The sequence below is a fragment of the Anolis carolinensis genome, chromosome 1 (genome assembly GCF_035594765.1).
Source record: "Anolis carolinensis isolate JA03-04 chromosome 1, rAnoCar3.1.pri, whole genome shotgun sequence".
In the NCBI taxonomy this organism is placed as follows: domain Eukaryota; kingdom Metazoa; phylum Chordata; class Lepidosauria; order Squamata; family Dactyloidae; genus Anolis; species Anolis carolinensis.
The window spans coordinates 352702795-353769819 of NC_085841.1; the positions used below are offsets into that span (position 1 = coordinate 352702795).

Sequence of the window (1067025 nt, forward strand, 5' to 3'; positions counted from 1 at the left end):
CTGCCCATAGTTCTATCCTCCAGGATTCTAGGATTTACCATTTAGTTAGAAAATCTCTTTACTGCACAGCGCCAGTGCTGCAAAGATGAGAATTGAGCTACAGCTTCGCAGCAAAGAGCAAGAAGTCTCTGACCAACTATATATCGTAGGGTTTCATAGGTAGGACCCATGTCTTTGAAACTGGCGTGAAACTGCTATCATCATGCAACATGGAAAGGTGGTTTCAGTTGACCCACACACAACACTCATACCTTTTCACAATTGTTACTATTGTCCATTGATTTGACAAGTCCTGTGTGGCCAAAATCAGCCCTTTTTTGAAGTAGAACAAAGCAAATGCTCAGGAATTAATATACTGGACCAGTAACATAGGTGGTAATTTGTGGTGTCCTATTTTGTTGTGACAAATGCCCAGTCTACACCTTTACCTCAAAAAGCAAAAAAGAAGTATAGGGTCATACGCAAAGGCCCTGAAAGGCCAGACCATGATGACAAAGTGAGTGAAACTATTGCTAATTCATAACCAGCTGTAGCTCTGCACAGCCAGCCTCATTATCGCAGGATTTAAATTTTAAGGTATGTGTTTCTTGTAGTCCTTTTCATCTATGACTCTCCAAAATATGAAGTAGCTTAGCCTCCAACTCACTTTCTTCTAGTGGCCCGTCCAGACCCTGCTTCCAGGGCAAGATTACCAGCCTTCTCTGGCTCCAAGATACAGCTGTCCACCTCTTCTGGTTCTGACATGAGATAATCTGCTCATCTTACTTATATGAGGAGGCTTCCTCCAGTTAGAACATTTCATTTGCGTGTTAAATCCACTCTGAGTTTTAGCCTGCACTTTAAACTAGTTGTCCTAAGTGCAGAACTTCCAAATGGGTTCAGCGCTTTGGAAAGTAACCCTAAAGTCCAGACTAAAACCTAGAGAAGGGATGAAGTGAACACAGTCTGATCCCTGTATTTGCAGGAAGATACTTTTAACACACATGCATCCTTCCATGTATATACCTGAAACCATAAATAACAGCAAAACCTATGTTTTAAATATCCTTGGGATGAGGAAGAGTTATTTTTGGACCATGGTTAAGTGAAACGCTAGATATTGAATCCATGAAATCTCATAACTTTATTTCCAGATTAAAATAAATTTCCCAACTGTCAGGGCACTCTAACAAAAAGAATAAAGTGATGTGATTTTTGTGCAATTATCTCCCAGTATTTGAAAATTTCCAAAATGTTTCATTCATTATTCATTGAAGAAAAACGCATGGGCTTTTTGCACCAGAAAAAAACTTTTTGCCAGTGTTGAAGTGCCATTTGACTGCCAAGCTAGTCTGTTTTCAATCGACAGAATGGAAAACCTTATCTTCTACCTCATAGTGTGAAATACAATTTTGGACCAGGCCAGCTTTGTGTTGGATTCAATCTTTCTTACAAACCAAATGTATGTTCTGAAATGTCATAATACATACAGGAGAGTTTCAATTTTCAATAACCCGGTTTATAACATTTCAACTTTTCAAAACACTTCTACAAAAATACAATAACAAATGAAAGTTTCATCTTCCATGCACAGCTCTCCTAGCATGACTGTGCATGGGAGCAAGGAGGGAAAGGTTGAAAAAGATCTAAAAGGTGGGAAAGTAAAACTGGTCAATATTTGATGAGGAGTTTTGAGTTATAAGAAAAGGTGATCAGGCTGGTTTTCTTTTATCTAAATAGCTTAAGGGAGTGGGCAAGAGTTAAAAATAACCCCAGCCTTGGCATTGCGAGGTTTCTATTGCCTGCTTAAGAAGAAGAACAAGGGAAGAAGAAACTTGAATCTTGGGATTTTGCTATGGCTGGAATGGGGCTTGTTTGTTTGGCAGTTAAGCAACTCGATTCTACTTTCTTCAGCTGATAAAACTGGTGGAAAGGACACCGCAGGTGATATGCTATCTTTTTCCTTCTTGTGCAATTTATTGGTCATGTGCAAAATTTTCAAGAGTTTTTTAAAGTTGTAAGACAATTTGTTAAATCTGTACATATACAAAGCAATATCCGACATGTGGGCATGACCCACGCCAAAAACGTTAGAATTAAATTTGCCCGATACATTTTTGTTTGTATTTTATAAATATCAGAAGGCTCTCTCCCACAGTCAGCTTCATTTTTACGGCAAGCAAGCAAAGCAAAGCAAAGCAAAAAGGCCCCGTCTCTCTGTAAATTAATGGCCTCTCACCATTAGGAGAGGGAAAGGAGGGAGAAAGCAGAGTTCTCTGGGAAGAAGCACACAACTCTGGTAAAGGTGAGGAGCCCTATGCCTGAGAATTCAAAAGGCCCTGTTCTAAACTACATTTCCCAGAATGCATCAGCATCAGAAAGCCCCAATCAGGATAGGGGAGAGAGGGATTTGCTCATCCGTAGCCAGTCAGGGCTCCAATAAATTTGTTAATATTCTACACTATGATTTTTGGTCCTGGGTTATAAATGTCATTTCCTAATTGGTTCTATCATAAAAACATGGGGAAAGTTTATTAATCTGCAAAAATGTTGTCTTTGCAGGAGGGACATCATGCTGTAGCACGATAGTTTTTCAATGAATAGCTCATCATTGAGTCTCAATGAATTCAACATAGTTTGGGCCACAAAACCAAGTTTTTGGAGTAGAGCAACTACTTACAAAGTAAGGACTACACTATTAAACAGGAAATAATACTTTCATATTAGGAACATGTTTTCTTTATTAATAAAAATGTTGTCTATAAAAACTTTGAAAATTCCCCAAAGTTCCATGGAAAAGTGAAAAATTCAGAAATTTGGTGGACTAGCAGTGGTAAATGTGTTCTACCATTATAGCAAGTTTCACCACAATAGCTCTAAACATGAGAAAGGAGCCCCTAACGTTTCCCCAATTATAATAATTATGCACAATTACCATAACAAAAAAGTAACTAAATTTTGTTACTGTCAGTATACTAATGAATTTTTTCACTAACAATACTTTAGAAACACTTTAGAAATGAAGCGCCTCTTGTTGTCTCGCTTTCCCCACAATTTCTTCATACTTTCCCGGTTTTGTAATGACTTTTGAAATATTTTTTTAAAATCGATCACACATGCCTACAATTTATCCTTGCTGCAGAAGACCTAGCAGAACTAAATTCCTCAAGCTCTGATGTGCATTTGCACAGAATTGCAAGTGTTCCTTTGCTCCCAAACAACCTCTTCCTGAAATTATTCAGAATGTCGTTTTCACAGCCTTTTCCACTAATGAGTCACAATGTTTAAGCATTAGCACCTGGTCCTGAATGTCAATGAATGACAGTTATCTAAAGTACACTTCTTCCCTCATCCATATTCATTTCCAGCATTACCTACTTGGTGTACCGATTTTATCTCCATAAGCATATCAGATAGAATAATGTCCAAGAAGAAACCTTTCTCCTCCCACCATTCATGGGCCATACTTTCAGAAACTGTGTGATGAGTCCAGTAACTACATTAAAATATTTCTTTTGAAGAAGGTGTAATTGAAAGCCATCTTTCTCTCTTTCATCCACCTGGCCACATCCCTATGAATTTTATTCAGATGTTTTGCTAGTAACCCAGCACGGGATGACTACCCCCTTGTGGACACAAAGGCAAAGGAGAAAAAGCAAAACTCCAAGGAAGACTGAGAACATCAAAGTCCAACTGTTCTGTCACGCGCTGGGCCTGTTACTGATTGTCTATTATATAGGACATACGCTTTACGCCTAGCGGGAAGCCAGGGTGCCTAAAGAAAGGTTGTTGAGGAATTTTCCTGAAAAGATGGCCTTGAAGTCTTTAAAGAAATAATGAAGTCTTTATTGACAAACAAATAATAAATCTTCAAGGAGTCTTGTCCCACAGGACAGGCGATTGGCTTTGAATAATTGTGAAAACCCTCTTATAACCCCTCCCAGGCTATCTGTTATCTGGGCCTAGCTGGTCTGGGACCTACTGCCAACTCCAAGTGCGTCTGGTAGTTGAGTGGTACCAGCCAATGGCTTGCAGATGTTTCTGTGCTGTTGTTCTGTATCCCCAGACGGTCTTTATCCCTGGTGTTCTTTAACCCTGGTGCTCTTTAACCCTGGTGATCTTGAAATATGAAGCTTTTTACGAGACGAGCTGGTCTACGTCCTATAGATGAGCTTCCTAAGTGAGACTAACTTAAAAAATGGCTCCTTCCCTCCCAGAGCCCTGAACAAGGGGCGGAACCAAACTTAATGGTGATTGACAGGTGGCCTGTCCTATGATTGCAAACATTTGCAACAAGAAAATAAAGTTGAAGTTTCTGGTACAGCTGTACCAGCACACCAACACTGTTTCAGTCCAAGTTGATTACACAGAGCAACAACAACAAACATTTCTTGATGTCTTTGTCTTTAAGCCTTTCCTGGGGTTGTTTGGGGCACTGATTCAGAAAATTGCATTGGATAGACCAAATTAGCTCAAGTTTCCTAGAAATGTTATTATGTTTTTTTTTATGGTGACTAGTAGATGGCCATAGTGACTGGCAGATGGCAGGCCTATCCAGACGGTTTTTAAGCATGAATTTTAAATGTGTGTCCTTTGTTAATCTCTATTTTGTGTATTTTAATATGTATTTTAGAGAAATATGTTTTAATATGTAGCTTTTATAGGAAAACATTTATGCTTATCTGTAATGTTTTTGCAATGTTTGTGTGTTTTAATTATTCTGTTACTCGCCTAGAGCCATAAGGAGAGGTGGGTAAGAAATGAAAGTATTATTATTATTATTTGAAACACAACAAAATGAGTCCACAGCAGACACTCTGCTGGCTGTTGTACTGGATCACACGTCGGACACTTCCCAAGTGTCTAGGACTGTGTGATGTATCGGTGAATAATGCGTGCAGATCCCAGTAAGGTGGCCTTCTGCAGCTGGCAGGTGGTAATTTTGTCAGCGCCGATTGTGTTTAAGTGCAGGCCAAGGTCTTGAGGCACTGCACCCAGTGTGCCGATCACCACTGGGACCACCTTGACTGGCTTGTGCCACAGTCTTTGCAATTTGATCTTTAAATCTTCATATCGTGTCAGCTTTTCCAGTTGTTTCTCCTCAATCCTGCTGTCACCTGGGATTGCAACATTGACAATCCATACTTTGTTTTTTAACACGATTGTGAGGTCAGGAGTCTTGTGCTCCAACACTCTGTCTATCAGAAATTCGGAAGTCCCAGAGTAGCTTGACATGTTCATTCTCTGTAACCTTTTCCGGCTTGTGATCACACCAGTACTTTGTCGCAGGCAGATAGTATTTGTGGCACAAGTTCCAATTAATCATCTGAGCAACGGTGTTATGCCTCTCCCCCTCGATGGATTGTCACCTTGCCGTGGTGAGGGGGCTTGCGTGTTCCGATGAACCTGTGGGCACTGGAGTGATGCACTCCCAGGAGTGGCCGCAGGGGAGGTTCCAGACCAAGCACAATCCGAAGACCCAAAGACCTCAACGGCGGAGCAGGCGGAGGATAACATGGTACATGTTACAACGGCTGTGAAGGCGGAAGAAGGCTGCAACAGACTGAGAAGCCACTGTCGTTGTGTTAACCACACCACTGCTGGAACCTCACTCTGTGAAGACTGTGTGTTGACCGGCCGTGCACCGACCTCCACACATTAAAAAAAATCACGCACAGGCGTCTTCCAACAAAAATAAAAACAAACCTACAAAAGTCCCATGGCGATCAGCGAGTGGCGACGGGGGCAGGACTGTGAAATCTGGAAGCCCCTAGTCACAGACTGGCACATGGGCGGTGGATATGGACTCAGTCGTTCTACCTCAAGGACCGAGGCAGTTGAGTAGTCCGGCAGCTGTATCCATGACTGAGCAGCCCTTTTTAGGATCCGCTCTGCTCACCCCACACGGGGAAGGGGCTAGAAAAGGTGCCCTAAACATAGTCTGCCTCTCCTACCCTGACTGGACTGCCGCGTCCAGAGGGGTCACCACTCTGCGGCCAAAAAAGAAAAATGAACTTTGGAACATGGAACGTACGGACATTGTTAGATAACACTGACAGCGAGCGCCCCGAACGCAGGACTGCTCTCATTGCAAGAGAGCTGGGACGCTTCAAGATCGACATAGCAGCCCTTCAGGAGACCCGGAGAGCAGGAGAGGGGCAGCTGAAGGAAGAAAAGGGAGGCTACACCTTCTTCTGGAAGGGACTACCTGAAGAAGAGCGAAGAAGAATACACGGAGTTGGCTTTGCTATCAGAAACGACCTGGTGAAGCACCTGACTGAAGCACCCACTGGCATCAACGAACGACTTTCAACCCTCCGAATTAACCTTGCCAAAAACCAACAGGCAACCATCATATGCGCCTATGCACCAACTCTAGATGCTGACGAAGACATCAAGGAAAAATTTTACTGTCAGCTGGATACCATCCTATCGGAGATACCTAAGGAGGACAAAATCATCCTCCTGGGGGACTTTAACGCAAGAGTCGGAAGGGACTCTGACCTGTGGCCAGGGATCATAGGAAAAGACGGGGTCGGAAACAGCAACTCGAATGGCATCTTGCTTCTCACCAAATGTGGAGAGCACAACCTTGTCATCACCAACACGCTCTTCCGCCAGAAAAACAAGCTCAAGACATCATGGAAGCACCCTCGGTCAAAGCATTGGCACCTCCTGGACTATGTTATCACACGTGCCAGAGACCGCCGCGATGTGCTTCTCACAAGAGCCATGACAGGTACTGATGACTGCTGGACAGACCACAGGCTAATCCGATCCACGATGGCTATCAAGATCGTCCCCAAACGCAGACTCCAAGGAAGGAAAACAAGGCGAAAAATGAACACCCAAGCCCTTCAGGTGCCCTCCAAACGAGCCCTTCTCCAAACAACACTCAAAGATCATCTACCCACAGAACACCCCGAAAATGTTGAGGAACATTGGAACAAACTGAAGACCTCCATCATCACAGCCTGCGAAGAAAGCATTGGATACCTAACTAAGAAACATCAAGACTGGTTTGATGATAACGACAAAGAGATCCAACAGCTGATTGATAACAAAAGGAAAGCCTTCCAAACATGGCAGAGAGACACCAACTGTGCTGCCAAGAAAAAGATCTATGCCAGTGCAAAAGCCGAGGTCCAAAGAAGGACCAGAGAACTCAAGAACATCTGGTGGACAAAGAAGGCTGAAGAAATCCAACACCTTGCAGATACCCATGACGCTCAGGGATTTTTCAAAGCCACAAAGATCATTTATGGACCAAGAAACCATGGCATACAGCCCCTACGCTCATCAGATGGAACCAAAATTCTGAAGGACAAAACATCAATTGCACTACGTTGGAAAGAGCACTACCAGAACCTGCTGAATCGCAGCTCCAATGTGGCCGAAGAGACCCTCTCACAAATCCCGCAACAACAAACCAGGGATGAGCTTGCAGCACTGCCTAGTTTGGAAGAAGTCAGCAATGCCATCAGCCAACAAAAAAACAACAAAGCTAGCGGACCTGATGGGATTCCCGCTGAAATCTTCAAAGAGGGTGGACCTGAGCTGATGCAACAACTCCACCAGCTTATTGAAAAGGTGTGGATGACCGAGAAAATCCCAGCAGACTTCAAGGATGCCACCATCATCACCCTTTTCAAGAAAGGGGACAGAACAGACTGCGGGAACTATCGTGGTATCTCCCTTCTAACCTCCGCCGGGAAAATCCTCGCAAGAATCCTTGCAAACCGCCTTCTCCCTGTCTCAGAAGACACCCTCCCAGAATCCCAGAATGGCTTCCGCCCCTCCAGAGGAACAGTGGACATGATCTTCACTGCTCGACAGCTCCAAGAAAAATGCAGGGAACAAAACCAACCTCTGTACATGGCATTCATTGACCTTGCAAAGGCATTCGACACAGTGAATCGCAGCGCTCTCTGGACCATCCTCCAAAAAATCGGGTGCCCTGACAAATTTGTGAACATCCTGCGGCTCCTCCATGATGACATGATGGCAACAGTCTTGGACAGCAACGGCTCCCAAAGTGACCCATTTAAGGTTGAATCAGGTGTCAAGCAGGGATGTGTTATTGCCCCCACCTTATTTTCCATCTTCATCGCTATGATACTTCACCTTGTTGATGGGAAGCTTCCCACCGGAGTGGAAATCATCTATCGGACAGATGGCAAGCTATTTAACCTCAGCAGACTGAGAGCCAAAACCAAGGTCACCACAACATCTGTTATAGAACTCCAATATGCTGATGACAACGTAGTCTGTGCGCGTTCAGAAGAAGACCTACAAGCCACTCTAAACACCTTCGCAGAAGCATACGAGAAGCTCGGCCTCTCACTGAACATCGAGAAAACCAAAGTGCTCTTCCAACAGGCACCAGCTAATCCCTCTGCAAAGCCAGGAATACAGCTTAACGGTGCAACATTAGAAAATGTTGACCATTTCCGCTACCTTGGTAGCCACCTCTCCACAAAAGTCAACATCGACACTGAAATACAACACCGCCTGAGCTCTGCGAGTGCAGCATTTTTCCGTATGAAGCAGAGAGTGTTCGATGACCGGGACATCCGTAGAGAGACCAAGGTGCTTGTTTATAAAGCCATTGTCCTCCCAACCCTGCTCTATGCCTGCGAAACGTGGACTGTGTACAGACGTCACACCAAACTCCTGGAGCGTTTCCATCAGCGTTGTCTCAGGAAAATCCTGCAAATCTCTTGGGAAGACAGGCGGACAAATGTCAGCGTGCTTGAGGAAGCAAAGACCACCAGCATTGAAGCGATGCTCTTACGCCATCAACTCCGTTGGACTGGCCACGTTGTCCGAATGCCCGATCACCGTCTCCCAAAGCAGCTCCTCTACTCTGAACTCAAGAATGGGAAACGGAATGTTGGAGGGCAGGAAAAGAGATTTAAAGATGGGCTCAAAGCCAACCTTAAAAACTGTGGCATAGACACTGAGAACTGGGAAGCCCTGGCCCTTGAGCGCTCTAATTGGAGGTCAGCTGTGACCAGCAGTGCTGCGGAGTTTGAAGAGGCACGAACGGAGGGCTTAAGGGAGAAACGTGCCAAGAGGAAGGAGCGTCAAGCTAACCCCGACCGGGACCGCCTTCCACCTGGAAACCGATGTCCTCACTGCGGGAGAATATGCGGGTCAAGAATCGGTCTCTTCAGTCACCTAAGAACACACGCCCAAGATACCAAGGTTGGAAGACCATCGTCCTCGAACGTCGAGGGATCGCCTAAGTAAGTATGCCTCTGCTTGTAGTCTGTCTGTGCGATCTTCTTGCAGCAGCTGAGGATGTGATCTATTGTTTCATCTGCTTCCTTGCAGAGTCTACATTTGGGATCTGTTGTCGACTTTTCAATTTTGGCTTTGATGGCATTGGTCCTTATTATTATTATTATTATTATTATTATTATTATTATTATTATATCTTAAAAACTAGAGCTGATGGTGGGAAACTGGTGCAAGTTTTAGAATTAGTAGGTAAAATTTACCCAGAAAAATGTCTAACATTTGAGGCACCAAAATGTATGTTGACCAATGATAATCTCACTGTTTTTTGCCAAAAGGAAATATTGAGTAGATAGGAACACAGCATATGAATTAAAACATCTACAGCACTGATTGTGGTCCACAGCATATAGTCAATTGAAATTGCCTGGTGCCCAACATATATACTGGGTGATTTTCAATTGAATTAGTTATCATGTAGACTCCGGTAGGAGATTTTGGCATTTGCTAGGATGCATTTTGAGAGCACTGACAGAGGACACAAGACAACTCTAGCAGCCAAGCATGTTATTTTGCAAAATAATAACTCTGCATAAAGAATATTGGCTGGAAGGGAAAGGGCATATCTACAGTATGCTGTACAGTTGCAATTTGAAACCTTTAAATGTCTGAGGGCCCTTCCAGACACGGCCCAAAATGCAGGCCCTGTCGGATTTTCACCAGAGAATTAATTAGGGACAAAACAGGTAAACCCTGCTTTGTCCCAAATTAATTAGATAACCCATTAGAGCCAGCCTTGCTGAAAGGCCCAGGTCTAACGGGTATTGGGCTTGTGGGGGACTGACCTCTGGATATTTGTGGGGATCAGACCCCACACTCATCTCATACCTTTCGAATTCCTGGAGCCCAAAGATCCGAGATAGCACCCACTCCATCCCCAAAACCCCAAGGATTTGTTGTTTTTTGAGGCACTTAGAATGCCTTGTTCGAGTGCTTTAATGGACCTTGCTGTTGTTTTTGTTGATTATCATGAAGTTACTGTTGTTATGTGCCTTCCAGTCATTTCTGACTTATGGTGACCCTAAGATTAATTAAAATCTCAAAAAGGAAAAGTTGACCTAAGTTATGTCAAAGGCATATTCATTCCAAGAACCCCTTCACAGTACAAAATTATAGCACCACAATTTCATTTTATGTGTTGTCGAAGTTAAAATTTCATTTTAACTTATGCAGTCCTTGGCTTTGAAGTTTAGAAGTCCCTGCCAGAAAACTTCAGTACTACAGTGAACTATAAATCCCAGAATTCTAAAACGTGCAGCCACAACAGCTAAAATGGCATCATTATGCTATAATTGTGTTGCATGAAAGGATCCTAGAATCTTAGTTTCCACAGTGGCCAAACCGGAAAGTGATAGCATTGTAGAATCAACGGTAATCCTATTTTTAATTCGACTTCTTACATGTTTCCTTTAGAATTCGCATATCTGCAGTGTGAAGCATTTCAGAGAAATAAAATGGACACAGAACCATGCATACATTTTGAAAGGTGTATGGTTACTAGACTTCACTGAGAAAGAAATTGAGAAAACCAACTGTGAAATACTTGCAGAAACCCCTAGGTGGAGCCAGAAGGAAGGAATATTTTCCAGAAAAGTAAAATAAATTCACCCTGTACTATTTAATTGTTTTGTACTATGCTTTTAAAGCTATGACGGAAGTGTGGGATGGTTAGCTGCCTTGAGTCTCCACAGGGTGAAAGGAGGGGTGTAAATAAAGATAATAATAATAATAATAATAATAATAATAATAATAATAATAATAATAACCAAAAAATGACAAACAACCAGACTTGTTCATGTCCATTTTTAGGTTCTGTCCATGGTGGCTCTTGCTATCCTTCGACGATGCCAGGATAGATTTTTTCAATGTTCTCATCATAATAATATTTAAAACAAGCATATTCCTCCAGGATTTTGCTATCTCGGCCTACAAGTGACTCCCCCACCCCCTGCCCAACTTTTTTAAAAATAAGAGTATACATAATACAGTAGAGTCTCACTTATCCAACATAAACGGGCCGGCAGAACATTGGATAAGCAAAAATATTGGATAATAAGGAGGGATTAAGGAAAAGCTTATGAAATGTCAAATTACATTATGATTTTACAAATTAAGCACCAAAACCACCATGTTTTACAACAGATAGACAGAAAAAGTAGTCCAAAAGATGGTTATGTAGTAATTACTGTATTTATGAGTTTAGCACCTAAACATCGCAATGTATTGGAAACATTGTCAAAAAAAAAACATTGACTACTAACAAACTGACTACAAATAAAGATAGAATTGCATAAAATGAACTTACAATAGCAACATTGTCAGAAATTGAATCCATAAAAAGTTCAATCCTTGTTGCCTAGAGAAACAGCTGTGGATCGGGGCAGGAGGCAAACTGCATTGGATAATCCAGAAAGTTGGATATGCGAATGTTGGATAAGTGAGACTCTACTGTAAATATTTGCTCATAATCTTAGTAGCCCTTTTGGGCAGGGATTTAATATATTATTTATTTATTTATTATATTTATACCCCACCCCTTTCACCCCAAAGGGGACTCAGAGCAGCTTACATAATTTGGCACAATTCGATGCCATAACTCAACAATATATAAACAAACAATATCAAACAGTAAAACCACAAGGTACGGGCACAACTAGCGCACAAGTTTTACCTGTCCAAAAGCACTCCTGGCCACCACCAAAACCAGAAGTTCCAGGGTCAGCAATGAATCCAGGAGGACTCCCAAGCTGTGAACCTGTGTCTTCAGGTGGGGTGTAACCCCGTCCAACACAGGCTGTAACCCTATGCCCTGTTCGAGCTTTCAACTGACCAGGAGTGCCTCTGTCTTCTCTGGATTCAGTTTCAATTTGTTGGTCCTCATCCTGATTGGCACAGCCACCAAGCACAAGTTCAGGACATGAACAGCCTCCTTAGTAGCAGGTGGAAAGCAGTGATAGAGTTGGACGTCATCTGTGTACAGATGGCATCAAACTCCAAAACTCTGGATGATCTCTCCCAGTGGCTTCATGTAGATGTTAAACAGTATAAGCCTCCAGCATCCAATACTCAAATCACAACATCATGTTGGCTTTCTAGAGCTCAACATGGAAAGTACGCAAGTTTTAAAAGCCATTAATGTGGCAGAAAATGAAACAGAGGGGTATGTCTATATAGGACCAGGGAATTGAATGCTTCACTCCTCAAAGTCTGGGTTTGAATCCCTGCATGTTCAACCAGGACCAGAGTCCTGGTTGTACAGGCAGGTGAGCAGGCACATTTGGATGACCTTCACCCACATTAATCAAAGTCACAGGCTGCTCCAAATTCTGACCCAAGACAGAAAATAATGAAACTGTTTACACAGCCATCCCATCCCCTGGACTGGGTGGTCCAGTGATATGGGATAGCATTTACCATCCCCTCTTATTCTGCTTGTAGAGATGGTCTCCATGTACATCATGGGTCCTGCCAGTCGCTTCTCACCTGCAGTGACGTTAGCTGGAACAATGGGAAGGGAAAAGCTGATTCCTCCTCTTCCCTGCACACCTTTGTCACTCTAGCACCCCAGCTGATGTCACTCTAGGCAATGTGCAACCAGTAAATCCCATGTCATACACAAGCAAACATGGCCATCAGGATGTTATATTAATGAGGAAAACCTCCCAAAAACATGGCTGTCATGAGGAAGAGGGAGCAGGCTTGTTTTCAATGGGGCAATGGATTAAAAATACAGGAATGGAGATGCCACCTGAAAATTAGGAAGAACTTCCTGGATGTAAGAGCTGTTCAGCAGTGGAACTCTCTGCCTTGGAGTGTTGTGGGAGCTCCTTCCTTGGATGCTTTTAAACAGAGTCTGGATGCTCATCTATTGAGGGTACATTGATTGTGCTTTTCCTGCATAGCAGGAGGTTGGACTTGATGGCCCATGTGGTCTCTTCCAACTCAATTATTCTATGGTTTTATGATCTGAGAGGCAGTTTATTTTTGCTTGAGTCTAATGGGAAGGGCACGGTTTTCTCCTTTCCCTCTGCTGGACTAATTAAGGACAAATTATTTTTGCAGTTTGAATTTAGTTTGCAGCAATGGAAGTACACAGACCCTCGAAGTGTGCAAATGAAGTGGGGACAGAGAAACTGAGAACAGCTACTAAAGTGGGACGATGGAGGGTTTACTCGGACTGTCTATTCCCAGTTGGGACAATTGGAGGTGTGCTATTTTGGGTTCAAAACAGCCCTTTTTGAGATTCTTCCCTATCGCCCCTCCCAAAGCCCATAGATACTTTTTCCAATCCTAAATGCACAATTGATTGTTTAAAATCCTCAAAACATGAAACCCAACCCCCTGCCATGCAGGAAAACGCAATTAAAGCACTCCTGACAGATGGACATCCAGGCTCTGCTTAAAAATTTTGTAGACAACTATGAATCAGAAGTCCTTGCCAGACTAATGAAAACGACCATCAGATCCGGATTGACTTTTCTGCCTTCTTTTATTTTACTGAATAGCTTTGCTCCCTCATCCCCATCCCATCTGCACATAAATCCCTCTTTCTCCCTCTCCTGTTATTCTTTCTTATAATTCACCCGAAATAGGAGTCCATGCTGAGCCCTGGAACCTTTTGCTTTAACACTGATTTTTATGGGGGCGGAAACAGGTTGTGTCTGGAACATTAGTATTTGTATATAATGTCCCTGGGACTCTGCCAGCCAAGGAAAGGGGGGAAAAAACCTGTTCTCCATGAACCTCTTTTTTAATGCTGTAAAATGATTCAATTATATTTGAATCTTGTTTGTGGAAGAAAGAAAATAGCTGCAGACAGCTGTTCAATTTCAAGTGGCCAGATTCAGAGCTTGGAATGGTGCAGCTGTGGAACTACAGGTCTCTGCACTATGTAAATTGGCATCTAGTTTACACCAGGGCCAATGGGGAAACATTTGGCTGCCATCTGCAATGTATAAATGGGGATTATTGCATTCGGAAAGCCCTGAATCTCATTCAGGACGGATGGCGAAATATACTGTTGAGACTAAGATGAGACCCAGGTGGCTGCCAAAATTGAAACCTCTAACAGAAGATGTCTTGTTTGAGCCAAAGCAGTTGTCATCAATGGGAAAGATTGACAGCCATAATTGTTAAAGCACTAGATTAGTCATGTGCAAAACATTTCTAGAGTGGAAATGCTCTTTCCATTCTTCCTGTAAGACCCAGCTGTGGTGCTATTATTTCCAGAAGCAGAACAGAAAGACAGAATCAAAGATCCTATATCATGCTTGCATAAAGTAAATCTGCATTTGCAGATGTTTGTGTTATACTTCTATGCAACAGAAAGAAATTACTGGGGTTTTTTAACCTTATATGATTCACAAATTGAGCTCAAGGGTGTATTGTATCTACATTGCAAAATTAATGACGTTTGATACCATTGTATCTGCATGCTCAAAGCCTTTGGGAACTTCCCTGAAACTGAATTCACTCCTTGGGTTGGAAGATCTCTGCTCCCTAGCTGTATAGATATCTTGATCATCTTAGAAGACAGATTGAGAGTAACTGAACAAATAGTCTGAACTAGTTTATGGGAACTGAGAGATTTTATTTGTTTTGTGTCAGAAGCATTGCATAAATAAGTATAAAACTTCCAAGTTGCCCATTCTTGGTTTGCCCCTGGAGGAAGACCCTCGTAGGGTGTCATCCAGTTCAGATTGTCTGATTTTTCTGCCCACGGGGATATTCTTGCTGTTGCTGGAAGAACATTTAGAGGAGTGTGTGGTATTGGTTAAAGTGTCACCCTTGGAGTGGGAAAACCCAGGTTCAAATACCTATTCCAATATGAAATTGGGGTGTCCATCTATAGTATACCGTAAAATAAATGTAGGTTGGACCCACTTTAACTGCCATGACTCAATGCTATTGCTTCTTGTAGTTTCACGAGGTCTTTATCCTTCTTTTTCAAAGCCTGTTGGTGTCTCACCAAATTACTACACTCAGGATCCCATAGCAGTGGGCCACAACAGATAAAATGAGAGTAGATTGGATCTTGCCATTTATTTAATGACACAGTGCCATGTGTTTGTTAGTCCAAGCAATTAAACCATTAAAATATGGAATTCTTACTGAAACGTTCAGTGACAGTGATTGAGCAACAAAAAGCTATGGCATGCAGACAAACTCATCCAAAGCAAGCACTGTTTCCATGCTCACACATTCCTTTGATCATATTTTTGTTTTCTTGCTGTTATTGTGTCAGCAGAACATGTCAAGATGTTCTGGAACAAGGATTCAGAATATTTTGTACATTTAACCTAACTTGAAAACACCAGGAACCTCTAATATTTTCTATGGCTAAGCAAGTTTTTTTTCTTCAACATTGCTCAACCCCATTTAGATATTAATTATTTTGACACTTTCCCCCTACAGCACAATGTGCAAGCACATGCATAAGGGATATATAAAATCTTCACAGGGTGTTAGGCACCATGTCGGTATGTCAGAATGTGAGCTACGCCCTCCAAATTGAACTATTTCCTGATATGTGGCCTTTCTTTTCCCCAAAACCTGATTATTGTTCATACAATTGTGCAGGTAATTCAAGGATACATAATTCAAGGGTATATATGTTGGTGAGAAACATTTCTTCTTTTTACTCATCATTTGTTTGCTTAAATTTATGTCCTTGCTTCTGCCCTGCCTACTTTATCTCACTAACAAACTTTTCAGATAGTTTGAGCAAGGAGTGACTTAGGATGCCCATATGTCCTACTTTTCAAAGGACAGAAATTACTCAAAGAGTTGGCAGAGGACAACCCTTTGTTTGAAGGGGAATCTGTTTCCAACCTGCTTTGACGTTAAATGAAACAAGTTTTGCCTTCAGACGCTTCACATCTACAAGGCTTGCAAATGTTTTCAGGGAATGCACTGTGCATGGAGTTAAAATTGAAAAGCATAAATTACTCACAAAATGGAAAATATGTACAAACACTATTTAGTGAATGGAGGAAATGTGTAAATTAAATACAGGTTGACTATTTCTTATTTGAAATGCTTGAAAGCAGAAATGTTTTGGGTTTAGTTTTTTATAAAAAATATTTGCAGGAGCATAATGAGATATCTCGGAGATGGAACCAAATGGACAATTCAGGAGTACAGTGTTCCCTCACTACTTCGCAGTTCACTTTTCGCAGATTCGCTGTTTCGCGGTTTTTCAATAAACTTTAAAAGAATATTATAAATCATAAAAAAATTACAATTTACAGCCTAAGAAAGCGAGGAAGGAGAAGCCAAAGGGAGAGAAAAGGAGCCCAAGCGGCAACGGGAGGAGAAGGAGGTGATTTATCAACACATGATTGGTTGATAAAGACTTAAAATAGTGTATAACTACTAAAATAATGTATAAATATTAAAATAAAAATGGCGTCCCTACTTTGCAGATTTTCATTTATTGCGGGTGGTCCTGGAACATAACCCCCGCGATAAGTGAGGGAACCCTATATTTCGGATTATATAATTCCAGAAAAATGATGCTCAACCTGTACATTGCATCCACTAATGTTTGCTTTAGGGATATTTGTAAAGGTGTGCATGAGTTTTCATATGCATACCCACACAAACATGAAGGTGCACAATTCCACACGTAATGAGGACAATAAGAAAATGCAACAGGAAGGGGGAGAAATGCATTGAGACTGAGGCAGAGGTTTTCCTATCTGTAATCACTTCAGACTGGTATTCATCCAGTTGGAATGTGTGTGTGTGTTCTGTTCAGGGTGCTGTTGTGAGTCAAGCATTGCTAAGAAAGGAATAAAAGCTTGTCCTGACACATTTTGCAACTAATTCTTGGTGCACATTATTTTTGTTCTCTCTGCCTGGCTTCTACCCTCCAGCTGTCCCAGTTTGACAGAGATAGACTGATAAATTCTCTGCTGTCCCACTTTTTTGTGCTTTTTGAAATGTTCCTCTTTCTCTCACCTCCCTGCCCCCTTTACATTCCCTCTTTCTTTTCAGATTACTACAATTGCTGCAAGTTGAGTTCAACGTAAAAAGGAAGTATTCTGCACAAAAATAACGCAAGAGGATGGAGGATGTTGAATCCTGTCCATTCCTGCAGATGCTTCTGCATTAGTAACTTTTGCCTTCTTGGGATGCATCTACATCAGGCACGGGCAAACTGTTGGCATGGTAGGCTGTTAGGAATTGTGGGAGTTGAAGTCCAAAACACCTGGAGAGCCCAAGTTTGCCCATGCCTGATCTACACTGTCAAATTAATGAATGTTTACATGTCTTTAGCTGCCATGGCTCAATGCTCAATGCTATTGAATCATGGGAGTTGTAGTTTGGTGATGCACTGCACACTTTGGCAGAGAAGATTAAAGACATTGCAAAACTATAACTCCCATGTTTCTATAAAATTGAGCCATGGCAATTAAAGTGATGTCAAACTACATTAATCCTACTGTAGATGTACCCCTCGCTGTCGCAATTTTCTTTTGCAAAATGTTTGAGGACAGGATGGGATGAATCATTACAAGTGGGGAAAGATGTGAGTGCTTCTTAACTAAACTTACAAGACCCATCATTTGCCATCACCCAGTTTTAGCAAATCCTTCCAATAGCTTTCTTTAAATACATTAGAGTCTCACTTATCCAACATTCGCTTATCCAATGTTCTGGATTATCCAACGCATTTTTGTAGTCAATGTTTTCAAAAATCGTGATATTTTGGTGCTAAATTCATAAATACAGTAATTATTATGTAGCATTACTGCATATTGAACTTTTTCTGTCAAACTTGTTGTATAACATGATGTTTTGGTGCTTAATTTGTAAAATCATAACCTAATTTGATGTTTAATAGGCTTCTCCTTAATCTCTCCTTATTATCAAACATATTCGCTTATCCAACATTCTGCTGGCCCGTTTATATTGGATAAGTGAGACTCTACTGTAGTCTACATGTAGACATAGTCAAATGTCTACATTTTCAGTTATGCCAGTGGTTCTCAATCTGTGGGTCCCCAGGTGTTTTGGCCTACAACTCCCAGAAATTCCAGCCAGTTTACCAGCTGTTAGTATTTCTGGGAACTGAAGGCCAAAACATCTGGGGACCTACAGATTGAGAACCACTGACCTAAGGGGACAATCGCAAAAGGGGCTCTTGCTCCATGCATGGTTTGAGGGCTAAAGGCTACTAAAGCATGATTACAATGGGATAAAATGCCTGTTGGTGAGGCTTATGGAATGACCTCGTGGCTGTCCTAGAGTGACAGTGTACTTGGATCATCTCTTGATTGGGGGGTGAAGGGTGGAAATCAATGAATCCAATTATCACTGTCAATCTGCAAGTTTTGTGATAATTCCATTCTGGAAGTTGTGCAAAATGAGAGAAAATTAAGAAAAAAATTAAAACACGCAATGTGCATGAGAAGAAATACAGCTTGGAAGCAAGACTATAAGGAAAATTGATCACGGAAAGTCATATCAACGAAGTCTAGGCATTGCGCAGTTGTGCTGAGATGTGAAGAGATATTTCTTAGGTTTTATTGGAATCGCTTCTTTTTACCTTCCACCCACCGTTTCAGGTCCTATCTTCTGGAGCTGCAAATTACCTTGCCCCATGTGTTTTAGAAGACTTTCATGGCCAGAATCACAGGGTTGTTGTATGTTTTCCGGGCTGTATGGCCATGTTCCAGAGATATTCTCTCCTGACGTTTCACCCACACCTATGGCAGGCGTCTTCAGAGATTGTGAGGTATACCGTTGTCTAATCGCATCCGACTCACAACGTCTGAGGATGCCTGCCATAGATGTGGGTGAAACGTCAGGAGAGAATACTTCTGGAACATGGCCATACAGCCCGGAAAACACACAACAACTCTGACCTTGCCCCAGTTTTTATATGACAGCTTTTCAGACATTTAATTATGAATATCATTATCATATGCCCTCTCAAATCTTCTCTTGTTCAGATTAAACATATCCAGCTCTCTAAACTATTCTTCATAATTTTAATGCCCTAATGGTCTTGGAAACTAAGCAGGATTAGGTGTGGTTAGTCTTGATTTTTGTCTCTACCAACAAAAATACTGTAGGCTATATTTCAGCAGAGAAGGAAATATACAAAAATGTCCAAGATAACTGAGAAAAAGAGACATTAATATAGAGTGTGTGCCTTTTACATGCATATATATTGTCTTCTTGATTTCCTTAAAAGAATTAACCATTGAATATTTGCAGTTCAATACCATTAGGGTATTTTCTAACTGATGACCAATTAGTACATTTCTGTATAATGTATTCAACCAAAGCTACAAGCATTCATAGTTAAATGCCCCCCGTATCATTTAAACTGCTGAGCAGCTGAACTTGCTGATCAAAAGGTCAGTGGTTCAAATCCGGGGAGCGGGGGGAGCTCCTGCTGTTAGCCCCAGCTTCTGCCAACCTTGCAGTTCGAAAACATGCAAAAGTGAGTACATCAACAGGTACTGCTCCGGTGGAAAGGTAACAGCTCTCACATGACCTTGGAGGTGTCTGCGGGCCATGCCAGCTCTTCAGCTTAGAAATGGAGATGAGCATCGACCCCCAAAGTAGAACACGACTAGACTTAATGTCAGGGAAAAACCTTTACCTTTACTTTTACCTTTACAACATATAATTAAGAGTAATCCAAAGCTATCTAAAAATAGCAGTTAGTGGTAGCGCACCACCTTATTGCGATAGAGCACTATTCTTTAATAAAGAGTTTTCTTTTAAAACCTTCTGTTCTTGAAGGCCTGTCAAAAGTCTTTTACTTTCAGTTTTCCCCCCAGCACTTTGCAAGAGCATATATTTAAACACTACCCTTTTCATAACTTTCAGACACTTCTGACATGGATAGGCATTTTAAAATAAACAATAACAACCTTGTAAAATGATTGACCATGCACACTTTATTTGAAGAGATTTATGTGTAAGCATCCTTAATCCACCGCATAAGCACTAAAGTACTCCTTGGAAAATGTTTAAAATGTTCAGACTTCCAGTCAGCTTGCTGCACAAATGGCAAAGAGTGGGCTGCCTTCCTGCTTGTTTAGTGTGGCATCTGTGGATCGTCCCCACCACTGTCGCCTCCTTGGCAGAACTTAGAATTAACTCATTACATATTAATTCATTAATTCGACTATGTAACATTCTAGACTCCCTCAATGAAGTTAAACATGTTTTAGTATATTGGATGATTGAGATTGTGGCTGGTTCTGGATTGAACTGCATTATAGGTGTCAGTGTAGAACCAGTCTTTATTAGAATTTCTTACAATCTCATCACATTGAGAGAGGAAAGCGTGTGTGACCATCACTTTAAGGTAGAGAATCACCTCTCTAATATCGTCAGCAGTCCCATTTCGAGTTCTGCCTCCCCATCATATTCACAAGTGGAAATTTAGGAGTTGGTACAATGCATTAATCTTACATTAATCACAAGGTCATTATTGGGTTGCTGTGAGTTTTCCAGGCTGCACGGAACCCCCAGTGGCGAAGTGTGTTAAAGCGCTGAGCTGCTGAACTTGCAGACCGAAAGGTTGCAGGTTTGAATCCGGGGAATGGAGTGAGTGCCCTCTGTTAGCTCCAGCTTCTGCCAACCTAGCAGTTTGAAAACATGCAAATGTGAGTAGATCAATAGGTACCGCTCTGGTGGGAAGGTACTGGTATTCCATGCCGTCGTGCCGGCCACATGACCTTGGAGGTGTCTACGGACAATGCTGGCTCTTCGGCATAGAAATGGAGATGAGCACCAACCTCCAGAGTCAGACACGACTGGACTTAACCTCAGGGGAAACCTTTATTTTTACTATGGACATCAGAGGATGCCTGCCATAAATATGGACGAAACATCAGGAGAGAATGCTTCTGGAACATGGTTATACAGCCTGGAAAATTCACAGCAACCCAGTGATTCCGGTCATAAAAGCCTTCGAGAACACAAGGTCAGTGTTACTTTTTTAAAAAATCAGGAGAAACAGCAATATCCAAAAACCAAGAGACTGCTGACAGTTGGCCAATGAAACAGGACAGGAAACCATTGATGGTTCCCATCCCACCTGTTTTTCAGTTGGAACTATGGGAGTAAAGCTTGATAAGAGATAGGAGCTCCTAATTGCTGGCCCATGTTCAGAGTTCCCTCCTTTCAGGACATTTCAGCATCTTTTCAACCCTGGAACATGTGATGAGCTCCATGCCTCTCCATGCTTGAAAAAAGGCTGAAGTGTCCTACAAGGAGGAAGTTTCTCAATGTGATGAGGTCGATTGCAGAGTTTCCTCTTTCAGGACATTCTGCCTCTTTTCAACCAAGAAGGGCTATACGTGACAGCCGGGAACTCATGTGATGAGCTCAGTGCCTCTCCAGGCTTGAAAGTACGACCCCATGGAAAGAAATGGTTTTGACCTGGATCACTGTCTCTTGTATTGTATGGGGTTTGGAGCAGCACAATAGGATCCCATGGGGAAAAAATGATTTTAACCTGGATCACTGTCTCTTGTACCCTATGGGGTTTGATGCAAAACAATAGGATCCCATGGAAAGAAGTGGTTTTGAACTGGTGTCAGTCTCCTTTAATGTAAGGGGCTTTGGGCAGGGCGAGAGATCTCTTGGTTTTTGGATATTATTGTTTCTCTTGGTTAAACAAAAAAGTAATACTGAACTTATGATGAATGTAAGATAAACGTATTGCCAGCTTCTTAGGCTTCCACGTGTGAGTCTGGTGGGGAGGCAGAACACAAAATGGGACAGCTGACGATGTAAGAGGGACTATTCTCTGTGCTAAAAGGATGATCACCCATGCTTATGTGATGAAGTCTTCATTAATAAGTGATCAGGGAATTTCTAGGTCCTTCGGCACATCTTAATCAACATCCAGCAAAAGGTGATCATAGACTCACACTGGAGGACTTAGAGATTCCTAGGGAATCTCTTTAAGGTTAAATATTACTTTTCTTATTTTATTTTACTTTTACAGGAGCCCTGAGCCCCTAATCTCAGATAGTGTGCAATCTCATTTTTCCAGGTAGATCTTAATCTTTAATAGTGACAATAGTAACAGTAATGGTGCACGGTGCTTTGATACTAGTTTAATAGCTAGTGCTGCAACCTCAAGATTTGTAGTTTGATGGGGTACTAGAGCCTTCTGGCAAAGCATGTCATGGACTGCATGAAATGGCACATTCTAGGTATCAAACAGATAGAGCTATGGCAATCAAAATAGCTTTCAATTGCTATAATATTGTTCAAAAGAAACCTGAGCTATTTGCTTAATTTTAAAAAGTCCCAGGTGATCTTGAGGAGCCCATTTCCTAAATCTGACAATCCTACCCACAAACAGAACATTTGGGATTATAACTCTCAGAATCCCCTAGCCAGCACCCTAAGAGCTGTAGCCGCAAAAGTAGCTTTTCCAAGTGCTGCTCTCCACCTAGGCCAAGGAGATGATTAAAAGCAGAAGGTGCTTCCCGTTAATGTATCCAAAATCCCTTTGTCATTTCCTCCTCAGGGCGAGAAACAGTGTCGTCTGGGCAAGGAGGTTTCCCATAGGAAATGAATCTGTCCTTTTTACTTCCCTATTCATTCCAGTGACCCCGCAAGCTAAGAATAGCCAGAGCACCAAGGCAGGCCTTGCTGAATTGTTTATTTTGTGGGTTTTAGCTCACATTCTGCGCATGCCAGATTATAAAAGCCCTGTCCTTAAGCAAACTTCTGGCAAGATGATGCCTTCGGGGCATCACTCCAGCTGCTGGTGGGGGGGCTCTTCCTTTGGGAAATATTCCATCTTGCAGCTGAGTGAAGGGGAAAGGGGTACAGGCAAATATTCTTGCTTGTTGACGCATGTGAATCTCATTAATCCGTAACTGTTCAAGCAAATGCCGCCCACTCCTCCCAGCAACCATGAAAAGACTTGAGTTTGCTTAGATTCCTAAATGATACATTCTGCAGGGTTTTTTCCTAGAAAGGAAGGGCAACACATAAACACCAAAGTTTGGAAGATTTGGGACTACAGCTCTCGGAATCCCCAGCAGCTGGGAAGGGATACTGGGAAACATAGAACTAAAAAGCCATTTTTCAGGGCTCTGGCACACATAGCCTATAACATGCACTGACCATCATGAGATCTCAGATCTCTGATGTATTTTAGGCTCTCCATTCTTTGTCTCTCTGTGACTACGCAATTTGCTTTTTGTGATCAGCCCAAGCCTGCTCTAATTGCAGATTTTATAGTTGAGCTATCAAGCATCCCAGGGCAAAGCTGATAGCTAGAAACAAGGGCCGGGATTGTTCGGTCAGGTGTGAATCAAGAGTGCAAACAATGATGTGTTAGTGGCACCACCCCAAGATTATGGCCAGCGGTGACAGTGACTCACCAGATCCTTGAGTCATAATTCCTCTTCAATTTAAGAAGACTGGAATGGTTGCAATCCAGTCTGTATGGAAATTCACAGCAGAAGATTTGCCTCTAAGCAAAAAGCTATTAAGTGGTTGAAGATATACCGAAATATGCGTATATTTACATGAAGGTGAATTTGGTTCAAGTGTTGGGCTACGACTCTAGAGACAAAGGTTCACTTCTCTGCTCAGCCATAAAAACCCAGTCAGCGGTTTTTGGCAAAGTCACACACTCTCAACCTCAGAAAACCCTGTGATAGGTTCAGTTTTGGGTCGCCATAAATTGGAAATAACAAGAAGGCAAACAACAATGCCAAAATCCCATTGAAGAAGCCAGTTTGGTTAAATGGTTTGCATACTAGACCAGGGTTCAAAACTCATTCATTCATGGAAATCCATTGGGTGTCCATGAGCAAGACCCACATTCTCTCAACCACAAAAGAAGGCATTGCCAAAAAACAAATCCTGCCAAGAAATACTGCATGATAGGGTCACCTTAAGTAGGAAAAGACTTGAGAGCACAAAGCAGCAACAAAAAACACCAAAACACATTCTGAAACTTCTTAATGAAAATTTCAGGTGGGGAGTTTTTTTCACAATAATAGTGTTTTTTGTGAAAATATATTTTTGTGAAAATATATTTTTGCACAATAGTTTTTCATGACTGATAGCAGAAAAATATTGGCTAATATCCCATGCTGGGCAGGCAGTTAAGTGATGGCTGTGCTACATCACTCTCTTAATAAATACTAGCATCGTCCAACCAGTTGTATATCTGACAGTGTACCTGATATATTGCCTATTGTGGCAAAGACTTTCTCTTAGAGAAGAACATGGTACACTGAAGCCACTGATAAATGTTATACACCATACAAAGTCACAACTAAAGTCACTTGTTATTCTGCTTACACAGTGTTAAATGTTGAAATACAATGTTTTTGCACCAAAATGTCCTACAAAAATAGTATTGAAAAATGCAGAAAAATTCTCACAATTCTTACCCCGTGGACAGTAAACTTTTGAATTATTTAAAATCCTACTATGCATAGGATTGTAACTATATAGCCACTTTTAGATGCATGACCCTGCTAAATGGTATCTCCATTTTGGATTTAAACTTACATTTGGCTTTTGGGTTCTCTAGTCAAGATTATACATTGTTCTTGTGCTGAATAAATCTTCTTCTTCTTCTTCTTCTTCTTCTTCTTCTTCTTCTTCTTCTTCTTCTTCTTCTTCTTCTTCTTCTTCTTCTTCTTTATTCCTCCAGTCATTTCCGAGTCTTTGTGACCTCATGTACCAGCCCACACCAGAGCTTCCTGTCGGCTGTCGCTGCCTCCAGTTCCTTCAAGGTCAAGCCAGTCTCTTCAAGGATACCATCCATCCATCTCGTCCTTGGTCGGCCCCTCTTCCTTTTTCCTTCAATTTTCCCCAGCATCATGATCTTTTCCAAGCTTTCCTGTCTTCTCATGATGTGGCCGAAATACTTCATCTTTGCCTCTAATATCCTTCCCTCCACACTGTGAAGGTCTGTTTGTGCAACTATGAACTGGATACAGGCATTCCACCATAAGAAAGTACAGTTGCATGTGTACTTTTACATCAAACACCACTAGGATAGCAGCTTTTATTAAAATGCTTAAGTTGTCAGAGCTGTCATTCTTTGTGAATCATGTTTCTGGCAGGATCTTTAGAAATAGTCGCCAAAATCCTACATTGCTGACTTAGGTTATATCTACACTGAAGAACTGATGGAATTTTACACCACTTTAACTGCCATGGCTCACAACTATGGAATCCTAGGAGTTGTAGTTTGGTGAGGCACCAGCACTCTTTGGCAGAAAAGGCTAAAGACCTTGAGAAACTACAACTCCTATGATTCCATTTCATTGAGCCATGGCAGATGATGCGGTGTCAAACGTATTAATTCTACAGAATACATGCATTCTGTTTCAGCCATGTGTCTTGGATTTTAACTGTCAAATGTTGAAGGATACGGCATAAGAGAACAGAGTGTACTAAGACAATGAACCACCTGTTGATTTTCTTGAGGTTGGCTGAATAATGTTGTTGTTGGGTTCTTGTTCTGCTTTGATTTTGTAGTTTGTGGGTGCATCCTTAGTTACTGGGTATCATTTCCTGGACTTTTATTGCCTATATTTATAAACATCTGCAAATTAGACTCTGATGTCACACAGTAGCTGTTTCCAAACTATGCAAATACAATTATGTCAGACAACATTTCCCAGAATACTGGCTAGGAGGAAAAATCCAAATACAATTAAATCCAAATAAAACTAACTATTCCAAGTTCCAGGTGTTTCATATATTGCAGATGCTGCCATATCATTTGAATACATGTGAAAAAATTATGTAGTGCCCCCTCCACACAAAGAAGTGAAGATGACAATCATTGTCTTGCTTTTAAATCAATTGGTAATTAAATCAATTACCAGATCCATGAATACATTTTGAAAAAATATAGTATGGCATAGTGAGGAAGCGCTGAACTAAAATCTGAGCGATACAGGTTCAAATCTCCACTCCTCTATGGAACTCAGTTGGAACTCTATGGAACGCCTCTATGGAACTACATTATATATGTATTTGTTAGGCCAAGGTTGAGGCAGGTAGTTGTCTCAAGTTAGAATGCGCGCGGTGAGAAGGGCCAGCGGTGTTGCTTACTCCATCAGAGTCCCTTCCTGCTGTCCTCAGAAGCAGAATGCAGATATGTCACAGGAGATGCAGTAGGACTTGGTGGAGTGTGCAACCCAGGCCTTGGAGAAGTACAACATCGAGAAGGATGTTGCAGCCCACATCAAGAAAGAGTTTGACAAAAAGTACAACCCAACTTGGCACTGCATTGTGGAAAGAAATTTTGGCAGCTTTGTGACTCACGAGACCAAACACTTCATCTATTTCTACCTGGATCAAGTTGCCATCTCCTGTTCAAGTCCAGTTAGATAATGGGACTGTTCCATCCAAAGATGTGTTTGGTGACGGGACAAACACGTTAATTCCAAATAAACTGACGTCTTCAGCCTTCCTCAGGGAACACACTTTAGTTCGTTAAGCCTTTTGTTTTAATGGACAGGTACTCGTCTGTACCGATTTGTGATGTTGTTGTGGTCATAAAATATTTTTAATTAAATATATATTTGTTCCTTCAAGTGCCCTTTCTACTTATGGCAACCCCATATATTTTTTATATGCCAGAAATACTCAGAGGTACTTTTGCCAGTTCCTTCTTCTAAAATACAGCCTTTAATACCTGGTATTTGTTGGTGGTCCCCCATCCAGGTAGGACTGAAACTGCTTAGTTTCTAAGATCAAACAGGAACTGGTACCTTTGGGGGGTATTTAGGGGTTTTGTGGCCTTAAACTGGGAACTTTTTCTCAGTCAGCACTATCTTGGAGAAGAATCAGAAGGGGAGGGGAGGGGAGGGGAGGGGAGGGAGGGAGGAAGGAGGCAGGGAAGACTTATGGCTGAGAGAGTAGAGCCTACAATTGAGGGAACAATCTTTGGTACAAGAATGGGTTGGCCTTAAGCTTTAGACAGCAGACAACTGATAAATGAATTTTAACCACACTCACTTCTCCTTTTTACCAACATGATTCCATTTCAAGTTTCTCTTCAGTTTTGTACTAACAGCTATGACATTCTACTGAAATAATAGTCATTTCTTTTTACTTCCGTCCCCCAAAAGCATTTCCTTTGCTCACCAGTTCGTCGGGCTGCATTGACAACTATGAGTCACAGGATTCTCGTACCCATGCCAACGGCTGCTGCAGCCAGACTTCAAATTATTACTGCTCTAGTCTTGCCTAATAACAACTCAGCTTTGTCTGCAAGATCATAGTTTTCAACTAAAATGACACAAAGCATTTAAGGGTCGGATTGATCTTGAACTTTCTCACTCCCCCTCTTAAAACTGAATTCTTATTTTTAACTCTCTGCTGTCCCACTTTTTCAGCTGCTTCTACAATGTCCCAGTTCCGCTCTCCTCCTCCCATTCTCCCACTTTGTCCTCAACTGACTTCAGTTGTTTTGAACTGAGTTCAAAGTACATAAATATCAGGAATGGGAGGAGGAGAGAGCAAATTCATGTCCTTCTTAGTAGGTTCAAGCAAAAGCAAACTGCTGCAGTTCTTCCTAGCTTGTCTGCTGTTCCTCATTAATAACCTTTGCCATCTTAACCACACCGAAGATACATCTACATTGTAGAATGAATGCACTTTGATACCACTTTAAACGTCATAGCTCAATGCCGTGGAATCATAGGCTTTGTAGTTTAGGGAGCCACCAGTATTCTATTTGGCAGAGAAGGCTAAAAACCTTATAAAACGACAACTTCAAGAATTCATTGTATTGTGCCATGGCATTTGTACTGGCATCAAACTGTATTAATTATACAGTGTAGATACACTCAGTAAAATTGACTATTCACCTGTGAAACTTGGAGGGATATGGCATAGAAGAATAAAAATCATGGTGTCTTTGACAACAAACAATCAATTCACTGAGTTTTTTCAACTTTCATTATTGTTTTCAAATCTCAAATGCCAAAAACACCCACTTTTTCCTAGGGACACTAATTTTCTCCTCCTTTACATCACCCAAGGTTTTGTGTTTTTGTTTACCATTCAGCATGACATCTCTTGGGCATAATTACAACAAGCCTTCTGCCCTTTTGTTCACTCTCAAGCTGGCAAGCAAAGGCAGCCTTTTGTAAAAACAGCAGCAAAAAAGGGAGAAAAAAACTTGAAGGCCAAAGGCATGAAAAGCATTGCCTTGTATGCAAAAGAGGCTTGCTGTTGGCATTATGTTCCAACTGAAAATCGGAGCACATCTGAGAAATGTTTTTCATGACTTTTCCACTGCCCCCTCTCTGACTCTGAGTCTCACAAAGGAGATCTGTTTGATGCACTCATGCCAAACATTGGCTGCATTTAGTAAAATCCGGCCAGAGACTGAAGTGACAATGGTAGGCTGGTAGCTTAAAGTTCAGGGTCACTTGCTTTTACTTTTAAGTCTAAGAACTGGAGAGAAAAGCGATAAAACGAAAGTAGGTTCACTGAGGATGGAGAATATTAGAACTCTTCCAAAATACATTCTGTTCCTATAATAAAATGCCCCCAAATAATTAAGGGTTGCAGTAAAAATTAGTAGTTAGGAACTTTCACTTCTAAGCCTAGATGAAACTGAGTAAACATTACAGTGAGACAAAGAATGGCTCTACAATATAGAATGAATGTAGTTTGACACCATCGTATCTGGATCACTGGATCACTGCAATGGAATCATGGGAGATGCAGTTTTATGAGATCATTAGTATTCTCTGCCAAAGAATACTGGTGCATCACCAAATTGCAATATTTTCTGCCCTCCATATATATATGGTTTAACTTTGGTGGATTTGATTGTTCCCAGATTTGAGTAAGATGGTCATTCTCTAGAAATCTCTAGAGCAGTGGTTCTCAACCTGTGGGTCCCCAGGTGTTTTGGCCTACAATCCTAACCAGTTTACCAGCTGTCAGGATTTCTGGGACTTGAAGGCCAAAACATCTGGGGACCCACAGATTGAGAACCACTGCTCTGCATCTTCCAGTGTGATTCTATGGACAACTTCCTTCAGAGGTCAACCATAGAATTATGCTAGAGGAACTAGAGATTCTTAGTGTGAATGCCTCTCAAGGAATCTCTAGGTCTTCAAGTACAACTTTATAGTCAATATGCAATCCAGCGTCTCTTTAAACCAGCTGAAAAGACATTGGGGGCCTCAGCACATACTTCACAAAGTGAGGGAATGTGGCAAAAGCAATGTATTGGCATATATAAGTCTAGCCCAGGGTAATCCCAAGACAAGATTATTCCTTCTTCTCTGCTTTGTGTTGAAAGGTTGGCCAGTAGATCAGCATTAGATCAATAGTACATCAGTATTATTTCAACACTGGTGGTGAGATGACATTTTCCACTGAGGAAGAGAGCAATCTAGTTTAGGGGGATAGAAGTTGGACTGTGTTGTCCACTTCTTATCCTCCATCATGTGCTATCCATGACAACTGGCTGGGATCTAGACCAGGGGATATATCACCAAGTTTGGCACCAACAGACGGATGAACCTTCTCCCCTTTCATCCTCTTGAAACCACCTTTTAGCGTTTGCAGCCAAACATTTGCAAATTTACTAGCAGATGGAGTGTGGGGGAGCAACAGAGAAGCTTCTAGCCATGTTCTTACAGATGGTGGCTCAGGAACAGGACATCCTCTAGGACAATTCCAGGGCTCTCGTCATGGTCTGGGTGAGATCAGTACAATGCATTGAGTACGTACTCCAATGGCCGTGACTTGGCAGGAACCGTCATGATTAATCCCTGGCGATCCCACATTTTTCAGCTGCTTTTAAAATGTCCAGTTTCAACTTCCTACTTCCAATTCCAACACACACACCTCCTTATCCTCAGCTTACCTCAATTGCTGCAAGCTGTGTTCAAAGTACAAACGATATTTTGTACTTAATCATCTCAATACGGGGAGAAAAGAGAAGGCAGTAAGGGTCAGGCAAAAGCAAACTGCTGGCTCCTTTCCTAGCTTATGTGTGATTCCTCATTATTATAAAACTTTAATTAATTTTGAATTTAGACTTGGGTCCTATGTCTCGGATATTTCATTATGTCTATACAAATGTAAAAATTGGGGGGAAATCTGATATCCAAAGCACTATTGGTCCCAAGCATTTTGGATAATGTATACTTCTTCTGCACTTACTTTCATTATTGTGATGAATAATGACAATGATTTCCACAAACTGTAACAAACCACAGCCCTGAATTACTTTTTTAAAGTAACTTTCTAAATGTTGGATGTTAAACATACCATATTGGTGAATAAGGCCTTGTTCCAGCTGGAACTTGTTTCTCTGCAACTATATCAAATTATATGAACATGATTGAAGTTACCATGGAAATGAGAATGCTGACGCAAAGAATATAATGGATATATACATTGTGTAAATAAGCAATTGTACTGAATTTGTTTGACACAAGCAAAAAGCAATCAGCACTTTACCTGAAAGCACTTGGCATGTTAGTAGAACTTGGGAAAGTGACTACAGCTTCTTTTACACAGCCCAGCATGCTCTCTCTCTCTCTCTCTCCCTCTCTCTCTCTCTCTCTCTCTCTCTCTTTCTCTCTCTCTCTCTCTCTCTCTCACGCACACGCACACACATACACACACACACACTTGTTGGTATCAGAAAATTACATTGGATAGACTGCATCAGTTGTAGTTTCTTAGATATGGTTATCATGGTTTTCTATGGGTGAGCAGATGAACACTGGTATATCCCATATGTTCTGTATCCCAAAAGCTAGAGCTGATAAGGGCAAACTGGTGCTATTCTTCAAATAAGCAGGTCAAATATATCCAGGAACAGGTCTAACATTTGAGGCATCAAAATATGTTGGTCAGGGTATTATTATTATTATTATTATTATTATTATTATTATTATTATTATTATTATTATTATTGCACTATCAAATGTACTTTGATTTTTGCCATATTTGCTGTGTCTTATGGAAACCCCTCCGATTCCCCTTCAGTAGTTTATATCTATAACTCATTGCTGCGAACACACACACACACACACACACACACACACACACACATTGTACAACCTGTTGGAAAAATGCATTATATCGTAGAATGAGTGTTGAAATGTTTAGATATTACTGAGATGGATAACTGGCTGAGGAAATCCACCAGAGGAATGGAAGTTTTCATGTGTTTTCAACAGCTGACAAATCGGATCCTTTGACTAGATAGTCAGTTTAACGGATCTAACAAACTAAACAGATAGTTCTCACTGGGAATTCTTGTAGCTTTGGCTGAATATATTATACAATAGGCTCTCCACCTTTCTGCAGTTAGGCAAAAAGTGGGAAAGATGAGAATTTTAAAGGCTTTTTTTAACGCAAGAGAACAGAATCTACCGTTCCTCAGCAGGGGGTTGGACTGGATGACCCACGAAGTCTCTTCCAACTCTATGATTCTATAATTATGGTCAATATCTGCCAGAGAACTTACAAATGCCCAGAGAAAGACCTTAATACAGTAGGCTTTTCACTTTCACAGGAGTCAGGGGTGCAGGACCCACACAAAGGAGCAAATAAAAACTCTTTTTTTAACCAAAAGGATCACATCTATAGAAATATCTAGGTCCCCCAGCGCAATTCTAAGGGCAACTTCCAAAAGTTGATTGTAGAGTCACGCTGAAGGACCTAAAGATTCCTAGAGATAACATAGTAATCAAATCAATGAATAATGAAATCCACAAACATTAAATCTGCAAATATGGAGGATCTGTATAGAAATACCAGTGAGTTATCAGTTAGAATACACTCTAATGGTACTGGACTGAATGTATTCAATTCTTGGATGTTCTGTTGAAGAAATTCAAGAAGAAGTTATATATGAATGTAAAAAAAACTCTCACAGCCTGTCTGTTTGTCTCTTTCTTATCTATCTAGTGGTTTTTGTGTATCTTTTTAATTGTATTGGCATGACTAGATATTGAAATGCCTACTTTGTCTTAACATGATGATCAGTTGTAATATATTTGTTATGTCTTTCAGCTGCAGCGATACCATTTTTTTTTTTAAAGGAGAAGGAGAAAGATCCACGTACTTTTGTGAAGTTCATTACTCTAGGATTGACTCTCAACATGATTACTCAGCAGGAAGCCCCAATATATGCAGTGGAAGACTTTCAACCATCCAGAACTAGGACGACTGCCAAAATCTAATGTATGTTCACAGTTCTCTAATGAGTGGGCAGAATATAGATCAGACTTTCTCATTCGATATTTAGGTAATTTTCAGTCCATTTCACTCTTCTGATCATGTGATAATAGCAAGCAGAAAGAAGTGTATGTGTGTATATACATTCTCTGCTATGGTATGTCTGTGCTAATTCTTTATCATTCAATCTCATTTTGTATCCCCTGCAAAATACTATACAACCCTGGATATCTGTGGTTTCATTTATCCACATCTGATAAAACATCCCCTCTCTAGGTTCTCCATCATGTGTCTATGGGATTCTTGGGGTAGATATCCTTCATTTCAATAGGGTTCACTATTATGAGTGGTTTTGTGCATCCACACATAGTCCAGGAATGTATACCTCATGGATAAGAGGGTCATATTGTATTATCATTAACTGATTTGTCAATTCTTCATTTATTAATGGCAATAATAAACAGGGCTATGAACAGATACTACCTCTGGTATCAAAAAACATGCATCTATGTGTGTCATTTCCTGGGAAAGGCAAGATAGGAGGGTGTAGTTCAGGTCCTGCTAGAGGGCTTCTCATAGGCAACTAATTTGCAAGTGTCAGAATATAATGCTAGCCATTTACTAGTATCTTTGTGCAGATCCAACAGAATTATTCCGAAGCTGTTAAATTCTTCAATATAGCACATTTATACCCCCAGTGACCTCAAATTAGTATATGTGGCTCTCCTCCAAAACAGCCCTATGGAGGTAGGTTTGATTGAGAGAAAATGAAAGTTTGACTTTCTGCTGTTTTCTTTCCCTTTGAAACTCATATTGGTTTGGACAAACCTCCAAAAAGGCATGCCTCCAAAGAGAAGAGTGCTTGGTGGCAGCCCTTCAGATAAATGAGTGTCCTTTGTACAATGCTCAGAAAAATTATATTTAAGGATTCCAGTTTCCCAGATTCTTGCAGCCAGAATAACCAGTGCTAAACATGCAGGGAAAACCCTGGGAGTTGAGATCCATGTAAAGTATCTTCGCAATACCTAGCCTTCATAAAATAGGACCTACAAACACAATTCTAAAGAAAGAAAAAGCCCTTTTTTCTGGACAGATATCTCAGCAGATGGTATCTAGATCACTGTTGCCTATGGATTCTTTTTCCAGGAAATGAAATCTTGGCAAGGGTTTCACATCTCTAAAGAAAGTAAGCACTTGCTCTGAGCTTTCCGACCTCTGTGCCAATGAACATCTACAAGTGGATTATGCTCAAAACAACTGTTTTAGAAGTGCTATTGTAAATGATTCACCTCTTCACTTCAAAGGGGTCCGGGGACTTGATGAACAATCCATTATGTTCTAATAGAGAACGTGAAAAATGAGTCATCAACAAGATCTCCAGAGCACAATCCGAAGTGCCAGGTGTTAAGTGGAGTGTCAGATCTTTGTCCAAACAGAAACTCATTAAGGAAATCTCAAGTATTCTGAGTCAAAGCCTCTCTAAAATGTGCTTCTGTTCTGAACCACCTTCCAAGCTGAGGTGCACAGCCACATTCTTTGTTTCTGTTGTCATTCTTATGCATCTTCAATGCATTTCCAACTTAAGAAGACCCTACAGTGAACTTATCACAACCTGTCCAAAGGGCTTCCTTTGGAAGTTTTGCTCTGATGTGGTTTGTCATTGCCTTCCTCTCAGGCTGAGAGAGCATGACTTACTCAAAATCACCTAATGGATTTCCATTGCTGAGCGCCAATTAATATCCAACATTCCTAGAGTTCTGGTCCAATACTCACACCACTACACCACACTGGCTCTAACCAGTTTGCACAGGGCATTATTTAGGGGTAACTCAACCTGTGATTAAGAGTATTTGTACTGGAAACTGACTAAACCACTCATTCCATACTTTCTTATATGAAAGACTTATTTGGGAATTTCTTTGAATGAATGAGCACAACAAACAAAAAGAAGGATAGAGGCAGCAATGGCTTGTGACTTCCATGCCAATAAGGTGATGAATCTGCTCTGGAGCTTACTTTCAAATTTTAAAGACCTCTCCAGGGTGGTAAACTCATTGGGGTGATGGATTTAGCACCTTGGATAGTTCCTCTAAAGAACTAGAGTACATTCAATGTCCCCACTAACATGGGAGCCATCAGTTGGAATTTGATGTATGGTTTCCTTGCCATTATGGGGCATAGTTGGCTCTCCATATCCAGAGGTTCTGCATCCATGGATTCAGCCACGCTCAAAAATATTTGAAATAAAATCTGAAAAATAATACATTAGTTTACTGAGCACTACACTAATGTGTAGGTATACCCTGTTGTGGCCTGCTGCCATTTCACAGATCCTCAGACTCTCCCTGACTCTTATTTGTTTTGGCTATTCAGCACTTGACTGTAAGTCCTGCGAGGCCCGGCTAGGCCCGGCCCAAAGCCTGCACCCGTAAGCCCGGGAGCTTTGGGCCTATGGGTGCACACTTTGGGCCTACACGCCTGGGCCCCACAGAGCCTACAGCTGATCAATCCGAAAGGCAGGCTTGAAGCCGATATTCGTCCCGCCTGCCTTTCGTTTTGAGGAAGTTTTTGTTTCATTGGGGGTCTTTCTGTTTTGTGCCATCCGAATGGATGATACGAAACAGAAGCACGAATGAAACATATGAGACAAATTTTGTGCACACCTCTAAATGAGCCCCAACTCCCAGAGTCGGATACAACTAGACTTAATGTCAGAGGAAAATCTTTACTTTTACCTTAATAAGGAGAATTTTTTTAATTGATGGGGAAAATGGCATAGGGCTGTCACTAACAGGATGCCTTGGCATGTTTTGAATCTGTTTTTAATTCTGTATTGAATGTACAGGGTTTAATATCTACAGTTTCACTTACCTACTTTCCAAACTATATCCCATGCCTAGAAGTGTTTGTGGGCATCTCTGGGTTCTGCAATGTAAATCTATGGTATGTTTCCAGCTCAGTATAACTAAAACATAGGGTTCACTGTTATCCACAGTTTGAAATGTATCCCCCATGAATATGGAAGGATCATACTTATTGAAAGTTTTCAACCACTATGCATAATCTCTTGAGCTCTTGTGGGCTGCAAAGTGACAAACCAATACCTTAAAAAATTGAATTTTTTAATCATGGCAAGATCCTGCATTAGAGACTACAACATGTATTTTTAAGATGATGTGGCTATGTCACTGCCATGATACACAACCATACTAGAATGATACAAAATAAAGCAACAAAATGTGTTGCATTCTGCTACAAAGTCTTCCACACACGTCTTGATGCAGAATGCATTCCAATGTGAAATGTGTCCCATTGTAGATGTTTTGATGTAGTCAACATGTCTCAATGTGCATTGGGGCAGGCGATGCATTGGGACTGTTGCACAACATGGGGATCATTTCGACATCAAGCCAGAACTAGGCTTGCAATTAACGCCTTTGGGCCTAAATGATTTTATCTAAGACACACAAAGTTATATAATTTCAAATGGTTTTCATAGAATCACTGAGGTGGAACAGATCACAAGAGCCATTTTGTCCAACTGCCTGCCATGCAAGAACACTCACTTTTAATCATTTTTAAATAATCTTGTTTTGCAATCTTTTAAAGCTGTTGTTACCCATAATTTACATGTTTTGAATTGATGGTATTGTACGTTTTTTGGATATAAAGTGGAATGTAAATAAACAACAACAACATTTACCATGCTTCTGCAATAGGCTCAGAGATGGAGCTCTGAATCAGATTCTCTTCTGAGAATGTCAGCACTGTGCAATAGTGCAATACATTTTTACATGATCATATGGTAGTTTATAATCATGTAAATATCTGAGAGGATAGCAATTTTTATTTCATATATGGCGAGATTTAAGTTTATTTTGTGACATGCATGCAGCCCTACAACCTATAAAATAGGTTCTGCCCATTTGGTTTCATTCTAGCTGTGCCCAAAGAACATAATCATCTAGTGGGCACTTTGTAATCTTATTATGCACTGTATTGAACAGAGTACAAATGGCACTTGATAACTTTCATAAAGAAAATGGCATGAGACTGATATGCAGCAACCACACCATGTTATTCAGGTGGCTCTACCAGTCTGAGAACCTCATTAAAAAGGAGGCAACACGTATGGGAAAGGCTACCACACCTTTTCAGTAATCAAAGGTGTGGAAACAGATTTAAATTACAACACAAGCGTGGCATGCTTTCTGAAAGTAAATGCAATTAAAAAGATATAGAGAATTGTTAAACCTATTGTTATGCTCAGAAAAAGGTATTGTATCGATATACCTACAAGCAGGATCCCTGTTGCAATCCTTCCTTGCACTGGAAATCACCTGCATGAAAGGGTTGGAAGCATCGAGGCCCGTCTACACAGCCATAAAACCAAAATATCAAGACAGAAAATCACACAATATCTGCTTTGGACTGGGTTAGCTGCATCCACACTGCCATATATTCCAGTTCAAAGCAGAAAATGTGGGGTTTTATTTAGCTGTGTGGAAGAGGGCTCAGTCTGCTGCATTTCAATCAACAGGAGAGCAGATCTCTGTCATTCACAGCAGCTGATGTCCAATAAATCCAGACTGGTGTCTTCCACAGTTGCTATGTACACCTTACTTTATAGAAAACTAGCTGTGCCCGGCCACACGTTGCTGTGGCGAACTATGGTGGTATGGGAAATAGTCAAGATAATCGAGTTCAAAGCAGAAAAAAATGAGATTATAAATGGGTTATATAGCTGTGTGGAAGGGCCTTGAGTCTACATTGCCATATAATCCAGTTAAAATCAGATAAACTGTATTTGATAGGCAGTGGGGAAGAGGCCTAAGTGAGGCCTAACTCTGCCTGTCCCCTGGGCTGAGTCGGTTGCTAGGAGACCAAGTGGACGGAGCTTAGCCTTCTAACTGGCAGCAATTGGATCAAAACAATTATTCCTCTCCCTCAAATTAGGACTTTATTTTTCTTTTCTTTTTGTTGTACGAACGCAGAGGCATGGATGAGGGGTTGTGCTGCCAAGTTTAGTGTTTCTGGGATGTGTGGTTTTGTTGTTTTGTCCTAGGCCGAAATTTCATTGCCCTTTTATATATATAGATGTAGGGATCATGGACACCAATCAGTTACGATTATGCACTTGTGATGGTGTTTGTGAATTTCAGACAGTATTTGTTATACTTACATCCCAAAGAATTCAAAGTATTCTCCTCACTTTAGTAATCTCTTAGCAATTACAAAATATTATCATCTTATAATCCTTGAAGTAATCACACAAGGTAAGTCACTCTCATACACTGGATGCCGAGAAATAGACTGAGAAAGAATAGCTTGCCCAAAGCTACATATGTATTTATTTATTTTTATCCTTTCTCCTGATATAGGGACTCATTGCGAGAACATAGCCATGAAACAGGGAGTTCCCATTATTTCATAACAATGTTGTATCAGCCATCAAGAAAAATGGGATAATTAATTGTTATTAGCCATGATAGCTAACAGAGGCTGTGTCCATTCTCCACTTATTCCCAGTGGAGCCTCATTGCTTTGATATCATTGGGACAGTGAATCTGTTCTGAGTTTTAGTCTGAACATTAAAGGAGTTATCAAATGTGCTGAGTTATGTTGGAAAGCAGATTGGATACCTCTGAAGCCTCCATGAAAATCTGGATCCATTGCTTCATGGATGTTGTGGCCACTAGTGTCCACTGGTAGCAACCTTGTACTGGACAAAGAAGATGCTGGATAAGGTGTGCATCTACATGAATGCATTATAGAATTAATGTAGTTGAAGTAGTTGACACCACTTTGACTACCATGATCCAATGCTATGAAATCAGAAGACTTGTATTTTTACAAGGTCTTTAGCCTCTTCTGCCAAATAGTGCTGGTGCCTCAAAAAAACTCCAGTTCCCATAATTCCATAGCATTGAGGCATAGCAGTTAAAGTGGCATTGAACAGCATTACTTCTACTGTATAGATACACCCTGAGGCTAGAAAGATATCTTTTGAGTGGTGACCTGAGCTTCCCGGCTGCTGTTGCATTAGTGAACCCCCAATTGTGTCTGATCCCATCACTGTTACTCTCCACTACTTTGTCTCTATATTACTGTTCAAATGAATTAACTAAAAAATTAGTGGCAGCCACATAAATTGTCCAGTCCAGTTCCCTACACAGCGATGCACACCTGAAAGACCTGGCTTCCTCAAGGCCAGATATTGTGATGTAGGTGTTTTCCAGATATATACCAGCATTGCTGTATTGTTCTCTGGAATCTCCCTCCTTCTTGTATCTGTTGACTCACTGCGTGATGTATGTTTGCACGCTCACATCCACTTGTGTTTGGAAAGTTCTTGTTTCCCAATGGAAGGGGTGGGAATGTTTCGGGAAAAACCAGATATTTATCATTTTAAACTGTTTAACTTATTATTTTAGTATTACTCTATTTCTTTGGTTCCAAGATGCACTGCTTTTCCCATATAAACATCTTGGGTTGTGTCTGTTTCCCCTGTTGGTAGTACTGAAATTAGTGTGTGATTTAGAATTGATGGCGTCTTAGAATCAAAGAAATGTGGTATTTGTAAGCCACCTTGAGATCTTTTTGATATAGGGCAGGATAGAAAAAGTCATCCCTCTGCATTTATGGTTTAAGTATTCACTGATTTTATTATTATTCCCAACTGCTGCATTTGCCACTGCCTCTGCTGCTGTTCAGAAGGGGTTTGCCTTTGTCTTCTTCTGAAGTTCAGAGTGTGTGGCTTGCCTAAGGTCATGCAGTGCGTTTCTATGGCTGAGTGTCAATTAAAACCCTTATCTCAAGACTTAGTCCAACATTCAAACTACTACCCCACACTGGAATCCTAGCATTTGCAATTTAGGCTAAAAGGTATTTAGTGTTTAATTGTTTTCTTTAATTTTATATTCATATTTTAATGTATTCATGTTGTTTTATATTTATTGTTAGCTGTCTTGAGTCTCAGTATTGGGAGGAAGGCAGAATAAAAATTAAGTAAATAAATCAATTATCCTCAAGACAGCTCTGGTGGCTCCTCAAACTACAAATCCCACAATTCAGCAAAACGTAGCCATGTCAGCAATGTGAAAGAACCTCCAGGGTCAGTGAAAGTAAATTACTTTGGAGTGGGGTTTTACTTTTTTACGGATGAGGTAATATAACCCTGTAAAATGCAGATAGTGTGACCCATCCTCTTTCCAAGGGCCTGGCTAACCACATAGGACAAATGTTGCAATAGGGTCTTTTCAGATTGTTCACTTCAGCGTTTCTCCCTGCTTTCTGACTCTTGAGTTTGCCAGAATAGATGTGACGACGTGGAGGAAATGCGATGACGATTTGTCAGTCACAGAATCTTGATGACTCAAGGTCAGACTTTGGGCAGTCATCCACATGTCTGTTTCCCCAGTGGAAAGTATCAGCTGGTTTGGGGAAATACCACATTGGGAAAATACACAAAATCTTGGAGAGAAGAAATCTATAGAGTGGCAAAACAACTGAGTGAGAGTTACAGGAGTTTTCTATAAAGGGCAGAAAACCAGTTGGAAGAGCAATGAAATGGATTTGCCTGGGCATATTTTGTTGCAGATCACAGTTGAAATCCCAGTTTGCAAAGTCACAGCTGTTACTGGGGCCACAAATGGATTGGTTGCCTGACATTTCTATACACCACCAGCAAAATGAATTAGGCCATAGTGAACTAGACTATGGAGAGAAATGAATGAGACACTGCCAAAGAGCCTGGAGAGCTGCCAGTTCAAAGGGCCTTGCCAATGTTAAGTACAAAATCCACATTCTTCTAAAATGCATGCTCACATTCAAATGAGATGCATTGGTTTGTTAATCCTCACATGGCACTTCTTTTCTTGAAAAATTTCTTTCTAAGCAAACAACATCAGCAATGAACTTTCAGTAGCACTGGGCAGCTTTGTCCATTTATGTGCATATGTCCATTTATGTGCATGTGTCTATCTAGCCTGTCTTGAAAAGCAGTGCTTCCTTTGTTTGAAAAGGTGTTTATTTATCATAGCATGTGGTTTTCCTCACCTACATATCTTGTATGTAGCAGGCTTTGTGTTGTGGTCTATTAGGGTAAATAGAGGCTTTAATCTACAGATTACTGAGGAAGATATCTTTGAGGAAATTTAGTTGGGAGAAAGAATTATTAATCAAAATGATGCATTAAATAAGTCCCAATTATATATGACTCAAAAGTGAAAGTTTACATAAATGTTGATTGACCAAGTCCCCACTGTTTCAGCACATGGATCTACTAGACCCAAATTTCCAGGAAAGTCCTACTGTGTTGCTGTGAGTTTTCCAGGTTGTATGGCCATGTTCCAGAACCATTCTTTCCTGACGTTTCACCTGTATCTATGGCATGCATCCTCAGAGGTAATGAGGTATGTTGGAAACTAGGCGTGTGGGGTTTATATATCTGTGGATGCAGGTGAAACATCGGGAAATAATCCTTCTGGAACATGGCCATACAGCCCGGAAAACTCACAGCAACCTAGTGATTCCTACTGTGTTTGACCAAAACAGGAAAAGCCCAAACAGACAGGATGACAATCATATAATCAGTAGGTGTATATGTTTTAAGGGTAAACAGCACACCCTAAATTACACATATGACAGTCTGATCTAGATTGGGTCTTTGCCATGGGATAAGGAGAGGTTAGCTTTTTATTTTTCATTGTCATCTCAGTAGAAGTCCAACTCAGGACTTCTACTGAGTCAGGAGGATGTAATTGCCGGGTCAGAGTGCTCATTTACTCCAGCATCACTAAATTTAAGTCTGAAGGCTAGGGTGGCCAACTGCCCTTCATTTAATGTGTCAGCCATCTGCAGGGCTTTTTAAGAGTGGTTTTAAAAAAAACAAACAAGAAATTAGCAGGGCCTGAACTGAACATCAACCATGGCACAAGTAATTATCCTGGCTAGCCTTTCCAAGCACCTTGTCTCCAAGGACCCTACTGGAAGTCAGACCTTGGAAAGAGCCCAACACTGGCAGACTTGTCCTGATGACAGAGATAGTAACTTGTCCTATCTTCTTTCACAGCTGCTGTTATGCTCAGAAAAAGGTATTGTATCGATATACCTACAAGGCGAAAACTTTATGCTAATTGGCTTTTTGAACTTTTTAATGTGTCTGTGCTCTGATTAGAGCTGCCATTTTCACCCAATAACAATGCTTTAAATCACAGTTTCATCAGTATGTCATATAAGCACACACTGTTGTTTTCATTGCTGCTATTTTTATATAGTCACTGATTTTATAAAAATTTCTGAAATTTTACTAGAATATTGTGGTCCGGTCTTGTCCTTGAGTTATCACGTTGGGTGACAGTCCTCTGACAGATGTGCAAAATTTAGCAAGTAAACGTGCTTGTTTGTCTTCCTTTTTGGCTGATTTCTTCCTTCTTGGCAATATGAAAGTGGTCACCCTGCTAACTGTGACGTGGCATAAGTCCCAGTCTCTGAGAATGCTGGAATATAAATCAAGTGATAGATGAATGGATGGCATGAATTATTGGATCTTCTCTAAATTCCAGTAGCTTGTCCTGCAGCGTAAGTAAAAAAGGACTTGGAAATATATACTGTGTGGTTGGTGATGGTGCTGAAGAGACTGTAGGAAGAGATTTGCTGGGGGTGAAATGGACAGCTTCCTCCCCACTTTCGAAGTAGAGATTTCTGAGAAACTCCCCATAAGTAGCAATCAATTGCTCCCACTCCAAAACTTTAAAGAGCTGCCCAATCTTATAAAATTACATTTTAGACTACCAATTATAGGGGCATAGCCTACCACCTCGGATCACAGCTTTAAATTCCAAACCCAGAAGAGATTCATAGCTGTGCAGACAGGATCCCATCACCTGCCAATGCCATATGGGTGTAAAAAGAGAAGAGCCCTAAAGACTAGGCATGCTGTGATATGCTGTACTAAAATCTGTAAATTCTCAACATTACCTTACTTGTTTGCTATTATGTGTATGTCCTGTATTTCCTCTAAGAATTTCAAGAAGATATACACTGCTCTCCCACTCCTTACCATCAGAATAACAACACTGTGAGATGGGTCAGGCTGAGAAAAGGAACTGGATGGCGGCTCAAACAGAGACCAATCCTAGGCCCAAATATCATTTCTGAACTCAAACCATTATTCCACATAGGCTCTCACCTGCCTTTTAAAGCCACATAAATATGTGCCCCTTCTCATATCTCATGGCAAAGTGTTCCATAACATTAAGTATGATCAAAAAGCATATGGAGAGATGTAACTGTTCAAGAATATAGGCATTACCAAAAGAAATTTGTGGTGGTGGTGGGGGGGGGTGTCTGGAGCAAGATAGCAAAAATTGCATCTAGTAGGTGCAATTATAGATCTTCACTGGAGGAGAGTAGTTCAAGCCGAGGCCTTGCATTCTTCAGTGCTTGCTCCAGGGCTACATTCCAATCCAAATGAAAAAAACCTGGAGTAGAAACCTCCAATGAGTCACCTCAGACAGCTACTTGAACATTACAAAAAGCTGTAAAACCCTAATCCAAGACAAACATAGTCACAGAGATAAAAGTGTACATGGCTCCCTTGCAAATGCATGTCTACAAGGCTTAAGCCCAGGTGCTGAGGAGGGGGATATGTAGCCTCCTCAGTGGCTGTCAGACTTCAACTTCAGTCAGTTCCAACCAGTTTGAGCAATGATCAAAGTTGAGTGGAGGTGTGGAGTATACTTTTCAAAGATTGGAAATGTTTCCTTTTAACATCAATTCTCAGATTCTTACAGCCAGTATACAGAATAGAATAACTTTATTGTCATTGTATATCAAAATTAAACGGTTTCCCCAGCACACATCACAAAACAACACACCCATCCCTCCACACTCCCACCCCACCGCACAGCCCCCAATGCCACATCAATGCAAAGCCATGGACATCAATATTGTTACAGCTCTAGGATAAAAGCTGTCTCTCCGTCTGTTTGTCCTTGCCTTTGTTACCCTGTACTACCTGCTAGATGGTAATAATTAAAAATATATATGTTGGGTGAGAATGTTCTGGGCTTTCTTAAAGCTGCAGGACTTATAAAGTTCTTCCAAACAGGGGAGAAGGCAAACCAATGATTCGTTGTGGTGACCCTTTGAAGCGCCTTCCTATCTGCCATTGTGCGGTTACTAAACCTCGCGCAGATGCAGTAGGTCTGGACACTCTCTACAGCACAGTGGTAGAAAGTCACCAGCAGTTTTTCATTCAGTTGTTAGTTCCTTAAAAGTCTCTGGTAGCACAGTATCTCTTAATCAACGCTGCTGTATTCGTATCCCAGGTCTGATCCTCCTTAACAGTGAGACCCAGGAACTTGAAACTGGCCACCGTTCCACTTGATCCCCATTTATGACCAAGAGCTGGATTTCTGGTCTTTTCTTTTTGTTATCCACTATAAGCTCCTTGGTCTTATTGATGTTAAGAGCCACAGTATCGTCCCTGAATCATGAGAGCAGCCGATCCACCTCATCCTGATAGGCAGGCTCTTCCCCTGCAGAGATAAGCCCCACCACGGTTTTATCATCCACGTGATCATGCCTGATCATGGAACCTAAGCAAGACCAGGAGTCAGTCCTTAATTGGGAGACTCCCAATAAACTGCGAACTGTATTTCACAGGAAAGGATAGGGAAAACCACTGAAGAAAGGCCTATGAAATTCATGGTGTCACCATAGGCAACTTGATGGCTCATACTATACACACTCACACATGCAGCAGAATCCCCCAGGGTTTGGGACAGGCTCCCTTGCTGCATGACCATCAACACTTGCAAAAGCTCCCCTCTTCTACTCACCCATTAAAGCAGTGGTTCCCAAACTGTGGTCTGTCCCCAAGAACTAAAATACGGTCCATGGCTTCACCATTACTACACCGTTGCATCAAGAGCAACTGGTCTCGCAAAACCTTTTTATCGTGCCAAAGCAACTGGGATGTCGGGAAGGGAGAGACTGACTAAACACAAAAGGCAAGGCGCAACAAGCCTCCTTACTGCTGCTTCTCCTCCTCCCTCCCTCCCTCCCTCTGAAAGGAGCTGTACCATGTGGCGCCTGGAAGTGGGGGTGCCTCTGTGTCTTTGTTTTTAGGCCTGTTCCTGGAGTTATTTGAGGTGCTGATTCAGAAAATTGCACTGGATAGCCCACATCAGCTCTAGATTATTAAATTTGGTTTTCTGTGCGTGAGCAGATGGAGACTACTGGATGGCATATGTTCTGTATCAGAAACTAGAGCTGATGTGGTCTATCCAACGCAATTTTCTGAATCAGCACCTCAAATAACCAAACTGAATCTAAAATTGCCCAAAAACTTATTCATAACCCTTTTGGTACTAATGTTGGGGAGTGGTCCCTGGTCAAAAAAAGGTTGGGAACCACTGCATTAAAGGCACAGAAACTAGTTTACATTTTCCACCAGGCAGTCCTCCTTGAAGCTCCTGTGGCATTTTTACTGCAGAAAGAATACAGTTTGAAAGCATTTTAACTGCCAGGGCTCAATGCTATGGAATCCTGGGCATTGCAGTTTGTGGAAGCACCAGCACTCTTGGGTAGAGAAGGCCAAAGACCTCGAATATCTGGACTGTCTATGGAAAGCCCTAGATTCAATTTTTGGTATTTCCAATTGCGTGTGGTTAAGATTCTTAACCTGGTGGCGCAGCGGGTTAAACTGCTGAGCTGCTGAACTTGCTGACCGCAAGGTCGGACGTTGAAATCCAAGGAGCGGGTTGAGCTCCCACTGTTAACCACAGCTTCTGCCAACCCAGCAGTTTGAAAGCATGCAAAATGTGAGCAGCTCAATAGGTACCACTCCGGTGGAAAGGTAATGGCACTCCATATAGTCATGCCGGCCACATGACCTTGGAGGTGCCTACGGACAATGTTGGCTCTTCGTTTTAGAAATGGAGATGAGCATGAAGCCCCAGAGTCGGACTCGAATAAACTTAATGCCAGGGGAAAACTTTTACTTAAAATTCTTGCTGGCATTTGGAACAACGAGGGAATGTCAGATCCCCCCCCCCCCCCAACCACTATGACTCTCTAAGAGTGCATCTACATTAACGAACTGACAAAGTTTGACACCACTTTAACAGTTGCTTTTCAATGCTGTGGAATCAAGAATCATGAGATTCCATAGCACTGAGCCATAACAGTAGTGTCAAAGGACATCCATTCCACAGTGTAGATCAGGCGTGGGCAAACTTCGTCCCTCCAAGTGTTTTGCACTTCAACTCCCACAATTCCTAACCAGTCCAAAACACCTGGAGGGAGCGCCGAAGTTGCCTAGGCCTGGTGTAGATGCTTCTTCTTCTCCTTCTTCTTCTATCACTCAGTCGTTTCCGACTCTTTGTGACCTCATGGACCAGTCCACGCCAGAGCTCCCTGTCGGCCGTCGCCCCCAGCTCCTTCAAGTTCAAGATGCACCCCCCCCCCCCGTTAAAGCAGGCGACAGCCGAAGGACTCCCCTTCACGCGAGGGAATGTGTGGGGTACCCGAGTGACCCGACCCACGACCTGTCCTTGTTGTGGATGGCGAAGGGAGGGGAATTAGCCCCTCCGTGAAGCACCTTCATTCCCACCTCCCCGGCTCGCTTCTTCGTGGAATGCCACGCGCGTGGAGCGAATCAGTCCACTCTCCCGCCTGCTTCCTTCCTTCCTTCCTTCCTCTCCCTAAGGGACGCCGCTGGCTTCCAGGCTCCGCCCCGGGCCCTTCCCTTCTGCCCCCACGCCTTCCACGTGGGACCGTGGGCTGGGCCCTAGTCCTCGCCCTCCTCCTCCTCCTCCCTTCCCTCCTCCGGGAACCAGTGCGAATTTTTTTGCCTGGGTGAAAAGCAGGAGAAGTCGGCCGTGGAGAAACAACACGCGCCCCGTGTGTTTGAGCCACCCGTGGGAGAGCCTGCCTGCCTGTCTTTGGGATCCTTTTCCGCTCGCGACGCAGAGCCGCTGGGTCCGTGGAAGAGGAAGAGGAGGCACGAAGGATGGAGCAGTGATCCTGAAGGAAGGAAGGAAGCATCCCGCGAAGGAAGGAAGGAAGGAGGGAAGGAAGGAAGACAGGCAACCAAAACAGGAGAGGAGGAGGCGGCTCGGGTAAGATTGCGCTCTGTTTCTCAAGGCTGCGGGGATTCAGGCCAGAGCGGAGGGTGGAAATGTCTTGCAGGGAATCCATCCAGGACATCCAGCAATGGAGCCTGGCCTCTTTTTCACCCGCACAGGGCTCTCTCTGGCATCTGGGAAAGAGGAGACCCAAGTGTACGTCTGCCTGAGGCTTTCTTGGAAATCAAGCATCGGAGACATTTTCAATGTTTTTGCAACGAGGATGGTGGAGATGGTGGAAATGATTAGGAAGAAGTTATGGAAGTTTGGGACGGGAAGTCCTTCAATAGTCTTTTCCTTTGGTTGCTGTGAGGTTTCCGGGCTGTATGGCCATGTTCCAGAAGCATTCTCTCCTGACGTTTCACCCAAATCTATGACAGGCATCCTTAGAGATTGTGAGTTCTCAGAGGAAACTAGACAAGTGGGGTTTATATATCTGTGGAATGCCCAGGGTGGGAGAAAGAACTCTTGTCTATTGGATGCAAGTGTGAATATTGCAATTAATCACCTTGATTGAAAAGCCTTGCATCTTCAAGGCCTGGCTGCTTCCTGCATGGGAGAATCCTTTGTTGGAAGGTGTTAGCTGGCCCTGATTGTTTCTTGCCTGGAATTCCCCTGCTTTCTGAATGTTGTTCCTTATTTACTGCCCCGCTTTTAATACTGGTAGCCAGATTTTGTTCATTGTCATGGTTTCCTCCTTTCTGTTGAAATTGTCCACATTCTTGTGGATTTCAATGGCTTCTCTGTGTAACATTCACACTTGCCTCAAAGAGGCAAGAGTTCTTTCTCCCAGCCTGGACACTCCACAGATATATAAACCCCACTTGCCTAGTTTCCAGCAGACCTCACGACCTCTGAGGATGCCTGCCATAGATGTGGGTGAAACGTCAGGAGAAAATGCTTCTGGAACATGGTCAGACAGCCCGGAAAGCTCACAGCAATCCAATGATTCTGACCATGAAAGCCTTCAACAACATGTTTTCAATGTAGTCATGACAAGGATGTTGAAAGTGATGGTGATGGTGGAAATTATTAGAAGGAAGTTATGGAAGTTTGGGACGAGGAAGTCTATCAATAATATTTTCCTCTCTTTTCTTATATCCCTTTCCCCTCCTCTTCCATTTCTTTCTTTCTTTCTTTCTGTCTGTCTTTCCTCCACATTATCTTCTTCTAATTCTGCCTCCTCCTTTTCTTTTTCCTTCTCTCTCTCCTTCCTCTTCCTCCTATTTTTCTTCCTCCCCTTCTTTCTCTTCTCCTTCTCCTTCTTTCTCCTCCTCCTCCTCTTCTCTTTATTCTCCTTCTTCCTCCTCCTCCTCTTCTCCTCCTCTTTCCTCCACCTTCTTCTGCCATCCAGTCCAACCCCCTGCCAAGAAGCAGAAAAATTCCATTCAAAGCACCCCCTACAGATGGCCATCCGGACTCTGCTTAAAAGCCTCCAATGAAGGATCTTCCACCACACCCCAGGGCTGTTCCACTGCCAAACAGCTCTCACAATTAGGAAGTTCTTCCTAATGTTCAGGTGGAATCTCCTTTACTGTAGTTTGAAGCAGTTGTTCCACGTCCTAGTCTCCAGGGCAGCAGAAAACAAGCTTGCTCCCTCCTCCCTATGACTTCCCCTCACATATTTATACATGGTCATCATGTCTCCTCTCAGCCTTCTCTTCTGCAGGCTAAACATGCCTAGTTCTTTAAGCCGCTCCTCATAGGGCTTGTTCTCCAGACCCTTGATCATTTTAGTCACCCTCCTCTGGACACATTCCAGCTTGTCAACATCTCCCTTCAATTGCGGTGCCCAGAATTGGACACAGTGTGATTCCAGGTGTGGTCTGATCAAGGCAGAATAGAGGGGGAGCATGACTTCCCACGATCTAGGCACTATACTCCTATTGATGCAGGCCAAAATCCCATTGGCTTTTTTAGCTGCCACATCACATTGTTGGCTCATGTTTAACTTGTCCATGCGGACTCCAAGATCTTTTTCACACGTACTGCTCTCAAGCCAGGCATCCCACATTCTGTATCTTTGCATTTCATTTTTTCTGCCTAAGTGGAGTATCCTTCTCCTCCTTCTTTTTCCTCCCTTCCTCCCCCTCCCCTTCTTTTGCTTCTTCTATTTCGTCTTCCTCCTCCTCCTCTTTTCTTTCTCCTTCCAAACATGAAGGGGCTAGTAACATCTTATCGCTGTAAAACACTTTGGGACTTTCTGAGAAATTGTCATCTAGGCAATGATGATGGAAAAAAGAAGTTGTTGAAGTTGTTTTGTGAGTTGGAACCCACCTCCGGGTTGTGTCCCTTTGCCTTTTTTCATCTCCCTGTCTTCTTCATCACCTCCTCCATGGTCCTTCTCCTTTAACTTGAGCATATTTTTAGCAGTATTCAGAGTTTTGTTTGTTTGCTTTTTGAGCTGCCACTGCCATAATAAACTAGTTCAAGTTCTGGTTTCCTCTCTTTCCCACTCTCACAACCAAAGTCATGGGTGGGCTCAATAGGGCCATTGAAGTTCACTTCGTTTTGGGGTTTAATTATGGCTCCACATACACCACTCTGATGCATTCTCCTAAGGAGAACGTTCCATTCTCCTTGTACTTATGTGAAAGGAAAATTGGCATCTGAAGTGACAGCTAGTCTGCCTGTTAAGGGATAGTGAGTGTTGTGGGCAGGCAGTGGGCAGCTGTTACTCCATGTTCATTGCATTGGGAACAAACTTGTCATTTTTTGTGCTCAGTGCATTGAACTATACGCAGGCATCTCTCCACATTGACTGGGGTTAGGGACACAGCACACCTGTGAAAGTGAAACAAGTACAAGAAAGAAAATTGCTATTTTTTCACCTGATACATTTCTCTAGCAATTTCTGCATCTTCCAGCATGACTCCATGGTTGCCTTTTACTGGCAACTTACCATGGAATTACATTGGAGGACCTAGAGCAGTGGTTCTCAAACTGTGGATCCCCAGATGTTTTGGCCTTCAACTCCCAGAAATCCTAACAGCTGGTAAACTTGGGACCCACAGATTGAGAAACACTGACGTAGAGATTCTTAGAGATGTATCCTCATTGGAAATCTCTAGGTCCTCCAGTACGACTGAAGGAAGTTGACCATATATGGAAGCGACTAATGTTTCAAGAGATAATGTGTTAAATCAAATCTGTAAACAAATCTACAAAAGTATCAAACTGCAAATATGGAGGGACAACTGTACCACCACTCCAGATACAATCCTAATATCTTGTGTTGTTATTATTGTTGCGATGTGCTTTCACGTCATTACCAAGGAGAACCTCGAATCCCAGATACAGAGTGTAACTTAGAGGAGAGAAAATGTGCCACTCAACTGGCTTTTCTTGGTTGAGTGGACATTCATTCACCTGACTCCTGGAGTCTGAGGGTTCACCTGCACTGTAGAATTAATGCAGTTTGACACCACTTTAACTGCTATGGCTCAATGTTATGGATTCATGGAAGTTGTGGCATCTACAATTTTTGGCAGAGCTGGCTAAAGACCTTATAAAACTACAACATCCATGATTCCATAACATTAAGCCATAGCAGATAAAGTGGTGTCAAACTGCATTAGTTCTACACAGTAGATATGCCCTGAGTCATCCTGATTGTAATTGAGAACTTAACAAGAAATAAGTTCCACTGAGGTCATGAAGCCTACTCCCTCCTGGGACTGTAGCTTTCAGATTCTTTCCCACCCTACCCCAAGGGTTGGTTGTATTAATATGAAGGTGAAGGTGAGGCGAAGGTCTTCTCTATGTCCTTTTGGTATGTGGTATGATGCCAGATGTCATACTTTGGTTGCTCACAAACTGCCACCAGTGTGGACTACTCGCATTGCATTCTTGTTCTGGCCAAAATGCATAACTCTCTATGTACTATTCTAGTGTGGTCTATGAGACGGTCAATGTATGGGATCTTCCAAAACCACATTGCTGATATTGCCAGGTGCTCACTATTCTTTTAAATCATTCTTATCCAACCTCTTACTCCAAACTGATTTGCAAAGCAGCTGACAGTTTTGCAATCACAATGCATTAATGTAAACAACTGGCTTTCAAATGATCATTCATGAAGAGATTATATTTGTTTCCTGTGGGTTTATCTTAAATCAGGATAACGGTTCTTTTGTTTCTTTTTTAAAACCCTCTATATGTGGAATTTGCTTTCTGAACAGTACCAAATCCATCTGAACTCATTTTACAGGAACCTAAAAAAACATGCTGAGAATATGCATTCTTTTGCTATAAGATGCAGTTTCCAAGCCCTGTATCAAAGTCATTTGATATGCAAGTATTTTGATAGTTTTGATCTCTACATAATATTCCACTCCTAGCCAACAATGTGCTGCCACCTATAACTATTTTTTTCAGGTTTTTTTGGATTTAGTACATTTTAGAAACAAAGTCTACATATGTGTTCAATGTAGAATGAATGCAGTTGGACACCACTTTTGCTGCAATGGCTGTGCTATGGAATCTTAGCAGTTGTAGTTTTCTCTGCCAACGGGGGAAGGTGTGACACCAAACTACAAATCCAATGAGCCTACAGCATTGAGCCATGTCAGCTAAAGTGGTGACTAAAGACTTGTGAGACGACTGTAGTTAGACACCACTTTAATTGTCAAACTATGGAACCCTTTGAGTTGTAGTTTGGTGAGGCTCCAGCACTCTTTGGCAGAGAAGGCTAAAGACCTTGTAAAATGACAACTGCCACAATTCCATAGCATTGAGCCACAGCAGTTGAAGGGGCACCAAACTGCATTAATTCGATAGTGTAGATGCACCCTAAATCTAACAGAACATGATTCCTAGCTTTCTTTGCATCTGCAACCCTTATGCTGAATGCAGTATCGCTGTGCTGTGATTATTCTCTCATTTTTAAAAACAAAAATATTATTCCAGTCACTGCTTATTGGGTCCCCAAAGCGTCTTCCAACAAACACTGCCAGTCATTAGCCTCAGGTAGCAGGCACCCCCTTCTCTACCCTTTGTTCTGGCTTCTTGGCTGTCTCAGAACATTGCTGCAATGTTGACATAATGTTTTCTGAAGTTGCACAGATGTCATTAATAGTGCATCCTCGTTGAAATAATGAGCGGTCTCAGCAGGATTTCTCATTCCTGCCCTCTCTTCTTGAGGGATGTAAATGTAATCGAAGAAGAGTGTTATCTCTCTCTTCCAATTTTGGCTGACACATTATTTTGCGTCCTAAATAAAAGCTCAGATCCTCTTTCAGTTTATTTCTCTTTGAATCTGATCAGTGCTCAGTACATGTCCCAAACTGCACTCATTCGCTTTTCATTTAAGCCCAAAATATCATCTGAGATGTTCATGATGAATATCTATTTATGTGATAGTTTCTTTTTATTTCAGCTAGATAACTTCTTCTCCAGCTCCTCCAGCAACCCAAAATATACAACTGGAATTTTGTGGGCTAAACTGCAACTAGAGGTGCACCCATACTGTAGAATGAATGCAGTTTGACACCACTTTAACTGCCATGGCTCAATGCGATGGAACCCTGGGAGTTGTAGATTGGTGAGGCACCAGCTCTCCTTAGGAGAGAAGGCTCATGACCTTATAAAACAACAACAATGCCCAGGATTCCATAGCATTGAGCCATGGCAATTAAAGTGGTGCTGAACTGCACTCATTCTACAGCGTGGATGCACCTTTGGGCCTCCCTAGAGTAAACCCATTAAAATCAGTGAGACTGCACTGAGGATGCAACTATAATGTAGAATTAATTTAAAAGTTTCTTATTAATAATAGTAGCAAATGCAAAAAGAAGCCCCCCCATTCCAAAATAGATCATTGCAATGGGGAATGCTTGTGCGGGAAAGCTAGGGGTCTGTTTAAAGATGAAAGAACAGCAGGAAGGAAGAGGACAGAAAATAAACTGCTCTGCTTAAAAATATGTCTGCCTGAAGGACACAAATCTTCACTGATTTCACTATTATTGAAAGAATGAATAATTTCAAAGATAGTCACTCAGCTGAGTGGAATTGCAAGAGGCTTTGCGCATTCATTTTTATTGTTATGTTGTTGGTGTTGCTTGTGGGGACTTTTAAAAAATCATTTGGGTTTAAAACATGATTGTAATTTTTTTTTGGAATAAATCTACATTTTGTACAAAATAGCCTGATTTTCTTCTCACAAAATATGGGTTGGGATCCTGTTGGTGAATTATGGTGGCAGAAGTTATACTTTAGAACCAGTATGCTACAGTGGTTTAAGTATTGGACTAAGATACTGGGAAGCTAGAGTTGAAATTCCCTTTAGAGCATGAAAACTCATTGAAGGAACTTGGCCAAGTCAGGCTGCCTCAGCTTCAGAGAAATGCAGGGGCAAACCACTTCCAAATAAACTTGGCTAGAAAGCCCCATGACAAGGACATGTTAGGTTTACTGCAAGCCAGAAAGGACTTCAAGACACATAACAAGACACACAATAAACCCTAAAGTTTCATAGGATGCACCATCACAGTTAAAGAGCAATAATAGCGTTTTAGCTGTGTATTGTACAATCTCTATATCTGTTGGGGACATGCTCCTGGACTTCACATCAGGGAAATTCAAAGCTATTTTGTCCTAGAGTTGTTTTTCTTGTTATGGAAGAGAACATTCTCAAATATTCATTATCTTCATCACTTGGCTTCCCAAGCTGCTAGGTTTTTGGTTTCAATCTAATTGATGGATCTCACTGTTCTAGCAAAAAAATAAACCATAAGGAAAAGCAAAAATCCTCAGTGCTCAAAATCAACTCACTTGTGGTGTAGACATCTCATGTTGATCAATGGACAGAGCCATTATTTGACACTACTGATGACCAGTGATTTATTCCAAGAGTGGGAATGTGTGACCATCTACACTGCCGCTCCCATCAGCCCTGGTTAGTATTGTCAACAGAGAGTGGTCAGAGCCTCAGACCTTCTGCAAAGACACACTCATGCTTTGACAGATACCTATAGATATATGGATACATACAGAGATATACCCGTGATTAAAAATTAGTCACAAATCATGGCCTGAAGCACATTGCAAAACCTGATAAAGCATTACAGCTGCTCTGAACAACACTAGGCTTTACATTTTTTTTCCTCTGACCTCTCTGTTTACCATGTGAAAATTCAGTTTAGTTTCTTCTCACAGATATTTTCCAGGAGCACACCTTCACTAGGCATGCTAAACCATGGTTTAGCTTTGTAAATAGAATATTACACGGCTTAAGTCAGCTCTACTAAACTACAAATCTTAAACATTCCATAGCAGTGAGCCATGATAGTTAAAATAGGTTCAAACTACATTAATTCTACAATATAAATGCACCCTAAGATTCCCAAGTGGCCATGTCCATTGCCTGATAAGAATGTCATTGGGTGGTTTCCAGGTTTGTAAGTGTTTTTCCTAATTTTAAACGGTTGAATTGCCTCTCCTAAGTCTTAGTTGCTTAGTTACAACACAAACTTTAAGTGAAAATGAAGACTTTGGGAACTTCTCTGAAATTGTCTTCACTCCTTGGGTTATAAGAGCACTCTGCTCTAACCCTAGGGAGATCTTGACCAACTTAGAAGACAGATCTAGGCTAAGTGGACAAATAGTCTGGCCTAGTTTATAGAAACGTCTCATATTTTTTCTTGATAGCAGGAGTGATGGCCTTCGAGTGGGGATATTCAGGTTCAAATCCTCATTAAGACATGAAACTGGGAGTGCATTTACCCTGTAGAATTGACTGTAGTTTGACACTACTTTAACTACCATGGCATAGTGCTAAGGAGTCACGAGAGCTGCATTTTTACACAGTCTTCTTTAGCCTTCTCTGCCAAACAGTGGTGGTGCCTCACCAAACTACAAATCCCAGAATTCCGTAGCATTGAGCCATGGTAGTTAGGATTGTGTCAAACTGTTTTAATTCTACTGTGTAGATGCTTCCAACATACAATAAAGTAACTTTCCCAAGGTGTGTTTTTGCCCTGTAGGTTGAGCCATTTCAGTTTTGCCCTTGAGTTGTCATAATTTTCTCCTCACCGCTATGGGAAGATTTTAGTCTTGCTCAGGTATCTTTAGCAGCAGATAAATGCCATTTTATGGCTGGATTTTAATTTCACAGCATTGTACTTGTTTTTATTACCCTGCAAGGCGCCACGGAGGAAGATGCCTGCCATAGAAAAATAGAATATGAAATTGTAAATAAACAAATAAAAATCAGAAAGGTTCCAACTTCTGTCTCCAGTATGTCTGATTCAGAAAAGGATCAAGTTACACAAAAGAGAAATGCTCTTTCTGCCCAAGACACAGGGAGCTCTTATCAGTCAGAACAGACCACAGACCTGGAAGAAGTGGAAGAATCCTGACCTGGAATAAACTGTCTGGTTTGGAGTAAGGCAGCTTCCTATACTCTCTGCTGTGCCTTATTTCAACTGTGCTTTTCAGCCACAAAAATAGTCTGGAATTCTGCATTAGCTCGTTGTATGACAAGGAGTTGGGCTAGATGGCTCTTGTTATCTCTCTTCCAACTCAAATATTCTATGATTTGGAAACATTACAGCTTCCAGATACCCCCACAGTCCTTGCAAGTCAAAGGCACCAGGGATCTTGGGAGCTAAGCAGGGCCACAAACAACAGAGCAGTTAACAGGATGCTAGATTTGGATCAAGGCGCCTTGGGTTCAGATATTCTTCTTGTTGGACAATCCATGATTAATGTCATGTCTTCAGCTATAATAATGGAAAATTGGTATACAGTACTGTAATTACTTAATAAGGAAATTGGCCATTAAAATAGTTTAATGTCTTTTTAAAAAAAAGTAGTAGTAGTAAAAATAATATCACTGACTGTAGCAGTAATAAAAGTCGTTAATTTAGAGAGGCTCCAGCTCACAGCGACTAGATTAATGGAAGGTTTCAATGGTAAACTTTGAGAAACTAAGTTTAAAAATAGTACATGGAATTCACTAAACTGAGAGACTTGCACCCACTGTTTCGTTTATCCACATCTGACATAAATATGTCTTCTAGGCATTTTGTACATTCTCCCAGGCAATTCTATAGAATGCTTCCACCAGATGTTGACCATATAGTCATCTTGGAGGATCTAGCGATGCCTAGAGAAGTGTCCTCTCTGAGCATTTCCCAGGTCGTTGTCAAAGGCTTTCATGGCCGGGATCATAGGGTTGTTGTATGTTTTCCGGGCTGTATGGCCATGTTCTAGAAGTATTCTCTCCTGACGTTTCGCCCACATCTATGGCAGGCATCCTCAGAGGTTGTGAGGTATGGAGAAACTAAGCAAGGAAGGTTTATATATATATCTGTGAAAAGTCCAGGGTGAGAGAAGAACTCTTTGTCAGTTGGAGGCCAGTGTGAATGTTGTAGTTAATCACCTTAATTAGCATTGAATAGCTTCATCTCCTGGCTTCTTCCTGCCTGGGGGCATCCTTTGTTCAGAGTCATTAGCTGCCCCTGGTTCCCATGTCTGGAACTCCTCTGTTTTCAGAGTGTTGCTTCTTATTTACTGTTCTGATTTTTGAGGTTTTTTTAATACTGGTAGCCAGATTTTGTTCATTTTCATGGTTTCCTCCTTTCTGTTGTCCACATACTTGTGAATTTCAATGGTTGTGTAGTCTGACATGATAGGAGTGGTCAAGCATTTCTGTGTTCTCAAATAATATACTTCTAGAACATGGCCATACAGCCCGGAAAACATACAACAACCCTAATTCCCAGGTCATCCAGCACAACTGTATGGGGTGTTGCTATCAGAAGTTGTTTGTTGAATAAAGTTACTTTTGATTTTGCATGTGAAGTCCTGGAACATATCCATCGCTGATGCAAGGGTTGTAGTGTACCTTACCAAGGCTGGGAGGAACACACAATGTACTCACTACATTTACTAAACAGTGAGTTCACTTGATAGTTTGGATTTCACCTGTTTACCCTTGAAGATGGCGTAATGATAATTGCTGAAGCTCAGGTTCAGAGACCTCTGAGAAATTATGTAGTTTTTCCAGGTAAGTGAGGTTCTCTAGGCATATTTCAATAAATACATAGTAGCAAAGTTTTGGACTACAAGCTTGGGGCTGCCTTCTAGCCTTATGGATTTTTCAGTTAACACCTTTGTTATGCTACTTCCTCTGTCAGTGGAAATCTCAGCTGATGGGGGAAATGTCTAAGATGCCGCTCTCTCCCTGGCCAGGGCTGGCTCTTTAGGAACTGTGTGATGCTGGTGTGGAAGGGACTTCCTCTTTTGCAAAGCATTGGGTGTCAGATAGTACTTGAGTGGCAAGGAAGGACTTGTGTTGCAATGGCTGTCCTGCAACTAAGGTAATGCTGGCTCTAGTCCTTAAAATGGGGGGGGGGGGGGTCTTTCTAATTGTATTTTTAAGTAGTTGTGTGGGGCTGAAGGGGCTGGACAAGTGTGGCTGAAATTCTCTCCTCTCTGCATCTATTAAAGTTACAGGAACCATTTCCTCTTTTGTATCTGTCCACCCAAAACATATGATCAGTTCAACTTGTCTTTGATATGAGGTTGTCTTTTCTCTTTCTATGTTTCTACTTAAGAGGGCTTATTGAAACACAATGTGTATTTTTATGCTACAATCCTAGAAAATGTAAAAAATATTTTTGGGAGGTAAGAACCAATGGCAGGTGATAGCTCCAGTTCCATTGTGTTGGGAAATCTACTTCTGGATTTTAGTCTGGACTTTAAAAGGTAGCTGTCTAAGGCACTGAACAGGATGAGAGTTCAAACTAAAACCTGTATCAGACATACAAGCCCAATTGACAACTACTCTCAGAATGCCTCCACCAAGGAATTCAGGGAGTTCTGATCCAAACAAGTAGCCTTTACAAAGTTTGAGATGTCCATCAGGGGACGAGGAGAAACAGGAGGACAACTTCATTTCATCCACCATTTATACAACTAATTCTTGCATGAAAGTTGCACCATCTTTTTGGATGTGTTGTGAAGAACCTGGGGGTCATGAGGTAGCATTTTTGGGGGGGGGGGAATCTAAGAGCCATAAAAAGTTTCTAGGGCTGTGTATTGTCAAACTTTTCCCACCTCTGGTGTGTGTGTGTAATAGAGAACATGTCAGTCTTCTGTGTATCACATATACACATTGGGTGGATTTACAGAAAATATTAAGAGACCTCTTGCTTTGAGCAGTTTTCAGTGTTTCATTATTTGTAATGCTTGAAATTGCGGGACTGAAGTAAGACTTCATTGGGTGAGGAGAATTAATATTTGGAGATGCAAATGTCCTTGTTCAATCTCTCCCCATCCCAACATGCTTCCTTGCCATTTAGTCCTGCCCTCTGGCAGAACAGAACCAAATCTAATCCATTTTTTCCACATTTTGTTTAGATGAAACAACAAAGAGCCTTGTTGAACTGATTCATTTTTATAATGTGAGCTTTCATGGATCACAATACACTTTTTCAGAAACTAGATGCTTCATAGTTTGGTGAATGCATAAAACATCTACAAAAGCAATACATGAAGTGGTTTTTCGAGTTTGAAATAGCTTGTTTGTTGCCTAGAGTAGTTTTTAGCTTGTTGCTACCACCTGCAGACGTGTACAAAAGAGGACTGGAATTACCGTACAAACATCTTTGAAATTGTTTGGGAATTCTCATGCAATGCAATGCCAGGGGGGCGGAAAGCATTGAGAAGATGATTAGCTTAGAGGTAAAAGCTAGGTCAGAGCTGACCCATCTCCCAATCTAAACTTTCTTCCTTTCTTCATTTCTTTTCACTTAGTAAAACTGTCCTGCTCCCTTGGCTGTAATGATAAGAATTTGGGTGAGACTTTTTTGACACTCCCGTCCATGTTGTTCTAGTTTGCTTTTTGGAAGTTCACATTGCAGGAATGTCAATGAACAGGAGCAACTTCAATTTGTTTTGCAAGAAGAGGGTGCAATAGTGCTTTAGTGATTTATCCTGCTGACAATGAACTGAAAACCATGCAGATAAACCTCCCAAGGAAAGGAAGTAAATGTCTGTAATAGTATAACAGACTTTCTCAGTAATTGTTTCCAGATGTCAATGACTGCGGATGCTGGACCAGTTTGAAGGAACTGACTATAGAAACAGAAATAAAAAAGGGCATGTTTGTCTCTCCTTTCGCCTACTGTTGAGTCATCCTAGCTTATGCAGGCATAAGAGTTATTGCTGCCGAATATAATTGCAAATCTGGCTCAGACGCATGTGTGGCAATTTCTCAGCCCTCTTATTTTTTTACGTCCATGGGAAGATTAAAAGCAAGCAAGGTTCTTAATTGATTGTGAGAACAGGAGATTGATTGAGAGATCAGAGTTGATCCTACAACTAGCAAATGTATTAAAATGTCTCCTTAAGGACCAAAGACTAAAACAGTTAGAGCGTTATATGAAAAAGCAAAATAACAATCCTGCTCACCAATAAAAATGAGCAGGATCTGATGCTACAGAATTCTGCTCTAGAAAGACAAAGACAATTCTACACCAAATGGACTTTTTATATAAAAATGTCACCAAATTTGGTAGCCATGCAGATCTGATCATCAGTTTGTCCAGCTCATAATGTTGGGGTTTGTTAGTGAACAAGGTTATCTGAAGGACTATGGAGATTATCACACTGCACTTGAAATCCTGTGGCATCCTCCTGCAGAGTTCTTGGATTTGTAGTTTAGTAAGGCCCAGGATTTCTCTGGATGAGAATTTTAAAGTTCAGTGCACTGCCTCTTAAACTACCGGTCCTGACCCCAGTTGGGGTCCCCTTAGCTCAATGTTGGGTTCATGAAAAATTGGCAACAGTAAAAGGATTCCAAACACTACCCATTTACACAAATCTGTTAGCAACAACTTGCAGTATTTACAGTGGATTTCAGAAAATGCTTCAGTAGTACTCCGTAAAAAGGAAAGTCAGCCTGTCTAGCAAGCCTTGCAAATGATGGTTTATTATCAGCAAATGTTTGGTTTTTATGCCTGTCTCTGAGCATAAAAATTTCTCAAGCAAAAAGGGGTCACAAGTGGGAAAAGTTTTAGAAACTCTGGTATAGTATGATAATCTCCTTATTTTTCCATATGAACTTACTCAAGTGCTAAGATCTTCAGTGCTTCATTGTTTGGGGCAGGAGGACACAGGAGAGGGCCTTCTTGGTGGCTGCGCCCAGATTTGGAACCCTCCAAACTCCCTCTGTTAGGATAGTTGTCTTTATGGGGCAGTTGAAAATTGTTCTATTTCGGCAAGACTTTGAGGATTGGTTGTTAACAGGAGAAGGGCTTTTTATGCTCCAATCTATTAAGGTATCTCATCTCTGAATGAAAGGATTTGGGGTTATAAGCCAAAATGTTTGCTGTCAGTCAGTTGAAATGTAATTAGCAACCAATCCTTATGCTAATATATTGCACTGGTGGTCTTTGAATGCAAGAATAAAAGCAAACCCAAGAATCTGCACTAGTCATTCCTGATCTTGCAAGCTAAGCAGGACCACACCAGCTAGTACCTGAAGATCACCAACAAATAGATACTGGGGGCTATATTTCAGAGGAAGGAACTGACAGAACCACCTTGAGTATTCGTTACCTAAGAAAACGTCAGGGGTGACGAGGGTGGGGTGAGACCCTGGTTGCCGTGCAGAGTGGGTTCCAAAAACATCATCCCGGTCTCACCTCCTTCTCCAGGCTGTTTTCCCATGCGGAGAATCAGCACTGGTCAACAAACACTCCAGCAGGCGAAGAGTCAGTTGTTTAACTGTTGTTTAACTTTATTTACATAACTATTTACAGTTGCAGATATTCACAATAAATCCCGGACACATGGCTGTGTCTCCTCGGCTTCAGAACAGAGCATAGCATTCATAGTCCATCTCCAGAGAATGCTCAAGCCGAACACACTCTAACAGACGACACTCCCCTGCATTCCACAGACCAAGAAGGAAGTCCTGGTCAAAACAAACTTGACCCCATTGGTCCTGTGATACATCAATCAAAGCAGGTTCTTATTAACTCCATAGTTACTGAAATGCCTTGCCGAGACTAACACAGAAGGCATTTCTAACAGCCTAGATTGATTTTAACATTTCACACAATTCACAATACCCTGACAAACCTAAACTGTCCTCTACAATTCATGAGGGTGCCATAAGTCAACATCTCTATAACTACTTCCACTTTACTATTTTTGTCTTTTCCATCGTCATATTCAATCTGAGTTGAAGGAACATGCACATAAATGAGAGAGCATCAAGTCAATAGCTCTGCTCAGATCTCGCAAACACAGAGTAGCAGCTTCTTCGAGTGAAACAATCTACCAATAGTGTCAATCCATCTCTATAACTACTTCCAGTTTACCAACCATTTTTGTCCTTTCCATCAGGTCACATTATCCTGTAGCATGTCGAAAGTATCACAACTTCTGTTTCCTTGTCTTCAGTTCCAGTGAAAGTTTAAGCTTGATTTGCTCATGAACCCATCTTTTTAGCAGAGCAGTTGATGACCTTGGAGGTCCCTCATTAATAGGGTGTCATAATAGGGTATCATAAATCAAATTTGAATTGACAGCATATAACAAGAACAAATCTTTTTTTATTGAAATACACACAGGAAGCTACAGAGAATAACTGGAGAACTACTGACCAACACATTTGAAGCCCACATCCACATTTTAAAACCTAGTAAATACAGTAGCTTTTTTTAAAATGGTAGGGTTGCTTAATTTTATGAAATCCCATACATGCTTGATAATTTTATGGAAATGGGCCATTTTATAAGATTGTCAAAATTATTATAAATGGTTTTAATATCTTATTTTTCAAGCAAACAGCTTGCCCTTCATTTGATGCAGAATTAATTACATTTAGGCATTCTATTTCCTTAAGAGAAAAAATGAACATGTTTCTGCTGTCAAACTTATGACTTGTGAAGAATGCCTCGTGAATATTGACTTTGTTCCAAACGCTTGTCCAATTCAATCATTCAGATTTTTTTACAGCTGGGAGGCTATATCTAGAAAGCATGTCTCTTTATGTTCTCCCACACACTCCTCTTACATATAGGTTTGCAGGTGGGAACCATATATAGCACAAACATTGCTGGTTGATTATCCTTTTTATAAACTGGCATGATTGTGATCTGATGACCTTGTATATAGATAGCTTTGGTATTTCACATGGTCTGGGAGAGGACTGGTGTAAAATTTTGGAGGGCAAACTGGAATGTGAGTTATCACTCAAATGTGAAATATGAAATGGAAACCAGACCTTATTTATTTTACAGTAAACCTTTAATATCTGTATGTTTCTCCAAGAGTGATGCTGCTTTTAACTTGCATGTACAGCCATCCTTCTGCATCTATCGTTTTGACTTTTACGGATTTGATTATTCATGAATTTGATTAAAATAGTTCTCTAGGATCATCTAAGCCTTCCAGTGTGCCTTTAACCCCATCTACACCACCATATAATCCCATTTCTGAACCCAGATTATCTGTTTTGAACTGAATTATATGAATCTACACTGCCATATAATCCAGATCTGGATTCAGAAACTGGATTATATGACAGTGTAGATCCGACCTTAATGGTCAGCTTCCTCCAGTTATTCTGAAGGACCTAGAGATTTCTAGAGAGAAGACCTCTTTAGGAGTCTCTAGGTCTCCAATGTGATTTTATGGCCATAGAGTCATGCTGGAAGACCTAGAAACTCCTAAAAAGGTATTCTCACAGGGAAAAAAATAACAGTTCCTTTGTTTTTTCACCTTCACTGGAGTCCTGTGCCTATAACTACAGAAAAAGTGGAGGGTTGACTATATATTTCTGCCCAGTGCCACAGACTGTTCATAATAAGTCAGCATACATTTTTAGTTGGCTCAGCTGTGTCTGTTTCTTTTGATAATGGGTTATAACCAGGTCGCTGTCAGTTACAATGAATTATTTTTAACAACTAAGCCATCTCTCTTTCCTTCGTTCGGGGATCACATTGTGGGCTATTTCCTCCTTATCTCTCTGGGGTGGCTATTCTCTTCTGCTAAGTCATGCACAACCAGCCCAGCAGAGTCTGTGTTCTTCCATCCCTCGACCCCAACCAGTCTGGCATTGCATTTCCCTCCTCTGATAGTGCATCCAAATGGAAGAACAAGACTCTGTTCTGTAGGGAAGACTGAATGAATAAAACATCCAGTTGTCATAGTTCTTAATCTAGTCCCAAAAGCACATATCAACGACCCAGTTTGATTGCACGGTGCTCATCCACATCCTACCCTAGCTCTTTTTTTGTTTCCTATCCTCTGTTTCTTTTTTCAACAGCTCATCTACAAAATGTTGTGTAAGCACAGTGGCCACACTCCTTTTTTACTCTCAACACCCCCCCCCCCCCACCAAACCTATTTGTTCTCCATCCTAAACTGTAACTGACAGGGACTTTGTTCTCCATCCCAGTGTTTCTCCTCCAGGTGTTTTGAACTTCAGCTCCCACAATTCCTAACAGCTGGTAAACTGGCAGGGATTTCTGGGAGCTGAAATCCAAAACACCTGGAAGAGCAGCATTTGAGAAACACTGCTCCATCTTAATTTGTCATCTCCATTATCCTGTTTGTTTGTTTGCTATATTTATATACCACCTTTCTCACCCCTGGGCGGGACTCAGGGCAGTTTACAACATATTAATGGCAAAAATTCAATGCCAACAAACATATAATAGAAAAAATATAACAACTAAACACGAACATATAACTATGAATTAAAATCATTAAAACCATTAAACATAAGCATAAACAACATTTAAACACTAAGACAAAGCATTGTAAACATCCTAATATAAATATTAAAATCACATGATTCAAAAATCGTACATCACAGTTCTGAACAATGCTCAAATCCTTTCGTTGGACTAGAAATACATTGGAAATTTGTTTCATTTCTAATATTTCACTTACTTGCCTAGTGTAACAAAGACTGAAACTCATTCTCAACTAAATATGGTGGATGAGATAGATTCGCATTGTTCACTCCAGGATTCAATTAGGCCCCTTCCACAGAGCTGAATAAAACTCCATGTTGTCTGCTTTAATAAGGAATATATGGCAGCGTGGACTCAGATAACCCAATTCAAAGCGGATATTGTGGAATTTTTTTGCCTTGATATTCTGGATAGGTGCATGGAGTTGTAAGAGCCTACATGGTGTTGTAGTTTGACCGTTATAGGTTATGGGTGGAAAAGACACCCCTCATGCCTCAGCTATTTTTTAAAAAAACATTTAAATGTTAAATCTTTTAAAACTTTTTAAAACTTTCTTGCTGAAAAGCCCTCCTTGGTCATCTAAGGGACCATGAGGATTAATTTTGCAACTGATCCTGGCTGATTTTAAGCGAATGGAAGAGCTTTCCCCAAAGCTAGAAGTAATTTCTGGTCGTTTTATTGGAGTGTCGAAAGTTTCTGCGGGGTACAAAACAGTACAGTATACCTCACAACAGTTCACAGGTGAGAACCGGGACAAGTATGGTCAAGCAACATCAAACTGTGGTCGAGATGGCTAACGTTTTTAATGAGGAAGAACAGACAAATTTGGAGAGGCTGTAGCAGTTTTATTTTGCCTGATTTTGTAGGAAAGGGAAAAAGTCCACGCTTTCATCACCTTTCCCCCTTAATCAATTGAATGAAAACTATCTCTGCAAATTCACATCATTTTGCAGCTGTTGAAGCAGAAGGGGTAGGAAAGACAAACTGAGATTTTTTTAAAAGGCTGAAGAAGTGGCACAACAGAGGATTAATAGGAATTATTCTTGCCAGATCTGGACAAGTGGGCCCCAAATCTGGCAAAGGTTTCCCCAGGGAGTCTTTTATTTTATTTTTAAAAACTGAGGGTGAGGGCATGGGGAGAACTGCATCTCTTCCAGAGTGTCCTCCCAAAGCAAGAGAAGCTGGACTTATGGCTTACATGTTGTTGTCCTGGAAGGATCATTGGTTTAAATTGATGTGAACTAGGTTCCTATATTGCTAATAATTATAATGGCCAATCATAATGGTTAATTTTTTAATATAAGAAAGGCAGCAAAATTCTCTTGAATTAGATTAGAAGTGTTATTTATATCCATAATGTGCCGTGAATGACCCCATTGAATGCAGCTATGAAAGGAAACCTGGTGTGTTTGCAAAGGCCCTTTCCAGGTCCCTCTCATAATGAAGTTTGCAATATCACCCTTCCTTTCTGAGCATCTTTTTATGCTCCCAGATAATGTACTGAATGGAGTTTTATTCTTAAGGTTGTGCTCAGCGACTCACTTTCTATGAGGATTTATGAATTACACTTCCGAAATAAGCCTAACATTAAAATGCGGATACTGATCTGAAATGGATCATTTTGCCTCCCATGTTATAAAAATAGCTCCTCAGCCGCCATCCTTCTCCACTGGGGAGGGAGAAGGGGAGAGGTTCTTTCTGCCAACTCCTTTCTCAGAACAATGAACACAGCAGTCAGAATGAAGCTTTGACTCTTATTGAAAGAGCCCATGGGAGAAGTTGAAAGACAGTGAAAGCAACATGATTTGATTTACATTCTTTGGTCCAGAAACTTGCATGACACCTTTCAAGTTTTTCATCCTAGACATTCTGCAATTTAAGGGCCTTAAAAAGAGTTGGATGACAATGTCCATCATTCTTTCTAGCCAACATAGCATGTAGCAGATGTGACAAAGTGGCTGTTGCTGCATTTGTTTGTCACCAGGTTCTTTACAGCTCATGGTGGCCCAAGTCAAACATAAGGAGTCATTATGATCTAGTGGTCTGAATGTTGAAATAAGAATGTATCTTGACACCGCCTTAATTGCTATGGCTCAATGGTATGGAATTCTTGGACTATGAGACACCAGCACCAGAGAAAGCTAAAGACCTTGTAAAACTACAGTTCCCAAGATTCCATAGCATTGAGCCATGGCAGTTCTACTGTCTCATCAGACGGGAAGAATTGGCTATATGCTCCACTTCGCCACCCCTATAAGCATGGAGCCCACCAGCTCCCATTACACAATACACTACTACTTCCAGTGGGGCTCTTTGTCTTAAAGGGGCAGTGAAGTGGGACATGCTACCACCATGGTAAAACAGAAGGCTTCCCGTATTGCCATGGCTCAATAGGGGGAAGCCGGACTGTCGACACTTCCCTGCGTGGGATTGCCCTGCTGATAAGCTAGATGCTTGGCGATTCCGGTGGCCAGTGTGAAGAGGTCCAAAAGTGGTGCCACACTGCATTAATTCTTTAGATGCACCTGACAGTTCTGGGAAACCAGGATTCAATTTTCCACTCAGCCACAGAAACCTTCCCAATGACACTGGATAGGTAAATCTCCTCTGAAGAAATCTTGCCAAGAAAACCCTAGGATTAGAAATGAACTGAAGGCACAAAACAACAAAGTAAATGTATCATAAGAGTTTTCTCAGCAAGGTTTGTTCATAGGAGGTCTTAGGCTAAGAGAGTGTGATGCACCCGAGGTCACCCAGTAGGATTTCATTGCTGTGGAAATTGAACCCTAGTCTCCCAAAGTCCAACACTGAAACCACTACATCTCAGGGGCTTATAGTCAAATATGTTTCTGAGTGCCATATTAGAGAAGGTTGTTTAATCACTCTTGGTAATATTATGCACTCTTTCTGTTCTCCAGAAGTAGAATAAATAAACTATAGAGAGATGCACAACGCACATGTACCTATATTGCTCAACGCACATATTACCTATATTGCTGTGTAACCTACCTAGGAAGATGTAGTGCTTTGCGCACTGGATTATGACTCAAAACTAGGATTCCATTTTTTGCTCAGCCATGGAAACCCACTGGGTCACCTTGGGCAAGTCACACAGTCTTGACCCCAGAGTTATTTTATTGCTTTGACAATATAAAATGCCTCATAACATAGGATGTAAAATGGTATTGTTTGGCATATTTTGAATTTCGAAGATATTAAAGTCTTAGTTATGTATGCAGAAAATTATGATTATATCCTCTATAAAGGTGAGAGCTACAGAGAGTTTAGCTACAGCCTATGCTAAGCACTTGCATCTCAGTTTTTACCATTTGAGAAAAAGAGAAGGAAAATGAGTGCAAAAATCACAAATCTTACAATAGAAAATACAATGTGTATTATATGGAGAGAAAGAGAAGCCTACCAGTTCCCAAAAAGAGAAAGGATGCTAAAATGATGGCCTTTTATTTGCTAAAAAGCTAGACATATTTCAGCTTGCAGATGCTTTTAATTCTTCTTCAGGGTCTATATAAAAAATTCTAAAAGGACGACACATAAATGCATGCCAGCTACTTATATAATACCATTAATGAATCTGAACTTTGCTTTTAGGCCCAGTTCATGCCCATTTCAAATTACATGCCTATTTCAAATTTAAACCTAGAGAAATTTCTGATCCAGGAAAAACCACTTACTGACAAAACCGAATCATGTGTTATAAAAACTGAAGGATTGTATTATGTGTTGTGCCTTTGTGCAGTAGATATTTCTCTTAAGACCTCTGGAAAAGCCCTTAAAAGCATCCACAGACTAAAACATATTGAGGTTTTTCAGCAAATAAAGGCTACCGTATCTATAGCATTCAAGCTAAACTTCATTTTTGAATCAATGCCATCCAATATTACTCTAAACTGTTATGGCTCAATGCTATGGAATCTTGGGAGATGTAGTTTCCAAGATTTTTAGACTTCTCTATTGAAGAGTGCTTATGCTACAAGTCCCAGGATTCTATAGCAGTTAAAGTAGTGTCAAACTGCATTGATATGGTAGTGTATATGGATGCACTTTGAGATGTGTCTTCCTTTTTCTCATAGATATCATTGGACACTCTCTCTTTTTTCTTTTTACTAAAATCAAAAGCAAAGTTATTTTAGTACCTATGGCAGAAAATCCTATAAGTATCTTCCTGTTCCTGAACAAATGGAAACAGTAACTTAAATAACAAACATTTTGCTGCTCTTCTGTCATGCTTAGAATCTGCTGTCTGGGACAACTACTTCAGCCCTGAATTCTGTTCAGTTTTTTCAGTATTCGGACTTTTATATAAATAAACTTCTCCAAAAGGGGCCAGTTGATTTCAGTTTTCTGATCTGTGCTCAAATTCATATCTACAAAGTAAAGCATGGCTTTTGCTGTCAGAAGACATCACGATGTAGTTTAAAAGCTACCACCTACATGCATGAAGGTATTCTTGGCTTTATGGAATATTTAATCCCCTTCGCTCCCTATTTTTATCTTTTCTCTTGCTCTATATTTTTTTCAGCAGTGTAAGCATACACACCCCAAAATATTTCACGCCTGAAAACTGGGATATGTGAAACCACGTAATGCTAGCGTGTGGTCAAGTTAGCAAGTGTTATTATTAATTAGGAAGGACAGACAAACTAGGAAAGGCTGCAGCTGTCTGTTTTTGCCTGAGCCTACTGGGAAGGGTAAGATTATGGATCTACACTGAAGAGTTAATGCAGTTTGACACTACTTTGGACCTCATCCCACAAGGGAGGAAAGTGGCGGTGGGTCATCTTCTTTCCATAGCGTTTGGTTCATTCCGTTTTTAAGGGAAATGGATAATATTTTCAAGCCCATCACATGCAATATATTTTGACTGTTTCTACTGTAAACCCTAATCTTCCACATTCTGAGCTATCAAACAGGCAACTAAAGTCCCCACTCATAGCACATTCTTTCTTTTCCTTTTCTTTTTTAAGGGAAGATTCACAGTTGCAGAAGTCCAAAATCTAGCTCTTTAAAAAGTGGGAACTATAGCCACAGCTATAGAAATTAATTTCTAAAATTACCATAAAAGTTTCATGAAAGGAGCAAGAAAAGGAACATTGAGGTTCATTTCGAGACCACCCATAGGAACACCCACTCTAAATGTCACAAAAACAAATGAACACAGGCAAATCTGACAGTTCCCATCTCACATGTAGATAAGTGCCTTTAGCCGTTTCCGTTCACATCGGTAGCTCTGACGTTGATTGCTCCCCAACTCCAAAATCCTCTGTTCACAAACACTTTTGAAACAGTTTACAGACAGAGTCCCATGGGTGGACTGGTGGAAGTAGTTTTGCATCATATTATGGGCTCCATGGGACTCTGTAAATTGTTTTTAAGAGTGTAGAAACCGGGAGGGGGGGGGGCTGGGTCTGATGAGGTCCTTTTTCTGCCATGGCTTGCTGCTTGGGACATCCTGGGATTTGCAATTTTCTGAGTTACTAGCACTCATTGGCAGAGAAGGCTAAAGACCTCATAAAATTACAATTCACATAATTCTTTAGCTTTCAACAATGGCAGTTGAAGTGGTCCCAAACTGCAGCCTTGACACACCTAAGGTGTGTCCATTCCTCTCTCACCTACAAAATGAATGGAGTACATTTTTCTATTTGAACACAATTTGCAACAATTGAAATATGTGGAAGATAAAAAGGAAACAGGGGGCATTTTAGAAATTGTCCAAAAAAAATCGGATAACAGAAGATTAATTTGGAGTTGTAGGTATACCTTAAAATAAAAGGCAGTCTCTTTATTAGTTTATTGTGTATTTATTTATAGTATTTATATTACAATAGATGACAAAAATGTCTAGATTATTTCTCTTAAAAAGCTATCAACATTGCAATTGCGCTCTTTTGCTACATTTTAGACTACATTTTTAATCTAGAGCTGGGGGCATTTACGACCTCTAGACCAAAATTTCCACAGTTCTATATGAAAGGCTATATTGGGGAATCTTCTGGGAATTACAGGCTAAGATATCAGGAAAAATATCTACTTCCCCAATTTTAAATATAGATATATTCAGAACCTATAAAACTAGCTGGGGAAAAGACGGCTCAGAGCTACTGATGCCTGGGAAAACAAAACCTTATGGAAAATGAGAGGAGTAACCCAATGTCAAAATGAGGATTGGCATTATCTCTAAAGCAAAGGCCAACTACCAAGAGCATCTATAAATGGCTTTACAGAGCAATTGGATCAAGCCATTTCCTGGGGAACATATATCATTCCTTAGAAGCAATGCAGTTATAAAAATTGCATCTGCTCTTCTATTTAGAAAAGAAGAACGAAAGGTTGTGGACATACACTGTCACTGAGTTTAACTCTGATTTTATTAAGAGCACAATGTGCATTAGAAGGTCTAGCTGACTCCTTCCTGTGACAAGCACTTGTTTTCTCTCACCAGAGACATTATAAAGCTGATGTTTATATAATGTTAACTCTGACATCCTGTTGAGCTCTCTGATACAGCACAATTTGCTGACAGAATAATGGATTAAAAGCTTTTCCTTCCTCCCCCCCCCCCCCCCCACTTCTTTCTGGCAAATGATTCCTCTTTGCAAAGCAATAAAAAATAATGCAAATGATAATGTACATTGTGCCTTAAAGTGTTCATTTTCTCCATTTGGTAAAAAAAAAACACCTGAGAGAACAAAAAACATTAAAGCTTGAAAGAGCGAATGAAATTCAGGCTTGTGATTCTGTACTAATTAGCCTTTAAATAAGTCCCATTGAACTCAATGGGTCTTACATCAGATTAAACATGTATATAAAATTTTGAAAAAATCATACATATTGCAAAAAGCACATCTCCTGCTCAACAAGCTTATTAGATACCCTGTTCTTTTACTCATAACAGGACCATCAACATACAAAATTGCTGTCTAGTGAATTTCTCAATAGCCAGCAAAAATTTCTTCCTATTATGGATTCATTTCCTTCCAAAGAAGGATGAAGAATCTGGGCAGCTGGTGGCTGCTGGCACCTTATTCCAAAACATGTTTTCTGAAACAGTGCAAACCATAAGTTGCACAACAGATTGAGTAAAAATCATAGAATTATAGAGTTGGAAGAGATCATAAGGGCGATCCAGTTCAATCCCCTGCCATGCAGGAATGCCCAGTCAAAGAACTCCCAACAAATGGCCTTCCAGTCTCTGCTTAGAAACCTCCAGAGAGGAAGACTTCGCCATACTCTGAGCCCGCAGCATATCCCAGTGCTGGACAACTCTTACTATCTGGACATTCTTTGTAACGTTTAAGTGGAATCCGTTTTCCATTGTCCTAGTCTCTGGAGTGGCAGAAAAAAAGCTTGCTTAATCTTCAATATACAGAAGCCCCGGTGGCGAAGTGTGTTAAAGCGCTGAGCTGAACTTGCAGACCAAAAGGTCCCAGGTTCAAATCCCGGGAGCGGCTTGAGCACCCACTGTTAGCTCCAGCTCCTGCCAACCTGGCAGTTTGAAAACATGCAAATGTGAGATCAGTTACCGGCGGGAAGGTAACGGCGCTCCATGCAGTCATGCCGGCCACATGACCTTGGAGGTGTCTACGGACAACGCCGGCTTTTCGGCTTAGAAATGGAGATTAGCACCAGCCCCCAGAGTCATACATGACTGGACTTAACATCAGGGGAAACCTTTACCTTTTACTCTTCAATATGACATCCTTTCAAATAGTTACACATTGCTATCATGTCACCTCTTAACCTAAACAAACCCAGCTCCCTAAGACACGGGAGAAAAGTTCACGGTTTCTGAACCTTTAATAATTTTGGTTGCCCTCCTCTGGACATATTCCAGCTTCTGAGGGAAAGGATGGGAATTCATCCTACTTTACCAAACCTGAGACACTCAGAATGTGTCACAAAATCTCTCTCAAAATGACTTAGTGGAGCACAGCATTAGTGATAGTTCTATTCATTCTATCCTTCTAAAGTCATTGTGACATCACATTTCTATGGTCACAGAGGAAAGTGAGAGGCTCTCATTTATTTCTGCTCAAAAATATTTACCCCTCTATTTTAGTATTAATATGCATGGCGGGGCTTATCAGTTGTTCAGTCAGAAGTCCTTTCCCATCATTAGTTGCTTGCTTCTTTCAGCAGTTGGACGTGGTGCCATCTCCTAGCTAAACATTGTTTAGATCAGTGGTTCTCAACCTAGGGTCCCCAGATGTTTTTGGCCTACAACTCCCAGAAATCCCAGCCAGTTTACCAGCTGTTAGGATTTCTGGGAGTTGAAGGCCAAAAACATCTAGTGACCCCAGGTTGAGAACCACTGGTTTAGATGCTAAGCTGTGTCTTCTCCATGAAATGACAAATTATGGCTAAACTCTGTGTGTGCTTTCCCACTGTTCCCAGCTTCTTCTTATTCGATTTGCAAGTAACAAAAAAAAAAACACCCATGACTCCTTTGACATTAACAAATATACTTGGACACACAAAATCTTCATGGGCTAGAACACCTGACATGAGTGCCAATTATGCAAGTATACATTTAGGACATTTGTTTTGTTTCTGCAGGGGAAAAAGTGGAGATCACACCAGAAGTCTAATCTGGCCCTCCTAAAATCCCAATCATTTGGGTTTATTTTGGGTTCCTCAGATGGCCATATTCCCTATCTGATCATTTTCCAACCTTTGCTATGTTTTTCAACATTGCAAAACATTCAAACACCTATTTTAAGGCTTAGTTACTGGCAGTAAGAGCTTGAAGTTAAATATGCTGGTATTTTTGTCTCAGTTTTTTGGACTTTGGCCCTGCCTAGAATATGACCATCTCATATAAAGGCCTGCTGTTACATTATCATTCTCTGATCTATTTATTTACGGAGCCCTCCATATTCACTAGGATTGGATGTGCAGCATTTCTGTAAAAGTGGAAAAACAATGAATAAAAAAGCTAGCTGTTTTCCCTTCTCTTAACACTTTTCTAAAAATCTCTGGTTCCTCCACCATTAGTTTATAGTCAATATCCCCTGGATATTCACTATAGGATCTCATTGGAGGATCTAGAGGTATTCTCTCTAGAAATCTCCAGATTGTCCATGACTGTATAGTTATCTTCTGGTGAATGGTGACCATACAGTTGCAATGGAGGACTTGGAGGTTCCTTGAAAAAACATTTACTCAAAACCACAAATCTACAAAAGCTAAAGCCACAAATGTGCAGGACTGACTGTATCATTTGTGTGATATAACCTATTAAGTTTATTTATTTGCAAAACAGAAGGAAGGAATGCCTGGGACCCAGCACTAAGCCAGACTGTCTGTGCAAGATACAAGAGGATTTTTGATGTTGTATTATTGAAATCTGTTGTAAGCCACATAGAGAATGATTCCATTCAGGAGTGGAAAGTCTGTACCTTTTTGAGACTTTTAGTTCCACCAAATGCAAACCAATGAGGACTGAAGTCTTAGTTTAGAAGCACAATTCTCAGCACATTTTACATTTGCAGCCATAGTATACATCTTCAAACTAAAAAGATCACTATGTTTAGAGATGGGAAGCAACAGAAAGGATGGAACTATTCTTATACCAAGTGTCACTGACACAATTTTGAACCATCAATACTTCAGGCTCTGTCCAAGAATCTAGGAATCATGTCATGTTCCAAACAGTATCCCTCTTTGTAATTTTATTGCTGTGATCCTATATGTGGCAATTTTGTACAATTGTTTGGTCTGTTCATTTGGGATCATTCTCAGACCACCTATCACTGCTGGAACTACAGTTGTTCTCTTTTCCCAGAGATGCTGAATCCCAGTTTGTAGTTCTCAATATTTCATAATCTTTTCCTCTTTCTTTAAGGTCTTCAAATCTTCTGTCTCCCTGGGTAATCCACACCTATAATCCAGCTTCTTTTTCTCAACCACATTTATGTCAGGCATATTATGTTCTAATTATCTATCACTTTAGAATCTTGAAGTCCCAGAAGATTTTTACTTCACCATTTTCAACGTCTTCAGGGTTATGTAACCACCAGTTATATTATTCAGATAGGTTTCAATGTATTATTGAAGTTACTTCATTATGCCTTTTCTTACCTCATTCCAGGAGCTAATAAGTTGGTCAACAGTTTCTTCTTTACACAGAAAAAAGTTCAGTTTATTTATTCCTCTTACAATATTTGCATTGATACTATTTTTCTGAAATACCTTTTCCTGAGCCACAAATATGGCATTTATTTGGGTCAACTTTTTAAAACTAAGTTTGGTAGACTTATACATGAGCATATACAGTAAGTCGTTTTCCCTTTTATGTTTTTATTGTTAATTTTTTAAATTAAAATATTGGGGTTAGCAGATAGGTCCTCCAGCGTTTTTTCAGTGTCCTGTTCAGTAATGATTTTTAGTTGTTTTCCTCTTCAGTTTTTACTTCTATGTTTTTAATATACTGAGGAGGGGGAGAGGGAGGAGGAGGGAGAGGAGATTAATCACTTATTATTTGTGTCCCACCTTTTCGCCAACTCTGGGTCTTCTTGCATTATTTGTTGTATTGCAGTATGATTTCTCTGGTCACAATTACAGAAATGATCTTGTAATCCTGGAAAGGTTACTTTCATGACTATAACTCCCCAATTCCCCCCAATTAGCATGACCAGTGAAAGTTTTAGTTATAGTCCCCCCCAAAAAAGAGAATAATTTTCCAAGCTCTGAAGAAAGTATTGGGCTAGATGTACCTTTGGTCTATCCTTATATGCATAGTTTAAGCCTTGCAGTTAAACAGAAGGTTTGGGAAATATTTCCTGAGGCCGGATGAATGCTAATATTAAACAAGACCAAAAAAGAAAGAAAGAAAAGGATAAATGTACTGATGCGCCTATCATCCTCGCTAAGAAACAAAGACGGGATGGTGAATGCGTACAAGCTTTCACTTTGTTTTCAGAGATTTTGTTGCTGCAGGGGATCAAAAACATTTGCAAGGAGACCAGAAGGTTGTGTAGGATAGTTGCATCATTTCCCTGCTCTCTTCCCACCGGATTCATGGTAAACAGAAGCCGAATGAAGTCTGTACAACCGATGAATGTGCTTGTTTTGTATCATTGAGCCAAGTCAGGATATTACCTTCTTAATGACCTCAGACTTTGCGAAATTTTATCATGCAATATCTGTAACTTCAACTGTTAGATCTGATTCAACTTTGTTTCATCACACATCTTCTAGTAATGACCTATGCCAGGCTTTCACTACTGTAAGTTCAAATACAAAGAGGTATTCTTTTTTCCCATCGTACAATTTTTTAATCACCATTGTCATCATTGTCGTCAATATCTTACCTTTCTCCTGATATGAAGGAAATTAACATTGCATCCTCTAGTCCAGGCATGGGCAAACTTGTGCCCTCCAGATGTTTTGGACTCCAACTCCCACAATTGCTAACAGCCTACTGGCTGCCTACATGCCTGTTCTAGTCTATCACAGCACCAAGCAAACATCCAGCATTAGTTTCTATTAAAAAAGAACTGAGTAAAGGGTACCAAGACCAGGAATGACTGCCATATTCTGAACATTGTCTTATATACATACAAGTCTTGTAGTATAGTTTTTAAAAATCATTTTTGAGGAGTAAATATGTAGACACTTTGTTTTCAACATTTTAGACATTATTGAGAAAGAAAATACAATACCCACATCTAAAAAAAAGTTCAATCTGAGCATTTTCTTGGTCCTCCAGCACAATTCTATGGTATGCTTCTGCCAGAAATTGAGGACCTACAAATGGTAGAGAGATTCTCTAGGCATTTAGTAAGTCTTCCAGCAAGATGTTATGGTATGCTTCCACCATTTTGCATTTCCACTGCAAGTCTAGGAATGTATGTCTCATGGATTCATAAGGAATGTAGAGTGGGTTATTTTTCATTTTTACATTTTTTGGTGTTGGGAAGCCTTTTGAATGAAAATGTTAGAAAACACCTAGGTTCTCCTCCAAAGTCTCTCCTCCCTCCCCCCCCCTTCATTTTTCTAGCCATAATATGCAAACCAAATACAAATTCTGGCTTCACACTATGAGGAGAAATAAAAGAGTTTGGATGTAATCTTAAGTTTTTCCCCATCCTTGTAAGATGAGTCAAATGGGAGCCATTGGGCAGTATTGGCCAACGCACTGGGTCATAACTGATAAGCTAGATTTCCTCCAAATTCTTACTAAGCATTTTGCTTAGGTGTGGGTTTTCTGCATGTTGATGGCGTTACAGAAAGATTTGTTTTCTATCTTCAGTTAAGAACTTGCTGTGAATACAGCAATTGTGCGAGTGGGCAGAAAAAGGCAGAAAAGTTTGCAAAGTAATTCAATTAACATGAATATTTCATTGTATAAATAGCTGCAGAGGAGTAACACCCTCAGGACTGTTAAGGACTGAGAAAGGGAAATGTAACAGTTGCTTCTTGTCACACACAAAAACAGAACTTCAGGAGACAACCTGGTACCTAATTAGCTGTGAATAATCCTCACTGAACTCTAAATAGTCACATTAATATCATTTGACTGAATTTTTGTTGAGTCATTGTGGGATGAAGAGGGGTAGAAGAGGAAGGAAAATGAGTGAGGTGGAGTTGTGCGGTTCCCTTCAGGTTTCGCCCCAACTCTGAAGCAAAAAAAAAAAATCCCCAAAGAATTGGATACTAATGCATTCACAGAATTAATATTACATCTTACTTGGCCCATGATATGTGAAAGTAAGAAGCAGAAATGCTTTCCCCCCTATGATTTGGAAAGAGAGGTATGCATGCACCTAGAACCCACCCTTCCTGCCTCTCCCATGAGGAATAAATATACCACCTATGAGTCACGGTTCAAGACTGAAGAGATTGTATTAGACAGGGTGCAGAGAAACTGTGAGAAATTGCAGTTGGTTAGCCATGGACATATGGTAAATGTATCCTCAGAAAGGAAAGTACAAAACCGCATCATACCATGATGTGTGAGTCAGATTGTACATACACATATTTCACTAAGCTGATGACCCTTCAAATTAACTGTGACTTGCTTGTTTATTTATTTATTGCTGGATCCTGTTGGTGGCATCCATGAGCCTGCAGATTTAACTTTACACAATGGAGACATTCATGTTTTGGGCATAGAAGCAAAGCTCTACGTGTTGCACTGTTATGCACTAATGTGTGCCATGTAATGGTATGCAATGTCCACAACTGTATAGATATCTGCATTGCACATTGAGCACCCATGCACAATGGACATTTATTTATTTACGACATTTATACCCTATCCTTCTCACCCTGAATGGGACTCAGAGCAGCTTATATGAGTGGCATTATTCCATGTCTGAACAACAACAACAATTTAAAGCAATCAAACAATAATTTAAAACAACATTAAAACAACATATGTAAACATTAAACGACTATTGTGCATAGATCCAAAGCCAGATAATCAAATAGTCATATTCATCAATCCAAAGCCAATTCCAAGTATATTGCACGGATAATTTTGCTGGGCCAAATGCTTTCTCTCAAAGCCAAGTTTTCACATGTTTGCGAAATGACAGGAGGGAAAGGGCCAATCTAATTACACTAGGGAGGGAGTTCCACAGCTGAGGGGCCACCACTGAGAAGGCCCTATCTCTCTTCCCCATCCATCGTGACTATTGAGAGGACCATTGCCTAACTTCCATATAACTCCATGAATATAACATTATACTGCATATCCTTGGTGCAGGATCTTGTCCTTATATCCTACACGTTCTCCAATGAGCTTGAAAGCATATGAGTGGAACACGCACTTCACAATCAGGCAGGCGGAAATCTTGTTATCCCGCTGCCACCATTAAACATGGAACACGCATGTACTTCAGGATCAGGCAGGGGGGTGATCTCTGTTCCAAGACCCCAGCCGCTGCTTCTGTAGACACTTATGTGAGTGCGTGCGCACCTACGATGTAAAGAGACACTGAGGGAAGACTTTATTTCTTAGAGGCTTGTAGAAGAGAGTGATTTGTATTATATAATGAAACAAGAATTATTTGACTCTTTTGACGCATATATGCTTGACGGTTTCAGGAACATGAATATGACACAAAATGCTTGATGGGTTACAGATGACTTTTGAATACAGTAGTCTCACTTATCCAATATAAACAGGCCGGCAGAAGATTGGATAAGCGAAAATGTTGGATAATGAGGGATTAAGAAAAAAGCCTATTAAACATAAAATTACATTATGATTTTACAAATTAAGCACCAAAACACCATGTTTTACAACAAATTGACAGAAAAAGCAGTTCAATACACAGTAATGTTATGTAGTAATTACTGTATTTATGAATTTAGCACCAAAACATTGCAGCATTTACTATAAAAACATTGACTACTAAAAGGCAGTCTGCCTTGGATAATACAGAACATTGGATAAGTGAAGCTTGGATAAGTGAGACTCTACTTACTTTCTTTAAGAAGCTATTGCTTCAACACATTTCTGTGAGGCTGTCCTATCATGAAATTCCTTGGCCTTCCATACCTCACAACCTCTGAGGATGCCTGCCATAGATGTGGGCGAAACGTCAGGAGAGAATACTTCTGGAACATGGCCACACAGCCCGAAAGACATACAACTCCTTGGCCTTTTCCTCCTTGAAGGCTTTAATACAATTACTTCCAAAACTGACTTTTAAACTTAAACTAGAACATTCTGTCCTTCCTGAGTTCTTAGCTAACAAGCTATCACCAATAACTGTCTCAGTTATCACAATATTTGAACTCCAGGGAACCAGCTCACCCCTTCACTGTTCCCAACACAACTCCCAACTCTCAACTGACTAGAATGTTCAGGAATAACTGTCATAACGGATGTTTAAGCTCCGCCCCTCTCTTGAGCCTTGGCATATGCTTATTTGCATCTAGCCAATCAGGCTGCTTCATGCAAATATCTGCTATGTAACTCCTCCCCCGGCTTCTGTTAGAAAGGAGCCACACAAAATGTCTGCCTAGTTCTTTTTTTACAAAATGGCTGCTCGCAAACCAACCCCTCAAGGTAGGCCACACACTAACTTTTCCTTAGGCGAGACAAATCTGTTACAGTGAGTTTTCTCCTTCCCAATTTATCCTTTTGTTTTGTATAGCAGAATAGGTTGAGCAAAAAGGACTGATCCAAGATCGCTCAGTTGGCTTCCTGGCTCAATGGGAATTACAAATTAGATCTGTTATATCTTAGTCCAGTATTTTTACCACTATATTATGAGACGACAAATGTTTACGATTGCATTTTAGTGGCTGAAGTCTTGCTCAAAAGTAGATTTAACCACTATGAAAATAAAGCCAAGAATTATGAGCCAGAGCTGTAACAAACCTGTTGCACTTAGCGATCTCAGAAACTCCAATGTAGAGTCAATTGGGACTCATACTGCCAATTTTGGTGTTTCTGTTTTTTCAATAAGTTCAGTCAGTTTGGCAGCACTGCCATTTTGTGAGGTGCTATTTTGACAGAAAGAAATGGGGCAAATGGAACCACACGTGACAACTATTTATCACAGTCACACAACACCTTACTAAGAGACTTTCTGCTTCAACGAAGCTGAAGCTGCAAAAATCTATATTTACATTAAAATGGCAGAATTTTGCTCTATGTATCAAGTCTAAAGGCATTTGCAAACAAAAGAACAGCTAGCTATCATACCCCTGTTGTTTTCCCTCTTCTTTCAACAGCCCTGTGAAGGTTTCCTTTATTCTCGTAATCTACTAATGGTCCATTAAACACAATTCGTTCACCCAGTCATTTACTTGTTAATCTGTGTCGGCTAGCTCTAAAATAGATTACTAGGATCCAATTTGAAAAGGAATAAAGAAAAAGGGGGTTAAACAAATTGCTTATTCATTTTAAAGAATATCATACCTCATGGATGATATTCTCAGTTGCCTGCGTCGATTGCGTTGTCAATTTTCGTGGATCTTGGCTTTCTTTTCATAGTGGCTATATTTCAATCTTCATGCTTCTGTGAACTCAAGAGGTACCATTTTTGATAAAGAAAAGATTTGGACATGCTTTTAGCATGTAGAATTCTGTTAGCATGCCTTTAAGAATGTGTTGTAACCATTGAGATGATATATATGGATTGTTTAAGGAAAGCACTATGTAAGGCATTAACAATTCACCACAGAATTATGAAATAGTCTGAAGATAGATTTCATCTGAATTTGTGCCAAAGACATGTCTCTGTTGAGACTTTATACACACAGGTGGAGAGGAAACAGTTTCAGTTATTGTTTTTTACAAGCAGGAAACTATCCCCAGGATTTCCTGGCTTACTTTGATACTAACCAGCATATGCATCTTAAATGATCCAGAATTACAATAGGGTGGATCCAAATTTAGGTTAAGATTGCCAAGTCAAGTCTAACTTGTGTACTGCAATTTTAGCACCAAAACCTAAGAATTAGGTATTACTGCTGAGGATGAGAGAAGGCAGCCCAGACCCGGAGTTCTGGGAAACTGAATTTAGATACCTGAAAATGTGCTAGTGGGAAGGGGCTTATCATCTGCTCTTCTCCTCCCAACAATTTTTTCAGTTTCCTGAGAGTGTCCTAAAAAATCCTATACCAGGGATTCCTAAACTGTTCCACTCAGGACTACTGTTGGCCTAAGAAATTTTTATGTGAAATTTTTATTTTTCAGGAGAATGAAAGATTTATAGGTATACTAGCTGTGCCCGGCCACACGTTGCTGTGGCAAAGTGGTGGTGGTATTGGTTAAACATTGTTGTGGAATTTTTATTTGACGTTATTTGTATTTTTTAAATTAATTTTATTGTAACTTATCTTTTTTATTTATTATATTTTGTTATTTTCTGTTATTATAGTATTTTATTGTATTAATTTTTTAGTGTTTTTAATTATTTTTAGTGTTTTTTATTATTTTATTGTATTATTTGTATGAATTTTATTTTTTATTCTTTTATTATTATTATTTGCGTTTTTATTATTTTATTTTATTATTTGTATGTATTATATTTTATTATTTGATTATATTATTTTTATTTTATTTTTTAATTGTATTATTTTATTTTGGTTTATATATATATATATATATATATATATATATATATTGTATTTATTTTATTATTTTTGTTTCTCTTTGTATTGGTTTGCTCTGAGTTCTGTGGTCTGCCTGGTCATGTTCCAAATGTATTGTCTGCTGATGTTTCGCCTGCGTGTATGGCAGGCATCCTCGGAGGTTGTGAAATGTGTTGTAACGAAAGCAAGTGGGGTTTATATATCTGTGGAATGACCAGGGTGGAAGAAAGAACTGTTGTCTGGTTTAGGCAAGGGTAAATGTTGGAATTGGCACTGAATAACCTTGTAGCTTCAAAGCCTGGATGGTTCCTGCCTGCCTGGAATGAACAAAATGTGGCTCCCAGTATTTAAAAAATCTGTGAGATCAGGATAACTAAAGAACAGCACTGAGCAATCAGGGAATTCCAGACATGATGTACTGAGGGCCAGCTAACATCTCCCAAGAAAGGATTCCCCCTCCGAAGCAGGAAGTAGGCAGGCCTTGAAGGTGCAAGGGCATTCTATGGTAATCAAGGTGGTCAAGTGAACATTCACAGTCACAGATAAGAGTTGTCCCATCCTGGATATCATTGCTGAGATAGAAATAAACATCCCACTTGTCTGTTTTCAAACAGATCTCCTAATCTCTGAGGATGCTTCAGAGAGGGAATGGGATGTTTAATCGGCTTTTCCTGGATCCCTTCTTTTTATCCAACATATTCAGTTATCCAACGTTCTGTTGGGATGTTTATGTTGGATAAGTGAGTGTCTACTGTATATTTATAAACTTATATTATCTGCTTAGAACTGGATTATATGAGGCCCCTTGTACACAGTTGTATAAAATGCACACTGAAGTGGATTATAGGGCAGTGTGGAGTCAAGATAATCCAGTTCAAAGCAGATAATATAAGATTATAAATGGGTTATATAGCTGTGTGGAAGGGCCTTGAGTCTACACTGCCATATAATCCAGTGAAAATTAGATAATCTTTGGAAGAGGCCTAAGTGAGGCCTAACTCTGCCTGTCCCCTGGGCTGAGTGGGTTGCTACGGTAGGAGACCAAGTGGGCGGAGCTTAGCCTTCTAACTGGCAGCAATTGGATAAAAACAATTATTCCCCTCCCTCTAATTAGGACTTTATTTTTCTTTTCTTTTTGTTGTTGGCACCTAGGGGCAAGGATTTTGGATTGTGTTGCCAATTTTCGTGTGTTTGAGTCATGTAGTTGTGTTGTTGTGCATCTTTGCCAGTTTTTTCAGTTTTGTGGCTCCGGATTGTGTTTTTGTGGTGTAGTTGTGTTGTAAGAACCGTGAGGCAAGGCTTTTGCATTGTGTTGCCAAGTTTCATATTTCTGGGGCATTTAGTTGTGTTGTTAAAGTCACGACGCAAACAATTTTACCATTTTATATATATAGATCAAATAGGTATAAAACCCAAACATTTACTTACAACAAATCAGCATTTGCAAGGTTTGCTAAACAGGCTGATTTTCATTTTTGTGAAGTACAGCTGAAGCATCTTCTGCAAACACTGCAGAACAGGTTCGTGTAAAAGTCTAAAACAGACACTAGGAGCTGTTCAGAAAAAAAATTCAGGACCCCAACATTGAGCTGAGGGGGTCCCTTTTGGGGTTGGGACCCATAGTTTTAGAAGCAGTGCCATATATAACTTGGGCTCACCTTCCCTCTGATCTCAGACCTTCTCTGTGTCCCACCTTCCCTATTTCTTCTTTGTGAATAATGGAGAGGACTATTTTGGTGGCTGCTCCTAGGCGCTGGAACTCCCTCCCTAGAGAAATCAGGATGGGTTGCCCCATCCCTGCTTGCCTTTCGTAGGCAGGTGAAAGCGTTCTCTGCCATTGGATATTTATAAACTTATGAGAGATTAGGTTTGGGGGATGTTGGGAATAGGATTTTGATGTGGTTGTGGAGTTTTGATGCATTTAACATTTTTAATGTATACTGTTTTTACAGATTATGTATTTTAAAAATATTTTTATATTTTAATGCATTTACATTGCTTTAACTTATACCATATTTACTGTTAGCCATTTTGAGTCCCTGTATTGGAAGAAAAATAACAATGATGGTGGTGATGACTATGATGGTTACAAGACAAAGGGAAGGAAATATGGTAAATTAGATTAGTTCTGGTGGTGGAGAGGGGAAGGGGACTCCCCTCAAATTGTAAATGCACCTGTGGTCCATAGAGTCATTCAGTGTAAAGCGGGATCCATATTTTGAGATCTATATAATGCCTCGAGGGCCAAAACCTTTAGCCTGCAGAGGAAAACAGATCATTATACGCAAGAAAAAAAACAGAAAGCTGGGGCTTGCTTGTGTTCTAGTTGCAGCAAAAGAAAAAAAACCCCACACTTCGGTTTTCCCATTGAGTCTGCTAACCTATTGCTGTTTCCCTCTTCATACTCTCTCGTGAAATTTCATACTTGTAAAACTACACAAGGTGTATTTTTTCTCATTTTTGTATGAAGCACTGCTCCTGGATGGATATTGGATGGCTTGGGACTCAATCAGCAAATGTAACTGTAAGCATTATTTTTAAAACCTCGTATGTAAGACTCAAAACAGTACTGTTGTTCGACCTCCTAACCCCATGAAGAATTTTCTCTCTCAACCAAGTCTGAACAAGAGTGGTCACATCTACTGATGATTGATGCTTGCTGACATTTATGCTTTTAAAGCAGTGGATTTCTACACTTTTTTGCCTTCAGGGAACCGACCTGCCTGATTAGGATATTCCAGAGCATATGCAACAAAAGAACTTCATATTGCAAAAAAATTAATGTCCGCATGCAAGCGTGTGTCATACATGTATTATGGAAGGCCTGTGTCAAACACATTGGGTCATAACACGGCTTCCAAAATTTATCAAACTTTCAGCATTAATTCTGACAGCATTAACTGGAGAAAAGTGAGGTTATTTTGTTTTGATAGTTAATATAAATATCAGGCTTGTTGTGAAAGTAAATAAAGAAATGAAATGAAATTATAAAATTGCTAGCAAATGCATATCAAAATAAAAAGAAATAAGCCTGATAGTTGGTTGCCTGGCCTCTCTCCAAGGAAAACTAATACTGCCTCATAGCATTCTATCATTCTGAAAACTGGAGAACACAAAACAATCATTTCATATCCAATAGCTCTGAGTTTGTCAGGAGAATTAAAGACATGGAAAGGTCATATTCAGATGATTGCATAACAGAGTTTTATAGCTGTGAGGAAAGAAAAGCAACTGGATTTTTTTTTCTCCTTCCATATAAATTTCTCCTTTCTGCCAAATCTAGTTTCTTGAGCTTGGCCCATTTCTGATGGAAATTTTTCCCAGGTCAGGAGCAAATGAAGGCCAAGAGGTTTAGCTAGAAATAGCTGCTTGTCAAAATCACCCTGCTGTTATTACTTTAGTATGCATAGTATTCCCTGTTGCTTTACACAAACAGCTTATTCACTGCTTCACATTTTCTACCATAGCTGTAGTAGCTTTTCTTCTTTCTTTTTAGCAACTGGGCAGTTATCCAAATCATTCAGAATTCTAGAATGCCAGAGAAAACAGTAAGTAACAGACCAACGCCAACCATTGTTCTTTTTCATTTCTCATGTTTTTCCTCCCATTTTTTCTTGCAAGTTGTTGAATACATGGGGGTTTTTTCTCCAAGCCTCCATTTTATCCTCACAAAATATGTGTGTGGCATGTGAGGTTGAAAGAAAGTGACTGGTCCCAAAATTAACCTCAATGAGCTCTGTGGTCAAACGTGGGTGGCATTTATGCATTTGCCAATGAAAAAAAACAAAAGAGGCATAGATTGTGTAATATTTGCACATGCTAATTTATATTATAGATGCATGTTTAGAAATGCTGTGCATTTGCAGTTTTGACTTTTTTTTTGGATTTGATTGTTCATAGATTTGATCTGGAAATGTTCTCTCTAAGAATCTAGGTCAACTTCCTCCAGTCCTGCAGGAAGATTTGGAAATTTCTAGTAAAAATCAAGGAATATCTAGATCCTCTAATGTTATACTAACTTCAACTTCCAGTGGAAGTCAACCATAAAGTTGTGCTGGAGACCTAAAATATATAGCAATTTCTTTATTTACAGATTTTTTTTTTTCATTCACAGGGGTCCCGTGCCCCTAACCCCAGCAAATGAGGAGTGTTGACCATAGTTTAGAAATCTGATACAGTTCATAATAATAGGGAAAACTGTATTCTGGGCTCCACTCACACACACAATTATAGCCATATTGTGTGTGTGTCTTCAAGTTGCCTGTTGACTTTTCCCAACACCATAATTTTCATAGTGTTTCTCTAAGGCAGGGGTCCCCAAACTTTTTAAACAGGGGGCCAGTTCACGATCCTTCGGACCATTGGAGGGCTGGACTATAGTTGGCCACCGAGCAATAATAATAATGACAACAACAACAACAATAAAAAGAGGGTTGGAAGAGACCCTTTGGGCTATTTAGTCCAATCCCCTTCTGCCTTTGTGCACCAAAAGCACAAGCAAAGCACCCCTGACAGATGGCCACCCAGCCTCAATGTTAATAATAATAATAATAATAATAATAATAATAATAATAATAATAATAATAATAACGATCTGCCAACTGCAAAAGGCCACCCTACTGGGATCTACACACATCATCCAAAAATACATCACACAGTCCTAGACACTTGGGAAGTGTTCGACTTGTGATTTTGTGATACGAAATCCAGCATATCTATCTTGTTTGCTGTGACATAATAAAATAATAATAATAATAATAAAGAGGGTTGGAAGAGACCCCTTGGGACATTTAGTCCAATCCCCTTCTGCCTTTGTGCACCAAAAGCACAAGCAAAGCACCTGACAGATGGCCACCCAGCCTCAATGTTAATAAGAAGAAGGAGGAGGAGGAGGAGGGTTGGAAGAGAAGAAGAGACCCCTTGGGTCATTTAGCCCAACCCCCTTTTGCCCTTGTGCCGTGGGGGCCGGATAAATGGCTTCGATGGGCCGCATCCGGCCCCCGGGCTTTAGTTTGGGGACCTCTGCTCTAAGGCAAGGAATAGAGTCAGTCCCCCATATCCATGGGCTTTGCATCCATGGATTCAACCAATCAAGGTCTGAAATTATTCAAAAATAAATCCAGAAAGAAAACATTGATTGTGCTGCATGCCAAGCATTAGACTGATGTGTTGCCATGCCCTGCTTTAGTTTGCAACCATTTCACAATCCTCAAACTCTCTCCAGCACTTTATCAATGGTACGTAAAGATAATTTTCCCCTAGAGATGCTGAAATCAGGGGTGTTGAATCTGTGAAACTCCAGATATTATTGGACTACAGCTGTAACTATTCCTTGGTATTTGCTCTGCTGGCTAAAGTTGCATGCCAACATCTTGAGGACCAGATGTTAACCAAATTATCTTTAAGCATGAAGATGCTATGACATAAGCTTCAGAATGTAAAACAAAATTATTTCATCATTTCCAATCACTTTATATTATGAGAAAAACAGGGATGGAGACCCTAACTCACCCCCAAACACATGTCAATACTCCTGTGAAATTATTTTGAAACCTACATAATTGATTTGATGTGTTTTGATTGCAGTGCTGTAATTTGATCACATGAATATCATACTGTTTAACACAGAAAACTGGAAGTAAAGCACATTCCTTTCTGATGACTCATGTCTATTGTGAGGAGGATTTTTATTGTGAGAGCTGAGTTTGGCTGTAAAAGCTGTCAAAGTATGAACAATATGAAAGACCTGTGTTCTCAGAATATTGTTGAATAAATATTCAACAATATTAAACTATTAAACTATTAAAACTATTAAAACTGAAGTTGAAGGCCATGAATATAAATTGTATGTTATTGATTGTCCTTCTCAGCATGATGTTCTCCAGATATGTTTCTCATCATTCCCAGTCACCCAATAATACCATTGATGTTATCAAGCCTGCCTCTATCTTAAAAGCCTCTATCTTAAAAGTCACTACAGTTGCGTTGGACTACCAGCCCCAAAATTCCCAACCAGCATGTCATAACATGTTGAGGTATTTGCATGCACATTAGTTATCCAGTTGGAAATGATTAGGAGAAATAAACACTGGGAAAATATCAGGAAAGTAGCCTTGATATCTGAACCGAATTAAGCTAAATTTTCCAAGTTAACCTATTGTCTCTCATTTTCCTGTTTCTTTCTGCATCCCAAAATAACATGATGGGATAAAAGTCCTGGAATTCCAGTACAATATGACCACCTTAATCATACATTTTGTATCCACAGTTTCACTTACTCAAACTCCAAATAAACCTTTCTCCCAAGTATTTGTGGGCATCTCTTCGTCCTGCAGTGCAATTCTAGGGGATTCTTCTGGCCCAAATATGTTCAAAATATAGTGTTTGCTATTATCCACTGTCCAGATAACCATGGTGGGTGGATATGTCCTGGAAGTATCCCCTGGGGATACAGGGATTGCACCGTACATCATCCAAACCATTATAGCCAAGACTTCCTGATTCAATGTTGGGACAAGTTGAAGATCTATTTATTGAAAACATTTAAAATTTCCTCTAGGCTATGACAGAGCTAAGCTAACCTTGCTGCAGCGCCTCAGAAATACTGAATTACAGTCTTAAATGTCTCATATAGTAAAGTGTTTATCGAGGGAAAAAAGCACGTTTCCTTACCTTTAAGCTCTCAAAATATCTGCTTGCTTTACCCTTGAAATTCATTTTTGCCAGAATAAAGCTAAATGCTATTTATTTGATCAGTCTTATAGGGTGCATTCATGGAAGTTTTTGAAACTCTTTAATTATGAAAACTCTTTAATTACCCATTTTACTATAGGTTACATTTATTCTGTTATTAGAGGGAAGCATATCTTTGTAAGGCTAACTTAGTCATCAATTGAAAAGCTGTATTTTCACAAAGTATTTTTTAACAAATATGGAATGTGCGTCAAATGTACCTCCAAACTGCCTGTTGACTTATGGCAACGTCTTAAATTTCATGCGATTTTCAAGGAATATTCAGAAATGGTTTTGCCATCCCTTCCTCTGAAATATAACTGATAGCATCAGGTACTCTCTGGCAATCTTCCATCCAACTATTAACCAGAGCTGACCCTGCTTAGCTTCCAAGATTAGATATGATCTGATACCTTTAAGATGCCTACATAACCCCTGGAGCTGCAAGATTCATGGTTTTGCCTTTATTCTTGCATGCATAAACAAAGAGTGATGCCTGTAATGTATTTGTATAAGGATTACTTGCTAATTACAGTAAATGTTGCCTGACAGACTGCAAACATTTTGGCTTATTCCCCAAATATTTTCATTTAGAGTTGAGTTGATACCTTGATGGATAGCCAAGGCTTTCACAGTCATAATGGCTTTTTAAAAAGGGAACTCTGTGCTTGTTTCCTGGTTTGACTCAGTTGTTGACATTTTAGTACGAGATACTGAAAGTTAGGCCTTTTGCGATAAAGAAATGTCCAAATTAAATGAATTACCATTATGTTTTAAACTAAAGGCGTTGCTATCTCCATCCAGCTTTTGAAGGCTGGAAGTTGGAGTTTCTTTGGATAGAGAGAGGTTTGTCATCCCAAATAAATATCCTGAAATGCTAGTTAATCATCAAAATATTAGGAATGTAGCATACACCCTCCAACATTTCATAGCTGGAGATCTGGTCACGTGTGACCACACCACATTAGAGAGTGTGGTTAAGATGGCAAAAGTTACGAAGCTAGAAGAAGTTGCTGCAGTGTGTTTTTGTCTCAACCTTCTGGAAAGGACAAGATTATGTCCCTTCTCTTCTTTCTGCTGAATTAGTGCCAGGCTACTTTGGACTTTGAATTCAGTTTGCAGTGATCAAAGTAAACTGAAGACAAAGGGGGAAAGTGAGAGGAAGAAAACAAAATGAAGACATTTTAAAATCAGCTGAAAGAGTGGAACAACCGAGGGTTACTTTAGTAATGTCCTTGCCAAATCGGGACTGTTGGAGGGTATGCAATAATCGTAGGGATGGATAGTTAGTGTTACATGATCTATTTTGTCTTTGTCTTGCCTAGCCTGTTTCTTCCTTGCTTTTATTAATATCCACAGGAGCACTTCATACTTTCCTTCTCTCAAGCCAAGGTCTTTGTCTTTGCTAGTTATGTTGGTTGATATAACATCCCAATCATATTGTGCTTATCTCTGGAGGTGGTTCTTATAGTATACACATTTGTCTTTCTTTCTTACTTTTTCTAAAACCAGCATCATGTAGATTTGTATACCCACCATAAGCCTCATTTCTATCTGTTGTTGCTGTAGGGTGACCAAAGATGCATCATAGGTGGGCTTTACCTTGGGGATAAGGACAAGGGGGGGGGGGGGGAGGCAGTCTCGCAAAAAAGAAGAGCACTTTTCCTAGAGAGCCTTGGTAACTAGCTTATCTAGGGCAACATTGCGGAATTGAAGAAGTAGCAATATAGTATATATAATCTTTTATAAGCCCAGAAATTTTAGTCAAAAACTCACCCCAAAAGAACACACTTGAGGTATCATTTAGCTACTATACCTAAACTCTTATTTAATTAGGAACCATCCCCTTCTCTGAGTAGAGTGGCAAAAGGCAATAGCTTAGTCAGTCCTAAGAGAATTTTCAAAAAACCATTGACCCACCGCTACTCTCTCCACGATGGTGTCACTTTTGGTTATAATGCTCGAGCAGGAAAATGGCAGTAGTAGCTGGACTACTGAGGTAGCATTGATTCTTTTCCCTCTCCATGAAATGATGCTCAACTTATCCATAGATCACATCAAATCCATATTTTTGGCATCAGTTCTTGTCCTTGACTTAAACATGAGCTTAACTTATACACGAGTATAAAAAATATGTACAGGTAACACTCTAATCAGTATTTTCTTTGGGAAGTTAGGAGTTGTTCCTTGGGCAGAGTAATGGCCTTGTTCTGTCTGTGGATTGGGCCATCAATCTTTTAGGGACCCCCCTTGTCAATAAAGTGCACAACTGTGTTGTTGGAAAATGCAGGTGGACTTCTGTCTCATTTTTCCTTTTTCTCGTCATAGGTGCAACCAGCCAAAATGTCTGCCAAGAAGGAAGGCGCACACAAGAAATGGGCAGCCTTGAAGGAAAAGCTGGGGTCCCAGGACTCCGACCAAACAGAGGCCAATTTGGAAAATGCAGAACCAGAGCTCTGCATCAGGCTCCTGCAAATCCCTTCAGTGGTGAACTACTCTGGGCTCAAGAAAAGACTGGAGAGCAGTGATGATGGCTGGATGGTCCAGTTTCTGGAGCTTTGTGGGCTTGATCTTTTACTGGAAGCCTTGGATCGACTCTCGGGGAGAGGTGTCTCCAGGATTTCTGATGCCCTGCTACAGCTGACATGCATTAACTGTGTGAGAGCGGTAATGAACTCACAGAAAGGCATCGAGTACATTGTGAGCAATGAAGGCTATGTCAGGAAACTCTCCCAAGGTGAGAACGCACTTTCTGAGTCTTGTCGCAAGCATTCGTATGCTTGAGTAGGGACATCTTTGTGCACCATATTGGCTTCCAAACATTTTACCATAAAGACAGCTATCATGTCACCTCATCTTCTGTATTCTAAGCTAATTATATCCACATCCCAAAGTCATTCCACATAATTTGGTTTTGAATTAAAATACCAGTTGGACTTCTTCTCACTTTGACTTTTCTCTTTGCAGCACTTGATACTTCAAATATCATGGTCAAGAAACAAGTTTTTGAACTCCTGGCTGCTCTCTGCATTTACTCAGTGGATGGACATGCTTTGGCTTTGGATGCTCTGGATCATTACAAGGCAAGCAGAAATCAGAGGAACAATAAAGAACACAAGATATATATATACAGTATCCGTGGGAATGGTATCCATGGTTTTATTTTTTCATGGCAGGCAAAACTAGCTCTCTCTAGGCATTTTTAGATCCTCTGTATTGACTCTGTGATATTCATGGGTCAGAAGTCTTCATGTGATCTCGGAACAGATCCTCCAAGATACAATGCTTATACTTTAGTTCAAAATTAAAGTTTGGAATTAAGGTAGAAGCCCATTCATGCAGTCCTCTTGTGTTCCAATAGAGCAAACTAGAAAGCGAGCAAGCAATTGGTGGGAAAACATCCATTTCTAAAATATTTAAGAATAGTTGCATGGTAGGGTTGAACTGTGTTTTAATGTGTTTTAAACTTTTTTAAAAATCTTTAAACTGTTTTAAATGCTTTCATTGTTGTTCATTATCCTGGGCTGGATGGTAATATGTATATATGTCTTTATATGAAATGCTTGGGACCAGAAGTGTTCCATATTTTGGATTTTTTTGGAGTTTGGGTATACTGTACATAGTGAGCTATCTAGGAAGTGATGCCCTAATCTAAACACAAAATTCACTTGTTCCATATATATATATATATATATATATATATATATATATATATATATATAATACACATAATCTAAAGATAATATATGCACAATATTTTAAATGATTTTTATGCATGAAGCAAAATGTGTGTACAGTGAACCATTAAAAAGCAAAGGTGTCACTATCTCAACCACCTATGTGGACAGTTTTGTAATTTGAAGTATTCTGGAATTCTGAGTAAGAGATGCTCCATCTGTATTGCCTCCCGGCAGGAGAACTCAACAAAAAGTATATAAAGAAAATAATCACTCCTTGATTTTTATCCCTAGCATCTGACAATCTATTTAGCATACAGCCTTTGGACCCAAATATTCAGTAGAACAAATTTGGCCTTTGATATAGTTATTTTCTGTTGAGGGATCTCTAGTCACCTTTTAAAGTTTCAAAGGTTAGACTTATACAGAAGAAACACAGCTTGGCAGTGTTACATTTTGGATTGCAATTCCCAGTTTCCTCCAGCCAGTGGACTAGGGAATTTTAAAAGATGCATTTTTTCAAGGTCAAAGAAGGATTGGCAGAGTAAATCATAGCAAATTCAGATTGGAAAAGCACCTATTCTTCCACCTCCTAAAAATTCCTCTCTGCATTTAAAAAAAACAAAACATCACTGATAAAGATTTTTAATTTCAGCGCTTGTTAGCTTTCAACTTGCAAATTGATTTTTCTCCCACATCCAAAGGGAATCTTAAAAAGTTGGCACGCACCTCTCTACCTGCATTCCATTCTCCTGCCTGATTCCTGCTTCATGCTGCTCATGCTGTTGCATGTGTCAACCAGACTGAAGTCTGTGGTCATTATTAGCATCTCTTTTGGCAGGGAATTCCATCTGTGTATGACGCACTGTGTGAAGAAACTCTTTTTTCTTCTTTTTAAAACACTGAACCTGCTGCCAAATGCCAGTTGATTTCAGTGACACCCAACTGCTAGTGTTATAGAAAGTACTCCTACACTGTAGCAGCAAGAAGGGAATTAAAAGGTTTGTAGGCGTTGTTATAAAAGTTTTAGTTTCCCTTGGGATAAACTGAGTTGCTTTTCATTTCACAAGGCGATGGTTGCCAACATTTGGAAATGTTATTTGTTGAATAATAGCTCCCAGAATGCAGTATGGCCACTAGTTCAGAAAAGTAATTTTATATGCTCTTGGGTTTAGCTTAGTAGTAGTGCAAATATAGTAAATTGTAAAAATCCCCAAATTCAATCTTTGACATCTCTAGTTTAAAAGATTCAAGTAGTAAAAGGAAAAGTCCCCTGAGACTGCAGCGAGTTGCTGTTGATAGAGTAAATAATACTGGATAGAGTAGGCAGTACTAGATAGCCAAGTAACCTAATTTTGGATTAATACAGTTTTCTGTGTTTCATCAACACAGAATCTGGAACCCAAGCCTTTTGAAGGAATGACATAGGGAGCTGAGTATATTTAGCTTGAGACATGATAACTGTCTTCAAATATCTGAAGGGATGTCATGTAGAAGATGGAGCAAGCTTGCTTTCTGCTGTTGCAGAGGCTGGAACGCAAAATTGTGGATTCAAATTACAAGAAAAGAGGTTAAACATTAGGAAGAACTTTTGAACTGTAAGATGTTCAATAGTGGAATAAGCGGCCTTGGGGAATAATCAATTCTCGATCTTTTGAAGACTTTAAGTAGAAGTTAGATGGATATTTTAGGCGTGGTTTTAGGGAAGCAGGGGGATTAGACTAGGTGTACCTAGTGGTCCCTCTCAACTCTAAGATGTTATGATTTCCAATTTGATTGCCAGATGTCCTCTTTGATCCAACATATCAATGATTTGCCTTCTAGACTGTGAAAAACCAACAGTACCGGTTCAGCGTCATAATGAATGAACTCTCAGCCACAGATAATGTGCCATACATGATAACACTCCTGAGTGCCATCAATGCAGTCATATTGGGGACAGAAGAACTAAGAGCAAGAACACAGCTCCGGAATGAGTTCATTGGTAAGGGCAGTTGTCAGATTAGTTGTTCCATGTACAGTTGAAGTGGTCTTGGGCCCATCCTACTTCAAGTGCAATGATTCTGTGCTTTAAAAAACTGGGATTGGTGAAAGGAGCACTTGGAATTCTCAGCCAAAGTGCACCATTGCTTCTCCAAACTACAAGTCCCAAAATTCACTGGGACAGAACCAAACCAGTTAAAATGAGAGAAGAATGCTGTAATTCATAGTGTGAGTGGCCCCTACTCTATGGATTCTGCAAAATATTTCACCTTTGTAGATCTGTTCAATTTTTTTTTCCTTATATTACTTCAAGTATCTTCTATTTTGTCGTAGAAGTGTCATTCTGCTAGGCCATTTACAAAAGGTAGAGTGCTCCATCTTTGCAGACCGTCCCTGCTCACTTAGGTCCCCCCACAGAATTTTTATTCCTTTTAGCCGGGGTCCCCAAACCTTTTAAACAGGGGGCCAGTTCACGGTCCCTCAGAACGTTGGAGGGCCAGACTATAGTTTTTAAAAAAAACTATGAACAAATTCCTATGCACACTGCACATCTTATTTTGAAGTAACAAAAAACAAAACAAAATGGGAACAAATACAGCCTCAATGTTAATAATAATAACCATCATTATTGGGCCATTTAATCCAACCCTCTTCTGCTTTTGTGCACCAAAAAGCAAAGCACTCCTGACAGATGGCAACCCAGCCTCAATGTTGATGATGATGATAATAATAATAATAATGATAATAATAATAATAATCTAAAGCTTTACGGAAAATCAGAAACACAAATCCAATCACTGACCAACACAGTCAGAATCTTCAACACTGACATCAGTATGGAGTTCGGCCTAGACAAATGTGCCACAGTGGCATTAAAGAAAGGGAAAATTACTCACAGCGAGGGCATAGAGATGCCAAATGGACAAACCATAAAATGCAATCAGCCTGAAGCCTGTAAATATCTGGGCATACTACAGTTGGACAATATCAAGCATGGGCATGTGAAAAATGTGGTCAGCAAAGAATATATCCAAAGAGTCAGAAAGATTTTGAAGAGCAAATTAAATGACGGAAATACGATCAAGGCTATCAACACCTGGGCCATACCTGTCATTTGATACACTGCTGGAATTGTGAACTGGACACAAGCAGAGCTAGATGATCTGGACAGAAAAACAAGAAAACTGATGACAATCCACTACTCATGACACCCGCGTAGTGATGTCAACAGATTTTACCTGCCCAGAAAATCAGGAGGCAGAGGGCTTCTGCAAGTGAAACAAATGGTAGAAGAAGAGAAACATGCCCTGGCAGATTATGTGAAAGGCAGTCAAGAACCAACATTGAGGGAAGTCAATAGTAGTAAACTGCTTCAAGTGCAAAAGACAAAGAGTGAATACCGTAAAAACACAATCCAGAGCAGAAGAGAAAACTGGCGAAAGAAGGCTCTCCATGGACAGTTCCTGAGAAAAATTGAGAGCCAAATTGACAAAGAAAAAACTTGGTTGTGGCTCACAAATGGAACTTTGAAAAAGGAAACAGAGGGCCTGATTCTGGGAGCCCAAGAACAAGCCATTAGAACCAATGCCATCAAAGCCAAAATTGAAAAGTCGATAACAGATCCCAAATGTAGACTCTGCAAGGAAGAAGATGAAACAATAAATCACATTCTCAGCTGCTGCAAGAAGATCGCACAGACAGACCACAAGCAGAGGCATAACACCATTGCTCAGATGATTCATTGGAACTTGTGCCACAAATACCATCCGCCTGCGACAAAGAGCTGGTGGGATCATAAGCCAGAAAAGGTTACAGAGAATGAACATGTCAAGCTACTCTGGGACTTCTGAATTCAGACAGACAGAGTTCTGGAGCACAATACTCCTGACCTCACGATCGTGGTAAAAAACAAAGTATGGATTGTCAATGTTGCAATCCCAGGTGACAGCAGGATTGAGGAGAAACAACTGGAAAAGATGACATGATATGAGGATTTAAAGATTAAATTGCAAAGACTGCGGCACAAGCCAGTCAAGGTGGTCCAAGTGGTGATCGGCATACTGGGTGCAGTGCCTAAAGACCTTGACCTGCACTTAAAAACAATCGGCGCTGACAAAATTACCATCTGCCAGCTGCAGAAGGCCACCTTACTGGAATCTGCACACATGATATGCCAATACATCACACAGTCCTAGACACTTGGGAAGTGTCCGATGTGTGATTCAATACAATAGCCAGCAGAGTGTCTGCTATGGACTCATTTTCTTGTGTTTCAAATAATAATAATAATAATAATAATAATAACAACAACAACAACAACAACATATTATTATTATTATTATTATTATTATTATTATTATTATTATTATTATTATTATTATTATTATTCACACAGTTCCAAACACTTGGGAAGTGTTTGACTTGTGATTTTGTGATATGAAATCCAGCATATATATCTCATTTGCCGTGTCATACTGTGTCTTTGTGTCAATAATAATAATAATGAAGAGGGTTGGAAGAGACCCCTTGGGCCGTTTAGTCCAACCCCCTTCTGCCTTTGTGCACCAAAAGCACTAGCAAAGCATCCCTTAATAATTAATTATTAATTAAATAATAATTAAAATACCATTATAAACAAGCAAAGCTTTGGAAAGCGTGCACCAGGTGGGAGAGGAGGCGGGAAAGGCGCGTGCCTTTCTCTCCTCCCTCACACCGCATGCGCCTTCCTCAGCAGAGGAGGAGGGAGCCGCCTCCACAGGGGGCGGATAAATAGCTTTGATGGGCCACATGTGGCCCCCAGGCCTTAGTTTGAGGACCCCTGCTTTTAGGCATATCATTTGGCAGTTTCCAACACCTCTGCATGTATTGTAAAATCAGTACTATTACAGAAAAGGACCTACTGATTTAAAAGAAATGTTACCATTGCGCTTCCTATAGTTTTTCAGAGAGTCTGTTTCATTCTGTTAATGGATTTTAATGTAGTTTCATGTCAAACAGACCATATTATCAACTCTCTTTTCATTCCCTACTTCTAGGTCTCCAACTGTTGGATATTTTAAACAGACTGAGGTGAGTTCAAGAGTATATCCTAAACATATAATTAAGACTTATTTAAAACAGTAGTAATATATCACATGATGCTTGGAGGCTGTGCTGGTATCAACCTTTCCATATTGTTATTTCTTTCTATTCCCACCCACATTGTATGACTTATTTTTCCATCAAAAGCAACCATGGTAGGAGGCAGATCTGGGTTTGAACCACAGTAATATTTCCAATCTGGAACAGGGTCTGACTAATCTCTGTACTTAATTACACTCTCTAGCTCTATCTGCTTCATTATATTATTCTGGGCCATCTCTATGGGATGGGACTTGGGAGCACTGTTATGCAGTGATTCTGGTCTTTCTTGGAGGGGCGAACTGAGAAAGTGGTGCTGAGGGACTCTTGTTCAGCACCCTGACCATTGGCCTGTGGGGGTCCTTCATGCTGTTTAACATCCACATGAATGATCATTTAGAGTTTTGGGGTTTGATGTCACTTGTGTGTTCAAGACACTCAACTCTCTTTTCTTCTCATCTGATTCCAAAGAAGCTGCCTAGTACAGAACCAATGTCTATTGCCAGTAATCAACGAGATGATAGCAAACATATTGAAACTTAATTTAGACACGACAAAGATGCCCCTAGGCAATTAAAAAACAGATTAGAGAATCGGGACTCTGTGCTGAACAGGGTTACACTACCCCTGAAATCTCAGGCTCACAGTTTGGGTCTTCTCCAAGACTCAACTCTGAGCCCAGATTTCCAGGTTTTAGTACTGATCAGGAATGCATCTGCAAGTCTAAAACTAGTGTTCCAACTTTGTCTGCTCTTTGAAACGTCAGATCGGCTACAGCAACGTATGCTCTCATTGCATCTCATTTGGACTGCTGTAAAACACTTTAGATGGAGATGCCTTTGGAAACTGTTCAGGAATTTCAGTGAGTTCAAAATGATACAGTCAGAATTATTATTATTATTATTATTATTATTATTATTATTATTATTATTATTATTATTATCCTGCCCCATCTCCCCAGAAGGACTTGGGGGAGCTTACAACATACATAAATACAATGGACAATATATGCAAAATAAATAGGGCAAATAACACCACAACTCAATAGAAAATAGAAAACAAATAAATCAAAATAGACAAATTAACAATAAGCAATATAAAACATTAGTTAAAACATAATGGTTTCCTATAAATTAAATAAAAGCCAAAAATACCCGAATCAAAGTATGTCCACAAAACAAAGACTTCATCCACATTAAAGGGATATTAACTAATCATTGTCAAAGGCATGTTTGAACAGCCAGGACTTCAAGTCCTTCTTAGAAGTCGTGAGGGTGGCTGCTTGTCTAATCTCCCTGGGGCGCGGGGGGGGGGGTGTTCCAGAGCCTGGGGTCCACTATTGAGAAAGACCTCTCCCTCGTCCCCACCAGCCTCGCTTGCGAAGGTTGTCTGGGGCCCATTATAAGAAGCATATAACTCCTTTTTTAAAACATATATTTCCATACACAATTCACAGTAATGGTCATGAGTGCAGGTTAAGCCCAAACTATCTGAAAGACTGTATCTTCCCATAGCGACCAGCCAGAGTTCTAAGATCTACAGAATGCTGTCTCTTGGTCCAGCTGTCATCACAGTCTCACTTGGTGAAGTCACAAAAGGGAGCCTTCTCAGTGGTTGCTCCCTCTCTCAGGAACTCCTTTCCATGGGATGCATTCCTTTCGCCAACAGGCAAATACAGTTTTGTTCAAGAAAGTGTTTAATCTGAATTCTTGTGTCAGATGGCTTTAATTTCAACAAGATTCATTATTATTTATTTCATGTATCCATGTCAACTGATACTATTTGTTATTTCATGTATTCATGTCTGTGAATATGGTGATCATACCGTAGTAGAAATGAGAAGCATGCAGCCTAGAAATGCTGTTGTTGGACTGCAAGTCTCAGCATTTTTCATCACTAGCTATGTTAATGGTTGTTGCAGTTCAGCAACATCTGAAAACATCTGGTGGGCCACATAATTCCCAACTTTGTATGGTGAAAAGATGGAAATAGTCAAGCATTTGAGGTTATCAGTTTCCATGTTAATGGATATTAATTTTTATTGTCATTATGTTAATATAATGAGTGTTGGCTCCATTTAGAGACATAGAAGATGTGGACCTGCTTATTCAGTGTGAGACGTTCGAAGAGGCTAAGTCTGAAGATGATGAGGAGTTACTGAAGATATGTGATGGGATTGATATGAGCAATCATCAAGACGTTTTCTCTTCTCTATTCAACAAAGTAAGTATGGCCATTTTTTAAAATATATATTTGAAGAACGTTATATAGTACATAATATGAACATAGAGAGGAGAGGAAAAAGGTGTGGGGGGGAGGGGTTAAGAGACTTCCAGACTTTTACACATCTGCTTCCTCCATCTTTTAAAAACTTTTTTATATAAATAGGTTTCTTTCAAAAATTTGTCAGTTTCATTAGTACGTATAGGTATATAAAAAGTCATTTCTCAATATCTAAAAACTCATGTTGAGAATGGGTAGACCTCTTGGCGAAGATGTTACATAAAGTCTATCCCATTAAAGGAAAGAATCTGCTTCTTTGACCTCTATGTTTTTTTTTCCTCACTATTATAAGAGAGAAATAGGGTAGGCCCTTCACTTTAGCAGGGTTAGAATTGCAGAACCTCTGCAGAAATTTCCACCATAGAATCTCCCTGGAGGACCTGTCTAGAAAACTCGAGGTCCTCCAGTTCTGATCAAAGTGGACCATAGAATTATCCAGGAGGACCTAGACATTACTAATGAGACCATGTTAATCAAATCCATGGATAATCAAATCTACAAAGGTTAAACACACAAATGTGGAGATCTAACTGCACATTGCAGGAAGACACCAAAAACCACCATTATTTCAAGAATGGGTAGTCAAAGGCCTTATGCACCACCACCCCTCCAGGACCGCAAAACCAATGACCCTTCCAGATCTTTTTCCATTAAGAAATGAAAACCACCCTCCTGAAAGTCTTCAGCCTACACAACTCTCCTGTACAACATGTGTTTGCCTTGCATTTTTTGATCAAATTAAGGTTTTTAGTTAAAACAAAATTAACCAGACACTTTCAGTTTCAGGAACTGTGTGGCCCACAGAGGATTCTGGTGGGGAGAATTAACCCCTAAATCTCTGAACATGTCCATCCTTGATTTAAAGCATTATCATTTATTCCAAAACGTCATAATTCCAAACTAATACCTATATATATTGCTCTTCATATATGGAGGCTGCACCCTAGTGGCAGCTGTTTCCTCTCCTTTTTCTGCAGCACCTACAAAAACAGCAAATGATCCTGGAAGGTGTAAATTCCTCCTTCTTCCATGATTCTAACGTTGTTTTGAAGTCCTTGCTGTTTTTATATCCCAACTGAAAACTTTCTGGTTTTCTAAAACTTTTGAAGTTTTAGTTCAGTACTATTTTATCATCCTATATATTGGTTTGCCTTTGGGTTTGATTTGAAGAAACGCAACAACAACATTTTGATGCCATGTATTTATCACATTGCTTTTCTTATATTGTATTTTTATTATATCTGGATAAACTCTTTTGGAATTATATTATTTTTGTTTGTCTTACTCTGCCTTTCCACTTTGTGTGCACATGTACATATGTTAGATCATATATCTTTGGTAGAGCTGACTTTTTTGTTGTTATTTACATTTAAAGTATCATGTACCTCAATGGCAGCATAGAAATAAAGAGCAACAACAGGGATCCTAGCTACTCTCACTGCTATTTAGAAGAACCACTTACTTAGTTTCTTCAGGCATTCCTGTTGTGTTTGGACAGCTCTGAAAAGTGCAGAGCAAGGCTTTGGGTACCTGTGAACTGGAAGCAGAAGTATTTTCAGTACATCCTAAACAGTTCTACAAATGAATATGGTGTTGATTAGTGTTGAAATTTGTGGACTTCAGCTGTTGGGGCTCAGCAGCCAGCTGGGGATTCTGATTCAGAGAATGAAGGAGATGATAGGATTTAACAAGCTTAATAAGGAGGCCAGAAAGACTTTGCGAGGAACAGTACTTTAAGTCCAGGTGCAAAAAAGACAATCTCATGTTTGTTGGGTCAGGTTTGATCCTAAATTAGATTCTGTCTCTTTGAGATCTTCAGAGCGGACAACTTCAGTAAACAATCTTGTTCATGACCAGCTCTCAAGTTTGCCTATGTTTGTGAAATGGATTTTGCCTTGCTTTCCTGTTTTCATGCTATGGATTATTGACTATGCTTTGACTCCTTGGATTTTCATGTACCTTGTTAAATTGGCTCTCACGTATCTTTCTCTTGGGTGTTCTGGTGTTCAGATATTTTGTGTTTTCATGGATATTCCCTGTTCGGATTTTTGAGTTTGAAATTTTGGACTATTGCTATTTTACAGCACCTTTTGAGAAATATCCTTTTTCCCTTTTGTATTTGCCTTTGTAAATAAACTTCTGTAGTTATCAACTGTTGGACTCTGATTGATGCTGGGGGGAAAGGTGTTCCTGACCTAGTGTGTGACATTAGGTATCATCGGAAGTCTGGATTGCTTCAATCTAGTCCACTTCATTGCATCAACTGTTCAAACATATGTTGCACAAAATACCATTTTTGTGTTTGCTGACAGTCACATTGCATCATGGTGTCTGTAATGTGAGTACGAGGTAGCTTATCTTGGGAGTTTTACACAACTTTTGAATAGACATGACACTACTATACACAGGCATATTTTGCTTACTGGTGAATTGATGAACATTGTAATTTCTAGCATATATCCTGGGGCTTGTTCTCAAAAACTGATTGACCATTACAGAGACCATCAGTGCTGATTTCAACATTTTATCTTGTGAAAGTGTCATATTACTGTCATGTAAAATTAATACGAAAAGCAGTTCAGTTTGTAAATGGCCTTTTTATCTTTCAGGTGAGCAGTTGCCCGGCTTCTGTCCAACTCCTGTCCATTCTCCAGAGCCTCTTGCATCTTGAACCTTCCCACCACTCCAGCCTACTGCTCTGGGAAGCCTTAGAAATCTTAGTAAATAGAGCCATCCTGCTTGCTAGTGACAGTAAGTTATAAGCATGCCCTAAGAAAAAGAGATTGAATTGGTATTAGATAAAGTGAGCAACTGTGGGAAGCTGGAGGATGCATCTGTTCCCAAGGAGACCTTGGAAGGCCTAACCGCACGCACCCCACTTCTAGAAGGAATGGGGAATATTACTATTACATATTTCTTGAATATGTATTAATTGATCCCTTCCTATTCACTGTCTGTGCCTAAAATGATTTTGGGGAGACAAAGTTGAATGAAATGAAAACGGATTCATTACTCATCCCTGAACACAGAATTAGGAATAGGAGCATAAGCCACACTTGCTCACTCCTGATTTGACGTATGGTTTGAACCACTTCCTCTCCTACACACTCAAGCTTGTGTGAATTGTTTTACAGTACAAGGCAACAGTGTAGAGGAAGTTATGGAGAGACTGTTGTCCATCAAGAAACCCGCAAAGAAAAGAAATTCAGAATCCCGAAGATCAGTCAACAGAGTGAATGAAAGCACTCAGACCAGTGAAGATTTGGGAGAACATTTCAAGGCTGCCAAGAACTCTCCTGCTATAACCTGCTCTTCTGATATCCCACCTGCTACAGATGTATCTGAGAAGGTGGCGGCATCCCAGCTACCACCCTGCTCTGCTTTGCCAGGCCAAAACTCAAATCCACCCAGTATGCTTCCATTGTCATCAACCCCTTCTCCTCCACCACCTCTTCCTCCACCTCCTCCTCCACTTCCTGGAGCACAAATACCACCACCACCTCCTCCTCCTCTCCCTGGCATGAAAGGGATGCCACCTCAGGCTCCCCCACTGCCTTCTATGGCCGGGATCCCTCCACCCCCACCACCACTGCCTGGTATGGCAGTAATCCCTCCGCCTCCTCCCTTGCCAGGTTTGCCACCTCCGCCACCTCCTTTGCCAGGTGCAGTTGTGATTCCTCCACCCCCACCCTTACCAGGCATGCCACCCCCACCTCCTCCATTGCCAGGAATGACAGGGATCCCTCCCCCTCCCCCTCTCCCAGGTATGCCTCCCCCTCCTCCCCCTCTACCTGGTATGGCAGGAGTGCCACCACCACCCCCATTGCCTGGGATGGCAGGCATTCCACCACCACCACCGCTACTAGGAGGCAACATAGAGGAGGTCGTTGTCGCACGGGTTGACTATTCCCTTGGATGTGCCAGGCCTATCCACAGAAGGGTGAAGCCTCCAACACTACGGATGAAGAAACTGAATTGGCAGAAGCTTCCTTCCAATGTGGCAAGAGGTAGGTAACTTTGCATGCCTTTCACTTCCATTTGAGCCCATCCCCCATATTATGATTTATTTATTTTTTACAGTCCTGGCGGAAAGGCAAAATAGCACCCTCTTGTTAATGGCACAAATGTAATGGATCTCTTTTTGGTTTTAATGTTTCTCATTTTCTTTTTTTAAATACAAGAACAGTAAGACACCCATGTCCATGAGGGATACATTCCTAGCCATAGTGAGGTTACCTGAAACTGCAAATACAACTGAACACCATTAAATTACCTGACTTCTCATCCCAGCATAGAGTTGTACTAGAGAACCAAAGATTGCATCATTTGATATAGCCTTTGCTTGTGGAAAACCTCTCTAGGAATTTACTAGGAAACAGCACAACCTTATGCTACCTTCCATGTGAAGCTTACCATCGAATTGTGCTGGAGAACATAGCAAACTCCTAGAGAGACTATTTTTCCCTAGACACAGGTAAGTGAAAGTGTGGATATGAATTCGATGGTTACTGAGGCTTACTGTATTTCCATAAATAAATATGGGTGAAGTTTGAGCAACTTATTTAGAATTGTTCAATTATTTGTGTTTCCCCATGCATAAAAATTACCTTCTTAAATCAGAAATATATGTATTTTTAACTTTCCAATGAAATTGTTTTTAAAAAGTTGAAGCTTTTAGATTACACTTGCATAATTTACTGTGAGGGGAATAGCTTTTTAAAAAGTTACTTAGGGATTTGTGTCTGTGTTTGATGCATTACACAGAGTAGGCATGGGCATAATGGGAACCAGCCATCATGAAAGCAATCCAAAGAACTTCTGGAAGCGCCATAGCTTAGTAGATATCAGTTTTAGACTTTGAAAATGAAACACATTTTCTGTGCTTCATACTCTGTATCATTCTTCAAGGGGTGCTGGACAGGGTGAAGTTTGGAGAAAAACAGCGATGGGAATAGTCTTCTAGATATTGTTCGATTGCAGCTCCCATCAGCCCTAACTGCTATAACAAATGTTCGAAACTGATGGGCGCTATAATCCAACAATGCATCCCTGGTACATTGCATTGATCCCTGGCATCTTCAAGTCAAAAAAGCTTTGAAATGCAGGGCTATTTAGAACTACAAGTCCCAGCATTCCCCAACCTATATATGTTCACTATTTTAAAAAATCTAGTTATATCTTTCAAAGATAGTGGGATACACTTTGGTAATTCTGATTCAAATATCTGTTAATTATTCCCTGCAAATGCATGAGTGGGTGTTTTCGTTTCTGGGGACACTATTCAACACAAAACTCCCACGCTTTTTGTCTTCCAGAGGGTCACTCCATGTGGGCTTCAGCAACCAGCAGTAGTGAGGAGACCATTGAGCCAGACTATACCAGCATAGAGCAGTTGTTTTGCTTTCCACAAGCAAAGCCAAAGTCGAAAGAAGCAGCTGCAGTGAAGACAGAACCAAAAGAGGTAGGTGGATTTGGTGGTACAGATTAAACCCTTGTGCAGGCTGATCTGCTGACCTGAAGATTGAGTTGCTGACCTAAAGGTTGCCGATTCGAATCCACGATACGGGGTGAGCTCCTGTCTATCAGCTCTAGTTTGCAGGGACATGAGAGAAGCCTCCCAGCAGGATGGTAACACATTTGGACGTCCCCTGGGCAACGTCTCTGTAGATGGACAGTTCTCTCACACCAGGACAACTTGCAGTATGTTCTCAAGTCGCTTCTGACACAAAGAAAAAACCCCTGCTTAATCTTATGATTGCTTAGTTAATTGAAAAATACAAATAAATGAAATGTACATGTTGTGCACTTGCCAACATTGACAAATGTACAAACAGTCATCCCTCCTTATGGATAGGATGAAAATACCGGTAAATATCATGTCTGTTTCATACTACACAACTGTAATATTATAATAACATTTTAAATGTTATGCCTCCATCCTATGGTGTCCTGGCATTTGTAGTTTCATGAGACATATATAATTCTCCGCCAGAGAGCTCTAGTGCCTCAACAAACCACAAAACCCAGGATTACATAGGATGCAACCATGACAGTTAAAAGGGCCATGAGTTGTTATAATTGTATGGTATGAAAGGCATCTTAGGGTGTATCTACAATGTAGAATTAATTCACTTTGATATCATTTTAAATTCCATAGCTCACTGCTAAGGATTTGTAGGGTTTGTAGTTTGGTGAAGCTGCAACATTTTTGCCAGAGAAGGCTAAACTCTTGTAAAACTACAGCTTCCATAATTCCATAGCATTGAGCCATGGCAGTTAAAGCAGCTTCAAATTGCATTAATTCTACAGTATAGATGAATCCTTAGAGAAATGCACAAACTCAAGACTGGGAGGTTTTCACAGCTTTATTGAAATGATGCAGCAATCTTCCTGAAGTGAATGGCTTTAGGTCTCAGAGACTATCTGGAAAACCTGTGTGCACCACATTAACAAAACTAGACGCAAACCGTTTAAGGTGCCACTCAATGCAGCCACTATTTGTTTCACCGTGCATCTGTGGAGGTAAAGCCAAGAAATTTGTGTTCTCATAACTTTTGCATACATGTTTGAAAACTTGAGCTTGCATACTTTACTTTTCAAAAACAGATCACATTTTTGGATTCCAAGAAGAGCCTCAATCTAAACATCTTCCTGAAGCAGTTTAAATGGTAAGACACCTTTCTTTACTCACAAAAGTAGCAACAAGATCAACCTTTTATGAAATCATGTACCCAAAATCCTGACTAATCTCACTCTGGCCATATTTTTTCATGAAATGTTTATGGGGGCCTTCCACACTACACAGTTATAGCACCTTGATTGTATGTTCACTTGCCATGGTTCCAGACTATCAAAATGTGGAAACTTTTGTTAGTCTAAAATTCTCTTTGTAAAATCTCCCCAAAACCTGAGCAACATTTTCACAATTATAAAAATATTATTGAATATTGTTCCCAACCTAGAGGTCTGCATTTTTCAAGTATGTTCTTGCAGCATTTTCTTGGAATTGTTTCAATTCTTGGATGGGACACCATTTATTCATCATTACATTATGCTACTCACTGGTGTTAATTAATTCCTGGCAGCTTTTCACTTGCAGCTATATAAAACCAAAACTAAGCTAATTTTATGCCTTCCATCTGGTATGCATTTATTCATTCATTCATTCAATTTATATCCTACCTCTCCCCCAGATATATTGTCAGTTGATATATTGCCAGAAAAGATAAATTCTGAATATGAAAATTAACTTCATCTGGATGATAAGCATTGTTTGATCTATCCCCCTTGTGATTAATCCTTCTTTGATTTCATTCTGAGGCAATGAATTCTACAAAGTGTATTAGGTATTGAATGAAGACATGGCTTCCTTCATGCGCACTGAACTTATTTTGCATATTCATTTCAGCGGATGGCCTTTGTCATGGAGCCAGATCCCAGGGCTGAATTTCCAAGCCCTGAATCTGACTTCATAACATAAACAATCCTGCAAGCACCTGGCGGGAGAAGATAAAATGAGCCTGGGAACTCAGGGTTGAAAGTATAAACAATTATAATTGATGTAGTGTGTGGGAATGGTAGTAATGTGATCCAGGGGGTGGGATTTGATGATGATATTTGCGTGTGGTATTACGTTGCATCAGAAGTGATAAAATTAGATGTATGTAAACATTAGGTCATTCTCGACTTTCCCAAAGTCATGTATTCTTCAATAAAGATTGGATTTGAGAGCAGCTATCTTTGATCTGCGTTCAGACTGGTCTTTTGAAGTGAGCCTGACATTTAAGTCGAGAATCCAGTTCTCACCCTCCTGCGGAATTCGCAGTGAAGTGATAATGAGTGAAGAAGGAGATCAAAGCCCAAATGGGGCAGGGAGGCCTTTGCAAGGGGCCCGGCCGAAGAGAGAAGAGACGCTGCAAGCCATAGCTTCCTCTACGGGGTACCCCAGGCCGAACGGCGTGACCCAGAGGATTCCCAGGGGAGGAAGAGGCGTCTCTGCAGCTGCAGAAACCAGTTGGGGATCTGGAGGAAGTATGCCGGAGACCGTGGCCCTGCGGTTATCCATCCTGGAAACTAATTTATCCAGGCTGTCGGAAACCGTGGGGAGGTTGGTGCCACTATTGGAAGAGAATCTCCAAAAGGAGCCCATCCGATATGGCGCCGAGAGAGAGCCAAGTAAAGAAGGAGATTGGAGCCAGAGGGGCCAGCGAGCGTCAACGCAGAGTCCCGTGGCGGCAAGGGACGAGGGAGATGAGGAATACTGGCAGGAGCTGGAGTCCCGAGACAGAATGGCGCGCGAAGTGGAGCGCCAGCGAGCTCTGGGAACTCTGAGGCCGCCATCTCCAACAGAGCTCCCAACCCCCCGAATGGGCGTCGGGGTGGAAAGGCCACTGGGGCCAGGGATCGGGTCCAGTGGATTTGCAGACGAAGGCGGAGAGGAGCGGGGGATCCAGGAAGAGGAGGAGGATGTGCCGTACGACGAGGAAAGGCGAGATGAGGGGGCTACAGCGAGGCCAGTATGCGGATGGGCGGAAGGGCCGACAGCGGCGGCAGACTTTCGGGAGCCGCGCAGAATGACCACCGGAGTGGGGCGCGGCGTGTTCCAAGGAGCCGCCCGAGGAAACCTGATGCAACCCTTCCCCATGCCTCCCAGACAGCATCAACGGGCCGCAGAATGGATGCCAAGAAGGGAAGATCTCAAACTAGAATACGGAGGGGAATCAGATGAACTGAACTTTTTTCTAATTAGCATCAGAGGATACATGGAAGACAATGCACACACATTCCCCTCCGAAGCAAGCAGGGTTCGAGCCATCGGCAACACACTAAAGCGAGGAGCAGCCAGCTGGTATGTGCAACTACATGCCAGACGCGACCCATGCCTGAGGTCAGTGCCCCGCTTCCTCGCCGCACTGGAAAACCGGTTCAGAGACCGGCTAGAGCAATTGAGGGCTCGAGACCAGCTGAAAGGAATAAAGCAGAGGGACAAAACAGTGCCCGAGTACGCAGAGGAATTCCTCCACCTTGCGGAAAGGGTACCAGAGTGGTCTGAAGTGACCAAAGTGGAATTATTTAAAGAGGGACTACGCCCCGAGATTTTCAGCTGGGCAGCGCACAGAGATGACCCCGAAACGCTCCAGGGATGGATTCAACTAGCGGGGCGCGTCGAATCCACCCTGGTCCAAGTAAAGCGCTTCAGGAGCAGCAGCGGCCAGCAAAGACCGGTGGCGAGAGGTCGAGGAGAAACGAGGAAGCAGGAAAGACCCGGAGGGAGGCCGGGGATTCCCTCCAGAGGAGACGACAACAAACCTAAACCGGGATGCTTTGTATGTGGGAAGACGGGCCATCGGGCAGCAGAATGCTGGGCCCGGAAGGGGGAGCCGCCAAAACCCCCAAAGCCCAAGCCAGCAACCGGGAGGCGCGCGGAAGAGGAGGTGCAGGCCCCAGAATCTTCAGAAAAACTGGTGAGTCGGGACAAACGCATGATAGTAGTGCCAATCTGCCTCTCGGGGCTAGAGAATCGGGCCACCTGCAAGGCATTTGTGGATTGTGGTTGTTCTAGAAATATTATAACTCCGGAATTAGCAGGAGCGCTGAAATGCCAGCAGATGGCGCTTGACTCCCCAATTGCATTTTCGCAGCTAGATGGATCAGTCGCTGCTGGGGAAGTATCTACAAAGGAAATACGGGGGGTCCCATGTAAAATAGGCAAATGGGAAGGAAGAATATCCTTTGTGATAGCCCCTATTGCCACATACCACGTAATATTAGGGATACCATGGCTCGAACAGGCAAATCCTGAAGTAGACTGGAGAGGAAAGAGCCTAGCATTCAAAGAACAGCAGACGCAATGGGAGATAAGCAAAATTGCAGAAGAGGAGGACGAGGAAGATGAAGCAGGTGAAATAGACCCACAGCTATTGCCACCTGAATACAGAGACTTTGTGGATGTTTTCAATCAGAAAGAGGCCAGTAAGTTGCCTCCCAAAAGGAATATAGAAGTAGAAATTGAAATAACCCCAGGAGCAAACTTACCAAAACCAAAAGTGTATCCCATGTCTGTGCAGGAGAAGGAGGAATTGAGGAAATATATTGATAAAAACCTGGCGCGAGGCTTCATTAAGCCATCCAACTCTCCTCTCGGGGCCCCAGTGTTATTTAGGAGGAAGAAAGACAACTCCCTACGATTGTGCATTGATTATCGAAATTTAAACGCAATTACTAAGGACAATAAATACCCTATGCCCTTAGTAAAGGATTTAATTACCGTATTGAAGAAAGGGAGCATATTTACTAAACTGGATTTAATTGAAGCGTATCATAAATTAAGAATCAAACCAGAGGATACTTGGAAAACTGCATTTTCCTGCGCATTCGGCCATTTTGAATATAAAATTTTGCCTTTCGGGTTAAAAAATGGAAGCGGTTGCTTTATGCAGCTTATAAATGAAATACTACACCCATTGTTGTACAGAGGGGTATTCATATTTCTTGATGATATCTTGATTGTGAGTGAAGATAAGGAAAAGCACGTAAAATTGGTCCGGGAAGTTTTGCAGAGACTAAGGGAAGCAAAGTTGTACGCAAAACTGTCCAAATGTGAATTTAATAAAACTCAAATTGACTTTCTGGGGTATCGGATATCTCCAGAAGGGTTAGCTATGGATCCAGCTAAAGTATCAGATGTGAAAGAATGGGGAGTGCCTCAAACAAGGAGGCAATTGCAATCATTTCTGGGGTTTGCAAATTTTTACAGACCCTTCATAAAAGGCTTCGCGCAAATAACCGCACCCCTTACTGAACTTTTAAAAACAAAAGGGAAAGGGGAGACAGCAAAAGTAAAAGCTCCTGGCGCCAAACTGAGTTGGACGCCAGAATGCCAAAAGGCATTCGAAACCCTAAAAGAATGCTTCACAGAAGGACCCATCCTAAAACACCCCGATATCAGGAGCCCTTTCATAATCCATTGCGATGCCTCAGACTGTGCGTACGGGGCAGTACTATTGCAAAAAGATCAAAATGGGAACTTAAAACCCTGTGGATATTTGTCCCGGAAGTTCAGCGAAACTGAAAAAAGTTGGCCAATATGGGAAAAAGAGGCATTAGCCATATTAAAAGCCTTAGAATGCTGGCGACACTTCCTCGAAGGAAGCGGAATCCCATTTGAAATTTGGTCTGACCATAAGAACCTCCAGTATTTAAAATCTCCTAGAAAATTGTCCCCCAAACAAATTAGATGGGCGCAATACTTCAGCAGATTCGATTTCCAATTAAAGTTTTTTCAAGGGAAGCAGAATGTCTTGGCAGATGCTCTTTCACGCATGCCTCAACACGAAGGCATAACCACGGCAAAAGAGGGGACAATATTCTCGGACAAACAATGGGGCTTAGCTGTCAGGACAAGAGCACAAACCCAAAAGGAGAACACGGCTTTTGTTGAACTCGGCGGGGAAGATAATTGGGGAAATGAACTGAAACAGTCTTATGAAGGAGATCAATGGATCGCATCCAACGCAGAAAAGGGGGAGCAGAAGGGGGGATTTTGGTTTGTAAACAAGAAACTGTATATCCCAGCAATATTAAGGATTAAGATTTTGCATCGTTTTCACAACAACCAGAGCGCTGGTCATACAGGAATTACAAAAACAACAAAGGCAATAGCAAAACATTGTTGGTGGCCAGGAATGAGGAAGGACATAAAGAATCATGTTGTTCAATGTGATGATTGTGCCAGAAATAAATCGAGAGGAGGGAAGCCTATGGGATTATTACAAACAGTAGCGGAACCTACCAGACCTTGGGAATGTGTAGCTATGGACTTTGTGGGGGAACTGCCGGTTAGCAAAGGGCATCGTTATATTTGGACAGTATTAGACCTGTTTTCTAAACAGGCCCACTTTATAGCGCTGACGAAACTACCATCGGCCGAGAAACTAGCTGAACTGTACATAAATCATATTTACAAACTGCATGGATGTCCCAGTAGAGTGGTCAGTGACAGAGGAGTACAATTCACAGCAAAATTTTGGGAAAAATTCTTGGAAATGCTAGGAGCAGAAAGGAGTCTAAGTTCTGCTTTTCACCCCATGACAAACGGGGCGGTAGAACGTACTCAGCAGACGCTTGGGCAGTTCCTTCGAATGTACTCTAACATGAGACAAAATGACTGGTCTAGGTGGTTGGCTTTTGCGGAACTAGCTTTTAATTCGACTATACATTCAGCAACAAATAAAACCCCCTTTGAAGTAGTTTACGGGTATGAAATACAGCCTTTACCCCAGTTGCCAAGATGGACAGAAAATGAGGAAACAGAGGCAGGGAAATGGAAAACGCAAATGCTAGAATGCTGGAGTCAAGTGACTGCATCCTTAAAGGAAGCACACAAAAAGTATAAAGCGTTCGCAGACAGAAAGAGGGTGGAAGGCGATAAATTAGACAAAGGAGATCTAGTGTGGTTAAGTACCCAAAACATCAAATTGGGGCTACCTTCAAGAAAACTGGGCCCCAAATATATTGGACCATTCAGAATACAGGGTGTTATCAATGAAGTAACTTTTCAGTTGGCATTGCCAAAAAGTTTAGGGAAAATACACCCAGTATTCCATCGCAGCTTACTGAAAAAGTATATGGGGACTTTGGACAAAATGGACACATAGAGTTATTGTTTGATTTGTTTCAGAACTATGATGAAAGAAGAACCGAAGAGGAGGACGAAGAAAACGAGGGCGCCATGTCATGGAGCCAGATCCCAGGGCTGAATTTCCAAGCCCTGAATCTGACTTCATAACATAAACAATCCTGCAAGCACCTGGCGGGAGAAGATAAAATGAGCCTGGGAACTCAGGGTTGAAAGTATAAACAATTATAATTGATGTAGTGTGTGGGAATGGTAGTAATGTGATCCAGGGGGTGGGATTTGATGATGATATTTGCGTGTGGTATTACGTTGCATCAGAAGTGATAAAATTAGATGTATGTAAACATTAGGTCATTCTCGACTTTCCCAAAGTCATGAATTCTTCAATAAAGATTGGATTTGAGAGCAGCTATCTTTGATCTGCGTTCAGACTGGTCTTTTGAAGTGAGCCTGACAGCCTTTCTCCTAGGACAGTAGTTCTCAACCTGTGGGTCCCCATGTGTGGGTCCCCATACAACTCCCAGAAATCCCAGCCAGTTTACCAGCTGTTAGGATTTCTGGGAGTTGAAGGCCAAAACATCTGGGGACCCACAGGTTAAGAACCACTATCCTAGGAGAAAGGAGATGGGGAAGTGTTCTCTGTCTGTATTCACTCTCTGTTTATAGCTATAAACCTACAGAGCAGTGGTTGCATCTATTCATCAGCCTCTTTTCTCTGTAGCTCAAATGAAGAAGTGGTCGACATGATTCAGAAAGGGGATCGAACCAAGTTTGATGTTGAGGTTCTTAAGCAGTTGCTGAAACTCCTACCAGAAAAGCATGAAGTAAGAAAAAAAACAGTTCTGATTTTAGTTGCATTGTCTTTATTCAGGCACCACGATAAACTATTGTTTATCATTATTTAGTATAATTTATGGTTTGTGATCTGACACTAAAAGAATGTCAACAACTGTTCTCCTTTCTTCTTAGATAGAAAACTTGAAATCCTTCAAAGAAGAAAAGGAAAAATTATCAAATGCAGATCAGTTCTATCTTCTTCTTCTTGGGGTCCCAAGGTAAAGGAAAGCTTTATAATTTATAATCATCCATTCACATTTGCAAGGTTAAGTGTCCATAGATTTGATTCTTCACAGATTACTGTATTTGGTGCCACCACTGCTACTATTCTATATGCAACTGAAAAAAAAATGTTCTCCCAATGCATTTCTAGTTCGGAAGTTAGCCATAGAATTGCATCAGAGGACTTAGAAATGCATAGAGAAGACACTTCTCTAGGCATATCCAGATCATCCATGCCATTCTGTGATCAACTTCTGGTACAAACTAACCATAGAATCATGCTAGAGGATCTAGAAATTCCTAGAGAAGTGTTCTGAGATAAAAAAAAAAATAGTAATTTTATTGCAATTGCACATTTTCCCACTCCCCTGCTAATGTGGAAGGACTTTTGTAATTGTAAAATCCCTAAAAGTGAAGCATGGGAAGGAAGCTGTGTTGGCAGGCCATCACAGATTTCTCCAGCTAAAACAGGGATGAACAAAGCATGGTCCATGGGACACATTTGGCCTGCAAGTCTTGTTTTTCAACATTCAGCATTCTACCCATAAGAGTGACTCGCCTAAGAATTCTTATATATAGCTCTCAGGGGAAAGCAACAGGCTCCATTTCAAATGAGTCTTCCACAATAACAAAAAAGGTTTCTGGAAGCGTGCAGTCCATAAATCCTTCGGTACCATCACCCACTATCTCAATAAATGGGACATCCATTGAATACCGATTCTCCATTCTAGCTACCAACTGCGGATTGAGTGCATGCTGATGTGTGAAGAAACTGCCGTTGTGCTGGAGATGCTGCAGCCTAAAGCTGAAACAATCAGGAGGGCCTGCGAAGGTAAAGAACGGCTGAACCCTTCTGTGTAGCTCTGGCATTCTGAGCAATTAGAGAAAGAGCTTTCCCAACTCAGCAATCTCCCATTAAAATAAACCAGTGTCTTCTCTAAATGCCTGGCCTTGTTCCAGCTACACAGCTATTTTTTGCCCTCGTATGAAAATATTGACTCCAGGGTGTATCAATTTCAAAAGATATTCAGATCCAGCAAACCTGATGGAGTGACTCCCATATTTTGGGAAATGTATGATGTCAATTGTGAGTGATTTCTGAAAGAGCAGGGGAAGCTTTGGCTCACCCTAGCCATTTAGAGATGCAGAATTTGCCAAAAATCACTGAGTCCCAAAAAGTCAAAGTGTACCTCTAAAAACCTCAGGAGGGATTAGCATTATAAATTCTGGACATTCATGACCCCCAAAAGAGATCCTGTCTCTTTATATAAGCCATTTGACTGCCCTAAAGTTCCAGAGTTCTGCCTAAATACGCTAAAGGCATGGATCATGTTTGATCCTGAAAGCTAAGCAGGACCAGCTCTGGTTAGTACATGAATGGAAGAAAGCCAGTGAATACCATGTGCAGTAGACTGTATTTCAGACGAAGATGGGAAAACCACCTAAAATATTCCTTGTCTAAGAAACCCCAGTGAAATTTGTGAGGTCGCCATAAGTCAACAGACAACTTGAAGGCACACATGCCCACAGACACAGAAAAAATGCTCCAGATATGCAAAATTTACATTTAGAGGGTAAGCCATGCCCCCCTCTCTGACTTCTGGGGATCATGGTTTATCTTTTTGGTAACTCTGTAGAAAAGGGTTCAAGATGAAAAGTCAAAAGGAGTCTGGAGTGAGTTTGAGAAACTGGAGTACTGGCTGCCAACTCCACTGAATCCTGCTTCCCCACATGCTAGAACATGACAATGTCCAGATATCACAGAACTGTGCCTTTCACACCACTCCTGCCAGCATTAAAGGTAATCAGCAAGGCCGAAACATCATAACATAGATAAGGTAAGGAAGGTAATTCAGGCCCCTTCTACACTGCCATGTAAAATCCTTATATAATCCAGTTCAAAGATTATATCTGCTTTGATAAACTGGATATGGCAGGCTAGAAAGGGCCTCAGACTATTGCAAGGAATCACCTGCGTTTTAATGGAATAAGTACCCTTAGAATATTGTGGATGCTTCTACTGTCGGTAGAATAGAGCCTAGATGGCCAGGTGACTTTAGTAGTGGATTTCTGTATTGGCAAGGGAGTGGAATCCCCTCCAGTTCTATGGTCCTGGGATTTTAAGTACTCCTGGGTATTGTTTTCAGACCCTGTTTTGGGTGAGTGCATCACTTTTGGTGCACATAAATTGGTTCTTTAGTATGAATGTATCTGATAGCGATTCCAGTGCTCCAAGGTTTGACTATTAGCAAATATGAAGACTTAATCACTTCTATTATTTTGTATCTTTACCCCATGTCATCCATGTTCAAGATGTTTATATTGCCTTTATTTAAAAAGAAAAAAAAATCTTCCACCCCCAGATCTTCTCAGTAGCCACCGGTTACCTGTTTTCTGTCAGTTGATTCTCAAAGTTGGAAACTTCTTGAACTATGTAAGTAATCAAAATTTAATCATTTGATATTAATAAGTAATAAAATAAAATGTTGAATGTGATTGAAGCAAGCATTTTTTTTATTTGATTTGCGTGTTTTTCTCTTAGGGAAGTCATACTGGAGATGCAGATGGCTTTAAGATTGGCACTTTACTCAAACTAACAGAAACCAAAGCAAATCAGACTCGTATTACACTGCTGCACCATATTTTAGAGGTATTCTTTCCTGTTTTTCATTTGGAAAATCAGCTAGTATTCTCATAGTTTATCATTCAGTTGCAAGTAATGTCAGACACTCTTTTCTTCCAGTGGAGTTATATCAAAAAACTATGTTCAAGATAACTTTTAAAATGATGTAACATTCTGTGCATTCTGGTCAAAATGTTAAGCTTGGAAGCAGTGGGGTGGGGTGGGCACTTTACCATGGCTCTGTTTTTTTAAAAAAAAAAACAACATGCTGAAAAATTTGGGATTGTTTTATAATGGCCACTGAATTGCAAAAGGTACAAAGGAGGCAGAGCATATTCATCTAGTTTCTGCTCAAAGTTATGATGGCTCTTTTAGAAGTTTAGCAGGCAAATGTAGTGCAAGCCACTATCACTGTTGCAGACAAATAACCCAAAATCTTTTTTTTTTCAGGAAGTGGAAAAAAATCACATAGATTTACTACAGCTTCCCAAAGATATTGAATATGTTGCAAAGGCTGCTGGGTAAATATGCATTGTGTTTGTGCTTCTCTGTGCATGTGTATGTTTGCATTTAAAAAAAAAAAAAGCTGTTGCCCTGGAGAGGAAAAAATCAAACTGTTCACAACTGAATTCTTTTGTTTTCATTGTTTAGATCCTGGACAGGTAACTCTACTGAGCCAAGTTTTCTCCTCCATCTAACCTCTATTCTACTAACAGTAGGAGCATATTGTGTGGTGCATCCCCATATACAAAGAGCTCCCAATTTCCTCAATTTCATCTGAAATGGTATCAAAATTGTAATGGAAGGTGACATTATGTCACTTCCTTTCACGATTTTGAAAACATCTCTAGTGAAAATAAAGGTATTTGGGGATTCTAGGCAGCTCTTGGGGACTAGTGCTAGAAGTACTTTTGAGCAAAAAACAACTGTAAGTCATACTAATTTCTTTTAGAAAAATGGTGATGCTTTGATGAACTGTTTCAGGGAACATAAAAGTAGGACCACACTTGGGCCCCAGACCATCCTCTCCACATCCTAGATCTAGACCAAGGCTTCTTAAATGTTTTCCACCCATTTCCACCTGAGCAATATAAAAATCAAACATTTAATGTCTAAAACAGGTGACATTCAGAGACCTTTATTGCCAAATTTTTCATGACCCCAGTGTTGAGCAAAGAGGAGACTCCATTTAGGATTGGGACCTACAGTTTTAAAAGCAGTGTTCTAGACTATAGGCTTAAAAAGGTTCTGTGAAATTAGGACACTGTTCATTGAGAGTTCCTTCACACAACCTTTATCTATTACTGCTTCAAATTATACAGAAACTAGAATTCATGATTTGTTCTTTTTTCCAGAATCAATCTGGATGTCATACGTTCTGAATCCAGTTCCAATATAAAGAAACTTATGGAACTAGGGCGGAAGTTGTCATCATCAACAGAAGAGGTGAAAGCCCAGTACGAAAAAGCAATTCAGGTTGGTCTGAGATGGAGTGAAGATCCGTCACATTGTGCTTTGAAGATATCTATTTTGTCAATATGGTTAGCTTTTTACGAAACATTGACTGCAATGTCTTTCAGGATAGTATAAATGCCAACAAGAAATTAGAAGACGAATTTGAAAACATCGAAGCAAAGAAGGTGGAGCTTGCCAATTACCTCTGTGAGGACCCAAACAAATTGTCCTTGGAAGATATATTTAACACCTTGAAAACCTTCAGAGACCTCTTCATCAAGGCGTTAAAGGTTGGAATCTAAATAGCAGGGTCTTAATTATTGTGATGCCTCATTCTCACATAGAACAAAGAAGGTGGCAAACTGGTTTCTGGACTCCATCCAAGTAAACGGCAGGGAACATTTCACATGGTAGACTTCTCCCATAAACATCAGAGGAAAAACTTCCTATTTGTGAAACTAGAATGGCAGGGACTAGGACAGAACCAGTCTGCCTGACCTCGGCTTTTCTATTTATAGCGGGGGAAAACAGAGAAAAGCACTGATTATATTATCCCCTCCTGAAATGGTTCACAGGATTCTTCCAGACTTTTTCACAATAATTTGCCTGCAACCTATTGATTTTCAGAAGACAGTTATGAATATTAGGGGGGAAATCCCTTTGAATCTCACAGATCAGTTGTTGCTGTGTGACTCTTAGGGAATGATTAACACTGCAAGGAATTTGAATCATTTTTGCACACATCATGAACTTTTCCTACCTCTATTTCTTGCAAGATTTTGGAAAGGTGTTATAGTCCTTTCACCCCCATTCATTTTATTAGCTGAGACACAATTCTACAAAGCTCCACCAATTGTCCCTTGAAACGGAAAGAAACAATCTTTATGTTTTCTTGGCTATGGGCTCTTTTATACTACAAAATAATAGTGATTAGTTTCCACTTGAACTTCCGTGGCAACAACCTATGCAATCTAAGTGTTTGTGGTTTGATAAGGTACTACTGTTTCCAGGCTGAGAACTCTAAATGCACCTCCACAATCCCAGGATTTCATGTCAGAATGACATGGCACTTAAAGTGTGACCATGTCACGACCCAGGCTGCAGAGCACCAATAACCATACACAGAGGCCAGAATCTAACTAATATCTTTATTGAAGGAATATATAAAGTTAATAAGAACAAGTGTAGAAAATAGTCCAGAAATAGACCCTTCAGGAAAGGTCAGAAATAGTCCAAAAAAGCAATGTCCAATAGGAAATATTAAGGTCCAAAGTTGTAATCCAATAACCGAAACACTCACTTTGCCAAGCAAAGTGAGGGGAGATGACAAGGTCCTTTAGTCCATAAAACTTGAGCGTGGCTAGGAAATAACTTGATATTTGAAACAAGGCTTGAACGTGGAACAAGGTAACTAGGAACAAGAACAAGGTCCGTGGGATAACTTGGTAAAATCCGTGAACAAGGCAAGGATTGATCCTGGGAAACAAGGCAAGGTCCGCAGATAAACAAAGGCTGGGAAGCAAGGCGAAGGCTGGATAGCAAGGCAAGGCTTGGGCAGGAGCGAGGCTTGAATCGGAGCGCGCTGTCCAGACACAACTCGCTCCGTAGGCTGACGAATTGACTCCGCGAAGTTACTACGCGGGCAAAACACCTATATAGAGTCTAACTTTCTCACCGAAGCCGTTCTCTGGGAAACAGAAACGAAAGCTAAACTCCGAGACCAGATGTTAAACTCCTTAAAGATTCTCACGAGAAACAGTCTTAATTGGCAACATTCTTAGCTGCTATCCTCGCACTCCTGCGCGAAGCTGATTCCAAACTTCTCTGTTGTTTACAAAACTCCCGGCGCAAGAACACGGGAGAAGTAGGCTCTGGGGTTGTTTGACATACTTCTGGGACACAACTTTCTTGCAGGTGCAAGGTTCCCAGATCTGCCTGGGGAAGATCTGGCTGAGAGGAATCCAGTTCAGACTGGGAAGGTAAAAAACCCAAGTTTTCATCTTCAACAGGGATTACAATGTCCTGAGCAGGACTACAAGGCCCATGGGTCATCACACTATCCCCCTCCTCAAGGCCCCTCCCAAACTGGGGCCCTCTCCCCGAGGCGCGAGGTCGCGGCTTGGCGGGATAGGTCTGATGAAAGCGGCGGGTTAGATCAGGAGCATGGACTGTGGAGGCGTCTTCCCAAGAGCGTTCCTCAGGGCCAAAACCCACCCAGTCAATGAGATATTGTAGGCGGCGGCGATGAAAGCGAGAATCCAAAATGTCCTCAACCTCAAACTCCTCCTCCCCATTCATCAACACAGGAGGGGGGGCCGGTTGGTCTGAATCAGGACGCACACCATCCGCCGGAAGGAGCAGGGAACGGTGAAACACTGGGTGAATGCGCATTGAACGCGGAAGTTGGAGTTTGAAAGTCACGGGGTTTAATTGCGCCACCACTGGATAGGGGCCAATGAAACGGGCATCTAACTTCCGGCAAGGGCGGTGGGAGGGCAGAAAGCGAGTGGACAGGAAAACCCGATCTCCTACCTTGATTTCGGGGCCCGGCTGGCGATGTTTGTCAGCGTGGCGTTTATAGTCCTCCTTGGCTTGGTCCAGTTGCTGGAGCAAAAGTTGTTGCACCGCTGTGAGTTCCTGCAGCCAATCCTCTGCTGCGGGAACTTCTGAAGTTTCAATGACAGGGGGGAAGAAACGTGGATGGAAGCCGTAGTTTGCAAAGAACGGCGTTTCTTTTGTAGAAGCTTGAACTCCATTGTTGTAGGCAAACTCAGACAGTGGTAACAGAGAAGCCCAATTGTCCTGTTGATAGTTTACATAACAGCGAAGATACTGCTCCAAAGTGGCATTGGTGCGCTCCGTTTGCCCATCTGTTTGGGGATGATGAGCTGAAGATAAGCGAGAGTCTATGCCCAATAGTTTTTGTAGTGCCTTCCAAAAACGAGAGGTGAATTGAGATCCACGGTCTGTGACTAAACTCTTGGGCAATCCATGTAGTCTGAAAACATGTTGAAGGAATAGATCTGCAGTCTCTTTGGCCGTGGGAAGACCTTCACAGGGAATGAAATGGGCTAACTTGGTGAAAAGGTCCACCACCACTAGGATCGTGGTGAAACCACAGGAAGGTGGTAAGTCAGTGATAAAATCCGCAGAAATTATTTCCCATGGCCGAGATGGGGTAGGAAGGGGATGCAGAAGCCCTGAGGGCTTCTCCCTTCTTATCTTGGAGCGCTGGCATACTGGGCAGGTGTTGACATATTTTTCCACATCCTTGCGGATCTTGGGCCACCAAAAATCCCTTAGGATCAGATGCATGGTTTTAAATAGTCCGAAATGCCCAGCTGGTTTGCAGTCATGACACAGACGAAGCGCTTTCTCCCTGCCCGGTCCGGGTGGGATATAAACATGATTTCTATAGCATAGCAGTCCATCTTTAAGCGAAAAGGGAAAATGCAGACCTTGGCGAAGTTGGTCCTGCGCCCAGGCATCTGCTTGCTGACTAGCCCGGATTTCTTGAGCACAGATGGGTCCTGGAGTAGGGGAAGTTGAACCAATGGGAATGGATTTGGTGTTCCCCACCGTGAGCGTGGCAAAGTTCTCGGGTTGTAGCAGTTGGGATTCAAAGGTCTCCTTGCGTCCTGCAGCGTACTCCGGTTTACGTGACAGGGCGTCTGCTTGCTTGGTTTGGGCTGGAGTCACATAATGGATCTGGAAGTTGAAACGTTCGAAGAATAAAGCCCAACGTTGCTGCCTCTGATTTAGTTTGCGGGCAGTTCTTAGATGTTCTAGATTACGATGATCAGTGTGGACTTCAATGGGAAATTTGGCCCCTTCTAGCCAATGTCTCCAAGTTTCAAAGGCTGCCTTTATAGCCAGTAGTTCCTTTTCCCAAATGGTGTAATTCCTCTCTGGTGTGGTTAGTTGACGAGAATAAAAGGCACAGGGGTGGAGGTGATCTCCCTCCGGTTGTAAGAGTACAGCCCCAATTGCCACATCAGAGGCGTCCGCTTGCACCACAAAAGGGGGTTCCAGGATTTGGGTGTTGTAGAATTGGCTGGGAGGTGAATAGTTTCTTTAGTTGCTGGAACCCTTTCTCTGCTTGATCAGTCCAGCGGAAAGGCTGCTTTCCACGGATGCAGCTAGTGATGGGGTCGGACCAGCGGGCAAAATCTGGAATGAACTTGCGGTAATAGTTCGCGAACCCCAAGAAACGCTGCACCTCTTTCTTGTTAGTTGGCGCCCGCCATTCCAACACTGCTGAGACCTTGGCTGGATCCATGGAAAGCCCTAGAGGCGAGATGCGGTAACCAAGGAAATCTACCTCTTGTAGATCAAAGGCGCATTTTTCCAGCTTGGCATAAAGTCCATGATCCCGCAATCGTTGTAACACCATTTTGACGTGGTTCTCATGTTCTGATTGTGATCTGGAAAACACCAAAAAATCGTCCAGGTAGATTATCAAGAACCTGTCTAGATAGTCCTGAAAAATGTCATTGACAAAATGCTGGAACGTTGCGGGGGCTCCGCATAAACCGAAATTCATAACTCGGGACTCAAATAATCCGAATTTGGTCTGGAAGGCGGTCTTCCACTCGTCCCCTTCCCTGATGCGAACTAAGTTGTAAGCCCCCCGAAGATCCAGCTTGGTGTAAACCTTAGCTCCTCGAAGCCGATCCAGTAGATCCGAGATTAAGGGCAGGGGATAGCTGTTCCGCTTGGTGATATTGTTCAATGCTCTGTAGTCCACCACCAAGCGTAGTTCCCCTGACTTTTTCTTCACAAACATCACTGGGGAGGCGGCTGGGGATTGAGAGGGTCTGATGAATCCCTTGCGAAGGTTTGTCTCTAGGAATTCCCTGAGAGCTTCTTGCTCTGGTTCAGTCAGGGAGTAGAGATGCCCTCGCGGGATCGGGGCCCCCTCCACCAAGTCAATGGCACAGTCATAAGGTCTATGTGGGGGTAATTTTTCGGCTTCTTTCTCATTGAATACATCCCAATACTCGGAGTACTTCTTTGGCAAGGTGATGATGGGTTCGGTGTCTGTGGCATGGCATACCTTGGCTACGAGGCAATGGTTTTGGCAGTACGGTGAAGCAAACTGCAGTTCTCTGTTGGACCAGGAGATGTTAGGGTCGTGGAGAGTCAGCCATGGAATTCCCAAAATCACAGGGAAATGGGGGACCTCGGTAACAAAGAAGGAGATCTCTTCCATGTGTTCCCTTATCCACATCCTGGTGGGTTCCGACCACTGACTTACGGGGCCCGTCTTGAGGGGGCGGCCGTCTATGGCTTGCACCACACGGGCATTCTTGAAATCATGATATTGTAATCCCAGAGAGTCGGCATACTCTCTATCGATGAAATTGTTGGTAGCTCCAGAGTCTATCATGGCGTGGATCATGACGGGTCCCCTTTTTGCTGACCATAAAGTGACCACGAGAAGGAACAGGACCCCGGTTGGCGGCTCTTGGATGGATTTTTTGACCGGGTTGGCGAGCCTCTCTACACCCGGTCGTTGGCTTCCCCCGCCGGCTGTGTACCAGTCGGCTCAGACGCCTTCGTCTCCGTGGAGGACGCCGCCGCAAGACGGGCGGCCGGCTTCCCTTTGGCTGGGCACTCTCTGGCGAAGTGGCCCCCGTTCCCGCAGTACCAGCAGAGGTTTAAGCGTTGACGACGGGCCTTCTCGGCGGCATCTAGTCTGGGACGCACATTGCCCAACTGCATCGGCACCTCCTCGCCTCCTCTGGGGTATGGGGTTGGTGGTGGGGGTCTCCATACTGGTCGTGGCTGAACGCTGGCGGGAGCGGGGGGATTTGCCCCGGCTCTACTGCCCTGGCCTCGAACCCACTGTTTCCTGTTGGCAATCATGACTTCAGCCCGTAAACATTGATCAATGAGTGCCTCGAGGGTCTGGGGAGGGTCCACCTTGGAGATTTCTTCCAGCATTTCAATGTTGAGACCCTCCCGGAATTGTCCTCTGAGGGCTACATCGTTCCAGCCGGTATTGTGGGCCAGCACTCGGAACTCGGCTATATACTGAGACATAGGTCTGTCTCCTTGGAAAAGGCGACGGAGTTTGTGACCGGCTGCCTCCAAATTGTCCTCGATTCCCCAAGTCTCCTTGAGGTGGTCCAAGAAGTGTTGCGCTGATCTTAGGTGTGGAGAGGCTTGGTCGAACAGTGCCGTCGCCCAATTGGCCGCTGGCCCGTCTAGAAGACTGTAAACCCACGCCACTTTGATGTCTTCTTGGGGAAACTCGGCATCTCGGGCCTCTAGATAAGCTTGACATTGGCGACGGAAAACATGAACCTTAGAAGCTTCTCCAGTAAACTTGGTGGGCAACGCCATGGCCGGGAGGCGGACTCCGCGCTCCCGCAAGCCCTTTATTTCTCCATCCTGGGCGTTGAGTCTGTCGCGGATGCGATCCACCTCTTCCTTGTCGATGGTGTAGGTAATCGGCTGGCCGCTCGGCCCAGGTACGTCTCCGGTGGACATTCTGGCCGAGGTTAATTGGTGCTTAGGGTGGCGGAGTCAAACTGTCACGACCCAGGCTGCAGAGCACCAATAACCATACACAGAGGCCAGAATCTAACTAATATCTTTATTGAAGGAATATATAAAGTTAATAAGAACAAGTGTAGAAAATAGTCCAGAAATAGACCCTTCAGGAAAGGTCAGAAATAGTCCAAAAAAGCAATGTCCAATAGGAAATATTAAGGTCCAAAGTTGTAATCCAATAACCGAAACACTCACTTTGCCAAGCAAAGTGAGGGGAGATGACAAGGTCCTTTAGTCCATAAAACTTGAGCGTGGCTAGGAAATAACTTGATATTTGAAACAAGGCTTGAACGTGGAACAAGGTAACTAGGAACAAGAACAAGGTCCGTGGGATAACTTGGTAAAATCCGTGAACAAGGCAAGGATTGATCCTGGGAAACAAGGCAAGGTCCGCAGATAAACAAAGGCTGGGAAGCAAGGCGAAGGCTGGATAGCAAGGCAAGGCTTGGGCAGGAGCGAGGCTTGAATCGGAGCGCGCTGTCCAGACACAACTCGCTCCGTAGGCTGACGAATTGACTCCGCGAAGTTACTACGCGGGCAAAACACCTATATAGAGTCTAACTTTCTCACCGAAGCCGTTCTCTGGGAAACAGAAACGAAAGCTAAACTCCGAGACCAGATGTTAAACTCCTTAAAGATTCTCACGAGAAACAGTCTTAATTGGCAACATTCTTAGCTGCTATCCTCGCACTCCTGCGCGAAGCTGATTCCAAACTTCTCTGTTGTTTACAAAACTCCCGGCGCAAGAACACGGGAGAAGTAGGCTCTGGGGTTGTTTGACATACTTCTGGGACACAACTTTCTTGCAGGTGCAAGGTTCCCAGATCTGCCTGGGGAAGATCTGGCTGAGAGGAATCCAGTTCAGACTGGGAAGGTAAAAAAACCCAAGTTTTCATCTTCAACAGGGATTACAATGTCCTGAGCAGGACTACAAGGCCCATGGGTCATCACAGACCATAATGGTACGATTGTGGGAGTCTTAATTCCTAATATATTTGTTCCCTTCCCTTGAGTTGTTCCCAGGGGCATCCAGCCTGATTGAGAAATCTCGGATTTTCTTTGTGTTCCTTCCAGTATTATATTGGATTAAAATAAACCAACCTGAGGAGCTGGCATAAAAAGTCTCTGATCTTAGCAGGTTCTGATAGAAAATATTCTGGCATAAAGAAAAAATGTACAGGCTTCCCTCACTACTACTTACTACTTACTACTACTAATACTAATACTAATAATGGTTTTATTTCTTGCCTGCCTTTCCTCACGACTTGAGGCGGGTTACAGCATTACTAAAACATAAACAAACACAAAATCATTTTTAGAAACTCGGTAAAATGCATATATTAAAACATATTTCCATAAAAACATATCAAAATACACAAAACAAAAATTAGGCATACTTATACGACAGTTTAGGAACAAACACACTGTGAAAAACTGAAAATTTTGAACTTGCAGGTGCAATACTGAACACTATTTGGCACTGAATCAACTGAGAGATAAAGAGAAAGGCAGTGTGTCATTTGAAAGAGTGGACCAGGGATCGAAGATGGAGTACATGGCTATAGTTTAGATCTGTTAAAAGATCAAATCATCTTATGGTGAGATATCAAGAAGCAAGAAAATCATGTTTATATCTCCAAAATAAAATAGAAAATAACAGGAACAAAATCTGAAACTTTTTTCATTTTCATAATCAGTTTTGATACGTCCCACATCCACGGTATTATGTTTCTCTTCCCTTTTCTCCCTCTCTCTCTTTACTCCGTTTCATCCTGGTTTGCAAAACAGGGTTTATTTCTATTAGACATGTGGCAGCTTAGATGCTATTTTGACATGTTGATATTCCTTCCCTTAGGAAAACAAGGACAGAAAGGAACAAGTGGCAAAGGCTGAAAAAAGGAAGAAGCAACTGGAAGAGGAAGAGGCAAAGAGGCAAAAAGGAGAAAATGGAAAAATAAGTGAGTGGCTCCATCTTATGCACAGTTATTTAGTAGTAAGCCCGATTTATCTAATCAGATTTTATTTCTGATTATTTAATTGTTTGTTAAAATATATATATTGCATCCTATATCATGGGATTTCATGGTATTATGTAAATAAAACAACGTAAGTAGTCTAAAATAATCCCAAATTTAAGCAATAATTGAATTAAAAAGTTAAAAACATATTAATTTAACAGAACAAAACCACTTAAAGGTTACTGTGACAGATCCCCCCTCCTGGGTGTTTCTGCAGCTCCAAACTTTGGGCTTTTTTCAGTCATCTTGCCCCCTTTCTCTTCTTATTCCTTCCTTGGATCGGGACTTGGCTCTTATTGGGTATTTATTTCTTGCCCTGCACTAATGGGAGGGGTTTAATTATGTGTTCTGTTTTTCATGCAACTTGAAGTCTCAATTATCTAGTACCTTTGAGATAATTTAGACTAGTTCTGTACTCACTTCCCTGGAAGTAAAGCTTTAATGGGGTTTGTTTCTGAGCAGAGTTCTATAGTACTGCACTATAAGAAAACACAGAATCACATTATATCTACAGTTCTATATTAGTGAAAATCTGACTCACCATTGCTCATATAATACTTACCCTTTTATAATATAAAACAAGCTGTGCCCTGCCCCACGTTGCTGTGGCCAATTGGAATTGCGCTGAATAGCCTTGCTGCTTCAAAGCCCGGCCGCTTTCTATATAGGGGCATCCTTCCTTGGGCAGGTTGAATGGGACGGAGTAGCCTCGTGGCTTCAAAACCTGAGGGTTTTCTATCTAGGGGGAATCTTGGTTGGCCAGGTTGAACAGCACTGAATAGCCTTGCTGCTTGCAAGCCTAGTCGCTTTCTACCTTGTGGAATTCCTGGTTGGCCAGGTTGAATAGCAATGAATAGTCTCAGTGCAGCAATTTTCCTGTTTTCAGAGTGTTGCTCTTTATTTACTGTCTGATTTTAGAGATTGTATTGTTCTGTATTATTATACCACAGTAATTATTATATATTATATTTATAACCTTATATTATCTGCTTAGAACTGGATTATACGAGGCCCCTTCTACACAGCTGTATAAAATCCACACTGAACTGGATTATATGACAGTGTGGACTCAAGATAATCCAGTTCCAAGCAGATTATCCTGCCTTGGCATTCAGGGTTATATAGGTGTGTGGTAGGGCCTTGAGTCTAAACTGCCATATAATCCAAATCAGATTATCTGTATTTTATAGGCAGTGTGGAAGAGGCCTGATTGAAGAGGCCTTGGGTACCATTAAATGGCTGAGTGGGTTGCTAGGAGACAAAGTGGGCGGAGCTTACACTTCTAACTGGCAGCATGGGGAAAAAAACAGTTCTTCCGCCTCCTCTAATTTGGACTTTATTTTTCTTGTTTTTTTATTGGAAGACACATTTTGGATGGCCATATCTTTTGTGGCCAACTTTGGTGTGATTTGGTTCAGTGAGTTTGTTGTTTACTCCATAGTAAAACAAACATTACATTTTTATATATATAGATAGATTTGGGGGTATAGGAAGACTTTCTGATAAAGGAGGAATGATTATGAAGCTGTTTGCAAGATTTAGAGCAGCAAGAAATGTTTCAAGCAAGTATGAATAGCCTTGCTATAAACCCACCTCATCCTTGGTATGTTTTCAAATAAATTAGCATACCTGTACAGGTAGATCCAAGTCAAAAGGAGACAGTGAATGAATGAAAATAAAATGCACTGGGTCCAGTCAACCCCATCAACAAGATAGCTAATTTTCTCTTTGCTTCCCAAATGCAGTTAAAAAAGGAGTAGTGAAGCAAGATGATGTGTGTGTTATCGACGCGTTGCTGGCTGACATAAGGAAGGGGTTCCAGCTGCGGAAAACTGCCAGAAATAAAGGTGATCCAGATACTCCTGCCAAAGGCTCACCCAGTCAACCTCAAAAAGGGAAAGACACTGGTACGAATAAAAAAATTATTCATCTCCATCCTCCCCACTTCAGTATACAAAAAAAAAAACACTTCTTAGCAGGCTTTCTAGGTGGACATCATCAGGGACTAGGAAGCCACCCTGGCCACCCAGTGGATCTTGGAGGGCCACACTCCACAGTGTCTTTCCCCTTTGTCACCTATTTTTGGTTCCAGCTGGTGGGATCTATTCAAATACGATCTGATCTGATACTCTGAGACTCTTGTGAGGAGACTTGAGCAAACAGCTGGCATAGTTTTGTCCAAAAGTGGTGTTTTGTGGCAAAGTCAAGTACCGGAGGCAAGGGTAATGTGACAATGTGGAGATCCCTGAGGTAAAAAGGCCGAGGAAGAGTACTACAATGAAATAGAGAGAAACCATTTATACCAGAAACCCTGGTTTCATTAAGATGATTTCTGAGGTCAAGGCACTGTAGGAGGTTACTAGAGCAATAAGGAAACTAGTAGTCAGATGATCCTGATGTAAATGGAATAAAGTAAGGATTCACCTTAATAATAAGAAACATAGTGAAAAGTAGTGACTTAAATCTCGAAATTAGGAGATATAAAGGTTCTCCATAGCAGAAGTACAAAATATCACATTCTTATGTTACTCCCTGATTATGATTGGCACTGTAACTATAAGAAGAGGGAGTAACCATGACATTGTTATGCCCTGTTCAAAAATAGGACAACCAAACTGTTTGAAAATTTCCAAAGAAAGACAGCCTGTCACTTTCTGTGGCAATTTGGTCTTTCGTGGCAGGGCATGTGTGCATAATATTGTACATCACCTCTAATGAGTTGGTAGGGGAGAAACATTTAATTACAAGCAGTCATTGTACACAATCAGAATTCTAATTTGCTTCCTTTTTGTGAGGAGAGACAAAATAGTAGTACTATATCCCATCAGTGAATATTCATCAAACATATTTTCATTTGTCATTCACAAAATACCAAAACCAGATACAAGGCTGAATTTCTTGCATTATGTTGATTTTCCAGGCTCAACTGTTCAGGCTGTAAAAGACACAATGAATGAGGAGGATGGTGTGATCGTGCAAAATAACCTGCAAGGATTACTAGAAAAAACAGTCATTTCAGGAGCTGATGCTATAAATGCAAAGCAAGAAGATGTTGTCGACTTACCAGCTTCCCACACATCCTCTGGTGATGGTGGAAATGGCAGGCATACTCCAAGCCATCCTGATCCAGACAAGAGCTCCTTAAATTCCTTTACCTTGGAAAGAATCATGGAGCCCAACAATGGAACAAACTTGCAAGAGAGGACTGTCTCCCACAGCATCCAAGATATGAATGATAATGATTTGGAATTATCTCAGTCATCTTCTTTTATAAAATTTGGGAGCACTGATTCATCCAGCTGGAAGAGTGGAGGTGGCCTAGTTTGCTCAGGAGGCTCAGATTTTGGATTTTGTTCACAGAACAGCCTAAATTCAAATGATCAAGTAAATAAAGACATCAGAAAAAACAGTGTAGTGCAGGACACATCTGGCGAAGTCCAAGGGCTTCCAACTTCCGATGTTCCTGCTGCAACAAAGGAGTCAACAAAAGAAAACAATGAGCCTTCCATAGACTCCTTGCTTGATACTACTCATGAAAAGTCCTTTTCAGAAGAGCCACTGACTGATACTACATGTTCAGCAACAGTCCCTTCAGAGCAAGCCCTTGTTGAAAAAGACAGCCAAAAAGGATCAAACAAGCGACGAAAGAAAAAGAGGCACAGCAAAAGCAATCCAAGTAAGTCATTTTAATTCAAATTGAAAAGATTAGGGTTTAGTCAAAAGACATTCCCCAGTCAGACTGACTTTGAAGACAATGAGGTTTACATTTAATCTTTAGTCCTAAGCAATGTTATATTGGATTGTTGAGAGTTTTCCGGCCTGTATGGCCATGCTCCACATTATATTGATGGAAACATAGTGAGTTTACATTTGATGTGAATTGGGATTAATAACTAGATTTAGATTCTATTTGCTCTTCAAGAGATTGGGCGGGTGGGGTGAAAGTATTTGTCCCATATGGCTATGGTAGCCATGTTCTTTGCTCCTACTGGGCACCATTTTTCCTTCTTGAAAAATATACCAGAGTGTGGTTAGGAAGCATCACTCAGAATTAACTTTGTGATGAAATCAATATGGTTTGGCTATATTGTGGTCTCTGATATAAACTCAGCCCAGAGAAAACACTGTCTGCCCTCCTTCTGATTGTCTTGTGAGGCGGGAGGCAGGCGCATAGTCACTAGGTAGTAAAGAAAGGGTGGAAAAAAGCTGAATGGAAGAAGGGTGGGAAAAATATTCCCTATGTTATTTGAGGCCAATATCAAACTGAAAGTTTTTGGGAACTGTTGTTTCTATGCTATTGCAACACGCATGCACTTCACGATCAGGCAAGAGGCACAAAACTTTTCTGTCAGAGAGGGAATTTCAATCCCTTTCCTCTGCCATTATATATGTAACACACTAGGCACCTGTGAACTTATCAATAAGGCAATCTTTATTCCAAGACTCCAGCCGCTGCTTCCATTGACACTTATGCGAGTGCATGCGTGCATGAGCACATGCGAGGTAAAGAGACACTGAGGGGAGACTTTTTTTCTGCTGTAACACTTTTTGAGGGACTTCGCTTTATTACTTTGAGGTTTAGAGAAGAGAATGGGATTTGCTATATGATAAAACAAGAACTATTTATTTATTTGACTCTTTTGAGGCACATATGCTCAACAGTTTCAGGAACATAAATAATATGGCACAAAATGCTTGATGGGTTAGATTACCTTTGAGTACTTTCTTAAGAGGTTATCACTTCAATACATTTCTGTGAGGCTTTCCTATCATGAAATTCCTTAGCCTTTCCTTCCCAAAATTCCAAAACTGACTTTTAAACTTAAACTAGGACACCTTGTCCTTCCTGAGCTCCTATCTAACCAGCTATCACCAATAACTGTCTCAGTTATCGCAATATTTGAACTCCAGAGAAGCAGCTCATCCTTCCAGATTCCCAACTCAACTCTCAACTGACTAGAATGTTCAGGAATAACTGCTATAACTGCCATTTTAGCCCCGCCCCTCTCTTGGGCCTTAGCATCTGCTTATTTGCATCTGTCCAATCAGGCCACTTCATGCAAATAGCTGCTATCTAGCTCCTCCCCCTGGCTTCTGTTAGAAAGGAGACACACAAAATAGCTGACTAGTTCTTTTTTTTTCTTCACAAAATGGCTGCTCGCAAACCAAGCCCTCAAGGTAGGCCACACACTAATTTTTCCTTCTGCAAGACAAATCCGTTACAGCTATTAAAGATATAAATAATTCTAGGGGTGGAAACCTGGGACCATTTTTTAAAAGGATGAATCAGTGTGCAGAACAGGCAACATAATGTAATCTAGTAAAATGGCCTCTTGATAAATAGTTTTATCCAGAACAAAACCTGCTGATTGAAACAAGGAACAGTAAAGGCATTTTCAATATTAATCTAAACATGATGGGAAAGACCTAAGCATTTATTCTTTGTTGGAAAGTTTGCAAAAGGGAGAAATAACATTTCCCTTTTTAGTTTTATAAACTGATTGGTGACCATAATAACCAAAATTTATCTAGGGTTGGCATTTGTTTAATCCTCCAAAATCTGGCACATTCATTCACCTGAACTTTTCTTAATATAAATCTGATCTACACATCAGTTGAAATGCATAGAGGCATCCATTCTTCTAAAACTGCAGCCATGGGAAGGCAGCAGACATGAAAAGGGTTTAAACCTTTTCCCTACCTTTGCACTCAGGGCCTTTCCAAACAAGCCCCATATCCCAGGATCTGATCCCAGATTTTCTGTTTATCCCAAATTATCTGGCAGTAGGGGCTCATATAATCCAGGCTAAAGCAGAAAACCAGGGATCATATCCTGAGATACAGGGCCTGTCTGGAAGGGCACTAAGATTCTAATTAAAATACCTGCTTTGCCCCAACTCAACCCATGTAAATCTAATTTTCCTTACTCCTAATAGCAGCTCAGTTCCCAATACAAATAACTTCAAGGGAGGGTAGTTTTTGTCAAAGAGACAGCCTGAAGAATGTTTTAAAACGACTTAACTGAATAAATAGGCACCAAATTATCATATTTATTTGATTATAAGATCCACATTAATTTCAGTACCACCAACATAAAAATCTCTCTTTATATAAAAAGTATATTTTACACCCATGATTCTAAGATGCACCCCATTTTTAGAGATGTCTGTATGGGAAAAAGTGCATCTTAGAAACAAGGAAATATAATATTATATATATGGATATATCATTTTATTGCAATTGCTTCTGCAAAAAGTAGAGAACTGTAAAAATTGCAAGAATGGCATCCATCACCTTGAAAGAGGCATTTCTCTCCGTGGCCCCTGTCTCTTCAACCTGCAATGAAAGACCATTTCTAAGGCATTGGCCTAAAACCTGCATTTGACCTTCTTCCCCTCTCTTCCCACTTCAAATGCTTCCTGTCACCTCCAAAAACAGGTTTGGAGGTTTTCCCCACACACATATCACAAGTTTTGGAGGTATTGTATACAGGGAACTCTAGGGAGGAGAGAATCACCCACTTTCCATATCTGCCAACTAAACGAGATCTATCAACAAAGCAGCCTCTTGGCTATCGCATATCACATTAAAAAAAACATAATTTGCCTTCTGTTTTTGTGAGAACTGATTTACCCATGCTGAAATGTACTTAGTCAATCTATTAATCAACTAGAACCTGTATAATTAATTGGCACTGATGTGTTTGATTGATCGACATCCCTGTTTCCCTGACCATTGACTTTAACTCCATGGACGTGTTGTTACAGTTGATATTGCTAATATTGTCTGGCTACATTCAGTGTCTTCTCTTTTATTTGAAAGCAGTGGTTGACACTGATTTAAAAGCGGTGGGTGATACAAAAAGAGGTTGTGAGATACAGTGAGGTATGTAAATCGTCAGGGCGCTTCTCTGTGTAAACTAACCGTCACGTTGGGACTGACTCACACCTAATGACGCTGTTGATCATCACCACGTAAAACTGTGCTTCTGCCTCTGTAGCTAATTATATGCGCTATTTTATTATTTCTTCTTCTTTTTTTGATGATTTTTGCTATCTGGGCTCAATTCCTGCACTACTGGAGTTGCAAGTGATTTTTCTGTTGCTCAGTATTGGGCCCAAGATCTAAGTCTTCTGTGTCAGCCAAGCATCATTTCCTTGCAGGAAAAATGTTGTCTTTTGTTAAAACTGTTAAATGTTGTCAGCCATGTTGGGATAACTGCAGATGTCCGCCCTTTTATACAATCTCTGTTTTCCATTCCCTAAAATCTTGTAAAAATGCCACTTCAGTTATGTGCATCTTCTTGGAAGTAATACAGTAAGACGGCCCACAGTTGTCCTGACTAAATCTTCTGAATGAAACATTTCATGCCAGATCTCCAGGGTTACATTCAGATTGTGTATAAATGGCACAATCGTATGAATACTTTGAAAAGTGTGTAAGGGGTTGTAGCATGGAGGAGAAATCTGTTCCATAGGTTGTGTTCATTCCAGAGCTGGACAAAATCTTTTAATTCCAGTGAAAAGATGTTCAAGTCTGAAATGCCCTCTGACTATTCCCAGAGATGGAAAAGACATATAGAGGAGAACAGTGTATGAGAAATTATTTCCTTGATGGGACAGACACGCACCCCTCAAGCCCTGTTAATTGGAGATCTGGTGTAATCCTAATACTTTTATTCTGGACCTTTACCTATTTGGTCTCAAAAAAAAAAATCATCTGCTCCTTCACTGATGATAATATGCAAGATTTCACCCATCTTGAGGCAAGAAGATGGCCATTTCTGTAGTTGCATATTTTTTTCCTTTTCCTTATGTTTACAAGCAACCATGACATAATCAAATGAATCAAATGATTTCTGAATATCTTCTTATATGATCAATATGTTTGTTGTACCAACCTTTTCTGAGTTTTTCAAGTGTGATTCCGGTGACTGCCCATTATTTTAAAGGAGAACTAGATTAAGATCCCTCAACCACTCCTACTTAGCTAGGATGCCATTCAGATTTTCTTCATCTTCCCAAAACATCTGGAAACCAGGAGCAGGCAGAGCAGGGCTTAAGACTCTTCCAGCCACTCAGAAACCCCAAATAGCCTCTCCATAATCACCCCTCTGACAGCAATGAATTATCACCTAATTAACACATGTTTCAGGAACATTGCTTGGAGGGTAAATCATAGAGAGCATAGCTACTAGAGTGGTTGTGGTAAACCATAATTGGATTGTAGCAGGGCACCTGCAGCCCACTTGCCCCAGCACCGTAGCACCCTTGTTTGCTCTAGATGACAGGTGATATTCATGTGATCTAGACCATATGACGTTTTGAACTGTGGGTCCCAGCAGCCCCCAACTGCATAGTGAATTGTGGAAGATACTGGAAGGCACAGCCCAACAACATCTGGAGAGCCACATGATTCCCACCCTTGATTCCAGATGAAAGAAATTCTAGAAGCCAGAATTCAAAAAGAAGCCATCAAATTTGAAATGGCCATCTCAATAGCAAAGTGATCAATATAGCCTTGTAAATATATGCCTGAAGATTAAATATGCAAGCAATTTTTGGTCACAAGCAATTGTGTGAAGGCCCTTGTGGCTTATTAAATGGAGGATCCCAGAAGTATACATCCGTGTCCCTGTAGGTATAGTCCTTTTCCTTTGAAATGGATGATAAGATAAAATCTACTGGCATTTCATTATCACATTCAGTTTGGAAGATGTACCAACTAAAGTAATTCTCAGCTGTGGCCCCAGAAAATGATCCAAGGATATAGTGTTAAAGCAAAGCAGATTGCAGCCTGGATAAAACTCACACCAAGTACAAGCCCTGGGTTAAGGAAACAAGTTATTTAAAATGGCACTAAAGAAATTGGTTTCTGCTTTTCCTCTGCAGGTGGCACAGCAAGACAGAAAAAATGACAACATAAACTCCAAATCCTGAAGTATATATTACAACAGCCAGCATATGCTATGGAAAACAGCCATGGTAATGAGGTGGCAGCTTTATTTTATCTGGGAAGACTTTGGATATATAGCAGATAACACCCAGATGTAAAAAAAAAACATGCCCAAGCATCAAAGCACCTTTGATATGTGCCTTATGCAAAGTTCCAGTTTTGTACAAATTCCCTCCTGGTTTCATGCCATAGAGAAGACCTTTGGTCAAGCTCACAATTGGATGAAACACTTTTGAATAATCAGATATCAGATTTCTGCAGAAGCAAAAGGGAAGCATGGGTTAATTGGTTCCTCTGAAACCAAATTCCAGGGAAGTTTAAGCCAACAGTATTGTCTTCTGATTGGTTGTTCTCTTGGTCACGCAACAGACTTGACAATTGAACATTATGTGGGACCAAGTTACAAACTTTTGCATTTAAATAGTATGGTTGTGCTATAAGAAGTGCAAATCCTCAACTTCATGACCAATGGTTTCCTGTTCTTGCAAAGAAAAAAATCAGATAAGTGTAACATTTGCCCTATTTATGTGGATAGACATACATGAGGAAATAATTGCTTTAAACAGAAATACAAAACAGTTCAGGTTGGTGGAGGGGAGGTGCTACAAGCAGGTTAATATTTCCCATATTATATTCTCTGCTGTATGGAGGTTGGCCTTTGTCCATCTTTTTATGGTTCTTTCTCTTCATGTTGGACTTGGACTGGACAATCTTTCAAATAGAAGTCTCCCTTCTGTAGAACACTACTCTCCCTTTGAATAGAGGGCTATTGAATAGATGTGAGCCCACCATACTTCCTGTTATGAGTGTAGATGCACATTAAATCATGTGAAATTCAAAGACCAAAGGGTTTAATGCAAACTGCAATGGGAAGAAAATCCTAATTATTCTGCTCACTAGCAAACTCACTCAAAATCCTAAACATTCTAAATAATATAGAGCTCTTATTTTTAAATAGGCCATGTCATTTAAAAACCTGCAGGAAATGCCAGTGAGGAAGCTAGGGAAGATGTTTAACTGCTTCTCTTAACAAAAAAGGAACCAAAAACCTTCCCACCCACAGCCAACTAGAGCTAGGTCCAGTGCCACCAAATGACTAAACTATATAATGACACTGTCCCCACAAACTTAATATGCCATCTTCTCGCCACTTCTAACAGTGTTGCCAACTGTTAGAACTGAGTTACAAGACAATCCAGAAAATAGGAACCAATCAACAGCTTATACGTGTAGAACCCCTATCATAATTTTTCCTGTCAAGCCAGAAATGAATCAGTTTTTTTGTTGGGAAGATACTACAAATGGCAGTTCTTCAACATGGAGAGCAGCCACATTGAGTCTCCATTTTAATCATGGCACGGATTGTTCCATCCTCATATTATCTAGCAATGGCAACAAAATGCCTCAGAATGAGATGGCAATTTTTTGAGGAGACAAAATCCACTGTATAAGTAGAGCCAGGGTCACATTTTGAATGCTGCTTTGTATTAAAAAAAAAACCCAACAATTTCAAATTTGTCTTTTTCAAAAACAGTCTAATAGGTAAGTCTAAAACACTTCTCCCTAATAAGCCAATTGGTTTATATGTGGGGGAATCAAAAACTACAGTCCCATTAGTCCATAGCAAGGGGTTGACCCTTAAAGTATCCTAAAATACCATCAATTATAAGTGTTGATCACTCATGTTGATATCTTGTTTTCAATTCAATCAATTTAAAGGATTGGGTGTAGCCTTGTCTTTGCCTTGCCACTTGGTCTTCACAACAACCTGTTGAAGTAAGTCAGGGTGAAGGAAAAAGTACTTGGCCCAAGTTTGGCCAGTGAGTTTTATGGCTCATGGAGACTGGAAAAGGGTTTCACAAGTCCTTTCCTTAACACTGATACTATTAAACCATCCTGGCCTTCTGAATCATTTTGTCTCCTCCATCTTTAATACATGCAGCACAGGTAAAATTATTTTGGGGACAGGTCTTCTGACTTTACCTGTCATGAAATTAAGGGTATTTTTCCCTCACAATTGATCATTGCTTTCTCAAAATTCACCATCACTTTGCAAGAACAGCTGATGCCAGAGTACAGTCAATGCCAACAGTCTTTTAATCAAAACTTGTTTTTTCTGCTGCAAATCTCTTGATGACTACACGTGTTTTTGTTTAGTTTTGTTTTTCTGCCTAAACTGAAGAAAAGCTATACAGGCTATAGCACAAATGGAATCAAACAGTTTGGGCATTCATAATGGGAACCTGATGTACTACTATAATAACTTAAAATATTTTCTCTCAGTGTTTATAATTAATGTCAAGAATCACAAAGACTTGTACATAGCTTGATATCTTGTATATATTTATTCAAATAATATTGATATATTATTAAATAATTTCATAAGCTGAGCTTGGTAACAAATTTGTGACCAAGGGAAGGTATGTGTTCTTCAAAAAATGAAGTGAAAATTCTGTTATGGTTTCTTCTGCTTGGAATTGGCTTTATCAACACACTGGTGCTCTCCAGTTACATTGCACTCAGCTTCCATTCAGATGACCTTGGAAAAGGGCCAAAGACTCCTGTTTGTCTCAGCATAGCATAGCTGATAGAGCAAGATGCCCTAACACTAGGATGACCCATATACCACCAGCCTCTGAAACCACCATCTCAACACAGGTTCATAGGAGTAGGCAGGATTGCAGAGTCATAGAATCATAGAATAGTAGAGTTGGAAGAGACCTCATGGGCCATCCAGTCCAACCCCCTGCCAAGAAGCAGGAAAACGCATTTAAAGGCATCTGGCTATACCCACATAACCAGAAGCAAAATGATTGCAGAATCTCTGACACCCTACTCTCTACAGGACTGGTAGATTTTAGCATTGGTGTCATCATTTCATGTCTGGCTAAAATAAGACAAGTCTGCAATCCTCTCTGCTCTCCATGGAGGAGGGACATAGTCCAAGCCTGTTCAATAAATAGGCAAGAGGTTTGAGGCATTCCAAAGGGAAGGAGGAAACATCATTCCCTGAAGCACCCCAAGCAGGACATATGCATGAATATGGAATACCAAGACTGTTGTACTTTCATTAGAAGGCAGAATTCATTTTCAAAAAGATAATGATGCTTGACATAATGCAGCAGGAAAAGGTACAATGCAGTAGAAAAAGAGGAAGACTACATTACAGATGGGTCAACTCAATTAAGGAACCCTGAGTTTGCAAGATCTGATCAGGGCTGTGGACAACAGTGTAACTTAGAAATCTCTCGTTTCTAGGATCATCATAAGTCAAAGTCAACTTGATGGCAGTTAGTAACAACAACTAAGGTAGTGTATGCATGCATATATCCTTAACAGGATACTATCCAGTGTATATTAAAATCATCAGCCATGTAGCCTACATGAGACAGATCTAGCATCTTAGTTATCAATCATGACTTTTCCCATGGGGAAGCTGTATCCACAAGATCAGCTATGATCACATAAGTAGAATACCAAGGTTAGGAAAGAGATTGCCTCCTCTTTTTAGTTTGAGCAAACTTGAACTAAAAAGAGACAGTTTTAGGAAAATAGTAGTGAACTGGTGTTACCTGAGATTAATAAAAATAATCCATAGACAAAAACAAAAATGGGGCGTCTCCATAAAGGTAAAACACCTCACAGAAATGAATTATAAAAGGAAAATATACACCTCAATTCATATTCACATGCAAAATATAAATATAATAAATATGTAATACTTATAAGCTCTCAATAGTGTTGAATGGTAACCACCACCTATATGTAATACAGTAATGTTAGAAGGCTAGGACTTGGAAGGATAGCTATGAAAGAACAAGTCAAGATCCTGAAATGTAAAGCTTTATTATAATAATAAAGTCAGGCTAATCCATATCCTATACTTCCCATTTCTATGTATGGTTGTGAAAACTGGACAGTGAAAGAAGCTGATAGAAAGAAAATCAACTCATTTCAGATGTGATACTGAAGAAGAGTTTTGAGGATACCACATATATGTCCAGAAAATAAATAAGTCCTATAACAAATCAAGTCTGAACTCTCCCTAGAAGCCAAGATGACTAAATAGGTTGTCACACTTGGGACATATAATGATCAGATGTGACCCACTAGAAATTATGATAATACTTGGTAATGTGTAGGGCAATTAGAAAAGAGGAAGAGGTGGATAGACCCAATCAAGGAAACCATGACCCTGAGTCTGCAAGATCTGAACAAGATTATTGATAATTTGGTGGTCTCTCATTCATAGGGTTGACGTAAGTCAAAATCGATTTCAAGATGGCTAACAACAGTAATATTATAATATTTATAGTTTTTATGTGAATTTGGTTTGAGGTGTGTGTTGTCTTCTTCTTTGGTCTTCTTTGGGAAAAGAGTCAATGACAATAGTAAAGCTAAGAGACTACAGTCTGTCCTGGTATTCACTGAACATAACTAGTAGGTTCCTAGCAATCATTTCCTCGCAGGTAAGCAGATATAAAGGGTGACTACTTTAAAGCCATATGCAGAAGAGAGCAGAGCTGCAACTCCTTACTCTTGCATATTGAACTACAACTGATTAAAAGCAGTTCGAATTTGCTGTCATCTTATTTAAAAATGTGTCTTGAAAGTCCTAGTACATAAATGTAACAACAGCTGTTGAGTTATGTGAACAGCCTTCCACTGGATTGTATAAAAAGGCAGAAGGGACTTGTGATAATTTCACAACAGAATGTCTCCAACTTTGTGCATACTACCCGAGTGCAATAAACATGCTTATATTTAATAAATTTTCTGGTTTAGCTTTGTTTTTGTAAAAGACACAAAACTTCATAAAATTAATGTTGGAATGTATAAAAATGCATTGTTGTTCCTCTTGCCTAAAGAATTACTGGTTGTCTTCTATAATGCATAACATGGAAGAGGATTGAATGAGTTCTGATTGCCAGCCCTCAATTCACACAGAGTAACAGATATTTCTAATTGCCCAGCTGGTACCTTAATGCATTGTGGGTCCCAGAGTCCTTTGCAACAGACAGACGTTTCTGAAACACACACAATTTGTAAAAGGTTATCTTTAAAAATCAGCACATTCTTCAAGAGCAGATATTGGTGGCTGCCACAGTTACAACAGGATCCTGGAGTTACACTGGGCTGAACTGAAGGGAAAATCTTTTGGGTTAGCAGTTATACAGGGGGCCTTTGGTATCCACTGACATTTGGTTCCAGCATGATGGTGATGAAGTGATGATGATATATAGATGTATCGGGACACCAAATCATAGCCTAATTTGGCTTACTCATTTCAATTACAGTTACAACAGTTATGACTTGTTAATTTCAATTAATGAGAAGACTGATACTGCATTTCATTTACAAGACTTGTTATATAGTATTCTATATTCTATACTTATTTGGGGGGGGGGGAGAGCAAAACATGATTTTTCACAAAAGGCACAGTACTTTTATGGCCCTCTTCAAAATCTGTTCATAAATTAGCTTTGAAATTTGGAAGGGACTGTTCCATGAAGACTCACACAGACTGATCCCAATTCTTTTCTTCCCACAAACACGGTCTTTCTTCTATCTATGAATTTCTTTAAATACATTCTTGACACAGCTACAAAATTCTGGAAAGCAATAGGTGTTCTTAGAAAGTGGTGGCACAACATGGACAACACTAGAGTTTGGTGTGGTTGCAAAGGCAATTTTTGGTTATACAGTATATGAGTTAGCAATTAAATTATCCAACCACCAGAGGGCTCAAATTTTAAGAAATAAAAGAAATTTGATTTTGTTTTCCTGTGGAATGTAGTTGTGTATTCCACCGGGAGGCACAGTACAACCCCCATATCCACAGAGGATACATTACTGAACTTAGCATGGAATCAGGAAACCATGGATAGTTGTGAACCCTGTTGAAATAACGTCCATAGGAAATTATTATCGAAAGTATTATCGATACTTTCGAATCACTTGGAGGATATAAAAAATGTAGATGTGACATATTTAGTCAAATGCAGGTGGGTGATACCACAGGTACTGGTCCCATGGGTACCAGGGTTGTATTGTAGTCAGAGGAAGAACTCCTGAAGCATCTAAACTTGCCCCTATGAGACTGCTTTGTTGGTAGGACATGCTCTACCTGTCTAACTATTGCAACTTTGTCACAGTTTTCCCTTTATATCCATATTCCCACATGAATGTTCTTGCTCACTTACTGAGTGTTTACTTTGATCTACAGTCAGCTCTCCATATCTACTGATTCTGCATCTTTGGATTCAACCAAACACAGCTTGATTCCAAACAATTCAAAAATCATTTCCAAAAAAACTTTGATTTTTCTACTGTATATAACAAACACCATTTTATTATATAATATAATGTGACTTGAGCATCCACAGATGTTGGTATCAGTGAAAGGTTCTGCAATCAAACTCCAGCAGACACTGAGGACCCACTGTATGTCTTTCCTAAGTGTAGTGAATTTAGACAAGACACATTTATTTCTTGAAGGTTTTCATTTTGTATTATGATTTTAAAATGGTCCACAGAAACTTTTTTTCTGAAGCTCTTTTATTCTTTTGCCCTGAGGCTAAGGTTTTGATTTTGAGAAAGGTAGTATTTGGCATAATGGGCTCCAGTCTCCTTCGATCAATCTGCTGTTTCGCTTAAGGAAGTTAAAAAGTCCTGCCAAGTCATCACTTGAAAATCTATGTGTTCCCAACGCCAGTATGGGCATTAAGCCCTCCATGCATTGCATCTGAAATCCTGACAGTTCAATTGTCAATGAATATTAACCAAACAGGCAGTTTCGGACACAGTACCAAGCAGCATTTTGCAGGTTATGCTTCAGGATCTTCCAGAGGACTTTTGTGTTTCTATAAGAAGAAAAAAACTATCATTTCTGCAAATCCAGACTAGGGACACATTTACACTGACTATTTAGATTAATGTGAACCCAGTGGAAAAGGATGCAGTATTGGTGCTGTAGTCCTGGATCTGGTTCGAAACCTGGATGGTGCTGCTTGTATAAACTGCAGAGGCAGTTCCAGACTTAGCAGAAGTTGTGGCTTGACAGCGGCAGAGAATGCAGGTTTTGTGACTTTCCCCTCCATAATGAACTTATTCAGATCACCAATGTGCCCTGTCCCTTAATCGCTTTCACCGTTCAGTGCGTTTATACAAAAATTTGCTGATTCGCATTAAGGGCTCAATTTCAAAGTATTCTCCAACTTTGAGAATCTCAGTTTAAAGCCCTTAAAGCATGCTGCAGCAAACATCATATAAGCATCACATTGTCAAGCTGCCCTCAAGCTGCATTAAATGTTCTATGTAAATGTGCCCTATGAGAAATAATTGTTACTGTACATCTGTACCCATAGTTACATTTGTGCCCATAGAATAAAGCTGAAACTCTGCCAGCCCTAAAACTGTCCCATATCCATAGCTATATTTGTAGCATTTTAATTGTTATAGTTCCTTCCTCAGAAATAATGAGATTTGTAGTTTTGTATACAGTATTACCTCTGTATCTTCAGGACCAGCATCCATGATTTCATTTATTCATGTCCAACAAAATATGTCCTCTCTGTGCATTTTCTCAGTCACACAGGTACTTTTAGATGTGACAGCGTGGCAGGGAGGGGGAGAATAGACATATAGAGTAGGTACAGTCAACTATCTGTATCCACAAGTTCTGCATCCATGGGTTCAACCAACCAGAGCTCAAAACATTTTGAAAAAAATCCATCTCCCAGAGTAGCATAGTTTTGAAATTTTTTTAAAAATAAACAGAGAAGCAATTAAGGGAAAGCAGAAAACATTTGTTGGTTTAATGTCTCTCTACCATCGGAAGTGCAATGCTGACCATTTCAGCAAAACAGGAATCAAGTGGGATTAAAAGTTTGCCCCCAAAATATGCCCCAAAAGATGTCACTGGCACAGACAAGATACAGATAACCTGCAGACACGTGTACCATCACATACAAAAAAAGCACCTCTGACGTGGAAAAAATAAAGATGAAGTCAATTTTTACCCATTTTACAAAAGGTACTCACAGCAGATCCTTTGCCTATTGATGCCTATGGAACACCCAAAATAAAGTTTGCAGCATGTGATAGAACCCATAGGAACCAGTATGCAAGGGCATCAGAAACAGGGCATAAGACTGTGTGATAAGGTCCCAAAACTAACATTCAAGAGTGGTTTCACTAAATCTCAAAAATAAGAGTTTGTCTGAGTTTGAAATCCTGTGTATTAGTTAGTGCAAACTTAATATTGCAATTTTTTCTCATCTTTAACAACTACATGGTGGGCAGACACAATATGAACCTCTCCATCCAGGGGAAAACAGGAAGAATTGTATATAATCAGTATTAAAGAGGTTTTAAAAGTACCGGAATTCCCAAGATACACCATATTCAAGGTAAAAAAAAAGAACTGATATATTCTCCATATCCACAAGTTCTCCATCCATGGATTCAATCACCTACAGCTTGTAAATACATTCTTTAAAAAGGGTTCCGAAAACTTTGATTTTGCCCTTTTTATATAAAGGAAACTATTTTCTTCTACTATTATATATAACGGTACTTTAAAATTCACATGGATGCTGGAAGAAAACCTTAGTGGATACCAAGGGTCTACTGTAATCAAACAGAAGAAAATAAAACATCATAAATTTTCTCAACTCATCACAATCCCAACAGGATTTAGGAAATGTTGCTTCCTCTACCAATGACTTTCCCCCTCTGACCCTCAAAGGATTGCTCAGGGAGCTGGTTTCCTGACATTTTTGCTTTAAAGCAATAAACAGCACAATAAATCGCTTTTTAACACGGAACAGGAAGGAAAATCCACAAAATACCTTTTAATGACAGATGTAATTATTTCAATTATCGTTGAGGTTGGGCAAGGAATAAGCCATAGGGTTGTTGTATGTCTTTCGGGCTGTGTGGCCATGTTCCAGAAGCATTCTCTCCTGACGTTTCGCCCACATCTATGGCAGGCATCCTCAGAGGCAACCTCTGAGGATGCCTGCCATAGATGTGGGCGAAACGTCAGGAGAGAATGCTTCTGGAACATGGCCACACAGCCCGAAAGACATACAACAACCCTGTGATCCCGGCCATGAAAGCCTTCGACAACACGAATAAGCCATAGTTTAGACAATACAAAATGTGGTTTCTGACAGTTTAATAGTGAATTAATGCTTCCCTTTTCCATTTCTCTTGCATGGAGGCAACTTTATAACAACTTTGGTACATTGTGATCTCAGATCAGATCACTGTAATAAGCACGGTTTCTTTTCTAGTTCAACCAAAATGTCTTGGAAGAGGTTTTTCTGAGAATATTTTTGAATATATTTTTCCAAACCCAATCCACTCTTTGCGGGAAAAGAGAACCACTTCCCCTTAGAATTGGAGAACACTAAGGGAAAGTGTAGTTGGAAGAGCCTCACCTGACATACAGATAATACACAACTAAACAGGACAGGAAAAGATATTTAAAGGTGGGCTTAAAGCTAACCTTAATAACTGTGGCATAGACACCGGGAACTGAGAAGTCCTGGCTCTTGAGCGCTCTAACTGGAGGTCAGCTGTAACCAGCAGTGCTGCGGTATTCGAAGAGGCATGAATGGAAGGTGAAAGGGATACATGTGCCAAAAGAAGGTTCATCAAGTCAACCCTGACCAGGATCACCTTCCACCTGGAAAGCAATGTCTTCACTGCGGAATAAATTGCGGTCTCCACAGCTACCTACGTATCCACCGCCAAGACACTACACTTGGAGGGCCATCCTACTCAGACAGTGAGAGATTGCCTAAGTAAGTAAATACCCAACTAAAACAATGCTAAAGGATACCTATCCAATCTAGTTAAAGATAAGTCCACTCCTCTCCAAGTCAATGAATTCTACCATCAAATAGCTCTTACACCAGCAAATAGCTTTCACAGTAAAAACGTGCTCCCTAATGTTTAGGTGCAATCTCTATCCCTGTAATTTGAGCCATTGGTTCATTTCCTAGTCTCTGGAGAGCAGAAAACAAGATTGTTCCATCTTCTACATAGGATCCCTTCAGTTATATAAAGATTAGATATGATGACTTCTCTGTCTTCTTGTTGATTATGAGGGAAGACCATTTTGACTTCAGCCGATGTATCTGCAATGGACAGCCATGGGACAACCATTGCAGGGAGCTATGTGGCTGGTGAGGAGTGATAGTGGCACCATAGGGATGGCCCATCTGTTTCCTTGTACTGATTAGACCAGGGGAAGGGTGATAGTGGCCGTGTACCCCTGGACAACAGATTCAACCACAATAGACCCAATCCAGCTGTCCAGATGGTTGTAAAGGTTTCCTTCAAACCTTGGAGTATCCCTGGCTTTACTTAGTGCGAAGCAAAGTCAGGTTAGAGTTAAAATCCCCAGATACTTACCAGAAGCCTCCTTGCATTGTGAAGAGTGCCAGCACCAGATCTGGGGTGAATATAGGTGGGGTTTTATACTAATGTAGATAAATCGTTTGTCTCCAATTCTTCTGTTTTGCAAGATTGTAATAGCTATAATCCAATTATTCTTTTCCTTAGCCAATTACACCAGGCAGTATATTGTGTCTTAATTATTTGATGATGGTGGTAGCAATAGTGGTGCCAGACTATGATGATGATGATGATGATGATGATGATGATGATGATGATGATGATGATGATGATGATGATGATTCAGAAAATGGCTCACAAACACATACAAAAAACCCTCTAAAACTGTTTATGCTCTCATGGAGGATTCCCTCACCCTAATTCTCATATACTCCGTGTATATTTATCATGCATGCAGCATCAATCACACACCAAAATAAGACTAAGCAATTTTAGGAAAGTTACATATTCAGTTAAGAATGCAGTTAAATTTCTCATCACTTTCCCAATTAACAAACTGGAAAACTGCCCACACACATTCCAAAGGAAACTTGGCAGTAAGGTTATTTCTGCCAAAAAGCAGAGCTAGAAACAAGAGACCTCCAAGTTCTCTGTGTGTTACCAGCCTAGCTCAGGCTTTGCAAAGTCATGACTATAGTTTCCTTTTTTTCTCAATATATTTTTATTGATAAAATATAGGAAACTAGCTGTGCCCGGCCACGCGTTGCTGTGGCGAAGTCTGGTGGTCTGGGAAATAAAGTATTGAGGAATTGGTGGTAGTTAAGGGCAAGGGTAAAGGTTTCCCCTGACATTAAGTCCAGTCATGTCTGACTCTGGAGGTTGGTGCTCATCTCCATTTCTAAGCCGAAGAGCCGGCGTTGTCCGTAGACTCCTCCAAGGTCATGTGGGATGACTACATGGAGCGGTGTTACCTTCCCGCCAGAGCAGTACCTATTGATGCACTCACATTTGCATGTTTTCGAACTTCTGGGTTGGCAGAAGCTGGAGCTAACAGTGGGGGCTCTCTCCGCTCCCCCAATTCAAACCTGTGGCCTTTCAGTCCAGAAGTTTAGCAGCTCAGCGCTTTAACACGCTGCACCATCAGGGGATATTATTTCCTAAAGGTTGTGAATATACAAAATTTTTGATTGTTTTTGTCTGTTGGAGGCAAGTATGAATGCTGGAATGAGGAAAAATGATTAGCATGTAATGGCCTTGTAGCTTTAAAGCCTGGCTGTTTCCTCCCTGAGTGAATTTTTTGTTGGGAGGTGTTAGCTGGCCCTGATTGTTTCCCGTGTGGAATTCCCTTGTTTTCAGAGAGGTGTTGTTTGCGATATTTTATGTGCTTCTACTGTCTGTGGTCCTGAGAAAACAGAGGAATTGCCAGACTTTGATGATGGGAATACTTTGTTGGGAGGTGTTAGCTGGCCCTGATTGTTTCTTGTCTGGAATTCCCTTGTTTTCAGAGTGGTGTTGTTTGTGATATTTTATGTGCTTCTAGTGTCTGTGGGCGTCAGAAAAGAGGATTTGCCAGACTTTGATGATGGGAATACTTTGTTGGGAGGTGTTAGCTGGCCCTGATTGTTTCTTGTCTGGAATTCCCTTGTTTTCAGAGTGGTGTTGTTTGTGATATTTTATGTGCTTCTAGTGTCTGTGGGCGTCAGAAAAGAGGATTTGCCAGACTTTGATGATGGGAATACTTTGTTGGGAGGTGTTAGCTGGCCCTGATTGTTTCCTGTCTGGAATTCCCTTGTTTTCAGAGTGGTGTTGTTTGTGATATTTTATGTGCTTCTAGTGTCTGTGGGCGTCAGAGAACAGAGGATTTGGCAGACTTTGGTGATGGGTATACTTTGTTGGGAGGTGTTAGCTGGCCCTGATTGTTTCCTGTGTCGAATTTCCCTGTTTTCAGAGTGTTGTTCTTTATTGAGTGTTCTGATTTTAGAGATTATATTGTTGTGCATTATTGTACCACAGTAATTATTTCATCTTACAATAGAATCTCAGTTATCCAACATTTGGTAATGCAATGTTCTGGATTATCCAACGTAGTGTGCGTTTTAGTAGTCAATTTTTTTGTAGTCAGTGTTTTAAATTGTGATACTTTTTCTGTCAAATTTGTTGTATAACATGATGTTTTGGTGGCTAATTTGTATAACGATTACCTAATTTGATGTTTAATTGGGTTTTCCTGAATCTGTTCTTATTATCCAAGAGATTCAGTTATGCAATGTTGTGCAGGGATGTTTATGTTGGATAAGTGAGATTCTACTGTATATTTATAATTTTGTAAGGAAGGCGTTTGCGTCATCCCCGGGCACTGGAAAAGGGTAAATAAATAAGAGAAGAGGAGAAGAAGGCGCTCTGTACCTGCTCAGGGGCCAGGCGGGAGGCGTGGTGGGGTAAGGTCTGCCCTTCTCCTTTGCCCCTCCATCCCGGCCCTCCCTCTCCTACCGAAGGCGGCGCCGGTGTGGTGGTGGGTTGGCAGGCCTGGTAGGCCAGGGAAGAGCGGGCTCCGGTGGAGGCGCAGGCCCGGGGCGTAGCGGCTTCCTCCCCGCCTCGCGCTTCCCGGTGCCGGCCTCCATGTTCTTCCCGCGGAGGAGGATAGGAGGAGGCCTGAGCAGCGGCGAGGAGGAGGAGGGGGAGAACGGGGCCGGGAAGGCGGGCGATGGGGCGCTCATCCGCCGCTGCAGGGCCGAGAGGAAGGAAAAGGGGTGGGAAAGGAACCTCCACACACACAGAGAGAGGCAGGACTCGTTTTCCCAAGCGCCTCAAGCGGAGGTCACATTGTTGGCGCGAAACACCGGGAAGGTACTGAGGGAGGGGGAAAGTAGCCTTTTTTGTTTCCCAGGCGAGATGTGAGGCCAGGGGCGGGCCAGCATAGGCCCTCCGGGTGTTTTGGAGTGGAACTCCCAATTCGAGGATGGGGAGCTCAGCCTCGTGAGGCGGAGATGTGCCTTCTCCTGGCGAGTCTCTGGCTTCGGCGGTGGAGGCGGCGATAGAGGGGGAGGGAGGGGGGACGGTTTTGTGTGTGCACGCGCACGCGGGGGAAGAGTTGGGAGGATTGTGTTTGTGCGCATGCGCACATCGCCTGTTGTGTTTTTTTGGTGTTGTGATTGTGTTTTTTGTTTGTTTGTGTTGTATCTTACTGGAGGCGGGGATGATGGATTGCGTTGCCAATTTTCGAGTTTGGGGGGGCTGTAGATTTGTTGTTTTGTCCATCGCCGTGATGCCATCACTCTTTTATATATATAGATAGGGAGGGATACAAGATAGACATAGAGTAGGGATGTTTAAAAAAAGTGGGGGAGAGAAAAAAGCATTTGTTTTCTAGTCTAACATGAAAGAATAGGAAACTGAATATAGAATATATAAAAACATAGAAGATAGAAAGTGAAGAATAATAAACAGAAAGTCCTATCAAACACCTCCTGCTTTAACACTGCTGCCTTCTTCGTAATCAAAAAATCTATCTTTAACAGTTTTAGTCAGCTTACTTGTCTGAACGTTTCTCCCTCTATGATCCACCTCAGAGGTTAAGATCATCAGGGGAGGCCCTGCTCTTGATTTCACCACCCTCGCAAGTGCGATTGGTGGGGACGAGAGACAGGGTCTTCTCAGTGGTGGCCCCTCATCTGTGGAACTCCCACCCTAATGAAATCAGGTCAGCCCCCTGCCTCCTGTCCTTTAGGAAAAAAACTTAAAACATGGTTGTGGGACCAAGCATTCAAGCAGCAAATGCAGCGATAATAATGAGAATGATTTATGTGACTGACAATAGCCAGACCTGGATTATGACTTGAATTTGTACAATTTTAAATGATGCTTTTATAACTGATGTTTTTAATTATCTCTTTTAACTGTAACTGTTTTATATTTTTGTTTGGCATCTAATGGTTGCCAGTTGTGAAGCCACCCTGAGTCCCTCCCACCTTCTGGAGGTAAGAAGAACGGGATATAAATGTATGAAATAAATAAATCTCTTTTTTGTCTTTTGTCTTCTTACTTCTGGTAGATTACCTTTCAGGATCCCTTGGATATTACTGAGGATCCTGCTATTCTTATCGCTAATTCCCCCTTTTTTTCTTTTCTTGTATTCTTGCATCTCTGTAATAGAGTTCACCATATCTCTTATTATTATATAAAAGCCATTGTTTTTATTTTCTTCTCTTCTTTTAAAAACTCAGTAAAAGGCTGCCACTCTTCTTCAAATTTGGGAGGGTCTGGTGATTGTAAGCGCATAGTCAATTTGTCCATCTCTGCCAGAGCCATCATTTTTGTAAACCATAGAGTTGTAAATAGACCATAGAGTGGTCATTTTTCTTGTTTTGAATAATAGGCATAGACCAGTGATTCTCAACCTGTGGGTCCCCAAATGTTTTGGTCTTCAGCTCCCAGAATCCTAACAGTTGGTAAACTGGCTAGGATTTCTAAGAGTTGTTGGCCAAACACCTGGGGACCCAGAGGTTGAGAACCATTGCTTTAGGGCATGTCCACCATATGTAAACATGTGGTAGGTGACCTATAAATAAAACATTATTTATTATTATTATTATTATTATTATTATTATTATTATTATTATTATTATTACAGTAGAATCTCGCTTATCCAACATAAATAGACTGGCTGAATGTTGGATAAGCGAAAATGTTGGATAATAAGGAGGGATTAAGGAAAAGCCTAATAAATGTCAAATTACATTATGATTTTACAAATTATGTTTTACAACAAATCAACAGAAAAAGCAGTTCAATACACAGTAACGTTATGTAGTAATTACTGTATTTACGAATTTAGCACCAAAACATTGCAATGTATTGTAAACATTGACTACATAAACATTGACTACTAAAAGGCAAACTGCATTGGATAATACAGAACATTGGATAAGCAGAGGTTGGATAAGCGAGACTCTACTGTATTATTATTTGGTAAAAAATTCCTTCCTTTTGTTGACATTTCCAGCAAACATATTAAAACATTTGGATCCATCTTTGGTGTCATGTACTATACATGATCTTATAGAAATTTTCTCTTAGCCTATAGCATCTTGTGAATTTTATATTTGTTTTCCACATCTGTTCCCACTTGTCTAGATAAATATTATGGCCCACATTCTTTGACCATTGAATAATACAATATTTAACCAGATGTTGTTATGTACTAATCTTAATAATATTTTATGTTCTTTTACATTTGTTATTCCTTAGACTGGAAAATATATTGTCCATATTGTTACCTTTCCTATCAATGTCTACCTATTTATCCATTTGTTATCTTTCTTTTAATTATCTGCATTGAAACCATGAAAACTGTAATTGGTTAAATTTTTTAATGGATTTCATCTTGCCGTCTAATTAAAGGATTCTTTGACTGAGGTCCACGGCGATACTTTTGAGCAGAATATTGACTTGTACTTTTTCTGTACTCTGTTCACCAGAGATGCAGTCTTCCTCTTTTCCTAATGCTTTCAACTTAGCCCAGAATTCTTGTCTTTTCTATTAAGTCACATCTTATCCTGTTATGTCCAAAGAATGCAACCTCACATTACTCATCTTGGCTTCTAGGGAGAGTTTGGGCTTCATTTCCTGCAGGACCCATGTGTTTATCTTTTTGGCAGGCCATGAAATCTGCAGAACTCCCCTCCAGCCCCGTATTTCATACGAGTTAATTCTCCTCCTGTCTGCTCCAATATGTACAGGTGTCTAACTTAGAGATGCAATAAATCAATGTACCCACCAGATGGCTCCATTTTCTCTATACTGAAAACCCTCAAATTTGGCTTAATGTACCAAGCCAATAGTGAATCTAGAAGAGGGGTTTTCAGCCTGCAGTCCATGAACAAATTGAATAAAATTATTCCTGCTTTTCTTCCCCTCCAATTTTCTTCCTGACAGTTCGAATGCTTCCTTTGTCAGTTAATGTTGATATTAAACATTAGTCATTTCAATGTTATGTGCATTTTTTTCTTTATGGAATAACCTATGTGAAGGAAATCAATTTTCAGTGTAATGAAATATGCAATGTTTTTGTTGCACATGTTTATGTGCATCGATCTGAGGGGGGATTCCATAGCTTTCATCACATTCTCAAAAGCATTTGTTACCCCAAAAAGGTTAAGAATCACTATTCTGGTGGTGCAAAAGCCATGCTGACCATAAAACAAATCCCAAAGTTCACATTGTGATGATATCTTTTTCCAGCCAATTCAAAAGGCATGATTTTTGGTGCTAGCTTTTGAAGCTCATAAGCTTAGATCCCATTTACACTGCCATATAATGCGGTTTTAGTTTAACTGCATTGAACTGCACTATATGATAGTGTAGACTTATATAATCCAGTTCAATGCAGTCAATCTTCATTCTGAAACCACATTATATGGCAGTGTAGATGGGGCCCCAGTCTACGTGTTGCTTTGGCATGAGCAGGAGTTCTCAGAGTTTGGTCCACTAGGTATTTTGGACATCACTCCTCCAGAAACTTCAGTTGGCATGACTTATGGGAGCTGAAGTACAGAATACTGGGAGAAAGGGGAAAAATGATGGGGAACAATTGTTATAGCACATCTGCCAACTGTCCCAATGTGACAGGGACAATCCTAATTAATCCTCTGTCATCCCACTGTAACAACTGCTTTTAAAATGTCCCATCTTTTCTCTCCTCCTTCCACTTTCCCCCTTTAGCCTCATCTTGCATCAATGGCAAAATGAAACTTCTGCAACTTCTCTAGCTTCTGTGTTCTCAGTAACTTTGCAGAGGAAGGCAACTCTCTTCTGGACAAATTTTGCCAAGAAAACTCTGTAATAGAGTTGCCTTGAAGTCAACATAAGCCGAAAATTATTTGACGGCACAAAACAACTATGAAATCAAGTAAGCAGTTGGTTGTCCAATATGAAATAGCTTAACCTTTCTGCTGTAAAATGTTAAGAACATTGAAATGTCAGTCACATTCAGCTTTACCAGATTCGGTCAAACTCCAGCTGCCAAATGCTGGGTGTCATTTATTTTCTGAAAGCAAATGAAATCTATTACTGTATTTAAAGATGACTATTCAGAATTCTAGAAGAATCCGACTTGCCCAGAATCACTTAGAGGGTTTTCCATGGTTGAGTTGAACCAAGTGATCCGGGTTAACCGAGATGAGGTCCACCCGTTTAACTCGGATTACAAAGGTTCTACTGTATATCTGAATATTCTTTCCAGACTTAACATCCAAACAAGTATTTCCCATATTTTATTACAAAACAGAAAGTGGGCAGACACTATCAGAAATCTTTTTAGGCTTTAAAGAATGCTTTCTTGTGTATTCTTGCATAACAGCGAGTTAGACTAGATGGCCCTTGGGGTCCCTTCCCACACAATGCTTCTATAACTTCTATAAAGTCCAGTTTAAAGCTTACAGCAGATTCACTACCCAACTAACAGATTCATGACTAATTGATAAAATCAGATGGTTTAAAGGCCTTTGAACCAAAAGATGGCTATAATTTCATAACTGGAATGGATTAAGAGACTCCACTGAAGATCTTTGTTCTGGACCAAAGCAAGAAAGCTGTTTACATAAAGGAACCCTTGATGCTCAAACAATACTGGTCATTGTTTGAATGAAAAGAAAAGCTTTTTTGACACTAAATGGAAAGAGATGTTGCTTATCCATAAAAGCAAAGGGCATGTCCATAGTTGCCCACATGTCTGGAGATGTATGATCACTGTTGTCCATTCCCAATAAAGTGTTTAAAAGGAGTGTATGTCACAGATTGTTTTTGGGAAACAGAACAGATTGAATACATCACAGCAGGGCTAATTTCGTTCTTGTGCAGTCTCGTTGTTGTTGTTGCTGCTGCTGCTGCTGCTGCTGCTGCTGTTGTTGTTCCCAGCCATCCATTGGGTGATTAAAATATGAAAAGTGAGTGGGCACAAACATCACAATGCGATCTAAAAAATTGCATTGCCAAATAAGGGTTCATCTGTAGACACCATTTCAAATGCCATGGCTCAATGTTATGGCCTCATAGGAATTAGCCTTCTCTGCCAAAGAGTGCTGGTACCTCACCAAACCACAGTATCCAGATTGCCATAGCATTGAGCGAGAGCAGTTAAACTAGTGTCATACTGCATTAATTTTACAGTATAGATGCACCCTTAGTTATGCCTTAGATAGTTACACAATCAGCACAATACAATGGCAATAAGATAAGCAACTTGCACCCCTTAAAATGAGGTTGGACTAAAGCTCCCATCATCCCTCACCACTAGCTGTGCTGTCCAGGGGTGATGGGACTTCCAGTTCAACTACATCCAGAAGGCTATAAGGCGTATTTATAGCAATATCTACCATGTGTTATCTACTCAGGAAAAGTTCCATTTACTTTAGTGGGACTTACTCTCATATAACTGGACATATCAGACTACTGTAGCCTAGATCAGGGATCAAAATCATGTGCCCCACCACTTATGAATGTCCCTATCCATTAGTTAGGGATTCTGGAAGCTCATTCAAACAGTATCTAAAAAGGCATATAATTCCTAACTTTTACCTAAATCCATTCAAGCAACTCTTTAATAGTTTGTCCAGAAGTAGACAAGTTGTTATTCCCTAGATGTTGCTGAACTGTAGCTCCCATCTTCCCTCTCCATTAACTATACCAAGGTTGTTAAAAACTAAAACATTACACAAAGCAGGGCATCTTAATTTTTTTCACTTGTGACCCTTTTCCTCCTAAGAAATTTTAGCATGAACCAGGTATCTATGTATACGAAACAAGTATAAAAACCAAACATTTACTGATAACAAACCAGCATTTCCAATGCTTACTAAACAGGCTGATTTTCCATTTTATGAACTAAAGCTGAATAGTTTTCTGCAGAGTTCACTGACTAATGTAAATATCTAGGTAGAATTCGGAAACCTTTTACTGTTGCCAAATTTTTCAGAACCCCAACATTGAGCTAAGGGAATCCCGTTTGGGGCCATGACCCACAGTTTAAGAAGCTGTGACTTAGAGGACCATATGTTTCCCTTCCCTGTGTTAAAACATCATCTTATTCTATGTTTATTTTAAAATAAGATATTAACATCCTGGTAATATTAACATCCTGTACATCTTCTTTTATGTCAACAGTAATATAGAAGATGCACAGGATGTACAGAAATACAATCTGACCTACTGAAAATTGTCCATCCCTGCTATACAAGAACATAACATGCATACATGATCCAAATACAATAGGACCCCCCCCCCCCTTATCCATGCTTTCATTTCCTCACAACCCCAAAATATTATCTCCTGGAATAGTTTGTGGGCTTCTCTAGGTCCCGCAGTTCTATTTTATGGTATGCTTCTGGCCAAAGTAGAGTCAAAATGTAGGGTTTCAGGTATCCATGGGGGGTCTTAACTGTATCACCTATGTGTACTGTATCAATGGATGATGAGGATCAACTTGCTTTATATTCCACCTGTTCTCCAAACATGGGATTTGAGATGGTTAGAACCAATGAGATGTTGAGATGTGGGTGTTGAATTAGGATTCTGGGGACATTGTTTGAATCCCTGCTTGGTACTGGAAAATCACTGTAGCCAAGTCATATGTCTCAACTTTAGAAAAAGACCAGAAAAAGCTCCCTCTAAACACATCATGCCAAAAACACTCTGTGAGAGGGTCATCATAAGTCAGAAAGCTATTTGAAGGTGCACAAAACCAACCAATTAAAGCACAATATGGTTTAATTAAGATAAATGTTTAATTAAGATATTGGTGACATTTAAAAATAATGGCCAGAATCACTAGGTTGCTGTGAGTCTCTAGGGCTGTATGGCCATGTTCCAGCATGTTGCTGGAGCACAGCCATACAACCCAAGAAACTCATAGCAACCCAGTAATGACTTTGCTTCCTGATGGCACACAAACTTTATTTTTTGCACAAGATTATTAAAAAATACTGTCTAAAATAATCTTCGGGCTATGTGCATAAGGCATATATGGATCATAAGGCATCTGTCTTTTTGCCTGCATCACAAATAACTCCATTCAGCAATGCTGCCAACCTTTTTTTTAATATTGTCAGAAGCTGCCATAAGGAGAAAGAGATGGGGAATTCTTCTCCCACCATGTCTCTATCTGGATTCAATACTATGACAGCTAGATGGGTTTAGTGTTGCCTCTGAAATCCTTTGCCTCACCTTTTCTTCCTTCCTTGGATGAGAAATCCAGCACCTTATTTGAACAAAGCCATCAATGTTCCCTCTTTGCAGAATCAACCATAACAAACAGAAATGGCTTTCCAGGGTACACTTGGACTGGTTTATAGCATCCAGAAGCACGTCTGCCTTTCTAATTGTTTAGTCTTTGTGCAGAGATGTAGAAATCAAACATTTAATCTTGCATTATGATCTTTTTGTATCTGCCAGTCTTTCTCTGAGTAGGCTATACGTCCTGTTTTAACTGGGCGGTTGGATCTGAGGATGCATGTTTATTCTGGATTCACCATGGGCACGTTTTCCTGAGACAGGTTGACTGCCATTATAGCCCTGCGGCTGCTTATTGCTTGGCTATAAAACCCAGAGCTATAAATAATGGATCCGAGCATCTGACATCTTCCAGTAAACCATGCTGCATTGGCTTTTATTTTCATCTTGGAATGATGCTGAGATCAGACATTCTGCAGCAGTTAATGTAGGTAAGGAAGGAGCAAGGTTCACACTCAGCTGCTTGCATTCTGCTCCACAGGGATAAGGGACTTACACAACACTAGTGAGACAGCCCATTCCTATTTTTAAAAGGAAACATCATCACAAAATTAGGAATTAGTTTATTTGATTTCATGCTCTTTTTAATAAGCAACTAATAGAGAGAAATTAGCATCTTTCATTTTCAGTGATTTTAGAGCCCTTGTTGGATGGCCTCCAACAGTACTGATTTGGCCAAAGCAGTCCCAATTAATCCTCTGTCATCCGGTTTATTCCATCTCCTTTTAAAATGTCTCAGTTTCATTCTTCATTTCTCTCTTTCCCCCTTTGTCCTCAACTTGTCTCAGTTGCTGAATGTAATGTGCAAAAGTACTAGGATAAATTGTGCAGCTCAGATAGCCCTGTGTGTATATACAGTAGAGTCTCACTAATCCAAGCCCCGCTTATCCAAGCCTCTGGATTATCCAAGCCATTTTTGTAGTCAATGTTTTCAATATATCATGATATTTTGGTGCTAAATTCATAAATACAGTAATTACAACATAGCATTACTGCATATTGAACTACTTTTTCTGTCAAATTTGTTGTATAACATGATGTTTTGGTGCTTAATTTGTAAAATCATAACCTAATTTGATGTTTAATAGGCTTTTCCTTAATCCCTCCTTATTATCCAAGATATTCGCTTATCCAAGCTTTTGCCGGCCCGTTTAGCTTGGATAAGTGAGACTCTACTGTATATGTGCCTTTATGTTGCCTGTGACCCCATTAATTTCATAAGGTTTTATTAGCAAGGAATACTCAGAAGCAGTTTGCCATTACTGTCCTCTGAAATATAGTCTATGGCAGTCTCCCATCCAAGTACTAACCAGGGAAGACCTACTTAGATTCCAAGATCAGATTGGATTTGGTTCTCTGATGTATTGAGAAAGCATAGATTTTGTTACTACATGGGACAAAAAGTCTTTCCAAAAAAAGAGAGGAAGTATTTCAGTTTTGCGGAGCACTTCTTCTGGATTCTTCATGTATTTCTAATTTGCTCTGATGTCATTCACTTTCTGGGAGTTGAAGATGTCATGCATGAAATTTCCTTCAATTTGCCTTACAATTAGCCTCACAATAATACTGTCACATAGGATACATTGCAAATGTGCGCCCAAGTTTATTCAAGGCCAGCCCTGCTTTCATTTAAAGAACGGATTTTGGGATGTTATGAAAGGACCAAAATTTTCATTTCTGATTGTAATTTAATTTGCAGTGGCAGGAATAAAGGAAGGCATTTGTAAAAGGTTCGAACTGTTATGCTGGCTTTGGACACTATTCGCCTTGGCTCTGATTGGAAGAGAGTGCTGGTCTTCCAAAATTTAGAGGCAGCACGATATAGTGATTTGAACGTTGGACTACTGCTCTGGAGACCAGGGTTTGAATCCCTGTTCAGTCATGGAAACCTATTGGCTAACCTGAAAGTCACACTCAGCCTCAGAAAAGCTCATGATTGGCTCAATTTGGGGATACCATTGGTCAGAAATTACTGAAAGATACACAACAACTAAACAACAAAAAGTCACATGGCCATGAAGAATGGTATAATGCGAATCATCCCTCTCTGATACAAAGTCAGCATGCTGTTCATTATACTACATTATCCCTACCCCTCCACCAACTAATACTTGTTTGTTGTTTTGTGCCTTCAAATCAATTCTGGCTCACAGTGATCTTGTCATAGGGTTTTCCCAAAAAGTATTTATTCCAATGGAGTTTGTCATTACCTTTCTCTGGGAGTAACTTGACCATAAATCTAAAGGATTTGAACCAGGTATCTCTATGTTACAGTTTACTGACAAAATTATATGTGGCTGTCTACAGACCATCACTTTATTCATACTTAGCTATGAAGTTCTAAACAATTGGTGAACTGTAAAAATATGTATCAGGGGACTAGCAGAAGTATCCCCATGCTCATTAGTCTCAATGGACCTGCATTGGCAATTCCTACTTGGTATCGTGATGCATACTGGGATTGCCTGATATGTATTTATTTTCATTTTGCATTCGTCCCATAGTGCCGCAGTCCTATCATATAGATTGCTCGCAATGAACAACATTCACTTCATTGGCTACCCTACATACTAACAACATGGCAGCCCCTTACTTAACATGGGTGTTGTAAAACTGCTCAGTTCTATTTCCTGCAGACGTTAGCCCTCTTATGAAGACGTAACTCCTTTATTGAATTCCAACCTATGTTTCCAAGCACCACATTTTGAGATCCTGACATCAGAAGTAGGTTCAGGGATTAATATATCTTGTTTTAATAGCACTTAAGTACATATTTATGGTTGGAGGGAGAGGAATATTTATGACAGGAAAACTGGAAATAATACCTGATGGAAAAGTCATTGAATTACAAGCCTCTTTAAGTATCAGGAAAAAGCTACACCCATTTATAAATAAATAATACAAAGCTGCTGAAAGCACCTGTCTATTGATGAAGTCATGTTTGCCTCTTTCCTCTGTAACAGTGCTGTATGGATTGACTCTCAGAGCAAGTAGTGGAGACTCCAATTTCCTGGCTTGGTAACTTTGCAAAATTACATATTCCTTGGCCCAAGAGAAGTGATCATTAAATATTTGGTCAATATCTCAAAGCCACTTTGGACTGATGTGATGGAAATATTGTCTTTTAGAATACTGTAATACTGGGGTGAATGGGGAAGGGAGTCTCTTACCTTTAATTTGTTGTAGCAGGAGCAGAGATTGTCTTATAAGTGTACTGAGCTCATCCTACTGTTTTTGAAACCTCAGGACCCCAAACGGACCCCAATACCTGCGGCCCCAAGAATTGCCAAGAAGGGCATTTGTAATATAGTCTGTAGGTGACTTTTCCCCAGAAACTCAGTCCAGTTAACCTTTGCAGGCAGCCTCTGTCCTGGATCTACAGTTGCATAAGCACATATACACACACACCGGGGGGGGGGGGGGGGAACACTGGACAATTCTCATCATCCTTCAGACAGTGAGTGTAATCACCTCACAATACATCAGTGCACCCAACAATGAACTAAGCCCTATGCAAACCAAAGGGTCATGGAGTTACCCAACACTGGCCCCTTGTCTCTTCCTGAGAATCCACTCAGGAATACCAACACCCCCTGCCACCCATTTTTTCCAAGCTCAGACCCATAGTCTGACCCGGGCACCCATTGACCTGGATCCAATCCACATTCCTTTCCCCTATGCATCCACCAAAGGCAGACCGAAGATACAGCCACGGGCTTTAAACAGTTTATTAAAGTTCCCACTAAACTCATCCAATCAGTTGCAGTGACAGATGGCACACCTCACCAATCAGCATGTGGATCTTAGCACCAACCAGCACCAATCAGCACTTGGGACAGCAAACGTACATTGTTTTGAATATCTGTCAGACCTACATAAATGCCTCTGTATGTATCCATTGCCTTTATGTTGGATTTGAGAGTGTAGACTCCTCTGATATCCACTCTAGCCGAGTCAATGAAGCCTCTGTTCTTTTGCCTTCAACCCATTTGTTTCACATTAAATCCTTTGTAGCCTAGGCACACCAGAAGCCTGAACCAGCAAAATTGCAGAAGCTGAAATCACGTATCACTACTATTTAAAAAGTGACCACTACACAAACAAAAATAGCATTTCTGGAAGCTCTCAGGTGGTACAATTCTTCTATAAAACAATGTATTCCCTACCTTATTTTTTTAACAAAAATTGCGTGATTAGAAATGGCAAAAAAGTGACAGTATGCCTTCCAAGACTTCTCAGATGACAACTAGGATATATGTGGCCAAACAGTGTCGCAGTGTGGTTAAGATGGCAAATGTTATTAAGGAGGAAGATCCCATGAACGAAGAGAGAGTGCGGTAGGTGCTGGATTTCTGGGATCTGCAGCTGGAGGGAAAAGGTAGTTGGAATTTTCAATCAACAAGCTCTCACAAAACTTCAAACCCCGGGATTTCATAGAACGCAGCCATGGCAATTAAAGTGGAATTATAATGAGTCAGAGACGACTAAACGACTGAACAACAACAACAAATAATGCTACAACTGGATAATGAGAAAGACCAGTTTCTTCATTTGTTCTGGGCCTTAGTGTATCCAGAGCTTGAAAAATTTTTAATAGAAATTCACAAAGCATCAAGGCACACCAATGAAAGAAACCGATTGGTCAAATTTTGAGGAATACATAAGATTAAGAATGACCCATGAGGGGAAGGTGACATAAGTTACAGGAAATCCAAAAAAAAAAGAAGAAGAAGAAGATAATAACTCAGCAAAATAATACCAAAAGAAAAGAGGACTCCCCTCCCCTGAGACAACCAAAGATCTCCCACATCAAACAATTAACTACAGGAATCATCAAGAGACGACACGTTACCACAAAACCAATCAATTTCACTATTTCTCCCACAAGTACATCCACTCCCCATCTTCCCTGCATGTTACCTTTCCAATCCCCCCCCCCCTCAAGCTACCCTAAGCTTTACCCCTACTCTTCTCTTATAACAGAACTGATTTTCATAGTTTACTATCCTGTATCAAAAGCAATCAATAAAAATTATTTTTTTAAAAAAAGAAAGAAATTCCCAAAATTTCTCAACTCGCATGGTCACAGTTACTAAAATAAAAATATCTGAAACTGTGTCTGATACTATATTTTGCTCTGAATGCATTGGTTATTGTGCACCTTCAAGTTGTTTCCGATTAATGGCAACTCCCAGGAGCCCCCAGGACTGCTGACTGACAGGTTGGTGGTTCAGATCTGAGGAGAGCGGGTGAGCTCCCTCTGTCAGCTCCAGCTCCACATGTGGGGACATGAGAGAAGCCTCCCACAAGGATGGCAAAACATCAAACATCCGGGCGTCCCCTGGGCAACATCCTTGCAGACGGCCAATTCTCTCACATCAGAAGCGACTTGCAATTTCTTAAGTCGCTCCTGACCCCTAAAGCAAACATATTGTGGGATTTTCTGGCGCTAAGAGTATGTGACTCACCTGAGGGTTTCTATAGCCAAGCGAGGAATTAAACCCAGGGGTGCATCTATACTGTAGAATGAATGCAGTTTGATACCACTTTAACTGCCATGGCTCAATGCTGTGGAATCTGGGGGTTGTCATTTTATAAGGATTTTATCCTTCTTTGCAAAAGAGTGCTCGTGCCTCACCAAACTACCAGGTTTCCACAGCATTGAGCTATGGCAGTGAAAGTGGTGTCAAACTGCATTAGTTCTACAGTGTGGATACAACCTTGGTCTCCAGAGTCATAGTCCAATGCTCAAACCACTATGCAGCACTGGCTAAAAATATTAAAATGCTGTAGGCACTCTCTCCACTAAAGAGATTCACCCCAAGCTTGGATCACACAAAGCCCATGGACCTTTCCACAGCTTTGAAAACTGAAGAGTATTTTTTTAAAAAAGGTCATTTGACAACATTTTCTACTGGCATGAGAGAAATATCTAGCAATGGTCTCATTTCAGAACAATGTATTTCTTAAAGACACTTACTCTAATATTTATTCGTATTATTTACTGCACAGTCTTTACCTCTGTCTGTGGTTTTATTTCGCTTTTTATATTGTCCTGTTTTATTGCTGTTCTGGTAAACCTTTCAATTTATGTTTTTAATTTATCTGTATACCACCCAAGAATTTTGCTTATTCAACAGTCTATAAATGTAAGAAATATTGAATACATGAATAACTAAACAAATAAAACACAGTTCTAATTAAACAGTGAGGCAGTTATTTATCCTAGCCCCTTCTTTCCCTTCGGCGATAACCTTATTTTTTAAAATATTTTGAATGCACCCAGTTGGATGCATATTTCCACAGGCTTACAGGAAACACTCTGGAATCAATAGGAATTAAGTCAGTCACCAGTAATTTCATCCACATTGATTTTAGTATTTCTACTATTTGATGTTGTTATCTGCTTTCGTGCTGATTCCAATGTATGGCACCCCATGCCAGTTTTCTTGAAAGATTTATTCAGAGAGTCTTTGCCTTTGCCTTCCTCTGGGGCTATTATGAATTGCCCAAGGCCATCCAGTGGGTTTCCATGGCCAAGCAGGGATTTGAACCCTGGTCTCTCAGTGTCTTAGTTCAACACCCAAACCACGACATCATATTGGTCTCAAATCTGCTATAAGTATGACCAAATCTGGATTCAACCTTTGTTCTTTTCCCCTGGCACTACATAGTATTTGGAGCATATTTTATTATTTTAGGCTTTTCGAGAGTCTGAGAAGCATCATTTTATTATGCATGTGATTACTTTTGAACTGATGGTCATCTCAAAAGGACATGACATCCCTCACTGAATTGTTTCTTCATATTGACCAGATTTTGATCACAGATGAAAACAAGCATGTACAGTCAACATGATAATTCAAGGCACACACAGAAATGTTTCTCAGTATGTCTGTCTTTAAAGAACTTCTCTTTTCAAATAACAATTAGCATTTGGGAGAAACTTGGTAGAAGAGCATATGTCCTCCAGATCCCAGTTTCATTCGCTGGCATCCCCAGTTGTTTGTTTATTCATTTCATGTATTTTTACTCTGTGCAAAAAGCAAACTGAGATGTCCAATTATAGAAATGGAACAGTAAGTATTCTTGTAATAACTAGCTGGAAACATTTCAAGAGGAATACTATTAGTCCTTCTCCTGATTTTTGAGCAGAGCTGGTAAAGTGACTCTGCTTCATATCTAACTCTGGGGCAGCCTGATGGATTCAAACTACTGGAAAAAAGATTCCACCCAAATATTAGCAATAATTTTTGACAGTAAGAATAGGTTAAAAGTGGAATAATCTGCCTCAAAGTTGTTGAAGTCTCCTTCTCATCTCCAAGAGTGATTTGATTGTGTTTTATTATATAGTAGAATAGGGTTAGACTGGATGTTCCTAGTTGTCTCTTCCAACTCTATGATCCCATGAATAGATGCCACTCTGAGATAATGGAAGAAAGAGCCTAATACAGTAGAGTCCCACTTATACAACGTAAACGGGCCGGCAGAATGTTGGATAAGCGAATATGTTGGATAATAAGGAGGGATTAAGGAAAGGCTATTAAACATCAAATTAGGTTATGATTTTACAAATTAAGCACCAAAACATCATGTCATACAACAAATTTGACAGAAAAAGTAGTTCAATACACAGTAATGCTATGTAGTAATTACTGTATTTACAAATTTAGCACCAAAATATCACAATGTATTGAAAACATTGACTACAAAAATGCGTTGGATAATCCAGAATGTTGGATAAGTGAGACTCTACTGTACAACTGTCCTTTCAAACGAGCTGATGAGATGACTGTGCTTCCCATTTCTCCATTGCAATCATCAAGAGCTGCTGCCCATAAAAACTGACAAAGTGCTGGGCTAATTGTATGAATGCCTGACCTGCCCAAAATAGTTTTCCCATAGTTATAGCATTGAGTTCCACACAGTCCTTAAACATGATGGTCTACCTAGCTGTCATGGGAAAGAGCTACTGACAAATCTGTCCTTCCTGATATGTCAAGCCAGCTTGCAATATCTCCAGGTTAGTGGACAACACCAGCTCTTTCAGTAACAACTAACATTAATTAATTGTGTGTTATGTAGTATGGTATATTGGATTGTGACTCTGGAGACCTGGGTTTGAATCCCTACTCAGCCATGGAAACCCACTAGTGACCTTAGGCAAATCCCATTCTTTCAGCCTTAGAGAAAGTCAAAGGTTGCAACCCTTTTGGACACATCATTCAAAGAAAAATTAGTAACAGGTTCACCTCAGGGTCACCATAAGTCAAAAAGGATTAGATGGTACAGAACAATCAAAACCAGTAAGCTGTTGGTTGTCAAGTATGAAAAGGCTTAACCTTTCTGCTGTAAAATGTTAAGAACATTGAAACATCAGTCACATTCAGTTTATTGAATCATGCCATACTCCAACTACCAAATGCTGGGTATCATTTATTACCCAAAAGCAAGGCACTGCCCCATTAATCACATGGCTGGGCAGCCCAGTGTGACTGCACCAGAAGCAATGTCACCAACAAGGCTCCACCTGGAGCTGCTTGTGGCCAGTGAGATGATGGCAACATCCCCCAGGAGGACGGCATACTGGTGCTAATGTGCTTTCAGGTTGCCCAATCATTTGGGCAACTGAATGGCTTTGGGGTTTTTTCTGGTAAGTACATTTGGCACCTGCTCAGGGTGCACCTGTAGCTGATGTAGTCACACCCTGAGTAGCAGTTCAAAATTCTGGGTTATGTCCCTTCCAATGGCTTGCCTTCATTAAATGCCAGTTGGGCATTATTAAAGGCTGCTACGAACACAGAAAATGCTAGCGTTATTGGCTTTAGTGGAACATGACCAAAGGAATGCAAACATTCCCCAGGGAATTGTCTCTTATTCTTATTCCAACAAACATGAGTCATTTCCAGTTCTCTCTCATTTCAATCCAGCTCTTCCCATGCTTTTGGAGGGGATGGTGGTGATCATGGGAGTGATATTTACTACATAGACCCTTTTTATTGCTACTTCAGCACCTGGCATGCAACCAAGCCACAGTGAAGGTGCAGAGCTGAGCCAGACAAGTTTGGTTCTGTCCAAAGAGGAGGAGATGCCACAGTGGTGCAAAAAAGGCATTAGCAACCGTATACATTTATCAACAAAATGCATGGTGTGACAGAAGAATATTTCAGAGGCCTCTCCTTAGCTTAATCACAAAATCCACCATTAGCCAAGGTCTCACAGTTTTGTATTGTATTGTCTGCTAACTGCTGAGTGGCATCTTAGAACTGGCAAGTTTGCAAGTTTGGGGAAGTAACAGTCTTCTGCCACTCTTTCATTAGCAATCCTTCCTGGTGAATCATTCAAGTGACTGCAAATATAGCTTCTACAACAGATATGGTGCCAATTACTCAATTAGTAATATCAAACACTCCTAATTCTGTGATGACAGACAGAAAAAAATCATACAGTGAAACGTAAAAAAGGAAAGTATGGTATATAGTATGTAAGTACTGTTGGTAATGTAATATTATCTTCTATATAAACAACTTTTAGTAGCACTTGTTATACAGGCTGCAAAAGAAGAGGATTATGGTGTCGTATTTAACAACAATCTAAACTGGATTTGGCTAGAAACAGTGGTAGATCAAGGCCCTGTCCCTATGGAATCTCTTACCTTTACTCGTAGTATATATTGCAATGAATACTTTACTCAAGGTATCCACTATTTGTATTCTCATTCACTACAATAGTATAGTTCTTAACATAAAGGAATACACTTGGCAACACTTTCAAAGGTAATATGGAAAAACTATTCCTATTTATAAGTGCCAATTATGTCAAATAGAAATAAAAACCAAACAAAGTCTTATAGTTGACTTAATAACAATCAAAATTGCTGTCTCAGCATTGAATCCAATTAAATAAACAGTTCTTAACATGCAGATGTACAATAAGGTAACCTTTCACATAAGCCTTAACATAAAGCTGTTGAAGTCTCTAGTTTGATTCAATCTTGTCAAATCGAATAAATGAAAAACAAGCAGAATCTGCTGCCCTCTTGATAGTGTTCTCAAGTGTTACTGGAGCGTGGAAAAAGACAGTTCAGTAGAATCTGTATAAGTTCTTCTTAGAGTAGCTCCTGGATACCAGTCATATAACAATATCTTAAGGGTTGGATGAATAGGTTGTTGTTTCTAGGTGTTGATACCAATCCGTTGTAGGGTATCTGGGATGGCCAAGTGATCTGTGGTGCCGGGGATGGTTACGACTGGTTTCCCGGGTATAGGCCAGTTTCGTTGCTTCTTCAGGTAAACTAGTCTTCCCACTGTTTGTTGGAGCTAAAGAGTGGTGAGGCTCTGCCTTCTTAATTCTTCTATACATATAAAAATAAAAAGAGAAACTATCTAGTATACACTTCAAAGGTAAAATAAAAGTAATATATACCATACTTGAAATAGACATGTTAAAAAAACACCCCGATTAATGTAAAACAAAAAGAGAAGCATAATATAAAGAGAAGCATAATATAAGAATTAAGGTTAATTTCCCTTGACCTCCCCACAATAGTCTACATCCCCCTCCAACACACACACACACACACACACACACACACACACACACACACACACACAGAGCAAGTCCAAATAGTCAATTTTTTATAATGGGGGATAGGTTTATGTCAGATAGCACTTTTTGCTGCACTTCATGTTAAAACTACATGGCCCACCACATTAGCAGTTTGACTTTTGTGGAATTTATTATTTATAGATTTAATTAAAAATGTTCTCTCTGGGGATCACTAGGTCCTCTGGTGCAATTCTATGGTCAGATTTTAGCAGAGTTGTCCTGGAGAACCTAGAGATTCTTAGAAAAGTGTTATTCCAAGCAAAAGAATTATTTTAATTTATGGATTTTCAATTTTTATAGCATCCTGTACCTTTAACTTTGGCAAAAATGGAGGGTTGACTGTAGAAGTTTTCTACATCTTCACATATTTAATAAAGGTATAAATGAAAATAAGAAATCATATCCCTAAATGGCACCAGGTACAACTCTGCTTTCCCCAATCTTGAACTGAATGTAGTCTTTCTGCTTTGGGCAAAAAAAAATTCCTCTTTAGTACAGAAATTTCTGCATATATAAGATACCAATGAGATTGCTCCCTGGGTTTTCTCAGGATGTTTGGACCATAAATTCATACAAAGGCATTGCTGTGTTGACAAAAGCATGTAGGCATTTTCTCCTTTCTTCTCTTTCCTTTTGAGAATTAAGATTTCTTCCTGCTGAGATAATGCAAGTGACATATTCTGTTGTGCCTGGTGATAAATCTGCAGTAGGCAAGGGAAGAATTATGGCAGGAAAATAAGAGATAGGTTAAATAATAACAGGTAACAACTTCATATTACTGACAATGTCAGGAGAAGAAAAGAAAAACCGGGAGCATCGCCATTCCGTGCTACAAGTCTTGCTTTTGTTTACCTATCAAATAAAGAATTTCAGTTTTCCATGAGCTCTGTTATCACCACGTCCAACCGCTGTGTGAGGTTCTTCTTTAAGTAACAATTAAGAGGGAAATCAGATTACCTCATTTCTTTTTCTCCAACGGTTCAGACCCCTTTTGCCTCCATAGATCATAATTAAAGACAGTAATATACGGCCTGTTGTTGCATCTGTTTGCTCTCAATATAAATTGAGTTCTCAAATTACATATCTCCTTCCCAACCCCCTGTGCATGGGAAACTCAAGGGAGCTTTAGGAACTATGATAACAACAATAATTTACTTAGATTTCCTTCACTGCTTTGATCTTGAAAGAGCTGACAGGACTTGAGAAGATCTCATTGTCATGTGAAATCATCATGTGTTAGGGAACCTTTTCTCCAAAAACATGGGGTGAAAAAGAGAAGTTACAACCTGTGTTATCTGCTTTGTTGGTATCCTGCCTTCTCACAGTCATGGGGCTCCAGTCAGCTTATAACTGATTAAAAATACATACAAAAACCTCAATAGAAAGAACAAAAGTAAAAGTTATTTTTTGAAAAAATAATTAAATGATGTGTGGTGAAGAATTGCAAGCAGGATCAGATGCTATTTGGATATATCCCACTCCTTGTCCCCGAACAGCCATGGCAGTGGATACTAGATCTAGATCCACTCCACTCCACTCCATGGGAGATCCGGTTGGTGCCCTCTCTGCTCTCTATCTATCAGCAGGCAAAAATCATTGTATTTAGGCAGGCTTTTGGTTTTTGATTTATGGTAGCAGATGAAGCTTTTTAATGAAGTGTTTGGGGTTTTTGAAAATCCTTTTGCTGTGTTTTAATGACATGCCAGTACTGGAATGCCCTCCCACTATGGGCCCTGGTAACATTAATGTTGGTTTCATTTTGGCACCATATGAAAACTATTTGGTAATATAAGTTAAGCATCCCTTTTCCAGAAATCCAAAATCTGAAATTGTCCACATGGGTGACTGAAATAATAATACTTTTGCTTTCTGGTGGTTCAGTGTATGCAAACCTACATAAATTATTTAAAATATATAATATTACCATAATAATAATAATAATAATAATAATAATAATAATAATAATAATAATAATAATAATAATAATAATAATAATAATAATGAAAAATCAGCTGATGATCCAAAATGCAGACTGTGCAAGGAAATCGACAAAACCATTGATCATCTCCTCAGCTGCTGTAAGAAAATCGCACAGACAGACTACAAACAGAGGCACAACCATGTGGCCCAAATGATTCATTGGAACTTATGCCTCAAGTACCACCTCCCAGCAGAAAAGAACTGGTGGGATCACAAACCTGCAAAAGTATTGGGAAATGAGCACGCAAAGATACTGTGGGACTTCCGAATCCAGACTGACAAAGTTCTGGAACACAACACACCAGACATCACAGTTGTGGAAAAGAAAAAGGTTTGGATCATTGATGTCGCCATCCCAGGTGACAGTCGCATTAACGAAAAACAACAGGAAAAACTCAGCCGCTATCAGGATCTCAAGATTGAACTTCAAAGACTCTGGCAGAAACCAGTGCAGGTGGTCCCGGTGGTGATGGGCACACTGGGTGCCATGCCAAAAGATCTCAGCCAGCATTTGTAAACAATAGACATTGACAAAATTACGATCTGCCAACTGCAAAAGGCCACTCTACTGGGATCTGCATGCATCATCCGAAAATACATCACACAGTCCTAGACACCTGGGAAGTGTTCGACTTGTGATTTTGTGAGACGAAATCCAGCATATCTATCTTGATTGCTGTGTCATACACTAACAAATAATAATAATAATAATAATAATAATAATAATAATAATAATAATAATAAACTTTATTTACATCCTGCCCCCTCTCCAAAAAGACTCAGGGTGGCTTACAACAAATAAATATAAAATCAAGCAAAAATAAAACATTACACATAATACATAACAACAAAATCAAAAAACCATCGCAAACAGAACTAACAGTATCATAATGACATACACAGATTAAATTTGGCAAGATTTAAAACATATTGTGCACCAGGACAAACCAGTTCAAGCCAGTTGGTGTTTATACAATTAAAAGCCATCATCATAATAAGTTATAATCATTTCTGAATGCCTGCTTCCACGTCCATGTTTGAAATTCCTTTCTAAAGGTGTCTAAAGAGGTGGCCTATCTGATTTCTTTGGGATTTCAGAGCCAGGGCACCACCACCGAGAAGGCTCTTTCCCACATTCCCATCAACTGCGCTTGTGAGGGTGGTGGGACCGTGTTTATAAAGCATAAAATACCTTCAGATTATAAAGCAAAAAATGAATTTTATGTTTAGCCCCATCTTTGGCCCCATCTCCAAGATATCTTTTTATGTATGTACAGTAGAGTCTTATTTATCCAAGCTAAAAGGGCCGGCAGAACCTTGGATAAGCGAATATCTTGGATAATAAGGAGGGATTAAGGAAAAGCCTATTAAACATCAAATTAGGTTATGATTTTACAAATTAAGCACCAAAACATCATGTTATACAACAGATTTGACAGAAAAAGTAGTTCAATATGCAGTAATGTTATGTTGTAATTGCTGTATACGAATTTAGTACCAAAATACCAAATATATTGAAAACATTGACTACAAAAATGCATTGGATAATCCAGAACCTTGGATAAGCGAGTCTTGGATAAGTGAGAGACTACTGTATATGCAAATACAACAAAAAAATCCAAAATCTAAAAAACTTCTTGTCCCAAGCATTTCAGATCTACCTGTATTCATTTTTGAAAAAAGGAAAATGTTTCCTAAAGTCCTTTCTCTGCTTTAGGATCTTGATCCATGCCCATTTTGAAAAGAGGGGAGGAGAAATACTTGAAGATCTCGCCAAATGCACATGCTGACTACACACTTTGCACCCGTGTAATCAAGCACAATGTGAGAGCATAAGAAATGGTACCTCAAGCACAACTCTGCCTCCTCAATATGAATATGGACATTCATTAAGAGGCTGGGAGAGTCCAGCTACTTCTACAAAGGAGCATGCATGTGGCTGAGTGTGCATCTACATTATAGTATGATGGACACCACTTTAACTGTGATGGCTCAATACTATGAAATCATGGAAGTTGTCGATTTTACAATAGGGATTGGTCAAACTTGTGCCCTCCAGGTGTTTTGGACTTCAACTCCTACAATTCCTAACAGCCGGCAGGAATTATGGGAGTTGAAGTCCAAAACACCCGGAGGGCCCAAGTTTGCCCATGCCTGTTTTACAAGGTCTTTAGTCTTCCCTGCCAAAGAATTTGAGTGTCTCCCCAAACTATAACTCTCACAATTCTGTAGAATTGAGCCATGGCAGTTAATGGGGGGGTCAAACTGCATTCATTCAGAGTTTTCAGACTATAACTCTCAATACTCCACCAGCAGGACTAGTAACCTGCCTGGCTTGAAAATAACTTCTCCAACCTCTGCTGCTTTGATGAAATGTAAACAATATGCTATATTCAGAGAAGGGCAGAATAAAACCTCTTCTGAATAAATCTTGCCAAGAGAACTGTAGGAGTTGACTTGAAGGTCCATAACAACAAGAAGAAAACAGATTCCTAAAACACACACGGATGTACAGAAAACCTTCTAGACTGTGCCCATTATGGAAAAAAAGAAAAACAGGATGAAGGCATGAAGTCTGCCCATGATCCCAGGGCTGTTTATCTGCTCCACTTTTCCTCTGTTTTCATGGAAACTTTTCCTTGAGCTACTTGAGTTCATTTTGATTTCCTTGCTTTAAGAGGTTCTGAGCAAGGACTTATTTAGGTGTGAGACTTAATTGTTGCAGCCAGTTTCCTGAACAGGCTGACTCAGTACATGGTGGTTTGTCTTGTTTTGAATTTTTTATTGAAGCATAACCACAGAAAGAAAATCAGGAGCTGGACTTTGATTGCCTGTGTCCCCCACCCCATCCCTTCAAGAGTTTTCCCCTGCTTCTATCATAAGTGGAGGAACTTCTCCCAGAATCAGCCTCATTTGGGGTCTCCAATGAGCTATCCATGGGTTGGCAAACAGAATCCATCTCTGGCCACTGGCCAACTCCCTCATAAAGCCAGCTTCTATAAATCAGATGACTCTTACCCCACCTCCAAGAGTCATTTGATGCTTGTGCTGTCAGGGTGCTGAGTCACAAGAATGGGGGTTACATTGGGTCAAGTTAGCAAGGAAAAATTAATTACAGATGGAACATTCCACTTTCAAGAATGGGCTTTGAAGTCCTAGTGATCCTGGCCAGCAGATGGGCCAGCTGCTCATATATCATACATATATCACAATGAACAAAACTGCAGTACAACCTGCAGTTTCATTTGCTCCCCTATCACTGAAATAGCGAGGCCAGACAACAATGTGCAATAATCTTGATGTGGAGTAAGATGAAGCAGTTTGCCCTCCCAGACCTCCTCCTCAGCTATCTTGGGCGAGAAACCTGAGTCCTTTGAGTACAATTCTGCTTAACTTCAGTTGCTCCAAGAGAACCTCTTGGGAAAGCTGCTCTGTGAATTCCAACCTCAAGCCACAAGGCTTCAAGGAGGTAAGAATTCCCATGCAGCTCCAATGCCATCCCCATGTGCCCCTTGTTTGGTTGCCTAAACACACAGATGGGGGTTTTCATTCCTGACCTTCACCAAATGGGATGTCTTAGGTACATACTGAGAACTACAGATTAGAGAGCTGGGCCAAAACTAAAAAAAAAAAAAACATGAATCTCAGCAAGGACAATAAGATACTACACTCAAGCAGAAAAAAAAATGAAATGCAAACATGTAGGATGGGTGATGCCTGGCTTGACAACACTCCATGTGAAAAGGTCTTGGAGTCTTCATGGACAACAAGCTGAACATGAGCCAACAGCAGCTTAAAAAGCCAATGGGATTTTGGTCTGCATCAAAAGGAGTATAGTGTCTAGATCAAGGGAAGTCATGGTGTCTTTGTATTCTGCTTTGGTTAGACCTCGCCTGGAATAAAGTAAAGGTAAAAGTTTCCCCCTAACATTAAGTCTAGGTGTGTCCGATTCTGGGGGTTGGTGCTCATCTCTATTTCTAAACCAAAGAGCCGGTGTTTTCCAAAGATACCTCCAAAATAATGTGGCTGGCATGACTGCATGAAGCACCCGCCAGAGCGATATTTATTGATTTACTCATGAAGAAATTGATCTACTGATGAAGAAACACAACCTACAAACTATACCATGCAGCTGTGGACAAGTCTACATAGGGACCACCAAGCCAGCACCCAAACACGAGACAAAGAACATGGGAGGCACTGCAGACTAACTCAACCAGAAAAAACAGCCATAGCAGAGCACTTGGTGAACCAGCCTGGACACAGTATATTATTTGAGAACACAGAAATGCTCGACCACTCCAACAACTATCATGTCAGATTACACAGAGAAGCCATTGAAATCCACAGTCATGTGGACAACTTCAACAGAAAGGAGGAAACTGTGAAAATGAACAAAATCTGGCTACCAGTATTAAAAACTCCAAAATCAGAGCAGTAAATAAGGAGCAGCACTCTGAAAACAGAAGAATTCCAGACAGGAATCAATCAGAGGCAGCTAACAACTCTGAACAAAGGATTCCCCCAGGCCAGGATGTGAGGCTGGGAAGGCCATTTAATGCTAACAAAGGTGATTAATTACAACATTCACGCTGGCCTCCAACAGACAAGAGTTCTTCCGTCCACTCAGGAACTTCCACAGATATATAAACCTTCCTTGCTTAGTTTCTCCATACCTCACAACCTCTGAGGATGCCTGTCATAGATGTGGGCGAAATGTCAGGAGAGAATACTTCTGGAAGTTGGCCATACAGCCCAGAAAACATACAACAACCCTGTGATCCCGGCCATGAAAGCCTTTGACAACACATGCGAAAGCCTTCATCAATGCTATTTATTTACTAATTTTCAGTGCACAGCATTTTGGCCCATTATAGAGCGTATTCACACATCATGATAAACCAGTTTAACTTTATTGTGTTTTGTTCATTTATTTGAGCCATGACATGGCAAATAAGTTTTCTCTTCTCTATTTTTGGCTTCTCTTTCTCTCTTTAGTCAGCTTTTTTTCAGAGCCACCTCCTGAAAGGTTGTTGCCTGAGGTGAAATCAGAAACAGTGCTTCCTCCGTGCTCTATGTCAAGCTGCTTATTCCTAACTACAATCCCTATTATAGGTCTAGATCTAATTTATATTACCAACCAAGTAGATCATGATAGAACATACATATGAGTCCCTTTTGGGAGAGAGGGCAGTATACAAATAAACTTTTACTTACTTACTTACTACTTACATATGTGTGGACTTAACAGGTTCTCGCTGGTTGTATCTCTACACTATAGAATTGATGCATTTTGACACTACTTTAATTGCCATGGTTCCATTCTATGGAATTATGGATGTTGTTGTTTTACAAGGTCTTTAGCTTTCTCTTTCCAAAGTGTACTGTTGCTTCACTAAGCTGCAAATGCCATTAGTCCATAGCACTGAGCCGTGGCAGTTAAAGTTGTTTTAAACTGCATTGATTCTACAGTGTAGATGCACCCACTGATGCAACTGGGACTTGCAATTGGATGTACACCTATTAAGCTTGTCTTGGAGTCAAAAGAGAAGGATACCGTTAGCCGCTCTACCTCAGGAAGCAAAACATCTGGGTTTGGCCCTGTTCCCAGCACAGTTGCATCAGAGGCTGAGCCAGTGGGCATCTGGCCCTAGTTCTGCAGCCATTACATGCAAAGTGACGTTGGTAGCCTGGAGACAAGGAGTTGTCAAAAATTCAGAGGAAATAACATCTTTTGATTGCTTTCGTTCCTCATGCTTTATCTTACTTCGTTCTCCTACCATCCCCAAGGCATCCCCTTGGCGGAAAAACATGTCTCAGCAGAAAAGTCTCTCTTTGTCTGCAATGCTGGAATCTCCCTCCAGAGGCTGGGATGGTTTGGAGGAGAAGGAGGCTGCCTTTTCCATTGTGCATTCTGGCAAAATTAACATTGCTTGCTGCCTGGGCCGGATTTAGAGAATTGTCTCTTGGGGGCAATCGCAGCCCTTTCCCGGTGTTGCACGTAGTAGTACAACCTTGGCACAGAAGAGATCCATAATTCAGTGTACGTGTGTGCATGCATTTGGTTGTGGTTGTTAACTGTTTCTGCCCCACCAGAAACAAATGTCAAAAGATGCATGGCTTTTCCAAAGTCTAAAACTGGGAGAAATGTACTCAAGTAAGATTAATCTTGGGGCTTCCATTATTATTATTATTATTATTATTATTATTATTATTATTATTATTATTATTATTATTATTTTATTATGACACAGCAAACAACATAGATATGCTGGATTTCGTTTCAGAAACTCACAAGTCGAACACTTCCCAAGCGTTTAGGACTGTGTGATATATATTTTCGGATGATGCGCGGAGATCCCAGTAGGGTGGCCTTTTGCAGTTGGCAGATCGTTATTATTATTATTATTATTATTATTATTATTATTATTATTATTATTTTTGTTTATACCCCGCTTTATCTCCCCTCAAGGGGACTCAAAGCATCCTGACATAAAAGCATTAGTATACAATTTAAAATATACAAATATGCAACCATTAAAATAGAATTAAACACAAACAACACTAAATGCATCACTAAGAAACTGTACTTGAATGCACAGAACAACATCAATATCCAAAACTTGGGAAAGCTACCATAAACTCTCATAATCCCTTATCCTGCAGCGCTGATGCCAGATTCTCCCATCTTTAGTTTAAACTGGGCTGAGAATCTGTGGTGGACTGCAACACCCATCATTTATTACTGCTGGGAAAGGACTGATGGGAACTGTGGTCCAGCTACAACTAGAGGTCCATTGGTGCTGCTCCTTGGTTTAAAACAGTGGTGGGCAGAGTGCAAATGGCAGGGAGGGGCATACAGATAACCTTTCTCTAGGTTTCAAATTTAAGGTGACCCTTATTATTACTATTATTATTATTCAACCTCAACAGACTGAAAACCAAAACCAAGGTCACAACAACATCTGTTATAGAACTCCAATAGACCCATATTATTATTAGTATTTAACCTCAGCAGACTGAAAGCCAAATCAAGGTCACAACAACATCTGTTATAGAACTCCAATATGCCGATGATAACGTAGTCTGTGCGCATTCAGAAGAAGATCTACAAGCAACTCTAAACACCTTTGCAGAAGCATATGAGAAGCTCAGCCTCTCATTTAACATCAAGAAAACTAAATTGCTCTTCTAGCAGTTACCAGCCAATCCCTCTGCAATGCCAGAAATACAGGTTAATGGTGTAATGTTAGAAAATGTTGAGCATTTCCACTACCTTGGAAGCCACATCTCCACAAAAGTCAACATTGACACTGAAATACAACATTGCCTGAGCTCTGCGAATACAGCATTCTTCCGAGTGAAGCAGAGAGTTTTTGAGGAACGGAATATCCATAGGTAAACCAAGGTGCTTGTTTATAAAGCTATTGTCCTCCCAACCCTGCTATATGCCTGCGAAACGTGGACAGTCTACATACTCAACTACTGGAACGATTCCATCAGCTTTGCCTCTGAAAAATCCTGCAAATCTCTTGGGAAGACAGATGGACAAATGTCAGTATGCTGGAAGAAGCAAAGACCAACAGCACTGAAGCAATGCTCCTACATCATCAACTCCGCTGGACTGGCCACATTGTCCGAATGTCCGATCACCATCTCCCAAAGCAGTTACTATACTCCCAACTCAAGAACGGAAAACAGAACGTTCGTGGACAGGAAAAGAGATTTAAAGATGGACTTAAAGCTAACGTTAAAAACTGTGGCATAGACACTGAGAACAGAGAAGCCCTGGCCCTTGAGTGCTCTAACTGGAGGTCAGCTGTGACCACCAGTGCTGTGGAATTTGAAGAGGTACAAATGGAGGGCAAAAGGGAGAAATGTGCCAAGAGGAAGGCACATCAAGCCAACCCTGACCAGGACTGCCTTCCACCTGTGGAAGAATATGTGGGTCAAGAATAGGGCTCCATAATCACCTACATATCAACTGCCAAGACACTATACTTGGAAGGCCATCATACTCAGACAACAAGGGATCGCCTAAGTAAGTAATTATATTTCTATCCCACTTATTCTCTCAAGGAGACTCAGAGCGACTAACACAAAAACATACAATGCGCAAATTAAAACCAAAAACATGTAAAGCTTAAAACAGAATTAATTATAGCACTTATCAGGCAAACCTATTATGGGGTTTTCTTGGCAAGATTTGTTCAGAGGGGTTTGCTTTTGTTACTCTGAGGCTGAGAGAGTTTGACTTGCCTATGGATTTCCTCAGCTAAGCTAGGATTCAAACCCGTGTTTCCAGAGTTGTAGTCCAGTGCTCAAACCACATCGCACTGGCTCCTTCCAAGTTCTGGTCCCTCTACGGAAATGAAACAAACACGTGCTTGAAAACAGATGTTTCATCCAGAAGCATTTGTCAGTCATCCAGAATAGGATGCAGCTTCCTCTTGGATCTGCTCAGGGCCTAAAACTTTCTTGCTTTTATTTCAATGTGTTTTGTGATGTGTCAAGGCCTCCAAATGGAATGACGACTGGTGGGTAACTCGCTGACATGCTTTGTTCTCAGGCCCAAGGGAAGCACCTTGTGTAACTTGAACTCTCTGATCGCGCTGATTAAACCATCATCCGTTGATTCCTTTGGGGACCAGAGCTGCATTTCTTGGCAATCCCAGCCTGTTTGTCCAAGGCAGATTTCCTGCAGAGATTTAGACGCTGAACGTGAACTGCATGAAATGTTGGCTATGAAAACTGACCCAGTCAGGAAATGATGATAAGCGAGTGAGCAAGCAGGGCTTTGAGCTGGAGAGTCCCACTGTTTATGGAGGAGCGCACACCGACCCCAAAGAGCTTTCATTTGTGGAACGTGAGCAGGGAAACACTCACCAACAAAGAACAATGATGGCCAGTGAAAGCATGAAGTGCCATAATGTGGAAGAAACGTTCAGCAGAAACCTGAGAATTGTCCCATGGAAAAGAAAGCGGCTTTAGGCTAAGATCCCCTATGCACAGGCCTGAAAAATGGAAGATCAGAAAAAAACATTTTAAGAAATGTTTGCTGCTTTTATAGGGATTTGTCATTCTCAAGAGTATTAAGGACATCTGATACTACAGAGGACTGAATCAGAAAATGAAATGATCTTAGCAGATTGGAAGCTGTGCCAAAATTAACAAAATTAATTTCAACAGGGAGAAATGTGAGTCACTACATTTAGGCAGAAGAGATGAAATGCACAGATTTAGGATAAGTGATACATAGCTTGATGACAGAAAGGGATTTAAGACTCTTAGTAGATCTCAGGTGCAAAGATTACTGCAGACGCAGACTGCAGCCAGGAAATCAGAAGACTTTACTTCTTGGGAAGAGACCAATGACCAACCTTGATAAAATAGTGAAAAGTAGAGACATCACATTTGCAACGAAGGTCTGCATAGTTAAAGCAATGGTATTCCCCGTAGTAACCTATGGATGCAAGAGCTGGACCATAAGGAAGGCTGAGCAAAGGAAGAGAGACGCTTTTGAACTGTCATGTTGGAGGAAGATTCTAAGAGTGCCTTGGACCGCAAGAAGATCCAACCAGTCCATCCTCCAGGAAATAATGCCCGACTGCTCACTGGAGGGAAGGATATTAGAAGCAAAGATAAAGTATTTTGGCCACATCATGAGAAGACAGGAAAGCTTGGAGAAGAGAATGATGCTGGGGAAAATGGAAGGAAAAAGGAAGAGAGGCAGACCAAGGGCAAGTACTTACTTAGGCGATCCCTTGTAGTTCGAGGATGATGGTCCCCCATTTCTTGGAAGACGCCTGTGCGTGATTTTTTTTAATGTGTGGAGGTCAGTGCACGGCCGGTCAACACACAGTCTTCACAGATTGAGGTCCCAGCAGTGGTGTGATTAACACAACGAGAGTGGCTTCTCAGTCTGTTGCAGCTTTCTTCCGCCTTCACAACCGTTGTAACATGTACCATGTTATCCTCCGCCTGCTCCGCCGTTGAGGTCTTTGGGTCTTCAGATTTTTCTTGGTCTGGATTCTCCCCTGTGGCCACTCCTGGGAATGTGTTTCTCCCGTGGTTGTGCCCTCAGGTTCATTGGAACACGCAAGTCCCCTCACCACGTCAAGGTGACAATCCATCGAGACTCTGGCATGCCAAGGGCAAGAGGGATGGATGGTATCCTTGAAGTGACTGGCTTGACCTTGAAGGAGCTGGGGGTGGCCACGGCTGACAGGAAACTCTGCGTGTGCTGGTCCACGAGGTCATGAAGAGTCAGAAGTGACTGAACGAATAAACAACAATGAGACAAAGTTTGTTTACACTGAACCATCGGAAAGCAAAGGTGTCACTATCTCAGCCATCCATGTAGACAATTTTGGAGTACTATATTTTGGATTTCAGAATTCCAGATATGAGATCCTCAACTTGCAATTCACATGGCACTGGTTCAGATCACAGCCAAAAAGCCTTAAACTTGGTGTGTGGTCTTTCAGAAAGTTTTTGCCTTGCAGTGTATTTCTCAAATTCTTATCAATTAAAAATAAAATATTACTTAGCTTGTGGCGCTGTTGAGATCAAGAATGAGATGAGATAATAAGCCTAATGCATTTATCACTACAATTTTGCAACATAAATTAATCTTGGGGAAGGGAGTAAACCTTCAAGAAATTCACTTAGGCTCAATTTACCTCTCCAGCATTTATCTGAAAGCAGAAATATAATTAAAAACGCTCCTAACTGAAGAGGAAGCAAGTTAACATCATCTCCCTCACCCCACACCCAGTGATCAAAAGAAAAGAGATACCGTTTGCTCATCTGAGCAAGGCAAGGCAAGCCGGAGTGTACCTTGGTATTATTTTAGCGGGGTGGGGAGGGAGGAAATGAAAGGAAAACAGTTTTGCTCTAAGGAAATTCCAGTAATAATGAATAAAGCAAACAGCCTTGCTGACTGCCTAGGATGGATGACTGAAGTAAATAACGATTCCTCACAGAATTTGGTCTTTCAACATACTTCATTCCAAATATTCATCCTACGGTATATACTTACATATAAGTCAATCTTACATATTAGGGAAAGGTTTGGGGGGGGGCAAATTGGATTTTTTTGTGATCTGTGCATAAATCAAGCATCATTTGCAGAGATGGGAAAGAGCTGGCAGAGAAAGTAGAGAGGTTGGTGCTTCTTTTAAGTCAGAGTGTCAAATTTATTTTCATCGAGAACCACATCAGCTTTACGGTGGCCTTCAAAGGGCCGTTGAATCCATGAACAGAGAATCTGTGGATACAGAAGACTATCGTTTTTTCACATAGTGGTCTGTGCTCTTTAGTTTTCATCCAATTTGGGCTCCCAGATATTATTGAACAGCTACACCAATCATTTTTGATTATCCACTATGTGGACTGACGATAATGGGAATTGGAATCCAACAGTACTTGTAGCTTTGAGGTTGGGGAAAGGTTAAAGAACATTTTAAAGCCAGACCTCATATCCACAAGCCTTGTATCTAAATTCAAAGCCCACTATCCTGACTAAACAGAACAAACTTCAGCCTTTCAAATGCTACTGTACCAGAACTCCCATCAGCTTTAGTTGTGATGTCTAATGGAATACAGGAGTTGTAGTCCAGCATATAGAAGGCCGCATAAAATGACATAGTGGGCCAGATGTTGACACATGTGCTTTAGGTTCTCTCGGGACAGACTAAACTCATGACCTTTGCCACTCTACTCAGAGATTATTTCTTCTTTATCAAGAGCTGAGGTACAGTACTTAGATTGACTCATGGAGAAACTGACTCAATTTTTTGGATAAGTAAACAAAATGATATGGAATCCTGCAAGTTGTAGTTTGATGACAACCCAGGACTCTTTGCAAGAGAAATCTAAATAACCTGTAAAACTACAACTCCCATGATTCCATAGCATCGAGCCATGACAATTGAAGCGGTGTCAAACTGCATTAATTCTTTAGTGTAGGTGTATCCTGAGGGAATGCTATAACAACTCCTGGAACAATTCCATCAGTGTTGCTTTCGAAAAATCCTGCAAATCTCTTGGGAACACAGGCAGACAAATGTCAGCATGCTGGAAGAAACAAAAACCACTAGCATTGAAGCAATGCTCCTATGCCATCAACTCCGCTGGACTGGCCACGTTGTCCAAATATCTGATCACCTTCTCCCAAAGCAGTTGTTATACTCCCAACTCAAGAATGGGAAACATAATGTTGGTGGACAGGAAAAGAGATTTATAGATGGGCTTAAAGCCAACCTTAAAAACTGTGGCATAGACACCGAGAACTGGGAAGCCCCGGCCTTTGAGTGCTCTAGCAGGAGGTCAGCTGTGACCACCAGTGCTGTGGAATTTGAAGAGGCACGAATGGAGGGCTTAAGGGAGAAATGTGCCAAGAGGAAGGCGCATCAAGCCAACCCTGACTGGGACCACCTTCCACCTGGAAACCAATGTCCTCACTGCAGAAGAACATGCCGATCAAGAATGGGGCTCTATAGTCACCTAAGCATCCACCACCAAGACACTACACTTGGAGGGGCATCATCCTTGGGCTATGAGGAATCACCTAAGTAAGTAAGTAAGTAAGCTATAACAAATAAAAAAACAACTCACTCTCCCTCAAGGTTTCTTGGGACATGCTTTGACAATTTGGAGCCATCTTCAGAGTTCATGAAGGTTGAAGGGAACATGGAACCAACCAAGGTTGAGATATGGCAAACATGATTTCTGTAACCTCAAATGTTGGCTGTTCTCATGAACTGTTCTTTCTCAAGCAATGCATTGGGACATTGACAAAAACTAGTGGTAAACCTATGCTAGTAGGCTGAATATGTATAATCCATCTGCAAGAGCCATTGCTGAGCATCTAGAACAGCTTGACCAAATGCCCCTCCCTGAACTGCAGAGAAGAAATGTTGCTTTGCTTTGCTGCTGCATTATGACCGAGGTTTTAAAAAAAGATCAATGTCTGACTTGGTTGTCTGTGGTGCCAAGGGAGCTTCGTGTGCGCTTTAGTCATCTTCTTTCCATTCTTAATTCACTTCATGTTCCCTGTAAAACAGGGTCGTTTGTGCCAGCCAAATGACTTTTACTGCAGCCCTGGTCTTAATGTCTCTCTATAACAACCGCTGGCCTTTTTTGCACAGCCATTCTCCTGCTCACATCTGCATGCATCATTCTCTCTTTTGCATGGGTTGATCCTTTATTTTTGCATGCTAGCAAATAAAGTAGGAGCAGATCCAGAACCATGGTGAAATGCTACCACGGTGCTTTCCTCTACTCCTATTCTTGCTGTTCGCTTTCCAGAAACAACAAAAATAATAGTTTCTGAAAGGACGGAAACCATGACATTTGTTAGACTCCACGGAAATGGCAGGTGGCATTTTATGCCAGGTCCTCTCTGCTGATTTTTATTTAATCTGACATGAAGGAGAAATGATGTATTGCAGCAAATCTAGAGAGCAAGCACTGAAAGGATGGCTGTTTACCTTGTAGAGGGAAGGAAATTCTCTGTTTTATTTATAAAAAGTGGAAGAAAAATCTCAAAACTGCAGCCAATTCTCTGCATTCACTGGGATTGGAGTTCAGGATGCCATGAGAGTGGAAAAACCATGAATCTATAAGTCCTCTTGTGCTCCTGTATGGTCAATGTTTGCCAGACATTGATCATAGAATTATTTCGAACAACTCTACCACGCAGGGAATTTTAGGATTTGTTTTCCAAAAGTAACTTTTCTAAGCTCCAGCTGGGAAGAAGGAGGCTGAGGAGAAGGTTTTTCAGCTTCTTTGGCGAGAAATTATCAGACAACAGCAGGGGAATCTACACTGTAGATTTAGTACAGTTTGACACCACTTTAACTACCATGGCTCTATGCCATGGAATGCTGGGAGCTGTAGGTCTACAAGGCCTGTAGCTTCTATGCCAGAGAGTGTGAGAGTGTGAGTGCTTTACTAAACTACAAAACCTAGAATTCCATAGCATTGGCAGCTTAAATAGTCTGAAACTGCATTAATTCTATAGTGTAGAGCCAGCCAGAGTGTGCCTCCTATTTCTGCTTTGCATTTCAGTCATGAATAGAGAACACCTTTTCTTCACCAGGAAAATAACATCAGTGGCTCCCAATATCACTGCAATTTCAATATTGCTTCTGGAGTGATTGGTCCCTTCTGCTGCAGTTATAATATTTATTTTATTTTATTTTATTTTATTTACAGTATTTATATTCCGCCCTTCTCACCCCGAAGAGGACTCAGGGCGGATCACATTATACATATAAGGCAAACATTCAGTGCCTTAACATAGAACAAAGACAGAGACAAACGCAACTCCGAGCTGACCTCGAACTTGGTCAGCGTGATTTGTTGCAGCTGGCTGCAGCTGACTACTCACCAGCCTGCGCCACAGCCCGGGCTGCATCACGGTTAACTTCTGCATTCAGTGACATGATGGTTACTTCATAAACATGACATCTGCATATGTACTTGTTCAGTTTAGCTTTAGTTTTGTTCTAGTCAACCTGCCATTGTGTTACTGTATTTGCCTCTCTGGGGCGTGAATGGCGGAAGAACAGAGAATCCGGAAACCAAACCATTAATCAGAATAAGCAAGTGAATGACCATTCTCAATGCTTCGCTACCAACACAATTCTCTTTTTGCATAAGGTCTGCATGTTGCTTGGCTACCAGCTCCCACCATTTATTTTATAGTGGATGGAAAAATTACAATTTTGGACTCCAACTCCCAGAACTCCTCAGCCAATGTCATAGCTCATATTATTGTCGGCTTCTGAGAGGTATAATATAAAACTATGGTTTCCAATCTCCTGCCCATTATAGACTGGAACTCCGAACTCACCTCTTGTAAGTTAAGAGTACAGACTAAAGGTATATTTCCTAAGAGAATTCAAAATCATGATGAGAATAACTGTTAACTGGTTGAAAAGGCCACTTCTCCCAGATTATGAAAGCATGGCAGAAATAAGAAGGAGAATGAGAGGGAGAGCACGAGACATTTCCAGTTTAGCCCTAACTGGAACAATGATTTTGAGACCCTAATGTTAAACAGTCCATGTGCATTAAAAAAAAACTCCAAACAGGATGTAAGGAGCTGTGGTGGTGCAATGGGTTAAACCCTTGTGCTGGCTGAAGTGCAGACTTGAAGATTGAGCTGCTGACCTGCAGACTTGAAGGTTGAGCTGCTGACCTGAAGGTTGCCAGTTCAAATCCAAAAGACGGGGTAAGCTCCCGTCTGTCAGCTCTAGCTTGTGGAAACATGAGAGAAGCCTCCCAGCTGACACATCCTGATGTCTCTGTAGACGGCCAATTCTCTCACACCAGAAGCAACTTGCAGTATGTTCTCAAGTCGCTTCTGACACGATAAAAAAGCATGGTGTAGCAGTTAGGGTATTGGACTTGGACTGGGTGAATTGAATTGAAACCAGGGTTCAATTCCCTGCTCAGCCATGGAAACCCACTGGGTGACCTTGAGAAAGTCACAAAATCCCAGTAAAACCCTTTATAGGTTTTCCCTTAGGTCTTCATGACTGTGAAATGGCTTGAAGGCACAACAACACCAACAAGAACATGTGTTGGGCTTCACAGTTCCAGCTTTAGTGTAGAGACATGACACTGAGCATATTTATCATTATAAATATATAATGACCGGGCTGTAGTGCAGGCTGGTGAGCAGCCAGCTGCAACAAATCACTCTGACGAAGAGGTCATGAGTTCGAGGCCAGATCGGAGCCTGCGTTTGTCTCTGTCTCTGTTCTATGTTAAGGTATTGAATGTTTGCCTTATATGTGTGCAATGTGATCTGCCCTGAGTTCCCTTTGGGGTGAAAAGGGCGGAACATAAATACTGTAAATAAATATAAAAAGGCAAGGTAAAAATAGATTAGCAGTGCCTTGAAAACTGACTATGCATCTGAAGACATGTAAAAGCTCACGGTTAAGCAAATTGTTTAAGCTTGAAAATGTGATTACACTTCTTTTTTTATTTGGCTTTCAAATAATAAAATTCTATCCCTCAGCTCAGGATTTCAAAAGCACTGATACGTAGAGCTTTAGACCTAGCAATAAAACTCCACACTCTTTTTGGTCCCTCTGCTCGGGAGCATCTTTCCCTGAAAACATTAACTGCATCCCTAGCTCCCCAAGTGCCCGTCTGCTCTCGTAGCTTTTGGTTTTCATAGGCGAGCCGTAGCCAATCAGGTGAGTGCCTGGAACTGGCCATCTTCAGACGGTTTTGCTGAGACTCTTTTGGGTTCCTGCAAGGAGGAGTCAGACCACCCGACACACCACTCCCTTTGTCTGCAATGACCTAAAACCTTCGGCTCTGTGAGGCTGCAAGGAAGCAGGCATGCCGTGCAGAGCAGAGCTGGACCATTTACTCCTCATTCAGGGAAGGATGTAGATTTTGCTTCTCCTGACGACTGGAGGATGTGTCGGCGCATCACTCTCTCATAGACGCATCTCAGAAAATCACAAACCTTCCATCTTCTTGACTGTGGACTGATTCTACAAGAGACTAGAGACAGCGCCTCTGGAAAAGGATCAGAGGCTGTCAGCCTGTCACTCTCTTTCTTTCTTTCTCTTTCTCCGATATTGCTGTGTCAACACAATCCACCAAGATGTGCGACTGCTTTCATCTAGTACTTCCTAACTGGCCCGGATCTCCAGCCAGTGGTGGGCTTACCTTTTTTTCCCTCCCCTATACTGTACTTTCCTGCTATGCTGCTGCTGTTTTGCTATGCCTTTGCTGGCTGCATCTCTTTCCTTTGCGAAGCCATTGCTGCAGCTTTTAGGGTGTGGCTTTTCCCAGATACTGCATGGATCAGATAAGGAATCCAGAGTCCAGCTGTGACATTGATTCGCCCAGGCGAAACTTGCCCATCACCTTCCCAGGATGCGCCAAAGTCACTTTTCAAATCTTCTGCAATGTGTATAATTTCAGCTCCGTGGTGTTTCTTTTATTTGTTTTCCTCCCCTTCACTTACGAGGAATATCAGCCTCTTAACTGCATGCCTTCAATTTCACTCCCTCCTCCTAGAAATTTTAGAGCACTGTGCATGGCACAATGTAAGAACTGCTCACGCTGGCTTTTCCAATTGCAAAACTGAAAAAGATATGATGTATATGCTTTGAATGTGTCGACGTCCAATGTTTCTCTTCCTTAGTTGTTGGGGTTGATGTGCAACAGAAATGAAACTCAGAGGTATGAGAGTACAAGTGTAAAGCTTGGAGGTGGCAATGGAGTGCCACGCTAAACAACGAACTTTGGAAGTTTCAGACATAATTTTAGGCTGCGTTCCCCAAATCCTCTCAAGGGAGGAGATGGAATACTGTTTAATTTTTTTAAAAAAAAAACAGTTGGGATTTCAGACAATATGGGGCACCTTGCTTCTCAGTCCTAAGTATGTGGGGAAACGCAGGTTTTGGCTGGCAAAGGAAGAAACTCTGTGCATGCCCAAGGGTGCTCTTCTTTTTATAAAGTTCTTTGTGTATTGTTTGTGGGCTTAAAAAAAAAAAAAGAATGGTCTGACCAAGGATGATGGAGACAAAGAAAAGGGGGAATAGAAAGTGAAATGTGGAGAGGAACAAAACTTGCTAGTTTGTTTTTCTTGTTTGCGACATGCAATAATAATAATAATAATAATAATAATAATAATAATAATAATAATAATAATAATAATACCACCACACAATACCATGCAAGGGCAACAAGCTCTTGACTTGTTGCCCTCTATTTATTTTATTTACAGTATTTATATTCCGCCCTTCTCACCCCGAAGGGGACTCAGGGCGGATCACATTGTATACATATAAGGCAAACATTCAGTGCCATACACATAGAACAAAGACAGAGACAGACGCAGAGGCAATTTAACCTTCTCCTGATGGGATGTTCGATTCCGGCCACAGGGGGAGCAGCTGCTTCAGCATCCACTGTGATGACACTTCCTCATTCCAACAGCAGCTGGATGACATTTTTATGAAGTTGCAAATTAGTTAAATTAGCCTCCCCACTTTATAAGTGGTACCTTAATTTCCTACTTGATAGATGCAACTATCTTTCGGGTTGCTAGGTCAGCAACAAGTACGGGCTATTTTTTTTATTTTTAATTGTCGGGTGCTCACCCCACCACGGGCTAGCCTCAAACTCATGACCTCTTGGTCAGAGTGATTTATTGCAGCTGGCTGCTCACCAGCCTGCACCACAGCCTGGCCCCTCTATTAACAGAACAGAGCAGATACACAATCGGCATTTTAATCATCATCAGATCTGTAATGCAAAATTTCCCTCACACCACCCACAAAATACAGCAATAATTGACCTGTTCTAAAGACAAGAAATGTAATTGTCTTGGAGGCCGACAGCCAACCATTTATCTGATATATTGGAAAAGTGTTACAAACTGACAGGGAAGGTCAGTGATTAAATGAGAGAGTCGGATGAAACACTGAAGTGCTATCTCTATTTCTTATGAAATCAGTGTTAACAAACTAATCTTTGTCCCAAAGAAACTTGTTTTTGTCATTTTAGACAGAAGTCATACAGTCTGAAAAATTATTTTACAACACATACGCAAACCAAACACACATGCAATGCAAGTTGGCAAGATCTTGAAGGGAGCATACTGAATGCATATGTTACTATAATGTCTGCTGTATTGCTCTGTGTGTGAGAGAGAGAGTGTGTGTGTAACAAGCTTGTTCTGATCCTTCCTCCTAATGCACTGGAATTTATGGGGGCTCACTTTATCACCCCTTCTTTCTGATGTAAAGCAGGAACTTGACTGCATGGAGACATCCTGTTGATAATTTCTCCGTGGAGCCTGGGGTTATGGCTTTCTCTCGGCAAGGAAGAGCAAAGCATACTTTATCCCTTCTCTAATCCCAGGATAATATTTTGATTAGGTGATCCCTGTCTGCATAATAATATTTTCCAGCTTTAGATTTTATGGGAACTGGCCAATCAGTGACTCCCTCCTGGAGTAAGTTTTTCCCCATTCCTTGGAGATCTGTGTCTATTTTGACTTCAGAACATGACCATTATTTCACTTTTTAGCAGTCTATATGCAGATGCTCACAGAAGTATTACCTTGTATTGCTCACTTGTTCAAACAGCCCATCTTTCTCATTCAGAGAGCATACAGTAAATACTCATGTATTAGTTGACTTCATGTATAAGTTAAGGGCAGGTTTGGGTGCCAGAATTATGGATTTTGATTTGACCCATTGATAAGTCGAAGGTTAATTCGCAGAGAGGGAAAAGCTGCTATTGGCCCCTATTATTTTCCCATCTAGCCATTCAAAAAGGCCAGAGTGGTGTCGTGATAGAGAGATTAGAGCAGGCCAGACTAAGCTCTCAACTTTCATTGCTCTACTCAGACGAGCCGATGTTTCCTTTTTTGATAAGACTACAGTACTCACATTGTGCTATGGATAAATCGATCCAGGTTTCTTGGGTCAATTTTTTACTGACATTTCTACACTTATATATGAGTATATGCAATAGTTAAGAATAAACTATTTGGAAGGCCATCTTCTCTTTAGAAAGGTCCTTTGGGAGACTAAACTAGATTCTGGTTTCAATCTCTTCAGATAAGGTTTTTTCCTTGATGCCATCGGTTTGGAGACAAGACTATTGGGGACACCAGAGAGGGTTTTCTTGGTAGCTGCTTTCAAGCTTTGAAACTCCCTGTTGAGGGAGGCCAAGCTAAGCTGAATGTCTCCCTGCTGTCCTTTGGCCAACAGGCACAGACCTGGGGCAGGTTTTGACCATCTAGGAGGCAATCAAGAAGTTTCATAGTTTTCCAACATAAATGCAGGTTCCAATCAATCTTTCTATTCCATTAAAACTGATCAGGAAGGCTGGCGCTCTGTGGTTGCCTGTTTTCACTTGGTGAAGACTCTCAAATACAGTCTGCATTTCCATTTTAAAAGACTTGAAGGCTGGGAATGATATCTACTGGAGATAGTAGAGAACAGCTGCCAAGCAAAGTGGACAGAACTGAAACAAAGAGGCCAGCCATCTGACTCAGCATAAGACATTTTTTATGTAGCAGGATGAGATACTCCATGGTTGAATTGATTCTGTAGGCCCTGTGTGATCTTAGACAGGGTTCCCAGCCCCTAGACCATCTTCAGCAGTCTTCAGGGGGAGGAATCTCAGAGAAAGAGCACTACCCTGAAAATATGTGTGCATATATTTTCTGCCTTTGTTATAATTGGGAGGGATATTGAATGGTGTAGTCGGTACAACTGTGTTGATGCCTATGCATTATGAGATGCTCCTCGTAATATAATCTCTATAACATCTGTAGAGTCCTATGCCATGCCAAGTTGTCATGATTTTGAAATCTACAAGTCTGTGATTGTACAAATCTAGCTACCCTAATTTTAGATCAGGGCTTTGTAATTAAGTTGTTCTGTCCAATTTATGGTATTTTAGGTTGCAAGTCCAGAAAACATTGGGTCTTTTGTGATTTTTCACCCTTCTGTCTGTTCTTTTATCTTTTTACACACACACACAAAAGATAGAACCAGTTGGATCCAGTCTTATTTTACACTTATCCATTAAAATAAATGGAACATATCCTCTTAAGAGCACCAAGTCAAAAGCAATCTTCAGTATAATAAAATGATGTCTCTTAGACACTGAGAAGACAGTTGTAAATTTTCTGCCCTGTTTTCCTGAAAATAAGACAGTGTCTTATATTAATTTTTGCTCCCAAAGATATGCTAGGTCATATTTTCAGGGGACGTCTTATTTTTCCATGAAGAAAAATTCACATTTATTGTTGAACAAAGAAGGAAAATTTATCATATACTGTACAGTAGTTGTTATCACAAACCAGCATAACCAGACAAACTGTGAATCCTTTCAAGAATGTCTTGTTACTACCATTATTTCCATGTACAAGTATCTATGGTACGTATATTTACCAATCCTGCATGCTCTGGTGTTCTGTTCAGCAGGCATGCTTCCAAACAAAAACTTTACTAGGTCTTACTTTTGGGGGAGGCCTTATATTTAGCAATTCAGCAAAACTTCTACTAGGTCTTATTTTCCGGGGATGTCTTATTTTCGGGGAAACAGGGTAGTCCTCCAAACACTATGCAGTATCTACTGCCAATGAAAAAGAACAATGGACTGGATCCAGGTTTAGTCATTCTTATTGTAATTTTATAGGAATTAAATTAGTCATGACTATCTTAATTCCCTTTTGGTTCCAGAGGGCTATTGAAAATATGAATATGATCGGAACCAACCATCTTGGTAGATGGGAGTATTTATTTTTTATTGTTGTTATTTGATTTATACCCTCTTTTTCTCCTAATAATGGGACTCAAGGCAGCTTACAAAATATTTTAAAACTATACAGATTTTTTTTTAAAAAAAACTACACACAAATTTCAATAAATGTCTAAATATAAAAGTTATTAAAAGTTGAAAGCATTAAAATTCATTAAAAGACTAGAGTTGGCCTTCCACATTTATGGGCCTAACCTTTGCGAAATTGATTATTCGTAGATTTCAGGAATATATTTTCTCTAAGTATGTCTAGGTCCCCCAATGTGACTTTATGGCCAACTTATCTAGGAATCTCTAGATCCTATAGAGTGATTCTATGGTCAACTTCTGGCAGAAATTGACTATAGAGTTACCTTGGAGGACCTAGAAATTCCTCCAAAGGTAAAAACAATTGCATTTTTAATGTGTGTTTCCCCCCCCCCCCATTTTCATGAGGGTCTTGCTTCCCAACCCCCATGAAAATGGATGACATATTCTTTATACAAATGGAAACTGCTGAACCCCGTACATCATTGAAAGTCCATCCCATTGAGTGGTTACAAGTTTGATGATGCTAGTAAGTTTTAATTTGCCATGATAGGAGAACAAAGATAGAACAGCCTATGCCTCATGGAGAGGGAATTCTAAACTCTGGGAGCAGCTTGTTCCACCGAACAAGTTCAAGAAGATGGAGGGACAGACAGGAAGGCCTCTCCAGATGATCCTGGAATCCCCTTTTTCTCTGAAAACCCTCCTTTCAATAGGAAACCCTTGGAATCCTAGATCTTTTGTAGATAGCCCTCAGCATCCCTAACAAACTACAGTTTCCAAAATTATTTCAGAAGATAGAGCAGCCATAACAGTTCAATGAACTGTAATCCAGAGTTTTGAGTATAGATGTGAAGTCAAGGACTGTATCTCCTGCAGATGCGGAGTCATACTGCATCTTAGTTTTTGGTATTGCTTGGTGTTTCTGTGCTGACTCATATTTACAGTTGGGTGGCATGATTTGGACAGAAGGCAGAAGTGTACTTACAGGGGAGGCAAAATAAGAGCACTGCTCACCCCAATAAAAGTTCTGCCCCCTCCTCAAATTCCTAGCATTACAGAAAGTGAGGGAGTGATAACACCTAGAGCTTCTTATCTACATTGTGTCCACATGCCCTTGGCCACTGCCTATTTTTCTTTGAATGCCTAAACTGTATTTATAAATGTTTACCTGATATTTTAAATTACTGAAAAGCTAGAAAGTTGAGGACTGAAAGAAACATTCCTTTTAGAAGAGCAGAATTATCATTTTGCAGACAATGCCATCATTTTGCTCCTGCTGGTTATAGCTGGTGGTGCTGGTGTTTTCCTCATCCCACTTTGACTAAACTCCAACATATTAGTTCACGTGGTGGAAAGGCGGAGTTCTAGCGATATGGACTGTTGCTACAGATAGCAGAACTCACAATGTTTCTCCAAACCCCAGGATTGCAGAGTCACCAATCTATCCATGCTTCAAACAGTGGCGGACAAGATTTTGTCAAGCTTAAATCCTAGCATTTGGGTTGAATTGACTAGGAAATCATGTTGCTTCGTACCTTGAATGCTCCTCCTCCTCCTTTACATTAGCCTCAATGTGGTGCCTTTTTTTTTGGCAGAGCCCATTCACAGGCATTCAGCTATGGGTCATCCAGCAAAGAAAGGAATCATAGAATCATAGAATAGTTGGAGTTGGAAAAGACCTCATGGGCCATCCAGTCTAACCCCCTGCTAAGAAGCAGGAAATCGCATTCAAAGCACCCCCGACAGATGGCCATCCAGCCTCTGCTTAAAAGCCTCCAAAGAAGGAGCCTCCACCACAGTCCGGGGCAGAGAGTTCCACTGCCGAACAGCCCTCACAGTGAGGAAGTCCTTCCTAATGTTCAGGTGGAATCTCCTTTCCTGAAGTTTGAAGCCATTGTTCCGCGTCCTAGTCTGCAGGGCAGCAGAAAGGAAGCTTGCTCCCTCCTCCCTATGACTTCCCCTCACGTATTTGTACAAGTGGAGCCTTTTGTACAAAGGAAGTGGAGCAATGGGCCAGAGCTTTGGAATGTTAGCTTTTGGACCACAACTTCCCGAATCCCCCTAAGAGCATAGGAATGATAGTCCAAATATTACTTTTTTGCCAATTCACAGTTGAATCATCTGGGCTCTTCGCTTTCTTGAGGATTGGTGTTGCAGGATGCCCATGAAAGTAGGGAAAATTCATTTTTGAAGGAAAAAAATTCTTGAGATAACACTTCTCTTGAAATATCTGGCTCTCCACAGTGGCTCTATGGACAACTTTTGCTGAAAACTAACCAGAGAATCATGTTGGTAGACCTAGAGATTTCTAGATAAATGGGGGAGGCAATCTCAAGGGGTGGATCTACACTGACCCATAATCCGGGGCCAATCTGGTCACTGTGGAGGTGGGAGTCCTGACTGCCCACTGGTAACAACGGTGGTTTGGTGATGCTGGATGGCCACCCTAACCATCCCCTTCCACCCTTTGGACACAGGCCCTACCTGTTGGTCTTAACCTGCAGTGATATCAGCTGGGACAATGGGGCAAGGAGGAAGTGGAGCAAGAAGAAGAGGAATCCTCCCTCCCCCCTCCCATCCAAGAGCATCCCAAGTGACCTCACTACAGGCAATGGCCAACAAGTAGGATCTATGTTACGACTAGAGACTGCCATGATACAGAAGGCAAAGGATGGTGACTACCATCCTATGTCCCCGTCTTGCCCGTGCCTAAGGAAACATGAGATGGAAGTGGGAACAGTTGTAGCCAGTTCCGTTTTGGGAATAGTCCAAATTCTGGGCCAGAATTCAGACTATCCCCCAACTTTGGTAAACATGGGGCAAGGCCAAATTAAGGTGGCTTTGCCCTGTGCTATCCCAGATCAGCTCTGTGCAATGTTTGGCTATCATGGGGTGATCTATTGACCTAAGTCAATAGGTGTTCCCTACATCTTCCAGCATGACTCTATGGTCAACTTCTGCAAGATGTTGACCATAAAGTTAATCTGGAAGACCTAGAAATTCATAAAGATAATATATTAATCAAATCCGCAGAAGTTAGACCTGTATATATGGAGGGCCAACTGTATTTTGCACAAGGGAGAAGAACCAAAAATGACTGAATCCCAGCTCTCTTTATGAAAATTATCCAACCCTATCCCATAGCAAACAGCTCTTATTCTTTGTAATACCAAACAACTGTGTCTCGGCAGGAAGTGAGTCTCTGCTGTGCTTTGGCTCCTGAAACAATGAAGTCAGCCTGTCCAGCAAGGGAGGTGCATTAAATGAATCTCCATAGGGGAGTTCCCCCACCCCACAAACTCCCAGGGTTTTCTCTTTATCAGCTCGGAATGCTTTATTGGTGGAAACATTGGGAAAGCTTAAGCTTGTTTGCACAGTGATGGAGATACTGAGTAATGTATGGAGAAGGAAACTTCATTAGAGAAGATTGTAATCAACACACAAACTCTACATCCATCACTTACACAATAAACAGCGTACTTGTTTTATTCTTGTAATTGGGTTAAATAGGAAGGGTATGTGATTCCTGTAGGAATTATGCACTGCTTTTGCCAAGAGTTATGATTCAGTAGGGAAGATGCATGACTTAGCAATGACTCCTCACTGACTAAGTATGAAGATTTGTGTTCCCTTGGTAGGAGAGTTTGCCACAAAGAAAGACTGCCTTTTCACCAAAGAGCCAGTTCATTAATCTGTTCAAATAAATAAATTCTCGTGCAGGCCTAATTTCAACATGGTCACTTTTTAAAAAAGAGATAGTGAACACAACAATGATTGTTTCTCAAGAAAATATGCACAAGAGGAGTCTGAAAAGCTAGTGTTTAGGTTGGGTAGAAAGGAAAAAACATCAAAACTGTGAAAAATGTATACAGTTGTACCTCCACTAGATTTGATTTTTGATGGGTTTGATTTAAAATGGTCTCTCTTAACTCCTCCATTGAAACTCTATGGCCACTTTCATCCAGTTAAGATGAAGGACTTAGAAATTTCTAGAGAGTACACCATTCTAGGAGTTTCTAGGACCCCCAATGTGATTGTGTTTCGTTTCAGCAGACATTGACCATTTTGGAGAATCTAGAAATTCCTACATAGGTGTTCTCTCAGGTTAAAAAATAGCAATGTCTTTATTTCTAGTTTTTCACTTTCATGTCTTGTGCCCCTAACCCCAGCGAATGTGGATGGCTGACCAATACCCACAGTATTTTCTAGTTCCTCTGTGATATACCTCCACCAGACGTTGACCATAAAGTCATGCTGGAACTCTCCACCAGTTCTCCTTCTCTTTCTAAACTCAACTAGCAAGTATAGCCTCTTCCTTTGAGTTTCTGCACTGACTGAGTCAAATCAATAGTCCATGGGATTTACAGCTTCAAGTCAAGTTCAATGAGTGATAACCCTGTTTTAGGGGTTTTGTGCTAAGATTTATTTGGAAAGGGACGGTATCATTGCCCTTCTCTGAAGCTGAAAGAACGTGTCTAGTCCAACACCACTCAGTGGATTTTTATAGCTGGACATGAGTCCAAAAGTCAGACCAGTATATCCACTAACTGTATTTAAGAAAGAGCTACTGGAAGAAAAGTGAGATATTAAATAAATAAATAATAGTAAAGCGAAAGGTTTCCCCTGATGTTAAGTCCAGTCATGTCTGACTCTGGGGGTTGGTGCTCATCTCCATTTCTAAGCCGAAGAGCCGGCGTTGTCCGTAGACACCTCCAAGGTCGCATGGAGCATAGTTACCTTCCCGCCGGAGCCGTACCTATTGATCTACTCACATTGGCATGTTTTCAAACTGCTAGGTTGGCAGGAGCTGGGGCTAACAGCAGGTGCTCATTCTGCTCCCGGGATTTGAACCTGGCACCTTTTGGTCCGCAAGTTCAGCAGCTCAGCGCTTTAATGCACTTTGCCACCGGGGCTTCCAAAAATAAATAATAGCCTCCATATTTATATTTACATGTCACCTTTCCTCACAAAGAGCTAAAGTCTATATAAAAAAGAGTACAACTTAGAAACGGTGTTAAAATCATTCAGACATCATAGGTTAAAATAGGAAAATGGGCCAAATCTAAAAGGGATATTGAGGAAGCAATTTTCTCAGCTTTTGAGTGATGATGTGCATGTTTGTGGCTCCAAATAAACCTGTCAAATTATGGTGATCCCATGAATGTCATAGTGCTTCAAATGAGAAGGTAGTTTGCCATGGTCTTCTTCTGAAATGTTAAGGACTTTATTGCATAACAAAAGACATAAAACAAGATATACAGAGTTAAAATACAAGTTAAATTCCACTGATAAAATCCAGATTAAAATTCACAACTTAAAATTGTCCAGGTAGGCCTGCTGGAAGAGATGGGACTTTAGTTGTGTCTTATGACACATGGGTAAATTTACCCGTTGTACACCACTTTCACCACAGTTGAGCGACAGAGCCTGCTGGATCCCATCAAATAATGTACATCTACTTATGGTAGGGCTCTGTCCCTCAATTGTGGTGAAATAGTTGCAAGAGGGAGCAATGAGAACATGGAAGGCTTCCCATGTTCTCATTGAGAAGAATGGGCAAGTGTGGGGAGAAGCCGAGCGGCAACACTTCTCCCTATGGGATGGGTAAGAGGTGATGTGAGTGATGCAGGGCATGGAGTGATAGTTTCCCCCCTCTGTCCATCAGATTCACCACACTACATGGCAAATCCCACCACTATCGCCCACCATGTGGACCTCAATGTGATGAGGTGAAGTTAAATTCTGACAACTGATCTACTTGCCAAATCTCTTCTGGCAGGATATTGCCAGTCAGGTTCTAGAAGGTTGGAGTAAATACCCTCCAGAGGATCTAAGCATGCTGGACGGATTATACAGGAGAAGGAGATCCTGTACATAGCCTAGACCCAAACCGTGTAGGGCACAAACCCACTTTCCCACTACAGTCATATTGGCATTGATAGGACATACATACCAGGTTGAGTACCTTCAGTATTGCACCTCTAATTCGCCATTCGTGATCATGCAATCATACTTCCACTCACTATTGCAACCCTACCTTCTTGTACTACAGCTGCTCCTTATTTTTTTTCATTTTTAGTTTTAGTTTCACCATACCATTCCAGCATTTAAAAACAAAAAAGGCAAATGTGCATATAAAATATAAAATAAAATCAGCCAGCTTGGAATACTGAGGGGAAGGGAGAGAGAAGGGGAATCCTACTCTCAGATGTTGCTTTACTGCTGGCATGCCAGCACAGAAGTGATAGGGACCCATCACATCAAGATAAGCTACGGAAATACTGTGGGACTGGAGAGTATTGATGGGTTTTACTTGTTAATAGCTAGGTATGGGAGGATCAAGGGGAGGAAGCAGTGGCAGGCACATGGCTTCATGTGATAAGGATGATCTCCAAAGAGGACAATCCAACTGAAATGACTGTTTTCTTGCCTCATGCAAAAAAGTCCATAGACTACAGCTCTAGTATTCCTTGATGATCTAAAAAAGAAAATGGGTTCCCTGGAACTACAAAGACAAGTGTCCACTATTACAGTAATACAGAAATCATTAAACCTAAATTTAGTTCAATACATCAATATGAAAACAGATACAAAAGGCGTTGCTAAACAATCAAACAAAGGACTGTTACATTCACAGTAAAAACAATATTTTTCTCTTGAAGGATGAATTTACTCCTCTTCTCATAAACAATAAATGTTCTTTAGTCCTTTAATTGTTCCACATACACAAATTGAGTCCTCTTCTTATATATAATTATTGTTCTTGTTTCTTTATTATGGATAGTAGACCAAAACTACAACTGGTTTCAACTCAAAAGAGTCTTCATCGGGTGGATTGCAGTCCTTTTTTTTCCAGTTTTTTTTTGAGATTTTTTAATGTGGATCCTATAAGGAACATATATAGTGGCTACCAGTTATTTACAATACATGTAGTTACATGAGACATACAAGATACACAACAAAGTAAAAGTCATACTCACAGAAAGATCTAACTCTGCAAACAGTTTGATTCCAATGCGAGTATGAAGCTGAGTAACTAATTGCACACTTAAATGGCAAGCACAATGGTCAGGTGGTTGTAAAGTAATGTAGTTGCTGTTACTCCAGAGTCACATTTAAAGGAAAACTATCAATCTTTACATTGATGTATTGAACTAAATTTAGGTTTAATGATTTTCTGTATTACTATAATAGTGGATACTTGTCTTTGTAATTCCTTGATGATCTCCCATCCACATAGTAACCAGGGCTGACTCTGCTTAGCTTCCAAGATCAGACAGGATTTAGTACCTATGGGGTTATGCAGACTTAGAGATTGAATCGATGGAGCCAAGGTGTGGCCCATGCACCAAAAAAAGAAAGAATTTGAGCCAGAGAAAATTGGCTCAGACTATGAGATCTTCTGCTATGAAGGCTACTGCCAAAAGGGAATGAATAAGTACATTCTTGTAGCTGGTGTGGAATGCATGATGACTTTCAAGACTAAGCATTATTTGGAAAAAAATTGTGGTAATTTTGGTAAAAGGAAAGAAATCTATTTTGTACAAAGTTGCTGTTCCTCCAAAGAAGAAAACCCTGGGTGACATAGGGCAGAATTATATGCAGACATGATAGGATCAGAACAGAGTAAAATGAAACCATAACTATAGTGCTGGATCAAAAAAAAAAACATTTAAACAAGATCTTGGGTTAATATTTTGCCACAGCCTGGTTCTAAACACTAAACAGAGAAATCAAAGATAAATGGTTTTTCCAAAGCAAATATGCCAGTTAAAGCAAAGCACATGGCTAACCTCAAATATTAAAATCAAGGTATTCAAGCTTCAATTATTATAATAGCAAAGAAGATAACACCAATTTCAGACTAGAAATGGGGAAAATGGACACAAACTGAAGGAATCTTACAATTCATGTGAGGGAGCAACTCACAAATTTATTTATTTATTTATTTATTTATTTATTTATTTATTTATTTCGTGTCAAAAGCATTGCACACATTTAAAATGTTAAAAAGTTTAAAAGCAATGCTTTTGGGTTGGAAAGATTAGCTGTTTACAAGAAACATTGCCCGGGGGACTCCCAACTGGATTCACTCAGTCTTGGAGGAGGCTCTTTCTATGTCCCCCACTCACAAATTCAAGGCAGAACTAATAAGAACAGAAGCTTTACAAGTCATATGAAAGACTGAAAGGCCAACACAGTGAAGACTCGTGTTGTTTTGAAGAAGGATTGCAGATCTAAGAGAGAGTAGTGTGGCTTCAAGTCATTTCCAACATCTGATAACTCTAAGGCAGTGGTTCTCAACCTGTGGGTCCCCAGATGTTTTGAGCTTCAACTCCCAGAAATCTAACAGCTGGTAAACTGACTGGGATTTCTGGGAGTTGTAGGCCAAAACACCTGGGGACCCACAGGCTAAGAACCACAGCTCTAAGGCAACTCTAAAATGCAAGATTTGTTCATTGCCTTCCTCTGAAACTAAAGGTGAATCTACACTGTAGAATAAATGTAGTTTGATGGCACTTTAACTGCTGTGGCCATGCTATAGAATCTTGAGGTTTTTAGTTTGATAAGGAACTCTTTGAAAGAGAAGTGTAGAAGCCTTGTAAAACTACAGCTCATAGAATCACAGAGTTGGAAGAGACCTTGTGGGTCATCCAGTCCAGTCCCTGCCATGAAGAAGGAAAATCACATTCAGACCAGCCCCAACAGATGGCCATCTAGCCTCTGTTTAAAAGCCTCCAAAGAAGGAGCCCCCACTACACAGAGATTTCTACTGCTGAACAGCTCTCACAGCAAGGAGGTTCTTCCTGATGTTCAGGTGGAATCTCCTTTCCTGTAGTTTGAAGCTGTTATTCTGCATTCTAGTCTCCAGGGCAGCAGAAAACAAGTTTGCTCCCTCCTCCCTATGACTTCCCCTCACATATTTATACATGACCATCATGTCTCCTCTCAGCCTTCTCTTCTACAAGCTAAATAAGCCCAACTCTTTATGCCACTCCTCATAGGGCTTGTTCTCCAGACCCTTGATCAGACCCTCCTCTGGACACTTTCCAGCTTGTCAACATCGCTCTTCAATTGTGGTGCCCAGAATTGGACACAGTGTGATTCCAGGTGTGGTCTGACCAAGGCAGAATAGAGAGGTAGCATTATTTCCCTGGATCTAGACACTATACTCCTATTTATGCAGACCAAAATCCCATTATACTATACATTACATTGTCGGCTCATGGTTAACTTGTTGTCCACAAGGTCTCCAAGATCTTTTCAACACGTACTGCTGTCAAGCCAGGTGTCCCCCATTCTGTATCTTTTTTTTTTTTTGCCTAAGTGGAAGTTAGTTAAATTTCATGGCAGTTTAGGCAGTGTCAAACTGCTTTAATCCCACAGTGTAGATGCAATCTCAGAGAGTGTGACTTAACTGAGGTCACCCAGTGAGTTTCCATAGTCAAGCAAGTATTCAAAGCCAGACCTTCCAGTGTCCCAATTCAGGACTTAAACCACTCCACCACACTGGCATTCTGAAGCTAGTATTTTTCTATCTGTCTTAAAAAGAAATCAAACTACCAACCAGAGCAGAAACCATGCCCCAATTTGCTGGTGCCAAATAATTCATCAGGTTGCATAATCTCTTGGAATGCTGCTAGAAACTAAAAACAGCTAGAACTCCAGAAAGCTCTAAATTATGTATCTTTAAAACTCCTATTTGGAAGGTGAGATTTCTGCAGCCACCTCTGTGCAGAGCTTAATCTCTCAAACTATGTCACAAGACTGTAGACACGTACTGTGAGTAAATGAGGGATCTAGACATGATATTATGGAAGGGTTCAGCAAAGAACAGCACACATTTTGATGTGAACTAGAGACAACTAGAGCTATATAACTGGGCTGAAGAGAGAGAAATATGTGTGTACAAGCCTAATTTTTCAAAAAGTATACAGTGAGCCCTAGCTGTCTGCTGGAGTTTGGTTCCAGCACTTGTCATGGATATCAAAATACATTATATGCAATGTGTTGTCGAAGGCTTTCATGGCCGGGATCACAGGGTTGTTGTATGTCTTTCGGGCTGTGTGGCCATGTTCCAGAAGTATTCTCTCCTGACGTTTCGCCCACATCTATGGCAGGCATCCTAACTGGATGCCTGCCATAGATGTGGGTGAAACGTCAGGAGAGAATACTTCTGGAACATGGCCACACAGCCCGAAAGACATACAACAACCCTATTATATGCAATGCCATAATAAAATAGTTTCCCTTATTTTAGATGGCAAAATCAAGATTTGATTTTTAGATACTTTTATTTGAATATTTTCAGGCTGTGGATACTTGAATCCGTGGGTTCGCAATCTATGGATACGGAGGGGAAATTGTTAAATGCATTATTTTATTTAATAAGGTATTGTTATTGTTATTGGTTGTCTAGGCTGTCTAGAAATTAAAAACATGGCTGTTCTGTTGTGCTTTTGAGTAGACAAGTCCGTTATAACCTGGTCCATATCTACATTGAAACTTGCCGTTTACTTTTTAGTTTGATTCCCATTTAGATTTATCTTTCCTATCTATTTGATGTATGCCGTATTTGTAAGAGACACTCCCTAAATCAGTTTTGATTATCGCCCAGATGTTATCCTATATTGGACCTTTAATGCCTGGATGATTGTTTAACATTTTAACTATGCCAATTTTAACTATGACATTTTTAAATTGTGTTGTCTGATGTCTAAATTGTTATGTTATGATTTTATGTGATTATATTGGGCTTGTTCCCCGTATCAGCCGCCCCGAGTCCCCTGCTGGGGAGATGGAGGCGGCATACAAAAATAAATGTATTATATAATTTATAGGCAGGCTTATAGAGATCCTATCAATGAGAAAACTCCAAGATCCCCCATCATCAACTGCAAACACAAGATCATGGCTTCCTTAAGTCTATCCATCTGAAATATGGTCTCCTTCTTATCCTATGGTCCTCTACTTTACCAAGCATCACTGCCTTTTCCAATCTGACTCATCATCTCAAAATATGTTCGAAATACAACAGTCTCCATTTAACCATCTTTAGTGGCATAATTCAAAATGATTAACAATTGGTTCTGGGAATATTTGCTGCCTCTTTGCTAGGATCCCAGAAAATGGTGATTTTACTGTCCCAGCTCTATCTCTGGCTGGTGTTTCCTCCAGCTCCTTCAAATTAGCCATGCTGGATGGTGGGGAATTAAGCAATTGTCCACATCCCTGGTGCTTCCCCAGAGAATTCAGTTCTTTCTTGTCTTCTGACCCTTTGCCTCTCTGGGTTCATCTAAACTGTAGGATTAACACAGTTTGCCACCACTTTAATTACAGTGGCTCAATGCTATGGAATCACAGGAGCTGAGGCATTACAAGATCTTTAGTCTTCTCTGCCAAATAGTGCTGGAGTCTCATCAAATCACAAATCTTAGGTCGGGATAGATAAGGATCATGAGGCTGATCTGCAATAACACAGAGCAGATCTGCAATAACATGGAGTAAGGACACCTTAATATGGTCTTGTTCAACATTTCCCAAAGTCAGGGAAAAGTCTGAATTCTGACTTTCCCTTGACTAAGGACTTCATTCCACAGATGAAGTCCTTAGGGTCAGTGGTGAGAGTTGGGTCCATTCCCAAATGGAACCAGCTACAACTGTCCCCGTTGCTATCTCCCATTCCTCAGGGTCAGGCTGCCTGGGGATATGGGATGGCAGTCCCCTTCCTTCCCACTGTCTCCAGTGTCTCAGAGGTCTCTAGTTGCAATACGAGACCAGTCTGTTCCTCATCACTTGCCCTAATGTCAACCAGGGCAACGAGGAGGCATGGGAAGAGAAGGGTAAGGAGATGTTAGGGGAAGTGATAGGGAATAGGTAGGTCCTTTGTCATGGCCGGAGACCACAGTGATATGGGGGCAAGCAGAAGGACAGTTAGAAGGGCCCAGTGGCCCCAAGCCATGTTTGTTGCTGCTGGATGGGAGCCCCTGTGGAGACATGTTTTGGGGCTGATCCAGCATGTCAAATCGGCCCAAAATAAGTGTCAGATGTGCCCTCAGTCTTTCAATCATCTTAACAACCAGTTCCAGGGAACATCACTGGTCATATTTGATTCTAGTGAGATTTAAGGTAAAGGTAAAGGTTTCCCCTGACGTTAAGTCCAGTCGTGTCCGACTCTCGGGGTTGGTGCTCATCTCCATTTCTAAGCCGAAGAGCCGGCATTGTCCATAGACACCTCCAAGGTCATGTGGCTGGCATGACTGCATGAAGCGCCGTTACCTTCCCGCCGGAGCGGTACCTATTGATCTACTCACATTTGCATGTTTTCAAACTGCTAGGTTGGCAGGAGCTAGGGCTAACAGCGGGCGCTCATTCTGCTCCCGGGATTTGAACCTGGGACTTTTTGGACCGCAAGTTCAGCAGCTAAGCGCTTTAACACACTGTGCCACCAGAGACCCCAGTGAGATTTAACACACATTCATTTGTCATTTTAGCCATCCATGGTATCAATTGATCTCTCTTCCAGCACCACATTTCAAATAAGTTGATTTTCTTCTTGTCAGATCTTTTCACCATTCAGTTTTCACACTCATTAATATACCACTTCTTATTAGAGTGCACTTTCTATTTCTGAACATCTGTGTTCGGACAGAGTCAAACAGGGAGCTTCAGCCAATCCAGATGTTATCATTATTATATATGTAATAATAACATCTGGATTGGCTGAACCTCCCTGTTTAATATAAGACCTTTTTTGGCAAACTCAGTCATGAAGATTTGCATGGCTGTGTCTACATTACCAAATAAAGTGGATTCACCGTTCAGTGCTATGGGGAGTCCAGTTAGATGCACATTTGGATTCACAACCAGCTATCAGGGCAGCCCTGTAGAAGTTAAACCTGGTTTACTCAGCTAAATGTAGACCTGGCCTAAAAAGCATATTTTCTCAAGCTCTAATAAAGCTATCACCTGTTTCCAACTCTAATGCAAAGCAAACAATGACTGGTCACCTTCACATCCCCTATAGTTGTAAATCAAAAGGGATGGCAGAAAGGACTGAACAATCTGGGACGGGTTCCAAATTTGCGTTTGCAAAAAAAAAAAAAAGTTTAAAGGCTAGACCTTGGCAAGAGTGTGAGAGCAGAAGTGCGGATGTGCTCTGAATGAGGATTAAGCTAGAGGACAGGTAGAGAACAGACTCCGTCGGAGATAAGGATGATTTCCTTTACGCAGCTGTTTTTTAAATATGCTTCTGGCCTAGAGTTAAAACCAGCTGTGATAAAATGAGAGATAATATCCATCTAACTTTCCCAACAGATCTACAGATTTAACCTGCAACAAAAACCCTTCTCAAAGAGCTCATACTGGTGTACAAGATGTAAATCATTATGTATCTCATATTTCAAAACATTACTCTCACGCTGTAGGATGCTTATACACTGGGGAATCAATGATGTTTGACATAACTTTAACTGTCATGGTACAATGTTAAGGAATCCCGGGATTTGTATTTTGGTGGGGCACTAGCACCTTTTGGCAGAGAAAACTAAAAACCTTGCAAAACTACAACTGCCATGTTTCCATCATCTCTAGCTATGGTGATTCAAGTGCGTGTATGTATGTATGTATCTATATATATAAAAGAGTGATGGCATCACGGCAATTCACAAAACAACAAAAGTACAGGCCCCCCAACCTCAAAATTTGACAACACAACCCATCATCCACGCCTCAAGGTTGATACAACAAAAAGAAAAGAAAAATAAAGTCCTAATTAGAGGGAGAGCAATAATTTTTTTATCCAATTGCTGCCAGTTTAGAGGGCTAATCTCTGCCCACTTGGTTGCCTAGCAACCAAGGGACAGCCAGGTTTCAGTTGGGGGACAGGCAGATTTAGGCCTCACTTAGACTTCTTCCACAGATTATCTAATTTACACTGGATTATATGGCAGTGTAGACTCAAGGCCCTTCCACACAGCTATATAACCCATTTATCATCTTATATTATCTGCTTTGCACTGGATTATCTTGACTCCACACTACCATATAATCCACTTCAGTGTGCATTTTATACAGCTGTGAAGAAGGGGCCTCATATAATCCAGTTCTAAGCAGATAATTTAAGATTATCAATATACAGTAGAGTCTCACTTATCCAACATAAACAGGCCGGCAGGATAAGTAAATATGTTGGATAATAAGAAGGGATTCAGGAAAAGCCAATTAAACATCAAATTAGGTAATCGTTATACAAATTAAGCACCAAAACATCATATTATACAACAAATTTGACAGAAAAAGTAGTTCCATGCGCAGTAATGCTATGTAGTATCTACAGTAGAGTCTCACTTATCCAACACTCGCTTATCCAACGTTCTGGACTATCCAACGCATTTTTGTAGTCAATGCTTTCAATATATCGTGATATTTTGGTGCTAAATTCATAAATACAGTAATTACTATATAGCATTACTGTGTACTGAACTACTTTTTCTGACAAATTTGTTGTCTAACATGATGTTTTGGTGCTTAATTTGTAAAATCATAACTTAATTTGATGTTTAATAGGGTTATCCTTAATTCCTCATTATCCAACATATTCGCTTATCCAACGTTCTGCCGGCCCGTTTATGTTGGATAAGTGAGACTCTACTGTACTGTATTTACAAATTTACCACTAAAATATCACAATGAATTTAAAACACTGACTACAAAAACATTGATTATGAAAAGGCAGACTGCGTTGGATAATCCAGAACATTGTATAAGCGAATGTTGGATAAGTGAGATTCTTCTTTAATATGAAATAATTACTGGGATAGAATAATGCAGAACAATATAATCTCTAAAACCAGGACAGTAAATAAACAGGGGAATTCCACACAGGAAACAATCGGGGCCAGCTAACACCTCCCAACAAAGTATTCCCATCATCAAAGTCTGGCAAATCCTGTTTTCTCAGGGCCACAGACAGTAGAAGCACATAAAATATCGCAAACAACACCACTCTGAAAACAAGGGAATTCCAGACAGGAAACAATCAGGGCCAGCTAACACCTCCCAACAAAGTATTCCCATCATCAAAGTCTGGAAAATCCTCTGTTTTCTCAGGGCCACAGACAGTAGAAGCACATAAAATATCGCAAACAACACCACTCTGAAAACAAGGGAATTCCAGACAGGAAAGAATCAGGGCCAGCTAACACCTCCCAACAAAAAATTCACTCAGGGAGGAAACAGCCAGGCTTTAAAGCTGCAAGGCCATTACATCCTAATCATTTTTCCTAATTGCAGCATTCATACTTGCCTCCAACAAACAAAAAAAACCAATCAGAAATATTGTATATTCACAACCTTTAGGAAATAATATCCCCTGATGGTGCAGCGTGTTAAAGCGCTGAGCTGCTGAACTTCTGGACTGAAAGGCCACAGGTTTGAATTGGGGGAGCGGAGAGAGCCCCCACTGTTAGCCCCAGCTTCTGCCAACCCAGAAGTTCGAAAACATGCAAATGTGAGTGCATCAATAGGTACTGCTCCGGCGGGAAGGTAACGCCGCTCCATGTAGTCATCCCACATGACCTTGGAGGAGTCTACGGACAATGCCGGCTCTTCGGTTTAGAAATGGAGATGAGCACCAAACTCCAGAGTCAGACACGACTGGACTTAATGTCTGGGGAAAACCTTTACCCTTGACCTTAACTACCACCAATTCCTCAATACTTTATTTCCCATACCACCATACTTCGCCACAGCAACGCGTGGCCGGGCACAGCTAGTATATATATATAATGTTCAAATTGCTTGTTGAACAAATTTCATAGAGTTTCATTAGTCAAGAAATACTTAAATGTGGCTTGCCATTGCCTTCTGCTGAAATATAGCCTACAGAAACTAGTATTTATTGGTAGTCTCCTGACCAAGTATTTGCCAAGATTGATCTTGCTTAGCATACAATATAAGAGAAGAGGAGGAGATTTTCAAAACTCTGCTTGGCCAGGTGTTTTGGATGCCAACTCAGAGAATTCCTGACAAAGAACTTGATGCTGTTTGGAGTTAGTCCACAACTAGGACCAGAATTTGGGCATTATTGCTCTGCTTCATATTATTGTTTTTGTGGTGTGTCTTCAAGTCATTGGTGACAATTCACAATTCTAAAACTACATTGGGTTGGAAATTCTGGGAATTGTAGTCCAGAAATTAAGCTAGTTCTGGAGTACTTTTATTATACCTCCTAAGACAAAAAATTCTGAATACCTAAGAGGCTCTCTTCATGTGAGCAGTAAGTCATGTTATTATTAATAATAAATATTTTAAGTGCCTAAAATAGCGAGGCAATGTACTCAGATACAATAAAGGCGGACTCTGCCCCAGGTTCACAATCAAAGGAGACAGACGGAAAACGCAAATGGGAAGAAATGCATTCTCCTAAAGAAGCAGAAGCCACAAAGTACATCACTTACCAAAAGCGAAAGGTTTTTTGTAAAGGTTTTTTTGTCTGAAGCAGGTAAAAAAGAAGTCAAAATAAGACAGGAAGTTCATCCACTGGTAGAACTGAAAGAGAAATACATAGAGGAAAAGGGGGGAATGTGGGCTAGAAAAAAGATCAGCAGAAGATGGAGTAGAATATAGCACAGAGATGCAATCGCACCCACTAAGAGCATAACAAAACCAAGCCTTCTTAGACAGTCTATCACTCTCTTGGTTCTGTAGAGCCCTTGATGCAGCATAAATTGGGCTGCACTTAACAAAGTACAGTGATGCTAAGACATGTGGTTACTGGGTTGCAAAGATATGTAACTGATGCACATAAGGAGTGCCCGGTGCATACTGGAACCCCCTTGTCCTACCAGAGACTCCAAAGAGATGGATGAAATCTAACCTTTTTTGGGAGTTGAATATTGGAGGTGCTACTACAGGGAAAGCCACTCGCCTAGCCTCATGGGGGTTTCTGTGGATGATCTTAGATTGCAAGTAGGTTGACTCAAGTGGCAGAAAGCATCCTTTTAATATCCTAGTCCCATGTTGTTTCCCGCTTTATAGTTCAATGCTAACACCTTGAATTGGCCTAGAAATAAATTAGAAGTCTCCAGTTCTTGTCAGCTTGGTATTAAGCTGCACAGAAAGCCTGTATGGTACAATGGTTTAAATATTGGACTAGGATCCTGGAGACCAGGGTTTGAGTGCTTGCTCAGTAGTGGAAATCCCTTGGGAGACTTTGGTCAAGTCACTCTCAACCTCAGAGGAAAGCAAAGACAAACCCCCTCTGAATAAAGCTGGCCAAAAAATATCATGACAGGTTCTTTTAGAGTCACCATAAATCAGTAATGTCTTGAAGTTGTGTGAGAACTTATTGATAGTTACCACATTTTGCATGAGTGCAGTTTCTGAATTTTTCAAGGGCAGTCCATATCAGGCATGTTATAATAGTCCAACTGGGTGGTGCTTAAGACACGAAAAGTTTTAAACTTTTCCAATATGGTTTTATTGTGCTAAGACACTTGACACAGGATAGGATATACATTTATTTAGAGTCTCACTAAGCCAAAGCATTCTTTCCCATCTATACCATGGAGCACAGCCTTGATCATACTTCTAGTAAAGTCACTGGGTGATTTACATTTCATCAGGAAACAGGGACTGGCAACCTCTGACTCATGAGTGATGCTGCCCTTGCCTTTCTGGCGCATTCCTGGGAACTGTATACACAATTCTCAGTGTACATCTTGGAGAGGTTTAATTTAATATCAGGAATATATGAAGAGCAATGATGTGGCTGATGACTGGCAAATCCCATCAGTGACTGATGGCTGGCAAATTCCAAAACTATTACTCTTTCTGCTGAAATGGAAAAGCAAAGAGCGAAGGGGAATCTGAGAGGAGAGTTCTGCCTTTTGAACCTGCAGCATTATTTTCCATGACAAGTTGGCAAACCAAAGCAATTGCAATATAATGGAAAAAATCTGGAATTTGCCTATGATGTCATTTTGGAAGGTAACTAACTTCAGCAAGTGCAGATAAAGGCTGCAATAATCTGTTAGACATGAGTGCACGTATTGTTGCAGAACCTTGAAATACAGTAGTTTTTCCTGAATAAAACTATAAATTAAAAAAGGAAATACCTTTTGGACTACAACTTCCATAATTTTCCAACTACATTGAGGAGCCTATATACAGTATCCAGAAATACAGTCACTGTTGTCAATGGGAGTTGTAGTCCCCCAAAATAATTCTTCCATGTTGTTCTTCCATGTATGCACTCATATTTTATATATTGCTAGCTTGGGGACCCAGTGGTGCCTGTGTTATTAGAAGAAGACATTGGTTTTTGTTTTGTTTTTTTGAATGCTAGGTAATATCACTTAACTTTGGTCCAGATCCATTGTTGACTGGGTTCACTGCTCTCTGGATAAGGGTGAACTACAATTCCCGGATTCCCAGGGCAATCAGCCCAAACCCTGACAGTATTCACAGTAGGCCTTGTTGGGTCTGTATCCCAAGTTTGGTCCAGATCCATCATTGTTTGGGTACATAGTGCATTCTGGGTGTAGGTAAACTACAACACCTATCAATCGCTCCAAAGACCTCCAGTATTTTTTGTTGGTCATGAGGGTTCTGTGTGCCAAGTTAGTTCTAGATTCATCGTTGATGAGGTCCAGAGTGTTCTTTGATTGCAGGTAAACTATAAATCCCAATACCTACAACAACTACAAATCAAGGTGAATTCCCCCAAAACCTCACTAGCATTTTTCTTTGTTCATGGGGGTTCTATGTGCTAAATGCAATCCAGGTCCATTGTCAGTGGGTGTCACAGTGCTGTGTCTTGATGCAGGGTGAACTACAACTTCCATCATGTGGAGTCAGTCCCCCAAAACCTCTCCAGTATGTTTAGTTGTTGCTCGTTTCTGCTCTGTTTGTTATGCGGACAGTTGAAAAGACTATGAAAGGGTTAAGGGAGAGGCAGTGGGCGGGGTCATGCAAATTTCACAGCAATTGAGAGAAAAGAACCCTGGGAGGTGTCTTTGGTGGAGGAGAAACAGAAAACGTTCTCCAAATGAAAGCCTTCATTTGGGTGGCTAGCAGTATGGTGTTTGTGAGGGACATTGGCAGGGCTCTTGGACATGTTCATGGCACTCGCTATAACCTGCAATGTCAGTGAACAGAAGGCCGTGCGTAGCTCCTGCCTAGTGGGAACTATAGCTGTTCGTGGAGGTGGAACTCTGTCTGTGTGAGCAGACATCCCTGCCACATACACACATACAGATTTTTACTTTTATTATGTGTGTAGATAGATTAAAACTCTGATTCCTCCTTTGTAATTCTGTCAGAAGGGGCAGACTGGATGCAGAACCTAGGAAAACTATACTTGGAAGGTTACTCCTAGAATCTCTCGTCAGCAAGACCACTGTTTATTATTAGTCAATTCATTGTTTATACTTTGATATCTTGTGTATAGTTGTTAGCTTCTTTTCCTGAGTAGCCCAGTTTGGATTTAACTATGATAAGATCAGAGATGTCAACAGGGATGCTGTTACCCAGAGTAGTAAGTTATAGTTTCAGCCCCATGGACCTCCTCCTGTACCAGACCAAAGCACAATATTACAACCGAAATACCAGGAAATTTGACAAAATCAGTGATTATAAACTATTAAAAAACAGCAAAAATAAAAACAACAGTGCGTGCTTGTAGCACCTGCAAAGTTATTTTTATCTAATTGGATAATAGTGAGAGCTTTGACACGAGCACAAGTGCATTAGATGGTTCAAAAAGCCAATTAGCATAGAGATTTAGCATTGCAGGTATATTGATACAGTTCATATGAGCTGGGCTGATGAAATCTTTTTTTTGTCATATCTAACAAGAAGAACATTTAAAATAAAAATAATACATGTTATAGGCAGTCGCCCCTTGAGATACTATCACCCAGTCCAGTACACAGTACCCAAATATACAAAAATCAGGAACATTTGCAGAAACAAGTATGCTTTGTAACATCTTGCTCAGCATTGTATACTCCAACAAGCAGTCTGCAAGGTCTCAGGCCTTGGTCTTTCTCAGCATCTGCAACTGGTTCCTTTTAGTCGGAGATATAAAAGATTTTACCTAGGGCATTCTGTATGCAAACTGTGTGCTTTATAACTGAGTTAAGCCTCGTTCCTAATTATGAAGTCTGGGGACACCTCTCCTTATATCGGGCTGATCCTTGGAGCAAATTCCATTAAATTATGTATGTGTGAAATCATGTTCTACAAATAGGTCATATCCATTCTGTGCTCTCCACAGACCCTAAGAGTCGGAAGCTTTGTTCCAGTCATCAGTGAGCTGTGACGTTCAGAAATTTAAGTCTGAGGCGACCACCAGAGTAGAAGCCGTGTGTGTGTCTTTGCATTGTAACAATCATTTTAAAAAGTTAAAATATTCATGTTTACTATTCATGCTTGTATTGTCAAAGGTCCTTGTAATATTAGGCATATTTCTTCCTCCCACATAGAACACAGACAGGGCCATTCCCTGGAGCTAACTCATTGGAAATCCTTTTCCTCTTGTTAAACTGTGGTTCTGCATTTCCCCTCTTAAAAGAAACTGGGAGGTGACTTTGACTTGGAGTTGCCAGGTCTTAGGGGCTGACTCTCAGGCCTTATCCCAGATATAGGCAAACTTTGACGCTCCCTCCAGGTGTTTTGGACTTCAACTTGTGGGAGTTGAAGTCTAAAACACCTGGAGGGCTGAAGTTTGCCCATGTAAAGGGGGAGTAATCTGAGGGCAAGGGCACTGCCTTGAAAGAGGGTGTGAGTGTGTGTTGTTCAGGGGGATACTTCTGGTTTGCATGAAATAACCCACCAATAAACACATGTAAGTGGAAAGACATATGCAACGACTGTATTGGTTACAGTTGTATAAAATGCTGGCACACACATGGGTTCAGATCCAGGCATCAACCAAACTGCCTGTTGATCAATGAGCCCACGAACCCCTCAGGTGACAGGGAATAACCTCTTGGGTAGATCCTTTCAGAGCAGCTTACAAATAATATGTACATACAATAAGTCACATTACCAGCACAGCAAAACACCAGCACTACACATCATCATACCACACCACACCACCACACCGCAACACCACCAGCAACACCACATGCAACATACAACATACAATTAATATTACATCATATTACAACAATATCATCAACATCATATGCACATACAATATATGACATTATTATATATTATTGTATGTTATATTGTATATTATATACAATATAATATATATGTATATTATTTATGGGGGCCCTGGTGGCGGCGCAGTGTGTTAAAGCACTGAGCTGCTGAACTTGTAGACCGAAAGGTCCCAGGTTCAAATCCCGGGAGCAGAATGAGCGCCCACTGTTAGCCCCAGGTCCTGCCAACCTAGCAGTTCGAAAACATGCAAATGTGAGTAGATCAATAGGTACCGCTCTGGTGGTAAAGTAACAACACTCCATGCAGTCATGCCAGCCACATGACCTTGGAGGTGTCTACGGACAATGGCAGCTCTTCGGCTTAGAAATGGAGATGAGCACCAACCCCCAGAGTTGGTCACGACTGGACTTAACGTCAGGGGAAAACCTTTATCTTTCTTATATTATCTATATTATATTATCAGCATAGCATATTGCTGGGGAGAAGGGCCTCCAACTGATGGCACAGGAGACGAGGTGGAACTGTCTTCCTTTCTGCCCCTTCTTCTCTCTGGCCTCAGAGCGTCAGTTGGTCAGTTGCTATCCCTCTATCACCAGATGTTTCAGGAAAGGCATCCACTTTCATGCAGAGCATAGAAGACCTAGGAAATACCTTGCAAGAATGCATCTCTAGGCATTGCTGGATCCCACAGCATGACTCTGTGGGCAACCTCAAGCAGAAACACACCACGGAAATGCTCAGATGTTGGTAACTGAAACTGTGGGTATCTGTCCTGCAGATACAGGAGTTGTACTATGTGCTGAACGAAAGACCTCATCATATGAGGAAATTTCAATGTCCTAGGACGCTTTCACCCCAGTTAAGCCACAGAGCCTCATGCTGCAAATCAGCGATGCAAGCTCACTTCCGGCAGGGCTCCGTGGCTCAACCATGGAGGGGTGAAAACGACCTATGATGCTGTGCTGCCAACACAGGAGCCTCCCCATGTTCCATTAGGTACAACAGGACTAGCATGGGGGAAAACCAAACAGCAATGCTTCCCCACATGTGATGGGGAAGCGTTGCTGCCGGCGAGGTGGGGTTCAAGGCACCAGGATTGCCCCACTGCCCCACCGATTTGCCACAGAGGCTGGTGAATCAGAATACAGGACCTCATCAATGTGATGAGGTCTGAAGGAGCTGATACAGGAGTCTAGCAAATTATCTCGTAGAGAAAAGTAGAAGTGAAAAATGTACTCAGGGGAGAAGATAACAGTTCTATGGGAACAGAGATAAGTGGCAAAATGTTGTATTGGCTATGAAATTAATTTAAATGTTGTGTGCCATGAAAGCCCAGAGAATTTTTGCTTCTTTACTTTGCTATTACTTTATGTTTACTATCAGGGATGGGGAGTGATGTTCTTGGGACATCCTGCCATATCCCCAAAAATATCATGGCTGGGTTTCAATAGGGCAGTGAGGAACAGCATTTACCTCTCTGTCTCAGGGAGCAAAATGTCTTGGGCCAGCTCTAGAAACTGACTGCTCTTTTGACTCCTGCTTTGATTCACAATCAAGTGGCATTTCAACTAAGAAATGGCTCTTTCATCGAATCACTTTGTTAATCTAATCAAGTACACATGACGGCCACGCATCGCTTGTTTGGCAAAGTGCCTCCCTTTACTGGAATGCCATAAAAGAAATGTGACAGAGCCCCTTGCCAGCAAAAGCAGGGAGCCTTCAATTATGCATCATTTATATTGCACTGGCAGTCTACGAAACACTTTGCAGAAAAACACAAAAACAGAGACAAGATCCCGGAAGTGATGACAATCTAAGTTAGATGGAGGTGAGTGAGAGGACACAGCAGGGAAAGGGAGAAACAAGCATGATGAGGAACAGGTATCAATGAAAGCAGTACTGCAAACTTTTTACAGGATTTAATAATCTGTAACATCAATTACAACAATAGCATTAATTTCCAGATGCCATTCAACATTTCAGAGGTGAAATAAAGATAGCAACATCTGAGTAAAAGAAATATGAATGGTAAAAGAAATATGAATGGGGAAGAACACACAAGCTCAGAGGGACTATTGCAGTTTGATGTGTTGTCGAAGGCTTTCATGGCCGGGATCACAGGGTTGTTGTATGTCTATCGGGCTGTGTGGCCATGTTTCAGAAGTATTCTCTCCTGACGTTTCGCCCACATCTATGGCAGGCATCCTCAGAGGTTGTGAGGTATGGATAAACTAAGTAAGGAAAGGAAAGAATATATATCTGTGTAGAGTCCAGGGTGTGGCAAGAGTCCTTTGTCACTGGGAAGCCAGCATTAATGTTTCAGTTAATCACCCTAATTAGCATTGGAAAGGTTTTGTCTCTTGCCTGGGGGCATCCTTTGTTCAGTCATGCTGGCTTCCCAGTGACAAAGGACTCTTGCCACACCCTGACTCTACACAGATATATATTATTTCCTTTCCTTACTTAGTTTATCCATACTTCACAACCTGTGAGGATGCCTGCCATAGATGTGGGCGAAATGTCAGGAGAGAATACTTCTGGAACATGGCCACACAGCCCGAAAGACATACAACAACCCTATTGCAGTTTGCTTTTGCCTGAGCCAACTGGGAAGAAAAGGCTTCGCCTACCTTTTCCTCCTGCCCTGTTGACTTAAAGCAGTTGAGTTAAAGCAGTTGAGTTAAAGCAGTTAAAAACATGGTTGTTCCGTTGTGCTTTTGAGTAGACAAGTCCGTTATAACCTGGCCCATATCCACATTGAAACTTGCCCTGTCACTTTATAGTTTGATTTCCGTTCAGATTTATCTTCCCTGCTTGTTGTCTTTATTTGATGTATGTTCTATTCTGTAATAGACACTCCCTTCATCAGTTTGACTGTCGCCCAGACTGTTGTCCTATATTGGACCTTTTAACGCCTTGGATGATTGTTTAATATTTTAATTATGTCTATTTTAAATCATGACTTTTAATTTGTTTTTAAATGCATTCTTTGATGTCTTAACTATTGATTTTATGATATTATATGATTGTATTGGGCTTGCCCCCGTGTGAGCCACTCTGAGTCCCCGTTGGGGAGATGGAGGCGGCATACAAAAATAAAATTATTATTATTATTATTATTATTATTATTATTATTATTATTATTATTGTTATTATTATTATTATTATATGGGTGCACCCTATTTTTGCACTTTGAATTCAGTTTGCAGCGACTGAAGTAAGCTCAAGAGAAAGGGTAAAAGAGGAAAAAGGAAAAGGAAACTGGGACATTTTAAAAGCAGCTGAATAGTGGGATGACAGTGAAATTAATCAAGATTGTTACTGCCAAATCCAAGCAGGTGTCTTAGCTTTATAGTTGTTCAGTCCAACTGTATAAAGACATGTTTGCCTGCATTGCTTGTTGCCACAGGCACTTGAGATGTGTACCAGCAGTGGCAAATCAACAAATACTGTATCCAAGTGTTTACCCAATGCATGGTTGACGAATCATAGATCTGTAGGGGCCAGATCTAAACTCAAGATCTTGACAATAGCAGTGTGGCAATCTCTACAATAAGATATAGCATGAAGTTCCACCAGGCAGAAGTATGTCATGTCTTTGTTTCCCATTTTTCCCTGAGATGTACTGTTTCACTGCAGCCCTCCTGAACAATATAGCCATGGCAAGGGAAAAACTAAAGATTGACTGGTTATGTTCAGATGGTCTTGGAAGATTTTGCATTATGCTTTTTTTGGTTCTCATAACATAGACAGCCTGCCTAAGGCAGGTGACCCCCAGCAGTCTCCTCCCCTCCCTTATCCAGCACATGGTAATGTTATGAGGGCTGTGGGCATGTCTCAGAAGACTGGTTATTGCACAAGAAAGGTACTGAATTCCTGCCTTCACAATGACCCTTCTCCCAAAAGAAAAAGACATGTGAAGATGCAGTCTGTGTCCTGGCTTTTCTCTACATGAGTTAAAAGCTGCGTGCAATAATATTCACCTCTCTACTTTATTCTCACAAAAACCTTGCAAGGTAGATTCCTGCATTATTTGAAATGGAACAGGAAAGGCACAGTTCTTTTAAAGGGTAGCTAAAGTGAGAACTTTATCACACAAGGCTGCTAAAGCAGAACTGCAGCAGTATTAAGGTGCCTGCTGATTAACTTTTTTCATTTAACGTCCCTTCCAACTTTCCAACCTTGGGGTCAGTCTCGGGTTGCAACATCATGGCTGACCCATAGTCGCATTGCGTTGGATTGTCTCTTTTCATAGATGGGGGGAAATCCATTAATGAATCCAATATCACTGTTGTTCTGTCAGTCTTTAATAACTTCCTTCTGCTGCAGTCCTGGGATTGAAAAGCAGAGGAAGATCTTCCAAGAGCTCCAAAATTGCAAATACAGTAGAGTCACACTTATCCAACACTCGCTTATCCAATGTTCTGGATTATCCAACACATTTTTGTAGTCAATGTTTTCAATATATCGTGATATTTTGGTGCTAAATTCATAAATACAGTAATTACTACATAGCATTACTGCATATTGAACTACTTTTTCTGCCAAATTTGTTGTCTAACATGATGTTTTGGTGCTTCATTTGTAAAATCTAAACCTAATTTGATGTTTAATAGGCTTTTCCTTAATGCCTCCTTATTATCCAACATATTCGCTTATCCAACATTCTGCCAGCCCGTTTATGTTGGATAAGTGAGATTCTACTGTACACAGTTGCAGCAAAATAGTGGGGAAATAAAGAAAAATAGAAAAAAATACTGTGCTGGGTAGGGCAAACACTGGTAAGAAGCAAGGATGTGCGATAGACTGGAGCAATTCACATCGGCATTGTGCCAGCATTGCACAATTACACCAAAGTGTGAAAGAGATCGTTTCAATAGCAGAATGGTTGTGTTCAATTTGCACTTCCAAGAATTTGCAGCACTTTATCAGTCACCTCGTGTTTACAATATTTATATGGTGCACCTTACCCAGTCTACTTTTACAACCTCTCCGTTTTAATCCATGTTTTTATTAGTTCTTGTCATTTGTTTTTATTGGCTAATGTTTAAATTTTTATAATTGTGCATGCTTTTTGTCTATTGTTGTGTTTTATATTGCTATTGTTTTTATTCGGGCTTGGCCCCATGTAAGCCGCCCTGAGTCCCCTTTGGGGAGATAGAGGCGGGGTATAAAAATAAAGTTATTATTATTATTATTATTCACTGAAAAAATAAGATTGGTGGTTTGATAAATTCCCTAGCTGTTTGGCAGGGCTTGGCATGTCAGGCAAGGAATAAAATGAAAGGCATTTAATTCGAAATCAGGTATCAGGAATGACATCTGTCTGTCGGGGTGCTGCCATTCCAGGAGCTGTCAAGGGATGCCAAGTGTTCCTGCTGAGTTTGAGCATTAACGGTTTGCCTTTGGGGCCATTTGACTGGGGCAGGATGGAATACATGCTTAGTTTCTACACAGCAGAGATTCCTTTTGGCTCGGTCACAAGCATACAGGATCTGTGCTTTTTGCCAAATGCCTCTTGCAGCCAGCAAGCCAAAATCCTATCTGAGACTCTTTGAAGTTTTCTGCTAAAAGGCGGTGTCAAAAGGCCAAGAGGCAAATGCCTCAGGTAGGACAGCTGGCCTATTCGCTAATCAGCAGACATTCCAGACTCCCGGCTTCTCCAACACAGAGGAGGTTAGTTTCTGTATCCATGAAGGCAGCTCTCTTCTCTGGACAGAAACCCGGAGTTGGATTTCCCCCCTATTTATTTATTTCTCATGTCAGAAGCGAAACCAAGGGTACAAGTTGTAATGGATTTGCAAACATAGAGATTTTTTTAAAAATTGGCATTAATACTAAATGTCTTTTGCCCAGTAGCTGGCCACTTGGAGTGCCTCGTGTTGCTGTTAGAAGGTCCTCCATTGTGCATCTGGCAAAGCTCAGAATGCATTGCAGTAGGTGGTCTGTGGTTTGCTCTTCTCCACACTCGCATGTTGCGGACCCCACTTTGTAGTCCCATTTCTTAAGGTTGGCTCTGCATCTCGTGGCGCCAGATCGCAGTCTGTTCAACACCTTCCAAGTTGCCTAGTCTTCTGTGTGCCCAGGGGGGAGTCTCTCATTCAGCATCACCACTGATTAAGGTTCTGGGTTTTAGCCTGCCACTTTTGGACTCTCGCTTGCTGAGGTGTTCCTGTGAGTATCTCTAGATCATAGAAAGCTATTTCTTGATTTAAGGCGTTGGCGTGCTAGCTGATATCCGAACAGGGGATGGGCCGGAGATGTCAATGCCTTGGTCCTTTCATTATTGGCTGCTACTTCCCGGCGGATGTCAGGTGGTGCAGTGCCGGCTAAGCAGTATAATTTCTCCAGTGGTGTAGGGCGTAGACATCCTGTGATAATGCAGCATGTCTCATTAAGAGCCACATCCACTGTTTTAACGTGGTGAGATGTATTCCACACTGGGCATGCGTATTCAGCAGCAGAGTAGCAAAGTGCAAGGGCAGATGTCTTCACTGTGTCTGGTTGTGATCCCCAGGTTGTGCCAGTCAGCTTTTGTATGATCTTATTTCTAGCGCCCACTTTTTGCTTGATAGTCAAGCATTGCTTCCTGTAAGTCAAAGCACTACACATAAACTTGCACACATTCGCACTGGATATATCGCAATCTTAGAATAGAGGTGGGAGAGGGAAAGAAATTGAGAAATTATAGGCAGAACTCTAGAATGCTTGCCATAACATGAAACACACGTATTTCACAGAAGAGTATAACCCCCCTTTCCTATTGTCTTTCATTGCCTTATGTCCTGCTGTAATGCATTGGCAAATCAAATCCCAACACAATCTTTCCACTTTACACGAATTTCTATTATCTCTTGTTTCCCTCCTGTGCTTTGGGAGGGGTAAAGTCTGGAACTATTCTGACTTCTTGGAAATGGTTTTCATTAGAAATGTTTGCTCCTGGTGCTTTATCAAGTGGTTAATCATCTGTCCCCACCCCCTTCCCCAAAGAAGAAATCACTAGAGGCAAACTAAACTTGAAAAAACCAGTTCCTGCTAACACATCGCACCATTTCTTACTTATTAGTGCATTGGATGCATGGCCAACACAACCTGACCTGGAGTCATGATAATATCCAAAGTGAATGCAAAAGCCTGATTCCTGGTTCTTGGTGTTAATTGTACATGAATATTCCAAAATACAAGATAATTAACTGCCAGACTTCAAAAATTGCAGGACAAAGCCCATAGTTTCTGTAATGCTATAAAAAGAAATTATGCATTGAGGCTACTGCCATCAATGTCTGGCTACTAGTCTTGATGACTGTTTCCAAGGTTACCCTGAACTATGGATGAGGGTTCAGATCACATATTTATTTGAAATTAAATGCCGAATTGTGTTTCTTATCATTTGCTTTAAAAAAAACCCTAGTAAATTGCTACAGATAATCACTTTGTTGTAACTCATTATTTACTGCCTTTGATTCACACAATTCCACATGTCTACAAGAGGTAAATTACATCAATGGGATTTACTCCTAGAAAGATGTAACTTAGGATAGAAGCTTCACTTGAGTCATAGAAAGTATTGTGGGTCCTCTGCATTCCTGGGTCTAAGAGTGCAGAACAGTCCAAAAAACGGGGGTGGGAGGATGGTTTTGGAATCTGTTAAATTTACAGATTTGAAGTGCAGACTATACTGTGGGCAGTTTTGTGATTTAGGTTAGTACTATGTGATTTAATAAAGTACTATGGTAAAGAAGGCTAACATATTGAGGAATGCGCAAACTTGTTTTCTGCTGCCCTGGAGACCAGGACATGGTCAAACTGCAATAAAAGAGATCCCACCTAAATATTAGGAAGAATTAGGAAGAATTTACTGATGGCAAGAGCTGAACGGCAGTGTAATGTGCTGCTTCAGAGTGCCCCTCTCCAGATGTTTTTAAGCAGAGGCTGGATGGCCATCTGTCAGGGTTGCTTTGATTGTATATTTCTGCATGGCAAAGGGTTGGACTGGATGGCCCATGTTATCTCTTCCAGATTGATGATTCAATGATTCTAGAACAGGCATGGGCAAACTTCAGCCCTCCAGGTGTTTTGGACTTCACCTCCCACAATCTCTAACAGCCTACCGGCTATTGTGGGAGTTAAAATTCAAAACATCTGGAGAGCCGAAGTTTGCCCATGCCTATTCTAAGATCTGGATGTTTTTCATATTGTTCTTGGCCCATTCAATCCCTGGCAGGAATTGTCCGAAACTCACATGTCACCAGTTCATATGATGCCTTATCAGATGCAGCCACACCCCAAAACCCTCAGTGCTCCACCGCCGTTGCTGAACCCACATGTATGTAATCCTCACAAGGCTTTGGACCATGTGATTCATGACTCACGCACACCCCCACATCCACATGGGTTTGCAATAGCAAAAGTATGCTTTATGAACTTGGCAACATCAGGGTATCACAAACATATCTCCAAAAAGCAATCCACTGCAGTGAGCCTTTACTCTAAGACCATTTGGGCTAAAAGAATACATTTGGTTGCACGCTGGACAAGGGTGTGTGTCTGTGGCATGCGCATCTTTGTGTGTGTTCTCCAGCGTGTGTGAGATGTGTGTAATGACTCATTGCCCTGAAGCAAAATTGGAAGCAAATCTCAGGAAGAGAGATGTTTGTTTTGCGTTTTTCGCTTCTAATGCGTCCGTCCGAAAGAGGAGAACTCCGGCTTCTCTCTTTCTTTCGCACTCCACCCTTGTATTCACATGGGTGCTCACAAACAAACATAGAAAGTAGGCTCCCAGACAAAGCAGGATGGAAATCCAGCCTTCTTCATGGCTGTGGGCGTGAGTCAGATGCAGAACACTCAGCTAAAGCCATGTAGTTGCTCCAACCCAGAATGAAGCAGTCCAGCTGTTGCTTGCCTGCAAGAAGGGATTGGATTTCACCGACTGTGTCGAGCTGTAACTTCACACAACTGAGCCCAGAGTGTGGCAGCAAAACTCCTGGCCCAGGGAGTGGGGCGGGACACAGGGGAGGGGATACTATCCTAGTTTCTTCTCTCTTTTTTTCTGACTGCATGGGCGGACCTCCCCACGCTCAGCCTGACTTAGGCATCAGGAGTTTTCGTTTTTGCTGAACTTCTGCACCAGTTGTTTGCCAAGGAGAAAAGAGAGGGTCAGATCCCAGATCTGGCAGACTTGATCTCTGAGCACTTCAGAGCCACTTTTCCAAACTTGTTGGTTTCCTTTGGGTAAGTCTCCTTTACCCTCTTTTGGTGGGATTTCATTATAGTTTAATATTTGCAGGGAATCATAGCTGTGGGTGTGTAGTGCTTTGAAAAAAGACTGAATCTGGGAGCAGAAGGTGCTCCAGAGATAGCAATTATGTGATGGGTAAAACAGATACATATAGTAGATTGCACACCCACCTTTATGACTGCGCTGGGAAAGTAAACATTGCCAAAAACACCTCTGGGGTGTGGAGTTTGCTTTTTTGACTAACTTCTTGGTAAGATAGAGTTGATTTTTAAAGTTTTCACCATGGATGCAGGAACTGATGAGCAGGTTGTATTATAAGTCTAGGGATTATGAGGTAAGGGAAAATGTAAGGGAGGTCCATATCTCTCAGGTATGTTTCTATCTGAACTTAGAATGAGGAGCTTGCAGCCAGATCCAATTCATGTTAGCTCAGTCCCACCAAGTTGGTAGCATAGGTTTTTATGGACGTACATCTACAAACGTTTATGCTACAAGCATCTCTCAGTATCAAAGCTGCTACAAGTTCCCTTTGCATTCTTTGAGTCCCATCAAATTCAGTGGGATTTTCTCCCAGGAAAGCATGCACAGGATTGGGACCACTACAGGGGTGACTTCTGTGTGCTGGTAAACTGTCCTGCTCTATGTATTTAGAAAATCTGCTCCCTGAAGTTATGAAAGATCTCTGTTGTCATACCATACGTGTTTCTTCAACCACATATCTTGCCTTTAGCATGCTTTGTTTTGTGACTGGTTTTTGGAAGGTAATGACAGATTGAATTTGCAAATCTGATTGCTGAAGCATGAGCTTCTGAGGAAATCCCTTTGTAGAAGGGAAGATATTAATTGCAGGGAATGTACATTCCCGTACATGTCTAACTGATCAGTGAGTGAGGATATCAATGTGGGATTAGACTGATAGGGTTTGGTCTACATCACATCTGATTTTTGCACTGTGTTTCTATGGCTTGACTTACAAAATTGTTTTTAGGTACTGGCTGTCTAAAAGAATTGTAATGCAAAATCAGGCTTGACTTCTACAGATTACATACACAGCCTGGTGCCATTTGTATAGTCCTTTCCCAATCACCTTTGTAAACAAGATGCAGTGTGCAATCCTGCTTCTAATTGAACAAAACAAAGGCTTCCAGTTCAACTTTTAAAAGCAAATGTGTCATACAGGTTGATAGATAGTTGCGGTTATGTGCCTTCAAGTGACTTCCAACTTATGGAGACCTTATAGTTTTCTTATCAAGATTCTGTTTGGGAGGGGTGTGCTTTTGCCTTTCTTTGAGGCCAAGAGAGTGTAATTTGCCCAAAATCACCCAATGGATTTCCATGTCCAAGTGTGGACCCAAACTCTGGCATTGGAGGACCTAGAGATTCCAAGAGAGATATCGTCTCCAGGAACTTGCTAGGTCCTCCAATGCAACTCTGCAAACTTTCAGGTGATGCATCTCATAGAATCACCTGGAGAACCTAGAAAATGCCTAGAGAGACAATTTATCCCTCTAGGCATAAGCAAGTGAAACTTTTGATATACTTTCTGCAGTTACAAAGTCTTACTGAATTGTTCACAGCTTTATACATAGTCCATCAGTTAGCAAGAAATCCTGAATTTCAGCCTGATCTTTCAAGGTGCTGGCCAAGGTGCTGAACTCATCCTCTAAGCAGATCTAGGACCTTGGAGAGCTTCTTTAGAGTTGAGACTAAAAACTGAAACAAGTTCACTTCCTCACTCACATGAGAGCATCAAAAACCCAATAATATCAGTGGATTCTAGCCCCAATGGTTACAGCAGTATTGTACTGGTTTTGGGGGACCTCAAGCAGAAAAAATTGTGAGCTTCTTTTGAGCATCAGTAGGCCACTGTGGAAATAGGCTAATAGATTGGCCTATCTGACTGATCCAACATGGATCTCCTTAAATTCTTGAATTCCATTTTGTAAGAAAAATGGGATATAAATAAATTAAATGAACATGTACAGTACATCCATTCCACAAACAAAGGGTTTTCATGGCCCTCTCTCCTAGCACAACCAGCACCAGAAGCTCTGGCAGAAACATTGAACTGTCTTTTTACATCTCGTTATGTGTATGTGCCCTATTGTTAATGTTATTATTATCTCATCTTTTTATCATTTTGGGACTCAACAATAAGAGCAAACATAATTAAAAGCTAACACATATAAAAGTTAAAACACAAATAAAAGTGACCCAAGTCAAAAGAAATGAAACATCATCCCCAACACATAACAGCTCCATATTATCCAATATCTGTTTCCACCTGAAGAAAAGTCCCCATGGCCTGCTGGAATAAAAAGGGTTTCACCTGTGTGTGGAAGGAATGTTAAGGAGGAATATTAAGGAGGAATATTAAGGAGTTCTTCCTGGGAGCAGCCACTGAGAAGACCCTCTGCCATGTTTCCACCAGATGAAACTATGAAGGTGATGGGACAGCCTTCCCATAAGATCTGTTGGTTTGCTCATGGAAGTGGATCGTGACTCCTGACATTGCTCACCCCTGTGTTAAAATCAGCCCTTGCAGATTCTCTTTGCTGTCCTTGTAAAGAAAAACAATTATATTGTTGGTCACTACAGCCAGAGCCTTCTTAATCGTGGCCCCCTCATCTATGGAAATCCGTCCCAATGGGCATGCATGTGGGTCCATCAATTCTGGCTTTCAAGCATTGAAAACCTGCTAGGTTTCTAAAGTCTCTTGCATTTCAGAAAGTGGAGTGGTTTATTTTATTATTATTTTTAAACCCAAATGAAGTCTTTTGTGCTAGTTAAACTCTATTTAAAATAGTTTAATTAATCTTACGGACTGCTTGGCTGGACTTCGAGAACTTTCTAATCACTGTTTTAAATTATGGTGTTTTATTTGACATTGTGTGTTTTTATGGCTCATTGCCTTGGGAGGATTTTTTTTACCTCCCTGAAAGGTTGCATAGGAAAAAATAAGGCATGGGAACATTCTCACAGTCCTCAGTTTAAGTCTCAGCTTAGAGCAGGGTACCAACCATGAGTTTGATTGAGGACCACATCAGCCTTATAGTTGCTTTCAAAAAGCTATTGAATCCATGGACAGAGAGTCTGTGGATACAGAGGGCCAGCTAATTATTTACATAGTGGTTGGTGCTCATTAGTCTTTACCCAATTTGGATCTCTAGATGTTAAACCCAACAGCACTTGTGGCTCTGAGATTGGGGAAAGACTGAAGGACACTTTAGCTTCTGGCATCCTATCCATAAACCTTGTATCTAAATTTACACCCTACTATCCTGGGAAAACAGAACGTGCTGCAGCCTTCTGGGTGTTACGGTATCACAGCTCCCATCAGCTCTAGTCATGATGTCTAATTATGAGAAATAAAACAGTGGCGGTCCAGCATCTGGAGGGCTACGTAAAATGACATGGAGGGTCGAATTTGGCCTTGAGTTTGACACATGTGGCTTTGAGCAAAATGGCTGGGGTGTATATATGGGTAACAACATTTGGAAAAGTTCCTTTGTTACTATTTGCCTGAGCTGCAGCTTCAACACACACAGAAGCAGTGTGGTCACAACTATTCTGAATAGGAGGTCCGAGGAGTCGTAGTTCAGTGGTTTCCTGAGTTCTGATTGGCAACAGGTTGGAATGACAAAGCTCTGCTATGTGACCAACCCTGAATGCTTTGGAGAATCCAAAACTGGCTGCAGGGCCTCCTGCTGCCTACCGCTATTGACTTACGTGACATGTCTCTATGGTTGCCACTCAGGTCTGGCAGGTCAGAATTACCCAACCTGTCCAGTTCATGAGCCTTTGAAGAGCAGATGAATTGGCAGGAAGTAGCAAGGGTTTTATTTTAACCTCATCATAACCAAATGGCAGTAAAACTACTGATGGGGACATTGCAGCCAGTCAAATTGTAATGCAGTGCAACTCCCAGCAGTCTTAGTCTTTACAGCCAAAGGTGATCAATGTTAGGTGATGCAGCTCCAAAATATCTTGATGGCTCCACCATCCATGGGATGGTTTTAACTAATAAGGTGACAACCTTTATCTCCAAAACTGACTCAGCTTTTTGCATAGCAACTTAATGTTCAAGTTAAACTTCAAAGTGGATTTATCAGCAGGCTCAATGATGTAAATGCCATTAACTACCACTATTGATTGGTTATGTAGATCCCATCTCTGCTGTTAAACTGGCAGCTAGGTTGCAAGATCTGATTGCCATCAATGTTGTCAAGCCTGTAGCGGATGGGGAGGGGGGGGTTTAAAGATTCAACATTTTTTCAGGTTAAAAAACTGGTTTACTCATGAATTTTAACTGGTTAACCAATTCAGGAGTAAACCAGATTTTTTTAACCTGAAAAATTTGGGGGGGGGGGGGGAGAGTTGAACCCTGAACATACACACACATGGCTACGGGCCTGAATGTTGTGATGGATCCAGGAGGAAGGCTTTTTGATCAACAAGGATGTTGGCAATCTCTGCCACCCTAACCAAATATCAGAGTTGCCAGCAGTGGTTTCAATATTCACTAGATCTCAGGGAAGCTAGGATTCAAATTATTGCTCAGCGAAGAATTTGTTCATGATTTTTTTTATCATGTCAGAAGCAACTTGAAAACATACTGCAAGTTGCTTCTGGTGTGAGAGAATTGGCCATCTACAGAGACGTTATCTGGAGACGCCCAGATGTGTTACCAACGTGCTGGGAAGCTTCTCTCATGTTCCCACAAGCTAGAGCTGACAGATGGGAGCTCATCCCTTCTCACGGATTCAAACTGGCAATCTTCAGGTCAGCAGCCCAACCTTCAAGTCAGCAGTCCAGCCCGCACAAGAGTTTAACTCATTGCGCCACCACAGCTTCCTGATCATGATCAAACCACAGTATCTTTGTTGTCTGAACTGGCAAACCTCTTCTGAATAGCCCTTGCCAAGAACACCCATGAAAGGATTACCCAAAGTCAACTTGAAGGCACATAATAACAACCAACTCAGATATTCTTACCCCTTCCCCTTATTGTTTGATTGATTTCTAACACTAAGATTCACAAAGTAATGCATTTAAAGAAAAAGAAAAAACAAAAAGAAGGATAATAGTAAAAGGAGAAAAGAACAGATAAAAGGAAAAGGAAAAAGGCATATACTGTACCATAAAAATCAGTAGGTCTCTGACCCTTCCCGACCCTAGCTATAATGAAAATTTAAAAAATTAAAATTTGCAACATTACAGATTGAATTAGATAATCTTACTATTTTTAATGATCATTACCATAGTTCATTACACTGTTTGATTTCATATTTCACAAATAGTCCATCCAATGTTTTACAATTTTTTAGAAAGTCTTCAACTTGTTCTTAAATTTTATTTTGGACCCAAATTAATTTGCCAATATAGGCTCAGAGATTTTAACATTGCCCATTTCCAGATTTGAGCAAACAATTTGCTACATTTGTTACATATCAAAGAAGTAGTCCATGATTACTCTCTAATTCTTAATCTATAAACATTGCCAGTAACATTAAAAAAATTGCCTTTAATTTTTTATTTGGATGAACATATAAATCTTAGACCAATGACTTTTTGCCATTTTACACATGAAAAAATAGGAATCCTCTGTGCCTTGAAATCCCCAACATTGGTTTGAAAGATTTTGGGACACTTCCACTCCAATCTTTAGCTGCAATCTTCAGAGTATTTGAGAAGAGATTGGCTTTCCCCAAGAAAATTGAATTGTTGTGAACAATCATGGTTGTTCTGAGAAGCACAGCTGGCCTGAACAGTTGTGAACTTAACTTTTGCGGATTGGATTATTCACAGATTTGATTAATATGACCTCTGTTTGCTGTTTTCCTGCTTTCACAAGGACCCTATGCCCCTAACTCCTGCAAAGGAGGACCTACTGTACTAGGCTTTTGATGAGACAGTTAAAGCCCATAGGCTTTATGGAAACCATAAGGCTGATGGTGATGAAAACTGCTAGAACTGGTTTGTTGATACAGATCAGCGTAGCTGCCTGCATTTCTGAACTCTCTGCCGGGTGTGACTTTGGAGCCAGTCCAGACAAATGCCTGCACTTCCAAATCTCCTTGTATATCTGTCCTACAAGCTCCTAAATTACTTATTTGTGGCTAAGGCAGACCAGCTGATCTGATGAGGAATCCACACCCCAAGAGCAGGTCAATGTGACCACAGATCTGCAAACAGATCTTGGTGATATCAGTTACGTCCAAGAATTGTAGTGAAATATGCTGCCGAGATTCATTTTTATCACAAGCCTGTCTGCAGTGCACCTGTACTTTTGAGTACTTCCCCTGAAACTCTGTTAATTTTCTTCTCCAGCATCTATTTTATGCACAGGAATATGGGAGAGTTCCATTGAAATCAACCAGAGTTATTTCTGGTTAAGCAAATATGCATCAGAATAGGACACAGGCTGCAGAGAGATTCAAATCCTATCATCCCCTACAACAGCAGAAGAGAACCCAAAAGTGGATGAGATGAGGCTGCAGAGGAAAGACCCCAGACATGGGTTGGAGAGTTTACACTGCATTGCCCCCCTCCATCTCTGCTTTCCAACAAAGAAGCATTGGTATCTCCAGGTCTTAGATATTTGCCAGGCTGTCAGACAGAGAACTGCATGGTTGGAGTGCCATGCTCCACATCCTTGTTATAGGATGACAGTCACTTGCATCAGGGATAGAAATCACATCAATGTTGTTGAACAGAAGCTCCTGGCACTCCTTATCATAAGCTATACAGTACAGCCCCGTATCCCTAGAGATACGTTTCCAGACTTTGAATGGATATGCAGAACCACATATAATTGTGAGACGTAATGACATGAGCCCCAGTGGCGAAGTGTGTTAAAGCGCTGAGCTGCTGAACTTGCAGACCGAAAGGTCCCAGGTTCAAATCCTGGGAGCAGAGTGAGCGCCCGCTGTTAGCTCCAGCTTCTGCCAACCTAGCAGTTCGAAAACATGCCAATGTGAGTAGATCAATAGGTACTGCTCTGGCAGGAAGGTAACGGCGTTCTATGCAGTCATGCCGGCCACATGACCTTGGAGGTGTCTACGTTCAACGCCAGCACTTCGGCTTAGAAATGGAGATGAGCACCAACCCCGAGAGTCAGACATAACTGGACTTAACATCAAGGGAAACCTTTATCTTTAATGACATGAAGGACCTCCAGTCTAAAGAAACCATCAAGCACATGGGAAGTCCTAGAAAATACCTAGAGATTACATATTTTGTTGGATGTGGGTAAATGGAACCATAAGTACTGGTTCCGTGGAAATGGAGGCCATACTGTGGGCCGGGCTGTGGCACAGGCTGTTGAGCAGCTGCAATAAATCACTCTGACCATGAGGTCATGAGTTTGAGGCCAGCCCATGGCGGGGTGAACACCCATCAATTAAAAATAAAAAAATAGCCCCTGCTTATTGCTCACCAAGCAACCCGAAAGATAGTTGCATCTATCAAGTAGGAAATAAGGTACCACTTATAAAAGTGGGGAGGCAAGTTTAACTAATTTACGACCTGGAATGAGGAAGTGCTGTCAGAGTGGATGATGAAGCAGCTGCTCCCCCCTGTGGCCAGAATCGAACATCCCCTCAGGAGAAGGTTAAATTGCCTCTGCGTCTGTCTGTCTCTGTCTCTGATTGATGTGTTTATGGGCATTGAATGTTTGCCCTATGTGTGTATAATGTGATCCGCCCTGAGTCCCCTTCGGGGTGAGAAGGGCGGAATATAAATACTGTAAATAAATAAATAAATAAATAAATACTGTAATAGCTAGGACTTCTGAGAGTTTCAGTATCTGCTGAGGGTCAGATGTTTTCCTGTGCTGACATAGGCTAAATACGTGTCAAGGAAATAATGACTAACCCCATTTTCATTAAATTCAGGAACCTTCTCTGGCTAAATCCAGATTGAGCCCAATGTGACTTATTTCTGAGTAAACCTGTATAGGATTGTACTACTAGACAACAGAGATTCTATAGGTGGAGCCCTGGGGATTTACCTCCCACCAAGTACAGACTTGTAATGAGGATAATGAAGTTGAGAAATAAATCCTGGGATCAGAGGTTTTGGCACAGCCTGAGCAGAGGACACCAGGTTTCCACTCAGCTCATGGGTGTGCGCACAACACCTGTGAATTAATGTGACAAGGAGAGGGATGGGGTAGGGTTATGCCCTGATGTTTTGAATCTGGGATCCTCTGCCACACTTGAATACATTCCTTTCGAGACACACCTTTCCCGTTGTTCTCTATTGTGAGCTTTGACAAAAACTGTATTTAACATATATTTTTGTTATGTTTTTTCATTTCATTGCTTATGGTAACTTTTGTCATCTGGAATAGTGTGTAACACTAGAGGAGTGATTGGATTATAAATGTGTGTGTGTGTAAAAAATTTGGAGTTTGAGATTCTGCCTTGTTTAAGTTATTCCACAAATGTTTGAAGACACAATTTCCATGTTGTCTTGATGGATTTAGCAAGTTATAGTCCAAAAAGGGATCCAACAACAACAACCATCGGTAGACTTCACATAGGCTACAACTGCCCTGGTTTGTAATCCACATTCCCAGTTAATCCTCTGTCATCCCACTTTTTCAGCTGCTTTTACAACGTCCCAGTTCCCTTCTCCTCCCACTTTTCTTTTATCCTTGGCTTACTTCAAGTGCTGAGTTCAAAGTCTGCTGTTAACTCAGTTGACTTTCCCCAGAAGACTAAAGCAAAAGCAGCTTCTGCAATCTTATGGGTTATTTCTCATTCATTCTTCCCATCTTCTCCATATTCTGATACTGCCTGATCAGATGTATTCCAGATTTCATCTGTGAAATGGTAGTTTATGAGCTCAGTGCAATCTTAATCCTATTGGTAGCCTCAACCCAGAGTAAAACCATTGAAATCAATTGCTGAATGGTAAATCAACATAGAGATAAATCACACTAAGTCAACGGGTTTGCCCTAGTTGAATCTAAGATGGGGATTCAGGGCAATATATGATGGTTTGCGTATTTTATCCTTACCTTTTCTAAATAAGAGGAAGCTATTTATCGACATCTGTTCCTGCTCCCTTAATCTGTGAATTAAAGTGCAGCAGGGGATGAAACACACCTTTTCCTTTCCATGCAAGCAGTATAATTTAGGTTTTCTCTCAGCAGGCACCCTGGTAGCTCTTAGGAAGAGGATTTAATGCACCAGGTTTTGTTTGTGTAGCAGATGCTGTTGTTGCTACTCTTTTTGCCTATCATGAGGTCATGGATCAACTATGCCCCATATTTCTACTCCTTTTGTTATACAAGTGTAACTTTTAAAAAATTAAAGCCTTTTGAGTTTTGTGAGTTGGTGCAATCTCTATGAACACAAACAGGTTACTTGTGAAGTGTAGCTCTATATGTAGAGATTCACAGGAGGTTCAGTTAGCAAAGATCTTATTATTTGATGCTTCTTCTTGTTGATGCTGTTTCTGACTTATGTCGACCATACGACAAAGCTATTCCAAAGGGTTTTCTTGGCAGAATTTATTCAGAGAGAATTTGCCCCTGATTTCCTCCGAAGTTGAGAGAGTGTGACTTGTCCAAGGTCCCACAGTGATTTTTCCATGGCCAAATGGAGGTTCAGACCCTGATCTCCCAGTGTTCTAGTCCAACACCAAAACCATTATAAATGGATTCAAATTATGCATTTTGAATGCAGCCTGCTGTGTTTTTATCTTTTTTTTACCTCTGTTTGCTACTGTTTTAACTAAGGGCATTTAAATAGATCCGCTCATTATTTTTGCCAAATAAGCTGTTTAGGGTCTTTATTTTAAATGTTTATTAGCCACTTTGAGTCCCTTGTCAGAAGAAAGGTGTAGAATACATTTCTGTAAATAAATAAATACACAAATCTATTATTGGCTTAAAAGCTGAGTTTGCAGCAAGATACAAAAGACATTACAAATGCAGGGTATGAGTCAGTTGTTGAATATCCCATCTTTGTCAGTGGCATGATGATGTCAAACAATTGGCACAGTGATGGTGATTAGCAAAATGAAAGAAGCAACATACAACAGATTTCTAGCATCACTTGTCAAAAATGTAATTCAGTGACTTTTGCATTAACAAACCAGAAACAATGTATTTAAAAAATCTCACCAAAAAGTCTGGGACAAGCCAAATAATGTGCTGCAGCTGATCAGAATATTCCATGAAGTGCCCAAAACTGGGGTGATCCCAAATATGTCCTCAGCAAATTTGTTAAGGAAAAAACCCTACACTTTTCAGCCGCAAATACACTTCTTGGGTTTGGTTCCTATCCACAATCAGCTGATACTATGGCCACTGTCCCAGCCCCAAACCGGTTCCTGGCATGTTTGTTTTGGTGCTGTACAGGTAAATGATTGGTTGGAAATTGTTTCCTTCTATGACATTTCAAAAATGATTTAAGTAATCAGTGTAGATGTGTAAGCTCAGGCAAAAGCAAACTGCTGCAGCTTCTCCTAGTTTGTATGTTCTTCCACATTGATCCCTTTTGCCATCTTGACTGCCCTCTGATGTTTCTTGGACACTCAGGTCCTGGTTTTCATCTGTAAATGACGAAGGGCTTGGTGTCTCTGTGTGTGTGTAATGCAGGATTTATTCTGCTCCACTCTTCAACTCTTCTTGTAAGCTCTATTTATCCTGGCATTCTCATTTAATTACAGGATAACACAAGCTTAATGGACTCATCTAGAAAATAAGTGAGCTTTCTTTGATGTGCCTGGCTTTGCATTTTATTTCTTTCCTTATTGTTTTTGGTATAGTACTCTCATAAAGTAAACTCAGCTCTTGGGTTGGGAGCCTTATATAAATCTTCTTTGGGGAAAGCGTGTTAAGGATGATCTCAGACGCTACTTAAAAAGCAATTCTCTGAAGAAAGCAAGATTCCAGTCTACAGTACGGCAGTTTTTTTTGTGTAAAATGCACAACGATTTTGCAGTCTGGAAGGAGTGCTGGCAGACGTGACCTTCGGGGAGGTGATTCTTTGGGGCTCTGATGGTAGAGAATACTTTAAATTATATTATTCATTTCCTTATTAGTTCACTTTTTATTCCCAGCAGTGAGGTCAATGTGTATTTCTTTTACGTGGCCAGACTTGGAGATCCAGCAATCAATGATGTATTGAAAAATGTTAAGATATGCTGATGATTTGTAGCATGAAGACAGTTCCATACAATCTGCCATCTGCCCAGCTGAATACTAATTCCTGAGCTTTGGGCTACATTTATAAACATGACACAACGGTATGATGCACTGCCAGAAAAAGGCAATGAAATTCTAGGCTACATCTGTATATTACATTGTCCAGTTTAGGGAAATACGGTCATTCCTCTATAGTCTATGGTGCTAGGAGCACAGGACTCCCATGAATAAAAAAAATGGATTTTTTTAAACTAAGAGAACCCCTGTCTAAAAATTTCTAGGTTTTCCAGCATGTCTCTATTGTCAGATTCCATTGAAGCCAAACAAAGAATTGCATTGGAGGACCTAGAGATTCCTAGAGATGTTTTCTCTCTAAAACTCTCTAGATCCTCCAGCAGGATGGGAGCAAAGTGACCATAGTGTCACATGGAGAAGCTAGGGATTCTTGGAGAAAACATTTTAGCCAAATCTGTGAATAATCAAATCATATGAACTGTAGTTTCACAAAGTCTTTACCCTTCTCTGCCTCACCAAAATACACCTCCCAGGATTCCATGGCATTGAGCAATGGCAAGTGACATGATGCGAAACTACATCAATTCTACAGTGTAGATGCATCCATAGTTCCAAGTACAATAGTAATTCAAACTCAGCACAGAAGAGGGGAGGACAGAATCTTGATCTTTGTTAGTAAATGCAGGCAAAAGCAAACCGCTGCAGCATTAACTACTTTGTATCTTCTGTTGCTTGGCCATATGTGTCCTAGTTTTCATCTATGAAATATTGGAAGATATGTTTTTTTCCAGTAAGGTTGTCTGTTCACTCCAGTAAATACTTTCTGGCAGGCAACTCAGGCTCTCCTACAGTTCACAGGGTATAGAAGTCACATAAAGTGTTGGATGCAGGGCAATGCATTGGTGGTAACCCCTTTGGACATTCCTATGTTCAGGAGCCAGTCCTATATGTACTACAGATGTGATGTGTAGTATGCACTGTGCTCTCCAAATATTTTTCTGCTGCCACGTGTTGTGGAGGACATGTCTTTATTGCTCATGATGAAGAATTTCATTGGTTCAGGGATGAGAATAATGTGGCCTTCCAGCCATTGTTGCATTGCCATTTGCAACAATCCTCACTAATGGCTATACTAGCTAAGGTTGTTGGGATTTATAGTTTAGCAACAGCTGCGGAGTACATGATTCCCACTGGTAGTCCTTTTATTGAATCATTTGTTGAATCATGTCTCAACATTTATTCAAATCCTATTGATTCCATGGATTTGTTCCACTTGGAATGAACATTAGAAGCCAGACCATGATTGAGCAGCCAGTCATGATTGCTTTGGGCATGAGGAAGGTGATACGATCTTATCTTTCACTTCAGACAGCAAGGTATTTTGGGCTGGATCTGCAGCCTTTTCAGAAGACCTTTGTAGTGGAGTAATGGGATTTCGGGGACTAAAAGTACCAGATCCTATCTGATCTTGAAAAGTAAATACTACAGGGTCAGCTCTGGTGAGCATTTGGATCAGAGGCCACCAAATAATACCAAGCACTGCAAATTATATTTCAGAGGAAGGAAGCAAAACACTTCTAAGCATTCTTTGCCTAAGAAAACCCCCATAAAATGTATGGTCACCATAGGTTGATAGGTGATTTGAGGGGATGAATACACACACAGTATCCATAGAGAGCTAATGTAATATAGCAGTTTTGAAAGGGGTGATTTGGGCAAGTACCCCAATCACATGAAATACCGGGTTTCGCCAAGTCGTTATGAGCACACTCGGAGTCCAAAGAGTTGAGGACAAAACACACCTTTATTAGGTAGCTACCGGCTGACAGAGCCACACAGCAGTGTGAGGCTGGCAAAAGCTGTCGGCCCCGAGCCCATCGGCTCAGGGTCTTTTATACACTTCTCTAGTTCCCCATTCTGAACTGGGCTTTACTGGAAGAACTACAAGCACTTCCTGAGTTGTAAACAACTTCGGGATATTGCCCAATCATGAACTGTAGAATATTTCAACAGGTGCAGCAAAAAGTACATGTATTGCATACATTTCATAAACATTGCATAAATTTCTCAGAATCGGCACAACTGATTATTGCTAAACATAGAACACATGTCATCTGTCACAAGACATCAAGTTGCACACTTTGTCTTTACTGTCAAAGGGAGACTGATTTTCTAGTTTCAACCATACAGGCATTTCAAAATGGAGTCACTTTGGTCCAGTGACCCCTTCATTCCCCCGTTTTTTCTTGTAACCAAGAAAGACAATTTCTTGGTTGCACAGGTATCTAATTATAGTGGGGTGGTTTCCTTTTCCAGGGTGTTCAGCTGTATGTAACATGTTGAACTTCTCTGTGCTGAGTGAAAGTAGCAGTGATCAGTCTCTCCATTATTTTATCTTTAAGCATGACATGATACATGCAAAAGAAACAAAGCAAGAACCATGATTTGCAACATGACAGATAATATTTTGATGAGATCTCTCAGCCACCCAATCCACAAGGTAATCAGCGAACCTGTTCTAAATCCTTCTCCCTCAGTTAGATATCAGGATCATAGCCACGTTTTTCATCATAAGCTCTTTTAGGCCTGTTTCACCGGTCAGTTGCTTCCAATGCCTGCGGGGGCTGCTTCCTCGGGTGTATCTCAATGTCAGTGGGGACTAGGGTACCAATGGAGCAGGTACCAACCCAAAGTGGGGGCAAGACTTTACCTCCCCACTTCCCACATATTCAGAAATACCCCGGAGGCCATCCTCCCATGACATGGTTATCAAGCAATACCGGGCCTTGGCCTATCAGGAATTTGGTATTCCATTGGGAAGTTTCCTCATGTCCGGACCAGATCTTGTCGTGGTGGAGGCACAGCTCCCGCCACAGGTGGCTGAGTTGCTGCCTGAGGCAGCTCCGACCCGGGCTTAACCACATATCGTGCCGAACGAGAAGGTGGTTTCTTACCATCACCCTCTGGCAAGGAAACTTGCCTTCTTGATTCTTCCAGGTGATCATCTCTTTGTGGCTATTCAACTTTCATGAATATGTTGTCATATATACAGGGAGAGTGAGATTACAATAAGGGTAATCTCCTATTTTTATGAGGGTGGCTTGGGGAAAGTTCTTATAATTAATTTCTGAGATGCCATCTCTGGATCGTGTTAAACAAGCTGATGCGGTTGGTGCAGAATCATCAAGGGCCAATAGAAATTGAGCCGAATCAGTCAACCCCTCTTCATCAGCATGCGTCCAAGGGGAGAACAATTTCCATCTAGATACGTCCAGCATTGGTCCTGCTTTCATGACCCAACCCTCATATTGGGAGTGAGGGCTATGGGCACCAATCCAGCAGTCTTTCACCTCTGCTTCTTTGACTATATCTTTAATTAATTGGTGGAACATATTCTTGTCCCAACCCATCTGAGTCTGCACCAATGGCATCATGACCAACATCAAAAAGCACAATTGTGTCCTCATTTTTACACTTGTGTTTGTCCTCAACATTACAACATTTTAGCCAACACAGAAACAGAATACAATACAACCCACGAATCCCCACACCCAAAACCCAGTGTCCATTCGGTCGTTTGGGACACTCTCGGAAGTGTACCCTCCTTCCTTCTTCAAGGCGGTTCTAGGTAACCTGACCTCTGGGGCTAGCTCTAGGTAGCTTCGGGCCCCTCCTCTTCAGGGCAGCTCTTGGTAGCTTGACCCTTAGGGTGTGTGAATTTGAGTTTGAGTGGATTGTCCTTATGCAGGTTTACCTTCCAGATGTCAGGGTCTTTGGTGGTGTAGTCCTTTTTGGTGCAAGTGTAATGTACCCCCGGCTTCACATCTCTTAACTTCACAGTAGTAGGAGTTATTAAGACCACCTCCAGTGGTTCCTTCCACCTCCAGTGGTTCCTTCCACCCCTGCCGAGGGGATCATACTTCCAATCTTTCAAGCAAACCTAGTCTCCTGGTGAGAAAAACATGTAGCGCAGTAACAGGGAAAGGGATAACGCAGCATTTCAGTAAGTTTATACAGTTTGTTTAACACCATATTCAGAATTTGGACCTCTTTCATCAATTCCTGTTTTCCCAATTCATGTATGTCTCATTGCAGAGGTCTAATTCTCAGAGAGGGTCTTCCATACAACAATTCATAAGGTTGGCAAAAGCCTGGTACTTTCATACATGTTGGTTAACAACCTGTCCAAAGATTGGACTTCTTTCCAGAGCCCTGTTCATTCTTTTACCCAAAGATTAGGGTCAATTACAACGCATCTTCCAAGCGGTGCCTCCCAACTGGGCTAGGCACCCAAGGACCTGGTGAACAAAGACCGCGGGCCTCTGCCACCTGGTGACCAAATGACTGAGCCATTGTCACCCCAATGTGTAGAGCATCCCGTGCCCAGGGATTGCATCCCTTGACAAGGCACGCCTGACCTCTACAACTCTTTCAGCGGTGGTTGGAATCCACCCTGAATACTCCTGACCCTTGGCATCTTCGGCGAAATCAACTATTAAGGACTCAAAGGATTCAAAGGATTCAAAGGGAGTTGTTCACAAATTTCACATCCTGGGGTAGCAGCTCCGGCCGAGGCCTGCAAGCTATCCTCCCAGAGCTGCCCCTCCAAGAGTGAAGCTATTCCAATTGCACCTAAATGGGTTTGTCTATGAACCTCCTTCACCAATTCCCATCCCAAAGCCTTTGGGACGTAAATTTTTCCATTGGGTAATATGAGAATATTACCCTTCCACTTTGCCCCTTCTGCTAGGGCCCACTCCTTCTCTTGTGCAGAGTAAGTCATGGACTCTACTATGGGCGTAACATCCAATTGTAAAACTGCTTCTTCTGATGTGCTTTCATCTGCTGCTTTCCTAGCTTGTTGGTCTGCCAGGCGATTTCCCTGTGTTACCTGATCCTCACCATACTGATGTCCTTTGCAATGCATGACTGCTATCTCTTTTGATTCCCAACCTGCATCTAAAAGTTGCAAAAACTCTGTTGCATCCTTGATCTGCTGTCCCGCAGAGATCAGCAGTCCTCTTTCCTTGTAAATGGCACCGTGGGCATGCAAAGTGGTGAAGGCATATTTTGAGTCAGTATAAACATCAACTCTTTTTTCTTTAGCCAATTGGCCCTTGTCAGAGCAATCAACTCGGACCGCTGTGCGGAAGTCCCCGGAGGCAACCTCTTTGCCTCTAGGGTCTCCCCATTGCCATTCACCCCTGCATACCCCACCTTCCTGTCGGAACCAACCACACGACCTGACCCATCTGTGAAAAACACCCATTCCGGAGTCTGTAGTGGCAGATCTTTGAGATCTGGCCTACTTGAATACACTTCATCCATCACTTCTAAACAATCATGCTGCAGCAATTCTCCTTCTTCTACTGGCAACAAGGTTTAAGGTGGCACACACTGACAATTTAACCTGTGGATTGTCTACCAACATGCTCTCATACTTAAGCATTCGGCTATTGGTGAGCCAATGGTGTCCCCTTTGTTCCATTAAAGTCACTACTGCATGGGGACATTTTAAAATCACAGGCTGCCCTAAGGTCAGCTTGTTTACTTCTTCCACAAGAACCGCAGCAGCCGCTACAGCTCTCAAGCATGAAGGCCATCCACAGGCCACATTGTCTGATTGCTTAGACAAATAAGCCACCGGCTGAGTCAACACTCCTACAGCCACTCCTTTGCGTTCTCCTACATACATACATACATACATACAATGCGGGGGCAGACATCAAAGCTTTCTTCAATTGCTCAAACGCATCTTGCTGTTCAGTTCCCCACGCCAAGGGGTCTCCTGACTTCCCTTTGGTAGCCTCGTGGAGGGGTTTGGCATATAGTCCGAAGTTCGGAATCCATATACGACAAAACCCTGCCTCTCCCAGGAATTCTCTAACCTGTTTCCTAGTCCGGGGGGTAGGGATGGAGCAAATGGCTTCTTTGCATTCCACCTCTAGCCTCCGGAGACCTTTTTCCCAAACGAAATCCCATGCACTTAACACTGGCTGAGCCTTTTTTCCCAAAACCTTGTAACCTTTATCACAAAACAAAACTATACCAAAGCCTCTCAAACATTCTCCTCTACTATCTGTTCAAAGAACACGCAACAAACAAAGCATCTTTGGCTATGATAACACAAAACCACACTGGTTCCACAAAACTCACAAATGCCAATTTCCTTTTGGGAACCATCTGAAACAACAACTCTATTCCTTCCAGTTATCACATCGTTTACTGCCATACACTTACATTCTTTCAACCATTCTGGATCCTTCCGTACAACCTCACATAGATCTATAAAACTCTTGGAGGGCATAATGCCTCAGCTCCCTTTTTATTCAGAAACCCTTTTTATCATTTTATATAGATATTCCTGGAAACACAAATTCATCATCCTCTCTCAGTAAAACCAGCCCATGCTCATTCAAAGTAGGATCAACCAATCCAGCTGCAACCGGACCCCAACTGGGCTGGTCTCCCTGGAACACAGCAACCAAATCATTAGCTCTGCGAGACGCTCTTGCCACCTCCTGTTTCATTTGCATAGCCTTCCGAGACAGATAAACCTGATTTGCTATTTCCATTATCCTTTTCAATGTCAAGTGGGCCGATCCCACCTCCTTCCGCAACTTTCTCCGTATGTCTGGCCAATACTGGCTGATGAAAACACTGTTCAATACTACTCTTCCATCGGCAAGATCATTATGATCCTTCATCTCATAAGGAGAAAATTTTTCAAATGCTCCTCTAATCCTCTCTAAAAATGCCACCGGACTTTCAGCCTGCTCCTGTTTCATTAGGTAAATTTTCATTTTCCTTACATTGGGAACTCTTGGAGTCCCTTTCTTTAAAGCACCAACAATTAACTTCTGGTACAATTTCAAAGAATCCCTACCACTTGCTGTATTTGGATCCCACTGAGGGTCTACTCTCACTGGGAACACTTTCTCTTGGTACACATCGACAGCATCCAAACTATGTGAGTTTGCATGTTCTTTTGCAGCCTCTTGCCTACCTACTTGAGTCAACAACACTCTCTCTTCTACGGTCAGCAAAACCTCCATCAACTGCTTCAAATTCACCCAACTAGGATTATGTATCAGAATAATACCTTTGACCAGATTTGCCATGCCCCTTGGATCCTCCGTCCAAGTAGGGTAGGCCATTTGCCAATCCAAAATATCAGAACTGGTGGTAGGTATATGCTGAAACAGAGTCCCAGTTTCGAACCTAGGGTTCCCCTGGTCACCTGGGGAAGTGGGCTCCAACTGTAGCACCTCCCTTATGGGGCACACTGCCTCATCTAGTGGTGACAGTGTAGGACAGAAGACAGGTGTACACGGGGGAGCTGGCATAGGCTCATCAGCCGGATTCCCTAAATTTGGATAGGGGAGACTTTGTCTTCCCCATCTCTTTCCCTTTGGGGAAAATGATGTTTTCAACCATCCTCCTCTTTTCCAGTATCTTGATTCTTTTCCCTCCATTGCGGTACGCGGAGTAGACCCTGGCCTGAACGCAAGGTCTCCTCCGCCCTCCCACGAGACGGGAAAAGAAAACCCAACAATAAATTTCCTAGTGGAGTATGTCCCCGGACCGTGGTCGGACCATCCTTGCACGTCTTGCTACTAGGGCCTGCCTCCGGACCTGGTCGGACTATCCTTGCAGGTCTTTCCCAGAGCTCTCTTCCCTTTGGGGTTCTCTTGGTTCCCAAGGGATTCCTACGGGACCCAGAACGGCTTCTACAATTTAAAACTCTCCCTCCCCGCAATGCTAAACACCAAGCGGTTTAAGAGGTATACTTGCCTAATTTCGTTCCGTCCCGCGGCGGCCGGCCGACTTTCCCAGCGGTGGTTGTCTCACAACTTCTGTTTTGGAGGAGAGCACGCCTTTCCTTCCCTCGGGTGCCGCGAAGGGAACCACCGGTCTTTACCTCTATTTAGAGGCCGTGGCCACGTCTCGGCGCGGACTGTACGCGGCACCCCGGAAGGGGAAGAAGCGGACACGCCTTGCTCCCAAGAGCAGCTCCGAGTGAGCTTCAACGGAACCTTGGCGACACTACAAAGTCCAAAATTTGACTACAGAGCCCATAATCTCATCCCGGACGAGCCCCCAAATGAAAGGGGTGATTTGGGCAAGTACCCCAATCACATGAAATACCGGGTTTCGCCAAGTCGTTATGAGCACACTCGGAGTCCAAAGAGTTGAGGACAAAACACACCTTTATTAGGTAGCTACCGGCTGACAGAGCCACACAGCAGTGTGAGGCTGGCAAAAGCTGTCGGCCCCGAGCCCATCGGCTCAGGGTCTTTTATACACTTCTCTAGTTCCCCATTCTGAACTGGGCTTTACTGGAAGAACTACAAGCACTTCCTGAGTTGTAAACAACTTCGGGATATTGCCCAATCATGAACTGTAGAATATTTCAACAGGTGCAGCAAAAAGTACATGTATTGCATACATTTCATAAACATTGCATAAATTTCTCAGAATCGGCACAACTGATTATTGCTAAACATAGAACACATGTCATCTGTCACAAGACATCAAGTTGCACACTTTGTCTTTACTGTCAAAGGGAGACTGATTTTCTAGTTTCAACCATACAGGCATTTCAAAATGGAGTCACTTTGGTCCAGTGACCCCTTCAGTTTGAGCATCTGAAGATCGGAATGCAAATCCCCACTTAATCATGGAAACTGATCTCTTCACATCTTCTCAAAAATAATACTGAAATCGGGTTAAATCCTTCACAGTTTTTAAGTTTAGTATTGAAATCACTGAGCAAATCCACGAAGTTGCTGGAAGTCATCAGGTGACTTGAAAGCACAGACACTGTGACATTTCTGTTCTGTTGATCCATTCGCCATTCTGCTCCTTTGGTCATGTTTCATGGCCAGCTTTGTTGAAAGTAGTTTTGCCTTGTTTTGCTTTGTTTTGATTTTAAATATTCCAATGTTGCTGGCATTAACCTATATAGGAAGCCACCTTTGGTCCCATTGAGTTCCATAGTGGGCTAAAGTTTGCATATTAAATAAAAGAATAGGCAAGTAGATAAATGAAAGTTGTTGGCTGCTTAGATACATGCTTGATGGAAAAGTGAAGCTTAAATAAATGTGCCATTGTGTTGCAGTGCTGAACCTATCTTGGGGATAGATTTCAGTACCTTGGATAGCTCCTTTGAAGTCTGGAATGCCTCTCAGAATGGAATGACCCCATCACTGTAATAGAAGCAACTATCTCATATGTTATGGGTGACCCTATAGCCTAGATTGCTTATCTAGGAAACCCATCCCCGGCATCATCTTTATTTTAATTCAATAGACCAGGGGTGTCAAACTTATTTTCATCAAGGGCCACATCAACTTTATGATTATCATCAAAGGACTGTTGAATCTATGGATAGAGAATCCATGGATACAATGGACCAACTATATATTTTAACATAGTGGTTGGTGCACTTTAGTTTTTACCCAGTTTGGATCCCCAGATGTTATTGAACAACAACTTCCTTCACTTTTGATCATTCACCATGCAGACTGCGGTTAATGGGAATTTCAACCCAACAGCACTTGTGATTCTGAAGCCAGTGAAAGGTTAAATGATATTTCAAAGGCAGACATCATATCCACAAGCCTTGTAACTAAATTCAACCCCCACTATCCTTACTAAGCAGAATAAACTGCAGCCTCCCAGATGTTACTGTATCACAACCTCATCAGCTCTAGTCATGATGTCTAATGATGAGGAATACAGGAGATGTAGTCCAGCATCTGGAGGAGCACATAATATGACATGCCAGTTGGCCTTGAGTTTGACACATGTGCAATAAACTGTTGAATGACTCTTATTTATTTATTACTGTATTTCTATCCTGCTCTATCTCACCCTGGAGGGGACTCAGAGTGGCTTCCAGTCCTGGCAATTATTAAATGCCACATTGACTATAAAAGCAAACAAATACACAACAAAATAAAATTTTAAAATCAAAATAAAATGTATAAATACAATTTTAAAAAGTTTAAAACATAGCACCAATCCCACAAAAACCTTACAGTTAAGGTGTACACAGACTCACAGACCCATATAAGTCAGAGTTTGGCTTAGTAGAACCACAACTGTAACAGCAGTGGCCAAATTTTAGGTATATTTTGAAGAATGCAAAGAAGTTCTCTTCATCATTTTGCTGGGCCAGTTCAACATGCTTAACAGCCTCTGACAAAATCACATTTCAAAAAATAGTGACCTACCAAAGGCCTTTTGGTGCTCGAGGCAGAGTGGCAAATGGCATCTCCACTGAACTGTGCTATTACTGAGAGCAGCTAAAGCTAGTTAAATTGCTTTGGCACAAGAGGCAGCAAATCTTTCAAGAACACTCTCATTTCAAGTAAGAAAAAATAACAGTATTAAAAATTAAAGTGCAAACAAATTTGTTGCCTTACAAGGCTATATAAAACCTGTCATCTGTATCTTTTACGCTCTGCTGAATGGTAGGGCTGGTCTTGTTGAGTTCTGTGGTTGGAGGAAGCAATCGGGGACCACATCCCGTGGAGCCTGGAGACTGGAGAGACACTAGAGTTCTCTGGCTGAGATTGACCCTCCCTAGACAACAAATCCCATTATTCCACTGGGTGTAACCATGGTAGTAAAGGTAAAGGTTTCTCCCTGACTTTAAGTCTAGTCGTGTCCGACTCTGGGGGTTGGTGCTCGTCTCCATTTCTAAGCCGAAGAGCCAGCATTGTCCATAGACACCTCCAAGGTTGTGTTGCTGGCATGATTGCTTAGTGTGAAAGGACCTGTAATGGTACCGATAGTGTTCCAGCCTAATAAGCACTCAGGTCAAAAATTCGTTTCAAAGAAGAAGTGAGAATTGTTTGGTGCTTCAGATATTGTTGATCTTCAACTCCTAGCATTCTTCAGCCTACGCAGTATTGCTAGGGCCTCTGGGAGTTGCATTTCAGTAACATCTGGAGGAATGCATAGTTCTTGACCCTGTTTGCACTGTGCATATCTAGTTTTCTCCTGAAATCTGGAGAAGTCAAGAAAAAGAAGTTTGCATAGATAACCTGTTCCCTAACCCAAGAAATTGGATCTTTTGTAATAAGGTAAAGGTAAAGGTTTTCCCCTGGCATTTAAGTCTAGTCGTGTCCGACTCTGGGGGTTGGTGCTTATCTCCATTTCTAAATGGAAAAGCTGGCGTTGTCCATAGACACCTCCAACATCTTGTGGCCGGCATGACTGCATGGAGCACCGTTACCTTCCTACTGGAGCGGTACCTATTGATCTACTCACATTTGTTTGTTTCTGAATTGCTAGGTCGGCAGAAACTAGGGCTAACAGTGGGAGCTCACCCTGCTCCCTGAATTCGAATCACCGACCTTTTGGTCAGCAAGTTCAGCAGCTCAGTGGTTTAACTCGTAGATTTTTTGTACTTTCCTTATAAAGATGGTTGAGATGAAGCCAAAATGACCAAACCGAGTAAGGGTGCAACTGCACTATACAATTAGTACAATTTGACACCACTTTAACTACCATGGTTCAATACTATGGAATCCAGGAATTGAGTGACACTTTAGCAGAGAAGGCTGAAAGGCGTTGTAAAACTATAACTCTCGGGATCCTATAGCATTGAGCCATTGCAATCACAGTGGTATCAAATTAAACTACAGTTACGCCCTTAGTCTAAAGTTGATAAGAGTTTTTCCAGACAGGCTATCAGTTCCAAAACACAAAGTGATATAAGCAAGATCTGCTAACTTGATAATAAATTGAGATTAGGCGTTGGGTGGGGCATATCACAAGGGAATAGCCAATATATACAGACACGGCTGTTTTCTTCTAGCCAAATATTAACTCTGCTCTGTTCTTGCTATAGCTAAATGGATGCACTCTCTGCACCATTTAACTCTGGTGGCGTTTGGTAATGTCTTCATTGTTAACATGAAACACACACAATGAGCCTAAGCCTTACATCCGCATGACTTTTTAAAACATCGTTTGACCTCTTAGGCTGGATTCGCTCAAACAAGCAAGTGGCGTCTGCAAGAAATCCAAACCATTTGGATACTGTGCCCTCCAGCTAGACTAACAGCTTGCAAGCAGACATCCCAGTGCTTCATATCTGAAACAGATCTTTTTCAAACTATGTGGTTAAAGGTTTTCAAAACCACTTCAGCTGTTACGGTTCCATCCTACAGAATCCTACAATTTGTAGTTTGCTGAAGCATTGCAGCTCCATGCAGACCATTCTAAATCCCTCACAAACTACAAATCCTGGGATTTCCATTGGGATGAGACCCTGGCAACAATGGGGAAAATGGGATTATTTTAAAAGCATTTGAAAAAGTAGAAAAGGAGACTAATCATAATCAAGACTGTCTCTACCAAATGGGGACAGTTGAAAAAAAAACATAGTAGATTTCTGAGCAAATTCATCAGAAAGCCACAAAGAGACACAGTAGAAAGATCTAGGGCAGGGAGCACAATGTGTGTGTAATTTTCAAACAGTAGTATGAGGGTTGTTGCAAAAGGGAGGGTCTGATTTTCCTGTATTTCGTGCAAAAAGTTTGAGAAGTTACTTTTAAGAAGACTAAATCATAAAGTTGGAAGAGACCGCAAGGGCCATCCAGTCCAACCCCCTGACATGCAAGAACACAGAATCAAAACAACATGGCAAACGGTCATCCAGCCTTTGCTTTAAGAGTCCTCCTTAAAGATGCTAGTACATACATACTAGTCCTTCAAGCAGCCCAGATAAGATTTTAATAGGAAATCACATTATTCACAATTTCAGATCCAATAGCCAAAACAAAAGCCAGCCATAAAAATCTAAGGCCCTTCCAGACTATATAATTATAGCACTATCATTCCACTTTAAATACCATAGCTGCATCTTGTGGAATTTTGTTTAAATTATCTTTTGATCCGGCACCAGAAGGCCCTGGCTTAGAATTCTATACATTCTCTAAACTGCAAATTTCAGGATTCTATAGGATGCTGCCTTGGCTCTTAAAGTAGAATCAGAATGCGATAATTGTGTAATATGATTCATCCCAGTTCAATGTTTGGTACTAAATTCGCAAATATAGTAATTCCTACATAACATTACCATGTATTGAACTGCTTTTTCTGTTGATTTGTTGTAAAACATGATGTTTTGGTGCTTAATTTGTAAAATCATAATGTAATTTGATATTTAATAGGCTTTTCCTTAATCCCTCCTTATTATCCAACATTTTCGCTTATCCAACGCTTTTATTTTTCAGTGATTGGTTTGGGGGGGGGGGGGGGGAATTCTGTTTGCTTACACTTGAAAATTACCTAGGGCCGGCCCTGAATATGAACAATTCCTAAAGTCAGAAGGGATCCCAATAACCATCTAGTCCAATTCCCTACATTACAGAAATCTACCATTAATTTTACTTTATTGTTCTAACTTTTCTGAATTTGGCGAAATGGTTCTCCAAGGAAACAGTGTGCGCAAACAATGTGTACGTGAAAGGAATGTATGCAGATATACAAAATAGTCAAATTCTGAAAATAACATAGAAAATAACTTTCAAAGAGGAGGGAGTGGGGATGTGCACATTTTTTCATGCTGACTTTTTTTCAAAAATTGGAAACTGATGCAGAAATAGGATTAAATGGGCTTAAACCAGGGAAAATGATGATAAACTAAGCAGAATAAAAAATTATCCATCCATATGCCATCTGAAAACAGGGTATTGGGATCTGTGAAATCCCAGGTCTTTTTTTTTAAGTAGTGCCACAAATTTTCCCTAAACCTTTTCTTTATGCCTTTGTATAGCAAATATTCTAGCTGAAAACAGATGGAGAATATAGAGGTTTGGTGTCATTTCCATCAAACCTGGACACTTTCTGCAACATTTCCAGTTTTATCTGGCCCTTCTGAGAGATGAAAATCCATTGCAGTTCTTCAAAAGATCAACAATTTCCCTCCGATTACCAGTATTTCCTGTTTCTAGCAGCAGGGCAGTTCCTGTTTCTAATATCAGCGGAGTGCAGAAGGTCCAAAGATACATAAAAAGAAGGCTGGCATGCGTCGGAGCAGAAATTTTGGAAAATATCACAAGGTTGGAATGTGTGCCGTTCCCTGTGGTACAGGAAAAAGGTGGTGCATTTGTTATTCTAACAGCTCTGTTTCCATTATTCTAGGGAAGGTAATTTTGGTCACTGAGCCCAACTGTTTGTGGGAATAAATCCTGAGATTATGCCTGTAAACACCAATGTTTCATTCTTATTTGGAAGCAAACAAATATGATGCATACCCTCCAACCTTTCACAGATGGAAACCAGGATGCAAAATTTTGCCTCAGTCTATTGGAAAGGACAAGATTCTGAAATGTGAAATGTTAGAGAGTATGATAGTTGTCAATATCATACAGTGAACTCTCAATTAACTGGCACATATAGGGATTGGTATTAGTGCTAATATTACACCCTATACTATACCACACCATAAACTATGTATTGATATCAATATTGAAATATAGTAACTAAAAGCAAATAAAGACCAAGACAAATGTAACTTAATGTAATATTGATTAATAAAACCTGATTTTATTTTACTTTTTATTTAAAGTATTATTACCTTGATTTTTTGCTGCTCGCTTGAGAGTTATGGTTGCTTGAGTTCCAGTGAACTGAGAGTCTATTGTATTTGCTTTTTTGAGGTATGACAAGATTCCACTTCAGATCTCTTTCCTACCTGCTGAATTAAGAGGGAAAGAGGGAGAATAAGAAAGAAACTGGGACATTTTAAACAAAGCTGGAAAAGCAGATGATTAATTGGGACTGCCCCTGCCAAATCTGGACAGGTGGCAGGTTTTGATTTAAGAAGTTGGAAGTACCTCTTGGTGCTTTGAAGCATGATTCTGGTTGTTGCAGTGGTTGAGAAATGTCAGCTATTTTGCTTCATTCTGTCTCAACTGGTATGAAGCAAACGATAACAAACAACAACTATTGGCTAATACTCAATATAAATCTATGATTGGTTACATGCTGCTATGGGCTCAGAAGACTTTCAAAACTGCTAAGAATAATAAATATTTGTTCAAGTATCAGATGTCTCACCTTGATTGGGTACATCATTAAATAATATCCTGTCTTGCATCTACTCCAGATTCCAAGCTTTGAACCATAAAGGGGCGAATGTTCTCCAAGAGGTCAATGCCGTGCTAAGGCAATTTTAGAGCAATGTATACAGCCATTTTTTTCCACATTTGCACATTATTTTTTGTGGGTTTAATGAATATGGTCTTTTTAGGAATCTCTCAAAATCTGCCAAAAGTTGACTATAGAGTTGTGCTGCAGGACAAATGACCTCATCACATGGATGAACTCTGCCAGCATGGAGTCCTCTGGAGTCCTTTAAATGATGCAGGGTACTTCCGGGCTTCATTGGGCTCCATGCTCACAGCATGCCGGCAGCTCAGAGACACTGAGCCCCGACTCCCCGACTCACCGTAAAAAAAAGCCAAAGGACAGCACAGGACCAAGCCGTTGTGGGAATGGCAGCCCACGACCAACCATGATAGAGGGTGAAGTGGTACACTGTCCCTGGCTGTCCTCCAGCTTCTCAACCTCCATGTGATGAAGTCCCTAGAGATTCCAAAGGAACATCTCTAGGTGGGGGTTGACTATAGAGATGCACTGGAGGACCTAGAGATTCCAGAGTTGTCTGTAGAGACACACTAGAGCAATGTTCCTCAACTTGTGGGTCCCCAGGTGTTTTGGCCTACAACTCCCAGAAATCCCAGCCAGTTTACCAGCTGTTAGGATTTCTGGGAGTTGAAGTTCAAAACCACTGCACTAGAGGACCAACAAATTCCTAGAGACAATACCTCTAGGTAGAAGTTAACCATAGAGTCGCCCTGGAGGACCTAGAGAGGTGTCCTAGTTTTAAAAGAGAGTTTTTTGTTGTGGTTTTTCCACTTTCATATGGGTCATGCACCTCCTGAAAATATGGAGGGTTGACAGTAGAGGTGGTAGGGGGCCATAAAAAAGTTAGAGAAGACTGTCTCCTCAATGGCCCTCGGCCATTATACAATGCCTATACACTTCTGCCATCTACTCTAGAATTTGTTAAACAGTGGTCCTGGGCCCAAATGTGTCCCCTGAACTCAGTGTTGAGGCTCTGAAAAATTTGTCAACAGTAAAGATTTTTCTGAATGTCATTTAGTGACTATTTTAGACATTTACACAAATTGTTGTGCTGTGTTTACAGCAGACTCTGCAGAAGATGCTTCAGCTTTACTTCATAAATAGGAAAATCAGCCTGTTTAGTAAGCTTTGCAAATACTGATTTGTTATCAGCAAATGTTTGATTTCTCTACCCAGTTTATATACCTGAACATCCATGGTCATGTAAAATTTTCTCAGGTCGAAAGGGGTCTCAGGTGGAAAAGTTTAAGAAGCCCTTCTCTAGAGTTGCTATCTCAGCCGTTTTGACCAACCGAATTATAACGGCCAACACTGACAGACATTTGTTAATGGACGCCTTATGCTTGTCCTGTTCTGCTATCTTTAACAGCAACCTGACAGGAAAAATATAGGGCAGCAGCCTATCAATCACAAGTAGAGTTGTGGGCCTTCCTATCACTTCTGACATATGGCAACCCTAAGGCATAAACCTATCAAAGGAGTCTCTTGGCAAGATTTATTCAGAGTTAGTTTGCCCTTTCCTTCCTCTGAGAGAATGTGAGTTTCACTAACTGAGCAACGATTTGACTATAGTCTCATGAGAAACTAGTTTCAGCAATTCTAATCTATTTAACTAGATTACTAGCTAATTTTAATGCAGTTTAATCTAAACAACATTACAATTACTTGGTCATTCTGAAAAGAGACTCCCAGTTCCACAGCAGTACCCCATGCATGCATGCATGAATAGAAATCTTTTCACATGAAGTTATCCACAGCACATTGATTGCACATCACAGAGATATACAATATTTGGATCTAGAACTCTATATCTGGCAGTATCACCTATTGTCCAAATTGCTGATTTGATCTTTATATAACTCACTTGAGACACACATTTGTACTTCAGAAGACCGAAACTGGGATTTTCCTGAATGTAGAGCTACATTTCCTAAAGAAAAAGCCTTCCTTCAGAAATTGATTTGAATTCATTTTTTGGGGGGATCATCAAAGAAAGCCTTTTTCAAGCAGTATCACCTTTCGACTTGTTTCTGTTCTTCTGATCCTCCCCGCCTTCAGGCAGATGCTGTATCACAATGATCTGCTGTTTACATACCAGTCTAGCTGGTTCCTTGGGAATGGTTTTCTTTTTCTTCTCTTAACAGAATTGAAGATTACAAAAGAATGGGTGTGCCCAGGGAGTGAAACTGTTTCAAATAGGCACCGGTGATTGCAGTTTTGGGGAATATCTGGCTTTGAGGGCAATTGTCCACTTCGTAGAATAACAGCCTTCTCTGAAAGCACCCAGTGGTGGTGAAGCTACTGGTGGCCCATGGACTGAACATTTGGGAAAGGATTTACTACTGGTTGAGTGTGCCTTATCTGAAATACTTGAGACCAGAAATATTCCATAATTTGGATTTTTTAATTTTTATTTTGAAATATTTGCATATACATAAATGAGATATTTTAGAAATGGGACCAAAGTCTAAAGACAAAATTCATGCATGTTTATGCATAACCTGGAAGTAATTTTATACACAGTATTTTAAACAATTTTGTGCATGAAGCATACTATCTCAGACACCCACGTGGATGGTTTTGGGTTTTGAAAACTTTGGATTTTAGGAAATCCAGATAAGAGATATTAAACTTGTATTGGAAAATGAAAGAGATTCAATACTCCATCTATCCCATAGAGTAATCAAATTCTCAAGGCAGAAACAGAACAACTACCAATCCCATCTCTACTCTCATATAAAAGTTGTGATATTCCAAGGGATTTAACCCTGTCTGCCAGAGTGCTGGTACCACACCCAACCAGAAATCATAGAATGCCATAGCATTGAGCAATGACAATTACAATAGTGTTAAACTGCATTAATTCTACATATAGTTGCACCCTGAGAAGGGAGTGTAGAGGAGAGGATGGGATCTTTCTCTTCCATGTGGACCAGTGGTGCACAACCTGTGGCCCTCCAGGTGTTTGAGACTCCAACTCCCAGAAGCCCTGGCCAACTTGTCCAATGATTAGGAATTCTGAAAGCTGAAGTTCAAAACACCTTGAAGACCGAAGATTGAATACCATTCATGTAGACACAGGCAAAAGCAAACTACTACAACCTCTCCTATTTGTCCTTCCCCATAACTTGATCACACTCTGAAGTTGCTTGGTGAAATATGGAAAGGCAGGATACTCATCAGAGGCGGTCCAACCATAAGGCGAACTAGGCACTTGCCTGTGGCGCCATCGTCCCAGGGGCGCCATCGTCCTGGGAGGAGGGCACCACTCTCCACCTCCTTCTCTTTTGGGCCTTCCGGCGGCCACGCTGGGCCTCCCGGTGCCCGTGCTGGGCTTTCCGGCCGGCGCAGACCCACCTTCGCACCACGGGAGCCCACCTTTGGGGCCTTCAGAGATTGTGAGGTCTGTGGGAACTTGGAAGCTAGGTATGTGGGGTTTATATATCTAGAAGGTTTGTAGAAGAGGGAATTTCAGTAGGTATGCCTTGTCATACAACTAGGTATCAAGCAAAACTTACTGAAACTTCATCTTATACACAACCATTCAAAGTGGCCCTCTCCAGTTTTTACTCGTATATTAGCAATCCTTGCCAAAGTACTGTATCCACAAATTGTGCATCATGGCAGTTAAAGTGGTATCGAACTGTATTAATTCCACAGTGTAGGTGCACCCAGGGAGATCACTGATTCACCTGAAGACCAGGGTTCGAATCTCCATTCGAATCGAGGCAAGGCTGTACTCTCAGTCTCAGAGAAAGGCAATGACAAACCTCTTCTCAATAAATCTTGCCAAGAAAACTCTTGTGCCTTAGGGTCACCATAGGTCAGAAACAACTTGAAGGCATACAATAACAACAAGATTGCCCAAGGATGCCTGCCAACTCCATTGACAACATTAGAACAATGGTAGCTACTTACAGAACATTACATGTTACTATAATACAATGAATGTAATTTTTATTATGGGAGATGCGATGCCTAGAGGTCTTTCTTCCTCAACACTTTTGTGCAAAAGGAACCATTTATAAAGTTGTGATTTTTCCCCATTACAAAGGGGGAAACAGCAGCAACCTGTGTCAGTTTCCATGCCTCTGAAAGGATTTCTACTCAAATTTTTAGCAAATTTAAGCAGTGTTCAGACTGGTGGTCAGTTCTTCCAAATTTCACACTTAGAGCCTCCCAATGGCTAGTTCCAAACATGAGCTAAGCTGTTGTCTTCTAGACTAAACATAAGATGTCTTTACCACATTGGACAGCTTTGCCATCATGCCCAAAATTATCTACTGTGGTTAGATTTTCCTTATCCGGCTAGCTGGATTTCCATTTTCTGAAATCTCTTAAACCCTCTTTATGCAAAGCCTGTGAGCCAAGATTCTTCTGAATAATCTCCAAGGCCAGCCCCAGACAGTAGTCCACCCTCACAGTTGTGTGCCTTCAAGTAGTTTCCTGACTTTACGTGTCCCAAGGAGGGAACCTATCATCAGGTTTTCTTGGCAAGACTTGTTCAGAGGAAATTTGCCTTTGCCTTCCTCTGAACCTGAAAAAAATGTGACTTGATCAAGGTCACACAATGGGCTATTATTATTATTATTATTATTATTATTATTATTATTATTATTATTGCTCCACTTTCCTCTTTTAAACAAGTGGGGATTCGAACACTGGTCTCCAAAACCATATTCCAGCACTTGAACCATTATGTGCCAGTGGCAAGATAGCACAATTCAGGCACTCTCTTTTTGGAGAAGGCATTCAAAAGCATTGATTCAGATTAAATCCCACTTTTTAGACATCTGGAAAGAACCCCCATTTCTCTAACCCCATCAAAAACTAGTAAAGACTTTTCAGGCCCAGCAGTAGTAATTTGAAGCAATGTATAAAGAAAAGAAAAATATGGTTGCAAATACACCACGAATGAGAAAACACAGCTTAACAGTGAAGGCATTTTTTTCCCCAGTTTTGTTTTTTGGTTGCCTTTGCTCTCTTCTCCAAGAACTCAGAGTAATTTCCAGGCATTTCAACAACTCCCTGATGGTGAGGTGGAGTTTTGGCTCTGCTCACTCAAATAATCTCCAAGTGTAAATCTTTCCTTTCTGAGCAGTTAACTTTAGTTTTTGCAGCAAATATGTCTTGCAATTGGGAAGAGCAGAGATAAAAATAATGTGATAAACGTTTTAAACATTTGTTTTTATACCAAGAAATTGCACATTTTACATTATTTGTGATAGTCTGTTCAGATGACAGTTTTGAACTTAACTTTGCAGCAATTAACTTGAATAAGGATGATGATTTCAAGGGTCTTTTTCACACTGCATAAATATACCAATTTGATGGCGTTTTAACTGCCATGGCTGCAGCTTAGAGTGTATATACGTTGTAAAATTAATGCAGTTTGAAACCATTTTAACTCTGTACTAAAGAATCCTGGGAGATGCAGTTTCACAAATTCTTTTTAACTTCCTCTGCAAACTAGTGCTGGTGCCTTCCCAAATTACAACTCTCAGGATTCCTTCACATTGAGCCATGGCAGTTAAAGTGGTGTGTTGTTGAGGGCTTTCATGGCCGGAATCACTGTGTTGTGAGTTTTCCAGGCTGTATGGTCAATATTCCAGAAGCATTCTCTCCTGATGTTTCACCCACATCTATAGCAGGCATCCTCAGAAGTTATGTGGTGAGGATGACTGCCACAGATGTGGGTGAAACGTCAGGAGAGAATGCTTCTGGAACATGGCCATACAGCCCGGAAAACTCACAACTACACAAATAAAGTGGTGTTGACCTGCATTAATTATATAGTGTATAGGCACCTTTACAGAATCATGAAATCTGCAGTTTGAGGAAGCATTAATGCTTCATGGTATAAAATTCTGAATATCTCACTAGATGTATTGGTCTCGATATTTTTTTTAAAAAGGTAATGATTTACTAGAACCTGTGTTGATAGTAAGATATTATTTCCAAGCTTTCTAACTGACCTCCTCTTGATTTCTAAATTAATGCTAGGACTTATTTTCAGATAAACCCAGGCAGCAAAAGGACTACAAATCTTTTTAAAGAAGGGAAAATGGCAGAGCTCAGGAAATTATGTATATTCAGATGGAACAGAAGGTTATACTGAAGCTAATCATAACTGAGCAGAGATAGGGCAATGCTTTGGTGTGCCGCCAGTAAGATGCAATGCTTACAGTTGGACTGGGACTTGGGAGATGTGAGTTCTAGTCTCCAGTGAGAATGACTTTGTGCCATCACTTGACCTACATCTCAGGGCTGTTGTAGGAAGAAATTGAGGAAGAGAGCTGTGCACACTGTCTTGAGCTCACTGGGTTATATAGATGTCTCTTTGTGTCTAGCATCTACAGAGATTGGAGGTGCAGAACCCCAACGAAATTGGGGAAACCACAATGTAAAGCTCCTTCTTTGGAGGCTTTTAAATAGAGGCTGGGTGGCCATCTGTTGGGGTGGTTTGAATGTGATTTTCCTACTTCTTGGCAGAATGGGGTTGGACTGGATGTCCCACAAGGTCTCTTCCAACTCTATGATTCTAAATATGGAAAATAATAACAAATAACAGCATTGTCCATCCATTTTCCATTGAAAATAGTGAAGAGCAGAATATCCATGATCACAGACCCCTAGGGTGGGGTTTCGGGATAGTCTAGTCCAGCTCCATGTTCACTCTGGGCTTCAGCAGAATGCAGCTGAAGAAACCTTGACATCACGCCTGGTGAAATCTCTCCAGAAAAGATTCCCCTGCCAGACAATTCTGAAGAATATGACTTTCTTCCCTGTAGAGTTCAGCAAAATCTGCCTCCCTACCATTATCACCCTCTGAATCTAATCCTGCCCTTGGGAGCCACAAACAATCACTCCATGGCGAAAGAGCAAAGCTTTGCAGCTTTCCGTCTGACTGAAAAGAAGCCCAAATTGCAGCCTTTTGATTTCATCTCATGAAATGCCTGATTAAGACTGAAGCATTCCAAAATTTTCAGATGTCGCTCGTAAGAGCACGAAGTGGCTGGGAAAACCCCTTCTGGTTGGAGTTTGTCTGTAGTTTAGCTGATATAAAAAGGGGAATTTGAAAGTGAGGATAGCAGAGGTCCCACAGAAGTGTTCTCTCAGATTTAAAAAAATACTATTTTTAACCATTTCTTTATTTGTAATTTTTTCCCTTTCATGGAGTTCTGTGCCCCTAACCCCAACAAATCTGGAGGATTGTCCCTTACCTAAGCAAAAGATTAAACATATTGACCAAATTGTTGACCAGAAGTGACATTACAACACTTCAGACATGTTGAAATGCAATGCTTTAGTAACCAGGCAAGCACAGGCAAGTCATGTTTGTGGTTGTCCATTCTGGACAACAAATACCTGGAAAGCCACACTTGCAAACACAAACACGAATGCATTCATTGTGGTGAGTCCAGAACAAGTTTGGGGGGGGGGGGGGCAAACATTTCCAGAATTCCCCAGTGCTAGCTGGGAGATTCTGGGCATTGCAGTCTAGTATAGGGCTTCTTAAACTTTTACAGATATAAATAGGTATATAAAATAGGTATGTAAATCAAACATTTACTAATAACAAATCAGCATTTGCAAAGCTTGCTAAACAGGCTGATTTTCCTTTTTCTGAAGTACAGCTGAGGCACTGTAAACACCAAACAACAGATCTGTGTAAATATTTGAAGCAGCTACTAAGTGACATTCAGAAAACTTTTACTGTCACCAAATTTTTCAAGACTCCAACATTGATCTTTGGGGGTTGGGACACATAATTTAAGAAGCGCTGGCATAGAAAATGATTCTGAGCATTGTAGTCTACTCTTGAAAAACAATAGTTTGCAACCTCTAGTCAAAAAGAGCGCAGGTAAATAGAGTTGGCTAAGAGTACATCTACACTGTAGAAACAATGTAGTTTGACACCATCCCATGACATAAAGCAACTTCTGGCAGGGCTCTGTCATAAAAGTATGGGAAAACTGGTGCAAACACAGAAGATTTCCCGTGTTGAATAGAAGTCAATAAGGGGAAGCCAACCCCATGCGATAGGGACTCGGGGCATGGGTCGACAGGATCCCTACATCTCCGATAGACAATACGTGGCAATTCCAGTGGACCATCTAATGCAGTCGTCTGTCTTTAGCCTTCACTGCCAAAGAGTGCTGGTGCCTCACCAAACTACAGCTATCAGGATTCCCTAGCATTAAGCCATGGCAGTTAAAGTGGTGCCAAACTGCATTAATTCTATAGTGTAGATCCACCCTAAGTTGCAGTCTGTTTCCAATTAGTGGAACAAATCTTATCCATTTCAGCAGGGCTTTTGCGGGACTTGTGCCAGAAGTAGATTAGTTGGAGTCACATGCTGGGAAGCTGAACTTGTGTCAAGCCGTCTTCTTTACTACCTATCTGTCAGGAGGTAATAAAACACCCACTGTCTACATTTCCTTGTCCTTTTGACAACAGAACAGCTTCTGTGAAATATTATTAACCTCTGACTGCCAACGCTTCCAGCAATGAAATTCCAGAAGGCCCACAAAATCCGCAGTTCTAGCATTTTTAGTCTTTAAAAAAAAAAACAGGTTGTACAAGATTCTTAAATAAAGCTTTTGCTTCAAAAAACAAAACAAAATGTTCCCTTTTCCATTTTTTTCCTGAGACTATAAATCTGTTAATAGAACTTAATGGACCCCTTTAAAATTCCAGCTCAAAAATAAAGCTACTTTGGGTTAGAATCATAGAATCATAGAATCGTAGGGTTGGAAGAGACCTCACGGGCCATCCAGTCCAACCCCGTGCAAGAAGCAGGAAAATCTCATTCAAAGCCTCTGCTTAAAAGCCTCCAAAGAAGGAGCCTCCACCACACTCCGTGGCAGAGAGTTCCACTGCTGAACAGCTCTCACAGTGAGGAAGTTCTTCCTAATGTTCAAGTGAAATCTCCTTTCCTGTCGTCTGAAGCCATTGTTCCATATCCTAGTCTCCAGGGCAGCAGAAAACAAGCTTAATTCCTCCTCACTATGACTTCCCCTCACATATATATACATGGCTATCATGTCTCCTCTCAGCCTTCTCTTCTGCAGGCTAAACATACCCAGCTCTTTAAGCCACTCCTCATAGGGCTTGTTCTCCAGACCCTTGATCATTTTAGTCGCCCTCCTCTGGACGCTTTCCAGCTTGTCAAAATCTCCCTTCAACTGCAGTGCCCAGAACTGGACGCAGTATTCCAGGTGTGGTCTGACCAAGGCAGAATAGAGGGGGAGCATGACTTCCCTGGATCTAGACGCTATACCCCTATTTATGCAAGCCAAAATCCTATTGGCTTTTTTCGCCGCCGCATCACACTGTAGGCTCATGTTTAACTTGTTGTCCATGAGGACTTTTCTTTTTCATTTCCAGCAGGAGAACATTACAATACAAAATACTACACTATTTTAAAATGTTGTTGGGAAAAAGGGTAGCAGGAAAGATTAAACCACAGAGAACATCTAATTCTTGAGGCATTGATGGAGCATGCAGAGTTTGCTTAACATTCTCTAAATATTTCAAACACCTGCTGGGGTCCACATCAATCTTTTAGCACAGATGGCCTAAACAACAGTAGTATGGATCTATCTTAAAATTAATGGGCTCCTACTGTGGTCTTCTTCATCCCACACCTATTTGTGCAATATTCACACCACAGGAACAGCCAATAATTGTGTCAGGAGTCAAACTATTTGAAGTTTAAGTTGTCCCAAGGGTTTGCCTCAAAATAAACTATGTTCAGTAGTAGGACTTAAATCCTGGTACATGTGAAGTAGCTATGATGACAATTTTCAAAGGGATTGGAAAGAAAAGTACCTTGGGGCACCTTTCAGACTAACTGATTTATTTTAGCATGAGCTTTCATGGATTACAATTGGCTCCCTCAAAGGCATTGATGTAATATGATACTTAAGTCTCAGGTATATCTATTCCAAGGATTTGTCTATGATGTAGAATTAATGTAGTTTGATACTACTTACATATTCATAACTCAATGGAATGAGGCCATGGCAGTTGTAGTTTGGGGAAGCATCAAAACAATTTGGCAGAAAAGGCTAAATGCCTTGTCAATATAGAACTCGTGTGATCCTATACCACTAAGCCATTGGCAGTTAAAATTGTGTTGAATTGTATTAAATCTACCCCGTAAATGCACCTTAGACAGAACCTTGGTGATATCTGATTCTTATGTAAATTTTCCTAGGATTGCCAGATTGAAAATGAGATGGCTCTTGTACTTTGAATGGTTATGAAAAAGAGGGAAATTCAAGTGGTATTATTTGTCATTTAACCAGGCAACAAGCAACACCTTACTGATATATTTTTTGAAGCAGGCAGAGTGTTCAATGATCAGGACATTCATAGGGATACCAAGATGCTTCTTGATAAAAAAAAAACTATTGTCCTTCCAACTCTATTGTACACCTGCAAAACATGGATCATCTACAAATGTCACTCTTGAATTCTGGAAAGATTCCATCAACGTTGCCTCCAGAAAATCCCACAAATCTCTGGGGAGAACAGGCAGACAAATGTCAGCATTCTGGAAAAAGCAAATATCACCAACACTGAAGTGATGATCCGCCATCAATGCTAGTCTGGCATGTTGTTCAAATGCCTGATCACCATCTCCCAAAGCAGTTACTTTATTCACAATTTAACAACAGAAAATTGAATGCTGGTGGACAATAAAAGATATTTAAAGATGGGCTTAAAGCCAACCTTAAATATGTGGCATAAACACCAAGAACTGGGAAGCCCTGGCCCTTGAGTGCTCTAACTGGAGGTCTGCTGTTACTAACAATGCTATGGGCTTTGAAGAGGCAGGAATAGAGGGCAAAAAAGAGAAACATGCCAAGAGGAAGGCGTGTAAGGGAAATCCTTGTCAGGACCACCTTCCATCTGGAAATCTATGTGAAAGACCATGCAAATCCAGAATAGGTTGTAACAGTGACTGATGGACCCACCGCTTTTGGAAGACCTTCATACTCAGTCACGAGTGATCATTCTATGAGTGATGATGAGCAATAACCACTTTAAGTCTTCTTTAGGAGAGGAAAGCAGAGGCAATAATAATAATACTGATATACCTTCTGCTACACAATTACTAAGGGGACAGAAGTCCACACAAGTTTTTAGTCCGGCAACCCTATCCCAGATGGACAACTTTACAGATACAAAATATCCACATTCAGTTCGAGGTTACACATGTAGCACCAATTTGTAAGGTGTCAAACTGCATTCATTCTACAGTGTAAGCATACCTGATGCAAAGTCATGGATTCAAACCAGAGGAAAAGACATTCTACCTAAAACACTAGGAAGAACTTTCTGACAATAAGAGCTGTCCAACAGTGGAATATCTTACTGCCAAGGAGTGTGGAAGAGTTGTCTTCTTTGGAGCTTTTAAAGAAGAGGCTGGGTGACCATCTGTTGGGAATGCTTGGATTGTGTATTCCTGCATGGCAGGGGACTGGACTGGATGACCCTTTTCTCTCATTCTATGAATTTGCAACATTCCAGATGTTGTTAGACTACAACTCCCATTAGCCCTAACCAAAACACACTGTGAGAGATCAAGGTAGTTGCTATCTACAATATCTGATGGGCTACAAATTGGCTATTAACACTTTTAAATAACTATTCTCTTGCCCATGCATCCTCTAAACTTTCTTTTTCAAAAGCTGAGAAGGATTCCTTTAAAAATGCCATCATCATACAAAATGACCTCAAAGCCTAGAAACCTTTGGGGTCAAAACGCTGACAAAACACAAACCCGATTTTAAAAGATCTCTATTTCCCAAGAGCATTGCATGTCCCGTAAATGTTTTTGGACGGAGGGTAATTTGCGAATAAAGGCTAGTGAGAAAACGAGACCGAAAACCTAAAGTCAACAAGGCTCTGTTAGTTTTTCCAACAGATGAGACAATGCTCCTGGTGGATCGTTTTTGAAGAACGGGAAGCAAGTTTTGTTTTCTGATGAAACCACAACAAAACAAACCTCTTGTTTCAAAACGCATATCAAATGGGAAATGATTCCAGATGCAAAACTTGTTTGATCTTGTTTGTGCAGACCTCACTCAACAGGATTGGATTTCGTCAATCTAGAAATAGCAATCCAAGGCACTTTGGCCCATAAGCACCAACCTGCAGCGTCCCCTTTTCTCCTGGTGCGTCTTTAAATTGCATAAATATGGCATGAAGGCAAGCATTATTCTGTCACTCACAGATATACTACCACTGAGTAAGGAAGTTCCATGTGGTTACAATTCTATGTATTGGCCTTTCACCACCTGATACCTTTTTGGTGGGTTGGGTTGTATCTCTCATCATCCACTTGCTAGGGATAGTGTGTGTTGTAAGCTAAGGGGACCAGGGAGGGGATTGTGGGAGGCTGTTGTGCATCATTACCTAAAAATAACTCCCATTCAATTCAATGGGCTGTACTTCTGAATATAAATATGGTGAATTGCATTCGAGTCTTACATTCTAGGATGAGATCTATGCGTCTGTATGAACCTTCAAGTTGCCTGATGACTTATGGCAATACGAATAGTTTCTTAGGGTTTTCTTAGGCAGGGAGACTCAGAAGTAGCTATGCTAGTTCCTTCCTCTGAAATATAGCCCCCAGCACCTGGTATTTGTTGGTGGTCTCCCATCCAAGAACTCGCCAGGGCAGACCCTACTTAGCTTCCAGGATCAGACTGGATCTATTGCTTTCATTTAGGCCCATTCTATCTTAAAGTGTTTAACCTTTTCCCCCCAAATTTATCTAAGTTACAGTCCATAGCAACCTGGTTTGGAACTCAATTCTATGAAATAGTTATGTGATGAGACAAGAAGTGCTTTCTTTTGCCAGCCTTCAACATACTGCTAATAATTAGATTTTCCAGAGGTCACTGAGTTCTGTTCACAAGAGAGAAGGAGACACATTTGCCTCTCTCTACTCTGCTCTATTTCATGTTCTTCAACTTCGATCATCAATATTCTTGCTGCTCCAGGTCTCTTTCACATGATGCAATTATAGCCCTTTGACAGGGCCGGCCGGAGATATTTTTTGATGTAAAGCGGGGGTGCTGAAAAGCGCCCCCGCCACCGGCGCCCTGGCCCCGCCCAGCGTGCCCTGGCCCCGCCTCCCACGCTGCGTGGGAGGCGGGGCCAGGGCGAATAGTGAGGGGGCGGGGCCAGAGTTGGCCCCGCCCCCCGTGCCCTGGCCCCGCCTCCCACGCAGCGTGGGAGGCGGGGCCAGGGCACGCTGGGCGGGGGGGCGGGGCCAGAGTTGGCCCCGCCTCCCACGCTACCCCCGCTCGCCCGTCTGGCCTTTTGTAGCAGGCCAGACTCAGCGGAGGTTTCTCCAGGCCGCGATTGCGGCCTGGAGGAACCTCCGCTGAGTCTGGCCTGCTACAAAAGGCCAGACGGGCGAGCGGGGGTAACGTGGGAGGCGGGGCCAGCTCTGACGCCGCTCCCCCCCCCCCGCCCAGCGTGCCTTGGCCCTGCCTCCCACGCAACGTGGGAGGCGGGGCCAGGGCACGCTGGGCGGGGGGGGCGGCGTCAGAGCTGGCCCCGCCTCCCACGTTACCCCCGCTCGCCCGTCTGGCCTTGTGTAGCAGGCCAGACTTAGCGGAGGTTTCTCCAGGCCGCGATTGCGGCCTGGAGGAACCTCCGCTGAGTCTGGCCTGCTACACAAGGCCAGACGGGCGAGCGGGGGTAACGTGGGAGGCGGGGCCAGCTCTGACGCCGCTCCCCCCCCCCAGCGTGCCTTGGCCCCGCCTCCCACGCTGCGTGGGAGGCAGGGCCAAGGCACGCTGGGCGGGGGGGGGGGAGCGGCGTCAGAGCTGGCCCCGCCTCCCACGCTACTCCCGCTCGCCCGTCTGGCCTTTTCTAGCAGGCCAGACGGGCCAGGGCGCACTGGGCGGGAGGCGGGGCACCGTCAGGGCGGTGCCCCGCCTCCCGCCCAGCCTGACGGCGCCCCCCCGGGCCTGCGCCCGAGGCGGCGGCGTCAGCTGCCGCATGAGTGGGGCCGGCCCTGCCCTTTGATACCACTTTTAACTGCCATGTCTGCAGCCTACATAATTCTTGGATTTGTGCAATCCTCTCTTCACATTGGCAATATTGACTTTTGCAGATTTGATTATTCATGGATTTGATTTTAAAATGTTATCTCTAGAGCTGCATCAACACTGTAGAATCAATGCTGTTTAATACCTCTTCAGCTGCCATGTTATGGGAGATATAGTTTGGTGAGGCACCAACCCTCTTTGACAGAGAAGGCTAAAGACCTTATAAAATTACAACTCCTGCGATTCCACAGCATTGAGTTATGGTAGTTAAAGTAGTGTCAAACTGCATTAATACTACAGTGTAGTTAGAATCATAGAATCATAGAATCATAGAATAGTAGAGTTGGAAGAGACCACATGGGCCATCCAGTCCAACCCCCTGCTAAGAAGCAAGAAATCGCATTCAAAGCACCCCCGACAGATGGCCATCCAGCCTCTGCTTAAAAGCCTCCAAAGAAGGAGCCTCCACCACGGCCCCGGGGAGAGAGTTCCACTGTTGAACAGCTCTCACAGTGAGGAAGTTCTTCCTGATGTTCAGGTGGAATCTCCTTTCCTGTAGTTTGAAGCCATTATTCCGTGTCCTAGTCTGCAGGGCAGCAGAAAACAAGCTTGCTCCCTCCTCCCTATGACTTCCCTTCACGTATTTGTACATGGCTATCATGTCTCCTCTCAGCCTTCTCTTCTGCAGGCTAAACATGCCTAGTTCTTTAAGCCGCTCCTCATAGGGCTTGTTCTCCAGACCCTTAATCATTTTCGTCGCCCTCCTCTGGATGCTTTCCAGCTTGTCAACATCTCCCTTCAACTGTGGTGCCCAAAATTGGACACAGTATTCCAGGTGTGGTCTGACCAAGGCAGAATAGAGGGGGAGCATAACTTCCCTGGATCTAGACGCTATTCCCCTATTGATGCAGGCCAGAATCCCATTGGCTTTTTTAGCAGCCGCATCACATTGTTGGCTCATGTTTAACTTGTTGTCCACGAGGACTCCAAGATCTTTTTCGCACACACTGCTGTCAAGCCAGGCGTCCCCCATTCTGTATCTTTGATTTCCATTTTTTCTGCCGAAGTGAAGTATCTTGCATTTGTCCCTGTTGAACTTCATTTTGTTAGTTTTGGCCCATCTCTCTAGTCTGTCAAGATCGTTTTGAATTCTGCTCCTGTCTTCTGGAGTGTTAGCTATCCCTCCCAGTTTTGTGTCGTCTGCAAACTTGATGATCGTGCCTTCTAACCCTTCGTCTAAGTCGTTAATAAAGATGTTGAACAGAACCGGGCCCAGGACGGAGCCCTGCGGCACTCCACTTGTCACTTCTTTCCATGATGAAGACGACGCATTGGTGAGCACCCTTTGGGTTCGTTCGCTTAGCCAATTACAGATCCACCTAACCGTAGCTTTGTCTAGCCCACATTTTACTAGTTTGTTTGCCAGAAGGTCGTGGGGGATTGTCGAAGGCCTTACTGAAATCCAGGTATGCTACATCCACAGCATTCCCTGTATCGACCCAACTCGTAACTCTATCGAAAAAAGAGATCAGATTAGTCTGGCATGACTTGTTTTTGGTAAATCCGTGTTGACTATTAGCAATGACCGCATTTGTTTCGCCCTAGGAATTTCTAGGTCCTCCAACTATATTCCTAGTTTACTGCCATCGCTGCAAATTGACTCTACACTGTAGAACTAATGCATTTTGATACCATTTGAATTGCCATGTCTCAATGCTATGGAATCATGAGAGTTGTAGTTTTACAAGGTCTTTAGCCTTATCTGCTAAAGTGCTAGTGCCTCACCAAACTATAACTCTTAGAATTCCATAGCATTAAGCAATGACATTGGTGGCTCCGATGGCACAGCGGGTTAAACCACTGAGCTGCTGAACTTGCTGACTGAAAGATCAGCAGTTCAAATACAGGGAGTGGGGCAAGCTCCCATTGTTAGCCCCAGCTTCTGCCAACCTAGCAGTTCGAAAACATGCAAATGTGAGCAGATCAATAGGTACCACTCTGATAGGAAAGTAATGGCACTCCATGCATTTATGTCAGCCACATGGCCTTGGAGGTGCCTACGGACAACACCAGATGTTCGGCTTAGAAATGGAGATGAGTACCAATCCCTAGAGTCCGACATGACTAGACTTAACGTCAGGGAAAACCTTAATCTTTACTTAAGCAATGGCAGTTTAAGTGGTATCAAACTGCATTCATTCTACAATATAGATATACTCACTGGAACTTTTGTGCAGCAACATGTTGATCACCTAGCTGGGGAACCCCTGAGAAACTTCTAGGAAAACTTAGCCATTCTGGGATTCCCATCTGACAACCATCTTTCTCAAAGATTCTTGTAGTATACATTTCTTTGTGTGGAAGATTATAGTAGGGACTCAAAAGCACTGTGGGCTGGGAATGAATCTCTCTTCTTTGCTCCTATTTTTGAATGTTTTCCACTATCTCAGTGTGCTTCTTGTTGAAGCTTGTAAAGCTCTGATGCCCAAAAAGGTGTTTCCTTTCTCAGCCTCTTTGAATTGTTTCCTCGATCCCCTTTTTTTCAGTCCTCAGAGAGGCTACGCTGGTCATAAACATAGTTTTGACTGGTGGGTTCAAGTGTGGTTCTCTATAGCAACAAACAAAAGCATGAGTCAGAAGTTGGCACCGAGTTATAAACACATATTTTTTCCTGACGTTGCCCAGAGTTTGCTTAATTTCTGTGGTGCTCCGTTGCTATACAACTCAGCCACCTGAGCTGGACTGTATGTACTTTTGGACGATGAAGAGTATTCTCAAAAGCAGGCTGAGCCCAATAAATAGTGTTTGCCTTCTTAAGAGCTATAGGAACCCTTTTCTCAAACTGGTACCCCAATATGAAGGAAAGCTAAGCCTACTGTATTTCTTTCTGTCCTGTACTTCTCCTGTGATCTGAAGAAGTTAATGTTACATTTGTAAAAGTATGACCCATCATGCATCTTCTCAACTTTTGCCTATCTTGTCTTACTCCAAGTATTTTAATGAGATTTGCCTGAATTAATCCATGCAATGGTACATGTATCTTGGACCTGAGGCTGGATCTCTACACCATAGAATGAATGCAGTTTGACATCACTTAACAGCCATGGCATCCAGCACTCTTTTGCAGAGAAGGTTAAAGACTTTGTAAAACTACAACTCCCAGGATTCTATAGCACTGAACCATGACAGTTAAAGTGGTGTCAAACTACATTCATTCTACAGTGTAGATGCACCCCAAGTCTGGACAACAATATTTAGTAAGAACACAAACAAGCTGGAACAGGCAGGGGTATAGTATGTCAGTTTTCACTGAATAGAGGAGTAGGCAAAAAAAAATTAAGGAAACTGAAAGATTTGACCATCAGTTTCTGAGAGAAAAGGTTTTAAATAGAAATCATGTTAAATCTGTCTGTGCTTTATAGGCTATAGCAATGGTTCTTAACCTGTGGGTCCCCAGATGTTTTGGCCTTCAACTCCCAGAAATCCTAACAGCTAGTAAACTGGCTGGGATTTCTGGGAGTTGTAGGCCAAAACACCTGGGGACCCACAGGCTGAGAACCACTAGGCTATAGGAAAGCCTTTGATTGTATAGATCACAAAAAGCTATGGAGAGTGCTCTTAAAGATATGGGTGTGCCACAACATTTGATAATCTTAATGTACTCAGGGTAGAGACTAGTATTAGGATAGAATATGGAGAAATGGAATGGTTATCAATTGGCAAGGAAGTCGGCCAGGCTGCATCTGTTTAATTTGTATGCAAAGCAAATCAGATTTCAAGGAAGGAGGCATGAAAATTGTAGGGAAGGAACATCAACAACCAAAGATGATACATCAACAACCAAAGATGATACAAAAATAATGACCACACATGACTGTCTTAATTTTAAAGCAGACAATGCAGATATTGAAATAGTTTGAGGTGTTCCTTGGTTCAATCATTGACTGCATATCTTGATTAATCAGAGTGAAGACTGAAGTCAAGCAATCAGAAGAAGACTAGGACCTGGAAGGGATTTTTAGATGTTCAAGTATGACACTGTGATCAACTTCTGCTGGGAACTAAACATGGAACTGCATTAAAGGACCCAAAGATTTCTAGAGATGAATTATCTCATGGAATCTCCAGTTTGCCCAGGATGACTGGAGGACCATGAAGTTAAACTGGAGGACTTGGAGGCTGAATATTTTTAATCAAATTTGTTCATAAACAAACCCCAAAAGTCAAAACACAAACAAGGAGGCTGCAAATACATTTAGGGCGTGTGTTGGTGCATGGCACATGTATGTACAAGTTCTTGTTTTGTTTACATATTGAATAATCATATGCCATGCAAACAACCACTACAGAGAAGCAAAATGTATTTGGAGAGAGTAAGCCACCCACTACATGGTTGACATCTTTTTGTTCCGTTTCATTATAGGCTTCATGTAACTGGTGCCCTATTTCTCCCGGCTGTTTGGCTCTTTGAGAATTTAGCACAGAAACCTCACAATGTTATGTTATTGTTTTTTTTAATAAGAGAATGAAAACAAGACATTGAAACTATTCAAACTGAATTGCCATTTATGTTGACCTTGCTCATACAGATTGAGTGTTCCTTAACAGAAATGCTTGAGATCAGAAGTGTTTTGGATTTGGGAGTTTTTGAGATTTGGAATACTTTGTTTGCACATACATACAAGATAGGTTGGAGACATAGTTCTGCCAGTGGACCACCATGGAATAGGTGTTTCTACAGAATATATTTTTACAGAAGGGGATGCAAGTGGAGCTTGGGCTAGAAGAAGGAGGAAGCATTAGCTCGCTTTTTCTCAGTGATGATCTATGTCTTATGATTCATAATGTTCTTGTTTGTCACTTGAATAGAATTAATTCATTCTCAACAACCAAACACCATGTTCTTTAGCATTTCTGCCACATAAAGGGTTGTTTTATGCTATCACATGCTTCACCAAAGCAGCTCTTGGTCCAGCAAACTTTAAAAATATGTGCATGATAATGTCAACATTATGTTTTGTTCAGTCCGTCAATGTTTTAGGAAAGCCCAGAAGCCAAAACTCCAAATCTAATTATAAATTACACATGTGACCACAAATTAAAATATTATTATATTTACAGTGATGTTATATAAATACAAATCCACATCTACATTTATGTTGGGAAAGATCATTAGATGAATAGATAGGTAGTTGTTATGTGCCTTCAAGTCATTTCCAATTGATGGCAACCCTAAGGTTGAGTGTAAGGTAACCCTGGGCCTGAGTGTGACCCAACAAAGGTCACATTGTTGGCTCATTTTTAACTTGTGGTCCATAAGGACTCCAAGATCTTTTTCGCTTGACAGCAGTATGTGTGAAAAAGAACTTGGAGTCCTTGTGGACAAGAAGTTAAACATGAGCCAACAATGTGACGCGGTGGCTAAAAAAAGCAATGGGATTTTGGCCTGCATAAATAGGAGTCTAGTGTCGAGATGCTACCTCTCTATTCTGCTTTGGTCAGACCACACCTGGAATCACACTGTGTCAAATTCTGGGCACCACAATTGAATGGAGATGTTGACAAGCTGGAAAGTGTCCAGAGGAGGGCAACTAAAATGATCAAGGGTCTGGAGAACAAGCTTGTGAGGAGTGGCTTAAAGAGCTGGACATGTTTAGCCTACAGAAGAGAATGCTGAGAGGAGACATGATAGGCATGTATAAATATGTGAGGGGAAGTCATAAGAAGGAGGGAGCAAGCTTGTTTTCTATTGCTCTGGATAGATAGATAGATAGATAGATAGATAGATAGATAGATAGATAGATAGATAGATAGATAGATAGATAGATGACAGATAGTTTCAATGCATGGAAAAGCTACTTCTTTATAACATGGACAATAACCATGTTACTGGAGGATGTAACGTTCAGGAAAAGTTACTTTTTGAAAAGTTGCTTGTAATAAATGGTCCAAATAGCAAAAGTTATTGATGAAATTAAACACACAAGGAAGTTGAGTCTAGAGCAGGTCACTTTGCCTAATCCTACTGGGATGGGCAGGATTCTTTCCCCTCCTCTACCATCCTTCTTTCTAGGTTAACTGAGCTCAACCTGCTTTTCAAATTTGAACTCAGGTTTGTAGCAATTGAAGATGAGAGAGAAAGGGATAGTTGGAGAAAGAGAGAAAATCTGGGACATTTTTAAAGCAGCTGAAAAAGTGGGATGACAGAGTATTAATTGAATTGTCCATGCCAAGTAAGAACAGCACAAAAACCTCTCAGCATCATCCTTTGGATATTATGTGTGCTACCTGGAGAATGTACAAACATTCATCAAGGCTTATTGGAGATACTTTATATTACCATGAGAACACACAAAACAGTACTACGATACACTCATTTCCCAAATCTTGTTAGAACTTAGGCATATTGCTCAAAGAGTGCAGAAGGCCTTGTCAGGATTCCTCAGCATTCCCCAAGGTTTAGTGGAGATTATGCATGCTAACCAGAAACAGTGGAAGCACTGCCAAGATATTGGAAGTATGTGTACTGATAAAGGACTATGCATTTAAAAGTATATTTTGATGTATTAGGTTCCCTTTGCCAGTTGGCATGCATTTTTGCATAAAAACGAAAGTTCTCTCCATTGTAGAAATTCATTGTCCCATAGCTTTCCCAATCAGTATTTTCTTTCCCCATTTTTTTTCTTAATTTTTCTTAATTCTTGTATTGCCACCTGTGCATATTTGAATGTTTGCATTTTTAATTTGATTTTGAAATAAAAATAAATGTCAAGGAGGATTTTTTAAAACCTGACAATTTAAACAACTTATACCAGAACCTCCCAATATATATGCCCCATCCAAAGGATTTCAGGAAGAGGTCAGCATTTTATAGGAACAGCCCTAATTAATGTGCCTTTAAAATGTCCTGGTTTTTCCCTCCTCTTCCTCTTCCTCCATTGCTCACTGTTATGCCATGAGCAGAAAACTGAATTTAAAGTACAAAAAATAGTGTGCACTCAATAAACTTAACAACAGGAAGAGGAGAAGATCAGGATGAATATTGCTCAGTCCTTCAAATGTAGGTCAAAGCAAACTCCTGCAACCTCTCTTGGCTTGCATGAGCTTATTCGTAAATAACTTTTGCCTTCCTGGTCATACTTTGATGTTATTTGGTAGGGGTGTGCAGAATTCCATTTAACAAATTGAGATTTGGGTAAATTTCCCAAAAATCTGTGGATTGGTGAAACATTCTAAAACTTGGCAGTAGTAAATGTGGCCTACACACATCCTGATTTTCAAATACAAAATATTTTTGCAGATGCACTATTTACTCTTAAGGTAAAGGTTTTTCCCTGACATTAAGTCTAATCGTGTCCGATTTTGGGGGTTGGTGCTCATCTCTATTTCTAAGCCAAAGAGCTGGCGTTGTCTGTAGACACCTCCAAGGTCATGTGGCCGCTAGCATGACTGCATGGAGCACCTCTACCTTCCTGCCAGAGCGGTACCTATTGATCTACTCACATTGGCATGTTTTCAAACTGCTAAGTTGGTAGAAGCTGGGGCTAACAGCAGAAGCTCACCCACTCCCTGAATTCGAACTGCTGACATTTCGGTCAGCAAGTTCAACAGCTCAGCGGTTTAACCCACTGCGCAACTGAGGTCTACTTAAAATAGTTGTGAATTGCATTTTTTGCAGTACAGTACAATCCCCATATTTGCAGGGGATATGCTCCTGGACCTACTGTTGAAGCAGGAAACTGTGGATAATAACTAGCTCTATTGAAAGGAACCATTTCAGCTAGAAGTTACTAGGAGAACCTAGAATATTCCTAGAGAGGTAGTCCATTTAGGAATTTGCTAAAATGTCGGGATTAGTTCTGAGATAACTTCTGGAGATAGCATGCTAAAGAATTGTCTGGAGGATCTAGAAAATTCCTACCGTAAGGAGGACATAGTTATGCAGATGTAAGTGGAACCAGTTGCATGGATGTGGGATTTGTACTGATAGAGTAACTACAGAGTGCCTACATCTCTCAGCAATGAAGGGGAAAGACTCCCAAAGCATTCCAGTGTTGCAGTGTTGTTTTTCTCCAGCCAGATTTGAGTTCTGGCAGCAACTTTTTTCCCGATAAATTAAGCACTGATTGTACTGATTGCATAAAACTATCCCTTTGGGAGCCTCTTAAATACCTTGGGTTTAAACAGCTTTGTTAAATGTCTATTTCGTGCTGCTACAGGAGTGTCAGGTTTTTGCAACTGATGATGCCATTTATGGGAATTTGTAACATGCTTTGTTTAGAAACATTGTCCATAAAAACAACTGGCTCCTTTTGACTTCTAATCTATGTGTGGTATATAATGAATGTTCTTTTCTGATTTCTCTAGCTGTCTGAGGCTTTTCCCTTTCAACTTGGTTGTTGATATATAGTGGGCCTAGTTTAGGGAAAAGGCTCCTCTTTTGAAGTGGAAACAAATGTATGAGAATCAGGTTTGGAGGACAAGACCAAAGTCACATGAGAATGGGAAAAAATGTAGACTTGTAGATGAGCTTCATGTTGTTCATGAAGAAAATTTAACAAAATCCACAAAAGAGTGATACTCTTATTTCCCAAAAGGCAGAAAATATATCATACATATTTTCAAAGCTTCTCCATCAGATAAAGATGTTTAAATTCATTCCCTTGATGGGTAATTTCCAAAAGTAACAACACAGAGTTGCTGTGAGTTTTCTGGGTTGTGTGGCCATGTTCCAGAAGCATTCTCTCTTGACGTTCACCCACATATATGGCAGGCATTCTCAGAGGACGCCTGCCATAGATGTGGGTGAAACATCAGGAGATAATGCTTCTGGAACATCATCATCATCATCACTTTATTCTTATATCTCACCCCATCTCCCAGAAGGGACTCGGGGCGGCTTACATGGGGACCAAGCCCAGTAATGCAACAATAAAATACAACAACATAAGATATAGTCAATTACAATGAATTAATACATAAAACACATAAAAAGAATAAACGCATAAACTCAACAACAACCAATAACCAATAGCAGGGTGCAATTGGCATGTTCAAAAATTAGAGGCATGACAATAAATTATACATGTGAAATATATTGCAAGGTCACTAATAAGATGAACCAGTAATAAAGTGCAGTGGCTGGGTATAGGTAGAGGTAAAAGGACATGGCCATATAGCCCAGAAAACTCACAACAACCCAATGATTCCAGCCACGAAAGCCTTCAAAAACACAGAGTTAGAGTTACTCATTATACCCATAGATACTTGGTTCTTCCTCAGAGTGTAATCCAGAGTGTTAACTCTCTTTGTTCAAAAAAGTGGCTAGTTAGGGATAACTCCTTCCAAGTTCTGATCAAAACACAAGAGATAAAATTATTGACTCTAGATAAGTCATATCAGTTCCTTCATGAAACAAAACCAGCCATTCTGCCATATTTTCCAGTTAATAGTGGGGAAAAATAGTGGGAGGATGATAATACATGGAAGGTGACAGGAAGAAGAGCTCCAGACTGAATTTTCATTAAGAGAAACACGTTTCCTAGCATATTTCTGCTCTTCTTTGAATTATTATGTATTAAAATAATGTTGGGTTCCCATTAAATTACTTAGTACACATTTATAAATGTCCACTCAGAATGAAGTCCCCTTTGAGTCTAGTGGAACATATTCTGAAATGTGTGAGAGTATGTGTAGGAATTGCAGCCTTGCTTATCTTATCGATATACATGCATTTCCCCTGAGCTTAACCATTCTTGAACTTTGCAGACATTAACAACATAATATTGTGATGCAGGGATACTCAACCTGCAAATACAGGTTGAGTATCCCTTATCCAAAATGCTTGGGACCGGAAGTATGGTATTTTGGATTTGGGAATATTTGTAGATAAACCTTCAGATGATAATTTGGAGATGAGACACACAGAATTCATGTATGTTTCATATGCAACTTATACACATAGCCTGAAGAAAATTGTATACACAATATTTGTAATAATTTTGTACATGAAACAATGTTTCTGCACAGTGAACTATCGGGAAGCAAAGGTGTCAGTATCTCAGCCTTCCATGTAGACAGTATTCGATTTTGGATTTTGGACTTCTGGATAAGGGATATTCAACCTAGAGAGGGAGAAAAATAAATGAAAAAGCTAAGACTGAGCCATACTGCTTTCCCTCCACGATCTAGATGTACTCTTGTATGTAAATAATATGGCCCTCTAATCAACTTATACTGGGTTTTTCGTGATGGTGATTTAGTACGGGCAGGATCAAATGTTCAAACTAATGCCCCCTGTAGACTGTATTTTCAGAATGCAAATCCCTTGGGGCATTCTTCACAACTGGAAGTCTAGGAGCTTTCAAAATGTTGGACTTTGTACTATTTTAATGCCGCATTAGGTAATTGCTTCCATTTGTAATTAGATCTGCACATCAGGAGCTTTGCGGGGAAAGTGGAAGAGATATTGAAATAAACTGATGTTGATGACATCAAGCAAGACAACTATTTTTGTATTGTTTAGACCGCAGAGACAGCCCATTTAGCAGATGGATGGCCAAAGGTTGCTTGAGCCAAATGATGCACTTAGGGGAAATAAAGTGATTATGTGCATTCCTGGACTCTTTATTGCTGTTAGGTTTGGCAAAAGTGTGAATCCAAATGAAAGATAAAAATGTAAAATGCTGCAGAGGTATATTTTTAATAGAAAATGTTCATTTTTACATTATTGATTATCTGTGCCAAGGGGAAAAAACCGCACCCTGTTCCAAATGAGGAGGACTTGCTGACTTGGGAAGTTGGCCTCCTATACATGACAGATGGGGATGCAGTTGCACAACAGAAAACATACTTTTATGTAGATGTCTATGTTCTAAACTCATAGGATGTGGCTATTAAACTAGGTGAGGATATGCATACTCATCCAGGCCCAGAACTCAATGCATACAATTAGAGTTGGGCCAAAGCCTTGCTATTGGTGGGTGTAGAATTGCACCTTCATCAAATGAGCCAAATCCTGTTGTGTAGGTTCTCCTTTAGAAGCAGTTGGACACTTGTCTGATAAAGCATATCTGCATTCATCTCAAGTGTGCAGAAGCAGAAGTACATATGTGGTGCCTCTCTGCAGGCAAATGCAATCGCAAATGTGCATGGATATTTGGTTGCCGATTGGGTTGTCCAGTCAGTTGTGCAACACAGACATTGTACACAAGGGTTGTATAGCACAATCAATAATAACTCAATATTCAGAGTGTTGTGCTATGTATCACTGATATAGAATCTCATCTTGGGTAGTGGCTCCCCCAGCTTTAGGAAAATCAACAGCTCTTCTTAACAGTGGTGTCATTAGGCCTGGTGTTGCCCAGTGTTCCTCCCATGGACCTAGAATAATAGTATCATAGAGATAGAGGAGACCACAAGGGCCATCCAGTCCAACCTCCTGCCATGAAGGAACATCCAACTCAAGCATTTGACAGATGGCTATCCAGCCTCTGCTTAAAACTTCCTGATAAATTCCACTATACTCATAAGCAACCCTTGTTTTCTTCCTGCTGACATTCTCAAGTATTCTCTTAAGGGACCAAGTGTGAATTTCTCCAAGTTTCATTTCCTTCAAGATGAGTCAGCAGTATTTCCTCTACTAGCAGCTCTGCTATTCTACGGCCCCATAATTACTAGATCCTGACTGGCAATAGCAGCCTCACCTCATAAGGTACTAATAACAAGCTTCCGAAAAACAGAAATTATGGGTACAAAACCTAGTTGAACTGGATCGTACTTATTTACCTAAGTAAAAGAACTGGATGAAGAAACCTTGACTCTTTTCATGCTGCCAATGTTTCCAGAGGTTTGACTCTTTCACAAATCCTTGACAAAAGCTGCTTTGTCTCAACCCACTCCTTACAAACATTTTGGAATTCATTGCTGCAACTATTTCCAGTGGCCACTGAACTGCTTTCAAAACAAGGGAGGAATTCTGAAAGAAGAAGACCGTAGGAGTTACACAAATGGGAAGAACAGTTCAAGATCATAAGACTATGAAACACAGCCTCACACATAAAGCCATTTTTTGACTTGATACAAGGCTGGACGCTTGCTCTCATGGAGCCAAAAGCAGTCAATATGTTGAGCATCTGCTATGACTAAACCCAAATCCTACCAGAAAGTCTACTGCTAATAACTTTTATCTTTGACTCCAGGGTAAAAGTGGACATTTGCAGGTGGCAGTTCTGTTTTTGCTTTGGCTATACTGATTTCTAGGAATACATACCCTCCCACTTATTTCCAATTATCCAAACTGAGTTTAATGTGCAAACACAGTTTTCATTCCATTAACTCCACAGAGAGAAAAGAGAGGAAGCAATGAAATTTTGTTCCCTGTAGGCTCAGACAAAAGAAGACTTCTGCAGCCTCTCCTACTTTGTTCTTCCTTGTTAATAATATTTTTTTGCCATTTTGACCACATTCTGATGCTGCTTGGCCACACATATCCCAGTATTCATCAGTGAGATGTTGGAGGGAATAGGAATGTGGAAAACTTAGAATCATAGAATCATTGCCTTTCTCATTGAAATTCTCCAAGGCCCATCTGCATTCCTGTCCTTCCCTTTGTTCTCATTTCTTTCTGTTAGTGAATTGCAAAGACACATAATGGGATACTGATAAGAGTGTCCCAAAGAACACTGGGCTCAACCAATGCACATCAGCACTCCCTAGCTGTTATTTTTATGCTCAGCATTGGGAACGATGGCATTGGATGTTTTGCATTGGTTCTTATGCATATCATTCAGATTGCTGCCTCCCTAGATATGATTGCTGCCAACCCTTTACTAGATATAGACATTATTAATTAGAATTGAGTAGGTTTGTTAAGTGTAAGCCCACTTTACTGTTGTATGCCTTCAAGTTAGTTCTGACTTTTGTTGATCCTAAGGTAAACCCAGCACAGGGTTTTCTTGATCTGTGCCTTCCTCTAAGGCTGAAAGAATTTGACTTGCCCAAAGTCACCAGGAGGTTTTCATGATTCAGTGAGGACTCAGACTACCACACTCCACTGGCGTAAGAAAATTTAGGTCCTATAATAATAAGGAGAAGGAGGAGCATAAATATACATCTCAATTTTTTTACTGTCTATAATATTTTCATTAGTTCTCACGCTAAGACACAGGGCGTGTGTTCCAATCAGGTCTTGAGTTTATTTCTGAACTGTGGGCGTGTTAAAGAATTCACAGCTTTTGTTTTTTTAAAATATTCATTGAAAAAAGGAGGATACAATTCAGCCAAGATCGAGTACTTACAAGTCTCAGGATTTTGCTAGCAAAACATAACTTTCTCCCACTAAAATCAATGGCAGTTCATAGAGTTGCTGCTTTCCTAGAAATTAGGATGATGAAAGAAGACTTGAAAGTGTGTGAATAATACCTGTCAAATTTCAGAGGACAAAAGGGTGTCTGAATAAAACCAGGAGAGAAGGAAATCTTCATTAATCATAATCCCTTACCCATCATGATGAGGAGAACTACAACAAACCATGCAAAATAAGCAGAAACATATTATTTCCATGTCAGGCCACATTCAGATCAATAGCCTCATATTTTGAATGCAGATTTTTTAAATTACAATTGGCATAATAGTCATGATGCTAATTATAGGAATTCCGATCAAAAAGATCAGGATAATTTTTTTCTGTAGGGACAAGTGTTTCAAAACTGTTACAAAGAGGCTTAAAAATTATCTTAGGTTTAAAAAATCTAATTTGAATTGGTCACAAAAGGTAACGTTTGAATTATTACTTTTCATCCAAATCCCTGAATTAGGAAAATACGTACTGTACACCCTGACCTATCTTCATGAAATAACATAATTTATTATACCTGATCCTAAATGTTGTTGCTTTAAAGCAAATAAGAAACTAGAGTAGAGCTATTGAATTAACTGAATTTACCATCATTCAACAATGATCCACTAGGTTTACTCTAGTTGTATGTTACCAACAGGATTCCCATCACAATATCCATGCATCTGTGCTTTTAAAAAAAAATTCAGAAGGAGGTATTTAGTACCTTCTTTTACAGTGCAACAACCTAAGTATTCAATGACATCCAAGGGAACTATAGATATGGCTCCATCAGTCCAGTGCATTCAGGCTGCTCTTGAGTATTGAGGACAAAGGAGAACTTCATGTTGTGAGGCCAAAGGCTATTCCTTTTTCCAAAACAATTGACATACAACTGGGCGCACTACTGACCCACTTTTTGACCAAAAGGGCTGCCAGATCTCAAGGTCTGTCCCTGAGTTATCTCCAGATATGAATGTGTATGTGCCTATCAATGGATTATATCACATCAGGTTCCTGACAGAATACTTGTCTAGGAATCTCTAGGTCCTCCAGTATAACTTTAGTTGACCATAGAATTGCACTAGTAGACATAAGACCTTATCACATTGACGTTGGGACTCCAGTGGGGGGTTTGAAAAACCCATTGTCCCACATCACCAGACTTACCCGGAAGCCCATCCCACAGAGGGAAGTGTCTGCCGCCCGGCTTGCCCTCATTGTTTCAAAGGCAACATGGAAAGCCTCCCATGTTGCCACCATAGCAGCATATACCACTTTCTCTCCAGAAGTAGATGTGCATTGTATAATGGGCTCCGTGGCGAAAGGGAAGAGCAAGTGGCATACAATGGGCAAATTGCCTCATCTGGTGAGGTTGTTAGAAATACCCAGGGATGTTCTCTTCTGGAATCTCCAGGTCCTTAGTTTCCACCAGAAATTGACCATAGAGTTTGCTAATATTCAAATCCGCATAGGTCAGACCCCACAAATGTGGAGGGCAGACTGTACATAGAGATGGTTTTGCCACTTCCTGACAATGGTACAAATTATCCAGCTTCAGGGGGCTCAGATCCAGGCAAGAGGAAAAGCTGCATGCACATCTCTAGCTCAGCCATTAATGTAGCAGCATGTTACAATTTGAAAAAATTAATTCAGAGGGTTCTATGGATTTACTTAGCTAACTTCCTTCTTCCTTGCCTGTTATTGGAACATTACAAGTCATTATCCACTGTGCTCTGCATTCACTTTTTGGCTAGAAGCAAGTTGGCACAAATAAATCAACTTTATCCTTGACTCCCTAAGTAAGTGAGAAGACATAATCCCCTCCAGGATTTCTGTCTTAATTTCCCAAAATACGTTCTCTCTGTGTGTGTTTGAACGACAACCAGTGTGCAACTGTGATTGGTGAGATCAGTAGGGGCCACCCCTACAACTTAGTACCTTAGCACTGGTGCAAATCTGACCTGGCACATACAAGCTGCTGTCATCCACCCAAAGCAGCAGAAGAAAGGGGAAACTTTCCACCTCCCTGTATTGAAGTGATAACCATGATAGTGGAGAATTACAATGTATGATACTACACTTAGGCATGAAATTAAATACACAAATGAAGGATGAGTGACATCTGGCTTGACAGCAGTACTTGTGAAAGGGATCTAGGAATCTTAGTCAACCACAAGCTGAACATGAGTCAATAATGTGATATGACAGCTTAAAAAGTCAATGTGATTCTGGGCTTCATCAATAAGTGTATAGTGTATATAGATCAAAGGTAGTAATAGTAATATCCCATTCTGCTTTGGTCAGACTACAAATGGAATACAGTACTGCATCCAATTCTGGGCACCACAATTCAAAAAGGATATTGACAAGATGAAACGTGTTCAGGGAAAGGAGACCAAAATGTTCAAAGGTGTGGAAGCTTAGCCCTATGAAGAGCAGCTTAGGGAGCTAGATATGTTTAGTTTGGAGAAAAGAATGTCAAGAGGGGACATGATAGTCATGTTTAAGTATTTGAAAGAGTATCACCTAGAGGAGGGGCAAGCATGTTTTCTGCTGCTGTAGAGACTAAGGATGAGATCACATCAGTGTTATAGAACAGAGGCTTTCATCTTCCAATTGCCCGGTTTACTCCAGCAGAATGCTAAGAAATGTAGTTTAGGGTGGGGCTTTTGAAATTCTCAACTAGGGAGGTCCTCGGCTTCCCTAAACTAAATTTCTCAGTATTCTGCAGGAGCAAACCAGGTGATAGCGAAGCGGGGACCTCCACTTTATAATGCTAATGTAATATTGGCCTAAGACATGGAGCAATGGATTGCAATCAAGTCCCCTTCAGGGGAGATAAAGTGGGTTATAAATAAATATTATAATTATAACTGTGGGAAAGGAGATTCCATCCAGACATTAGGAAGAGCTGCCTGGGAATCCGATGGAGTCTTCTTCTCTGGAGGTTTTTAAACAGAGGTTGGATGGCCATCTGTCAGGAGTGTTTGGATAGTGAATTCCTGGATGACAGAATTGGGTTGAACTGGATGGCCCTTGTGATCTCTTCCAACTCTGTGGTTCTATGATTCTACAACAGTTTGACTACAGGGGGATTGGGACTACATTGCTTGGGCTTGGAGCACATTGCAATTGCATATCTCTGGTGAGGTTTTTAATTTGTGTTTTTCATTTATGTAATGGGTGGAGTTGCTGTTTGATTCTTTCTTTGTTTATTTCAGCTTCTGGCAGACAACTGAGGCCGGAGGACACGGAGGCGGATGGAGAGGCCGATGTGGAAGATGATTCTGTGAGTGACACCCAATACTTTTGGAAGCTTCCAGTATTTAAAATTCAGAGGTCTCTAAGCTATGTTTGCTTTACAACTGAAGCTAAAAGCAGGATGTCAAAATTTCCCTGAACTCAGATCACAAACCAAAGAGAACCATTTTCTTCTCTGAACTGGAACAGAATGCATCTGCTGTGGTTTTGAGAAGGCTCCACTCAACCTATTCTGGGACAGATGTTCAAAATAAATAATGTTTCAGTTTGTGTCAGAGGATTAATGACTGAAGCTTATGCATGCTATACATTTATGTTTTAGACCTACATACCAGAAGCATGCCAGTGGAGCAGAGAGCTCTGCCAGCACTATCATCAGAAGCAAAAGTGCATTGCACATCTCTTTTTCATGTTTCATATTTGTATATTGAAGTCCTATAAGGAAGCTGTTCTGCAAATAAAGATATAGACTCCCAAGAGTGGCCTGGGGGGTTCTGGGAACAGCTGCATTCTCCTGATGTATGTATGTATGTTGTTGTTGTTACAGTTATATCCACAGATTCTACATCCAGCTTCATCCAGTCACAACTTGAAAATATTAACTAAAAGGCGCGGTGGGGGGGGGGGAGGGGGAATAAAAGCAAATCTTGATTTTATATAAGCGCCTTCATTTGGCTATGTCACTTTACATAATAGGACTTGAGCATCCACAGATTTTGGTATCTACTGGGATACCAGTTGGGTAATTCTATATTCTCTTCCCATTCTTGCAGATCAATGATGAGGAAGTGACAACTGAAAACATACGACCAAGACCACAGGGGTCTTCTCCAGTTTACGAATACTGCATAGACGACGAATATTTTAACAAAAAGGTAAAGGTTGATGCAAAGGGATATCATTCTATTTGTCTTATGGCTGATTACGAGTTCTTTCAAACTATTGGTAGTACAGTAGAGTCTCACTTATCCAACATAAACGGGCTGGCAGAACATTGGATAAGCGAATATGTTGGATAACAAGGTGAGATTAAGGAGAAGCATATTAAACATCAAATTAGGTTATGATTTTACAATTTAAGCACCAAAATATCATGTTATACAACAAATTTGACAGAAAAAGTAGTTCAATACGCAGGAATGCTACGTAGTATTTACAGATTTAGCACCAAAATATCATGATGTATTGAAAACACTGACTACAAAAATGCACTGGATAATCCAGAACGTTGGATAAGCGAATGTTGGATAAGTGAGACTCTACTGTACTGTATTATTTTTGCTTTCCCCTTCAAACTAAAAGCAAAAGTAACAGTAACTGGCCAAAAGAGGGAACCAGTTACCTGAAATTTCAAAGGGAAACCACTAAACTACAGAAGGCAGTGTTGCCACTATTTAAAACAGTAATACTGGGGGATTTTTTTAATTGGAAAACACTATAAAACAGAGGAAAGGATGGTCCACCTTATCTTTCAAGGTAAGCATTCCTCGCCTAAATATTCTTAACACACACACACACCAATTTAGAGTACATGTACACTGTAGAATTAATGCAGTTTAATACCACTTTAACTGAATGCTGTGGAATCATGGGCATTGAAATTTTGCATGGTCTTGAGCCTGTCAGGGGTTCAAAACAGCTTGAAATCCCCTGATGTACAGCAGAAGGGACTCTTCACTCCTGTTAGGGAGCAAAATACTTTCTTGCTGTGAAGTGGGCTCCTCAGGAGCAAGAACAACACAAACACAAAGCTCTTTGTTCCAACCAGAAGGCTTTTCTTTCTTTCGTTGCAGCAATAGTGCAAACAGTATATACAACAAACACTCTATCTTCATCCATCAAACTCCTACCCTCATCCAAATAACACAGGGTTACTACAACCTATATACTAGAGTCTCAGCATTGGACACCACACCCCAATTACAGTGACAACTGGGGTTAGGCCCGAGACACTGTTCCTGTTATTATTTAAAGACATGCTGTGTCACTTACAAATCCTGACATAGCCTTCTCTGCCAGAGGACTGGCGCATCACCAAACAACAACTCCCAAAATTTCATAGCATTGAGCCATGGCAGTGCAATTCTGCAGTGTGACACTGCAAAATTTCAACAGCAGCCATTAAAACGAATTAGTGTCATGAATGCACGAAATAAAGTATATTTTCCTAGTACTCGAGCAGTACAATAATTAGTTCCGGGTTATCTTTTGGGGTGAAAACATTCTGTAGTGCCTTAGGAGCAGTCATCTTTTATATACTTGCTGAAAAGCTGTACTTTGTCAAAGTGGATCTGATGCTATATAACGGAGGCCCCTTCTACACTGCCCTATATCCCAGGATCTGATTCCAGATTATCTGTTTTAAACTTGATTATATGAGGGCAATTCCAGACAGTACCAAAATCCGAGTTTTAAACTGGGGCCAAGAATCCCAGCAGGTCCACACACTGACCTGTCAGTCCCAGGATATGGTTCCCCGCCGTCCTCACAGTCTTCTTTTGAAGCAGATCAAGATGGAGGGCATGTGTGCATATGAAGTCCAGTGCATAGCGGAGTGATTAAAAAAAAAAAACTTCAGTCAGATGTCTCTCTTCCCCAAATCTTAATTCAACCTCTGTTTAGGATTATAAAGTGTAAAAGAAAGATTTTCTGAGAACTCTAATTGCTTTCCATTTGTGCATCCCTTGAACCACCTGTGTGTCCATTTGACAGCCTGATCCCATTTTCTGCTTTGAACTGGAATTTATGGCAGTGTGGACTCTGATAATCCAATGCAAAACAGATATTGTGGGATTTTCTGCCTTGATATTCTGGGTTATAAGGCTGTGTGGAAGGGCCCTGAATCTTCACTCCCACATAATCTGTAATAAGTAGATAATCTAGCCTCAGATCCTGGAATATAGGGGCAGTGTGGAAAGGGCCAGAGAAAGAAGGGTATGGAGAATTTATTTATTTATTACAACATTTGTATCCCGCCCTTCTCACCCAAAAGGGGACACAGGGCGGCTTACAATAAAACGCACATGTATAAAGATATAAAATACAATACAAATCAATTAAAATAGTTAACTAATTAATTACAACAACATTCATAAAATACAATACTAAATAGCAGATAGGCGCAGTAAGAAATGTATGCTTTTCCCCTATCTCACTTCCTTGGTGTTAAGATATTTTGAAAAACAAAAAAAATGACACATTTATTGGCAACTTCAAATCACCAATTGCTATGACTACTCTCACTTTGAATACCCCTACTATGTAAAGGTGATAATTACTACTAGAAATACAATTGGTCCTCCACCTTTGTGGGTTTAGCTTTTGCAAATTTGATTATTTGTGGATTTGATCAATATGTTCTCTCTGGGCATCTCTAGATCCTCCAGTGCAACTCTGCGGTCCTAGAGATGCTAGTGTTGAACCAGAGTACTTAGAGTAGTGATGGAGTTCAGAGCACTTTTGATCCTCCAGGTGTTTTTTGACCTCTACTCCCAGGAATCCTGAGCATTGGACAAGCTGAACAAGACTTTTGGGAGCTGGCACCAACTACATTATCACACCAAGGCTTTTAAAGTGGGCAGCCCTGCATTTTTGATGCCTGGAGAATTCTGGGAAATGTAGTTTGGGAAGGCAAGGACCTCTATAGCTGAGAATTCAAAAGGCCCCACCCTAAACCACATTTCCCAAAATTCTGCAGGCGGCAGTTCAGTGAGTTAATCTGCATTCAGAAACTGGATTATATAGTGTAGGTGGAGCCTTAGAGATTCCTAGAGAGGCGCTGTTTCAGGTAAAAAGAAAAGTGGATTTTTAATTAATGATTTCCTGTGCCCCTAACTCCCCCGAAAGTGAAACCCTACTATATTTCTAACTTTTCCTAGCCTGTATTTATATAACATCAGTTTTGCCTTGCCTCTCCCCTTCCTTGCCTCTTCTGATAGCCACTCATTCTATCCAGCCAGTCTGTCTAAAGAAGTTTACATGATCTGACCAATCTGTCACAGCTAAGCACTAATAGTTACACTTGTATTTCCAGCTTCAACAAGACAGAGAGAACAGACAAAGAAGGGATTCTTCTATCAAAATGAGTGAATCACAGGTGAGATTAAACACCTGATCAGAGCACGCCCTTCAAGACAGACGAGCATTGTGCTGACTCTCTCTACCGTGTGTTATGCCTAATTCAATGTGACCCAGTGTGCATTTTCAGCAAACCTCATCCCATCAACCCCTTTGATCCTAGTTTCTTCCACATTTTTGGGCCTGTGTAGAAGGGCCCTGAAAGTCTATTGTATTTAACTTCAAAACAATCTTTTTGTTTTGGCAAATACTATTTCCAAGTCTCAGAGCAACATCCAGTCCGTGTCCTCATAGACGGGGAGAGAGAGATGGGGAGGGAGGGAGATGGGCAGAGATTTCAATTCAGCTGTATAGATTCATAACAATTTGAAATATTTAATATTTCTTCCATTCTAAACATTCCATAGGAAAGTCTGTATCTGTTGTCTCACAGTCCTTTCCATAATTGGGCCATGTGGGCAATCAAGAACTATTTACGTTATGGTATCAAATCAGATTGGCTTTAGGGCAAATTCCCATGAAAGGCATATTCATCATAGTAATCAAACAAGCGCATAAAAACATAATGTCTCAAACTGTTTGCCATCTATTTCAAAACATAATGCATTTATTAGTCTTTCAGGGGACAGAGAACCCCTTAGTGCATTTTTAAAACCTGTGAAATCTTTGGGAGCACAAATCTGACGCAGCAGAACACGAGATGATGTTGATGATCTTGCTGATGTTATGGCATGAACGACCTGAATCCTCATATGGCCTTATATAGGTTTAAACCTTATACATATTTAATAGCACAACTTTTGTGACAACTAGGAATCTATGGAGGTGACCCTGCAAACAGAAGTGGAATCTGGAGCAAGTGGATTTAGTGTGGCTGGTGGTGGAAGTGAAGGGATATTTGTGAAGCAAGTCCTCAAGGAATCTCCAGCATCAAAGGTCTTCAGTCTAAAGGAAGGTACTGTGTGTTCTTATGTGATATTACGGATTTTTTAAAAACATAATTAACTTGTAAATACAGTAGAGTCTCACTTATCCAACATAAACTGGCTGGCAGAACGTTGGATAAGTGAATATGTTGGATAATAAGGAGGGATTAAGGAAAAGCCTATTAAACATCAAATTAGGTTATGATTTTACAAATTAAGCAGCAAAAGATCGTTATACAACAAATTTGACAGAAAACGTAGTTCAATACGCAGTAATGCTATGTAGTTATTACTGTATTTACGAAATTAGCACCAAAATATCACGATGTATTGAAAACATCGACTACAAAAATGCGTTGGATAATCCAGAACGTTGGATAAGTGAGACTCTACTGTATAATTAACTTCTAATGCAGTAATCACGCAATCCATATCATTTTTTGTAGAACAAACCAAAACCAAATAACCCTCTTTCATTCTTTTACTTTAAAATAAGGCATGCAGTGCACACATGCCTTGTTTTAAAGGACTGCTACATAGGTCTGACTTCTATATTTATAGTCCAAACCACCCTGAGATAGGTCCAGGATATAAATAAAACTATTATTATTATTATTATTATTATTATTATTATTATTATTATTATTATTATTATTATTATTATTATTATTATGAAAGTACAGTCAGCCCCCACATTTACAGGGTTTAAGGATGCAGGACCCCTGTGAAAGGGGAAAACCATAAATAAAGAAATTGCTAATGTTTTACCTAAGAGAGAACCTGACTAGTAATTTCTATGTCTTCCAGCATGACCAACTTCCCCTTGAAGCTAAACATAGAATTGTATTGGAGAACCTAGCAATTTCAAGAGAGGACTTCTCTCTAAAAATCTCTAGGTTTTCCAGCATGACAGGATAAAGTTGACTGTTGTAAAGGACCTAGGCCTCTTCCATGCAGCTGTATAAAATCCCATATTATCTGCTTTTAACTGGATTATATGGCAATGTGGACTCAGATAATTCAGTTCAAAGCACATATTGTAGATTATCTGCCTTGATATTCTGGGTTACATGACTATGTAGAAGGGCCCCTAGATATTGTTAGAGGGAACATTTTTTAAAAAAAATCTGTGAAAAGATTTGCAAAAGTCAAAACTGCCAATGTAAATCATCTCTTGAATAGGGCAGTCAACACTTAAGTTGAAATCCCACAATTAGCCTACTCTAGTGGAACAATAAGGACTTGGGCACTGGAAACCTGTGAAACATGCAATTCTCTTTTTAAATAATACATCTTTTCTTAAATTAAATGTAGGACACACCAATAATGTTTAGGGGTGCACAGCAACAGTGGGGAAATTTAGCACATAGAGCCATAAGGCTTTGTCTTTCACATGAGATGGCAATTAGTCATAAGACAACTTATTAGGTTATTTGTTGCCCAGACATATTCAGTTATATAGTGCGGAGAGGAAATGTCCTGGAAGGATATACATACCAAAATCAGTTTTAAATACTAGAGATTGTTTATTTATTTATTTACTATATTTATATCCCGCCTTTCTCAACCCCAGAGGGGACTCAAGGCAGCTTACAGATAGGCAGCAATTTGATGCCTTAAAAACAACATACAATTAAAATAAACATTTAAAATTAAAATTAAGACCAGATATTGAAATATATTAAAACATTTAAAAATATTAACATCACAATTTAAAACCATGCTATCCACAATCATAATCCAGACCATTCCAGTAGTCATTACACATAATTCTAATTCAGTCTATTGCACTGTGATCATTTGCACATAAGTGCAAATATTTTTATGTAAAAGTTGTGGCAATAAGAGTTTTGATAACACTAGAATACAGTCGAGCCTCCACATTTGCAGATTTAATTTCTGCTTGCTGATTTGATTATTCATGGTTTTGATTAAGATGGTCCCTCTAGCAATTTGAGGTGTGCAATTCTGCCAAAAGGCATGCCATTTTGGGGTCCATTGTTGGCTGACCCCTCATTCTGTTTACCGAGCAGTTACTCGAATGGGGAAAGGCTTTACCGTTTTCATTCAGTAAAGATTCAGCCTATTGGCCACAATGGGAAACTTTAAAGGCTGAGTCCTCAGCTATTTTAAGGCCTATCTGCATGAAACCTACCTCAATTTAGACCCCATTTATAGCTGCAGGTCTGCCAAATTTCAAAACAATTCACCAATCTACTGATTTTTTAGAATTGTTTTAAGTTTTAACCATAACATTTTAAAAATAAGACAAACCATAAGAGAGGATTCTGGGAACTGCAGACATCAGTTGTGTCCATTCTCAGCCGATCAGAGCATGTACACAACCAGGCTTTTTTATTGGTTGAGAAACACACAGAGAGAAAAACTTCAACTCCCATCATGCTCTGAGAGGAACTTTTAAATGCCCGCCCTATGCAAGTGCTGCTGGTAAAGCAAGTTCCCAGGGCCCTCTCTGGAGGAGGAGGGAACTTTCCAAGAAGGAATTGAGGACGCTGCTTCTGCCCGGGGGGGGGGGGGGGAGACGCGGCAGATCCCTGCCTCAGGTATATTGCAGACTTAACTTCTTCCTCTCCAGAACCTATAAAATCTGGCTCTCTAAATCCATTTTGCTGGACTTTTCATCTCACTCCTCCCCATTCTGTTTTCGGATATTATATGAAACGGCCCACCAAAAACTACAAATCATTTTCGTTCAAACTGATTCAGGTCGAAGCCGACTAGCAATCTCAAGTTCACCAGTGTACCCACTGAAAGTTAGCTGTAGAGTTGTGCTGGAGGACCTAGAAATTTCTAGAGGAAAGATCTTCACATTCACAGGTTCCTGCACCCCTATCCTCAGCACATATGGACCTGATTGTTATCAAAATTCTTAGCTCGACACCTTGTATGTGACTATTTTACATTTATAATTTGCAGTTACCCACATTCGTTTTTAAAATTTACCTGTACACTTTACAGACTTTCCCAGAAACCACAGACAAAAAGATATTTTCAAATTTAATCAGTCTCTGTTCCCTCTTTACAGGTGATCAACTTTTGAGTGCCACAATTTTTTTTGATAATATCAAATATGAAGATGCACTCAAAATTCTGCAATATTCCGAGCCATATAAAGTACAATTCAATCTTAAAAGGAAGCTCGTTGGGAAGGAAGAGATGGAATCAATGTATTCTGCAAAACAATCTAAAAAGGAAAAACTCATTCAGGTAATACACAGATGTGGAGATGTTTTCTGGAACAAGACATATATCACAAATTGTTATGTAATTTTAAGCCTATGTTTGTTTGTTTTTGAAGTGAAATGCAGCTTACAGTGGGCTTTTAAGACATAAGCTATAAGCAGTACTGTCTATATGCTTACAACCATCTACAAGAATGCACGAAATAACCCTCAGAGTGGGATATTTCACACACAATCTCAGTCTTCCTTTCTTCCCAAATTTCTGGCAACCTAGTCTATTTGATTGTGAAGACGTCTAAAAAATGAAAAGGGCAATACCTGGAGAATTTTTGGGGTAACTGATTAAAACAGCTAATTACCATTCCAAATGGCAAGATAAATTGTATGTCAATTATTTAAAATGACCACTGTATTTCTGCTTCAGAGAGAGAAGAGGTTCACAGCACTGAACACATGCTACAATGCATTTCATTTTATTATTAATCTTATATTTTAAAGATTTTAAGCTCCAAAATTAATGCTATCTCTACACCAGGCATGGGCCTTTTCCCATGGGGGCCACATGCCGGGCCAGGAGGGAAGTGGGGAGGAGGCTGGGGCAGTTGGCATGGGGGGGGGGGGGTTACCTATTAAGGATGCCGTCCGTTGCAAATCAGAGCCAGAAAAGAGGCAAGGAATGAGAAAATGAGAAAAGCAACAGTGTGCTTTGTACTCTAAAAGGCAAAGGAGACAGACAATAAGAGGCCAAAAAAGGCCAAAAGAGGCAGGTAGAGGGCAGGGCATGAGGGGATGTGCCTTCCCAAGCAGCACCTCCCAATGGGGTGAAGAAGGGAGCCAATGGAGGGTAAGGAAGGCATTACTTTGTGGGTGCGTGTGTTGTGTCGGCCAAGATATCATTCGGGTTCCTCTCTATCTCCCATCCCCCTCCTCCTCCTCCTCCCCCCCCCCCCAATCTATCTGGCAAATTGAATCTGCAGCTTGTCCTCATCCTTATGGCAAAAAAAGCAGTAGTTGAAGGGGTGAAAGCGGGCAAAAGGGCAGGTGGAACGTGCCGAGGAGGAATCTGCTCGTGCCCCCTCCTCTGCAACACCTCCACAGGCCCTTCTCTCAGCCTGGGGATGCAATGGCCCGCCATGTCCCCTGGCTAAGAGGACAGGGAGACACACATCTGCCGAGAACTCTTCGGAAAGCTCTTTCAGCAGCCACGTGTTTCTGCCTCAGCTCTCCTGTTAGCTTGGAGACACAATGAGCTGTCGTGTCTGCAGGCTGTGAGGAGAGCCGAGGCAGGTGAGGGCCAGAGGAAAGAGCCCAAAAGGCAGACTCCAGCCTGCGGGACTCAGATTGCCCATGTCTGCTCTACACATACAGTGTTCTCCCACTTATCACTGGGGTTAGGTTCCAGGACCACCCGCAATAAGTGAAAATCCGCAAAGTAGGGATGCTATATTTATTTTAATATTTATACATTATTTTACTAGTTATACACTAATTTAAGTCTTTATCAACCAATAAATTGGTTGATAAATCACCTCCTTCTCCTCCCGTTGACACTTGGGCTCCTTTTCTCTCCCTTCAGCTTCTCCTTCTTCCCTTCCTTAAGCTGTAAATTGTAATTTTTCATGATTTATAATAGTCTTTGAGAGTTTATTGAAAAACCGCAAAACAGCGAATCCGCGAAAAGTGAACTGCGAAGTAGTGAGGGAACACTGTATATTATTTTCATAGTACATGGAGAAAAAAGGTTTTTACTGAATATTTAGCTCTTGCTTAAAATATCTGCTAAAATCCATGTTACAGATTTTTTTTTTATTCCTTCACTCCTCATACTATGACTATAAAGTTGTGAATGCCCTGAAATAAATTTAACGGGAAAAAGTGGGGTATAAGAACTTTCAAAGAATAAATGCTACAACCTGTATAGAACTTATTTTTGAAATTTTGCTTCTCAGGGAAAGGAAATTCTGGAAATATCTGAGAAGATGGTTTCAGAAGAAGATAAAGCAAACTTGATTGTAAAACAAAGAGTGGGGAGGCCAAAAAGAACCAAAAAGGATAGACTTTCTTGGCCAAAATTCCAATCAATGAAAGGTAAAAGGATTTTGGGACACAGAAGATCTCGTAGCACATCAGATGCATATGAGCATACCATTCCAGATATCTCTCCAACAAGTACAGATACAGAATCACAATTTCAACAAGAAGAACTCCATGCAAAGATTAAAAAAGGAAGTCAAAAGAGATTGAAATTTCCTAGTATAGGGTTCAAAATGTATAAAAGTAAACAAGAAACAGAGGAGAGGACAAAATATGAAGTAAAACCACTTACTGAATTTGAAAATGACACTACTGGAGAAATCACAGAATTAATCACAACACAATACTCTACAAAGTGGGATGAACATGGAATGAAAGAAGGGAAGGAAAAGCATGTAATAACTGTAATGGAAACAAAACCTGAATTACAACATCCTCCCAAAAAATGCCCTGAAGTTGAACTAACTATTAAAAAACCAAAGGACAAGAAAATGAAATCTGGAAAAGCTACAACAGAAACAGAAACGGCAATAATAACATCACAAATAATGTCAGCATTACAAACAAATGAAGGACAACCAAAGATGGCAACACAATCACTTCCAAAAACACGAAAAAAGAAGCACAAAGGATCAAAAGAAAAAATTGAATTAGAGACAGAAGGCGAAAAAGGGAAAAAACAAAAACAAGGAATCAAGGAAAAAACTGCAGAAAAAATAAAAGATGCAAACATTATGATAACACCTCCCCACATGAGGGCACACATTTCTGAAGCTACTTGTGAAGCTACAGGCCAGGCTTCCTTTCAACTAGAACCTCCAGAACTACAGGTGGAGGCATCTTCAGAGCAAATTGCTCTGGACAGTGCCAAAGTTAAGCTGGAAGACATGGACAGCAAGTTTAAAATGCCAAAGTTGCACATGCCAAGGTTTGCTGTCTCCCTTCCAAAAGGAAAACCCACTCTAGAAGAGGAAACTGCCCTATCTTCTATGGATACAGAAGTCAATAAAAAAGAAATGAAAGGTGATGTGACACTGCCCTCAGTCACAGTTAAAGAGGACATTATGTTTCCCAAGGCTAAGACTGAAGCAATGAGCTTGGAAGTAGAGGTTACAGAGAAGGGAAAATTCAAAATGCCAGATGTCAAGATGCCCAGCGTCCAAATGCCCCAGGGCAAGACCCCACAAGTGGGAGTCAGCCTGCCCAAGGTGGAAGCTGACATCTCCCTTCCCAAAGGCAAGATCGAGCTGCCAGAAGGAGAGGTCTCTGTCATGGTTTCCGAGGCAGAAGGCAGCGTAGGGGGTGGAGGAATGAAAATTCATATGCCAAAGTTCAAGATGCCCAGCATGGGCTTCTCCAAAACAGATATCAAAGGCCCCAAAGTTGATGTAGACCTTAGCCTGCCAAAAGTGGATGTCACACTTCCCTCCGCAGATCTCAGCATTACCAAACAAGAGCCGAAAACAGGTGACCTACAGGCAGATATCAGCGTCTCAGGTCCAGATGTCCACGTTCCCTCAGGCGAGGCTACCCTGGAATTGAAAGCACCAGAATTACAAATGGAGGCACCTGCGGCGCAGATTGCACTAGATGGCACTGAGGTAAAGCTGGAAGGCGTGGACAGCAGGTTTAAAATGCCCAAGTTCCACATGCCAAAATTTGGTGTGTCCCTTCCCAAAGGATGGTCAACCGCAGAGGGTGAAATCGTCTTGCCGTCTATAGATGTTGAAGTCACTAAGCCAGAACTGAAAGCGGATGTGGCCCTGCCATCAGTCGGAATTGAAGGTGACATTAAGCTGCCCCAGGCTGAGATCGAAGCTCCAAGCTTCGAAGTAGAGCTTGAAGAAAAGGGAAAATTCAAAACGCCAGATGTCAAGATGCCCAGCGTCAAAATGCCCAAGGGAAAGACACCACAAGTCGGAGTCAACCTGCCCAAGGTGGAAGCTGACGTCTCCCTTCCCAAAGGCCAGATCGAGCTACCAGAAACAGAGGTCTCTGTCAAGGATCCCAAGGCAGAAGGCAGCGTGGAGGGTGGAGGAATGAAAATTCATATGCCAAAGTTCAAGATGCCCAGCCTGGGCTTCTCCAAAACAGAAGTCAAAGGCCCCAAACTTGATGTAGACCTTAGCCTGCAAAAAGTGGATGTCACGCTTCCCTCCGCAGATCTCAGCATTACCAAACCAGAGCTGAAATCGGGTGACCTGCAAGAAGGTATCAGCGTCTCAGGCCCAGATGTCCACGTTCCCTCAGGCGAGGCTACCCTGGAATTGAAAGCACCAGAATTACAAATGGAGGCACCTGCGGCGCAGATTGCACTAGATGGCACTGAGGTAAAGCTGGAAGGCGTGGACAGCAGGTTTAAAATTCCCAAATTCCACATGCCAAAATTTGGTGTGTCCCTTCCCAAAGGATGGTCAACCGCAGAGGGTGAAATCGTCTTGCCGTCTATAGATGTTGAAGTCACTAAGCCAGAACTGAAAGCGGATGTGGCCCTGCCATCAGTCGGAATTGAAGGTGACATTAAGCTGCCCCAGGCTGAGATCGAACCTCCAAGCTTCGAAGTAGAGCTTGAAGAAAAGGGAATATTCAAAACGCCAGATGTCAAGATGCCCAGCGTCAAAATGCCCAAGGGAAAGACACCACAAGTCGGAGTCAACCTGCCCAAGGTGGAAGCTGACATCTCCCTTCCCAAAGGCAAGATCGAGCTACCAGAAACAGAGGTCTCTGTCAAGGATCCCAAGGCAGAAGGCAGCGTGGAGGGTGGAGGAATGAAAATTCATATGCCAAAGTTCAAGATGCCCAGCCTGGGCTTCTCCAAAACAGATGTCAAAGGACCCAAACTTGATGTAGACCTTAGCCTGCCAAAAGTGGATGTCACGTTTCCCTCCGCAGATCTCAGCATTACCAAACCAGAGCTGAAAACAGGTGACCTGCAAGCAGGTATCAGCGTCTCAGGCCCAGACGTCCACGTTCCCTCAGGCGAGGCTACCGTGGAATTGAAAGCACCAGAATTACAAATGGAGGCACCTGCGGCGCAGATTGCACTAGATGGCACTGAGGTAAAGCTGGAAGGCGTGGACAGCAGGTTTAAGATGCCCAAGTTCCACATGCCAAAATTTGGTGTGTCCCTTCCCAAAGGAAAGTCAACCGGAGAGGGTGAAATCGTCTTGCCGTCTGTAGATGTTGAATTCACTAAGCCAGAACTGAAAGAGGATGTGGACCTGCCATCGGTCGGAGTAGTAGGTGAGATTAAGCTGCCCCAAGCTGAGATTGAAGCCCCGAGCTTGGAAGTAGAGCTTGGAGAGAAGGGAAAATACAAAATGTCAGATGTCAAGATGCCCAGGGCCAAAATGCCCAAGGGTAAGACACGACAAGTCGGAGTCAGCCTGCCCAAGGTGGAAGCTGACGTCTCCCTTCCAAAAGGCAAGATCAAGCTACCAGAAGCAGAGGTCTCTGTCAAGGTTCCTGAGGCAGAAGGCAGCGTGGAGGGTGGAGGAATGAAAATTCATATGCCAAAGTTCAAGATGCCCAGCATGGGCTTCTCCAAAACAGATGTCAAAGGACCCAAACTCGATGTAGACCTTAGCCTGCCAAAAGTGGATGTCACGCTTCCCTCCGCAGATCTCAGCATTACCAAACAAGAGCCGAAAACAGGTGACCTGCAGGCAGATATCAGCGTCTCAGGCCCAGACGTCCACGTTCCCTCAGGCGAGGCTACCCTGGAATTGAAAGCACCAGAATTACAAATGGAGGCACCTGCGGCGCAGATTGCACTAGATGGCACTGAGGTAAAGCTGGAAGGCGTGGACAGCAGGTTTAAAATGCCCAAATTCCACATGCCAAAATTTGGTGTGTCCCTTCCCAAAGGATGGTCAACCGCAGAGGGTGAAATCGTCTTGCCGTCTATAGATGTTGAAGTCACTAAGCCAGAACTGAAAGCGGATGTGGCCCTGCCATCAGTCGGAATTGAAGGTGACATTAAGCTGCCCCAGGCTGAGATCGAAGCTCCAAGCTTCGAAGTAGAGCTTGAAGAAAAGGGAAAATTCAAATCGCCAGATGTCAAGATGCCCAGCGTCAAAATGCCCAAGGGAAAGACACCACAAGTCGGAGTCAACCTGCCCAAGGTGGAAGCTGACGTCTCCCTTCCCAAAGGCCAGATCGAGCTACCAGAAACAGAGGTCTCTGTCAAGGATCCCAAGGCAGAAGGCAGCGTGGAGGGTGGAGGAATGAAAATTCATATGCCAAAGTTCAAGATGCCCAGCCTGGGCTTCTCCAAAACAGATGTCAAAGGCCCCAAACTTGATGTAGACCTTAGCCTGCCAAAGGTGGATGTCACGCTTCCCTCAGCAGATCTCAGCATTACTAAACCAGAGCTGAAATCGGGTGACCTGCAAGAAGGTATCAGCATCTCAGGCCCAGATGTCCACGTTCCCTCAGACGAGGCTACCCTGGAATGGAAAGCACCAGAATTACAAATGGAGGCACCTGCGTCGCAGATTGCACTAGATGGCACTAAGGTAAAGCTAGAAGGCGTGGATAGCAGGTTTAAAATGCCTAAGTTCCACATGCCAAAATTTGGTGTGTCCCTTCCCAAAGGAAAGTCAACCGCAGAGGGTGAAATCGTCTTGCCGTCTGTAGATGTTGAAGTCACTAAGCCAGAACTGAAAGCGGATGTGGACCTGCCATCGGTCGGAGTAGAAGGTGAGATTAAGCTGCCCCAGGCTGAGATTGAAGCTCTGAGCTTGGAAGTAGAGCTTGGAGAGAAGGGAAAATTCAAAATGCCAGATGTCAAGATGCCCTGCGCCAAAATGCCCAAGGGAAAGACACAACAAGTCGGAGTCAGCCTGCACAAGGTGGAAGCTGATGTCTCCCTTCCCAAAGGCAAGATCGAGCTACCAGAAGCAGAGGTCTCTGTCAAGGTTCCTGAAGCAGAAGGTAGCGTGGAGGGTGGAGGAATGAAAATTCATATGCCAAAATTCAAGATGCCCAGCCTGGGCTTCTCCAAAACAGATGTCAAAGGACCCAAACTTGATGTAGACCTTAGCCTGCCAAAAGTGGATGTCACGTTTCCCTCCGCAGATCTCAGCATTACCAAACCAGAGCTAAAAACGGGTGACCTGCAAGCAGGTATCAGCGTCTCAGGCCCAGACGTCCACATTCCCTCAGGCGAGGCTACCCTGGAATTGAAAGCACCAGAATTACAAATGGAGGCACCTGCGGCGCAGATTGCACTAGATGGCACTGAGGTAAAGCTAGAAGGCGTGGACAGCAGGTTTAAAATGCCCAAGTTCCACATGCCAAAATTTGGTGTGTCCCTTCCCAAAGGAAAGTCAACCGGAGAGGGTGAAATCGTCTTGCCGTCTGTAGATGTTGAATTCACTAAGCCAGAACTGAAAGAGGATGTGGACCTGCCATCGGTCGGAGTAGTAGGTGAGATTAAGCTGCCCCAAGCTGAGATTGAAGCTCCGAGCTTGGAAGTAGAGCTTGGAGAGAAGGGAAAATACAAAATGTCAGATGTCAAGATGCCCAGGGCCAAAATGCCCAAGAGTAAGACACGACAAGTCGGAGTCAGCCTGCCCAAGGTGGAAGCTGACGTCTCCCTTCCCAAAGGCAAGATCAAGCTACCGGAAGCAGAGGTCTCTGTCAAGGTTCCTGAGGCAGAAGCCAGCGTGGAGGGTGGAGGAATGAAAATTCATATGCCAAAGTTCAAGATGCCCAGCATGGGCTTCTCCAAAACAGATGTCAAAGGACCCAAACTCGATGTAGACCTTAGCCTGCCAAAAGTGGATGTCACGCTTCCCTCCGCAGATCTCAGCATTACCAAACAAGAGCCGAAAACAGGTGACCTGCAGGCAGATATCAGCGTCTCAGGCCCAGACGTCCACGTTCCCTCAGGCGAGGCTACCCTGGAATTGAAAGCACCAGAATTACAAATGGAGGCACCTGCGGCGCAGATTGCACTAGATGGCACTGAGGTAAAGCTGGAAGGCGTAGACAGCAGGTTTAAAATGCCCAAGTTCCACATGCCAAAATTTGGTGTGTCCCTTCCCAAAGGATGGTCAACCGCAGAGGGTGAAATCGTCTTGCCGTCTGTAGATGTTGAAGTCACTAAGCCAGAACTGAAAGCGGATGTGGCCCCGGCATCAGTCGGAATTGAAGGTGACATTAAGCTGCCCCAGGCTGAGATAGAAGCTCCAAGCTTCGAAGTAGAGCTTGAAGAAAAAGGAAAATTTAAAACGCCAGACGTCAAGATGCCCAGCGTCAAAATGCCCAAGGGAAAGACACCACAAGTCGGAGTCAACCTGCCCAAGGTGGAAGCTGACGTCTCCCTTCCCAAAGGCCAGATCGAGCTACCAGAAACAGAGGTCTCTGTCAAGGATCCCAAGGCAGAAGGCAGCGTGGAGGGTGGAGGAATGAAAATTCATATGCCAAAGTTCAAGATGCCCAGCCTGGGCTTCTCCAAAACAGATGTCAAAGGCCCCAAACTTGATGTAGACCTTAGCCTGCCAAAAGTGGATGTCACGTTTCCCTCCGCAGATCTCAGCATTACCAAACCAGAGCTGAAAACGGGTGACCTGCAAGCAGGTATCTGCATCTCAGGCCCAGATGTCCACGTTCCCTCAGGCGAGGCTACCCTGGAATTGAAAGCACCAGAATTACAAATGGAGGCACCTGCGGCGCAGATTGCACTAGATGGCACTGAGGTAAAGCTAGAAGGCGTGGACAGCAGGTTTAAAATGCCCAAGTTCCACATGCCAAAATTTGGTGTGTCCCTTCCCAAAGGAAAGTCAACTGCAGAGGGTGAAATCGTCTTTCCATCTGTAGATGTTGAATTCACTAAGCCAGAACTGAAAGCGGATGTGGACCTGCCATCGGTCGGAGTAGTAGGTGAGATTAAGCTGCCCCAGGCTGAGATTGAAGCTCCGAGCTTGGAAGTAGAGCTTGGAGAGAAGGGAAAATTCAAAATGCCAGATGTCAAGATGCCCAGCGCCAAAATGCCCAAGGGTAAGACACGACAAGTCGGAGTCAGCCTGCCCAAGGTGGAAGCTGACGTCTCCCTTCCCAGAGGCAAGATCAAGCTACCAGAAGCAGAGGTCTCTGTCAAGGTTCCTGAGGCAGAAGGCAGCGTGGAGGGTGGAGGAATGAAAATTCATATGCCAAAGTTCAAGATGCCCAGCATGGGCTTCTCCAAAACAGATGTCAAAGGACCCAAAGTTGATGTAGACCTTAGCCTGCCAAAAGTGGATGTCACGCTTCCCTCCGCAGATCTCAGCATTACCAAACAAGAGCCGAAAAAAGGTGACCTGCATGCAGATATCAGCGTCTCAGGCCCAGACGTCCACGTTCCCTCAGGCGAGGCTACCCTGGAATTGAAAGCACCAGAATTACAAATGGAGGCACCTGCGGCGCAGATTGCACTAGATGGCACTGAGGTAAAGCTGGAAGGCGTAGACAGCAGGTTTAAAATGCCCAAGTTCCACATGCCAAAATTTGGTGTGTCCCTTCCCAAAGGATGGTCAACCGCAGAGGGTGAAATCATCTTGCCGTCTGTAGATGTTGAAGTCACTAAGCCAGAACTGAAAGCGGATGTGGCCCTGCCATCAGTCGGAATTGAAGGTGACATTAAGCTGCCCCAGGCTGAGATAGAAGCTCCAAGCTTCGAAGTAGAGCTTGAAGAAAAGGGAAAATTTAAAACGCCAGACGTCAAGATGCCCAGCGTCAAAATGCCCAAGGGAAAGACACCACAAGTCGGAGTCAACCTGCCCAAGGTGGAAGCTGACGTCTCCCTTCCCAAAGGCCAGATCGAGCTACCAGAAACAGAGGTCTCTGTCAAGGATCCCAAGGCAGAAGGCAGCGTGGAGGGTGGAGGAATGAAAATTCATATGCCAAAGTTCAAGATGCCCAGCATGGGCTTCTCCAAAACAGATGTCAAAGGACCCAAAGTTGATGTAGACCTTAGCCTGCCAAAAGTGGATGTCACGCTTCCCTCCGCAGATCTCAGCATTACCAAACAAGAGCTGAAAACAGGTGACCTGCATGCAGATATCAGCGTCTCAGGCCCAGACGTCCACGTTCCCTCAGGCGAGGCTACCCTGGAATTGAAAGCACCAGAATTACAAATGGAGGCACCTGCGGCGCAGATTGCACTAGATGGCACTGAGGTAAAGCTGGAAGGCGTAGACAGCAGGTTTAAAATGCCCAAGTTCCACATGCCAAAATTTGGTGTGTCCCTTCCCAAAGGATGGTCAACCGCAGAGGGTGAAATCATCTTGCCGTCTGTAGATGTTGAAGTCACTAAGCCAGAACTGAAAGCGGATGTGGCCCTGCCATCAGTCGGAATTGAAGGTGACATTAAGCTGCCCCAGGCTGAGATAGAAGCTCCAAGCTTCGAAGTAGAGCTTGAAGAAAAGGGAAAATTTAAAACGCCAGACGTCAAGATGCCCAGCGTCAAAATGCCCAAGGGAAAGACACCACAAGTCGGAGTCAACCTGCCCAAGGTGGAAGCTGACGTCTCCCTTCCCAAAGGCCAGATCGAGCTACCAGAAACAAAGGTCTCTGTCAAGGATCCCAAGGCAGAAGGCAGCGTGGAGGGTGGAGGAATGAAAATTCATATGCCAAAGTTCAAGATGCCCAGCCTGGGCTTCTCCAAAACAGATGTCAAAGGCCCCAAACTTGATGTAGACCTTAGCCTGCCAAAAGTGGATGTCACGTTTCCCTCCGCAGATCTCAGCATTACCAAACCAGAGCTGAAAACGGGTGACCTGCAAGCAGGTATCTGCATCTCAGGCCCAGATGTCCACGTTCCCTCAGGCGAGGCTACCCTGGAATTGAAAGCACCAGAATTACAAATGGAGGCACCTGCGGCGCAGATTGCACTAGATGGCACTGAGGTAAAGCTAGAAGGCGTGGACAGCAGGTTTAAAATGCCCAAGTTCCACATGCCAAAATTTGGTGTGTCCCTTCCCAAAGGAAAGTCAACTGCAGAGGGTGAAATCGTCTTGCCGTCTGTAGATGTTGAATTCACTAAGCCAGAACTGAAAGAGGATGTGGACCTGCCATCGGTCGGAGTAGTAGGTGAGATTAAGCTGCCCCAGGCTGAGATTGAAGCTCCGAGCTTGGAAGTAGAGCTTGGAGAGAAGGGAAAATTCAAAATGCCAGATGTCAAGATGCCCAGCGCCAAAATGCCCAAGGGTAAGACACAACAAGTCGGAGTCAGCCTGCCCAAGGTGGAAGCTGACGTCTCCCTTCCCAGAGGCAAGATCAAGCTACCAGAAGCAGAGGTCTCTGTCAAGGTTCCTGAGGCAGAAGGCAGCGTGGAGGGTGGAGGAATGAAAATTCATATGCCAAAGTTCAAGATGCCCAGCATGGGCTTCTCCAAAACAGATGTCAAAGGACCCAAAGTTGATGTAGACCTTAGCCTGCCAAAAGTGGATGTCACGCTTCCCTCCGCAGATCTCAGCATTACCAAACAAGAGCCGAAAACAGGTGACCTGCATGCAGATATCAGCGTCTCAGGCCCAGACGTCCACGTTCCCTCAGGCGAGGCTACCCTGGAATTGAAAGCACCAGAATTACAAATGGAGGCACCTGCGGCGCAGATTGCACTAGATGGCACTGAGGTAAAGTTGGAAGGCGTAGACAGCAGGTTTAAAATGCCCAAGTTCCACATGCCAAAATTTGGTGTGTCCCTTCCCAAAGGATGGTCAACCGCAGAGGGTGAAATCATCTTGCCGTCTGTAGATGTTGAAGTCACTAAGCCAGAACTGAAAGCGGATGTGGCCCTGCCATCAGTCGGAATTGAAGGTGACATTAAGCTGCCCCAGGCTGAGATAGAAGCTCCAAGCTTCGAAGTAGAGCTTGAAGAAAAGGGAAAATTTAAAACGCCAGACGTCAAGATGCCCAGCGTCAAAATGCCCAAGGGAAAGACACCACAAGTCGGAGTCAACCTGCCCAAGGTGGAAGCTGACGTCTCCCTTCCCAAAGACAAGATCGAGCTACCAGAAACAGAGGTCTCTGTCAAGGATCCCAAGGCAGAAGGCAGCGTGGAGGGTGGAGGAATGAAAATTCATATGCCAAAGTTCAAGATGCCCAGCCTGGGCTTCTCCAAAACAGATGTCAAAGGCCCCAAACTTGATGTAGACCTTAGCCTGCAAAAAGTGGATGTCACGCTTCCCTCCGCAGATCTCAGCATTACCAAACCAGAGCTGAAAACGGGTGACCTGCAGGCAGATATCAGCGTCTCAGGCCCAGATGTCCACGTTTCCTCAGGCGAGGCTACCCTGGCATTGAAAGCACCAGAATTACAAATGGAGGCACCTGCGGCGCAGATTGCACTAGATGGCACTGAGGTAAAGCTAGAAGGCGTGGACAGCAGGTTTAAAATGCCCAAGTTCCATATGCCAAAATTTGAAGTGTCCCTTCCCAAAGGAAAGTCAACCGAAGAAGGTGAAATCGTTTTGCCGTCTGTAGATGCTGAAGTCACTAAGCCAGAACTGAAAGCGGATGTGGCCCTGCCTTCAGTCGGAGTTGAAGGTGAGATTAAGCTGCCCCAGGCTGAGATCGAAGCTCCAAGCTTCGAAGTAGAGCTTGAAGAAAAGGGAAAATTCAAAATGCCAGATGTCAAGATGCCCAGCGCCAAAATGCCCAAGGGAAAGACACGACAAGTCGGAGTCAGCCTGCCCAAGGTGGAAGCTGATGTCTCCCTTCCCAAAGGCAAGATCAAGCTACCAGAAGCAGAGGTCTCTGTCAAGGTTCCTGAAGCAGAAGGCAGCGTGGAGGGTGGAGGAATGAAAATTCATATGCCAAAGTTCAAGATGCCCAGCATGGGCTTTTCCAAAACAGATGTCAAAGGCCCCAAACTTGATGTAGACCTTAGCCTGCCAAAAGTGGATGTCACGCTTCCCTCCGCAGATCTCAGCATTACCAAACCAGAGCTGAAAACAGGTGACCTGCAGGCAGATATCGGCGTTTCAGGCCCAGATGTCCACGTTCCCTCAGGCGAGGCTACCCTGGAATTGAAAGCACCAGAATTACAAATGGAGGCACCTGCGGCGCAGATTGCACTAGATGGCACTGAGGTAAAGCTGGAAGGCGTGGACAGTAGGTTTAAAATGCCCAAGTTCCACATGCCAAAATTTGAAGTGTCCCTTCCTAAAGGAAAGTCCACTGCAGAGGGTGAAATCGTCTTGCCGTCTGTAGATGTTGAAGTCACTAAGCCAGAACTGAAAGCGGATGTGGCCCTGCCTTCGGTTGGAGTTGAAGGTGACATTAAGTTGGCACAGGCTGAGATAGAAGCTCCGGGCTTGGAAGTAGAGCTTGGAGAGAAGGGAAAATTCAAAATGACAGATGTCAAGATGCCCAGGGCCAAAATGCCCAAGGGTAAGACACGACAAGTCGGAGTCAGCCTGCCCAAGGTGGAAGCTGATGTCTCCCTTCCAAAAGGCAAGATCAAGCTACCAGAAGCAGAGGTCTCTGTCAAGGTTCCTGAGGCAGAAGGCAGCGTGGAGGGTGGAGGAATGAAAATTCATATGCCAAAGTTCAAGATGCCCAGCATGGGCTTCTCCAAAACAGATATCAAAGGACCCAAACTCGATGTAGACCTTAGCCTGCCAAAAGTGGATGTCACGCTTCCCTCCGCAGATCTCAGCATTACCAAACAAGAGCCGAAAACAGGTGACCTGCAGGCAGATATCAGCGTCTCAGGCCCAGACGTCCACGTTCCCTCAGGCGAGGCTACCGTGGAATTGAAAGCACCAGAATTACAAATGGAGGCACCTGCGGCGCAGATTGCACTAGATGGCACTGAGGTAAAGCTGGAAGGCGTGGACAGCAGGTTTAAAATGCCCAAATTCCACATGCCAAAATTTGGTGTGTCCCTTCCCAAAGGATGGTCAACCGCAGAGGGTGAAATCGTCTTGCCGTCTATAGATGTTGAAGTCACTAAGCCAGAACTGAAAGCGGATGTGGCCCTGCCATCAGTCGGAATTGAAGGTGACATTAAGCTGCCCCAGGCTGAGATCGAAGCTCCAAGCTTCGAAGTAGAGCTTGAAGAAAAGGGAAAATTCAAATCGCCAGATGTCAAGATGCCCAGCATCAAAATGCCCAAGTGTAAGACACCAAAGGTGGATTCTGACATCTCCTTTCCCAAAGGCAAGATCAACCTACCAGAAAGAGAGATCTCTGTCAAGGTTCCCGAGGCAGAAGGCAGCGTGGAGGGTGGAAGAATGAAAATTCATATGCCAAAGTTCAGCATGCCCAGCATGGGCTTCTCCAAAACAGATGTCAAAGGTCCCAAACCTGATGTAGACCTTAGCCTGCCAAAAGTGGATGCCACGCTTCCCTCTGCAGATCTCAGCATTACCAAACCAGAGCTGAAAACAGGTGACCTGCAGACAGATATCGGCATCTCAGTCCCAGATGTCCACATTCCTTCAGGTGAGGCTTCCCTGGAATTGAAAGCACCAGAATTACAAATGGATACACCTGCGGCACCAATTGCCCTAGATGGCACTGAGGTAAAGCTGGAAGGTGTGGACAGCAGGTTTAAAATGCCCAAGTTCCACATGCCAAGATTTGGCATGTCACGTCCCAAAGGAAAAGCAGCTGCAGAAGGTGAACTCGCCTTGCCGTCCCTAAATGTTGAAGTCACTAAGCCAGAACTGAAGGCAGATGTCACCCTTCCCTCGGTCGGAGTAGAAGGTGACATTAAGTTGCCCCAGACGGAGATCGAAGCGGCAAGCTTGGAAGTAGAGGGAAAATTCAAAATGCCAGATGTCAAGATTCCCAGCGTCCAAATGCCCCAGGGCAAGACACAACAAGTGGGAGTCAGCCTGCCCAAGGTGGAAGCTGACGTCTCCCTTCCCAAAGGCAAGATCGAGCTGCCAGAAGGAGAGGTCTCTGTCAAGGTTCCCGAGGCAGAAGGCATCGTGGAGGGTGGAGGAATGAAAATTCACAAGCAAAAGTTCAAGATGCCCAGCATGGGCTTCTCCAAAACAGATGTCAAAGGACCCAAAGTTGATGTAGACCTTAGCCTGCCAAAAGTGGATGTCACGCTTCCCTCCGCAGATTTCAGCATTACCAAACCAGAGCTGAAAACAGGTGACCTGCAGACAGACATCAGCGTCTCAGGCCCAGATGTCCATGTTCCTTCAGGTGAGGCTTCCCTGGAATTAAAAGCACCAGAATTACAAATGGAAACACCTGCTGCACAGATTGCCCTAGATGGTAGTGAGGTAAAGCTGGAAGGGGTGGACAGCAGGTTTAAAATGCCCAAGTTCCACATGCCAAGATTTGGCATGTCTCGTCCCAAAGGAAAAGCCGCTGCACAAGGTGCCTTGCCATCCCTAGATGTTGAAGTCACTGAGCCAGAACTGAAAACGGATGTGACCCTTCCTTCGGTCGGAGTAGAAGGTGACATTAAGTTGCCCCAGGTGGAGATCGAAGGGCCGAGTTTGGAAGTAGAAGGAAAATTCAAAATGCCAGATGTCAAGATGCCCAGCGTCCAAATGCCCCAGGGCAAGACCCCACAAGTGGGAGTCAGCCTGCCCAAGGTGGAAGCTGATGTCTCCCTTCGCAAAGGCAAGATCGAGCTGCCAGAAGGAGAGGTCTCTGTCATGGTTTCCGAGGCAGAAGGCAGCGTAGAGGGTGGAGGAATGAAAATTCATATGCCAAAGTTCAAGATGCCCAGCATGGGCTTCTCCAAACAAGATGCCAAAGGCCCCAAAGTTGATTTAGACCTTAGCCTGCCAAAAGTGGATGTCACGCTTCCCTCCGCAGATCTCAGCATTACCAAACCAGAGCTGAAAACAGGTGACCTGCAGACAGACATCAGCGTCTCAGGCCCAGATGTCCACGTGCCTTCAGGGGAGGCTTCCCTGGAATTAAAAGCACCAGAATTACAAATGGAAACACCTGCGGCACAGATTGCCCTAGATAGCACTGAGGTAAAGCTGGAAGGCGTAGACAGCAGGTTCAAAATGCCCAAGTTCCACATGCCAAGATTTGGCATGTCTCGTCCCAAAGGAAAAGCCACTGCAGAAGGTGAACTCGTCTTGCCATCTCTAGATGTTGAAGTCACTAAGCCAGAACTGAAAACGGATGTGACCCTTCCATCGGTCGAAGTAGAAAGTGACATTAAATTGCCCCAGGTGGAAATTGAAGGGCCAAGTTTGGAAGTAGAAGGAAAATTCAAAATGCCAGATGTCAAGATGCCTAGCATCAAAATGCCCCAGGCCAAGACACCACAAGTGGGAGTCAGCCTGCCCAAGGTGGAAGCTGATGTCTCCCTTCCCAAAGGCAAGATCGAGCTGCCAGAAGGAGAGGTCTCTGTCAAGGTTCCCGAGGCAGAAGGCAGCGTAGAGGGTGGAGAAATGAAAATTCATATGCCAAAGTTCAAGATGCCCAGCATGGGCTTCTCCAAAACAGATATCAAAGGCCCCAAAGTTGATGTAGACCTTAGCCTGCCAAAAGTGGATGTCACGCTTCCCTCCGCAGATTTCAGCATTACCAAACCAGAGCTGAAAACAGGTGACCTGCAGACAGACATCGGCGTCTCAGGCCCAGATGTCCACGTTCCTTCAGGTGAGGCCTCCCTGGAACTGAAAGCCCCAGAATTACAAATGGAAGCATCTGCGGCACAGATTGCCCTAGATGGTAGTGAGGTAAAGCTGGAAGGCGTAGACAGCAGGTTTAAAATGCCCAAGTTCCACATGCCAAGATTTGGCATGTCTCGTCCCAAAGGAAAAGCCGCTGCACAAGGTGAACTCGCCTTGCCATCTCTAGATGTTGAAGTCACTAAGCCAGAACTGAAAACGGATGTGACCCTTCCATCGGTCGAAGTAGAAAGTGACATTAAATTGCCCCAGGTGGAAATTGAAGGGCCAAGTTTGGAAGTAGAAGGAAAATTCAAAATGCCAGATGTCAAGATGCCCAGCATCAAAATGCACCAGGCCAAGACACCACAAGTGGGAGTCAGCCTGCCCAAGGTGGAAGCTGATGTCTCCCTTCCCAAAGGCAAGATCGAGCTGCCAGAAGGAGAGGTCTCTGTCAAGGTTCCCGAGGCAGAAGGCAGTGTGGAGGGTGGAGGAATGAAAATTCATATGCCAAAGTTCAAGATGCCCAGCATGGGCTTCTCCAAACAAGATGCCAAAGGCCCCAAAGTTGATGTAGACCTTAGCCTGCCAAAAGTGGATGTCACGCTTCCCTCCACAGATCTCAGCATTACCAAACCAGAGCTGAAAACAGGTGACCTGCAGACAGACATCAACGTCTCAAGCGCAGAAGTCCATGTTCCTTCAGGCCAAACTTCCTTGGAATTAAAAGCACCAGACTTACAAATAGAAGTACCTGCAGCAGAAATTGCTTTAGATGCCACAGAGGCTAAACTGGAAGGCGTGGACAGCAGATTTAAAATGCCCAAGTTCCACATGCCAAGATTTGGCATGTCTCGTCCCAAAGGAAAAGCTACTGCCGAAGATGAACTCGCCTTGCCGTGTACAGATGATGAAAAAACTAAGCCAGAACTGAAAGCTGATGTAACCGTTCCCTCATTTGAATCTGAAGGTGACATTAAGCTGCCCCAGGCTGAGATCGAAGCGCCGAGCTTGGAAGTAGAGGTTGGAGAGAAGGGAAAAATCAAAATGCCAGATGTCAAGGTGCCCAGCATCAAAATGCCCAAGACCCAGACACCAGAAGTGGGAGCCAGTCTGCCCAAGGTGGAAGCTGACGTCTCCCTTCCCAAAGGAAAGATCGAGCTTCCAGAAGCAGGGGTCTCTGTCAAGGTTCCTGAGTTAGAAGGCAGCATGGAGGATGGAGGAATGAAAATGCACATGCCAAAGTTCAAGATGCCTGTCATGGACTTCTCAAAACCAGATGTCAAAGGCCCCAACATTGACATGGATCTTAGTTTGCCAAAAGTGGATGCTACACTTCCTGTTGGTGATGTCAGCATTACCAAATCAGCAATTAAAACAGATGAACTCCAGACAGATGGGGAAATTACAAAAAGTCAACCCCTTGAAAAGGACACTGCAGAAAAAGAAAGTAAATTTAAGATGCCAAAATTCAAATTACCATCTTTTAGCTGGTCTCCAAAAAAGGAAACGAGTCTTTCTGCTCATATTGGTGCAAATTTAGATGATTCCTCAATTGCAGTTTCAACACAAGAACCTGAGTTAACACTCACTGTGGAAGAAGTAACTGCTAGTGATGTTAAAAAAGGCATTAAAATGTCCAAAGTAAAACTCCCCAGTTTAGAATTTTCAAAACCAGAAATTAAAGCTCCCAAAATGGATATGGAGGCCAGCTTAACTAAAAGTGATATCCAAGTTCCTACGCTTGATATTGGTCTTTCTGAACCAGTAATAAGACCAGGCGATATTAGTGGTGATTTTAGTAAAGCAGCAGCAGAAATTAAAGTTCCTATGATTAAAAGTCCCGAAGTAAGTTTGGAGAGACTATCCACTGAAATATCAGTAGATGGAGCAGAGTTAAGAAGTGTCACCAATGATGGGAAGATTAAAAGATCAAAATTCCAAATGCCAAAGTTTGGAATTTCATTTCCTAAAGGAAAAGTTCCAGAAGCTGGTATCAGTCTACCGTCCGAGGGTATTGATGTTCCGCAATTGAAAACAACAACAGATATTGGTGATATAGCAGTGGAAGCTCCAACATATGAAGTTGAGTATGATAGCACTTGTGCAGAAAAGAAGGTTTTGGAAGAGAATATAAAAATTTCCCAAATTCCTACAGCTGACTTGAAGACAGCAGTGGACATCAAAGTGCCATCAGATGGTTTTTCTTTGGAACAGCCAGAGACAGAGACTCCATTTTCAGATGCTACTGAAACAAAACCAGAGAAAGAGATGAAGACTGGAAGTTTAGATGCAGAACAGAAAGAAGGAAATTTCAAAATGCCAAAATTCAAGTTGCCATCATTTAACTGGTCCCCTAAAAAAGAGGCAACAATTAAAACTAATATAAAAGAATCTCTAGAAGAACCGAAACTTACTGCGTATACAGATGCAGAACTAAAAATAGTTCTGTCACAAGATCAAGAAGTCCAAATGGATGAAGATGCTGAATCATCTATCAAAAAAAGTCAGTCGAAAAGGTCTCATTTTATTATGCCTAAAATCTCTCTCACTAAGACCAAGCTAGCAAAATCGCAGGATAAAGTAGAGACAGATATTACTGTGGAAAGAGATGGTGATGTGGTACAAATACCTGACATAGAAAGCAGTTTTACCACAAAGAAAGAAGAAGAAATGGAAATAAGCATAAAAATGCCAAAAGGCATATCAAAATCTGAACTGAAAGCTCCCCACGTAGATACAGACATTACCTTATCCAAAGGTGGTATTGAAGTATACACAGTAGATAGTTCATCTGAAATGAGGAGTTCTGAAATTGGCTTAGAAGGTGATATAGTTGTAGAAAGAGGAAGTGTAACAACTGAAGACAAGGAGGGGAAGATCCGCTTGCTAAAACTCCAAATGCCAAAATTTGGAATTGCAGTTCCTAAACAAGAATGGCCAGAGAGCAGCATCACCTCAACAGAAATGGAATCCAGAGTACCTCAAAAGCAACTTACAATAGAAACAGATGGACTTAGTGGAGAAATTCCAACTTTAGAAGTTAAAACTGATGCCAGTGACACAAAGGTTTCAGCTGGAAAAATTAAAATGGCACAAACAGCCAGAGGTGAGATCAAAGCATCTGACTCATCTGTTGTCAGTCCTGATGAAAAGGATGTAAAATCCCAAGGAGAACTTGAAGCTAAATCTGGAGAAGTTCAGATTGAAGATTCACAGGGTTGGTTTAAAATGCCAAAATTCAGGATGCCTTCATTTGGTAGATCAAAGGGAAAGAAAGATGATATTGAAGTTGAAGTCAGCACTGGAAAAGCTCCAATTGCTGAAGGAGAACTTGAAATATCAGCTTCTGAAGTTGAAATAGAGTCTGCCCATGTAGATATGGAATCATGTGCTGGAAAGAATCTTTTTGAAGGCAAAGAGATTACAGACAGTGGAATTTCGGTACAGAAAGAAAAGGAATTTGATGTTGGCCTATTAGATGAAGGCAGACTTTCACAACTCTCTGGAAAAGCAGACCATAAACTAACTGCTCTGGGGACTAAAATCACTGAAGAAGATTTTGAAATAATAGACTTCCCAATAGAGGGTTTTGAAAAAGATGCACTCACAGAAGACAAAGTGAAAGTAGAAGATGCAGATGGGTTGAGTAAAGCCAAAACATCTAAATTTAAGATGCCAAAATTTGGCAATCTGCGTACTAAACCAAAAGTTTCAGAAGTTCTTATTGAACCAGCCAAGATGGAGATTGAGGGGACACCAGGGATAACCGAAGACGTGATATTAGGCATTCAGACTCAAAGTGGCGTATGTTCTGCTGATATGAAAATTACAAAGACAGATTTTACAGAAGAACCAATAGAGTTTATAGATAAACACTTTGAAGATTCAGAACAAAGTTTCCATATTACCAAATTTAAAATGCCCAAGTTCATATACAGAACATCTACAGTGGAAGAACAAAGTTTGCCTTCAGAAGGGACAGTAGATAAGAAATCTACTGGTATTGATACTGATAGTGCACTTCAACCAGAATTCAGAACTACATTACTTGAAGAGAAAATAGAAAGCCAAGATAGTGTCCAAAAATCAAAAGTCAAGATTACAACATTGTCTGAACCTACCATTCAAAGAACACACATGGAATCCAAACTCCCTTCTACAGAGTCTTCTTTTGAAGAAACAACACACATCAAGAGGCCAACGGAATTCAGTTGTGGATTTCCTGCAGAGATAAAACAGACCACAGATGGTAAAATCCAAAAATCAGTTGCAAAAATTAGCACAGTAAGGGAGCCAGACATTCAGACAACACAACTTGAAATTAAACTCCCATCAGATGAATCATTTATCTCAAGTAAACCATTGCCTATGCAAGGACCCTACAAAAAGAGCAAAGAGATAAAAATAGTCAGTAAATCTGAATTTAGCAAGGGCGATGAGGAGGAGTCTTTCTCAACTCAAATAGTGAGAGAATCTGAGATCCCTCCCTCAGAAGTTAAAACTGCTGCCTATGGGTTTTCTCTTCTCAAAGTGAAAATCCAGGAATCACATGTGACTGTAGATAAACCAGTCAAATTATCTTCAGCTGAATATATGAATGAAACGTTTGAAAGTAAAGATCACCAACCATCTGATGAAAGTTCAGAACAACCAACACAAAAGACTGGTTTCACTGAAATGAAGTTATCTCACAAAGGTGAAGACAGCGGATTTACTGAAGGCCTGACTTCCACTACTACACTGACAAAAGTGAAAGCATTCACCGTTGAAGTACAATCTTCCAGTGACTTTTCAGAGAGCCATCATGATAAGCACCCAGAAGAGATGTCTGAATCTGCTATAGCAGTTACAGAAGAAACTAAAATTGTACGTACTGAAGCAGAGCCAACCGATCAAAAAGAAAAATCTGATAGTAAGAGATCTCCCGGTCGGTTTAAATTTTGGTTTCAGAATATTGGGTATTCATCCTCTGCTGATGATGCAACCTCAGATTCCAAACCTGAAGATCAAAAATCATTTCCAGAAACCGAGCCTGATGAACCATCCACATCGGAGAGTGAGTCTTCCAAACAAACTGAGAAAGCTGGGTGGTTTAGACTTCCCAAGTTAGGTTTTTCATCTCCAACAAAAAAGAGCAAGGAAACTGGCAAAGAAGAAGATCTAGATCGAACAGACAAAAATCAGGATGATGAAAGTCCAACAGAAAAAACAGAAACTTTTTTTGATGCACAAGAAACCTTACCACCTAAAGATACAATCACAGAGAAAGAAGGAGGAGAAATCTCAGGAGCCTTACCTTGTGAGCCCATTGTTTCATCTTCAGCAAGAACTGAACTGATCCTGCTAGAGAAAGAGAAAGCTACACTCCAAAGCATTCCAGAAGAGGCATCAAAATAAGCTGGTCCTCCCCCTTAATTTAAAACCTATTCAAACTGAAGGAAGTTAAAAAGCAAACATTTTGAAACACCAGAAAATACATTGCCTTCTTTGTAGCATACAGAAAGAATACGTTACATTAAATTACAAGGATCAAACATATTTTGTATATTCCATTTGTGTTTACAAGTTAATACATAGATAAATAGTTCCTAAGAAAGAGATTCGTTGTGTGAGAAATGTGTATAAAAAAACAAGAACAGACAAGCAAAACTACTGATTTAAAAAAAACCAACAACGATCCTTTCTGCTTTCCATAGAATAACACTTTCTTTAAGTCAGTCTGGAGGAAGAAAAAACTGGACAGGAGATTAAATGTCGATAATCAAAGAATGATTTGTTCTAGATTGTTTTCAGAAAATAGAAGAAGCTAGTGCTGGAAAAATAAGTATCATGTTTCCTTTTTTTAAAGTTTATTTTTCTAACTGTATTTCTGCTGCTATCATATGAAAGAATATATATTTTCATTATATTTGAACAATAGGTATATTGCAGGATCATTTTAAACATAGACCAAATGGCAATAGTACTATCAATGTTAAGCAGTCTAGTCTACAATGCAGTTCATCTAATGTATCAGGAGCTAAAGCAATTTAATACCATTTATACTTGCATCAGCATACCTATCTATTGTATTCCTGAAATGGTAATATTATAATCCCGTGTTTTCTGATGTTCTGGCACAGCTGTAGTAGCCTGTTCTGACCACTTATATACCAGGAAAGCACAGCTAAAGGCTGTTTCTGAAATGTCTTTTCATTGTCAGCCATCTTCATGCCAATGTCCTAAGCTCTGGGTCAGTGTGCCTTTTGGAGTTTTCTGCATTATACATGTCACACACAAAAATAATGCTTGCACTTACACCCATTTTATTAAAAAATGGATTGCATTTGCTATTGTGGTTAAAGCCACTGTATATGTTTTTAGGCTTCTGTACTGAGGAGCCAAAAGATAACTCCAGTATATGGCAAGAGATGTACATGCTTAGCTTTTCACAGACTGGAAGATACTAAGGCCTCTTCCACACTGCCCCTATATCCCAGATTATCATTTTATCCTAGATTATCTGGTAGTGGAGACTCATATAATCCAGTTTAAATCAGATAATGGCCCCAACACACTGAAACATTTTCCACTTTTACAGTGAAGGCATCCAACAGACCGATCATGCAATAGCTTAAAGTAAGGTGTATATAATAATTTAAATTTCTGTTTCATTTGGTCCTGTAAAACAGCAAGAATTTAGCTACTTCCTGCTGTCTCAAATTTCTCATTAGGTACAGAAAAGTAGTTAAAAAAATAATACTACTTCACAGGAAACTACAGTTGGCATTCAAGGTGTGTGCTTACATAAATATAGTATCAATTATCATTTGCCATATTTACTTCTAGACAAACTTTTGTGAATGCAACCATTGAGTGTTTTTTTTGTGTCCATCTGCTCCGTGGTAAAGATAATTTTCCCTCATATCAGATAGAGTTTAGAAATTGAGATGTTCTGGAACTACAGCTCTTAGAATTCCCTAATCCACATCGCCATAGGCCATGCTGAGTAAAGGATTTTTCAAACCATGGTCTCAAAATAAGAGCATTTCAGCACTAGTATCAGGTACAAACATGTAGTCACAGCTAGATGATAACTTATACAAGCCTAAACACAGGCACTGGGCAGACTAGATTTCTGTTTTTCTGCCTGTGTGCCTGAAATAACCTTGACATGAATGCATCAGACCATTCAAAAGTGCCATTCATTGACATCAGTCTTAAGACAAGAGTTTTAAGATCTCAACAAAAAGAACCTTCTGAACCAGACTTTAGCATCAGAACAGGAGTCCCATTCAGTGGAGCTGAAGTATCTTAAGATCAGTTACTTCAGTATGACTGGAAATTCACATGTAAATTCTTTCAAAAATATCAAGCCAGGAGTTTAGTCTAAGGCGTGTATACAGGAAGGAGCCTATGCAAGTACAGTCGTTTTAAAGCTTTCCTAGAGATATAAGTTGTAAATAATTATCATTTGCCTTTTAGATGATTTTTTAAAAATGCTTCTTGCAAGTCTGCAGCCAACGAGGTAGTACATACCTGTTTAAATATTGTGCTTATGTAATGACAAGAATGTCTAATGTATCCTGGGTTATCCTCCTGATGTGGAAATAAAAAATATTATCAACAGAATTGTGATAATCATTCTGAATTTGAAGAAATACCATCCATCCTAACATAGGATTCTTGCTATCCAAACCCTGGGGGGAATTCTTACATATGTTTGGGTCTTAGGGACCAAGATTCCCAGTTAGAGCAATATAGCACAGAAAGCTCCCATTCGATTCCAGCTCCTGAAAGTCTGTAGCAATGTACAGTTTCAGAATTACCCATAGGTAACCAGCCATTACATTACAGAAGGCATGGGCAAATTTTGGCCCTCCAGGTGTTTTGGACTTCAGCTTCCACAATTCCTAACAGGCAGGGAGTTGAAGTCCAAAACACCTGGAGGGTCGAAGTTTGCCCATGCCTGCACTACACTCTACTAAGAAAATTCCAGTGAATTGCAAAATATCTTTGTGAGGATGTGCTTGAATACCACAGAACCTTACTGGAAGACAATAACATGTTACTCCTCTGCAGTCCCACAATCTAGACTGGCAATAGATTGCTGGCTAGCGTCTATGAATTTGCCCTGGAAATATTAATAAATAACAGTTGTTGAGAATCACATAACCTTAGTTGCATCCTCTAGACCAAGCATAGGCAAACTTCAGCCCTCCGGTTGTTTTGGACTTCAACTCCCACAATTCCTATCAGCCGATAGGCTATTAGGAGTTGTGGGGGTTGAAGTTCAAAACACCTGGAGAGCCGAAGTTTGCCCATGCCTACTCTAGATCACATTTAAGCTAACTTCGGCCCTTCAGGTTTTTTTGATAGGATGTTAGGAATTGTGAGAGTTATAGTCCAAAACACCTGGAGAGCCAAAATTTACCTATGCCTGGTCTAGACTGTAGAAGGAATAGAGTTTCACACCACTTTTAACTGTCATGGCTTAATGCTATCGAATCATGGGAGTTATAGTTTGACAAGCTCCTAAAGCCTTGCTCCACGCCCTTCCAAAGACACTCATAATCTGGGACAAAGAAGTAGGGCAAAAAATCACGGTACCTGAAAGCAGTCCAAACATGGAGCTGTCAGTCCGACAAATAGTCCCCTGGTGTCCAGAAAGGTTTGTTTGTAGCAAATTTTGCAAAATGGATGCAGAACATCTGCTGGAAGTTTTATTTATTTTTTAATTGACTCTTAGAGATGCACTGGAGCTCATAAGCGCGGATATGGATATCTCAGTGCACACACAAGCAGATTTCTTGTCATTAGCTCTCCTCACCCTCCTGCTGCCTTGACTTTTTCCCTCTTCCAACCCCATTTCCCTATGGGGTCACTTACCTTGCATGCTGGTACCCACTGTAAATTCAAGCTCTGTTTAATTTCATAAATACGAGAACAAAGGAATGCTTGCAGAGAGTTCTCATGCGAATTGCTTTCCAGTTGTGCTTCCATTTAGACACCGTCATCTCTTTACATCCTTCATCAGCTGTTTTGGGATTTTAAAATGCACACATGCACTGGAGCAGTCCACACCAGCATATCACAACAGGGTCCTATGTTTTCCTTGAATGCAGGGATATACAGGAATGAGAATATTTTTGCCCAATCTCAGATTTTAAGCACATCTTTTAAACCCGTGTTTTTCAGCCAATGATGCAATTCAGCATGCATTTTTGGCAAGCACCATCTAGCCACACACGCACCCATTAATCCTGGTTTCTCTCAGATTATAGGACAGGCATGGGCAAACTTTGGCCCTCCAGGTGTTTTGGACTACAACTCCCACAATTCCTAACAGCCTCAGGCCCTTTTCTTTTACCCTTCAGCCGCTTAAGCGGCTGAAGGGGAAAAGAAAAGGGCCTGAGGCTGTTAGGAATTGTGGGAGTTGTAGTCCAAAACACCTGGAGGGCCAAGGTTTGCCCATGCCTATTATAGGGCTTGCGTAGAAGGGCCCAATATGGTGAACAACTCAAACACATGCTAGACTGAGCCTGAGGGTCTGAAATGGCAGGATGCTATAGCAGGGTATGCACACACATCAGCATAGATGCTCAGCATGTGACAAAATAAAGGGTTTGGGATTTACTAACAAATATTTGTCACTTTGAAAAAGCATAGTATAATTTTTAAAATGTATCTATCTCTTCAGGGTCTTCTTAGGCCCTTTCTACACTGTCGTAAGTAAAGGTAAAGGTTTTCCCCTGGAATTAAGCCTAGTCGTTCCACTCTGAGAGTTGGTGCTCATCTCCATTTCTAAGCCAAAGAGCCAGTATTGTCCGTAGACACCTCCCAGGTCGTGTGGCTGGCATGACTGCATGGAGCGCCATTGTCTTCCCGCCGGAGCGGTACCTATTGATCTACTCACATTTGCATGTTTTCGAACTGCTACGTTGGCAGAAGCTGGGGCTAAGAGCAGGAGCTCACCCCGCTCCCCAGATTCAAACCGCCAACCATTCAGTCAGCAAGTTCAGCCGCTCAGCGGTTTAACCCGCTGCGCCACCGAGAGCACAGAATCCAGATAATCTACATTATCTGCTTGGAACTGGATTATATGAGTCTACACTGCCGTACAATCCAGTTCAAAGCAGAAAATGTGGATTTTATATGGCAGAGCTGCCCTGGAGACTAGGACACGGAACAATGGCTTTAAACTACAGGGAAGGAGATTCCACCTGAACATTACGAAGAACTTCCTCACTGTGAGAGCTGTTCACCAGTGGAACTCTCTGCCCTGGAGTGTGGTGGAGGCTTTTAAACAGAGGCTGGATGGCCACCTGTCGGGAGTGCTTTGAATGTGATTTTCCTGCTTCTTGGCAGGGGGTTGGACTGAATGGCCCAGGATGTCTCTTCCAACTATGATCAGATGTCAAAAATACCTCAGAAACAAATAACCAGCTTTTGACCACTATGAGAAATGAGGGAAGTCCCTTGCGCAAATAAGAATCAAATCCTATCATCATAATATGCTATTGATAAATATCTCCTCAGGTTTAGATATGTTGTAAAGAGGATATACCATGCATTTCTGAGAGGAATTGTGTGATATATTGGTTACACAGAATGATTTCCGTGAATATAAGAAGAGACTTCGTTCAAATGTTACCTCAGGGTATCCTTATTCAAGCTATTATATTTTTGCCTCAAGATCAACCGTCAATCCAGAGATATTAGCTTTTTATATCGGTTGAACTAAAGCATCTGACATATTTCTTTGAAGTGCCACAGGATGTTGATGTTATTTACTCTTCAACCAAGATGGCTGCTCTTCCCTTCCCTCAGATTAAAGTTAATGTTAACACAGGCATGGGCCAACTTGGGCCCTTCAGAGGTTTTGGACTTCAACTCCCACCATTCCTAACAGCCTCAGGCCCCTTCCTTTTCCCCCTCAGCCGCTTAAGCGGCTGAGGGGGAAAAGGAAGGGGCCTGAGGCTGTTAGGAATGGTGGGAACTGAAGTCCAAAACCCATGAAGGGCCCAAGTTGGCCCTAGCCTGGTATAAAATGTGCAAGCAAGTTTCCATTGCATTGAGTCATGGCATTTAATGAGGTAACAAACCGCCATAATTCTGCTTAAGACATCTGGTAGGGCAAAGGATGGGGGGATTTGGGGCTTATTCTTGTCCCACTTCATCATTAACCTCACTTTGAGCTGCTGAAAGTAAGAATTTAGCCACGTCTGAGGCGCCTTTATAGTCAAAGACAGCACTATGACGACTCCAAACGATATGGCTGCATCATCGGAAATCTTATGCAGTTTCGTAAGGAATTAGACCTCTCTGTCTGAGAACACTAAACACGCCTTGCTAAACTGCAAATCCAAGGATTGTGCAAGGATGTTGCCATGGAAGTTAAAGCAGAATGTAATGTCAAAAAGTCCCGGGTGGGTCATAAATCAGGTTCAACTCCAGGCGATGAAATGTTTTCTTGCTGATCCCTGCAAATCAAACCTCTGTTGAAAGTAGATACTTTCATATATGTAGACACGGCTTTGGGAGATGGAAATAAAGAACACATAGCCAGGCAATGAAAGATCCTATTGCATCACTCAGCAGTTCATTTGAATCAGTGGTTTCCAACCTTCCTAAACATGTTGTGGTGACCCCCAAGCATAAAATTATTTTTGTTTTTACCTAATAACTAGGTATGGGGATACCAAGTCACCTTGTCCGTCTCCTGAGGAATCTGTATAACGACCAAGTAGCAAGAGTAAGAACAGACCACAGAACAGATTGGTTCAAGATTGGGAAAGGAGTATGGCAGGGCTGTATACTCTCATGCTACCTATTCAACTTGTATGCAGAATACATCATGCGACGTGTAGGGTTGGATGAATTCAAGGCTGGAGTTAAAATTGCTGGAAGAAACATCAACAACCTTAGATATGCAGATGACACCACTCTGGTGGCTGAAAGTGAGGAGGAGCTGAGGAGCCTTATCAGAATGGGGGACGCCTGGCTTGACAGCAGTGTGTGCAAAAAAGACCTTGGAGTCCTCGTGGACAACAAGTTAAACATGAGCCAACAATGTGATGCGGCAGCTAAAAAAGCCAACGGGATTCTGGCCTGCATCAATAGGGGTATAGCATCTAGATCCAGGGAAGTCATGCTCCCCCTCTATTCTGCCTTGGTCAGACCACACCTGGAATAATGTGTCCAATTTTGGGCACCACAGTTGAAGGGAGATGTTGACAAGCTGGAAAGCGTCCAGAGGAGGGCAACTAAAATGATTAAGGGTCTGGAGAACAAGCCCTATGAGGAGCGGCTTAAAGAGCTGGGCATGTTTAGCCTGCAGAAGAGAAGGCTGAGAGGACACATGATAGCCATGTACAAATACGTGAAGGGAAGTCATAGGGAGGAGGGAGCAAGCTTGTTTTCTGCTGCCCTGCAGACTAGGACACGGAACAATGGCTTCAAACTACAGGAAAGGAGATTCCACCTGAACATCAGGAAGAACTTCCTCACTGTGAGGGCTGTTCGACAGTGGAACTCTCTCCCCCGGACTGTGGTGGAGGCTCCTTCTTTGGAGGCTTTGGAGGCTGGATGGCCATCTGTTGGGGGTGCTTTGAATGCGATTTCCTGCTTCTTAGTGGGGGGTTGGACTGGATGGCCCATGAGGTCTCTTCCAACTCTACTATTCTATGATTCTATCACCAAGGGGAAAGAAGAAAGTGCAAAAGCTGGGTTGCAGTTAAACATCAAGAAAACCAAGATTATGTCAACCAGACTGACTGATAACAGGCAAACAGAAGGAGAAAATGTGGAGGCAGTGACAGACTTTGTATTTCTAGGCGCAAAGATTACTGCAGATGCAGAGTGCAGCCAGGAAATTAGAAGACGTTTACTTCTTGGTAGGAGAGCAATGACCGATCTCGATGAAATAGTGAAGAGTAGAAACATCACACTGGCAACGAAGGTCCGCATAGTTAAAGCAATGGTATTCCCCATAGTAACCTATGGATGTGAGAGCTGGACCATAAGGAAGGCTGAGCAAAGGAAGAGAGACACTTTTGAACTTTTGTGCTGGAGGAAAATTCTGAGAGTGCCTTGGACCGCAAGAAGATCCAACCAGTCAATACTCAGGAAATAATGCCCGGCTCCTCACTGGAGGGAAGGATATTCGAAGCAAAGATGAAGTGTTTTGGCTACATGATGAGAAGACAGGAAAGCTTGGAGAAGATCATGATGCTGGGGAAAATGGAAGGAAAAAGGAAGAGGGGTCAACCAAGGGCAACATGGGTGGATGGTATCCTTGAAGTGATTGGCTTGACCTTGATGGAGCTGCGGGTGATGACAGCTGACAGGGACCTCTGGCATGGGTTGGTCCATGAGGTCACGAAGAGTCGGAAGCGACTGAACGAATAAACAACAACATAACTGTCATTTTGCTACTGTTATGAATCATAATGTAAATATCTGATATGCAGGGTGTATTTTCATTCACTGGACCAAATTTGGCACAAATACCCAATACACTCAAATGTTAATACTGGTGGAGTTTGGGGAAAAGAGACCTTGACATTTGGGGGTTGTAGTTGCTGGGATTTATAGTTCAGCTACAATCAAAGAGCATTCCAAACTCCACCAATGATGAAAATGAACCAAATTTGGCACACAGAACTCCCGTGACCAACAGAAAATACTGGAAGGGTTTGGTGGACATTGACTTTGAGTTTTGGAGTTGTAGTTCACCTATATCCAGAGAGCACTGTGGACTCAAACAATGATGGATTTGGACTAAACTTGGCACAAATACTCAATATGCCCAAATGTGAAGACTGGTGGAGTTTGGGGGAAATAAACCTTGACATTTGGGTGTTTTAGTTTCTGGGATTTATAGTTCACTTACAATCAAGGGGCCCCTTGAACCCCACCACTGATAGAACTGGGTCAAACTTCCTACACAGAACTCCTATGAACAACAGAAAATACTGAAGGGATTTATTGCGCCAAATTGCTATGTGTGTGTGTGTAAAGAAATCCTTGCAAAGTTGCTTGCAAAACATCTCTGCAAAAAGGGAGCTGAGCTTTTGCAGAAGCAAGCCACGTCTCAAACAATGTATCGGTTTGCTGGCAGATGGCTGGGTTTGTCAGTTGGTAATCTGAGCTTGCGGGGAGAGCACAGAAATGGAGGAGCTCTCTAGCTACGGTCAAGTAGCAGTTTGAATATGCTATGCTGTAAATAGAATGCTGATGTTATTGATCTTATGCAACTACATGGACATTGTATGATTGCAGAACTGTTTTATATTTCAACTCAACAAGCAAGAGTAAAGTTCTTTTCTTCTTTCAATTCCTCTGCCTGGTGTGAGTCTTTTGCACATGGTGTTAACTGGACACTGCTGGATTCCACTATACTCGTTAATAGGATTTGGGGGGAATTGACAGTGATTTAGGGGAGATGTAGTTCACCTACCTCTGGACAACACTGTCAATTAATATGTCTTTTCTGATGATCTTTGGTGACCCCTCTGACACTCTTTTGCAACCCCCCCCCCCCGATCTCAACCTTGGATGTTGCACCTCCCTTTCTTTTCCCCTAAATAATAAGGATGGGAAGAACGTGGGATATACTTCCCCATAACAATGCCTCGCTTATCCTAGCAGGATTAGTAGCCAGCCAGCTATTGTATTGTTTCACTTAATGCATTATTCAAGCAATTAATCATAGAATTGGAAGCTACCTCAAGAGTTATCTAATGCAGTCTCTTGCCAATGGAGGAACAAGACGTTTCTAGGGTGCCTGGTTATTATTTACTCCACGCATCTGAGAAAGCAGATTAAGTACACGAAAGATTGTGTTACAACTTCTTTCAGTTAGTCTCAAAGGTGCTACAAGAGCCCGTTGCATACCATTATTCTGAGTTCATTTCCCCCTGGAATGAGAAACCGGAGATTAACTGGTGCTGTGTAAGATTTGCTTGGATGCCTGCCACAGATGTGGACGAAACATCAGGACAGAATACTTCTGGAACATGGCCATACAGCCTGGAAAACACACAATAACCCTGTGATCCAGCCATGAAAGCCTTCGACAACACATTAAGATTTGTTTGTTTATAAATCCCGTATCTGGGGAGGATACAAGATACTGTGGTGAAGCTTCTTGAAAGATTTGGGGCCCAGGAATATCATACATTCACTCCAGAAAATGCAGAGAAGATATATTTTGCAGGACAAGGAGAAATAAAACAGTGGACACTGATCCGGTGAGTATGGGAGTCTTGCACAGTTCAAACATAAATGGAAATACAGTATTCGATATTCTTAAGTTCATTAAAGTGTTGACAAACTGTATTCTATAATGCTGTCAAACTGTATTGAAATGATGTGAAACTCCATTAATTCTACAGTGTAAAAGTACTCATTAAGTACAAATTAGAGATGATAAAGAATACAAAAATACAGAAAGCAATACAAATTTAATCAAAGCATCTGCATTTCTTAGACATATTTACCAGAGAGAACTATAGATACAGTTTTCTGTGGTTTTCTATGAGTCATTTGAATTGTGGGAGCATTGAGCGGTTTACAAAGCACAGCATTTAATCTTAAAGCTGTTTAGCAGAGAGAACCAGTTAGAATTTTTTGAAGGCATTGCCACCTTGTGGCATTTTGTAAATGCAACAGCTGCTCCGCACAGTTTCTTTTTGAACTAGGTTGCAGTTTTTCACACCAAGTGTATTGTGCAATACCAGTGTATTGCATGCTTAGTACCATATCTCTCCCAAGTTATCCTCGCTAGAGATCTGAGATGGTCACTTTTGGAGAATTTTGACACACCAAGCGCAAAAGCTTGCCCATCATTGGCCTAGTGAATGTCTGATCTTTGTTTCACTTCTGCTTATCATTCTTTGATCTATCTGCTCATGCCTTTGGCTTCCTTCCTACCTGTTTGTTGCGATATGTAAGAAATCATGTAGTGTGTTGTGTGTGTGTGTATGTGTGTGAACTACAAAATAAGATGCATGAAGATGATTGGTTGAGCCATGTCTGGAGAGCTGGTACGCCTGGGAGTTTTTGATACTGTTGCAATTTTGTTCAGGCCTCAGCTAAACAGGTGCAGTGACAGTTGGAAGAAAGAAGCAGAGAGAAAAACAGAGTTTGAAGTGTGTTGAAGTGTGCTCTTGTTTCATAAGCTGCTGGAAGGAATTTATCCACATGGACAAAGGAAAGACTTTTAAATCTCTCATAAAAGGACATTATGTAAGTTGGTGGAACTGAGCACATTATACATAGGTATGTTGTTCTGGGTTTAAGAAGAATAAACCATTTGTTCTTTACTGTTCACCTGTGTGACACATACCTTCTTCATCTGGCAAGGCAGTGCGTGGACTACACATTTTGATTTTTTACATTACGTAACACTGTTGAGGTCCAAGACTTTTCTTTAATAGCTTAGTGTGTGGATTCCCTTTGTTTGGAAGGGGGCATGTTAACTCATTCCACACACTTTCAAGGGTACTTGTAAACAAGTACTGTATAGATCTTTTGTCTATCTCCTTACCTGTCCTAAAATGGATTTCCTGAGACAATAAAAGTAAAAAAGGAAATGCAAGTACATTGCATTTGCCGTGCTTTCTTCTTAATATGGATTCTAAATATTCCTGCAGCCAAGTAAGGAGCATATCAGCCTGAGATTTCAGGACCAAAACATCCATGTATGTTTGCCCTCCTCCCACCATTTACATTTTAAAACACAATTAAGAATTAACCACATAAAATCTGGAGCGGAAAGGGCAACAACAGTTTTTCCCATTTTCTCCACCTTAATCTGGATTTTCAAAGCACATTAGAACTGTAGTCCAACCAAAGCATGTTTTTCCACACAATATTTTGAAGAGTAAACAAGCTACAGCAACTTCTTAAAAGCAGTCTGTAGCAACAGGGAACAGGGAACATGCAGATCTATGTAATTTTCAGTGCAGTGCTCTCACCCTGAGATTTTTTCCCCAATCTGAAAATTGGAGAATATGGCTTGGGGCTGAGATCTTGGAATCCTGCAAGATAGCACTTGTCACAGTATGATTAGTCATGGATCAAGTCTCCAGTGACGGCCAACTTACAATTGCCTTCTTTTAAATTCAGACATCTTTTAACCACTAGTCCCAATACACAATATAGAATATAATTTAAAAACCAGAATCCAGTTTGAAACACCCTGTATTTTACATCTTGCAAATGCATGACAAAGAACACAAAACTCATAAGCACATTAGTAACAAGGTTAAAATATTACATAGCAACAAAAATAATCTATTTTCCTTTAAAATGTATGCATCAATCTTTCCAAACACAATCTTTCTGTCTAGGCAAATCTTCCATATTTATTGAATATCTGGAATTCCAGTCTCGTTCAAAAAGAACCTTCAGCTGTCCCTGTATTGTTGGAATCTTCCTTGCAGGATCTATTGAAGACTGGCTAGTCATCAGTCCCACACCTGCGGTGTTGGTGAAGTATTCTTCTGCCCAATTGGAAGTCCCTGGAAATCATAAAATACAGAATATGAATATAAGAGTATAACTTGCCAGTTTCCTCCCCACCTCCAATGCGAAGCCCAACATCCATTATGACTAATACTCATAGCGGACCTTGCAAAATCTAAATCTATGACTATAACTCCCAGAATTCTCCAGCCTTATCTGAAGCGCTTGGGACCAGGTTGAGAATCCCTTATTTGGGATTTTTTTTCAGATTTCTAAATAGCTGTGTTTGCATATGGGTCCATCTACACTATAGAATAAATTCAGTTTGATACCACTTTAACTGCCACAACTCAATGCTATGGAATCCTGGGACCTGTAGTTTTACAAGATATTTAGCCTTCTCTACCAAAGAGTACTGGTGCTTTACCAAAATACAACTCTCAGGATCCCATGGCACATTGAGCCAGTGGTTCAAGTGCATTATTAATTTTACAGTGTAGATGAGAGCTTAGTTATGGGACCGAAGTCTAAATACTAAATGTATTTACATTTCATGTATATATAATATACATAACCCAAGGGTATTTTATACACAATATTCATGCATGAAACGACATTTGTGTACATTTAATCATTGGAAATTAAAAGTGTCATTATCTCAGCTGCCCAGGATTTTGAAGTATTTTTGGATTTCAAAATTCTAGATAAGGGGTGTTCCACCTGTAATTGCCATAGTTCATACATGAGGCTCATTCCAAGCCACAGTGCTTACCAACATAGGCTGCCTTCTCAGTAACCATGAATTTGTTGTGATTCAATCTTGCATAGGGAATATTGGTGTGGTTTCCAATTGGTACAATGAAGATTTTCTGATAATAAGTCAATACAAAACATGACTGATGAAACACTTCGTGTTTGTATGAAATTGCACAAAATGTTTGCATTTCCAGTTAACAGATTAAAATATCACTGAGTTACACTAGCCATAACCTGTATATGGTTTGGACTTTTTTGTCCCATTAGCCAATGAACATGCAACAGGAAAGAATAACAGTACTCAGCAATGAATGATGCTGGTGGAACATTCAGAAATGCTATGACTCTAAAGGCAAGTCCGTATCATTATTCCCTTATTGCAGACACAAGGTTCAAGCTTCAAGAATGGTATTTTGCCTCACCTAGAAAGTTTAAGGCTGAGATAAGATTTGAACCAAGTTTTCTCACTTCAAGCAGCTTTGTCTGAAGCATCAACCCTGAGATAACATTTATCAAATGGCCAAATGAGGTCGTTATCTTCCTGTGATGCCACGCCTGAGCCTTTGGGAGAACTGTGGTGTCTGGCTTTACTCGGGAGCTATCTGTATACCTTCTGTTAAGATCAAGACCCTTAACATGCAGAAGCCCTTTAGGCAAGATGAAAGTTAACCAAAACAAGTTTACTGAAAACAGGAAGCACAAAGGGCTAACTCCACCCAGGACTATTGTAAAAAATAGCATAAAACAATACATTACAAATGGAGAGTTTACTGAATGCAGTCATCTTCCTAGAATCCTGGAAAGTCTTTTGCCTCTGATGCAAAGTGATGGACTTGGTCTTCCACTTTGCGAAACTGGGGCTGACCACAAGCTTCTGTTGTCACTGGGACTGATAGTATATGAAGAGTTTATAGTGCTAAGGATGCCTGTTTGAATTGCTAGGGCCTAAGATTTCCAGACCATATTCAGGCCCCTAAACTCTATAGCTCTACAGTATTGCAGAAAGAAAAAGGGGCATAGCATGAAAGCTCTGTGCAGGCAAAAGGGCTAAAACAACTAAGACAGGCTTCTAGGGTTTTTTTTAAAGCTCCACCCTAATACTAATACAAATGGAGGCATCTACACTATTGGGGAACCTAAGCAGAGGGAACTGAAGCAAAGGAGAGGAAAGGCAGCGCCAAGTCTTCACACCTCCCAAGTAACACAAAAGATTTTTACCACAGATCAGGTGTCCATGTCTGACCAAATAGTAACTTGTTATATATTTAATGAACTTGATAATGGATCCCATACACCCCATGATAAATTCGAGGTCAGCTTTTTGTCAGGCAACATGAGTATGCAATTTTAAACAATTGATTAAGGATACTAGGAAAAATTATAATAAGTCGCTATTTAATATGTTCGGTATATACTCATGTATAAGTTTTTTTAAAAGATTAAAACTTAACCTAAAAAGCTATACATGGGACAATGCTGGAACATGAAGCCTTTAACTAAAACACCCACTAAAATCCAAAGTATGTTTGTTTTACCACTTCTATGGTGATGTTAGTACTTGGATTGGTGAGGACACTCAGGGACTTCAAGAAATGAAACATGGATGGGTCAGTATGGATCCAGCAGCTGATCAAAAGCCGTATCTGTATATTATGACTAAGTGCCGCATTTCTGAGAGCGTTGTCGATGGGTGGCCAGTATCTAAAAAAACAACACCATAATATTAGCAATGGAAAGTACTGTATGCAGACTTATCACTCCACTATTCCATCCGAATCAAAAAAGGAGAATGTCCTAGATCAGTGGTTTATTACTTTTGGTCCTCCAAGTGTTTTGGACTTTAATTCCCAAAATTCCTGATAACCAAGCTGGTGGGGTTCTGGACATTGAATTCCCATACACCTGTAGGACCAAAGATTGGGAAGCACTTGTCCAGAACAAGATCGTCTCATTTTGGCTCTTTACTGATAGTATTTTTAATATTTAATTGCATTAATATCTTACTTACTTAACTAAGGCTATTGGGCTGAATTATTGGCTATTGGAACACCCTCCCCAGCGACATACGGCAGATACCAACTCTCCTAGGCTTCAGGAAAGTCTTAAAGACATGGTTGTGCACACAAGCTTTTAATGAATGAGAACATGGACTTTACATGACCTGTACGAAGACTTGAGGATTCTGGATGAATGGATTTTAATCTTGGACATTCTTAAAATTTTATATAATGTGATTTTATTTTGTAATGGTATCTGTTTTATATGAACTGTTGTTTTGTAGATTGTTTTATATGAATTGTTGTTTTTACATTGTTTTTAGGCATTGAATTTTTGCCATTTACTGTAAGCTGCTTTGAGTCTCCTCGGAGAGAAAGGCGGGGTAAAAGTGATGTAAATAAATAAATAAAATAAATTAATCTTCACAGGAGATGGGAAAGTCTACAGTCTGGCTTTCTCTTGTGTTCTTTAAAAACACGAGAGAGAAATGATGAAATATATAAATCGTATACATTCTGATTTAATCCAGTACCTTGGTGGGTGGCTGAAACGACTTGTAGGAAAGTACTCCATCATGGATATATAGAGAAAATCTTCTGCATCATAGATAACATCAAGAACTGTTACAAGGTCAAAGGTACGGCCCCCTGGGCAAAATGAAGAAGGAGAAGCCTAAAGCAAAGGAGAACTTTAATTACTACAACATCATCTAGCTATTCCAAGTTCATTCAGTAACAAAAAATAAAAACTTCCCAGCTCCAAGAAGGCTGCTTTTAGATTAATATTGCTGTTCTGGCCTCCCTTGACTTATGAAAATTGTCCTCACTTATATATCTGGCATTAAGAATGCTTTATTTTGTGATTAGCCATTGTATGACCTTGCATTTGTACATCTAATTGCTAAGGCACATATCTTTGAGAAGATCTGATTGCAAGAGGAGAAGCATGTTATAATGCAAAAAATACACATTATTTTTAATGTCTAGTATGACCCTAGATGAAGTACTTTGACCGCATAATGAGAAGCCAGGAAAACTTGGAGAAGATAACAATGCTGGGGAAAATGGAAGGAAAGAGGAAGAGGGGCTAACCAAGGGCAAGATGGATGGATGGTATCCTTGAAGTAACTGGTTTGATCTTGAAGGAGCTGCGGGTGGCGACAGCCGGCAGGGAGCTCTGACGTGGGCTGGTCCATGAGGTCATGAAGAGTCGGAAGCGACTGAATGAATTAACAACATGACCCTAAGTCTACTTACAGAAAAATATGCTTTGGTGGAGGTTCCATTGAAGTGTATTTCCAAAGGGTTCTCCCTATTAATATTGGAAGAATAATTGCTTGGCCATGGAGATGGGATGGTGGCATTTGGCTCTCCAAGATCCCAATATGTTTTGAAGGTTTTCCAAAGGTCATTAGCTAAAGAGCTGCAGTTATTGATCAAAACACCAAGTTCTTTCACCTGCAGAAATAAAAGCAGAAGCTAGAGGCATTCCAAACCAAACATGTGTTACAAATCACTTCCTTTATATGCATTGCGGATATGTCTGCTTCAGCATTGCTGTTGTTGTTGCTTCTGCTGCTGTTGCTGTTGTTTTATATCTCTAACTCATTTTTGGCTTATGGTGCTCTTAAGCGGTTGCTAAGAAAATCTATCAAGTTGTTTTCTTAGCAAGATTTGTTCAGAATGGGTTTGCCTTTTCCTTCGTATGAGACCAACATAATTAATTTGCCCATGGTCACCCAGTGGGTTTCCATGATTTGGCAGAGATTTGAACCCTGGTCTCCAAACCACACTGGGTCTCAATCACAGTTTTAGATAAAAGCCTGTACAAAGTATTAGTTATTTGTTAAACTATTTTTATCTTGTATTTAAGGAACTCAGGATAGCGCAACTAAATAACATCTGTTTAAACGGTTTTGAAATTGCCATCACACCTCTCAAGGAAGAAGATTCTGTAATGCAGGTACCACAACAGAGAAGGCTGTTTCCTGTGTCCATTATACACTGACTCCCCACTAGTGGAATGCAAAGGATGACCCCCCCCCAATTTCTCAGACAGTCAGGGAGACAAACTTATTTAACTGAAAAGGGTATATACTCTTTAGTTATGCAGTGTGTCAGTCAACTGAGGGCTTAAATCAGCATCTCCTCTGTAATCATGTAACACATTTGCTTTCCATCTATGTTACTGATATAGTTGAATGGTAAATCAAATGTTTTGCATGCAGGTTCAAATCCACAACAATCACAGGGTTTTTTTTAAAGATCAGGCAGTACATAATGGACATACTTTTGCTTAAGACATCTGAGAGTTGCTACCAGTCATGGAATGCAGTTCTGGACTAGACAGATGAATGGTATGTGGCATGGTGCAAGATTGCTTTTTATTTTCTTACACATCAGGAGAGAAACTATTCTAATAGATTAACTTTTCCCAAAGTTGGTTTAGCTACCAAGACTGATTTTCTTCACAACATGCAGCCATGGTGTTTTTGGTTACATCTAGAGATATAATCAGAGGTCCAGAGTTGATGAATTGTAAAAGATCTACAAACAGCATCAAGACAATGACAGTGGAAAATATCATAGCATTTCTCAGAATTCTCTAAAACACATAGTTTGCCAGCAAATCTACAGTGGTTCCTTGGCAAGAGTCCCTAATTGCCCTCGGCAAAGATTCCTTGGCAAGGGTCCCTTATTCAACAGGGCAAGGGTCCCTTATTTGTCAAACATTTTACAATCACAGAGGCAGCACAACATTTTGAACAAAACTCAGCTCTATCTTAGAAAATTGATACAACCACATTAATATTCTTTTGTAAATAAAGCCACCTGTCTCATTAGGATTTGTTCCTGAGATTTGTTCCTGGGAATTTTTAGTACAGATACAGCTTGTTATATAGTGTCAAATCAAGTCTGTTTTTCCATTCTGAAATCTCTCACCTGAGTCAGGGATCTCCAGTCCACATTAGCACTGCCTAGAAAGATGTGTTTCATGTCTACAATCCAGAATTTGGTGTGTAAGACACCATGGGTCAGCTGTCCAAAATTTATCCTTTTTACATGGGCCCCTGTGAAAAGGAAGAAATGTAAGTTTATGCACCAAGAAAAGATAAGTACGTCAAACATCACCTAGTTCCTTGTCTGATTATAAACACTTCTAGTTCGGAGCAGAGCCTGTGCTTTTCCAGATTCTGGTTAATACATTTTGTCTTGTAATGGACAGAAAAACCCTTTTATTCCAAGGACATTGATACTACTGCAACATCCTGCAGGTCACCTGAAGACAGCAGACCTGTTTAGCAGATGCATGGTAGTTTACTTGGAATATGCATATATAGACTCTGAAAGAGGTACCACTACTGCTCCCTTGTAATAGTGATGCACAGAATTATTATGGGGAGTGGGGGACAGAAAATGCTGTTACCTTACTAAAAATTACCAGGTTTGGTGCAAAAAAACCCTCCTAGATTTTGCACATAATAATTCCCAAAAGGAGAATCATCTTTGAAAACTGCAATTTTTAAAGACATTCTCCATAATGGCAAAACAAAAATTAAGACTCCATGTGCACAGAGGATATGTTCCCAAATATGCATTCCACAAAGGGTTTTTGCTATACTAAAATTATTAATTTCGTATTTTGAGAATGAAATTACTGAAGAATCACATCCCCACCTCACAGTAGAACAAACTTTTATAATATTCTGGGCTGCTGAGCCCTATAATGCTTGTAGCGTATCTAGTTGCTTTCATTGTTTTGGGTGAGTATGTGGTTTTACAACATTTATTTTCATGATTGCTTTTAAACTACTAGATTTTTTTAGAGGAGGTCAATCTACTTGGCCAAAGATAAGGTAGAAGTACTTCAGTAGACAATTACCTTTTCTCTCCAGGACCTCAAGATCAGTGGATTGTTTGATCTTACATGGCAAATTTGTTGCAATGAACACAGAAATATTCTTCAAAAGCAGATTTTCAAACTTTTTCAGAATATCTTCACCCTACAAAAGGCAAGCCATTATTTTTGGGTCAAATACCAAGTTCTGGATGAGATAAAAGAGGCACTCCGCTTTTGCAGGGGTTGGGACGCAGGACTCCCGATATAGTAGAAAAATTGCAAATTCTAAAAATGAACCATAAGAGTTGGAAAAGACCACAAAGACAATCCTGTTCAATCCCATTCTGCCATGCAGGAACACATAATCAAAGCACTCCTGACAGATGGCCACCCAGCCTCCATTTCAAAACTTCCAGAGGAGATCCCACCACATTCTGAGGCAGCATGTTCAACTGTCAAACAGCTCTTACCATCAGAGAGTTCTTTCTAATGTTTAGGTGAAATCACTTTTCCTGAAGTTTAAATTCCTTGCTCCATGTCCTAGTCTCTTCAGCAACAGAAAACAAGCCAGCTTTCTCTTTGATATGGCATTTTTCATATATTTAAATGCGGCTATCATATCCCTCTTAACCTCCTCTTCTCTGAACTAAACATACCTAGTTTCTTCAGCTGCTCCTCGTAGAGATTGGTTTCGAGACCTTTTACCATTATGGTCACCCTTTTCTGAACACAATGCAGCTTGTCAAAATCCTTATGATTCTATCTAAAGTAAAATATATGGGGAACTCTTTGTGTTGTGCACTCAAAATGAGAACTTAGCATGTACAATGAATTGCTCTCACCCTACATCCAACTGAAGATTTCCTTTAAAAAAATCTTATCTTACCTGTTTAGATGATGTGTCATTGACACCAATGTCTTGTCCAGTCAATGTCCAATAGTAAGAAGCCATGTGAATGCTTTCCTGAGTCATATTTAAAAGCTCCATCCATGCTTGGTACAAGGGTTTTGCAGCACTGCTATTTGGTCCAAATGGCATGTCCCATGGAAGGCTTTCCACCAGCTGAAAACTACAGCGACAGGAGTAGGTAAATAGCTGAACACTTGGCAGTGAATGTAGTTAGTAGCAAAGCCACCAGAATAGGTCCCAATTCTTGAAGTTGGCTTTCAGACAGAGATGCTTAAAACATTTTACATTTGTTTCTGCCCTCAAGATGAAGTTGGTGGGTCTGTTTTTAATTTAAGCCAATTGTCCAAAAACATTTTGTGTAAAAAGAATGTGACAGATTTCAACAGCAGACATACCTGTGCAGGTAAGTGTGTTTCCTGAGCATTATCCACACATGGGAACACAAGCTGATTATAGGGACTTAGTGACTAAGGTTATCCTTGTTACGCTTTCTCTGTGCAGCAGCCATGATCAGTATTCTTGTATTATTATTGTTAAGGAGAATGGGACAATCCCTTGGATGGCAGATTTAAAAGTGAAGAAGGGATTTGCCTCCTGAAACAAATGTCTTGGGATCCTTTCACACTACTCAACTATAGCACTGTAATTCCATTATAATTGCCATGGCTACATATTATGGAATCCTGGTGAGTTTTAGTGAGATACTAGAGTTCCATTGTCATCACCACAAATGCCTTCAAGATCCAGTATTAAATCCAGGCAGCTGTACTAAAGAGTGAGCAGGATGCTAAAAAGTGACATAGCTAGCGTACTCCGGCCAGCAAGGTACAGTGTGATGAGTTCATTGTTTCTGCCTATCATACTACAACTTGCTAGTGATGGTGGATACATCATCCTTCAGCATCTTGCTCACCTGTGTTGTAGAATTCCATCCCTCTGTAGGGCTGCTTAGGTTTGGGGAGTCAAATTGGGAGATGAGGCATATTTATGACACCATAGCTACTTTTAGAAAATTACATGAAGGATCTTGAAAGAGGCTCATTTGTATCATTAAAGAGACAGTAAGCCAAACTTTGATGATAAAAATACTGTCTGAGATTTTTTTTTCTGGATAGCTCACTTGCACAAATCGTTGTAGCTGGGATTCCTGTCCATCTTATGCATTCGGTCTCTTCTGGTGTTTTGGTCATCATTCCTGTTCAGATAGCTGCTAAGTTTCATATCTTCATCCCTTGCAAAGTTTGCAGTGGAAGGTTTCGTGATGTGGTTTATTATCACAACAATAAGCACAGCAACTGATATCAGTCCAAAAACCTGGAACTCAAAAAGGATTTGCATCACAATGAGGGCTGTCAGCACAGAACACTTTCCTCTGAGGCTCAGAATTTGGAAAGTTAGAATTAAAATAATCACAGCAATGCCTAGAATTCTGTTAACACCTTCTACGTGTATACACTCTCCAATGGAAGTAATTGGACAATTTTGTCTGGTGTGGAATGCATGAATTCAATTCAATCTTGCAGAAGTAGAATTGTACATATGGCATTGTTGTATATACGGATGCGCACACAGACAAAATACAAATTCTCTTGGGCTGTATCTGCACTGCATAATTTTAGTGATCTGATAGCACCTTAACTGCCATACCTCTATTCTATGGAATTCTGGGTTTTAAAATTTGGTAAGATTCATAGAATTCTGCTCCAGAGAGTGCTCTAATTAAGGGGGAAGCACTAAAGACTACAAACTCATGATTCCATAGATGCAGGGCATCTAAACTGATATCAAATTGCTATCATTGTTTAATATGGATGCATTTCTGGTTGTGAATTAAGTTGCCCAGTCTTGCTATTTAGCACAATGATTGCATAGAACAATTAATGTGAAATGTCATAGGCATCTATGCTACACAACCTCAAAGTAGAATTTTGACAAATGAAACGCTAAAGTCATCCATCAAGAAGTGATAGGATGTTATTTTAGGGCTAAGAGTGTGATCCTACGATTTTTGAGTTGAGGGTTGCTCCTCAGAATATCCTTAAATTCATTCTTCTTAAAAGGAACTATCCAAGCCCACCTTTGAGTTGGAAGAAATACAACCTTCAAAGGAGCAAAGGTCTATGGACTGATTCTTACTCAACAGAAGGAGCAGAACAATGTTCAGGTGCAATAGGCCTGATGTACTACTTGTGATATCAACATTTTTTTTCTAATGTGCCATATAACATTTATGCCCATTGGCTACCACTGCTCCTTTCTTTCCTAGATACTCTCCAAGGATCAGCAGCCAAAGACTTGAAAACCAGTACCATTTTGGAGACCACCATTTTGAGCAGCAAAGTCTAGAGTTCACTCTTCAAACAGAAGCAAATGCACGTTCTAGGGCAGAAAAAACTACCTAACTCCACCATGGTGATAAAACATGGGGCACCTCTAAGCAAAGAAGAAATAACAGTAATACAGCACAGTTTTCTTCATGTTTCACTAATTACAGCCAGATGTCCTAGGGGCCCAAAGTAGGACAGATGTTTGTTCGTTATATGAAAATGAAGATGTGAAACTTGTCCTTTTTCACCGCCACCATACTTTCCTTTGCTTTAATAGGTTTCATTGCAGCCTGGTTCTGAAACCGGATGTTCACAGAGAAGGTAGCTAAATACTTAAAGCAAAACAGTTTAATGAGAGAATACCTTCCCATCTCGTTTCAGCACTCAATTAAAACTTTACCTCAAATGTTTAGGACCCAGAAATCATGGTCTCTTGGATTGTGTCCGTTTTCTTTTTCTTTGTCCATTTGGTTTATTTATTTATGATGTTCCATTGTTTTTCTATTTCAAATTTGATTATTTTAAATTACACTTAAGTTTATTGTACATTGCCCTGAAATTTTCAGACACCACAAAATAACAATAGTTTCCTTTTGAAAAAAATAATGAAAATCACATATTCCTTTTGATATGAAGAAAAAAATAATATGGAAATGGGATATTTTCCCATATACAGTAGAGTCTCACTTAACCAACATAAGCGGGCCGGCAGAATGTTGGATAAGCGAATATATTAGATAATAAGGAGGGATTAAGGAAAAGCCTGTTAACTATCAAATTACATTATGATTTTACAAATTAAGCATCAAAACATGTTTTAGAACAAATTTGACAGAAAAAGCAGTTCAATACATGGTAACACTATGTAGTAATTACTGTATTTACGAATTTAGTACCAAAACATCACAATGTATTGAAAAGATTGACTACAAAAACATTGACAACTAAAAGGCAGACTGCGTTGGATAATCCAGAACGTTTGATAAGTGAAGGTTGGATAAGTGAGACTGTACTGTACTTTCCTAATATAGACACAGTTGTCCTTCCATACATAATGTTGCCCTGACCAATGCAAGAAATAAACCTGAAGGAATTATATTATTATTCCTATCAAAGAAGCAACTGGGTTTAGGCAAACTTTCATATCATTCCTACTGTTTCTGAGTTTTGAACCAAGGACCTTCCACCTCTTCACATGTAGAATTTGCTCTGTTTCTACACACTTTAAATTTTATTGATTATTTATTGGCCATATTTATATCTCGTCCTTCTCACCCTGAAGGGGACTCTACTTGGGGTCCCAAGGAGGCCATCACATGATGTAAGAACACTTTTGGTGGGACTCCATGGGACTGTGTTTCCACAGCACATGAAAATGGAGTCTAAACTGCATTCTCAGGATGTGGGTTTTACTTGGCTCCAAACTGACAAAAACGGGAGAAAATGGGTAACGACGGGGAAAGGACATGGGATGGCTGCCCATCTCAGAAGATGGATCTTGGCAGTAGGGAATAAGATAAGATGGTTCCCTCCGTTTCCCCCTGCTTTTCCCTATTCTGAGTAGCGTCCATAAATAAGTTTTAGTGTAAATCCTTCTATTCATTTATATTAGGTGGTTAATAGAATCAGATTTGGAATTAGAGTAAAGGATTATATATTTGCACAGATACACATATAAAATACAGACAAAATATATTTGCACAGACACACATATAACATACTAGGCAAAAATAAAACAGTGATTCTTTCTCTCTTTGTCAAATTAAAAAAGGGTGAATTCAGTTCTCAAGGTAAAAAAAAATAGTTTCCTTTATCAAAAGGATGAAACTGCCATTTATTTGCCTGTACCGCATAGCAGGTGGATAGAACTTCCTCTTTTATATTTTTAACGTGGTAGAGTCAAAGTACAATAATGAGAAAGTATGAAGAAAGACTTCTGAAATGTCTCTAGCTTAAACAATTGATTTTAGATTTCTTGCTTTCCTTTACCTTGTGGATTTTCTTTTCTTTATATGAAGACCAACATTTTGGGAACTCCACAACCACCATGAATGGAAGAAAGTCGTTTTTCATTTACATATGGCCAAAATACAGCAAAATTCTGTTGGACAGTTCCAACTAGAGTGAAACCAATTAAAGTAAATCCTTCTGATTTGATAGGTCTGTTCTAGTTGAGACCACCAGTAGAATTCAGACCATTAAAATACAACATAGAAGATGAGAAACTAACGTTTGGATCAGATCATTTGACCTTCTGGCAGAGTCACAATGGAGTTGGAGGTCATATTTTACAATGCAAACTTTCACACTGTAGGAAATATTGTCCTGGACTTTACATGGTTATGCAAAAGTGCAAATACAGTAGAGTCTCGCTTATCCAATATAAATGGGCCGGCAGAACGTTGGATATGCGAATATGTTGGATAATAAGGAGGGATTAAGGAAAAGCCTATTACACATCAATTTAGGTTATGATTTTACAAATTAAGCACCAAAACATACAACAAATTTGACAGAAAAAGTAGTTCAATACGTAGTAATGCTATGTAGTAATTACTGTATTTACGAATTTAGTACCAAAGTATCACGATATATTGAAAACATTGACTACAAAAATGCGTTGGATAATCCAGAACGTTGGATAAGTGAGTGTTGGATAAGTGAGACGCTACTGTATTTGGCTGATTTTGATCCCCATTTGATGTAACTTAGTTTTATTTTAATACTTACCACTTGAATGCCTCTTCCCTCATTTTGGTACATCTTCACATAGAAGGGCCCATTTGATGTAAGTGGTTTTATTAGTATCTTCTTCATGACTTTTTTTAAACAAAGAAGCGTGCCATGGAAATAAAAGAAGAATAACATATCTGACTGCTGTCCATAAATGCCATAGGCCAGGGGTCCCCAAACTAAGGCCCGGGGGCCGAATGCGGCCCTCCAAGGTCATTTACCTGGCCCCCACCCTCAGTTTTATAATACATTTTTTTATATCAGTCTTAATAATATAATATATTGTATATACATATAATATTGATAAAAATATTACAATGTTATACAATATAATACTAATAATAATACCATATAATAATATTAATTATATGTTATATATTACATATAGTATTACAGTATAGTGGTATAGTTCAATATAGTAATGTATAATGCTAATATTTTGCTATGCTAATAATATAATATACTAGCTGTGCCCGGCCATGTGTTGCTGTGGCAAAGTGGTGGTGGTATTGGTTAAAAATTGTTGTGTAATTTTTATTTGACGTTATTTGCAGTTTTTATTGATTTTATTGTAAGTTATATTTTTATTTATTATATTTTATTTTTTTCTTGTATTATTTTTAGTTATTTTCTGTTATTATAGTATTTTATTGTATCAATTTTTTTAGTGTTTTTTATTATTTTTTATTGGGTTGCTGGGAGACCAAGTTGGAGGAGCTTAGCCTTCTAACTGGCAGCAATTGGATAAAAGCAATTATTCCTCTCTCTCTAATTAGGACTTTATTTTTCTTTTCTTTTTGTTGTATCAACCTTGAGGCGTGGATGATGGGTTGTGTTGTCAAATTTTGAGGTTGGGGGGCCTGTACTTTTGTTGTTTTGTGAATCGCCGTGATGCCATCAATCTTTTATATATATAGATTGTAGGTACATACAGCTGCTCTGAGTCCCCTTTGGGGTGAGAAGGGTGGGATATAAATGTAGTAAGTAAATAAATAATTTTAGACTTAGGCTCACCCAAATTCTGAAATGACTTGAAGGCACACAACAACAACAACAACAACAACAATCCTAATTAACTTGACTATCTCATTGGCCAGTAGCAGGCCCGTACTTTCCATTGAAATCCTGATAGGTTTATGTTGGTTAAGATTGTTTTCATTTTTAAATATTGTATTGCTCTTTCATTGTTGTTGTTTTGCACTACAAATAAGACATGTGCAGTGTGCATAGGAATTTGTTTGTATTTTTTTTCAAATGATAATTCGGCCCCTCCACAGTCTGAAGGATTGTAGACCGGCCCTTTGCTTTAAAAGTTTGAGGACCCCTGCCATAGGCCATTCCATTTAAAACCTTTAGCATAGCCAATCCACATCAGCTAATCCACAAGTTGGACTTCCTTGCTCATTACAAGGATTCTGGGATATGTTTTGGGACAGGAACCCTAACTCTGTCCCTGCAAAAACTTTGTCCTTTAACTATGACAGAAAATCTCATTTATTGATGGATTCCAAGGGTCTGTAGCCAGTTATAGTGGTAACAAACTGCTATAAATGTGTATTATAGATACATTCCAGGTCTGAGGAGAGTTCCAGTCCAGAACTTTTGGAGAGCCACACTGCTAAATGAAGATCAAAAATTCAATAAATAATTAATAATAATAATAATAATAATAATAATAATAATAATAATAATAATAATAATAATAATAATACACTGAAAGACTGAAGGTAAATGGACTCCTGTCCTCCCCAGCTGTTCAACCATCCTTCTCTACTGTTTAATGGAGATAGGAGTAAACATATTACTGCGAATTATAGATTTAGACAAGACCATAAGGCCCATCTAGAGTCCAACCTCCTGCAATGGACTAGGGAAAGCATTCTTAAGAGATGGCTATCCAACTTGCAAACCAGGAGAGGCCGCCATGGTTCAAGACAGTCTATCATGCTGTCAAATAGTTCTTACCATCAAGAAGTTCTACTTAAAATGGGCTTGGGGAACACATACATTGCCATCACACAGAATTAACACAGCCCTGAAAGTCTCATAATTACTTCTTATGAAATAGCCATATGAAAATGATCCACCTAGCTCAGCTTTGTTTACCTAGTGATTCTTCGCATTTAGACATCCAAATGTTCTTGGCATCGTCTCCAGAATCTCTGACCACTGAGCAAGCTGACTACAGCTTCTGGGACAAGAAACCCAAAATACCTGAAATAACAATGTTAAAAAAGCACTAATCTATCCAATCCAGCCAGTTTTCCAGGTATTCTTTCTCAACACTACCAGCTTGTGGCTCTTTTAATAGAAAATACCAGAGATTGAATCTCAAACATATTGTGATCCTATGTTAGGAGAAGGGTGGGGTAAATTAAAATACATTTGCACATGCCAGGCATCTGCTCTGCCACTAAGCTTTGCCCCTTGAAATATCCCAATCCTAATATCTCAAAAGGGCAAATGCCTTCAATGGCATCCTGAGAAGCATGCCAATCAAGGCAATTACTTTTTGGACTAAAACTCCAGAAGTGTCCGTTCCCACTAACAAAGGGGATCTCTGGAGCTGTAATTCAAAAATGCAAAACTGGCTTAGCATAAAGGTGATTGGTGGCCAGGTATATCTCAGCACTTTTTAAAAAAATACACTCACCTTTTCATGAGATTTCTCCAGTTGATGCTATTTTACCTTTACTTCAGATCTACAGAATGGAAGTGGTTGCTATCAGGGCTGTAGAAACACTGAGCAACTGTTATGTGGGAGGTTTCTGACCACAACAGGCTTTTCCCCCCATTTACATGTGCCACTGACTGAACTTCCCCTTACAGCTAAATAAAATGTCACGTTATTTGATCACTAGATGTAAGACCCAGAGAGAAAGCTACTATCAGATGGAGTCTATCTGTGATACACAACAGAGATTTAAAAAAGGAGACATTAAGCCATCTTGGTGACAATAGTTTTTCAAGGTATTGAAAATGATAATTGAAAGATACCAAAGTCTTGGAAACTAAGCACAGTCAGTACTTGGATGCAAGTTGCTGTAGGCTGTATTTCTGAGGAAGGAACTGGCAAATCCAGCTCTGAGTATTCCTTGCCTAAGAAGACCCTCTGAAATTCATGGGGTCACCATAAGGCATGGGTCCTCAAGCAGGGGGCTGGTTCACGGACCCTCAGACTGTTGGGGGGCAGACTACAGTCAGGGGGGAAATGAACAAATTCCTATTCACACTGCACATCTTATTTTTAGTGCAAATTTTTTTGAAAGAACAATGCAATATTTAAAATGAAGAATTTTAACCAACATAAACATACCAATATTGCAATTGGCAGTATGGGCTTGCTTTTGACTGATGAAATAGTCAAGTTAACTAGGGTTGTTTTTGTGTGCCTTCAGCAAGTTTTAGCCTTAAGGCAACCCTAAATTTAAGGTTTAGGGTGGGTTTAGGTAAATGGCCTTGGAGGGCTGCATCTGACCCGCAGACCTTAGTTTGGGGACAGCTGCAATAAGGCGAGAGATAATTTAAAGGTACATGCACACAGGAGAGATTTTCAATTTGAGTGTCTTGTTAAGTCTGTTGCAGTAATTCAGACTGCCTGAAAACATGAGGCGGTCCAAACTTACAAGTTGAAGAGGCCCCATCTTTACCAAAACAAATGCCATGGCCATGAGTTTAAAATACACGGAGCAGGGCAGTTGATAACATGGTGAGTTGGAGGCCTCTCTTTCTTAGGGTCAACATAAGTTGAAGTCAAATTGACAGCAGTTAACAACAAATACAACTGAGAAGGGTGCAAAGGGGTTAAAATCTTTGTGGTGTGATTTCTGTATACCATTTTGCATCAGCTTTGTATTTTTTTAGAGCTTTAAGATTGTATCTACAGTAAATGTTGCAGCACTACTGAATAAAAAACCAGAAGTCCTGCACTCCTTGAAGGCAAGGAACCTTAGGGACAGTGCCTATATGCCCAATAATGTATTGTTGATATAGATTGTGACTATGTTTGCCATATTCAATGATAGCTGAACCCATAGAACCCTCAGTCTTGTATTGGTCTTTTGTATGATGTATGACACTTTAGGCCAGTGGTTCTCAGCCTGTGGGTCCCCAGGTGCTTTGGCCTACAACTCCCAGAAATCCCAGCCAGTTTACCAGCTGTTAGGATTCCTGGGAGTTGAAGGCCAAGATATCTGGAGACTCACAGGTTGAGAACCACTGCTTTAGGCAACAGTAAAGTATGGCTCCTGTGTCTGCAATGGATACTTTCCTGAACACATCAAGGAAAGTGTGAATAACAGTGAATTCCATTGAAATGAACAACTTTCACTGGACATTACCATCAAACTGCTTGAAGAACCTACAAAACTCCTATTTTGTCAGATGCAAGTAAGTGAAACCATGAGCACCAGCCCTGCAGGTACTTGCTTTATGTGCTAGATTCAGTGTATAACATGCAATAATAGGTTTTGAGACATGTTTATATACATTTACCAATTGTTTCAACTTTTGTGATTGTGTTTGCAATATTCATTTAATGAAGCATGAGGATCTCGGACGAATGGAATTAATTATTTGTTTTTAAGGTTTTTATAATGTGTTTTAACAATGTTATTAATGGATCTATATGTATTGTTTTGCTTTTATGATTGCATTTTTGGGCATTAAATGTCGCCAATTTTTGTAAGCCACCCTGAGTCCCCTCGGGTGAGAAGGGTGGGGTATAAATGTTGTAAATAAAAATAAATAAATTAAGTAACCACATAAAACTCAAGGAAGTGATATACCATGAACTGGTTTGGAAGGGGTTTTGTTTTCAAACCCTGCAAAAATTGCATTTCTCTTTGAGCTCAGCAGCTTCGGCCTCAGTCCATTCTAAGTCCCATTCCCTGCAATATGTTCCCGAGTCTTCGTGGGACTATCTCACATTCCTTCATTGGGTTCCCAATACTTAGTATATTGTCTTCCCAACAATGAAACACTCAAAAAGGACTCCAGAATTCTGTAACACACATCTATATCTATACATAAATTATCAGAAAAAACAGAAAGAATGATTTATTATAGCAAATTTATGATAAAATTATATAAAATAACCATTTATTTTGTTTCGAAAGACATCCACATCATCACTTGGGAACAAAAATGTACAGATAAATTGCCTATCAACCAAACAAAATAAATTATCATTAACAAAAACAAAAAACAAGGGAAAAGGAAAGCCCCGCTGTCTATGACTTGGGGTAGGGGAAACAATGAATCTTAAAATTGTACATCATATTTTGAAGGGGCATGTGGAAATGAAAGAAAAGAGAGACCAAAAAAAATTCCCTAACTCCATTTAAACAGTTTAGACTTCTACAAAGTTGAATTTCAGCTATACTTTCATACAGCTCAGCTTGCGTTTGTGTAGCATGCAGATGGAATGGATGATCTTGTGGACATATTTGTGTGTATTTTTGAACAGCAGAAAATATTTTCAGCAGCATAACAACAGCAGATTATTTAGGCACAATTCAGCACGGGGCACATCAGAAAGTGAACAGGTAGTTAATGTACTTTTTACAGCTGCAAAAGTCATGTGTGAATTTGCTGGATTTGAGAAAGAAAACAAACAAACTTCGCGACCATTTAACAAAATAAAAACTCAGTAGCATCTTGCACTTGTACATCTTTTTTTTTTTAAAAAAAGAAGGTTATCTGTAAACATTCAGAGAAAACATTGTCAGTAATTTGTTTCAAGATGACTTAGAGCCACTCACTTCCATACATGTTAACCCATTCTGGACCTACACTGAGGGCTAAACTGCACAAGACAGACAGCTTGCAATGAGAAACTGATAGCACTTTAGATGTCCAGTGATAGGATTTCCACACAGCTTCATGCATAAGGGATAAGACTTGCAAATGAAGCCCATGTTTAGCTTTAGGTGACCCTGAAAAAGGGCTCCTGATGGCCAATCTTTTGCAGATGAAGATCATGTTTAACTTCTGATGACCAATCGTAAAAGAAAGCTGATCTACAAGATACTGCAATTAAGAAAAGGTCTATTAGGACAAATACATATTTCATCACTTAAAGGAGCACTGCTTCTAGATGCAGAGTTGACAATCTCTTGTAGTTTGACCCTCAGTCTTTAGAAAACCACCATCCGTTCCAACTCATGCAAAGACTCTGACCAGTATAAAACTGGCCCTTGGTTTGCCACTTAATTCAGCTTTATTGCCAGCAGTGGCATAAGAATGACACCACATTATTTTCTCAAAGAGGATGAGCATTCTTTCAAGGATTTACATTCATTCTAGTATAATAAAACAAGATTTTTACAATGACCATGAAAAGAAAACTTTCCCTGTCAAGCTTATAGAACAAAGCCTGAATTCTTCAGAAGGAATCCTGAGGCAACCAGACACCCAATTCACCACTGAATTTCAATGGCTTTTTATTCCCCTGAATCACCAGTCAAATGTAGAGATTTAATTTAAAAACAAAACATGCAATAACACAGACGTCACTCTCTATCAGCTCCAGCTCCATGTGGAGACATGAGAGAAGCCTCCCACAAGGATGGTAAAAACATCAAAAAACATCTGGGCGTCCCCTGGCAACGTCCTTGCAGACAGCCAATTCTCTCACACCAGAAGCGACTCAGGTTGCTCCTGACACGGGGGGGAAAACTCTCAAAAAGAAAACCAAGTAAACCTTGAACAACAAGAAAGTCATGACCTTTGAAATAAATTGGATATGGATCATTCAAAAGTCTCAGATGAAGGGTTAATACACTGCATGCAGTGTACAGATGGAAAAATATATGTTTTACAGCACAGATGGGATATCTTTGGCCCTCTGGATGCCTGGGCCTACAGGTCCCATTTATTCATCCAACATGGCCAACAATAAGGTATAGTGGGAGTTGTAGTCCAAAACATCTAGCAGGCCAAATGTTCCCCACCCCTTTAGAAGGACTCAAACCAGGGAACGATTAGAGTCCTGTGGCTTCCTCTTTGGCTTACCTGTATCTGACAAAAGACAGACCAAACTGAAATAGAGGACATACAGGCATGGTTTGGATTGATACATGATGCTGTGTGCAGTGTGACAGTTGGATTATATCATTATCACTCAACAACCCTAACAACCCTCCAGACTCACTGAATATTCACATGAGAACATACTATGGGCATAGATTCTAAGCACACAAAAGACCTCAACCTCAAAGACTACTTCAGAGATGTACACAACAGAACAAACATGTAATGTTATTATCTATTTGTTCTGATAAAGAACTGGGTGCGATCAAGGTTCTGTAATCCAGCCACCCTTGTGCCCTGTCCATCTGAAATAAGTTGAACAACTCTTGGCATATTCCTGAAGAAACAAATCAAGGATTATGAATGAAAGATTACCAGGTAACAACCCATCAAGATAAAAATAGGTGGATACTGTTATGAATTTACCTTATTATGGCCAGCTTTAAATTCATTACAAAATGAAGTGTTTAAATATGTAGTTCATAAATTTACTATATGCCACTGACAACAGTACAGCCAGAAAATAGCTTACCGCATTTGGAGGGGTGGTGGTGGTTACAGTGTACTGAATCTCCCAGGTAACTTAACAGATGCTGGGATTTGTAGTCCAGCAATGTCACGTAAGTACCATATATGGGATTAAAAGTGGGGGAATAAATGAACCTGGAGCTCTGCCTTTTAGCAGCCATGTCCAGCTAATAAAAGCACTGATGTTATTTCAGCTCCTCAGAGCCATGTACAGTTGGCCCTCTGTATCCACAGATTCCGGATCCATGGATTCAACCTTGAATGACTCAAAAATATTCGGAGACAAAAATCCAAAACACAAACATTTTACATAAGGGATGCCATTTTACTATGCCATTGTATATAATGAGACTTGAGCATCCATGAATTTTGGCACCGATGGTGGTTCAAGAACTAAATCTCAGGAGATATTGGGGGGCTACACGTCACAAAACAAAATCCATTTAAATGGGCTGGACTTTCCATAAGGAGTGTTTTCCTCATCTGTCAGGATAGTTTGACGTCTACTATCTTAGATTATGGAAGTTTAAAGACAATGAACTTATTTTCTCTATTAGAGACATACAGACTTCATCCACCTATCCTAGGCCCCATGAACTAACATACCGTGTTTCCCCGAAAATAAGACAGTGTCTTATATTAATTTTTTCTCCCAAAGATGCTCTAGGTCTTATTTTCAGGGGATGTCTTATTTTTACATGAAGAAGAATTCACATTTATTATATACTGTACAGTAGTTGTCATCACAAACCAGCATAACCAGACAAACTGTGAATCCTATCAAGAATTTCTTGTCACTACCATTATTTCTATTTACAACACTCTATGGTATGTTCATTTACCGATCCTGCATGCTCTGGTGTTCTGTTAGGCGGGCATGCTTCCAAACAAAAACTTTGCTAGGTCTTACTTTCGGGAGAGGCCTTATATTTAGCAATTCAGCAAAACCTCTACTAGGTCTTATTTTCTGGGGATGTCTTATTTTAGGGGAAACAGGGTATCTCTCAACTACAGAAACCCTTTACCTGCTACAAATCACCAATTAGATAATAGAGAAGCCACTTCTTTGGACTACAACTCCCAGAATCCTCCCACTGGGTCAATCATTGGCTATTCTTAAAACGATTTACTTTCCCTCACCAAAAACTGTCTTGTCCTATTGATCCATGTCTACCTTGCCTCAAAGTGACTCTCCAAAGTCTAAGCAGTTTTCGTTCCAAAAAGTGAGTTTTCTAGTCCTTGGCTTTTTCAACCATGCTATCTGGTATTGTCTTTGCTGGAGAGGCCAAGATTGAACCTTGGAATGTCTGCATACTTACCATCTACCCTGCCAGTGAGCTATGGCATCTCGAGCATATTCCAAAAAGCTCAGCTCAGCTTAAAACTAGAGAAGTCACCTCCATTGATGATAACAAGAATGAACAACTTGTGCTCCCTAATCACTGAAGCCACAGGTTAAATTGCTGGAGATACTATTTAACAACAAACCAGCACTAATTTGGCAAATAGAGGTAGAAAACCATTTTTTAATTGGGAAACAAATCTGATATTCTAACAACAGACATCTTAGAATTGGTGCAAAATTATTATTGGCATTAGGCTGAATCTTAACAGTCAAATCATACAGTAATACTAGTAATACTGTATTTAAACATCCCCCCAACATATTTAATTATCCTAAACCAAAGAGAGGTCACACATTTGAATTCAATAGTATCAAGATGGCACCAATATTGGAAAAGAAGTGAGGCTTAAGCCATTGCTTTAACAGTGATTCACCATCCATGCTTTGCTTGTGTACCCTTGACCCTCAAAGCAAATTTTTCATTCATTTTGGTGCAAATGATTTGAAGCAACAATAGTACACTGAGTACTGAAGGAAATAAGTTAATCAACATCAAGACAGAGTATACACTAGGTTGAATCTATGAACCCCACCTAAGGAAATATTGGGTGTAATATTTCTAAGATCTCTGGGCTTTCATGTTCCTGTAAGCTATGCAAGGCAAATACTGGAATTTGACCATTATCTCTGATAATGTTTATGATATCTAGTCTATAGTGTGAAAGCATAGATATTGTATAAGTTGCTATGATTGTGTTTGGGCATCTTCCAACTCATGGCAGGTTGGGCATTGGCTAGAGCCCAAAGAGCAGCATGGGGACCACTGGCTCAATGGAGTTGCTATTTTCTTTTTAGCAAGAGGCAACACTAGAAAATGCTTAGTTTGGGCACTTCATACTTACAAGTTTAAGCCTGGCTCGACTGTTAATGCTTTGCCCAAGGTCTCCAAAATCCTGGAGCCAGCAGGAGGTGGAGCTAAACCCACTTCTGCTTCTGCTCAATACAGGACCTCTCTGAGTGGAAGGAGTGGCCTATATGATTATGCTCTTACGGATATCAATCAATGGCATTGAGAGGAATGCAAAGGGCGGAGAAGGGTTATGTTTTCAACCATCTGTCACTGCCCACACATGGAACAATTTCTTTTTACTCTCCCTGAAATGACATGCAGTAAATGAAGACCCTGTTGGTTGTATTAAAAAGAGATTAGGACTACACCAGAGCCTTGTTACACAGCAAATACCGTGAAATGGTTTCAGACTGGCAACCTTGTTAGACAAAATCCTGGTCATTCATTGATGTGTCTCCTCTAGACCTCTATATTTGGAACTGTCAGCTAAAGGAGCATATGGAAAACCAAGATGCAAACTTATTTACTGGCTCTCCGTCATCTGTACTTTTTAATTACCGTTCCCAGAGGAATAGTGAAAGCCATCTGTTTGGAAGGGGAATGAATCAATGTCATCTTTGTTTCCTCCTTGAAAAAGGGATGAAAGTCACTGCTTTTGGAAAACAAATCTTCCTTTGCTGCGTCACTTAACCTGACAATAAAATGTAAATTCTGGTCAAATGAGTTAATGCTCGGCTATTTTAAAAAATAAATATACAGCACCAGCAGCATCCCCCGCCCCACTGTCCCCTGCAAGAAGGTACATTTTCAAAATGGAGCCTCTATACAACTAAACAGGCAGCTATGAACAAGCTAGATACAAGAACGCAGTAGTGTTTCGGCAGTATGGAGTGAAAAATACGCAAAGTTCATTTTGCTATGGCACATTGGAGGAATGATGCATTGGTAGCTTTCTATTAAAATTGGAGTCTGCCTCTATGCTGAATATGTGCTGTTCCACAGTGCTAGTTTCTTCCCACTCCCTCACAAAAGGCATATACAGAGAGCTTCCACTCACCCCACACACAGCATAGATTGTACCTTTTTTTCTCGTTTTGTGCAATGTGTTAGCAATCTAAACAACTGCTCCACGCAGACTTGCCCACAACCACTCGTACACAATACTAACACCACGGTAGATTACATACAAGAGGATAAGCACTAGAAAATATTCCATCAGATGACGTATTTCTCTCCATCTGGAACAAACACAGTACCATCCTGCAGGCTATTAGGAACAAAGTTCGATTTCTGTACATAATTTCTTTTCTTGGCAGGGGATAACGCTTCCAACATGGGCCCTGAAATGTTGTTAGCAGTCCTGACTTTAGCAGCCGCAGATTGTGATGTAGCAGAGGATGTTTTATTATTGGCAAGGATATCCAAGTTTCCACTTGGGTCAATGATAGCGTTTATAACTGCAGAAAAGAAGGAAGAAATCATGATGAGCATTAGTCTGGAATACAAGAGGAACCAGGCACAAAACGTATACGTCTGCTGCTCAGTGCCAGATCTGGGTGCCTTAAAACCTGTATACTCATAGGCAAGCACATGGATGTTGATGATTAATGTGCTTCAAGTTTTTTCTATCTCATGAGGTTTTCTTGGCAAAATTTATCCAAGAGTTGTTGTCCTTGCCTTTCTCTGAATGTGACTTGCTCAAGCGAATTTCCATGGCAAAACAGGAATTTGAATGCTTGTGTCCCAGAATCCCAGTCCAGCACACAAACCATTATATCACATTAGTTCTTAAATGCATGGTAAGGGAACTGCATTTACAGTGTCAAGTTTATTTATTATTTTAGAACTGCCTTTCGTTCATCATAGAACCCAAGCTGGTTTACAGCACTACACCACACTGGCTCTTTCAAACACATGCATGGCTTCTCTTGGATTAATATTATCGTTGAGGCTACGGCCAGCAATGTGAATGCTCTGTCTGTGGTACTTAAATTTATGATGGCTCTTTTGCACACACAAATTTTCACTTGATATTGCAGCCATTAACTACCAGGTTTGCTTCAGAAGTCAGAAATGTAACTTTTTGGACCCAAGCTCCCAGAGTTCCCCAGCTGAAATGGTCATTAGCCAATGCTGGCTGAGGAATTAAGGGATCTATAGTTCATAAAATGATATTCCCAAGCTTGGGGCTTTTGCGTGAAACCTGGTCCTCCTAAATAAATAAAGCAAACAGCAACAAACCTTCAAGTTGTTTCTGGACTCTGCGTAGCTCCTTCAGAATAGAGCTTATCTCCTAGCAATAAAGAACAACATGGTAAGTAACTGGGACATGAGCAATTCAGGAAAAACCCACTAATTAGTTCTCTTCCTTCTCTTGAAATTATATATTTAGTTTCATGCTTGTTCAGCCTTTTTATCCTAAAGACAGGCACTAAAACATAGATTCTAAATCTGAATTTTGTGATCTATTTAAAGCATTTATAACTTGAACTTTTTTTTTGAAGCTTTTTGTAGTAATGCAGTGCAGCTCCTTCAAAAACAGAAAAACGGAAGAGGAAATAACCCAAATCCACAAGAAATCTTTAAATTTCAAATTAATATGCTAGCTACCTAAATACAGCTAAATCCTGCATAAGTATTTATGAACACAAGGACAAGAAGTTCACATTGACAACATCTTCATTTAAAATAAACCCACCAGCACACGTCTTAGCATAAACATACTCCACCTTGTTTGAGGTCTTTAGAATTGGCACTTCGTTTTCAGAATTTATTTTGGCTTCCATCTCTTCCCATGTTCGCTCAGTATTCTGGAATAGAATTCTGATAAAAACATACATGAGTTACAATTTTGTCAAAGAATCGAGTGTGACAGGAAGGGTGGCTAGAATTCAGTGCAGTTTCAATTAAGGATATCCACTCACTTCATTTTCTCTGCCAGGCTCTCTGTGTTTTCCCGGATGGTATGGGATAACTGGGATACTGGATTTAGCATCAAGTTATCAAAGATTACCTGAAACCCATTAAAAAACAAACCATCATAGCAGTGTTTCTTTCCATGGAAATTGGTGTTTATCTAAAATATTACTGCAATATCACCACACTCTTGTGACTAGAGGAATTTTCCACAGCATTTCAACAAAACATCTGCCTTGTGGCTGAGCAAAACAAGGAAAGGCAGATGAGGTTTTCTTGTAGTTATCTCATTGCTAGATGAAAATCTTACATAATAACCTGGGGTGGTTTGGGTGGCATGAGATGAACTCTCACTATACAACCCTAAACAAAAATGCACTCTTCTGATTTTGGAAGCTAACCAGTGCAAGGTTTCGTACATAGATGGGAGATCATTAGGGGATACAAAATATTCTAGGCAAAACTAAAAGTAGGAAAAACAATCTCTGAGTTGGAATGAATCACAAGGACTATTGAGTCCAATGTCCTATTATGCAAGGAATCACAATTAAAACACCACTGAAAGATGTCCATCCAACTTTTCTTTAAAGACCTCCAAGGAAGGAGTCTACCACCCTCAAAACAATCTATTCCACTGTTAAATAGTTACTACAGTAAAGGTGTCCTTCAGAATGTTTAGGTAGAACCTATTTTCTTGTCATGTGAATCCATTTATTCATGTCCCAGTCTCTGGCACAAGAGTAAACAAGCTCACTCTATCTCTTATATGACAATTGCTTCAGATATTTAAAGATGGCTATAATGTTACTTCTCAAGTCTTTTCTTCTCCAAGCTTAAATGCACCCAGCTATGTCATCTGAAGTCCCACCTCATTAAACTTGGTTTATGAGGAATTACTTATCTGGACACATTCCAGCTTGTCAATATCCTTCTTGAATTATGATGCCCAAATCTGGAAAAGGTATTCCAGAGAAAATCTGATCAAAACAAAATGGATTGGTGCTACTACTTTCCTTGATTTGAAGGCAATCCAGCCCAAACCTCCTACCTAAAACTTCTGCTAATCAGAATTCATCATACTAGGATAGATGGCTCAATGGTCTGGTTCAGGATACGGCAATTATGCCACTATAGATACTGAAATGTATTGAAATTCTGAAGAATTGAGCAAGGTAGCATTCTTTTTGGCCTGGAAGCACAGGAACACAAATTTTGGGTAGTCTGAAAAATACATAAAGCTTATTTTCTTAACAAACAATAAAAGAGAACTCACTTCTTCCCTGTTTCTTATCCTTGTTTTTCTTGTGAGATCTTCTTCTCGACTGTCATTCATATTTTGGTCAAAATCATGGAATCCCATTGACCCAGGAGGCACCTTCTGGTAGTTCAGACTTGCTTCTGGTATGTGTTGGACCAACTTAAAAAAACATACAAAAATGCTAAGATTGATACCATATCCCAATTAGGACAAGAAGGAATAAGTATATAGGTTTGGAGAAAGAACCATATATGACGTTCCTCTCAAATACCAACCTTGTTGAAATAACATACTACACATAGCATGCCAATGCTGATGAAAATGGGATCCCCATATCAAATTCTTCCTTTTCTCTTTAAAAATTTAGAAGAAAGTGAGGTCTACAACACAGTTAGGCTTTCCTGAACTCAGTTTCAGTGGTTGCAACTGGCAGGAAATCGGGAAAACTAGTGATATGATGACATCACAATCATGGGCAAAGGTGAAGGCAATCCAATGTAGAATTTGTTATGGTGGAATTATTTTCAGCAGCATCCCCATAACCTCTGTACATCGGATCCTGACCAGAGTATGTCATCCCAAATCCCTAAAGCTTTCCTCAATATTTTCATTAACTTTGGTTAAAATATTATGTCAAAAACTGTCTAACTGCTTATTCTACTCATCATCTTATATTAAATAAACTCTCCCACAGTGATCTTTAGTTTGTGTGCATCAGACCTACATGCACAGTCAGTGACATGGGTAAAGACAATATGAGATGGGTTAGTAGCAATGTGATCAAATGTGCATTGTGTACACCTCTCCCATTCCCCCATGCCCCTACTGAAATATCTAAGTCATGTGTACATTAGCATTTCCATGTGCATAAATCCAATAAACATGGCCCTTACCCCACTACTGAGTTTTTTCAGAAGCTGTGGAGCTGTACTTGACATCCTGCTTACAACTTTACTGTGCCCTCTGGCTCTGCTACCAGGTCTCTGCACAGTCAGTGAAAGTGTGAACAATAAGACAACCTGCGTGCAGCGATATATGCATAGGTTGTTCAAAGCAAGTAGGAATCCTAATTATATAATGTTCTGGATTATGTAGAGCAGGGATTGAGGAATTTGTAATCCTCCAAGATGTTGACTTGTAATCCAACAATATCCAACAACATGTGGAAGCGTTCCTCCCACTTCCAGCACAGAAGTTATATGCATACAGTATGCAAGGTTGCCCAGGAGTTAGTTTGGGCCTGGATGAAAATAACATTTTGCCCAACTCCACTACAGGTATTAGGTTTTTCAGCAATATGAGGTAGCTGAAGATTAGCCTATACATGTGAGACAAGCCTATATAAAGCCTGCCTCAAATTTCTTGCAAAGGAGAACTCTCACGAGAGTCCCCAGTTCTCAGAACATTATACACCTTGCCTGGGACTTTCATCTAAGTCTCTCCTCTCACAGGATTTGAGGTAGGCTTTATCAAGGCCTGCACCATGAACAGGAAGAGTGGCTGCCAACAGTGTTCACCACAGACAGAGCCCCACCACTATTGTTTTCTCATTTGAAGCCATTTCATTGCAAACCAAATGGACTTAACCTAGTAAACACACAATCCTATTTGGTGACACTGCTTCAGTCAAGGCAGCTGCATTTGTGAAAACACCATACTGGAGAACTCAAGAGATTCCTAGAGAGAACACTCCTCTGGGCATCTGTAATTTCTCCAGCACAATTCTGTGGTCAACGTCCAGAAAACGTTGACAGTAGAGAACCTAGAGATTCTTAGAGGGGTGTCCCCAACAGAAAAAAATAGTGGGTTATTGTTGATTCCTTGGTTGATTCCTGTTCTTCCTATTGTCACCAGAACAAAAAAAAAAACCAGAAGATTTGTGGCTGCTCTCCCACAAAGACAACATCATATGGAGAATGTGGACCCTGGCCATACTGTTTTTGAAAGTGGTGCTAATGATAGAGCTCTGGCCATTGCCCTACTCTGCCCCCATTTGGTGATGGGATTTGGTCAGAGATTAACAATTGCATATGTTGTCATATGTGCATTGAGCTTGAAATACATGCATGCCATGCCAATGTTATGTTAAATATCAGGTCATTGGTGATGGAAATGTGTGCTGGAATAAGGAGAAGCTATTCATTCCCAACAGAATCCTTTCATATGCATCAACCTCTTGAACATGGGTTTTAGCAAGTGCAGTGGAAGATGAGAAAAATGCATGCATATAATTTTTAAGCACAGGAAAAGGATTTTTATAAAAACTAGAGAAGGAAAAGGAAAACTGACAAAGCACAGAATACTGCTATTATACAAATTCACAGCATTTAAAAAGCTTCAAATGCATTTCTTAGCTTAAAACCGATCAACATAATAAAGGGAAGTACAGTGAAATGTTTGAAAGTAGTGGGATGGAAAATGCACCTGAGATGAAATTACTGCCCGCAAAGATGAATGAGCAATCTGTATTGAAAATAGGAAGGGAAAGAGAAAAAAAGAATAGAAAAACAGAGAGAGAGATCAGTGCTGATCATAAGATTAAGAAAATCCGCACAAACACATACAGGGAGGAGAAGCCGAAATAAAAAACACAAGATAGTGTCACCAAGAAGGCAGAAGGTAAATCAAAGAAGTAGCAAAGCTGTCACACAAAGTCCCAACATATCCTACAAATGTCCAAAGATCCCTCATACTGAGCTGGATCTATCTTGTCTACAGCTCTCTCCTCTAACTTCCAGGAGTTTCCTGAAATATCTGTGTTTTCTCAACCCTGTGAATTCCTTTTAACTAGAAATGTTATGAATTGAACTTATGAGTGGGCATAACAGTCCATGAAAAGTTATCACTGTACCAGTGAGCAATGGCCACTCACTTCTATGATGTTATACAATATGACCCCCATATTCAGAGGAATGGTATCTGCAGTTTTTCGCTGATCCATACCCACTAAATATGTCCACTCTATGCATTTTCTAGGTTTTTCAATGCGACTCTATGTAAACTTGGCCCAGAGTTCTTTCACTTCAGTAGGGTTCGCTATATTTCAAGGTTTTGCATATCCACACAAAAAAACTGGGAACATACACCCTATAGACATGGGGGTTGCACTGTACATTGATGTGATCCAAAGAGTAAAAGTTGTAGGCATATTCATCTGGTACGTCACTTGGCAAAGAGAAAGAGATTCATGCAAAAAATAAGATGGCTTTTCTCAGTACAAAACACAGCATAAAATTGGTGCACAATTTTGATTGAATTTAAAGAGCAAAATCATTTACTTAGTTACTTATTTGCTTAATTATTTGGATATGTAAGGGTATTCAGCAAAATCATTTACTTAGTTACTTATTTACTTAATTAGTTGGAAATGCAAGGGTATTCAGAGAGAATGTCCTGCATTCGCAAAAACAAATCCAAAAAATGCTACTGAATAGCAGTGGAAATTAATGTGAGTGTCTCTGTACAACTGTTGAATAGCACTTTCATTGTTCTAGTTCCTGCCTATGAAATCCTGAGATTTGGAGTTTGGTGAGAATTCTCTGCATATTTACATTGCCTATTAGAACATTTTAATGCTCTAGTTCTGTAGAGAACATAACTTTCTAGTACAGTAAGATCTGCAGGAATATATTCCCAGCTTGACTGCGGTTATGTGAAATTGCAAATGCAATTGAATGCCATTATATTACCTCATTTCCAGTACTAGCATACCACAGAACTGCACTGAAGGATGAAGAGACTCCTTAAGGTATCCTTTCTAAAAATTTGCTAGGTCCTCTAATGCAACCATGGTAACTTCCAGGGGAAATGTACCATAGAATCACTTGGAAAACCTAGCAAGTTCCTAGATAGACAATTTCCCCCTTGCACGCAAGTAAGCAAAGCCACAGATACGGTTTCCACCACAGTAGAAGATTCTAAACGCTATCACTTAGTAGTATCAAACTATTCTAATTGCACAGAACTATTATGTAGTTAACTCCAAAACTCGGATTGTTTTTGACAGAAAACTGTCAGCTGCTAACTGGGTTCTGGGGCTTAGTCTGCAAAGACCTGGTAACAATTAGATATGTAGCGGGGAAATTTCCAATGCTCAAACATAGACCGCCTCAGACTATTCTTTCCTCCAGACTTCTCCTTTGGCTCTGCCCTGACAATCTGGAGAAGAGCTTTCCAAATTGTGTGCCACAACACATCAATGTTGGCTGCAATGTGTAGGTGTGTTGCACATACACATAACACCAAACGTCTGAGTCTATATGAAATAAACAACAAATAATATATCTTTAAAAATATGAATGAACGGTTTTCATGAGATATGTTGTTTTTCCATATATTTCGTTATTAAAAAATTTGCATGTGTCTTTATCGATTATAAGGGATTGATTTAAACTGGAGTTTGCTAATAAAACTGTCACAAAAATATGCATATCTAAAAAGTATGTCACCAACATTAAATGTTTGGAGAACTCAGATCAAAAGGATGCAACACACAAAGCCATGCTTGAGGGCTGAAGCTTCAATTCAAGATTCAGAGCTTAGAAAAGTTGTTGCTTGAAAGTATAACTCTCAGTATCTCCATGTCGATAGCTACCAAGCTTTATCCACATTCCTTCTAATGTTTTAAAGGAGTCTTTAAAACACAGGGGAGAGGCAATTGCAAGGGGGCATATGCCAATTTCTCCTCCCCCCACCAAAAGCAGATCACATTCTCTTCCCATCAAGCCCAAATTCAGGTAATCCCCAAGTTATAAACAAGATAGGTTCTGTAAGTTGAATTTGTATGTAAGTCTAAACAAGTACATTTTAAGTGTACTTCCATATATATAAACTTTAGTAGCATAGAGAAGCGTGAACACCCTATTGTGGTTGTTTTGCTATCTGTGCCCCTGTTCAGAAGATTTCACCTCAGTTTCTGTCCTTGTGGAAAATTGGATTTTGAAAAAATTGGCTTGTTGTGGAAACAAGGATGGGTGAGAAAGCTTCATTTGAGATACCATTTTCCCATGATAATTCTTTCAGGAGTGAATTTCCCTTCTGAGGGTAGATTCCTCTCATTTCCTGTTGTCTTACCCCCGTTCTTAAGTATAAGTCATTTGTAAATCAGATGTTTGTAACTTGGGGACTGCCTGTACCTTAGTCTGAAGCCTTCCTAAATGGCAACAAGAAGACATATCTCTTCCCTTTGTCATTTTGAGAGTCACTTTAGAATAAAATGGAGTCATTCGGAAGTATACAAAATTTTGGAATGCTAGTGAGGATTATTTATTTTTTGCAAATTTTCATGCGTTTTGGGGAGCTTTCTGGGTAGCTTTAGGGCAAAGATTGCCTGAAAATCATGCTAGAATGTTTTCTTTTAGAATAAGAGGCTGGCCGGGGGGGGGGGGGGGGGTCTTTGGAGGACTCATAGGGTTCAGGGACCAAAAAAGTGGGGTTAAGGGACAGAAGCAGCCTGTTGGTTGAAAGTAGCTAATCCCTGCTTTAAAATATTGTGTTTTATTGTACTGATTAATTTAAAACAATCATATTTTAACTGGCATTTCTACAGAGTCCTTTGAACACTACTTTTCTTATTGTAGCCTTTCCAGAAAAACAGGAACCTCTTATCTATATCCAATTAGATTGTCTTATGATGGCAGGTGCTAAAAGTTTCAGTTTCATCTACAAGCATTTGGTATTTCATCCAGATTTGGAGGCGTGGGGGTGCAAGGGAATTTGCATGTAAGCAACGTACCACATTACACAGACAAACAAAGAGGTCTACATCTCTGGCTAAGCTATGTTGTTGGTGGAGGTGCAAGTCTATTAATATTTTACTTACAGGCAGTAAAAGGTCCATGTGAAACTGAGAGATAAGAGGGGAAATCATTATATGGCAGCTCCAAACAAGACCAGCAACGTCTATGTAATTTAACCTCAATGTTATCTAGTCTCTGCTGGCAAACTATATTATCAGACCCTCATTCACCCCATCTTAGCCAACAGTACCGGGCTAGAGAAAATGTAGTAAATCCACAGGCAAAAGACAGAAAAAAAACATTTGAAGGTAGAGTGGTACAAATATGATTTGTTATAGTGTGATAAATTCAGGCTGGATATACAGTAAGTCCACAGAACAGGCAGATTGTTGCTGTGTGCCTTTGAGGTCGTTTACTATTTACAGTGAACCCAAGGTGAACATATCATGGGGTTTTCTTGGCAAGGATTGTTCAGAATTTGTTTTTGCTTCCCTTTGAAGCTGAGAGAGTGTGAATTGCTAAAGGATCGCTCAGTGGTCTCCAGAGACACAGTCCAAAGCTCAAACAATTACACTATGTTGGCTCTCTAGATATTATTAGTAGACATGTATTAGACTCAGCTTGGAGTTGGATTTGCATACTTCACTTCTATAATGCTGGTATGGTACAACTATTGTTTGGCCAGGAATGTACATCTTTACTTATTCCATTCTCACATGCAAGAATTAGTCATTTCGGGAATGTTTTCCCTGCTCCATAAGAATATAAGAGTTACTGCATTATTTTTAAGCATTATTAACACTATGGGAACATGCTGGATGTGTGACTAACCCCCTTTCCATTATGTGCCTCATTCAATATGTATATTCCAAAAATCGCAAAACTGAAAAACCTCTGGTCCCAAGCATTTCATAAAAAAGAAGACTCTACCTGCAGCAATGTCATGTCATGAATTTCAGGAACGGGATGTTACAGGGAAAACTGAATGCAATAGAACAGTTTTTAGTAATAGCTCTACTTCAACTTTTATTTCCCCATCAATCTAAGAATTAGATGTGAGGTAAGGTCACCTAAAACTGATTTCACTGAATTGAAATGGCCCAACAATTGAAAAGTGGCAGAAGTTTCTCCTTGCCAAAAAAAAAAAAAAAAAAAAGGTTAAGTAGATAGAAGTACAGCAGATAGAAATTCTGAACCCACAAGGTCTAAGTAAGAATGGAATAGTCTGTGTCCAAGAAAACTTCCTTTTGTGTCTTCATTTTGCATGCACCCACTTTTTACTTGTATGCAGTCCTCTTACCTCTTCCCTTGCTGATATAGTAGAAGCAGGGGTGTTAGGCACAGAACTCTGGGAGGTGCTTGGTCCCGTTCCAGATGAACTCTGGGAATCTCCATCTCCAGCAACATCATGAATCTCTCGAGCAAGAATTGCCACATCCTTCACCAAAGTCTGGCTCAACCTGGAAAAAACAGCATGAAAAGATCAAGGACTGATGAACATTTGGCTCCATATCACAGCTTAAAATATTGGAAGAAATTTGTTTCTTCATTGTGTACTTACTTGGCATTCTCCAACCCAACAACAATTTTGCCTGAATACTGCACAACAAAAATTGTGCAGTAATACTGCACAACAAAAATTGTATATGAGCAAATTCCAGAACGAACCTAGCCATTTTGCATTAACAAATAACTACATGGTTTTGTTTGCCAGTCTGTTGTTTTGTGAACAATATTTCCATTGTGTCATACTTATGTCATTATTCATAGACACTGTTAGGAAAAGTGTTTGTGTGTAAAACAATTCCCAGGCCTCAAACCATGTGTACTTCCAAACAGAAAAATCCAGAACACTTTTAAGATGTGTGAATTCCTGGTGAAAAATGTACAGAAATAATCGTTTTCTCCACAACAGAGAGAAAATTGTGGAAACTATTAATCCTTGTGTGATAACGAAATAGTCAAAAACAGGTTAAATATCCCTTATCTGGAAATCTAAAATACTTCAAAATTGTCATGTGGGTGGTTGAGATAGTGACACCATTGCTTTCTAATGATTCAATGAAGACAAATTGTTTCATGCAAAAAATTATTTGAAATATTGTGAATCAAATTACCTTGACGCTATGTATATAAGGTAACTATGAAACATAAATGAATTTCATGTTTAGATTTGGGCCCCATTTCCAATATATCTCATTATGCATATGCAAGCATTCCAAAATCTGAAATAATCTCACATATGGAACACTTCTAGTCCCAAGCATTTTGAATAACGGATATCCTATATTAGCATTCTGACTTCGCCTCTTATTAGTTTGGCATGGTTGTATGGCTTGCCAAGGTTTCAAGGATCAGTCTGACCCAATCCAACCGCTAACCATTATTTTGGAACATAGATTGAACCCAGGATGCTCAACTCTAAGAGTTATGACCCCACATTCTATATTTCTGGCCATATGGAAATCATAGCTCTAATACCTCGCACCTGTTTTGGTATAAATCACCTTACATCTATTGACTATGAGCATCAATGTGCCATTATAGTAAAATAAGCTTCAGTATGTAATGCGATCCTAAGCTAGTTCAACTTGATGTCATTTGTACTGTTCTTATTTTTTGGTTTGTTCGTTTAAATTCACTTCAAAGGGTTTCGGTTTTTATCGTGGATTATCCAACAGATGAAATGATTTTGAGTTTATAATTGTCATTCTTTGTTTTTAAACAAATAATGAATTACATGTCAATACAGTTGCATGGATTCCTGTTTGACAGGTTTTTAATTGTTTGGCCTTTCATTCCCTTTTTTGGTGAACCATGATGCTAGAAGCAAAAGCAACATCCTGTAGTTGTCAGCAGGTTGGTCTCATTCTGTGAAAATTATCATTCTCTCTGGAATAAGGAAATACAAGAAGTGGGCATTATATCCTAATCTTAAACACAACCACAATCTGAACCCGGGCTGTGGCGCAGGCGAGAGAGGAAGCCAGTGCAATTAACTGCAATAAATCACTCTGACCAGGAGGTCATGAGTTCGAGCCCCGCTCAGAGCCTATGTTTGTTTGTCTTTGTTCTATGTTAAAAGGCATTGAATGTTTGCCTATATGTGTAATGTGATCCGCCCTGAGTCCCCTTCAGCGTGAGAAGAGCGGAATATAAATGCTGTAAATAAATAAATAAATAAACCTAAACCTCAGTACATACAGAGTTTTTACAGGGTCAAGCAACTCACTAAGGATGCATCTACACTGTTGAATTAATGCAGTCTGATCATTGCTTTAACTGCCATGACTCAAGGCTATGGATTCATGGAAGTTGTAGTTTTATATGTTCTTTAGCCTTCTCTGCCAGAGTGTTGCTGCCACACTAAACTACAACTATCACAATCCCATAGCACTGAGTCAGAGCTGTTAAAGTGGTGTCAAACAGCATTCATTCTGCAGTGCAGATGCACCCTCTATACTTCAGTTCAGTGGTTCTCAATCTGTGGGTCCCCGGGTATTTTGGCATACAACTCCCAGAAATCCCAGCCAGTTTATCAGCTGTTAGGATTTCTGGGAGTTGAAGACCAAAACATTTGCGGACCCACAGGTTAAGAACCACCTCTTTAGTTGATGAACATATTATTTACTTATTCCAGCTGAAGCTCTTCTTCTTATGCAGTGACCAAAATTCGGTACAAATGGTAATCAAAATATGTCTCAGTTGTTTTCTTGGAAACAAAAAGACACACACACGACTGAACCAATATTTGGAACTACATTACTAATTTGCTGACTAGGTTTGTATAGAATTGGATCTTTTTTTCCCCCTACTAACTCCAAATTAAACAAAGGAGGATTTCTTTTTCCCTTTGAAGTCTCACTTGCTATTCCAGGCCGTGTTTCCCCGTTGATTCAGAAACAACAGCAGAAGAGGTGGAAAACTAAGGCTGCAATTACAAAAGTCTTCCTGCAAAATTCAACAGAGGACTAGGCCTCACAATGCCAGAAGAATTCCAGGCACGCATCCAGCTTTAGCCTGTGCAATCCCTCAAAAGCTTATGATAACACTGATTTCTTTTAGGAAGCAGTATTGTTATTTTTCCCCCTTTTGATTGCACACGGCGGGATGCAACGCATCTTTAACCTTTCAGCAAGCTCCATACTTTAAATGGAAAAGCCCTTTTTAAAATGTAGGGCACGGGGTGTGTGAGAAATCTACAAACAAAGGGCATAACGCTAAGTAAGAACTGGCTTCTCAAGCTGCAAGTATTTACTGAACACCAAGCTCTGTGTAATACTTAAATCCCTACAGAGCTGCCAACCCTTCCATGCCCAGCTGTGACATTATCAAGCACACAATGCCACCATCTTCTCCAAACTACAACTACAAGATTTCATAATGCAGCAGTTTCAGGCTCTCTTTCAATACAAAAACATGAATGCCGAATATTTTTGGTGTATATTATATTTAAAGGAAATCTGTGAAAATAATACTTTTGCATGCCTTAGCAACTTCAACAAGATCTTAGTAAGCTTGCAGTAACCTAACATTTGTATTAAAACTAGACTGCCTTGTACTGAGCCAAATCATTGAATTATACTACCAAGTAATACAGTGATCAGGGTTGTTGTGTGTTTTCCGGGCTGTATGGCCATGTTCCAGAAGCATTCTTTCCTGACGTTTCGCCGACATCTATGGCAGGCATCGGAGGCCTGCCATAGATGTGAGCAAAATGTCAGGAGAGAATACTTCTGGAACATGGCCGTACAGCTCAGAAAACACACAACAACCCTGTGGTTCCGGCCATGAAAGCCTTCGACAACACATTACAGTGATCCATCCACATTCACTGGGGTTAGGGGGTCAGGATCACTGCAATAATGGAAAAATCACCCCAAAAAGCTTTTTAAAAAACTTGGATTGAGGGTGAATATTGACCAGTCTCACACTGTAGGACCTACAGATCCCTAGAACATAGATTTCCATCAAACACTCAAATATCAAATCAAATCAAATATCAAATCAAGTCAGACCCACAAATGTGGAAGGCTAACTGTATTACATTATTTATTAGGCCAAGTGTATTAAGTGTTGCTTGGATCCATACTAATTGTTCTCAAAGGAGTTCATGTGGCCTCCTATCTTCCTAAGGAACCACTGTGGTGAAGTGTGTTAAAGCACTGAGCTGCTGAACTTGCAGACTGAAAGTCTCAGGTTCAAAGCCCGGGAGCGGCGTGAGCGGCCATTGTTAGCTCCAGCTTCTGCCAACCTAGCAGTTCAAAAACATGCCAATGTGAGTAGATCAATAGGTACCACTCCGGCGGGAAGGTAACGGCGCTCCATGCAGTCATGCCGGACACATGACCTTGGAGGTGTCTACAGACAACGCCGGCTCTTCGACTTAGAAATGGAGATGAGCACCAACTCCCAGAGTCAGACATGACTGGACTTAACGTCAGGGGAAACTTTTACCTTTACCTTTTACCTATCTTCCTACTTACTCTTTTTTTAAAATCTCCAGAAACTTACCCACAATACATAAGGAAGCCGTCTTTCTGCTCCTTTTTCATCTTTTCTCGCCCCTTATTTCAAACCAGAGAGTAACTCCAGGGATATACATTCCATATTCCATCACATTGGCTCTTTTAAATTATATGCAGTTCCTGTTTTTTTCACCCTTCATCTCCACACCTTCATCTCCAATGACCCATGGCTTGGCTCATTGCTAAAAATTCCACCCTACCTGGCTATTTCTGCAATCTCCGCCGTCTGCGCCATGAAGTTGTAGGGATCGTGCTCATCAAAATCTTCGTCTTCCGTTTCTCTGCTGTTGCTGTGCTTCTGTTTATTCAGCCCGGAGGCTCGGGCCCGGGGCGTCTGGGTGGCTGTTGAAGTATGGGAGCGTTTGTGTTTAGGGGAGCTCTGGTTTGAGCCGTACTCTTCATCGGAAGTGGAAGTATAATCTGAGCCCTGTTGTCGCCGCCTCGAAGCTTATAAAAAATGAATTGGTTTCAGATGGCAGGTGAAGGAGAAGGAGAGGAGAGGAAAGACTTTCAAACCAGCTTCTTAAAAGGAAGAAATATACGCTAATACAAAACAGCCCAAGAAGGAGAGAACTTCTGTGCATAAAACAGAGTAGCAACAATTCTGGATGCTAAAAATTTAAACTGTGGGTGGATACAGATGTTCCCTTCACCATATATTTGATCACACTTCTGCAGTTGGTACTATCTTTAAAGCTGCTTGACAACTGTTCTCTTAAGATACCTGCTATGTGTGCAATAAGCATAATAAGCAGGCTAATGACATTTGGTTTTGTCACAGGCATTATACGCCCATTTTGCTGTGTCCTCTTGAGTTCCCAATAGCGTGAGTGCACATATATGACTAAAGAATCACACAGCTCCTCTGAGCCAACAGCTCCACTGTTTGTCAGTCTGTTTCTGGGCACAATTCAAAATATTAAGCCTAATACAAATTAGGTCTAGGCCAGAGGCATCAAACTCATGTTTGCCAAGGGCCACATCAGGCTTATGGTTGTCTTCAAAGGGCCATTTCTAATTGTAAGACTATAAATATAACTATATTGCCCTGGCATTGAAAGCCTCATAGGCCACATAAAATTATGTACAGCAACTATCTTCTCATATGAGCCTATATGGACCCTGTGATCCATGGTAGAGGCACTTATCTTGGCCCCACCACCTTCATAGGTATGGTTGATGGGAACACAAGAGAAAACCTTTTCTATGGCTATGGAGTGGAGGACACAGAGCACATGATGCTGAGGGCAGAATCAAGCTGGATTCTTCTCCCCCTTTGTCTATTGACCACTCACATGCTTAAATCACGAATACAGACAAGCAAGTTACACTTAAGACAAGAGCGATCTTTCAATCATCATTTTATGGATTAATCTATCCCACCTTGCTACAGCAACTAAAGACAATGTTAATATTTTTTTGTTTGTTTGAAATCAAGTGCAGAGGTGAGATGAAACATATGGTAAGAGCCATCTAGGCATCTTTTTTTCTTTTCATTCCTACGGAATGAATGAAAATATCTTCAATTAGTAGGAATTTTCTAACACAGTGGCATAGTCAACCAAATTTCAACCATGCACAGAAGGCCCCAGGAGAAACAACAGAACAGGTTAGACTCCCAGGTGTCCCCTTTGTAAAATTCTCCATTCAGGCAGATCCAATTCCCAAAAAAAGGCAAGTATGTCAGAAAGGGTGTCTTGTTTACACATTAATATGAGCTCCAAGCATTTGAAAGAGGAACAAAAAATTGTCTTCAATTCAATGATTTTCAGACTTTATAGTGGGCTCGAGGGTAATGTGGTTGTTATGCAGCCTTGCACTTTATCCCATGCTCTCGTCCCATGGTTACAGCTCTGTACATATTCCCATTCTCTGGCCCTATTGCTTACAGCCTGGTCATGTTAACATTAGCTATCGCCATTGACGAATGCTGTTTGTGTTATGGTTGAGCCTTCGGGCTCCGGTAATGAAAGAAGGGGTCGTAAGACTCCTCGAGAGTCAGACACTCTCGAGGAGCGTGAAAGGAAACGGCTCCGGGATTTGTTTGCAGAGCCGACAGATGAGGACTCATTTGAGGGTTTTTCTCAGGGTTTGGAGGAAGAGATGGCCAGCTCGGAGGAGGATGATATGGAATGGACTCGTGTGAGGGAGGATTTGGGTGTTGGGGAAACAGGCAATGAAAGCATGGGAGGTGATTGGCGGGTTGCAGGATCAGACCCATGGACTGGTTGGAGGGATGGAGCGGGATCCACAGCTGGGGATGCTGTGGGGCGTAGTCGAAGGTGCTTAAGCTCTGATGAGGATGATGATGTTGGGGCGTCTGGAATTGGGATGGCAGCTGACAGCGATGATGAGCTTGAACTGTGATAAAATGGGGTTTGGGACCAATGTCTAATTGCGTTGGGCAAGGTAATCTGGACGGACGCTTGGGCTCTTGCTGGGGAATTTCCTGAAGACGGGTGTGTTTCATTACTGGATACGTAAGTTTACCAAGGACGGGGCATTGACGGCGGGAGGAACTGTGTGGGGTTTTTCTCTGTGCAACTTGTGTTTAATCTTGATAGCTTGGACCTCCGTCGTCTTTTTGACGGGCAATATCTACTTTCACTGGATTGACGCTGGACTGACTGACTACGATTCCGGATTAACCCTTCTGCTGGCTATCGGTGTGACCTTTGGATTCCTTGACGACTACGCTTGGCTTTTGATCTTCTGGACCGGATTGGGACCCTGCTGACTGCCGTTACCTTAAACCTGAATCTTGACTACAACCACGCTCTCGTTCGCTGCAGGAAGGAGTAAACAAGCCTGGTTTACTCCCCTGCTGTTCCTGAGTAGCAGAGAGGAATCTGCCACCAGTCTTTTGTTTACATTCCAACTCCTGTTGATTCTCTTTTGTTTGCATTGTTTGCCAAGCTGAAGTAAGCTCTTTGATTTAATCCGGATTATACTCCTGTTTAACCCGGTTTTTCCCTTTGAACTGTTTAAGCTCAAACTGAGCTGCTTTTTGGTTATTTAGCACACTGAAGTCAAGTGTTTGCCCTGTTCTTTGTTCCTTACGGGCGTTTTAAGTTCTGTAACCTCAATAAACTGAGTTTTGTTTTACTTGCTGGCGTTCTGTCTGTGACAGTTTGATGCTGTAGTTACATGCTTACGTGTTTTATTCAATTGTATTTCATATTGTGTTTTATTTCATGTCCTGCTTTTATGCACCTTGTGCCTTGTGTAAGCCACCCTGAGTCCCTTCGGGGAGGATGGTGGCAGGATACAAGAATGAAGTTATTATTATTATTATGTGACAAGAAGCTTATGGGTGAGGATATTGCATCAGACTCTAACTTGGATTTTTTGTATGAAGAGCAAGTACTTAACTGGCTCCCTCTCTGAACTCCCTCATGTTTCAAATACCTGTGGTAATTCATCATTATGTGGTTATATACTTCAAGATTAGTCGGGAACCTGTCATTATCTAGGGAACCCTCTTCCTTATTTTACCAATTAAGACCAATTAACAAGCAATAGGTGGATTCACTTATCTCAAGGGAATGTGTAAACAAGCTCTACATGTGAAGAAGTATCAACCAGAATAGTAGCCCATTTTGGAAGTCACTTATACTATATATACACGAGTCCATTCACCATAATTATATCCATGGGATATTCAACTGTCCTGCAGAATTCACATGGTACATTTTACTGTATAGTTGAATAAGCATTATACTTCTTATGCTCTAAACCAAATGTCCCTCATGGTTATGGATTGCCAAGGGAAGAAAAAAATGTTTTGCTTCCTTGGGACATTGGTTTTAAAAGCTGCAAATGACTCTGGGTCTGTTCAAACTACACAATCATGGCGCTATTATTCCACTTTAAGTCCCATAGGTCCATCCAATGGAATCCTGGGTTTTGTAGTCTGGTGAAGATCTAGAACTCTCTGACAGATCATTTTAAATAGACCTCCCCAAAACCATGGTAATTTAAATGGAACAATACCATAGAACAGTTTCAGGTGACTAGATGTGCTTTTTCAGCTTCAGCACCAAATACTATTGTATTTTATTAGACTATATAACAACTTCATAAAATGTCTTTATTAGGTATGCTCAACAGGAAGATTTGCCTGTGATACTTTCCTCGACCATTTAAAATTTACTCATGTCTTCACAAAAGCAAAGTCATGACTGTATACATCATTAGTGAAGGCTGAGAGGGGAGACACTATCCTACAAAGCACAGTCTAGGTAGACTGAATACAAGGTCCACAACCCTTACAAAGCAATTAGTGATGTTAGTAATGTAAATGATATACTGTTTAGTAAGTTAAGTCTCCACTGACACCCATTAACTCTTACCACAAAGTAATGGAAAACAAAACCAATTCATTTGCAATGACAACTAGGCAATTTAGACGGGAGAATCGGGAAAACAAGACTCAGAAACATTGCCAATCATAATTCACAGGACTCCATTACAAAATGTATGGTATCAACAGAGGGCTGAACTGTACATAATATACACCACTGTCCACATTATATTGTATTACATTGTGCCATTCATTTCAATATCATTGACACATTTTAAATCACCTGGGCATCAGGAACTGAGCCTGAAAAAATACTTCAATGCACTCCAACTCCTGAATACCTCAGCCAGTATGACCACTGGTTGACAAACTTTAGAAACCGTAGGCAAAAAAATGCGTTTTCCAGGCACTGGAGTCATAAAATCATACGGTCATAGACTGATAGTAAAAGGGGACTGTAATGGCCATTTAGTTCAATTGAATGCACAACTAAATCCCTCCCAAAAATGGCCATCCAACATCTGATTAAAGAACTCTAAAGATGGCCTAAGGGTTTTAAAGACACCAGATCCCATCTGATTTTGGAAACTAAACAAGGTCAGCCCTAGTTAGTATTTGAATAGGGGGTACTGTAGGTACCTAGTATTTTTGAATAGTAGGTATTCCTTGCCCAAGAAATCCCTATGAGATACATGGAGTTGCCATAAATTAATACAACTTGAAAGTGCACTATCCTCTGAGGCAGTCTATTCCACTCTTGAACAGCTCTTACATTCAATAAGCTGTTCTTAATGTAGGTGCAATCTCTTTTCTTGTAATTTGAATTGGTTGGTCTGTGTCCTAGCCGAAAACAAGCTTACTCTTCTTTTACATGACATGCTTTCAGATATTTAACATCTTAAACCTTGCAAAGTACAAAGCAGTGACTGCTCACAGTTATAAGACACAGTACTGTCCAAGCTCTCCCTCTAGAGGTACATCGCACCACAGCAACTTCTCACACTCAGTTTAAGTTTGTGCTAAGTGCCAAGCATGGGGGTTACTTTTGGACTCCAGTTTCCACACTTCCATAGCCAATGTTATGAGAGTCCACAGTAACAATTCCAAGCAATCCGAACGTACCAGAATTGGGTAGTTTCTAAAATATAGTGCAGAATGAAGTTTCCCTCTAGACTGGTAACACATGGTGTATGGGTTGCATACATATAAGACCTATGCTCCCATCCCTTTGCAGGTATCAAGATCCCACAACTTCTCTTTTAAAAGCCAGGTGCACATTAGTTCCTACATGCCTCCTTCATAGAGAAGGGAAGTGTCATAGCAGTATAAAGTGCTCACATTTAGCATCTTTTCCTGTTTGAGGAGACTTAAGAATTTCCTTATTACGTGAAACTAAATCCAGTACAGCATGTGCCTCTATCACAATCCCACCAAATGACTAAGGCAGCTAAGTAGCAGGGTCAAGGTTTCAAAATACTAGGGATGGCTATTAATGATTCTGAAAATGGAGACTGCATTATAATAGCAACGGATAACTTAAAGGATATTACCTTTGAGTTATACAAATCCAGAGTTTAACATAAAATACTAAGGAAGTCTAAGGCTCCTCTGGATTTAACTCCAAATTATTTAATCACTTAGGCTTGGGTTTTTTAATGGAGATTTTTGTTAAAAAAATCCTAATTATGAGTCATGTAAAGTAAGCCACATACAGAACTACTCACTGGAAGACGAGGAGTACTTGACACTGCTTGAGCGTGTCCTGGTAAAAGCCTGCTTTGAAGCAGCTACCGCAGCTGCTGTTTTCCTTGCAGCATTTCTAGCTTCAGAAACGGGGGGCTTTCGGGTGGAATAATACGACTCCGCACTGCGCCCAGAGAATGTCTGTCTCGGTGGGGCACTTTCGGAGTCACTTGGCACAGTGAAAGACCCTGCCCGTTTCCTTGGCATGGCAAGGATGTCCAACCTTGACAATTTCTTGGTCTCTGCAGGCTGCTTGGAAGATGCTCCGTTGCCCTCGTGAGGGGCAGTCTTTTCAGTATCGGCACTCTCATTATCCGAAGTATCTCCCAACCGGGCACGGCGAAGTTTTGAGGCTCTTGTGGGTCTTGGAGTAGATAAACTATTGGACCTAGTGAGGACTTGTTGGATCTTTTGCACTGTTGGTGTCACTTTGCTATGCTCTTCTTTGGTGGACTGCGAGAAAGGCTTCTTTCTGGAGATAGACCTTGAGGCACTTTGCTCTTGGTCCGAGGAGGCTATTTCACTTGCTGGCGAATACGGGTGACTCCCACTCCGTTCATCATCTGTGTAATCCAAAGACCCGCCGGTCCCTGTGCCGCGTTTTACTTGGAAACGTTTCGTATTCTCACTTTTGTTTCCTATCTCGAGAGGCAGAGTTTTCCGTTTCTCTGACAGCCGTTCGCGTGCGCTTGGTTGAACGTTCTGGTCTTGAACAGATGGTGCAGAAGAAGACTTCTCTTTTTGCAAAGCGGTCACAGGCTTACGCTTTGGAGGATGGCTTGGAAGGTTTTTGCCACTCACCAAGCTGACGGTGCTAGCCGTGTCTACATCTGATTCTCCAGATAGAGAGTCTTCTAACTGGCCCAAAGTATTTTCAGGAACTTCAAGCTGGTGAGTTTGGCAGAGGATTTTGGCTTCCAATGCTGCCAGAGCAGTTTCGGTATCTTTAAGGAGAAGGTGGGTGTCCTGATTATAATCCATACGATTTGCACGGGCGACATCGAGATCCTTAAGCAGAGGGTGGCTTGAGATATGCGGTAGCCTGTTCTGAGGAACACTGCTGCTTGATTTCTCTTTGGTAAAGCTTTCCTGCCGAACAAAAGAAGATGTTTCTTTTGTAGCTGCAACTTCCGGCTGTGGAAGAGGAAGACCCTGGTGTAATGAAATCACCATTTTACCGTTTGAGCTAATGTAGGTATTGCTAACCCCCTTGGCAGCTGGCTTTCCAGATTTGAAAAACGCCTCCTCCTTGTCTGTTCGAGAAGGAGAAGTATTGGAAGGAAGCTTTGAAGGAACCCCTATCTCTTCTTCCTCATCACCAATATAGAAACATGTTGACAGCGGATCGCTTGATGCTCTTAGTCCAGAAAGCCTTGGCACCATGTGTTGACGATTTTTGGATTTTGAATTTTCAGCCTTTGTTTTTTCTGAAACTTTGGTGCCATCTTGGCCTTTCCTGCCTTTTTCCAAGCCAATACCATCATCAGATTTGCTTGCATCACTAAGGCTATCGGGATCCAAATCTTCCTGAATTAATAGCCGACTGGCAGGATCTAGGTACATTTCTGTCCCTTGGTCAGCAATATCAGCATTTCTTGGGGGTGCTTCTGTGTAAGGCTCTTGACAAATTAATATGGTTGGCGTTGGGCTTTCGGATTTGTCACCTGGAGGGAGCTGAGGAAGAAGGCGCCTTGTCCGTGCCGCAATGGAGTTCTCAGAGTCTCCCACTCTAAAACTGGAGTCTTTCTCTAAGAATGATTTAAAAACATTGAAAAAAATCCAATGAAACAAGAAGTGTAAGTATTAGATGTTTGCAGCAATGCAACATGATACACACCAATTTAAGTCTCAAGAACTGCTACATATTTTACTGACTACAGGAAAAGTTGCCTAGCTTTTTTTGCAGAACCTAGAAAAGTTACTTCTTTGGACATGTTTGCTAAGGGATATGGAGGAATGTGCTCCAAAATCTGACATTCCAAAGTGCTACAGTCTATCTTTAGGGTGTGTCCCCAAAGGTACAATCCCATGGACTTGTAGAGAATTGATATTGATTTGGTATCAATATCACATTGATTCAGTGATGCTTATACTAAATATTTTGTCTTCAGTATGTGATTGACACTTAAATATGCATCTTACAATAAATATTTTTATTTCCAATACCATAAGAGGTGACTGTATTTTAGTTTGCCACAGAAGAAACACTGTCTAGAAAAGTAACCAAGCAAATACTAGAAAAGTAATAATATTTTTTAAAAAAATATATGAATTGTGGTTGCTGTTGTTATGGTGTGCTCTCAAGCTGTTTCAAATTTATAGCAACCCTACAACAAACCTATCACTGTGTTTTCCTGGCAATATTTTTTCAAAGGGGGTTTGCCTTTGACTTCTCCTGAGACTGAGAAAGTGTGATTTGCTCAAGGCCACTCAATGGATTGCCATGGCTGAGTGGGACTCGAAGAGTGGATTTCGGAGTCATAATCCAACATGCAAACCACTACACCATACTGGTGGTCTCTTAGTCATAATTTATTGTAATTCTAGAATACTGAATAAAGAAATAGGACTACTTTAAATCATTTTTAAAGATGTCCTTTGGCAATGGCTGAACGACTGTCGTTACCTGTTCCAGCCTGAGAGGGCTGCTGATGGGTTTCTCCGGTGCTAGGAGAAGATCCCGAGTCTGTATAACTATCTGCAAGGCTTGCCCATCTTGATACCCATTTCTGTCCAACCGGAGAGGAAGGCGGTAACTACAAAGTAATGGGAGGGAACACACAAGGTTAAAATAATATTATCATTAAATTCACATCAAATAATGTTCAGCATCATTCTGTCATTTGGTGTTTGATAGCAACATTCTATATATGATCATGAAAGCCGAATAGCAAAGAAAGCTGATAGGAAGAGAGTTATTTGAAATATCTTGCTGGAGATAAATGAGTCCTAGAGCAAATCAGTCAGAAAATGTAGAACATGCTGATCCTGAAAGCAAACCTATCACAGGGGTTTGTTTTTGTTATTTTTTTACAAGATTTCTTCAAAGATGTTTTGCCTTTGTCGTTCTTTGTGGCTGAAAGTGTGTGACTTGGCTAAGGACCTTCTGTAGGTTTCGATGACCAAGCAAGGATTCAAATCCTGGTTTTGCAAGGTCTTTCTCAAACACTCACTACACCACACTGCCTCTCAGCAAAATTTGTAGTCCCATTCAATGCATTTAAATTTTAATGCAAAAAAATGAATTTCATTCACTGGGTAGGGTTTTATTTTAAATCACCTTTTCTATATAAAAAAAAACACTGAAACTTATGGGAAGTTCGCATTCAAAAACTAGCCTTTGTGAACTCCTTGTACCTGCATGTCTGTATGATGCCCACTAGCCACTTTGGAAGCGATGACCTGCATCATAGTAATCTTTGGGCCTGAGCCATTCTCGCCGATCAAATGATGGGATCCTAATTCTTCTTTTTCGCCTTTTATAACAGGTCTGAAGGTTGAAGACATTCTTGAAAATTCAGGAGATTCCAAAACACCAAAAACCTGCAAGATCCCAGAAACAGCAGAAAAGCCTTTAAAAAATATCAGAGGTTTCCAGACCACAAAGAAATCATACTTTATATTTGTCAGGTACAGAAGTTACCAACCATTGGTCCTTCAGATGTTTGAACCAGCTCCCAGAGGTCCTGGCTACATGGCATACTATCTACGCCTACTGGGAATTGATATCCAAAACATCTAGAGGGCCAAAAGACCACCCTGAGTCTTTGATACAGGAGAAAGGGAGGACAAAATAAAGTCAATAATATTAAAAGCTTGAGAAGACAGGCCAAGTGACTTAAACCCTAGCCCTTGTCAGGTATGCAAAAAAGAAGGGTTAAAATGATACAGAAACAAGGAAAGGTGAACTTTCCACAGTCACTTAGATTGTGAGAGAAGTGAAAACTCCAAAGAGGACAATGTCCTTTCAGGTCAAAACCAGGAAGATCTCAGTTCTCACTTGAAGCAGATCTGCCAAGATGATCACACTGATGACAGAGGTGTCATAGCTAACATACTAACTTTGTATTTCAGCTCTTTTTGCATGTCTGAATAGAACTTACAAACTGAACAGTTCAGCAGGGATCATTCTGATGTTCCCCCACTGGCCAAAGGACAGATATTTCTATTGATTCTTTCACACTTTTCATTTCGGCATGTTAAAGACAAGTGCACATGACCAACTGCTGCCCCCCATCCAGTCTTTGATAAAGTGGGAAGTACCCCAACCATATCATACTTGTAGCAATCTGGCCCCAAAGTTGAATCCATGGGAAAGTGTACATGTTTGTTTTTAAGACATGACCCCATGGCAACCCCATTAATTTCGCAGGTTTTTCTTAGGCAAGAAATATCCCAAGTTGTCCCTTCCTCTGAAATTCTATACCGGTTCCTTTATCTGAAATATCACATACAACATTGGTATTTGCTCAGCTTCTAAGATTAGACAGCATCTGGTGCCTTTAGGATATTTAGGCAATTTCCCTGAGAAAGGACCGTCTTCTGGAGGAGGTGGTACTTTTCTCACAATCAAAGTGATAAAGGGGAGGCCACATTTTTTTCCTTCCATGTTATCTATGGAGGAGAAACCCTCACATAATCCATATCCCTTCCTGCCTGTTTATGAGGAGTTGTCAGCTAAGAAGAGAAGGAGAAAATAATTAATCCCAAAAGGCTGCAGATATGATGCATGGTATGTCAAAATAACATGTGACCTGCCTAGCTGAAATCATTTCGCCATCCATACATTGTGGTCTGCCATTCATACATTGTGATTAATAAATCTTTTGTTCCTGCCATTCCAGGGAGGCACAGATGGCTTATTAAGCCCTGCCAAGTTGGTTAGCCATCTGCATTTTCATGGCAGGTCACAATCTCTGGAAAACCAGCTAAAACTAAACAAAACAGGAATGTACCTCATTTAGAAATATCCTATACCCTGTGACAGTATCATTCTAGTATCTGACTTTTAAAAATCTTGCTATGTTCTCTGGCAAGAAAAATAAATTCATCATCCTCTTTTGGGCATAAGAATATAGGTGGGTACACACTCATATATAAACACAGAATATTTATCTATTCATTTTCAGTGCAAAAAAGCATTCCTTTATGGATGCCATGATCTGCAATGAGGTGGTGAAGTTCAGGAATAACTTTGTCGCTTTGTTTGTGACAACTAGACACAATTGCTCTAACATTTTGCTTCAGTCCTGGTCTAAGCATTCCAGGTTTGGATCATGACTAACAGGATGGGAGAACACTGCAGAACTAAATATCCCATGCTCTCATTTTCCTAAGATGTTTAGTTTCACCAGTTTTTGCCCGCACCAACATCAATCACAGTTACTGATTTTCCATCATTAAATAGGGTCTCAAGCTAGCAAATTAACATAAGAGGGAACCTAGTAGACATCAACCAGATGCAAGAAAAGGAAGAATTTATTACAAAAATGAAGAAGCTTTTTGCACACTAATATTCCAAACTAATATGGTTATGTCTTCTTTGTCATATGTAACTAGAAAAATCTCACCAAAACACACAACCTTCTCTATTTCTAAGAAATGTAAAGTTTACCTGATCAATCATCTTTCGAGCTTCTTCTACTTCTTTATCCTGTGACTCTGTTTCAATGGTATAGGTACCGGTTTCGCTCAAGCTGTCCTCTTCTTCATGCTTCCTAGCCTTCATTAGCTTAGGATCAGCAACTAGCAATGGGACTGGTTCTGGGGCTGGTGGTGCTACAACTACCCGTGGAGTGAGTGGAGGTGGCATTGGAGGTGGCTTCTCTGTGTTGGCTTTTCCAGACTGGGAGCTCTCCCGTAAACATTCAGCAGCAAAGTCCTGAGATATTTTTGACTTCCGCCCAACGCTGCCATGACTCTTTACAGACGCCTTCGACGTGGAAGATGAAGATGAATTGGCTCTCTCCTCTGTCTTCTCCCTCTTAAAGGAACCAGCTCTTGGAGTGGTGAAAGAGTTGACTGGCCCTTTGGATCCTCCCGTGGGAAGATGCTGTGGCGGCAGAGAACTCCCTGGCTTCTCAGCAGGCACGTTAATCTTACGTTTCTCAACTTTGGTCTTCAAGGCTGGGTCCATATCGGTCTGACTAGAGTGGGTAAAAGACTGTGATCTCTTCTTCCGGGGCGTGTCATCATCAAAGAACTCTATGACAAAGGCCTGCTGGTTATGGAGCAGCTCCTGGGGGTCACGTCGAATTTGGCGCTGGAGCCTGGCTTGCTCAGTTATATGGTCGTTCGTTGGTGTCTCCTTCTCTGGCTTGGGCACTACCGGATCTTCAGAGTCACTCTGCGTCCCATCTTCATGTCTGTTACCTGTAGAGTTGGTACATTATTAGGAGTGTTCTGGGACTGAATATACTTGGTCTTGTGTCAGCCAAAAACTGGGAAAATTACTTTTTTATCACAGCTCTCTGATTACCACAGTCAGGATGACTGTAGACTAAAAAGGCAACCTTTGAATATGTTTTAATGGTTTTTAACTGGGAATGCTTTAATACTGTTTAGATTTAATCCTGTTTTAATGTTTGCATATGTATATACTTTAAATTGTATGCTGATGCTTTTACGTTAAGCCACTTTGAGTCTCCTTTGGGAGAGATAAAGCAGAGTATAAATAAATATAATAACAACAACAACCACCACCTTTTCATGCTCTGATGCCAGCACATGACCATTTCCCTTCACCTCCAGTGGGAAGACACTTTGTTCTGAGATTACTTAGTGTATCATAGATTTATGTTTATATTTCTCATCTTTGAGGTTTTGCTAACAAACATTAAAGAAAACAAAGGACCTCCTTCCTCATCTCCTCCCTCCAACTGAACTAAACCTTTCAAATGGATAGGCACAATGGGGCACGAAGGTTTGATGACTCAAGGAGAGGCTTTTCACATGGTTTTTTTTTAACCGCAAGTGATACTTAGTACTTATGTGATTCATGAGATCTGCAATTTTTTAGGCCTGTTTCTGGGGTTATTTGGGGCACCGATTCAGAACATGGCATTGGACAGATGCATCAGCTCTCGTTTCTTACAGTTATGATTTTCTATGAGTGAGTAGATAACAACTGGTATATGGCACATTTTCTGTATCTCAAAAAAAATATATAGTGCCTAGAGGAAAAATTGTGCTATTTTTGAAATATAGCCAGAAACAGGGCTAACATTTGAGGCATCAAAATGTGTATTGGCCAGTGTTATTGGTCAAAAATCACAAAGCACGCTAGAGAACCACAGAACACTAATTCTGCGTGAGGCATTATTCCTGCGAACCCTTATCACAACTTGGAGGAAGTTCCTTTTGGAGGATTAAAATTCCCAGAACTCCACAGCAGTTCCCACAGCAGCTGAGGAATTCTGGAAATTGTCATCCAAAAGAGGAGCTCATGCACACTTTGATGTGAAGGAAAAGCTAACATCATTTCAAGCTGAGGCCCTCATCAGCAAGGCCAGCCTGTCCCAACCGTCCACAAGAGGTTATGTTTACATGAAAGCATAGAAGATCCAAGAGCAACAGCTTGCTGCTATATCAACAGCTCAAATTCCATTTTCAACTTTGGCCAAATTCCAGGAGACACAGAACAAGTGAGTTCTTATTCCAACTGAACGTAACTTCAGCTTTCCCCCAGCAACTAGTCTTTCCCCTCTTTCCTTTCTTTACCCACAGCTGGCAATTTATAATGTATTGGTGCTTACCCTTCAGAGTCTTCACATGAACTGGGAGGTCACTTTTGGTGCTGTACACATCATCTCCTGGTGACTGCCTTCTTATGAGACTTGGGTCATTCTGGACCAGCCAATCTGCCACTTTGTTCTCTGCCGAGATCATTTCTACGTGACCGGCTTCCTTTCCAAGGTTCCGCCTCTGCCTGAGTGAAAATTTGGTGACGTGATCTTTTATCTTGATTTTGCCCGGGGTGCAATCATCAAACTCAATAGTGAACGAAGCGTGGCTCTGTACAACTGGCAGCACTGCTGCATCAACGTCTTTGGTGGGGATTTCGTGGACCTGTGCCTCTGGAGATTTCACCGTCTGTTGGAATTCCTTTGTTGGGATTTCAAAGTAACTAGGTTCCCTTCGGAATGCAAACAGAGCATCGCCTTGCGAATCCTTGTATCCAGTGATATTGCCATTGATTTCTTCTTCATGTTGGACTATATCTTTTGTTCTCTCTACAGGGCAAAAAGCAAAACTATTAGAATCATAGACTCATAGAATCATAGAGTTGGAAGAGACCTCATGGGCCATTCAGTCCAACCCCCTGCCAAGAAGCAGGAAAATCGCATTCAAAGCACCCCCGACAGTTGGCCATCCAGCCTCTGTTTAAAAGCCTCCAAAGAAGGAGCCTCCACCACATTCTGGGGCAGAGAGTTCCAGTGCCGAACGGCTCTCACTGTGAGGAAGTTCTTCCTGATGTTCAGGTGGAATCTCCTTCCCTGTAGTTTGAAGCCATTGTTCCGCATCCTAGTCAGCAGGGCAGCAGAAAACAAGCTTGCTCTCTCCTCCCTATGACTTCCCCTCACATATTTATACATGGCAAACATGTCTCCTCTCAGCCTTCTTTTCTGCAGGCTAAACATGCCCAGCTCTTTAAGCCGCTCCTCGTAGGGCTTGTTCTCCAGACCCTTGATCATTTTAGTCGCCCCCCTCCGGACACATTCCAGCTGGTAAACATCTGGATGGTGTGGCCAGGGAGGGTGGAGAAAAACAGCATAAAATGCAGGTTGACAGAGCTGCTGCTTTCTTCATGTAGTTAGAGCAGGGGTCCCCAAACTAAGGCCTGGGGGCCGGATGCGGCCCTCCAAGGCCATTTACCTGGCCCCCGCCCTCAGTTTTAGATTTAGGCTCGCCGAAAGTCTGAAATGACTTAAAGGCACACAACTACAATCCTACTTGATTATCTCATTGGCCAGAAGCAGGCCCACACTTCCCACTGAAATCCTGATAAGTTTACAGTATGTTGGTTAAAATTGTTTTTATTTTTAAATATTGTATTGTTTACATATTAAATATTGTTCATTTACTATTGTAAATGAAATATTGTAAATGAATAATATGGCAATATAATATGATAATAATATTATAATGTAATACAGTATAATACTTATTTATTTATTTATTGCAGTATTTCTACCCCACCCTTCTCACCCAGTAGGGGACTCAGGGTGGCTAATAATAATAATAAAATATAATAATATTGTATAATATAATAATATTAATTATATATTATATATTAAATGTAATATTACTAATAATATTACAGTATAATGGTATAGTACAATATAGTAATATATAATGCTAATATTGTGCTATGCTAATAATATAATATATTGTATGTACATACAACTTGTAAGCAGTCTGAATCCCCTTCGAGGTGAGAGAGGGTGGGGTATAAATGTAGTAAATAAATAAGTAATTGTTGCTGGGAGGGTTTTTTGCACCACAAATAAGGTGTGTGCAGTGTGCATAGGAATTTGTTCATATTTTTTTTCAAATGGTATTTCGGCCCCTCAACAATTTGAGGAACCATGAAATGGCCCTCCACATAAAAATTTTGAGGACCCCTGAGTTAGAGAGTCCTGTGCAATGCCTAAAGGTGCATTTGTACTATGAGTTGAGTATTTCTTATCTAGAAATCCAAATACTCCAGTATCCAAAACTAGCCTCATGCGTGGCTGAGATAGTGACATCTTTACTTTCTGATAGTTTAATGTATACAAAATTTGTTTCATGCACAACAAGTATTAAAAATATTGTGTATAAAATAACTTTCAGGCTATGTGCATAAGGTGCCTAGGAAACAAACCAATTTCACGTTTAGACTTGGGTCCCATTTCTAAGATCTCTCATTATGTATATGCAAATAATCCAAAATAAGACTCAAGATCCAAGACACATCTGCTCCAAACTTTTTCAAATAAGGAATACTCTCAATCAATATATAGTTACAGAAATTTGATACCACTTTCAGGATCCATCTACACTGCAATCTGAAACCATTCTAATGGCCATGGCTTAAGTCATGGAAGTTGTAGTTTGGTCAAGCTCTAGCACTCTTTGGCAAAGGAGGCTAAAGGCCTTGTAAAACTACAACTCCAATGATTCTATAGCCCTGAATTATGCCAGTTAAAGTGAGGTCAAACTACAACATAGATGCACCCTAACTGTCATGGCTTCACCTTAATGAATCCTGGCATTTGTAGACAAAATTATTTGCTACAGAGCTTTAGTACACTCTTCTGAATTGCAGCATATAATTGTCATAGAGCTCTTTCAGGCTACACTAAGCAAGTGTGAGGTCTTGCAACAAAGCAATGCATCCAAAACTGCGTCTTCAAATCCAAGTGGCTTCAGTGGCTAGGAGTGTGTGTCTTTTACAAGCGTCAACACTAGATTACTTTAATGGGGTTGCCCTTGAAGACATCCTAGTGACACCAGGTAGTGCTTAATGTGACAGACAGTATTATAATCTGCACAGATTAGATGTATCTTATTCCGACTAGAGTAGGATCACGTAGTCAACAACTGAATGCCAAGTTAAAACTCAGTAAATCCCATTGAATCAAATGATCTACTCTAGTAGTGACTTGCAGGTGTTTTTAGGCCTTGTTACACAAATCCTCAAAGAGCTGCAAAGGCTACCTATTTACTTTTGAGTTTGATTTAAGGTTTCCTTGAAACTCTTAAATAGCCTGCAACTCAAATAACTGCAGCAGCATCCCTTCCTGTATCATCATCAGAAGAGTCCTATTGTCTTGGGAATATAATGTACCAATAAAGAAGAAGGTATCCCTCTTGTAGTGTGCCAGATATCAAATACTTTCCCCATAGAGATGTAACTGGCATCAATATTGCAACCACTTGTGCTGCCAAGTAAAAACCTTTTTTTGTTTGTTTACAAAGGTATTTTAAGATAAGTTAGCTCAGCCTCCTTGTTTTGGCTGCTTCTGTCACAGTTATATATGTTGGCTGGCTTAATTTCATTGTCTTTATTATTTATGCTTTATTTATATTTGTGTGCAGGTTGTATTTATATCTGTAGCTGGGATCTGCGGAAATGAAAGTCAGTTTATACATAAGCTTAAAATAAATGGATATAGCAACAGATATAATATCTAGCTACTGAACAGGTACAAAAGCAATATACAGTTGCTGTTTCCTTTTCATTACTGTGCATGCATTTTTTTCATGTTTTGCACAGCTGTTGTCTCTAATTGGATCAGTGTTTATAACCCACTTTTATCACAGAACCAGAATTGAATGTAGCTCACAATAAGAATAGAACAGTCACAGATTAAAAACAGACATAAAATTGCTTCGTTAACAACCATTAAACAAATATATTTACCTGAATACTGTTCTTCTACCCTTCTGTCATCAGATGATTCCAACTTATTATTGGCATCATCTTCTCCCCACCACGATGGCTGGCCATAAAGAGGTGTGCGGTAAGTATTTGTCTCTGGGGATAGAAAAGTCAAACAAAAATCAATATGGAGAGATATGTTTCTTGGTAACATGTTGATTACAGATGATTACAATATCTGCCACCACAACTGTATAAATATGTGTTATATCTGGGGCCTTAACATCACTTGGTACTGCATCCAAAGAAATAGGTTAATATCCACAAAAGCTCAAGCTGATATAAAAACCAGTTAGCCTGAAAGATGCTGCCCCTTTTCTTTATTTTTCCTTCTCTCTTCCTCCTTTTTTATGAAGGAGAAAAGATGACAGAATCAGATCCAAATTATTTTATTTTAATTTCCCCCCGCTAAGCGTGGCACAATGAGGTTGTTGCGGAAAGGGTTAAAGTTCTCACTTTCTACTAGCCCCAAAGAAAACTGTTATAAGATGATGTTTTCCAGGTACTCAAAACCAGAAACATTGGCAAAAATTGTATTTTATATTTATTTGTTTTATTTATTTACTACATTTATACCTCGCTCTATTTCATCCCAAAGGGGACTCAGAGCGGCTTCCAATTTGGCAACAATTAAATTCCATACAAACAAACATACAAGTACAGTAGAGTCTCACTTATCCAACATAAACGGGCCGGCAGAATGTTGGATAAGCAAATATGTTGGATAATAAGGAGGGATTAAGGAAAAGCCTATTCAACATCAAATTAGGTTATGATTTTACAAATTAAGCACCCAAACATCATGTTATACAACAAATTTGACAGAAAAAGTAGTTCAATACAAAATAATGCTATGTAGTAATTACTGTATTTACGAATTTAGAACCAAAATATCACGATTTATTGAAAACATCGACTACAAAAATGCGTTGGATAATCCAGAACGTTGGATAAGCGAGTGTTGGATAAGTGAGACTCTACTGTACAATAAACCTTAAAATCCATAAAATCAAAAAATTAACTTCAATACATTTAAATGGAATATTAAAATCACACAGATCCAAAATCATATTCCAGGAGCCATTCCAGTCATGTTGCACTTATTTCATATGCACCTATTGCACTGATTACTCTCTGAAGGCTTGGTCCCACAGCCAGGTTTTTAATTTAGGAGGGAGGGAGCTGATCTGATTTCACTGGGAAGGGAGTTTCACAATCAAGGGTCCACCACTGAGAAGGCCCTGTCTCTCATCCCTACCAGTCATGCTTGCGAAGGATGTGGGACTGAGAGCAGGACCTTCCCAGAAGAGCTTAACCTCCGAGGTGGTTCACAGAGGGAGATATGTTCAGACAGATAAGGTGGGCCAGAATTGATTTTTATGCATATGTAAATGTGATAGTTTTCTGTAGAAATCAAAACAATTTTCTGTAGAATACGGATTTTCATTGATTTTTAGTATGTGCATATAAAGTCACAATAAAATGTATTTCTGGGGCGGGGGGGAGGGGAGGACTAATGCAGTTAGTTGTTTCAAAAAACAACTGGATAAATGTACTTGTTTTTCATTGCTGTACTAGCTGTTAAGGAGACATTTTGACTGACATTAAGTTGTACTGACTAAGATAAATAAATCAAAGGATGAAGTGTTTTTAGCACAGGTTCTGATTTTCTCTGATTTTCTGCCTGGGCACATGCCATGAAGCACTGAAACACACCCCGGGAGTTAAGGATGAGGCAGGCTAGAACTTGAAAATACACTGGTACCATTCTCTTTTGTTAATATTAATGATGCTTCCTCTGCAAACTCTTCCCATGATGTGTGTAAACTTGCCCGTTGTTTCTCCATTGTTATTAGAAAATATACTTCGCATAGCATTTTTGTACGGTCAGGTACCTTATTCAATAGCAGAACACCATATCACTCATTAACCAGTTTGCTTCTTATACATCGTATTTTATGGATAGCATGTCATTATGCCCATTTTGCAGACAAGAAAGTCAAAACCGAGTAAAGGAGCAAACCAGACATTACTTTAAACTTGTGACTTCATCTAAATCTACTAGTTGCAGGTCTAGTTCCTACCTACCTATGTATATAGTGTTGTTCACCCTTGTTTTTGAAGTAATTAGAGCCTGCATTTCCGAGCCATATCAACAGTGTTTGCTAACAAAGAGCACAGACACCAAGAACTGGGAAGCCCTGGCCCTTGAGCGCTCTAACTGGAGGTCAGCTGTGACCAGCAGTGCTGTAGAATTCGAAGAGGCATGAATGGAAGGCTTATGGGATAAATATGTCAAGAGGAGGGTGACTCAAGCCAACCCTGTCTGGAAACCGATGTCTTCACTGCGGAAGAACATGCGGGTCAAGAATAGGTCTCCACAGCCACCTACACATCCACCACCAAGACACTACACTTGGAAGGCCATCATACTCGGACAAGGGATCACCTAAGTAGGTAAGAAAGTAACAAAGAGATACAGAAAGCCATAAGAAACTATATGATAGGGTTGCCAGAAGTAGGAAATGATTTGAAGGCACACAACTGCTACAACAACAATGGAGGGAACCATGAACAAAGTGACTCCAAACTACAAAGCCTACTTTCTATCAAGAAATTTTAAGCAGCATAAATGGCTATCTCACATGGTCTCCCATCTAAGTACTGAACAAAGACAAACCTGCCTTGGACACTACGCTGCAACATGGGCAAAGGTATGGAGAACTCGCCTTTTTTGAACCACAGTTCAAAACCTGGAACCACAGTCCAAACTTGGAAAAGCTACTCCACTGGGAAGATCATGGAAACTGTGCACCAAAATGATCAATTTGTCCTACATGTGCTTCAGATTATGTCCCGAGGCCAAAGAGTTTATTCACACACACGCACAAACACCTGGAAGAAAAGCAACTGATGAGGGAGAAACTCAACCAGCAGCACACCAAGCATCAATGAAAAGTAACTAAACTGCTCTGTCATTTTAATTATATTAAGAGCCAATCTTTTTAACCAGCCATCCACTGCTCCCCCACCACTATAACTTTCATGCTCATCTGTCCAGATGGTGCCAATTCATCCAAGCACATTTCTTGGCTCATTGGTTCAGGCAGACAACCCAGGGAGGGGGGTGGGGTAGCTAAACGGCATCCATTAAAATGACAGGATCGAGGTCAGCTGAAGCCTTTGCCTGGATAAATATTGAACCATCGATGACAGTGATGCAGTGACAGCAACCCAGAGGCATGCCTCCTCTTCACAGCTCAGTTCTTCCAGCTGCAACATATGCAAAAACCTGGGTGTGGAGAGACCAGAGTGTTAAAAACACTCTTGGATAAGTTACTTCATTGGACTGTAATTCACAGGATCCAACAAAAGATGTGCAAATAAAAGCAAAAGTAGAGTTCTTAACACATCCATTTTCTTTCAAGTGCAGGTGAGGGTGAAAATTCCCTCCCTAGATACCAGTCTTTCCAACTTGCTTTAGTTCACACCTAAGAGAAGGAATTTGAGAACCTAAAACAATGAAAAGTGAGCCAATGAAAAGTACCAAGAAATCCTCAAAGCGAACCCTCCATCAGGTCTCCATGGGTTGGATAGCATCACTGGGCATGACTATCTATGCCAGTGGTTCTCAACCTGTGGATCCCCAGGTGTTTTGGCCTACAACTCCCAGAAATCCCAGCCAGTTTATCAGCTGTTAGGATTTCTGGGAGTTGAAGGCCAAAACATCTGGGAACTCAAAGGTTGAGAATAACTGATTTATGCCTTGTCACCATTGCATACACCGAGAAGCTAAAGAGTAGCAAAGCACTTCCAGTTGGTGCCTGAGAAGATTGATTTAATGGCGCTCCCAAGGTATGTATGTATGTATATGTGTGTAATAATCACGCTGCACCTCTTCCTGATTGAGAGACTGGCTATTTATTAAGCCTACACTGAAATCAAGATTGTCTAAATCACTGGCGCAGCATTGCCCATGCTGTTTACATTCCCCATCAATACTAAACACTGGGGGAATCCTAGGAGTTATCCAGAAAAGTAACTTTCCCAACATCTGCTTTAGGATTCTTGCAGCATCCCCCAATGCTTGTTGAAACAGCGTAGTGGTGGTGGTGGTGGTGGTGGGAAGTACAGAGAAAATGTATTGGTAGCATATTGGATTGGCCAGACCTAAGAGCCATTCTACACTAATGGGGAGACATTAGAAATTTCTGGATGAGATTTCCACTGGAAGTCTACCATAGTATTTCATTGGAAGACCAACAAATGTCTATAGAAGTGTTCTTTCAGGTTAAAAAAAATGTGTTTGTTATTTTTATTTATATTCATCTTTATTTCTACTTTTATAGGGACCCAGCACCCATAATCCCCGTAAATGTGGAGCGAGTAATGTAATACAGTTTAACTGCTATAGCTATATCTGATGGAGTCCAGGGGCTTATAGTTTCGGGAGACATCAGAAATCTTTGGTAGATAATTTCAAATGCCCCTGCCTAAACTGTAAATCCCAGGATTCTATAGAATGTTCTCATGGGAGCTAAATTGAGATTATTTATTTTATTTTATTTACAGTATTTATATTCCGCCCTTCTCACCCCGAAAGGGACTCAGGGTGGATCACATTACACATATAAGGCAAACATTCAATGCCTTTAACATAGACAAGACAAACATAGGCTCCGAGCTGGCCTCGAACTCATGACCTCTTGGTCAGAGTGATTTGTTGCAGCTGGTTGCTCAACAGCCTGCGCCACAGCCCGGCCCACAGGATTACAGTAGTCGCTCCACATTTGCAGGGTTAGGGGTACACGGTCCCCATGAAAGTGGGGAAAAGGTGAATATAAATGAAAATCACAATTTTGTTCACCTGAAAAAACATTTTTCTAGGCATCTGGAAGTCCTCCAGTGAAATTCTATGGTCTGCTTCCATCAGAATCTAATCATAGAATTTGCTGGAGGATCTATAAATCCCTAGAGAGAACTTTTCTCAAGTTCATGTATAGGGCAGCAGGGAGGCCATGGTAAATACAATGATCGTAAAATAATTAAATCTGTAAACGATTAACCTGCAAATGTGCCTGTATAGTGCTATAATTCTGCTACATAAAAGGACCATGCGTTAAGTGTGTTGGGAAGTATATTAACTCAGCGTAGCGATGCTTTCAAAGGAAAACGACACAGATCCCCTCTCCCTAACAATCCTGCTAAAAAGTCAATGCAAATAAAATGAATGATTACAAAGAGAGCATTGTACCAGCTCTCACCAGACAATGCACTTGGGAGCTGAGCTAAAAATACTGTCTGGTCAAATCAGAGAAAGGAGAGCTATGCATTAAATTAGGGCAGTGTCCCAAGAGATGGCTTTTAATTGATGGCTCCTGCAATTCTGACCATGGCAGCAGTTCATTCCATTTCCTTTGAACCAAAAAACCTTTCCACACATGTCCTCCTCACTACCTATTTATGACTTCCCGACAGAAAAAAATTAAAGGGCATAAGGGAGGATAAAACCTGAGACACCAGCAGAAAAGAAAAGTGGAGCATTCCCTTTGCAACTGAAGAGCATGATAGACAGTTTATAACAAAAGCATCTGTTAAAAAGAAAAATCTATACCACTGCAGTCTGGCCTTTCCCCCCATTCATTATTAATAGCACTGCTTCCACCTCCAGCAGACAGATATAATACATTGACAGCATTGCTCCTGAGACAGCAAACCATTCGAGAAAGAGAGAGAGAAATAAGTTCTACTTTAATCTCTTCAAGGTTTACCGTATATATTCATGAATAAGTCAAAACATATTGGGGGGAAATCCACCCAAGAAATCTGGGTTGATTTATCTACAGGTTAATGTTAGAAATGCCCTGTGTGTTGTTGAAGGCTTTAATGGCCGGAATCACTGGGTTGCTGTGAGTTTTGCGGGCTCTATGGCCATGTTCCAGAAGCATTCTCTCCTGACGTTTCGCCTACATCTATGGCAGGCATCCTCAGAGGGCAAAACGTCAGGATAGAATGCTTCTAGAATATGGCCATATATCCTGGAAAACTCATAGCAACCCAATGTTCTGTTCATCTGGGTGCTAGAAGTAGAACAACAGCAGTTATTTTTAATAGAGGCTTTCTGTATAAGCCTCATGAGATAGGAAATTAGTCCCTATCAAATGGCGACTGCCACTTCACCCAATCTCAAGCTTCCTCAATTTAAACACTGTTTAGACTGACACTTCTCAGATGGAAAAAGAAAGTGAGGGAAAGAGGATAGACTGCCATTCTTTCTCTAGTTTACGGATAGGAGTGATGGGACTGAGGCACTTTCTGCCCCTTTTCACTGCCTTGGCACTGCATCCTTAATAGAAGCAGTTTACTTTCCTTCCTCATCCCCTTTTTTCAGGATGCATTTTCATTCTATTTCCTCATTTATATTCCTTTCACTATCTGTATTTTTGCATAGGTAGACATTTTAGGATTAACAATATAATTTACACCACCTCAAATAAGCAGATCCTTCCCTTTTCTTTAGCTCTTCCAAATTATATTCCCTCAATGCATTTCTAAAAGGGGAGGACAAGATGTATTGGTTACATGCCCCTGAATTTTACGCTCAATTCATAGCAAAATTCACAGTTTTGGCCCCAAAACTGCTCATGACCCATACATGAGTCAATTTATACACACACACACACACACACACACACACATATATATATATAAAATAATTCCTAAAACCTGCATAATCTAAATGAGAATCAGAATTTTAAAGAAGTGTGCCATGCTACCTGAGGGATACTGAAAGACAAAATGCAAAAAAAGAAATGTTACCCATGTCTGATTATAATAAGGATCCTTCCTGTCCTGATATGACAGGGAAGCCATATACGTAGAGAAAAGGATAACCTAAATTATTAAGGGTTTGGAGCACTTTCTGCACCCAGAGAAGTGAATCCTCCCCTCCAGATGTTCTTGATTACAACTCAAATCCTCTTTGATCAGTTGGTCAATGGAGAGGATTACATATACAATTTTATAGTATGCCTCTGCCAGAAATTACCACAGTCAACCTGGAGAACCTTGCAAATTCTTAGGGAGGTTACTCTGGCCAATATATATATTATATTTATTATATATTATATTATATTGCTTTGCCTAATATATAAATACATATGTATACATGCATATACACATACAAACATATGGCTAAAACACACAAACACACACACACACACACTTACACATATACAGGATCAGCATCTCGTACAGAATTCCAAAATCCAAAACACTCCATAATCTAAAATTGTCCAAATGGATAGATGAGATGGATAGTGACATCTTTATTTTCTGATAGTTCAAAATAGACAAAAGTTGTTTCATGCACAAAATTATTTAAAAGTTTAGGCTATGCATATAGGTGTGCATGAAACATAAACAAATTTCTTATTTAGATATGAGTCTCATCTCCAAGATATCTCATTAGGCCCCAAGCATTTTTGATGGTGATGGTGATGATGATGATGACGGCCATTCCTATTTCTAACTCGGCTTTCCCCATGGATCAAGTGGGAAACAAGAACATTTTAAAAATCAACATATAAATGAGTTAAAACACATACCTCAATTAAAACTTCAATTTCACTCAATATAAAACAGCCACTACCTAATTTAAATTCCATTCACTTAAAATTCATAATTTAAGAAACATGTAGAAGGGCCTGCAGGAAGAGACAGGTCTTTATTGCTGTTCTAAATTCATATAGGAAAAGGAATTTTCAGCTTATATGTAAATTGTCCAAAGCTGAAAGTTTGTTTTACATCCCCTGATGCAAGAACCACACACATGCTCCTTCTTTTTGCACCATCATCACCTTCACCTTTGGATTGAACAGGTTTTACAAGTTTTTTAAACAAAGCAAAAAAGACTCTGCTAAAACCTGTTTAGCAGAAGCAGAATAGGATAATCCTGCGTGCTAAAACCAGCAATCCCTCTTTCGTGGCACCTTCCTCTGATCTAAGAAAAATAACAATAACACCCATCATCATATGACAACAGGGAAAAACACATTATTTGGTGAGCAGAAGTCCAACAGAATTTAAGGAGACTTTCTTCTAGGTACACTTTTACATTCAACCTGCAGTTTAGGCAGCAGCGTAATGCTGACCGAGCTAAAGCCTTTTACTAGCAGCATAGTCTATGCTTCATCACACACACTAATCAATTCTGAAAGACTGAAATGAAAAGCTGCCTAAGTGTACAAAGCAAGATATGCCAAAAACCTACCTCTGGCCCCCGGGGAATCCTTTGTTAGCTCCAGAAGAAAAGGTGAAGACTCAGAAAGTTACTGGATATAGACACATGTCCAGTGGCCCATGATGCGCTACACCCAGAGGACAATAACTACTTCCTAATCTAATCAGAGGATCAGCTAATTCTGAAAGCGTCAGACATGGGTGATCCTTCATAATCTTTTTTAAATGAAACGATTTTCAAAATATGTGTAACACCTAGCTCAATTGTCTGTTTTGGTTTCGGTCAAGAGACAAAACCTACTGAGGATTCAATACAGCTTGCTGTGTGTCTTCAAGTCATTCCCAACCCATGGCAACCCTAAGGGGAGCCTATCACAAGGTTTTCTTGGCAAGGTTTGCCATTGCTAAGGCTGAGAATGTGACTTGTCCGAAGGTCACTCAATAGGTTTTCTGGTTAAGCAAGCATTTGAATCTTGGCCTCCGGAGTCATAGTCAGGCACTCCAAGCACTACACCACTCTCTAGCTACCGGGCAAGTAATATTCTTCACCAAAGATTGCTCCTCAAGTGTCTGCTGACATATATTAGATACAATAAATATCTATGCAGGTTTTTCCATGATGCCTTTTACCAAGAGTAAATGGTGTACTCTTGAAATGTATTATTTGAACTGATGAGTTCCCGCAACAATTGTATCTGTTAAATGATTTTAAAATGTTTATATATGTTTTATCTTATAGCTGGTTTTATTGTTATATGTATGGTGGATCTGTATTGTTTTTTAAAATGTTTTGAGCTGCTTTGGGTCCTGTTTAGGGAGAAAAGTGGGATATAAAGTATTATTATTATTATTATTATTATTATTATTATTATATGACACAGCAAACAAGATATATATGCTGGATTTCATATCACAAAATCACAAGTCGAACACTTCCCAAGCGTTTAGGACTGTGATATTATATTATTATTATTATTATTATTATTATTATTATTATTATTATTATTATTATTATTATTGGTTTTCAGTGTTGTAATATGATTCTGGAGACCAGGGTTCTATTTGTTCTTGGCCACAGAAACCCACTGGATGAATCTGGGCAGGCCACATACACTCAGCCACAGAAAATCCAGTGACAGGTTCGCCAAAGGATCACCATAAGTTGGAAACAACTTAAAGGCACCTAACAATAAGGGCACACTTTATTTTAAAGGTATAGCTAATGATCATTTCCTTCATTTTTGCTCAAAAACAGGTATGAGGGTTTGATCTAGATCACATGTGTCAAACTCAAGGTCAGCATTCATTTCATGTGACCCTCTAAATCAGTGGTTCTCAACCTGTGGGTCCCCAGGTGTTTTGGCCTACAACTCCCAGAAATCCCAGCTAGTTTACCAGGTGTTAGGATTTCTGGGAGTTGACGGCCAAAACATGTGGGGACCTACAGGTTGAGAACCACTGCTCTAGATGCTGGACTGAAACTTCTGTATTCACTATATATTATTATTAGAACTGATGAGAGTTGAGATAAAGTAACATCTGGAAGGCTGAAGTATGTTCTGTTTAGTCAGGATGGTGGGCTTTGGATTTAGAAACAAGGCTTCTGGATATGATGTCTGACTTGTTGGTGTGCAATTCCCATTATCCCAGTCCACATGACAGATAATCAAAAGTGATGGGAGTTGTCGTTCAATAGCATCCAGGGACCGAAATCTGGCAAAAACTAAAGCACACCGACCATTATGTAAAAAATTATAGTTGACCGTCTGTAGCCACAGATTTGAAGATAACCACCATAAGGCTGATGTGGCCCTTGATTAATATGAGTTTGAGACCCCTAATCTAGATCACGACCAAAGAGCACAGGAAAGAGAAATGAATCCTCTCCTTCACTGTTTCCCAATTCAGAATTGGGGGGAGTTATAACTGAGTATGCATTAAAAAAATCACTATGGCAACTCATGGCAACTCCATGAATTTCATAGGGTTTTCTTAGGCAAGGAATACTCAAAGATGGTTTTACTGCTAGTTTCTTTCTCCAAAATATAGCCCACATTATCTATAATTACATACTGGTCTCCAGTCCCATTATTAACGAGGGATCACCCTTCCAAGATCATATAGGATCTGTTGCCTTTATTTAGGCCATTTGTAAAAACTTTAACAAGAACAGGAATTAATGTGTTTTATGTTTGCCCAACACCATAGAAAACTAGAACTGAAAAAAGGTTTTTCTATGTTTTATTAATGCTGATATGCAGTTTCCTTCTGTTTTTATTCTGTTTTGCCTTAGCAAAATCAAAAAGCTTTCCTATAGTTGAAATTTTAGAATTCAATTTGGAAACAAAAATTAATCCAAATAGAAATTCCATTTGTAACTATTATCTGAATAGAGCAGTCTTTTAATACACTGAACATAATTTTGTGCCAAACAAGATTATGTCATTGCATTATATTATCTATATAATCATTTTGTGTTCCTAGAGTTTAAAAAGTGCATTTCAATTTGTAATGATGATCACACTGGGGTTTTTTTTCCAATTCTTCTGGGGGAAATGGGAGGAAATTCTTATCCCATGGTTTCAAAAATGGTGGAATTTTTACATCGCTAATGGAACCTCAATGCATGAGAATGGGCAAAAACTCCCTGATCTATATTAAGGACCCTTGCATTTAGTGCAGAAAAAAAATGTAGTTACCAGCTGGGTCTTTGTGCTTTGAGACTATGACACTATGCATACAATGGTGAGTAAGATGACATCATTATGTTTTTGGCATTTCTTGCTTCTGGATTCTAACCAAAGACAGAAAACCATCAACGCAGAGAACTAACCTTTTATCACCAAAGTCCTTGCTTTAATTTGCTAGAAGCAAATTACTAAATACCTAGAGGCTTAGCCTCGCAGTTTTCCCTGGAAAGCTGCTTTTCTGCCATCACTAAGTAAGCCCACTTTGTTGCTAAAGGTATTATGTTCTTCATTCCATTTAATGACTTAAACCCATCGAAAGAAAGGAGATGAAAGGAGATGAATAAGTGCCCAAGCTGCAAAACCACAAACCTGGCATATGCACCTTATGCCTCATAAATGATAAACACCTTAGAGAGAGGACTTGGGCATTAAGAGGAAAGGTGTAGTACTGTTAATGCTTTCCCCATGTGAAGCTATCTACAGCTATGAGCATCCAGCAATCTGAAGGACTTCACACCAACCCACTCTCTGCTTTGAAGATGAAACATTCCTCAGCATTAGAACTGAGACAGGTGGCAAGTTGATAGGGCTGTACTTTCGAATTTATTTCCACTTTTATTAAGTTTTGGTGATAGCTGTCACTCATCATTTATTATAGCATGATGATTACAATCACCTAATTATAGCATCATGATGATGAAGTAGGTGGCAATGATGTGGAGGAAAAAGAAGAAATATAATTTAAAATGAAACAATCCTCACCAACACCTCAGATTCAAATGTGTTGTTGTGTGCCTTCAAATTGTTTCAGACTTATCCCAGAACTATTGTGAACCTATCACTGGGTTTTGTTCAGCCAGAGAAGGGTGTCCTTTGATGTTCTCTGAGGTTGAGAGAATGTGGCATGCCTAAAGTAATATAGTGGTTTTCCATGACTAAGTGAAAATTCAAACCCTGGTCTCCAGAGTCTTCGTCCAACATTAACAAGAACTGCTCTGAAATACATGGGGGGGGGGGGGTTAGATTTGAAGACTGAATCATATTTAATGATTGTTTAATGATATCATGCCTTTTTCTCAATATGGAACCCAAGTCAGTTCACAGTATAGACTAAAAACAAAGCATAGCCAGTGTGGTTTGAGAGCCGAATGGAGACTCTAGAGACCAGGGTTCGATTCTCCTGTCAACCTGGAAACCTACTGAGTGACCCAAGGCAAATCACACTTTCTCAGGTATAGAAATTCCTGTGACAGATGTGCCTTGGGGTTGACATAAGTTGGAAACAAGTGGAAGGAACAAAAACTACAACATCAGCCAGAAAGAAAGCACCTCCTCATGAGTAAAAATTAAGGGGACCATTACATAAGTTATGCTATTTATTTATAATGCCATTTACTTATTTAATATCTTGCCTTTCTGCCAATATGAGAATTATGGAAACTATACATATAAAACAGTATAAGAGAATTTTTAAAAATAGCAACAAGTCTATCTGGGATTAATTATTCAATTTTGCCTCCTGAAGTATGTCTAATTTCTAGTCTCAACTAACAGAGAAGATGGGTAACAGCTATGAGATTTTTTTACACTTCTAGACTTCTTTATTAAGAAAAACACTTGCACTTCTGGGTTTTGTGGAGGACCAATGTTTTAAACAGAAACTGGAGTTTGAGCAAAACATCAGATTGTGAGTTGGTCAGGTCTGATCTCCTGAATTTATGTAGTCAATTTAAAAATATCATCTGACAGTTAAAGTCCTTGACTCAGGGTGCATCTATGCTGTATAATTAATCCAGTTTGGCATCACTTTAACTGTTGTGGCTAAATGCTATAGAATCATGGGAGTAGTGGTTTTATAAGGCTTTAACCTTCTCTGCCAAAGAGTGGTGATGCTTCACAAGCTACCAATCCCAGGTTTCCGTAACATTGAGCCATGGCTGCTAAAGTGATGTCAAACTGCATCAATTCTAGAGTGTAGATGCAGCCTGATTTGAACCCTTAAATCCATCTCCAGGACTTCCTCTCTAAGACCCTGAAGAGAAAAACATATGTATTCCAAGCCTACAGTATTATTAGGTCCAGCCAAACATGACCTTTGCTTATTCAAACATTCTTTCCCCAAATCCAACACATTTTGGAGGAAATGCAGAACATGGCTCTCAAACATACACAGCCACACATCGACGGCAGCCATAAATCTGAGTAAATATATGGCCAGCTCTCAAAATGTTGTAGAAGTAAATTGAAAAAGACCAACAGGTGTGTTTGAGGAAAGAGCTAGCAACCAATGCTCTGCTGCAGCTCCCATCCCCACATATGTTCAGCTTGTTAGTACACACCAATTATGTTCAGTATTGATAGGACTTTGAACACACATCTCCGTCCTTTCAATTATTGACAGAACCAACTAGAGAATTAAAAATGCCCTGCTGAAAAGTGCCGAGCCATAGGACAATGCATGTAGTTGTGTAATCTCCGGCGGCTGCCAAGATGGTCAGGCAATGGATGCAAAAATTAATTATGCCAGGGATTAACTCCAGGGAAGACAATTATGTCTTGCGACACCAGACAGAGGATCCGGCTCACATTACGGATGTTTCGTTCGAGGCAGAGGGAAACGGCAGCCTCCTTTCACCCTCTGTGACTGTCACAGCTAATCACGAGGAAGAGAAACAACTCCTGCTGGATATGTCTGGCTGGCTTCGTAGCCATGCAGTATGGTACCTGCCACATCAACTGCCACTGTCATGGGTAAACCTGATATAAATACACCAGAGATGGTGAGTGGGAGGGAGTAGGAAACAAAAAAGAAGTATGTCTAGCACATGAACACAAACACACACACACAGAGTTCAAGTAAAAACCCAACAGGGAAAGGGCAGCTCTAATACCCGATCCCAGCTTAGAGGGATTTTTACAAGGACACAATACACGGCATGGAAGATTAAGGTCACAAGAATCGCTGTAACTGGGAGCAGCCTCCATACAGCCTGGAAAGGATCATTTCTATCCTGCAACTGAAACATGTTTTAATAGAAAATGGAACAGATATATTTTTCCTGCAATTGATCCAAGAGGAATAGAAGGTCTTCAAAATGAGGCTAGCAATACACAGTTAAAGGGAGAGATCACAAGGCTTTCTCATAAATAACTTTATCCAACCCCATCCCATTTCTATTTTCTATCACCCAGGCCAGGACTTCTTAAATTTTTTCCACACTTGACCCCTTTCTACCCAAGAATGTTTCCTCCCAACCCTGGGTATATAGCTATATAAAATAGGTATTAAAACCAAACATTTACTGATCATAAATCAGCAATTGCAAGGCTTGCTAAACAAATTGATTTTCCTTTTTATGAAGTACAGCTGAAGCAATTTCTGCAGAGTCCACTATAAACACTGCACATTGCTGCAAATACGTTTCTGTAAATGTCTAGGTGGTGTTTAGAAACTTTTTACTGTTGCCAATTTTTTGTGACCCTAACATTGAGCTAAGGGGACGATTCACGATCAGGACCCATAGTTTAAGCTGTGACTTAGACAATGCTGATATGGGAGCAGAAGTTGTAAATAAAGATCAGATGTAATCATTACATCACACCATTGTCCTCAGTCTAGTATACATTCAATGTCTCTTATCTGGAAATCCAAAATCCGAAATGCTCCAAAATCCAAAATGATCCATGCAGGTGGCTGAGACAGTGACACCTTTGCTTTCCGATGGTTCAAGGTGCAGGCTTTAGCCTATAAAGCTCTAAATGGTTCCGGCCCAGCTTACATGTCCGAACGTGTCTCCCGCTACAACCCACCTCGAAGCTTAAGATCATCAGATGAGGCCCTGCTCGCGGTCCCGTCAGCCTCACAGGTGCGGCTGGCGGGGACGAGAGACAGGGCCTTTTCAGTAGTGGCTCCCCGCCTATGGAACGCCCTCCCCATTGAAATCAGGCAGGCTCCCTCCCTCCTATCCTTCCGTAGGAAGGTTAAAACTTGGTTGTGGAGCCAGACTTTCGAATAAGAATCAGCAGCATTAATTACTATTATGTATACTGGAACTCAATTGACAGACCCAGTCTTTTAAACTTGAGCACGCCTATCTGTATTTTATAATGCATTTTATGAATGTTTTATGTAACTTAATTTTTTTAACCGATTTATAGTGTATTGTACAGTTTTTATATGTGTGTTTTATTGTAAGCTGCCCTGAGTCCCCTGTTGGGTGAGAAGGGCGGGATATAAATATTGTAATAAATAAATAAATAAATGTGTGCAAACTTTCATGCACAAAATTATTTAAAATATTTATCTTCAGGCTATGTGTATAAGATCTATATGAAAATATTTTTTTTTGCTTAGACCTTTTGATTGGGCTCCCTCTCCAATAAATCTCATTATGTATCTGCAAATATTACAAAATCTGAAAAAATCCCACAAACTATTGGTACCAAGCACTTCAGATAAGAAATATTCAACCTCTACTTCTCTATCTTTTCAGGTATATACATGGTACACAAACATTTCTCAATTCAATGTTCTTAGGAAATCCCAACAGCGTCAGCGAATATAGGTTGCTGTGGATGAGAAGAACTGAGGTTTCACATGTAAAGGGAGGCCAGCTGCAGGCCTGTAGCGAGGGGGGTTTTTGAGGGGTTCAACCCCCCCCAAAAAAATTTCAGGTTATTAAAAAAAACCTGGTTTACTCATGAATTTTAACTGGTTAACCAATCCCCATGCTAAATCTATGAGACGCAAAACATTAAGAGTCTCTCCAGGCACTATCTCAAGCAGATATTGACAGGTTTGTAGTGGGGGTGGGGGGTGCTAGGGGTTCAACCCCCCCCCCCCCCGAATTTTTTTTCTGACTACGGCCCTGGCCAGCTGGGAAAAAAATGTTGGATTATAGTTGTATGTGTATGAAATGTAAATCAAGTGTTTTCTGCTGTTAGGCAAGAGTGTGTGTTTCAGCAATGAAACAGTTAACAGCAGGCTAGTTTTGACTGACAGCCTGCTATGACCTATCAGGCATGATTTCCGACCTTTGGAGGTCGGAACTTCCTTCGGACTGAGGAATGTGCTTCTTATCTCTGAGTGTGTTGAGCTGGTGCTTGCCGGAGTGAAGAGGCAATAGAAGAATGCTAGCTCAGAGCAATGGCTTTTGCTATGCTTTGTAAATATGTATTATAGATATTGAAATAAATGTTTGGACTTTAGACTACGGATGTGTTTTGAGTCTGACATTGAACAGAGGAATTAGTGTGGCAGACGATTGCAACCAATTCATCAGGGTGCTGGAGAAGATGATTGATGGAGTTTGAAGAAATCCCACCCGGCCCGCACCCTGACGCCCAACGCTGACAAAAAACACTACAATTCTTTGACAGAAATACTAGATATTTCACCAAATGACAAATCCCAGAATTCCATAGGATAAAGCCATGAAACTGATTATCAAATTGCAAAGAGACCTATGACTCACCGAAGCCATTCATTCTCCTTTTACAAAGAAATAGAGATGAGAGTGAAACAGTGGACAAACCTGTCCAGCCTGTAACTTTCTGAAAAGCTCATTTACATACCTAAACTAATGATGAAAATGATAGAAGATGATGGTAACACCCAAGGAGGCGAGGAAAAAAACAGAGCAGATAAAATACTTTTGTGGGAAGAATAGTTTTGATTCATATGTTCAACCCTTACAGAAAGACTAAAAACCTTTGAAATAAATAATAAATTTGCTGACAGAGGAATAAAGAATACATTTCACATTAAAGACCCAATTCCCCAAAGTCGGTCTTGCTGATTTTAATGGAACTGGCTCTCAGGAAAGCTTGCTCAGGATATTTTCATTTCCAGGTGACAATACAGTTTATACTTTGAATGTGGAAAAAAGAGTGTGGGATTAATGTGAATGCAGGGTAACAGCCCTTGAGAAATAATTGGAGGAACTCTATTCCACCCACCCACTAGTGACACAAAGGATCACAAAGCAGGAGAAGGCCTTGTAGTCCAACTTCCTGCCTGAAAAAGGAACTCCAGACGTTTCTGGAGAGCCGTAGCCACAAGGAGAAAAGTGGCTTGGAGGTCACAAACTCTTCCATCAAAGGAGTTAACACCATACATCCATGCTTACAACCCAAAACTACTGTAAAAATAAACATTATAAACTATAAGACACTATTCCTCAACGGCCTGTTCAGGTCCAGCAGACTCATGGCAACTGTGGCTTTCCTAATTGAGTCTATCCATCTGGAATGTGGTCTTCCCTTTTTCTACTGCCTTCTACATTATTAAGCATTCTAGTCTTCTTTTATGAGTTATGTGTTTTCGTGATATATCCAAAGTATGGCAGCCTTCATTTAGTCTTCCTGGCTTCTAGGGAGAGTTCAGCCTTCATTTGCTCTAGGAGCAATTTATTTGTCTACCGAACTCCTTTCCAACGCCACATTTTCTTCCTATCACTTCTTCCTTTTCACTGCCCAGATTTCACAACCATAGAAAGAAATGTGGAATATGATGGCAATGGCATGGACAATCCTAACTTTAATGTTCAATGATATAATAATAATAAAACTTTATTTTAATCCACTCTCTCTCTCTCCCTGGAGGGATTCAGAGCTGCTTCCAAAATGAAAATTGGCAAACATTCAATGCCATATACAAAACAAATATATCTTTACACATCTGGATCTTGTCTAGGTCCTTCATAGTTATCCTTCTAAATCCTACTATTCTGCTGATTTTTTTTACTTCTGTCTCCAATCTGATTAAACAAGAGTATTGTTAGTATTTACATTATCTGCAGTATTACATTGATTTGGAGCCCCCGGTGGCACAGTAGATTAAACTGCTGAGCTGCAGAATTTGCTGACTGAAAGATCAGCGGTTCAAATCCGGGGAGCGGAGTGAGCTCCCGCTGTCAGCCCCAGCTTCTGCCAACCTAGCAGTTTGAAAACATGCAAATGTGAGTCGACCAATAGGTATTGCTCTGGTGGGAAGGTAACGGCGCTCCATGCAGTCATGCTGGCCACATGACCTTGGAGGTGTCTACGGACAACGCCAGCTCTTCGGCTTAGAAATGGAGATGAGCACCAACCCCCAGAATTGGACACGACTAGACAATGTCAGGTGAAACCTTTACATTAACTTACATTACCTTACATTACATTACAATAACTTAGAAAGTTTCACAATGAGAGAAAATTGTCACTGAAGCTCCTAACACAACAGATGAAAAGGAGCTGAGGAAAAAGAGCTGACACATACTAAAAATAGGCATGATGGGGAGACAGTGCAGGGCTCCCACCAAACATCACTTGAATCTAGAATGTTTTGATCATAGTTCCGTGCAGACCCAAGGCCATCACAGAGACCACAAAAGAAAACTATTCTTACCATCAATGCATTTCTCCTGATGCTCATCTAAAGCTTGCCCCCTACAACTTAAACCCACTAGATCTATTTTTACCTTCTGTAATAGCAAAGAATGACTCTTTGTGCTCTCCAAACAGATCTTATTTCAATGTCAGTAAGAAGAATCCAGCTTTTACTGCTTAAGTCCCATGAAATCACTGTCAACATGCAACATTTGAAGCCCATGCTTCCACTGTAGGGCCAAGTAGAAGGAGAAGAACACCTTACAATTTTTAGGATTTTTTTTAGTTAGTTACCTGTAGTAGCTTTCTTCTCGCCTTTCTCCAGCTTGGCCTGGGATGACTCAGTATCTCCGCTGTGCTCCATTGGCTGCTCCGCCCTTTTCACTGCTGTGCCTTTAAAGCTCATCTGAAGCTGGCTGGTATACTTCTCATGCTGAAATGAAAAGGCGAGTGAAATAATGAACACTGATCAATATGGAGTAAGCAGTTGCAAAAGAGTCTCAGAATAACAAAGAGCAGACAAAGAGAAGTGCCCTGCAATTCTAGCATAAGGGTCTACTGTCCTGTCATCCGATTCCTTGCATCATTCCCCACCATTATGGTGGCTTGGCATGATGGGAGCTACAATAACTCCACCCCATCCTAGAAAAATGTCATCCTACATGAAACTCACAATCATGCCCAGCACAGAGCCAATCAAAAACTTACTTTTGCACAAATAGACCGACTTACAAATGGAAGGTCCATTTTTATTTCCTAGAGAAGAAGACTAGTTAGCCACCTGCCCTTCAGATGGTCATCCATGAGATCTAGAGACCTACAAAACCCATGTGAAGAACTGCGGTTTTATTTGATCTAGACCAGTGGTTCTCAACCTATGGATTCCCAGGCGTCTCGGCCTAAAACTCCCAGAAATCTCAGCCAGTTTACCAGCTGTTAGTATTTCTGGGAGTTGGAAACCAAAACATCTGGGAACCCACCGGTTGAGAACCACTGGAGACATTGGGTCTTTTCCGATGGAATGTATATGCATATAAAGATTTAACTATATGAGCCATTATTCCATTCTACTGTATCTTTAATATTGGTTTAGTGATACCTATAGAACAGTCCCCACTTCAGACTTCTACTATAGTGCAGAGTCAAAACAGATTAACCTTTGCCCATCTGCACTGTTTCCTTGATGTTAATCACAAACACACACAGCCAATGCTATCTATCTACTTTGTTAGTCTTTTAACTGGGTAAACAGAAGGTGTCGAATGAAGAAAACTCTGCAAGCTGGAAAGGATTTAATTTTATCTCCATTCCATGCAACAATCTTCATCCCCAGTTCACCAACATTTGCTTTTTAAAAATAGATTTGAACAAATGAGGGGTTTTGCTAGGGAACTTTAGCATCTCTGTCTAATACTGGCAATATCTTTTGACAATAAACTGAAGCAGAGAGCAAGATGGACAAGAGTTTCCTGTTCCCAAACACACCTGTTTCAGGTGTTTGAAAAAATGGAACAAAACCCGTTTCTCCCTGTCCTACCACACCTATCTCTGGGCAGAAGTGCACAAGCCTTTAATACAAAAGACCAGCTCCATTGCTAAGGCAAGTATACTGTGGTGTTTGTGTATGCACAAAAGGTGTGTTTACTACAAGACGAAAGACAGCAAGAAGCCTGGAGGAGCTACGACTTCAGAACAAGGGCAGTCCAAAGCTGTAAACTAGCTGGTACTTTTTTCATTTACACAGGAATTAATCAACTAGAAGGTAGAACTCTGCCAGATTATGGTTATCTTTGTGTGTGTTTGTTAGCAAGCAGAGTACAATGTGTTTGTAGAAAGATGGGAAGTTCAAGGTAGTGTGTATGGGCTCTCTTCTTCCTCAGTCTATTTCCACAATAATCCTGTGGGTAGACCGGCTTAAGGGAAATAGACTGACTTAAATTCCATGTCTTGGAGAAGACAAGATCCCAGATATCTGAAGTTCTAATCCAACCCTCTCTAGCCACTACAAAACTCTAGCAAATCTTGCAGTCTCCTCAAATCCTTGTCTTCCCACTGAAGTTCAGGCAAGCTATCCAATCATTAATTGCAAGCTTTTGTAGACTGAATTCTTCATATCATGTTTCAACCAACAAGAAAAGGGAACCAAGAAAAATTGTCTTTCTTTTAAAAATATTACATTTCTTCTCAATTTGGGTAATCGATCAGGGACTTATATTCCATCATCACAATTCAGCAAAAACCAACAGCTCTCACAGGATTGCCAACATTTTCAAGTAACTTTTTTTAAAAAGTAAAGTGTCTAGAGTTCAGAACAAAGGCTTGGAAGTCTGAAGGTCTGTATCCTAAGGGATAGGTGGAGGTATAGTTATAACTCCAGAAGCAGCCCTGGCAAAGTACATATCTGCCAATGCATGCACTGAGGATTAACCCTGATCCAAGACTCTTTTCAGTAAAATACATTGGGAATTTCTCATGGGAATTCTTTCTTGAAGTGAATGGGAGTGGTGGTGGGAAAGTGCACCTTTGCATTTGCACAACACCTTTTCACAGCAAGGAAGCTTTTGCAGAGAAAACTCTGGTTGAACTCTGCGTAACTCATGCCACAGTCTTAAGAAGTAGGAGCATGAAAAGTCAATTCCAGCCTTAGAGTCAGCAAGATCAAAAAACATTCACAAGGTTCAATGTGCTAGGCAAACAATTGGATAACATATAGACACAGAGAAACCAGAACATTTATTTTCCCCCTTTGAATCCCACTTCTGCTACAAGAAGTTTGGGGCAACAGTTTTGGACTCACAACAATCCTAAAAAGTGGATGAACGTATCTCACAAGATTCTTGTGAGTCCAAAACTACTGTGACCGGCTACATACATACATACATACATATATACACTTATCCAACATAAACGGGCCGGCAGGATGTTGGATAAGCGAATATGTTGGATAATAAGGAGAGATTAAGAAAAAGCCTATTAAACATCAAAATAGGTTATGATTTTACAAATTAAGCACCAAAACATCATGTTATACAACAAATTTGACAGAAAAAGTAGTTCATTACACATTAATGCTATGTAGTAATTACTGTATTTACGAATTTAGCACCAAACTATCACAATGCATTGAAAACATTGACTACAAAAATGTGTTGGATAATCCAGAACATTGGATAAGTGAGACTCTATTGTACATCTTAAATAAAGAGACCAATTCCACAAAGGTTAGATAAATATAAGTGTATTTTTTCAGTAAGTGAACAGATTATTTAAGCATATCATCATCTGGGAAAAACTCGTTTCACAAATATACTTCTTCAGGTTCCTCAGTACCATACAACCTCTGCAGTTACACTTTCACCTGCCCACAACCAAAAATATGTCTTCCTTCTAGGAATTTTCTAAGTCATCTATGAATTCTATGGAATGCTTTTGAAAGACGTTTTCAGCATGACTCTTCCTCCAGCCTGACTCTGGAGGAAGCTGTTCATTTCAACAGGGTTAGCAACTGTTCATGGTTCCCTGTTTCAATGGTAAGCTCAGGAATGTATTTCACATTGATTTGGGGGTTGCATTAGAGTTTCTCTATTCTTACGTTTTCCATATACTAAGGCATCCCATTGCTTACCTTTAGTGCTTCTTCTGGGACTTTATGCTGGATTTGTTCTAACACATACATATTAGCATGTAGAAAATAAAAGAGTTAAGGAAAACAGGTTCAGGAGAAGGCATCTATTGTTACATTATAAGAAACCATTTGCAACCCACCTCCAACAAAAAAATCACATCTGCAAAAACAGTCACATCATAAAATTCTGAAATAAGAGCTAAATCTTTGGAAGAGATACTAGAATGGCAGTTGTACTGAGAAACAAACTGGACAAATGCTTTAGTCTAGAGTGGTTATTAAAGACTGGGAGGTGGCATACATTGTCCAACCGACTATGCAGGAGGCCCTTGGTACACACTAAGGTTTGGCTCCAGGACCCCAATGGATATCAACTAGAAAAAAACAAGTTTTACTTTTTTAGAATTTTAGCAGCTTCAAGTCTCTTATATGTTTAGAGATATAAAGCAGGATAGAAATAAATGTTGCTGTTGTATATTTTCATGCCATGGCTGGTTGAATCCAGAATCCGTGGATGCAGAGGGTTGGCTATACTGTTAGAAAACGAGCAATTAATTCCTTAGCCAAAATTAATCTTCCAGTATCTGAGGATTATGAGCATGATTGTTATATTTATTCATATCCTGCTGCTCTCTCTGGATTGAGACTCAAAGTGGCTGTGATAGAAGATACCTTCAAGCCATCTGTGTTACTGAAACCATGAGAGCCAGTGCAGTGCAATTGTTTGGGTACTGGATGAGTCCTCTGAAGACTAGGATTTGAATACTTACTCAGCCATGGAAACCCACAAGATGACCAAGTCACACTATCTCAGCCTCAGAAGAAGGCAGGGCCAAACCACCTCTGAACAAGTCCTGCCAAGAAAACCCTGTGATATATTTGCTTTAAGGTCACCGTAAGTTGGAACAATTTGAAAGCTCACAGTAGCAATAAACTACTGAAAATGATAGTCAAGTGTTGTGATGGTAAAGATATTTTCTCTGGTTTTGTGCTATGTTTAATCTCCATTTTGTTGGTGATGGCAATGCAGGAGAACGTGCCAATGCTTGAAAACCAAAGACCTCAATGCAGGTGGAAAAGGTTATTAAATTCCAAATAGGCGTACAACGGCATACGTTCCCGACAGCATAATCAGAAGAAGTGACACTAGGTGGAGCATGTGATATGATCCAACTATATATCAATGATTTCTAGATTCTTGGACACAATCCAAATCATTGAATGGTCCAAGACTCCAGTCAGGAAATGTGGTAGACTATGAGATTGTGAGTAATGATGATACACCAACCAAGAAACAAGAAGGCAATAAATCATAATGAATAAGTGATAGTGCTGATGTCAAGGATGAAGATGAGAATGGTAGGAAAGAGAAGGAAAGCATTACATCTTTTAAAAGCTTGTTTCGCAGGGCAGCATCTAAGACTAGTCTACAGCTGAAACAACAACCTGGAGCCAACCTGCGGCAAGTAAAATCCTACAATCACTTCTCAAGGAATTCAAGTGTTCAATGAGAAAGGAATGTATGCTTCAGAATCACATGAGAAGGAGAAAGTTAATGCTATGACATCATTCATTCTTTCCCCCAGTCCCCTCCTCCCCTCCCCACACAGCAATCTATCCAGATGCAATTAGATTAAGCCGTATTTCCATAGGCAGGAAGAACATTTTATCACTGGCCCAATCTAGGACATGCTGCCCTTGCAATACAGAGGGAACTGGATTTATTCGAAACTACTCTCCTTGGGGAAAGCTGCCCATGCTAGTGCTATGCTTTTAAAATGAATGCTACTGGTTGAGCATTTATTGCCAGGAATTCCAAAATGCTCTAGAACCCAAAATGTGCCTTCTGTTGATTAAATGTACGCAAATCATAAAAATTTAGTCTTTATATCCATCTACCAATCACTATAGTATTCCTAAATGATGGCCAACCTATCTTTACCCAATGCCCTCTAAGACAGTCCATGGCACTGTTGGGAAGTGACTCTTAATATTCAAGCCAAAATCTCCTTTCTAGCAATTCATTTGGACCTGAACGATTAAGAGAAAACAAGCTTGCTCTTCTTCAGTCTGTCCGCCTTTCAAATATTTGAAGATGATCATACTATTTATCTTCTCCAGGAAACTTGGGCATGGAGCTTTATCTCCCAATCAGAGGAAGACCAGTACAGTAGAGTCTCACTTATCCAACATAAATGGGCCGGCAGAACGCTGGATAAGTGAATATGTTGGATAATAAGGAGAGATTAAGAAAAAGCCTATTAAACATCAAATTAGGTTATGATTTTACAAATTAAGCATCAAAACATCATGTTATACAACAAATTTGACAGAAAAAGTAGTTCAATATGCAGTAATGCTATGTAGTAATTACTGTATTTACGAATTTAGCACCAAAATATCACAATGAATTGAAAACATTGACTACAAAAATGCGTTGGATAATCCAAAACGTTGGATAAGCGAGTGTTGGATAAGTGAGACTCTACTGTATTTGAGAAAACTTGGCAAACAGGTACAGAGATCAAGTTACACTGTTTGCAACATGCTTACTGGACCATAGGAGAGGCTTGGCATAGCATTTCCATCCATAAGCACACAACATCCCATAAAAGAACCCAAAGGTTTAACTGTAACTAATTCAATGGAGTAGATTTAGATTAGTTATATCAGGCATGGGCAAACTGGCTATTTAGGAATTGTGGGAGTTGAAGTCCAACACACCTGGAGAGCTGATTATATGCCTAGATTATATTCACAGTTGCACAGAAGTGTTGGTTTGTCTTGTTTCCATGGCTTTTGATACATGAAAGCACAAATGCTCACTTGAGAGAGACTGATAATGAAGACTTTAAATGTTACAGTCAAAAACAGGCCAAGGACAGAACACATTTTTGGCACACTTGAGAAACCCAGCTAGATTTTTTTTTTACCATAACAGACAGATGCGTGTCCTTCTGCATGAGAACACTGCTGACACAGGCAATATGAAAAAGCCATAAAGGGCTGCACGAGAAGGAAGCTGGCAGCATGCTGTTTTAAAATATGACTAAGACGGGAGAGAGAGAAACCAGGAATTAGACATACGATTTGGGTTGCAAGTTATTTCATTTAAACACAAGAGCCTGGATAGTCTCTCCCTCCAGCAGCACAGGCAAACATCACAGAACGACCTCAACACACACACAAGGACTTTGGAGAGACCTGTGTCTGCTGCCAAGATCTACTGAAATGCCAGTCATACTCTAATCCGCTTAAAACAAAAACAGAAAGGGAAAATATTAGGAAAATTCTGCTTGCCATATCAAAGGCATATGACAATAATGCCAGAGTCTGACTAGATAAAGAAGAGGTGAAAAGGAAAAAATATATATCAGAAGTGATCACGGCATCAATCAGGAAGTTAAATAAAATCGATGCCTTATTAATCAGGAGGAGAATTTTACCACTGACCTGGTTATTTTAAACAGTGAGAAACAGTTCAGCAGTTTGATGAGAAACAATCAATGGGAATGAGGGAGGGTGGGAAGAGAATGGGATTGTGCGCATGTCTGGGATGCACACCAGAGACCATACCACTCTCATGCACAAAGGCTCATCTCAGAGCCTGTAAGAGATGCCAAGTTTAACATCTTCAGATCTGTTCCAAGTCCAGGCATAACATGTACTGCGTAATTTTCCTGTAACCATACCTGCCTCAGACCCACAATTATGGCCAAGAAAAGTGAAAAGAAACAAGAGAACTACAACAGAACAAAGTGTGTGGGAGTGTTTGTTTTTTAAGAGACAGAGTTTTCAAAATAATAAAAAGGACCTTCATATTGCCTTCAAATGGCCATTAAAATGAGTGCTGGGCAAATTTACTTTTCTGGACAAAAATTCCCTGCTGAGCATCGGTAGAACAAAACAGTAACCTTTCCATCTTCTGATTAAAAGTTTGGCTAGTTTTCCATCTTCTTTCATCCCCTGTTCTGGTTCCAGCTGTGAAATATATTGGGCCACATAATGTGTTCCCAGATGACTTTGCTCGGCATTGCTTGGCAAACAGGAGCTTGACTAACAGGACACAGCGCGCAAGTTGCATGGGATTGGTGGAACAAACAAAATAAAGTGAGCACATATCTTTTCGGTTAAGGGTGAGCGTTTGAGCTGTTTAAAAGCTTTTCTGTTTTGTACTTTGAACTATATGTTCTGCCTGAGTATGCAGCTGACAAGGACAGGGCTTCTTCTGAGATGAAATGGGTCATTGACTTGACTGGGGACAGACCTAGCCACCATATATACTTTTTTTCCCATTTGCCAGAGCTGGGCAAAAAAAAAAGGACAACAGGCATTTTGCAGGGGTTTGTAAAGATGTTTGGGAGAAAGGCTAGAATGCTGTTACATTGCTTATATAGAACTCAACATGAATGGCGAAGGAGCTACTACAGTAACCCACAACACCTGCACTTGCTTGTGGATGTGAGAGGATATACCTGCCGGGAGTAAAAGTTATCTGCAATTCTGGAGGAATAGGTACAGCAGCTTGTGGTCTGCACATCTACAGTCAAACTTATCAATGAGGATGAAGCTTTTCTAGAAGAGAATAGCAGATTCTCCTGGAAGGACAACTTATAAGGAATGCCTCTAAGAAAGAGAACAATTCCGAGACGAGGGAAACCAACTCTTGTGATAATGAGATACATGGGAGCAGTATTGTTAGGAACCATGCTGTGAGTTTGGAGCTACACAATCTTACCTTAATCAAGTATTATGGGGCAAAGTAATCAGAGACCACAGAGGGGCCATGAACATTTTGGTGGATAGATGGACTCGTCAGTCAATTCCCAGAGAATAGAAGGAAGGTGGTAGGGAGAGATTCTTCAGAGATGCAAGTTATCATCTATACTCATAGCATTAAGTATAGTAGAGTCTCACTTATCCAACATAAATGGGCCAGCAGAATGTTGGATAAGTGAATATGTTGGATAATAAGGAGGGATTAAGGAAAGGCCTATTAAACATCAAATTAGGTTATGATTTTACAAATTAAGCACCAAAACATGTTTTACAACAAATTTGACAGAAAAAGTAGTTCAATACGCAGTAATGCTATGTAGTTGTTTTTTTTTCGTGTCAGGAGCAACCGGAGTTGCTTCTGGAGTGAGAGAATTGGCCGTCTGCAAGGACGTTGCCCAGGGGACGCCCGGATGTTTTGGATGTTTCACCATCCTTGTGGGAGGCTTTTCTCATGTCCCCGCATGGAGCTGGAGCTGATAGAGGGAGCTCATCTGCGCTCTCCCCAGGTGGGATTCGAACCTGGAAGCTTTCAGGTCAGCAACCCAACCTTCAAGTCACTTAGTCCACTACGCCATCTGGGGGCTCCATGCTATGTAGTAATTACTATATTCATGAATTTAGCACCAAAATATCACGATGTATTGAAAACATTGACTACAAAAATGCGTTGGATAATCCAGAATGTTGGATAAGCGAGTGTTGGATAAGTGAGACTCTACTGTAATGTGATCTTAGGTAGCACATTTCTGAGGCTGTAAAGTACAGATTAGCCTTGGGTCATTCAGTAAACTCCACAGCTGAACAGGAAACTGGGCAGATTGCATCTGATACAATCAGATTTAGCCATCAGTAGTAATTATTGATGCATTAGTTCTGTAAACCGAGCCCCATTCCTTCCGATGTGGTTGGACCGTGAATCCCAGCAACCCTAACAAAACAGACAATGACGAGAATACAGAAAGTTGCAGTCCATCCATAAAGAAAAGGTTTCATTATTTCCACCCTCGCGCTAAACAATAAAATACAGCAGTACATAAAGACTGCATACAGATGAAAAAGGATATCATAGCCGAAGCGGATCACATCATTCAGTTTCAACGTGATGTACTTCTGGTCAGGAATCCGTACGTCATTCACAAAAGTCTATAGGGGGAAAAAGGATAAAATTGCATTAGAAGGTCGCTCCAAGCAGGAATTAAAGCAGTATTCAGCATGGGGTACATCCTGCAAGAAAACCCAATCTAGTCTAAACAATTCCCCTTCTCACACCTTTGCTCAGTTACTAAATAAGAGGCATCCATGGCAGCTGGTCACTGACTCACTCCATTCTGGGTTTTGTATGACCATCCATGGAACTATCTGAGGTGCTGAAATGCAACCCACCACATCCACATACAAAGAAAGATTCAGAACCATGGAGAGTACTATAAAATTGATTTATAATCCACAACCTAACGAACATGGAAGTCACCCCTCCAAGCTGGGATGTTCCTTCTTTACTTGTTCTAATCTGGGAAAAAATGGGTTTCAACAACATGGGTCCAGTTTCCATCAAACTCCCTCTCCCTAAACATTTTCATCAACAGAAATTTCCATAATGCCACTCATTCTGGCCTACAAAAAATGCCATTCTAGAACTCAGGGTGAATAACAATCATAACAAATACTTCCTCTGTCACTTAAGGGGGGAAAGCTTGTAAGATACATCTTGGCAATGATTCTTACAACTATCCTTTATGGGGTGTTGTGTGGTTTCTGGAATATATGGCCATGTTCTAGCTGCATTTTCTCCTGACATTTCCTGTAAAGACGCCAGCCACAATACATTAACTATCCTTTACGTTAGTCCACTTCTATGACCCCTCCTCCCCCCCCACACACACACACATTCAGGAGGAATAAATATAGGTAAAGGTTTCCCCTGACGTACAGTCGTGCCCGACTCTGGGGGTTGGTGCTCATCTCCTTTTCTAAGCCGAAGAGCCGGTGTTGTCCATAGACACCTCCAAGGTCATGTGGCCGGCATGACTGCATGGAGCACCATTACCTTCCTGCCAGAGCGGTACCTATTGATCTACTCACTTTTGCATGTTTTTGAACTGCTAGGTTGGCAGAAGCTGGGGCTAACAATGGGCGCTCATTCTGCTCCCCGGATTCGAACCTGCGACCTTTTAGTCCGCAAGTTCAGCATTTTAACACACTTCGCCACCGGAGGGCCAGAATAACCATAGAAACAATATATACAAAGGCCCCACCTGCACTGACTATTTAACACAGTTCAAAACTAGCTTCAAACTGCGGTGGCCAGACAATGAATGTTTGCAAAAGCACGCCAAAAAAAAAACCCTTAACGTGCATCAGTCATAGAAAGTGATGCGTCTCAAACAAAAAGCGGAGCCGGAGCTGGGGAGATGTCTTATTTAGATTGTTGCTCTTTTTTGGACTATGACTAATGGTCATGTCAAATTACAGTAAGCCTTCCATTTTCACAGAGTTTAGGAGCACAGAATCTTCACAAAAGTGGAAAAACACAGATAAATAAACACTTTTTTAATGGAGACATCAGCTCTCTAGGAATCTCTGGGTTTTCCAGTTCAACTCTATGCTCAGATTCCACCAGACATTGCACTGGAAGATTGAAAGATTCCCAAAGAAAAACATATTCTGCAAATCCACAAATTTAAATTCACAAATGTGGAGGACCGACAATATAAGCCATAGTACGATGACTCAAAACCATGATTTTTCTCAGCTCTGGTATCAGCATTTAAAATCAACAATGGCTCAGATGTCCAGGGAGGAGGAAAACTACAGAGAAATGTCTTTACACAAGATTGTATTTCAAATAAAAGAGTTCACGTTTCCAAATGTTTTCACACGGTTAATCCTTCTTCCAAACCCATTTCAACAGACAAAACAGATGTCCCTTATTTCTTCTCTTCGCAATTCCATACCATCTATGAGACAATCTTTATTTCTAGTGCTACTATGCCATGTATGTTTGTCAGCTAACATTTTCCTGAAATTGCATCAGGCTTGCAAGATTTATTAGACAATTTGTGGAGGAGAAGATCCACTTAGAAGTCACAAATCTCAGACCGAATGCCACAGATGGGCATCTTGTGTGTGCAGACAGGCAAAATGTTTCATAGTGGATTTATCCTCTTCTACGCTGTAACAAGAAATGAGGAATGCCAGCTCAGGATTTTCCCAAGCCGTGAGATTTCTGGGATGAAATCAGACCTACGGATGTACCTTGGTGATGTCATTAAGTGTTAGGCAATGGATACCAACTCATGATGTGTCATTTAAAGGAAACACACAGAAAGTAAAGTACTATTTGGTCATTTTAAGGCAGAAATCTTCCATAAAGAAGCTATTTCCAGGTCAAGGTGGAATGAGATTTTTCCGTCTCACTTATTTCAGAAACAGAACAAAAAAAAACTTTAATCTAGCCTAATTGACAGAAGATAAATAATAATAATAATAATAATAATAATAATAATAATAATAATAATAATAATTTTATATTCCAATCTATCTCACCAAAGGGGCTCAGAGCGGATTACAGCATAAACAGATAGGCAAACATTCAATGCCTTTAACACAGTAGAATAACAATGACATATAAATACACGGAACACCAGCCTGTGGCGCAGAGTGGTGAGCAGCCAGCTGCAGCCAGCTGCAACAAATCACTCTGACCAAGAGGTCATGAATTCGAGGCCAGCTCGGAGCCTGCGTTTGTCTTTGTCTTTGTTCTATGTTAAGGCATTGAATGTTTGCCTTATATGTGTAATGTGATCCGCCCTGAGTCCCCTTCGGGGTGAGAATGGCGGAATATAAATACTGTAAATAATAAATAAACAAACAAAGGTAAAGGCTTCCCCTTTCATCTCCAGCTTTCTGGAGGCAGTGCTCAACCCTGGCCATGGGGAGGTGCTCTTATTCTATTTCCAAGCTGAGCAGCCTATTGTCCGTAGCCATCTCCTGATCATGTTGCCAGCATGGTTGCATGGGCACCTTTATTACCTGCCCACCAAAGAGGTACCTATTGACCTACTCACATTTGCACGTTTTCAAATTGCTAGGTTGGCAGGAGCTAGGGCTAACATCGGAAGCTCACCCTGACCCACGGCTTCAAACTGCCCACCTTTAGTTCAACAGATTCAGCAGTTCAAAGGCTTAACCCATTGCACCATCCTGACGCGACCACGAAGCAAATCAGAAGTTGAGCCCTTACGCTGCAATGACTAGGAGTAAAAGAGGAAGGAACTTAAAAAAATACATACTAGAACTCCTGGAAAGTCTTTGTAAGTTGCAGGAACAAATCAATTATGCCTTGGAAACTGTAGCAGGCTGTGGCTCTCCTAGCTGAGCTGGAGATAGGCACACAGCCCTTTCATGTTGTGTTGAATTTTAACTCTATTTTAACCCTTACAATTCATTTTGAACCCTGAATATGGAGACAATTGGGATGTAAACAGAGGTTGGGAATCTCTTTTCCAGAATTCCAATATTGTCCACATCAGTGTCTATGACACCTTCAAAGTACACAAGCTTTGTTTACAATATTATTGAAAATACTGTAAAAGATTATCTTCAGTCTATGTATATATGAAATGTAAAATCATTTTGTGTATTAATTTGGGTCCCTTCTCCATTTTATTTATTTATTTATTTATTTATTTACAGTATTTATATTCCGCCCTTCTCACCCCGAAGGGGACTCAGGGTGGATCACATTACACATATAAGGCAAACATTCAATGCCTTGACATAAAACAAACACAGAGACAAACGCAGGCTCCGAGCTGGCCTCGTACTCATGACCTCTTGGTCAGAGTGATTTGTTGCAGCTGGCTGCAGCTGGCTGCTCACCAGCCTGCGCCACATTTTGTATTACAGTAGAGTCTCACTTATCCAAGCTAAACGGGCCGGCAGAAGCTTGGATAAGCGAATATCTTGGATAATAAGGAGGGATTAAGGAAAAGCCTATTAACCATCAAATTAGGTTATGATTTTGCAAATTAAGCACCAAAACATCATGTTCTACAACAAATTTGACAGAAAAAGTAGTTCAATATGCAGTAATGTTATGTTGTAATTACTATATTTACGAATTTAGCACCAAAATATCACAATATATTGAAAACATTGACTACAAAAATGGCTTGGATTATCCAGAAGCTTGGACAAGCGAGGCTTGGATGAGTGAGACTCTACTGTATATGCAAATACAATTCTTCCAAAACACTTTGGATTTTCAGATAAAGGATACTAAGCCTGTATCTTCATCATTTCCCCTGCCAGCATGGCCAAGGATCAGAAATGCAGGGAGTTATAACCTAAACCCTCTGGATAAACCAAGGTCAGGGAAGGTTTGTCTACAAGACTCATAGTTCCCAAAGTGACAAGTCTAAAGCCATAGAAGAAATCTGTAGCAAAGACAACATCTGAAATCCAGTCCTGAATCTGTGCCATCAGCTATAAGAACCTGCTCAATCAGCATTGTGCTTATTCAATGCTATAGTTCACTCTTCTTGTTCTTAGTATCAACTCCAAAATGGAGATAAATTGCAAACATGTGCTGGCATGCTAAAAAGGCTTAGCAGCACATAGTTGCACTTGGACTGGAAGTAAATGGTATTGAGAAATTCTGAGCACGATTAGTCTTTTGCGAATGAGGCTTGCCAAAGCAAAGGGAGCCAGAAAATTATTTGCAGCTCTACACTGCGGGTTTATGCTGTAACAGGCAGAGACATAATTTCGATTCGCTCATATTCTGTTAAGGATGGAACAGTTCGGCAGAAATGTTGCACATTTCTTGTGTGGGGGGAGTACAAATAGAAAATTCTATTGTTGTTACATGGATTACTAAGAGTAGTAGTATTGTATGGATTGTTTATGCTCAATCTGTTCCCTGTGGATGCTTGTGTATGAGTATTTAGTTCATAAAGAGACAGAGAAACGCTAAGCATATTTCGTACAAACTGCAAAAACTATGATGGTGGAAGAAAACCTATCTGTGCTTCACTACTCTCACACTTGACAAGTTAACATGAGGCACATTCTTGGGAGAATGAAAAGATTTCCATCAATGAACAGAGAAGATTAAAATACTTTAAGTACAGTTTTGGGGATATAAAGTGCTGTGACATTCATTTGTTAATGTATAAACAAGCAGAAGTAAATAACTTGCCAGATATAAGAAGTTAAACAATAAAAAAGTGTCAAAAGGGATACAGAATAACACTAATTTTATGTACACGTATATGTGTGTGTGTGTGCATCTATGTTGTCTGTGTGTAGATATAGGCAGTCCCTGAGTTACAAACATTCTGCCTTGGTCAGACCACACCTGAAATACTGTGACCAATTCTGGGCATCGCAACTGAAGAGAGATGTTGACAAGCTGGAAAGTGTCCAGAGGAGGGTGACTAAAATGATCAAGGGTCTGGAGAACAAGCCCTATGAGCAGCAGCTTAAGGAGCTGGGCATGTTTAGCCTGCAGAAGAGAAGGCTGAAAGGAGACATGATAGCCATGGACAAATATGTGAGGGGAAGTCATAGGGAAGGAGGGAGCAAGCTTGTTTTCTGCTGCCCAGAAGACTAGGACACGGAACAATGGCTTCAAACTACAGGAAAGGAAATTCCACCTGAACATCAGGAAGAACTTCCTCACTGTAAGAGCTGTTCAGCAGTGGAACTCTCTGCCCTGGAGTGTGGTGGAGGCTCCTTTTTCGGAGGCTTTTAAGCAGAAGCTGGATGGCCATCTGTCAGGGGTGCTCTGAATGTGGTTTTCCTGCTTCTTGCAGGGGGTTGGACTGGATGGCCCATTAGGTCTCTTCCAACTCTTCTATGATTCTATGAAATGACTCATAGTTAAGAACAACAGGTGAGACAACAGGAAGTGAGCGAAATCTACCCCTAGGAAGAGAAATTCACTCTTGAAAGAATTATCATGGGGAAAAGGTGTCACTACTGAAGCGTTTTAGAGAGGGTCTGATTCCATCAGGATGCCTATGGTCTCACGCAGACCACTGGTGAGAAAAATGAGTGATGCAACTTGATTGGCAGCTTCCTTGAGATGTGCTCCACTCGGCCTTCCCTCCCACTGCCCAGCATTGACCTGGAGAGGTAGATGCAGCAGATCCACTCTACCATTGGCGCTATTTACCACTACTGTACCTTGACCTCGCTAGCCACAGCCCGAAGTTATTTCTAGTCACTGATATATCTTATAGGACGACAGTACTGGGGAAATTTACCAATCAGCTCCCCTTTGACCATCAACTTAGTACTGAAACCGGGCTTGGCTTGGATTGGGGCTGCTGACTTCTCTGCCGACGCTCAACTTTCAACTATTCCTCCTGGGCTTTAGTGAGGGCTTTTGTTTTTGCTTATATTTTGTTTTCAGATATTATTGTTATTGTTGTTGTTGTTGTTATTATTATTATTATTATTATTATTATTATTATTATTATTATTATTGTGGAGACTTCTTTAAATTTTCTCACGTTTATCACTGATGACTGAGCTTAGTGAAGTATACTATTTAATTATATTATGTTTATTATGTTTACTTAAGTTCAATTATGTATTAATATTATTTAGTTTTATAAGTTTATTTTGAGATTGTTTTATCCACTCTTTGATTTGATTTATCATTGTCTGTTTTCGGCACTGAATGTTTGCCATTTTGTTACTTTTGTTCTAAACCGCCCTGAGTCCCCTCGGGGAGACAGAGTGGGGTACAAATAAAGTGTTGTTATTATTATTATTTATCACCAATCCTTGTTTCCACAACAAGCCACTTTGTTCAAAATCAAATTATCACAGAGACAGAAAGTAAGGGAAAATCTTCCAAACAGGGGCACGGACAACCGAACAAATACCACAGAGGTGTTAGCCCTTCCCTATGCTATCCAAAGCTAAAAGATATATATTTTTGTCTGGAGTTACACTTCAAAAATGTACCTTCTCCAACTTACATATAAATTCAACTTAAGAACATGCCTACAGGACCGTAACTTGGGGACTGCCTGCATGTTTGTATTTTAGACTTACATGTCATTAGAGTAGAAATTATGCTGGCGAGAGAAATTATATATTTATGCAATTATTCAAGTATGTTTATATATGTGTATGTATACGTTTTGTTTTATATATTTGTTTTTTTTTCTGAAGTGAAATACTGGGGGGCACAAGGACAATGACCACACTTTCCTTGCCTCTGCTCTAATGTCTGGATAAACTTACATAGTACCTATGGAGCATGAAAACTAACTCTGAAAGGTCAGTTAGAAAAGAAAGGAAGTTTTGGGGCTGTTGTTCTTTCCTCACTTCAGGGCTCACCTTGACCCAACTAGCATTTCATCCCAGGGCAAAGGTGGTGTGCCTATACTTAAGCATGAATCACTAGTTTTGCATGACTCTCTCAAGGAAATACTTGTATTTCAAGTGTCCAAGCCCTTGGATAGATGTACTGAGTTCTGCATTCCTCACTTGCTACAACATTTAACTGCTGATATATTATTTTCTTCTGAGCAATTCTGTGGCAGCTGGCTATTAATAGCAGCAATATCTCCAAGACATTTGTTGTAAAGGAAGGAATTTGCTACTGAACACTTCCTCCAAAAAGGCTTCTCCTGCAAGATGCCCCCTTTCAATCATCGCCCATACTTGTTCATTTATAGTTTGGAGTGGATTTGTTCACTTATGAATCCTGTCCCAAATTTATTCAGTGCCATTTTTATTGTAAAGAAATAAAGCTGGTCTCAAAGGTGCTACAAGATTCCTCTGCATAGTGATATTCTAGACTATGTCTCCCAATTGTTCACTGACTTGCCAGACATAATTCTGAAAAATACAGAAGACTAAAAAGCCACCAAAATGCCTTGACTCTGGGACAGTGTATGGTTAGATAGATATTAACAGGATAAACTGATCTAAAAATATACTAATTAAAAACCCAGCATTATAATCTGATTCCTAGAACCTGTAGGGAGCAGGTGTAAAACACTCTCACTTTACAGACTAAACTTCCAGGCTTTGCCACAACGAGACCAAGCTATTCACTACAAGCCAACAACTTTCCCTGGAGAAGGGCTGCAGATATGAGATAAAAATATCCTCTATGTTTAAAATCTTCCAAAGTCAATCTATAAGTTCCACAGTAAAGCTCCCTGGTCTGGGAGAAAGATTTCTGTCTACAAATATGTAGAACTGTTACTAGTGGGTATATTGAGTGATGTAACAGCAAACAACAACAGTTATTCTGTCCTCCACAGCATTTCCGACATAGCAGAGATGCATTATTTTATTTATTTATTTACAGTATTCATATTCCGCCCTTCTCACCCCTAAGGGGACTCAGGGCGGATTACAATGAACACATATATGGCAAACATTCAATGCCAACAGACAAACAACATACAGTATAGACAGACACAGAGGCATTTAACATTTTTCCAGCTTCACGATTCCGGCCACAGGGGGAGCTGTTGCTTCACCGTCCACTAGTGGCTGTACTTCCTCATTCCTTTCCTCGTGTTTTTCTGGCAGTTTCATAGTGTTGTAAATTAGTTAAATTAGCCTCCCGCATAAAGCGTACCTAAATTTCCCTACTTGACAGATGCAACTGTCTTTTGGGGCTGTATAGGTCAACAGCAAGCCGGGCTATTTAATGGTCCGGGGCTTAACCCGACCCAGGCTTTGAACTCATGACCTCTCAGTCAGTAGTGATTTATTGCAGCTGGTTACTAGCTAGCTGCGCCACAGCCCGGCCCATTAGTCTCATAGAAACCTTGGAGGTCAAAACCTACTGCTGTAAAATAAAAATAAAATAAAAACGCTGCCCCCCCCCCCCCCCCAATGTCTCTAGGGCAGCACAGAGGCATTTCCACCAGGTTTTGGATTTCAAGAAAAGAGCTCCCTTGGGCCTAAATTAATTCAGGGCTGGGCTGAGCACAGTGGTCTCAACAGCTATCTACAGAAAAATCCTGCCAATCTAAAGGTCAGCAGTTTGGGTCGGGGTGAGCACCCGCCGTTTGCCCCAGCTCCCTGCCCACCTAGCAGATCGAAAGCAGAAATGCGAGTAAATAGTAACTGCTTTTAGCGGGGAGGTAATAAAGGCACTCTTACGGATATCAATCAGGAGGACATCTAAGGACGACAAAGCTCCTCAGCATGGAAGACAGAGTGACAGCACCCCCCATGGCTGGAGTCGAGCACAGCCTCCAAGATGCCGGAAATAAGATGGGAAATGCCTTTACCTCTGTCTGTGTATTGTCTGTCCTTGTTAATTGTATAACAGCACTGAATGCTTGCAGTATGTGTGTCCTGTAATTCGCCCTGAGTCCCCTCAGGGAGATAGAGCAGAATATAAATAAAGTATATTATTATTATCCAGAGAAGACAAATTGTGATAGAAAAGCACTCCACTTCCCCAGCTGGCATTTTGGAACCATTTTTAAAATAAACTTTTACAAAAATTGTTCTTGACCACTGAAGTGTTTTGATTTTGGAGTTTTGTAATACTGGTAGCCAGACCATTCCAACAACTATCATGTCAGACTACACAGAGAAGCCATTGAAATCCACAAGCATGTGGACAACTTCAACAAAAAGGAAGAAACCATGAAAATGAACAAAATCTGGCTACCAGTATTACAAAACTCCAAAATCAAAACAGTAGATGGGAACCAAAACTCTGAGGGCTTGACTGAGCAAAGGATGCCCCCAGGCAAGAGACAAAACATTTCCAATGCTAATGAGGGTGATTAACTGAAACATTAATGCTGGCTCCCAGTGACAAAGGACTCTTGCCACACCCTGGACTCTACACAGATATATATTCTTTCCTTTCCTTACTTAGTTTATCCATACCTCACAACCTCTGAGGATGCCTGCCATAGATGTGGGCGAAACGTCAGGAGAGAATACTTCTGGAACATGGCCACACAGCCCGAAAGACATACAACAACCCTGTGATCCCGGCTATGAAAGCCTTCGACAACACGTTAGCATCTTTATTTGTATAAAACAAGGCTGTTTGCCTTAAACCTAAGATGGCCTATGTCCCAGTGTACATCTCCAATCCTTTCTCAGAAAAGTAAAGGGGGGGATGCAATCACAGGAATTAAACACACACATACAATGCAGCCAGACTAGCTACTACTTACCCCATTTAAGCTTCCCAGATCCTTCACCCAGTGCTCATCTTTCTCCTTATCGTAGTTGATGACAGCATGCTGCTTATCCACACTGCGAGACTAGGAACAAATGCAAAATTAAATATGAGGCTTGCAAGACATGAAATGGTGTCAACAGGTGCAACAATGAACTTAACATTGGGAGCGTAAAAGCCTACTGAAGCAGGGAGGAGTGCTGCCTATTAGCCAAATGAGGAACCTTGTTGCAGCCTCCAAAGCCTCCCAGCAGGTTTTTCAGCTCCAAATATTGAAAAAGCACCATAAAGTATAGTGGCTGTGTCCCCTTGCCACTGATACCTTCTCCCCGTGGAAAAAAAACCGTGGAAAAAATGTGATGTGATGTTAGACCGGGAATACTCCATGTGGGCACATAGAGGGACTGGCCACTGCCTCTTTCATAGTTGCTTATCCTTGGAATAAATACAGGACCTCTTGTACCATTTTAAATACTAATTTTATTTGTCATAACTGAGGAGTAAATGCAATCTGGCCGCAAGTATCCAATGCATCAAATACCAACACTTTATTCTATGTGTACTAAAACTGTACCTCATCTTGATACCTATTCCTGGGTGTCTAGACACGGATTTACTACCTCTTCATTTGTTTGCTAAAAACTGAAAAGGTAGTAAATCTGTGTGTCAAGGACAGAACGCCACAAGATCAAAGATAACAGAGTTTATTGGATTTACAGAACTCAAAATGCCCGTAAAAGACAAGGGCAAGGCAACTTTAGCCTTTAAAAACAAAAAGGGGCAAGAAAAACGTTCAAAAGATAAACCGGATTAAACCGGAGTTTAATCCGGGTAAAAACAAAACAGCTTGCTTCAGCCTGGGGATAAACAAACAGAAGCTGGGAAACAAAGAGTTCAAAAGAATGCAACTAATTGGCAGCAGATGCCTCTCTGCTGCCAGCACTATGTTTTGAGTAACTAGGAGTCACTCCTTCACACAGCAAGGCAAATTTCCAATACAAACTCAGCAGCCAAGGATTGAAGCAGTAGCGTAGTCCCAGTTCGTTCCGAAGGTCGAGAGGCAGAATCAGATGTTTGCAGTTTTCCAAGTCCAATAGGAGAAAGCGAGCCCGTAGTCAGTTTTCAGTCCGTAAATCCAGAGTAGCAGATGGCGTCCGTCAAGAAGACGACGGAAGGTCAAAGGTATCAGCACACGAAAACACACCAGTCTTCAGGAAAGCGTCCCACACAGATCCCAAGCGTTCGTCCAGATTACCTTGCCCAACGCAATTTGCAATTGCTCCCAAGCCTCATTTTATGCCAGTTACAAATCCTCATCACTATCAGCTGCCCTCCTTAACCCGGGCGTTTCTTCATCACTTTCCTCATCAGAGCTGGAACACCTCTGACTACGCCCCACAGCATCCCCAGCTGTGGATCCCGTCCCATCCCTCCAGCTTGTCCATGGGTCTAATCCTGAAGGTCCCCAATCATCCTCCATCCCATCATTGCCAGTGGCACCCAACTCCTCCCTTACCCGAGTCCAATCCATCTCATCCTCTTCCGAGCTAACCAGCTCTTCCTCCATTCTCTCCGTGAACCCCTTAAAAGATTCTTCGTCAGATGGTTCTGCAAAGATATCTCGCAGCCTCTTTCTTTCTCGCTCCTCGAGAGTATCTGACTCTCGAGGAGTCTTACGTCCACGTCTGCCAGAAGCAGAGCCATGAGGCTCAATCATAACACTGTGTCTAGACTGTACTGCTTCTGAATGTAGTAACAGAAATGCAGTAGTTCATTAAATTCTCTTTTGTTAAATGTTCATGATTGTTAAATGCTCTTTTTTAAAAATCATCGGAAGTCAGAAATGGAGCACTGCGGGTGCATGTGTTTTAAGAGACCCTTCTACATGCCAGGACAACAGATATAACACAGAAGACCTCGTCCATCACCTGTCAACCTTCAAAGGGGAAATCTGTGTATAAAGTTATTTAGTTTCAAGCCTTCTCTGCTCTCAGCCAAGAAAGCATTCAGAGAACTTTGACATTGAAAGCATTGTGGGATATCTCCTCATGAAAGCTCTTGTTACAAAATTTGTTTCATTTCTTCATGAATGGTTTTGATGTGAGCATTGAACACTAACAAATATGGTTTCCCCCATCATATATCTGTGCATTTATTTCTTTGACTTACATGTAGAAACTTACATTTCTCCCTGTTGAAATTCATTTTGTTACTTTTGGCCCAGTTTTCTAATCTGTTAAGGTCATTTTGGATTCTGATCCTGTCCCCTGAGGTATTACGGTAATTATCCCTCCCAATTTGGTGTTATCTGCAAATCTGATAAGCATGTCCTCTATAGTATCATTGTATCTTACTAGCTTCTTTGTGAGAAAATCAAGATACGCTACATCCACAGCATTCCTTTCATCTACTAAGCTTATAACTCTGGCACAACTTGTTTTTAGTACTTCGGGTTGACTTTTAGGGATCACAGCATAGTGTTTACAGAATGCCCGTTTAATGATCTGATCTAGAGATTTTCCTGATATCAATGTCAGGCAATTGTTTTGGATCCTCTTTTTTCCCCTTTTTGAAAATGGGGCAACATTTGCTCTCCTCCAGTCTGTTGCAGCTTCTTCTATTGTCCAAGAATTCTCAAAGATGGTTGCCAGTGGCTCTGAAACGACTTCTGCAAGTTCTTTTAATATCCATGGATTTAATTCATCTGGCCATGGGGAGTTTAATTCATTCAGAATATCCAGATGTTCAAGTGCTGCCTCTTTACCTATTCTGCGCTGCATTTCCCTTTGCCACATCATTTGTTCCATTTTCCCCAAGATGAGCATTGTGTTGTCGAAGGCTTTCATGGCCGGGATCACAGGGTTGTTGTTTGTTTTCCGGGCTGTATGGCCATGTTCCAGAAGTATTCTCTCCTGACATTTTGCCCACATCTATGGCAGGCATCCTCAGAGGTTGTGAGGTCTTCACAGCCCGAAAGACATACAACAACCCCACTTTAAAAATTGTTTTTAGCCTCTCAAGCAAGCTTGAGCTCATTCTGTGTTTTAGCTTCTCTCCCTTTCTTCCTCCTATTTGTTTGGATTCCTGTTTAGTAATCACCCTCTTTTTCCATGTTTTGTCCATCTATCTTTCACATTATAGCTCATTTTAAAGTTCTATAGACATCCATTCTGATTTCTTTAGATCTCCCAATTTCTTTTCTTCATAGGAACTATTTGAAATTGAACATTGGATCACGCTCAGTTATTCCCAAAGTTTGATTAAATCAGCCTATTTAAAGTCTAGAATATGTGCCTTCTTATGATTGGCTTCCCACTGTATAACAAACTCCAGGATAACATGGTCACTCCCAGCTAAAGATCCCACCACTTCCACCTCCATTCACCAAGTTATCTCTGCTGTTATGATCTAAAACAATATTTTCTCTTTCACCTTCAAGAAAATAAAACTGTCTGCAAGGCAACTCAAGAATAAACGTGTAGAATACAAGACTGTACTGCATATGTGGAACAAATATTCAAGTATAATTACATATGCTTACTCACAACAGCTTGTATTATGGCTGCAGCCTGTTCATTAGCTATACACTTAGCCATCTGTGACAAGTAAACATTGCCTTTGGGCACCCCAAGAGGTCATATGAAAGAGAGACAAATCTACTTTGTGCTGCTTTGTGGTTATCTCAGTGCCCTGTGTTTGAGAAAATTTGGTATACCAACGTGGCGGTGATGAGACACTACAGCAACTAGTTTAGAAAGACCTGAGTGAACCTATCTTTCTTACTTACATCATTATTACTGAGAAGGCAGAGTTAGCATGGTTGGACACTTGCCATTACCTACCCCACCCCAAACCCATTCTGGAGTCATTTGAATTCTTCAGGCAATGCTTAATGAATTTAAGTGTTGCCACAGATTTTAGGGAAATCATGTGTAGTACAACGCCCAGAAATCTCAGAAGCCATGCTGAGTCTAACAGCCACTGCTCCTTGCTGATCCTCACATGGGGCAGGGACAGTATATATTAAAGTAATTACATTCTAACTTCTTGAAAGGTCTATAAGGCAGGTGATAAATCTACAATCCAAATGCTCTTTAAGTATAAATCAGGACACTACGCAAACAAAAGCAGAAGCTAACTCCTCTATCAAGTGGCATTGTGTAAAATGGTTAACGCAATTGCTTACTTGAGTTCCTCTCACAGCATATTAATTTCTCCTACCCACAGTCTGGAATCATTTCTTTTTCAGACTACAGTTCCCAGAATCCCATTACTCTCATGTTGGCTTAAAGATTCTGGAAGTTGCAATCCCCAAAAAAATGACTTTCCAAACTCTAGCCCCAGCATATATTTTGATTATCACAATGCCACACTAACCAATTTGCTAATAAAAATACATGCATGTCATGCAATCCTGTGTAGATTTATAAGTCAGTCCCACTGTATTCAATGAAGCTGTACCCTAAACTACCCAAAGACACTTGCGGTGGAATTCTTAATCCCTTCCATAAAGTTCCTTTTTGGCAATGGCACCTATGACTAATGCTAGATATTCTGGCATGAACTGGAATGCTTGGAGCATTGATTGGACATGTGTGAACTCCACAAGTCTGGGAGCATTTCCAAATCTAAATACAGCACGCAAAGCAGACGCTCCATTGGATCTCTGGCAAACAAAGGATAGCAGGATTTAGCCCGCAACAGGCTCCAAGCATCCAGCCTGAATTTCCAAAATAAGGTGTAAAAATAAAACCTCAATTTTCCACCAAAACACCCAAACTGCCACCTGAACTTCAGCATTAACCACTTCTTAATCCTTACAAGTATTTTAAGTGTTTCTAAACCACGAAGGAAGCACAGAAGGCTTCTGTAGTGATTAAGCTCCCCCCTCCAAACTATTAAAACAGTCTCAAATTTAGGCTACCACCTTCTGCTTTGTACAATCCACAGCAAATGATCCAGATAGTGCAAGAAGTCAAAGAGGGATGCATATGGGACATGAAATAAAAACCAGTATAAAAGCACACAAAAAGGTCTAAAAGAAAACGATTGGGAGATTTGCTTTCCTGAACAGAACAGGGGTGACAATGTCAAATGAATAAGTGCTGGATCTATTTCTAAACTAATTTACAATGTAGGTTGGACATCCCTTAACCAGAATTCCAAAATCCAAAATACTCCAAAATCCACAATTGTCCATATTACTGGCCTAGATAGTGCTATATTTGCTTTTTAATGGTCGGTGTACAAAAATCCAATTCCAAGCACACAAAAAATTATGTATGAAATTCCCTTCAGGTGATGTATATAAAGTGTACATTAAACATAAATGAATCTCATGTTTAGACTTGGGTCTCATCTTCAAGATCTCTCATTATTTACATATATGCAAATACAGATATAACAAAATCCCAAAAAATATGAAATACTTCTGGCTTTTTCAATTGAGTCAATTCACCTGTAGTAATAGCCTTCTACTTCACCAAACATTATTATCTTTTCCGCCAAATCATATCACATCATGACATATCCAAAGTATGGCAGCTTCGGTTTTGTCACATCAGCTTCTAGTGTTTTTTTCAGGTCTTATTTAGAAACCTATGCATTTGTCTTTTTAGCATCTCTTCTCCAACAGTGTATTGTACTATTCAGTATTGGTATTACTTTTTCAAATCCTATTCCACCTTTTCGTCATATTTCTCGGGGTTATGCCAACAAAGCAGAAGATCCAGCAGATACAACAGAACTAGTAAGATTTTGTGTACTGTCCCAGAGCTAGGCAGTAAGGCTCTTGCCTGTAGACCATCTTAACTAAGTATAGAGCAAGACCGATCAACAAAAGATTGGCCACCAGGTGATAAGTTGGCAAGAGCAAGGATGAACGAACTAGCTGCAGTCAGTACTATTAGAGAAACTATCACCAATAAAATCACAGATCCATGGGTTACTTTTGCCATTGTTGGTTTTACTCTGTAATTATTATATTATTAATCCAGGCCTTGGTTTTGTTTATGATGTAAATAAGTTGTGTGGCTTTGATAAAGAGATGAATATTTACCTGGAGCATCAGCTCGCAGTCTTCTCTGCCAACAAATATCATCTCCCGTGGGAGTCGGTGGCGAATGCCCGCACTGCTCACCAGAAACCATGATGTCACACTCATTATGGCGTTTGGCACTTCAACTTTTCACCATCCTAAATAACAGAGAGAAAAATCACAAATAAGTTTGTAAACAAAATGGAAATGGAAAATAGCCGCTCTGAGTCCCCTCGGGGAGAAGGGCAGAGTATAAATGCATGTAATAAATAAATTAATTAAATGACTACAGAACAAGATATGTTTGCTGAAGATCATGTGAGCTGAAAGGCAAACTTGAAGTCAGATCATTAATCCATTTAGTTTAGGATCAACTATATAAAAGAAGGCAAACTGTGACTCATGAGTTGGATGATGTCATTGGATCACACTTTCCTGGGACTCCAAGCACCTCCAAATCCCAAAATATATTTTGTTTTGATTGGTATGATTTCGGTAAATTTTTGCCCTAAATGCACAAATGCCCCCAGTGCCATGACCATTCCAGCACTAGGACCTTCTCTCAAATATTTCTGTTTTCCTCTGTAACCATTACCATTTAGGAAGGGCTACAGAGGAAATCAGACATATTTGGGCTAACTGGGGGGGTGACTGAGTGCTAAGTGGTCACTGGTCCCCAGATAGTTGTCCACTCTGATGCACATGAAAGGTGAGCAAAGCATGGCCCTGGGGATAAATGTGCTCCTCCAAAGCACTTCCTGTGGTTCTCAATTCATACACTCGCCAAACATCTCTTATTGTACTACACGCATTGCTGTTGTTATTGTTATTATACAGGAAAAATACACACATGAAACAATTAAAAACATGAACATCACTTGCCTCAAACAGACAAGAGTTCTTTCTCTCACCCTGGACATTCCAGACTTCACAACCTCTGAGGATGCCTGCCACAAATGTGGGCAAAACATCAGGAACGAATGCTTCTGGAACATAGCCATACAGCCCAGAAAACTCAGCAATTTAAAAACTGTTAATTTAAAAACCATCTGGTATAGTTTCCTGGAAGTGATTGGTCTTTGATGCCATTTTAAACTCAGATAGCATATCCAGCTGTCGGTAGCTCTTCCGGCAGGTAATTCCACAATTTGGGGGCGGCAGATTAAAATGTCCCCTAAGTAACAGTTGTCTGCTCCTGAGTGACTGAAGGAAATGTCTCCCAGAAGACCTGCGTGTTCCAGGCAGATTATACAAGAGAAGGTAACTTGCACTCAAACCTTTACAGGTAGCAACTAATACTTTATACATCTCCCAGAAACTAATTAGCACCCAATGGAATAGTTTTATTATGACATTTTAATATTTAGCATTTTATTTTACAAAATCTTTGTTTTTGAAACATAAACAAATATCCAGTCACATACAATTAATTTTTGAACAAAGGGATCTTATATCACCTTTGAGACTAATAAAGTTTGCATTCATAAACTTCAGTGCATAGAATGAATCTTCAAAAGCTGATGCTACAAACCTCATTCAATTAGTCTCTAATATATTACAAGACTTCTCTGTATACTCTGAGACTAACAGTCCTATTTATTTATGATTCCAAATTTGTAGGTTTTGTCAGCCCAGAGAGAGCCCCAGATGGGAAAACTGGCCTCAGAACCATCCCAGTTGCCCACCCCCTGATCCCAACTGGCCAGCAATGACTCTTTGGGGATTTCCAAAACCAAACAAACTTCTCCATTCCCATTTGGATATACAAAACCTGGGATCTTCTCTCAATTAGGAACTGAACCTGGGACCTCCTCTCCTCCTGGACTAGAAACATTCTCAATTGATAGCCTGTCAAGAGTAAATGAATTACTGTAGCTGCATAATTTCATTCAGTATGATAATCAAACCTCAATGTGAGCTACAGCTCACTAGAAACAAGGCCTAAAAAGCAGAGCTGCCAGACTGGAAATTGGAGAAGGATGCTGCCCTTTTAATGATTGTACAGAAGAGGAAGTCTCAGCAGGTGCTGCTCATCACAAAATCAGGTAATACAAACAAGACTTTTAAAGGTACAGGAACCCTCTCTACTTTTCTGGCAACCTAACATGGAACATAGTATGTGTATGTGCGCCTTCAGGTTGCCTGTTGATTTATGGTAGCTCCATTGCAAGGAATACTCAGAGGTGGTTTTGCTGGTTCCTTCCTCTGAAATATAGCCTATAGCATATGGTATTCATTGGTGGTTTCCCATCCAAATACCACCCAGTCCTGCTTAGCTTGTAAGATCAGACAGGAGCTGGTGCCTTTAGGGCAGTGGCTTTCAACCTGTGGGTCCCCAGGTGTTTTGGACTACAACTCCCAGAAATCTCAGCTAATTTACCAGCTATTAGGATTTCTGAGAGTTGAAGGCTAAAACATCACTGACTCTTCTCTTTTCCCAAAATGTGTCAGCATTATGTCTGAAAATCAATTTCATACCCTAAATATTTGTTCACAAAAGCATTTTACCCTTCTTTACTGACTCCAAAGAGGTTTAAATAGCAGAAATCATTACAGTTGGTGCAGCCCCATTTGCAGGTTTGACTCTTGCAGATTTGATTATTCATGGATTCAATTAAAATGTCTATAAGGAATCTCTTGGTCCTCCTGTGCAATTATGTGGTCAGCTTTCATGCTGGAGAACGTAGAAAAATCCTAGAATGTTCTCCCAGGTAAAAGAAAGTAGCAATTTTTAAGTAATTGTTTTTCATTTTCACAAGGGCCTCTAACATCATCCAATGCAGAAGTCGGACTGTAAGCATCAAATAATAAAAGTCAATACCTAAAACCAGAAAATCAAAAGGGAGTTTAAAATCTTCAACTATATACTAAACTGACAAAAAGCCAAACAGAGCAATAATATCTTTGACTAAACAGAAAAAGGTAACTAAATTTCCAACCTGAGGGTGCCACCACAAAAAAGACCCCATCCAGCTAACACAGTGGTTCTCAACCTGTGGGTCCCCAGGTGTTTTGGCCTACAACTCCCAAAAATCCCAGCCAATTTACCAGCGGTTGGGATTTCTGGGAATTGAAGGCCAAAGCATCTTGGAACCCACAGGTTGAGGACCACTGAGCTAACAGAGCCTCTGTTTGTGATGATATGGTCAAGTTCATATAAATGTCCTTCAGGTATCCTGACCCTAACTCAGGCACCTCTACACTGCCATATAATCCAGATTATCAAAGCAAATAATTCACATTTTCTGCTTTGAACTGGATTATCTTAACCTACACTGATGTATATAATCCAGTTCAAAGCAGATAATCCGGATTTTATATGGCAATGAAGAAAGCGGCCTTAGAACATATTTTTGGGAGTTGCTCTTTTGCTTTTTAGCTACACATAACAAGAAGAAATTTAATGAAAACTGCTTTCCTCACCTGTTCTCTGCACATCTGTAGTAACACCACTTAACAAATGCCAGCAAGATTTGGCCTCACACCCATTTTCAAGTCTTGTGACATCTAGACTTTGTGTGTTTGTGTGAGTGAGTTTGTATCTTTATTTACACAAATAGTGCCACATCCTTCTTAAAATTTAGTGCAGGATAATTCACAACATATTTTAAAAACAGCGTAGGGACCATTCAAGGAGGGTTTTTAAAATATATATATATATATAGGGTAAATATACAAGTATCTGTATAAATTGCTCTCATCTCTTCCTATGGCATGTTGTTGACTTGGTAAAGGTCTAGTGCAAAACTCCTAACATGCTGAATTTTGAAAAACATAGCTTTTCCATTTTAAGATGTATTTTTATAAAGAGAGCACTGACTTGCAAATGAAAATACCATCATAAACCTTTAAAGAGGTATCTGAATCACAAACACTACTCGGACCTAAGTTTAAATGCCACGAAAGAAAGGATGGTGTTTCCATGGAAATAAACTTCTATTATCTCTGCCACAAACAGAACACAGGAAAACAAAGCAATATCCAAACAGGCATTATATCTGTTTACTAGGTGAAGGTAAAGCATCTGCTGCAAAGGGGTGAAATTTTCCTCTGGTCCCAAAACGTCAAGCATTGCATTAAATTAAAACTTCAACTCAGCATTTAGAAATATATTGAAGGCGTTCAATCCAGAGAAAAGGGATGAGCAAAGTATCAGGGGTATGTAAACAAAGCAAATGCAGGAGCCCTAGACATAAACAACCCTCAGTGTCTCACTCTTTGCAATGCAGAAATATGGTGATTAAAGAAAATGGCATGGGGGGAGGACGGAATATCTATTTGGGAAGGCAATGCCTTCATCCCCCACTCCTGGTAAATTTAGCAAATGAAAAGGAACAGAGCATAGAAGAAAGTTGCCACTATTAAAGTGTCAGTGAGCATGTGCTGCAAAGATAGGACTGCAACCCTAAACATATTTACGTGGAAGTAAGACCTACTGAAATCTGTGATCCTTGCTTTTCAGAGTATGACTACATGACATGACATGACAACAGTTTGATCATGGCTCCATTCCACATAATCCTGGAATTTGTAGTTTCACAAGGTCCTTGTGCCACAGAGCTCTAGTTCACTCCCCTAACCTGCCACAGTACTGTTCTTTAGCAGAGAACTCTCTGCTCTCATGAAACTAGGAATTACAGGATTCCATGATCAAGACTGCATTTGCCAACATAACAATACTGGAGGAGGTAGTGATAGTAGTTTGTTGTTGAGTTGCTGTGAGTTTTCCAGGTTGTATGGCCATGTTCTAGAAGCATTCTCTCTTGATGTTTCGCCCATATCTACGGCAGGCATCCTCAGAGGTGAGAGGTCTGTTGGAAACTAGGCAAGTGGGGTTTATATATCTGTGGAAAGTCCAGACTGAGAGAAAGAACTCTTGTCTGTTTGAGGCAAGTGTGAATGTTGCCATTGATCACCTTGATTAGCATTTAATGGCCTTGCTAGCAACTCCCCACTTCCACCTTATTGTTATTATTATGTGCCATCAAGTCATTTCCAACTCATGGTAATCCTAAGGAACCTATCGCAGGGTTGTATAGGGATGATTCATTCACAGAAGAGTTGGATTTGCCTTCCTCTGAAGCTGAGAGAATGTGACTTGCCCAAATTCACACAGTGGGTTTCTATAACCAAATCCAGGTTTCCAGAGTCCAACACTCAAATCACTACAATACACTGGATTTCCCATTACTACAAGCTATAAGTGACTACTACAGTAGTGTAAGTCCCCAACAGGATGCAGGTCCTGAGTGCAACTACAAAAAAGTGGTATCAAAACTGTTATAATCACTGTTATACAATACAATTGGTTTAGACTTGTACTGCACCAAGAAGTCGCTGATTCATATCTGCTGTGAACTTAACAAGAACTTAAACTAAATGTGCCCCTTCCATGGCATCCATAGGGATTTACCTATAGGTCTCACCCGATCTCTCCCTTCCCTATCCAATCTGCAACAGGAGAATGAAAACATTGAACTACTTTATAGGAAAGTTTAAAGATTATATAGATAATATATGTGAAAAGCATCCCAGTCCACAAAATGTTTAATTGGGTCTGCCAGAGTGAAAACTGGACCAGGTTCCTATACCTTGAATGGTTACAAAGAATTTCAGCAGGAATTGCTTGCATGACAAGCAGAATAAACAACACCAGCTGAAATCCCATCATCTTTTTAACTTACTCCGCTTCATCACACCAGAGCATGGATCCACTTTAAATCTGGTTTCTGCCTCCTGCAGTGTTCTGGTGTTTGTAGTTTGTTCAGGCCCAGGATTTGTCTGAATGAGCTGTTTAAAGGCTCCTCCCTAAAGTGGATTTAAAGTGGATCCAAACTCTAGTGTGATGAGGTATTTATAGTAACCCTATGAATGGGAGACCTCCAAGTCACCATGTTAAGGTAAAGGTAAAGGTTTCCCCTGACGTTAAGTCTAGTCGTGTCCGACTCTGGGGGTTGGTGCTCATCTCCATTTCTAAGCCAAAGAGCCGGCGTTATCCGTAGACACCTCCAAGGTCATGTGGCTGGCATGACTGCATGGAACGCCGTTACCTTCCCGCCGGAGTAGTACCTATTGATCTACTCACATTTGCATGTTTTCTTAACTGCTAGGTTGGCAGAAGCTGGAGCTAACAGCGGGCACTCACTCCGCTCCCCGGGTTTGAACCTGGGACCTTTCGGTCTGCAAGTTCAGCAGCTCAGCATTTTAACACACTGAGCCACCGAAGACCTCCAAGTCACCATGTTACCAAACCTCATTCAAGTCTTGTAAATTCAGGATTTCTCATCTATACAAACATTAAAGGCAGAGGAGCCCTTTCTAGTTTCTACTCTGGCAACCTTAGGCATGACTGAACTCAGGCTTCATTCGTTCTTCCTTTTGAGACTATATTTTCCACTGCCTCCCCCTTTCCTTTCTGGCCTGTTCTTCAAATGCATGCAACCAAGCTGAAGGGACATGTTGGCATCTGTTGCTAGGAGGAAGGGAATAAACATGCCATAGAAGCGCCTATTGGCCCACAATGCAGACACAAGTCCGAGCAGTAATTGAAGCTTGCAGGCTTCATTTTCCCTTATTATTTTCCCCCATGAGATTTGGCTGCTGTGTGTTCAACGCCTCGACAGATACACCACAACGAATGCTTATTGTGGATATCTCCCCCAAAAGGAAAGGAGGCTTGAAAGGCAAACACAGGGGCAGAAAACATAAGTCCGGGTCACCATAATCTGTCTGATTCCTTTTTTGTGCAGCCCTTCTAAATAAAAGGAGGGGAGAAGGAGAGGAGGAGGAAAAAGAAAAGATGGGGTGAGAGGAGAAAGAGGTGGGATTTATTCCATGAAGCACATGATTTAGAGGGGAGAAACCATCACAATAGAGGAGCAGCCAAACAAAAAGCGTGCTCAAGGATGGCGAAGCTCTGAGCCGCCCAGAGTGGCTGGCAGCCGCCAGATGCCAGTTCGACTGGATGCCTCCTAGCTCTGCCACCATGACAAAGCCACCGTCAGCAGCTCTCCACACCCTCCCAGGCAAAGGGCCGGGGGACAGCCGGGGAAAGCCAGAGAAATCATACACCAGGCCACCAGCCAACAAACCCCCAAGGTGCCACGATTAAGCGAAATCGCTTGGCGGGTGGGCAAAGGAAAAAGGGAGGAGGGAGATGCGATGGGGGGATTGGCAGGCAATGAAGTGGCTTCATTCCTCTGGGAGAAAGAAGCCGAGACTGGAGAGAGGAGACCTGCTCTTTGTTTAGAAGGAAAAGCAGCCCAATCGTCGCATTTGAAGAGACCCCAAGGCCCATCGAGTCCAAGCCCCCGCCATGCGGGAAAAGCACAATACGGAATAGAATGGCTTTATTGTCACTGTACATCGTACAATGAAATTAAATGCTATCCCCAATACGCGTTATATATGTCAAATTTCAAAACAAAGCACCCATCCTTCCATATTCTAATCACTATTGCACAGCCCCTAATGCCACATCAGTGTGAAACCATAGAGTCACAACTCTAGGATAAAAGCCAAGCAAAGAATAGGACTCAAACACTGTGGAGAAGCCTAAAAGGCTATTGGGTGGGGATGGGGGTCTGGGTTATTTTGGAGGCAGCAAGGAAACCACAGAACCTGGGAGAAAGGAGGGCTGGGGATGGAGAGAGATTGGTCCCTGTACATTCTCAATGAAAGGGATTTGCACCAGTAACACTCTGCTCTGGTTGGGACTCCAAAATAAAAGGATGAAGGCCAGAATGGCCATCTTTATGGCAACACAAGCTCATCCTTTCCCTTATTCCCTGTATTCTCTCATTCTCTCTCTCAACACCGAGAAATAAAAGGAAACTTGTTCGACCCGCTGCCACCCTTGAGATGCCAGACCAATCCACCCCAAAACCAACCTGCGGGGTGTGCAGAAAGGATGGAGAATAAAATCTAAAGAATTGCTGTGAGTTTTCCAGGCTGTATGGCTATGTTCCAGAAGCATTCTCTCCTGACGTTTCACCCACATATATGGCAGGCATCCTCAGAAGTTGTGGAAACTAAGTATGGGGGGTTTATATATCTGTGGAAGGTCCAGGGTGGGAAAAAGAACACTTGCCTGTTGGAGGAAAGTGTGAATGCTGCAATTCATCACCTTGACTAGCATTGAAAAGCCTTGCAGTTTTAAGGCCTGGCTGATTCCTGCCTGGGGAATCCTTTGTTCTGATGTGTTAGCTGGCCTTGATTGTTTCCTGTCTGGAATTCCCCTGTTTTCTGAGTGTTGTTCTCTATTTACTGTCCTGATTTTAGAGTTTTTTTTTAATACTGGTAGCCAGATATTTCTTCATTTTCATGGTTTCCTCCTTTCTGTTGTAATTGTCCACATGCTTGTGGACTTCAATGGCTTCTCTGCGTAATCTGGTTACCAGTATTTAAGAAAACTCTAAAATCAGGACAGTAAGTAAAGAACAACTCTGAAAACAGGGGAATTCCAGACATGAAACAATCAGGGCCAGCTAATCACCTCCCAACAAAGGATTCCCCCAGGCAGTTAGCTAGGCCTTGAAGCCGCAAGGCTTTTCAATGCTAGAAGGTTAAGTTCTTCTGGGGAGGCCCTGCTCTCCGTCATACCTGAGTCACAAGCGTGACTGGAGGTGAGAAGAGACATGGTCTTCTCGGTGGTGACTCCTTGGCTCTTCCCAGTGAGATTAGATCGGTGCCCTCCCTCCTGGCCTTTAGAAACGAAACAAAGACCAAGCTTTTGGCCAGTAAAATAATGCAGTACAAGAAATAAATATGGAATATGTGCAATCGACAATTTGAATGGCCCCAGTTTACAATTTTGAGTCATGTGATTTTAATGTTTATATCAGTGGTTCTCAACCTGTGGGTCCCCAGGTGTTTTGGCCTACAAATCCCAGAAATCCCAGCCAGTTTACCAGGATTTCTGGGGGTTGAAGGCCAAAACATCTAGGGACCCATAGGTTGAGAACCACTGGTGGTTTTAATTCTATGCCTTGATGTCTAAATATTGTTTTATCTTATGTTTAGTTGTCTTACTGTTTTTAATGCATAGCTAAATGTTTCTTGTTTAGATTTCTTTATTTGGTTTTATATGTATGTTAGGCATTGAATTTTGCCATTACCACTTTGAATCTCACCCCTGGGGTGAGAACAGCAGTATATAAATAAAGTAAAAAATCAAGGTGACACATTGCAACATTCACACTTGCCTCAAACAGACAAAGAGTTCTTTCTCCCATCCTGGACCTTCCACAGATACATAAACCTCCCTTGCCTAGTTCCCAACAGATCTCACAACCTCTGAGGATGCCTGCCATGGATGTGGGTGAAAGCGATATATAAATACAGTAAATAATCAAGTTGACAAATTGCAACATTCACACTTGCCTCCAGCAGACAAGAGTTCGTTCTCCCACCCTAGACATTCTACAGATATATAAACCTCCCTTGCCTAATTTCCAATATACCTCACAACCTCTGAGGATGCCTTCCATCAATGTGAGGGAATGCTTCTGGAACATGGCCATACAGTCCAGAAAACTCACAGCAAGGCCATGAAAGCCTTTGACAACACATAAAACCTAAAGGTCTGGGGAGGGGATAGAAATACACCCTAGATGCCTGACAAAAGGAGGATTGTGTTGTTGGCAAGAATCACTGGGTTGTTGTGCATTTTCCAGGCTCTACGCATATTCCAGAAGCATTCTCTCCTGATGTTTCGCCCACATCTATGACAGGCATCCTAAGACGTTGTGAGGTCGGTTGGAAACTAGGCAAGTCGGGTTTATCTATCTGTGGAAGGTCCACGGTGGGAGAAAGAACTCTTTTTCTGGTTGAGGCAAGTGATGTTCACGTTTTGAACATCCTGGCCTTCATGCTTTCCTATCCTGGGCACCTGGGCTTCACCTGGCCTGGCTTCCCATCACCTTCCCAACTCCTCTCCCCATGCAACGTATTTATATTTGTGTTGTCGAAGGTGAAACACTGGGTTGTTGTGCATTTTCCGGGCTGTATGTCCATGTTCCAGAAGCATTCTCTCCTGACGTTTTGCCCACATCTATGGCAGGGCCCCTGGTGGTAGCGCAGTGTGTTAAAGAACTGAGCTGCTGAACTTGCAGACCGAAAGGTCCCAGGTTCAAATCCCGGGAGCGGAATGAGCGCTTGCTGTTAGCCCCAGCTCCTGCCAACCTAGCAGTTCGAAAACATGCAAATGTGAGTAGATCAATAGGTACCGCTTTGGAGGGAAGGTAACGGCGCTCCATGCAGTCATGCATGACCTTGGAGGTGTCTACAGACAACGCCGGCTCTTCGGCTTAGAAATGGAGATGAGCACCAACCCCCAGAGTCGGACACGACTGGACTTAACGTCAGGGGAAACCTTTACCTTTACCTATGGCAGGCAAACTCAGAGGTGGTGAGGTATATATATATATATATATATATATATATATATATATATTTATTTTGAAGGTGGGACTTGGCCCGATCCATCCCTGTTATGATGCAAAAAAAGAATCCACCACCTCCTGGATCCTGCAGCAAAGGGCCCTCTTCGACCGCAGTCCTGACAAACCAATGACCCTCCTTGGATGCCCAAAAGAGAAGCCTCCAGGTGTCGTGGCTCAGCCTAGGGAGAAAGGCCGCAGGCTGAAGCCAGGAAGAGGCCGGGGAGGCTCAGCTGTGGATGGAAAACGAGACCGGGACGCCGCCCGGCTGTCGGGTGAAGGCGAGGCGCTGCCTTCCTCTTTCATCCCCGCGATACCTGTGCCAGGCTTACCTTCCTCCTCGCTCCTCGCCCTCCAGCGCTGCGCCAAAGCCCCTCCGGGCCCCCAAAGCACGACCCCGAGGCAGGACCAGCCCTTGGCTGCTAAGCCATGGCTCTCTCCTTTCTTCTTGGCTGCTCGGGAAGGAAGGAAGGAGGCGAGGAAGAAAGCGCTGCCCCGCTCTCACCGCCTGCCGCCGCCGCCTTTTGCGCCTTCCTCGCCCAGCCGGTTCCAGACGTCAGGAGCAAAGAGGCGTCTCCTGCTCCGGTCTTGGGATCCTGCCTCGGTCCTTCCTCCCTCCGCCTCCCTCTTCCCAGGTCCAGCCCTGCCCTCCCAGGCTCTCCCAAAGCCCGGCTCAGGTTAAGGCAGGTGACGCCGACGCCGCTGGTTAATCATTGCCAAGGCGCGGGTGGGTGGGTGGGCGGGCGACCGCAGAGGCAGAGTGGCGTCTGAGGGGGCCGGGCTTGGGCTCCACAAGGACCCGCCCATCTTCCTCCTCCTCCTCCTCCTCCTCCTCCTCCCATGGGCGGGGCCGGAGAGGAGGAGAAGCCTCAAAGGAAGGATCCATTCCCGGTGCCTTGATTGCCAGACTCTCTCCCTCCAGAGGTTCTGGACTTCAACTCCCAGAAGCCTCCACTGCCTTGGCTAAAGAGCAAAGATGCTGGGAGCTGACTTTATATTTCTAGGCGCGAAGATCACTGCAGATGCAGACTGCAGCCAGGAAATCAGAAGATGTTTACTTCTTGGGAGGAGAGCAATGGCCAACCTGGACAAAATAGTGAAGAGCAGAGACATCACACTGGCCACGAAGGTCCGCATAGTCAAAGCAATGGTATTCCCCATAGTAACCGATGGATGCGAGAGCTGGACCATAAGGAAGATAGATGCTTTTGAACTCTGGTGCTGGAGGAAAATCCTGAGAGTGCCTTGGACCGCAAGAAGATCCAACCAGTCCATCCTCCAGGAAATAATGCCCGGCTACTCACTGGAGGGAAGGATATTAGAGGCAAAGCTGAAGTATTTTGGCCACATCATGAGAAGACAGGAAAGCTTGGAAAAGATCACGATGCTGGGGAAAATGGAAGGAAAAAGGAAGAGAGGCCAACCGAGGGCGAGATGGATGGATGGTATCCTTGAAGTGACTGGGTTGACCTTGAAGGAACTGGGGGCGGTGACGGCCGACAGGGAGCTTTGGCGTGGACTGGTCCATGAGGTCACAAAGAGTCGGAGATGACTAAATGACTGAGCAGCAGCAGCAGAAGCCCAAAGCACCTGGAAGGCCAGTTTTTGGGAAATACCGATTTAGTGTTTATCTGTTTGCCTGCTTTCCCTGGGAGCAGGCATGGGCCAACTTGGGCCTTCCCTCCAGGCATTTTGGACTTTAACTCCTACAATTCCCAACAGCCCATAGGCTTTTAGGAATTGTGGGAGTTTAATAATAATAATAATAATAATAATAATAATAATAATAAGGAAGCAGATAAAACAATAGATCATGTCCTCAGCTGTTTCAAGTAGATTGCACAGACAGACTACAAGCAGAGGCATAACACCATTGCTCAGATGATTCATTGGAACTTGTGCCACAAATGCCATCTGCCTGCGACAAAGAACTGGTGGGATCACAAGCAGGAAAAAGTTATAGAGAATGAACATGTCAAGCTACTCTGGGACTTCCGAATTCAGACAGAGTTTTGGAGCACAATACTCCTGACCTCATGATCGTGTTAAAAAACAAAATATGGATTGTTGATGTTGCAATCCCAGGGGCAGCAGGATTGAAGAAAAACAACTGGAAAAGCTGACACCATATGAGGATTTAAAGATCGAATTGCAAAGACTCTTGTACAAGCCAGTCAAGGTGGTCCCAGTGAAGGACCTTGGCCTGCACTTAAACACAAGCATCGCTGACAAAATTACCACCTGCCACCTTACAGAAGGTCACCTTACTGGGATCTGCATGCATAATTTGCCAATACATCACACAGCCCTAGACACTTGGGAAGTGTCTGACGTGTGTGATCCAGTACAACAACCAGCAGAGTGTCTGCTGTGGACTCATCTTGTTGTGTTTCTAATAATAATAATAATAATAATAATAATACACGGTGTTCAATTGTAAGGCCGAACAGGGTATAGGGTTACAGCCTGTGCTGGACGGGGTTACACTCCTCTTGAAGGTGCAGGATCAACAGCTTGGGCGTGAACCTAGATCAGGCATGGGCAAACTAAGGCCCGTGGAGCTGGATGTGGCCTTCTGGTCAATTATATCACGCCCTCCTCATTTTCCCTGTCCTCTTGGCGTAAGGACATGGTGGTTCACCACATCCTAATGCCAAAAAGATGGGCGAGGAAGGCACTCAGTAGCTGAGAGCCCTTTGGAGCCCTCTCAGCCACCTCATGTCTTGCCCTCCTCCCAGCATAAGGACAGTGGGAGTGGCCCCATCCTTATGCCAGGAGGACAGCTGAAGGAAGGTATGTGGTTGCTGAGAACCCTCCAGAGCCCTCTCAGCCACCGCATGTCTCGCCCTCCTCCCGGCATAAAGACAATGCGAGTGGCCCCATCCTTATGCTGGGAGGACAGCTCAAGGAAGGTATGTGGTTGCTGAGAGCCCTCCAGAGCCCTCTCAGCCACCGCATGTCTCGCCCTCCCAGCATAAGGACAATGCAAGTGGCCCCATCCTTATGCCGGGAGGACAGCTCAAGGAAGGTATGTGGTTGCTGAGAGCCCTTTGGAGCCCTCTCAGCCACCACATGTCTCACCCTCCTCCCGGCATAGGGATAGTGCGAGTGGCCCCATCCTTATGCTGGGAGGACAGCTGAAGGAAGGTATGTGGTTGCTGAGAGCCCACTGGAGCCCTCTCAGCCACCTCATGTCTTGCCCTCCTCCCAGCATAAGGACAGTGGGAGTGGCCCCATCCTTATGCCGGGAGGACAGCTCAAGGAAGGTATGTGGTTGCTGAGAGCCCTCCGGAGCACTCTCAGCCACCACATGTCTCACCCTCCTCCCGGCATAAAGACAATGCGAGTGGCCCCATCCTTATGCCGGGAGGAGGGCGAGACATGCAGTGGCTTTTAGGAATTGTGGGAGTTGAAATCCAAAACACTTGGAGGGAGGGCCCATGCCTGCTTTAAATGGTAAAGAGACTTTATGGACACCTTGTATTTGCTGCCTTCTTTCTCTCTACTCTTACACAACTATATAGTTCATATTTATTTATATAAATATGTCTTTCTCCCATATATAGGGACTCCAGGTGGCTAACAACAAGTATGACACAATGCAAATATTACATATACAAATTAAAAGCAGGGAAAGAGAGGAGCTTTCCTCCAAATGAGATAAAACTGTCATGACCTGGCTTCCCTTTCTTATAGGCCCCTTCCACACAGCTGAATAAAATCCCACCCACACTTTCTGCTTTGAACAGTGTGGACTCAGATAACCCAGTTCAAAGCAGATATTGTGGGATTTTCTACCTTGACATTCTATGTTATATGGCTGAGTGGAAGGGACATTAGTTATAGTTAAGAGACAGAAGTGGCATTTCCTGGCTCCCTATATTTATTTTCACAATAACCCTGTGAGGTAGGGCTGGCGGAGAGAGGAAAGGGGGAGAAAAATATTGAAAATGAGGTTTCCAATAAATGAAATAAAACTGGCATTCCCTGGCTTCCCTCTTTTAGCCTCACATCTATGAAACAGAAGTAGCATTATCTAATGCACCTCTTTATTTTCACAACAATTCTATATGGAAGGTCAGGCAGAGAGGGGATGTAGGTGTGACAGAGATTGAGGAAGAACTTTTCTGCAAATAACATTAAACATGCATGACCTGGCTTTCATTTTTTTTAATCATCACAATTATTAAATAAGTGAAATTACCAAGCTTCCTGTTTTATTTTCACAACAGCCCAAAAGGTCAGTCAGGCAGAGAGAGGGAGGGGAGTGAGTAAAAGAGAGAGGACGACAAGGAGGAACTTACTGGGCTTCTCTCTTTATCCTTACAGTAATGAGTTGTTGTTAATTATATCCAACTTTCTTCTCTTAAAATAAGACTCAAAGTAACTAATAAAAGTGGAAGTACCTGTATTCCCACTTTATCCTCAGTACAACCCTGTGAAACAGGTCAGGGAAGGAAGGAGACAGGAGAGATTGTCCTCCAAATGTATTAAAAGTGGCATATACCTGACTCTTCTCTCTGTCCTCTCAACAGTCTTGGGACTTTCTATCAAAGCAACAACAAAATTTACATTAGGCCCCGCTCTTTGTGGGATTGGAAACTGCTACAGGGGCCAGGCTGTGACTCAGGCTGGTTAGCAGCCAGCCGCAATAAATCACTCTGACCAAGAGGTCATGAGTTCGAGGCCAGCCCGTGTCAGGGTGAGCACCCGACAATTAAAAATAAAATATAGCCCCTGCTCGTTGCTGACCTAAGCAGCCCAAAAGATAGTTGCATCTATCAAGTAGGAAATTTAGGTACCACTTATATGTGGGGAGGCTAATTTACGACACCATAAAAATCACCCAGCCGCCGTTGGAATGAGGAAGTGCCATCGCAGTGGATGATGAAGCAGCTGCTCCCCCTGTGGCCGGAATCAAGCATATCCTCAGGAAGCTGGAGAAGGTTTCAATTGCCTCTGTGTCTGTCTCTGTTCTATGTTATATGGTATTGAATGTTTGCCTTATATGTGTACAATGTGATCCACCCTGAGTCCTCTTCAGGGTGAGAAGGGCAGAATATAAATACTATAAATAAATAAATAAATAAATAAATAAATAAATAAATAAATACAGCTGGTTTGGATGATGGTTTTCATTTGCAACTGGGTGTAGCAGGCAAATCTGGTAATGAAGGCTGTCATGAGGAACACCTGGAAACAGAATTCGTTACTACACCATTGGGAATGCCAAAGTGACTGACCAGTATTAGCCAGTCTTCTTCATGAGTAGCCAGAAATTATTATCAGATAGTGGTGAATAAGAAATCCAAGCAGGTCAAAATTTTGTCAAATAAGCCTTCACGACTATCATATCCAGCATCAAATATATAGCTTACTCACAGAACCATAGAGTTAGAAAAGACCACAAGGTCCACCCAATCCAACCCCATTCTGTCATGCAGAAACACACAATCAAAACACTCCTGACAGATGGCTATCTAGCCTATGTTTCACAACCTCCAAATAAAAGAAGACTCCACCACACTCCAAGGCGCAATATCTACTGTCAAACAGGTCTTGCCATCAGAAATTTCCTCTTAAGGTTTAGGTGGAATACTTCTGTGACTATGCTTTGTAACATTTCCTCATGACAGTGCAAACATGTGTCATGTTATGTGTCATTCCTTGGCACCAGAACTCAGGAAAAGTTCCCTTTTGGGTCTACAATACCCAGAACTGCCCAGCCAATAGCCCTGCTGATTGGAGGATACTGGGATATGTCATCCCAAAACAGCTGGAAGCCAGCAAGTTGCCTAAGGCCTCAAGGTGCCTCTAAATACAAAGTACAGTAGAGTCTCACTTATCCAACATAAACAGGCCGGCAGAATGTTGGATAAGTGATTATGTTGGATAATAAGGAGGGATTGAGGAAAAGCCTATTACACATCAAATTAGGTATCAAAACATCATGTTATAAAACAAAAAAGTAGTTCAATATGCAGTAATGCTATGTAGTAATTACTGTATTTACGAATTTAGCACCAAAATATCACGATGTATTGAAAACATTGACTACAAAAATGCGTTGGATAATCCAGAATGTTGGATAAGTGAGTGTTGGATAAATGAGACTCTATCAAAAATATTACTAAATTTCAAGTTTCGCTGGGACCCCTTCTACACTGCCCTATATGCCAGGATCTTATTCCAGATTCTCTACTTATCCCAAATTATATGAGAGTGAAGACTTATATAATCCAGTTCAAAGTAGATAATCTGGGATCAGATCCTGGGATATAGGGCAGTGTAGATCCAGCCACAATTAAGAAGTTATGTCTCCATTTGGTTTTGCACATAGCTGCCTTTTCCATGGAATAAGGCATCTCCTTTGACTCTAGGTAGCTCTAGGTAAACTACTAATTTTTGGAGGGCTAACAGGGGCAACTTGCTGGCGGTCAGAAAAGGCAAGAGCTGCTCACTTTTCCTGGCTGTGTGCTAGGCGCATGAACCTCTTCCCACTGGTGTTCCACAGAACAGTGACACAGTACAACTCCTCTGTATCTACTTAAAGAAGGTAAAGGTTTCCCATGACATTAAGTCCAGTCGTGACCAACTCTGGGGGTTGGTGCTCATCTCCATTTCTAGACCGAAGAGCCGGCGTTGTCCATAGACATCTCCAAGGTCATGTGGCCAGCAAGACTGCATGGAGCGCTGCTGCATCTGCTTACATATAGATTTATACTACACAAGCATGATATAGGATCTAGCCTATTGCATATTGTTTTGGCTTATTGCTTTTTGTGGTTTTTTGATATATACCAGTCTGAAAACTACATGACTCTGGAGAACAGAGTTCAAATCTTTACTCCTAAATGGAAGCCCACTGGGTGATCTTTGGCAAGCAACATACTCTTAACTCAGGAAACCCCATAAGAGGTTCACCTTTCTTGCTGTTGTGTGTGCCTTTGAGTCATTTCCAATTTATGGCAACCCTATCATAGTTTTTCTGGGGCTGAGAGTATGTGACTCAGCCATGTATTTACATGGATGAGCAGAAACTCAAACTCTGGACTCCAAATTTGTAACAAACATAACTTTATTATGGTCATAGACCAGTGTAAGAAAAGTGGGGTACAGCTTCATAGAAGCTTTATACATTAAAATCATCATAGTCTAGCTAAAAGTTGAAATACAGGGATGGATTAAAAGGCTAAAACACAAAATACAGTAGAGTCTCACTTATCCAACACTCGCTTATCCAACGTTCTGGTTTATCCAACGCATTTTTTCAGTACATCGTGATATTTTGGTGCTAAATTTGTAAATACAGTAATTACTACATAACATTGCTACCTCTTGAACTACTTTTTCTGTCAAATTTGTTGTATAACATGATGTTTTGGTGCTTAATTTGTAAAATCATAACCTAATTTGATGTTTAATATGCTTTTCCTTAATCCCTCCTTATTATCCAACATATTCAGCCCGTTTATGTTGGATAAGTGAGACTGCTGTACTATTTAAAATAAAAAGTGATTAGGGAAATGAAAATAGGAGAATCTGGAGAGAGAGGTAGTAGTCTAATGTTCAAACCATTACACCACATCGGCTCTCAGCCTTACAGTGAGCAAAAATCAGACATTGTTTGAAAATAAACCACAGTAAAAACAACAACACATATTATAAATATTCAGATATAATTGAAAATCAATAGCACCTTGGACACAATAGCAATCAGGAGGCACTTTTTAGCTGCAAACCCAGAACAAAGAGACTCTCTTCTGGGCATATTGACATCTCAGTCTAGATTAGGGACCTATGCATCTGCCTTCTTTCCTTGACAAAGAAAATGACCAGCATAAGCACACCTTTCTTTCCTCCCCCCATAACATGCTTGACACAATGCAGAATTTGACCCTGCAAGACCCCTGAGGCAACTAGAAACTACATTTATCATTCAGGCGTCAGCAAACGTGAGCTGTTTTCTGATGAATGTGCATACCGAAGGCAAAAATAGGAAATGCATGTATTATTTACAAAAAAAAGTCACAGCAAAAACCCTGACAGGCTGTCTTTGCAGATAATTGGGCATTCAGTGTTCCTAGAAAACAATAAAGGATCCATTCATGGAACAGTGCCATGTTTTATACACACTCCTTACGCACTGTGTAGGGTTGCCCCATTGTGAAAAGAGTGAGAAGCTGCAGTAATCCGTTCTGCATAGAATATCATTTGCTATTTATTATTGCTTCACCTTTGTGATTTCATTAGTAATCATTATGACTTGTATGAATAGGAATTGATAACATGTTAGTCAAAGAGCACATATTTAGCTGCAGACTTATAGGATCTCCCTCTCTATATCTTAGGCATACTCTGCAGGCATATTGTTATGGCTGATTATTAAGATGGTGTTACTCTTTAATTTTCTCAATATTCTTATCATTGCAGCATCTAAAATTAGGTCTCACCTCTTGTAGATGTTGCTATACATTTTTAAGTTGGGTTGCTGTGAGACCGTATGGCTGTGTTCCAGAAGCATTCTCTCCTGACATTTCGCTCACATCTATGGCAGCCATCCTCAGAGTTTTTAAGGTCTTTTAAGTTGACTTTAGCTGATGGTGACTATGTAAAACTGTTTTCTTTATTCCAAGGCAGTTGGCTATTGCTGACCTCTGAGGCTGAAAGAGTGTGACTTGCTCAAGGCTGAGAGGGGATTTGAACCCTAGTCTTCCAGAGTCCTGTGGTGTATCTACACTGTAGAATTAATGCAGTTCGACACCACTTTAACGGCTGTAGCTCAATGCCATGAAATTATCAGATTTGTAGATGTACAAGGCCTTTTGCTTTTTCTTCCAAAGAATGATGGCGCCCCAACAAACAACAACTTCCACAATTCAATAGCATTGAGCCATAGCGATTAAAATTGTATCAAACTGCAGTAATTCTACACTGTAGATGCATTCCTAATCCAATATTCAATCCACTATACCACACTTGTTCTAACTCATTACATCAAATTGCTGTTACATTGACTTACTACTCAATGAGACTTTTTCTGTTGAGATCAGTGATCTTCTCTAGCAACTGCATACATTGCTTTCATGATATCCACCATGTCAAGTGCCATTTCCTGAGTCTTGTAGTTTTATTGATTAATTATTTCTCTGGCTATGATAATCCATGCCTTGGTTACATCTCTCCCTATGGAAGACAGGCTGGCCCCATCCTTGCTCTTGTCCTAGCTGCAAGTTAAAACATTTTATTTAGTCTTAAAAAGTGATTTGATTGGACTTTTCATGCTGTACAGTGGTGTTTATAAGGTCTGTCTGTAGTCTATTAATGAATGTTAATATTTTTAATGTTTTAAACTTTATTATTATTTTTTTCAAATTACTTTTATATTTCTTCTTTTATTTTTGAATGCATTCTTAGCTTCCTTGAGTGTAATTATTGGGAGAAAGGCAGGATATAACTGAATAAAACTGTTGTTGTTGTATGTCTTTCGGGCTGTGTGGCCATGTTCCAGAAGCACTCTCTCCTGACGTTTCGCCCACATCTATGGCAGGCATCCTGCCATAGATGTGGGCGAAACGTCAGGAGAGAATACTTCTGGAACATGGCCACACAGCCCGAAAGACATACAACAACCCTGTGATCCCGGCCATGAAAGCCTTCGACAACACATTAAAACTGTTGTTGTTTATTTGTTTGTTTGCTTTCCCCCTTGTACATGATAACACTTATATGCACAGACTTCTGGTTTGAGTCCCAAAATCATCCTGAAAATAATACTTTTAATTATGTTATAATTGTTGTATTAATATTCTAATTCATTTACTATGGCAACTTTCTGCATCTCGTTTTTTTTTTTTTCATTTTTTGTGAGCTATATATCAAACATATCCATACACTATGTAATATGATTTTTGTTCCTGTGTTATAAATGTCATTCCTAATTGATTCTATCATATAAAAAAAACATGGGAAAGGTTTATTAAACTGCAAAAACTTTGTTTTTCTGGGACATCCTGCAGCATATTTTTCTATAGATTTTCTATGAATATGTCATAGAGTCTCAACCAATCCAACATAGTTTGTGGCAGCCACAAAAACAAAGTTTCTGGAGTGTAACAATTATTTACAAAGTAAGTATTGCACAATTAAACAGGAAATAACACTTTCAAACCAGGAACAGACTTTTTTTTTCAAATTTTGTTACATAGTGTCCCAGTCCTGAAGAATCAAAAGCAACTACTAAAGAGCAACTTCTTTTGCACCTACCTGGGAACATTAGCAATGAATATAGAATTGCCATTTTCCTAATACCATTAACTGAACTGGCCAATAAATCCTTTGTTATCAAGATTACCTGTTAAGAGTTCAGAATGGCTGGCTGGCAGTGGCTGTTAAAAGGTGATAGGAACATAAGAAGCTGTCTTATAGTGAAAATGTGTGAGTCAACCATTGCTCCATCTAGCCCACTGTTATTGTCAATTCAGATTGACAGTCATTAATTTACCAGGGTTTTGGGTAGAATTCTACCCTAGCCTTCTTTGGAAAGTCCTGGAAATTAGCTAGCCAAATGTATTCAGGGTTATATGGTTACCATTCTGTGACACCATTAAAATTATTATTTTATTGCTGTTGCGCATCTTCAAGTAGTTTCTGACTTACGGTGATCCTAGCATAGGGTTTTCTAGGGTTGAGAATGTAGGAGAATGTTTTGTCAAAGTAATGCGCGCAGCGTAGCAGCAAATGTATGATGTCAGTGGAGCGCAGAACGAAAGGGACGATCAGAGACGATGTAAAAAGTATTTACAAAGTTTTACTGAACAAAACAAACAGATTTGCAGACAATGGACATAAGACTTTCGCTCTAGACAAACAGCACAGATCTTCTCAGCAGGCAGAACAGATCTCATCTGATGCAATCAGCAATGATACAAACACACTTGCAGTCTGGACACTCCTATCTGGCTCCAGCCACATATCCAAGGTCAATACAGCTTCTTACCAAATTAACTCTTTACACACTATAGCATTTCCTGGATGACGCAATACATGCTAGACACAAATTTCATTTAAATACTACCAATACACAAATCCCACATTAACATGTTTATTACACAGCTGCGCTGGAGGACCTAAAGAATCCTAGAGAGGTGTGTGCTCTCAAGTTTTTAAAAGGCCAGGATCATTATTCACTATTTTTCACTTTCACAAGTGTCCTTTGTCCCTAACTTTGGTGAATGTGGAGGGCCAAGTACTTTCAACATTCTTAGAAGATACCCTTCCACTGATATCTCTGATTGGAAGAAGACTAAGAGATTGCCTTTAAAAATAATGTGAGCATACTGACGTTTCCTCTTGGTTTTTCTGACATTCCCTTTTTCTATCTCCAACTCTCCTTATGGATCAGTCTCTCAAGGTTTCTCTCTCTCTTCACCCAATGGACTGCTATGGGAGAAACAGAATTGCTCTGAACTGATGATTTTCAGATGATTTTTCAAAGTAAGTCGAGGACGACATAAAATTGTGCAGCAGGCTCTCTGCTAGAAATCATGCACTGATGAGATTTTTAGCCAGAGGTTGTTGCCACTTTCCTAATAAAATGTTTCCCTGCTTTCTCCAGTATGCAAGCATTACTCTCTCATAGCTTGAATATACAGAATGTCAGAACTTGGTAAAATTACTTTTCAATACTGCATTGCCCAGAATCCTACAAGCATTGTGACTAACAGTTGGGAGAACAATAATCCATAAAGGAACACTTCTGAGCTCTGCAAAATATTGTTAATAGGGTTGCCTGCTGATCATGGGAAAAATCCAATAGCCTTTCTTGATATTGTTATTGTGGATTCAAGCATCTCACAGACCATATACAGCTGGGGGTTGGTGGGTTTCCTGTTTGCCCATGGGATCCCCAGAAATTGCCCCAAAATACACTGGGAGCTTGTGGCTGGTGGAAAATGTTCTGAAATAGTGCTCAACATTAAAAATAGTGATCAGAAGTGATAATAATAATAATAATAATAATAATAATAATAATAATAATAATAATAATAATAATAATAATAGAGGAGGAATGAGGAGAAACAACTGGAAAAGCTGACATGGTATGAGGATTTAAAGATTGAACTGCAAAGACTCTGGCTCAAGCCAGTCAAGGTGGTCCCAGTGGTGATCGGCACACTGGGTGCAGTGCCTAAAGACCTTGGCCTGCACTTAAACACAATCGGCGCTGACAAAATTACCACCTGCCAGCTGCAGAAGGCCACCTTACTGGGATCTGCACACATTATTGACCGATACATCACACAGTCCTAGACACTTGGGAAGTGTCCGACGTGTGATCCAATACAACAGCCAGCAGAGTGTCTGCTGTGGACTCATCTTGTTGTGTTTCAAATAATAATAATGATAATAATCATAATAATAGTAATAATTATCTTTATTTGTATCCTGCCACCATCTTCCCGGAGGGACTCTGGGCGGCTCACAGGACGTACTCAATACTGCAACACAACAAAAAATACAATAGAATACAAAGAGGTAAAATTATAACAATAAAAATTAACCCTATTTCACATAAAACCCCTTTCAATTAAAAGTACTAAAAATCCCAACAAGCTATAAAATAGCAGCTATGTACAATATCTATCATCATAAAGTGAAATAATGACCACTTACCAATACATCGCCGCATTCACTGAGAGCTTTGTTGGACCGGCTGGGGTCTTGGGATATCATAGCTTCTGAGGATTCATTTTTTTACAGTAATTAATGACCAAACACAGCACCCAAAATCACGGGAGATTGGAGCTTTGAAAAATTACCTCTGCATTGTGCTCCCAGTTAGAGGATGCCTTGAGACAAGCAGTCCAAGCAGTTATGGGATGCCTGTTCTCATGGTGCCTCATAATCAGGAGTGTGCTATTGGTGACATTTACCAGCAATTTCGCTGATTTCCAGTGTCTTAGAAGTTCTTCAATCCAAGTGCTACTAGATCTCAAAGGTAGGGAAAGTAGGGCATCCTCAATCATAACTGCAATGATGGTGTTCTCAGAGTTGTGATGACGATGCGGGATATTGACCTGATATTTTTAATGCAACTATTCAGATTTTTTTAAAACTTTTGTTAACTGTATTTGATTTTAACTCAGGCCCTTTCTATGCTGCCATATAGCTCAGGATCTGATCCCAGATTATTTTATTTATTTACAGTATTTATATTCCGCCCGAAGGGGTCTCAGGGCAGATTACAATGGACACATATATGGCAAACATTCAATGCCAACAGACAAACAACATATATAGACAGACACAGAGGCATTTAACATTTTTTTTCCAGCTTCATGATTCCAGCCACAGGGGGAGCTGTTGATTCACTGTCCACTAGTGGCTGTACTTCCTCATTCCTTTCCTCGTGTTTTGCTGGCAGTTTTTATGATGTTGTAAATTAGTTAAATTAGCCTCCGCATAAAGCGTACCTAAATTTCCCTACTTGACAGATGCAACTGTCTTTCGGGGCTGCATAGGTCAACAGCAAGCCGGGCTATTTAATGGTCGGGGGCTTAACCCGACCCGGGCTTCGAACTCATGACCTCTCGGTCAGTAGTGATTTATTGCAGCTGGTTACTAGCCAGCTGCGCCACAACCCAGCCCTCAGATTATCTGATTTAAACTAGATTATATGGCAGTCTCCACTGCCAGATAATCTGTGATAAGAAGATTATCTGGGATCAGATCCTGGGATATAGGGGCAGTGTGGAAGGAGCCTCAAATTGTTAAAGAACTGGCTTGGTATAATGGTTTGATTGCTGGACCAGGCTGCTAGAGATCATTGGTCGAATACCCACTTGGAAAGGAAAACCTACTGGGTTGTCTTAGGCAAAGCTCTTAGCCTCAGATGAATGCAAAACCAAACCTCTTTTGAATAAATGTTGCCATGAAAACCTGTGACAGATTTATCTTAGAGCCACCATAGGTCAGGAATGACTTGAAGGTACATAACAACAGCAAAAAGTTAAACAAAATTAATGGAGGGTGTATCTATGTATACATATTTAAGTGTGTTTTAATTATAGTGAATGGGAAAAATAACTCACCCTGCAAGTACCTTCAGGAAGGGAAATTAATATTGTCAATATTGAGCCCCACAAAACCAAAAACATGCCAGCATGATATAGTGCATTGGACTATGACTCTGGAAACTAGGGTTTGAGACCTACTTTCTCTGCCCCGGAGGATGGCAACGTATTACCAAGGAAAAGCAGTGATAGGTTTGCCTTTGGGTCCTCATAAGTCAGAAACAATTTGAAGGCACAGAACAACAAACTACTAGCCACCTTGGCTTTCATATTGGGAGAAAAGCTGGATATAAATAAAATAAATAACCGCTCACAGAGTTAGGAGACAACTGTGCACTTTCCCAATGATTACTGAGTTGTGACACTGTGCAAATGAATGTGCAGCTATGCACATGTGTGTCTGTGAGTCTCCTTTGTGGAGAGAAAAGGCAGAGTATAAATAAACATAATAATAAATATATGCACAATGACCTCACCTGCACTTGTGCAACCTTGAACCAAACAGGTTCCTGATGAGAGAAAATTGCCCAAATGCATGCATAAGGCAACCAACAAGATTGCAGCCATTACTTCTAATACTAGGAACATGTAAGCGTTCAACTCGTGCAGGGTCAAGAGAATCCATGAGCCTGTTTCTCCTTAAATTGCAGCCTGATTGTACAAAAGATGCACTTGAAAGAAAAGTTGATTTTTACAGAAGCTTCAACCTGAAGTCTGTGACAATGCCTGCTCTTTTTGTTATGCAAAGATCTGCCAGTGTCCTCTTCCTTCTGTTACGATTGCCTTTGGGGAAAGAGATAGCTATGAATAATATACCCAAAGGTCATTACAGCCTGGACAAGGCATCTGTGCAAAGCAGGGCGAGGTCATTTATTCTCTGCAGTACACAGATCTTAAAAATAAGTACCTTCTGTTCTGTGTTAATTCTCTCACGCGCACAACACGAAAAGAAAATCTCAATGTCCATTTTCATACTTATTATATTTATGCATCTCTGCAGGGATTTGTTAAGCTTCAAAGCAAGGAAAGCCAGCCGGAAGGATGTCTGATGTATTAAAAATGCCATGTGCGGTGCATGGGTAGGAGGACTCCATATAGTTTGCATATATCATCCGGACAGCTGCGCAGTGCTCAGGATTTTTTACTCATTTCTTTTAATGAGCAATGGACAAGCACTTGGCAGTCATCCAGTCCTAGGCAAGGAGGCTCCCTGGGGAAGAGCCTTGACCCCAGCTGCATTTCACCTCCAGGCTTAGAGCAACCACACACAATGACGACCCCCATGTCCAAGGGGAATATGTTCCTGAACACTGCGTGAAGACGCAAAACTCTGGATAATATCAAACTTTATTAGTTTCAATGGGATGGACACTGAAGGTACTGAGCAAAGGGTGTTGCTCTATGAAGTCTTTCTGCTCATTCAGTGCATATGGCATTTCTGACATATCACACATCCTTCTGACTGCTCTTCTGCCGGCCCGTTTATGTTGGATAAGTGAGACTCTACTGTAATAATAAATGCAGTAAAATAATAAATGTATTAATAATAAAATAGAGTAAAATAAATGTAAAAGTAACAACAATAATAGAGTAAAATAAAAAATGTAATAATAATAATTCATAGAGTAAAATAATAAATGTAACAATACCAATAATAATAGAGAAAAATAATAAATATACCATATATACTTGAGTATAAGCCGACCTGAATATAAACCCACTAGGACCCTCACCCGAGTATAAGCCGAGGTGGGTTTTTTCCAGTCCTAAAAAAGGGCTGAAATACTAGGCTTATATTCAAACATATACAACACACACACACACACACACACACACACACACACACACACATATATATAGTGAAACATAAATGAAATTCTTTTATGGATCCACACCCTATTTTCTGAGTACAAGAATGTGCTGTCATATCTTGTGTAATCTGTTTTTTAGGACTACAATATAAATATAGGAACATAAATAAATTTCATGTTTTGACTTCAGTTCCATCTCCAGGATATCTCTCAGTGTTTGTAAACGTAAAGATAGTTATTCCAAAAATTGAAAAAAAATCTAAAATCATAAACATTTTTGATGCCAAGCATTTTGGATAAGGAATATTTGTATAAACATACAAACCTGTACAAACATATGAACTGAGCATAAGGTGCATATTCTCAGAAATAAACTTCAGTAAATACGGCAGCTTTCTTTAGTCTCCCATCAGGCTTTGTGAGGAGGGGGTATTTCCTCTGAAAATGTTTTTTCCAAGCTCCAGGCTCCAAGCTGTGTCCTCCTTCATTTAGCCTTACCCGTTTCTTTTTTTATCTCCTGGATCCACATACTATTTTCTGAGCACAAGAATGTGCTATCATATCTTGTGTGATTTGTTTTTTAGGACTACAATTTCCATCATTCCCCAACAAGTATACCTGGGTAACTTTGCCAAACTCGGAGTGAGTGATTTGCAGCTGGGTGAGTGGTTCTCTCCCAGCATTTGATCTTCAAATCCTTCCAAGTGGAGATGCCAGGAATTCACCTGGGGACCTTCTCATGCAAAACACCTGTTCTCTCCATGAGTGACAGCCCTTCCTCATAATGGTCACAATGCAAAATAATAGGCAAATACTTCTACGTTTGGCACCTGTTTACCAAGAGGCAGCAGTAGTTCTTCCTTCTCCTTTTCTTTCTCCTTCCCTCCTCCACTTCCTCCTCATTCTCCTTTTAAAAGGGCTGAGAACTCACATCATAGATCAAGTTTGCATGTATACTGTAGAAATAATGTAGTTTGACACCACTTAACTGCTATGGCTTGGTTCTATGGAATCAGAGAAGTTGTAGTTTTACAAGACCTTGAGCCTTCTCTGCCAAACAAGGTTCGTACTTACCAAACTACAACTGCCAGGATTCCATAGCATTTAGCCCTAGCAATTAAAGTGGTGTCAAACTGCATTAATCTTACAGTGTAGATGCACCCGTAGTTAAGCATGCTTAACTACGTATCATTATTGAGCTGGAGTCCCCGGTGGTGCAATAGGTGCCGGCAAGCTTGTGCTGGCAGAACTGTTGACTGACAGGTCGGTGTTTTGAATCCAGGGAGAGTGGGTGAGCTCCCTCTGTCAGCTCCAGCGCCCCATGTGGGGACATGAGAGAAGAACAGACCTTCCTTGGTCAGCCCAGCTGATGGCTATTAAGACAAGGGCAGGGGGTGACTGTGGACATCATGCCATGGTTGTAAACATAATACTGAACATTTGCAAATGTGCAAGGCTCAATTACACATAATTACCCAACAAAACATCAGCTGACCATAAAAACATTTATTTCTTAGCTGCTTCTCCCTATGTATTGAGGGAGGAAAAACAAATGAGGAATATAATACCACTTGAAAGAGCATATAGAACCAAAGCACACTATAGGTTAAGCATCCCTTATCTCCTTCTCAATCTGAAAATATCCACATGGGTGTCTAAGACAGTACACAAATTTTGTTTCATGCACAAAATTATTTTTAAAATTATGTTAAAATATATTTTATATGCAAAAAACAAATTTGAATTACGTGTTTAGAATTTGGTCCCGTCTCCAAGATATCTCATTATATATCATTATGTATATATAAGCAAATACGGGCGTTCTAAAATCCAAAGTGTCATGGTATGCAAAGATACTATATGTGTGTTAACTGGAAAATCAAATGCATAAAGCCGATTGGCTGAGTTTGCAAGGACCTGGGGAATTGGTTTGTAACTGTTGCTATCCTGCTGCTGGAGAACCAGTTTGAACAGGTTTCTCAGTGTGTGTGTGTGTGTGAGAGAGAGTGAGTCTTCTGAGTACTGGCTGAAAAGAAGATGGCTCTGCACTCAGAAGGACCTGACTATTTCTGAGGCCTTGTTTGCTGCTGATCTTCAATGAAGCAGATTCACGGGCAAAGGAAGGATTGCCTATAACTGCTGATTTCTGTAAGCAGTCAGAGAGACTATTGTAAATATCATTGCTCTGTTGATCTCTTGGGTTTGGTAAAAGCTCCTGTGTTACTTTGTTCTGCAAAGCTAAGTGGTGCACCATTCTTCAGGGTGTTTCTGGGTCACGGGCATACATAAGAACTTCCATCAATCATCCACAATCCACAAATTACTCCCAAGCATTTCTGATGAGGGATATTCACCCTGTAAAAACAATAAATGAATACTTTCAAATTTCTTGATTTTAAAAATAAACAGGATACGCCTACAGAAGAGACTAATCTTTACAGCTGTTTGAATCTCGGAAATTATATTCAACTAACAAAGAACCTCCAGCAGGTCATTCCACAATATGTGAGCAACTGAAGAAAGTGGTAACAGTTGTCCATCGAGGGTTTTTTTCCTGTCAGGAGCGACTTGAGAAACTGCAAGTCGCTTCTGGTGTGAGAAATTGGCCGCCTGCAAGGACGTTGCCCAGAGGATGCCCTGATGTTTTGATGTTTTTGCCATCCTTGTAGGAGGCGTCTCTCATGTCCCCGGATGGAGCTGGAACTGATAGAGGGAACTCATTCACGCTCTCCACAGGTTGGATTCGAACCAACAACAACCCAACCTTCAAGTCATCAGTCCTGCCAGCACAAGGGTTTAATCAATATCTTTACTCAGAATGGGCACTGTTTTTGGCTAGCTTCAGTGATGACGGCCAAAATCCTATGGGTAACTTACATATGCATAAGTTCCCCTACATAAGCAGTTGGATATATTTATCTGATCCAAAATGGTTTTGTTCAGTTCAAGGTTATGCCTGTAGTGCCATTGTGCATGAATATACATTACACGTGGACAGACAGACACATTGGACTTAGAGGTCCGTTATACATTGCATATACAGTAGAATCTCACTTATCCAACACTCGCTTATCCAACGTTCTGGATTATCCAACGCATTTTTGTAGTCAATGTTTTCAATACATCGTGATATTTTGGTGCTAAATTCGTAAATACAGTAATTACTACATAGCATTATTGCGTATTGAACTACTTTTTCTGTCAAATTTGTTGTTAAACATTATATTTTAGTGCTTAATTTGTAAAATCATAACTTAATTTGATGTTTAATAGGCTTTTCCTTAATCCCTCCTTATTATCCAACATATTCGCTTATCCAACGTTCTGCTGGCCCATTTATGTTGGATAAGTGAGACTCCACTGTAGATGCACATTGTTCCTGAAATGTAATGCACATTTGGTGCCTTGGTTCAGTTGCAAAAGACTGCAGTTCAACACAAGGACGTATGGTAGCACAACTAATGCATAATTCCACATACAGACATTACATGATCACAATTAATAGTTTTGATTAAAGGCATTCACCAATAGTTCAGAGGCATTCACCAATAGTTACTGTATATACTCGAGTATAAGCCTAGTTTTTCAGCCCTTTTTTTAAGACTGAAAAAGTCCCCCTTGGCTTATACTCAGGTGAAGGTCCTGGTTGGCTTATATTTGGGTCAGCTTATACTCGAGAATATATGGTACATTTATTATTTTTCTCTATTATTATTGGTATTATCACATTTATTTTTTCTCTATTGTTGTTGTTACTATTACATTTAGTTTACTCTATTTTTTATTATTATTAATACATTTATTATTTTACTCTGTTTATTAGTACATGTATTATTTTACTCTATTTATTATTATTGTTGTTGTTACATGTATTATTTTACTCTATTATTATTAAAAGGATACATAAGCACATTTACATTGAAGAAGATGAGAATAATCAGAGTTGGACAGTCTTATCTTAAATTTGAGCTTTATGTAAATATTCAAAAAACATTTAACCTACTGATGCCTCAATTCATGTAATTTTATTGGTATCTATTTTTATTTCTGAAATTTACCACTCTTGGCTTATACTGGAGTTTTTTGTGGTAAAATTAGGTGCCTCGGCTTATATTTGGGTCGGCTTATACTCGAGTATATACGGTACATACAATCCAAGCATGCACAACTGCAAGTGAAATGTTTCCTCTTATAGAACTCTGCTCGTACAACTGTGAAATGAACACATCTATCATATAAAGTCCGAAACTATCTGTAAAGGAACTTGTGGTACATGTGCCTATGATACCAACAGGATTCCAGCCACTGTTTTCAGTGTCTGAAAGACTCTTTCTCATTCACAGAATTGTTACAGGAGCTATTTTTCAGGTTTCTAATCAACTGCTGATCCATAAATAATTCAGAAGGTTCAGAAGTATAGTATGACCTGCTGTATCCATGGGAGATACATTCCACAACTGTGTGGATACATGAAGCCAAAGATAATAACGAACGGCATTGAAATAAAGAGCCTCTGCCCCAAGAATATTATAGAGTCATGGTGGAGGATTTAGAAAATGCCTAGAAATAACATATTTTGTCAGCTATGGATAAACAAAACCACGGAGATCAGTGACACGGATACAGAGGTCATACTGTAATTCAAACATGGTTTTCAATGTCATGGAGATCTGAAAAGTCAACGCATGGGCACAAAATGTTATTCAAGACTTATAAATCAGTCTTCTGGAAATTTGCACACTGATGTTATCTGGGTGATAGACACACCCTGGATTTCAAAGAAGTTTTGTTTTTGTGATCAAGTTCACTCAGAATATTACTGGCAAGATGCTCCAGATTTTGGCACAAGACAGCGCCGGAGAGGCGGATAAGCCCTGACAGATAGCGGAAGAGTATATGTTGAGCATGACCCATTTCTTAAACCTTGTGTGCTGGATCTCCGTTTTACGGGAGGAAAGTGATGGAACAAAGAGTGACACCAACCTGGAACAGATAACAGCTCATGGCAAGCTGTACAGTTTGGAAATGCCATCAGAAAACACATCAGACAAAGAGAGAAAGATATGGGAAGGCAGTGTTAAGAAGCAAATCACATTCCAGTTTCCTGCTGAAGCAAAAATACCCCAGGAGGCCAGCTATACAAAAGACAAACAAATGTTATCACATCATTTAAATAAATGTCTACTGTATATGGAGCTGCCATTATTTGAGAAATATCATAAATGACTGTAATCTAATCTAATTAGACTGACACACACCCTAAATCTAATGGGAATGGCATTCACTCACACCTGATCATTAGCAGAATGGGCCTTTTCTCTCCATGCAACTGATGTCTAGTATAGTATTAAGAGAGAATTTATGACCACAGTAATAATATCAAAACTGGGATTTAGTAGCAATCATGAGTATGGAACAGTTATCTAGATTTATTCAACCATAAATGTTTTGTATTCTGAACTGCTCTGGAGTTCACAATATGACAGTATTGCTACTGCTGTAACTCCTTCATCCCTCACAATCTACTTTAAAGGGCAGCAGAATTGCAGGAAAAAAGGGTTCATTTTGCCAGTGGTCAAAGTGTGGCTGAATGATGTTTCCATCAAATTTGATGTGGTCAGACCAGGAAGAGTTATTTGAGACATGATTACACTGTACTGCTATAGCACCATATTCCATGGCATGATCTGTGGAATTGTAGTGAGGCCTAAGAGCTCTCTAGCAAAATGCAATTCTCTTAAACTGCAAATCCCATGATTTTGTATGATGTTGTCATGGAAGTTATAATGGAATATAGTGCTATCACAACGTAGTGTGATAGATCTCTGAGGCCTTATCTGCATGGGCATTTATAGCCTGGACTCATCCAAAGTTTGCTACTGGCGGTCTCCACGTCTCTACTTCTGGTAAGTATAGCAGAGTAAACCTAATCCAGTGTAGCCCCACATTACAAAAAGTTAGGGATGCTTCACAGTTTGCCTGAAACTCTGGAGTAACCCTGCAGCTTCAGGGCAGTGTGGACAGTGGGATTGGGTTCAGTCTGGATGTCTGAAGTCCTTGTGGGGTAGCACTTCCATCTCCTTCTCCCTGCACTCATCAACACAGGGAAATGGGAATGTCAATATACCCATGTCGCTGACATCACAACTGCCTGCCAGCCACAGAAGGTGAGAAGATTGACTCCCACCTTCTTCCCAGTTGTGTGAGCACCTCTGTCAATATCAGCATGCAGTGTCCATGATAGCCAGGACCTCACATGGAGCTCTGCAACTGTGTGGGAGCCTCGATGGCACCACGGACAGTCCTTAAGCAACGTGTGGTCACTGAATTCTTGATAGCAGAAGGGGTCACCCCAAAGGAGAAAGGCGTTACCTTCATTCTCGTAACACGAGAGGAGTTCCTGGCAAATTTCAAGTCTGTGTCCTTTCATTTCAGGTGTCAGTATCCTGGGTACCCATCATGCACAGATCTTCCGATAGCCAAGCAAAGCAATAATGTGACCCACACATTCTTGTGAAATGTCGATTATGCTTGAAATTTCTCTGAGTGATGCAACGATTGTCCTGAATCAATCTGTCAAACTTTTGCTTGTGAAACTTGGTGGTTGCTGTCATAGGACGTCCAACTCTTTGTTTGTCATGCAAGTCAGATGTTCCCACTTCAACATCTTTAAACTTACTTGCCCAACAACGCACAGTACTCAGATCAACACAATCACCATAAGCAGCTTGCATTCTCTGATGAATCTATTTTGGGGTGACACCTTCTGTTATCAAGAATTCAATGACTGCATGTTGCTTAAGTCACATTGACTGCGCAGGGTTCCATACTTTGCACTTTAACAACACAACCATTCAATGCTAAGGCTTCCTGCTAAATGTAACTGTAGAGGAGAGTCTACTGAACAAGCCAGTACCTGCCGCATTCCAATACTGCCATCTGTTGAGGAGTTACGAAGGTGGAAGCATTACTTTTCATTCAACCCTCGCATTGCCTAGACCTGGCAGGCCCATATAGACTCTGACACCCCCACCATGGGCTGATGCTTCTGGGACCAGTCTGGAGCATTTATGCCCTGTAGCAGCTCCAGATTCACCAGCCAGTGTAGATTTGCCTTTAGTCAAGTGTGCTTAAGTACTAATGCAAGGCCCAGTCAATATTTTAACATATTAATGGCTTATAAGAAATGTACTTAATCTGTCAAAGACAGAACGCCACAAGATAAAAGATAACAGAGTTTATTGGAGTTACAGAACCAAAAATGCCCGTAAAAGACAAGGGCTAGGCAAACACTGGCCTTAAAAGTAAAAAGAGACAAGAAAAACGTTCAAAAGATAAACCGAATTAAACCGGAGTTTAATTCGGACTAAATCAAAACAGCTTGCTTCAGCCTGGAATTAAACAAACAGAAGCTGGTGAACAAAAGGTTCAAAAGAATGCAACTAATTGGCAGCAGATGCTTCTCTGCTGCCAAAAACTATGTTTGAGTAACTTAGAGGTTACTCCTCCACACAGCAGGCAAGTTCCCAATACAAACACAGCAGACGAGGGTTGAAGCAGTCAGCGTAGTCCCAGTTCGTTCCGAAGGTCGTAAGGCAGATGCAGACGTTTGTAGTTCACCAGTTCCAACGACAGACACAGGTAGGAGAATCCGAGGCCGTAGTCAGTTCAGTCCGTAAATCCAGAGTAGCAGATGGCGTCCGTCAAGAAGACGACGGAAGGTCAAAGCTATTAAGATTAAGCAGAGGTTGCACAACAAAACCCCACACAATTCCTCCCGCCGTCTGAGCCCAATGTCCAGGATAACTTACGTAGTCAGCAAACGAATCACACCCGTCTTCAGGAAAACTTCCCACACAGATCCCAAGCGTTTGTCCAGATTACCTTGCCCAACGCAATTTGCTATTGCTCCCAAACCCCATTTTATGCCAGTTACAAGTCCTCATCGCTATCAGCTGTTCTCCTTAGCCCGGGCGTTTCCTCATCACTTTCCTCATCAGAACTGGAACACCTCTGACTACGCCCCACAGCATCCCCAGCTGTGGATCCCGTCCCATCCCTCCAGCTTGTCCACGGGTCTAATCCTGAAGGTCCCCAATCGTCTTCCATAGTATCATTGCCAGTGGCACCCAAATCCTCCCTTACCCGAGTCCATTCCATATCATCTTCTTCCGAGCTAACCACCTCTTCCTCCATTCTCTCAGTAAACCCCTCAAAAGAATCCTCGTCAGATGGTTCTGCAAAGATATCTCGCAGCCGCTTTCTTTCTCGCTCCTCGAGAGTATCTGACTCTCGAGGAGTCTTACGCCCACGTCTCCCAGTAGTAGAGCCATGAGGCTCAACCATAACATAATCATATACATTTTTGCCTGTTTTGTAGGTGAGGTGGGTTTATATATACTTGCACATTTCAGTTATAAATGTATATTTATACCAATCATTTGTGAAACTCAGTGTGATGCAATGATTAAGAGTGTAGCACTTAAGACTCCAGGAGACCAGGGTTCAGCTGTAGAAAGTCACTGGGGCCCCTTCCACACAGCTGAATAAAATCCCATATTTTCTGCTTTGAACTGGAATATATGGCAGTGTGGACTCAGATAACCCAGTTCAAAGCGGATATTGTGGGATTTTCTGCCTTTATATTCTGGGATATATGGCTGTGTGGGTGATCTTGGGCAAGTTACAGCCTAAGAGTGTTCCCGTGAGTCAGTTTGAAGGTGCATATTGGTACATGAAACTATTTTTCATGCCCTTTGCATTTGTATGTGATGAAAGAGAAAACAAATCTAAAAATAGCCTGCAAAAAATCATTTGATTGGATCTGTGTTCTACAGAGTTCTCAGTACAATGTGCAACCCTGCCAATACAGGTGCCCCTTCTGCATGGCAATACAGAACTCACCTGTGTACAATTGCAACTCCTAGAACAGTGGTTCTCATCCTGTGGGTCCCCAGATGTTTTGGCCTTCAACTCCCAGAAATCCTAACAGCTGATAAACTGGAATTTCTGAGAGTTGTAGGCCAAAACATCTGGGGACCCACAGGTTATGAGCCACTGCCCTAGGGCATGAAACAGTTTGCCTTTGAACATGACAATAAACCCAACCCTTAGTTCTGGGAGTCCAAAGACAAACTTTCCTGGCATTCAGAGGTCTCCTTTTTAACAATCCAGCCAATGGAACAGTTCTCCGTAATTCTTTCTGCTGTGTTTTGCTATGATACAAACCAGTCTGGTTGTTCATGTTGTGTAAATGTTGCTGATGTGCTCACTGAGGGTTTTTCCTTGGTTTCTCAAGAAACTGTCAGTCATCTTTCAGATGCAGCAGGAAAATGAATACCTTCCTATGCTGGAAACCTGTTACTTTATGTCCTGAGCCTATGATTCCCAGATCTGAGAATCTGGCCCTGAATCTCCACTTTTCAACAGTCATCTTCATGTTGGGTGTTTTAAATGAGTGTTCCTGCATGGCAAGGGGCTGGATTGGATGGCCTTTATGTTGGTGTTGTTGTATGTCTTTCGGGCTGTGTGGCCATGTTCCAGAAGTATTCTCTCCTGACGTTTCGCCCACATCTATGGCAGGCATCCTCAGAGGTTGTGAGGTATGGCCTTTATGTTATGTTCTAACTATGATTTTAGATGGGATATGTGGATGCAGATTCTGCAGTTTCGAAGGCCAGGAGAGCTCAGCCCCAGGCAAAAAGACAGGGTTGCATGCATGTCTCCAACTCAGCTAGAAGACCTGCTTGCCACAATTTAGAATACTTAATTGATTTGTTCGTACAACTTGCCAAGATTCTTCAGAGTGTTTGTTTGTTTATCTTCCTCATTCACTCCAGGATTCACCTTCTGCTCTGCTTTGCTAGAAGCAAGTAGGCTAAATGCTATTTATTCCATTTTCCGAGTAAGGGAAAATCTCATCTCACCTCGACCTAGAAATAGCTCCTTTAGGAAAAGAAAATCTATATTAAGGAAAAGTTTAGGGAAAGCATGGGCAAACTTGGGCTCTCCCTCTAGTTGTTTGGGACTTCAGCTTCTGTTCCAGCTGCTGTTAGGAATTGTGGGAGTTGAAGTCCAAAACACCTGGAGGGAGGAACCAAGTTTGCCCATGCCTGTTTTAGGGTATTTACTAGACTTATTATTGGATAGTGGGTTGATAATCTTGTTGAAGAATACTGTTGCATTAATATAAAAATACACTAGAGGGTGGTCTTGAGTCATCATTGAGCAACCTATGCCTTATCAGGGCACTTACATGTGTTTTAACAAGTTTACAAGAGAGGGATTAATGCAATCTCATACATTTACAGCCTGGAAAATGCTTAATACTAGAGTAATGGAAGATCCTGATAAGCATATTTCTGCAGCTTAAATACTTTCAAGGTCTGATATTTCTCTACACGCAAATCTACTGCTTTCTAGCGACTGCCTGCAAAAATAATGAAAGGGATCTGGTGGGTTTCTTTTTCTCATGTCAGAGCGACTTGAGAAACTGCAAGTTGCTTCTGGTGCTAGGGAATTGGCTGTCTGCAAGGACGTTGCCCAGGGGATGCCTGGATGTTTGATGCTTTACCATCCTGTGGGGGGCTTCTTTCATGTCCCCGCATGGGGAGCTGGAGCTGACAGACGGGAGCTCACCCCGCTCCTTGGATTCGAACTGCCAATCTTTCCGTTGGCAGTCCAGTTGTTTTCAATCTGTGGGTCCCCAGATGCTTTGGTCTTCAACTCCCAGAAATCCTAACAGCTGGTAAACTGGCTGGGATTTCTGGGAGTTGTAGGCCAAAACACCTGGGGACCCATCGGTTGAGAACCACTGGTTTAACTCATTGCACCAATGATCTGGTGGTATCAGGCAATAATTACCGTAAGGTGTCATTGTTTATTGGCACAGTTGTGAAGTTCATATTGCAGGGTGAGATTATTAAATGACCAATGCAAGACCATAGAAAAAGTGCTCAAGGGACCTCTGATCTGAACCAAATGGGGGTCAAATATTGGCTCTTATTTATTAGGTCAATAATTGGGGGCAAGTGCTAAATTGATTATCTGTTTTAAGATGCAATTTTTCCCTACGTAAACATTTCTCAAAATGGGATGCATCATAAACATGAGTGCCTTTTAGTACTGTATATACTTGAAGATAAGAGTTTTTCAGCCCTTATTTATGAGCTGAAAAAGCCTCCCTCAGCTTATAATTGGGCCAAGGTCAAGACCGGCAATGGATCCTGCAGGCTATTGCTTGCAATATGTGATCTATTTCTCTCTTCTCCTCCCTTATCAGTGTGTTTACTTTTGCAAAGTCTCCCTCACTCTTAATCAAGGGAATGTTTGGAAAAGAGAGACACCCTTGCAAGTCAGGAAGAAGAAAAATATATATTCATTAATCTTATGAAAGTATTTTCCCCTGAAACATTTGTTAAACTCTCCTATAGGCATTAACCCCTTGCAAGCTTTTGCAATCTCTATGTACCTTTATATGTGTATCTATCTATATACATTAATTTTATATATGAATTTCCCCTCATATGTTTGCAGGTCTTTGCAAATCCTTTATACATATAGATCCATGTACCTGTGTATCTGTAGCCACACATATACATTATTTTTATATATGAATGTACCCTCCTATGTTTGCAAGTCTCTGCAAATATCTATATAAAGAGAGATGTCTAGATAGATATGAATGTATTCTTACCTACCTATATATAGGGTTTGGAAATATTACAGGGTGGAAATGAACACACAAATATATATAGACATGTCTAGATAGATATGAATATATATATATATATATATATATATATATATATATATATATGGCTTGCAAATATTGTAGGGGAAATGCACATACACACAGAGAAGGGATTTGCAAACGTTTCAGGGGGAAATGCATATGTGAAATTAGTATCTATAATTATAGATCTATATCTAGCTCTGCATTGTTTATATAAGCATTGAATGTTTGCCTGTTACTACGTTGGAAGCTGGCCTGAGTCCCCATGGGGAGATAGGGTGGGATTCAAATGAAGTTTTATTATTATTATTATTATTAGGTTATTGTTGATACCATATTGTTTTTTGTTGCCCCTACTTTTCCACTTATAGAGCTAGTTTATTGCTTTTCTTTGAAATACGGTAAATATTCAAAAACATTTAACCTACTGATGCCTCGATTAATGAAATTTTATTGGTATCTATTTTTATTTTGAAATTTACCCGTAACTGCTGCATTTCCCACCCTCAGCTTATACTCGGGTCAATAAGTTATCCCAGTTTTTTGTGATAAAATTATGTGCCTCGGCTTATATTTGGGTCGGCTTATACTCGAGTATATATGGTATATAAATAAAGCGTTTCTTGGTGGTACTGAAATTGGTGTGCATTTTAGCATCGATGATGTGGTAGAATAGAAGAAATACAGTAATTCCTATTCATGTCACCACTAGGAGTGCATCTATACTTTGACACCGCTTCAGCTACTATGGCTCAATACAGCGAAATCTTGGAATTTGTAGTTTGGTGAAGAACCAGCACGCTTTGGCAGAAAAGGTTAAAAGCCTTGTAAAACCACTACTACCAGGATTCCATAGCATTGATCCATGGCAGTTAAAATTGCATCAAGTTGCCTTATTTCTACAGTGTAGGTGCACCTTATATCTGGTGAAGTGGAATAATAACACTACAATTTTGTGAATAGGCCCTAAGTAGCCACTTCCCAATAAACCACTAAGGAAATAATTTCTGTTATAAGTGTTGAATCTGTGGAGAGGGGTGAGCTCCTGTCGTTAGCCCCAGCTTCTGCCAATCTAGCAGTTTGAAAACATGTGAATGTGAGTAGATCAATAGGTACCTCAGGCGAGAAGGTAACAGCGCTCCATGCAGTCATGCCTGCCACGTGACCTAGGAGGTGTCTATGGACAACACCGGCTATTGGGCTTAGAAATGGAGATGAGCACCAACCTGACTAGACTTAATGTCAAGGGGAAACCTAGTCTTATCTTACCAACATCCTGGGCAGTGAGCATGGCCCATTGGTTTGTAATGAAATGTAAACATGAACCTGCTGTCTCCATGGATGCCAGAACATCTTTTCCTTTGCAGTGAGTTCCCTTGGAAATAAACGGCAATCTCTTACAACATGTTCTCGCAATAAAAATAAATGAGTCTCCTTGTACCAGGAAATGGTCAATAAAGAACAAACTCAGAAGATTACACACTAAAATTTATGGAAAGATTTAGTAGGGATAGAACATTAAATTGTACCATGCAGAGCAGTTGCACAGTTGGATGGTCCAAAGTACAGTGGCCCACCATCTTCTCTCTAGTGCAGTGATGGGCAACCTTTTGCGCTTGGTGTGTCAAAATTCACCAAAAACCCTAGCATGACTTGGGTGGTGTGTCACTTCGAGAAAAAAACCCATAATTTTGCAATATGTATAGTTTAAATAACAAAAATATATAATTGTAATATATAATTGTATTCAATAAATCAAAAACTATTTACTATCATTATTTCCATGTACAACAATCTATGGTACCTCTTGCAGTTTCCATGCTGATTTCTCTCTATTCTAGTTTCAATGTAGTCATGAGCAATGAATAATATAATAATAATATAATAATAATAATAATAATAATAATAATAATAATAATAATTTTATTCTTGTACCCCGCCTCTATCTCCCCGCAGGGACTCAGGGCGGCTTACAAATGCAAAACAAGTATACATACATAAAACATCAAATACCGAAAACACACGAATGAAAATTAAAACATACGATTAAAATCAAACCATTAATAAGACAAAGTTAAAACGCAGCAATAAAACATAAGGATGGGATGATCAAAGTGCACTAAGTGAAACTTGTAAACATGGAGGAAGTTAAAAGTGCTATCAGAACATGGTGGAGAACCCAAAAGTGAGTTGAACCCTGAGGCTATTACAGAAATTACCCATGCGGATGCAACCGATCAAGGATAACCATTTGTACAAGAATTTAACATTCAAGAGGGTGGTACTTATTCAAAAGCCTGTGTGAACAACCAAGTTTTCAGGCTTTTCCTAAACCCTTCCAAGGTGGCAGCTAGCCGAATATAATAGTAATAATACGATAATATACTACAATAATAATAGAATAATAATAGAAACTATATATACACCAAATTTGGCCACAAAAGACATAGTCATCCAATCAATCTGCATGCAGCAGCGTGTCAGCAAAAATGGCTAGGCGTGTCAGTGCTGACACGCGTGTCATAGGTTGGCCATCACTGCTCTAGTGTGTTGTGTATCTCCTTCCTAGAGCCCATCGGTGGACTGTTGGGCCCTTAAGGGAAATAGGAAAGGCCAGTATATTCCTGTATAGCCCTTGTGGTCTATTCCAACTCTTGAGTTACATGACTATGAGTCTATGACACTACCAAGAACACCTTTGAGCAGACCGTCTCTGAACTAGATGACCATTATGGTCCTTTTCAATTCTGGTGTTATGATTCTATGAATCATAGATTGATAGAGCTGGAAGAGACCATATGGGCCATCCAGTCCAACCCGCCGCCATGCAGGAAAACTCTGTCCAAGAATTGCATAGCATCATAATCATCTTGATCTGAGATGAGGAATTGCCACTATAGACGACCCTTCTCTAAGGAGAGTTCACCACCGTCCAAGACAATCCAGTCCACTCTCAAACAGCTCTTAACAGTAAAGAAGTTCTTACTAATGTTTAGTGAAATCTCTTTTTCTATCATTTGAATCCATTGCTTTGTGTTCTAGGATGCATCTATACTGTAGAATTAATTCATCTTGACCCCACTTTAACTACCATGGCTCAATGAGATGGAATAATAGGAGTTGTAATTGAACACAGTGTTTGGTTAGGTAAAGGTTTTCCCCTGACGTTAAGTCCAGTCATGTCTGACTCTGGGGGTTGGTGCTCATCTCCATTTCTAAGCCGAAGAGCCGGCATTGTCCGTAGACACCTCCAAGGTCATGTGGCCAGCATGACTGCATGGAGCGCTGTTACCTTCCCGCCGGAGCGGTACCTATTGATCTACTCACATTGGCATGTTCTCGAACTGCTAGGTTGGCAGGAGCTGGAGCTAACAGCGGCCGCTCCCGCCACTCCTGGGGTTTGAACCTGGGACCTTTCGGTCTGCAAGTTCAGCAGCTCAGCTCTTTAACACACTAAGCCACTGGGAATCCTAACACAGTGTTTAGCCATCTCTAATAGAACAACCCTGTTCTATACCATTGAACAATTGTAGTTAAAATGGGTTAAACTGCATTATTTCTACAGTGTAGATGCGGCCCTTGTTTCTGGAGCAGCAGAAAAACATTCTTCTATCTTCTACATGGCATCCCTTTGGATATTTTTGAAAGTCTGTCTTGTCACCTCCCAGGTCCCTTCTACACTGCCATATAAAATCCAGATTATATGCTTTGAACTGGATAATATGGCAGTGCAGACTAATCCAGTTCAAAGAAGATAATGTGGATTATGTGCTTTGAACAGAATTATATGGCAATGTAAAATGGGCCTAAGAATCTGTTTCAGAGGGTCAAAATGCAGAGGGACAAAGATGCAAGCGAACTGGAGTAATAAATCTATACTTAACAGAATCCTTTATTCAGAGCAGTGTATTTTTTATGTATGGAGAAAAGAATTAGCCTGAGTTTATCTGTGCTAAGAAGCTTTAGAATTTATGAATGGCCCCATTAGAAAATGCATACCATGGCAACACTAGGTCTATGCATACCCTTACTATGGTAGTGATTGAGTGTGAGGCTACAGCTCTGCAAGACCACGGTTCAAGTCCTCACTTGGCAATGAAACCCTGTTGAGTGGTCTTGGGAAAGTCACGCTCTCTCAGCCTCAGAGGAATGTAATGGCAAACCTCTTCTGAACAAATCTTGCCGAGAAAATTCTGTGACAGTGGCCAAAGAAAGATGGGAATTTTACAAAACAGGATAATCATACAATCATAAAATGTAGACCACCAATGAGAATGTGAAAACTTGTCTACTCCTTTGCCTGTGGCAAGAAAAAGCCATGACAGTTTTGTCTTAAAGTTGCCATAATTCAGAAATGACTTAAAGGCACATGATAAAAATGATGTTACACATTAAAAATATGAAGAACGTTTTGTTGTACAGGTTGAGCCTCCCTTATCTCCCTCCGGGCTGTGGCGCAGGCTGGTGAGCAGCCTGCTGCAATAAATCACTCTGACCATGAGGTCATGAGTTCGAGGCCAGCCCGTGGTGGGTGAGCACCCGTCAATTAAAAAATAAAATAAAAAATAGCCCCTGCTCGTTGCTGACCTAGCAACCCAAAAGATAGTTGCATCTATCAAGTAGGAAATAAGGTACCACTTATAAAGTGGGGAGGCAAATTTAACTAATTTACAACATTGGAATGAGGAAGTGCCGTCACAGTGGAGGATGAAACAGCTGCTCCCCCCTGTGGCCAGAATTGAACATCCCCTCAAGAGAAGGTTAAATTGCCTCTGTGTCTGTCTCTGTCTCGGTTCTATGTGTATATGGGCATTGAATGTTTGCCCTATATGTAATGTGATCTACCCTGAATCCCCTTCGGGGTGAGAAGGGCGGAATATAAATACTGTAAATAAATTATCTGGAATTCCAAAATCATAAATACTCCAAACATCGGTGGCTGAAATAGTGCTGCCTTTGCTTTCTGTGGAATCGTGGGATTTGTAATTGGTAAGGCACCAACACTCTTCAAAAGAGAAGGTTAATGACGTTGTAAAACTACAGATCCCAGGTTTCCATAGCATTGAGTCATGACAGTTAAAGTCGTGTCAAACTGCATTGATTTTACAGTGTAGGTGCATCTTGTGGCTATGGAGACCATCTACTTAATCACACTAGAGCTTCTGTCCACTTTAAATCCAGGTGCTGCCTCCTGAAGATTTCTGGAGCTTAGTTCAGGGAGGGGCCTTTAAACTGCTCAGCCAGAGAGGTCATGGGCCTCACTAAACTACAAACTCCAAAATTCTGCAGGAGGCAACATCTGGACTTAAAGTGGATAGGTGGTCCCAAAGTTCAAATCTTTGCTCAGCTGTGGAAGCCTACTATATGATCTTCGGAGAAAAGCAAAAGCAAACCCACTCACTTGGCTTGGAATTAGTGGGCAAGTCAGAGAACAAATGTAGTGACATAGAAAATATGGTGTAGCCAGTGGAGCGCTCAAGATATGGGAAGCCAAGTCCAATTCCCCTCTTGACCACGACTCACATTGGATGAGCTCTGTCTTGGCTCACTGGGTTCTTCTAATATTAAAGTAGGAAAGAAGACCATGAGAGAGATTCATTTCACCAATAAAGAGGGTGAACTTCATAACACTTCACCGGTCATGAAGGTCATGACACCCTCAAGAGCCCAACAAATTCCTGGTAGATTATCTCATCTTTCACATTGTTTCCCCATTTGAGCTTTCAGGCTGCTCCTCTGTTGCCACACCTGCGCCATGGCAGCAAGTGCCACCAGCTCCACCCAGAAAAAAGATTAACCATGAGATAACATTTCCTAATTCACTAGCCTCCACTAATGAATTTTTCAGGTAAGTAATTTCCCCATTTAAGGACAGGTGAAGCCAAATATAGTAGACTCTCCACCTTTACAGTTAAGAATGCAGGAACCCAACAAATGTGTGGAAACAATTAATAAAAATGCTAATATTTTTACCAATAATAATAATAATAATAACCTCAAGATTGAACTTCAGAGACTCTGGCAGAAACCAGTGCAGGTGGTCCCAGTGGTGATGGGCACACTGGGTGCCGTGCCAAAAGATCTCAGCCGGCATTTGGAAACCATAGACATTGACAAAATTACGATCTGCCAACTGCAAAAGGCCACCCTACTGGGATCTGCACGCATCATCCGAAAATACATCACACAGACACTTGGGAAGTGTTCGACTTGTGATTTTGTGATACGAAATCCAGCATATCGATCTTGTTTGCTGTGTCATACAATAATATACCTGATTTATATTCTGCTCTATCTCTCCAAGGGCACTCAGAGCATATTACAAGTACATATATGGCAAACATTCGACGCCATTATACAATTGACAGAGACAGACAGTACATAAACAGAGGCAATTCAACATCTCTGGCATTTTCATCTCTGGCATCCAGCTCTGCTCAACTCAGCCATGAAGTTGTTTAATTTTCTACGCCAAATTGCTTGTCCATGGACGCCTTTCCTGGTCAGATTTTTGCCAGCATGTTTTTCAGGGTGCCTTTTACCTCCCTGCCAAAGCGGTACCTATTTATCTACTTACATTGTTGTTTTCGAACTGCTAAGTAGCAGAAGTTGGGCTGATGGTAGGAGCACCTCAGCCTGGACTTGAACTGGCAACCTGTCGGTTGGCAGGTTCTTCTACAGCTGGTGGTTTAACCCGCTATGCTAGCCTGGTCCTAATATCTGATATCTGGTTCTATGATCAACTTCTTGCAGAGGCTAGCCATAGTGTCACATTGGAGAAACTAGAGATTCCTAGAGAAGTGTTCTTTTTAGAAACCTCCAGATTCTTTGGCATGACCCTATGGTCAGCTTCTGTTAGAAATTGGCCACAGAGTTGTCCCAGAGGACCTAGAGATTCACAGAGAGAACATATAATCTAATCCACGAAGAATCAAATTCATAAATGTGAAGAGCCAACTGTATTGCAGAAGATAGTGTTACTATTCAGGATCAAATTGTGGGAAACTTACTTTTTTATTTTGACTACAACTCCTAGAATCTCACAGCCAGCATCACCTATGGTAATCATGGTAAACTACTTCTCCAGCATGCTCCTGATCTAGCAAACCTATAAAATAAACTTTTATCTTGAGCAGGTAAGATCAGTCTGAAATACCCGACTGATTAATGTCTAAAGAAGCAAGCAAAAGTCATAAGAGTTAATACATGGGTTGGGACAAACTTCAGGTTTGAGGCTGAGTATCACCTTCCTAGAATTTTTAATTTAGGAGACAATGTCCCCTCCAACATGATACCATTTTTGCTGGTTTCTCAGCTTCTGTGCTATTATATTATATTATATTATATTATATTATATTATATTATATTATATTATATTATATTATATTATTATAATGGGGGACATGAGAGAAGCCTCCCTGCCGGATGGTAACACATCTGGGCATCCCCTGGACGGCTTCTGTGCTATTATATTATATTATATTATATTATATTGATATAATGGGGGACATGAGACAAGCCTCCCCGCCAGATGGTAACACATCTGGGCATCCCCTGGACAACGTCTTTGTAGACGGCCAATTCTCTCACACCAGAAGCGACTTGCAGTATGCAGTTCTCAATTCACTTCTAACATGATAAATAAAAATAAACAATAACATATACTCTGCTTTTTTCACTTCAGGATCAAGATCTCAAACAGCTCATGCTTAAAAAGCAGTACTATTGAAACTTACAAAAGGTAAATAGCAAATTTGAAGTCAAATAAATGAAGGAGCCCTTGGCCCATTTTTTCTATATTATTTTACTTTATTATTTATATCCTGCGTTTATCTCAGCATGAGACCCAGCATGTAATAAATTAAAAATAAAGTACAGTTAAAGTCTTATTAATACAAAAACATTTTAAAAGAAAATAAACAATTCCGTTTGGAAAGCACTATGTAAAAACAGTTTAATAACAGGGTTAAACATAGGAAGAAGCGGAGGAGGAAAAGGAAGAAGGACAAAAGCACAAGAGACTGTCTAAAAGAGCCTTCCACTGCAATGAGTTAGGAACCAAATATCCACCTAAATTATACTTCATCTGCAAATTTAAAGGGAACAGAGAGGACGTCAACCGAACTGCCATCCAGCCAAACAGCTGAAGCTTTGCCAGTGACAGTAAAATATTTAATCTAATAAGCTTATATTTCTGGAGCTGACTATTTGCCTTTGGGACCACGCACCACTGGATTGCAAATTCTGAAAATTTATCTAAAACTGGGCATAACTTTCCAAATCTTTCAGCCTTCTTTTAGTAGCACTGGGATCAGGGTCATTTTCACACTATACCGTATATACTCGAATAGAAGCCGACCCGAATATAAGCCGAGGCATCTAATTTTACCACAAAAAACTGGGAAAACATTGACTCCAGTATAAGCCGAGAGTGGTAAATTTCAGAAATAAAAATAGATACCAATAAAATTACACTAATTGAGGCATCAGAAGGTGAATTTTTTTTTGAATATTTACATAAAACTGTAATTTAAGGTAAGGCTTTCCAACTTTGATTAAATCATCATTCTCATCTTCTTCAATGTAAATGTGCTTATGTATCCTTTTAATAATAATAGAGTAAAATAATAAATGTAATAAGACTAACAAATACAGTAAAATAATAAATGCAGTAATAAATGTAATAACAATAATAATAATATCAGAGTGAAATAATAAATATATTAATAGTAATAAAAATAGAGTAAAATAATAAATGTAATAATACCAATAATAATAAATGTACAATATATACTTGAGTATAAGCCAACACGAATATAAGGTAACCAGGACCCTCACCCGAGTATAAGCCGAGGGGGAGCTTTTTCAGTCCTAAAACAGGGCTAATAAACTAGGCTTATACTTGAGTATATACAGTAATTGCAACACTGGAGGCATTACACTGTGGAATTAATGCAGTTTGACACCCCTTTAACTGCTGTGGCTCAATGCTATGGAATTCTGGGTCTTGTAGTTTCATGAGGTACTAGCACCCTTTGGCAGAGATAACCAAAGGTCTTGAAAAAGCTACAAATTCCATTATTTCATAGAGCCAAGACAATTAAAGTGGTGTCAAACTGCATTCATTCAACAGAGTAGATACACCCTGAGAGCAAAATTTTCAGGTCTCTCCATGAGTATATCTACACTGCAGGATGAATGCAGGTGAAACCCCTTTTAACTACTATGGTTCAATGCTATGGAATCATAGAAGTTGTAGTTTTATAAGGTCTTGAGCCTTCTCTGCCAAATAATTCTGTTGCCTCACCAAACTACAATTCCAGGATTCCACGGCAGTTAAAGTGATGTCGAACTACATTCATTCTACAGCACAGATGCATCCCAAGTCAAGGGTTCGACATGTTAATTGTGCAGCCCAATCCAACAGGAGATAAATTATTCTTCAAAAGAGAAAGCAATCAAGTGCATAATGCTTTGATTCCCAGGGATAGTTTTGCAGCCCTGGGACAAAAGGTTTCTCTATTATCTCAGTGACTCACTTCCTGTCAATATTTACCAAGCTCTTTTCGATGCATTGCGGAAGCAGCCTGTTCACATCAACTGCTGGCTGCCAAAGTTTCTGCCCAGTTCATTATGCTCGGTGGTTTAATTTGAGTCATGAGCATGATTTGGCATTCAGTGTGTCCGATACTGTGTAATGCACGCAAGCCGAGCAAAGTGAATCAGCAATTCTCCTTTCTTTAAAAAAAAAAATTGCACCCGTCTCCGGTGCTATTCAGGCTAAAGGACATTTATTCCTGACATGTCCAACGCCACGTCCAAAACCAACCACATTCCTTCTTTTTTAGAGTATAAGATTATTCTTTGAGGGTCATTCATTTTCTCTCTAATGCACCTCAATACTTATAATTCTCCCCAAATAAGAACTATGGATGCCAGTATTTTTTTCTTCAGTCCTCAGATTCCTAGCAATACAATAACTAACGACTCCAGCTGAGCATTTTGGAATACAGTTTAAGTCTCCAAAGAAACAGTGCAGACGAAATTACCATTGGAATGCAAACACAACAAATATAAAAACTTCTCTATGTAAATTATTTTCAGTGCCTCATTCACTGGGCCAAAACTAACCAAATTAATTTGAACAGGAAGAAATGTATGGTACTACACTTAGGCAATAAAAATAAAATTCACAGATATAGGATGGGTGACATCTAGGTTGAAAGCAGTACACGGGAAAGGGATCGAAGAGTCTTATTAGACCATAAGTTGAACATGACTCAACAGTGTAATTAATGTGGCAGCTAAAAAAGCCAATGGCTGCATCAATGGGAGGGTCAAGGGAAGTACTCTATTCTGCTTTGGCCAGAATTTACCTGGAATAACCCTGTGTCCAGTTCTGGGCACACGTTTCAAGAAGGATATGGACAAGATGGAAGTTGTCCAGAGAAGGACAGCCAAAATGATCAAAGGTTTGGAAACCAAGCGCTGTGCGGGACGGCTGAAGCAGCTGGGTCTATTTAGCTTGGAGAAGAGAAAGCTGAGAGGGGACATGATAGCCATATTTAAGTATATGAAAGGATCTCATACTGAGCAGCTTGTTTTCCGCTGCTCAAAACTAGGAAATTTGGATGTTCCAATGTGCCTTTGAATAATTACAGTTCAGCTCCCAATCAGGTCTGCCCAGCCCTAATTGATTATTTTGATTTTCTCAGCACTTTATTCCCTATAGTCTGAGTTTTGCACAAGCCCCTGCCCTGCTCTCTCCAATCTAAACATGCCCACCTTTTCTGGCTACTGGTTGTTGATGTCAATTGATTTATGTTTATGATGCTTTTACTTTTCTGGTTTTAATTGTTTTAATTATGTTGTTTATTTGTTATATGTTTTTTACTTAATAATTCTGTTTATGTTGGGTTTGGTTCCTATGTAAGCCATCCCGAGTCCCTTTGGGAGATGGTGGCGGGATATAAGAATAAAGTTATTATTATTATTATTATTATTATTATTATTATTATTATTATTATTATTATATAGTATGACACAGCAAACGAGATATATGTGCTGGATTTCGTATTACAAAATCACAAGTCGAACACTTCCCAAGAGTTTAGGACTGTGTGATGTATTTTCAGATGATGTGCGCAGATCCCAGAAAGGTGGCCTTTTGCAGTTGGCAGATCATAATTTTGACAATGTCTATTGTTTCCAAATGCCGGCTGAGATCTTTTGGCACGGCACCCAGTGTGCCAGTCACCACTGTACTGGTTTCTGCCAGAGTCTTTGAAGTTCAATCTTGAGGTCCTGATAACGGCTGAGTTTTTCCTGTTGTTTTTCATTAATTTAACTGTCACCTGGTATGGCGTTATCAATAATCCAAACTTTTTTCTTTTTCACAATCATGAGGTCTGGTGTGTTGTGTTCCAAAAGGTTGTCTGTCTGGATTTGGAAATCCCACAGTATTTTTGCATATTCATTTTCCATTACCTTTGCAGGTTTGTGATCCCACGAGTTCTTTATTGCTGGGAGATGGTACTTGTGGCATACATTCCAATGAATCATTTGGGCCACATAGTTGTGCTACATTGTTGTTGTTGTTGTTGTTGTTGTTGTTGTTGTTGTTGTTGTTGTTGGACATGGAGCAATGATTCAAATTGCAAGAAAAGAGATTCCATCTAAACATTAGAAAGAACTCCCTGATGGTAAGTTGTTTGGCAGTGCCTCCGAGTGTTGTGGGTTCTCTTTCTCTGGAGATTTTTAAGCAGAGGCTGCATGGCCATCTGTTGGGAGTGCTTTGGTTGCATTTCATGCATGGCAACTCTATGATTTCATAATCCACTACAATGCTAGAAATTTGGAGATGGCAGGACAATTTCACAGGATGAAGAATTCTTATTTCAGGGGGACAATATCTTGATTTTGTTCCCCAGCCTACCTCATAGTGATATTGTAGAAAGAGAGCATGTGAAGAATAACCATGGATGCCTCTCTGAGTAAAGTAGGGAAAAGGCTATACATTTGAATAATACCTTTTTTAAAAAGTTTGCTTTCTCAGTGCAATACACTTGCTTCTCAAATGGTTTCCTGAACCTCCCACTTCCTAGTTCCCCAAACTAATATGCCCAAAATGTTTTGGACCAAACGAGAAATGTATGGATTTGTTTACAAAAGCCACACTTCCTTGTTTGGCTGGGTATAAAGTGTGCGGTAGAGAGAGAGAGAGAAAGATGTGCTCGGACAGACTGAAAGTGCACTGAAGACTCCTGCAATGCAGCAGAGGATTTTGAAACACAGACTCGGAGACGGAAAACATGCTGCAAGAAAAGGGCTTTGCAGAAGGACCACAGCTCAGTGGCAAAATGCCTGGCTTTGCTTGCAGGTAGTCCCACGTTTGGTCTGATGTTTGCCCTTATGATCCTAATTCAATAGCCTACAGTGTCTTACTCCCAAATTATTTCAATAAAAAACATAGGCTACACGATTGTTCATATACCCTATTTACTCTAATCCAGTGGTTCTCAGCCTGTGGGTCCCCAGATGTTTTGGCCTTCAACTCCCAGAAATCCTAACAGCTGGTAAACTGACTGGGGTCCACAGGTTGAGAACCACTGTTCTAATCTAATGCTCAGGTAAATTACCTCTCCAAAAATAGGGTGTGCATTAGATTTGCGTAATACAGTGCTATGCCAAAGGAAAGGGGGAAGCTGCTTTAAGAGTACCTGGAGCTCCCATTTGAGGAGCATAATCTCTAATGTAATGCCCATGGCTCAATGATATGCAATCCTGGAATTTGTAGTTTGGTGCAACACCAGCATTCTTTGGCAGAGAAGGCTCAAGACCTTCTAAAACTACAGCCCCCGTCATTCCATAGCATTGAACCAAGGCCATTATAGTGGATTCATTCTATAGCATAGATGCATCCCAATGTTGTTGTTTTTTTCCATTGCTGGCAGCTTTGTTGTTCTAATACTTTTGTTCTTAAAGAAGGAATTCTAAGCAGACAACAACTGTAATGCACACCTTTTTTGACCAAATTACAGAGTGCACTTTTTTGTTGCTACACATTACATTCGTCAGCAAATACTCTATTAAAGGAATAACCAAACTTTGAATTTTGTCTTACCCTCCATCTGTAAATTTGCAAATCTGGAGAAGTGCTGCCAGTCAGCCGTCATCCTGCCTGAGGATGATAGGAGCTCAAGTTCCACACACCTGTGTCCTAGATTTTAAATAATCTGAATTAATGCCCAAGTTGCGTGGTTGTCCCCAAGAGCCTAAACTTCTGTTCCCTGAGCTGTATTCCTGGCCAAACTTCAGATCCAGTTCCGTCTTTTCAGAGGATAGAATGGACAGAAAAGAGACCAGAAGGTGAGGAAAAACCACATATCCTGGTATGAGATGCCGTTATCCTGCCTGCCTCTGCTTGTGAGCTAATCTAGCTTCAAAGAAAGGTGGATCAATTATTCATTAAGTGAAAATGAAGACTTTTATGATACCAGATGTTTCTCAGGATGTTTGACACTGCCCATTAACTCACCCTTTGTTTTTAATTGCTTTAACTAATGGTTATATTCAAGGTTAAATAACGTCTAAAAGGAAAAAGAGCCCATAGGAAAGCCCAAATAAAGCGCAAAGAACTTTGGAGATTTATAATTAGACCACCCCTTCTCTTTTCCTTGTCTCAAAAGCTATGATGAGAGGACCACCTGGATCGAATCCACGCAATTGATAGGTGGGTTTATCCACTACCCCACCTCTCTGTCTGTGCAAATTCCCCAATGCAAATTGTTTTCATGGAGGATCAATAATAATGACAGCCTATATTTTATTTGCTGTGACCAACAGAGTGTTTTAGTTTGAGCATTGGACTATGATTCTGGAGACCAATGTTCAGTTTCCCACTTGGCTATGAATCCTCCTCAATCAACCTTAGGCATGCCAAATTGTCTCAGCTTCAGAAGAAAGCAATAGCAAATGTCTTTTGAACATATCTTACCAAGAAAAACCTATAGGTTCGCTATAGGATTGCCATGGGTTAGACATAGCTTCAGGGCACACAACAAAAACATGTTTGCTGACTGAGAATTGAACATACAGGAAAGAGAAGAGACATTTGGTTGCTGTTAGTTTTCCGGGCTGTATGGCCATGTTCCGGAGCCCCGGTGGCAAAGTGTGATAAAGCACTGAGTTGCTGAACTTGCAGACCGAAAGGTCCCAGATTCAAACCCCGGGAGTAGAGTGAGCGCCCGCTGTTAGCTCCAGCTTCTGCCAACCTAGCAGTTCAAAAACATGCCAATGTGAGTAGATCAATAGGTACCGCTCCAGCGGGAAGGTAACGGCGCTCCATGCAGTCATACCGGCCACATGACCTTGGAGGTGTCTACAGACAACACTGGCTCTTCAGCTTAGAAATAGAGATGAGCACCAAACGCCAGAGTCAGACATGACTGGACTTAACGTCAGGGCAAACCTTTACCTTACCTATGGCCATGTTCCAGAAGCAATCTAAGCAATTAGACATTGCTTGTTTTCCTTCCTTCCAAGATGATTGTAACTGGAGAGGCCGTCGGCATTAGGGGCAGGACTTGTAGCCTGGGAATAGTTCAGCATAGTGGTTTGATTGTTAGACTATACCAGGCATGGGCAAACTACGGCTCTCCAGGTGTTTTGGACTTAATTATGGGAGTTGAAGTCCAAAACACCTGTAGGGTTGAAGTTTTCCATGCCTGGACGATACTATGACTCTGGAGACTGGGGTTCGAAATCCACTAGGTGACTTTAGGCAAGTCATACTCAGTCTTAGAAAACTCCAGGATAGATTCGCTTCAAGATGACTGTAAGTTGGACACTATTTGAAGGCACATAACAGCAATTATACAGCACATGTTTTGCAAGCCAAAGCTTCCTGGTTCAATCGCCAAATACATGTTATTTACTGGTTATTTTAATCGAGGAATAAGCTTTCAGTACTGGCTTTGCTGACCACAGATGGAAGTTGTGATTGCAATCAGCCTGGAAGTTGTGATTTAAAGCCTGGAAAGTTGTTAGGTAAAGGTAAAGGTTTCCCCTGACGTTAAGTCCAGTCGTGTCCGACTCTGGGGCTTGGTGCTCACCTCCATTTCTAAGCCGAAGAGCCGGTGTTGTCCGTAGACACCTCCAAGGTCATGTGGTCGGCATGACTGCATGGAACACCGTTACCTTCCCGCCAATAGGATCTACTGATCAATAGGACCTATTGATCTATTCACATTTGCATGTTTTCGAACTGCTACCGTGTTTCCCCGAAAATAAGACAGTGTCTTATATTAATTTTTGCTCCCAAAGATGCACTAGGTCTTATTTTCAGGGGATGTCTTATTTTTCCATGAAGAAGAATTCACATTTATTGTTGAACAAAAAAAATATGAACATTTATTACAGTAGTTGTCATCACAAACCAGCATAACCAGACAAACTGAATCCTATCAAGAATTTCTTGTTACTACCATTATTTCCATGTACAACACTCTATGGTATGTACATTTACCGATCCTGTATGCTCTAGAGTTCTGCTTGGCCGGCATGCTTCCAAACAAAACCTTTGCTAGGTCTTACTTTAGGGGGAGGCCTTATATTTAGCAATTCAGCAAAACCTCTACTAGGTCTTATTTTCTGGGGATGTCTTATTTTAGGGGAAACAGGGTAGGTTGGCAGAAGCTGGAGCTAACAGCGGGCGCTCACTCCGCTCCCCGGATTTGAACCTGGGACCTTTCGGTCTACAAATTCAGCAGCTCAGCGCTTTAACACACTGAGTCACTGGAGGCTCTGGAAAGTTGTTACCGAGAGCGTAAAGAATAGGCAATGAGTATACATCCCATCTGAAAGCCTGTGGCTGCCTTCTGCAGAATTCTGGGGCTTGTAGTTTAGGAGAGAAACCTTTAAAATGCTCAGCCAGAGAGGTCCTGTGTCTCACTAAACTGCAAGCTCCAGAATTCTGCAGAAAGCAGCCACGGGTTTCAGATGGGATGCATACTCTTTGCCAGATATGGCTGACTTGTGATGGTTTTAAATAATGGTTTTAATGTGAAGATAACTGATTTTAGTGTTTATGTATATTTATGGTTTATTTTATGTTCTGGCATCGAATGTTTGTCATATATATGTTGTGCTCCATCCTGCGTCCCCTTCGGGGTGAGAAGGGCGGAATATAAATGTTTTAAATTGTAGGGACCATAAGCCAGAAAATAGTAAATTATTGCATATATAGCTTTGCCTCTGCATATATCATATAGCCTTTATATAGACAATATAAGCACTTTGTATGAATCAAAGTAGTATGTGCAACACAGGACCTGTGCCCCTCCTCTCCCTGTGAGCTGGTGCCATTCTTCAGGAAGTTCCAGAGAGAGAAGAAAGCTCAGAGTAAACAAGTTAGGTCATTGGTATAACTTGTGCCAAAGTAGGTGTGGAAGGTGGGGAAGACCCTCAGCCATTGGTCAATTCTAGATAAGGCTGAAATATAAAATCCTTTGTTTGCTATGCACATGTTGCAATGGCCATTTGGATGGTACGGACCCACAAAATGTGGGTACCTACGGCTGTTTTGCCTTATCATCAGCTATTATAATAAAAGGCTTGTTTTACTGCTCTCCTGGAATTCTCTACTCCCCCTCCGGGCTAGTCTCCTACAAAATAAATAAATAAGTAAATAAATAAATAAATAATCTTTGCATACACTTTAAGATCAGTATGATAAAGCAAGATGTCTCAATTACCAATGGCCAGACTCTTTATTTTTCTTTATTTCACCTATGTAAAGAGAATCATACTTTCCAAAACAAAGGAAGTAACAGTTCCACTATATGCTATGCTAGTTAGGCCACATCTGGAGTATTGCATTTGGTTCTGGGTGCTTCGTTTGAAGAAGGATACAGACAAGTTTGAACAGGTTCAGAGAAGGGCAAGAAGGGTGGCAAGGGGTACGGGGAACAAAACATATGAAGAAAGGTTGTGAATAGACATAGTGAAAGGGAGATTTGAAAGTGATAGGACTACATTCTTTAAATATCTTTAGAAATGGAACAGAGAGGAGGATGCTGGTTTATTCTCGGCTTCTCCAGAAGCTAGAACTCAGTATAATGGTTTTAAGTTACAGATGGGTAGATTGCAATTGAACACTGGATATAAAACACTGCCTAACAATGGAACCAATTATCTACACTGGCGGCAGAGTATCTACCTGCTGGTGATGCTTTAGCTGGATTTCCTGCACTGAGCAGGGGTTGAACTTGACCCTTCCAGCTCTATGATTTCCCTTTCCAGTCTCCGCTTAAGCCCTGATTCAAATCACCTGGCAGTGTGCAAACAATTCTCTTTCTTCTCCTTCTTTATTTATAACTTGTGTTTTTCCCAGACTGGGATTGAAGGCAGCTCACAACAGGTTTTTTTTAAAAAAAGTTAAACCAAATACAAAAGTTCAAAAATCACTTCCTCATCCACTTGTTCCAATTCTTTTGAGAAGTTGCTTGTAGTAATTTCTTGCATCTGCACTAAACCTTTTCCAAAGTTTTTTTTTGTTATTGTTATTTTTCACTCTGTGGTGTACTACTGAGATGATCTGAAGCCTTGAAGAACATATTTTTCCTCTCTTAAGTTTTATGGTAATTTTTCTTAATATTATAGCATTGCAGTACAACGTGTCATTTCTTTGATGCATTACAATGATTTTAAAAATACTAAAAGAGAAAAATGAGGACAAGAGAAGGATTTTTTAAATTCCAATAAATTTCAGAATTAAAAAGAAACCCACTCAAGCATGACAATAACATGTGTCAGCTGGTGCTAGGAATTACCAGAAAATAATACAAGGACACACATAATTTTTAAAAACCTGAGAAATATGGCAACGAATATGGCAACAAATAAATAGGTGTGTTTGCAGAAGAGAAGGCTGAGAGAAGACAGGATGATAGCCATGTATAAATATGTGAGGGGAAATAATAGGGAGGAGGGAGCAAGCTTGTTTTCTGCTGCCTTGGAGACTAGGACGTGGAACAATTACTTCAAACTACAGGAGATTCCACCTGAACATTAGGAAGAACTTCCTCACTGTGAGAGCTGTTCAGCAGTGGAACTCTCTGCCGTGGAGTGTGGTGGAGACTTTTAAGCAGAAGCTGGATGGCCATCTGTCCAGCTTTTCCTGCTTCTTGGCAGGGGGTTCGACTGGATGGCCCACAAGGTCTCTTCCAACTCTGATAGATCTTCTGGAGAAAAGGGATCTGCCATTATGTGACAACATTTAACTCTATCATATCATCATCATCATCATCATCATTATCATTATTATTATTATTATTTGAAACACAAGAAGATGAGTCCACAGCAGACACTCTGTTGGCTGTTGTATTGGATCACACGTCGGACACTTCCCAAGTTTCTAGGACTGTGTGATGTATCGGCGATCCCAGTAAGGTGGCCTTCTGCAGCTGGCAGGTGGTAATTTTGTCAGTGCCGATTGTGTTTAAGTGCAGGCCAAGGTCTTTAGGCACTGCACCCAGTGTGCTGATCACCACTGGGACCACCTTGACTGGCTTGTGCCAGAGTCTTTGCAATTGGATCTTTAAGTCCTCATATGGTGTCAGCTTTTCCAGTTGTTTTTCTTCAATCCTGCTGTCACCTGGGATTGCAACATCGACAATCCATACTTTGTTTTTTGACACGATTGTGAGGTCAGGAGTATTGTGCTCCAGAACTCTGTCTGTCTGAATTCGGAAGTCCCAGAGTAGCTTGACATGTTGTTGTTGTTGTTGTTGTTGTTGTTGTTGTTGTTGTTGTTGTTGTTGTTGTTGTTGTTATTTCACCCTCCTCTCCCCAAGGCTCACGGTAGGGTACAACCTAGGTTGAAATATAATTAAAGCACATTAGATTAAAAACATATAAATACCAACAGAGACCATTGTGCATTAAATATTACACTGTTTTAATTTCACTGCCATAACACAATTGCATGAAATCCTAGTATTTGTAGTTTAGATAATAGGCTTTAGAACTCTCAGGCAAAGGACTCTTGTGATTGGGTCCACACTGCCATATAACCCAGTTTCTGAATCCTGATTATCTGCTTTGAACTGGATTATATGGCAGTGTAGACTCATATAATCCAGTTCAAAGCAGATAATCCAGATTCAGACATTGGATTATATGGCAGCGTAGATGGAGCCTAGGTCTCCCTAAAGTACAAACCCCAGCATTTTACAGAATGTTTCCATGGCAGTTAAAAGGAATATTAAAAGGAATATACTGCTATAACCTTCAATGCCATAGGCTTACTAAATGGCTCTTTTAATAGCACTGGGCACACCATGTGGAGAACTGCACAGTGACCACACAGAAACAGAAAACAAGAAAGTGTTTTCTTAATGCAAAGGTATACTCCTGAGTTACCCGATTGCCCCCAATGGCATGCAAACCTGGAAAACCTGTTCGATAATTCTCAGACTGATTCCGATCAGCAGTATAGGGGTGTGGTAGATGCCTGGTTAAACCTAATAGAGCTGAACTAAAGAACAGAACTAAAGTGATCTATCCAAAAGTATAGCTGTAGGAATAATCTTTGGACAGAAAAAGGAAGTTTTTCTTCCTTTTGCTCAACTCAAATATATTAGGGCACAAGATTTGCTATTTATGCTACAGCACTGTCTATATCCTCTCAAAAGAGATGTTCAATGTGTTGTCGAAGGCTTTCATGGCCGGAATCACAGGGTTGTTGTGTGTTTTCCGGCCACGTTCCAGAAGCATTCTCTCCTGACGTTTTGCCCACATCTATGGCAAGCATCCTCAGAGGTTGTGAGGTATATTGGAAAAACTAAGCAAGGAAGGTTTACCGTATATACTCGAGTATAAGCCGAGTTTTTCAGCCCTTTTTTTAGGACTGAAAAAGCCCCCCTCGGCTTATACTCGGGTGAGGGTCCTGGTTGGCTTATATTCCAGTCGGCTTATACTCAAGTATATATGGTACATTTATTATTTTTCTCTATTATTACTGGTAGTATTACATTTATTATTTTATTCTATTTATTATTGTTACGTTTATTATTTATTTCACTCTGATATTGTTATTACATTTATTATTTTACTCCATTTATTATTACATTTGTTATTTTACTGTATTTATTATTATTATTACATTAATTATTTTACTCTATTCTTATTAAAAGACTACATAAGCCCACTTACATTGAAGAAGATGAGAATAATGATTTAATCAGAGTTAGACAGTCTTGTCTTAAATTACAGTTTTATGTAAATATTTAAAAACATTTAACCTACTGATGCCTTAATTAAATGTAATTCTATTGGTATCTATTTTTATTTCTGAAATTTACCACTCTCGGCTTATACTTGAGTCAATGTTTTCCCAGGTTTTTTTTGCGGTAAAATTAGGTTTATATTTGGGTCGGCTTATACTCAAGCATATACGATATATATCTGTGCATATATTCTCCCACCTTGGACCTTCCACAGATATATAAACCTTCCTTGCTTAGTTTTTCCAATATACCTCACAATCTCTGAGGATGCCTGCCATAGATGTGGGTGAAATATCAGGAGAAATTACTTCTGGAAAATGGCCACAGCCCGGAAAACAGACAAAACCCTCTCAAAAGAGATTTGCTTGTGTCAGAGTATGACACAGCAAATGAGATATATATGCTGGATTATTATTAGTAGCAGTAGTACGTAGTATTAGTATTAGTATTTACATCCAGTTTCTTCTCTCCCAAAGGAAAATCAAACCAGCTAACACTAAAAATCACACAATATGTAAATTTAAACTCAAAGCAAACATTTAAACAGAATTAAAACCAATAAAATTATTATTACAGTAGAGTCTCACTTATCCAACACTTGCTTATCCAATGTTCTGGATTATCCAACACATTTTTGTAGTCAATGTTTTCAATATATCATGATATTTTGGTACAAAATTCATAAATACAGTAATTACTATGTAGTATTACTGCATATTGAACTACTTTTTCTGCCAAATTTGTTGTATAACATGATGTTTTGGTGCTTAATTTGTAAAATTATAACCTAATTTGATGTTTAATAGGCTTCTCCTTAATCTCTCCTTATTATCCAACATATTCGCTTATCCAACGTTCTGCCGGCCTGTTTATGTTGGATAAGTGAGACTCTACTGTATTATTATTATTAACTTCATTTCTATCCCGCTCTTCTCACCCCGCAGGGGACTCAGAGCGGCTTACAACATACATTTAGGCAGAAATTCAAAGCCTCATTATACAAAGCAAATAAAACATAACATAAAATCAATAGAAACAATCAACATATAAATACAATTTAAAACCATTAACATTAAGATATTAAAACATAAAACCATTTAAGAACCTGTTTAACTACGTCAAACACAACTTCTTGTGTGTTTTTGTCTCTTTCAGGTGAAGATCTTTCTTTCTAGCAAGGAGAAGCATTCCTTAATTGATATTCCATTGCTGCTCCGTGAATTTCACTTACGTTTTATTTACTGACAGTGCACCAGTTCAAGATCATTGGTCTTTGATGTCTATTCAGACCAATCAGATTTTTCATCAGCTAACTGAAATAATATGTGTGTAAATGTCTGCTGAAACACAATGGAAGCCATACAAACTAGCAGCAGACTTTCCGATTCCTTGAAAGGTTGGGATGATTAATGTATTCTGGTTCACTGTGTTTTGGCTGAAAGACAGATGTTGGGCAACAAATAGGTCTCTAAAAGGAGAACATTCCATGAATGGAGATCCCACGAACAAGTAGATCCTGATCCTCATTGGCTTACCCTTTCTGTACATAGGGAGCCCAATTAGGTGTGTGTCAACACCAGGGATGGGCAAACTTCGGCCCTCCAGGTGTTTAGGACTTCAACTCTCACAATTCCTAACAGCCGGTAGGCTGTTAGGAATTGTGGGAGTTGAAGTCCAAAACACCTGGAGGACTAAAGTTTGCCCATACCTGGTCTACACAGTTGAATTAATGCAATTTGATGCCAAACTGCATTAGTTCTTCATTGTAGGTCCACACTGGCCTATAAATAACCATTGTGATGGTTGCTTTCATTTTTGTTGTCAAATATGGACTTTTTTCAATCCGCTGATCGTGTTTCTGACATCGTAGTGTTTGTTGCCAAATCAACTTGCACTTTGCCTTTATTAACTCAGTAACATAAAGATGACTCCTTATCCAGGGAAATTCAAACTCACCTTGTCGGAAGTAGATTCAGCCACAGTAGCTCTGACTAATGAGTGAAAAAAAATTACGACTTTTAAAGCCCAGTTGGCATAAAGGAAGAGAAACGGCTATGTAGAGGAAACAAAGAGCAAGATGTCGTCATCCCCAAGCATTGCTTTGTTTCAAAGAACAACAGGTTTTATAGGAGGCTTTTCCACCTGCATAAATACAAGGCCACTTTGAAATCTGCAACAACAAACCAGTTCCTAGATGCCAAGGAAATGTAATTTTGTACTTCAGAAAGAAGGCTGCAGATCATGCAAGTTAATGCAGATGTTTCTAGGTCTGGTTCACATGGAAGCCTTTGAAGAATCAGAGAAGGAAAACAGATGTCCCTCCAGAGATGTTGGACTACAGCTACCAGCAGCCTCAACCAACATGGCTGATGGGCAGAAATGTTGGGAGTTTTCCAGCAACATCTGGAGGTCCTCTCTTCGAGCTGCCATCTGCTTACAATCTGGCAGCAACCAGCTTCTTTTCACAAAAGAGAGGGATCATAGAGTTGGGACTATAATCAATTAAACTAGGGATTCACAAGCTGTGGGATATGGCCAACCATAACATTATTTTCCCAGTGTGCCAGAGGACAGCATTAAAGTTGTGTCCACTGGGTAGCATCATTCGTTTGTTTCCTCAAAATGTGCCAATGGCTTGGGGACATCCATCAGTCCAGACCCAAGGACTGTATTAGAATCATAGAGTTGGAAGAGACCCCATAGACCATCCAGTCCAACCCCTTGCCAAGAACCTTTGAGTCGCATCAATTTAATCCAAAGACTTGCAAAAAATCTTACTCCAAGTGGACTGTGGGATTTCCCCATGATGAACAGTGACTTCCGGTAAGTATAGCAGGGTTTTGTTTTGTTCGTGTCTTTCAACTGGCTTTGCCCCACTTTGGGCAAAGTTGGGGAATACTCCAAAGTTCACTGGAAACTCCTGAGTATTGTATCATTTCAAGATGCTCTGGAAAGTGGGATTGGATCTGATAAGGCTTGACCCATTGCCCAGACTGGACAATGCACTATCACCCTATCATTAGTGCAGGAAAAGTACTCCTTCCCAATATTTGCTGCTTGCGGTACTTGCCTTACTGTCCCTAATGCCAGAGCTGACAATACCTAGCCACTCTTACAGGTTTAATTTTCTGGTACTATTGACTTGCAGAGCTGAAGTGAAATCTGAATGAGAATGAAAAAGCCAATTCTAGTGCTTTAATGTGTGCCTGTTAACCATGGATCTTACCAGGTAGGTTGGGTTGAGCTCACCTGTTTCAGCTACAGTAGAGTCTCACTTATCCAACATAAACGGGCCGGCAGAACTTTGGATAGGCGAAAATATTGGATAATAAGAAGGGATTAAGGAAAAGCCTATTCAACATCAAATTACGTTATGATTTTACAAATTAAGCACCAAAACATCATGTTTTACAACAAATCGACAGAAAAAGCAGTTCAATACACAGTAATATTATGTAGTAATTACTGTATTTACGAATTCAGCACCAAAACATTGCAATGTATTGAAAACATTGACTACAAAAACATTGACTACTAAAAAAATTGACTACAAATAAAAATAGAATTGCATAAAAAGAACTGACAGTAGCAACATTGTCAGATGTTAAATCCGTAAAAAGTTCAGTTCTGTGAAGATTTTTAAAAAAATCTGTGATCCTTGCCTGCCTTAAGAAACAGCTGTGGATCCAGGCAGGAGGCAGACTGCATTGGATATTACAAAATGTTGGATGAGTGAAGGTTAGATAAGCAAGACTCTACTGTATCCATTTCTCTGTTCTTGCATCCACCTGTAGTTCTTGCATCATACCTGTGACATGGTTGTAATGCAGCAATACCATGAGGCTTCCCGTTTAAACCGAAATGATACCAAACTGTGTTAAGATCCATTTAGTAAAGGTAAAGGTTTCCCTGATGTTAAGTCCAGTCATGCCCGACTCTGGGGGTTGATGCTCATCTCCATTTCTAAGCCGAAGAGCCGGCGTTGTCCGTAGACACCTCCAAGGTCATGTGGCCGGCATGACTGCATGGCGCGTCGTTACCTTCCCGCCAGAGTGGTACCTATTGATCTACTTACATTTGCATGTTTTGGAACTGATATGATCCATTTACTAAGCAAAAATAGCCACACATGTTTTGTGCCTTCAGGTCATTTCTGACCTCTGTTGATGCTAAGATGATCCTATCACAGCGTTTTCTTGGCAAAAAAAATGTTCAGAAGAGGTTTACCCTTGTCTTCCTCCGATGCTGAAGGAATGTAACTTGCTCAAGGCTATCCAATGGGTTTTCATGGCTGAGTAGATATTTAATCCTGGTTTCCAAAATCATAGTCCAATACTCAGACCCATATACCACGCTGGTTCTTGTCAACTAGTGTATGATCTGAAATGTGTCATTTGTGGGTCAATCTACCTTCTGTCCATACATGCTTTGTTCTATCTTGGTCAAATAGCAAAATATCAAGGATGGCATAGGTTATTTATCCATCACTGGATGACCATACCAGCATTCTTTGCTTTATTTTGTAAACAGCATACATTTAGCAGAGACAGACCAGGTCAATCCTCCATCATCACACTTTTTCAGATAGTTTTAAAATACCCCCAGTTTTCCTTTTAAAAGGTAAAGGTTTTCCCCTGATGTTAAGTCCAGTCGTGACCAACTCTGGGGGTTGGTGCTCATCTCCATTTCTAAGCTGAAGAGCCGGCGTTGTCTGTAGACACCTCCAAGGTCATGTGGCCGGCATGACTGCATGGAGCGCCGTTACCTTCCCACCGGAGCGGTACCTATTGATCTACTTACATTTGCATGTTTTCAAACTGCTAGGTTGGCAGGAGCTGGGGCTAACAGCGAGCGCTCATTCAGCTTATTTCATTTGCTGCAAAGTGAGTTCAAACTCGAAAAGCAGGAGGCAAAACCTTGTACTTCCCAGTAGGCTCAAGCAAAAGCAAACTGCTCCAGCCTCTCCTGACTGGTGTATTCTTCCCTATCAATAATATTTGCCATCTTGGCCATATTTGTCTTGGTTTTCATCTGCTTGGCTTCAGGAACCTTCTTTGTCCTTCACAAAGGTCAGTATATCTGTATCTATACTGTATCTTACCTCGTGATGTGCATGGTTCCTGAATTAATGTTATTAGACTAAACTTCTTCCTCCCCCTTAGGGAGTCTTAAAAGTAACTGGGTAGGTTGTTGCCTCTGCCTAGAATGTGTACATTCTTCTCACTGTTGCATCTAGAGGCCAAACTGGTTTTTGAATTGTAAAACTGTAACCGTAAATCCCAAGTTAACCAAAGATGTGATAGTAGCAGAAACTAAAGGAATGCACACACCACAAAATATAACCCTCTCTTAATAGTTGTCTTGCCCGTGTCATATTTTAAATTCCAGCTAGAGGAGACCCATTGAAACAAAGAGATTTACTAATAGTACTCGAAGATAAGCCGAGTTTTTGGGGGGGCTGAAAAAGCCTCCACCGGCTTATAATGGGGTCAAGGTCAAGCCAGCAGTGGAGCCTGGAGGCCACAGTATGTTTTCTTTTCCAAAACCTCCCTTCTCAACTTCTCCTCCCAGGTTGGAGTTATCTTATTTTTTAAGAGAGAGAAGGACAAGGAGGGAATGTTTTTAAAAGCAAAAGGAGAGTGAATGACAGAACCTCTTGCAAGCCAGGAAGAATAAAAACATTGCATGGTGGAAGGGGAAGTAAAAGAGAGACTCTTGCAAATTTGCAGGATTTATTATTATTATTACTATTATTGCAAGAACGTTTGAGTCAAAGGGGAGGGAAAGGAGAGCAACAGAAGGTGTGTATTTCTTTTTATTCCTCGCTTATCCAACGTTCTGGATTATCCAACGCATTTTGTAGTCAATGTTTTCAATAAATTGTGATATTTTGGTGCTAAATTCATAAATGCAGTAATTACTATATAGCATTATTTTGTATTGAACTACTTTTTCTATCAAATTCGTTGTATAACATGATGTTTTGGTGCTTAATTTGTAAAATCATAACCTAAAATGATGTTTAATAGGCTTTTCCTTAATCCCTCCTTATTATCCAACGTATTTGCTTATCCAACGTTCTGCCGGCCCGTTTATGTTGGATAAGTGAGACGCTACTGTATTCAATGCCAACAAGTATAGTACATACATACAGACATAACTTAATAAATAGCATTTAAAACCCACACCCTGAACTTATCCATGGGTCCTAGCAACATTCATCATTTTGGCTCTAAAATGTGCATGAGGTCAATTTATACATGGGTATGTATAGTATATTTTCAAGTGGTTTTAATTTTTGATAGTCTAACTTTTGGATTTTGTTAATGTTTAACTATTTTAAAAAACAAGATTCTGTTAACAACAACAACAACAACAACAGAATTTGAGCCTATGTGATGTCATAGCCTGAGTTTGTGACTAGGCTTCTGGGAGACTGGGATGACTATGGGCAAATCACATTCTTTTAGTCTGTGTTATTATTATTATTACATATTATTCATTTTCAAGGTTGACTTCAATTTATACTGACACTATAATCTCTAGCATTCTTAGTTCTCAATTGCCCTGCTTAGGTCTTGCACACTCATGGCTATTCAGGTCTTGCTCAGGTCTTGAACACTCATGGCTTCCTTGAGTGAATATAATTTCTTCTTTTCCTGTTGCTTTCCCTTTTTTCAAGATAATGGCAGACTTTCTTGGCATAAATTTTGCCATGAAATCTGGATAATAGGGCCACTGTAAACTGGAATTGACTTGAAGCCGGGCTTAGCACAGCAGGCTAAACTACTGTGCTGCAGAAAGATCCTACTGATTGAAAGGTCAGCGGTTTGAACCCGAGTTGGGGATGAGCACCCATTGTTAGCCCCAACTAACCTGCCCACCTAGCAGGGTCAAAAGTAGAAATGCAACTAGATAAAATAGGTACCACTTTTTAGCAGAGAGGTTATAAAGGCGCATTTTAAGACGACATCAATCAGGAGAATAGGGAGGAGCTTCTCAACATGGAAGATAGAGCAACAGCACTCTCCATGGCTGGAGTCCAGCACAGCTGCCAAAGATACAGGAAATAAGATGTGAAAAATCTATCTTTACCTCTTCTATATTGTCTGTCCTTGTGTAATTATGTAATTCGGCCTTGAATGTTTGCTGTATATGTGTTTCTGTATAGCTGTTCTGAGTCCCCTTCATGGTGAGAAGGGAGGGGTAAAAATACTGTAAATAAATAAATACGTAAATACATAAATGCATAACAACAAAAATCAACAGGTTGATTTGGACAAGAAAAGCTACCTGTCCCATGGCCTACTACATAACTGTAATTTTGCTACTGTTATGAATCGTGATGTAAATATCTGATATGCAGGATGTATTTTCATTCACTGGACCAAATTTGGCACTAATACCTGATATTCAGAATTTGAATACTGGTGGGGTTGAGGGGATTGATTTTGTCATTTGGGAGTTGCAGTTGCTGGGATTTAAAGTTCACCTATAATCAAAGAGCATCCTGAACTCCACCAACAATGGAATTGAACCAAACTTGACACACAGAACTCCCATGACTAACAGAAAATACTGGAAGGGTTTGGTGGGCATTGACCTTGAGTTTTGGAGTTGTAGTTCACCTATATCCAGAGAGAACTATGGACTCAAACAATGATGGATCTGGACCAAACTTGGCATGAATATTCAACATGTGAACACTGGTGGAGTTTGGGGAAAATAGACCTTGCTGGGATTTATAGTTCACCTACAATTAAAGAGCCCCTTGAACCCCACCAATGATAAAATTGGGCCAAACTTACCAACAGAAAATACTGGAGGGATTTGGGAGGAATTAACAGTGATTTAGGGGAGATGTTGTTCACCTACCTCCAGATAGCACTGTGAATTAATATGTATTTTCTGATGGTCTTTGGCGACCCCCCAGAGGCCCCAACCCTCAGGTTGTGTCCTAAGGGAAAACATAAACTAGCCTCTCACCCTCTATTAATAATTTCCTCTTTATCTAAATAGTCTTCCAAATGCCAAGTTTAATGCATTAAGGCTAAGAGTTTTCATACTCGGTTGCTGGATTAGATTTCTCCCCTTGGGCAAAATTTTTATATATGCTTTTCATCATACTTAAAATTTTAAAATTGTTCTAACCACCACCCATCCTAATGTCTTCAAGATGGAGTGGAGATACAGTGTTGTCCAGGGCTGTGGAACTTTTGGCTGTCCAGATGTTTTGGCCCCCAGAGAGGCCTGCAAAATGGAAACCGTCACCTAAAACATCTGGATGGTCAAAAGTCTTCCCTCTTCTGTGCCTTTAAACAACAGACGAACCATAACACTTGCAAGATTTCACCTGTGCTGGAAACTCACTCTGCTTTGCAATTACTTTTGCATGCCCGAAACTAATCTGTCCACTTGTTTGCAAAAAAAACCAAAAAACCCTGATGCTTACTCGCTCTCGGCTGCTTCATCTTGCCCTCAATGACATCATCCAGTTAAAGCAGATTAACTACATTGAGTTCTGATGTCATCCATTTACCATGTGATCCCTAATGTGATAAGATCATCCATGTGGCTAATCCAGGAAAGAGGGAAAAACAATTCCAGGAAGGTGGCACGGGAACTTCCAAAGTGCTCGCAGCCACAAGAAAGCAGTACTGAAAATAACGGAGTGGGGGGAGGGTCTAACTTACCAACATTTCCCTTCTTAAATAAGAACCACACCACTATTTAATGTAAACTGAATAAATACAAATAGCAATTTATTTTCTAGCACCTGGAAAATCTAAGCCAAGCTACATGGATACAAATGATCAGCTCTTTGCTCCTATGCAGCCTCTAATATTGAGGTCTACCTATTTGAAGCCAACTCTCCCAGCTAATTCCTATACCTTTTGCTTGAATATCAGATTTCTGGGTACGGACCTAAGCATTCGACTCTTTGTTCTCGAGCTCATTCTTTCCATCACAGGATCCAAAGGAATGCAATCTGTCCAGATGCCAGCACTTCTTAGGAAACTGGAATAGAGCAGCTCTGTGGTTTAAAGGGCTTATTCATAGAGGAGAAACCAAGGAAAGCAAGGAGGGTGTAAGGAAACCCGGTAGAAGAGCAGCCAACAGGACCACGTTTAATAGAGGAAAGAAAGGAAGTCCCGCTAAGCAAGGTCACCTATCCTTTTACGCTACACAATTATAGCACAATGGTTCCACTAAAGCTGTTGCATCTGTATCTGTGGAATCCCAGAATTTGTAGTTTAGTGGAGGGCTAGAGCTCTTTGATTGAGAATTCAAAGTGCCCCTTCTTAAACCACAAATTCCAGGATCCCATACATATACCCTACAATTGTCCCCATTAATCCACTTTTCCAGCTGCTTTTAAAATTTCCCTCTTCCTCCCGCTTTTTTCCTTCTGTCCTGAATTATTGCAGTTACTGAAAACTGAGTCCCTATCTACACTGCCATATAATTACAGTTTCAAACTGCATTATATGGCTGTGTATTTATTTATTTTGTATCAAAGGTAAAGGTAAAGGTTTCCCCTTGACATTAAATCCAGTCATGTCCGACTCTGCAGGTTGGTGCTCATCTCCATTTTTAAGCCGAAAAGCCAGCATTGTCCGTAGACACCTCCAAGGTCATGTGGCCGGCATGACTGCATGGAGTTCCATTACCTTCCAGGCGGAGCGGTTCCTATTGATCTACTGACATTTACATGTTTTCGAACTGCTAGGTTGGCAGAAGCTGGAGCTAACAGCAGGAGCTAACCCCACTCCCCAGATTCAAACCGCTTAGCTTTCAGTCAGCAAGTTCTGCAACTTAGCGGTTTAACCCACTGCGCCATCAGGGGCTCCATTTCATGTCAAAGCATTGCATAAATATATAAGTTTAAAACTGATAAAATAAAGGGATCACAAGTTGCAAAATAGTTTTAGACTAAAAATGGGCAACAGCGACTGCATTGTCTGTAGCTTTAAACAGTTCTTCCTCTGTGCACGAGGCAGGGCATTGTCTGCAAGCATACAGATGCTGAGATGTTTGTTCTGCTCCACAGTCACAAAAGGTGGAGGATTCTTCTAGGTCGTGCCATTTTGCCAGGTTGTCTTTTGATCTGCCAACTCTGTTTCTGAGTCTGTGCAGGGACTTTCAAGTTGCCCATTCTTGGTTTGCTCCTGGAGGAAGACCTCGTGAGGGCCATCCAGTTGGAAGTGCTTGATTTGGCTGCCCGCAGAGATATTCTTGTTGTTGCTGGAGGAGTCTCATGAATCTTTTCCTTGGTTTAAGTCTACTGGGAGGAGGCTGATAACAATACAGTGGGTGGCTTTTACAGTGTTCAAGCTTATTTCTCTCACAGTTAGCAGCAACTTCCCATTGCACATTGGGGGAGGAGCAATGCCAGCTAGCTTATAGAGTTTATCAACAGATGTAGGTTTAAGACATTAAGATTATTCTACATGTCTCATTCAGTGCTATATTCACCTGCTTCACATGGGCAGATTTATGCCAGACAATGTAGTTATGGCTGTGTAGTTAGGGACTCAGTTTGTAGTTACTTCAGCAGCTGTCCTTTCATAAAGACCAATGGTTCTCAACCTGTGGGTTCCCAGATGTTATGGCCTTCATCTCCCAGAAATCCTATCAGCTGGTAAACTGGCTGGGATTTTTGGGAGTTGTAGACCAAAACACCTGGGGACCCACAGGTTGAGAACAACTGCTATAGACTCAGGCAAAACCAAACTGAAGCAGCCTTTCCTAGCTTGTCTGTTCTCCCTCATAATACCACTTTATCAACCCTTAACTGAAATATGTGTTTAAGAAGGATATTGACAAGCTGGTACATGTCCAGAGGTGGACAACAAGAATATGAAAAGGTCTAAAAACCAATATTTTATGAGGAACAACTTAAGGAGCTCAAATGCTTAGCCCGAAGAAGAGAAATCTAAGGGGTAATATGCTATTCAGTGGTTCCCAATCTTTGGGCCTCCAGGTGTTTTGGACTTCAGCTCCCACAGTTCCTAACAGCTGGTAAACTGGCTGGGATTTCTGGGAGTTGAAGTCCAAACAACCTGGAGGCCCAAAGGTTGGGAACCACTGGCTTAGACCATACAAAAAGAATATGTGGTTTTCCTGTGTTCTTATCTTAAAAAGTGAGACACTCTTATCTGTGACTACTGGGTGGTTACTTTACTTTTCTCTAGTTAATAGAGTTGACATTTTATTATCTTGCCTTTCGTCCCCAATACTCACATGTTCAAGAAAAGGAATAACTTCTGCGTACATTGAGATCCCAAGCCTAGACCAATTTAACTGACAACAGAAGAACATGGAGGGGTCTTGTTATACAAGGCAGGTAACTGCCTTTAGTGGTGGCTTACTGCATGATTTTCTTCCATGGGAAATGGTTTTAAAAGTAATTATTTTTTTCTAGCTGGAAAAAAATCCATTTTCCCCACTTATGTCATGCAATTATTTTTTTACTCTGGTTTGGTGTGGTCAGGGATGGACTAGTGGGCATGCTTTGGGCTGGGAAACATGTGATAAATATCCGGGGCTCTCGGAGGGTCCATGTGTGTTGGACAACCTTCATTACTTTGCTGGGATCAGGTTAAAGTTCCAGAGAAGAATAGTGTAATAACGCTATAACAACATTGTAGCGCTATAATGCCACAATGCCATAGCATCTTATATTGGGAAACAGCAATCTGTGTTTTTGTGCCAAACAAATAAAAGCTTTATAGATAATGTCTCGGAGAAATCGAAAATATTTGTGTGATACAGTTTTAGCACAAATGAAAGCTGCAATCTCATAATAGTTCTGAAAGTGCCGTAAGAATGAACAATCATGCTTGAATAGTGCTTTGCAGACAACATAGTTATAACAGGAGAGGACTTTCTTGTGATAAGGCTCTAAGAAAAAACATAGGTTTGTGATTGTCACTTCTCTTCTCCTGTACGATTTTCAACATCTTTGCCCAATGAGGAAGCCAGTGAAACTTTGATAACTTGTATATGTTGTGCTTCTTGGCTGGCAAAGAAAAGTATCACTCTTTTGTGGATTTTGCTGCATATTATTACTTGGCCGAAGCCCCTGAATATGTTTATTGGCAAAATGTTTTCTAATGCATTTCTGATATTTAAAGACCACATAGTTATTTATTAAAACTAAATTGCAACAGTGCAGAAAACCAGGCAGAAAGGAGATAGAGAGACACTGAAGAAAGTATATGGAAAGTCTTGAGGAACCAACAAACACCAAGATGTAGAAAGGAGTCACCATCCAGCAAATGGAAAAGTCTGAGAGCGAATTCAAGCAGGTGGCTGAATGCTACTTTGTCTGGCATGACCTTCTACCCTTTGGAAATGTTGTCAGTCCTGGCCAGCATAAATTGTTTTTGGCCAAGAGACTGCCACTACTTTAGATTTTTTCCTTCTCCTCTGGCTTGTGTCAGTCCTCACTTTAAGCAGAAATATTGCAGAAGCTGTTGCTTCTGAAACACATAAAGGGCCAGGAATATTAATGGCTTGATCTCTGTTGCCGTTTTGTTCAAGCCAGGTTGGCAAGTCTTAATTTTCTAGGGCAAATTGCTCTGAAAGGACCCAAGCACCAGCTGTGTGTGCAGAAGTGCGCAGCTGTGCTAAAGAAGGGGGTGGAAGAAGCAAACAGGGGAGGGGAAAAGATTACAATAAGCAAATTGTTTGGCTCCCTCAATTAAAACCGGGTTAGCAAATATTTTTAATGTGGGATGAAAGAGGCCAGTCAGTCACTTGAGGAGACCTTTGTTCGGCTGCGGAATTGAGAATGGCAGCGCGCTCGGGATTTTGGGGCCGTGCCGAACCTCCCGGCGATTCGGACATAATAAAAACAGTTTTTGTGCCCAAAGAACTTCAACCGATGGAGACAAAAGCCATCGCAGTGTAGCTCCATCTGTATTTGCTTCCGCAGGGCTCAGTTCTGGAAGATATGAAGGAGAAATGAAGAAGAAAAGTCTTTTGGACATGTGCAAAGTGCTCCCACCCCAAGACATCGTCGCAAGCAAAGTGGGTTACTTTTCTGTAGATTCATCAGATATAAGTAACTTCGGAAGTTATAACCATCGCTCCTGTCACTAGGAGTGCATCTACACTGTAGAATTAACGCAGTTGGACACTACTTTCGTGGCTCAATGCTATGAAATCCTGGGAGTTGTTATTTGGTGAGGCAGCAAAGGCCAAAGTGGTCATGCAACTGCAGCTCTTAAGGATTCCATAGCATTGAGTCATGGCAGTTGAAGTAGTATCAAACTGCATGAATAAATACAGTGTGGATGCAACCTATTTCAACTCAGTCACCAAAACATATAATACAGCCTCTTTTATCCCCTTTTAAACATATTTAAGAGGGAAATTTCAACTTATGAGGGGGGAAAGTGAGTTTTCAACACATACTTTCCTTGCAGGACAAATACATGGAGGTAATGAGGGCAATAGACATTGGTAGTGCTTAACCCTTTCCACCATTCGCAGAATGACACGGATGACCTAAGTAGTCCTAGATACACAATTTTTGCTCTGGGCACCGCTAAGTGAAACTGCAGATATGTGCTCCTCACTTACAGTTGTCCTCATGTATCTGTACCAAGTAAAAGGCTGCTGTTGCATTATTTCGTAGCGGAACCAGCTAAATGCACATTGGGACAAATGCACCTCAATCCTGTTGCACATAGCTAAAGAGTGGTGTCCATTGGGACACTTGCTTTTCTGTCATTCATATTTGTGATTCACTACCAGTTTCTTGTTGCCTCTGCTACATAGCCAAATCTATGCAAGTTCTACAAAGTGTTGGTTCTGACTTTTAAAGCCTTGCATGGTTTGGGTCCAGGAGACATACAGGATGGCCTTCTCTTGTATGTTTGTGTGTTTTATCTGGGTGTTTTATCTGTTGTCAGACACCTTAGGCTATGAGAGGAGGCAGGTAACATCATCATCATCATCATCATCATCATCATCATCATCATCATCATCATCATCATCATCACCACCACCATCATATCACTGTAGGAGTTCCCTCAGGTCAGTGGTTCGAATTTGGGGAGAGCGGGTGAGCTCCCTCTGTCAGCTCCAGCTCCCCATGCGGGGACATGAAAGAAGCCTCCCACAGGATGGTAAAACATCAAAACATCCAGGCGTCCCCAGGGCAACATCCTTGCAGACAGCCAATTCTCTAACACTAGAAACAACTTGCAGTTTCTCAAGTCACTCCTGACGTGGGGAAAAAACTGTGTGGCTAGTCACCTTGGACCGTGAGGGGAGGCATATAACATCATCATTGTATCATCATGACAGAGGATTCGAGTCATAATCCTCTTCTCAATTTGTGTGCATCTACTTATCCGAAGTACTTATAGTAGGAGCCTTCTATGGGGTTTGGTTTCAGGACCCACCCATAGGCAACAAAATCCATGGATACTCAAGTCCCATTATCTACAGTGACATAGCAAATGGTGCCACTTATTATGAAAAGGCAAAATCAAGATTTGGTTTTTGGAATTTTTGCTGTGGATGGTTGGACCAGTAGATATAGAATCCGTGGATATGGAGATCCAAATGTATATAGCATATCTCTTTCAATATTTTTATGAAGGCTTGATTTCCCAAAGAAGAGACTCTGTGTGTGTGTGTGTATACACTGTACATAAATATATACATACATACACGCACACATATGTACACACACATACATGCATATGGAACAAACAAAACAAAGAACAATTTCAGTTATAACTCTAACATGTTTTATTTAATAAAGACAGCGGTGCTAATCACGATTGTCACAGTTGTTTTCCTTTTTAAAAAAACAGCACATATCGACACACATTTGTCAAAAAAAGAGAGAACTCCACACAGAAACTAAACACTAGGGGAAGTTTGTCGAAGTCATTCTTTTTTCCTTTTTTAATGAGATTGTCAAACCTACACTAAACACAGCATAGACCTAACACTGAGGGAAACAGGGGAAATAGTTCACTATAAAACAGTGAAAGAACCTTTCTTTTAATATATAAAATATAGTTCAATCCAATAGCTTTTCTACATACTGTATACTATAAAAAACTCTCCCACAAAAAATTAGTGTCTTTAAATATACATATTTGAATCTGAACTGCACCAAGATTAAAAGCAATTAAAAATAACCGATTTCTCTCTGGTTCTTTCCTTTCTTTCAAAGCATTTAACTTCACAGTATCAGTTTGGAGAAGAAGACAAATCCAGTGTTTTTTGTTTTGTTTTAAGTAAAACAATCTATTAAGGTAAAATTGCAGCTCCAGTGAAACCAAAACAAAAATGGAGCTTTAAAAAAAGGTTTCCAATTTGCAAGACAGAGCAGCTGCCGCGTAATAATGAACCAACTCTAAGTGTGCAACGTTTTAGTACTTCTCTAAGTAAAGATTTTTTTCTTGAAAAAAAGAACAATCATGCTCAGAATTATTGCAACCTTAAAAAAAATCCAAAGAACATCAAAAAGTTTTTTTTAAATAAAAGTGCAAACTTTTTTTAAAAAATCAACCCGAAAAGATTGGTAAAGAACAGTCTTATTAGAAGGACGACGCTTCCACAATGCGCTTAATCTGGGCACATCTGCCGGCTTTAACACTCAAGTTGCATGTCCTTTAAAATTGCCATTACACTCCAATGGTATCAATATGGCACTTAACATGTATACTTTTAAGAAATCCTTCTAAGTGTTATATCCTTAGGAAGAGGCACAAATATCCCAGTCCCGCGACTGAGGCACTTATGTTCTTGCACATTCCATTCCAATGCAAAACATAGATCTATTTGTAAGACCACATCCTCGATTGTAAATTATTGGGATCAATTTTGTGCTCAAGTGGCAGATCCTTCACCCATTAGATCAGTGGTTCTCAACCTTTGGTCCTCCAGGTGTTTTGAACTTCAACTCCCAGAATTCCCAGCCGATTTACTAGCTGTTAGGAATTGTGGGAGCTGAAGTTCAAAACACCTGGAGGTCCAAAGGTTGGGAACCATTGCATCAGATCCTCACTTGAGTCAGCAGAGAAAAAGAGGACTATATTCTATGCCAGGCATGGGCAAACTTCGGTCCTCCAGGTGTTTTGGACTCCAACTCCCACAATTCCTAACAGCCGGTAGGCTGTTAGGAATTGTGGGAGTTGGGAGTCCAAAACACCTGGAGAGCCGAAGTTTGCCCATGCCTGCTCTATGCACTCTTCTGTACATCCTCTTACACAAAGAAACAAAAGTTAAAATTAAGAGTTTTTCAAGCATGTTGTTCTGAAAACGATCCAAAGTTAAGCCTTCCATCAAAAAAAAAATCTAATAAATACTATTATCAAGTATCATCAGGAGGAAAAAAATATAACTTAAAAAAATTTAAACAGAAAAAAGAAATAACTTAATTTCTGAAGATTTTGTTCAGTGCTATTTTTCCAATCCAAGGGGGAGAAAGACCCCAATGAAGTAAGACCACAGTACCATAGTCACACGCCAGAGGCATAAAGCACACTGGTATGCCTTGCATGTAATATCACCAAGAATTATCTGTACAGTAACAAATGAAATTAGATTTAAACACACTATAAATAGAAGTAAAATTTCACATTATATGTGCACTTGTCATTTAAAGGGAGGAAGAAGAGGAGCTCGCAAGGTGTCGCTTGAATATAAAGGAGTTGCTTTTTGCTCTGCTCAACAACTCTTGCCCCATAGTGTTACTGCAATGCAACACTGTTAGCATTTCACCTTTGTAGGATTTCCTAAAATCCTGGACTAGGGACAAAAAAAGGGAGGAACACACTGGCATCATTGGAAGGAAGGAATCAAATGCACAAGTCTGAATTAATTAGAACTTAAGAGACAAGTCTTTTTCTATTTCTCAAGGTTTGTCTCTTCCGCAACTTTCGGCTTGGCTCCTGATGCTCTCCCATGGCAATATATCCCTCCTTTCCTTGTGGGAATTCCCAAAGGGAAATGTTGGGTCATGCTCTTTTTCCCCCTCAATATAGTATAACTTGCCCGTTTAGGACAAAACTATTTCAGTGCTTCCATAATAATAAGGAAAGAGGTTGTTATCATTTTCAGATAACCCCAAAATGCCAGTACAATTCGGTTTAGCGTTGAATGCCCATCCCACAGAAATATATTCCAACTAGTTACGTTTAAGATTCAAAAATATACTTTGCATGGGCATCTGAAAGCATAAACTGACATTCAACCACATAAACAAAATAAGAGACTCTGGAACTGGGCTCCTAATAAAAGCATATCATTCACACTACACACACATCCCAATGTGACATCTCTTTGCTCACCTGGAGTGAATTCTGTGAACAAATGTAGTAACTTCTATACATTTGCTAATCAAGAGAGCTTGGCTAAATGTGACCTACAGGTTTGTGATTAATGTAACTGGACCTATGCTACTTTAATGTAGGAAAAACTTTTAATTTGGCACAAGCCACTTCTAATGCCAGGGAATTGTACTAATCCATAAGAAAAATAGTTTTCCAGAATGCAACAAGACAGCCCAGGACTTTGAAATGCAGAAGGTTCATTTCTGAAGGAGTTACGACTTTACACAAACAGGTTTATATATTTGGGCTCATTTCCCTTTGAAGGAAATGGTATTTTAATGCAACTCCCAGATGGCACGTCTCTTGGCTGATCTGACCCCCTTGTAACTTCCTTGAGGCCCCATCCATTTGGACCCATCTTTTTTTCTCCAAACCCCAGGCCTCTTTCCACCAGCTGTTCCAGCCAGATGTGCCTCCCTATGAGGGTCAGAGGCAGCCCAGCTCTTGCATGGATTTCCAAAGGGTATTTTGGAGGGGAATAGTAAAAAAAAATCTTTTCTTCTGATTACAGCTTCCAGAAGAACCCAGCCAACAAGGGGAAAGGAAATCCACCCTCCCTCCCAAAATATTTCCATACTTTTTGTCAGTATCCTATTTTCTGTAGCCTTCATCAACTTGAAGATGCTCTCAAGAATGTCAACCCATGGTGTCAATGAAAAATAAATGTGCAAATTTTTTTTAAAAAACTTATGTGTAAGAAAAAGCAGAAGCGTTTGTGCACCAATAGACATAAATGGTGCACAAAGGAATGACTTTCTCTAGTTCGTGGCATGTATCTAATCATGAGAGTGAGGACTAATGTTTTTTCTGCAGGAAAACAAACCCCATTTTTGCAAAGTCTAAAATGTAGAATGTAAAAAATCAAACCTGGAATGAGATGCAAAAGACTCTATACCAGACCACTGTGAAAGGAACAGGTATATTGAGGAAGCCAGCTCAGAAGTGAAGACTCTATACTAAATCTCAACCATTTCTTAACAATGTTGAGAAGTCAAAAAAGAAAGCCCAATAGCCACCTAGCAGCCTCTAGGTGCTTGAACGACAATCCTCACAAGTTCTTGTAATTAGTGGCTATTGTGGCTGGTGCTGATGGGTGCTGCAGTCCAAAGTACATCTAGCTCAGTGATTCCCAACCTTTGGGTCTCTAAGTGTTTTGGACTTCAGCTCCCACAGTTCCTAACAGCTGGTAAGCTGGCTGGGATTTCTGAGAGTTGAAGTCCAAAACACCTGGAGGCCCAAAGGTTGGGAATCACTGAGCTAGAGGTACTTTGGACTGCAGCACCCAAGGTTAAGCAAAAGCAGTCGATGCACTCTCACAGATGGCAGAAACTCAGGAAGTGTTGAAATGGATGGGCAAGCAGAGATCACCTTCCACAAACAAGGTCAAGCCACATAGGTACATCACACAATGCTTAAATGGACAACTTAGAAAACCAAAACTGAAAAACTGTAACACTCTCCTTGGCTGTCCTGCACTTTTCTGGGAACACTGTGCTTTGTCATTCATGACAAACTGGATGAAGGAGAAAGTGTTGTGGATTGGAGCCTTAAAAATATACCAATCTTCTAGTAGAGCATCACTAATCTTCTATTAGAGATTCAGTCGTCAAGAAACAAAATGTGCTTTCCTTGGGGGAGAAAGAAATATATATATATATATATCTCATATGCCCAAAGAGTGTGTGTGTATAAAACTGGCCAAGGGTATGGGATCGTATGAGGGCATGCTCCTCCAATTATTAATTTTGCACCCCCACCCCAATGAAATATTTCCGTTCCCAAATTTCTAGCAACGCAGTAACTTAAAGTTTCCACTAAACATTCAGAAATAAAATTTAAGAATCCCCCCTAAAAGGGGCAGGCAATGTTACAAAGGGAATGAAAACATTCTCCTTGTTCAGTGTATCATATACTGCAATATTAGAAAGGAAGGATTTAAGGCAGTGGTTCTCAACCTGTGAGTCCCCAGATACTTTGGCCTACAACTCCCAGAAATCCCACCCACTTTACCAGCTGTTAGGATTTCTGGGAGTTGAAGGCCAAAACATCTGGGGACCCACAGGTTGAGAACCACTGCTTTAAGGGGAAAGGACATAACATGGGGGGGGGGAGCAATGCCCTAATTTTTCTCCTTTCTTTTGTTGACACCAAGGTAGTGATGCCATTTAGCAAAGATTAAAGTATCAGTAGTGCAATAGTGAAGAAGGACACAAGCCCAACAGAAGCATGGAAAGGATGAGTAAGTCAGCCAATGCTTGGCACAGACAGTAATCCAGGTCTCCTTTCCCAGGGGGTCTTGGCTCAGAGACCATCTTCCTCTGGAAGCCAGGCATGTGAGAAACAGGTAGCATGGAGTTGGCACCTCTCATCTTCTGTTGCCACTGAATAAGAGAGTGTGGTGCAAACACAATGACTAGCACAACATTGCTATGGGATCCAGAGGAACATCTACCCCTCCACCAAATATTCTCCTACACATAAAATTGGCCATAAGATGCAAGCCCTAGACAAGTTCTACCATAAGCATGCCCCATTTTAGGGGAGATCTTTGTATGAGGGGGAAAGGGAAGGACCCTGAAGCCAGGAATTGTGGGAGTTGAAGTCCAAAACACTTGCAGGGTCTAAGTTTGCCCATGCCTGGTATAGGCTCACAGTTATACCAAACTATCCATACTTTTGTCCCATTCCCAATAAAACCTACACAACAGCAATTGGACCAGATGGGTTAGACAACCCAGACGGAGGGGGTAAAATTAAAAGCAATTCATTATAACTGCAAAAAGGAGAGAGAAAGTCTTTGCAAAGGCAAAAGAACACCAGCAAGGTGAGGCTGATTTGGCAGGAAGAGTTTCAAAAGATGAAAACTTTACCACCTGCTGATAAAAGTAAGGGCATCTTCAGAAGTAACACAAATTCAAAGGCCTTTTTGAGTTATAAGGCTTCTCGTCTGTCCCCCTGGGGCACACACAACCCAAGACTTCTCTTCAGACACACACCGTTACGTGATACGAGCTCTGTCTTGCATAGCCCATCCCCTGCTTTTGAAATTAGATTTGCTTGAAACATATATTGAAAATAAAATTTAAAAAACCAGGTTGGATCAAAATGATCACCTCCAGAGTAAGGAGAGATACGGAGACTATTAAATACCTACTTCAGGGAGGTACAATAAAGATGTGATAATCTCAGGGGGAAAGGGAGATTGCTGTACAGACAGCACACTTTGTTGCATCCAAGGTGCAATTTTGATCAAGGATCATACCTTCCCTTTCACTGGATTTCCTTACCACATTTCCATTTTGGTAAGAGAACACCCACAAGATGAAAAGCACATCCAAGTATCCTTATGCATCAGAACAGCCCTCTCCATACATCCTATTAAGCCAATCAATTGGGTTAAATCAGCTTCCATCCAAGAATTTTGGATTAAGAAATTTGCCAATTTGCTTATCGGCCACCCAGAAATAAACACAGCATTATGAATAAAGTTGCAGACCTAAAGTGGGCCATGGGATGGGAGCAATGCATAAAGGCAGACCTTCTCCTATGAAATGTAGACCTACATTCTCCCACCCATCCATCCCCCTTTGTGATGCTATTCGCCCAAAGTGAAATAGCACATGGTAGGAAGTTGACCAGCATCTCTCGTAACAAAATAACTGTTCTCTCAAACCACCAGCGACTTCACAAGGCCACAGTGGAATTTGCGGATGTGTCTGTACAAATCGCCCGACTGGGTGAACCGTCTCTCGCACCACTTGCAACCGTGGGGCTTCTCCCGGGTGTGAACCACCGCATGGCGGCTAAGATTGTGGGAGTACTGGAAGCTCTTCCCGCACTGACCGCAGGTGTATGGCTTCTCACCCGAGTGAGTCCTCTCGTGTCTTTTTAAGGTGTACATGCAGGAGAAAGTCTTGCCGCAAAGCGTACAAGTGGGCACCGATCCGTCGGGGGAGAGTCTGGTCCTGGAGCCGTCCTTGTCGCGGAAGTGAGAGCTGAGATGCAGCTGGAGGACATGTGGGTTAGGGAAGACCTTGCTGCAGAGTGGGCAAACGCAGATGTGGCCCGGGGGCACAAGGACACCCGAGGACGAAATGTCAGAGGAATCCATGTCATCCTCGCTCGCCTCCCGCTCTTGATCGACATCTTCCTCTGGCATGTGAGAATCGCCATTCCCCACAAACACACTTCCTAACCCTGTCATCAAACTCTTGGCTGAATTCTCAAAATGCTGACTCTCCGGGCTCCTCGCCTCCTCATCCGACAGAGACTCGGGCTCATCTTTAATCAGGGGCTTGGCACCCTCCTGCTGCTGCTCCTCCTTCTCTTCCTCCTGTGGCTGGCCGTCGGAAGCCAGCTGTCCAAAGATGTAGGAGGGGTGGAAGGAATCTCTCCCCACCACAGGCTTGAAAGACAGATCCAGAGCACACTCTACATCACTGGGAGTCAAAGGGTGGTTCAGAGAGCTTTGGGACAAAGGTCCCACCAAACCACTGACATTAGCTCTTGTTTTCCCAGCTGCCAGGGTGTCCGATTCTGCATCAGTTAACACAGAGCCAGTACTTACAAGTTCAGAGGACCAATCCGGGTAGCTGCCACTCTTCTTTTTCCCCGCTGCCAATCTGTCATATTCCGCCGCGGTTAATTTTTGCTTATTATCCGGACTGAGCTCGTGCCCCAAGGGCATTCCGCCATCCAAGCTCGGCACATCCGAATGCGCTGCCCTGCCGTTCATTTTCTCATCCCCGCACAATTCCTTATCTTTCAGCTTGCCCTTGCAGACTTTCACAATGTCGTACATGTGAAGGTAGCTGGCCGCAGCCAGCACATCTTCGACTGGGAGGCTGTTGAACTCCAGCTTGCCTTCGTACATGAATTCAAGCAGCAAGCCGAAGGCTGGGGCTGTGACAATGTCACTGTTCAGATGCACAATGTCCCTTTTGTCTAGCTGGTCCCTGTAGAAAAGATGGAAGTACATGCTGCAAGAGGCGAGGACGGCTCTGTGGGCTCGGAACTGAGCGTCTCCAACTAAAACAGTACAGTCACACAGGAAGCCCTGGTGACGTTGCTGACTCAGACACTGCAGTAACTGCCGGCTATGGTCTGGGAACTCCATTCTTCCTTCATAACCTGTTCAAAACAGGAAAAACTTGAATGCTACTATAAACCACAGGGCTTCTAAGCAGCTGTTAACAAGCAAACAGATTTAGCTTTGGGGGGTAACTGGAGCCTGGGAGATAACCGTTCAACTGCACATTGTCTGCAATTTTTACTTTCCTTCCTTTTAAATGTCGCCCCACACCAGAACACCTGCTCCAAGAAAAGAAGGGGGGAAACAGGAAAAAAACTAAACTCTGAAAGTAAACTAAAGCTTCTAAGGAAGTAATGCTTGCAAGCCTTAGTAATGCTGCTCAAAGGGGTGGGGGACTTTGCAGAGTTTGATGCATTCCTGGAAATCTTAACTTCAGGGCAACATTGTGGGGACTTCAATAAAAACAAATGTGTTTTGGCCACCCCCATCCTCTCTTCCCGGAGGGACACAAGAAACATAGCATTCTGCTGTTTTTACACATGCTTGCCCCTTCCAAAAGAAAGGACATCAGCCCACTTTCACACACTCTCTCGCAGACACATGTTCCAATTGAAAATTCAAGAAATTATCAAGGAAAGTATGAAAACACCTGATGGAAAAATAAAGGTGTTTCATATACAAACACACACTGCACTACCCTGCAGTCAAACTCTACAAATTAGGGTAAGGAAACCTTTCAAGACACCCTTACCTTGAACAGCTGGAACACATGAGGAAGGAAAGACCCCGGCCAAGCCAAGCAAAACTCAAAAAGTTGTGGAAAAGCTCCAGCTTTTTTGTTTGTGTGTATGTATGTTTGTGTTTGGGTTTGTTTTGCAGTGAGGTGCCTGGGAAGAGAAGGGGCTTTTCCCAGCCAGGAGGGAAGGGAAGGACGCTTCTCTGTGTGTGGATTGGGGGGGGGGGGGGGGTGAGAGAGAGAGAGAGAAGAAAAAGAGGGAGTGAGAGAAAGAAAGCGAGAGAGAGAGAAGGGGAGAAAGAGCCGTATGGGAGGGAGGGGGGGAGGGAGGGAGTGCTCCGTTTGCTAATTACACCGCAAGCTGGAGAGTCAGCTGCTCTGACTTCACTGCGATGGAAATGCTACCTCCAGCTGTGCCCTTTTTAATGCCATATGTTACTTCAAATCTCGCTACCAGCCAACCACAGCTTGCTGCCTTTTAAAGTTCCACCAAGCAAGCCCCCTCTCCAATATTTATAGCCATCGATTAAACCTCCAAACTTGAGCCAGAGCCCTTCTCACTCGTTGTCCTAAATCCTTCCCCCCTCCTCTCTTGGAGAAAGTCGCTTAAATAACAACCCAACAATCTTAATACTAGTTGCTCTTCATGGAGGACTGGAGGCTTGACCTTTGGAGAGGCAAGGGGAACATGCAGGAACAGCAGGAGCAGCGAACAAGGAAGAAGTTCCCAAGTTTTGCAAACTTTCCTGCTTTCTCCTCCCCCTTTTTTTGCCCGCAGGATCGAGAATTCCTTCGGATGCTCTCCTTTCTTCTCCCCAAACTGTACACTCCGGGACCCCCCTTTCCTCTCCCTTTCCACAACTTTGTACGCCAATCCCCCCTCGGCGTCCCCCCTTTTGTGCTCTCGGAAGGAGAAGAACGAAGGGGGCGCGAACAGATCCAAACGTCTCCAAGAACACAGAGCGAAACCCAGGGCGCAAAGCTTGGCTCCAAACCGTTGGGACAGCTCAGAAGAAAAGGGGTTTCGGGAAAGACCCCAAAAATAAAATACTCGTGTTGTTAGGGAAGGGGAAGATCAAGCCTTTCTAAGCTACCCCCCCCCCCCAACACACACACATACACACACTTACCAGCCAACCCGGTTCTTGTTGGTTGGAGACCTGCATGGGCTCCGCTCTTGGCTGCGCCTTAGCCAGATGTGAGTGCGGGCGCCTGGCTTGCTCCGGGTTTCTTGTTGCTGGCAACCCAGCGGAGGCACTCCTGTGTGTGTGTTGTAGAGCAGGTTGTTAGCCAGGGCTGGCTCTCGCGATACTTCCCCCCACCCTTTCTTTCGGGGAGAGAGAGAGAGAGAGAGAGAGAAAGAGGCACACGGAGAGAGTGCGTTTCTGTGCGCTTTTCTTCCCAGGACGCACACGAGAGCGCAACCAAGGACGCCAAGCTCGTCGGATTTTCAAGGGCTGGCGGCAAGCAAAACGGTTTTAAAATTAGGGGAAATGAGGGTGAGAAAACTCTCTTTCTTTCTCTCTGTCTCTTTCCCTCTTTCCGTGGCTACTTTTTGAGCTCTGCTGCTTTCCACCCCAATGTTTTCTTCGCCTCGCTCCGTGCGCTCCTTGGTCCCAGCTCTCCGGCTTTTGGCGCAGTAAGACTTGGGGTGCATTTCAGCACTTCCACGCGGCGTGAACTCCCAGGGCTCAGTGCTATGGGATCCTGGGAGTTGTAGTTTGGAGAGGCACTCGCACTCTTTGGCGGAGGAGGTAAAAGGTCTTATAAAACCACAGCTTGCATGGCTGGATGTACATGTGCCCTTGGAGGCAAAAAGCGACTGGGCCAGGGCTAGCATTTCCTCCCTGGAAGTTTATGACAGTTCCACTATAACTTTTGTGTATAGCGTGTGGAGCTGTTGCAAAAGAATATTTTTTTAAAATACAGTAGAGTCTCACTTATCCAACACTCGCTTATCTAACGTTCTGGATTATCTAACGCATTTTTGTAGTCAATGTTTTCAATATATCGTGATATTTTGGTGCTAAATTCATAAATACACTAAGTACTACATAGCATTACTGCGTATTGAACTACTTTTTCTGCCAAGTTTGTTGTCTAACATGATGTTTTGGTGCTTAATTTGTAAAATTATAACCTAATTTGATGTTTAATAGGCTTTTCCTTAATGCCTCCTTATTATCCAACATATTTGCTTATCCAACATTTTGTCGGCCCGTTTATGTTGGATAAGTGAGACTCTACTGTATAATGAGTTATTAGGTAATAACTTGATTTGGTGTAGCTCAGGTATGGGCAAATTTGGGCCCTCCAGGTGTTTTGGACTTCAACTCTCACAATTCCTAACAGCCAATAGGCTGTTAGGAATTGTGGGAGTTGAAGTCCAAAACACCTGGAGGGCCCAAGTTTGCCTATGCCTGGTTGCAACAAAACATGGGGGAAAATGTCATGGGTGGGTAGAGGTTTATTATTATTATTATTATTGGCTGCGTATTTTGCAGCCAAACAACAAAAGAGATACCTTCCAACAAGAAAAAAGTGCCATGAGTGGGTAGTTTGTTTTTGTTTCTTCTTTGGAGTTCAACCCCACAGTGCTCAAGTCCTTCATGAGGAACAGTTTAGTTAGCTTAGAATAGGCTAGCAGTGGTTCTCAACCCATGGGTCCCCAGATATTTTAGGCCTTCAACTCCTAGAAATCCTAACAGCTGGTAAACTGGCTGGGGTTTCTGGAAGTTGTAGGCCAAAAACATCTGGGGACCCCAGGTTGAGAACCAATGGGCTAAGGGTTTCCCTTTCCCCGTGTCTCCTATGTGACAGTTGGGAATGTATCTATTTCTTCTCTCCTGTCTGTTTCTACTCTCATTCATTGTGTAAAATGGAAACTTTTCTATTGCAAGCCTTTTAAAAACCAGACTTCTTTTTCTTACATCTTTGAATGTGCTGTGTGCTTTGAGAGATCTCTCTTTGCGTGTGTAACAGAGAGATGTCCATGACCAACTAAACATACCACAGGGGTTTAGGGGAATGGACCTTGGTTTTGGGAGTTATAGTAAGTAAATAGTAAGTAAAAGTTTATTTGTATACCGCCCTCTCTCCCGAGAGGGACTCAGGGCGGTTTCCAATATAAAATCAGCATAAAACATTGTACAATAAAACACTGAAAACACTATAAAAAGCTATAAGAATTAAAAACAAAAAACAGAACATAACAATTGACTAAAACAATCACATAAACAGAAGGAATATAATCACTCAAATCACATATGAATCTGAAAAGAAAAAAGACCTCTGGGATGGACGAGAGGATGGCCTGGAGGGACCACAAGAACTAAAATACAATGTTATATTCTAAGATGCTTTGGGGCAGAGGAATATAGTGCAATGTTTCAAGTCAAAGAGATGGCCTATGCAACTACTATAGCTATGGGCTCAGTTATCCAAAGGCGCAGCGGAAGAGCCAGGTTTTAAGCAGCTTTTTGAAGGAAGCCAGGGTAGTTCACCTGCATTTAGAAAGTACTGAACCCTGCTAACCCTGGACCACATTTGCCACACAGGTCCAACATGGCCAATTGTGCGTACAGTCCTGCTTTGGGGGTGATTGTCCTGGGAATCTGGAAGTTGTAGTTCACCCTTATCCAGACAGCACTGAATCCAGCAGCGACAGATCTTGACCAAACTTAAGTGATATTTCCTAACATCCCAAAACAAACAGTGCCTTCTTCTAATAACCTGGGCACCACGGGGTCCCCAAGCTAGTTGTAAATAAACCTTTTATGATTTTTAAGATTGGCCTAAGCTCTGAATTATTTACAGCCACATCCAATGGCACCTCACGCTTTGCTGGCTAATGTTTTGTATCCTGTTTTGATTTTGGATGCTCTGCTATATGTCAGGGTAGTTTTTCCTAACAGGTAGTTTGATTTGGCTACATGCAAAAACTAATGAATACACTCTCTTCCAGGGGCACCCTAAAGCCCAGACCAAACAAGGGTGGCATTCCTAGTTTTGGATAAACTTTTAAAAAATACATTGTTTGCAAACACAATGGGGAGGAGCTGTGGAGGCGAAAGGAGAAGCTTCTCCCGCTGCCTTCAGGGGGACTGCAAGGAAACGTGCAGGAAAGGGATGGAGGGGAAGCTGGGAGTTTCCGTTTTCAAGGTTTCTTAGGATGGATCTACACCACACCTGTCAAACTCCAGGCATGTGGACTGAATCTGGCCTATGGTGTCATTTTATGTGGACTGCAACCCCTGTATTCCTCATCATTAGACCTCTTGGCAAGAGCTGATAGAAGTTGTGTTTCAGTGATGTCTGGAAGGTTGGTGTTTGTTCTGTTTAGTCAGGGGAGTGGGGTTTGGATTTAGTTTCAAGGCTTGTGGATAGGATTCCTGACTTCGAAATGTCCTTTAACCTTTTCCCCATCTCAGATTCAATTCCCATTATCCCAAAGCACATGGCGGATGATCAGAAGTGATGGGAGTGTCATTCAATAACATCTGGGAATTTCAATTGGGAATTTTCGAATGGATGAGCTCCCATCTGTCAGCTCCAGCTTCCCATGCAGGAACATGACAGAAGACTCCCACGGGATGGCAAAATATTCAGGCGTCCCCTAGGCAACATCCTTGCAGAGGGCCAATTCTCTCACACCAGAAGCAACTTGCAGTTTCTCAAGTCGCTCCTGACACGAATAAAAATGGGTATAAACAAAAGGGCACCAAACCACTATGCAACCACTATGCCACACTGTACCCAAGGATCCTCCATGGAGTCAATGGCTCTCTGAGGCTGATGTGGCCCTTGGTGAAAATGTGTTTGCCGCCTCTGATCTACTCTAGAATTAATGCAGTTTGTCCCTGCTTTAATTCCCATGGCTCAATGCTATGGAATGGAAGTTTAGTTTTACCATCTTCCAAAGAGTGTGGGTGCATCACCAAACTACAAGTCCCAAGATGCCATAGCATTGAATTATGGCTGTTAAAGTGCGGTCAAATTGCATTAATTTGATGTGTAGATGCACCTTTATATAGCCATTCTTTCTGAGTAATTGTACCTACAGGGTCCGTTTATACTCTAGAATTAATGTGTTTGACACCAGTTTTAACTGCCATGGCTCAATGCTGTGGGATCCTGGGAATTGTAGTTTGGTGAGGCATTAAAGAACTCTCTTTTTGACAGATAAGGTTAAAGATATTGTAAAACTACCCCTCCCATGATCCCATAGCATTGAGCTATGGCAATTAAAGTGGGGACAAAGTGCATTCATTGTACTGTTCGGGGCGTCAAATTTATTTTCACAGAGGGCCACATCAGCCTTCTGGTTGCTTTCAAATGGCTACTTGTAATTGTAAGAATGTATAAATGTATGTTGCCCTGGCGTGAAAAGCCTCGCAGGCCACATAAAATGACATTGAGAGCTGGATTTGGACTGTGGAGCTTGTGTTTGATACATGTGGTGTAGATGTACCCTAGGATTGCAGAGCAAGGGAATCAAAAAACAGGTCATGCCTCATTCTAAGGACTAAAGATGCATCTACACTGTAGACCTAATGCACGTTGTTATAGCTGTATGCTGTGAAATCATGGGAAAGAATAATGGTACCTCTCTGAGCTACAAATCCCAGAATTCCATATCATGGAGCCTTTTCAGTTAAAGTGGTGTCAAACAGCATTCATTCTGCAGTGTAAATGTGCCCCAAATGCAATCCATCCCAATGCCACAATTGTGGCATGACTCCTGAACAATCTTTATTTTTGATTCTGTAGTTGTAATACTTTTGTTTTTATCTTTATTTTATACTGCTTTCATTTTATTCCAATACTTTTATTTTCATTTTTCTATTGTTATAATATTTCCCCCAGGCAGGAAGCAACCAGACTTTGAAGCTGCAAGGTTATTTAATTCTACTCAAAGTGCCCAACTGCAACATTCACACTTGCCTCAGACAGACAAGAGTTCTTCCTCTCACCCTGGACATTATTCCACTGATATATAAACCCCACTTGCCTAGGTTCCAGCAGACTTCACAACCCCTGAGGATGCTTGCCATAGATGTGGGCGAAACGTCAGGAGAGAATGCTTCTGGAACATGGCCATAGAGCCCGGAAAACTCACAGCAACTCATCTCTGAGTATTCCTTGCCTTAGAAAATCTTTTGCAATTCACTTGGAGGCACGTACACACGAAAGTCTCCCCCACCCAAGTCCTGTTAAAAGAGATTAGAGATGGTCTGGATTAGGCTGTGCTTTCCTGGTAGTAAAACCTATTTTAATTTACTTGGGTTTATCTCTGGGTAGACCTGAAGAGACATACACGGTTGGAAATCAGATCTTGGGGCTACGTTCTAAATAATGGTTATTATCAGCTAATAAAGACAATGGTTTATTTTTAATCAATTTGAAATTATACTAGATTTCTTCTCCCCACCACCACCACTTTACTAATCCTTTGTACTCTCCTCTTAGGTTACATCTACACTGTACAGTTAATGAAGTTTGAATAATGGGAGTTTGGTATGGCACCAGCACTTTTTTTAGCAGAGAAGGCTAGAAACCTTGTAAAACTACAGCTTCGATGATTCCATAGCATTGAGCCGTGCCAGTTAAAGTGGTGCCAAACTGCATTTTTTCTTCAGTGTAGATGCATACGTAGTTGTGTGATTGCCCTGCCCTAGAACTAACTCACTGGCCCAGAAACAACTCTTTTCGAAATAAACCTGGTTGAAATTTCATAGCATCCCAGTGAAGCCATTTCCCCTTTGCATGCTTGCTGATTTCTCACTCATTAGCTTAACTGCTAAGTGGATTTGAACTATAATTCCCAGAGGCTCTCCAGACAGCGTGTAATGTTCTAACTAAGCCTGGAAATGTTGTAACTACTCCCAGAATCCCTCAGCTCTCGTTTAATGTTATACTGAATTAGGGGGAATTTAATACAGGGGCCATACAGTACAATTTTCAGAACCCCTCACCCAGAGTCTAGAAACATGATTTCTGAAAATACAGTTCCAGTGTGGATCTATGGTCAATTTCTGATGGACTTTTGGGATTCCTAGAGAGATCATGTTAATCGAATCTGCAAATAAAGAAATCTGCAGAAGTTGAATTCGTAAATATGGAGGGCCAACGGTAGATTCCACTAAGACATAACTTTTAACAATGGAATCCCCTTCTTTGGAGATCTTTAAACAGAGGCTGGGTGGGCATCTTTCATATGATAGACCCCTCTCATTGACATACTGTCTCCTTGCACTTTATTTTCCCTCCTACCTATCCTACCCCAAACTTTCTCAGGTAATGCTTCGACACTTGCCCAGGCACTTTATTAATGGTCTTCAAAATATGTACTTTTTGACTTGACCAACCCCATTTCATCCATGGATGGTGATTTTCATTTTTTATTACCTTTCCCCTTACTTGGTCACTATGGTGTTATATTGTATTTTGTGTTTTAATTTGTTTTTAAATCTGATACTGTTTTTAGTTATTTGTATTGGTTTTAACTCATCACATTTTGTTTCTGTTTTGGGCTTGGCCCCATGTTAGCCACCCCAAGTCCCTTCGGGGAAATGGTGGCGGGATAGAAAAAATAAAATATTATTATTATTACAGTATAGTCTCACTTATCCAACATAAACGTGCTGGCAGAACGTTGGATAAGTGAATATGTTGGATAATAAGGAGAGATTAAGAAAAAGCCTATTAAACATCAAAATAGGTTATGATTTTACAAATTAAGCACCAAAATATCATGTTATACAACAAATTTGACAGAAAAAGTAGTTCATTACACATTAATGCTATGTAGTAATTACTGTATTTACGAATTTAGCACCAAAATATAACAATGCATTGAAAACATTGACTACAAAAATGCGTTGGATAATCCAAAACGTTGGATAAGCGAGTGTTGGATAAGTGAGACTCTATTGTATTAGGTTTCGTTGGTGGCCTGGGGAGCATTCACACAATTAAAACTTGTGCAACAGCTGTGCCCGTACCGTGAGAAGCCAGACTTGGCCACAGTAGTCCATGCTCTCATTACATCTCAAATAGACTACTGCAACATGCTCTATGTGGGGTTGCCTTTGAAGACTGTACAGAAGTTTCAGGTAGTCAGTCCAACACGCAACAGCCAGGTTCCTTACTGGGGCGGCGAACAGGGAGCACACAACCCCCCTGTTGTGTCAGCTCCACCGGCTGCCAGTCCGCTACTGAGCACAATTCAAAGTGCTGTCATTCGCCTATAAAGCCCTAAACAGTTCCGGTCCAACTTACCTGTCCAAACGCATCTCCCTTTATGAGCCAGTTAGAGTGCTAAGATCGGCTGGGGAGGTCCTGCTCTCAATCCCGCCGCCTTCGCCGGTGCGATTGGTGCGATGACAGACAGGGCCTTCTCAGCGGTGGGCCCTCGGCTGTGGAAATCCCTCCCCAGTGAGATTAGATCGGCCCCTCTTTCTTATCATCCAGAAAACAGCTTCAAACTTGGCTATGCAAGCGGGCATTCAACCAATGATAGCAATACCCAAGCAGCTAAAGGAAAATCACAGGATTAATGTAATGTTTAAATGTGTTAATGTTTTAATATTTTTATGGTTGCGTCTGATGATTTGTATAGTTTTAATTGATCGCAATTTTATAGTCATATGTTTAGTTGTTTATATCTGCAGTGTTTTTATATGGATATGAGGCATTTAATTTTTGCCATTTATTATGTTGTCCACCACTTTGAGACCCATCCCATCCCCTGGGTGAGAAATACAATAAAAAAATAAAATACTACTTATAATGGTATGCATGGCAGGGGGTTGGAGTAATGATCTTTGCACCTCTTCCAACTGTTAGATTCTGAGATTCTATCATTCTTTGAAATGTGTTTCAATGAACTTTGTAACACTGACCAACACACATTTTGGTGCCTCAAACGTTAGCCCTGTTGCTGGGGACATTTGACCTGCTAGTTTCCCCTCTATCAGCTCTTGTTTTTTGGGATAAAAAACACTTGCCCATCTACCAGTCATCATCTGCTTGCCCGCAGAAAACTATAATAACCATATCTAAGAACTATAGCTGATGTGGTCTATCCAATGCAATTTTCTGAATCGGTGCCTCACATAACTCCAGAAATAGGCATAAAACCCAAGAACTAAGAGGAAAAATTGTTGGGGTGTGTAATAGCCTCCGGTGGCCTAGGGGGATAAAAGCCTTGTGACTTGAAGGTTGGGTTGCTGACCTGAAGGCTGCCAGGTTCGAATCCCACCCGGGAAGAGCGCGGATGAGCTCCCTCTATCAGCTCCAGCTCCATGCAGGGACATGAGAGAAGCCTCCCACAAGGATGGTAAAACGTCAAAAAACATCTGGGCATCCCCTGGGCAACGTCCTTGCAGATGGCCAATTCTCTCACTCCAGAAGCAACTCCGGTTGCTCCTGACACGAAAAAAAAATCAATACCTAATTTCAGCTTGATTTACATCGTTGTTATTATTAATAATGGGATTTAGAATTGGTGAATGAACTTTCAAAAAGAGGCAACAGCTTTTATTTTTCCACCCTCTATCCTCCATGATTTCACATAAATACCTCACCGTTCAGTCCTAAATTTTTGACCAGTTCGACTGATACGGTAGTTACTGCCGGATTAGCTGAAATTTGACACTTGAAAAGGTGGATGCATTTTCCTGGCTTTCTCATTTGGCTTCTAAATACCAGGTACCCAGGGATTTGTGGGAGGGTGACCTTTTCAGACAGGTAGTTTGAATTTCAGATTTTGGAATGGCTCTGATCCCAAGGGGAGTCATTCATAACTTCTTCTTTTTTGTTCTGCCTTTGACAGCTAGCCATGGTGCGCCTCTTCCCTGTGAATAAAAGTGAGGGCACGGAATGGGGTCATGCGCTGCTTTTAGTAAGTTCCCTTTCCAAGAGGTATCTGTGCACAAAGTGTTTCCTATTTGTACTCCTCCAGGAGCATCCCAGAAGATGCCCTGCGACCAAATCCTGGGAAAGTTCCCAGAATCTTCATTCCGCCGAGATATTGGACATGCCAGCTAGGGGATTCTGGGACTTACAGGCCATAAAAGTAACTTTTCCAGCCTCTTATAATGGCAGAATTGAACATTCTGGGATTCTATAGTGCTAAGCCATAGCAGTTGAAGTAGTGTCAAACTGCATTCATTCTACAATGTAGACGACCCTCCGACGTATTTTAAAATCCATAGGTATGGTGATGAAAATGGAAATCATCAGCAGAAGCTGGCGAAAGGAAAACATCTACAGCAGTTGTTCTCACATTGGGGTCTCCAGGTGTTTTGGCCGACAACTCCCAGAAATCCCATCCAGTTTACCAGCTGTTAGGATTTCTGGGAGTTGAAGGTCAAAAACATCTGGAAACCCCTGGTTGAGAACCACTGATCTATAGAATTATTTTAGAAGCATGGTATCTGGAAGGTTTAAAATGTTATCATTTATTTATGCGAGGATAACCTGACCTGTTTTTTCCCCATTTTTAATGTGCACATTGGTCGCTTTGAATAAAAAGTTTGCTGAAACATATTCATGCTTTTCTTCTTTTTTGTGGTGTAGGAACTTACCATTTTTTCCATCTTGTTTTTGTTCATTAAAGGTGTAATGCCCAGAAACAAATCTACTTTGTTAACTGAGGTATGCCTACATAAGGATCATACATAAGAGTCTATCTACTTAGAAAACCAATTTTGTTGTTAGTCTATTGCCACTGAAAGCCAGATGGAAGAAGTATTCATTTAGTTTTTTAACATGTGATTAATTTGCCACTTTAAAACTCCACCTATTGGGACCTGGGCTGTTGCTTATTTACCCTTCATCTTGCAACTCTGATTAAACAACACACATTTCTCGGATTTAACACCAGGGAACACTCCAATGAACAGATAATAAAGTATATAGATAACCCAAAGAAACAGCAATAATGAACAAATAAGTGAATAATGAACATCTGTTTTGAAGAGCTGCAGAAAAAGCAGCAAAAAGCAAAACCCAAACATTCAACTGTTGGACTCCAACCAATTTAATCCAAACATTCAGAAAGTGGCATACTACAAGATGAATCAAGTTAATGCGTCGGCATTAACTAGTAGTAAAGATATATAATTGACTGCCAAATCAGTATTTCCATGTTCAGTGTGTGGTTGTCCAACATGGTGGACAATGGGAAAAACTTAGAGGAGAAAAATCAACTACAGATACTGTTGTTACTGTGTGCTTTTGAGGAATTTCCAACTTAAGGTGATTCAACGGCAAACATATCAAGGTATTTTCCTAGCAAGATCTGTTCTAATGGGCTTTGCCTTTCTGTGTGGCTGAGAGAATGTGACTTGCCCAAGATCACCCAGGATGAATTTACACTGCCATAGACCAGTTTCTGAATCTAGATTATCTATTCTGAACTGGATTGTATGAATCTACACTCATATAATCCAGTTCAATTGAGATAATCTGGATTCAGAAACTGGATTATATGGCAGTGTAGATGGGGGCCCAGTGTGTTTCCATGGTCAAGTGGAGATCGGAACCTGGAATTGTAATCCATCACTCAAACCACTGAATCTCACTGGTTCTTTGCAGGTATCATGACCTGCCCAAAGGACAAATAAATGAATGAGTGTATCTGCATTGTAGAATTAATGCAGTTTGACACTACTGCAAATGCCACAGCTCAATGCTATGGAATCCTGAGATTTGCAGTTTGGTGAGGAACCAGCACCTTTTAGCAGAAAAAGCTAAAGATCTTGAGAAATTACAGCTCCCGTGATTCCATAGTATTCAGCCATGGGAGCTAAAGTGGTATCAAACTCTATTAATTCTTCAGTATGTATATGCACCCTAAGGAAATCAAGCCTGAACTCTTCCCATGAAAGAATCTTAACTGGGATATACAGTAGAGTCTCACTTATCCAACATAAACGGGCCGGCAGAACGTTGGATAAGCGAATATGTTGGATAATAAGGAAAAATTAAGGAGAAGCCTATTAGACATCAAATTAGGTTATGATTTTACAAATTAAGCACAAAAACATCATGTTATACAACAAATTTGACAGAAAAAGTAGTTCAATAGGCATTAATTCTACATAGTAATTACTGTATTTATGAATTTAGCACCAAAATATCATGATGTATTGAAAACCTTGACTACAAAAATGTGTTGGATAATCCAGAACGTTGGATAAGCGGCTGTTGGATAAGTGAGACTCTACTGTAGTACCATGGACCTATCCTGAGGTTACTTATTGGAAAAGACAATAAAGCTTGGCAAAGTAGAAGATTGTAGGAAATGAGAAATAATAAAAGACTACAGAATAATTGAGTCAGTGGAGGATTCACTTCCAAGTAAACATGCATAGGGCTGTTGCACAGGGATGAGGAACTTCTTTTAGTCTGTGATTTTGAATATTAGTTTTCAAAAGCTCCAGACAGCATGGCCAGTGCTGAAGGATTTGAGGGGACTGTAGTGCAGAACATCTATAGGGCTAAACTATCCCACAAGTTCATTATCACCATACCTTTTAGCGTTGTCTTAGCACTGAAAAGTTTGGTCTTTGTTCTTGTATGCCTTCAAATCATTTCTAACCTATGGCCACACTAAGGTGACCCTATCACAGGGTTTTCTTGGCAAGATTTGCTCAGAAGACGTTTGCAATTGTCTTCCTCTAAGGCTGAGAGAGTGGAATTTGCCCATCACCAGGTGGGTTTTTTGATGGAGTGGGCATTAATCTTGGTCTTCAGAGTTGCACTCCAATCCCCCAACCATTACACAACACTGATTCCTCTGTCTAGGGTCATATAATGAGTTAGCATTTGCATGCATGGATTTTTAAAGAATGGGAACGTTTAATATGGAAGAAACCCCTATTGTGGCAGCTCATTCCATCCATAGAGATGTCCATTTGCTTTTAAAAACCCATTCATGCAATTTACTAATCACATTGAGCAGTATCTGAATTATATGGCCCAGCAGTTACAATCCTACACTGTAAAATTCATTCAGTTTGACACCATTTGAATAACCATGATGCAATGCTATGGAACTGTGGGAGTTGTAGTTTGGTAAGGCACCAGCACTCTTTCGCAGAGAATAATAATAATAATAATAATAATAATAATAATAATAATAATAATCCTCGATGAAACCATTGATCATATTCTCAGCTGTAAGAAAATCGCACAGACAGACTACAAACAGAGGCACAACTATGTGGCCCAAATGATTCATTGGAACTTATGCCTCAAGTACCACCTCCCAGCAGTAAAGAACTGGTGGGATCACAAACCTGCAAAAGTCTTGGAAAATGAGCACGCAAAGATACTGTGGGACTTCTGAATCCAGACTGACAAGGTTCTGGAACACAACACACCAGACATCACAGTTGTGGAAAAGAAAAAGGTTTCAGTCATTGATGTTGCCATCCCAGGTGACAGTCGCATAGATGAAAAACAACAGGAAAAACTCAGCCGCTATCAGGACCTCAAGATTGAACTTCAAGGACTCTGGCAGAAACCAGTGCAGGTGGTCCCGGTGGTGATGGGCACATTGGGTGCCGTGCCAAAAGATCTCACCCAGCATTTGGAAACAATAGACATTGACAAAATTACAATCTGCCAACTGCAAAAGGCCACCCTACTGGGATCTGCGCGCATCATCCGAAAATACATCACACAGTCCTAGACACTTGGGAAGTGTTCGATGTTATGGTTGAGCCTTCGGGCTCCGGTAATAGAAGAAGGGGTCATAAGACTCCTCAAGAGTCAGACTCTTTCGAGGAGCGTGAAAGAAAACGGCTCCGGGATTTGTTTACAGACCCAACGGATGAGGACTCATTTGAGGGTTTTTCTGAGGGTTTGGAGGAAGAGATGGCCAGCTCGGAGGAGGATGACATGGAATGGACTCGTGTGAGGGAGGATTTGGGTATTGGGGAAACAGGCAATGAAAGCATGGGAGGTGATTGGCGGGTTGCAGGATCAGACCCATGGACTGGCTGGAGGGATGGAGCGGGATCCACAGCTGGGGATGCTGTGGGGCGTAGTCAAAGGTGCTTAAGCTCTGATGAGGATGATGATGTTGGGGCACCTGGAATTGGGATGGCAGCTGACAGCGATGATGAGCTTGAACTGGGATAAATTGGGGTTTGGGACCAATGTTTAATTGCGTTGGGCAAGGTAATCTGGTCGGACGCTTGGGCTTTTGTTGGGGAACTTCCTGAAGACAGGTGTGATTCGTTACTGGATACGTAAGTTTGCCAAGGACACTGGGCATCGACGGCGGGAGGAACTGTGCGGGGTTTTTCTCTGTGCAACTTGTGTTTAATTTCGATAGCTTGGACCTCTGTCGTCTTTTTGACGGGCAATATCTACTCGCACTGGATTGACGCTGGACTGACTGACTTCGATTCCGGATTATCCCTTCTGCTGGCTATCGGTGAGACCTTTGGATTTCTAGACGACTACGCTTGGCTATTGACCTCTGGACCGGATTGGGACCCTGCTGACTGCCCTTACCCTGACTGCTGTGCCTGGACCTGGATATCGTTGGCCGCTGAACCTTAAACTGAATCCTGACTACGACCACGCTTTTCGTTTACTGCAGGAAGGAATAAACAAGCCTGGTTTATTCTCCTGCTGTTTCTGAGTAGCAGAGAGGAATCTGTTACCAGTTTGTTGTTTACATTCTGACTCTTGTTGATCCTCTTTTGGTTTGCTTTGTTTGCCAGGCTGAAGTAAGCACTTTTGATTTAATCCGGATTATACTTCTGTTTAACCTGGTTTATCCCTTTGGGTTGTTTAAGCTCAAACTGAGTTGTTTTTTGTTACTTAGCACACTGAAGTCAAGTGTTTGCCCTGTTCTTTGTCTCCTACGGGCGTTTTTAGTTCTGTAACCTCAATAAACTGAGTTTTGTTTTACTCGCTGGCGTTCTGTCTCTGACATTCGACTTGTGATTTTGTGATGCGAAATCCAGCATATCTATTATGCTGTGTCATAAATAATAATAATAATAATAATAATAATAATAATAATAATAATAATAATACTCCTCTTTATTTATATCCCACTTTATTCCCTTACAGCACCCAAAGTGACTTACAACATATTAACAATCCAAATACATCAATAATAAATATAAAAACATCATGAAATAAGCAATTTGAAGCAACTATAATATTAAAATTAGAGAAGTCTCAAGACCTTGTAAAACCACAACGATCATGATCCGATAGCATTGAGCCATACGGTGTCAAATTGCATCAATTCTACAGTATAGATGCACATATTGTCGCAACATTGAAACAACTAGACGATAGCATTTACTTCTGAGTAAACATGCCTAGGAGTGTGCTGCTAGCCGTAGTGTTACATTTGGTTTCCTCTACTGTACTTTTCACCCCTTGAAGCTCCCAGGACCGTTTTTCTTTTTCCAAGGGCAATCACATGCCGAACACACTGCAGTAAAAATTCTTTGCGTTATCCGGCACAACATGTGCAAAGCAGCTCCGTCATAAAAAAGAGGCACGAGAAACGCATCCTGTTGAAAGACAAGCTTGTAAAGTGATGTTGCTATATTTAAAAATTGCATAATGCATTGTGTTAACAATTCCCGGGAGGCCAGTTTTTGTTGTTTCTTTAAAGCGAGGCTGCCTGGAAAAGGGACTCTGGTGTATGGAGAAGAGTTCAGCTGTCTCCGTAAGCATTTTGCCATTCCAGAGTGAGATCATCTTTTGTGAGGATGACTTCATCTGGTCCACATCACGCTTTAAAAATCCTCCTGTGTATTCATCTAGACCTATATTACTATTACGTTATTCATACATTTTATTTGTATCGGTGTTTTAATCTTTGTTCTGTTTTTCGATATGTGTTTTATGGTCTTTTGTGTTATCTGTGTATTTCAACTATGTTGTACTCCACGTGGAGTACATCAGGTTAAATTGCTAACTGCAGGAAATCTGTCAACCGGAGGGTTGGCAATTCAAAATCACGAGTTGGGGTGAGCTCCTGACTGTCAGCCCTCGCTTCTGCCAACCTAGTAGTTCCAAAGCATGCAATGTGGGTAGATCAATAGGTACTGCCTCAGCAGGAAGGTAAAAGGTCACCCCATGCAGATATGCAAAACATTCTGGCAACAGATCGGAGATATCTACAGATAACAGGCTCCTAGGCATGGAAGGTTGGAACAAGAGCATCTCCCCATGGCAGGAAGATGAGCATTGGCTCCAGACACCGGAAATGAAAAAAAGGAGGAAGACCTTTACCTCTGTCTGTGTTATTCCATGTCGTTGTGTAAAAGGCATTGAATGTTTTCAGTCCCTCCAGGAGATAGAGTGGGATATAAATAAAGTGTATTATTTTTGTTATTACTATTACTATTATTATTATTAGTAGTAGTAGTAGTAGTATTGTTGTTCTTGTTATTATTATCTCAAGCCAGGAGGAAAGGTGGGCAACAAATTATTATTATGTTTATGTTTATCTATACTCCACTTTTTCTCTCCACAGTGTATTTATTATTTATTTATTTACAGTATTTATATTCCGCCCTTCTCACCCCAAAGGGGACTCAGGGCGGATTACAATGAACACATATATGGCAAACATTCAATGCCAACAGACAAACAACATATATTAGACAGACTCAGAGGCATTTTTAACATTTTTCCAGCTTCACAATTCTGGCCACAGGGGGAGCTGTTGCTTCACCATCCAGTAGTGGCTGTACTTCCTCATTCCTTTCCTCGTGTTTTGCTGGCAGTTTTATGGTGTTGTAAATTAGCCTTCCCCGCATAAAGCGTCCCTAAATTTCCCTAATTGACAGGTGCAACTGTCTTTCGGGGCTGCATAGGTTCAACAGCAAACCAGGGCTATTAATGGTCGGAGGCTTAACCCGACCCGGGCTTCGAACTCATCAGTAGTGATTTATAGCAGCTGGTAGACTCAAAGCAGCTCCTTTCTTCTTCCAAATTGTTGTTGTTGTTGGGTTGTTGTATGTTTTTCAGGCTGTATGGCCATGTTCTAGAAGTATTCTCTCCTGACGTTTCGCCCACATCTATGGCAGGCATCCTCAGAGGTTGTGAGATATGGAGAAACTAAGCAAGGAAGGTTTATATATATCTGTAGAAAGTCCAGGGTGAGAGAAGAACTCTTTGTCAGTTGGAAGCCAGTGTGAATGTTGTAACTAATCACCTTGATTAGCATTGAATAGCTTCATCTCCTGGCTTCTTCCTGCTTGGGGGCATCCTTTGTTCCGAGTAGTTAGCTGCCCCTGGTTCCCATGTCTGGAACTCCTCTGTTTTCAGAGTGTTGCTTCTTATTTACTGTTTTGATTTTTGAGTTTTTTTAATACTGGTAGCCAGATTTTGTTCATTTTCATGGTTTCCTCGTTTCTGTTGAAGTTGTCCACATGCTTGTGAATTTCAGTGGCTTCTCTCTGTAGTTTGACATGATAGTTGTTGGGGTGGTCAAGCATTTCTGTGTTCTCAAACTGTGTCCAGGTTGGTCCATCAAGTGCTCTGCTATAGCCGATTTCTCTGATTGACTCTGCAGTGCCTTTCATGTTCTTTGACTCGTGTTTGGGCGCTGCGTTTGGTGGTCCCTATGTATACTTGTCCACAGCTGCATGGTATCCGATAGACACCTGCAGAGGTGAGAGGATCCCTCTTGTCCTTCGCTGACCGTAACATTTGTTGGATTTTCTTTGTGGGTCTGTAGATTGTTGTTGTTGTTGCAGCTGCAGCAACTTTACAAGAAGCAGGAAAGTCTTATACAGGTTCCATTAAAAACTTCAGGCAAACTTTCTGAAGACTTCTAAAGACTTCTGTGATTTTCTGACAAATAATTTTCTTGAAATCAATTCTTCTTCTGAAATAAAATGTTTAAACTCTCAACAAATAACTTCTCCTTATTCCCATATCTTCTACTGTTGTTGCTTCTACAGAAGACATAAATGAGGCCAAAGGTGAAATATCAAAATGCTTTCTTTGGTTATATTTTAAATTCGTTTTCGGTGACTGTGGAGAAATTAATGTTGTGCCCAAAACTTTATTGGCACCATCCTTTTCTGTCTTGCCAAGGTCACATTACAGTACTGGTATTAATCCTTGTTACAACAAATAACGTTTGTTAAACTTATCTTCTGAAAATCAAAGTTTCCACCAAGACAATCGGGCTGCTTCATAATATGATAAAGCAAGAAAAAGCCAAATCACCCTCTATATTAGGAGACTGCATTATACCTAATTCAATCCAAGTGGCCTTATCATTCCATACTGAATGCATCTGCTATATCTTGCAGGCTTTATGCAATAATACTTGGAATAGAAATCTGAACTAAGAATGGATGGGGAAAATGTTCCTTAAAAGTTTCTTTCAAACCAGGGATGGCCAAAGTGGAGCTTTCCAGATGTTGTTGACTGCAACTTCCATCAGTTCTAGTCAACATGGCCAGTGGTGGGTGCTGGGAGTTGTAGTCCAGCTACATCTGTTGAATAAGACTTTGCCCATTTAAATACTTTCAATTCATGGAGCTCCATAATTCAGGACATTTTCCCTACTCAGTATTAACTATTGAATGTTGCTGATGGAGAAGGGTTGTAGCTGAGTGGCAGAATATATGTCTTTTACGCAGAAGACCCAAGTTTAAAACAACTTCGTTATTTAATAGACCTTTTCTTTGCATAGTTTCCAAGGCCGTTTTTCCTATTGTTCTCAACTGTTCTCAAGTTGATTTCGACTTATAGCAACCGCAGGCTATCAAGTCCTAGGTTTCCCTGGGATGAAACCATGGAGGTGAAAGCAGCATCAAAATGCCATAATTAGCACAAAAGGAAAAAGAATCTCTGGCATCTTTCACTCTGCAGAGGTACAGTAGTTTGGTTCCTCTTTAACCCCCATGTCTTCATCCTGCAGCGTTATGGGATATGTAGTTCTATGCCGAACTGTTGCTGTCTGGCAACTGTTGCTGGGTTGCTGTGAGTTTTCTGGGCTGTATGGCCATGTTCCAGAAGCATTCTCTCCTGATGTTTCTGGAACATGCTTCTGGAACATGGCCATACAGCAACCCCGTGATTTGGGCCTTCCAACAACACATTCCAAATGCTTCCTGAAACTGCAGATCTCAGGACTCCATAGGATAGAGCTATGTCAATTAAAGTGATACCAAAGTACTATAACTGAGGCTGGACCTACACTGCAATATGATCCAGATTATCTGCTTTGAACTGTATTATATGACAGTGTAGACTCACATAATCCTTTAAAAGCGGGTGAGCAAGATGTAGCCCCAGAAATTATTTTTGCAGCCCATTTTTCTGGCTTCTAGGAGTGGCAGCTTACTTTTTAAACTATTATTATTATTATTGACACAACGACATAGTATGACACAGCAAACAAGATAGATATGCTGGATTTCGTATCACAAAATCACAAGTCGAACACTTCCCAAGCTTTTAGGACTGTGTGATGTATTTTCGGATGATGCGCGCAGATCCCAATAGGGTGGCCTTTTGCAGTTGGCAGATCGTAATTTTGTCAATGTCCATTGTTTCCAAATGCCAGCTGAGATCTTTTGGCACGGCACCCAATGTGCCGATCACCACCAGGACCACCTGTACTGGTTTCTGCCAGAGTCCTTGAAGTTCAATCTTGAGGTCCTGATAGCGGCTGAGTTTTTCCTGTTGTATTATTATTATTATTATTATTATTATTATTATTATTATTATTATTATTATTATTATTATTGAATGTATGTTTTTAATTGTCAATCTGTATTAATTTTTAATTTTAAGCTTTTGTTTTATATGTGTTTTTAAGGCATTGAATATTTGCTTATGTAAGCTGAGTTGAGTCCCCTCCGGGCTAGAGAAACGCGGGGTATAAATACGGTAAATAAATAAATTATTATTATTATTATTATTATTATTATTATTTATACCCCGCTTTACCTCTCCTGAAAGAGACTCAAAGGTTTTATTAATCACCATCACACTCTTCACATAGTTTATAATTTTTCAAAACAGTTATTTTTCAAAACCATGGGACCATTTTATGGTATACAATCATAGCATTATGATTCTACTTTAAGTGCCATGGTTACATTCTAGAGCAGGCATGGGCAAACTTTGGCCCTCCAGGTGTTTTGGACTTCAACTCCCACCATTCCTAAGCTTAAGCGGCTGAGGGGGGAAAAGGAAGGGGCCTGAGGCTGTTAGGAATGGTGGGAGTTGAAGTCCAAAACACCTGGAGGGCCAAAGTTTGCCCATGCCTGCTCTAGAGAATCCTTCCATTTGTATTCCACTGCAGAATGAATGCAGTTTGACACTACTTTAAGTACCATGGCTCAATGGAATCATGGGAGTTGCAGTTATGCAAGATCTTTAGCTTTCTCTACCAAAGAGTGCTGCCACCTTTTCAGGACTCAATCACATTGAACCAGGGCACTTAAAGTGAGGTCAGACTGGATTAATTCCATAGTATAGATTTGCCCAGAGAATCCTAAATAATATCCCTCCCTAAACTGAAAATTTCAAGATTCTTTCAGATGGAACCATGGGAGTTGAAGTAGAATCATAATGATATAACTGTTTTGTATGAAAGGTGCCCATACGTGTACTCAGGGCTATAGCTGGGCGGGGGGGGGGGGGGGGGGGGGGGAAGGTTAGGAGTTCAACTCCCCCCCCCCCCCAAAATTTACTCATGAATTTTAACTGATTAACTGATTAACCAAATCTCCATGAGTGCCAACTGAAGTTTTATCTATCTTGAGTGTCCACTGAACTTTATCAATGGAGCCTGATTTCTAAATTATTTTGCATTATGGAACTACTCTTCATGATTTGCTTAAAAAAGTTTCACCCCTCCTCCCGAAATCTATGGCCCTGCAATATTTTATTTCATTTTTGAGAAGTCCACATATCCCCAGAGAGGCACAAAATTGACCCTATTTAAAGAGAAAAGCTGCTGGAGGAAACCCTGGAAATATCAAGGACTAGACCCAGGATAGTCTGCATACAAAGTGTGAGCTTTATCTCTGGTATCTAGCCCTACCTTATATATAGGTAGTGTGTTTGATCAACCAAAAACAGAGGAGTGTGTTTACTCCTCTGTTGGGAACCACCTGCCAGGAAGTCGGTTTCTCTTCCTTGTACATCCACTCCACCCTTTTGCTTTGCTTATTCTAGATTTCTCACTTGCTTTACTTTTATTGGCTGCTACCATATTTTCTAGCTTTCTGGCCTTTGTGGGGGTTTTTAGTCTTCAGAAATGTTTTTTTTTAAAAAAGCACAAGCTACTCAGATAAGTAAACAGTAATTACAACGGCAGGTGATGTCGGGTTTTGCAAGGTCAAAATGACTCCAAGGAATCAGACGGGATTTCCATCTCCTTTTTTACATCCTTCTTAGACAGGTTGGCTTATATGTGTCTTTGATACAGCATTTGCATAACCTCCAACATTTTATAGATGAAAACCAGGATGCATACAGTTAAATAACACCAGTGTTTGATCAAAGAGAACAGACAAGATAGGAGAGACTGCAGCAGTTTGCAGGGTAAGGTTTAAAGGGGAACCTGGAGTAGCAAAGGAAAGGAGGAGGAAGAGGCTGAAAGAGGACAGAGAGGTAAGAAAATCAGAGGAAGGAAAGGACTGGATCCTCTGGAGCCATAAGAAAAACTGAGGATGGAAAATGGTTGTTAATTATTTTGAATGACTGGTCCATATCAAACCAGGAGAATTGGAGGATATTATTATTATTATTATTATTATTATTATTATTATTATTATTATTATTATTTAATTTAGGTAAAGGTAAAGGTTTCCCCTGACGTTAAGTCCAGTCGTGACCAACTCTGGGGGTTGGTGCTCATCTCCATTTCTAAGCCGAAGAGCCGGCGTTGTCCATAGACATCTTCAGGTCATGTGGCCGGCATGACTGCATGGAGTGCCGTTACCTTCCCGCCGGAGCAGTACCTATTGATCTACTCACATTGGCATGTTTTCGAACTGCTAGGTTGGCAGGAGCTGGGGCTAACAGCGGGCGCTCACTCCGCTCCTGGGATTTGAACCTGCAACCTTTTGGTCCGCAAGTTCAGCAGCTCAGCGCTTTAACATACTGAGCCACCAGGGGCCCTTATTCATTTATATCCCGCTTTTATCCCATGGGTGGGATTCAACGCGGCGTACAACATATAAAATTCATACAAATACATCTGACCACAATACATAATCAGTTAAAACATCATACCTCGATACAAAACCCCAATTAACATATCAAATAAAACAATTAAAAAACTTACACCAAACACCATTTAAAGATATCCATCTATAATATTGTAATAAGAGTGTTTCATGCCCTACCAAAAACAGATATTTTAATTATGCTATTTGGTATTATTTATGATGTAAAATTAACAGAAAATGCTATTGATTATATTATTTGCATCATTTTCAGTGAAGATTTGGTGGACTGAATCATTAAATAAAATGCAGGCGACCTTTCACCTACATGATAAAATTAAATGCCTGCATTAAGGAGATATGTGAAATGAATACATATGCAGTGCTCAGATCATCTTTCTAAACAATACAATCAATATGAATAACAAATTTGACCAACTTTCTTCTGCTTCTATATGTAGTCAGAGACACCGAGTACAACCCCGTATCTGCAGAACCAGCACTTGCAGTTTCATTTAACTGCATCTGACAAAATATGTCATCCCTAGGCAGTTCTATGTATGTATCCTCCTAATAGCTGACTATAAAGTTGAGCTGGAGTATTGTCTGGAACACGGACCGTAAAAATTGGAGCCCTGAAAATGGGGCTCAAATGGATGATCTCCAACTTCCCCAGAAACAGGAACCACCAATGCCAGCCCCAGTAGGAAGCCTTGCCTGGCTTTCCTCCTTCCCACCAACAAACAATGGCCTCCGATTGTTATCAAGCCACAATTATAGGGTTTACTAAGAGACCACAAATAAATGTATGATTTTTCCTTTTTATTAAAACAACCTTTTCTGGAGGTCCAGAGTTGCGAAGTTCTGAAGATTTAGAAGATCAGGGACAGATATAGCAGCAGCTGTACCCTGTGAATTATATTGTGTCTAACCCTTTAATAAATTGTATAAATTTGATGATCTTTCAAACTGTGTACTGTATCTATTTCTTAAATGAAATGTTTATAAACTGCTGCTTAAAAATATATCAGAATGTAACCTAGAGATAGCCACCCCTCTGTGACCCACTTCAGGTAATCTCCTGGAAATTGAAAGGTTGAGCAAATCCCTCTAGCTATTTCCCACACCAGATAATCATCAGATTCATTGCATGTATGCAAGGATAGGTGATCTCCTTTGCCAGCCAGGGGTTTGTGCATTTTACCTGAGGCTGAGAGTTTGCCGCTCCCCATGGAAAATGGGCTTAGAATACTCTGCCTTCATCAGACCACACCTGGAATACTGTGTCCAATTGTGGGCATCGCAACTGAAGAGAGATGCTGACAAGCTGGAAAGTATCCAGAGGAGGGCGATTAAAATGATCAAGGGTCTGGAGAACAAGCCCTATGAGGAGTGGCTTAAAGAGCTGGGCATGTTTAGACTGCAGAAGAGAAGGCTGAGAGGAGACATGATGGCCATGTACAAATACGTGAAGGGAAGTCATAGGGAGGAGGGAGCAAGCTTGTTTTCTGCTGCCCTGGAGACTAGGATGCGGAACAATGGCTTCAAACTTCAGGAAAGGAGATTCCACCTGAACATTAGGAAGAACTTCCTCACTGTGAGAGCTGTTCAGCACTGGAACTCTCTGCCCCGGGATGTGGTTGAGGCTCCTTACTTGGACTTTTAAGCGGAGACTGGATGGCCATCTGTCAGAGTTGCTTTGAATGTCTTTTCCTGCTTCTTGACAGGGGGGTTGGACTGGATAGCCCATGTGGTCTCTTCCAACTCTATGATTCTTATGATTCTATGTGTACTCATTAACTTTTTTTAATGGACAGCCATAAAGATCAACATCTTTGTCTCTTGAGTTTTGCACCTTTGTCTTCTGAGCTCACTGTGAGAGCTGTTCGACAGTGGAACTCTCTCCCCCAGGCCGTGGTAGAGGCTCCTTCTTTGGAGGCTTTTAAACAGAGGCTGGATGGCCATCTGTCGGGGGTGCTTTGAATGCGATTTCCTGCTTCTTAGCAGGGGGTTGGACTGGATGGCCCATGAGGTCTCTTCCAACTCTACTATTCTATGATTCTATGATTCTATATCTTTGTCTCGCACAGAACTTGATGTTTTAACTAATCAAAATCTCATCAGCATATGTGTGCTATTGTTTTCTTTTGGATGGTGCCCACCCAGGGGATGTCTCTGCAGCTGATTGGCTCAGTGCAGCTGATTGGCTCAGTGCGTGAACCAATCACCAGCTGCCATTTCCTCCACCCAGGGAATCCCTGCCTGCAGACAGTGACATCAGGAGACTCACCAGCCAATCTCAGAACAGATCCTGGCTAATTCTCTTCTTAGCCAATCAGGGAGGGAGTGGAAGGTTTGAATGGTTGACAGAACTGTATATGACATTTTGTATTTCTCTGTATGTTTATGCTTGTACGTATTGAAACAAATTGCTCGTACTTTCATCCTTTTTGGCTGAATCGTAATAAACCTCTTTGGCTTGTCTTCAACCTGATGAGTTTGCTTCTTTGTCCTGGCCTATCCAGTTTAGCTTACACTCACTGGCCATGGATCCTTTTAACTGCAGTTGTAGCTAAATCCCTACAAGATCACCAAAAGGAGCAGGAACTTGCTCATCATCCAAGCCACCAGACTAAGTTAGTAGATCAGAATAGTGATAATCAATTAGCCAGCAGCCAATCATTCAGGGGCATAGTAAAACCCATCTAAGGAGATCTGCAGGTTCATCACCATTGCACAGGTCACCATTCTCCAATTAGGAGGGACCAGGAAATCTCATCACCTGAGGTCTGTTGCACCATTGTGCTCAACCAACACCCATTTCCCTGCCAAGAAAGCCCCCACTTGTGTAGAGGGGATGGACACCTCCAATGAAGGTTTATTATGCATAATCCACCAGTTACAAGTTGTAAAACATAGCAACAAAGAATGTATGTCAAACCAAAGAGACAATGGATCGTAATGTATACCAATCAGAACAATGCCTATTGTCTTGAATGTCTATGAAATACTAATGCCTGTAAATGGATTCTTCCCTGGCATCCTTCCTTGATCAATGAAGCAATAAACCTCTGATTCCGCTCTCATCTCTGTGTGTTTTGATTGGGAAACATTGCAGCTGGAGCTCGGATGTGAACATCAAAAGGACCTAGAGAGATCAAGGCATTGCTAGGTCCTCCAGTGCGACTCTATATTCTTCCACTTGAAAGTGTTCATTCACTTGTGTTTGCTATTACTGTACCTGTGGTTTTGCATCTCCAGAACAGTTCTCTCTTGTCCCACTTTTTCAGCTCATTCTAAACCAGTGGTTCTCAACCTGTGGGTCCCCAGATATTTTGGCCTTCAACTCCAAGAAATCCTAAGAGCTGGTGAACTGACTGGGATTTCTGGGAGTTGTAGGCCAAAACACTTGGGAACCCACAGGTTGAGAACCACTGTTCTAAACTGTCCCACGTTTAATCCTCTCCCACCATTTAGCCTTTCTTGCTGCACACTGGGTTCAACCTGGGTAGTTTGCACTGAATTATCTCAGCAGGAGGGAGAAGAGACCCAAGGAAAGAAGGGGGCAGAATCTTGCCCTTACTTCAGAGAAAAACAAACAACGGCTGCCTCCCCTTTCTTGTGCATTATTACTGAACATATAGCCATACAAAGTCCTGGAACATATTCCCCGTCAGATACAGATGTCATACTCTCTGTGTGTATCCTATTAATCACTACATATTAAGTGTTGATTAATTTACGCAGACCGAAATGTCCCAGGTTCAAATCCCGGGAGCAGAGTGAGCGCCTGCTGTTAGCTTTAGCTTCTGCCAACCTAGCAGTTTGAACACATGCCAATGTGAGTAGATCAATAGGTACCGCTCTGGCGGGAAGGTAACGCCGCTCCATGCAGTCATGCCGGCCACATGACCTTGGAGATGAGCACCAACCCCCAGAGTCAGACACAAGTAGACTTAATGTCAGGGGAAACCTTTACCTTTACCTTAATTTAAGAAGCTGAAGCACATGTCATTCGTAACAATTTAGACATTTCTAAATCCATAAAGCAGGGCTTGATTGTGTCATTTTACATAAAGGAAACAATTCTATTACACCACGGCATATAATAAGACTTGGGCATCCACAGGGGACCTAAAACCAAACCTGGTGGATACCAAGGACCCACTGTACTTGTTTTCCTCATCAAAAGGAGTAAATATAATTGGTCACCACCATAACCAGTTATGGAACAGATTACTTTGAAAAGGTGATTTTCCAATTTTTAACATGTGGCAATTGGTACTGTGGGAATTATAAGGAATCTTGTAGCACGTTTGAGACCGAGAGAAAGAATTTCTAGCATAAACTTTTGGAGATTTAGCTCTACTTCATCAGATGCATGGAGGAAAGTGCATGGAGCGAAGTGCCTAGAAAGAGATATTTATAGCTATGAATGACATTCTACTTGCCCATTCATAATTATAGGAGTCTGCTCTGTATTTAACTTTATGTATCTGATGAAACAGATTTAAGTCTATGAAAGATTATGCTTCCAGCCTCTTTCTTAGGGGGTGCATCTACACTAGAATCGATGCAGTTTGACACCATCAATTCAATTCTGTGGAATCAGGGAAGTTTCAGTTTAGTGAGGCATGAACACTATTTGGAAAAGAAAGCTTAAGACATTGTAAACCTACAACTCCTATGATTCCATAGCATTGAGCTGTGGCAGTTAAAGTGGTATCAAACTGCATTAATACTTCAGTCTAGACACACCTTCTCAAAGGTGCTACAAGATCCCTTTGCATACCTATCTAGGCTGCGTCTTTGAATTCTAGAGGAAATGTGATTCTTTGTGGGCGAACAGAAGTGCCAAAAGAGTAAGAAGGTGCCCCTCCTTATCCACAGTCTGTCAGTCAAGAGAGGGAAGTTTGTTCGCTTAGGAAAAACATCTATGATGGCAAACTTGTACATGCTGTTTTGGCCACCAGCCTATAGTAACACTGGGCTGCCATTTCCCTTTTGCTGCCAAGCTTTGGACAATGTGCAGTTTTGAGTTTCTTAGGCAGAAAAAAGAACAAAGAAGTCAATGATTGCATTCCCCGTGAACCCATTGGTGTGCATTATTATTATTTTTCCTTCAAAGAACTGTACAAGAAAATAATTTGTTTTCAAACTATATATGTATATTGGCAACACACCTCACTGAAAAGGGCACAAGAAGCAGCTGTGAGCAGAACTAAGTAGTTGTATGCGAAATTAACAAAAGAAGGAAGCTATCAAGAGGGAATTTTTCACACTGGGTTTGGCAAAGATGGTTGAGTTTTCCATCGTCTCCTGCAAACAGTGTAAGAACCGGTTCTGTGTGCCAGTCCGGAGGAAAGGAATGAGCAACAAGTCAAAGGAGGAAAATCATTCTCCATTGAAAGAATGACTGACATCAAGGGCGTACCTGTATTAAATATTGCTGTAAGATCACAACAACTTTAAATGCAATGGTGTTTCCTGAACAAACTTAAATGTAGATAGTACAATACACAATAATGATGCTCTCAATTGTGTTCTCAATGTATACATTTTTGAAAAAAATATTGCAAATGTTATATATAAAAGTCTATAATTCATCAAATGCAAAGCATTCCTGCTTTCCAATAATATTATCTTAAAATTTACAGATGCAGTTATTTGAAAATGCTGAAAATTCAATTAGTGATTCTTTTTTCCATTCATCTACCTCACCACAGGGCTATGTATATTCCTAAAGGAACCCTAGGGAGAGAGACTGATTATTAAAGTAGTTTAATTCCCCAGGATGGGAAGTAATGCTTGCCAAAGTTCCTCTAGGGCTAAAACTCTTTCGGTGCGTCTACACACTGTAGAATTAATGCAGTTTGACACTACTTTAACTGACATCAGTCAATGTTATGGACATGTAGTTTAGTGAGGCATCAGCACTCTTTTCAGTAAAGGCTACACACCTAGTAAAATCATTATCAATCAGTTATGGATAGTTTCAGCTCATCTATATATATAAAAGGGTAATGAATTTTTGGCCTAGGACAAAACAACAAAACTACACATCCCAGAAACACTAAACTTGGCAGCACAGCCCCTCATCCATGCCTCTACGTTCATACAACAAAAAGAAAAGAAAAATGAAGTCCTAATTAGAGGGAGAGGAATAATTGTTTTTATCCAATTGCTGCCAGTTAGAAGGCTAAGCTCTGCCCACTTGGTCTCCTAGCAACCCACTCAGCCCAGAGGACAGGCAGAGTTAGGCTTCACTTAGGCCTCTTCCACACTGCCTATAAAATACAGATTATCAGATTTGAACTGGATTATATGGCAGTGTAGACTCAAGGCCCTTCCTCACAGCTGTATAACCCATTTATAATCTTATATTATCTGCTTTGAACTGGATTATCTTGACTCCACACTGCCATATAATCCACTTCAGTGTGCATTTTATACAACTGTGTAGAAGGGGCCTCATATAATCCAGTTCTAAGCAGATAATATAAGATTATAAATATACATTACAGTCTCACTTATCCAACATAAACAGGCCAGCAGAACGTTGGATAAGTGAATATGTTGGATAATAAGAAGGGATTCAGGAAAAGCCAATTAAACATCAAATTAGGTAATCATTATACAAATTAAGCATCAAAAACATCATGCTATACAGCAAATTTGACAAAAAAGTAGTTCCATGCATAGTAATAGTAGTAATTACTGTATTACAAATTTACCACCAAAATATCACAATGAATTTAAAACACTGACTACAAAAACATTGACTACTAAAAGGCAGATTGCATTAGATAATCCAGAACATTGGATAAGCGAATGTTGGATAAATGAGATTCTACTGTAATATATACCATCATACTTCGCCACAGCAATGTGTGGCTGGGCACAGCTAGTCATTATATATATATTATTAAATTAATCTCCCAAAACAAGCTCCGCCCTGGAATAGAGATTGCCCCCTGCTGGTGAAGGTGTTTAACATGGAAACAATGGAAATGTGGTTGTTGTATGTCTTTCGGGCTGTGTGGCCATGTTCCAGAAGCATTCTCTCCTGACGTTTCGCCCACATCTATGGCAGGAAATGTGTGTGAAATTTTTCTATGGTTTTCTTAGAGCACATCTACACTGTTAATTTAATGCAGTTTTGCACCACTTTAACTGCCATAGCTCAGTGCTATAGTATCTTGAGAGTTGTAGTTTTACAAGTCTTCTCTGCCAAAGAGTGCAGGTGCTTCACCAAACTACAAATCCGAGGATTCAATTGCAGTAAAAATTCTCCAATTGCATTATTCTACAGTGTAGATGCACCCTTATGCAAGATGTGGTTTTGCTAGTTCCTGTCTCTACCATATAGTATATATATAGTAGAACTTGGCATCAGTAGGCACTCTCCCATCCAAGTATAAACCAGAACATACCCTGCTTTACTTCGAATATCAGACAGGATCTGTGCCTTTAGCTAAAGCTGCTTTTGGACCCATATTAGGGCCTGGGAAGACTTGGGTTCAAATACTCATCTGGACATGGGAATCCAATGAGTGATGTTGGCCAGTTATACACTCACAGGATAGCAGTGGCAAGCCCCTTCTAAACAAATCCTGCCAATAGACCCCCATGAGTTGAAAACAATTTGAAGGCACACCACAACAACAACAACAACAACATCCACATTTTCACAAGTAAGCGGGGCTTATAAGAAGATGTTTCTCCTAAAACGTAGATCGGTCTGGGACCCGGAGAACCAAGTAGGGGTTGGTGAATTTCTCTAACATCACGAACTATCTACCTTGTTCATGTTTATCATAACTATATTTTTCTACAAAGGAGAGGAAAACTACAGGTTTATAATTCAGATTTAATTGATAATTTAAAATCCATCTGACCTCATTTAACCCCTGTTCTTCCATTATTTTTTGTTCCTCAGAGGCTCTGAAAATAAGGCATAAACAGTGCTCTGAACTTTGGTATTAGTATCCAAAATAATAAGAATGAGAGCCAGTGAGCAATAGAATTCTCAATAATAAACATATCAGCATCATTAAAATATCAGCCATCATGCTGTATTACAATTGTTTTCTATTTTTCTTTTAATGTTCAACTTTCCCTTATCCAGTCCCCAAAACACAATGTGTCCAGTTCCTCCTGGCCTTCATATAGTTCCCAACAAGTGCATCCCATCCCTATGCAGATAATGTCCATTAATTGATTTTTCACAAAAATGTGAGTCTGCAAGAAAGTTTCTTATTTTCTTAACATTTTCTTGTTTCTTAAAATCCCACCCAAAAGATGGCAGCAATGTTGGGATAAAGTTGCTTGGGAAAGAGAGGTCAATAATCATTTTCAAAGGTCTTCAAATGGTGATTAGATCCTTAACCAACCTGATGGATTAATTAAGGAGGGGAAAGGGAGCTGGGAGAGAGGCAGGGAAAGATTAGAATGACATAAATTGGCTGAGCAAAGTTCATTAGGTGAATGAGAAAGTGTTACGTATATAACATTGCTGGAGCATGCCACTTGACTTCGCAAATGACAGATACCTTCGGCGACATTCCTGAAATTAAGTTAAAAGAAGATAATGAGCCCTGGGAACCGAACCCTAAGCTGAGCAATTGGAGATCGTTTGACCCGATTTTCAATCTTCTTTATCAGGGATAAAGACAAAGCATCCAAGTGTCTGGCTAAATTGACCAGAGGACAGTTGATGAACTATCAATGAATGCCCGTGTTTTTAAAAATGGGACCCAACAAGATGGGGAAAGTAAGACCCATTAACCTTTCCCGTGGTACTTTGAAGAAACAAAATCAAGAAGAACAACCTGAAAGGATGACTCTGGCTTGTAATTATTCCAAGGGCTTCAGGAGCAATTATTATCTCAAGCAATATGGAAAAGATAGCTCAGCAGAAGGCTGACATCTATAAATGACACAGACCATCTTTGTACTCGAGCCATCTGATTAAAACTGGATTTTTTTTACCAGGGTTTTCATTGCATTTTGTAGTTTTACTTTAGAATGTATTCACTACTTGGAATATTTATAATGGATCCTTGATATCTGTTGCGGTTTGGTTTCAAGATCACCACACAACCACTCTCCTTGGATGCTCAATAGGCTTGTGCAATTTGGCTGGAAGGCAATCCGGTTTTGGCATCCGAATTTTGTTGGGCATCCAACAATTGGCGGCAATGGAGAACTTACAAGGCTCCACTTTCTTTTTCTGGGACCCTTTTCTTTCTTCCTTTCAAGGAAGTCTGGGTTTGAGCAACAGGGTTAAGGGAGCAGTGCGTAAGACACATCACAATGTTCTTCTATTCAGAATGGCCCAACAGGCAGGGCTCACAGGAAAATCCTGTGCAAGCAGCACACGACAGCCTCTTCACATGTCGCGTGATGCCGTATAGGAGAGGAGGAGCTGTGATCGGTTGCCACGAGGTCCCGTAATTAGCCAAAACCGGATTAGCCAAAAGGAACCGACCACTCTGAATCCGTGCACAAATTCCACGATCTACAATAATGTCATAAAAATGCTGTCCCTTGTATAAAATGGCATGATCACGGTTTGCTTTTTGGACTGGTTTTTGATGGATAGATGCAGAATATGGAGGGATGCCTATACTGTTAACTACTTGCTACTTTTCTATTTTTCCAACACGGAAGTTATGACATGGTGCAATGGTTTGGGTGTTGAACTGGAATATTTGGAGATCAGTGTTTGAATCCCCGCTCAACCATGGAAACCATAGGAAAGCAAGGGCAAAACCCCCTCAGAACAATTGTTTTCAGGAAAATCCTGTGATAGGTTCAACTTAAGATCACTATATGTTGGAAACATCTTAAAAGCACATAACAAGATGAATGCACAACTACAATTAAAACTTTACTTGGAATGTGACCATAACATTTGAAGTTATTTGGATAGTCATGGAGTTAAGGTAAAGGTTTCCCCTGACGTTAAGTCCAGTCATGTCTGACTCTGGGGGTTGGTGCTCATCTTCATTTCTAAGCCGAAGAGCAGGGAAGAAGGAAGACAATTATGTAAACACATTGATTCTTCTGGAGTTTTTGCAAGTAGCAGCAATGAATCGATGAAATCTTGGAAATGGTAGCAAGCTGGTGCATTTCCTGTTGGAACTAGAGATTTGTACAGAGCATTTTTTTTCTTGCCCAGAGCTGACCAACCCCAAAATGGAAGGATTTTCACCCTTGTCTCTTGTTTGGAGGGAACCCAGGAAACTGGAGACTCGGGCCAGACAATCCTATCTAGATAATGTGTGTATTTGGGTAAGTTCTTCTCAAAAAAAGAAATCAAATCCCATTTAGATGATGAAAATAGAGGTTTGGATAGCAAAGTCAGAATTTCCTCCACTCAGGATCATGGAAGATATAGTTGTTTGGTTTCCCATAATTTGCTGAAAAGCTGTGTCTGCCACAATCCCCACCTTGGTATGAATATGGAAGGTGTTCCTTTCATCTGGATATCCCGAAGGAGACATTTTTGGGTCACTGCATGATATAAATGATATTAAACTTAATGTCAGAAACAGACCCATGTTGCGACCTTGTTGGAGAAGTGGGGCACGATTCCAGAGAGTGAGGTTGCCAGATGGGTGGAAATTTTGTGTGATTTCTGCCTGTGGGAATGTGGCACTCCATCCATTCTGGAACGGAACCATTTCATGGCTGCTCCTATGAGTCACGGCACTCCTACTAAAATTTCTATTCCTAAATCATTTTTTTTAATTCAGGAAACAAAATGATATAGCTTTGGTAGAGAACTCTGTGATGCAAACAGCTCTTTTGATCATCGGCAACAAGAAAGGAAACAACCTTTGCTACGATCACCCATAATTAGAGAAGGTTCGTCTATGTTCAAAGCTGTTTCATTTATGCGACAGGCTACATAAACATCTGGCTAAACATCTGACTGACATGGTTCCAACTCTGGCAGAACTGAATCAAAGCATCTGTTAGGAAGACAGGAGGGAACGGCCCAATTCTCCACTCATCGTTAAATATTAGCAGTTTTATAATCCATTTTATAATCCTTATAATTGATTATTTCATTAGAAACTTCAGATCACTTTCATGCTCCCTAGAACCTTTAGAGAGAGGCACAATAAAACTGCAAAGGCTTAGATTTAATTCCTTTCCCATCAAATCGCTGGTATTTATCTGAGTATATTGACTTACTTAGTTAATGCAATGGGCTTGCTCTAGTTGGAACTTTTTTTAATTGATGTATAACATTAATAATAGACAATCAATACAATCCGGAAAGGAAAGGACAAGACAGGACAAGAAAGGGAAAACACCACACAGTACAACACAACACAAAACAAAATAATGCAGACAGGCAAGCCACTCATATACATTGAGTTTGCCACCATTTATTAATATATACAGTGATAATCTGCAATTTTTTTCATTTCTGCAACATCAGCATTTTTTGGTGCAGAATGCTAAAGACCTTATAAAGCTACAACTCTCACAATTGCTTAGCAATACGCCATGGCAGATAGAATAGTATCAAGCTGCATTAATTCTACAGTTAAATGAATCCTAAGTAGAGTCTGATAGGAACAGAACAATCACAGACATGACTTTCGTGGGATTCGGAGAACATTCACTGATCTCCCTGAAAAGTTTTTCTACCTTGAATAAATACCGCATGAAAGTTTTTGACTTATGTCTTCTTTGTCTATTATGACTTATGTCTGTCTTCTCTGAGGAAGAGCTCTTTTCAATTGAAGTTTCCTTAAGGGATGTTATTTGGAGGGAAAGACCATCAGACATTCTTCCAGTGGGGAAAATGCTCTCATTCCTAAAGTGGCCACCCTTTCCATTGATCTGGGCCAAATACTCTCCAAACAACTCAGATAAATTTTGAGGATACAGAGCAGATTGGAGGGTAAAGGAGGAGTCTATACACACTGCACAGCTATAACAATTTGAGATCAGTTTAACTGCCATGGATTCATCATATGAAATCCTAGGATTTCTAGTTTGAGGAGGGCCTTACATTCTTTACTAAAGAGCTTCTAGTTCAGTGGTTCTCAACCTTTCTAACACTGCGACCCCTTAATACAGTTCCTCATGTTGTGGTTACCCCCAACCATAAAATTATTTTCGTTGCTACTTCATAACTGTCATTTTGCTACTGCATATCTGATATGCAGGATGTATTTTCATTAACTGGACCAAATTTGGCACAAAAATATCTGATACGTCCAAATTTGAATACTGGAGGGGTTGGGGGGGGGAACAATTTTGTCATTTGGGAGTTGAAGTTGCTGGGATTTATAATTCAGCTACAATCAAAGAGCATTTGGAACTCCACCAACGATGGAATTTATTTATTTATTTACAGCATTTATATTCCGCCCTTCTTACCCTGAAGGGGACTCAGGGCGGATCACATTACACATATAGGCAAACATTCAATGCCTTTTAACATAGAACAAAAACAAACAAACATAGGCTCCGAGTGGGCCTCGAACTCATGACCTCCTGGTCAGAGTGATTCATTGCAGTTAATTGCAGCTGGCTTGCTCTCCCGCCTGCGCCACATTGAACCAAACTTGGCACACAAAACTCCCATGACCAACAAGAAATACTGGAAGGGTTTGGTGGGCATTGAGTTTGGGAGTTATAGTTCGCCTACATCCAGAGAGCACTGTGGACTCCAAACAATGATGTATCTGGACCAAACTTGGCACAAATACTCAATATGCCCAAATTTGAACACTGGTGGAGTTTGGGGAAAATAGACCTTGACATTTGGGAGTTGTAGTTACTGGGATTTATAGTTCACGTACAAGGAGCCCCTTGAATCCCACCAATGATCGAATCAGGCCAAACTTCCCACACAGAACCCCCATGACCAACAGAAAATACTGGTCTTTGGCGACCCCTCTGAACTCCCTTCGCGACCTCCACCCAGGGGTCCTGACCCCCAGGTTGAGAAACACTGTTCTAATTGGTCGTCTGTATCCAGGGATTGTAGTTTTACAAAGCCTTTAGCCTTCTCTGCGTCCCCAAACTACAAATCCTAGCACTGATCCACTGCAATGAAAGTACAGTAGAGTCTCGCTTATCCAACGTAAACGGGCCGGCAGAACGTTGGATAAGCGAATATGTTGGGTAATAAGGAGAGATTAAGGAAAAGCCTATCAAACATCAAATTAGGTTATGATTTTACAAATTAAGCACCAAAACATCATGTTATACAACAAATTTGATAGAAAAAATAGTTCAATACGCAGTAATGTTATGTTGTAATTACTGCATTTACGAATTTAGCACCAAAATATCACGATGTATTGAAAACATTGACTACAAAAATGTGTTGGATAATCCAGAACGTTGGATAAGCGAGTGTTGGATAAGTGAGACTCTACTGTACTGTAGTGTCAAACTGCATTAATTCTACAGTGTAGATGCACTGTCAAACACCTACACCATGCTAGCTTTCTAGAAAAGCTTTACCTGTTGTATTTCCCATGCTTAGGTAGCTATGAAAAAGGTACAAGTAATGAAGCAAGGTAAGCTTAAGCTGTATTCACAGACCACCCAAACTTGCTAGGAATTCTAATTTTCACTAGTTCCCCAGAACACATTTCTCCACATGCCTTTTAGCAGCTATTTGGACTGCTTTGCTTCAAGTTCAGCTATTAGCAGGCAGGTAGCGGCTTCCTGGGACTATACAGCTTTATGAGATTTGACTTTCTCAGTACTTGGCATAGCAGGACCAGAATGCTGATCAGCTTTTAAATACAAACACATGGGAAGGAATTATAAGAATCTTATAATTCAAGGGGACAAATCCAGTAGTACTTTGTGGCCGATGGACGAGATGCATTTGTATGTCTAAATAAGAAATGCTGCACTGGGGAGGGAGTTAAAAATGTGGGTTTTTTTATTTCTTAAAATTTTAAATGGATGTTCTGACGCTACTACAGATCCTTTTGCGCAATCGCTGGCTATCCTTAGGAGAAATTTGTCATGTTTTCGCCAAAGCGGTGATTCAGCAATGATGCAGGATCTGTGTCCTAACTGCGCAAGAACCTCCTTCTTGTTCTGCAGTTGGATGGTAACTGCAGGATTCCCAGAATTGTGCGTCTATTCTTTTCAAGGGGAAGGTATGGTTGTGCGGTCTGTATGTTGTAAGGAGAGTGATGGAGTGGAAGATGAGTCAGGAGGGAATAAAACAACCTTGTATTACTTAGCCAGCGCTTGGGTTTTGATCAAAGGCAGCAGCATAGCGTCCGTTCTTGGTGTAGAGGGAGGGAGAGAAAATCCTGCAAGGCTGTCGCAGTCTGCTTTTGGCTACAGGCAGCTGCGGCAAGGATCCCTCTTGCACTTTGGGCACGGCTTGGAAAGCAATGCCTTATTATTAGAGTTCAAAGGCAACCGCAGAATACTTGGCATTGTGTCCCCTGTCCCCCAAAAGGAACATTTTCCCATGTTATCAAAAGAAAGAGAAATAAAACCTAACCTTCAACATTTCACAGATGGAAATTGGGGAAGGGTTAAAGGAGTGATTTGTTCCAGGTAAAAGCACTGGATAAGAAAGGTCTCTATCCACACTGCCGTGTGATACAGTTTGGAACTGCGTCATATAGTCAGTGTGAAATCATACAGTAGAGTTTCACTTATCCAACATTCGCTTATCCAATATTCTGGAGTAACCACCCTCCCCTGATGACATGATATATTTGCACTTTTAGCACTTTGGCCTAGATTTTTTGAACCCAATCCATGATTTTAACACTTTATCTTGTATGTGGTTTTTTATGACTTGCTTTTATTGTCTGATTGATTGGTTCTATTGTTTTGTTTTTATATTGTTCTGTTCGGGCTTGGCCCCATGTAAGCTGCCCCGAGTCCCTTCGGGGAGATGGGGCGGGGTATAAGAATAAAATTATTATTATTATTATTATTATTATTATTATTATTATTATTATTATTATTATCCAACAGACTCTGCCTTTTAGTTGTCAATGTTTTAGTAGTCAAGGTTCCAATACATTGCAATGTTTTGGTGCTAAATTCGTAAATACAGTAATTACTACATAGCGTTACCACGTATTGAACTACTTTTTCTGTCAAATTTGTGGTAAAACATGATGTAAAATCATAACCTAATAGGGTTTTCCTTAATGCCTAGGCGTAGTACAGTAGAGTCTCACTTATCCAAGCTTCACTTAACCAATGTTCTGTATTATCCAACGCAGTCTGCCTTTTAGTAGTCAATATTTTTGTATTTATTTATTTATTTACAGTATTTATATTCCGCCCTTCTCACCCCGAAGGGGACTCAGGGCGGATCACATTACACATATAAGGTAAACATTCAATGCCTTTAACATAGAACAAAGACAAGACAAACATAGGCTCCGAGCTGGCCTCGAACTCAAGACCTCTTGGTCAGAGTATTCTGTTACAGCTGGCTGCAGCTGGCTGGCTGCTCACCAGCCTGCGCCACAGCCCGGGCCTAGTAAATGTTGCAATGTTAGTAAATTGTTGCAATTGTAGTAAATGTTGCAATGTTTTGGTGCTAAATTCGTAAATACAGTAATTACTACGTAACGTTACCGTGTATTGAACTGCTTTTTCTGTCAATTTGTTGTAAAACATGATGTTTTGGTGCTTAATTTGTAAAATCATAATGTAATTTGATGTTTAATGGGCTTTTCCTTAATCCCTCCTTATTATCCAACATATTCGCTTATCCAATGTTCTGCCGGCCCGTTTATGTTGGATAAGTGAGACTCTACTGTATATGGTAATACAGTTCAGTGCAGTTAAACTACATTATATGAGTCTACACTGACTATATCATGTAATTCGGAAGTCCGTTATATGGTCAGTGTGGAATCATATATGGAAATGCTGTTAAACTGCCTGATATGTATGAGTCTACACTGACCATATAATGCAGTTCCAAATAGCATTATATGGTAATGCCGATGGGGTCTAAGGTTAGATCTGCACTGCCAAATAATGCAGTTTTATTATTATTTCATGTCAAAAGCATTGCATAATAAATAAGTATAAAGTTTTTTTCCTAATAGTGCAGTTTGAACTGCATTATATGGCTCTACATTGAAAATATAATGCAGTTCCAAATTGCATTGTATGGCAGTGTAATGGAACCTAAGGCATATTCTGACTGGAAGCTGCTGAGTTTCACCCATTCCTAAATAGCAAAGCCAAACTGTCGCTGAACAAATCTTAACCAAAAAATCCCCATGATTGGTCATCTCAGGGTCTCCATAAGTCAGAAATGACTTGAAGGCATGTAACAACAACAACATTTGGTGCCAGGAGTTATTGTTGGGATATTTGGTGTATCTACACTAGAATTAATGCAGTTTGGCATCACTTTAATTGTACTTTTGCAAGGTCTTTAGTCTTCTCTGCCAAAATATGCTGGAACCTCACCAAACTACAACTTTCAGGATTTGATAGCATTGAGCCATGGCAGTTAAAGTGTTGTCAGGGCCCTTTCACACAGACATATAACTCAGAATATCAAGGCAGATAATCCACAATATCTTCTTTGAACTGGGTTATCTGAGTCCACACTGCCATATAATCCAGTTCAGTGTGGATTTTATACAGCTGTGTGGAAGGGGCCTCAGACTGCATTACAGTGTTCCCTCACTATTTCGGGGTTCACTTTTCACGGATTGGCTGTTTCACGGTCTTTCAATAAACTCTAAAAGACTATTATAGATCATAAAAAATTACAATTTACAGCCTAAGGAAGGGAGGAAGCAGAAGACAAAGGGAGAAAAAAGGAGCCCAAGCGGCAACGGGAGAAGGAGGCGATTTATCAACACACGATTGGTTGATAAAGACTTAAAACAGTATATAACTACTAAAATAATGTATAAATATTAAAATATAGTGTCCCTACTTTGCGGATTTTCACTTATTGCGGGTGGTCCTGGAACCTAACCTCCGTGATAAGTGAGGTAACACTGTATATCTATAGTGTAGAGCAGCCTTTCTCAAGAGTTTTTAAAAATTACTTGTGTGATTTCCAGAATTCCAAGAATCTCCAGCTGGCAAAGAACCTCTGTTATTTTTTAAAAATACAGTAGAGTCTCACTTATCCAACATAAACGGGCCAGCAGAACGTTGGATAAGCAAAAATGTTGGATAATAAGGAGGGATTAAGGAAAAACCTATTAAATGTTAAATTACGTTATGATTTTGGTGCTTAATTTTACAAATTAAGCACTAAAAACATCATGTTTTACAACAAATTGACAGAAAAAGCAATCCAAAAGACATTAATGTTATGTAGTAATTATTTTATTTATGAATTTAGCACCAAAAAATCATAATACATTGAAAATATTAACTAAAAAAACATTGGCTACTAACAAATTGACTACAAATAAAGGGAGGATTGCATAAAATGAACTTACAGTAGGAAATTAAATCCATAAAAAGTTCAATCCTGGCTGCCTAGAAAAATAGCTGTGGATCAGGGCGGGAGGCAAGCTGCGTTGGATAATCCAGAACGTTGGATAAGTCAGTGTTGGATAAGTCAGACTCTACTGTACATCAAAATAATTAAAATAATTAAAAATTAGTAACAGCTTTTTTGTGTCAGGAGTGACTTGGGAAACTGCAAGTCACTTCTGTTGTGAAAGAATTGGCTGTCTGCAAGGACGTTGCCCAGGGGATGTTTTGATGTTTTTACCATCCTTGTGGGAGGCTTCTCTCATCTCCCCGCATGGAGCTGGAGCTGATAGAGGGAGCTCAACCGCTCTCTCCCCAGGTTGGATACAAACTGGCAACCAACCTTCAAGGCATCAGTCATGCCGGCATAAGGGTTTAACCCATTACAGGGGGCTAAAATCCAAGCTATAAAGTAGTTTATGGAGGAGTTCTTTTGAGCAGAGAAAGAACAGGTTTTCAATTGGAACATATTCCAATAAAATAATTGTTCATTTTTGAAAAAAAATGTTTCTGCAAGTTCATAAACATGAACCCCTACACAAGGGAAGATTATGCAGCAAAATCACCCTGAAGTTTTTCACCAGGCAATGGAGCCTAGTTTCGAGCATATCTTCAGGGCGAGAACCTTGACATTTTGGGGAACATTTAATTGGGATTTATTTGAAATATTTATACTCAGCCTTTCACCTTACAAGGATTTTAAAGCAGTAACCCTTCAGCATGCAAAGCACATCCTCTACCACTGAGCTATGGTCCTTCCCACGAGGAAAAGGGGAAATTTCAGCAGGTATTCAGCTTGTCATAAAGTAGTGAGAAAAATCCACAATATCTGAAGTTTTCTCTTCCACAGCATGGGTTCTACAGGCTGCCCTCTTTCTTTGTACCTGCTTGTCCAGTAGAACAGAATTTCTGTATATAGTAAGAAACAACTTGTACCACTAATGTTTCATTAAGTCAAATATAAGGGCTCTGAAGAGGGAATCTAGGGGCTTTCCTGAATATTAAGGTTGACTGGTTTTAATGCCTCTAGGAATCATTATATTACAACCTTTTTACTTTTTACAAAATCTCTAGTGATCTGACCAACCTAAGAAGGGGAAAAAGTCAACATTTGATTGTTTTTTTAACAATATGTTTCACTGCTTGAGCATCCCTTATCTAAAATGCTTACAACCAAAAGTATTTGGATTTTAGGTTTTTTTTTCAGATTTTGGAATATTTACATTTTCATAATGCAAACAAGGCCTAAGTCTGAACACAAAATGTTCCTATGTTTCATATCCATTTTCTACATGGCCTGAATGTTATTTTATACTCGGTATTTTTAATATTTCTGCGCATGAAATTAAAATTTGTAGATTGAAAAATCAGAAAGCAAAGGTGTCACCATCTCAGCCACCTATGTGGAGAGTTTTGGATTTGTGAATATTTCAGATTTCAGAATTTGGGATGCTCCTCTATTTCTATTATGTTCTACCTTTCCATGCATGATTTTCTTTTCTGGGTAACCATGTCTTCACATAATGTGTCCAAAATATGACAATATTAGTTGAGTCATATTGACTGCTTGGAAGAATTCAGTCTTTATTTACTTTGTACTTTTAGCAGCCCACAGCATTCATAGATCTCGTCTCCGGCACATTTAAAATGAGTTGATTTTCTTCCAATCAGTTTTCTTCATTGTCCAATTTTCATTACCATACATAATAATGGGAAATACAATAATATGGGCCATCCTAAATTTACTCTTAATTAACATATCTTGATACTTCAGGATCTTACCTAGTTCCTTCATAGCTGCCCTTCCAAGTTCAAGTCGTCTTCTGATTTTTTTACCATCATTGACCGATCCGAAGTATGAAAAATCTTGAACTATTTCAATGTCTCCATCAGCTTTAAAGTTATATAAGTCATCCATAGTCTTTATTTATTTTTTCTTAATGCCTAGTTGTAAAGCAGTTTGGCTCTGATTCAACATAGAGGTTTGAGAGACCTTCCACACAGTCATATAACCCAGAATATCAAGGCAGAAAATCCCACAATATCTGTTTGAACTGAGTTATCGGAGTGTACACCGCCATATATTCCAGTTAAAAGCAGAAAATGTGGGATTTTATTTAAATGTGGAAGGGGCCTCAGTGAAATTTTGACTTGGAAATCCCAAAGATTTTTGTGTGTCTTTGGAAATGGTCAAGGAATTGTTATTGTTTTGTACTTTGACAGAGTTGGATTAATTTTTCAGACAGGATGTACCCTAGGAAGGTAATCCAGAATTTGCCATATACTTGCAAGAGAGAGATTGTTATTAGAAGCCTTTTAATTTTGATTAAAAAGTACCTATAACTTAAAACGAAATCATGACATGTATGCCAAGCTTCAAATGAAGCAGGTGTTCACTGTAGGGCTTGCATCAACATTTTGGGAGTTTCCAAAAAAATGCACTTGTTCCTCAACATTCGCTGAAAGCAACACTTCTGAAAATTACATACAGCATAGAATAGGCCCTAAATTGCAAAAATTTAGAAGGTTATGCACTACCATTTTTGTGCCAGGGCAGTCTTAAATTTAGAGAAAGAGTTATTTGCTTCCCTTGTGCTTCTCCATGCTTTCTGGATGTGTGAAATTTGTATTAAAATGACAGGTGCCATTAGAGAGGTCTTCAAGCAAGGAGCCTGGAAAACACCAGAATTATAGGTATAGATATTGAGCTAAAATACTGAACTATTAAAGTTTTTCTTCTTTTCTGTTCAGTTGACACCAGTCAGTAAAAGAGCAATAGGACAAAGATATGGAGCAAAAGTAGAACTTGGGCAGTTAATTTTAAAAGTAACTTGTTCTAGTATTTGTCATAGTGCTTAAAAAGTATCTCATTTCAATTCTGGAAAAGTAATTTAACAGATTATTTCCTATCTTATTTATTGCTTTAAAAATAATTATCAATTATAATTTGAAAGTAAGGTCAGTGGTTGAAGGGGAGTTAACGTCAATGGGGTGACAGATCTGCTCTGGGTTTTAGTCTTAACTTTAAAAAGCTATCCAAGGTGCTGAACCTATTCAGAGGAATAGGGACCAGTGGTTTGGAGAGCACCTTAAAGTTTAAACAAATGCCTGGGTTGGATTAATTAACCAATTGACATAGAAGCTGCCAGTTGCCAGTGTCAGAACTGGCAACTTGGAGATACCTAACATTGTAGAAATGGAAGATTTGCATGTGATGCCATTATACATGTGCATTGGGTTGTGCATTCAGTAGTACATTTGTTACCTTGGTGATGCACAATTTTTGTAACACTGTGTCACACTGCTATCCAACATAAGGGTAACTCTATATGCCTACATAGCATTAATGAAAAACCTGGGGCTTTGGGTCCCTCCAAATCTAGATTGCTAATGGGTGTTCATGATGGTCCAGGTTCAGATTATTTGATCTTGGGTAGCTTTAGCATAGACCAGGACAAAATGGTGTGGTTCTCTAGCTGCCATTGAACTACATCTCCAAGCAGTCCTGGCCTGTATAGCCAATTATAAGGAACTAGCTGTGCCTGGCCACGCGTTGCTGTGGCAAAGTGGTGGTGGTATTGGTTAAAAATTGTTGTGTAATTTTTATTTGACATTATTTGTATTTTTTATTAATTTTATTGTAAGTTATCTTTTTATTTATTATATTTTATTATTTTCTTGTATTTTTGTTATTTTCTGTTATTATAGTATTTTATTGTATTAATTTTTTAGTGTTTTTAATTATTTTTTAGTGTTTTTATTATTTTTTATTGGGTTGCTAGGAAACCAAGTTGGAGCTTAGCCTTCTAACTGGCAGCAATTGGATAAAAGCAATTATTCCTCTCTCTCTAATTAGGACTTTATTTTTCTTTTCTTTTTGTTGTATCAACCTAGAGCTCTGGATGATGGGTTGTGTTGTCAAATTTCGAGGTTGGGGGGCCTGTAGTATTGTTGTTTTGTGGGTCGCCGTGATGCCACCACTCTTTTATATATATAGATGGTGGCTATTGCAATCCAGCAACATCTGAAGGAGCACTTTCTCCTCTGACTTAGGTGGCAACGTCTTCCAAATCAGTCTGATTCACTCTGGACAGATCCGAAATTGACTCAAGTCCTGTTTTTTTCCATTCAAAGTTGATGGCTGCCATTCATCTTTATGGGGAAAATAAAATAATCCAGTGCATTTCAGGAGTGTATGGTTTGCAAAGGGGAACCTATCCCATTATAGCAGTACAGTGTTGGAAAATGCAGAAGGATGAAGTCTTTATTTGTTGTGCCTTCAAGTTGTTTCCAACTTATGGCTACCATAGAATGAAGCTCTTGTGGGAAAAAATATTTTTAGAGAAGCAAGTTGAAAAAAAATAATCTTATTTCAGGGGAAGAAATATTCAGGAGCTACAGATTGGGGCCCAAGTGAGCTGCATGATTTTAGTGGGAGAAAGATCCGTGAAGATTTCCTGAATTGTGCTTGTTACAACAAATAGATTTGCTATCTCTTGGCTGATCCTAACCTTGTGGTTCCTCACAAGGTGTCTCTTTCTGCACAGGCAGCTTTGAAAAATCCGGGCAGGATTAATTTCTGATATTGCAGTTGACTTTTCTGGGGATGCTTTTACTTAATCATAGCCTAGTTGTTTATATCCCAAGTGTCTCTTGCTTAAGTTTTAACAGTACCGAATTTTACTTGGTTTTTAACTATGCAAGAGCTAGTTCATATAGCATTTTATATAGTACTAGCTTTGCCCGGCCACGCGTTGCTGTGGCTTATGGGAATCCTTTGTTGGCCAGGTGGAATAGCAGTGAATAGCCTTGCAGTCTCAAAGTCTGGCCGTTTTCTGGAGTAGCTGGAGCTTTTTGTTGTATGAACATAGAGACATGGGTGAGGGGTTGTGCTGCCAAGTTTAGTGTTTCTGGGATGTGTAGTTTTGTTGTTTTGTCCTAGGCCGAAATTTCATTACCCTTTTATATATATAGATTTTAAAGGGGCATCTCACCACTGATGTATGTAGCATTTTAATGTTTTATGTAGTATTTTGATGGCGTTTTTTGTGCTGTATTTTAAAATTCAGTTTTTAAATGTATTTATTTGTTTGTCCTATATGTGAAAGATTGATGATCTAAGCATTGAGTAAACTACAACAAATATATCCAGGAGAATTTCATTTGAACTTGCATGCAAAAGTGCTTCCAATCTCAGCTAAACACATCAAAGGGAGGTTTTAAAGGTAATTTTAATTGTATTTTGTTGTATTTTAACTATTGTATCAATTGCACAAATATTTAATTGATTTTTTTTTAAAAAAACTGTAATTGCCTTTTTTTAAAATGTTATTGGGTTGTTTCATGTTGTTGTTAGTCGCCTTGAATCCCTGTAGAAAGAAAGGCAGGATAGAAATAGAACGTCAATAAATAAAATAAAATACATTATTTCAATGAAGATATTTCAAACATATTCCAACAAAGAGGAGTGGATGCATAGCAAAAGAACAATCACTTGAATGGAGACGAACTCCCAAGAGCACAGCATGGCTTGGCTTTTAATAATAATTAAAAGGAAGATCTCTCAAACACAAGCTTATGGAGTCTTGAATCTTGACTATGACTGAATGCTTAATGTATTGTCCAAGGTTTTCATGGTCGGAATCACTGGGTTGCTGTGAGTCTTTCGGGCTGTATGGCCATGTTCCAGAAGCATTCTCCCCTGACATTTTGCCCACATCTGTGGCAGGCATCACCTCACAACCTCTGAGGATGCCTGCCACAGATGTGGGCGAAATGTCAGGAGACAAAGCTTCTGGAACATGGCTATACAGCCTGAAAGACTCACAGCAACCCTGAGTGCTTAATTATTGTATATTCCACTGAATTATTGTATATTTCAGTGAACTGTAGATCTTTACTACCCAAGTACTTCATGTTCCAAAGCTGGTGATGGGAATCTCAATGTGGCTGCAAATGAAGATTTTATTTCCTTATGTTCATTATATTGCAGTTCTAGTCTCAGAAAAATAAACATTTTTTGTGCCATCAGAAAGATTGTGAAGGTGGCTAAAATGGGCCCTTCCTCAATATTTAAGCACACCAGCAGTTTTTATCAACATTTGAGAGAAAGCTGTGATATGTTTGAGCAAAACATTAAAAGGTAAACGTAAAGGTTTTTCCCTGACATTAAGTCCAGTCGTGTCCAATTCTGGGTATTGGTGCTCCTCTCCATTTCTAAGCTGAAGAGCCGGCGTTGTCCATAGACACCTCCAAGGTCATGTGGCCGGCATGACTGCATGGAGCGCTGTTTCCTTCCCGCTGAAGCAGTAGCTGGGGCTAATAGCAGGAGCTCACTCCGCTCCCTGGATTTGAACCTCCAGCCTTTTGGTCAGCAAGTTCAGTAGCTCAGCAGTTTAACCCGCTGCGCTATCCAGGGCTCAAGCAAAACATTACATTCAGGAAAATGTAAACATGTTCCTTTTGAACACCTTTTAACTTGCCGCAACTATGAAACTTTTTAAGCAGAACTCTTTGACATTTGGCATGGTTGTGGAACTATGAAACCAGAAGCAAAGCTTGTAAGTATTGGCTTAATAGGTTGTCACTTTTACAAGCAATAAAATGCCAAGTAATAATTTAAAGGAGCCCCCCCCCCCCCCGTGGAGCAGTGTGTTAAAAAGCTGAGCTGCTGAACTTGCAGACCAAAAGGTCACAGGTTCAAATCTGGGGAGCAGGGTGAGCTTCCACTGTTAGCTCCAGCTTCTGCCAACCTAGCAGTTCGAAAACATGCAAATGTGAGTAGATCAATAGGTACCGCTCCGGCAGGAAAGTAACGGCGCTCCATGCCGTCATGCCAGCCATGACGTTGGAGGTGTCTACGGACAACGCCGGCTCTTCGGCTGAGAAATGTAGATGAGCACCAACCCCTAGAGTTGGACACGACTGGACTTAATGTCAGGGGAAACCTTTAACTTTACCTTTTTACTAGTAATCTAAAAATTATTTCCTTTGGAAACCACCTTAATTAAAGGAGAAGTTTGATCCTAGAAGTTTTAAGAAGAGAATCAGAACAAAACATAGTCCAGTCCAGCATTTCTCAAGCTTTCTGATGTGCTGGATCAGTAATTTTTCCTCCAGTGTACTAGGGATTAGTATTATACTTGTGTCCTATTATTATTGCATTTGTATAGTGTCCTGGAAACTCAACACAGATTGGCAACCAATGTTTATAGGAATGGCATAAATCCACAAACTTTGAGTAGCCTCATCTAAGCCTTCAACTAGAGCAGGTATGGGCAAACTTCGGCCCTCCTGGTGTTTTGGACTTCAACTCCCACAATTCCTAACAGCCGATAGGCTGTTAGGAATTGTGGGAGTTGAAGTACAAAACACCAGGAGGGCCGAAGTTTGCCCATGCCTGAACGAGAGCTTGCAAACTCTCCTAATGCAAAAGGCATACAGAATTAAAAGACATGCAATTAGCCCTCCGTATCCACAGATTCTGCATCCATAGATTTCACTATCCACAACTTGTAAATATTTTAATGTTCATTCGAAACCTACCCTTCTATAAATCGGCTTGGTTAAGAGAAGACCTCAAGGGCAGGATGGTTCTCTTAAATAAAGTAGGACTCCATCTAAGGGTTTGAAGTTATAGGAAAGTACCGTATATACTCGAGGATAACCCGACCCAAATACAAGCCAAGGCACTTAATTTTACCACAAAAAATGGGAAAACTTATTGACTTGAGTATAAACCGAGGGTGGGCAATGCAGCCGCTACTGGTAAATTTCAAAATAAAAATAAATACCAATAAAACTACATTAATACAGGTATCAGAGGCAGCAGGAGGACAGCAGAGGCAGCAGGAGGACATTTTTGCTCCCTGGCTTCAGGTAGGATTTGGCTAAGATTTGGCTAAGATTTTAAACTGAGTGTGGGCTTGGCTCCTGTGGTCAAAGTCTAACTGTTGTGTGACTGTTGTGTTGAAAGAGAGCCAGGTACTTAAGTTGATTGACAGCAGGCATTGTCCCCTGTTAATTGAGTTTCTGGGAAAGCTTTATTTGCCAGTGTGAGTTTCTGCCAGAGCCTGATCCCAGAAGGGCAGTTGATTCTCGCAGAAGCAGAGGCAGCAGGAGGACATTTTTGCTCCCTGGCTTCAGGTAGGATTTGGCTAAGATTTGGCTAAGATTTTAAACTGAGTGTGGGCTTGGCTCCTGTGGTCAAAGTCTAACTGTTGTGTGACTGTTGTGTTGAAAGAGAGCCAGGTACTTAAGTTGATTGACAGCAGGCATTGTCCCCTGTTAATTGAGTTTCTGGGAAAGCTTTATTTGCACCTTTACTAACTATCCTTTGCAGTACGTACAGGAAACAAAGCAACATAAACAAATACACAAAAAGGTGGTTTGTTGCAGTTTGCACATAAAGTGCGTGCATATTACTTAACTGTACAAAGATCCCACTTGGCCACCACGCTCACCAAGAGATGCAACAAAAGCAAAACATTCCCATCACATGCACCAGCTGTGGCATGTTCCGCTTTTTCACACAAAAACTAGACAACTACATCTGCTCCAAATGCAAACAGATGACTCTGATGGAGCAGAGGATCCAACAGCTCGAGCACCGTATTAAGACCCTTAAGGACATTCAGGCACTCGAGCTCTTCTTGGACACTGCACAACACGCTGCTGTAGATCAGCAGCCTGCATCACACCAACACCACCAAGACCATGATCAGGAACCTTATGGGGAGATCAACTCAAAGGTAGACAACCCTCAGGCTTGGAAGGAGGTCACCCATAGAAGGAGACGCAGGACCAGGCAGCCTCCGCAGAACTCCTCTGCTCAGCTGCATTTACACAACAGATTTGAAATTCTTACATCATTAACATACAATCAGGAAACACATCTTGTGGAGGACCACAGTTTCTTAGATAGCACTCAGTGGACCACCCTGGATCAATGCGCAGGGGATAGCCCTGACGGGGACAGTGCATCACCACAGTCACACTTATGTAATCATGCAAATGCTCCATCCCCAATCATAGACCAGGAGCAACAGGAACATCCTTGGGAGAGTAATGGGCTCTCGGATGTATCTCAATGGATTGTCATTGATGAATGCACTGGGGATGTTGAGGAGGAGGACAACACTTTACACCTACATGATTCACTTCAACAGGAACACTCTTCAGGGGACATACACACTGTCTTGCACAAAAGGGACCCTGTCAATCCTCAAAGGAAACAGGTCTTGGTAGTAGGTGACTCCCTCCTTAGAGGAACGGAAGCCATCATTTCCAGACCGGATGGGATGGCTCGAGAAACATGCTGCCTCCCAGGGGCAAAAATACACCATATCACTCAGAGGCTCAGCAGGCTCCTAAAGCCCCATCACCCTCCCCACCTTATGTTGATTCATGTAGGTACCAATGACACCGCTAGGCATACTTTTCAAAAGATCACCAATGATTTTCGAGCTCTGGGAACAAAGCTAAAACTGTATAACGTACATGTGATCTTTTCATCCCTCCTCCCTGTTGTAGGACACGGCTCTACAAGGGCCGGAAAAATAGTACAGGTCAATAACTGGCTCAGAAAGTGGTGTCAAGAGGAGCATTTTGGCTTCCTTGACCATGGTCTACTCTTCCAAGAGGATGGACTACTGGCAAGCGATGGGGTGCATCTCACACAAGTAGGAAAACATCTTTTTGCACACAGACTCACAAACCTCATCAGGCGCACTTTAAACTAGATCCACTGGGGGAGGGGAACAACAGCCTGGCGAACACTATATTACCCACGACCACAGGGAACCGCCGAAAGGCTAAACGGAGGGCTGCACAAACACAGCAAGGACCAAGTACAGAGAGCACAATAATCCCAAATAAACAGTTCGAGGGGAGGTCACAGGGGCTTACATGTCTTTACACTAATGCTCAGAGCATGGGAAATAAGCAAGACGAACTCCAACTCCTAGCACAGCACCACACATACGATGTCATAGGCATCACTGAAACCTGGTGGGATGACTCCCATCACTGGAATTTAACCATTGAGGGCTATAACCTCTTTCACAGAAATAGAACAAAGGGGAGAGGAGGGGGAGTAGCTTTATATGTCAAAAACAGTTACGTTGCAGAAGAAATGCAAGACTGTAATCCGGGAAACCAGCTTGAAAGCATCTGGATAAGAATCAAGGGAACCGGGACTCAAAAAGATCTTGTCGTGGGTGTCTACTACAGACCTCCGAGTCAGGATGAAGGACTTGATGAAGCCTTCTGTCAACAGCTGACCAAACAGGCACAAAGAAGAGATATAGTAGTCATGGGCGATTTCAATTATCCCGATATCTGCTGGAAAACAAACTCAGCCAAGAGTACAAAGTCCAACAAATTCCTCACTTGCCTTGCAGATAATTTTATGGTCCAGAAGGTAGAAGAGGCAACAAGGGGATCAGCAACTCTTGATCTAATCTTAACAAATGTGGAAGACCTGATCAATACAGTTGAAGTGGTTGGATCCTTAGGGGCAAGTGACCATGTGCTCCTGCAGTTTGCAATACAAAGGAATGCTGAAACTAAGACAAGTCAAACACGCATTCTGGACTTTAAGAGAGCTGACTTCCAAAAAATGAAGGAATTACTGAGCGGCATTCCATGGACGCCGATATTAAAAAACAAGGGAGTTAAGGATGGATGGGAGTTTTTCAAAAGTGAAATACTCAAGGCGCAAATGCAAACAGTGCCAACAAAGAAGAAAAATAAGACAAGTGCAAAGAAGCCAGAATGGATGTCCAAAGAACTTCTAACTGAGCTAAAGCTCAAAAGTGACATGCACAAGAAGTGGAAAAGGGGAGAAATCACCAAAGAAGAATTCAAATGTATAGCCAACACCTGTAGGGAAAAGGTTCGCAAGGCTGAAGCGCAAAATGAGCTCAGGCTTGCCAGGGACATAAAAAACAACAAAAAAGGCTTTTTTGCTTACGTTGGTAGAAAAAGGAAGAAAAAGGAGGCGATAGGGCCATTGCAAGGAGAAGATGGGGTGATGGCGACAGGGGACAGGGAAAAGGCAGAACTACTTAATGCCTTCTTTGCCTCGGTCTTCTCAGAAAAAGAAAGCCATCTTCAACCTCAGCAACACGGAATGGACGAAGGATTGGGGGAAATCCAACCCCAAATAGGGAAACAAGTTGTCCAGGAACACTTGGCCTCTCTAAACGAATTCAAGTCCCCAGGGCCAGATCAGCTACACCCAAGAGTACTGAAGGAACTAGCGGAAGTTTTTTCAGAACCACTGGCAATTATCTTCGAGAGTTCTTGGAGAACGGGAGAAGTCCCAGCAGATTGGAGGAGGGCGAATGCGGTCCCGAAGGGTTAGAAGGCACGATCATCAAGTTTGCAGACGACACAAAACTGGGAGGGATAGCTAACACTCCAGAAGACAGGAGCAGAATTCAAAACGATCTTGACAGACTAGAGAGATGGGCCAAAACTAACAAAATGAAGTTCAACAGGGACAAATGCAAGATACTTCACTTCGGCAGAAAAAATGGAAATCAAAGATACAGAATGGGGGACGCCTGGCTTGACAGCAGTGTGTGCGAAAAAGACCTTGGAGTCCTTGTGGACAACAAGTTAAACATGAGCCAACAATGTGATGCGGCTGCTAAAAAAGCCAATGGGATTCTGGCCTGCATCAATAGGGGAATAGCGTCTAGATCCAGGGAAGTTATGCTCCCCCTCTATTCTGCCTTGGTCAGACCACACCTGGAATACTGTGTCCAATTTTGGGCACCACAGTTGAAGGGAGACGTTGACAAGCTGGAAAGCGTCCAGAGGAGGGCGACTAAAATGATTAAGGGTCTGGAGAACAAGCCCTATGAGGAGCGGCTTAAAGAGCTGGGCATGTTTAGCCTGCAGAAGAGAAGGCTGAGAGGAGACATGATAGCCATGTACAAATATGTGAAGGGAAGTCATAGGGAGGAGGGAGCAAGCTTGTTTTCTGCTGCCCTGCAGACTAGGACACGGAACAATGGCTTCAAACTACAGGAAAGGAGATTCCACCTGAACATCAGGAAGAACTTCCTCACTGTGAGGGCTGTTCGACAGTGGAACTCTCTCCCCGGGGCTGTGGTGGAGGCTCCTTCCTTGGAGGCTTTTAAGCAGAGGCTGGATGGCCATCTGTCGGGGGTGCTTTGAATGCGATTTCCTGCTTCTTAGCAGGGGGTTGGACTAGATGGCCCATGTGGTCTCTTCCAACTCTACTATTCTATGATTCTATGATTCTATGATCAGTAGTGAAATGTTTTTGAATAAAGCTACAGTAGAGTCTCACTTATCCAACGTAAACGGGCCAACAGAACGTTGGATAAGCGAATATATTGGATAATAAGAAGAGATTAAGGAAAAGCCTATTAAATATCAAATTAGGTTCTGACTTTACAAATTAAGCACTAGAACATCATGTTATACAACAAATTTGACAGAAAAAGTAGTTCAATACGCAGTAATACTATATAGTAATTACTGTATATACGAATTTAGCACCAAAATATCATGATATATTGAAAACATTGACTACAAAAATGCGTTGGATAATCCAGAACGTTGGATAAGCGAGTGTTGGATAAGTGAGACTCTACTATATAATGTAAGATAAGAGTGTCCAACTCTGATTAAATCATTATTCTAACCATCTTCAATGTAAATGTGCTTATGTATCCTTCCAATAATAATAAATAGAGTTAAATATTAAATGTAATAATAATATTACAGTAAAATAATAAATATAATAATAACTAATAATATAGTAAAATAATAAATATAATAATAATAATAAGAGTAAAATAATAAATATAATAATAATAATAAGAGTAAAATAAATGTAATAGTAACTAATAATAGAGTAAAATAATACATGTAATAATTATACTAGAGTAAAATAATAAATGTAATAGTAACAATAATAGGAAAAATAATAAATGTACTGTATATACTCGAGTGTAAGCTGACCTGAATATAAGCCGACCAGGATCCTCACTCGAGTATAAGCTGAGGGGGGCTTTTTTCAGCCCTAAAGAAGGGCTGAAAAACTCGGCTTATACTCGCGTGTATACAGTAGATTGCAATTGCACATTTGAAGGAATTTCTAGATTACTGTTTCTTAAATTGTGCGACCACAGCGAAGAATGTGGCAACAGTAAAAGGTTTCTGAATGCCACCTAGTGGCTGATTTAGACATTTAAAAAGATTTGTTGTGCAGGATTTGCAGAAAATGCTTCAAGCAAAGTAAGTAAGCAAATAAATAAATGGATGTACAGTAGAGTCTCACTTATCCAACATAAACGGGCCGGCAGAACATTGGATAAGCGAAAATGTTGGATAATAAGGAGGGAAAATCCTATTGAACGTCAAATTACGTTATGATTTTACAAATTAAGCACCAAAAACAACATGTTTTACAACAAATCGACAGAAGAAGCAGTTCAATACACGGTAATGTTATGTAGTAATTACTGTATTTATGAATTTAGCACCAAAACATTGCAATATATTGAAAACATTGACTACAAAAACATTGGCTTACTAACAAATTGACTAGAAATAAAGATAGAATTGCATAAATGAACTTACAGTAGCAACCTCGTCGGAAATTACATCCATAAAAAGTTCAATCCTTGATGCCTAGAGAAAGAGCTGTGGATCAGGACGGGAGGCAAACTGCATTGGATAATCCAGAACGTTGGATAAGCAAATGTTGGATAAGTGAGATTCTACTGTCTCATAATAAAAAATATAACAGATAAAAGTATCATGAAATCAAAAATGCAATAACGATAAAAATAATAGTCTTACAATTAAAATAATAAAAAATCAGATTATTATAAAATAATATTATAATAAAAATAATTGCATTGTGTCATGTTTGCTGTCTGCAGCTTTGAGTCCCTAAATTGGGGAAAAGGCTGGGTAAAACCAAAATATGTAAATCAACCAAATGAATAAAAGTATAATAATAAAAATAAAAAGTATAATAATAAAAATCATACAAAAATATTGGAAAATAAAGATTAAAAATGAAAGTATCCCAATACAATCTATAAAAATAAAAGTTTTACAAAACCAAAAATAAAATACAAACTCAATATATTTAAATAATATAAAAAATAAATAAGAAAAATGAAAAAAGTATTGTAAAAAAAAATATTACATGTGTTGTCGAAGGCTTTCACGGCCGGAATCACTGAGTTGCTGTGAGTTTTCCAGGCTGTCAGGCCATGTTCTAGAAGCATTCTCTCCTGACATTTTGCCCACATCTGTTAGGAATTGTGGAAGTTGAAGTCCAAAAGGGCCTGGAGGTCCAAATTTTGCCCATGCCTGGTATAGATATATACATGCTTGCATATAAATACATGTACATATAGTTATATGTGTGTGTAAATGCATGTGTAAATGTGTGAGTAATATTATTATTAAAGGTATGTGCATACAATGCGTGTAAGTATATACAGTAGAGTCTCACTTATCCAACATTCGCTTATCCAACCTTCTGGATTATCCAACGCAGTCTGCCTTTTCATAGTTAATTTTTTTGTAGTCAATGATTTTCAATACATTGTGATGTTTTGGTGCTAAATTCGTAAATACAGTAATTGCTACATGGCATTACTGCATATTGAACTACTTTTTCTGTCAAGTTTGTTGTTAAACATGATGTTTTGGTGCTTAATTTGTAAAATCATAACCTAATTTGATGTCTAATAGGGTTTTCCTTAATTCTTCCTTATTATCCAACATTTTCACTTATCCAACATTCTGCCAGCCCCTTTATGTTGGATAAGTGAGACTCTACTGTTTATGCATTGTGCGTCTTGGGTACATACAGTGTCATAGAAGCATGCTAATCACCTCCCAACAAAGGATTCCTCCAGGCAGGAAGCAGCCAGGCTTTGAAGCTGCAAGGCTATTCAATGCTAATCAAGGTGATTACAGTAGAGTCTCACTTATCCAAGCTTCGGTTATCCAAGCTTCTGGATTATCCAAGCCATTTTTGTAGTCAATGCTTTCAATATATCGTGATATTTTGGTGCTAAATTCGTAAATACAGTACAGTAGAGCCTCACTTATCCAACACTTGCTTATCCAAGCTTCTGGATCATCCAAGCCATTTTTGTAGTCAATGTTTTCAATATATCGTGATATTTTGGGTCTAAATTCGTAAATACAGTAATTACAACATAACATTACTGCGTATTGAACTACGTTTTCTGTCAAATTTGATGTAAAACATGATGTTTTGGTGCTTAATTTGTAAAATCATAATCTAATAGGGTTTTCCTTAATTCCTCCTTATTACCTAACCTATTCGCTTATCCAACGTTCTGCCGGCCCATTTATGTTGGATAAGTGAGACTCTACTGTGTATGAATTGTGTATCAGAGAAGCATGCTAATCACCTCCCAACAAAGGATTGCCCCAGGCAGGAAGCAGCCAGGCTTTGAAGCTGCAAGGCCATTCAATGCTAATCAAGGTGATTAATTACAACCTCCAACAGACAAAGAGTTCTTTCTCCCACCCTGGACGCTATTCCACAGATCTATAAACCCAACAAAACTCACAACCTCTGAGGATGCTTGCCATAGAGGTGGGCGAAACGTCAGGAGAGAATGCTTCCGGGACATGGCCGTACAGGACGGAAAACTCACAGCAACCCAAGTGATTCCAGTCGAAAAGTATTGTAATTTAAAAAAAAACAACAAAAAAAAACACTGGGAATAAGAAGAAGAGAAATAGGCGGGCGTTAGGACCCCGCGGACGTCGGCCGGGGGAAGAGGGAGACACGCAGACACACTCACAGGGCGCGAGGGAGTCAAAGGAGGGAAGCGGGAGGAACTGGGCAGCGCCGCCGCAGGAGCCAAGGCAAAGGCAACGGCGGCGGCGGCGGCGGCAGCAAGGGACCCGCAGCGCGTCCTGCCTCTCGCTCTCTCTCGCCTCGCCTCGGCTCGCCTTCCATTCATCGCCCGCTCTGCTCTGCTCTCCATGGGCTGATCCCTCGCGCCGGAGACGCCTCTGCAGCAGGAGAAGGACGAGGCGGAGGAAGAGGAGGAGGAGGAGGTTGCAGCCCAGCAGCCGCCCTCCTTCCTAGGCCTCGGCGCCGCTTCCCAAAGCCTCCTCTCCTCTCCTCCCTCCGCGGCATGTAAGTGGACCCCGGGCTCCGGGTGACTCCGTGGCTCCCTTCCTCGTGTTGTGTTCTTTGGTGCATTCATTGTCCAGGCGCATTGATTGAGGAGGGCTGGATGCAAGGCTTTGGGGAAAAGGCCTGGATGCTTGTAGATGGGTGTGTACTACACACACACACACACACACACACACACACAGGCATGCTTCTCTCCCCCTTCCCTCCCTCTCTCTCTCTATATTATACATATGCACATGCCTTTAGACACAAGCATGCGCACATGCATGCACATACATACACACAATAATAATAATAAACTTTATTTTTATACCCCACCTCTATCTCCCCAAAGGGGACTCAGGGCAGCTTACATGGGGCCAAGCCCGAATAAAAACAATAGCAATATAAAACACAACAATACACAAAAGACATGCACAATTATAAAAAACGTAAACATTAGCCAATAAAAACAAATGACAAGAACGAATAAAAACATGGATGTAAAAGTAGACTGGGTAAGGTGCACCATATAAATATTGTAAACACGAGGTGACTGATAAAGCAATGCACATATATACTCTCTCACACATAATGCACATGCATTGTATGCACATGGCTTTAATAATACTCATACAGACACAAACATGTAACTATATGCATATGACTTTAGAGACAGACATGCATAGATCTATATGCACATGCATACACACAATGCATATATATACTCACAATGCACATGCATTGTATGCACATGGCTTTAATAATACTCATACAGACACAAACATATAACTATATGCATATGACTTTAGAGGCAAACATGCATAGATCTATATGCATATGCATACACACAATGCATATATATACTCACAATGCACATGGATTGTATGCACATGGCTTTAATAATACTCATATAGACACAAACATATATGCATATGACTTTAGAGACAAACATGCATAGATCTATATGCACATGCATATACACAGTGCATATATATATATATATACTCAGTGCACATGCATTGTATGCACATGGCTTTAATAATACTCATACAGACACAAACATATAACTATATGCATATGACTTTAGAGGCAAACATGCATAGATCTATATGCATATGCATACACACAATGCATATATATACTCACAATGCACATGGATTGTATGCACATGGCTTTAATAATACTCATATAGACACAAACATATATGCATATGACTTTAGAGACAAACATGCATAGATCTATATGCACATGCATATACACAGTGCATATATATATATACTCAGTGCACATGCATTGTATGCACATGGCTTTAATAATACTCATACAGACAAACATATAACTATATGCATATGACTTTAGAGACTATAGATCTATACATACACAATACTCTCACACACAATTGTACGCACATGCCTTCAATAATAATAATATTGCTAACACAGATGCACACACATAACTATATGCACATGCCTTTAGATACAAACAAGCATAGAGCTATACACACATGCATACACATATACACACATGCATGCACACACACAATGCATATTTCACACACAATGCACACATAACTGCACATGACTTTAGATAAACATGCATATATATACACGCATGCACATACACACAATGCATATATATACTCACACCCATACACAATGCACACACATTGTATGCACATACCTTTAATAATAATATTACTCATACACACAATGCACACACATATAACTACATGCACATACCTTTATGCATAAACATGCATAGATCTATACACACAGTGCCTATAAGTATAATATATACACACTCACAATGCACACACATATGTATATTTGTACATTCTAAGTGATTATGCGGATGCTTTTATGTTAAACCGCTTTGAGTCTCCTTTGGGGGAGATAAAGCGGGGTATAAGTATAATAATAATAATAATAATAGGTATACACATGCCTTTAGGCACAAACATGTATAGATCTATACACATATTCATACATATATTTTCACACAATGCATATATGTGTGTGCACAGACATGCATATATATACACACATGTATATACACATATAGGTATAGGCACAGACACATACATGTATGTATACACAGACACATGCATGTATATACATACATCTATAGAGAGAAAGGATAGGTCAAAAGTCACAAAGCGGATTTCAATATTTAATAACTCCATTATTTTGTTTTTAATTTGCCATCATATATGATATATATAGGAAACAAAATTACATTATGAATATACACACACTCATAATGCATATATACATACATATATACATACACAATGCATACATATATATACACATATACAGATGTACATGCATGCATATATACAAATGTATGTATATATACACACACAATTCTCTCTCTCTCTCTCTCTCTATATATATACACATGCACACACAAACACACACACAAATATGTGGGCCAAAAGTCACAAAGGAATTTCAATATTTAATAACTCCTTTCTTTTTTGTTTTTAATTTAAATTACAGTACCATACTGTCATATATAGTATATCTAGAAAATAAAACTACATTAGATTACATGTAAAATCTTTTCAAAAAAAATTTCAAGTTATTAAAACATCAGACACCTTTGTGACTTTTGACCCGCCTTGAATGTGTGTGTGTAATACACACCCATATGCATGCATATAAACGTACACACAATACATGCAGATATATATATGTATACATTCAGACACATGCATTAACACACCTATACATACATATAATATGAATGTACAGCCTCCCCTTTTTTAGTGCATTGCAGTGTGGCTTTTGCTCCGCAGATGCAAGTTCAGAGCCCCAGGTTGAGAGAGAGGAGGGGCAAAAATAAACAAAAACAATGCTGACTCTAATGCTGAAAGGGAGGGGGTGTTGGTGGTGGGTTTTACAGGCTCTCTATGTCTTTGTGATGAGAAACACCACCCCTCCGCTCCCATCTTCAATGGGTTGTTTACATCGCAGCTTGAAAGTTGGCATCCTTTAGGCTGTTGTTGTTTTTGCTTCTGCTGCCCTTTTTCTCTTGCCACTGTGGCAGCGGTGGTTTGAAGGGCTGAAATTGTGAAATCAAACCCACACCTATGTGCATAGCAGGGGTGCTAGGAGTGTTTGCAGCCTTGGGGAGCCGAATATCAAATATCGCCATGGCCCTCTTCTTCTTCCTCCTCCTCCTCCTCCTTTTCTTCCCCGCCGCCTTGTTTGTTTACCTCCAGCAGCTTCCCCTTTTGCTGCCCGCAGCTGCTGGAGAAGGAAGAAAGAAGGCAGGCTGGAGCTCGGCTTGCCTTCCTTGTTCACTTCCTAGGTAGCCGGATCCCTTTCTTGCTTGCTTGCCCCCCACCAAATTAAATCAGGGAGGGGTGCTTCAAAGAAACATCCCGCTTTTTCTTTCTTTTACCCCAAATTCTATAACTCCATGCAATTCCCCTCTTTTCTGTTTGGATATGCCAACGTGTTACCCTGTTTCCCCGAAAATAAGACATCCCCAAAAAATAAGACCTAGCAGAGGTTTTGCTGAATTGCTAAATATAAGGCCTCCCCCAAAAGTAAAACCTAGCAAAGTTTTTGTTTGGAAGCATGCCCGGCGCCCGCCAAACAAAACACCAGAACTTGCAGGATCGGTAAATGTACACACCAGTTGTACATGGAAATAATGGTAATAATATATTAAAATGTTATATTATTTATATTTATACAGTAGTAACAAGAAAGTCTTGACAGGAGTCATAGTTTGTCTGGTTTGGTTATGTTGGTTTGTGATGACAACTACTGTACAGTATATAATAAATGTTCATTTTTTTTGTTCAACAATAAATGTGAATTCTTCTTCATGGAAAAATAAGACATCCCCTAAAAATAAGACCTAGCACATCTTTGGGAGCAAAAAATAATATAAGACACTGTCTTATTTTCGGGGAAACACGGTATTTCATTGACTTATGTCCTGGTGCATTATGGTTTTGGGTTGGGAACCTCATCACAGGGTGAGCAAAGGAGACAATGCTGTGTGTTTAATGATGATACCCTGTTTCCCCTAAAACAAGACATCCCCAGAAAATAAGACCTAGTAGAGGTTTTGCTGAATTGCCAAATATAAGGCCTCTCCCGAAAGTAAGACCTAGCAAAGTTTTTGTTTGGAAGCATGCCCGCCGAACAGAACACCAGAGCATGCAGGATCGGCAAATGTAAGTATCATAAAGTGTTGTACGTGGAAATATTGGTAGTAACAAGAAATTCTTGATAGGATTCACAGTTTGTCTGGTTATGCTGGTTTATGATGACAACTACTGTACAGTATATAATGTTCATTTTTTTGTTCAACAATAAATGTGAAATCTTCTTCATGGAAAAATAAGACATCCCCTGAAAATAAGACCTAGAGCATCTTTGGGAGCAAAAATTAATATAAGACACTATCTTATTTTCAGGACAACACGGTAGTAGTAATAGTACTCTGCTTCCCCGAAAATAAAACAGTGTCTTATATTAATTTTTGCTCCTAAAGATGTACTAGGTCTTATTTTCAGGGGATGTCTTACTTTTCAGTGAAGAAGAATTCACATTTATTGTTGAACAAAAAAAAAGAACATTTATTATATACTGTACAGTAGTTGTCATCACAAACCAGCATGACCAGACAAACTGTGAATCCTGTCAGGAGTTTCCTGTTACTACCATTATTCCCATGTACAACAATCTATAGTATGTACATTTACCAATCCTGCATGCTCTGGTGTTCTTTTTGGTGGACATGCTTCCAAAGAAAAACTTTGCTAGGTCTTACTTTTGGGGGAGGCCTTATATTTAGCAATTCAGCAAAACCTCTACTAGGTCTTATTTTCTGGGGATGTCTTATTTTTGGGGAAACAGGGTAGTAGTAGTAGTAGTAGTAGTAATAATAATAATAATAATAATAAATGGGAAGTGTCCGACATGTGATCTAATACAACAGCCAGCAGAGTGTCTGCTGTGGACTCCTCTTGTGTTTCAAATAATAATAATAAATGTAGTAGTAGTAATAATAATAATAACTTTTAATTTATTACCCGCCTCTCCTTTTGTGGGATATAGTGCCTCCCAAGATGTGCTTTGGAGTTGTGGAGCCAAGTTTGCAGCTCTCTTGTGTTCCTTCCGCAATCCTCTTAAGGATGCATCTACACTATAAGGTTAATGCACTTTGACACCCCTTTAATTGTCATGTTTCAGTGCTATGGAATCATAGGAGTTGTAGTTTTCATAGACCCTAAGACTTCCCTGCCAAAAGGTGCTGGTGCCTCACCAAACTGAAACTCCTATAATTCCATAGCATTGAGCCAAAGCAGCTAAAAGTGGTATCAAACTGCATTAGCTTTACAGTATAAAGCAGGCATGGGCAAACCTGGGCCCTCCAGGTGTTTTGGACTTCAACTCCCACAATTCCTAACAGCTGGTAGGCTGTTAGGAATTGTGGGAGTTGAAGTCCAAAACACCTGGAGTTCCCAAGTTTGCCCATACCTGGTGTAAAGGTACAGTTAAAGGATTACAAAAGTGGTGACACAGTTATTTCTGTTCTCTCCAGAATCCACTTAAGGGTACAACTACATTGCAGTTTGACACCACTTTAATTGCCCTGGCTCAGTGGTATGCAATCCTGGGATGTGTAGTATGATTGAGGCATGATACTCTTTGGCAAAGAAGGCATAAGTCCTTTTAAAACTGCAACTCCCATGACTTCAAAGCATGGACCCATGTTGGTTAAAGTGGGGTCAGATTGCAGTGTAGTTGCACCTTTAAGTAGTCTCTGGAGTGGACAGAAATGACTGTGTTCACCACTGGCAAACTTTTTTTTGTTTTTTTTGTTTTAATTCTTTCTACTTTATTAAATTTCCACAGTATATTCACTATCACAGCAGAGCAAGAAATCATAATCTAAAATCTTGCATTATCCCCCTCCTCACCAAGTCACAGACATTCACTAACTACTTCCCTATCATCCTCTTATTACTAAATTATCTTCTACTCTATTGTCTAATTTTACTAATAACATCATATCTGATTTTATTCAAAAGCTCAATAGATCTGAGGGTGGCTTAAATTTGCCATTAATTCAGTACTTAGAATTGATAAACGGTTTCCATATAACCTCAAACATTTTTTCTTGTATTTCTCCTGAAAAATATAATAAAGTACCGTAATATTAGAAAATATTTTCATATTTTCAAGTACTAATGATTATCAGTTCTTTGTTGTTGTGTGCTTTCAAGTCATTTCTGATCCATGGTGATTTTATTATGGGGTTTTCTTATTAAGATTTGTTTATAGGAAAATTGCTTTTACTTTCCTCTGAAGCTGAAAGAGTGTAACTCCCCCAAGGTCACTCATTGGCTTTCCATTATGATCTGGATTTGAATCCTGGTTCCCAGAGACATAGTCTCAAACTCAGACTATAAAACCAGTGCTTCCCAACCTTTGATCTTCTTGGTGTTTTGGACTTCAACTCCCAGACATCCCTGCTAGTTTACCAGCTGTTAGGAGTTGTGGGAGCTGAAGTCAAAAACACCAAGATGATCAAAGGTTGGGAAGCACTGATTTTGTGGTTTGAGTTTGAGGTCACAACTTTGGAAAGGGTAGGCAAACCTTTGGTAGCTGCTGGTAGAAGAGGCACATCTGAGGGAAATTTGGCTGCCTATTTCATGGGAAGCACTGTAGTATCTTCTTCTTTTACTACTACTTCAACTACTACTAGGTATCTGGCGAAGCCTGTGTTAGGTATTTTGGAATGACAAATATTAGAAGTAGTCATTGTTTGGTTTTGGATTTTATGAATAGTGGCATTAGAAATACACATGGCTCTCGGGATGTACATGAGCCTTTGGATGTAGGTGGACTATGGCACCCATCATCCTTGGTCAACCCACCCACCCCATCCCCACCAGTATTTTCAGTTGACCATGATGGGTATGTGTGCCAAGTTTTGTCCAGATCTGTTGTTGGCAGGAGTCAGAGGGGTCTCTGGATGTGGAACCACCTTGGAAAATACAAACAAAAAACCAAACAAACAATCATTTTCACTTTTTTATGTGTAGATTTTGTCCCATTTTATCTCCCTAAAAAGAGACCTGAAGTAGCTAACAACACTAAATATAATATACAATTTAAAACCTTAAAAATGCTAGTGTAAGGTACTGTGATATAAAGGTACAGCAGGAAGACAAGGGTTGTGTCTATAGTGTAGATTTAAAATAGTTTGGCACCATTTTACCTGCCATGGCTCAGTGCTGTGGAATCGTGGGAGTTGTAGTTTTACAAGAGTTTCTCTGACAGAGAGTGCTGGTGTCTTACCAAACTACAACTCAAAAGATTCCATAGCATGAAGCTATAGCACTTAAAGTGGTGTCAAACTGCATTCATTCTAGTGTAGATGCAGCCAAGGGCTCATAATTTTGCTTCAGCCAATTGCAATTTCTTTACAAGGATAAACTGCAGTGAAAGGGGGGAAAGAAGCTTTGTTTGTTGTCCTTTTGTTCCTGTGGAAAAGAAATAATCAGGTAAACAGGTACAGAATAAAGTTGCATTTGCCCATGCCTGCCTGAAGTTGATCTGCTTTGCTTTTGTGGAGGAAAGCCTAACTTTGCAAACAGGGTACGTTTGCTTCCAGGTCCTTTCTAATGCTCTTGTTTAGGTAAGGTTTATTGGTTTGGTCTCCTGATTTTCTCTGGCTTGAAAATTTCAAAGATAAACCACTGGCTGTTAGAAACACTGGGCCCTATACTATGAAATTATAATGCTCCGATTATACTTGAACAACTGTAGAATCCTGGGATTTGCAGTTTTACATCCAGAAAGCTCTAGATTGCAAATCCCAGGAAAGGCCCTAAACTTTAGGAATCCCATAGGCTGCAACCATGGAAGTTACAATGGTATCATTCATAGTTTGAATAATAATAATAATAATAATAATAATAATAATAATAATAATAATAATAATGTGCTATAACTCTGTGATACAACAAGTTCCATCGTGCATCTGTATTTATAAATATGTCTTAATGCTGCAGTGTTTATTATCCACAGTCTTTCAGTTTGCAAACACTCGGCAAGTTTCTTAACCCAAGTGCCCAATTGTTTAGTTTGGTTATCATGAGTGGATTGTATTTTGTACATACAAAACTTGGGGGCTAGAGTACATTATTTGTTTCAAAAATGATATAAACAGGGATTATAGCATTTAAATTAAATGTGACCAACACATGATCCTCCCAAGTGTTGATTAATTGGGATCTCTGTAGGATGATGGGACTTAAGGTCCAGCAGCACCTTTCAAGCCTTGTTAAAATCAAAGGAAGGTATGTCAGTCTGTTCTACCAGTTTTGAACTTATCCTGCCAGCTTTCAGTAGTACCAGTTAAAATATATATGAATGTTTCTCGGTTGTATTTTTGCAGCAGCCCTTTAAGGTAACCCAAGCAGAGAAAATATCTGGCCCAGCTGAGCTTTGACTTAAGCAAATCTAGGACTCTCTGTGTTAATGCTTCAAGTATGTGAAGGTGCATCTGTACTGCAGAATTAATGCAGTTTGACACCACTTTTAACTGCCAAGGCTCAGTGATGTGGAATAATGGGAGTTGTAGTTTATTGAAGCACCAGTACTGTTTGGCAGAGGAAGCTAAAGACCTGGTAAAACTATATCTCCCATGGTTATAACATGGCAAATAGAGTTGTGTACAACTGCATTAATTCTGCAGATGTACCCTGAGACCCATAAGGATCTTTTACATGATACAACTATTTGCATAGACTCCAGTGGGGATATGTACCCAAGAGTCAGCTTGAGCTTACTGGGAATACTTGCTCACCAGTGAGAACGGATGAGGATCCTGTGGCTTTCCAGATATTGCTAAACCATAGCTACCATCATCCTTCATCATTAACTATGCTGTTTGGGACTCATGGGAGTTTCAGTCAAGTAATTCTGGAAAACCACAATTTACTCAACCCTTCTCTATCAGCTGGATTATTTCATATATTTTCAGCTGGGATTCTAATAACCTTAATGTAAATGGCAAAATACACCTCTAACATTTTGATTTGAGAATGGGGCATGCATTCACCAGAACTGAGCCGTGCCAAAGAAACACGTGGGTCCACCTGGAATTGGAGAAATCCAGCAGTTTGCGAGCATCATATGCCATTCAAAGTGAATGCACTTTTTAAAAGTCAAATAGGATTTTTGTAGTTAAAAAAAGAGTACAAGTTTTCTTTTTGTCCTGTATTTATCCATCTGTCCATCTACAGGTTTATTTATACCCCATGTTTTTCCAAGATTGGGACCCAAGGTGGCTCATAAAATTAGAATAAAAATGTGTGTGTTTTTATTAAAAACACAGGAAATGCTATAAGTGCAAGATGTTTACATTTTGACTCTGTGTAATTTACATTTTGTAGTTTTCTTTTATCGTGTTAGGAGCGACTTGAGAACATATTACAAGTTGCTTCTGGTGTGAGAGATTTGGCCGTCTACAGAGACGTTGCCCAGGGGACGCCCGGATGTGATAGCTGAGAGGCTTCCCTCATATCCCCACAAGCTTGAGCTGACAGACGGGAGCTCACCCCGTCTTGTGGATTCGAACTGGCAACCTTCAAATCAGCAACCCAACCATCAGATCAGCAGTTCAGCCAGCACAAGGGATATATTTTAATTGGTGCTATTGAAAGCTGGCAGGATAAAAGTTCAATACTCCTAGTTAAATGAAATTTCATCTTCCCCAACAACAACAAAAAGGGCATTGTTTTAATTAAATACTTTTCAGTTTTGTCAAAGTAAGTCAGAACCTCATGCATGTGGGGGTCGTTTGGTGTCTCTGTTCTAGAAGGAATGGAGATGAGCACCAACCCCCAGAGATAGATATGGCTAGACTTAATGTCAGGGGAAAATCTTTAACTGTTTTCATTCCTTCTTCTAATGAGTTCAAGATAGTGCATGCAGCTTTCTTTCATGGCTCTGCTTATATCCTCAGAATAACCCTGAATGGTAAAAGAGGCTGAGAGAGTAAGCTTTTCATGATTCTCCCAAATCCCTATTTAAAATAGTAACCATTTACACCATGCTATCTCCCAGATTCAACTTCTGGCATTTCCAGGTAAAATATTCTATGGCAATCCAACATGGGATCTAAATTGATACCTTCAGCAATTAAAAAAAATGGTTTTCAGTGATCTGATTAAGACTGTTTTATAAGTTATCACTGAGAAAACTGCAACACTTTGAGAAGTTTTCTGAGATTCTAACGTTTGTCCAATTTGCTATGTGCTGCCTATAATGTATGTTAGAGGATGATGAAACAGATCTACCTGTTTGAGCTTCAGCCTTGATTTTATGCAACTTGGAAGGCTAGGCTCATAATGATTGACATTTGCATTTTATCAGCAATATTACTTGTCTTTAGTAATGGATAACTTTAAAAAACTTTTTCTTGAGTCCTCTTACTGATAAACTACCCTCTACTCTGTTGTCTAGTTTTGTTAATAATGGGCATATCCTCCCTTAGTCAGTTGACCAAAATCTCACTTGATCTGAGGATGTTTTAAGTTTCCTAGTATTTGGGCACATATGGCTAAACAACTTTGGATTTATTTATCCTCTATAATAATAATAATAATAATAATAATAATAATAATAATAATAATAATAATAATAACAACAACAACAACAACAACAACAACAACAACTTTATATACCGCCCTATCTCCCAGAAGGGACTCAGGGCGGTTTCCAATCATAAGAACAACAAGTGCATTACATAACAGTATAATAAACATATTATTAAAACAGATAAAACTATACAATTAAATAATAAATAAATAACACAGCAACCTTGATCAAGGGGACGGGGACCATAGCCATTTGGGATAGATGCGTCTTATACAGTATATTCAAGTCCAGAGATCGGCGGTATACCAGAGTAAATTACTCAAAAACCTGCCGAAATCACCAGGTCTCTCTACTTTTACTTTTTGTGTTAATTTTTCAGATAAAGCTATGGCCCTTACTCTGTTTATCCAATTCAGATAGTCAAAGTATGGAAAACATTAGATAACTTATCAGTATTGAATTGTAATAGCCAACTTTTCAAGTGATCATACAAAATTTTAAAGTGGCCGTACTGAGTTTGCTTTCCAGGTAGAAGATCCCGGGATCAGTTCTCAATATTTCCAAGTAAAGCTGAAAAGCAGTGGTTCTCAACCTTTTTTTGACTAGTAACCACTTGACCAGGGATGATTTTGACCAGGAACCACTCTCCAACATTAGTATCGAAAGGGTTACAAATCAGTTTTTGGTCAACTTTAGATTTGGTGTGGTTATTTGGGGCACTGATTCAGAAAATTGCATTGGATAGACCATCTCAGCTCTAGTTTATGATACAGAACATATGCCACCCAGTAGTCGCCATGTGCTCGCCCACAGAAAACCAGATTTAATCATCTTGAGCTGATGTGGTCTATCCAATGCAATGTTCTGAATCAGCACCTAGGAACAGGCCTAAAAATGAAGAGACGAAGAAAAAAATGGTTGGGCTGTGTTATCTGTAGTAGTCACAGTGGGGCCGTGGACCTTATTTTAGTTCTTGCAGACCACTGTTGGTCCACGGAGCACAGGTTGGGAACCACTGCTGAAAAGGAACCTTAAAATGAAACAGTGCCATATAAAATCCAGATTGTCTGCTCTGAACTGGATTATATGGAAGTGTAGACTCATATAATCCAGTTCAAAGCAGGATTATCTGATTTGATAATTTGGATTATATGGCAATGTAGATCCAGCCCCAGGAGATGGATCACTATTCCAGTTCCATATACAGTTTTCCAGGCTGCTGTTTGTCCTGTTTGTTTTGTAGTTCTGAGATTGTTAGAATGGCACAGTGTGATTTCTGAAAATCTGCCCTGGCGTCTCTGCAACACCTCCAGAAGGCCACTGCAGTGCTGGCATCGTGCCGTGGTCTGTGATTTGCTGGAGCATCGTTTGCTTTCCTCCCTCTTTTGCGTGGGGAAGTTCATCGTGACTGTTCGTAATTGTATGGTGGTACGCATAGTGAAGTGGACAGCATATTCTGACACGTAGATGTGTTTTGGATGGTGGCAGCCTCTTTTAACTTCTTTTTTCCAGCTTCTTTTAACTTCTAATCTCTCTTTTTTTTCTAATGCCTGTGTGCTGCGGCTCCATGTCGAGCCAGTTTGTGCTCTTCAAGTCCTCCCACTCTGTACTCATGTCTCTGTCCGTAACTACTCATTGCTGGTCTCTGCCCCCTGTTTTTCTTGTCACTGAATGAAGAGATCTTCCAGAAAGCCTTCCCTGCCCACACAACAGAATGAACATAAGTGGGAATAAAGTGACAGATAATGTTCTTGTGTCTGAAGGTGTCATACCTGAAAATATACCTTTGTGTTAAAAAGCACTGTGCATGTACTAAAATAAAGGTCACAGGCAATGTACCGGTCGAACACACCTTATTCTGAAATACATAATAATGCTTTTACCAAGAGTGTTGTAATATATTTTGCATTGACTGTCATGGACATGTGCCGGGTGTGTGTGTGTTTGTTTATTTGTTTGTTTTGGTGGCAAGGAAATTGCATTAATTGCAATGCTCAGCTGATGGGATTTTGATTAAAATGGGCAGAAGACCAATCTAGTGGTTTCAATTAGGTTTGGTTTCCTTAAAAGCAGGCCCCGTGAGGCTCATATTATGCTAGACTCGGATAGAAACATCAGCTCTTGGTGGTTAATACTCACTCAGCTATGGAAGCTTGCACAAATTATAGTGACAAGAGGAAGGTGTTGAGTTGTCCTTTCCTTCCAGAATATTTCAGAAGCCAGGAGACCTCTAATTTTGGTGAGCAGCAAGTCAGGCTTCCTTAACATACAATGTTCCCGTATTATATGAAAGCCAATAGGTTTCAAGGGGAAGGTGCCATACTTCAAGTTTAGAAGAGTTACTTTTTTAGAGAGTCATCTTCTAGCCAGTAGGACCAGTTGTAGTACAATAAGGCTATTCTTCTCATGTTGTAGAGGAGTGCCTTAGAGAGCTGTTGAGAAGTTTTAAGAGATTGAAGATGGAATAAGCCTTTTCTACTGCTCCAAAGACTAAGTCACGGAGCAACAGATTTAAACTATAGGAAAAGTGATTCCTCATAAACATTAGGAAGAACTTCCAGGCAGTAAAAGGTGTTTGACAAGGGAATACATTGCCTTGGAGAGTGATACAGTCTCCTTGCGTTTTTTTTAAAGAGGTTGGATGACCATGTATCCTAGAATCATAATGCTGGAAGAGATCACAAGGGCTGACCCCTTGCCTTGCAAGAATACACAATTAAACACCCCAAAACAATTCCATTATTCAATAATTATTCTAAGCTTTGAAGTGGTTGTGAGCATTTCTAGCATGCAGAACAGAGCTATGGAGTCAGAAGTACAAGCGGTCCCCAAGCTACACATATCCGTCTTATCAAGGACTCGTAGTTACGAATGGAGCTGAGAGAACATATCCACCCCTAGGAAGGGAAACTCACTCCTAAAAGAGTTATCATGGGGAAAAGGTGTCTCAACTGAAGCTTTCCCAACAACCCTTATTTCCACAACAAAGCCACATCTTTCAAAATCCAATTATCACAGGGACAGAAAATGAAGTGAAATCTTCTTCTTTTTTTTAAAAAAAATACTTTTTATTAAGATCTCTTTTATATTTTAATACTTTTTATTAAGATTTCTTTTATAAATGAAGTGAAATCTTCTGAACAAGGCCACAGGCAGCAAAAAAAAAAGTGGGGTGTTATCTCTTCCCTATGCTATCCAAAACCAATACATTTATATTTGTTGGAGTTGCACTTAAAATGCACCCGTTTCAACTTACATACACAATCAACTTAAGAATAAAGCTCCACAACCTAGATTGTAACCACTTGGGTACTGCTTGTAGAAGGAATGCTGGATGGTATCAGAAATTGAGATGGTAGAAATAGGTTAAGTAGAATCCTAATGCTTTAATGGTACAGTGTGAATCTTCCCGTAGACTTTTGGGCACATGTGGCAGAAAACTCCAATTTCCTCTCACCAGTGACCGTAAAAACAGACATAGCACATTCCCTGCAGGACCTATGATTTGTACTAGAGACATATTTTATTAGACATAGATAGCGCTATCAATGTTCAATAAAATATGCCTCTCTACCAATGTTATAGGTCCTCCAGATTATACTATGTATACTATACTATTATACTATGTATGTATTCATTTTAATATTAATTTACTTCATGTTTTTATGTCCAAGGCACTATGGTAGTGCAATTTGTAAGTCACCTTGAGTCCCCCCTGGGGTAGAGAAAGGCAAGATATAAATATGGCAAATAAATAAATAAATACTATGGTATGCTTTCATTGAAAGTTACCATAGACTTGCCCTGGAGGACTTAGCAAATTTCCGGAGAAGATAACTCTGTGAATATTTAGGTCCTCCAGGGTGATTCTATGGCAGTTGTTCATTTCAAAAGGGTTTGTGGTTTCTTGCTTTCATGTTCAGAACTGTATCTCCTGCAGATATGTGGGTTGTATTGTGTTAACCCATTCAAATAACGATGTCTATAATTTGCTACTTGAAGTTCCATTCACACAGTCAGCCGAATGGTAGTGTTGGTGTTGGGGTAGAGTTTATTGGGTCAGATGGCTGGATATTTTGACTTGATGTAAAGCAGCATCTTTGTAAGTAATTGACACATGGGAAGAGTAGTTCTCAGTGCTTGCTCAGTGGCCCCCATCACCTATCTCTGTGTTATTCTTTCAGTTCCACCAACTTCTTAGGTATGTTTGGTAGAAGCAGAGAAAGCCAGTGAAAACATTCCTGTCCCAACAGATGTTCAGTGATTGACTATAATGGGCATTTATTTTGTGGCACACTGTCATGTTGTCCTCTTGAGTTTGCATATGGTTCTATTTTTATAGCTTGTCTAATCACTTTTTGAAATCACACTTACCCTTTTTAATTACTTTAATGGTCCTTAAATCCCATTTTGAGAGAAAGATGGGTTATAAATTCAAGAGGTAGATTGCTAGATAGATGACTTTGGTTTGCTTTAGTTTTAATGTTTTATGAGTTGTCTAAATGGACCCAGTGTGATGTAGTGGTTTGAATATTAGACTACAACTATGGAGACCAGGGTTTGAATCTTCACTCAGCCATTGAGTTGGGTGACCCATCCTCAGCCCCAAACAACCCTATGATATGGTCACTTTCGGATTGCCATAAATCAGAAATAATTTGAAGGCACACAACAACAACATAGTAGCCTTGAACCCTAATATTGGGGAGAAAGGTGGATTGTAAATATGGTGATGATAATAATAATAATAATAAAATGATCAGCTCAGTCAGGATGACACTTTAAATCAGACTTGAGACCCAGAACTTTTGCAAAACTGTGGACATAGAATCTGTGAAGAAGAGAGTGGTGGTATAATTAAAAGATGAATTTCTGTTCTAGGAGAGAAAAGGAATTCATATTTTGGGACCCTGTCCTTTCCAAAAGAGGCATGAAAAGACCATGAAGTGTCTGATGTGACCCTAGTTCATTCTTTTCGGATTTAAAAAGTCCCAAGTGTTTTTTCTTTTAAAGCATCTCAGGTTAGAAGGCTAGGGTGAATCTTCCCTTGAAATCCTAGAGAGCTTCTTTCTCTCAAGATGGATAGATCTGCAGTCTGTCTTGATGTACAGCTGTTCTTTTATTGCATAGTTATTCCTTCTGGTTGGAACAAGCAGGGGTTTCATTATATAAAATCAGAAATTGGGCCATGAAAGACCTTTAAAATCAATTTATAGCTCTTAAAAAGCAGCCTTGTGTTAGTGCCATATAGCATAATGGGCACAGTGGAAGGAATAGTTCAGTCTCATCAGCTGGGTTTGGAATGAGAAGGCAAGGTTTTGCACTACCAGAAGGATAAACTAGAGTAATTGTGCTTAAAGTGTAGGTATTTTCTTTGGAATGTTGAAGGATTGTGGCTCTAATTTTGAGGGAAACCTCATGAAAACCTATTTTCTTATCCGCCAGTGATAACTTCATTGTGGTATAAATGTACAGTGGGTCCTCCAAATTCATGGGATCCTGATCCATGATTCCAGCAGCTGCGGATCATTGCATCCCACATTAATGATTGGCAACAACATGAATGCGGACCCTCTGAAGCATGAGTGCTCACCTCACCACAATTAATAAGTCTCCTCTTGGGTGAGAAGGGCAGGATACAAATGCTGTAATAAATACATAAATATATAAATAATATGTCATGATTTTGTCATATCTGCAGCAGGTCCCAGAATGGAGCTCTCCTGGATATCCTCTCTAAAACTGGTTCACAAACTTTGCTAGTCCAGATGTTTGGACTTCAATTCCTGTAACCTTTGAACATTGATCATACTGGTCTGGACATGTCAGAATGGATGGCCAAAATATGTGACAGATGAAGTTGAGAACTCCTACTCTAGCAAGGTGGCCAACCGTCAGACGATGGTTTCAGAAAAGTTCTCAGAAGCCTGCATTCCTTTGTAAGCGGGCTAAAGGCAAAAAGGAGTGGTTTGACATATTTGAGCTCTTATTGCCAGTAACTCAGCCTTAGGAAAGAAATGTCTGATCTTTTAAGAATAGGGACAAAATGTACCTATAAAAGCTGTAATAGCGACAACATGCACCTATAAAAGGGAAGCATCCTAGATTGATGTGTTTGATTTCACCTCCTGAGGTTCCCTCCCCTGTTTTACAAGAGCCTGGCCATCTTGTAAGGACAGGACTTAAGGTTCTCAGAAGTATAGTATAAATAGCCTCCTAAAAATGCGAAAGCTTGTTTGTAGAATACAGTTGGCTCTCCACATTTGCTGGGGTTAGTGGACACCCTTGAAAATGGAAAAAACTACAAATGAAACATTCCTGATTTCTTTAGGTTCTCCAGCATGGCTGTATGGTCAACTTCTGATGGAAATTGGTAAGAGAATTGCCCTGGATGACCTAGACATTCCTGGAAATAACCTTTTAATTAAAACCACAAGTAATCAAATCTGCAGAAGTCAAACCCATAAACATTTCGGGCAGACTGTATTTTACACTAGGGTTCCCCAATTGTGTTCCACGGGGTAGGGGTTTCATGAAAAATCTTAAAATCAAATTCAAAATGGATTTTAAGATAAAGCCACACAAGGCCAATTATTTGATTTATAGTCTCCATAATAGCTATTTTGTGCTACAACTATTGCTATCAAGTACGTTCTTACTGACTACAACATATTTCATGTTGATTCCATATTTCATTTTTGAATTTTTTTTTCTTTCTTGTACAACTTTTGAGATAAAAGACGTTGGGATATTGGGATGTTATTCCAAAAATGCCAGAGTAAAATTAACTGAAAAACTAGATAAAGGAAATTGGGAAATGTATTTGAATTAGCATAAAAATTTCCAGAATATATTTTTCAATTCCACAAATCTGGGATAGAATTAGGATTCAGTGGAAAATAATGTGCCTTCTGAAGGGGGTCACGACTGAAGAAGTTTGGGAACCATTGTTCTACACAGACAAGATTTCCCAGCATTTATTTTTAGTATTTCTGTTGTTGCTTCCTGTCACTTCCATGCCTGAAAAATAAATATGCATATATCATGGGGTATGCAAAGACACTTGGGGAAAAACTGAATTGTGCTACTACTTTTTCTTGTCAAATTTGCAATTTTAAGTAGTCATTAAAGACTACTTAAGTAGTCATTGGAGCCCCTGGTGGTACAGCAGATTAAACCGTTGAGTTGCTGAACTTGCTGACTGAAAGGTTGGCGGTTCCAATCCGGAGAGCGGGGTGGCTCCCACAGTTAGCTCCAGCTTCTGCCATCCTAGCAGTTTGAAAACATGCAAATGTGAGTAGATCAATAGGTACCACTCCGGTGGGAAGTAACGGCGCTCCATGCAGTCATGCCGGCCACATGACCTTGGAGGTGTTTACGGACAACGCTGGCTCTTTGGTTTAGAATATGAGATGAGCACCAACCCCTAGAGTTAGACACAAATAGACCTTTACTTTTTCCTAAGTAGTCATTGGCAAGAGAATAAAACCCTCTTCCTTATGAGGATTCAGTTGCATTGCAGAGATTCTGCTTTACTAGGCTGTCTTTTCAAAACAACTCTGTTTGATATTATTTGCAGTTTGAAGACTTTGACCAACTCATGAATACATTAACACAATATAAAACCCACAAGGAGGCCAAAGCAGCACCTTGTTGACAATTGCACTTTATGGAGCTCCAAGGATGGGGAGAGAGCGGTTTCCTTTTTTCCCCTTCCCCCTTCTCTTGCGTACTGAGCAACCTCTAGTAGAGGCTTCTTTTACATCTTTGCACTTTGATTTACTTTTATATCTTTAGCAGGGCTGCGTCACGTGGCCGCTGGCTAGACAAACAGGCCACACTTACCTCGGGTGCCCCCTATTCACTGGAACTCTAGGAATGGTTCCCAGATGAGGTCATCCGCCCGGCCACTCTTATTTATTCATTTATTTTTATAATTTGTGCCGCCCCCCCTGCTCCCCTCCCCTTGTGAAAGTGTTCTCCTTTATGCAAAATAAATGACGGCAGAGATGAGAATGTTTTCCGGTGGTACGTCCTGCGTGGGAAACGCATGGTGCACTTCTAAGGCCCGGCGTTTTAATTTTGCACGGCTGCATATTAATGAACATACTCTTTTATAGCCTGTTCAGGAGAAAGGATTGCTGTTGGCCAGCGCGCTGCATTGATTCTGCGGCATTGTGGCTCTGAAGCTGTTTCTTCTCCGGGGTGAACTCTGTTGACCCTTGTAAACTATTTAATTTAGAGCAGGGGTTCTCAAAATGTGTTCCTCTCCAGTCTAGAGCAAAGGTTGCTAATACAAACACAAGGCTAGTAGGACAGTCCAGTGCCTTTGCTTCTTCAAGGTAAGAATCCATCTAGCTCCCATGTACTTTCTCCCAAATAAGCATACATGAGATTGCAACCTTATGATGAAGAAGTGTCACAGTTTTTTCCTAGGTAGGGGTCATAGTCATGCATCCTTTCAGGTTTATATGAACTTGAACTCCTAGCACGACCAAATACTGAATAAGGCTGGAAGTTGCAGTGTAACAACATCTGGAGATCCACATGATTACTGCTTAGGCATGTTTGTGTGTGTCTTCAGGTCACGTGTTAAAGCAACTCCATGGATTTTAAAGGAATTCTTAGGTAAGGAATACTCAGAAATGGCTTTGCTACCCTGTTTCCCCTAAAATAAGACATCCCCAGAAAATAAGACCTAGTAGAGGTTTTGCTGAATTGCAAAATATAAGGCCTCCCCCGAAAGTAAGACCTAGCAAAGGTTTTGTTTGGAAGTGTGCCCGCCGAACAGAACACCAGAGCATGCAGGATCGGTAAATGTACGTACCATAGCTTGTTGTACATGGAAATAATGGTAGTAACAAGAAATTCTTGATAGGATTCACAGTTTGTCTGGTTATGCTGGTTTATGATGATAACCACTGTACAGTATATAATAAATGTTCATTTTTTTGTTCAACAATAAATGTGAATTCTTCTTCATGGAAAAATAAGACATCCCCTGAAAATAAGACCTAGAGCATCTTTTGGAGCAAAAAATAATATAAGACACTGTCTTATTTTCGGGGAAACACAGTAGTCTCTCCTCTGAAATATTGCCTATAGCAAAAGGTTTTCATTGGAGATCTTCTGTCCAAGTACAAACCAGGAACGATCCTGTTGAGCTTCCTGGAGCAGGTGGGATTCTGGTGCCTTTACAGCAGGCATGGACAAAACTTGGCCCTCCAAGTGTTTTGAACTTCAACACCCATGATTCCTTACAGTCGTTTTTGAAGTCCAAACCACTTGGAGGGCAGAAATTTACCCATGCCTGATCTAGAGGGTCACCTGTCCTCCATCTCTAGGTTTGGCTTCTGTTTGTATGTCTGTTCACATCACTTGCAGTTGAGTGGTTTTAGCTGGAAAGCATGGGTGGAGGTGTTGCTTTATTTTGCATAGTCATGTGTTGACCAGTGTTACAGTCATGATCCAGTGAATGCTTGGTCATGACTGAAACATTGCAACTTTGGAAAAATTTTGGGGATTATGTGGCATTTTACTGCTTCTTGTCTGTTTTGAGATTGATAGTAAGGGAACAAAATAGTGTTGGTTCTGGCAGGAAGAAATGCAATATTTTTACCATATATGGTGGAGTCTTTCTAAGATGTTGCAATTTCAGAAGAAAATAGTAAGCACAATGAAACTTATTTGATATTGTAAGATACCATTAAGCCACCATAACTTAACTTTTTCTTTTTTTGGATAACATACCCTTTCTGAATCTGAAGAAAGTTGTGGACTCCCTCTCTTGAAATACTCACATAAAAATACAGATTGAGTATTCTTTATTCAAAATGCTTGTGACAGAAGTGTTTAGATTTTGGATTTCTTTTTAATTTTGGAATACCAGCATTTGCATATACGTACATCTTGGAGACAGGATCCAAGTCTAAACATGAAGTTCATGTATGATTAATTATACAGATCGCTTGAAGGTAATTTTCTCTACAGTATTTTAAACAATTTTGTTCATGGAACACAGTTTGTATTGATTGAACCTTTGTAGTTTTTATTTGTTTTAATGTTTGATATGTTCTTAGTGGTTGGTTTTTAATGTATAGAGTTATCTGTTGATTTATGTTTGTATGGCGTGGAATTGTTGCCGATTTATATGCGAGCTGCTCTGAGTCCCCTTCGGGGTGAGAAGGACAGGGTACAAATATGGCAAATAAATAAATAAAAAGTTTATGATCTGTTATATCTAAAGAGAAGAGAAGAAAAGGTGCTTGTAATCAGTCAATCAATCAATCATTATGTTTGTTATTCTAGCCAAAGGCAATGACAAAGATCCAAAAAAGTATACAGAACAAAATATTCAAGAGTTTTAAAAGTACAGAAGAGTCACTAACCAAAGTTATTATTAAGCTCATATAAAGACTAAAAACATTTCAAGTTACAGGTAAATTTCTGACATGAAAATCAAATTAATACTTTGAGTCTCCATAGCAATTTGGTGTTTGTTTAAAGCCGTGATGCTGTGGGTGAAAGAAATGTTTTTCACTATTAACATTTGGGAAATCCCGCAGCTTGGAATTTGGTGCTTTGTTTGGGGTGTGTACATTTCTTGAAAACAGACTTGGTTCTTTTCCTTAGTGGATTTACATTCATTTACATTCACTTGTGCTAACAAGTACCAGTTGGGAAGTTTCCTTTTATGGGAGGAAGTTACAGCCAAGAATTATTGTTGCTAAGGGGTTGAGATGTGTTTTGTGTTATGTTGTGCGGTTTCTTTTTATTTCTAGAGTAGTAACTATGGGAAAAGGATCCGCTTTCCGTCAAATACTGTTTCTTAAAATGACTCTATCTTTCGCACTCACTTTTGGATTGTCTCTTTCAAAAGAGGCGCTCTTTTACTCCCTTTTGATTTTTTTTTAAAAACTGAACTTATTTAAAACCTAGCAACTATTTTGCTGCTGCCTTATTATAAATGTTCTTTTTTAGTATAATGTTAGTCCCTTGTTTTGGAAAATCCCTGAAGTTTTTTTCCCTTTGGCCTCAGTTCATCGTGTGATTTTAGGCATGCCAGTTCATTTTGGCCTAAGCACTCCAGGTATAATACAAGAAAAATAAGGCTCACCTATATGTTTAGGACCACCGCTTCACAGACTTAATAACTTTCAACAACATTAAAGACAGTTCAGCCTATTATCGCTGTCCCTGACGAGATCTCGCCAGTAGGTCTCCTGGTAGTGAATGGGACTATTATTACCCAAGCATTTCATAACTTTAGTTAGAAGTTCAGGCCATCTAAATTTATAAAGACAACTTTTCCATTGAAGACAGGATTTTGGAGGTAGGCTATGGTCAAAGTATGGATACCAGCAAATCCCAGCCTTTTTTTTTTTTTACTATGCTTATCTTTTGAAACAGACCAGTTTAAAATGTGATAGAAATTAATATAATAAATATACTAACAAGGAAGAGGAAGAAAGCCAGATTGGCGTAGTGATTTGGGTTTTTGGATCAAAAATCTAGAGATCAAAATTTGAATTCCTGCTCGTCCATGAAAACCCATTGTGTGACCTTGGGCAGACTCTCAGCTCCAGAAAACCCTATGGTACTGTTATATCTTTTACAGTCAGCCCTCTACATTTGCAGTTTTCACTTTTGTGGATTTGATGAATATGTTCACTATAGGAATCTTGAGGTCCTTCAGCCTATTTTGCTACTGTGGAGGGCCATATAGAGAACTCTTCTAGGCATTTATAGGTCCTCCAACATGATTCTGTGGTCAATATCAAGTTTAAATTGACTATACAGTTGCCTAGAGGGACCTTGAAATTCCTGGATAAAAATAGTGGTTTCTTATTTGTGGTTTCCCACTTTCACAAGGATCCTAGGTCCCCAAGACCCTCAAATTTATAGCCTTTTTGTGTGATAGCATTAGTGGTCTACAGAAGTCATTCTTTCCTTTGGTCATAAGACCTTTGTGATTCAAAAAGCTGAAAATACGGAAGAACAAAATTGTGTTGCGGTCCATCCTGTCTTAATACTTCAGCCAGTTTACCAGCTGTTAGGATTTCTGGGGGTTGAAGGCCAAAACATCTGGGGACCCACGGGTTGAGAATCACTGGCTTAAGGAACCTCAAACCAGAAATGGTAGAGAGTATAGAAGAATTTTGTAATGTATCTAAAGTGTGTGGGGTTTGAAAATTTATATACAGATTTAAGAATCTAGTTGTTCATGGCACAGAATACAAATTACATTATCATAGAATTTTCAGGGATCCCTTCCCCCAAATCAGTATATACAAATCAAATGTTTTCCAAATTTGTCTTCTATCTTCTGTTTTCTGTGCCCTCCTTTTCCTCCTCTTGGATTCTGCCCCTCAAATTATGCTGGAAAAAGACATTGTTTTTTGAGTATGTGGCTCTAGGAAGTTGGACGGGTGGCTGGAATGCACCAAAAGTAAACATGTGCCTTTCTAATCCGCATGTACCAGGCTGCTTTGGAGCAGAGTCCAGGCAGCTCTGTGCTTAAGTTCTGATGTGCTTGTTTACCAAGTGACTCATAACTTGGTATTTGCCTAACTTGGGATGGCAGGTGAGTTAGCTCAAAACTCAGTTTTCAGGTGAAGCCAACTTCAGTAGTTTCATGTTAATCGAGCCTTCTTGTGAACACATTCCTAAACTTACAACAGCTATAGAAATTTCAGCCAAATTGTTCATCACACAAGTCTTAAGTACAGCCATTTGAATGTTGGAACTTGGGCTCTTTTGTACTGTATATTACTGTATATTCCACTTTAGCTGTTATCACTATTTGTAGTTTGAGGAAGAATCATAGAGTTGGAAGAATCATTCAGTCCAATATCTGCAAATTCTGGGATTTTGTAGGACGTTGCCATGATTATCCACATGGAATTGTAACTCAGGTTGAGCATCCCGTGTCTGGGATTCTGAAATCCAAAAATATTTGAGCAGTGCAAGAAAGGTCTGCAACTTTAATTGCTTCTTCTATAATTGCTTCTCTGAAGGTTTCCAAGAGGGGAAAATCGCTTCTTTTTTTGGATCCAGTATCTTCAGGTTCATGTAGTTGCAACTGTTGGGAATTCTTGTCATGTGTGATGACCATCAAATGGTTTGTCAGTATTCAAATACTTTAAAGGTTTTTACTGAAGAAGCTTTATCTAGAGCTGGTTCTCAATGAAACGATCTCCCTTTGTGAACTGTTTCAACCTTCTGAAATCCCCAAATAATTATAATTTTTATTTAGAGTCTTGCTCTCTACATTGGTGTGGTCGTACTGGTATCTCAAAAATCAAAAACCAAAACCAAACTTCTACCTGCAACATTGTTAAGTGTTGTCTTTCCTTTTCCATTTCTTTCTCATTAGGAGGAGTTGAAAAAGGGGAAGGAGGAGGAAGGGGAGAAGAACTATTTTCTGTGGAGGTCAAGGAGTGATCTTTAGTCATTGAACGCTAGCTGAAGAGACATTTTCGCCATTATGAATGAAGTAGCAATAGTGAAGGAAGGCTGGCTCCACAAACGAGGTAAGTGCCTTATTCTCCCATATCTGGAGAAATGCCATAAATGTCTTTTTGTCTCTCTGTTTGCATTTTGGAGCGCACATTGTGCATTATGCAATGTAGAAATGTTGTGTAAATTTCACAAAAATTGATGAAACCACTGAACTGTATTCCAGTAACCCAGTGAAATAGTACAACACTAATAGTCAGTAGCTTGAATGCTTTATTACTAATGCTGTTCCTGTACACCACGGGTTGGAAGTTATGTGACCCACTAGATGTTGTTGCTGGACTGCAAAACCCAGCATTCCTTGTTGTTACCAGCGTTGGCTAGGCTGCTGATAGTTGTAATACCACATCATATAGACATCTCTATGATTGTTAGCTTTACTGTAAATGCACTTCTGTGCAATGACAGATAGCTGTACCAGGATAGAAAGGCCAGTTATCTCTTTTTCTTTATACTGGAGGGGAACTCTGATCATACTGCTACTTCAGTAAATTGGTCACATTTCTAAGAACTGGCAACCACAAATAAACAACAGAGGTTTCAAAGCTCATAGCAGGATTCCTTTGAAAAGCAAAACAAAAAACCCCTGCTGAAATTGTAATGGGCTAAGTCTGACCTTATGGAGAAAACATATTCATAACATTAAGAGTACTGTTACTTCTTCTTAATTAATCGGCAGTAAAATCATTTCAGAGTCAGAAAGTTCAGAAGTGTTTATATCACTGGTCACAGGTTGGCTCTGGTCAGGGACTTAACTATGAGTAGTCGGAGATGGGGTGTGTTTTGGTTTTAGGTATGGCTCATTCTGTTTTAAACTACTTAAATTGTATAGTTTTCAAACTATATAGTTTTTAAGATTATGAGATGCTTTGGGTCCCAATACTGGGATAAACGTTTTTAAACTATCGTTTTTAAGGTTGCAGGTTTTTAAATTGTATCGTTTTTATGATTATACGTTTTTTAATTGTGTAGTTTTTAGGTTTGTGAGCCGCTTTGGGTCGCAAGCCTGGGAGAAAAGTAGGGTACAAATAAATGATGATGGTGACAAAGGGACAAGACCAAACGTTCTAGCACTGAATTCCCCAGAAACCCAGGGTTCTGGAGGAGGTTACTAGACTTTTCACAAGATACAGCTGAAAAACAAAACAAAACTTTTTTTCAAGTTTTAGTATAGGCCTATTGATACCACAGTTCCCTGAGAACTGAAATTCTTTTCAAGGGTGAAAAAGTTGAGAACATCTATTGTAGCGTATTTAAGCTTAAAGTTCTTATTGCTAATACAGTAGGTTGTCATGCACATGTCTATAAATTTTAGCAAAAACCTGAGTCAACTTATTTGTAGGTCAGTGTAACTACTGTACTTTAACACACCATTCTTATTTGTGGGTCCATGTAACTATATCTTGACACACCAGCCCAGAGGATAGTCTGTCCTGGAAAAACCTAGAACATGCACTTCACACTCTTTACTGTCACCACCATGGAATCATTTTTGCCTGTTTTGAACGCCTGGGTGCAAAAATGGTGGCCTAAGGACTGAACTTTTCAAATAGCACTGGTGCTTCCTCCTGTACATGGAATGGCCTTCTTGACTTATCCACGGGTCACATCAAAATCTATAATTTAGGCCCCAAATTACTCTTAACATATAAACAAGGTCAACTCATACATGAGTATATATGGTAGCTACTAAATCTTAGGATGGGAATTTCAGCAAAAGTTGTGAACTATATATAAAGGTCGGGAAATCCGAATGATTGTATCTGTATCTCCTCATGAGCCCACCAGAGCTCTAAATCTTCAGCTGAAGTACGTTTCACAACTTCACTAGTGTCAGAAACACATTGGGAGGGAACGCAGGAGAGGTCCGTCTTTGTGATTCCTTCCAAACTGGACCTCCCTTCCTAGGCTTTTAATTTTGGAAATAGTATACTACTACAACCAGCTCTCCACATCTGTTGGGTTGGGAGCACTGGAACCTTGTGAAAATGGTGAATGCATTTTTTTACCTGAAAGTGCACTTTTCTAGGAATCTTGGTTCCCCAGTTGGAGCCCTTGATATCTACTAGTTACCGAGGGCCCCAACTGTGGATACCAAATCTGTAGTCTCATTATAGTCAGCGACATAGTAAAATGTTGTCGCTTGTATAAAACGATAAAACCAGAGTTGGCTTTTGGGATTTTTTAAATATATATATATATATATATAGTAGGGTTGACAGTTTTTCTTGCCTGAGAGAAGACAGTGGAATTCATAGGGTCGCCATATGTCAACGGGTGATTCAAAGGCACACAAACACATATAGCGCAGCCCGGAAATGTTATTTCCAGGACAAGACTTCATTGCATTGCATTTGCCACCCCCTGTCCAGATGTCAGATCTCTTGAAATTCCTCAGTAACCCAATATTTCCCTAATATAATGTGACTCTTGTGATGTAGGATGTTCTTCTTCTGGAATGCAATGTTCCTATAAAGCAGTGGTTCTCAAGCTTTGGCTTTCCAGATGTTTGGGGCCATAAATCTCAAAAGCCCCAACCTAGCATGATAGATAGGAATTCTGAGAGCTGAAGTCCAAAACAGAGGTGAGGAATGGGTTGCAGGCTGTAATTTATGGTTGGAGTAGATAAGGGTTGGAGTCCAGACACATCTGGAAGGCGAGACTTACTTTATCCCGGCTGTTAGCAGCTTAGGGATGATGCACATGGGTTCATCCCATTTTGTCTTTTTATAACTAAATTCCCGTGAGGCAAGTTTGGCTGAGTTTTATGAGCTTCATAATTGAGGAGATATTTGAACTCAGGCTTTCCTGGTCCCAGTCCAAAGAACTCTGTGTTATACAACTCCAGTTTTTCTCAGCTTGGCTGCCTAGGAGACCACACTTGTGTTGCTCTATTCTGTTTCTGGTTTTGTCTTGTAATGTGATTTTAATTATTGTGCTAACAGTGTCCAGGATTGTGAGCCGTGTTTCCCCCCCTAGTATTTCTGTGAGTGTGCCTTTTCTAATGTCTCTTTCCGTTCACAACAATAGCTGTTTAAAAATATACTGTACTCCAAAAGAGTCGAAGAAAGAGAGAGAGGAGAAAGAGTGGGTTTGAAAAGGCATCAAGGTTTTAAGTACATCAACCACAGGATGTTTCTAAAACCAGTGTCTGATATTCTGAGCTTGTGAACAAGTTCAGGCTATAATTACAACAAGGGCGGCTTACAGAAAGAAATCTCTTTCTTGGAATCTTTGAATTTCTCAGAATCTCTTCCCTTTTTTAAAAAAAAAAGTGGGGGAAAGAAAACCAGTGGTTTAAAAGTTAACATTTTGAAAAGAACAATACCCTGTTATTATTATTTTTATATTTATTTCTACCCCTACTTTTTTCTAAGCATTGCAACTCAAAGGGATTCCAAAATTGTGGTTGCTCAAGTCCCAATTGAGTAGTAAATTGGTATCCTTTATACAAAAATACAAAATGGCAAAATCAAAAGTTTGCTGTTTGGAATAGTAACAACAACAACAATAACGGTAATAATACATTTTATTTGTTATCAGTCTCTTTGCTGCTCAAGTGGGATATAACGCAGTTAAAATACATTGCTACAAAATACATATCACCAAGCTTAGGAAAGGAGCCACGCTGGCACAATGGGTTGCTGACCTGAAGGTTGCTGGTTTGAATCCGCGAGATGGGGTGAGCTCCCGTCTGTCAGCTCTAGCTTGCAGGGACATAAGAGAAGCCTCCCAACAGAATGGTAACACATCCGGGCGTCCCCTGGACAACGTCTCTGTAGATTGCCAATTCTCTCACACCAGAAGCAACTTGCAGTATGTTCTCAAGTTGCTTCTGACACAATGTAAAAAAATCAAGGTTAAATAAATACAAATAGGATGTAAATTTAACATTAATAATTTCACTGAATACCTATATTTTGCCTCTTTTGGTTGGCCTTAAAAGGATATCACCACAACATGTCTTATGTGTTTTTGTTTTATGGTCCGTACAACTTGGAGAGGAATATTTTCTTGGGGTGGAGAATATTTTCAAGCCATCGATGATTGAATTGATGGATACAGAGTCTATAAGGCTGACTGTATTGGCTTAAGTATCCAGCATTTAGAATGTGTTTGTTATGTGTTGGTCCTAGCAGAAAGAAATCTGCAGTCCAGTGTAGTTTAATTTGGATTTTTACTGTGCTAACAGTTACTTGGTGTTCCAGCATAAGAGCTAAACTGTGTTTTCTAAATATAAAATCCAAATTAAACTATTAACCACAGTTTTACCAAAGTTAAGCAGCATTGGAGGCCTGGGTTTGAATCCATGGAAACACATTGGGCGACTTTGGACAAGTCATATGTCAGAAGTGAAATAAATCAGAAGTGACTTGAAAAATACTTCCAAGCTCTTCCTTAAAAGTTTTCCATTCTAAAATCTCACCTGAACAAAAAAATTCTTTGCCTGCTGATGGAGAGAAAACAAGGAGAGAGCCATATCGGCCTCGCTGCGGAAGGAGTTCCAAAGTTTTGGAGCAACCAATGAGAAGATCCTTTCTCATCTTCCCATAACCGTAAATATGAAGGAGCTGGAACTGAAGGAAGAGCCTCTCTTGTGGATTTCAGTGTCTGGACAGGTTTATAAGAGGAGACAGGATTGGTGAGATAGCCTTATTCTAAGGCACACAGAACTTTGTTGGTCATAAGCAGCAGTTTTTAGATTTTGAAACAGGCTGGCAGAGAGTGGATCTGTGGCAGCAAGGGAGTTCTATGATCCTTGTAACTGTCCAGCTGGAGCTCCTTATTTAACCATTTTAAATACGTTGTGAGACTTTATTTTCAAGTGTGGCTGCAGCAGAAGTTTCCACTGTGGCCTTCTGTGTGCCTTTCGCCTACTCCAAATGGAGAAATGAAATGAGACTCCTTCCTCCGTGTGTGTCTTGGTCGTTCCTGGCAAGGCTGTGAGTCAGTCGCTTAAAGGAAGTGCGACTTCCAGGACAGCAGATGTTTTGTTTGTGGAAAGACCAGTCATCTCCCTGACCTCAAGCCCTGCAGCTTGCAGATCTTTATGAATGAACGCTTCAGCTCTCAATGGGCGCTGCGTAGCCCGGTGACCCTGACTGCCATTTCGTCATCGAAAGATACAGCAGCACCAGTTACAAATCACTTCCTCCTCTTCTCTTGCCAAATCCATAGCACATGAAAGCAGGCATGCAGCAAAAGCTGAGGCAGAGGGAAGGAAAAGAGTGAGCAGGAGATTCCTGGGGCTGTTCAGTGTGGGAAATGCTGGGCTTTGATGGATTCAGGCAGTTAACACTCTCCTGTCCCTGGATGCTTGTCAACAAATACCTCATATGTGAATATGTGTTTAAGTCCCCGTCGGGGAGATGGTGGCGGGGTATAAATAAAGTATTATTATTATTATTATTATTATTATTATTATTATTATTATTGGCAGCACATTTGCTTTTGCCTTTTGTGCACCAATAATAAACCACCCTGCTGTAATCATTAGAGCAGTGAAGATCAGGGTAGGATTCCCTGCTTGTTGAGTGACTTTGGGAGAGTCACACACTCTCAGCCCTGTAAAACGCCGGGATAGATTGGTCTTAAGGTCAGCATAAGTTGGGAGTGACTTTGAAGGCACACAACAACAGAATCACCATGGATTTTTAACACCGTTCTGAGTATTACTTCACTTCACTTTATTTCTTAATTAGTCGCTCTCCACCAGAGTGCTCCGAGCAACTTACAATTTAAAATACCATTCCACAATATAAAAACATTCAACAGTGACTATTTGGCAAATTTGATCTGATTTACTTAAATGCACAACCAAACAGCATTATTTTATTATTACATTAATAATAAACTCATTATGTGTCTGTAGCTTCTTATGTGGGAAGAATGATACTATCTATAGATAAGTGTCACGACCCAGGCTGCAGAGCACCAATAACCATACACAGAGGCCAGAATCTATCTAATATCTTTATTGAAGGAATATATAAAGTTAATAAAAACAAGTGTAGAAAATAGTCCAGAATTAGACCTTTCAGGAAAGGTCAGAATTAGTCCAAAAAAGCAATGTCCAATAAGAAATATTAAGGTCCAAAGTTGTAATCCAATAACCGAAACACTCACTTTGCCAAGCAAAGTGAGGGGAGATGACAAGGTCCTTTAGTCCATGAAACTTGAGCGAGGCTAGGAAATCACTTGATACTTGAAACAAGGCTTGAACGTGGAACAAGGTAACTAAGAACAAGAACAAGGTCCGTGGAATAACTTGATAAAATCCGTGGAACAAGGCAAGGATTGATCCTGGGAAACAAGGCAAAGTCCGTAGATAAACAAAGGCTGGGAAGCAAGGCGAAGGCTGGATAGCAAGGCAAGGCTTGAGCAGGAGCGAGGCTTGAATCGGAGCGCGCTGTCCAGACACAACTCGCTCCGTAGGCTGACGAATTGACTCCGCGAAGTTACTACGCGGGTAAAACACCTAAATAGAGTCTAACTTTCCCGCCGAAGCAGTTCTCTGGGAATCAGAACCGAAAGCTAAACTCTGAGACCAGATGTGAGACTCCCCAAAGATTCTCACGAGAAGCAGTCTTAATTGGCCACATTCTTAGCTGCAATCCTCGCACTCCTGCGCGAAGCTGATTCCAAACTTCTCTGTTGTTTACAAAACTCCCGGCGCAAGAACACGGGAGAAGTAGGCTCTGGGCTTGTTTGACATACTTCTGGGAGACAACTTTCTTGCAGGTGCAAGGTTCCCAGATCTGCCTGGGAAAGATCTGGCTGAGAGGAATCCAGTTCAGACTGGGAAGGTAAAAAACCCAAGTTTTCATCTTCATCAGGAATTACAATGTCCTGAGCAGGACTACAAGGCCCATGGGTCATCACACTATCCCCCTCCTCAAGGCCCCTCCCAAACTGGGGCCCTCTCCCCGAGGCGCGAGGTCGCGGTTTGGTGGGATAGGTCTGATGAAAGCGACGGGTTAGATCAGGAGCATGGACTGTGGAGGCGTCTTCCCAAGAGCGTTCCTCAGGGCCAAAACCCACCCAGTCAATGAGATATTGTAGGCGGCGGCGGTGAAAGCGAGAATCCAAAATGTCCTCAACCTCGAACTCCTCCTCCCCATTCATCAAAACAGGAGGGGGGGCCGGTTGGTCTGTATCAGGTCGTACACCATCCGCCGGAAGGAGCAGGGAACGGTGAAACACTGGGTGAATGCGCATTGAACGCGGAAGTTGGAGTTTGAAAGTCACGGGGTTTAATTGCGCCACCACTGGATAGGGGCCAATGAAACGGGCATCTAACTTCCGGCAAGGGCGGTGGGAGGGCAGAAAGCGAGTGGACAGGAAAACCCGATCTCCTACCTTGATTTCGAGGCCCGGCTGGCGATGTTTGTCAGCGTGGCGTTTATAGTCCTCCTTGGCTTGGTCCAGTTGCTGGAGCAAAAGTTGTTGCACCGCTGTGAGTTCCTGCAGCCAATCCTCTGCTGCGGGAACTTCTGAAGTTTCAATGACAGGGGGGAAGAAACGTGGATGGAAGCCGTAGTTTGCAAAGAACGGCGTTTCTTTTGTAGAAGCTTGAACTCCATTGTTGTAGGCAAACTCAGACAGTGGTAACAGAGAAGCCCAATTGTCCTGTTGGTAGTTTACATAACAGCGAAGATACTGCTCCAAAGTGGCATTGGTGCGCTCCGTTTGCCCATCTGTTTGGGGATGATGAGCTGAAGATAAGCGAGAGTCTATGCCCAATAGTTTTTGTAGTGCCTTCCAAAAACGAGAGGTGAATTGAGATCCACGGTCTGTGACTAAACTCTTGGGCAATCCATGTAGTCTGAAAACATGTTGAAGAAATAGATCCGCAGTTTCTTTGGCCGTGGGGAGGCCTTCGCAGGGAATGAAATGGGCTAACTTGGTGAAAAGGTCCACCACCACCAAGATCGTGGTGAATCCACAGGAAGGTGGTAGGTCAGTGATGAAATCCGCGGAAATTATTTCCCATGGGCGAGATGGGGTAGGAAGGGGGTGTAAAAGCCCTGAGGGCTTCTCCCTTCGTATCTTGGAGCGCTGGCATACTGGGCAGGTGTTGACATATTTTTCCACATCCTTGCGGATCTTGGGCCACCAAAAATCCCTTAGGATCAAATGCATAGTTTTAAATAGTCCGAAGTGTCCTGCTGGTTTGCAGTCATGACACAGACGAAGCGCTTTTTCCCTGCCCGGTCCGGGTGGGATATAAACATGATTTCTATAGCAGAGCAGCCCATCTTTAAGCGAAAAGGGAAAATGCAGACCTTGGCGAAGTTGGTCCTGCGCCCAGGCATCTGCTTGCTGACTAGCCCTGATTTCTTGAGCACAGATGGGTCCTGGAGTAGGGGAAGTTGAACCAATGGGAATGGATTTGGTGTTCCCCACCGTGAGCGTGGCAAAGTTCTCGGGTTGTAGCAGTTGGGATTCAAAGGTCTCCTTGCGTCCTGCAGCGTATTCCGGTTTACGTGACAGGGCGTCTGCTTGCTTGGTTTGGGCTGGGGTCACATAATGGATCTGGAAGTTGAAACGTTCAAAGAATAAAGCCCAACGTTGCTGCCTCTGATTTAGTTTGCGGGCAGTTCTTAGATGTTCTAGATTACGATGATCAGTGTGGACTTCAATGGGAAATTTGGCCCCTTCTAGCCAATGTCTCCAAGTTTCAAAGGCTGCCTTTATGGCCAGTAGTTCTTTTTCCCAAATGGTGTAATTCCTCTCTGGTGTGGTTAGTTGACGAGAATAAAAGGCACAGGGATGGAGGTGATCTCCCACCGGTTGTAAGAGTACAGCCCCAATTGCCACATCAGAGGCGTCCGCTTGCACCACAAAAGGGGTTCCAGGATTTGGGTGCTGTAGAATTGGCTGGGAGGTGAATAGTTTCTTTAGTTGCTGGAACCCTTTCTCTGCTTGATCAGTCCAGCGGAAAGGCTGCTTTCCACGGATGCAGCTAGTGATGGGGTCGGACCAGCGGGCAAAATCTGGAATGAACTTGCGGTAATAGTTCGCGAACCCCAAGAAACGCTGCACCTCTTTCTTGTTAGTTGGCGCCCGCCATTCCAATACTGCTGAAACCTTGGCTGGATCCATGGAAAGCCCTAGAGGCGAGATGCGGTAACCAAGGAAATCTACCTCTTGTAGATCAAAGGCGCATTTTTCCAGCTTGGCATAAAGTCCATGATCCCGCAATCGTTGTAACACCATTTTGACGTGGTTCTCATGTTCTGATTGTGATCTAGAAAACAACAAAAAAATTGTCCAGGTAGATTATCAAGAACCTGTCTAGATAGTCCTGAAAAATGTCATTGACAAAATGCTGGAACGTTGCGGGGGCTCCGCATAAACCGAAATTCATAACTCGGGACTCGAATAATCCGAATTTGGTCTGGAAGGCGGTCTTCCACTCGTCCCCTTCCCTGATGCGAACTAAGTTGTAAGCCCCCCGAAGATCCAGCTTGGTGTAAACCTTGGCTCCTCGAAGCCGATCCAGTAGATCCGAGATTAAGGGCAGGGGATAGCTGTTCCGCTTGGTGATATTGTTCAATGCTCTGTAGTCCACCACCAAGCGTAGTTCCCCTGACTTCTTCTTCACAAACATCACTGGGGAGGCGGCTGGGGATTGAGAGGGTCTGATGAATCCCTTGCGAAGGTTTGTCTCTAGGAATTCCCTGAGAGCTTCTTGCTCTGGTTCAGTCAGGGAGTAGAGATGCCCTCGCGGGATCGGGGCCCCCTCCACCAAGTCAATGGCACAGTCATAAGGTCTATGTGGGGGTAATTTTTCGGCTTCTTTCTCATTGAATACATCCCAATACTCGGAGTACTTCTTTGGCAAGGTGATGATGGGCTCGGTGTCTGTGGCATGGCATACCTTGGCTACGAGGCAATGGTTTTGGCAGTACGGTGAAGCAAACTGCAGTTCTCTGTTGGACCAGGAGATGTTAGGGTCGTGGAGAGTCAGCCATGGAATTCCCAAAATCACAGGGAAATGGGGGACCTCGGTAACAAAGAAGGAAATCTCTTCCATATGTTCCCTTATCCACATCCTGGTGGGTTCCGACCACTGACTTACGGGGCCCGTCTTGAGGGGGCGGCCGTCTATGGCTTGCACCACACGGGCATTCTTGAAATCATGATATTGTAATCCCAGAGAGTCGGCATACTCTCTATCGATGAAATTGTTGGTAGCTCCAGAGTCTATCATGGCGTGGATCATGACGGGTCCCCTTTTTGCTGACCATAATGTGACCACGAGAAGGAACAGGACCCCGGTTGGCGGCTCTTGGATGGATTTTTTGACCGGGTTGGCGAGCCTCTCTACACCCGGTCGTTGGCTTCCCCCGCCGGCTGTGTGCCAGTCGGCTCAGACGTCTTCGTCTCCGTGGAGGACGCCGCCGCAAGACGGGCGGCAGGCTTCCCTTTGGCTGGGCACTCTCTGGCGAAGTGGCCCCCGTTCCCGCAGTACCAGCAGAGGTTTAAGCGTTGACGACGGGCCTTCTCGGCGGCATCTAGTCTGGGACGCACATTGCCCAACTGCATCGGCACCTCCTCGCCTCCTCTGGGGTATGGGGTTGGCGGTGGGGGTCTCCAGACCGGACGTGGCTGAACGCTGGCGGGAGCGGGGGGTTTTCCCCCGGCTCTACTGCCCTGGCCTCGAACCCACTGTTTCCTGTTGGCAATCATGACTTCAGCCCGTAAACATTGATCAATGAGTGCCTCGAGGGTCTGGGGAGGATCCACCTTGGAGATTTCTTCCAGCATTTCAATGTTGAGACCCTCCCGGAATTGTCCCCTGAGGGCTACATCGTTCCAGCCGGTGTTGTGGGCCAGCACTCGGAACTCGGCTATATACTGAGACATAGGTCTGTCTCCTTGGAAAAGGCGACGGAGTTTGTGACCGGCTGCCTCCAAATTGTCCTCGATTCCCCAAGTCTCCTTGAGGTGGTCCAAGAAGTGTTGCGCTGATCTTAGGTGTGGAGAGGCTTGGTCGTACAGTGCCGTCGCCCAGCTGGCCGCTGGCCCGTCTAGAAGACTGTAAACCCATGCCACTTTGATGTCTTCTTGGGGAAACTCGGCAGCACGGGCCTCTAGATAAGCTTGACATTGGCGACGGAAGACATGGACCTTAGAAGCTTCTCCAGTAAACTTGGTTGGCAACGCCATGGCCGGAAGACGAATTCCGCGTTCCTTCAAACCCCTTATTTCTCCATCCTGTGCATTGAGCTTATCACGGATTCGGTCCACCTCATCCTTGTCGATGGTGTAGGTAATCGGCTGGCCGCTCGGCCCAGGTACGACTCCGGTAGACATTCTGGCCGAGGTTAATTGGTGCTTAGGGTGGCGGAGTCAAACTGTCACGACCCAGGCTGCAGAGCACCAATAACCATACACAGAGGCCAGAATCTATCTAATATCTTTATTGAAGGAATATATAAAGTTAATAAAAACAAGTGTAGAAAATAGTCCAGAATTAGACCTTTCAGGAAAGGTCAGAATTAGTCCAAAAAAGCAATGTCCAATAAGAAATATTAAGGTCCAAAGTTGTAATCCAATAACCGAAACACTCACTTTGCCAAGCAAAGTGAGGGGAGATGACAAGGTCCTTTAGTCCATGAAACTTGAGCGAGGCTAGGAAATCACTTGATACTTGAAACAAGGCTTGAACGTGGAACAAGGTAACTAAGAACAAGAACAAGGTCCGTGGAATAACTTGATAAAATCCGTGGAACAAGGCAAGGATTGATCCTGGGAAACAAGGCAAAGTCCGTAGATAAACAAAGGCTGGGAAGCAAGGCGAAGGCTGGATAGCAAGGCAAGGCTTGAGCAGGAGCGAGGCTTGAATCGGAGCGCGCTGTCCAGACACAACTCGCTCCGTAGGCTGACGAATTGACTCCGCGAAGTTACTACGCGGGTAAAACACCTAAATAGAGTCTAACTTTCCCGCCGAAGCAGTTCTCTGGGAATCAGAACCGAAAGCTAAACTCTGAGACCAGATGTGAGACTCCCCAAAGATTCTCACGAGAAGCAGTCTTAATTGGCCACATTCTTAGCTGCAATCCTCGCACTCCTGCGCGAAGCTGATTCCAAACTTCTCTGTTGTTTACAAAACTCCCGGCGCAAGAACACGGGAGAAGTAGGCTCTGGGCTTGTTTGACATACTTCTGGGAGACAACTTTCTTGCAGGTGCAAGGTTCCCAGATCTGCCTGGGAAAGATCTGGCTGAGAGGAATCCAGTTCAGACTGGGAAGGTAAAAAACCCAAGTTTTCATCTTCATCAGGAATTACAATGTCCTGAGCAGGACTACAAGGCCCATGGGTCATCACAATAAGAGAGGTAATAGAGGTCTCCAAAGTTTGCACAATGTAAAGAAAAAAAAAACATCTTTAGAAAAGGCATGGGCAAACTTTGGCTCTCCAGGTGTTTTGGTCTTCAACTCCCACAATTCCTAATGACCGGTGGCTGTTAGGAATTGTGGGAGTTGAAGTCCAAAACACCTAGAGGGCTGAGGTTTTCCCACACCTGCTTTAGAAGGTTAGAAATAGTGCAATAAGATCTAAATGTTCACTAAAGCAAACCTAGAGAGCTGGCACGCTTTTGTCATGGATCAGAAACAACTTGAAGGCACACAACAACAATATGGCTTGTGAATTTTTCTGATTTTTAGACAGGCATTCAACTTACATTGGTCAGAGTTATTCCCCCTTTAAAGATCTGTATAGCCTGGGATCCAGGTGTTGGAAAGATTTAACTTCCCTCACACAAACATACATGCCAACATTTTCATCAGATGCCCTTCTCGTGATCCCTGCATTCAGAGGCCAGAATATCAGTAAGAGGGTCTTATTTGTAGTGACATAAAAACTTTGGTTCTTCCTCCCCAGAGGTATTTGGCGTATTCCTTATCCATTAGGCACCAGGCAAAATGAGAGCACATCATGAGCTGCAATTCCTGCCCCAAAGGAGTTGGATATGCCGTTTCCTTTGTTTTCTCTAACACATTTTTTAAAAAATCTGCTACCTTATTGTTTTTGATATGCTTTGTATTTTGGTGTTGTGTGTTGTGAATGGCTGTGGGGCTATTCAGAGAACACTGGGAAGTTGTGCTTGATTGTAATACAGCGTTCTGAAAGTCCAGGTGGTGTTTCAAGAACCAGGTGTGAGTTCTACTAGTTTAAACTGGTTTCACCACCTGCATCCTTTCCTGGAAGGCAGTGACTTAGCTGTGGTGATATATACATTTTTTAAACAGCCAGATGTTTTTTATATGGAGAATGGCAAACTGACTCAAAATGCAGTTGGTAGGATAGTCATGATTAGTACTTGCCATATAGAACATTTTACACCAACTTTGTAACAAATTCACATGACTTTTAGTTGATCGATGATTAGAGGTGTTCCCTGTTTTAATATTTGAAAGCCACCTGGCACTCAGTTTTGGGGGAGAGGCAAAGATGTCAATGAAATAATAAATATGTGGCATTAATGAGATTTTTACAATCCCCCGGCCTTAGGCTTCCAACTTAAATAACACACATAGGAATGAGGAAAGAGGAAGGAATTGCTCCAACAACAAAGTAGTAAAGTACAGTAGGATCACCAATGGTCAAAAGCAACTTGTAGACACACAACAACAACAAATTGCCTTTAAATCACCAGTAAATGCATGATGACTCTCATGAATTTCATAGGTTTTAATTTTTTTGCGAGGCATATGTTGCCTTCTTTTAAATATAGCCTATGTCACTTGGTGTTCCCATTTGTTCCTATTGATCCTAAATTGTGGTCGACCATATTCAGCAATAGTAATGCAACCTCTGTGGTGGGGTTTGAGGGGCAACAAACTCTTCCCACATCAAGAGTATTGCCTGCTTCTGCCTTAAATGAACTAGACAAGAGAGTCTCTTCTCCCATGTGAACCCCTCTATACTTCTCCTTTGTGTTTCCCACAGTCTGAAGTCTGTTGGGAAGGGCAAATGTCACCCCATAACCATGGAACACTCTATAAGTGGTGGTTTCGTTGTTCTCTTTCCATGTTGCCATTCAATTTCCTGACTGAGTTGACTCATCTCCATGAGACTTTTAGGGTACGTTGACTGAACTCTTCCAGAAAGTGGTGGTAGCTTGTGTATTCATTTGTGTGTTTTAGTGATGTTTGTGTTACTTTAAACAAACAAATAGTGGGATTCTTATTGAAAACTAGGTTGCTGACAGACAGACAGACCAAAAATCTATGGAGGGATATGTTCTATGACTTCACCTAGCTATGCAAAACTCTGGTAATTGTGAATCCTATTGAATGAACAACAGCTCTCTAGACATTGTTAGGTTCTCTATCATGACTCTATTGTCATCCTCCAGTGGAAACATGAAGGATTTTGAAAATGCCTAGAAAGGACATATTTTGTCAGATCAGGTACTGGTTCAGTAAATATGGGGTCATAGTATATCAATAAGCAAACCTCTATCTTTTCACAAGCTCAGTGCAAGCTAAATACTTGGGTAAGGTACGAACTTGGTTAGGGAAGTACTAAGCTGAAAGGCATGTCTGGAAAGTGTCAGAGGAAATCTAAAGTGGGCAAGGGAGGTGGACTAAGATATAAAGGTCAAATTAACTGCAAAGGAATTTGACCTTTTAATAACAAAAAGGTCTAAGGAAATTGAGCCGTTACTCAGACTGTGGCAGCTCCAACAGAACCTCAGATAAACTGGCTAACCAACCAAAGGTCTTGTGGCCACAATGACTCACTTAAAGGACTGCTGGACAGGCTCTCTGATACTTGATGTGAAAGGGGGTTGTCCTTCCATTGGTCTTTGAGATAGCAGAATTTCTATGCAGGTTGGGGATAGTGAGACTGGAGAGAGTTATTGCATTAATTTCACTGGGAAAGTATGAAGCTTGTGGTTTCCTGCCTTGTTATTTTAAAGAATAAAACAGAAGTTTGGTAATTGGGGCAAGGTTCTGGAAATATTAAGTGAGGATATGGTCATCAGAAAGATGACCTGATAATAGTCAGACTTGAGAAGTCATCTCCATGTTTGCTGGAAAGGTCAAAGCTTGCCTCAGATTTTCAGTTTAACTGACTCCTTTATTCATAGGCATATCTCAGATGGATTAAGTGGATACGGGGATGCCATGAATCAACAATCTAGCATAATCTTCTTGAAATTGCCAGTGCTGCCTGTCTTCTCTGCATCTAGAATAATAGAATCATAGAATGGTAGAGTTGGAAGAGACCTCATGGGCCATCCAGTCCAACCCCCTGCCAAGAAGCAGGAAATCGCATTCAAAGCACCCCCGAGAGATGGCCATCCAGCCTCTGCTTAAAAGCCTCCAAAGAAGGGGCCTCCACCACACTCTGAGGCAGAGAGTTCCACTGCCGAACAGCCCTCACTGTGAGGAAGTTCTTCCTGATGTTCAGGTGGAATCTCCTTTCCTGTAGTTTGAAGCCATTGTTCCGTGTTCTAGTCTCCAGGGCAGCAGAAAAGAAGCTTGCTCCCTTCTCCCTATGACTTCCCTTCACATATTTGTACATGGCTATCATGTCTCCTCTCAGCCTTCTGTTCCCCATGTTTGCTTCCTCTCCTCTTTCCCCCCACAGAGCCCCCCTTTGGATCAAATTTGGGGGGGGGGGTCTCCAGCAAATTGCCCCTTTCTTTCCTTCAGCTCCTAGCAAATGTGTATGGAGCAAAGAAGGATTGCCATCTCCAGTTGCCTCTGCAAGTGGTCACCACCAGACCTACTCAGATATACTTCTGATGTAGATGGGAACGTGGACTAGGTGTGTTAGTTCCATCTATTTGACATGATCTATGACACAGGTAGAGAATCTGAGGCCCTGCAACCAAATCTAGCCCTCTGGTCTTCCCAGGATGGCTCATTTCATTGCCACCATCATTTGGTAGATATCTAGATTTCCCTTCATCAGTTCAGAAAGATAGAATGCCTCTCTTAAGGCACAGTTATTGCCAATAGAAGTTTTAAGCTTAAAAATGTATTTTTGTCTCCTCACCCCAAACTGTTTTGAGTGCCTCCCCTACAATTTGGTTTCTGAGAACTTCTTGGAATTTCTCCTTTAACCTGAAGGAGATTCCTAATTCTTGTTCCAAGATGGAATGTAACTTCTGAAGAGAACAGGCATTTTTGCTTTGCATGATGCAGAATCCCAATTTCCCAGAGTTCTGCATTGCACATCCTTTAGGTATGTCTGTGTAATTAAATTATAACAGTTTTGTATCACTTTAATTGTTAGGTTTGCATTCTAGGGATTTCTGGGATTTGTGATTCGATAGAGGTACTTATGCTTCTTTGATAGGGAGATATACTTTAGTATCCTAAACTACAGTTCAGGTACCTTCAGTGCCTTGTGTGCCTTGCAGGATTTAGCTGATTGAAGCTTCACTCTATCTTTTCCCCAGCTTCATGAATTGAATTTAAAGTTTGTTTTACTTAATTCACTTTCATCTATATTCTATGTTTTCGCAAAATTACTCAAATTTGGACAAGAAAACCATTTTCCAGAATACTGCTGTGCCTAAAGCACACAATCACAGACTAATGTGAGAAATTGGCTTTCCCCCCTCCTAATGTGCAAGGGGTTGTTGCCATATTTATGCCCATTGGTTCCATCTGTGTCTTCCTTTCCTGGAAACTTGCTGCAGACTGGGAGTTCATGGATTGTGGATTGGCACTTGTCCACAGACCACCACATAAAAACTGTACTTGATTTAAAAAAAAAAACCACGTTCATGTATTTCATTCTGCCTTTCAGTAATAATTTATACGTAATTACAGGGAAGACTAACAAGACAAATTAAGGCTGATGACTTGTAAAGCTGACTCACAAAACACAGAGGGAGGCTCAGATTTACTCTCAGTTTGATTGCATGGTATTGTGGGTGTGCATGGTACTAGTTTTCTTTTGTCTTTTTTTTTTTTTTTTATAATAATCTTTATTGAGTTTTATATACATGTTAAAATCCTATACTGGGTCTCAAGGCTGTGGGTTCGGGTGGGGGGGGGGAGGGGTAGTGATGGGGATAGACCAATAGGGAGCCCGCAGGGAAAGACCCCACCAAAAGAGAGAGAAAAAAAAAAGAAAAAAAAAAAAGGAGATTAAAATCCTGAGTGACTTCCGATCATCTTCCTTGAGGGTCTTGTCTTATCCCTTACTTAATTTTCCATCTCTTTCTTCTACGTCCTCCTGTCCTATTATATTGTCCTTTTGTTGGTGATTTTATCCTTATTCTTTTCTCCTTGTTCTATTTTCCATATTCTTTATTTAAGTAATTGGTGATTTGACTCCAATCTGTCTCTCTTATTGCTTCTCCTTTATTTTTTGATAATAAATATGTGAGTCTATCCATATTTCTTATTTCCATAATTCTTATTATCCATTCTTCCTCTTCTGGGATTCGTTTTTCTTTCCATCTCTTTGCGAAACATATCCTAGCTGCTGTGGTCATTAGGAAAAATAGTTTGTCTTTATTTTTCCCAAATTTTTGATCCGTTATTCCTAATAGAAAGATCTCTGGTTTTAATGGAATTCTTATTTCTAGCATTTCTTGTAATCTTTTTCTTATTTTCCCCCAGTATTTTTCTGCTTCCTTGCATGTCCACCATATATGGAATAGTGTTCCTTCTCTTTCTCCGCATTTCCAACATTTCGTATTCACGTTTTTGTAGCATTTCCCCAATTTCTTCGGCGTCCAGTACCATCTGTGAGCCATCTTTATCCAGTTTTCCTTTAAATCAATTGCGCATGTGTATTTCAGTTTCTTTCTCCAGATTTCCTCCCATTCCTCTTTCCTTATTTCTCTTCCTATGTTTTTTGACCATTTTTCTTGATATTTCTTTGTATTTTCCTTTTCTGTATCCCACTCCAATAATTTTTTATAAATCTTGGTTATTATTTTCTTTCCTGATATCATTATTTTGTCCCAAAACGTTTCCTCCTCTGCAAATCCAAAGCTTTTATCCTTTGTGAATTTTTCTTTTACTTGCCAGTACTGGAACCAGGATATGTTCTTATCTATTTTATGCATCTCTTGTTGTGACTTCAATTTCCATTCTCCTTCCTTCTTTTCCACTAGTTCCTTATATCTCGGCCACCGCCTCCACCCCATTTCTCTCCGCTGGACCGCTTCGAGTGGTGACAGCCAGAGTGGTATTTTATTGCATAGCCTGCTCTTATACTTCATCCATATCTTCAAAATCGCTGATCTTACGAAATGGTTTCCAAAATTTTTTTCTTTCTTTTCTTTTTCGTACCATATATACGAATGCCAACCTGATCTTAATCCTATCCCCTCCAGAGTTAATATTTTGTCTTTCTCCATTTTAGCCCAATCTCTAAACCACGCCAGAGCGCTTGCTTCAAAGTATAATTTCAAATCCGCCATTGCTAGCCCTCCTTTATTTTTTTCTTCTATCATATTCTTATAATTTATCCTTGCTTTTTTCCCCTGCCATATGTACTTCATTAAATCTCTTTTCCATCCATTTATTATTTTTTGATTCCTTATTATTGGCAAATTCTGAAAGAGAAATATCATTTTTGGCAGAATGTTCATTTTCACACTTGCAACTCTTCCTAGTAAAGATAAGTTTAGTTTCCCCCATGCTTCCAGTTCTTTTTTTATTTCTTTCCATTTTTTCGTATAATTGTTTTCTAGCAGTTGAAGATTTTTTGGTGTGATTATGATACCCAGATAGTTTATTTTTGTTGATATTTGTATGTTCCATTTTTCTTTTATTCTTTCCTGATTTTTCTTTGTGATATTTTTTGTGATTGCTTTTGTCTTATCCATATTTATTTTGAATCCAGCTACTTCACCAAATTTATTGATTGTTTCCATCCATTTTGTTAATTTTTTGAGAGGTTCTTCTATTATACAGATTAGGTCGTCTGCATATGCCCTCACTTTATATTCTTTTCCTTGTATTGTTGCTCCTTTTAATTCTTTTTCCTTTCTTATTTCATTCAGCAATATTTCTAGTGTTAGTATAAATATTAGAGGGGATAGTGGGCATCCCTGCCTGGTACCTTTTTCTATTTTTATTTTATTCGTCTCTTGGCCGTTTATAATTATCTTAGTTTCTTGCTTTTCATAAATTGCTTCTATGATATTTTGGCAGTAGTATCCTATATCCATTTCTTTTATTAACATCTTAACGAAGTTCCAATTGACATTATCGAATGCTTTCTCCGCATCCAGCGCGAGAAGCATTACCTCTTTCTGATTGTTTATTTCATAATATTCTATCAAGTCTATAACTGTTCTTACATTTTCTTTTTGGTGTCTGTCCGGCAAAAAGCCTGTTTGATCTTCCTTTACCCAGTCTTTTAGAAATCTTTTGAACCTTTCCGCAATCACGTTACTAAATATTTTATAGTCTACGTTTAATAATGATATCGGCCTGTAATTTTTAACATTTTCTGGGTCCGAATTCTCTTTATGTATTAGGCATATGTTTGCTTCTTTCCATGTGCTTGGCATTTTCTTTTGTTGTCTTATTTCGTTCATGATTTTCTTCAAGTAGGGGGTTATCTCGTTTTGGAAGGTTTTGTAATAGATCGCCGTTAGTCCATCTGGGCCTGGGGCTTTGTTCGTTTTCATACTTTTTATAGCTTTTATTATCTCTCCTTCTGTAATCTCTTTATTCAATTCTTCTCTCTGTTCTTCTGAGATTCTTTGTATGTTACACTGTCCTATATATTCTGTTATCCTTTCTTTATTTATCTGTTCATCCTGATACAATTTTTTATAAAATTTTGCAAAATTGTTCCTTATTTCTTCTTCTTGAGTGTATATCTTATCTGCCTCCTTTAGTTTTGTCACCACAGTAGCTTCTCTTTTTTTTCGCAACTTCTTCGCCAACCATCTTCCCGGCTTGTTCGCATTTTGGAAATAATCTTGTTTTATATATTTAAGTTGGTTTGCTCTTTCCTCCATCTCTAGGTGTTCTCTTTGCTTGTGTAGTAATTGCAAATTCTTTTGAGCGTTTTCATTCTTTGGCTCCTTCTTAAGTAATTCCTCTTCTTTACTGATTTTTTCCATTATTTTTTCGAAATCCTGCCTTCTCCTTTTTTTCTTTAGTGCTTTTTGTTGGATAAAGTACCCCCTCATTACCGCCTTACTGGCCTCCCAAACTGTGTACAGATGTACTTCTGATGTATCGTTTTGTCTAAAATACTCCGTTAGTAATTTTCTGTTCTTTTCAATGTCTTCTTCTTTTTTTAATAAATTGTCATCCAGTTTCCACCTTACTGTTTTTTTTGAGTTATAGATTTTTAGTTCAATCGGGCAATGGTCCGAATCCAATCTTGGTAAAATCCTTATCTTATTTATTTTTGTTACTAGAGATTTTGAAGTCCAAACCATATCAATTCTGGACCAGGTTTTGTGCCTGGACGAATAGAAGGTATAATCCCTCGTCTTTTCATTTTTCTCTCTCCAAGCATCTACCAGATTAAAATCTTTTAACATATTTATCATTTGTTTTGGTAGGTTACCCGAATTGCTTGTTTTGTCTTTCTTCTTCCCCATTTCTTTACTTCTGTCCATTTTTCCATCTATTACTCCATTGTAGTCTCCTACAATCATTAGTTGATCAAATTCCTGATTATTTATATTCTCTTGTAGCTTGTCTATAAATATCTTTTTTGAGTCATTTGGCGCATAGATATTGCATATCAATGTTTTCACATTCTGTATCGTAATGTTTACACCCACGAATCTTCCTTCCCCATCTTTGAAGGCCAAATTTGCTGGTATTTCTTTGTTTACATACGTCACCACGCCCCTTTTCTTCTCTGCAGCCGAGGCATAAAATGCATTACCTAACCTTTTATTTTCTAAATGTGCTACATGTCTGTGTGCTATATGTGTCTCTTGTAATGCAATAATTTGACAGTTTCTTTTGCTTAGTGTGTCAAAGATTTTATTTCTCTTATATTGTGAGTTCAGGCCGTTAACATTATTAATATATACTTTTAATTCACTTAGCATTGTCCTTCTTCTTTTTGATTTTCTTCTTCTTTCTCCTCTTTTTCTTCCTCTTCTTCCACTCTTTCCATACTTTCCTCCTGTGTTTCCTTTACTCTGTCCAGGTTTGCTATTTCTGTATTTCCTCTTAGATTTAATCTATAGTTTCCCAGATCCATCTCTTCTTTATCCGGAGAGAACTCTCGCAATCTCTTCTTTTTCTTCTCTCTTTCATTGTTTTCATATTCCTCCTCTTCTCTGTCCTTCCCCTTTTCTGATTTAATTTTTTTTAAGAACTCTTTAGCACCTTCTTCTGTGGTTATCCAGTATTTCCGTTCTTTAAATGTCGCCATTAACCCCTCTTCTCTTTCCCATTTAAACTTTATTTTCCTCTTTTTTAATTCGTCAGTGAGTGGGGTATATTTTCTTCTTCTGTTTATCACCGAACTTGGTTGTTCTTTTAAGATGGCCACCTTTTTTTCTTTAAAGTAAATTTGTTTTCTGTTGTTTATTTTCAATATTTCGTCTCTTATTACTTTCCTTGTCAGATGTACAATCACATCTCTTGGTGTTTTGTTTTTCTTTGCGTATATTGTATTTACTCTGTATGTCCTATCCATCTGCTCCTCCATTTCTCTCTCTGTACATCCCAGGAGATTGGAGAGTATTTCCACCACCGTCAGTCTTATATTTTCTCTTGGTTCTTCCACTATGTTTCGTAACCTTAGCTGGAACTCCATTTCTTTTGCTTCTAATTCTTCCTGTTTCCTTTCCATTTTTCTATTTCTTTCATATATTTCTTTTATCTCCTTCTGCGTGGTTTCTTGAATTTTCCTTATTTCCTTCTTCTCTGACCTTAATTCTCTCAAATCTTCCTGGATTTGGTTCATTTCTTTTTTCATTTCTCCTAGATCTTCCTTCCATTCCTTTCTCATATCTGACATTTGTTCTTGCACCATCTTTTGAAGTATATCCTGCTTCTCTTGCATTCTGTAAACCTCCTTCATCATGTCTCTCATCATATCTCTGAGATTCATGTCTTCCGGTCTTTTGTCTTTTTTTAAGAAATAGGAGACAGGCAGAAAAACGTTATAGTGTGCAACCCAAGTCCCAGCCACTCATCCCTGCTTTTTACCAGCTACTGAACATGTCCAGTCTTCATTACAATATTTACAGGCATCATATTCACTTCACTTGAAGGCTTTTTTCCCCTTAAAATATTTCCATATTTCCACAAACTTTGAATTCTCTTTTCCTCTGATGTTTATATTTTCATACATTGAGAGAAGGAGTTTGATAGTAATATGTAGAAAGTGCAGTAGTAAATAAATGCATAGTATGTGTATGTGCTAACAAGTTGTCTATCAAGATATGGTGATCCCATGAATTTCGTGGGATTTTTTTAAAGGCATAGAATACAAAGGAATTTGTTAGTGGTCTTCCATCCAAGTACTTACCAGGGATCAACCCCATTTAACTTCCAAGATGACACAGGATCTGGGGCAAAGCCTTCCAAAGTGTGTGTTGCAACCCATTAGTGTCAGTATGTCTTGACAATATAATGAGAAATGACAAAAATGTTGGAAATGTAAGTTATTATCTTACAAATCATGTATGTTGTGCCCCCATACATTTTGTTATTACAAGTTATGTGTGTGCCTGCATCTCTTATAAGGGGTTGGTTTAACCTTTGGTTTGCTAGTAAAACTGAATTACTGTGTTGTGAAATGATGCATGCGTAAAAAGTGTGTTACCAACATGAAATGTTTGGAAAGCTTTCATCTGGTGTCTTTTGCAGTTGTATAAATGTCTAAATGCTCTTTGGTATGATAATAACTGTGATACTCATACACATATGAGAGAGATTTAATAGCATCTGTTTGTTTGGTAATAGTTGTTCAGGAAACGGAAACTTGCATTTTGTTTTGGAAACAGCAATATCATCATCAAAGACACTTTTGTGGTTTAAAAGCTCAACCCTGATCAAGAGTGGCTTGTGTTTCCCATGTTCGAGGGTGTGGTGAATCTGCTCAGGGTTTTAGTCCAAACTTTAAATAAACTCCAATCCAATATGCAGACCCTTTATGGCTGTGGTTGAAGTCATGTGGAAACCTAGGTGGATTCACTTTTCTGCTGAAGTCAACAGCTGCTCTTATCAGAAGGAATTGGGACTGATCTCTAGACCTTAAAACTTGTTTGTAGCAGACATGGCAACTCATTACTTTGGGTTCCAGAATTCATAACTGATTGTAAATATTAAGTGAGAGAGAGAGCAAGAGAGAGAATATCTTTGTTAGCATGTTGCATGTATATGTAGATAATATACAGCAAATAAGGGGCAGAATTCCTAGGAAAATGTAAATTGATTAAGAGAAGTATTTAAATATTTCACTTTTTGGCTTTGTTCGGTTTTCATTGCCATTGTTTGAATAGACCTACCCCTAAAGGCAGGATTGGAACATTTGCTGAAGGTTTTCAGGTCTGCCAAAAGGTTATATCACAATCATTATTTTTTTTCATTATTTTGGATCCTCCCAAGTTTTTGCAACACAGTACGTAATTCAATTTTACTAGCAAATTAGTTAAACCAACCCCTTATAAGAGATACGGACACATACCTGAATTATAATAATGAAATATATGCTGGAACAATGTATTCCATGAAAACCTTTCATTTATACTTTTAAAAATAAATGATTTGTAAGATAATAACATATATTTCCAAGATTTTTGTCATTTCTCACTACGTTTGTGTGATGTACCTATTTATGTATTTGCCATATTTATACCCCACCTTTCTCACCCCGAAGGAGACTCAAGGCAGCTTACACATGGCAACCATTCAGTGCCTTAAAACACATATAAAATATAAGATTAAAAATTTAAAACATACAGACAGTTAAAACATTATGTGCTGCAACTGAGGGGCATTTTTGGTTTTTAAAACTACTGAAACATTTTGTAGGGTGCTAACTGATTCTGACTTAGATATACAGAGATGAGCCCACACATTGAGTCTCTTAGCTGTAGAGCAGAGATTGGGTCCCACGTGTGTAATAAACTCTTAATTAATTTTTAAAAAATTGCAAAACCAAACTTGGTAGTGATGGATGGTTTTGAGGAAAAAAAGTGTTCACTTCATAAGAGGAAATCATGAGCAAGTTTACAACATAATGGCCTTTTGTGACACCAGAAAAGTATACTGTGCCAAAGTTATGGTAAGAATTTTGTAGGTTTTCTGGCTGCTGGGAACAATTCCTTCCTCTGTTGCAAGTTTTTCCAGTGTTAAAACACATCAGAGTAGAATAGCTTATTTTTCTTTGGAATAAGAAAGAAACATACCCAATACAATCAAACAGTGCAAACATTCATTTCTGGAATGAAACTGGCCATTCATGGCTGGCTGGCCTTGTTTTTTGCAGAAGGATTCTTTGGATTCCTTACACCATTCAGAAAGGAATTCCACTATAATGTTCTTAGAGCGGTAGAATAAGTGAAGGCTGGGTGAAAACATAGTATTTAAATACTCAAGTGTCTTTCCTGGCTAATTTTGTAAGCGAAGGACTGCCTTGCTGTGATGCACACCTGTGACAAGGAGTAAAATGTCCTCAGACTGGTCACCATGGATATTATCTATCTGTGGTTTTAATATCAATAAAATAAAAGTATTCTGCATTATATCAACATTCCCATCCCCTATGTAGAATTCTTCTGTGGTTCTTGGTCCATCAACTGTCAGAGGGTCCCAGGGATAGAAAATTGGCTTGTGGATCTTCTGCAGTGTCTCCCCTCTTCATAATGTAGTGATCACAACAATAAGCAAAACCTGTTTGATTCCACTAAAGCCAAATCTTAGAAAAGAGGAAAGCATTGAACTCTTCCCGTCTCGCCCATGGCACTTAGCACTGCTGACAGCTTTTATCAATCCTTTTATCAAACCAATATCCTCACTGTGGAAAAACACACAGGTCAAGAATAAGGCTCTACTTTACTTACTTTTTTACTTAGGCGATCCCTCGTAGCTTGAGGACGATTGTCTTCCATCCTTGGTGTCTTGGGGGTGGGTTCTTAGGTGGCTGAAGAGACCTATTCTTGACCCGCATATTCTCCTGCAGTGAGGACATCGGTTTCCAGGTGGAAGGCGGTCCCGGTCGGGGTTAGCTTGACGCTCCTTCCTCTTGGCACGTTTCTCCCTTAAGCCCTCTGTTCGTGGCTCTTCGAACTCCGCAGCACTGCTGGTTACAGCTGACCTCCAATTAGGGCGCTCAAGGCCCAGGGCTTCCCAGTTCTCAGTGTCTATGCCACAGTTTTTAAGGTTGGCTTTGAGCCCATCTTTAAATCTCTTTTCCTGCCCACCAACATTACGTTTCCCGTTCTTGAGTTCGGAGTAGAGTAACTGCTTTAGGAGACGGTGATCGGGCATTCGGACAACGTGGCCAGTCCAGCGGAGTTGATGGCGTAGGAGCATTGCTTCAATGCTGGTGGTCTTTGCTTCTTCCAGCACACTGACATTTGTCCACCTGTCTTCCTAAGAGATTTGCAGGATTTTCCTGAGGCAACGCTGATGGAAACGCTCCAGGAGTTTGGTGTGACGTCTGTAGACAGTCCACGTTTCGCAGGCATAGAGCAGGGTTGGGAGGACAATGGCTTTGTAAACAAGCACCTTGGTATTTCTACGGATGTCCCGGTCATCAAACACTCTCTGCTTCATACGGAAAAATGCTGCACTCGCAGAGCTCAGGCGGTGTTGTATTTCAGTGTCGATGTTGACTTTTGTGGAGAGGTGGCTGCCAAGGTAGCAGAAAAGGTCAACATTTTCAAATGTTACACCGTTAAGCTGTATTCCTGGCTTTGCAGAGGGATTAGCTGGTGCCTGTTGGAAGAGCACTTTGGTTTTCTTGATGATCAGTGAGAGGCCGAGAACCCTCGGCCTCTCACAGGGCTCTACAGTCACCAATAATAATAACAACAACAACTTCTTTATTTTTGTATCCCGCCACCATTTCCCCGAAGGGACTCGGGCTGGCTTACACAGGCCGGCTTACACAGGGGCAAGCTGAACAACAACATAGCATAACATTACATACACAGTAATTAAACATTAATTTAAAAACATTACAACACAAGATAAAAACAACATAACATGACCGTTACTTTAAAAGCCTGAGCATCAATTAGTACGCACGGCAGAGGGACTAATGCTGAGCTCCAGAAGCTCCATAGATAAAATCAGAGCGAGTAGGGGAGGAACAAGGGAACAAATTCCATTAAAATGCTATAGCATATAGAGTGAGGAACAGTGATAAGATGCCGTACGGATTTGTAAACATAACAAGTCTGATGGGCTTATTCATTCAAGCGCGCTCTGGAACATCCATGTTTTCAATTCCCGGCGGAAGATGAACAATGAAGGAGCTAACCTGATCTCCCTGGGGAGAGAGTTCCTGAGCCGGGGGGCCACCACCGAGAAGGCTCTCTCCCTCGTCCCCACCAATCACACTTGAGACAGAGGTGGGAGCGAGAGAAGCGCCTCCCCGGATGATCTTAGGGCCCGCATAGATTCGTAGGGGAGGAGGAAATCGTGGAGATAGGCAGGTCCTGAACCATTTAAGGCTTTACAGGTCATAACCTGCACCTTGAATTGGGCCCGGAAACTTATCGGTAGCCAGTGGAGCTGCTTGAACAGGAGGGTTGACCGTTCTCTGTAGCTTGTTCCCATTATTTATCTGGCCACTGATCTTTGTACCAGCTGTAGTTTCCAAACAATCTTCAAAGGCAGCCCCACGTAAAGTGCATTGCAGTAATCCAACCTGGAGGTAACTAAGGTGTGGACCACCATGGCCCATGTATCCACTGCCAAGACACTACACTTGGAAGACCATCATACTCGGACAACGAGGGATCGCCTAAGTCCTAAAAGGTGGACAATCCTGGTGAGTTAGTTGGTTGACAAAGATAAGGAATCAATATAATAGATAACCTTCAAAATGAATTTATTAGAGGTGGGATTGTGATGCTTATTCTTCCATATGAAAGGTATTTGTAGAAAGTCAGATGGATGGGCTGGAAATAGGGTGAGCAAGAAGTGGTGACAGATATTCATGTGTCTTTGGAGGCTGCTTTCTGCCGGTTTGTTTCATTCATGGCTGGTCCATGAGTGCCAAAGAATGCTCTTTCTGACTTGCATGGAAGGATACTCCGGAATTGTTACCAAGAAAATATATACGTCCTCTTTTTCTTTTAATGTAGTGGCCATTAAGCAAAGAAGCTCCTGAAGGACATTAATTCTTGTACAGTGCAAGCAAAAAAGAGGTTTTTGAAATGTTTGTAGGAAGAGTCAGGCATCAAAATAATTTACTCCGTCTTCTCACTCTCCCCACTGAAATGCTCCAAGGCATCATGTAATCTTTTTCATACTTTTGAACTGCAAAGAGAATGCAGAGGGAGACCAGGATGCCTCATCGACATCTGCTTTTTCTGCCGATTGCATCAACCCTGCTCTCTTCCAAACTGTAATTTTCACTATACTGATGGATTAAGTTTGTCATAGTTCACCGAAATCTGGCCTGCATGTTAGGTTTTTTTCTCCCATTTTTCCTCTCTCCAGACCAAACTTCCACCCTCCCAACCCGGTCACAATTCCAAGGTTTGCTTTCTTTCTTTCTTTCTTTCTTTCTTTCTTTCTTTCTTTCTTTCTTTCTTTCTTTCTTTCTTTCTTAATATTGCAATGGGATTCTCTTACTTACGACTTCAGAAAGTCAAATAAATCTGAAACGAGCTCAACTCGCCCAAGAAAAACTGCTCTTTAATTTTGTGATTGTCTGATGGGACCCGGCATCTTGGCGATTTATTTGTTGTTCCTTCCCTTTTAACGATGCCGCAGTCAAGAAGCGGCGCTGTTTTGCTAAATGTTGTGTAAAAAGTAAATCGTGGCATAGCAGATGTTGGTATTTGGATGGATGTCTGTACAACGGGGGACGGCCACAGTCGTCTCTGTCAGCTGTCTCCCAACTCCACAGGCCTGCTGCGTGGTTACTTTGGTGTGTAAAAACAGCTCATTTTCGCAACTGGGGAAGTTTGGCATTACGTTTGGCACCGAGCCATCCTGCCTTGGTTTAACACAAGCGTTTATCCAGCAATTTCCTTAACGCTGGTAGCTCCATGATAATGTGTATTAAACTTCAATAAGGAAGAGGCGAGAATTAGAGCAAAAGGCTGTTCGGTTTTTGTTTGTTTGTTTGCTGCCTGCTTATTTGTGTATTTTTCCTCTCTCTTCCTTGTTTAAATGGCTCATCAAGAGCATTTGTCGCAATACAACATTCTTGCTCTCTTTGGCGGTTCTTTTATGGCCAAACTTTCATGTAGATAGATCGCAACTCTCTCTCTGTCTCTCTTGCCTGAAAAGATTGTGTATTTCTGCATGGCAGGGGATTGGACTGGATTGCTGTCGTGGTCTCTTCTGATTCTATGATTTCATTAAAGAAGGAAAGAAAAGGCCTTCTGGTCTGTTTGGTCCAGCATTTTATTGGCAGAATGGTCAACTAGTTGACTTTGGGAAGCACACCAAAGGAACATGAGCACGACTTTGCACTCAAGATACACAAGAGGTATCTTGATATTGAAGGTGAAGTGTATATATCCTGACTGCCAGCTGCTGATTGACTTGCCTTCTCTGGATTTATCTAATTCCCCTTAAAGTTGTCCAAGTTATCAGCCATCACTGCATCTTGTGGCAGTGAAATCCACCGTTTAGCGTTGCATTATGTAAAAGAAATTACTTGAATATATCTGTCCTGAATTCCTAACATTTAACTTAATTGGTTATAGTTCCATTTCATTCTTCAAGTGTAGAACCCAAAGTGGTTAACAACATAGATAAATAGAAATATAACTAAAAATGGAATAACAAAAAAATAACAAAAAAAAGCATCTGGCGCCAGAAGGGTATAGTGGTTTGAGTGTTGAATAAGGACACTGTGAGTCTAGGATTTGAATCCCTGCTCATTCATGGAAACCCATTGGATAATTTTAAGCAAGTCACACTTTCTGTGCCTTAGAAGAAGGCAAAGAGAAACCTTGGAATAACTCTTGCTAAGATTTAGTAGAGGTGAAAGTGTCATTAAAAACCAAACAACCTAAAACAAATACAGTTTTTACTAGGACTGAAATATCAGCCGTACTATATTTTCCGAGTAAAACATGGAGCTGGAAGGAGCCCTGAAACTGAGCAGGAAGACAAACAGGGTAACAAACAATAACTTTGGCCAAAGGATCTACCAAGCCCAGCACTGCTTTCAGTCCAGCCTACTCACAGCACTGGTAGATATTTAATGTTTATTCTAAGCACCAGTATTTTACAGAATTTCAGTTATGCAAAATGTGAGCAATATCTACTGCATACATAGAAATCCTTATCTGAGCTCTGTGTGACAAATACATCATGTAGTTCAAGCTTGTTTGTTGTATAATAGGATATTCTCAGGATCCGGCATGTAACCATAACTTCTAATTGTTAGCCCTGGGCACATCATGAATTTATAGCATAGCACAGATGACAGAACTCAGCAAACCATACAGGCCATGGGGACACATCATCTGTTGTCAAGATGGGGCTGGTTGAGCTCACTGAAATAGGTAAATCTTTAATTCTTATTTGGTTTTTTCATTACTAAATTCTACAGGTACATTGAGCTGAGTTTCGAAAAGGTAGAGGAACAAGAGACTAAATTGCTAGTATCTGCTGGATAATGGAGGAAGGCAGGGAGTTTCAGAAAAAACATCTATTTCTGTTTTATTGACTATTCTAAAGTCTTTAACTGTGTTAATCATAATAAATTGTGGCAAATTCTTGGTAGTATGGGGATACCAAGCCACCTTGTCTGTCTTCTGAGGAATCTGTATAACAACCAAGTAGCTACAGTAGGAACAGATCACGGAACAAGAGACTGGTTCAAGATTGGGAAAAGAGTATGACAGGGCTGTGTTTTCTCACCCTACCTATTCAGCCTGTATGCAGAACACATCATGCAATGTGCGAGGCTTGAATCCAAGGCTGGAGTTCAAATGCTTGAAGAAATATTAACCTTAGATATGCAGATGACACCACTTTGATGGCTGAAAGTGAGGAGGAGCCAAGGAGCCTTATAACCTAGGTGAAAGAAGAAGGTGTAAAAACTGGGTTGCAGTTAAACATTAAGAAAACCAAGATGATGGCAACCAGACTGATTGATAACTGGCAAACAGAGGGAGAAAACGTGGAGGCAGTGACAGACTTTGTATTTCTAGGTGCAAAAATTACTGCAAACTGCAGCCAGGAAATCAGAAGATGTTTACTTCTTGGGAAGAGAGCAATGAACAATCTTGATAAAATAGAGACATCACACTGGCAACGAAGGTCTGCATAGTTAAAGCAGTGATATTCCCCGTGGTAACCTATGGATGCGAGAGCTGGACCATAAGGAAGGCTGAACAAAGAAAGATAGACGCTTTTGAACTGTGGTGTTGGAGGAAAACTCTGAGAGTGCCTTGGACCGCAAGAAGATTCAACCAGTCCATACTCCAGGAGATAGTGTCCAACTGCTCACTGAAAGGGAGGATATTAGAAGCAAAGCTGAAGTATTTTGGCCACATCATGAGGAGACGGGAAAGCTTGGAAAAGATTATGATGCTGAGGAAAATGGAAGGAAAAAGGAAGAGAGGCCGACCAAGGGCAAGATGGATGGATACTGTCCTTGAAGTGATTGGCTTGACTTTGAAGGAGCTGGGGGTGGCAACGGCCGACAGGGAGCCCTGGTGTGGGCTGGTCCATGAGGTCACAAAAAGTCGGAAGCGACTGAACGAATAAACAACACTGGTACGTTGTGAGTTGTTGATGGCCTTACTCTGCGTTATGAAAAGAATCAAGTTCCTTTTGAAGATCTCAGTTATTTTGAAGATCTCAGTTAATGAACATAGAACACGAGTGTGTTCTGTGTTCATCGGCAATAATGCCCCACATTTTACACAACCAGGTCTCTAAAGAAGTTGTTTATGCTGCTGCCTTGTGTGCTTCTGCTAGCAAAATCCATGCTGCGGTCAGCAAGCCGGTGGCGGTTAACCTTCTGGTTTTTCCTCACTTTCCTCTTTAAAGCATCCCAGAAGTGCAGCTGACAGAGTCAAAGGGCTGGAGTTCCAAAGACAGCAGATTAAATATCTTGAGCTTCTGGGCAGCAGCTGCAGTCAAAAAGACATCTTTTTTTGGAAGGGGGGAATTGCACTTTGTCTGAGAGGTCTCTCTGTCTCTCCCTTTTCACTCATTCCTTGTTATCTTTTGTTTGGCTGCAAAAGCAGGCATCCTGGTGCAGCCGATCCCAGCTGAAGAAGCCACAGCAGCAGTGGGAATATCTTAGTCTTGTGTGGCTTCTTTTTTCTCTGTCTCTCCCCACCTTCTGCCTCTGAAATTGCTGGCACAAGGATGATCCTTCAGGGTGGCCTCTGTCAACTTGACCCCTGAAGCAGCGGCAGAAGGAAAACCTGTGAGCAGCTGCAATTGAGGAATGTGGGGAACAGATGCCGAGATATTGATAAGAGGGAGGACATTGGGGCTACATGGCAATTATAATTAGCCTTTCATAGTTCAAAGATATGTTAAAAATACAAGAAAGATGTTATGTAAGATGTTATTTTACTCTACATCATTACACACAGGGTCTTTCAAAATGACGGACCCAATTTCAGAGCAGTATATTTCACGATGAATTGCCTCTTGGAGTTCTGTTAGAGCCATGATTTGTCTTTTAAATAGTTCGTAGTGTCTTCTTTAGCATCATAACATAGAAATTCTTCACATAAAAAACAGAATTCTGGTTTTATGTTTTCCTTTTTGAGGAATTTTGATAGCAGCATCAACTTGACTGCCAAATTTGCCCACCCAATTGATCAGTCTGTTGATGAGTCCATATTTATTTGGAATTTTTCGTTGGCTTTTTAAGGTGTTCTCTAGTGTGTTGGTTCACTACACCGTTAAATCCATGTGAAACGAGGGATAAAGTAGTATTTATTTTTTATTCCTGTAGTCATGCAGTCCATGTTTGGGGGTGAGGCGGGGTTGACCATTAGGCGCTCCAATAGTTTCATATTTTACTGTGCTGTGGTACAGAATCTGAAAAATATTTCATCATGGTTGTTGCCATATTGTTGAACTATCTAGATAAGGTTTTCCCCCTACTCCAGTGGTTCTCAACCTGGAGTCCCCAGATGTTTTTAGCCTACAATTCCCAGAAATCCCAGCCAGTTTACCAGGTGTTAAGATTTCTGGGAGTTGAAGGCCAAAAACGTCCGGGGACCCATAGGTTGAGAACCACTGCCCTATGCTCATCCAGTGTTGCTAGTGTACATGCATTCTTCCAAAAATGCATCAGAGCCCATGTCTACATACAAAGGGGTGAGTTTGGAAGAGAAAGTGTGATGATAGAATGGGTGGAATTTACAGGGAGAAGAAGCTTTGCTATATATCCGTGGTTCTCATCTTGTGGGTCCCCATGGTGTTTTGGCCTACAGCTCCCAAAAATCCCAGCTTGCTTACCAGCTGTTAGGATTTCTGGAGTTGAAGGCCAAAACATCTGGGGACCCACAGGTTGAGAACCACTGCCGTAGATGGAGTGGCAGAGAACCCTTCATAGGTTTTGCTTGTACTGTATTTTCTGACATGGGAAAAGCAGACTTCAAGCTACCAGGGTTTTCTTTTTTTTTCAAGATGACTCAAATGCAAACCAGAGGTTCAGAATACTAGGCAATACAGCTGGTAAAATTAAGGACTCAGACCAAGAATCTGTTTCAGCATCAGTCCTGAGCTCATTCGTAATCCTTTCACACAAAAACCTGTTCTCTGAAACAGTGGTGGTCCATGGGTTGGTGCTGGTCTCCAAGCCATCTGCTACTAGTCATTGAGTTATAGAGTTGGAAGAGACCACAAGGGCCTTCCAGTTCAAGCCCATTCTGCCATTACAGGAACACAGAATCCAAAGCCCTCCTGACAGATAGCCATCCAGTCTCTGCTTAAGAACCTCCAGGAAGGAAGCTCCACTGGACTCCCGGGCAGCCTCTTCCACCGCTGAACAACTCTTGCCATCAGGAAGGTCTTCCTAATGTTTAGATGGAATCTTTTTTCCTGCAATTTGAATCCATTGCTCAATTCTGTCCTAGGCTCCAGAGTAGTAGAAAACAAACTCGCCCCCTTCTCAGTGTGACCTCCTTTCAGATATGTGAGCATGGCTTTTATGTCTCTTCTCAGCCTTCTCTTCTCCAAGCTAAACATACCCAGCTCTTTAAACCGCTCCTCATAGGGTTTGGCATCCAGATCTTGGATCATTTTGGTTGCCCTTCTCTGGACACGTTCTAGGTTGTCAATATCCTTCTTGGAATTGTGGTTCTGACCCAATCTACTTGTCCGAACGTATCTCCTCCTATGAGCCAGGAAGATCCCTAAGGTCATCTGGTGAGGCCCTGCTCTCGGTCCCACCTGCCTCACAGGCGCGGCTGGTGGGGACGAGGGACAGGGCCTTCTCGGTGGTGGCTCCCCGGCTGTGGAACACCCTCCCCAGAGAAATACGGCAAGCCCCAACCCTTTTGAGTTTTAGAAAAACCCTGAAAACATGGCTATGTGCCCAGGCTTTTGAAGATTAAATGATAAAGATGACCCGGACTGATTTACGGCTACAGCACGAGGATTTTGGAAGAATTGATTTTAATCATATGTTTTATATCTTTATATTGTTTTAATTGTTTTATTGCATTTTTATTGCTGTTTTAATTATGTGTAGGCATCGAATTGTTGCCAATTTTGTATGCCGCCCTGAGTCCCTTCGGGTGAGAAGGGCGGGATATAAATGTTGGAAATAAATAAATAAAAATAAATAAATTGTGGTCATTGGTGTAGTGAATGGGAACACATACGATATAATGGCAGATTGGAGGAAAATACTATTGATCCCCCACATTATATAGTTTAGTATCCTAGAGTTGGAAGGGGTCCAATAGATCATCAAGTCCATCTTTTTTTTGAGAATGTCCAGATAAAGAGAGACTATCACCTCTCTAGGTAATTGACTCATTTGTTGTACACAAGACGTTCCTTTTAATGTTTAATAGAAATATATTCTTCTATAACTTAAAACCATTAGACCTGGTCCTACTCTCTAGAGCAGCAGAGAACAAATTTGCATCCCTCTCTCTCTGATAGCACTTTATGTATTTAAAAGTATGATCATGTCATCGATTAATCTTACTTTCACTTGGCCAAACATACCCAACTCCCTGAGTTTAAGAATTCCTGATCTAAAATACGTGTCCAAAATCTCCTGGGCTAAAAAATAATAAGGGACCTGTTTCCTTACGCCATGTGCATTTATGAGATGTTACTCCTGAAAAATGTTGAAAGCAAGTTGATATACCAAACACTAGAAATAATTCCTTAAATGGGTATTTTCATGTAAAAGCAGCAAAAATTTCTATATGGGAATGATGAGGGTTTCTTAGGAAATCATGCCGCGTATATAAACTTTTGGGCTTGACTCAAAACAGCCTCCAATTTTTTGGGGCACATGGAATACCTGTGTACTCTTTTTATTTTAGCTTTGCAATCTTTTGATATCTCCCCAATTCTGTAGATATCTACAGACAAACATAACACAGGCAAACATAACACCCGCATGCATATCTTCAAAAGAACAAAACAGTTTCACAGCTCCTGATACTCTTAAGAAGTGAAAGGAAAGAGAAGTCCTCGTTTTAGCCTTTAACGAGCTTCATTTGCATATTTTCCCATTGGAGGTTAAGGAGTAGTCTGAGTAAGCTGTGTGAAAGGGAAGCGTCAGGAGTTTTGTATGCTGATTAATTCTCTTTCACTCCTTGGGGGATATCTTGTGTTGGTGAAAATTGATATCTGTGAGCAATATGGCACAGGTTGGAGGTGTTATTTTTTCCTGACCTTCTAAGCCAAAACAACATACACACACACATCCCTAGATGTAGCTTTTATCCATTGACTGGAAAACAGAAGGATTTACCTTGAAGACGAGGTGGATCCTGACAGTCTGTTGGAGTTAGATAGTTGTTCATCCCCCCATGCACCAAATATATAGATTCAGAGTTGAGTTCTGGAAGTAAACAACATCAAGTAAGGCTTGTTTTTGCTCCACCTCCTTTCCCACTCCTTGGACCCCACTCACCTGGCTCTCTAGTTCTGAATGATAGCTACAAGTCCATGAAGCTTTAGGGTTTCTGATCAGTAGTTTCATCTGAATGAATGTTTCATTTTGGCTGCTTCCCCCACTGAGCCACAATGTTCAACCATGCAAATGGGTCATCAGGTGTTGGTCCGCCTGCTCACACAAGTCTATTTACATACTACCCTGTTTTCCCGAAAATAAGACAGTGTCTTATATTAATTTTTGCTCCCAAACATGTGCTAGGTCATATTTTCAGGGGATGTCTTATTTTTCCATGAGGAAGAATTCACATGTATTGTTGAACAAAAAAAAAACCCACAACATTTATTATATACTGTTTAGTAGTTGTCATCACAAAACAGCATAACCAGACAAACTGTGAATCCTATCAAGAATTTCTTGTTACTACCATTATTTCCATGTACAACTATCTATAGTACGTGCATTTCCTGATCCTGCATGCTCTGGTGTTTTGTTTGGCAGGCATGCTTCCAAACAAAAATGTTGCTAGGTCTTACTTTCAGGGGAGGCCTTATATTTAGCAATTCAGCAAAACCTCTACTAGGTCTTATTTTCAGGGGATGTCTTATTTTCAGGGAAACAGGGTAGTGGCAGTCTACCAGCACATAACCTGAACAATTCAAACTTGCCATAGATGACCATTTGATTTTACAAGACAGCTATGAATAGTGGTTTTCCCTGTGATAACACTGTGTAACAAAATTTAGGGGGAAAAAATCTGCTCCTGGTTTGAAAGTGTTATTACCTGTTTAATTGTGTGGTACTTACAGTAGAGTCTCACTTATCCAAGCCTCGCTTATCCAAGTTTCTGGATTATCCAAGCCATGTTTGTAGTCAGTGTTTTCAATATATCGTGATATTTTGGTGCTAAATTCGTAAATACAGTAATTACTACGTAGCATTACTGCATATTGAACTACTTTTTCTGTCAAACTTGTTGTATAACATGATGTTTTGGTGCTTAATTTGTAAAAGCATAACCTAATTTGATGTTTAATAGGCTTTTCCTTAATCCCTCATTATCCAAGATATTCGCTTATCCAAGCTTCTGCCGGCCCGTTTATGTTGGATAAGTGAGACTCTACTGTACTTTGAAAGTAGTTGTTATACTCCAGAAACTTGGTTTTTGTGGCTGCCATTTTTAGCCTTTCGATGTGCCATTTTTAACTTTTTGTGCAGACCCCAAAAAACAAAGCTTTTGCATTTTAATAAAACCTTTTCTATGTTTTTATGATAGAACCAATTAGGAAATTACATTTATAACCCAGGAAGAAAAATCTTGCTACATAGTGTAATTGTTTTGTCTGTTATATATACAGGGTGTCCATAAAGTCTATTTACCATTTACCAATTTTTAAATGGTAAAGAGACTTTATGGGCACTCTGTATTAAGAGAAGCTCTGTGTTGACCTGTCTATAAAAATACCCTAAATAAGATGTGCACCACTCTCTCATTCTCATTCTGTTTCCCTGCCATCCTGGATTTCACAATATCTGAGGGTGGTAGGAGTTATAGACCAATACAATTGAAAGACTGGTAACACTGTGCGACATGATTTTTGTTCCTGGGTTATAAACGTTATTACCTTACTGGTTCTATCATAAAAATATGGAAAAAATTATTAAACTGCAAAAATTATTTTTGTGGGACATTCTGCAGCACATTTTGCTATAGTTTTCTCAGTAGATATCTCATCGAGTCTCAACCAATTCAACATAGTTTGTGGCAGCCACAAAAATGTTTCTGGAGTACAACAATTACGTTCAGTGTAAGTGCTGCACAGTTAAACAGGAAATAACAATTTCAAACCAGGAACAGAAATTTTTTCAAATTGTGTTATTCAGTGTAATTATAGATGGATACCATTTATATCAGGCAAATGAGTACTGACTTTACTTGAGTACTGGCTGTGTTAGCTGAAGATTTTGTGAGTTACTATATAAAAAGTAACTATTGTCTGCCAAAACATGCTGAAATTCTTCTTCATACCTGCCAGGGGGAAAATTGAGGCGGCTAGGAGCGTTTTGGCTTGTACTTTGCCCACCCTTATTTTAAATGTTTTAGGGTTGGTCAACTTGATGGCCCTCCACATCTGTTGGGCTCTCATCACCCTCGGTCAGAACGGTTGTCAATGCGTGCCTGTCCCAATTCTAATACAACGGGGCAGCTAACATGTTCCTTAAATGTAGATGTCAGCTGATGCCAGATGGGTTGTGTCCCCTGTTTTTTAATGAGTTTCTTTCTGAAGAAAGTTGTCCCCCCCCCCCACCTGCCCTTTTTGTTAACACTGCTCTGAACTTGAGACCATTTAATCATCCCGCTAGTCCTAACACTCCCTCCAGCCCCTTCACCCCTTGCCCTTAAATTCCCGGATAGTATGATAATGAAGCAGGTGCCAAGTATATTGTTAGCCTTGCACGGTCTGGGCCGTGAGAAATAGTGTGGGTTCACTATCTCCAATGCAGCCCACGAGGTGGAGGTTGTTGTCTTTCTTAACCTGTGGCCATTGCTGTCAATCATGGCCACGTGGGGTTGGCATCCCAGCTGTATTACCACCATTGCCCCTTTATTTATTGTGCAGGAATCATATAAAGAAAAGGAAAAAAGAAAGAAGGCAAAGGGTCGCGAATGTTTGATAAAACCACTTGTATTTGTAGCCAATGTCAGATGGAAGACATTGTGCATCACATGCTAAATTGTATGGTCACTCCAGAGATACATTTCCGAAATTCTCCATGATAGAAGTGGGAACTCTCTTGTAGAATCGGTTCGGGGGGTTTTCTGAGTGATTCTAAATATTATATAACACACTAGCTGTGCCCGGCCACGCGTTGCTGTGGCGAAGTATGGTGGTATGGAAAATAAAGTATAGAGGAATTGGTGGTAGTTAAGGTAAAGGGTAAAGGTTTTACCTTACATTAAGTCCATTATAAATGGGTAATATAGCTGTGTGGAAGGGCCTAGAATCTACAGTGCCATATAATCCAGTTCAAATCTGATAATCTGTATTTTATAGGCAGTGTGGAAGAGGCCTAAGTGAGGCCTAACTCTGCCTGTCCCCTGGGCTGAGTGGGTTGCTAGGAGACCAAGTGGGCGGAGCTTAGCCTTCTAACTGGCAGCAATTGGATAAAAACAATTATTCCTCTCCCTCTAATTAGGACTTTATTTTTCTTTTCTTTTTGTTGTATGAACGTAGAGGCATGGATGAGGGGTTGTGCTGCCAAGTTTAGTGTTTCTGGGATGTGTAGTTTTGTTGTTTTGTCCTAGGCCGAAATTTCATTACCCTTTTATATATATAGATATCCCTTTTTGCTTTGGCTGTAAAAAAAATCAGAGAGCTAGATAAAATTACAATGGAGACTATGGCATTAATTTGATTTTTGTTGACAACTTAGGCCCCTTCCACACAGCTGAATAAAATCCCACATTATCTACTTTGAACTGGAATGTATGGCAGTGTGGACTCAGATAACCCAGTTCAAAGCAGATATTGTGGGATTTTCTCCCTTGATATTCTGGGTTATGTGGCTCTGTGGAAGGGCCTTTAGACATTCATCTCTATCTTGAAATGTTTCTGTTCTTTATATGAGTTTGGTAATAACTTGGTTGATTATCTTTTGTAGTTTTACAGTGTTCCCTCACTTATCGCTGGGGTTAGGTTCCAGGACCACCCGCAATAAGTGAAAATCCGCCAAGTAGGGACGCTATATTTATTTTAATATTTATACATTATTTTAGTAGTTATACACTATTTTAAGTCTTTATCAACCAAGCGTGTGTTGATAAAGCACCGCCTCCTCCTGTTGCTGCTTGGGCTCCTTTTCTCTCCCTTTGGCTTCTTCTTCCTCCCTTCCTTAGGCTATAAATTGTAATTTTTAAAGATTTATAATAGTCTTTTAGAATTTATTGAAAAACCGCGAAAAGTGAACTGTGAAGTAGTGAGGGAACACTGTATTTTGAATGATCTGTATGTTTTAAAGCTCATTGTCATGGCCCTTGGCTAGCACAATAAACATACTGAACTTGATATAAAAACACATTGGAAATAAAAGTACAGTGGCAAAGTCTACGCATCAATTTCAGTAAAAGGCAGCCAGACTTCCAGAAGAATATCCATACAATCTGCATGCTGCACATTCAAAACATTTAAAGGGTTTGAAAGCCGTCCATTTTTGGAGAAGAAGTGGACATCTGTCTTTCCAAAATTGCAATATACATTTTATCTAGTGGTATGTAGAAAGAGTGGATAAAAATGTGTCTATTAATTAAGATACATCAGAAAAGTCTACACATCAACTTCAATAAAAGACAGCCAGATGCCCAGATGAATATCCATACATTATCCATCTGCATGCCGCATATTCAGAATGTTGAAAACATTGAAGATTTCTCAGTTTTTTGGAGAAGAGGAGGTGGGCATCTGTATAATATAAGCTGTATCCATAGTGGTATGTAGAAAGATTGAATAAAACTGTGTGTCCACATTATTTTGCTGTTGTTCTGAGTTAGTCTGTGGGAACAAGTGTCTCCCATATATGGTCCTTGAAAGGCAAAGAAACAAGCTAAGCTTACTGTGGGTAGGAGGTGGGAAGAGGAGGGCCGCTTTGGGGGCAGACAATGGGCTGGCTTGGGCTTGACCTCCCCTTTTTGGGGGGCACCCTCGACTGCCGGCCGTCTGGAGGGGCTCATTGAAATGCGGAGCACACCAGCCAAGGCGTCCGCAGCTGTCTGCTGGAGGCTAAATCCGTACGGGCATCCGAAGGGAGAACAAACCGCAGCAGCAATAACAATGATGATAAAGATAATAATCTTAACAACAAACACAAAAAATATAGTTGTGATATTGTCATCTTCTTAGTGCCATTACTTTCGCTTGCCCCTTTTTGAATAAGTAGCCCTGAGCTCTTCATTTTTTCAAAGCCTATGTGGATCAATATTAGCATGTTTTGGTCTTTCCCCTCCTGCCCCCACCCCTTCCTCTCCCCATTTCCAGCTGCCAAGACAAAACAAGTCTGAATAGTTGTGCAGATTGGGATTTTTCTCCCTCCAGCCACCCCTGTTACATCAGCAAGGGTGGGGTGGAATGGGATGGGATGGGGGAAGACGTGAACACCCCTGTAGCTTGAGTGAAAGCAAAATACAAATGTGAACACAATTTATTTATTTTATTTATTTCTCACATTTATATCCCACCCTTCTCACCCAAAGGGACTCAGGGCGGCTTACAATAGTGGCAACAATTATATGCTCATATAAATCAATATAAAAACAGTGCATAAAACAGTTAAAACTATTAAAATACATTATGAGTTACAAAATATACATTTCAACACAAACCCAAGTAGGAATGTTTGGAAGGGATATATTTTACTTTTACTGAGCGAAGATCACCCAGTTCGCTTTAATGAGTTTGCTCAGGTTTTTAAGCTATGTGTGTTAATGTTGACTTGATTGTCACTTTACTATGTTCATCAAGTAGAACTGTTTTACTTGGATGTGTTTTATTTACAAATAATTGTAATCACCTGGGCATGGCACCATGTAAGCCGCCCTGAGTCCCTTCGGGGAGATAGAGGCGGGATATAAAAACAATGTTGTTGTTGTTGTTGTTGTTGTTATCTTGGAACCATGGAGTCTCCATTTCTGGACTTGTGTCTCTGTGGACAAAGAAGAATCTAGAGCAGAGCTTTCCAAGCTGTGTGTTGCAGCACATTTGTGTGTCAGCTGCAGTGTGTAGTTGTGTCTTGCAAACATAACAAGAAACTTAGGTCTAAATAAAATAAGTAATAAATCATATAGTTTTAAAAGTATAATTTTTTGTGTCAGGAGTGACTTGAGAAACTGCAAGTTGCTTCTGGTGCAAGAGAATTGGCTATCTGCAAGGACATTGCCCACGGGACACCCCGATGTTTGATATTTTACTATCCTTATGTGAGGCTTCTCTCATGTCCCCCACATGGGGAGTTGGAGCTGACAGGAGCTCTCCTGTCCTCCCTGGATTCGAATTACAGACCCGTCTGTAAGCAGTCCTGCCAGCACAAGGGTTTTAACCCATTGCACCACCGAGGGCTCCAAGTATAAATGAAATATTCTTATAAAACATGTTGTGTCCCCATACATTTCATTATACTACTGTAGTATGTTTCCGTATCTCTTATGAGAGGCTGGGTTCAACTCCGGTTTACTAGTAAAACTGAATTGCTTTGTCATGAAATGATGTATGCCTCAAAGGTGTGTCACCAACATGAAACGTCTGGAATGCTCTGGTCTATATGTTGCAGTGGTGATTCATGAGTTAATGTGATAGAAAAATCAAATTCTTGCTGTTTTACAAGACTAATGGAGCTAGCAGAAGTAGAAACTTCCCTTTTATGCTTGTTGTAGTACTCCACAGACCATTGCCCAAAATACATTTCTCGCAGTCTACCTTCAATAGCAGAACCAGGGCGCATTGGGACACATTAAAATGAACTCCACATTCCCTTTCATAAGTGGATCCAAATTACTCTTCAACAGTAGAATATACCATCTAAGATGATGGTAGCCCCTCCTTTGTTGGACATTTTAAAACATAATTTGGATAGACAGCTGTCAGGGATGCTATAAGCTACAGGTTTGTGGATTGACAAGAAGTTAGACTTCATGACCTCTGGACTCTCTGCCAACTTTATGAACAGGAAGTTTGCAAAATGTTCTGTGAATGAAAATTACAGCATTTGAAGTTGCCTTCGCTCATGGAAGAAAAAGGTGAATAGTGCGAGATAATGGAGTGCATCGAAATATTTGAGAGGAAAATCACCCTGTGCTTTTATAGAATATAACAAAGCTTTTGAGTCTGCAAATTGTGAAACATTATGGATTGCTTGCTGAGAAATGGGTCTGCTACACCATTTGGTTATCTTGATGTGCAACCTGTGTCTGGGACAAGAGGCCCACCATCAGGACAGAATATTTAGTGCATTTAGTTTTCGCTCAAAACATTGCACCAAATAGTAATAACGATTTATAGCCCCCCCCCAACCCCGCTTTCCCATCATCAGCAGAGGAAGCAAATTATTTTTAAGTAGCTTCCTGTGGCTGATATTATCCCTCTAGGTCAGTTGCTGAGGAACACAAATACTAGATTGATGTTTTGTTTTTATTCATATCTTGCTGTTAGACGTTCTCTCTTAATCTGATTCACTGTCATATGAATTGTATAGTGTAAATTGGTCTTTGATCTACTATCGTAGGACTATTTTTATGTTTGTGTATGTATATATTTTTTATGTTCTTAATATGGAAAGCTACCTAGAAGCTCTTCTCAATTTCCCTGATTCTGTACAAGTAGGTGTTCAAAGTGGTGGTTCTTTCCTGTGGGATTGGTAAAAAATATGTGCAAGACTAGAACTCTTAACAAAGTTTGATACCCAAGTTTTAGCACGGCTATGTAACTTGCACCATTTGAATAAAGAAAGACATAGAAGTGCTTGAGAAACAGCACATAATGCCTTGCCCTAAGCATTCCAGCCTTAGTGGTATTTGTGAATGGGTGTGTCTGTGGAGTTGTAAACAAGCAAAAAAGATCCAAATTCATAATAAAAAAACATTAACTTGATGCCAGCTTTTATTAGAAAAGTACTTGACATCTTAGCACTTCTCAGCTATAGGATCTGTAGATTAATTTCCTTGATATGAACTAACCTTAAGTATGGAAAGTTTATAAACATTTTAATTACTCGGAAGTTTAAATAACTGTCACTGCTTGGGGAGGCAGGATTAGGAGGAAAAGTCAGTTATTCAACTGTATAGTGTGGATGGATTTCTGTAGTCAGTGTCAGTTGTGAGTGGAGATCCAATAGAGAAATACAGGAACCAGCACATACATTTTGAAATTTCTACAACTCTTCTGTTGTTCTTAGTATTTATATAACAGTTTGCATAAGTCTTAATGTGATTTTCATGTGTTCTGCAAATAACTCCTAACAATAACTCTAAAAGAGGTAGGTCATTGCTGTTATCTATGTGTTACATGAGGCATGAACTGGTGGGGAGTTTGCCTCAAGCCGTTTACAGTGAAACTGAGATTTGAATTAGGGTTTTCTCACAAGTGAGGTTGGAAGGAATGTGGGAAAGGGCCTTCTTGGTGGTGACACCCCAGCTCTGGAATGCCCACCCCAAAGAAATTAGACAGGCTCCTTTCCTAGCTTCCTTTAGGAAAGAATTAAAAACTTGGACGTGGAAGCAGGCGTTCAAATATAGTTGATTAAAATTTAACTGTGATGGTGGTTATTAATTGCACCAGTGCCAACTGACTTGAACTGTTTTGCCTCTGATGGACAACATGTTTAAATCCAGCAAAAAATTAAATTTGTGTTATTTCCCTTGTGTTTATTGTTATGTCAGTCTGTTACGTTTTTGATATTGTCATTAAGTATGTTTTTATATTTGCCCTTTTATATTGTGGTTTATTTTTGTTAGGTTTTTGATATTATTGTTTATGTATCATTTTGTCATTTTGTAATTTGTGCTTTGCACTGTGTTTTTACTTCTTGTAAGCCGCCTTGGGTCCTGTTTGGAGAGGGTGTGGAATATAAATAAATAATATTATTATTATTACTACTACTATTACTACTACTACTATTTGGCAACATTAAAAGTTTTTTGAATGCCATCCATTTACACAAATCTGTTAGCAGCAATGTGTAGTGTTTACAGTGGACTCTGTAGAAAATGCTTCTGCTGTAAAAGGGAAACCAGCTTTTAACAAGCCTTGCAAATGCTGATGTATTATCATAAAATGTTTTTCTACCTTTTTATATACAGTAGGGTCTCACCTATCCAACATTTATTTATCCAATGTTCTGGATTATCCAATGTAGTCTGCCTTTTAGTAGTCAATGTTTTTGTAGTCAATGTTTTCAATACATCGTGATATTTTGGGGCTAAATTCATAAATATAGGATTTACTACATAGCATTACTTTGTATTGAATTACTTTTTCTGTCAAATTTGTTGTATAACATGATGTTCTGGTGCTTAATTTGTAAAATCATAACCTAATTTGATGTTTAATAGGTTTTTCTTTAATCCCTCCTTATTATCCAACATATTCGCTTATCCAACCTTCTGCCGGCCTGTTTATGTTGGATAAGTGAGACTCTACTGTACTTATACAGGCAGTCCCCAAGTTATGAACAAGAGAGATTCTGTAGGTTTGTTCTTCAGTTGAATTTGTGCATAAGTTAGAACAGGTACATTTTTAAAAGTAACTCCAGCCAAAGACAGACAGATAGATATATAGATGTGTGTGTGTGTATGCTTTAAATAACATAGGGAAGGGATAGGGTTAGGGTGATAATTGGATTTTGAAAAAAATGACTTGTTATGGAAACAAGGATTGTGGAGACACATTTCCCCCATGATACTAACTCTTCCAGCAGTGAATTTCCTTTTCGAGTGGTAGATTTCTCTCACTTGCTGTTGTCTTAGCCTGGTGAGTTGTTTGTAAGTCAGGTTTTTGTAACTTGGAGACTGCCTGTGTATCCAGGTCACGTAAAACTTTCTTGGGCGGAAAGCAGTCATGAGTGAAAAAAGTCTAAGAGGCTCTGTTTCATTTGCTGAAATGTTCTCAGTGCTTCATATTAAGGTCATTGCAGTTGTTGTTGTGTGTTTTCAAGTCATTTTTTACCTACAGCGCCCCTAAAGTGAACATATCATGGTGGTAGTATGGATAAGCGTACGTTTCTTAAATGCTCTCTGCTTTGAATTGGAGAGTGCGGGTTTGGGGCTTTGAAGTTGGCATCTACAACAAGCTTGCAGCAGTTGGTAAATAAAGATAGATTTCCTTTTGTTCTGCTGGTGCTTTGCTGTTCATTATTCTCTACTTACTTCCCAGGGAGTGGCAGCTGTTTCCGATGTTCAGCACTCCATCAGTTGTAGACAGCTCCCAATTTGGTTAATACACTTGTGGGTGGAAAGTTGGGTGCGAGAGACCATAATGCAACCCGGCGTTATTACCCAATCCTCTCCAGAATTAACTTTTCATGGAACAGAAAGAATTTCCTGTTCTTGAAATATTTAAGCGCATGTGTACTTTCTCATGCATAGATAGCACATGTTATTATGTTTTCTCTTTCAGTTTACTAAGACTGGCAGAAAGCATGCATTTGAAAATTTAATGTGCCGCGCATAGAGGATGGATGCAAGAGTGGAAACAGAATTGTTGTGTGTATGTGAACGTATTCCTGGAAATGCATATTTTCAAATATGTTTTAGTAGCTCACAAATGGCTTGAGGCAAACTGCAGCAGAAGATGGGAAATTTTAAATCTTCTCTTTAAAAGCAGGCAGGTTGGGAGAGTACATTTCAAACAAGCATTTTTTTCATCTACAAATTATAATCCATCCTCTCTGTTGGTTTCTTTGCATGGTTAGCATTTTTCTTGTGAAAACAAGCCAAGACATTACAAAAGCATGAATCATAGAGGAAAATGTATTTTATTTAGTAAGTGGTTCAAATTTTTGTAGTAGTTTGTTAATAATATGATTGCCTTTGCTTTACATCCGCTGTTCAGAATAGTTTCTTGATTACTTTTTGTCTTCTTCAGATAGATCCCGCACATCCCCCATTTCCACATGGCCTTTGACTTGCTTGTCTCTTTAATACTTATTGCTAGCTGGAACCAAATTTTAAAAACTCATGATGGTTAGCCTACATTCACCTTCATCACTATTTAAACTGGATCTACGCTGCCATATAAAGCAGTTTGGAACTGAACTATGTGGTCTACAGTATTCCAAACTGCATTTTATGCAGCATAGAGCCAGCTTTGGATTGCCTTTGGTTTTGGGAAACAGAAAAACCTCTGTAAGGATCCGAATACTCTGTTTCCTTGTTGTGCTGTTTGGAACCAAGTCTGCCTTTTCTTTCTACCACACTATATTTGAAGACGTGGCTGTGGGACCAAGCCTTTGAATACTAACGTAGTGCAATAAGTGAAGATGGAATATGTGCAGTCACAAGCCTATTAAACATCAAATTAGGTTATGATTTTACAAATTAAGCACCAAAACATCATGTTATACAACAAATTTGACAGAAAAAGTAGTTCAATACACAGTAATGTTATGTTGTAATTACTGTATTTATGAATTTAGCACCAAAATATCACAATATTTGAAAACATTGACTATAAAAATGCATTGGATAATCCAGAATCTTGGATAAGTGAGTCTTGGATAAGTTAGACTCTACTGTAATTGGTTTTAATGTTTATGGAGCCCCTGGTGGCACAGAGGGTTAAAGCACTGAGTTGCTAAACTTGATGACTAAAAGGTTGGCGGTTCGAATCCGGGGAGCAGGGTGAGCTCCTGCTGTTAGCCCCAGCTTCTGCCAACCTAGCAGTTTGAAAACATGCAAATGTGAGTAGATCAATAGGTACCGCTCTGGTGGGAAGGTAATGGCCCTCCATGCAGTCATGCCGGCCACATGACCTTGGAGGTATCTACAGACAACACCAGCTTTTCGGCTTAGAAATGGAGATGAGCACCAACCCCCAGAGTCGGACAAGACTAGACTTAATGTCAGGGGAAAACCTTTACCTTTAATGTTTATGTGCCTTTTAATTTTGTTTTAATGTATATGTTTATCTTATCATATGTCTGTTTTATGTGGCATCGAATGGTTGCCTATTGTAAGGCTGCTCTGAGTCCCATTCAGGGTGAGAAGGGCGAGATACAAATATAGAAAATAAATATTTTTCTTGATAAAGATTAACTATATTAAGAAAAACATAGACCCATTGTGATTTCATTCCAAGGAAACAGGGAAGCTTTGAATCATTTTGCAATTCAAAAAAGAGCTCTGTCCACACGCACACAAGCACACATTGTCAATTCATCTCCATGGTTTTGGGTAGAGGCCTTCTGTCTTACCTGATCCATTTTCATTGAGATTCGGGTGATGGTATCTGGGATTTCCTGAGTACAAAGCATGTGATCTACAAGTGACCTCTGGTCCTTCCCTTAATGCAAACTCAGCTTTGAGTCATTTCCTCAGATGAGAACATTTTTTAGCTTCATCATGCTGAGGCTACATTTAAAACAAAGCAAAACAAACATTGCCTTGGCTCGTGTGACAGGTGTGTGTTTTCCAGGTAGAGTGAAGGTGAAGTTACTTTTTGAGGTTGGATGGTGCTGAACCAAAGTTGCACATGCTCCACATATTCTGGGATTAAATGCAACCATGCAACTGCAGTAAATGGATGTCTTTTAAAATATCAGCTTTCTCTTCTGCTAAGCCTCCTTTCCTTTCTTTTCTTTTCCTTTCCTTTCCTCCTTTCCTTTCTTCTGTGAAAACTGCTCAGTAGAAACCAACAATCATCATGCTTTGAGATTTTGGCTTATAACATCTCTGGGAAGACTTCAAATCTTCTTTCTTTGCTAGAACTTCCTTTGTCTTATTCACCCAGTAGATATTGGTGCAAAAGATGCAGACTTAGAATTAATTTGTGTAAAGGATGCAGCCTTAGGCCCCATCTACACTATCATATCCTGTAATCCCCAGGTTTATCTGCTTTGAACAGGATTATATGGCAGTGAAGATTTGTATAATCCAGTTCAAAGCAGATAGTCTGAATTCAGAAAGTGGATTATATGGCAGTGTAGATACAGCCCATGTCTTGCTTCTCCTTATATCCCTCTCATGTGATAAATTTCACCTGGCTGAGACAATGACACCTTTGTTTTCAGATGGTTCAATGTACACAAACGTTGCTTCTTGCACCAAACATACTAAAAACATCAGGTTGTGTGTATAAAGGGCATATAATTTAGCTTCATCATGGTGTATGTACAGTAGAGTCTTACTTATCCAACATAAACGGGCTGGCAGAACGTTGGATAAGTGAAAAGGTTGGATAATAAGGAGGGATTAAGGAAAAGCCTATTAAACGTCATATTACGTTATGATTTTACAAATTAAGCACCAAAACATCATGTTTTACAACCAATCGACAGAAAAAGCAGTTCAATACATGGTAACGTTATGCAATACAGTAGAGTCTCACTTATCCAACATTCTGGGTTATCCAACGCATTTTTGTAGTCAATGTTTTCAATACATCCTGATATTTTGGTGCTAAATTCGTAAATACAGTAATTACTACATAGTATTACTGCGTATTGAAATACTTTTTCTGTCAAATTTGTTGTATAACATGATGTTTTGGTGCTTAATTTGTTGAAATCATAACCTATTTTGATGTTTAATAGGCTTTTTCTTAATCTCTCCTGATTATCCAACATATTCGCTTATCCAACATTCTACCGGCCTGTTTATGTTGGATAAGTGAGACTCTACTGTACTAAGAACAACAGAAGAGTTGTAGAAATTTCAAAATGTATGTGCTGGTTCCTGTATTTCTCTATTGGATCTCCACTCAGAACTGACACTAACTACAGAAATCAATCCACACTATACACTATAATATGATGTTTTGATGCTTAATTTGTAAAATCATAACCTAATTTGATGTTTAATAGGCTTTTCCTTAATCCCTCCTTATTATCCAACATATTCGCTTATCCAATGTTCTGCCGGCCCGTATATGTTGGATAAGTGAGACTCTTCTGTAATGACTGTATTTAAGAATTTAGCACTGAAACATCGCAATGTATTGAAAGCATTGACTAAAAAAACATTGGCTACTAACAAACTGACAAATAAAGATTGAATTGCATAAAATGAACTTACAGTAATAACGTTGTCGGAAATTAAATCCACAAAAAGTTTAATCCTTGCTGTTTAGAGAAACAGCTGTGGATCCAGGAGGGAGGCAAACTGTGTTGGATAATTCCGAATGTTGGATAAGCAAATGTTGGATAAGTGAGACTCTACTGTATATGCAAATACAAGTATACCATAATCCAGGGAGAAAATCCAAAATATTTCTGGATAGGGTTGTTGTGTGTTTTCCGGGCTTTATGGCCATGTTCTAGAAGCATTCTCTCCTGACGTTTCGCCCAGGTATGGCAGGCATCTTCAAGGGTTGTGAGGTATATTTCTGGATAGTTTGGATAAGGGATATTCCACTTGTATGTTGGCTTTGTTTTTTAAGCATGAGTTGAAGTCATGTTCATTTCTACTGACTCCATCCACAATTACTGCTCATTCCGACTGCCCTTTTGATGGTATTTCTTAACTGAAACAAATATTTGGGCTACCCAGAAATGTCTCTTAGATTTTTTAAGTAAGTTAGATTTTTTTAAGTAAGTCTTGAATGTGGATGTTCCTCATTGGTTTCTTGGATACAAACTGTGTGCAAGAATTGAGCTGCAGTGAACTGCAGCGTATTTTAATAAGGCTATGCAAATTATATCTTTCTAATAAAGAAACACACAAATTCTTGATAGAGACACAGCGCCGAGGCTCCTGCACTGAGTGTTCTGGTTGAGCAGGTCTTGTTGACTTCTAGTGGGGTTGTGGTTGTGCGTGTGTCAGTGATGCAACCAGAATACCCCATTGCCTGGAAGTTAATTAACCTGCAGTGCAGATGTGGCCAGAACATAACATGACATAACGGGCTTCTGAATGTCTCGTCTGGTTTTATTTCCTGATCCTTTGCTCCCCCACTGATAAAACCGATGGCCAGTTTGAAAAATAAAGACAATGTTTTTATAGTGCTATTAAAATATTTAAAAGGAAGAAGATTTAAAGGGTGAGAAATTGCTGGAATGGGAAGGAAGGGAGGAGTGCTAAGGAAAAACTGCAGTGCTGAGTCTGCAGAAATGACCTCTGCTAGGCTGAACGCTGTTTCAGATCCATGGAATAAAATCATAGCAAGCAAAAATACTCTGTAGTCAGATGATAAAGTAGAAGATACAGATGTTGTAAATGAACTGTTAATATGAGGTAATTGATGTTTCTTCTAATCCTAGGGGAAATATGGGACTGTAATATAAAAATGCACCTGATTTTATGTTCCTGACTGGTATAATTTACATCACTTTTACCCCGCCTTTCTCTCCGAGGAGACTCAAAGCGGCTTACAGTAAATAGGCAAAAATTCAATGCCTAAAAACAATGTAAAAACAACAATTCATATAAAACAATCTACAAAACAACAGTTCATATAAAACAGATACCATTACAAAATAAAATCATATTATATAAAATTTTAAGAATGTCCAAGATTAAAATCCATTCATCCAGAATCCTCAAGTCTTCGTACAGGTCATGTAAAGTCCATGTTCTCATTCATTAAAAGCTTGAGTGCACAACCATGTCTTTAAGGCTTTCCTGAAGCCTAGGAGAGTTGGTATCTGCCGTATGTTGCTGGGGAGGGTGGTATTACAGATCTTTCTAATTCTCAGACCAGTTTCAAATCTGCATAAAGGGAAATTTCTCTATATTGTCACATACATATGTATGTCTTGCTAGGTGGGAACAAACTCATCTGTAAAATTCAATTTCATCCTTTTTCTGCACTCATTTATGAAATATTACAAAAATTTGTACAAAAATTCACACATTTTATTAGCGTTTTCCTATGTTTTAACGCAGGGGTTCTCAACCTGTGGGTCTCCAGATGTTTTGGCCTTCAATTCCCAGAAATCTTAACACCTGGTAAACTGGCTGGGATTTCTGGGAATTGTAGGCCAAAACACCTGGGGACCCACAAATTGACAACCACTGTTTTAGTGTTTAATTTCCTGACCTACTGGGTTTTTTCGTGTTCTCAACGATTTCCTACCCTTTTTGTATTGTGCATCGCAAAAGTTGGGAAAATGTGCATACAGTGTTCCCACACTACTTAGCGGTTCACTTTTCGCGGATTCGCTGTTTCATGGTTTTTCAATAAACTCGAAAAGACTATTAGAAATCATAAAAAATTACAATTTACTGTCTAAGGATGGGCGGAAGGAGAAACCAAAGGGAGGAGAAGGAGGCGATTTATCAACACACGATTGGTTGATAAAGACTTAAAATAGTGTATAACTACTAAAATAATGTATAAATTTTAAAATAAATATAGCATCCCTACTTAGTGGATTTTCACTTATTGCAGGTGCTCCTGGAACCTAACCCCAGCACTAAGTGAACACTAAGGGAACACTGTATTGATGTTTATTTGCATTTTGACATATACGGTACATTGGTTTGAGAAGCGCAAAACATGGTTGAATGAGAATGGAACAATTTCCCATCATTGATGGCATGGCTGCTTTTATGTTTTACACTTTATATTGTGGCTTTGATTGCACACCTTTTTAGTAATCTCGTGTTTTGTTGACATGGCTGTGCTCAAATTCAACCACATTTGTGCTAATTTATACCATTTGTACACTTTTGTAAAAGAAAACCATCTATTTAAGTAGTGTTTTGCTTTCATTATTATTTTCCATTTCCTTTGGCTGCTTAATTTCCAAGAAACAACATAAAGCAGTAGTGGATTGCTTTATTTAACTTTTAGAGCTTAAATACTGGTTTTCTTGTTCAAATTGTAGCTGTCGGAAAGGCTTCCCACTTCCCTTTCCCCCTAAGAATATTTCTATCTAGAAGAGGAACTTTTGGATATGTTTGTACTTTATCTTTGCTCCATGGTTCAAAGCTATCCAGTCTCGGTATTTCCCACATTGCGAAAAAATGAGAGTATTTTTTCCCACACTGCTGAAAGCTGAGAACAAACTGTGAAAGGACTGCACAGTTTATTCCTTAAAGAAATTTTTTTTCCTACTTGTATATTGAATGACAAATAACATGAAAATTTCAGGAATGTATCCCATGTAGATATTGTAGTCATACTGTATTTGCAATTCTCTTAGTCTTTACAAAATTTTGATAAAATAATATTCACATAAAAGCATTGAATGTTATGTGAATATAACATTGAAACCAAATGTGCTAAATATGATAACATTGTTAAGGAAATTGTCCTGTTTTATTTTAATGGTTAATCCTATTTTAGTATTTGTATCTTATTTTTGCCTTTAAGTTATATATTGTATTGTTTGTAGTGTTAGCTGCTTTGGATCTCATTTTTGAGAGAGAAAGTAGGACAACAACTACTACTACTACTACTACTATTATTATTATTATTATTATTATTATTATTATTATTATTTGGGTGGGAAACAAACACCTTGTTTTGAACCTTTGTTATACCACATAAAGAAACCAGGTCAAACTGTTCCATCTTTTGCTTCCTATCGACTATGGGCAGGCAGTGACCTTTTGGATTTTTGGGCCAAGCTCTGACCCAGAGCTTTCCAAACATTTCATGTTGGTAACACACATTTTAAACACACATCATTCCACAACACAATAATTCAGTTTTACTAGCTAACAGGAGATTAAGACACCCCTTGTAGGAGAATATGGACAATGCATAAACGGTAATAATGAAATGGATGGGGACACAACATATGACATGAAAACCTTTCATTTATATTTTAAAAACTATATGATTTATTGCACTTATTGTCCCAGCTCCAGAGATTGGAATGACTGCACACATATATATTTTATCACCTGACCCCATCGAATACTTTGACAGTGCTTCGTCTGCTGTATGTTTTACTGTTTATATGCTTGCTTTATATGCTTATTTTATGTGTTCTTGTTTTAAATGTATTGATACTGTATTTTATGATGTACCAGGCTTTGTCCCAATGTGAACCGCCCTGAGTCCCGCAGCACATCTACACACTGCAGCGGACAACACTTAATGTGGAAGCTCTGCTCTAGTCCATCATCCTCAAAACCAGTTGTTTTGGACTTCAACTCCCAGAAATCCCAGCCAGTTTACCAGCTGTTAGGAATTGTGGGAGGTGAAGTCCAAAACACCTGGAGGATCAAAGGTTGGGAACCACTGCTCTAAACAAAACGTATGGTTAAGAACCTCTTAACAAAATGTATTCCTTGAAAATGCAGGAGAGAGTATTCCTTTTTCTTTGTAATTGTGGTTTGGGATAAAAGCTGCAAATAAACAAAGTAATGTGCTACCCGAGTGAGCACAGCAAAGCCAGCTGGTTCTGTGTGTTGAAAGGAGCAAAGAGGGTCAGCGAGAAGTAGGAGGAAATGGCCCTGCAGCAGGTGGAAAGATTGGTGGCAGACTGAGCCCCAGAGGGAGGGGAGGGTATGGGATGCGGGAAGCAGGAGGCCCATCTGTAGGGGTGTGTCTAGGGCAGAATCCGTGTTCCTTGGGGAGGCTTTGCTTGGAGGATGATAGAACAGCTGGAGTAGACAGTTTGAGGATGAAAGATAGGTATAGAAACACAGGTTCTGGCTATCAAACTGGAGGATTACTTTGAATGCATGTGCGTATTTGATGTGCTGTTTTTAAGGCAGGAGTAGTGGGCAAAGTAATGCCTCGGGGCACCACCCTTCCTTAGCTATTTTTACATTTATGAGGTTGCATCAATACTGTAGATGTAATGCAGTTTGACACCATTTTAATGTTGTGGAATCCTATGAGTTGTAGTCCTCTTTGGCAGAGAAGGCTAAAGAACTAGTAAAACTCCAACTCTCATGATTCCATAGCATTGCTGAATTGTAATAAAATGAGGTCAAAACTGCATCAGTTCTACAGTGTAGGTGTATCCTTAAACTCCCCAGTTTTTCTGACCAAAACAAAGGAATAATTAACCACCAAGAGTGACAGTGCGCCTTTAAAATAGGTTGCAGCCCTATTTTATGACATTAGAAAAGTAGCAGAAAACAGAAGCAGAATTTCATGTGATTTCTTCAGATTTGAAAGGGGTTTTTTGGACAGTCTTGAACCTACCAGTATTGCCCGTGACAGTCATTCCAAACAATACAACATTCAATTCACACAATGCTGATTGGGGTGTAGGGTGAAAGTGTATGTTTTTGGCTTTTACAGTAAAATAGAAATTGTGCTTGGAACACAGATGGCAAAATAGCCTGCATTTCAGAACCTGAATGGGCATGTTATGGGACTGATTGGTTTTCTAATAAAACCTCATGCTGCATATTCATTCCTCTTTGTTCTTCCTTTCCAGCATGTAAGGAATGGACTCTTGCCTTTTCGCTGTAAAAAGTACCTGAAAGCCCTTCTGTTGCCCAGGTGTCCTTACTCTCTAAAAGCACTTGCTGGTGTATATGAAAGGACAACAATGGTTTTCTTGCTCAGTTTCTCAGAGGGAAATGCAAAGGTCTTGGGTAACGAAGTAATTTTGGGTGCTTCTCAGTGGCGCACAAGAGCTCCTGATAAACATTGCCCCAGGGAAATGTGAAGTTAGTATCAATTGCTTTGGTTCCATGTGTGAATTATTTGCCCCCTGGTGAATTCACAGCTGCTGCTTCGTTGTTCTTATGCACAAATATATGGAATGAGATACGAAATGAGGACTGAGCAGGCAGCACTTTTATCTAATGAAGCTAACAGATTATTAATATATCTCCAGATTGTGCAAGAGGAAAGATGATGTATATTGACTGCAAAAAAAAAAGCTATCTCAGATAACACCTGGTTTCATATGTAGGGAACGAAGCTCTAATTTCTGTTCTTAAAGGGCTCATTAGGAGAGGGAAATTATCTGTAATATTGAGGAGCCAGGTTGATATAGTGGTTTGAGCATTGGACTGTGACTCTGAAAACCAAATTCAAATGCCCGCTCTGCCATGAAAGCCACTAGGCGACTTTTGGGCAAGCCATATATTGTGATTAACTGCCATCAAGTCAACTTTGACTTAGAATGACCCCAGGAATGAGATATCTAAAGTCACCTTATCTTCAACAGCCATGCTCAGGTCTTGCAGGCTCAAGATTTGTTGCTTCCTTTATTGAGCCTATCCTACTGGAATTCTGTCTTCCTCTTTTCTATTCTGTTCTACCATACCAAGTTCTGTTATCTGTTCTAGGGAGTCATTTCATCTCATACATCTGAAATGCAATTATCTCAGATTAGACATAGTAGTTTCTAGGAAGAGTTTGCACTAGGACCGATTTATCTTTTTAGTAGTCCACAGTATCAGAGACAAAGTAAAAGCTGATAGGAAGAAATTCGAATAATTTGAAATGTGGTGCTGGAAAATACTTCTAACATTGGAGGTTCGCCTTCTAGTGAATCTGTCAACCCTTCATCACGTTTACATACTTATTCCATATATTGCTTCCGTCACCTTGTAACTTCTGCTTAGACCTGTAATGTGTTCCCATGCTGCTTGTAGAGCATTTCCAGGCTTGGTTTAATTTCCTTTGATTTCTCAAATCTTGTGTAAGATGTCTCTTGTTCTTCCTTTTTATTGCTATGTTCAATTTCTCTTTATTAATTATTATAGTAATTCTCTTTTTTCCTGCATACAAGTCAGTGAACAGTTGTATTCAGGGATCTGACTCTATTTTGATCACCTTTTACTTTTTTTTCTTGTATGTTCTTAACTGCATGGAGAGTTTAATCTGTCATCCATTGAGACTCCTCTTTCTTTTTGGAACTGTCTAAACATCTTCAGGCTCCCAGTCAACTTGACATAATAGTGTAAATCATTTTTTTCACATTATCTTTACATTCTAAGATATGTCCTTCAGGTTGTATTTTGGCATGATGGTAGGTTTACTATTCTTCATTAGCTTTACCTTTTGATATTTTTAGTTCAGATTTTGTGACACAATCTACTCCTGGTCTTCTTTTTGCAGAAAGGAATGGAGCTTCTCTATTTTCTAATTTCAGTTATGTAGTCTATTTGATTTATTTTTTTGCCATCAGGTTGATGTCCATGTATATTGTCGTTTCTTAAGTTGTTTGAATAATGTGTTTATGATTTACAGATTGTTGACCTAGAAAATTCAACCAGTTGGTCTCCTGCTTCATTTCTTGTTCCTAGGCTGAATTTTCGTAATCTTTCAGCTCTGTTTCCTATTTTCGCATTTCAATTGCTTATTCTTAACAAGAAGTCCTATTTTTGTGTTTGATCAGTTTTCTTCTAGACTTCCACATAGAATCTTCCAATGTCTTCTTCTGCACAGTAGCTGGAGCATAAACTTGGATTAAAGTTATATAGATGGGTTTCCCTTGGAGTCTTATAGACATGATGCAGTCAGACTTTGCATTAATTTGTGTGTATGTGGGGGGGGGGGTTTAGACAATCCTCTTGCCCTCTTTGTCTCCAAAGGTGTTGTAAATTGTAAACAATAATTTCAGTGGTAAATTGCTAGGGGATAGAATAATTGTATATAAGGAAGAAAACATTACTCTCTTCCTCCCCTCTGGACCTTGGGGAAAATGCTGTTGCCAGAAAAAAAAATAAAGAAATGAACCAACAAGGAACATAGAGTTTTTTTGTTTTTAGTTTTAAAAAAGATTACTTAACATAATGCACAGTGTTGCTCTTCAGAGGTCAGGCTTGCATGTTTCTTACTTGCTTAAATTTGACGGTTAACTTGAGAAACCAGCGGGCTAATTAATGAAACAAACCATTGTTTTAAAACACTTGCACTGCAAAATGTAAATGTAAAAAAAATCCTCTCCTTGTCAGTATGAAAAATGACAATAGCAGAAAAATAATATGTAGGACATCTGCTGTGACTTCTTTTTGTTTTTGTTGTTTATTACAGGGGAGAGGGAGGAGGTTATACAGGATTCAAAAATTGTGTTCTGAGCAAATCATGCAGAATTCAAAACTTAAATCACAAGCAGAATCAAGAAATAAAAGCAGCTTTGCTAATTGACACTACTATTAACATCTAAGCCTTAACTGATACCATATCTTATTTTAAAACTATTTTCTCTTTGCAATATGAGAATTATATATAAAATCCCAGATTGAAGAAGTAAGGCATGTAGGTACTGAGAAAAATGCTGAAGTAATCTCCCTTTTTGAGTCTTTTGGATTGCCATATATACTCATGTACAGGTTGTCCTCATATATAAATCAAGGGCAGGATTTGGGAACAAAATTATGGATTTTATATAATCCATGAATAAACTGAGAGTCATTTTGTGGAGAGATGAAAGCACTAACGCCAACACATTTGAGAAAGTAAAGAGGGGTTGTGGGTGCTTCTTTTCGATTATCCTTAGATGGTCTAAGATTTTGCCTTTTGCTACTCTACTCAGAGAAGGGTTTGGTTCCTTATTTGATAAGTGATAAGATACAAGACCCATGAATATGTTGATTCAAGATTTTTGGGTTGGTTTTTTTGGGGAGAGGGGTAACGTTGCTCCATTCAGTCATGCCGGTCATGACCTAGGAGGCAACTATGGACAATGCCGGCTCTTCGCCTTAGAAATGGAGATGAGCACCACCACCCAGAGTCGGACATGACTAGACTTAACGTCAGTGGAAAACCTTTACCTTTACTTTTTTTGGGTAAAATTTCTTGACCTATACATGTTTATATAGGTGTTAACTTGGTGTTAATCCAGTGATTTTTATGCAATCCCACCTATTTATTAACATAATGATTTTAAGTTCCAGGAAGATAAATTTACATTGAACATTAGAAGGGATTTCTTGATGGCAAGAGGTTTTAGCAGTGGAACCAATTGTTGACTCTGGAGAGATGATGGACTCATATACCCTTGTCGTCTCCAAAAGGAGCTTGGACAACAACCCTCTGGGGATTTTCTGGCTTAGACTGAGATATGTGACTTTGGGAGGAGGGTTGTGGTGGGAGGGATTGATGGGGGTCAAAAAAAGTCACCAACAACAAATGTGAAAAAAGATAGGCAAGGCTCTATGTGTATATGTGTGCATACCATTGAGGACTGACCAGTCCCTGCAAAAGAATGGTGCTAAATAGCTTCCCCCAGGATGCCTTCCTCCAATGTCAGACAAAGTAAAAATCAGTTTCTCCAAGTACTTGTCATTGGCGCAACCAGCACATGCTCTTTAGCGAGCACAAGACGTGTTTTTATGTAGAGGGTGGGAAGGAAGTGAAGAGAGGAGGCGGAGAGTGCAAGAGATGAGTGTTAAGACAGGGTGATTTATGACAAGATGCACACTACATAAAATATATTTTAAATCATATACTATGTCTAGGGTGGTATTGGGCAATATCCACATGTAGTACATTAGAGTCTCACTTATCCAACATAAACGGGCCGGAAGAACGTTGGATAAGCGAATATGTTGGATAATAAGTAGGGAGTAAGGAAAAGCCTATTAAACATCAAATTACATTATGATTTTACAAATTAAGCACCAAAACATCATGTTTAACAACAAATTTGACAGAAAAAGTAGTTCAATACGCAGTGCTATGTAGTAATTACTGTATTTATGAATTTATTACCAAAACATCACAATGTATTGAAAACATTGACTACAAAAACATTGACTACTAAAAGGCACACTGAGTTGGATAATCCAGAATGTTGGATAAGCGAATGTTGGATAAGTGAGACTCTACTGTAAATGTAAAGGTGGACACGGGTAAAAACGAGAGAAAAGAGAATTGTTGCTCTAGCTGATGCTCCTTTTCTGAATAGGAGGTTGGACTCAATGACCTATAGAGTCACTTCCAACTCTATGGGTGCATCTACATTATAGAATTAATGCAGTTTGACACCACTTGAACTGCCATGGCTTAATCCTGTGGAACCATGGGACTTGTAAGCTTACAAAGTCTCCAGCCTTCTTTGCCCAAACTATAACCACCATGATTCCAAAATGTTGAACCATGGTAGTTAAAGTAATGTGAAAGCAGATTAATTCTGTCCCCTTTGAGTTTATAGGACTGGAGCTCCATGACTGAGAACATTTGGGTTAGGTCCCTCCCATCTCTAGGTGGTCTTAGGGGATCTTTCTTCTCCTTCAAACCCTGTTGAGACAACTATGCCACTCAGTGTGAACAAGACGGGCAGGAGGACTAAGGGTCTGACTCAACATCAGGTAGCTTCCAGTCTACATGGCGCTAGACTGACCTATATACTCATTCCAGACAAGCCCAGATGACCTGTATGGGTGGGGAGGAAGGGAGTGGAGAGAAGATGATTTCACTTATTGCAATCACCTCCACTAAATGGACTAGTCCAGCTATTAGGCAATAACCAACATTAATTCTATCTGCACTACACTCAGTTAGAACACCAAAAGCTTCCCTAGGCTGAATCAAAGTGCTTAAGCTAATATTATATTGTCAACTTTGGCTTTCCAGTGTTTTAGGCAGGATTTCTTCGTAATCCTACCTGGAGTTCCCTGCTGTCTAATCTATTCCCAGATAGCTAGTATTGTGCCATTCTGTTCTCCTTCTCTTTTCTACTCCCATTGTAATTTGTCCTGTGGTGAACATACTTAACTTGTCACTCAACTGAGATTTGTTTATTTGTGGAGGGGATACCCCTTTAGGGGTTTTTCCTAAATATTTGTTGTACTTCTGTAAGTTTTGGGGTTCCCCCAAGCTACCCAGTGCCTTCCTTTTACACATGGGTAAAACTGTCTAGGCTATATAAGCATCTCCACTTAGAGAGCAAATTTAATGTTAGTAGAGGTATAGTATCTATAATCCAGAATTCCGAAATCCAGAATAGTCCAAAATCCAAAGTTGTCTGCTTGGGTAGCTGAGATAGTGACACCTTGATCTCTGGGGGTAGACAGATGTGTTTCATGCGAAAAAATTAAAATATCGTATATAAAACTACCTTCAGGTTATGTGTATAAGGTATATATATATGTGTGTGTGTGTGTGTGTATGTGTGTGTATATATATGTGTATATATATGTGTGTGTGTGTATGTGTGTGTGTATGTATGTGTGTGTGTGTGTGTGTGTGTGTGTATATATATATATATATATATATATATATATATATATGAAACAGCAATGTATTTAGACTTCTTCAAGGTATCTGTTTATACATGTATATGTCAAAATCTGACAAAATTCAAAACACTTCTAGTCTTAAGATTTTGGGATAAGGAATACTCAACCAGGAGATCCCTATATTTCAGAACCAACTACATACTCAACACACTATCCAGGGATAACAGTTGCAAAGGAAAAATCGGACTTTGCAGCACAAAAAGTTTTAAGTTTGGACATTGAACTATACATTGAACTATCAGAAAACAAGTGGGTCAGTATCTCAGCCACCCATGTCGAGAATTTTGGATTACAGTGTTCCCTCACTACTTCGCAGTTCGCTTTTCGCGGACTCGCTGTTGTGCAGTTTTTTAATAAACAGTAAAATAATATTATAAATAATAAAATATATGATTTACAGTGGCGGTGGTCTCAGTCGGGTGCGGGTGGTGGGGCGGAGAAGCAGACCAAATGGCAGGAGAAGGAGGCAGTGCCATGTTCCGCTCATTTATCCACATATAACAAAATATATCATCTCTAGGCATTTTGTAAGTCCTGGTATTCTTTGGTCAGAAGTTATGGTTCACTATTATCTGGGGTTTTGCATTTCCATGTGAAGTCCAGGGACGTATTTCCTGTCGATGTGGGGGTCATACAGTAGCTTGTTGTCCATTTCTTCTGAATTTACTCTATAAGGGAGATTGAGCTGAAATAGACTTCATTCAGCTTCATGAGTCAACAGGTGTTTGAACTTTAGATGAACATTATACTGTCTTCCCTTTTGATGTTTTGTGATGATTAGACATTCCAGTATTGGGGGAAAGGGCATTGTTCTTTATTTGCATTGACCATTTTGGCTTTCTATAAAATGTTCCACGTGTAGTCACTATTTTTTTAAAAAATGTTTATTTTTCTCTTGCCAGGAGAATACATTAAAACATGGAGGCCAAGATATTTCCTATTGAAGAATGATGGAACATTCATTGGTTACAAGGAACGACCACAAGATGTGGACCAACGGGAGTCCCCCTTAAACAACTTCTCAGTGGCTCGTAAGTACTTTCTGGCAATAACCTTCCAGGTCCCTCACTGAGTAAAATGTTTTCAGGTGTGATTTAAGCTCAGTAGTTTGATAATATCCTGTATTCATAATACATATTAAATCTGGGTATAAACTCCCTTACACCATTGAGCTTTTATTATTTACTTAATTGTATTTTTCTCCCAAGGTCAACCAGTGGGCTTTCATGGTTGAGCAAGGGATTCAAACCACTACACCATGCTGGCTCTCCACCGGCTTTTGAGTAAATGCTGCCTAGTAAAATAGCTCACATACATAAATAAGGAAGATAGAATCACTGGAGTAATAGTTTTAAAATGCCTTTATTCATTATTATTTATTTATTCACCTTATTTCTACCCTGCCTTTCTCTACCCCGAAGGGGACTCAAGGCAGCTTACGTATGGCAACCATTAGATGCCGTGAAAACATACAAACAATGACTTAAAAACAGTTAAAATTTTAAAATTAATACATATTAAACAATTAAAGCATTTAAAAATACTAATAATTTAAAAATACTAATAATACAATATAATAATGTTAATTATATATTATATATTACATGTAATAATAATATTACAATATATTGATATAGTACAATATAGTAATTTATTGCCAGTATTGTGCTATGCTAATAATATAATATTGTATGTAAATTTAATTTGTAAGCCGCTCTGAGTCCCCTTCGGGGTGAGAAGGGCGGGATGTAAATGTAGTAAATAAATAAATAATAAATAAATAAAAAGAGTTACATTCAGCAGCCTTCTCTGCCAAAGAATATTTCTGCCTTGCCAAACTACAACTCCCAAGATTCCATAGCGTTGAGCCATGGCTGTTAAAGTGATACAAAACTGCATTATTTTTACAGTGCAGGCGCAACCAAGGATGTATAGAACGAGGAATCGTGATTAGCAATGTAATTTATGTTGTAACATCTCCTACAAAAAATTCTGCAAGTGCCAAGCAAAAAAAAACTATGTATGCAGCAAGCATTTCTTATCTTGGGGCCCTTCATCTCTCCTATCGAAGTTTCTTATATCTGGGCATCATTTTGTGGGTTTAGTCAAAAACTTTACGAGTTCTTGCTCTGGAAACGTCCTCCAACTTACATTAAGGGGGTTTGGACTGTTGTTTTTTTGACGTAGTTGCAGTAGAGTATCTATGTAATGTTTATAAACGCAGCCATGGACTGTAACAAGTGGATTTCGCCATTTGCTTGCCATTTCCAAAGCAGCCTTTAGCAGTGCTTTGTGGCTGCCTTCCCCCACCTCCCTCAATGTCCTTGAACATCCTCTAGTGACAAATGAAGACTGAAGTTTCCTTTCTCAGCATTATTGATTCATGTCATGGTGTCATCAGAAGGGGGAGCGGCGTTTGACACCTCCATCCCCTTGAAATCCGACTCTCTTCTCGCTTTAAGCGCTTGGAGGAGAGTAAATATTTTGACATTCTAGGAAGTCGCTAGGATAATACTGGATGGCTCTCAACACCACAACAGCCATTTGCATCTGAATGCCTTGGTGTCTGCTCACATCAGAAATGCCTGCACTGTCCTACTTACTTTTGAAAGACCCGAAACAACAAGAGGGAAATGTGAAAAAGACTCTTTGGAGTAGTTTACATTTCATGCCTTTTAAATTTATGCTTCCACGCCTTTACGAGAAAAATATGAAGTGTAGTAGTGATAGGCAGAAGACTTAGTAGTTTATAATAAGCCCATTAAATGTGATGCTATTTGCTCTTGCAAAAACATTATATAAAAGGTGTTACAAAAATAGTGTATTTCTGGTAGCAGTTGTTCAAGTGAGTTGCCTTTTAGAAATAATGCAGTGATTACTCCACTGACAAGTTAAATTTTTCTAGTCACATTACGAAGGCATCTTTGTGCCATGTTATAAGCAATTTGACATGAACCTTTCCAGTTTCATGCCAATTTGTTATCAATACTAAGCTGATTGCTTTTAAAAAGAAAAAGGAAGAGACAAGAAATGAATGGGCAGTAAATAACATCAAGCAAATTACTTTAAAAAAATATAGTTGGTCCTTCAAATTTGCAGGTTTAACTTTTGCGGAATTGTTTATTTGCTGTAATATGAGTAATACGTTCTCTCTTGGAATCTCTTGGTCAACTAATGTGATTACTTTACAGTCAAATTTTGCTAGAAGTTGTTAGTAGAGTCATGCTGGAGGATCTAAAGATTCCTAGGAAGGTGTTCTCTCTCTTTTTTTTCATGTTTTTTCAACTTCTAAAAGGTCTTGCATCCTTAACTTCTGCAAAAGTGAAAGGCCTACGGTATAGATAATGGAAATAAACTGCTTGCTAAATGGTAACTTTGCTACCGCCACATTTTCTCCCATCTCACAAAAGAAATTACTTACAATGTTTGCATTCTGCTTTTCTTTCTGTCTGGGAGTAGAGTCAGTATGTGATCTTCACAGACCACTCTTTGGCCCCATCTGGTGCCAAGACATGACTGACCATGTTGATAAGGTTTCTTGAGTCCAAGGACTGAACAGCATGTATATAGAGGTGGAGGAAGCTGCAGAGAAAAAATTGCCAAGGAAATACATGATCATAATATAGCCATAAGATAAAGGTAAAGGTTTCCCCTAACGTTAAGTCCAGTCATGACCGACTCTGGGGGTTGGTGCTCATCTCCATTTCTAAGCCGAAGAGCCAGCGTTGTCCATAGACATCTCCAGGTCATGTGGCCAGCATGACTGCATGGAGTGTCGTTATAGCCATACCTAGTGATAACATCAATAAGGATCGCATTTATGGAATTATTGACAACTTAGCAAAACTACTTGTAAAAGCATTAGTGTCTTACGGGTAATTTTAGCATGTCACCCTTCCTTACAGATTGAAAATAATGACTCATCGGAATAGCATAGAAGAGGACATCAAGATTGGATGGATCAATGTATTTATCAACTAATCTGTTGATCAAACTGACAACAAAATAATATAGGAATCAGTGTTTTGGTATTCCCAGAAACATGGGGCAGCCTCTTAGGACAGCAGAGATTGTTTTGGTGTCATCCTTCCAACAGCTTAGACACTTGTTTGTCCTTAGATTCAAACATAAATAGCATTCAGTTTAAAAATGTCATTAGCGTCATGACACTTGGATTGTAGGTTGCACACAAATGTCCCCACTAAATGAATCAGGATGATCAGATAATTGTTTGTTTTTTTGCACCATTGGATTTGCCCCAGTGATTGCATCTTGCATGCTCGGACACAGTGAAAGAAATTGATGGAAACTATTGGTGGTTACCCTAAAGCAGGCATGGGCAAACTTCGACCCTCCAGGAGATTTGGATTTCAACTCCCACAATTAGGAATTGTGGGAATTGGAGTCCAAAAGACCTGGAGGGCCAAAGTTTGCCCATGCCTGCTCTAAAGCCACTAGACCCCATCTGATCTTGGAAGCTGAGCCCTGGTTAGTACTTGGATGGGAGACTGCCAAGGAATACCAGGTGTTGAATGCTATATTTCAAGGGAAGGAACTGGCAAAAATATTTTTGAAAATCCCATGCCTAAGAGAAATGTGTGAAATTCATGGAGTTGCAATAAGTTGACAGGCGACTCAAAGGCACATGCACACACATATATTCGTTGAAGCTATTCCTTTGTTTCTGTTAATGAAACCTTGTTCTTTACTTTGTTAAAAGCCATCAATTTCAGTGAGATATGCTTCAGAATGTAACTCGTAGTGCATGGCAAGACTTTCCTTGCTCTTTGAAGTACTGTACAAGTTTTCCCCCCTCCTCAAATGAAGCTTTCTTCCTTTCTTGATGTGTTTTGTAATGATTGAGCAGGGTAATTAGATAGCATATTGTTCACTAAACAAAACATTTCTGTGTGACACACTTGAATTATAGTGGTTATTAACTGACAAATCTCTTATTATTCATCTTGCTGTGTGCTTTTGAAGATTGCTGGATCAGCAAGCTTAGCAAATATCAACAGGGCAACGCTGATTTAGAGGAAACATGTCGATTTTAATGGGCCTCATTCCTTTCGTTGTATCGAAAAACAATAATGGAATGTCACACTTGAGGTCAGAGTAATTCCGGGTGTTTGCTCAGTCTCTGCTTATGTCACTCCCTCTTTACTCTCTTAAATTTAGGATTGGGGATCCTACAGCCCTCACAGTCCTTTACTGTTGGCTAGGCTGAGGAAGACTGAAGGCAAACCAGAGTATGCCAAGTATTCTCCGCTTCAGCTTTAGATTATAGCCATCTCTCCATATTTGCAAGTTTATCATTCATGGGTTTGATTATGTATTTCATGAATACATTCTCTGTAGGAACTTTTAGGCCCACCATTGTAGCCTTGTGGGCAACTCCCACTATAGTCCCAATTGGAAACCTATAGTTTCCTAGAGAATACATTTCTGTAGGTAATTGTAGTTCCTCCTGCTTGGTGATAGGAGAACAGCAAGGAGATTGCAATGCTTAACTCCATAGGAAGAGAATTCAAGAGCCTAGGTGCTTTCATAGACAAGGTCCTATCTTGTGATCCTACCAGCCATACCTGTGAAGATGGTGGGACTGAAAGGAAGGCCTATGCAAGGCGGTTGAAGTTGTTAATTGCCATCAAGTCTAATTCTATTTAAGGCGACCCCACGAATGATAGAACTCCCAAGTCACATGCTTATCAATAGGTTCATTTCTTCCAGATCCAAGACTCTGGCTACCTTCATTAAGTCTATCCAGCTATCCAATTTTATTCTTTTCCTACCTTGGCATGCATTCTTTTCTAGTGAGCAATGCCTTCTCATGATATGGCCAACATATGACAGTTTCCGTTTAGTCATCTTTGTTTCTAGTGAAGCCTGATTGGCTCTAGGATGCATTCCTTTGTCTTTTTAGCAGTCCTTAGATCAGGCATCTTCATACTCCAGCCCTGCAGTTGTTTGAGCCTCCAACTCATAGAAGCCTTACCCATCTTGCTCAATGGTCAGGAATTCTAGGAGTTGGAGACCCAAACAGCTGGAAGGCCAGAGTTTGAGGCAACCTGCCTTAGAACCCTTCTTTAGCACCATATTTCACATTTCTTCCAATCAGTTTTCTTCACTGTCCAGATTTCACAGTCATGCATAGAAATCGAAAATATGATGGTAAGTCAAAGAGCCTGTCTAGTTCATTGTACATGTAGATTTATTCCCCATTCTGTGTCTATAGTCCAGAAAACCTAGAAACACTGCCAATCTTGACTAATCAGTATCTCCATGTGGAAAATGTGGATCACATAGTTGGTCCTCTCTTTTTCTTTCTGCTGACAGGTATTCACTTAGTTTCTTGGTGATTTTTGTGTAAATCTGCTCAGACCCTGCAACCAGTAGCCATGCTGACTGGAGATTATTGGGGTTATTGGTTAAAAAGTAGGTTTTCTGAGTCGTGAATATGATGAACAATCCTTTTGAATAAGCAATACTAACTTCTGCAGAACCATCTTGGTCACAAAGGAGCTATGCATCCCAAGCAACTGTGTGAACTAAGGTTACAACTAATGGTATGGCAGAATAAGCACTTTGCAAGTGCTTCTTACTTATTGATTCCTTATGATGCCATATTGATTATATGCTTTGCTTTATTGTATCCTTCATGAGCTGTGTGAAATGTCAGGTGTAAGTTTTTGAGGAAGCCAAATAAATAAAACAAATGGTTCACAGCCTAAAATAAATAAATAAATCTTTGTGTCTTGGTTTTTAGGCCTGTTCCGGGGGTTTTGGGGGGGGGGGGCACTGATTCAGAAAATTGCATTGGATAGACTGTAGCAGTTCTAGTTTCTTAGATATGGTTATCATTGTTTTCGATGGGCAAGGACATGGCAACTAGTATATGGCATATGGCATATGTTCTGTATCTCAAAAACTAGAACTGCCAGAGGAAATCTGGTGCCATTTTTGGAATCAGCAGATCCAATATATCCAGAAGCAATGCTAATATTTGAGGTACCAAATGTGTGTTGGCCAGTGTTATCCATATTTGTTAAAAGTAGCTGCAGCTTTAGTTGGGATAGTATTAGTGATTTCAGATGTGTTGTTGAAGTTGGATTCATTGTTCCCCAATTCACATTCTTCCTGGCGGAGTTGGCATTTGCCTGGCAAGAGGAGGATGCTGTATGATAATCCAGAGTTTGATAGAAGGTTGTTTAAAGACTATAGTTCCCATATCCCTGTGGGTTTGTAGCCTAAGTAACTTGATAAACAGCAGTTTATGACCACACAGACCTCTTGATTGTCTGTAAATGGACCAATGAGCAGAGTCATTCTTTTAGAGTAGAATAATTTTTTTTTGCACCCTTCTTTGGTTTGTGAAGTCACAACATACTCCTGCAGTATCAACACTTTCTTTATTGAGTCTTTTCTTACTTTCCTTGTGGTGCTGGTTTGGACTAAATGGGGAAAGTGAGTTGCTTATCTCATTGCAACTTCTCCTTTTCATTACTTGTTTAATACCCTCTTTAAATCTAATTGTGTTCTTTTAGTAGGATGTGATATAACCTTGGCGTGCCATGAATGAAAATCTGGATCTTCTGGATGATTTTTTGTAAAAAAAAAAAAAAAAAAAGTTACAAAAGTAGTCATTGAGAACTTCACAATTTCAGCAGCAAATGAGGCAGAAAGTATGTGCCCCGAATCGCAGTAACTGAGAATGAAAGAGGAGATGAGGGGTGGGAAAGGGATGAGGAGAAGAAATCCAGCCAATGGCAATAAATATTTAATCTCGCTGTAAGTATGCAGATTAAAAGCTTTTAGTTTTAAAAGCAAGCATGCTCTTTAAGTTGCCGCACTAATAACGTTACCCTTGACAATGCCAGAGTAGAAGTGGCAAGCATCCAAAAAAGTGTGCGACTGCAAGTCCAAGTGAATTGGATTCTCTTGATAGTGGATCATGTTTATGTCTTCATTAATGCCCTGAGATTTCAAACCTACTGTGTAAGCAGGACTGTTTCCCTGAAGGCCAGGTTAATTTAGCGCTTGGTGATAACTCTTTAAAAGAATTTTTATTGGCTGACAGTGATGCAGAGTTATGTGGTATGTGCAGCATTTCTGATGCTACTCACTGCAGGAAAGAGGAGAGGTGACCTGGCATGGGATAGCTTCATATTTCTGGATGGCCCGTGAGGTCTCTTCCAACTCTATGATTCTATGATTCTCATCAATTCTGCATTCCAGCAGCTGATCATCACCAGGCTAGTACTGGGCCATAACTGAGTTACTAGGATTTGTGAACTTGTTTTTTGCTCCTCAATGTTGGTGAGATTCTTTCTGATCTTGGGGTCTCACCCTCTGGCTTCATTTTGCTTAATTTTGGATTATCTCGTCATAATATTTTCAAGATACAATAAGATTGTGGATGATATGTTCCTGGTCAGAACCTCAAACATGACTGAAAGTCAAATGCCTTGAGATTCTTCAAGTACAGGGATGCGTACTTTCAGTAATACCAGCTTTCTTAAGTTTTGCTCTGCTATTTGAGATTCTTTAAACAGATATTCCAATGATTGAAGTTGGAAACTTTTATACACAAAGAGTATACTCTGCCACTTGATTCTGGCCCAACCCTGTACCAAACGTGCTCTTGCTTTGTTTTCTTCAAGCCGCTACTTCATTTTTTCCTACTCAAGTTCACTTTTTCCTACTCAAGTTAGTTTCTCATTCTGAGAAAAATATAATGGGCTTTCCTTGCAACAATTACTTCCTTCTCCATGAGCTTCATTGCGTAAAACCATTCAGTTGCTTTTGTCCTTCCCCAGAATGACTTTTTCCAACAATCCAGTATCTTTGTACCTCAATATACTCAGTTTCATGCCCTTTGAGTGGTGGTCAAAAGCAAATACCAATATTTCTTTATCCTGACACCTGAAGAAAAAAATCTCACTGTCCTGTAGCTGCATCAGTAGGAATACAGTGTCTAGATCAGTGGTTCTCAACCTGTGTTGAGGTGTTTTGGCCTACAACTTCCAGTAATCCCCGCCCATTTACCAGCTGTTAGGATTTATGGGAGTTGAAGGCCAAAACATCTGGAAACCCACATATTGAGAACCCGTGGTCTAGATCAAGGGAAATAATAGTCTCACTCTATTTTACTTTGGTCAGACCTGATCTGGATTACTGGGCACCTTAATTCAAGAGGGATATTGACAAGCTGGAACGTGTCCAGAGAAGGGCCACCAAAGTGATCAAACGTTTGGAAACCAAGCCCTATGAGGAACAGATGAGGAAGTTGGGTCTGTTCGGTTTGGATAAAAGAAACTGAGGGCAGACGTGATTGCCATCTTTAAATATTTGAACACTGTCACGTTGAGAAGGGAGGCTTGTTTTCTGCTGCTCTGGAGACTAGGATACAAGGGAGCAATTACTAATGATGGTAAGAACTGTTTGGCAGTGGAATATGTTGCCTCAGAGCATGGTGGAATCTTCTCTGAAGGTTCTTAAGCAGAGGCTGGATGGCCGTCTGTTGAGGGTGCTTTGATTTTTGTGTTCCTTCTAGAATATGTTGGTGGCTTCTCATGAATACATCTTGGAGCGACTGGGTAGACACAGGAATTCAGTGCAAATTTGTGCACTCTTCAACTTTGCTACACCTCTGTCCTATGAATAGTGACCTTTATGAAATACACATGAGGCCTTTTTACTGAACTTGTATTGATCTGATGTTTTGGGCCCAGTTTGAAGGATCTTCCATAAAATCAAAGATTCTTGCCTCTAAGCTGCTCTGTTCATCTGTAGCCCCGTATACCGCCTCTTCTGAAGAGCTACTTATGGAGATTTTCATGCCTGATTAATCGCAACAGTTTGCGAGATAAGAATAAAGACAAATGATTATTTAAACCTGCTTACTTACCATGACTTTCCTCTCTCGATCTGTGTTAGAGTGCCAGCTGATGAAAACAGAGAGACCTAAACCAAACACATTCATCATCAGATGCCTCCAGTGGACCACAGTAATTGAAAGGACGTTTCATGTGGAGACTCCGGAGGAGCGGTATGTTTCCTTCAGACTTAAATACAAGAGCAACTTGCAAAAGCAGATGTAAACGTTCAGCATTATTAGTGTGCAGCTCCTGCTCAAAGCTTTTTTATTGCTTTGGGACTGTGGGCTTTAGAGACTGATTTTCTTTGGAGTTCACTTTTGTCTCCTGCTGCGTGGGTGGGAGAAGAAGGGTCCTCATACCAAGAATTGTTTTTTCTCTGTGTGCATGTGTGAGCACACACAAATTTTATGTATCTACAACTATATTGGAGCCTCCGGTGGCTCAGTGTGTTAAAGCGCTGAGCTGCTGAACTTGCAGACCGAAAGGTCCCAGGTTCAAACCCGGAGAGCGGAGTAAGCGCCCGCTGTTAGCTCCAGCTTCTGCCAACCTAGCAGTTCGAAAACATGCAAATGTGAGTAGATCAATAGGTACCGCTCCGGTAGGAAGGTAACGACGATCCATGCAGTTATGCCGGGCACGTGACCTTGGAGGTGTCTAAGGACAACGCCGGCTCTTCAGCTTAGAAATGGAGATGAGCACCAACCCCCAGAGTCAGACACAAGTGGACTTAACGTCAGGGGAAACGTTTACCTTTACCTTTTTTTACAACTATATTAACCTCCCCCCCCCCTTACTTACATAAGTGCCCCAGTAGTATAATGGACTACAACTTCTAACATCCCTTCATTAACTGTGGGAGTTAGAGACCAACTCATCTGGTGGACACTAGGTATACCAAAATTGGGAGATACTTTCCAGATACATTGGATTAAATATCCCATCATGTCATATAAAACACCCAACTGTCATATAAAACATGCAAATTTATGTATAATATCCACGGTAACACAGAGCAATGATAGCATACATTTCTTTCCCGATTACAAATAAGAATAAAAAGAGTAACTCCTGATGATATGCCTGCTATTGCCTTTGAAAGTTTTTAAGTGTTCTAATTTCAGAGTAACTTAGGAGGAATTCTTCTCTTCCCTGTTTGCAATTCAGACTTGAAAGGTCTGGTTTTCATTTTTTCTGACACAAGATTGGTCAGAGCACAAAGCAGAGGGTGTTATTTTTCTTGCAGTGGCTGATAAGACCTTTGAATTCCTTATTTAGAAAGATTCATAACCCCATTCTCTTGTTTACTCTTTCCTTGTTTGAGATCTGTCTGTTATCGTCCGTCTAGTCAAATGTTTTTTCTGCTATGGCCATCAGATGTTCTTGAGGGCCTCTGGCAGAGAAGTATGTCACATCACTTGCTAATTGTGCAATTCCTTTTCAAAACTACTTCTGGTGATGTTTGTTTTTCTCAGGGAAGAATGGACAAAAGCCATCCAAACCGTAGCAGACAGCCTTAAAAAGCAAGAGGAGGAAATCATGGATTTTCGATCGGGTTCCCCCAGTGATAATTCAGGTGCCGAAGAAATGGAAATTTCTATGACGAAACCAAAACACAAAGTAGTAAGTATTAGGTTACTAGGGCAGCCTTGCCCAACTTGGTGCCTTCCAAATGTGACCAAAAACTTCCTCCATCCAGCTGCCATAGTTATTGGAGAAGGATATTAGGCTGCCCTACATCTGTCATGTCTTGAGATCCCTTGGAAGCTTTGCCAATGTGATACCATCTCAGTGATACTAAACTTACTCTCATGTTCCTGGCAACTGGCATACGGATGTTTCAGGTTGTGTGTTGAAGTATTGAGAACTCCATCCTCTATATGGGAGTCTCTCGCAAACCTTACAGCTGGCCTGAGCAAATATCTTGTTTGCCTTCTCATTTTTTTCTTACAGATGCAATTAATCTTTTGTTTTTGCATCTATTGCCAGCATGACCTTGTTGTTGGCTTACAGAATTCATCTTCTTAAATGGGTTGCTGTGAGTTTTCCAGACTGTATGGCCATGTTCCAGAAGCATTCTCTCCTGACATTTCACCCACACCTATGGCAGACATCCTGAGAAGTTGTAAGGTTTGTTGGGAACTAGGCAAGTGGGGCTTATGTATCTGTCGGATGTCCAGGGTGGGAGAAAGAACTTGTATCTGTTTGAGGCAAGTGTGAATGTTGCGATTAATCACCTTGATTAGCATTGAATAACTTTGCAGCTTCAAAGCTTGGTTGCTTCCTGCCTGGAGGAATTCTTTGTTTGGAGGTAATTACCAAACACAGCATTGCCCAAACACGAATCAAAGAACATGAAAGGCACTGCAGACTAATTCAACCAGAGAAGTCAGCCATTGCAGAGCACTCGATAAACCAACCTGGACACAGTATATTATTTGAGAACACCGACATGCTGGACTATTTTGACAACCACTATTTCAGACTACATAGAGAAGCCATTGAAAACCACAAGCATATGGACAAATTGAACAGAAAGGAGGAAACCATGAAAATGAACAAAATCTGCCTACCAGTATTAAAAACTTTAAAATCAGGACAGTAAATAAAAACAACACTCAGAAGACAGGGGAATTTCAGTCAAGAAACAATCAGGGCCAGCTAATCACCTCCCAACAAAGGATTCCCCAAGGTAGGAAGAAGTCAGGCCTTGAAGCTGCAAGACTATTCAATGCTGATCAAGGTGATCATTTGCAACATTCACACTTGCCTCAAACAGACAAGAGTTCTTTCTCCCACCCTGAACTTTCCACAGATACATAAACCCCACTTGCCTAGTTCCCAACAAACCTCACAACCTCTGAGGATGCCTGCCATAGATGTGGGCAAAATGTCAGGAGAGAATGCTTCTGTAACATGGCCAAAGAGTCCAAAAAACTCAGAGCAACCCAGTGATTCTGGCCATGAAAGCCTTTGACAACACACTTTCTTAAATTTTTCTACTTGGGACCTCTTTTGTCCCAAGAAATGTTTACATGGTTTCAGGTATATGGGTATATAAATAAATATCAGTATAAATAGTTATAAAAATTACTGATGACAAATGAACATTTGCAAGGCTTGCTAAACAGGTGTGTTTTTATGTAGTGCATGCAGTCCCCAAGTTATGAACAAGATAGGTTCTGTAACTTTGTTCTTAAGTTGAATTCTTTTGTAAGTCAGAACAGGTACATTTTTAAGTGTCACGCCAACCATAGATAGATAGATAGATAGATAGATAGATAGGTTTGAATAGTATAAGGAAGGGTTAACATCTCTATGGTATTTGTTTTGCTCTCTGTGCCCCTGTTCAGAAGATTTCACCTCACTTTCTGTCCCCGTGAGAATTGAATTTTGAAAAAAATGGCTCATCGTGGAAACAAAGATTGGTGAGAAAGCTTCAGTGGAGACACCTTTTCCCCATGATAACTCTTTCAGGAGTGGATTTCCCTTCCTAGGAGTAGGCTTCTCCCACTTCTGTTGTTGTCAGGACCCACCGTTTAAGAAGTAGTGCTCTAGATTACTTTTGTGAGGAGCAAGAGGCTGAACTCGTTGGATTTTTGGCTTCACCCAGCAAGGCTCTACTTCAGCTATCATAAACATTTAAACAAGTTTGATTCGTATCTCTAGATTTTGTGATAAGCTCTGTTATGGGCATACTGCTCTTCCAGGAAAGGACAATTCACAGTATTGACTTGATTTGGAAGATAACTGGCAATAGCTGGTCTCCCTGTAGTACAGGATCTTCTAGGATATTGATCATTCTGCCTAGTTTGTATATTTTTTTAAAGTTTCAGCTGTAACCTTTGAATTGTGTTTCCAACAGACTATGAATGAATTTGAATACCTTAAGCTATTGGGGAAAGGTACTTTTGGAAAAGTCATCCTGGTGAAAGAAAAAGCAACAGGACGGTATTATGCAATGAAGATTCTGAAGAAGGAAGTAATTGTTGCAAAGGTAGGATCTGGAGGACTGTTTTAACTTTGAATATGTTTTAATGGTTTTTAACTGGGAATTTTTAAAATACTGTTTATATTTAATCCTGTTGTAATGTTCACATACAGTAGAGTCTCACTTATCCAAGCCTCACTTATCCAAGTTTCTGGATTATCCAAACCATTTTTGTAGTCAATGTTTTCAATATATTGTGATATTTTGGTGCTAAATTCGTAAATACAGTAATTACTACATAGCATTACTGCGTATTGAACTACTTTTTCTGTCAAATTTGTTGTATAACATGATGTTTTGGTGCTTAATTTGTAAAATCATAACCTAATTTGATGTTTAATAGGCTTTTCCTTAATCCCTCCTTATTATCCAAGATATTTGCTTATACAAGCTTCTGCCAGCCCATTTAGCTTGGATAAGTGAGACTCTACTGTATTTGTACATTTTAAATTGTATGCTGATGCCTTTTATTTTAAACCACTTTTGAGCCTCCTGCAGGAGAGAGAAAGCAGGGTATAAATATAATAATAATAATAATAATAATAATAATAATAATAATAATAATAATAATAATAATAGTGTCAGCCCTGGTTCCTGTTCAGTTGAGAATGGAGTGAATAAAGGGAAGGTAAAGGATACCTGTAGGAGCCCCCAGTGGCACAGCAGGTTAAACTGCTGAGCTGCTGAACTTGCTGACCGAAAGGTCGGCAGTTTGAATCCGGGGAGTGGGATGAGCTCCAGCTGTTAGCTCCAGCTTCTGCCAACCTAGCTGTTTGAAAAAATGGAAATGTGAGTAGATCAATAGGTACAGCTCCGGCGGGAAGGTAATAGCGCTCCATGCAATCATACCGGCCACATGACCTTGGAAATATCTATGGACAGCGCCGAATCTTCAGCTTAGAAATGGAGATGGGCACCAACCCCCAGAGCCAGACACGACTAGACTTACTGTCAGGGGAAAACCTTTTATCTTTGTCCTTAAAGGATACCTGTAATAAATGCATCAGTTCCTTCATCTTCACCCGCACGAAAGTGGGAAAAGTATGAATTGAAAAAATGTGTGTGTGTGGGCGGGATGTTATTCAAGAGAACTCTTCTGTAGAATCTATAGATGCTCCAGGACAACTCTGATTATTTCAGGTTCACATTCTGTCATACTTTCAATCTTTATTTCCTTTGAGTGGGAGTTTTATGATGAGAGTTACTTTGACTTTAAAACACTTTCTTTTGCAAGACTCCTAGGAATGCTACTAATCATAATGTGATCTGTGAATTTTATTTGTGCCTCTCAAAATCCTATTACTCTGGTTGTTGCTATAACCCATCACTTCTTTGATTGTACTGCAGGATGAAGTGGCACATACCCTGACAGAAAACCGGGTTTTGCAGAACTCTAGGCATCCTTTCTTAACGGTAAGCATTCTTACATTTACGTCTAAAAGAGAGGCTCACCTTGGTTGTTTTCATTAGCAGAGGTGGGCTTCGGGCAGTCTAGTTCTTTCCAGATTGGATTGTGATGAAGTACAGAAGTCTACATAGGGACCACCAAACGCAGCGCCCAAACGCGAGTCAAAGAACATGAAAGGCACGTCAGACTAACTCAACCAGAGAAATCAGCCATAGCAGAGCACCTGATGAACCAACCTGGACACAGTATTTTATTTGAGAACAAGGAAATGCTTGACCACTCCAACAACTATCATGTCAGACTACACAGAGAAGTCATTGAAATCCACAAGCATGTGGACAACTTCAACAGAAAGGAGGAAACCATGAAAATGAACAAAATCTGTCTACCAGTATTAAAAAAAACTCAAAAATCAGAACAGTAAATTAGTAGCAAAACTCTGAGACATGGAAATTAGTGGCAGCTAACAAAGGATGCCCCCAGGCAGAAAGTAGCCAGTAGATGAAGCAATTCAATGCAAATTAGGGTGATTAACTGCAACATTCACGCTGGCCTCCAACTGACAAGAGTTCTTCCCTCACCCTGGACTTCCCAGAGCCAGAGGATCAGTGAAATTGTGAGACCCTCTAGCCCTAAAACTGAGGGGAAGGGGGGCATAGAAAGCCCACCCATGTTGGTCAATGGGACAAAAGTTTTCATTCATTAGGACGTATAAACGAAGCTGCTAATTCAGAAAGGCCCAGTTTTAGGAAGCAGCGCTTGAAAATGAAAATGGCACCATATGAATGAAACAAACAGAAACGGATAGCAATTCTGTGCAAAAGCACAAGACTAGTGGATTCCCAATGAGATTTACCAGAGTTGGAGAGGGCAAAAAAAAACAACCTTGTTATGAATCGTGAAAATAATGTCTTCTAAAACTCATTAATACTTAGGGGTGTCAGTTATTTATTATCTGAATCCAAAGCTGTGACTCTTTTGAATACCCAGCTGTAACTTTGAGGCTAGTGGCCAAGACAAACAAGGTGGAGTGTGTCCTAACAAACTGCCGGTTCTCGTGATGTAGGAATGTGTGTGATGTTGGAAACAACCACTTCCCGCAGGGGAGGGGTAGGAGGAAACAAGTAAGAGAGAAACCTCCCCCCCCCCCCAACACACACACACCTCCTTTAATGTTTCTCTGCACATTCTGTGCTTGCCATTTGAGTGCAGGTTTGTTTTGATGAAGTGCTTTGGCTGGCTGCCATCCATGAAACTGCAGCAAAGAGCCGGAGGAAAGGGGAGGGCAGTGTGATGTTTTGCTTGATGTCACTGTGTCACGTAGGACTGGAAATATCCATTCTAGACCTTGTGAGCTGTGACTTAGGGATTTGTCTTGAAAAAGTTATTTTCCAAGCTCTGCGGCTTTCTGTATCTGAGCTGTGGCTGTTGCAGGAGGGCCTTGGTTTGACTCCAGGACCCTGCGTGGATACCCAAATCCATGGATGCTCAGGTCCCATTATATGCAGTGTTGTAGTAAAATTGTGTCCCTTATATTAAATGGCAAAATTGAGGTGTACATTTGGGAATTTATTTGATTTTGGGGAATATGTTCAAGCTGTGGTTGTGGAATTCAACGATTCAGGATCTGTGGATATGGAGCACTAACTATACTTATCCTGGCTGAGGCACTGAGCCCTTCTTCAAACCTCATACTTTACAGATGCCCATTTCTCTCCTTGCCTTTAGTAGATCTACCTGCAGTTTTCTTTTTTTCTTCTGCTCCCATTCTCTTTTTCCCCTTAGCATCCTATATAGCAAATCCACCTGGCCACATCTCTCTCTGGGTATTTTCCATCACCGATAACTGGGTGATTATTTAATTTGTTTTTTATTTGCAGCATTAAGTAAGTAAGTAAATAACTTTTTTTTTCTACCCCGCCACCATCTCCCCGCAGGGACTCGGGGCTGCTAACATGGGACAATGGCCCGAAAACAGTAAACAAGTACAACAATTAAAACATATTACAATGAATAAAACACAGTAAAATCATATTATGCAAACAATATATTACATTAACCAATAAAAGCCCATTAAAACATAAAGTAGGTAAAAGTAAAATAAAATACAATGAACCACCAGGATGGTGGAGGGGGATAATATGGAGTGGCCAAATTGAACTAAAGTGCCATAGTAAAGTTATAAAGTGCTTCGGGGCAGAGGACAAAGTACAACTATTTCTTGACCGTTAGGTGGGGATAGACGTCCAATTTATATTCCGCCTTTCTCACCCTGAAGGGGACTCGGGGCCAATTACAGAACATACAAATGCGGCAAACATTCAATGCCGTTTTATACACAAAATAAGACAGACAATTGTACATAGATATAGTATATAGGCTTCTCCCATCTTCGGCATCTTGGAGGCTTGTTCTCAGTTCCGGCCACCGGGGGGGAGGTGCTGTTGTTCTATCTCCCTGCCGAAGAACTTTGTAAACTTTCCTCCTTGATCGAATCGCCAGCATTTTTCTGGTTATTTCCTCTGGGTGCCTTTACAATACTTCCCCGCTTTTAAGGGGTACCTATTTACATATATTTTACTTTCATACCGCTAGGCCAGGAGCTCACCCTGAACTGTCAACTTTTCTATTAACAAGATTTATTACAGCTGGTGGTTTAACCTGCTGTGCTAAAGCCTGGCTGGTGTTGTTTGTGCCTTTGTTGATAGACTAAAGTAACTATATGTAATGATAATTGGAAGGAGTGGGGTATAACTGCATTTGGTGGGGACGAGAGAGAGGGCCTTCTTGGCCGTGGCTCCTCAACTCTGGAACTTCCTCCCCAGGGAGATTAGGTTGGCTCCCTCTCTACCTTCCTTTAGGAAACAACTGAAGACTTGGATGTTTCGGCAGGCCTTTGGAGATACAGTCATTAATTAATCCGCCCCAAAGGGTTTTTAATAATCTATCCCGTTTTTATTACGATTTTACAATTTATGTGTTTTAAATGCAATTTTTTATCCTGTATTTTTGTTTTAATTGATATATTGTATTACTGTTTTATCTTTTTATAGTGTGATTTGTATTATGTTGCCTATGTTTTGTTCTATGTTGTTTGGGCCTCTGCCCCATGTAAGCCGCCCCGAGTCCCTGCGGGGAGATGGTGGTGGGGTATAAATAAAGTTTTTTTATATATATTATTATTATTATTATTATTATTATTATAAAACTATCATTATATGTGTGCCAGAATCAGAATTATGCATGCCATAGATAATTTCTGATTTCTTTATATGGTTGTGAACGCTGATGGGAAGAGAATTGGTCCATTCTTGAATGTGGCATTAGAAGATGCATTGGAAAAGAGGTTTTACAGGTGTCATGAACTGCCATAAAAACCAGTTCAATGCATCCTAGAACAAATCAAGGCAGAATTCTCCTTAGAAGCTAAGATGGTGAAACTGAACCTATAATACATTTTGATGTCGCATGAGAAGGCATGGCTATTGGAAAAACAATGTTTAATAGAAGATGAGAAAAGCTACATTACTGGTGGCTGGACTCAGACAAGGAAGCCTTGGTCCAAGTTTGCAAGACCTGAGCAGGGCTGTTGATAACAGGACATCTCTTATTCATGAGGTCATCGTAAGTCAAAGCTAATCTGAAGCAAATAATACCACAGACACACAGTTCTTCTGGTTACTTAGCTATCAAGGCAGCAATATTTTCCAAAATCCTAATGACCACACAAAACCCTTCAGAAAATGTTCCCTTATTTGTGAAAGGGAAGAAACACCATATATATTACAAACTGTGATGTGCTCAAGGAAAGTGTCCCTGCTCCTCTTGGAAATATTCTGTCAAACAATACCAAATAGAAGTGTCCTTAGTAGATACAACCTCTCTGCTGCTTGGCCATAAGCAAAGAGAAGTTGTATCTACTACGTACACAGTTTGTGTCTCTTCTCTTAGGAATGACATAGAAGTTTTCCAAGTTCGATAGGCACTTCAATGGATTTCCCTTGTTCCTGTTCTAGACCAGCCTCTTGGGGAGGACAGACCATATGTAGGATATCACCATTGAAAAGCTTCTCCGTGGGTTTGTTCTACTTGGGTTTCTTGGAATTGTTTGGCTGGCTTTTTCCGGAATTAAACATGATAGATAGATCCCTACTCTGATACAACAAGACTGTTTATTTGCTTTATGACTTTTATTGGGATACACGTTTGCATAATCTTGGGTGGTTTTTCTTGGTAAAACCACCCAGTGTCCTTGTCACATGCTTGTGTCTTATCTCTCCTTCTCCAGCTTCTGAATATACTTGGGTTCTTGGGGGTTTTCTCTGAATAGAAACGCCCAAGATAGTATTAGGTCTACTTCGTTCTGCTTTTCCTTTATTATACACTAGCTGTACCTGGCCACGCGTTGCTGTGGCGCAGTCCTTAGTGGGATTTTCTTCGTGGCATGGAAGGTGGCATAAAGAGGATTCCCCGTAGGTATGAAGCAGCCAGGCTTTGATGCTGCAAGGCTATTCAACGGTATTCAAGTTGGCCGAGAATGGAGTCCCCTAGGTATGAAGCAGCCAGGCTTTGATGCTGCAAGGCTATTCAATGGTATTCAAGTTGGCCAACAATGGAGTCCCCTAGGTATGAAGCAGCCAGGCTTTGATGCTGCAAGGCTATTCAATGGTATTCACATTGGCCGACAATGGAGTCCCCTAGGCATGAAGCAGCCAGGCTTTGATGCTGGAAGGCTATTTAATGGTATTGAAGTTGGCCATCAATGGAGTCCCCTAGGTATGAAGCAGCCAGGCTTTGATGCTGCAAGGCTATTTAATGGTATTGAAGTTGGCCATCAGTGGAGTCCCCTAGGTATGAAGCAGCCAGGCTTTGATGCTGCAAGGGTAATTAAAGGGTATTAAAGTTGGCCATCAATGGAGTCCCCTAGGTATGAAGCAGCCAGGCTTTGATGCTGCAAGGCTATTCAATGGTATTGAAGTTGATCGACAATGGAGTCCCCTAAGTATGAAGCAGGCAGGTTTTGATGCTGCAAGGCTATTCAATGGTATTCAAGTTGGCCGACAATGGAGTCCCCTAGGAATGAAGCAGGCAGGTTTTGAAGCTGCAAGGCTATTCAATGGTATTCAAGTTGGCCTGGAGGAGGTACCTGTGACTTCCTCGTCGTTGGTGTGGTTGGCTGCCGTTTTTCCTGACTTAGAGAAGAAGCTGAGGAGGGTGCTCTGGTGAGAGATCATGATGATGGCGGCGAGTGAGGGGAAGGAGGCAGCCAGAAGGAGAAGCTGGGGCTCCGGCTCCCAGGGGGGCGGGGCTTGCGAGCAGGGCGCGCGCGGGGAACAGCCGTTGTCGGCCGGCCGGGAGTGACGTCATGGGAGGGGGGGTAACAGAGAGAGGGGAAAGGCAAAGCTGGGCATTCCCTCTCCCGCCCTTGTTTTGGAGGTGTGTGGGGTGAGTGGATCCTGTGGAGGTTCTGACCCGATGTTTTGTTGTTTCAACCTGGAGGCGTGGATAATGGATTCTGTTGTCAAATTTGGAGTTTGGAGGGTGTTTAGTTTCGTTGTTTTGCTCGGTGCCGCGATTCCATCACTCTTTTATATATATAGATGTTTGTACTACTCTTATTATGGGTTGACTCTCCTTATCCCAAAATCTTCAGTGCTTCAAAAGTATTGTTGGAGAATATGATGGATTTTCTTTCTGATGTTTCAGTGCATACAAACTTTGCTTCATGCTCCAAATGTATTTAAAATATTATTTATAAAATTACCCTCAAGCTAAGGTAGATATGATTATAAATTAATTTTGTGTTGAGACTTGGATCTCGTTTCCCAGATACCTCATTATGTGTATGCACATATTCCAGTATATATAAAAAAAGTAAAATCCTGTAGTTTGGGAAGGCATCAGCATTCTTTGGCCAAGAAAGCTAAAGACCTTGTTAAACTCAACTCCCATGATTCCATAGTATTGAGCCATGGCAGTTAAAGTAGTGTCAAACTGCATTAATCCAACAATGTAGATGCACCTCTAAATCACCCTCAGTATGGGATGCTGGCTGGAAATGGTGGAGAGAGGATTACAGTCTGGCATATTAGTACCATGCAGTAGTTCTGTGAAAGATACCAAAATATTCCTCTAAATTGATTGAAAATGAGTGGATTAGAGAATAAACTTTATCATTTTTCAACTCTTGAGGACATCAAAATAATTACTGATGATGAAAAAATAGAAATGTTCCCTTTGGGGAGTGGGCTTAGGTGTCCCAGTGGCCTGTAAATTGAGAGCTGTTCTCAGAGTTATAATCTTTCCAAGAAGTGCTAATAACTTGTTCTGAACACTTGACAAATGCATGTAAAAGACCTTTTTTAAAACAAGGATTTCTTTTTTATGTAGGCTTTAAAGTATTCCTTCCAGACACATGACCGGTTGTGCTTTGTAATGGAGTATGCTAATGGAGGCGAGGTAAGCATCACATGCACTGCAGTCAAATGGCCATATGTGCTTCTTGATGTGCTGTTTTAATGGGTTGTGGGGAATCTTCAAAGTTTGTCATAGCAATCCCCTTTAAGAGGATGTGTATTTATTGGAAATGGCAACCTCCGAAGCCTTTCACTATTTATTTGTTAATGTTTATATTTGCTAACCTGTATTCTATGTATATGTTGATTTGCCAATTTGACTGACCTCTTTGGTGTGAGAGGGGTTATGTTCAGACTCAGGACTCCATTTTGTATTCAGTATGTGTTTGGCCTTCAATGAAAGCAGATGTATGTGTCCAGACCTCAGTGGAGGTGGATGCATGTTGCTACTTAGAGACTTCAATGGATTCATGTATGTTTATGGACTTCAGTGAGTACAACTATACTAAAGACTATGGATTATTGATTAAGAATTACACCCTGTGAACTCAACACAGAGAGAAGCTATATCCAATCTATAACTGAACTGTAATAAGAAATGTGCCTGTATGGTGAATTAATACAAGATGTTTTATGAGTAAACAAGATATGTTATATTTCAAATAAGACTTTGTTTTTTATCTCCAAGTACATATTTTAAACTAAGGCGTTTCAAGGGAATGTGTATGTATTGGGCAATTACAACTGCAATTACAATTACAAAGAAACAACCACCCCCTGCTAACCATATATATATTTTTAGTGGCATGTCTTTGTCCTTGGCAGTTCAAAGACATGGTTCTTCAGTTTAGCAGCTGAGTTACCTGTGTGCCATTACATAAACGCTTGTGAATATTATTTGTTCAAAGAGTTGACTTCTAACAAGGTCATGCTTTTATTGACTAGTGGTTTTCAAAAGGTGGTCTCCACATATCATGGAGATTCACATTTGCCAAAAGGATATGTGCCCAGAGACTGGGTTCAGTTATTTCCAGTAGTGTTGTGAGTGTTGGGTATCAAGTCCTACTCTCTAAAACTGGCAAAGCCAAATCCCCTCTGAACAAATCGTGCCAAGAAAACCCCATAGTAGCTTAGGGTCAGCTTCTATAGTCTCTGTATCAGACATGGGCAAACTTACTGGCTATTAGGAATTGTGGGAGTTGCAGTCCAAAAAATACCTGGAGGGCCGAAGTTTGCCCATGCCTGCTCTAAATATTTGCAATGTAAAATAGGAAAAAGTAATTATAATCCAAAACATCTGGAGGTTACCCAAATTGGGAACGGCAGCTATATAGCTTTAAAAATAAAAGTTTTAACAAGTGGCAATAACAAAACAAACTGTATAAGGCAGTATTGCAGAAGGGCTGGTATAAAAAAGCAAATCTATGCCAGTTATTTTACGCTTCATCATTTGCAAAAATGGACTTTTATGAGTGTGTAATTTGAATTACCTTAAGGCAAAATTGTAATTTCCTTGATGCAGAAAGGACACAGCTTTGCTTGTACATAGTTCTATATAAACCGATCCAAAATTAAAATGAAGGGAAAAGAACCTGATCGGCGGGTTGTGTGCGTTTGGCACAGGATTGTTCAAGAACCCTGACTGAGGCATTCATCTCTCACTATTTTTGTGTGAATTGAAAGAGTTTGAAAATGTCTACAGTCAAACGGTTTATCCTAGATCAGATTGTCTTTCAAGATGTCTCTCCTGATAGGCAGCACCAGAGTCTCAGATGAGACGTCTTTCCTGTTGCTTATGGGTTAAAAAAGAGAGAGACATTCAGGTATGAAGCTTCATCTTCCTGCATGCAAACCATGTGATCTATCATTGAACAATGATCCCTCTTTAGCTGCACATTTATGCGGGAAATTTGTGCAAACTTGATACTAACCAGTCTGTGCCCTTTCAGCTGTTCTTCCATCTGTCACGTGAACGTGTGTTTTCTGAAGATCGTGCCCGGTTCTACGGAGCTGAGATTGTATCAGCGTTGGACTACCTACATTCAGAAAAGAATGTGGTTTATAGAGACTTAAAGGTACGCAGAGAGAAGGTGACGGATGTGTCCTGAAGGGCAGTTCTTGCATGATTATCCCAGAAGTTATTTTTGTTTGAATTGTCGTGCTAAGTAAATTAGTGAAACCTAGCTTGTTTTGATATTAATACCTGGAGCTCAGATGTCAGAGTGGTTGCAACCCCCCTGCTTTCATTCCTTCTTTTTCGTTCCCTCTCATACCTTTCCTCATTTAATTTCCTTTCCCTCCTTTTTCTTTCCTCCCCACTTCACTTAGCCCTGAAGACTTCAATTCATTTAGAGTAGCCAGGTATTCCTTGACTACGCCTTTACCTATTTTGAGTTGAATTTCCGCTCACTATTTATTTGTCAATGTACATACAGTAGAGTCTCACTTATCCAAGCCTCGCTTATCCAACGTTCTGGATTATCCAACGCATTTTTGTAGTCAATGTTTTCAATACATCGTGATATTTTGGTGCTAAATTCATAAATACAGTAATTACTACATAGCATTACTGTGTATTGAACTACTTTTTCTGTAAAATTTGTTGTATACCATGATGTTTTGGTGCTTAATTTGTAAAATCATAATGTAATTTGATGTTTAATAGGCTTTTCCCTAATCTCTCCTTATTATCCAACATATTCGCTTATCCAACGTTCTGCCGGCCCGTTTACGTTGGATAAGTGAGACTCTACTGTATTTGCTAAACTGTATTCTATGTGTATTTTGATTTGCCAGTTTGACTGTACCTCTTTGGTGTGGGACGGGTTATAGACATGTGATTGTACTGAGCATGTTTAGATTCAGGACTCCATTTTATAGTATGTCTGCTTTACACCTCAGTGGAGGTAGATATTCTGTCCTCATATAAAACACAAACACACCAATTATAAACTGCCAAAGGAAAACACTAAATGCTGCAAATAACAGTGCTACCCCTCCATCCCTGCTCACTTAAGATAGATAGATAGATAGATAGATAGATAGATAGATGTATAAAAACTTGCCACCTTCCTGAACAAAGACGATATAATAAAAATATGTTAAACCTCTCTATAATATATTATTTAAATTGTATCTTCTGAATTAAAGTCTGGAAAAAATGTAATCTTTAAATCCTGTAAGCATAATTGTCTCCTGTCTTTTTCATAAAATACAAAAACAAATCCCAGTGTGTTAAGAAATTGTCCAATGGGCTTTTCTCTCTCACTAATCAGAGTAGATAATGTGTGCATTTCCACCATTTCAATCTCTTTAAATTTCTTTAAATCAGCATATGCAAATGAGCAGTGGTCAGTTTAATCTCTGCATGGGTGAAAGCCCTTTATTGTGTGCAGAGAAAGCCTGTTGAGACACTTTGGATCATTTGTAGTTTTCTATCAGTTAAGGAAAGCAAATTTAATCAGAAATTCTCAAGTTGTCAGCAAGTTTAGTTGAATAATAATTTGTCTTTTAACAACAGCAAAAAAGTACGTTAGTGAAGTTGTACGTAGGTACCTCTTGGAAATAGGAATATTTCACAAATTGATGATATACAAACCTGATGTGCTGTTTATATAGATTTTAAAATGGTCCCTATCTATTATTCACAGCTTTTTCGCTAAGCAATTTTTCAGTTAAAACATACAGATAAATTTTTTATGCAACATATTAGGATTTGCTCATAACATAGATGTAAGGTGGTGGCTATATGTCATAGAATCATAGAAGCAGGAAAACCGCATTCAAAGCAACCCCGACAGATGGCCATCCAGCCTCTGCTTAAAAGCCTCCAAAGAAGGAGCCTTCACCACACTCTGGGGCAAGAGTTTCACTTCTAAATGAAGTTCAGGTGGAATCTCCTTTCCTGTAGTTTGAAGCCATTGTTCCACGTCCTAGTCTTCAGGGCAGCAGAAAACAAGCTCCCTCCCTCCTCCCTATGACTTCCCCTCACATATTTGTACATGTCCCTCATCATATCTCCTCTCAGCCTTCTCTTCTACAGGCTAAACATAATAATAATAATCTTCATTCTTATACCCCGCCTCCATCTCCCCAAAGGGACTCGGGGCGGCTTACATGGGGCGACAGCCCAGGCAGATAAAATATGAAACATAAAATACAGCAGTTAACAAAAACCACGCGCAAATGGGAATAAACAATTAACATAAAGATAGCAAAAACATTAGTAAAAAAAAAATGTTAAAAATGACAGTAGAATCATAAAAACGAACTGGGCAAAGTGCACTAAGCGAGTTTTGTAAACCTGAGGTAGCTGATAAAGTGCTACAAAATCGTGGAAGATTTGGAATGGGGTAAACCCTGTGGTTATAACAAAACAAGGTGCAACCAATCGGAAAATGGACACCAAAGCAAAATTTATCATGCAGATGGGGAGTTCTTATCCACAGGCCTGTGTGAAGAGCCAGGTTTTAAGGCTCTTCCTAAACGCGGTCAAGGTGGCAGCTCTTTAAGCCGCTCCTCATAGGGCTTGTTCTCCAGACCTTTGATCATTGTAGTTGCCTTCCTCTGGACACATTCCAGCTTCTCAACATCTCCCTTCAATTGCGGTGCCCAGAATTGGACACAGTGTGATTCCAGGTGTGGTCTGACCAAGGCAGAATAGAGGGGGAGCATGACTTCCCTGGATCTAGACACTATACTCCTATTTATGCAAGCCAAATTCCCATTGGCTTTTTTAACCACCACATGAAATTGTTGGCTCATGTTTAACTTATTGTCCACGAGGACTCCAAGATCTTTTTCACACGTACTGCTGTCGAGCCAGGCCTCCCCCATTCTGTATCTTTGCATTTCACTTTTTCTTGCCTCAGTGGAGTATCTTGCATTTGTCCCTGTTCAACTTCATTTTGTTAATATCGATCCATCAATAAGAGGATGTATAGGAAATTTATATGGCCCAAGCAATAAAGAAGCCTTGTGGCCTCTTACTTGGTTTTATTTGGAATACTCTTCCAAGGTCGCTAGCCCACTTCATCAGATGATGCTCATTCTTCTTCTCTCCTCCGCCACCCTCTCCTTTGCGCTTTCCTCACTTTATGTTTGGCTCCCTCACGGATAAAGCCAAGCTGAGCTTTTTTTTTGCTCAGGGAAGATAGGCAGTTGCATTCAACACCTGCGTACGCTGGCATTGTCATCGGTGGCTGCCATGGATACACCTCCTCGGCCTTGGAAAGAAATAGTGAAGAGGCAGTTCACCCCGCGTAGACAAACCCACACAAACACTCCTTGTTCTTTCTGCCCACGCAATTATTTCCCTTCTTCAAGTGGGGCTGCAGTTGCCATTGCCAGCTAATCGCTTGCCCTTTTCAGGTCCCTGAGTGGGAGACTGATAGTGAAAACAGTCGTGCATCCATCATCATGTCTTTCTGCTTCGTAAGGCGAGACCCCATATTGTTTCTTTGTCAGAGAGAAACCCACTTTGTCATATCAATGATGGTGAAATTGCTCTGTCATAAATCAAAACATCTTCTGATTTCTTGACTTGGGAGAGTGGCTCTCAGTGAACTCTTAGATCCTCTAGTTTAAAGCTACATCCCTGAATAACGCCATCAGAAGTGTCCATAACATAGAAGCATAGAGTTGGAAGAGACCACAAGGGCCATCCAGTCCAATTTCTGTGTACTGTTGTGAAAAGCTGGACGGTGAAGAAAGCTGAAAAAAAGAAAATAAACTCCAATGGAATGAAGTGCTGGAAGAGAGCTCTATAGATCCCATGATCCAATGGAAGGACAAATTTATATGGGTTTTACTGCAAATCAATCCTGAGCTCTCTCTAGAAGTCAAAATTACTAAACTGAGGCTATTGTAAATAATAATAATAATAATAATAATAATAATAATAATAATAATAATATCTATTTTGATTGAAGTCAAAAATCAGAAACTCCTCAAAGCACAGCAAACAAAAAATCAGTACAAGAGAACTGCACTACAAACTAGAGCTGACAGCTGGCACAACAAAACATTGCATGGAAAGTTCCTTGACAAAATTGAAGGAAAAGCTGACAAGGATAACAACTGGCTGTGGCTCACGAATGGGACACTGAAGAAGGAGTCCAGGAGCAAGCCATCAGAACAAATGCAATTAAGGCCAAGATCGAAAAATCAGCTGATGACCCAAAATGCAGACTGTGCAAGGAAGGTGACAAAACCATTGATCATATCCTCAGCTGCTGTAAGAAAATCGCACAGACTGACTACAAACAGAGGCACAACTATGTGGCTCAAATGATTCATTGGAACTTATGCCTCAAGTACCACCTGCCAGCAGTAAAGAACTAGTGGGATCACAAACTTGCAAAGGTAATGGAAAATGAACACGCAAAGATACTGTGGGACTTTCAAATCCAGACTGACAAAGTTCTGGAACACAACACACCACCAGACCTCATAGTTGTGGGGGGGGAAAAGGTTTGGATTATTGATGTCGCCATCCTAGGTGACAGTCGAATTGGTGAAAAACAACAGGAAAAACTCAGCCGCTATCAGGACCTCAAGATTGAACTTCAAAGACTCTGGCAGAAACCAGTACAGGTGGTCCCGGTGGTGATGGGCACACTGGGTGCCATGCCAAAAGATCTCAGCCGGCATTTGGAAACAATAGACATTGACAAAATTACGATCTGCCAACTTCAAAAGGCCACCCTACTGGGATCTGTGCACATCATCTGAAAATACATCACACAGTCCTAAACGCTTGGGATTTGTGATTTTATGATACGAAATCCAGCATATCTATCTTGTTTGCTGTGTCATACTATGTCATTGTGTCAATAATAATATCTGCTTTATTCTTATAACATGGGGACCAAGCCCAGAATATTCACAGAATTCAAAGTACGAAATTAAAAACATATAACAAAAGCAGTGTAATTAAAAACAATTAAAACCAAAGAAATAAAAACATCATAAAATACATCTATCAACTTCACAAAACTGAACAGTGGGCCTATTGAGAATTACAAGGGAAGGCCAGGGCTTGTGCAAAACACAGGACAATAGGACCAGGACTGGTAATAAAGTGCTGGAAACCGGAACAATAAATAAATTAGGGGTGGGCAGAGATAGTTACAAGCTAAACTGTTATCAAAGGCACATTGAAACATCCAAGTTAGCACTTGGGCCAACTTTCCCTGAAGTAGGCTGTTTACTGCCACAGCTAACTGCTTATATTGGTAAGAGTTTTAAGAGGACTTTAACCTTTATAGAAGTGTCGGACGGGCTGAGATGTTCTTGAATGAGTTCCAAAATCTTCTTTTATGTAGCTCTGATTCGCTGAAGAGCTAGAAAGTCATTTCAGGTTTAACCAAGAGTTAGCATGAATTGCTGATATATTGGGGGTTACTATGCTTAACTGATAAGCTCTTCTTGGCTGATAAATTGCTTTCCTAGGTTTGGGTGCCCCCTCGTTAGTTGGAAAACATGTTAAAATGTTTATTTACTTCTTATTGCAAATTCCTGTAAAATCTCTTAGCATATTTGGAGTCTATTGGGGTTTATTGTTGGGGTGATGCCGATATTTGATCTCGATGTGGATCTTGATATTCTTTGTTAACAGCTAGTTTAGCCTACAGCACACGGTATCCCCAGGCGGTCTCCCATCCAAGTACTAACCCAGGCCCGACCCTACTTAGCTTCCGAGATCGGACATGTTCAGGCGGCTATGGACATAGGCAATAGCTAGTTTATTTTAAGATTTGTTGTAATGTAGGTTGTATGTGTATGAGTCAAGCGTGTTTGTCAAGTGTTTTGATACAGTCGATGGGCTAATCAATAAAATGTACTCTTCTGAGCAGGTGTTGTCTTACAAGAGGCATGTTTGTGTTTAAGAAGTTCAAATGCCCCTTCTCATTAGGTTGTTATTATTGTTTTTAATTAATTTTTAATTCAAAAATAGAGAAAGCAAAATTAAAGAAAAAGGCAACAACACAAAAAGTGTTTCATAATTTATAAAACTAAACTATGATAACTTAACTATATTTAACACTACCACCCTAACATAAACTTACACTAATAAACACATTATTGACACACAATCACTAGGACTGTTCTACAAATCTCAAGCTCATTACCTGTTTGGTTGCTGTGACTTTTCCAGACTGTATAGACATGTTCCAGAAGCCACACCCACATCTATGGCAGGCATTCTCAGAGGTTTGTGAGGTCTGTTGGAAACTAGGCAAGTGGGGTTTCTACAGGGTGTTGGAAATTTAAATGGTGAATAGGGAGTACTTTTTCAAACACCCTGTATATCTGTGGAATGTGCAGGGCGGGATAAAAAACTCTTGTCTGCCTGAGGCAAGTGTGAATGTACCAACTGGCCTTCTTGATTAGCATTGAATGGCCTCTCAGCTTCAAAGCCTGGCTGCTTCCTGCCTGGGGGAATCCTTTGTTGTGAGATGTTATCTGGCCCTGATTATTTCCTGTCTGGAATCCTCCTGTTTTCTTTATTTACTGTCCTGATTTTAAAGTTTATTTTAATACTGGTAGCCATATTTTGTTTATTTTATTGTTTCCTCCTTTTTATTGAAATTGTCCATATGCTTGTGGATTTCAATGGCTTCTCTGTGTAGTCTGGCATAGTGGTTGCTAGAGTCCCACCCTGCACATTCCACAGATATATAAACCCCACTTGCCTAGTTTCCAACAGACCCCAACAACCTCTTAGGATGTCTGCCATAGATGTGGGTGATACGTCAGGAGAGAATGCTTCTGGAACATGGCCATATAGCCCGGAAAACACAACAACCCAGTGAATCCAGCCATGAAAGCCTTCAACAACTCATTACCTGTTGATTTTTACTTCTTAATTTCCTATTCCCTTTATGTCCATACTTTTACTTTTAATAATGCTTTTAATAATTAGAAAATCCAATAGTTCGTTTGTCCCCAACTTTTGAGTTTGAGTTTGGGGCCCCTGGTGGCGGCGTAGTGTGTTAAAGCGCTGAGCTGCTGAACTTGCAGACCGAAAGGTCCCAGATGCAAATCCTGGGAGCGGAATGAGCGCCCGCTATTAGCCTCAGCTCCTGCCAACCTAGCAGTTCGAAAACATGCAAATGTGAGTAGATGAATAGGTACCGCTCCGGCGGGAAGGTAACAGCGGTCCATGCAGTCATGCTGGCCACATGACCTTGGAGGTGTTTGCGGACAACACCGGCTCTTCGGCTTAGAAATGGAGATGAGCACCAACCCCCAGAGTCGGTCACGACTGGACTTAATGTCAGGGGAAAACCTTTACCTAATGCTTTTAATAATTAGAAAATCCAATAGTTCATTTGTCCCCAACTTTTGAGTTTGATACTACTTTAATGGCTAAGTGCTATAGAATCCTGGGAGTTGTAGGTTTGCAAGATCTTTACTCTTCTCTACTAAAGAACACTGGTGCCTCATCAAACACTAAATCACTGGATTCCATCCAGTCAAGCCTTGGCAGTTGAAGTGGTGCCAAACTGCATTAATTCTACAGTGTAGATGCACCTAAAGAAATAGGAAGAGCTGGTTGTGTGTTTCCTTTGCTTGACTCCTTTTAATTCTTGGAGAATGAGCCCTGAAATCCCTGCTGCAGCCTGACCGCTCCAAAGATTTATACCTCTGTTCCCTCAGCCCCTTAATGCCCCCTGGCTGAAATACAGGAAAATAATTTTGAACTGGCTGACAAGAGTATTGCAACGCTTCCCGTGAATGCAGCGTTTTGTCGTTATTTTTTATTCCTGAGTCACTTTATTAGTGATATTTCTGCAATAAAAACATCAAGAAAGGGGAAGGTCAAAGTGTTCGATAGGAATGTTCCTAATTTTGCAAACAGCTTGAGGATTATTTGTGGTAACCTAACCACCTTTTTTTTTCTTTTAATTTCAGCTGGAAAACCTAATGCTGGACAAAGATGGGCACATAAAAATAACAGACTTTGGGCTGTGCAAAGAAGGGATCAAGGATGGAGCGACGATGAAGACTTTCTGCGGCACACCGGAATACCTCGCCCCAGAGGTAACTTTGCTTTCTCTTTGTTGTGCAAATAGTTTATAATAAGCTGTGTGGGGTCTTTATTGTATATTAGCAAAATGCTTTTGGGGGTGCATCTGTATTGCCAGGAGTTGGGGAAATTTCTGATGAACGGTTTCCATTATTACTTCTGAGAAAACTAAGGATACACAAAGCAACAGGTTTCGCATTCAATCCAAAAAAGGTTATTGGATATTTAGCTTCATTCCTTCCTTTAGAACCACAACTCTGTTCTAGACTTTTTACTTTTTAAAATCTTGCCCATAGAACTTAATGGGAGCCATTGAGGAACAAGTAAGTTCCTGTTGAATACTCTGGAAGTCCCCATTTGTGTTGCTTCAAACCTTAGGAATTAACAAGTTGCTAAAGAAACCCTCTTTGGCAGCAATTTTTTTTTCCAAAAGTGGACTTCTCCTTTTAAAAGGAAAGGCTATAGGTTTCAGTATAAGTCAGTGAACATCAGTGCATTTCACAAATCCATGTTCTTTTGATCTGCTGTGAATGTTATGGCCACTCTGTAAAGTTAAATTGAATCAATCCAAATCCCAGTCATGCAGATTCTTGGTGATTTTGATCTTTATATCAGGCCATGATAATCACCATCCATTCACTGTGTGATATTAAATAAGCCACACACTTTTTGCAGCACTCCTCTCCCTTTTGGTACATGTTTATTATATTTTTATACCGTTTATGTTTTTATTCTTCCAGAGATCTTAAGATTTCTCTCTGTGCTCATTTTAGGATGGAACTACACTGCCATACAATCTGGATTATCTGTTTTGAATTAGATTATATGATTATACATTGCCATATAATATAATCCAGTTCAAAACAGATAATCTGGATTTTATATTTCAGTGTGGTTGGGGCCTTAATATTAGCCATTTGGGGTCTCTTTTTAAAGAGATAAAACAAGATAGAAGTAAATATAAATATCATTATCGTCATCATCATAGCGTTAACATCCGTATAATTCTGGCTTAATTCTGTTTCCAGCTGGTGAACTCCCATTGCCAAGTTGGAATGTGAACTACTTTTTCCTTAGTTTTAGCCCAACTGGTATACCATAATGTCTCTCTGAATCTGCAGCAGAAAGGGAATAGCACAAATCCATTCTGTTATTATGCAGTTGCCTAGATAACCTAGAGTTAGAAGAGGCCTGTTCTGCCCCTGCACTAGCTTTTTATTTGGAAGGTGTTTGTGATGCAAGGAACAAATTGAATGCTACACATTTGAAGTAAAAACAACAATTTATTAAATAACAGATCTCAAACTTCTTTGTGAAGGGAGTTAAAGTCCAGTCTTTGTGAAGCACGACCACAGTTCTGACTGGATGTTACTTTAATATAGCTTCAATTGGATCTCAATCTATTATATTTCCAACGTGTGTCAGACCTCTGTCAGCTGGGCACCAAGAACCATACACGGAGGCCAGTCTCTATCTAATATCTTTATTAAGGAAATATAGAAAAGCAATAAAAACAAGCGAAGAATATAGTTCAGAAGCAGACCTTTCAAATGAGGTCAAATATAGTCCAAAAATGTAATGTCCAATAAATGATATTAGAGTTCAAAGTTTTAATCCACTTGACCGAAACACACACTTTTGCCAAGCAATAGTGTGGGGAAATGTCAGAGTCTTAGAAGTCCAATGAAGCTTGACAACAAGGCTGGAAATAAACTTGGTTCTTGACTAGGTCCGTGACTAGAAACAAGGCAAAACGTGAAGCGTGGAACAGGGTCCGTGGTTAAACAGCAAGGCAAGGCAGCGCTTGGATTCTTGATCCGGGAGGCAAGGAACTGGGGTTATGAAGTCCACACACGATCTTACTCCTGAAGCCGATCTGTTGACTCCGCAAAGAATCTCTCGCACCAAACACCTATATTGGGTCTCGTTTTCCTGCCAACAATCTCTTTCCCTAGAGAACGAGAAGCGAAACCCAACTCTGTCCAGATGCAAGACTCCTTAGAATTTCCCAAGGAAAGCAGGCCTAATCAGCCTGTTGTTTGGCAGCGATCCATAAACTCCTCCGATTTGCTTCTCTGACTCCTCTGTCTCTAGAGTAAGATTCCTTCCTGGGAAACGGAGGGGAGTAATGCCCAAGGCCTGTTTTACTGAATTCTTGAGGGCAAACATCAACATCCGGCAGGTGAAGGGACTCCGGCTCTTGTTGAACCGGCAAAAACCCCATGTTTTCATCTTCATCTGCCACGATAGTACTAGGAACAGGACTACAGGGCCCATGAGGCATCACAACGTGGCTTTACTTTGGGTCTTTACTTTCATATAGCTTTGATGTAACTAGTATAACGTATGTGGCTTCGACATGGCTTGCGTGGTTTCAACGTGGCTTGTGTGGCTTTGACGTGACGTTCTATTTTGTGGTTTTTCCACCTTCCTTACTCTTCACCTTCCAATAGCACACTGCCTGACTCCCAAAGGAGTTAGAAGAGACTTGGCTAAGGCTCCATCCCTGAGAAGAGTCTTAAAGGGACAAGGCAAGTGAGGTTTCAAATACAAGGAGGAAGAGGCTATCTAGACTAACCCCACAAACTATACATAAAATGCTAATCTCTTCCAACTAAATAAAGGCCTAACAGGAGTAAACAGTGAGAAATCTTGCGGAGGCACAACAAGGCCCAAAGGTTATCCAATTGGATAAACACAGATGTCTATTCTAAACAATGTAATGAGCTATACAAAATACAATAATGGTTCAAAACATAAGTAGTACACAATATGTATATTAGAGCATCATATACATATTACATTCACAGAATTAATGCTCAGTCCTTTGGTATATAACCCAAAAGTACCAGAAGAAGGGTTACCGAAACTGGGATAAAACCCGGGAACCAGTTGTAAACGGCGTAAACGGATATATTTCCACCTACTCCAGGCAATAAACCTGAGGAATCCTTCCAGAACTACAGAGACTCTGAATCGGTTTGCCTTTAAGCCAATCTAATCCTTTTAGGACTGCAGAGACTTATATCATTTTGTTTGATTTATAATACTGAGTTAGATACTTTTGGGTTATATACCAAAGGACTGAGCATTAATTCTGTGAATGTAATATGTATATGATGCTCTAATATACATATTGTGTACTACTTATGTTTTGAACCATTATTGTGTTTTGTATAGCTCATTACATTCCAAAGGTTATCCAGTCTAACATCCTAAAAGGTAAAGGTCATGTGGCTGGCAAGGTCATGTGGCTGGCATGACTGCATGGCGCGCCGTTACCTTCCCGCCAGAGCAGTACCTATTGATCTACTCACATTTGCATGTTTTCAAACTGCTAGGTTGGCAGGAGCTGGGGCTAACAGCGGGCACTCATTCCGCTCCCGGGATTTGAACCTGGGACCTTTTGGTCCGCAAGTTCAGCAGCTCAGCGCTTTAACACACTATGCCACCAGGGGCCTCTAACATCCTACTCCTTAGGAATATGCAATCCAAGTATATGGCCAGCACACTCCCAGGCAGCATATTCCACTGTTGAACAGCTCTTACTGTCAAGAAGTTCTTCCAAATGTTTAGATGGAACTTCTTTTCCTGTAACTTGAATCTGTTACTCTGTGCCCTAGTCTCTGGAAGGGCAGAAAAACAATCTGTCTTGCTCCTCAATTGGAGATTCTTTCAAATATTTAAACATGGGTCTCATGTCCCCTCTTAACTTTCTCTTCTCCAAACTAAACATTTCCTCCCTCACATAATTTTTCAAGCCTTGGAGTAGGACTAGACATCTCCCATTAATCCTAGGGTTTTTTTCCACCTCTCCTTCTTCAAGATTATTATTTTACCGTGGAAAAGTCATTAAGGAAGAAAAGGCAAAAATAACTTCACAACCCATTTTGGCTGGGTGTGTTCAGAGCCCTCTGAAAAAGAATATATGGCAATACATATGCACTACCCAAATGCTATTGCGTAGCCTTTTGCTAATCTTGTTGTGTGGCACAAGTAGTGCATCTGTATAAATGTCCTCATGGCCTTTGTCACTTTGTCATATGTTGGCGGTCATTCCATCCGGAGAGTACACACAGGCAAACGTCCTCTGTCCCATGAAAAAGAGAAATGGGGAGGAAGGGCTGTGCTTGAGTTCCCGGCATTTGTTTGTAATCGGAACCCGGGATCGGAGCCTGTTTGTACAGTTGCCGCATAGTTGTTTTAGGGTCATGTTGGAATTCGGTACAGGGATGGCAGGGACTGCACCACGTCAGCTTTGATGTGTCAGATGCATCAGTCACCGAGGTGTTTACAGCTGTTGTGCCCTTCTTGTGTAAATTCCTCTCACACAGCTGTTGGCGTTGTTGGCTTTCAACCTGACAAGCGACTTATTTTAAGCAAAATGACCTTCTCTTATCCCCCCCCCTCCCCTTTGCTTTGCTTACTGATGTAAATCACGTCTGGAGAACAATTCAGAGTACTGATAATAACTACGATGTTTTTCTCATTCCTTGCTGCCGTGCTCTAAATTAGGGCCCTGTTGTGATATGGGGTGTTCTCATTATAAGGATCGGTCACAGTGACCAGAATTTTTCTGGATATGCCTTTTGTTCTTTTCCCACCTTTAGCATGAGTCACTCTCTTCCATATAGGGCTGCTCTATAGTCATGACATCATCACTAAAAATTGGATCCAAGTAATAATAAAGACACCAGGGAGACAATAGAAGCTAAAAAGAGAAACTACTGTCTGCTTCCTGACTAGCTCATGCTCTTCAGAGTCATATGACTGGTGTCCGCTGTTGGGAACATTGCACAGAGTAGAAGGGCACACATTGCCTGAATCAACAGGATTCTTGATGTCATCGTATGAGAATGTTATTTGAGGGTATGGAGCCAGGAAGCTCTTATGGAGCATGGAGTTGCTCTTCCCTTGCTTCCCAATTATCTGGCAGTTGTTCTCGTTCTTCTCCTTTGCACCATCGTTGCTAGAAGTAACCTTGGAGGTTGCTGGGCTATTGTCATGTGTCTTAAACCACATGATTCACAAGAAAGCACAGGTTCTTATAGCTAGAGTCATTGTTAAAAGCAAATGCCCAAGATAATAATCCAGTATGTCTAGGGCCATTAGGTCCAGCTCCCATCTCACTTCTGGGTCTCCAGCCAGAGCACATGTGTCAAACACAAGGTCAGATCCAATGCACCATGTATGTCATTTTATGTGGCCCTCCACATGCTGGACTATAGTTCCTCTGTTCCTCATCATTAGACATCATGGCCAGAGTTGATGGGAGTTGTGATACACTAACATCTGGGAGGCTGGATTATGTTCTGTTTAGTCAGGATAGTGGGATTTGAATTTATATACGGGGCTTGTGAATATGATGTCAGACTTGAAAAAAATATCCTTTAACCTTTCCTTAACATCAGATAATTATCATCTTTAACTATATCCCACCCCCTTTCAAACAAGATTCAGGCCAGCTTACAAGGAGTAAAAACACAGAATTACCACATGATGCGTACATTATAATATACAAAACCTAACAGAAAATAAACCGCAATATAAAAACCAACGCAAAAAAACCCATAATACATAATGACAATGTCAAGAGAGCCAAAAATCTGTTAGGTTGCAATTCCCATTATCCCCAGTCCACATGGGGGATAATCAAAAACATCAGTGGTTCCAAACTGGATAAAAACTAAGGAGCACCAACCATTATGTAAAAAAATATATAGTTGGCCCTCTATATCCACGGATTCTCCATCCATGGATTCAGTGGCCCTTTGATCCTGGACTCATTACTGACCCTGGAACCCCAGGTGTCGGTGGTGGCCAGGAGCATCTTCATAGAATCATAGAATCGTAGAGTTGGAAGAGACCTCATGGGCCATCCAGTCCAACCCCCTGCCAAGAAGCAGGAAATCGCATTCAAAGCATCTTCGCACAATTAAAACATGTGTGCCAGCTGCACCCATACTTTGAGACACCTGATCTAGCCATGGTAGTCCATGCCCTGGTTCCTTCATGTTTGGACTACTCTCTCTATGTGGGGCTGCCTTAGTTTGTAAGCTGCAATTAGTGCAGAGATTGGCGGCAGCTCCACTGGCTACCAATCTGCTTCCAGGCTAAATACAAAGTGTTGGTTGTTGCCTATAAAGCCCTAAACGGTTCAGGCCCAGACTATTTGCAGAACTGCATCTCCGTATACAAACTGGCCCGAGCCTTGCTATCTGCGGAGGAGGCCCTGCTCTCGATCCCAACCCCGTCTCAAGCACAGTTGGTGGGAACGAGAGACAGGGCCTTCTCTGTGATCACTCCCCACCTCTGGAACTCTCTCCCAAAAGAATTAAAAACTGCTCCCTCTCTCGTTTGTTTAAAAAAAAGTGAAACCCCACCTATGTACTCTGGCGTACAGAGAGGAGGAAGACTAATATGCCGACTTATACTCTCACCTAGACACATTGAACCTTGTCTAAAAACTGGAACTAACCTCAACCCCTTGATTGTTGCATAACATGTCATTTTTTATAATGGTTTTAGCTATTGTTGTTAATTGCTTTTATTTAATGTCAAATTTACATTAATTGTTACATTCCTATAGGTCCCTTAAGTTTTTGTTTTCAGTTATTATGTCTGTTATTAAATTCAGAGATATGTTGCTGTTCTATTGTTTAATATGATTTGTCCTGAATTGTTTTCCCTTTTTGGCACTGAATGTTTGCCATACATGTTAGAAACTGCCCTGAGATAGGGCAGTCTATAAATAAAATATTATTATTGTTATTAAAATCTGAGTATTCTTTGCCTAAGAAGGCCCTATAAAATCCATGGGCTCACCTTAAGCCAATAGGCAACTTGAAGGCACATATGCAGACACGGTAACTATTTACTCCTGAAATGAACGGCACAGCTGTTAGCATGATGCTTGGGATAATCTGCCATGATGCATGCACTGTCTCTTTTAGCTTGCTGCCAAATATTTTCAGAAATAAAATAGAAAAAAGCACCTCTTGGCTCAAAACCGATCTTATTCCCCATCCCAGGCGAGTCTGTACGGGTCATCCCAAGAGCACTAAACAAATTTAGGAGGAGTAATATAGCCTCGTAAAAAAAGCTTGTAATACAGCCTTGTAAAAAACTTTTGGATTCTCTTTAAAGGGAAAGGGTTTGGGATGTTTCTTGTTGTTTATTCAGCACTGCATCTCTTATGATGGGTACGGGGGAAAGGCCAACTGGCTTGGGAAGCCAGTGCTCTCCGGAAAAGGGCACAACTGGCTGATAGGTGCAGGCAAGTCTTGGGCACATGGAGCCCCGGCCGTCCCCCGCCTTCCTTGCCGATCGCTCATAAAGGAGGATGAGACCGGCTCCTGGAATCCTGGCAGCCTCAGCAGCTGTGTTGGTCTTCTACATATATGGGGCAGCTGCAGAGCCAGCTGTCGCTCGGTGTGCGAATCATACGGCAGAAGATGCTGGAAATAGACCTGCGTGGGGTAATCCAATACCTGGCAGCCTCTGCCTTTTCACTGCAGGCTGTCTTCCAGGTTCCAGCAGATTTTCCCCCCTTTCCCCTCTCTTTTTCAAAGCTAGTTACAGATCACTTAATGTACTGACAACATCGGAGAGCAAAATCGTAATCTTTGATGCCTGAGCTCTTCGTGTGTTCAGTTCCCTGCACTTGTGTCATGTTCACGTTGCCTGCGGAGGGCACTTCATTGTGCCCTTGGGTTTGGATTGCTTGCATTTTTAAGCTCATAGGGACTTGTAATGGAGCTCTGTAGGAGGAGTGTGACGAGGTCTCTCCAAATGACTAAGTCTTGCTCAGATGGGCTGCCTTGATCCATCGAAGCAGCCTGTCAAGGGTTCATTCCCCGCGATTGGATTTCTCATCTCCAGTGCAAAATATGGATTCAGAGTGGTTTTCAGGTTCTGCATAAAACTAGTGTCTTTTCCCCTTTACGAAGCAAAGCATAGACACAGCTAGTAAAGGAGAGCTGCCCGATCGATCAAAATAACACAAATGTTAGGACTGAATTTTCCAATTTTCAAATGAAACAAAGCTTCAGTTTTTCAACTTACATGATTTAAGCAATTTGCACAAAAAAGTTTCCTGTGTACATTGAAAATCCTGAGACCATATCTTGAAACATTTCTTGCAAGTGGAGAAGTAAAAAAAATGGGAATGTACAGTAGAGTCTCACTTATCCAAGCCTCACTTATCCAAGCCTCTGGATAATCCCAAGCCGTTTTTTTTGTCAATGTTTTCAATATATCGTGATATTTTGGTGCTAAATTCGTAAATATAGTAATTACAACATAACATTACTGTGTATTGAACTACTTTTTCTGTCAAATTTGTTGTATAACATGGAGTTTTGGTGCTTAATTTGTAAAATCATAACCTAATTTGATGTTGAATAGGCTTTTCCTTAATGCCTCCTTATTATCCAACATATTCGCTTATCCAAGCTTCTGTCGGCCCATTTAGCTTGGATAAGTGAGTCTCTACTGTATATGGAAGAGTGAGATGTGTCAGAAATTTTATCCACAAGTAGGAGAACAATATGACATATACAGTAGAGTCTCACATTTCCAAGCTAAACGGGCCGGCAGAACCTTGGATAAGCGAATATCTTGGATAATAAGGAGGGATTAAGGAAAAGCCTATGAAACATCAAATTAGGTTATGATTTTACAAATTAAGCACCAAAACATCATGTTATACAACAAAAAGTAGTTCAATACGCAGTAATGTTATGTTGTAATTACTGTATTTACGAATTTAGCACCAAAATATCATGATATATTGAAAACACTGACTACAGAAATTCCTTGGATAATCCAGAACATTGGATAAGCGAGTCTTGGATAAGTGAGACTCTACTGTACTTGGAATAATAGACTCATAGAACCATCCAATCCAGCCCTTTGCCATGCAAGAAAAGCACAAAGCACTCCCAAAAGATGGCAATTCAGCCTCGGTTTAAAAGCCTCTGAAAAGGAGCTTCCACCACACTTCAAAGCAGTGAGTTCCACTGTTGAACAGCTCTCACAGTCAGGAAGTTCTTCCTAATGTTCAGGTGGAATCTCCTGTCCTGTAATTTGAACCCATTGATCCATGTCCTAATCTCTAGGGCAGCAGAAGAAACCTACTCCCTTTTTCTTATGATAGCCTTTCAAATATTAAAACATGGCTATCATGTCTCCTCAATCTTTTCTTCTGCAGGCTAGAAGGTTGTTCAGATGGATTGTCACAGTGGTTTTATAGCATTGATCTAGTTCCCTCCAGATGTGTAGCACTATTGGCCCCAGCTAAATGTCTATTGATTGTGTAGGAAGTGCTTTGATTTTAGCCTATTTTTGTTCAGAAGCTTTCAACATGGAGCAGCCAAAGCGATGTTGGTCCTGGCTAGGTTTAGAGAGCAATCGTTGGACAAAGACAGACACGTTTAAGAAAATGGGAGCATGTTGTTTGTTCAGCTCCTTCTCGAACTAAAGGCACCCCACTTTAAAGCTCTTCTTCATACCACCTGAAATTTCCCCTTTTTAACTTTCTTTGGTGCCACAAAAGAATAAAAACAAATGTGTGATTCTGAATTTATAGGAGGAACACACAACATGAAATGGATGGAATTTGCGGTGCAATTTCTCATCAAGTCTGTATCCTTTGTTGCTAGCTGCAGATTTCATTTTGTTGTTGTTATATGACTTCAAGTCAGTTCTGATTTATGATGAATTTATCACAGTTTAAGTGTTGGACTAGACCAGGCATGGGCAAACTTTGGCCCTCTGGGTGTTTTGGACTTCAACTCCCACAATTCCTAACAGCCTATCGGCTGTTAGGAATTGTGGAAGTTGAAGTCCAAAACACCCGCAGGGCTGAAGTTTGCCCGTGCCTGGACTAGACTCTGGAGATCGCTGGATTCTCCACTTGACCATGGAAACTTTGGGTCAGTCGCATGTTCTTGGCTCCAGAAAACCCTATGATAGAGTCATCTTAGGGTCATCATAAATTAAAAATAACTAGAAAGCATAGAACAACAACACAAAGTTTTCTTGGCAGAATTTTTTTATTCATAGAGGCTTTCCATTGCCTTCCCTTTAGAATTACATATAACTTGCTTTTTTGTTGTACTTGAGTCCCATTGTAGGGGGAAAGGTGGGATATAAATAAAACTAATGATTAATCGATTAAATCTAATGAGTGCACTTGTCTCTGTACCACAGATGGGTTTCAGGCTCAGTTACAAATTAATGGCCTGAAGCTCTGTCATTCTGGTTTCTGCAGGTGCTGGAGGACAATGATTATGGCCGCGCCGTGGACTGGTGGGGCTTAGGCGTCGTCATGTATGAAATGATGTGCGGGCGGCTCCCTTTCTACAATTCAGACCACGAGAAGCTGTTTGAACTCATCCTCATGGAAGAGATTAGGTTTCCACGCACATTGTCGCCTGAAGCGAAATCCCTTCTGTCGGGCTTGCTGAAAAAGGATCCCAAGCAGAGGTGAGGTTTCAGCATTTGATCTTTTTGACACAAGAGCTTTGTGTGTTTTTCCTGGGGCGGTCTGCTACCTTACTGTGTATGGTCCGAGCATCACTGTGTATGTTTGATCTCTGCTATCCAAATCTACACGTAAAAACCCAAGCTAGTTTTCTTATGCTGGGAATCTCTCTGTCTGACAAATTCGTCCTTTGGGCAGAGCTCGGAAATATTACTAAGTACAGTAGAGTCTCACTTATCCAACATAAATGGGCTGGCAGAACATTGGATAAGCAAATATGTTGGATAATAAGGAGGGATTAAGGAGAAGCCTATTAAACATCAAATTAGATTATGATTTTACAAATTAAGCACCAAAACATCATGTTATACAACAAACTTGACAGAAAAAGTAGTTCAGTACGAAATAATGCTATGTAGTAATTACTGTATTGGAGCCTCCAGTGGCCTAGGGGATAAAAGCCTCGTGACTTGAAGGTTGGGTTGCTGACCTGAAAGCTGCCAGGTTCGAATCCTGTGGATGAGCTCCCTCTGTCAGCTCCAGCTCCATGTGGGGACATGAGAGAAGCCTCCCACAAGGATGGTAAAACATCAAAACATCCGGGCGTCCCTTGGGCAACGTCCTTGCAGATGGCCAATTCTCTCACTCCAGAAGCAACTCCGGTTGCTCCTGACACACACACACAAAAAATACTGTATTTATGAATTTTGCACCAAAATATCACGATTTATTGAAAACATCAACTACAAAAATGCATTGGATAATCCAGAACGTTGGATAAGCGAGTGTTGGATATGTGAGTCTGTACTATACATACAAGGAACTAGGCTCTATCACACCAAAGTCTTGTCTAGTTTAACAATTTGTTTCCACAGGCACATGCTCCAGAGCAAGATGGGAATGACGTAGTAACCACCCTTTAGAAAGGACAGTGAAATGCCTATGTATCCAGTGTTTTGTTAACTATATATTTCAGCACTTTGACAGCTCTTTTTGCATAACTTTTTGATCATAACTGAGGACAGTAAGACCTTGGAGAGTTAGGATGAAAACTGTTTCATTCTCCCAATGTTTTAGTCTGTTACCACACTTCTGTGTTAGCTGGGCTTGTAAGCTAACAATATTTTGAGGGCAAAAGATCTTTGTTGTTAAGAGCACGTGAGAATTATTCATCTCATGCATTCAAATCTGGAGACTACACAGCAGTTCAGGTTGATCACTTGATTTCCATTCTGAAATGGTTGCTTCCTATTTATTTTATTTATTTATTACATCATTTATATCCCATCCTTCTCACCCAACAGGGGACTCAGGGCGGCTTACAATAAAACACACATATAAAACCTGTACAATACACTATAAATCAGTTAAAATTAATTTACATAAAACATTCATAAAACGCATTATAAAATACAGATAGGCGTGTCCTAGATTACACTATGTAACAAAATTTGAAAAAAAGATCTGTTCCTGGTTTGGAAGTGTTATTTACTATTTAATTGTGAAATACTTACTTTGAAAGTAGTTGTTATACTCCAGAAACTTTGTTTTTGTGGCTGCCACAAACTTTCTTGATTTAGTTGAGACTCAGTGAGATATTCATAGAAAAACTGTAGCAAAATTTGCTGCAGGATATCCCACTAAAACAAAGTTTTTGCAGTTTAATAAACTTTTTTCCATTTTTTAATGATAGAACCAATTAGAAAATGACATTTATAACCCAGGAACAAAAATGGTGTTACATAGTGTTATGATTTCTGAATGATAACAACACACTTTAGGATAATGAATACAGTAGAGTCTCACTTATCCAACGTTCTGGATTATCCAACGCAATCTAGCCTTTTAGTAGTCAGTGTTTTTGTAGTCAGTGTTTTCAATATATTGTGATATTTTGGTGCTAAATTCGTAAATACAGTAATTACTACATGGCATTACTGCGTATTGAACTACTTTTTCTCTCAAATTTGTTGTATAACATGATGTTTTGGTGCTTAATTTGTAAAATCATAACCTAATTTGATGTTTAATAGGCTTTTCCTTAATCCCCCCTTATTATCCAACATATTTGCTTATCCAACGTTCTGTCGGCCCGTTTATGTTGGATAAGTGAGACTTTAGTGTGGTTGCTGGATGTTGGAGATAACATGAAGGAAGTATTAAGCAGACCTTAGAAATCAGATCCTGAATTTCTACATTTAGCAGAGTCATATTTTTAAACTAAGCAGAATAGTGTACATAGAGTTTACCCTCCATGTTTACTGCTTTAGCTTTTACAGATGTGATTATTTGTGGATATAATTAATATGATCCCTCTAGGAATCTCTAGGATGGTTCTGCAGTATGACGCTATGGTCAACATCCTGGAGGACCTAGAGCAGACATGGGCAAACTTCGGCCCTCGAGGTGTTTTGGACTTCAACTCCCACAATTCTTAATAGCCTATCGGAGGGCTGAAGTTTGCCCATGCCTGACCTAGAGATTCATAGACAGAACACTTCTTTAGCCATTTGTCAATCATTCAGCATCAGTCTATGGTTAGGTTCTATCATCACGTTCTGCCAAAAGTTCTCCAGTCAGAAATAGAGATTTCTTGAGAGAATATCTCTCTGGGGATCTTTAGGTCTTCTAAAGTTGATTTTAAAGTTGACTTAGAAACTTCTAAAGGTTTTTATTTGGTCTTTTTTCTCCTAACAGGTTAGGGGGCGGATCAGATGATGCCAAGGAGATCATGCAGCACAAATTTTTTTCTGGCATTGTATGGCAAGATGTATATGAAAAAAAGGTACTTCTTATCTTAAGTTGTGGTTTTTGGGTAGTTGTTGCAAAATATAGTAAAGTTTTTTTGTCTTCTAACATGCCTGTGCCATCTATATCATGTATGTTATACAGGTGCAGTAGTTTTAAAGCTGGTTTCATAGTTGTTACCTCTATGTGAGATGCCCTAGTGGCATGACCTTGGAGTTAGCAGAATATTTACATTTATAACCAGACTTAAACCACTGAATTCCTTCAAAATTATTTTTGCTTTGAATATATAAGTTGCATTGCAGGTGTTCACTGCTTCATCCCCTGGTTTCCTCTTCTTCCCCCTCAGTCTATACAGCCATGTCTTCCCTACATCTCCGTATTGCATCCAAAGACATGGATTTATATCCATGAAAACTCAAGTGAAAATAAAAACCAGTTAGTCTCAAAGGATCTACCACTTAACTTCGCTTTTCCTCTCTTTCTCCCTTTCCTTCCTCCTTTTTCCCCCTAGTGTGGTTCTCTATTGCCCTCTAGTGTCACCACCTAAAAATATTTAGAACTGCCATACTCTGCGTACTGCCTATATATCTGAAAGGTGACAGATCCTTTCTAATCTTGGAAGCTAAGCTGGGTCAACTCTGGTTAGTGCTTGGATGGGAGACTGCCAGCGAATACCAGGTGCTGCCGGCTATATTTCAAAGGAAGGAACTGGCAAACACAGCCCTGAGTATTCCTTTGAAATTCATAGGGTTGCCATAAGTCTGCAAGTGACTTTGAAGGCACATGATAATCCACACACTGTGTATTGGTGGAAGACACATACTTTTAGCTTCAGTAGCACATATTATTTCATCTAGAAGGGCTGAGGATGGATTTTCCATTTCATTGGGTAACTATTTTGCCCCTTCGCCATTTAAATCCATAAAACTTTCCTAAAAGGTAAAGGTAAAGGTTTCCCCTGACGTTAAGTCCAGTCGTGACAGACTCTGGGGGTTGGTGCTCATCTCCATTTCTAAGCCGAAGAGCCGGCGTTGTCCATAGACACCTCCAAGGTCATGTGGCCAGCATGACTGCAAGGAGCGCCTTTACTTTCCCGTCAGAGCGGTACCTATTGATCTACTCACATTTGCATGTTTTCGAACTGCTAGGTTGGCAGGAGCTGGGGCTAAGAGCGGCCGCTCACGCCGCTCCCAGGGTTTGAACCTGGGACCTTTTGGTCTCCAGCTCAGTGCTTTAATGCACCTCACCACTGGGGCTCCAACCTTTCCTAAGTATCTTTTTATTTTTCCCAAGCCAATTGCATCTGAGCTGAAATGACGGAGAGGATGGGACTTGTAGTATTTATTTATTTCTTGTGTCAGAAGCGAATTGAGAATAAAGTTATAATGTATAGAAAAACCACAAACAAAGTTAAAAACTTGGCATTATACTAGATTTCTTTTGACCATTAGCTGGCCACTTGGAGTGCCTCTGGTGTCGCTGTAAGGAGGTCCTCCATTGTGCATGTGGCAGGGCTCAGACCGCATTGTAATAGATGGTCTGTGGTTTGCTCTTCACAATCACATGTCCTGGACTCCACTTTGTGGTCCCATTTCTTAAGGTTGGCTCTGCATCTTGTGGTGCCAAAATGTAGTCTGTTCAGCGCTTTCCAAGTCGCCCAGTCTTCTGTGAGCCCAGGAGGGAGTTTCTCAACTGGTATCAGCCTCTGATTGAGATTCCAGGTTTTAGCCTGCCACTTTTGGACTCTTGCTTGCTGAGGTATTCCTGTGAGTGTCTCTGTAGGTCTTAGGAAGCTATTTCTTGATTTAAGGCTGATATCTGAACAGAGGATAGGCTGGAGATGTTGATATCTTGGTCCTTTCATTACAGGCTGCTACTTCCCGATGGATGTCAGATGGTACAATACCAACTAAACAGTATAATATTTTCAGTGGTGTGGGGCGTAAACATCCTGTGATAATGCGGCATATCTCATTAAGAGCCACATCCACTGTTTTAAGATGTATTCCACAATGGGCATGCATATTCAGCAGCAGAGTATCAAAATGCATGGCAAGTGTCTTCATTGTGTCAGGTTTTGATCCCCAGGTTGTGCCAGTCAGATTTCGTATGATATTATTTCTAGCACCCACTTTTTGCTTGATATTCAAACAGTGCTTCTTATAAGTCAGAGCACAGTCCAAAGTAACTCCCAGATGTTTTGATGTGTTGCAATCCTCCGGTGGGATTCCTTCTCAGGGACTTGTAGTGAAATTTAAAAACCAACAATGATTTGCATGCCTTTTCCCCCTATACTTTGTAAGCTTGATTAGTCCTGATATCTTCCTACAAATAAGTTTTATATTGGGAAGTGCAGCAAATGTCATTTGCTGTCACAATTTTTGCAGAATCAGTGTGTATCTTTATGTGGCTGAAAGCTGATTACATTTAATCAGCAGTTCAAAAATACCTGGAAACATTTGAGGCATCAAAACATGCATTAGCCAGTTAACAATTGCCTTTTAGACTTAGGGTCCCCCAAATAGACCATTCATTTCTTCCTTTCCCGTTTAAATTGGGAAATTGTTACAGGAAGAAACCCTTAGCACTGTATGGCCACATCATCTGTAAAGGAAGGTCTTCTGGAGAAATCCTTGCTTCGGCTTCAGTTTCCTTCCATTAAAACCGATGTTTTGCCTATGGGCAACTCATGCAGCATATTGGAGTTGAGAATTTACCTCCCTTACCTTTGTCACTCCATTGCCTTCTTGTTACGAATACAGATTTAGCATCCCTGGCTCTCTGGCTGGATTGGGAAACGGCCCAGCATTTTTATGAGTACAGAAAGTACACTGAGTCCATGCAGATATGTTCAATCTATAGAAATAGAATGAAAGATTATGGTAGTTGAGTCCCCCTCGTTTTTTTCCCTTTCAGAGTCCTGATGATAGTTTGCTTTGGAGCTTATACTGCTATTTCTTGTATTTCTGTTGTAGAGATTGTCTGCCATAGAGAACAAATGTCAAACTTTTTGACTCACCAGACTTTTTCAGCATCAACTCCCAGATGTCCCTGCCAACATCACCAATAGCAAAAGTGATGGTGGAAACTGCAATCCAATTTATATAGATGCCCCCCAAAAATAAATTACCACAAAAGACGCCAGTTTCTTCCCATTGATCTCTCAGAGCCCCTTCTCCAAAAAAGAGAAAAAAACTACAAAAATAATCAACCAAAATCAGCCAACATGGCGACTAGAAGTGGCATTTTTGGCAATAATGTTTTTACTGACTGTCATGTTTAAATTTATTGTTTTTTCTAATGTGGAATTTTATTATAATGTCTATGTTATTGTCATTTTATACTTTTGATATTAATGGAGAAATTGTGGCACTGAATGTTTGCCTTTTATATGTATGTTAACCACCCTGAGTCCCTCTAGGGAGAGAGGGCGGTCTACAAATAAAGTTTTATTATTATTTTTTATTATGACACAGCAAACAAGATAGATATGCTGGATTTCATATCACAAAATCACAAGTCGAACACTTCCCAAGTGTCTAGGACTGTGTATTATTATTATTATTATTATTATTATTATTATTATTATTATTATTATTATTATTATTATTTGAAACACAACAAGTTGAGTCCACAGCAGACATTCTGCTGGCTGTTGAATTGGATCACACATCGGACACTTCCCAAGTGTCTAGGACTGTGTGATGTATCGGCAAATAATGCGAGCAGATCCCAGTAAGGTGGCCTTCTGCAGCTGGCAGATGGTAATTTTGTCAGCGCCTATTGTGTTTTAGTGCAGGCCAAGGCCTTTAGGCACTGCACCCAGTGTGCCTATCACCACTGGGACCACCTTGACTGGCTTGTGCCAGAGTCTTTGCAGTTCGATCTTTAAATCCTCATATCGTGTCAGCTTTTCCAGTTGTTTCTCCTCAATCCTGCTGTCACCTGGTATTGCGACATCGACAATCCATACTTTGTTTTTTAACATGATTGTGAGGTCAGGAGTATTATTTATTTATTTATTTATTTACAGCATTTCTACCCCACCTTTCTCAACCGAGGGGACTCAAGGCAGCTTACAATAATAGGCAAGAATTCAATGCCTGACACAATACATTAAAACAACAGTTCATATGAAAACAATAACATAATATAATAAAACATATTACACAAAATTTAAAATCAGATCCAAATTAAAATCCATTCATCTAAAATCCTCATAGGTAAATCTTAGTCCAGACCATGTGAAATCGATGTTCTCATTCATTAAACACTTGTGTACACAACCATGTCTTTAAGGCTTTCCTGAAGTGCAATTCTATGGTCAATTTTTGACCTCAAGAGTTGTGCTGGAGGATGAGTTCTGCCACTACTTACTTATTGTGCTCCAAAACCCTTGTCTGTCTGAATTCGGAAGTCCCAGAGTAGCTTGACATGTTCATTCTCTGTAACTTTTTCCGGCTTGTGATCCCACCAGTTCTTTGTCGCAGGCAGATGGTATTTGTGGCACAAGTTCCAATGAATCATCTGAGCAATGGTGTTATGTCTCTGCTTGTAGTCTGTCTGTGCAATCTTCCTGCAGCAGCTGAGGATGTGATTATTATTATTATTATTATTATTATTATTATTATTATTATGTAATTTGCATTAAACCAAAATGTACTTGGCATTGGCCCCAATTACAGAGTTATTGGTTGCAAAGGTGTGTAATAAAGATAACTCGTATAAAGTTGCAAAGGTGTGTAATAAAGATAACTCACTTAAGCGGCTGAGGGGGAAAAGGAAAGGGCCTGAGGCTGTTAGGAATGATGGGAGTTGAAGTCCAAAACACCTGGAGGGCCCAAGTTTGCCCATGCCTGCTCTAGTTCCTGCCTGTGCCTTGTGTCCCATTGTCTCTGACCTAACTTAGATAGTGCCTTTAAAAAAAAATTTAAGTGGCCAAGATATTTTTGTATTTGTCAGCAATCTGCTGCCAACCAGTCTGAAGCAAAAGGTTAATGTGTCTGCTCTTTGGGGCCTTGGATTTTGAATCGCCCATAATTCTTTCAACTTCATTACATCAGACAGTCATTTGCAAAGTCAACAGAGATCAGACCAAATGCCAAAACTACCATTATGTTAAGTGGAAGCCTGCAGAACAAACAAACTAGAAATAATTTTTTAAAAGAAGAAAAACCTAGCTCCTTGTTGTAGGATGGCAAGCTTTAATTAGAATGGAAGACAAATCATTGCTTACTGTGGCTTTTAAGAATTTTGGTCATCATGTCATTAGGAGCCAGTGTGATGCAGTGGTTTGAGCAATGGATTATGACTCCAGAGACCAGGATTTGAATCCTGCTCTGCCATGGAAGCCCATTGGATTGCTTTGGCCAAGTCACACTCTCTCAGCCTCAGAGGAAGGCAAAGGCAAACCCCCTCTGAACAAATCTTGCCATGAAAGCCCCATGATGAGCCTAAGTTGGGAATGATAAATACAGCAGAGTCTCACTTATCCAACATAAACGGGCCAGCAGAACATTGGATAAGCGAATATGTTGGATAATAACGAGGGATTAAGGAAAAGCCTATTAAACATCAAATTAGGTTATGATTTTACAAATTAAGCACCAAAACATCATGTTATACAACAAATTTGACAGAAAAAGTAGTTCAATACGCAGTAATGCTATGTAGCAATTACTGTATTTACGAATTTAGCACAAAAATATCACGATGTATTGAAAACATTGACTACAAAAATACGTTGGATAATTCAGAACGTTGGATAAGTAAATGTTGGATAAGTGAGACTCTACTGTACATATAATAAATATAATAATAATAATAATAATAATAATAATAATAATAATAATAATAATAATGAGGTGCTGTGGGTTTTAACTTTGAATATGGTTTAATGGATTTTAGCTGTGAATTTCTTAATACTGTTTATATTTAATTCTGTTTGACTGTATTGGAAAATAACTGTACCTTGATATGTACTCTGGGCACATATCAGTTTGGCAAATGTGAATCTCCATGAATATGTGGGGACCACCTTTTGAAAAGCACTAGTCAAGAAAAGCATGACCTTGTAGAAGTCAACTCTTTGAACAAGTGATATTCACAAGCGTTCATGTAACGGCACACAGGTAACTCAGCTGTTAAACTGAAGAACCATGTATCTGAAGTGCCAAGGGCAAAGATATGCCACTACAAAATATATTTGGTTAGCAGAGGATGGTTGTTTCTTTGCTGTTGGAGTTGCCCAAAAGATATACACTCCCTTTAGACCTCTTAGTCTAAAATATGCACTCAGAGATAAAAACAAAGTCTTCTTTGAAAAATAACATATCTTATCTATTCATAAACATCTTGTATTAATTCACCATACAGGCACATTTCTTACTGAAGTTTCGTTACAGATAGGATGTAGCTTCTCTGTGTTGAGTACACAGGGTATCAGTCTTAATCAATAGTCCATAGTCTTTAAGTATAGTCTGATGCAAAAGGTGATGTAAAGACAAAATGGAGTCCTGAGTCTAAACATGCTCAGTACAATCACATGTCTATAGTCCCACCCACACCAAAGAGGTACAGTTAAACTGGCAAATCAACATATATGTAGAATATGGGTTAGTAAATATATAAATTAATAAATAGTAAGAGACTTGGGAAGCTGCTATTTCCAATAGAATGTTTATATATTTTAAATTGTGTGCTAATGTTTTTATGTTGAGCCGCTTTGACTCTCCTTTGGAAGAGATAAAACAGGATATAAATAAATATGATGATGGTGATGATTTGAAGGCAAACAACAGATATAATTAAAATAAGTATTGATTTAGCCCAAGATAAGATACACAAACACCATCTGAAGTTCCCACAGTAACATAGCATTTTTGAAATGTGTTTAGAAACTGATCTTTTATACAGATATATTTTTCCATCTCATCTCTCATCATTATAGAAAGAATGTGTGTGGCAGTTGAGTTAACAGTGAGCAGTATTACCAGTTTGGCAAATGAAGGTTTCTTATATTTCTTCCATCAAATATAAAGCCATATAATTAGATACCAAAATCAGAATCCTCCAGTCCATGGTATTTTCCGTTTCTATGTATGGCTATGAAAGTTGGAGAGCGAATAAAGCTGACAAGAAGAAAATCGGGTCATTTGACATTGTGGTGCTGGAGAAGAGTTCTGTGAATACCTTGGATTGCTAAAAATACAAATAATTGGGTCTTAGAGCAAATCAAGTCTGAACTCTCCCTAGAAGATGACTAACTTGGGACTGTCCTTGGCTATATCACGAGAAAGCAGGATTCGCTAGAAAATACAGTAATGTGCAGCAAGGTAGAAGGCAGTAGGAAAGCAGAGTAAGATTGCATCAGTGGTGGATAGATTCAGTTGACAAAGCCACAAGCCTGGTCTCTTACATAAGATTACTTATAAGCATATATCCATGAATATATATGTGTGTGTGTGTGTGTGATTAAAAAACCTGTAATTGATTAGTTATAGCATGTACGTTGCTTATAACAGCCCCTTTTAAAGTCACCAGAAGCAGCCTGCAAACTCACGCCACATTTTTTCTTCCTTTCCTTTTCGCAGCTGGTACCTCCCTTTAAACCACAGGTGACATCTGAAACAGATACACGCTATTTTGATGAAGAATTCACGGCCCAGATGATCACAATTACCCCACCTGACCAAGGTATGTATCACTGTGGTGGTTTTCATCTGTTTTCACCCAGATTGTTCCAACAACAAAAACAAAAACAAACCCCTTTGGCTTGAAAATATATGAGCCTAAATCTCTTGGGAAACAAAATAAATCAATTTCGAAAGAACTGCTGCCTAAATCAAATTGGAACCCTTTATCACTATGGATATTAATCCACGCCAGGCTATTTTTAGTCCTAAAAACAGCCAACTTCACCTCCCAGAAAGCTGCACTTGGCTGTAGCCTGTTTGGAAAAGTGGGGCCAGACCTTCATTTGCTCTGAAACATCCCTTTCAAACTGGGAGTGACATCAACAGCTTCCTAGCTCTGCTGTGGATGTTTCTCACTTTCTATCTGATGCCATTAACATCACTCTTGTCAGCATTATTATTATATTATATTATATTATATTATATTATATTATATTATTATTATTATTATTTTGTCACCTTCCTGATGCCATTAGCATCACCACTCTTCCCTGTCTCCATTGCCACCGGCTGACCTCCATGTCCATTGTGATTTTGATTTTTAAAATGTATTTATCACAATATATATATATATATATATTTATATTTATATATACAGTATGTGAGGCCCCTAGAACCACGAAAAATGCAAAAAACACCACCAGTTAACTCCTTCTCAAATTGCCCCTCTTAAAATCATATTGCTCCAGAGCTCTAGGTCCTTCAGTGCAATCTTCTGGCAGAGGTCTTCCACGAATGTTGGAGGAGCTATAGATTTCTTGAGAGAGGCCTTCTGGTGTGATGTTATGGTCATCTTCTAACAAAAACGTATTGTAGAATTGTTCTAGAGGACCTAGAGATCTATAGAGATGTTTTCTCTCAGGTAAAAAAAAACCCTAGTTTCATTCATAGCGAATGTGGAGGTCTGACTATACTTTGAGATACATAGATAGCATATTTCTTCAGTGCTAAAATGCACTCCCCATATAAGCACTCTAAAGATGGAGTGAGGTTCAAATTGCATATGTGTGTATGTGTGTGCATGCTGGTTTGTTGGTTTTTTGTTTGTTTGTTTGTTTTGTGCTGGAGATACTTTTGGTGGAGGCTCCTTTGGAGGCTTTTAAACAGAGATTGGGTGGTCATCTGTTGGGGGGTGCTTTGAATGCAATTTTCCTGCTTCTTGGCAGGGGGTTAGGCTTGAGGTCTCTTCCAACTCTTAGGTAAAGGTAAAGGTTTCCCCTGATGTCTGATGTTTCCAGTCATGTCTGACTCTGGGGGTTGGTGCTCATCTCCATTTCTAAGCTGAAGAGCCGGTGTTGTCTGTAGACACCTCCAAGGTCATGTGGCCACTGGCATGACTGCATGGACTGCCGTTACCTTCCCGCCAGAGCGGTACCTATTGATCTACTCACACTGGCATGTTTTCGAACTGCTAGGTTGGCAGAAGCTGAAGCTAACAGCGGCTGCTCCCGCCGCTCCCAGGGTTTGAACATGGACCTTTCGGTCTGCAAGTTCAGCAGCTCAGTGCTTTAACACACTTCGCCACCGGGGTTCCCTTCTAACTCTTATGATTCCAAAAAAAAGGTGAGCATTAGATTCGAGTAAATGGGGTATATAGACAGATAGATCTATCTATACCATACCATAAGAGTTAGAAGATTCCAAAAATTAGCATACATCTTATAATTGATGGCATCTTATAAGTGGAGAAATATGGTATAGATAGATCTATCTGTCTATATACCCCATTTACTCGAATCTAATGCTCACCTTTTTTGGGCTAAAATTCTTCACCAAAGCAAGGGGGGAAGCTGCTTTAGGAGTTGCGCCTGGAGCTCCTATTTGAGGGATATTGTCTCTAATTTAATGGCCATGGTTCAATGCTGTGCAATCTTGGGATTTGTTATTTGGTGAGGAATCGGCATTATTTGCCAGAGAAGGCTCAAAACCTTGTAAAACTACAGCCAACATGACTCCATAGCATTGAACCAAGGCAATTAAAGTGGATTAATTCTACAGCAGTGGTTCTCAACTTGTGGATCCACAGATGTTTTGGCCTTCAACTCCCAGAAATCCTAACAGCTGGTAAACTGGCTGGGATTTCTGAGAATTGTGGGCCAAAACACCTGGGGACCCACAGGTTGAGAACCACTGATCTACGGTATAGATGTATCCCAAGGTTTTCTTTTCTGTTGCTGGAAGCTTTGGTGCCCTTAACAGTTTTGCTATTAAAGAAGGAATCTTAAGCATGCAGCAACTGTGATCACAACTTTTGTGGCCAAATTACGAGTGCACGTTTTGCTACTGCCCATTATAGTAAAGGTAAAGGTTTCCCCTGACGTTAAGTCCAGTTGTGACCGACTCTGGGGGTTGATGCTCATCTCCATTTCTAAGCCGAAGAGCCAGCGTTGTCCATAGGTCATGTGGCCGGCATGACTGCATAGAGCGCCGTTACCTTCCCGCCGGAGCGGTACCTATTGATCTACTCACATTTGCATGTTTTTGAACTGCTAGGTTGGCAGGAGCTGGGGCTAACAGCGGGCACTCATTCCACTCCCGGGATTTGAACCTGGGACCTTTTGGTCTGCAAGTTTAGCAGCTCAGTGCTTTAACACACTGTGTCACCAGGGGTCCTGCTGCACATTATATTGAGCATCAAATACATTTTTTGGTTTCGGGGCTTTGAAAATTGAGGTATGCATTATGGTGCATTAGACTTGAGTAGATACAGTATTTATCTCTGCAGTTTTTTCTTCCATTTTGACAAACATTTTTTACTTCCTGTCCATTTGTTGATGCGAGAGACGTGTAGATTTGTAAGCTATTTGGGGCAAAGAGCTTTTGTGGTCTTATTTGGGCGTGTTAATCTTTAAAGCTTTAGCACAGTAAAGGTTTCTGAATTCTTTCTTTCTTCTTCCAGATGACAGTATGGATTGTATTGACAACGAACGACGACCGCACTTCCCTCAGTTTTCTTATTCCGCCAGTGGAACGGCTTAATGTTTCGCTTGTTTCATTCACAGCAATCAATCAAGACTGCATATTTGGGGACCTTTACTTTCAACGGACACTAGAGAACTCTCTATGAAACATGAATTACAAACTATGTTTGTACTACGGTTTAGCTGAATTTGTAGGAAGCCTCACAGGCTGTGTATTTAAAAACAATCCTGATGCATTTTTGAGTCAGAATCTCTGATAAAAAGACATAATTTGGAGAAGGAAGACAAGAAGTCATTCTTTAAAGCATTAAAAATAAAAAACGCTTTTTTTCTTCTGGAAAAAATGGCATTTTAGGTTTTTAAAAATATGCACCAAAACTGTTTTCTTGCTAGATGTTTTAACATAGCAGCAACATTCACAATTTTTTTTAAATCCTCATTTTTTATTTATTCCATATGATTCCTTATGTAAGTAGAATCCCTGCACTCTGAACAATTAGAATTATTTAGGACGAGAAGCAGAGTTATAGGTAGTGCAATAATACGAGCGACAAGCAACAAAAAAATGAACAGGCCTTGCAGATGTGGGCAGAAACATTAATGTTGACATCTCTAGGAAACAGCATTGATAGCAACAGCATTGATGGCAAAATTAAACACAAGAGTTAACATTAGCAGACTTGCTGCCAGAAAGTGACATATCAGGCAAAAAAGGAATGGAAGCTAGTCTGTTTCTAAATTTCACAGAAGTGTTGCATGGATGATGGTCCATTTAATTATTCCATATTTAAGTAGGTTTGACATTGCCAAAATTTGGCAGGCACCCACTGGTGATTTCTCTTGTGTGGGCAACTAATAGGGAGTTGTGCATCTCAGCATTCGACCACTGTATCCTTGTCCTGGAGAGTCTCCCAATAGTTGTGCCTTGGAGAAAATACCATATTTCATCGCAGAATAGTGGCACTTTTTCCATCAAGAGGGGTGCGACTATTACACAAGGGAAAAAATCTGCCTTTGATTCTCTGGGTTTCTGTTTTCTTTTGCCTTTGGAGAAAGAAGGAAAGGAGAATCAGCCCCAAATGGATCAGCGACTACTACGCAATGAACACAAAATACCAATGTTGCCACCCCAAAAATGGAGGTGTAACTTTTACATAGTGTTGACTATTATGCGATGAAATACAGTAATCAGTTTTAGCCATTTCAACTGAAAAAGCTTTGCAACTGCAAAATAATAATAATAATAATGGCCAGGATGGGTAGCATAGATAAACGCACAATACTTTTCAAGAGGTGGCATATCCTACCAAACACTTTGTTTGGCAGTCAGGTATTTTTTTGGCACTGAAGTGACTGGCCTTGTTCATATATGTATAGAAACAACATGTCGTGCACGTTTGAGAATGCGTCTATATGTATTTTTTCACTTCAATGTAGATTTTCACCATTATTGAGGCAGGGAGGAGCTCTATGGTGCTGCCTTAAGGTTTAGAGGAGATTCCCATCTGTGAATGCAGCAGCTGTATGTAAAAAAATAAAGAAGAAAATTAGGAAGAAATTTCACGTTATCACAAAAAAGATGTTAAGTAGTTGATTCCCCCCTCTCCCTAATATCACACCTCCCCATCACTTTGTTTTATATTTTCATAGCCACCTCATTCTGGATCTGCCAAACCTTGTGATGGAAATTGTTGATTCGCCTTTAGAGGCGAGCTACGATTTTAAGCTCTCTTGTGCTGCGAATGAGTTTATTCAGTTGTGGCTTTATGTTCTTTTAGATATGCTTTTGTTTCTGTTCTCTTATCTGTATAAAATTGGACTGTACCGCAGTTCCTTAACTTTTTTTTTTAATTTGAAAGGGAATTTATTTAAACTATTTGCCACTTTCTCTCCACATGAAATCCCATTGTTGTGTGTGTTGTGGTTTGGGTTTTTTTTACAACATTCATTCTAGTATTTTTACTTATGATATGAAAAGCTTCCCTTAAAAATTACTTCAATAAAATGTGCTTTAACAAGTAGTTTGGTCTTGGTTTTGGTAGAATGTAAAAATGAATGGAAGCTGGTAAGGCCATCTTCTCCCTCCTGCTTTCTCTAATACAGGATGAGGACAATACATTTGACCTGATGGACATGAACCACTGCCATGGAAAAGGAATGGCAGGAGGCAAGTTGGTGCGCAATTGATTTTAAGCTAATGTTCGGAAGATAATGCAGTATTAATCTCTACAGTGCAGTCTTGGAAAAGAATAGCAGAATAAATGGTGTTTGAGGGTTACTGTTGGGCGAGTGGGCTTATTAAGAGAAGATCTTCCCCATAAGTGTACAGCAGAGTAACTTATTAGCAGCAGCATGACCCAGCATCAGTAGCCAAAAGTGATAAAAAGAACAAAAAACACACAGACCAATGTTATCTCTTCCTTAGGAGGCTTTTCTTTATAGTAAAATAATATGGTTGCACTATTTACAAAAATAAGGTTTCCCTAACACAAATAAAGTACTTTATACTTCCTTCTTTGCTTCCACGCTGGGCTTCTTTCTCATGCAGATAAAACAGCTTCGCTGTCACAGAGCCGCCTCTCACGCCAAACTTACACAGTAGCTTTACACACGAGGCCTTCAACCTGGGTCTTCTCTCACCAAAGCCTTCCTACATCAGGCCTTTTCATACTCAGGACCTTCTCACAGACTAAGGCCTACCTCACACAGAGGCTTCTCTCACAAACTAAGGCCCACTGCAAACAGAAGCCTCCTCACACAGACTGAGGCCTTTCTCACACTGAGGCCAACTAACACAGAGGCCTACTAAGCTGCAGATACACCTGCTTATATAGACCTGCAGATTTTGCTGAGTCAATGCATCTATTCAATCCTTTCAGTGCTTGACTCACATTTCTGCAATTAAAAATACCTAGTTAATTTTTACACATTCACACCTAGTTACACATTCACACCTAGCACTGCTTTAAAACCTCCAGAGAAGGAGTCTCTACCACTCTCCCAGGCGGCAGCATATTCCACTCCTGAACAGCTCTTATCATCAGGAAGTTCTTCCTAATGTTTTGATGGAATGCCTTTTCATGTAATTTATTTTATTTTATTTTAATTTTATTTACTTCATTTCTACCATGCCTTTTTCAACCTCGAAGGGGACTCAAGGCGGCTTACAAATCCAGCAAAAATTCAATGCCGCACAGGTAAACAATAAAATACATCTGATCAAAATATAAACAATCTAAACATATAAGCAATAAAACACTTATAAGAGTTAAGGTACAATACTTAAATTACCCAATGAATAAGTGTACCCAGGATTTGAGGGTTGAAATTGTGTATAAAGGGTATCTTTCTTAATTCCAAAAGTACTTATACTGCCTGGAAGACACATTACATATGGTGCCTGGAAGCCGGAAAGTATATTGGTTCGTTTCCTCATGTAATTTGAATCTGTTGCTCCGTGTCTTAGTCTCCAGAGCAGCAGAAAACATGTTTGCCCTTCTCTCAATGTTATATTCTTCCAAATATTAAAATATGGCTATTCGGGCCCTCTCAGCCTTCTCTATCTATCTCATCCAGCAACTGGTAGGAGAGCAGAGTTTGGTGGGATAGCAAAGATTTTATCTAGGTTCCTGTAAAGGTCTTATCTGTCTGCTTGGATGGCTATACAAAGAGGAAACTACAAAATGTCACTGAATCCTGTTTAAAGGTAAAGGTTTCCCCTGACGTTAAGTCCAGTCGTAACCAACTCTGAAGGGTTGGTGCTCATCTCCATTTCTAAGCCAAAGAGCTGGCGTTGTCCGTAGACACCTCCAAGGTCATGTAGCCAGCATGACTGCATGGACCGCCGTTACCTTCCCGCCGGAGCGGTACCTATTGATCTACTCACATTTGCATGTTTTCAAACTGCTAGGTTGGCAGGAGCTGGGGCTAACAGCGGGCACTCATTCCGCTCCCGGGATTTGAACCTGGGACCTTTTGGTCCGCAAGTTCAGCAGCTCAGCGCTTTAACACACTGTGCCACCAGAGACCCCTGAATCCTATTTACGCTCATTTAAATCCTTCTTTAAAAACTCAAAAAGATTTGGACCAAAATATGAGCTTGGGCAATACTGCAAGAGTGTGGCTTCAGTGTTTTGTGCAGAGATCTGCCTTGCAAAAGTATAAGATGGAGTGTAGGCAAAAGAGTGTAGCTTCAAGGAAGAATTCCTTGCCAAGCAGATATTGAGGAGGAGGAGGGGGATGCATTCAGAGAGTCTGGTGGCAACAAAGCTCTCTTGATGGGAGGCTTGTCAGACTTGGTGCGAAAGCCTGGGCAGGTCATACCGTTGAGGTTAAGCGAGTGAGACTAAAAGAAAAAAGGGTTAAGGAGAAAGCCGTTCAAGGAAAACAGTGCTGGAGCATGAGAAAAAGCCTCTCTCAAAAGACAGCCAGTACAAAAGGTTTGCTTATGCAATAAAACCCGTCTTAAAGCAGCAAATCAGAAAGGGGTGGGATTTTCATTCAGAAGGCTGGATATCAAATCCAGCAGTTGCTTTCTATGACAAAATTCTCTCTGCTGGTAAATCACTGCTGAGGATAAGACTGTTTCAGTTCATGTGTCTTAAAAGGCTGTTTTCACTTAATTTGTGCCAAAAAGAAGTGTTTTAATACAGGTTGAGTGAGCCTCCTTTATATGAAAGATTTGGGATCAAAAGTTTATCGGATTTTGGAATTTTATTGTATTAGCATTGGCAATACATAGTAAATAAGGGATTGAGGAATGGGGGTTAGTCACACCTCCAGCACCCACTGAGCCCCCTTTTAAGGAGCCCCAACAATACCAGTGCTAGAAATCATTCAGGAGAAAGGGGTAGGACTCTGTTTACATGAGGCCCTTGTATAAAGCAGCCATTCTAGATGTTTCCCCGACTGTCAGCAACTTTCTGGGTTGAATAGAGATTATGGCCAGTGGGGTTGCTCCATACTCAGTCTTGCAGCAGTGAGTATATACATCTGGGACATCTGCTTTTTACAGGGGCCTTGTGTAAATGGAATCCTCCCAGCAGGTTTCCTTAGGGAAAAACCCAAGTGCTAATGGGTGTATGCCTAGCCCCCTTTCCCCAAAGGCAGAAGTGTGCAGTTCAAAACAAAATGTTTTGGTTTTTAGATAATTTCATATTTTAAGATAAGGGAGTCTTACTCTGTATTTGGTTCTGAGTGTAAACATCTTATTACTTCTGCCAATATTTTCTACCCTGACTTTCCTGATGGGTATTGCACTCTAGGCTTGGAACACCTTTTCACCCTGCACCACACAAGAGTTACTAACTACTAACTACAGCAGTTTATTTACAAAAGGCCTGTACAAAAGGAAAAATGTCATTGCCCAAAAAAGCAGTAGAAAAGGTGCTATGAAATAGCAGTAGTCCAGTTATACAAAAGATCAATAGTCCAAAATAGCAAGGTACATGAAATCCAGGAAATCAAGAACATAGGCATAAATCCATAAGCAGGAACTTTTCCAAGGCAAAAACTTACAGGAATATAGGCAAACACATATTAATGAGCAAGAGAACTGAAACAATATGATTCTATGGTAAAGTTGTCTGCTCTGTAGACCCAAGTAAACGTCCCTTAATTTAAGCTCCGGTCTGACTAAAAAACCATGAGGTCATGCCTTTGAGACCTGGGTCTCAAGGACTTCTCACAGAGTCTTTCTGAACGCCTAATTAATCAATCCTTGACTCCCTCCATGCAAAGGCCTAATCTGATATCAAGGGAAAATGCCCCATCTGCACCTGCAGAAGGCCCTAAAGTTCTCAACCTGTGGGTCTCCAAGTGTTTTGGCCTACAACTCCAAGAAATCCCAGCCAGTTTACCAGCCGTTAATATTTCTAGGAGTTGAAGGCCAAAACATCTGGGGACCCACAGGTTGAGAACCACTGCCCTAAAGGGACTTTTCTCCAGTTGCTAATGAACAGACATTGGAATCCTAAACATTCTGAGGCTCCTCTGCAGCTGCCTGCACTTCTCTCTGATCTGTGGCCTGCAAATCACTTTGATCACACACTGACTCGTCAAAGGAAATCCCATCATCCCAGTCTTCCTCCCAAGGAATCCCCAGCATCTTGCTGCTGAACCCCAACACTGGGCATCTGAAGTAAAAATGATCTTTATATCCATCAACTAACAGCTACATGCTGTTATAAGGGGGTCATGTGTCCTGGTTTACAGGGAAGAGTCTTCTATTTAAAGAAGTATTCCATTCTGAGTGGCGTCTAATAGTATACAGTAAATGTATCCTAATGGAAGTGTAAGGGTTGAAGTACAGAAGCCAAGATGATTAAGCTGTCACACATGGGGACCTTTCAGGAGACAGTGTGCCGCGTTGAAAAGACATAACGCTTGGTGAGAAGCAGTAGGAAGAGAGATAAATCATATTATAGCTGTGTAGATTCAATCAAGGGAGCCAGAGTTCTATGTTTGCAAGACCTGAGCAGAGTAATTGATGACTGGAGCTATTGGAGATCTCTCATTCATAGTTTTCATAAATGAAAGACCCTGGAAGCAAGATGTACGTATTACTCACCCAACAGTGGATGACAAAACCCTGACAACTGGGCACCACAAGGAGATTGCAACCTCCACTTCTCCCTCTTCTGTGTATCACCTCCTTAGGCATTTTGCTAATTATTTATCAACCATCCTCACAACAATCTTTCAATACAGGTTGCTACTTGCTGAAATACAAGGAATTATAAGTCCTTAGTTGCTTGACAGGAAGCTGCATCCCTTACCCACTAACAAGTAATACTTACTGATCTTTCATGTGTGCCATTTCTTACCTCTTGCCTGTCGCAGCTGCTGCTCTGCTATATCTCTCTCCTTTTTTCCTCCCGTTGGTCTGAAGGCAAGGCTCACGCTAGGTTTTTCTCTCTCAAACACAAACTCAGACAGATGCTCCGCAGTCACAGGCCCTGAGCATCTGGCTTTGGGTGGTCAGCTTGTGTGCATCTGTCAGGAGGTTGCACCTGCCTGCAGGCACCACTAATAGAATACTAATCTGGAAACCCTACCATGAATACTAGTATCAAGGGGAGGAAGAAAAGAGAATCAGACACAGTTAATCATTTTTCCCTTTAGGGTCAGACCATCTATAGGAGACTACCTTCATCTTTGAGTTTTAAGAGTCGAACATGTCTGTGCCTCGGGGCATCCTCTGCAAATTGTTACAAACAGAGAAGGCTTTCAAATACTTACCTGATATTTCAAGGAGCTAGGTAGATACTGCATTCACTAAATTTTTCGCACCACAAAGCTGTGAAAGCCATGATCAAAAGCAGCTACATAACAAGGAGAGGGAATAATTTGTTTAAACAGAATGCATCCATACTTTAGAATTATAATGCAGTTTGACACTACCTACCATGGCTCAGATCTATGGAATCCTGAGATTTGTAGTTTGGCAAGGCACCACACTCTTGGCAGAGAAGGTTAAGCCACAACTCCTGTGTTTCCATAGCACTGAACCAGAGCAGTTAAAGTGGCATAAAACTACATTAATTTTACAGTGTAGATACACCCAAAATCAGCCCAGGCATAAGGTTCAAGATTCAACATGCGATTAAAAAGGCGAAGGTTGCAACCTGCTACAGAAACACTAGTACTAATCAGAGAATACCAGAATAGCTGGATCTCTGTGTTATGAAGCAGCCCCATATTATCATTTCATGGTTACTTAACAAGTCTGAAATATAGTTAAGACAGACTCACTTTTTTCTGCCCTGGCAATTCCTGGAGCAATTTTCTGATTGGGATATAAATTAAAAGTTTTCCTGGGACATTCTAATAAGAAAACCAAGCTTCTGCAACTTACAATGCAATGCATGGACAGAGTGAGAATCTCTAAAGCTCTACTACACCCTGTCTTCACACACACACACACACACACACACACACGATTTGTAGACACAGTAATCTGTTTTAGGAAGATGTGGACATTCCAGTGTGACCCTGCAATGCCATCTGCTGGAAAAAATATTGCACAATGGGAGCAGCAGGGGCTTTTCCATTATAAGCTTCCATCATAACAGTGGTTCTCAACCTAGAGTCCCCAGATGTTTTTGGCCTTCAACTCCCAGAAATCCTAACAGCTGGTAAACTGGCTGAGATTTCTGGAAATTGTTGGCCAAAAACATCTTGGGACCCCAGGTTGAGAACCTCTGCAATATAAGTTTTCAAAACTCGCACAGGTACAATTAATAAAGTTTAACACCACTTTAAATGTTATGGTTCCATGCTATGGAACCATGGAAGTTGTAATTTGGTGAGGTTTGAGGACTATTTGGCAGGGGAGGCTGAAACCTCATAAAACTTCAGCTAACCAAAATTCCCATAAAATTGAACCATGGCAGTTAAAAGTGGTATCACGTTGCATGAATTCTGCAATATAGATGCACCTTTAGTTTCTGGAATATGGGACTAAAATAAAATAACTCTGAATTGTCCTCTCTAGGAGCCTTTTTAAAAAGTGCTTGCTTTGTAGCTAATACTTTTTACCAGAGATATCTTTTGCTAGTTTGAGAAAACATACAAGATCCTATTGACTACTGTAGGAGATTGTAGCAGAGGTGTAGTGGCCACAAGAAAAGCAATGAGGGCAGTGAAACTAACCTGCATCAGGAGCTAAAGCAACCTGTCTTGGTTTCAAATTGAGGATTATGCCCAAATAGGTAATATTTGTGACCCAGCTACTGATAGCAGTCCACAACACAGTCTAGATGTAGTTAGGTTTAATCTCTTTGAAGGAGGCCTCTCTACTAATAAATACTCTTAAAATGCAGCATTATTCTCCCAGATACCCTGCAGGCACCAAATCCTGTTTGATCTTGGGAGATAAGTAAGGTCAGTCAATTAGTACTTGGATGGGAGATTACAGACCAAAGCCCCGTGCTGTTGGCTGTATTCAGAGGAAGCAACTGGCAATGCCATCTGAATGTTTCTTGCCTTTAAAAAACCCTACAACATCCATGGGATTTGCTGTAAATCTACAAGTTACTTGAAGTGACATGTATATACACTCCTGAACCACCATCACCACTTTTATCTTTCAAAGCAGGTTGCTACTTCTGTTAATAGGAGTTATCCTATCCAACACATGGAAAAGAAACCATCAGAATACAGTCTTATAAAAGTCTAGTTTGAAAGGAAAGCAATATAACTGACTAAACATATACAAGTCAACCCAGAAGATGATTAAAAGACTGAGACAACCAATTTTCAAATAAAAAATGCAAGAACTTCTAGAAGCTGCAAACCTCATGAAACACACAAATGAATCTAATCCGCATTTAAATTCAAGCTATGTACAGAAGCTTGAAGCTTGCATTTAAATCAAATTTTGACTTTGAGACTATACTTTTCAGGAACAGTATGAACTGCCCCTTAATCAGCATTACCAGATATATTTACTTATAAAATGCATCTTTCAGACAGGATGTAAGATTCATGTTAAACAGGTCACACAAAAAGCAAGCCTTAACAAAATATAAAATGTTTATTTTATTAAGCTATAGTTATAGAAATATACACTATTTCATAAAAACACAATCCAGTAAGTCAGATATGATGAAGGGGGGAGTAATGTCCATATATTTAAAAAATATTTCTTGCAGGCCCTTGAGACATTGTCCTCAATGTTTTGAGCATTTTAGTCCTTGAACATGGAGCACTCGTTGCAAAGTACTTGTTCTCCAACATTATCAGATCTAAAAAAAATGAGGCAGAAATGAATTCATTTTATAGTTAAGTTTGTACATTTTAAGAACAGAACATCATCATTTTTGTGACTACCATACGCACAAGAAAGCATGTTGTATAAACAAATGGAACTGTAAGAAGGAAGAAAAGAAATCTTCCTTGTGGATTATAGAGGCCCAACTTAAGTTGTCTGTCCCTGGAGAATCCATGGCAGTTAATAGCTCTGAGAAACCATATACATTCAGCAGTGAGTTACAGCATGAATGATATTCAGGAGACACAGCCTAATGTTATGTTCATGCAGTTACACAGCAATTATACAATGGAACTCCATTAGTGAATTGTGACACTGCAATCAAATGTGCAGACACAACTGTATGCACAATGCACAATAAAATGTATATATTTTGTTGGGTGCAGATAGATGAAACCATGATGGGAACTGGTTTCATGAGTCTGGGGGTCAGACTATAATACTCCTCCCTCCCACAGTGCCCCAAATGCCTTCTATACACCCCCCCCCCCCCCCCAATATTTGCAGTAGGTCTTGTTCACTGTCAAGGAACAGAAACTTAAGTGTTACCACTAGCATCACACTGGATGTAGGCCCAAGCTCTAATAGTGAAAAGAGGGAAAGCCTCTGCATCTTCAACTCTCTTGTTAAATAAGCCAAGCAATCAAAGATTTTCTTCACACAGAAAAATTACAAAGCCTACAATAAAACTTAACGTTTAAAGTTGTAAAGCAAACAGCCATTCCCATCGGTGAGCACAATGATACTATGCTAAGCTAGACATACTATCTATAAATATAAAAATGTAATGTGACGTTTTACTATGGAGTAAACAACAAAACCACTGAACTAAATCACACCAAATTTGGCCACAAAAGACATAGTCATCCGATCTATGTCTTTCAATAAAAAAACAACCTAGAAAAATAGTCCAAATTACAGAGGATGAGAAAGAGCCTTTATCCCCCTAACTGCCAGTCGAAAGGTAGGCCCTGCTGCCTTTAGGCCCCCTGCTGCCTTTAGGCCCCACCCCCTTCATGTCCTAGCAACTCCCTCAGCCAAAATGGCAACTGCCTATAAAATACAGATTATCTGATTTGAACTGGATTATATAGCCGTGTAGACTCAAGGCCCTTCCACACAGCTATATAACCCAGAATGCCAAGGCACATAATCCACAGTATCTGCTTTGAACTGGATTCTCTTGAGTCCACACTGCCATATAATCCACTATAGTGTGGATTTTATACAGCTGTGTAGAAGGGGTCTCATATAATCCAGTTCTAAGCAGATAATGTAAGATTATAAATATGCAATAATTACTGTGGTATAATGATACAGAACAATATAATCTCTAAAATCAGGACAGTAAATAAAGAGCAACACTCTGAAAACAGGGAAATTCCAGACGGGAAGCAACCAGGGCCAGCTAACACCTCCCAACAAAGAATTCCCCCAAGCAGGAAGCAGCCAGGCTTTGAAGCTGCAAGGCCATTAAATGCTAATCAAGGTGGCTAATTGCAGTATTCATACCTGCCACACCAAAACTATTAATTGCTATTCAACCTGGCCAACCAAGATTTCCCCTAGGTAGAAAACCCCCAGACTTTGAAGCCATGAGGCTACTCCGTGCCATTCAGCCTGGCCTAGCAAGGATGCCCTTTGTAGAAAGCAGCCAGGCTTTTAAACTGCAAGACTATTCAATGCAATTCAAGCTGGCCAAACAATGATTCCCCTACAAAGGAAGTACAGGCTTCAAAGGGGCTCTTTGATTGAGAGTGCTACTCCAGCTCACCAAACGATTCCCTTAGGTATAACACAGCCAGGTATTGAAGCTGCAAGGCTATTCAGTGCAATTCGACCAGACCAACAAAGGATTGACCTTGGTAGAAGGCAGCCAGGCTTTGAAGCAGTGAGACTATTTGTTGCAATTCTAGCAGCCCAAAAAACCATTCCCCTAGAACACAAGTTCCCAGGCTTCCTGGCAGCAACCCTATTCCATTGTATTCCAGCTCACCAAACAAGGATTCCCATAAGAAAACGGCCAGGCTTTGAGGCTGCAAGGCTATTCACTGCTATTTGACCTGGCTAACAAATGATTCCCATAAGCCACAGCAACGTGTGGCCAGGCACAGCTAGTGTCTTTCTAAAACTGTTCAATATGAATTGGTCTCAAGCTGCAAATTCAGAGTTACTATCTCTGACAAAACATCATTTTAATATTTAAGGAAACTTCTAAATACCATTTTGTTCAAACAGTGGCATTTGCTATCTGGTCAGACAGTATCGTTTTGGTTTCAATAGTTTTATTTGGTGCTTCACAGTGACATTGTATACACTGCTTTGAACCAGAAATTAAGTTCTTACCACATAAGAATTCCTAATGAAAATGTCACAAATAGCAACTGCTAAAAATTTTCCGATGTTCAATAAAATTAAAGAAAACTAAAGTAAACACTTACTCTATGACTGAACAAAGGAAGCAAGCAACAGCATTACAAGAGCTGCAAAGTTTGCTGCAATCTTGGCATATGTACCGATGGCATTGGGCACAAGCTCTGTTGGTGTCCACTGTTCTCACACACGAGGAACAGGCCTTAGACCCTCCTATCGGCAGGGCTGTGCACAAACACAGAGATTCAGTGTCAGAACAGATATCAGCAAGGAGGGTTGTTCTAGAAAAGCACTTCATTTAGAAAGCAAATTGCAGTACTCAAGTTATCTACATAAGCAGCTGTCTACCAGACCATGTGAATCAAAATGCTGCAATGATAAACATTGGTCAGAATTCTGGCAAGAACATTCACATGCGTCAATGTCCTTCACCCATGCAGATGTGCTTCTGAGGACACTGCGGGAGCTGGAATTCCCTTTCAGGAAACTGCTGAACAGCTGGCATAACTCAAGTCACCTGGTTCTCTTGCACTAGGCTGCCGAAGTTTCCCATCCAGTCCAATTAACATTTGTCCGTTGCATTTGTGCTGAGAACAAGCTTCTGGCTTGTCTGTAAGTGGTTCTGGTAACTCTGCTTTTACACATGCGCCTGCTGTGCTCCCAATGCATGGATTCTCCATATATGTTTGGGCACCTCGGAAGAGAAGCTGTTTTGTTTTTTCTGCAGAACAAGGAAAGAAAAGTATAGGTTTGAATGTCATTGATGGTGGTCTGAATTAACATCCAGTCCATAGAGCAGGTATGGGCAAAACACTCTCCAGGTGTTTTGGACTTCAATCCCACATTCCTAACAGTTAATAGGCTGTTAGGAATTGTGGGAGTTGAAGTCCAAAACACCTGGAGGGCTGAAGTTTGCCCATGCCTGCCATAGAGTAACAGCAATGAATTTAGCATTTTCTTAGAAGCACGCCTGCACAAAGTTACAACAATCCTGTAGCCAGTAAGAACGTTTCAGAATTCTACTTGGAATACTGTGTCCACTTCTGGGCATCACAGTTCAAAAAGGACATACTGACCAGCTGGAGAAGAATGACCCAAATGATCAAATATATTGACCAGCTGGAGAAGGACGACCCAAATGATCTGGAAGCAAAGCCCTGTGAGGAGTGTCTTAAAGAGCTGGGCATATTCAGCTTGGAGAAGCAAAAATTAAGAGGCGCCATGAGAGCCATGTTTAAATATTGAAAAGATTACATGTTGAGTAGAGTGCAGGCCTGTTTTCTGCTGCTTTGGAGATTAGGGCATGGAGTGATGGAGGCAAACTACAGGAAAAGATATTCCACCTAAACCTGAGGAAGAAGTTCCTGATGGTAATAGCTATTCAGCAGTGAAATATGCTTCCTTTGTCAGAATGTGGAGTCTCCTTCTCTGAAGGTTTTTTAGGCAGAGGTCAGATGGAGATCTATCAGGAATGCTTTGATTGTGTACGGATGCATGGCAGGGTGTTGGACTGGATGGTGTCTTCTGAGGGCCCTTCCACACAGCCATATAATCCAGAATATCGAATCAGATAATCCACAATATCCATATAATCCAATGTGGATTTTATACAGCTGTATGGAAGGGGCCCTAGTCTTATGATTCTGAGAAAATGGGTGGCATCTTACTCTCTGTGTGTATATACTGCACACACCTTGCACTAGCCCTTTGATTTCACAGAATCGTAGATTTGACAGAGACCACATGGGCCATCTAGTCCAACTTCCTGCCAAGCAGGAAAAGCACAAAGTATCCCTGACAAATGGCCACTTTCACACACATATAGTAAAGATAAAGGTTTTCCCCTGACATTAAGTTCAGTCATGTCTGACTCTGGGGACAGGTGCTCATCTCCATTTCTAAGCCAAAGAGCCGGTGTTGTCCGTAGACACCTCCAAGTCATGTGGCCAGTATGACTACATGGACTGCCGTTACCTTCCCGCCGGAGCAGTACCTATTGATCTACTCACATTTGCATGTTGTCGAACTGCTAAATTGGCAGAAGCTGGGGCTAACAGCGGCAACTCACCATGCTCCCCGGATTCGAACTGCCGACCTTTCGGCCAGCAAGTTCAGCAACTCAGCTGTTTAACCAGCTGCGCCATTGGGGACTCATACACACATATCCATGAACTACACAGGGATTATTTTTTATTATTTATGGCTCCCAAACATACATGAACACATATACAGTTCATATACATATACATGAACTGTAATTATATACATGTTTTTAAGGTTTTTATAATGTGTTTTAACTATGTTATTAATGGATCTACCTCTTCCCATTTTGAAATATTCTGCACTTTGGCCCAGATCCGTGTATTAGTCTCCTGTTTTTAACATTTTATGCTGTATGTTGATTTTTATGACTGTTTTATTGATGCTGATGTTTTATTGTTGGGATATTTGTTTTATTGTCTTGTTGCTGTTATTATATTGTTGTGTCGGGCAAGGCCCCATGTAAGCCGCCTCGAGTCCCTTCGGGGAGATGGGGCGGAGTATAAAAATAAAGTTATTATATTATTATTATTGTTTTGCTTTTATGATTGCATTTTTGGGCATTAAATGTTGCCAATTTTTGTAAGCAGCCCTGAGTCCCCTTGGGTGAGAAGGGTGGGGTATAAATGTTGTTAATAAATCAATAAATATGTCTTCATGTATGTTTGGGAACAATAAATAGCAAATAATCTTTATTTAATATCCCAAACAAATCCACCAATCTGTGGCCAATGGAATGCTGGGAGTTGAAGTCCCAAACACTCGTGCCTTCAGCAACCTCAGAGGCCTCCCCACGATGTTGCCATGGCAATTAAACTGGAATAAAAACGACACAATTGTGTAAGGTACGAGGGACCACCCCTCCTAACTAAACCCACTTGGAAGAGCTCTATCTCACAAAATATTGGAGAGAAAACCCTCAAGTCTCGCGAGACTCGACCAAAGTTTCGTGCACCCGTGAAGCCCCTCAGGAGCGTTGCTGCCCTCACCAAAGATGGCTCGCCGGTACTGCTCGCCCAGGACGCCTTGGCTCAACTCCTTCAGCCTCACGCGGGTCTTCAGCTGCGCCGGGGCCGGGTCTCCGAACGGGCAAGAGCGCTTCGGCATCACTTCGCACGCCCCTCCCTCGCACAGTCACTCACGCACTCCAAAGTTACCCGGATGTGGACTCTGGCCTTTCTCTCGCTGCTCCCGAAGCAACCAAACTCATCGCCTGTCTCCCGCCCGTTTTCTAACCCACTTGGTATGACGTCACTTAGACACCCGCCAATCGCGTAAGGGAGTAATTAAGAAAAAAAAGGGCGGATCGGAACGTTGGAGCCATTTTCGTTCGCACTTGTGGGCGGGGACAATACCAAGCGGCGAAGCCGATTGGAGGGGTGATTGTTAAAGTGACAGGACGTTTTCTTTCTCGGAGGGGAGACCTCCTGTGGGCGGGGACAACACCTAGAGGCGAAGCTGATTGGCGGACGCGTTAAAGTGATAGACACACTTCATTTGTTAGGAATGTTTTGCTCAGCAGGAAATCCTCGATTTGGGCAACAGCTTGGTTTGTTAAGTCTACTTATACATACAGTAGAGTCTCACTTATTCAATACTCGCTTATCCAACATTCTGGATTATCCAACGCATTTTTGTAGTCAATGTTTTTAATACATCGTGATATTTTGGTGCTAAATTAGTAAATACAGTAATTACTACATAGCATTACTGCGTATTGAACAACCTTTTCTGTCAAATTTGTTGTATAACATGATGTTCTGGTGCTTAATTTGTAAAATCATAACCTAATTTGATGTTTAATAGGCTTTTCCTTAATGCCTCCTTATTATCCAACATATTCGCTTATCCAACATTCTGCCGGCCCGTTTATGTTGGATAAGTGAGACTCTACTGTAATTCACAAAATGTGCAAGTTTTGTAATTCTCCAGAACTCTTCATCAACATAAGCCAGAAGTTTTGGGGTGCGTCACTGTCAGATTAATGTGATTTAACACTTTAACTGCAATGGCTCAGCGGTAGGTAATCATGGGAGTTGTAGTTTGGTGAGGCCTCAGCACTCTTTGGCAGAGAAGGCTAAAGACCTTGTAAAGCTACGGCTCCCAGGACTCTATAGCATTGAGCCATGGCAGTTAAAGTGGGATCAAACTGTGTTGATTCAACAGTGTAGATCAGTCATAGGCTTAAGCGGCTGAGGGGGAAAAGGAAGGGGCCTGAGGCTGTTAAGAATTGTGGGAGTTGAAGTCCAAAACACCTGGAGGGACCAAGTTTGCCCATGCCTAGTGTAGATACAGCATTTGACAAATATTTGAAATTACTGGAATGATTAGGCATCACAAGAGACAAAGGCACTTAAGGTATTTCCTGTTGAAATATAACTGCCAATAAGACAATATTGTTTAGGAAATATGTTTGAAATTGAGCAGCGTAAGTCACTTTTGTCACTGCTTTAAAAATCTAGAGCAGACATCCAAGGCAGGCAAACACTGTCAGCAAGACCTTCTGATGGAAATGCTGGAGATGCAGATTTACAACACTTCTTCCTTAATTGGTTCCCAATCTTAGCAACATCTGCTGCTTTGTGGGTTTTCTTCCATCTTGTGGGCTAAACATTTACAACAGCAGCAACAAACCATTTTGTCTGCAGCCATGTTTCTGATGTGCTGTCAGGACTCCTGATCCATTGACGCATTTGCCATTTATAGTCTCTGTGATTTTTGGAAGCAGTTTTCAACCTGTTCTCAACAAAGCTATGAGTTAAGCAGTGGATCTTAGCTTTTAGGGACTCTTGAAATATTATTTATTCCATTTTTTGTTTTACTGTCCAACTTGATTCATGTTCTCATAAAATGTGTTGAACCCAATACTGTCTTTCAAAAAGAAATGGACTTTGGCAGAAATTCTGAAACGCAGTCCAAGGATATGAGTATGGATCAATTTCCTATGTACACTGTGGCAATGGAGCAGCAAGTCTAAAGAGTTGCAGCCAGGTTGCTCACTGGGGCTGGCTGCTAGTCTGTTTACGGGCACAATTCAAAGTGCTGGTTATGACCTTTAAAAGCCCTAGACCAGTGGTTCTCAACCTGTGGGTCCCTAGATGTTTTGGCCTTCAACTCCCAGAAATCCTAATGGCTGGTAAAATGGATGGGATTTATGGGAATTATAGGCCAAAACACCTGAGGAGCCACAAGTTGAGAACCACTGCCCCAGACAGTTCAGGTCCAGGCAACCACATCCACTTGTACAAACTTGCCTGGGCCCTGAGATCTTCAGGAGAGGCCCTTCTCTCGGTCCTACCTTCATCTCAAACACAATAGGTGAGAACGAGAGAGCGGGCCTTCCTTCTCGGTGGCTGCCCTTAGACTCTGGAACTCCCTTCCCAGAGAAGCCAGAATGGCTCCTTTCATGCTGTCCTTCCAGCAACAGTTAAAACCTTTTTATTCAGGCCGGCTTTTAAATAAGGTTTTTAATATCGTCAGGGGCTGCTGTGATTTTATTGTGAGCTGCTTTAGTCTCCGTATGAAGAGAAAAAGCGGGATAGAAATAAACATCATAATAAATAAAAATACATCACATAAATACACAAAGAAGAACTCAAGGGACCAAATTTTATACTCCCTGTCTTGTAAGGCTTTATTAAGCAAAGAAAACTAATGTACAATAAGAGGATACAGCTTCATTTACAGTATACAAAAATAATCAAGAACACACTTTTGGTGGATTTAGTGACCTGTGTACTCCCAGCTGTATCAGTGTGAGAGCAATGTAAATGTTAGACACAAAACATGACTTTTCAAACTGAACTCTTTTCATGATTTATTACTTGTTCAGTTTCTGGCCATGCTGTTCCCCACATTAATTCAACTGTCATTTGAATTTCAGATTATCAATATTGCCTTTAACCTGTGTGTAGAGCAAAGTGATACTAAATGGTTATAACCAAATTCCAACTGAAGATTCAATACATTAATTAACAAGTAACATTCCAGAGAGCAACATGCAGTGTTCACATCAAACACATCTTATTCAAGTCTGTATCACTGAGTGGGTTGCAATATAAATTCTCTAATTATGAATCTCAGTGCTTTTACTTTGTGAGAATAGAGATTTCTATAAGAATAAAGCCAACAATTCAATAAAAATACTGTATAAATATCATCTAACAGAATAGGTTACAGAAATGTTCAACTGTTATTTAGTGCCAGCTAAAAGTCCTGATGTCACTGGATATGCTCCAACAGAAAGCCCTCATTTTCTGTAACAAAATGAGTGGGAAGTATTCTTGATCATCACCCTATTCATTTTACTGGTGCTATAACTGGAACATTTCCCAGTAAATTGCAATACTGCTGGTTAAGATGCTCAACAGCCGTTGCTTTGAACAGAATGTATGCAGTTTACATTGACTGAGTAGTAGTTGTAAAAGGGCTTTGAATAAAATGGCCATGAGGCAGGGGTGGATATGTATTTGGGCAAAAACACAACAAAAAACCCCTCCACCTTTCACAAGACATACATGACATTTCAAATAAAGCTAGGTTTGTTTACAAAGCACAGAATGGAAGTCAGAACTTCTTAATGTCCTGAATGCATTCTTAGTATATTGAGGATAAAGGCCACATTGGTGAATTTTGCTCAAGTGCTAATGTGCTGAGGCACAGATGGCCAAAGAGAGGGATTCCCAAGTCATTTCCAGCAGGACTGGAGCCCACCAGAAACACAAATATATTGGCAGTGGTCGTGGTAAGAAGTGATCTATAGAACATTAAAAATCTCCAGTGTAATAAAAGACTGTGATCTCAACAGGATTGTCCGAAAAACCTCCTTGCTGCCTTCCTGAGAGCTCTTATAGAATTATGTGGCACTTTGAATACATTTCAAATATTGCAAGTTTGGTCTATAGCCTACTCTAGTTGTACAGTGTATCTGAGACACTATTAGATTCATGTTACTGTTGGCAACTCTGAGGCATTGGTCAAAGAAAAGAATAGATGGGTGTCTGCTTAACTTACAGGACTTTTTAGTCCTCAATGAAGCATAAGGGAATACATACTTTTGAAAGCAAAATGCTTTCAGGAGTGCTTTGATTGCATATTTCTGCATAGCAAGGGGTTGGATTGGATGGCCCCTGTGATCTCTTTTTATCTTTTAACTCTATGATTTTAAAACATCTGAAATATTTGTTGTCTGTACAAAAAAAAAACCCTGCCTTGCATAAAATTAACACCCCTGCCTTTATCCATATACATGGAAATTTTAGGTATACAAAACTTGCTTCTCAGCATTTTAGGCAGTGAAGTTTTGTGTATAAGCTGCCATGACACTATGAAAACAGTAGTTCATATACTCCTCAAAGAGGTGCGTGTCTGTGAAGCTTATTGCTGTTTTCCAAACACTAAATTGTTACAAATAAGACTGCCATTGTTCACATACAGTGTGAAAATATTGGCAGTATGCACAGTTTATTGGCATTATGCTGATCACTTTAACTCTACATGGGAAATGGGGGGAAGGGATGAGAGTCTTAATTATACAGTATCGATCAAGTGGGGGGGGGGGGGGGAGGGAGATTTCATCTGTGCCAAAAGTCAAATGCTGAAAATCACTATAAAATTCTAAAGACCATTCCTGATAATCAGCATTTTTTTTCAAGATAGTGCATAAAAGAACTGCACAATGACTTTAATCATTTTCTTCCTGGCACAAGAAGGGTCTTACATAAAGTTCTGCATTGTAAGAATTAAGTTGGGCACTACAATACAGTACCTGGCAGGTACATGAGGAGTACAAGGAAGAATGTCACATTGTTTGTACTTCTTAACTCATGTGCCAGTCCAGTTCATGTCCAGAATGGTGCATGACCAGAGATTACTCTAAAACCAATGGTAATTGTGGTCCTATTACCAACTGGCGGAGGATGCATTGGTGACAGACAGTACTAAAACAATGGTACTTTTCTCTTTTGACAGTTCTGTTTCCTGGAATGTTTGCCTACTTCTACTTTGATACTATCTTTAGTATATAAGTAGTGGCAAACTGCCCACATGCACCTTTGATTTCAACTTTGTGTTTCAGTGCTCCATGACAGTCTCATGCTCCTAGCTCCATTGTTGGCATTTCAAACAGGAAAATTAAGGCTAGAAACAACAGTTATATGTTGTTGTACTCTTTTCATCACAAAGATAACAACCTCAAGAATTACTATTATCTTGTGGTGTTATCTTCTCAGTGATGGGATTGTGTTTGTGGGTATTATGCAATGTATTTTAAAAACAACACTTTTCAAAGTGGTTTGGTGATAGTGCTTCAACAGCTGGCTGCCAGTATACACTTTTCAAGAAACTACTATGGGCATAACTATGTTATGGGCATATGACAATAAACTGCTAATCCTCACATTGGACAACATGAGAAACACTGCTTTAAAGCCTTGCTAGAGTATAGCAGCACTCTAAAATGACAGATAACTGCATTAGTTTATAGGGAGTAGAACTCTATATTTTTTATTCTTAGAAGGCTGATGGAGCAACCATAGCATTTCTTCTTATAGTCTACTCAAAGGCTAAGTGGAACAGTGATAAAGTAACAACTGCAAAAGAAAAATGTCTCTCTGGAAGATTAAAAATCTAAAGATCTATAAAGATTGCAACCAAGGATGCAGTGAAGCTACATAAAGGGTCTACTCTATACAGCAATGTATTGCAAGATGCTGTACCATCTACATTCCTTTAGGAACATTTTCTGCATCTGCTGTGTCTTTCTCCTTTTAATCTATTGCCTATTGTATAATGGAGTAAAAATGCCACTTAAGCTGCCTAGTGGGAAACAAAAGAAGGGAAACTGTTTATCCCCAACTCAGACAGCCATCTGCAGTTTGACCGCTGCCAACAAATGATTTCAACTTGTTCCTCTTCCATTTTTGGATCTGAAAATCTTTTATTTAAAATGTGCAGGCTTCAAAGCCACAGCCATATTTTTATAGAAATGCAATGCCCACAGCCAGTCTTAAATTTAAATACATGTTCTAGAGGTTGATGTGTTGGACTAGGACTCTGGGAGCCTGTAGTTCAAATCTCTACTCAGTCATAAAAAACCAGTGGGTGACCCTGGGAAACACACACTTTCTCAACCTCAGAGGAAGGCAAATGGCAAACCTTTTCTGAACAAATATTGCTAAGAAAACCCCATGATAGAGTTGCTTTAGAGTCTAAATAATCTGGAAAAGACTTGAAGGTACACAAATATGTCATGTCACCTCTTCTTTTGCTTCCCAATACAGGAATAGGAATATGCCATTATGAGTCTCTGCAATCTGGCATACATTTTAAATTTTTAGAAAAGTTTGGAAAAAATACTTTTCACTTTTCAAATATGAACTTAAGATTCCCTTACTCCAAATCTCACTCTGATTGTTCTTATTCTGTGTTCTTGATAATTTTTATACTTGAAAACAACAATAGAACAAGATACGCCTAATCATATTCTAGGAAGAACATTTTGATTTCAACAGAATCTTCATCTTAGCTGGGCAAAAGAAAGGAACAGATGGACACTCGACTGTGTTTCTTGGCACCAAAGTTCTTTCTGTGGTTAAAAAAGTTGAATCATCGATTCCCTTGATTTTCCAACTCCAACCCATTTAACTAAAGAGGAGAGAAATAAATAATTATTGGCACAATAACTGGATACTAAACTACAAAATATAATCCTTTTTAATCTAGTACCCTAATAAACACTCCAAAACTACATTCTTCAAAAGTAAGTAAATTTATGATAAGTAAAGGTAAAGATTTTCCCCTGACATTTAAGTCTAGTTGTGTCTGACTCTGGGGGGTGGTGCTCATCTCCATTTCTAAGCCAAAGAGCCAGCGTTGTCTGTAGATGCCTCCAAGGTCATGTAGCTGGCATGACTGTGTGGAATGTCGTTACCTTCCTGCCAGAGCGGTCCCTATTGATCTACTCACATTTGCATGTTTTAGAATTGTTAGGTTGGCAGAAGCTGGGGCTAACAACGGGAGTTCATCCCGCTCCCTGGATTTGAACCGCCGACCTTTTGGTCAGCAAGTTCAGCAGCTCAATGGTTTAATCCGCTGCGTGAACATTGAAAATGGGTAACAAAATTTAATGTAGTTCATACACTTGTAAAATAACGCAACCAATGTATTCCTATATTTCAACTTCCATGCAAAACGTTAAGAAAACAATCCTAAAATATACCACAAATACAGACTAACAGTAAGCTACAGATAGAGTTTGCAACACCAATCTTAACTACAGTGAAACTAGGTAACAGTATTATCTAGCCCAGCAAGTTCCACAACACTTAGACATGGCAAATTTAATCTTCAGCAAAACCCTTAGTCCACATTCTCCCCTCTGTACTACTTGCACTTCAACAATTTCTACTACCAACATGTCAAACATACACAGCTCTCTTTCTTACTATCATTGAATACCTGCAAGATGTATAATTCATATCAAAACCAGACCTCCTGCTCCACAGCTCACATACCTTGTAGCTGTTCATCATACACTACAGCTACTGCTCTGTATGTCTAATTTTTCTAGCTAGGGTTAAATCAGCTAGCCAGTAAAAGCATCAAATGGTTATTACTCATTCTATCCTCATAAAATTAAAGGAAGATTTGAGTATTTGAAGGCTAAAACCCTAATCTTCAATGCGTATGGAAAATTGGCCTAAATAGAGTCACATCCTTGTACTGTAAAGAAGCGACATGATCTCCATTGCCTTGGAGCACAGTCTAAAGCAGTGGTTCTCAACCTGTGGGTCCCCAGATGTTTTGGCCTACAACTCCCAGAAATCCCAGCCAGTTTACCAGCTGTTAGGATTTCTGGGAGTTGAAGGCCAAAACATCTGGGGACCCACAGGTTGAGAACCACTGGTCTAAAGTATGGATAGTATTTGGGTGTGGAGCAGCAGATAGAAAAAGCCCATAACTAAAATACTGTTTAGGGTAGTTGTACCTAGGAAACACTTACATATATGAACTACTAGAAAGCTGAAAAACCATCTCTGCCCAACGGATATAAAGTTTTCCTGGCACACAGCTTAGCCAGCAAGTGACATGCCCTGATGGATAAGTGCTGAGAAGTGGCCTACCTGCCACTCCAACATGGTTTTCCACAAACCGAATGTAATTTTGGGCCTTGGGTGGAAGTTCCTCCCATTTTCTTGCATTAGTTGTGTCTGTCTTCCATCCTGGCATTGTTTCGTACTCCACCTCTACTTTCTGCAGTATTTCCTGGTTAGCTGTGAAAGTGAGTCAAAGTAAAACACAAGTGTTCTCTGATGAGCAACATACCATTCATATTCAACTAGCTTAATTATCGATAGATTAAAAGAGTTGACATTAACCATCTATGTAAACAAGCTTAGATTAAGCAAGTTGTTTGTTGCCCCTGTGGATAGTTCTATTTACAAATTGTGGCAACTGTTTTATAAACGCAAAGCTAATTCTTTTGGCTGGTTTACACAACTGGTTACACTACTGAATGGGCACAAACCACACAACTTAAAACATAGCAAGTGTTTACAAAACGATGAAGTGGGAAACTTAATGTTAAGAACCTGGAAAAAAGTCAAAAGGACAAGACAATAAAACCATACCTGGAAAATAAGGAATCCTTTTTCCACCTAGCTTGTAAGCAATACCAATTTTGATTTCATCAAGGACATCCAGAATATCCAGTTTTGTTAATGCCAGACTGCCAAGAAACAATAAATACAGTTACTCATAAAGCAGGCTTGCAGCTAAAAGCGTTTTTTAAATTCTCTTCACCTTTCAACCTTTTCCACTTAAAAGCAGAATGCTAATGTACAAATTCAAATGATTATGCAATAAAATATACAATATAAAATATAATATACAATAATATATAATGTATAGATATAATGTTTATAATATTATAATGTAATACAATACTAATAATAATACAATATAATAATATTAATTATAAATTTATATTACATGTAATGTTACTAATATTACCGTATAGCGATATAGTACAATACAGTAATTTAATGCTAATACTGTGCTATGCTAATAATATGATATATTGTATGTACATATAATTTGTAAGCTGCTCTGAGTCCCCTTTGGGGTGAGAAGGGCGGGATATAAATGTAGTAAATAAATAAATAAAATAATAGTACATTTACATTCCAATACAGTAGAGTCTCACTTATCCAACATAAACGGGCCGGCAGAACGTTGGATAAGCAAATATGTTGGATAATAAGGAGAGATTAAGAAAAAGCCTATTAATCATCAAAATAGGTTATGATTTTACAAATTAAGCACCAAAACATCATGTTATACAACAAATTTGACAGAAAAAGTAGTTCAATATGCAGTAATGCTATGTAGTAATTACTGTATTTACGAATTTAGCACCAAAATATCACAATACATTGAAAACATTGACTACAAAAATGTGTTGGATAATCCAGAACGTTGGATAAGTGAGTGTTGGATAAGTGAGACTCTACTGTAGATACATTCACACATCTCCTGAGATCGCAGTTATACATTAAACAAATATGTATTTGATTCTAAAATGTAGAATACATACCTCAAGTGTCAGTTTGGCCTCAACCTATACGTGACAAATACATCTTAGAAATGTGCAGCAAGTGGGAGTGATCCATTTGCAGGCACCAAATGGTTTTTTAAACTTTGAGAACAAGGAAAGCATCTGGTTGGGCCACTACAGAAATAATCCATCTCTTAAATTTAAAATGACAGATTAGGAAATTACAGGTCCCATCAACCTTTCTGTATCAAGAATGTAATTTTATTCACTACAAGTAAGCATTGGGTGAAAATTCCTGCTTAATGCTAATCAGTGTTACACTTCTCCCATGACTTGGCCAAGCAGCAAGGCAACGCTATATTACTCATTTCCTTTTCTGATCTCTTGGCCTAGATGATCGTGTTCTGCTCAATATATTGGAATCGTATCAGGAAAGAATGTGTTATGTCCCACTGCAAGCAGCGATTTTTTTTTTGTGACAACAGGAGCAACTGTTCCTTATCAATACTACGTTAATGGCACATTGCTATTTCCCTTAATCTTGCTGTGTGCTGTAAATTGTCAGAGTGGGTGAGCAAAACAACTGCATATATTTGCCTCAGAACCAAGCTGACAAAAGCACTCATAAAAACAGCCAGTAGGCAAGCTGCCCAATGCAGCTTCAAAAGAGGTTGGAGACTTTAAAGTGTGGAGAATTTAAAACACTCTCTGCATTTAGTTATTTGGGAGAATGCTTAAATATAGTAGGCAAACCAGGACCAGAGATGTCATTATGATGTGGGTAAGACCAGGGACTATTAGTTATATCGGTGTGATGGTTTCACCCTCAATTAGCTAGCCACTGGCATAAAGCAAGAAAAACACGGGGTGGCCACAGTGGGGGAGTCGGAGGACAATCCCTTCCACAGGCCACACCTTTCCAGTTTGACCAAATTTTTCCTTTGTAGGACATCTCCAAATAGCAAGGGAAAGTGATGTTGCCATTACTGTCTCCATATTAGAAGATACTGCCAAGGAAACAGGTATTGGGGACATTATGGAATATTTGCATGTTTTCACATATTTTGGGAGTTTTCTGCATGACTTGGGACAAAAGCAGCCTGAAAATTGTGGCAACATTAAAGAACTTGGGGTGATGGATGGCATGAAGGAAATTGGGGGAGTGACTTCAAAGATCACAAAAGTGGAGTCTAGAGGCCACAATCTGCCCTTCCTGATATAAACTGATAGTTAACCAGATTTTCTTGTAATCTAAGAGAGGCCTCATGCTGTATCATACTGAACTTATGTAATGTCATATCCAAAGTTCTTTTTCAATTCATTTCTCACTTAACCCTCGCTGGTGCCATCCCTCTTTAGATACATGGATGGTATTTTCCACCCAAAGGCATAGGGGGAGCTCTGAAGCAGATTAATTCACTTCACCTCAGGGGAAAGTGACAGCAAGCCCAGGTGGACATTTTCTTCCATCTATCCAGGTGGGATGTTCCAAAACAATAGGTGGGCAGAGGGAAGCAGCCTATTCAAAGAAACACATGTATATTGGTATTCCCAGCTTAAAGGTCTTCTTTTACTCAAGGGATCAAAGTGGGAGATAACCCTTAACAAATACACATAACATAATACTTTGCTTATCTAGTCTTAATGTTACCTACATATTTGCATTCCACAGGATAAAAAATTATGAGTTCCAAGTGTAGCTCAAAATCTGTGATGCTTACGCAGTGAATCCGTTGATCATATGAGCATATCTCAAAATGACAAGGTCTAACCAGCCACAGCGCCTTTTTCTGCCTGTCGTCACTCCCCACTCGTGGCCTCGAGACTGTAAGAGGCCCCCAATTTCCTAAAGGGGAAAAGATATTCATTATGATTCTTCAGCAACACAAATCCTCTGTACCAGGTGCTGAAAAAGACATATAGAATAATATTACAGTATGTAGGGGAGAAGCTAGCTGAAGAATCACTATTTCTCTAGTTATCATATTTGCATTAGTTAATGTATGGAAATTCTCTAAATTACCTACCACAGAAATAAATGGAGGGGAAAATCATAGAGTTGGAGGGGAAAGCAATGAGCATCTCATTCAACACCCTGCATGGCGGAATACCCAACTAAAGTACTTATGAAAGATTCCCACTCAACCTCTGTTGAAGCACCTTCAGAGATCAAAAACCCATCCCCTCTAAGGGAGTGGTTCCCAGCCTTTGCTCCTCCAGGTGTTTCTGACACCAACTCTCAGAAGTCCCAGCAAACCTAACAATCAGGAATTCTGGACACTGAAGTCCAAAGTAAAAAAAAGTTAGAATTTAGACAAAAAGATAGCTAGATCTGACTGAAATTGGGTCCGCAAAAGAGAAATCTGGGTGACATTACTGCATATTTTATCAATTTCATGTTAATCGCAAGCCTTTAATAAAATTTTCTAGGTTGTCCAAGATTCCTTTCCTTGTATATGCTGATTAGATTGTTTTCATATTTTTCTACTAGTCCATGTATCACTCTTAACAGCCTTAACTCATCCTCAACTACATCTATAGGCAAATCCTGCAGTATAAGAAATTGAGATAAAGAGAACTAGAAATTTTATAAGGATATTGACACAAACTTTAAAATTAAGTTCAAGCCAGAGATATCTCAGTAAAAACAGCATTTAAGTTAAGCTAAAAACAGATGGTGAATATATATAAATCATGTAATGTAAAAAAAAGAAGAAGCAATTAGTAAGTACACCCTCATATAGTTGCACTTGGCAACTGAAATGTCTGTTCAATTTACTGCTGACCCAAAAATAGAATATGGCCATTTAGCATAGTCTGGCATGAACACAGCAGCAGGGAACCACCACCGTATCAAAACTTTTGACTAAAGCACTCCTGACCTTGTGTGTTTAGCAACTGCCAAACGTACATTTATCTGTTCAGTGGGAAAGGCTCCAATTCCCACTCTCGTTGTGTAGGCCTTCACTACACCATATACCTCTCCAACATGTTGAGGAGGAATACCGAGTCCAGTGCATACACCTCCCACAGTACAGTTTGATGATGTCACAAACGGATATGTGCCTACAAATAAAAAATATGCAATCAGATTAATAATGGCATGCGGAGGAAACATATGAACACCTTGATTTACTTATTTCAAAATGTTTTTTCACATGCGTTGTCGGTCAGCTGAAGAATAGTCTAGTTAAATGCACTGTCTCTAGAGACTCAAGATACCCATTTCCCTTCAAGCTTTCACCATTTCAGCTTGGTTGGTGAAAGAGATTATTCTCGGAACAGCACAAGAATGAGGCAGATTCTCAGGCCCTATCTGACACTGGGTTGGATCTAAACTAAGTATATCCACTAAACATGCAGATCAAGAATAGGTCTCTTCAGCCATCTACGGACACCCCCCCCCCCCCCCCAAGATGGAAGACAATCATCCTCAAACTACAAGGGATCGCCTAAGTAAGTAAGCAAGTAATATCCACTAAAATCAATAGTTACTACCAATTTTACTTTCATTTATTTCAGTGCAACTACTACAAATATAACAGCCTGGAATCAACAAATTAATTTTAAGACAAAGGTAAGCGAATGTCACAAATAGGCTTGTTTAAGAAAGTAACTAAACCCTGCTAAATCAGACCAGCCAGGAAAATTCCATAGAAGTTTTATTCTACTTCTCATGCAAGATCTTTGTTACTCCAGTGTGGAATACATCTCACCACGTTAAAACAGTAGATGTGGCTCTTAATGACACATGCCAAATTATCACAAGATGTCTACACCCTACACCACTAGAGAAATTATACTGTTTAGCTGGTATTGCACCACCTGACATCCATCGGAAAGTAACAGCCTGTAATGAAAGGACCAAGGCATGGACATCTCCAGCCTATCTTCTGTTCAGATATCAGCTAGCAAGCCAACGTCTTAAATCAAGAAATAGCTTCCTAAGATCTACAGAGATACTTGCAGGAACAATTCAGCAAGTGAACGTCCAAAAGTAGCAGGTTAAAACCTCAATTAGTGGCTGATACCAGATAAGAAACTCCCTCCTGGGCACACAGAAGTCTGGGCGACTTGGAAGGCGCTAAACAGACTGCGCTCTGGCACCACAAGATGCAGAACCTTAAGAAATGGGGCTACAAAGTGGAGTCCACGACATGCAAGTGTGGAGAAGAGCAAATCCAGACCACTTACTACAATGTAGTCTGAGCCCTACCACATGCACAATGTAGGACTTCTCACAGCCACATCAGAGGCACTCAAAGTGGCCCGTTTCTGGTCCAAGGAAATTTAGTATAATGCCAAGCTTTTAACTTTGTTTGTGGTTTTTGTATGCATTATAACTATATTCTCAATTCACTTCTAACACAATAAATAAATAAATCTTTGTTACTCGATCAGAGATGCTCCTGACTAAATATATGCCTCCTCCATGGAACAGGTATGCAAGCCTTCCTACTTCTTAGGTCCCAATATATTTTCCCAGTAGCAAACAACTATGTATTATACATACCAAAGTCAATGTCAAGCAGTGCTGCATTGGCACCCTCTACAAGAATTTTCTTCGGAGACCCGTGAAGAGCTTCATACATAAAATAAACACCATCTCGGACCATTGGTCTTATTTTTTCAGCATAACCCTGTAAGATTAAATATTGAAGGTTGATCAAAGGTTTCTATCAGATTAGTTCTATGTATGCCAAGGATAAATGTCCATTGAAAGCCAAACCAGAGTGTATGTAAAAATTTCTAGGTCATTGGGAAAGGTCAAATTGATCCAGCTGAATATTATGAGAGACATTTTCACAAGATATTTTTCAAAGATGAGCTGCTCCAGTCCAAATCTAGAATGACCTATACATGCATCCTGCTTTGTATTCAGCTATCTCAAAGGTAAAACAGTGCATGACTCCAAATGATCTTTTACATTTTCAAACTATTTCCATTATGGTTTAAAATGTCAACACTTTATAGTAACTCAAACAAGTGCACCTAAAAGGCAACATCAGAGAGAGTCCTGGAGTAGTCTAGCTTTGTATCCAATAAATACATATCCTTGGTGTGCCTACAATGCAGAATTAAAGCAGTTTGACACCAGTTTAATTGCCATAGCTCAGTGCTATGGTATCCTGAAGTTTGTATTTTGGTGGGACACCAGTACTCTTTGGCACAGTAGGCTAAAGACTTTGTAACTCTACAACTCCAGTAATCCCATAGCACTGAACCATGGCAGCTAAAGTGGTTTCAAATTGTATTAATTTTACAATGTACATGCGCTCCTTGTCTGCTGTGACTGAAAGTCCCAGCAGACTCTTATCTTGGGATGACCCTTGACACTCTCTTTACAATCCTAATGACACTAAGAGGCACTTATCACAGATACCGTCATTGTTACCTAAAGAGTCATTCAAACAAACCTAAGCAAAACTGCACAAGCTACAGAGCCAAACAGAGCAAAAACAAACTGTCTGTCCAACCTTAATGTCTAGCAAATAAGCAAACAGATTAGCACATTTATGGCTCCTGCTTTTCCACTTGCTGAAGGCTGCTGTCATAACAGATGACTCTGTCCTAAACACCTCCTATGTAAAGGTTGATTCAGACATGACGATAGCTCTTTCAATGATTCACAGCTGGAGGAAAATCCTTCTGTGGTGTTAATCTGCATTACAAATGCATGCCATCACTGAATACTGCAATTAAATTATGGGCATGAATATGTGAACTCATCCAATTTCTCTAAAATGTTTTGGCTTAACTCTCATAGATACCACATGCTTTTCCTGCACAATTCTATTACCTAATGAAGTACCAGTATCACCCAATGCACAAACTGTAAATGGTATTTTAATAATGGAATGTTTTTGCTAATGTACTGCCATGTCTATCTTTCCTACTATAAAAGTAGCGTATAAATTCAAAGCACTATGCTGTGCTTGCCATTCCATTGACCTTTGTATTTCAATTTTCAAACACGTCAATTCTATCTTCACTATTTTTAGAAAATGAAGAACAGTTATACATTTTATAATATTTATCTCCTTCTCCAAACAGTAATTCCATCCTATCCCAACTCAAGCCTTAAAACAGAAGAATCAGAGGTTTACCTTCAGTTTTTTCAGTTGTCCTTCTATATCAATTTCTAAAGAAGGAAACATTGACTTGTACTGATGAGCCAGATTCTTAAATCTGTAAAATATCAACAACTTAGAAAAACACATGCAGAGTATTTAACAAGTGATTTTTCCTGTTTAACAGCCCCTGACTACAAGGCACAGAATGCCGCAAGACAAATGATTCTCTAACAAAGGTCATACCAACTGAAGAGGATGGTCCAAGTTGTATCCCATTAATACTAGCAGAAGTTCTGCTATACACAATTCCCAAAACTCTGTTCATATGAAATAACAGTCTTATCTATTGGATTTATATCCCTTCTTTCCCCCATAATGACATTTATACACTTTTATATTGAATAGATCCTATATACCCCCCTGTGTTTAAGGAGTTTGCAATAAAGTTTTATGAAAAAACTGCAAAGCAGAAATTTCCACCCCAAAAGTATAACTTCTAGTTGATGTATTTCAGCAGGATACCTGGAAGAAAATTCATCAAAGTCTGCAAGAAGATCACAAACTCGAAGACCTGTTCGTGCAGCTTTGGAAGAATAGGTTGGTCCAATTCCTTTCTTTGTTGTGCCAATGCTAGGGAAAGAAGATAAATAAATAGCATCATACACTGCACTAAAATACCTCATGATACATTTTTGTTTCATGATAAACTAGTTTGGAATAATATTTTTCAATTTATAATTAAAATCCTAAAACATAGGATTTTACCCTGACTTCTTTCAGTGTTGGTATCATTTCAGATACTGGAAGGAAAGCAATGAGCCATCAATGGTCTCCAACCTTTTCAGAGCCATGAAACCCATGACAATTTGTATTTTAAATGGTGTGTGACTTTTTTATGCTTGATGCAAAGGAGAGGACTTCTGCATCTTCAACAATTCTACAAAAGAAGGTATTTGTGTTGATACTCAACACGCAGGCACCAAGATGCAGAAAACACCATATTTTCTATAAATATACAAGAAAAGGGGGACACTCCCTTGCATACCCAATTCCCATTTCTTTTGGGAGAAGATGAAATCCATTTTAAATGAAAGAGTGGTCGTCCCAATGGTGCATTTCTGGCCCAATTCATTATTTCAAGATCTATCATGTATAAAACAGACAGGAGTCACGAAACAGTGGCTGTAGGATTCCCGATAAATGTATTATTTGCTTATTCAAGCAATTTATAGACCACTTCCCATAGATAAACAATATGTTGAAGCAGCATATTCAACCTTGCCGTTTTTTTATATTTGACACCATTCTATCTTACAGAAAAGCCAACAAGAAGCATAGGGATCAATTATAAAGGATGAAATATCATGAGGTTTCCTAACCATTCCCACATTTCTATTGCCTAAACTACTTCCTAACCAGATCTAAGGAAAGCCAGATAACAGATTTCATCCTTCCCTTTGCAACATCTTTCTCTAGACCTCAGATCCAATAGGGTAGAGCTTTCCAAACATTTCATGTTGGTGGCACACTTTTTAGACATGCATCATTTTGTGACACAGTAATTCACTTTTACTTGCAAACCACAGGTTAAAACCCCTTATAAGAGATATGGATGTATATATAAATTGCAATAATTAAATGTAGGGGGACACAACAGATCTCATTAAAACCTTTCATTTACATATATTTATATAGATGATTTATTACTTATTTTACATACTCAGGGGCTCCTTTTTACGTTTGTGTAACACACTTGCACACTGCAGCCAACATACTAATGTGTCATGACACAGAGTTTGGAAAGCTAGGGGTTGGTCATACATTTTCAATTACAGAAAGCTTTATTCTGCAAGTACAACTTTTTTATTTCAGCAAATACACCACTATCTTTACAGAACACTTTTTACACCATTCTATGCAGGCCTATATCTGAGGCTGCTGCACATTTGCATGTTTTCAGTACCTCACTGCCAGATTTTCAGGACTGTTCTAAATAGGTCAACAGGATATCACTTTCCAGCTCACTGACCTATCTAATGTAACAGGCAAAACAGGGGCTTGGCTGGCATGGGCTGGGAGAAAAAGAAACATGCATGTCAGTACAGCCACAGTTTTTTAAGACACCAGGAGCTCTTCCCAATCACCAGCAATGGTGGACAGGTTTGATCCTACCCTGGAGAAATCCCTTCTTCTTAGAGCTCATATTTTCTTTATGCACAGCTTCATGCATACACAAAAAGAGGCACAACAATCTGCAGACGTACTACAATAAAACATGCAGAATAATTCATGTGCCTAGGGAAATATACATACAAGCAGTGAAGTAGAATGGATGAAATGCATTGTGTGTACGGATTTTTCTTAGCAACTGCCAATGCAATGTTATTTCTGACGCAGAAGGGCAGACTGGCTTCATATTAATTCTGGTTGAGCATTAACAACTCATAACTGTGCAAAAATATTGAAGACCCTATCTGATCTAGTTTGCCAATTGCAGCTGTTTCTCCAGGTCCACATCAACTAACCAATGGTGCAACAATAATGCAGATTACAAGCAGAAACTGCATCATTTAAACAAATGGGCAGGTCTTGCATGCTATTTTAATCAATTCCAAATCTATAAAAACCCTCTTAAATCTCTTCTATTATAGCTCATATCACTATGCCTGCCGTAAGAGATGCAATCTGTTTGTTTCAGGGCTTTTGCTTTGGCAGGGTATTGAAAATGTTAGCATTTACCTCAACTCAGGATGAACATATTTGTAAACTGATTCACCTACCTCCCCTGTAACTCCCCCCACCCCAACTGAGGTTGTTATTTCTCAATTTTTACTTATAGCAGATAAACAGCAAACATAACAACAAGAGAACCCATAGGAACATGACTTTCAACTCTCACAGTGCCGTCCAACAATAAGAAGATTACTGTTTCAATAGCAAGTGGCAAACGCAGCCAGAAAGATAACTTGATTGTGTACCATCAAGTTATCTTCATTTCAGTATTGTAAGGTGACTCTATTACAGGGTGTTCATGGAAAGATTTGCTTTCTTCAGAGGCTGGTTGCAACTTGCACAAAATCACCCAGAAGGTTTCTAAAGTACTTGAACCCTGATTTCCAGCATTAAAGTCTAACACTCAAACCACTACATCACCCTATCTAAGTCAATTGGTTCCTATTCAATCCCTAGTGGCTCCTTAATGTTCAATTTCTCCTTTGCAATCAGATAAATAGCTTGTTATATTTTAGTTACAAATGAGTAAATAACTACTGAAGTGTGTATTTCCCACCACCACCAGGTTTCTGTCACCACCTGATTTTCTGTATTTCTTTCGGAAAAATTTTATACCCCAGCAGAATCAGGGACACATTGGGCTTGCAAGGAAACCATTAAGATTTATGTAGAAACTGTGACACCATTAAGGTACATATGCATTCTAGAAACAGAGAATGATTCCCAGTGAAGTTGCCCACCCCAGTTCTATGTGCAAAAGCAATTTAGTAATTCAAAGAGTCTACCAGCAGACGCCAAGGTCTAACTACCTACAGAGTAAATTCCTGGCACTGAAAAAGAAAACAAAGGGCCAAGAGAAACCGAATCTCTATCGGATAAGTCTTAATACAAAACATATTGGGATGGGCCCAAGGGGACAGAGCTTTATGGATCTATATAGGGAATGCAGGTATATTAAATGTCAGGTGAAACAGTAGTATCATCAACACTAAAGGAAACATGCAGGGTTTGAGGGAGTAATATCAGAAACCACTGCGCCCCTATTCCTGATCTGTTTCTAGGAATGGTAGAAAATGAGTATAATTTTTAAAAATCAGAATTCTATCAGCAGGAGCCCTTCCTATTGGAGTTACCAATACAACACAACTCATATCCAAACCAAGATCTAAGCATGCTACATTTAAGACCAACATGTTACTCTGCCATCTGGGCTCCCTGTAAATTTAGAACTTGTCCATGCAAAGGCAGTGCCTCTAAAAAGTTGCAGAATTTTTATATGATGAACATTAATGTGTTTGGCATTTATTTTTCTGACTTACGCCACATCTAGTAGCAAAATTCATGTATACCAAGATATATAATTACTTTTTCCCCTCTTGTGCTTGCCGCTGCACTTCTTGAAGTCCATCAACTGCCTGGTGAAAATCAAACACTGTATGGCAGAAGAAAAGCCACAGGGAAAAGAGTCAAAGGACAGGAAAATGCTTTTCAGATATCACATGCACCATTATGATTTTGCTGCAACAAAGGAACTAAGTTAAATAAGCATATACAATTATTAGTAACATCATTTGTTAAAGTAAAAGAATTATATATGATGTGGGAAAAGTAATTCTTATTTATGATGTTGAATGAATTAACTATGGATTACTTAACTATGAGCACTCACAAATATAACTCTACTTAGAGGAAATAATGAATCTGGGTGGTAAATAAAATTCACAAAATATTAACTGTTTGTATGAAGGTTTTCTTGTCCGAGTCAACACTTACCAATATGTGCTCTGTCAGATATAATGAGTCTTTTCTCCCAATCTTTTAAACCTGTCAGAAGAAATGCAATGCCAATTACAAAGGGTCTGTCCCCCAAAGACCCAGAGCAGTGTTCATGCAGTTTTCTTAGCCTCTAATCATGAGCAGAAGCAGATAAAATCATCTGTGGAGTGCAGCCTTTAGGTGGCTTTGTAAAGAAGGCAAAGTTCACAAAGTTAGCAACAATCCCTTGCCCACAGATTTTCCCCACAAAGTGTACCAAAGCAGCGAAAGGCTAATATCACATAAAGCCTCCTTTAGAATTAGAGCTGTAGCATATGTTTTTTCCCCTTTTTATTTGCTTGAAATATTACTTGCTACATTCAAAAAGACAGGCTCTGTGGCAAGATTTTTATACAATTGGTAGATAGTCTTCCACAACATTAGACACCACAATTATCAGTGGACCATTTTTTTCTGCTATAAAATTTATTAAAACTTCCACAAAAGAGGAAAACCCATATGTTAAAGAAAACATGATCTACGTATTAGATACATACCTTTTTTCTCGTTTTTTTCAGCTTCTTCAAATAAGCCTGGCAGATGTATAACTACCCCATTTCCTAGAAGTTACACACATAAAGTTTTTTATTTTATTTTTACTTTCAAAAACTTTTTTAACAGTCATATTGCGTAAATTACATTTTTAATCAAGATCAAATACAAATCATTGATATTATTGCTTTCCCTCTCTCCCTTTCCCAAAATCTACACACATTCTAACAAAGCCCAAATTATGGAGCCTATTCTAAAATGCTTTCCCTTCTTCCCCCAAAGTTCAAAGAGTTCCCAATTCTTAACAAAGTTTGTTTTTTAAGAAATAGGAAATCAAACAGTCATCTTTAACAGCCTTACACAAAACATTTGGAAATACAATTGGGTCAAAAATGTTTTCCATCCCCTCCAAACTGAAATCTTAAATTAAGGTGATCGGTTGAGTGATGGAATTAATAGATTTATATCCCACCTTTCTCACAAAGTGGAATTTGAGGTGGATTCAAGGTTGTTATGGATTGGTCCTACAAAAGACAACAATTCCCAAAACGTCTGCCATAATTCCCTCCATTCCTACAAACATTTGCCTTCTTTCCACAAGCCACTTTGCCAGCAAGGCTAGAAGACAAGGTAACAATGAAATGAAAACTGCTAAGAGTTACCCTACATGAGGAATATTTCACTGGTCCTCACCGATGGAGTGATACGGAGGAAATCAATGCCCTGCGACATTAGTGACTGTTATACCTGTACTTAAGCTCTTAAGACTTCTTTGCTTGCTTAACATCAACCAAAGTGATCAAATTTCACTAAGTCAAGGAAAGCAGAAGCTGCTTCCCCATCACATATGAATCTAGTGCAAAACTCTCCTTTTAAAAATAATCTGATAGTGTCATTTCAAATGAGTCATTCATCCAACTTCAAATGAAATCACACATTCCACAAATAACAGTACAATATATTTGGCATCGTGCTTCAAGTCTGAAAATGAGTACAGGAATCAAACAAATGCCTGATTTTTTAAAAAATCCATCTCACTTGTATAGATCAGTATCTCATATTGCAAGAAAGCAATCCGGTTACAGACAGCAAAGTGGGGTATTGCAGAAGCTGTTGGATTGTAACTCCCCTTAGTTCTAGTCAGCTAACATGCTGGACCAAGATATCCACGACTACAATTAAAGACAGAGCTGCTTGTGTTGAAACACTATTTTCAAACTAGAGCCTAAAATCTACAAACTAGACAGTAATACTTACCGATAAATGAAATGGCCTTTGGATTAATTATACCACTAGGAAAGAGGTGAAAATCATATTCTTTCCCATCGACAACAACAGTGTGGCCTGCATTATTTCCACCCTGCCAAAAAAAGTTAAATAATTTATACACTCTTTTTTTATCAGTAAAGAACAAATCCATTTGGATCCCAAGTTTGTGGCCAAGTTTTCATTATTTTAAATATTATATCTTAAAATGGACTAATATATGGGAAAAGTAGATCCAGCACAAAATACAATTCCCACAGGGGCAAATTTATTATATCAAATATTATTCCAGTGAAATTCAGGGGAACTAATGTCTTACTGAGTTACATTGTAATCTTATATGTGTCTACTTAGAAATAAGCTCTATTAAGTGCAATTAGATATACTCCTACATACAGAAGCATAGGTTTTTTGTCTTGAGTCTAGGTCCAGTAGAGTTGCATCCTTTCCCTATACTTTTTAAATTATTTCCAAAATCTATATGCCACTGCTCAAGATGGCTCACATGAACTAATGACACACAGAATAAACCAGGACATCATAGGCACTCTAGTCCAGTGGTTCTCTAATTTAGATTTTACAGGTGTTTTGAACTTCAAGTCCAAGAAGTCTCAGGCCCCTTCTACATTGATTTGAACTGGTTTATATGGCAGAGTAGACTCATATAATCTATATAATCTAGTTCAAAGCAGACAATGTGGATTATTTGCTTTGATTATCTGGATTATATAGCAGTGTAGAAGAGGCCTCGGTCATCTTGGCCAAAAGTCAAGGATTTGGGAAGCTGAAGTCCAAAAGAAAAAAGAACCACATTTTGAGAACCACTGGTTTTGTTCAAACTCACTGCCAAAGCAAGAAATTTCTCAGTACAACTCCCTCATTAGGTAGGTATTAGTGCAGCTTCTGATTTAAAACCTCTGCACGATTAAAAAAATATATACAGTATGAGCATTTTAGCTGCTGGCCAGAAACCTCCTAGTGGAACACTCTAGCAAAAAAGAAGTTAATAAAATTGCACAACCTTTTTTCTCCAGCTGTGCAACCTTTATGTACATATAACCACCAAGGAAAAATGAAGCATGGTTTGACTTTCAGAGAAAATAATCCTTGAAAAGGAAACAGCTGTGTTAATCCCGTAAGAGATGCAAAGGCAAGAGATACCCCTGTAAGGGTCAAGTTCTTTTCATAAGTGCTTTAATTGTGTTTTTCTTCATTACATAGGTTGGAATAGATGGTTCCCGTGGTCCCTTTCAATTCCAAGTGTCTATGATTTGAAGTACTTACTCAAAAATGGGCAAATGTTTGAATTCTCCATCATGGTATAGTTTTTAAAAATGTGTGTCTGTGTGTGTGTGTGTGTGTGTGTGGGAGAGAGAGAGAGAGAGAGAGAGAGAGAGAAATAAGTAGCATCAGAGCTCAAAAGTGTTTTGCTACGATAGGTGCTTTAAGTGATTCAGTCTTAAATTACATTTGGGCCCAAAATGGATATTGCAGGATTGAGGTGATATGCAGATATCACATGACATCTAGCAGAGATCACTGGGATGAAGACAATATGCTAGGAATCAAATTTCTTTATTGAATTTCTTAACCACTATTGATGTTATAAATCTTCCAGTTGACTTCACCTTATGTCAGAGATTTCTTGGCAAGGTTTATTCAGAGACAGATTGTTATTGCTTTCCTCCTAGGTTGCAACAATCTGACCTGCCCAAAGTCACCTGGAGTCTTAGTCCAAAGAGATACATAGCACATTTTTGGAATAGCACCTTCCTTGGAAGCTTTTTAAAAAGGGCTGGATGACTATCTTTGAGCTTTTCCTGCATGGCAGGGGGCTGGACTAGATGGCCCATGTGATCTCTTCCAACTCTATGATTTTGCTGTCATGAGACTATACAATAATGCCAAACCTATATTTTGTTTTAAATATGGGAAAGCATCCTTTATCCAAAATTCTGAAATCCAAAATGCCATTCTTGTTCACATGGGTGATTCAGAAAGAGACAGCTTTGCTTCCCAATGGTTTAATGTACAGGTACTTTGTTTCATGCACAAAACTATTTTAAAATATTGTATAAGGTTACTTTCAGGCTATATGTATAGGTGAATATGAAACATAAATGAATTAATGTTTAGACCTGGGTCCTATCTCCAAGGTATCCCATTATGGACGCATATTGCAAAAACACATATTTCAAAATAATTTAAAAAACCAAAATCCAAAACACTTTTGAGGTAAGGGATACTCAACTTGTACTCTTAACAGATACAACAGTACAAAACAGTCAAAAAGCCACTGTTGTATAGATTTGATATAAGATGTATTTTGTATTTATGTCTGTAAAAGAGATGAAAAATCTACACTAAATTAGAATATACACTTGGTTACAACAACCTCTTATTGTCTCTCCCTCCAAGATTTCAGCAGTACAGTCTGAATTAAACTTCACTTCCAGAAATGTCTCAGTTCCTTTTCATCCTTCATAATAAACCCCCTTTCCCTGCCCCCCCCCCCCCGGAAATTATTACCTACAAATATGAGAAAGGCAAACCATATGAATTTGACAACGGAGACATCAGTTACTGACTAGTCAATTGTTACCCAGGATAATAAACTTCTTTCCGTGAAGGATACTGAAAGCCAGCCTTGTTTTCTCACTGCGCTCTGGTAACTTTAAACTTGACCTTCTCATATAATACTGGTGATCGTGAAGCAAATTTATCAGTACCCAAAGGAGAAGCCCAAGTTTAAAATAGCAGTGTCACCATGTAGTTTTAAATCCTCCACAGATGAAAAACCCCTCCACAAGTGAGTCTTGTTATTCACAAGCAACTTAGTGCCTAACAGGTGTTTTCTTTCTTCCTTTCTACAGTTTTTCTGGTTTAAAGAAGGATCCCTAAAAGGATATACAGTATAAAGTTATTGTATGTGTGGACAAAATGGGAAATCCCTACATGACTGACTTCCTTAAAGGCAAGACAGATACAAGAAATAAGTCTGATTCAATATATTAATACTATACAAGAAAGTTAATTTTTTCCAATTCATTTAACATTAAGGAGACCACAGCCAAAAACTCTAAAAAAAGGACTGAAACAACACTTTAGAATCTTCACGATGTACATCCACATCACATCATTACCAACTTCATCCCTCTTTTTTCCTGCCTTCCACTTTCAGAAAATAAATTGCAAGCTTTTTGCAGCAGAGATGTGGGGGTTTCTTATTTACTTATATCCCAAATTTTCCCTGGTTTGGGATTCAAGACAGCTTAGAACAATCAAGAGACACAGCTAAAAGTTTAAAATAAAACTGTCCATAACATTAAAATGAGTTAAAAACATAATTCTTAAAAATGGCAAAGTATAGTATAATTCTGCGAGACTTCATCCCCTTGAGCAGCTAGCCTTTAGTCCTGCTTATTTTATTTTTAAACAGCCTGCCTGCAGAACAATAACGGGTATGGTGGCAATCTAACCTATCTTGGAAAAAATCCCAAAGCCTGAGAGCAGCCACCAAAAAGGCCCTTTCCCAATGTTCCTTCGTCTAGATCAGAGATGTCAAGTGTGTAGCCCTCCAGAATTTTGGGATCCCGATTTCCAGAAGCCAGTTTGTCCAATTGGCCAGGAATTCTGGAAGCTGAAGTCCAGGACATCGGTTGAGTCACAATATCACCTTTATAGATGTACCTAGGAGAGTGGTAAGACAGAAAGAATGGATGAAGTGTTGTGATTTGAGTGTTGGGACTGTGACTCTAGAGACCTGGGTACACAGTCAACCATGAAACTCACTGGGTGACCTTGGGTAAATGGCCCTCTCTCAGCCTCAGAGAAAGGCAATGGCAAGCCTCTTCTGAACAAATCTGGGCAAACTGGCAAGACAACCCTGTAATAGGTTTATCTTCAGTCACCATTGCTCAGAACAACTTGAAAGCAAACAGCTATACAATTTATTGCACAATCTAATTAATGCATGCTCTCTTTGAAGAAAGTCCCCATATAATGCTTCGTCACCATTGTGTTTCCAAGAAGGTGGATCCACTGAGAGAACTGCAGAATCAGGTCACAATCCCACTATAGTCTCACAGGGGACCCCCCCCCCCCAACCTGTGATGGAGTATAATGGAGGGAAGACGAAGCACAATGGCAAATGGGCACTAGGGTTACATAACATTTAAATATCTTCTTCCCAGGTAAGTACATGTAGGACTGTTGTCTTAGCTGATGATTGACTTATTTCTAGAGCGGGGCCACCTGGATTTTCTCCTTCAGAGAAACATTTCCTAATGATTCCTACAAAATACTGGAAATGAGTTGTCTTAAGTAATGTACCTACAAAACTTTAGAATTCAAATTTCATTTAATGTTAATTTTAATCTACTTGTAACTTTCTGCTCTGAAGGCTTTTCTCAGAATTATGCTGACTTTTAAGTGACATGAGAAGAAATATAGTCTAAATAATGGTACTGTATCACTATTTTTTATTTCTTTTGCATACAGAACTGCAAGATACTCCAAGGTCAAGCACTACAAACTGTTTTAAGTGACATTTTATTGAGTGCCTTGCAAACCTCTGGCAAATACATTTATTTTAATAACAACTGCAGATTTTGTTTGTTCACATATTTCTATTTTCTTTAACTAAGGCCTTCAAGTTACACTGTTCCCCACAAAAAAGCAGAGTTGTCTATGTGTTTTCTTTTTGTCTAGTTTTTTCATAATCAATTACCAGTGGTTGTAACAGTATGCAGTTGTGTAGTTTTAATAGTTCCATATATCTAAAAACTTGTTTGTGTGTATTGTTTTGTATTTTCTTGAATTAAAAAATACTTTTTTTTAAAGTACATTTAATCTATCTGGCTGATTTCCTTCTAAGTGAGAGCACATCAAGGAAGTCATTCAACAACCATTTCTTTCTTTCCTAGAAACTTGATGCAGACAGGCAGTCAATCGTTTTAGGACTGTTTAAACCATAACTTTAAATACATATATATTAACCTAAAAAGAGCTTTAGGGGAAATACTGCTAAAACATTATTTGCATGCATTGTCGATTACTTGTTTTAACCAGAACGTGTGTTTCTTTTTGTTCTCATTGTTCAGAGAAATTGGCTCCTTGTTAAAACAAAGTCTTCTTTCTCTTTCTAGCTTACTTAAATTAATCATTAGCCAATTGGTTTCCCTTGGAGTGGTTTTTTTTACTACTCTGTGGAATAGATTCTATCTGCAAGTCCATTATATTTTTAAATTAAATTCAACATCATAAAGAGATTTAAACTCAATAAAGGGCTATAACTCAGTCAACTTTTCTGATGAACTTTCATTTTTTTTGTTTCTTTTGAACTTGAATGCTACTTTGAGTGTGTATCTTAACTTCCTGCCGATTTGTGTTTATCTCCATGCCACAAACCTAGTCAGAAGAATGCCTCACTTTCAGTATGACATTTCTGGTACAACAGAACTGCATCACTAAGAAAAAAGGAAGTGCATATTTTGAACTGTGCTACATAAATGACCTTATTGACATACTGACAACAGAAAATGTTCAATGCAAATCTGAAAGTACAGATTTACATAAAATGTAAAAGTTCACCAACAGCTTATACAGATATGCCTCAATTAACAAAGTCTCTGTCAAACAAACTCCTTTTTCCAAAAGCTCGCATATCCCCTCCATCAGTATCTTGTCTTCTGTCTAGACAAAAAATGTTTTATTTTGCAACACTGGGATTGGAAGGATAGTGAATGAGGGCTAGAAAAGCGCAGACTTGCCGTGTTGGGTTGCAGCAGTTTGTCAACAATAAACAATGTAATAAAATCTTGACCTGGTAAGAATGGGATTCTGGTCTGGGTCATCCTACTGTAACTTACATATAACAGACAAGGTGTAAACAGCTGACTTCAGAATCACTAACTGAAGATGTATAAAGAACAGGGAAAAAGAGGGAGAAAGTAGATCAGCCTGCTTCAAAAAAAAAAAAAAAAAAAACCTAGCTACCCTGGCACATTGAGAAAGCACAGACCTGTAGGTTTCATCAACAAAATGGAAACCATAAGGAGAGGCTGATAAAAGAAAATAATCATCCTGAGATCAATCACATTTTATTGATTAGCCCATCGGCCGTATCAAAACATTTAGCACATAGACATACATACAACATACAACCTGCGGTACAAAAGAAGTTAAAATAAACAAGCTGTTAACAAGATCCCGTTCAGGATTCTGGCCGGCCTTTTTTTTTTTTTTTTTTTTTGACATAGAGATATAATGAAGTTTATTTGCCAAAAAATAAAAAAGAAACCCAGAACTGAAGTAAAATACATGATTGATGAAAGAAAGAGGGGAGGTCTAGCTACACCCGATTTAAAAGTATACTTTGAGGCGGCAGCACTATTGTGGGCCAAAGATTGGGCAAAACTTGAAAATAGCAAAATTTTGAATCTGAAGGGAATAGACCTGAGATTAGGGTGGCACTCTTATCTCTGGTATGAAAAAAAAGAAGATAGAAATTAATTTCATTTTATAAGGACCTCAATTCTTAAGATATGGGAGAAATATATATAAAAAGTTATACGAAAAAACACCATTATGGATATCACCATTAGAGGAAAGAAGAAGAATAGGGTGGGAAAATTGGGTTAAATATAAAGATATATTAATAATAAAAATGGGAATTGGGCACTAAAAACACAACCGGAAATGAATAAATTAGATAAAAAAATTTCCAGGTTTCAATATTATAGCATAAGGAGTAGATCATGATCAGGCTCGGGAGGGAGAGTCTTGCTATAAAGCAAGATTTGGGCGCATCTTAGCGTTAAAGTCTCCTCCCAAAATGACAGAAGCATTTGAGTTCTGCATTATGCGATCACCAACATACATTTCCAAATCGGATCACTGGGCTCTGATTTGTGGTTTCCTCTTCAGCGGGGGGATATATACATTAACTACCAGCAGCGTGGCACATTGAGAAAGCACAGACCTGTAGGTTTCATCAACAAAATGGAAACCATAAGGAGAGGCTGATAAAAGAAAATAATCATCCTGAGATGCATTTTGGAAGAAACCTTCAAGCAGTATCTAGAATAGTCAAAATGTTTTTGTTTGATTTATCTGACTTTGCCATTTCATTTCATATTTGTTAGTTTTGAATTAAAAATAGCTGAAACACATTGAGCTGATCTTCTTTGTGGTGAAGGAAGCTATCCCTATTATGTCCATGTAATTTCTACCTCTGGTACCAAAGTTTCTGTTAAAGAATAAAGCCTGGGGACACAACTCCTTTCTTAACTGAGGCGTACTTGTATTCCCTAAACCATGACTTCCTAAGGCATATAATTACAATGTGAAGGAATGTAATTTGGAAAAAAATTCTAAGTCTTTTAAAATTCATAGTAAAAATTGACCAAGGCCCCTTTCACATTGCCCTATATCCCAGGATCTGATCCCAAATTATCTGCTCATCCCAGATTATATGGCAGTGGAGACTCATATATCCAATTCAAAGCAGACAAGCTGGGATCCGATCCTGGGCAGTGTACCATACATCCAGCCTAAGCCTGCCTAAACAGAACAATGCAAATTAGTGACCTGTTGTTATCTAGTAGTTAGTTAGAGACTGTGCCAAGACTGAAACTAAATCATGAAGGGCAACAGGTATTTCAGCAGTTTCTTACAAAACAAAATAATTTTATCTTAGTGTCACAGTAGATAATTTGTTTTAAGACTAAAGATTTGTTTTCATAGAAATAATTTGTTTTAGGAATGACAGAAGTTAGACATGACTCCCAAGTTTCGCTTATGATGTGGAAAAAGAATAGCACTTTACCCCCAGCCTTGGCCCTATAGTCTGCGTTTTGCACAAGTCCTTACCCTGCCCTCTTGAATCTAATCAGGCCCATCATGTCCTGGTTTATTGTTTATTGATGGTGGTTGATACATTGTTATGATGTTTTTACTATGCTGTTTTTAATTATTTTAGTGTAATTGTTTATGTGTTATTATATTTCTAATTGTGCTTTAGCTTATAATCTTTGTTTATGCTGGGCTTGGTCTGCCCAGAGTCCCTTCAGGGAGATGGTAGCGGGATATAAAAATAAAGTTATTATCATTAATATAAAATGGATGACTGAATCTCACATTTCTGCTTTCTTTAAATAAGTCTTGGAAGCAAGGATGGGATACCACAGCCAGAACATACAGAGTTTTAATCATCCTGCACCATAGAATCATGAAACACAGAGTTGGAAGAGATCTCACGGCCTTCCAGTCCAACCCCCTGCCAAGAAGCAGGAAAAGCACATTCAAAGCATGACCCTAACAACTTCCCTGCATGTTTGCCTTAAAATTACTATTTTTAAATTATTAGTTTTATCAACAGGAACAGGCTGATTTAAATTATGTTTATATTTTAAATTGTTTTAGAGGGCAAATAGCTTTTAAACTGTTTATTATTGTTTTATTAGTATGTAATTAATTTTATTTAGTGATAATGTAGAAATAATGCAGTCTGATGCCACTTTAGCTGTACCAACTCAATGCTATAGCATCCTGGAGCTTGTAGTTTGGTAAGACATTAGAATTCTTTGGCAGAGAAGACCACAGAACATTTAAAACAACAAATCCTACGATTCCATAGCATTGAACCCTGGAAATTAAAGTGATGTCAAGATGCACTGATTTGTAGTATAGATGCACCCTAGGTGAATATCACAGCCTAAGGAGATGAACATAATTCTACCCAAAACTAATCTGATTATCAAAACAAAAGCCAAACCTCCCCGCCCTGCTTATATATCTGAATCAGACAGACAACATGACATCACATCTAGCTTAGTCCAGAACAATGCAATTTATTCAAAAATGCTTTTACACCACTTGACCTTGTTATTTTTAAAAGCAATCCCAAAGCACTTTCTGACAGTTAAAAGTAAACCAGCACAAAAGAACCCATGAAGAAAACAGTGGCAAGTAACCAATAAAACTTTTTTAAGCACACAAGGTAGCTTTACGAATGGAAAAATTATCAGATTATTCACAAGCCTCGCACTAGCCTGTTCAACAAATTTCCTTTATTGAAAAATAGACTCCCATCATAGCATACATTAAATGAGAGCACCTGGCATCACCAGCCCACTACTTAAGTCTCTAGAACAGAACTTTCCAAATTGTATGTTACAGCACATACAGTCGGTTGCAGTATATGTCAACTACAGTGTGTAGGCGTGTCGACGAACGTAACAAGAAACCTGAGTCAATGTGAAACAAGCAATTAATGAAAGGTTTTCCTAAAATATGTTGTGTCCCCATAGATTTCATTATTACAATGTACTGTGTGTATGTGTCAATCTCTCTGATATGGGGTTGGTTTAACTTCCAGTTTGCTAATAACACTGAATTATTGTGTCACGAAATTATGCATGTCTAAAAAGTATATCAACAACATGTTTAATAAGCTCTGCTCTAGAATGATGCCACATCCGATATCTCTAGTTTTACTAAATATATTTAATGCCGCTTTCTGTTATCTTCATTACTCTATTAATGGCCTTTACATTAGTTTTGTTATTTTTCTTTTGTTCGATTAAATATATATTATTACAATTTTGGATTGTGTGGTTTTAATAATTGTCTTAATGTTATATGTTTTAATTTTATGGCTTTTAATGTATATGCTTATTTTATTTGTATGTCTGTTTACATGGCATTGAATTGTTGCCTACTTGTAAGTAGCGCTGAATCCCCTGTGGGGTGAGAAGGGCGAGTATAAATACTATAAATAAATAAAATATAAAAATATTTTAAAAGCATTACATGAGTTAATTGGCAAGCTTCGCCATCAGGAAAAAACCCGGGCAAATAAATTCATCTTCTATTAGCATCGGAAACACCCCAAATTGGGAGCCCCATCCAACCTCCCAGGGCTACTGGGCACAGCAATGCTACTAATAATCCTCCTGTGGTTTTCTTGTCACCTTCAGCAACCTTCTCTTTGCAGAAGGCCATCAACCAACACCTGCTACAAGTGTCCATTCCCAGTAGCCCTGCTGCACCGGATTCAGAGTGAGCCACACACATTGGGACCTCGGGATCTTGTGTCATTTATCACCAAGGCTCAGCTGTTTCTATCTATAGCCAGGGAGCTGTTTTTTTCCTCTCTCCCCAAGTGGCATTCAGTCTGCGGCTGAGATCTGAGAGCTCCTTTCTATTAGAGACTGCACAGAAAGAAGGCGGGGGAGGAGGAAACCAAAAGGAAAAATACCAGTTGAGTAGCCCTTTTCTGAATTACCAAAGATAACAAGTACTTGTGTATTTCAGATTCAGAAAAACTTAAATAGACGTAGTGAAAAGGGACTCACATCTAAGCATTTAATTCATCTCTGTTTTAAAAAATACCTTATATTAGTGGTTCCCACCTACCATGCCCCTCCTAAGCATCTTGAAAATCCTCATGACCCAGACGCACACGTGACATATAAATCTTAATATTCAAAAAGTGAACTCCTATTCACAGGAATAGAAAATGTGAGATTTCTATGCTCAAACCTGATAAGTACTGGCTTTTATTAATGAAAACACTTCACGCTTCATAAAGTAAGGTAATGCAATAGAACACCTATCACGTGGGCAGTAATAATATTCAAGGCACAATTGATTTGAGTAATCTGCATTGAATTCAGGGTAATTTAAGTATCCAACTTCATTGTGTGTATTTAGTGAGAATATGCGAGAATATCCTGTCACCTGACGTTAATTTTGTGATAATCTGCTAGATTGTGCTTTCAACATGCATTTTTCCATCACCTCTTTTCTGCAATCCCTTCCTCAGAAGGTTTGAAAGAATACTTTTGAACTTAACATCACTTCTTCATTTCATCATCACAAATGTCTATTTCATTGTCAAAATGTGTACCAACAAGTTTATCGTGCACATGTTCCACCATACTCCCCCACCTCTGAATTTGTTGTAGAACTTCACTTTTCTCCTTAAGAAAATAAATGTATGAAAATCTGGTTAACCTTTCCACCAGCACCAAACTAGACCCACCTTCACTTTTACTATAAGGTCCAGCCAGTTGAACATGTACCATCTCAAACATTTCATACACTTTGATCTTAGATTTCTTTGAAATCTGAATTGGTTTAACTTTTACCTCTTTACAAATTGCACAATCTAGCAGATTATCACATTTTTCACATTCAAAAATTTTCTTGCGACTGTTCATCTTTTAATTTCCAAACAAAAATATTGACTTATTTATGAAAGTAATAATTGTGCTTTGGATTTTTTCACAAACTTCTTGCTACATTCATATGCAGAACAAAAAGATATGTTGATATATTTTGTATAGCTTATAATGTTAAAAGAACACTGAGAGGACTGGGGTGTTTGGAATGAAAGTGGCCTCTCTTTTCTGTGTTCATGCACTCTCTAATTCACTCTACACTCTCACCAGTTTTCTCTATGTGTACTTTCCCCCACTCCACTTTCATCAGCTGGCCGCCTGTACATTCTGATTTTTATTTATAAAATGTGCATGTTTAAATATATTTTAGATAGTGTATATGAGGCTCCTAGAACCATAAGAAATGCAAAAAAAACCCTCATTCTCGAATTACCCCCCTGAAAAATCAAATTGCCCCCCTATGAGGCACATGATGCATGTTGGGAACCAGGGCTTTACACACTCAGCCTGAAGGCCATGTTATATAAGTAAAAGGTAAAGGTCTAGTCGTGTCCGACTCTGGGGGTTGGTGCTCATCTCAATTTCTAAGACAAAGAGCCGCCGTTGTCCGTAGACGCCTCCAAGGTCATGTGGCCGGCATGACTACATGGAGTGCCGTTACCTTCCCACTGGAGCGGTACCTGTCAATCTACTCACATTTGCATGTTTTCGAACTGCTAAGTTGGCAGACGCTGGGGCTAATAGCAGGATTCCCTGGATTTGAACCTGGCAACCTTTTGGTCGGCAAGTTCAGCAGTTTAACCCGCTGTGCCACCAGGTGCTCTTATATACAATATTTTAATAATGTTGTGCATAAAACAATGTTTGTGTACACTGAATCACCAGAAAGCAAAAATATTACTATCTCAGTTACTCCAGTGGAAAATTTTGGGTTAGAAATTACTGTATGTAATAAGTGGGAGGGAGAAATGGAAAATATGGCAGGTAAGAAAGAAAGTAGCCTCAGTTCAAATCTCTGCAGAGGTTATTATTATTGAGTTTATTTATATCCCGCTTTTTCTCTCCAGGTTTAATTCTGCAGAGGTTAAACCATAAAGGTCATCAAATTATCCTTAAAAACATTGACAAGCTCTAAGACTCTACTACCTTGCAGGGCAGCAGGGTGGATGAATACAGGAAAGGAAACCAACATGATCCTATCTATTCCCATGTAGCCCTGAGAAGCAGGTGAAGCTTGTGGGTCCTTGATTGGAAGAAGGGCACAGCAGGAGCTCAACTGAACATAGACAGGAAGAGGAAAAACACGAGGCTATAACAAAACAACACTCAAATAACGGCACAAAAGAGACAGAAAGAGAACAAGACAGAAGGGAAAGCGAGACCAAGGACTGATAACAATTTGGCACAAAGTTTTAAAAGTGAAAGAGTACATTTTTCAGTTATAGGAAATACTATGTATAAGGAAAAAACATAGAATCGTGGAGTTGAAAAAGAACACAAGGGGAGACCAATCCAAGCTCATTGTGTCAAACACACAACCCAAGCACTCCCAGCAGATAGCCACCCAGCCTGTGTTTTAAAACCTCCAAAGGAGACTCCAGCACACTCCAAGGCAGAGATCAGATGTGGTGCCAGTGATAAAACATGACTCTGCTCCTTTCACACGCCATGTTAGAAGGGGAAGGACAAAATGTGCTGCTAGCTTTTAAACACATTGCTACTTCTCTGCCTTAATATACTGAAAGTTAAAGAGAACCAGATGGGATGCCAACTTTTGAATAAAATCCTGCTCCTCCACAAGTTAAAAGGAGAGAAGACCAGTTGTGATGCCAACTTTTACACTCATCGCAGCTCCTTTGCCTTGACATAAGTCAGAAAGGATGCCAACTTTTAAACTAAGTCCCACTCTTCTGCCTTGACACAAGTTGGAAAGGAGAAGGCTCGAATAGGATGCCAACTTATATACATATATACAATATAATTTACAATAATATATAGTATTATATTGTATATGCATATATTGATATTGTTTTGTAATACAATATAATACTATTAATACAATGTAATAATATTAATTATATATTATATATTACATGTAACATTACTAATATTACAATATATAGATATAGTACAATATAGTAATTTATTGCCAGTATTGTGCTGTGCTAATAATATAATATTGTAAGTAAATTTAATTTGTAAGCCGCTCTGAGTCCCCTTCGGGGTGAGAAGGGCGGGATATAAATGTATTAAATAAATAAACAAACTTTCACACTAAGCCTTACTCCTCTGCCTTAATACAAGAGCAGTTGGGATGCCAACTTTTGCACTTATCGCTGCTCCTGTGCCTTGACACAAGTCAGAAAGAGGAAGGATCAAACAGGATGCCAACTTTTAAGCTAAGTTCTACTCCTCTGCCTTAATACAAGAGCAATTGGGATGCCAACTTTTAAATACACCACTGCTCCTGTGCCTTGACACAAGTCAGAAAGGGGAGGGCTCAAATAGGATGCCAACTTTTACACTAAGTCCTACTCCTGTCTTAATGGTCCACAGCCACCAGGAAGCAAGCAACCTTCCTTCCTTCTTTCTATGGGGCAAGCTGCTACTCCCCTGCCCGCTGCGAGAGGGCGCCGTCGCGGAGGCCACGCACCTGGCACCTGCAGACGATGTCGGCCTCTGTGGCGAGGAGATCCACCACTTTGCCCTTGCCCTCGTCCCCCCATTGCGAGCCCAGCACCACCGTCACCCGGTTGCCGCCCGGCTCGCTCCGCATCCGCTTCAGGCCGACGCCTCCAGCGTTGGACGCCGCTCGGGTGCCCGACATCATGGGCGCCACAACCGACCCTGAAGAAAGACAAACTGCGATCGACTTCCGACACGAAGCGGCTCCAACGGCCGAGTCCGCCCTCACGCGCGCGCCCTCAACTATTTATAACAACCCGCTGGCCAATCAGCGAGGCCGAGAGCTGTGACGTAAAGCGGAGGAAAGGGAGGGGGAGGAGGGGAGGCGGTGAAGGGAATCGCCTCATATTTACCTCACTCTGAGGGAAAGGAAAATGGGTGTCTCTCTAACTGGAGAATTGATGCGATTTGACACCACTTTACCCTGCCTCAAGGCTATGGAGTCCTGTATTCTGCTTTGGTTAGACCTCACCTGGAATACTGTGTCCAATTCTATTCAAAAGAGATATTGACAACCTGGAAGGCGTCCAGAGGAAGGCCACTAAAACGATCAAGGGCCTGGAAAACAAGTCCTATGAGGAACGGCATAAAGAACTGGGTCTGCTTAGTCTAAGGAAGAGAAGGTTGAGAGGGCACATGATAGCCATGTATAAATGGTCCGATTGAAGGCTGAAGCATGAGGTTTTTAGACAAATTGATCTAATTTACATATGTTTTAATTGTTATAATGTATTTTAATGATGTATTTTTATAGTTTTAATAATAATAATAATAATAATAATAATAATATTAGTGTTAATTGATGATATGTACTGTTTTTGTTTTATTATTATGTTCTTGGCATTAAATGTTGCCAACTGTTGTAAGCTGCCCTGAGTCCCCCCGGGTGAGAAGTGCGGGGTATAAATGCTGGAAATAAATAAATAATAAATAAATATGTAAAAGGGTGTCATAAGGAAGAGGAGGCAGGCTTGTTTTCTGATGCCCTGGAAATTAGGCCTGACCTCCCCTGCAGATACCAGGACTTGCCTATTCACTGGGTTTCCCCCGGCATTCACGAATCTATTGTGTATGTTTTCCCCTTCCCCGTGGATATCAGTCTAAACTACCAATTCGTTGAGTTCCCTCCATATCCACAGGCCCTTTTGTGTGTGTGTGTGCATTTACTTATTATATTTTATGTCTTAATATAAAACTTTGGTAAAGCATGCCAGTAACCAAGTCTCTGGGATGACTTTTTGTCCTCGTTTCCAGACCTGGGAAGTTCATCCAGCATCCAGCTATCTTCCTGGGCTTCATCTACATATGAAGGACTCGAATCACCCATCACCTTCAGGCCGGTCCATCTCTACTGGTCCTATGGACTCTCTACCGGGCAAAGGATGACAGGATCTATTTCCTGGGCCACCCATCCTTTGTCTCAGCCGCCTTGAAATTACCTTTATTCATCATAAGGCATGACCATCCAGTACTCCAGGGGGTCATGCTCCATATCCAACAATGACATTTCCCCTTTTCCAGGAACTGACCATTAATCCTATCAGCATGGACAAAATTTCTGCTTTTGGACTCGCTGGACAGCAGCTCCAGAGGCACTGGACCCATTCACTTGGGACTCACATCACTATTATCTTGACAATAAAACCCATGGGACCTAATGGCCACCTTTGTTTGTCCCTCGGCTGGGACCTGATAATCCACTCAAGACCTTCCTTTGTCTCCCAGACTCTCCTGCCCCTTGTCCACCATTGAAGAACAGGAATCTGCATCAAGAGCAGGGAATGTTCCCCAATGCCTCTGACATAAACAGAGCTCAGCCGGGGCAGGAGTGGGAATTTCAAAGAATTTTACTGTATAAAAATGTCTGGTTTTCACTGTTATGGCATCTCATCTTACTTTGGCAGATTACCGCAGGCTGGCATCACTTTCAGCCGATTGAATAAAATACCACACTGGCTTCTTCTTCAACTTGGTGAGATTTATTCAGGAATATTAGGCTTCTTCGTCTCACACAGACCTACAGGGCAGTCTGTTGCCAGGACCAGTAACCGTGTATCAGAATTCGGTATCCTCACTTCAAGTTTTGCTATCCGTGGCTCGGATCTCACTATTTGCGGCCATTTTAAATTGCTCTATTTCAAGAGAAGAAAGGAAAAGGAGGGAAGAAGAAAAGGTATGAGTAGAGAGAAAGAAAGAGAAGGAAGGAAGTTATAAAGGAAAGACAGAAAAAGAAGTGAAGAGGAAGGAAGAGAAAAAGAAAGAAAGAAAGAAAGAAAGAAAGAAAGAAAGAAAAAAGAAAGAAGTGTAATGGAAAGCAAGAGAGAGAAAAAGAAAGAAGAGAGAAGGAAACAGAGGAAGGAAAGAAAGAGCCACAAAGAGAACCTGCCCACCATTGCCATGAAGATACTGTGAGGTAGCCTTCTCAGGATGGATCTACACTGCCATATAATCCAATTTAAAGTGGATAATCTAGATGCAGAAACTGCATTATATGACAGTGTAAATGGGGCTGCAAAGAAAGGAAAAAATAAGCAGGCAGTGATTCCAATGACACTGGGACAACAACGAAGATATATATATGTGTGTGTGTGTGTGTGTGTGTGTTAATAACAACAACAAGAACAATATATTTCTTTGATTCTAAGACTCACTAAGAAACATTAACAACCTCAGATGTGCAGTTGATACCACTTTGATGGCTGAAAGCAAGGAGGAGCTGAGGAGCCTTATATCCAAGGTGAAAGAAGAAAGTGCAAAAGCTGGGTTGCAGATAAACAGAAAAAAACCCCAAGAATATAGGCTGATTGATAACTGGCAAATAGAGGGAGAAAACGTGGAAGCAGTGGCAGACTTTGTATTTCTAGGCATGAAGATGACTGTAGACGCAGACTGCAGCCAGAAAATCAGAAGACATTTATTTCTTGGGAGGAGAGCAATGACCAATCTCAATAAAATAGTGAAAAACAGAGACATCGCACTGGCAACGAAGGTCTGCATAGTTAAAACAATGGTATTCCCAGTAGTAACCTATGGATGCAAGAGCTGGACCATAAGTGAAGGAAGATAGACGCTTTTGAACTGTGATGTTGGAGGAAAATTCTGAGTGCCTTGGACCACGAGAAGATCCAACAAGTCCATACTCCAGGAAAGAAAGCCCGGCTGCTTACTGGAGGGAAGGATATTAGAGGCAAAGATGAAGTACTTTGGCCACATAATAAGAAGACAGGAAAGCTTAGAGAAGATAATGATGCCGGGGAAAATGAAAAAGGAAGAGGGGCCAACCAAGGGCAAGATGGGTGGATGATATCCTTGAAGTGACTGGCTTGACCTTGAAGGAACTGAGGGTGGTGATGGCCGACAGGGAGCTCTGGCATGGGTAGGTCCATGAGGTCACAAAGAGTCAGAAGTGACTGAACGAATAAATAACAAAAGACTCATTTAGATTAACATCTCTAAAAACAGGGTGCGCCTTAAATTGCAGGTGTATCTTCCGTATTTTTGTTGTTGTTGGTGTAATGAAATTAGGATGCGTCTTATGATCGATAGCGTCTTACAATTGAAGAAATACGGTAATAATTTGTTACTCCCCTCTCCTCACAGCCAGAGGCAGGATACAACACAGTCAAAGCACAGTTAACACACAATACCTTTACAATCATATATTGTAATATACAGGACACAGCATAAAACATTGACACCAACAAAATGCTTGGTTAAAATTAATTGTTTAAAATTGACTGGGTAGATTTGTCGAAAGTCTTTAACCATGCCATAAATTTTGATATAATGCTGCTATTATCAAACCATTGCCAAAACAGTGTATTTCTTGTCTTCTATAATGCATTTTTTGCATTATAGTTAGATCAATTTTTGCTGCTAAGAAAAAAACCCACGGATAGAGAGACAGACTATATATGAATATTTTAATGACACTCAGCTTTTAAGATTTCTCTATGTGGGTGAAGTGTGAGTGAAAGCATATTGAAAATGTTGCTCAACCATGTTCATACTGTCACCAACTTTTATTTTGATCTCACTTGCAAGGAAGCAATAATGTTAATATTTTTATGATTTAAGAACACAAGGTTGAAATTCTTATTTGATATTTGTCTGAATTGAAATACAAGAATGAATTTTTCTGATATAGAACATAAGCTTGAACATTAATGTAGGACTAGTAATCTTATTGCAAATAAAAAGTCATAATGCAGAGAAGCATTAGAGACAAAAAGTTTGAAATCCATCTGTTACATTCAATAATACTGGCCAACACACATTTTGGTGTCTCAAATGTTAGACCTGTTACTGGGTATATTTAACCTGCTGATTCCAAAAATGGCACCAGTTTTCCCCTATCAGCTATAGTTTTTGAGATACAGAACATATCCCATATACCAGTCTTCATCTGCTGACCCATAAGAAATCATAACCATATCTAAGAAATGAGAGCTGATGTAATTTTTTGAATCAGTATGTGAAATAACCCCTGGAACAGACTTACAACCAATACACCAAGAAAAATAGGAGACTGCACTGTGAATCAATTTGCTTTTGCTTTTTAATAATAGGAACTATGCCAAAAAGTAGGAAGCTATATTTTGACACTAACATGTTTCTGTTTAGGCTAAGATTAATAACTGGGGCGGCATACAGGGAGCGTACCACCCCCCTGCTAAGCCAGCTCCACTGGCTGCCAGTATGCCACTGAGCCCAATTCAAAGTGCTGGTTTTGACCTATAAAGCCCTAAACGGTTCTGGCCAAATTTACTTGTCCGAACGTATCTCCTCTTATGAGCCATCTAGAACTCGAAGATCATCCAGAGAGGCCCTGCTCTTGGTCCCACCTGCCTTGCAAGCATGGCTGGTGGGAACGAGGGACAGGGCCTTCTCGGTGGTTGCTCCCCGGCTGTGGAACACCCTCCCTAGCAACATCCAATAAGCCCTGACTCTTCTGGGCTTAAGAAAAGCTTTAAAGACATGGCTGTGTGCCCAAGCATTTAATGAATAAACATTTGAGTCAACAAGGTTTACGCATGAGGTTCTGGATGAATTGATTCAATTACATAGATGTTTTTAAATTTTATAATGTGTTTTAATAGTGTTATGAACTGATCTGTATGTATTGTTTTGATTTTAATGATTGTGTTTTGGGCATTAAATTTTTGCCGACCTTTGTAAGCCGCCTTGAGTCCCCTCGGGTGAGAAAGGTGAGGTAAAAATGCTGCAAATAAATAAATAAAATCAAGGAAAACATTCATAAGTCAAAGGCTGTGTCCCATTCGCTTGTCAACATTTCCATTCAAGTGGTTGCAAAGATATTTGCCTTTTTAAAAAACACATCGACATTCCTATTTTCTATATATAATTCCAAAGGTTAAATGCAAACCTACTAAAATCTTACCAAAGAAACAAATAGTAGTTCATCATAAAAATCTATATATAAAAGTCAAAGTATGTAGGTAATTATGTTTGTGCCTTTGTTTGTTTGATGCTCAAACGCTCCACATGGCTTGATGGATATGGACCTAATTTGGCACAAATATCCTTCATTATTCAGGAATAACTGCTGGGACTTGCAATACAGCCAGATCTGCTGGGTTTCATGATCCGTAACCGTGTCCGGAAATTATATAGCAGCTGCAGCTATCAATCGCTAAGTACTTAGTAATTAATGGTTAACTTTATGAGCTTGGAGCAGGCAGGACTTTGGATGAAGACCGTTGGATGTGGGTCCAGGATATAGAAGGAGGGATGGTATTTCCTTGTGTAATTCCTATCTAAAATACTGAATTTATTGCGACACAGTGTGAAATTACAATGATATTTCCTAGCCCAAGTTACTAAATGCTTCCAGATATTGTGTATCACCTTATTTATCTGCTACAAAGGTAGTTAATTACATAAATAATTTCTAAGGATCATAGATCTGCTTTATGTCTAGCGACTTATGACAACCTCATAATTTCCCAGGGATTTCTTTTGCAAGGAATACTCAGAAGTGATTTGCCATTGCCTTTCTCTGAAATATAGCCCACAAGTACCTGGTATTTCCTTGCAGTTTCCGATCCAAGTACTAATCAGGCTGCTTAGCGTCCAAGATCCAAGTACTAGACAAGATCTAGTACTCTTAGGACATTTAGACATGCTTCAGTTTCATTATTGCCTTATATTTGTATTGTGTTCGTTGTATTGTGGATCTTTAATGGCCATCATCAGTGCCATTAAAAGATCAAATATAATTTAGCTCTGTATTTTAAAAGAGAGAGATGTTTATAATTTTATATTGTCTTGAAATCTCACAACATAACCTTTTGAAAATGATGCAAAATTGAAAAAAGGGTTGAGCATCCATTGTCAAAAAAATCTTGGGCCCATAAGTTTTTAGGTTTTCTTATTTGTTTTTCAAAATTTGGAATACCTGGATTTGCACATGTGTACATACAAAGTATCTTGGAAATGGGGCCCAAGTTTAAACATGAATGTAAACTACCATGTGTTTCATAAACACTTTATGCACATAGCTTGAAAATAATTTTATGCACAATATTTTTAAAAATGTGTATGAAACAAAGTTTGTATACATTGAATAATTAGGAAGCAAAGGCATCACAGTCTCAGCCACTCCATGTGGACAAGCTTGAGATTTTGAATGTTTTGGATTTTGAGATTCTAGATAAGGAAGTCTCAATCCGTTATAATCAAACAAACAAACAAACGAATGTAATGTGTTGTCGAAGGCTTTCATGGTCAGAATCACTGGGTTGCTGTGAGTTTTTCGGGCTATATGGCCATGTTCCAGTAGCATTCTCTCCCGATGTTTCACGTGCATATATGGCAGGCATCCTCAGAGGTTTGTTCAGAGGTCTGTTGGAAATGAGGCAAGAGGAGTGTATATATCTGTGGAATGTCCAGGGTGGGAGAAAGAACTTGTTTGTTTGGGGCAAGTGTAAATGTTACAGTTAACCAGCTTGATTAGCAATTGAATAGCCTTGGAGCTGCAAAGTCAAGCAGTGAGGGTATTTGCATTGAGGTAGCTTGGCTGCTGTGCCTGGAGGCATCCTTTATTTGAGAGGTTTTAACTGGCACTTGGTTGTTTGCTATCTGGTATTCCCCTACTGTCTTGATTCTGGTGTTTTTTAATACTGGTAGCCAGAATTTGTTCATTTTCATGGTTTCCTCCTTTCTGTTGAAATTGTACACATGCTTGTGAATTTCAATGGCTTCTCTGTGTAGCCTGACATGGTGGTTCTCAGAATGGTCCAGCATTTCTGTGTTCTCAAATAATATTCCGTGTCCAGGTTGGTTGATTGAGTGCTCTGCAATAGCTAGCTGACTTCTCTGGCTGAATTAGTCTGCAATGCCTTTTGTGTTCTTTGATTCATGTCTGTGCATTGCTGTGTTTGGTGGTCCCTATGTAGACTTGTCCACAGCTGTATGGCCTATGGTAAACTCCCTCTTATCCTTTGCTGAACAAAGCATTTGTTGGATTTTCTTGGCAGACCTGTATATTGTTGTTAGGTTGTGTTTCTTCATCAGCTTCCCTTTGCGGTCAGTTGTTCCCTTGATTTATGGTAAGAACACTTTACCTCTGGGTGGATCTTTGTCTTTACTCTTGTGGCTTGTTCCTGGTCTTGCAGCTCTTCTGCAAATAAACAAATATAAGTGTATTAAGACTCAGAAAACAACAAGTTAACCCCTTAGCATTCCATGTGTTCATAGCTCCTCTGGTAACCCTCAATTCTCAAGGTGCATCAATGCTGTAGATCAGGTTTGGGCAAACTTCAGCCCTCCAGGTGTTTTGGACTTCAACTCCCACAATTGGTAGGCTGTTAGGAGTTGTGGGAGTTCAAAACACCTGGAGGGCCCAAGTTTGCCCAAGCCTGAAAGCTTATTGCTTTAGCAACAGATTGTAAATCAGAGTAGCTTTCATACAAAGATGTAACAATTTCTGACAGCCACACGATGGTGCACTTCCTTTAGATTTTCCTCATCTATACCTCATCCATACCTCACAACCTCTGAGGATGCCTGCCATAGATGTGGGCGAAACGTCAGGAGAGAATGCTTCTGGAACATGGCCACACAGCCCGAAAGACATACAACAACCCTGTTTCCTCATCTTGTTGGCCACTTATTTTTCCCATTGCATTCACAATTCTTGCCTGGGCTCCTAACCTAGGAAAATCAGAAACCTGTAAGGGCAATAATGTAGGTATGAAAATGGGAGCGAGAACTCTATCTTGGGTTAAATACAGCTTTCAATTTGCCTAAATAACTGTAGCAACAGAGAGTAAGAATACTACTGCACAGTTCCAGGCCAGTGAATGGCAAAACATCTACACCTCCCAACAAAGGATTCCTCCAGGCAGGAATCAGCCTGGCTTGGAAGCTGCAAGGCTTTTCAATGCCAATCAAGTAGATTAATTGCAGCATTCACACTTGTCTCAAGCAAACAAGAGTTCTTTCTCCCTCTCTGATCATTCCACAGATATATAAACCCCACTTGCAGACCTCACAACCTCTGAGGATGCTTGCCATAGATGTGGGCAAAATGTCAGGAGAGAATGCTTCTGGAACATGTTTCATACAGTCCGGAAAACTCACAGCAACCCAAAATATCTATAATTTTGGACCTGATCCTGGAGAAGCAAGCCAACTTGGCAGTACAGTAGAGTCTCACTAATCCAACATCCGCTTATCCAACGTTCTGGATTATCCAACGCAGTTTGTCTCCCGCCCTGATCCACAGCTGTTTCTCTAGGCAGCAAGGATTGAACTTTGTATGTATTTAATTTCCAACAATGTTGCTACTGTAAATTCATTTTATGCAATTCTATCTTTATTTGTAGTCAATTTGTTAGTAGTCAATGTTTTTGTAGTCAGTGTGTTCAATATACAGTAGAGTCTCACCTATCCAACATAAACGGGCAGGCAGAATGTTGGATAAGCGAATATGTTGGATAACAAGGCGGGATTAAGGAAAGGCCTATTAAACATCAAATTAGGTTATGATTTTACAATTTAAGCACCAAAACATCATGTTATACAACAAATTTGACAGAAAAAGTAGTTCAATACACAGTAATGCTATGTTGCAATTACTATATTTACGAATTTAGCACCAAAATATCACGATATATTGAAAACATTGACTACAAAAATGCGTTGGAAAATCCAGAACGTTGGATAAGCGAGTGTTGGATAAGTGAGACTCTACTGTATTGCGATGTTTTGGTGCTAAATTCATGAATACAGTAATTACTACATAACGTTACTGTCTTTTGGACTGCTTTTCCTGTCAGTTTGTTATAAAACATGATGTTTTTGGTGCTTAACTTGTAAAATCATAGGTTTTTCTTAATCCCTCCTTATTATCCAACATTTTCGCTTATCCAACGTTCTGCTGGCCCGTTTATTTTGGATGAGACTCTACTGTATTAGGCCTCCAAATAGATTAATCTGAATTCAGCTGGAACTCATTCTTATTAAGACTGCATGCGATAGTTAAAGATCTTAATTTAAGGAACAAATCGCATAATAGTAGCACCTTTTCCTTTTTTTTTACTGTTACCCGAGGAAAAAGGTTCTATTGGGTCTTCAAAAACCACATACAACTTCCTCTTTAAGTACCATTGCCCACATTCTTCGTTTCGAACTTCAACTCCCAGAAGCCTCAGCTGCCTTTGTCAACAGCCAGGCATTCTGGGAGTTGAAGTCCTCTGCGTCGTTGCTAGGGGCAACACAGCTGACTGGCCCTTTCCCTTTATTCGCACTCCCCTTAGGCCACGCCCCTCGAGGGGGGCTGTTTTCCCACTCTCCTTCCCCAACGTTCGAGCTCCGCCCCCGTCCGGCGGATCCAGCCAATCGGGCTGCTGCAGGCCGGCACCTGCTGGTGGCCCCGCCCCCTTCTCAGCTGCTCCATTCCAGTGTCACTCACTCTCTGAGGAGGAAGGTGCGCGAGGAGGAGCAGGTAAGCGTCCCCTTTATTATTGCCCTCCCTTGGCTGGGGTCCCTTGTTTTTGGTTCCTCCGAAGAGGGTGCTGGTGGATGCCATGAAAGGAAGGCTGAGAGGAGAATAGGAAGGTCTGACGGCTAGGTTGGATTATATAAATAACTCCAAGGCAATAATAGCCTTTCTGGGAATGTGTGGTACCATCCATAGTGTTTAGATCAGGCATTGGCAAACTTAGGCCCTCCAGATGTTTTGGACTTCAACTCCCACAATTCCTAACAGTCCTCAGGCCCCTTCCTTTTCCCCCTCAGCCGCTTAAGCGGCTGAGGGGGAAAAGGAAAGGGCCTGGGGGCTGTTAGGAATTGTGGGAGTTGAAGTCCAAAATACCTGGAAGGCCCAAGTTTGCTCATTCCAGACAAGGAACAATCAGGACCCGTTAACACCTCCCAACAAAAGATTCCCCCAGGCAGGAAACAGCCAGACTTTGAAGCTGCGAGGCTATTCAGTGCTCATCAAGCTGGTCAGTTGCAACATTCACACTTCCCTCAGGCAGACAAGAGTTCTTTCTCCCACCCTGGACTTTCCACAGATATATCAACCACACTTACCTAGTTTCCAACAGACCTCACAATCTCAGAGGATGCCCTACATGGATGACAGCAATACGTCAGGAGAGAATTTTTCTGGAACATGACCATACAGCCCGGAAAACTCACAGCAACCCAGTGATTCCGGCCACAAAAGCCTTTGACAACACCTTGTTAACACTTTAATAATAATAATAATAATGTGGGACTTCCGAATCCAGATTGACAAAGCTCTGGAACACAACACACCAGACATCACAGTTGTGGAAAAGAAAAAGGTTTGAATCATTGATGTTGCCACCCAAGTGACAGTCGCATTGACAAAAAACAACAGGAAAAACTCAGCCGCTATCAGGACCTCAAGATTGAATTGCAAAGACTCTGGCAGAAACCAGTACAGGTGGTTCCGGTGGTGATCGGCACATTGGGTGCCGTGCCAAAAGATCTCAGCCGGCATTTGGAAACAATAGGCATTGACAAAATCACGATCTGCCAACTGCAAAAGGCCACCCAACTGGGATCAGCGCGCATCATCCAAAAATACATCACACAGTCCTAGACACTTGGGAAGTGTGCGACTTGTGATTTTGTGAGACAAATACAGCATATCTATCTTGTTTGCTGTGCCATACAATAATAATAATAATAATAATAATAATAATAATAATAATAATAATAATAATAATAATACTTTATTCTTCTATCCCGCCACCATCTCCCCAAAGGGACTCAGGGAGGCTAACATGGGGCCAAGCCCAAAACAGGAACAAGGTATGACAATTTAAAACATATATCAATAACTAAAAACAATGATACAACAATCAAATAAAATAATCGATCAAAACGTAACATACAATAAAATATATAATGACCAAGCAGAATGAGGTTTTATTTATTTCGTGTCAAAAGCATTGTACATTTCAAATAATGGAAAAAAAAAAGGAATCACAAGCAGAATGAGGTAAATAATATAAACATCAACGACTATGGATAAAAGGGGTTGGGCATATAAAAATATAAGAGTTCAAGGCCTTTTATTAAAGTGCATGGACAAGTGTCAGAGAGTTGGACGGGATAATGCAGGACCAGATAAATAGGAAGGGAAATAGTGTTAGGAAGTAATATATCAGTGAAGGTAGCGCCTTCCATCCAGCTGAATAGAATCCCACATTATCTGCATTGAACTGGAATATATGGCTTTGTGGAAGGGCCCCCAGATAACCCAGTTCAAAGCAGATATTGTGGGATTTTCTACCTTGATATTCTAGGTTATATGACTGTGTGGAAAGGCCCTTTATTTGGAGGAAAGAGGAGTACATGTGTATCAAAGTACTGTATTACTCCCATTTCTAAAGGTTTTGTAGAAATGTGTAGCACATGTTTATATCAAAAAAAGAAAAAGTTGCCACCTTAGTGACCTTATAGATGTGGGCAATCTCGAACAGAGGGCCTTCTTTCTTGGGCCTCTTATCCACTGCCGTATAATCCAGAATATCAAGGCAGATAATCCACATTATCTTCTTTGAACTGGAGTATCTTAATCTACACTGCCGTTTAATCCAGTTCAAAGCAGATAATCTGGATTTTATACAGCTGTGTAGAAAGGGCCTTGGTTCTTACAGATTTCACATTTCCTATTTTAACCCACAGGTTAAAACCCTATCACTCATTAATCCATCAAACCAATTCTGTATTCTTTTCAACATCACTCATATGTTTTTTTCCCTCAAAAATAGCACCTATCCAACTCACTCTTTTGTTCAGAAATTCAAGCACTAATTACATTGAAAGGTACTCAAACACATCCTCACAATATAGTGAAGGTAGCATCTTACAGCTAATTCTGACTGTGTCTGTCCTCCCTGGATTGCCTGTTAGTGAAAGAAATTGTGTGAAGCCAAGTGAGATTGGAAGCGAGAAGCATTTCTTTAAAGACAGCAGTTTTTAAAAGATGCAATCTTGCATAAGAGAGATTTGTTTTTTAAAAACATATTTTTAAAGGATAACACCAGTAACTCACATCTTGCGACATAATTGTACTATACTATTATTTTTGTGCCATTCCTTTTACCTCGATTAAGCATGTTCTAGTTTAGTTCAGTATTGCTAGAATCTCCAATGTGAATGGTAGATTATTAAATCAAAATAGTATCTCAGTCGATATGGATAATAACATAAAGGCTGGAAAGACTTTCAAATGGTTGAATAGAGGTTGCCTCAATAGAATATGTTGCCTCCCTCAGTTAAATGCAATAGACAGGAATATGCACACAGAGCTAGAAATAATATTTCAAATTCCTAAGCGTCTGGATGGACATAGTGTTCCTGTAGTCCTAAATTCTATATGGCCACATGATTGCACCTTATATTGGATTACACAATATCTTGCTCATTGTAGTCCTTTTAAAGCTTTCAGGATTTTGCAAAGAGTTATTTCCCTTATTGGTTACTTAAAATCAGTTATCATAGCGAATGGATTTTGGGGCATTATTACTTCAGTAGAAAATTGTGTACAAGAAACAAATAATGTGGAAACAATAGGGGTGAATTCCTAGACCACAAAAAAGAAAAGCTCTTCAATGCTTTTCAGCAAAGCCTTTGGTCAAAATTAACTGTATACACACGTGAAATTAAAAAGAAAAAACCTCAAGTCAAATAGTTCTTCAGTAAGTTCATAAAAACTTCTAGAGACCACTTGCAAGTTTCTTCCAAATTGCATCCAAGAATTATTTTTTCTTTCAACTGCCTTTTTCTTATGGATTCCATTTATGTGGCCACATTTATACAGCTATGCTTTTTTTAACATGCGGGGGGTACCTTATGAGATCAACTTCTCCGTCCTGCTCTTCACACATGCTTTGTAAGTGATTTTGCAGTTAACTACTGTTTACCTTGCCTGTTGTAGGCAGGTCTCCACAGCTGCAGTAGGGATCAGAGAAGAATCCCATTCATTACTGACTCAAGTTTTATTCATCACTCTCTCAATGCTTTCTTCACCGTACTCTTAATTTCAGTGCTGCTAAAGACCTTCTAACTAGACAGCGAATGAGAAGAAAAAGGGCCACAAAGAAGACTTTGTAAAAGTCTTTCTCAGTGGCTTTATTAGTGGAAGAAGTATACTGTTTAGCTGAGTGAAAACATCACCCTCTCCATCATGGGTCCTAAATAGGAGTGGCTGATGTTGACAAATATTGAGGTACTGGGAAATTTTGCAACAGCAACGTAGAGCCCATCACCACCACTTCCTTTTCTTTTAAAAGTTCTTGCTGCTATTGGAAGCGGTGAGGGCTGTATGAGCAACATTTATATCTCAGTTGAGAGATAAAAGCTGAAATATAGCAACAATAATTCTCACCCCGCTCTTCTCACCCCGGAGGGGACTCAGAACGGCTTACAAATCAAATATACATACAATATATTATTAGCATTGCACAATATAAGCATTAAATTACTATATTGTACTAAATCATTATATGGTAATATTATTAGTAATATTACATTTAATATATAATATTATTATATTATATTATTATTAGTATAATATTGTATTACATTATAATATTATTGTCAATATTATAAGTATAATAACCTTCTTGATATCACAGATCATGATCATTGGGGAGAAATCATGGTCACCCCCTTCCAAATATGGTTTTCCCTTTAATAATAATAATAATAATAACAATAATAATAATAATAATAATAATAATAATAATAATAATAATAATTTTATACCCCGTCCCATCTCTCCGAAGGGACTCGGGGTGGCTTACATGGAGCCAAGCCTTTGTAGATGAAAGTGTGGTAGAAAACTATTGCTTGGAAATTTTGGTCCAGCTGTGTTTTAGATTCTTTTAACAGGCAGATTAAAGTTTGCATGCAAAGTTTGTCCCTCCCATTACTTGTCTGAACACTTTTTGAGATGACTCAAGAACTTGAATTGCATTAATCATTTCAGTTGAGCAGCATCACATTTCCTTTGTGTCTCATTCTATCAGTGACAGGGAGCTGCGCTACTTGCGACAGTTTGTGGGGGCTGATAATCGTATCAGATTATCCCACAGATTTCATTATCAATTATTCAGAGTTTATTTGAAACCAGATGACAGTATCTGCTGATGGCATTATCTGCTCTTCTGTACGGGGAAGGAATCTCATTGACATATGACAGAGACAGCCATAGCTATATAACAGTTTTCTTTCCCCTTAATACTTTCCCTCATGTGTTAACTTGTAACTTCCAGTAGTTTTAACCAGCACACCAAATTGCTGTGATGGCTGGAAATTGTTGAGATTGCAGTCCAATGTATCTGGAAGATGCTAAAGAGGCGAAGGACAATGTATTACAATATACAGTAACTTCTTGTGGGTTTTGAATTGTCAATATCAGAAGCACTGCAGAAAGTGTTGTATGATCCCTGATTGTTTCACTACCAAGGCAAGGCTAGGTTCACTAATTTAATTGAACTGTTTTTATTTATGTGATAACTCTTACATCGTCTTTTCACAAGTTTAATTAATGAATATAAATAGATCTCTCAAAACATGGCTCTCTAATAGTGTGTGGCTTCATTTATAATTGGCACTCTGCCAGAGATGGTAGAGAATGGAAATAGTAAATTTCCTGAGTAATTGGTTTTACTCCCAGTCTGAAGTACATACTTGCTCCTTACGTAGCTATATATGGTTTCCAATATATTGCTTCTTGATATATGTATACACTCTAGAATTAATGCAGGTTGACACTACTTTAAATGCCATGACACAGTGTGTTGTGACTGCGCCTTCGGGGATTATGGTTGATGGTGATGGAATTCGAAGAGGAAGAAAAAACCCTCGTGATGAGGGTTCACTGGAGGAGTTGCGCAGGAAGCGACTTAGAGAGCTATATGGGGGATCTTCTGAGGAAGATTCAGATGGGGAGATGGATGCTGAGGAACAGGTGGTGGCTGGGGAAGCGGGCACAGCCACCGGAGATGTCTGGGGATTTGGGGCTTATGGATACTTCTGAACCTGGGGTTTCTGCAGGAGCTGATCCCAATTGGGATGCTTGGAGAAGGGAGGATGGTTCTTTAAGTGTTCATGGGGCTAAGTGTGGGCAGGATGATTGGGACTCCGACGAATTGCTAGGTACTCCAGATCCACGAGCTCTAGCTGTGTGGAGTTCAGTAGATTTGGGACACCTGGTGTTTGGGTGTGAGTGTTTGGTCACCCAGGAGGAAGGGGAATAAAATGGGAATGTTTGGCCACTGCACTTTGCGTGTGGCAAGGTGTTGCTGAGGCGCCATTGGGATCTCTGTGTTTCCATGAAGACTGAACTTGGACTATGATTTGAATCTGCTGATATCATCTAGCTTGGCTCTCGCTGTGTCTTATCGTGGACCTGTTTTGGATGACTGCACCCTCTTCGGACTTTGGATTGAATTTGACCTGGCTTCTGTCTACGCCCTCTGACTGACGGCTACTCCCGGCTTCTGACTATTGGTTTGTCTTTCGGAATTTCTGCTGCCTCCTGACCTGACCTTGGATTCTTCTGACAACGGCTATTCATCATCCCTTTGAGGCTCTCGGCTTATCTGCACCGTGGAAGCAGCTTTACTGCTTTTCTAGTTTGTTTATTTTCCAGCAATTAGCTCTATTTGTTTTCCAAAGCTGAATTGAAGCGTTATTTAGTTTTTTATTGAATGCCAGCATGGGAAAATAGCGTGGCTCGTTTTTGAGTTATTATTGTCCAATCTACTCTCGAAACACTGTAAAGTGAAGTGTTTCAAGGATATTTCCTGTGTTTATGTTATTTTTTGGCTTATCTTCGGAATAAACTTTGTTTTTTATGTTAACTGGCGTCTGACTCTTGACACAGTGCTATGGGATCTGGGGGTTTATAGTTTGGTGAGGCACCCATACTCTCTTTCAAAGAGGGCTAAAGATCTTGTAAAACTACAATTTGCATTGCATTGAGACATAGTTGTTAAAGTGGTGTCATGCTGCATTAATTCTACAATTTGGGTGCTCCCAAGGAGCATGCAAGAGGTGGGACTTGCATTTCCCCACCTTTTTATTTTGGCTTTTGGTAGCTGCAGAGTGGTCCATGTACATAGACAGTACTTATATCAAGTGAAAGACAGGATATAAATAAAATAAATAAAAGTAAATAAAATACATTCAGACAGAACTTCAAGCCCAAGCAAGGCTAACACTAAAAACCTACACAGGACCGTGTTATAAACCTCTACAGCTGTGGTTCTCTTGATGTTTTTGGCCTTCAACTTCCAGAAATCCTTACAGCTGGTAAACTGGCTCGGATTTCAGGGAGTTGTAGGCCAAAAACATTTGGGGAACCCAGGTTTGAGAACCACTGCTTTACAGATTACCCTTAGATGCCACGTACTTTATCAAGACATCACAGCCAACTTGTAATTGGAATAATTTAGAGTATCAGCAATGGACTCCTCAAACTTGATTTCCAAGTATTAGATCTGGGGAAGGTAGGCGTTCAGTGTTGTAAGATCTTCTCAGAGCCATCCTGGCAGATTTTATTTGACAAGTTATGGAAATACTCTTTGGCTGGAAGAATTGCCTATTGTGTTGGGCTGTAGTGTTATGCTAACACGGGAATCATTCCTTTTCAACACAGCAGGGCTTATTTCTGAGCAAACATGAATAGGATTGCATTACACACTCATTTCTAAACGCCAGTCTGGAATGTTGTAATGCTAACACTGAAGTGTAATCCTTTGTATGTTTGTTTTGAAGTAAATTCCGCTGGAGTCGTAGGGGCTCTTTCCTGGAATAAGTATTTACGACTGGAACGCAACTGAAATCTTGAGTGGGTCTAGTAGAAGATTAGCTGCATTGAACTTTGTGAAATTTAAAATTCTCATTTGGGGCAGAAAGTAGACATTTCTCATTGCAGGGCATGGTCTCTTTTTTTCTATTTCTCATTTTATTAGAAGTTACCATTTATGTTTAGAAGGCTTTCATAGCATTAGAACCAACTTTTTTGTGTCAGGAGCGACTTGAGAAACTGCTAACTGTGAGAGAATTGGCCGTCTGCAAGGACGTTGCCCAGGGGTGTTTTGATATTTTACCATCGTAATGGGAGGCTTTTCTCATGTCCCTGCATGGGGAGCTGGAGCTGACAGAGGGAGCTCATCCACACTGTCATAGGATTCAAACTGGCAACCTTCAGGTCAACAACCCAACTATCAAGTCAGCAGTCTTGCCAGGACAAGGGTTTAATCCACTGTGCCACCAGGTGCTTAAAGTGGATGTCTTGGGCACAAATTTTGTTAAAATGTCTAAAATATGTAGACTCACATACACAGCTTGTTTTTACATTACCATTTTAAGGAGCGCTCCCAAGTTAACAGAATGTAAGGCAAGAGGCCAAAGGTTTTACTATCCAATAAAGTTGTACACAGAAATTAAAACAAGTTGAATTAAAACAAGCTGGCTTCTTGGCAATACATCCTCTCATTCGTTTCTAAAGTGATGCTTTGTCACTGTCAAGATCTAAATCTTGCTGTAGTAGAACAATTATTTGCATATATTGGGGAGATAAATAATTTCTTCCAGATTTGTGGGTTTACAATACTACAGAATGATGAATGGATATCTTAATGCCAGAAGGCAGAAGGTTTTTTTCCGGCAAAACTGCAGTTACAACCCAAATAATAAATCTCTCTAAGAACTATGCTGTCTCCTGCCAGCTTTAGTATTATTCTTCCTATCCAAGTTCTTAGAGCAATTTTTAAAAATGCATACAATTGTATTTTAAAACTTTTAATTGAATAAAGCTTAAAAGGGGGGACTATATCCACAGTGCGAGACAATGATTTGAGTGTTGGGTTACACTATGTAATACAGTTTTCGTTCCTGGGTTATAAATGTCAATTCTTAATTGGTTCTATCATAAAAACATGGAAAAAGTTTATTAAACTGCAAAAAAAAGTTTTTGCGGAACATCTTACAGCACATTTGGCTATAGATTTTTAATTAATATCTCATAGAATCGCAACCAATTCAACATAGTTTGTGGCAGCCACAAAAAAAACCAAGTTTCTAGAGTAGAACAACTCCTTTCAAAGTACGACCGCACAATTAAACAAGAAACAAAACATTCAAACAAGAAGAAACTTGTTCATTCATAGTCCACTCCTTTCATTTTTTTCACGTTCTACCAAAATACTTATTTGTTTGTAGAAAAAATTGATTTGCTGTTATATCAGACAAAACGATGGATTGCATTTGACCTGGTAACTAGATTACATCCTAATTTATAGGGAGAATGCAAACCTAAGTTTTCTAGTTCAAATGAAACTACATTTTGTGGCAAACCAAGAAGTGATTAAATTGAGCAAAAAGGAGTCAGTCATGCTCATATTCAAAATTTTAGTTATTTAGGAAAGTAATATACCACCCAGGGTGCATCTTCACTGTAGAATTATGAGTAATGGCAGTTTGACACCACTTTATCTACCATGGCTCAATGCTACATAATCCTGGGAATTGTTGTTTGGTGAAGCATCGGTCATTTTTGTCAGTGAAGGGTGACGATCTTCTTGATTCCATAGCAGTCGTGTGCATTCGGGGTAAACCTTGATCTGTTTAGGGTCCCGGCTTTCGGTGGGCCCCCCGATTTGTTTCTACTGAGCCTCCTGAAATCGGAAGGGCAGATATTTGTTTTCGATGCCGAAAGATCAATTTTCTTTCAACCCAATATTGGGGGGGGGGGGGGGCTTCCCACCCAGGCTCCCGTTCCCGGCTCCCCTTCCCAGTGCGTGCTTTTGGACAGGGTTTGCCTCACTTTAATCTGAGAAGTCGAAGGGCTTCCTGGCTGGGGCTGAAGACCCATCGCGTTTGCTGCCTGTGGCCTTACTCCACAACCCAAAGCACCTGGGCCTGCAAGGGCCTGCACCTGAGCGCCAAGTAAGCAGTGCTCCTAAACTCGGCACTAGACTACAGGCCCTGGCAGGCCTAGGCATATAGGCCCAAAGCACCTGGGCCCACAAGGGCCTGCACCCGAGTGCCAAGTAAGCAGCGCTTCTTACTCGGCGCTTGGCTGCAGGCCCTTGCAGGACAAGGTGCTTTGGACCCACACGCACGGCATTCAGTCCAAAAAAACAGGCTTGGAGCCGGTACCCACTCTCACCTGCCTTTCGTATTGAGTTATTTTAGTTCCAGGAGGGGTCTTCCTGTTTTGTGCCATCTGAATGGACAGAACAAAACCGAAACACGAACCAAACAATGATACAAATACTGCGCCCATGACTATTCCATAGTATTGAGCAGTGGCAATTAAAGTGGCGTCAAACTGCATTAATTCTACAATGTGGGATGCATCCCCATTTGGGAAACACCCGCTTTGCAATTAATAAACATAAAAACACAAAATAGTCAATTCTTAATTAAGCTTTTGTGCGCCCACTTAATTGCTGCCCTTTCTTCTGTTTTCAAGCTGGTTATGAAACACCATGAGTTTCAAAAGTGGCTTACCACATCACAGGAAACCCTGTCTGAGAAACCCAAGTTCAAAACTTTGATAGGTGTTTTGAATAGATTTTGAACTCTGCAAGTAAAACTTGTATAGGGGGTTTTAGTTTTGGGTTTTAAATGTGCAAGCTTTCAATGCATCACATTGGAATGTGTTTGTCTAAGCACGGGCCTCCCTCCGCCACATAGCTTATCTTTTCTAAGCTTAACACATAGCATTATCAGAGAGCTCTGTATTTAATAACCTTTCTTTTGCAGACTGGAATCTGGATTGGAATCAAGTTAAAACTGAAAAAGAAGCATTGCTTGGACATTTCGGGAGGCGTTGAAGGACACCTTGCACTCCTTAGCAAAATTTTTGTAGGCTGTTGAAGACACAGTGCAGCACCCAGTTATGTTTTTGAAATATTAACAGTTTTTGCTGGATGTTGGGCTCTTTTGTTCCAGTTTTCTGAATGATTCTTCCTTGCAGCTGTAGCAGGAATGCAGGGCCAGAACTTAGCGGAAATGCATAGCAGTGAGGTGCTTTCCGAACAGTCGTATTCACAAGATCTGCCAGCCGAGACATCTGCCGCCGTTCACAACAGTGATAAAGCTGATGAATATTGCGTAAAGCAAGCTGGGAATCTTGATGAAAGTTTTGAGGTGGAGAAATTTCAGATAAGCTTTCCTAATAACCAAAATGGCAATGGAGATGTGCATGAAACATCACCGGAGACTTCTTATGACACCAGCGTAGTGGAATCCAACAGTTCATGGGGTGACTTTGAAGCATTTAGTGAAGTCAATATAAGCAACAGCCCAGAGTCTTTGGGAAAGTTAAGTGAAAAACAAGTTTGTATGAATGGGGTCGACCTCAACCACAAGTGCACCGCTACCTCATGGACACAGTGCTTTTCCCAAATGGCGAGACACCACCGAAAAGAAACTTCGACTAATATTATGGTATGTTTTGATAAGATATCTATTCACTTAATCCCCACCACTTTTTCCTGTTTAAGAATGCTGTTTCCATGGTATTACCATGTCTTTTCTGTCTCTTTTTTTGCTGTATGATAACTTGGCTCAGCTTAGGAAGACAGAGAGGGTTTGGTTGCTCTTCACAAAACTGAGGAAAAAAACTCTTAATTCATACATTCTCCAAATATCTCCCTGCCTTTGTGTTACTATTTCCAAATAAGAGTGTCCTTGTCTTTGTACAATCAGGTTTTTGTCTACACAGTTTTGCATTTCTTGGCCCTAAGCTATAACTGTACAGTTCACTCCCATTCCTTATTGTCTTGGACTGTAAACTTGCAACTACGATGTAAACGCATTTTTAAAAATAGAATTACCGTACACTTATTAATTGTGGCAAAATCACAGTTGTAAAAATGTTTCATTTTTTGTCCAAAGTGCAGTAATTTAGATGATATTGGACAAAAAATCATGTGATTGCCTCATAGTCACATGAATAATTGCTGCACAGATAAAAATTGCTGTTATTCCAGTCAGCCTATGTATATATGTGTCCAGGATGTGAGAAGCAGATTCCTAGGTTTTTATAATGATTTTTTTAAAATTCTCATAGGCCTTCGTTGCACTTTAATTGTATTGATTGTGACAACTATCTAATTTTGGTTGTGCATGTCTTGCATTCCTTTCAAATGTAGGGACTTGTTATACATGGTATCCTGTGGGTTGTGATTGCCAATGAGATTAAAATGGTAAAGTAGAAAAGTGAGATCAGGTGGGGAAAGAAAATGCTAAAAATCTGTTGAAATTACGCAAATATTTTTAACAAATTCCAACAATGAGAGCCAATATGGTGTAGTGGTTTGAGCATTGTACTGCCATTCTGCAGATTAGGGCTGGTCTCCCCATTTGATTACAGAAACTCACTGGGCGACCTTGGGCAAGTTACATTCTCTCAGCCTCAGAGGGAGGCAGAGGCGAACCCCCTGTGTACAAATCTTGCCAAGAAAAATAAATTCACTTATGGTTGCCATGGCTCAGAAATGATTTGAAGGCCTATATGAGCATTCTCCCAAAGGCAAACAACAAACCTAGGTAAACATAGTCTGTTCTCTATACTCACGGGTTTGACATTTGTGGATTTGATGCCCCACTTTCTCATTGGCTCCAAATATATTGAGGAGACATCCAAGGAGGGAAATCAAGGTGTACAAGGAGAGCAAGACCTGATATAGGGAGTTATGGAAGTTGTTGTATAAAGTAGAAATCGTGAATTTCCATGCATTTGTTATGTTAATCTGCCTGAAAAATATTTGAGGGGACTAGCAAAATCACAGAGAAATGAACGCTTCCCAGTTAATCTTGACTGGCTGGATTCACTGTGGTGGATATCTTTCCAATGTCTGAAAATCTGTAGGCTTGCTGGATGTCTATAATGCTGGGGATTGTGTTAGCTTGTCTAAACGAATGAGAAGCTCCCTGGTACAGATATTGTAAGCATGTCTTGGAGACATCCAATATACAATGATTTCCTTTGTTCACTGTAATCATCAAACTGCATGTTTTGACACTGTATATCACACTGCTGGCTTCAATGCATATGCATTACTTTACTTTCTCTAGGCAGCCTCCACTACTGAAGATGTCATTAAACTGAGCTTTCCAGACATTCCAGTACCACAGTTCTTGGAAAAAATAAGCAGTTTGGAACAAATACTTTATACAGAAACAGAAAACACAGAACCTCCCGAATGTACAGAGCAACAACTTTGGTAATAGTTTGTATTTTTAAGAATGTATTAGGTGTATCTATTCTGGTCAGGACTAACAATTGGATTTAGGCCAGATGTGTCAAAGTATGGTGTTCCTGATGTTGATGGACAACACCTCCATCAGCCCCATCTAGCATAACCAAAACTGGGGAAATACTGGCAGCATCAGAAAGGTTGCACTTTAGTTTGCTTTAGGCTATAATAATACTATTTAGCTCTAAATGAATTCTTTTATCTGTATACGTCTGATTCAATGCACACATTTGATGGTAGTACCAAAGTTTAGGTAGACTAACTTTTGAATTTTAGCATGGCAGACTACAGAGTATTTATTTTCTACTCCCAAATATATGTGTATTCACTGCTTCTACCTTATTGGAAGGTAAAAAGGAATACTCAGAGCTGATTTGCCATTGGCTGTCTGAAATTAGCCCATAGGGCTTACTTGGTGGCCTCCCATCCAGGTGCTAATCAGGGCTGACCCTGCTTAGCTTCCAAGATGTAATGTCTTTAGGGTTGGTAGCACCTTGAGTTGTGTATTGCATGCATCTAATTTAAATAGATGAGTAATTAAATAACATTTTTGTGGAGAAAGAATCTCCATTCAAAGGGACATCTCTGCCAACGATATTTATATGAGTCATTATTTATAACACCTTATATACTCATGGATACTTTGGGTTATTCCAGCCTTAGGACAGAATCAGAAAGCTTCTGGAAAATAGTTCCTTTATAAGTGATTATTTAACAAAAAGTATGATGGACTAGATCATTATTCTACCAAATTTTGGTAGAGCTATGAATGGAAAGTCACTGCCGTAAAGGAAGGTAGGACTTCTAAAAGCACAAGACTGCTTTTGCTGTAAAATACCAACCTTGTTTTCAGCTGCAGGTACATGGAGTCAGAGATTACAAAAAGTAGAGTTAGAAAATATGGCGCAATTCACAAAACGTGTCCTCAGGCCAGGGATCCACAGTATTGTTACATATACTCCCAAGAATGCTAATAATGCATGTGTTTGGCATGCATTTTCTATTGCAAGGGTCTTTAAGCATAAGAGGTTGGATAGACATTTTCCAGGTATGCTTTAATAGTGTTTTCCTACATAGTCGGTGGTTGGGCTAGATGGGCCTTGCAGTCCCTTCCAACTCTATAGTTTCTTGCTTTAAATAAGAAACATAAGATGACACAAGAGATTTTCTGTCTTGCTAATATGAATTGATTTTTGTGTTAGCTTGTTGTGGGTTTTCCAAAAATGCTGGAAATTGTAATTTTGTGAAAGTACTATCTTATCACAGAATTACAGTGCCCTGTGAAAATTATCACTATGAATGTTATTTATCTGTAGTGCAGAAAGGTTCAAATTTAAAGCGCTTCCCAAATCAGTAGCCTTTTTAGATGTACAGTAGTCTCTCACTTATCCAACATAAACGGGCCGGCAGAATGTTGGATAAGCGAATATGTTGGATAATAAGGAGGCATTAAGGAAAAGCCTATTAAACATCAAATTAGGTTATGATTTTACAAATTAAGCACCAAAACATCATGTTAGACAACAAATTTGGCAGAAAAAGTAGTTCAATACGCAGTAATGCTATGTTGTAATTACTGTATTTATGAATTTAGCACCAAAATATCACGATATATTGAAAACATTGACTACAAAAATGCGTTGGATAATCCAGAACGTTGGATAAGCGAGTGTTGGATAAGTGAGACTCTACTGTATTGCTAGTGATCCAAGTGCACTCTTTAGTCCCTAAGTATTACTTAAGGTCATTTGCAAATTGGGTGTGTTCACTGTCTCTATTCTTTGTAACCGAATTGTTCATGTGGAAGAGTGGTTTACAGTGAGGCATGTGTTTGGTATGTGTTTGGCAATCTTGGATTAATCTGAATTATTTTTTCCTTTTAAAGCATTGACTCAGCAGACGTATGGAAGACCCTCACCTCTTGCAGTAACCTGTCCAGTTTAAAATGTCGTCGGAATGAATCTCGTCATCAGGAAAACCTTTTAGCTGTGCTTGGAATAGATGTTCACCAAAAGGTATCAGGCAGATTTTTTTTAGAATTTTGTGGAATTTTTCCATCTTAATCGCGGCTGTCATCTTGGAGGCATTGTGGGGCCATAAAGAAGTGCCAGGCATTTTCCAATGAGACAAGAAACTTTGCCCTATTTTGGCTTGATATCAGAAATTTTGTTTCCTACTTTCACTTTGCATGAAATGTTACCATAGAATACTATAAAATCATCGAGTTGAAAGGCACCACAACAGTCACCTAGTCTGGCCCCATCCTGTCATGCAAGAATACACAATCCAAGCACTCTTGACTGATTTTCTGAGGCAGCATATCCTATTGCTGATCAGTTCTTACTGTCAGGAAGTTTTTTCTCATGTTTAAGTGGAATCTCTTTTCCTGTAGTAACTGAGCCCTTGTTTGAAATCTTCTAATAATGGAGAGCTCGCCACCTTCTACCGTTTGCAAAACTGATGTGAGAAATATGTGATTGTAAATGTCATCCATATGCAGGTTTTTTTTTTACTAATTTATTCTGTCGGGGGTGCTTTGTGCTTTTCCTGCATGGCAGGGGGTTGGACTAGATGGCCCATGTGGTCTCTTCCAACTCTATGAGTCTATGATTCTATTGAAAAAAGAGTGTTGGAAAAATCTTTTTGGAAGATAACATTAATAGTGTGCAAAGATACCTTGGATTTTTCAGCACTTGTGCACCTTTATCAGAGAAGCACAAAACTTCCTGATGGTAAGAGCTGTTTGGCAGTGGAAGATGTTTCCTTGGAGTGTGGTGAAGTCTCTTTCTCTGGAGGATTTTAAGCAGAGGCCAAATGACTAAATGTCGAGGATGCTTTGATTGGGAGTTTCTGCATGGCAGAATAGGCTAGGATGAATAATAGTCCTTGTGGTCTCTTCCAACTCTATGATTCTATACTAACTGTAGACTAGTACCTAATAGAAATTTTGAAATAGCTATGTGACATTTTTAATGTGCAATATGCCTACATCACAGGAACTTATATAGGTATGATTATAGGTATGTAGGTATGGAGCCTTCGGTGGTGCAGCAGGTTAAACCACTGAAGGGCTAAACTTGCTGACCAAAATGTCGGCGGTTTGAATCTGGGAGTAAGGTGAGCTCCTGCTGTTAGCCACAGCTTCTCCCGACTTTGCAGTTTGAAAACATGCAAATGTGAATAGATCAATAGGTACCGCTCTGGCAGTCATGCTCCATGCAATAATGCCAGACACATGACCTATGGACAACGCCAGCTCTCCAGCTTAGAAATGGAGATGAGCACCAACCCCCAGAGTCGGATTCGACTAGACTTAATGTCCAGGGGAAACCTTTACCTTTACCTTAAGGTTTCAGTGGCACAGTTGATAATATAAAAACATGTTGTGACTTCTTAAAAGGATGTTGGAAGCACTATAAAAAGTTTATCGCACACCTACAACGATAATATTTAAATAAATATGTTTGTCATTCTGGTAGATGTTGCATTTTAAAAGATTCTCAAAAGCATGCCCAGATTTTGAAAATTTGCACAGTGTTAACATGTAGCTATCAGACCCATTACCTGTATGTCACTGTTGTGCCATAAAATATTTCAGTCAAAGGCACTGCAACATATACTACCTGAAAATGATCCTCGTGTATCAACCACAAATACTTGAGAGAAAGCATTCTGTTATGATGAATTATTGTCTGTGCTATCATTTTCATTGAAACTTTACTAGAATTTACATGTTGCTCTATTCTGATCTCCCCTGAATCTACTTCAGTTTATTTTTGAATCTAGGTCAGTGGCTGACATGTCGCACTGGCATTTTAGTCTGACCCTGCACAGGTTTTGTGAGTGGCACGCAAATGTAAAATTGGGGTAAGGGGACATGTGAGTAGTTTGCATATAATTCTGTGGTGGCGCGTCCTTCTCTGGAGGTTTTTAAGCAGAGGCTGAATGGCCATCTGTCAGGAGTGCTTTGATTGTATTTTCTTGCATGGCAGAATGGAGTGAACTGGGTGGCCCTTGGGGTCTCTTCCAACTCTATGATTCTATCATTATATGTTAGCATGAAACCCAGTATTGTCTTCGACATCTGGATTGGGATGTCCTGCAGCCCTATAGATTTTTTAAATTCCTAGTACAGGCGATTTTTTAAGGAAATGTTTTGTTCATATTTATGCGTATGTATGTTAGTATGCACAGATTCAAATATATTACCAAATTATTCATTTATAATACCTTGTATTTTAAAAACTGCCTTATTTAGGTGCAATCTTCTGCTACTTTATGCAGTATAGACATATTGTGACCACTGACTTAAGTGGGCTTTTTATAGGAACTCTTCATACAATTAGGGGGTTTGGCCCTTTAGAGACAGGAAAAAGTCCAGGATCCAAAGTGGGCATTTAAGGCTTCTCTGAATTAGTCTTACATCTACAAAAATCCTTTCTACTGGCTCTTTGGATCTGGTCCAAGGGACTTTGGAGCATTCTTGAACAACCAGAAAGCACTAAGCAACTTTATTGCTCAAATGATGAAAGGAAAATCACTGTTCAAAGCTAGCTTTTTGCATAATAGTTTGCTGCCTGCAAACTGCATTGCTTGTGTTGCATTATGGGTTCTGTTTTTTTAAGGAGACTTTCCATTATGCAACATTAATGCCACTGCAAGTTAACAGACATGTGTCCATTCTGTTCCCCAATCAAGGAGTGGGGAGGGAGGTGATCAGTACAAACGATATGATGTTCCCTGCTTAAGGAAGAAGAAAAAAGAGATTCCTCCATTCTTGTATTTTTATCTTGGTCTCTCTAAGGAACTCAAAGTCTCTCTCTGCCCATTTTATTCTGGGAAAGAAGAAGGACAGAATGTACAGCAGTCAAAGGCCCAAGGCATTTTATTTAAAGAAAGGGATTAGCAAAGGGGTTTCGGGGCATTGCTGCAGCGGAGAAGATAACCTTTCTGCTGTCGGTTCCTCTTCTTAATTTGTAAAGGACACAGACTTCTGTGGCAACAGAGGGGGAAATGTTTGGTCTCTGCTATAGCCTTATAACAGGCCAATAAAACCTGGGTTACTTGGAAGTGCTTTATGTGATGCTGTTATGAATAACTTTTCAATAACTTTAAAGCATAAGTTCTTTTTATTGCAATTTTCCAGTAAGAGGAAGGGTATCAGAACTTTTACACAAAGAACGACATTGAATACAGATTCAATGTAACTACAGTAGAGTCTCATCCAACATAAACAGGCCGGCAGAACACTGGATATGCAATAATGTTGGATAATAAGGAGGCATTAAGGAAAAGCCTATTAAACATCAAATTATGTTATGATTTTACAAATTAAGCACCAAAACATGTTTTACAACAAAATTGACAGAAAAAAGCAGTTCAGTACATGGTAACATTATGTAGTAATTACTAAATTTACAAATTTAGCACCAAAACATCACAATGTATTGAAAACATTGGCTACTAACAAATTGATTAGAAATAAAGATAGAATTGCATATAATGAACTTACAGTAACAACATTGTCGGAAATTACATCCGCAAAAATTCAGTCCTTGCTGCCTAGAGAAACAGTTGTGGATCCAAGCGGAAGGCAGAATGTGTTGGATAATCCAGAATGTTAGATAAATGAATGTTGGATAATTGAGACTCTACTGTACATTGGACCCACAAACAACCTACAGTTACATTGGTAACAAAGGGGAATTACATTTTTATTCAGCATTCACATTACACATACACATTCATTCATCCTCATGCATACATCACCATTTCTCCTTGGAGAAGAACATCTGCGTAGGGCAGTCTGCTTCCCTGCAAATCTGCCACTTTTCCAATACTGCCAAAATGCATCCTTTCCCTTTCCCTGAGAAAGAAGCAAGTGACCAGACTGTGTTCCATTGCAGATCTGCCACTCCCAAAGGTACACCATCTGTCTCCTTCCCAAGAAGCAGAGCATGGCAGGTGAACAGCACGGCTGTCTGAGAATTATTAAATTGAGTCTTTTATAGGAATAGTCTGCTGATGTTGTTCCAAAGTTGAAAACAAATGATATATGTTTTTCCAGACTGCCACAAGTTCATTCCATCTGAGTTCCTGGACAGATGTTGATTCTCCTTAAGTGGTGTTGGTAAACATAAGGAGCCTCGTGTTGACTTCCTTCTTAACCTAAGGAACGTTGTAAACATTTCCTCAACTTAAAGAGGCATTGTCTCTGATAATGTAAACACATTGTTTTTCACCAAAAGTTCATCAGGTCAGCAATGTCAACAGCTAATCATTGTGTCTGGTCATCAATGTCAGCAGTTCAGCCACTTTTAATTATAGTTCCCAAGTGTAGTTGTTTTCCAGGCCTCTATATTTTAGAATTGCGTCTTTAGCCCAATTAGGCCCCATTCATACTCCTTTCATACAATTCCATTCAAACCATACATCATATTTATCCATGACAATGTTTCATATCTATTAGGCTCTTCCAGAGGGTGAAGATGATATTTTGGAGGAAACCTGCATTAAAGAAAATGAAGATTCCAGTGTTGATCAATGTAACGGGAACATGTGCAAATCGCTAATTCAAACCAAGGTAAAACCAGGAACCTAGGAAGTATTTTCCTTTCTTTGTCTGTTTAATCACATTTTACGTTCTGCTAGTAGTGACAATCTTTTGTGATTGGTCCTTGCTGTATGTTGCCACTCCCTTGTAGACATTTTCCTTCTCCAAGCTTTAAGCCAGGTATGGGCAAAATACAACTACGGGCTGCAGGTGCTATTTTCATTTTAATAGACCCCCTTGCTGAGAAAAATAGCCCTTCCACAGAAGGTCCAAGACAATTGATTTCCAGAAATGATTGCTCTTTAAAACAAAGCACCAGGGAAGGTGTCTACAAGCTGTGTGTGTAGACGTGAAACTGAAATACAATATTTCACTTCTGTGGTGTTGCAGGCTTTGAGAGGAGGCAATTGGCCCGTAGGGCCCCATAATTTGTCTAGTCCCCTAGATCTCATAAGATGAAGATAGCCTGAAACCTCAGCCTCATTATCCTATTTGCATCCACAGTTATGAGATCTAGTCAGTTTGTGGGATTTATATCTGCATCTTTGCACTAGCTGTAAAGCATACCATTTATACGCATGTTGACTTGATGTAGAAGTTGAAGGCAGGTTTTGGGGCCAAAATTATGGATTTTGATATGACTCATTAATAAGTTTTGTGGCATTTGTGGCGGAGAAGGGAAAGCGCCAGTGCCACCTCAGGGGGCTAGCTATCCCTGGCCACCACTAGCCACCAGTGCCATTTTAGAAAGGCCAAAAGGGGTTGCTACGGCAGGAAGGGTAGAGGGGATCAGTGCCTCTTTTAGCTTCTCCAGGAATTGAACAAGTTATTGCATTTCCACTCTATTCAGAGAAGGGGCGGTTCTCTTTTTTATAAGAGTTAAGCCACAGTAATCACATTGTCCCATGACTAGGTCCAGCAAAACCTTAATTTGATGATATACATAGCAGCATTTCATGCTGAATTGTACAGTAGCATTGTAGTTGTGGGTAAGGTGGGGCAACATGAATTAGTACAGTTTCATGATAGATTGGATATAGTTCCTCCGTTCAGCACTGGCCCACTGTTGACTCCTCAGCTATCAAGTAAGGTAACCACACACATGTATGAAAAACGTTTAACTGAGGACAGCACCCAGGATTATATGTCCATGCACTATGACACATACCTGGCAATCCTGTATCTTGTCGGCATTTTCATTCCCAGTCCAAGTAGATGTATGTTTGGGGGAACTAATGACTATTCAGCATGTTCACAGGCAGCAAAATGGCAAATGGGGGGGGGGGACTGGATATTGGGATGTGGAAAAGTGTGTGTCTTTCAGTCGCCTGTTGACTTATAGTTTCCTCATAAATTCCATAATGTTTTCCTAAGTAAGTTTTTTGGCAAGTTCCTTCCTCTGAAATATTACCCTCAATTAGCTGTTGGTCTCCTGTTCAAGTACTAACTGACCCTGCTTGGCTTCCAAGATCTGTTGGATATTTAGGCCACAAGGAAGAGGGAACAGACTATTCTGACAGAAAGAATGGCTGGTTGGATTCCTAAACAGGCACATTCCACATGACAGTCTTTCATCGCACACCCTCCTTGCTTTGATTCTGAATACGATGGGTGTGGACCGCATTCCAGAGTCAAATGGCTTGCACTGTTGCTCATCGCGACTAAAGGATTTAACTGATCAAATGGCCAAGAGTAGTGTAGGACAGATCCTCTCTGTAGTGGACTAACCCACCAGACAGCAAATGAAGATTAATTCGCACCTTGGAAGAAAGGAAAGATTGGGTGATACTGAAAGGCCTCCGGTGGCCTAGGGGATAAAAGCCTTGTGACTTGAAGGTTGGGTTGCTGACCTGAAGGCTGCCAGGTTCAAATCCCACCCGGGGAGAGCGCGGATGAGCTCCCTCTATCAGCTCCAGCTCCATGCGGGGACATGAGAGAAGCCTCCCACAAGGATGGTAAAACATCAAAACATCCAGGCGTCCCCTGGGCAACGTTCTTGCAGACGGCCAATTCTCTCACTCCAGAAGCAACTCAGGTTGCTCCTGACACGAAAAAAAACCCTGAAAGATATATTGTCATGAAATAGCAGGAAGTCAAATCATAAAGTACAGATTGGATAATTGTGCCAAACTCGTCTTTCAAGTAAGGAGTGGCTCAAATAGATTTTGCATAAGATGACAAGAAGAGAGTGCCTTCTTACTGTAAACCGAAGAGACATTTGTTGCCTTGAAAATGCAAATGCAGAAATAAAGGCACTGCAGAAACGCCTGAGCCAGCTATATTTTGGTGAGGAACTTCCCCAGTGCTTCTTTTAGATGGCAAATTTTCTCTTGCCTTTTCAGTCATGAACTATGTAGTTCCTATTTTGAGAAAGTTGCACAACACTTGGCACTGATTTTTGATAAATAAACTGTCCAAAGAATGCCTTGTTCTATTTCGTGTGGAACTCGTCAGTAGGTGCAGTATTTACTCTGTGCTAAAAATACCAGTAACCTGAAAAATCCAGATTGTACTGCCACTATAATTAAGCTTCATAATTATGCATTTTATATACCCAGTATGGTGTGGTTTGAGCACAAGCCTGGGACTATGGAGTCCAAGGATTGCATCTGCACTAGCCACAGAGAGCCACTGGACAATTTTAGTCACGTCATAGGTAGAGACAAGCCCCCTGTGAACAAATCATGCCAAGAAAAGTCCCTAATGTTTAGGGGTTGCCATAGATCAGAAATGATTCTTTTTATTGTTTTGTTTTCCTAGTCATGGGGAGTTCTCCAAGAAATCAATACTCAATTCCCTGCATTAAAAAAATCTTTTTGATCCTTCCTTTAGCACTTGAGGCTATACTAGGCATGGATCAATGTGTATGTAAGCCTCAATTGTGCAGCAAGGACACTGTTGGATGTAGACGACAGGATTCATAATCCCAATGTCAGCTTTGAGTTTTGGTGAAAAAAGAAAACCCCAAAGCTTTTGAACAAGACTCAAAGAGGTTCATATGTCAAAAACCACACTTTGCTCATCTCGCCTTACAACCATTTGAAAATTTAAGGTCTATTTGGTTTTCTCCCCCAGTGGAAAAAGCATAATTCCTGAGGACATTGGGATTTGCTCTTCAAGCCATGAATTTGTATGATTTACGTGTCAATAGAAACGGGACATCTAGGCACACCCCAGCCCAGAGGCATATGCTGGCTTCAGTCGTTCTGCTCAATATGGCAAATGGGGTGGGAGAATGCTGAGCCTTTTTTTATAGTAGTCCAGAGATGGATATAGTCCTGTGGCTCCAGTTACAAGGCCATTGGATAATGGGGATACTTTAAATTTGTGTGTTGTATTATTGACAATATGCTTTTCATGCCTTATGGTGCTGTGCTTGAATTTTAAAATGTGGTTTTGTACTTTTTTATATACATTTTGTTTTATTTGCTATCCAGCAAGAATATAGCAGTGAATTAAAAAATGGAAGCATGTGGCTAAACAGCTATAGTGGTTAAGTATTAGAGCCTTGAAGTGACATTGGCTATTTTCTTGTAGGAGTAGTTGTTCAACATTATCTGGAGGACTGAACGATTTCCATCCCTGTCCAAATTGCACCCTTGTGATTGTTCCTTGCTTAAGAAAACTGTGGAGTTCATGAGGTTACTTTAAGCCAGCAGTTGACTTGAAAGCACATATACTACAATTCAGACTGGGGTGGTTGCATATCCTTTTGGTAAATTCTGTGTTGCTACCATATAGTGCACAAATGACCTTCACATTCATTTCCTTTGTCTTTTTTGGCACAGCTTTCTGTATCCCCTGATGCAAGAAAAAACCACCTCTTCACATATAACCTCTTCGTAAAGAAAACCCCATCCACCGGAATTATGCAATATATAACAGTTCCCCAAAAGAAGAGGATTTTTACCACACAAAGCCTAAGGATGAAAATGTTTAGCAGCAACATTTGTTAATACAAATACTTGTCACTCTTCTTTTTAATTCCTTATACCCTATTACTAATTTTAATCCAGCAAAAGCCTCTGAAAAGGGATGTTTCACTCCATTTACTGGGAGGGTTGTGGCTGCAATGTAACTCATGACACTGTCAAGAGGCGCACAAGATTCATGATGTTTGCTTCATGATGAACAACTAGGAGTGTACTGAAGTGTTTGTGGTGCTAACTCACTCTTGCCATGTGAAATAGCCTTACAGGACTGAAGAGCTTTTCCACAACTCTTCTATCTATGGCCAGGATTAAACGTGCGTGCTTTCGGTGTGCCTTGCCACCTTCCTATCACTCACATGCTCTTACAGACCCTGGCAGCCTGTACTTGTTGCCCCTACCTATCTTACTACTGATCCCAACTCTTAAGAGTTGCCTTTTATTTTGTAAACACAGTCTTCATTACATTTCTTGATTTGCATCTCAACTGACGTTCTGTACAACTTATGGGAAGACGATTTGATACCTACTTATCCTTAACTTCTTGATTGTGCTCTTCATTTAACTAGGAAGTGAAATACAGTCAGCCTTCCACATTTGCTAGGGTTAGGCACACAAGACTTCGTAAAAGCGAAGAACTGCAAATAACAATTTTAGTGTATGTTTTTACCTGAGAGAACATCTAAGAATCTATAGGTTTTTCAGACCATGGAATTGTAATGGAGGACCTAGAGGTGTTCTCCCTAGGAATCTTTAGGTCTTTCTGGTGGAGCTTATTATCAGTTTCTAGCAGAAGCTGACCACAGAGTCGCACTGTAGGACCTAGAGATTCCTAGGGAGAACACTTAAATCTGCCAAAGTGAAGGGCTGACTGTATCTGATTCAGTTGTGTTTTCAAACTGATATTCCTGAGGAGTTCAAATAATTTTATTTTTAATGTGATAATATAGGCATATGGTATGGGTTGAATTGGCCAGTAGTGTTGGCATTACATTAAAAAGCTCTAGGACCCTTATGAACTAATTAAATCCTATTGCTTTCCTCAACAAATGCTCTGTCAACAACTTGCTCTATCCATCTCAGTGCCTAAGAATTCTACAGCCAGTACTTTCTAAAAATCAAAGGCTGCAGACATTTTATCTTTGGGAATACAGGGGCACTGCTGTCCTTTCTGAATGGTGTGACTAGCACTATCTTGCAGTTTAGTGCAAATGAGTAATGGTAACATTTCAAGTCATTGGTATGCGTTCAGTGAAGTTTGAAAAGCCATTTTAACTAATGATTTGGTGTAAATTAGGAACTACTTGTTAAACATCATAAAGAAGCTTCTCCATCCTTACCTGGATTATTTATGACCCCTTTGTTGAACATTCCTCTTTTTTCTATACAAGGGATCTATGCCACATCATTTAAGTCCCACAAAGTCTTGGAGTAAGGGAAGGGTAACTCCTTCAACTCTTCTTTGAAAACATAGAGCTTAAATTGGTGGAAAGTTACAACAGTCAGACCTCCAGTCATGGGTTTAACTTTTGCAGATTTGATTTGCTAACTAGTTTTCTCTGCTGCTGCACAGATGGTTTCCAGCACTTCTCTCCACCGAGGAAGGCCTCTCCATCTGTACAGAAGAGAAATGAAGGCATTGAGAAGGCCTAGACTGACGAGTGGGCAGATGGAGTAAAAAGGAAAAGCCCTTGGGGGTAAAATGGAGGTCCATCACAGGCCTTCCTTACCCCCAAGGGTTCATCCTGTGGTCCTGGGCTGCAAATGGGGGGCTGGTGGAAGCAGGTATGCCTGTCTCACATCTTCAGAAGGAATCCTGAGATGGCAGCTGTGATTCAGTAGCAGCCCTCCTTCCACAAGGCACCTGCACCTCGCTATCTGTGCTTTCTCTTCCATCTCTCCAGCTAACTAGTGATGCCAGCCACAGGAAAGCCCTGACTTAAACCCCGTGCCCAGCTTCAAATCAGGGTGATTTCCTCGGTAGTGGAGATGGAGTGGGGAGAGGCCTGGAAGAGGGATAGAGGAAAGGAAAGGGGTCTGAGAGGGACAATGACTACATTGCAGGAGGCTTTTGCAGCAACATCATCATCCGAGAATGTGAGGATGCCAGAGGGCAGCAGAGGGAGCCTCAGATTTTTTGCAACAGCAGAATCTGGAGGCATGTTGGGAAAGGTGGGGATCTTACAGTATTATGTGGTTTTCCCATTTTTATGGGGACTGTGTGCCAACTCCTGCAAATGTGGAGGGCAAACTGTAGTTTTTTAAAGTTCTTTATCTCTCCCATATCTGTAAGTAGCTTATCATATAAAGAATGCAAGTGGATTATCTGGATCACGTTTTATAATTATATTAACTGGCAATTAAGTTTGTGAGCTACATTAAGAGCAGGAAATCCTCTGAGGGAGGTTCCTTCTAACATCATCTGGAGAGTCACAACTCCTCCTTTTGGACTCCGCATGACCAGGAATGATGGGGACCACAGTTGAATGCTACCTAGAATGCCACATGTTATTTTCCCCTTCTTCTAAAGCCTTCTAGTCCATCTCCCTGGTTCATTACTTGATAGGTTGGCCTGACCCAGACATTTTTGTTGCCTGACAAGTGACAAGAAGGGTAATGATTTGTCCTAGCACTGCAGTAAATGCCAATATAAATGGGATGTAGTTTAAACTCTTAAGCTTGATTAAGAGCTTGTAGGTTGTTCTCAACTGCAGAGTACAACCTGTTTGACAATGTCAATAATTTAGGAGAAAGTTTTGTGTACTTATTACTCATTTTAAAGCAATAGTTCAGTGAAACGTCAGCTGCCTTTGGGCATTAACCACTTGACAGGCTAAAGTGTGGTGGAAAAACACAAAGTAAGGAAGTCATGTCTCTGCATGTACACAAAGGCCTCTAAATGAACAGATTTTAAGCCAGATCTCCTATAGAACATTTGGCAAGTTACCAAGTCTGCACTGATGTTTTCTAACACTGCCTTTAATAAAATATTCACAGTATAGTCTCATGGTTTTTAAGTATGTTCTATTCGAATTGTGGCAACTATGGGTTTAGATAATTCCTGGTGGGATTTTTAGGTCTGTAGGGCAAGCCGACTGATAGCACTTTAGGCTTACTTGATCGCCTTGTCTGGTAATCAACCGAGATTCTATAAGAATGCTTACGCTATACACATACATATCAACCACTTTGAGATCTAAGCAGGGTTCTTTTTCACTGCCTGCACCATGGTCTCTATAAGGAAAATCCTGTGAAGCTTCACCTCAGTTTTAATGTGTTACACAACAATCATGTAGAACCTTACAGCTGGAAGGAGTCGCAAGAATAATCTAGTCCAACCTTCTTGCCATGAGAGAATACATAATTAAAACACTCCAGAAAAATGGCCATCAAATTTGTTTAAAGACCTCCAAAGAAAGAGTGTTCACCACCTTCCATGCCAGTGTGTTCCACTGTTGAAGAGCTCTTACTTAATACTTCCTAATATTTAAATTGAATAATTTGAAACCACTGGAATGAACATTTTTGTCTCTGAAGCAGTAGATGAACCAGAGGGGAATACATGAGTTCAGTTAATGTGATAGCAAAGTCTTTACATATTGGAAATTTCCTTTATTAACACATTTTGGGTAGGCTGTGCAGTTTGGGGAGAGGATTGGGGTTCCTCTCCCAAGTTACTCAGCTCCAGAACCTTTCAAAGGAAGCCTCTGCACAGGCTTCAAGTAGTTCATTTTCTTGGGGCCGGTTAGAAGGCTCTTACTGCAGAAACCAGGTGTCACAGCAAATGTCCATCTCCTTCCCATGTTTTTGGAAATTGACATTACATGAAAGTTACTCCCCATAGTGTAACATATAGGAGAACATGAGCATTTATGGTACCTCAGGTTTTCAAAGCATGTACAAATATTGAATAGTACTGAAAACACTGGCCAACACACATTTTGGAATCTCAAATGTTAGACCTATTTTTGACCTGCTGGTTCCAAAAATGCCACCAGTTTTCCCCATCAACTCACATTTTTTGAGGTAAAGAACATATACCAGTCTTCGTCTGCTCACTCATTAAGAAATCATGATAGCCACATCTAAGAAACTAGAGCTGATGCAGTCTATCCAATGCAATGTTTTGAATCAGGATCCCAGGTAACCCCATGAACAGGCCTAAAATCAAGACATCAAGATTTTTTTTTTTTGCTGGACGTTATTAAAGCAAGCTAGTCATAAGGATAACATATTCAGAACCATTGGTAGCTTTTAGACTGCTTGTTGCCTTCTCCTTTGAAAACCGATCGTGCTCTAGTCCTTTGCACTAATGAAGACATAGAGTATCATCCTCTTAATTTTTATTTATCAGGAATCCTTCCCTAACAGATTATTGAGGCAGAGTGGGAAATCACTGTGTTGCCTCGGCAAAGAGAGGGGAAAGGGGTAAGGACCCCAAGAAAAATCCATATCCATGGTAGCTTGTCTAGGGAGGACCTAGCCACTTCAAGCAAAATAGATAAAACATTTAAGAACAAAACAAAAATGCATTTTAATATTTTGAGCTTGCTCATTTTTAACAAAAGAATCACATCCATAGAAAAGGTTAGATTGAAATATTTATTATCATAGGAATTTTAAAAATATTCTTTTTAACCGTAAGTCTGCTTCATCACAGTGCAGAAGGCTCTTACCATCTTCAATATTTTTTAAAAACATACAAAGTAGCGTTTATGCACAATCTGCATACATTCCTTCTACCTAATCCCTTTATGCCAAAGATGGGCAAACCTTTGCCCAAAGGTCTGCTACTATGATTTCTGTCACATAAAATACATTTGAACTGCCAATGCCAAGGTCTGCGTTGAGCCAACAAAACAGGACTGATTTTGTACTAAATGTGAGATCTGGCTCAGTCATGAAGAGCTAGATAAATTAATGAAAATATTTCAGGTTATGATCAAAGACCATATTTTGCTACTTTTAAAATTAGGGTTTGCTTCTTAAAGATTCTACTTAAGCTTGGTGGATCCCCCCTAAAAGTCAAATGGGAGTACTGTAGAAAATGAATGGTAAACAAAGGACAGTTGTAACAGAACCTGCCATATCTAAACAACCAATTTTTCCACTTGTCTATGGAGCTCCCGATCTTGTCTACGTTAGTCATATTTTGATATTGGTAACAACCAAGTAACTTCTCCAAGCTACAGTTTTTATCCCAAATAACACTGCTCTTGAGCCACTCTGCTTTCGGACCTAGACATTCCTAGAAATACATTTTTTTTCTGCTTAAAATGCAACATTTTATTCATTTTTTTCCACTTTCATGCGGGGCCCGTGTGCCCCAAACACCAACAATGTGGAAAGGCTTACTGTAGTTCAGGAAGTTTTGGGTTAAACATTTCCATTAAGTTGATATATATTTCCAACTAGTTACAACCACTTATCCAATCAATGACTTCGCCTGCCTTTTCACTCATCCATACTGCCCTCACCCAAGAGGTCAGGTGCTCAGAGCACTGCATTATGGGGAAATGAATACAGCAACCACCAGCTACCACAAGACCTGACACAACACTGTCTAAGGCCACCTGGCATCACCAAGCAATAAGCTCAACCACAGTGGTAGCTCTTAAGTAAAGCAGACCCGTTGAATCAGTGGAAGTTATGCGATGACTGACCATATGACAACGGGCACTTTAATAGAAACTAGCAATAGAATTCAATCCAATGAAAGCTGGGATAGATCAGTTCTTATGGGCAACATTACTGGGTTATAAGGCTCCCAACAAACACTCTCACATGCTAGGATCTGATGTCTAGCTTCTTTTAGGGTGTGAGAAAACCAACATGTATATTTTTACAATGCAACAGCTGCTAGGCAGATCCCTAAATCCACCACTGTGGTGATGTTGCAGTTTGCTCAGTTTCTCATGTAAGAAAAGAATAAACAGTCATGAAAACACATAATCTCCAACATATTGCAGTGATATTCCTTCAAATGAAAGGGAATTGTGCAAGATAAAAGCTGTGTTCTTAGATGAGTCCCATTCAATTTTTACAGGGCTGACTAGCCAGCAAACCAAGCACATATCAAATACTCTGCTATCTGGCGTGTTTGTGCCCATCATTTGGATGCATTTCCTTACATTTATGTGTAAATGTTCCATTGAAGTGATATATTGCACATAAAATTTTAAACTGTCTTGCAAAGATACAATGTTCTTCAGGGTTTAAAATAGTTCTACCTGTACAGTAAATACTAAAAATTTAAAAACTCATTATCAACCCAAAATTGATGCACATAATACTGACACAGCTTTAAAATTGGACAATATACATATAAATTACATTTATAATGTGTACAATTAAATACCATAAAATTCCACAAAGAAGCTGTATTGCTGGCAAATTTCTCGTTTATACCACCAGAAACACCGTCCAAGAAAACCAAGAACTGCAGTGTAAGACAAAGCACTGGAAAGAGTTAAAGCATTTCTGCTTATAGAGGTAGTGCCAGCCACATCCAACTAGAAATTCACCTTCAGACCCAAATTAGAGCAATGTACTAAAATGTAAAAAGACTATAAAATTTACAAAAATAAATAGCTTCAAATATTTTACAAAATGTTTTGCCGCCAAGCATGTAATTGCTCCTTCAACAAAAGGGAAGAGTTCTGTAATCTTTAAATATTTTTAAAATATATTGGTATTTACAAGGGCTGTAAATCTGAGAACAGACCTCCACTGAATGCCAATGAAAAATTTAATATTAAATATTAAAAATAGAATCTTTAGAATTCAGATGATGTTTTCCTCTTATGAAAATTGCTGTTATGCAAATTTCTTCTGACAGATTAAAAATTGCACATTTTTAAAATTAAGAACTTTGGGAATAAAGAGGCTGTTGCAAAGGACACATTCCTCACTATATCCCAGAAGAACTACAAAATGAATGATTGCACAATTGATTTAATAAATACTACATTTTATATATGACAGCATGCCATTTTTTGGTTTATATGTGAGTTTTGGAGAACCACTCAAAGATAATGCCTCTAGCTGCTATTTGGCCTATCGTGTTGCAGCTTGTTTCCTCCTGCTTTCTGGTTGTCTTCAGACCAACACTGTGTGGCAGCATGGAACAAGTAATCTTTGGATTTTTAAAGAAGTGTCATGATCCTACAAGTATCTCCATGATATGGTCCAAATCACTAAGATCACTTCTACCTATTGGGATGTTGCTTGCTGATGATGAGTTGCAAGAGGGGAAGGTTTTGAAGATTTCCTCCGTGCTCACCACAGGCAAGGCTCTCGAAGGAGCCAGTGGGGGGCAGTCAAAGTCTGAATCATACATCGAAGTATCAATATCTTCAAAGATGTCATCGATAGCCAAGTCTTTCAAGTAACTGGTTGAGTTTGAAATTTCAAAGGATCCAAATGCACATTCTACGCCTTTCAAATCTTGTCTCTCATCTTCTAGCCTCGGACACGGCGTTTCTGAAGCCTTTGACTGATCATCTCCAGACGCAGCAAGGTATGTAGGGGGACTTACATCTTCCATGAAATCCAAATCTTTCAGGATAGAGGAAATAGCTGATGACATATCATTATCAGAAACCATCAACAAGCTATTTTCCATGGGGCCTTCCATCGGCCGTGCTTCATAACCACTTGATTCCTGCTGATTTGTGCCTGGGAAAAACTGAGAAGGCATGCCCAACAAATCCAAATTCAGGTAACCAGATGGGCTGGTGCTGAGACCGCCACACATATTAACAAGGTGCTGGCTGGTTTCTTGCCTCATCTCTTCTTGGATTTGCCGGACAGTGTTGGCTATGAGGACAGAGCGGTGCAAATTAGGCTCCACCAGCATCTTGTACATCTGAAGTTTGGCGAGGCATACATTGAGCACCAGCTGCCTCTTGAGTGGATATGGCAGGTTGCGACTGGAATCAAAGGCACTTGACACACCAGCCATGTTTTCTTCATAATCACTCAGCTTGCGTTTCAGACCCCTCCCCAACATGAACCTAAAATGACAAAAAATAATAATTGTAAAATGGTTCTCATAACGCAGTCCACCATACAGTAAAACAAGTATTTCTCTCATTTATAACATTTCTATCCAGTCCTTCTTCTGCATGATGGTAGCAATGACTCTGGCTACAACGTAACAGGCACCTTATGATCAGGTTTCTACTTATTAATATATTTGGGGTTGGGAAGGAATCATATCTAGAGTGGGCCAACTGGGAGGAAGATGATTATTTAACACTGGGAAAACATTGAAGGCATTCCAAAACACATCAGTGCCTATTTAATTGGAAAGGTCTTTTCATATGCCACAGATTTCACAAAGCACCTTTGAAATCTGATTTTCCAAGAATCCCCACTTTAATTTTACAAACAACAACAACAACAACAACAACAAGCAACTAATAACAACAACAACAATAAACAACTTAATTCCTAGACCGCCCTCTCTCCCCAGAGGGACTCAGAGCAGTTAATATATATATAAAACTGCAAACATTCAGTGCCACAACTACATCACTTACCTTCTAATACTTGAGATTATTAAGAGACATTTAGAAACAGATGGTCAAAGCCTAATGCAGCCTGAATTTGTGAACAGCATTCCTAATAATTAATGCAAGGAGACATATAGCTTCTTTTCTGTTCCATAACAAGCAAAGTAAACATTGTATTGTGCAAACAAGAAACAATGCAGAGCTACAGAATTTTTTAAACTATGCTTTTATATAATTTTGTGATTTCAATGCCCTTTAGAGGCCAAGGATTCTTTCCCATTCTCCTGAAAACAAGATATGAAACAATTTTGAAATGCCAGTGTTTACCTTTTGCCATTAGTACGAATTTTTACATTTTATATTTTTGTATTACATTTCTTTGAGAGTTGAAGAGGGTCGGGTTCTTGAAATAGTTTTGACTATACACTTTCATCTCTCATGCCTGCAAACTATGGTTCTTGGCAGACATAAAAAACAGCTCAAAGAGCAACTATAAAAGACTTGTCTCTACATCAGTGTTATACAACTCTGTTTAAGACTTATCAAGATAGATAGAAGCAGCATAAAAGTGTCTGTCACTGCAAAGATTTTTCTGATCAAATTTTTGCAATCATGAAGTGCATTAGAGAGAACTTTTAGCACTTAAAAATAAATCTAAAGAGGAATGATGAATAGGAGGAAGAAAAGAATGATCCTCCCAAAGCTTCCCAGATTAAAGACGGGAAAGGTACTAAAACGTAGCAGCCATTTCCCACATGATGCCCTCGAGATGTGTTAAACCAGAGCTTTTGAGACTACCTAATGAACTGGCAAATACAGTATTTCTAATGAGCTAGGTATTAGACCTGGAAGTCCGCACTATGCAAGGTGTTATAGAATCATAGAAGAGAACACGCGGGTTATCCAGTCCAACCCCCTGTCATGCAGGAAAAGCACAATCAAAGCACCTCTGACAGATGGCCACCCTGCCTCTGTTTAAAAGTCTCCAAAGAAGGAACCTCCAGTTATACTGTATTTTAATATACAAATATTATGTTTGTATATCCAAATACAGGTATTCCAAAATCTGGAGGGGAAAAAACAAACCAAAATTCAAATTATTTCTGGTTTCAAACATTTTGGATATGAGATACTCAACTTCTCTCTTCACTAGCTACTTGCTGTAGTCCCCAACATTTTCTCATAACTAATGAGGCATTTGGAGATCCTGCAAATGGGATCCAAATCTAAACATGCAATTAAGCATCCAGAAATCAAATGCCCTCTGAGCACAAACACAAAAGGGGAAGAACCACAAACAACAAGACCATGTCAATAGGGACAGAAATATCTGGATGCACACTGAACACATAAAAAGGTAAAGGTTTTCCCCTGACATTAAGTCTAGACGTGTCTGACTCTGGAGGTTGGAGCTCATCTTCATTTCTAAGTCGAAAAGCTGGCGTGTCCGTAGACATCTCCAAGGTCATGTGGCTGGCATGACTTCATGGAGTGCTATTATCTTCCCACCAGAGTGGTACCTATTGATCTACTCACATTTGCATGTTTTCAAACTGCTAGTTTGGCAGAAGCTGGAGCTAACAGCAGGAGCTCATCCCGCTCCCTGTATTTGTACTGCCAACCTTTCGGTCAGCAAGCTCAGTGGTTTAACACGCTGCGCCACCAGGGGATCCACTGAACACATACTGGCACAGAAAAACAGGGAAATTTGAATGTGCATGTCACATAATATGCTAGCTACAAGTCTTGAATGACATCATTAAGTGAATTATGTGCTCTTTATCACTTTATATCTATAATTTCATATAAGAACGAAGAAATAGTTAATTCTGTCTATATTGCTGTGAAAATAAAACTGTTTAAATAACTTAAATGTTAAGATTCTTCCCCCAATTCTCTCATTCTTGAAGCATTAGAAATGCTATTCCTGAGCCACACTGTTGAAAGGAGTAACCTGTCTTGACTGCTAGCTACAGCGAAGTAGCTGGTATTACATCACAGAAAGCAATAATTAAATGAATAATCTGTAGCACAAAGCTATTAAAAGCTTCCGCTGCTTTTGTTTCAGCCTCATGCCCCTCCTGTACTTGTGATGCAAATATCTGATGAAAACGATGCACACAGAAATATAAATATTAGGATAAATTCACATAAAATGCATACTTCTGTTCAATCTTTTAAAACACAAACTGGTATGATGTGATGGAATAGATTTAAGATTGAGAAAAAATAAACTGACCAAACCAAAAATGAAAAATTCATCTGTATCTAATTAGCCAGCCCCAAATTCATCAAAATAAGAACTGCAATTGCTCCACTGTCCTCAGCATTTATTTACCAGACCTAGAATTCAAGAGGAAACCAGTTTTACAGTTTCACAGTAGGGCTCCTTTGTCAGCTATTAACAAAGAATTAACAAGGCTCCATTTACAGAGGATGTCTCAAGTAGCCTTGACACAGAAGAGCACTAATTGCCATTTTCACCCCAATTCTCTGTTTAACATAGCTTTCAAAATCAAAGAAGCATGAAATATAAAATACAAATAAAAATTAAGGTATAAAACCATAAAAGACAGCACTACATATATCAATTCCACAATAATTTAAAACTATTTTTAACAAAATTAACCAGTGACAATGCCAAAAATATGTAGGCATCTGCTTTGATATATGAATTTGCCCAGCTGAGACGTATAATAAATTCTTAGTCCTTCTTACATTCAAAATATAGACTAAGTCAATGTATATGAAACATAAATGTTTAAACTTCTGAAAAAAAGGCAAAGGCTTCTCACCACCCACCCACACCCCCACCAAAAAGGAACTAATTCCTGCCTATGGCCAGTGGCATCTTCCACAAGCTTTTAGGATAACTCCTGAGCAGTTTGGAGGCAGAGGAAGCGAAATGAGATGTGTAGCCCCACCAACCCAAGAAACCAGACAGAGTGTCAATATACAGTAAATTCTCAACCCCTGGCAGTTATGCACACAGTAGAGTTTGCTAAACTTAAGCAGGTAGAATCATAGAGTTGGAAGAGACCACAAGGATTATCCAGTCCAACCCCTGACATGCAGGAAAAACACAATCAAGGCACCCCCCAAAAGATTGCTATCCAGCCTCTGTCTAAAAGCCTCCAAAGAAGGAGCTTCCACTATACTCCCAAGGCAGAAAATTTCAATGTTCAACAGCTCTTACACAGTCCATAAGTTCTTGCTAATGTTCACGTAGAATCTCCTTTCCTGTAATTTGAACCCATTGCTCTGAGTCCTAGTTTCCAGGGCATCAGAAAACAAGCCTACCCCTTCTTCCTTATGACATCTTCCTTATGAATCTGACCAGGCCCTGGATGAAACACCAGCACAGGATTTTACTCCTACCATTCTGGGCTCCCTGGAGAAAACTAAAATAGACAACATTACAGTCTTAACCAGAATGACCTTGAGAGAAAAAGAAATAAATTGTTCGCTTCTGAAAACAAGCATGCTCATTTGATTTCAAGCACTATGAAATTGCAAAAAAAATTGTACGATAAATATCCCACTCCCACGGCACATGTTTGTGCTCGATAGCTCAGTGATTCTCAACCTGGGGTCTCCAGGTGTTTTTGCCCTTCAACTCCCAGAAATCCTACCAGCTGGTAAACCAGCTGGGATTTCTGGGAGTTGTAGGCCAAAAACATTTGGGAACCCCAGGTTGAGAACCACTGCAGTATAACTGGAATTATGCATTTCTTTATGAAGTGTGTATTTACAGAGTGGATAACTTTGCTGGTGTTAATTCTTTTTTGATGACATTGCTACTGTTGCCCTAAGGCATTACAATGAAGGAACACCTTTTGAAAAATGGTTCATAAAACAGGTTGCAGAGGGGCACTGTTTCTCCTTCATCACAAGCATGACAAATATTAGACCCATTTGCTAAGAAAAAGATGGGAAAAAAGAGGTAGCTCTATGAATGGCAAAAGTCAGACCTTGCAATGCAAAACGTAGATACATAAATACATTCAGCATTGTGGTGCCAACTACTATGGATATATGCCTTTATGCAACCTTCAGGCAAGAGGTGGGAACTAACCTGATAAAACATTACTCTGCATTTCACCTTCCTGTCCACAAAATCCTTGCATAAAGAAAGATAATAGCAAAAAAATTATTTCTGCGTAGGTTTTTCAGGAATCTTGGGCTTGTCTGTAAAAACTTCACTGCATGATCTGCCACCTGCAGTTTAAATTGTTTATAGTTCAAGCACAGATTTACTAATTGCGCTGTTTTAGAAATAACTCCTTGTACCTTGTCAAGAGAGCCCTCTTTGCTTGTTTCACTGAACTATTTAAGGATTCCTGTTGCTCTCCCAATTGTAATACTGTGTTGTGTAAAATCTATAGGAATTGAAATATCTAATATTATAAGAGGCAGAAATCAGCAAAAAATCAGATTGTTCAATATAGTCACTTTTACTTTTCAAAAAAATTAATTTTGAAGTCAATATCTACAAGCTAGTTCATACAGTAATACTGGCTTTTGAGCTAGTAGAAAGATAATTACAATTTATGACCAGTTTACAGATAATAGCTCCTGGTCAAAAGCAACTACAGTAGAGTCTCACTTATCCAAGCTAAACAGGCCGGCAGAAGCTTGGATAAGCGAATATCTTGGATAATAAGAAGTGATTAAGGAAAAGCCTATTAAACATCAAATTAGATTATGATTTTACAAATTAAGCGCCAAAACATGTTATACAACAAATTTGACAGAAAAAGCAGTTCAATACGCAGTAATGCTATGTAGTAATTACTGTATTTAGGAATTTAGCACCAAAATATCATGATATATTGAAAACATTGACTACAAAAATGGCTTGGATTATCCAGAAGCTTGGATAAGCGAGGCTTGGATAAGTGAGACTCTACTGTACTTTCAGACAAAAATTTCTGATACAATTTGAAATATGTAATCTCTTCTATTGATCATCCATTCTAACTGAATTACTTGTTTCTTTCTTATCAAGTGGCAAACCTAGTAGTTCAATACCTCTAAAATTCGTATTGAGATTTTGGAAATACAATACAGGACCCACTGTACTTTTTTTTCTGGAAAAACAAGGTTTCAAGAAAAAAAAGCAACATTTCCCATTTTTCCTAGGATTTCACACCTGTAGTGAGTGAGCAGCATAAAGTGTATTTCCCTCCTAAGGCCAACCCAAGACTACTCAAACTGAAGGGAAAAAATGTACCTCACAACAAAATTAACTGTTCAAAATGAACTATAAGGGGAGTAGGTTTAAAATACAGTAGAGTCTCACGTATCCAACATAAACGGGCCGGCGGAATGTTGGATAAGCGAATATGTTGGATATTGAGAGATTAAGAAAAAGCCTATTAAACATCAAAATAAGTTATGATTTTACAAATTAAGCACCAAAACATCATGTTATACAACAAATTTGACAGAAAAAGTAGTTCATTACACATTAATGCTATGTAGTAATTACTATATTTACGAATTTAGCACCAAAATATCACAATGCATTGAAAACATTGACTACAAAAATGAGTTAGGTAATCCAGAACGTTGGATAAGTGAGAATCTACTGTACCAGACGCAACCTCCAGTTGCAGTAATACTCCTGTTCTTTTAAAGTTATATCATCATTCTAAAGCAATGCCTAGAGACACAACTTATTTTAAAGGATTATCTTACTCTCTAGGCTTGTGATCTTGTATTATTTTGCTCACATTTGCAACCCAAAACACAACAAAAATATAAACAGTAGCAAACAGGAAAACGGCATTTACGTAACTGCTTGATGAAGAGTTCATATAGTGCTCCTAAGATAAGGGCTCAAGATATATCCAGGGAAGAAAAGATTCTTTTTGCCAAGGATCAAAACAAGAGGCAGAAAAGAATGGCTGCTAGACACACACTAAGAGCAGAAACTTCCAGGACCTCAATCCACAAAACTGGGGACTCTAGCTTTCCAAAGATTTTGGACACCCAATTTCCAAAAGCCCAAGTAATAATGGTATGAGGTTCTGGAAGCTATAACAACACAACACGTGGAATTTAAGCTTAAAAGCTTTAAAACAGAATAAAAAAAGGAACTCAACTAGGAAAACCAAGCATATAAATCAATTTCAGCACAACTAAATGAAAATACTTTGAAAAATCACGCATACGTGGTACTATTATCCACTTAAATAGCATAGGATCAATAATGGAACATCTAAACTATGTTGGAGAAAGTGTGGAGAAATAGGGGACTGGAAACACATGTGCCTAACGTGCCTAAGAATATGAAAATTGGAATGAAGTTTTATTGAGGGACAATCCAAATAATGGGGGAACAATACATTCCAGAGGAGTTCTATTAATGATTTCTGTATTTGAAAGTAAGAATAAGGATTTGGTAAATAAAAGTCTTAAATTGCTCATGTTATGTGCCTCAAGACTTGAAATAGTCAGAACCTAAAACCAGTAAGAGAATGTACAAATAAAGAATTAGTTTTAAAAGATTTGGGCTATACCTCTAATGGAAAAGCTAAACTATAAATTAAGATTAGCAAAAGGAGAAAGAATATCTATTTGACAATACTGTAAATGGAAACTATTTATAAGCTTCATGCATAAAAGTAATAGCAAATTCAAACCAGCAAACAACCAAGTAAGACTGTGGATGAATAGTCAGTACATATATTATAATAATTATACCTAATGGATACAATTAGGATAAGGAAAAGTAACAAAACTGAGAAAGCAGTATTTCTATAATGCTATATGAGGGATGTTGCAAGGTGGGGAACATGTATATGTAGATCAGTGAACAGACAATGTAGCAAAACAACTGCAGTATGCTAAATGTTTTGAAATAAGTTATAGTTTTAAAATATTTTAACCCCCTCACCCAAAAAAAGGGAGTCTTCCAATTTAGTTTTTAATTGCTTTAGCAAAAATAGGCAATGTCAGGGGCCAAAAGTAAAGGAACAAAGAACAATGAACTGTATTGTGTATGTATGTACAGTTCTGCAACATTAAACCTATTTGCATGAGTATTTAAATCTGGACTTGTAAATATTATTGAATTATATTGAAATGTAATTTACTTGATGACGCCACATGTTCTGAAGTTGGCACTTAGAAAAAAAGCAGCAAAGAGCTGAGATACATATTATGGGATTTTTTTCCCTTTCTGTCCCAGCATCAAAGAGGAACAGTTCATGTTTTAATACATTGGTTTTCAACCTCAAAACTAGGCTATAATTCAGCTAGGAATGAGGGCAGAGAGCCACTACAGGCAAGCATACTGACAACCCCCCACACTCCAGCAAATCCATCTGACCAATCCACAATTTTTGTTCTGTCTAATAGGGCATACTTATGAAATAACACCCCAGTGCATTTTTCCCTCCCCTCTCTTCCCAAACCAGCTCTATTCATAATGGCCAATAGTGAGCAACATCAGGAGAGCTATTATTGGCCACTCATGCAGGGGATTCACAAGTTTATCAAAGAGGAAATGGGAGTACATGGATCACAACTGCTGGTCAAGGGGTGGGTCTTCCATGCGGTCCCTACAAAATGGTGTCGATCCTGTACTTGCAGAAAAAAGGTCTGTAGAGAATAGAGAAAGAGATAGATAGTAATAAACAAGAGTTAAAGCACACTGTCTGTGTACTTGGATGCACAGTAGGTATTTGAGAAAGTGTGGGAGAAGAATGGGTGTTGCCACCAATTGGTCTGCCAGTGCTTATGCCTTAGCATGAGCTTCACTTTCATGGAGGAGTATACACACCCTTCCCTCCTCGGCAGTCATAGTAGAACTGGGTCTCCTTTTGGTGACAGACTGGTCTGCTCCATTCATCTGGATCGTGATCCTGCAAAGCAAAAATATGCAGGAGCATTTGACCAATAGCCTGGTCTTTTCTGGCAAAATGCTTACCCACAAATGGGGTGGGTATTTTCCTTATCTATGGATAATAGTGTTTTCCAGTATTTCGGCAAACAGAAGTAGTTTTGGAAAAATCTGCTAAAGAAGTCATACTCTGCAGCATGTCTGCCCCTTTCCTTGCTTACCTGGGTTAGGGGTCCTGTCTTGATATACCCAGCTCGAAAGTGGGTTGCTGTTGGATTTTTGCTCTGCAGTCGAAAGGCAAGGTATCTCTAAGAATTCTAAACAAAGACATCACACAAAATGTGGTCAAGATTCCCTGTGTGTTCTGGGGGAAGGACAGTTTGTGCCATTTCTTGTTTGTGAGCTCTGAGAGTACACAGCATGAAGTTAGAGAAAAAACACTCATGCCACTTAGTCTGCATTAATAATACTGTGCAGGACTATATAGTGGGTGCACTGTGAGTTGTATTATATCCTATTCCAAAAATGTTGCCAAGAATTTAGAAATTTTCTCCTCCAACTAGATAAAAGGGCTATTCCTTGCACCCCATCTGGAATGGCCATAAATCTGTCAGTACACCCACAACACTAAACTATTTTAGATAGTTTGCTACTGCATCCTGGCCAGCAGAGTAACCAACCTAGTTTGAGCATTTCCTTAGCAAAACTAGTACATGCAGCAAGTATGTCTATCATAGCAATGGCACAACCCGGGTTCTAACACCTTGCAGAGCTTCCACCAAATCCTATGAGAACTTATGGAACATAACTCAAATACCGAACCAATGAAATGTTAATTGGCCAGTTGGCAGCCAGAATCTGGCTTTACTTTTGTCTGAAAAGTTCCTGATCACAGACACACCTTCAGACAACACTACAAACGAAACAGAAAGTTGCTTAGATGTAAAACAGAATGAAATATGAAAATTTATTGCAGTTCAGTATATTTTAGACCAACAGAGCCTTTCCTGAAGGAAACAGATAGAAAAATTTCTTCTGAAGATGTGTCCCACAATGGTCTGGACTGTGATACAATAAGTTATCACTCTTGGCATTTTCAGAACTAGATTGCCTTTTTTGCCTTGTACTTCCTTCTGAAGTTTGCTGACTATCTCTAACTAGAGATACAAAGACAAGGGAAAACAGGAAAATGATCTTCCTCTTATTATTATTTTTTTCAAAGTTCCTTGTTTAGAAAAAACAGTACACATTTTTCAAAGGATTGTGGAGTATTTTCTTCTAGAAAAATGAATAAAGTGTTTAAGACAAAATGTTCATATAATTACTCCCCACAAATTATATCTAAATATTGTGTAACAAGGCTTTTATGTAAGTGCATATAGTATCAGATCACTGCAATTTTCAATCTTGATTTTCTTTTCTCTGTTCTTTTTCTGGGAATGTGTGTTTTATGTCTCCTTGACAATATGGAGTGAGAAGAAAGAAAATGTTTTTGTTTCAAATGTACCATTAAAGAAGAAAGATTTTCAACATCTGTACATTAGTATTAGTATCACATTTTTAAAAAATCTGAACATTTTAAAAACATTTTTTGCGTCAAATTTTCAAGAATTTTACGTCTCTGTAGATGACCCATTGTTTTGCTGAACTGATCATCTCTTAATTTCTAAGTCAATTTCTAACTTAGATTTTTGTACATTCTTTGTGGCTTAAAACCAGATGATCTGAACTTTGAAAGAATAAGATGGACATTATTATTATGTTTAGAAACTGGGGAAACCAAATCATCAAAATGTGTTTCTTGTCCCCTAGTTTACAATCACGTTGTACATATTTTTACACAATGTGAGAGTTTTAAAGACAGCTTTTCCTACATTCTCTTTTGACTCATAGTACTGATTGCAGGAATTAAAGGAAAGATAAAAGAAAGTATTGTTCTGAGGCCATAAAGGTAGAAGATAAGTTATTGCTAAAGAAGAACAGGTTAAATTTCTACTTCTATCTGTGGCAATATCTGAACAAACTTTCAGTGTAGAAGAATAAAGCCATTCCAACGTCACTGAATGGCCTTAAAGAAATACATTTTGAATAATAATAAAAATCTTACCCTTAAAATAAAAAAATGTATTCAGGCCAGAATAGTCCAGATTCAGTGCAAAAAGAGCTCATCCAAAAAAGTGGTTCATCACAGCTCTGGTAACAGCCAAATAAATCCTTTTCAATGATGTGAGGCAACTGTAGACAACAAGTAGACAAAGATTTTATCACTATGATGAAAGGATGATCAAATCAATAATCCACAATTACTTTAATAAGCCGCGTATACTCTATAGACTTTTTGTAAAACTTTGGAAATGGGTTTTCAAGGATTGCTGATCATCTCCTGTCCTAACCCTACTCCACCAAAAATGTTTCTGCACCTCACCAACAGGAGCTATTTTGGATGAGTGAGCCCAGAAGTTATTGTGAGGGAGAAGTTACAAATAGTATCAGGTAATTCCATACAATTTACACACTACAGGATGCTTTCAATTCTTCACATCACTCAGCGTTCTTCCTGTTATACATGCAGCTTTTTAAGTCCTGGATCATATTCATGCATGGTGGTTGCATACACACCTTAAATGAATGCCAGGGAGCAATCATTTGGTAAATAATTGCAAACAGTAGCTAATGTCAGACTCACTTAGGACTAGTTCTGTCATCTCTATTATCTTTTAATAATCCTATTACAAAATAATCATAGGCATACTTGTTCATTATGGAGGAGGAAAACAAACTTTAAAAATCACAGTAGAACAGTACCTTTCCTAGGACTAGGTTACAGGTCAGTTTTGAAGTTACTGTATACTTATTCAAACTTTCTTCAGGGAGAATAGCAAAGGGAAAAAAGAGCAGGGGAGGAAAAAAAAGGGCATGGTCCTGATACAAACCTTGGAGCTTTATGATACTCAATCCCCTATACACACATTATGTTGCTTTGCTTAACAGCTAGTCTGAACAATTCGAAATATGCTTGTTCTCTTCTTTGTAACATTTTTGTTGGTTTTAACAGATACTACACTATGGTGGGGACCCGAGAGAACAAGCAAATAAGCTTGATTCCAAGAGAGTATTTGCATTTTGGAGATTTACTAAAATTAAAATAAATGCAGGCAACCTGACATGAGGTCAGCACAGAAGATAGGAGGTACAATACATGTTGCAAATTCAGGCTTGGTGTTACATAAAAATTGAATAGCATCGTTTGTACACAGGCTGAATATAAAATGATGTTGGATTTTAGACACCCCAACCTCAAGCAAATTCCATCTACACTAGATTTCTCACGTTAAAGCACACAGTAGCAGGGGTTTCTTTATGTGTGGACCCCCCCTCTGCACGCACGCACGCACACACACACCTCTGAAAACAGCATCCAGAGCTGAGCCAAGATCTCTACGAAAGATTACTATGGGAGCTGCATGCAAAAATTGTCAGGATTTATTATTCTTCACTGTGCTTTTCTGAGCCAGCCTTAATTATGTATTTTAAATGTTACTTTATCGGGCACAACTTTTATAAATAAAACAAATACCCGACCTATAAATATCAAGACTCTTGTGAATAGAAATTACTGATGACATTTACTACTAGCAAGTTGGAAAGAGATATAAATGATTAAGATCAGATCAAAGCCTGGCACCTTATGGAAAATTCAGGAAGTCCTGAGACAGACAGCAGAGACAGAAAGCACTTTAGTGTTAGCTGCAATTAGTGTATTCTTTTAAAGGGAGCATTAATGCTGCTAAGTGTTCATAAATTCTGAAATAAGGTAGAGAGGAGTGAAAGATTCAACCTCCCTTTACATTTTACACAAGGGAGTCAGATTCAATATAGCTCACATAAGAAGCATGTGTGTACCTCCCACAATAGCAAAATAGGAGTTTGCAATCATACTTTTGCTCTCTGGACAAATGAAAAGCTACACAGTTGCTGCTTATAACAAAGTAGACAACCTAAATTGTTTTCCAGGGTGCCAACCAGCCTCACATTTCAAAGAAAGATACTATACCTTTAAGACGGTTCTCATGTATTCAACCCACATATTCATTGTACTTTTAAAGGCTCCCTAAATGGAAGCAATGTGCACTCAAAGCTGTTTACATCCACTTTCTCTTCAAATGCTACATCCTGTTGTACACTCCCTTGGATTACCCCAACATATAGCTATATCCAACCCCATCACAGCACATTAAAAAAGAAATTGTAAATTGGTTAAAAACAATTTTCAGTTATGTCTAAGGTCCCATATTGAAACGGTTTCCATGTGCTACTTGAGCTACCCATGTATTCTGTTCTCTTCACCTAGTATAGAACAGTCTTCCAAGAAACCCCCTAGTTCTATACCTTTAATTGCTTAAAATGTAGTAAGTCTTCCCATATTCAGACCTATCCCTGACTGAGAACCCATTTCATAAGAAACTCCTTTCCAGAGCAGAACATAAATATGAAGAGTGAGAGGAGAAAGAAAAAATGACAATCGGTTCTTCTGAACAGTTTTATTTCTCCACAGTTGTCATTTAGCAACTATTTTACCCAGCTAAGACTTCTCATACTATCAAGAACCTGTCAAAACGTACTTGTTTCCTTTACAATTCTTCTTTTTGTGTGTGTGTGTGTTTTACCAAGTGTAAGCCTGGCTCAGGAACGATTTTGTCTTTTTTTTTTTTTTTTACTACTGTGCAAGCCATTCTGAAAGCCTTTCCAACTGGAGTAGCAGTTGTTGTTATGTGCCTTCATGTTGTTTTTAACTTATGATGACCCTAAGGAGAAACTATCATTGGGTTTTCTCGTCAGGATTTGTTCAAAGGGGATGTGTCTTTTCTTTCCTGGCTTTCTGGGGCTGAGTGGAGATTCGAACCATGGATTCCACACTTGTAGTCCTATACTCAAATCACTATACCATGCTGCCTCATTCCAGCAATAGACAGGTTATAAGTAAACAATAATACAAAACATGCCTCTCTTCTAACCTCAAGTTGAACCAGTTCAAGTTTTTCCAGGCTCTTCCCCCACAACTATTCAATTTCTATTTACATCCAGTCATCTCAGTCCTTTTATGCAACAAGTTTTCTTTCAACAAGCCCCACCCAAACTTGATCCTTGTATCTTGCTCCTGCCTCAACTGCAATTTCCAGTATTTTCCCAATTTCCCTTTCACTGTATCCATCACAACTAGCCAAGAAAAAATGTATACCAGCCATACCAAACTCCAACTCCTTTTCCATGAAACATCCATGTTGGCATATTTTGTTAACCCTACTAAATCATGTCCAGTCTCTACTTTCTTATTAATCACTTGATTAAATTTCCCAAAAACCAGGCAAAATTCAACCGGTTACTGTGACAAATACTAAGATTAAACACCATGACAAATACTGTATCCCTTCAGACCCTTCACCGTTAGCATTGCTTCTGGCCCATGTCTAACTCCCTCATCCATTAAACTGCCCAATGTTCAAGTCAGCCTAGGAAGATGGCCCTGTCTAATCTCTTAATCCAAGCTTCCACTTTTCCCCCACTACCACACAACTTCTTTTCCTTTCAGAGTGAACTCCTCCAGCCCTCATCTGCACAAGGAATGAACCCAAAAATTCCCTCCTTCAATATCCCTTTTGCCTCCTTTCATTTCAACTTCAAATCAATGTCCTATAACATTCAATCTATCACAAACCATGGAGAGCCCACATCCCTGAATCTTTATTACATTCACATACATTATGACATACATACATTCACTCCATGTATATTCTGCTTTCCTTCCAAAATGCTCATGGTACTTAGCACTCTGCTAAGCAGGACAGACCGAGAAAACTAGCCAAAGGTCATCTAATAAATTTTATGGCTGAATGGGGATCAATATGTGGGTCCTACTCCAACATTTGAGCCACTGCAGCACACTGACTCTCACATTTAACACATACAATCTTACTTCCTTTTAAAACCAGTTAGATATTTCCAGTCTAGTTTTCCTAAAGGCCTCTTAACTCACAATCTTTCACGCAATCTAAAGCATATTAACTTCTAATAAATTGACCTATACAGGGTGTTTGAAAAAGAACTCCCTAGTTTCCATTTGTATATTCTACAACAGTGAGTCCCATTGAGGAACTTCAAATTCAGAGCTAAGGAACCTGTGGCCCTCAAATTTTGATTCCAATGCCCATCAACCCCAATGAAAATGGCCAAAATCAGGAATGATGGGAAATGTAGTTTTATATTATTACTCTTTCTTCCTTTCCTCTCTCTCTCTGCATATATATCTATTTTAGATTGTATGCCTGTGGCAGAACCCACTGTTTATTGTTTTACTTGGAAAGGGTCATGTACATCAATGGAACTGCCTAAACAATCATGACAATGATACAACTACTACTAAAAATAATTTTACTATACTAGGAGAGCTATAGGTGCCCTGCCCATGATTTAACTCACTTGTTTACTACATTTTTGATGAGTTACTTAACCCTTAAGGGAGCTCTGGCATGGTTTGGTCCATGAGGTCACAAAGAGTGGAAGCGATTGAACAAATAAACAACAACACTTAACCCCTTCCAAATAAAACCAGCCTTCTCAACAAGTAGCAGCAAACTCCTTCTCAGAACACCTGATGCAAACTTACTTGTCTGCCATTCTCAAGTATGTTTCAGTGCCCAATTTTTTGGCAGTTTCTTACAAGGCCTTAACAGTTAGCTAGCACTTTGTTCAGCAATCCTACCCAAAAACAGGACCTCAGGCAACCTCTTCACATGCAAGTACCCCTCGGGTGCTCATCTAGCAAATGCCTCTGGTCCTGCTGCTTCACTTCCTTCATCAGAATCCTTTACCCTGTGTATCCTGTTTTCACTTTTTCCCAATATCTTATTTCACCATCTACTGCTCTTCTTAAAGCTGAAGTATCTCCAACACAGTAGCAGCTTTACCCCCAACCACTCACCCTGAAACCAAAACTAGGACTTCTAATGAACACCCAGCAAAATTACTACTAGAACGCGCCTTCCAAAACACCAACCTGTCCTATTCCTAGGATACATCTACATTGTAGAAATAATACAGTTTGCCACCTCTGTAATACTGTAGAATTAATGCTAGTTACGGAATCTTGGGAGTTGTAATTTTATATGGACTTTAGCCTTCTCTACTAAAGAGTGCTAGTGCCTCACCAAACTATATATCTCAGGATTCCATGGCATTGAGCCATAGCCATTAAAGTGATGTCACTGTATTTGCCTAGTCTCCAAGGAGATGCAGACATCTTCTCCTCTTTCCCCATCATACTGTTACACATACACCTCACATATCAACCTCAAATCTCACCCTAAGTCAAAAGAACACAACCGTCCATGTTAAATAAACTGAATTTTTACACAACCCCCAGTTTACCCCATCATGATCACCCCACAAAGTTCTCCTTCCTGCCAATCATATACCACCCGAGTTCCCATATATTATTTGCCTCTCCCTTGTGCTTAATCTACCATATCTCTGCCTACCACAACCTCATAAAGACCTTGGTCTCCCTATAGAACTCAAGCCCCACCCCCTTTACCCTTACTTTTTATCCTTCTCCTCTACAAGACCTCAACCTCTGCCATATGCCTCCATAACCTCATGGTTATTTGAGGGATGGGGGAGAAGATACAAGTGTGTCTGCTCTCTCATTCCCATTATTTCTCTCTACAAGAAGCCTTCCCCCAATAATAACTACTTCCCCTCCGCTATCTATGGGGCTCAATACCCTGGATTTCCTTCATCCCCAAGTGTTTAAGTATTTTTAGCTGATAGCACATGTTATATTTTAATATGTTGTTGTTCCCCATCTATTTTTATGGGAAGAGGAGGGTAAGAAATAATAATAATAATAATAATAATAATAATAATAATAATAATAATGTAATTCATACTCTCCAAAGTCCTTTCAGGATCCACCACTCCTACTCCTGAGGCTCAATATGTGGACTGCCCTCATCCCCCAGAGTTAGGTATTTTTAATGGATGATTTATATTGTATTTTAATATGTTGTTATCCTCCCCCCCCTCCCCCGATCTGCGGAGAGGGGCAGATAAGAAAAAACAATTCAGACACCCCATGACCTCCAAAGTTACTTATAGCCTTTTCAACACCAACCATTCCTACTCATGGAGCTCAATTCTTGAACGTCCTTCATCCCCAAGTATTTTAACTATTATGTTTTCATATATATGCATACGTTTTAATATGTACAATGTTGTATTTTAATACGCTGATGTTCTCTATATGAATCCATGGTGAGAGAGGTGGGTAAGAAATAGGTAATATTAATAATAAATAATATAATCAGAAACCCCCAAGTTCCCAAACTTGACCTATAATCCTTTCAATACCCACCACTCTTATTCCTGGGTTTCAATACGTGCCCTCATTCCCAGGAGTAAGCTATTTGTAGCAGATGGGAGTACTGTATGCTGTACTTTTGTTGTTCCCCACATAGATCCATGGGGCAAGGCTGGCAAGAAATAATCAGTCATCCCAAGTACTCCAAAGTCAACCTATAGTCCCTTCAAGCTCCACGACTTTTACTCATAGCTTCAATCCTTGGACTTCATGAGATACTTTCTTATCCCCAGATCTTAGATATTTTCCCAGATAGTATATGTTTTAATATGCTGGTGTTTCCCTCGTGGATCCATGGGGAGAGCCAGGAAAAAAAATACTATACTAATAATAATACTAATAAATCAGGCACCTCAGAGCTCCTGAAGTAAAGGCTTTCCTTCATTCCCCAGGTGTTAGGTATTTTTAATTGATGATATATATTGCATTTGAATATGCTGTTGCTCTCTGGCTGGATTCGTGGGGAGTGGTGGGTACGAAATAGTACTAAATCTCTGAGCCCCCAAAGTTGATCCACAGCCCTTCCAACATCTCCACCATTATTGATAATAATAGCAGTAATAGTATAATTCACACACCACAGCCCTCAAATAATAATAATAAAAAAGATTCCTAAATTATTATTAATAACAATAGCAGTAATATAATTTACACAAATCAGAGACAAATAGTGGTGGTGCGGTGGTTTTATATGCTTTTATGGTTTTAACCTGAATTCTTTTTAAATATTAATGGTGCTTAATACAGTTTTAGTATTTGTATATTTTAAGTTGCATTGTAATGTTTTTAACTGTGAGCCCCTTTGAGTCTCCGTATGGAGAGAAAAAGCGGGATATAAATAAAGATAATAATATAATTAAGGCACACCACAGCCCCCAAATAATAATATAATTGATGACACACCAGATCTCCCTAATAGTAATACTAACATATTAAGACACACTAGAGAACCCACAAACAATACTAATATTAATAACATAATAAAAATCAGATATACCAGAGCCCCTTAATAATAATTAAAAATTGAGACATATCAGACCCCCCTTAAGAATAAGACACACCAGAGTCCCTCTAATAAAAATGCAATTAAGACATGCCAGAGACTTCCAAATAATATAGTTCAGATACACCAGAGCCTTCAAATACTACTACCAAAAATAATGATAATAATAAAAATCATATACACCAGAGCCCCTCTAATAATAATAATATAATTAAGGCACACCAGATCTCCCTAATAATAATAATACAACTTAGGCATAACAGAACCCCTCAATACTAATAACATAATTAAGACGCACTAGAAGACCCTAATAAAAATATAAATCAGACACATCAGAACCCCAAATAATACTAATAACATCAAACATAATAAAAATTATACAAATCAGAGCTCCCTAATAATATAATAGACATACCAGAGCCCCCAAAATATTACTAATGAAATAATAATATAAAATTAGATACACCAGAGCCCCTTAATATAATAAATGCCCCGAGAATAAGACACACCAGAGTCCCCCAATAACTATAATAATGTAATTAAGACACACTAGTCTGCCAATATTATAATTCAGACACACCAGAGCCTCCAAATACTACGACGACTACTATTACTACTACTACTACTACTACTACTACAGTAGAGTCTCACTTATCCAACATAAACGGGCCGGCAGAATGTTGGATAAGCAAATATGTTGGATAATAGGGAAGCGTTAAGGAAAAGCCTATTAAACATCAAATTAGGTTATGATTTTGCAAATGAAGCACCAAAACATCATGTTAGACAACAAATTTGGCAGAAAAAGTAGTTCAATACGCAGTAATGCTATGTAGTAATTACTGTATTTATGAATTTAGCACCAAAATATCATGATATATTGAAAACATTGACTACAAAAATGTGTTGGATGATCCAGAATGTTGGATAAGCGAGTGTTGGATAAGTGAGACTCTACTGTACTAATAATAATAATAATAATAATAATATGATAGAGGCATACCAGCACCCCATAAGAATAAGACACATGAGTTTCCCAATAATAAGAATGCAATTAAGGCACACCAGTCTTCCAAGTACTATAATTCAGACACACCAGAGCCTCCAAATACTACTAAAATATAATAATAATAATAATAATAATAATAATAATAATAATCAGATACATCAGAGCCCCTAATAGAAATGATAATATTATTAGATGAAACACACCAGAGCCCCCAAGAATAAAACACACCGGTCACCCTAATAGTAATAATAATGTAATTAAGACACAGTCTTCCAAAGAATATTATAATTCAGACACACCAGAGCCTCCAAATATTACTATTACTACTACTACTAATAATAATCAGATACATCAGAGCCACCTAAGAATTGAAATAATATAATATAATAGACATACCAGAGCCCCCAAGAATAAGATACACCAGAGTCCCTCAATAATAATAATAATGACAAACCAGTCTTCCAAGTAATATTATAATTCAGACACACCAGAGCCTCCAAATATTACTACTACTACTAATAATAATAATAATCAGATACACCAGAGCCCCCTAATAATAATAGAAATAAGAATAATATTATAATAATAATATAATAGAGACATACCAGAGTCCCCCAAGAATAAGATACACCAGTCCCCCTAATAATACTCGGCCTGCAGTCCTCAGGAGGCGAGGCCCACCACGCCCCGCTGCCTCCTATTGCCGTTGCTGCTTCCTCACCTCTGGCCGTTTGTCCGCCGGACCTCCAAGATGCCACCTCGCCCTCCTTAGCCCGTCTCCAGCAGCAGCACCGCCGAGGGAGGCGAGGAGGAGGACGACGACGACCTCTTCGGACCGTGCCTTCCTCCCCCTAGCCGCTCTCTTGCCTTGCCTGCCTTCCTGCCTGCCTTCCCTCCTTCAGCTGAGGCGACGGACGGACCACCGACCGCTCTCCCTGCGTGCCGTGAGGCGAATGAGGCGCCCTCTCGATAACAAGAGCCGTTGGCTCCTCCCTCCCCCCCTCCCCTTTTCCCTTCGCCTTCCCTCGCGCTCATTGGCCACAAGGGGCGCGCGAGCCTGCCTTGAGTGTTGCCTCCTCCTCCCCCCTCCCTTCTCCTCAATTTCGCATCTCATTGGCTGGACACGCCTCACCTAGCCCAGCAACCGATTTCCGATTGGTTCCCAATCTGGCGGGGTCGGCTTCGTCGTGCTGGCCAATCAAAAAGCAGCCTCATTTTTTTTCTCTCTCTCTTTTATGGGAGAGAGAGAAACGGAAAGTGGAGGCAGTAGAGAGGCGGCCTCTCATTGGACAGCAGCCCAACCAACTTGAGCAACTTGGAAAGACAAGGTGTATATATGTCAGGCATGGGGAAACTTGGGCCCTCCAGGTGTTTTGGACTTCAACTCCCATTATAAGCCATTTTTCCTAAGATATAGATGAGTATATAGTAGATATGTGTCATGGTTTGCAAAGGCACTGGAAAATGATGTGCATGAAGCCGATTGGCTGAGCTTTCAACCATCTGGGGATTGATTTGATACTGTTTCTGTTCTGCTGCTGCAGAACCAGTTTAGACAAGTTTTAATTGCTGGCTGAGTACTGTTGGTGAAGATAGCTGTGTACTGAGAAAAGAGGGAGAAGAACCAGGATTATATTCTTCTCTGAAGCAGATTTGTGGACTGAGAAATGACCATTTATGACTGGACTTCTGTAAGTGATCAGAGGGACCACTGTAAATAGTATACTACTGTTTTTGATCCCTTGGAATCAGTAAAGTTCATGTAGTTTTGTTCTGCAAACCTGAGCTTACATTTATCATCATCAATCCATAACAGCATGGACAAACTTGGGCCCTCCAGGTGTTTTGGACTTCAACTTCCACAATTCCTACCAGCCTACCAGAATTGTGCTGTTAGGAATTGTGGGAGTTGAAGTCCAATGCATCTGGAGGGCCCAAGTTTGCCCATGTCTGGTATATAGTATTTATTTTGCAGCCTCCTAGGTGTGCCTGTCATATGATTAAAACACTACTAATATGCTCTCAAAAGGGCTAAATAAGTATATAGCCATTATGTGTATACTGTACACACCTTTCTGTTCTTCTATTTTAGATTAGAAAAGTAATGTTCTTTCCCCCCTCTTTTTTGCCATTATAGAAACCTTTTTTGTGTTAGATCAGAGTGGAAGAAGAGAGAGATGTAAGGTGTTAAAAATGCCGCTGTTCTATATCCACTTCCTCATATACAGTAGTCTCATTTATCCAACATTCGCTTATCCAACATTCTGGATTATCCAACGTAGTTTGCCTTTTAGTAGTCAATGTTTTTGTAGTCAATGTTCTCAATACATTGTGATGTTTTTGTGTTAAATTCATAAATACAGTAATTACTACATAATGTTACCGTGTACTGAACTGCTTTTTTATGTCAATTTTGTTGTAAGACATGATATTTTGTTGCTTAATTTGTAAAATTATTTTGATGTTTAATAGGCTTTTTCTTAATCCCTCCTTATTATCAAACATTTTCGCTTATCCAACATTCTACCAGCCCATTTATGTTGGATAAGTGAGACTCTACTGTATTTGCAATAATAATTATATGGAAAAAAAAAACTAATAAAACTATTTAAAACCCTATGCATAAAACACCATGACATGGAAGATAAATCAGGCCTCTGGGAATATCACATCTAGCTACCTATATTGAGACTTGATGCAACAGAAAAATCCTCCCTATATTTCAAACCTCTTGCTGCCATTTCTTGGAATCTTCATGCCAAAACTGCTGCCAAAAGATAACTACCAGGAGCTCTGTTATCAGCGCATCTGTTAATCTTTTGCTTTTCAGAATCAGCTTCACACGCTCCAGTTCGTATAATCATCTTCAAACTGAAGCAGGGGAATAGAGACCTGAATTCTACTGGTAGGCCCATTACATCAGTGGGATTTCCCAAAGTGTTTATTCACTACTCTATTTATTTATTTATTACAATATTTATATCCCGCCCTTCTCACCCAACAGGGGACTCAGGGCGGCTGAGTTTTCTGAGTTTAGTGGGTTTTCTCTAGTTTGGGAGCACCATTTGAAACAGTAAAAATATTTAAAAGTAGTAGTCAAGAAAAGAGCAGCATCTAACAAGGAAAAATATTATTTTTGTTGCCGTGAAAAGGCTAATAAGCAAGAACAAAAAAATAGCTGGCACCTTACCTAAAAGCTTTATTTTGGTTTGAAAGAAGATAATGATGGGATCAGGAAGGACATCTCAAAAAGTTGCTGCCACCAACAAGAAAGATCCTGCACCTGGTCATTACCTGATACATTCCTTTTGTTGTAGGTCCTGATGTTGGAGATGGTTCATGGGAAGACAACATTTACATCTCCTTTTTAAAAATTCAAAAAAAATTCTCAACACCTAAAAGTAAAATCCATATGATCAATTAAACCAAGCCCTGCAGTAATTGCTAGGAAATTCTCAGCTATGTCTCTGCTGGGTCTGTCCACCTGAGCCCCCATCTACACAGACCATTTAATGCACTTTCAAACCGGTATTGAAGAAAATGGTTTCACTGTAAAGATTATTACCGTACATAGGAAATCCTGGACTCAGCTTTTTGCCCGGATGGTGATTACACAAACCACAGAGCACTGATGCGCATTAAGGTATTTCTTTTGGGCATTTTTGTGGGAGTTTGTTATCTGGCTGCCACAGCTTCAAAATAGCTTTGAACTGCATTAAATGGTCAGTGTAGATGGGGATCCAGTCTTCGCTTTCTACTAGACTGCAAGCAGGTTTAAGGAGGCCAAGGAAGGTTTCTGCTCTGCTGCTCCTCAGTAGGATCTCGGCCAAATCATGAGGGCACGGGGTACCTCTGAGGACATGGTCAGCCTGGGAATTTGTTTTCAGCAGCAGAGCTGAGTCCTGATACACTGGGTTCATTTCTGGGTTGGATTCCTTCCAAGCTTTATTTGGCTCTGTCCAAACATTGTAGGCAAAGGGAGGGAATGTCCTGCCTGCACACTTCCTCCTTGCACTTTTCCACCGGGGAGAGCTTCCTGAAAAAGCAGAGTTTCATTGGTCTCTTCTACACTGTAGAATTAATGCAGTTTGACTCCACTTTAATTGATATCAAGCAGTGCTATGGAATATTGGGATGTCCTTAGTTTTACGAAGTCTGCTACATCATAAAATGACAATTGCCAGAATTCCATAGCATTGAGCCATGGTAATTAATAAACTTGTGCGTGAAATTTGTTTCCTCTAGGTCCTTCGGTATCTTCGGGACTTTGAGAGCTCGTAATGGTAAGGGCCCTCCTGGTACGAAAACCAACCCAACACGAAAGCAAGTAGGAGCCGATCTCGGCTCTTCCTCCCCTATTCGGCATCACAGTTTAATCTTTTTTATCAATCCCAGCACTTACCTGGAAGTGGGAAACCTTTAAATGCCTTGGAAAGAGTGTGGCACCTGAGAAGAGAGCGTGCACTTGCCTGCCTACAGAGCCTCGCCTCTCCTCTTCTAAACTAGGAAAACAGCTTAAATACCTAAAACGACGGGAAGAGGAGCCTGGGAAGTCCCCCCCCCCCCCCGCCCCCAATAATGGGCCACATAGAAAATGAATCTTTTGGCTCCTCAGAGTGAAAACAGATGTCTGCCCTCCCAAATTCAGGAGATTCCCGAACAAACGGATCGGGGTCCCAACAAAACCCGTGACACAAAATGGATCACAGCTTACCAGGATTGCACAAGTCTAGTAATTAAAGCAGTGTCAAACTGCGTCATTTATATGCAGGTGGGCATGTGCTCTGGGACCTCCCCATTCAGTTTGGTTTTATGTTCTAAAACCTCAAATGTCGAGTCTCTACTTTAACAGGTGACTTTTTTCTGTGTAAATCGAACAGTGAGAGTAGCAGTGAAAGAGGTATTCCACTACAGCCCTCTCTCCCTACTTTTGTAACTGCTCTATCTATTAATCAGTTTATCTCAGGCTAGTTTAGAATACCATCCCATTCTGAGAGTCAGTGGGATGCAATGGTTTGAGCGTTGGATTGGGTCACTGGGAGACCGGAGTTCCTATACAGCTCATAAACCAACTGGACAACCTTTGGCAAGCACAAAATAACAACATTCCTAGCTTAGAGAGTTATTTCCTTAAAACACTCAAGCCGCTGGGAGAGATCATCCCACTGGGAGAGTTTCAGGGTGCGGTGTCATCTGTAAACAGATGATGTCCAGCTCTGTCACTCCTTCCCACCTGTCACTAAGGAGGCTGTTCAGGTCCTGAACCAGTGCTTGACTGCTGTGTCGGACTGGATGAGGGTGAACAAATTGAAATTGAATGCAGCCAAGACAGAGGTCCTCCTGGCCAGTCACAGGGCCGAACAGGGTATAGGGTTACAGCCTGTGTTGGACGGGGTCGCACTCCCCCTGAAGACACAGGTTCGCGGTCTGAGTGTTCTCCTGGACTCATCACTGAGCCTGGAACCCCAGGTCTCAGCGGTGGCCAGGGGAGCATTTGCACAATTAAGACTTGTGTGTCAGCTGCGCCCGTACCTTGGGAGGTCTGACTTGGCCATGGTGGTCCACGCTCTGGTTACATCCTGTTTGGATTACTGCAACGCTCTCTACGTGGGGTTGCCTTTGAAGACAGCCCAGAAGCTCCAATTAGTACAACGGGCGGCAGCCAGATTAATAACTAGGGTGGCATACTACCACTACCAGTATTGGCAGTGTACTACCCCCCTGCTAAGCCAGCTCCACTGGCTGCTGATATGCTACTGAGCCCAATTCAAAGTGCTGGTCTTGACCTATAAAGCCCTAAACGGTTCTGGCCCAATTTACTTGTCTGAATGTATCTCTTCCTATGAGCCATCAAGACCACTAAGATCATCTGGAGAGGCCCTGCTCTCGGCCCCACCTGCCTCACAAGCGCAACTGGTGGGAACAAGGGACAGGGCCTTCTTGGTCTTGGCTCCCTGGCTGTGGAACACCCTCCCTAGGAACATCTGGCAATCTCTGATGCTTCTGGGCTTTAGAAAAGCTGTAAAGATATGGTTATGTGCCCAAGCTTTTAATGAGTAATCGTTTAAATCGACATGGTCTGAAGTAAGGTTTAAGCATGAGGTTCTGGATAAATTGATCAAATTATATATATGTTTTTAAGTTTTATAATGTATTTTAATAGTTTTATCAATTGATTTGTTTGTATTGTTTTGATGTATAATTGTGTTGGGCATTTAATTTTGCCAGTGTTGTGAGCTGCCTTGAGTCCCCTCGGGTGAGATGGACGGGGTACAAATGTTGTAAATAAATAAATCAACTTCCTTGTGAGTATCGATATTAAGGATTCCTCTTTAAAACTTTGAGAAACCTATTATTGCTGTTTTTATACAATCTGGAAGTCTAGAAATCTTGCCAATTTGCTACAAATAATCCAGAAAATTACCAACAGATCACTGCCTGCTTAGACTTACGCTGCCTTGAAATGTCCTCTGGAGGTTATTAAGCAGAGCCTGGATGGCTATCTGTCAGGAGTGCTTTGATTTTGTTTTCCTACATGGCAAGAGGTTTGGCTGGATGGCTCTTATGGCAGCTAGGCTTCACTGGATTAACGTTTTAACTTGTTGGCTAGCTGGGACAATGATGCCATTTGCCACATAGCCTTTTGGTCTTCCCTGTTGAGCCTTAATACAATCCTACCCACCCCATTAGATGGAAGTGGGAATGGATTTCCCCCCAAATACTAGATTTCTGGTATCAGTTGCAAGTGAAAGGCATTAGTTTTGTGGTAGGATCAGCTTCCAGTGGATATGGAAACTGCTACCAATGATTTCTTGATACCTATATTTCCAAATTCACTACTTACCACCACGTATTGTCCCCAGTTTTTATTAACTGACCAGTGAATACTATGAACAAGGGAAAATCAATGTATACTGTGTATAAAATAAAAAAGTGCTATCAAACTCTGCAGTGTAAAAAAAACCTGCCATCATACTTGACAAATATACTAACAAACTCAATGCCTCCTCTCTTCTCTAAGCAGTTCCACAATTGTCATCTGAATGGCTGCATTGCAGTTACCTAAACCACTTGCGCAATCAAAGGATGTTGCCAGAGATGCTTCTGCCCAGCCAAAATTGGACATAGGCTCCTGAAATAATCTGTGGAGGGCAATTCGCGTCAATAATTAAACAGGGCTATGTGTCAAGAGTAAAGCACTGCTAAGCAACAGTCTTTGGTTTTACGTCCGCAAAGGGAACAGCTCAAGATTAACCTTTTGAGTCAATGAAAGGAAGGGAAGGGGGGGAAAGGAAGAGGGAAAGGAAAAAATATTTAAAGAAAAAGAAATACGTAATGCTATTTGGACAAGCTGGAATGTTACAAAATTAGAAATAAGCGATTCCTGAAAAGGTTAAATATGTTGGAATAATGTTAATGAAACATTTGATTATGATTTTAAACATCTTCCCATTTATGCAAATTGGGTTTGTATAGTAATCCATATTTGTGTATTTAAAACAGCCAGAAAGCTCAAAACACAAGAAAATACTTTATTGCCTGTTCCCATTCTTATGGGGTTATTTTTTTATTAATGTGATATCATGATATGTTTAGAAATATTCTGAAATTATCTTCATCATGAAGATATATTCCCTGCCTTGCATGAATTTAGCTTTTAAAATGTTTTGAATTTGAGTGAATGGTAAAGTATGTTATACTTATTTACACAAGTTGCCATTTGAATATGGATCTAGATACATTTCATTATTTAAGAATGTATATTTTAATTGTATATTAGATTGTTTGTGTCAAATAATTAAAATAATTTCAAAAAAAGATTAACCTTTTGTGTCAAAGACACATACACACCTCATGGAGCATTAAGATACAATTTTATGGTTTTCATAGGATATACCTATTTAGACTGTGTAGATGCGATGGGACCCAGATCCATTTCTGAAAACAAGAAAAGACCATATGCTCTTGTAAAATCCTAACTCAAAGGGAAGAGATAGTGGAAAATAGATTTAAATTGTACAATCCAGGAAAACCTTGATTTAGGTTGCTGTGAGTTTTCCGGGCTCTATGACCATGTTCCAAAAGCATTCTCTCCTAACATTTCACCCACATCTATGGCAGGCATCCTCTGAGGTTGTGAGGTCTGTTGGAAACTAGGCAAATGAGGTTTATATATCTGTGGAAGGTCCAGGGTGGGAGAAAGAAATCTTGCCTGTTTGAGGCAAGTGTGAATGTTGCAGTTTGCCTCCTTGATTAGCATTGAATGACCTTTCAACTTCAAAGCCTGTCTGCTTCCTGCCTGAGGGAATCCTTTGTTGGAGGGTGTTAGCTGGTCCTGATTGCTTCCTGTCTGGAATTCCCTGTTTTCTGAGTGTTGTTCTTTATTTACTATCCTGATTTTAGAGTTTTTAAATACTTGTAGCCAGATTTTATTCATTTTCATGTTTTCCTCCTTTCTTTCTTTTCCTCAATGGCAGAGAAGCCTAGGAAATCCACAATTTCAACAGAAAGGAAGCCCCCAGATGGCGTAGTGGACTAAGTGACTTGAAGGTTGGGTTGCTGACCTGAAAGCTGCCAGGTTCGAATCCCACCTGGGGAGAGTGTGGATGAGCTCCCTCTTATCAGCTCCAGCTCCATGCGGGGACATGAGAGAAGCCTCCCACAAGGATGGTAAAAACATGAAAACATCCGGGCGTCCCCTGGGCAACGTCCTTGCAGACGGCCAATTCTCTCACTCCAGAAGCAACTCCAATTGCTCCTGACATGAAAAAAACAAAAAAAAAACAAAAAAAAAAAACAGAAAGGAGGAAACCATGAAAATGAACAAAATCTGGCTACCACTATTAAAAAACTCTAAAATCAGAGAAGAAAGAGTCACAAACAAATGCAATCCTGGGTAACAGCAGTTAGGTAATAAAATCCCAGAGAGCTGTGCTCACTTTATGATGCAGCATCAGGGAGGGAACAATTTGCAGTAGACAACTGCTTAGGGATGGACTTTCACCTTTCCTTGTTCACCATTTTTCCGCTCCAAATTATTCATCCAAATATCCTTGCCCTAAGATTGCAAAGACATGCTTAGAATGTTCTAGAAGCAGCTGGAGGACAAGGAGAATTCAGAATTGAGAAATACAGATTGAGAGGTGAAGTCATGGCTCTTTTCCCTGCAGTTCCAAATACAATACAGTAGAGTCTCACTTATCCAAGCTAAACAGGCCGGCAGAACCTTGTATAAAAACCCTTAAATACCGTATTTTATCACATCATAGTCACATTTTTACTCCTTTAAAAAAAAGGAGGGGGGGGACTATTGCATGAGGGGAAAAAGCTTTTTATGACACTGGATCTTATGACACTGTGCTGTTGCGGGCCATATCAAAGAACACAGCAGTCTGGTCAGCATTGCCTATTTGAGAAAGGGGGTATGGTGTTTCATTGCCGTTACACAAGACAAAGCAATGAAAATTTTCCACCTTCTCAGTGTAATCAAGTGGCAGCTTTTGGCATAGTGTGGTCCTCCTCTGCGCAGCCAGATTGTGTCATTATATGAATGAGTTGAGGGAATGTTGTGTTAGGATAGAATACAGCCATCATCACTCATCTCCAACACATACGTAAACACTTGTCAGTTTGTGGAAACTTGCTTGTTTTGGGACCTATAAATGCACATAGGAGTGGTTTTCTCTAGTCTTTCACTTTCCTCCAGTCACGCACCAACTTCTCATTGACAGAAAACTGCCTTCCTGTAGCACTTTCTATGCTCCTCAGCAAAAACAATGACTCTCAGCTTGAACTCTACTGAGGAAGACAACCTCCACAATGTAAGCACTCCAGCGTTTCCTCCATGTCTTTTTGCCCTGCTCTAAAGAGCTTGACCGCTTGCCAGCCTGTTTTAGCAAGGGCACATCACTAATCCATTCACCTATTCAGCCATCTGCTAGCCCACCTGCAGACCCATGCATGCACTCATTGGATGCCCATCCATTGACTGGCTCAGCTGCCCACACACTTACTCAAGCGGGGTTTTGGAAGGGGGTGGGCATCAGATGGATGGGCGCCTGAATGTGTGGGTCTTTTGGCAGGCGGATGGGTGAGCGAGCAGACCCAAAACATGGGAGTGTGACTATCATGTGATGACAACTATTATGAAACATGGTATTTTCAACGCTATCATCTTGTTTTCCACTGCTCCAAAGACAAGGACTATGCAATAGGGATTCACTGAAGACAGAGCGTCAAAGTTTGAGTGTACTACTAGACTCAGCTTTGAACCTGGGGGCCCACATTTCTGAGGTGGTCAGGACTGCCTTTGTACAGCTAAAATTTGTGCGCTAATTGGCCATGGTGGTACATGCCTTAGTTATACCTCCTTTGGATTACAGAAATACACACTACATATGCTAGCCTTTGAAGTGTTCAGAAATTTCAGCTGGCCCAAAGAGCTGTGACCAGGTTGTGGACAACCTCCCTGTTGCAGCAGCTTCACTGGCTGCTAGTCTGTTTCACAACGAACTGGCACAATTCATGACCTACAAAGCCCTATATGGCAGACCATATCTCCCTGTATTAGCCAACCTGGGCTCTGATGTCAGGATGATTGTGTGTTGAACTAGTACTTACATAAGACCGTTCATGGGTCCAGTTCTTTCAATGTAAGCTAGCAACCAGCATAAAGTCTGTCTAGACTGAAAAAAAATAATCTACTATGAGAAAAGCGGTAATTTCATATTCAACTTTAATATAAAAAGACATTAATCACTTTCAAATGCATTAGAAAGATCCCTTTACAAACTGCATGGTCTGGCATAAAACCAAATTAACAGAAGTTGGCATCTACCTGCCAAGACTGGAAAACATACAATGCCATTTTCGAATCAGCTGCTTCAAAAAACACTTGTTTTTACGGCTTCAATCATGGAAGCCACTTCCTCACAAGTAGCCCCATTTACGACAGGAGAGGCTAGTTGTGCAAAGTGATTCCAGGTTTCAACCTAAACTAACACAAAGACACTCAGCTGTACATGCACAAAACAAGGATCTTTATGCTCCGAGTTGCTCTGGTTGTGTGTGATCTGGCACATTAATTGGTGCCAGGGGCCATGGCAATTCATAATGCACAAAGATACACTTGCAGCATCTATGACCTTCTGTTGGAAGACAAGATGCCCAATGTTTCAAGACTTGTATTTTAGTACTGTACCCAAAATCAGAAGGCATTTTTAGAAACCGTATTTCTAATGTTGCACAAAGTAAACTGATAGAAAGCAGCTGAAATTGCTCATCAAAGGGCAGGAATTCTCCTTAACAGAGAAGCAAGCACATTAACTTTTAAGAAAAGCACCAATGTACTCACTTCTCTTACCCCCTTCCCCTACCATGCAGTTATGTTTATCACACCCATCAAGGCAAACAAAGGAGGCAATTTAATGCATCTGCAACCACATATAATGCACCTTCTTGCCAGAAACCGCTTATTGGAGTTCTGATAATTTACACACACTTAAACAAGTGTGTTGGTTTCTTGACGATAACCTGTTGTTAATAACAACTCAGCCAAACAGACACACACCCCTTGGCGTGACCGGAGCAACCCAAATCTGAAGAATACTCTTGAAGGCCTCTGTAACAGTTTAGTAATAATTAGTGCAAAATAGGGGTTTTATCCCCTTCAAACACAACATTAAGAAGGACGGCAGACTTCAGCCAAATCATTCAAATGTACATATAAATATTTATAAATAAAATGAGTGTAATTTATGCCTGACGATAACAAAAACATGGCTTGAACCAAAGAGTAAACACATCAAGAGCTTCTCTTCCAATGTTCACATTAGTAAGAGTAACCTGATCCTTAACACAGTGCTCCAAGAATGAATGCTGATGGCTGCTCCTACCTCAATGTTATGTATTCACACATTTTTACTGAGCTACATTAATAGAGGCCCATGGTGTAAAAAAAAAAATCTCCTTTTCAAAATAATTAAAAAATACAACTGCAAATATTTCAGGATAGTAAATAAGCAGCCAGCAGAAGATTTGTAGCAAAAATATATCTTCAGAAAATAGCCAAAAGATTTTGAACACTGATAAAGACTTCTTTTAAAAAACTATAACTATTCTTTTTTTTTTAAAAAAAATGAAAGCAAGTGACAGAAAAAGCTAGCTAGGATATTGGGAACCACTGCTTTATGGCTCTTCAACAGCATGTCTGGTAAATTAATTGTAGAGAATGTTGTCAGTTAAGTATTTGCTTGGAATTAAGGACAGAGGAAAACTCAAGTCTTTGGTCCTCAAACCAATTACTTCTAAGATAGTCTCACTGCAGTCAATTGAGCAAGGGAAAAATGTAAAAGGTTGCTGAAAGGTTTTCAGCCTAGACAGTATCTATGTTGATCTAGGATGAGGACATTAAAGCCACTCTCTGTACATTAAGGACAAGAGACTAGTAGCTTGCAGGGAGATATTTAATGGTCAAAGGGAGGAATCTTACTATAGCAGTTTAGATCCCTTAATGTTAGAAAGGGTTAGGAAATCAATATAATTTAATTGTTGGGATCAAAGGGGAAGATCTATGGGCAAAATGCAAAGTGTGGGATCAAACCTACGCACCCATGGATCTTTTAAGCATCTGTTGAAACACCAGGGACTTTCCAAAGCAGTTTGTGATATGGCACTGAGGGAAGGTGGTGGTGTTTCATGCTAAAAAAATCTGGAAGACCTACTGGGTTCATGCCAGCTCATAGGCTTGTGTAGAATACCCATTGGAATTGTGGCTACTGAAAATATGTAATTGCATATCAATTTTATACAAAGTAACAAAATCTTGCAATAGAAGTGGGTTTGGGGTTTTTTTTTGGAAGATTATTTGCAGCTTTGAGTGAACAAACTATTTGGAATTTTTACTACTTCAGAACTGGCTTTTTCAAAAGGATATCTCCTTCACCCTTTCCCTCAAGATTCAACAAGAATCTCCACAAAATGATCAAGCTCATTAAGGTCAGATTTACAATTAGAATTAGGATTTGCTGCTGCTTGAGGAAATGTTTCAAGTACATCACAATGTCCCATTTTTGTACTGCCCATCATTCCTGTTAATACTGTGTCAAGATTATAATATGAACTGTCAACCTCTGAAAAAAGGTCTTCAACCGAGTCAGGAGTTTTTGTTTCTAAGGTTTCAAAGATTTGATCTAAAGATTTATGAAAATTTCCTCTATTTTCTGGAGGGCTCTCCATTTCCCACATGTTAGTAGGCAGGTTTCTGGGAGCTTGTAGTGGAGGTCTTAAAATTTCTTCACCCTCTTGTGTTTGTGTGTCCTCAAAGTCTTTTGAGAAGCCATTATAACCTTGAATAAACTTCTCTTCAGCCTGCTCCTTTGAGGAACGGCAGAGAATATCTGTTGAAACTAAACGGTCCAGAGAGGATGGCCCTGAATTCTGTGCATTTATCATCTGCCAAGTTCCATCCTGGGTCATTTCTTCTTGGATCTGTCGTACTGTATTGGCTATAAGTACCGAGCGGTATAAATTAGGTTCAACAAGCATATGGCACAGCTGAAGTTTGACCAAAGACATGTCTAGCAGTGACTGGCGCTGAAGGTTATATGAAGGAATAGCTTTGAAGCCAGCTAATGTTCCTTCGATATCTTCTTCTCCATCAATGCACTTCCTTTTTAGTCCACGTACAAACATTGTGTCCTGTTGAAAACAGAGCAAGATACCATTAGATAACAAATTAATGAACTGTCTTCTTCTTAGAGCCTGCATTTTAAATAAAAACAGCTTGATTACTTAACTAAGTGTTGTGATTCTTCTGAGAATTTGCCCTAGAAGTGGAATTGTAACCACAATTAAGAAATACAGCCTCCAGAAATACAAACAAACCAACTTCACAAATGTAGTAATTTTGTAAATGCAATAATAATAATAATAATAATGGTTCAGCCTCCTGACAAATGCTATGTTTGATAAAACCTAGGATTAGATCAATACATAATAGCTACTACCTTAATGGGAAAGTTCTTGCATATCCATTTTGTTCCATGGCAATTGCCCTGGGACCAGTGAATCACTGTTCTGAATTATTTAACTACAAAGTGCCTTCAGACATTATGGCACCAATCAGGATCATCTCTGCATTATGGGGAAACAAAAATAGTCTGATTTCTTTTTTTGTTCCTCCTGGATTACAAAAGAAATAATATTCTAACAAATTCATTACCCAATAGATCAAAACTAAAACAGCCTTTGATCTTGGTAAACAAGGATGTTTGGAGATTTTTGAGATTCTGTTCCCAAGGTTTCAGTGACACCTGTAAGAGTTTCTTGCCTTTTATTTTCTGAGAATACTGCAGATCTGACTGGTGTCAGTACCATTTTCACTTTCTTTCCTCTCCTCTCTCATGAGCAAGGCTGCAGTTTCTGTTGGTCCCCTTTCAGTGTGCTCTTCCTGGAGCTCAAAGCAGAACCTTTGTAATCTCACACCATGGGTCTCTATTCCTTCCACATGCCTCCAAGTTTCTATGGCATTTGAGTCCAACTGGAGATTTTTTTTAAAAGAACAAAATCAGCATGGTTTATTTTGTGAATTAAATTACTAAATGGGAGATTCTAAATCCTTTTTGCTTTCTAGTGGATATTAATAGAGAAATTAGTACGGTAAAGGGAGCTGCTGCAAGAAAGGAGAAAAATCTGGAGCAATACTTGGGAGTGATGGGAAGAATATGTTCAAATGCATCTCTACTACATTCCTGTTGAACAGTAAAAACAGTTTTGATTACTCTGAGATTTCATGGATCCCTGAAAAGAATCGGCATGCCAGATCACAATACCTGTAATCTGAAATAACAAAAAGAATCTTCAATAGCTGTCTAAAGCCACAGGAAACCCCAAGAAGTCTCTTATGGGAAGAGTTTTAGAGAATGAATGCCATGTTGAATAATGTTCTGTCCCTTATAAAAAGCTGCCGAAAAGTAGCATGGCCATCAAAATGGGATCACATATGATAGCATCTCTTATTGGCTCTAGGAGGAGGGAACAAAGTGCTCTATGAGCCATTTAGAGCCATGGTTCTCAACCTGTGGGTCCCCAGGTGTTTGGTCTACAACTCCCAGAAATCCTAGCCAGTTTAACAGCTGTTAGGATTTCTGGGAATTGAAGGTCAAAACATCTAGAGACCCACAGGTTGAGAACCACTGATTTAGAGTATTGCAGGCAAGAATCAACCCCTTCAGTTGTAGTTGGTATTAACCTGGCAAAAGGCAGTTCTGGCCAAGTGTCACTTCAATCACTATATGCAGAGATGAATCAAAGAGTATCTTCAGGCTTCAAACCTTTTTTCAAAGCATGAGTCTTTTTAGAATGGGGAACTCATCCAATTCTTACATGAACAATGCCATTCGGTTTCAATAGCTCTGTCTTGCCTGAACTGAACTTTAGTTTGTTCAGCTCCATTAGAGATGACTATGTCAGTCTCTATTAGCAACGAAGAGCTTAGAAAACTTAGTTTGTGTTTCAGTTCTCAAAAGAGAAATCAAGTAAGGTGTGAGTGCAGGGATTGAAGACTATGCTGGAAGCTGGTTTTCTTACAATTGTTATTTCTACTATACCGCGACAAAAAAGGAATGTTCGTATCGAAAAATGCAAATATTGTGGTATCACATCGCCGCTTTGAGTCCCACTTGTGGGAGAAAAGCAGCATAAAAATAAACAAATACATAAATAAAAATAATAGTATTATCAGGATAAAGCACTTTCTTCATAAGTAAAGATATATTTAGCTTTGTTACAAATAGGATCTCATATTCACCCCCAAGCTGGGAGAGCTAGGTTCTCAAAGCACTACAAAGGTTTTGTGAAAATATGTCTTGATCACATTTTAGACCTGCCCTGAGTCTAAAATGGCTTAAGTGGATCCCAAAATATAGTAAAAATGTCCTACAACTGCTATGAGGGGCAAAAAATATATTTCTGTCCATTCCGGTGCCCTAAAGTCTACAAGGACAAGGAAGTTGCACCCTGCCCATCTGCACTTGTTTAGCCCTATCGTAACTAGTGGCAAGCCTCAGTGATGCTTACTAAACACTTTTTATCTCATCAGATGAAGGTTACTTACCAATAATTGTGTTTGATGCAGTCCTTCGTCTTCCCCCATATTACAGAACAAGATTCCATACAGCAGGTGTTCCAGCACAACCTACCTGAGAACAGAAGACAAAAAATGAACAGGTTTTCAACAATTTAAAAATATTGCTTTCACATGTAATAGAAATATATTATTTTGAAAACACATTTTCTGTTCCTTTATGCTCTCACTTTTTTACAATATAAAATTAACAACAGTGAGGCCTCAGGAAAACTATATATCATTGGCTTTAAAAAATCACGTTTACCCACTGACTTTAGCAATGCGTACATTTGATATTGGCAGGAATTTGTAGGCACTGTATTTGATTCAAATGTCACAATGTGTAATTTGATTGGCAGAAGGGGACTTCCCTACTCCTTCTCCCAGTGGAAATACTATGTAGAGAATTAAAAGGTCTATGCTGTGTGGAGATTGAATCGTGCAGGAAAGCTCACTAATGAGATGGAGGTAGTTTCCATCAGCAATGACTCTTACTATGTCAGCTACTGTGCAAACTGGATTAATAGTATGCCTATGATTCAGATGTATTTTCTGGGGAAGAGGGAAGGGAAGAGCTGAGTGGCTTGTGTGTTCACTACATAGAGATATGATACCAACCAGGAAGTTCCTGATTTACAGCTCACTTAGATACAAGAAAACCAATGTTTCCAATAAATATTAGAGCAATTGGAAATTGACATTTCTATTATTATTTTTTTACAAGGTAATAGTAGGAGTTAATATGGGTACAATATATTTATATGTAAGTCACCACAGACTTCAGAGACAGATCACCTGAACTTTTTATAAATAAAACTACACAAGGGATTTATCTAGATTAAATGCAAAAAGGCAACTTTACTTCATCTATTTATCTGATAGCCATCAATCACTCACATTTGGACTTGTACAACAGCAGACAGGCACCAAATTACACCATGACTACATTTTAAAGTAAATAGTATCTATTGCCACTTGAAAAAATTGATCATAAAAGGAATTTGAAATTACTCTAATGTACAAGTTAAAATCAGCCTTTAAACACGGAAGCTCAATTTATCCTTAGTGGTTAATAGTTGTTACCTAGCTTTCATTAATTCCTCATTATAGCCACCTAAGCAAGTGAATTTCCCCATATATATATGCCAGAGAATTCCTCAGGTCAGACCTTGTGTTAAATACTTTTTCCTTATCTTGATTTTGCTTTTAGTCAATTTAATTGGATGATACTCAAACTTCAGTCTGTTGAGATTGATTTTTTTTTAAAAAATAAAATAAATCAGTGTGGTGGGTAGGTGTATGCAAAGCTTTATGGACTCTAATGCAGTGGGTCCCCAGATATTTTGGCCTTCAACTTCCAGAAATTCTAACAGCTGGTAAACTGGCTGGGATTTCTCGGGAGTTGTAGGCCAAAACACCTGGGGACCCACAGGTTGAGAACCACTGCTCTCATGGAAAAAACTGACAATATGGGAAAATGTTAGTCAAAATCATATAGCTGTGATAAAAACTGGGGAAAATGTGCAAAAAACCGATAAAGGCACTTCCAGCTTGTGGGAGAGATAAGATCACAAAACTGGAAAAGTATGCATGTGACTAAGGAATTACTAGATTATGCAGGACATGAAGATATCACACTTACTATGATGATGTGGTAAGAGTTGACCCAAACAGAAGAGAAAATCTGTAGGAGTGTGAGAGGAGTTGAGTACAAGTCCTTCATAGGACTGTTAACATCCATTTTCTAGGTATGAGGACAACCGGATGCCAAGACACTGCTCTAGTCAAAACTTTTATGAGCCAGTGTGGTGGTTTGGACATCTTTAGAGAGAAGGGTTCAAACCCCTGCTTGTCCATGAAAACCTATTTGGGCTTAAATATTACACCCTATGTGGTGAGGTGAAAGCGAAAATAACTTACTCATTCCAACATAACCAGTGAAATTGATGGGCAGCAGAAAAGAAAGTACTGCTTTCACTAAACATTTAACCTATGGAATTCCCCACTACAAATGTAACAATAAAAAACCTATTAAGATTACTTTAGAAAGGGATTAGATATGTATAAAGAACCACACTAAGGGTGAATCTACATTGTAGAATGAATGCAGCCTGACACCATATTAACTGGCTCAATGATATGGAATCTTGGGAGTTAAAGTACGGCAATCTTCTATGCCAAAGAGTGCTGGAGCCTCAACAAATTACAAATTACAGAATTTTATTGTCATGGCAACGAAAATGTGTCAAACTGCATAAGTACTACAGCGTAGTATTAATGTACCCTCAGATACTATGGGTTACTTTGGATCTAACATTAAGTCAGTTTAAAAAAACAAACAAACAAATAAACCCTAGCCTCCCTGCCCCCATTTCCCTAATACATGTCTGTGAGGATTCTAGATGTCTTTGCTTCTACTTTTGATGAATTGCCAAACTCAAACTCTAGTTAATCTTTGCTGTGATTTGTAAAAACAAAGCAAGGTCAAATCCTGATTTCTGAATTTGGTTTCCCTTCATTACCAAACTTAACAATAACCACAACTAGGATTTATATGCTAAACCAGACATGGGCAAACTTTGGCCCTCCAGGTGTTTTGGACTTTGGCTCCCCCAGTTTCTAACAGCCAGGAGGCTGTTAGGGATTGTGAAAGTTAAAGTCCAAAACACTTGGGAGTGCCAAAGTTTGCCCATGCCTGTGCTAAACGATGGTTCATCTTGATAATACAAAAGCATCTTCTGTTTTCCTCATGGCTGTTCCAGAGGAAACAGTAGTAGGAAGCATGTGAGAAATGCAGTGAGAAAGTAGGGTTGTTCCGGGCATTAAATGACAGTTTCATGCAGAATTTTGCAGAAGGGCCCTGGGATAGATTTCTTGTGTAAAATGTACTTCCATAATAATTTCAGCTACAGGCAGTCCCTAAGTTATGAACACGATAGGTTCTGTAGGTTTGTCCTTAAGCTGAATTTGTATGTAAGCTGGAACTGGTACATTTTGAAAATATAACTTCAGCCAGAAATATCTGAGCTTTGAATAGCATAGGGAGGGTTAATACCCCTGTGTTATTTATTTTGCTGTTCCTGTCCCTGTTCAGAAGATTTCACCTCATTTTGTGTCCCTGTGATAATTGGCTTGTTGTGGAAATTGGCTTGTTGTGGAAATAAGGATTGGTTATAAAGCTTCAGTGGAGACACCTTTTTTCCATGATAACTCTTCCCGGGGTGAATTTCTCTTCTGATGGGTAGATTTCTCTCACTGCCTGTTGTCTCACCCCCCGTACTTAACTATGAGTAATTTGTAACTGAAGATGTTTGTAACTCGAGGACTGTTGCAGTGGTGGGGAGGTCAAGTAGCACTATGAAAAAACCCTCCAAAACTACACCCACAGCAGTTGTGATTTTTTTTTTTAGAACAATCCTGGGCAGAATCTTATTAAATCCTAACACAGTTTATTTTCAAAATTTGAAGGGACCTATCCAATCTTTTCCAGTTCTAAAAAAGCAGGGTAGATGTGGACCCTTCATGCCAGGCTACTGAAACATTGTGAAGTACTCAAAGCTAGTGAAATGAGCTATAGAAAGACAGATCATTATTAATTGAAGTAATGGGGAGATAGATCATTAAAGGCTGTCACTTCAGACAACTGAAAGAAAATAAACCTCTAATCTTCCACTTAGTAGGAAACAAATCACTTTGAATTTACAGGAATGACTTCTAAATAAACAGGGTTAGGATTGTGCTGTAAATTATTTCTGCAAAGTAGACAAGGCAGTGCAATAATAATGCCTATAAATAATGAGGAGCTCAGATAATATACAATGTTACAGAAAGAGCTCAAGGAAGAAGGCAAATATGGAGAAAGGGTTACAAATGGATGCAAAACTCAGATGAAAAAGTATTTTAGAGAAAACACAAGTCTAATTATGAGAAACATTTGAAAATTTGACTATAGTAGTGATAAACTGAAAAGTTGGGAGGAAAAAGCCCTTGAAGATGTGTTGTTAAAGGGCTACAATGCAAAACTAATGATGAGAGAATAGGTGCAGGAGGTAAGCAGGAATAGTAAACCTGAAAAGTTGCATCTTGAAAGGTGTGGGGAGAAACACTCAAAATTACAGATGGGAATTATTATTTCATGTATATTGAGGAGATAAGCCAGTATCTTTATCGGAGTCTTTAACATCTTTATTGTGAAAAGAGGGGTGTCTCTTGAAGAAACAAGTGCAAGGTAAAGAATAGCACCTCATCCACCTCCTTGAGTACACCCCATCATTAATATCATGACTCCTGAAGTAAATCTGACAAAACCACACAACAGCCCAATATTTTTCCTTGAATGTTTGATCCATTGTCCATTAAGGGTAGAGAATAGATATTTCAAGGTTGTTGCTGTGGTAGCTGACAGAGAGGTTGAGCATCCCTATGGAACTGAACTTATAGTTTGGTGAAGCACTAGCACTATTTGGCAGAGAAGGCTAAAGACCTTGTAAAACGGAAACTTCCAGGATGTCATAGCATTGAGCCATGGCAGTTAAAATGGGATCAAGCTACATTCATTCAACAGTATAGATATACCCTTAGAAGTACTACAAAATTTTTCAAATGGGCAGCTGAGATAACGCCACCTTGGCCTTCTGATGCTTCAAAACTATTTTCAGGCTATGCACATAAGGTGTATGAAAAATATATTTTAAAATCGTGTGTAGACTTGTTGCCCTTGTCCAAGAAATCTCATTACAGTATGTATGTATATGCAAATACAGGTACAGATTGAGCAATTTCCAAATGCTCCAAAATCCAAAAAGCAGGAGACACCTTTGCTTTCTGATAATTCAACGAGCACAAACTTTGTTTCATGCACAAAATTATTCAAAATATTACATTCAGACTTTGTGTATATGGTGTATGTGAAAAACATACATTTCCTCTTTTGACTTGGGTCCATCTTAAAGATTATGTGCAGATATGCAAATACATGCATGATATAATTGGAAAGCAAAAATCACAAAATAACACTTTTGGTCTCAAGCATTTTGAAAACTGGTAGATGGCATATGTTCTGTATCTCAAAAACTAGAAACGATAGAGGTAAACCTGTGCCATTTTTTTTGAACCAGCATGTCAAATATACCCAGAAATAGGTCTAACATTTGTCAGGGCAATACATTTTCATTTCCTCAGGCTTGAGGCACTGCACAATAGTAAATCTTTGTGTCTGTCTGTCTATCTGTATAACTTCTCTTTGTTGCTGTTCTTTCTGTAAAATATGTACATTTAAAAATAAAATATTTAATGCAAAAATATAAAACAAGTAATTGTATTCACACTTGTTCACTTGGTTAGTCTTTGCTTGTTAGAAGGGCGGGAAGAAATGAAAAAGGCATAGCATACACACTTTATTCCCAAATCTTGTTGAAAAATAATATACATAGAAGGGCCAAAATTGGGGTTGTGGGGTAAAGTGTACATTGTGCCAATCAATCATTAGAAGACTAAAAAAAATGAGGTGGCCAGGATTATAATTCATTCATATTTATTATCTATATATATAAAAGAGTAATGGCATCAGGGCAGTGGACAAAACAACAAAAGTACAGGCCCCCCAACCTCAAAATTTGACAACACAACCCATCATCCACGGCACTAGGTTGATACAACAAAAAGAAAAGAAAAATAAAGTCCTAATTAGAGAGAGAGTAATAATTGTTTTTATCCAATTGCTGCCAGTTAGAGTGCTAAGCTCCGCCCACTTGGTTTCCTAGCAACCTACTCAGCTCACGGGACAGGCACAGTTAGGCCTCACTTAGGCATTTTCCATAGATTATCTAATTTTAACTGGATTAAATGGCAGTGTAGACTCAAGGCCCTTCCACACAGCTATATTACCCATTTATAATCTCATATTATCTGCTTTGAACTGGATTATCTTGAGTCCACACTGCCAGATAATTCACTTCAGTGTGCATTTTATACAGCTGTGTAGAAGGGGCCTCATATAATCCAGTTCTAAGCAGATATAAGATTATAAATATACAGTAGAGTCTCGCGTATCCAACATAAACAGGCCGGAAGAATGTTGGATAAGTGAATATGTTGGATAATAAAAAGAGATTCAGAAAAAGCCTATTAAACATCAAATTAGGTAATGATTATACAAATTAAGCACCAAATATCATGTTATACAAATCTGACAGAAAATGTAGTTCAATACTCAGTAATGCTATGTTGTAATTACTGTATTTACAAATTTAGCACCAAAATATCACAATGAATTTAAAACACTGACTACAAAACATTGACTACTAAAAGGCAGACTGTGTTGGATAATCCAGAACTTTGGATAAGCGAATGTTGGATAAGTGAGATTCTACTGTAATATGAAATAATTACTGTGGTAATCCAGAACAACCCAATTCTGCCATGGAGGACACAATCCAAGCACGCCCAACAGATGGCCACCCAGCCTCTCAATAAGAATAAGAATATCGTACAATCCTAAGGTTAGTAGATACCCCTAAGGATCATCCAGTTCAACTTCCTTATATCATGCAGGAGGACACAATCCAACCACTCCTGACAGATGGCCATCCAATATCTGCACAATAATAACACACATCGAATCATAGCCATCAGACAGTTAGGAGACACACCTAAAGACCATCCACTCCAACTCAACTCTGCCATGGAGGACACAATCCAAGCACTCCCAACAGATGGCCACCCAGCCTCTCAATACTAATACTACTACTACTACTACTAATAATAATAATAATAATAACAACATCATACAATCCTAAGGTTTGGAGTTACCCCTAAGGGTCATCCAGATCAACTTCCTTCTACCATGCAGGAGGACACAATCCAAGCGCTCCTGACAGATGGCCATCCAGCCTCTACATAATAATGATGATGAAGAAGATGATAATAATAATAATAGAAGCATAGAATCCAAGAGTTTGGAGAGACTCCTAGGGGCCATCCAGCCCAACCCTTTCTACTATGCAGCTGGACACAACCCAAGCTTTCACAACACATGGACAACGTATAAATACTATACAATACTAAAGGTAAAGGTAAAGGTTTCCCCCTGACGTTAAGTCCAGTCATGTCTGACTCTGGGGCCTGGTGCTCATCTCCATTTCTAAGCCGAAGAGCCGGCGTTGTCCGTAGACACCTCTAAGGTCATGTGGCCGGCATGACTGCATGGAGCGCCCTTACTTTCCCGCCGGAGCGGTACCTATTAATCTACTCACATTTGCATGTTTTTGAACTGTTAGGTTGGCAGAAGCTGGAGCTAACAGCAGCCGCTCACGCCGCTCCCGGGGTTTGAACCAGGGACCTTTGGTCTCCGGCTCAGTGCTTTAACACACTTCGCCACCAGGGCTCCTTATACAATACTACACAGGGACATAGACCCCCTCTATCCTCACCACTTTCACAGTACACAAATAACCAAATGCATACTAAACATAAAGACAACCATACAACAGACATTCAATACCACCACTACCTCAACAAGTTCTCACCAACACCACCAGACAACGCCACAGCAACGCGTGGCCGGGCACAGCTAGTGTATTATATATTACTACTAGCTGTGCCCGGCCACGCGTTGCTGTGGCGAAGTATGGTGGTATGGGAAATAAAGTATTGAGGAATTGGTGGTAGTTAAGGTCAAGGGTCAACGTTTTCCCCAGACATTAAGTCCAGTCGTGTCTGACTCTGGAGGTTGGTGCTCATCTCCATTTCTAAGCCGAAGAGCCGGCGTTGTCCATAGACTCCTCCAAGGTCATGTGGGATGACTACATGGAGCGGCGTTACCTTCCCGCCGGAGCAGTACCTATTGATGCACTCACATTTGCATGTTTTCGAACTTCTGGGTTGGCAGAAGCTGGGGCTAACAGTGGGGGCTCTCTCCGCTCCCCCAATTCAAACCTGTGGCCTTTCGGTCCAGAAGTTCAGCAGCTCAGCGCTTTAACACGCTGCGCCATCAGGGGATATTATTTCCTAAAGGTTGTGAATATACAATATTTCTGATTGGTTTTTTTTGTTTGTTGGAGGCAAGTATGAATGCTGCAATTAGGAAAAATGATTAGGATGTAATGGCCTTGCAGCTTTAAAGCCTGGCTGTTTCCTCCCTGAGTGAATTTTTTGTTGGGAGGTGTTAGCTGGCCCTGATTGTTTCCTGTCTGGAATTCCCTTGTTTTCAGAGTGGTGTTGTTTGCGATATTTTATGTGCTTCTACTGTCTGTGGCCCTGAGAAAACAGAGGATTTTCCAGACTTTGATGATGGGAATACTTTGTTGGGAGGTGTTAGCTGGCCCTGATTGTTTCCTGTCTGGAATTCCCTTGTTTTCAGAGTGCTGTTGTTTGCGATATTTTATGTGCTTCTACTGTCTGTGGCCCTGAGAAAACAGGATTTGCCAGACTTTGATGATGGGAATACTTTGTTGGGAGGTGTAAGCTGGCCCCGATTGTTTCCTGTGTGGAATTCCCCTGTTTATTTACTGTCCTGGTTTTAGAGATTATATTGTTCTGCATTATTCTATCCCAGTAATTATTTCATATTAAAGAAGAATCTCACTTATCCAACATTCGCTTATACAATGTTCTGGATTATCCAACGCAGTCTGCCTTTTCATAATCAATGTTTTTGTAGTCAGTGTTTTAAATTCATTGTGATATTTTAGTGGTAAATTTGTAAATACAGTACAGTAGAGTCTCACTTATCCAACATAAACGGGCCGGCAGAACGTTGGATAAGCGAATATGTTGGATAATGAGGAATTAAGGATAACCCTATTAAACATCAAATTAAGTTATGATTTTACAAATTAAGCACCAAAACATCATGTTAGACAACAAATTTGTCAGAAAAAGAAGTTCAGTACACAGTAATGCTATATAGTAATTACTGTATTTATGAATTTAGCACCAAAATATCACAATATATTGAAAGCATTGACTACAAAAATGCGTTGGATAATCCAGAACGTTGGATAAGCGAGTGTTGGATAAGTGAGACTCTACTGTAAATACTACATAGCATTACTGCGCATGGAACTACTTTTTCTGTCAAATTTGTTGTATAATATGATGTTTTGGTGCTTAATTTGTATAACGATTACCTAATTTGATGTTTAATTGGCTTTTCCTGAATCCCTTCTTATTATCCAACATATTCACTTATCCTGCCGGCCTGTTTACGTTGGATAAGTGAGACTCTGCTGTATATTGATAATCTTAAATTATCTGCTTAGAACTGGATTATATGAGGCCCCTTCTTCACAGCTGTATAAAATGCACACTGAAGTGGATTATATGGCAGTGTGGAGTCAAGATAATCCAGTGCAAAGCAGATAATATAAGATTATAAATGGGTTATATAGCTGTGTGGAAGGGCCTTGAGTCTACACTGCCATATAATCCAGTGCAAATTAGATAATCTGTGGAAGAAGTCTAAATGAGGCCTAAATCTGCCTGTCCCCTAACTGAAACCTGGCTGTCCCTTGGTTGCTAGGCAACCAAGTGGGCAGAGATTAGCCCTCTAAACTGGCAGCAATTGGATAAAAAAAATTATTGCTCTCCCTCTAATTAGGACTTTATTTTTCTTTTCTTTTTGTTGTATCAACCTTGAGGCGTGGATGATGGGTTGTGTTGTCAAATTTTGAGGTTGGGGGGCCTGTACTTTTGTTGTTTTGTGAATTGCCGTGATGCCATCACTCTTTTATATATATAGATAGGGAGTCCTAATAGTCTCCCTATCATAGGAAAAATTCAAAAGCTCATATATTTTATATGTTTACTATTTTTATATTTGTGTATATAATATATATAGTTTTGCAATGAATACTTTGTAAATAAAGGTACACTTAGCTACACTATCCCAGTTTTGTTATGTCTGATGACTTTTGAGGACATCATGTCTATATTACAATAGAGTCTCACTTATCCAAGCTAAACTGGCCGGCAGAAGCTTGGATAAGCGAATATCTTGGATAATAAGGAGGGATTAAGGAAAAGCCTATTAAACATCAAATTAGGTTATGATTTTACAAATTAAGCACCAAAACTTCATGTTATACAACAAATTTGAGAGAAGAAGTAGTTCAATACGCAGTAATGTTATTTTGTAATTACTGTATTTACGAATTTAGCACCAAAATATCACGATATATTGAAAACATTGACTACAAAAATAGCTTGGATTATCCAGAGGCTTGGATAAGCGAGGCTTGGATAAGTGAGACTCTATTGTATTATATTATATAGCATTCATCCATCCATTATTAATATTATTTATTAGGCTAAAGGGTGTCCCAAAAAGTCTCCATAAATAGGAAAATATAACAAACCCTTACTTATTTTATATATGTATATCTATATATTTTAGACTTCTACTTTTAAATATATTGTAAAATTTCATAATAAATATTTTGTAAGTAAAGGCACATTTAGCTACAATTTCCCATTTTTCCTATGTATGACAACTTTTTGGACACCCTGTCTATGTATATAAAATTCTGTAACAAATATTTTGTAATTAAAGCTACATTTAGCTACAATTTCACATTTTTCATATTTATGATAATTTTGGGGATATCCTGTATATATTATTATATCACATAGTACACACACAAATATATCATATCCATGGTGACTTCTATAGTACAAATACAGACACATATACAGTAGTCTCACTTATCCAACACTCGCTTATCCAACGTTCTGGATTATCCAACGCATTTTTGTAGTCAATGTTTTCAATACATCCTGATATTTTGGTGCTAAATTCATAAATACAGTAATTACTACATAGTATTACTGCATATTGAACTACTTTTTCTGTCAAATTTGTTTTATAACATGATGGTGTGATGCTTAATTTGTAAAATCATAACCTAATTTGATGTTTAATAGGTTTTTCCTTAATCCCTCCTTATTATCCAGCATATTCACTTATCCAACGTTCTGCCGGCCCGTTTATGTTGGATAAGTGAGACTCTACTGTATTATAATATGAATATAAGTATATATCCTATCTATGACGAGTTTTAGAGACATCTTGTATATATTGTTTTATATGTGTGTGTGTGTGTGTGTGTGTGTATAATTTTGTACTTCAAGGTACATTTAGTTACAATATCCCATTTCTCCTATCTATTGTGATTTTGGGGACACCCTGTACATATTATTATTATTATTATATTTTCAATATACAGTATATACACTTTCATAAAGGAATATTTTGTAATTCTAGGTACATTTAGCTCCAATTTCCCATTTCTCCTATGTATGGTGAATTTTGGGGGCATATGGTCATACTATATTTTGTAATTTGGGGCATCCTGTATAGATTATTATATTATACAGTACATAAACACATCTAGTATAATAAATATATATATATTTCAATATACTGTATGCAATTTTACTATATATACAGGATGTTCCCAAGACAAGAATAATGACACATAGAAGACTGTAAAACAGGCCTGGGCCAACTTGGGCCCTCCAGGTGTTTTGGACTCCAACTCCCACCATCCCTAACAGCTTCAGGCCCTTTCCTTTTCCCCCTCAGCTGCTTAAGGAAAGGGCCTGAGGCGGTTAGGAATGGTGGGAGTTGGGAGTCCAAAATACCTGGAGGGCCTAAGTTGGGCCAGGTCTCCTGTAAAATGTGGATTAAAAGACGACAAAGCACCTCCTGGCTCTTTCTTGATCCATTTCCTTCTTGAAAGAGAGACTTCAGTGTACGTCTGTGTTATATTCCGAGGCCTCCTCCTCCGCCGCCGCCATTTTGGAGCCGCGGCTCCATGACCCTTGGCGGGCTCCTCTTCCTCAGAGTGCTCCGCCGCGGCCTCCCTCGCTGCCGCCACACCAAGGCCTTGCTTCCGAGCATCACGCCGGAATGGCCCCCTCCGCTCCCTTGCGCGCCCCCGGTCCCGCTTGGCTTACCTTCCGGCCGGACGAATCCACTCCGCTCGCCCGTTCGCCTGCCTCAACGCTCTCCGCGCCTGAGGGAAAGGGGCGGGGCCAACGGCCGCAAAAGCCACGCCCCCTTTCCCTCACTCGCGCGCCCCTCCCTCCCCGCCACCTCATTGTCACACTCCACAAAGGAGAACGTTGGCGCCTTGGCCCCGCCCCTAATCTTTCTCTCTCTTTCCATTGGAGAAGAGACGGAACCTTCGCTTCCCATTGGCGGGCAAGAAAAAGAGGGGTTTTCGCTCTGTGATCGAATGTGCCCTCAGCGTTGCTATGGTTACTAGCCCCTCCCGCCATTCATTGTCCACTCTCGGCTTCCTATTGGCGTGGCTGCATTAGCTCCGCCCCCCTCGCCGTAAGTGGCTGGCGCCAGGAAAGCCAAGTTTCAAATGCCTGCCAAAGCTTCTGGGAAATTGGCTTGCTGTGAATTTTCCGCATGTTCCAGAAGCATTCTCTCCTGGCGTTTCGCCCACATCTATGGCAGGCATCCTCAGAGGTTGTTATCACTTGCGGGGCCCTATATAATAAAGTAAAGTATAATACTATTGTGCTATGCTAATAATATAATATATTGTATATACATATAGTATGGATAATAATAATATTATAATGTAATACAATATAGAACTACTAATAATAATTATTAATAATAATAATATATTACATGTAATATTACTAATAATATTACAGTAGAATGGTATAGTACAATATAATAATATATAATGCTAATATTGTGCCATACTAATAATATATTGTATGTACATATAATTTGTAAGCTGCTCTGAGTCCCTTTTGGAGCGAGAAGGGTGGGATATAAATGTAGTTAATAATAATAATAATAATAATATAATAAATAATTGTGAGGTCTGATGGAAACTAGACCAGGGGGGTTTATATATCTGTGGAATAATGTCCAGGCTGGGAGAAAGGACTTTTGTATGTCTGGGGCAAGTTTAAATGTTGCAGTTGGCCAGCTTGATTAGTGTTGAATAGCCTTGCAGCTACAAAGCCTGTCTGCTTCCTGTCTGGAGGAATCCTTTGTTGGAAGATCCAAACAATATTATCCAACAAACAAACAATATTACCCAAACACAGAGAAGCCTCTGAAATCCATAAGCATATGGACAATTTCAACAGAAAAGAGGAAACCATGAAAATGATCAAAATACCAGTATTTAAAGAACTCAAAAATCATGACAGTAAACAAAGAACAACACTCAGAAAACAGGGGAATTCCAGACAGGAAGCAATCAAGGCCAGCTAACGCCTCTCAACAAAAAAATTCCCCCAGGCAGGAAGTGTATAAGATGTATGTGAAACATAAATAAATTTTGTTTTTTAGAATTTGATCCCCAGTCTTAGCTATATCATTACACTTGATGTATTTTCAAGGCCCTTGAGCACAATTCTGTGATTATTTTTTTTTGTCCTGGAGGTCCTAATTTCAATAGGGTTTACCACGATATACACTGATTTGTAGCTTGGTGAGGCACCAGCCTTCTTTGGTAGAGAAGGTTAAAGACCTTTAAAAACTACAACTCCCATGATTCCATAGCATTGAGCCATGGCAGTTAAAGTGGTGTCAAACTGAAATAATTCTACAGTATAGATGCACCCTGAGGAACATGGAGGAAAATGGATGGGGAATTCTTCTTCTTCTTCTTCTTCTTCTTATTATTATTATTATTACTATTATTATTATCCTACTTTTTCTCTCTTAAAAGAGTCTCAGGCCTCTTCTGCCATATAAAATCCAGATTATCTGCTTTGAACAGGAATATATGGCAGCGTAGACACTTATACCCCAGCAGATCTCGATTATCTGATTTGATAATCTGGATTATATGGCAGGGCCTCAGTCACATTTTGAACGCAGCTGAAAACATTAAAGGACAGAAGATGGCTCAACAAGACTGCTCCTGTCAAATCAGGGCAGTTGGTAGGTTTGTGACATTTTCAGCAAGGTGGTCTACCAAATATTATTCAGAGTGGACACTGCAGTCAAGAAATCAGTAAGACTAGAAAAGGCAGCTACGAAGGAACTTGACAAGATCCTCAGGTATCAACATAATCAGGGTGGGCCAAAAGTCACAAAAGGGTCTGATGTTTTAATAACTTTTTGAAAACTATTGTGTAATTATTTTTCTTTATAGATGTTTCATGAATAATGTAAAATTATTTCCTACATATAATGTATATGATGCTATGGTATTATAAATGTACTGAAACACCTTTGTGACTTTTGCCCATCCTATAAAATTGAATACTAAAGTTAGGATTTATTTATTTACTACATTTCTATCCCGCTCTTCTCACCCCGAAGGGAACTCAGAGCCGCTTACAAATCAAATATACATACAATATATTATTAGTAAGGTAAAGGTTTCCCCTGACGTTAAGTCCAGTCAAGTCTGACTCTGGGGGTTGGTGCTCATCTCCATTTCTAAGCCAAAGAGCCAGCGTTGTCCATAGACACCTCTATGGTCATGTGGCTGGCATGACTGCATGGAGCGCCGTTACCTTCCCGCTGGAGTGGTACCTATTGATCTGCTCACATTGGCATGTTTTCAAACTGCTAGGTTGGCAGAAGCTGGAGCTAACAGCGGGCGCTCACTCTGCTCCCGGGATTTGAACCTGGGACCTTTTGGTCTGCAAGTTCAGCAGCTCAGTGCTTTAACACACTTTGCCACCGGGGTATAGCATAATATAATCATTAAATTACTACCGGTATATTGTACTATATCATTATACTGCAATATTATTAGTAATATTACATGTAATATATAATATATAATTAATATTATTATATTGTATTATTATTAGTATAATATTGTATTACATTATAATATAATTATCAATTGTCCATGCTATTATATTTCCCATTTCTGTGTATGGTTGTGAAAGCCCAGTCAGTTTTAACTATGAAATTTAAAATCGCATTTTGTATTTGTTCCATTTTAACTTTTGCTTTGTGTTATTTTAATATGTGTATGTTTTAATATGTGCTTTAACTATGTTGTGCCCTGCCTCAAGCCGTAATGAGTGGCAGGTAATAAATACATTATTATTAACATATTATTATTATTATTATAAACTGTAGTGAAGAAAGTTGATAGAAAAGCAACTCGGTTAAATTATGCTGGAGAAAAGTCAGAGACTGGGTCTACACTGCCATATAATCCAGTTTCTGAATCCAGATTATCTGCTTTCAACTGCATTATATGAGTCTACACTGCAACTGCCATAAAAAGACAAATAAATGGGACCTAGAAGAAACCAAGCCCTAGAAACCAAGATGACTAAACAGAAACTGTTGTACTTTGGCCACATCATGAAAAGACATGACTCTGTGGAAAACAACATTGTGTTGTTGTTTATCCGTTCAGTCGCTTCCGACTCTTTGTGACCTCATGGACCAGCCCACACCAGAGCTCCCTGTCGACCGAGTTCCTTCAAGGTCAAGCCAGTCCCTTCAAGGATACCATCCATCTTGCCTTTGGTCAGCCTCTCTTCCTTTTTCCTTCCATTTTCCCCAGCATCATTCTCCTCTCTAAGCTTTCCTGTCTTCTCATGATGTGGCCAAAATACTTCAACTTTGCCTCTAGTATCCTTTCCTCCAGTGAGCAGTCGGGCATTATTTCCTGGAGGATGGACTGGTTGGATCTTCTTGTGGTCCAAGGCACCCTCAGGATTTCCCTCCAGCACCAGAGTTCAAAAGCGTCTCTCTTCCTTTGCTCAACCTTCCTTATGGTTCAGCTATGACATCCATAGATTACTACGGGGAATACCATTGCTTTAACTGTGTTGCCAGTGTGATGTCTCTATTCTTCACTATTTTATCGAGGTTGATCATTGCTCTCCTCAGGAGAAGTAAACGTCTTCTGATTTCAGGGTTGTTGTATGTCTTTCGGGCTGTGTGACCATGTTCCAGAAATATTCTCTCCTGATGTTTCGCCCACATCTATGGCATGCATCCTCAGAGGTTGTCAGGTATGGATAAACTAAGTAAGACTCTTGCCACACCCTGGACTCTACACAGATATATATTCTTTCCTTTCCTTACTTAGTTTATCCATACCTCACAACCTCTGAGAATGCCTGCCATAGATGTGGGCGAAACGTCAGGAGAGAATACTTCTGGAACATGGCCACACAGCCTGAAAGACATACAACAACCCTGTGATCCCGGCCATGAAAGCCTTCGACAACACGTCTTCTGATTTCTTGGCAGCAGTCTGCATCTGCAGTAATCTTTATGTCTAAAAATACAAAGTCTGTCACTGCCTCCATGTTTTCTCCCTCTATTTGCTAGAAAACAACATAATGCTTGGTTTGGTAGATGACAGGAGGAAAAATGGAATATTGCATTCCAGATGGATAGATTCAATCAAAGAAGCCACAACCGAGTCTGTAAGAACTGAGCTTCATGATTTGGTGATATGGAGGTCTCATTCATAAGTGTGCCATAAGTCGAAGGTGATTTGGCGGCAGTTAGCAGCAACTTTCTTTCCGCTTCCTTGTGTGGTTCTGTTGCATTTCTCTTCTTCTCCCTTTCCCCTTCCAGCTCGCCTGGCCTGTTCTTGCACCTTTGCCAATCCTTTGGCTGCTCCTCCTCCTGAGCTTGGCTTGAAAGGCCTTGGGCGCTTTACAGAGTTGGCTGCCTGCCTTTTCTGATCAGGAGGGAGGAGGGGAAAGGCAAGTTTGCTCCAGGCGACAAGAAGAAGAGAGGGGAGAAAGGCAGTGGGAGGCAGCAGCATTTGCAGCTCCTGACTTGCAGCTTTCTTAGGGAAATGAGGGAAGGGGGAAGGGAATGGGAGATCCAAAACTGGAAGCAGAAAGCAAGGAGGGAATGGCCAAAGATTTCTATCTAAGCACCCAGGAAAGGCAAGCAGGCACAATGGGACAGAAAGAAGGGAAGAAAGGAGAAAAGGGGGAATCTATTAAGACCAAAAGATACAGTACAGTAGAGTCTCGCTTATCCAACATAAATGGTCTGGTAGAACATTGGATAAGCGAAAATGTTGGATAATAAGAAGGGATTAAGGGAAAGCCTATTAAACGTCAAATTAAATTATGATTTTACAAATGAAGCACCAAAATATCATGTTTTACAACAAATCAAAAGAAAAAGCAGTTCAATACAGGGTAACATTGTCAGAGTAATTATTTATTTATTTACAGCATTTATATTCCGCCCTTCTCATCCCGAAGGGGACTCAGGGCGGATCACATTACACATATAGGCAAACATTCAATGCCTTTTAACATAGAACAAAGACAAGACAAACATAGGCTCCGAGCGGGCCTCGAACTCATGACCTCCTCGTCAGAGTGATTCATTGCAGCTGGTAGCAGCTGGCTTGCTCTCCAGTCTGCGCCACAGCCTAATTGCATCACAGAGTAATTACAGCGCAGCAGTAGTTGGATGGAATCAGTGGAACGCAGAACGAAGAGCCATCAGAGACGCTGGTAAAACTATATACAAAGTTTTACTGTAAGCAGTAATAATCAAGACAAACAGACTTGCAGACTAACACAGGACTTGACTTTCACTCAGGACTGAACACAATCAGTAATGCATACACACACTTGTGTCTGGACACTCCCCAGCTCCAGCCACACATCAAGGTCATCACAGCTTCTCAGCAATTAACTCTTTCCAGACTATATTACACTCTGGATGATGCAATCAGTATGCAATACAGACAAGACACAAATTTCATTTAAACACTACCAATACGCAAATCCCACATTAACAATTCCCCCTCTTTAAATGTAATTTTGTCTTCTTAAATATATACATCACCTAAGCACATATGAATCAACGTATTGTACATTCATTACATCAATTGTTTTCTTAATTCTACATGTTTGGGGATTGGCACATTAACAAACATGTAGCAATGACTGTACTTACAAATTTAGCACCAAAACATTGCAATGTATTCAAAACACTGACTTTTTTTCGTGTCAGGAGCAACCAGAATTGCTTCTGGAGTGAGAGAATTAGCCGTCTGCAAGGACGTTGCCCAGGGGACGCCCGGATGTTTTGATGTTTTACCATCCTTGTGGGAGGCTTCTCTCATGTCCTCGCATGGAGCTGGAGCTGATAGAGGGAGCTCATCCAGGTTCATCCAGGTGGGATTCAAACCTGGCAGCTTTCAGGTCAGCAACCCAACCTTCAAGTCACGAGGCTTTTATCCCCTAGGCCACCGGAGGCTCCAAAACATTGACTACTAAAAGGCAGACTGTGTTAGATAATACAGAATGTTGGAGAAGTGAAAGTTGGATAAGCGAGATTCTACTGTATTTTAGTATGAACTGGTCATCTTGCCTGGGAGATTTGGGTGCCGTTGTAATGTTTCCAAGCCCACACTGCAGCTTCCATCAATCAATCCCATACAGCAGAGATTTCCAAACATTTCTTGTTGGTGACACACTTTTTAGATCTGCATCGTTTCGCGACACAGTCATTCAGTTTTACTAAAATTTACTCAAATTAAACCAGCCTCTTATAAAAGATACACTCACCTACATAAAGTATAATAACAAAATGTTTGGGACACACTGAAATAGAGCAATTTAAAATGGCTGCAGATAGTGAGAACCAAGCTGCGGATAGCGAAACCTGAAGCATGGATACCGAGTTCGAATATACAGTTATGGGTACTGGCAACAAGACACCCCTTAGGTCTGTGTGCCTAGTGAGACGAAGAAGCCCAATATTCCCAAATATATCTCACCAAGTTGAAGAGGAAGCCACCAAGATATTTTAAATAATAGTAGTAATAAAGAAAGTAAGGACTGTATGCAAGAGACACCCATCTGGTACCAATTCCTGGATCATGGGTAATTGGGAATGCACTACACTATCCAGTTCTCATGAGTTACCATGGGGTAGTGGTTTGAGCTTTGGACTATAACCTTTGATACCAAACCTGGCCATGGGAACTCACTGGATGACCTTGAGCAAGTCACACTCTCTCAGCCTCAGAGGAAGGCAAAAAGAAAGACTCTTTGAACAATTCTTGGCAAACAAATTAATGAAAGCTAGCATTTGAGCTAGCATTGCAATGAAGGCACACAACATCCAAACCTCACACCTCATGCGTGTGCACACATACAATAGAGTCTCACTTATCCAGCACTCGCTTATCCAACGTTCTGGATTATCCAACGCATTTTTGTAGTCAATGTTTTCAATACATCGTGATATTTTGGTGCTAAATTCGTAAATATAGTAATTACTACATAGCATTACTGTGTATTGAACTACTTTTTCTGTCAAATTTGTTGTATAACATGATGTTTTGATGCTTAATTTGTAAAATCATAACCTAATTTAATGTTTAATAGGCTTTTCCTTAATCTCTCCTTATTATCCAACATATTCGCTTATCCAACGTTCTGCCAGCCCGTTTACGTTAGATAAGCGAGACTCTACTGTAGTTACGCCGCTATGACGTTGAAATCAAATGGATCCCTTCGATCACTCAGGCTGGATCTATACTGCCATATAATCCAGTTTCTGAATCCAGATTATCTGGTTTGAACTGGGTTATATGAGTCCAGTTCAAAGCAGATACTCTGGATTCAGAAACTGGATTATATGGCAGTGTAGATAGGGCCATAGGCCTCAGTGCATCCGAGGAAGTGTAATCTGTTCATAGGTAGCATATGTGTGTGGCAAAACAGTTTGACTGACTTCCAGTTATTTATGAGTACAATTTGACGTTCTGGTTTAGGTTTATACGTTTTAGGCTCAGAGTATCTGAAATCTCTTGTTTCTCCTAATGAGTCTGCCCTAGTCTTAAGATATTGAGTGGAGAACTTTCTTTTTATTCTGCCACCCTCCCAGGCTCAACTGGTGATGACACAAAAGAGAGCTTTCGCAATGGATGAGCCTAGACTTTGGAACTCCCTCCTAAGAGAGGTTCAGTTTATTTTCTCTCTCTTCTTTTTTTGCCAGAAGGCAAAGATTTTCCTGTTTAAACAGGCTTTCAGCTCTGACTGAAGTGAAGTAATGTGCAATTAGGTGTGCTGTTTTTTAGTATGTAAAGTGTGCACGTTTTGATTTGCAAAATGTGATGTTTTACTGGGTTGCTATGTGTTTGCCGGGCTATAAGGCCATGTTCCAGAAGCATTCTGTCCTGGCATTTTACCCACATCTATGGCAAGTGTGCACTTGCCTAGTTTCCAACAAACCTCACAACCTCTGAGGATGTCTTCCATAGATGTGGGCAAAAAGCCAGAAGAGAATGCTTCTGGAACATGGCCATACAGCCCGGAAAACTCACAGCAGCCCAGTGATTCCGGCATGAAAGCTTTTAACAACACTGTGATGTTTTAATTGAATATATCCCATATCAGCCATTTCATTAGTCCACAGAAGGGGAAAATGTCTCTCTAAGCATTTTCTAGGTTCTCCATACAATTTGATGATATGTTTCCCTTGGAGGTTACCACAGAATTACTTTGGAGGACCTAGCAAAATTCTGGGAATCTCACGAGTCCAATCTATACTGCCACATAATGCAGTTTGACTTGAAAGTTGCTTCTGGTGTGAGAGAATTGGTCGTCTGCAGGGATGTTGCCCAGGGGACGTGTGGATGTTTGATGTTTTACCATCCTTGTAGGAGGCTTCTCTCCCTGCATGGGGAGCTGCAGCTGACAGAGGGAGCTCACCCCGGATTCGAACCGGCAACCTTCAGGTCAGTAACCCAACCTTCACGTCAGCAGTCCTGCCAGCATAAGTGTTTAACCCACTGCGTCTCCGGAGACCATAGTTTGACTTATATAATTCAGTTGAACTGCATTATATGAGTCTGCACTGGCCATAGGATGCAGTTTTCAATTGCATTACTTTTCAGTGTAGATGGGAGCCTCTGAAGGTCATCCAATGCAACTCTATGGTATACTGGAACCCAAAGTGAAGTGATTTAATGGCATTTGGGTGTATAAGCATTTTCATGTAACCAAGGTATCACCCATGGATACAGGGGTCTTGTTGTACATTTAAAACATTTATTTAAGACCTTATTTCAGCTCTTCAGTTTGTTGGAAATGCAACGATACTTAGCACTGAAGAGTGAAGAATACCTCACAGTGGGCAGTAGTAAGAAGGTTATGTCATTAGTTTGAATGACCTGAAGTGTCCTGCTTCTATGTCTACCTATCCTGACCCTTTTTGTGATGCAAACTGAGACTCTTAGGGACGTTTCTCCACCTCTTCTACTTCCCGTTAGTCCTCTCTTGACCTTTCAAGAAGTAGCTAGGTTACATCAGCACTCGGTCTTTTCTTCAAATGGACTTCCCACAATGAAGCTTAGTTTCTTTTTCCAAGTCATTAGTATGTTTAAATTGCTGGACACACTCTAACATTATTTTAATTTATGTTGCATCCCATTGCAAAGAACAGTGAGATATAAATGAAACAACACAAATGTCACACTAAAGGTAAAAACCTTCATCTTAAAGATGCCACAAGGAATCTTTTTGAACAAAAAATGTGTTATTCCTGTTTTTGTGTTGAAAGAGACTAGCATGCCCATCTTTTGGAAAATAGGACAAGAAGATTACCTATGGCAAGAAATGGATCCGAAAGGATCAAATTGACTGATCAGAGTGCACTAGCATTGAAGAGAAATTAAGAGACCAGCAACTGACTCTTTTCTCTGAGGAGAGAATGTCAGCCAGGATGATGCTGCTTCTCTTGGACTCCTTTCTCACTGGACAAAAGTACAACTGGACTGTCATCATTTCTGTCCGCAGAGGAAGGAGACAGATTTCTTTCTCTGGGGAGAAAGTTGTTTCTCTCCTCAGAGAAAAGGATGGACTCCTTCCTCTAAGGAGAGAAGCACAACTAGGCTTTGGTTGCTTCTCTCTGCAGAGAAAGGAGATGGAGCTGCTTCTTGGCAGAGAGAGGTATGCTGCTGCTCGGTCGTTTAGTCGTCTCCGAGTCTTCGTAACCTCATGGACCAGTCCACGCCAGAGCTCCCTGTCGGCCGTCACTGCCCCCAGTTCCTTCAAGGTCAAGCCAGTCACTTCAAGGATACCGTCCATCCATCTTGCCCTTGGTAGGCCTCTCTTCCTTTTTCCTTCCATTTTTTCCCAGCATCGTGATCTTTTCCAAGCTTTCCTGTCTCCTCATGATGTGGCCAAAATACTTCAGCTTTGCCTCTAATATCCTTCCCTCCAGTGAGCAGTTGGGCATTATTTCCTGGAGGATGGACTGGTTGGATCTTCTTGCAGTCCAAGGCACTCTCAGGATTTTCCTCCATCACCAGAGTTCAAAAGCATCTATCTTCCTTTGCTCAGCCTTCCTTATGGTCCAGCTCTCGCATCCATAGGTTACTATGGGGAATACCATTGCTTTGACTATGTGGACCTTCGTTGCCAGTGTGATGTCTCTGCTCTTCACTATTTTGTCAAGATTGGCCATTGCTCTCCTCCCAAGAAGTAAAGGTCTTCTGATTTCCTGGCTGCAGTCTGCATCTGCAGTGATCTTCGCACCTAGAAATATAAAGTCTGTCACTGCCTCCACGTTTTCTCCCTCTATTTGCCAGTTATCTATAGGTGTAGTTGCCATGATCTTGGTTTTCTTGACATTTAACTGCAACCCAGCTTTTGCACTTTCTTCTTTCACCTTGGTGATAAGGCTCCTTAACTCCTCCTTGCTTTCGGCCATCAGAGTGGTATCATCTGCATACCTAAGTTGTTAATATTTCTTCCAGCAATTTTAACTCCGGCCTTGGATTCCTCAAGCCCCGCATGTCGCATGATATGTTCTGCGTATAAGTTTGTGATCGAGGTGACCACCCTCCCCCCCAGAACTTTGTAAAAGATAGTTCAAAAATCAAGACTTTATGTTCTATATTCCATATATTTATAGTAGAAGGTGATTGAGACTTTTTACTGGAGTTTACTGTGGATTATCCCTGCACTCTGAGGCAAGAGATAACAACTTCATGAATTGTAAAATCATGCTGCTAAAACTCCACTTTTATGAATTTCCATATTGGGTTCCCCAGATGTTGTGAACTTCGTTCTTATCAAATGTTTTCAATTGTTTATATCATTCATGATTCCCCTTTATGCAATGTAACCCACCTCTATGGATTCTCCCTTACTTCCTTGAAATCTATCTATCTGCCTATATGTATTTGTACTCTTTGGGATCCCCGGAAAATATGTATTTTTCCCAGCTGGGTTTATATTCCAACTTTATTTTATTTTTCATTTTATTTCATATAATTGCCAAGTCATGAAATCAAATAGGAAATATTTTGAACTCAACATGAACCCCAGATCCTATGACCCGGGCTTCCCTTCCCAAAAACAAAAGGATAATCTGCCACAGCTTAATCCAATCAAATTCAGATTGCATGGACAATATAGGGCTTGAGTCGCCAAATTCGGAGTATTGACCTAAAGGTGATTCGCCCTCATGGCAAACATTGTCATATCTCCTCCAAAAGGAAATCCAGGACACCTCAGGAAGGCGCCCTGCTGAGCCCATCACCACCCATCCCTACTTCCACCTCTGACACCCCAAGGCATATCTGAAATCTGTATACGTGACAGGAACCCTTGATTGCTGTCATTAATCCCTTTAGAAATCGGCCGGGCAGGAATTAATCCGATCTTTCCTGCTCAGTCACTTCATTGTTTCAATAACTCCCGCCTTCTCCTCCCTGATTGGCTCGAGTGGGGACAAAAAGCAGCTCCCTATTGGGCCAGCAGAGCAAGGCGGGAAACGAAAGCCCGCCTCGTTCAACCCTCTAGCCTATCCGCGATCAGATGGGCGGGGGAGCAGGGCGGGAAATTCAAGGGGCTGTCAGACTGAAACACTGTATAAATATGGCTTTACTTTTGATATATGGTACCCTAGTAGACTGAATGATCACTACTAGAGTCCTTTTCAGCTGAATCGCTCAATAAAGACTCCTTGGCGGATTTTCCTTCAACTTTGGCGGACCTTCTTCATTTCGGCTTCAGGTTGTATTGCGGCTCATATTTTCCTATTGGCTCCGCCAAGGTCCGTTCTCTCAGGACTGGATCGGCTCTCTCCTTAAGGGGCCCGATCCCCTAAAACGCGGTCGACAACAAGTTGAATAGGGAGGGTGAAAGTATGCAGCCCTGCTGTACTCCTTTCCCAATCTTGAACCAGTCTGTTGTTCCGTGATCTGTTCTTACTGTGGCTACTTGGTCTTTATACAGATTTCTCAGGAGACAGACAATTGGATTTGGTATTCCCATACCACCAAGAACATGCCATAGTTTATTATGATCCACACAGTCGAAGGCTTTAGAATAGTCAATAAAGCAGAAGTAGATGTTTTTCTGAAACTGCTTAACTGGGTTTCCTGCCAGATCTGGCATCCAGGAGGGGAAGATTGTGCCCCAACATGTCTTCTTTTAACTCCTCTCTGTTAGAACTGCTGGTGAGTGTGTGGAGGGATATTTTGACTTTGTACTGTTATCAACTTTCAGTGGCATGCTGATTGAGAGTTTCCAGGTTTTATCTGAAAATGATATTACACAAAGGGGGCAAAAATGGAGCCTTTGTGTAATTTGTAAGCACATAGTCATTCTTTGCAAGTTGCAGGAAGAAATCAATGAAGTTTTCAAAATTGTATCAGTCTGGTCCTCTCCTCGCCAAACCGATTCTTTCCATGCAGCCCTTTCTTCTTTTCTGAAGATCAACCCATTAAAACTGGAAATTTTGCACTCCTTTCCTTTGCCAGGAGATGGCTTACAAAAACTGGAGACTCTACACCAGGGTTCTTTTCATACTTTGTAGGTATAGTACTAATGAGGAGTAGAGGAAAAATCTCCAGTAGAGGAAGAAAGAGATGGCACATTTTAGAAAGAGGGAGGGACAAATTCAGGCAACAAACTGTATAAAAGTGCAAAGCAAGAAGGCTTGGCAGGCACACAAAACACAACCTATAAGCTCTTCTTATAAGGAGTACAATGAACTTTGAAGCTATACAGCAGGAAGTAGAGAATGATTGGCTCCGATTAGTCATAGTCACCTAACTTCTAGGCTTAAGTATAAAAGGAATGCAGTTCCTATTTCTGACCACCAGGGGCGCATTGAGTGAAGAATCTATAGCTGAGTAGCCAGGCTGCCAGATGAGACTCTGGCCCCTTCTATCCTGTTCTATATCCCAGAATCTGATCCCAGATTATCTGCTTTGAACTGGATTATATGAGTCTACACTACAAGATAATCTGGGATAAACAAAGAATTTGGGATCAGATCCTGGGATATAGAAAAGTATAGAAGAAGCCTCATTCTGGAAGAGACTTGAGTTGCTGAAAAGTGGCTCTGAAGCATGAATGTTAATATCTGATTAGTTATAACTATAGACCAGGGCACCGAAAATAGTTTATTGCCATTATAATTAGAATTTAGAGTAACCCCCTATTTTGTGCAAGTACAGTAGAAACAGTAGACTTCCTGGACTTTGCATGGAAATGAGAAACCCAATACAGTAGAGTCTCACTTATCCAACATTCGCTTATCCAATGTTCTGGATTATCCAACACATTTTTGTAGTCAGTGCTTTCAATACATTGTGATATTTTGGTGCTAAATTTGTAAATACAGTAATTACTACATAGCAGTACTGCATATTTAATTATTTTTTCTGTCAAATTTGTTGTATAACATCATGGGGGTGCTTTGAATGCGATTTCCTGCTTCTTAGCAGGGGGTTGGACTGGATCTTCCAACTCAACTATTCTATGATTCTATGATTCTATGTTTTGGTGCTTAATTTGTAAAATCATAACCTAATTTGATGTTTAATGAACTTCTCCTTAATCTCTCCTTATTATCCAACATATTCGCTTATCCAACGTACTGCTGGCCCCTTTATGTTGGATAAGTGAGACTCCACTGTAATAGCAAATTCTATTGAAATAAAGAACCTATGGCCAAAGAATACCATTGAGTCTGACTAAAGGAAATAGAAAATGCTGAGAATGGAATCTCTTGTTGGATATCTATCTTCTATACACATAATAAAAATGAACATCTGTATGTGTGTATGTGGCACAGGTGTCCACTCACACAAGACAGCCTCCAGCCTCCACAAACAGGCTATAGTTCCCAGTGCTGTGGGAACTCTCCTGGGACATTGCAGATTACAGCGAGCACATCACAGTGTTCTTTTCTCTCGCCATTTGCATGACCCCGCCCACTGCCTCTCCCTTAACCCTTTCCTACCCTTTTCTATGGCACACAGCAAACAGAGGAATTGATCAGCAACTGAACATACTAGAGAGGTAGGTACTGGAATGTATAGTTCACCTGCAATCTAAGAGCCCCCCCGAATTCCTACCAGCTATTAGGAATTGTGGGAGTTGAAGTCCAAAACACCTGGAGGGCCCAAGTTTGCCCATGCCTGATTTAGAGCATTTAATACATGGTGGTGTGGCCTGAATTCTCTTCCCATTCTGGGAGAAAATGAAGCTGCTTTGCAGAACAAGAAAGAGCCATCAATTTTGCATCCAATAATTAAATTACATGTAATAATGAGATTAGATACAGCCATGCTTGCCAGGCCAATGTGTTAATAATGTGGCTAAGCCAATAAATGAGAAGACTAAGACTTGGAAGGACATCTGTGAAGGAATTAGTTAAAATCCTCCTTTCTATGACTAGCTGTGAAAGCTGATAGGAAGAACATCAACTGAGGTTCCAGAGAAGAATTCTGTGGATACTGAGGTCAGAACTAATCAATGTGTCCTAGAGCCAAACAGGCCTGAACTCTCCCTCGAAGCCAAGATGACTAAACTGAAATTTGGCATGAGGAGAGATGTCAATAATGTTTATTAAGGTAAAAGTCAGTAGGACAAGAGGAAAAATGGATGATTGACAGACTTAGGGTACATCTACACTGCAGACTTAGTGCAGTTTTACGCCACTTTAACTGCCATGGCTCAGTGCTATGGAATCATGGCAGCTGTAGTTTGGTAAGGGTCCAGTACTATTTTACAAGGACAAAGCCCTTGTAAATCTACAACTCCCGTGATTCCAAAGCACGAAGCCATAGCAGCTAAGGTAACATTAAACTGCATTAATTCTGTAGTGTAGATACATCCTTAGATATGGAAACCGTGGACCGGAGCCTTAAGACCTGAGCAGGGCAGTTGATAGTTGGATGACTTGAGGGTTTCTCATTCATAGCGGTGCCATAAATCAAAGTTGACTTTGAATCTGTTTAGTAACAAATAAGCTGGGTTGCTGTGAGTTTTCTGGGCTGTATGGCCATGTTCCAAAAGCATTTTCTCCTGACATTTCACACACATCTATGGCAGGCATCCTCAGAGGTTGTGAGGTCTGTTGGAAACTAGGCAAGTGAGGTTTATATATCTGTGGAAAGTCCAGGGTGGGAGAAAGAACACTTGTCTGTCGGAAGCAAGTGTGAATGTTTCAATTCATCACCTTGATTGGCATTGAAAAGCCTTGCAGCTTCAAAGCCTGGCTGTTTACTGCCTGGGGGAATCCTTTATTGGGAGATGTTAGCTGGCCCTGATTGTTTCCTGTCTAGAATTTCCTTGTTTTCATAGTGTTGTTCTTTATTTACTACCCTGATTCTTGAATTTTTAATACTTGTAGTCAGATTTTGCTCATTTTCATGGTTTCCTCCTTTCTGTTGAAATTGTCCGCATGCTTGTGGATTTCAATGGCTTCTCTGTAGTCTGACATAGTGGTTGTTAGAGTGGTCCAGCATTTCTGTGTTCTCAAATAACATGAAACATTCACACTTGCCTCCAACAGACAAGAGTTCTTTCTCCCACCCTGGACCTTCCACAGATATATACATTTCACTTGCCTAGTTTCCAACAAACCTCAAAAACCTCTGAGGCTGTGGGCAAAACGTCAGGAGAGAATGCTTCTGGAACATGGCCATACAGTCTGCAAAACTCACAGCAACCCAGTGATTCTGGCCAGGAAAGCCTTAGGCAACACATTGAACAAATAAGCTAGTTGTAAGCTTTTCTTTCCTTCCACAGGATTGTCACTGAAATAAACTACTAGGCTTTGCTACTCTCTGGTGGCGAGAACTATGCATTGCAATTGAAATAGGTGTTGGGTTGGCAAACTCAATCTTGGCATGCTGCTCTGGAAATAAATTTACTGTTCAGTCAGAAATAGTAGCAAGGTAACTGAAGACTCTTGTCTCCGAAAGGCTGCCAGCAACACCTCTGCCAGTAATGGAGACATCCGGCACTAGAGTAACGGAAAGAATGGAAAACATCTGGGGATCATATTCGGGATATGGCTTTCTCCACCACCTGTGCTATTTCTCTTTATTGGCCACTTGAAAATCAGGAATTAATACTGGAAAGAAACTTTATACCAGAGCTTCTGTAAGGAAGGAGAGAAACTTGTGTTCAAATCCTTCCTGTGACATAAAGCAAGGTGTCACTAACCAATCTTGGATAAACACAGGAGATTTGTAAGGATTAAAAGCAGAATAGAGCAAAATTGGAAGAAAAAATTACGATAGAATCCTGCTCAAGCAATATGCTAGTGTACAAATGGTTGGGAGCAATTCCTAATGCAACCAATTGTGCTGCAAAGATATATGAACAATTCTCTCTCTCGTGCTTATTGTGTTGGTAACTGGAGCTAATAAGTCACTGTGAAGTTGGTGAACTCTAAGCCTTGGTTCTTGTTACACAATTATTTGCCAACTTGTGATATCTAGCATCAGTATATTTATGCTGTGCTATAATTGAAGCTATCACAGTTTAGACACGTGATGAGACGTGAAATGAAAAGGTTTTGGGAGAAAGGCTATTTTAGCACAACGAGGACCTGTAAGTAATCTCATTCACAGAGATAAACCTATACAACATGTTTTCAGTGCCATGTTGGTATGAAAACCTTAAAATATTGGATTCAAAGCATTTGGCTTTAAACTACAGGAAAGGAGATTCCACCTGAACATTAGGAAGAACTTTCTAACTGTGAGAGCTGTTCAACTGTGGAACTCTTTGCCCCAGAGTGTGGTGGAGGCTCCTTCTTTGGAGGCTTTTAAGCAGAGGCTGGATGGCCATCTGTTGGGTGTGCTTTGAATGTGATTTTCATGCTTCTTGGACTGGATGGCCCATGAGGTCTCTTCCAACTCTGTGATTTTATGATTCTATTCTGTCCTCAGTGGGTTAAAGTAATGTTACTTGAAGGATTTCTTCCTTCCGTATGCACATGCTGGACTATTCAAAATATTTAAAATGTCAAAATGTGGATTTCTTGAGTGTCCAAAAATCTTGATAAAGAGAATCCTGTAGCTTGTATGATCTTAAAAACAATGCAGTTGTTCTAAACTTTGTCACAGTAACAAGAACGTCTCTGAAGTTGTCCACTGCATTCTTTGAAAAGAAAATTAGCAAAAGGTTACATTGGTTCTACACTGCTATATAAAATCCAGATTATCTACTTTGAACGGGATTATCTGGCAGTGTAGACTCATATAATCCAGTTCAAAGCAGATAATGTGGATTATCTTCTTTTATAATTTGGATTATCCAGCAGTGTAGAAAGGGCCTAAATGGAATGCTAATGTTATATGAACAAGGCTTTTCTATTCTTCCCTGAAAGGAAATTAGTCCACTGTTCCAAGAAATGAGGGCCACCAGTAGCAGAAGAGATAAACCCAATTCTGTCAGTTGTAGACTGAAAGCATGACTTTTCATGCTCTGGGTTTAGTATGGCCTGTGAACTGGAAACAATGTGTTGTCGAAGTCTTATATACAGTACCTCACAACCTCTGAGGATGCCTGCCATAGATGTGGGAATACTTCTGGAACATGGCCACACAGCCCGGAAAACACACAACAACACAACAACTGGATAACAGGTAAACTGCCAGAAGATATGCTAATATATAAGCCTGAGGGAAATAACAATTCAGAATTATTAGAAAGGATTGTTAAAGTAATAGAGAAATGCTGGAAAACATATTCTGCTACTGAATTCAAGCTAGTGGCAACTGATTCACCAAGAGCACACTTCTGAAAGACTAAAAATGCAAAACTAGACTACAGAATATGCTTTAGTAATTTTGCATGTTGCCTATATTTTCAGGATAGCTGGTTTATATCTGGTTGGCCTTTAGCGATTTATTTGGGAATTCAGGGAGTTGGCTGGTCCCGGGGATTATATTTCACTATAGATATCCCTGAGGAAGATCATTGTGTACAGAGAAGCCTAAAGCATGGATATCAACACACACTTCTTGGTCTTGGAAGAAGCAATATAAACAGTAAAATATTAGATCATTTATTTAAGACAACACCAACGTTTGGACAAGAATCAGCATGATACAATAAATGACCCCAGAAAGGCAATAGTGTTTATTATTCCTCTCTTCATTTAAAATGGTCTTAAACAGCTATACATCAGTCTTGCTTTCTTAACCCAGAGGATGATAATCAGATTATCGACCACCCATGAGCTGTGTTGTCTGGCCCACCAGTTTGAATCCTCTATGTGTCTCATTTCCAGTATATCATCATGTTCTGCAACATGTTCAGATCCAGCTGCAAATCCAAATGTCATGACATCATCCCATTGTAAACAACCATGATGTACTGAAAGGGCTATTCATCACTCACACTCTTTTCTAGAGCAGGCAGGGTTTTTCTTAACCTCAAGCCAATAAGGAAAAATGTCAGAGTATTATCTCCTTCTTCTTACTACTCTGGAGCTTCTATAGAGGAAAGATGTGCTACCTGTTCTGTGGATTTCCATCTGTAAGTGTCTCCTTTCGTGGAGATATCTGAGGAAGAGAATCCTGAACCTTGGTAATCTCTGTCTGCGAACCACTGGAGAGCTGAAACCCACAGAACTGGAAAGTTCGGCATATTTCCTTTCTGGCATTTTCGCTGGCCAGCACATAGATGAACGGGTCAGCTGCAGCGTTGGCAGTGGAAAAGCACAGGAACACCACTGACGTGGTGTAGCTCTTTTTCTCAAAACCACAGTTCTCATTTGGGTACAGTAAGTAGAAGATGGCACGTATGAGCAGAATGCAGTGGTAGGGAGCAAAGCAGATAAGAAAGATGACAATGACAGCAATAGCCAGGCGCTTCACTTTGGCTTTCTGCAGTGGGCTGAGGCTACAGCTGGTCTTAATGCTTTGGAAGATTTTGTAGTTCATGAAACTCAGGAGCAGCAAAGGGGCAATAAAGCCCACAAAGAAGCGGGAGACATTGTAATAGGCCAACTGAGGGTTGAAGGGTGATTCAAAGCACGTGGTGCTCTTATCCACAAAAAACACAGGGCAATAGATCACCGCAACCATAGTGAAGAGAGCAACTGTGATCACAGTAGCAGTTGTTTGGCTCCGATACCATTTTCCCCGGCTCTCCAGGGCCTGTACGACCGCCACGTAACGATCGGCGGAAATACAGCACAAGAGGAGGATGCTGATGTAGATGTTGCAGAAGAAGATGTAGCCGGTCACATGGCATGACTGCATCCCCATTGTCCACTTGTGGTCATTTTGCACATAGATGATCCAGAGCGGGAGGGTGCTCAAGTACATCAGCTCGCACAGTGACAGGCCAAGCAGGTAGACGGCAGTGATGTTTTTCCTCCGGATCTGCATGATGGTGAGGATGGCTGTTAAGAAGTTGGTTGGGAGTCCCACCGCAAAAATGACGCTGTACACAACAACCAGAAGCTGCCGGCTGTCTTCATATGGCATATCAGTGGAATTGCACATGTTGCCACCATGCGTAGGATCATCCAACAAACATGTCCTTCATTTGGGCTATCTATAGGTCTAAATGAAAAAAAGAACACTATTAGATATGTTGAAACAGGGTGAGGAACTAAACCTGCTCTCTCTTCCTCCTCCTCTATCATCACTGGTTTCATAGTTTAATGATGATGGTGGTGGTGGTGATGGTCATAACATATCAGCAATGTTATTATTACTACTACACTCAGCCCTTCACATTATCTAGGGATAGAGGCACAAGGCTGTTGTGAAAGTGAAAAACTGCAAATAAAGTAATTGCTATTATTTTCCTGGAAATTTTTAGGAATTTTTAGGTTCTCCAGCACAGCACTTTGGTCAACTTCTACTGGATAGGATCACACTGGAGGGCCAAGAGATTCCAAAAGAAGTGTTCTCTATAGGAATATCTAGGTCTTCCAGCACAAATGGAGGAAGTTGCCCATTGAGTCGGACTTGAGGATGTAGAGATTCCTAGAGAGAACATTTTAAATTGAATCCATGAATAATCAAATCCACAAAACTCAAACCTTCATATGTTCAATTATTGTTACTTTTTTTACAACCGTTTTCAATATTCCTACTCCTATTTATTTTATTTATTTATTTACAGTATTTATATTCTGCCCTTCTCACCCTGAAGGATACTCAGGGCAAATCACAATGTACATGTACATGGCAAACTTTCGATGGCATTAGACATACGACATACAGTAGAGTCTCACTTATCCAAGCTTCACTTATCCAATGTTCTGTCTGTCTGCCTTTTAGTCGTCCATGTTTTTGTAGTAAATGTTGCAATGTTTTGGTGCTAAATTCGTAAATACAGTAATTACTACATAACATTCCTGTGTATTGAACTGCTTTTTCTGTCAATTTGTTGTAAAACATGATGTTTTGGTGCTTAATTTGTAAAATCATAGTGGAATTTTATGTTTAATAGGCTTTTTCTTAATCCCTCCTTATTATCCAACATTTTCGCTTATCCAATGTTCTGCCGGCCCATTTATGTTGGGTAAGTGAGACTCTACTGTATATAGACAGAAACAGAGGCAATTTAATATTCCAGCTTCCGGCTTCATGAGGGTATGCCCGATTCTGGCCACAGGGGGAGCTGCTACTTCACAGTCCACTTGTCACATCGAGTCCTTGATGGAGTACTTCCTCATTCTTCTGCACGCTGCTGGAAGGTTTTTTATGGTGCCGTAAGCTAATTAAATTAGCCTCCCCGCATAAAGCGGTACCTAAATTTCCTACTCGACAGATGTAACTGTCTTTCAGACTGCATAGGTGAACAGCAAGCTAGACTATTAATGATTGGGAGCTCACTCCAACCCGGACTGGCTTCAAACTCATGACCTCTCGGTTAGTAGTGATTTATTGCAGTTGGCTACTAACCAGCTGCACCACAGCCCGGTCCACTATTCCTATTGCAACTACTCCTATTACTATTAGTATGCCATATTTCTCCCAGTATTAGGACCCAAGGTGGCTAACAGCACAATAACTCAAAAACAAATATATTATAATAGTAAAGATAAAGGTTTTCCTCTGACATTAAGTCTAGTCATGTCCGACTCTGCGGGTTGGTTCTCATCTCCATTTCTAAGCCGAAGAGCCGGCGTTGCTGTAGACACCTCCAAGGTCATGTAGCCGACATGACTGCATGGAATGTTGTTACCTTCCTGCCGGAGCAGTACCTATTGATCTATTCACATTTGTAACAAGATCAAATGAAATATGCATATATAATATGTGGTATGAATGGAAGAATGAATGAGAGCTAATAAATTTGAAGATACCATTCAAATATTAAGGCCTGCAAACCATTAACTACCTGCTCAGGAGTTGTAATTAAAATCTGTTAATAAGACCTGAAATAGTTTACCTGCGTGGTAAACAGTGATAAGAACTGTGAATGATAAGAGAAATGTTTACATCTGTTAACATCTGTCAACATTTGCAGACTTGATGAACTTTTGGGGCAGAGCTGCTTGTGTTTGCTAACACCAATCAAGAGGAATCAACATCTGGTCCAGGAAATTGAGATGATTCCAGGATGGAAGACGTCTATCATTCATTTACAACTTTGGGACAACATCAGCAAAATGTTGCTATTTAAGTGACCTTATGAAAATCCAGAACTTGTGACAGACAGCGACGCTGTTCACTCGCCATGCTCAGTGGAGATGGTGTACCTGGAAGTGGCAGATCTGCTATGGGAAAGCAGGATTCTGTTCACTTTTTGGGGCCTCCTTTTCTCAGGGAAAGATGAAGGAGTGCATTTTGAAGTCATGGTCTTTTTGGAGTTTTGAAGTTTTGGCATTTTGGAACTATGTCTTGGCAGGCAACAGTGGAAGCTGGGTCTGGCCTAAGCAGGTGCTTCTCCAAGAAGGGAGAAAGGATATGGTAATATTTGTGTGCATGAAGATGGATGCATGTTGTATGTGAATGCTAAGTGAAAATGTAACCTCCCCTTTGTTTGTTTGTTAGCCAATGTAACTGTAGGTTGTTTGTAAATCCAATGTAGTTGCACAGAATCTGTATGTCTGTATGTCTAAATGTTGTTCGTTGTTCTGTAAAAGTTCTGCTATACCTCTCTGACTGAAGTTGCAATAAAAAGAACCTATGCTTCAAAGTTATTGAAAAGTTATTCATAATATTTTTGGTGTCAGAAGTGGGATATTCTGTTCAGTCTGAGCAGGATATTTTAACCTTTGTTTTAGAAGTATTCATGACACATTTGCATGTTTTCATACTGCTAGGTTGGCAGAAGTTGGGGCTAACAGCAGGAGCTCACCCCGCTCCCTGGATTTGAACCGCTGATCTTTCGGTCAGCAAGTACAGGAGCTCAGCAGTTTAATCCACTGCACCACTGGGGGCTCCACGAATATTATAATATTCTAACATAATTAAACATACTACCATATTAAAACAGCAACCAAATTAAAGACAAATTTAAAACTGTTTAAAAGCATACCAAAGAGAAACCAGGATTCCCCCATGAAAAGATGCCCACTTCTTTTTCAGGTACAGTAGAGTCTTACTTATCCAACAGAAACGGGCCGGCCGAACGTTGGATAAGCGAATATGTTGGATAATAAGGAGGGATTAAGGAAAAGCCTATTAAACATCAAATTAGGTTATGATTTTACAAATTAAGCACCAAAACATCATGTAATACAACAAATTTGACAGAAAAAGTAGTTCAATGCGCAGTGATGCTATGTAGTAATTACTGTATTTACGAATTTAGCACCAAAACATCACAATGTATTGAAAACATTGACTACAAAAATGCGTTGGATAATCCAGAATGTTGGATAAGTGAGACTCTACAGTAGTTGCTAAAAACTTGCCAACATAACCTTCCTTGACTGAGATGACCGCAGTGGGTTGTGGTTCTCCTCCGTCTTGCTCCACTGCATCTTGCACAAAAAACACAGAAGTAGGTTAGGCAATCTGTCACCTTTAGCTGGAGACACTTGCCTTTGATAAATGGGGCCTCAGCTCACATAGCCTTTCCTATCTCTGCTGCATCTTGTCTACACCCGTTCTCATTTCCTTTTCTCATTCATGCTTACCATCCTGTTATGTGTAAGAATCAGTTGAGGTTGTATCAAACCAAGAAACATAAGTAGTCCTCCCTGGTGCCTCAGACACTGGTTTTCATAAGACATTGAAATTATACAAGATTTTCTAAACTGTGTCTCACTCATTAGCCAAAGTAGAGGCTGTGCTCAAGAAATCAGAAGACTATTAGGACTTGAAAGGGCAAATATGAAGGAACCAGACAAAATCTTTAAAACGAAAGTAGTATCAGGAGAAAATAACATTTCAAAATCATCCATGCCATGGTATTTATAATTGTGATAGCTGGACAGTGAAGACAGCTGACAAGAAATTAAATCATTCAAAGAATGCAGGAGAGTTTTACAGAAGAGAGTTTTAAGGATGCAATCAATTGCCAAAAAAGACAAACAAATGAGTGCGGGAAGAGCCCGAACTCTTTGTACAAAATGACTAAACGAGGATATTGAATTGAAGGCATATCATGAGATGTCATGACTCACTGGAAAAAATTATATTGCTTTAAAAAATCCACAAACATTGACCCAATAATTAGGCTTATATAGTGAAAAGTAAACTGGAAAATAGAATGGTTTGAGTGTTGGGCTATGATTCTGGAGACCCCGGTTTGAATCCATGCTTAGCAATGAACACATTGAGTGATCATGACCTAATCACATTCTCCTGGCCCCAACGAGTGTTATTAACTGTTCTCAAATCAATTGAAAGACTTCCTAATCATCCTGTTGTCAACAGCCTTGCTTTAGTCTTTCAAACTCAGGAGCATGGCTTAAAAAAATTATTATTTCCTTCTATAATACAGTCTACCTCTTTTCCTACTTGAAGCTGTTTCAAGTTACAAAGAAAATTATAACTAAAATCTGTCAACAAATATGGTAAATAAAGAAAAGGCCTACAGTGTGGAAATGCTCAATATACATTCCAATCTCCAAGAAAGAGAGACTCCAGGAACTGCAGTAACCACTTGATTATTTCAGTAATTCCCCATGGGGCTGGGCTGTGGCGCAGTTGGTTAGTAGCCAGCTGCAATAAATCACTATGACCAAGAGGTCATGAGTTTGAAGCCAGTCCATGTCGGAGTGAGCACCCGACCATTAAAAAAAATAGCCCTGCTCGTTGTTAACCGAAGCAACCCGAAAGATAGTTGCATCTATCAAGTAGGAAATTTAGGTACTGCTTATGCGGGGAGGCTAATTTAACTAATTTACGACACCATAAAAATCGTCCAGCAGCCTTTGGAATGAGGAAGTATCCATCAAGGACTCGGTGTCACAGAGAATGATGAAACAGCTGCTCCCCCTATGGCCAGGATTGCGCATGCCCTTAGTAAGCTGGAAGCTGGAGAAAGTTAAATTGCCTCTGTGTCTCTGTCTCTGTCTCTATGTTCATATGGCATTGAATGTTTGCCATGTATATATACATTGTGTTCTGCCCTGAATCCTCTTCGGGGTGAGAAGGGTGGAATATAAATACTGCAAATAAATAAATAAATAAATAAATAAATGCAAGCAAACTGCTGTTGAAAATTATTTTTGAAAGTCTTTATCATATTATATGGAGCAATAACTGTTCAGGAAGAAAAGAGGCATGAGGAATCATACTACAAACATACGAAAAGAAGCAAACCAAATATTTTCTGAAGGGAATCAGCCTGTGCTTTATAGATCACAGGAGATCAGGCAAGGCTACATTTTAGCAGCCCGTCTATTTAATTAGTATACTGAACACATAATACATGAAGCAGGATTAGATTCAGAAGAAGCTGGGTTGGAAATTGAAGAAGGAACATCAATAATCAAAGATGTGCACATGACATCATATTACTAGCAGAAAATAGAAAGATTTTGAGTGATTATTGAAGGAAATCAAGATAGAAAGTGGTAAGTTGAGAAAACAAGAAGTAATGACCATAGATGATTTGCATGACTTTAATGTAGACAATGAACACACTGAAAGAGTCCAAGATTTCCCATATCTTGGTTCAATCAGAGTAAAAACTTCAGTCAAGAAACCATAAGAAGACAAGGGCTTGCAAGGGTAGCTATGATTAGACTAGATAAGGTCCCGAAGTGTAAACATACTGTATATTGGGTTGTTGTATGTATTCTGGCCATGTTCCAGAAGTATTCTCTCCTGACGTTTTGCCCACATCTATGGCAGGCAACCCCTGAGGATGCCTGCCGTAGATGTGGGCGAAACGTCAGGAGAGAATACTTCTGGAACATGGCCATACAGCCTTGAATACATACAACAACCCTGTGATCCTGGCCATGAAAGCCTTCGACAACATACTGTATATTACTAAATACTAATGGTTAGTACTGTCCATGCCATCGCATTCCCTATTTCTCTATGTGTTTTGTGAAAGTCATTTGAGATATCATGCTGCGGATACTGTGGACTGTTAAAAAACAAATTGGTAGATCCTAGAACAAATCATGCCTGAAGAGGCTCTAGAAGTCAAGATGACTTCGCTATGGCTATCATAATTTGGCCATATCATGGGAAGAGATGACTTACTAGAAAAGATAATAATGGTAAGGTAGATGGCAGTAGGAAAAAAAGAAAACCACAATCTAGATAGATAGATTCATCCAGAGAAGCCATGGCTGCCTTGAATCTGCAAGACCTGAATAGGGATGTTGAGGATGGAGTAACTTGGAGGTCCCACCATCTCATATAAGGCAAAGTCAACTTGAAAGCAGTTAACGACAACAACGCTAACTTTTGGATGAACTGCGATAAATCAACAAAGGTTGAAGCTTATTGTGACGATAGGGTACACACACAACCTCGAATAACACTTTCAAATTTCAAACTAAAACCTACTTTGGGTTCACTCTATCATTGACATGACAGCTGTCAATGAAGTAGATCAGGGGTCCCCAAATTACGGCCCGGGGGCCACATGCGGCCCATCAAAGCCATTTATCCGGCCCCCACAGCACAAAGGCAGGAGGGGATTGGACTAAATGGCCCAAGGGGTCTCTTCCAACCATTATTATTATTATTATTATTAAACATTGCGGCTGGGTGGCCATCTGTCAGGGGTGCTTTGCTTGTGCTTTTGGTGCACAAAGGCAGAAGGGGGTTGGGACTATTATTATTATTATTATTACTCGGTGGCCAACTATAGTCCGGCCCTCCAACGGTCTGAGGGATAATGAACTGGCCCCCAGTTTTAAAAGTTTGGGGACCCCTGAAGTAGATATTCAAATATCTGTGAATGATTTATTTCAACAAGGCAGATGCAACAAGGTTTTGTACTCATATGTGTCAAATAATGGCAGCCTGGGACATTCCTTGTGGTAGTTGTACCATATCTTGGAGAAGTTTATTTTTTTGGAATGGTGCTCCCAAAATCACTCAACATAGCCAATAGACCTGACAGCTAAGGTCTTTTGAGAGCTGTAGTCCAAAAGTAACATTTCCAAACTCTTGTTCTTTAAATACATCAGAACCTCTGCCATCAAGTGATGGCCAGTCTGAAGCAAATGAGATGTTGTCCCGCATCCAATGAACAGAAGCTAGACAGATGGACTTTTAAAGTTTTACTTCAACGCTGACAATGGGATGGGACAGCTGGCCAGAACGGGAAGCACAAAGGACAGAACATGAAGTGAAAACAACTCTGTCTTCTAACACCTGCCAACATTTCCTGTCACCCAACATCTGTTGCTGGGGTGGTTGCTTCATCCCACCTAATGAAAGGGGTGTTCCTGCTCCATATTCTCTCGGATTTCAAATTAGAAGCCAAATTATATGTGATATTAAACCTTAGTTTGTGGAACTTTAACGCCATCGAGTCCCTAGCTCAGGAGATTCAAAGAGCTGTGGTTCAAAAACAGTAATTTTGCCAAACTTTGTGTTAAAATATATGGTAACAAATGCTCTAAGCATCTTTTCTTACCGATACATAGCAGCTGCGAAAATTTGGTGCAAGGATCAATACACAGCAGATGGAAAGAGGAAATTTAATCCTTGGCCAGCTGGCTGTGATCCTAATTAAAGTCCCTATCTCTAGAAAGTACTAATTTCTGATCATGAAGGCAATGTCCTCTGGCACATGCAGGCTGGTTTTGCAATAACTTACTTAAGGTTCCCTTCTCTTGTGAAAGTAACCAGTTCCTAGTTTGATTTCATATTTCAAAAATGAGGATCTGAGGACAACATACTCACCCTGTGAAAGAGGACACGGAAACATCAGGGGAAAGTATTACGTACAATTCAGAAATAGTCAAGCTTGTTAGTACTATAAGGAAAGTGGGTAAAACGTGTCCCCGTGCCACATTTGGCACCTAGGGCCATTTCTATAGCCTTCGGAGGCCTTTCTCTTCTCCAAAGTTTTCTCCATTTCCTTAGATGCTACTTTGGTTTATTGCAGTATCTATGTTGGGCGTTTAGTATCGTCACGTCCTGGAATGACCCCATTCACCCAGACTTGTCATGCCAACCTTCCTGCATGGAAGGACCAATATAAAGAAGCTTCCTGAACCAATTACGCATTGCTTGAGAAGCCCAGACTTCTCCAAAGGAAAGACCATGGAGGTGACGCCCAATTCGGAAAAACAAAGCGAGCCACAAGGCAGTAATGGCTGAGAAAGGAAACAGCAGGGAGTAAGCTTTCAGAGTAGAGAAATGGGCAGAACGCCAATGACGGAGGTATATATGTGACCTATTTTTGGTTTTGAAAAACAGGCATTTTTTAAAAAATAGGGGGCCCTGCAAACTTTTTCAAAGACAGAGACTTCCAGAAAAGGCAACGTGTTTTCAGTTTTTTGAAGAGGGGGCAGACAAGTCCAAGGCCAGGGAGTCTGAAGGAGTTAAAAGACTCTAAAGTAGCCACATGCAACCCCATTTTGCCCACGCCTGCCCTAAACATGTTGTCCACTATGTTACCTGTAGAACCATATCTGATTGCATCAGAAGGAGTCTAGTGTCTAGATTAAGGGAAGTTCTGGTGCCTCTCTATTCTGCTTTGGCCAGACCTCACTGGAATACTGTGTCCAATTCCGGGCACCACAATTTTAGAGGGATATTGACAAGCTGGAAAGTGTCCAGAGGAAGGAGACTAAAATGATCAAAGGTCTGGAGACCATGAATCTCTCTGAGGAGCATCTTAAAGAGCTGGGTATGTTTAGCCTGCAGCAGAGAAGGTTGAGAGGAGACATCCCTATATTCAAATACCTTTTTTGTGTCAGGAGTGACTTGAGAAACTGCAAGTTGCTTCTGGTGTGCGATAATTGGCTGTCTGCAAGGACGTTGCCCAGGGGACGCCCAGATGTTTTACCATCCTTGTGGGAGGCTTCTCTCATGTCCCTGCATGGGGAGCTGGAGCTGACAGAAGGAGCTCACCCACTCTCCATGGATTCCAACAGTTGAGCTGTCAGTCAGCAGTCCTACTGGCAGAAAGTTTTAACCCATTGCACCACTGGGGGCTTGAAAGGATGTCATAAGGAAGAGAGAGCAGGCTTGCTTTCTGCTGCCCTGGAAACTAGGACTCAGAGCAATGGGTTCAAATTGCAGGAAAGGAGATTCCACCTGAACATTAAGAAGAACTTCCTGACTATAAGAAGAGCTGTTCAACAGTGGAACTCTTTGCCTCAGAGTGTGGTGGAAGCTCCTTCCTTGGAGGTTTTTAAACAGAGGCTGGATGGCCATCTGTCAGGGTGCTTTGATTGTTCTTTTCTTGCATGGAGGGCCTTGGACTAGATAGCCCATACAGTCTCTATCAACCCTATGATTCTATTCTTCCTATCAGTTTTCTTCACTTTCCTGCTTTTTCCATGTATATTTTAGTTGCTTGAAGAATATATTTGTGATAAACCAACCATTGGCTTTGCAAAATTCAGTCAATCACGCTCCTGAGCACATTAAGTGTGTTTTGACTTAGTTAAGGAAGCCACGGCCGGGTTTACAGGACCTAGGGAGGGCTGTTAATAACAGGATGAGTAGCTACATTGCAAAATTAGATCAGTTTGACATCACTTCAAGAGCCATGGCTCAATGCCAAACAATTCTGGGATTTATAGTTTACTGTGGCACAAAAGATCTCTCATAAAACTACACACCCCAGAATTTTATAGGATTGGGCCATGGCAGTTAAAGTGGTGTCGGACTATTATAATATTGCAGTGTGGTATAATATTGAAGTGGCTAGAGCCTCAGACATCTCTCATTCACAGCATCGCCATAAGCCATGGTCAATTTGACAGCAATCATCAACAACAAAAATAATGAGAATTCTCTTCCAAAGAACTCGAGGGCTACATCAAATTACAAATCCCTCAGTCTTATAGGATGCAAGCATAGCAGTTAAAGCCTTGTTTTGTGAGGCCCCAGCACACTTTGGCAGAGGATGCTAAAGACCTGATAAGCAACAACTCTGATGATTCCATAGCAGTGAACCATGGCCATTAAAGTGGTGCCAATCTGCATTAGTTCTACAGTGTAGATGCACTTTCACATAAGGTACTAAAAGCAAGAAAGTTTGGAAGAAAGAAGGAGTGGATTTTAATGTGAAAGTACCGCAAGCTCAGTTCTGATGAAAGAACAATTTGTGGTGTGAAACATGTGCCGAGAGAAACGTTGTTCCTTATTTCTAGGTGTATGTTAGCAGCTTCCTTACTCACTTCCCCACCAGATGGTTGTTTTACACCTGACAAAATAAATTCCAAAAGGTAGAAATCTGCCTATGTCTGAAGCAAGTAAAAATACCTGATTCTGGAAAAAGTATTTTGGATTGTCACTTTCAGAATCCCCTAGCCAGCATGGCCAGTGCTTGGCTGGAGGGTTCTGGGAAGCATAGCTTCAAAAAGGAACTTTTCCTAACTCTGAGCCCAACATATTGCTAGCTAAAGAGATTATATCCTATAAGAGTGTTAAGTCTGAAAAGTCCTGTTTTTTTCCCGTGTCAGGAGCGACTTGAGAAATTTCAAGTTGCTTCTGGTGTGAGAGAATTGGCTGTCTGCAAGGACGTTACCCAGGGAACACTTGGATGTTTTACCATCCTTATGGGAGGCTTCTCTCATGTCCCCAAATGGGGAGATAGAGCTGACAGAGGGAGCTCACCCGTTCTCCCCAGATTCGAACCGCCGACCTGTCAGTCAGCAGTCCTGCCAACACAAGGGTATAACCCATTGCACCACCGGGGGAGTCCTAATGTTAATTACCCATATTTGCCACTGTCCTGCTGCAAAGTTTTGTTCTGAAACTGTTTTTAAAATAATGTACACTTTGTATTATTGTTAATCAAGGAATAGTACGGTCCATCTTGAATGACATTATTGCCTGAAAAGCAGGATGTAAATGAATATAATAAAATGTATTAAGAATAATAATAATAATAATAATAATATTTCAAAGCCCATTAAAACAGAAACAATGAGTAGAGAACGCTATAATTAAAACAAACAAACCATCTGCTCCACCAGCAAAGCTAAAGCATTATGTAACAATGCAAAACCAATACCAGAGACAGTTGTGAGAAAGAGCTCAACATTAGGGGCAGTACTGGCTTCTAGAATTTATTTTTTAAATTCTCTAAGGGAAATATATATAAAGAAAGGAGCCCCTGGTGTCACAGCAGATTAAACCGCTGAGCTGCTGAACTTGCTGACCAAAAGGTCGGCGGTTCAAAACCAGGGAGCAGGGTGAGCTCTTGCTGTTAGCCCCAGCTCCTGCCAACCTAGCAGTTCAAAAACACACAAATGTGAGTAGATCAATAGGTACTGTTCCGGTGGGAATGTAACAACGCTCCAGGCAGTCATGACCTTGGAGGTGTCTACGGACAACGCCGGCTCTTTGGCCTAGAAATGGAGATGAGCACCAACCCCCAGAGTCAGACATGACTAGACTTAATGTCAGGGGGAAACCTTGACCTATATATATATACCACAAGTGTCATTACAAGAAAGTTTCTACCAAGCAACGTTTTATCATATGTGGTGGACGTGCCACAAAGCAAAAAATGGCCAGAAGATGACGCAGAACATGCTACAAGAAATTTTCAAAAACCAAACTAGAACTTGATCCAACTTTATTTTTATTGGGTCTATCAAATGAACAGATTAAAAAGTCAAACTTTAAAATACTACACTATGATCTTAGCAGCACGAAAACTAGATAGATTATACATTGTGGGCACGCCTTTTGTTTTCCTTGATGGAGCTTGTAGAAGTTACTTTTGATGACAGCAATTTCCTAAATCCCCAGTTAAGCATATTCACTGGTTGTGCTGGCTGAGAAATTTTGGGACTTGTAGTCCAAAAGTGAACTCCCCAAACTCGAGTTCCCTCCACATAGGTAATGCAAAGAAAACACCGTGACCCTTTCTACACTGCCATATACAATCCAGTTTACCTTCTTTGAACTGGATTACATGGCAGCGTAGACTCATATAATCCAGTTCAAAGCAGATAATGTAGATTTTTCTGATTGGATAATCTGGATTATATGGCAGTGTAGAAGGGGCCTGAGGCCTCATCTACACTGCCATATAATCTAGATTATCTGTTTTGAACTGGATTATATGTCAGAAACTGGATTATATGGCAGTGTAGATCTAGTCTGAGTGAACATGAATAATCAATCTAAAAACCCCTCCACTTGCATTAAAACAAATAGATGGCTTACCTTTTCAAGAAGCAATCCCCAAGTGTTAAGCTCTTTGGAGGTGCCTCTTCTTCTCTTGATGGAGTTTGTGGAGTGACATGAGCCTCCCAGCAAACACTGGCATTGACTTTTCTTGCCACACATGTATGAAACCAGAGCCAGGAAGTGACAGTCAGTTGTGGCGTGAGCTCACATTTTAAACAAAGGAAAAAAGAAGGGAGAAAAAAAATTCAGACAACCAACTCAATTGTTTTGTCACCGCCCATTTCGCAGCCTTAAAAAAATAATAACAATCATGGACTTTCCTCGCCAGTCAGCAGTACAGACACTGCAGCATACAAGAGTTCCAGACAGACACAGATTCCCTTTTCTAGTTCTCAATTCTGCCCTCGCACTGGGTGTTTTTCCATCATCCCACAACAGTTAGTTGCCTTTTCATACACATTAGACACACTTGTCCCCCCCCCCCCCCCCCGCACCAATGGTGTTTTTAAATATTTGTTGTACTTTTGCAAAAGCTGGGACTTCCCCTGAATTGAATGACACGTTCTTGCCACTGTTCTTTTATTATTATTACCCCATATAATGTATAACTGTTATATCTTGGACCCAGTGCTATTCATCATCTTTACCGAGAACTCTGATGACAAAATGGGAGGCTTGCTTTACCAAATTTGGAGATGACACCAAATTGGGAGGAAGAGCTAATACCCCAAAGGACAAGATCCGAATCCAAAAGGACCTTAACAGATTAGAGAGCTGGGCCAAAGCTAACAAAAAGCATTTTTAATCAGGGGGCATTGTGTAGTTGTGATGTTTTATGTTGGTTGCTTATTGTTTTGTTATTGTTTTTGCACTTTTTGTATTTTGCATGCTGCACCTTGAGTTCTTTGTAAGTTACCCTGAGTCCCTCTGGGAGATGGTGGCAAGGTATAAATAAAGGGTAAAGGTAAAGGTTTCCCCTGACGTTAAGCCTAGTCGTGTCTGATTCTCCATTTCAAAGAGCTGGTGTTGTCCGTAGACACCTCCAAGGTCATGTGGCTGGCATGACTGCATGGAGCACCATTACCTTCCTGCTGGAACAGTACCTATTGATCTACTCACATTTGCATGTTTTCGAACTGCTAGGTTGGCAGAAGCTGGGGCTAACAGTGGGAGCTCACCCTGCTCCCCGGATTTGAACCGATGACCTTTCGGTCAGCAAGTTAACCCACTGTGCCACTGGGGGCTCTCCGGTATGAAGTTTATTATTTATTTATTTATTTCAAGAGGGAGAAATGTAGGGTACTACACTTTGGCAATACAAATGAAATGCACAAATATAGGATAGGTGAGACCTGGCTTGAAAACAGTCCATGGGAAAGGGATCTAAGTGTCTTACCAAGAAACAGCAACCTAAGATCTACAGAGATACTTACAGGAACACCTCAGCATGCGAGAGTCCAAAGGTGGCAGGCTAAAACCTGGAACCTCAATCAGTGGCTGAAATCGGATGAGAAACTCTCCCCTAGGCACACACAGAAGACTGGGCGACTTGGAAGGCGTTAAACAGACTGCAATACGGCACTATGAGATGCAGAGCCAATCTTCAGAAATGGGGCTACAAAGTGGGGTCCATGACATGTGAGTGTGGAGAAGAACAAACCATAGGCCACTTACTACAATGCAGTCTGAGCCCTGCCACATGCACAATGGAAGACCTCCTTACAGAGATACCAGAGGCACTCCAAGTGGCCAGCTTCTGCTCAAAGGAATGCCAAGTCTTTAACTTTGTAGTTTTTTATACATTATAGCAGTATTCTCAATTTGCTTCTGACACCATAAATAGTTAGCCACAAGCTGAACATGAGCCAGAGGCAATAATGTGACGCAGCAGCTTAAAAAGCCAATGTGATTGTAGGCTGCATCAATAGGAGTACAGTATCAAGACAAAGGAAAGTTGTATTCCCACTCTATTCCACTTTGGTCAGACCTTACCTAGAATACTGTGTCTAGTTCTGGACACCACAAGTCAATAGGGACAGATAGGGCTTTTTCTGTGATTGCTTCCAGGCTATGGATTTCCCACTCTAAGAAGCTAGCTCAGGCATGGGCAAACTTTCACAATTCACAATTGCCTCAAGCAGACAAGAGTTCTTTCTCCCACCCTGGACATTGCACAAATATATAAATCTCACTTTTCTAGTTTCCAACAGACCTCAAACCTCTGAAGGATGCCTGACATAGATGTGGGTGAAGCATCAGGAGAGAATGCTTCTGGAACATGGCCATACAGCCCGGAAAACTCTCAGCAACCCAGTGATTCTGGCCCGTGAAAGTCTTCGACAACACAATTCAACATAGTTTGTGGCAGGCACAAAAATGAAGTTTCTGGAGTATAACAACTTACTTTCAAAGTAAATTCCACACAGTTAAACAGGAAATAATACTTTCAAACCAGGAACTGAACATTTTTCAAATTTTGTTACATAGTGTAGTGGCAGCAGCTACATTAAAAAAAATCACACCCATATTCTAAGAACAAGTTTCAAACTGCGGATGGGGGCTCTACCGCATTCTTTTAAAATATTAGAACTAGATTTTACATTGTAGAATTAATGCATTTTGACATCTCTTTAACTGCCCTGCCTCAGTGGAATCCTGGGAATTAAAGTTTAACAAGATCTTTATCCTTCTCTGCCAAAGAGTGCTGGTGCTACAATCAACTGCAACTCCCAGAATTCCATGGTATTGATCCATTGAAGTTAAAGTAATATCAAACTGCACTGGGTTGCTGTGAGGTCTGTTGGAAACTAGGCAAGTGGGGTTTATATATCTGTGGAATGTCTAGGATGGGAGAAAGAACTCTTGTCTGTTTGAGGCAAGTGTGAATGTTGTAATTGGCCAGCTTGATTAGCTGGCCTTCTAGCTTAAAAGCCTGACTGTTTCCTGCCTGGGGGAATCCTTTGCTGGAGTGATTGGAACTCTATGAGATACTCATTGAAGAACTATAGCAAAGTGTGCTTGCTGCAGGATGTCCCACAAAAAACAAGTTTTGGCAGTTTAATAAACTTTTCCCATGTTTTTATGATATAACCAATTGATAACCCAGGAACAAAAATCATATTATATAGTGTTATTATTATTACAATACTATCATCATTTTGATAAGCCATGCAAAAAACGGGTTTTAAAAAATTACACATAAAAGTTCTTAATCATGGCAATGATAACAGGTTCTTAGCAATGATCTAAACCTCTGCCCAAATATGGGAATTGTGTTTGTTCTTATGGAAGCTGTGTACTCAGTGGGGCTTACTTTTGGAGTTGCTTTCTCCTTTCTGTTTCCTCGGCCTCTTTCTCTTTCTGCTCGTTGATGGAGACCAACCCGCCCAAAGAGTGAGGAAGGGAGAGGCAGTCTATCAAAGAGGAAGAGAAGGCTGAAAAAAAAAGAAAGGAAAGGAAAGCAGTTGAAGTCAGAAGGAACAGAGAAAAGTGTTGAGAGAGCGAGAAGGTTTGGGAAAAGACCAGAAACCAAAACATTAGGGTTTTTTTTTCCATCATGGAGTGCACCTACACTGTACAATTATTGCAGTTTGATACTCTTGCTGCCTATTACAAGGAAAACCATCTGATTCCTAATCCATCTAAAACACAGCTGTGTGCTTTTCACTTTAAGAACAGACATGCATCTTGAGCTCTGAGGATGACCTGGGAAGGAATCCCACTGGAGCATTGCAACACACCCAAATACCTGGGAGTCACTCAAGCATGGATGAGCTCCCTCTATCAGCTCCCGCTCCATGTGGGGACATGAGAGAAGCCTCCCACAAGGATGGTAAAAACATCAAAACATCCGGGCGTCCCCTGGGCAACGTCCTTGCAGACAGCCAATTATCTCATTCCAGAAGTGACTCCTGACACGAAAAAAAGTGTTTGATGCTGCTTTTGCTCCCATGATTGCTTCCTAGGGCATCCTAGGATTTGTAGTTTGGCGAGGGACTTGGACCTTTTGTACACTGCCATATAAAATCCATATTATCTGATTTGAACTGGATTATATGGCAGTGTGGAGTCATATAATCCAAAGCAGATAATGTGGATTATTTTATTTGATAATCTGGACAATATGGCAGTGTAGAAAGGGGCTTTAGACTTCTTTGCTAGTAGTGCAAAGTGGTGATTTCCTGAAAAGAAAGTTTCCAGGAAAGAAACAGTTGTGCCGAATAGGTACAAATATAGTGCCAGTCCCTAAAACAGTGGAGGAAACACATCACTGTTAATACTCCATATCAAATACCTTGGGAATCATTGCTGTTGTGCTCATCTGAACTATAGCGATAAAGCATTTTAGCACAGACTTTTAAGTACAGCAGGCTGGGGTTTGGTTCAAGGACCCTGTGGATACCAAAATCTGTGAATGTTCAAATCCCACTATATAGCATGGTAACTGGATGTCACTTATATAAAATGGCAAAATCAAGGTGCACTTTGGGGAATTAATTTCCTTCAATAAGGCACAGATATCTATATCAAAATGCTATAAGAATGGTATATATAGAAAAAACTTAAATGTATATATTCTCATCCAAGTTTAAACGTGTGTATTATAGTATGCTAGTATTGTTGAGTATTTTCTTTACAGTCCCAACTAGGTACTATCTTATTATGTAACATATAAAGCAAAACACACATCAGTCTCAAACCAAAAACAGTCTACAAATATGGTGTATATACAAGCACAATTATACAACCTTATTATGTAACATATAAAGCAAAACAAGCATCAATCCCAAACGGAAAACAGTCCACAATTATTGTGTGTTTACAAACAAAACTATACAACAACAAGTAATCCCAGGTACAATGCCTCATTTCGGAAAGTCCTTCTTCAGGTTGTGGATATTTATGCTAGAACAGTCTTTTGGTGTATGGTAATTCTCTTCTTACTGTGATTCTCAGAATCGTCTTGTAGTTGTCTATGGTATGCTGTGGATATGTTACTGTTTCTCTTAATCTTAATTGCTTGCTTAGTCCTGCTTCAATTCAAGGCCTTTCCATGTTGTCAATATTTTAAACATAAACATAGGTATCTATTTTGGTATAACAATCACAGTTACGATTAGTATGTGCTTCCCACATGTGTCTCGTTCCAAGACAAGGGATAATGGGAGTGCCACACATCTGGAACTGAGCCATAGGAGGATGGTAATAGGAAGTTGTGGTTGGGGACTTTCTTGCCCAAACCCTTCTTAATCAGACTTGGTGGGGTATGAAAATGACAAGGTCATTGATATTATTATTCACCAGAAAGGGAGCTCTGAAAAGTTGCATGCTCCTCAAGTAAACTTCCTCATTGCAGTCTGGTCGCACAGTTTTTGCTTGGGCTGCCCACCGTTTCATCACATAGTTTACATGAAAATAAGGGTCTTTGAGTTCATGGGACTTCCATGCCCTATATACTCATGTCTAGGTCTTGAAAGTTTAGATAATATTTCAACCCCCAAAACCAAGGTCAATGTACATACTGTACCTTAATTCATATATCCCATGTCTGAGTAGAACTTTGTCTATCCCAGGAGATCCTGAAAGAAGAACCAACCCCCTCTATTTTCTCCACCATGGTGCCCCTTCTGACCTCTTTGAATGTCTGCGTAAGGAAATGGTGACAGCAGGCAGAAGCCTTGAGTTGGCACTAGTGTTTCTCCTCTCCATGGAATGACCCTTGATAATAATAATAATAATAATAATAATAATAATAATAATAATAATAACTGCAAAAGGCCACCCTATTGGGATCGGCACGCATCATCCGAAAATACATCACACAGTCCTAGACACTTGGGAAGTGTTCGACTTGTGGTTTTGTGAAACGAAATCCAGCATATCTATCTTGTTTGCTGTGCCATACAATGTTGTTGTGTTGATAATAATAATAATAATAATAATAATAATAATAATAATAATAATAAGTTTATTTATATCCCGCCTCCATCTCCCCCGAAGGGGACTCGGGGCTGGCTTACAGCAAAATCAGATACAAAACAATGATAAGATAAAATAAAACATCAAAGAACAATAACAAAAACCAATAATAATATATACACAGCAACTGAAAAAACACAACGCGGTATTAAAACATTGAATTAAAAACAATGAGGTTGCAATAGTGGATAAGCATTTATCCATAGGTCATATCAAAATGCATAATTTTAGCCCCAACACCTGCTCTTAACTTTTACATGAGTATATATGATACATACTTGGGAGTAATTTGGGAATGTATTGCATGGAGATGGCAAACAGGCACAGTAGCAGGACTGTCACCAAAGGTCCCTGTCTCACAATGTTGTTGCCGATCCATCACTTCTCCATGTTGAAGCTATCAGGGTTGAAGCTATCAGGGTGAAGCCTTCCCCACCTTCTGTGGAAGCATCCATTTCTCTCCCCTGAAGAAATGGCACAGTGGGAGGGCTGCATATTTGGTCCTTTCTTTCCCCCATGCTTTTTAACATTTACATGAAAGCGTTAGGTGAGGTCATCCAGATCTTTGGAGTTGGGTGCCATCTCTACACAAATGATACTCTACTACTCTTTTCCACCAAATTCCAAGGAAGCTCCCCAGATCCTGGACCGGTACCTGGCAGCTGCGGTGGACTGGATGAGGGTCAACAAGCTGCTTAATCCTGGACTCAGTGCTGATGCTTGAAGCTCAGACGTCCAGGAGGGCTGTCGCACAGTTAAAACTTGTACGCCAGCTGCAACTGTACCACGAAAAGCCTGACTTGGCCATGGTAGTATATGCCTTAATTACATCCAGTATGGATTACTGCAATGTACTCTATGTGGGGCTGCCTTTGAAGACGGATCATAAACTGCAATTAGTGCAAAGGTCGGCAGCCAGATTGCTAACCGCTGTTTACATGGAGCATACTATGCCTCAGTTGCCTCCATTGAAGCAGATTCACTGGCTGCCGACAAGTTTCTGGGCCCAATTCAAAGAACAGGTTATTGCCTTCAAAGCTCTATATGCTTCGGATCCAGCCTATCTTCATGACCGCATGCCTTTTTATGAACGAGTGTGGGCTCTGAGGTTCATTGGGGAGGCCCTCCTCTTGGTCCCACTGCCTTCACAAGTATGGTTGGTGGGGATGAGGGAGAGGGCCTCCTCGATGGTGGCACCCTAGGGAAATTAGGCTAGCCCCCACCTTCCAATGTTTTCAGTCCAATCTAAAAACTTGACTCTTTAACCAAGCTTTTCAATAGGTATAGAGCTCAAAAGGTTTAAATCTGGACCCAGTGGTTTTTTCACTGAAAGCACTGTATATGAATGGTTAGTTGCTATTCATTTTATGTCCATAATTATCATGGCTTTTTATCGATGTTTATTTTAGGGTTGATTTATTTTATTGTTGTATTGTTTTATGTATTGATGATGTAAATTATGTTTTTCCTTTAATATTGATGTATTTGTATTTATTGCATTGTGTATATTGTTATATCACGAGTGCCTTGTAAGCCGCCTGAGTCTCTTTTGGGAGATGGTGGCAGGATAGAAATAAAGATAATGATGATGATGTTGATGATGATGATGATGATGATTATTATTATTATTTTATTATGACACAGCAGACAAGATAGATATGCTGGATTTCGTATCACAAAACCACAAGTCGAACACTTCCCAAGTGTAGGACTGTGTGATGTATTTTCAGATGATGCGTGCAGATCCCAGTAGGGTGTCCTTTTGCAGTTGGCAGATCGTCATTTTGTCAATGTCTATTGTTTCCAAATGCTGGCTGAGATCTTTTGGAACGGCACCCAATGTGCCGATCACCACTAGGACTACCTGCACTGGTTTCTGCCAGAGTCTTTGAAGTTCAATCTTGAGGTCCTGATAGCGGCTGAGTTTTTCCTGTTGTTTTTCGTCAATGCGACTGTCCCCTGGGATGGCGACATCAATTATCCAAACCTTGTTCCTTTCCACAACTGTGATGTCTGGTGTGTTGTGTTCCAGAACTTTGTCAGTCTGGATTCGGAAGTCCCACAGTATCTTTGCATGCCCATTCTCCATTATTTATTATTATTATTATTATTATTATTATTATTATTATTATTATTATTATTATTATTATTATTATGTGTGGCTTCACATAGCCACAACATTGCAATCGCAAGTCACCAGTGCCTGTGTGATGTCACCTGTCACAATGACAGTAAGTAGCCACTTTCCTGTAGCCGCAGGACTGTTGTAGGATAAGAGCTCATGTGCTATCACATTGAGTAATGTTCAATGAGGTTGCTACTAAGTAGACATGACTAGGAATGCACTGTCAAGACTTCCATCTGTTTGTACCAGGCAACCAGCTTTTCCACTATTACTTCTAGAATTCTAAATCAGCATGGCACACAGGTGTTCAAAGAGATTTGTAATTTAGACTTCAGTGTCAGAATGACTTTGCACATGACCAAAGAATACTTTCTAAAGTGTAATTGAATCCCACAAGATGTGGTCAGGGCAATAGCTACAAAAGGATAAACCAGCAAATTGATGGACAGCAGATCTCTTTCTCCGTGGGCACTAAACAGAGCCTTCAGGTACAGACAGTGCATCTTTGCATACCTGTTGTGGAGAAGCTGGTTGTGTTCTGCTGGTGTGTTTTCATGAAGCATTTGCCCACTGTAAGAAGCAGATGCTAGGTTAGATCCAACAGACCGGTCTCTTCTTATATTTATATAGTAGGCACTCTACATTCATTGGGATTTAGTGATACAAGACCTCCATGAAAGTGGAAAACACGCTTACAAAAACTTGAGGTTTTTACCCGAGAGAACACTTTTCCAGGAATGTGTAGGTCCTTCAGTGTGATTCTGGAGTGAACTTCTGCCAGAAGTCATGTTGGAAGACCAAAAGGTTCATAGACAGAAACTATTATTGATTTGTAATGTTTATATCCCAATTTCTGTGAATAAACTCAAAATGGGACAAATGTTATTTCTCTTTCTCCCCATTTTATTTTTCACAACAACAGAGCTGCAAGGCAGGTGGAGAAGGGGGAGAGAAGGATTGAGGAAACTGTGGCATTAATGTATTTTTGCACCAATTTAATTGCCATGGTGCATTACTATGGAATCCGGGGATTTGTAATAATAATAATAATAATAATAATAATAATAATAATAATAATAATAACAACAACAACAACAACAAAAACAATAACAACAACAACAACAATAATAATAAAACTTTATATACCGCCCTATCTCCCGGATGGGACTCAGGGCGGTTTACAGTCATTAAAAAAACACAAACATTACATAACAACATAATAACACATTATTAAACAAAATAAAATAATACAATTATAACAATAGATAACACTTACATGACCAGATCAAGGGGACGGGAACCATAAACCCAATATATTAAAATGTATCATTTTAGGCTAGGGAAATCTTGTGCAATATATATTTGTAGTTTGGTGAGACATCCGAACTCTTTGTCAGAGAAAGCTAATGACCTAGTAAAAGTACAACTACATTTCCCATGCTTCCATGGTAGAAAGTACAGAAAGCGAAAGTAGGACATTCTAAAAGCAACTGAAAAAGTGAGACCACAGAGGATTAATCAGGACTGTCCTGGCCAAACTAGAGCATATTGTAAATATTTTAGAAAATCCTGGGGAAGATTAGATAGACAGCAACAGAGCAATGGTTTCCTGATCATAGGTCATAGTTTAATTTCCAGTTCATAGCTGAGCTTTTGAGAACTGAGTGCCAAGAAGGGCATGAAGGTTCTGAATAAGAACTCATTGCTTTGAAGCCATTCAAATCCACCAGTCTCCCTCTTATTTCCTTTTTATTGTGATAGCTTGAGGGGTGAGACATTTTTCAAAAGTAGAACAGCGTAAAGGGAAACATTTACGAAACCCCTTTTGCTCTGTTGGTCTGCTATTTCAACTCACAATTTGAAGGGGCTGCATTGTGTCAGTGGAAAAACGAGTCATCCAACCTCGAGTCATAAGGAAACTACACAGGGTTCCCTCCTCCAGTTCAATGCAGAGCAAGCACAACTCAGCAACACCATTTCAGGCAAAATAACGGGGGAGGAGGAGGTTTCCTGGCCAGAGTGGTTAAGGCGTCTAATCAGCAAACCTTATAGAAACCGAAAAGATCTCTACCATCTATTTGCAGACCAGATAAAAAGTATTATTATTATATTTATAAAATATATTATTAATTACTAGACTGTTTCAGGAGCCCTTGGTGGTGCAGCGGATTGAACTGCTGAACTGCTGGACTTGCTGACCAAAAGGTCGGTGGTTTGAATCTAGGGAGCAGGGTAAGCTCCCACTGTTAGCCCCAGTTTCTGCCAAACCTAGCAATTTGAAAACATGCAAATGTGAGTAGATCAATAGGTACTGCTCCAGCAGGAAGGTAATAGCGTTCCATGCAGTCATGCCGGCCACATGACCTTGGAGGGGTCTACGGACAATGCCGTCTCTTTGGCCTAGAAATGGAGATGAGCACCACTCCACAGAGTTGAACACGACTAGACTTAATGTCAGGGGAAAACATTTACCTTTACTACAAAGAAAGAACAAGCACCTTCCACCATTCATATCAAACATAAGAAAATCAAGAGGGGATTTTAAAAGAAAAATGTAAGCCCCAATGGTGACAACGACCATATATACTCGAGTATAAGCTGACCCAAATATAAGCCGAGGCACCTAATTTTACCACAAAAACTGGGAAAACTTACTGACTCGAGTATAAGACAAGGATGGGAAATGCAGTAGCTACAGGTCAATTTCAAAAATAAAAATAGATATTAATAAAATTGCATTATTTGAGGCATCAGTAGGTTAAATGTTTTTGAATATTTATATAAAACTGTAATTTCAGATAATAATAAGACTTTAATAAGATAAGACTGTCCAACTCTGAATACCTATATACTCAAGTATAAGCTGACCTGAATAGAAGCCGGCCAGGACCCTCACTCGAGTATAAGCCGAGGGGAGCTTTTTCAGCCCTAAAAAAGGGCTGAAAAACTAGGCTTATACTCGAGTATATACAGTACTTGATTTTTTTTAGAAATGATATATTCCTGTTCTGTTTTGCGAGAAAGGTGGGAGGGTCTTACCATTTGTTACAAGAATCTTGGGGTGGTAAATCTCTCTAAGGCCCCATCTATACTGCCATATAAAATCCAGATTATCTGCTTTGATAATCTGGATTATATGGCAGTGTAGAAAGAGGAGGCTGGGGTGATACCTTTAATTTTGGGGAGGAAAGAGGATATGTAAATAAAGAGCCTGGAAACATTACTTTTTGGAGGATAGCTCCCAGAGTGTCCCAGCAAAAAAGGGCTGCCTCATGGGCACGTGTGGTTTCTACAAAATCCATAATGTATACAACGTGTGTGTCTCATTCTTGACAAAAGTGACCATTGGTTGGTCATCCGTACCCATATCTATACAGTGCAGGGGATCAGTCTCTCTCAAATCACTTGGAACAATGTTATAAATGACTGTTTTGACTCCAAGCATTGTTCTACTTTAAAACAAAAATCACAGGAAGCTGCATGTGAAAAACTGATAACATTAGTGATAACATCTTACAAGAGGTCGAATGTGCTGCTTTGCATACACAGTATAGCCGACTAGAACCGGAAAAGGAAGGAGAGGCAGAGACACTGAGAATCTGAAGACAAATGGCAAAACTTAGCTTGGAAAAGAAAGTCACCAAGATAAGAGAAGAGAGAAGGTCCTTTTTGGAGAATTAAAGTCAGTTCAAGATACAGATCTCTGCTTGCGCCATGTTCAGATACGTAAAATCTTCTCCTTGAGGAAACATTTGGGAAAGCTGTATCCCCATATTTTCTAGTGGGAAAATGGAAAGCTTTGTGGAATTCAGTGGGGGAAAAACCTTCCAGTAGAATATTTTCTGTTTTGGGAAGCGTGAAGGGTTTTTCAGGACAAGGTTTTACTCACTTAAAGTTCCAGGGAAGGTGTAGTATGACAGTTTGTATGCAAGACAATCTTCAATCAGAGAAAAATAATTCCTCTATATATTGCCTACTACCATCCAACTGTCTTGATTTGTCAGGACAATGTCAATTCCTTATTGTCCTACATTTCAGCTAATTTTAAAATGTCCCAGTTTCTCTTCCTCCTTCTACTTCTCCTCTTTGTTCTCAACTTACTGTATATAATATATAAGTTGATCTTATATATCAGCTGCGGAGGGTAGGTTTGTGGCCAAAATTATGGATTTTGATATGACCCATTGATAAGTCAGGGCTCATTCTGAGGAGAGTGAAAAGCACCAGTGTCACCTCAGGCCATTTCCCCACACAGCAAGTAATGCACAGATATCTATAACAACACAGAACCACAATGTATGTGCATATACACTCTTATAACATTTCTTGTGAGTTATACAGTAGTGTATATGCACATACATTGTTTTTTTAAAGATATTTTTATTGAAAATTTTATATTTGAGGTTGAAAAGAAAATATAGATTAGCAAGTAATAAAACTTTCACATCGACAGTGGGAGAACACTGATTTTTTTATAGGAAAGTAGGAAATAAGATATAAAGAAAGAAGGAAAATATATATAATAATAATAAAAATTAAAAAATTAAAAATTGTTGACTTCCATCTAACTTTAACTGGTTCATCTTATATATATATATATATATATATATATATATATATATATATATATATATAAATAAAAAAAACTAAATGTTCATAAAAATTGGTAAATCACCATGTCCCCTTTGTCCTCAACAGTCTTGAAGATTGTATCTGATTCAGCAGATTGGGTCCAATTTCATTTGTTTTAAATAGTCCTTTACCAGGTCCCAGTTGGTTTCTTTCTTTGGTAAACCTTGATTTGGAGATAGCCAATATGTAAGTTTAGCCATATTCATCACCTCCATAACTTTATTTAACCATTCCTCCTTATCTGGAGTCTCCTTTTGTCTCCAGAGCCTGGCATATATTATTCTCGAGCAGTAACCAAGTAGCTGAACAAGATCTCTTTATTTTTATCATGATCAATGTCTAACATTCCTAGTAAGAAATACTCAGGTTCTCTTTTAATTTTTATCTTTAAAATTGTTTGTATGCACATACATTGTTGTTCTACATTTCCCCATACAGGCATTTTAAAAGCCCAGAAGCAGCACCATAGCAGAGAGAGTAGAGGGAGTCAATGCTTCTTTTAGGTTCTCTCAAGATGGCTTAAGCCTTTGCTTTTTGATGCTCTACTCAGATAAGAAGATAGATGATGACGATGACGATTAGAGTTAAGGTACAATACTTATACCGATCTGGCTAAAATGACTCAGGATTTTGGGGCTGATTTTTTGACTAAAATTTCTAGATTTATATATGAATATATAGGGTACTTCATGTTGTAGTCTGGCAAGTGTCAGAGGATTTTTCAGAATGTTCAGAGAATGAGGGTGATGATGGGTTCCAAAATAAGGTGTCTGTGAGTGTTCAGGGGTAATTGCAAGCAGATGAGGCTGATGTTTCGAATTTTTCAGAGCATTCCCAGACAACAGGGGAAACTGAAAGCATCAGTTCTCTTGAGAAAAGGCCATGGGAAGAAGAGAAGGTTTCAAGAGAGCATAGATTAGGCTCGAGAACTAGATACTCCCAGCAGATTCGAGATAAGACTTTGAAGTCCAGGTGTGTTGGGCATGATGTCATGGGTGCCTGGACAGGCTTAAATTAAGTAGTTTGGCTTCAAGCATCTCAGAATAGACAATGTTGCTAATGGGGATTGGCTTCCTGTTCATGTTTCCAAGTTCCTGGTTCCTCTACTGTCAAGATTCTTGTTTCATGTTCCTGTCTATGGCTATGTACCTTTGGAGAATTTACCTTGGAGAGGTTCCTGTGTTCATGTTCATGCAAATACCTTGGATTAATTCTGTGTTTTTGAATTCTAGATTTTGGCGTTTACCCTGGCATTTTTGGATTACTGCTACTGAACCCTGGCTTATTTTGTGTATTGCATTTTATATCCTGACTGTCTCTTTTGGATTTGCAGTTTTCCATTTTTATATACTTTTCTTCAATAAACATTTTATTACTGGATCACTGGACTCTGGGTGTGGTGTTGGATGAAAGGGTGTCTCAGTGCTAGGATGCAACACTTCAGTTGCTTCAAATGGAAAAGTAGTTTTCACTCAATTAGCAAGTGAGAAAAGAGAGGAAGAGCCAGAATCTTGTCCTTACCAGTAGACTCAGGTAAAAGCAAACTGTCGCACATTTTTCAGGTTTGTATCTTTTTCCTTGTTAATAACTCTTGCCACCTTGACTTCATTTTGATGTTGCTTGGCCACAAAGGTTTCAGTTTTCATCTGTGAAATGTTTCAAGGTATGTATAATGTAGACCAGTCTTTCTTCATCCATCTGATGTGGAGGACTGGCAATTATTTTTTTACCCCAAAGTGCAAGGAAATGGCACTAAATTTGTGTCTGTTGGGTACAATTGTTTCTTTCTTTTCTGGAAACATCTCAGGAACCAGCACTAGTTCAGGGATCAAACTATCTAGTAGCACCAGACAGTATTGTTGTGTGCCTTCAAGTCTCTTTTGACTTACAGGGATCCCAAGACGACCTTATCACTGGGCTTTCTTGGCAATATTTAGTCAGATGGGGTTTGCCTTTACCTTCCTCTGAGGCTGAGAGAATATGACTTGCCCAAGGTCTCTCAGTGCTTTTTTTTGTTATGAACGAGTGGCCATTTGAACCCAAGTCTCCCAGTCTCCTGGTCTAAAACCATTATATCACGCTGGCTTTCATTGTACTGTACTTGGATCCAAGATAGATTTATTAACCAAATTTACCACATGCATGTTTAAAATATTATTTTTTGTGTGCCCTTACTTATCAAAAACACTGGTCTTCTTGTCACCTTACCTTTTGACCGCACTCTGATGTCACTTAGCCACATGTGTCCTTGTTTTCATCTGTAAAATGTTGGAGAGCATAAGAAGGGTATTTCTCAGTCAAATAATTACTAGAATGATTCCATAGTAGTGTTAAAATGGAATCATATTGCTATAATTACATTGTGTGGAACAGGTTTAAAGAAATACAATTGTGATGGCCTCATGAATTTTATTGAGGTTTCTTAGGCAATGAATACTCAGTGTTTTTGCAAGTTCGTTCCTCTGAAATATAGCCTTGGATTCATTGACTGTCTCCCATCCAAATAACTAGAGTTGATCCTATTTACTTTCAAAATCAGATGGGATCTGGTGTCATTTCATGGGTCATAATTCAGCCTCATATCTGCTTTTATCAGTGGCCAAATTTTGGACACCATGGAAGCCAACAGTATCACAGAAAGCAAGTACTCTCATGGAAGTTTTGCTGCTGAGCATAACATCTGGATTTTTAGTATTTTGCTTTTCATTCTCCCTCATCAATTGCAGCAGAGTAGCAAAGTGACTCCAATCGGGTTCATTTAGTTCTCATATGTGACTTCCTTGGTGGTTGATCTTGAAAACCATTCTTATCTTACATGTTAACTCTGCAGAAATCTTATTACAGAGGCAAGCCACACGGGTGATACACAAAAGGATGTGGTGAATTCGTAGATTTGAAAAATGGCCAGTTTTAAACAATCAGAGCAACATGTTGTAGAAGGCTTTCATGGCCGGGATCACAGGGTTGTTGTATGTCTTTCGGGCTGTGTGGCCATGTTCCAGAAGTATTCTCTCCTGACGTTTCGCCCACATCTATGGCAGGCATCCTCAGAGGTTGTGAGGTATGGATAAACTAAGTAAGGAAAGGAAAGAATATATATCTGTGTGGAGTCCAAGGTGTGGCAAGAGTTCTTTGTCACTGGGAGCCAGCATTAATGTTTCAGTTAATCACCCTAATTAGCATTGGAAATGTTTTGTCCCTTGCCTGGGGGCATCCTTTGTTTAGTCAAGCCCTCATTGTGTTGGTTCCCATCTACTGTTTTGATTTTGGAGTTTTGTAATACTGGTAGCCAGATTTTGTTCATTTTCATGGTTTCTTCCTTTCTGTTGAAGTTGTCCACATGCTTGTGGATTTCAATGGCTTCTCTGTGTAGTCTGACATGATAGTTGTTGGAATGGTCCAGCATTTCTGTGTTCTCAAATAGTATCCTGTGTCCAGGCTGGTTCATCAAATGCTCTGCTATGACTGATTTCTCTGGTTGAATTAGTCTGCAGTGCCTTTCATGTTCTTTGACTCTTGTTTGGGTGCTGCCTTTGGTGGTCCCTATGTATACTTGTCCACAGCTGCATGGTATCCGGTAGACTCTTGCAGAGGAGAGAGGATCCCTCTTGTCCTTCGCTGACCGTAGCATTTGTTGGATTTTCTTTGTGGGTCTGTAGATAGTTTGTAGGTTGTGCTTTTTCATCAATTTGCACCCTCACACTAATCAAACACCTACCAGTATTACAAAACTCCAAAATCAAAACAGTAGATGGGAACCAACACAATGAGGGCTTGACTAAACAAAGGATGCCCCCAGGCAAGGGACAAAACATTTCCAATGCTAATTAGGGTGATTAACTGAAACATTAATGCTGGCTCCCAGTGACAAAGAACTCTTGCCACACCTTGGACTCCACACAGATATATATTCTTTCCTTTCCTTACTTAGTTTATCCATACCTCACAACCTCTGAGGATGCCTGCCATAGATGTGGGCGAAACGTCAGGAGAGAATACTTCTGGAACATGGCCACACAGCCCGAAAGACATACAACAACCCTCCAATCAGAGCAACAGTTTCCCTGGCCACCTGTCACCACTCTCTTCAAGTTAAAGATATGACGAGGTGTTGAAACCTATCCTCACAACAGCCCTAGTACCTTGAGTGGCTCCTTTAAAGTTCAGACTGACACCAGGAGTGGATTCATTGCTTCTGAGTCATAGAACCATAGAGTTGGAAGAGACCAGAAGGGCCACCCAGTCCAACCCCTGTCTCCTGCTAGTGTCAACCTGACGGCATTGGGAATAGGTTGGGTGGCCTTTGTCAGCTTTAAAAATGTGTCCCACAACATTGTTAAAGTGGAAGAATATAATTTAAGATTTAGGTAAAGGTAAAAGGAAAGGTTTTCCCCTGACATTAAGTCCAGTCATGTCTGACTCTGGGGGTTGGTGCTCATCTCCATTTCTAAACCGAAGAGCCAGCTTTGTCCATAGACACCTCCAAGGTCATGTGATCGGCATGACTGCATGGAGCACTGTTACCTTCCCGCTGGAGCGGTACCTATTGATCTACTCACATTTGTATGTTTTCGAACTGCTAGGTTGGCAGAAGCTGGGGCTAATAGCAGGCGCTGACTCCACTTTCTGGATTTGAGCCTGCGACCTTTTGGTCTGCAAGTTCAGCAGCTCAGCGGTTTAACACGCTCGGATGTGTTGCTGGGAGGCTTCTCTCATGTCCCCTCAAGCTAGAGCTGACAGACGGAAGCTCACTCCATCTCGCGGATTCAAACCGGCAACCTTCAAGGTCAGCAACCCAACCTTCAGGGTTTAACCCATTGCGGCACCGCAGCTCCTAGACTGACAGATGACAGCAAATAATAAGTCAGCTTTTCCAAAGAAAATATTGAAATCCAACTGCGGTGCAGTGGTTTCAGTGTTGGGCTTCAACTCTGAAAACCAGGGTCTGGATCCTCGCTTAGTCATGGAAACCCACTGGGTGACCCTGGGAAATCCACCTCTCTCAGTCTCAAAGGAAGGCAAAGGCAAAACCCCTCTGAACAAATCTTGCCATTGCTTTGTGATTGCCATATATCAGAAGTGATGTGAAGTGATGTGAAGGCATACAATAACCAATATGACAATGGATTGTTGAAATTTTTCACGGCTGGCATCACTGGAGTGTTGTGTGGTTTCCGGCTGTATGGCTGTGTTCTAGCAGCATTTTCTCCTGACGTTTCGCCTGCCTGCATGTGTGGCTGGCATCTTCAGAGGGTCCGATCCTCTCATGATTCCAGTCACAGATGCAGGCAAAACGTCTCACACCAAAGCCTCTGCCCAGACATAACCCCTACTTTTGTTACACTTTGATTTTATTTCATACTTTGTTTCGCCAGATGGTGTCACCCATGCACCATTTTTTCAAAGTTTTAATTCTCCGAACACATTTGGAATCCCAAATGCTTTTTTCCCTCCCTCTTGTTGTATTTCTTCCTTTGGCTGATGGAATTCTTGTTTGTTCCTTTGCTTTACCAATTGCATTGTGCAATCAAGGGCACTTTACTTTTAATTGCTGCCTCTTTCAGGATTCTTCCTTGTGGCTACAAATGCCAGTCTCAAACTCGGAGAGGGTTTTGTACAGAAAAGGCAAGATTACACAAGTTCAGGTTTTCCTCTTGCAATGGTGCCAGAACCTTCTATGCTTGGTAGAATTTATTTTTTGTGAATTTTTATATCCACTGAAGAGGGGGTAGCATTCAGAGTGAGGAAAGTTACTGTTTTGAACCACATTTTTTTCAAAAACCTGCCAGAATGAGCTCTGGTTGATGACTGGCTGCCATACTGCAAACTTCTTCCAGGACCCACTGTGGATACCGAAATCCGTGGGTGCTAAAGTTCCATTATACTGTATACATTGGCATAGTAAATTGGTGTCCCTGAAAAAAAAAGTGGCAAAATCAAGGTATACCTTATAGCTTTTTTGGCAAATATTTTCAAGCCAGGGATGGTTCAATCCAATTTGGTGTATTGGTTTGAGTACTGGAACAGGATTGTGGGACTGGAAACCCACTTGATTCAGCTTTTGAGGAAAGCAACCCCAAACTGCCTTATATGGTCAGTGTAGATTCATATAATGCATTTTAACGGTATTGGACTGTTTTATATGAGTCTACACCAGTGATCCCTGACCTTTTTTGGTCATGGAAACTTTCAGACGACTCCTCCCGCCAAGGAATCCTAACTCTGTCCCTAAGTTTCCTGCAGAACCCTAACTCTGTCCCTAAGTACTGTGACCCACAAAGTGCTTCCTTCTTTGATCTCCTATTGCCTGAGCATTTAGTATAATGTAGTCATTAGGGATCATAACCAGATACAGTGAAGACATCTGCCCTTGCGCTTTGCTACTCTGCTGCTGAATACGCATGTCCAGTGTGGAACAGCTTTCTAAGATCTACAGAGATACTCGCAGAACACTCAGCAAGCAAGAGTTCAAGAGTGGCAGGCTAAAACTTGGAACTTAAATCAGTAGCTGAGGCCGGATGAGAGATTCCCCCCTGGGCACAAAGAAGACTGGGCGCCTTGGAAGGTGCTGAACAGACTGTGCTCAGTGATTCCATACAAATGCACAAGACTATTGGCTAGTGATTCTGGCTACTGACAGCTATCGGTCCTACCCAATAGTCATTCAATGGCATAGATCCAACTTATGTTTTCAAACCTTAAATTACAATAAGATCTTCATAGGGTTGTTCCGGGCTGGATGGCCATGTTCCAGAAGTATTCTCTCCTGACGTTTCTCCCACATCTATGGCAGGCATCCTCAGAGGTTGTGAGGTATGGAGAAACTAAGCAAGGAAGGTTTATATATATCTGTAGAAAGTCCAGGGCGAGAGAAGAACTCTTGTCAGTTGGAGGCCAGTGTGAATGTTGTAATTAATCACCTAGATTAGCATTGAATAGCTTCATCTCCTGGCTTCTTCCTGCCTGGGGGCATCCTTTGTTCAGAGTCGTTAGCTGCCCCTGGTTGATTCATGTCTGGAATTCTTCTGTTTTCAGAATGTTGCTTCTTATTTACTGTTCTGATTTTTGAGTTTTTTTTAATACTGGTAGCCAGATTTTGTTCATTTTCATGGTTTTCTCCTTTCTATTGAAGTTGTCCACACGCTTGTGGATTTCAATGGCTTCTCTGTGTAGTCTGACATGATAGTTGTTGGAGTGGTCAAACATTTCTGTGTTCCCAAATAATATACTGTGTCCAGGTTGGTTCACCAAGTGCTCTGCTATGGCTGATTTCTCTGATGCTCGACCACTCCAACAACTGTCATGTCAGACTACACAGAGAAGCCAATGAAATCTGAGCGGCTGAGGGGGAAAAGGAAAGCGCCTGCGGGCTGTTAGGAATTGTGGGAGTTGAAGTTGGGCGGGGCTGTGGTAACCAGCTGCAATAAATCACCACTGACCAAGAAGTCATGAGTTCGAAGCCCGGGTCGGGTTAAGCCCCCGACCATTAAATAGCCTGACTTGCTGTTGACCTATGCAGCCCCGAAAGACAGTTGCATCTGTCAATTAGGGAAATTTAGGTACGCTTTATGCGGAAGGCTAATTTAACTAATTTACAACATCATAAAACTGCCAGCAAAACACAAGGAATGGAATGAGGAAGTACAGCCAACTAGTGGACAGTGAAGCAACAGCTCCCCCTGTGGCCGGAATCGTGAAGCTGAAAAAAAAAAGTTAAATGCCTCTGTGTCTGTCTATATATGTTGTTTGTCTGTTGGCATTGAATGTTTGCCATATATGTGTTCATTGTAATCCGCCCTGAGTCCCCTTCGGGGTGAGAAGGGCAGAATATAAATACTGTAAATAAATAAATAAATAAATAAGTCCAAAACACCTGAAGGGCCAAAGTTTGCCCATACCTGCTATAGAGGTATTATCCCAGGTAAAAAAATAGCAAGTCCTTTATATTCCGTTTTTCACTTCCATGGAGGTCCTGCACCCGTAACCCCATTGAATGTGTAGTGCTGACTGTAATTTGTGATCAGGGTTGAAGTGGAAAGAAAGCCAATGACTACATATTACGTTGCCTTGGGCTTGATCAAGGAAGCAGCATCTCTCAATTGTCTGTAGAGAACAAAGCTGTCAGACACGTGGCACCTTCTCAGTTTAGAGAAAATCTGAAAGGATGAAAGTCACAGGATTAGTATAAATCAAGTTCTGCTATTTGCATTCGCCTCGTTCAATTATTTATCATAGCACCATTTATTGGCACTTGCGAGACAAAATATGCAGTTTGGGGACACTTTCCCACTCTAATTAAAATGCTTTTTTTAAAAAATCAAGCTCGAAATGTTTGTCCTAGAGGCAAAGTTTTTCCTCAGTGCTATTGGTGACTCATCTCATTTATTCTTGATTGATTTTGCATCGGAAATTTAGACAATCTTGGTGGCTCCAGCAGAGTTGGGGTTTGTGAACTGAAAACGCTTGGCATTTGCAAAAAGCAATAACAGAATGAAGGACCATTTGTAACAGAAAATTATGAATGGTGAGTCTGTAGGTGAAGAGATTGTTTGGTTTTAAAATTACAAAGACACTACGATGAGGTTTAATGGCCAAGATCCTTCTTCTAGGAGACACAATGTCACATTCTTAGCCCTCTGTGGCGCAGTGGGTTAAACCCTTGTGCCGGCAGGACTGCTGACCTGAAGATTGCTGGTTCAAATCCGGGGAGAGCGTGGACGAGCTCCCTCTGTCAGACACAATCTATTTGAAGTACCCTGTCAGAGATGAGGAGGACTAGAACATGTTGGTGAAGATGAGAAGCTATTGGATACAACTGAGAGGACTGTCCTTGAATGCATGTGAGATGTCTCTAGTGAGGCCAGTTCACAAACACAGAATCTGGAGTTACACAATCAACTCCAAGCTCTTTCACCAATCATAGATGATGCAGAACAAGAACATGCTGGGTAGGATGAGGGCTTCTTGGACACAGCTGAGTGGATTGCCCTAGAGCAGTGGTTCTCAACCTGTGGGACCCCAGATGTTTTGGCCTTCAAGTCCCTGAAATCCTAACAGCTGATAAACTGGCTGGGATTTCTGGGAGTTGTAGGCCAAAACATATGAGGACCCACAGGTTGAGAACCACTGTCCTAGATGAATGGATGGGGATGTCTCTGAGAAGGTGTCCAGTTTAGAGCTACAGAACTGTAGTGTCCAGGACTAGACACAGGATTCCAGATGATTTTGGGCTCAAGTTCCCAGAATCCCTAACCATTTGGCCATATGGGCTTGTTGGCTATTTGAGCAGAGGCGCAAGGGAGTGAAAAATAACGGCGGCTCAGATTTCTTACTCCAGTCAACAGAATGGAGCTGGGAAGTCTTTGCCAAATTAAATTGCTGTTTGCAGACTGCCTGTGCCAACATACTGTGAAATCCTACTTGTATTTTAAAAGAAAAACATCAACATTCAGCTCTGGTATTCAATTCCTGTGATTTCCAGATTGTTTACCAAGGAATCCTGGTGTTCCTTTGAGAGATTATCAAAGCTTTGCCACAGGGAAAAATGATGAGAAAATAATGTCAAGTGAGCTTCATTAAAAGAGGACTTGCTTTAAAGGGTTTTCAATTCGAGAGATTAAATTATGTCTGAAAAATAACTGTTTGCATCATTTTCCCTACTTCTGTACCTCCCTCCCTTTGTTTTAATTTGTGCCTGGAGTCCAAGGTCTGGGAAAAAGGAGGAGTATTAAAGAATAATACATCAATGACAACAATATTACGACTACAGAAAAGGATCTCATAGCACCTTTGAATCTAGGACATTACTGCATGCAAGCTGCTATCCCATGGTGTTTCTGTGATACAGTATAGTGACCATGTAACGTCATTGTGATGGGTAACATTGCCCAGCTGTTGGTGTTTTTTTTATTGTAACACATTAACAGTGTAACTCTGTTCTCCTGCTGTGACATTTTTCCCCATTTGTTTTTTTTCATTTTTTCTTTTTAAGGCATTATGCAATTGCAAATTACTTTGCTGTGAAAAATAATAACATTTTTAGAGGAGTTGGTAATGCCAGAAAAGCTAGGGAGACCTCATGGCACAATGTATGTCCTGGGATCATGGTGCACTTAGGAGTTTTGCTCATCAATAACCCTTGATGGCTTCATTGGGGGGGGGGGGGGAATAGTGGATTGGAGTAATACACAACTGCACCAGTTTGCCATGTATGTGTGATAAAGTCCTAACTGAGGGGGAAAAGTTTGAAGGATAAGCTTTTGGGGACTTAGTCTGTTTCATAAGAGACTACACAGCCAGCATCAGATTTGGATCTGATAAACGAGACTGAAGGCTTATTCAGAAAGGTAAAAAGTCTTTGTAAACATTCTTTTTGTTTTGATTTTACCTGCATATTTTGCAGACAATATCTTTCTTGAATTAGGTTATCCCCTCTCACCACTTCCGCTGATCACGTGTCACATCTAGATGCAGACAACTTTTCAGCAATTTCCACTCAGCTCTTTTTAACTCAGGAGTTATAGTCAAGGTGTTAAAGTGCTTTAGGAATATTACACTAGTTAAGATTTAGGTTATTTCATTGCTGGAGTCCCTAGTGGCGCAGCAGGTTAAACCGCTGAGCTGCTAAACTTGCTGACCAAAAGGTCAGCGGTTTGAATTTGGGAAGTGGGGTGAGCTCTTGCTGTTAGCACCAACTTCTGCCAACCTAACAGTCTGAAAACATGCAAATGTGAATAGATCAATTACCTTCTTTGGCGGGAAGGTAACGACACTCCATGCAGTCATGCCAGCCACATGAACTTGGAGATGTCTACAGACAATGCCAGCTCTTTGGCTTAAAAATGGAAATGAGTACCAACTCCCAGAGCTGGATTTAGGAATATTACACTAGTTCAGAATTAGGTTATTTCATTGCTGGAGCAATGACTTAATGTCAAGGGGAAACCTTTACCTTTCACCTATTTCATCACTAACATTCCTCTTTCCTTTGCTTGAATCTGTGTCCTGGAAACAATTTCTGTGTTTCTTGGAGTCAGCCAAACAGACAACAGTGAGACATACATTTCCTTTTGGGAAATTCTAGGTTAATTTAAACTGACCTAGGAAGTGGGAATGAAAAGTCCTTGATGATGCCAGGAGTTCTCTGAGAATACATTAGGACAGAGCAAATGTCATGCAGATCTAGAAAATAACATTTGTTTGGGATGGAGAAAATATCATGTAATTGCTTTGTAATGAAATTGCTTTGAGGTGGAAGAACATCTGGAACTTTGTAAGTCTTCCCTTCCTTATGCAGAGAGGTTTCTCATTCTGCAGAAGGTCCTTGGTATCTACTGGAGTTTGGCTCCAGGATTGCAGAATCTGTGCAAATCAAATCCAAAGTTCAAAAATAGTTTGCATTCATTTAACTCAGCAGGGTAGGAGGAGAGAGATGATTTTCTTCTTTCCCTGTAGACTTTGGTAAAAGCAAAATTCTCTTGGCTTGTGTATTCTCCATAATTAAGAATTTGAACAATCTCAACCACACTCTATTGTTGTTTGGAACATGGAGCATGGTTTTCATCTGTGAAATATTGGGGGACATGCTAATAAAGCATTTTAAGCAAACATTTGGAATAGTTTTATCCTGTATGTTACACGTTGCTAAGCTACGTGGCTCCACGCTGCCCAGAATTTGTGTTGCAGAACAACTGAAGAAACTGCCATAAAACCAATGGAGCCGATCACGGTTGTATTCTTGAATGACCTGCGGCCTCAGCGTTTGAGCTCTTTCGTGTTCTGGTCAGAATAAATGACAGGCACGACACCTACCACATGATTTGCTTCATCATTCAAAAGGCAATGACGCGTGATGTATTAACACAATTTAGATCCTCAGTTGACCTAATCTACAAAGATTTGTGTGTGTGCGCGTGCGCATCCTCATGCATGCATGCAAAGCTGTATTTTAAAATAAGCATCTGATTAAAGAAAATGTTTGTTTGGGCTGCACTTCTGTACAAAAATATAGGGATAGAACATCAAGTGGAAAACTGTATAAAAAAAGAATTTCCCACGTATTATTAGAGTCATATTAGAATGCATTATTGAATTGCAACACTAAAATGCACAATTGAAATGGTGTTGTACACGTGCACCTCTGCATGGACTATGTGCAGTGGCACCACACGCACAATTTTGCTTATGCAATCTTCAACTCGGCCAATTGTGTAGAGGAATGCACACAGGCATACATTATCCCCAGGAAAAAAGCATTATCTAATTACCTGAGAGCTGGTAAGTTCTTTCCTTCTCATCCTGATGGAGAATCCTCAGTTATGAGAATGAGATTTGTCTAAGTTGCATTGAACTACTGTCTTCTTTCATGGAATCTGAAAAATTGCAAGTTTTTGAGGTTTGCTGTTTGAACACAGTTAATTTTGTGTGTGTATATACTTCACAAAGAAAACTACACTATTTTTGCTTATGTTTTATCTTTTTGTATTGTATATTGCTATTGAATGTTTAGCCTGCAGAAGAGAAGGCTGAGAGGAGACATGATAGACATGTACAAATACGTGAAGGGAAGTCATAGGGAGGAGGGAGCAAGCTTGTTTTCTGCTGCCCTGCAAACTAGGACACGGAACAATGGCTTCAAACTACAGGAAAGGAGATTCCACCTGAACATCAGGAAGAACTTCCTCACTGTGAGAGCTGTTCGACAGTGGAACTCTCTCCCCCGGACTGTGGTGGAGGCTCCTTCTTTGGAGGCTTTTAAGCAGAGGCTGGATGGCCATCTATCGGTGGTGCTTTGAATGCGATTTCCTGCTTCTTAGCAGGGGGTTGGACTGGATGGCCCATGAGGTCTCTTCCAACTCTACTATTCTATGATTCTATGATTCTATGAATTTTGCCAGATTGTGAGCCGCCCTGAGTCCCTTCGGGTGAGAAGGGCGGATAGAAAATGATGGAAATAAATAAATAAATAAAATACTCCATCTCCCACAGGTGGCTTGATTGCTGCTCCCATACAGTGTTTGGTCATGATCCTTACAATCACCCATTTTTACTTAAGAAATGATATAAACTCTGACAAGCAGCTCCACCGGAAGCCACTCTATGCCGTATGATGGGCAGGATGGAGCTCCATGGGTGAACTGGGGTATCTTCTGCCCCATGTGATAAGGTCACTAGATAACTGTTCATGGATCCCATGTATTGATGCTTATCCTGAAATGTCTTTTATATAATGACTAGCTTTGCCCGGCCACGCGTTGCTGTGGCTTATGGGAATCCTTTGTTGGCTAGGTGGAATAGCAGTGAATAGCCTTGCAGTCTCAAAGCCTGGCTGTTTTCTGGAGTACCTGGAACTTTTTGTTGTATGAACATAGAGGCATGGATGAGGGGTTGTGCTGCCAAGTTTAGTGTTTCTGGGATGTATAGTTTTGTTGTTTTGTCCTAGGTCGAAATTTCATTGCTCTTTTATATATAGATTGTGCCATTTTAACTGCCATGGTTCTGTGGGCTTCAAATTGATAGTTGTAAAAAATGAAGGTTGCCACAATTTTGTGTGGCAGTCACAGTTTTGTGTTATTTATGTTAGTCTTGTTGGAACGATACATCTATGCAAAAATGGTTATAAAGCATGAGCTAGAAGTAACAAAAGGGGTTAAATGTTTAATAACTCCTTTATTTTTGTTTTTCATTTACAATACCATAGCATCATACACAGTATATATATGACATAAATTAACCTTACGTGTGAAAAATCAAATCTTATAAACGGCGTCCAATAACATAGCATCATATGCAATATATATAGGACTCTTTTGTGACTTTTGGTCCACCCTATACAAGCAACTCTGCTTTCTCAGAGGTTGCTAAAGCATGGTTCTTAATGTAGCCCACTGTTCTGCAACCACACACTTACTTACTTAGGCGATCCCTCGTAGTTTGAGGATGATGGTCTTCCAGTTGTGGGGTCTTGAGGGTGTGTTCTTAGGTGGCTGAAGAGACCTATTCTTGATCTGCATGTTCTCCCGGAGTGAGGACATCGGTTTCCAGGTGGAAGGCAGTCCCGGTCAGGGTTGGCTTGACGGGCCTTTCTCTTGGCATGTTTCTCCCTTAAGCCCTCCATTCGTGCCTCTTTGAACTCCGCAGCACTGCTGGTCACAGCTGACCTCCAATTAGAGTGCTCAAGGGCCAGGGCTTCCCAGTTCTCCGTGTCTATGCCACAGTTTTTAAGGTCAGCTTTAAGCCCATCTTTAAATCACTTTTCCTGCCCACCAATATTACGTTTCCCGTTCTTGAGTTCGGAGTAGAGTAGCTGCTTTGGGAGACGGTGATCGGGCATTTGGACAATGTGGCCAGTCCAGCGGAGTTGATGGCGTAGGAGCATCTCTTCAATCCTGGTGTTCTTTGCTTCCTCAAGTACGCTAACATTTGTCCACCTGTCTTCCCAAGAGATTTGCAGGATTTTTCTGAGGCAACGCTGATGGAAACGCTCCAGGAGTTGAGTGTGATGTCTGTAGACCATCCACGTTTCGCAGGCGTAGAGCAGGGTTGGGAGGACAATGGCTTTGTAAACAAGCACCTTGGTATCTCTACGGATGCAACCACACACACATTTTTTTAATTACTATTTTTTATTTTGTAAAGAAACATAATACATCGAAAGTGGTGGAACAATATATTGATAGGAAAGTGAGGGAGGTGAAAGGGTTCTGGAAATAGGTGAAAAGAGAAAACTGGAGGGTTGTCACGACCCAGGCTACAGAGCACCAATAACCATACGCAGAGGCCAGATTCTATCTAATATCTTTATTAAGGAAATATATAAAGTTAGTAAAAGCAAATGTAAAAGATAGTCCAGAAGCAGACCTTTCAGGAAAGGTCAAAATTAGTCCAAGGAAATAATGTCCAATATGAAATAGTAAGGTCCAAAGTTGTAATCCAATAACCGAAACACTCACTTTGCCAAGCAAAGTGAGGGGAGATGATAAGGTCCTTTAGTCCATAAACTTGAGCAAGGCTAGGAAATAACTTGATACTTGAAACAAGGCTTAAAACGTGGAACAAGGTAACTAGGAACAAGAACAAGGTCCGTGGAATAACTTGGTAAAATCCGTGGTACAAGGCAAGGATTGGTCCTGGGAAACAAGGCAAAGTCCGTAGGTAAACAAAGGCTGGGAAGCAAGGCGAAGTCTGGATAGCAAGGCAAGGCTTGAGCGAGAGCGAGGCTTGAATCGGAGCGCGCTGTCCAGACACAACCCGCTCCGTAGGCTGACGAATTGACTCCGCGAAGTTACTACGCGGGTAAAACACCTAAATAGAGTCTAACTTTCCCGCCGAAGCAGTCCTCTGGGAATCAGAACCGAAAGCTAAACTCTGAGACCAGATGTGAGACTCCCCAAAGATTCTCACGAGAAGCAGTCTTAATTGGCCACATTCTTAGCTGCAATCCTCGCACTCCTGCGCGAAGCTGATTCCAAACTTCTCTGTTGTTTACAAAACTCCCGGCGCAAGAACACGGGAGAAGTAGGCTCTGGGGTTGTTTGACATACTTCTGGGAGACAACTTTCTTGCAGGTGCAAGGTTCCCAGATCTGCCTGGGAAAGATCTGGCTGAGAGGAATCCAGTTCAGACTGGGAAGGTAAAAAACCCAAGTTTTCATCTTCATCAGGAATTACAATGTCCTGAGCAGGACTACAAGGCCCATGGGTCATCACAAGGGGGAAAAAAAAAAAAATATTGGTTGACTTCCCATCTTGACTTCGGAGTTTTCTCTTTTGTTGATTACATATTGGTATTTTCCCTTAGTCTCTTTTCGCTTAAACCATTTTATATTGTAGATAAGTCTATCGTGAAGTCCACTCTTCTTTTTATCAAGAATTTTATGAAGTTTGTCCAGTCTGTTTTATTTTTACCCTCTCTTATTTTTGTGTCAGCTTATCCATTTGTATCATGTCCAAGATTCTGATTAACCATTCCTCTCACTTTGTGTGAGAAGCAAATTGATCCTTGCACAACAGATGAACTGATGGCTGTTGTGCCCGTCGCCTAATTAGTTGTGCATTCCAAGATAAGTGGTTGCGTATATTTATGGTATGTTAAAAAGTGTAGCACTCTTGCCCTTGGTCTATATACCGAGGTGGCCCTTAAAAGAACAAAACCTTTGGCTTCCCTTTGGTTCAAAGGGCTCCTTGAGTCAAGGTTTTGTTGGGAACAAAAAAGACCGTTGAGGGAATACGGAAGTGAAGTGGTGGATTCTATTCTAGTTGCTTGAATTCTTTCTTTTCTTTGCCACCCTTTCTTCTTCTTTATCCAGCAAGAGCGATACCGAGAATTTCTGTTATCAATAGAATACCTTTAGTCTTTTGCTTTGAGAGCGAAGTGCTTTGACAACCCCGTTTTCAACCGCGCAGCCCATTTGTGTGGCAATACAAAAGCCGGCCCTTAAACGGGTCTCTCCTCCTTGTGGGGCGCACACACTGAATTGAATCGCCGGTGGACCGATGGGCAGATAAGTGGACCTGTTGTTCTTGATTCCTGTTCGCTTCCTTAAGAATTCGCTTCTCTTTCTCTGCACTCTCATGTAATGAAAGGTAACCTAAACTCCCTGAAAGAAGACCAGACAGGTAAATTAACTAGTAACAGTGCTCTCGCTGTCCTCCCATTGCCCCTTCATTTTGCCTGGAGAAATGTTTCAGCAATAGATCCTGCTGATGGAAGGAACAATTCTCTCAAATTTCATCCCGCTGATATACCTCAATGAACCCCCCTCCCATATCGCTCTTGCGGCAATCAAGATTAGAGTCGCATGCAACCGGGGCTGTTGAAAGCGGTTGCTTTCATATTTCTGAAGGCACATTAAGGAATTTTAAGAGGGGGGTATCACTAAATCTGGGTACGGCAGGCCTACGGTTCCTATCAAAAGCAGATATGATTTATCTACCTCATAATGGCCTTTGAAACCAGCAGGCAGGTTTCCGCCACGAGGGATTACTGGAATTCACTTTGTCCGTAAGAAAAATAAGTGGCCTTTAATGGCAAATAATCCAAAGCATAATGAGATGGAGAAGATATGAAGCACACTGAACGGCGTAGGAGAGATAGGATGGGAGGGACCATGAGAAGGAGAACAGTTTCTCTTCTCTGTTGTAAAAGAGAAACAAAACAAATTATTTATTCAAACTATTTTTAAAAATCAACAGTATAATGGCAAGAGTGTTACTGGTTTCTTGCATGTTTATAGGTTCCCCTATGGATGTGTGTACACATTAAATCTAGTGTACACATTAAACCCCCACCAAAAAAAATCCCAAAAGCAAGCCTTGATGATGTCATTTTATATAAGGTAAAGGTAAAGGTTTTCCCCTGACTTTAAGTCCAGTTGTGACCGACTCTGTGGGTTGGTGCTCATCTCCATTTCTAAGCCGAAGAGCCGGCGTTGTCCGTAGACACCTCCAAGGTCATATGGCCGGCATGACTGCATGGAGCGCCTTTACCTTCCCACCAGAGCTGTACCTATTGATCTACTCACATTGCATGTTTTCGAACTGCTGGGTTGGCAGGAGCTGGGGCTAACAGCGGGTGCTCATTCTGCTCCCGGGATTTGAACCTGGGACCTTTTGGTCCGCAAGTTCAGCAGCTCAGCGCTTTAACACACTGTGCCACCAGGGCCCCTGTCATTTTATATAAATGATTTACATCATTTTACTATGCCATTGTATATAATGGATTTGGGTATCTATAGGGTGGTTGGGAACCAAACCTCAGCAAATATCAAGGACCCACTGTACTCCCCTAGGATCCTTTCACACTAAACCAGTGGTTCTCAACCTTCCTAATGCTGCAACCCCTTCATACAGTTCCTCATGTTGTGGTGACCCCCAACCATAAAATTTCTTTTGTTGCTACTTCATAGCTGTAATTTTGCTACTGTTATTTATCATAATGTAAATATCTGATATGCAGGATGTATTTTCATTCAATGGACCAAATCTGGCACAAATACCCAATACGCCCAAATCTGAATACTTGTGGGGTGTGGGTGGGGAATTGATTTGGTCATTTGGGAGTTGTAGTTGCTAGGATTTATAGTTCACCTACAAACCAAGAGCATTCTGAACCCCACTAATGATGGAACAGAACCAAACTTGGCACACAGAACTCACATAACCGACAGAAAATACTGGAAGGGTTTGTTGGGCATTGATTGTGAATTTTGGAGTTGTAGTTCACCTACATCCAGAGAGCACTGTGGACTCAAACAATGATGGATCTGGACCAAACTTGGCATGAATACTCATTATGCACAAATGTGAACACTGGTGGAATTTGGGGGAAAATAGATCTTGGCACTTGGGAGTTGCAGTTGCAGTGATTTATAGTTCTCCTACAAAGAGCCCCTTGAACTCCACCAACAATAGAACTGGGCCAAACATCTCACACAGAAGCCCCATGACCAACAGAAAATACTCATATTTGGTGACCCCTCTAACACCCCCCTTCATCCTCCCCCCAGGGGTCCCGACCCCTAGGTTGAGAAACACTGCACTAAACATTAAACACATTAAGCTTCCACTTTAATTGCAATTATTGCCTAGTATGGAATCCTGCGGTATGTAGTTTAGGGTGGCACTAGAGGTCTCTGGATAAGGTTTTTAAATACCATTCCCTCAAATGCAAATGGGACAGCATGTCACACTCTCTCAACATCAGAGGAGCCACAGTAGGGCAATAGGTTACTGGTTCGAATCTGCGAAATGGGGTGAGCTCCCGTCTGTCAGCTCTAGCTTGCGGGACATGAGAGAAGTCTCCCAGCTAACACATCTGGGCGTCCCTTGGGCAACGTCTCTGTAGACTGCCAATTCTCTCAAGTCGCTTCTGACTTGATAAAAAAAATCAGAGGAAAGCAATGACAAACTTCCTTTGAAAAATCTTGCCAAGTAAACCCCTTAATAGTTTCACCCTACAATTGATATAAGTCGGAAACGACTTGAAAGCACATAATAACAAACTACAAACCCCGCTATTCCATAAGATGTTTGTATAGCTGTTAAATGGCATCACGGTGTCATAACTGGGTAATCATGAAAGGCCTCTTCTCCCTTGACCACGTTCTCTGTTTTATACATCCCTCAATATACAACTGGTATGTTTTTGGTGCAAAAGTATATTTTGTTGATATGCAAGACTCTTACATAAAGAAGCCTGCCAGGACAAAGAAGACGTACAGAAAACGGCAGGCTAGTTTTGACTGGCCCCTTTCTTTCTTTTCAATTTGTGCTGTTTAAATACACCCACACATGCTCAGCTGCAAATGCTGAGAGCGAAAAACCCCTACTTTACTTTGTCTTCAAAACCTAAGAAATCCTCCTCCAGTGATCCTTCTTATTCATGGATTTTGTAAAACCACGCCTTGTATTTCCTTAAGTCTTCACCTGTACATTCCAACATTTCACAGATGAAATTGGGACACGTGCAGCCAATTCAGAGGGTGGTCACAAAGATACTGCTAGGCAACAAGAAGGCAAATGTTATTGATGGGGAAGAACACAGAAAACTATTATTTTAAAGAGGGAAGCCCTGGAATTTACTTGCTAAGTTTAGAACTGTTCAGCAATGGATTCTGCCTCTTCTTGTAGCTTGTACAATGCTATTTGATAAACTTTAGACAGACCAGGGGACTTTATTTCTGGATACCAAACACCCGTGTTTATGTTTACTGTTCAATGCTATGGATTCCTGAGATTTAAAGCTTGGTGAGTCACCAGCACTCTTGGGTAGATAAGAACTTGCAAAACTACAGTTCCCATGATTCCTTAGCCATGGCAGTTAAAGCATTGCTAAACTGCATTAATTTCACAGTGTAGATGCATCCTTGGAAAGAATTCAGCATGCTGAAATTCTCTGCTTTCTTTTTAAAAAAATATACTTTTTAATTAAGATTTCTTTTATAATACAATAATAATACAATAGTAATAAAGAGGAAAAAAGAAAAGAGAAAAAGAAGGGTTAATATATAGATATCAAAAAGGGACATAAATAGAGAAGATTTAAGGCTGCAAGTTAAAGTTTCTATTTTACTATGTGTATTACCTACACTAAATTGTGTAAATAATTAATTTTTTGTTATTATTGTTATAGTTACTTAATTGCAGTAGATAGAAGAAGATATATATATATATATATATATATATATATATATATATATATATATACAGGAAATGGAGATATAAACATAGGTTAAAATTATCAGGATAGAGAAACGATGTTACATAGAAAGATGGTTGGTTGTTTTGACTTCCTGATATCTTCCAGAGGTCTGTTCCTTTTCTATTTTTCTTTTCTATTCTTGTTCTTTTCTCCCTTTCTTCTTTCTTCCCCTTTGTTTTTGTACACAATTTTGTTTTTACGAATAGTTCTTATCATATCAATATTTTTTTGTTCTTTGACATATTCTTTCATTGTTAAGCAGAGTTTCTAGTTCTCATGGCTGCACAGAGAAGTTTGAAATCTTGGCCAGTGTCTAATTCAAGTTCCCAACCTGGTTCTTTTTGGGTTTTTTTTTTTTTATACCAGGGACCACTTGACCAGGGACCACACTCCATCATTAGTACCAAAAGAGTTATGAATAAGCTTTTGGTCAACTTTAGATTCAGTTTATTTATTTGGGGGTGCCAATTCAAAAATTTGCATTGGATAGATCACATCAGCTCTAGTTTCTGATATAGAACATATGCCATCCAGAAGTTGCCATTTGCTCGCCCACAGAAAACCATAGAGTCTTGCTTATTTTATTTTATTTTATTTTATTTATTTACAGTATTTATATTCTGCCCTTCTTGCCCCGAAGGGGACTCAGGGCGGATCACATTACACATATAAGGCAAACATTCAATGCCTTTAACATAGAATAAAGACAAGACAAACATAGGCTCCAAGCTGGCCTCGAACTCATGACATCTTGGTCAGAGTGATTTGTTGCAGCTGGCTGCAGCGGGCTGGCTGCTCACCAGCCTGTGCCACAGCCCGGGCCTATCCGGGCTTATCCAACATAAACAGGCCAGCAGAACATTGCATAAGTGAAAATGCTGGATAATAAGGAAGGATTAAGGAAAAGCCTATTAAACATCAAATTACATTATGATTTTACAAATTAAGCACCAAAACATCATGTTTTACAACAAATCGACAGAAAAAGCAGTTCAGTACACAGTAACATTATGTAGTAATTACTGTATTTACGAATTTAGCACCAAAACATGGCAATGTATTGAAAACATTGACTACTTATGGCCAGGAGCTCACACAAAGCTCTGCGGGGTGACAACATGGATAGTAAGGCGATGCTGCAGCTGAGCCAATGTGACCTCAGTCTAACTGTACTGTCTGAATCTTGATCATGTGTTCAAGGAGGTACATGTTATTTGTTCCCGGATAGTATAGATGACTTCTGTATCTCTTGGAGAATAATAAAAAGGTGCAGTGGGAATTTCTGAAATGTTGCATGAATCTAGATGCAACATGTGATCAGTGGAAGTGAGAGGAGGAAGAACACCAAGGAAAGGGGGTGAAAATTGGGATATTTGAAGTACGAGTTTGGATGAATCCTGATAATTGTTGTTTTGGCTACAAAGTCAACTTCAATTTATGACTACCCCAGAAATGAGAGACTTCCTCAAGGCCCTGCTCAGGACTTTCAGAGTTAGGGCTGATAAAGCCTGTCCATCAGGAATGAGATCTTTCTCATTTCCTATGCCTGCTTAACTTTTCCAGAGCACATTCAGACAGCACATGTAGTGCTCAGCCTCCCGAGTTTTTCCCTGGGGCATCCAGATGACACTTCAGGCAAAAATGAATGCTTTCAGCACAAAGCAGGAAAACCAAGGTCTTTCAGAAGATATTTATTTATTTATTTATTTATTTATTTATTTATTTATTTATTTATTTATTTATTTATGTGCAGTATTTATATTCTGCCCTTCTCACCCCGAAGGGGACTCAGGGCGGATCACATTGCACATATAAGGCAAACATTCAATGCCATAACATAGAACAGAGACAGAGACAGACACAGGCACGGGCGGGCCTCGAACTCATGACCTCTTGGTCAGAGTGATTTCTTGCAGCTGGCTGCTAACCAGCCTGTGCCACAGCCCGGCCTGTGCCTTTCCAGGTGCAGGGGCTGTGTAGATGGGGTCGGGGATTGTGTTGCACGGACTTCCAGTGCCCATCTACACATCTGTCTTGAGTTTCTTGGGCTCTTGGAGCCCAAGAAACAAAAGAAAGAGGAAAATCACTCCTGTCCCCCATGCTATGTGCCAGGAAAGCTCTGTAGAAGGGGGAATGGTGGCTGGGTGAGTTATTTTACATTTTAAGCATTTTGGAAGGGGGTTTCTTTTGTGTCTTGGTGTCCTGTTGGAAAGCCTGGCAGGACATGTGGACACCCCCCCCCCACCAGAAAAGCATGTGCTTTCTGGGATGAGTGTGGACTAGAACCCGGGAACAATCATGTTTTTAAAACACGATTGCTCTCAGGTTAAAGGGCTGTGTAGCACTGCTCCCAGTTTTTTTTTTCCTGTCAGGAGCACCCGGAGTTGCTTCTGGAGTGAGAGAATTGGCCATCTGCAAGGATGTTGCCCAGGGGACGCCCGGATGTTTTGATGTTTTACCATCCTTGTGGGAGGCTTCTCTCATGTCCCCGCATGGAGCTGGAGCTGATAGAGGGAGCTCATCCACACTCTCCCCGGGTGGGATTCGAACCTGGCAACTTTCAGGTTAGCAACCCAACCTTCAAGTCACGAGGCTTTTATCCCCTAGGCCACCGGAGGCTCCCAGTAAATCATGTCTTCTCATGATATGTGCAAAATATGATAGCCTCAGTTTAGTCATTTTGGTTTCTAGAGAGAGTTCATATCTGATTTGCTCCAGGACATATTCGCTTGTTTTTTCAACAACCCATAGTTTCCACAGAACTCCCCAGCACTACATTTCAAATGAGTTGATATTCTTCCTATCCGCTTTTTTCACTGCCCAGTTTTCACAGTCATGCATACAAATAGGGACTACAATGGCATGGATAACCCCAACTTTAGTATACGGTGATATATTTTACATTTTACCTGAAAATGTGAAAATATGCAAGTGAAATCCTTCCTTCCTTCCTTGCTCTCCCGCCCTAGCACCCTTTTCTCCTAATATTTGCGAAGTGGTTAAATGCTCTCAAAGCAACTCCAGACAGTCTTTTTCAAAAACATTGCCAGGGTTTTCTCTGCGCCTTTGCCTCCTTTACCCAGTTCAGTCTACGTTTCTGTGCAAATGATGGCACTGCTGAAGAATTTTAAGAGTGTTTTGCCTTGTTTCTCATTCTCAGCTGCTAGTGGCTCCTGATCTTATCTAGACACAGAAGGGAAATAAACAAGACTGGAGGATGGTTTTTTCCAACTTGGCACTCTCCAGAAAGGTTGAACTAAAACTCTTATCCCCCAGCCAGTAAGATTGGCAGGGGATATCTAATCCATGGAAGCGGGGACTCACTTCATGGCATTTCTCATTTTGCTATATTTCAAAAACAAACCCCACTCTTCTTTTCAATATGATTTTATCTTATTACTGTACAATGTTTTAAAATTGCACTTCATCCATATGGATACCAGGGTGGAATACAAATGAAGGTATCAAGACACTCCCAAACTCAAAAGAGCAGCAGATACAGTAAGAAGACAGAACCAGCTAATGAAAATGAACATAGTTCGAACTGTTGCAGAAACTGTTGAAATTAATATGAGTTGAGTATCCCTCATCCAAAATACCTGAGGCCAGAAATATTATGGAACATCTGTATTTGCATATTTGTACATAATGGGAAAGGGGACTCAGGGCGGATCACACTGTACACATATAAGGCAAACATTCAATGCTATAAAACATAGAACAGAGACAGAGACAGACGCAGAGGCAATTTACACCTTCTCCAGCTTCCAGCTTCCTGATGGTATGCTTGATTCCGGCCACAGGGGGAGCAGCTGCTTCATCATCCACTGCAATGGCACTTCCTCATTCCAATGGCGGCTGGATGATTTTTATGGTGTCATAAATTAGCCTCCCCACATATAAGTAGTGCCTAAATTTCCTACTTGATAGATGCAACTATCTTTCGGGTTGCTTAGGTCAGCAACTAGCAGGGGCTATATTTTATTTTTAATTGTCGGGTGCTCACCCCCACACGAGCTGGCCTCAAACTCATGACCTGTTGGTCAGAGTGATTTATTGCAGCTGGCTGCTAACCAGCCTGCGCCGCAGCTTGGCCCAACTTGTTAATGCTTCATATATACACCTTATACAAATAACCTAAAGTTAATTTCATGCACAATATTTTTCAATAATTTTGTGCACAAAACAAGGTTTGTGTATATTGAACCATCACAAAGCAAAGGTGTCATTATCTCAGCCACCTGTGTGGACAATTTTGGATTTTGGACTATTTCGGCTTTTGGAATTCCAGAAAAAGGGATGCTCAAACTGGAACATAGTCTGGAAATGTATCCTTTTGGGGTCACAATTTCCAGAATCCCTCAGTTAGAATGGCATATCCTCCAACATTTCACAGATAAAACTGGGACACAGGGTTGTCTAGATATTAACATTAATGAGGAAGAACACATAAGCTAGAAAAGGCTGCAAAATTTGCTTTTGCCTGAATTGACAGGGAAGAGCAAGATCCTGTCCTTCCATTCTCCTTTTTGAGTTAATTGAGTGCAAAAATATTTGTGAACTCACTTTGCAGCAAATATAGTAAGCTGAGGGTAAAGGGGGAAAGTGGGAGGAGGAGAGAGAAACTGGGATATGTAAAAGCAGCTGAAAATGTGAAATGGCAGAGGAGTAAATGGGGTTGCACCAGCAGGTAATATTAACTATATAGACTTTATAAAACTGCAACTCTCAATATTCCATAGCATTTAGCCATAAGCAGCTAAAGTGGTGTCAAATTGCATTAATTCTACATTGTAGATGTACCCCTTGAGAGCTAGAACTGTCTGGCTTCTCTGAACTAGCCACTGGATATCATTTTAATAGCAATTGGTTTTCTCATTCAGTGGATATTAACCCAACTGTAGTTCTTCTCTCATTTACTCACACCTCTCCATTAATTAGTCCCTGTTTAGGCTTGTCTATGCAGCTTGTTTTCCATCTTCTCCACCCTCAGTCGGCTGTGACATACATTGAAATCCAGTGTTTATTTTTAGCTGCAAGAGAGTAACCTAGGATAGAGTTTCAAGAGACAGGCGCTAGTAGCATTCCAAATAGATCAGATTTTGGGGGGCTGTTAGCACCTTATAAATTAATGCATTTTAAGATGGCTTGTAGTATGTAGCTTTTGTCTCAGGTATATTTGACACTTTGTTGTTGTTGTTTGCCTCTAAGTAATTTCTGAATTATGGTGACTTTTAAGGCTTTACTGCGGGACTTGGAGCAAGTCACACTCTACCAGCCTCAGAGGAAAGCAAGCTCAAATCCCCTTCTGAACAAATCCCTCCCAGGAAACCCTCCGCAAGAGAAGTTTGTCTTAGGTTTCTCATATATTGGAAACACCGTGAAGGCACACAACAACAACATCTTACAGGGATTCGTCCAATCTACACTATGGTGCATCTACACCAACCATTTAATGCAGCTTCACGTTTTAAAAAAAATTATGTCAGAAACGACTTGAGGCAAGTCACTTCTGGTGTGAGAGAATTGATTGTCTACAGTGACATTGCCCAGGGGATGCCTGGATGTGTTACCATCCTGCTGGGAGACTTCTCTCATGTCCTGGAAGCTAAAGCTGACAGTTCGGAGCTCACCCCGTTCCACGGATTCGAACCGGCAACCTTCAAGTCAGCAACTCAAACTTAAGTTCAGCAATTCAGCTGGCATAAGGGTTTAACCCATTTTTTTGTGTCAGGAGTGACTTGAGAAACTGCAAGTCACTTCTGGAATGAGAGAATTGGCCGTCTGCAAGGACGTTGCCCAGGGGATGCCTGGATGTTTTGATGTTTTACCATTCTTGTGGGAGGCATCTCTCATGTCCCCGTATGGAGCTGGAGCTGATAGAGGGAGCTCATCCGCGCTCTCCCCAGGTGGGATTTGAAGCTGGCAGCTTGCAGATCAGCAGCCCAACCTTCAAGTCACAAGGCTTTAACCCACTACTCCACCGGGGTCTCCGTTTAACCCATTGCACCACAGTGAATTGAAACTGCCATGGCTACAAAACGCATGCGGCCAATGTGCGCTGCAGCGCATATTAAAGCGGTTAGACCACATTAAAGAAAGTTGCACAGAAGTCTGAGATAAGCCCTTTCATGCACTGCAGCAGATCCCAATATATCCCACACCGCAGGACAAAATCAGCTTTTCATATTTCGGAATGCACTGTAGACACCACCTCTACTGAAGTACAGTAAAGAATCCAGAATGGGGTGTGTGTGCTGAAAAAGGCCCCAAGAACCTGGGCAGAAAGGGGATAATTGGGTTACTTCCACTAACAGTCACTTTCCCTTTTTCTCACTCTTATGCCCCTAAAGCGCTGATGCATCTCTCCCAAAAATGCGGGAGATGAGATGAGATGGGACACCTGAGTAGATTGAGGCCAGGTTTCATCGTTAGTGTAATCACCGTTCTGGCTTCATCCCAGATCTGGACCTGTCAATCTAATTACCCACATATTGAAACCAGTTCTTAGCAAACTGTTTCCAGGCTCTCTGTCTCCTGGGATTTGTAACTTGGTGTACTTCTAGAGCAGGGATCCCCAAACTAAGGACAGCAGGCCAATTGCAGCTCTCCAAGTTCATTTACTTGATCCCTGCCCTAAACTTTAGACTAAGGGTTGCCCTAAGTCTAGGCATACAACAACAATCCAATCCTAATTAACTGAACCATCTCACCAGCCAAAAGCAAGTCCACACTTCTCATCGAAATACTAACAAGCTTATGTTGGCTTAAATTTTTCTTCATTTTAAATATTGTATTGTCCTTTTATGTTCCTTTACAGTATAAGTAAGATATGTGCAGTGTGCATAGGAATTTGTTCGTGTTTTTTTCAAGATATAGCCCAGCAACCCAACGGTCTGAGGGACCGTGAACTGGTCCTCAACTTTAAAAAATTGAGGACCCCTGATCTAGAGCTCTCTTTTTAAGAATTGTAACCTACTTTTCAAATTACAGTATTTTATAGGATGCTACTCTGGCAGTTAAAATGGAATTATAGTGCAATTATTGTTATTAGAGAGGCGACTTACTGTATTTTTGTGATTTTTAGCTTCAGAGGAAGGCACTTGCAAATCCCCTATGATCAAATTGTGCTAAGAAAATCTTGTGAAAGGTGTGCTCCAGGGTCACCATAACTCGGAAGTGACTTGAAGGGACAAAACAACAACAACTGGAAGCTTTGCAGGAAGACTGAGAGCATAAAAAGGGACTGCGGCATGTCAGAGACATTTTCCCCACCTCTCCCTTGAACAGAGCCAGCAAGGGAATATCTCAAGCAATAGTTTCACAGAAGCTTGAAGTCCATTTCGGTAGTAACCGGACTATGTTGTTCAGAGTGTGGCTGAAATAGAAGGGATTCTTGGCTAGGCAGTCCAGAAGTCTTCAGCTTCAAGACCAAATTTTTGTTACTGAGCCAAAATGCTAAAGCTGTGAACGGCTTTTCCCTTGCACTTTGACTCATAATCTTTGATGGGTGGTAACTGGCTTCCAAAATAAATGTCAGGGGAGAGAAGACATTGTAAAGAAGGAGAGAGCCAGGAATGCTTCCCTGTTGGTCTCATCTGCAAAACTCGGATGGTTTATTTTTGGACTAAAAATCCCAGAATCCTCCAACTCGTGACTATATCAACTTGGGAAGAGGGTTTGTGACCCAGAAGGAAGTTCCCTGAACTTTGAAAACTCAAGTGCAGCACTGAAGAAGAAATGGAGAATTTTATTATACTTAGCAAGTTACGTGTCATTGAAGGCATTCATGGCCAGAATCACTGGGTTGCTGTGAGTTTTCCAGGCTGCATGGCCATGTTCCAGAAGCATTCAATTTATCAACTGATTTAAAGATACACACTGACAACTATCTAGCTATCTCTGCTTGAGCTTCCTTGACTACTGAAATAATTCATTCTCTAAATGCCCCGTATATTGAAGGCATGGTCCACTAGTGTTTGAATAGGCTTATCCAGCACCTAATTTGATGTTGGGCAAAGACATTTTATCCTGCCAGGGTTTAAAATGGAGAAAATAAGTCTTGAGAAATGGTTTCATGCCACTTATCAGCTTATTTTATTTGTCTATTGTTTTTATTTCATTATTATATATTGTATTTGTTTATTATTATTGTCATAAGCTGCATTAGCATGTTGATTAGGGGAAGGCTGCCTCAAAGTCTGGAGGAAATTCTTTCAATTGAGTTTTTAAACAGAGCCTGGATTGCCATCTATCCGGAGTGCTTTGATAATGTATTCTTGCAAGGCAAAATGGGATTGGACTGAATGGCTCTTGTGAACTCTTCTAACTCTATGTTTCTGAAACCTCTCACAATCATCATCATTGGTGGTAGGCTCTTCCGGTACTACTAGCAGTGACAGGTTTTCCCCTTGTTAAGAATGCCTGGCTAGTTTCCTCCTTGTTAAAAATGAGTCGTGGAGGGGGAAGGTGGTATGTTAGGTCCAGTTTGTTACAAAGCCTCTGTGCAGCTATCTTGTTCTTCTTTCTGGCATCCTGGTCTGACAATCCTGAGTCTTCAGCCCAAGAACCCAGCTATAGGGCTTTATCACACCAGACTATTGTCTCACAGCAATCATATTGATTAAGCAAACAGAAACATACCAGTATGGAAACTGTCACATTCGCAACTTATCTTTAATAGTGTTATGAGCCCACTTTGGTGATGCACATTTCTGCAATTAGACTTGCCTGACCTCACTTTCCTACCCATGTTCATCCTAGGTAGTGCATGCATGTTGTTTATTTCCCCCCCTGTTTATGCCACAATGCAACATGTTATTAAAAGTTCTATAACACTGTCAGAATAAAAAAAGCAATCTCCTGTTGATGGAAGAAAGAACAAAATTCCAGAGTCTGGAGCAGCTACTGAGTCTTATGGTGACCCCACGAATGTCATATGGTTTACTTAGGCAAAGCGTACTCAGATGTAATTTTGCCAGTTCCTTCCTCTGAAATATCACTACAGCAGCTGGTATTTGTTAGTTGTCTCTTATCCGGGTATTAACAGGGGTTGGCCCTGTTTAGCTGCCAAAATCAGATAGGATTTGGTACCTTTTCAGAAATTGCAGAGGCGCTGGATGTTTAAAAATATTTAAGCCAGACTAAAATATTAGCCTGTAGGTGGTAGTATAGTGCAAGAAACATAACCACTGAAGCTGGCCCTTCAGAAGACAACATTTCTAATCATTTTATGTTTACAAGGTGATGCATGCAGGGTTTGGTTCATTCACTCTCTGTATCAAGTACTTTCATTTTCTTTAGCAGATTATTTTTTGGCATAACATGCAATCAAAATTAGAAAACATCCCCTTCCCTAAGTAAAATCTATGCTTCCATGAAATCACGGCAGTCCATGGAATGCTTGGTACCTACATTAGGAAGAGTGAAGCAACTTGCTTCAGAAACGCGATTCTAATGTGCAGGTAAAATAGTCTTCTTCAGCATGTAGCCCTCCAGAAGTACCATTCGATACTTACATGACCAATGGTTATGATGATGGAAGTTGTGTTCTAGAATATCTGTAAGGCATCAGTTTGGATAAAACTACATTGAAATGGTCCAGATTAGGCATGGGCAAACTTCTGCTCTCCTTTGTTTTGGGCTTTAACTCCCACAATTACTAACAGCCTACAGGTTGTTCGGGAATTGGAATTGAGGGAGTTGAGGTCCAAATCTCCTGGAGGACCGATGTTTGCCCATGTCCATGATCCATAAATGGGTTACACTTGGCTTGATAGCACTGTGCAAGAAGGATACAGGCATCTTTGTAGACTAGGAATGGGTACATGTAGTGAAGCAGGGACCCTTTCTGACTTGTTCAGGTACTCAAGAACCATACTTTAAAAAAATCCTTTTAAAATCCTACCACCAGGATTTGCTAGAGAACAATTATATTGCTCTTTCTGGTAATCAATGGCAACCGCAGATTTTTCTACCCAGGGAGCTATCAAAAATCTCTCAGCTACACTCAAAATCTCAAGGCTGGACCTTGATAGGTCTTATTTCTGATTTTACCTGAACAGCATTGTGTCATACTTGTACTTAAAGGTAAAAAGGTAAAGGTTTCCCCTGACGTTAAGTCCAGTCATGCCTGACTCTGGGGGTGGTGCTAAGCCGAAGAGCCGGCGTTGTCCGTAGACACCTCCAAGGTCATGTGGCCGGCATGACTGCATGGAGCACCGTTCCCGCCGGAGGTACCTATTGATCTACTCACATTTGCATGTTTTCAAACTGCTAGGTTGGCAGAAGCTGGAGCAACAGCGGGCGCTCACTCCGCTCCCAGGATTTGAACCTGGGACCTTTCAGTCTGCAAGTTCAGCACCTCAGTGCTTTAACACACTTCACCACCGGGGTACTTGCACTTCTATATTTCTATAGTGGTTCCTTGTTATTTGCCATCAAGCTGGCATTGAGTTGTCATGACCTTCTAAATGAGAAATATCAAACTCAAGGCCATGGCTTCCGTAATTGAGTCTATATGCCTGTTTTTACTACGGTCTTTCCATTGCTCTGCTCCACAGGCAAATTCTACTACTTTTCTTTCTGAATGGCGAAAGTCTATAGACACAACTTGGGTGGAGCTTTCCTCTTCTGTACAACAGCTGTGATTTGCCAACATAGATTTCGTACTTTGGATGTTGATCTTGACCCATCCTATCCCCAGTACTCATTCTGCAGAAATAAAGGAGAATTGAGGAGGGGATGGAGTAAGTGTATGTGTGTCCAAACTGGATATACCTACAGCACATAAATCTCTTCCTTGCTGATGCAGTGAAAAATGAATCCCCCCCCCCCCTTTTAGTATGACGTCTCTGCTGGACCGGCACAAACTGGCTATCTCAAGTTTTATTCCTCTGCCTGCTACTTGAGACACAGGATGTGATGGACATAAAAATGGCATTGCTTACAGTAAAAGAAACAAGGATATCCTCCCGCCTGCCTTGGCTGCTTGCATTATAAACTTTATTCTGCACTATATAATAACTACACCATCTTGGGATGTCTGAATGCAATCTGAGAGTATTTGCTTGATTAAATTTGAATAGAACTATTTTATGTTAAAGATTTCACAAAACTATTCTGTGTTGTTCCTGTTCATTGCTGCCAAGTCGACTTTGACTTATGGTGGTACTATGAATGAGAGGCCTCCTAGTCACCTTGTTATCAATAGCTTTGTTCAGGTCTTGCCAAACTCAGACAGGCTTCCTTAACTGAGTCTGTCCACCTGTGGGGCACCTCTCTAAATTCCTACCGAAGACCACATTACACATTATTTTTTTTGTTCACATATCAACCCAGAAATGGGAAGGAGAGCTTGAAGCTCCTAGGGCTATGCTAAAAGGCCTGAAAGCTCCCTTAAATTTATTTATTTATTTATTACATCACTTCTACCCCGCCCTTCTCACCCATCAGGGGACTCAGGGCGGCTTACAGTATAACCATACACATTAAAAACAGTTTTCATCAAATTTAAAAATCCATCAAGATTAAAAATTACAATAAAATTAAGAATAGCCATTAAAATATACATAATTATACATTTAAATATACATTTAAGGCGCTTTCCATGTTCATGTGGGGTCTGTCAGTAGGTCATATATTCTTATCTCATTTTTGCATTTCCCTTAAATGACCAGCAATAAAGGATCAGGACTGTATGTACTTAAGGAAAATTGAATTCATGCAATCAAAGGGTTCAAAGACGTATACAAGGGCCATCCTATCCAATCCCATACCATGCAGGACAATACAATCGAACCACTCCTAACAGATGGCCATCGGGCTTCTGCTTTAAAAACCCCGGACAAGGAGACTCCGAGGCAACAGTGTTGAACAGTTCTCACGGTCAGGAAGTTTTTCCTAAAGTTTTGGTGGAATATTTTTTTCCTGCAATTTGGACCCATTGCTCCATGTTATGGTCTTTAGAACAGCAGAAAACAGGTTTGCTCCCCATCTCCAATGTGACATCCTTTCGAATATTTAAACATGGCCATATGTACCCTCTCAGCCTTCTTTAATCTAAAGAAACCCAACTCCTTAAGCCACTCTTCATAAATTTGGTTTCCAAACCTTTAATCATTTTGAAAAACTAGGGGCTGCCTAGTTTTTAAAGTGGGCTTTAGCGGGGTGTTTGAGGACAATCATAGCCATCCAAGTTTATCATTATCTTTGCATTCACTTACTAAATTCTTATATATTTTCCACTTTGCTTGATATGTTAATTTCCTGTTGTAAACAATTTTATATCATTTTATTTATTATTTTGATATCTTCTTTATGGTTGTTACATAATTAATTGTTCCAGTTGGTGGTCAAATTATTACCTGAATCTTGGGTGGGGATATGGGCTTTCCCTGACTTTGATCCCAGGTTAAGCTGGATCGATCCAATGTGATGTTTCGCTGCTGTATGGCTGTTCCAACTGCACACCAACCTTATAATCAATATAGATGATCCCCACAGTGACTTAGGTGCATTTCCAGAAATGGAAAGTTGCACATAGAATCAGAACTTCTTGTTTTTAATTTTGTTTTTATTTTCCTCAGAATGGAAAAGTAACCCTTCTAGCGTGCAGCAACATTGCTGGATTTGGAAGGCAATTGCCTCCTGCGGCTGCTGCGGTTGGGGACAACTTTTTCAACAACCCATTGCAAAATGTTTACAAGGCAGCTCATCTGTTTGTCAGGTGCTGGTTGGCCCATCTCTTCCAGTATCTGCTCATACTTGTCCAGAGAGGGGAAAAAAAATTAAAATGGCTCCACCTTCATTCTGTTTCAGTTATGTAATGTACCCATCCGTGTTATTATTTTAAAAACTTATCCCCCCCTTCTATGACATGGGTTTTGCCAAGTAGGACAAACAAAATACAGGGGAGTGGTTGTTCCCTTGAAAGGATGAGTGAGAATTTAAGTTATTGGCCCATGTAGGCTTCTCTCCTGACATCTGATTAACATTGAATATGATCTACAAACCCACTAAGAAAATCCAACAAATGCTACGTTCAGCAAAGGACAAGAGGGATTCTCTCACCTCTGCAGGAGTTTATCATATACCATGCAGCTGTGGACAAGTCTACATAGGGACCACCAAACACAGCAGCATTGCCTAGACACGAATCAAGGAACATGAAAGACCTGCAGACTAACTCAACCAGAGAAGTCAGCCATAGCAGAGCACTCGATAACCAAGCTGGACAAGCATATTATTTAAGAACACAGCAATGCAGGAACACTCTAACAACCACCATGCCAGACTATACCGAGAAGCCATTGAAATCCACAAGCATGGACAATTTCAACAGAAAAGAAGAAACCATGAAAATGAACAAAATCTGGCTACCAGTATTTAAAAGCTCTACAATGAGGACAGCAAATGAAGAACAATGCTCAGAAGACAGGAGAATTCCAGACAAGAAACAATCAGGGACAGCTAACACCTCCCAACAAAGGATTTCCCGAGGCAGGAAACAGCCAGGCTTTGAGGCTGCAAGGGTATTCAATGCTAATCAAGCTGGCCAGTTGCAACATTCACATTTGTCTCAGGCAGACAAGAGATCTTTCTCCCACTCTGAACACTCCTCAGATATATAAACGCCATTTGTCTAGCTTCCAACAAACCTCATAACCTCTGAGGCAAAACGTCAGGAGAGAATGTTTCTGGAACATAGCCATACAGCCCAGAAAACGCACAGCAACCCAGTCATTCTGGCTATGAAAGCCTTCGACAACACATTCCTCTGTATAGTTTAAGAAAATAATCACAGTGACCCAGTGTATGTTGAATCCATAGATGCAGAATCCATAGATACAGAAGAACGGGTTCAAATACTTCAGAGAGCATGTATGTACAGACTTGTTTAAGGAAATACTCTGTGTTACCTAGAAACACAGTGACCAGTGAACCCTGAATCCGTGGTTGCAGAAACCATGGATATGGAGGGTCATCTATATCTACAAGATTTTCTGAATGCGCCAATTTAGTTATTATAGTTTAAAGAAATAGTCTTTTAAATATCACTTTAAAACATAGTGACACAGTGAACATTGAATAATGGATGCCGAATCCACGGATATGGAGATCCGACCATATCTATAAAGATCTTCAGTTTTCTCTTTATAGTTCCAGGCAATAGTACTTTAATATCACTTAAAAATGCAGTGACACCGGAGTATGCATACAGGCCTTGGTGTCAGTCCTCCGAAAGAAAAAGAAAAGAACGAATAAGCTATGGCTTTGAGGCAGATGGAATAATTTCCATAGCAACGGAGGTTTTGCAAGAAAGCCTTGGGAACGGATCCTCCTTCCTCCATTCAGGTCCCTTTCAGTTTTGATAGGTGCCGGTATCAATTCACTCTGTGATCGCGGCACCTAGGGAGATGCTTTGGAAACAGGCCTCCGGATTAGCGTAGCGGGACACCAATTACACCGTGGATGAGAGGCAGCTTTGTGGGAGTGTGCCGTATTGAACACCGCCGTATAACTGCCGAGGTTATTGGAAAGAGTTGAATGGGCCCCACTTTTGAGAAGAGAAAGAGGCTTGTGGGAGTGGGATCTCGGGTTGCTCCACACTTTCCAGAACATTCCAAATGCACCTCTTGATCAAAGCGCCGGAGAACTATTTAACTTGGCTGCCAAAGTGGAATCAACAAACGCAATCCCCGATCAATGGGGGACATTTAAGCCAACATGGGGATGGCGGTTAATTAGACAGTGTGGAAGGCTTTGGGCCAACTCGGCCTCGTAATAAGCGGCTCATTAAAGAGTGAATTATGACGATCTGGCTTTAGGAAAAAAAAATCCCAATTTGCATTTTGCAAGGTCTGCTTCTGCACAATGGAAAAGAGGTGAAATTAGGGTTACTGGAGTGCAAGCTGGAGAAGGTTCCTAAACCTTTAATGATGATTATGTAGAAGAGGAAATGTCCACAAGTGTTGGGTTTCATTACCTGGTTGGTTAGCAAGAAACACCTGCCGCAATTCCCTCTTTTGCACAATCATTAGAAGGGACAAAGTCTCTCTCCATTTTTCAATGCTAGTTAAAACACTTATCAGCACACCAGGAGACAATGGAAGCAAAAATGGAATGAGACCAACACAAAAAGCAAAATGCGTTTTGGATGAGTAGGTTGTTCCCTATGTCATGAGAGTGCATTATAGTGTTTTCCTTTCCACTCATGTCCTCTCTATTAGGGTTCTCTCCTTTCACAGATTGGCTTTGCTTGCTCTTGTCCTCAGGGTGAGGAAGAAGAATCTCAGGGTGAGCATGCTGCGTTGAAAAAAGTATTTGTGTACATGTTATTGGTTAGCGTCATGGTTTTTGTCTTGGTATGTTTTGGGTGCATCTACTCTGTAGAATGGATGCAGTTTGTGACCACTTTAATTGCTATGGCTCAATGCTTTGGGATCCTGGGAAGTGTAGTTTGGCAAGGCACCATTTAGAAGAGACTCTCAGGAGCCTTTAGCATTGAGCAATGGCAATTAAAGTACTGTTTTGTTATTGTCCTGTGGGATAAAACTGTTTTGTTTTTTTAAAAAAATGTATCATTGACTTCCATCTTTTATACTATTGTTTCCTGTGAGAAAATTCTATTCTATTATGCTAGTTTTGGGTGGTCAGTGGGCATGTGCTTTGGGTGGGAGATCCAGCCCCTTTCTGGAGTCATTGTTGCTACAACGGTACAACATCATGCTGTGATAAGGCCTCATATTATTTCTTTCTTTTTCTCACACACATGCTACTGTAGGATGCATAGGGTGGAAAAGAAATGCAAGCGAGAGGACAGGAGTTTTTGAATTTGACTTTCTGCATGCCTTCTTCTATGTAGTAGACATGGGCCTGAAATTTGTCTCATCTGTTTGATTCGTGTTTCTGTTTCGTACAGTCAATTCGGATGGCACGGAACAGGAAGACCCCTTCTGAAACAAAAATCAACTCAATAGGAAAGGCAAGATGAAGCCTGCTTTTCGGATCGCCATAGGCCCAAAACGCTGGGCTGCAGGCAACCCAGAACTTTGGGCCTATGCGCCCGGGACTCACAGAGCCTGCAGCTGAGTGCCGAGTAAGGAGCGCTCCTTACTTGGCGCTCAGCTACAGAGTCTGCATGGGCCCAAAGCCTGCACCTGTAGGCCCAGGCACTTTGGTCCTATGGGTGAAGCCCCCCCCCCCCATAATGGACCGAAAGCAGGCCCGTAGCCGGGGGAGGGGGGGCTCGAGGGGCTTCAGCCCCCCCCCCCCCAAATTTTTCAGGGTGGTACACAAGAGGGCCTTACTATTATGTGGCATTTATTATTTAAACTGTTTTGTTTATTCATATCATGATCTGATCACCATGCTCAATATATCCCATATGCATGGGGGTATTGGGATAACGATACGAAAGGTTTGTTAGGGTAAATCCTCTCTCACTCAGACTTAGCCGTCCCCGAATTAAAATCCTGGCTACGGTACTGACCGAAAGAAAATGTATTTTCGGCACCAAAGACAGAAGAACAAATATCTGCCCTCCCAATTTCGGGAGGTACAATCGAAACAGTTTGGGGCCCTCACCAAAAGCCGGGACACAAAATGGATCAAGGTTTGCCCCCAATGCACATGACTACTATGTAACAACAGTGCCTTTTCATAGAAAAGAAACAATGAAAAGGGGTAGGAATAATATTGGAGGAAGTAGTGGACAGAGTGTGTGTGTGTGTATGATAAGGTTTTGGCACTAGGTCAGAAGATTACAGCCTTTCTTTCGGCAAGCACAGTCATAGGCAGTCCAAGCCATAACAGTACTTATTCCATATAGAGGGCAAAAGGATAGTCACAATATTCTGTTCCAAGGGTCAATTAGCCTTAGCTCCTTCCTTGGAAACTTTAAAAAAGAGGCTAAATGGCTATCTGTCAGGGATACAGTAGAGTCTCACTTATCCAAGCCTAGCTTATCCAAGCTTCTGGATAATCCAAGCCATTTTTGTAGCCAATGTTTTCAATATATCGTGATATTTTGGTGCTAAATTCGTAAATACAGTAACTACAACATAACATTACTGCGTATTAAACTACTTTTTCTGTCAAATTTGTTGCATAACATGATGTTTTGGTGCTTAATTTGTAAAATCATAACCTAATTTGATGTTTAATAGGCTTTTCCTTAATCCCTCCTTATTATCCAAGATATTTGCTTATCCAAACTTCTGCTGGCCTGTTTAACTTGGATAAGTGAGACTCTACTGTACTTTGATTGTACTATTCTTGCATGGCAGGGAGTTGGACTGGATGGCCAATTAATAGAATAATAATAATAATAATAATAATAATAATAATAATAATAATAAGAGTTGGAATAGACTCTTCCAACTCTGTTGTTGTTGTTGTTGTTGTATTATTATTATTATTATTATTATTATTATTATTATTATTATTATTATTATTCTATTCCTATTCCTATTCTAATTCTAATTCTATTCTGCTCACCAGAGATCCAACACACAAAGTCCAAGGTACAAACTCTCCATACAGCAATGATTGTTGCCAGCACCAGACTACTGCCAGTATCTGTTATTTACAGGAATAACAGGATACAGGAATAATGCTTTGAAACTACAGGAAAGGAGATTCCACCTGAACATCAGGAAGAACTTCCTCACAGTGAGGGCTGTTCGACAGTGGAACTCTCTCCCCCGGGCTGTGGTGGAGGCTCCTTCTTTGGAGGCTTTTAAGCAGAGGCTGGATGGCCATCTGTCGGGGGTGCTTTGAATGCGATTTCCTGCTTCTTGGCAGGGGGTTGTGAGGCGGGAGGTTAAAGAACCCCAGGAAATACCATATATGGGCAGAGATGGCGACAGCTAGCGACCCGGGTGCATAAACTCACAGAAACATGTGACTTCTGGGAAATCATGTGTTTCTGAAGAAATGAAAGCTAAAGATAAACAAACAGCGCATGCGTACGCAGGCGCTCTGAATGATTTGTGAGCACGGCACAAAAGAGTGCAGCCGGCCTGCTGGTCAGCATTGATTGGGCAGCGTCACAACTCTAAGCCAATGAATTTGCTTGTGGGCGGGCATAACCCGAACCCTGTAGTGTGTATAAATGTTTACTCAGCCTGCCACTGGTCGTTCTCCCTGGAGAAGCACTTACTTTGTGCTAGGGGGAACCCTAGTGGCCATTAGCGAAATAAAACTGCTTTCTTGGAATTCCTTCAGTTGTCCGTCCTCCATTCCTCCACTGCGCCAAACAAGGACCGTAGCACAAAGGTTCCGCTACATTTTCTGGTGACCCCGACGTGATTTTCCTATAAGACGGGCCAGGAGATTTGGAGACGGATCCCGTTGGCGGGACGGCCTCAACTCAGCGGTGGGGGCCTGAGGCAACTACCGTGAGACGAGAAGGGGCCCCTGAATATTACACGACCGGCTGCGGTGCTTGCCTCTGATGCCAACGCCGACTGACGGTGAGAGCTGCAACATCAGCGAGGTTCCACAGAAACCGGCTAGGAGGAAAAGGATCCAGGGAAAAAAGCCCAGGGGCGAAGGTTGGTCCGACGTCTACAGAAATCTGGCAAGTATAGGGGTTTGCATGAGATATTAAGGGAACGCCAGCGCTGGGAGGGACAAAAAAAGTTCCCAGGGAGGTAGAAAGGGGTTCTGTCTTGTGTTTCCTGACGCATGCCGTGAGTGGCCGGGTGCCCAGGCCAGGACAGTCCCCTCTATTAGGCAGGATGGGAGGGAAAAATTCAAAGAGCTCCACTCCCTTACAATGCATCTTAGATAATTTTGGCTCTTTTGCTAGCAGAGCCGTAGCAGGGAATCCAAGGGACCTGAGAGATTATAGACTGAGGAATTTGTGTCAGGGAGAATGGCCAGAGTTTGGTTTAGGTTGGCAAGTAGAAGGAACGTGGGATCTGAAACTGATCCGAACAGTGGAAGAATATTGTGCTGTGAATCATCCGAACCAGTGGGTCTATATTGCTACGTGGGAACGGGTAGTTAGAGAAGATCCAGGTTGGGTTCGACAGTGCAGGAATGGCAAATGTATGGTGGTGAAGAAGGAGGGGAAAAAGAAGGAAGTTTTCCAATCCAATGAGGAGGACTACCCAGATTTACAGTTGAGTGTACAGGCTAGACAACAGGAATTATTGCCGCCACCCTTGCCACCGCCCCCCCCACCCCAGGGAACAGCCCCCGGTGCACCTACACTAGGAACGAGACCCCCACCCTACTCTTCGGAGTCAACCGAAGCGGCCAAGAAACACTATCCTAGCCTAGAAAAATATCAGGAGGAAACAAAGGAAAAGAAGAAGTCACAACGGATGCCCAGTGATGCTTCTCCGGCACAAACTCGGAGACATGGAGCTCCGGTGTGGCCTGGTGATTCACCGACCGGACCGGCCCTCCAGATGCCCTTGAGAACGGTGCCTGTGATAAACAACAGGAATGAGATAGTTCAAGCATACCAGGTAGTGCCTTTCAGTAGTAGTGACATTTTGAATTGGAAAAATAATACTCCACCTTATAGTGAAGAACCCCAAGCTATGGCTAGGCTATTGGAAGGGATTATGGCAACCCATAATCCCACCTGGCAAGATTGCAGACAATTGTTGAATATGTTGTTCACATCAGAGGAGAGAAGAGCAGTGTTGAATAATGGGGTAGCCATAGCCCAGGTTGGTGCCCCACAAGATGGTGATGCAGCCGAGTGGGGAGCACAGAGGTTTCCTGTGGAAATAGATCCCCAATGGGACACCGCAGAAGAAGGACATTTGCAGAGACTGAGAGGATTCCAGCGTATATTGGTAGAAGCGGTAAAGAGGGGCCCGCCGCGACCCGTCAACATTGTAAAAATTCAGGGAGTGGTACAGGAAAAATCTGAGTCACCAACAGCCTTTCTGGAAAGGCTGGAGGCAGCATATAGAAAGTATAGCCCGTATAATTTGGAGGATGAAAACGGTAGGAGGGCGATTCAACAGTCTTTTATCAGTCAAGCGGCTCCTGACATCCGGAGAAAGATTCAAAAGCAACCAGGATTTCTAGGAAAGACTATGAATGAATTGTTGGCACTCGCAGATCAAGTTTATATGGCGAGGGACCAGGTAGAAGAAGAGAAGAAGGACAGGAAGAAGAAGCAGGAATACCAAGCATTAGTTACCATGATGGAACAAAGTGCAAGTGGACAGAGAGGAAGAGGAGGATATGCCAGAGGGGGACAAGGAGGAAGAAGAGGGCCCCCTCGGAGGTTAGGTCGAGACCAATGTGCTAAATGTAAGAAGTTTGGACACTGGAAAGGTGAATGCCCAGAAGGAAGAGAAGGAAGTCAGGAAGGACCGAGAGAAAGAGGAAGGCCTGAGAGAGGAAGAAACCCAGGAAGGGGAAGAGGGCGTGGGAACTACGTACCTTTTCCTGCAAGAGAGGTGATAGCTGCAGCAGCTGTGATGGAAGAAGAATGGGAAGATATGGATGGAGGAGAGGAATGAGGAAGCCAGGCTCTTGTTTTGTTGGACCCCGGGGAGCCGATGGTCACACTTGAAATCGGGGACCAACAATTGGACTTTTTAGTGGACACAGGTGCCGAAAAATCAGTAGTAAATACAAAAATTAGTCCACCAACTCGGGAAACTACGAAAGTAATAGGGGTGTCTGGGAAGACCCAGAAGTGCCCCTTCCTTAAGGAACGCACCTGCAATCTGGCCGGACATCAGGTCAAGCATAAGATGTTATATCTCCCAGACTGCCCAGTCCCTTTATTGGGAAGGGACATTTTATCAAAATTACAAGCACAACTCCAGTTCATGAAGAATGGACAAGTGGAGCTATCATTTCCCATGGAAGAGGAATGGAGACTGTTTCAAGTTAGGATTTTTACTGAAGAAATACAATGGCCATGGCATGAGACTCCTTTAGTGTGGGCAGAAGATAATCCTCCAGGATTAGCTAAATATGTTCCGCCGGTGGTGGTGGAAGTGAAAAGAGGAATGGGGCCCATATGCAAGCCACAGTATCCCGTCAGTCGAGAGGCAGTGCAGGGGATCAGAAAGCATCTAGAGCGACTTCTGCAGCATGGGATATTGGTACCATGCAGTTCCCCATGGAACACGCCCCTGCTCCCAGTCAAGAAACCAGGAGGACAAGGAGAATATCGCCCAGTTCAAGATTTGCGGGCTGTAAATCAAGTCACCGTTCCCCTAACCCCGGTAGTGCCAAATCCATACATCATGATGAGTCTAGTACCAGCATTTGCCAAATGGTTTACTGTATTGGATTTAAAGGATGCATTCTTTTGCATTCGATTGGCCCCTGTATCCCAACCGATCTTTGCTTTCCAGTGGGAATCTCAGCAGTCAGGGCAAAGGACCCAGTATGTTTGGACACGCCTTCCTCAGGGGTTCCGGGACAGCCCGACCATTTTTGGTCAAGCCCTGGCCAAAGACTTACAGGATTTTGTAATACCTAAGGAAGAGGGAATTTGGCTTCAATATGCAGATGACCTGCTTATCGCTTGCCGGACACTAGGGGGCTGTAAAGAGCATTCTTTGAGATTACTCAAGACATTGGAAGAAAAGGGTTACAAAGTGTCAAAGAAAAAGGCCCAGTTGTGCTGTCCCACGGTGAAATATTTGGGGTTCCATCTGACCGAAGGAAAGAAGATGTTAGGAGCTGAAAGAAAGGAAGTTGTTTGTGCCATCCCCACTCCCAGCACCCGGCGACAGGTGCGGGAATTTTTGGGATCAGCAGGATATTGTAGACAGTGGATCCCCAACTACGCCGTGTTGGCTAAGCCACTGTACCAGGCTACGAGAGGTGGAAGAGAAGATCCATTTGAGTGGACAGAAGAATGTCAACAGGCATTTAAGGCATTAAAAGAAGCATTGATGTCATCTCCAGCATTAGGACTGCCCGATTTGGAAAAACCATTCACTCTGTTCGCTGCAGAGCGGGAAGGAACAGCGGTTGGAGTATTGACCCAACCACTAGGTTCATGGCAAAGGCCGATTGCCTACTTGTCAAAGCAATTGGACACAGTGGCTCGTGGATTGCCACCTTGCCTGAGGGCTGTGGCAGCATCAGTAGATTTAATCAAAGAAGCGAATAAATTGACCCTAGGACAGCCACTGACAGTTAAGGTGCCCCATAGCGTTAAGGCACTGTTAGACATTAAGGGACCGCGCTGGCTCACAAGTGAGAGGTTAATGAAATATGAGGGATTGTTGTGTGACAACCCACTGGTGACCCTGGAGACTTGCTCCACTCTGAATCCGGCCACCTTGCTCCCGACTCCAGGAGACACCACGATCCATCAGTGTGCCCAGGTGATGGATGAGGTATTCTCCAGTCGACCGGATTTGAAGGATGTGCCACTAACTAAGGTGGACGACACTCTGTTCACAGATGGAAGCTCCTTTATGGAAAATAATCAAAGACACTCAGGTTATGCGGTTGTTCGGTGGGGGGGAGAGACGCTGGAAGCAGAGTCACTGCCCCCGGGGACTTCTGCCCAGAAGGCCAAATTGATTGCCCTGACCCGAGCGTTGGAATTGTCAAGCGGAAAGCGGGTTAACGTCTACACAGACTCAAAATATGCCTTCACGACCCTCCACGCACATGGAGCACTGTACAAGGAGCGCGGGCTCCTCACGTCTGGAGGAAAGTGCGTAAAACATGCTGGAGAGATTGTGGATCTCCTGCAGGCGGTTTGGAAGCCAAGGCAGGTGGCTGTGATGCATTGTAAAGGGCACCAACGTGGAGACGATCCCGTAGTGCAAGGAAATAGGCAGGCTGATCTGGCAGCCAAAGAGGCAGCTAGGCTGCCCTATATTGAACATCAGGTAATGGCCCTACAGGTAGAATTAACTGAACATAACATTACATATACACCAGAGGAAGAAGAATGGGCCTTAAAGGAGAAGGGTCAGTGGTCAGGAGAACTCATAGTGATGCCAGACGCCCGTGTCTACGTCCCTAAGGACTTGGCATGGCACTTAGTCCAACACATGCACCAAAACACACATTTAGGAAAAATGGCATTGGCAAATCTGCTAGGACGACAGTTGTATATCGATGGATTACATAGCCTAACGGCAGCAGCAGCCCGAAGATGCTGGACATGTATCAAAAATAACCCCAGAGAAGGACCCCTCAAGCCACCAGGAGTCCAACATGTGGGTGGGGTACCCTTTGAAGCTTTAGTCACTGACTTTACAGAAATGCCCCCATACAAAGGATACAAATATTTACTGGTGTTCGTGGACACATACACAGGATGGGTGGAGGCTTACCCTACAAGGACTGAGAAGGCTGTAGAGGTGTCAAGAGCTCTAATGAAAGATGTTATTCCCAGATTTGGCATACCCTTAGAAATTGGATCAGATAATGGCCCCGCATATATTCAACAGGCTGTGCAAGGATTATGTAGAATTTTGGGCATAAAATGGAAGTTACATTGTGCATATAGACCCCAATCTTCTGGAAAAGTGGAAAGAATGAATAGGACATTAAAGGCTCAGCTTGGGAAACTTTGCCAAGAGACAGGATTGCCGTGGACGGTGGTTTTGCCCATGGCATTATTAGGAATCAGATGTACACCACACAAACGGACAGGACTCTCCCCTTTTGAAAGACTCTATGGACGACCCCCTTTGAACTTGAAGGGAGCCTTAGAGACAGGAGCTGAGCAACACCTCATAGGAGAGAAACAGACATTGGCCCAGGTTCAGGCTTTGGGCAGACAAATGCAGCAGTTAGAAAAATACATTTCTGAATTGAACCCACCATTCCCTACCACACCTCTACATTGTTTTTCACCAGGTGACGAGGTTCTGGTCAAGGATTGGAAGATTGAGCCATTGGGACCCAAGTGGCGAGGACCCTATGTTGTGCTCCTGTCTACCCCCACTGCAGTGAAGGTGAAGGAGATTAAGCCGTGGATACATTACACCCGTGTAAAACTAGCACCTGAGGAGTGGCGGACGGAGCGAGTTCCTGGTGAGGACCTGAGACTCAGGATCATCCGGCAACTCCCTAAGGGGTCAACAAGGCCATGAAGCTGATCCCTTCGGGTGCAACGGAGCGTCGGTGGTCAAGTATGTCGCAGCATGGCCCAACAAAGGCGCTCTCCGGGAGATGGTGGCTAGACATTTTGAGAGGAAAAAGTGGGAGACAAGTTATGAGGAGGGGAGGAAAGCGCACTGTGTTTGGTATATTATTTGTGCTGAGTTTTATTCTCTCTTTTGGAAAAAGAGCACATGGGAATTGGATAAAAGAACATGCCAATTATATGTTTGAGCAGCACGGGAAAGAGGTAGCATTAATATATGAACACCCCCTCACCGTAGGAGATTTTTCATTTCTTCCCGATTTAATTGATGAACCACAGATTGTGTTGGAGGGATTGTCCAAGGCTCAGGAGGGTCCACCTACCGTGTTTTCTAGCATACCGCAAAAGATAAATAAAACTCGGTTTCGACGGTTTAGATACCATACCTCCACCAGGGGTTTGTGCTTCTGTTGTGGAGGATCGGGAATATGGAATTCTGAGTGGAAACACTGGGGAACTAGGCAGGCGTTCTTTTCCCGATTAGGCAATTATTCCCATTGTCGAGACCGGTTCTATCTACATGGACGATTTAATACATCTTATGTCTCACGATTAAATCTAACCGCAACCGAGTGGGCTAGCATGTATCCAGATTATCCCACATTTAGTGTGAATGATTCTATTGAGGGCCTAAAATCTTATATGAACATACTGCAACAATTAACCCAACTGAGCCTAGGTAAAAGCCTCTGTCCGTTATGGCAAATTAGGGATCCAAATCTATGGTTTTTCTTTGATAAATGGGCCACAAATTATCACCCCGGCAACTACCAGTGTGTCGGTGTGGGTTATTTGACATTCCCAGTTCAGGTCTTACACAAAAGGCATCAGCGCCTGAAACGGGACATTGTGCAAACAGGCCCTCTAGGACCAGAATGCTCGGATGAGGTCATTATTAACAAGGCCCTGTCAGGTTCAGAAGCCTCCCGTGTAGGAGGAGGCCTGATCACAGGCTTGTTGACCCTGGGTGCTTACCCAGGGATTGTAGCTCAAGCAAATCGTAGAAGTGTTCTAGGCCTGACTTGCCGCCTTGAAAAGTCCATAAATGCCACTGGTAAAATTTTCCGGGAAATCCAGTCTGAAGTAGAAGAAATCAGCCAGATGGCCCTACAGCATAAGTTGGCCCTTGACTACCTACTGGCGGCCAGGGGGGGGTTATGCGCCATGGTTAGAGGGCGTTGTGTAGTGAAATTTCATAACTTGAATAGTACTATTGAAGATGACATCGAGTCATTACAAAAGTTAATTTACAATAATGTCCAGGAGATAGAAGGTTGGTCTCCCTTCTCCTGGGTGACTAGCTGGTTACCCTCAATAGAATGGTTGAAGAACATATTGTTGGTAGGGATTTTAGGATTGTTCATTGTTCTCATAGTTATGTGCTGCACTCCAATAATGATGCAAATGTGTACTAGGTGTGTCACACAATCCTTACCTGAAAAAAAGATAGCCATACTCCAAGCCAAGCGGGATTGGATGGAACCATAATGCTTTGCTTCAGCTTTTGTACATGCGCTTCGCAAAAAGAAAATGGGGGAGTGAGGCGGGAGGTTAAAGAACCCCAGGAAATACCATATATGGGCAGAGATGGCGACAGCTAGCGACCCGGGTGCATAAACTCACAGAAACATGTGACTTCTGGGAAATCATGTGTTTCTGAAGAAATGAAAGCTAAAGATAAACAAACAGCGCATGCGTACGCAGGCGCTCTGAATGATTTGTGAGCACGGCAGAAAAGAGTGCAGCCGGCCTGCTGGTCAGCATTGATTGGGCAGCGTCACAACTCTAAGCCAATGAATTTGCTTGTGGGCGGGCATAACCCGAACCCTGTAGTGTGTATAAATGTTTACTCAGCCTGCCACTGGTCGTTCTCCCTGGAGAAGCACTTACTTTGTGCTAGGGGGAACCCTAGTGGCCATTAGCGAAATAAAACTGCTTTCTTGGAATTCCTTCAGTTGTCCGTCCTCCATTCCTCCACTGCGCCAAACAAGGACCGTAGCTACAGTTGGACTGGATGGCCCATGAGGTCTCTTCCAACTCTACTATTCTATGATTCTATGATTCTATGCTGCCAGTGGCAAGCCTTTACAGCTGTGTGGCCCTCCTCTGTGCCTTATGTAGGTTTGATCTACAGACATCTGGAATGTTATCTGTATCTTTTCCCCTGTGTTATTTCAATATTTCTAATCTGAGGGCTGAAGATGTAGTCAGGGTTTTTCATTCATTACCCACAGGTCTAATTAATTTTCAGTCTGATTCTTGAGAAATGCGTATTTGCCACCAGTGTCTCCTAATTTATTCATATTTATTTATTTAAGGGCTGTAGATCCCTGTCTTTCAAAAGAATCTCCCAAGGAAGCAAGACTTGTGAAATATTAAAATGACTAGAAAACAGATTCCTCTCCTCTTCCTTTTTCTCTTAGAATCACATTTGCAGCCATGCAGCCACTACTTTTTGCCTTTCCTGACTCATATTTAGCTTTCGTGTTTATTCTTCTCACAGCACTGAAACCTTTTCTTTTCTCGCCCCAGACACCCCCGCAAAAATAATAACCCTCAGAGCTCTCAGACCATCTGTTGTTTCTTATGGAAAACTGTCAATAGCCAGAAACCATTGACTGTCAAGTGCCTTGATTCAAAATATATGTTTACACAAGCAGAACTCAATGAATGGCGGAGGCACTATTCATGAAGTCAGCGAGAGCGTTGTCTTTCATTGGTGAAACATTATTGATGAAATTGGTTTTGAATGTTCTCAAGTGCAAAGGCCTCAAATGTTGAGAGGGAGTGTCCATCCAAAATATGCAGGGTGGTTTTTGAAATCTCACAAATACATCAGTGGCATATAGACTTTATACCCCTCAACTGTCCCAATTGGCAGTGACTGTCTTGATCAATTTTCTGTCATCTCACTTTTTAAGCTGTATTTTAAAAATCTCCTTTTTTCTTTCCTCCTTCTGCTTTGTCCTTACCATACTTTATCACACAAGACAAAGTGACATTCCAGCTGGACCATCATCATTGGTGCCAGTTCCTATCATACGAGGGTTATCCAGAAAGTACATTGTGTTTTGGAATTTAAAATGAACAAATTATAGGAGAAAACATTTACCATATGCAGTTGAAAGCCACACCCAAATACCACATCTCACATTGTCGCCATTTAAATCTAGGCACTTATCATAGTGATAAATGAGCTTGGAAACTCCTTCCCCACTAAATTCTGCCGCCTCCGTCATCAACCACTTGTTTCCAACAATGGGAGTGTGGCTGGCAACGCAGTGTTTTGGTGATGCTGCGCAGCTGCGGAAACGGGGAAGGGTTGAGGATGGAGGTGGCAGAATTTAGTAGGGAAGGAGTTTCAAAGATCATCATCATCCTGGTATCTAATTGTGAGACTATGGATTGGCAAACTGACGCAATTATGCTACTGAAGAGAGGTGCAATACTCACTTCAGTATATTACTTAACTCAGTATATTTCCATTATCTACATTGACACGACTGTTGCAGCAGAGCAGATTGGTGAGTTAAATTCCTTAAACTGCTATAAACTGAGTTCATAGTGCTAAAGGACTCAACTCAGCAGGTTGAGAGGAAAGGAAAGGATGGAGTCTTCCCTTCCCAGTAAATTCGGGCAAAAGCACACCTATGCAACCCCTTTTACCTGGTGTGATCTTCCCTATTAATGACTTTTGCCACCTTGATCACTCTCTGAAGTTGCTGGGACACACGTGTCCTGGTTTGTATCTGTGGAACATTGGAGGAAATGAGGTATCAATCTGAGAAGAATTATTGTTTGTATTTAAAGACAGAACTCAAAGATGACTAGAGCCCAGTGAAAAATATATATGTTAGTTTAGATAAAAAAAGTATGAGCCCAGGACCATGTCTTGAGTACTACCGTGTTTCCCTGAAAATAAGACAGTGTCTTGTATTAAATTTGCTCCCAAAGATGCTCTAGGTCTTATTTTCAGGGGATGTCATATTTTTCCATGAAGAAGAATTAACATTTATTGTTGAACAAAAAATTGAACATTTATTATATACTGTACAGTAGTTGTCATCATAAACCAGCATAACCAGACAAACTGTGAATCCTATCAAGAATTTCTTGTTACTACCAATATTTCCATGTACAACACTTTATGGTATGTACATTTACCGATCCTGCATCTCTGGTGTTTTGTTTGGCGGGCATGCTTCCAAACAAAAACTTTGCTAGGTCTTACTTTCGGGGGAGGCCTTATATTTAGCAATTCAGCAAAACCTCTACTAGGTCTTATTTTCTGGGGATGTCTTATTTTAGGGGAAACAGGGTAGTAGTACATAGAATTCATACATAGTTCTATTTCCATGAAAAAAATATACTCAGTTTAGGGTATGGCAGCCATTTCTTGTTCCTGTTATTAAGATTCTCCAGAATATGTACTCTCTACCACCTTGTGACATGGAGTGCCATCTCGGCCTTCAAAAGCTATGCCAACATATGGCAATCCTTGGCAGGTTTTACCAAGGTTTCAGGTATGCACAGTTGGCAGGTTGTGAGCCTGCTGTCTGAAGACTTGTCCCAGTAAATCTGGAGAGACATCCATAGAAACCTGGCCACCAAGGGATGAATTGGCCAGAGTGTCTACGAGCACAGCACCAATGTGAAATAGTTATGAAATGTCATTAATTAACATCACAGATCTTCCAAGAGTACATCTACACTGTAGAATTAATGCAGCTTGAGACCACTTTAAGCCATGGATCAAGGCTATGGAATCCTGGTTGTTGTAGCATCGTGAGATATCAGCACTCATTGGAAGAGAAGGCTAAAAACCCCCAAAATCGGTTACTCTCGTGATTTCATAGCATTGTGTTATGCCAGTTAAAGTGGTGTCAAACAGTGTGGATGCAACCTAAGAAACCGGTAAACAACTGGGAGACAGAAATTCTTGCTAATCTCTTGCAAAAGATCTACCAGTAGATCTACTTTTAGTCTAGAACCCAAGTCCTATTAGGAATGGCTTAGGGAGCCAGGTATGTTTAGCCTGGAGAAGAGAAAGTTAAGAAATGTTAGACAAGTTTAAAAACACTTGAAAATGGGCTCTACAGGCCAATGGATACTCCACCACAGACATCAGAAGACCAAGAGCAAGAACAAGCCACGAGAGTAAAGACAAAGATCTACCCAGAGGAAAAGTGTTCTTCCCATATATCAAGGGAACCACTGATCACATAGGGAAGCTGGTGAAGAAATACAACCTACAAACTATCTACAGACCTACTAAGAAAATCCAATGAATGCCACGTTCAGCAAAGCAAAGGATTCCCTCAGGCAGGAAGCAGCCAGGTTTTGAAGCTGCAAGGCCATTCAATGCTAATCAAAGTGACCAATTGCAAGATTCACACTTGCCTTAAACAGATAAGAGTTCTTCCTCCCACCCAGGACTTTCCACAGATATATAAACCCCTCTTGCCTAGTTTTCAACAGACCTCACAACCTCTGAGGATGCCTGCCATAGATGTGTGCAAAACGTCAGGAGAGAATGCTTCTGGAACATGGCCATACAGCCCGGAAATCTCACAATAACCCAGTAATTCTAGCCATGAAAGCTTTCGACAACAACATTTATAAAGATGGATGGATGCCTTATCTTGATAACAGTACTGCAATAATGTCCCACTTTTTAATGTTTCTAATGTTATTTAAAATAGTGCAACTTGGCAGCCATGATTATCCTATCAACCCAATGGGTTCTTTGATCTTGGTCTGGTTTTGTCCTCTGAAGCAGCAAGTGTTTGGCTTATCCAGAATATACCAGGTTTAAAACAAATCCAATTTTTGCCTTATGGGGAAATATTCCCCTTGTTGTATGGATAAACATGTGTGGTCATCATAAGGTCCCTTTCTGCATAAAGAAATATGCATGATCATCATAATAGCATATCCTCCACAGCCTGCATTTTGCCAAGCTGGATCTTATTTTAATGCCTTTCATCTTTTCTTTGCTGCATAGCCAGTGTTTTCTTATCTCTTGTTTATTCAGGTTGCATTCTAATATTGCCATTTTGCTCTGTCTTGTGTCTTTTCAAATAACAGCAACATAAAAACCTTTTAAACAGGAATCAGTCTAAACATATACCAGGATTTTCTGTTTGGCTTTGCAAACAAGACATCCACTTTCATCTTTATCATGACCATTACCACCATCCGGGTCCTTTTCCTGGAGGGTTGATTTGGAAAGTGGATGAGAGATGGCAGAGAAGGGGCTTTTCCCTTAAATTTCCTGGTTTTCCAAGCCAGCTGGCAAGCTCTGTTCCCAGAGATGCCCCTTTGACAACCTTTCTTTTGTCTCTAATTAAGGGCTCTGTGACAATGTAATATTATTATTAATAGGGTTGCCAGTTTTTATGGGTCATCTCTAGGCAAGAGGCAAGTGTGCAACTTCTCCAGTTTTGGGCAGGTTCAGCTCCTCTAAACAAGAGGAAAAAATGTATCTACAAATATCCAGTTCAGCTAGTAGCAGTTCTTTACAATAGACTCCCTTTAAATATCTTGGGTTGTGGACCACAAGACATAACTCAAGATTTAAATTCCCAAAGTGCATCAAATACTTATTTAAAATTGTTTATCAAAGGTCTTCGTATTTGGAAAAAAGAGCAAAAAAGTAAATGCACATACTCCAATTATAATATTTTTATTGGAAAAATAATTTAAATATTACTATTACTAGCTGCTGTAAAATAAAAAATAGTCCCTGCTTGTTGCTGACCTAGCAACCCGAAAGATAGTTGCATCTATCACGTAGGAAATAAGGTACCACTTATAAAAGTGGGGAGGCAAATTTAACTAATTTACGACTTGGAATGAGGAAGTGCCGTCAGAGTGGATGATGAAGCAGCTGCTCCCCCCTGTGGCCAGAATCGAACATCCCCTCAGGAGAAGGCTAAATTGCCTCTGCGTCTGCCTGTCTCTGTCTCTGATGTGTTTATGGGCATTGAATGTTTGCCCTATGTGTGTATAATGTGATCCGCCCTGAGTCCCCTTCAGGGTGAGAAGGGCGGAATATAAATACTGTAAATAATAATAATAATAATAACAATAATAATAATAATAATAATAATAATAATAATGGGATAGTGGCTCACTGGGGGTTGGCAAACCACAGGTTAGTAACCACCGATTTAGGTTAGCATTGTGTTATCTAAGGCTTTCATGGCCAGAATCACTGGGTTGCTGTGAGTTTTTCAGGCTGTATTTTCATGTTTCAGTTGCATTCTTTCCTAACGTTTCGCTTACATCTGTGGCAAGCATCCTCAGAGGTTTGTTCAGAGGTTCACCTCTGAGGTGAACCTCTGAGGATACTTGTCACAGATGCAGGCAAAACATCAGGAAAGAATCCTACTGGAACATGGCCATACAGTCCGAAAATCTCGCAGCAACCTAGATTGGTATTCTTTGCCTACAGCTATTTCAACCCGTAGGAGCCCTGGTGGTGAAGTGTGTTAAAGCACTGAGCTGCTGAACTTGCAGACCGAAAGGTCCCAGGTTCAAATCCTGGGAGTGGAGTGAGTGCCCGCTGTTGTTCCAGCTTCTGCCAACCTAGCAGTTCGAAAACATGCCAATGTGAGTAGATCAATAGGTACCGCTCCGGCGGGAAGGTAACGGCGCTCCATGCAGTCGTGCCGGCCACATGACCTTGGAGGTGTCTACGGACAACGTCGGCTCTTCGGCTTAGAAATGGAGATGAGCACCAACCCCCAGAGTCAGACATGACTGGACTTAACGTCAGGGGAAGCCTTTACTTTACCTTTTTATTTCAACCCGTAAAAATCCTATATCTCAGTGGTTCTCAACCTGTGGGTCCTCATATGTTTTGGCCTTCAACTCCCAGAAATCCTAACAGCTGGTAAACTGGCTGGGATTTCTGGGAGTTGTAGTCCAAAACACCTGGCGACCCACAGGTTGAGAACCACTGCTAAAGCTAAAGCTACTTTATGATACTGATCTCAAAGTCTCTCAAGCTCTACGGTCATTTCTTATCAGAGATAATTGACAAGAGGCTACTGAAAGGCCAAGAAGTGTTACATCTAACTGAGCAACAGCTGACCATCTAAAGCTGTACAGGGCTGTTCTCTGTCTTAGAAACTGGAGAGGATAGGGAGAGAGATAAAATAAAAATTTAAACCAGGTTTGGTATATTTTCCCATGGGCTGTCAATTGGACGGGTGTCAAGATGCTTTAATATAGTCATAGGGTACATCTACGCTGACCCAAGAAGTGGACTTGATCTTGTGTTTTGGATGCTGGATTGAGTCTGCATGGTGGCCCCACAGGGACTTCATGAAACACCTCGGAGGCAGAAGGGAGCTGCCGTTGTCCGGTCATGCTGAACATGGTTTGACGCCACTGGGCAGAGGATGGGTCCTTGAGACTTGTCTTCATACTGTTATCTGTTATGTTTACAAAATCGTCTGGCACCTTATCACTGTTCCTTATCCCATAAAAAAGGTAAAGGTTTTCCCCTGATGTTAACTCCAGTCATGTCTGACTCTGGGGGTTGGTGCTCATCTCCATTTCTAAGTTGAAGAGCCGGCGTTGTCCATAGACACCTCCAAGGTCATGTGGCCGGCATGACTGCATGGAGCACCGTTACCTTCCCGATGGAGCAGTACCTATTGATCTACTCACATTGGCATGTTTTCGAACTGCTAGGTTGGCAAGAGCTGGAGCTAACAGCGGCTGCTCATGCCGCTCCCGGGGTTTGAACCTGGGACCTTTCGGTCTCCAGCTCAGTGCTTTAACGCACTTCGCTACCGGGGCTCCTTATCCCATATGTTATAGCAATTTATGGAACCTGTCCCTGTATTTCTCCTTTATTCATTTTGATTTTATCCATGGACCCTTGAGCGCTGCACTTGTCACCTTTTGTGTAATAATTGATACTCAGGCTTTTAAGTAACTGTCTTGTATGTTGCTCTGTTTATTGCTGGGATGTTTAATCTGCTGTTAAATTTTATACATGAAATCCTGTTATGTTATTGTTCAGGCTTGTCCCTGTGTAAGCTGCCCGAGTCCCTTCGGGGAGATGGGGCAGGGTATAGGAATAAAGTTTATTATTATTATTATTATTATTTATTGGGCCACCCAAGCTGTGTGTGTGTGTGTGTGTGTGTGTGTGTGTGTGTGTGTGGGATGGCTGCTGAGACAGCTGTGGCCAATACAGGTTTGGAACCAGCCGACCTATCTTTACACCCCATAACTTGGGGGGATAATCATAATCCTACCTTGTGTGCTGATCTAATCTCTGACATAAATGGTCATTGCAGATGTGCCCATGGATGTAGTTGGAATGCATGGAAGAAGTCTCATTAGCCATGGGGATGAGGCACAATGAAGTTGTGCTGGCTGTTCTTCTCTCCCCCAAAAGCCCTAAAGTGGCAGCTGGAGTGTAGAGAGAGGTCTCACCAGCCACTGGTCCAAAGAACAAAACCTGGCTGCTCTTCTCTCCTGTCATCCACAGAACTAGAGGACAATGATGCCATGTCTGGCTGCTCTTCTCTGCCTCAGAAGCCATAGCAATGGAGGTTGGAACATGAAGGGAGGGGTCTCACCAGTCACTAGACCAGGCATGGGCTGTGGCGCAGGCTGGATAGCAGCCAGCTGCAACAAATCACTCTGACCAAGAGTTCGAGGCCAGCCCGTGTCTGCGTCTGTCTCTGTTCTATGTTATGGCATTAAATGTTTGCCTTATATGTGTGCAATGTGATCCGCCCTGAGTCCCCTTTGGGGTGAGAAGGGCGGAATATAAATACTGTAAATAAATATAAATACTGTAAATAACTTCGGCACTCCAGGCGTTTTGGACTTCAACTCCCACTTTCTCGGAGCAGGAAAAAATGTCTAAAACTATGCATTGCTACCATTGCGAAAAAATTGTGGAAGAGCCTGTGTCGGGGAGAGCACCCGACAATTAAAAATAAAATATAGCCCCTGCTCGTTGCTGACCTATGCAACCCGAAAGATAGTTGCATCTATCAAGTAGGAAATTTGGGTACCACTTATATGTGGGGAGGCTAATTTACAACACCATAAAAAATCATCCAGCCGCCGTTGGAATGAGGAAGTGCCATCGCAGTGGATGGTGAAGCAGCTGCTCCCCCTGTGGCCGGAATCAAGCATACCTCCAGGAAAGCTGGAAGCTGGAGAAGGTTTAAATTGCTTCTGCGTCTGTCTCTGTCTCTGTTCTATGTTATATAGCACTGAATGTTTGCCTTATATGTGTGCAATGTGATCCGCCCTGAGTTCCCTTCGGGGTGAGAAGGGCGGAATATAAATACTGTAAATAAATATAAATACTGTAAATATAAATACTGTAAATAACAGCCGGTAGGCTGTTAGGAATTGTGGGAGTTGAAGTCCAAAATACCTGGAGGACCGAAGTTTGCCCATGCCTGCACTACACCAAGGTATAATGGGGCTGATTGGTCTTAAACTGGTCTTATACTGGAAAAAATTCACCATCACAACAAAGCAAAGACTCCTCAAGGAATGAGAGGACAGGGAGAGAGATAAACAATCAAAATAAAAACCAGGCGTTGGTATTTTTGTCTGTGGGTTGCCAGTTGGACAGCAGTCAAGATGCTTTGCTGTAGTCATGGATGTCTGTGGGCTGGTGGCTTTTCCGATTTCAATGTCTTTTGTAGGCTGCAGTCATCAAAATATTTGGGATTCACTCCTCTCTGCTTAGCAGCCTGGATTCGGAAGTGCCTCTTGGCCCAGCAGAAGTCTGGGCTTCCTCGAGGCATTGGCATCCGATTAGCCGCCTTTCCCACTTGCTGCTCGGAGGGGGAATTCCATGGTAACGGAGGACACCCGCTAGTCAGAAAATAGCTTCCAAGCACTCGCACCGGATGAATCCTGTGCCCATGCAAAATCATGCTTATGTCAATTTCATTTCCGTAACACGACCCGAGCTCTATTTTCGGACTGGTTTTTGAAACTGGATGTTTCGATGTTTTATATGCTTCCTCCTCTCAGTGACTGAAGGCCAAATTGCTATCCTTACTGGCTCGGTGTTTGGTTTTTAAATGAAAAGAGTTGAGGATCCGATCAGCATTGCATTTGTGCCATAGGGGTGAAGGTGAGAGTCCCATTCCTTGGAACAGTTCATGGATTAAAACTGGAAAGTATATGGTCAAGCAATGTCTAGTGAGGTCAAATTGGCAAAACATGGAAGAACACACAAACTGGGAGAAGCTATAGCAGATTACCATCTACACTGCCATATAATCCAGTTTCTGAATGCAGATTAACTTCTTTGAAGGAGTCCCCAGTGGCACATCTGGAGAGGCCCTGCTCGTGATCCCGCCTGCGTCGCAAGCGCGGTTGGTGGGGACACGAGACAGGGCCTTCTCTGTGGTGGCCTCCCAACTCTGGAACACCCTCCCCAAGGATCTCAGACAGGCCCCTACATTGGCAGTCTTCAGAAAGAACTTGAAGACCTGGCTGTTCCAATGTGCCTTCCCAGATTAATAGGAAATCTCCAACACCAAGTCCCATAAGCACTTTATTAGAACTAAGATCGTATATCGCACTCTGCACTTGCCCTAGAAGCCTTATATATCACCTGTCACATCAGCACTTTTAATCTTGTACCCATTACTCTGGCCCGGCCCAGTTTTATTGTGTTTTAGCGTATTGTTTATTGCTTGTTGTTTATACTGTTTTAATTGTTTTTAATTTGCCTTTTGTTTTGTATTGTTATATTGTGTGTTGAGGCCTTGGCCTTTGTAAGCCGCATTGAGTCCTTCGGGAGATGCTAGCGGGGTACAAATAAAGTTTAATAATAATAATAATAATAATAATAATAATAATAATTAAACCCTTGTGCCGGCAGGACTGCTGACCGAAAGAAAGGTCGACAGTTTGAATCTGGGGAGTGGGGTGAGCTCCCGCCTGTCAGCTCTAGCTCCCCATACAGAAACGTGAGATAAGCCTCCCACAGGATGGTAAAACATCAAAAACATGTCCTTGCAGATGGCAAATTCTCTCACACGAGAAGTGACTTGCAGTTTCTCATGTCGCTCCTGACACACACAAAAAACTGGTTTGAATTGGATTATATGGCATAATAGACTCATATAATCCAGTTCATAGATAATCTGGATTCAGAAACTGGATTATATGGCAGTGTAGATCCAGCCTGAGTTAACTGGGAAAGACAAGCTTCCACCTCTCTCCTCTTCCTGCTGAGTTAATGGACTGCAAATCTACTTTAAGTACAGTTAGCAGCAACAGAAGTAAACTGGAAACAAAAAGGGAAAGTGGGAAGAGGAGAAGGAAACTGGGACATTTCAAAAGCAGCTGAAAAACTGGATCAATGGGGAATTAATCAGAACTGTCCTTGCCAAATCAGGACAGTTTGAGGGCACACCGTTAAACCCTTCTCCTCCAAAAGTGCTCTTTCCTCAAGGTATAGGTTGGCCAAGGTTGCCACATCGGGTGCCTTCAGGGTCAAAACATGAGACTAGAGCCCCTGCTTATATCTTCCCATCCTTTTTAGAAAAAGTTTTATTTTATTTTAAAAAGATTACTTATTCATTTTTGCTAGTTGCAGAATGTTTGATTGCACCCTGTTGGATATTGTACAAGGAGAAAAGGCAGGAAAGAAAAAAAAATCAAGCAAGCAAACAAATATTATTGCTGTTGATTCATTGACATTCTCCTCTTTGCACCAACAACTTCTCAGCGTATCTGCTCAAGCGGAATAGATTTCCCCTTAATTGGGAATGTCGTTCCTCGTTAGGAGAAAAAACACCCTCCTCCTCCTTTTGCCAGACTTCAGGGCCCTCCTTTTGGCCTTCGGAGCACACGAATGTCATAGATAATGGCTGTAAGACCGTTGTTGCTAATTCCCTTAAACCCTCTGGGTGTGCACCATCTGGCCCTCTGGCTGATTTTAAAATGTGTTCAGCTTGGATATTCCTTGGATGGTTTCTCCAATAACAGTACAATTTGTTCAGCCTCACCAGAACCTTCAAGGCTTTAATGATCCTCCTGTTCTTTAATGAAGGAGTAAATGAAGGCTCCCATAAATCAATTCTTAAATTTTTCCATTTTTTTTTCCATGTCAGGAGTGACTTGAGATACTGCAAGTTGCAATGTGTTAGTTTGCTTGGCTCCCACCTTCATTCTGAATAGGAGCAAACATATGTTGAAAAGACAATGTCTAAATCGGCCCTTAAATACCAAATGTGATGAGTTCACCTTCTCTCTCATTCTCTTTTTTCCCCTCCTTTTCTCAATGAGTTCAATGTTTCCCATTTCCTCCTCCTACTTATTCTAATTTATTTATTTACTGACTGAACAGACTAGCGTGTGTGCCTGGTACGGCTGTACCAGAAGCTCTGACTTTATTTTTCTTGCTGCTAATATTTGCAGTCATAGGACGAGCCGCCTGTCAATCATCATTAAGTTTGGTTCCGTCCCTTGTTCAGGGCTCTGGGAGGGAAGGAACCATTTTTAAGTCAGTCTCACTTAAGGAAGCTAAGCTATAGGACGTAGACCAGCTCATCCTGTAGAAAAGCTTCATATCTCAAGAACATCCGGGGATATAGAACATCCGAGAAAACAGAAACAGAAATTCCAGGGGAAAAGTCCCAAAAGCTCTGGCTGAGAGCTCACAGCCTCTCAGCCTCACAGCTCCTGAGGGAAACAGCCCTAAAGTTTCTAAAGAAACCTCGGAGAGAGAACAATATCACAGATCCACGGAACCCCAGCTGAAACATTTGCAAGCCTTGGTTGGTAGGTCCACTCGATGCCCAGACGCATTTGGAATCGGTAGTGGGTCCCACATCAGCTAGGCCCATTTGATAGACAGCCTGGGAGAGGTTATAAGTGGATTTTCTTCTTACAGAGAAAGTACAGTTATCCAAAGCCAATTGCCCGTCCCCTGGGGACAAGACTGAGAAGCCAACAGTTTATTAAGGAAGCCTTGAAGTTTTATTTGACTCCTTGAAGATTTATTATTTGTTCATCAATAAAGACTTTGTTATTTCATTAAAGACTCAAAGGGCCATCCTTTTCAGGGAAATCCTCAAGAATCTCTCTTTAGGCGCCCTGGCTTCCCGCTGGGCATAAAGTATACGTCCTATACAAAAGACAATAGTTATAGGCCCAGCGCGTGACAGAACAGCGTGAGATCATAATGCTGATCTCAAGACTTAGGTGTCATGCACCAGGGCGGCGGAGCACCAAGAACCCAACACGGAGGCCAATAAAACTATCTAATATCTTTATTAAGGAATTATATAAAAGTAATAAAATCAAGTGGAGAATATAGTTCAGAAGCAGACCTTTCAAATAAGGTCAAATATAGTCCAGAAATGTATTGTCCAATAAATGATATTAGAGTTCAAAGGTAAAATCCAACCGAAACACACACTATTTGCCAAGCAATAGTGTGGGGAACTGTCCAAAGTCTTTCGAGGCTTAAGGTAAATCCGAAGGGAAACTGGGAAACAAGGCTTGAATCCAGGAAGCAAGGTCCGTGGTTTAAAACAAGGCAGGTAGTCCAAAACTTGTCTCAAGAAGCATAATCCGTGGCTAAGAACGAAGCGAGGCAATTCTTGAAAACTTGGAAAGGCAAGGCAAGGAAACTGGATCGCGGACTAGGCTGGGAACATGGAATTCACTCTCGAAGCTGAGCTGTTGTCTCCGCAAAGAACTAACAGAGCCCGATACTTTTATCTGGGTCTCGTTTCCCACCAAACGGCGTCCAGCGATCCCTTTCCCTAGAGAACAGGGAACGAAAGACCCAGCTTGCAGGTGTAAGACTCCCTGGATTTTCCCAGGGGAAACATGGCTAATCAGCATCTTGCTTGGCAGCAATACGGGCACTCCTCCGAATTCTCTCTCTCGCTCCCCTATCCGCCGAGAAAGACTGTTTTCTCTCAAAGGGAGGTGAGCATTGACCAAGGTCAGTTTTAATTGATTCTTGGACAAGAACTTCAGGCAGCTGGAAAGACTCAGACTCTGGCCGTAAATCTGGAGAAAACTCCATGTTTTCATCCTCATCTGTCACAATGTTACTAGGCACAGGACTACAAAGCCCATGAGGCATCACATTAGGGCACATCTATACACTAGAATTAATGCAGTTTGGTACCTCATTAACTGCCATGGCCCAATGCTGTGGAATCATAGGAGCTGTAGACTTTTACAAGGTATTTAGACCTCTTTGCCAAAGAGTGCCATGCCCCAGTAAACTATATCTCCCAGTATTCCATAACTTTGAGCCAGGGCAGTTGAAGTGGAATCAAACTGCATTAATTCTACAATGTAGATGTACCTTCAGTAAAGATTTAAGGAGTGACGATGACGCAATGGGTTAACCCTTGTGCCGGTTGGACTGCTAACCTGAAGGTTGGGTTGCTAGCCTGAAGGTTGCCAGTTTTAATCTGCGAGATGGGGTGAGTTTTCATCTGTCAGCTCTAGCTTGCAGGAACATGAAAGAAGCTTCCCAGCAGGATGGTGACACATCCAAGTGTCCCCTGGGCAACGTCTCTGTAGACAGCCAAGTCTATCACACCAGAAGTGACGTGCAGTATGTTCTCAAGTTGCTTCTGATACGATAAAAAAGTAAGGATTTGAACCTGGATCTCCTAAGTCTCAATCCAGCACACTAACAATTACACTCAACAAGCCAAGATAAAATGACAGATATCCTAAAAGAATCAGTTGTCAACTCACATCAGGCTCTAAGTACAGATGTTGTTACTCCATAACAGGGGTCCATTCATAGCACAATAAAGTCCCTGTAACCGTGGAACCCATACCTGCAGTTTCACTTTCTTGTGTCCATGGAAAAATGACCTAAAGACATGTGCTAGGTCCTCCAGTAGAGTTTTGGGTGCAGTACAGTCTGATCTGTACCGTGGAAGATACTTTACGTATCTTTGCTATTATTTTCTCTATTTTAGACCATAGAACCATAGAATATGAGAGTTGAAAGAGACCACCTGGGCCATCTTGTCCAACCCACTGCCATGCAGGAAAGGCACAATCAAAGCATCCCTGAGAGATGACCATCCAGCCTCTGTTTAAAAGCCTCCAATGAAGAAGCTTCCACCATACTCCTAGGCAGAGAGTTCCACTGCTGAACAGCTCTTACAGTCCGGAAGTCTTTCCTAATGTTCAGGTCGAATCCCCTTTTCTCTCATTTCAATTCATGGCTCAGCCATGCCATTGCTGAGTTAAAACTAGCAAAGCGAATGTAAACAGAGATAAATGTAAGGTACTCACTTTAGGCAGGAAAAATGAAATGCACAAATATAGGATGGGAGAGGCCGGGCATGAAAGGAGTATGTGTGAAAAGGATCTAGAGGTCTGAGTAGGGGTCCCTTCTAATTCTAAGATTCTATGATTCTGACAATGAAATAACATCCAGTAGTTGCTCAGGCTAATTTATTTCACGCGGAAAAATGGAGAAATGCCATTTTCTCTTTTAGTTCAAATGGCAAAATGTCTTCAGGCACCTTCTTTGGTGCCAGTGTTCTAGAAAACACTTTATAAAAACTGGGCAGAACCTTAATATGGTTCTGCCATGGAAAAATTCAATTATAGCAGCTTGACACCAGTTCATCATGGTTCTATCCTATGGAATATTGTCATTTGTACGTTGTTTGGAGTTCTTCAAACTCTCTGAATTGTGGCATAAAAACTCTCTGGCAAAGAAGTCTATGCATCTTAAGAAGCTATTCCATGAGACTTCAAGCAGTATCAAAGTGCTTTATTGCTTAGCGTGGAGATACTCTGTCTGACCCATCTAGGAAACATAGAGCATTTGGAAGTTTCTCTACACACAAGTGACAGAAGAACAGCTGAAAGGACAATGTGGGCAGAAGCAAGCACAATCCTGCCCTCCAGGAATGAAAAAGCAGTTACTATTGTACTTCCGATATGGTTGGCTGGATGCACAAGGCACGTGTGTGTATGTGTATATAACTAACTGGCTTCAGGCCATCACTTGTTCTCTGTTAGGATAGGAAATATGTGACTAAGCAGCATAACACTTTCAGGAAACATGGGTACCTTTTATGATCCAAATTGGCTAAAATGTCATGTTATGCTCCTCATTGGGAAGAACATCTCTAAGCAGTATAAACCCTGTTGGATGACACTGATGCCTATATGGTGTGATTGGAGATGGGCTGAGGGCCACATTATTTTTCCTGTTGGGAAATATTCTTAGAGCTCATAGGTGGAGGGCATGCTTTGCCTGTATATGGTCTTCTCAGGTTCATTCTTGGGCATGCCCAAATAGCAGGCTGGCAAAGGACTCTCAGACACCTTCTACAGCAGTGGTTCTCAACCTGTGGGCCACGGACCAGCAGTGGGCCGAAAGAACAGAAATCTGGTCCACGAACTTCCTTCCTTTTTATTTATTTATTTTGTTTATTTTATTTCTGCTCCTTTCTGCAGAGTTGACCATTGCATTGGATAGACTACATCAGCTCTAGATTATAAATATGGTTTTCTGTGGTTGAGCAAATGGTGACTACTGGATGGCAAATGTTTTGTATGAGAAACTAGAGCTGATGGGGTCTATCCAATGCAATTTTCTGAATCATCATGCCCTGCAGACTAGGACGCGGAACAATGGCTTCAAACTACAGGAAAGGAGGTTCCACCTGAATATCAGGAAGAACTTCCTCACTGTGAGAGCTGTTCAGCAGTGGAACTCTTTCCCCCGGACTGTGGTGGAGGCTTCTTCTTTGGAGGCTTTTAAGCAGAGGCTGGATGGCCATCTGTCGGGGGTGCTTTGAATGCGATTTCCTGCTTCTTGGCAGGGGGTTGGACTGGATGGCTCATGAGGTCTCTTCCAACGCTACTATTCTATGATTCTATGATTCTAATAACCAAACTGAATCTAAAATTGACCAATAACTGATTAGTACCTTTTGGTACTAATGTTGGAGAGTGGTCCCTGGTCAAAGTGGTCCTCAGTCACATGGTCCCTGGCCAAGTGGGCCCTGATCAAAGTGGTCCCCGGTCAAAGTGGGCTCTAGTCAAATGGGCCCTGGTCAAAAAAGGTTGGGAACCACTGTTCTACAGAGATGTAGAGTGGGAAGAGAAGCAAAATCTGGGCAATGCCCCAGCAATAAGAATGTTGTTAACCCTCTCAATTACATTTTCTCTAAGGACTCTATCACACAAAGTGGGTAAAGCAGCATTGCAGAATGTCACCTTTGGCTGCAGGATTGGTTGATATTCAGAGATGCTTTTGACAGGACATGCCCCAGGAATGAAACTGGTAGAGGAATGGACACAGCATCAAGTGACAGAATTGTTTCCAGAGGTATGATCCCTATCTCACAATGTTATGCGCAGTCCACTACCAGTTCATCTCCACAACCATCCCTGTGAAAACCCATCCCTAGCTAGTAACAGGTGAAATGCATAAATAACTCTTGATCTCACAAAATTCTCTACATCTAACTTCATGCAATTGGTTCTTTCCCTTTGCTGCTGGCAGTAATGTCATATCAGTGGTTGGAATTCTCCTCCTCTCCACTTCCCTTTTACAATTACCAAGCTGGCTATTTTCCTATTATTTTATACCTATATCTGCATTGTTTTGCTTTTACATCTCTAATGGCGCAATATCCGACAGCCTCTTATCCTGCTGGGTTTCAGAAGGCCCGTGTAAACATGGTTATGTAACCAAGCTTTTGATGAGTAAATGATAAAGTTGACATGGCCTGATTTAAGGATAAAGCATGAGGATCATGGACGAATGGAATTAATTATATATACATTTTTAAGGTTTTTATAATGTGTTTTAACAATGTTATTAATGGCTCTGTATGTATTGTTGTTTTTATACCCTGTTTCCCTGAAAATAAGACATCCCCGAAAAATAAGACCTAGTAGAAGTTTTGCTGAATTGCTAAATATAAGGCCTCCCTCAAAAGTAAGACCTAGCAAAGTTTTTGTTTGGAAGCATGCCCAGCGCCTGCCAAACAGAACACCAGAGCATGCAGGATTGGTAAATATACATACTAGTTGTACATGGAAATAATGGTAGTAACAAGAAATTCTTGATAGGATTCACAGTTTGTCTGGTTATGTTGGTTTGTGATGACAACTACTGTACAGTATATAATAAATGTTCATTTTTTGTTCAACAATAAATGTGAATTCTTCTTCATAGAAAAATAAGACATCCCCTGAAAATAAGACCTAGAGCATCTTTGGGAGCAAAAATTAATATAAGACACTGTCTTATTTTCGGGGGAAAACGGTAATTGCATATTTGGGCATTAAATTTTGCCAATTTTTGTAAGCCACCCTGAGTCTCCTCGGGTGAGAAGGACGGAGTATAAATGTTGCAAATAAATAAATAAATAAATAAATAGTGTTAAATAAAGGAACCACAGTAGTGGAAGAAGCAGTGGGAGGGTTATGAGAGTATGTGGAGAGCTGGTTATGATCTACAAAGCTACATATAGCTTGGGTGCTGGGAATGTGAAGGACTGTATCTTCCTCTATGAACCTCCCCAGCATCCAGGAAGTGGGAATATTCTCAAGCATGGTTGGAGGGGCTATGGGAAACCATAGAAGAAGGCCTTCTTGGTGGCTGACTGCTATGTTTAGCTTGTTCTCTTTGTGGGCATCTTTAAGTTGTCTCTTGACCCATTGGAACCCCATGAAATTCATAGTGTTTTCTTAGGAAATGAATACTTAAAGGTGGTTTGCTATTGCTTTCCTCTGAAATATAGCCTACAACATCTGGTATTCTTAGCAGTCTCTTATCCAAGATGTAACCAGGCCTAATTCTATTTAGCTTACACAATCAGACAGGATCTGATACCTTTAGGGTTGGTGCCCATCTCTGCATCTTGTGGCAATGAATGCCACAGCTTGACTACATATTTTCTGTACAAAGAACTAATTTATCCTATATCTCTTATCTTTCAGACTTTGATGACAGCTGTCCACTTAAGCACTACTGGAAAAAAAAGAACAACGAGCTGTTAAAGAAAATAAGAAAGATGTCAAGAATTTGTATTACTGGTATATTTTTATACACTAATTTCTATTCATAAATGCAAATTTGAAAATAAGTCCTTTCATTCAATAATATGAAGTTGTCTATAAAATGACAACCATAGAATCCTGGAATGGAAATGAACCCAGCACCTTACCAAGCATTTCCAAAATATGGTTATTCAACCTCTATTTGAAGATCACCACTCTAAGGCTATCTATTCCACTCTTCTTCCACAAAGTGAATCCATCTGTTTGGGTTATTGGCTCTGGGACATCAGAAAACAAACTTGCTTCATCTTCTGCATGACATCAGATATTTAAAGATAGCCATCATTTCATCTCTTAGTCTTCTTTTCTCCAAGCTAAACATACCCAGCTCCCTCAGTTGTTCCTCATAGGTTAGTTTGCTAGTTTTGGCCCATCTTTCCAAACTGTCAACTTTTGTTCCTCTCCTCTGGGGTTTTTACACATTTGGTGTCATCTGCAAAGCATGCGTTCTATCATCTAAGTCAATTAGAAAGATGTTATCTGAAAGTTCTTTGTACATCTATTCTGGTTTTTAAGACACCTCTCACTTTTTTTCCTTGTGTGCCTTCAAGTCATTTCCGACATACATCAACTTGGCATGACTTGTTAAGAAGACATTTGTCATTGCCTTCATCTACGGCTGAGAGAGTGTTATTCGTCCAAGATCATCCACTGAATTTGTATGATTGTGTGTCTCAGACTTCTAACCACACATGCAAATCACTTCTTCTGTCTCTGTGCTCTGCTGCTTTGGCTTTTTTTTTTCTAGCATGATACCCAGTTGTGTTTATTCGAATGGGCTGGGGAAGAGGAGGAGATTTTAAGGCTGCTTTGGCATCCATCTTCAACGTTCTTCTCCTCAAGGAACGCAAGCCAGGGCTTGCTTCACAAGTTCACTTTCTGTTCTGATAGGATCAGGCAATGTCTCCAGCGTCGCTTAGGAAGGAATCTGAACCCTGCCCAAGAAAATGCACAGTCCAGACCCGCCTGCTGAAACTCCATCTCATTTTACTAATGTATGCTTGGCATGGATTCCACCCTACCTTAGGCTATGTTTGTAACAGCAAGGCAATGCATAGGGTGGCTGCTTAATTGCTTGTGCGCACACGCTTTCTGGATGACATAGTCAAAACATGCTAAACAACAACAACAAATGCAAAGAGCAAGGGGGAAAAAGCAAAACACCTGTTTAGATCATACCAAACAAGGCAACCAAGATGATCTGATGAGCTTGTGCTACAAGGTGGTCTGGTGAGCTGCCCTATAACAAGGGTGGAAATGATGCGGCCCTCCAGATGTTGGTGGACTGCAATTGCCAACATTCGTCACATAATTGGCCATGTTGGTCAGAACTGTTGAGACTGGAGACCAACAACATCTGCAGGGCCACACAATTCTACCCTGGAATATATACTATCCTGAGTATTGTTCCATCCCTTTATAGTGACCTCAAGCATAATTTATTTATTTATTTGTTTGTTTGTTTATTTACAGTATTTATATTCCGCCCTTCTCACCCTGAAGGGGACTCAGGGCGGATTACAATGAACACATATATGGCAAACATTCAATGCCAACAGACAAACAACATACAGTATAGACAGACACAGAGGCATTTAACATTTTTCCAGCTTCACGATTCCGGCCACAGGGGGAGCTGTTGCTTCACCGTCCACTAGTGGCTGTACTTCCTCATTCCTTTCCTCGTGTTTTGCTGGCAGTTTTATGTTGTTGTAAATTAGTTAAATTAGTCTCCCGCATAAAGCGTACCTAAATTTCCCTACTTGATAGATGCAACTGTCTTTCGGGGCTGCATAGGTCAACAGCAAGCCGGACTATTTAACGGTTGGGGGCTTAACCCGACATGGGCTTTGAACTCATGACCTCTCAGTCAGTAGTGATTTATTGCAGCTGGTTACTAGCCAGCTGCGCCACAGACCGGCCCATAATGTAGTAGTTCTGACATAATGTAGTAGTTCTGCATGTGGAACTATGGTACAATTGGTCACTCACAGATCCCTGGACTTACGCTAGAGTTGCCTTTTCCACCATGACCATTCTATTTCTGGGGCAGAACAAGGGGAGAATGGGGAAATGGCTGGCTACGTTCCTGTAGCCAGATGCAAAATGATTACATTCTCTGCTGAGATCCTATGGTGGTCCCGAGGGAAAATGTTACAATTTCTGTCTGACTATGGGGGCTGTATCTACATTAGGCAGGTTACTGTGGTGGAAATTTGCCCCAGAGAGGTCCCGGATCAAGTATGTCCGATGTTTAGATGGACCACATTGATTCTATTGTCTTGTCACATAGTCTGTGTTGCTGTTGCAGTTCCCTACCAACCATGGATTCCATGTGAGCACCTGACCATCATCTGTCCCATTTACTGATGTGTGTGATCAGGAAGAAGGAGGAGGTCATCTGGCCAGAAGGGAGCGACAATCCCAATGTGGAAGATGAGCCATCCCCTTCAGTGCAGGCAAAAGGTGACTGCTGCAATGTCTGTCTGGATGGGACTGAAGTGAAATGCCCAGTTTTCCAGGTTACTGTGAAGCCCCAGGATACTCTGGAAATTCCAGGAAACTCTAGAGTGCCACCTGACTTTGCCTAAAGTGGGGCAAAATGAGATTGAGGCAAGAAATCTGGCATATGCACTTGAAATTGGTGTGGGGTGTGAGAAAGATCACGGCTGGATATGCAGTGAATTCAGATTTTCTGGCCAAGCTTTGGGATATTGCTGACCACTTCTCTGATCTCCCCAGCAGTTCTGTAATAAATTAGGGCTTATGTTCAGCGTGAAGGAAAGAAGAGAAAAACAACTTCAGCTAAGAGATTGTGTCCAGCCCAGTCATTGTGAGTTTCATGACTATACAGCCCAACACATTTTTTTTCTTGGTGACTTGGTTTTTAGCTTTGTTCCTGTGCTATTTGGGACACTGATTCAGAAAATTGGATAGACCACATCAGCTCTAACTTCTTAGATATAGTTATCATGGTTTTCTATGGGTGAGCACATGGCAACTGGAATTTGGCACATGTCCTGTATCTGAAAAACTAGAACCGATAGGGGAAAACTGGTGCCATTTTTGGAATCAGCAGGTCAAATATACCCAGAAACAGGGCTAACATTTGAGGCACCAAAACGTGTTTTGGTCAATCTGTTCTTCTACACTCTTAAGCAGGTATATGGAATGTATGATCCTCAAAATATTGGATCACGACTCTCACTATTCCACCTTATTGGCTATAGAAGCTACAGTTGATAGAAGTTGCAGCCAAACAATATTTGAGGTTGCACGTGTTTTCTTTCTTCTTTAAGTGAAATATTCACTTGAGCGCACCACACACTGACTGCACTAAAAAGAAAAACAGAATACCAGAACACCGAGTTTCATGTTTAAGTGGCATTTACAAAGTATTGATTTTTGGAATCCAACACGGGGCATGCCAACCTGATTAGCCATCAGTTGCTTGGAATAAAAAAAAAAGCTGCCAGGTTCTTGTTTCAACTTGAAGCTGGGACAGTTTTGAAAGGCAGGGAGAATGCCTTGAATTTTTGACACAAAATACAAAGAAAAACCAAGATGAGGAAAAGGGAGGAAGTGCACAACAGCAGAAACAGCACAGAAGTGGTGTCAAAGGTTCATGGGATCACCTTTGGAGCTGCCCCAATGAGATCTCAGTGTGGCTGAACATGTAGGTAGTGCCTACCTTTCAAGTCCTTTATTATGTTTAAATAAGATTTGAAAAGCAATGGAAATTTTGAATTGCTGCTGAAGATTGCAAGTTTGGGGATTTTTCTCCCCAATTGATGACAATCAAAATAGGGGAAACTGAATGCAACAGAGGGAGCCTTATTGGTGACTAGCATTCATCTAAAACGGGTCCTCAAATTAAGGCCTCCAAGGTCATTGACCTGTCCCCTGTCCTAAACTTTAGACTTAGGGTTGACATAAGTCTACCTGGTCTTTGGAGGTCTCTTTGCTTATCTATGGCCTTATGAGATCATCTAGATGGTCTTTGAAGGTCTCTTTGCTTAGCTACAGCCTTATGAGACAATCTAGATGGCCTTTGAAGGTCCCTTTCCTTACCTATGGTCTTCTGATGGCCTGATGAGATCATCTAGATGGCCCTTGAGGGTCCCTTTCCTTATGATGGTCTTATGAGACCATCTAGATGGCCTTTGGAGGTCTCTTTGCTTACCTATGGTCTTATGAGATCATCTAGATGGTCTGTGGAGGTTTCTTTGCTTACCTGTGGTCTTATGAGATTGTCTAGATCAGGGGTCTCCAAACTAAGGCCCTCCAAGGTCATTGACCTGGCCCCTGTCCTAAACTTTAGACTTAGGGTTGACCCAAGTCTGAAATGACTCGAAGGCACTCAACAACACAATCCTAATTTTTTTTACTATTTCATCATAGTCCAGCCCATCAGCAGTCTGAGGGACTGTGAACTGGCCCTCCACTTAAAAAGTTTGAGGACCCCTGATCTAAAATATTGGTGTGTCAGTAGGTCTGTCTATTTGTGTGATTTTAACAGGGAAACTGTTAAACTTTCTGTTCAATCCTAGTTCTGTTTACTTCTGATCATTATGGGGAAGATCTTTATTTCATTTTATGTTTGATCACAAGTTTCTGCACATTTCTTCTCATTTTGGGATGCCATATTGTCATATTTGGAGCATCATATTGAAAAGGGACCAAGCTTGTTTTCTGCTGCTCCAAAGACTGGAACATGGAGCAATGAATTCAAATTACAGGAAAAGAGATTTCAAGAAGAACCTCTTGACAGTAAGAGCTGCTCAACAGTGGAATGTGTTGCCTCAGACTGTGGTGGAATCTACCTCTCTGGAGGTTTTTAAAAAGGCTGGATGGCTGTATGCCAGGAGTGTTTTGAGAGTGTATTCTTGCAAAACAGAATGGAGTTGAACTGAATGGTCATTGAGGTCTCTTCCAACACTGTGAATCTATGATTTTAAAACATGAGAGTTAAAAAAAATCAAATGTGCATGAAACCAAATTTGACACATGTGTCCATCAAGCTACATGATTTTGAGTACTATGGGTCGACTTCTGCAAATTTAATGTATGTCCTTGTAACTCATTTTATGGATTATTGTCAGTATTGGAATACTGTACAACTGTGCAATTCTATTGTCACTAATTAGGAAAAGTTGACTGTAGAATCATGCCAGAGGATCTAGTGATTCTTAGAGAGATGATTTCAGATGTAAAAAAAAATGCATTTTAAAAATTCATATTTTCCCCATTTTTGCTGGGGTTCTGTACCCTAACCCCACAAAAGTAAATACAGTAGAGTCTCACTTATCCAACACTCACTTATCCAATGTTCTGGATTATCCAACTCATTGTTGTAGTCAATGTTTTCAATGCATTGTGATATTTTGGTGCTAAATTTGTAAATACAGTAATTACTACATAGCATTAATGTGTAATGAACTACTTTTTCTGTCAAATTTGTTGTATAACATGATGTTTTGGTGCTTAATTTGTAAAATCATAACCTATTTTGATGTTCAATAGGCTTTTTCTTAATCTCTCCTTATTATCCAACATATTTGCTTATCCAACATTCTGCTGGCCCGTTTATGTTGGATAAGTGAGACTCTATTGTATAAATGAAACCTAAATGGAACTCACTTAATACCATCGGTGTATAGAAATGTTCTTTTTGGACTTCTTGGTCATGCTGGCAGAGGGAGGAAAAGGGAAAAAAACAACAACAACCACCCAAGTGTAGGAAGCAATGAATGTGAAATAGTAGAGGGTTGGCCAGTCAGCTCTTTATTATCTGGAATTCAGTAGTGCTTAGGAAGCATGATCAGGATAAAAGTGCCCTTTGCATTGGTCTGGTTTTTTTAGTGTTCCAGCTGATATGGAAAGACGCAGAAGGAAATGATGTTCTCACCTCTGTAATTATCTCTTTTTACCATCTTTTTTTTTTTTGCCAAAGAAATGAAACTTGGATAGTGAGTGATCTAGCACCCCTTTTGGCCTCCTCCCGAATAATGGAATAGCACCAGAAAAACAAAATGGTGATATTTCAGTATTTTTAATGATTAAATTATTTTTAAAAAATTACCATGCCAGGCTCATGAAGGATTTTGGGAGAGAAAGGACAATGCTTGGTAGGGACTGCCCATAGTAATGCCTCTTATTCCACATCACTGAAGAGATTCAACAAGGGCAAATTTAACAGATCTCATCTCACGTGTTTCCCCCCATTTTCTCCAGGTCTATAGCAATTCCTGATCTCAGAAGATGATCTACTTATCTTCTCTCCCCCCCCCCCTCCAATTTCCTGACACTTTTAAAACACCTTTCTGACAAGACATGATGGACGCAGGGAGGAAGTCCCTCTGCGTGATGGGATGGGCTCCATCATAAATGATTTCCTTACTATTTTAAAAGTGTCTAGAAATGTGTGTATGCAAGTGTGCATGTTTCTTTCTGCTTTCTCCCATTTCCACAAGAAACATGAGCCCAGAAGATGATTTCTCCCAGTTTCCTGTCCCGTCCCCCCATCTAAACACTTCTAAAACAGTTTCCTGGCGAAGCATCATGGACAACAGGTGGATGTCTTTCAGCTGCATTTGATGGGCTCTGTGATGCTTTGTCAGGGAATAATAATAATAATAATAATAGGACTCTTACAAGTAAAACAAGCAGTCAAAGAAGAAGAACATGCCCTGGCAGAATATGTAAAGCAAAGTGAAGAACCTGCTTTGATTGAAGTCAAAAATCAGAAACTCCTCAAAGAACAGCAGACAAAAAACCAGTACAAGAAAACCACACTACAAACTAGAGCTGACAGCTGGCACAACAAAACATTACATGGAAAGTTCCTTGACAAAACTGAAGGAAAAGCTGATAAGGAGAAGACCTGGCTATGGCTCACGAATGGGACCCTGAAGAAGGAGACAGAAGGCCTGATCCTTGCAGCCCAGGAGCAAGCCATCAGAACAAATGCAATTAAGGCCAAGATCGAAAAATCAGCTGATGACCCAAAATGCAGACTCTGCAAGGAAACCGACGAAACCATTGATCATATCCTCAGCTGCTGTAAGAAAATCGCACAGACAGACTACAAACAGAGGCACAACCATGTGGCCCAAATGATTCATTGGAACTTATGCCTCAAGTACCACCTCCCAGCAGCAAAGAACTGGTGGGATCACAAACCTGCAAAAGTATTGGAAAATGAGCACGCAAAGATACTGTGGGACTTCCGAATCCAGACTGACAAAGTTCTGGAACACAACACACCAGACATCACAGTTGTGGAAAAGAACAAGGTTTGGATCATTGATGTCGCCATCCCAGGTGACAGTCGCATTGACGAAAAACAACAGGAAAAACTCAGCCGCTATCAGGACCTCAAAATTGAACTTCAAAGACTCTGGCAGAAACCAGTGCAGGTGGTCCCGGTGGTGATGGCCACATTGGGTGCCATGCCAAAAGATCTCAGCCGGCATTTGGAAACAATAGGCATTGACAAAATCACGATCTGCCAACTGCAAAAGGCCACCCTACTGGGATCTGCACGCATCATCCGAAAATACATCACACAGTCCTAGACACTTGGGAAGTGTTCGACTTGTGATTTTGTGATACGAAATCCAGCATGTCTATCTTGTTTGCTGTATCATAATAAAATAATAATAATAAAACTTTATTTATACCCCGCCACCATCTCCCCACGGGGACTCAGGGCGGCTCACATGGGGCAAGGCCCAACTAGCACAATTTACAAAAACAACAGCATAAATACATTGAACAATATACAAAAAATAGGAAAACACAGTAAGACAATAAAACAAGAGTTAATACAGCAGTAAATCAATCAACCACCAAGGGAACTGTTTAAAAAGTGTGTGGAAATGTGAGAAGGGGATTTGCATGTGATGAGGTCCTCAATCAAGGAAGCCAGCATCCTAAGTTTGCAGAACTTGAGCAATGCTGTTGATGGCTAAGCTTCAAGGAGATCATCAGCAAGTATTTGTGTTTGTAAGGAGCCCCTGTGGCAAAGTGCGTTAAAGCACTGAGCTGCAGACCGAAAGGTCCCAGGTTCAAGCCCCTGGAACGGTGTGAGCAGCCGCTGTTAGCTCCAGCTTCTGCCAACCTAGCAGTTTGAAAACATGCCAATGTGAGTAGATCAATAGGTACCACTCCGGCGGAAAGGTAACAGTGCTCCATGCAGTCATGCCGGCCACATGACCTTGGAGGTGTCTACGGACAATGCCGGCTCTTCGGCTTAGAAATGGAGATGAGCACCAACCCCCAGAGTCAGACATGACTGGACTTAACGACAGGGGAAACCTTTACCTTTACCTATGAATCCCATTTTGAGATTTCTTTTCAGTGGACCAGTATGGAGAACACACCCAAAATATTACAGGTGTCTTTTCAGCGCTCTAGTTCTATAAGGGGAAAAAGCAAAGCTCTCCCAGCACTTGTTTTTCTGCACGTGGTGGGTGTGCCGTGGAGCCACAGTGTCTGGGACAGACGCGGTCAAAGGAAGCCGTTTGCCGCTGCTCTTGAGAGAGGAAGTCAGTGTTCCAAGGCTACGGCAGAGTTAGCACTTGCATTTTTTTTTCTTCCTGAAGTGGAGAAAAAGAGATTGAAAAAAGGCTAGGAAATAAAAGAGGAAGGAAGAGCCCCTGCTGCTGATGTCACCCAAAACATCAAGGCTGGAGAATTACCTGGGTCTGGAAAGACCAAAAAAGCACAGAGAAGCAAAATGTCAAACTGCATATAGTCTACAGTATAGCTCAGGCATGGGCAAAGATTGTCTCTCCAGGTGTTTTGGACTTCAACTCCCACCATTCCTAACAGCCTCAGGCCCTTTCCTTTTCCCCCTCAGCCGCTTAAGCTTAAAGTTGAAGTCCAAAACACCTGGAGAGACAATCTTTGCCCATGCCTGGTATAGATGCACATTAGACTGTAAAAAATCCCACAATCACTCTGTTATACTTCGGCTCAAAGTGCTATCAATGGTGTAGTTCTACCGTTCCGTATTCTAGGCGAATGTGCAGAAGAGCCACGGGCCGCTATTTCCTGTGTTTTCCTGAAAAGGAGGACCTCTTAAAATAGCCAACAAAGGATGTTAGAGACAAGCTGTGCGTCACTCTCGGCCCGACCCAGGCAGTGGGCTCTCAGAAGGGTTCCTCCACCCAGATTGGAAGGGAAATAGCTCTCGTTCAGTCCAGAACGAGATGTCCAGAGGGGTCTTGGCTGTGGGAATCGAGCTCTTTGCTGCAAAGTAGTCAGGCATTTGGAAGTAGAAATACAATACAGGAATGTCTGTTTTCCAGGCTGTATGGCCATGTTTCAGAAGTGTTTCCTCCTGACGTTTCACCCACATCTATGGCAGACATCCTCAGAGGTTGTGAGATATGGAGAAACTAAGCAAGGAAGGTTTATATATCTGTGGAAGTTCCTGGGTGGGAGGAAGAACTCTTGTCTGTTGGAGGCCAGTGTGAATGTTGGAATTAATCACCTTTGTTAGCATTAAATGGCCTTCACAGCCTCATATTGGGCTGTGGCGCAGGTTGGTGAGCAGCCTGCTGCAATAAATCACTCTGACCATGAGGTCATGAGTTCGAGGGCAGCCTGTGGTGGGGTGAGCACCCGTCAATTAAAAAATAACAAATAGCCCCTGCTCGTTGCTGACTTAGCAACCTGAAAGATAGTTGCATCTATCAAGTAGGAAATAAGGTACCACATATAAAGTGGGGAGGCCAATTTAACTAATTTACGACGTTGGAATGAGGAAGTGCCGTCAAAGTGGATGATTTCCTGCTTCTTGGCAGAATGGGGTTGGACTGGATGGCCCATGAGGTCTCTTCCAACTCTATAATTCTATGATCTCAGAGAATGACTTTCTAAGAATCTCTAGGTCAGAGCTTTCCAAACTGTGTGTTGTGTCATGTTAGTGTGTTGGCTGCAATGTGTAGGTGTGCTGTGGAAACCTAACGAGGTACCGCTAAGTCTATGCGAAATAAGCAATACATTATATATTATAAATATACATATAAATGAAAGATTTTTATGAGATATATTTTGTCCTCATACATTTACAATTCATATATGTGTCTGTGGCCCCTTCTACTCAGCTGTATAAAATCCCACAATATCTGCTTTGAACTGAGTTATATGGCAGTGTGGACTCAGATAACCTAGTACAAAGCAGATATTGTGGATTATCTGCCTTGATATTCTGGGTTATATGGCTGTGTGGAAGGGGCCATAATCTCTTATAAGGGGTTAGTTTAAGTTCTGGTTTGCTAGTAAAACCAAATTACTATGTCGCAAAATGATGACACTAAAAAGTGTGTCATCAACATGAAATGTTTGGAAAATGTTGCTCTAGGTCCTAGAAACTCTCTAGTCAATTTCAATCAAGTGTTGTCCATATTGTCAGAAGACCTAAAGATTCCTAAAGAGACCATGTCAAGCAAATCTGTGGATAATCGAAGTTAAACTCGCTGATGTAATTGGCTCTATTTCTGCTCAGATGAATGCTAACTGAATGAGAAGAAACAGGTTTGGCAAAATCAGACCATTCCCATAGAATAATAGAAAATAGAATTGGAAGAGAACACGTGGACCATCTAGTTCAACCCAATGCCATGCCGGTAAAGCACAGTCAACAGATGGCCATCCATCCTCTACCTATTATGAATTCAACCTTTGCATGCATTTTTCAGTCAGTTCCCAAATTGCTGGCATGGCAGAGTGTAGGACATTCAAATCATTCACATGTAGAAAAACACTTCTATTTGCTATTTTACATACCCTTGGTCACTATGCCTGCACTTTTTTTTTGGATGGGTAAACTGCATTTCTAAATGCTTGGCTTAAGTTTTCAGTTTCCGCAATGATATAGCTTTGGGAACTGATTTTTTTATGGGGAGGCCCTGTCCTCAATGCGCTCCCTCCTCATGGCTACACCCCAAGACCCCAATAACAGATCAGGACATCTCCATGAGCTACTTTGTGGCGGAGTGAAAAACCAGCTGAACTATTGAAATGCGGAAGAATTGTTTTGCATTCCATTTCCAAATTGCTGATTCTACGGCTCATTATGAGAGAAAAGGAACAAGCAAAGAAACTCTATCAACTTGATGTCATTCTGGTACAATGCAGGCTGTTGTTGGAACTTGCAGCACATGAGGGTAGAGCCATAGTAATGTGGCCCATGCGGTTCGCTGGAAATGTGGGCAAACATTTGACTCGCATTTCATTGTGGGTACAGAGAACAATTCCTCCTGCTTTTTGTTTGGACAGATTAAAGGAGAGAGACGTATTGGTGGCACCTAACCACAATATCCATATATCATGATTAGTTTGCTCAGAGATAGGACAGTATTCAGCAGCAATTTAGGAGTGGGCAAAAGTGGGAGGATGCTATTGCCTTCATGCTTTCATTGTAGACATCAGGAAGACATCATGCTGGCCAATGTGGAAAATATTTCTTTCTCTGCAATGCGTAGTACAATGTTCAAAGGCAGTGGTACTTAAAGTGGTAGTCTGTGGAGCAGTGCAAATGCTCAGGCTACTTACTGCCAATCCCTGGAGAAGACTCAGAAATAAAATAATTGCAGTCAATGTGCACAGATACTGTATGGTAACCTTCCCTAGCACAAAATTGGTGGTCCTCTGCATTAAAAGGTAAAGTAAAGGTTTTCCCCTGATTTTAAGTCCAGTCATGACCGACTCTGGGGGTTGGTGCTCATCTCCATTTCTAAGCCGAAGAGCCAGCGTTGTCCGTAGACACCTCCAAGGTCATGTGGCTGGCATGACTGCATGGAGCGCCGTTACCTTTCCTCCGGAGCGGTACCTATTGATCTACTCACATTGGCATGTTTTTGAACTGCTAGGTTGGCAGGAGCTGGGGCTAGCAGCAGGCACTCATTCCGCTCCCGGGATTTGAACCTGGGACCTTTCGGTCTGCAAGTTCAGCAGCTCAGCGCTTTAACACACTGCGCCACCACCGTCCTCTGCATTAGTTTCCTTTAAAAAAAATCACAGAATTGTAAAGATGGAAGAGACTACAAGGAACATCCAGTTCAACCCCATTTTCCATGAATATGCAGGAATATGTAATGATAGCACTCCTTCACAGACGGCGATTTGGCTTCTACTTAAAAACCTCCTGAGAAGGAGACTCCATTACTCTCCAAGGCAAAATATTCCACTGCTGAACAGCTCTTACCATCAGGAAGTTCTTCCTAATGTTTAAGTGGAATCTCTTTTCCTGCAATTTGAATCCATTGCTCCATATCTGAGTCTCTGGAGCAGCAGTAAACAAGCTTGCCCTCTCCTTAGTGTGACAGCCTTTCAAATATTTAAACATACCAATGGCTTGTGGACTATCATTGGTCTATGGATCACCACTTTGAAAAACTTCACAGCAGAGTAGATGATTTAATTTCTATCTGGATGTGAAAGAATCCTATATTTGTTTCTTTGGGTGCACCTACAATGTAGTATTAATGCAGTTTGACATCACTTTAATTGCCACTGCTCAGTGCTGGGATTTGTAATTTGGTGAGGCACCAGGACTTTGGCAGAGCAGGCTAAAAACCCTGCTAAATTACAAGGATTGTGCGTTGGCAGTTAAAATGTAATACTGCTTTTATTCTGTAGTATAAATGCACCCAATGGGAGGCTAAGAGAGAGAGAAAGGACACTAGGATTGGGAAGAATATTAAAAATATTTAGAAAATAATTGAAAAGCATCAAGTCACTCATACTAGGGTGGAGAAAACCTAATCAAAAGAATCCTGGATTGATTGCAATTTTTGCAGTTTGAGACTTCTTCTGTGCAAAGTCTACATGTGGTCTTTTTGGACAGAAAACACAATTTTCTGTAAAAAAAAATGATCGTATTGATAAATAATTTTTGTATAGATAATAATATTTCTATAGAGAAACATTCATTCCAATGACAAATAGGACTTGATTCTGCATAAGATTCATACATGGTTGATTTTTAGAGAAAACAGCAATTTCTGCACAGCCCTTTCTGCGGAGAAAACAAGATTTAAACAGGAGTTAATATTTCTGCATTGCTATCTTTTATATATAAAATGTTGTTTTCTCCATCAAAAAAGTACATGTGGATTTTGCGCAGAACAAGTCCTGAATTGCAAATAATAATTATAATTAGAATTACAATTATATTTATTTATACACAAAGGGGACTCAAAGTGGCTTGATATAAAAGCATTGGTATCCAATGTAAAATATGCAAATATACAAATATTAAAACAAAATTAAACATAAACAAATAATATAACCTTTAAAAGCTGTATGGTTTTTGAGGACTTTCTTACAGCAGGAAAAAATGTTTAAAACTATGCATTGCTACCATTGCCAAAAAAAATTGTGGAAGAGTTACATCCCAAAAATAAACGGAAAAGGATTGCACAAGGAGAAAGTGTGAATCAAATACCCCAGAGAAGTGAAAATTTGCATCTAGGCATACATGTACAATGTAGAACAGGCATGGGTAAACTGGGGCCCGGGGCCCGGATGCGGCCCCCTGGGTGCTTGCCTCAGGCTCTCCTCATTTTTCTTGTCCGCTTGCAGAAGGACACAGCAGCCTGCTGTATCCTTATGTCAAAAAGATGGGGGAGCAAGGCATGTAGCAGCTGAGAGTCCATTGGAGTGCTCTTAGCCTGTGCGCGATGGACCTGTGGACCACATGGACATGGAAGGCCCACCCGTCTGCACAGTCAATTGCCTGGCGCTGCGCAGAGTGATTGCTTCAGTATGGCACCACGGAGCGGCCTAGGTTGACCGGGACTCCCAGCGCACGTGGGGGTGCTGCGACGGTGCCCCCGGTAATAAGGCGCCACAGGCGAGTGCCTAATTGGCCTCGCCGGTGGACTGCCTCTGGTGCAAGTGGCCCCATCAATATGCCAGAGGACGGCTTGAGGAAGGCATACTGTGGCCGAGAGCCCTCCAGAGTACTCTCAGCCACCTCCTGTCCCATCCTCCTCTCGGCATAATGTCAAGAGGACAGCCCAAGGACAGGGGGAGGAGGATGGGGAGGAGGATCAGGGTAGTCACTGCATGTCCCACCTTCTTCTGGCATAGGGATGGGGCAAGCAGCCCATCCTTATGCTGGGAGGACAACCTGAGAATGATCCGGGCCCTGCCCTGCCCCCTCCATCTCCGAGGCCCAGTCCCTCCCCACCCAGTGTGTGTCCGGCCTCCCTCCCTCTTGGCCTGGCTCTCCCAGCCGGGACTGCAACGCGGCCCCAAGGCAAAATGTTTGCCCATGTCTGGTGTAGAATTAATACAGTTTGACCCCACTTTACCTGCCATGGCTCAATGCTATGGAATCCTGGGAGCTGACATTTTACAAGGTCTGCATTATTCTATGCCAAAGAGCACTGGTGCCTCACCAAATTACAATTCGCAGTATTTCACAGTATTGAGCCATGGCAGTTAAAGTGGAATCAGGTAGCATTAATTCTTCAGTGTAGATCCTCCCCTGATGACTTCGACACAATAATCATCCAGCAGTAGCTCTGAGTTCAGACCATTGCAGAGTAAGACCTCCAACTGTGTCCCAGCCTAGAGCTGTTTAGCAGAAGACAGGTAGAAATCTAAGCGAACATAATAATAATAATAATAATAATAATAATAATAATAATAATAATAAAACTTTATTTATACCCCGCCACCATCTCCCCAACGGGGACTCGGGGCGGCTTACATGGGGCCATGCCCAGGACAATACAATAGACAAAATATAAAAACAACATATCAGAATGCAATTAAACAATGCAACAATAACACTACACAATACAGAACAAAAAAGCAGAACGTAGCATAACATAACAAGGGCGGGCCGCATGGACACAAGGTTAAAAACTCGGGGTAAGAAGAGAAAAGAATAAAACCATGGGGAACAGGGTCTACAGAATACATGTTGGGGAGAGAAACACAGGAGGTATATACAATTACTCTCCGAAAGCACACCGGAAGAGCCATGTTTTTAAAACTTTCCTAAAGGCTAAAAGAGTGGGGGCTAGCCTGATCTCAATGGGCAGTGAGTTCCACAAACGGGGGGGCACAGCAGAAAAGGCCCTCTCCCTTGTTCCCACAAGGCGGGCCTGTGATAAAGGCAGTGGAGACAAGAGGGCCTCCTCAGATGAACGAAGGGCTCGGGCAGGTTTATAGTAGGAGATGCGGTCACGAAGGTAGGCGGGTCCCAAACCGTTTAGGGCTTTATAAATGATGGTCTGCACCTTGAATTGGGACCGGAAAATAAACGGCAGCCAGTGGAGCTCCTTAAACAAGGGAGTAGATCTCTCCCTAAAACTTGCTCCCGTTATTAATCTGGCTGCCGAGCGTTGGACTAGTTGTAATTTCCGGGCCGTCTTCAAGGGAAGCCCCACGTAGAGTGCATTACAGTAGTCCAGTCTAGAGGTAACTAAGGCGTGCACCACCGTGGTCAAGTCAGACTTCACGAGGTATGGTCGCAGTTGGCGCACAAGTTTGAGTTGTGCAAAAGCCCTCCCGGCCACCGCCGACACCTGAGCTTCAAGCGTCAACGCTGAATCCAGGAGGACCCCCAAACTGCGGACCTGTGATTTCAGGGGGAGTGCAACCCCGTCCAGCACAGGTTGCCACCCAATACCCCGATCCGACGAGCGACTGACCAGGAGGGCCTCTGTCTTGTCGGGATTGATCCTCAGCTTGTTCCTCCTCATCCAGTCCGCCACAGCGGCCAGGCACTGGTTCAGCATCCGAGGGGCTTCCTTGGAGTCAGATGGGAACGAGTAGTGGATTTGCGTGTCATCTGCGTAGAGATGGCAACGCCCTGATTTAATTGACTCCATTTTGTTCTACCTTTTCCTTAAATTGCATACTTATCTGATTGTCCCTATTGCTCTCGTCTCCTCTTTCCTCATGCTTGTTAAATATATTCTCATTTGTATTTCTTTACTTCCATTAATATTATTGCTCAATTTGAAATGTTTTGTAACTGAGTTTCTGGCACAAAGGTAAAAACAATAGTGAATGCAAGTACAGTAGAGTCTCACTTATCCAACGTTCTGGATTATCCAATGCATTTTTGTAGTCAATGTTTTCAATATATCGTGATATTTGGTGCTAAATTCGTAAATACAGTAATTACTACATAGCATTAATGTGCAATGAACTACTTTTTCCTGTCAAATTGGTTGTATAACATGATGTTTTGGTGCTTAATTTATAAAATCATAACCTATTTTGATGTCTAATAGGCTTTTTCTTAATCTCTCCTTATTATCCAACATATTCACTTATCCAACATTCTGCCGGCCCGTTTATGTTGGATAAGTGAGACTGTACTTGTTAAAATGTGTTGTTATTTAGACAGAGTGACTGGGTGGCAAGCCTATTAGTGAGTTATGATGGGGTAAATCAGAATTATGTCATATTTTTGTTGTTTAAGTTAGCCAGACTATAATCTTTAGAATTAGAATTGGTAGAATTGGTTTGTGAGTTGTCCACATTACATGACAAGTTTGCATCGCACTAATAAAGAAAAAGAGAAAAAGGAAAGAAGAAAAAGAGGTGTGGAATGGGATTGGGGACAAGTCTTCAGCTGCTATCTTTCAAAATGACACATTTCCAAGGTGTAAACCTCTTGTTCAGAGAACTTATCTTATCTGACAAGCCTGTATCTTTCTCAATATAGACAATCCAGAAGGAGGCAGAAGGACTGACTTGACAACACAAATTTAGGTGTCACATCCTTTTGCCATTGCCATTCTCCCCAAGTTCACCCCACTTCCTTTTACTTTCACTTAACCCTCTGGAAGACGGAGAGGAAAAAAGAGTCTATGCTATGTTTATGAATGGCTTGAAAGTAAGCTATAGTCATATAATAAAGTGGGAATTGTGTGACATGTCTTCTTTACTTCTCTAACTGTCCTGCTTTCATAGGGACACTTCTGATCCATTACCTGTTATCCCACTTTTTCTGCTGACTGGCACAACCTGGGGATCACAACCAGACACAGTGAAGACATCTGCCCTTGCATTTTGCTACTCTGCTGCTAAATACGCATGCCCAGTGTGGACTATATCTCACCACGTTAGAACAGTGGACGTGGCTCTTAATGAAACATGTTGCACTATCACAGGATGCCTATGCCCTACACCACTGGAGAAATTATACTGTTTAGCTGGTATTGCACTACCTGACATCCATTAAGAAGTAGCAACAAATGTATTCATACGATCTTAAGGAAAACTGGATAAAAATGTTCCATAGATGGTACATAACTCCAAAAAAAATAGGATTAATTAACAAATCTTTACAAACCACCTGTTGGAAATGCAAAAAAGAACAAGGTTCATTCTTCCACATGTGGTGGACTTGTGAAAAAGCAAAGAAATTTTGGAAAGAGATTCACGAAATAGCACAAAAAAAATTTGAATATCAAATATCAAACGAGACCAGAACATCTCCTATTAGGAATTTCAGAAGAAAATTTAAAAGAAAATGATGAACTCTTACTTAACTATATGATGACAGCAGCGAGAATTGTTTTCGCAAGGAACTGGAGACAAGAAAAGATACCGGACCTGGATCAGTGGTTGCTAAAATTAATGGAAATAAAGAATATGAACAGACTATCATATTTACTAACTAAACAACAAGGATTACCAAAGAAAAGTACTGATTGGCAACCTTTATTGAACTTTTTTGTAAAGGAAAAATATATTAAAATAACACAAATATAGAATGGTAGTGACACAACAACAAGAACAATAAGGAGTATAGGGAAGTTACAACAACAATGAACAATTGAAACATTGGGGAAGACTCCCCGAACGGCCTTATCCAATATAGATAAAGATGGAAGTCAAATGGAATTTTAGCACCTTTTTTTTCTCTTCTCTGTTTTATTTTCTTATCCTTCCTTTATTTCCCACTTTACTATAAATCACAATGTTCCCCCACTTTCATTGTATTATTTTGAAAAATCACATAAATAAAATCTAAAAAAAGAAAAAAAGGAAGTAGCAGCCTATAATGAAAGGACCAAGGCATTGACATCTCCAGCCTTTCCTCTATTTGGGTATCAGCCATCAAGCCAATGTCTTAAAATCAAGAAACAGCTTCCTAAGATCTACAGCAGTGGTTCCCATCCTTTGTGCCTCCAGGTGTTTTGGACATCAGCTCCCGCAGTTCCTAACAGCTGGTAAGCTGGCTGGGATTTCTGGGAGTTGAAGTCCAAAACACCTGGAGGCCCAAAGGTTGGGAACGACTGATCTACAGAGATACTTGCAGGAATACCTCAGAGAGAGTCTAAAAGTGTCAGGTTAAAACCCGGAACCTCAATCTGTGGCTGATATTGGATGAGAAACTCCTTCCTGGGCACACAGAAGAATGGGCGACTTGGAAGGTGCTAAACAGGCTGCACTCTGGCACCAATCAAAGTCAATCTTAGGAAATGGGGCTAGAAAGTGGTATCTACAACATGCGAGTGTGGAGAAGGGCAAACCACAGACCACTTACTACAATACAGCCTGAGCCCTGCCACGTGCACAATGAAGGACCTTCTTACAGAGACACCTGAGGCACTGGAAGTGGTCAGCTTCTGGTCAAAGGAAATTTAGTATAATGCCAAGGTTTTAACTTTGTGGTTTTTCTATACATTATAACTGTATTCTCCATTCGCTTCTGACACATTAAAGAAATATCCCAGTTTCTCTCTCCTCCTACTTTTCTCCTTTATTCTAAGCATACTTTATTTGCTGCAAAGTGAGTTCAAAGAAGCTAAAGTAAAGTACAGTAGAGTCTCACTTATCCAACTTTCTGGATTATCCAATGCATTTGTAGTCAATGTTTTCAATACATTGTGATATTTTGGTGCTAAATTCGTAAATACAGTAATTACTAAATAGCATTATTGCGTATTGAACTACTTTTTCTGTCAAATTTGTTGTATACCATGATGTTTTGGTGCTTAATTTGTAAAATCATAACCTAATTTGATGTTTAATAGGCTTTTCCTTAATCCCTCCTTATTATCCAACATATTCGCTTATCCAATGTTCTGCCGGCCCGTTTATGTTGGATAAGTGAGACTCTACTGTAGTTTGCATTCAATTAATTCAGCAGGAGGAAAAGGAGGAAGAAGGGGTTACAAATTAAAATTAATACAGCATAGTTAAAAAAAAGCAAAAGGTTAATGTTAAAATAAGAATTCAAAGGATCCTTGGCATCTAGGACCCCTCCCCCTCCTCATGGATGCCAAAATCCATGAATGCTCAAATCTCACCATATGAAATGACATAGTAAAAAGGGTGTCCCTGGTATAAAATGGCAAGATCAAGGTTTTTAAAGAAATATTTCCAAGCCATTGATGGTAGCATCTGTGGATACAGAGAGCTGATCGTACACTATCAGTAACATCAAGACTATTTACAACATATGATCAATATCAATAATACAACAGTTTAGAACCAGTAGAACTTATAAACAGTACAGTCATCTATAAAATCAAATCCACAAATGTAAACACTGAAAATGTGGAGGGACTACCGTATATTTGGAAACAGGCCGGTGACCAATCCTAGTCTGTTTAAGCAAGGGAGTTAGATGTTCCCTGTAATAGACTGTCAACAATTTGGCTGTAGATCTATGTACGAACTAAAACATCCAAAGACTCTTACTATTAACGTGTTGGATAGTCTTACAAATGGCAACATCATCTGGACTGGCTTCTTAGCTAGAGGCAGTTCAGTCTCCCGAAATGATACTAGATTTAGATGTTCCCTGGGGCTTGTTGAGATTCATTGAGTGGAACCGTGCGTGGCTTGGACTTGATTCACTGGCCAGACTACTGCTAATGTGGAATGTAGCTTCCAAAGGCTGGTTTCAGCATAGAGGTTTCACTGTGCCTGGTGTTTGTTTCATCATGCAACGGCTCCCGACTCCAAAGAGCAGCTTTACAAGTGAAGCATGCAGTAACGTGCAAGGCTGACGCTGAGGCCAGGAATACGAGGATGTGCCTGAAACTAACCTGTCAGCCTCGCTTCTCTAAACCACTTCCTTCCGACATAAGTGTAGCCATGGGTAATGAAGAAACGTCTTGGCTTTCACATCAACCAGAGGTTAAAGATCTCTTTTCACGTACACTTAACTTGGGCCCATCATCAAGGGAAGGCTGTGCCTTTCTCCTGGATTTCATCCAGGTTTTACTTGTTATCACCTGTGCTGAGCCTTGTTGAAGTTGCAAGCCGCTGCAGGAAGAAAGCTTGCAGACCTTTGGTAATACAGTTGCCAGCTTTCATGCAGTCTCTGTTGCTGTGCCTTTAAATGCAGGTTAATAATACAATACCATCAAACTGTTTGTATTTTCAGAGACAGTTCTGATCAATCCTATGCTGTCCCATTTTTCCAGCTACTTTTATAATGTCCCAATTATTGTCTCTTTCTACCACTTTCTTCCTTGACATAAACTTACTCCAACTGAGTTCAAAGTGTAAAACTTGTTTCTGTTCCATTCATTCAAAAGAGGGAAAGGAGAGGATGGACTCTTATCCTTCCCATTAGGCTCAGACGAAAGCAAGTTGCCAAAGCCTCTCCCAATTTGTGTTTTCTTCCTTCTTAATCACATTTGCTGTTATGACCACACTTCTGGAGTTGCTTGGTCATGTGTCTTGATTTTATTCTGTGGAAAATTAGAATTAGAGCCGGCATGGTTGAGTGTTATGATTGTCGGACCAAGTTCACTGTTTGGCCCGGTTCATGTCCACAAGCACATCACTACCATCACCCTTCCTCTGTGTTAATCTTTGCAAGGAAGGGGATGGCTGTGCTGGCGGTGGAGTTCCATCTAAGAGTGTGGCCACTGCAATTGCATCTGCTGAATGGGGCCTAGATGATCAACAAAAAGTTCACAGTCAATCCACCCCACTTCTTGCTGACCTCATAGGTGTCCTATTATGACTTTACCACATATAGCAGTTCATGGCAAGGATCTTTCTGAAACTCCATGGTTAGTAAAAGGCAGTGGCAGCAACATGAAGACGAGGCTGATGCAGCCTCTTCCTGGCTGGATCATCTGGACACCCACAGAAGAATCACAAAGGGTTCTGCTTGCTATGTACAGCCACTATGACAGTCAGTTTGCTTCCAGTCTCTCTATTGGCTCCGAATTAAGCAGCTAATGTAGATGTAGTATGGGAATTCACAATCTCAGTTCTCACTCAGTCATGGAAATCTACTGGATGACATTGAGCAAGTCAAAATTATTAAGCCTAGGAGAAAGGCAATGGAAAACTCACTTTGCACAAATCTTACCAAGAAAACTTCACAATGGGTTCATTTTGGAGCATAATCCATAAATCAGAAATGAACTGAATCCATAATCCATAAATCAGAAATGAACTTCTGCGGGCATGTTTAGCCTGCAGAAGACAATGCTGAGACGAGGCATCATGGCCATGTATAAATATAGCCCACGAGGTCTCTTCCAACTATGATTCTATGATTTATGATTTTATAGATTCTCGGGCTGTGGCGCAGGCTGGAGAGCAGCTGCAATGAATCACTGCAATGAATCACTCTGACCAGGAGGTCATGAGTTCGAGGCCCACTCAGAGCCTATGTTTGTCTTGTCTTTGTTCTATCTTAAAAGGCATTGAATGTTTGCCTATATGTGTAATGTGATCCACCCTGAGTCCCCTTCAGGGTGAGAAGGGCGGAATATAAATGCTGTAAATAAATAAATAAATAAATATAGAACACGAACACAGAAATCAGGATGTTTTCATGATATTGTTACATAGCTTCAAATATAACAATATTTGAAAATAAATGTAACAGTACTCTAAACAATATAAAAGTACAAGCTTCAAAATTATATCAAATAATACAAGAGGCCAAATCTGATAAATCTAAAGCAATGAGACATGCTTGGGAATCAGATGTGAGAATAAACAAAAGGAACTCAATTTAGGAAAACATACCTTATGAATCAGTTCTGATTAGAGAGAACACATTGAAAGCTATCTATAAATGGTGTTGCTAGCCACTCAAGCTACACAGGATTAATAAAAGAGTTATCAACATTATGCTGGAGAGAATACAGAGCATTAGGAGATTGGAACCATGTCTGGCTGTCATGTCCAAAGATACTAAAGTTTGGAAAGAGTTTTAAACATGGAGAAGCCCTATAAGAGGAGAAAAAGTTCACTTTAGAGGTGCATTACTGGTTCTCTCCTTGTTTGAGGACAAAAATACTCTATCCCAAAAGACTTTATAGTATTTCTGGTATACGCTAAGAGTTGAAATCTAAGGAAGTACATGTTCTAAACCAAACGAAGGCCCGGGGGCCGGATGCAGCCCATCGAAGCCATTTATCCGGCCCCCACAGCACAAAGGCAGAAGGGGGTTGGGCTAAATGACCCAAGGGGTCTCTTTTTCTCTTACAACCCTTATTATTATTATTATTATTATTATTATTATTATTATTATTATTATTATTATTAACATTGAGGCTGGGTGGCCATCTGTCAGGGGTGCTTTGCTTGTGCTTTTGGTGCACAAAGGCAGAAAGGGGTTGGACTAAATGGCCCAAGGGGTCTCTTCCAACCCTCTTATTATTATTGTTGTTGTTGTTGTTGTTGTTGTTGTTATTATTATTATTATTGACATTGAGGCTGGGAGGCCATCTGTCAGGGGTGCTTTGCTTGTGCTTTCAGTGCACAAAGGCAGAAGGGGGTTGGACTCAATGGCCCAAGGGTCTATTATTATTATTATTATTATTATTATTATTATTATTATTATTATTAATTATTATTATTGTTCGGTGGCCAACTATAGTCTGGCCCTCCAACGGTCCAAAGGATCATGAACTGGCCCCCTGTTTAAAAAGTTTGGGGACCCCTGTTCTAAACTCTGCTTCCTTGTCAATGCTATTTAAAGCCAACCTAATCCAATCTTTCATTCCTCTTGAGGTGAGAATGAGCCTATGAATGGGAAGAAATATGTTTGTGTCATCTCAAAAATCTGGATACACCAAATGGGACAAGATTTGTTCATCTAGGGTTTGAATTTACTTCTGCATCAAGAAAAGTTGGTAATCCTAGTCTATAAATATGACTTACTGGTTCTACAAGGCATTTGGGGGTCTTTGAAAGGAGGTCTTTGAAAGGAGGAAAAGTTTTAAGAAGTTATTTTTGATTTCATTTTCTATGTTTTTAAAATAAATAATACCTGTTTTTACTGATCTCATTTTGGCAACTGATGGTGTTAGGGTTGGTTGTACATTATAATCTTCTATGCAGCCAGTTATCACCTCGATCAGTCATGGAGAAGCAATTCATCAATCAATAAAGGGAAAGGGAAATTGCATAACATTTAGTAACGTTGCTCTACGATAAACCACAAAACGTGCCCTGGAGCTGGTCTTTGGCACGGTCGGATTCTCCAAAAGAGGCCTATGCAAATAGTTCGAGTCTTTCTAGGTTCACCTGAACATGCAACCAATACCACTCATTTGAAAGAGATCTGCTGTCATCAAAAGCACCCAGCCAGCCTGACTCCCGAGCCTTGCTTCAGGAATGGAGCAAGGTGTGACATGCCTGCAGGTATGCAAGGGAGGAGTGCTAGAGGAGCTTTGTAAAGTTACAAACAGAAGAAACTATATCCAGCCCTTCCCAGTCTAGCTCCATCTGGACTGGTTAGACCATAATTCCAATTCTCTGTAGCCAGGATGGTTTGCTGGTATTGATGGAAGTTGTAGAATCATAGAATCATAGAATAGTAGAGTTGGAAGAGATCTCAGGGGTCATCCAGTCATCCAGTCCAACCCCCTGCCAAGAAGCAGGAAATCGCATTCAAAGCACCCCCGACAGATGGCCATCCAGCCTCTGCTTAAAAGCCTCGAAAGAAGGAGCCTCCACCACAGTCCGGGGGAGAGAGTTCCACTGCCGAACAGCCCTTACAGTGAGGAAATTCTTCCTGATGTTCAGGTGGAATCTCCTTTCCTGTAGTTTGAAGTCATTGTTCCACGTCCTAATCTGCAGGGCAGCAGAAAACAAGCTTGCTCCCTCCTCCCTATGACTTCCCTTCATGTATTTGTACATGGCTATCATGTCTCCTCTCAGCCTTCTCTTCTGCAGGCTAAACATACCCAGCTCTTTAAGCCTCTCTTCATAGGGCTTGTTCTCCAGACCCTTGATCATTTTAGTTGCTTTCCAGCTTGTCAACATCTTCCTTCAATTGCAGTGCCCAAAATTGGACGCAGTATTCCAGGTGTGGTCTGACCAAGGCAGAATAGAGGGGTAGCATGACTTCCCTGGATCTAGATGCTATACGCCTATTTATGCAGGCCAGAATCCTATTGGCTTTTTTAGCAGCCACATCACATTGTTGGCTCATGTTTAACTTGCTGTCGAGCCAGGCGTCCCCCATACTGTATCTTTGCATTTCATTTTTTTTTCTGCCGAAGTGAAGTATCTTGCATTTGTCCCTGTTGAACTTCATTTTGTTAGTTTCGGCCCATCTCTCTAGTCTGTTAAGATCGTTTTGAATTCTGCTCCTGTCTTCTGGAGTGTTGGCTATCCCTCCCAGTTTGGTGCCATCTGCAAACTTGATGATCGTGCCTTCTAACCCTTCGTCTAAGTCGTTAATAAAGATGTTAAACAGAACCGGGCCCAGGACGGAGCCCTGCGGCACTCCACTCGTGGCTTCTTTCCAAGATGAAGAAGAGGCATTGGTGAGCACACTTTGGGGTTGTTTGCTTAGCCAATTACAGATCCATCTAACCGTAGTTTTGTCTAGCCCACATTTTACTAGTTTGTTTGCCAGAAGGTCATGGGGGACTTTGTCGAAGGCCTTACTAAAATCCAGGTAGGCTACATCCACAGCATTCCCTGTATCGACCCAACTGCCAGATTAGTCTGGCATGACTTGTTTTTGGTAAATCCGTGTTGACTATTAGCAAGTAGTCCAAACACATCTGGAGAGTGCCAGGTTGGGGGAGACTGGGCTACATGTAATTTATCTCCAGCACTGTCAATCAAGTATCTCAGTGCCAAGGCTTCTGCATCATTTTCTTAACAGGATGGAGGACAGAGCAACTCTGCATCTAGGGGTGGCTCATAGTTTCCACATCAGCAAAGTGAGGAATCCACTTCAGTGGGCTCCTATACTAATCCACACTATACTAGTATGGCACTACGATTCTGCTTTAACTGCAGTGGTTCCAGCCTATGGAACGGTGGGGTTGGTGATTTAATGAAGCTCTAGTGCTCTCTGGCTAAGAATTTTAGTAGTCTTAGTCTCCATAAACAAACCTTATCACTCCATACGATGGGGGTCAATGCAGTCAAAATGGAAGGACAGCCCCATATTTTACTCCAAATGTTACTCCAAAAGTCATCTCTGGACTTTAGGACTAAGAACTCTGCATCAAAATCTGTGCAAGGCATAAGACAGACTTCTCCCACTTGTAGCTGCCTCATTCCTCACCTGGCCCTATTTGTGTCTCACGTGTGTTGTGATGTGTTGAGGGGAAATCCTAAATTCTAATTACAGAGATATCCTCAATTGTGCCTTTAATTAATGTATAGGTGTGGTCCTGATTGACAGCAAGTTGCCAGTGAAATTAATGTGCAAGAACAGTCATAAGAGATGGTGTAATGCTCAAAAATTATATGGTCCTTGGCACTTTTCAAGGCAGCTGGGGGAAGGGAGGACTCAAGAGGGAGAAAGAGATAGAGAGAGATTGTGTGTATGGCAGACACATGGAAGGCACAGGAGGAGGCTGAAGGTCTTTGCAAGTTCCCAGGTCGGTCTGGCCTCCAAAATATCATGAGAATGGAATGGAGGAGGGGGAGGATAGTTCGGCTGTGGAGGTGCAGCTTCTGAAGAGCTCTATTGTTCTTGAGATTTCCACAAGGAATTCTCACTGGATGTGATCTCAGCTGGAAAGGAAATGCAGCGTCTTCTTGACAAGCACAAACACAGCAGTACATTCAAAGCCCATGGACAGGATGCTGGCTTTCTTTCATTCTTTGCTGTTCAGGTCCTGGCTGGTGGGATGTAGACTAAGGTCAGGGACAGCACTGTTTTGTACTACGACTCCCAGAATCCCCCAGCCATGTTGGCAGGGGTGGGGGGGATTCTGTTCAGCCGTTGTACAAAAAGTTAACGTTCCCAGGTTCTGCTCCCTTATTTAGTTTCCGACTGCCTTGAGGAGCCAGGAAGGGCAAAGGTCGATAGGTTGTCCATTTCATTTCTTTGCAAAGCCCAGCAGTCATCATAAATTAACTGATTGCATTTGGATCTGTTTCCTTCATTACACAGAGACTCCTTTTTCCACAAAGCGGAGATTTGTTCCCATGTTTCATCCCAGCTGTACAAATGTGGTGGATTTTTTTTCCTCCTGATGTTTTTCATGAAAAATATGACCCTGAAAAACTGTGTCAACTTATCCATGGGACAGTGTGATTCCTGTACCTGGACATTTATTAATAAAGAAACCATCCCCTTGTCTTATGACCTTAGGTAAAGGTTAAAGGTATTCCCCTGGCATTAAGTCTAGATGTGTCCAACTCTGGCGGGTGGTGCTCATCTCCATTTCTAAGCTGAAGAGCCAGCATTGTCTGTAGACTCATGTGGCTGGTATGACTGAATGGAGTGCTGTTACCTTCCCGACAGAGCAGCACCTATTAATCTACTCACATTTGCATGTTTTCGAAGTGCTAGGTTGGCAGAAGCTGGGGCTAACAGCAGGAGCTCACCCCGTTCCCCAGATTCAAACCGCCGACCTTTCATCAGCAAGTCCAGCAGCTTAGTGGTTTAACCCACTATGCCGCGCACATTAAATTTCCCCTGTTTTCTCACTGCCTTCTCATGCTGGCATAACAAAGTCCCCCAGAGGTCTTCCCACGATGCACAGCCACTTCTGGTGGCTTTGCATGCAAAGTTAGGTGGATCTGTAACTGGTTAAGCGAACAAACCCAAAGGGTGCTCACCAATGCGTCGTCTTCATCTTGGAAAGAAGTGACAAGTGGAGTGCCGCAGGGCTCCGTCCTGGGCCCGGTTCTGTTCAACATCTTTATTAACGACTTAGACGAAGGGTTAGAAGGCACGATCATCAAGTTTGCAGGTGACACCAAACTGGGAGGGATAGCCAACACTCCAGAAGAAAGGAGCAGAATTCAAAACGATCTTGACAGATTGGAGAGATGGGCCGAAACTAACAAAATGAAGTTCAACAGGAACAAATGCAAGATACTTCACTTCGGCAGAAAAAATGGAATTGCCTGGCTTGACAGCAGTGTGTGCGAAAAAGACCTTGGAGTCCTCGTGGACAACAAGTTAAACATGAGCCAACAATGTGATGCGGCAGCTAAAAAAGCCAACAGGATTCTGGCCTGCATCAATAGGGGAATAGCGTCTAGATCCAGGGAAGTCATGCTCCCTCTCTATTCTGCCTTGGTCAGACCACACCTGGAATACTGTGTCCAATTCTGGGCACCGCAATTGAAGGGAGATGTTGACAAGCTGGAAAGCGTCCAGAGGAGGGCAACTAAAATGATCAAGGGTCTGGAGAACAAGCCCTATGAGGAGTGGCTTAAAGAACTAGGCATGTTTAGCCTGCAGAAGAGAAGGCTAAGAGGAGACATGATAGCTATGCGTAAATATGTGAGGGAAAGTCATAGGGAGGAGGGAGCAAGCTTGTTTTCTGCTGACCTGCAGACTAGGACACGGAACAATGGCTTCAAACTACAGGAAAAGTGATTCCACCTGAACATCAGGAAGAACTTCCTCACAGTGAGGGCTGTTCGGCAGTGGAACTCCCTCCCCCGGACTGTGGTGGAGGCTCCTTCTTTGGAGGCTTTTAAACAGAGGCTGGATGGCCATCTGTCGGGGGTGCTTTGAATGCGATTTCCTGCTTCTTGGCAGGAGGTTTGACTGGATGGTCCATGAGGTCTCTTCCAACTCTACTATTCTATGATTCTATGATTCTATGAAATCTGTCTCACCAGCGTGAGAACACAGAGAAAAAAGTCTATTTTCAGAAGTCGGGTGTTCTTCCGACTACTGATTGAAAATAGCAGCAAGAAGAGGAGGAAAGCGGGGAACCATCATAGGATGGCTGGCCATCCACAAAGACAGCTCTTGCTGGGGTAAGTCACGTCCCCACTATTAACGGTGCTTTTCTATCTTCCTTCCTGCCCATGGGATAAGATCATAAGTAGAGTGGTGAAAGGCGAGAGCTTGGTCCACCTCCCTCTATGCTCTCAGCCTCTTCTGGCCTGTGTAAATTCCTGGGCAAGAAAATTTCAGTATCAGGAACCAGAGTCAGGTGGTCCTGAGGCTGTTCTGATGCTTTAATTTCTCTACAGAATGACCCTCAACTTACCCATTGGTCATATCACTATACACCACATGGAACTAGTGGTATTGTTGTGTCTGTCAGCCCTGGGCTGGGCGAGTAGGGAACTCATATGCTTCATACTTGATAAAGCACCTTTCCTATATGCCAACCATATTCAGTTTCAACTGGGGGCCATCATCCAGCTTTCCTTCTCCCTCATCCTTGGCCCCTTCTACACTGCCATATAAAATCCAGATTGAACTGGATTATATGGCAGTGTAGACTAATATAATCCAGTTCAAAGCAGATAATGCAGATTATCTGCTTTAATAATCTGGATTATATGGCAGTGTAGGAGGTGCCTAACAAGACTTCTTCCAGGTAGAATATATCATCATGGTGTAGTACAGCTGAATGGCAGAGCTTTGCTGGTAATGTTGCTTTTTATGGAAGCATAATAATAATAATAATAATAATAATAATAATAATAATAATAATAATTATTATTATTATTATTATTATTATTATGGCTCCATAAAAAGCAGGAAAAACGCAGCTGCTATCAGGACCTCAAGATTGAACTTCAAAGACTCTGGCAGAAACCAGTGCAGGTGATCCCAGTGGTGATGGGCACACTGGGTGCCGTGCCAAAAGATCTCAGCTGGCATTTGGAAACAATAGACATTGACAAAATTACGATCTGCCAACTGCAAAAGGCCACCCTACTGGACGCATCTGCACGCATCATCCGAAAATACATCACACAGTCCTAGACACTTGGGAAGTGTTCGACTTGTGATTTTGTGATACGAAATCCAGCATGCCTATCTTGTTTGCTGTGTCATAATAAAATAATAATAATAATAACAACAACTTTATTTATACTCCGCCACCATCTCCCCGCGGGGACTCGGGTGGCTTACAATGTTACAAAAGAACAACACACATACATTAACACAATGTGCACAGGTTAAAACGCAATATGGTAATAAAAACAAAAGTTAAAACAAAAGTTAATACAACAGTAATAGTATCAAACAACCTGGGCACCCATCATGTGACCAACAAAAGTGATGTTGTTCGCAAGCCTGTATTAGGGAACTGATTTTGGCCACCAACAAAGCAATGATTTTTTTCAATGTGTGGACACTGGATTGAGCGAATTTCAACCGGATCCAGCTGTCCACACCTCCATAACACCAGAATCATCCCAGGAAGTTCTGGGGAAAATTTTGCTTCTTCTTGTTCCCAATGAATTGCTGGAAGAAGAGCTGTACATCTTGTGGAGCCCCCACAGGAATTGGGAGCTGAGTCTACTTTATTTTTGGCGCACTGTAGACACGGCCTCAATCAGAATAGGGTCTTTCCCATCATTTGCTACCCAGAACACTTTGTTGAACGTATCTTCAGGAAACCACAACAGACACCATAAAGAGAGTGTGAAAGAGCCTGATTAGCTAAGGCAGATTCAACCTGAACTTGTATTACATAAGAAGAGCTCTATAAAATAGAGTACAACAGAGAAGTGTGTGTGAGGGAGTGGAAATATTGAAAGGGAAGAGATGAATAAATAGATGGTGTTGAAATGATAATTACCAACAGTGGAAAGTTCTGCGAAGATCTCATTCACCTTGGCTTTTGTGAATGAGAATTCAAGTACAGCCTGTGGTTGTTTACCACCTGTGAAAACACTGTGAAATGAGTGACAGGCACTGAGAAAATATTATGTTCGCAGGTTCGCACAAACAGACCCTTCTCTCTTTGACTACAATAATGGCATTTTTTTTCCATGTCAGGAGCAACTTGAGAAACTTCAAGTTGCTTCTGGTGTGAGAAAATTGGCCATCTGAAAGGACGTTGCCCAGGGGATGTTTTACCATTCTGTGGGAGGCTTCTCTCATGTCCCTGCATGGGAAGCTGGAGCTGACAGACAGGGGCTCACCCCGCTTAGTGGATTCAAACCGCCAGCCTTTTGGTCAGCAGTCCTGCCGGCACAACGGTCAATTCATACACCCAATCCTGACCCGATTGTCTGACCATGCCCCGCAAGGGAAGGTCAGATATCTTATGGAGGATAAACACCACAAAGTGACCCTCACGGTGGCAAAGTTTCTTGCAGTAGCCTAGTCTCCGATCCGGGTATTACCTGATATTATGTACTATGTGTCTGTTTAGTGCATTTCTGTTTTGAATGTTCTGTAAACTCCTGTATGTTATACACTTAATACCTGCGGGTCCATGGACCGTAATAAAGTTTATTGTATTGTATCTTTTGGATTACTATGTCTTTTATGGCCAAATTTGGTGTGATTTGGTTCAGTGGTTTTGTTGTTTACTCCATAATAAAACACACATTACATTTATATATATAGATTTTAGAGTTGCTTTACAGTAATTTACAGTTACAAGTCACACAGGTCTGTGATAGATAAAACCTAGCTTTTAGATTTTTTTTAAAAAAGTAACTCTTTCAGTTACTTTCAATAAATGGAAAAAAACTATTTACTTTTAAGTAATATTTTCTTGGAGTTTTGGAAGGATAATTACTTTACTTTCAAAGCTATCTTTCCAAGCTGTGGATTTTCTGGTGAACTCCATGTGCGTCCGTCCCTACATGTAAATAATGATCTAAGAACCAATAAATACTTTTTATGTAAAAAGGAATTTCCTTGAAAAATATTGTCCTTTTCATTTGGAAAGTTCGCCTTGTTCTTTGAGTGATTTATGAATCCAACATGTGGCTTCATGTCCGGAGCATAATGTGTTCCGCAAACAAAAGGTAAAGGCTTCAGACACGAGCTCTTGCTAAATTCAGCTTTTAGTAGGAAGTGGAATATTATAGAATATAAAAGCTTCCTTGATAGGGAGGGTTTTTTTACAAAAAGGATGAAAGATGACCACTAAAAATATTCAGGGTATCTTGACAAAGGAACATACATCTCAAATTTCAATTAACTCTCTAAATAGACCAATGAAGGTATTGAAAGACTGAAAAGAAGAAAAGCATAGATGGAATTGTGAGGTTTCCAGGTTGAATCTGACAACTTTTAGTTTTCTTTCCCAGTGGATCCTTTCAAAGTACATTGGTAGCATTTGCATTTTGCATTAACTGCCATGGTTGCATCATATGGAATCCTGGGATTTGCAGATAGGTGAAGCACTAAAGCTCTGTAACTGAGAATCGTAAACACCTTCCCTTTTTAAAAATATGAGTAGTGTCAGAAGTGACTTGAGAACATACTGGAAGTCGCTTCTGGTGTGAGAGAATTGGCCATCTACAGAGACATTGCCCAGGGACGCTTCTCTTATGTCCCTGCAAGCTAGAGCTGACAGAAGGAAGCTCACCCCATCTCGTAGATTCGAACCAGCAATCTTCAGGTCAGCAACCCTAGCTTCAAGTCAGCAGTTCACAAGCGTTTAACCCATTGCGCTACTGCGGATCCTTAACCTTCCCTAAAATGCCATATAATGTATGGGTCCCAAGAGCAAATCAAGTCTGAGTTTTACCTAGAAGGCAAAATAACTGAATTATGACCATTTTACTTTAGATAGAGCATCATTATGACTCAAAAAACAGTAATGCTTGGTAAAGTTGAAAGCACAGGAAATGAAGAAAACCATATGAACAATTCTATCTCCTTGGTTCGATTATGAACTTCTGGAAGAAGTTCACTGGAGGGCCTGGAAATTGCTAGCGATAACATTTTAACCAAATCTGTGAATAATCAAACCCTCCAAAACTAAACACACAAATATGGAGGGCCATTGTACTTTTATACTGTACAAAAGGTTGAGGTGTAAAATCTTGGTATGAAATTGCACAATCAAGGTCAAATTGATATTTGATTTCAACAGGTGTACCAAAAGTACGATGGCTGTACTGAAAGTTTGGCCATTTTCTTTGAAACTACACATCTGCTCTTGCTTGTTGTGAGTGAGCTTTTGCATATTGAATGTATTGTCGGGAATCCAGATTCACTTTCTCCCCATGCACTTCAAGATGTTGATTGGTGCGACAGTTTCTGCAGTTGCACAAACCATGCGGTGCAATCTGGTGCCAGCCTCGTTCCGGACACGCACCATTGTCAGCGCTCCAGAGCTGACAAAACACTTCCTATTGATGCTAGGCTTAATCTAGGAGATCAAGCTGCTGCGGAGGTGGCGTTCTTGAGCTGGATGGTTTTTAAAAGTCACAGGAGAAGAAGGGAGGATGAGCTTCAGTACGTTCTCCTTCGCAGTAGAGTTTAGGACAGGGTTCAAAATTAGGAGGAGGTTGTTATCGAGCCATTGCACCCCACTCTCCAAAAGGTTATGGGCAATGAAGAGACTTCAACATTTTCCACGGTTTCAAAGTTGCAAAATGTCCAGTCCTCTACAGACTCCAGAAGGATCTAGCAGCAGCTGTACCCTAAAACTCTATTAAATTTATCCCTTTAATAAATATATAAAATTGATATTTTGTATCTAACTTGTATCACTTATATACTGTGTCAATTCTTAAAGGTATCACATGTATCAAATGTATCTTGAAGGCAGCTACCACCCAGTGCCCCCAGTTTGTATAATCCCTTGGGAACAGAGATCATGGCCAGGGTCCCACCAGCTATGTCCTGTCAGATAATATTAAAACCTTTGTGTGTGTTTGCAAGATAGATGATTCCCTTTGTCATCAAGATGAGTTCAGAATGTTTGTCCATTTAACTGAAGCTGAGTGTATGCTTCTCCCGGGGAAAGAGGAGGCTCAGTAAACACGAATTTATTAATTTTCTGAATAGGTAGCCAAGCTCCTGATAATCTAGAACAGGGGTCCCCAAACTAAGGTCTGGGGGCTGGATGCGGCCCTTCAAGGTCATTTACCCGGCCCCCGCCCTCAGTTTTAGACTTAGGCTTGCCCAAAGTCTGAAATGACTTGAAGGCACACAACAACAACAATCCTACTTAACTTGACTATCTCATTGGGCAGAAGCAGGCCCACACTTCCCATTGAAATCCTGATAGGTTTATGTTGGTTAAAATTGTTTTTATTTTTAAATATTGTATTGTTCATTCATTTACTAATAATGTGCTATGGTAATAATATAATATCTTGTGTATACATATAATATTGATAATAATATTATAATGTAATACAATATAATATTTATTTATTACGGTATTTCTACCCCGTCCTTCTCACCCAGTACAGGACTCAGGGCGGCTAATAATAATAATACAATGTAATAATATTGTATAATATAATAATATTAATTATATATTAAATGTAATACAATATAATATTTATTTATTACAGTATTTCTACCCCGTCCTTCTCACCCAGTACAGGACTCAGGGCGGCTAATAATAATAATACAATGTAATAATATTGTATAATATAATAATATTAATTATATATTAAATGTAATATTACTACAGTAGAGTCTCACTTATCCAAGGCTCACTTATCCAAGGCTCTGGATTATCCAAGGCATTTTTCTAGTCAATGTTTTCAATATATCATGATATTTTGGTGCTAAATTCAGAAATACAGTAATTACAACATAACATTACTGCGTATTAAACTACCTTTTCTGTCAAATTTGTTGTGTAACATGATGTTTTGGTGCTTAATTTGTAAAATCATAACCTAATGTGATGTTTAATAGGCCTTTTCTTAACCCCTCCTTATTATCCAAGATATTCGCTTATCCAAGGTTCTGCCGGCCCATTTAGCTTGGATAAGTGAGACTCTACTGTAATAATAATATGGTATAGTGGTATAGTACAATATAGTAATATATAATGCTAATATTGTGCTATGCTAATAATATAATATATTGTATGTACATACAACTTGTAAGCCACTCTGCGTCCCCTTTGGGGTGAGAGAGGGTGGAGTATAAATGTAGCAAATAAATAAATGATTGTTGTTGGGGGTTTTTTTTTTGCACTACAAATAAGACATGTGCAGTGTGCATAGAAATTTGTTCGTTTTTTTTTTCAAATGATAATTCGGCCCTTCAGCAATCTGAGGGACAATGAACCGGCCCTCTACTTTAAAAGTTTGAGGACCCCTGATCTAGAACTACCACATCTGTTTTTTTGAGTCTTGTATCTTTTGTTTCAACGGAACTGGACACTTAAGTTAATAAAGGGGTCATCTGCATACCCACATCACCATTCCCTCCAGGTTTGCACCATCCCAGTGGGTGTCTTTGCAGTGGATGGGCCCTTTAAACCATCCAACCATCAGCTGTTCCTGCCATGGGAATCTCCTCCTCCAGACGTGACATCAGGGGAATCCTGGCCAATGACTGCATGGATTTTAGCCAGCCTTGCTCTGTAGCCAATCAAGAGATGGAGCGGGAAATCAGAATAGCTGTCAGAACTGCATAAAATGTCATGTATTTTTTGTGAAATTGTGCTTGTATCTTTTGAAGCATATTGCTTGTCCTTGCATCCTATTTGGCCATATCATAATAAACCTCTGCAGTTTTGCCCTCAACCTGGAGTGCTTGTTCTCTGTCCTGGCTGATCTGGTTTAGTGGAAAGTCACAGGGCAAGGATTTCTTAGCTGAAATCACCACAAGGTGACTCCATGAATTACTGCACTGAGTGACACCAATGCTAGTGATGCAACTGAACCAATATGTTTTGGTTTGACGTTAGGCAATAACCTTCTTGAGATGTCAATATTGCTCCTACCTTCCTTCATCGAATTACCCAACAATGGGATTCTGCTCTAGCCAATTATATTCTGTATGTGCAGCATGCAAGATATTCTGTTTCCAAACTCTCTTACTGAAAATGCATCCACAGAAGAACAGAAGCAAAAGTTGAGAGAAAACAAACCTGCCTCACATTGTTAACATGCCCCTAGCATGTTTAAAAAATCATAGATGTATAGGTTTGGGCACCAAAATAGAAATTCTAAGCCAAAAAATCATATGCAAGACTTATCTGAACTGGTTGTGCCATTTCACATGTGTATGTTGATTATTTTTTTAATCAAAGGTGTCCTGAAATAGGTTGAACTGGTCTTTTTTTGTGGTGTACGAACCTATCCCTGTTCTTTCCATTTTATTTTTGCCTCTGGCACCAAATTTTCAATTGAAGAAATAATGCACAAGATATATACCTGTATTTTGATAGGCATATTGGCATGTCTCCAGTAAGTATTGGTGCCATTTTCATCAGACTTGTCTGACTCATGTGCAGTTCTTGTCTTTTATTAATATTTTCTTGAGATGCTTTCCTTTTATTAAAATGCAACCTTGATGTTATAAAGTGACTATTTTCAGTGTGCGCTCATTTAAATATATAAATGCATATGTAAATGATGACTTGGAGTTTAGAGAATAAGCAGATTGAGGCTGACAAACTGACAAGTTTTGAAAGTTTCATCTCTATCCCAGCTCTGCAAAATTCACAATGGCACATTGATGGGTACACTTTGAAAAGATCACTTATGCTAAGATCTGCCTTTAAGTCATGGCTGTTTTGCTTGTCGCAGTGCTATCAGCAGACTCCCATTTCTCACACCACTTCTGGTGACATTTTAATCTGCAGGGAATGCATCCCTCAAATGTACAGAAGTACTTGGCATCAAGCTAGTGAAAGCAAATCTGACTGCATTCATATGGTCTGAGTCTCTGTAAGAAAGCACAGAATTGCATGATGAGCTATGCTGAGCCCACAGGCTTTCCTGAGCTGAAGACAGTCTCAGGGAGGCAACTTTTTACAGCTTATATTTTGTGTATGTAGTGTGTTCAAATTGTTATTCCACTAGCCTTCCTCAAAACCATCCTGCTATACTGTAACTTATAACTACCAACCATCAAATCTCATTGAGCAAGTCCATTGTTGTCGTTATTTTGGTGTGCCTTCTCGTTGTTTCTGACTTAGGAGCCTCTGGTGGCCTAGGGGATAAAAACTTCATGACTTGAAGGTTGGGTTGCTGACCTGAAGTCTGCCAGGTTCGAATCCCACCCAGAGATAGCACGGATGAGCTCCCTCTATCAGCTCCAGCTCCATGCGGGGACATGAGAGAAGCCTCCCACAAGGATGCTAAAACATCAAAATATCCGGGTGTCCCTTGGGCAATGTCCTTGCAGACGGCCAATTCTCTCACTCCAGAAGCAACTCCAGTTGCTCCTGATACGAAAAAAAAAAAAACTTATGGCGACCCTACCACAGGGTTTTCTTGGCAAAATTTGTTGCCATTGCTTTCCTCTGATCCTGTGAGAGTATGATTTGCCCAACATCACCCAGTGGGTTTCCATGACCAAACAACAATCTGGACCCTGGCCTCCAGAGTCATAATTCAAAACTTTAGCTAGTCTCTTTAGCAGCTAATTGTACAAAGGATAGTTATTTCTTCACACAATAGTTTTCTTCTTGCTAGGTGCAGTGATCCTTAAAAAAAGAGGTAAGTGCAATCCTTCAAAAGTTATGTTGGTAGGCATTTTCCCATAAAGCTTCCAAAAGACAGCCCAGTTCTTTTCAGGTCTACTCAAGAGTCACAGCATCTCAGATGGTCAACCAGAGTTTATTTATTTATTTATAGTATTTATATTCTGCCCTTCTCACCCCGAAGGGGACTCAGGGCAGATTACAATGAACACATATATGGCAAACATTCAATGCCAACAGACAAACAACATACAGTATAGACAGACACAGAGGCATTTAACATTTTTCCAGCTTCACGATTCCGGCCACAGGGGGAGCTGTTGCTTCACCATCCACTAATGGCTGTACTTCCTCATTCCTTTCCTCGTGTTTTGCTGGCAGTTTTATGATGTTGTAAATTAGTTAAATTAGCCTCCTGCCAGGCCTGTAGCGAGGGGGCGGTTTTAGGGGTTCAAACCCCCCCCCCGAAATTTTTCAGGTTATAAAAAAAACCTGGTTTACTCATGAATTCTAACTGGTTAACCAAATCCCCATGCTAAGTCTATGAGACACAAAACATTAAGAGTCCCTCCAGGCACTATCTCAAGCAGATATTGACAGGTTTGTAGCGGGGAGGGGTGTGTGCTAGGGGTTAACCCCCCCCCCAAATTTTCAAAACCCCTCCCGAAATTTTTTTCTGGCTACGGCCCTGCCTCCCGCATAAAGCGTACCTAAATTTCCCTACTTGACAGATGCAACTGTCTTTCAGGGCTGCATAGGTTAACAGCAAGCCAGGCTATTTAATGGTCGGGGGCTTAACCCAACCCGGGGTTTGAACTCATGACCTCTCGGTCAGTAGTGATTTATTGCAGCTGGTTACTAGCCAGCTGTGCCACAGCCCGGCCCAGTTCAGAGTTCAGTTTCATGTAACAGTTCTTGGGTTTTCAGTATCCCCATATCAGTTATGGTATATCTGCTCCCACTTCAGCCCAATTTCAATCTCTATACCCCAAGTAGCATCTTCTATTTTGGATCCTACAAATTGGTTTGTAAAAAAGTATATATGTTTTTGAGACAGCTCTACTTGAATATGCTTGGGCAATGCCTCTTAATACAAGTTAAGAAACACCCCTTATCTGAAATGCTCGGGACCAGATGTGTTTCATATTTAGGATTTTTTTCCAGATTTTGGAATACTTTTATATGCATCATGAAATATCCTGGAGATGAGACCCAAGTCTAAACCTAGTATTAATTTATCATTCATATATACACATAAGCTGGAGGTAACTATATAGAAAATAATTAAAAAAAATTTTTTTTGCACATGAAACAAAGTTTGCATACATTGCATCATCAGAAAGCAAAGGTGCTAGTATATCAGCCACCTGCATGCATGAATTTGGAGTATTTTGGAATATAGATAAGCAAAACACAGAAAAAGCGGAAATAGCTTTTCTCACTATTAGAATGCAGGCTTTCATAAACTATTCCTTGCAATTTCCATATTTTAGTGTCTTTATTTAATAGAGGTTGCTTTTATTAATTCTGAATGTCAGTTTTATCTGCTGTGTTATTGATTTTATGCCTTGTTGTATTGCATCTTATATCTTGTATGGCACCATTGTGTGTTATCTTGTAAGCCGCCCCGAGTTCCTATGGGAGATGGAGCCAGGGTATAAATAAAAGTTTACTATTATTTATGATTTCCCATTACTAGAAAAAACAGAATGAACTATGCAGACTGAGAAACTGTGTACATTTGTGCAGTTTTGTGTAAGTTATGTTATAGATGCATTATTTGCTTTTCTTGAGCACAACATTCGGATTGCCTGGTTTCAGAACACTAAATCATTTTCTGGTTGAGATCACACTTGATTTATTCAAACAGTCCTGTTTATAACCAAAGGGAAACATGGCAGGGAGGGACTCAAAATAGCAGCCATCTTTTGTTTGAAACCATTTATTATTGTTTCATTTAAATGTCCTTTGTTTCAGATTCCGACATCCACTGATCTGTTTAGCAGATCAGTTTCCAACACAGGACTCGCACAACAACAAGCATAATAGATAACAAGCAATCTCTCGCTTCCCACCCAACTATATAAGTGTTCCCTTGACCAGCTCAGATCTTATTTTTTGTCATGTATTGTTTAGGCAGCATCGGACTGTGCTTCTAATTAGTCCTTTGTTGACAAAATATATTCTTCGGTGGGTGGACTTCCTTATGTGAAAACCATCAACAGCTTTGCACATGTTGGAGAGGTTTAACTTCTGGCTTGCAATAACTTTATTCACTGGTGCTTTCTATATGGTATCTATCAGATGAAGTTGGTCCTCTACATTTATGTGTTTACCTTTCGTGGATTTGATTATTCATAGATCTGATGGATATGATATCTCTAGGTCCAGTCAGACGCAACTCCCTATATCCTTGTGAAGACCCTCTTTAGAAAGCAGGATCATATTGTACACAAATAAAAAATTCAGAACTATTTAATTATTCATACTCAGTTCTGCTTTGGACAGACTTCACCTGTAATACTGTGTCTAATTCTGGGCACTACAATTCAAGAAGGATATACTGTAACTGGAATGTGTCCAGAGAAGGGCAACCAAGACAGGATCTACACTGCCCTATATCCCAGGATCCGATCCCAGATTATCTGCTTATCCCAGGTTATCTGTCAGTGTAGACTCATATAATATAGTCCAAAGCAGATAATCTGGGATAAGATCCTGGGATATAGGGTAGTGTAGAAGGGGCCTAGGAAAGAGGGCAATGAGAGGGTCAATCAAGTCTCCCTTAGCACAGAGTTTCATAGCCTCTTTCCTAAATCCTTATCAGACAGACCCGAGAAGGTAATGGGACTAAGAGAAAGCCTTCCCCTAAAAGTCTTAAAACTCAGGCAGGCTCTTGTAGTGACGTGTATTTTATATAGTCTGTACCTAACTCATATAAAGGAGCCCCTGCTGGAGCAGTGTGTTAAAGCGCTGAGCGGCTGAACTTGCAGACTGAAAGGTACCAGGTTCAAATCCCGGGAGCGGAGTGAGCGCCCGCTGTTAGCTCCAGCTTCTGCCAACCTAGCAGTTCGAAAACATGCAAATGTGAGTAGATCAATAGGTACCGCTCTGGCGGGAAGGTAACGGTGTTCCATGCAGCCATGCCAGCGACATGACCTTGGAGGTGTCTACGGACAATGCCGGCTCTTCAGCTCAGAAATGGAGATGAGCACCAACCCCTAGAGTCGGACACGACTGGACTTAACGTCAGGGGAAACCTTTACCTTTTTAAACTCATATAAAGATTTACAGGTTATAAGCAGTACTGTAAATTGTACACAAATCCAAGACCACCTCCTTTTTGATGATGAATCTACTCTCTTTTGGTAATGGATAAGTGGCCGCCCTGAGAGCCAATGTGACATGGTGTTGGATTATCACATTGAAAACCAGGATTTCAATTCCTGTTCAGCCGCAAAAACCTGCTGGGAAACCCTGGACAAATCACACCTCTCAGCCCAAGGAAACTCTGTGATACAGTCACTTTAAGATTGCCAAAATTTAGAAAAGACTTGAAAGCACACAAAACAACCATTCTAGTGGAAAGTCTGTAGTAAGGATACATGAATAAATAAAAGAGGGTAAGTTCTGAATACGTACTAGATCTTAAGGGGAAAAAATATGGGGACAATTGGAATCATAATACTAAATGAATGATGTAAACAAAGATAAGAATTTCAAAACAATTTTTATTTCTCACTCCTTTGTTCATGTAGTGTTCAGGAGACTAATGCAGACTACACTTAAAGGGACTCAACCTGATAAAGGATCCCCCAAAACAAGGACTATGCACCTGGAATTACCTTTTGTTCTATCATGTATATATTATATACTAGAACTGTTTTCTTTTTTAGATTGATATAGGTTATATTGTATATGTTTAGTACCTGAATGAGGTGTATAACACATCCTAGAAATATATTTGGCAATAATATATATAAGAAAACTATACACATTTAGTCTGAATGAGAAAATTTACTTTAGCATTTCTTTATGCTGTGGCGCAGGCAGGAGAGCAAGCCAGCTGCAATTAACTGCAATGAATCACTCTGACCAGGAGGTCATGAGTTCAAGGCCCGCTCGGAGCCTATGTTTGTTTGCCTTTGTTCTATGTTAAAAGGCATTGAATGTTTGCCTATATGTGTAATGTGAGTCCCCTTCGGGGTGAGAAGGGCGGAATATAAATGCTGTAAATAAATAAATAAATAATACTAGAACTCTGTGGACAAAGTAATCAGAACTAAAAATTGTTTTGAAATTCTTATCTTTACACCATTCATTTAGTATTTTTGACATAGATATCTGTGCCTGATTGACAATCGGAATAATGGCTTTAAGAACTGCTTTTCTTAGCTGCCGAACTAGACCCGTCATGTCCAGATCATTGCTGCCACCTGAGGACCCTTACAGACAGCCTCTTAATCCGGGAAAAAAGAGTGGGGTTAAAAATCATGGTACCCCAAGGAAAGTCTAAACACGGAGCTCTCAGTCCCAGTAAATGGTCCCCTGACATCCTGAAAGCTTTGATTATAGCAGATTTTAGAAAACCACAAAATAGTAGCGGGATATTCACCTGAGTTTTCTATTTAATTTTTTTCTCAATGATTTTTTAAGATTTGCTAATGCATATGAGTGCATTATGAAGGGTTCTTATGGGAATTTTTCCCTCTCAAAAGGGAGTGCTCCTAATTAGCCACCTGCCTGTCCTTGGCGCCATATATTTACATTCTTTTCTCAACTGTTTCGGGATTTTAAAATGCAGATATGAGCTGGAGCAGTCCACACCAGTGAATCACAACCAACGTTTGTGTTTTTTTGACTGCAGGATTATACAATCCTCCATAGCAGCACATTTTTGTTTTGTTAAGATTATAATGTGTATGTTATTGTCATTTTATACTTTTGATATTGATAAAGAAATTGTGGCATTGAAAGTTTGCCATTTATATGTATGTTAACCACCCTGAGACCCTCTGGGGAGAGAGGGAAGTCTAGAAATAAAGTTGTTGTTGTTGTTGTTGTTGTTGTTATTATTATTATTATACAGAAAACTGGGTGAGTTTTTGCAAGGATCAACACCAAGGTTAAGCAAGATGTACTGTATGTGTAAAGAGAGAAAGGGTCCACATGGAGGTATGTTGATGGGTTAACAGATGCAAGTCATTTCTCATACTGCATTCAATAGGGTATAACTACAGAGGTTTGAGTATACCATTTGGAGCTCTTTACAAACTGCTGTTGAGGGTGTCGAGCTCTTCTATTTTTTCTCCTGCAGATTGTTGATATAATGCTCTTTGGAAAGAACCAGTTGTTTTGTAAGTAAGTCGCTGAATTATTATTTTATTTTGAATGCTGAAGGACACTGCAGTTGGACTTTGGTGTTATAGAGGGACGAATTGTTTTCTGGTACTAAACACAACATATTTTTAATCCGATCCCACAATCCAGCACACATTATTTTCAGTGCGCATCATCTAGTCACTGCCCTCCTTTTATCCCAGTTTCTATTGGATTTTAAGGCCTGTGTAGAAGAGGACTGAGATGTGGGACAAATCCGGAAGCGTAACTGGAGCTTACGAAAGGACAAATCTGTTCTTTTGAAGAGATGGAGCACTTGGAGATCCTCACCCTTTCACAAACCTACAATTAAGGTCTCTTTCATCTTGTCTTTGCTTTGATGCTTCATTCCGACTTACAAGGTAAATAAAACATTTATTCCCTTGATATATCTCAGAAATAAATGTGTCTGCGAGCAAACCAAGCTGGAGTTCTAGCTAGAAGCCAAAATACATTATATACATCACAAGATGAAAAATTTTAATATAGCAAAGGGGTTGCTTCCCATCTTCAGCTTGAAATAGGGTAGATTATTCTATTAGGAAAATTAGTAGCAATGCTTAAAGTTTAACATACAAATTCTTGGGAGCATCTACTGTTGAATCTCGCGGGATGGGTTTCTTGAATAAAGATGGGTAATGCAGAAACCAGGCTTAAGTTTTTAATGTCATACTCTTTCTTTTTGGATGATAATTTACAGAACCCAACTGACTGAATCAATTGTTCAGCGTGTTACGAGGATTGCTCAGAGACCAGGCCTGAAATATTTCTCCTGGCATTTGAGTCTGGATCTACACTGCTCTATATCCTAGGATCTGATCTCAGATTATCTTCTTATCCCAGGTTATCTGGCGGTGTAGACTCAAATAATCTAATCTGAAGCAGATAGTCTGGGATCAGATTCTACATAGGATATAGGGCAGTATAGATCCAGGAGCCCCCGGTGTCGCAGTGTGTTAAAGCGCTGAGCTGCTGAACATATAGACTGATAGATCACAGGTTACAATCCTGGGAGCAGAGTGAGCGCCCGCTGTTAGCTCCAGCTTCTGGCAACCTAGAAGTTTGAAAACATGCAAATGTGAGTAGATCAATAGGTATCGCTCTGGCGGGAAGGTAACAACGCTCCTTGCAGTAATGCCAGCCACATGACCTTGGAGGTGTCTATGGACAACGCCGGCTCTTCGGCTTAGAAATGGAGATGAGCACCAACTCCCAGAATCGGACACGATTGGACTTAACGTGAGGGGAAACCTTTACCTTAGATCCAGCCTGAGTTCCTGACATTACATATGTGCAACACATCTATTAAATTGTGTGGGGTTGATTCATCCTGACTGTATCATATGGAAAAAGGATTGCAAAACAGAGAGGCCCATAAGGGCGCCAGGGGGCAAACCACTCCATGTGGCCCATCTCAAAAAGACAATGAATAAAGCCAAGACGCGCTTTTACAGACACTTTGGTGCCCCTCCCCTTTGCCCAAAAGCAAGAGAGAAGAACATCCTTGTTGGAGCCGAAATCAAATACCAATGCCATGAATCTCAAACTAACAGCCTGGGATTTTTCCTACCCTCCAGAGCTTAATTAAAAACAATAAAGATAAAAACAAGGCCGGGCAAGCCCATTGGTCCATGCCAAAAATATTAGAATGGAACATTGCCTGACTTCGCTCAATGGTAACATTGAACCAGAGCCATTGTCTTCCAGTGGAGGGAGCAGAGCTCCAGGTTTAAAGGAATGTGCACGGAGGAAATGAGAACTCCTGTGGGTTGTTGTATGTTTTCCGGGCTCTATGGCCATGTTCCAGAAGTATTCTCTCCTGACGTTTTGCCCACATCTATGGCAGGCATCCTCAGAGGTTGTGAGGATCCCTGCCATAGATGTGGGCAAAACGTCAGGAGAGAATACTTCTGGAAAATGGCCATATAGCCCGGAAAACATGCAACAGCCCTGTGATCCTGGCCATGAAAGCCTTCGACAACACAGAGAACTCCTGTGTTGGAATGAACAGAAAATCCTTTTGTAGGCAGGTCACCTCAAGCGTCTCTCTTGCAAAGTTGGGAACATTGGCTAGAGTTACAGATTATAATGGCAGCAGGCATGAGAGTAGTGGACTTAGTGATAATGGGCATATGTAGACCATGGAACAACCCCTCAAATTATAAGCACACAGCTGGATAATCAGTGGTATGTCATTGGAACAAAAGTTCCATGGTTCTCCAACCACCTTAATCCATCCTTGCTTTACCACATGAAGATTCTGGTTGAGTGAGAGTCTTGACTTCTTAACTGGATACAACTGTCTTCAAGATCTTGGGCAATTGTTTCCAGAATCCTTGATCTTTTGAACTATACTGCTGGTTTTCTCTGTTTTATTTTCAACCCACTCCCATCTAGTTGAATTGATTGGTAAGACATGGTGGAGGCTCCTTCTTTGGAGGCTTTTAAACATAGGCTGGATGGCCATCTGTCAGGGGTGCTTTGAATGCGATTTTCCTGCTTCTTGGTGGGGGGTTGGACTGGATGGCCCACAAGGTCTCTTCCCACTCTATGATTCTACTGTGTCACCTTAAAGGGGTATAAATTTGTCATAGGCTTTTGCGGACTTCAGCACAGTTTTTCAGAAGTACAGAAAAGTAAGAAATGACTGGAGAAAGCTGCATATTTCTCAATCCAGCAAGTCTGCACTGGACTACTTTGACTGAGAAATTACTTCTCCCATTTTGATATATTCTACACTTTGGCCCAGATCCTTGTTTTAGTCTCCTGTTTTTAACATTTTATGCTGTATGTTGATTTTTATGATGGTTTTATTGATATTGATGTTTTACTGTTGGAATAATTGTTTTATCGTTTTATTGCTGTATGTTTCGGGCTCAGTCCCCATGTAAGCCACTCCGAGTCCCCACTGGGGAGATGGGCCGGGGTATAAAAATAAAGTTGTTGTTATTATTATTATTATTATTATTATTATTATTATTATTATTATTATTATTATTATAATAAAACCAAACTCAACTAATGCTTTAGTCCATTTTCATTCTTTTATGGATTTGCCTGAGGGATACCTATTTCCTTATGATTTGGCTTTCAAAACCAAAAGTCAATACATAAGTCGTGATGGCCTGGGTTCAGCCTTAACTTTAACTTGAAACGAGCCCTCCATGGAGTTGAGCAGGAAAGGGGATATATAACATTCAGAGAGAGGGTCAATGTCTTGGATAGTTCCTTTAAAGTTCAGGCTAAAACACAGAGTGTATTCATTGATCCACTGACATGGAAGACATTGGATGTATCAGAGTGGCTTTGCTAGGCACACGCAGCAGAAGTCGCTGACTAGGAAGCTCTGGATAAATAACAACGCTGCAGTCTTCAGTTATCTATCAAAAGTTTACTTACGAACGGAATTCTACAAGACGATACACAGCTCTCACGCAGGCACACATGGGAAGGGGACAGAGATAGGAAGTAGAGGCTATTTATCTCATCCTCTGCTGTCTGATGCAATCCAAGTTTAACCCTTTACACACTGGCATAGTAAGCAGCACACAGTGTATGATGCAATCTCCAGCACACATTGCACAACCATGACTCAATTACATTTAAACAACTCTATATACAATCATTCTCACTTCAACAGGATGCCCTTGGAATACACCTTATTGATATCTATAATGAACATACCATGCCTTATTTATTTGGGAAGGAAGGAAGGACTGACTGACTTGAACTCTCTTTATACCATCCAAATATCCTGGTGTGTTGGGAAAAGTCCTGATTAATCCTCTGCCATCCCACTTTTCCACCTGCTTTTATAAAGTCCTAATCTCTCTCTCATTTTCTCACGTTCTCCCTTTGTTCCAGACCTACTTCAATTGTTGTGAACTGAATTCAAAGTGGTTTGCACTCAGCTCTGCTGAGGAAGGGGATGGTGCAGGATGGGGAATCTTGCCTTTTCCAGTAGACTCAGGCAAAAACAAACTGCTGCAGCCTCTTCTAGTTGCCTGTTTTTCTTCATAACTGTTGATCTCTTGATCTTGGTTGACCACATTTTGTCTGTATCCCAGTTTTTATCTGTGAAACATTGGGAGACAAACTCACCAACATTTGATTTACCCTTTCAGTCATCCAAAACAAATAATTTTGCAGCTCAGCAACAGCAATGCCAAATGAGGCAAACCAAATATCCTTGACTTTATTCACAAACCACTATACCAGATTGCGATAATGAAAACACGATAACAGCATCTTCCTCTAAGAGCAGCTGTGTAAATCAGAGGCGTGTGGATGTTCACTTCACTTTATTTATTTAAATGTTGAGAGTCCTTGTTGACTTTTGGGCTCTGTGACGAGTAAGCCTTCATGCTCAATGATCACTCTGGTAGAAAGGCATTTGAAGGATTGGCTCTTGTGACAGGTCACCCATGCAGGTAACAACCATCCTTTGTCAGACTGAAAGATACAATAACAGAACCAAATTGCTTATAATTTATTACTTTTTAAAAGAAGAAGGCTGGTGAATGTACAAACTATCTGCTGAAACATAAAGGAGATGCTTCAAATTTCCAAAACATTGATTGTAAGTTTTCCACATTAGAAACACCAGTTGTATGAGGAGTGAAATGGGCTATTGATCAGCTAGGATATGTGTATGCTAAACTGAGGTTTTCATACTTTGGACATCTCATGAGACAACATGGCTCATTGGAAGGCTTCATTAAAGATGGATTGACTCAGCTTAAATCTTCATGGGTGAAACAATATAATAATAATAATAATAATAATAATAATAATAATAATAATAATAATACTTTATTTATACCCCGCCACCATCTCCCCGCGGGGACTCGGGGTGGCTTACATGGGGCAGAGGGCCAAACAACATAAGGACAAGATAAACGACAACATAATACAAATCACACTATAAAAAGATAAAACAGCAATACAATATATCAATTAAAACAAAAATACAGGATAAAAAATTGCATTTAAAACACATAAATTGTATGCAACGTGATTGTTTGAGATACTGTAGAATGAGGAAAATGTGAGCTTGTACATTTGGATTGATAAATTAATAACATTTAATAAAATTTAATAAAATATAATAAAATAAATAAAAACAATGCGCCCTTACTCCAATTTCAGTCTCTTTGGAACACAGAATCATCCTTTTGTCCCAACATGAAAACACATCATTTTACACCTATGAAACTTAAGTCTTCCCAGTAGCTGCTCCCAGCTTGTTTAACTTGTTGTTAAACAAGTAAACAATATCCTTTCCAAGCTTTAACATGGTGACAAGAGAACTAAAGGTATTTTTCTTCGTGTTAGGAGTGACTTTAGAAACTGCAAGTCGCTTCTGGTGTGAGAGAATTGGCCATTTGCAAGGACGTTTCCCAGGGGATACCCGGAAGTTTAATGTTTTACCATCCTAGTGGGAGGCTTCTCTCATGTCCCCACATGGAGCTGGAACTGATAGAGCTCATCAGTGCTCTCCCCGGGTTGGATTTGAACCTGCAATCTTCAGGTCAACAACCCAACCTTCAAGCCAGCGGTCTGCCAGCACAAGGGTTTAACCCTTTGCACTACCGGGGGCTCCTACTAAAGGTATAGGAAGTATACCTTTAGTAAGTATGCGTAGGGATATTTTATTATTATAAAGTGATAAAACATAAAGTGTAGAAAATGGAGTCCATGACTTTGGTGTGGTTTCCAGGGCTTTGTTTTTGAATTTGTTCCCGATACTGTCCCCCATGTTCCTCTCTTGGAAAAAGGGCTCAAAATGTCTGTCAGTTTTTTCAGGGTGGTGTGGATGATGGGATGGGGAGTTGAATCGATAATCCGTCACCCTGACTGATTTGGTGAGTCAGTTCTCTCCATCTGCTCACCCGAAGGACCACTTTATGCAGCAGCAAAGTGGCACCAACAAAATGACAGCTGAGTCGTTGATTTACTGCTGATCCCAGCAGGTCTAATTACTTTATTATACATATATACAGTTGCTGAAAACCATAGCTCTCCACACACATGGCGCGTCTTCTCCCCTCCACTGTTATCTATACAAAACTGGAACCTCCTGCATTCCTCCGTTCATGAGTTCCAGCCAGACAGTTCAAACGGAAGCCCTGACCTATTGGTCCTGTAGGCAGTCAATCAAGCAGGCTTGTGCTTAACCCTTGTGCTGCTGGAATGCTTTGCTGGAAACACACAGTTGCAAACACCCAACAGCTTAACTTGATATAACATTTCACCTTAACAACAGAATACACATAACAAGTTTTCCAGGAAATCCCCATTAGCATTTGTGTTGCTATAAAACAAACCCTTCTCTGCTTGAGCCAGCATGATGTAGTGATCTGTGCATTGGGCGATGACTCAGGGTTTAAATTACTACTTGGCTATGGAAACCCATTGGTTGGCCTTGCCTAAATCATACTCTTTCAGCTTCAGAGGAAGTCAAAAGTAAACCTCCTCTGAATGACTATTGCAATGAAAGCCCCTGAGAGTCACTCTAGGTCAAAAACGACTTGAAGGCACACAACAACAATGTCCTCCTTGCACCTTATTTTGCCTCCCGCACTCCCAAACCCCCAAACAAACAGGTAGCCGACTTCTGCCAGCTTCTTCCAGGCTTGAGGGCTTGTTTTGTTTTTGGTGATACTGCTGCTGCCCAAAGTTGGATCCTAGGAAGATGGATGTGAATGTCAAAAATTGTCCTTCCAAATCTCTGGAGCTTGCTGTCTTGGAAAGAGAGAAACAGCATGGACTCCTGAGAACGAAGAACAGAGTGAGATGTGTCAAGGCTGCCCGTCTGCTTATGAGAGCTAATGGTAACTCACTGTCAAGGGATGAGGACATTCTCTTGTGTCCCTTTTGTGAAAACGTCTCTCCCTCCCCCCTTTTCACAAAACCTGGTTGCATCTGTGCTGCCTTGCTTTATTAAGAAGCCCTCCTTTATCCTCCGAGCCACGCCATGTGGGCTAATGCCGGGTGTGAGCCTGGCCGACCCCTTCCTTCCTTTCTTCTTTCAAAGGCGTCAGCCCACCTGGCTTAATTAAGGCCTGCGACTTCACCCTCCGCCCGTCCCGCTTAACAACTGCTGGGGAGTGAAAGATTTTAAGGGAATTGGCAGATATCCGATACATGGCTGAGCAACCATGTTCAAAGGCTATATTTGATCCTTGCCTTTTCTTTTCCTTTTTGCCACGAGCCCACCTGCTCGCTGGAGCTCTTTCTATCAGGTCCGTCCTCCAAAAAAAGAATCTTATTAATCTTGCAGGGAAGTTCGAGTTACACAGGAGCTATGCGGTGGGCTGCAATCTCTTTGCTCGATTGGAGATGGTGGCCAGGGATTGTTTTCTTAAGATTTAAAGTCTCCTGTACTAGATTTGTCTGAATGGGACAGTTGCAGATGACAAGCAGAGAGAAAGCAACCGGGTGAAATAGTGATAGAACAAAAAAAAAATTAACTGGGGGTAGGAGAGGGACAAAGAAAGAGAAAATCACCTATCCTTTCTACTACTAGGGCTGTTGCTTTTTAAGAGTCATCAAATATGGGTTGTTGTGAGTTTTCCGGGCTGTATAACCATGTTCCAGAAGCATTCTCTGCTGACGTTGCACTCAGGGCTGTAGCCAAGGGGGGGAGGTAGGGGTCTAACCCCCCCACCCTGAAATTTTTCAGGATTAAAAAAAACCTGGTTTACTCATGAATTTTTACTGGTTAACCAAATTCTCATGAGTGTCCACTGAAGTTTATCTGTCTTGAGTGTCGACTGAAGTTTATCTGTCTTGAGTGTCCACTGAAGTTTATCAATGGAGCCTGTTTTCTAAATTATTTTGCATTATGGAACTACTCTTCATAATTAGCTTTAAAAAGTTTCAAACCACCCCCAATTTTTTTTTCTGGCTACAGCCCTGGTTGCGCTCAAATCTATGGCTGGCATGCCCAGAGGTTGAGGGGTCTCTCAACCTCTGAGCATGCCTGCCATAGATGTGGGTGAAATGTCAGAAGAGAATGCTTCTGGAATTTGGCCATACAGCCTGGAAAACTCACAACAACCCAGTGATTCTGGCCATGAAAGCCTTCAACAGCACAGTCATAGAATAATAATAATAATAATAATAATAATAATAATAATAATAATAATGTTGTTGTTGTTGTTGTTGTTGTGTGTCCAGGGCCGGTCGGAGATAAATTTAAATATTAAGCGGGGGCGCTGAAAAGCGCCCCCCGCCGGCCCCGCCTCCTGCGCCCTGGCCCCGCCTCCCAACCAGCGTGCCCTGGCCCCGCCTCCCGCACTGCGTGGGAGGCGGGGCCAGGGCACGCTGGGTGGAAGGCGGGGCCAGGGTTGGCCCCGCCTCCCATGCTATTCGCCCTGGCCCCGCCTCCCACGCAGCGTGGGAGGCGCGGCCAGGGTTGGAAAGAGGGAGGCTTCGCCGCCCAGGGAGGGGAGGAGGGATCGCCTCCTCCCCTCCCCGGGCGGCGAAAGAAGCAGGCTTCGCCGCCCGGGGAGGGGAGGAGGGATCGCCTCCTCCCCTCCCCGGGCGGAGAAAGAAGCAGGCTTCGCCGCCCGGGGAGGGGAGGAGGGATCGCCTCCTCCCCTCCCCGGGCGGCGAAAGAAGCAGGCTTCGCCGCCCGGGGAGGGGAGGAGGGATCGCCTCCTCCCCTCCCCGGGCGGCGAAAGAAGCAGGCTTCGCCGCCCGGGGAGGGGAGGAGGGATCGCCTCCTCCCCTCCCCGGGCGGAGAAAGAAGCAGGCTTCGCCGCCCGGGGAGGGGAGGAGGGATCGCCTCCTCCCCTCCCCGGGCGGAGAAAGAAGCAGGCTTCGCCGCCCGGGGAGGGGAGGAGGGATCGCCTCCTCCCCTCCCCGGGCGGAGAAAGAAGCAGGCTTCGCCGCCCGGGGAGGGGAGGAGGGATCGCCTCCTCCCCTCCCCGGGCGGAGAAAGAAGCAGGCTTCGCCGCCCGGGGAGGGGAGGAGGGATCGCCTCCTCCCCTCCCCGGGCGGCGAAAGAAGCAGGCTTCGCCGCCCGGGGAGGGAAGGAGGCGATCCCTCCTCCCCTCCCCGGGCGGCGAAAGAGGGAGCCACAAGGCCAGGGCGCACTGGTCGGGCGGCGGGGCACCGTCAGAGCGGTGCCCCGCCTCCCTCCCAGCCTGACGGCGCCCCCCGGGACCTGCGCCCGAGGCGGCGGCGTCACTGGCCTTTATGGTGGGGCCGGCCCTGTGTGTGTCTTGAAGTAGTTTCCGAATTATGGCTACCCTAAGATGAAACTATCACAGGCTTTTCTCAGCCAGATTTGTTTAGAAAGGGGTTGCGGGGGACACAAAAGACCAGAAGAAAAATGCATCCTGTTTTCATTGGAATTATAGAAAATGGGCATCTAAAGTCTGCACATGCAACTAACTATCTAAAGGAGGTAATACAGGGAACAAAAGGTAGTTAAGTCCCTAGGAAGTTGTCTGTCTTCTAGAGGTGGGAGTCAGGTAGGCCCCTGGATATTATCGAATTGTCCAAGAGCTTTCCATAGTATACCCAGTAGCGAGGAATATCTGGAAGGCACTTCCATGTCTCACTGTACTACTTCTCCTCTTTTTGTGGTCTTCATCATAACCATGTAATCCAAAACTACAAGTGGCGTACCCATATCTATCAAATACGAGGGCTATCCACAAAGTAGGTTACGTTTTGGAATTAAAAATGAACAAAGTATAGGAGAAAACATTTACCATATGCAGCTGAAAGCCACACCCCAATACCACATCTCATGTATTCACCATTCAAATCTAGGCACTTACTAAAGCAATGAAGGAGCTTTGCAAATCCTTCCCCACTAAATTCTGCCGCTTGCGCCCTCAACCACTTGTGTCCTACAATGGGGACATGGCTGGCAATGCAGCATTTTGGCGACGCTGCACAGCTGTGGGAAGGGGTGACCAGCTGGTTGAGGGCGCAAGCGGCAGAATTTAGTGGGGAAGGATTTGCAAAGCTCCTTCAGCGCTATGGTAAGTGCCTAGATTTGAATGGCGACTATGTGAGATGTGATATTTGGGTGTGGCTTTCAACTGCATATGGTAAATGTTTTCTCCTATACTTTGTTCATTTTTAATTCCAAAATGTAACCTACTTTGTGGATAACCCTCATACATAGTTTTTTCTAAATGTAAGGAAAACTTTGATCTTCATTTAAATCAGGCGACTCAGCTTCCACATAAAACCAGTAGTTTCCATTGCAGTGCAATGCTTGATTCTGTGAGATTAATACCCTCGGTTTCATTTACCCACGTCTGACAAAATATGCCCACTATAGGCATTTTCTAGGTCCTACAAGCAATTGTATGGCATGTTCCTTCCTGACATTGATCATATAGTAGGAGCCCCCGATGGCGCGATGAGTTAAATCCTTGTGCCAGCAGGACTGCTGACTGAAAGGTCGGTGATTCAAATCCCGGGTGAGCTCTGTCAGATTCAGCTTCCCATGCAGGGACATGAGAGAAGCCTCCCACAGGGTGGTAAAACATCCAGGCATCCCCTGGGCAACATCCTTGCAGACGGCCAATTCTCTCACACCAGAAGCAACATGCAGTTCCTCAAGTTGCTTCTGACCAAAAAAATATATAAAAAATCATATAATCATGCTGAAAGACAGTGTAATTGTGGAAAAAATAGGTGGTAAAATGAATAATAGGTGAAAAACACAGGACACATGCTCTAGGGATGGCATATATGACCTGCCCTACCTACAGCAAAGACTGATTATGGCTGGCAGCATCACTTTTGATGAAGTGACAACAGGGCATCCTGCCATGTGACCAGTAGAAGTATTGTCTCCAGTAAAGTTCTTCAGGAGAGCTGCTTCTAGCTCGAGACACAGTGATGAATCTCTTTTAACATGTAGACACTGGATTGGATTGGATCCAGTTGGATTTGCTTTTTATACCTCAAAAATATTCATTCATTCTAGAAGTTCTTGGAAATTCTGGAGAAAACCCCAATTCCCTTGTTACGAATTAAAGACTGGAAGCAGTGTTTCTGCTGCAAAACCAGCTGTATAGCTTGTGGATGCCATGCAGCAGTTGCAAGACCAGCCTGCTTTATTTGCCTCATTAGACATGACCTTGGTCCACAACAGTGGTTCTCAACCTGAGGTATCGAGATGTTTTTGGCCTACAACTCCCAGAAACCCCCGCCAGTTTACCAGCTGTTAAGATTTCTGGGAGCTGAAGGCCAAAATAATTTGGAGACCCCAAGTTGAGAACCACTGGTCTACAAAAATGTATGCCATCAACCTCTTTCTCTCAGTCTTTAAGGTACTACAAGATCCCTTTGCATACTAGCATTCTCTCATATGCGCTTGCCTGAGTTTCTTCATAGCCTCATTGGGGGGATTCTGGGCATCTAGAAGTGTGCAGCCTGACAAAGTAAGAAGTGAGGTTGCCCAAATCTATCGCACGGCGGGACCACTTTTTAGGCAAAAAAAGCTATTTTCTTCTGCAACCCAGGAGATGGAGGAAATTTCCAGGCACCAATGGGTCAATGAGTCAATGGTTTTTAACATCTCTGCTTTCCTCCTGCAGCATAGGGCATTTTACCTGCCATTGTTGGCACCACCTCCATTGTCATAATCTATATGTTTACAAACCACCTGCCAATGGATGCTTGCAAGAGGTGGCCCTCAGCATCTTGGCAAGAAGATCAGAGCCTCTTTGAGAAGAGCAAACAACTTTCTGCTCTCTTTGCTGGTCCTTTGGCCAGAGGCTGTCAGGGCTCTGGAAAACCGTGTCAGCACTCAGCGCCTCACTTTGTCCATCTTTGAAATGATAAGAATACAGCATTCTTTTTGTCTTTGAGGCTTGGCTTGCTAGAAGCTGTGTAGCAGCTGGGATCAGGTCTGCTTCTTGCATCTGTGAAGCAGACTGGAGCTTGTCAGTTTCGCTCTCCTTTCAAGCCTTATTCAGATCCTTGGACACCAGAGGTACGAGAGGAGAGTTGAATTGTGTATGCTACTGGCCACGTCTCGAAAAAGATAAGCTGTCAAAATTTAAAACACATCCGAAGAGCTATCTCTTCTGGCAAGTCTACTCAATAATTTAAATCATGAATTTAAAACTCACACCTCCTGTTCACCATCTTTTAATCTTTGTTCTGTGTATTTTAATATATTTATTTTGTACAAATACATTTTAATATCTGTATTTTATATAATGTTCATGATGATTGTGTGTTTTTGGCTATGTCGTAACCCCCTTCAAGCCACAATGAGAGGTGAAGAAATAAAATTGTTATTATTATTATTATTATTATTATTATTGACACAACAACATAGTCTGACACAGCAAACAAGATAGATATGCTGGATTTCGTATCACAAAATCACAAGTCGAACACTTCCCAAGCGTTTAGGACTGTGTGATGTATTTTCAGATGATGCGTGCAGATTCCAGTAGGGTGGCCTTTTGCAGTTGGCAGATCGTAATTTTGTCAATGTCTATTGTTTCCAAATGCCGGCTGAGATCTTTTGGCACGGCATTATTATTATTACAACCAGAGGTATGAGAGGAGAGTTGGATTGTGTATGCTACTGGTCACGTCTCCAAAGTGATGACCACATGAGTAGAAGCACAGCCAGGATAGAGCCATCCTTGTATCCTTAGGGAGAAACACTTCTAATGCTCCATCTACACCAGGCATGGGCAAACTCTGGCCCTCCAGGTGTTTTGGACCTCCGCTCCCAGAAATCCTAGCCAGCTCAGTGACTGTTAGGAATTGTAGGAGTTGAAGTCAAAGACATCTGGAGGGCTGAGGGTGGCCCATGCCTGATCTATATGCAGTTTCAGAATGTAGTGTAGACTCATAATCCATTTCAATGCATTCTGCAACTGCATTATACAGCACTAAAGCTTTTTTCCTTTGCTCCCACCGAAGATACCTGAGAAGATAGACAGAAAAAAGGACATCTCTAGGAGATCTTAAAGCTCTGATGGGCTCATAACTGCTCGCAATATACTTTATGTGGACATATATACATCTGGAAATTTTAATCAAAAAATTCCAACACCTAGGTTGACTTGTCAGTGGGTCATCATCCTCGATGAGGATAAAATAGGCACCTAGCCCCTCTACTCTCTCTGCAGGTAAAGTGCATATGCTGCTGGAGGAAACCTAAAGGAAGCACCAATTCCTTTGCTGATGCCACTTCTGGTCTTTTTGAATGCCCAGATGGGAAAATGGCAGTGGTGGATCCCTGATGTGGTGCTTGTGCTTTCCTCTCTCTGTGGAATGACCCTCAATCTATTCATGGTTCACATCAAAATCTATAATTTGAGTCACAAAACCTGCCCTCAATTTATTTATGGGGCTGATCTGACTTTGTCTGCATGGGCCAAATAAAGTGGATCCACTTGCAACTTCTGTGAGGAGGACACATGACCTTTGGCTGGTTAGGCATGAAAAGTGCTGCCTCCTGCTATTAACCCAGTGCAAAGGGAAATTGAATTTTCTCAGAAGCTTCCAGAAAATTCTGGAGTGATCCCAGTGTTTTGGAGGTGTGGATTTTTCTTGATCTAGTGTCCATACGCCCAACAGACCCACTGTTGTGTTGCCAGCTAGAAGCAGTGCCCTTGCAGAGCCTTGAGTGATGGGCAAAATGCTTTGTATGGTCTAAAATGTCAGATATTTACTCAAGTCTAATGCAACATTGAATGTAATGCAAAAAAAAAAAAAAAAGCTGGCGAATGTAATATGCAGCAGCAAAAGGTGTGCTCTTTGAAATATGCCCATTACAGTTGTTGCCTACTTAGAATTCCTTTTTTGAAAGTAATTGTGTTAGAACACCAAAGCTTCCAGCAATGGAAAAGCAACCTCGGGGTGCATCTATGCTGCAGAATGAATCCACTTTAACTGCCTTAGTTCAATGCTATGGGGTCACAGGAGCTGTAGTTTTACAAGGCCTTGAGCCTTCTCTGCCTCGTCAGACTGCAAATCTCAGGATTACATAGCATCGAGCTATGACAATTAAATTACAGTTGACATCCCTCAAATAGGAGCTCCAGGTGTTTCTGAAGCAGCTTTCCCTATCGCCTTGGATCAGCACTAAGATTACCCTATTATGCAAATCTAATGCGCACCCTGATTTTGTCAAGGTCATTTAGCCAAAAAAAAGGTGAGTGTTAGATTTGAGTAAATCCAAAGTAGTAAGTATGATGGATACAGTTCCTTTGATACGGAGCCTCCGGTGGCGAAGTGGATTAAAGCCTTGTGACTTGAAGGTTGGATTGCTGACCTGAAGGCTGCCAGGTTCGAATCCCACCGCAGATGAGCTTCCTCTATCAGCTCCAGCGGGGACATGAGAGAAGCCTCTCATAAGGATGGTAAAAACATCAAAAACATCCGGGCGTCCCCTGGGCAACGTCCTTGCAGACGGTCAATTCTCTCACACCAGAAGCGACTCAGGTTGCTCCTGACATGAAAAAAAAGTTCCTTTGATTCAACTCCATTAGAACATCAAATAACTGCAAGAGATTGTGGAAAAATCAAAGGGAAGGTCCCTCGTGGCCAATGCATAGGTCTAGATCTCGGATGCCCGTGAAGCCACAATTAGCTAAGACACCTTCACAAAGGCTTAAGTACCAAACATTTCCATGTACACCTCTGATGTGACAGGAGAATATGTTGGCAAGTTGTATTCCTTGCTGGAGAACTCTTCTTAATGGAGCTCAAGTACTTCAATGCCTTTGACTGGGCTCCTTCTGTAGCAGTCACTTCTGGCTCTCAGATTAAGAGTGTCAGTGATTCTCTTGTCAATTTCTCATGTTTTCACGCACCCAACACATTGGTCTTGTTTGATACCATATCAGTCCTGTTATAGCACACATCCGCTTCTGCATTCTTTGCGGGTGCCATACTAGTAAACATTGTTTCTAGAATACATTACAAATGCCTTTATACCATAACTAGTCATTTAAAACAACAACAACAGCCCTAGAATAGTGTGCAATACATCCTGCACTTCCGACAAAGGCAGTAAGTCCAACTATTTAAAACACACAAGGAGAAATGGAGCGAGAGGGTGGGAAGGAAATGTGGCAGCACATTTAAAACAATCTGGTTTTTGGAGGCTTTCATGGCCGGAATCACCGGGTTGCCGTGAGTTTTCCAGGCTGTATGGCCATGTTCCAGAAGCATTCTCTCCTGACGTTTCACCCACATTTATGGCAGGCATCCTCAGAGGTTGTGAGGTCTGTTAGAAACTAGGCAAGTGGGGTTTATATATCTGTGGAATATCCATGATGGGAGAAAGAACTCCTGCTTGTTTGAGACAAGTGTAAATGTTGCAATTAGCCAGCTTGATTAGCATTAAATAGCCTTGCAGCTTTAAAGCCTCTTTAAAAAAACTCTAAAATCAGGACAGTAAATAAAGGACAACACACAGAAGATAGGGGAATTCCAGACAAGAAACAATCAGAGCCAGCTGACACCTCCTAACAAAGGATGCCCCCAGGCAGGAAGCAGCCAGGCTTTGAAACTGCAAGGCTATTTAATGCTAATCATGCTGGGTAATTGCAACATTCACACTTGCCTCAAACAGACAAGATTTCCTTATGGTTATGAAGACCTTTGGATGAACAGTAAGTGCTTCGATTGATCTTAAAATGTAAATATTTCACAAGGGGATCTTTTCAGTATTTTTTCCCTTCAAAAGTAACAGTATTTTGGGTTTTTTTTATTAGAAGTATTTTGATACATACTCTTCCGCACAGTAGAAAAGGGGCAAATAAGGTAACTGTGTTTTAATGCAAGGCTTTTCTTTTGAAGTAATTGATACATGTGTTTCTTCAGGTAATAAATGCAATTACGAAAATTATAAGTTTTGTTTGAAACAGTCAGAACATCATTCAAACTGTGGCCTCCAGCTTTTCCTGCCTGCTTTTCATCTGTGTCTTCCCCCTCCCATATTCCTTTATAGTTTCAAGTGACTATGAAAAGAAGAATTCTGATTTTGCCTACAGGCTTTACTCTATTGTAACACGGTACAAAGAGCTAATTTGGGCTAGTGGTTTGAGCATTGGGCTACGACTCTGGAGATCAGGGTTTGAATCTTACTCATTAATGGAAAGCCTCTGTGGCCCCACCTACACTGCCATGTAAAATCCAGATTATCTGCTTTGAACTGGATTATAGGGCAATGTAGACACATACAATCCAGCTCAAAGCATATAATCTGGACTTTATATGGCAATGTAGATGGGGCCTGGGTGATCTTAGATAAGTTCCAATCTCTCTGCCTCAGAGGCAGGCAAACATTTATCCCTCTAAACAAATCTTGCCAAGATCACCCCATGATAGGTACTGTATATCTTAGGGTTGCCATAAGTCGAAGCATCCTAGGGGCTCCTTGGAGCAATACAAGGTTTTCCTTGTTGGAAATAGCAGCCTTCCATTTATTTGTTGATGTATATATTTGCTAACCTATATTCTATGTGTATGTTGATTTGCCAGTTTGACTGACCTCTTTGGTATGGTAGGTATTATAGACTTGCGATTGTACTGAGCATGTTCAGACTCAGGACTCCATTTTATATTCAATCGCTGTTTGGACTTCAGTAGAGAAGTGTGCTTTAGAGACTTCATTGAATATAGTATTATTTTGGACTTCAGTAAGTACAATTATACCTAAAGACTATGGACTATTGATTAAGAATGATACCCTGTGTTCATAACACAGAGAACAACACCTATTGGTAACTAACCCTTAATAAGAAATGTGCCTGTATGGTGAATTAATACAAGATGATAGTGAGTAAACAAGATACGTTATTTTTCAAAGAAGACTTTGTCTTTTTTAATCACTGAGTGCATATTTTAAACTAAGAGGTTTCAAGGGAGTATATATGATTTGGGCAACTGCAACTGCAATTTCAACTTCAAAGAAACAACCATCCTCTGCTAACCAAATATATTTTTGTAGTGGCATGTCTTTAACAGCTGAGTTACCTGTGTGCAATTATATGAATGCTTGTGAATATCACTTGTTCAGAGAATTGACTTCTAACAATATCATGCTTTTCTTGACTATTGGTTTTCGAAAGGTAGTCTCCACATGTTCATGGAGATTCACATTTGCCAAATGGGTATGACATCATTTTTACTTTTCAATAAGGTTATGACTGCCATTTATTTCCAAAAGGATTTGTGACCAGAGACTAGGTGTAGTTATTTCCAAAACTCCTGTCTTTGGAAAAGCTGAAAGAAAAAAATGAAGGCGTTGTTCTCCTTTACTCACTAATTGCAAGGAATATAATACGGCCAAATGAAGCTATCCCTGTGGTATGGGTAGTTAGTTAGCTGCTCAGTCAGTTTGACCAAGAAACATTCCCAGTTCAGTTACTGAATCCGTTGCCAGGCTAGAGAGCTTGAAGCACTAAACGAAGTGTTCCAGCACCTTTCAATTTCAAAGCGCTTTCTGAAACAATAATTATTAATTTTCACAGCCTCCCCTGTGGGGCAGATAAATGCTATCTCATCTCTGTACAACAGACTTGGAAGCGCAAGCCAGGAGGTTGAGGGACTTTCCCAAGAAGTGGAAAGCCGAACAGCATTGAGCAGTTTGGAGGAGGAATTTTAATTTAAGTGGTAATTAAAAAAGAAGGATCATTAGAATTAAGAGCTGTCTCTCCCAGCAGGTTCAAAAGCACTTTAAAGTAATAGGGCCAAATAACCATCACTGTCTATCTGTTTCCCTTCGATGTTAGATAATGGCATTTTATTCAGGAAGTTTATTTGCAGCGTTTCCTTTGCTCTAAGGAGGTGAAATGAGGAGAAGAAAACCCTATGGAATTCATGGACTCATCATAAGCCCACAGATGACTTGAAGGCACCTACATTATATGCAAATCTCTCTGAACTACAACGCAGGAGGTCTCAAGCTGAGAACTGCCAATTAAAATGGTATCAAAACGGTATAGTGTAGATCAGGCATGGGCAAACCTTGGCCCTCCAGATGTTTTGGACTTCAACTTCAAAGGCTGTTAGGAATTGTGAAAGTTGAAGTCCAAAACACTTGGAGAGGCAAAGTTTGCCCATGCCTGCTGTAGATGCAGTCCAAATTGCATTGAGACCTGGCTCTGGTTGGTACACTTCCAGGTTTGAACAAAGCAGACGTCTGTACAACTATCCCCATCCATTGATTCCTAGACAATGTGGCTGTACCTAGGAAATGTGGGGTTGTGGGTCACAGGAAGCTCTTCCTGCAAGAAATGAAGAAATGTAAATAAAAAATGCTATTCTCTTGCTTGACAGAGTGTCTCTCTAGGAATTTCTATGTTCTCTGGTACAACCCAGTGTTCAAATGTCCAATGGAAGCAGATCATAGAATTGCACTGGTGGACCTAGAGGTTCCAAAACAGGTCTTATGTCTAAGGTCCTCAAGCACGGCACTATAGTCTACCTTTGGAGAACTGCTGTCAAGCCTTGAAATTCTTAGAGTCAATGTTTGAACCAAGTCTGTAAATAATCAAATGCACACATGTCAAACCCGCAAATGTGGTGGACTAATTGTAAATGATTACCAGTTTTGAAATCACAAATATGAAGCATAGAGAACAGATGAATTAATAGATCTTCTTAATACTGAACTACCAAGATTTGAAGGATTATAGAAAAGAGATGCTGGAATTCTGATATATTATAATATATGTCAATGGTTGTACATGACAACAGCAAATTTCTATTGAGATCTCTTAACTGTTACTCAGGTGTTATAGTCAAAATGATAAAGTGCTTTAGCAATATTCTACTTCCATTACCTTGGCAGCCACCTCTCAAAAGTGAATATTGATGCTGAAATACAACACCGCCTGAGCTCTGCAAGTGCAGCATTTTTTCGAATGTAGCAGAGAGTGTTGAGGATTTGTAGGGAGACCAAGATGCTTGTTCATAATGCAACTCTGTTGTATGCCTACTAAACATGGAGCATTTACAAACATCTCTCTTGAATCTGGAAAGAACAAAAAATCCTGCAAATCTCTTGGGAAGACATGTGGACAAATGTTAGTATTCTGGAAAAAGCAAAGACCACCAGAAATGAAGTGATTATTCTCTGCCATCAGATTGACTGCACTGACCATGCTGTCCGAATGCCCGATCACTGTCTCCCAAAGCAGTTATTTTATTCTCAACTCAAGAATGGAAAACAGAATGTCAATGGTCTGCAAAAGAGATTTAAAGATAATCTTAAAAATGTGGTATAAACACCAAAAACTGGGAAGCCCTGGCACCCATGATTACCAATGATGATGATGATGACTGGTTAGCATTTGAATAATTTTCATTTATGGCTAGCATTCCTCTTTTCCTACGATCTGAGTTCAAAGAAAGAGGTAGAGAATCTTGCATGTTCCAGTAGATTCGGGCTGCACAATTGATGCAATTTGACACCACTTTAAATGCCATGGCTTAATGATACTGAATCCTGGGATATGTAGTTTGGTGAGAAACTATCACACTTTGGCAGAGAAGGCTAAACTCTTGTAAAACTACAATGCTCGGTGTCAGCTGCATTATTTCTACAGTGTAAGTGCACTCTAAGATCCCATTATCCACAGACTAATTTTCCCTTGGTTCCACTTACATGTGTTTACTGCGCCTAGAGATTTTTGTGGGCATCTTTTGGTCCTCCAGCATGACTCTATTGTATGCTTGGGCTGGAAGGTGATCTTCTATCTTCAAGCATCTGTACAAGTGTCTGAGAAAGCAACAAGAAGAAAGTTGGGAGTGGATTGACAGCAGGTCTGTGTGTGTGGAGAGGGGATTCCTCCTGGCCACAGGAAGCAAAGTTTCCAAGCTCACTTTAACTCTATAATGAATCCTATATTTTCAGACCACAGTTGACTTCTTAAACGTAATGGGTAATGTTTAGGTAGTCAACTGTGGTATGAAAATATAGGCTTGAGGACTATCTGCATTTTCAGGTCTCCACTGGGGTTTTGGAACATCTCTCTTGTGGATAAGGTGGACTTACTGTGAGTGACTTGGGAGTTAAGAGATAGCATTTTCTTCAGTGCTAATCTTCTCAATAATGACTCAGACCATTAATGTGTGAGGATGGGAAGCTTTCATCTGTTAAATAAAAAATGAAGGGAGTTAGCAGAAACTAATGGCAGTGTTCAATACTCTTGTTGGAGTCAGTAATCATGGATCCTTTCAGACTTATCTATTATTTACTATATTTTTTATCTGTACAAAAAGAATTCCCTTCTTCCTAACTCTACTATGACAAAAAGAACAAAAGCCCCAACAACAAGCATATGTAGACTCATGTAAGGAATTTGGGGCAACAACAGCAAAATTGGAATTCTGCAACTTTCAGCATTACTTGCTGCGTTTTCTTTGCAGCTCAGAATATCATCATCATCATCATCATCATCATCATCGGCTATCACTTGTAGCCGAGTATGATTTCCTTCCACAGGTAGGGTCTTGGTGGTGTGTCTGTAGGTGATTGTGGAGGCTTGTTCTTGACCTGCATTTCTTTTGCAGTAAGGACATCGATTTCCAGGTGGAAGGTGGTCCCAACAAGGGTTGGCTTGATGTGTCATCCTCTTGACATGTCATATCAGTTCAATGATCTATCACAGTGGTTCCCAACCTTTGGGCCTCCAGGTGTTTTGGACTTCAGCTCCCACAATTCCTAACAACTGGTAAGCTGGCTGGGATTTCTGGGAGTTGAAGTCCAAAACACCTGGAGGTCCAAAGGTTTGGAACCACTGATCTATCAGTTCAATGGACCATCTATCACAGGGATCCTCAAACTTTTTAAGTAGAGGGCCAGTTCACGGTTCTTCAGACTTTTGGGGGGTCGGACTAGGATGAAATAGTTCAAAATTAGGATTGTTGTTGTTGTGTGTCTTCAAGTCGTTTCAGACTTAGGTCAACCCTAAGTCTAAAGTTTAGGACAGGAGCCAGGTTAATGACCTTGGAGGGCCTTAGTTTGGGGACCCCTGATCTAGATGGTCTCATAAGACCATAGGTAAGCAAAGAGACCTCCAAAGACCATCTAGATGGTCTCATGAGACCATAGGTAAGGAAAGGGACCCTCAAGGGCTATCTAGATGATCTCTTCAGGCCATCAGAACACCATAGATAAGGAAAGGGACCCTCAAAGACCATCTAGATGGTTTCATAAGACTATAGGTAAGGAAAGGGGCCCCCAAAGGCCATCTAGACAATCTCATAAAACCACAGGTAAGGAAAGGGACCCTCAAAGGACATTTAGATGGTCTCACAGGACCATAGGTAAGGAAAGTGACCTCCAAAAGCTATCTAGATGGTCTCATAAGGCCGTAGCTAAGCAAAGAGACCTTCAAAGACCATCTAGATGATCCCATGACCATAGGTAAGCAAAGAGACCTCCAAAGACTAAGTAGACTTAGGTCAACCCTAAGTCTAAACTTTAGGACAGGGGCCAGGTCAATGACCTTGGAGGGCCACATCCGGTCCACGGGCCTTAGTTTGGGGACCCCAATCTATCAGTTCAATACCACTTCAATGGCCACAGTTCTATCTTATGGAATCTCGAGATCTGTAGCTTGATGAAATGCTTTGAATTCACTGCTAGTGCTATAGTTCAGGGGACCAAACTAGACCTCTTTAGCAGAGGAATACAAGGACCTCACCAAATTATACATTTCAGCATCTCATCGGAAGGAGCCATGGCAATGATAGTGTGATATCGAAGTGCTGTGATCAGATTATCAATAACAGTTTGAATTCTACTTTTTTTTGTAACTTTACTAAATTATGGCACCAAATTTTGTTAGGTGTGGCTAACTGTGCACCTGATTAATAGGGTGCCAACCAACATCCCAATGTTTGCCCATAGTACCCTTTACTCAGACTCTCCCCATGAATTTGATAAAAGCCCTTCTACAATCTCCCCTTCCCATTGGCAGTTTTGACGTTGGCAGATTTTATTATTCATGGATTTGATTAAAATATTTTCTCTAGGACTCTCTAGGCCCTCTACCGCAACTGTATGGTCATGGTGGAGGACATAATTTATAAATATATAATATATAATATATTGTATATACATATAATGATAATAATATTATAATGGAATACAATATTATACTACTAATAATACAATATAATAATATTAATTATATATTAAATGTAATATTACTAATAATATTACCATATAATGATATAGTACAATATGTCAGAGTAGTGCGCACAGCGTAGCAGCAGATGTATGATGTCAGTAGAGCGCGGAACGAAGGAACGTCAGAGACGAAGTAAAAGGTATTTACAAAGTTTTACTTGACAAGACAAACAGACTTGCAGACGATAGACATAGGACTTTCAATCTATACAAACAGCACAGATCTTCTCAGCAGGCAGAACAGAACTCATCTGATGCAAACACACTTGTAGTCTGGACACTCCTATCTGGCTCCAGCCACATATCCAAGGTCAATACAGCTTCTTACCAAATTAACTCTTTACACACTATAGCATTTCCTGGATGATGCAATACATGCTAGACACAAATTTCATTTAAACACTACTAATGCACAAATCCCACATTAACACAATATAGTAAGCTAATGCTTATATTTTGCTATGCTAATAATATATTGTATGTTCATTTGATTTGTAAGCTGCTCTGAGTCCCCTTTGGGGTGAGAAGAGTGGGATATAAATGTAGTAAATAAATAAATAAATAAATAAATAAATAAGATTTCAAGAGAGAATCTCTCTACAGGAATCTCTAGGTCTTCTAATATGATTCTGTGTTTAGTTTCAGTAGAAGTCAAGCATAAAGTCATGTCGCTTTGATTAAAAAATAGCAATTCCTTTATTTGCATTTTTTCGCTTTCTTGGCGGTCCTGTGCAGTTCAAATCTGGGGAGTGGGATGAGCTCCTGCTGTTAGCCCCAGTTTTTGCCAATCTAGCAGTTCGAAAACATGTAAATGTGAGTAGATCAATAGTTAGCGCTCTGGTGGGAAGGTAACGGTGCTCCATGCAGTCATGCCGGCCACATGACTTTGGAGACGTCTACGGACAACACTGGCTCTTTGTCTTAGAAATGGAGATGACCACCACCCCCCAGAGTCAGACACGGCTAAACTTAATGTCAAGGAAAGACGTTTACCTTTACCTACTTGTACCATTTTAAAGATTTATCTATGCCCCCAATTCCAGTGAAAATGGAGGGCTGGCTGTATTAATACATCACATTATATTGTAATGACAATGTATTTGATATGTATAACTTCAGTATGAATAACTTGAATGCATAATATTCAAAATCAGGGAGAGTAAAATATGAAGGGTACCATACTTAATCACACTAGAGATCTCACAAGGGGATTGACAGCTCCATCACTCGCCCCTCACCAAAAGGCAATACTGAAATCCCTTCCCCATTTGAATGGTGTCTGCATGGGAGATTGATGGCCGCTCTGGCTCGGGGAGTTCTCAAAATAATTCCAACAAATGTTTCCCAGCAGCACCTGGCATCCAACCAGAAGGCAGCACTAGCATTTCCTAAATACTAAAAAAATGACTGTCACCGCAGATGCCTGTGCTAAATATAACTTTGATGAGATGGCGGCCTTCTCAAAAGCGGATTCTTCAAAACCGTGTTTGGTACCTACTGGATTCCCTGAACTACACCCACCTGGTGAGACTGGTTCCCATCAAGTGAGATTAGTCCTGACAGATCGTGGACAATTAAACCACTCTGTCATCAATCTTTATGCAGTCTATAAATAGCCGTAAAATAACTTAGGCTTGAGGATGAAGTCTGCCTGGAATTGCAAAGTCCTATCATGGACAAAAAGCAGAGTTACATTTAAGGACTAATGTGAAGAATTAGTGAAGAAGATGGAGCTATTAACATTAAAAAATAATGCTGAACAACATTCAAGACACCAAGGACAAATCATGGTGTTTTTTTACCTAAAGCAGAGCAGCAAATGTCATCCCTTTCCTACCCAAGGCAATGCAAATAGCAGATTTGGATTCTATCTTCCAGAATGAATATGAGATGCTGGGAATGCAGTCCAAAAAGTAATTTTCCCAGGCTCTTGTATGTAGTGCCCAAAGCAGGCAAGAGATTCTGAGCTCTGAAGAATTCTTCCACTGGAGAGATTATTTCAAAATGTGGTATTAGGACAGATATGTGTCTGACTTAACATAGGACAGTCTGTAGTTTGAAAATACCTTCAGTCTGAAGGGCTTCCCTATCCAAAAGAATCAGGATTCATAAGAAGGAAGATTAGAGGTATTGAAGTAGCCTGTGAGTAACTTAACAGGCAATAACACTTGCCTTTTATCTTAATTTCTTTAAAGGAAACAACATGGCAAATAAAAAACTTTAATTCTGTTAATCAGCTCCAATGTAGTCAGTTAGATTTAAAACTTTGCAATTTATTTATTTATTTACAGCATTTCTACCCCGCCTTTCTCACCCGAGGGGACTCAAGGCAGCTTACAATAATAGACAAGAATTCAATGCCTGACACAATACATTTGCCTGACAAATATACTGTGTAATGCTGTAAATAAATATTAATCAGCTCCAATGTAGTCAGTTAGATTTAAAACTTTGTAATTGCTTTGTATTGTCATTTGTGATCATGGCACTATTTGTGTGATGGCATGCCCGATCCTTTGGGAAAACTATAGTGTCTGGCTTTACTCGGGGGCTATCTGTATACCTTCTATTAAGATCAATACCCTTAACATACAGAAGCATTTTAGGCAAAGTGAAAAGATAACCAAATGAGTTTACTTAAAACAAAATGAATAGGGTCAACTCCATCCGGGACTATTGTAAGATAGCTTAAAACAATATATTACAAAAGGAGATTTTGCTGGTCGCAGTCATCTCTCTGGAGTCTTTGAACGTCCTCTGTCTCTGGTGCAAAGCAATGGCTCACAAGCTGGAGCCCAAAGGCTGTCTCAATCTTCTTTCTTTGTGAAGCCTAAGCTAGCCAAAGGCTTCTGTTGTCTCTGGGACTGGTGGTATAAGAATACTGCTGAATGCAGTGTTTAGTGCTAAAGATGCCTGTTTTGGATTGCTGGGCCTAGGACTTCCAGACAACGTCCAGGCCTCTAAACACAGTAGTTCTGCTGCAGAAAGAAAAGGGAGTCTAGCAAAAGGACTCTATAAAAGCAAATGGACTAAACCAACTAAGGCTGTCCTCTAGGGGTTTTTTATGCTCCACCCAAAAACTAATACAAATAAAAGTATCTACATTATTGGGAAAACCTAAACAGGGAGAACTAAAGCAAAGGAAAGGAAAAGGCAGAGCCAAGAATTCACAATTTGTATGACACAAATAACCATGAAATAACCCAACTATATAGTGTGCACTATTACTAAACAACTATACACACATACACATACAGCAGCACACTTCCTACTCTTATTAGTCTAATCCTTTAAAGCAATAACACAATCACATTTCTACTTTAGGCAACACTGCTAGTTTATGAATCCCACAGTTGATAAGTTTCTCCATTGTTGTTGTGAAAAAAGTCCCAAGTTAGTCAAAGATTTCTCCTTAATCAGCATGGTCAATTGGTCAATTTCTACTATTTCACATATCTTCATCAGCCATTCGTCTTGTATTAGGATAGCCGGTTACTCCAATCTCTGACCATATGCAATGCTTGTGGGAGTTGTCATGCATAGTAACATTCTCCCAAATTCTCTTGTGGTTCTCAACCTGTGGGTCCCCAGGTGTTTTGGCCTACAACTCACAGAAATCCCAGCCACTTTAAGGATTTCTGGGACATGAAGGCCAAAACATCTGGGGACCCACAGGTTGAGAACCACGGTTCTAAGTAGTTGTCTATTATTTGATTCATTTACCTTTCTCACCCAGTAAAGGACTCAAGACGGCTTACAACTCCGGCAAGATTCAATGCCATTTAAAACATCACAATAAGACATATCCCATAATCTAAAAACAGTTAAAAACAGTTGAACAAATAAATACATAAACAATAAACAGATTGAAAACATAAAGTGCATTTTAACAAATAAAATTCAGGTCCAATCTTAAATTTAATCTTAACGATATAGCCCAGTGTCAAATGTATTTGAGGTCAACATTTCTGGCCCTTTCCGCACCACTGTATGTGACCCATTATTATGCTCACAATCCCAGCATTTGTTAGAATGTCTCCTATGGTCTTGACGGGATATGAGGCCATTTCGCCATGTATGTGCCCTCATTTGGCAATTTTAGGTCCACTTTTTAAACGTGGCTCCTCATCACTTCATTGTTTAGGTAAAGACCTCTCCTGACTCCCCAAAATAGGAGTGGTGGGAGACCTTTTTGAGACCATAGGTTTTTTTTTTTCAAATGAGGAGTAAGGCACAAGGCACAGCCTTCCAAGGTCCACTGTTGGATTACCCCACAAGAGAATCGCATTGTCTTTCATTAAATTATAAGTACAATGCAAATTAGTTGTGCCTTAAGGTTGTTTCTCCATACCTCACAACTTGTGAGGATGCCTGCCATAGATGTAGGTGAAACATCAGGAGAGAATACTTCTGGAACATGGCCATACAGCCCGGAAAGCATACAACAACCATGTAATCCCGGCCATGAAAGCCTTCGACCACATATAGTTGTGCCTTAGTTATGAATTAGGTGCTTGCTTGCTTGTATCTAGTTGCTTTCAAACTCTGCTGACATGCATGTGTGTGTTGTACAGTAGAGTCTCACTTATCCAACATAAACGGGCCGGCAGAACGTTGGATAAGCGAATATGTTGGATAATAAGGAGGGATTAAGGAAAAGCCTATTAAACATCAAATTAGGTTATGATTTTACAAATTAAGCATCAAAACATCATGTTACACAACAAATTTGACAGAAAAAGTAGTTCAATGCGCAGTAATGCTATGTAGTAATTACTGTATTTACGAATTTAGCACCAAAATATCACGATGTATTGAAAACATTGACTACAAAAATGCGTTGGATAATCCAGAACATTGGCTAAGTGAGTGTTGGATAAGTGAGACTCTACTGTACTTGAAATCATATGTGGCTTCCCTCTCTCTGCTTTATCTCCCAGTGGAGAATTTGTGTTTAGAAGAGAAGTTGGCTTCAGGATTTCCAGTCCCTCGGGCAAGGTACTTCAGTGAGACATCGTGAACCTAGAAGAGATGGGAGTGCCAGATTCGAGTTCTCTGGGGCTGTGTACAGGCATACATTCGAAAGGTAAAATATGCACTGCTTGTTGTTTTTTAATGCCAGAAGACAACGTTTCTGTACCTACTTTAAGCCTTATAATGATATATGTGTAATACTCTAGTGCTGTTCCCTCCCATGCTTGAGGCAGGCTGCCCCACTTTTTTTGTATATGGAGGTGGGTAGGTTATTGCAGCAATAACTGTCAACTTTCTTTAAAAACACATCTTTAAGAATTGGGTTGCTATACCATCTTGTTGGCCAGGTTTTATCCAGAATTTAGATATGTTTCCTTGTGTCCATTTGAAGCAGTCTCAGAGGCTAAGCTTTCAGCGTAAGAAAAAGTAAATCCGATTAAATTCAATTCCGTTGAAAGTGGCATGTGAGTAGGAGAGAAGGGAGGATGTGCCTAAGGTGAATAAGTATATTGTGATGAAAAGTCAAATAGATCAAGGAATGTTAAACTAGAATGTTTTCTAGTTATAATAAGATATTTCATTTCATGCCTCTGAAGGAAATCATGCCATACTTTTTCTAAGGGGGTTGGACATACTGAGTAATTGTCATATTTGGGGGCAGAGCTAGCAACTACTAGCTAGCTCTATATAACTGCTTCCTCAGCCTTTGCAGCTCAGTCTCTGGGGAAAAAGCAAGAGGAGAGATGTTCTTTGGAAGCTGTGTTTCCCACAGTAGAATATAAATGAGAACAAGCAATGCTTTAAATGCTCATATATGTCATGCACAGAGTTTGCAAAAGAAAGAAGATGAGCTTGAAGTCTTAGTGCAGGAAGGTAAATATTAATACAGTAGAATCTCACTTATCCAAGACTAGCTTATCCAAGGTTTTGGATTATCCAAGGCATTTTTGTGGTCAATGTTTTCAATATATCATGATATTTTGGTGCTAAATTAGTAAATACAGTAATTACAACATAAGATTACTACATACTGAACTACTTTTTCTGTCAAATTTGTTGTATAACATGATGTTTTGGTGCCTAATTTGTAAAATCATAACCTAATTTGATGTTTAATAGGCTTTTACTTAATCCCTCCTTATTATCCAAGATATTCGCTTATCAAGGTTTTGCTGGCCTGTTTAGCTTGGATAAGTGAGACTCTACTGTAGATATAACAAAGTCTTGGTGAAATGATTCTCATGACTGAAATATAATCAGTTAAAAAAGACTAGAAGGGAAAGAAACTACACTTACTATCAAGTGCAAGTTGGTTACGCTGTTGGAAGTGAAGTCCTGTGTATCTACTCTTCAGCATATTAGGGTGCTTGATGTTTTCTTGGACAGAGTGCTCTGGATGAGGAACACATGGGAAGGGGCATTTGGAGGAATGTGACACAGAATCAGGGATCATTTTGTGGCTAGAAGCAATTCGAAGCTCTCTCTCTTATTAGTGATGGTGAGGAACAACAAGAAAAATATTGTCAGTCCTCAGAGAATGTTCAAGTGATAGATTAAGCATATGGAATGGCTCTGCCCAATGTCACAGGAAATGTGTGGTAGTAGTAGAGGACTCCTTGCTGAAAGGGACAGAAGTAGTGGTTGGTGGGCCTGACAGGATAACTCGAGAAGTTTATTGTCTCCTAGGGCAGGCCTGCACAAACTGTAGCCTTTCAGCTCCCAGAATTCCTGATCATTGGAACAGCTGGCTAGAGGGTCTGGGAGCTGGAGGCCCAAACACCAAGAGGACTGCAGGTTGTGTAGGCCTGCCCTTGATCAAAAACCTGTGATGTAGCAGAGAAGCTGACACACCTTTTCAAGTTCCCTAACGGTTGTCTCTTCCTTTTGTCCCCATGGGAACCCATGGCAATGCACAGCCTTCAAGGTATCATGAGGGATTGCAGTTTTCTGGGTCAGAAGTGCATCACAATATTTCTCATTTCATCTTTCTTCACAGTTGAAGTATATGGTCCAGAAAAGGGGGAGAATAGTAAAAGTGAACAATGGATAGTATTGCAAGAAACAATTCGACTTCTTGGGTAATTGTCTTCAGTTTCATTAAGATGGACCTCTGGCAAATGATGGGTTATACCTTTCAGCAGTTGCCAGAATGTTTTGCTAAGAGGCCCACAAATCTGATGGGTTAAATTGAGTTATGTGGGGGAAGGAGACAGTATTTTTGAGGGTAGAAGTAATAATAATAATAATAAAATTTTATTTATATACCGCCCTATCTCCCGGATGGGACTCAGGGCGGTTTACAGTCATAAAAGCAACACAACATTACATAACGACATAACACTCATTATTAAACAAGGTAAAATAGTACAATTATAACGATAAATCACACTTACATGACCAGATCAAGGGGACGAGAACCATAAACCCAATATATTAAAATGTATCATTTTAGGATAGGGAAATCTTGTGCAATGTATTCAGGCTCAGAAATCGGCGGTAGTCCAATATAATTACTCAAAAACCTGCCGACAGAAGTCCATCAAGTGGTTAAGACAATAGTTCAGGTGTTATAGAGAAAAATGGAAAATTGTACAAGAATCCAATACTGGAAGGGAAGAAAACATCTTAAACAAGTAGTGGAGGGAATGCTGCATCTTCTTAGATATCTCTACACTAATGCACAGGGCATGGGAAATAAACAAGATGGACTTGAACTCTTAACATAGGAAAGCAAATATGATATAATAGGTATTACTGAGCTGAGTTTCATGATTGGAATACAATAATAAAGGGATAGGAATTATTCAGAGAAAAAGACCAAACAAGAAAAGAGATGGAGTAGCATTATATATCAATAAAATGTACACTTAGGAAAAAATTGAAGTACTCTTAAAAAAAGTATATGAAAATCTCTTCCCTGTGGGTATATAGTAGTGGGAGCTGAAAGGGGTATTCTTGATGTACCAAAGACCATGTCCCTGACTAATCCACTCCACGCTGTCACTAAAAAGTAGTGTTAAGTGCAAAGTTCAACCACTGAGTTTTCTCAAAACGAAATGCTCCCTTCTCTGCACACTGTCACAACTCTTTCTCTTTAACTCTGACCCTACCAAGGTTGTCCCATCATGATAGTCCATTCCTTGGCAATGAGTCCTAACACCCAGGTAGAACACTTTAAAGATGGATTTATGGGTTGCCAAATATTTGATGAATTTGAGCAGTTGGTGCAAACAGTAAATTGATACATACATCTCTCTTCAGTTCTTAGTATGGCTTTTTTGTGAAACCCATCCTTCACTCCCCCTGAAAGCCTCAATGACTACATGCTACAAAAATGCAGTCCCATTTTGGTGTCCCTGCTAAAAGCTCCTGGGGTCCTTCCTTCAGCCTCTTTTGGGGGCTATTGCCCTCTCAGCTTCTGCTAATGGAGACCGTCATGGGAACTGTTCCTACAGCAGACTAGGTAAACAAACCAATATAGAACAGATTTTCTTCACTGAACAGCTGGGAAGAGAAGCTGCAAGGCTAGCCGTGGCGTTGTCATTGACACAAAATATGGCTAATTTGGGAACTCCTGCACAGCTCACGGGCTTCTGTGAGTTGCTGGCATGAGTTTATTATAGAACATGTGCTTAGAGCTCTTCTCCTTTTAACTCCACTACTATCTGGATCATGCAGACTCATATCTCAAAGTGAAAGCGAACAGAGGAGTTTCTTTGAATTGTGGTCACTCAGGGCTGGCCCAAGATATTTCAGAGTCTGGGATGGAAAATCCAAATGACACCCCTTCCGCTTGTTTTTCCCCTCAAGTAACTAAAACAGAACACAAGCAAAGCAGGATGCTTTCCCATACATATTCTAGTAATATGAATGTAGACCAGGATCTATATCAGAGCACTGAATGATTTGTGGCAAGTTGGGGTTGGTTTATCAATTCCCAAAGGCTTGAGAACTACTACAACAAAAAGGCAGTTTTCTCGACCCCAAATTACATTGTTTAAATTACTGATCTGTTATAGTTAACATTGGGGATAGAAGGAAATTTTGGAAATATTTGAAAAATGGTCGAAAAACGAGTGTCCTAAGGTTTGAGAAATACTGACAAAGAAAATACTAAAGAGGCAAGAATGTTAAAAATGCAGATCTTGTATGAAAAGCACATGTAGTTTGTGTGTGTGCAGAGGAGGAACCATCCTCTTCTTGGAGCAGAGTGACAAAAGACAAGAGCTTAGTCCTTCCTTAGAGAGCCTAAAAGAAGCACCAATGCTCTCTACCCTCTCTGCTGTCATGCTTTTGACTTTTTTGAATGAATGTGCAGGAAGATGGCAGTGGCAACTCTTTGGCACCTCCTCTCAAAGGGGCACCAAGTGTGGAGGGGATCAGTGCTTCTTTTCGGATTGCCCGTAATGGAGAGAATTAATATTTTAGATTCCCTTGCATTTTGCCACTTTAGCCAGAGAAGAGAGTGGTTTGACTTTTATTTCAAAAGGAACCATTCCTTTCCTAATAGAGAAGGACCTTTTTGAATTCCTGGGTGGGAAAAAGGTGGTGGTGGCCAGAGATGGCCAGATCCCTGAAATAACACTGAAATTTCCCTTCTCCATGAAATTATCTATCCATGGGTCATACAAAAATCTATAATTTTTGCCTCCAAAACGACCTTCAATTTGTACACAATGTTAATGTCAGGATGTGAAAGCCCAGCATTCATAACAACTGTACTCTCCACATCCTGCCAGAGCAATGGGAGGTGGGAGATAATCTAAATGATAAGAGCCCTCTGGTCAGGGATGGGTTTTATGGCCAGCTCTGGTTTTTCAAGCCTGGGAAAGGACTATATAACAGATATGTGTGAATGTGAGGAGGGGGAAGGTAGGAGGTGGATATACTCTGGGTTTGGCGGGAATACATCAGTTCTAGCTTTGTTTTCATCTTGTAAAGAAGGTCTTCAATAAAGCATTTCCACGGAATTGCCTGTGTGAACCTGCTTGAGTCCTATAGCTTTCAAGAGCTGACAGTTAATTTATTTACAAGTTTACATGCTAAATATTATTTATTATTTTATTTTATTTACTACATTTATATCCTGCTGCCTTCAAACCCTAGATCATTGGTTCTCAACCTGTGGGTCCCCAGATGTTTTGGCTATCAACTCCCAGAAATCCTAATAGCTGGTAAACGGACTGGGATTTCTGGGAGTTATAGGCCAAAACACCTGGGGACCCACAGGTTGAGAACCACTGCCCTAGATCCTTCTTGCCCACAGCACCTTCTTCTGCCTGATTAACAAGTGAGCTTGAGCTACATCTCTTTCCCAGCCTTGAACATCTTCCCAAGTAAACCCTTGCCTGGAGATCCTGCAGAAACATCATCCCAATGTGTCTCCCTCATGCTTTCTTTTCCACACCCTCTTGCTGTTCTTCCAATAAACCCAAGAATATGTCAATACCTTGAGGATGGGGGATGTTTGCCTCCCACTCTGATAGCAGTGTGCAGGGATGAGCTAAGAATAGCTTTTGCAAGCACTCATCTCCTTCAGACTAAGAAATGATGACAGAACCATTGGTATCAGGGAGCAAAATAACCTGATGACTCTCAGCGGCTGCCTTAAGAATTAAAAGGACAAAAAGCAGTTTGTAACAGCCCCCCCCCCCCAAATTGGTTCACTCCCCAAACTCAAGAGTTTCCTCAAAGCTTAGTGTAGAGAATTTCTCAGTTTCAGCTTGACTAATCCAATTCCGAAGTTCTATTTATCTGTCAATCCACCCATCAATCATAGATTCTAAATCAACTCAGCAGTTGATTTAATAACACAGTGCTGTGTAGGCTCTGTGTTGGTAGCCCGGGTTTACATGCAAAACTAGCAATTAAACCAACTTATATAGATTCCCCACAAAAACATAGAATGGCAGAAATTGAGCAATAAAAGGCAGTGACGTGCAGAGAAACTCACCAACATCGAGCACAGTTTCCAAAGGATATATATCACATTTGTTCTTTTTTCTTATTTCAGTATTCTAGTGGTTGCTATATCAACCGAATGTCTCAAGATATCTTGGAACTTGGTTTGGAATATTTCGTATACGTTTCACTTAACTTGAAATCACCAGGGGCATCAACATTGTCTGAATTTAGAGAACTGTGTTCTTCAGCATGATGGAACCTCATTTAGGTCTTATGGCTACTTTGAACCTTTTCCCTTCATTTCCATCTTTGATCCTTTCCTTTAATCTACTATCAAACTGCATTCATGAATCTTAATTTTTAAAAAATCCTCTTTGCAGGTCAGGTGTGGAACTGGTTGTTGTTTAGCTTCTGCCTTGCCGATTTGATTACTCTGCTCGATCAATCCAGTACTGTCTCTCACATTTCTCAACGATCATTCTGTCTGAGAAATTTTGTTAGCCGTTTCAAACTTCTTTGGGGCTCTGTGGAGTTTCTCTTCTGTTTTAACAGAGTGTGTAAGAACTACTGCATATCTTGATATATAAGATGACCTCATTGTTGTGGGGCCCAAATTATGGATTTTAATGCCATGGATAAGTTGAGGATCATTCCACATAGAGGGGAAAGCATCAATAACAGTTGTCCTTGGCCAATATAATCATCATCATCATCATCATCATCATCATCATCATCATCATCATCTCCCCGGAGGGGCTCAGGGCAGATTCCAAACATAACAGGCAGACATTCAATGCATTAAAAAGGCCAGAAGCAGAGAGAGGATTGGGACTTTATTTAGGTTCTCCCAGGATGAACTATGCTCTTGCTTTTTATCTTTCTACTCAGAGAAGGGTACCTTACTTTTTTGACAAGAGTTAAGCTACCATACTAGCATCGACCCTTGGATACTGAGATTTTCTGGGGTTAATTGTTTCACTCAAATTTCTAGATTTATCCATGAGTATATGCAGTAGTGCTTCTTTTCAAATTCCACTTCAGACGGGAATTTCTGGAGCAACTATGGATGAGCTAGATGTTTGAATGCCCCACTGCACCATCTCAGCACTACTACTTTGCCTTCCTTGTGCAATAAAAGAGATTTCCAGAGAGCCCTAAGGTAAAATGGAAGCTGTTCAGTGACTATTATTTTGATCTTCTGGCCCTTGGTGTTGCTTGCTTCTCTTTGAGCGGAGGTTTCTTTGGTTTGACTGTTGGCTGTATGTCAACTTGTCATTTTGTCAACACTTTTGAAGGTGCGATCATACACATCTGTCCCCCAAAGAGATGATAAGCAATCTGTCAGTTGTTAGAAAAGAATGACAAAGCATCTGCTGGAAAAAAACTCCAAATTATTTAAAAAGAACAAATGCAAAGTTGGCAAAAGAACCAGTCCAAATTTTTGTTTCCTGGTATTTTTTTTTTTGAAGTCCAGGATAATCCTGAGGAAAATTGAGATGTGACATGTTGCAAACAAAGAAGAGGCAGGACATGTAATCAAGAACAAAAACACTGTTCATCGTTGTGACAAATGTTTTACAAATAGTTTCCTTGCTGACTTTACTGCATGAAATGAAATTGAAGAGGAGGAGAGACAATTAAGGCCCAACGTTTAGACTTAGTTCATGTAACAACCACAATGAGAGTACATCCATGCAACACAATTGCATGCATTTCATAATTGCTTTCACTGTCATGACTACAGCCTACGGAATTTGGGGATTGTTGCGGTATGTAGAATTTCCCATTTCTATACAGCTGTATGAACCAACATGGTGTAGCAGTTTGAATTATTTGGACCAAGATTCTGGCTTCGAATCCCTCCTCAGCCATGAATGCCTTGGGTAAGCCACACTTTCTCACCCCAGAGGAAGCCTAGGGCAAACCTTCTCTGAAAAATCCTTACTAAGGCCCCTTCCACACTGGCCCTATATTCCAGGATCTGATCCCAGATTATCTTCTTATCCTAGGTTATCTGGTAGTGGAGTCTCACATAATCTAGTTTAAAGCAGGTAATCCGGGATCGGATCCTGGGCCGGGCTGTGGTGCAGCTGGCTAGTAACCAGCTGCTATAAATCACTACTGACCGAGAGCTCATGAGTTCGAAGCCCGGGTCGGGTTAAACCGCCGACCATTAATAGCCCCGGCTTGCTGTTGACCTATGCAGCCCCGAAAGACAGTTGCACCTGTCAATTAGGGAAATTTAGGGACGCTTTATGCGGGAGGCTAATTTATAACATCATAAAACTGCCAGCAAAACACGAGGAAAGGAATGCGGAAGTACAGCCACTACTGGACGGTGAAGCAACAACTCCCCCTGTGGCCGGAATCGTGAAGCTGGAAAAATGTTAAAAATGCCTCTGAGTCTGTCTAATGTATGTTGTTGTCTGTTGGCATTGAATGTTTGCCATAGATGTGTTCATTGTAATCCGCCCTGAGTCCCCTTTGGGGTGAGAAGGGCGGAATATAAATACTGTAAATAAATAAATAATAAATAATAGAGCAGTGTAGAAGGGGCCTAAGAAAACCCATGGTGGAGGACCAATTAGAATGATCACCCCCAAGAGGCTTATGGATCCAGAAGGATTCCTGACGGTTCTTGGGGAATTTCCCGCCACCTTGGTAGGTGATTCTGACGATGCTCTGGTCACTCTTTGGAATAGGGAGATGACTAGGGCAATTGATACAATCGTTCCAGAGTGACACTTTTCACATGGACGAGCTGTACCAACTGGCAGCGATGAAGCATGTGAAAAGGAGACTAGAGCATGTGTGGCATACAACTCACAGCTAATCAGATTGAACATGGATATGTTCCTACTTAAGGGCATATTCCGCGACAATCAAGGCTGCAAAGTAATCTTCCATTGAGACTGACATTGTGTCCGCATGGAACCGTCCAGTGGAGCTGTTTCGAGTGGTCAGAGGGTTGTTGAATCCTGTCCCTCAAGATCCCTGACCACTCAGCAGCTCTCTGTGAAGCATTTGCTCGGTTCTTTGCGGACAAAGTTGCTCTGATCTGCTGATCTCAACACCGCATTAACAGCAATTTCTGAAGATGTAACACGAACACCTGCTTGTCCAGTTTAAATGGATTCGTTTCAATTGGTGGAACCTGAGGATGTGGACAAAATCCTTGGAGAGGTGAGGGCAACAACATGCATCCCATGCCCATCCTGGCTGATAAAGGAAGCCAGAGTCATTAAGTTAGAAAGACCTGAAAGCACACGACAACAAAATAAAGCTTTATTCCACTTCCCTGGACTTTACACTATAGATCTCTCTAGCAGCAAGACAAGAAATCAATGGAGTCCAAATGCCAAAACTCAGATTTACACATGTAGCCATGACACCTAAAGTGCCATCAAACTGTTATGATGGTGCAACGTGGATGCATATTGCATAATGCATCATTTGGTTGGAATGTCTTCTTGCCTTGGCAATTTTTTAAATCATATATATAACCGAGGCACTCCTCAAATGCTGATTCACCCACCAGTTTTGCTCTGCTCTTCATATATATCAAGGCTCTTCCCTGGTTGGGCTATAATTTACAGCAACGACTGATGCCTTGATTCCTGGACAAATACGGAACAAGAAATTGTGGCCTCCTCCTTAGATTGTACAGTACCTTTTTTACTACTGCACAGAGATGTGTCTAAACCCAGCCTTTTTATACCTAATTTGTTTGGAATGACAGGCATGTTCGAACTTAAAAAAATTAATTTGGCAGAGTGATACAACTTGTTTTATTATGCAGGAATCTGCCGTTTGTGCATGGGGGTGGGGAGAAACACAGAAAAACACTTAATTAGACTTGTACCTTGAAGAACTTAATTTGATCATCCAGGAGCGAGGAAAATTACAAGTTAAAGTGGAGACTCTAGATTCAGTACAATGGCTTTTTCAAAGCTTTGATGGAGATTTTTCCTCCTGTGAAGGCTTTAAAAAAAAGAGGATGGATTTTCTCAATAGCTAGTAGTCTTAATTACAACCCAGTAAAATGCTTAGTTAACAAGAGTTCTCTTATTTTAACAAATAAAGTGTAAAATGCTCAGATTACTAAAGAAGGGCAAATTGAATATTTACTAGGGGGTGGAAATAACAAGTTACAAATAACATATTAAAAGGTAAAGGTTTCCCCTTGACATTAAGTCTGGTTGAGTCTGACTCTGGGGGTTGGTGCTCATCTTCATTTCTTAGCCGAAGAGCCGGTGTCGTTCATAGACACCTCCTAAGTCATGTGGCCAGCATGACTGCATGGAGCATCTTTACCTTCCTGCCTGAGCACTACCTATTGATCTACTCACATTTGCATGTTTTAGAACTGCTAGGTTGGCAGAAGCTGAGGCTAACAGTGGGAACTCTCCCCGCTCCCTAGATTTGAACCACTTTTCAGTCAGCAAGTTCAGCAGCTCAGTGGCCAAACAATTACAACTTGAGTTGGTGCAGTAAAGGTAAAGGTTTCCCTTTGCTATTAAGTCTAGTTGAGTCCAACTCTAGGGGTTCATGTTCATTTCCATTTCTAAGCCAAAGAGCCGGCGTTGTCCAAAGACATCTCCAAGGTCATGTGGCCGGCATGACTGCGTGGAGTGCTGTTCCCATCGAAGCGGTACCTATTGATCTGCTCACATTTGCATCTTTCTCTTTGAATTTTTTATACAATGACACAGAATGACAGGGAAACATTCCCCTCAACTTTCAGAAATATTTATGCATCTACAGATTTTAAGTAATTCTTCAAGGTTTTAACAAAACCTTTTTTTAAGCCACAACAGCTGTCTATTGAATGTATCTCATATTAACCAATAGAACTTCATTTTAGGGGTTTCTTCCAGGCCCAGCACAGAGATTTACTTCCTAGAAGTATCAGTCAGTCCTCCTCTTTGCAGATTCAACAATTTATTGGAATTCTGCCTGGCTGCTGCTATGGAGGGATACATCTCTCCCTTATCTCGATTGGGGCTTTCTGATGCTGATCAGAATTTTGGGAAATGTAGTGAAGGACAGGGCCTTTGGGATTCTCTGGCATGAGGCTCATTGCTTTCCCAAACTACATTTCCCAGAATTCTATGCTTTCTCATTTCTTTCCCAGCGAACTCTGCTTTCTCCCTGCTGCTTACCTCTCCTAATGGCAAGAGGCCACTAATTTAAATTAATTTAAAGAGGAAAGGCAGCTTTTTGGCTTTGCTTTGCTTTCTTGCACCGAAAATGAATCTGACTTTGGGAGGCTTCTGAGGTTTACAAAATTCAAATGAAAAAGTATTGGATAAGTTTTTAATTCTTAAATTTTTGGTGCAGGCTATGTCCGCACATTGGATATTGCATTGTAAGAATGAATTTAACAAATTTGATACAACTAACGACGACTAACGAAAAATTGCACACCCTTAGTAACAATATAGAAAAATATTGAAACCCTTTATATGTGGATTGATTCATTTAAGGAAGCTAAACTGCCATGCAATCCAGTTTGAAGCTATATGATCAGTGTAGGCTAATATAATACAGATCAGTGCAGTTAAACTACATTCTATGAGTCTATATTGATCATGGAATGAAGCTTCAAGCTGCATTATATAGCAGTATAGGTGGGCCTAAGGTTGCTTTTATTCAACCATTTAATTCAAATCAGGATATGTATTAAAGAGAATCACTGCAGAGTGCCTACACAGGCATGCCAGGAACCGGCTGTAGGCTGGGACAGTGGCCACAAAGATCCACTGATTGCAGGTCAATCCGATACAAGGAATATTTTTATACCTCGACCAGCGGGATGCACTGATAAGAAGCAACCTATCTGATGAGGATCAGCATTAGAGAAAAGCAGGGCAGAGGAGGAAGGGAAAGTAAGAGTTCCCATGGGAATGCTGTGGTTTCTTCTCCAGGGGGAGGTGTTTGTTTACTGTCCTGTTTTGCTCCAGAAACAGTCTTACAACACGAGCAAAGGTAACCAAAAAAAACTTCACTTCAGCAGTAAAAGAAACAGAAGGTAAAGATCAAAAGCAATGTAAAGTCTTACAGCAGATGTGAAACAAAAGTCTTTGGCACAAGTCTTCATAGCAGACAGGAGCAGGAGTCTTTGGCAAAAAAAGGCTTACAATATATAGAAACAAGAGTCTGTGGCAAGAAGTCCTTTGCAAAGCCAATGCTGTAGCTGTAGCATGGAGACCGGAACATAAACACACCAAGTAAGTCAGTTGCAGCCAGCACTGACTACTGGCTTTGCTGTTAATTTATAGCCTTGAGCTCCCAGCACAGATGTTCCTAGGGCAAGGTCTGGTTGCTCAGCATTTTTGCTGTGATTCTAGCTGGCCGCCTCCTTTCTTCTTTTGCCCTTTGCTGCTCTAAAAATGTCCCTCCTTGTTGTGCATAAACAGATTTCAGTCAGGTCCAATGCAAAAGACACACAAGCAAGAGGAAAAGCAACAAAAATCATGTCAGCAGAGATAAAATATAAATGTGCAGTATTGCATACAAAATCAAATAGTCCAACAAATTTACATAGTCCTTGTAAGTAACACAGAATAAGGCTTCTTCATTCAAATAAGAGAGTAGAACACAAAACAAATAGCTATTCCACCAAAGATCATCGCTGTTAGAGCATTGTTAATTCAGCATCTCTACACTGTATTCTAACATCCATACAATTATACCCCACCGGGTGTGGTCAAAACTTGCTTGCTGACTTACATCAGCAGCTGCTCATAATAATTAGCATCATAAGGTTATCTTTTAACACACATATGCTTGATCCTGTTACGACTTACTGTAACACTCCTCACCTTCTCCTTCCTCAACACTTGGCCCCAAATCTCCAAGTGCTATCTCTTCAGTCTCCTGTCCTACCTCTCCTCAGAAGTAGAAGAGTAGTCCACAACATTTATTTTCTGGCCATCTATGTTTCTGGCTACTTCTCCCAAAGGTTTCCCTGTTAGCCTTGTCCACACAAGCACTCTGCATTTTAGTCTCATGTTTCTGCTCTGCATGGGATATACACTGATTTGCTGCAGCACATTTTATGGCTTGGTGAGATTTTTAAAAACATGCTGTGTTTCTAGATAGATGCGTGTTTAAGACCATGTTGGAGATATACTTTTGTGGATACACTGACCTTGTGACAGCTTCAAACTGCATTATATGGTGTAGAAGAGCCCTTCATTTGAGTTTGCAAGACCCAAACAGGGCATCTGATGTTCACAGTTCTGGTACAAAATCATAGAGTTGGAAGAGAGCACATGGACCATTCAAACCAATCCCTTACCATGTAACAAAAGCACTATCAAAGCATCCCAACCTAGATTTCTCATTCATCACACATACATCAAAGTCAGGTTGACAACAAATAAGAATAAACAGAAGTCCTTTCTTCAATCAGCTGACTGGAAATCATTCATTATATTCTAGACCACAAAAACTATGTTCCCATTCACAAGGACAACCACTTCCTGGTAGGTGTTGCATGTTGTTCATTAGAAAAAATGCAAAAGGAACAATTATTTTTTGAAAAACAAATTAAAAGAGAGGGAGAATAGTTTTCTTGCCTTCATTTTTAAAAATAATAATAGGGTGTGTAATTGTGTCTGTTTTTCTTCATGCTTTTCTTTCCCTCTTTCTTCTTTTACTTTTTGTTCCTTTAATTGCTCATTTGTGGCTTTTATGAGTTGTCTTTCAGGTGAGAGACAAAGTAAAGCAGTGTTACATTCCATGCAAGTAGGGGCTTAGCTGCTGTTTAATTGCGTGTTCAACCCTGTAATTAAGAAGCAAATAGAAGATCTGATGCCCTTAAACCATAAAAATGTGAGGTTTCCTGGCAAAACGCTTGAGTAACTGCTGTAAACGAACATACTAACTCTCTGTGTGTGTTTAATGCCAGGGTAAAAAAGAATGGAAGAAAGAGTAAAAACCATAATTTCATATTCTGCTCAGAGTTGTCCTTCTGCAATTGAGCACTGTCAAGTCATTACAATGTCAAGTCATGGCAATCAGAGCTGGTCTCCTTTAGTTTGAGAAGTTTGAGAGAGTCTGAGAATAAACTCAGTGGGCTACTGAACTAGTTGATCGAAAAGTCGGTGGTTCGAATCTGGGGAGCGGGGTGAGCTCCTGCTATTAGCCCCAGCTTCTGACATCCTAGCAGTTTGAAAACATCCAAGTGTGAGTAGAGCAATAGGTACCGCTCCAGCAAGAAGGTAACAATGTTGCATGCAGTCATGATGGCCTCATGACCTTGGAGGTGTCTATGGACAATACCAGCTCTTCAACTTAGAAATGGAGATGAGCACCAACCCCAGAGTCGAGCATGACTAGACTTTAATGTTAGGGGAAAACCTTTACCTTTACTATCAGGTTTAGCTTCATATTTATTCAGTATCATATATACACATGCATAAGTCAACCTCATATTTAAGCTGGGGGCAAGTGTTGAGGCCAAAATTAGGGATTTTGATGGGACCCATGGATAAATCAAGGGTCATTCTGCAGAGAGGGAAAACAACATTGCTACCTCAAGGGACTAGTGGTCCCTGGCTCTCCCTACCATCCTCCCTCCCAAGCATTAAAAAAAGACCCAAAGTGGACCAAAAGTGGTGGCAAGAGTAGAGGGGAGTCAGTGCTTCTTATAGATTCTCCCAGGACATATGCCTTTCACCACTCTACTCAAAGAAGGACATTGTTCACACTGACCCATGGGTAAGTCAACCTGTGTTTTAGCTGATCTTTAAACTAAATTTCTGGATTTATACATGAGTATGTATGGTTGTCATCTCAGGTAGCCTTTGTTAGAGGAGACATCGAGGTGTTGTACAAGAGAAGTATGTGGCTTGCTGCCTTCAAACTAAGATGCTCTCTCTTACCACTTCATCATATTCATTAAATTCTACTAAGCCACCCTCTTGAGTATATGAATGCATCTACACTGTCAAATTACAGCAGATTGACACTACTTCAACTGCCATGGATCGATGCTATGGACTGGCGGATTTTAAGTATTTGTAATGGTACATAACTTTCCAGCAGCCATCTTTTATTGTCAGCAATTTTCTTCAGGTTTTTTCCAACAAAGAAAACGGGGGAGAGACAGTGGGCGGGGACAAATCTCAACTGTGTGATGGCAAATCAATGGAGGACTCCTGAGTAAAATGGATAGATTGAAAGGTTGAATACAGGTCAGAAAATCATCCATTTAATTTCAAAATGGAGTATGCCTAAGCTGAATGGTAAACCTACTCTGACAAACACTTGACATGTTCAGTGGGATGAAGTCTAAAGTCAGTGTTGAGGAAGATTCAACTTCCAGTCGAGTTAGTATCTGTGAATGGAGTGAAATGAGTGAGCCACTTTGTTCTTCTCAGGAGGTGAAATGAATTGAGTTGGTCCTATCCTGTAGCAGAAGAGAAAAACACAGCAAGTAGGAGAGAACCCAGGGATAATGGCAGATAATAGTAAGCTCAGTCAAATTCATAGGGAGGATACGATAATAGCAGGATGTTTACAGCTATTACTCATGGGGTGCAGGGGGATGTGATCTGGACAAGATGACACCATCAGAGCAGGTGACAAATAAGTGCCTAGAATTTTTTTTATAGTTGCTGATTTTGTCAAATTTTCTGGTATTTTAGCTACAATCTTGTAATATGATACCACTCTGATGGCTGAAAGTGGGGGAGCTGAGGAGACTTATCACCAAGGTGAAAGAAGAAAGTTAAAAAGCTGGGTTGCAGTTAAACATCAAGAAAACCAAGATCATGGCAACCAGACTGATTGATAACTGGCAATAGAGGGAGAAAACGTGGAGGCATTGACAGACTTTATATTTCTAGGCATGAAGATCACTGCAGACACAGACTGCAGCCAGGAAATCAGAAGACGTTTACTTCTTCGGAGGAGAGCAATAGCCAGTCTCAATAAAATGGTGAAGAGCAGAGACATCACACTGGCAATGAAGGTCCGCATAGTGAAACCAATGGTATTCCCCATAGTAATCTATGGATGCAAGAGCTGGACCATAAGGAAGGTTGAGCGAAGGAAGATAAATGCTTTTGAACCGTGGTGTTGGAGGAAAATTTTGAGAGTGCCTTTGACAGCAAGAAGATCCAACCAGTCCATACTCCAGGAAATAATGCCCAGCTGCTCACTGGAGGGAAGGATAGTAGAGGCAAAGATGGAGTACTTTGGCCACATCATGAGAAGGCAGGAAAGCTTAGAGAGGAGAATGATGCTGGGGAAAATGGAAGGAAAAAGGAAGAGAGGCCGACCAAGGGCAAGATGGATGGATAGTATCCTTGAAATGACTGTCTTGACCTTGAAGGAACTGGGGGCGGTGATGGTTGATAGGAAGCTCTGGTGTGGGCTGGTCCATGAGGTCACGAAGAGTTGGAAGTGACTGAACGAATAAACAACAACAACATTGTAGTATTATTGAATACGGGAGGAGATATGGAGGTGCCCCCATGAGTTACTGCATTAGTGATCCCATTGTCCTCCCACTTGCAATTGAGGCTGTGACAGTAAAAGGTTACAATCATCAGACATAGGAGCCTGTTTCAATTCCACATTTGTGGTTTTAATTTTTTCAGATTTGATTAATCACAGATGGTATTAATATAGTCTCCCTAGTTGACCATAGACTTGAACTGGAGGAGCTACAGATGTGGAGGGCAACTGTCATATGAAATAGCCTTGTGCTCTTATGTTGCAGGTACCTCTTATAGATTGGGAAAGACTTAAAAGTATGCTCTCCGGATCTTCAAGAGACATGATCAATGGAATGCATATAGGCGAGTAGCTATTATTATGAGTGACCCATACATACTAAATAATGCAAAGTACGGCAATGGGAACATACATTTACAGCTACAGTTTGGGAAGTTACATCAGAGGTGTCCTCTGAGCATAAAGGGCATGCAATCAGAGCACAGAGCCAAATTTCTTCATACCTCACCAAGACTGGTTTCTTCCTGCCCACACTTATTTTTCTACACAGAAAGATAATAATCAATATTTTATTTTTAAATATGTAAGTCCATTAAGTATGATCAGATATCATAAAAGCTCCATTCCTTGCAGTTCCTCTCGGTAGCCAAAGCAGCACCGGCCAGCAAAATCTTTAGGCAGTTCATTAATAAATAATGAGGCATTGAGGCTCATGTTCAAATGCCTCCAAGTAAATCAATACTTGGAACAGACACAAAATGTCATACAAATTCAAAAACTGGCATCCAGCCTTCAGGAGGGATGGGAAAATGGAGTGGAAAGAAATCCGCAGCAGGTTTGTGTATCTGATAATTGGAAAAGGCAGATAAACTGTTTCAAAAGTGTTAATATTTTAAAATTGGAATGAATTTTCAAGATGCAAAAGATATATATGTATATATATATTTAAATAGGCTTCTGTCATGATCAGCAATTACAAGGTTATAAATTAGATTTGCAACCTTATTGGTTTTGCTGTTCATATTCACAATCATGGCACCATTGCCATAACCTTAGATGCCCCTGCAAACCCACCCAAAAAGCCAGGCATCTGCATCAAGTGATGGGTTCTGCAGTGCTGTGGACTAAAGAATGATGTGTCCGGTCCCCTGCTATCAGTGAACTATTATGAAATGAGGAGTTACAACAGAACCTAAAGTTCTGTTCAGAAGATAAATCATAACTAATGACTTCATTAAATGTGCCACCGGAATTGCTATGGATTGTAGTGATTCTGACGGTGCCTCACGCCCCATATCGCCTGACTCATCCGAGTTCCCATTTCATGATGGGAAGCGTCTGCTGACTGGTTACTATCACCCTGAGGACCTTTTCATTGGCCACCCCAAGACTATGGAATGACCTGCCGGAAGAGCTCTGACAGCTAGATCAGCTGTCAGAATTTAAAAACCATCTACCTATCTCTTCCAGCCAGTTGAAAGCATGAATTTTAAACTTGTGTCCTGTGTTTTGGTCTTTGTCTTGTGTGATTAATGCATATTTTACAGAAATGCTTTGAAATGTATCTTTTATGGAATTCCATTTTAATATGTGTGTTTGTAGAATTTTCATATTATTTGTGTGTTTTTGACTGTGCTGCAACTCATCTCGATTATTATTATTATTATTATTATTATTATTATTATTATTATTATTTTATTTTATGACACAGCAAACAAGATAGATATGCTGGATTTCGTATCACAAAATCACAAGTCAAACACTTCCCAAGTGTCTAGGACTGTGTGATGTATTTTCGGATGATGCATGCAGATCCCAGTAGGGTAGCCTTTTGCAGTTGGCAGATTGTAATTTTGTCAATGTCTATTGTTTCCAAATGCCGGCTGAGATCTTTTGGCACGGCACCCAGTGTGCCCATCACCACCGGGACCACCTGCACTGGTTTCTGTCAGAGTCTTTGAAGTTCAATCTTGAACACTAGAAAGGTACCAGCACAGCCTGGCATTGTTTCCATGACAACCCTGTTTTTTTGTTATCGAGCATCCAAATAAACAAGTCTTTCAGCCTTTATAAGTATGGACTCTTCTTTGAATATAAAACCCAGGTGCCTCTAGGGCTCAAATAATTCACACAAATATTTTTTGGGGATGGGGAGGAGAAGATAACATAAATGTATTCATTTTCTGGATTGGAATATCTTTGTTTCTCACTGGCTCTTTTCCACTCTGCTGTTGTGCCTGTTAACGGGAAAAGAAAAGAAAAAAGTTTTCTGTCTGACCCCTGGAAGCTGCTGTGTCAGCAGATAAGGACTTATGGGGTGCGGGTTGAAGTCCATATAGTCCTGTTATGGAAATATACTCTTCCCATCTTGGGTACAATGACAAAGCAAACTGATTTACAAGGGAATAGCGCTGGGACGACATCCAAATGAAGCAGACATTGCTAGTGAAATAAATCGCTCCCCTCTCTCAGCATTTCCTCCAATCCACATCCGATGGTGGTATCTGAATCTAATCTAAGCAGTCCCACCACTCTCCAGACTAGATTTGAGGTGAGGCATGAGATACCAAGGAAGGTAAGGAAGTAGTTATGCCAAAGCTATGAATTTTATAGGATTTTCTTAGGCAAGGAATAGTCTGGCCAGTTCCTTCCTCTGAAACATAACCTGCAGCATCTGATATTTATTTAAGGATTTTATTGTTCTTTTTAACACGTCTATCAGACATTTTTCACTGGAAGGTGGATATTTGGGTGATACTTTGAAGTTTGCAGTGTTGGGATTTGGACTAGATGATCCCTGGAATAGATTTAAACCTTCCATTTCTATCTTTCTATGTAAAAGATCTATTTATGGTCACCTCTTCAGACTACATAAAGAGTTATACAACTTCCATCTCCATACGCAGGGCAGATTTTGTGGTTAACTAACATGCCTGTGAAATTTCAGTAGACAAGAGAGTGGTTTAATAAAGAGGAAAGTTCCAGGCTCTAATTGAAGCACTATGATAGTTGTTGTGTGCCTTCAAGTTGTTTCTGACCTCGGATGGCCCTAAAGTGGAGTTTTCTGGGGCTGAGAGTATCTGGTTGTGCGTTTCCGTGGCAGAGCAAGGAATCGAATTCTGGTCTCCAGGGTTGTCATCCAATGCTCAAACCATGACATCATGCTGGCTCTCAATAAACTGTTTGCACAGGTAGTCATGCAATGTATTTTATACAGAAATCTATTACCATAGAAATCTATCTCTCCCATCCCACCCCCTCTATATATGGGGTGTCCCTAAAGTCTCCATACAAAGGAAAATTATGTAATTCCCCATTTTACCTATGATTGATGACTTAGGAGTGCACCCTGTATATTGCTTTCAGGCATATCCATTAGGGCTAAAACCTCACCTTTAAGCACCAGTGTAGGTTTCTAGCTCTTATGGATATACCTGAAAGCATGTGCAGTAGATTCTTAGTTAACCAGCACCCATGAGGGTTGGTAGATGCTGGATAAACATAGTTTATACTTTTTAAAAAGAGTTACTATTAAAAATAAGTCTAATACTATACTATTACCATACCACAAACTCTGTATTCACTTGATATTAATATTGAAATACAATAATTAAATGTATATAAAAACAAACGTAATATAACACAGTTTGGGGGTTGGTGCTCATCTGATTTTCTAAGCCGAAGAGCCGGCGTTGTCTGTAGACACCTCCAAGGTCATGTGGCCAGCATGACTGCATAGAGCGCTGTTACTTCCCACTGGAGTGGTACCTATTGATTTGCTCGCATTTACATGTTTTCGATCTGCTAGGTTGGCAGAAGCTGGGGCTAACAGCGGGAGCTCACCCCACTCTCCGGATTCGAACCACGAGCCTTTTGATCAGCAGGTTTAACCTGCTGTGCTACCGGGGTCTCCTAGACTGTTTTTCTATATTATAAAAATATAGTGTGGGTGCACTATGCAATTTTAGTTAAATGATAGCTACAATTAGTTTTATTTTAATTTTTTAAGTATTTAAATAATTATTTCTTCAATTTTTTTGCCACTTGTTTGAGGGTTTGGTTGCTTGAGTTCTGGTGAACTGAGAGTCTACTTTATGTGTAGGCATACTGAGAGTCTACTTTATGTGAAGGCATACATATCCATAAGGGCAAAACACTCACTTTTGAACATCAGTGTAAGTTTCTAGCTCTTACCAATATGCCTGAAAACATATGTGATACTTTCAAAATCTTCGGGATCAGAAAAGTGGCTGAATAATATTTTCAGCACTTCAACATTCTTCAGAGACTTGCCATCCCATTGCCATCAAAACCAGGGTAACTAATGGTAAATTTCAAAATCAGATTGAAAAACGTCACGTGAATCCATTTGACTGTCTGAAATGCACAGGCTGCAGCACTCAGTCATCCGTAGTGCGGCTGGGGTTGGATTTCCGGGGCGCAGACTTATCTCTGTCTGCAGTGGATTTGCAGCGGATTCCGGTCTGCCCTTGCTGCTTCCCCTTCTGGCTTTCAAGCGCCGGGCAGATGCCACTCAAAGGATCCCTGGGCCCAGCCAGCAGCTGGCTTGTGCTGCAGGGATGGGGTTACACAGCTTTTGCAGGCTCTCCGGCCCTGTCGCATTGCTGCAAAAGCATTCCCAGGCCAGACACTTGATCTCGGTGTAACAGAAGCGAGCACTGAGCGCAACGGGTGTCTTTTACTAGATGGCCTTCTCCATGCGGAAGAGAGTGCCAAGCCACCGACAAAAGAAATTGCTGAAATGCTTTGGAAAAGAGGGCTTCCCTTCTAACTCCTCTTTAAAATGGGGGATCTCCGCCGCCTCCTCAAGTCAACACTTCCTGCAGAAAAAGGCCACTTGCGTCTCCAAAATGGCTGCCGCACGCCTGCGGTGTCTACAAAGCAGAGGATGACATTTCGCCCTCTTTCAAATGCATGCTGGCTCCTCTTTCCAGCTCTCTCTCTCTCCAGCCTCTTCTCTCCCCCCCCCCCCAACATTAGCTCACTTAATAATGCATGACCAACAGCCGAGGCAGCCTGATCCGCTAGCCCAATAATAAACGCAGACCGTATCCTCTCCTTTAGGAGTCAGGTTACTGTCATTTGGGAATCCGACAGATGGAAACTCTGGGATTCTTTCCATGTCGTTTTGGCTTCGGAGGTCTCCCACTATAGTAAATTACAAGCATGTCATAATCCCAGCATAAGAGTTTACGGGAGGCTGGCGGTGGAGGAGGATTTGGGGAGGAGGGGTGGGTGGGAATCTCTCGTTTAGAGGAGCGACATCCAACTGTGTTCAAACTAAGGTGTGGCTTGAAGGCTCTCTATGAAGCAACCCTTCTGGAGAAACTAAGAGCACTTCTACATACTTCAGTTATAGCATCTTGACACCGCTTTAACTGCCATGGTTCCATCCTATAGAGGCCTAAAGACAATGGTATTGCAAAGACTGACACCATCAGATACCATAGTGTCCAAATTGCTCTTTATAACTTTTTTGTGCAGTGTTTCAGTGGCAATTTATTTTATACAAATATCCATTTAGTTAGGAGTAACCTCAAAAACATTGTTTGTAAGCCCAACTGACATACTATCAATATATAGCAACCAGCCCTCTATATTCACCAAATTTAGGGGAAAACATAAACTTTAAAAACTGCTGTTTTTTTAACCTGACAGATTACAATATCTCTTTAGGAATCACAAGATCCTCCAGTGGTAATTCTATGCTCAACTTCCCAGTCATTCTGGAGGGCCTACAGAGTCCTAGAGATAACATTTTAATCAATTCCACAAATAATAAAATCTGCAAAAGCGAAACCTGCAAATGTGGAGGGACAACCGTAGTTGGAGCTGGCACCTGTTCTGTCACATCTCTGATCCGTCTTGCTCAAGGCACACCTGGCAGCTTCCCATTTTGCTGTGTGCAAGAGCTGAGCCACAGCAAACGTACCAAATATGTCACAATTGCCAGCCGATATAATGCGAGGAAGAGACAAGAGGACTTAAGAAAGCTCATGAAGAGAATGCCAGGAGGCATCCAATGTTTGGCCCCAAAATAACACCCTGCTGACCATTTATAGTTTAGATTGATGCGGAATGCAAGGAGTATTTGATAAAGCTGTGTCTGCTCATAGGCTAACTGCAAGTACTCTCTGAGAAAGAATCATGCTATATACATATTTAAAAAATAAGTCTTATGGATAGGCCAGATTGGCAGAGCTATTGCAAAAACACAAGCGTGAGTGGAATTCTGAGGCACATTTTCCCCAAAGAATTACATTTCAGGAGAAGCAAAACGATAGTATCTTCAGAAATGTTTGTCTGCTCCAATGTGTTGTTTCTCTGGATATTTTTTTGTCTCTCTCTGGCCATATCCATATTTTTTTTTTAAAAAGACCTGTATTCACTCTAAAGCTGGCACTAACTATCATCATGATGCAGGGTGGCTTCTGGTAAAAAAAATTATTTATTATTTATTTATTACATCACTTCTACCCCACCCTTCCCACCCATCAGGGGACTCAGGGTGGCTTACAATATAAACATACACATCAAAAAACAGTTTTCATCAAATTTAAAAATCTATCAAGATTAAAAATTACAATAAAATTAAGAATACACATTAAAAAATATACATAATTATACATTTAAATATACATTTAAGGTGCTTTCCATGTCCAGGAGGTGTTTTTAGCTCTCAACTCAGCTTTGCTCCTCAATATGCAAAGTCGGGGGATATTCTGGTGTTTGCAAGAAATTCTGGATTGTCCTTGGGCTTTGCAGTAATCTGGACAACTGGATCAGAACCATTTCAACCCATTTCATTGCCATCATCCTTCTGTGTTAATCAGAGCACAGAAGAGAGTGGGTCATACTCATGTTGCCGCTATTGCTACTCACCAAACATGGAGCTCAGCTCACTATGAGAGCTCAGTTATTGTGGTCACATTTGCTGAGGTCAGAATGGGTCACCCATGTAATTATCAAGAAGGAGAGGCCACTATACCCCATCATTGCTAATCACATATGTACTCGTTATGACCTCAGCAGATGCGGCCACGATGGCCAGGCTCTCACAGTTCAGCGAGGAGAAGTGACGACGACACAGAAGACAAAGGGATGGTCCAGCAAGGCCAATGTGATCTTTAGTTGGTTGATCTAGCTGGACACATTAGGAAGAACTTCCTAACCGTGAGAGCTGTCCAGCAGTGGAACTCTCTGCCTTAGAGTGTGGTGGAGGATCCTTCTTTGGAGGCTTTTAAGCATCTGTTGGGAGTGCTTTGAATGACATTTTGCTGCTTCTTGGCAGGAGGATGGACTGGATGGCCTGTGATACCAACTCTATGATTCTGTGAAACTTGTTTATTATCATCATCATAGTGAGTTTGGCCCAGTGCATGTGGCCACCATTATGATCAATCTGAGGCATAATATCAGACTGGCCCTGGATTAAGCAGCCAGTGTATTCGTGGCACATCTACACTGAGCACAAACTGCAACATGAACCAGCATTTTTTTTCAGAGCAGAGCATCAAAATTGGCATTGCAGTCTCACCTGCTATGATTTCTGAACTGAAAGAAAACATGAAAAGGATGAACTGTATTTATTTGTATTCATCCCTTGCTCAATTTGCTTCTCCTTGTCTCCCCCTCCCTTCTCTATGTCATTCCCCACTATCTACATAAGCCCCCATGTAATTTTCTTACTTGTTTTTCTTCATATTAGTTTTACTCTATTATATTCCAAATATTGGTTTCACAGTCTACCAGATGTTAAGCGTCTGTCTTTTTGAACCATGAAGGATTTGGATTCTATCCGAGAAGTTAAGAATCAATGAGATGTTGCCAGATAATGTGGCACATTCCAAGTAGTCATGCATTTGGTGATGGTGTTATTGTGACCCTTATCTATATTGATTTTATTCAGATGTTTTGTCAGTCCATTTAGAGTTGTACTTTGAGCATCTATCCCCACTGGAACTGTTATGGTTGAGCCTTATGGCTCCGATACTGGGAGGCGTGGTCGTAAGACTCCTCGGGAGTCAGACTCTCTTGAGGAGCGAGAAAGGAAACGGCTGCGGGACTTATTTGCAGAACCAACAGACGAAGACTCCTTTGAGGGTTTTACCGAGGGAATGGAGGAAGAGGTGGTTAGTTCTGAGGAGGATGACATGGAATGGACTCGTGTGAGGGAGGATTTGGGTGTCACCGGCAATGATAGTGTGGGAGGCGACTGGCGGGTTGCAGGATCGGACCCGTGGACGAGCTGGAGGGATGGAACGGGATCCACAGCTGGGGATGCTGTGGGGCGTAGTCAAAGGTGTTTTAGCTCTGATGAGGATGATGATGATGAGGCACCTGGAATTAGGGTAACAGCTGTTAGCGATGAGGAGTTGTGAATTGGCATAAAATGGGGTTTAGAATCCAGGGCTAATTGCGTTGGGCAAGGTAATCTGGACGAACGCTTGGGCTCTTGTTGGGAACTTCCTGAAGACGGGTGTGATTCGTTTGCTGAATACGTAAGTTACCAAGGACACTGGGCATAGACGGCGGGAGGAACTGTGTGGGCTTTTTCTGTGCAACTTGTGTTTAATCTTGATAGCTTGGACCTCCGTCGTCTTTTTGACGGACATTAATTGCCTACTCTGGAATGACGCTGGACTGACTGACTGACTACGACCTCGGACTATCCCTTCTGTGGCTATCGGTGGAACTTGTGAACTAAAGACGTCTGTACCTGGCTTTTGACCTCGGACCGGATTGGGACCCTGCTGACCGTTGCTGCCCTGATTGATGTGTTTGGACCCGGAGTTCGCTCGTTGCACGGAGAAGTAACAACTTAGTTACTCAATCGTAGCTTTTGAGTAGCAGAGAGGAATCAGCTACCAGTTATTTGTGTTTCATTGAATCTTTGTTTATCAACTTTTGTTTGTTTAAAGTGCTAGGCTGAAGTAAGCATTTTTGATTTAACCCGGATTAAACTCCTGTTTAATCCGGTTTATCTTTTGAACCGTTTTTTAGTTCCAGCAAAGTTTTTTTTGTATCTTTTCACATTGAGGGCAAGTGTTTGCCTAGCCCTTTGTTTCTTACGGGCATTTTTGGTTCTGTAACTTTAATAAACTGTGTTGAACCTTATTTGGTGGCGTTCTGTCTGTGACAGGAACCATGGATGTTGTTGATGAGGATGTATCTGCCACATTTTCATGTAACAAGCTTAAAACAAATTATATAACAATGAAAAGAAAGACAGCTGCGGGGCAGTGATTTGAGTATTGGACCAGGATCCTATGAGACTGCAATACATTTACACTGTAAAGTTAATGCAATTTGATACCATTTTAATTGCCATAGCTCAATACTGAAGAGGAGTGACTAACAGGATCAAGATAAGAACAGGCAGGAAAATTAGGCCAGGACATCCTTGTCTAGGGATGGAAAAAATATTTAAAATCTTTGAAAAATGGTAATTCAATGACGAGAAACTCTATTTCTTAATGCCAAAGAATTTTCAGAGTTAAGGACCAATTCTGCACAAAATTGATAGGTTTTTGTACAGAAAAAACATTTAATGAAAATAATATTATCATAATGTTCTATATATAGAAAAATATTTTTCTACTACCCATGGAAGAATCTAAGATTCTAACATTACAGTGGGCCATTGGTACCTGCTGAGGTTTTGTTCCAGGACCAGCTGTCGAAACCAAAATCTGTAGAAGCTCAAGTTTTTTAAAAAATACAATAGTTTTGTAAAATAATGTCCCATATATAAAATGGCAAAATCAAGGATTACTTGACATTCCCAAAAAGCAAACCTTGATATATTGCTATATTGCTTACGTTGGTAGAAAAAGGAAGAAAAAGGAGGCGATAGGGCCATTGCAAGGAGAAGATGGGGTGATGGGGACAGGGGACAGGGAAAAGGCAGAACTACTTAATGCCTTCTTTGCCTCGGTCTTCTCAGAAAAAGAAAGCCATCTTCAACCTCAGCAACACGGAATGGACGAAGGATTGGGGGAAATCCAACCCCAAATAGGGAAACAAGTTGTCCAGGAACACTTGGCCTCTCTAAACGAATTCAAGTCCCCAGGGCCAGATCAGCGACACCCAAGAGTACTGAAGGAACTAGCGGAAGTTATTTCAGAACCACTGGCAATTATCTTCGAGAGTTCTTGGAGAACGGGAGAAGTCCCAGCAGATTGGAGGAGGGCGAATGTGGTCCCTATCTTCAAGAAGGGAAAAAAGAACGACCCAAACAATTACTGTCCGGTCAGCCTCACATCAATACCAGGCAAAATTCTCGAAAAGATCATTAAGGAAGTGGTCTGCGAACACTTAGAAACAAATGCGGTCATTGCTAATAGTCAACACGGATTTACCAAAAACAAGTCATGCCAGACTAATCTGATCTCTTTTTTCGATAGAGTTACGAGTTGGGTCGATACAGGGAATGCTGTGGATGTAGCGTACCTGGATTTCAGTAAGGCCTTCGACAAAGTCCCCCACGACCTTCTGGCAAACAAACTAGTAAAATGTGGGCTAGACAAAACTACGGTTAGGTGGATCTGTAATTGGCTAAGCGAACGAACCCAAAGGGTGCTCACCAATGCGTCGTCTTCATCATGGAAAGAAGTGACAAGTGGAGTGCCGCAGGGCTCCGTCCTGGGCCCGGTTCTGTTCAACATCTTTATTAACGACTTAGACGAAGGGTTAGAAGGCACGATCATCAAGTTTGCAGACGACACAAAACTGGGAGGGATAGCTAACACTCCAGAAGACAGGAGCAGAATTCAAAACGATCTTGACAGACTAGAGAGATGGGCCAAAACTAACAAAATGAAGTTCAACAGGGACAAATGCAAGATACTTCACTTCGGCAGAAAAAATGGAAATCAAAGATACAGAATGGGGGACGCCTGGCTTGACAACAGTGTGTGCGAAAAAGACCTTGGAGTCCTTGTGGACAACAAGTTAAACATGAGCCAACAATGTGATGCGGCTGCTAAAAAAGCCAATGGGATTCTGGCCTGCATCAATAGGGGAATAGCGTCTAGATCCAGGGAAGTTATGCTCCCCCTCTATTCTGCCTTGGTCAGACCACACCTGGAATACTGTGTCCAGTTTTGGGCACCACAGTTGAAGGGAGATGTTGACAAGCTGGAAAGCGTCCAGAGGAGGCCGACTAAAATGATCAAAGGTCTGGAGAACAAGCCCTATGAGGAGCGGCTTAAAGAGCTGGGCATGTTTAGCCTGCAGAAGAGAAGGCTGAGAGGAGACATGATAGCCATGTACAAATATGTGAAGGGAAGTCATAAGGAAGAGGGTGCAAGCTTGTTTTCTGCTGCCCTGCAGACTAGGACACGGAACAATGGCTTCAAACTACAGGAAAGGAGATTCCACCTGAACATCAGGAAGAACTTCCTCACTGTGAGAAGGGCTGTTCGACAGTGGAACTCTCTCCCCGGGGCTGTGGTGGAGGCTCCTTCCTTGGAGGCTTTTAAGCAGAGGCTGGATGGCCATCTGTCGGGGGTGCTTTGAATGCGATTTCCTGCTTCTTAGCAGGGGGTTGGACTAGATGGCCCATGTGGTCTCTTCCAACTCTACTATTCTATGATTCTATGATTCTATGATTTCCAAGCCATGGATGGTGGAATCCATGAGCGCAGAATCTGTGGATACAGAGGGCTGACTACATTCTGTTTGGGTTTCTCATTTTCCACTCTTCCCTTTTAATCTCTCTCTTGAGATTGTGTGCATTTCTACAAACTGTGAGGCCAAAGAGGACAAAAAGGCATGATGAAGATGATGATGATGATACGTTTATATCCCACCCTATCTCCCCTTGAGGATTCAAGGCATTTCCCTCCTCATGATAATTCTGCTTCTCAAGTTGAAATTGCAATTAAGCTTCTTTTCCAGTAACGTAGGACCTGCCCCTTCCTCCTCCTTGTCTAACTGCACCCTTATGGAGCTGCTGCCAATTCCTCTTGTATACAATAAACTATCTATATATATAAAAGGGTAATGAAATTTCAACAAAACTACACATCCCAGAAACACTAAACTTGGCAGCACAACCCCTCATCCATGCCTCTACATTCATACAACAAAAAGAAAAGAACAATAAAGTCCTAATTAGAGGGAGAGGAATAATTGTTTTTATCCAATTGCTGCCAGTTACAAGGCTAAGTTCCGCCCACTTGGTCTCCTAGCAACCTACTCAGCCCAGGGGACAGGTACAGTTAGGCCTCACTTAGGTCTCTTCCACAGATTATCTAATTTGCACTGGATTATATGGCAGTGTAGACTCAAGGCCCTTCCACACAGCTATATAACCCATTTATAATCTTATATTATCTGCTTTGAACTGGATTATCTTGACTCCACACTGTCATATAATCCACTTCAGTGTGCATTCGGACACAACTGGACTTAATGTCAGGAGAAAACCTTTACCCTTTACCTTAACTACCACCAATTCCTCAATACGTTATTTCCCATACCACAATACTTTGCCACAGCACCACGTGGCCGGGCACAGCTAGTGTTATATGTAATGCTGGGAAACTTGAGATCCCATTCTTCTGTACTCCCCATCAGTTCCTCTCTTTTATTTTTTTACTTGGAAAAAAGGTTCCTGCAAAATAAAAAGCATATAACAGGGTTGCTTGCAATGACAGCTCTACAATTGGTTCTTGCCTGCCTCTTGCTTCTACTTGCCCAGTGTGTCTCCTCTCCTTAGATCACAGCATTGTCTTGAGGAGGGTGAAGAAGGTTGTCCAGACGTGCCTGCCTGTTCATGCCAAGTTCATGCTTTTTCCCTGCTCAGTGTCAACCTTAGTGCCATGTTATCCAATGTAGCCTCAATTCCCACATAGTTATTGTGTTAATATTACTGCGTTTAACACCAGAGCACTAAAAAATTATGCCAGAATCTCGTAGATAGCATAACCACAAGGGAATCTTGGGAATTGTGATAAAGTAATTTTCTCAAATTCTAGATTATAATGATGACATTATATTTATATCCCAAAAAAAGTAGACAAAGTAGATGACAACGATGGACTTCTGACTTCCAGTGATGGGGGTGAGATGTCAATATTTGTTTCATTAGTTTAGAAAAATCCTTACTCCAAATTACCTGAAAATAAGGTAGGGATTTTTTTTTTCGTGTCAGAAGCAACTTGAGAAACTGCAAGTCGCTTCTGCCGTGAGAGAATAGGCCTTCTGCAAAGACATTGCCTGGAATGAGTTGGGCGAAACAAATCTAAGGACAACTTATGGGGGCAACAATAAAGAGTTTGGGGAGTATGCTAACCCCATTTTCAACCACCTATTTCTCTCCCAATTTCCCAAAATCCTAAACAATGTTTTCCCCAAATAATGCAACCCTGCCCAAAATCTGATGAAAGATGTCCTCCTGGGTAAGTCCATAGTAATGTCCTCAGAAGCATACCATAGAATCACCTGCAGGACCTAAAATATTCCGAGAGATGACATATTTTGTCAGATACAGTTAGGTACTAGTTTTCTGCAGATATGGGAACCATGTTTTATTCCAACTACTATACCACACTGGCTCCCATGATTTCATCAATGAATTTATTCCGAACCATCGATTTTCATGGTGCTTTACAACTAAAAGAAATAAAAACCATGGGCCCTGCCAAAGATGTATGCAAATGGATATAGAGGGAAAGAATAACAAAAATATAAAACTCTAAAATACATTTTAAATTATCCATATAAATACTAAAAAAGCAATATAATATAAAGCAAATTGACAAATGCATATAATCATCACAGACAGGATTATAAAACAATACAAAACTTCAATTGCAAATGCTTTGGAAAACACAAAAGTTTTAAACTGAGATTTAAAAATTGTGAAGGGAAGAACAGTCCACAATTATTCAGGGAGGCAATTTCAGAAGTATGGAGCAACAAGTAAAAAAGGATAAATCTAAAGCAAGGAGGAGATCCATGGTTTGGAAAGAAGACTAGAATTCCTAGAAGACAGGTCTCCAAGAGACAGGGAAAGAGAAAGATAGTTGTTTAGGGCTTTGAAAGTTAAAACAAGTTTTACTATCTAGTTTTCCATTTTTGGTATTTCTTCATTTCTGCACATTTGCACATAGATAAGTCTTGCTGCTGTTGTCATATATAATTTGTCAGCCCCAGCTTCCCATGCGGGGACATGAGGGAAGGCTCCCACAGGATGGAAACACATATGGGTGTCCCCTACGCAACATCTTTGTAGGCAGCCAATTCTCTCACACCAGAAGCGACTTGCAGTATATTCTCAATTTGATTCTGTCAAGATTAAAAAATGCCAACATTTTATTTGATTGTCCACTATTCCCAATAGAAGAAGTTCTGGATTAAAGAGTATTTTATATTTGAGTAGTTAAAATGTATGAGATGGCGGACATGGATAAGTTAATTATGTTGCTGTAGGGTAGAACAATTAATGATTTCATAAAAGATTGGAAACCCTTTATTAAATTTCTAAATGAGAATGGAGATAAAACATTATTGGCAATCTAACAAACAAAGAAAAGAAGAAAACATGGACATTTTATTATAACAAGCTGGAGAGTTAATCAATCATTAGGTAACAACGAAAATTTTAGGATACCCTTCCAGTAAGAAAGCAGAAATCATATTTTTTCCTTTAGATAATTTGTTAATTTAATGGTAGTTGATTATGTAAGTTAAATATATATATATATATGGGTTTAAGTTTTGTAAAATGTCTATGTGCAATGTGAAATGTGGTTCTATGGTAAATTAAAAAAAAACCTTTAAGGAAAAGTTAAATCTGGAAACTTATATTAGATCTTAGAAGGCATAGGTAACCAATAAAGAAATATCGAACGTGGGGTATCAAGCCAAATAGATGATCTAAGTGTGCATCTACACTGCAGAATTAATGCAGTTTAACCCCACTTTAATTGCAATCGCTCAGTGCTATGGAATCCTGGGAATTGTAGTTTAATGAGCTACCAGAACTATTTGGCAGAGAATGCTAGATCTTGTGAAACTATAACTCTTGTGATTTTATAGCATGGAGCTATGGTGGTTAAAGGTGTATCAAATTACATTAATTCTACAGTGTAGATGCACCCTTAGACACACATCCTCTTTTTCTTTAACCTACCTTGAGGGAAGTCTGTGGTAGAAAGTCTTGCAAAGGAAAAAGGAAAAAAAAAACCCATAATATGTCACTTGTTGAGTAGGGAAATAGCAATGCTCCAGGGACTGGTAAGCATGGCAGCAACTCAGATCTGGAGACTGGTAGCATGGCAGCCCTGTTACACAAGGGGCCAGTGAATTGCATGACTTCACCAAGAAATGAAAAACACTTTGGCAACCCTGGAAGAAAGGGCAGAGAGGTTGTGCTTATAAAGTCAAGTCTTATTTGTTTGGCTCAGTGTTATGTTCACCTGTGAGGAGAAGCAAGGGCCACGTGTAGGTAGGTGATGCAACTGTGTGTATTTCAACTCAGAGCTTTTCCTTTCCAAGGAGATACAGTAACATCAGGAGAGGGATTTTTTTCAGCCAAGAAGTCACTTGTGTAGGGGTGCATCACTCTCTTGATATTTATAAATTGGATTGTTGTATGTTTTCCGGGTTGTATGGCCATGTTCTAGAGGTATTCTCTCCTGAGGTTTCGCCCACATCTATGGCAGGCATCCTCAGAGGTTCTGAGGTTACCTCACAACCGGGGGCCGGGCTGTGGCGCAGGCTGGAGAGCAGCCTGCTGCAAGTAATCACTCTGACCATGAGGTCATGAGTTCGAGGCCAGCCTGTGGCGGGGTGAGCACCCGTCAATTAAAAATTAAAAATAGCCCCTGCTTGTTGCTGACCTAGCAACCCGAAAGATAGTTGCATCTATCAAGTAGGAAATAAGGTACCACTTATAAAAGTGGGGAGGCAAGTTTAACTAAGTTACGACATTGGAATGAGGAAGTGCCGTCAGAGTGGATGATGAAGCAGCTGCTCCCCCCTGTGGCCAGAATCGAACATCCCCTCAGGAGAAGGTTAAATTGCCTCTGCGTCTGTCTGTCTCTGTCTCGGTTCGATGTGTTTATGGGCATTGAATGTTTGCCCTATATGTATATAATGTGATCCGCCCTGAGTCCCCTTCGGGGTGAGAAAGGCGGAATATAAATACTGTAAATAAATAATTAAATAAATACAGCCCGGAAAACATACAACAGCCCTGTGATCCCGGCCATGAAAGCCTTCGACAACATATTTATAAATTGCTTACAGAGATCTCTGAGATGGCCATTTTTGGGCTCTAGTCAGATATGCAGCAGATGGACAAAGAATACAAGGGCTTCATCCTGCTTCTCTAGGACTTCTGGAGGAATCCCACCCCAGAGGTCCATGAGGATGATGCCAACAATGAGAGCTCAGTTACAGGACCAAACCTGATGCTCCTTTGCCTCTTTCCCACACTCCACAGGCAACAAGTGAGTCCTATGGGAACAGAGAGAAAGACAAATAGAGAGGAGTTCAACCTGGACAGAACTTTGTGCTCCTCTTCTGACATTGGTGAGTCCAGAAGCGTATTTTCTGGATATGATGCAGACCTGTGCAGACTAATATCCCCTCAGACATAATGATCATCCTCATGAGGCTCCTGTTAAATTTTTACACCAACAAGATCAGTGCCATCACACGGTCATATATCTTCCCAACACCCAGGGAGGTTGAATTACATCAATGCCTTCATGGCTTGGTGCCCACAGACATTTATCTGCCTAATGGAAGGAGTAGAAATAGATATCTGATTAAGGGCTTGTCTACACTGACAAAAAGAAATCTGTTTTGCACCACATGTTCCTGTTTTGCATTGGCCCTGCTCATTAATGTGAAACACATTACACATATCACAGTGAGATCGCCATAACTGGCTACGTATTTTTCCCTGCTGAACCCACTTCACTGTTAGTGGGTGGTTTGCATTTCCAGTCCTTTGCATTATTTTTGGTCACATGTTCATGGACACTCCACTTTCACCCCTCCATCATGAATGCAAATAAACATATTTTCTATTAAGCACAGGTGCGCTCATACTGATAAACAATCTTCTGTCCATATTCTCTGGGATAAGGGGTATAGGAGCCCTACAAAAATGAAAACTTCAAATTAAAGGTGTTATTTTTTTTCACTTGAGAGAACACCTCTCTGAGATTATCTTGGCCAACTTCTATGAAGGGTGGCCATAGAATTGCACTAGAGGACCTAGAAATTCCTAGATAGAATACCTTTCTAGAAAGACCTAGGTCCTCCAGCATGACTATATGGTATGTTTCTGTCAGAAGTCTTCATTTCAGGGTTCATTATTATCTGTTTTGTTCAAGCAAATTGTTTTAAACTGTATTAAAACTGAAATAAATTCATTGCAAACCAATTGTCACAGATGCCATGTGTCAGGGTCACAGCACTTATATGGTGAGTAGATTTTTTTTTTGCCCTGTAGACAAGACCCAAACCAAACCTTTGGTTCAATCCAGAAGGATTCTTTCTATGCAATGTGCATGAGGTCACTCAGAAAGCTGGATGTCCAGAAAATGGGTGTTGTCTCTGATGGCTGCCGACAGGTTCCCAGCAGGCTGCTGTCAGCATGCATTCCATTCCCTTCCCTCCTTGTAGAGTTGGCACTAAAACAATTCAACAGAGAAAGCCTTGACTTGAAACATGCAGGCCATCTCATTTAATATCATTCCCTGGGTGAATATGCGCTAATTGACTGTTAGGTTTGCCTTGGAATGCATACCTGCCATTTTTCACAGATGAAGACATCTACACTGACCATTTCATGCAGCTTGAAGTGAACTTTAAAAGGTGGTGGCTATACAATGCACACTGCCAAAGTGCATACAGTGTGCTTTATGTCCTTCAAACTCAAGTTGGGGGATACTCTGAAATAGAACCTATAATGAGCATTAGCATGCTCTAGTATAAACTATATCACATAGTGAAAGTGACTCCACGGAATGTGACTAGCTGTGTGGACACCTGAAGTGCTCTGTTGATGCACACATGCACATTCTAGTGGAGCAAGTTGGGGAAAAAACCTTTTGCAGAACTTGGAACTGGTTGAAGGCCCGGCTCTGCAGTTTGTGTAATCGTCAGACAAGTCTCAAACCAGTTCCAAGATTACCAATCTAATAATCCTCACATGAAACAGCTTTTTTCTACACCAGTTCAAAACTGACCTCAGTGGTCCTTGGCATGCTCACAAAAACAAATCTATGTGATACGACAGTAGTTTGCTTTTGTCTGAAACTCCTGGGAAGGGTAAAATTAATCTCCTTCCTCTATTTGCTGTTGAGCTGTGTGCAAACTGCTTACCTTTGCTTTTTGAACTCAGGGCCCTTCTATACAGGCACCAAAATCCAGCTTGAAGCCACCTTAAGGTTGTGTAGTCTCCAATTGGATTCATATTGAAGATTGCATTAGAGGGAGAATGTATTTTTAATTTTCCCCCAATGCAATCTTCAATATAAGTCCAACTGGAAACAGCATGATATGAAAACTCTCACTATGAATTCTGGAGAAAATTATAAAATCTACTGAAGTTCTCCTGTACATAACCTCTGCATAGGAAGCCAAATACCAAACGTAGAGTGCTCATGTAAACACAGCTAAAGCTGGAGCAGTCAGAGAAAGCAACCAGATGCACAGCCCAGCCAGAAGGTAAACAATTACCTTTCCCCTGGCAAGGAAAGCACAGTATTCCCATGGGAATGCTTGATTTCACTGCCTTACAGTCAAGAGCTAGGAAGCTCTTTTTATAAGTGCATTTCTGTGAGAAGGTAGGGGGGAAAATAATACTGGGTTTGGATCTGCAGTCAGTGGATCTGTGTGGACCCTGTTGCAGCTTCTAACCGGTATCTAAGGTGCCTGTGTAGGTACTTGGAAGTGAACTGGATCTCTAGAATCCATATTCTGGTCCAAATTACATGGCTGTGTTGAAGAAGCCTCAGTCTGCAGCAACTGAAGTAATAGAGCATGAAGTGAAAGGAGATAGAAACTGGGACATTTAAAAAGCAGCTGGACACTTGCTGCCCAAATTGGGACAGTTGGAAGGCATGTAAATGCATCACAGAAAGATTTATTGTACCAAACAGGTGCAAGAAGTAGTGCCCCAGGGGCTTGGAAAAACAAGTAGAAATGGCCCCACCTACATGTTACCACTTCAGCCATCTTATATGTCAAAACAGGCGCTGTGAACAATGACTGAAACCTAGGAGTCTTGCCTTTCCTAGTTGAGCAGTAGCTCTGCTCCTGCTACAAAGAACAGAAATATTTGCAGAATTAAATGCTAACATTTCAAAGGAATGTAGGGTAGCCAGATGACACAATAACAGCAGGTTGATAAAAACTTTAACTGCTATGTCTCACTCTGTGGATTGGTAATTGTAGAGCCCTAGCCAACTCTTCTAAACTATAGAGCAATTTGGCAGAAAATGTTAAGGACCTGACCAAACTGTAATCCCTGGGAATCTACAGGAGGAAGGCAGAGTAATTACAGTAGTATCAAAATGTTAAAGTTGTACAGTGAGTACATACTTACGGTTTTCTTCATGCTATTTTTCTAAATCAGATTCCAGAGTGACATAAGAAATCTATCACTGCAGGCAGCAGATATGGGATATTATGAAACATCAACTAATAGTTGGAGTTTGTCATGAATCGTTACTGTATTTTTTGTCCTAGAAGCAGAGATACTGAAATTTTTTCATGTCTTGTGCACCAAAATAACTTGGTTGGGTGTAGATACCTTAAATTTAGATGGATAGGAAGGTAATATTTGTCAGTGTGATGTAGTGGTTTGAGACAATGGGATACCATGCTTTGACTCCCTGTTTGGCCATGGAAACCACTGGGTATCCTCAGGAAAGCCATGGCAATGTAAACAAATCATGCCAAAAAAACATGTTATGTTTGCCATAAATCAGAAATTATTTGGAGGCCAACAACCACCACCCAGAGAGATTAAAAATGTCTCGGGACACCCTAGGGGCAGCACTTATAGCTGCTTAGCTTCTATTTGTTGCTGAACAACTAATGTCTTTTGCAGTCTTCTTTTCTGACACATTACAACAGTTAAAGCTCCACATAAAAGGTTACTGAAATAAAGACAAATATGGTGGCGAAGTGCGTTAAAGCACTGAGCTGGAGACCAAAAGGTTCCAGGTTCAAACCCCAGGACCAGCGTGAGTGGCCGCTGTTAGCTCCAGCTCCTGCCTAGTTCAAAAACGTGCCAATGTGAGTAGATCAATAGGTACCGCTCCGGCGGGAAGGTAACGGCACTCCATGCTGTTGTGGTAATCTCTGAGCTGTTACACTCAATTTAACCCTCTCTGGGGGAGATTCCACCAAAATCAGCAGAGTAGCAAAAGCAAAGCTTTCAAATGCAACAGTTACTTACACTGGCGAGCAAGAGAAGTCTTTAGGATTGCAATGGACTGCAGAGTCTCAATAAAAGTTCAAAAAGTATTTATTTAGGTAAAAAGAACTCCATTGTAGATAGAAAGGCTTGGGAGCTGTCTAGACTACTATAGACTGGTTTCTAAGGAAAAATAAGAAAGGGAAAATAACAAACATCTACATAGTTACATCTTGCCAGGAGAGATGGCAGGATGCTTCTTGTTAGCTTGAAGAACAAAGGGAGAAGAAGGAACCAAAATGGTTCGGCCTCATGGTCCAGTTTATTGGGGCCATAAAAGACATTCTGACCAATGGGAAGTTAGTGTCCCTAAAGATTCATATTTCTACTAACTTCAAAGTAAACAGGATAGAGTTAAACACAGTAAAGCCTGTCTAGGCATGCTTTGGAAACAGGGAAAATATTCCCTCAATCTAACTCTATCATCTATCTAACTACATTTAGACTTGAGTAGTCCAGGATGATTTCCCAACACATGCAGTCATGCTGGCCACATGACCTTGGAGGTGTCTACGGACAATGCCAGCTCTTCGGCTTAGAAATGGAGATGAGCACAATCCCGAGAGTCAGACATGACTGGACTTAACGTCAGGGGAAACCTTTACCTTTACCTATGCTAATATCAGTTTAGGATCTCTAGTATCCACCATTAATGTGGTCTTTAGAGAAAGTCCTCTCGCTATCAACATCCTAGCAGTTAAGGGAGTATCCCTCAACCAACATCCAAAATGTCAAGAGAGCTTTTTGAAGGAGCCGATAACAAAATGTGGAGCTTTGAAAATGTGGAACTTTGAAGGAGCCGATAACAAAATGTGGCAATAATGGGCATTTTCTTCTAAATCTCATAATTTATTTTGTATTAGTAATTTAATTAATACTGTAATTAACAATGAGACAATGAAGTATACCCCTTTTCCAATTAACAAAATTAGCCTTTTCCTTCCATTTTGCACCAACAACACCAATGGATTGATTTTTAAATCTAACTTTCCGACTCTGTTAGGACCACGCATTAAAGGGCAGCATTCCTCCCTGGCGAACATGCCCGGTCTGGTTCTGTTCAGGGACAGTGCCTGTCCTTCTCTGGAATGCAAACCAGCATGCTGGAAAATCGACACAATCTCCTTGAGGTCTTGCCCATTGGATGTACCCCTATGCAGAGATCTTATCTGTTTTACTATATCAAACATTAACTCTCTTGAGTGGTTATTTGGACACACAGTCAGGTTTCAAGTTGAAAGAAAGGGATTGTTTTGTCTCTGTTTTTTGAAAGATGTGCAGGAGGGGGAGTTGGGGACACAACTATTTTATTTTCCCTTTTGTTTCCTTTTGCTGATATGATCTTGTTCAGAAAACAGGGTCTCCTGCAACAGCTTTGTGATCTCCGTCAGGATACCGAGCCTTGGATTCTTTTTTGTTTGAGACAGTTCAGTGCTTGTCTTTTGAAGGTAGCTGGAAGCAACAGAAATGGTGTTTTCCCAATGTTTGGTGAGAAACAAAACCGCCCGGAGAACTAGAGGCTCAGAGATTTAATTAACTTTCTCCTGGTAATTCAAAAATATTTCATGTTAACAGCCAAAACACTTTGCCAGTTTTGGGAATTCCAGATATAAATGAAACCTAATTTTGAGGATCCGTCATCACAATGAAGTGGTTCTTTTCCCAATCCAATAGATAGGAACATTTTCCTTGTAGGGTTACATTGCAGCCTGCACATGAAAATACTAAAGGGAGAAATCCTAAAACAGTGAATGCAATAGATTTGCACAGTATGCTCTCTTGTATTCATGGGCCTTAAGTTCCAAGACTCCCTGTGGATACTTAAAACTATGAATAATAGCGAACCCTGAATTTTGACCATTCTTGGACTGGACACGTAACATATAATTATATTCCAGGATTGAAAAAGGCCCGCAAACACTTCTTGTAGGAGGAATATTATTTGGTTTATGGGTAAACGAAACTGTGGATATTGAGTCCATGAATAAGGTGGTTCTACCTTTGAGATAAACTGGGTTTGGCATTAATTTTTCAGAATGCAAACAGTAAAAGCCTGGGAGAAAAGTCAGTAAATAATTAGTATCACAGGAGACATGGTAACAGAGTAAAGGCTTTTCTCTCTTACTTTAGTCCTGAGGGGAAAAAAAGAAAGGGGGAAAAATACAAAAATATGCAAATAAATACATATACAGGCAGAATAGCCCTTATAGGAAAGGCTTGGGACCAGGAGTGTTTTGAATTTCAGATTTATTTTGGAATACCTGTATTAGCATATACATCCACAATGAGGTATCTTAGAGATAGGGCCCAAGTCTAAACATGAAATTCATGTATGTTTCATATATACCCTATACATATAACCTGAGGATAATTTTATACAGTATTTCCAACAATTTTATGCTTGAAACCAAGTTTGTATACATTGAACCATTTGAATAATCAGAAAGCAAAGGTGTGACTATCTTAGCCACCCAGGTGGACATTTTTGGATTTTGGGGTATGTTTTGTCCTTTGGAATATGGATAAGAAATATTCAACATGTATTTTTTCTGTACCCTCCACCTGGCAGGGACAATCTGGATTAACCCAGTGCTATTTCACTTTTTCAACAATTTTTGAAATGTTCAGTTTCTCTCCCTCCCTCTCCCACTTTGCCATTAGGATACTTCAGTTGTTGAAAACTGAGTTCAATATGCAAAAATAGTTTGCCCTCAGTGAATGTGGAGAGAAGGGAATGTAGCTTTGTCCTTCTCAGAAGTCTCGGGCAAAAGCAAAGTGCTGCAGCCCCTCCTAGTTTGCTTATTATTTATCATTTATAACCTTTGCCATATTGATCCAATTTGATATTGCTTAGTCATATGTGTTCCCATTTTTCAGTAAAAGTTGGAAAAATTTGTTATTTCCTCCCAAGCACCTTTGATCAGGATGCAACTGGAAAGGAGTAAACCTATGACAGAATCTTGGAATTTGAAAGTTCCTCCAAGGTCATTAAGACCAATCTCCTGCCAATGCAGGAAATAGCAGCTATCCAAGCTTTACTTTAAAAACTCCAGTGTCAAATAGTTTATGCCATCCGTTAGTTCTCCTTAATATTTGGCCAAAATATCTTTGAGTCTATTTGTTTAGGATCTCAGCAACTTCTAGGTTACTTCCTCTTGAAAATAAGCCACTCCTTGACCTAAAATATGGCAAAATTGAAATCTAGATCCGATTGAGGCACTTCTGTGGGAAATTGTTAAATGTTGGAGGGATATCCTTTCAGCAACCCAGGGGAACAATGTTGGGAGTCCCTAACCAATAATAGTTTTCATATATGGAGCATGGCTGCTCCTCATAGGCCTTTGATCATTTTGGTTACCCTCCTCATGGCCATGGTGGTCCACGCCTTAGTTACCTCCAGAATGGATTATTGCAACGCACTCTACGTGGGGCTGCCTTTGAAAACGGCCCGGAAATTACAACTAGTCCAACGATCTGCAGCCAGACTGCTAACCAGATCAACCCCCCTGTTTAAGGAGCTCCATTGGCTGCCGGTCACTTTCTGGTCCCAATTCAAGGTGCAGGTAATCACCTACAAAGCCCTGCACGGTTCGGGACCTGCCTACCTTCGTGACCACCTTTCCCCTTAAGAGCCTGCACGATCTCTCCGATCTTCTGGGGAGGCTCTCCTCTCGTTCCTTCCAACATCACAGGTTAGGTTGGTGGGGAAGAGGGAGAGAGCCTTCTCAGCAGTGGCCCCTTGGCTCTGGAACTCCCTCCCCAGGGAGATTAGGCTGGCCCCAATCCCGTCTGCTTTTATTAAACAACTTAAGACATGGTTCTTTCAGCACGCTTTTGACTAAACAAGACACTACAGACCCCTTGACAACCATGCTGCTGTTCTGCATTTTATCTCTGGTCCCACCCCATCCTACCCCTAACGTCATCTCAGGAAACCTTGGAACCCTTGGCCAGGCACTCTAGGGGATAACCTTGTTATTATGCACTTTACTTTGACCCCCCTTTACTCTTCTTGACCTTTGGTGGTGAAGCTGATATTGTTTTAAAACTTTTTATCTTGTTTTTATGTATTTGTTAAAACTGTGCCTGAATTTGTTTGCATTTTTATACCGCTTGTTGCTTGTTTTTTATTGTCTTGTTTTATATTTTAACTTGCTCACACTTTGTCTTTTGGGCTTGGCCCCATGTTAGCCGCCCCAAGTCCCTTCGGGGAGATGGTGGCGGGATACAAAAATAAATAAATTATTATTATTATTATTATTATTATTATTATTATTATTATTATTATTATGTTCCTTCTTCTCTACATCCTCCAGACTCATCTTTTTGCCTCTTCAGCTCCCTCTTCCCATGAGCATACCATGGTTTGTGAAGAATTGAAAGACTATCATTCACCTTTCGTGTCTATCTACGGAAACAGATATAGGATGGGTGACACGTAGCTTGATAACAGTGCACGTGAAAGGGATTTTGGACTTTTAGCAGACCTCAAACTGAATATGAGTCAATAGCATGATGCAGCAACTAAAAAAAAAACAATTCTAGGTTGCATCAACATGAGTATAGTGTCAAGATCAAGAGAAATCATAATTCCACTCTTTTCTGCTTTGGCGAGACATCACCAGGGATATTATGTCCAGTCTGGGAACCACACTTCAAGAAGGACATTGACAAGTTGGAATGTATCCAGAGAAGGGCAACCAAAATGGTGAAAGATCTGGAAGCCGAGACCTATGAGGGATGGCTGAAGGAGCTATGTTAACTTGGAGAATATAAGATTAAGAGGGGATGTGATAGCCATGTGGTCCCAGCATGGCAGATTTAATGGTTCATGCAGTTGTCACCAACTGTTCCAACTCTGGACCACACCTTGCCTTCTGCAGAACCCTATTGTGGTAAAGCACAGACTTTGTACATATAACGTGAATTCAAACATGAAGTGTTTTCTTCCCAGAGGACAAAAATCAGCACGGTTCAACCTTCTCGGATGGTGAAGGGATAGTGCTTTCCCCCTTCTGCCCCTTCCTAGGTTTCGTTTAAAAACTCACAATAGCTTAAATATTTCACACCCGGCTCCAGAGCAGACTTAGACAGAGAGGAGGATATGCTGCGGGGTATATCTTTGCCACCACACTCCTCAGGGTTGCTTTCCAGTTCCTTTCTACTGGCTGATCTTGGCAAGAGATCATAGGGCTCGATGTAAACTGTGTCCATTGTTAACTTGGCCTAACAGTCTTCAGGGCTGGAACAACACTTCCCCCCTGAGCGCCATCATCTGAATTGTTGCCGTATCCCCCAAAGTCTTGCCAGCTATTTTTATTTAGCTGTTTTTCATAAGCATTGTAACAATTTTTTTAAAAGAAGGTTTTCCTTTTGTAGATTGCCTTTGGACAACAAGGCAAAATGAAAGGGTTGTTTTATGTTCAGTAGAGTTGATCATTGATAAAAGGCTTTGCGTTTGTTGTTGTTTTTAGACATTCATAGCAACCGGCTATTTCCTGGATGTCCGGAAAAGTAAATCCAGACACAGCATTGTGTGCCGCTCAGAGCCCCAAACCTTGCATGGCTGTGTTATTTTCTGGCACTTGTAGAGGTCAGGGAAATTTTTAGATTGTTTGAGGCAACTTGCATTCTCCCATAGGGAACAACCATTCTTTGGTGACACTTCAAGGGATATTGTCTTTTTGTCTCCAGGATCTCATGTAAGCATGGCTGCTTGCGCTGTTGTAATTCACTCCTCTTTAAAGGCAGACGTGTGCTAGAATCCTGTTGCTGCACTGGGATATATCAACATTTATTCCACTTTATCTACCAATATTGTATCAATGATAAGGAATCCTGAGTTTTGTCTGGCAAGGGAGGAGAAGCCCAAAATGTCTGGGGGACCAAAGTTTGAGAACTACTGTTTGTGAGCATTCCCATACAAAACAGCACCAGAACTCTCTATAACAGTGTACTTATCATTTGCAAAGTGTTTCCTCTTAAGCAGTAGTTCTCAACCTTCCTAATACAATTAGGAAGCAACCCCTTAATACAATTTCTCATGTTGAGGTGACCCCCAGCCATAACATTATTTTAGTTGCTACTTCATAACTGTTTTGAATCATAATGTAAATATTTGATATATAGGATGCATTTTCATTCACTGGACCAAATTTGGCACAAAAACCCAATACGCCCACATTTGAATTCTGGTGGGGTTGGGTGGGGATTTATTTTGTCATCTGGCAGTTGTAGTTGCTGGGATTTATAGTTAACCTACAATCAAAGAGCTTTCTGAACTTCCCCAATGATGAAATTGAACCAAACTTGGCACACAGAACTCCCATGACCAACAGAAAATACTGGAAGGGTTTGGTAGGCAGTGACCTTGGGTTTTGGAGTTGTTGTTCACCTACATCCAGAGAACACTGTGGACTCAAACAATGATGAATCTGGACCAAACATGGCACGAATACTCAGTATGCCCAAATGTGAACACTGGTGGAGTATGTGGAAAACAGACCTTGACATTTGGGAGTTGTAGTTGCTGGGATTTATAGTTAACCTACAATCAAAGAGCACTCTGAACCCAGCCCACAATGGATCTGCACCAAACTTGGCACATTACCTGCAAACCTGCTGACCACTCTGGCACCCCCTTGCGATCCCCCCGGGGTCCTGACCCCCAGCTTGAGAAACGCTGTCTTAGAGAATGTGAGAGACCTACAAATTGAAATCAGAAGTCTGGACTGCCCATCAAATTCTCTGAACGAGCAGCACAATTAGGCCTGGTGTACTTTCCTCAGCACTCAAAAGTAGGAGAGCTGTTTATAGTATCCATCAACAAAGCTGTTTGATAAATGGCCTTATTGAAACATTCACAATTGCAATAATGGAAGGAAAATAACAAGACAACACTGTTCTTGTTGCTTTTGTGTACCTTTAAGTCATTTCCGACTTATTGTGACCCAGAGGCGTTATTTGAGGATAGGGTGTGTAACTTGCCTAAGGACATCTTGTGGGTTTTATGGCTGAGCAAGGAACAGAATTCTGTTCTCCAGAGTTGTAGCCCAACTTAAAATCATACAGTTAAAGTGTTTCTACAGTTAAAGTATTTCAAGAGCCACCTTGTCCTACCCCATGCCATGAAGGAAGATACAAGTAATGCATTCCTGAAAGATGGTCATCCAATCTCGATTGAAAAAATACCAAAAGAGAGTCCACCACACACCAAAAGTCTTGGAAAAATTGTTTGCTGAGTTGCAGTTTCTTTCATACATACAATTAGAAGAGACTGCATGGGCCATCTAGTCCTATCCCTTGCCATGCAGAAAAAGCACAATCAAAATACCCCCGACATATGGCCATCCAGCTTCTTGTTAAAAGCCTCCAGAGAAGGAGCCTCTGTAGGGAGGACATAGATGACCATTCCTTCTATTTGTCCCTCAGTCTGAGAATCCTGTGCCGTTTTGACTGGCTTGCTCTGATCACTCCACTCACGGCTCCACTGAGACGTGTTCTCCTCCATCAGCACTGATGAATAATGGATGAAGAGCCATTTATATAGCTAGTAAAGTGGAGCCTCCTAAGAGCTATAAAAACATTCATTATGGAGCCCTTGGAATGAAATAATCGGTGGCATTTTGCAATCTGCTTGATTTTTTTAAATTTTAGCACACACAGCAACAGCCAAGTTGAGTGAATCCTTGTTAGTTGACCCTTCAAAGGTTTCCTTTGCAGATTTTTATTATTTAGTCAGTGTAGCATTGGAAAGGGCTGATTGCATGGAATGGCATCTTTGCCAACCAAGTAACCAAGTACCTTTGTCCTATTTGTCTGGAGGAAATAACCGGAAACAGCAACTGATAAGCCAGTTCCTCCCAATCGGCTGTCCTCTAAAATGCTCCTATAATCCCCAGCTAGATGGCCACAACAACCAGTATTATTTCAGTTTATGACTCAATGTGGCTTATGAAAGTAAACAAAATATAATCAAAATATAGTACGTATCCTTAACTATGATTTAACTTGCGTAGTTTTTTTCAAAACCCTTCCAGGAGCTGATGTTGGTTAAAAAAAACAGCATATAACTGAAGAAGGAAACAAACAAATAAATTCACATTGATTGCCAACATGATCTTTATAAGGTTTGTGTCTAGACAGCTGAAACATACTAAATGCCTATTACGGAGCACCAGTTATGTATTTAGCGGCCTATTTGTCACCCAAGCAGAACATTTTAATACCCCTGAGAGAGCTAGGTGTATGGGGAGAAGAAGTATGTGGTGTTGATGTGTGTCTCCTGATGACACTCAATATGGAGGGAGGACCATTGAGTAGGCAACAGTATATCTATCAACACTATCCTCAGACAACAATGTTGTCATTTATTTATTTATTTGTTTGACTTGTATACCGCTACTCCCAGTTTGGCTCGGAGAGGTATTGTATGTCATCAAGTTGTTTCCAGTTTATGGTGACTCTAAGATAAATCTCTCATTGAGTTTGCTAGGAAAGAGAGGGTTTGCAAGGTTTCCTTTTCAGGCTGAGAAAGATCTCCCAAGGTGTATTCATGCCTAAGCAGGGATTTATAGTTTAATTCTCAGACCACCACACCACACTGGCTCTCCTCGAATACATTACCTTATTTCATGCACCCAAAGTAGGTTACTCCATTGCTGAGTGAGTTGGTGAATCTTCTCCAGGTTTCAGACTGAACTTTAAAGTCTTTGAAGATGACTTTGGCAGCTCCTTTATGAAATTCATAGAGAAACGTAGAATGGATACCCTACTCTATCATATGGAAACCACAGGCTACCACTGCAGAGTGGGTCAGGTACAAATCCAGTGCAAAAGAGTGGGAAGGTGAAGTTATGATGTGCTGATGACATAGTCTCCAACACTGATAAGTCCAGGAGGTGTTCACAAGTGGAGAGATAATATGCATCGAACATGATGAGAAACCACTTTGCACTGTGTCACTGTACAGGGAAGAGATCTCCTCACCTCCAACTCTGTGAATGAACGACATGGAAAAATGGGGTGGAAGAAACACCCCTGAAGTCTCACACCTGACCATGTAGGACGAGACCTGCTTGGGGACGAAGACCACAGAGGCCACTCGGGTGCCATGGAAACTAAGCAGATCTGCCACAGAGCCCTGACGTGTCGCTGAGCTTGTCTGCCTAAATATAGAAACAAGAGGCAAAGAAACCATTTAAATGTTGTATCCTTTGAAATTCAGAAGGTCAAGATGTTCTTGTGGAGAGACCAGGTTAAAAAAGCATTTGCAAAAGACCAGATGAGTTGCAGCAGAAAATGTATTTACTTATTAATGAAAAATAATTATATCATACCTTGCATGATAGGATCACAGTGTAAAGATAAAATCAGTCTAGACCTTGTAAAATAATATAAAACTTAAAATGGAAAAAGACTGAACACACATCACACCACGTTCATTTTACCATACATACTCAAGTATAAGTTGACCTTATATATAAGCCAAGGGCAGGTTTTGCGGCCTAAACCATGGATTTTGATATGACGTTGAGGGCCATTCTATGGAGATGGGCAATACCACATTGCTTCTGTTTTAACAACAGTTAGGTAGTGGCCCAGGGACTGGATGCAGGTTCCTAAAAAGCTTTAAAAGCAGACTTGAGTCGGAAGACCCCTCTTCATATTGTAATAGTGTGAAAAACGGGTTCCAACGCCATTATGTATTTCCAACATCTCTGGGATTTGCATCCATTGCTATGAATTTTTCACATGGATTACTTTAAACCCCTTTGATCTTTCTAAGCACAGGAAGAATTGCAGATATGAAGACCTGTCTATAGTATGAACTGTTAGACACTGTACATGAAAGGACAGGTTGCTTACCTGTAACCGTGTTTCTTCGAGTGTACTCTGTGAATTCACACTAATGGAGAACGCTGCGCCTGCGCAGGCTCCAACGGATACTCTTCCAAGCTAAAGTTTGAAATTTGGCGGTAACCCCACCCCTCTTCCCGGAGGGTATAAAGGGCGCCCTCCGCGCCCGCTCTCCAGTTCCTACGCCGCAAAGGCAGCGAGAAAGGGAGAGGTTTGCCTGTGGGGAAGGAAGGGCGGGATTGTGTGAATTCACAGAGTACACTCGAAGAAACACGGTTACAGGTAAGCAACCTGTCCTTTTTCTTCGTGTACTCTGTGAATGCACACTAATGGAGACTAGCAAGCTAAGGTGTAGGTAGGTGGGATAGCAAACCCGATAACCAGTCTAGTGTCCAAACACATTTATTGAGCACAAGGTGCAAAAAAAAACAGGCAAATGCAATGGTCAAGTAAGCGATGCAATAGCATATAGTGCAATAAAACCGATCCTTGTGTTAGGATCCATAACACAATCATAACATAGTAAGTAGGCAATAGTCTGTAAGAAAATACAGAGGTAGGCATAAACTCATTCTCAGAGAACAGAGGGAGAAGCATTCAAAAATTAAATTTCAGTGCAGTGGGTAAGTATAGTACACAAGCACTATGTTAAAGAGACCCTGAGCACATTGAATACAAACGGGATGGATGACAACGGTCAGCCTGTAAGAAGGATAAACCCGAAAAAAAAGGGTTTGAGTAAGGCAACAAAATTAGGTAAGGCAGGAGGAGAGGACGGACCTGGCAAAAGCCGAGTCCTTGATGTTCTTTGAGTCCATCCGGTAGTGTGAAACAAAGGTGGATGGAGTGGACCAGATAGCCGCTCGACAGATGGAGTCGAGAGGGACGCCCCTCAGGAAGGCCGTAGAGGTGGAAAGGCCCCTTGTAGATCTAGGGCGGATCGAAGAGGGGGGCTGGCGTTTGGCTAGCTGATAAGCGAGCTCAATGGTCTGAGCAATCCAGTGTGAGAGTCTTTGGGAAGAAAGAGGTTCGCCCAGTTTGTGGGTAGCGTAGGCCACAAAAAGTCTAGGTGACTTACGTATGTCCTTAGTCCTGTCCTTGTAGAAAAGGAGGGCTCTCCTGACATCGAGGAGATGGAGTTTCCGTTCTAGAGAAGAAGAAGGATTGGGGAAGAAAGCAGGAAGTATTATGTCCTGGTTCAGATGAAAAGCAGAGACCACCTTAGGTAGGAAGGTGATGTCCGGGCGAAGGACAGCCCTGTCGTGGTGGAAACGGAGGTAGGGTTCGTCCACCCGGAGAGCAGCCAGTTCCGAAGGCCTGCGGGCAGAGGTGATAGCGATGAGGAAGGCAGTCTTCCAAGAGAGAAGGTGAAGGTCTGCAGAGGCCATAGGTTCGAAGGGAGCTGAAGCTAGTTGAGAAAGGACGAGTTCGAGGCTCCATCCGGGAGTCGGAGGTTGGACTGGAGGATGCAAGTTGTTGTAACCTCGAAGGAAGGTCTTAATGAGGTTGTTAGAAAAGAGAGAGGGTTGTCCCTGACGTTGGAAATGCCAGGAGAGAGCAGCGAGATAGGATTTTATCGAGGCCAGAGAAAGTTGACGATCCGCAAGGGAAAGTAGAAAGTCCATGACCAGCGGGATCGAAGTAGAGGCGGGATCGACGCGTCGGTCCCGAAGGAAAGTTTGGAATTTTGCCAGCTTGTAAGCATAGGCTTTCGATGTGGCCGGTTTGTGAGCAGCGCGAAGGATCGCCTGCAGGTCTGGGTGGAGAGAGTTTAAGGAAGTATCCTCCAGGCAGTCAGGTGCAGGGACGGGACATCGGGGTGGAGAACCTGTCCCTTCTGTGAAGATAGTAGATGAGGGAGAATTGGGAGGGTGCGGGGGGGATCCGCACACATCCGGAGCAGCGTGGGATACCACGGCTGGCGTGGCCATGCAGGGGCGATCAGGATGGCCGATGTCGGTGTTAGATAGAGTCTATCACTCTCGAGATGAGAGGGAAGGGAGGAAAAAGATAGACGGGTTCGAGAGTCCAGTCGAGGAGAAACGCGTCTCCGAGACAGCCCGGAGTCGAGTTTGGAGGTAGTCTCGCTCCGAATCGAGGAAGTTGAGCGTTCGAGGGGGAGGCAAAAAGGTCCAGAGCTGGCCAGCCCCAATCGTCGAAGACGGATTTCAGGATCTCGGGATCGAGACGCCACTCGTGGGGGGAGGTCGTTATTCTGCTTAGAGAGTCTGCTAAAGTATTTTGAGCCCCCGGAAGGTGAACTGCCGACAGGGTTATGTGTCTCGCTATGCACCATAGCCAAATGTCCATCGAGAGAGCCATGAGTTTTCTTGAGCCCGTACCCCCTTGTTTGTTGATGTAGTACATGGCTACTACGTTGTCCGTTTGGATCAGAACGGTCTTGTGGGGAAGAAAGCGGGCAAACGCCCGGAGGGCTTTGAAGATTGATAACAGTTCTAGAAAGTTTATGTGGTGAGACCTTTCTTGGGTGGACCACAGGTCCCTGACGGTGAGGTTCGACATGTGGGCTCCCCAGGCAAAATTGGAGGCGTCGGTCGTGATGGTGACTGACGGAAGGGAGGGATGGAAGGGAAGTCCCACACAAACATTCGCTGGGTCCTGCCACCAGCGAAGGGAGAGGCGAACCTGGTTCGGTACCGTGAGAAACATTGAGCTCGGGTGCCGATGGGGTTTGAAAGAGTCTATGAACCATCTTTGGAGAGGTCTGAGACGTAGTCTGGCAAAAGGAGTAACCATGACCGTGGAGGCCATGTGACCCAGGAGAACTTGGACCGCGTGGGCTCGGATCCTGCGGTTGCGGAGGAGGAGGGAAAGGTGCTGTTGAAGGGCTAGGAACCTGTCCTTTGGTAGGGAGGCGGTTTCCGTGATGGAGTTGAAGAGAGCTCCGATGAAACGGATTTCTGTGGTTGGGAGGAGTTGAGACTTTGAGACATTCAACTGAAGGCCCAGCCGTTGCAGGAGAGAAAGAGTCTGTGAGACATGGTTTTGAAAGGATGAGGGATCGGACGCGACAATCATCCAATCGTCCAGATAAGGAAAGACCATAATGCCCTGTTTCCTGAGGTGCGCTGCCACCACGGCGACCACCTTTGTAAAGACCCTTGGGGCCGTGACGAGGCCGAAAGGGAGAACTGTGAACTGGTAAGATTGTCCCAGGAGCTTGAAGGAAAGGAAGCGTCTGTGGGATCTTCGCACCGAGACGTGGAAATACGCGTCGCGTAAGTCTATAGAGGCGAAGAAGTCTCCGTGTCGGAGCATCGGGAGGATGGAGGCTACTGAAACCATTCGAAATTTTGAAGGCAGAATGAAGAGGTTTAGAGCCCGGAGATCGAGGATAGGCCGAAGGCCTCCGCCCCGCTTGGGAACCGTAAAGTATCTCGAGAAGAAACCTCGAGTGTCCTGCTCGGAAGGAGAAAGCTGGATTGTGCCCTTCGCCAGAAGGGAGTCGACCTCGGCACATATTTCCGGTGAAGGGTCGGTGTGGAGGATGTGACCTGTGGGTGGCAAAGTTTCGAATTCCAAGGCATAGCCGTCTCTGACAATGCGAAGAACCCAGGCATCTGAGGTGATAGACTCCCATTCGCGGTAGAAAGGAGCTAGGCGGTCGAGGAAAGAGCAGAGAGAAAGGATCTGGTCGGGGCCTAGGAACGGCATGGTAGTGGCAGTAGTAGTGGAGATAGAAAGATCCCCGAGAGAGTAGGCGTCAGGCCCGACGTTGGGGTTGTGGCATGGCTGCAGGACCTTTGCCCCGACCTTTCGGGACCTGGTGCTGGCGGCGAGGTTGTTGCTGATGACTGTGGTGACTCGAGCTCGACGAGCGTCGAAACGGCTGGTGACGAAAAGGCTGAGGGTAGCGACGGTACCGTTGCGGGAACCATCGGGTCCGCTGAGCCTGAGGTTGATCGGTCCCGCACTTTGTTGCGAGAATCTTGAAGTCGTGATTGGACTTAAGTTTGTCATCAGTACCAGAATTGAAAAGGCCCTGGGTGTCGAAAGGAAGGTCTTCGATCACTTGTCGAGAGGAAGAAGAGAGTCCTGAGGACCGAAGCCATGCATGCCGTCTGATCGCGACCGCGTGGGCAATCATTTTTCCGGCGGTATCACCGGTATGCTTAGCCATTTGAATTTGGTGGTGTGCGAGAGAGTCCGCCTCCTGTTGGAGGGTCGAAAGGACTGATCGGTCTTCGTCAGAAAGTTTGGCGAAGAAAGGTTGGGCTTTCTCCCAGAGGATCTGCTGATAAGCGGCCATGCAGGCCCCGTAGTTTGCCATGCGGCAAAGGAGGAGAGCACCGGAGTACAGCTTGCGGCCTACCGCATCGAAGCGTTTGCCCTCTCTGTCGGCCGGGGAGTTGGATTGTTGACCCGACGATTGGGAGGCCTTTACCACCATGGAGTTTGGGTCAGGGTGATGCTTGAGCCATTCCAAGGTTTCGTCATCGGTTCGGTACCAGGCCTCTATTTTCTTAGAGGTTGGAGGTATCGAAGATGGAGTCTTCCAAGATGCCTGGATGACGTCCAGGAGGTATGGAAGAAAAGGCAGCAAGGTGGCCGGCGGGGCTTGGGCTTGAACCCTCTTGAAAACGGGGTCGGTAACAGCCTTTGAAGTTTGTTTAATTTCCATCCCCAGAGCGTCTGCCATTCTGACCATCTGGTCGGAGAAAGCCCGGATATTATCCGTCGGGGAAGGTGGGTCGACCTCGTAGGCGTCGTGAGGCGGGGAGAGGTCGAGACCGAGAGAAACCACAGAGGCGGAGAGTATCGACTCGGGGCGTTCGATATCGGGGTCATCCTCCTCGGGCCCTTGAGGGGACCGGGGAGGAGAAACGAGCACAGAGTCCTGATGAGGCATAACCCCAGGAGCAGGGAGAGCCGGCTGCGGAGGAACGCTCTTGTACGCGGAGGCCTGGGCGGCGCGGGCTAAGCGCGTCATCTGTCTACCCCTCTCAGGTGTTTGAGCCGGGGGAAAAAGTTCTTGTCGAGCCGGAAGACGAGATGGTGCCGGCTGGGGAGCCTTAATAACCGTCCTGACCGACCGGTCGGGGGAGGCTTGAGCGTCCACATCCGAGGACTGACCATGAGGAGAGGAAGAGGAGCGGAGGCGTTGTGCCGGTTGGATAGGAGAGGATCTCCTAGAGGAAGGCCCAGAGGAGGGGACGTCCTTCTTCGAAGACGCTGAGGAGGACGACCTCTGGATCATTCTTTTCTTTGCTGGGGGTTGTTTCGACGCGACCCTCAGCGATTTCCCCGGCGTCGGGGGAATCGGGCACACAGCTGCCGAGTCAGATTGAGCCCGTCTGGATTCCTCCTGAGCCCTCTTGAAGGCAATCTTCATGGCGGAAGAAGATGGCGGCGCAGCCAGGCGGGATCGAGTGGAAACGGCCGAAGCCACCGAACTCGAAGTTGATGAAGGGCCCATCTTGCCCGATCGGGTGGATACCGTAGCGGTGGTCACCGTGCAGGGCGGTTTGGTCGGTCGCGGTCTCGAGGTTTTCGAGGTTTTAGATGATACCGACGGAGCAGGCCTGGACGCCATCGAGGCTGAGGTGGAAGTGGAAGCCTCAGGAGCGAGAGTTCTTTCGTAAAGAGCTGCACGGAGCCTCGCAGCTCTATTTCTTCTGGCCTGAGCTGTAAAGGCCAGGCAAAAACGGCAGGTACCGACGACGTGGCTTTCGCCAAGGCAGAAAAGGCACTTAGCGTGGCCGTCGGAATCTGGAATCTTAGCGGCACACTGAGTGCACCGTTTAAAACGCGTGGTTGACATAAGAACGAAGAGTCCGAAGTGAGCTTTGCGGCGGAAAAAAAGGAACTGGAGAGCGGGCGCGGAGGGCGCCCTTTATACCCTCCGGGAAGAGGGGCGGGGTTACCGCCAAATTTCAAACTTTAGCTTGGAAGAGTATCCGTTGGAGCCTGCGCAGGCGCAGCGTTCTCCATTAGTGTGCATTCACAGAGTACACGAAGAAAAATCAGCTGTGCATATTTGTGTCATTCAAGATTGTGGGGGCTAAAGAAGTAGTAGTACACGGGACATATGCCATTTCAAAGAGTGGATTACAGCATCCAGTCTTGATGCAACACAGTCCCATTGTAAGTTTGTAGAAGGCTATTAGATCATGGAGAAGGGTTTTAGTTTAACATTCTTTAATGCCTAGTGCCCGGAAACACCTAATTCAAACATTAATCTCTGCCTGCAGAGTGAAACTTCTCAGTCCAGGAATTTCCATGACATTTTCCTGTGGTATAACCTTCCTATTCTACTGCCTGACGCCTATGCCACAGTTCTAGTACAATCTGCACATTTTTGTGAAGCATACCTTTCTCATCTGTTATTTTGTGATCTGTGTTCACTTCACTTCACTTCATTTTATTTCTTAATTAGTCGCTCTCCATCAGAGTGCTCCGAGTGACTTACAATTTAAAATATCATTCCACAATATAAAAACATTCAACATAAAAACATTCAACCTAAAAACATTCAGTGACTATTTGGCAAATTAGATCTGATTTACTTAAATACACAACCAAACAGCCATGTCTTGAGCGCTTTTCCAAAAGGTTGCAACTCCTATATTGCTCTAACATATGGAGGCAATGAGTTCCACAGAATTGGAGCATAGATCGAAAAGGCTCTATGCCTTGTAGCTTCCAGGTGTACCTCCCTAGGGCCCGGTACGTATAGGAGATTTTCCTGGGAGGATCAAGGTGACCACTGATGGAAGAAAGGAATGAGGCGGTCCCTAAGATATAATGGTCCTTGGCCATTTCGAGCTCTAAATTTCAGGACCAGTATCTTGTAAGAGATCTGATGTTCTATTGGTAGTCAATGCAGTTGTTTCAGAATCGGTGTAATATGGGATCTTATAGATGATCCCGCTAGCAGCCTGGCCGCTGCATTTTGGACCATTTGGATCTTATGGGTTTTTGTCTTCGGAAGGCTGGCGTATAAGGCGTTACAATAATCCAACCTGGTGGTGACTGTTGCATGGATTACCATTGCCAATGCTTCTGTCGAAAGGTAGGATGCCAATTTCCTTGCCTGGCGAAGATGAAAAAAGGCTTGCTTACTTATGGCAGTGATCTGGGTTCTTAATTTCAAATATGGTACAGAACCATCCATGTATCTATGGAACTGGTGCAGTTTCATTTAACAGTGACTGACAAAATGTCTTATCTATGCATTTTCTAGCTCCCAAGGTGATCCTGTGGTATGCTTCCACCAGGGATTGATCACACAGTCATGCTAGAGGGCCTAATAATGTAGTGAAGTTTCCTCTCTAGACATTTCCTTGATCCTCCAGCATGACTTTATGATATGCATGTCAGAAGTCATTCTTTCAATAGGGTTCACCATTTCCCATGGCTCTGCATACCCATGCAAACTCCTGGAACCTATTCCCTATGTTTTGGATGGTTGTACTGTACCTTTTGCTTACTCCTACAAGGTTTACAATACTTGATTGTTTCATTTCACAAGTGCATATTGTTGGTTGTGAATAAACATTTGTTGAAATGTGTTGTATTGCTCTTCCTTCTTGGTGGTGTAGGAACCTAATTTCTTTACCTTTTCATGTTATATCTATCTCTGGCATCACATATTTTTCTAAAAGAAGTTATGGCCAAAAATACATCTAAATTCAGCCTTCCACATTTCCAGTGGTTAGAGGCATAAGGTCCCCATGAAACTGGGGAAAAATGCAGAAAATCCATGAACATTTTTCTAGCAATGTTTAGAGTGTGACTTGGTCAGCTTCTTGAAATTGATCTCAGAATTGGTTGGAGGGACCTACACCTAGAGACCATAGTAATAAAATCTGTAAATAATCAAATTTGCAAAGGTTCAACCCTCTGATGTGGAGGGCTGACTGTATTTTGTTAACCAAGGTATAGCTGCGCTTGGGTCTCAATGAAGTTTTAAAAGACTACTCAGGGATTTAGCTAAGAAAATATAGTATTTCTGAAAAAGCATGAATTACTGGTACAGTAGAGTCTCACTTATCCAACATAAACGGGCCGGCAGAATGTTGGATAAGTGAATATGTTGGATAATAAGGAGGCATTAAGGAAAAGCCTATTAAACATCAAATTAGGTTATGATTTTACAAATTAAGCACCAAAACATCATGTTAGACAACAAATTTGGCAGAAAAAGTAGTTCTATACACAGTGATGCTATGTAGTAATTACTGTATTTATGAATTTAGCACCAAAATATCATGATATATTGAAAACATTGACTCCAAAAATGCGTTGGATAATCCAGAACGTTGGATAAGCGAGTGTTGGATAAGTGAGACTCTACTGTACAATTTTAAAGGTTCTACAATAACTTTTCATCATGCTATTCTTTTTTTAAAATAAAGATTTGTAACTTTAACATATATATTTAATACAGTTAATGGCCATCTGGCAAGTTAATCAACCATAATATACTGTACTCCTAAGATATTGTCTCGAGCTGAAAGGGGCCAGGACTTTATGTAGCAGTTGACAGCCCTGTATCACAAAACGGCACTGCCCTTTAGTACATTTTGTTCTTGCTGCCAACTCTCCCCTCAAGTTAGTTGAGTGACATTCATTTCTTCCGCTTCTTGTCTATTGGCATGTTATGTTCCTGGTCTAGATTCCACTGCAAACTCCCTCTTGCCAGAACTTGCCCCAAAATGCCAACACAGGGAGGTAAAACATGGCCAGCTGCAAACTGTTCCTGACCCTAATCCTGTGAACACTGCCTTAACTGTTTAATAGGGCCCAGCTATTCCCGATTTCCTCCTTAGAAAAGGCTTCCAACTCTCCTATTGTG

At 40.8% G+C, this 1067025-nt stretch overlaps 13 protein-coding genes, 2 long non-coding RNA genes and 1 other non-coding gene across 42 annotated transcripts; 6 read left to right on the plus strand and 10 right to left on the minus strand.

The window, feature by feature from the left end:
• The first annotated feature begins 46264 nt into the window (after positions 1–46264).
• On the plus strand, positions 46265–138279 carry inf2 (inverted formin 2). Of its 4 annotated transcripts, none has more exons than XM_016990632.2 (24): positions 46265–46604; positions 83904–83955; positions 89468–89876; positions 90107–90222; positions 92641–92800; positions 95835–95868; positions 98001–98142; positions 100812–100953; positions 101337–102209; positions 103518–103663; positions 104809–104870; positions 111561–111663; positions 111809–111894; positions 112630–112730; positions 114262–114332; positions 114441–114548; positions 114972–115042; positions 115877–115997; positions 116102–116266; positions 124390–124492; positions 126298–126459; positions 127473–128228; positions 131375–131437; positions 133444–138279. In XM_016990632.2, exons 2-23 carry the CDS (start codon positions 83941–83943, stop codon positions 131434–131436), a joined length of 4008 nt encoding a protein of 1335 aa, XP_016846121.1. In that variant the 5' UTR covers positions 46265–46604; positions 83904–83940; the 3' UTR covers position 131437; positions 133444–138279. The 4 variants fall into 4 exon arrangements, with proteins under 4 accessions (XP_016846121.1, XP_062824613.1, XP_062824615.1 ...); XM_062968543.1 differs by having other exon boundaries at positions 46266–46604; positions 131378–131437; XM_062968545.1 differs by lacking the exon at positions 131375–131437 and having other exon boundaries at positions 46266–46604.
• A 44728-nt stretch (positions 138280–183007) lies between these two features.
• On the plus strand, positions 183008–307986 carry LOC100558246 (neuroblast differentiation-associated protein AHNAK). The gene is made up of 7 exons (XM_062967488.1): positions 183008–183438; positions 275502–275569; positions 276315–276416; positions 279575–279637; positions 280432–280573; positions 283591–283772; positions 285697–307986. The coding sequence occupies exons 1-7, from the start codon at positions 183384–183386 to the stop codon at positions 305770–305772; spliced, it is 20688 nt and encodes a 6895-aa protein (XP_062823558.1). The 5' UTR covers positions 183008–183383; the 3' UTR covers positions 305773–307986.
• Positions 297235–549504, plus strand: LOC134295586 (uncharacterized). The gene is made up of 2 exons (XM_062968557.1): positions 297235–297249; positions 546002–549504. Exon 2 carries the CDS (start codon positions 546626–546628, stop codon positions 547895–547897), a length of 1272 nt encoding a protein of 423 aa, XP_062824627.1. The 5' UTR covers positions 297235–297249; positions 546002–546625; the 3' UTR covers positions 547898–549504.
• On the plus strand, positions 311430–316687 carry LOC134295583 (uncharacterized). The gene is made up of 2 exons (XR_010002214.1): positions 311430–315608; positions 316445–316687. It is a non-coding gene; the product is annotated as an uncharacterized LOC134295583 (long non-coding RNA).
• Positions 317545–335304, minus strand: pld4 (phospholipase D family member 4). 6 transcript variants are annotated; one of them, XM_008104408.3, is made up of 12 exons: positions 333044–333208; positions 332497–332604; positions 330388–330476; positions 326451–326644; positions 325307–325490; positions 324463–324583; positions 323523–323650; positions 321837–322037; positions 321113–321252; positions 320118–320283; positions 318599–318695; positions 317545–317882 (listed from the first exon to the last, which is right to left on the minus strand). In XM_008104408.3, the coding sequence occupies exons 2-12, from the start codon at positions 332519–332521 to the stop codon at positions 317680–317682; spliced, it is 1548 nt and encodes a 515-aa protein (XP_008102615.1). In that variant the 5' UTR covers positions 332522–332604; positions 333044–333208; the 3' UTR covers positions 317545–317679. The 6 variants fall into 6 exon arrangements, with proteins under 6 accessions (XP_008102615.1, XP_008102561.1, XP_062824625.1 ...); XM_008104354.3 differs by having other exon boundaries at positions 326451–326650; XM_062968555.1 differs by lacking the exons at positions 332497–332604; positions 333044–333208 and adding an exon at positions 335178–335304.
• Positions 335423–428163, minus strand: cep170b (centrosomal protein 170B). 7 transcript variants are annotated; one of them, XM_062968547.1, is made up of 21 exons: positions 427762–428162; positions 417012–417148; positions 410949–411038; positions 400825–400905; positions 394984–395040; positions 391653–391791; positions 373039–373152; positions 369386–369862; positions 367246–368003; positions 364989–365174; positions 364258–364387; positions 361613–363379; positions 355786–356032; positions 351358–351517; positions 350141–350164; positions 346744–346782; positions 344335–344478; positions 343070–343158; positions 342875–342968; positions 342387–342438; positions 335423–341602 (listed from the first exon to the last, which is right to left on the minus strand). In XM_062968547.1, exons 2-21 carry the CDS (start codon positions 417114–417116, stop codon positions 341361–341363), a joined length of 4995 nt encoding a protein of 1664 aa, XP_062824617.1. In that variant the 5' UTR covers positions 417117–417148; positions 427762–428162; the 3' UTR covers positions 335423–341360. The 7 variants fall into 7 exon arrangements, with proteins under 7 accessions (XP_062824617.1, XP_062824621.1, XP_062824616.1 ...); XM_062968551.1 differs by lacking the exons at positions 346744–346782; positions 350141–350164 and adding an exon at positions 345213–345302 and having other exon boundaries at positions 355786–355927; positions 427762–428163; XM_062968546.1 differs by lacking the exons at positions 346744–346782; positions 350141–350164 and adding an exon at positions 345213–345302.
• LOC134295584 (uncharacterized) lies at positions 450538–451642 on the minus strand. Its single transcript, XR_010002215.1, has 2 exons — positions 451127–451642; positions 450538–451043 (listed from the first exon to the last, which is right to left on the minus strand). It is a non-coding gene; the product is annotated as an uncharacterized LOC134295584 (long non-coding RNA).
• On the minus strand, positions 471796–500215 carry zbtb42 (zinc finger and BTB domain containing 42). Of its 4 annotated transcripts, none has more exons than XR_010002216.1 (2): positions 499602–500215; positions 471796–473922 (listed from the first exon to the last, which is right to left on the minus strand). XR_010002216.1 is itself a non-coding variant. In XM_008103799.2 (2 exons), exon 2 carries the CDS (start codon positions 497817–497819, stop codon positions 496371–496373), a length of 1449 nt encoding a protein of 482 aa, XP_008102006.1. In that variant the 5' UTR covers positions 497820–497833; positions 499602–500193; the 3' UTR covers positions 494385–496370. The 4 variants fall into 4 exon arrangements, 2 of the variants coding, with proteins under 2 accessions (XP_008102006.1, XP_008102062.1); XR_505657.2 differs by lacking the exon at positions 471796–473922 and adding an exon at positions 486005–488286; XM_008103799.2 differs by lacking the exon at positions 471796–473922 and adding an exon at positions 494385–497833 and having other exon boundaries at positions 499602–500193.
• Positions 549505–554200: 4696 nt separating the features above from the next.
• akt1 (AKT serine/threonine kinase 1) lies at positions 554201–696011 on the plus strand. Its single transcript, XM_062968556.1, has 14 exons — positions 554201–554340; positions 578338–578494; positions 639378–639506; positions 648412–648523; positions 649826–649973; positions 652216–652347; positions 653689–653754; positions 660140–660208; positions 662055–662180; positions 670024–670152; positions 680412–680626; positions 683322–683409; positions 690968–691070; positions 693969–696011. Exons 2-14 carry the CDS (start codon positions 578449–578451, stop codon positions 694046–694048), a joined length of 1443 nt encoding a protein of 480 aa, XP_062824626.1. The 5' UTR covers positions 554201–554340; positions 578338–578448; the 3' UTR covers positions 694049–696011.
• Positions 696012–703506: 7495 nt separating this feature from the next.
• On the minus strand, positions 703507–709431 carry siva1 (SIVA1 apoptosis inducing factor). 2 transcript variants are annotated; one of them, XM_008103551.3, is made up of 4 exons: positions 709165–709428; positions 706653–706856; positions 706204–706360; positions 703507–703736 (listed from the first exon to the last, which is right to left on the minus strand). In XM_008103551.3, exons 1-4 carry the CDS (start codon positions 709280–709282, stop codon positions 703679–703681), a joined length of 537 nt encoding a protein of 178 aa, XP_008101758.1. In that variant the 5' UTR covers positions 709283–709428; the 3' UTR covers positions 703507–703678. The 2 variants fall into 2 exon arrangements, with proteins under 2 accessions (XP_008101758.1, XP_008101806.1); XM_008103599.3 differs by lacking the exon at positions 706204–706360 and having other exon boundaries at positions 709165–709431.
• A 2352-nt stretch (positions 709432–711783) lies between these two features.
• Positions 711784–745214, minus strand: adss1 (adenylosuccinate synthase 1). The gene is made up of 13 exons (XM_003214292.3): positions 744950–745214; positions 731102–731204; positions 729850–729912; positions 729311–729361; positions 728903–728969; positions 725327–725434; positions 724838–724919; positions 723244–723370; positions 721642–721796; positions 720452–720576; positions 717805–717902; positions 717298–717447; positions 711784–715819 (listed from the first exon to the last, which is right to left on the minus strand). Exons 1-13 carry the CDS (start codon positions 745124–745126, stop codon positions 715767–715769), a joined length of 1359 nt encoding a protein of 452 aa, XP_003214340.2. The 5' UTR covers positions 745127–745214; the 3' UTR covers positions 711784–715766.
• A 9575-nt stretch (positions 745215–754789) lies between these two features.
• Positions 754790–781254, plus strand: clba1 (clathrin binding box of aftiphilin containing 1). Its single transcript, XM_003214291.4, has 6 exons — positions 754790–754951; positions 765271–765957; positions 767590–767738; positions 769657–769786; positions 774241–774354; positions 778113–781254. The coding sequence occupies exons 2-6, from the start codon at positions 765496–765498 to the stop codon at positions 778278–778280; spliced, it is 1023 nt and encodes a 340-aa protein (XP_003214339.1). The 5' UTR covers positions 754790–754951; positions 765271–765495; the 3' UTR covers positions 778281–781254.
• Positions 781255–782841: 1587 nt separating this feature from the next.
• Positions 782842–806047, minus strand: LOC103277632 (SERTA domain-containing protein 2). 5 transcript variants are annotated; one of them, XM_008103112.3, is made up of 5 exons: positions 805768–806047; positions 796726–796853; positions 794840–794935; positions 794559–794640; positions 782842–786268 (listed from the first exon to the last, which is right to left on the minus strand). In XM_008103112.3, the coding sequence occupies exon 5, from the start codon at positions 786262–786264 to the stop codon at positions 785410–785412; it is 855 nt and encodes a 284-aa protein (XP_008101319.1). In that variant the 5' UTR covers positions 786265–786268; positions 794559–794640; positions 794840–794935; positions 796726–796853; positions 805768–806047; the 3' UTR covers positions 782842–785409. The 5 variants fall into 5 exon arrangements, with proteins under 5 accessions (XP_008101319.1, XP_008101381.1, XP_062824628.1 ...); XM_008103174.3 differs by lacking the exon at positions 794840–794935; XM_062968558.1 differs by lacking the exon at positions 794559–794640.
• A 9717-nt stretch (positions 806048–815764) lies between these two features.
• Positions 815765–833274, minus strand: LOC134295587 (cell division cycle-associated protein 4-like). 3 transcript variants are annotated; one of them, XM_062968559.1, is made up of 3 exons: positions 833128–833274; positions 821161–821245; positions 815765–818744 (listed from the first exon to the last, which is right to left on the minus strand). In XM_062968559.1, exons 2-3 carry the CDS (start codon positions 821197–821199, stop codon positions 817998–818000), a joined length of 786 nt encoding a protein of 261 aa, XP_062824629.1. In that variant the 5' UTR covers positions 821200–821245; positions 833128–833274; the 3' UTR covers positions 815765–817997. The 3 variants fall into 3 exon arrangements, with proteins under 3 accessions (XP_062824629.1, XP_062824630.1, XP_062824631.1); XM_062968560.1 differs by lacking the exon at positions 833128–833274 and adding an exon at positions 832874–833092; XM_062968561.1 differs by lacking the exon at positions 833128–833274 and adding an exon at positions 819376–819585.
• Positions 815954–816034, minus strand: mir5462 (microRNA mir-5462). The gene has a single exon (NR_130066.1). It is a non-coding gene; the product is annotated as a microRNA mir-5462 (primary transcript).
• Positions 833275–851432: 18158 nt separating the features above from the next.
• Positions 851433–868558, minus strand: gpr132 (G protein-coupled receptor 132). 3 transcript variants are annotated; one of them, XM_008102787.3, is made up of 3 exons: positions 868420–868558; positions 865143–865309; positions 851433–852954 (listed from the first exon to the last, which is right to left on the minus strand). In XM_008102787.3, exon 3 carries the CDS (start codon positions 852900–852902, stop codon positions 851904–851906), a length of 999 nt encoding a protein of 332 aa, XP_008100994.2. In that variant the 5' UTR covers positions 852903–852954; positions 865143–865309; positions 868420–868558; the 3' UTR covers positions 851433–851903. The 3 variants fall into 3 exon arrangements, with proteins under 3 accessions (XP_008100994.2, XP_016854730.2, XP_016854707.2); XM_016999241.2 differs by having other exon boundaries at positions 851433–852962; XM_016999218.2 differs by lacking the exon at positions 868420–868558 and having other exon boundaries at positions 865143–865545.
• Positions 868559–1067025: the final 198467 nt, after the last annotated feature.

Bases quoted from the DNA above. Each gene is read 5' to 3' on its own strand.
- inf2 (XM_016990632.2), top strand. The intron at 89,877-90,106 runs GTGAGAACGCAC...TTCTCTTTGCAG, and splicing joins TGTCAGGAAACTCTCCCAAG to CACTTGATACTTCAAATATC. The intron at 100,954-101,336 runs GTAAGTTATAAG...ATTGTTTTACAG, and splicing joins CATCCTGCTTGCTAGTGACA to TACAAGGCAACAGTGTAGAG.
- cep170b (XM_062968546.1), bottom strand. From the start codon at position 417,116: ATGAGTGTGACATCATGGTTTCTGGTGAGCAGTGCGGGCATTCGCCAC. The intron at 368,004-369,385 runs GTAAGCACCAAT...CCAACTCTACAG, and splicing joins TCATGTGAAGACTCTGAAGG to GTAACAGACATGAAGATGGG. The intron at 356,033-361,612 runs GTGAGTAGTTCT...ATTTTTTATAAG, and splicing joins CAAGTACTCCTCGTCTTCCA to CTTCGAGGCGGCGACAACAG.
- LOC100558246 (XM_062967488.1), top strand. From the start codon at position 183,384: ATGTGCGACTGCTTTCATCTAGTACTTCCTAACTGGCCCGGATCTCCA. The intron at 275,570-276,314 runs GTGAGTGACACC...CCATTCTTGCAG, and splicing joins CCGATGTGGAAGATGATTCT to ATCAATGATGAGGAAGTGAC. The intron at 280,574-283,590 runs GTACTGTGTGTT...CCCTCTTTACAG, and splicing joins GGTCTTCAGTCTAAAGGAAG to GTGATCAACTTTTGAGTGCC.
- siva1 (XM_008103551.3), bottom strand. From the start codon at position 709,282: ATGCCGAAGCGCTCTTGCCCGTTCGGAGACCCGGCCCCGGCGCAGCTG. The intron at 706,857-709,164 runs GTGAGGGCAGCA...CTTGTTCTGCAG, and splicing joins GTACCGGCGAGCCATCTTTG to AAAAAACAAAACAGCTTCTC. The intron at 706,361-706,652 runs GTGACTTGAGTT...GTTTGTGCACAG, and splicing joins GCCTAGTGCAAGAGAACCAG to CCCTGCCGATAGGAGGGTCT.
- LOC134295587 (XM_062968559.1), bottom strand. From the start codon at position 821,199: ATGGGGGAAGACGAAGGACTGCATCAAACACAATTATTG. The intron at 818,745-821,160 runs GTAAGTAACCTT...TGTTTTCAACAG, and splicing joins TGCATCAAACACAATTATTG to GACACAATGTTTGTACGTGG.
- LOC134295586 (XM_062968557.1), top strand. From the start codon at position 546,626: ATGCAACAAAAGCAAAACATTCCCATCACATGCACCAGCTGTGGCATG.
- adss1 (XM_003214292.3), bottom strand. From the start codon at position 745,126: ATGATGTCGGGCACCCGAGCGGCGTCCAACGCTGGAGGCGTCGGCCTG. The intron at 728,970-729,310 runs GTAAGTGTTGAC...TCTGCCATACAG, and splicing joins ATCTGACAGAGCACATATTG to TGTTTGATTTTCACCAGGCA. The intron at 721,797-723,243 runs GTATGTATAATA...TTTTATTTGTAG, and splicing joins ACTGCTTGACATTGACTTTG to GCACATATCCGTTTGTGACA.
- pld4 (XM_008104354.3), bottom strand. From the start codon at position 332,521: ATGTCTAAATGCGAAGAATCACTAG. The intron at 323,651-324,462 runs GTAATTGTCTAC...TCCTTTTCACAG, and splicing joins TGAGGTCCTGGAGAGAAAAG to GGGCCCATGTAAAAAGGATA. The intron at 318,696-320,117 runs GTAAAACAAACA...ACTTATTATCAG, and splicing joins CTAACATCACCATAGAAGTG to AAAATCTTCATTGTACCAAT.
- gpr132 (XM_008102787.3), bottom strand. From the start codon at position 852,902: ATGTGCAATTCCACTGATATGCCATATGAAGACAGCCGGCAGCTTCTG.
- LOC103277632 (XM_008103290.3), bottom strand. From the start codon at position 786,264: ATGTTGGGGAGGGGTCTGAAACGCAAGCTGAGTGATTATGAAGAAAAC.
- zbtb42 (XM_008103799.2), bottom strand. From the start codon at position 497,819: ATGGAGTTCCCAGACCATAGCCGGCAGTTACTGCAGTGTCTGAGTCAG.
- clba1 (XM_003214291.4), top strand. From the start codon at position 765,496: ATGCAGGGCCAGAACTTAGCGGAAATGCATAGCAGTGAGGTGCTTTCC. The intron at 765,958-767,589 runs GTATGTTTTGAT...TACTTTCTCTAG, and splicing joins AAACTTCGACTAATATTATG to GCAGCCTCCACTACTGAAGA. The intron at 767,739-769,656 runs GTAATAGTTTGT...TTCCTTTTAAAG, and splicing joins TGTACAGAGCAACAACTTTG to CATTGACTCAGCAGACGTAT.
- akt1 (XM_062968556.1), top strand. From the start codon at position 578,449: ATGAATGAAGTAGCAATAGTGAAGGAAGGCTGGCTCCACAAACGAG. The intron at 662,181-670,023 runs GTACGCAGAGAG...TTTTAATTTCAG, and splicing joins TGGTTTATAGAGACTTAAAG to CTGGAAAACCTAATGCTGGA. The intron at 680,627-683,321 runs GTGAGGTTTCAG...TTCTCCTAACAG, and splicing joins AAAAAGGATCCCAAGCAGAG to GTTAGGGGGCGGATCAGATG.